A 1153433-nucleotide genomic window follows, 5' to 3' on the forward strand; every position below is an offset into this window, starting at 1 on the left:
GGGGACAGGAGGGAAGAATCTGCAGCAGAGAATGACTACCACAGAAAGCTGGGAGGCCATGGTAGTGGCATGGTACTGCTAACTCACTAGCAGCGGAAGGAGCTACTGTTGTAGCTCTCTTTTGGTGCCTATGATGACCAAAGGGAGGCCACCTCTGGGCCTGGCTGTCACAGTTGACAAAGGATATAAAAAGCCCCCTGGGGGGCTGGCCTGGTGTGCCTGCTTCCAAGAGCCAGAAGAAATCCACAGAGAAGGACATCTCTGGAGACAATTCACTTATACCCAAGCCTGCTGGCATCCCTCTGCAATTGGCTCCACTGCCTCCAGGGCTCCCGCAAGCCAAGCAGGGCACTACTGCTGAGTCACATGCAGGGGAAGGAGCCACTATTGTACCCTCTCTCTCCACACACCAGCACCTACAGATGAACAATAAATGAAGCTCAGCTGGTTGCAGAGTAATACAAAAAGCCCCCAAGGGCTGCCTATCAGGCACTGTGCACCAGGCACCAGTAAAGAACCACACTAAGGCCAGATTTCCTATACCCACAGCTGCCAGCATCCCTGCACATTCAGTGTCATCCCTGGGGCTTCCACAATCCAAGCAGGGTGCTACTGTTGAGTCAAAAGCAGGGAGAAGAGCCACTATCAAAACCTCACTCTCCCCACACACCTGTGTATGCAGATGAATAATAAAGGAAATCTTCACTGAGGCAGATCCAAAGAGCTCCAAGGCAGCCTCAGGACCAGACTCTGGCAGTTACACCACATGCAGAAGCAGGGACAAAACCAAAGCTGAACACTAGGGACAGGGGAGCTAAGGAAGAGGTTCTAAAGTCTTTCCACCAGATATACATGCTGCAGACTAAATCCCTGTGATCAGCTAGGTAGACCCTATGTCTTTGGAATATCTGAGTAAACAATGAATGTTCCCACAAGTGAGAAAGGTCTAGTTCTGGAAGCTGTGGACTGTGGGAGCAAGCACACACAGCAACTGGGCCAGATCAGAGCCTAAGTGGACCCCATAGGACCCACAGCAGGTCCAGAGTCAAACTCACAGGCAGAAGAGGGCCTCCTGGGGAGGCAAAGGTGGACTGAGGCTCAAGGCATGCACAGGGACACTTACAGATGAGACCCCAAGGAAATAGAATTATTATTATTATTTCTATTATTATTATTTCTGACCATTCTGTGGTCAGTTCTAGCTTTTTTTTTTTTTTTTTTCAATCTTAGTCCTAAGGGATCTTCACATTTTATAACATATTTTTTATTCTACTTTTTACTTTCATTTTTATTTTTAGCCTTTTTATATATTTCTATTTCTAGCTTTTTTGTAGTACTGAGTTTATCTCCCCTGTCTTCTTTTCTTTTTTATCTTTAATACTTTTCTATTTTACTTTATTATTTTCTTTTTCTTTTTATATTTCCAGTCATGCTACACTCTTCTGTTGCTCTATGTTCCATCCCTTCTTATTTTATTTTATCTTATTATACTTTTAACCAATATTATTGGTCTGCTCTGTTTCCTTGCTTTACTCTTCAGATGACACACTGCTTTGGTTTTTGTTTTAGGTTTTGTCTTTATTTTAATTCTAATTATAATTGTCTGATTTTGTTTTGGTGATCTTCAGTCTGTCTGGTTGCTCTCTTGATCTTTATTATATTTGCTTCCTGTTATATTTGGTCCTCATTTTCACAATTTCCCTGTTTTTATTTTGTTTGTTTATTTGTTTGTTGTTGGTTTTCACTTTAGTTGTCTGATTGCATTCTGGGGTTCTTCTGTCAGGTTGTTCTAGTGCTTTATGTTCTATTGGGTTCTGTTTTTGTGTTTCTTGTGCCTGTATGTGTTTCCCTGATTCAGCATTTGTTTGTTTGACTTGATCTTTTACCATTAGTCTGGGGCTTGGATAGTCTTTTTTAACCCCCTTTATTGCTGGGATGAGCAAGCTCTGCAGTCTGGATTCCTTGAACAGAAGCCAAGTCAGAGGCTCTGGGGAGGGAGCACTGAGTCCAGGACACTAGACCACTAGAGTGCCCTCAGCCACAGGGAAGATTAACTGCAGAGAATTCTCATGGAGGCCTCTATCAGAGTCTAAGACCCAGCTTCACCCAACTGCCTGCAACTGCCAATCCTGGATACCTCACACCACTGTACAAACAAGACAGAAACACAAACCCACCCAGCAGCACACAGACTACCTAAAGCCATATTAAACTCACAGATACCCTAAAACACACCACCTGATATGGCCCTGCTCATCAGAGGGAAAAGACTCAGATCCACACAGCAGAAAACAGGCACTAGATCCTCCTATCAGGAAGCCTACTCAAGACACTGCATCAACCCCCACCACAAGGGGCAGAGAACAGAAAGTAGAGGAATTACTACTAGGCAGCATAGGAAAAGGAGACAGCAAATCCTATAAATCAGACAAAGTGAGAAAACAAAGAAACATCTTGCAGGCAAAGGAGCAAGATAAAAACCCACAAGACCAAATAAATGAAGAGGAAATAGGAAAATTGTCTGGAAAATATGATCCAAATTCTTGAAAACAAAATACAGAAAATACAAAGAACATTTAAGAAGGACCTAGAAGAACTAAAGGGCAAATGAACAGTAATGAACCACACAATAACTGAAATTAAAAATACTCTAAATGGAATCAACAGAAGAATAACTGAGGCAGAAGAATGGTAAGTGATTTGGAAGATAGAATGGGGGAAATAACTGCCAGAGAGCAAGAAAAAAAGAAAAGAATAAAAAGAATGGAAGGAAGTCTCAGAGACCTTGGTGACAACATTAAGTGCACCAACACACAAATCATAGGCATCCCAGAAGAAGAAGAAACAAAGAAAGGATTTGAGAAAATATTTGAAGAGGTTATAGTGGAAAACTTCTCCAATATGGGAAAGGAAATAGTTAATCAAGTCCAAGAAGCACAGAAAATCCCATACAGAATAAACCCAAGTATAAACACACTGAGGCATATGTTAATCAAACCAATGAAAATTAAACACAAAGAAAAAAATATTAAAAGCAACAACAGAAAAGAAAAAAATAACATCTAAGGCAAAACCCATAAGAATAACAGCTGATCTTTCTACAGAAACTCTGCAAGCCAGAATGGAGTGACCGAATATACTTAAAGTCTTGAAAGAGAAAAAAACTACAGCCAAGAATATTCTACCCAACAAAAATCTCATTCAGATTCGACAGAGAAATCAAAAGCGTTACAGACAAGCAAAAGTAAAGAGAATTCAGCATCACCAAACCAGCCTTACAAGAATTGCTAAAGGAACTTCTCTAGGCAGGAAACACAAGAGAAGGAAAAGACCTACAAAACAAACCCAAAACAATTAAGAAAATGGTAATAGGAACATACATGTAAATAATTACCTTAAATGTAAATGGATTAAATGTTCCAACCAAAAGGCACAGACTGGCTGAATGGTTACAAAAACAAGACCCTTAAAAAGGCTGTCTAATGGATGGACTTGGAGACTGTCATACAGAGTGAAGTGAGTCAGAAAGAGAAAAACAAATACTGTATATTAACATATATATACAGACTATAGAAAAATGGTACAAGTCAACTGGTTTGCAAGGCGGAAATAGAGACACAGATGTAGAGAACAAACATGGACACCAAGTGGGGAAAGCAGGGAGGGTTGGGGGGGAATGAATTGGGAGATTGGGATACCAAATTGTATGCTCTAAATATATGAAGTTTATTGTATGTTAACTGTATCTCAATAAAAGTTCTAAAAGAAAAAAAAAGAAAAAGAAAAAAAAGATTTAATGAATTGGAAAAAAAAAAAAAAAAAAAAAGGCTGTCTACAAGGAACCCACTTCAGACCTAGGGACACATACATCCTGAAAGTAAGGGGATGGAAAAAATATCCCATGGAAATGGAAGTCAAAAGAAAGCTGGAGTAGTACTACTCATATTACACAAATTTAGACTTTAAAGTAAAGACTATTATAAGAGATAAGGAAGAACTCTACATAATGATCAAGGGATCAATCCAAGAAGAAGATATAACAATTGTAAATATATATGCACCCAACAGAGGAGCACCTCAATGCATAAGGCAAATGTTAACAGCCATATAAGGGGAAATCAACAGTAACACAATAATCATAGGAGACTTTAACACCCCACTTACACCAATGGACAGATCATCCAAACAGAAAATAAATAAGGGCACACAAGTGTTAAATGATACATTAGACCATCTCGACTTAATTGATATCTATAGGACATTCCATCCCAAAACGACAGAATACACTTTCTTCTCAAGTGCACATGGAACATTCTCCAGGATAGATCACATCTTGGGTCACAAATGAAGCCTCAGTAAATTTAAGAAAACTGAAATTGTATCAACCATCTTCTCTGACCATAACACCATGAGATGAGATATCCATTACAGGAACAAAACTGTAAAAAATACAACCACATGGAGGCTAAACATTATGTTATTAAACAACCAAGAAATCACTGAAGAAATCAAAGAGGAAATTAAAAAATATCTAGAAACAAATGACAATGAAAACACAATGACCCAAAACCTATGGGATGCAGCAAAAGAAGTTCTAAGAAGGGATTTTATAGCAATATAATCCTACATCAAGAAACAAGAAAAATCTAAATAAACAACATAACCTTACACCTAAAACAAATAGAGAAGGAAGAACAAAAAACTGCAATGTGAGCAGAAGGAAAGAAACCATAAGGTCGGATCAGAAATAAATGAAAAAGAAATGAAGGAAACAATAGCAAAGATCAATGAAATTAAAAGCTTGTTCTTTGAGAAGATAAACAAAATTGATAAACCATTAGCCATACTCATTAGGAAAAAAGGGGAGAAGATGCAAATCAACAGAATTAGAAATGAAAAAGGAAAAACAATAACTGACACTGCAGAAATACAAAAGATCATGAGAGACTACTACAAGGAACTACATGCCAATAAATTGGATAACCTGGAAGAAATGGATAAATTCTTAGACAAGTACAATCTTCCAAGACTGAACCAGGAAGAAATAGAAAATATGAACAGACCAATCACAAGTACTGAAATTGAGACTGTGATTAATAATCTCCCAACAAACAAAAGCTCTGGGCCAGATGGATTCACAGGTGAATTCTATCAAACATTTAGAGAAGAGCTAACACCTATCCTTCTCAAACTCTTCCAAAATATAACAGAAGGAGGAAGACTCCCAAACTCATTCTATGAGGCCACCGTCACCTTGATACCAAAACCAGGAAAGATGCCACAAAAAATAAGATTACAGGCCAATATCACTGATGAACGTAGATACAAAAATCCTCAACAAAATGCTAGCAAACAGAATCCAACAACACATTAAAAAGATCACATACCATGGTCAAGTGGGGTTTATTCCTGGAATGCCAGGATTCTTCAATACACACAAATCAATCAACGTAATACATCATATCAACAAATTGAAGGATAAAAACCATATGATCATCTCAATAGATTCAGAAAAAGCTTTTGCCAAAACTCAACATCCATTTATGATAAAAATTCTCCAGAAAATGGGCATAGAGGGAAATTACCTCAACATAATAAAAGCCATATATAACAAACCAACAGCCAACGTCATTCTCAATGGTGAAAAACTGAAAGCATTTCCTCTAAGAACAGAAACAAAACAAGGGTGTCCATTCTCACCTCTATTATTCAACATAGTTTTGGAAGTTTTAGCCACAGCAATTAGAGAAGAAAACGAAATAAAAGGAATCCAAATTGGAAAAGAAGTAAAATTGTCACTCTTTGCAAATGACATGATATTATACATAGAAAACCCAAAAGATGATACCAGAAAACTGCTAGCTCTAATCAATGAATTTAGTAAAGTAGCAGGATACAAAATTAATGCACAGAAATCTCTTGCATTCCTATACACTAACAACAAAAGAGCAGAAAGAGAAGTTAAGGAAACAACTGCCATTTACCATTGCAACAAAAAGTATAAAATACCTAGGAAAAAACCTGCTTAAGGAGGCAAAGACCTGTATGCATAAAACTATAAGACACTGATGAAAGAAATCAAAGACAATACAAACAGATGATGGGACATATTATATTCTTGGATTGGAAGAATCAACATAGTGAAACTGACTATACTATCCAAAGCAATTTATAAATTCAGCAAAATCCCTATCAAATTACCAGTGGCATTTTCTACAGAACTAGAACAAGAAATTTTACAATTTGCATCAAAATGCAAAGACCATGAATAACCAAAGCAATCTTGAGAAGGAAAGATGGAGCTGGAGGAATCAGGCTCCCTGACTTCAAACTATACTACAAGGCTACAGTGATCAAGACAGTATAGTACTGATACAAAAACAGAAATACAGATCAATGGAACAGAATAGAGAGCCCAGAGATAAACGCATGCACATATGGGCACTTTATTTTTCACAAACGAGGTAAGAACATACAGTGGAGAAAAGAGACCCTCTTCAAAAAGTGGTGCTGGGAAAATTGGACAGCTACATGTAAAAGAATGAAACTAGAACACTTCCTAACACCATACACAAAAATAAACTCAAAATGGATGAAATATCTAAATGCAAGGCCAGGCACTATAAAACTCTTAGAGAAAAACATAGGCAGAACACTCTATGACATACATCAAAGCAAGATCCTTTTGGACCCACCTCCGAGAATAATGGAAATTTAAAAAAAAAAGGGGGACCTAATGAAACTTAAGAGCTTTTGCACAGTGAAAGAAACCATAAACAAGACAAGAAGACAATCCTCAGAATGGGCAAAAATATTTGCCAAAGAAGCAACAGACAAAAGGATTAATCTCCAAAATATACAAGCCATTCCTGCAGCTTAATACCCAAAAAGCATGTAACCCAAATCACAAATAGGTGGAAGACCTAAATAGATTTTTCTTCAGAGAAGACATGCAGATGGTTAACAAACACATGAAAAGATGTTCAACATCACTAATCATTAGTGAAATGCAAGTCAAAACCACAGTGAGGTATCACCTCACACCAGTCAGAATGGCCATCATCAAAAAAATCTAGAAACAATAAATGCTGGAGAGGGTGTGGAGAAAATGGAATCCTCCTGCATTGTTGGTGGAATGTAAATTGGTACAGCCACTATGGAAAACAGTTTGGAGTTCTCTTAAAAAAGTAAAAATGGAGCTACCATATGACCCAGTTATCCCACTACTAGGCATATACCCAGAGAAAACCATAATCCAAAAAGAAACATATACCATAATGTTCATTGCAGCCCTATTTACAATAGCCGGGACATGGAAGCAACCTAAATGCCCATCAACAGATGAATGGATAAAGAAGATGTGGCACATATATACAATGTAATATTACTCAGCCATAGAAAGGAATGAAGTTGAGTTATTTGTAATGAGGTGGATAGACCTAGAGACTGTCATACAGATTGAAGTAAGCCAGAAAGAGAAAAACAAATATTGTATGCTAACTCATATATATGGAAAGTAAAAAAAAAAAAAAAATGGTACTGATGAACCCAGTGACAGACCAAGAATAAAGATGCAGATGTAGGGAATGGACTTGAGGACATGGGGTTGGGGGTGGGAGGTGAAGGGGAATCTGGGACGAAATGAGAGAGTAGCACTGACATATATACCATACCAAATACAAAATAGATAGCTAGTGGGAAGTTGCTGTATAACATAGGGAGATCAACTTGATGATGGGTGATGACTTAAAGGGCCAGGATAGAGAGGGTGGGAGGGAGGCACAGGAGGGAGGGAATATGGGTATAAATACAGCTGATTCGCTTTGGTGTACCTCAAAAACTGGCACAAGAGTGTAAAGCAATTATATTCCAATAAAGAGCTTTAAAAATAAAGAAAATTAAAAAATTTTAAAAAATTGTGTTGTTCTTTATATTTTGGATATTAACTCCTTATTAGTCATATTATTTGCAAATATTTTCTCCCATTCAGTCATTGTGTTTTTTTTTTTTTTTATCAGAGGTTCCTTTGCTGTGCAAAACCTAAGTTTAATAAGGTCCCATTTATTTATTTTTGCTTTTGTTTCATCTGCCTTAGGAGATCGATTGAAAAAAATTTTGCTATGATTTATGTCAAAGAGCATTCTGCCTATATTCTCTTATAGGAGTTTTTTGGGTTTTGGTCTTACATATAGGTCGTTAATCCATTTTGAGTATATATGTGAGAAAATTGTCTAATTTCATTTTCTTACATATAGCTATCCTGTTTTCCTAGCACCACTTATTGGAGAGACTGTCTTTTCTCCATTGCATATTCTGGCCTCCTTTATCATAGATTAATTGAGCATAAGTGCATGGGTTTATTTCTGAGCTCTCTATTCTCTTCCATGTGTCTGTTTTTATACCAGTACCAAGTTGTTTTGATTACTGTAGCTTTGTAGTGTAGTCTGAAATCAGGGCTCATGATACCTCCAGCTTTGTGGGTTTTTTTCCACAATTTGCTTTGGCATTTCAGAGACTTCTGTGGGTCTATATAAATTTTAGGATTATTTGTCTAGTTCTGTGGAAAATATCATACATATTTTGATAGGGATTGCATTAAATCTGTGGATTGGTATGGAAATTTTAATAATATTAATTCTTCAAATCCATAAACATGGGCTATCTTTCCATTTAGTTGTGTCATTTTCAATTGTTTTCATCAATGCTTTTATAGTTTTCAGTGTACAGGTCTTTTACCTACTTGGTAAAGTTTATTCAGAGGTATTTTATTCTTTTTGATGCAATTTTATGTGGGATTATTTTTGCTTTCTCTTTCTGATAGTTCACTATTAGTATATAGAAAAGCAACAGATATTAGTTCTAATCATTTTTTGGTGGAGACGTCAGAATTTTCTAGATCTATATTTATATCATGTCATCTGCAAATAGTGGCAGTTTGACTTTTTTTCTTCCCACTTGGATGCATTTTATTTCTTTTTCTTGTCTAACCGCTACAGCTAGGACTTCCAATGTTATGCTAAGTAGAAGTGATGAGAATGGGCATCCTTTTCTTGTTCCTGATTTTAGAGGAAAAGATTTCAGCTTTGCATCATTGAGTATAAAGTTAGCTGTGTGTTTGTCATAAATGGCATTTATTATATTGATATATATAATATGAGATATATTCCCTCTATACCAAATTTGATGAGAGTTTTTATCATGAATGGATATTAATTTTTTGTCAAATGCTTCTTTGGTATATATTGAGATTATCATGTGATTTTTACCCTTGTTTTTGTTAATGTGGTGTATCATATTGATTGATTTGCAGATACTGAACCCTCCTTGAACCTTTGGGATAAACTCCACTTATCAGGTATATGATCCCTTTTATATTTTGTTGAATTTGGTTGGCTAATATTTTGTTGAAGAGTTTTGCACCTATATTCAGTAGCGATATTGACCTGTAATTTTATTCTTTTGTAGCGTCTTTGTCTGGTTTTGATATCAGGGTAATGGCTGCATAGAATGAATTAGGGAGTATTATATCCTCTTCATTTTATTGGAATAGTTTAAGAAGGATAAGTATTAGCTCTTCTTTGTGTATTTGGTAGAATTCCCCTGTGAAGCTACCCAGTCCTGGACTTGTGTTTTCTGGAAGATTTTTGGTTACAATTTCAATATTACCACTAGTGATGGATATGTTCAGATTACCTACTTCCTCTTGATTCAGTCTTGGAAGGTTGTCCATTTCGTCTATGCTGTCCAATTTGCTGGCATATAACTGTTTGTAGTATTCTCTTTTTTTTTTTTTATGTGTGTGTGTGTGTGTGTGTGTGTGTGTGTGTGTGGTTTATGTTTGTTTTGTTGTTTTTGTTTTTTGTATCTCTGTGGTATCAGTTGTTATCTCTCCTTTTTCATTTCTTATTTCATTTATTTGGGACCTTTCTTTTTTTCTTGGTGATCCTGGCTAAGGTTTATTATTTTGTTTTTCTTTTCAAAAAACCACCTCTTGGTTTCACTGATCTTTTCTATTTTTTGTCTACTTTATTTATTTCCTCCTAATTTTTATCACTTCCTCCTGCTTACTTTTGGCTTTGTTTGTTCTTCATTTTCTAATTCCTTTCAATGGTAGGTTAGGTTGTTTATTTGAGATTTCTCTTATTTCTTGGGGTAGGCCTGTATTGCTATAAATGTCTCTGTTAGAAGCTTTTGTGGCATTCCATAGATTTTGGAAATTGGGGTTTCCATTTTCATTTATCTCAAGGTATTTTCTGATTTTTCTCTTTGATTTCTTCTTTGACCCTTTGGTGTTTTAGTAGAATGTTGTTTAGTCTCCATGTGTTAATGTCTTTCCCATTTTTCTTCCTGTAATTAATATCTAGTTTTGCACTGTTGTGGTTAGAAAAAATGCTAATATAATTTATATTGTCTTAAATGTATTGAGACTTGTTTTGTGGCCTAACGTGATCTATCCTGTAGAATGTTCCATTGTGCATGAAAAGAATGTGTATTCTGCTGTTTTTAGATAGAATGTCATGTAGATATCTAAATCCAACTGGTCTATTTCTCATTTAAGAATGCTGTTTCCTTACTGATTTTCTCTCTGGATGATCTGTCCATTGATGTCAGTGGGTGTAAGAGTCCCAGACTCGTATTGTACAATAATTGTACATTTCTCCCTTTATGTCTATTACTATTTACTTTATATATTTAGGTGCTCCAGTATTGGGTGCATACATGTGAACAAGTGTAACAGCCTCTTCTTGTATTGATCCCTTTATCCTTATATAATACTGTTCTTTGTCTTTTGTTATAGAGTTTCTTTTAAAGTCTAATTTGTCAGATATGAGTATTGCTACCCATTTATTGTCTTTTCCATTTGCATGAAATATCTTTTTCCTTTCCCTCAAATTCAGTCTCTGTGTGTCTTTAGCTCTGAAGTGAGTCTCTTGTAAGCAGCATATACATTTTTTTTAAACAAATCATCCACCCTTTGTCTTTTGTTTGGAGCATTTACTCCATTGACATTTAAAATGATATTGAATAGGCATGTTATTCTTGCCACTTTGTTACTTGAGTGTCTTCTTCATGAGAGGAATATAGGTTTCTTACAGACCCATGTCAGTCCTACCGGTTTTCTAACCAGCTAAGTGGACTCATCTTCCCTTGTGCTGGATCCCTGTCCTCAGTACCCAACATGTGGCTTGAACCACTCACTCCCCAGGGTGGTCTCCAGCTGTGTAATCTTCCTTTTACTCTGAGTTCCCTCCCAGGGTCACAGGCCCTGACCTTGTCCCTTCTTCTCCCTTCCTACCTGATTCTGTGTGAATCTTTCTTGCAGCATTGGTTGTATGGGAGTCCTTCTGCCAGGCTCCAGTTTGTTTTCAATGAGATTCTCCCATCTCTAGATGTAGATGTTATTTTTGATGTGCTCACTGGGGGAGGTGAGCTCAGTGTCTTCCTCCTACTCTGCCATATTGATCTTCCCAGGAAAGTTTCTTTAATTATATGTTTTGAACCCTAAACTTAAGTTCCCAAAACTTACTGAATGCAAATGTCTGGGGTGGCCAAGAATCCCACCTAACACTTCATCCATGAGTGACTACTAGTGAGTGTTTCTGAACCATGTTCAAGAACCATATTTTTCCTCCTACCTCAGAGAAAGCTCTATGCCTCTTTTCTCCTTGGTTTCTCTCTACAACCTCCTTTTTGGAGCTTTTCTGTAAGTGGCCTTCAAGCCTCTCCTCCCTCATTACACATGATTGCATTAGTTAGAGTAAGGAGATTAAAGTTAAGGTGTAATTGTGGGGACAAATGCAAATTTAAAATAAGAGGCTTAATTCTCTCTGTAGAAAATAAGGGAAGAGACTTCCCCTCTCTAGTTTTTTAGAGCATTTGCTTTAGTAAGCTCTTTCTTTAAAATTTTATAAATCATTTTGAGTACTAGATAGGTCTTTTGTCAGCTTTATGATCCAGTACTGACTTTCTCAAGGACTTGGGGACCATCCTTTGAAATGTAAATATCAAGAGCAATACTTCCAGTCTCTCCATCTCTGTGGGAGGGCTGGAGCCTAACTTTGGGGGTGCCTGCCTCCAAGTTGCAAAGCAGCATCCTGTCACAAAAAGATGAGATTGTTTTTCCCCTGAAAAAAGCCAATTAGCTAACACAGATGGTTACCCCAAAAACCAGGTACAGTCAGGATGAACTCTGTGTAACAAATGGTGCTGTCAAGTCTGTTTACTTGAGCACTAGTTATTATCTTGCAAACATGTGAAATGGGCTATATCTGCTTGGCCATATAAAGAGTGAGATTTCTCTGTCTTTGCTTCTATTAGTGGACTGCCTGTGATGCACATTACATTCTGCTTTAATGCTTATTCCACAAGGAAACTGTTTTCTTTGTCCTCTCCCTATGTGGGAAGGTTTTCTGGGTTGGGAGAAGATTTTGTTTTTACTTATATTTTCCCAACATAATCAGCGAAGGGAAGGTTCATGAAGGGCAGAAGAGGGTTTACAGTGCATAAGATATATTTAACTGTTGGAGAAGTCCCTGATGAAGATGGGGAGGAGAAATATGGGGAGTGGACTGTAATAGGATATCTCGAAGTAAATGGGGCAGAAACATACAGGTGACCTAAGACATCTAAGAAGAACTGCTATCTTAAAATAGAAGGCAATGAGTGCCTTTTATTCCTGTTTCCACTGGGGTTGACATCTCAGAATGATCTGTGGGCTTTGGATTTTCTAATTTTCTGAAGCAGGCAGGTCTAGGCTGAAGGCAAGAAGCCAGGTGAAGGAATAAGATTTCTTTCTCAAACAAGGTTGGTGGAAATGATGCAAATAATCATAACTTAATGACATATTCTCTTTAAGAAAAAGAAATTTTCTGACAAGAACTTCAAAAAAGTAACAATGACTAATGAAGAAATCAAGAAGATTTGAACAAAATGTTCAGTGAGACTGGGAGAATAAGCCTTTGGGGATCTGGACAGGAACAATTTCACTACAACAAACAAAAGACTTGAGAGCCGTTCTGTTTCCATGCCATCTGACAAGCTTCTGCTTCTTCCATAGTCTCACTCTCTCTGCAGAGAGGCTACTGTCTGCCTCCAGGGGCAGGACGGGGTGGGGTGGGGGGTGGGGGTGTGGCTGGGATCTGGCCCTAGAGCTACCTTAAATGGTGAGTGCAGAGAATTGGGAACAATCGACCTCCATGCACTCAGAAATCAGTGCTCATGTGGTTTTCACTCACTTCTCCCTTCAGCAGCTCCTAGCACTTATCTGTAGGTAGGCTTTTGATGAGAACTGGAATCAATTCACTTGTAAGAATGTTCTAGGAGCTCTGCTTTCAACTAATGTGCGGAGACAGACTACACATCACCATTTACAAGCTACAGGCTGCCTTTGCATAAATGGCCCTATACCTAGATAAACAAGGTTTAATCTACCTTCTGCAGTTCCACAGGGAGCAAACTGCCTGCATGTTAGCTCAGGAAACATTTGAGCTCTGACATTTGAGTTCTTGACAAGCCAGTACATTTCTGTTTGTTTCATGAACTGGGACAAGTATAAACAGTATCTGAGCAGCTTCTTGTTCCAGTGTTTAAATGTATCTGTCTGATGTGCTATCACCAAGGCAGAAGGTATGGCTGTGTGGCTTCCAGGGCCTCAGAGTATCTCATGAATAATGTAGGAAGAACTTGAACGTAGAATTGACCTGCTCACTTCACTGAGAGCATGGCACATTTGTCCAGTCTATCATACCTAAAGGTGATGTACATTGTCTCACTATGCCTTTCCTGGGCAGCATGTAACTCTCTACCTAAATGTCCATCATATGCATTTTTGAATGACCTATCCTGGGACAGATCTTCTTTTGGCTGGTTTGTACATTATGACTCAGGTGTTGGAAAACATTCTGTGTTTAAAGAATGAGAGTTTGTGAACTCATGAGTACGTATGGCTCACTGTTGCCAAAACTTATTCAAATATATCCATCAAATAATTTGAAATTACCTATATTATGGGGACCCTGGAAATAAAGATAAGACAAAATAACTTATCCCAATCATTTTTAAAAGTCTACATTCTTGTTGAGCATAAAGGGATCAAAACACAACTCAAAGAATGTAATGCAGCGTGTACTCTCAGTTGTCCAAACTCATTGCACTTACTTTTAAACAGGAAAAGAGAGGAAAATACTTCAGGGTGTGGATAGAAATCAACTGCTTTGGCTAGTTCATAAAATGTGGTCAAATGGAGAGGAGCAAGCGGCCAGTCAATCATAAGCAAAAGAATGGAGGTGCGGGAATGAGCATAGCTAATTCAGCACCTTCTAAAAATATTGGCTTGTCTGCAAGAGAAATTTCCTATTGGAAAGTGTATCACTTGGGATGAGTTACAAGTGCAGAGAAATCCTAATCAGTGGAGGATTTTGTTTAACATAGACTTGCATTTCTCACTGTTATAAAAACCCAGAGCTATGTGATCTGAGAACAATAGAAACACTCTGATGTCAAGAACCCGGGATCTTTCCATCATGTGGCTCTGCCGTATATTAACTCCATGTTAAAATCATCTGATTGTGCATGCTGGCTTTCCCAGTCATGTTGGCATGGAAAGAAGGAGTTAGAGACACTTCCTTTAAAGACACTTCCTTCCTTTGAGGACAATTCCTGGAAATTGCAAATCTACTAGATTCTCACGGATTTCATTGGCCACAAGACACAAGGGCAGCTAAGAAATGTAGTCTTCATTTTAGGCTGTCATGTGCTTAGCTAAAAAAAAAAATTAGAGGTTTTTTTGTTGTAGAAAGTAAGGATAAATATAAGGAACAAAAAGACATCAGTGTCACAGAGACCAATGAGAAATAAGGTGGAGCACTTAGAGTGAGTCTAGATCAGGACTCTGCAAATGTTTTCTCTGAAGGACTAGACAGTAATTTTTTTAGGCTTTGTGAGCTGTACAGTCTCTGGTGTAACTTACTCAACTCTGCCACAGGCAGTAGTGCAAAAGCAGCCATTGACAATAAGTAAGCAAATGATTATGGCTGTGCTCCAAAAAAACCTAATTTCCAAAAAGCAGGTGGAGAGCGCAGTTTGGCCCACAGACTATAATTTTTGATTCCTGGTCTAGATTATAAACTTGACTTGGAAATTTCATGTGCAGGGCAATATGAGGCGCGAGCATGCTAGGGCAGAAGGATCACTAAAGTATTGTTTGGAGACCTGGGGCCCCGTCCGTGTCTATCACAAATTAGATTTGCAAATTTGAGGAAGTCATTTTGCCTCACAGAGTAACAGTGTCCTCATTTTGCTAATGAGGGGATTGAACAGAAAGTCTCTAATGTTATTTTCAATTCAAAAAGACGGTGGAGATAGTGGAATTAAGAGGTCTAATTGGAAAACTCTTGCAGGGATCCTGGTGTGAAATGGTGAAGCTAGGGAACTGGCAGGAAAAATGGAAAGAAAAGTTCAAAGACAACTTAAACAGAAAACAAGTGGTGATTAATTAGGTGAATATTTTTCCCACATCACAAACAGAAACATAGGGGGAGAGTCCATCTTGAGTAAAAATTCCAGGGAGAGTGATTTTTTTCCCCCTCAGATTTTTCCTTCTTTGCCAAGGGTCAACAAACTTTTTCTGTAAAGGGCCAAATAACAAATATTTTAGGCTTTATATGCCATATAGTCTCCATTGCAAACACTCAACTGTGTCACCGTACTGACAGCAGCTGTAGACAGTATGTAAACCAATGGATATGGCTGTGTTCCAATAAAACTTTATTTATGAACATTGAAATGTAAGCTTCCTGTAGTGTTCATGGGTCACAAAATATTATCCTTCTTTTGATTTTCTTCAGTCATTAAGAAATATACAATCTATTTTTCACTTGCAGGTTGTACAAAAACGTGTGATGGGCCAAATCTGGCCCACGGACCACAGTTTGCTGACTCCCAGTCTATGCACAAGCAATTCTCTAGATTTCTGGTCTTTCTCAATAGTCTCTCTGTGGGAATTTGTGGAGAGAAACTGGGCATGTGCAGCTCTAGCCCTTCTTGTTCCCTTTGCTCCTAGAAGCTAGGGACACACTCCATTCTACTCCCGTCACATTGGGGATGTGATAAAAGACATAATAAGGGAAACTTCTCTGATCAAGACAAGGGACCTCTGTCCATTTCTGAGAAATTCTTTCATCCTCAGATATAAACTGCATCCTCCAATCCAGGTTTACCTGAGTGATATTTTGACCTGCAACACATTGATCTTATTGGGTTCAGAATTTGAATAGTAAGAGGAGAGCTTTGATCAGGTGATCTCAACGACCTTGGAAGTTGACACACATTCCTAGAGGCCAACAAATCATTACTTCAGAGACTTGGTCACAGTTGGTAGTGACTGGATGAGTGTCCCAGACATAGGAGCTAACAGGTAAATGACTGAATGTGTAAACACGAAAGCGGAGGAAGGTCCACCTTGATACTAGGAGTAGGATTCTGATGTGGGGGTAGGGGTCAGAGGCAGGTTGACTATAACAAAACTGGGGCTATCCTCCTTCAGCTCCAAACTGCCCATCAGCTGATACATGCAGTTATCAATGGTTTTGACTCAAGCTATCAGCATTGATAAGAAAGCCTGGGACAACAGAGAACTTAATTTAAACCATTAGGCCCTTCCTGTTACAGAAATATGGACTTGACTTTAGAGACAGAAGCATAACCAATATATGTTTTTTAAATTTTGAGGAGCTGCTTGAGAAAAAAAAAACAGTTAACTCCCTTTTAATAAAAAGCGTGCTGTTGCATGTCTCAGAAGCAGAGAGGGAGAAAATCCATTAAAAAAGAGATTTATTTGGATTCCTGATTAATGCATATAAATACAACAGGCAAATTGACAGCAATTACCGGAAATATTATCCAGATTTAAAACCTGTGCTAAAGGAGTTTACATTTTAGCTTTGTAAGCAATCCAGTCTCTCCTTCTCCTTCACCCCTTCTCAAGGTTTTCCTGCTCTTCTAGTCAAGTTGGTCTAGAAAGGACACAGGGCCTGTATCCCACTCTGTGGCTTCTGTGCTTGGTGTTTCCCTTACTCAGTACACACTCCATGTGGCCTGTCGAAATGCAGCCCTCTCTTCAACACAGACCCCAAGCTCCACCTCCTTTAGGATGCCTGACCACCCCAACTCTCATTCGTTTTCCCCTTCTCTAAAGTCTTACAGCTCAAAAAATCTATTCCCTTTTTTCAGAAAGATGAATGTTGTTAACATTAAAGACCTACCCCCACTGGGCATACAGTGATCGTGACAAAACTATAGAGGACTCTTTTCTAGATCTGCAAACTTATTTTGTTGCATAGTATTTATAAATCATTTAATATATATTGATTAACTATAAATGGCACTCTGGCAACTGTTGCTATTTGTGTGATTGGTCCTAATTAAGACAGATTGTGACTTATGTTCATTCTCCAGGGTTTTAATGTAACTCCATCCCTTTTTCTATTGAAGGAAGCCTACCTGAATACAAATGAAAGTGAAGTTTGGTACTATGTGGTATTCCATGTATCTACTGCTGAGAAATAAACCAGTCAAAGTTTAGTGGCTTAAAACAACAATATTAACTTTGCTCACAGATCTGCAATTTAGGCATGACTGCTGGGATTGGTCCACTTTGTGTCACTAGGGGTGACTCAGTTGGGAGCTGGAAAGTCACATCCAAGGTGGCTCATGGATGGAACATGGATGGGAAATTGGTGCTGGGGGCTGGCAGGAAGCTCAGCCAGAGCAGGGAAATCAAGGCCTGGCTTCCTTTCCAACTGGGCCTCCCCATGGGCTACTTGGGCTTCCTTACAGGTGATAACTGCTTTCCAAGTTATCCCAAGTTATCCCAAGAAAACAAGGCGAGAGCACAGGGCACTTCAGAAGTCAATCTTCCCTTCTCTGTTGGTTGAGGCAGTCTCAGAAGCCTACTGCGGGCCAAGGGGAGGGAGCATAAATGCGGCCTCTTGACAGTGAGTAGCAAGGTTCTAGAAGAGGATGTAGGGTAGGAGGTATTGCTGCAGTCTCCTTTGGAAAATACAACCTGTCAAAATGGTGTTTACTTTGAATGAAATTAACAATGGCTTGCAACGCTCTAGTATTTTAACCACATTTATGTAGAAGACCTGCTGGTTTATAATCCAGTGTTCTGAATTTAATTTTAAATTGGTCTTAAATTATTTTCCCATGATTGCAGGTGTACATGGCTTATTTTCCAAACTAGGTTAAAGGGCAAGGACCATATCTATAGTTTTTTTTTTTAAAGCTCTTTATTGGAATATAATTGCTTTACACCGTTGTGCCAGTTTTTGCTGTACAACAAAGTGTACTAGCTGTATTTATACATGTATCTCCCATCCCCTCCCTCCCACGACTCCTTCCCACCTTCCACTCACAAGGCTTGGGCACCTAGGCAATTTAGGCAGTACTCATTGAAAGGTGAGAAGAGAAGGGTTTGTGCCATAAATTCTGTCTAAATAAAGAAATGAGACTTATGCTTTAAGCAAAACCTGGAGAAGTGGTGAAGAGGCTGGCCCACAGACTCTCTCTCACCTCACCCCCATCACACAGTTGTCTCCTATACTTGGGAGTGTGAAGTGTTGCAGAATTTGGGAAGCAATTGTGATGGAGGGATGGTGGGATCAAGCCCAGTGTGACTACATGCCCTGAACCAGCTGATAAATCCACAGGGCTGGGCAGAGGGAAGCAGTTATGAAAGTCAGGTGGCTTCTATCTCTGTCCTAAGCATCCCTCAAAATATATTTTTAAGGAATGCCACGCTTTAGTCCACTCCTATCTTGGAACTCTAAACTCCAAGTTGATCTCTGTCTTCTCTGTGTTGGTGTACATGTGTGCGTGCATGCATGAGCATGTGTGTTTAGTACCTTGGAATGATTGTATGCTTTTGATGGAAATTACTTTTAAAATAGAAATAAAAAGAAATAAGGATTTGGCTTGTACAAACATACCTCTTATATATTGCAGGTTCAGTTCCAGGCCACCACAATAAAGCAAATATTGAAATGAAGTTAGTCATACAAATTTTCTGGTTTCCCAGGGCATACAAAAGTTTTGTTTACACTATACTGTAGTCTGTTAAGTGTGGAATAGCATGATGTCTAGAAAACAATGTACATACCTTAATTAAAAAATAGTTTATTGTAAATAAAAACCACTAACCATCATCTGAGTCTTCAGAGAGTCAGAATCTTTTTGCAGGTGGTGGCTCTTGCCTTAATGTTGGTGGCTGCTGATGGATCAGGGTGGTGGTTTTTTAAGGCCAGGGTGGGTGTGGCAATTTCTTAGAACAGGACAACAGTGAAGTTTGACACATAGATTGACTCTTTCTTTAATTAATGATTCCCTGCAGCTTGCAATGCTGTTTGAAAATATTTTAATAACAGTAGAAATGCTTTCAAAATTGGAGTCAATCCTTTCAAACCCTGCAGGTGCTTTCTCAACTAAGTTTATATCATAGTCTAAATCCTTTGTTGTCATGTCAACAATCTTCATATCGCCTTCACCAGGAGTAGATTCCATCTCAAGAAACCACTCTCTTGGCTCATCCATAGAAAGTAACTCCTCATCCATCAAAGTTTTATCATAAGATTGCAGCAATTTAGTCACATCTTCAGGCTCCACTTCTAGTTCTCTTGTTATTTCCACCACATCTGCAGCTATTTCCTCCCCTGAAGTATGAACCCCTCCAAGTCATTCCTAAGGGTTGGAATCAACTTCTTCCAAATGCCTGTTAATGTTGAGACAGTATTTTGACCTCTTCCTGTGAATTTTGAATGTCCTCAATGTCATCTAGACTGATGAATCCTTTCCAGAAGGTTTTCAATTTTCTTTTCCCAGATCCATCAGAGATATCAGTCTTATGAAATGCATTCCTTAAATCATAAGACTTGAAAATCAAAATTACTCCTTGATCCAAGGGCTGACAAATGGATGTTGTATTAGCAGGCATAAAAGCCACATGGATCTCATCTTACACTTCCATCAGAGCTCTTGGATGACCAGGTGCTTTATTAATGAGCAGTAATATTTTGAAAGGAGTCTTCTTTTCTGAGCTGTACAGTGGGCTTAAAATAGTCAGTAAATCATGTTGTAAACAGATGTGCTGTCATCCAGGCTTTGTTGTTCCATTTAGAGAGCACAGAAAGAGGAGATTTAGCCCTAGAATTTTCATAATGGTGAATGAGCACTGGCTTCAAGTTAGTCACCAGCTCCATTACCCCTTAACAGGAGAGTCAGCCTGTCCTTTGAAGCTTTGAAGCCAAGCACTGACTTCTCCTCTCTAGCTTTGAAAGCCCTAGATGATATCCTCTTCCAATAGAAGGCTGTTTTGTCTACATTGAAAATCTGTGTTCAGTGAAGCTGCCTTCATGAATTCTCTTAGAGCTTCTGGATAACTTGCTGCAGCTTCTACATCAGCACTGGCTTCATCTTGCACTTTCTTTAAACCTCATGAACCAACCTCTGCTGGCTTCAATGTTTTCTTCTACAGTTTCCTAACCTCTCTAAGCTTTCAAAGAATTGAAGGGACTTGGGGCCTTTCTCTGAATTAGACTTTGGCTTATGGGAATGTTGTGGCTGCTTTGATCTTCTATCTAAACACTAAAACTTTCTCCATATCAGCAATAAGGCTGTTTCACTTTCTTATCATTCATGTGTTCACTGGAATAGCACTTTTAATTTCCTTTAAGAATTTTTCCCCTGCATCCACAACTTGGCTAACTGTTTGGTACAAGAAGCCTAGCTTTTTGGCCTCTTCCAGCTTTCCACATGCCCTCCTCACTAAGCTTAATCATTCCTAGCTTTTGATTTAAAGTGAGAGATGTGTGCCTCTTTCTTTCACTTGAACACATGGAGGCCATTGTGGGTTTATTAATTGGTCTAATTTCAACATTGTTGTGTCTCAGGGGTAGGGAGGCCCAAGGAGGAAAGAGACAGTGGAACCATTGGTGGGTAGAGCAGTCAGAACACACACAACATTCACTGATTAAATGTGCCATCACTTATGGCCACTGTTCATGGTGCCTCAAAACAGTTGCAGCAGTAACACCAAAGATCACTGATCACAGATCACCATAACAAGTATAAAAATAATGAAAATGTTTGAAATGTTCCAAAATTACCAACATGGGACACAGAGACAAAAAGTGAGCAAATGCTGTTGGAAAAATGGTGCCAATAGACGTGCTCCATGCAGAGTTGCCACAAATCTTCAATTTGTGAAAAACACAATATCTGTCAAGCACCATAAAGTGTAATGCAGTAAAATGAGATGTGTCTGTAATTGTAGGTGAGGAAAATTTTTCCCTTCTTCCCTTCTATGTTCTTTGGTTGGTATAATAATTAAATTGACACAGATTAATGGGAGAAAAAAACATTTAATTTTGTAAATACGGGAACTCCAAAGATATGAGGCCTTCAGACAGTTAATTGAGGTTTATACACCATCCTGAGCTGAGGAGAAGGGTCGGGGTCTGGGGCTTAAAAAAGGAGGAAGACAATTCACAGGAAGAGGAAGAGCAAATGATCATTAAACAAATGTTTGCCATCAGATGTCTTTCTTATGTAAAAACTTATCTTTGGTAATAGCCCTTTTCCTGGTCCAGGCCCCTGTATAAACTCTTTTAGGCAACTAAGGAAGAGGTTAAAAAAAACCCACAAAACTCTTCCTGAATCTGTTAGGCCTTGATAGCTGTTGGCTCAAAATAACCTGCATGCCAGTGGCATATTTTGGGCCCACATATTCTGTTTCTGTTCATAATACTTCTCAATCTGAGCATGTTTTAATTCACAGCTTATAATTGTGTATGGTGGGCAGACTTCTAAGAGAGTGCTCATGCCTTTGTGTAATCCTCTCATTTGAGTGTGGACTACAACTAGTGACTTGCTCCTAAAAAGCAGAGCACATTAAAATGATAGGATGTCATTTCCATGATTATGATACCAGAGACTCTGCCTTCCATCTTGGTGAGGTGATCTCTCCTGCTAGAAGGTTCTCTCTTGAGTTCTTGGCTTTCTCACTTTGATGAAACAAGCTACTGTGTTGAAGAGGCTCATGTAGTCAAAAGCCAAGGGTGGCCTTTGGCCAACAGCCAACAAGGAAGGCTCTCAGTCCAAAACCCACAAGGAATTAATTCCTGGCATCAACCTCATAAATGAGTGTGGAAGTGGATTCTTCCCCAGGCTCTTTATTACAGCCCATGAGAGACCATGGAGCAGGGGGTGTAGCTAAGGTACATCTAGTTTTCTGATCTACAGAAACTGAGAAATAATAAATTTTGTTATTTGAAGGCACTAAATTTTGGAGTCATTAGTTACACAGCAATAGATAACTAATACACTACAATGATTAAAGTAAATCTTAACCCTAACATCTACAAGAAAATGAAATGCAACCCTACTTTGGGAAATATAATAACAACCCCAAATCAGGTAATTGATATGCAACTAGATGTTTATTTTCCTTTTCATGAACTTCATTCCTTTCTTAAAAATTGTTCAGCAATGAAAAACTAGTATTGGATTGAAGAAACAACATATACTGAGTTTACAAGCACTGGTTTCCAATGTGAATTATTTCAAATGTTGTCAGGTGCCAGGTTTTGGTAAATGTTTCTGATAGCATTTTCTTTTCCCTCCACCCCTCCACACTGAATGATACAAATTTATGTTTGACCTCAATAATTCTGTCAGTGAGTCTATATCGTAAACAAATGCCAGTTGAGTAGAAAGCAATAAATGTAAGAACAAGAATGTAGGTGGTTTGGGGCTTAGGTCATTTGAGCAAATGATCCATCCTGTGGGTACCAATGCTTGTGGATGAGTGTAGAGTCCCCATAGCAACAAGAATTTATATTTTGCAAAGATTTCATGGTAACTCTCTGGAAATTCTCCCACCAATCCCATGGTGGAGGGAAAAACAATCACATGAATTCACTTCATTAGGGAATAATGGTCCAGTGATATTAAAATGATGATAGTATAAAATTCCAATTAGTCATTATTTCTCACAAATCTTTGGTCTCACAAATCAAATTTGGATTTGTCAATTAGGTTTACTTTGCTTCCTTTGGTGTGATGAAAGATAGCTTGTAACATTACAAGTTGCATGTGGAGGAATGAAAAGCCCTGAAAAGGCAATAATAAATCAGTTTTCCACCAACAGTTGGCAGTAGCTTGCAGTGGTCTTTGCCTTGTATATATTTTTAATAAATATGGACCCTTTATGGTTGGAAACATTCAACCTGTGCTATTTGTACCAGATTCATACTGTTTAACGGTCTTGCTCTATGAACTAGTCTTACTCTATGAACTAGAGTTATTAAGATAACCTCATGGGAAAAGTAAAAATGAATGATTGCTCTTCAATGATGACACTTTGTTTAATGGGGCAATACTTTTCCTTATGGAACTTATTGCTTTCTGGCTAAGGGTAATGAGTGAACACAGGCAGAGCTGTAGCCTGACTTCCACTGTTTTCAGGATGTAAGGGGTGGGGAACTTCCCCTCAATATCAACTGTAACTGACAGTGGGATAAATCTGCTGCTTTGGAAGGGCTTACAATTCTTTGTTTTTGTTTTCACAGAAACAATATGCAGGAAAATATAAATCAATGCAGAGCTTTCTCTAAGTTTCCAGAATTTGATACAGAAAATGTTTGCAAAGTGGGAGATGCTTTTGCATTATGATTAAGATTCTTTTTTCCTTCAGCTCTCACAAGAAACATTAATATTCATCTTTATAGTTACACAGTTTATGGCAGTGGTCCCCAACTTTTTGGCACCAGGGACTGGTTTCATAGAAGACAATTTTTCCGTGGACAGGAGGTGTGGGGGGTGGTTCAAGTGGTAATGTGAGCGATGGGGAGCAGCGGCTGAAGATTCACACACTCACCTGCGGCTCACCTCCTGCTGTGTGGCCCCAGCCCAGGGATTGGGGGCACCTGATTTATGGAATTTACTAGTAACTGCTTATTTGGGGAAATTTGGAGAATACTAAACATGCACAAATATGAAAACCACAATGACACACACTCCTACTGCTTAGAGAGAACTATGTGTTATTTTCTTGCATAAATCTGTGTGTGTTTGTGTGTCCACCTTTGTCTCTTACTGTCTAATCTTAAGCAAATAACTGAATCTACTTATGCTCTGGCTTCTCCAACTGTAAAATGATGATAATAATAGCATTTTCATAGGACTGTTGTGAAGATTAAATATATTTATACACATATATGCATGGCCCATTATTATGTAAAGCTTTTATTCTTATCTACAAAGAGTTTGATTCAAACTGATATTATATTATACATATGGTTTTTAAAACATTAGCAGTATATTAGGAAAATTACTTCTAGTTCATGAAATTGCCTTTTATGATATGATTTAAAGTGGCTAGATAGTATTTTGTTACTTGAACATATCACAATTTAACAAATTCCTTTTTGTTGGATGTGTCATTTTTGTCATTATAAATAACACCACAATCTGCCTCCTTTTATCTTCATTTTTACCACAGATCTCTTTCTTTAAAATGAAGATAAAAAGGGGACATTCTTGAACCCAATGGCATTCATGAATTTAAAGACTTTTTGTAAAGGTTGCCCAGTTGCTCACCAACATATATCCCCATGGAAAATCTGTGAGAATTCCTTTTCCCTGAAACCAAACAATATGAAAAAACCCTCTTACCCTTCTTACTCTTTAAAAATCCAAATGAACATCAAAACCAAAAACTTTTAACAATTTTTTACCGGGTAAAAACACTATTTTAATTACCATTTTTATTACTACTGAAGCAGATTTTTATGTTTATTGATTATTTCTAATTATTATTATTATTATTATTTATTATTATTATTATTATTTTGGTTTGGGAGGTCACCCCTGAAAGCTTTATTTAGTTTCCTTTAGACATAAATTTAGGGAGACTGATGAGTAAGGAAAGGAAAAGGAAATAATTCTTTTTCTATATCTTTGATTAAGGGCACACCGCCAATGACACAGCAACCTGCTACTCTTAAACCACAAGTAAATTAAGTTTCAGAAGTTTTCAGCTTAACTAACAAGTGATGAGAGTGATTAAATCAGTTAATATCTGAACTAATCTGGTTTAAAAAACAAAATATAAGTGAGATTTACTTGACTTGCGTCCACACGAGGGCTCTCAATACTGCTCAACTTCACTTCTGGAGGAAAGTTTTCTTTTTAGAGAAGATGCTTAATAGTTAATGAATCTCAATTCATGATTAAATACCTTGGTCTTTAGGAATATTCCACTATTTCATGTGAAATAAAATGTACAGAAAAATGTTACAGATGGTGTGATTAACTGCCTGGAAAATCCAAGAGAATCTACAGACAAACTATTACAACTGAGAAATGAGACCAACAAATTTGCTGAATATAGAAATCACTAACAAAAATCAACTGCATTTTTATATACCATCAAAACCAATTAGAATGTATAATTTTAAAATAACTTTTATTGAGGTATAATTGACATACAATAAACTGCATATATTTAAAGTGTACAATTTGATATTATTTTCTTATTAGTTATGTATACATGGCAATCCCAATCTCCCAATTCATCCCATCCCAACCCTTCCCCGTTTTCCCCACTTGGTGTCCATATGTTTGTTCTCTACATCTGTGTCTCTATTTCTGCCTTGCAAACTGGTTGATCTATATCATTTTTCTCTATTCCACATATATGCATAATATATAATATTTGTTTTTCTCTTTCTGACTTACTTCACTCTGTATGACAGTATCTAGGTCCATTCATGTCTCTACAAATGTCCCAGTTTGGTTCTTTTTATGGCTGAGTAATATTCCATTGTATATACATCTCACATCTTCTTTATCCATTCATCTGTTGATGGACATTTAGGTTGCTTTCATGTCCTGGCTATTGTAAATAGTGCTGCAATGAACATTATGGTATATGTTTCTGTTTGGATTATGATTTTCTATGGGTATAAGTCCTGTAGTGGGATTGCTGGGTCATATGGTAATTCTGTTTTTAGTTTTTCAAGGAACCTCCATGTTGTTCTCCATAGTGGCTGTATCAATTTACATTCCCACCAACAGTGCAAGAGGGTTCCCTTTTCTCCACACCCTCTCCAGCATTTATTGCATGTAGATTTTCTGATGACGCCCATTCTAGCCAGTGTGAGGTCGTACCTCATTATAGTTTTGATTTGCACTTCTCTAGTAATTAGTGATGTTGAGGCACTTTTCATGTGCCTCTTGGCCATCTGTATGTTTTCTTTGGAGAAATGCCTATTTAGGTCTTCTGCCCATTTTTTGATTGGGTTGTTTGCTTTTTGATATTGAGCTGCATGTATGTTCTGGAGATTAATCCTTTGTCAGTTGTTTTGTTGGCAAATATTTTCTCCCATACTGAGAGTTATCTTTTTGTCTTGTTTATGGTTTCCTTTGTTATGCAAAAACATTTGTTTCATTAGGTCCCATTTGTTTATTTTTGTTTTTATTTCCATTATTCTAGGAGGTGGATCAAAAAGCATTTTGCTGTGATTTATGTCATAGAGTGTTCTTCCTGTGTTTTACAGTGTCTGGCCTTACATTTAGCCCTTTTGAGTTTATTATTATGTATGGTGTTAGGAAGTGTTCTAGTTTCATTCTTTTACATGTAGCTGCACAATTTTCCCAGCACCACGTATTAAAGAGGCTGTCTTTTCTACATTGTATATTCTTGCCTCCTTTGTCAAAGGTAAGGTGACCATATGTGTGGGGGTTTACCTCTGGGCTCTCTACCCTGTTCCATTGATTTATATTTTTGTTTTTGTGCCAATAGCATATTCTCTTGATTACTATAGTTTTGTAGTATAGTCTGAACTCAGGAAGCATGATTCCTTCAGGCCTGTTTTTCCTTTTAAAAATTGCTTTGGCTATGTGGGGTCTTTTGGATTTCCATGCAAACTGTAAAATTTCTTGTTCTAGTTCTGTGAAAAATGCCATTGGTGATTTGATAGGGGTTGCATTGAATCTGTAGGTTACTTTGGGTAGTATACTCATTTTCACAATGATGATTCTTCCAATCCAAGAACATGGTATGTTCCTGCATCTGTTTGTATCATCTTTGAGTTTTTCATCAGTGTCTTATATTTTTCTGCATACAGGTCTTTTTCCTCCTTAGGTAGGTTTATTCCTAGGTATTTCACTCTTTTTTGTTGCAGTGGTAAATGGGAGTATTTCCTTAATTTCTTTTTCTGATTTTTCACTGTTAGTGTATAGGAATGCAAGAGATTTCTGTGTATTAATTTTGCATACTGCTACTTTACCAAATTCATTGATTAGCTCTAGTAGTTTTCTGGTGATATCTTTAGGATTTTCCATGTATAGTATCAAGTCATCTACAAACAGTGACAACTTTACTTCTTATTTTCCAATTTAGATTCCTTTTATTTATTTTTCTTCTCTAATTGCTGTGGCTAAAACATCCAAAACTATGTTGAATAAGAGTGGTGAGACTGGGCACCCTTGTCTTATTCCTGTTCTTAGAGGAAATGCTTTCAACTTTCACCATTGAGAATCATGTTGACTGTGGGTTTGTCATATATGGCTTTTATTATCTTGAGGTAGTTTCCTTCTATACATACTTTCTGAAGCTTTTTTTTTCATAAATGGGTGTTCAATTTGGCCAAAAGCTTTCTCTGCATCTATTGAGATTATCATATGGTTTTTACCCTTCAATTTGTTAATATAGTGCATCACATTGATTGATTTGTGTATATTGAAGAATCCATGCATTCAAGGGATAAACCCCACTTGATCATGGTGTATGATCTTTTTAATGGGCTGTTGGAGTCTGTTAGCTAGTATTTCGTTGAGGACTTTTGCATCTATATTCATCAGTGATATTGGCCTGTAATTTTCTGTTTTTGTGACATCTTTGTCTGGTTTTGGTATCAGCATGATGGTGGCCTTGTAGAATGAGTTTGGGAGTATTCCTCCTTCTGCTATATTTTGGAAGAATTTGAGAAGGATAGGTGTTAGCTCTTCTCTAAATGTTTGATAGAATTCTCCTGTGAAGCCATCTGGCCCTGGGCTTTTGCTTGCTGTAAGATTTTAATCACAGTTTCAATTTCAGTGTTTGATTGGTCTGTTCATTTTTTCTATTTCTTTCTAGTTCAGTCTTAGAAAGTTGTACTTTTCTAAGAATTTGTCCATTTCTTCCAGGTTGTCCATTTTATTGGCATATAGTTGCTTCTTGTAGAAGTCTCTCATGATCCTCTTTATTTCTGCGGTGTCGGTTGTTACTTCTCCTTTTTCATTTCTAATTCTGTTGATTTGTATCTTCTCCCATTTTTTCCTGATGAATGTGGCTAATGGTTTATCATTTATGTTTATCTTCTCAAAGAACCAGCTTTTAGTTTTATCGATTTTTGCTAATGTTTCCTTCATTTCTTTTTCATTTATGTCTGATCTGATCTTTATATGTCTTTCCTTCCACTAGCTTTTGGTGTTTTTGTTTTTCTTTCTCTAATTGTTTTAGGTGTAAGTTTAGGTTGTTTATTTGAGATTTTTCTTCTTTCTTGAGGTAGGATTGTATTGCTATAAACTTCCCTCTTAGAACTGCTTTTGCATAGGTTTTGGGCCATCCTGTTTTCATTGTCATTTGTTTCTAGGTATTTTTTTAATTTCCTCTTTGTTTTCTTCAGTGATCTCTTGGTTGTTTAGTAGCATATTGTTCAGACTCCATGGGTTTGTATTTTTTACATTTTTTTTTCCTGTAATTGATACCTAGTCTCATTGCATTGTGGTCAGAAAAGATGCTTGATTCGATTTCAATTTTCTTAAATTTACTGAGGGTTGATTTGTGACCCAAGATGTGATATTCTGGAGAATGTTCCATGTGCACTTGAAAAAAAAGTGTATTCTGTAGTTTTTAGATGGAATGTCCTATAAATATCTATTAAGTCCATCTGGTCTAATGTGTCATTTAAAGCTTGTGTTTCTTTATTTATTTTCTGTTTGAATGATCTGTCCCTTGGTGTAAGTGGGGTGTTAATGTTGATTTTCCCTTTTATGGCTGTTAGCATTTGCCCTATGTACTGATCTGCTCCAGTGTTGGGTGCATAGATATTTACGATTGTTATATCTTCTTGGATTGATCCCTTGATCATTATGTAGTGTCTGTCTCTTGTAATAGTCTTTATTTTAAAGTCTAATTTGTCTGATATGAGTATTGTCACTCCAGCTTTCTTTTGATTTCCATTTGTATGGAATATCTTTTTCCATCCCCTCACTTTCAGTCTGCATGTGTCCCCAGGTCTGAAGTGGGTCTCTTCTAGACAGTATATATATGGTCTTGTTTTTGTATCCATTCAGCCAGTCTGTGTCTTTTGGTTGGAGCATTTAGTCCATTTACGTTCAAGATAAGTATCAATATGTATGTTCCTATTACTGTTTTCTTAATTGGTTTTGTTTTGTTTTTGTAGGTCTTTTGCTTCTCTTTTGTTTCCTGCCAAGAGAAATTCCTTTAGCATTTGTTGTAAAGCTGGTTTGGTGATGCTGAATTCTCTTAACTTTTGCTGGTCTGTTAAGCTTTTGATTTCTCCATTAAATCTGAATGAGATCCTTGCTAGGTAAAATAATCTTGGTTGTAGGTTTTTTCCTTTCATCACTTTAAATATATCCTATCACTCCTTCTGGCCTGCAGAGTTTCTGCTGCAAAATTGGCTATTAACTTTATGGGGATTCCCTTGTGTGTTATTTGTTTCTTTTCCCTTGCTGCTTTTAATATTTTTTCTTTGTATTTAATTTTTGTTAGTTTGATTAATATGTGTCTTGGTAAGTTTCTCCATAGGTTTATCCTGTATGGGACTCTGCAATATCTGGACTTGACTATTTCCTTTCTCATGTTTGGGAAGTTTTCAACTAAAATCTCTTCAAGTATTTTCTCAACCCTTTCTTTTTTTTCTTCTTCTTTTGGGACACCTATAATAATTCAAATAATGGTGTGCTTAATGTTGTCCCTGAGGTCTCTGAGACTGTCCCCTGTTCTTTTTAAAATATTTTTTCTTTATTCTCCTCTGTGGCAGTTATTTCCACCAGTCTGCCTTCCAGCTCACTTACTCATTTTTATGCCTCAGTTATTCTGCTATTAATCCCATCTAGAGTATTTTTAATTTCAGTTATTGTGTTGTTCATTACTGTTTGTTTGCTCTTTAGTTCTTTTAGATCCTTGTTCAATGTTTCTTATATTTTCTCTATTCTCTTTCCAAGATTTTGATCATCTTTACTATCATACTCTGAATCCTTTGTCAGGCAATTGGTCTAGTTGTTCTTCATTTGTTTGGCCTTGTGGGATTTACCTTGTTCATTTGCCTGCAATGTATTTCTCTGTCTTCTCATTTTGTCTAATTTACAGTATTTGAGGTCTCCTTTCCCTAGGCTGCAGTGTTGTAGTTCCTCTTGCTTCTGCTCTCTGCCCCCAGTGATGGGGTTGGTCCAGTGTATTGAGTAGGCTTCCTGATGGGAGGGACTAGTGCCTGTGTTCTAGTGGGTGGAGCTGAGTCTTTTCCCTCTGTTGAGCAAGGCTGTGTCAGGTGGTGTGTTTTGGGGTGTCTGTGAGCTTAGTATGAGTTTTGTGCGCTGATGGGTGGGTTTGTGTTCCTATCTTGTTTGTTGTTTGATGTGCGGCATCCAGCACTGGGAGCTGCAGGCAGTTGGGTGGAGCTGGGTTTTAGATTCAGATAGAGGCCTCTGTGAGAGCTCTCAGTGATTAATATTCCCTGGAGCCAGGAATTCTCTAGCAGTCCAGCATCCTGGACTTGGTGCTCCCACCCCAGAGCCTCAGGCCCAACTTCTGGTCTAGGAACCAAGATCCCAAAGGCCACTCATCTTGGCAATAAAGGGGATTTAAAAAAAAGATTAAGCAAGCCCCAGACTAGTGGTAAAAAGTTAAATCCAACAAACAAAAACAGAAACAAGGAAATATGCACACACACAAAAGAAATATAAACAGAACCAAATAAAACAAAAAGCAACAGAACAACCAGATAAATAGAACACAAAAGTGAAATCAAACAATTGAAATCAGAACTAATGAAAATACAAAACCTAAAAACAAAACCAAAGCAGTGTGCCAATTGAATGATAAAGCAAGGAAACAGAACAAACCAATAAAAATTATTAAAAGTAAAATAAAATAACAACATAAAATAATATAAAATAAAAAGGGAAAAAGAGAACAACAGGAAAGCAAAATAGAAATGGAAATAAAAAATATATTAAAGAAAAGGAAGGATAAATATAAGGGAAAAGAATACAGCACAGCAGAAAAGCAAACTAAAAATAGAAATATATATTAAAAAAATAAAATAAAATAAGTTATAAAACACAAAGATCCCGAAAGACTAAATTTAAAAAAATATTGAAAAGACTAAACAAACAAAAAATTAAAAAAAAAAGGCCAGATCTAACAACAGAACAAATCAAAACATAATAGAATTAATAATAATTATTATGTTTCCTTGGGGTCTCAGCTGTAAGTGTCCTTGCACATGCCTTGAGTCACAGGCCATTTCCTGCTCTCCAAGAGGCCCTCCTCTGCCTCTGGGTTGGACTCTGGACCTGCTGTAGGCCCTGTGGGGACTGCTCAGACTCTGATCTAGCCCAATTCCTGCATATGCTTGCCCCCAAAGTCTACAGCTGCCAGAACTAGACCTTTTTCATTTGCAGGAACACTCATCATCTATTCAGATAGGGTCTACCTAGTTGATTACAGGGTTTTAATCTGTGGATTGTACAGCTGATGGAAATATTTTTGATCCTCTTCCTTAGTCCCCCCATCTGTGGGGTTCATCTTTGGTTTTATCCCCACATCTGCGTGTGGTTGGTCCACCCACAGGGTCTGGTCCTGAGGCTGCCTTGGAGCTCTTGGGCCCAGCTCAGTGAGGACAGGGTGCAGAGATGGTATGACTGCTTGGATTGTGGGAGTGCCAGTGGCAGTGCCAAATGCACAGGGAAACCAGTGGTCACAGGTGCAAGAAATATGGCCCTAGTGAGGGCCAGCCCTGGCTGGTCTTTTTCTAGTGCTTAGTAGCAGGCATGCAAGGGCCAGCCCTTGAGGGGGCTTTCTTTATTACTCAGAGACTGGCACACAACAGCCAGCCCTGGAGAGGGCTTCCTTTATTGTTTGTCAGCAGGCACTGATATGTGGGGAGAGAGAGGCTACAATAGTTGCTCCTCCCCCTGTGTGTGACTGAGCAGTATTACCCTGCTTCCATGGCAGCCCAGTCTTCCTCCTTAGGCATTTCCTGCTGTGGATTTCCTCTCTCCCACCTCCCCAATCTATCTCCCCACAGCCAATAGCAGTTCTCACCCTGAACCTGTTCTCTTATCTCCACACTCAAGCTCCCAGGCCCCTTGCACACCTGTGAACATGTTAGTCCAGGGCATGCAGGGCCATGGTATGGACCATCTGTTTATTTCTCATTCTGTCCCTTCTGCCACAGATCAGCCACTTCACCCTCTTCTGACAGCCCCAAATGCCTCCCTTCTGTCCCAATAAATTTCCCCATTGGAGAGAGGGTTTCCCAATCAGATAGGGGGTTTCCCTGAAATTGGGAATCTCTTCTCTGCTTCAGCTCCCCTGCCCTGAGGTTCATGTCCCATCCCATTTCCTCTCCTCCTCCTTCTCCCTTCTTCTTCCTCTTCTTCTTCTTCTTTTTTTTTTTTTTTTTGTCCTACCCAGTTATGCAGGGATATTTATGGTCCTTTCTGGTGTCCAAGACCTTCTGCTAGTGTTCAGTCAGTGTTCTGTGAGAATTGTTGCACCTATCAACAATACTGATAAATCTGTGAAGAGAGATGAACTCCAAATCCTGCTACTCTGCTGCCATCTTAACTTTGTTGTCTTTTTTAGATTTCACATATAAATGATGTTATATAGAATTTGTCTATCTCTGACTGCATAATAATACCATCCAAGTCCATCCATGTTGCTGCAAATGGAAAAATATTCTTTATTTATGGCTGAGTAGTATTCCATTGTGATCCATTCATCTGTTCATGAACATCTAGGTTGCTTTGATACCTCAGCAACTGTAAATAATGCTGCTACAAACACTGGGGTGCATGTATCTTTTCAAATTAGTGTTCTTGTTTTTTTTTTTTTTCCCAGATAAATACCTAGGAGTGGGATTGCTGGGTCATATGGCAGTTTTATTTTTGGTTTTTTGAGAAACCCCCATATTATTTTCCACAGTGGCTGACCCAATTTACATTCCCACTAACAGTGTTGGAGGGTTCCCTTTTCTCCATATCCTCATCAATATTTGTTGCTGTGTTCTTTTTATAATAGTCATTCTGACAGATGTGAGTTGATATCTCATTGAGGTTTTGATTTGCATTTCCCTGATGCTTAGTGATGTTGATTATTTTTTGACATATCTATTGGCCATCTGCATTTTCTCTTTGGAAAAATGTCTACTCAGTTCTGCCTACTTTTAAATCAGGTTGTTTGATTTCTTTTTGTTGAGTTGTATAAATTGTTTATATATGTTGGATATAACAGTCATATCATTTACAAATATCTTCTCCCATTCAGTAGGTCGTCTTTTCATTTTGTCAATGGTTTCCTTTGTTGTGCAAAAGCTTTTAGGCTTAAATAGGTCTCATTTGTTTATTTTTCCTTTTGTTTCCTTTGTTTTAGTAGATGAATCCAAAAAAAATATTGCTACAATTTTTGTCAAAGAGTGTTCTATGTTTTCTTCTAGGAGTGTTACGATTTCTGGTCTTAGATTTAGGTCTTTAATCCATATTGAGTTTATTTTTATATATGGTGTTACAGAATGTTCTAATTTCACTCTTTTATATGGTTGTCTAGTTTTCCCAGTACCACTTATTGAAGAGATTGTCTTTTCTCCATTGTATATTCTTGCCTCTTTTGTCATAGATTAGTTGGCCATAAGTGTCTGGGTTTATTTCTGGGTTTTTTTTTTTTTCCTGTTCTATTGATCTATGTGTCTGTTTTTGCACCAGTACCATACTGTTTTGATTACTGTAGCTTTGTAGTATTGCCTGAAGTCAGAGATCATGAATCCTCCAGATCTGTTCTTCTTTCTCAAGATTGTTTTGGTAATTTGAGGTCTTTTGTGTTTCCATACACATGTAAAATTTTTTTGTTCTAGTTCTATGAAAAATGCCATTGGTAATTAGATAGGGATTGCATTGAACCTGTAGATTGCCTTGGGTAGTATTGTCATTTTAACAATATTGATTCTTTCAAACCAAAAACACAGTATATCTTTCCATCTGTTTGTGTCATCTTCATCTTTTTCTTTCTTTCTTTCTTTCTTTCTTTCTTTCTTTCTTTCTTTCTTTCTTTCTTTCTTTCTTTCTTTCTTTTCTTTTTCTTTTGGCCAGGTCTTGAGACTTGCAGGATCTTAGTTCCCCAATCAGGGATTGAACCTTTGCCCCCAACAGTGGAAGTGTGGAATCCTAACCACTGAACGAGCATAGAATTCTCTTCAATTTCTTCCATCAGCACCTCATAGTTTTCCAAGTACAGGTCTTTTACCTCATTAGGTATGTTTATTCCTAGGTATTTCATTCTTTTTGATGTGATGGTAAATGGGATTTTTTCCTTCAGTGAAGCCAGTTTGAGTAGTAATTATCAATCGTGAGCAAAGCTGAAGATGCACAGACCTCATTGCCTGCAATGCTACTTGTGGGAACACACAACAGAGGAGACCTCCCACATATTTATAAGGAGATGTGTATGATGGTATATATTTCAGATATATGTTTAATGCCAAAACTGGGGCAGAACATAAATGTCTGTCCATAGGGGTATTACATAAAAAATTGTGGCATTTTCAGTGGTATTTTAACTATGCAGCAATTTGAAAGTTTGAAATATATCTATGGATACCCACATTCATAATTTTCAAAAACACTGTGAGTTTAAAAAAGTAGGTTTCAGAAGGTCTTTTTAACATGACATCATGTATATACATTTTTAAAATGCAAACTAATACTTGATATCAGGGATTAGTAAAATTTTCTGTCAAGGGCCAAATAGTAAATATCTTAGGCTTTGTGGGCCACATATAGTCTCTGCTGCATGTACTTTTTTTTTTTTTCCCAACTCTTGAAAAATATAAAAACTATTCTAACTCATGGCTATACAGAACAGGCCACGACTGGATTTGATACACAGACTATAGTTTGCATACCTCTGCTCTATATTGTTTATGGAAATGTATGCATGTGAAAGCATGGATAGGAAGGCTGCATTACAACTTCACAATGGTAGCTACTGCTCAGAAGGGAGTGATAAAATCAGATCTGCAGGTTATGGTAGAAGGTTAATATTGTCTAGTCTTGGGAAATGAGTACATGATGTAGCTCCCTAACTGTACCCTGTATTTTCTGCAAATTTAGTATATATTTCACAATTAAACATAATGAAAGTATAATAAAAACCATTGGCATACATAACTAGCAGATTGGGACTGGTATATTGCAGGTATAATCTAGTTGAAATAGTCAACTGAGAATTATTTTTCTATTAATTTTTCTATTATTTATATAAATACTTAGAATTAAAGCTGAAAGTATGTCTCAACGTTAATATTATTTTGTAGTTGTTTTCCATAAAATTTAGGAAGAGATAAGAAAAACTACTTAAGCAGCCTTGCTAAGAAAACAAACATGAAGATAAAAATGAGGTCTAGAGATAAAAGATAAAATTATTTGAGGCAGATATTGCCCTTATGATGAGAAAAGATGAATAAGGCATAATATCAGAGAAACCAACATTTTAAATGATGGGTTTAAATTTGAGGCATTATCTTCATAAACATGTCATGCATTGGGGGATAAGAAATGTGTTCTTGTTTTTAAATCCTTTTCGGGAAGCAGTAATTTTGAATCACAGAGTAAAAGTCATGGCAGATTTTATTTAACAGTGGGAGCTGTTTACATTTAAAAATATTTTGGAATGCAGTTGTTTCTGTTATTGGTTTGGTAATAATAAAATTCAGGTCACAGAGAACAGTGCTCTACAGAAATGCCAAGGAGATAGTCGGAGCCCCTTTTCAAGTGGATGGAGCTTTTAGGTTTCTATTACATCTTTGTTGAAGGTCATGGGGCATCCTTAACTTATGTGCAGTGTAATGTAGTCTAACATTAAAAATGAGCAGGCTTATTTTAATGTTAACTTCCCTAACATCCTATTGTATTATCTGCCAGGGAAGTAATTTTAAAAGTAATTTTAAAAATATGACCAAACCAAAAATAGAAATCATTGTACAAAGGCTAGCACATATTTAAGGAGGTCAAATGCTCTTTAGAAGCATTAATTAAAATTTGTAGCTCTCTCGAGACGTAAATAAATATAATTTTTCCTATGGAGCAGTAATCTCGACAGAGTAGAAGACTGAGTTGGCATGAACCTTAGTTCAAAGTCAAATATTGAGTCATTACCCAGGATGCACAGAAAACTTAAGATTCTCTTTCTTCTTCCCTTGAGAAGCTACTGTACAACTAAGTCTCTAAGTGCTAATTAAGAAAACAGAGCAACAAGAAACAAACAAACAAATAAACAAAAAGACAAAGTCTAGAACCAATTAGTCTTAATTTTGGAATAAATCATTTACTTAACCATAAGGGTGTTCTCTTAGTTTAACCACCATTGTCCCATCCCTCTAGCTTTGATTTCCCTGAGTGTAGCTAGATGTTAGCGGTTATTGCTAAGTATCTCACAGACATTCTCAGTTTATGACATGATACATGGGAAACGTCTTTAGCCTTGGGGGAGAAACTTGCTCTAGAAATTTGATGTTTGTTTTAGGTGTTGAAACAGGTAATTACATAGACCCGGGTAAATCAACTGCTCATTAAGAGCATGTGTACCATTATGTTTCCAGTAAAGTGAAAGCCATTCTTCATAAGGAAATTTAACAATTTACATAAACACTTGAAAAATATGGTTTTCTAGAGCATTTAAAAGTTAGTATAATTATATTTCAGGATGAAAAGGTAATTGTTTTCAGATTCTATGGTATGTGGTCAACAATCACTGAGCAGTGTTGCTACGTAGCCAGATATGTAATTGGTACGTTGCAAAATTCCAGAGGTGGTAATATAGAACAAGGGAAACATTAACAATACAGTTTTGGTTGGCAATGGGATATTTTACAAGGCTCTGACACATAGTGATCACCCATTAATGGTCATGAACCAGATGAATTGTTTATTAGTACATTAAATATTAAATCAGTAGATTCTGTTTAGAGGCTTCATTCAGGAATTTGTTTTCTCAACAAGATATTACTATTGCTCCAACCAATTTAAAAACTAGCCATAAAATCCAAAGATTGTATATAGGAAAAACATTCACAATAGAGCACGATGTAGCAAATTTCCTTATGTAATTAATTTCCTGGAATATTGCTGGGCTGGCATGTTCCCCCAGCACTTCTGGGAATACTGGAAGGACGGGACAGCAACACAGTGCAGGGTTATAATAATAAGTTTAATTAAGATAAAACAACATTAATTCAGTGGTTGACTATGAGATTGGCAGCACCTCTTCCTCTGTGCTGCCAAAGTCATAATCTCATGAGTGTGTCTACTTGTTTAGAAGAGCTGAATGTGGGGAGATTTCCTTTCAGGCCTCCTTGAGGAAAGTGTGCTTTCCTCTTGTTCAGGCCATTTCACATTTACTCAAGGCAATTACTTCTAAGCTTCTTGGGACTAGTAAAGTCCCATAGTCACCATCTCAAACTCATACCTACGATGCTTATCTAAAATCTAGACTCATGTGACAATGTGATAATGAACATATATATATTTATATATATACCACATCTTCTTTATGCATTCATCTGTTGTTAGACACTTAGGTTGCTTCCATGTCTTGGCTACTGTAAATAATGCTGCTATGAACATTGGGGTGCATGTATCTTTTTGAATTAGAGTTTTCCTTGTTTCTGGATATACGCACAGGAATGGGATTGCTGGATCACATAACAACTCTATTTTCAGTTTTTTAAGGAACCTCCATACTGTTGTCCATAGTGGCTGCACCAATTTACATTCCTACCCACCAAGTGTAGGGGAGGAACATTTCATTTTTGACCTGAAGTCTTAGAGGCCTTCAAATGTCAGATTCATCACCTGGATGTGGGAGCAAGGAGTGAAGCAGGTGTGTCAATCAACCCCAGCATTTTACTAATTTGCTGATTATTGGTTCACATGAACATGTTTAAACTGTAGTCTATGGATGATTAGAATACAGATTTGTGAAGACACTTGGAATTAAGTCCAGACTCACTCTCTTTTCAGGAATGCCCTCTATGAGACCCCTCATAAATGAATGTTCCATTAGTCAGTGTTTCTGTAGTGACAATCCCAAAACATACATTTCATATTTATTTTGATGTTGGTGGCTGTGACTCTGCTTCATTTGTCTTCTCTCACTGCAGGACTGAGGCTGAGGAAGTACCCAAATTTTAGACATGCTGGTTTTGTGGCCAAGGGATGCAGGAAACTCATGATGCCTCTTCAAGCTTAGATGCTGCATAAAGCCTTGCTACTCAAGGTTTGGTCTGATGACCAGCACCTTCAACATCACTTGGGAGTTCATTAGAAATACAGTATCTGGGACCCCCTCTAGACCTACTGAATATGAACCTTGATTTTAACAGGCTCTTCAAGCTATTTGTAGACACATTAAAGTTTGAGAAATACTGGGGTACATCACACCTCCCCACAATCATTGACCAAACCTCAGCATGGATCAGGGAAGTGTACACCCACAGGAAGATACTGCAGGTCAGTGGCAGTGGGCAAAAGGCTTGAAAAAATAAGAGTCTACAGTCCTTAAAGCTGCCGTGTATAACCAATGAGACTCATTATTTCTTAAGGCAGCCCATTTGAACAGTTGAACATGTCTACTCACCTGGTTTTCATCTGTTGATTCTACTCTTATGCTCTGCAATGAAGAAAGCATCTAACCACTATTCTGTGTAACTTTTATTCAATGCATTAAATGCATGGCCTGTGTCCTTCCCTCTCCTGCATGTCATCCAGGTGAAACAGACCTCCTCTCTTCAGCATTTTCCTTGGGTTGTCCAGCCCACTATCCTGGGATCCCTGCTTGGTAGTCAAGCTATTCAGGTTGGGGACACTAGAATTGAATCAGATCATTTAGAATCTGCCCAGCACATAGAAGAGTGAGGCCATTTAGTTCTTCTTTATAAGGACATACGACTTCTATAATGTGAATCTGCATTAGGTTTGTAGTGGTCGTGTCATTCTTGTGGACTCCTAGCATATTTATGCCACCATTCTAGAGGTTTTCATCTCTCTTTCCTTTTCCATTCTGCATCCAAGCAATTGATTATTTGTATTTATTATCAGGATTTTACCTTAATTCTGATAAATCAATCTTTAGATGTTGACTCATGTTTTCAGAAACTGAAGATTTTTTTTTAATTGAAACAAGATTTTTAAATTCCTGATTCCATCATACTATAAATTAAATAGCCTACCCAGTTTTCAATCTATCTATGGATTTATTAAGCAAGCATGCATATGGGGCAGGAGGCTATTCAGGGGAGCCTGAAGTTTAATGCAATTCTCAGAATTATTTTTAAAGAAAAAGAATGCTATAATACATTAGTTTTCTGAATTTCACAAAATCATTGCTAGGGCTCCTCCAAAGGCTTTGAAAGTGACCTATGGGAGTGAGGGCCTTTGAAAGTTAAGCATCATTAGTTTCACAGTAATTCTGACACTGAACTTGGGATATAATATGTGAAAAATTGAAGAGCTGAAGTGTCACACAGTGTCAATACGCTTATTTTAAAAAGTAGCTCTGGAATGGTAATACAGAAAGAAGAAAATGAATGTGGGTAGAGAGGATTGAAAAATAGTTACCTATAAGCTAAAATCAGGAGCTTGAGTGAAATGGGCAGTTAAAGTTGGATTTATACCCTGTCTTTCCTTCCTTCCATATCTTCCAGATTATGAATAAAAATCATAAACCAGACAGGACAATTAGAAAATTCAATAAAGTGATAATTAAGAAAACCAATAAAAATGTATTTGTATGTATGTGTATATATATATATATATATTCCCTCTTCTCTTTTGTCCATTTAGAGTTTTCTTATTGAGGCCAATAAATTTCCTGTGGATCATGTATTAACTGTACTTTATGCAATGAAATCCATCCCTTGACAAAAGTCCATCATTCTAATGTCATAAATTTTTATCAAAGACAAACATACAGTTGACCCTTGAGCAACAGGAGTTTGAAATGTGTAGGTGCACAGAACCATGGATTTTTTTCAATAATTACATACCACAGTGCTACACAATATGCAGCTGGTCGAATCCAAGGATACAGAACTACAGATACAGAGGGCTGACTCTAAAGTTGTGTGCAAAGTGTTGGCACCCCCAACCCTTGCATTGTTTAAGGGTCAACTGTATTCTAGTTTTACTTCATTATAATATAATCTTTTTTACTGTATTTATCAGGGCTCTCTCCAGAGAAACAGAATGAATAAGATGTGAATATATATAGAGATTTCTTTTTTCTTTTTTTAAGGAATGGGCTCACAGGATTGCAGAGGTTGGCAAATCCAAAATCTGCAAGGTAGGCTGGTGGAGACCCAAGGAAGATCCACCGCTGCAGTTCAAGTCCAAAGGCTGTCTGCCTGCAGAATTCCTTGTTCAGGGGAGGTCAGCTTTTGTTGTATTCAGGACTTCCACTGATTGCATAAACTCCACCCACATTATGGAGGGCAATCTGTTTTAGTCAAAGTCCATCCACCAATTTAAATCTTAATCTTACCTAAAATGAAACCTCACAGAAACACCCAGTATAATGTTTGACTGAATATTTGGGTACCATGGCCCAGAGAAGTTGACACATAAAATTAACCATCTCATTTACAATCATGACAGTCAACTGGAAGAAAACTTCAAAAATCTTATTTCCCCCCAATTGTTGTTTGCCACTCACATCTTGAGAACTCTCCACCACGTCCAAGATTTTCCCACTTCCTTATCATGAAATAAACCCAAGCTGCTCCAGAGAGTTTGACAAAAACTCGAAGCCCATCTCATGAACCATTTCTACTGATTCATGAAGAAGGTACAATTTTATTACTTGAAGGAACCAAAGATTCTTTGCCTATAGAGAAATCTGAAAAGAGACGAAACTGATGAATCAAGAGATGGGCTTTATGAGTCTTGTCAAAATCTGGGACAGTCTGGGCTCATTCTCATAATGGGGGAAGAGGCATCTGGGAGAAACTTTTGCAGGAGCTCAGATCACCCTACATAGAAAACCATGTAAGTAATGGGAGAGACTCTGAGAACTGAGGCTACTGTGGTATAACACACAATCCTTTGTCCATATTGTTTTGAGAGATTGAAGCATCAGTGTGTGAAGTTACCAAGGTGGGTGGGAAGACCTACAAGAATAGACTTCAAAATAACACTTTCAAAGTCTGAAAGGCATAAAATTTTGTAAAATACAGAAATTAGGATCACAAATTGTTTTTAGGCTACATAGTGGGTAGGAAAAGGAACAATAGAAAGATTTTAACTCATGTTTTGTTCTCCACCTTGAATTTTATAGAAACTCCTGATCAATTGATTTTTAAAAATCTATGTGTATCCTCCAATAAAGTTTGCATAACATCTGAATACATTTGTTATAATTTCCACATGCCCTTTTTAAAAAAAGAGACTTTATTTTTTAGAGTATTCATTTCACAGCAAAATTGAGCATAAAGTACATTTATCTCCTGTCCCCACATATGTACAGGCTCCCCCATAATTGGCCCCTGGCTTTTACATTCTTTTAAACACAAAAAAGCCTTGTGGGCAGCGAGGTGGCTGATGGACAGTCACAGGGTGCTCCTTCCCTGCCACCTTCCGTTCTCTGCCAGGTAAGTTTTCCACTGAACTTTGAGTCTACAATTGTCCAATGAATCTTCCCAATTCTGTGAAGGAGATTGTCACCTGTGGGGGCTGTTGGGCATCAGGGGATGGTTTGAGATGTCACTGCAAGTAGCCTCTCCTTTTGCCAATATTCACATCCATAACAATCTAGAAGGCGTCAAGATATTGGTCCATACACAGCCATTTGAGGTAAACAGGGATCATTTTGCTTCCTTCAAGACGATGCTCCAGGAAGATGACACACTTCATAGTTACCCCTCAAGAGAGTTTCCAACCACCTTGATTTCACTCCTCCTCCCAAGAGTGGCAATGAGATATTCCAGCTAGTGCCTAAGTGTTTCATTAAACATCGTTTCCTAATAATTTTTCAGAAGCTGCATATTTACTCTCTATGGGCCAAAACTCACACTTGTTTTTAACTTGTGATTGTTTCTTTTCTTCTGAAGCCCATTGTCTTCCTCTTTTCCTTTTTTACACTGCCTGTGATTCCCTCCACTCCTGCAGAATCGTTTTCTTTCTGCTTTCCTTCCTTCAGTGGGCAGGATCTCATGGTTTTGTGGTGCACATGATAATCGATGATGTGATTATTATTACTAATTATCGGGCTGGATTATGGTAATTGTACATAGTTGTACATACCATTTACTAGGTGCTCACTCTGTGCTAAGCACTGTACAAAGCACCTATGAAATGTTAGCTCATTATCTCATTTAAATCCTTACATCAACTCCAAGGAGTAGGTACTGTTATCTCCCTTGACAGATGAGGCCACCAAGGCACGCAGAAGCTTTGTGAAAATTTAGTGATTTAAACAACAAAAAATGACACAACACACAACACAAGAACAAAATCTTTTCATGTTGACTGGACAGCATCACTTGGTCTCCTCACTGCAATATTTTTGACTGCATGGGTACATGTCGTGAGAGGAACACCCATGTCTTAAGCTGACATGTACCTGCTTCAAGGCCATCCATACTGCTCTGGGAAGGGACTTCTGGTTACTGCCCCAGCCCAGATGTCAGACCTCGACAGTGATAATCTCTGTACAACAATGAATTCCATATCACATAGAGCTATGTTTAACAGCCCCAAATCACTTTCTTTCAATTGCAGGGAAGAGTCTCCATTCAAATAGAAGCTTCAGAGATTCACATTGCTTGAGAAGCTGGGATGAAGTGAGAGAGTGACATTGACTTAGATACACTATCAAATGTAAAATAGATAGCTAGTGGGAAGCTGCTGCATAATACAGGGAGATCAACTCGATGATTGGTGATGACCTAGAGGGGTGGGGTAGGGAGGGTGGGAGGGAGGCTCAAGAGGGAGGGGATATGAGGACATATGTATAAATACAGATGATTTACTTTGTTGTACAGTGGAAACTAGCACCACAGTGTAAAGCAGTTATACTCCAATAAAGATCTGAAAAAAGAAAAAAAGAAGGGGTGGAAAATACTGTTGGGTTGAAATGCTCACATGGAGCTCTTCTCTCTGTCATTGCATGGTTTAATCTCTGAAGCTGCCTACTGGGAAGGACTGGTCTCTGCTGCAGTGCTTAGGTGGGTAGGCTCTCAAGTGAGCCTAGCTCACCCTGTACCTGGCTTCCTCACTGCCTGTGAAACATGGGCAGATTGCTGAACCTGAGTCTCAGTGTCTCCTTCTGTCAAGTGGAAATCATGACTGACCGACCTGGTAAAATTGTTGTACAGACTAAATAAGATATGTATAGCATTTAGTGCAGTGCCTGGCACATAGAAAGCACTCAGCATATATTAGAAGCTATCATCATCAGTATTAATAATTATTACATTAATGAATAACAGTAACATTAATAATAGTAAATCTGTGCCTACACTACTTTATATGCAACAGAGTAGTTAAGAGTCTGGGCTCCAGAGCTGGATTCACATTTGCTGGCTGTGTATCCCAAGGAGAGCTTCCTCACCTGCATAATGGAGATAATAAGAACACATACTTTATAAGGTAGCAAGAAATTATTTGAATTAGATAATATATGTAAAGCACTTAGTTAAAAGCTGAATAACTATTGCTATTGTCATTCTCATCATGAAACTTTCCTTCTTGGATCTACCTATCTGTGGTGGTTTTCTCTTAAAAATATATAAAATATATGTAAATATATAAAAATATATATATCATTCATTTCAGCAAATAGCACATGCTAAATTGCATGGGTTATCTTGTTATAGGAATGTCTTTCCCTTACCACGGGTGTAAGTCCCTGCACAGAAGAGTTCATGTTAACATTGCCAGGCACATAAACTGCCTCACACACACCTCCAGTTAATACATATTTGCATCTGATTGACTGCATGATGCATATACGTTATGAATTTTTAGGAGATCAAGCTATTTTGAGTGATTGGAAATCATTCAGTATTTCAACACACATATTGAGAATCCACTGCGTGCTAGCACTGTTTTAGGCTCTGGGGCTACCACAGCACATAAAAAGGACCCACTTCAAAGAAGGGGTTTGTGTATCTATCTGACTCTGTGATGATTTGGGGTTGAGAACATGCTGGTGAAATATGAACACGGAAAGAGGTGGCTGGATACATTTTGGTGATGAGACGCTGCGATGGATTGTGTGGGAAGTGGAGATGCTGAGGTGTTGTTCGGAGCCATGAACCACTGTCGTGGGCTCCCTTTTGCAGCGCGGTTTCTGCTTCCCTGTCTCATTACTGCAACTCTGAGCCTGCCCTGCCTGTCTCCTGTCCATCATCATGACGTGGCTCTTACTCGACTTCTCACTGACTTGGATGTTTGCTAAATTGTGCCTCTTCTTTGACATTTGTCTGATATTTTCATGTGAGACAGAGAGAGGACGTGGTTTATCCATTCTTCCATTCTTAAGTTTGGTAATTATTGATTAGAGGTAATCTTTAAAAGAAAGGGGAGGCTAGGATGATCAAAAGCTGTTTCTGTTTGTATAATAGCCAGCTGACTAGTTTATAAGGATTAATCTGTTCTTAAAGTGCCCAATAAAGTACCTAGACTACATATAGATCATTTGTATTCTCTTGTTTTGTAGGAAATGGGGGTGGAGAAGAGAGATTTCAAGGTAATGAGAGCTTCATCTGACAGTAGATGTGTCGTTAAGCTCTGGCAAGTCAAGGATTAAAGAGGACTTTTCTTCTTGTTGCAGTTATAAGAATCCCAGCATCAGCAAAAAGCCTGAATAGAGATGCTCTGTTTTACTCACAAGATTTCTGAGTAAACTATGGTCTGTTGTCCTCCGATCTTATCATATTCATTCATCCAGCAGCATCTGTTTCCCAAGTTATTTTTCATTCATTTCTTTATACCCTGGAACACTAGGATACAATGTTCAAAGATACACTCAATACTTGCTGGCATAGGTAATAGTGCTGAATGGAATCTCTGTTGGTCACTCGGATATGTTTCATGACACAAGCAATAATACTGGGTCAGTGTTTTTTCTCAATTCTGACCTAGTCAGCCCCTGTACTTACTTCTGACCCATCACAAAAGGGATAAATCTGAAAAAGACTTCTCTTTTTTTCCCAATCCATCTGTAGTCTTTCTGAACCTGAATAATATCCTAAAAGGAAAAATCCAATGTTTTTATGTATGTGCATCTTTTTGCCTCAGTGTAAGCCCTCCTAATTGAATATGGTACCATTTCCAATATACAACGTCTTCATAAAGTTATCTCTGCCTTATCTATAATCTTGAAATTGTTCCATGGAAAATCACAGAAATCTCACAGGAAGCAATCAAGCCAAGCAGCTTTATTTAACAACAAAAATAAAATAAAAATGAGTTTGAGTGACTGTATATTAAACATGTACTACAGCCAAGTCTAGCTTGCTGTCAATCATCAGATATTTTCAGCATGGCCAAGTCTATCAGCTCTTTGAAAGTCTTATAAAAAAATGCAATAAACTTAGGGGCTTAGGCTTGGGATTGGATGGAGTGGGTAAAATTTGGGGAAGTACAGGATTCTTCCCTTGTTCTCTCATTGGCTTTGAGGGGTCAAGACTGGAGATGTTCCATCAGAACTGTAAAAACATAGTAGGTTCTCAGATTAAGATTTTGAGGGATCAAATTACTCAGCAAAATGATTTATTTGGGGCCTTGGCTGAGTGAATTGGTTGATAACAAAAATATCTGTCTAATAACAGATTTTTTTAAAAACCTTCACTCATGACTAATATTTGTATATTTTTATGTTACTTTTAGGGCCATGGTTGATAATTTTTTTTTTAACATTAGAGGACATAAGTTTTAAAAGCAAAACTTTAAGTGGAACTTCAAGTTATCAGCAAATAACTGTTCTGCCTGACGTTTGGTCTCTACTGCTTCACCCCAGGGATCTGTAGACATGGTTTGAAAGCCACTGTAATAGGATTTAAATTTCTAACAAGCTACATAGACCAGTAGTAAAGAGGACAGGTTCTGAAAACAGATGAATTTAGGCTCTGATTTTAGCCCTGAGATTTATTGGTCTTTTGAACTTAGGAAAGTTATCTGACTTTCCACTCTTCATTTTCTTTAGTTCTAAAATGAAGATGATGATATTATCAATGTCATAAGATTGTAAGATGTAAATGAAACATTTTAGGGGTCCTTAACATTTTAGGTGCCATGGAACCCTTTGGTGCCATTGAAGATAACATTTTTCAGTTCATAAAATAAAATGTATAGAATGAAAAGAAAAATAATTTTGAAATACAGTTATCAAAATATTAAAGATCGTGTGTTGTAGTATACACATGGTTCTTCACACGTTAAATAATGAGAGCTGATGACAAGTCTAATAACTGATAATTCCAGTGTAGTCATGAGCGTGAACAAGTATTTCAAGGTATCTGTTGTAAGTGTTATGTGTGATGAAAATATTTGTGATTTCTTTTGAAAGATATGCTAAATTTCTGTTGAAAGAAGTGCTAACTTTATGTTAAAATGAAAATAAAGACGTACTTTTTCCCGTTCAAATTTGCAGATCCCTGAATTCTATTGGCTTATTACTTAGGAACCCTTGTATTAGCAGGTTGAACACAGTATCCTATAGATTAGGGGTTTAAGATATATCTGTTGTTGTTACATTATCACCACCATCATCATTGTCACCACTCTCATCATTTCAGAAGGCAAGAATATATATTTGGAACTATTAATTTAGCAATAATATTTGAAAGTTCTTAGGAGATACAAAAAAAAAATAGCCTAAAAGTTGAATATTCACTAACAACATGGAATAAAATGTGACAGTATCAATTTGGATATTTTCTTAAAACCAAAACACAAAGGCTTAGAAATGTCAACAATTAGATGCCTTGCTGTCTCTAAAGTTTTTTTCATTTATATCTGTTGGAAAAGTTTTATTTCTTTTCAATTATAATTCTATGTTGTTCCCATCTCATCACTCATTTCCACATTTTCTCACATTGAATAGATAAATACTTTGGCTTTAAAAACCACTGAAATTTATATAAATCTTTTCAGAAGCTTCTTGAAGAGGCAGCAGTGGGAGAATTCTATGACCAATATCCCGTAAACCTTCCTAAAATTTTTTCTTAACCATGTTAACCCTCAAAGACCCATTCATGGATGTTGCTCCCACCCGTGAGTCCTTTCTTCATGTGGTTTACGTGTCATAAGCATACAGCTCAATAAATTCTCACAAACTGAACCAACCAGCACCTGAATCAAGAAATAAAACCTAACCTGGAAGTCCCCTCACACTCCCCTTCAGTACCACTGGCCCCCAACAGGGCAACATGACCTGACCCTTAACCTCTTAGGTTAATTTTGCCTGTTCTGCTTTTAGAAACACACAGAACTCTTTGAGTCTGGTTTAATTCAATCAACATCATGTTTCAGAGATCCATCCATACTAAACTCATGTAGCTGAAGTTATTAGTTGCTGAACAGCATTTCATTGTGTGAACATAGCGCAGTTTGTCCATTCTTCTTTACAGGCATTTGGATATTTTATAGGCATTTTGGATTAAGAATAGTGCTACTGCGAATATAACACTCCTGGGCCTTAGAGGAACATCTGAATGATTTCCTTTTGGCATTTACCTATGAGTGGAATTATAGTGTCTGATTGTACAAGCTAACACAGAGGAAGGAATTATCAAATCAGACTCCATGAACCACAGAGATCTTCTCCCTTAGCAAACTTTACTAAATAACTTCAATTGGAAGGCAATTGGAAATTTCAGAAAGAGCAAAGCGAGGTCAGGGCATCAAGGGTGGCTTCCCAGGTCCTGTCTTTCCTTGCCCAGCATGTTCCGCTGGCCCAGAATAATAGATGAGATCTCTATTACATTTACAGGGTCGCTTCTCACCTTGAGAGCATTTGAATTGTGAAGCCACTTAGCTGTGTCACTTAGGTGAGATTCTGCAGGGAGCCATTTCTCACATATCCTGGGTTCTTTTTCTACAGGTAAATCTTAACTAGGACATCTTGCCAAGGGCATTTCAGATTTAAGGTCTCTTCTCCCAAATGTAACAAGTCTATTTATCTGGAGGTCTAGTTATAAAGGCAATTAGACTGGATGACACCAGAGCCTTTCTCCCAAGAGCTTTAACTCCTTCCTCTCAGCACAGGCAACTTTAATAGAGAATGACAACAAGATTTACAAAGCAGTTGTATTAATTTACTCTCAAACAGAATTGTCCAAACATCCCAATTGCTCTACTACCCCATCAATGCTTATTTTCCATTATTGTTTGCTTGTTTATTTTCCTTTTCACCATCAAGGTAGTTGTGTGGTGAAATGTGTTTGTGGTTTTAACTTGCATTTCTGAACGGATGGTAAATTTGAACACCTGTTCGTATATTCATATTTTTGGATATTTCCTTCTGTAAAATATTTGTTCAGGAATTTTTGCCCATTTTCGACTGGGTTTGTGTGTTCTTTTCCTATCGATCTGTAGGGGTTCTTTGTGTGTTCAGGATAGTTTTTTCTAGATGCACATATTATGAATATCTTTTTCTACTCCACGTGCTGTCTTTATACTTTATTAGTGTTTTTTGATGAACAGAAATTCTTAATTTTATTATCCAGTTTTCCATGTCTGTTTAAAATGTAAAGTCACCTATTAATGATCTTCTCATTTTCTCCACCTATTAGTACTAATTTGGGAAATAAAAGAACCAGGGAATTCCGAAGAAAGATGATGCCTTAAGAGGAAAGGGAACAGGGAAGATGATTTTATGTTACTTTGTCCATTTCACACAGCCATGTAATTCATGTTGTCAGGTCTTCTGCTCTGAGTGGCTGGCTCTGTTGCTGTCTGACAGTTTTGGTGTTAGCAGGCCTGCGAATTTTGACTTTTTTTTGGCTTAGCAGAATCTATTTGCTACTTTTGTCTCAAATATCGCCTAATTCCAACTTTCCACAGTAGACATGCAGAAACTTTGTATATGTGTGTTCTTTACCCAGGTACATTCCATATCTGCTTTTGCTGCTGAAATACAAAGAATTTTCAAAAGCCATCAGAGGAAAATGGACTTTATCACCAAGTACCTTCTTCAGCCCCTTCTTAATGATTCACTTGTTTGAACAGGGCAATTGTCTATAGTTTCTTAAATCTCAATATATAACTTTGTGCATTTGCTATTGTTTTTGGATGTTAGCCATTCTAACAGGTATGTAGTGATATACCATTGTTGTTTAAATTTGCAGTTCTCTAATAACAAATGATGTTGAGCATGTTTTCATATACTTATTTGTCATCTGTATATCTCCTTTATTGAAGTGTCCAGATCTTTTGCCCATTTTCTGAATGGGCTGTTTGTGTTCTTATTGTTGAGTTTTAAGAGTTCTTTGCATATTGTACATACAAGCCCTTTATTAGACATGTGTTTTGCCAGTATTATCACCCAGTTTGCAGCTTGTCTTTTCATTCTCTTAGTCGTGTCTTTCACATCACAGAAGTTTTAAATTTTAATAGAGTGAGTCCAACAGTTTTCTTTCATGTACATGCTTTTGTACTGCATCTAAAAATCCCTTGCCAAACACAAGAACTCCAAGATTTTCTTCTCTGTTTCCTTCTAAAAATCTTGTAGCTTTGCACTTTACATTTAGGAGTACAATCCCTTTTAATTTGATTTTGTGAAAGGAACGAAGACTGTGTCTAGATGTGTATTTTTCAAATGCGAATGTCTAGTTGTTCCAGCATAATTTGCTGAAAAGACACTCCTTTCTCCATTGAATTACCTTTACTCCTTTGTCAAAGATCATTTGACTATATCTGTATGTGTATATTTCTGGGCCATCTATTCTATCCCATTGGTCTATGTACCCATTCTTTCACCAATAACCACATTGTTCTGATTACTGTAGATTATACATCTTGAATCAGATAGTGTCAGTCCTGCAACTTTATTCTTCCTCAGTGGTGTGTTTGTTACTCCAGGTCTTTTGCATTTCCATATAAACATTAGAATCAAATCAGTTATCCACAAAATAGCTAGCTGGGACATTGATCAGGATTACTTTCAATCTCTAGGTCAAGTTGGGAAGAACTGACATCTTAACAATATTGAGTTTTCCAATCAATGACTATGAAATACCTCTTCATTTATTTGGATATTCTTTTTATTTTCTCTTGTCTTATCTTTTTAATGAAGTATAGTTGATTTACAACATTGTGTTAGTTTCAGGTATATGGCAAAGTAATTCAGTTATATATATGTATATGTATATAAAAATCATATATATATTCTTTTTCAGATTCTTTTCCATTATAGGTTATTACAAGTTATTAAATATAGTTCCCTGTGCTATACAGTAGGTCTTTGTTGTTTTTCTATTTTATATATAGTAGTGTAAATCTGTTAATCTGAATCTCCAAATTTACCCCTGTCCCTTTCCTCTCTGGTAATCATAAGTTTTCTACGTCTGAACGTCTGCTTCTGTTTTGTACACAAGTTTATTTATGTCATTTTTCTTAGATTTCACATAGAAGTGATATCATATGTTATTTTTCTTTCTCTGTCTGACTTACTTCACTTAGTATGATAATCTCTGAGTCCATATATGTTGCTTTAAATGGCATTATTTCATTCTTTTTTTGTGGCCAAGTAATATTCCATTGTGTGTGTGTGTGTGTGTTTGTGTACATGTATATCACCTCTTCTTTATCCATTCATCTGTCAATGGACACTTAGGTTGCTTCCATGTCTTAACTATTGTAAACAGTGCTGCTATGAACTTTGGGGTTCATGTATTTTTTCTTTTTTTTTTAATGTTGGGCAAGTGTTCCTTGATTCTTTTTTTTATATAAATTTATTTATTTATTGGCTGCATTGTGTCTTCGTTTCTGTGTGAGGGTTCTCTCTAGTTGCAGCGAGCGGGGGCTACTCTTCGTTTTGTTGTGCGGCTTCTCATTGTGGTGGCTTCTCTTGTTGCAGAGCACAGGCTCTAGGCACACAGGCTTCAGTAGTTGTGGTGCACAGGCTCAGTAGTTATGGCTTGCAGGCTCTAGAGTGCAGATTCAGTAGTTGTGGTGCACAGGCTTAGTTGGTCCATGGCATGTGCAATCTTCCCAGCCCAGAGATCAAACCCAAGTCCCCTGCATTGGCAGGTGGATTCTTAACCACCGTGTAACCAGTGAAGTCCAATATGTATCTTTTCAAATTAGAATTTTCCTCTTTTCTGGATATATGCCCAGTAGTGGGAGTGCTAGATCAGATGGTAGCTCTATTTTTAGTTTTTTAAGGAACCTCCATACTATTCTCCATAGTGGCTGCACCAGTTTACATTTCCACCAACAGAGTAGCAGGGTTTTCTTTTCTCCATACTCTTTCCAGCATTAATTATTTGTAGACTTTTTGATGATGGCTATTCTGATCAGTGTGAGGTAATACCTCATTGTAGTTTTGATTTGTATTTCTCTGATACTTAGCAATGTTGAGCTTTTTCCATATGCCTGTTGTCTTCTTTGGAGAAATTTCTCTGTAAGTCTACTGCCCATGTTTATATTTTCCTTTACTTCTTTCACTAGAGTTTTGCAGATTTACACAAATATATAAATTCTGTATGTTTCATTAGATTTAGTCACATACTTCATTTTTTTGGTCCTATTATACATGATAGTATTGTATTTTTAATTTCAAATTACAATTTTTCATTTCTGATATATAGGAAAGCAATAAACTTTCATAGAGAAACCTTGTATCCAGCAACATTTCTATAACTATGTACATTAGTTCCAAGGGTTTTGTTGTTAATTCTTTGGGATTTTCTACATAGACAATCATGTCATTTGAAAAAAAGGCAGTGTTTTTCTCCCTTCCTCATCTGTATAGATTGTATTTCCTTGTCTTGTCTTATTGCACTGGCTAGCAGTGTTGAATAAGAATGGTGAGAGAGGACATCCTTTCGTTCTTCCCAGTTTAGAGAGACAGCATCCATTTTCTCACTGTGAGTAATAATGTTACCTGTAGGGTTTTTTACCGTTGTTTTGTTTTGTTTTTTGCAGATGTTTTGAATTTGAGTTGAAGAAGTTCCCCTCTATTAGTTTGCTTAGAGTTTTTATTGTGACTGAGTGCTGTATTTTGTCAAATGCATTTTTGCTTCTGTTGATAGGTTCTTTTTTTTTCTGTTATGATTTCATTGCTTATATTTTTTAATTGGGCTATAGTTGCTTTACAATGCTGAGTCAGTTTCCTCTGTACAACAAAGCGAATCAACTATATGTATACATATGTCCCCTCCCTCTTGGACCTCTGTCCTACCCCTTTCCCTTCATCCCACCCATGTAGGTCACCACAGAGCACTGAGCTGAGCACCCTGTGCTATACAGCAGGTTCCCACTAGCTATCTATTTTATACATGATAGTGTATACAATCTTATGCTTTTTCTTCTTTAGCCTTTTCATGTGGTAGATTCCATTGATTGATGTTTGAATGTTGAACCAGTCATGCTTGCCTGGAATAAATCTCAGTTGGTTCATAGTGTATAATTTCTTTTACACACTGTTGGATGTTATTTGCTAAGATATTGTTGAGTATTTTTGCATCTATGTTCATGCAAGATACTGGTTTGCAGTTTTCCTTTCTTTTAATGATTATTTGTCTTTTGTATTAGAGTAATGCTGGTCTTATAGAATGAGTTAGGAAGCATTTCTTCTGCTTCTATTTTCTGGAAGAGATGGTGGAGATTTAGTATCATTTCTTCCTTAAATCTTTATAAAACTTATCAGTGAAACCATCTGGGCCTGGTATTTGATTTAACTTCTTTAATAGATATGGAACTATTGAGGTTTTTCTCTTTCTCCTTACATGTTTTCTGGTAATTTGTATCTTTCAAGGAATTGGTCTATTTCATCACAGTTACCAAATTAGGGGCATGATGTTGTTCATAATATTTTTACTATCCTCTTTAATGTTCATGGGATCAATAGTGATGAGCCTTTTTAATTTATGTTATTAGTAATTTATGTCTTTTCTCTTTTATCTTCTTGGATAGCCTAGCTAGAGGTTTATAAATTTTATTGAGCTTTTTAAAGAACCAGCTTTTGATTTTATTGATTTCTAAAATTGATTTTCTGCGTTCAGTTTTACCAATTTATACTCAAGTTATTTCTTTTCTTCTGCTTGTTTTTGGTTTAAATTATTCTTCTCTCTATCTCTCACCCAACTTTTCTAAGATTATAAATTTTTAGATCATTCTTCTTTTCTAATATTTACATTTAATACTGTAAATTTTCCTGCTTTTGCTGCATTTCACAAATTTTGATGTTCTATTTTGTCATTTAAGTTCAAAATATTTTAAGATTTCTTTTGAGACTTTTCTTTGACCTATGTGTTATTTATTTAATCTACAGACATTTTTGGATTTTCAAGCTGTCTGTTATGGATTTCTAATTTAATTATGTTGAGGTCTGAGAACATATCTGTATGATTTCTATTCTTTTATATTTCTTAAGGTATGTTTATGACCCAGAACATTGTCTATCTTGGGCCATATTTGAGGTCAGCTTTAGAAGAATGTATATTCTTCTCTTGTTGGATGGATTATTCGATAAATGTCAATTACATCTATAAATAGAAAGTAATATTCAGTTCAACTATATCCTTACTGGTTTTTTGCCTGCTTGAGCTATTGATTACTGAAAGAAGGATGTTGAAATCTCCAGTTGTAATAGTAGATTTGTCTATTTTTCCTTGTGGTTCTATCAGATATTTTCTCATGTATTTTCATGCTGTGTTGTTAGGTTCATCCACATATAGGATCATTAGTTCTTCTTAAAAATTAACCCCCTTATCATTGTGTTATGCCCATCTATATTCCTGATAATTTTCTTTGTTCTGAGCTTTGCTTAGTCTGAAATTAACATAGCCACTCAAGCTTTCTTTTGACTACTGTTAGCATGGTTTATCTTTATTACTTTATTTTCAATCCATTGCTTTATATAAGTGGGTTTCTTGTAGACACCATGTAGTTGGGTCATTTTTAAAAAGTCTACTTTGCCAGTCTCTGTCTTTTAATTGGTGTATTTGGACTATTCACATATTGTACTTAGATTACAATTTGATTTATTGTTATAATTGAATAAATGTTTACCATATATGTAACTGTTTTCTATTTGTTATACTAGTTTTCTCTCTTTTCTTTCTTTTTCTTTCTTTCTTTCTTTCTTTCTTTCTTTCTTTCTTTCTTTCTTTCTTTCTTTCTTTCTTTTTCTTTCTTTCATCTTTCTTTCTTTCTTTCCTTCTTTCTTTCTTTCCTACCTCCCTGCCTCCCTCCCATCTTTCCTTCCTTCCTTCCTTCCTTCCTTCCTTCATTTTTGCTTTATCTGGTTTGAATTAAGCATTTTATATGATGCCATTTTTCTCCTCTTTTCTCCTCACATCAGTTATATTTCTTTTTTTTTTCTTAATTTAGTGGTTGCCCTACAGTTTGCAATATCCATATACAACTAAGTCATATTTCAAATAAAACTGTATCACTTCAAGTTAGCACAGGTACCTTGGAATATTTCCAACTTCTCCTTCCCATCCCATATTGCATTGTTGTCCATTTCACTTATCCCACATATGCTATCGTCACACAGTACTATATTTTGAACAGTTACCTATTAGATCAATTAATAATAAGAAAAATCAAAAATATGAAATGTTTTTACCTTCTTTGATGCTCTTCCATTTTTTACATAGATCCGTGTTTCTGACCTATATTATTTTCTTCCTCCAGGAAGAACTTCTTTTAGCATTTCTCATAGGTGGTTTTTGTTTCAGAAAGGCTTTATTTCTCTTTCACTTTTAAGGGATAAATTCACTGGTATACAATTCTAGGTTAGTGGTTTTTTCTTTCAGCACTGTAGATATTTCATTCTACTCTCCTCTTGTTTGCATATTTTCTGACAGGAAGTTCAATATAATTCACATCCCTGCTTCACTATGGCTAAGTATTTCTCCCAGCATCCTGACTTTTAACTTGTTTCAAGATGTTCTCTTTGTCTTTGTTTTCCTGCAGTTTGAATATGATAAATCTAGCTTTGTTTATTTTACTTTGCTTTGTGTTCTCTGAGCTTCTTGAATCTGTGGTTTGGTGTTTGTCATTAATTTTGGAAAATTCTCAGCTATTAGTACCTTAAATATTTCCTTTGCTTCTTTCTTTCTTTTCCTTCTGGTATTCCAAGTTAGTGTATGTTACATCTTTTGAAATTGTCCCACAGTTCTTGAATATTCTGTTTTTTCAGCCTTTTTTATCTTTGTGTTTCAGTTTTGGGAATTTCTATTGACATATTTTCAAGCTCATGGATTCTTTGCTTTGTTGTATTCAATCTACTGATGAGTCCATCAAAAGCATTCTGCATTTCTATTACAGTGCTTCTGATTTTTGGTATTTCCTGTTTTTTTAAGCTCTTTATTGAAGTATAAATGTTTTATACTGTTGTGCCAGTTTATTCTGTACAAAAAAGTGAACCAGCTGTATTTATACATATATCCCCATATCCCCTCCCTCCCATGACTCTGACCCACCATCCTTATCCCACCCCTCTAAATCAACACACCAGTCATCCAGTTGATCTCCCTATGTTATGTAGCAGCTTCCCACTAATTATCTATTTTTACATTTGGTAGTGCATATATGTCAACACTACTCTCCCACTTCATCCCAGCTTCCCATTCACCCCCCACCCCATGTCATCAAGTCGGTCCTCTACATCTGCATCTTTATTCTTGCCAGGTCACTGGGTTCATCAGTACCATTTTTTTAGATTCCATATGTATGAATTAACATACGGTATTTGTTTTCTCTTTCTGGCTTACTTCGCTCTGTATGAGAGACTCTAGATCCATCCACCTTCCCATAAATAACTCAGTTTCATTCCTTTTTATGGCTGAGTAATATTCCATTGTATATATGTGCCACCTCTTCTTTATCCACTCATCGGTTGATGGGCATTTAGGTTGCTTCCATGTCCTGGCTATTGTAAATAGTGCTGCAATGAATATTGTGGTACATTTGTCTTTTTGAATTATGATTTTCTCAGGGTATATGCCCAGTAGTGGGATAACTGGGTCATATTCTATTTCTATTTTTACTTTTTTAAGGAAACCCCATACTGTTTTACATAGTGGCTATACCAATTTACATTCTCACCAACAGTGCAGGAGGGTTCCCTTTTCTCTGCACCCTCTGCAGCATGTGTTGTTTTTAGATTTTTGATGATGGCCATTCTGACCAGTGTGAGGTCATTGCAATCACTGCAGCTCATTGCTGCTATGACTTGCATTTCTCTAATGATTAGTGACGTTGAGCATCTTTTCATGTGTTTGTTAGCCATCTGCATGTCTTCTTTGGAGGAATGTCTATTTAGGTCTTCTGCCCATTTTTGGATTTGGTTTTTTGCTTTTCTGATATTGAGCTGCATGAGTTGCTTGTATATTTTGGAGGTTAATCCTTTGTCAGTTGTTTCATTGGCAAATATTTTCTCCAATTCTGAGGGTTGCCTTCTTGTCTTATATGGTTTCTTTTGCTGTGCAAAAGTTTTTAAGTGTCATTAGGTCCCATTTGTTTATTTTTTATCCATTATTCTAGGAGGTAGGTCACCAAGGTTCTTGCTTTGATTTATGTCATAGAGAGTTCTGCCTATGTTTTCCTCTAAGAGTTTCATAGTGCCTGGACTACCAGTTAGATCTTTAATCCATTTTGAGTTTACTTTTGGATATGGTGTTAGGAAGTGTTGTAATTTCATTCTTTTACATGTTGCTGTCCAATTTTCCCAGCACCATTTATTGAAGAGGTTGTCTTTTCCATTGTATATTCTTGCCTCCTATGTCAAAGATAAGGTGCCCATATGTGCATGGGTTTCTCTCTGGGCTTTCTATTCTGCTCCATTGATCTATATTTCCATTTTTATGCCAGTACCATACTGTCTTGATCACTGTAGCCTTGTAGTATAGTTTGAAGTCAGGGAGCCTGATTCCTCCAGCTCTGTTTATCTTTCTCAAGATTGCTTTGGCTATTCGGGGTCTTTTGCATTTCCAAAGAAATCATAAAATGTCTTGTTCTAGTTCTGTGAAAAATGCCATTGGTAATTTAATAGGGATTGCATTGAATCTGTAAATTTCTTTGGATAGTATAGTCATTTTCACAATGTTGATTATTCCAATCCAAGGACATGGTATGTCCCTCCATCTGTTTTTTTATTGTGTTTGATTTCATTCACCGGTGTCTTATAGTTTTCTGCATACAGGGCTTTTGCATCCTTGGGCAGCTTTATTCCTAGGTATTTTATTCTTTTTGTTGCATAGTAAATGGGAGTGTTTCCTTAATTTCTTATAATGATATTTTGTTGTTACTGTTTAGGAATGCAAGAGATTTCTGTGCATTAATTTTGTATCCTGCTATTTTATTAAATTCATTGATTAGAGCTAGCAGTTTTCTGGTACCATCTTTAGGGTTCTCTTTGTATAATATCATGTCATCTGCAAAAAGTGACAATTTTACTTCTTCTTTTCCAATTTGGATTCCTTTCATTTTGTTTTCTTCTCTGATTGCTGTGGCTAAAACATCCAAAACTATGTTGAATAATATGGTGAGAGTGGGCACCCTTGTCTTGTTCCTGTTCTTAGAGGAAATGCTTTCAGTTTTTCACCACTTAGAATGATGTTGGCTGTTGGTTTGTTATATATGGCTTTTATTGTGTTGAGGTAATTTTCTTCTATGCCCACTTTCTGGAGAGTTTTTATCATAAGTGGATGTTGAATTTTGTCAAAAGCTTTTTCTGCATCTATTGAGATGATCATATGGTTTTTTCCTTCAATTTGTTAATATGATGTATCACATTGATTGATTTGTGCATATTGAAGAATCTTTGCATTCCAGGGATAAACTCCACTTGATCATGGTGTATGATGTTTTTAATGTGTTGTTGGATTCTGTTTGCTAGTATTTTGTTGAGGATTTTTGCATCTATATTCATCAGTGATATTGGTCTGTAATTTTCTTGTTTTGTGACATCTTTGTCTGTTATTGGTATCAACGTAATTATGGCCTCATAGAACAAGTTTGGAAGCATTCCTCCTTCTGCTATATTCTGGAAGAGTTTGAGAAGGATAGGTGTTAGCTCTTCTCGAAATGTTTGATAGAATTCACCTGTGAAGTCATCTTGTGGGAAGACATTCTGGAACCTTTTTGAAACATTGAAAATGTTGAAGTATGTGGGCCGAGCGATGGGATTCAGAATGTCCTGCTTGAGCAGTGGAGGAGCTGAGGGTGCGGGGCATGGAGACTAATATCACCCTGTTTGGTCCTGAGGGATGGCTGGTTAGCCAAAGATGGGTAAGATTCCTCAGAGGAGGAACAACCTAAGACAGGCACAGCCGCAGAGGGGCCAACAGGGGTGGCGCATAGAGCCTTCCTTATATCACCGTGTTTGGCCCTGGAGGATGACTGGTTAGCCAGAGAAGGGTAAGATTCCTCAAGGGAGGAACAACCTAAGACAGGCACAGTCGCAGAGGGGCCAACACGGGTGGGGCACAGACCCTTAATCCTTTTGAGAGAGGTCTCCTGCCCCCAGGGCTGCTTTGCTCTCCACGCCCAGCTCAAATCAGGACCCAGGAGGCAAACAAAGATCATTGCCCCCAGTCATGTGAGGCCTTTGATTGTTTATGGGATTAACATGGGAGTGTTAGACCCTTAGGCTATGCCAAGAACTCAATAAAAGCAACGTGGGATCAATCAGCGAGGCTCTTGATCCTAGAGGTCTTGAGTCCCCCGGTCCCATCTTTCTCTTGAGTCTGTGTCTGTGTCTTCTTCAAGCTTGCGGCACCCGTCACTCATCTCGAGTCGCCGAGTTGATCCCGGCACATCTGGCCTTGGGCTTTTGTTTGTTGGGAGATTTTTAGTCACAACCTCAATTTCAGTACCTGTGTTTGGTCTGTTCATATTTTCTATTTCTTCCTGGTTCAGTCTTGGAAGATTGTACTTTTCTAAGAATTTATCCATTTCTTGCAGGTTATCCAATTTATTGGCATATAGTTGCTTGTAGTAATCTCTCCTGGTCTTTTGTATTTCTGCAGTGTTGGTTGTTACATCTCCTTTTACATTTATAATATTGTTGAATTGCATCTTCTCCCTTTTTTTCATGATGAGCATGGCTAATGGTTTCTCAATTTCATTTATCTTCTCAAAGAAACAGCTTTTAGTTTTATTGTTCTTTATTATTGTTTCCTTCATTTCTTTTTCGTTTATTTCTCTTCTGATCTTTATGATTTCTTTCCTTCTGCATACTTTTTTTTTTGGGGGGGGTGTTGTTGTTCTTTCTCTAATTATTTTAGGTGCAAGGTTAGCTTGTTTATTTGATATTTTTCTTGTTTCTTGAGGTAGAACTGTATTGCTATAAACTTCTCTCTTAGAACTTCTTTTGCTGCATCTCATAGGTTTTGGGCCATCCCGTTTTCATTGTCATTTGTTTCTAGGTATTTTTTAGTTTCCTCTTTGATTTCTTCAGTGATTTCTTGGTTGTTTAACAGTGTAATGTTTAGCCTCCATGTGTTTGTATCTTTTACAGGTTTTGTTCCTTTAATTGATATCTCATCTCATGGTGTTGTGGTCAGAGAAGCTGCTTGATATGATTTCAATTTTCTTGAATTTACCAAGGCTTGATTTGTGACCCAAGATGTGATCTATCCTGGAGAATGTTCCGTGTGCACTTGAGAAGAAAGTGTATTCTGTCGTTTTTGGATGGAATGTCCTATAGATATCAATTAAGTCCATCTGGTCTAATGTGTCATTTAAAGCTTGTGTGTCCTTACTTATTTTCTGTTTGGATGATCTGTGCATTGGTGTAAGTGGGGTGCTAAAGTGTTCTACTATTATTGTGTTACTGTCAATTTCCTCTTATATGGCTGTTAGCATTTGAGGTGTGCCTAAGTTGGGTGCATAGATATTTACAATTGTTATATCTTCTTTTTGGATTGATCCCTTGATCATTATGTAGTGTCCTTCCTTATCTCTTGTAATAGTCTTTACTTTAATGTCAAATTTGTCTGATATAAGTATTGCTACTCCAGCTTTCTTTTGACTTCCCATTTACATGGAATAACTTTTTCCAACCCCTTACTTTCAGTCCATATGTGTCCCTAGGTCTGCAGTGGGTTTCTGGGAGACAGCATTTTTAATGGTCTTGTTTTTATAACCATTCAGCCAGGCTGTGTCTTTTGGTTGGAGCCTTTAATCCATTTATATTTAAGGTGATTATTGACATGTTCCTATTACCATTTTTTAATTGTTTTGGGTTTGTTTTTGTAGGTCTTTACCTTCTCCTATGTTTCCTGCTGAGGGAAGTTCCTTTAGCAATTTTTGTAAGGCTGCTTTGGTGGTGCTGAAGTCTCTTAATGTTTGCTTGTCCATAAAGCCTTTGATTTCTCCATTGAATCTGAGTGATATTCTTTCTGGGAATTCATTTTTTGTTTTTAATTTTTTAATTTTTTTGGGGGGTACACCAGGTTCAATCATCTGTTTTTATACACATTTCCCCATATTCCCTGCCTTCCTTGACTCCCATACCTCGAGTCCCACCCATCCTCCCTGCCCCAGTCCTCTAAGGCATCTTCCATCCTCGAGTTGGACTCCCTTTGTTATACAACAACTTCCCACTGACTATTTTACAGTTGGTAGTATATATATGTCTGTGCTACTCTCTTGCTTCGTCTCAGTTTCCCCTTCACCCCCCGCCCCCTGCCATACCTTCAGTTCTCCAGTCCATTCTCTGTATCTGCATCCTTGTTCTTGTCACTGAGTTCATCAGTACCATTTTTAGATTCCGTATATGTGAGTTAGCATACAATATTTGTCCTTCTCTTTCTGACTTACTTCACTCTGTATGACAGATTGTAGTTCTATTCACCTCATGACATATAGCTCCATCTCATCCCTTTTTACCGCTGAGTAATATTCCATTGTATATATATGCCACATCTTCTGTATCCATTCATTTGTTAATGGGCATTTCGGTTGCTTCCATGTCCTGGCTATTGTAAATAGTGCTGCAATCAACATTATGGTACAAGTTTCTTTTGGGATTATGGTTTTCTTTGGATATATGCCCAGGAGTGGGATTACTGGATCATATGATAGTTCTATTTGTAGTTTTTAAGGAACCTCCAAATTGTTTTCCATAGTGGCTGTACCAACTTACAGTCCCACCAACAGTGCAGGAGAGTTCCCTTTTCTCCAAACCCTCTCCAACATTTGTGGTTTCCAAATTTTGTGATGATGGCCATTCTGACTGGTGTGAGGTGATACCTCATTGTGGCTTTGACTTGCATTTCTCTGATGATGAGTGATGTTGAGCATCTTTTCATGTGTTTGTTGGCCATCTGTATGTCTTCTTTGGAGAAATGTCTATTTAGGTCTTCTGTCCATTTGTGGATTGGGTTATTTGCTTTTTTGGTATGAAGCTTCATGAACTGCTTGTATATTTTGGAGGTTAATCCTTTGTCTGTTGTTTCATAGGCAATTATTTTTTCCCACTCTGAGGGTTGCCTTTTAGTCTTGTTTATGGTTTCTTTCGCTGTGCAAAAGCTTTTAAGTTTCATGAGGTCCCATTTGTTTATTCTTGATTTTATTTCCAAGATTCTAGGAGGTGGGTCCAAAAGGATCTTGCTTTGTTGGATGTCATAGAGTGTTCTGCCTATGTTTTCCTCTAGGAGTTTTATAGTGTGTGGCCTTACATGTAGGTCTTTAATCCATCTGGAGTTTATTTTTGTGTATGGTGTTAGGAAGTGTTCTAATTTCATTCTTTTACATGTTGCTGTCCAATTTTCCCAGCACCACTTATTGAAGAGGCTGTCTTTTTTCCATTGTGTACTCGTGCCTCCTTTGTCAAAGATAAGGTGCCCATATGTGTTTGGGCTTCCTTCTGAGTTCTCTATTCTATTCCATTGATCTTCCTTTCTATTTTTGTGCCAGCACCATACTGTCTTGATCACTATGGCCTTGTAGTATAGTTTGAAGTCAGGAGGCCTGATTCCACCAACTCCATTTTTCCTTCTCAAGATTGCTTTGGATATTCGGGGTCTTTTGCGTTTCCATACAACTCCTAAGATTTCTTCCTCTAGTTCTATGAAAAATGCCATTGGTAATTTGATCGGGATTGCATTGAATCTGTAAATTGCTTTGGGTAGTACAGACATTTTCACGATGTTGATTCTTCCAATCCAGGAACATGGTATGTCCCTCCATCTGTTTGTGTCGTCTTTGATTTCTTTCATCAATGTCTTAAAGTTTTCTGCATACAGAACTTTTGCCTCCTTAGGCAGGTTTATTCCTAGGTATTTTATTCTTTTTGTTGCAATGGTGAATGGGAGACTTTCCTTAATTTCTCTTTCTGCTCTTTCCTTGTTAGTGTATAGGAATGCAAGAGATTTCTGTGCATTAATTCTGTATCCTGCTACTTTACTAAACTCATCAATTAGTGCTAGCAGTTTTCTGGTAGAGTCTTTAGGGTTTTCTATATATAATATCATGTCATCTGCAAAGAGTGACAATTTTACTTCTTCTTTTCCAATTTGGATTCCTTTGATTTCTTTTTCTTCTCTGATTGCTGTGGCTAAAACTTCCAAAACTATGTTGAATAATAGTGGTGAGAGTGGACACCCTTGTCTTGTTCCTGTTCTTAGAGGGAATTCTTCCAGTTTTTCCCCATTGAGAATGATGTTGGCTGTTGGTTTGTCAGATACGGCTTTTATTATGTTCAGCTAATTTCCCTCTATGCCCATTTTCTGGAGAGCTTTTATCATAAATGGATGTTGAACTTTGTCAAAAGCTTTTTCAGCATCTATTGAGATGATGGTATGGTTTTTGTCCTTCAATTTGTTGATATGATGTATCACATTGATTGATTTGTGTATATTGAAGAATCCTTGCATCCCAGGGATAAACCCCACTTGATCATGGTGTATGATTTTTTTAATGTGCTGTTGGAGTCTGTTAGCTAGTATTTTGTTGAGGATTTTTGCATCTATATTCATCAGTGATATTGGTCTGTAGTTTTCTTTTTTTGTGACATGTTTGCCTGGTTTTGATATCAGGGTGATGGTGGCCTCGCAGAATGAGTTTGGGAATGTTCCGCCTTCTGCAATATTTTGGAAGAGTTTGAGAAGGATAGGTGTTAACTCTTCTTGAAATGTTTGATAGAATTCGCCGGTGAACCCATTTGGTCCTGGGCTTTTGTGTGTTGGGAGATTTTTAATCACTGCCTCAATTTCCGTACTTGTGATTGGTCTGTTCATGGTTTCTATTTCTTCCTGGTTCAGTCTTGGAAGATTGTACTTTTCTAAGAATGTATCCATTTCTTCCAGGTTATCCAATTGATTGGCATATAGTTGCTTGTAGTAGTCTCTCATGATGTTTTGTATTTCTGAGGTGTCCGTTGTGACTTCTCCTTTTTCATTTCTAATTCTGTTGATTTGCATCTTCTCCCTTTTTTTCTTGATGAGTCTGGCTAATGGTTTATCAATTTTGTTAATCTTCTCAAAGAACCAGCTTTTAGTTTTATTTATTTTTGCTATGGTTTCCTTCCTTTCTTTTTCATTTATTTCTGCTCTGATCTTTATGATTTCTTTCCTTCTGCTCACGTTGGGGTTTCTTTGTTCTTCTTTCTCTAGTTGTTTTAGGTGTAAGGTTAGGTTGTTTATTCGATAATTTTCTTGTTTCTTAAGGTAGGACTGTATTGCTATAAACTTCCCTCTTAGAACTGCTTTTGTTGCATCCCATAGGTTTTGGGTTGTTGTGTTTTCATCGTCATTTGTTTCTAGATATTTTTTGATTTCCTCTTTGATTTCTTTAGTGATTCCTTGGTTGTTTAGGAGTGAATTGTTTAGCCTCCATGTGTTTGTATTTTTTGCAGTTTTTTTTTCCTGTTATTGATATCTAGTCTCATGGTGTTGTGGTCTGAGAAGATGCTTGATATGATTTCAATTTTCTTGAATTTGCTGAGGTTTGATTTGTGACCCAAGATGTGATCTATCCTGGAAAATGTTCCGTGTGCACTTGAGAAGAAAGTGCTGTCTGTTGTTTTTGGATGGAATGTCCTATAAATATCAATTAAGTCGAGATGGTCTAATGTGTCATTTAAAGCTTGTGTGTCTTTATTTATTTTCTGTTTGGATGATCTATCCATTGATGTAAGTGGGGTGTTCAAGTCTCCCACTATTATTGTGTTCCTGTCGATGTCCCCTTTTATAGCTGTTAGCATTTGCCTTATGTATTGAGGTGCTCCTATGTTGGGGGCATAGATATTTCCCATTGTGATATGTTCTTCTTGGATGATCCCTTAATCATTATGTAGTGTCCTTCCTTGTCTCTTTTAACAGTCTTTAGTTTCAAGTCTAATTTGTCTGATATGAGTATTGCTACTCCAGCTTTCTTTTTACTTCCGTTTGCATGGAATATCTTTTTCCATCCCTTTCCTTTCAGTCTATATGTATCCCTTGGTCTGAAGTGGGTTTCTTGTAGGCAGCATATAGAATGGTCTTGTTTTTGTATCCATTCAGCCAGTCTGTGTCTTTTGGTTGGCGAATTTAATCCATTTACATTTAAAGTGATTATTGACATGTGTGTTCCAATTACCATTTTCTGAATTGTTTTGGTTTTGTATTTGTAGGTGTTTTCCTTTTCTTGTGTTTCCTACTTAGAGAAGTTCCTTTAGCACTTGTTGTAAGGCTGGTTTGGTGGTGCTGAATTCTCTTAACTTTTGCTTGTCTGGAAAGCTTTTGATTTCTCCCTCAAATCTGAATGAGATTCTTGCTGGGTAGAGTATTCTTGGCTGTAGGTTTCTCTCTTTCAGGACTTTCAGTATTTCCTGCCATTCCCTTCTGGCCTGCAGAGTTTCTGTAGAAAGGTTATCCTGATGGGTTTTCCCTTATATGTTGTTTGTTGCTTTTCTCTTGCTGCTTTTAATATTTTTTCTTTGTGTTGAATTGTTGTTAGCTTGATTAATATGTGTCTTGGTGTATTTCTCCTTGGGTTTATTCTGTATGGGACTCTCTGTGCTTCTTGGAGTTGGTGAATTATTTCCTTTCCCATGTTGGGGACGTTTTCCACTAGAACCTCTTCAAATATTTTCTTAAACCCTTTCTTGTTTTCTTCTTCTTCTGGGATGCCTATAATTCGAATGTTGGTACACTTAATGTTATCACTGAGGTCTCTGAGAGTGTCTTGTAATCTTTTTATTCTTTTTTCTTTTTCCTGCTCTGTGGCATTTATTTCCCCCATTCTATCTTCCAACTCACTTATTCGTTCTTCTGCCTCAGTCATTCTGCTGGTTAGAGCATCTAGAGTGTTTTTAATTTCAGTTATTTTGTTATCCATTGCTGTTTGTTTTTCTGAGTTCTTATGAACTGTTTCTTGTACTTTCTCCATTTTGTTATTGAGATTTTGTATCATTTTTACTATCATTACTCTAAATTCTTTTTCAGGCATCTTTCCTATTTCCTCCTCATTTATTTGGTCTTGTGGGTTTTTTTCCTGCTCCTTTGCCTGCATGGTGTTTCTTTGTTTCCTCATGGTTGTCCAAACTTTTGGGGTTGCTTGTCCTGGCGATAGAGGTGTTTATAGAAGACTGTCCAAGCCTCAGACTAATGTCCAAGTATTGGATTAAACGAATATTAAGTCTAGGACACACATACATGTATAAGACACACAATTACTTAATCTGTTAGGACACAAGGCTCTAGAAAGACCTGACAGAACCCGTGTGTGCTATCAGATATTCAAAGAGAAACCCAACAGAAATGGACAACTGAAACAGAACAAATCGGAGACAAAAGCAAAAGCAAGCAAACAAACAAATAACACCTTACACATACAAACATTAATCCAGGGAGATTTTGTAAGCTCGGATCAAATATAGAAAAGAGCCAGAGTACCACCAGAGAGAATGGAGATTCTCAGAATGTAATTAGACAACTGTACTAGGAACTAAGATAAAGACAAAAGCCTAATATTAAATACCAAGGCAGTGCATCATCTGGAGAATAGAGCAAGGAGTCTGAGCAGACCGATAGTGTTGCTTATAAGTATGTTAAGATAAAATAAACTTAAAAAGGCTGGAAGAAAGGGGAACAGAAGAGCGTAATGTGGTTGGAAATATGCAAATAAAAAGAAAGGAATAGAAATGTATAAAAGATAGGGATGAAAGGAAAGTATGAGAGATATATTGTCCGTACTACCAAAAACTTAGCTAGATATAGAAGTATGTAAAAAGGCAGAAAAAAAAAAAGAAAAAAAAAGAATAAAAAATATCATTAAAAAATTATGTTATACAACTTGTAGATCCCTTAGGGCTAAGATCGTATTTAATAAAGAAAAAGAAAAAATCCAGAACTGATCCCAGAATGGACCAGTTCAATAGGTATTGATACTACTATTTCTGTTTCCTTAGCGTCTCAGCTGTAAGTGTCCTTCTCCTTGCCTTGGGTGTTTTTGCATTATTCTGTGACTAGGAGAGGTTCCTTTATTGTTCGTCTGTAAGCATTGGTGTGTGGGGAGGGAGAGGGTACAATTGTGGCTCCTTCTCCTGGGAGTGAGTGAGCAGTGGCGCACTGTTGTTTCAGTGGGGCCTGGAGGTGCCTGTTGCAGAGGGACGCTGGTGGCTCAGGCGTAAACAGAAAGTCTTAGAGTTGGGCCTCTCTCAGGTTTTCTTTTTTTTGTTGCTGTTTTTTTTTTTTTTTTTTTTTTCTCTCAGCAGCCTGCCTGCTGCTGGCATTGCAAGGGGTTTTAATCTAGCCCCGCCTGAGTGCCTGAGGGTGCTTGTTATCCCTGAGCACCTTAGGTGGCCCACGGGCGTCTCTCCACTGCCTGTTGCAGAGGCGCTGAAAGAGAGAGAGAGGCTATGTGCACAGATCCTCCCCTTCGCCCGTGAGCCTGCAGCCTCAAGCTGCCATCATGGCCGGGCAGCTCTCAGGGACGGGCACTCCTCTCCGCGGACCTCCTCCCTCCTGCCCTCTCGGTCCATCACCCTACCGGCAACAATGTTTCTCACCCTGAACCAGCTCTCCGGTTCCCACGCTCCTGCTCTTGGACCCTCCGTTCAGCCGCGGATTGATGTCTCGGTCCAGGAACGCTGAGCTGCGCTGCGGACCCTCCGTATGTTTCTCACTCCCTCCCGTCTGCCACAGCTCCGCCGCTTCACCCGCTTTGAGCCATCGTAGATGCCTCCCTACCGGCTATGTCGGGCTCCCTGCAGTCCTTTCTGGTGTCCGAGGCCGTCTGCTGGTGTTCAGCTGGTTCTCTGTGGGAATTACTGCATCCTTCCGTGCATTCCCAATGCATCCAGCGAATCCAAGAGAATGGTGCTCGTGGTCCTCCCACTCCATCTCCTACAGGTCTGTCTTTCTGGGTATTCTTGGCTGTAGGTTTTTCTCTTTCAAGACTTTAAGTATATCTTGCTACTCCTTTCTGACCTGCAGAGTTTCTGCAGAGAGATCAGCTATTATCCTTATGGATTTTCCCTTAGATGTTATTTGTTTATTTTCCCTTGCTGCTTTTAATATTTTTTCTTTGTGTTTAATTTTCATTAGTTTCATTAATATGTGCCTTGATATATTTTTCCTTGAGTTTATTCTGTATGGGACTCTGTGCTTCTTGGACTTGATTGACTATTTCCTTTCCCATGTTGGGGGAATTTTCGAGTATAATCTTTTCAAATATTTTTCAGATTCTTTCTTTTTTTCCTCTTCTTCTGGGACTCTGATGATTTGAATGTTGGTATGCTTAATGTTGTCCCCAATGTCCCTGAGACTGTATTCCATTCTTTTTATTATTTTCTTTATTTCTTGCTCTGTTGCAGTTATTTCCACCATTCTATCTTCCAGCTCACTTACTCATTCTTCTGCCTCAGTTATTCTTCTGTTCATACCATCTAGAATATTTTTAATTTCAGTTATTGTGTGGTTCATTACTGTTTGTTTGCTCTTTAGTTCTTCTGAGTCTTTATTAAATGTTTCTCTTTTTTTTCTATTTTGTTTTTGAGATTTTGAATCATCTTTACTATCATTACTTTGATTTATTTTTCAGGCAATTTTCCTATTTCCTCTTCATTTATTTGGTCTTGTGGGTTTTTATCTTGCTCCTTTGCCTGTAAGGTGTTTCTTTGTTTTCTCATTTTGTCTAATTTATAGTATTTGCTGTCTCCTTTCCCTGTGCTGTCTAGTAGTAGTTCCTCTTATTTGTCTTCTCTTCCCCCTGTAGACGGTTTGGTCCAGTGTCTTGAGTAGGCTTCCTAATGGGAGGCTCTGGTGCCTGCTTTCAGGTGTGTGGATCTGAGTCTTTTCCCTCTGATGAGCAGGGCTGTATCGGGTGGTGTGTTTTAGGGTATATGTGAGCTTAATAAGGCTTTAGGTAATCTGTGTGCTGATGGGTGTGTTTGTGTTCCTGTCTTGTTTGTAGTTTGGTGTCAGGTACCCCGCACTGGCAGTTGCAGGCAGTCAATTGAAGCTAGGTCTTAGATTCTTATAGAGGCCTCTGTGAGAGTTCTCTGTGGTTAATATTCCCTGTGGCTGAGGACTCTCTAGTGGTCTAGTGTCCTGGACTTGGTGCTCCTTCCACAGAGCCTCAGACTGGACTTCTCATCAAGGAATCCAGACTCCACAGGTCTCTCATCTTAGTTTTTGAAGGACTGAAATGCAGATCCTAGGCAATTCTCTGGTGGTCCAGTGGGTAGGACTCTGTGCTTTCAGTGCCCGAGGCATGGACTCAATCCCTGCTCAGGGAATTAAGGTCCTAGAAGATGCATGGCACAGCTGAAAACTGCATCTCCTCTTGGTAGGTTTTGAGCTTGAAGATATGGAGAAGGAAGGATTTATTATCACTTGTAGCAGGTGAAGGGAACCATGGGGCTCATACCCAAAGCAGTGTCTCTGGTATTTCTTTTTGATAAATTCTTAGCATTTCCATCTCTCTGCTTACACTGCCTATGTGTTCTTGCATATTTTCTATTTTTTTCTAGTAGAGCCCTTAACATAGTAATTGTCCTGACTTTAAATACCTTATCTGATAATTCCATAATCTGTCATATTTGGGTTTGGTTCTGATCTTTGTTTCTTCAGACTGTGTTTTTTCTTGTCTTTTAGCATGGGCTTGTAATTTTTTGCTGACAGTCAAACATGATGTATCAGGTAATTTACTGTGAGATTTTATGCTAACCTGGTTAGGAGTTGGGCTTTGTTTAATGTTTGCTGTAGTTGTAGTTGCCAAAGACTTCAGCTTTCTCTAGTATCCATTTTTTGGTCCTTCCCCTAAGAACTTGGTTTAAATAGAGTCTGTTGTTTGTAGCTTCTGCAGCTTTGGTCCACTGTTTGCTGGAACTCTGCTGTGGTGGTAGGTGTGGGGGAGGGGGAGGACCTATAATGTTGTGATTAAACCTCAGCCTTTCACTGGGCTTGTGTCCCCAACTGTGACCTTCAGAAGTATTCATGAGCCTTTCTTTCTCCCCTTAGGTGAGACAGGAGGGGTAGAGGAGGCTGGAGTTGGGTAGTTGTCCTTGTCTCCTGCAGGATATGGAGCTTATAAAGTCTTTTTTTTTTTTTTGGAGAGTAGCCCTTCACTATGGGGAAAAACTCAAAATGTATTTCAAAAGTGGTTACTTTCCTTCTCCCTTTCCCAAAAGTGTCAGAGGATTTTCCTTGAATCTTCCCTGGTGGGGTTCCTGGAGGTAAAACTCATGGAAATGTATCAGGTATTCTTATCAAGTTAGTCCACACTCAGCCTCCAGAATTCATCAAAATTATGATTCAACAGCTTGTACCAGCTTATGGCTCCGGCTGCTTCTGCTCTAAGTAAACTTGTCTCATCTGTGATTCTCTGTATTCACCTTATCTCTCCAGATCTTGAGGTGGTGGTTTGCCCTGTGACCTCAGGTCTCTAATGGGCCCAAGAAAGGTCACTGATTTTCACTTTGTTTGGATTTTTTTCTTGTAAGAATTGGAGCAACTACTTCCAAGTTCTTCACATGTCAGAGCTGAAACTGGAAGTTGAATATCTTTTCTTATAATTAAAAATATATGAAATTTTGTATTTTTTCAATCTTAGAAGCAATATAAAATTTTCACAGTTTCTTAGTTAAGATGATTTTAAAAATACATAAAATTGAATATACTTAAAATTAAAGTAGTCAAATCTCAGTTATCCAAAGGCTGGTTGTACTTACAGATTGTCCGTAGCTATGCCTTCTCACATTTCACCAAAGTGTCTCTGATTTGGAGCAATGCTCTTACTCAAATGAGACTTCCTAAAGTGCTTGGGAGTGGGCAAAAAAAGAGGAAGGAAAAAAAACCAAGACCCTTTTTTTGCCTGTTAGAAGCATCAGTGTAAGAAGTGAGGGATGAGGCTGAAACTATCAGATAAAGTGTCAGGATTGTGGAAATGAGTTAGACTTTACCTCTGTCCTGCGTTATTATCCCTAATTAAGTAGGCAATACAGAATATGGGACTGGAAAGAGTTTGGTGGGTGTTACTAAGGGAAAACCTTGTGAAGTATGAGATTCATTCTCTTCACCTTGTGAAATTTTTCACTCCGTTCACAGTGGCTAGCAGAGTTTTCAAAATCATTTTCATCATCAGAGAAGGTTATCCTATTCAAGATCTGACAGTCTTCTAAAGACCCACTTCTGTGACAATATGCCTCCACCAAAGAAGAAGGGTTATACATTAGCATATGGGATGTGATCTGTCAGTTCCCATGAGTTGTACCATGAGGTCTTTAAATTTTTTCCTGCAGATAATCAGGTGACATCCTTGGAGCTTTATTTCTGAAGAGCATAGTATAAGCTATATTGGAAGGAGACTAAAATGCTTCTACAGGCATTAATGTTTAATTGGCAAGTACAGCTCTGTGACTTGTATTTATAAGAAAGTATCATCAAAAACGACTTAGATGTTAGTTTCCCATTGATGTTTTTATAAACACCCCAAAGTTTAGTGGCATAAAATGACAATAATTGTTACCAAGTCCAAGGTCATACTGCTTGATGCACAGCAAGCCAATAAATCGAGAGACGAGTTGTTGGGGCAAGGAACAGTGACTTTATTTGGAAAGCCAGCAGACCTGGAAGATGGTGGGCTCATGCCCCAAGAAGCTTCTTAGCTGAGTTGGAATTCAGGCTTCTTTTATACTAAAAGGGGAGGGAGTAAAGTCAAACATTTCCTGGTTCCTATCAGACTCCAGAGGGGATGTGTTAATATCTTCCTTCCTGCAGCCATTCAGATGTGGGCCTGGTCAGGATGTTTCCTGTGAGCTAAACAAAGGTATTTTAGGTTAATGCTCATCACCTTTGAGGTAGAATTCCCAGAGATGGACCATTATGTATAATTTAAGCTTACAGGCAACATCCCTTTGGTGAGTAAGTAACCACCTGAAAACCCAAACACTCAAGGTGGAAGTTTCAGTGTCTTATAACCTTGCCTTGAAATTTACAGCCACTCCCACTGTGTGCTATTGGTCACTGGTAGTGTGCTTCATCACGGGAGGAGGCTGAGCCAGGGCATAAGTAGCAGGAGGTAAGGCTCCTTACTTTGTCTTGGAGGCTTGCCACTCCTCAAACTTCCATTTCTTGTTTTTAGAAGTATGTAATTATTTTTTTAAATGTGTATTTTTCAAAATTACGTTTCCCCCCTAACAACTGTTCCTGAGAAATAAATCCATCACTATTATTCAATTTTCTTATACTTCTGCAATTAATTCATTTTTATACAGTTGCAATAGCCTAATGGATTAAATTTTATTCTTGTTTTACTCTCTTCAATATTATTCTTAAAAACAGAAGTAGAAAAATATTTCTCTATAATAGCAATATGGAAAACTAGTCAGAGACATTGACTAAAATCCAGTTGTGTCTTTAAGAAAACAGACCCTTTCTGTATTTCCCAAGAGGTTTTCTGTGTGCAATAGATTTCAAGGTTAGAAATTATAATATGCTGAGTTTTGCAAACTTAAGCATGCCTTATTTTGTTTTCTAGATGGATTATTTCACAGCATTAGTCTTTAATATGCTACATTCACTGCGGTTTTCTAAGAGGGGGATGTAATAGGCAGCATTTCCCAAAGTTACCGCATCATGGAACAGTATCCCCTTAGGACATTTTATATTGGTGTTTTATGAAATACATTTTAGGAAGTGCTTAAATATCTTATTTCACCCCTGTGTTCCCTCTGTTTAAAGATTAGTGTTGCCCGGAATATTTGGATTTAAACCCTTCCCCATGCCTTCCTGCAATTCATTTCCCCATGCTAGGGCCAGCATGTTCTTTTAAAGCACAGCTATCACCAGCTGCATCCAAAAATTCAAATAATATTCCAGTTTTTCTTACAATTAAGCCCAGTCTCCTTCATTAGAGCTTGCAGGGTCTGGCCCCACCACATGTGCTCCTCTCTCTGCACTGGGTCACACTGACCTCCCCTCAGTGTTCACTGCTTGCTGTGCTTTTCCCACCATGGAACTTTTCATTGGCTGTATCTGCTACTAGAACCCTCCCACCAGCCCTGTATATCTGATTAATTCCAGCTGATTCTTCAGATCTATGCTCAAGTGTTAATTGAAATTTCCCTCACTAATCTTACTCAGTCAAAGCTCCCAGCTATAAGTATGTTCCACCCTTTGAAGTACTTATATTATTTACAATTTTGTAATCATTTGTGTTATTATTTGATTACAGTCTGTCTCCCACAATAAATTATAAGCTCTCTTAGGGCAAAGACTTCTGAGCACCGTATTAGATGTTCCATAAATATTTTTAAGTAACTAAATTGACTGCCCTCAGGAATTCCCCTGTTCTTTCTGTCACCATTACCAGGCTGGTTCAGCTTTTATAATTTTATCCTTAAATTGCTGCCATCACTTCCAAGGAGATTTCCTCCATTCCAGTTTACCCACGTTCTAGTTATTATTCAACACCACAACTAGACTCCTCTTCTAAAACTACTGTATCCCATATGTTACTCTTTTACAAAAATACTTTAAATGACTCTCTACTATTCAGGGCAGGATTTGCAAACCCAAAAGCCATCAAGTGAGGTCAAGTGGGAGACATATGTTCTGCTATTAATGCCCATGGACCACCAGTTTATGACCCTGATTCATATGTATTTAAATATGATGTCTAAATTCCTTAGCTTTGTACTCAGGCCTCACTTAGATCTGAATTTAACTTGAGTTTCCAGTTCTAATCTGTTCAACTATTACATCAACCACAGTTTCAGTCAAAAATGGCCTCTGTGCTTATTAACTCCTGAACAAGTTTCACCCTAACTTTCAGACGAGTCTCTGGTCACCACATTCCTTTGACTTGAGTCTTCTTCCAAATATATACATTTCAGATCCTTCAAAGGCAGGAATGTTTCTTATTTCCTAAATCACTGCCCCAGCTGGTTTTTATTTCTATCCCCTAGTTGCTAATTAGCACTAAGATATTAAGGTGCAATGTTATCTTCTTTCTATTTAAAATTTACAACAAAATTTTACTACCATTTGCATTTCCTTATCCAAAATTTTCTTCTTATTTAGTAAGTGCATAATAAATGCTTACCAATTGCTTTCTTTAACAATCAACAGCAGTTGTTGTCAGCAGGTAAAATGATAGAAAAACTCCTTGGAGCAATTATTGTTAGGCTGAGAATTTATCATTTTTATTTATCTTCTTCAATGAAGCCATCAAAGCAAGTTTCTTCAGCTTCCCTATATTAACACTAATATGTATTCATTCAACTATGTTTAAGAAGATATAGGGCTTCCTAGGTGGCACAGTGGTTGAGAATCTGCCTGCCAATGCAGGGGACACAGGTTCGATCCCTGCTCCAGGATGATCCCACATGCCATGGAGCAACTAAGCCCGTGCACCACAACTACTGAGCCTGCGCTTTAGAGCCTGTGAGCCACAACTATTGAGCCTATGTGCTGCAACTACTGAAGCCCAGGCGCCTAGAACCCACAGTCCACAACAAGAGAAGCCACGGCAATGAGGAGCCCATGCACCGCAATGAAGAGTAGCCCTCACTCACCGCAACTAAAAAGAAAGCCCGCACACAGCAAAAAAAAAAGACCCAACACAGCCAATAAATAAATAAATAAATAAATTTATAAAAAGTTAAAAAAGGAAGATATAAATGTTATAAAAATAAAATAGCTTTTAGGGAGGAAGTACAGCAAAAGAGGTTGCCATCCTATCCCATAGAAAACAATGGAGAAATTTTATTTAAATTATTTTTGCTGGTCCCAGGAAAAAGAATGTATGAAATAAATCTAAGATAGAGCATCATGAATGATGATGGTCTAGAATGTGTAGAAAATATTGAACAGAGCAGCAAACCTATTTCCAAGGAAAGTGTGATGAAAATCCTGGAAATAATCCAGTAGTAGAGCATTTTTGAGCTGGGTTGGCAGCTCTATCAGTGACTGAGTGGAATCTGAAAGGACTTGTGTGGTGATGTGGAAGAAATGCAGCCTTAGCAGAAAGCACGAGCAAGTCAGGACTTGGATGTTACTGCTGGGTCCTGGAATTACTGAACTATTAAGCTTGCCATGAAGAAATGACTAATATGTATTGCCCGCTTTCATTTAATACGCCCTCCTTGTGCCTTATTTTCAACAATCGCAATCTCTTCATTTAAAGCAGAATCAAAAATAGTCTTATGGATAGACATGCCAAGTTCTTGGAATTTATCTCTGGCTGGGCATGTGGCATCGAGCCAGTCATTATGAATCTTTGTTTCACACCCGGAAGTAAGCTCATTAAAAAAAATCTCACCAGAGAAGGTTCTTAAAATTCTGTGAGAGTTTGAAATGGAAATTTTATATATCACTTCTGTAAATGGTGAGGCAGCATATATATTTTATAAAGGACCTGTTAAGTCTAGCGTTCTTGTTTGACAGTTCACGTAAGATTTATCTGTGATACTATTCAAATTATCATGTATTATTGCTTTTAATGTAAGTATGCTACTTTATTGATTTTGTGCCCAAAGGCAACCTATTTTCTTGCATTGGTGTAGACTAAATGACGACTAATTTCCACTACCTCTTCTCTCCACTAACCTCTAGTTATTATTCCATTCCTGTGGCATATTAACCAGATTGGCTCACTCAGCACCATTCCATCCCCTGCTAGACTAACTAACCAGCTACAATTCACACCTGGACACTCTCTTGCAGCTGGGGTTCTGCACATCTTTGGGTCATCCAAGCAGATACACCCACAGAAAACTGGAGGCAGAAATGAGTGATCAGAAGGGGGTGGCATCACAAAGAGAGAGGGGTTCCGCAGGCAATGTGTTTGTGAAAAACTCTAAGATTCATATGCTGGAGCAGGACAGGTGAGGGGAGTGTCTTAGGGAACAGAATTGGAGATCACATCCTGCAGGTCCTTGTAAAAGATTTTAAAGCCTTTGGATTTGCATTGAGCGAGACTGGAAACAACTGGAAGATTTTGAACAGAGACATCATCTGACTTCATTTTAAAGGAATTCCTTTGGCTGATGTTGAAAAGAGATTGTAACGTGGCAGGGTGGAAATAGAACGACTAGTTAGGAGGTCATCACAAACTTCCAAGAGAGAGGTGATGGTGGCTCCAGTTGGGTGTCAGCAGTGGAGATGGGGAGAATTGTCAGATGCTGGATGTATTTTGAAAGAATGCTGAGGGGTTTCCTGGGTTTTCTCATCCCAGACAACCAATGACTTTTCCCCTGGAGAGTGACGTTGCCAAGTGTATCCAGGAGGCAGCGCACTCACCCATGTCAAATTCTGCCCATAGACTGAGGAGGGGGAGGATTGAGAAGTGAAAACTGGCAATGTGGATGTTATAGGTGACAGAGATAAGAGTGGTTTTGGCATAAAAGACATGTTGGATTGTATTAACAGAGAATGGACGGTCAATAGGAGACAGTGTAGATAGAGCTTTCAAGGAATTTTGAGCTAGGAAGGTAGAGCAATATGGTGCTACCTGGCAGTAAAGAGACAAAGAAAAGTTTTTTAGTGTGGGAGAAATAACAGTGCATTTTTATGCTAATAGACTAGCAGAGAAAATGTGTTGATACAGGAGAGACAGAAGAGAATTGCTAGAATGATGCCCTTAAGGAGGAAAGAGAAGCTGGGGTCCTCTGTTCATGTGGATGGCCTGGTTTCAGAAGGATGCAGGGATAGTTCACTCCTAGTTACAGACAAGAAAGTGGAGCATGTAGGTGAAGATGCAGGTGGGGGTCTGGAAGTTCTCTTCTAGTTGCTTCAGTTTTATCAGTGAAAGAAGACTCAAGGGCAACAGCTGGAAGTGACTTTGAGATGATGACTGGGTCAATTAATGAGCAGGCAGGTTAGTGGTGATGTATCACTCTTAGGTTAGCTCAGGCTGAATCACGTCTTTGTCCAGTGACTGGACGTGACTGGATGGGGACTAGGGGTAGGTGAGAGAATGGAGTCTGAATTTTGTTAGGAGGAAACTGGGCAGGAAGTGGGACAGGGCATCAGGGCCCAATTCAGGAAAACTGGGGCTCAGAAGAAGTACTGATTGCTGCAGTGATTGTGATCTGGAAAACACTCTGAAAATCAAGGCAAACTGTGAAGAAGCGCTGAATAAAGAGGGCGGACTCAGCATTGTGTCCCTCTAGGATGCGGAGAACCCCTTGCGTGTATGGGATGTAGAGACCCCATCTCAGGTACAGCTAGGTCCGGGCAGAAACCCTAGCTCCCATCCTACTTCTAACAGTCTGCTTAGGTGCTAGGAGGGCTGAACTGACACATGGAAGCCTTTAGTTGCCTGGAGCTTGAGAATCCTGTTGAAACAAAGAGAAAATTGCAGAATTCAGTTTATTTTTGGTCTATCTACATAATGGTGGAATCCAATCAATTACGTTAATGTTTTATCCATACAAGCATGTAAATTTAAGCAGATAGCTGAACATTGGGCTCGTTCCAACACAGTCACTGATATCTCAAAATAAGACAGTAATTTCTAAGCAAAGCAGATAGTAAAATGTTGTCATAATATGTTCCCTTTAAACAATTCAAATGTTTGTATACACTGTAGCATGTTATTCTGGGAGGCATACACCATTGTAGATGAGAAAGCTGTGAGTCAGGGAGCAAAACATCCAGGATCACAAGTGGTGATTGACAGGTCCAGACCCCATTCTGATTCTGAGTTGATGAACACTTAGTAAGTTGCTATGCACCAGACACTCTACTGGGTGATTTGTTTCAGCCTCTTTATTTCCAGCCTTCTGCTCTTTCCAAAAAAAGAGAAAGATCTTCTCAAGAAAGCTCCATCACCAAAAGGACTATTTTTGTTTTATGTGAAATAATGCTTACACCTTGTATTGATCAATATACTCCCATCATTTTCACTAATAAGTGATTTCAACTTACATATGCAAATATTTTCACAAGAAGGAGCTATAGCTATTCCTTCTGCAGAATTATTATGCCCATGTTTCATTTTTTTCTTGTTTGTTTAAAGAATCTTCTGAAAGAGTCTTTTATAAAAGGAAGACAATTTTCGATTTGTTTGTCAAAGGAGAAAAGTGTTGGTGCTTTTGATGGTAAGGCAATTAATAGCAGTGAATTCATGTCCTGCCATTTCTCCCATGAATACTCTGTTTTTGACTTCAGACGAGTGTGCATAGTAGAAAAATAAGAGGCAGTAGAAAACTGTGCCACTTCTGCACCTGCATTCATCTTGCAGGCAGGTGTTTATAGCTACTTTAAATGGGTGTTCAGATAATGTGGTGCATTTTGTCATCACTATGCCAGAGCAAGTAATCAGGCTCAAGAAAGAGATCTGTGCTTAAAGAAATCTGTCTAAGTTGACAAAGTTGATCTCTGTAAAGAGCTAATGGGTTTGACTGTTTAAGTGCTTGCTTGGGAGAGTGTTATGAAGACAAAACTTCTAACAATGCCAGTGGCAGTGTAGGCTAACGCTCCAATTATTTACTGTACTAGTATCTTAAGATCAATATTCCTTTAATTTTTACAGTTTGGAGCCAAGATAGAACCTTATGTCTCAGTATTTCACTCTACCATCCAGGGAAGGTGGTTTTTTAAGAACCTACATGACTATTTGAAAATTCCAACATGATGTGTGAGGCTTGGCATGAGCAAAAATAAAACACATATATTAAAGGTCTTTCTTTAGGAAACATGGGACCAGAAATTGGTACACTTGTTATGCTCCAAGAGTATTGATCCTGTTCTCTGATTTTCCTTTGCCTTATCTTGTTGAAACTGGAAAGGGCTTCTTAATAGAGCAGTGCAGACAGCAATAGGTATAGTTACTTTAATAAAGAGGTAATACATTAGGGAAAATCCCAAAGGAATTTTCAGAAACCTGTATTTAAAAGTTAATCATTCTTCTAAAAATCTCAACAAACTAAAATTGAGTGACCACTTGGTTCTATTGCCAAAGAAAATAATTTTTATTGTTTTAAAACATCTAGTATTTTCCCTAGGGCTGTCCCCATCATTCCTACCACCTTCTTTTAAATTTTTATATCAATACTATTTTTTACAGTAACTTTAGGTTTTGAATAAATAATACTTTCATATGCAGAAAGAAAAATAATATAAGAAGATTTACATAGAGAAGTTTTGCTACTACCCCTGTTTTCCTCCATCTCTAATAAGGAATAGCTGTGAAGAAAACTTTATTTTCTTGATACTATTTGTTGAGGATCTCTAAGCTCTCTGGGGATGCAGTTGTCCTTCTCAAAGGAAGATCCTTTCCAAGCAAAGCCAAGTGAAGTGTATTCTTGCTTGTTGTTTCATTGAATAAATGCTGTAGATACTATGCAGACAAAAAAACTGTGGAAAACATTAATGTTTCTCTTTCCCCTTTTGGCCTGCTAAACACATGGGTGTATCATCTCTAAAAGTGGATAAGTCCATCCCTCCATGGATTATAAGCACAACAGAATCACATTATATACAGGGTATATAGGAAATGATTCACTAGTTCAAAAGGAGAAGTTGAGTCAGACAGAATGGCTCCTGTGGCACTGACTTCTTCAAGGAAAATGACCAAGTTTTAAAAAAATGTAATGTGTCTATTTGACAGGACTCAAGGTACTCTTGCTTGCATTTATATAAACAGAAGAATTAGAAAATAGGATAGCTTTATTTCAGGTGGCTTGTGATTACTGGATTTGAAAAAGCAGTCATTGAACAGCAGATTAGATACCACAGAAACTGGATCAGTGAACTAAAAGAGTAGCTCAAGAAAGTCTCAGAGAAGATAAAGGAAAAATAATGAAGGACTAGGGCACAAAGGACATGGAGGATAGATACAGAAAATAAAATGTAGGCATAATGAAAAATACAAAAAATGTTTCCATAATGTATGCGAGTGTGATAACCACCTGGACACATTTAAAATGCTGTGTCCTGAGCCTTGTCCTCAGAGATGCTAGTTGAGTATATTGAGAATTGGACTGAGGTTTATCTACTTTCCAAAATAAGAGCATGGAGTGATTTTAATGATATGAAATTTTGGGGAAACAGTGTCACAAATGAAGAAAAAGTACCCAAACCAACCAACAAGCCAAAAAAATTTAAAATATTCATAAGTATGTATAATATTATTTCCAGGAGTTTTTTTAAAATTAATTTATTTATTGGCTGTGTTAGGTCTTTGTTGCTGCTCAAGGGCTTTCTCTAGTTGCGGTGAATGGGGGTTACTCTTTGCTGTAGTGCTTGGGCTTCTCCTTGCCGTGGCTTCTCTTGTTGCAGAGCATGGGCTCTAGGCGTGCAGGCTTCAGTAGTTGCAGCACATGGGCTCAAGGGTTGTGGCTCGTGGGCTCAAGAGCGCAGGCTCAGTAGTTGTGGCACACGGGCTTAGTTGCTCCATGGCATGTGGAATCTTCCTGGCCCAGAGATTGAACCTGAGCCCCTTACATTGGCAGGTGGATTCTTAACCACTGCACCACCAGGGAAGTCCATTTCCAGGAGTTTCAAAAAGACTTGGTCTTCTTAATAAAAGCTCATAAAATACCAAGCAAAATTAATGACATAGTCTAGTAAAATGAATTTCAAAAATAAAGGGGAAATCGTTCAAGTATCTAGTCAGAAAATCTTACAGAAGGCAAAAAAATTCTGTTTTGTCATATTTCTCTTCTATGAGATTAAACTCTAGAAGAGGAGGAAGAAATGTCAGCAGCTGTGGCAAGAAGGTATACTCTCTGAAAAGCCATTGTTCACTGCAGAAGCAAGAAAGAAATTTCCAGATAAACAGCACAAAAAGTATTTTATCTGCTTACATCTCCTGAAGTTATTGCACGTAGAGGAATGTTAATTATAAATTAGAAATGGCAAAAATGTAAGCTTAAAATTGTTAACATAGCTTAAAAAGCCAAAAATGTAATGTATTGAATTAGAATATATGTACTAGCCAAAGAGAGAAATAATAATAATGATAACCTGGATTTTTTAAAATTTATTTTTAAAAAATATTTTACTTTCAAATAATTTCCAACTCTCAAAATTTGCATGAATAGCATGACAAGCTCCTAAATACCCTTCTCCCAAATTCAAGTTTTGCCAATTGTTCTAACAATGTCCTCATAACAAAAGGTCTAATTCAGGACCACACATTCTACTCAATTGTCATGTCTCCCTAGCTTCCTTCAGTCTAGAAGAATTCCTCAGTCTACTTGACTTTCATGACCTTGACATTTTTGAAGGTCAGTTATTTTGTAGAAGCTTTCTAAATGTTTGTTTGATATTTCCCCTTGATTATAACCAGGTTATGATTTTATTTGCTGAAATAATAGAGAAGTGATGTTGGATTCTTATCATTGGATTTTTCTTTTTAAAGACAGGTTATTTCAACAAAAACTTGGGGATGGGAAGAAGAGGAGAAAGAAACATACTAACCTTTCACTTTATGTGTGGCTATCAATCAACATAGTTTACTTTTTACCTTGATAGACTAATATATGTTAAAATGCAGTTAAAATGTGAAGATGTCACCGGTTAGCTGAATGCATGGCACCTGAAAGAAAGACTACATTTCCCATGCTTCCTGGCAAGTAGGTGTGGCCACAGCATTAGGAACAGGGGAGGAAATCCCAAAAAAGAAAGAGACACAGGGGGAGCCCCCAAATCTGTGTACTAACTTCTCAAATCCTTCCACATATGTGGAAGATGCAGGATGCCCCAGAGGAAAACAGCAGCTGGAAGGCTGAAAAAAGAAGCAGTACAGAGATTTTAGCAGTTACCCTGATGCTGGAGAGAGAGAGTTTGGAGTTTGATTGCCACCAATTTAATGGTGTTTGGGAAACACCCCAGGCTTTCCATGGAATCCAGAAGGCCACAGTTTAGGAATGAGACCCATGTCTCAGGAGTAAGGGCAGAACTGAAATGACCTGCTTTATTTAACAAAGCCTGAAACCACGCCTCCACACTGTCAAGGTGATCTGCCACCAATTTAAGTATTTGCAGGAACAAAACTCAATACTTATTAGAGGACGATAACACAGTTTTTTTTACTGGAAGCCAAGTGAGCAAATAGATCAGTAGGATGGACTAGCTCAGAAACAAACCTAAATAAACATAACATATTAGGTAGTACCAGGTTCAGTTGCATTTAACTGGAGAAAAAAACAAAACAAAACAAAAACCCTCAAGGTAATTGTTGCTTGAAAAGCTCCACAATGTACCATCCAGAAGGCTTAGTATACAATAGAAAATTGTCTGGATATATGGTAAAACAGAAAATGTAGTTTGTAGTCAAGAGGAAAATATGGGTAATAGAAACAGAATAACAGATTACCCAGATGATAAAATTAGCATGAATAATATGTTTAACAAATCTACAGAAAAATATGGAAGCCATGGGAAGAAATTAAGAAATTTTAGGAAAAAGAATCAAATGGAAATCCTAGAGCTAAAAAATTACAATATCTGGAATAAAAACTTAATTGTATGATATTAATAGATTATATAGGAACAACTGTTTGGCAAAAAAAACAACAACATTAGATTTCTACCTGACACCTTGTATCAGGTGATAAGATTTAAATGTAAAAATATGTAATTTTTATATAAAAATGTAAAATATTGTTATAAAATATTTAATGTAGAACCACAAAATGTAGGTAATATTCATATTATCTTGAGGTGGGGAAGGCTATTCTCAACATGGCACTAAATGTGCAAACAATTTTTTAAAAAGTGAAATATTTCATGAACAAAAAATAGTCTTTGTTGTAAAATTAAAATCCCCGCAAATTAAAATACAAAGTATAAGAAAAGAAAAGCACAGGTAGCATGTATGTGTTATTTTTTTATTATAAAATATCAATTAATTAAAAAGTCAAAATTCTAATCGAAAAGTGGGCAAAAGGCAGGGGAAAACCTTGTAAATGAAGAAATACAAACGGCTAAGAAACATGCGGGAAGTGTCCTATATCAATGGTAATAAAAGATGCAACTGAATACAAAAGAGCTGTCATTCCCTACCTGTCAGATGAGCAAGTTTATAAAGTTTTTAAAATGGGTTGACCACAGTGTGGGGACTGGGCAAAGACACGTGTGGGAATGCAAGATAGTATAACCTTTCTAGAAGGCGTTTGTGAAGCCATGTATGAAAATCATTAACTACAGCATTCTCAGACTTAACATTTTAATTCTAAAAATCTACCAAAAGGAAACAAATATGTGAAGATAGGTATTCAATGATATACATATGTATGTGTATGTTTATAATACAAAAAGAAACAAGCTAGCCCATTGGTATTTAAAGTGGTTATCGGCAGGTGTATACTTATTGCCATTTTGTTACTTGTCTCCATAGTTCTTTTCTATGCTTTTCTCCTTTTTGTTTCTCTCCTTGTGGTTTGCTGATTTCCTTTAGTGATGTGCTTGTGTTCCTTTCTCTCTAGTTTTTGTGTGTCTATTTTCAGGTTTCTGATTTGTGGTTACCATGGGGTTCATATATGTTATCTTATAAGTATATCTACTTGTGGTAAACTAATAGTCATTCAAGTTCAAACACATTCTGCAGATCTACATTTTTTATTCTTCTTCCCCACGTTTTGTGCTTTTGATGTTATATTTTATATCATCATGTTTAGCCCTTAGCTGTTTATTGTAGTTATGCAATTGTAGTTGATTTTACAATTTTTGTCTTTTAACCTTCATACTTGCTTATTTAAGTGGTTTATCCAGAGCCTTTACTGTATAGTTGCCTTCACTAGGAGATTTTCCCTTTCCTATGACTTCTTACTTCTTGTTGTAACATTTTCTTTTCCACTTAGAGAAGACTCTTTAACATTTAAGGTTGATTTAGTAGAGACGAGTTTTTGTTTGTCTAAGAAGTTCTTCAACTCTCCTTCAATTCTAAATGATAATCTTGCTGGGTAGACTGTCCAAGGCTGCAGGTTTTTCCCTTTCAGCACTTTGAATATATCATGCCACTCCCTTCTGGCCTGCAGTGTTTCTGCAGAAAAATCAGCTGATAGCCTTATGGGGGTTCCCTTGTGTATGACTCCTTGTTTTTCTCTTGCTGCCTTCAGAATTCTCTCTTTAAATTTTGCTCTAAATCAGCAAAACTTATGTCTTGGTGTGGGTCTGTTTGGGTTCATCTTGTTTGGGACCCTCTGTGCTCCCTGTACTTGGATATCTGTTTCCTTCTTCAGGTTTGGAGGGTTACAGCCATAATTTTATCAAATGCGGTTTTGATCCCTTTCTGTCTCCTCCTTCTGGGACCCCTGTAATGCAAATGTTGGTGTGCTTGATGTTGTCTCAGAGGTCCCTTAAACTGTTCTCATTTTTTAAAATCTATTTCTCTTTTTGCTGTTCCACTTGGGTGATTTCCGTTATTCTATCTTCCAGATCATGTATGCGTTCTTCTGTATCACCTAGTCTGCTGTGAATAACGTCGGTTGCCAAGTTGCACTTCACTGATAGAATATGTAAAGCCATTAATGATTATAAGGCAAATATGTATTTCTTGCTATGATATCTGTAATAAGTTAAGTGAGGAAAAACAGGTTTCAAAGTAAAATTCATAGTATGATCATATTTTTGTTAAAAACTAACATGACATACACTCATACACGTGGGTACAGAAATAAATCTCAGAAAATAAGCATTGAAATATTAAACATGGTTATCTGAGGTTGGTCAAATTACAAGTGATTTTTTTTTATTGTTTATCTGGATTTCCTAAGCAAAATAAACAAGGTAAAGACAGTTTCTGTAGACTTTTTGTACCTCCCCTGTGTTCGGACTACATTCCTTATTGTGAGCTTATTGAGGAAAATGTTTAGAAAAATGAAGGGTTACTGCTGTGTAACAATTACTGTCACATGTGAGGGGCGCTTTGGGTTAAACAGGTTTCTGTGGGCTGGCATGCCCGCCATGTACAATGCTGACAGTAGGAGAAAATTTATCTGGGGTTCCAAATAACATTCTCAGGAATAAAAAGTACTGCAGGATAGGAACTTCTCGTGCTGTTCTAGTCACTCTGTCCCTTTGGCAACCACTTGCTCTTTGGGCCATTATGAGTCTCTGAATAAACAAGCCACAATCTGTGTTCATACTTTGAGTGGCAAGTTTAATTTAGACAGTCTGCAAATTTGAGAAAAAGATTCCATCCAATCCCTCTGAGCTTTTCCCCCTCTCAAGTAGGCTAAAGTTCTTCCAGTCTTTCCGCAGCCACGGTTGGGCTCAAACTTGTGTACACAGAGCTCTCCTGGCACCATTCAGTGCTGACATCCTGTGGAACTCAGTCCACCGTAAGCCGTGAGAGCCCCTTTTAGAATCACATCTTCGGTTTCCTGGGTGATGTAGACAACTGCACTCATGTGAGAACAATACACAACTTCTTTGTTACCAGAAGTGTAAGCTGCTTGAGTTCTGTACAGGAAGGAAGAAAATCAGAACCTGCACCGCATTTAGATTAAGCTTTGGGGAAAAAATGTGGGGAATTACACTGGGGATATCACGCTGAAATATCAAAATTGAATGTCCACAGGGACAGTGTAGTCAAAGCCCAATGAATAAATAAACCTCTTTCCTCTCTCCCCAGTTTGGAAAACTACAAGCCCCTTTTAGCTATTCGTGTTGAATTTTTTAAACATTGTTATTACAGGTCGTCCTTACTTTGTACAGTAACGCAGGAACATTAAACGGCTGTACAAGCTGACACCAGGCATGGAGATCTTAATAATAACTAGGAAATTTTATGATCATTCTGTGACTATTAGAAATTGTCTTCAAAATACAACTCTATTACCACTGGTTTTAAGTATAGAGGGAGATGTTTTTAAATACTAAACCTAATATTTATTCAACATACTGCTATCTAAAATATTAGAAACATTAATAATGAAAGTGTTTCATTTATTTGTAAAGAACTTACCAAGATTAGCTTGAACAGTGATGCTCTTATTGTCATATAGTTGCCTTGGCCACTTAAGCTGCATTCCTTCCTAAGTCTGGATTAGCTTCCCACACTGTATCCTTTTCCCTTTTGATGTTGTGAAATATCTCCAAAAATTCCTTTTGTGAGACATATTGCCAGCATCACTCTGGTGAGATATCATCCTCCTTTTCCTCACCACCATCTTCTTCTCGTCTGTCGACAGCCTCGCCTTCACTAGGCTCTCCAGCTGCAGGTCTAGAGCCTCCCCCGTGGTGGCTGTGCCCACGTCCCCACAGTCACCTGTGACTCCATGTGAGTTCCAGGGAAATATCTCTCCCCGTGTTATCCTTCTGGTTTCTTTGCTGCACTTTCATTTTTGTTGGCCGGTTCACTCTTTGATTATCCATTTTTGGAACAAGTCACATGGAAGGAACCAGATGCCTTCGGAACCACCTGGAGGCATCACCGAGGGAATAAAAGGGATGCCGGGCCGTTACTGCAACCACCCGGATGCATATACAGCATAAAATATCATTTCATCTACAGGCTAATTCATCTCATTTAACAGCAGTAACTTAATAATCTTCATAATCTGAGAACCACCTACATCCAAATGAGAAGTCTCAGTTGTGGAACTTACTATTAATAACCTGGAATGGAAGACAAGGAGGCAACACAGGCACATGCTTTGCTACCTGTGAACCGAATGAGATCTGCAGTGACAGACTTGGAAAGAAGAGACACGTTTGGTCATGGTTATGAAGCGCGTCTGTTATTTACCTGGTGATTTGTGGACCACGCTGGCCCCAACGTGTGCCCCTTCTGCTCACAGTGATGACAACATGATAACGGAAATTTGAACTGTGTGGTTGGGGTCTGCTGCTTTTTAAACTCTAGTCAAAAACTCTAACTGGAGTTCTTGAAAAGTGAGGACGGGCCAGTACTGGGTGGGAATTTCATCCTCAGAACTTAGGTGTGAGGAGACATAGTTCCATGGGTAAAACTCGAGCTGCTTGTGAACTTCCAGGGGCACAATGCCTCTTAACTGCGGTACCTGAAGTGGTGGGTTGAACAACGAATCCCTGTGATGGCAGCACAAGCCCAAAGACTCAGCTGCGTGAACAGAGCTGACGATTCGTGGAGCACAGCTGATGTAAACCAAAACCGACACTCAGGGTGAGCCTATGGGCAGGACTGTAGGGATGGAAAAGAGCTGTTCATCTCTGAGTAATCAGAAGGAAATAAATAAAGTTGGAAAAATGTGGAATGGTTCTGAATATCATATGTAGAGACACTGTGATTCCAACAAGGCAAGAGTTTCCCAGGGGGGGCCCTCACTATTATTTCTTTTAATAAATTTATTTGGTTGGTTGTGTTGGGCCTTCGTTGCCGCATGTGGGCTTTTCTCTAGTTACGACGACTGGGGGCTACTCTTCGTTGCAGTGCACAGCCTTCTCATTGCAATGGCTTCCCTTGTTGCAGTGCTTGGGCTCTAGGCACGTGGGCTTCAATAGTTGCAGCACGTGGGCTCAGTAGTTGTGGCTCTTGGGCTCTAGAGTGCAGGCACAGTAGTGGTAGTGCATGGACTTAGTTGCTCCATGGCATGTGAGATTTTCCTGGACCAGGGATTGAACCCATGTCCCTTGCATTGGCAGGATTCTTAGCCACCACACCACTAAAGTCCCGGGCCCCTCATTATTGAAGGAAGCTAATTACATGAATATTTTCTTCTTGTCTTTGCTCTGTGGTACAGTGAATTCTTTTTCCAGGGTCTTAATATCACAGCAAAATTAAATGGCTAAACATAATATCTGGATAACTAAAGGAAAATTTGAAAGAAGAAAAGTTTCTAACAAATAAGGCAAACATTGTGTAGGAAACAAAAAAAATATTAAAAGTAAGTGGGTTGTACTCATTAAATTAATTAGCAAACACATTTAAAATTATTTTAGAGTAGGAAAGAATTTGTCAAAATAGCTTTCAGGGAAATAATCAGAATGCTCAAGAATATTAAAATAGAGTCAAGAGATCAGATCCTTGTTTTGACGCATTTTGTGAATCAATTTTGGAGCTTATTAAAGGCAAGAACGCCATGCAGCCTAGAATTGCTATTTGCAGCTTCATGAAACATGTGAACTTAATATTAATCGAGATGATCATAGAAAAATATGCACATATAGGAGCAATAAGTAAAATAATTATGAGAACAGGTAAGAATAAATTCAATTTCATCTTCAGCTTTGTTTCTCTCCCAATGGTATTACATTAGTAAATACACAGAATGTGTCTCTGCATCTGAGGTTTGCTGGAATAATTGATAGTGTCTTGTGAATTGGATTTATTTCCCAAACCGGGTTTAGCAGGCTTGGAGAAGGGCAGCTGGGAATATTGTAATCTGGCTGACAAACCAAACCCTGATGATGGATGTGAGTGGGTCCAGCTGGAGGTAGGAAGGAGCTGGTGGGGTGCCTCCCTAGTCACTATTAGATATGATCATAATTAGCATTTTTATTAGGGAATTTGAATAAGGAGTAAATACCAAATTAATGGAAAGGCTGAGAAATGAACTAGGAGCATTATTTTATAGCAGTGGGGAATATCCTAAAATACAGGTAGAGGAAACTGAAGAACTGTAGTGAAAAAAGGGAAAGAAAAGAAAAACAAAATAGAAATCTAGTTCTGTAAGGTGATGAATCATTTCACAAGGATTTTCATCTGAAACTTAATTATAAAGTGCTCTGAAATTGCATAGTAATAACTAAAGCTGCCTGCATAGACAATAAACTTGGGCATTATATGTTGTGATCAGGGTTTTGTCATCTGCAGTGAATTACTCTGTCCTCCTACACCCATAGCTCCTCTGCAGCAAGAAAAGGCTGGGATGAAATGCCTGGATTGGAGCTTCTGTGGCCAGAGTATCATACACCCTGTCACACACAGAAGATGGGCTTTGACAACAAAGCCCACAAAGGTTTCCATTGGTTATGAAGTAACCCTGCATTCCCTTTATAATCACAGATGTAGGACAGAACCGTAGCTTCATCCTAAGGCAAATGGCAGGTCTGAGGTCACGAGCACCCGGTCAGTTTGAGCCCTGAAGGAGGTGTGCCTTACAGGAGTGGCTACAGCCGGCAAGTTCCCGAGGAATTGCTCCTGCATCTCGCTTCCTCCTTCTGTGTCCCTCTGCCTTTTTACCCCCTCGTACATCTGGATATCCAACGGACACATATGATGCTGGCCATTTTTAATCTCCAAACTCCCTTTTGCATTACCTTTCTCAATTCTCTGATTAATTAAGGGAGAACCTTCAGTGATAAATGGATTTCAGTGCCTACTTTGAGACCATATATCTACTTCAATAAGAGCATTTTCCAAAGCTTTTGGTTGGCCAAGAAAGAACCACCTGGTAGGAGTTTTTATTTAAAACCAAATATAAATTCCCCAAATTTTTCTAGCATGTAACATTTGTACAGTTGCTCCTGTGTTGGTTTGGAAAGTTGCGTGGGCAGATAACACTTTTAATTGAGCAGCAAATCTAACGTAGCGAATGAAAACCCAATTGGAACCCATAAATTCACGTGCGAAGGTTTCATAGGTTCCTGTCCCCTGAGGAAAAAAAGAGCAGCGTTATTAGCAAACTGAATTGAGGGTGAATATTTTTCTGGCCTTTATGAAAAAAAATTTCTTCAAATTTTATTTTTTTACCTTTCTGCTCTTAAGTCAATCAAAATTGCAGTTATAAGAGCAACTCTGTCAACTTTGCCCTCACAGCCAAGACATTCAAATCCGCTCAAATCCATCCTGTTCCAATGTAAGACTTGTTCTATTTTTTCACCTCAGCCTGTAAGCCCCCTCAGCAGCCTGACAGATTCTTTTGTTGACTCATTGTTGCCTCTAAACACAACGTGCCCTCCTTTTTTCTTGAATGGAACTTCATTTTATGAGTGAAATGGTATGAAAAGTAAACCTCTAACTCTCTAAAGTCTTTACTTTTACACCTCTACTGGAATTAAAAAAGCATAAAAGCAACAAAGTAAAACAAAACAAAATCCCAAGGTAACCAATACAAACAACCAATACCAAGAGCAAAAACAATAACCAATCTTCAGGAATTTCAAACTAAAGACACATTCAAATCAAGGGAGAAAATTTAACATAAACCACAAAAACAAAACTAAAATCCTTTATTGCTTATTTATGAATGCTTTTTTGTATAATTACAACTGGTAGTTATTCTGCTAGTTAAGCCATATAGATATTATACAAAGAAAGAGATTATCTCATTTACTCTTATAACCTCAGGAGAGTACAGTATCATTGTTTCTGCTTTCCAGACAAGGAACAGGAGGCACAGAGAAGTTCAGAACTTGCCCAGAGACACACAGCCTGAAAAGAAAGGTGTTGAAGGACTCACACTCAACCAGGTGTTCCCACTCAGCTAGCTCCATTTATTTCCCATTTATGGTAACTCCATGCTGAAGAACTAACATATCTCACTCATTTTAAGAATGAGGTTCAGTGATGCAAAAGGCCCAGTGGCAACTCAGAGTGGAACTCTTCACTGCTGGGTGAAGCAAAGTGTTCATTCTATTTTCAACCTTCCAGTTCTGATTTAATCTCCTATAGCACCGGATGAATGTTTATGCTAAGCTGCCCAGGCCCTGCAGAGCAGGCAAACGATAGGAAAACTCAGTAGGGAGTTATACGCTAAAATATGATTGATGGGAAGGTTTCCTGCATTCTTTCTGATAGAGGGAAGAGGCAAGCTAATTATGGACCTTCATGACGTCTGTAAAATCTCTTTTGCCAAATAAAGTAACGTAATCTTGGGAATGAGATCCTGCCACACTAACAGTCCTGCCCAGTCTCAAGGGGAATGATGATACAGAGTGTCTGCACAAAGAGGCAGAGATCTTGGGGCCAGCTTAGAATTCTGCCTACCACAGAGTAGGAGAAGCTTCTGTGAAATTTGTGTTTCATCACGTACAATAGAGAGGAAAAAAATATCTATTACATTCATGCACTGAAAATGTTGAACTTTCCCCAAACCCTGGGACCCTGGAAAACAGCTATGGTTAAGAAATCCCCCCACCCTTTTGTGTTTGGGAAAACTGCTAATGGAAAGACCCACTCTTCCCTGTATGACTGAGCTACAGCTCAGGGATACCCTCCTTGTTAACCTCCGAAGAGGCCAGACAAGAACACTCCAAATTCCCACTCTGCCTCGTAAATGATTAGCTAAAATGCTTTGTTGCTACGTATCAGTTGCAGCAAAATGCCCATGAACCTGATGTGATCAAGCTTTGGTTAAGCTTCTCTCCTTCCTCCAGGCCCCTGAACTTTGGTCCACCCTCAGCCTAAATCAGCCCCTCCTAAGAGTAGGCTGAGTAGTGCATTCTCTGACCTACTGTCCTGTCCCTGCCACCTCCACCCCATCTTCACATCCATCCACTGCCCTACGGCAGGCGCCCTCTGGTTTGCAGAGCTGACAGTCAGAGCATCCCCCCTACGGAAATAGTTCTTAGTGCCCCCTTCTTGCAATAATCCTTCCAAATAAAGTCTCTCCTTAACCCAACTCTCAGTTTGTGATTTTTTTTTTTTTTGCATACATCTGTGCCTTTCAAAGCAATATGCTATTCAACTAATGTAATTTTTTAAACCATTGCTGTGAAAGCAGGACGATTAATCCTCCACCTCAGCTGCTGTGCACTGAGACAATGGCCTAAGTGAGTCCCGCAGAAATCTCTACGGAGTCATAGTTCCTTTCCTTGGAGCAGTTAATTAAAAATCACCCCTCTGACTCCAATGAATTTAATCTGGCTAGCTTAAATTAACATAACTAAAATTAAAGGAAGTAAGATATTCAAGGAAAAAAACTTCAAGGAAAGGTCACAACAGTTTTAAGTGCAGGAGATTGCCATAGATTGGCAGTGCGGGAAAATTATCTTTATTTAGAGGCTAAGTCAGGATAAAAGATATCCTAGTGCCTTGACTTGGTTGTACCCTAGGATTCCTGTGAAATAAAGTAAAACTCACCTAATCCGTGATCTTCAAATAAGGCCTTATAGCCCAGTCTAGGAACTACTAGTCATCCTACATCTTCGTTTGGAAATTTTAGATTTCTGATGAGGACAATTTGAAGTTATAACTGATTTTCAATATTTTTTTTAAAAAACCATAGAAATTGGCCATTATAACTGTATTTAATGATCAGCTTTACTCTGAGATAGAAGATGCCACAGTTAAAATGACAAGGACCAACTTATTCTTTGATGTTAAGTAGGTCCAGGTTTTCAAAACTTGAGTTAAGAACACTCTGGATTATCGAGGAAATTTAGACCTTATCTTTCAAAGTCTAAAGATTCGATTCAAATATTAAAAGCTCCATTTCGACCTGGGAAAGTCCACTAACCAGATTTGGAGATTTAAAAAGCAAAACAGGACTCAGAGCTTAGAATTTATGGAGTCAAGCAAGTTTTAAAGTCTCTGCTGGGCTGAATTCTCAGTAATAAACACTAGAATTTTAGATTCAAATGTCATTTACCATTCAACATCTACCATACAGCATAGTTTAGAGGTGGAAAAGAAAGAAAAACAAATCAACGTAATGCATGTGTGATTTAAGGCCTGATATATTTCTCTAGCCACTAGCAAAACAGAAAATCTGCTTTATTTAACATCTCCTTTTGCATGTTAGCATAAGCACAGTGGGAATTTGATAAAGGATATAAAAAGCCCAAATGAATGGCAGCTAGGTGGGTCCATGTCAGGTCCTGTTATTATAATCTTCACCTATTTCTTCTTTCCTAGCCATGTTTGAAGACATGGAATAACACAATCATATAAGCTGATATCAAGGATTAATATGAAATTCTTTGGAATTGGGGTACTTATATATTTCAACATTTCCACAATCCTCTGAATCTCACTCAATTTATAATACCACATGAAAATCTTCTGGATCAAAACATGGAGATAGTAGCATAGTAGGATTTTTGGCACACTAGGACAAAAAAGGAATAGAATTTACTCCTCAAATGAAATAGTTCAGGTACAATTTTAGAAGAAACAATCAAAGGAATCAACCTTGTCTAGATATTTCAAATGTCAGAATATCGATACTGTCTCTTAGTCTTAAGCTGATGGATAAGTTTTCTTTTTTAATTTTTTAATTAATTAGTTAATTAATTTGCTGCGTTGGGTCTTTGTTGCTGTTCGTGGACTTTCTCTAGCTGCGGTGAGCCGGGGCTGCTCTTTGCTGCAGTGCGTGGGCTTCTCGTTGTGGTGGCTTCTTTTGTTGCAGAGCACAGGCTCTAGGCACGTGGGCTTCAGTAGTTGCGGCACACAAGCTCAGTGTTTGCGGTTCACAGGCTTAATTGCTCTGTGGCATGTGGGATCTTCCCAGCCCAGGGATCGAACCTGTGTCTCCTGCATTGGCAGGTGGATTCTTAACCACTGAACCACCAGGGAAGTCCTGGATAAGTTACCATTACTCAGCCTGGTGCCATGATAAAGCCAACATCATCACTAATTACAGTCAGGACACAGACAGTCCTGCCACCAATTCCTAGGGCTTGATCTCAGCAGGACCCACGCCTGCCTTCTGTAGCCCTTTCTTCACCTTTAAATGACACACTGTGCATGGTATCCTGAGCATGGTGCGTTTCTATTCTCAGCCAATCCCAATTCCATTCTCTTTATTCTTTGTAAATGATTGCATATCAAGACAGATCCACTACAGAAGTTATGTACAAATTTTCTCTTTCATCTCAGACTTTCTGCTTCTATCCATCACATTCTTCGCCTCCACCCCAGAACAAGAAATGACGTCTTTATTCCATTGCCTCTCACTCCCCCAGGCACCTTTGTGCACTTATTAAATCCTATTTCACTGGCTCTTATCCATCTGCCTATGGATATTTTCAAGCCATTAGTTTTCTCACTTTTTCCTTCAAGGTCAATTTTTTCCTTCAAGGCCCTTTCTCTTAAGTTTGTCTATTTACTCACTAGTTATGCAAAACTCTGTCCTCTGCAGTCTGGCTATTTCCCAACCGTTAGTGACTCTCAACACCTCTACTGATGCCTAGTTATCAAAACTTTGAGAGAAAAAAAAATAGTAGCCTCTGAGATCCAAAAACACTCACGGCGGGTCCTTGCTTATAAGCTGGTCTGAGTCTCATGGCAAGGCCATGCTGCTCTCTTGGACATAAACAACGTGGGAGAATATCAACATCAGAGAAAGTCACTCTAAGACCATTATAAATGGGACAAAAACAAGTCCACTGTGCAACATACAAAATAATAAACATTCCCCCTCAACTAATATGAGTGACTGCAATTTCTTTACCAACTACAGCTTTAGTTTATCTATATAAAGTTAACTATATACAGAATTTTATTCTAGTTTGCCATCCTTATATATAAGATTTATTTATTTATTTTTTTTTGCAGGTGACATCAAAAACATGTTTCATTTGGGAAGGAAAGAGGGTTCTTGCAAGGGCAAGTCCAGGCCTTAATAATCTTTGGATATCTACCTTCACCATTTGGGGGCTGGCATTGAACCCTTCAACTGTCTTATATACCCTTCTCTCTGGAGGTCATGGGGACTTGATTAAGATTTAGAAAGCAGCAAGAATATTTCAAGTGACTCTCTAAAAGGAGCTTTCAAAAAAGTCATTTGATAATAGTAGACGTAAACTCAGTAATCGAAAGGAATCTTTTTGCCATTTATTAATGCAAAATCTTTAATTCTCAGTAAGTATTATAAGATTTATTGAGATACTCAATCACTCTGTGTGTGTGTGTGTGTGTGTGTGTGTGTATGAGAATTACAGTCACAGGGACCCACTTCCCTGACAAAGATGCTGTGTTTCCTCTCCACTTTGGGAAAACCCCATGAGAATGAGGAAGAAGAATGAAGCTAATACACAGAAAAGTGGGGTTAGAAAGGGAGTCAATGTCCTGAGGTCTCCACTGGGATCCTGGTCCTGAAGGTTCCTGAGGCCTCATGCGTCTCTGTAGGAGTATGTCTATTAAGCTGTTCCTCAGATCCTGAGAATTCATTAGTTTATCTTATTTGCTAAGCTCCAGCTGGGTTTCTGTCTCATGGAAATGAAATATTCCAAATTGATATACTTATTCACCTTCTTCTGCCATTCTGCATCTCAGTCTTTGGGACCAGACCTTTAAAAAGAAGATGACCCATGTTTCTGGCTGGCGAATTGTAGAGGAGGATGTACTTCAAATACAGACCTTGCTTATTTTGACCAAGATGTGTAGTTTTGGTTTGTTATGCATAGATAAGACCTATACTAGATCTTTCTGTGATCCTCCAGACATTTTTTTTTAATTATGGAAAGATATCCTAAATGAAAAATGATTTTTATTAATAAGCACTACCCTTAGAGGATTTGCATGGGATGAACATGGTGGGAAAGTAAATGATATATAAACTTTTGAAAAGGAAAAGAAGACACCAACATCTAGCTAAAAAAATTACGTTCTGATTTGAATTTCCATTTTTTTCCTAAAGAAACACGCTTACATTTGGGTTACAGCTCTGCAATTTGCAGAAGTAATAAACTCGAGGCTTAGTAAATAAAAGTGAATGAGCATCACTAACAGGTCTTATTTTGTTACCAGATTTCTCCCTCATCTGGGAAAAGATCTTTGGCATTAGTTCTAACAGGTGATTCAGTGCAGGGCCCAGGACAAGCCACGGTCTTCATATTTAGTTCTAGCCAACCTCTGTGATGAAGCAGGATTGTTGCAATCAGTTAGTTCTTTGAAAGTCTCATGGTTTCTAGACAAAGACTTACCAGAGAGAAAGAAAAAGGGGACCAGAAGAAAAGATGCTTGATTTCTTGACGTTAAAATGGCCATGGGTGTTTAATGTGGTCAATGGGGTGTTACAATGAAAAAGTAGTAGCTTTGCGAAAGAAACTTGGTTTCTTTTGATAATATAGTCACATGTAACATGGTCCACTGGAAAGTGGTGAAGGATAGCATTGATTTCTCGAATCATTTATTCAGGAAGTTTTTATTGAGCACATGCCCTATGCCATGGGCTATTCTAAGTACTAGTGATATAATGCTAAACAAAACACACATGAGTCCCTGCCCTCAAGGAGCTTACATTCTCTAGTGGACACCAATATATTGAGAATCCACAGTATGGCTGGTCTTCATGTTTGTCGACAGTGCTTGTGAAGATGACCACCATCTTTCTACGTGCATGAGAAAGTTGCATTGCCCAATGAAAGTACAAAAGCAGGCTTCACTCCACAAATTTCACAGCCGTAGCAAGACCCTTTTGGGTATGCTCTCGCACCTGAATACCTGTTTTGGTGGCATATTGAGGCCTGGTCACATGGGGTGAAGTCAACAGCCTTCTTTCTTCTACTTATAGGGGAACTATGTAATTCATTTTCCAAACTAGGAGATCTTGGAAAGTAAAAGGAGGCACTAATAATAATTGTGCCAGGACAACAGGCATCAAGTCAAGCCCTGTGCCTTTTCCAGATCCCTTATTCCTGTGTACTCCCTCTGCTGGGAAGGTCTGAGACTTTAAACAGCCATCCTGGGCCACCTAGCAAGACCCTCAAACTTCAGAAAAAGCTGGTTGACTGTGGAGCTACATATGAGACTCCAATTTTATCTGCCGTAGTTTGTAGAGCTAGACAAAACTGTCAGCAGGGATTCCTTGATATTTTGACAGCCTCGTCCCCAGTTCTACAAGGAAGGAGATGTTCTCTCCAAAAAGAGACCAATCTTTCTTGCTTTATCAGCTTCAAAAAAGGCTAAAGCACAGGTTTGGATTTGGCATCCTAGGGGGCCTGTAAGTTAAGCGTGAATTGTATGAGCACTCCCTGCAGCACCCCTGCTGGGTAATTGAGCACACTGCACAGCTCCCTGGGTGGCCACCCCAGCGGAGGGGGGCAAGATGATATGACTTATAAAGGCCATTCAGTTTCTAATCTTTATGATATAATATGCAATGCTTCATAAAGGTGACACCTCTCACTCGTCCAGGTAATAAACCACGCAACCGTCCTGCTTGACAAATGTTGGTGCGGGAGATGAACAGCTCTGGATGTGTTGTTGTTACTCATTATCACTAACCTTGCTGGCACCCCACCAGTATTGCTATTTGTGCTTTAAGAAATTTATTATGTTATTTAAAACTCATACACACATATGTGAAAACTTGGGGGCAGGGACAGGTTGGGGAATATTTAGGGAGAAGCGTGCCTTTTGGGGGGTAACCATTCAGTAGTAAGCAACTTGATTTCATTGGATGGATTAACCTACATTTCCTTTTGGCCCTACTTGTTCAGGCCTCTGTTTGACTACTTTTCCCTGAGAAATCTATGTCTCTTCCCACTAGCCTTCAGACCATTCCCAGAATGGCCTGGAAGACCATGCCTGCTTTGTCCTCTGTTGAAGTCCTGACACCTTGCACAGCTCATGACGCAGTGGTTATCTGTTGAATACAGCAAATAACATTTTTAGAAATTTATGTGGGTTGTTAACTTGCAGGGTATCAGCAACATTGAAACCCAGAAGCTGCCAAAATATGACCTATACTCATGAGAGTTATTTGACCCCATCTATGGCATGTATAATTTCATTTAACATATTTGCTTCTATACTTTAGAGATTAAGCAAGCATCTCTGTGACATAATTGAGGCATATCTAACAAACACTCCTAAAGCATAAACTGTAACCTATCATTTTAGTTTATTTCCTTTGAATTGAAGGACTTTCTTCAAGAGCTCCCTCTTAAATTGCAAATAAACTCTGGACTGATAATAAACCCCATGGCTGAGATTAGCTCCCTAGCGAACCTGAGACAGGGCTGCGGGGGTGTCCCCCGCACTGTTTGCCTCCAGTTTGCCCTACAATAGCCATGGCAACGTTTCCACATAGGTTCCAAAACACCTGAGAACATGCAGTTTTGTGGGGAAAGACTCCACATTAATTCAAGATTATAGAACTTGGAAAATAGCAACCGTAGGCATTATTTTCTCTTTTATGCATCCACAGCTGTTTTTTTGGGATAACAACCATGCATCAAGGGGAAGGGGAGGATTTAGCTCTTCTTTCAAATTAAGATAATCATCAGTTTTTCAAAAATATTTTTGTGTTATTGGTTTTTCTTTTTATTTAACTTCCTTGAAAACTTTATTTCAGTAGTAGAGATAGGTTTTGATAGCTGGGGTTAAAACTTGTTTTTGCCTTTGAAAAATGTGTTTACTCCTCCAGCACTCAAATTTCTCATGGTAGCATTGATAATTTGGAGAAAGTTGGTATCACACGAGTTATGTTTTGGATTACGAAGCACAGAAGGCAGCACCTGTGAATATCAGATTTTTCCATCTGCTTTTAGAAGCACGGTTGCTACTTTAATCTCTAATCAGTTGCCTTCCTTAATCAGGAAAGTCCGATGGGTGTAAGACTCTCCTCCAGCCTACGGTGAATGCTTTGCAAAGCCAAACTATTTTAAACACATACTTATGAGTCAATGGAAGTTTTAAAATGAAAATGGAATATTTGACCAATAGGTTTTAAAGGCACCGCAAATCACCAAGTGGATGATGGCTTACAAAAAGTTTAGGAAAATGTTGATGACATGGAAAATTTGATGACATGGAAAAGAAGGGTAAGGAGATATACAAAATTAAAATTATGAATCACCCTTTCTACATAAATTACTTTAGCTAATTAACATTATGAAATCTTGGGCTTGTAGATTGGCTGCAATGATGTAAGACTTTTCACCTAGGGTGTTGTCACCATTGCCATTTAGACATTCTCCTTGTGATCAGCTTGCCTCTACCACATTTCACAAGCCCACATGTTCATCTCTCATCCAAATGTAACGAATCCAAAACGTGTCGCCCAACTAAGAAGCAAAGAATGTCAACCCTGAGCTCACCCCCTTCTGAGGACAGATATCTTAGCCCCTCTGAAAAAAAAAAGTTTATATTTGAAAAGATATGGTACCGTTATGGACAGGTCATCTAATATAGTAAATCCTATTTCAGATCTCTTTATTAATATAAGATGAAGGATAAAGCAACACGGAAAACAATAATGTGAAGTGTAAAATAAAACACTTGTTTTGCTAAGGATTATCCCTTAACATAAAATCTCACTATTCTCTTGGCTCTAATATAAAGGTTTTAGCTTTTGTTTTTTTTTACTTTTGAAATGTATGCAGGCTTCACTGCTCTTCAATCTGTCTTCTTCTATTTATATTACCATATCATGGAATGAAAAGATGCCAAAGGTATGCAGAGGCCAAGTCCACCCAATTTGATATTCTAAAATACAGATTAAAAAATAACTCCCAATGATGTGCAGAGAAGAGGAATTCTGGTTCTGGGGCAGAAAACAGTCTTCTGCTACTTTTGTACCACTTATTTCTCTGGGCTTGCTTAAAATATATAGTAAATATATATTTTTACAATGGCACCACAAAGATTGAAAAATAAATGGATAAGCTGAGCTGAAGAGATTTAATGTCTACCTCTCTCTTCCATACTGTGAACTTCCTTAGGGTTGCATTTATTTATTTAATTTTATCCCCAGCACTCAGCAAAGTGTTTGGCATGTGAAAAGTTGGTGGTCAAAAATGTTTGAATGAATGAATGAATACAAAATACATGAAGATGAGAGTCAATAAGAAAAATTAAGACTAGTAAAAGTGCCAGGCAAAGGGACCAGTCAGTTCTCCATCTTTTACAAATATACCTTTTTGCTGGGAGTTGCTGTAAACAGGAAGGTTTTGGTCCCCTGATCTTCCTCCTTCTACTGTTTATCTGTATAGAAAAATAAAGCACATTTGATTCACTCTTGTTTTTGTCAATTGTCTGCTGCCTGAAGGTTCTGACTCCTGTTCCAAAAGAAAGCATATTCTCCTGTTTTTGTTTTTTCCCTAGAAGGACTGTTCTTCCTACACTTCATTGCAATTACCTTGACCATGATCTGAATGCAATAGGTTCTCATGTTGGTGACTCAGGAGAAATCATGAAGACACACATACACACACACGCATTGAATTAGTGAATGAATCTAGTTTTTCTCAAGTGTTCTCAGTGATCCATTTCCAGATAAAGTCCCCCTCCTGTTTTTTTCCATATATTTTGTACTGTTGTGTTCACAATGGGTCGCATTTTTGGTTTTTCTGCATCACTAAATAACTTAATTGATGAGAGCATCATCTTGAATTCCTTGAGTTTAACCCTCTTCGTAGTTATTTCCCTAAGAAAAGCCATGGCATTTATTTAAAAGCATTTTTGTTTATATTTTATGGTCTTTTTTTTTTAAATCCACTTTATTGTAGAATAATTGGCATACAACAAACTGCACATGTTTAAGGTATACAATCAGTTAAGTTTTGACATATGTATTCAGAGGTGAGGCTGTCACCATACTCAAGAGAATTAACATATCCATCACCCTAAATTGCTTTTTTTTATTGCCAGGACCATTCTTTTTGGGGTCCTGAACCATTTCTGAAAGAAGTGAGGTAAAGGAGTGAATTCTTTTTTTTTTTTTTTAATTCTTCTCTGTGCCCCAGTCTATTCCTGGAGTATAATTAAAACTTATAAGAGAAATGTTATTTTTACGGTTTAAGATAACTGTATTACTTCTTCTCTGTGACACTGCTGAGGATTGCTTTTGTTTCTTCATATGACAGAGGACATCTGGTCCTCCCCCACTATCCTCACTTCTGCTTTTCCTTAACAAGAGCCACCCTGCATTGTCACTGGCCAGACACACATCCTCTCAATTGGCAGCCAGGTTTCCCAGTCTCCCTTGCAGTTGAATGTGAGCAAGTTCTATCCAATGGGGTGTAGACAGAAGCAGTGAATGCAACTCCCAGGAGAGCCTTGAGGGAAGGTGTTTACGGCACTCTCCTTTAGTATCTTAGACCAAGAGACAGGAGCTGCAAGTTGAAGGTGGGAAGACAAAATAACAAAAGACACTATCTCAGCCTGGGACTTACCTAGCAAACTGTTATGTGGGAGAAAAATAACTTTGTCTTCTTTAAGATATTTCTACTTGGGGATTTTATTGTTGGTGTTGTTGTCACTGTATCCAAACCTATATTCTAATTGGTAACCTATTTTATAAATAAGGAAAACTTGGACACAGAGTGGCTAAGTAAACAAAACTGCTTCCAGCTATCTTATTACAACAGTTATTTGGTTTTTTTCTAAAATAAACTCAAGGATAAATGGTATTATTTGAAATCATTTCCAATGATGGTCGTAGAATCTCATTTATTTAGGAAAATATTCCAGCAAGATTGGCAACTTGAAATGTGTGCATAGCTGCTGCTTTCCCATAAAGTCTGTTCCCGAGAACCGTCCTTTGGACAAATACTTGGCTAGATACACTAGCATCATTTATTATACACAGAACATTAATATCCTTCTCATTTCTCTAGGCCATTACTGTTTTACCTTCGTTAGAGTGGCAGTTAGAAATTTTTCTAGATTGGTAACAAGAGTTTATTTGATATCACCAAGGAAATGGCCCTGGCATGATGCTTCCTTAACACTCTGCCAGGAAGGACTGAGTGTTAAATATGTCATCATTTTTATACTTTTTATATGCAGAAAGTTTCATTTGACATGATCTCAGTGCCATGGCTGCACTGATTTTCCTTTCTACCCTCACACCCCTCAACACTTGGAGCTCCTTTATTAGAGTGGTAGATATTATGTAATGAAGGTAGTTCTGAAAGGCTGTAACATAACAGATATTTACTGCTGCCAAATTGAAATATCAGGTTTAGCAGATAAACCAGTTGCCTAGCAACTGATACTGCAAGCTCCAGCGACTGCTCATGCCCACTGAGATTGACAAGGGAGCCATCACAGGCTGCCTGTACCTTCCTATTCAGCAATTTTGACAGTGAGACCAAAGCCCCCAAAGGAGGAAAGGGAGTGATTAAATATTCACATTTAAAGAGAGAAATATATATACAAAATATGCTGTCTATAATATACTTATAAACTTTTCTTAGAGAAATTCCTATATTAATTGAGAGAGAGAGAGAGTGAGAGAGGAAACCTAGAGAATGGAGGAAGTAGAAAAATTAGGATTTGAAAAAGATCGAGATGGAAAAGGGACCTACTGCAGGCTTTGGCTTTCCATCTTACATTGAAGTGTGGTTTATTTTGGCTGAAAGCCTTGTCTGATGCATGCATGACTGGGCATGTCCAAGAAAATTTATCTTAGACTATAGCAACCATGAAATGACTTTTGAATATCTGAGCAGGTGGAGCTCCATGTTCTGTGCACGGTTTTATATGTAATCATAGTCATGACGTATTTGCCCCAATTGTCCAGCGATACCAGCAGTCTGACTTAGCAGTGCACATTTTCATCCACTGGGAATGAGGTTTCATTTTTTGTTATGGTCCAAATAATTAACTCCTATGAAGGATTCCTTTTCTACACTGTTTCACAGATAGCATTTACTTTCTACCATTTGTGAAATATGTAAACACGGAGCACGATTCGAAATGTATCTTTTTGAAATAAATTCAGGGTTTATTTATTGTACATGACAATCCTTTTGTAAGATGTTCAGGCAATGATTTGAAACCTCTTTTGTTTTAGGGGAAAAGAAATAATTCATTTTAAGATCCCCCATACTTTGGAGATAAATCATTGATTGTAAGTTCTACCCCACTTCAAATAAATTTAAATTAATGTTTTGCTATGAATTTCATCAAGGAATTAATATTTTTATCCTCATGGATAAAGCACATGGTCCAGCTGGAATATTTTAAAAATACATATACCTTCTGACCTAGCTGGAATTTATCTTAGAATGGGCTCCTGATGTATGAAAACATACAGGTTCAAGGACCCTCAATAAAATATTGATAATAAGAGCAAAAATATAACTTAGTTGCCCATTGATAGGGTACTAGTGACATAAATTATTTTATAGCCATAAAATGGAGTACTAAGAATCTATTATATTATATATTATATATGTATATATGTATAGGTATGTGTATATATATATGTGTGTATTATATATGTGTGTATATATACATAGATACACACACACACATACATAGGATGTACATTTTTGCAGGATGTATGTTCCAAATACAGTGTTAAGACAAAATTTGAAAAAGACAATATAAAGAGAACCACAAAATACATAAATGTTTATATGTGATACAAGCCTTTATAGCAGTTGTTTTTGGAGAAATGTTTAGGACACGCTGGGAGGTGAGTAAGGAGGGGTTTTTGCTACTTACCATAAACGCTTTTGCCTTTTAAAAAAGAAACACAAACATGTATTACTTTTATAATAAAAAATGCTAAAACACATATTGCTTATTACCAATACTATAAAATAACATTGTTTCATTTTTGCTTTGTGCAGGCATAGGCGAACCGAGAAAATTTTTTTCCTATCAGCATCATATTTAGAACAGCGTCTTTAAAGTCATCTTGTCTTCAATAATCCTGTTAGGGAAAAGATCATAGAGGGTGTCTCGAGGTCTTCCTTGGGCCTTATGTGTGTTTCTAGGTTCTTAAGTAAATTAACTCATGAACTTTCTGAATTACAGGCAATTATCTTTTGAAAAGTCTTGAGAAGAGTTAGGGGATTAGGAAGGAACAAATGTAATACTGATCTCTTTCTTTCTTTGGAGCCCCAAAGCCAATAATATAATTATCTCCTATTAAGTCTGTTTCATTCCCCTGGTAAAATAATGAAGCAAGTAGCAATGAAGTGGCTCTGGAGCCTTGACCATCTCTTATGCAAAGAGCGTTTATTCAAGGATCTGTCAAGTCAATATTCTAATTGGGAGGAAACCATGTGTCCACCTCAGATGGCGTCTCCCCACCAACTGCTCCTATGGAAACAGAGCTCACGTGTTTATTAGGCAAAAGCCATGAATGACTTAGGTGCTGGGAATTTGATGATTTATGAGAATGGACTGATTTTTGGTGGTTTCTTAACCCTGGTCTAAAATGAGATGGTTCAAATACAATCAGTTTGGCATTTTTATTACAGCAAGAACATCTGGCTTCCAGTTACCAAAGGTTTTCTGAAAGGAAAGTTAAAATACAGAGGCCCCTAAAGTGGATGTGGTAGCCAATCCTTGGAAGGGCTGAAGTAGAAAAGCCTGAGCTATTTAAGAATTTGCACAAGCTAGCTCGTGTTCCTTGTAATACCCAGGTCACCCCGAGGAAAATCACAGTGTCAATCAATGTGAAATGAATGAATGAATGATATAGTTTAAATATCCTGTACTATCTTCCAGTTGGGGATTACTTCAAAGCGGGTTTTCTTGAGCATGAAAAGGTCTGTATGAAGCCAAATGCCAATGTAGACTGTCCCCTCCCATATACCTTCAGCACCTCCTGACTACCTTTATTCATGGCATGTTTACTGTAGTAATTGATTCCTGCTCCCCACATAGATTCAGAAATGTTGCTTATAAACGTGACATGTTATTCTGTCTCAGTCATTATTGCTGTGTAAGAAAAAAACTCAAAAATTCATTATGATTTGATGACGGTCAGAGAGTCTGCAGGTTGGGAACTTGGACAGGACACAGCTGGGACAGCTTGTCTCTGTTCCCTGCCTGGAACCTCAGCTGGGAGGACTCAAGGGTTGGGGGGGGGCACTGACTTGTCTGGAGGCTCTTTCACTCACACATCCAGATTGGGGGACAAAGACCCATACCAGCCCCAGTGTGCTGACAATACACGTGTGGCCTGGCTTGCTCACAGCATGGCGGCCGTGGGCGGTCCATCTCACATGGGCCCTCAGGCTTCTAAGTGCAAGCATCCAAGCAAACAGGCAGGTGCTCACAGTCCTTTTACGGCCATACCTCAGATGTCACCTCCCCTGAGCACCGTTGGTTGAGGCAGCCACCAGCCTGAACAGATTCCAGGGCTAGGGATGCAGACCCCACCTCTAGGTTGGAGAAACAGCACAGGATTTTGAAAGACTGTTGTTTTGTTTAAAATGGAGTATAATTGTTTTACAATGTTGTGCTAGTTTCTCCCACAATGGAGGAGAAACAATGAAGTGAACCAGCCACATGTATACATATATCCCCTCTCTTTTGGACCTCCCTCCCCCCATTCCACCCATCTAGGTCATCACAGAGCACCAAGCTGAGCTCCCTGAGCTATGCAGCAGGTTCCCACTAGCTATCTATTTTACACATGGAAGCGTATATATGTCAAACCTAATCTCCCAATTCATCCCACCCTCCCTTTCCCACCCTGTGCCCACATGTCTGTTCTCTACATCTGCATTTCTATTCCTGCCCTGCAAATAGGTTCACCTGTACCATTTTTCTAGATTCCACATATATGTGTTAATATATGATATTTGTTTTTCTCTTTCTGATTTACTTCACTCTGTATGACAGACTCTAGGTCCAAACACATCTCTACAAATGACCCAGTTTCATTTCTTTTTATGGCTGAGTAATATTCCATTATATATATGTACCACATCTTCTTTATTCATTCATCTGTCAATGGACATTTTTAAAATTACCACACATCAACATGTTTTGTTGGCCATGGAAAGTCTTTGAACATAAATGAGTATCATTCATGACCAGACCACTGCAGGCATAATTATGGGGCATCTGCTCTTTCCCAGACCTGTGTAAAAACCTGCTATGCAGCATCTCTACTTAACTGTAATATTTTCAAATTAGAGTCTGAAAAACAAACCTTATAGTAGGTAGAGTAAATCATAATTTAGAAGACATTTGGTTAAATGTAATACAGAAACCCTGTCTACACCACCCTCCCTGTTCTTAACTAGATTACCCTTCCATGCAATACAGAAACCCTGTCTACACTACCTTCCCTGTTCTCAACTAGATTTCCCTTGAATCCTTCTGCCACAGGGAGCTTACTTGTTTATGAGGAGAACTGTTCTACACAACTCTAAATACTGTAATTGTTTTCATTACATTGAGTAAAAAGATGTGTTTTCATTCTAATCTTTGGCCCTAATTTCACCTATTATAGAAATGCAAATATAGTCCTCTCCTATGTGACTTTTTAAAAAATAAATAAATAAATTAATTAATTTATTTATTGGCTGCGTTGGGTCTTCGTTGTTGCACACGGGCTTTCTCTAGTTGCGGTGAGTGGGAGCTACTCTTCGTTGTGGTGCGCCGGCTTCTCATTGCAGTGGCTTCTCTTGCTGCAGAGCATGGACTCTAGGCATGTGGGCTTCAGTAGTTGTGACACATGGGCTCAACAGTTGTGGCTCACGGGCTCTAAAGCACAGGATCAGTAGTTACAGTGCACGAGCTTAGTTGCTCCACGGCATGTGGGATCTGCCTGGCCCAGGGATTGGACCCGTGTCCCCTGCATTGGCAGGTGGATTCTTAATCACTTCGCCACCAGGAAAATCCTGTGACTGGTTCTTTCTAAACAGCTGGAGAAAGATAATATATTTCCTGTGAGTTTTTCCAGGCTACCTATCTTCAGAGCTTCAAACTTTCAGTCAAATATCTGAATTTCAGGACATACATGTTCCTAACAGTCTTCCTCTGAGTACTTTCTGCTTTGTCCATGTTCTTTTTAAAATGCAGCTCCAACACTAAACTCCACATCCACACTTGAGTTGATTAGAAAGAAATCAGCCTCAGCTGAAAATGACCTTCTTTGATCATGACAATATATTTCTGTTAATACAACCCAATATTGCATTTAAATTAGTCACATCCTAGAACCAGCTTAGCACTTCTTGTGCCAGGCAGCCCTGCCTAGTTATTGCTTGTGAGGACCCAGAGTCAGAAGGCTTGGTTTCACATCTTAGATCCACCGTTTCTACCTATATGACCTTAGATTAAACACTCTGCACCTCAGTTTCCTCATCTGTAAAATGAGGATGGTAATAGTATGGCTGTGACACTGCATGTAAAGTATTTAGTGCTGTACTTGGAACAAAGCCTATAGTCAATATATATTAGCTATTCAACTAAATCTAATTTATATAAATTGCTATTAAATCAAACCTCACTCCTAGAACACCTGTCCTTGTGCAGTGTTTTGAATATGAAGTGTATACAATTATCTGTGTACATTCTATTGGGTGAGCTCTCTCAGGCATTTCCCCTGTTTTGCATCATCTTTTGAGCTCTTTGCTGTGCCTTTTCTGTCTTTGTCAAAGCCACTGATAAAATATTGAATGCGATGGAACACAGGCCAAAGAACCAAGGCACAGGAGCCCCTTTCTCTCTTCCTCCCTCCCACTCGCCCCCACGCTCCTCCTCACCCTAGGAGAGACCCTCAAAGAATGTCCTGTCCAACCACCAACACCCTCACCCAGCAGCCTGGCCTCAGGCCTGCGTTATTCCTTCCGGTTCTCAATCCCCAAGGCTCTGAACAGTCATGGCCCATTGCAGGCACTCAGAGAAGAACTAAGCCAGCATTTCAATCAAGTGCAATGCAAACACAAAGGAGGCATCTATTAATATGGCCTTCAGGAATCAGGGAAAGCTTCTCGGTGGTGGTGATGTTAGAGCTGGGTCCCAGAATCAGGAGCGTTATTCCTGCTGTTGGTGATGTTTCTAGACAAGAGCACAGTAACTCCAGATCCACAGGGAAAGCTCTGTGCTGGGGCTTTGAGGGTAAATGTTTGTTGCTTATATTCAGAAAACTTAGCCTTAGGTGATTAGCGGATAGGAAGGGAGTGTGTGTGTGTGTGTGTGTGTATGTGTGTGTGTGTGTGTGTGTGAAAGGAGGGAGGGAGAGAAGGAGGGAGGAAGAGAGAGGGTGGGAGATGAGGCTGGAAAAGCAGAACTCAATTCTTCGGGGCTTTAAGAGCCTTGCTAAAGAGCTGGCCTTCATCCAGGGGGCAGAACGGCACCGTGGAAGGTTTTCTAAAGTACTGGCTGCGAAATAATTAGATTTTTGATTTAGAAAGATAACTGCAGACAGGAATGGATAGAAGACTGAACCGGGGCGGCAGCAGAGGGAAAGGAGATAATGGAATTGACTGATAGGAGAGAATTTTGAAGGTGGTATCGATAGGACGTTGTGGCTGATGGTAGTGGGGTGGGGGAGGGGCGTGGGCAGAGAGGGATGCTGGCTCGCTTCAGGGCATCCAGCCTGATGAGACGGGATGGGTGAAGATGAGGAGATCACTGGCTGAGGCAGCAGACAGTGCTGGGAAAGACAAGGTCTTCAATCCCCTTGCCTTGTGAGGCAGACAGGGGGTCAGAATGGGGAGGGTGTGATCTATCTGTGGACTCGTCGTGACCAGCGCGGGCCCCATGAGCCTTGAAGGCAGCATGTGGAAGCCACGCCGCATCGCTGCCTTGCTCACTCTTGACGGCAGAATCTTAACTGCTTATCCAGATGTCTCCAGCTATAACCACACCAACTGCGGGCTTTCTTCAGGATTCTAAGAAGAGGATAGAAGAAGAAGTTGAAAATAGCAGACCTCACGCTAGGAAATTAGAACTATAGGGTTATGTTCAACTCAACGATGGGAAGTCTCTTAATAACAAACAGTGGCACTCAACCACATCCAAGTCTGGATGTTTTTCATTATGAAACTGGTGAAAGTCTTCAGTCAGATGGGGAGAAGGTAATTATTTCTTTTCCTCCAGGTCCTACTGGTTCTATTCTTTATTCTGTGCTGTTTTTGTCCCACACCAGGAAGTGCTCACCGCCCATAAATTCATCTATAATTGCTCAGATTTCAGTCAGAACAGAGCTATAATTGCGTTCAGAGGTTCTTTATGTCAAATGCCTTACACTAAATATATGCTTTCAGTTGTTACTTACTCCTGGAACTGCTTCCTTTCCCACACAACTGGTCTGCCCTCCCCGCCGCTCCGTCTTGACTATTTCCTCTTTATTTTGCCCTTGTGAGCTTGGTATTCATTTCCAAGAAGAGGAAGAAAGAGCTAAGGAATACTGAACAGAGAATCAAGAAAGCATTCCTCGCTTTTTCCATGGACAGAACTGGCCTGACATTTACATGTTATAATGCCTTGTGTAATTGTATTAAAATGTTTTATGGTCTTCTGTACTTGCGGGATTTCACCATCTTCTTGGCTACCCTTGAATCCTTGTGTTAAAGGCAGGAATGCACCTGAGTTATCCTGGTGAGGAGACAGTAGAGGCAGCAGAGGGAGGCATGAGGGTGTCCTGGTAAACAGCAACACACACAGAAGAAGGAGCATGCAGCATTCTTCTCTGGTACTTGGGGATCATTAGTTCTACTTCTTTTTTTATACAATGCTCAGAAGCCATTCATTTAGTTACCTATTCCAGAATTCTGCTGGAGACAGATGCTAAGCTCACTGACGTATAGCTTTTGGAATTCCTGGGATGCTTGCCCATCTCACTGGGCACATCCCCCAGGCTCTGTTATCCCTCAGTGAACACGCTCAGAGGCTCTGAGTTCAGCTTTTCTCTGCACCGTTCATCTGTTCCCCGAGGCTTGTGTTCATGTAGAGGGATTGGTGTTCTATCACCATCTTCTTGCCTCTCTTATGAAATCTAAATTTTGAGTTTTCCTATTAATCTTAGAAGCTACCTTTTAACTCTATGCTATGAAATGGAAAATGTTGGGGGAAAATGAAAAGATCTTAAACTTTATTGAAAACAAATAAAAAAACATGTAGTGCAAAAGGTATTTGATTTACCTATATTAAATTCAATACTCTGGTGTTGATTAATTTTAGAGAAGGGAGTCCTTCTTTGCATCTATTTTAGCTAATTTCTTTTGGAATGTTATTCTGTTAAAGTATCAGTTTCCATCACCCCTCCTCACCCTTAAAGGCTCAGCTTGATTTTACCTCTGCTGTAATGTCTTCTCAGGTCAAAACCTTAAGCACGCTAGGACCAGGTCGAAATGCACATACTTGAAGTCTGTCAAAACAATGCTTAAATCACCTGGACATTTCTCTTTCTCATAAGTGAAAGAAGTCTAGTGGCAGTAAGAACTCTTATTGGGGCTCAGGTTGTCAGGAATCCAGGTGCCTCCTCTCTCGCTTCTCCTTTTATGTTTCGTATTTGTTTTCGTAGCCTATGATGTGTCACTGGCTAGTGACAGCCTTCACATTTGCACTTCAGCCAGCAGGGAGGAGCAAGGAAGGGCAACCTTGCAATACACTTAGTTCTCACATTCCCTGACCACAGACATCTGCAAAGAGGCTGGGACATGTAGCCCTTTGACCAGGTAATAACTCTGACCGATTACAAATCTAGGCTTTGTTTAAAAAAGAAAAGGAAAAGGAATTTCTCTCAAGCAACCAGCTATCTTTGCCATATTGTTATTCCTGAATTTGCGTTATACCTATCAAAGATATCACTTATTGAGGATTAACTTTAAACATCCTTGTCCTTTTGAACTTGAGTGTAATTTTTTCTTTCATTTTTACAGTCTCATTCTTCTTTCCATAAGAAACCCAGCTTCATGATTGCATCTTAGCTCACCACAGAATATCTTTGGATGTGTCACTCTCCACTCTTCTTACAGCCCCTTATAGGAATTAGGGACATTGGGGGATGAGTGAGAGTCATTCATCCTTTATATTAAAGTTTTCATGACGGGCTGTCTGCGATAGGTAAGCTCCTGCTTGGATTTGGTAAACATTGCAGAACAAGCCATTAGAGAAGAACAACTTTAAATCTCACTTATAGGTTCTTCTGTGTCTCCAAGGTACTCTAGACCATCTCTACATGGAAACATGGAAACATGGGCGTTTCTGCCCTTCACATAAAGTTGCCCTGTGGAATGCACTGCCTGGCATCCGACTGTTTTCTCCCTGCCCTTCAGCTGTTCTGCCTCTGACACTCTCAGGGCTCCCCTCCCTCTCCCTCCTGGCTGTTGTATTAGAGGCCACAGTTCCTGGCGTCGCCTGTCCCCTGAGTCCTCTCTGGGGAGCGACATCTACTCCCTATGTGCAAGAACTGCCCATGGCCGACTGTTCACACAATGGTTTCTCCAGTGCAAGCCTTTCTGCTGGGCTGTGGACTGAGTCCCCCTCTTCTGTTGACTTTCCCCAAAGACATCCAAAATTTATTAAGCCATCAATTACCCTTATGCTCTCCAACCCCTCACTCACCCCTCTACCTTATGACCTTCTTCAAGTGTCATCTATTCAGTGATTGTCACTGCCATCCATCTGGTTGCAGAATCTAGACATCAGGTAGCATCTTTGCACCTTGCTCTCCCTCCCTACACACATCCTACCGCTCCTAAGGTCTGTTGATTTTACTCCCTTAAATCCAATCACTTCTCTCCATCTTTTCAGCCGGGTGACTGTCGCTTTTTACTTACTCTGCCACCTCCTAATGTGTCTTTCCCATCTACCCACCACCCAGCCTTTCTCTACATCATATCCAGAGTAATGTTTTCAAAAGACAGATCGGAACATGATCACTCTCACATTTAAAATACTTCAAAGCTTCCCCCATTTTCTCTTGGGATAAAGACAGAGTTCCACAGAATTACCTAACATGCTCCATTTAGTGGAACCGCAAATGTATCCCAAAGCCTCATGTATTCTTCTGCACATGCCCTTCTTTGGACACTTCATTCTCAGTCTTACCCTCAACCACAGGGCCTTTGCACATGCTGCTCTCTCTGCCCCCTGCTTCCACCCAGGTCACACAGTACACCTCTTCATCATCACTTTGCTGCTCCCTCATCACTATTTATGGACATGCTCCTGAAGTTTGCCACCAGGTTAAGTCCTCCTCTTCTGTGATCTCAGGGCACTGTGTCCTAGCAATTCTCTTCTTCATGAATCTTATTTATTCTAGGAATTCCTGATTAACAGCAGTCTCCATGATAAGACTATAAGTTCCACAAGGTCTGGAACCATGTTTGTTTTCATTGTGGAGTCCTCAGTTCTCAGAATAGCTCCCAGCTCACAGGAGACATTCAATACCTTCTTGTTGAATGAATGAATGGCTCTAACAAATCCTTCATAATGACAGGAACACACCTTTTGTGGCACATATACACAATGGAATATTATTCAGCCATAAAAAGGAACGATATTGAGTTATTTGTAGTGGATGGACCTAGACTCTGTCATACAGAGTGAAGTAAGTCAGAAGGAGAAACACAAATACTTTATGCTAACGCATATATATGGAATCTGAAAAAAAAAATGGTACCATTGAACCAAGTGGCCAGGCAAGAATAGAGATGCAGATGTAGAGAATGGACTTGAGGACACGGTGGGAGGATGGGGAAGGGGAAGCTGGGAGGAAGTGAGAGAGTAGCATTGACACATATACACTACCAAATGTAAAATAGGTTAGTGGGAAGCTGCTGCATAACACAGGGAGATCAGCTTGATGCTTGGTGATGACCGAGAGAGCTGGGTTAGGGAAAATTGGAGGCAAGAGGGAGGGGATATGGGATTATATGCATAAATCCAGCTGATTCACTTTGTTGTACAGTGGAAACTGGCACAATATTGTAAAGCAATTATACTCCAATGGAGATCTGAAGGAAAAAAAAAAAGCCTCTGTAAAACAAATAAACAAACAAACAAAAAACATCTTTTAGGACTGATGTTCTCATAATGACACTGAGACATTATTTGCCTTTTCCACTGTGGTGATATTTGCACGTTAATGGTGTAAATGCAACAGTGGTAAAACTTCTGGTGATTTTTAGAGCAAATAAGAGCAGTGGCACCAAACTTTACTAAAAGTCATTCTGTTGTTCTTCACTGCAAGGCATTCTTAATAGAAAAACAAACAAACTAACAGAATGAATAAAAGCCAGACAGAATACAAAGCCAGTTTCACGTATGAATGGCATTAATGAATGTAAAAATTGTGTTACATCTTGACCCTGAGTACATGTCCTTTTAGTAGTGTGCAGGACAGAATTCAGAAGTACTTACCTGTAACTCACTTTGCAACTGTTACAAACTGAACCAGCTACTTGATTCAGGAAGCCACAGTGTGTTTATTTGAAAGAATGTATTACAAATAAGTACCCACCTTGGTGTACTTGGGAGACATTTTCTTGAAACTGAACAAAGAGAGGCTGCCACTTCAAGGAAACCAACTGACAGTATTTGGTGCCAAAGATAAAATTTTAGTGTTCAAGTGAAAACTAGAATTTTGGAAAACTCAAGTCTGCCACCACAAACTTTATAGCTTCCCCAAACTTAAAGACTTATCCGATGAAACTTGCAGTGATATGAATAAATGTGATCTTTTGATAGCATATAAATGAAGTGTTTTAACACTAGGAAGAACTGCATAACATGTTCTATATTTTTTAAATGATCAATGTATGATATTACAAAATTGTTCAGCGTACAGGACACATTCAAAGTACAAGACAGACCAATACATTTTAATGTAAGAGAATATGAAAATTTTATAGCTATGGTTTCAGATTGGACATTGTAACTAACTAAAAGTATCTTAAAAAGATACTCTTGCTGCTGCGTTTTGGTATAGTATCAAAGGAGGCTATCCAGAAGTATCTAAAAAGATTATTTAAAGACTGCTTCCTTTTCCAATCACACATCTGTGTGGAATCTGAATTTTTTCTACTTCAGCCAAAACAACATGTCAGAACACACTGAATAGGTACATAGAAGGAGTGCAGAACAGATCTGAGAATTCAGCTTTTATTCAGCCAGGCATTCAAAATATCTCCCAAAAATGTAAAATACTGCTATTCTTCTCATTAAATTTTATTTGGTTTTGGAAAATAGATTATTCCTAAAATAAGTGATTTATGCTAACAGGTTATGGATTTATTATTGTTATTTTTAAATAAATAAATAAAATTTAAAATGAGCACTTTAGATTTCTAATATGTATGTTTCAGATATTTTAATAAAGAAATTATTTGGGGGATAGTCAAGAATTTTAAGAGGTTCTGAGCACAAGAAGAATTGGGGAGCCGGTGTGCGTGCAGGACCCCTGGGGCTGGCTGTCCACTCTTCACAGCCCTGCAACCTGTGTCTCTACCCCCAACAACTCTGCAAGGCATGCCAGCTCTCCTTTGACAATGCACAAAGAAACTGGTGCTTTGAGGTCCTTTAGGCATAGGAGGAAATTTTTGATTTTTAGAAAACCTGAAAATGGTTTTGCACATGGCATAATCATGACACAAGCCCGGCCACTCTGGCAGTCACAGCTCCCGGGTCTGTATGGCTGCGTGTGGGTCAAACTCCCAGAGGGCAGGAGAGCATCAGCTCCACAGCTAAAGCAAAGTAGAAATCGGAACCAATTTGTCTGAAATTTTTTTTAACCGTTAATTGTTTTCTTAAATATCTTCCCCTCTGTAGTAGGTGATACTTCAGAAACAGTTTCCTTGTCAGCATGGTTTCTTTCTTTTATTTTATGTTTTGAAATACTTGGGCGATGGTGAGAGGGAGAGTGGGGTACACGCTATGCCAAGTTTTCGTTCTACAATAAGTTGGTCAGCCAGTATTTTGAGTTTTTATTTTATTTTGCTTTATTTTTTTATTTTTTGGCTGCGTTGGGTCTTTGTTGTTGCACGGGGGCTGTCTCTAGTTGCGGAGAGCGGGGGCTGCTCTTCGTTGTGGGGCACCGGCTTCTCATTGTGGTGGCTTCTCTCACTGTGGAGGTTGGGCTCTAGGTGCTCAGGCTTCAGTAGTTGTGGCTTGTGGGCATGGTTGCTCCGCGGCACGTGGGACCTTCCCGGACCAGGGATCGAACCTGTGTCCTCTGCATTGGCAGGTGGATTCTTAACCACTGTGCCACCTGGGAAGTCCATGTATTTCGAGTTTTTAATGAAAATATTTTCTTTTGGAAATTGGAGAATTCAATTGGGGCCTACAATGATCACACAAGGGTGGTGAAACCATCTCTATGAAACTCTAACTTCAACCTTTTCGTTGGAGGCAATTTGGCAAATGAAAATAAGCCTGTGATGGGCACATCTTTCTTAATGCTCTGCTGGAGGCCTAAATTGCTTCCTGACAACAGTTATCTACTTACGTACTTAGTCCTGTTGGCAGGGACGTTATAGGCTGACGTTATCTCTGAATACGAGCCCTGATCTACATAATAATTTAAATAATTCAAACACCTGTCTTTTACATAAAAGAAAAAAAAAACATGCTTTTTGGTAAACAAATTCTATTCTCTGAAAATCTTTGGAAGTGTCCCAAAAAGGACTAGACTGCAGGTAAAGGAGAGATATTGACATTATTTCAATAACTTTTATTACTATGTGGTTAGGCAACATTTTTAAAGGTCATCGCTAGCTCTCATTGTGGGACCGTAAGTAGCTGAAGGGAATTCTCTGCATTACCTGAGTAGTTTAAGGTCCAATGAGCCTACCTACAGATGTAATTTCAAATAAACATTGGTAGATTTTTTCCTTTTGTACAATGTTCTTTTTCTGAAAAAATAAGAGATCCTTGTATTTCTTTCAGAAATAATAGGTCAAACTCTGAGGTCAACGAAACAAGGATGATTGCAGCGAGGTCTGCAAATGTTCCATTGTGTGGGGGGAACCTGGGGTCAGTCACTGCACTGGAGGAGCTTTTCCAGAACGTTCCCAGACTTGCTGTGGGGGATGAGGTGAGACTCGGGGTCAGGGAAGATATGGCGACAGCTGCTGTGACCCTTTGAGTTTAGAACTCTGCAGAGAAGTCATGTCATGTGGAGCTCAGTGCACCAGGAACCGATTAGGTAAAAACAATCACTTACGTGAACACCATCTCTTTAGGTTAGAACACTTGATTTGAGAAGCCAGATTCAGCTTGTAATCAAATGCAGAACAGGCCCTTTAGAGATAAGGCAGAGGAAATAAATGAGCGCACCTCGCAAGGGTCTGTGCTCCCTGTCACCAAGCGGTATTGGCGAGTTGTGGCTTTCTGTCACTCCCAATCCTTCCTCATCCGGGTCTCCAAGTACCCTTAGGCATTACTGATCACCATCAGGAAGTGCCTTGGCGACCTGATAATCTACTTTTTAATAACTTAGTTCTTAACTGCATTTGTTATCCTAGTCAGAGAAGAGAAAGATTTCTTTACTCTCCGAAAAAGGAGTAAATCCTTGCTGCTACTGGTTATTTACACTGGGCCAAGGTCAGTCTTATCGTATATTTCAACAGACTCTTACTCTCTCCGAAGAAAGAAAGCATTTTCATATCACATCTCCCATAAGATTGTGTAACCAGATTATGTTACAAAAACAGCAATAGACTCAATGCTGTTTCCTGCAATGTGATAGTGTGTGATGATGGTCATGAAGTGCTAACTGTCTTCTCTTTTCTTTCATTAGAGTTTGGGAGGGTTCATAGTTTCATTTTCATTAAAAACAATAATTTAGGAAAAGAAAAAAAGCTATACATTTTTAAGGGCTTTGTAAAATGGTAAATGGGGCATGTACTATGAGCTTCTCCCTCGAGACAGAAGCAAGGGACACTTTTATTACTTATAAACCATGGGCTGGTAATGAGATAGCATTCCATGGAGAAGATTTCTATTCCAGAAACTTCTCCCATGGAACAAAAAAGTCACATGGCCTCTTCAATGACGTGCATTTCCTCAGTATGATCTTTCTCTATTTTGATAATATAACATCACAGTGTTCATAAATTTTATGGCTCAAAATCCTTCATCTGAATTACAGAGTCTTTAAGTGAGAGCAGACCTCCGAACATCGTCAGATTCAACACACCCTCCCTCAGGTAGTAAAGTTATTATTAGATCTACTTTGCTGTCCCACTTCGACATAACTAGAGAGCAATTATGTCCAAGCACACACGGCCCCTCCTGTTTTCCTGTTCTTATTCTTTTTTCTCCTCGGCCACATATTTTCCTGTCCAGCATATTGTTTTCATCTCTTAACACATAAGTAATCGGAGCATTTGTTGCTTTGGGCCACTGGGAATAGTAGTTAGTGTTGAGGCTGAATGGACTCTTGAAGATAAAAAATCTTAATCTTGATCAGTACTTCAGCAAAAATGTAAAAATGGACTGCAAGCAGATGAAAAACAGCACTAGTTTCTCCAGATCCAGTATTTCTGTGGTGACATAAATATGCTTCCCCAGTGAGTTTATACCACTTACTAGAGAACCGGTTTTCTCTAGATGCCTAGGTAAACGTCTGTATTGGAAAAGCATTTAAGAAGCTTTATTCCTGTTCATAGCAACAAGTGGTCCCCAGCTGGAAGTTCCCTGGACACCAGTCCTGACAAAGGATCCCATAGCTGGACATCTCAACATCCCGGCCGGTATCTCCGTGTGTCCTCTGCATCCCCATCACATGCTTACCTTCATCCCCTCCCGCCATCTGCCCTGCCTTCGCATTCATGATACTAACTGTGCTTCTTGGTCTTTCTTTTTGTGCAGTGTCTTCACCAAGGACTAGATGTTTGTGATCTCCATGAGTCCTTGTGCTTTTGGCCAGCAGAGAAGCATGTGTTTGTTTTCTTGTCCCAGAGTATTTTCTACATATGCCTTTCCTATTTCTCTCAACTTAGTTGTTAGTTCTCATCCTGATCATCTCTCTCCTCCTGTCTTCCTGCTGCCCCTGCCTCTCTTTCTTTTTCCCCCTCCTCATCCACCAGCCCCTAAAAACAGTGGGTGATGTTTTTAATCCGTGTGTTGCTGGAAAATACAGGTCACCCTGCAAAGTGGCAAATTGATACTCATTTTCTAATTTACACTTTTGAAGCTTCTGGGAAAGGCTTTTTATAAATTTTTGAACAGCAGAAAAACTTGGATATACAAAAATTTGAAACACCTGGGCTTATATAAGTATCGCTTGCAACTTAGGAGAAAAGGAGTCATTTCTAAGTGACCTATATTTCTGCATTTGTGGCTGTGAACAGGAAGTAGAATGGCTTGTTTAATCTCCTTCTCCCAGAACATAGCAAGTATTTTCGGGGGGGCCCTTGTCTGACTGTACAATTTTGCAAGATTATGATGAGCAACCAGACAGATGCCTGTGAATGACCACTGGCTTTTCTTGGGTGCATAGTTAAAGGAAGCAAGATGATTTCTTTTAACGATGAAATAATTTTTAGAGATTTTTCTCTTTGAGTGTCAAATGATAAATTCTGAAAAAGAAAAAACAAACTACCATGCTAGAATTATAACATTGGAAGTTAATTACACTAATTCAAATGGGGTCAGGAAGGTCTCTGCACAGCTGCAGTGAAGTGAAGCGTTGGCAATTACGGACAAGGGCTAGCATCTTGCTATATAAACACGTGGTTGTCATGACATCAGTGTCACCAGGATGATGTGCTCTGCCACCTCCCAGAAAACATGTCGGGTAAACCCTCGGGCAGAGGGTCTCTGCTTGGGCTCCTGAGAAATCTGGATACGATGTGCTTACTAGCAGTTTCTTGGCTGCTCCAAAATAGCACTTACACAGTTACCTTTAAAAACAAATATACAAAACAATCTCTAGGATAGGATGGTCCTTTGATACCACCACAAAAAAATATTTTAAAAAACCTCACCTACTTACATTTCAAGTATTTTAAAGAGTCTAGTGCAATTTTTCATCAGATAAATGATCTGCTCAGTCAAAGGAAGGATGCTGAGGACAAATGCCTGGGGCCTGTTCAGGAGGCCACAGGATAGATTTCTGTGAAGTCGTCTCTAATTTGCTGTCACACTGGCAGAGACAGAGGTGCTTGTGGCCTCTTCCTCCAGGCCTTTCCTGAAGGAGAGAACCTGGCCCGCGCTGAGGCTGCTGCTTCACCCTAAGTGTGGTGGGACTGTGTCGGCCAGCCTTCGATGGTCTCATAGGCAGCTACCAAACGGGCATCCCAGCCAATGAGGACACTGATTGGTGAAACTGGGGGACTGTGATAGGGACAGGAGTGCCTCAATTCAAAGCATGATAAGTATGTGCTCTGTATTTGCACCAGGCTCCGTGAAGAAAAGCGGTCCAGTTCTCACCTCTCTGATAAATGACCAAGACTGAAATTGTGCAAAGAAAGGGCTCTATCCAAAATCTCCCATGGAATGGGCCATTTGCTATGGCTGATCTGTCTGCAGGTTGGGTCTAAGGAACTCTGGAAGTGAAAAGGAAAGGGAAAGATGCCTGACAGCTGGCTGTACCCAAGATCCTAATATGAGAGTAAAGAAAAGTCCTCCTCCCGATGGCCTGGGGTGGAGGCCATTTGCTCAGAGTGACCTTGTGGGAGCATCTTTCTTTTTCAGGGAAGTCTGTCTGCTGAGATAATGAGGTGGCTGGCCCCCGGGATGAAGACGCCTCGCCAGGAGTTCATTTTGGTCCCTATTCTGCTTTCCTGACCCTTGGGCCATGGGGAAGGTTAGGCAACAAAAGAAGGGCCAGCCAGTGCTCAGCTTCCCTCTTCTCCCATGAAGGGGAAGGTCAGCAAGGAGCAGCCACATGGAATCCGTAGACCGTCTGCATCTCCCACCTCTGCAGGCTCAGATGTGAGAATCCCTGGGCGTGTTCTCATTAAAGGCATGGGTGGTCCACTCCATTTATCTCTCTTTCTCTGTGTATATATGTACACGACATGCTTTAGTAACTTGATAATATTCTCTAAGTAAAACTTACTTTGATGTAAAACTCTGGGATCTCATTCTGTCACATGCCCTCGTGTTGAACCAAACCCAGTCTTGTGCTCCTGTGCTTGGGCAGTTCTTCCTCAGCATCCTTCCGTGTGGAAGGAGAGTGGTCTGCCGGGATACCCAGGTCTCTCTGCTTGATTCTGCAGATCTGCCCTTCATTCATCCCAAACACTTGCCAGTGAGTTTACCCTTGAACTTTCTACCCCCTGAACACTATTCAATTTTCAGCGCAATAATTGGGGGCATAGACTCTGGGGCCAAACTGTGAGGATGCGTCCTGGCTTGTCTGGTGTGGTGTTGGAGAAGTTACGAATCCTAGTTTCTTTATTTGTAAAATGGAAATAATGAGACAACTTGCCTCCTAGGCTGATTTTGAGGATTAAACGAGTATTTATACGTGAAGTATTCACAAGCACTCGGAAAGAGCTTAAGGTTACTACTAAAACCTCTGTTTTGGAAAGTCATCTTCATGAGTGATCTCTTGAAGTAGAATGATGTTCTCCTTTATTTGGATTCAGCCAGATCATGGGGGGAGCTTTGTACTTGTAGCACAATGTTTTGACTATGAAAAACTGGTTTTGGTGATAGTACTCGGATGTTAAGTACCTATTTGTATTAGGATTCTCTAAAAAAAGAGAACGCACGGGGGTAGGGGGTGTGTGTAAAGTTTTTTAAAGAGAGATTTAAGAAATGGACTCGTGATTGTGGGGACTGGAGAGTCTGAGCCTGCAATGCAGGCCAGCAGCTGGAGGCCAGTGGAAGCGCTGATGTTACAGCTCTAGTCTGACGGCTGTCTGGGGAAGGATATCCTCTCCCTTGGGGAGCCGTGTTCTTTATCTGTTAAGGCCTTCCACTGATTTCATAAGGCCTACCCACGTTATGGAGGGTAATCCACTTTATTCAAAGTATTACTGATTTGAATGTTAATCTTTTCCAAAAAATACCTTCACCATGATATCCAGACTGGGGTTTGACCAAATACTGTGGTCTGGTCAAGTTGAGACATAAATTAACCATCACATTACCCTTCAAGGAGAGACATACGTCAGACAGAGAAAGACACATACTGTATGATAGCACTTATATGTGGAATCTAAAAAATACACCAAATTAGTGAATACAACAAAAAAGAAGCAGACTTACAGATGTAAAGAACAAACGAGTGGTTACCGGTGGGGAGAGGGAAGGGCGGAGGGGCAACACAGGGGTGGGGGCGTGGGAGGTACACACAACTGGGTGTAGGACAGGCTATAAGGTTGTACTGTATACAACACGGGGAAAATATGACCAATATTTTGTAATAACTGTAAATCAGGTGTAACCTTTAAAAATTGTATAAAAAATAATCAAAAATATTTTTATGATCTCCTGTATGTGGTATATTAAAAACAGAACAGGCTTTGTGTAAAAAAAGAGAGAGAGAGAGAGACATGAGAATTATTTCTGTGAAGCTCAGGAATTGAGGAGGCTACTGATACTGAATTCACCATGTAATGCAGCATGAGGGTTCATGAGACGCATCTCTTGGCCTTTTGCATTCATGAAGGAGATGTTGGCCTTTATCTTAGGCACACTGTGAACTACATAACTAACTGCAATATACATATATACACACATATATTTTTGGCTGCACCGTGCGGCTTACGGGATCTTAGTTCCCTGACCAGGAATGGAACCCACATGCTCGGCAGTGAAAGCACAGAGTCCTAAACACTGGACCAACTGGGAATCCCTTGCAGTTTCTATATTTGCATTGGTTGCTAGGAAGCTCAGATCCATCACTTGGTGCAACTACAGAGAAGAGTCTAGAACCTTGAGGCAAACATTTTAGATGTTAAGTGAGCCTGTGTCACCTTGATTGGGTGTCTTTTCCAAGTGTTCTTATAGCATTAGTCCATTAAATTATTGTAATTCTGTTTGTTGGTCTGTCTGTTCCCAAAGATACTAAGCCCCTTGAAAAAGAGGACCATGCTTGTTCACTGTTGAATCACCACCTGCTAACACAGTATCCAAATATTTGTTGAGTAAATATATTAATGCACATATTTTTTATAAACCACCTCAAGTTCACTTCAGAATAAAGCACAACATAATTACTGCATAAAATTATCTTCCAGTCTACATATAAAATTCTCTATGCACTTCTAGATTTGAGCACGAGAAAAAAGAGGGAGATACTAGATGATGCTTGGCATTGGTTTGAAAAGTTGACACAACCTCCAAGCTGATTAAAAAAAAGAATAGGAATTGAAGTGCTGACCTTCAATTCTAATCTTTGTGACTCTCCTCTTTAGTAGAAAATTGCTTATTAAAAGCAAGCTGGCTCCTCTTCCTGGAATTTAGTGGTTTTGGTGAGGAGGAAGCTGTAATCAGACACTCCTCAAGAGGCTTTGAGGTCTCCAACATCGGTGGTTGCTACCAGAAGAATCATTTTCACGACAAATGGCTGTCTTTTGTAGGGGTGGGAAGCGCTCGATGCTTTGAGGTGACTGAACTCTAGTGGATTAAACTTGTGGATGCCTTAACAGTTTCGTTGGTTTTTAGGTATCAATGGATGAATTTACCTGTGACCAGAAAGGTCTTAACACTCCCCCTTGCTTGGCCAAACTTCAGACAGGATTCTCCTTGACTCTAGGCCACTGACCCCTCTTTTCTTGGAGCATTTCCTTTACAGACCTTGAAATTGTAATTTCTCTATTTGCCTCTGTGAAATGTAGGTCCTTTTAAAAGCTTCTTGTAGGTTTTACAGGCTAGGAATGTCTTTCTCAAGCACTTTGGACCAAGTCTTTGCAATGTGACCTTCAAGGAAGAGGGCCCTTCAAGCTCCCAGTATGGGGTGATGGGAGGCAGGAGCTTAACTTTAGCAGGAGCCTTGCTTCAAGTGTAAAGCTACCTCCTTCCAAAGAGCGCAAGAAGTTTGCATTTCATTTGGGTAAGGCCAAACAGCAATCTGCACCCACATCCCAGCTCTATGTGAATTACAAACCAAAGTGCCATTTTTTACATTTTAGAAAGTTTAATATTTCTTTCTGAACCAGCACCTCCGACACCAGCAAGTTGTGTAGTGTAAAGATACAAGGAGTCCAAGTGAAGCGATGATTGGTGAGCGCAGAATGAAAGAAAATTAGGTGTTGGAATACTTACCAAGCTTGGAATACTTACCAAGTTCACTTTGGAATACTTTTTGTTTAAAGAGCCACGGCTATTGTCTGATATGAGAAAAATCTTTTCTTTCATCGCTGCTGGCTGAACACGGACAATTCTCGAACAATTCTCCTCATTCCAGTGGGCTTCGTTTCCTGGTCTATGACAGTGTTGAACTTTACCTGAGCCCTGTGCCTTTGGAAAATGGCAGTGTTTTAGAAGTCCCACACCCTTTCGTGTTCCAAAAAAGTGCCTTAGAAAATGCAAAGAACCATCCTGCTTATACTACTTAGATAAGACTCTCAGATGAAACTCTACTTCTGACAAAAGTCAGACACAGATTGTCCAAATTCCTATGCTTTGTCTCAAGGTTACTAGTGGAACTGTTTGTCCCCATGGACCAGTCTGAATAAAATACTTGCTAACTTGACCAAACTTCAGTTAGGCATCTTGCTTTTCCCAGGCCCTGAACTTTGGGCCGTCCTTGAGTTTAAACAACTCTCAGGAGATTAACCAAGTAGGGAAAATGGAACAATCTCCCTTACCTGTCTGTCTGTCTGTCCAAGAATGGTCCAGCTACCTGATCCCACTGTCCTCTCATCCCACTCTCCCCCCAGCTCTCCCTTGCCCTGCTGACTCTCCCCTCCCTGCCTGACATCTGAGATGTTCTGGGTCTCACAGCTGAAGTGTTCTCCCTACCGCAACAATCCCTCTGCCCTATTGCAATAGTCTTTTCAAATAAACGCTCTCCTTAGCTAAGTTTGGATTTGTTTTCTGACACCTAAAAGATGATCGCCATTTTCATCAGTCACCAAAATTTCTTTAATCTCTTTGTTCTTCTGGTTCTCTGTTCATATTAAACCTCTTTTTTTGTTGTACTACCCCAGTTACAGATAACTTCAGAATTGTCTCAGGGAGTAAGATGATTTCTTCATCACGTAAAACTGTGTAGATTGACATGCTGGAGACATGTTTGTCTCATATTTTTCGATGAAGTGCTACAATACTGTAGAATTTCATGAATTGATTTTGACCCTGATAGCTCTGGAAAACTCAAGCTAATAAAGTTTTCCTAGGAATCTGAGAGTGATTCAAAATTTACAGTTGGACCCTTTTGAAGCAGTGGTTTATTGACTACAACATTTTTTTTTTAAATTTCTCACGGCTGTATATTTTTACTGAGTATCTGAATCCAATCTGAAAATTCAGGTTGGCTTCTCTCTTCCACCTCTTGTTGCATGTGTGTAAGTAATAGCAAACCTAGGGGAAAATTAAGTACATTTCAGGTGGGTTTGAAAAGTAGAGCAGGTGCAAGTAGAACTGCACAATAGACTCTAGAGCCAAATCTGTGTAAGATCACCTGTTATTTTGGATCAGCCGTGCTTTTCTGCTACAATCAGGCCTGGCCTTAGCACCCCCATGACAGCTAATGCATGTTTTCAGTTTTCTGCCACTATGACTCACCTGAAAAACATCTCCATGGAACTTTTTGTTCTTTGATTTGGGGTTTTAATAATCTAGAAGGAACAAGTGGAAATACCATGGTATCACAGGCATAGCCCCGAAGTAGAAGTCAGAAGACCTGGGCTCTAATACTGGGTCTGTCAGTTAATCATGGTGTTCTTAGGTAGGTCACTTAGCCTCTTCCGAGTCCCGTCTTTAGGGTGATTAATTCCTGCCCCACGTGGTAATCTTAAGGATGGAAACACAATATAACATTATAACAGCTTCTTAGTATTTAAATAATATTAATACTTGTTTCACATATGTATCTCATATCTTTGATATGTTGTGAGCTACCTAAAACAGAGGCCTCATAGAAGTAAACACATAATAATTGTTGAATAAACTTTTGGATGTGTGACTTGATACATATGACTGTAAACAATACTAAAATAAATTCCAGAAATAATTCAACAAATATTTATTGTGTGCACGTTATTGTGGTAGGTCCCTTACGAGATACAGATGGGAATCTTGCCCTCCAGGCACTTACAATCCATCAGATGATATCAGAAATGTGTATAAGTAACAAGATAGAAGATTTAAAAAATTCTAGGAGAGGTACAGAAGCAGCGCCATAAGAGTTCACAGGAGAAATTATTTTATAGCTTGGAAAATCATGAAAATGAAATATGAGGTGTACCTTGAAGCATAAGTAAAATCCGGTCATGGGGGAGGGGAGACCTTCCAGTCCATCCCAGGGCACAAAGACTCTGGCAGGTCGTGAGTGGGCTCAGAGGGACGTGCCCAGGACTGTCTAGGGGACAGCTGCATCCACTGTGGCAGAGGACATGTGGGTAAGTGCAGTGACTGCCAAGGGGGCTGCCTTAAAATTGAGATTCCTTGATAACTACTGACCTGCATTTTTTTCTTACAGGTTAAGAAACAAACAAAAAGCACCACCACGACTTGGCATCCTTCTTAGAGTAGCCAAAAACTTTACCCTAACATTTTTAAGTATGCGATTTTTGGTTAGCTTTCATTCATTAATCTAATATTTAAAGCTATCAGAACTAGAGAAAAATGGTGAACAAAATCTAAGTTATTGTCTCATGGCTGTGAATTACGGTTTTAGAAGAAATATTAGTCTAATATATTGAATTTATATTTTTAAACATACAGAATTTGCTTTCAAACATATGCTTATTGTGGGCTTTTTTGTCCCCCATCAAGATTTTACTGTTTGGAATGGGGAACTGCGCATATGATTTTTATTCCCTCTACAGGGTACTTACCGAAATGGAGCTGAGCATTACGGGTTTTATATGCCTATATCAGCGTATGTGTGTGTGTATATGTACATACACACACACATGCATATCTGTGTGTGTGTTTATATATAATGGAGAGAGAGAGGGAAAGTGATAAACGTGTAGTAAATATTATTCCTATCACCGGAAAGTCATCTGATAAATTAAATAGGCATTAAATATTACAACTACATTATAATTAGCATAAAGTTTATTTTATTGAAAAACCAGTGCTTTGTTATGTTGTACTCTTTTTTGCATAATGATGTCGCCTTTATTTTTAAAATCTTATTAAAAATATATTTCTCACGTCTTTACATGGAGCACAGGAAGGGTGTCTGACAGGAGTTGGGTTTAAGGCTCGAGCTCAGAGGCGCCCTTGAGGTTGAAGCACCTTGGTGTCTGCCTCGTGGCCTGCGGGCTCTGGTTCCCTCGGCCGCGGGCAGCAGAAGCCCACCTGAGTTTCGGCCAGACAGCAGAAGATCATGCAGCCCAGGCTTAGCCAGCAAACTAATCTAAATAAACATCCTAGAAATTTCGAAGCTCCCAATCTCCGCTCCACTCCCTTTACTTCCCTCAGACAGAAAAACACAATCTCATCATCCCCGAAAGAGTGAGGAAATTACTGAAATCCTCTCCCCCTTCCCCCACCCCCAGGCTCCTCTGGTGCCACCCTGCGGGGTGGGGGACACCACTGTGCGGCTCTGACACCAGACAGGACACCAGGGAGCCCTCTGCAGTCGGCTCACCTCAGACTCTTCAGATCACATCTGCCAAGTACATTCACTGCCCTTTCCTTCCTCTAGAGAATGTACAGATACGATTTCTTAAAAAAATCCCAAGTTAGTTCATTTTCCCATATGCTACGAAGAACAGTAGTACAAGTAGTTTCTTTTGTGAAACATGCAGTGAACTTCATTACTTACAATAAACATTGTCCCTGTATTGTTTTTTGTATGGTAACTTACTGTTTTCTACTAGCAGTTGTCTTTTTTTGCCACGAGATAGAAAAAACATAATATTTATGTAAGATTATGATGGCTGCAGATTTCTGACAAGCCCCATTTACATGGTACATTGTTCCAAAGGGTGTCTGAGTAGAAAATACAGAAGAGCTGTACAAACCTACTATTACATTGGAGAAATCATTAGCCTCAAAGGAGTCATAATGCTATAATCTTAAAACCATGAATACATTTTCAGTGTCTGTAATGAAAAAAATCTTTATAAATATGTAAAGTTCTGTTCAACGAATCCAAAATAAAATGCACTAAAAAACTGATATGTAGACAAAAGTTTATTTACACCATACAACATTTTAAATATTTTATACACAGCTGCAGCAGAGAAAGCTACTCAGAGCTTTCTAGAGAAAACTGCAATAATAAAGATGTGAAATATATTATTCATATAAAAGTGAGATTATTACTTTATTGCATTTAAAGCAATGAAGAATGTAGCTCAACAAACATTCATTTAATGACAAAAACTTTGCTTTAATATTATAAAGTAAAAAGTGTAGTAATGGCCAAACAGACTGTTATAAACTTTAAAAACTGCATAAATATATACATTGTGCTTCATGGTGAAGTTTTTTGAAAACTAAACCATATGAAGCAGTTACAACATGAATCGTTGCTTGAGGTTTATCTATAAAGATTACCTTACAAATCCATTCCACGGGTACTTACAACACAGGGTGGTCAGGACTGTACACCTGGGCCTCTCTCCACTCGCCTGACTAGGGAGAAGTTACCAAAGCAAACACCACTGACATTTGGCACGTGGAGGTGTGGACGTAGGAGAGTCACACTGTCCGGATAGAAATGTCAGGCTTCCCAAGTCTTAAGTGTCCGTGCAATACATTTTGTCTCCACCTCAGTCCATCTTGATTTGATTAAACTTCTGTTTGAAAGTCCCCCTCCTGCACATCCAGAGGCAAATTCAGACATTTCTCCCACTCTGCTGGCCTCAGTTCCAAGGTGTCCTTTGCCTCTGTGTCTAAGACATTGATTGTGGTGTAATGTTGGTATTCACTGGGGTTTTTGAAAGTGTCCCATGGATTCTTGTTTGGTGCTGGGTTTTCCTGTCGAGAAGAGAAGGGGAAGAGAGTCATTTATTTGATGACTAGAATTGCTGCTTGTTGAAATTTCCAGGAAGAGAGGCTGTTTGTAAGCTTAATCCAGTTTATGTGATTCAGAGATGATTTGAAATTGTGACCAGCTGCAGGAAATGGTTTTGATTTCAGTTTTCTTTCATCTCACAGACTGATGAACACCTTCTCTGAGCTACCCTAAAATATTCCAGCAATCAATGGAAGCCAACAGTATTATAGAAGGCAAGGTAGATGATGTTTTGTTTGAGGGCATCTTGTAAAGTGTCAGGATGGCTATATGTTCAGGTAGGAAGGAGTGTTAAGTTACTGCTAAGATTGTGTAGAAAATTTAAGTATTTTGGCAGAATCTTTAGTGGGATAAAAAAAATTGAAGATATGTCATGGGGCATATTATATAATATTAAACACTGTAACCCAAACCCAAATGAAATTTTAGATCACTATCTTTGTTTAGCTTTTCTGCAAGAAATTATCCTTTTTAGAATACAAAAATGCTGCTATCTTCTCTTGTGTAATCTATCTTTTTCTGCTGTATATTCCCACAATTTTCTATATACTTGGGTGACACACTAGCACAAATCCTTTCAAAGAGCACAGCTTTTTAGAAAATATATCCAGCAATATAAGGATTTTTAAAAAAATGTCTACAAGTCATCTCTTCTCAACTTTCTTAGTCCACCCCCTCTAATTACCTAAGATTTAAAATCTGCCTAATTATGACTCCACCAAGACCTTCCATGTTGTAGGTGCTCAACAAATGCATGAACAGATATCATTTGTGGTTTTATAGCCTGATATTTGCTGAAAGTTAGCAGTAAAATTGCTTTATCTTAAAGAAGTGTGATTTAAAGATTTCTGTAAAATGAGGGCCTTTGAATAGGACACACTGAGCTGAACAACATCAAACAAGAAGGCATTCATGACTGAAATCTCTTTAGGAAAAATATTAAACTGAAACACTGAAACAGCTATGGTTGTTGAATGTGTCTCCCCCCCAAAAAAAATTCTGGCCTTCAACTGACTATAATCAATTAGCAGGGGGGACATAAAACAGGTACTTGAACAATTATTTGGATTCCACTCAGTATATTAAAAGTCATTCTCCAGTATGGACAGGCAAAAGATACAGCTTATAGAAGTACTTATGACTAGAAATTACATTACTAAAACTCTCAGTACATTAGATGTTTTCAGCACTTACTAGCCTTAATCATGAGGACACACAAGGAAAAATAGCTAACAGGTAAAGATTTAATAAAAAGTTAACTTTTGGGATATGTGCAGGGGATTAATTCTGATTTAGGCTAAAACCTTAAAGTCTCACGAGTCTTGTAACTCTCCCCTTCTCTCTCTCCCTCTTTTCTTTCCCTCTCTCCTTCCTTGCTTCCCCTCAACCCACATTTCTCTCTCAGCTGCTCTGTGCTGGCACCATATTCGGCGCGAGGGAGAGTAGGTGATAAATCACACGGTGAAAAACACACCATCCACCAGGAAGCACAGACTTAAAGCCCGATACACACAGGTTCAAATTCCAGTTGCTTCATTCCACACGAATGTGACCTTGAACACTTTTCTCCATTTCTCTGAACCTCAACTCTACTATTTGCAAAGCAGAGAGATGCTTTGTCTCTTGGGCCAAAGGAGTTGGCCAAAGGTGCAGCTCATTACCTATTTTGTGGGGCTGCAAAGATGAAACATGTGGAGGGTCTTAGCATGATGCCTTATTTTAATAAATGCTCCCTAGATAGTAATCACATTTATTATAAAGGTGTCTATGGTTACATGGAGGTATAAAATATATAGTTATATCCACATCTACGATCTAGAAAAAGTACTGTGGGAGTTCGGACGGTGGAGATATGGCTTCCTTTTGTGGAAAACACAGAGAGGAAAGAATGGAGAGAAAAGTGACATTAGGGCCAGCACAGAAGAATGGGCTTTGTCATGAAGACATATATGTGGCTGGAGGTCGGGTGGCTGGAAAGGCATGTGCACCAAGAAGTACAAATCCAGACAGCCTGGAGAGGGGACATCTCGGGACAGTGCCAATTCATTTTAGCTGGAGTGAAAAGGAATATGAGAAAAAAAACAGGCACAGGCAAACTGAAAGCCAGATCATTAAGGGACTTTGTCTGCCAGGCTACTTCTCAATTTGGAATTTATTTTGTAGGCAATGAGGAATGGTTGGACCTTCAGGGGCACTCCAGTATCTGAACCATCAGTCATCAGTGGAAAGCCATGGAGTGGATTTGTCCATCTTGGAGGAGGGCTGTCTCAAGGAGCTTTCTGGGACTACTAGGTTTGACAGAAAGTTGAATTAGTTCAATCCTAAGAGGATTCAAGATACATAAAGTGCTAGTCCACTTGCTTGAAAAATAACAGTTTCATTATGTTTGGAAGAAGTGTGATTTTCCTTTTATATTTTAAAGATCAAGTGCCATAGATACAGGAACTAACAAGGCCCATTTTAAACTCTGTCAGGATGTCTACATTCTAATTTCAAAAGAGCATTACAGCCCGGACGTGACTGAGTGAATTTCTAAGAGGTTAAGTGGGTAAGAAATTAGTTGATGAGGTTCATCTCCTCTGGCATCCCACAGTACTCCTTGCTGACCTGTGGTTCTCACCACTTTTCACAAGTTTGTGGACACCCTTGAGCGGAGAAGAACCACCACACCCAGCAATCAGGGTGGGAATAGGACCCCCAGGGAGTGACGGGGCTGGAAGTCAGGGGGTGGTGCCCACGGGCCACCCATCTTCCTCTATGGTTGGGGGTGACAGATTCTCACGTGGAGAGGGTAACCTGCTCAGTGTTCCAAGAAATGATCAACCTTGGACCTGCCCGTTGGGGATCCCTGAATTCCACAAGGAGAGCCACCTGGGCCAGGAAAGTGTTCACTGGAGGCCTGAATCCTGATATAAAATTCAATCCGAGTCAGTACAAGTTCCTGAATTGACGCAGCTGTTTTACGTTGGTTTGTTTGTTTTTTGAGCTAAAGTATGGAACAGAGGCGGTGTACTTAAACCGAAGCATGTGTGATAAAGGCCGAATAAATTATAAACTCAATATAAGCCAACATGCAAGAGGCTTCCAAAAATGCTAATGCGGTCATAGGCTGTATGAATAGAAAGAGAACATTAACGGAATATGAGAATTCTGGGCCACCAGAAAACACGGCCTGGGCTGCCTGTGTGTTTCCCGCAGTTCCCGGCCAGGGGCAGACTGGTAAATACCTCCCTGCTCCACCCCTTTTCCTTCCTTCCCTTTACCTTTTCTTCCCTCCTTCTTTCTTTCCTTCTTTCTTCCAGCCTACCAATAGTGGGGACAAAGTCAATGAGAATGTGTTTATTTTACATTCTAAACAAGAGAGAATTTGGAGATGCTCCTCTGAGGGGAAGATCTTTACGGAGACATACACAGTGACAGGACTGTTAACAACACCTATTCCTTGCAGGTGATTCAGGTGCCGTCCTGCCTGGAGGCAGGGAGATGGACTAAATGGTCTTGTGGTTTCCCTTGGAGTCCCCAGAGTCTACATAATTACCGTCATTCACAGTGCCAGGCAGGTGTCCTGAGTTAGGAGCCAGAGAAAAAGCAAACAGGCTTTATTGAGGTTTGTGTTTTGAAAACGTCCTTCTCCACCCACTTACGCACTGTTCCATTAGCACTGTGCCACTGTGAATTATATGACTGGATTAAGGATAATAAACTCACTCACACGTTCCTTATTAATCAAAACTGAATAAGGAATTTTCTCTGTTCTCATCTATTTAGGACAATAGTGAAGCAGCGTGACAACTACCCTCCCCACTCCTAACCTCCCAAATGATAAATATTTATAAATCCTTTCTAGAAAAGGCAGGCTGCTGCAGAGATGTGCTGTAATTAGTAGACTATTTTGGTTGTCAGGAAACTGAGATACAGATATTTGTGCCATTAATGATTTAATACCCAGACCGCACAAGGGGAAATTATAATCATATTATAGCAGTCAGCCAGCTGTATCTGTTGCATAAGGCTTTCGGATTTGTAAACATAACCTTCTTTTTAAAAAAAAAATACAACGAAATGAAGTTTCTTCAATTTATTTCAGTGTTAGCTTTCAACATTTCAAAATGAACAGCTAATGAGTTTAGGTCTAATCCCAATGGTGCAATTTTCATTTTCCTGCTAACTAAAAATTGACAGCTTAATACTGGGGTGAGGGGTGGGGCGGGTAGCTGAGAAAGAACCAGTCACTACGTATAAGTGTTTTCTGTATGACTAGTGTTGTGTTGATGATTCCACACAACATGCATAATTCCTGCTGGATGGAGGAAAATAGACTGATATCCACAAACTATTTAGAGATGAATAGTTAAAGGGTATAGTGCTTCTTATAACCTTCATTTGACAAACACAGATTAAACTATTAGACATGCAAGAAATCAAGCGGCCATTTACGGAAAACTTACCATGCAAGGCCAGCATCATACTTAGTACCGAGAGGAATACAAGAAAAACGCAAAGGCACATAAATTCTTGCTCTTGATAAGCTAATGATACAAACCGGGAAGCCAGGACTAAGACTCACACACATATGACAGAATCACTAGTGTTAGAAAGTGACCAAAAACACCTTAGAGCGGACATGTGTTTCAGAAGCCCAGAGGTTGGGAGGAGGTCCAGCCAAGGGCTACAGAAGCATGAGGCAAAGAAGGAGGGCCACACTTGGAGAGGAGAAGCATGGGGTCAGATGGCTGTCCCAGCTCCAGGTCTCAGAGCTGATTCTCAGCTGGTAGCCTCTCAGGGACCCACCCACTTTGGAAGGTACGAGGATAGAAGGAAGGATCTTATCAATGACTGTTTTCTATGCTCAATTTAGAAGGACAAAATTGAGGTTCAGCAACTGAGCTGGGTAACTTTCTCAAGATCAGATAGTTCTTTGTTGAGCTTTCTACAACAGATCTTCCTCAACTTACGATATGTCCCACTAAACCCATCATAAGTTGAAAATACTGTAAGCTGAAAATGCATTTAATACACCCAAGCTACTGACCATCACAGCTTAGCCCAGCCTACATTGAACATGCTCAGATACTATGTCAGCCTACAGTTGGGCAAAGTCATCTAACACAAAGCCTGTTTTAGAATAAAGTGTTGAATATCTCACGTGATTTACGGAATTCTGTACTGAGAGTGGAAAACAGAATGGCTGTCTAGGTGCAGAATGGCTGTCAGCGTAGGGGTGGTTCACTCTCGTGATCGCGGGCTGACCGGGAGCTGTGGATGTCCGCTCCTGCCCAGCATCACCAGAGAGCACTGGACCACATATCATAGCCCAGGAAAGATCAAAGTTCAAAATTCAAAGTACAGCTTCTACTGAATGCATACTGTGTTTGCACCATCATAAAATTGAAATGTCTCGTGGAACCATCATCCTGATTTCTGGACGCCTGCTCCAGTGCTTTCACAAATAATGATACAGCCTGCTCTGGAGCTCTGACTGTGCCAGGCACATGGTAGCTGCAAAATATCATTTTATTTGATTAAGTCCTATGCTAGGATTATAGTGGTGGAAATGAGGGAAAAGAAGGGTCACAATCAACAATCGAAGCCTCCAGTGCTGATGTGTATCCTGAGCCTCCGGGAGACAAAACTCACCACTCTCGTTTCAGGTAACAACTCTCTCTCTCTCTCTTTCTATGTAGATAGATAGATAGATAGAGCTAGATAGATGATAGATAGATAGATGTGTGATATTATCTATAGACAGATGTGTTATATTATCTATAGATAGATAGATGTGTTATAATCCACAGATAGACAGATAGATGCATTATATTATCAATAGATAGATAGATAGATTAGATAGACAGACAGATAGATAGATGTGTTATATTATCTATAACTAGACAGACAGATAGATGTGTTATATTATCCTCAGCTAGATAGATGTGTTATATTATCAATAGATAATGTGTTATATTATCTATATATTATATATTTATAATATATATTATCTATCTATATTATATAGGTTACATATATTTTATGACCTTTATTTTTTTTTATTTTTTTTTTTACAGAGAAAAGAGCAAAATAATTTATTTTGTTGACTCTAAGATGCACAATTTTTTCCAGCATTTTAACACTTTTAAAATTTGTATATGACTTAACAATGGTGTTGACCTTAGATCTGATGAAACAGAGTAATGGACACATAAGTACCCACAGATGTTAACATTTATCGATTTGGTTCAGAGCACACTTTTTAATTTTAGATAAAGCAACAATACAGATAACCATTAGAAACTACCTGTCTCCATCCCCTTCCTCTTTTGGTGAGATTAAAAAAAAATTGAGGTATCAAAATTGGAGCATTGGTCTTTTTGTACCTGACTAGATTACTTTATTAAAATGAAATCTGATGTTTTTCACTTACAGCTTTGTGGATTATGGCAGCCAAGTGGGAAATGGAAGATCGCTTGTCTTCAGAAAATGCAAGACAGCTATTTTAAATGCCAGGCATTCAAAGGAAAATATTTAGTCAACTATTTGGAAATTTGAATTAACTGACTTTTAACTCTGATGATAAAAGTTCCATATTTTTGTAATTGGATATATAACTAATTCCAATTAGACCTTATAATTGAGAACACTTGAAATATGAGTAAAAAATGTAAAGATTGTGTCATTCCTAATTTGCCTCTTAGCACGTTTCAAAGTGCCTTTGGGGGATTGTTACTTTCTTTTTTCAATCTGCCACTCTTGTGTTCCCAAGACAAGTGGGAGCCCCCCAAGGGCAGGGGTGAGAGCTGACATGACACGCTGCTATCGTGGCATCAGGCACCAATGAAGCAAAGCATACTCACCAGGCTGCTTGTATTTGGTATATCCCGAAATCTGTCCAAAGTTTGAAATTTCTGATTGAGTTCCTGAAACAGTTCCATATGCCTCTTCCTTGTATGCATGACCTTCTGCAAAAGAGAAAAGATGGCTCTTGTTTTCAATTTGATTTACGCATTAAAAGAAGAGATTTAATATTTTGCTATACTAATAAGGGAAATCAAGTTTTGCAGGAACGAGGAGGTCCCAAAAGATGCCACAAATGCAAATAAGTTGCACCAAATCCTTGCCTTATAGTCAGCACTTCTGGAACATGAAAAATTGACTTTTTCTTCCACTTACAAGATTACCAAAAAATAGCTTTCTCTTGTGGGTGTAGCAGTCATTCCTGTGTAAGATTTTCATCATTCAAAGTTAAAGCTGTTTTACAAAAAATTGTTGCAATATAAAAAAAAAATGTTTAAGAATTTTGACTTGTAAAGCACCAGAGTCTCTCAACGTTTGTCATGGGAAATATTACTTTTTTATGTTTTATTTCTATAAACACTAAAATCTTAGCTGGCTGTACTAAAGAGAGAGCAAAATCCCAGGCCCTGCCATTTAAGGCTGACTCAAAGCACTAAAGTGTCTGAAATATAATGCGAGATCTAAAATCTTCCACTTTCCCTGTGAATAATGATTGAGCTTCGCAGAAGGAAAATCTGACCCATAGGTTTCCTATATTTGTTTACAAAATGGTACAGAATCTTAACAATTAGAATTCAGAGCATAAATTGTATGGTTGATGAGCTTCTAAAACCACAGATACAAATATATTAATATTCTCCATCCCTGGTTACATCCTTTCTTTCAACTTCATCACAGCTAACAAATAAAGTCAGAAATAAAAATGACCTTGAGGTAAGTATCATGGGCTGAATCTTTCTATTACAGAGCATATAAAAGAGCACTAACAAAGAAGAGTTAGATAATAAATCCCCTGTATTTACAAGTGTTATTTTAAAGGAGAAAATACTTTTCTCAACTGTGATTTTTAGAAGTTAAAAATATCAAAGTTTTGGTGGTTCTCCAAGATTATGCCTTCATGTTTGTGTAAGATTTTATAGTCTTTTTAAGCATGTGCTTCATAATTTACCATTTGCTCTTGTGGATCGCATAGGTATACCATAATCATGCCTAAGCTATGATTTGAACATTTGGTCGATTGTTTTAACTACCAAATATTTTCAAAAGTAAGGGTTTGTTTTGAAAAAGAAATATATCTTTGGGGGAAGATCTATAATGCCCAATTTTCCTCTCAAAGGACACTTGTGTGGAATACTTTACCTCTTTGAGAACAAAAAAGGCAAAAGAAAAATGCAAATGGCATCTTTAACATCTTCTAAAAAGGCTTCTTCTCTCTTATGCCAACTTTAATTTCCTATATTTAATGACTCTGTGTTTAGGCAATACTTTATTTAGCTAATTCTTCTATCTTCACTAGCCTACTTTCATACGAGAGAATTCTGCCACTTTCAGTCTTGCTCTACGGGACTACTTCCACCTTGGCTCCTCTGAGCTCTAGGAGTTTGCTGTTGATGAATCGAGTGGGGAGGATGGCAACATGGTACCATCACTGGTCACAGGAGCGCGGAACACAGCATGTGGCTACCGAGTGGTTACCTTCCCTTCAGTTTGGGGGAGGGTACAAGAAACAGATTTGCAGGATTTACAGAGAGACACCAGGCAAACACGACTTGACTAGTGATGGCTGATGGGGACGGATGAGAGGGGGATTAGCATCAGCAATGCGATGGAGGGATTTTGAGGACCAAGTAGCTGGCAAACAACGCAGTACATTCTATCCTTAGGGAGGCAGATTTTCCCGGGCAGCACCAGATCCTAAGACACTGACTAAGATATGGATTTGTGTTACAAGGAATGCTTTTTTTTAAAAAAAAACAAAACTATAGTTATCAGGATATTGACTCTGGCTCTAACTTAAAAGTAGTGTTTCTCATGATAACGTCTTACCACACCGTTATTTTGTGCTAGGGTGCAGCAGGAGTGATGTCACAGTACTGACATTTCTCTAAAGATATTTCATTCTGTCAGTTCATACACATTCATGACATCACATATTGAGCTAGATGCTGGAGTAACAATGGTTTGCAAAATCTGGTGCTACCTGCCATTTTATAGCTTGTGGTGTAATGGAGGACGTAGGTGTTAATCACATAAAAACTCAAATACAAGTTAAATTAGACGTGGTGAGGAAACCAAGTGGTGCTGTTATGGGAGTAAGTGACAGGGAATTTTGCTAGGAGAAATCCGAGTGAGGCTGATTCCCCAATCTTTACATATTCATTTTTAAGTTGCAAACTTTCAAATCGGTTATTCCTGTATCTTGTTTATTCTCTTTCTCCCATTTTATAAAAGGCAGAGAATTTCTAGTACAACTTTTAATTTTATGCCCAAATCCCCTTTCCTCAAGAAGATCACTCCTGTCCAGAGAGAAGGACTCATTCTCTTCTAAGATGGTGGATATTATTGGCACGACTTGCCTGCTCTAAGGTGGCCCTGTGGTGAGTTTGCTGTGCAGTCTTCCACTTATCTTTTATCTCATGAGAGGGTCGAGATTTTGCATTGGGGAACTGTCCATCGAGGTCCTTACTGGCCCCTGCCAAGAGGTGAATTTTTCCATATCCTTCCAACAAAGTTCTCTTTTGTCTGTCAAAGTCAAAGTCACTCTCTGTCTCTTGCAACCAAGTATCTCTAATGGATAAAGCATGTTTAATGAAGCAAAGTGTCAAATCCCATGGAAATGAGGATACATCAGTTGATTGGAGTTTTTTCATCATATCCTGATCGAATGGGGGCAGCACCTGATTCTGAACCAAGTGGATTTCATTTTGAGGAGTTGGATTGTTAAGACATTCTCAGAAATGTATATGATGGACACCAATGTGATGTAACCAAAAAGCAGTTCACAGTGTTCTCCATAAGGTCATGAAGGCTACTATGAACAATAAAGCTCAAGGACCCTGAAATGAATATAAAAACAAATGAAAAATGTAGATGCTAAAATCCAGGGCCCTTCCTGTCTAGAAACATTAATTGCAAATACATCCTCATGCCAGATAATCATTCTGATTTGAAACTGTCACCTTGGCACAGCCAGAAATCACCATGGCAATGATGGCCTGCTGTTTTTGAGAGGAGTACCACATTAGGGTTGCCAAGGGACAGCTCGTGTACCTGTCACGGGCGCAGTTTGACCTTCCATGCATGATTCCTTCTTGTTCACAGACTTAAGTACCTCTCTCCACTTTTTTAGTGGGGAAACTTAGTGATATGTACTATGCACTTTCATGAAATTTCAGATATTTGAGAAAAATTAGGATGTAGATAAACTTCATGTCTTGAACTCCTACCATATCCTATCAACAAGAAAGCCAGCATCACAGTGAGTGTTGGATGGTTTCTATGGTAGCAATGTTCTGGGGATAAAAACTTAGCTGCAGTTTTAGTTGTCACTAGTACTAAGAGTTTCCACTTATTTATTTAAGTGCCTAAATAATTATTTATTTGAAGCAGTCATGCCTTTGATGATCTTAGCTAATTAGAAGTTTTCATGCTTATAAAACTTACTGGTCCATTTTGATGGTTCTTTTTGGATTTTTACAGACCTTAGGGTTTATCTGTTTACCTTTTTCTTTCTTTTGTGACCTAAAGATCCTATGTTTCAAAGAAATTGACTTCTGTGACAAAACTGTAACTCATGTGGATTTTCTATTTAAATAATTGAATATATTCTAATTGGCAATACATATAAAATTCAGGTTCTGTCAGTTATAACGCCTATCAAATATTACAAGCATCTTTTGCAATAAAGACAAATGCTGGGCGATGCTCCCTTTCACTCAGATTATTATCACTCAGCCTTTTTCAAAGCTGTGTTGAAGCCGCATCCTGAGAGGACCAGCCTCCTAACTGCATGAAAGTAGGGTCTCCTGAATGGCAATTTTCATAGGACTCTTATCCTTCATTTTATATCTTTGTAACTCAAGGAAGACAGCCTTTACAGCCTTTTAACTGTTGAAATTAGATAAAAAGTGATATGCACTAAGCACTTTCATGAAATTTCAGGTATTTGAGAAAAGTTAGGATGTTAAATAAACTTCATGTCTTGAGCTCCTATTGTATCCCAGGCAATCTCCTTGATTAAATACTTGTCAAATCTAACAGCTCTAGGTCTGGACAAACGGATTTTGATCTCAGTTCTATGGCTTTTCCATCTTGTGGTAAAAGGCACAGAACCCCGTCTCCGTTTAGCCACCATTTCAGTAGTCAGAATAACCTCGCAAGGCTGTTTTGAAGATTTAAAAAGGGCTATAAATCACTTATCACTGGAGCACACAGATAAGAGCCACTTAAGAAAGGGTAGCTGTTATTATCTTTGCTAATCCTCACAATAACCCTGGGAGGTAGTGGTCATTATCTCACTTGACTGATTAGGGGACTTAGCTTGAGAGGCCGGTAAAGCTCCCAGCTCACACAGGTGGCGGGAGGCTGGAATCCATTCTGAAGCCTAGTTAATTCTCTCTGCGCCCTGCTGTCTTAGATGGACCCCACAGATTCAGGGAGCATCCTTTATCAGACTATTCAAGTTTGTGATTATGCCATCTCATTTTTTTCAGATGGAAAAGGAGATGAAACAGTCTAGGATGCCTGAGGGGCTTCTGTAGAGAGCCCATAAAGCCCCTGGATATTGTTCACCCTGTAATAGTCCCAAAGTACTGCAATTCTGGTGCGAAGGCTGGTCTCCTTATCTTGTCTCTGAACACCATGTAGGCAGTGACCTTGTATCCAAGACACATAGTACAGTGTTTGGCATTCAGCAGGTGCTTGACAGATGGGTACAGAATAAATTACATGAATGAGATGTCATAGATACATCGGCCATGGAAGGCCACCATCAATCTTGCTCCTCTCCTTCTATTCAAGAGGTCTCCCCACTGGAAGGAAGGCTCATTTTATTGGCCCCAGACAGGAACCCTGCCTCCCTGCTCTGGTCCTCCTGTGCTCCCTTATTTCCCATACAAGTGGCTTATACTGGGCCTGTAGGTGGGTTTAAAACGAACCGAAGATTTTCTCTTTCAAATTCAGAGTCTGGAATCATAGAGTTGGAATCTCTTTACGTCTGAATTACAGATAAGATAGGCTTTACTATATAGAAACTTCTAGAAATGGAGAGAAATTGTTAAAAAAGTTGGAGAATTTCCCGACTATAAACTTTAGATTGTGGGGCTGGGGAATCATGTGCTGACAGGAATTAGAAAACACCTGGCCCAAATTACCTCTTCAGCCTTCAGCATCTCTCCATACCTATACTGCCATTGTGCGTATTTACTCATATAAAACTAGGGTTATCTTTCTTCTTCTTACGGCTTTGCATGTGAGTCTTCAATCCAGAGTGGGCTGTTGAATACTAGTCTGCAGTGATGTCAAAACGCATGTCAAGGAAGCAACACACACTGCAGGAATTAAGGTTGACTATCAGATCAAAGTCGTATTGTGGGAAGAGGACTTTTCTCTGGCCAGAGTCCCACAGCATCCGTAAGACAGAGCCTGTAGCCACTTGAACTGCCTGACATTACAGTGTCTATTTACATTTCAAATATGTTTCTATTGGAATAAATATATACTCAGGGCTTAAAAGAAACCAGACAAAAGGTCTGAAAAGACTGATTGGGTGTGTGTCTGTGTGTGTATAGTCACTGTTACTCAAGTGTATACTTGGCTACAAATAAATAATTTTGCCATAGTTAAAATTCAGTAAGCCAGAAGAGATGGATATAGCAAAGTTTGCAGTGCTCAAATTTTTCCTCTCAAAATATGCTGATTGCCTAACAGAACGTACTCACTGCTGGGGGTTGGGGACAAAGCAGGAAGAAGCCTTTTATGAATAAGATATTTCTAAGAAATCATATGCTTTCTATCGATATTTAGAAATTAAGTTAAATTTTATCTTCTATGTCATAGCTTAGTTGTGTTCACAGTGATAAAAATTAGTATAAAATAATATTTTATCTTACTTGACTATGTTCCCCCAAATCTTCCGATAAAATTGTCCCCACAAAGATAGGCTGTGATTCCCCTGGACCTGTGCCCCCTGCCCAGTGTGAGAAGCATGGCTTTACTGGGTGTGTGCCGCTTATCAAGAACGTCAAAGGAACATCCTAACGTGTTTTTAAGAGGCTGCACGGTTCCCATGGAAGAATGTGACAAGGTTTATCCCCATGGTTTTGCAAGAGAAGATACAAAATAGATACCTCTAACCATACAAAAGGATACCAAGGCCTATCATGGTTTCAGAATTGAGGTTTGTAATTGTGTTCCTAAGAATTCCTTGAGCTTTGTCCTTAATCCAAGACAGACAATTTGAACCACCTGCCAAATACTTTTGATGTAACATCATATTAGGCACCTTAATACCCAAAGTATTAAAATGCAACTCATCCTAGTAAATGTCTCCTTGCCTTCCCTGATCTGTTCGAGGTACTAGGAGGAGCCCAGGCTCGGACCTGAAGAGCTATCTTTCTTCTGCTGCCCTGCCCTTTGACCTCAGTGAAGGATCTTGACTCTGCAGTGTCCCTTCACCCCTTTCCTTTCCTGCCACCTCTAGGAAGTGGACCCGCATTTCTTCTTTCTTCAACTAGTCACTCCCTAATTTATATTTCGACTTCCTCGTTCACCATACCATAATCTCTCCTTCCTATTACTGCCATACATCTTCCTACAGTGCAGATCAGAGTTAAAAAAAATTCCTCCCTAAAAATAAACAAAATAAAATACGACAGAAAAGACTTAGCAGCTCTTAGTAACAAATCAGGTAGTTGTTCCCATGGGGTGCACTATACAGTTTCTAAGTTACCTCCTCCGTCTGTTCTTTTCCTTCATAGACCCCAAGCTGTGGTGAATGTTGATGTGCTTCTTGTTTCTTGCACACAGCACGCTCAGCCAACCTCCATGGCTTTTCCTCCTCTGGGAATGTCTACCTGCCATTTCTAGCTCCTTGAGTTATATTTGATGTGGATAGCTTTGAAGTCCCATGTGGCTATCTTTAAGGTGTTACCTTCATAGGGTCCATTTTCTATACCGTTCTTTGTGCCAACTCAGATGTAGCATTTGATCATTGTTTATTAAAGCAAACCAGATTAAAAATTCAATTTTTCATCACTCACTCAACAAAACCTTATTGGATGCTTACGATATACCAGCTTTGGCTTGGAGCTGGGAATAAAAATCCAGTTTGGTCACAGACATAGCGTCATCACTACAGTATTTTCTGTGTACTTTCTAGAAAGTAAGAATCCATGTTCCACCATTTTATGACCAATCAAGCCTTTGCATTTTTTGCTCAGTGCTGTCTTGAAGGTCAGCTCGATGAAAGGGCTCTTCCCCATGCATGACACTTACTCACAGGGTGTTACGGATATGTGAGTTAAGAGAACACTGTTACCACGTGTAGATTCCAGGGGGCGTATGAAGGGCAGGTGCTTTCAGCCGTCCAGGAGGCAAAGCATGTCTGTTAGTGGCAAAATGCCTGGGTTGGCCACTGTTGGGTAAAGCTTGCAGGGTCGAGTGGGGGTTATCAGAAGGCTTGACCTAAACGTATTTAATTTATCCCGCCTGAATTAAGACGGGGAGGGAATAACTTGAACTCTTCCCCAATGACCGCCCATAAAGAACAGAGAGATTGTATTAAAATTCATCAGCATTTCAACACGGCAATAATTTTTCTGAACACAATCCACGAGACATCTGCTACGTAACTGCAGTTGCACACAGACTAAGCGGAGAAGTACTAACCAGTTTGTTAAAAAAGAAGTGATACCTCAAAGAGCTCTCCTGGCAAAATTTGATATCTACAGAAATCTCACAATAACTAAAGCAATTAAAGCAGGTTGCAGCACTGCCACTTGTTTCTGTTATCAGCAGATGTTGCGATAATACCCTGCTTGTATGTTGGAATCCTAAGCACAAGAAGAAGGATCTGCTTAAGGAGTCTGCTCCCAGTTGCCATAGAGAAAACACAAAAAAAGAACAGGTTTTCTAATGCTCCAAAGGACACAGTATGATGAGATTTCTTTCCAGTGCTGGCAATTACATAGCTTGGTTGTTTGCCCTAAGGCTTAAATTTAGATCTACATTTTTACTATGTTTTATCACTGATGCCTAGTGGGTTAATTCTCACTTCCTTCCCTTTGTACTTACACAACTGATTGCTTTCAGGAATATACTGTGTGTGTGTGTGTATATATGTATATGTATATATATATATATATACACATATATCAGGACATATATCAGGAATATATATATACACATATATATATATTTGCTTATTTTCTCTTTGAATTTATAGTCTTGATACTTTTACCTTAACAACTTAGAATATGATGAAATGTCGGTTCTATGCCAGGTTACTACAATTGAGCCACATCAGCACTAAAATCTGCCACATAATCATTGAGGTCAGATTCATTATCATTACTGTGCATCTTGTACAAATACTACTGAAATACGACTAAAAAGACCAGTTCTCCTTAGCCTGTGTTCAAGGTAAAGTCAGGGCTTGCTCACCAGTGCAGTAAATAAAAACAATTGTCTCCCTCTGACACCCAACATGCATTACTGAGCTACAACACTCATCCAGATAAATGAAATGATGGAGTTATGAGTTCCACATTCTGGAAGGCTTCTGTAATTTTAGGAATATCAGCTAAGAGTATTGAGTTCTATGTAAGCATCACAACTGTACAAATAGCTGGAGAAATTGATAATGTATTATATCCAATTATGTAAGCAGGCTATGAATCATATCCAATCACCAAGATGCATAAGTGCATTTTATGTGACACTGAAACATCATTAATTTTGTGCTTAGCACAAGCTGCTCAAATGGTATGATTTCAGTAATTTCCAGCATCAATATTACAGCATCAATACAAATTCAATGTAAATTGGAAAATGAACAACTTCATCTTGTTTGTATCTGTGACAAAGCATTTACCAAACACAGGAACACACTGAACCAACACTTGCTATTGGAAGTGAATTCTGGAATGTACCACAGGGAGCCTGAATTACAGTCAGGACACAAGGCAAGTCAGTCCTGAGGACGCCTCGCTCCCCAGACAAAGCCCCGCACAGGCTCCCTTCACGTTGTCACTGAACCAAAACAAGTATGATTGTTGTAAATATGAAAAATCAAGAAACGAAATTCCTACCTCCCAACAAACTGAGGGAGGTAAACAAATTGATCAAGTTCAATTCTCACCATAAATTACCCACTTATCTTAGCATTTATGAAATGGATTCTTTACTTGTCTGGAAAATGTCAGTCTTATAGTTATAAAGTAAGGATTTCAATTTAAAATGTTTGACATTTAATTAAAAAAAGTAGAAATCCTACATAGCTGCACAGAGTAATATGTTTAGCTACATACCAATTTTGAATTCAAGTAATTAAAATGAAAAAAAAATTCTTGGACACTTACCTCAAAGTCAAGGTCTGAATATCGTGATTTTCTTCTCTGTTAGATATTTTTTAAAAAGAAGAAAAACCAATAAAGTTATGTTTCATCATTCAAATAAAATGAAAATTATTGTTTTCAATACGATAATCTTGCTTCTCTCTGTTATATTTCCTTCACATAAGAATCTGTGAAACTTTTTATGATTTCAAACTATTCCACCGACATTATTCCATTTTCACTTTGGACTTCCCTTAAAATTGAAGAATGTAACCATACAACATATTTCTCATCTTGGCCTCAAATCTAATTTTTTCAATAAGGAGAAATATTTAAGTGAAAATTCACACAAAAAGTTCAATCTGGAAGGAGACTTTAGGTCTACTACAGCAAAACGACTTTATAGACACAAAGGATTCAAAGCTGTGTGGGAAAATCATCGCGCCATCTCAAGACTTCGCACGCCCCCATCTTCATTTCTACTAAATTCTATCCGACCTTCTGTCTACATGCCAAAGTTCTATATAGGTCTCACCCACAAATTTCTTGGTATTTGGTAGTCCTCCATGACAGGAAAGTCCTTCTCAGTGCTAGCCATTAGGAACTGAAGTATTTGTTCTAATTTAGTAAAACAAGTAACAAATAATCTACACCCCAGCAGGACATATAGATGTAGATGTAAAAATCTCACCATGCCTCTGACTCTGTTAAAACAGTTCCTGAATCTAGTTACAGATAAATATGCCTTCATAAAATCAGGAAACATGATTTAAATGAAATTAATGTGTTTATATTGTATTAGTGTAGGGAAGGTATTCTTAACATCTGCTCTAAGTAGTCACTGGATTCTTAGAATGATTAGCTATAGAAAGAGATATCTAATAAATATAGAAAGAGTCCACCAAATTGTTGGAGAGCAAAAGTTTCCAATACAGGCTTTTTTTTTTTTTTTTTGGAAGTAGGAATGAAACACAGGGCAAACTAATAAATAGTGAAAAACATGTAATATCCAGGAAGTTGGGAAAATACATAAACCTTTGGACAAACTTCTATTTTATTTTTTCTTCTCTTAACCTAATAGCTGTAACGTAAAGTTCAATAACCTAAGAGGAAATCATATCCAGTATAGGCGAGAGATTCTTGTAAAGGTTGAATATCAGGAGAGAAAGGAGCTAATGCAGTTTATTGGAAAATGTGACTAAATTTCTCCAGCTAGAGTGAAAATTGTCACTACAGACCCGGAACATTCCTAGGTAACCAATCCCTCAAAGCATGTTGCAGTAAACAGAAGGTGATATACCCAAAGAAAGATTTTGTTTAAAAAAGAAGTTTAAAAGTTCTGAAATAATTTGATTTTGGCAGAGCTGCTTAAGGTTGAGAATCGAGTATGGTCAAGGAGAGCACTGAGAAGGGGACTGCTTTATTCAAGGGAAAGTCAGCCTGTGCTCACTTTGCACCCTGTAGCCACCCTGCGTGAAGACCGTTTGAACCCGCCCTCTTTTGCCAGCTCCCTGCCACTGCTGTTGTCTGACTGTGCTGTATAAAAGCCAGTCTCCAGCACACCGCAACCTGCTTTGCTGTGAAATGTTAGACCAAATGTCAGGGTTTCCCTCCTGCTCTTGGACGCTTTGCCTTCTTGGCACTGTGACTCGGCAGGGCACTTGTGTAAGTATACGTTAAGCAAAATTCTTTCCTAATGCAGCAAAATTCAAGCATGGAAGCACTTAGTGTTAAGCAATTATCACAGAACATTAGTCACGCACTTTGCTTTCCATTTGAAAATTAAATAGTGAAACCTTATGAAAAAGGTTCAGCTGGCCAGCAAAGAGGCCTGTCCACCGCCCGTGTTGAGGGCTTTTCTTTTGCAAAGGTCCTAACAGCCATACGTTGCCCTCTTCGTGTCTGAATGCAAAGCTGTGTTGCCTCAGAACTAGAAATGTGGATGGACACATATGGCTGAAGGCTGCAGATTTCAGGAGCAAGAACAAAAGATGGGAACCCAGCGGGGCAGCAGAGATAGAGTCTCCTTATGCAAGCAGATGCCACCTATGCCTATGTGAAATGTGGAAAAGAAATGCATGTAATCCCATAAATAGGCTTCTCGCTCGTCTATTTCAGTTTATTAAAATCGCATTCTAACATAAAGGTATAGCAGAGCTAGCAACCTTGAGGGATTAGACTAGGAAATGAACACATGAAGCATATTTCAATCAAAACAGAGAAAGATAGTCGGGGGTGAAGCGGGGAGGCAGGCTGGAAAATATAGCAGTGAAGACAAAAATTAGAGGGTAGGAAAAAGATGGCAGATTTTGAGAGTCCAAGAGAAATAAAATGTGCATAAAATTGTTCATATCCCCACCATCCCGACCAAGTGTTCCAACCTTTTATCAAGTGCTTTCACATTGTAACATGCTAACTGCCCTGTGGGATGGTTACAAAAGTATTATGCATTATCCCTGTTGATGAATGAGGAAAACTGAGGACCAGAGGAGTTCAAATAACTTGCCTGATTCTCCTGGGTAGTTATATCACATGAGCTGGGATTCCCACTCAGGACTTCTGCCTGAAAACTCGCTCGGTAACCGCTCAGTGGTACAAAGGGTGATGGTTCATAACCAAGATGCCTGTGATAGTTTGCCGATTGTCCCTAGAACTCAGCAAGAATAACATTACGGGATCCACCCAATCCCAGGCTGACAGTAGTGGGACAGAGATGCTTTGCAAGCATAAAGCAAGGTCGAGCAGATGAACTTTTACTTGTCAATTATATTTTAAAGGAGACAGAAAGGTATCAATATGGTACTTATTTGAGAGAAAAATCTGATGATGATATGCAATAATTTGTGCCCAATGGAATCACTTAAAATTGTTCTAAGATGGGATAATTTATGAGCCATGATGCAACAACACAGTGGCAGAGTTCATTTCCATGATGGGTCTCCCATCACAAGATCTGTTTCATCTTAAAGGAGTATCTGCACTGGGAAATCTGTGATGGAATGAAAGGAATGGAACACAACGTTAACTTCTGTTCACCACTTCCTCACTGTAACACTCATCTCCTCTCAGTCTGTTTTGCAATGTGTTGGAAAGTCTTTCAAAGCATTGAAGTTTGTGGAAACTGTGACTGACTTACGTGCTTATTCAAATGTCCCTCTGAGCTCTCTGAAATGTTATCATAAGGTAGGAAAGTGGTTAGAAGTAACTGTTACATGTCTAAAAGATGAGAATCAATGAAGAAAAGTGATCAAGTCAAAACAACTTTTCTGATAAGGTGATAAATGAAAAAATGCTACTTATAAATTTAAAATTAGTCAGGATGGTGTTGACATATTTTATGAAAATATAAATCCCTCTCTATAGCCGCAAGTTCCCAAATAACTTGATACAAATCATCCTTTTTGTTATAGTAGGTGATGTTTCCTCTATGCTCTTTCCTTAATTTCCCAGGTAGAACTCACCCAAACTTGTATCTGTCCTCAGCATTCCATTAAAATTCTTCTTGCCAGGGTCTCAGAGGAGCTCCATCTGGTCGATTTCCAAACTCAATTTTCTCTCCTCATCTTACTGGACTCTCAGAAGCTTTTGAAAGTTAATCCCTTCCTCATTAAAGCCCTGAGCTCTCTCAGCTTTTCCTTTTGTTTTCTTTTCCTCCCTCTTATTTGCTGTAGCTCTGCCAAGTCTCCTTTGCAGGCTCTTTCTCATCTCCCTGCCTTCTAAATGTTGAGTTCTATACTTTTCTTTTTTCTTATATTCTTTCATGGATGAAATCATTCATTCCCATGGTTTTAAATACCATCTCTTAAGTAGCAAACAGCCTTTTCTTTCTCATGTCTTTCCTGTCACAAGAAATGTTGCACATTGGGCTTCCCTGGTAGCACAGTGGTTAAGAATCTGCCTGCCAATGAAGGGGACATGGGTTCAATCCCTGGGCCAGGAAGATCCCACATGCTGCAGAGCAATTAAGCCCGTGCACCACAACTACTGAGCCCATGAGCCACAACTACTGAAGCCCATGAGCTTAGAGCCCATGCTCCACAACAAGAGAAGCCAACGCAATGAGAAACTCTTGCACCACAACAAAGAGCAGCCCCTGCTTAGCACAACTAGAGAAAACCTATGTGCTGCAACAAAGACCCAACTCAGCCAAAATAAATAAATAATAAATAAATAAATAAATAAATAATAAAATAAATAGTAAAATAAATCTTAAAAAAAAATGTTGCATATTTAGTTGGTCAAGCCAGGCATTTAGGAGTCACCCTTCAGCCCTTCCTGCCTCCCATCCTGCACATCAAGTCTACCAGCAGTGCCATCTGTTCTATGTTCAAAACACATCTTGATCTGCCCACTCTTCTCCATCTCCACGTCCCCTCCATAGTCAAAGGCATTCTTATCTCTTGTCTGGATGACCTCAGTGGTCTCCTAACCATCCTCCAGCTTTCTGTTCCACCACTACTACCTCTCCCACTACCACTGGATCCTAATCCTTTTGATCCAAACCATCAAAGTGATGGATGGATGGATGGATGGATGGATGGATGGATGGATGGAGAAATGATCATGACAGTTGCTTAACTGTCCTCATTTATTTCTTTTGCTTTACAAGGTTCTGCAAAATCTGGTCTCTTCCTATTCCAACTCTGTCTTAAGAAGTTTTCCTCTTGCTACGTAGGTCTTCCAATCCTATGAGAATACTTCAAGCTCTTTCCTACCACAGGACCTCTTCACCTGCAGTTTCTTTTGCCTGAAACATCCCCTGATCCTTTGGCGCCTCACAAGCCATGTTCCTTCTTGACTTCATTTTTCACCCTATGCAGCTTCAGGAGACTTCCCAGACCACTTCGGCTAAAGAAGCCTCTCCCTCACACTGCATGGTTATTTCCCAGCACAGCACACTCTTAGATTACTCATCTGTTGATGCCATCTCTCTCTTCCATAGTGTTATTCACCACAGGGGCAGGATCCACACTTATCTCTGCCACTTTTATATACCCAGCATCTAGCAGAGGGGCTGGCACAATAGTAGACATTCATAAAATTATTGATGTAAGATCAAAGGAGCTACACTGAGGAAGCCATACAAATCCAAAAGAACGTGGCTTGTTTTTTGGTTTTGTTCTTTTTCTCAAGAATATTCCAGGAGAATTTGGATAAGCAGGTGGACTATATACCCAAAGATAACCATTCTGAACAGATCAACTGACAGCCAAAAGCATTGAGACCATTTAGAAGAATGCAAGCCTATTACTAATAGAGGGAAAAATTCTTTAGGACGATTTCAGATGAAGAAAATGCACACCAGTACAAGGCTACTCAGAGGAATACTTAGCAAGGATGTGTATAAAGGTCTCTCCATAGTGAAGTCTTGTAGAATGATGAATAATTTCTCAAAGGGAATACTTCATTGTTTGTGCCTTTGCAAATTAAGTTGGACAAGACACTAGAAGATTCACAGTGAAGAATAAATTCCATGGACTAATAAATGCCAATGTGACTGCTATTAAAAGTTTCCATTCCAGACTGAGAAATGAACCCACTCAAGGAGAAAGCTTTGATGTCACATCCATTCAAAATATCTGTGTAAATGAAACAAGAATCATTAATTTTGAAAAATGACTTATTTGAACTAATTTTGCTTGTATGTCTGCATAAAAGGCAAAATTCCCTAATCCAGGACTAAAAAAACAAAACACTGTAGAAGGGCAAGTCTTTCTTTCACCACAGCTACGTGAGAAAAAAATTTTCAAAAAGAAAAAGGTGCTCTGCCCAATGGTCAGTTTTATCATGGTTTCTGTTAGTAGCAGATTCTTCTAGTTCTCAAGTATGGCCATCACATTTTGTCTACTATCCTGAATATTGAATTAGTACAGCAATCAAGTTTCTTCACTGATATTCAAGATATAATGGTAATGAAATAATAATCACACAACCTTACATCTGAATTGCTCCTTACAATTTTCAAAGGGTTTTTCACATACATTATCCAATTTGATGTTCACAACAGCCATAAGGGAGATGCCTACGATGTGACATTATAGCTAAAATGTTTTACCTTTCAAAACCATTATGCTGAGAGCCCTATAATTCATGTCTAGAGGAAAACTGGTGTATAAAAAGTTAGCTTAGAATAGTGCTCCTTTTTACCCACTTATAAATTGAGAAAGATTGATCTGAGAATGTTTTGAGACACATCATTAAGTTTATACCTGGATGTTCAGAAAACCTGTAGTAGCAAGACTTTGTTTAAAAAAGAAATTATGCAATTTACTATCTAACTGTTTAGTTATGAGAAAAGCTAAGGCAAAGCTAAGCTAAGCACTTGATGTGCTTACACTGGAGCAAAGTGTTTCACAGGAATTCTAGTGATGGTGGAGCTGAGAAGCCACATAAAGGACCATGAAGGAACCCAGGGATTCTCAGGAGAAGGAGTTACTGTCCCTCCGCTCCCCTAGGCTGGAGAAACAAAGGGAGATGGCACAGCAACCGAAGCTCAGGGGCTGAGGCACCTGGAAGAAGCTGAAGACACTACAGAACTGCAGCTAAAGACATGAGATGCTGCGCAAAGCAGAAAGAGGAGGAGAGACATCCTGGATTCTCTCTTCTCCCCAGCCTCCAATCTCTCACAGTGTTTCCTAGTGGCCAGTCTTCTCATCCAGCCAGGAAACTGTATCAACCTCGAGAGACACAGGGGGAAAAGGTGAAGATGGACCCTGGACATGCACACAAGTTGGGAAGACTTTGAATACAAACATGTGTGCTATTTAGATCTACCAGCTACAAGCCTTTGGATACATACCAATGTTGCAATGAGTCAAAATAAACACTGATCTATCTTCTTACACTGATATATCTATAATTTTTCAAAAAATAAATAGAACCACAACCCGAGGTTTAAACTACTGATATATCTCATAGTTCTCAATGGCTTGAGAACACCCATACGTCTTTTTTCCCCACTTGCTTCACAGCACCTCATAGTTTTCTGCTCTCTATATATACCTCGCATTAACACATTTTGCTCATTAATTGAAGGTGAATGAGTTAAATGCTGATGACAATTTCATTCTTCCTAACTTTAAACAAAGTAATTAGAGGACATCTAGGACTGAAGCCATTGAGAGACATTCTGCCATGTGCATATTGCAATGAATCCCTAATTGTGGAAATCTGAAGTTTTCAGAATTGCTTAACAAGTCCACTCTGAGAATGGATACAGTTTAAGAAATGGCAGAAAACATATTTCGTGAAAGAAACAAGATAATATTAAGACGGGAGAGAAGCTGGATATGCTTTTATGCCAAAAAACTTGATGCATTTATTAAACCTTCTACACTGAATAATTGGGGGTTAGCTGAACAAGCTCCCCTGGAGGTTGGAGCCTGTTCCGTTGGCATTGCCTTCAGGGTTGGGGAGCCTCCCTCCTGCTTTGTCGCCTCCTGCTTATTTGAATAAATACTTCCACCCCCACTCTTTGGCTTTGTTTCTTTCTCCTTTGACTCTTGTTTTTCCTCGCCTGCACTTTTCCTCACCAATACTGCATTCTGTGCTGCAACTGGCAGCTTTTATCCTCTTCTTTTTCTTCCTCCCACCTTGGCAAATTGTGAACACCCACTCTTCTGGGGGCAACTTCCTGAATCACTAGGAACATCTTTTTATTACATCCTTGGAAAGCTCCTGAGGCATCTGGCCGTCCTCTGCTGCCCTCGCTTCCCAGGCAGGATGCTCCTGTGGCTGGAACCTCCCTTCTCACTCAGAGAAGATGCAAACTGTTCTATGGCCTCAAATCAGCCACACAGCCACTCACTTTCATCTTCATATTGTCTTCTAGGTTTCAAGACTCCTGGCTGCTGCTGCTCCCCCCCCACACCATGTAGATACTCTAGTCATCTTTCTGCTTTTTCTCTATTGTTAGAATATCAACTTCCCTTGCTGGTTGACCGCAGACACAGTGCAGCAGAGTTAACCACTCACTCCACCCACATAGCAAGCCACACCACAGCCTTTATCTTCATGGCTACAGTCCTTTCTCCAAAATCTGCTAGCTGTATACATCTACACTTCATCCATTTCATGTCTTTATTCCATAAGGCCAAGTGTCTGTCCTGGGTTAAATGAACTTTACAGTTACTCTTTGAGACAGTGTAAATTTGATCAGGACAGAAAGATTCTGGCCCTAGATGTGCTGTGCACTTGCTCTGTAACCTTGAACAAATGACTTTACTTCAAGGATTAGAACAACTTAGCCATTGTACAGAGGTGTTGTGAAGATTAATTAATTCCTGTTTTTAAGGTGATTGGAGAATCTGCTAATGAAAGATGCTATATAAATGCTAATTTTTATTATTCATTCCTACATATATATATTCAGCTGTCTCCTAAAATGGTCACCCTAAGCAATTACTAACTATTAAACTCTTTGAAAGAATGAAAATGAGGGACTGAATTTTCATTCTGAATCCTGAATTTTCTTCCTTTTCAAGATGTAAGCCTTGTGATTTCTAAGTCATTTAAATGCAGATCTTTTGGCTGAATCACACGTATATGTGATGCTTATACTTAATAATAAGGATATGGAGATTTGGAAAAATTACCAACTGAACACAGCAGCACTTGGAAATCCAGTCTATTGTTCAAGCACACACAACCTGTACATTGTCAAACCCAGCAAGGTTTTAAGGCTTTTAGACATAAAGCATTTTTATAATAAGCAAAGTATTTTAATGCAGTTCCATTCTAACCCCTCTAGCATATTTTAAAGAGCCACTCTATGTAGAAGACTCCATTTGGTCATTATGATTACTTATGGTGTTATGTTATTATATGCACACTCACTGAAAATTCTTTTTAAAACTTTTGTGATTTTGCATAAATATTATGTAGTTTGTGCTTATGTGGTCATTACTGTAGTAGACCTGCCAGTCTCTGGGATATGCAAGTTAGAAATGGAAACAGTGGCTATTCTGCTGATTCAGAATGATGGAATGCTTTGTCTACAGGGAGCTCCAGCCACTCAGGAGTGACCTTGGCTTCACTGCCTCTATGCCTTTTGTTCCAAGGAATGATTCACCTCAGAAACCCTATTTTGTTTAAGACCAATCTCAGATTTAGGGATTTATCCTAGATTTCCATCTACATGCCCATTTTGGTCTAGAATTTCTTCAATCCAGTTGGAAAAAAACCTCAAAATTACACCACACAGCATGTTACTGTAGCTTTTCAGGATCTCTCTTCATCTTGACCTAGTAGAAGATAGGGCTTTGTGGGGAGAAGGGAGGGGCAATTGCCTCTGGGTGCTTTTGCACACGAGAACATAAGATTTTCAGCAAACTTCTGATGGAAAGAGCAGGCAACCAATTATAGTGAATTTTGAAATAATCTGTTATGTTAAGACAATTGGCAAATCATATAAACTAATGCATGTATTGCATTGTATATTGAACATATGCAATCTATCAGCAGTGGGTTTACAGCAAAACTTCAAGGTAGAGAATATAAAAGTAGGATGTATGTTAAAAGAAAACTAGACATCAATTGTCTTACTTAGATCTTACTTGATTAATTGTAATACAACATGAGTGATATTGATACCTGTTTACTACTCTTTACATCACTTTATGGGTAGAAAAGAAGCTGAAGAGAGTATGCCTTTTTACAAAACCCATGTGGTTGGACCTCAGAGTCCTGACACTTGACCTGCCTGATTTACATCCCTCCAAAGAGTTCAAAATTTAAGACCAAAACATTTAGTGGTCATAATTCTGTAAGAGCTAAGAGCAAAACATTTACTTGGAAAATATCAATCTAAGGTAACAATAAAGTTTATAATCAGTGTAATGGTAGATCTCATTGAAACATTCCATTTTTGTTATTTTAACAGCTGCCCTCACACAGAAAATCCAGGCTTAAAGTTTGGAATGCTCTCTAGAAAATACTTTAACTACCAAAAGACCTCTGGTACCCAAGAAACATCAGGAGGATCTTCTGTTTGTTTAGGAGTGAGTGCTCTACTTGGTTCCCATTATGACAGAATTACAACGAATAAGTATCTGTTTAATTATAGAGTTCCTTTTAAAAAATATGATCTTGAGCAAGGGGATTCTGATACTCTACTGGAAAAAACATATGTTTTTTTCAGAATCTTAATCCCAACATACCCCGAATTCTTAGACAACACATAACTGCAAAAACTAATGTGACTCTTCTCCAATACAGTACCCCATGAATCAATCATCTATCTACATATCATCTAGATCTATCTATCTATCTATCTATGTATCAATCATCTATCATCATCTATCTATCTCTATCTATCTATCTATCATCAATCATCTATCAGTCTATCTATCAATCTGTATCACCTATCTATCAATCAGGCTATCTATCATCTATCTATATCTCTATCTATCTATCTATCTATCTATCATCTATCTATCATCTATCTATCTATCTATCTATCATCTTCATCTGTCTATCTATCATCATCTATCCATCTATCAAATATCAAAGGAAGGCTTGCTCCATTGCTTACTTCTAAAGAACTCATTGATATTGTTGATCCAGTTTCACTTCTCGATAATCCCGCATTTTCATCCAACTCAGAGGCCATGAAGTTCTTCACAGCTGTGCGAGGCTCAAAGGGCAAATTCTGCATATGTTCCTGGGGTGCGAGATGTTGCTCTAAGTTCATATTGAACTGGTCCATGACAGGAGGATTCATGTTGAATTCAGGATTCACTTTGTAGTGCAATAGCCTTTCGTGGGGCAGGGTTTCCATGCCAATATTCATTTTGCTTTCTTCTTTCATTGATGGTTGGGTATTTACAGAACTTCTGGGCATCACGATATAGTCACTCTCCATCATTCTTTCTTGAGGATGGACGATGTCCATATCTGCGCCTCTCAAATTATCATCCGTACATAAGTACACAGTTCTCCGCAGTTCACTGTTCTCTTTTTTCAAACATTGATTTCCCAGCTCATTCATGCTCATGGGCATATGTAGACCTGTGGGTTGCTGAATGATGACTTTGGAAATGACGTTTCCAGGCAATGTTGAGTAGCTTAGCCCTTCAGGATTTGTTCCCTTTTCCTCTTCATCATCATTTAGAGAAATCCTGGAGAGGGTGCCTGTTATTGTTGCTGCTCGGCAAGGACCAATATCCTTGTGAAGAACTGTGAATTAGAACATAAAAGTAAATAAAGGAAAGTTAGTGCATGCTTATTGTTTACCATTGTATTCTACTGTTCCTCATTTTACTAACATTTTCCTTAATAAAATACGAATTGTTAAAAATTACATATCTATGTTTTGAACATGGTCCAAATTACTCAATCACTCTGTATTGATTCCGATATGTTCTGATAGATCTCAGGTAGCCCACAGCTAAAAGGTATCGGAAAACTGATTAATGGACTTTAAAAAAATCTCAGTGCCCTAAATAACTCAGCCTAACTTTTCAGAGGAAAGGCAGGTTACCAGAAAAATTTTATCCATCAGTCTACTGCAGAGGGCTTTATAAAATTATGGATATATTCACAAGAGTTTGACTTTTCCTAAAAGGGCTTTCCCCTAAAGTATTCTACAAGTGATACTCATTAAAAGACTTCTTGAAAGAGGTAATCAATGAGAATTGCATCCTACTGCATCAGAAATCCCTTCAAAAATTATGCATGTTGAAAACTAATGAGCATTTATCTGTGAAGTCCATATGGTCAAGCAGATACAGGGTTCAACAGTATTTATCACCTTCAGTTCCACATAGGAAAAGCAAGGCATTTTTTTTACAGGATCACTCCATATGCCGCAATGCCCTTGAGTGTGTATTAAAACTGCCAACTGACTTTAAGCAGTAAAAACTGTATGAGCCCCTAGAACCTCCATTCCATTTTAAGTCTGCAAAATAATGACTTAGAAAAGTTGAAAATGCATGATAACTTGTAGTAAGAAAGAGAACAAAATGAAAACATAAGCCACACCAAAGAAAAACCAATCAACAGAAGAGTTCAGAATTCTTTATTAAAATATATTTTAGTTTTTTCTCTTTTTTGCCTCTATATAAAGAAGAAAGCCATATTTCATATGTTTAATGGAGCCTACTTAGTTGTGAACGGCTGTCAGTTTCGAGGTCTGAGAGTGACATTCTGAAGACGTATTCTTGGTCATGGTGGTGTTAAAAACACACAGAATGGCACTGTGTGCAAGCTGATTCAACGTGGGCTCCCAGCGCTGCCCTTCCAACAAGCAGAGCCATTGTCACTGAATGTTTCACTAGGCATAGATAACTCTACAGTATGTGGTTTATTATCTCCTTGTGAAAAGTCTCAGATATATTGTTTTACCCATTATTTTCCAATTTTCAAAAAGCATCCTAATTATTATGCATTACAGCAGAGGTTGAAAACCAGAAGATTCTGAACGTCTTTCCCTATTACAAAGAAGAGAAGCTTTCAAATTATTTCAAGACATGCATCATTCATGTAATGTCTTTTATCTTTAGAGATACTGTATTGAATTATTGCATTAGGTCTCTTTTTAGATATTAAAGATGTTAAACCTACATCACATATTTTTTATTAATCTACAATTTGGTGTGACTTTTATATTTATTATATTAAAAAAGTAGAATAATTCAGTTTAAAAAAGTTATTTCCAAACCTCTTAAAATAATACATAGGTAATGAGTTGTGATTGCCAGGAGCAATTTACATGAAAATATTCAGAGATAAAGTATGTAAAATTAATAGATTTAGTAATATTCCCAATAAAATACCTTAAAATATCTCCAGATTCAGGGAAGAATCTTTTGAATCCTTAACTCTATGCAAAAATTAATCCAAAATTTAGAGCAATACAACTTAAAGGCTAGTTATGAGAACTTACTATATTTTATTAAGGACATATAGATACCTTTACACTTTTATGAGTATACTGTAAACTATAAAATAAATCTTGGTACTGAATATTGATTTCATAATCTGCATTTGTATAAAATACATTTAGTTTGTGTGAATGTAATATGATTTGTAGTTATAGTAGCACATGTTTATCGATGATTCAGCCACCTTTACTGAAAATTTGTATATCCTAAATATTTGGGGAAATTTAATACTTCTTATGAAGTAGTGTTGACTCTATATGAGAAATGTAACTGTTTCTTTGACTTGCTTAAAATGGATATCCAAACTTTGAATATACAATGTAAATAAATCGACACCACCTACATATATAAACATGATGTTGAAGTGAGGGGACTTTTGAGAGAAATTAATCAAGTTGTGAAAGGCAAAATGCAAACAAAACCAAAACAAAGCAAAAAGCACCTGAATATTTTGCATAATCACATATATACTCCATCTTTTGGGAAAGTGAATTTCAACAAACCTTAGAGAAAGTATTCAGAGACCAGGAATTCAGACTTTAACACTGACTATACCTCAACGTGGAAAGAAATCTTTAGAAAAACACAGGTGCAAGTTCCTGATAAGCTCAGCTAAGAAAGGGTACAGACAGAAACATTAAAAGAATGTTTCTAATAAAATAATGATACTGACCTAATATTAAGAATATTACACTTCAGAATGCAATGAAGCTGAGGGAATCTTATCAAACTTTCAAAGGCCAAGTGATTTCAAATGGATAGAATGGTAATCTAAAACCAATAAGATAGTAGCAAATAGAGATAAATGCAAAGGCTGGATTTTTCTTTAAGGATAAAACAAAAAAACAGAACTTTACATAATTGTAGACTGGGAAATCCCTGACAGCTTCTACAAAAAGTCTTGGGGATTTTAAATGATAATCGGTTGACATTAGTATTGTACCAGCTGCTTTGAAATCAGATGCAAAAGTAGATAGCGTTAATATAAGGAAAGAGCCAACTGTGATAAATGCTGGGAAAGTATGGACTCCATAGTTAAAATTTGGGCACCTTAATTTCAAATGATTGACACTTGAGGCACCATGTCTGCCTGGAAGGTTGCTTTGAGGAATGAGTAAAGGAACATGGTTTGTTTAGTCCTGGGGGAAAAAAAAGACTTGGATTGGGCTAAATAGTATTTGCTTTCAAATATTCGGATAGTTAGGTGAAATAGAAGGTGAAGTAGATATTCACTTTTATTCTCAAAGCCACCACTAAAACCAACGAATAAAAAGTAAAATACGGTATATTTTGTCCCAATATAAAGGAACATTATTCCCCTACTCTTGGTGGGTGTCCACGGGCTGGAGCACAGTCATTGGGGACACAGTCACCGGGATCCAGCTCTCTAAGGCAGGGCATGTGCATGCCCTGTCCTGGTGCCCACTGAAAATACAGCAACAAAGCCATGATACACACACACAATGGTATTTCATCCTTCCAACATGGAGGGTGAAACTGAGGTACAGAGAGACATCAACTTGGCTGGCCTTACCCCTGACAACCAGCAACAGGTGGGTGGAAGGCTTCTGTCTCCAAGTAAATGCTTTCCTTCCTTCACCGTGCTCCCAATCCACTGTTTTCACTTCCCCCTCTACCCCATTCATATTCTCTCTCTCTCATTCCCTCCCCATCTCCTACATATGCTATTGCAATGTTTCCAGTTGAAAGACTCGATTTACTCATTGACAGGAATATATGATGGGAAACCACAACATTTTCTTTAAAATCAAGAATCATAAAAATGATTCAACATCTAATGATTATATTTTAAAAATTCAAATATTCTTACCTGATCGACAAGCAATGTCTACATCCTTTTCAAAGTCTGTCTGTAACAAGAAATAATAAGACATAGAATCATCATTTAATGAAAACCTCAAGTGACTTACTGACCAAATTATCTGAAGTTAACAAATATCTGACTAGGCAGTACTGGGATATTGTTTTTTGCAAATAAATTTTCTCAAGAATAATCAAACTGTTTTTAAGAGTATTTTCTAGTGACCACATGTTGGATAAAATCAATGGAAACATGGTATGTGATTTTAATAAGGCAAAACTATACCCATGGTCATCTAACACCAGATATATATAAAAGCAGAATTTTAAGGCAATTCCTTAAACCACAATAAAAAGATTGGAAGGTTAAATATTATGAGGATACTTAAACAAATGTCTTTGTTATTTATATTTTTAAGCATTCACTTTGAATATATTGTTTGTAATGTAATATCCTATAATACAGCTTTGTCAAACCCTTAATAGTCAAACTAGGGCCTTGTGATGATCCACTTTCACGCAAATGTGACAAAGACTTTCAGCTTCAGGTATTAAAATTGAAGATTAAACAATACCAATCTGGCCTAGAACCTGCTTAGAGTTTAGTTTCATCCTCATGTTTTCCCCAAACGTTTACTGTAAACAAATTAGTTTATTTTTTAATGGTGAAATTAAATTAGCCCATCTTAATCAACATTTAGATTCAAGATATCAGTATTTATCTCTGTCTTTAATAATGAATTAAATATTTCTTCCCCTGTCTTAGTTACCACTATATCATTTAGACTATTTTCGTGTTGCCTAATCCAAACACGTAGATAATAAACCAAGCATATCATTAAGAAAACTTTATTTAAGCCATGATCTTAATGACATAATTTAAACCTTACTTCATTTCTAAAATATATGGAGGTGGTTATGTGTAAAGTACCCCTTACCCCAATAACAGTCAGAGCTCATGTGCAATGGTCGACCTTCTATTGGGAGTGTGTCTGCCCCTCATGCTTTAGGGCAGTGGTCCTCGACCTGAGGCTGCCCCCTGGAGCCACCAATGCCTGGGTTCTATCCCGGGGATTCTGGCTTCCTTGGGCTGAAGTGTGGCTCCCCTGAGGGGTCTGAATGGGAAGCAAGGCAGGAACCACTGCACATCTCGCTTTAAGGCCAGACCTGCAGGGGCATCACATTCTGATCTGTAAATAAAGATGATTCTGTGGACACACTCTTAACCCTAATCCTGTGTGAGGATGAACATACCTCCCCGTGTTGCCCAGAAACCCCACACTCAACACACGAGGGTGCCAAAAACAGATATAAGACTCCCAACCAATCCAAGTAGAGCCGTGGTCTGGTATCAGAGTTCCAAGTCTGTGACCAAACCACAGTCAAAGTCATTCAACATGGAACTTTGATACTATTTCCTAATAAGAATATTTGTTTATTCCCTTGAGAAATCATCACTGAATCAAGACTCAGAGGGGAAGTAAAAGCTCACCATGATTTGAGCATGCCCATTAGGAAAAGAACTGGAAGAATCAGCATTGATTGGGTCCTGACAGTTTCTCAGTCGGCATCTAAATGCATCTTGAACCTGTGAAAACAAGGACGTTCATTTTCTTCTCTCTCAGTAATGACCAGATACCATCTGTATTGGCAATCAGCTGAGAAAACTGTTATCACTGTTTTTATGATGCAATACCCGTTTTGTTTACTTGGTGTACCTGGGCTTTGGTCCGTGCAAGGAATTCATCACGAGCCATCACCTGTAGAGGGCAGTGCTGGGAACACCTCAGCTGTCCCCATGTCTGTGTCTGGCTCAATACTAACCTTTCTTGCCAGAGGGCAGGTTTATTTCCACTGCTACAAACAATATGCGTGTCTTTTAAGGGGGATTTACTATTTGGTATGGCATAATCTTCACAACAGCTTTAAACATTGAGAAAAACGAGATTACCCAATGATCTTTTGACTAAACTTGATTTGGGATTTTCCTTCTCTGTCACTAGGCAGGCGTATTGGGGAGACCATTTCTTGTCTCCCTTCAAGTACCAGTGCCCTACTGTGCAAAAAAACCCCATACACAATGAAACAAAATGATCACAAAAACAACTGTTTCTGGTTGATTCTCGTGGAAAAAAGAAAAAAAAAAAAGCCACTAAGCAAAGCCAAATCTCCTTAACATCCATTCACAGCTGGATTCTGAGCAAAGAACAAACATCAAAAGGAAGTTCGAAGAACTTTAAATCCTTTGTTAAACAACACGTGGATAAACTTGCATAGATGAATAACAAACACACAGATCAACTGACAGCTACTCTGACCGCAGCCTGCTGCCTCCACCTTCTGCAGCTCATCAGGTCCCTAAGGAGCTGCTGGTGGGCGCCACCATACGGCAAGTCAATGGCAAGGTCGTCTTACTAATATCTGGTTTTCCGACTTCACATAACTGCTATCCTCCTCCTTGTGTATTATAATCTGTCTTATTGGATTACAAAACAAAGCACAGATGATGTGGCCTTCCCTCTATGTCCCTGAAGCACCATGGTAGAGACCACCAAGGGAAACACATAATGATGTCCAGTTTTGAAAAGCACTGATATAAAATATCCCATCACTGATCGGTTGTGAGATGTGCATAGTGTACGTATTGGCCAGAAAAAACCCTGAGCCTATGAAGTTGTTTTCAGCTCCTCTCACCCGTTTCAAAAAGTCCTTAGCAGCCTCTTTGCCAAAGGGCAAGATCTGGAAAGTGACGTGAAGTTTAGTCACCTCCGCTGAGCCCTGGCTGCAGTTCCACCATGAGCCCTCCGTCCACGTGGTGGATTTCTCCCCTTGGGTTCTGATCCTGGTGACGCGACCACTATGGCTGTGAATTAAGCAGTGGGATGGGCCCCAGGTACCCTGGCCTCTCTTCCATTTTCTGATTCTAATATTTTAACCATTGTTTTAACCATTTTTTAAATTGAAGTATAGTTAATTTACAGTGCTGGGTTAGTTTCAGGTGTACAGCAGGGTGATTCAGTTATGCACATATATATATCTATTCTTTTTCAGATTCTCTTCCATTACAGGTTATTACAAGATATTGAGTAGAGTTCCCCGTCCTTACAGGAAGTCCTTATTGTTCATCTATTCTACATATAGAAGTGTGTATATTCTAATGTTTCTAAATCTGTAATTTTCTGGAAAAAAAGAATAAGGAGTTGCTTGATACAACCTAGCGAGGTAATTTCTTATTTCCTCTTTCAGACACATCAGTGAAAGTTCAGGTTCAGTGAAATATAGTCTGATCATCTTTTCCTGAAGAACTGGATACATATTTGCAACTAAATCATCCAGGTTCTCCCTTGAAGAAGACATGACATGGACAAACTAGACTCTTCAGAAGCGGATGCTTCTCAGATTTAGAAGTCATAGCTGTAGGTCATAAAGTGACACAATTAATAATCAAAAGATCATCACGCACTAGGGTAATGAGTCTACTGTTTGCCAGATGATCTCTGCTTCTGTCACACAGAAATTTGCATTTGGGGGAAAACACTAAGAAAGTATATCTGTTTTTAGAAGAAAAATTCTAAGAACTAATGTCAGAAAAATAGGTACTTGCTAATTTTCTGTTTGTGCCCCGAGGCAACTATTAAAGAAGCACAATTTATAAAGGAAGATAAATAATATGTTAGAAATGTTGCCTTCCAGGAGCTGTTTGTCACATGAGTTTTTTTCAAGTCTGCTTTTCAACACCAGCATATATAAAATATGAACGGTGGCCCTTGGTAAAACGAAACATTCTTTTAACTCTTCCTCACCAGCCAGTCTGCTTTCAGGCCTTTGCAGGGCAGCTGTCAAGGATATTTTTGTCTGACAATGAACTATGGAAAAGCAACTCCTGTTAAGTTTCTCTTCGAAATCCACTATCTGATTGCTTAAAGGAGATACAAAAGAAATCTCTTTTTCATAACATATACATACAAAGTTGATAACTTAAACTACCAAACTCCCAAATATGACAATGGGTTAAGGGCATTTCCATGCTGGAGAATGATGTCAGCTGCGTGAGTCAGTCAATGCTAGTCACAAGAAATATGAAACAGAAAAGCACAGAAATTCTACAGTAAATTCAAGGTCATTTCAATGGTCATATAAATGCTATGATTTAAGTGTTAGATTTTTTTGACACTTTTAGTGCCTTTGTTGCTTCTAATTCAGAAAGATTTGCAGGAGAAATTCCTCTGTTTGATTTAAAAAAAAAAATCTTAAAGATGCATTCAGGCAATCTAGATGAACTAGCCTTAAATATTTATTCAACACTCGCAGGGAGGAACGACTAGCCTAGATTTCAAACTGTGTACTAGCATCACAGAAGAGGGTGTCTCAAGAAGGAGAGTACCTGGAAAGTGCATCTGCAACTATTTGGAAACACTTTGATAATTAAATGAATGTTCTACCAGGTAAACAAAGAGACTTTTATCTTTGGTGAACTAATCTGAATTGTACTTATGGAGAAAAATTAGAATTTTTAAAATAGCAAGTTTAGGAGGATCTTAATTCCAAACAAGGAGAAAAAAAAAAAAAAAAGACGGCATTTAGATCTGGCTATTGTATGCTTAAATTAAAATTTTCTGTGCCAAAAAGTCATATTTACAACACTGGACAATAATAGTCTTGGTGTCTTTTTTGCCTTGTGATTAAGACTGAAGAAAAATAATTGTTAAAAGTTTCAGATATTTACTATTTAAACTCCTTAAGCTGACTTACTATTTGTGGAGAACAAGTCACTTATTTTAGGTACCAATTTAATTTAAAATCTCTTTTTAGGTATTAAAATCATTAAACCTCTGAGTTTTTACAATATTAATAGCTTTTTAAACTTATTTAGGACCAGTGAATACAATTTTTAAACAAACCAGTCTAGGATAATTAAATATTTAACACAAATTATGGGACAGTTAAAATCTAGATTTTGAAATGTCTTTTTATAATACTCTGCTACAGATCTTTCACCTTAATTGACAGCCAGACAAGAGGGTTAAAAAGTATTGGGCACAACATTGCAAAGCAATTATACTCCAGTAAAGAGCTGAAGAAAAAAATAAAAGTATCGGGGGTGTAGAAAAGAATAGATATGTGAATAGCTCTGGAATATTTAGGAGACTTTAAGGAAACTTGATATCACATTGTGAAATAAAAAAGTGTGGCAAGACACATCTTCAAAAATAAGGTGAGGGGACCACAGTAAGCTATCAGATTGTCTTCTGAAAGGATCCTGCCAGACACCACCAAAGTTATCCCGACCAGATCCTGCTGGCAGCTGCTCTAAAATCTCCTGAAAAAGCTATCAACCCTGTTCCTGTGGACAGATTCCTTGATGAGACTAGAGTTCAAAGAGGTCCACAGGGCATGTCTCACTCCTGTCCCTCCCCTGGGGACAGTGATTCGGTTCATCGCAGCAGCAGCCAGTGAGAGCTCCTCTGCTGGTCCTCACTCGGAAGACAGCTGGCAATGTCACTGTGAAAGTTGGTGCCAGATTTAGAGATTGCTGGAGAAGAGCACGGAGCCATGCTTGGCAGTGCTGCGAATCAGAGGACGCTCCAGGAGGGAGCTGCACTGTTTGAAACAACCTCTGTATTTAGCTACAGACCCCAAATTGTCACCTTTTATGAAGACAGCTGTACCTCTAGTTTTTCTTCCTGACTTCCCAATTCCAGAGGATGATTTTAAGCCAAAGTTACGTTCTTGTAATTATTTGAGATTGGTAGCCTGGGAGGAGGGAAGTTTCTTAAACATTCTGTGTGTGTGTGTGTATGTGTGTGTGTGTGTGTGTGTGTGTATTTTTCCTGAATCTAATATTGACTATTATTTCTATTGATTCATATTTGCACAAATGGCTTTGTAATCACGTTACATTTCATATAATTTCACCATTAAAAGAACAAGTGTATTGTCAATTTACTGTGTATTATACCAATTCACTGAAGCACCATGAATGACTATACGTTATTAAAATATTATTTGACCTCTGATAGGAAAGGAAATGAACAAAAATGGGTTGTCATTTGCTGTATGTTGAAAGGGAAAATGTGGACTTCGGTCCCAAATTTCACTCCTGATGATTTTCTATTGGAATTCTCTAACACCTAAAGGATCTTTCACTTAACCTCAAAGTTGTCATAGCTTTCACGTCTTTTTGTGTCAGGTTTGGGGGGGGGGGAGGGTCACATAAGCTGCCCTAAACAGCATTTCACATACAAGAGCTGAAAAAATGTAACAGCATTTCTTCAGGATGCAGGTGAGAAAAGAAGGAAAAGGAAGTCATACACCAGACACCTCCACCCTTGCCTTTATGGAAGATACTTCATCTTAGCCTCATGCCATCCATGTCAAGGCAGAAAATAAAAACTTTACTCATGGCCTCTTATCTCTTATATTAATTGTAAACCTTTATTCCAGACATACTCAACTTCCCGTCCCCAGTTTAACACTGTTGCAAGTTGGGACCCTGGGGTCTGAAAGGAGAGAGTGGTGAGATTTGCCCATACATGCAGCCAGGTACTCAGAAGAATTTTGGGTAACAGCAAGCGATGGCTGGATGCTACCCGGCAGACATGCCAGAGTTTGCCAGTCTCTGCCGTGAGCTCTCTGTGTCTTAATTTGTTCACTGATGCCATTGTACTAATCTGATTTCATGCTTTTGTTAACCCCTTATATGGAGTTGGAGAACCACGTGTGCAGATACAGATGGATAGAAATAGTCATGATATAATTGCAATTATGCTCCAATCAGGAAAACTTAATGTGGAGCGAGATGTAAGACTTATTTTCCTGCCTAGGAAATGGGAAGACTACTGAGTGAAGGAAGGCTGGTGATTTCTGGGGAAAAGTATATAGGGCTGTATATGGTCCTTCCTTGTGTCCCGTCCATGCTCCTATTTAAAGGTAGTCTCTGTGCTTCCCACCCTCTGTTCTGATTAAAATCCAGTTTTATTGCGGTACCTTTAGCCACCCTCTCATTTTTCAGACACACATTCTGTCTTATTAAAAACAAAACAAACCAAAAAATCTTTAAATGTATTTCTCTTGGAAGCCTCGATTAAGCCTGACAGAGATAAAGCTCTTAGCCACCCACCTCCCCCTCCCTCTCATCCAACTTTCCTCTGAACGAGGACAAAACCCCTGACCCTCCCCATCCTGGACAACTCACTCACCCTCTAAAATCTATTCTTTATGACACACAGTGGCCTCTCACCAAGGCCACTGCACACCCCAAGGAGAAAGCTCTAAAATACCACTTAATGCTGTGCCCTCAAATGTCATCAGTTCTGTCTTTCTCTTGGTGCCACAGTCAGAGCCATTAAAAAAAAAAAAATCTCCATTTTCCAGGATTTGTCACTTGCTTTATGCCTCCGTATGCCCCAGGTGGTCTCAGAGGAAAACCAACTCTCTACGACTCACCACAGACTTCATTTCTGGGAAGTCACATGCTCAGGACCATCTCTCCACCTTCCTCCACTTAATACTTTCACTTTCTTAATCATGACCCTGTTAACTTCTGAGGTCTCCTATCACCCACTCCCCTCGAAGCCTCTGAAGCCCCTGCCCTCCCTCCTCAGGGGGCTGTACAATGTACCTTCTTCCGTGGTCATGAGTCCTACCTAATTTCCCTGTAAATCAATCTGGGAAATTCATGCAACTCTCCACCTGAGCTTTATTATATGTAATAAGACCTCTTTTCAAATTGTACACCACTACTGGTTTTATTTTATTTTTAATGATTTATTTGGGGAGAATATTAGTTTCAGATCAGATAGCTAAGGAGGCTCGTTTGCTTTATATATTCACTGTCATGTGCTTGTAAATAATTATGTTTATCTGTATTTTTATGAAAATAATACGATGAAATGGGAAGTTGACAGAAAAAGAAGAGGGGGAAGGAGTGGAAGAGACAGAAATAAAGAAAAATTTGTTCATGCTTATTGTAAGCATTTGCTACAAAATCACTTCCCAGGTTTGGATCAAGCTTCTGGGACCTCATCTGGTGGAGCCTGGCCCTCCTGCCAGCACTGGGGAGAGAGAAGAGACCAGCTTGGCCCTGGTACTGATGCTACTGAGCAGTCCTGGGATCCTCACATACTGATACAACAAAATCATCCATTTAAGCACTTTCCTTTTTCCCTTTCTTTCAGTGAAAGGATTTTATTGCAGCTTATTTTGTACCACAATCTTATTTTCCCCCTCTGACATCAAGCTGTACAGTTGTCTTAGAGCCAGGCACAGCCAGAGACAGGAGAGATGAGAGGAATGTGCAGGCACCAGGAAAGTGGTTTCCTAGCAACAAGAACTATTTCAAAGCTTTCATAACTCTTGTATAGCTAGAATTTCCATAGCAATGTGGAGAATAGTAAATAGTGGATATGTCGCTATGTGCCCGATGCAAATGAATGCTAACCAAGAAATGATGGCTAAAAGGAGGAAGCACCTATATTTGTTCTATTAGATCCTGTCTCATTAGGTATGATACATTCATTTGCAAGATATAGGTTTGTTGATGAAAGTACTGTGTTGTGATAAATCAGATGGTTTAATTTTTTTTTAATATTCTTATTCCCTTTGGTGTTTTCTCTTTTGTCAGTGACATCTGCTAAAGCAATTCAAAAGAGAAAGGGGCTTCAGAAGAAGAAACTGTGCTTTAAGATTATACATCTTACGAAATTCAAATATTAAGGTATCAGCTCTGGAAGTCACAACAAAGTGCTAGGCAAATAATCAATTTGCTTTTTGTAGAAAAGTGAAATATAATTGAGTTGAGATGGTAGCAGAATGATCCTTTCTCCTTTCCTTCCTGACTTGAAATAATGTAGGTTTTACATTCTGACCCACTGAAACTAAAGGCACTCTGAAAATGAATGAAGCCCCACACACATCATATTTAAAATGCAACAGTTACAGTATTTCATTTCTTTCCTCTTTCTTAAACTGCAAGGCTCTCTTCCTCCCCTGTACACCTCCACCTGCTTCACAGAAGACTGCAAAAGCTAATCCGGGTAAAGCCTTTTGAATTCATATTGGATGAATCATTAAAGACTAAAACCAATCAAATTATGTTAGTATGTATCAAAAATACACAGAAACAGAAATATGTTTGTCTATATCCAGCCTCTCTCTAAATTGAAGGAAATACTCCTTACATTGCTTATATACTTTTAAGAAAGAAAAAGACCAGGGAATTCCCTGGCTGTCCAGTGGTCAGGACTCTGTGCTTTCACTGCTGAGGACCCAGGTTCAATCCCTGGTTGGGAACTAAAATCCCACAAGCCGTGTGGCATGGCCAAAAAAAATCAATAAATTAAAAAAATAATGAAAAAAGTAAACACCTAGCATAGGTGCTGGCATACAGTAAGAACACCATAAATATTAAACAAAAAGAAAGAAAAAGTCCATACAAGTTATCCTGAATTATTGTGAAGAAAATATTTTAAAGTGAAAAAAGCAGTAGAGATAAAACTGTATTCTCAGGATCTCCTACAGGATTATCAAGTAGATGAATAGTTTTGAGTCATGACCCAGTATTTTACAGGTAGCTATTGAGTCCATTTGCTCTGGTGTATTTTTATGAAATGTTTGTTCACAGGAGACACCAAGGATATGGAAAGATGTCTTATGCTCTTGGACTGTGTTTAATGTTAGGGCAGTGTGACCACAGGTAATATGAGATAGACCCATTGCTAATGTCAGGCAACACATATTTAAAAGGTCAAAACTAATTTCTGTGAATTCAGTGAGACACCCTTATGATGTGGTCTTTGGAATTTGCAAAATTTAAAAGAGGTTCTTTTGGTTTTTCAGTAACAATTTCCACTAAGGACTTCTGAAAGAAACTTGCCTATAACTGAAATCTTTTTTGTGTATTTATAGCAATGTTACAGGGTATTTTTAAGGGTCAAAATAAAAATACATATGCAATTTTCCATTTCAGTGTTAGAATGAGAGACTTGACAGTCTGCTATTAATTTATTGGATATAAATTTATTCAACTTGAATTAATCATTGAAAATGCAACCATAACAGGGCCAATATCCATACTCTTATTCCCCATTAATACAGAAAATACATATTTACAGACACCTATTTAACAGAAGTACTTACTATGTGACTTAATTTAATTACCCCTAAATCATGTTTTTGATCATTTTTAGTCCAATTAGCAATGGAAAAGTTCTGATGGAACTGAATTTTTGTGCCAGATATGTTTCTTCATACAAGCAGCACAAATTTGATCACCAGCCAACAAAATATCTGTCACTTTAAAACCTGAATATTTTGATCATAGCCTAAGGCATTTTAGAGAGCTTATTTCTGAAGAAAAAGAGAGGCTTATTTAGAGATGGGACATTTTTTCTCCTCTTTAACACCTAAAGTATTAACATCGTCTGAAAATCTCATGTAGATATACCACAGATCTTGCTTACAGCCTACACTGTTCATCCTTGATTATCAATCAGAAATGTACCATGTATCTACACACTTCAAACAATTTTGTTACATAAATATATTAGCGGTAATGTTAACACAGAAGACTCTCAGGGTAGTTATGGCTGGAGAAGAGCGAAGCTCAATTTCTTTTTAACTTTTACTCAACTTTGGACTATAAAAAATTCAACACAGAAGATTTTAATGCTGATATTCTATGTAGAAATTTGTGAAGTCTTGGCAATGATGAGCTAGATCAGATTTTTAAAATTATGAAATCCCACCTTCCCCTTGCAATGTGAAGTCACTCTTTTTCTGTTTTCCTTGTTTATCATGATATGATGTTCTTGGAATATATCTGTGGGTTTATTGCTGACATGTGTATTATACTAAAGTAGCTCAGAAATATTGTTCCCCTCATCTGGTAAATGAGGTAAAAACCTTTGCTTACCTTCACCCATCACTGTTAAAACTACGGCGTGTGTACTCAGATGCACATGTGTCTTTTTGTAATGTGCACATTGTAATGAAGTTCTCAAACAAACTAGATAATATGAAATGACACTGGAGACCATCCTCTCAAAATTACTAGCATGGCACTGTGTCACTGTGTGTTTTAATCCCCGCCGTCCCTAGAGTAAATGCGAAAATGACTCATAAACCTTGTAAACACTGTGTTGGTGCTTGCGAGCACTCAGAATAATTTTTGCACCAGCTGGAAAACAATATTTTATCCCTAAACAATTCAAGTCTGAATTCCATCACTGATGGGGATGGATCTGGTGCAGGTTAGTGTCTCAGCTCAGGAAAGATGACTTCTTTCCTTCACTGCTGCCAACAAACCTCACCAGGACCTGGAGAAATGCTGTGATTATAGATCTACAGTCCTCAGGAACAGTGACTGCCCATCGTGCTCCACTGTGTCCATTATTTTTTATTTTCTGAGCATCAACATCCATATTAAATCATCCCTTTGGAGTAACCCTAACCGCACCTTAGTACAGACGAAAGGACCACTCATTCACCTTCAACATTTTCTATGAAACACAATCTGTTAAGTATGAGGAATGGGGTTATGCTGTGTGTAGAAGCGCAAGTCAGGGAACAGGTTTAAGAAATAGCATCGTATTACCTTTTACAGATATGCTACCCACCGTCTTAACTACACCTACAATTGCATCATAGCCTCTCTTTTTTTGTTGGTTTTTTTTCCCAAAATAAATACAAAATTTAATGGAAAAAAATGAGTACAAAGTTAATGGAAAGGAACAAAAACAGTCAATGAATGAAGGAGTAAATGAATTAACAAGTGAAGCAGTTTTGGAAAAGCATGTTAACAGAACAGACAAGCAAGCATACTTCCCTTGGGCCTCTTATTCAGTAATACGAGCCCCACTTAACAGGAACCCACACAAAGACATACACAAACATATATGGAGTCAGTCTGCACAAGGACAGACCAACTAGACTCAGGTTACCCATGACTCGGGTGACCATACATCCCAGTTTGCCAGAGACAGTCATCACAGCCTCTCTTGAACCCACTCTCCGTGGCTCTTGGCACCTCTGGCTGTGTTTTCCCTTGCATCATCCCATCTGCTTTAATCTGTCACTTTCAGAGTCCAAGGAGCCCCCTTGGACTTTGTCTTGTACTTCCCTTCAGCATTGACTCCCAAATGATCATCTTTAGAGGAGACCAGCTGTAATCTGAAGATCAAGTTATTAAAAGGAAAGGTCCTATTTATTAACATGGAAAATACTCTTCTAAGTATCATTCTCTCTTGCAAGAATGATCTTTCTCACCTCTCTCCGAAGAATGCAGTGGACCATGACTATCACAAAGCCTTGCAATGAATCAAACACAGCAAAAAGTATTTGAAACAAGATGGAGCGTTTGTCTGTCATGGCCAGAACCGCAGACATCCACGTTAGCGCCAGAAGGGGCAACACTACACAGGAGCTCCAAAGAGATGCCCTGTTGGAACACAGAGGAAGCGACATTACGTAGCTGCACTTACGTAAGCCCCAGGTGATAACCAAAACCCACTTCAACAAAGCATTCTTGTACGTGGCACCAAGGCATTAACTTGGAAACCACAAAACAGATAACATTCGATAGTTTATCTTTTTGATAAACAATCCCACAATAGTTACAAAAGCAGTTGCAAATTATAAATATTTAAGTATGCTCTTAGCTCTAATATTAGCAAACCTGACTTTTTTTTTTCATCATAGCATTTTCTCACATGCACGGTAAAAGATTTGTCACAAGAAGATGTAAATGATTGGGACTAACATGGCGTTACTGGCGGTGGTGGCTGACAAAGCTGTTGTTGAAACTACTCCACACTTGGCACATTTGAGCGTCAAACCGCTATGAGGCTCACTCATCTGACTGCAAACAAACAGAACACCCACAAAAAGAACAAAAATATTGAATTGTCACCAAAAAAAACGTTGCTGCTGCAAGTTAGCTTTTCAATATGATTTCATGCAGAAAAGTATATTTATCAAAGAAGAACGCTCTTGGTCATGTTAAAGATGCATTTACACTACACATTTTTTTGTAACATTTTCTGCTTAATAACAGGGGCCTCTGTTACATGCGAAGCATATTTCCATCATTTACACCATAAATGGCCCTTGTGTCTACAGATCAAAGTTGCCCAATACACTGAGTTAAACGTAAGCATGTGTTTGTGTAGACATACAGTGAAAACCCTTTATTCAGACCCTTGATAATCAAACCGATAAGGATTCCTAGCTTCAGAGATGCTTATCGCCACTTACAGAAGCACATAAGATCAATTAAAACCTTCTGAAATGTACACATGTATCTCAGAGGTCCAATGTAGAGAAAGATATATTTTAGGCTTTTAGTCGTTTGTGGAAGATGTAGACTTTATTTCAACATATTCATATTTTGAAATTTCTTCCAGAATCAATGTACTGTCTATATTTTAGAATGATCTGAATATAGGGGGCTGATGAGATTTGATGAAATATTAGTTGATAATAAAAAGAGAGATAGTTTTCTGCTTTAATAAAACACATTTAACATAGTCACTTAGTTCAAAATATTCTTTCTGCACATTTTGTCATAGACTCCAACCTAATAGCTTTTAAATGGTCTATTCAAGTCTCGAGGATTTTGCATTCATATTCAATCTACTATCTCATAGAATCAAAGTCACACTACGTAGAAAAATGACACATTTTTCTTTAGAAAAGAGTCCTTTGAAAATAACTGGTTTATTAGAATCCTATCCTTTTAGGAAAAAACAAAAAGAATTACTTGAATCAAATTTCAAAACACTTTGAAATAATTTTCTGTGGTCTCTCGTCCATTCACATGTGATGTTTATGTCTAAAGTACAGGATTGCCCAGTAGGTTTTATGAAAAAATAATATTGTGTTGGACCTATGTTACGATGTGCAAAATATAAATGGCAGAACAGAGAAAGTCATAGGGGCTCCTAATTAGGAATGTCTGCTCTCTTTTAAAGAGGTGTCCTCATTGGTAAATTGTACTTGGATGAGATAACAAATCTGAAAGCTGTTAAGAAGATTGATCAGTAGACCCCGTGAGAAAAATAAAAGCTCTCAGAGTTAGATGTGAAGGTGAAGAATATGATTCTAAACCATTCACTTTATTGATTCAACCCAGGGCACATGTACTAGCCACAGGTGTCCAGAATCTTCCAAATAATAAGTAGTAAGAGTCTACCCAGTTTGGTTCATGAATGCCTCAATGGCTGGTGTGTTTGAAACTGCTGCCAGAAGAAAGCCTAGACCAGTGTTCTCCACAGTACATGCTTCAAAATAGTAGATAAGAAAGTTCCATTGCAGAAAAAAAGAGGAGAAAGTGAAATATTATACTTGAGATATTCTAAAAAGACACATGCCATTTTATCTTGTTTTCATTCTTTCCAGCTATCATTTTATATGTGTGAATATTTGCAATAAATTCCCCCTTGGTAAATATATTTCATGTATTAGAAAAAGTTAATCTAGTTTGCGTATCACAAAACTTGTCAAACTATTGTATTATTATTTAAATATTCATTCACTCATTTCTTTATAACCTTTATTGAGCATAAATTATATGCTTGGCAGTTTCTAATAATTGATGATGAAAAGAAGAAAGGAAATAGAAGAAGTACATAAAGTGGGAGAAGGAAAATCTTGGTACCATATTTGATTCTAAATAATAATGTTTCAATGTTTGACTAAATATATATAGTCAAACAACCTGAAATGGCTGATATTCACAATTAGGGAGATCAATTGTTAAGTTAATCAATTAGCTCCTGCCCAATGCTTCTTTGAATAATTCTGATTATTTGTTCTTCACTAAGTATTATTGACCTCACTGCTTCTCTGAGAACTAAAACTTAGCTGCAAATAATCATGTCTTCTAAAAATTTCATTCAATCACACTTTACAATAGAGAGCAAATTTCAATCTTTAAGCTAAAACAGCATTTTCTATTATAGAAAAAAAATTTTTAATCCTAGGGTCTTTAATTTGTTAATAGTCTTTTTATGCTTTGGACAGTAACCAGCATTCTGCTTTTATAACTCGTATTAACATCATTTCTGTTTCTCCAGCAGTGGCCTTTGGACCAGGAAAAAATCCCAAAAAACTGTTTGACTCAGTTTTTCCAGTAAAATGGATGTAAATTTTAATAATATTTTTAGAAATAGAGGTTTTAAAATTAATATGTAGATTGAAATGGATAATTTCTAAATTCATAATGTGACAATGTTGTCATTTCTCATAAACATATACTATCTCTTACAAAGAGCTATATGAATCAAACTGGATGTTACGTATCAAATAATCAAATGAGAAAAAAAATACAGACTGAGTTTAATAAATCCTTAGCATTATGCTCATTCTGATAATCACGTGTCTTTTTCTGACCACAATGTCATGAATGGTGGATGCTTGGTTGAAAGAAGTTCAGGATCCTTTGCAAACAAGCTGTCTAGCTTAACTTCTTCATTTCACCCATCATAACAATAGCCACCAACTGCTGAGTGGTTGCGTGCTATTTGCTAGATACTCTAATGAATGCTTTATACACATTGTATTTTATAGACTCTATTATGAAGCAAGAGTTATAATCCCCATTTTACAGGTGAGAAGACTGAGCTACAGAAAGATGAAATAACATGCCCCAAAACACACACAGCCAAGAAGTTGCAGAGCTAAATAGTGAGCATGGCTTTCTCGTTTACTTCAAAGTTTTATCCTAACCATTAACCCACACCACCCCCAATTAAAAACAATAATGATACAAGTTTACACCACTAGTCTCAGAACTGTTTCTATATCCAGTAACCAGTATGAACAATCTATTCTGACATGATTAATCTAGGCAGAAATAACTGAAGATTGCTTCAATTCTAACCATACATCAGACTAATGAATAAGAGTGTGAAAGTTTCAAGTTCAAATGGTATAGAAAGCTGTCTGTACAAGTTCAAGTCTGCCTATTTGAAGCTGCTTTAGAGACTCAGCTGAAGTGAAAAAAATTCTCTAGATGGGAAGTAATTCCCCCTCAGAAAGGAACCTCCAATGATGTTTTTATTACATCATTGTAGTTCTAATGTTTTATATCAACGACATACAACTTTATACAGAAAGCCGTTAAACCTAGCCTTTTACTAGGGAAAAAAATGCCTGGACTATCTTATTTTATAAATCATTACATAGATTATAAATACACAAAGGACTTAAAATTCCCACCAGTCAGTGATAAAATATTATGACTATTAAATGATACCATGAATTAATAAAGAAATGAGAACAATTACGGGGTAAGCTTTGAACGAAAGTACAGTTAAACTGAAAAGAGAAAGCTATAAACTTTTTATAAGAAAAAGATACAAAGGGAAATTCAAAGGCATTAATATTTCATCCAAGTATTTACAAATTTATATGAGCTAATGATATAACCTTAAAAAGCTGCTATCAACCTGCTTGTGAAATGTTATTAAGTCATTAGATATGGTGCTATTATAATAACAGTAAAATTAAAGGCAATGCTTTTCAAAATTTTATAAGTGGTTAAAATGTGCAAGTGAAAATTATGAGTAACTCTAGCAAGTTATAGTGAAAATATAAAAATGAATATATAAGAACAGTGTTTCATAAGTGAGTATTTCAAGTGAAGAATTTTTCCGATATATACAATGAATCAAAGAAAACATAATATTTTTGCCCTCCTAAGATTTGCTTGTCCTGATTCAGTTGTGTCCCATACTGAAACTTTGTTCAATATACCCTCCTGTCCTTTGTGACTAAAACTAGGAGGTCTTTGAAAACTCTCACCCAAGGACAAGTAACTCAGGGCTAGCCTTAATATTTAATCTTCTTATCTTACAAACCGACAATATGCACAAACAAATCCAGATTTTCTTAATGGTCTTTTTAATTATTTTCAGATTTTGGTCACACCCCCCCCCCCTCCCCCTTAAGAATAGCCCATTGGAAACTTGAATGGCAGAATCTACCATACACACCGGTTTGTCAAGAACAAAATTCAAGGCATAGTCAAATGCAGCCGGTGACCTGGGATTGGAGTGTGGGATGCACTGGTAAAGACCCTTCAGAATCCACCAATGGCAGCTTACCCGGCTCTGTGTTTGAGCTTTTTATCTAGGATCCCATCTCTTGAAACAAGTTTATTAAATACCAAAATGCCAATCACCATGTTGACCTGTCAAACAGAAACAAAGGTTGACCTTTCAATGATTTTGAAGGGAATCAGGTCCCTGATTTTTTCCTGAAAACCCACTTTCATCCATTCACGACCTCGGCAGAATCATATACTCACGATGGTAGTGATACGAAGCCCTTCTCAAATATTTCATAAGTGTGTAAAGGAAAATGGGACACTTTAACAGTGGGGTTAGCATTCACCTATCTCTTAAAGAATTCTTGTGAGTTGGATAGGTATTTTACTTTAATGTTTTAAAGTACATTAAGCACACAATGTCCATGCCTTGCAGTGAACACTGAGGAAATTAACATTCAACTGCCTAACTTTTAAGTTGCCATACTGTGCCAATCCGGCCTTCTTCTCTCTGAGTCATCTTTGAATAAAAATAAATTGGCTGATGAGTTTTACCCGATGTCTGGGAATCAAAAGATTTGGTCTCGCAGTGTGCAGCTATGGTGAGCCCTGGTAGTCTAAGGTGCAAGGGTTTTGGTGTTGCCCCCTGCTGGGAGAACAGAACGTCTCAGGTCTGCACAGCGTGAAGCTGTTTCTCCCATGAGGTGGGGAGCATTTGAATGCACCCTGCTCTCCTAGACAAAGAGGAAAGCCTGTTCCACTCACCAGCATCCTTTAAGAGGACACTGACACTCATTTTTACAATGTGCTCTATTAAACAGTTCTCAGCATTTTCTAAGACTCTCTTACCCACTTAAAAGGTCTTTTGCATAATATAGCTGAAATGAAATCACACGTTTGTCTTTCTCAAGTCAAACTGTAATAAGCTGTAGAGATAGATGGCTGTGGTCTATTTGTAGCAGTTTTATTATAAGTGCCCTGGTTCTCTAGCCTACCAGCACTTCCTGATAAAGGAATCCAGAACAATGCTGAAACCAAGATAAAATCAAGGAAAAATATTTTCTCCTTTTTGCCTTCTTGCCCCTTACGCTCCAGCGTCAAAAGAATCTTGGTGCATCCCCCAATGCAAAGGGTGAAGCCTTTACATTGAAACTAGTAGTTCATGAAAAATCTGTTTTAAATGAAGCAGGATGACTAGTTAATAAAAAAGAAATGTCCCCTTCTCCAATATGATTTGGGCAGATGGACTATAAAGCTAAAATCTGCCTAATTGCTGGGGTAAGGAAGATTCAAATCACCTGTTAGATAAGGAATTAGGAGGTGTCACTCTTCATAGCTACCTGACAAGATACCATTTGATCAAGAGAAAGACTTACTCATCTTCGTACATCTATTATTTGAACTAAAAAAAAGTGTATTCCATGGATTCTATTAATCACAATTAAATCTTTCATCACTACTCCAAAGACCTCTGGTCTTTCAATTGTATACATACTTTGTGTTTCTTTATTTTAAGGTTATATGTATATTAACCCAGTAGCCTAGGGAAATAATTCAATTGGTTAAATAATAATTCAATTGGTTAAATAAAAATTCAATGGAGCAGACAAAAATATATGTAATAGATTCATTTTCCCTATGCTCTTCCAACACTCATGCCTAGATTTTCTTTTTCTTGTGAATCACAAACAGTTTCTGTTCCCTGTTATAATTTAGAGGAGGAAGAACAAGCTTTAAAGGAAGAAAAGTCACATAGAGTTATTAAGAAAGATATCGCTAGCTTCCAATTTATGGAATGAATCGTTCAAGAAACTAAAAGGTGACTTTTCAATTAGAAATCTAATTGTACAGCAAAATGGATCTTTATATTTAATTCAGATTGCTTCTTTTCTCTCTGACATTTTTCAAAGATTTATTAGACAAGAGAGATTTGTAATCAATAAATTCAGAAAGAAAGAAAGGCAAATGACCAGGAAAATTTTCATGTTCCTATGAGCAAGCATGTAACAGAATTACTCTGTGATTCAAAAAAGAAACATCTGTAAACCTTATGCATCACATACGGCAGCGGTTCTCAACTGGGGGCAGTGTGATTTTTATCCCCAGGGAACATTGAGAACTCTCTGGAGACGTTTCTTGATTGTTAACTGAAGGGTAATATTGGTATTTAGCAGGTAGGTGCCAGGGGTGCTAATAAATACGCAGGACAGCCCCACAACAAAGAAACGTCTGCAGCACTGAGGCTGAGAAACTTTGACCCACGAACATATGTTTTTTGTTGATATTTGGCATCAGCCACAGTTATTATTGAGATCTTAATAACTATGTAGATCATACAGAATAGTGTAAAGGTGAAATAGTAATACATGATGAAAGTCTACACATTCACGAGGAAGAATTTACTGAAACTTACTCAAACTTCTTCACAAATGTGAAATTCCTGTAAGAGAAATCGCACACTCCCACGTTTAATATTCTTCAGGCTTCAAAATAAGAATATTTTAGCATAATAAAGGACTGAAGAGCAGTCAATATTCCAATTTAAGTAATAATTCACTGAACTTTAAAATTTCTACACAATCAATTCGAAAGTTTCACTCAAATGGAAACAAAGTAGACTTCCTTTGCTAAGAAAACAAACTGAGTTGATTTCGGTGTTTACCAAGACAACAGCAGCGGCAGGTCCCACAAAAGCGTAGAGCAGTCCTCCTTCAAGAGATAGCCAGCAACTGAAAATAATATCAGATAAAAACTAACAAAAATTAGTGATAAGTGTGAAGCCACTCAAGTATGACACAAATAACGTGGATTGTGTGCTTAGCCTTGGAATTCTGGCATATTTCAAAGGTTTGTAGTTTACAAAGATGCATAGAAGATATGGAAAAAAGCTAAAATGAGAGCATTTTGTGGGTAAGAAATACTATAGAGGGGAGGGTTGGGGGGGAATGAACTGGGAGACTGGGATACCAAATAGTACACTCTGAATATATTCAGTTTATTGTATGTTAACTGTATCTCAATAAAAGTTCTTAAAAAAAAAGAAAGAAATACTATATACCTCTCACAGGAAAGAAACTTTGATTATAAGGACTGACGGTCAGGCAGTTAAAACATTTTAGACAAATTACTCTTGCAGTGAGATTTTTATACTGACTTTCAATACAAAGGTGACTATTATGTTTTATAAAATGCTGCTTTATATTCATTATGGAATTTTTCAAGTATACTTTGAAGCAAGAAAGCTTGTTTTTAGAATTTTATATGTGGCATTTACCTGTTCTTCCTTGAGGCCATTGAGATAGTGGGAGAAATTGGTTTAAAAGCCATCATTGCAAGGAACGGATAATCTACATTTCCCATGCTTTTTTTTTTTTTTCTTTCTAATTTTACTTTTTCTCCGACTACTAAAAAAACTCACTAAAGATAAGCTTTTGAATAAAAATAAGTGCAGTTGTGTTTGTTTCAATTACTAGATCCACCAAGAGATGCAGGTTTGCATGGATAGAGACATGGTAACCATTTAGGTAAACACACTCATTCTCTCACAGCAGAGGGCTGCCAACAGGTCGTCTCAAGGCAGAGCCATGCCCACCGTTTCAGGCCCCTGTCTTTGACCTCTGACCCTTTTAATATTATTTCTCGGTCCTCGGAATCAGCATGTTGCCTCCAAAATGAACAACAATCCACAATTAACAGTAACCGTTCTCTCTCACTTCTAAGAAATTTTCTTTTCTATATCGGGTGTGGTGGTGCTTATAGGACTTGTTAAAACTCACAGAATTATAAACACTTAATAGGGTGAATGTTGCTATGTAAATCAGTGTGTGTGTGTGTGTGTGTGTATTCAAAGTCTGCATCTAGTTATTGCTCCTTGGCTATAACAGTGATTACATAAAATTCTACTTTCCCACTTTGAGGTCCACAATTTAATATCTACTTTTAAAAATAAACTACCTGAAGAAAAAGAAGTGTTCTGATAGAACGCTTCAGTTTGGTGCCTCTGAGAGTGCCACTGAACTCCTACTGCATCTTTGTGTAAATTTATTTTCAAACTGATACATTCCTCATGGTATTGCATTCAGTGTTAATCACACACTCCTTGAAAGCTGGAACTGTGCCATCTACAATCCCACTTGTTCCCATATCCCCAAAACGGTGCCTTTCAACAAGTCATGCAATTGTGAAAAGTAATAGCTTAAAGGCAGTGGTGCTGTAGTAGGACTGCTGTACAGCATATGCTATCAGCAAGTTTTTCCATACTGTAGATTCCATAAGAAAACCAAGGGCTCTGATGATAGGAGTTCTTGCAATTCTTTGGAAGTTTCTTTTTGGGCAGGCAGGTGAAGTGGTGTCTCTTGGCACACTCTCCATTTGGATGAACTCGCCAGAGGGCCTAATTAGCAGTGATTCCTATCTCAAACCTGAGCACGATTAAACAGGACATCTCCTTTTAAAACATATGCTTCTAATAAGATGCACATCTCTTTCCCCATTTCTCAACTGTCTCCTCAACTTGAAAGAGCAGGTGAAGTAAAATATGAAAGTGCATTGTTTTACATTTGACGCATTAAATATAGACTTGACATAAATTATCTCATAGAATGTTCTCAGTATTACAGCTCTGATTAGGACAGGCTGATACTATACCCCTTTTTCTCTCTTCTAATTTCTTCCATAGCCCAGGCATTTTCTAGTGTGGAGTTTGTTGAGTCCCTGATCTACAAGTTTCAGTATATATTACCCTAACATAGCAACGAAACTTGAACTAACATGACAAAACTTGGTGGCTATTTTGTCACAAAGCTGATTCACAAAATCAGAAACTCAGATCAGAATCATATTCTAAAAGGTAAACATGTCAAGATTTATCCAGTTCTTTAAACAAATGTATTTGAGATTGAACATGCAAAGTAAATACTGAAATATCTTAGAAATTAAGACTCTACTCAATACTCTGTAATGACCTATATGGAATAGAATCTAAAAAAGAGTGGATGTATGTATATGTATAACTGATTCACTTTGCTGTACACCTGAAACTAACACAACATTGTAAATCAACTATACTCTAATGAAAATTAATTTTAAAAAAGAAGGAAATTAAGGACTCTGGTCTTACAAAGAATGGGAAATTGAAAGAATTCTGAACAGCCCTGCAGCATTTAATGCCTAGCTTTGTGCATTTAAGCCACCTTACATTATTCCTCAGTAACGTGACTTCTACCACTGTTAATGACTCATTGATAAAGTGCAAACCGTCAGCAGTGCCAGCCAAGACTAATGAAGCATATTTGATGATTGACTTAATTATGAACAAGAGGTATCACTGTGGATGGACTTACTAGTGATCAGTGCCATATCCTTTTGTCCTGGTGAAGCCTACTGATGTGGCCACCACTAAGGCTGGTAAACCTGCAAGAAAAGCATTGTCACACTTCACATTCAGCTACAACCACTATGCACACTGGCTCAAGCAAAGCAAGGACAAACTCGGAGTGCTGAAATCGGAGGAACTACCTTCAGATGAATCACTTCATAAAGTGTGTTTCCATTACAAAATTTCTCCCAAGTACAAAAACACGTGTGCGGCAGCTGGGTTTTTAAGTCAGTGCATTTCGTGGATGTTGCTAGGTTACCACCACATTTGACATGGGTTTAAAGGAAACTCATAACAGAGATTTAGTATATCTTTTAAGTTATTTTTTCCCTAGGGGTTTACACTCTTATAAAGGAAATTTATAGTTATAAAATCAGAAAGGCAAAAAATGCATGTTCTGATGTGATGCAATATCACAGAAATGGAACATTCAGTTGGCCTCATATTGATCCACATCAAGCTGTACTTATAATAAGATAGAAAAAATAAGTCTTCTCACTCAATTCTTTATGGCTAACTTATAATAACAAGAATGTAGGAACAGGGTTAAGGGCCCTGAGGAATTGATTTTTAGGCTTCTGCTCATCCTCCTTTAATGATCCTGAACGAGGGGCACAGAATTTATGCCAATTTTTCTTCATGAATCTCTAGGCAGGTATCACTCCATGCATTACTTAGTCCCTCTTGGTATTCAAGTGCCAGCATTTCTGCTCCAATTCCAACCTGACATCTTTTAGTTTATGTTTCTATGAATCACGCTTACCTTGCTCAAGTTCAATGGAAACTCCCTGTGTTTGATGAATGGGATTCAGTCTAACCTAAGCTATTTAATTTGTTGCTTTTAAGTTCTGGTCATGCCTTTGTTTCAGGAAGACTATGGTTATGTTTTCAGATTGAAAAATCCATCATCTCTTCATCTTCCTGTGTCGCCTCTACCCACCTTCTTTCCTCCTATCATTTTTCTTTATTCTGGTCATTCTTTTCTTTGAATCTTCAAATGACATCACATTCCTTTACAAGGTTTAAATGATGGGAACTATGGAAAGCACCTCTGAAGGACATACCATTTTTTTTTAAACAAATGCTGGTCTATCTATGTGTGTGTGTATGTATATATATACACATATCTCTCTGTATATATGTACATACACACACACACACACACAATGCTTCTTCTTTCTCACCTTCCCTTTCCTCCTTTCCCTCTTCCTTCTCTTTTTTCACATAGTTGACTTTTAAAATTTCTGTTCCGGTCCTACGTAAAGAGCTAGTCTCCATTCCACACAATTCAGAGTTAAAAATTTTCTAAATTATCACATGGCACTTTGCCATCATGAAACTCATAGGCCACTATTCTGCCCACTCCCAGACTTCCTGACAGTCCAGAGCCATTGGTTTAGCTGTTTTGCTACCCAGAATAGTTTAATGTTAGCTGCAAACTTGGAGACCAGCTGTGTACCCTTCTCCTCAAGATCATCTTTGGTCACAATGTTAAATAATGTAGTTAAGGTTCCTGAAAATTGCTACTCTTTTCACTTCAAGGAAAGCCTTCATTTCCCCGCATATTATAGTTCTTGGATCTAATCAGTTCCTGATTCAATACCAGTCCAACTTTAGAAGGTCTTTAAACATGAAATCCAGACAAAAATTTTAAGAATGTGTAAGTACATCACATTCTCCAATCTCTTCTTAATGGTTTTGCCATTTGCCTGTGCAGACATGACAGCCCCTGGCTGAAACCTGATGGGTCATCTTTGTGTGCTTGGTTCTATTTTCCCAGCATGTATTATTCTGTTATGGTAATAAGTCCACTTATTTGTAACTTGTCAGGCTCCCTCTAGCATCCTATTCTCCAGTCTTCTTGTATATTAGACATTTGTTATATATTTGGTCCAAAGTTCCTCGGTTTTTTTAGTGCAAGTCTTTGGGAACTCAAAGGCAAATAAGACAAAATCCTGTTTTGTTTTGTTTTTTACTAAAACTAGTTTCTTAAGTTAATTGAACTGATTAATTAATTATAATTAAACTAATTTATTAATTCCAATGAAACATTAGAATTGGTCCTTTGAAATGTATAGGTCTTCCAGATGTCCATTTCATAAGGCAATGTGAGAATAACTTTTCCTAATGAAGAATTAATTCATCCTTAACCTGTCAGGAATTCTGTGTTTCCTTTGAGGACCCCAAAAACTAGCCAGGAGGTTTCATTCATGGTCTAGACGTCTTTATCCTGTGATGTGAATAGCTCTCTTGAAATGGACTTCTCAAGGTTTTCCTTTGGGGAGTACATGGTTAGTGTACTTGACTAGAACATCATAGTTTCAGCCCTGAACATCTTAAGACATTTTGAGTTTTCAGAACCTATTAGTAGAGAACACTGTGATTTCCTGCCTGTAGACACCTCAGGTCTCATTTCCTACCACGTGGGCACTACTGATTATCACTGACCAGCTACGTGGTCATGTAATAGTCACTCCTTTTTAAAGCTCCGAATGCTCAAAGAATGTTCAGATATGACCAGCTTCCTATATTTCCACTTCCACATATCAAATTAGACACAAAGAAAAGTAGCTTGAGGATAATCACACTCTCTAGCTTCAATCATTGCAGAAATGTTCCAAGTCATTTTAACAAGAGCATGAAAGGGAATATTCATATGCTTACCCCATCCAAGGCACAAAAAGCGTTTCCTTATGAGCCGCGTCCTAATTTTTCCAGTTACAGCCATATACGATTGCCACGCCTCAGTCAGAACCCAACAGAATGAAGCCAGGAAGAAAAAGTGCAAAAATGCAGTGGTGGTTGTACAGATGCTCTGTAGAAAAAGAAAAGACTCACACTCATTATGGGGGGGGGGGTCACATGTGCTTCAGAAGGTTGTTAATCTCCAACTCATTGCTCTTACTTCAAATATCTACCTCTGCTTTGTGACAGAGTAATTATTGACAGAAATTAGAAACCCTGGAGTCTTTATGCTGTACATTATCTGTAATAGAAAAAAAGTTCTAATTCCATTTGTGTGCTCAATTTTTTTATGAGGAGAAAGAAGCCTGAATGTAAATTTAAACTCAAGGGAGATTAAAATGACTACTTTACTTGAATTTTTTTTCTTGAAACATAATTATGGGAATGATCCTTTCTTTGGTTTAATTTAAGTTACAGACATTTCGCATAATTCTTTTGGCTACATTCTTGATCCTTCCTTTTTAACCAATAATGCTTTGTTGTTTTCTCTGTTAATGTTAAGATTACATCGCCACAACCTTTCAAAAGAAAAAAACTTGCTTTTATACAAGTGTGATATTCAAGGTAGAAGAGTAAAGTACAGAATGAGGTCTGGCTAATAGCCTGGAATAAAAATAACATACGTATTTTAAAGTTCTTAATACATTGTTCTGTGTTATTACATTATAATGTGTGTCCTAATCCAATCATTTTGAAAAGCAAATCGAGTCACCGGCAGCACACAGCCATGATTTCAGAGATCTTTTTCTTTGTGCAACTTAATCACTTGAATGTGCCACCGTTACTTGTGACACCTCTGCAAAGATGAGCAGCTTCATCTTGGTAAAGGCTGCTACTTACTTCACTGTTGTCTTTGTGTAAATCTTGTTAAAATGCAAGTGTTTATAAACCAGTCCCAGTAACCAAACTAATTTCTTCCTTTGTCAGTTTCAGTCTTGCTGGTTCCAAAAATTGAAAAAAAAAGCAAAACACAAAGATCACTAAAAAACTCATAATAAAGAAATAAAAATACAACCCCCATCCTCCCTCCTCCATTCCGATCCACTACAGCAGAAATCTTTTAAAAAAACTTAGCCTAAATTATTCAAATTATTTGTTTATTATTTTGAAATTCACCAGATGTTCATTTAGCTTTTTAGTTCTTGTAATCTTATAAAAAGCACTTGACCATGTTTATGCCACCAGGTTGTTTTAATGAGAAGGAATAATGTGTAGACCCCGAGTAGGACTGAGGTAGGCACACAGCAAGTGCATAACCGATTATGAGTATAATCCTCATTATTTTAAGTAGTCCTAAAAATGGTATTACCATTTCTCAGCATGGATTCCTTATTTCTTGGGGTACTTAAATCTACTGGGTACTTAAGTTTATTCTTACAAAATTGATAGGCGTTTGGGATTGACATGTACACACTGCTGTACTTAAAAAGGATAGCCAAAAATATTATGTAACAACCCAAATGGGAAAATAATTTGAAAAAGAATAGATACATGCATATATATAACTGAATCACTTTGCTATACACCTGAAACTATCACAACGTTGTTAATCAACTCTAATGTAAAATAAAAAGTTAAAAAAAGCAATCCATTAAAAAAAATGATAACTTTCAGTCTTAGAGATTCATGAGTTTCCAGCACCCTCTTCCTCATTCTTTTACTCCTGTTTCAGCCATTATGTAGCTTTAACCAGCTGTGATTCCTCCTGGACTTGAGACATTGAGAATTTTTTTCCACGTTGAAGTTTAAATATCTGCAGGCTGATTACTTCGCTCATTCTTGATCTGTGGTCCCTGATCCCGATTTGAATTTCAAAGATAACCCTTCTATTGAATTCCTGAACTAGTTACACTTTCCAATTCATCTGTCATTTCCTTCCATCTGTTCGTCTCATCTCAGTTGTATTGATTTATAAACTATCAATACAGGATTATGTAAAACAACGTAAAATGTTGAAATGCTAAGTGCTAGATGCACTGAAATTTTGTAAGAAATAATAAAATGCTCAAGGTCTCAATACAGTGACTTAATGTGCTCTGGCTATATTATGCTTGTTACTTTGGGACTTCTGAGACTCCCCTTTATCCTAGTACAAATTGAAATACAAAGAATACAAATAATCTGGGACTACTGACATTTATATTTCAAGAGTTCATATTTCTCTGGAAAATAATATGGCCACAACATGTATGGGGACATACACAGTAACTAGAGAAGTAAGACCTGTTTCTGTGGGTGGTAGCATTCTACTATGGTCAGATGAATATTCACATAAATCTAGAAAGTGCTCCAGGTATGGAGTTAAGCTGTCCCAACCTAAGAAATGTTAATGTGTGGACTAAAGAGGTCTAAAGTCACAGGGTTAGTCTTGTATGAGGACACAGCAAAAACCCATGATGCTGAGAGAGACAGGGAGCCATATTTTGCTTCCTTATCATGTGAAGGATCAGTATAAAGTCAAATACTGCAATTTACGAAACACACGCTGATTTTTCTACTGATACGTTATATTCGCTAAGCTGTCTTTTAAAGTACAACTTTTACAAACAGCAATTTTCAAATAAAGTCTGTTATTTTCCACTTTTGTCTCATCACTTTCGAGAAGGTGGTCACTTTAAGTTTGGGGCTCAGGATTCTCTGATTTCTTCTTCCACAGAACCTAAATCCCACATCAGTAACCCACTGAGATCATCCATCTCTTGGACCCTCACAGTACTGGGGAATTTTCCACATCTCAACTCAAACTCTGATTCTCCTGTTCTGTCAACATTCACATCTTGTCACCTGTTCAATTCTCAGACCCTTTCCCTGTTCAGCCTCTGTGTGTCTGCTCTCAGTGCCACCATAGCTGGGTCTTCACAGTTTGCCGGTCCAAACACAGACTCACTAGCTCCTCAAGCTCCTCAGCCAATTCCTCAGCACCTCCTTCCTTGTCAAACCCCAATTCGGTCCTGTTTATATATGATGAGTGTTGTTGACAAATATTACAAAACTTGGAAAGGTATTTAAACGGGCAAACTGAGGACGGTTTATACCTACAACCTGCATGTACACTCTTCATCCCAAATCCACAAGGACAACAGAAAAGGTTTCACAACATAACTGGAAAGAAAAGATATGTACCCTGTGGTAGACTGTACTGTGAGAAATGCCTGAAAGACAGAAAGCTGATGAGGGCAGAATGAATAATACCAAGCCCATATCTACCCATTAGGAGCAGAGATTAAGACATGGGAAGTAGCAGATTTAAAATATATGGATGACACAGAGGTTCTAACATCTGTTTAAAAGTAAGGGGAAAAAAAGAGAAAAGTTTGGGAAAAGGAAGCTTTTGAAGAAATGTTATGGGGAAATTTCTCAGAATATTAAAGATCCTCTGGCTGAAAGATAAAACACACACACACACACACACACACACACACACACACACCCCAAGACATATTGTGATAAAATTTGAATGTCAAGATTAAAGAGAAAATTTTAAAAGCTCTCAGAGTCAAAAGAAAGATTACTTACAAAAGAATAAGAATCAAATTGATATCAGACTCCTTGTGAGCAACCCAGGATACAAGAAGACAATAGACCATCTTCAAATTTCTAAGGGAAAATAACTTTGGAGAAATCTACACCTAGCAAAACTATTATTCAAGTAGAGGTGGAAATAAAGACATTTTTAGAATGGAAAGAAACTTTGAAGTTACTACCTTAAGACACTCTCTGAAGGAATTGCTAGATAACATAAATCAATAACAATAAGATATCCAGAAGGAAGGAATGAGACAAAAGAAGTCATGAATATCAATATTAAAATATATTAGGTATAAATAAATGCTTATTAAAAATTAAAAATATATATTAATTATATAGCCACTTGGATTTTCAAAATAATATTAATGAGGACTAAAAGGTGAGAGATAAAATCTGTAAGGGAGCAGGGGAATAAAAAAGCATGTGAAACCTCTTTTTTTGGTTTGCAGGAATATTTCAGATACTGATTAACTCCAGATGTTAGAAAGACATGTTTGAACATTTATGTTATCAGTGTTAAGGTAACCACAAAAAGGGAGAAATAAAAAATATATTTGTAAAATAGTAGAAAAATGGAACTAAGAAAAATATATCAGTCCAATTAAAGGTAGGCAAAAGGACAACTAGAAAATATAACAAGTAGAAAAATCAAATGATAATAAGAATAATTCCAAACTGCAGACATCACAATAAATGGGAATGTTTTAAATTCACTAGTTAAAAGTTAAGAACTTTTATACTGGATTAAAAAAAAATCCAGTAATGAATTTATGAGACCTCAAACACAATGACATAGGAAGATGGAGAATAAAGAGATGAAAGAGCTATATTAAGTAAATGCTAATATGCAAAAATCAGATGTCACAACGTTAATACTGAAAAGAGCACTAAAAGGGATGAAGGACTTTTCATACTGATAAAAGGGGCAGGTCATAAAGGAGTTTCCAAACACTTTTCTATGAAACTCACAAAAATTTTCCAAAGTATATGAAACAAAACCTGAGAAAACTACAAGGATAAACTGTCAAACTAACTTTACAATAAAAGATGATCTATATCTCTTAGAAAGTCACAGAAGAAGTGGAGAAAAATAGTAATATGGAATATTATAACAATCAATAAATGTGATTAATCTTCTTTCTTCACAATATTATACATAAGAAACAGTATGTGCAGTTCTTTATAATATAAAAACAGAATATAGAAGTTAACTAGTCCTAGGACAGAAAGTAGAATAAAATAAACTTAAGTAATTCCACAACATACAGGACTTTTTCACAAACTACAATGCAATGAATTTAGGAAGCAAAATTAAAATTCTGTATAATTAATGAATTAAAGGGAAATTAAAATCCAAATTATAAACTGAACTGAAAAACAACATCAATACATGTGTGATTTTGCTATGACAGTACTCAGGATAGTTAAAGCCTTAGATAGAAAACAATAGAAAATGAAGATAAATGGGCCCCTTAAAGAAATCAGAAGGAATTTAATAAAGACAAAAGCAGAACTTACAAATGAAGAATTTTAAAGACAGTAAAATTGACCTATAAAAACCAAGCTGATTTAAGAGGCTAATAAAGTAGCTAAACCTTTGGCTATTGTGATTTTTTTTTAAGGGTTGAGGAAAAAGAAAAATAAATAACATTAGGAATAAAAAATGTTATTAAAACTATCATAAAAGAATAGCAGGTATCGATAAGAAAGTTGTTAGAGTAAATCCTCAGAGTTCTCATCACAAGGAGAATTTTTTTCTTTTTTTTTTTTCTTTTCTTTTTATTGTGTATATATATATATATATATATATATATAAGATGATGGATATTAACTAAACCCATTGTGGTAATCATTTCACAATACATGTAAATCAAGCCACCATGTTGTCCACCTTAAACCTGTATAGTAATATATGTCAATTATATCAATAAAACTGGAAAATTAAGAAGAAAAAAAAAAGAATAGCATGTATCGTATGTATTAAACTGAAAACCTACATAAGATGGACACTCTTCAAGTGAAACATAGATGATCAAAATTGGCCTGAGAGATAAAAAAATTAATCTTAGCTAAAATGGAAAAGTAATAAAAGGTAATAAAAGAAATCTTCAAAAAAGACAGAAGTTTCAGAAAAATTTACAGCCAAATTCTAACAAACTTCGTGTACTATATAAGCCCCATTTTATAAAACATTTCCAGGCCAAAGAAAAAGATTAGAAGTATCTGACTCATTTTACAAAGCTAGTATAACACTGACATCAAAATGAACAAGAAAACTATAAGCCACTTCCACTTATCTACATAAATGTGAAAGTATTAAATAAAAGATCAAACCCAGAAATACAGAAAAAAGATACTAAATCACTGTCAAATAATTGTGTCCACTAATGCAGGATGATTTCAACATTAAAAGGGACCTCAATATAATTTATTATATTAACAGATTAAAGAAACCATATGGTCATATCAATAAATGTGAAAGAATTTGATAAAATTCAAAATCCAATTATCATTTAAAATATCTTCATTACATATTATGAATAGAGGAGAACATTATTTCTTAATAAAGGTTATCTCTCCAAAACTTATGATGAAAATCATACCTAGTAGTGAAATATAAGAAGCATTCCCAACACAAATAAAACCAGTACGCCCACCATCACCTCTACTATTCTAAATTGTATAGGAAGTCCTCACCAAACCAATACAAGTAAAAGCAATAGGAAAGGAAAAGACAATATTTTCATCACTGCAGAAATATATCTCCTTACTAGAAAACCTGAAAGGACCAATTTTTCTTTTAAGGACCAATTTTTTAAACAACAGGAAATAAGAAGAAGAATCAACAAAGTGGCTGGAAGTAACATCAACATACAAAATTTTTATTTCCTGTACACTGATATCAGTATACAAAACTAACTTCCTTATACACCAACAATACCCATTGGAAGATGTAATACAAAATTTCTAATTAATCATGACAGATTTACCTCTCTTCTCCCTCCCAAACCATGTAAAAATGACCAAATTTTTAAGCCACAGGAAACAAAGAGAATAGGCAATAGACGAGTGAACTCAAGGTGTTGACAAACTCAGAAGATGCTGAAGTAAGAAGGTGTAACTGACTTAGAGTGGCAGAGAAAGTTACAGCCTAAGTGCTTGCAGGGTGAGGGGGTGGTGAAAGAAGAAGACTGTAATGGAGCCAACTCACCCTCTGCAGACCTTCAGAGGGTCTCACAATGGAAGTAGTAGGGGCCAGGAATGGAAGAAAGACCCAGGTTTGCATGGGACTGAAAAAAGAGCCAGGTTGGTTGAAAAATCTGCATAAGGAATAGTTGAAACTGTTTCCTCCCAGCTCAGTGCAGTCTAGCACTGTCACAGGGAGGCTTAGTCTCTGGAAAATTCAGTGGGTTGGGTTCTGAACTCAGACACAAGTCTCATTAGTGGGTAAGTGCACAAGGCAGATACAAATGTATGTATTAAACCAAAGGCCCCCCCTCTCTTTCCCCCTCACTTCTCCTCCCCAAAGCCAGCAGGTCACAGGTTAAAATTCTCCCCCAAAGGGGAAAAAATCTTCATACACTGGCTCATCCTATTTTAACATAGAGACTACCTTTCAATAAGTCTGTCTATCCTAGTAGAGAGATTCAAGTCACTTTTTTAGGGCCTTGCTTTTATATATGAGTACATAGTCAAGGATAATCAGATAATTGAGAACATCCTCCAACATGGAAGAAAGAAAAAAAGCCAAGCAAAGAAAAAAAAAAGAGGAGTGAAGGGATAATAGAGGTAACAGAAAAAATAAAACTTCTAAAACAGATTAAGTCCTTCAAAAACTGAGAAAAGACATTGCACCTATAAAACAACATCACTAGGGAAAGATTATCAGATGAAAGAAAAAGTCCTGTTCATAATAACAACAAAGATTATAAAACACCTTAAATACATTTAACAAAAATGTGCAGGAGCTTCATGAAGAAAATTATAACATTTAATTAAAGGACACAAAACAAGATAGGAATAGATGGAAAAGGTATTATGTACATGAATTGGGAGATATTTTATGTAAATGTCAATTTTCTCCCAATTGATAAATATATTCAATGCAATTCTCATCAGACATTTTTTTAAGTTTGACAGGCCAATTCTAAGTCATTAGAGAAAACCAAATACAAAGAATCATCCAGAAAGTCTAAAAAGAAGACTAAAGCAGGATAGAGGGTTTCCTAATGGAGTAAAACAATAACATGTAGTCAGATGACCGCCATCACCATTGGGCACATGAGGGTTTGGAGACGCTGAGTAACTTGGCCCATGTTTCACTGTTACTGAATGAGGAGGAGGGGGTAAGACATTGTCTCTGACCCCAGAGCTTGTGCACTTCCTGAACTACCTAACTACATTGCCTTTTGACGATGTTTTTTTGCTCATTATTAGTCTAATCCTTACAATGTTTATTGCCTCTTACAGGCTCTAACTTCCCTCTTTACTCTTATATCAGATGAGCTTGCCTTCAACATTACTGATGAGGTACAGACCATCAATAGTATTGATACCCTTCATATTCTGTGGGACCCTTAGCTTCATCTCCCCCCTCCTCCTTTCCAGAACAGACCCTCACACTTCCAGGAGCTGCTGCAGTAGAGTTAAGAGGCAGGTTCACACACTGCTGCATTTACTGTAAAAATGAGGATGCCGGCACCACCTACTTTGTAGGATTGTTGTAAAGGTTAAAGCCTGGGATCTATGTCAAGAGCTTGCTACACAGTAACTACTCTGGACCCTATATATGGTCAACTCTATACTCTCCTCCTTTAGTTAGCTCCTATATACTTATTTACATAATCTCCTAGCCTACAAATCTGTTAAAATATCTATCTTCAACCAACAAACCAATCAACCTCTTTTTTATTGCCTTTTTTGCACAGGTTCTCATTGGGTTGTTTCCTCTCTTCCCAGTTGTCAACTTTCTTGAAAGGTTAAGCTGTTCATCAACTTCTTTACTACCAGCTCATATATTTCCTTTTTGCCCCCTCGCATCTCCCCTAAATTGTCCTCCCACAAGAATTACCCACGACTTCCCAATTTCCAGAGTTCACGAGTGGAATTTTTTTAGTTTGCCACAGAAATTTTGGACTTCAACGTTCTCACGCATCATGAGATCTTTACTATATGATCTTTAAAGGCTTCCCTAGCTCTACAATACCATGAATTCTACAATACTGTGAATAACTCTCTAATTAAAGACCTAATCATGATATACATTTCTTCTTGAATTAATTTAATTTTTAATTAATTAACTTTGGAAATTTATGTTTTCCCAGGAAATTATCCTTTTCATTTATATTTTTCAATGTCTTAGTATCTGGTTGTGATCTATAATGTTCTTGTAAGTTTTAAGAAATACCATTTGTTCATTTCTAAGGTTGCTTATCTGTATTTCTTACATCTTATTGTGTTTAATAAAGATGTCTGTTTTACAAATTTATTTCAAACCTTAATGATTCTTTAATTCCAACTTGAAAAATATTTTACATTATTGCAGTGAAGAATTTTTCAAAGTGTGAAATATAATTATTTACTCTTTTCATTTGGCAGATTTTCAAGAATTCTAAGAGCAAAACACTGTGTTTACCTTATTTCCAACATTCAAATAAATCAGAGAGAAGGGTGTTAACATTTAAAAATAAGCAATCTTAGATAACTATTTTGTAAATATTTCAAAAAACAAAAGAGAAAATGCTTTTGATGAGAGATACATGATATAATAAAATCCTCCATGGAATATAGAAAGCAGACAATATCTGTATACTTTAATTGCAATATTTATGGAGAAACCAGGAATTATTGTAGTTACCACAACATTTTGCCAATCTTAGACAAATTGAAAGAATTCCTTAATGTGAACAAATTCTTATTTGAATTATTTTATTACTTTCCTGCATTCACACACTGATTTGTCCATAATAAATGAATTATAAATGTGTATATCTTGCTATTCACATGGAATAAAACGTATTCATTACAAGACACATACGACATAATTTTGGGATGCACCTGTGACTCTGCATATGAATGTCGCTATGGGAAGGAATTATGGCCTATCACCATTGTGATTTTCAAAGCCAGTCCTTTAAAGGCTACACTAATCATTTCCTATTTATAATATTCAGAAAACGGTAGTTCTTATAGACTAAAAATGAATTACTGTGAGGGTGAAATAAGACAATGGATGAAAAGGGCTTTACACAAAGGTAATACATAATCACATACAGTAAATGCACAATAAATGATAGATGTTAACAATAAGATCATAATTAAAGGTTAATCAAATACATGAACTATTTTCATCTGGCAAAACAAAGATGTTTTACTATATTTTATTTATTTTAATTTATTTAATTTATTTATTTTCTTTAAGAACTTTTATTGAGATACAATTGACATACAATAAACTGCATATATTTAAAGTGTACAATTTGATATTTTTTTTATTCGTAATGTATGTATGGCATCCCAATCTTCCAATTCATCCCACCCCAACATCCCCTGCTTTCCCCACTTGGTGTCCATATGTTTGTTCTCTACATCTGGGTCTCTGTTTCTGCCTTGCAAACCGGTTGATCTGTACCATTTTTCTATATTCCACATATATGTGTTAATATATGATATTTGTTTTTCTCTTTCTGACTCACTTCACTCTGTATGATAGTCTCTAGGTCCATCCATGACTCTACAAATGTCCCAATTTCATTCCTTTTTATAGCTGAGTACTATCCATTGTATATATGTGCCACGTCTTCTTTATCCATTCATCTGTTGATGGACATTTAGGTTGCTTCCATGACCTGGCTATTGTACATGGTGCTGCAATGAACATTGGAGTGCATGTGTCTTGGCATTATGGTATTCTCTGGGTATATTTTAAACGGTGATGAGAAAACTAAGTTGTCAAGCACCTCATCTGTCTTAAACATTAATTTCACAGCAATGTTACAAGATCAATATTCATAAATGAGGAAATGAAGCTCAATGAGGTCATGTCCGAAGTTGCACAGGGAGCAAGTGAAGAAGCATGTGCTCTTTTCACTACAATATGCTGCCTTGTACTGTGAAGAACCTGATTGTGCTAATACTTATATTTATATGGTTACATTATATCCTTTCAAGCCACCAAAAATTCTTTTTGAAATAAAAGTGTATAGATTTAAAATAAATAGGTGTTATTATATACAAAAATGATATTAAATGATTTGTCCTTATTGTCCAAATCACCACCAAATAAAACAGAAAAATGGACCATATGAAAGTATAGCTTTATAACAAATAGCAAATGTGGGGAAAAGGGAACCCTCGTACACCATTGGTGGGAATGTAAATTGGTGCAGCCACTATGGAAAACAGTATGAAGTTTCCCTAAAAAACTAAAAATAGAGTTGCCAGATGATCCAGCAATTCCACTCCTGGGTACATAGCCAAAGAAAGCGAAAACACTAATTCTAAAAGGTATGTCCACCCCAATGTTCATAGCAGCATTATCTACAATAGCCAAGATGTGGAGCAACCTAAGTGTCCATCAAAAGATGAATGGATAAATACTACTTAGCCATAAAAATGAATGGAATTTGCCATTTGCTACAACATGGATGAACCTGAAGGGTATTATGCTTAGTGAAATAAATCAGAGAAAGACAAATACTGTATGTTATCACTTATACATGGAATCTAAAAAATAAAATAAATGAACGAATAAAACAAAACATTAACAGACCCACAGATACAGAGAACAATCTAGTGATTGCCATTGGGGGGGAGATGGGGGAGGGGCAAGGTGGGGTAGGGGGTTAAGAGGTACAATCTACATATCTAAAATAGCTAAACTACAAGGACATATTTATACAGCACTGGGAATATAGCCAATATTTTATAAATGGAATATAATCTACAAAAATATTGAATCACTATGTTGTATACCTGAAACTAATGTAATACTGTAAATCAACTACCTTTAATTAAGAAAAAGAAAAAAATTGTTGAGAGAGTAGGTTTCACGAGAAGTGTTCAATTATAAACAACAACAGAGGGACACAAGGCAACTTTGGAAAGTGTTGGATGTGTCTATTACCTTGATTGTGGTGACAGTATCATGAGTGCTTGTGTATGTTTAAATGCATCCAAGTGTGCACATTAAGTATGTGCAGTTCCTTTTATATCAATTATACCTCAATAAATCTGTTTTTTCAAAAAGTATAGTTCTGGTTGTATAGTTTCCAGCAACACATATGCAAATGCCAAACGGGATGAATCATCAAAACCCGTAAGTGTTGTGGCTTGAAGTACCATCATTTCACAAAATTAAATGAAAATTTTATGGTATTAAGGATTCAGTCAGAAACGTTCTGTTAATGTCATTTTCTTCAGCCTCCCTCATTCCACAGCTGCTGTCACATGATACATCAACAGCAATGCCATTTGCAGGCAACTGACAAATGTCTCTCATAGACCCAAATACTTAGCTTATGCATTGCTCCCGTTAGATGAAATGGAAAATATCCATAGAAGAGATGTAATGGACTTTAGTTCTCTCTTGAGAACTTTTGGCTCACCATTAAAAGTTCTAATACTCGCTTAAAATCAGTGGCACAAAACTGTGATGGGGAAACATGTTATTATATTATTATCTCTCTGATTCACCTTTTTTTGAAAAAAATTGAAGAATAGAAGACATTGCTGATAGAAAACATTGCTAAATAGTTATGAATGATATGAAATAGTTAATGAGTAAAGGAACAATATCAATGGTTGCTAAATATGAATACCTCAAACAAACTCTTATTTACTAGATTTTTAATTTCATATTAAAATAAAGCAGCACTATTAAAAACAAAATAAATGCTAGATAGATGTCAATAGAGATAAAAGTCTGTTCCACAGATGTCCAAAATATGTATCTTGCAAAAAAACATGTTCCTAATTTGCAGACCTTGGAAAGTTTGTCACATATAACAGGGAAATCTGGTTCTTTGAAATATGTCCTTTTGGAATCCAAACATTTGTACATCACACACAGCAGATGCTTCATTATATACTGTTATCTCCAGGCTTAGGAAATAACAATTTTATTCAAAGTGAAATTTCATTAAGTCACTTGCTAAATAAGGCCAAGAGTTCATCTACAGATTTACTGGTAACTTGGAATCTTCAAAATGTGTTACAAGCTCTAAGATACCTCTAAAAATGGACTTACATTGCATTCTGTATCTGTAGAGGAAATCATTCATCAGCCAGTTTTTATCCTCTGGTGTAAGCAAGCACCATCTACAGTCACTCAAAAGGGATAACAGTAACTCCAGTACAAAGTTGCCTTCAACTTGCAACAGCAGAGCAAATAAAATTAAACTCTGTAGCCTTGGTACTGAGGTTTCTAGGCTTTGAAAATACTTCTTTGATGACTTGGAAGGCAGAGGAAGATAACAAGAAATAGACATTTTTATATCAAGAAGACATTTATTTATTTACTGTTTATCAAGTTTAATTAACTGTCCACTTGGTGTCACAAGACTACTTCAATGTGGAGTGAAAATAATTTTTGATTCAGAGACAACATGGTGTGAAGAGGTCCTAGGTTTTAGAGGCAGGCTAGTATTCCTCAGCCTTGGCTGGATAGGATTATCATCTGGGGAGCACTAAAAGATGTGCATCTATTGGTGCTGTCCCCTAAGACTCTGATGCAATCAGTGTGGGGTGCAGCCTGACCATTTTAGAATCGTTAAGGCTCCCCTTGTGATTCCAATATGTATCCAACTTAAACAGTCAATGACTCCAAACATGTGACCTTGCACAAATCATTCAACTTCTCATAGCCTCGATCTTTCTTCTGTCAGATGGAAGTGGAAATATCTACTGCATAGAGTCACCTTAAAGTTACATATAACAGATGTTAACTGCTTAGCTCTTGGTGGGTTCTAAAAAGGAATAGCAATAATGACTATTCATGTAATTCTCAACGCATTGTAGTAACTTATCTAGTCTTAGTTCCTAAAATTCTAGAAAGAAAAACAAAAATGGACCCCTGTGCTATGCATTCATATTTTCATTTATAATACCATTAGAACTGATATACTTCTTTATAGAACTTCCTATGAAAAGAGAATCAAGTAGCTAACAATGAAAGGTGTGGGGGAAAAAAACACCAAGCAAAAACAAAGTAATGCTGTCATTGGTGGTGTTGAGGAGGAAGGCAGACTCCTTCAGATACTTTTGGGAAATGATACTGAACAAACCCCAGAGTTAATTATGCAACTCACTTGGCCAGTTATGGGATTCTGGGCATGATAATTTGTAGAAATCTCAAAGAACTTCTCCAAAGAACCAGTATCAACCCTGAGATTGGATGGTTCCATTTGTGCTCACCTTTCAAATCTCTATTTCCTTATCTCAGAGCCATCCAACCCCAGATATTTCAAGTCCAATACGTCTAGAAATAAATTCTTCACCTTTCCTATTTAGCTAGCTCCTCTTTTTCTGTTTGCTGTTAGTAAAAGAACACCCTCATTCTCAAGCAGAAATCTAGATGTCATCCTTGTAATTCCCCCACATCCAATCAATTACCCTTTCCAATTTGAATATATTTAATAACGACATATAGACTCCACTGACCTATTTCCCTAACCTTAGATGGGGCTATCTGTACTCTCTCTTGAACTACTAGTGATGGAATGAGATTTCAGTGGAGAGACCACCCTTCTGCTGTCCCCACCTTCAGCTCCTTTAGCAGCTCCAGAGTAAGTATAACAAGATGTCTCTGCCCCCTCCCCTCAACAGGTAAATCAAGCAAAGGTCTTAGAATATGTCATGCATATACTAAGAACTAAATAAATATGAGGTGCAGTTATCAGTATTTTTATAATTTTTAGAAGGGGATATGGGCATGAGATTTATTTTCACAATGAGGAACATGAAACTATGTTTAAATGTTAAGTGAAGAATCAAATAGAGAAACTGTGAATCAGGAGTGAGAGAAAACTGATTGCATCAAGTTCAGGAAAAATCGGACAGAAATGAAATCTAAAGCACATGAGAAGAACGGACCTTTGAGAAGGTCCTGCTTTAAAACAGGTAGGGAAGAAGAACAAAAAAGGTGAAATGTAGATGAGGTGGTTTATTTGTGGTAGGAAGGTAAGATTATTCCTCTCTGTGATGGCTGGCAGATTCTTTCTGGAGTAGGAGTTGAGACAGTTGTGAAAGTTACAGAAGTAGGAGGGAGATCAAAGATTTGAGTACATACAGAGGGACTGGGAATTCTTTGTTGAGAATTGGAGAGCCAGATAACATGGAATTGCTAGGCAGCCATGAAGCCTCTGTCCAGCTGAGTGACCATGCACGTATCAGCTCATCACCACTGGAAAACCGAAGACCTAGAGCATAGGCCCCCATCCAAGTCTGAAACCAAGGATTCCAGTCCCCTGCAAAAGTCAACAAATACTGGTTCTGCTGTTTTTTTGTTTGGGTATTTTCCTGGGTTTCATGTCCAGTGGACCAGTACGTGCATGGTTTCATTTTCTCCCCACTTTGATGTATCACACTCTCCTTGCTGCTGTGCCCTCAGAAGACAGAAACCAGCTCCCTGGACAATTTGACTATTGCGAGGAACAAATCAAGATTTCAGCCCATTGGTTGGGATATACTGAAATCACATTGTATCAAACCCCTTACTCTGAAGCAAGATTGAAGATGCATCTCAAGCTGTTTCTTATCTTTTAATAAACAATTACTTTTGAAAGTTTGGAACCCTACCAGGCTAGCTTCTCAGCTTCTCAGCATGTGGGACAGACAAGTACGGTCAGAGTGCTGGTGTCCAGATTGGACAAAAATAACAGATGGCAAAACAAACTATTTCCAGTAATCATTACTTTTATAAGTAATGACTATAAATACCTTTTTGGAAGACATTCATTTATTGGGAAAGAATAGTTCAGTCCAGACAAAACTTGGGTAATCTTTTCTTTTTCTTTACCATACCTTAACAGGTTTTGCTGTTGAGGAATTCAGGGTCAAAATATTTCTTGAGTATTCAGTATACGGAAAATTCTGTATCAGGCAAGTTATAAACATTTTACACAGGAACATAAAAAATATAAATTAGTTAAGTATGAAAACACATCTGCAAGCAGTTGTGACACATGCAAGTGTTTAGAAGGATTACGGAAAGGAGAAAGATCAAGACAAGGACACCAAATTATTAATTTAAGTCATTGGTTTTTTTGTGTGTATGTATAAAACAGATTCCTAAGATTACTTAATTTCTTTTATTAATACATAATAATAGCTAAATTTTATGAGGACAATTCACTTTTAAATCTGGAGCTTAAATGACACTAGCAAAAAGTTGATTGAAAAGAGGAAGGAATTAAAAACATTATTTTACTTTATCTTCAGGACATTAAAACATTATCAGTATATTACATAATAACCTCATACTTTGTTTAGAAATGGTGACAGCTGGATCACAATGTTTCTGGGTTGGCCCAAGATTTATTATTAAGCTCCTTTGGTTCCAATATGTCATGTCATGCCTTATACCATTTCCTTTTATCATATTTTAAATTTTTATTTAAAACATAAACAGCAAAAAAGTGTCAACAGAAAAAGGGAAGTGAAATCCAAAAGGCCATTAAGTAAAAAATAGATCTCACTAAATATTTTAAGTGTAGTCTTTTATCTTTATATCATGACTTTAAATTATACAGTTCAAAGTAATGTGGATGAGCTGAGAAACTCCCTCCATTTTTACCCACAAGCAAGAGTACAAGCAGAGAGATCTGGGCTCAAGGTTGAGGATGAGAGGGTGAGGAGGGGTGGAGGAGGAGTTGAAATGTATTCCCGGTCATCTCCCGAGAGCTATAATTTCATTCCCCTTGTTTTAAGAGGGTGAAAACCATTCCTCTCACCCCACCTCCAACCTGGCCTCCTTCTATTCTCCTCCATACATTTGTGCCTTCGGAGGATAGGTGTGGCAGCAGTCAAAGTTAGTCTTGGAGCAGGAAAGAGAGAAGAAAAAGAATTCAATTACATCCAGCAACCTGTCCTCCTACTTTGACCACAACGTCTTAATGCCAGGATTCCACGAGGAAGGAGCTTTGCTGCAGAATCAACTCAATTTCAATGAACCAAATACTATATACATAACTGAATCAGTTCAAATCAAGCTAATACTATATAAATAATCTCTCTGTTTCTAAGTACCTACTTATTTATCTTATTCAAGTCAATATGAATATGCCAAGTATATGTTTCTAAGAGTAATCAGATTATGATTCATATTCAGTTCTCAATTACAGGCTCTCCATGCATGAAATATTCTCTTGTAGCAAATGAAACACTTTGAGAGGAACACACATTCTTTCAGGTTTCTGGGATCTCATTTAATGCATGACTATAGCAAATAATGATTATATCTCGGAATAGTACAACACATTTTCTTTCATGAATTCAAAATCATTTTCTCTTGTATTATCACATGTTCTTTTGGAAACTCCTATTTTTCTGCTTATTTCAAAGATTATAGCTTCTAAGGATCAGGAATTTGTTTTCTTCTTCTTCTTTTTTATTTATGTCCAGTGGAATACCTGGCCCATAGATTTTATCCAGTAAATATTTGTTGTATGAAAAAATTAAGAAAATAGCTTTGTTATCAATAAGTTCAAAGGAGATTTTGGTCTGAATATACATGCTATTGCTTGGTGGTGACTAACTGTGAGAGGAGTTATCCATCATTATTGTTGTAGAGATGACTAGCTTCCTTCAATACTTGTCCACTCTTTGACCTTATAACAGAATCTTAAAAAAATAATACCTGGGCACATAAGGCTCTAGAGTAAAAACTGAATTTTTCCAACCTTACTTTTAAGGTCATATGATTAGATTCTTGCCAATGGAAGATAAACAAAAATAGTAATGGAAATTTGGACAGTATCCTTTGCTTTCCCTTTTCCTTTTTGTTGTAAGATGGAAGGTGTACATGATGGCCAGTGCTGGAGCAACCATCTTGGACATTGAGTGGAAGTCACAAATTTAGTATGGCAGAAAAAAATCCTAAGGACTTGGGTCGCTAATGACAGGCAGCTGCCTACATATATGTTAAGCATGGAATAAACTTTTATATCTTTTACATCGCTCTTATTTTGGGTTTCCCCACAACTCAGAGCCAAAGTTAAGCCTAAATATTATAATTGTTATCAGCATACAAAAGACAGACATATTTTATCATCCTCTTAATTGATAAAATATTATACATTATGCTTGAGTAAATGCAATCTGTGAACCAACTGGAATAAATTTTACAGATTTGCCAAGTGCTGAAGTAAATCCAAATATTTACACTCCATTTAATATACTCTGAACCATATCCTCCTCATCTCCAGTAAATCCACCTTCACTTAGCAATAAATGATATTTGTGAAGTGCAGTATCACGAATGATATTTGTGAAAGTTTTACATTGTACATTAATACCCACTATCTCATTTGATCCTTCCACTTTATAGGAAAGAAGGTATAATTACTATAAATTTTATTTATGGAAAAATAAAACATGCCCAGTGAAACAGAGTGACTTTCCCAAAGCTACACAGTAGGGGCAGAGCAAGGACCCAAAGTCATGGCTTTTGATTTATTCCAGATCTCATTTGCTTTCTTCACACTGAATGTCATTAGTGGATCTGTTTGAATTGGAAATGACCAATATCATCTAAAATTATTATACTGGAGCAGATCCTAGACATCTAAAACTTCTCTCCAAACAAAATTCTCACCTTGTTCCTCCCTGCCTTTCTAACAGATCCAAGCCAAGATTTCTGGCTTCATTTTTTCCTAGTGTGATACTGCCACCAGAATTTACACTTCAGTTTCAAACTTAATTCATAACTTGGAATGAACACCTTACCAATGTACTTGAGACTGGGGGCTCTATGGCAAAAAGAGAGTAACATTTGTGCCAGCCACATATCTCGACTGTTCCCTCATCAGCAGGACCAGCTCCCCGAGTTCTTCCATGGAATGACCAATTGGCTTAAGCTATTGTAATGAATTAGAGCAGCTAGGTATGTGATCCTTCTGGAAACTTGAAGTACAGATCTTGAACCCAGAACTTGGGAGGGCTCACAAGGAAAATGGTTTCTACTTGCTTCAACAAATAAAGGCAGAACTAGGTCAAGCACATAATTTCAAAAGAGTCAGGGAAAGGTGAAGAAGAACCATCTAGGAGATGTGGATATTAACGTAACCTCCCTTTGACTGTTAGTTTAAATAGGATGTTGCAGGAACTCAAAATGTACCAGTGTTCAAATTATTCAAAAACCAGAAATTAGGATACTTCACTTTTTTTTTTAACCCGACTTATTTTTAACGTGGATTACTCAAGCAAGGAGACATCTCTTAGCTTTGTTTAAAATGCAGCACTTAGTACAAGTATGACTCTGAAATCCATAGGAAATTTAACTACATTTTTAATTAGTTGCAATATAATTGGTTCTTTAATATCATAACTTTATAGAACATAATGCCATTAAGAAATTTTTAGGATCAAATACACATCAATGAAAAGGAGTAACTATTGAGAATGTGACGTGGCTAGATTTAGAACACTAGTTTGAAACTAGAGTTTGAGCATAATTGGGAAAGCAAGAAAGTTGTTGGTGGCAAAAAAAAAAGAGATATTTTTACAAATATAACCAATACAATAACTTGAGAACAAAGCACAGAGTAAGGAGAAGGAGAGGGAAGCATTGCCCTGCAATGTGACAGGGGTTACCGTGAGAAGCTATGATCTCATGGTGAAGAGGAACAAATAAGGTGGAATCTTCTGGGAAATCTCGCTGGATCTCCAAAGTCTGCCACATGCCCCATCTTCTTGGATAAGCACCACTGTATTTTCATAGCTCATTTAATTGTCTGTCCACTCCCAACCCACCCCCATATACACATCAGAATGAAAGGACTAAAGAGGGAGCTTCCGTTTGTTGTAAGTTTATTGCTGTTCATTGTTATAATCCTAGAATCAAGCCTGTGTTAGGAAATAAAACCACTCCGTTGCTGAATGAATGAGTGAATGAGTGAGAGAATCACTGGATGAATGAGCACTGTCTGTCTTTGCGTTGCTCTATTTCTCGTTACTGATGTGCAAGCCTCCAGAAGCAGCTCTGTCTCCAGTTCACTTCTCTATTTGTTATTGAGCCTAGCATACAGGTTCTCAACTGGATGAAGCCACGAATGAGAAGATGTTCTTCTTTTTCCCATAGATGAGAAGAGGCAGCACCTTATATGCTATACGTGACAAAGACTGGAGACATTGGATAAAGGCAAAATAAAAGCTAAGTGTTACTGGTCTTGCGTTTATAAAGAAACCATATGTTGGATGACCATACATCAAAACATCATTGAACTTACGTAGACAAAATTACGATGGTGCTGGATGACTCACTGACACACTCCTGATTTCCATGGTATAAAAGAAAATTCATAGTGATTTGCTAATCCCCACTTCAGCCTCAAACAGCAACATATATTTAGAATCAATGATAACAGACTATATGAGGGCTTGAAGAGTAAGAGGAAGCTCTGTGATCAAGGAAACAGCCAGATATAGATTATTTACATGAGCCTGTGGTTAGGTGGACTATTTACCTGCAGCTCCACAAATGTGCCTTTGTGGGCTGGTTGCTTTCACTCTATTTTTTCTCCCCCACCCCCTTAACACACTCTGACACACTAACCTTAATGAGCCCTAGAGTAACTGTGAAGGTGCTTATGTGTAGAAAAGTATAAATCTAACCTTAGCCTAGAAAAAGGATTAAAGTGACCTGGCAGCCTCTCCTTTTTAACAAAAGGGCAACAACTTAAGAGAAACAAAAGATGACCTGACAATTCAAACAGAGAAGTAACTCATCCTCTTTCAATCAGGCATCTCTATTAACCAGAAAAGTAGATTGTGGAGCTGTCGCAATTTGAACATCTTGTAATTAATAATCGGAGAAGGATTAAAGATGTTCCTTTGTCTTAGGATAATATATATATGATATATATTATACATATATAAGTATAATTTAGGAAAATTGTATATTCAATGACCACTAAAGCTCCTGTTTTTTGTTCTATTTTGTTTTCTTTTGAGTGGTTGCTACGTGCCAGGCACTGTGCTAAGTGTTTTAGCTACATTATTTCTAGACTTTATGATAGTCCTTGAAGGAAGTATTATCACTTGCTATTATTATTACCACACACAGATGAGGAAAGTGAGGCTCAGACTGATTAAGTAACATGCTCAAAGTCCAATAAAAAGTAATGTCATGTTGAGATTCAAATCCAGACTCACTGAACTCCTCAGCCCATGCTCATATATAACTCTATACTTCCTCTTAAATGTTTGAAAATTACAGACTCATGTATGGTACACAACAGTTCTGGAGACCAGGATGTGCTATTAACTAGAATCCTTCATTTGCAAACCACTTTAGAAAATAGATGAGTGTGCACCTTCAAAAACTGGCGATGCTGACAGAAAGAGCTACCCTTACTCCAGAGGAAGATACACTGAGAAAAACAGAGAAATACTATACCTCCAAAGACACAAGTTAAGGTGGGAGTAAAAACATAATTCATTACCAGCTTCTGAACAGTCAACTGCAGTATTCAGTATGGCAAAAATGAGGCAGTAGAAGAAAATATTGGACACAGAGTTTTGACAGTCAAAGACTGACAACATGTAACTACCAAAGAAGCAAAAAGATAGCTTTAGCTAAGATTTCAAATCAATATCCAGATGATCCCTGACTTACGATAGTTCAATTTACAATTTTTAAACTTTACAATGATGTGAAAGTGACAGCACTCAGTAGAAGCTCTACTTCAAATTTTGAATTTTGACCTTTTCCCGGCTGTGATATGTGGTCCCATGCTCTCTCGTGACGCTGCGCAGGGGCAGACATCCACAGCTCCCGGTCAGCCCCGTGATCACGAGGGTGAACCACTCCTACACTGACAACCATTCTGCTTTCCACTCCCAGTACAGAATTCCATAAATTGCATGAGATATTCAACACTTTATTATAAAACAGGCTTCGTGTTGGGTGATTTTGCCCGACTGTAGGCTGACGTAAGTGTCTGAGCATGTTCAGTGCAGGCTGAGCTAAGCTATGATGGTCAGTAGGTTAGGTGTATTAAATGTATTTTTGACTTAGGATGTTTTCAATTTATGACAGGTTTATCAGGATGTGACCCCATTGTAACTTCAGGAAGATCTGTAGTTAAAACATAGAGAAGACAGTTGTAGCATCTAAGATATCTAATTTCAAGATCCAGTGGCTGTATTTTTACTGTACTCCCACCACTAGCAGGAAAAGAGTCTAAGAAATATGTTGTCCTGGAGGAGAGAAGAGAGAACATTTCAATTTTTTTAAAGCAATTCTTTGAAATTCTAAAATCAGGGGATTGAATTTACTGAATATGTTCAAGCCATGTAGATATTATATTTTTGTTTTGATTCAAAGTCTGGAGAAAACAAATGGTGTTTCCCATGATGATTTTTTTTTTCAGATCTTTATTGGAATGTAATTGCTTTACACTGTTGTGTCAGTTTTTGCTGTACAACAAAGTGAATCAGCTGTATTTATACATACATCCCCATATCCCCTCCCTCTTGAGCCTTCCTCCAACCCTCCCTATCCCAACCCTCTAGGTCATCGAGTTGATCTCCCTGTGTTATGCAGCAGCTTCCCACTAGCCATCTATTTTACATTTGGTAGTGTATATATGTCAATGCTACTCTCTCACTCTGTCCCAGCTTCCCCTTCTCCCCCCGCCCCGCCACCATGTCCTCAAGTCCGTTCTCTACATCTGCATCTTTATTCTTCCCCTGCCTGCAATATAATTTTGAGGAGAAAACCTACATTAATAATCCAAGGATTAAAAAGTTCGACTCACTTTGCTATTCAGTTATAAAGAGGGGTAAAAAGGTGGTTCAACTTGGAAATTAGAAAATAAGTGTATAAACTCCTTTTCTTAAACTTATGATTTGTTTAAAATTTTTGCTTAGAAGAATATTATTGAAAGAAAGAAAAAGAGAAAGAAAAGTCAAAATCAGATAAAAGATACAAGTCTACAGTGGGCCTATAACAGAGTCTGAGCCCTGAGAGCAATTACAGAGTGAGGAAAATGCACTGAGGTCAAGAAAAATGTCCTTTAGAGAAGAAACGTGATTCATAGAAGATTATAATTTAGCTAATGATGGGGTCCTAGTTTATAAGTAAACCAAACCCCAAACTCCAGAAAAATAAAAGCTGTTTTTCCCAGGCCTCCCACTAAACAAAAGTTCCTCTAGAGATAGGTCAGTTTTATGGGTCATTTTAAAAGTAATGTCTTTTATTGTGTAGGAGAGAAGACCTAGAATGAAAATCAGCAAAATAAAACAGAACAACCAAGAAAAGCTAAAGAAGAAATGGACTCTAAAAGGATTAGATAATGTGAGAGGAAGTGAATAAAGGCCACAGCTTTGTGAGATGGAAAAATGCTGAGTGTGAGGAACTCGGGACACACCTGGTGAGAAGGGTGACCAAAGGCCTTCCCATCCCCTCCTGCACTAAACTTCAGACAGGCACTGCAGGACCCACTTCCCTTTCCTTAGAGCATTCACTTTAGGAAACCTGGAATTGTAACTCTTTCTCTATCCCTTGAAGATGAAAATCATCTGCCACCCAGGAATGTCTTTCTCAAGGACCTGGGAGGCACCCCTTTGGTCAGGAAAGTGGTGCTCCTCCCAGTCTCTGCAGGAAGGATCAGGTTCCTTCCCCATCACCCCCTAGGGCTTTTCCAGTCACTGACCCCAGTGTTTAATAATCCCCTCGCCTTTGTTTCAGCAAAGTTGAGTCAATCTCTTTGCCCTGTTGCAACTATCTTTCTCCTCTATCGCAATAAAAAGTCTTCCCTGCGATTTTAACGAGTGTCCAGTGCATTTTTTTTCATGCATGAGTTTTTTATTGGAGTATTATTGCTTCACATGGTTGTACCAGTTTCTGCTGTACCACAAAGTGAATCAGTTGTATTTATACATGTCCCCATATCCCCTCCCTTTTGTGTCTCCCTCCCACCCTCCCGATCCCACCCCCCTAGGTCATCACCAATCATTGAGTTGATCTCCCTGTGTTATGCAGCAGCTTCACATTAGCTATCTATTTTACATTTGGTAGTGTATATATGTCAATGCTACTCTCACTTTGTCCCAGCTTCCCCTCCCCTCCATGTCCTCAAGTCCATTTTCTACATCTGCATCTTTATTCTTGCCCTGCCATTGGGTTCATCAGTACCAGTACCATTCTTTTAGATTCCATACATATATATGTGTTAGCATACGATATTTGTTTTTCTCCTTCTGGTCAGCACATATTTTTTTTTACGAGGGGAAGAGACTCAGTGTCACGAACTGCCTAGTGTATGCTTTCATGTGACTCACAATAACTCCTGAGTGGCCTCAACTCACAGAAACTCCCAGATGCCAAGCAACAAAAGTGAAGATACTTAGTAAGTGGAGGAACAGAGATTCAAGCCATGAACTCTCTCTGCGGAAGGCCAAAACTAATGGCAGAAAGGATACTGGTTAAAAAAGCAATTTGGCAGAAATTTACTTTGAATGTATCTTTCTTATTAAAAACAGAATCATAAATAAACAAAAGTAAAATATCTATTTAGAGTGCAACTCAGAAAGCACCTTCTGTGTCGGTTCACTTGGCTCCTTCCCCTAAGTACCAGCTGGAGCCCTTCTTTCTGAGTTCATCTTGTACGAGTCATGAGCTATCTTTTGGACATGTTTTGTTCTCCTCTCAATTAAGGCCAAAACCAACATCCTACCTCCCTCCACACCAGCATTAGCCACCTGACTGCTGAGGGGGAAAACGTCAGAGTTTCTCCTTTCCCTTCCTTATGCCCGAATGATAGGAAATGAACATACTTTAAGTAGCTTAACCTCAAAAAGCATCCTCAAACCAAGTTTCCTTGAGGTGGAGGTTTCCATAAGCTTTTCTAAGTGGTCTACAGTATTTTATTAATGAAAAGCAGGAAGAAATTTACAGAGCTACATTTCCTTAGTATTTATTGAGCTTGAATATATTGGTTCTGCCAGCTTCACATGCTGATGAACAATCTCCACTGGAAACAACCATACCCTCCACTATCACCACCACGAAACTCAACATACCAAGCGTTGCTGACCAGACTTGCAGTTTCCATGGTTGGTTCTGTTGTTCATCAATCAGGCTGCATTTATCTCTGAGGGAAGTTCTAAGAAAGATGGAAGTTGGGCCAAATGCTGTTTCAATGTGGCAAGACCATAATCTAAGCCTACGATATAACCAAACTCCAAATTTTACCCTGTTGACATGCACTTGATATCCTCAGAACATCTTTTTAAAAGGCAGTGGCAAATTTTCAGACAGAATGTCTATGAATGGGTCAATCATAATCCTAGCATGGAGTCTAGGATGAGCCACTAGGTCCCACAAAAGTGATGACAAGTCCCACAGTGGGTTCAGACGTTTCTGCAGAGGGCCCCATCGAGTATCATGTCTTGGTCTCATCTCCCTTTTAGGACAGGTACGAAGACAACACGACACAATTCCAGTGAATACATTTTGAAATTAATGCTTGGTAAGTAAGGAGAATTATTTTTATTACTACGAGTGCAGCCATCTGTTTCTGAAGAATTCAAGTGAGAGCATGACCATTCACTTGATAGGGAGTAATTTTCAGATAATACGTTTTCATCACCTCCTGTGCTGGAACATTACTTCAGCTGAAAGATGCTCTGTCTCCTATTTCTCTGACATGTTCAGGGCTCTAATTATTTTTAAGGAAGACATCAAGTCCTATTAACGCTTGAAAAATATTGCCATGTCCCAAAACGTGCATTTGGGAGAGGGGAGAAGTGCGGTGAGCAAGGAAAAATAAAATAAGTAAGTAAATAATGATGAGACTGGAAGCACTGCTAAGTCTCTTGTTTGTGACTTATTATTATAGGAAATAACCATCTATGCTGGTTATTTAACATGATTAATCTTCATGAGTCTATTTAATTCCTGGAAATTTGTAGCGCAATTCTGTCGATTGTACTCATTACAGCTATTAGCAATAATAACCCCATCTCACTTTGGACGTTCATCAACTTAGTTAACATGGATATTATGACACAAGGTTCCACGTTTGGTGGGAGTCACCAGCAAAGCACAATTTATCGTTTGGCTTAAATGCAACAGAAGCAATGAGGGTAACACAGCTACTCAGACTAGTTGGACGACATCATTAACACTCTACATATGCAAACATGAGGCTACTAGTCCACGGAATGGGAAACACATTCTCAGATTTCCTCCCAAGATGTCCACATGATTTCTTGAATCACAGACACATCCTAGCCTGGCCTTCATATGTGAATGAGGGGGCTGTGCCAACATCTGGAACAGAACAAATAACTGGAGGCCATAAATATGAATAATCAACCCTTTACGGTTTTGTGGCTGATTGTACAGTTTACAGGTTATTGATTTTCCTTCTTTGACTCTGTTAACAATGGTCTAGTATTGCCTACAGTAAAAGTAGAATATTGCATATCTTTAATCGTTCAGGTGCAAGTGTTAGGGAACTCTGTTCCCTGCCCTGGTGTTTGCATGAGGGAGCCTCTTCCTCCAGGATGGAAGAGTACCATAGTGACGCCTGCAGTCACCTCTCTCTCCTCTCACTGCTGGGTGGTTTAAGGGGTTAAACATTATTGTTCCCGATGCTATGGCCTCTCTCAGCCTTGGAAGCAGCCTGCCCACTCTCCCCTCCATACACTAGATTGCCCAGCCCTCTGGTGAGAAGCCTCAGGCTCCCTCTCTGATCCTCCTGTGTGTTCAGGAGAGGAAGTTCAGTTTGGAGGTGGTGGGGCAAGCAGCATGACCATTTACCAAAAAATGAAGACCAAGTTCCACAATCCAGCTCTACCTACTACATTCCTGACTTAAGGCTTGATCTGTTTCTCAACCGTGAGGCTATGATAACTTCAGAAATCCTAATTAAAAAATATAGGAAAAATATGCAACTATTGATCACATGCAGCTCTGTTGTTTTGTTTCTGTTGTTGTTTGTTATTTATAGATTAGATCTTGATTCCAAAGATCCTTGCATCTTCTGACATGGATAATTGAAAATTGGCTACAGTTTTAGTAACATCAAGCAGTCAGGTTGATTACTTTCCTTTTCCCTGTATTGTCAAATCTTGACAGTGTCTGCTGGGTCAGCCAGAGCAGGCTTGCTGCAGTAAGAGAAGGTTACAAGCAAAGGCACAGAAGCAGGAGCAACAGCACGTGAAAAACAGATCCTTGATTTTTCTCAGTAATTATGTTTCCAATGATAATTTGGACAAGGTGAAAAGAAACCAGAACAGAAGTTTTGGCACCCAATTTTTTAAAAAAATAAAAAATCTTATTCGTTAGTAAAAAGGAGCAAAGATCAGAAGTCAGATATATGTCAAATTCTTGTGCTTTCTAGGAAAAAACAAAGAACAACAAAGCTAGGAACTGGATCATTATATAACCCAGGCAGCATCTCTCCTGAAGCGTTATCAAGAGAACAAATGTGAACATTTCCAGGCCCACTGCACAGATTTTCTCTCCATTATATAAGTACCATATGTGTAAGTCTTATTTTAAGAGCTAGCAGTGCACTGCCCTAGTAGAATGACACGTGAAAGAGATCCAATGTGGGAAGTGTCAGAGCGAACTGCAGAGAACCCAAAGGCTGCAGCTCACCATCAAAGGCTCTATATTAGGTAAGAGGCAGCATTTAGTGAAATCACTATCACTTTCCTGCCCCTCTGCCTGGGATGTTGAAATATTCCACTTCTATTTTTCTCCATCTGTCCTATTTACCTTGTAACTCAACATGCAAATTTAGGTACAGCTAAATATATAATGCCTTTTGAAATATGACTTATGAAATGTGCATGTGCTAGGAAAAGGTTTTGATTGTCAGAAAACATTTTATACCTCTGAATCTATCTCTGTAATGGGGCCTGCTCTCTTTAGTTCCAATAAATGCACAGAATGACCAACTGTGCACAGAAAAGATCACTGAAATCTAATGCTTTTTAAAAAGCTTTTCAATGAGTTATATCAATTAGAGGGCAGTCAGGAAAACAGAAAACTTTCTAAGTGTTTCAAGTAGAGGGAATTTAACACCAGGGATTGGTTAAACAGGGGAGAGAAAAGTTGAGGAGATAAGCAGAGGACAATGATGTGACCCAGATGTGACATTAGTGGGAAGATGCCATCATCACCATCCTCAGGGACTCCTCAAAGCCTTAGATATGGGCAAGGTAAAAGCTGCTCTGGGCTCTTCACTTTGGAAGATCCCTCTCTGTTCCTCCCCAGCCATGTTCCTTCCTGGCTGGGAAGAACTTTCATTCTAAAGAGAAAAAAAAACCTCTGAGTCAAGAGGATATAAATTTCCAGATGTCATGCTCTAACCCCTCTAGACTATGTTCCAGGTAAATAGGCCCTGATTTTTCCACCCAAATTGATGAAGCTTGTTTCCAGGTCCTGAAGGGGCCTTTTCACTGGGTCTATTCTCCCTCAGACAGCACAGATCCCTAGAGCCAAAAGGTAGCCAAGAGGAGGTAGTTAGTTTCAAGAGAGGAGTGGGTGGTCGTGCTGGACAGACTTTGAGTGGGGTCTGCAGTGTCCATGTAAGTGCATTTAAAGCTCCTTACAGTGTGAACAAGAGCCAAGAGAGGTAGGGAAGGGGGTGGGCCGCAAGCCTAGACCTGAGAGTTCTGAACTTGCACCTGGCCTTCCAGCTCTAGGTTCCTCTGAGGAACTTAAAGGATCAACACCAAACAGATTAGGGGATTGCAGGACACCTGTGGGCAGAGAATTCTTGGCCTGGACTGTCTGGAGTAAAACAAAATGCTTTGCTTACAGGATTCTCATGGCTCCTAGGCATGAGGAAGAGGAAGGACAGATAGTCAAGCTTTGTGTGGGAAGTAAAGTCCCCACATTAATGAGTAAGAGAAAAGGGATATTTGTCCTGTGGATTCCCAAGCAAGTGATTTTATTTTTAAATTTGTCATTATGAAGGTGTATTTGTCAAACAAGAAAAAATGGAAAATATTTAAGAGTTTGTATTTGATTTATAACTTTTAAATATTGGACATATTTGTGGGCCTCCTTTTTCATCCTCACCCTGGGTCCTACACATGTTGAAACAAGGCTGGCTGAAGCCCAACTGCTGGAGTCTTCCAATGGGGGCTGGACTCATGTAGGGGCTGATGGTGGGAAATGGGACAGTCCAATGGGAACCAGAATCACAGAGAAGGTGCAGCCACTGTAAGCAGAGAAAGACACTGTCTTCTCACCACCTCTTCTGTCTAATCCTCCCCCAGAGCTTCCCACAGGCCAGCCTGCCCAGGAACCAGGAGGCAATGAAGTGTGACAAGTTCAGTTCCCTAGGATCTAGATCAGAGCAGAGCAGTGCAAGGGGCAGGGAATGGAAGTGAAAGCAGACAGACAAAGGATGTCCCACGAAAGAAATAAACTAATGCAGTCTATTGGAGACTCCTTGACCTGGTTCAGAAACTCTCTGAGAGCAAAAATATATACTATGTACACATTCTTTTCAAGTGCACATGGAACATTCTCTAGGACTGATCATAGGCTAGGCCACAAAACAAGTCTCAACAAATCTGAGAGGATGGAAATGATATTAAGCATTTTTTCCTGACCACAATGGTCTGAAACCTGAAATCAGTTACACATACAAAAAAGAGGGGGAAAGAACAAACACCTGCAGACTAAACATGCTACTAAAAAACAATGGGTCAATGAAGAAATCAAAGAGTAAATCACTTATATGTGGTATCTAAAAAATACAACAAACGTATATAGCAAAACAGAAGCAGACTCATAGATATAGAAAACAAACTAGTGGTTACCAGTGGGGGGGAGAGTGAGGAGGGGAAAGATAGTGGTACTTGATTAAGAGATACAAAGTATTAACACTATGTATAAAATAGATAAGAAAGAAGGATATATTGTATAGCACAGGAAATTATAGTCACTCTCTTGTAATAATTTAATGGAGTATAACCTGTAAAGATACTGAACTACTGTGCTGTAGACCTGAAACTAATTTAATATTGTAAATCAACTACACTTCAATAAACAAAAAGGACTGTGCATCCATATATATGTATGTGTATATATCTTGGTCTTTCTTGGCCTTATATATCAATTGCTTTCTAAATAAGGGAAGGAGAATTGGGGTGACCTTGGGGATAATTTGCAACCCCTCACTGTACTTCTTAATAAGAAATTTTCATTCCACTCCTACTATCTCTAGAAAATGTTTGGCATGAGGTTAGGGTTTGCTACAGGCTTACCTCATTGAAGAAACCACAATGCATACAAAATTTGGCAGCTTCTGTAAACTGGGCTTCAGGTTAAAAAATACAGAAAATACTGTTACAAGTAACTCCACTCTGAATACTAAAAATAAATGCTGTTATTTAATGCTAATGGTACTAAGGAAGGGATTCATAATAATTAAGAGAATTTTAATAAGTAGCAAGGTATTTCAGGAAAACTATGGATTTCTACATTTGAATCCTAGTTCTGCTGCTTATCAATGGATATTGTATATCTTTCAGTGAAATACTGAAGCATTCTTCAAAATTGTTCTCTCCTCCTTCAAATTCTCCTCTTTCTACCTAGTGACAAGTTATAATCCAAGCACGTAAATATTCTAGCACATCTGTTATGCAGCAGACACTCAACTGATGCTTATTAATAGCTATGTTGTAATAATTGCAGTAATAATAAAGAGAGCATTGATGGAATTCTGAGGCTTATCACAAAGAGGGCACAGGCCCACAGGCTAAAATAGCCCTCATTTCTATTTTCCAGAGAAGCAAATGAAGACATTTTCACAAAAATTAATGTAAGAAACATTAAGCAGAGGATCACGAAGCTTCCTTTAGATATCCATTTCCAGTGTTCAATGTTTTTCTTCATTGATAATCTTAATGCTTGAGCCATCCTTTTTCTGTCTATATAATCAGCTGCAACTAAAGTGAAAGCTGAACAGAAGTGGAGTATCTGCTATCATTCTGCTAAAGATCATAAACTTTGGCTTAGAATTATCCTCAGGAAAAAAATACTAGATGTTTAGGAAATGTATTTCAAGTAAAGGTCAGCCTTGTTATAAACTTGTTTTAGATATTTTCATGTTAACTTTAATGTATCTTTAAAAAAATTATTATATTATTTCCTTAAGGCGTTTCAGACAATTTTGCCTGGGGCCCTATTATATATGGCAGAGTCATAACACCTAGACAATTCCTTAACTAGGGTTTGTTTAGACTTTTGCTATGAAATGTATTTACTTATTTGTTTGAAATAAAGACTCCCCTTTTATTACAGCATTTAATGCTTGTCAGAAAGTAAAAAGGAGATACAGTTGCACGAGTATGTTTGAATATCACACATTTCGAATTTAAGGAGCTTTAGTCACATATTGACAGACTTAAAGACTTAGAATGTGGCTCAGGTCATTAAGTAGTTATCCTCCATCACGGCAGGACAAGGAAAACATGAATTGAAGCCACCAGTGACCTACCTGTGTCTCTCATTCCTCTTTTTGCCTCTGTTACCTCCGGTCCTCAGGGTTAATGTTTTGACAACTCCAGCATCAGCCTTGTTACTAATTATTTTAGAAGTACCCCTGTAGCAACTTCTGCTGGGTGTGATTGCTGCTTTCCTGTTTCTGTCACTCCCTTCTGTAATTAACCTTGCTATTCTTAGCTACAAAGCACAGATCTCGTGCCAGGCTCCTCCAGGATTCTATTTTCTATTTCCATGGCCAGTTCCTGCCTGATTTTCTCCTAGAAAGGGTCTGTAATCACTCAGTTATATTAATGATCCTACCCCATAACACCCTTTTCACTCTGATAATCTTCCTCACAACTTGTCCTCTGAGTTTAGCAACTGGAACTGAATTGTTTACTCCTGGCCAGATCAGTCACAATTTCTGGTCCTGAGGTGTGTGAGCATCAGTAGCCAGTGACAATTAAAGTGCCCACTAAGAAAATTCAGTGTTTCCATGGGGCTTAACAGGCTTCTTTCCTGTTAACCAAGATGAGGTGATTCTCCAATGGCTGTGCCTTGCACAACTGTGCATCACCTAGCTGCTGACTTTCTGCAAACGAGGTGCATAGGACGCAGGGCAATTAGTTACAGACAGAAGCACGCCTGAGGCCAGACACTGCTTCTGGCCCTCTTTGCAGGAGAGCCAAAACTGCATGGCTAGGGGCAGGAGTTATGGGACAGAAAGGCACACGTGCATCTGCCGCAGATCAGATGCCCCAGCCTGAGGGGGTCAAGTCCATGCACCCCTGGCAGAAGCTCCTTTCAGTGCCACTTGCACGAAAGTGTCAGTGAGTCACAAACAGGCCATATAACCGGGTAGCTCGGTGGTGAAACAGCAAAGAAAAGTCTGAGGCAGAGCTACCAAGCCTGAAATAAATCTGTTCTTACTGAATTATGCAGGGGGACAGGCAGTGAAAAATACCTCCCTCTCCTTTGTTTTGTTTTATTTCGTTTTGCTTTGGTCAGAGATCTATAAAAGTGTTAAGAAGGGATTTTGGTTGTTTTGACAACCTGGGCCTTGACTGAGGTCCACAGCTGTCCCAGGAGTGGCAGCTGGGTTGGGACCTCTGGTGCATGGGATTATATTCAGGTGACTTTCCCAGGCTGCAGTGGGTGAGGTAGCTGAGTCTCTAACACTTGAGCATCATCCCTTTATTCCCTGCTGGGCCACCTATGTCCTTGGCGATTGGTTTAAAATTCATGCAATTTGTGCTACAGTCTTGGGTAGAAAACTGGGCTATGTTTCAGGTGGTCCCCTCTGAAATGTCCTTGTGTTACTCAGGGAGCCATGGGACAGACACCCTTCTCAACAGTTTTTTTAGTATTTCACTAGCTACCTGCCTTTTTCTTTGGTTGTTGTTGTTGGGGGGGTGCAGATAGGCCAAAAGGAAATGAATGCATGATCGAGACCATCTTCTTTGGGGGCAGGGGTACACATAGGGGTGGAAGGCTGTGGAGATGAAGGAGGAGGACGAACAGGGACCAGGCTCCTTTGAAGGAGAGATGGCTCTGCTCGTACCAATCACAGTACCTTGACATGCTAAGAAATGTAACCTGATAGAAAACATTTTTTTTCTATCATCCCACACATAGAGGTACCATCATTGTCAACAGAAATTGTGCGGCAGGTCTTTAATTTAAAACAAATAAATAAACAACCACAACGGGAAAGCAAAAAACACAAACTTGCCCAGAAAGTACACCAGCATTTAAGCTAATGACTCCCTCAGGGAGACAGATCTGTAAGAATTGCCATTAGATTGTTGAACCTTTGGCCAATCCATCAAGATGTAACAATGGAAGAAGCTTGGAGTGAAACTTCATTTCACTTGCTAGAGAATGGCAAGCAATGAACCTGAAGGAAAGCGAAACTGAAGTTTCAATTGCAATGTACAGGTACTGTCAGGAACTACATTTTATTGCTACTGCAAATTTCAGCCACCTCGATAACACAACACAATGAGAATCCAAACCTCCACCCATTTTTTTTTTTTTTTTTAAGGCAGGTTTCTGAAACTTGCCATTTGTTTTAAAGTAACTTCCCCTGGACTTTAGAAAACAAAATGATTGCACTGACACTTTTGGAGATATATTAGTACTTTTGGGTTTCTCGATAGAAAAGATTTAAATAGAAATTCAGGCAATCACATAAATCACTTTCATCCACAAGACCAATTTGGTTTATTAGAGGAGAAACTGAGGCAGTTCACATTCAGACAGGAGTGTACAATGGAAAAGAGGATGGGATTGGAGTCCAGGGCAGCTTGGACTCTGTCATATATTATCTGTGACCTTGGCCTTCTTGAGTCCCAGTCTCCTTCAGAGTGAAAAAAATGGGGGCAATCACACTGCCGCTGGGTTGCTGTGAAGTCTCAATAAATCAACATTTGTGAAGGTACCTGGTTTGATGCCTGCCATGTAACTGGCTCATTTTTCTCTCCTACTGCAATAGTTTCTTCCGTGAGAAATGGTGGTGAACATGGACACAAGTTATCTCATTTTTTAAAAATAATCTACATGTTAAAGTTTTTCCCATCATCCCCTCCACCCAGAGGAAACCTTAATCCATTGGGGGACTTAGAGGGGTTTGTGGCCCCGTCTCACTTAGCATCCTGTCCACTTTGCAGTGAGTATCAAAGAGCAGACATGGTGTCCTCAGTGAGGGACACAGCATGACCTTGAAGGAAGAGTTGAAGTGTGCACACACACACCACACACCTCACACCACACACACACCACACACCCTTCACACACTACACACACTTCATACCACACACACCGCACCATACACAGCTCACACACCACAGACCTCACACACTGAATACACACCACACACACACCATACACTACACAAACACACACACACGCTCAAAAACTACAGCTTCAAACCATTTTCGTTTTTCTTTGAGAACACCTTATGTTCATATATTATGAACAAAATATTAAATGATGTGAGTATAGGGTCCGGAGCCACAAACTGTGTGATGTCTGCTCACACGCAATGGCTGCAGAGACTTCACAGAACCTGTGCATTTTGTGGGCTTGATAAATGTTAGGTTCAAGAAAATCAGTAGCATGTTAGTCATGCTAACTTTAATCTCATCAGAGAGGTTAATGTAGTTGGTCACCAACACACTATGTATTTAACAGCACAGGTTTACGTACTAATTTAATTCCTGAGAGGAATGTGAAGATGTTACGGAATTTGATTCTACTTCCTTTTTTTTTGAGTTAGAATTCTGATTCCTTTCCTTGTAGTAAGTTGCTCCCACACTAAGAGATGGATTCCATGGTGGATTTAAATATGGAGGCTTTTTAAAAAGCACTTATGCACATTTCAGTTTGGAAAAGACCCCAGCACAATTTCTCCTGGTTTAACATTTGTGTCGGCAACAGCGGCCTCCTGCACTTGGGTGCAGGGTGCTTTCTGGCAGGCCCTTCCCTGGATCACTCTACCTACCTGACAGCCCAGCCCCTGCCCCTGACGTGTCTGGCACACAGCCTTGGTGACAACAGTTAAAAAGGCACAGTCAACAGCATCTCCTTTGCAACTTGGGGCTCCCACACTGCCATTAGAAATGAGCCCTTGAAAGGAGGAAGGAAGAGGCCCAGTGTTAGTGGGGGAGGAATTAAGATGGATAAGTAGGTGAGGAGACTATTAAAGCAAAGGATTAAGAGAAAGGAAGAAAGGGGCAAATCAGACAAGGGACAGTCAGATGCAGCAAATGTTAAAGAGAGATGGGAAAATGCACAGTTTAGAAATGAAGGATAGGGACTTCCCTGTTGAGGCAGTGGTTAAGAATCCGCCTGCCAATGCAGGGGACACAGGTTCAATCCCTGATCCAGGAAGATCCTACATGCCGTGAAGCAACTAAGCCCATGTGCCACAACTACTGAACCTGTGCTCTAGAGCCCATGAGCCACAACTATTGAGCCCAAGTGCTGCAACTACTGAAGCCCGCACGCCTAGAGCCTGTGCTCTGCAACAAAAGAAGCCACCACAATGAGAAGCTGGAGCACTGCAACGAAGAGTAGCCCCGACTCCCTGTGACTAGATAAAGCCTACGTGCAGCAACAAAGACCCAATGCAGCCAATAAATAAATAAATACATTTATTAAAAAAAAATGAAGGATATATTTCTGAAAGGTGTCTTGAGCCAGAAGAAGAAAAAGCATGATTAAGAACAAAGACTGTCAGGAAAACCTAACCAGTGCCAGCTTTTCCCTAGGAAATCATTTTTTTGTTGTTGTTGTTGCTGATCTATTCTTTTTTCCCCCAGAATTCTGTTTTTCAGATGCACAAGTGGAACAAGAGTGGGCCAGTGTAACACAGAGGCCCGCATTTCAGAAGCGAGAAACTAAGTTTGGACAGAAGCCATGGAGGGAAGCAGTCCACGATTCCTTTGCCTCCTTTCATCAGGGAGGCATTTAATTAAAGTAAAGCTTTTGATTTGCCTATACCTGGGCAGATCTATGCTGGTAGTAGAACTAGACTGGCATCCCCTAGAGATAACAGGTGAGCAGAGAGGTCCAACTCCAGGAGGCCCATGTGGGGAAGAAGCTGAGGTAAGCCTGGATGGGGAGGGTGTGGACAGGTGATGTAGGATCTCAAAGCACAGAGAGAGGCTTGAATATGCTCCCGCAAGTAGTTCTGGAGAAGGAGATTGTCACATGAAAGCACCATTTTACCAACCTATGTGTCCACTGACAGAGGAATGGATAAAGGAGATGCAGTACATAAATACAATGGAATATTACTCAGCCATAAGACAGAATGAAATAATGCCATTTGCAATAACATGGATGGACCTAGAGATTATTATACTAAGTGAAGTAAGTCAGACAAAGACAAATATCATATGATATCACTTATATGTGGAATCTAAAAAGAATGACACAAATGAACTTATTCACAAAACAGAAATAGACTCACAGACATAAAAAAACAAACACGGTTACCAAAGGGGAAAAGAGTGGGGAGGGATAAATTAGGAGTTTGGGATTAACATATACACACTACTATATATAAAATATTAATAGATAACCAACAACAATCTACTGTAGAGCACAGAGAACTATGCTCAGTAATTTTTAATAATCTATAAGGGAAAAGAATCTGAAAAAGTATATATATGTTATATATAGTATATATATAAATTATATCTTATATATGATTTCAACATTATATACTTTATATAATATATATAAAACTTTCATACATATTTCATATAATATATATATATATAAAACTGAATCACTTTGCTGTACACCTGAAACTAATACAACACTGTAAATCAACTATAGTTCAATTAAAAAATAGATTAGGATGTGAATGGAGTGGAGGATGGTTTGGAAGCAGGCACTACTGTGAGGCTGTCACAGAAGGCGGATTTGTGGAGACAGAGGTAAAGGAGCCAGACTATAGATGAACCTATCAGAGGAAGTTCAAGTTCTCTTCCCTACCCATTTACTCTCTAGAAGCAAAGTCATTTCTATTTCCTTTGGCAGGAAATAGAAGCACTTAGACTTCTTAAATATTGGGAACTGGCACCACTATCTCAGTCCCCATGGATTATTTAAACATTTATGCCTCTTGGACAAACAAACCTAAAGGAAGAACCCATAAATTTTAAAGCTTTCTGTGAGTACCCCAACGGTGTTACTTTTTTATTGTCAACTTTAATCATTTTTTCACTTTCAATGAGTAACTGTATTCTTAATGCTTTTTCTCTGCAATTTCTTGCCAATTTCTTTTGTTAAATCCAACTTTTTATTTCTTTAGTGTTTTCCTTACAATTCTCAATTTTCCTTGATGGTTTTCTGCACCTACCACAAAGCCATGATAGCAACCATTTTTTTCCTTCTCTCCACGTTTTTAATGAAGAAGGGTAAACCAATGCACACAAAAAAGTTGCTGCATACCCATGACTAGACATTTCAGGAAGCCCCTTTAGTCAATTGTCAGGTTACATGGCAATGTTCAAATAAAGCTAAATAAACGCAAGTTATTTTTGAAAGCAAGATACACGATGCCAAGAGAAAGAAAGTCCCACTTCAGTTTGCATTTCTGTTCCTTTTAGAAAGATTCAGAGAAAGGGCCAGATGTTGAAAAGCAATAACCAGGGCCGCTGGCCCAATTTCATGTGATACCGGTCAGGTCCTTGCTGGGTGCCTGGGCAGGCTGTCTTCATGCTGACAGTGTGCAGCCCTCTCAAGTTGCCCAGGTAGGAACCATGGTGCTGCTGGACAAGCAGATCAAGTCAGCTGATAGGATTCTATTCTCTGAACTTCACCAAGAATGTAGCAGGGATCAATTATTTTTATTGCCCAATAGAGTCCAGAGGGAAGCTGGACTACACATGTAGTGGAAAAATATGATGGCTCTGCACAAAGTATATGCATAAAGGCAGTGGCCAGAGAGAGGAGATGGAAAGTGGGAGGAGGATGGGGGAAGCAGAGGAAATCTCAGAGCCCTGGTCAGGCCAGCAGTGCCAGGCAAGATGAGGGCTGGACAAACCTCCAAATAGAAATCTTAAGAACAATAGGGATTAGAGCTTTTTTGTCACCTACAAATAACCATAGTTAAAGCAGTCTTGGGTAAAAGAAGCATCATTCCAGAGCCCCTTTTGTGGAATAAGCCAGTAGCCCGTGAGTCATTGTTGTATTTTTCTTTTCAGGGAAGAGCTTACAGACTCTAGGAAGTGTGTCACGCTCTGGATTTTAGTAGGGGAATATGTGTGAAGTTCAGCTGTCAGTTGACACCACCCTGCCTGAACATGCATGCTTGGTCACAGTTCAAAATGTGAATGCCTTACCCACTTATACTGAAACATTTTTGGGATATCTGTGAATCTCTTTGAAGGTACAGTAAATGAAAGAGCACACACATTGGTTTACTGAAAAGAATAGTCATGGACCCAAAGTAAATTTATGGTCTATAGTTCCCATGTGTAGTCATAGCTGCTAGCAACTGCCTTTTCCCCATATGCTAACCAGATACCTACACTTTCTTCACAGGAGAAGAAAACTGAGGAGTGAAGAGCTCAGTAACCTGCCCAAGTTCACACAGCTGCTGTCTGAACATAGTTTCCACTACAAGAAACCCAAACAATGTCCAGCTTCTCTGGGATGTTTTCCCTTGTAGGATGGAGAAGCCCAGCCTCCTGCTGCACTGAGTGGGAGGACCCTGCAAAGACATAGTGGCTGTTACACAATCAGGTGGGTGGCAGGATTCTCATTCTCCAACCCCTGAAAAGAAGGGTGAAGCGTGCATTGTCTGCAGCCCCTGGGCTTGCCAGCTCTGTGCGGTACCACTGGTAGGTCAGTCCTGATTTTCATTATAATCTAACCTCATGCTCAAAGCATTTTCTAATTGTGTCACTACCCTGTTACCAAACAAAAGCAAAAAGATATATCTTTTAATATATCTCCCAGTCCCCCTGGCAATCTCCTAGAGAATAAAGTTCCAATCATTTTCCTAGGTGCATCTCCTCTTATCCCACTTCTGACAGCCTGTGTTTGCAGCAGCCACTGGACTGCTAACCATCACTCTTGTTTTTGCCTTGATTTTCTCCTTTGCACATTTTCCTCATTAGTCAACCTCTGTCTATTTATTTTCTGTACATCCTTTCTTTGCTGGCTCATAGAATTTTATCTGAATCTCTCAACTTCCACATATCTTAAAATGCTTTGAATGGTAAGATGACTTGGCTTCTGTATTTTAAGCTACTTAAGGTCAGGAATTGTGCTGTGTTCATTTTTATCTCTCTTACATGATCCTAACCTGGTGATCAAAAAATATTAATATAATTACTTGCTAACCTCCCACTCCATAAAGTCAGATTTAGTTTATGCAGTTTATGGTCACCCAATAAATATTGGGCAGTTTAAACCTCAATAATCCCATTTTTAATCCTTTTACATATTTTCCATCCTCCCACCCATCCTTTATAAGAAAAAAAAACCCAAATGACAAGCTCTTTATCATGTTTGACTTAAGCCCATTAAGTACTTTATGAAATTGAGATTTTTAAAAAAATCAATTCTTAAGAATCCTATTACTTATATGGAGTGACCTAAGTGTATTTCAATTCACTTTTTACGAAAGTAATTCAGACTCTTCATTGCCTTCTTTAAAACTATTTTATTTTATTTTATTTTAATTTAGTGTTGTGAACATGTGACTGTATGTTGGTTGGGGCTTTTTTATTGCTCTTTTATCTGTTGTATACTATCCTTTTAGTCTCACAAAGGGCATCTCATCATTTGGTTCTGGGAACAAATATCAAGCTTCTTTTCAAGTCAGATGCTCCCATCCTGATATTCATCCCCCTTGCCCAGTGATTCTCATTTACTGCCCTTTTTCTTGAGAAAACTTGATGGGAGGTGGAAGCAAGACCTCTTGGAGGATTGAGAGAGACAGACTGCCATTCTAAGCCACTAAGCTCTCCAGGTACCCAGGGAGAGTCTTGGTGGACGCTTGCTGTGAATCACCCTTTACTCCTTGTGAACCCCACACACTGGAGGGATCCCCCTACTGAACTTTTCTCTCATGCCCTTTCCTAAGAGCATGGCTGGATCAGGACACCAATAAATTGTTAAGGAAGCTAGCTTAGCCTTGCCACTAGGGAATTTACTTTGTGCTCAAGGAATACGATCTGCCTTGAAGAATGTAATAGATTTCATTCTTTGTCATAGTTCTCCATTATGTAGCTTCATTTGGCACCCAACACAGGGCAAGGCTTTTGGATTTGCCTAAAAGAGTGGATTCTCCCAAAGAAACCCTCTTACACTATTGGTGGGAATGTAATTGATACAAATACACACACTACTACATATAAAATAGATAACCAGCAAGGACCTACTGTAAAGCCCAAGGAACTCTACTCAATACTACTCAGCCATAAATAGAATACAATAATGCTATTTGCAGCAACATGGATGGCCCTAGAGATTATCACACTAAGTGAATCAAGTCAGACAGAAAAAGACAAATATCATACGATATCACTTATAAGTGGAAACTAAAAGAAATGCTACAAATGAACTTATTTACAAAACAGAAATAGACTCACAGACACAGAAAACGAACTTATGGTTACCCAAGGGAAAAGGGAGGGGGGAGGGATAAATTAGGCATTTGGGATTAACACACTACTATATATAAAACAGATACTCAACAAGGACCTATTGTATAGCCCAGGAAACTCTACCCAATACTCTGTAATAACCTATATGGGAAAAGAATCTGAAAAAGAATCTGAAAAAGAATAGATACGTGTATATGTATAAATAAATCACTTTGCTGTACACTTAAAGCTAACACAAGATTGTAAATTAACTATGCTTCTATTAAAGAAAAAGAGTGGATTCTCCCCAAATGAACCCTTCTCAGTGGTCTCCCTCATCTGGACCTCCTGGATCCTGATTTCTCATCCAGAGTGGTTCCGCAGTGCCGTCGTGGGCGGGGCGGGGGGGGGGGGGAGCTTGTTCCGGTTTGGGGGAGCCTAGAGCCTGGCAGCGCAGGCGCGCTGAGAAGGCTCTACAGGGGCTTGAACCCTCCCCCACCTGAGCCGGGCCTCTGGAGTCTGCAGAGGGGTGACAGCTCCTCCCTGCGTGCAGCTCTTCTATGTGAGGCCACACAGCAGCATGCTCACTGTGGACGCCACAGTGTTGAAGGCTCTTACACCCCAGTTTCCTCCTCCAGTCCTCACTTGCTCTATTACATGTTTCCTGGAAAGTGAGTTCCGGAAATCGGTATATGTGTCTGAAAATGGGTTCACATCCGCTAATAAATATGCACCAGAAGCTGGTGGTAGATGCTGTTGAGCCCGCCATGTGGGCGGAGCGCGCTGTTTCCCATCTACCTTGAAGCGCCCTGGACCAGCGGAAAAGCAGCCCAGAGAAGACTGCCGCTGCGCACACGCTCCAGTAGCCCTGGATGCTCTAAATTACCAAGAACGCGGTTCTTTGGTCTGTGGCTTAATTAAATGCTGCGAGGCTGAGTGAATTGCTCAGTTCTCCAGGTAGCATTGTCCTTTCCACTGAGCTTCATATTAATTAATTGGCCTGCTGCTGTATTTCAGGAGGGGATTCAGAAAGGCTGGTTACTAGGACATTTTAGTTTGATAGAAAGGAGATCCCACTGAGACTCTGTTTTTGTTACAAAGAACTTGTTTTTTTCTTTCTTTTTTGCCCATTATGTTTCTTATAATTTTGGTTTTTTCTTTTTTCTTTTCCTTTTTTTGGTAGTCACAGAAACATACAATTTTCTTTTGCCATTAAAGCCTGCTGGGGTATTTGCGGTTTGGAGTCCATGGATAGTGCGTCTTTGAGAACCAAGTTAGATACTTATTGTGTGCCAGTCATCATGCTGGGTTCTTGGGATGAGAGAGATTAATTAAAATCTGTTACTTTCCAAGAAAGTAATGCAGACACTTGGCTGGCACTTACCCTGTGGCAGGCACTCTTCTAAGTGCTTTTCACATATTAACTCATTTAACATTCACAATATTAACATGAGGTAGATATTATTCCCATTAGAGATAGATAGGCAGATAGATGATGGATAGCTAGCTAGCTAGCTAGATGATAGATAGATAGGTGATAGAGAAGGTAATGGGACACAGAGAGGTGAAAACACATGGCCAAGGTCACAGAGCCAGAGGTGATGGAGCTGGAATCCCAAACTAGGCAGTCTCAAGCCAGAGTCCTTGATTTTAACCATAATAAAATACTGCTTCTCAGGAAGACACAGAGAAACAAATATCCATACAGCACTCACACTGGTTTCCACATGGGGTTGGGCCCCAAATAGGAGTTGATGGGGCTGTTTTACCTGGTGAGGTCAGGAAAAGCTTTAAGATTTATGAACCACAAATGTGAAGTGTTTTGTAGCTTTGCCCATTGAGATCCACAGGTGATATGGCCTTGACCTTCTGTTATAAGGAAGAATATTGTTCTGCATACAGCAGAATAGAGAGCCAAAGTGAAAACCTGGAACATTTATTTTTAAAAGTCCCATGTCTTGCCCTCCCTCCTTCTCTGGCTGTCAGCTCTCCTCTGAGGAAAGCACCTTCTGCCCGTCACTGGGGAGCCTGGCCAGGAACCAGGGGCACAGTCACCCCACAACCATGGGAGGCTGCTGACTAAAGCAGCAAGAGGCTTTTCTCTAATGTATTTTTTCCTCCTTAGAGGTTTTGTTGGAGAGACAAGATACAAAGAGAGGTACTGGCTGCCAAATGTAAGAAGATGAAATGCAAAGAGAGTTTCAGTTTAATGCAAGGGAACAGGTCCTTCCCAGCCTCCATGTTGCCCTTTAATTTCTAGGCAAAAGAAAAACTGAGCATCTTTCCTTAAGAGAGCTGTATTCTAAACATCACAATTTCACTATGTGGCCAAAAGGGGTCAATATTTTAACTGAATTAGTTAAGCTAGCAGGTATTAACCTTGACATTGGTAATGCCAGAATGAAGCCTATTTATCAAAAATTTCAAAATCAGTTCCTCTGTGATGTATAAAAATATATGTGACTGATATCCAATAGATCAGAATCAGAGTCAAATTTTAAACGTAGCAAAGGAGGCATCATTTAAGAAACAGCTCGATAAATAGACATATATTTAAAGTACCACGTGAGGTATTGAGGAATCAGGGAAGGGAAATGAGAAGTGAATTTTTGAAAAAGAATTCTTGTTATCAGACTGTGAAAATCGGAACATTGAAAAAACAGCCTCCATTTTCTTCCCCAAGAATCCCATGAACTTCCTTATTTCTGGATCATGTCTAAATGTGCTATTAATGAGAGTTTAAATACAGTGAGTACTTTTCTCTATGCCAGGGACTATTTTATATATCTCATTACTATCTTTAATCCTCAAATAACTGTCTAAGACAGACAGTAGTATTAGTCCCATTTTACAGAGGAGGAAATCGAGGCCAAATCAGAGTAGGAAAGCAAAGACACAGGCATTTGAACCAGGAACTCATGCTCTTTACCAGGACGCCGATTTATTTCTTGTAGCTGCCTATGAACAAATGTTTACTAATTTTTTGAAAACCTGGTTGTCATGTCTGAAGTCCAGAAGAATTACAGATGCAGGAGGGTTAATACAGAATTTGTTCAATTTATGCTTATGATTAGCTATCTGTGTTATTCTGCAACAAAACAGATCGGGTGAAGTCAAAAGCAGTATGAGGTTATCAAACAATAGGTAGAAAACAATGCACGAAATAATAGGGGAATTCTAATACACCAATTGTTATACCAAATTAATTCATCCCTAATATACTACTGCTATGCATCATGAAGATTTTATCAAAGTTCACTGAATTCAAATCTGTGATGATTGACCCTTTTCTAATGCCTTGAAATGAGGAAGAAGTTATAGCAAAGTATTTCTTGCTTTCTCATAAAAACAACTGATCATAAAGTATGAATAATTTTAATGTATGAATATATAAAAATTGTCTTTCTGGGATGCCAAGTGATTGGAAAATGCTAAACACTAGCCATTTTTTTCATGGTGTCTGTATGATGCGTTGACATTGGAATTCTGTGAAAGTGGTTATGAATTTTGTATCCCAAAACCCTATTCTTTGAAGAAACATCCTATTTTCTGCCAAAAACATGTTCATCAAGCATCAATAAGAAAAAAGACACGTTGTGTGCAGAGGAGGATATTAGTAAAAAAGTAGCACAAATGTCTCCAAGGATAGAACATTATTCTTGGTACATGATACAATAATTAATAGCAGTAACAGTCATATTGAGTTGGCCAGAAGGTTTGTTCGGGTTTTTCCATGGGAAAACCCGAACAAACCTTCTGGCCAACCCAGTAGTTAACATCCATCAAATTCTTGTTATATGTCAGATGCTGTTCTAAGCACTTCACGTGTATTATCTCATTTATTACTTACAACAATACTATAAGAAGTGCTATGGCCACTTCCCTTTTACAGATTCTGAAACTAAAGCAAGAGTGACTAAATAACTTTCCCTAAGTCTCAGAGCAGGAGGTGCAGCCAGGGGACCAAACCCCTGGCTTGTGCTCTCAACCATCATTTCTTCTGTTTCCTAATGACAACGATGGGGTGATGATGGTGGTAATTGGGGGTGAGGGGAACATTAGCTCTCTAGAAGTCATCAGTAGCAGACCACAAGTCTAAAATGTGGCTACCATCTTACCTGAAAGCTCACATTGTGGCAGTTTCCGAGATGATAGCTGCAAACCGCTTTGAATTCCCTTGGAAATGCTTATTCTACAAATGGACGGCTCCTGCTTGAATGTGTCAGCTCCATGATCACTCCACACACTGGTGTCCTGTCTCCACCAGTGCATCAGATGTGTTTACGATGATACTTGCCATGCAGGACAACGGCTCACCCAGCTCAGGAGAGGAACAGTGGTGACCCGTAGAGAAAAGTGTTCCAAAATCCATGTTTGGGTATTGAATGGATGGAACAGGGGTTTAAGACAGTAGTAATGATTTTGTGTTCTTAAAGCACCCTATAAATAAGAAAGTACCATAAGGCCAGAAGGTCCTTAGACTGACAGGCTGTGAGGGAAAAGCTGTGAGGCGAGCTAATTCACACCATCTGCATTTTGTCAATGAATCCATCCCCAGAAAAGCCCCTTAATCTCCCACTAGTGGTTGATGAGAAGACCTTGGAAAGTCCTCTCTGGGCCCCAGAAGGAGCAGGGTTAAACCCTTCACATAATGTGATATATGTTAAAAAACCAAAACTTTGGCCATCAATAAAAAGTCTACAAATAACAAATGCTGGAGAGGGTGTAGAGAGAAGGGACCCCCTCCTACACTGTTGGTGGGAATGTAAATTGGTGCAGTCACTGTGGAGAACCATATGGAGGTTCCTTAAAAAACTAAAAATAGAGTCGCCATATGATCCAGCAACTCCATTCCTGTGCATATACCCAGACAAAACTATAATTTGAAGAGATACATGCACCCCTATGTTCATAGCAGCACTATTCACAATAGCCAAGACATGGAAGTAACCTAAATGTACATTGATAGGTGTATGGATATAGAAGATGTGATGGATATTCATATATATGTATATGATATATATATATAAAATAGAAATTTATTCAGCCATCAAAAAGAAAGAAATAATGCCATTTGCAGCAACATGGATGGACCTAGAGTCTATCATACTAAGCAAAGCAGGTCAGACAGAGAGAGAGATTGGGATACCAAATTGTACACTCTAAATATATGCAGTTTATTGTATGTTAACTGTATCTCAATAAAACTTGTTAAAAAAAAGACAGAGAAAGAAATATCGTATGATATCACATATGTGGAATCTAAAAGAAATAATAAAAATGAACTTATTTACAAAACAGAAGCAGACTCACAGACATAGAGAACAGAACTGTGGTTGCTGGGGGCGGGGGGCAGTACGGTAGGGAAGGATTGAGAGTTTGGGACCTACAGATGCAAACTAGTATATGTAGGATGGATAAACAACAAGGTCCTACTGTAGAGCACAGGGAACTATATTCAATATCCTGTGATAAACCATAATGGAAAAGAATATGAAGAAGAATGTATATATATATATATATAACTCAGTCACCTTGCTGTACAGAAGAAATTAACACATTGTAAATCAACCATACTTCAATAAAATTGAAAAAAAAAACCCTCAAAATTTGACAGAAATTCAACCATCTTTCTCTTTTATAGGGACTACCTTCCTCCCTACCTGCCCAGGGGTATTTTTATTTTAGATTAATTCAGCATTTTTTTCTTAAAGAATTGCAGTTGAAGTAAAGATGGATGAGGAAACGATAAAGTAGTGATAACTCAAGCTCTGGAGCACTTTTGAGATTTTGTACAAGGAATTCAATCTACTCTATGTAGTGGTTGGTGGGATTCTGGAAAGAGGCAGTATTGGTCAGATCTCAATGTTCTTGGCATCCCAGGCCTACATGGCTGCCCTGGGGCGCCTACGAGAAGCATAGGACAGTCCATCCCTGTGAATCCAAGACAGCCCAAAGCATTTGCTTTCTCTGTCAAGAGCAATTCTTCTCCAACCTACAAGGACTGACTGAGTAGGAGCTAATTATGCAGGCCAGGAGAACACAGAATCTAAGTGGGGATGGAGTGGGATAGGGAGAGAAGCGGTGCGCTGGTACATTTCTAAGACTTGGTTTCATTCCGTGGCCAAGGGTCCCACTGATGCTTTATTGCTGTTCTGTCCAGACCTTCCTCCATAAGAGGATGTAAGAAGGATTTTAAGCACCTTTTTGTTGCCTGACGGACTTCTTTCAGAGTGCAGCCTCATCTGTAAAGTTGGATTTAACTTTCTATTTGACTAGAATAAAAAAAGGAAATGCAACTACCAACATGAAAGACAACCTCTTCCTCAGCCCACACCTCCCACACCACACACGCTGCTCTATTATCAACTCCACAGTTCTTTGCTTCTTGGCATGAACACTGCAAGTCAGGTAAAAATGTTTAGCTGGGTGTGACCTGGGGATGGAAGGGTAAAACTCACAAAATTGGTTTGGCTTTGAACCCAAAGAGTTTTCCCAGAGGTGAAAGGTTTGTGTACCAGCATCACAAACATTGATTTTTGTTTCTTTCTTCTCAGACATTTTAAAGTGCAACTTGGAACTGTGAACACTTCAGCGTATGGATAATCTTTCCATCTCCTTGACCTTGTTTTGCTCAAAATGCCCACTTCAGCCCCTTTTAGGTTTAAATACAGATTTGTTGACTTGGGATGTTTCTATTCACATTTTTATTCCAATTTCTGAAGAGATCCACCAGCATCACGCCTCTATGCCAACTCCCGTAGACACAGCTTAGCATCCAGAACTTTCTATTCTAATTCAACACATCATCTGTATCACTGAGTAGGTGGTGAGTGATGTGAATTGACCCCCAGGAACACATTATTTTCCACAATCACAGTCCATATGGAGATAAAGGTCTGTGGACCACGACCCTCTCCTCTACCAGAAGCAGAACCACACCAAGTCTCTGTAAACCTTCCACAACTAGCCAAGGCTGTCTTCTTGCTTTTCCTCAGCATTAGTGGTTTCGTAGAGTCACACAAAAAAACTTGAAGGCCATCACATTATTTTAAGTGTTTAACATGCAAACACACTCAAGGTGGGCCTTCAAAGAAAATAACCAAAACCAAGGGAAGAAAGTGCTTCTGATTCTGACCACAAGGACCCCTGATTACTGCCCATTCCATTTTCAACACACTGACCCCAGCTGCTGGCCTAAGTCTTCAAATTCTTGGATAACACAAACAGCCAATACTAAGGATTTTCAGGTGTATAATACATCCCACATAAAACTAAATTTTCTGTTTTTCTAGACTATGCTTTTACCTTTCTTACCATGCTGGATGTAGTCAATCAAATTGTGATTCTAACTGGCATCCTTTTTGAAAGAATTGAATGTGGTAAATAGGCTCCCACAGGCAAACCTGAACCTGGATTAGTAGAACCTGACCAGACTTCAGAGGCACAGAAGTGGATTTTGATGGAAAATAATTATTTTTAAAATGGAAAAAAAAATTTAGTTATCAGGAATATAACATAGAGGGGATACCTCAGACTCATGGAATGACTGAAAATTTATTGAGTGCCCAGATGATACCAGATGCAGGGAACCAGTTAGAGTCCTGGGCTGATGGTAAATCTTCCCCATCCGCTCCTCTGCCACCAAGACCCCACCCTCTGTGGCTGCTCTGCCTGGGGCTCATCTCTCACCTGTCAGTGGAACAGGCTTCTCGTTGCTTCCCCACTCTGGTCTCTCCTGACTCAAGCTCCTCCCGCAGACTGAAGCCAGCTTTGTTTCTCTCAAGCTCACTTCTCCCCCCACATCTGTACTGTGGCACTCGGGGCCCCTCTCAACCTAGCTTCCCTAGTTCTGTTCAATACATACTCTGGGTCCTGACTGCACTGTGATGCTGGGTACTGTTTACCCCATTCTGCCTTTCTTGTTGGGCAAATTCACATTCATACATCAGCTGCTTTGCAAATTCCATGTCTTCTGTGGCGCTTTCCCTAAGGTTTCCTCCCCACTTCCACTTGTGCTGTGCAGATTAATTTCCTATCTTCTCTTCTGAGCTAGACAACAGCCACAGTGTCCTAATTATCTGCTGACCCACCTGTCTCCTCCAGGGCACCAATGAAAACCATTTGTCTCTGCACCCCTAGCAGCTGAGAGAAAGGAGAGCTAAAACAAAAAATCTCAGCACATATTCCAAGTTCAGATGGCAATTTCTACAACTATTTGCACCAAATTTTCCTACACCCGTCTACTGGCCAGGACTCGTGTGTGTGTGTGTGTGTGTGTGTGTGTGTGCATGCACGTGCACACATGTTTGCTTTTGGTTTATATCATTTTTTTCCTTTACTTCTATTTTATTCTTAGTCACTTTTCTTCTTAATTTGTCTGGAAGTATTTTTTGTGACTCACTTTTCACCTTTCAGATAAGAAGAGATGTGTGGTATCTGCAACAATAAGAAATGGTGCCTTGTGCACTGCAATTTTGCTAATAAGCAAGGAAAGATTCAGATCTTCTTAATATGTTGTGCTAAGTCAAGAATGAACTCATATTTAAGAAAGCAAAAACCAAATAACTGGGTTGAAACAAAAAGTCTTTCTGATGAATCTGAAACCCTAATTATAACATTTCATCCTGGTATTTGAAGGATGTGGGTTTAAGTGAGTTTTCAAATGCAAGTGAGATTCAGAGCCATAGTAAGGAAAAGGGGCGGGGAGATGGGGGGAGGGGAGAGAAAGAGAGGTTGATTTACATTTCTGACATGAAACAAGTTAGATGATATGTTTTACATGACCTTTTGGCCTTAAATAGAAAACTAAAATTCTGAATAAAATGTCTTACTGCTACAGAATTAAGGGAAGTTTGATGCTATCTTGATTTACATATTATACAAATATTATTTATAAACAAAAAAAGAATCTGGATGAATGCATTTTTAAAAATTTTATTTAACTTTTTGGACTTCAGGTGTACAGTATGAGATTAATCTTAATCTCTGGTCTATGAAACAGTCTCATCACTGATCTCTGCATGGCCCTCTTTTTTCATTCATTGATTCATTCATTCACAGCTGTATTAATAATGTAACATGTACTCACAACCCAGCCACCCAACACAAAAGATAAAACCTTGAAAATAGTTTTTATACAGCCATCTGGTCTACCAACTGATCCCTTAAACTCTTAACCTACGGTAACCAAGTCTAAACACATGTTAACTGAGATCACCCTTTCCTTATTATTCAGTTTTATTTCATATTTATACATTCTCACATTTAATTCTTCCTGTGGGTAAAGGATACTATTCTAGTTTTTACCACAAAAATACTGGAGAATTCTTCCATTAATGACACAAATTTTAGCTTTCCTGATTTTAATGCAAATTGTGCATGTCTTTATGGTAACTGACCATTTGAAGGAGAGCGTTGTCAACTGATCCATAGCCAATGAAGCAAAAGCTGTCAATTTACTGGATTGCCTGAAAAATGCCTATTTCATGTAAATTTTTCCATTTAAAATATTATTAGTAGCATCTACTGTGGTAAAACTGTACAAAAACAAAAATGAAAATATTTATAAAACCAACTTAAATTTGTAGACATCACTGAAATAATCTACGTGCTGTAACGAACTTGGGAAAGTGCCATTCTTAACCAAACAGTGGGGCAATGAGTAGAATTTGAGATCCCAGCCCCTTTCCTCTCTGTGATTTGCAATAAGGTTAAAGCTTACAGTTCAAATTGTTACTAAAATTTGACTGACTCAATTAGATTGACTAACAGATCTGGAGTTTTCCTTAGTCTCTACATGCTTTAAGTTCCTCCTCAGTAAAATGTACATAATCAGCTCTATCTCCCTTAAAAGAACAGCTTGATTACTATTAAAAAGTAATCAAATAGTAGACACCGTGTTTTTCTTCTCAATGTTGAAGTCTTATAGACTGGTACATCTTATTGTTAAAAATATTTATATTTCATTTTAATCACGTCCACAAGCCTATTCTTGGAACTAAATGTCTTAAGTTCACTTGAGAGACACTGGCCAAATCAGGCTGGATGTTTACAAAGAGGAAAGGACTTATCTCTGTGACAACCTTTCTTCTTGCTGCTGTCTGAACAACAGTCTGCTCTTTTATAATTAATTCATTTAACTGGTGAATGTACTTGACAGTATGCTCCCAAAGCTCTAATCCTGAAAAGCCTGGTGATCTAAAATCCAACTTTGACAAGAATTCACTGCTGGAAGTCTAACTTCAGAATATCAGCCACAGTGGAGGAACCACGCTCATTAAGAGTAACAGACCCATCACAAACTCCAAAAACTGCCATAATCACACATGCAACTCTGATAAGACAAGGGGTACAGATGAGAAATGCTGCACTTTATACCTCTGTGTTCTAGAATACTGTCCTTTAATTAACAAAAATGCTCTCAAATCTTTAATTTTAGTCTTTATCAGTGTTTTAATACTATGCATGCTCTTTCTTATATTTAGTGAAAGAAGGATTCTATAGGACAGTGAAGTGTAGTGTAGCTTCTAAAACACTTCAGTTCTCTTTAAATTTCACAAGGAAGTTATTATATAGGCAATCTATTCAATAAACCTTAGGTGCCAACAATATGATTTACTAATTAAATGAAACATTGTAGTGATATAAATTTTACTTATTGGAACATTTCTTAGTCCTGTAGAATCATACAATACTGCAAAATGATTATTCCTGTAGACAGAGCAGTCTTGATACTTCTTGATTTGATTGGAGATATAAATGATTTAATGCTAGTATTGACTATTTTAGAAATATCAAAGCTAATGTTAACTAGCAAAATATAAAAACTATTTGATAGATAAGCATTTACACAATTCAAATTCTGATAAAGGAGAACCACTTGAAATATAACATTTTGCATGAACAAATATAAGTATAAATGACTTTGTTAAAATGTACATATCATACTACAAAGCTACAGTAATCAAGACCATATGGTACTGGCACAAAAACAGAAATATAGATCATTGGAACAGGATAGAAAGCCCAGAAATAAACTGTGGTCAACTAATCTATGACAAAGAAGGCAAGGATATACAATGGAGAAAAGACAGCCTCTTCAATAAGTGGTGCTGGGAAAACTGGACAGCTACATGTGAAAGAATGAAATTAGAACACTCCCTAACACCATACACAAAAATAAATTCAAGATGATTAAAGACCTAAATGTAAGGCCAGACACTATAAAACTCCTAGAGGAAAACAGAGGAAGAACACTCTTTGACATAAATCACAGCAAGATCTTTTTGGACCCACCTCCTAGGGTAATGGAAATAAAAACAAAAGTAAATAAGTGGGACCTAATGAAACTTCAAAGCTTCTGCACAGCAAAGGAAACTATAAGCAAGATGTAAAGATAACCCTCAGAAAATATCTGCAAATGAATCAACAGACAAAGGATTAATCTCCAAAATATATAAACAGTTCATGCAGGTCAATATCAAAAAAGAACAAACAACCCAATCAAAAAATGGGCAGAAGACCTAAATAGGTATTTCTCCAAAGACGTACAGATGGCCAAGAGGCACATGAAAAGCTGCTCAACATCACTTATTATTAGAGAAATGCAAATCAAAACTACAATGAGGTATTGCCTCACACCAATCAGCATGGCCATCATCAGAAAATCTAGAAACAATAAATGCTGGAGAAGGTGTGGAGAAAAGGGTACCCTCTTGTACTGTTGGTGGGAATGTAAATTGATACAGCCACTGTGGAGAGCAGTATGGAGATTCCTTGAAAAACTAAAAATAGAATTACCATATAACCCAGCAATCCCACTACTGGGCATATACTCAGAGAAAACCACAATGCAAAAAGACACATGCACCCCAATGTTCACTGCAGCACTATTTACAATAGCCAGGTCATGGAAGCAACCCAAATGTCCATCAACAGATGAATGGATAAAGAAGATATGGTGCATATATACAATGGGATATTACTCAGCCATAAAAAGGAATGAAATTGGGACATTTGTAGAGACATGGATGGACCTAGAGACTGTCATACAGAATGAAGTGAGTCAGAAAGAGAAAAACAAATATCATATATTAATGCATATATGCAGAATATAGAAAAATGGTACAGATCAACCAGTCTGCAAGGCAGAAATAAAGACCCAGGTATAGAGAACAAACATATGGACACCAAGGGGGAAAGCTGGAGGGGGGATTGGGGTGGGATGAATTGCGAGATTGGGATTGCCATATATACATTACTAATTAGAAAAATTATCAAATTGTACACTTTAAATATATGCAGTTTATTGTATGTCAATTATATCTCAATAAAAGTTCTTAAACATGTACATATCAGCTTATTTCAAATTATAGGAACAGCTGTCACTTTAAGATGAAGTTTTTACATTTAAAACGTTTTTACATGATGGATCTTTTTAATATGTTTTATCTTCTTCAAATGAAACCTCAAGGAATACCTGTGTTCCATGAAGACAATTTTTAACACTTCATTTTTCTTTATATTCTAATAAACACCTCTGTATTCTGTTGTAGCTAAGGACCCTGTTTCTGGAGTTAGACAAGCTTAAGTTCAACACTTGGTTCTCTCTGAACAGCTGTGTGACCTTGGGAAAGATAGTTAACGTTTGTAGGTTTCAGCATACTCATTTCTAAAGGGGGTGGGGTGGAGAATAAAAGAGCCTATTTGAATGGATTGTTAGAGGAGAGAATGTGACGATTTATATATAAAGCTTAGCATAATATGTCACAGAAATTAAATACTGAATACATATTGGGTGTAATAACAATACTTATGGTGATAATGATTGCAAGTAGCAGGCATAGTAGACCAACCGCACATGCGAAATATGTGAGCCAAGAGAGCCTCACGACCATCTGTTCATCTCATTTTAGGAAAAAACATCAAGGCCCAGACAGCTTCAGTGACATCCCCACCGTGTCAGCCCTTTCATGCTCTGTAAAACACTCTGTTAACTAACTGGCCCTACTCCCTGCCAGCCCATTTTACGAGTGGGTAAAGCAGGGAAAGTAGTGCTACAGGTAAGGTGACTAGAGGCTTTCCTCTAATGAACAAGGAGAAACCACACACATGACGGAAGAGCAGTTAAATCACTGCATTGATTGCTCAAAAAATCAACAGGAAGTTTCTATCTAAAGAGCTGCTTCGGAGCTGAGAACAAGGGGTTGCAAAGCCTGAGAAATAAAGGACACAGCCCCACCACCCCCAGGACAGGATGTGTCAATAGTTGCCACGGATGCTCACAATGCCTTGGGAGTCTGAGAGCAAACCAGCCCTCCGGCCACCTTAAAATGTGAGTGGGGTCATCTTGTCAAAACGGTGATGGCTTAGAGAGAAGTCTAACAGGAACAGCAATAAATTCAAGTGGATATAATGTCATAACCATTTAATGTAATACACTGGACCTGACTTTGACTTCCTACCTAACTGCAAAGAAGAGGGCTCTTTGAGTGCACAGACCTTCCTCGGTTTATGATGGGGATACCTCCTGATAAACCCATAAAAATTGGAAAATATCACAAGTCAAAATGCATTTAATACACCTAACCTCCAGCCCATCACAGCTTAGCCCAGCCTACCTTACACGTGCTTAGATACTTACATCTGCCTACAGTTGAGCAAAATCATCTAACATGAAGCCTATTTTATAATAAAGTGTTAATATGTCATGCAATTTATGGAATTCTGTACAGAAAGTGAAAAACAGAGTGGCTGTCTGGGTACAGAATGGGTGTCAGTGTATCGGTGGTTCCCCCTCCTGATCCCAGGGCTGACTGGGAGCTGCCCGGCATCATGGGAGAGGATCAGACCGCATAGCCCTAGCCTGGAAAAAGATCAAAACTCAAAGTTCAAAGTACGGTTTCTACTCAATGCATATGGCTTTCACACTGTCTTAAAGTGGAAAAATCAAAATTCGAACCATTGTAAGTTGGGGGCTGTCAGTGCTCAGTTCAATGTTTAAGAAAACAAGATATAGTCATTATCTTTGCTTTCAAATAATTCTATTATGAACTTGGATTTTTAAAATTATAATTGGATATTATAAAAACAAAAATAGAATTTTACATTATAAAATGATACTGTAAAAATTATGTCACAAATCTTCATAATTACTTATCCAAATACTATCACTGTACCCTTCAAATCCTTAGTTTAATAAGATTCAAGCAGTTGAAAAAATAATATGATGACACATAAATCTAAAAAATCATTCTAAATGTTTTCCAAGGTCAGTTAGTCAAATAAAAAAGGAATCTTCAAATTTTCATATTTTACAAATTGTGAATAGAAATATTTTTGAGTTGAGTATGCTTCCTGGTTTGTAAATAAATATTATACATTCCTGAGTATTTTAATATAAATCAGAAACAGACCACTATATTGAATCAGAAATTATTTACTGATGAATCAGTCATTATACAAAAGTAACATCATTACCATCACACCATGTTTTTCAGGGCTACACTCAAGATTTTACCATTGTTCAAGAGTGATGGCAACACTCCCAAGAAATTTACTGCCCAGTGGCCAGTGAACTTCAGATGCTTATTGCAGGATGACCTGAGTCATCTAAACCTAGTTAAAATTGCTTAGTTTAAATCTCATTGAAAATTAAATGGAACTAAAATCAATTTTTCAATCGTTTAAAATAACATTTACTTTATTACAGCAGTAGTTTTTAAGCCTTCTCCATAAAAGAAGCATTTTATTTGATATTTCAAATTACATTAGTAATGTTTATGTATAATTTATATATAAATAAATACATATGGCTTTTTAAAATAATTTAACAAGAAAAGATTATTGAGTACTTTACTAAAAGGTAACATTGAAACTGGTGAACAGATTAATACCCGGACAAGTACAAATGACTCTTACATTCTTTCTGTCATAATATATCTTTTGTAGACTGAGATTAGCCTTTTGTGCCAAGATCTCCAGATAAAGTAATGTGCCTTTGCCCTCAAGGTGGGGTGTTCTATCTATATCTAAGTAATATTTCCAGAGATTTTGGGCTGTTTGCCCCCACTGTTGCAAACTGCATATAAGCACTGAGAAACTAAAATTAGTACCCTTGAATTAAAAACAAACAAACATACAAACAGATTCAGATTTTGTTTTTTGATCCATTACTGTCAACAAGAAACAATGAACACCCTGCACCGTCCCTTGACAACACACACACAGATATCTAATTACTCTCTTTATCTATCCAGTAAATATTCCATGTCAGTCAGTGGCTCTGAACCATATTTTCCTTTTCAATTTCCTTCTTTTTGAAGTTATCCGGCAGAAAGATATAAACATAAAACTTATTGACATAAAAGCACTGCTCTTTCAAAAAACTAAGAAAGCTTCTTTAAACTCTCCTTTATCTTAATGTATTTTCTGAAAGGATTCAAGTAATTTGAAGAAATTCTGTAATTTTTTTCAGTTAGTAAACATGTAAATAATGGGCCATGGGATGAAGCAGGGACTGAGGTAAAAAACTGCATTTGCCTTGAAGGAGTCATTTGTCTTCTGTAGATGAGCAGGTTATTTCCAAAAGGGATGGCAATTTGCTTACCTCGGTCCATCATAGATTTGGGTTAAGCTAATTGAAAATGTGCTTCAGGTCACATGCAGAGACAACACGCAGGGAAGACAGAAAGAAAGGAAGTGACTAGGAGAAAGTTCTATTTTTAAAATTAGCCAATAAGCTCAGGGTTTTGAGATCTTGGAATAAAGAAGTCATATTTTAGATTTTTTTAAATGTTGGGTCAAAATTATTTCTTTATTTTTGGATTGTAATTTGGTAACATTCATCTAAATCAGGTTAAATTTAGAGATGGTTTCATAATTAAGTTAAATTTTAATCAAATTTACAGATTTTCTTTTTAAGAAATACATAATGCTAGGCAGTTTCCCCAGATGGAAAATGGGGGTTGTTGGAAGAATCAAATGGACAGAAATTTCAGTCGTGCTCATGAAGAATTTCCTTAAGGAGATGGGGGCGGGTGGTAAGGGATGCTGTGTATGGATATTTACCTTCTGCTCTATGGATAATTGACTATCCCACTTGTGTCAATCACGCTTGTCACCTTATAGGGTCTACTATAAACTATGTGCCCTGGCTGCAGAGAGCATCACTTGTGATGCTCTGTACAGCCCTCGTTCCCTGATCTCAGCCCTCAGAGGTTCTAATTCAGACAATTTGATGGTCCAGTCCCAGGACTCCCGGCTTTAGAAAACTCACTGGGTAACCCTGATGAGCAGGGTTGAGAACCACTGTCTAAGGCAATGCTCCAGTTTCTTTGTTCTTGTTGAAGGCTATTATTTGGAGAGATAATAATATCTATCTATCAGTAAGAGACAGAAAGAGGGAGAAAGAGTAAGGAGGCTAATTATATTTTGGATAGTGATCTAAGAGAGAAACCAAAGGAACCATGTTTCTTGGAAGTCACAATTGACTTTCCAGAAATTTAATGCAGCAATAGAATACAAAAATGAACAAGACCTTTAGAATACCTTTGGACCTCTAGTTTAAAAACAAGTAAATATTTTTCTGGCAACTATGAAAAGATGTTTCTTTTTAATGTTGAAAAGAACTCTCATCACAAACTATTGCTGTTATTTTGTATCCTACAGGATAGCTTGGTGAGTGTGTGAGGTGAGCTGGGATGAGTGCCATTAACAGGCACATTTCAGAGAACACTTAGAAAAAGATGCAAGTAAGAGTTCACGCAGGAACCTGAGATAGTGGATGTAGCAGCAAGTGGGTTTTTGTACTAACATACTCAAGTTATTGCATAGTCCAAAAGTGGGGTGGGGTTGGGGGGGAAAGACATGCTTGTCTAGGGAGAAAGATGGTCTTATAACAAAGAAGAACAGAAAATAAAAAGGGTGAAAGATATGTTGAAAAGATATAGTAATAAAACCAGAAGAAGAGTGAGAAAGAATAGGTTTTTCAGACTGACAGTTCAAGTTAAGGCTAATCACACTGAGAGTTTTTAGCACATGAAAGCAAAGCCCTGCTGGGCTTGAAATACTCATGGCAGTTTCTAGGTATAAATCTCTTTAGTCTATGGCTCTCAGATACCCTACTTGTATTTAACTTCTGTACTGAAAGTAAAATAAATTTCCCTTGAGAGATTCCTCCTCACTTTTTAAATTGGTGTTTCCGAGAAATTTTAATTGGATACAGTTTTTGCATAATATTTGCCTTAGATTTGATTTAAAAAATAGGGAGAAGCAGTGAATAAGGATAGCAATACATGTCCATCTCTGGATGAGTGCATTGCTGTGTCTAAGGACAGTGTTCTCTCAGCCCCTACAGTTTTGACTCTGGAGTTAAACTGGCTGCTTTGAAACGTATGGATATAAATGCAGTGGGAGGAACATTTTATTTACACAGAAGATATCTAAGTGAGGTTCCCCTGAGCAGCATATAAATGAAGCCAAGTTTTTGTTCTGATTCTGTTGCTGATCATTTGCTTTCATCAACTATCTACCTCTCAGTTTCCTCATTTGTAAAGTGAGGGGTTTTGAATGAAGTTAATCATTAAGACATTACAGTTGATCCTTGACAACGTGGGGGTGAGAGGATAGCCAGCCTTCCTTACTGTCTAGAATCTGTGTATAACTTACAGTCAGTCCTCCAAAAGCACAGTCCCTCCATATTGGTGGTTATTCACCCGTTGGCTCATCTGACCCTGAATGGAATATACTACAGTATTTACTATTTAAAAAAAATCGGTGTACAAGTGGACTTGTGCAGTTCAAACCCATGTTGTTCAAGGACCAACTATGTACAAATTCCTATGACACATCACATCCACCTCCCTTACCATTCAACCTGCCCAAAACCTCACTTTCCATTGAAGCCTCCTCAAAGTAATCAAAAAGCAGACAAGTGACCTGCCCACGTTTTACCATGAACTTGGAACTCTGAGTGCTGCAGTTCTTGAATTCAGCCTTGATTGCTAAACATAAAGGCAACATATAACACTGACACATAAGGCGAATATGACGTGTTTCTGCTAGAGTGACACATGGTGTGGCGTCCAGAGTGTACTGTGCTGTGAGCACCTGTGAATGCTGCTTAGGAGAAACTATGGCTCTACCCGTGAGTCATCCAACTTCCTGTGTCAAAAAGCAGAAGTCGGAACTTCCCTGGTGGGGAGGTGGTTAAGAATCCGCCTGCCAATGCAGGGGACACAGGTTTGATCCCTGGTCTGGGAAGATACCACGTGCCGCAGAGCAACTAAGCCCATGAGCAACAACTATTGAGACTTCATGCCACAACTACTGAAGCCTGAGTGCCCAGAGCCTGTGCTCCACAACAAGAGAAGCACCGCAATGAGAAGCCCGTGCACCACAATGAAGAGTAGCCCTCACTCGCTACAACTAGAGGAAGCCCTCATGCAGCAATGAAGACCCAACACAGCCAATAAATAAATAAATAAATAAATATTTTTTAAAAAATGCAGAAGTCCTTTAGGGGCCACCATGCAAAAATCTCCCTTCCCATCATCATGATCTTTGAAAGAAAAACTTGAGAGAAAATTTTCTGAAGTATAATTAATTATCTATCTTAAATATAGCAGATGAAGGAGGATGAAGATTTGCATCCCCTGCAAGTATCAGTAGTAGTATAAAGAACATTCACTGAATCCATGGTGCTTCTGCTCGCCTTAGTGTATAAAGACAGAACTGTTTCCCTTCCTTGCTTTACAGACAAGCGAACTGAAGAAAGTCATAGAAAAGTGATGTCTGTAGCTTCTTTTTATATCTCCTGAGACCTATTTTTTACTGAAGATAAATGGCATTTAACGATTAACTCTAAAGTTAGCCTTTACTTTTTAGTAAATAGATTCATAACACTTTCTGAAACCTTTTCAGTCAACCAAATCCAAAATGGCTCCCTTTGGGGGAAATCTGACATCTGTATTTAGAAAATGCTATGTATAAAGTCTCAGATGCACCATTATATTTAAAACAATTGTTGGAATTTTCAAGTGAGGTTGATGAGAAAAATTGAGGACCTGCCAATAAATGATAGATTTTTTTGCAAAGACAGTTAGAAGCAATTAAAAATAACATGTCACACTAAGGTCCTAACCACCCATGGAGAAAATCATTTGTGTAAGTAAAGAACTGGTATCAATGAGACCAAGGAGGACAAGGATGAAAAAAATAAATAAAACTTCTTCTCAAAAATACTCATCTTAGGCTTCCTTGGTGGCGAAGTGGGTAAGAATCCGCCTGCCAATGCAGGAGACACGGGTTCAATCCGTAGTCTGGGAAGATCCCACATGCTGCGGAGCAACTAAGTCCATGTGCCACGACTACTGAGCCTGCACTCTAGAGCCCATGAGCCACAACTATTGAGTCCACGTGCCACAACTACTGAAGCCTGCATGCCTAGAGGCTGTGCTCCACCACAAGAGAAGCCACTGTAATGAGAAGCCCGCACGCTGCAACGAAGAGTAGATCCCGCTCTCCAAATTAGAGAAAGTCCATGCAGCAACAAAGACCCAACGCAGCCAATAAATGAATTAATTAACTAATTAAAAAAACAAAACAAAACAAAATACTCATTTCTTTCACGTGCTTTCGAGTCTGCTTATCTTTTCTACTAAAGACGTCTAGGTTCTAAGGTACCAAAAATTTAAATATGTCTAGGAAAAAAAATGAAATAAAGAGTCAAGAATTAGCAGGCAAATAAAATTATCCTTGTTTCTTTAAGTTAGAATCTCTATGACCCACAACGAAACTCTAAATAAGAGCACTGCTTTCTATAGCACACACCAGAATCCAATACAAGGGCCAGTGTATCTTGTACTCTAGCCAAAGTGTTGACTTAAAGACAGAAAGGGTTGGTCATTTCTGGCCCTTTTGGCACATTATGTTACCTTTTCCCTTAAAAAGGTTACTTTTCCCCCCATGTATTCATGGGAGATATAAAATGCAAGCATGCTAACATTGACTATAAGTGCTTATAGTCTGTTAATATAGACCATCTAATTTAATCTCAATTGTTTCATAAGCATTCTATAATATTATATTTTTTTCCAGCAGTAACAAATAAATACCAATGTGCATATGGAATTCTCAACTAACCTTAGGTTCCTGTAATTCTGGTCATACTTAACTATACACTATAAAATTTTCCTTTATTCAAAAGTATGAAAATGCTTTGGCCTTCATTGGTAATTTTCAATTTGATTGATTCAAATAAATGCTACATAACCTAAATCAAAGACTTACCACTAATGACCAAATATTAGACATTAGTATATATAATGACTTGGAAAATCATTCCATCATGTAAAACATGGATTCAAATATAAGCATGTGTTTATTCTTTTAGGGTTTTGTCATTTTACATGGCATCTGAATGAAAATATAAAAAGGTTCTTGAATAAAACACTTGAATGATTTTACTGAGACTCTACAATTTTCTAATAGATGAAATAAACATATAGAAATTGGCTTATTTATATAACAATTCTACAACATTCAACAGCCACTGAATCTGTATTTTGAGGTCAAACTTATTTTCAGTTCCATACAACTGATAGCTCTTCATTGTAGATGAACTTTGATTCCAAAGGAATATCTTAAAGTTTTTTCATTCTGCTAATAAAACCTAAAAATCTATTGCAAACTGAACTTATGGCATTTCTGAAATTCTATCAGTTCTAACAGCTTGAGACCTTTCCGTTATAAAAACATGCATTTCCCTGCAGGGTTCTGAAAAGTTTCCCAGCAACATTCATTAAGAAAGGCCACAGAGAGTTCTGCCTATGTTTTCCTCTAGGAGTTTGATAGTGTCTGGCCTTACATGTAGGTCTTTAATCCATTTTGAGTTTATTTTTGTGTATGGTGTTAGGAAGTGTTCTAATTTCATTGTTTTACATGTAGCTGTCCAACTTTCCCAGTATCACTTATTGAAGAGGCTGTCTTTCTTTTCCATTGTATATTCGTGCCTCCTTTGTCAAAAATAAGGTGCCCATATGTGTGTGGGTCTACCTCTGGGTTCTCTATTCTGTTCCATTGATCTACCTTTCTATTTTTGTGCCAGTACTATACTATCTTGATCACTGTGGCCTTGTAGTACAGTTTGAAGTCAGGAAGCCTAATTCCACCAACTCCGTCTTTACTTCTCAAGATTGCTTTGGCTATTCGGGGTCTTTTGTGTTTCCATACAAATCGTAAGATTTCTTGCTCTAGTTCTGTGAAAAATGCTGTTGGTAATTTGATAGGGATTGCATTGAATCTGTAAATTTCTTTGACTAGTATAGTCATTTTTACAATGTTGATTCTTCCAATCCAAGAACATGGTATGTCCCTCCATCTGTTTGTATCGTCTTTGATTACTTTCATCCATGTCTCATAGTTTTCTGCATACAGGTCTTTTGCCTCCTTAGGCAGATTTATTCCTAGATATTTTATTTGGAGCTTCCTTAAAAAACTGAAAATGGAACTACCATATGACCTAGTAATCCCACTACTGGGCATATACCCAGAGAAAACCATAATCCAAAAAGAAACATGTACCATAATGTTCATTGCAGCACTATTTACAATAGCCAGGACATGGAAGCAACCAAAATGCCCATCAACAGATGAATGGATAAAGAAGACGTGGCACATATATACAATGGAATATTACTCAGCCATGAAAAGGAATGAAGTTGAACTATGTGTAATGAGGTGGACAGACCTAGAGACTGTCATACAGAGCGAAGTAAGCCAGAAAGAGAAAAACAAATACCGTATGCTAACTCATATATATGGAATCTGAAGAAATGTTACTGATGAACCCAGTGACAGGGCAAGAATGGAGATGCAGATGTAGAGAATGGACTTGAGAACATAGGGCTGGGGTGGGGGGTGGGGGGCGAAGGGGAAGCTGGGATGAAGTGAGAGAGTAGTGTAGACATAGATACACCACCAAATGTAAAATAGATAGCTAGTGGGAAGTTGATATATAACAAAGGGAGATCAACTCGATGACGGGTGACGCTTTAGAGGGCCAGGACAAGGAGTGTGGGAGGGAGTCGTGGGAGGGCGGGGATATGGGGATATATGTCTAAATACAGCTGATTCACTTTGGTGTACCTCAAAAACTGGTACAAGAGTGTAAAGCAGTTATATTCCAATAAAGAGCTTAAAAAACAGCGACAACAACAACAAAGAAAGGCCACAGCTATAGATTAGCTTCGCTGCTACCATTTTCCTTTTAAAGTATTTTTTTGGAGACAATTTTCTATTCAATAGTGTATCTGCATATAATTATTCAAATACAAAAGCCTGCTGTAAAAGAATGTGAAGATGATGCCAAAACACCAAAAGCAAGTGAACTGGCATGACTTTAGACAAAATTTTGTTCTTCACTGTATTGACCAACAATTACCGTTAAGAAAGATTTTTGTTTGACTGAGGGCAGATTTGGTCCATTTGCAGGTAGATAATGTTTCTAAATAAAACTTAGACTGGTTCAGATGTATAATAAACAAAATAGTTTGCATCTTTGGTATACTGATGTATCATCACTAAATTGTTGGGAAAAAATACAATAGCAAATGCTAATGTCCACATTTTAATAACAGGATACAGGGAAATGAGAATGTATGAATAAAATATGTTAGTCTAAGATGGAGTTTATGGAAATCACAATAAAAACACTGGGAAAAAGGTCCTTTTTTTCTTCTAGGTAAGAACCCTAGACTCTTAGAGCTGTAAGAAATTTAAAGGCACTTTTGATTTAACCCCTCCAAGCAGAGTCCAACCCTGCCCTTAGTTCACCCTGGCCATCCAACCTCCACCAAACATATACACACACATTTCCATTTTGCTGTTGAGAAAACTGCTGTTGAGACAGGCTAGAATTGCCCAAGATCATCTCCTGATGAGTGACAGCATTAGGATTTGTGACAAGGACCTCTTTTTGCTATGCCAAGTTCACTCTGAAATGGTGTCTAGAAGGAGGCTTAAGACTAAGACAAAGTTAATAGAATTATTTCTGCTCCCAAAGAGGAATGTCACTCCTTAAAGAAAGGTAAATAGTGTAGTATAGGGCCTATTACTTAATGTGTGTGTCTAAATTAGAGATTTCTGGAAGGAAGAACGCTAAAGTCTGGTGAGACATATGGAAGTATATAGCCTTGTTACATAAAAACATAGACACAAAATATTTTCCCCATATCTGTACTCATCCAATCTGGTCTACTATGTATTAAAAGGATAAGATACTTTAAAACTTATTTTTGTTTGACTTTCAGTATGCCCCTCCCACACATCCTCTCTCCCTTCATAATATAGAGAATTACAAAAAGAAAAAAAAACCTTATAACTCAGCACAAAGCACATCACACACACATACATACATGAATATGATTTTGTTTATTAAAAATAGACTTTCTACAAGGCATTCCTGTGGAAGAGATGGTTTCTGATCTTGAGAATTTGAGTTAAGTAAGATTAACTATTTTTAAAGTTCGAGTTAACTTTATCCAGTTGCCATCTGCAATTTTATAGTCAGAAAAATGTAGATTGTTATAACCTAAAAGGGGAAATTTACCCAGCTTTTTATTCTCTGATATATTCAATGCCTTCTTATATCTGATTCCATTAATATATATAATATTTATATGTATATATAATATTTTCTGATTATACTCTAGGATGTTATTGAAAATAGATAAGCAGGGAGAAAAATCTACAAGTGTATTCTTGTTAAACTTTTCAAGGTGAAACTAAACATATGTTCCTAAACACAGGCACAGGGGAAATATTAAATAAATGCAATCAGAGGGCTGACAAAGTTGGCTGCAACAAGGTTAGTCATTGAAGACATTTACTACTTAAAAATACTCCCCATGTAGGCCCAGCTATTGTTGAGTCTCATCTGCTTGAAGCTGAGTGCTTGCATTAATTTTCTGCAAAAGTACCGACTCACTTTCTTATTAAGCAAATCTGAAATGATATGATATTTTTGGCTTTGCCGGATTCCTTCCTCTTAATATCTTGTGCTTTTCTCCAGGAAGGTCAAAGAGTTAATATTAATCTTCATAACACTGCTGTGGCATATTCTTATCCTTATTTGACACACAGTAAAGCTGAGGTAAGTAGAAGATTACACGGAATAGACCAACACAGAAGTAATGACGGGTGAATTTCAGCCTTGTACATCGTACCCACTTTTTCATTTTCTGGTAGCTCCAAGACCAGCGATTCTGAACTAGGATGCCCATCAGAACCACCTGCAGGGTATTTTCAATCTATTCACACCATTTCCAAGGGCAAAGTCTGGGGAGGATGCAGGGAAGGAGGGTTGAAAACTCTCCATGTGGTTCTAAATGCCCTTGCTCCTTTACCCTAGCTGATGAGCACTGTTGGCTCAGTAGTTTTCCAATTATAAGAACTTTGGTTTTTAAATATATTTCCCTTTATAAATAATATTTTAAATGTTTATCCCATTATAACAACTTAATAATTCCTACTTTGGGACCCTGGACTACACACTGTTTAGTCTTTAGAAAAATGGTTGTGAGCTAACATTTTTGACACATAAAGGTAATTTATTTCTTTACTGACTTTGTAATATTCACTTTATTGAATGCATTAACTTTAGTATTTAATATTTTCATACTCAGCACAATTCCCAACTTTCTTCACTTCCATAATACATGTGGACTCAATATGCAGACATTTCCTATGTTGACAAATTGTCCCTTTTACCAGTATTCTATGAAAAGGACACCAGTATTACACCTTATTCATGTCCCCTTAAAGTTCCAAGAATAAGAAATAATTGGGTGGGATGAATTGGGAGATTGGAGCCTCCCAATCTATCTATTATAAAATAGATAACTAACGAGAACCTACTGTATAGCACAGGGAACTGTACTCAGTGCTCTGTGGTGACCTAAATGGGAACGGAATCCAAAAAAGAGGGGATATATGTATACATATAGCTGATTCACTGTGCTGTACAGCAGAAGATAATTCAACATTGTAAAGCAACTATACTCCAATAAAATATTAATAAAAAATAATCTTGGCTGGGTGGGATCATTTTTTATATTTAAAAATATAAAAAAGCAGCTCTTCTCCATCAACAATATTTCCAATTCTGAAACTTGGTACTTTGTCTCTAATGCTCAAAAATTCTTTTATTGATCTTAGAATTCTCCCTACCAGCAGAAATAGTTCTCTTTTTTTATCCTTGCCTGTGAGTATCATTCCAATTCTGAAAATGGAGCTTAAGCATTTTCTTTATGTTGCTGGCTGTGGAGATTTCTTTCAAATTTCCTTTCTTTCCAACAAATGGGCTCTGGATGCTTAACAAGGATCCTCTTCATGGCTGGACATGAGGCTGGGGAAGCTGCATAAACACACTCCAGCAATCCCCACCATTGACTAACAACCCCATCTCTACAAATAGATAGACCTGCCAACAAGCATTAAGGATACTGTGTGAGCTGCCCTCTGTGATTCCCTGAAGAATTGCATTTCCCCTTGATGTGCATAGCTGAGCTCTGTTATCACCGAAAGAAATTACAAGTGGGCATCCAGGGGAGAATGTACGCTGAAAATGCACTTCGCTCACACAACTCTCACTATCTCCCTTGGAGACCAGTCAACTCAATCTTGAACCTGACCAGCAGACAAAATGGAAAATAATTAACTTTTCTGCCATCTGTGGAATGCATTTTTGCCATTTGTTTTCAATTGAGTTTATCACTGCTTGCAAGCCGTGGAAATAGGTAAACAGTATTTTGTTTACTTCAGATGGCATTCCTTTTTTATTTACAACCAATAGTTAATAAACCCAAATGAGAGGGCTGCTGAATGCAGGGTTGCCAGTGATGCAAATGCATTCAGGATGGAATAGAAATACATTTCAAGGGAAAAAAATGGTCCTTATTGAATAATGAAAAACATTCAACAAGGTAAATCTGGGAAATAACTGTAAGATTTATAGCTTTAGGATTTAATGATCAAAGAAAATGCATCGCTTTTTCTTGACAGTATAGAAAGTAAAAGAAAAAAAATATAGAAATAGTTATGCTACATATTCCTGTTTCTATATCCCTGAAACAGCCTCACAGGGAAAAACAGAAAAGGTTTTCTAATAGTAAAACACAATATATACTCAACAAGATCCTTTCTAGTATTTGGGAGGAAAAATAGGCACACTCATGGTATCACTTTATTAGGAAAAAAAGACGAGGTTCTATTAATAACACATGGGTAACTGTCTAATTCTACCTTTTGAATAAAAACATTCACTATGTTTGCATTAATAGGTAAAAACGTGGCTATTTTTTCCAGATATTTGCATGCTGAGCAACTTAAAGGAAGCCAGATAACAGAATATTACCTATACTTAAAAAAAAAAAAAAAAAAGCCTAGTCAGTGAAATTTAAAGAATAGTTTCCAGATAGAATATTCAACTAGTGGGTTTTTAAACTTGGTCTCACTCATTAGAAATGAAGTCAAAAGTGGTCTGCTTGGCATAGATGCTGTTCCTTATGCTCTTTTCTCCCCCTTAATTTGAGAACTGCTTTGCTCCCATGTAAAACATGTGCCTCTGACTTGTTGGAGGGGAGCACAGCTGCTCACTCTCTAATTCTCTGCAAACACTGTTTTGTGCCTCGTCATAAACAACATCAAGAGACAGGCCTCCGTGCCTAAAGAGAAAGTGGTCCGTGAACTTTTGAACTTAGACACAATTTTGCCTCTGCTGGTGATTAACAAGCTCAATAAATTTAAAGATAAATTCGGCCCATAATTGCATATGTTTTGATGAAAATAGATACCATTTTGGAAGAAAAATGCTCCACATTTTGGAGAAAACATATGTAGGAAGTAATCAAGTGAAAAGTCCCAAAAGAGAGAAGGATTAAAGAACAAAAGCAAGGGAAAAGTTGCTTGGAGGAGAATATCTTCCCTAGAGCAGGACACAGATCCCCTCCATGGACCCCTACTTCCCTTCCACTATTTCTTGAGTTTAAACATGAACATTATACCAGAACCAAAACAACACTGCAGTTTATGACACTTCTTTCTTTCTCAGTATCCTTAACAAATTGGCCACTAAATCTTAATGATTCCATCTCATGAAGTCAATCCATAACCGCTGCTACTAATTTAATAATAACAGTTACTGAAAGCAGGTATCAATTCTTCCCTACATTAACCAGGAGAGTCAACACAATGCCAACAAAATTGCAATAGTTTCTTTTTTCCCCCAGAAATTGACAGGTTCACTTTAAAATTCATTTGGATACCCAAAGAATCTAGATTAGGCAAATCTAGACAAAGGACCTAGATTAGACAAAATAATCTTGCAAAAGAAGAATGGAATTAGAGAATTCAAATCCTGATTTCCAGGCTTACTATAACTTAATTTTTTATAAAGGTACCAACGTAATTCAAAGGGGAAAGGAAAATTCTTTTAACAAACGTTGCCAGACAATTAGGTATTCATATGGAATAAAACTGAACTCCAACCCCTACATAAGATCACAATCAAAAATTATTTTGATGTACCATAGATCTATATAAAAGCTAAAACTATAAGGCCTCTGAAAGATAATTTAGAAGAATATCTTTGTGACCTGGAGGAATGACCAAAATCTCTTATAGAATATTCACAAAACAGAAACTATGAAAGAAAAATATGATAAGCTAGATCTTAAAAAAATTAAAAACTTCTACTCAGCAAACAGTGCTGTTAATAAAATACAAAGGAAAGCCACAGACTGAGAGAAAATAATGTGTATGTATATATGTCATATATATGAAAAGATATGTAAATATTATATATATATAAAACAAGAGTTGTATTTAGAATACATTAGTTTAAAAACCTCTTACAAAGCAATAATAAAAAAAAATCCAATTTTAAAAGGGAGGAAAGACGGAGACTTCACAGCAATGCCTATAAAATGGCCCACAAGCACAAGAAAAGGAACTAAATCCTATTACCTATTAGGAAAATGTAAATTTAAATATTTGCAAGGGTGTAGAACACTGGAACTATCGTAGGTTGCTGGTACAAATATGAAACGCTATAACAATTTTGGAAAATTGCTCAGCAGTTTTGTTTTGTTAGAAATACTCTAACTTCTTTTTAACCCAGTAATTCTACTCCTAGGTACTTAACCAAGAGGAACGATGTCCATACAAAAACTTTTACAGGAAATTTAAAGCAGCTTTATTCATAACAACAAAAATTACAAAAAAAAAAAAAAAAAAAACCCTGTAAATAATTCACGTGTCTCTCAATTGGAGAATGGATTAAAGAATCGTGGTATATTCACACACTGGAATAACACTCAGCAACATAAAGAACTAACTACTAATACACACAACATGCAGCTCAGAGACACTGTGACGAGTGAAAAAAGTCTGAATGAAAAGGAACTCGTTATTAGATTCCACTTGCATGAAATTCCAAAACAGACAAAACTAAGGTATGATGACAGAAATCGGAATGATGGCAGCCTTTGGGAAGGGGTAGCTGGAAGGGGACAGAGGACTTTCCAGGTGGTGGGAATATTCCATGTCTTGATTGTGGTGTTACTTACGTGGTGCGTGTTGGTAATAACACTGATCCCATTATTTACTGTACATCTCCCTGTAGGTATATTTTATCTTTATTAAAAGCTTATTGTGCGCCCGACACTGACTTAAGTGTAAATTTATTTGATCCCTACCATACCATCCCGTCCCCACTTCTAGATTAGAAAACGGCAACATCAGTAACAGAGGGTTAGACCTCCCCTTCATCTGTATAGGAACATTTGAGGGGTGTCTGCTGTTACAGAATACCAGGCACTGTGCAGGGTGCCAGGTACACAATGTGAATCAAGCAATGTCCCCTCCTTTCTTATGTAAAAATAAGATGACAAGTTACAGTGATGGTTATGAAGAAACAGAATGGGTTCTTTGAAATGAGTATGTAATGAGAAAACTATGAGAGTGTTTTGGTTTGAGGGAGTGGAGTTTTAGAGAAGATTAGATTTGAGCTACAGCCACATGTCAGTTAAGAGGCTAGTCTAGGGATGAAAGGCGGACAGAGAGGACAAGGGACAAAACCCTGAGGTGGGGACAGAGCATGGCCAGGCCCAGCATACAAAGGTGGATATGTGGGAGTGGCCTGCTGGTCACTGGACCACAACAACTGGGCACAGACCAGGCATGCGGTCACCAGGCTGCTGGCTCACTGAGCACCCCCAGGGTGCTTCGGGAGGAAGTGCCAGCAAGATGGGAACGCAGGAAGAGAGCGAAGCATTGAATATAAACGGTGAGGGGGAGAAGGACTCCGGGTCAGGTCAGGGAGGAGCTTGTTGCCCATGTTATGGGGTCTGGATTTCATTCTGGCTGTAATAGAAGCATCACTTCTAACTGAAGGGTTTAAAGCAGACAAGTGTCACGATGTGATTTACAATTTGAAAAGATCAAGGCTGGTGTGTGGAGAATGGTTAATGGTTAAGTAACTTGACAAATGGCACGTAGCCAGTGGGTGGTAGCGTTTAAAGAACCTTCAATTTAGGGCAGAGGAAGCCTCCACTCCATGATGAAGCCAGCTTACAGCACACCCTTCACCCCGACCAGCTTCCAGATGCCCGTGGCTCTCACACATCTGGCTGCAGCCCCAGGACAGACAATGAGCAGAGCTGCCCACCCAAATTCCTGACTCAGAAACTGAGAGGAATGCAAATATTTATATTTAGAGCCACTAAATTGGAGGGAATTTGTTTCGCAGCAATTGATTACCCATTTCATTTCTATAAAAGGCGCTCTTCTTTAGGTATACAGGATTCACATTGTAACTTTCTTTTGGAAATTAGGAAAACATATAACAAAGTTTCTAAACACAGAATCAGATGCTTTTATTTTTAACTAAAAGAAACAAAAGTAAGTATCTGTATGAGGAAAAAAAAAAAGGAGAAAACCAGAACTAATTTATATTTTGTAAAAGTAATATACACCATTCTTGTCCATTAGGAAAAATCACTTTAAAAATACAAAGAGAATGTAATTAACAATAAGAATGTAAAATAGAAACAGATCAGATTCATTCAAAATCCTTTGTATTCCTAATTGCGTGTATCTACTGATATATCACCTACCACAGACACATCTATAGAGACATGTAACAGCTATGTGTATTGTAAGTATTGTAGTTTTATGTAGAATATGTATCCAGGTTCTCATCATAAATATTTGTGAATTAAAATTTAATTTAATATATAATTTAAAATTATATATAATTAAAATGATCATTTTATCATACATTTCTATTGTTTAAGCTAATGATTACTTCTTTACATTAAAATTGAAACTTTAATCTTTGATTCAGTTCTCTAGCAGCCTAGATAACTATAAATATTTTAATTTACACACATTGAATTTCATAAATCTTAAATTTCATCGTTAAGAGCTAAACTCAACTCAATCATAAGCCTCCTTCATTTTTTTAAGGCTTAAGTTGTAAAATGAACAGAAGAGCATCACAAAAGAAGTGAAAAGTGAAGTTTAATCTTCAAACCTGCTCATTTTTTGCTGGTAATAGGCATTAGTGTTTGTGCTTTAGTTCTGAGGTTTGCTATAGCAATGTTTATGATCTAATATGCATAATAATAATACAATTTTTAGGATAGAGTGAGGACCAGAGGCTGAGAAGTGAAAAAAAAGACGCTGTCTGCAGTTGAATTCAGTGGGGAATTAGCTGGACTCCGCCATGTCTCTTTTCTGTGTCAGATGTTACTTTTCTGCCCAAGACTGTCAGATGAGAGACTTCCTCTAATAGGGACTTTACCATTTATTGTTGTGCTTTAAGAAGTTTTCGTCTACAAAGGGCCAGTTTTGTTGTCTCATGTACTGGGCATTTGTTAGCTGCTTTTAACCTCTTCAATTCATAAAAGGTCCTGCTTGGTCGAGAGTGATTTGATTCATGTTTTATTCTAATTTTGTATATTCTGGTAACCAATAGTCACCATATGTGAAGAATCTCTGTGTTTAGCTCCTACTCCAAAGAAGGAATTCAAAGTGCTTTTCTCCCCTTTTTATCTCTGTAGAAGCCTTTTCAGAAACTGCCAAAGTTCTCCTGTTCTAGTTTTGCAGGCTACAGAGACAAAACCTTGGGTGGAGATTTCAGAACTGAAGGTCATTTTTACATAAAAGCATCAGCCTAAAAATGGGCTGGCCTCAGCTGACATTGTAGTTCTTCCATTTACATGTACAGTAGATGCTTCTAGAAAATTCAGAATTGCCCAGGGCAAACAACGGCTTCATGCCAAATTTAACCACACCCATGTCTTAATATCCACGTTGATGTAGATTCTGAACTACAATAAAACAAATGGCTATAACAAAATAGAAACAGTCACAGATGTAGAAAACAAACTAGTGGTTACCACTGGAGAGAGGGAAGGGGAAAGGGGAAGAATAAGGGTAGGGGTTTTAAAGGTACAAACTACAATGTATGAAATAAATAACTACGAGGATATATTATACAACACAGGGAAAGTAGCGAATGTTTTATAATAAGTATAAACCATGCTGAGAGTTGTGATAGAGGGTACGCAGCCCACAGAGTCCCAAATATTTAATATATGGCCCTCTACCCTCCAAACTTATCAACCCTTGACTTAGATTGTGAAGTACTTATGAAAGGAGTTCTCTTTGGTCACAAAGTTAGCATAACGGGCTACTGAAAACTCTATTATCATCTTATCTCAAGGGACTTTTTTCTGAGAACGTGATTTAAAATGGTTCATTTCATGTGGTACTTTTTTTTTTTTAGCACTTTAGTACTTTAGAGCGTATTCAGAATTCTCATAAATATTATAAGTTATAATTATACAACATGGTTTTCTTGTTGACATTAGACAAATTTCTGACCACTTCATATTATGTACTGAGAATAGGGAAAGCTAAAAAAATCACACATAGGGAGAAATCTGTAATTTCTCTACTGGTTTGATTCTAGGGGAGATAAACAGTCTTCAACCTTTCTGTCATACTCCTGGAGAATTATTCAACTCCTCAAATTCTCTCTCAGATATCCCTGCATCAGAATAAAATCTGACTTACGGTGATCTTCATAGAGACCACAGAAACAAATGTTGGCAAGGATGGGAGAAAAGGGAACCCTTGTACACTGTTGGTGGGAATGTAAGTTGGTGAAGCCACTGTGTGAAACAGTATGGCGGTTCCTCAGAAAACTAAAAATAGAGTTACCACCTGATCCAGCAATCCCACTCATGGGCATATATCCAAAGAAAACAAAAACAAAACTGCTAATTTGAAAAGATACATGCATCCCAGTGTTCACAGAACTATTTATATTAGCCAAGACATAGAAGCAACCCAAGGGCTCATCAGCAGATGAATGGATAAAGAAGGTGTGGTACGTGCACACACACACACACAACGGAATACTATTCAGTCAAAAAAGAGAATGAAATAATGTCATTTGCAACAACATGGATGGACTTGGAAAATCTTACGCTAAGGGAAATGTCAGACAGAGAAAGACAAATACTATATGCTATCACTTGTATGTAGAATCTAAAGAATAAGACAAATGGCTACACTAAAATAGAAACATAGTCACAGAAAACAAATTAGTGGTTACCAGTGGAGAGAGGGAAGGGAGGAGGGGAAGAAAAACCAGAGGGAATTTAAAGGTACAAACTACAATGTATAAAACAGATAAGCTGCAAGGATATATTACACAACACAGGGAATATAGCCAATATTTTATAGCAACTATAAATGGAGTAGAATCTTTAAAAATTGTGAATCACTATGTTGTACACCTGAAAATTTTATAATATTCTATATCAAGTTTACCTCAATTTAAAAAAAATCCAAGTAAATACCAAAAAAAAAAAAAAAGTGACACCCGCAGCCATATACTACAAGCTACTCCCATCATTTTGCAAAACATTGTAGTTCTTTGGAGAGAGGACAGTGTGAGAATGTGAAACCAAGTCATTTCTAAGATTTACTGAGATCTAATCACAATCTCTTCCTACTGTCCTGCGATGCTCTAATCACTTGAAAATATGTCATTGCTTATTGTACATCATATGGCGTTTAAACCAAAAAGACTAGACTAGACTCAGAATGTCAGGGAACCCCCAAATTATTTACCACCAATAGGAAGAATTTTCTATCTATGCAAGGCTACTATATCAAAGAATATACAACCCAGTACTACTAGCCATGATATATATCCCCCTCCAAAAAAACTTGAAACTTGTTAAAAACAAATTCGAAATTGAAAAAAAAAGATGATATCTGTTTTAACTAATCATCTCTCATCAAAGAAAGGTCTCAGAACAAGTCTTTCATGTTTTTCTCAACTCCTTTCCCTCATCATAAAACAATAATAACACAAAATTTGACCTCATTTGAAATTTTTCCAAATAAGGCCCCCAATGTACAAGTGCCTTTACTGCTGTTATATTATCCCTTACTTAATAGAGTCACAGCTTCATTCACTCAACATTTATTGATTTCATGCCATGTTTAAACAAGTACTAATAGTAGTGGCTTTAAAACCTAAAGGCAGGGCTTCCTAGGTGGCGCAGTGGGTAAGAATTCGCCTGCCAATGCAGGGGACACGAGTTCGATCCCTGCCCCAGGAAGATACCACATGCCGCTGAGCAACTAAGCCTGTGCGCCACAACTATGGAGCCTGCACTCTAGAGCCCGTGAGCCACAACTACTGAGCCCATGTGCCGCAACTACTGAAGCCCATGCGCCTAGAGCCTGTGCTCTGCAACAAGAGAAGCCACTGCAATTAGAAGCCTGTGCACCAAAATGAAGAGTAACCCCCACTCACCACAACTAGAGAAATCCCGTGTGCAGCAACGAAGACCCAACACAGCCAATAAAATAAATAAATAAATAAATTTATAAAAAATAAATAAATAAAACCTAAAGGCAGGAAAGAAAAAAAAAAAAACACACCCTTGAGAATCACTGCAAGTGGGCAAGGTTGATCAGTGAATGAAAGTTATAGAATAATGTTGATGCTAAAAATAGAGGTATATACCATGTGCTATGGAGGTGCTGAAGGGCTTCACAAGGATGATTTATAGAAGCCAACTTCCAAAGGGTGGTAGGATTTTATCGGGCAAAGTAAAAAGTAAGTACAGAGGTACAGAGGCACAGAGGCACAGAGGCAAGGCCCAGCCCACACGGCCCAGCACACATGGCCTAGGATTCCCTGGGAAGCACAGAGCGGGCACAGATTCTTTGCTCCTAGCAGGGAGCAGATGTGGGAGAACAGAAGCTCTGCTTGAGGCCACCCCAGCCTGGAGAGACAGGAGTCTACCCAGAAGGAGTGCCCTTTTGATGTCTCACAAAGTCAATTTATGTCCTAGAGGCAGCCCTGCACGTGGGTGATGTTCAGAACATGGGGTTAATCTCATGAGCCCAACAGACCCACTGTAGAGCTGGAAGTAAGAGAATGACTTGATCAGGTGGGTGCTTGTTTTTCTTTTAAATTTAGGATCTTTTGCACAGTAATATGATAATGTAAACAAAGGCTAAGTGAGCAAGATAAAAGTTGGAAGAATGTTATGGTCCTCCAATGGGAAAACAGGAAAGCCAGGTCTAAAGTGGGGTGGCTGGGACAGATACCAGGGAGTGGCCAAATTGAGGAGTCCCTACGTTGCCTGGAGAACATTTCTGTACAACTGCCTGAGGATGAATGAACTGAGGTAATCAGAGTAGGTCTGACACTCTCCAAAGCAACCACCAGCACACACATCTCCCCTGCTGAAGGAATGCTCTCTCTTCAGGGGTTTTATCCAGCTCTGGAGCTTGACCTAAGAACACACAGTGAATGTCCAAAAGGGCTTCCTTGTCCCTCAAGGTTATTTGCCTCCTGATACTGCAACCATTCCAGTCACTTCTTGTTGTCAAATAATGCCCCTTTCATCTCCTTTGCCTGTTTCAAACCCATTGTTCATATTGATCTGTTCCCTGTTTTAAAGTTGACTTCAATAATGTGATTCTTGGCTCTTACCACACAGAACTGAAAATGTATCGTAAGGGGAAAAGAAGGTTAAAGTGAGCCAAGAGAGTCCCAATCCCATGCCTCTTACTCTGTGAGCCCCACACAAACAAGACACAATAATCCTGCCAGGAGCCTGGGAAATCAAGAAACTAACCTACCATTCTGTTCTGTGGTTTGATGAAGGTTTTCAGGAGCTTAGAAGAACCCTGGCAGAGTTAGTAAGATGCCTCAAAACGGACTCATATGAATCATACATAAGCTTATTGCATCCAAATCCTTTTACAAACATCATGGCAAGTCAACAAGTGAGATTTTAATACATCTAAATAGGAAGCTTTAGCTTCAGCCATTGGGATCACAAACACATTTGAGACAAAATAGACATGCATTTGGGACATTACTAGCAGGAAGTGACTTCTACGAGATAAGTTATGAAAAAGCACATTTCTTTTGACAGTTAAGAACATTATTTTATAGGCTTAGATTCTGTCTAGAGTGGGGGACCCTAATCCTTGTAAAACTAACCACAGCTGTTAACTCCATAGGTATAAGCCTAAATGATGAATTCAAATAAATTCCTTTACTCATTCATTCAATACAGATTTATTACATATTTACTGTACTCAGTTTCTAGGTTTGCAATGAATTTAAGAATGAATATATCCTAGCCCTGCCCTAAGAAGTGTATAGCCTGGTTGGAAACAGTTAATATAATACAAGACAGTGGTTTTGCACCAGGAATCGCAGAGCCTGGGAGCTGGTGTCCCCAAATGTGGAAGATGAGGGAGGGCTTCCTGCAGGAGGAAGAGTGTCAGAGGATGAGCAGAGCCCACTGAAGATGCTTGGGAAAGCAGGGGGGCTGCAGGGGAGTAACAGCACTCCCGGCTGGAGGGGAGTGAGGAAGAAGCAACCACCATGATGTGACAAGCTATAAGCAGTTTGGTGTTGCTGGTGTGATAAAACAAAAGTCAGTAAAACAGAACAAAAATGGAGAGGTCAGCACAGGTCATGTTTAATGTTTCTCACACCTGATAAGCTACAGAACTTCTTCTCAATACAATTTACTCCTGAGCCCCAATATATTAATGCAAGAAAATCAGTGAACAGGAGCCGTCACAGAGAAATAAAACATTCTCACCACTTGTGTCTGAGCACAGTTTGAAAAATCACTTCTGTAGGAGGTCAGACAACAATACAGGTTTGCCCAGGGGAGTGGCGCGGTCAGATTTGAATTTTAGCTCCATCACTTGAGCTACGTAGACAGTGGGGTGAATGCTGGTGGAAGCAGTAGACTAATGAAGGTAATTCATATCTGATTGAGGCAAAAATCTGGCTTTGAGAAATATGTGAGGGTACACCTGGCACAGGGGGCTGACTTACTAGATTTACTATGTGAGGGAGAAGGAGGTATCAAGGACCACGTTCAGAGTTCCAGCTTCTGTAACTGAGTTGGAGAATACAGAAAACACATGCAATTCATATAGAATGTGTTTGAGTGCGGGTATGGGGATACACATGGGGAATTCAGGGGTGAGCAGAAAATTGGACACGAGGAAACCAGAAACACAGAAGAGGAGTTCAGAATCAGATGTACCTCCGTGAGGCATCATCATAATCACCGTCGCCATGATCACGGCAGCTGTTTAAGGAGTGCTCACAAAGTGCTTCATGGGCTCTCTCATGTAACCTTGACAACAACACTGTAAGGGAGATACTGAGAAGAACCTGAGGTCTAGGGAGGCTGAGCATCATACTCAAGATGACACAATTAGGAAGCAGGAGATGTAGGAGGGTCTCTCTGGCTTCACCTTTACCACCGAGAGATGGATGTCTCCAGGGAAGCCTGGAGAGCTCTGAGCCTCAAAAGAAGGGCAGACTCTTTAGGGGGTATCGGAATGGACAGAGTGGGTGGCTGAAACCACATACTCAATATTTCTTCTCAGAAGCTGAACACACATACATTCAGAGGTCAGGCATGGAAGCATTGATAACAGTGTGAAGAATCTGGGTCTCTTGCAAGAGAAAGTCATGTGAGAAATAGGTGAATTAAAGAGTCCTTCACCTAATTAAAGTATTAATTTAAGATTTCATTAGAAAAAAACACAATTCTGACAACACAAAAACATCTTTCATTAGCATAACCATAGCCTTGTAGTTTGGCCCATCTTTACTAGTTATCTCTACACAAATTACATAACAAAAACATAACAACACTTGATGAAGGATAAATAAGCACCAGATGTAGCAAGGAAACTTTGTAGAGTATGTGACTTTTAAAAAGTGCTCCAGCACAGAGTTTTTATATTTTTTTGCAAGACTGAATGAAAAGACACAGGCCTATTATGTAATTCAATGGTCCATACATAAAGAACTACAAGAGAAATTCCTTCTAAAGAGTGATAAGGAAATGTCTGCACATCTGAAATAAGTTGGGACGTTTCCTTGACGTCAGTGAGGACTTTGCTAGGTTTTCTAGGTCTCCTGGGACTACAGTTAGTCTAACTTTGTCCTCTCACATTTAGCTATTATTTTTCAAAATAAGGATGTCTATTCAGAATGTCTGCAATTTATTTTATAACACTTTAGTATTTTCAGTATGATACTATATATGTGTCAGTTAGTTTTGCCAGCTAGTTTAACCTTTAATCCTAGGAACTGTCCAGGAATGCATGGAACAAGGTGGTCAGCTGGCACTGTATTTGAAAGGGTCATACCCCAGAGTCTTGCAAAGTCAACTACAAGTCCATTTGATTTAGGTAGATGTATCCACAATCACCACTTCAATTATTAGCAAACTGACTATAGAAGATTGGTCTTTACTATTGAACTAGTGTCTAGTCAGTTATTATGGTAGATGTATCAATGGGTTCCCTTTGGTGAAAACAAAGGCACTGAGGATATGTAGATAAGCTAACAGAAGTTAAACACTTCTTTGTCTAAATGGGCTGCATGGAAGATTCCATTGAAACCTATTTCCTGTATCTCTTAGAGATGAGGCCCATAGTTTTAACCCCCATCATTCTGTGTTCAAACACTTGATTAGGAAGATTTCTGATTGAAAGATGCTGACTAAAGGCATAGACGTCTGCCTCTAGAGTGTTGCTATGTCCACCTGAAATGAATGTTGCATACAAGGTGTGGTCAAGGTGTCTAAAACGACAGAGACTCCTGGTTTCATGGAGTTTACAGAAAAGGTTTTGCTCTTGATTTGCTAATAAATGTTTATCTAATAAATATCTGACTGTCTGATTGAATCTCGACTTGGCGTGCTTTCATTATAACCTGGTAGTGAGGCTGTGGGGAGAAGTTCTCTCTCACAATCATTTTGGGTGTCCACCATTATCTAACCAAAAGAAAAAAAAAAACAACTGTTTTTGCTAATTCGGCTTCCATCAGTTAAAAAGAATGCTATGAAATGGTTAATATAATAAATTATCTCAAAGTGTTTCAGAAAATGGTAGATATATATTTTTGTGATTAAGAAAACTATTCTCTGAATATATCTGTTTCCAAAACAACATTTGCTTTCTGCAAAATAGTAGGTCTAAAATAGTCTATATGGCTCAACAAAAAACATTTGCATATTTTAAGGTACAAAGAAAATTCTAAAAATAAACAACTTTCGAGTGATAAAGGAACATCCTGGTTGAAATTTTAAATACAAAAAGAAATCAAAAGGCAATGACACTTTATGAGATAGCTTGAAATATAATGAAGTCAGTTATAATTACATTTTATAACTGCATTTTAAGAAGAGATATAAGAAATGCATTTAATTCCTTTCTCTGCTGCCAGCAATTGAATCTATAGTTCAAAGATTTGAATACACCATATTTTAAATAATGGATCATTTCAGCTTGTTTCTATCCCAACTCAAAAGAAAGCAGAGATACTCAGTAGTGAGATAATCGAATCAATTATATTTCAACAAGCAATTTGGAGAAAGAACCCAGTCTGACACTTCAAAACTATTCTGGACCTCGGTATCAAATACGTTTTCACACAAACTAGCCATGACGACTCTCAAAGGCAGCACCAAAGAACTTGTTCATCGAGAAACCCTCTCAGATGTTTCCATTTTTCCAAGCAGGGAATGGTAAAGCATCAATCAAAACTTACCAGGGAAATCAAAGATAGGAATTTGATCAATTACAAAATGCCCACAGCAACAATGGGATCATACACACAACCTAAAAAATATGCTGTACCCACTGATCATATTTTTACCTTTTTAAGATACTGTCCTGGAGTTTATATAGATCATACGTTTATGCAGATAATACATTTTGTATTCTCTTTCTTTTTTTTTTTTGTGAAATCATTAATTTCCCAAATGCTGAAGCAGGTATAGCTTTTCACATACTGCTATTTCACATATCAAATGAAGTGAGGTCAATTTAATTGAAATCAACACATGTATCATAATAAAATATATGATTATTTCCCCTGGAAACCTGATATTGTTGAAAGGGACTAAGAATAAAGTTCCAGTGTGTTATATTTTTCTCTCCTAGTCACTCCACAGTGGATTGTTCCAGGCTTGCAAGATCATCTGCCCAGAGCTAGTAAAGCACAATTAACATAGCAGGAGGGAAAATTATTACCTTTTTGTTTCTTTATCATCACCACCTACACCCAACCCATCCCCACAAGAATCAACAACTGTAGCAGCAGAAATCAGCACAGTCTATCTGGAACAGAACCACTAGGATCCCCAAACCACACAGAATCTTTTCTGCAGAAACAAAACTACACTGACTCTTTTTTTTTTAACCAAGCCCATGGCAGCCACGCTTCATGACCAAAATGAAAAGTAAAACTAGATTTGTCTTATCCTGACTTTGATGTTCACAACATTCACAGATATCCAAAAGTCATTTTAATTAAAAAAAAAGACATTGAGAACCTGGAAAAGCCAAAGTGGATGAGCAGAATGTAATTTCTCAAGACTACTTTAGTCTCTAAGTATTATTACCATTTAAACCTATACAACATGGCAGTCACTTGCTACATGTAGCCAATGAGCACTTGAAATGCACTTGGCCTGAATTGAGATGTATTATAAGCATAAAACACACACCAGATTCTGAAGACTTTATAAAAAAGATTTAAAATATTGTATTAACATTTAAAGATATAATGTTAAAATGGTCATCTTTTATGATATACTGAGTTAAATGTATTATTAAAATTGATTTTGCTTGTTTATTTTTACTTATTTTAATGTGGCTACTAAAATATCACTATTACATATGTAGCTTGCACTTGTGGCCTACACTGTATTTCTATTGAACAGCAATGATCCAACAGAAATAGTCAACCACTACTAAAATATGTAGTAAACCTTGTGGAAAATTCTGCTATTTGACCATTTGGTTCAGAACTTATAGAAAATTTGCCAGACAGCATAAAACAGTTTTAAAAGGATACTTCCCACTGAAGACCATGATGTTTTCCATATTCTAATGAGGGACATAACTCACGGGTGTCCAGAGGGTAAAAAATGACAGAAAGGAAGACTTTGTTGGAAAAAAGCCTTAAACTACCAGCTCAAGCTACCTGTAGTTCAACTTTTTCTGGTTCCCAGACCCCGTACATGATTTCTACTTCAGAGGGAAACTCTCCTTTTCTGCATGGAGGTTCAAGGATGGACATTTAAAAGAATTGTGGCCAGGTATGAAGAAGTGAAGGAGCTTTTCTAAGGGATCTGAGGTCCTGCCCGGCGAGCAGCAAGGACAGGGATGAGGTGAGTGATTCCTTTCTGCTCAGGGCCCACGGGCATCTCCCTTCCTTCCTCCCCACCTCTCCCCTCTCACTGCCTCCTCCCTTCCTTCCCTTCCCAGTTTCCTTGCCCCCACCCCCATTTCCCCTCCACAGGTTACTATGCACACTTCTTTCTCCTCTCCCAATTCCAACTGCATCTCCCTCACTTTGGTCTTCCTCCTTTTTACCTCTGACTTTCCTTTTCTCATGCGTTTCTTTTTAAATTTATGTTAAATAGTCAGAAAGTGGACCTGAAATATATTTTAAAAGGCTTTACGTTCTCTCACCATTTTTTAAGGAAGGAAAGACACAGGAAAGAAATGAGGGGAAAAAAAGCTAACCATTCAGACAGATGAAAGGTGAAAGTGCTTTTTACTTCTATAGGGTCCCTCACTGTGGTTCCCCTTTTTGTTTTTGTCCTTTATGGTTAGTGACCTTCTGCTTACCTTCCCCCCTCCACCCCACTCCCCCACAGTCCTAGGGTAACATGGGTTAAGACGAAATGTTCATCAGAATCACCTAAGCAATTTCCCAGGCCTGTCCAGACCCAAAATCAGATTCTTTAGGCGGGAATCAGATTCTTAGGAGTGTGAGGTAGCACAATAAACAAACTACCTGTATCTTTGATGTTGATGCATATCCTACAAACATCTAATATAGCAAAAGAACCTACTGAAAAATGCATTGGATGTTCTAAAAATGAGAGCTGATAGGGAAAAACTTCAATTATTGACTTTAGTATTTGAAAAAAAAAATTAAGAGAACAGGCCCAAACTGACTGACAAATATTATCAAAGCGTTGTTTAATAGAATTCCTTTGGGGCTGGGATAAGTTAATTTAAGATTTCTATTATGGGTTTTTTGGAATGTATTTCAGAGTCATTTAGTAAAAAGCCTGACAGTCATTTCTCAGAAAACATGGTGGTCATTCAACTCAACTCATATATTTTACATTTTGCTGCAAGTCATTATGCAGTTAAAGAACTACAGTACTGTTAAAGTATTCAAAATATTTCTTAGTTAAGTAAAACTTTTTGAAAGGCATAAAATCTAGGGTCACTTTCACCTAATACTCTTTTCAATTATTGTCTAAAAAAGTTTTTTGGTGAATTTTCAAGAGTTATGTTACACTTGTTAGCAATTTATAGTTGAATTTTAGGAATCAGTATGTTAATAACAAAACACAGGAAATTCTAGCACAATTAGGATAATGAATTAAAATTTGTGCTTTTGATGTTCCAAGGCTTTGAACTGAGAGCTTTGATATAATGTTTAACAAACACATATTTTACTATTATAAACAGCCTCTCAACCCCCAAGAAATTAAGCCAAGGGAATGTATTTCTGGACTGGAATAACCACTACTTTTATTGAGAAAGAAATAAAATAATTTTATTTTTAAAAATAATTTCATCAGCAGTTCCCCATTGTATCAAGAATAAATGTTTAGATTATCAATAGCCAACTTTATGTCACAACATAAACACAAAAAGAGAAGCAGAATAATCACCAGTCATACCTTATTATGTATCTGAGTCTGTCCAACCAGGATGAGGATGTTGGATGAGATGATAGACAGGCAGAAGTTAATTAGAATTATGGACCTCTCAGAGCGTATGTACCTAGCCAGAGAGAGAAAGAGTGTCCAACTTTAAAATTCAATGGAAAGATGAGAAATTCTGTATTATGCAAATTGGTGGAATTCATCCAGAAAAAGACACCCTAAAATGCAGCCTTTACATGAAAAAAAATGTTGTTTTTAAGAAGGATTATTCTTAGAGATCCAATTTTAGAATGACATATAATGTCCAAGAGACCTTAAATTTTTTTTTCTTTAGACATTAGTGTGGATAACATGGCATTTCTGACAGAAGCTAAACTGTACACCTGTTATCATCATAACTTTTTTTTACTAGAAATATAAAATTTCTTAGAACTATATCAATTAGTATAATTACCTCTCAATTTGTGTATATGTAATATGCTAATTATTATCATATATATCAACCAGTAGAAACTCTGAGAACCAAAAAGAAAAACCCCACACAGATTCTGAAATATCCCCCTTATTTACTAGGAAGATGCCATTCCTTTCATGAAACCATGAACATTTTCATCAACCACTTCATTTGCTAAAGAGTTTTCATGTAGTTAGGCTGTTACTCTTTATGTTTTTCTTTTCCTGAATAATTGTTCCAAAACAACAAAAAAGAATGATTCTTTATTGCTAAAATCTAATCCAATCCACAAATGAGAATTCATCGTTAGGCTGGAAAATTACTTGATGTCTGCCGTATTTTACCCTTATGAAGAAGTATTTATATACAGTCTGTTATATAATTTTTAAGTGCATCAAGAATGTAAGCCACCAAGAAAACTGCTGAGAATCAAATGTCCTATCAGCTGTTTACCCTAAAAGGGTAGCAGCTATCTTGCTTTGCTGTATCCTGTAAATCACTGAGTGGCAGTAACAAAAAGACATATTTGTTCTTTCTGTGTATTTGAGACTGTTCAGCTTGTGTTAGAACATGAAATCACTGTCCACAGCAGGCGTGGGCTCTCCTGTGCAGTGATCCATGGGGGTGCCAGGGATCTGGAGGCACTCTTTGGAAGGAAAAATCTATCAAAGCTCTTTTTCTCTGTTTGTGAGGAGGCCCTACATTCCGTCACATATTTCAGAAAAGAAAGCAAACAAAAACAGGAGTAATAATAAAATATAAAAAGCATTTTTTTAATATAAAAGAAACTTCCTTTCTTCACAGAACAAACATAGAGTGAACCTAGGTTGACTTTCAATAAATAATGGCCTCAAGAGTAGCTTAATCTTATCTCTGCATTATCAATATCTAAAAATATAATAAACCACACACTGGGATGCTGAAAACATCATCAAATATTAAGTTGTTTCTTTTTTTGTGGGTGGGGAATGCATCATAAAAAGTTTAAGGGCTGCACAAAATTGGCCCTTTACGTGATGTTAAAGGCTTTCATGACAGCACAAGTACCCCATGAAATTATTAAAAGTCTTTCATCGATATTATTAGCTCAGTAAATAGAAAAATCATGGTAATAAAGACCTAGACTGACCGCCCTGCGGAGTCTTTAGACGTTTTTATTTTCATTAACATTGTGACATTATTTCCTTAAAAATTGCTATAAAATGTCTCAACTTCCAAAACTTTTTTGTACTTTATGTTTTAAACAAAATTTATGAACGCATCATTTCAATGCGTGGATTAAAAGGACATGCTCAGTTGCTCTTTGATGTAATACTGTAACTCTACAGAATATATCTGTAGATGGAGGGAACATAACACTGGATTCATTTTCTGATTAACATTTCTAATAGCTACATGAGACACCAACAAATTTCAAAGTGGTATATTATATAAAAATAATTCTCATGTTCACACTTTTTACACATCATTAGAAAAGCAAAAAATCTAAGCCTTTTAATTAGAAAAAAAAAGGCAGTAAGATCCTGATATGAATATTATCATACATGAATGTTACTAGGTAAATTTAATGTTTACAAAATGCATTGAATTTGGCATGCTACAAGATTCACTTAATAGTTTATGACTTTTGAAACTTCTATCAAATTATTCATATTACTTCAATTATTCTACCTGTAGACAATGAGTTGATGGAGTTTCATGTCAAATTTGAATAGATCCTTTCAGGTGGTAATTCCTAGAAAACTATTGCAGGAGGTGATTTCCCTGGATTTTCTGGATCAGAGAAAACTTCACTATGGATGAGTTAATCCTGTATTTCTTTGATAAACATTATCTATCATTTATACTAGCAGTGTCTGTGCTAGTGTTAGCCATATATGTTGAGGTGTGAAGAGAACGTGGAATTTGTGGCTAAATCCTAAGTACTGAGAAATAGAACTTAGTTCTAAATAATTCAGTGAGTATGAATTATTATGCTGCTGATGAACTGTGATACTATTACTTAGTATCCTAGCCTGTAAACACTGCCTCATTTTCTGAGAAGTACCATTCAGGCAATTGTGGGAGAAAAAGTCTTCTCCCCAGCCATTGTCTATCTTGCTTTCGTATTACCAGGACAATACCTACTTGACTGAGCCCTGGATTCTACTGTCTACAATGCCATGCCTAGAACAAGCATTTCTTTCATTTCATGAGATTGGCCATATATTATCAGACTGTTTCACTTGGTATTTCACTACCCTTCACGGGAAGGCAGAACCTCTGTGAGGTTCTCTGCCAATGGACCAAGAATGTATACATAATTTATTTTTGTATGATGCATGCAAATATTAATATCTCTGACAATATAATATCCTGGACAATTAATTTTTGTCCTCAAAAGAGTAAAATATATAATGGAGAACATGATTTTTTTTTTAAAAAAAGGGATGTTAAATCAAATGACCTTTCCTTTTTAAATTATAACTAATTTTTCAACAAAATTGTCTTTTAGCTTAAGTAAAAGATAAGTAAAATACTAGGCCTGGCTAACTTTGCAATTTTAATATTTCAAATATTCAGGAAATAAAATGTAATTATCTATTTGCTAATATGGTAACTATTTTTAGAACACTTTTAAATAATCAAAATGGTTATAAAATGTTTAACATTTAAAAATTTATTGGGAATTTGGTTATGTACTAGTTGTCAATGTATCAGTAGACATAAGAAACTTCTCAAGTCTAATTCTCATTAATAGAACAAGAACAAATCTTAGCGAAACACTAAATTTTCATATACTATCAAGCAGACACAATGTCAGATATTACAGAGCAGTATTTTTCAATCACTTCCCCTTGTGTATGTATTTTCATGGCTTTTTAAAATCAATTTGTCAAAATCTGACTTATTGGAAACATTCAACTGAGAAGCCTTTTCTAAAGCTTTACGGTATTGTATTAATGCAGCAATATTATAGAAGAGTTTACTCATTGTCTGGAACACACTGAAAGCATGTGTTTAAAACTTAAGAATTTGGAGACCATATTTCTATAATAGAGAAATTAATTTGACCGTACCAATTAAACTCTCAAGTTGAATAGCAGTTGGGATAAATAGAAACCACACATAGTCTGAACTTGGGGTATTCAGAGTACAATGCTTGGGGGTAAGCAACTTGTTGAAGGCTACCATCGTGTGAATTGAGAAGAAAAGTGTGTGTGTTTTGATACTTTCTCATCATAGGAAAATACAGACAAGAAAATGAAGCAAATACTTATTTAGTGTTACTGAGCTCATTTATTACAGCTCAATCACAGCAATTATAACTCTGTTTTAAAAGTACTTATTTCAGCAAATTAAGAAAACATGAGACCTATAATAGTTATCATATTCCTGATTTAACTCTGAATAATCGAGCACTCCATTTCAAGTGTATTAATTGATTACATACCTCCATAATGCTGCATAGACAACTGCTAGGGTGACCAAGGCCAAGCAAGAAAGGCCACTGCCTACGATTAGGGTAACTGAAGGTGTACTAGACGATTCCATGATCTGTAAATTAAATAAAAGAAACAAAAAGAAAAAATAAGAGAGAGAGAATTTTTTAAGTAAATTAAAACAACTTCTAAATTCAACAAAACTATCCTAACACTCAAAAATAGCCAACGTAGTTGTTATAGTAACCAGATAATTACCCAGTAACCACTCTGTTCACATATTCTCAACCTCTAAAATGACTAATTCTAGCTACTCCCTCTCTCCCACTGTGAAGTAATGAAGGCCTTAAGAGTTTTCAATGCTTGACTCTGGCATATACCTACTTATGGCTTTCTAAAATAAATAACCGAAGCTACAACTTGGTCGACATTAACATGTTAAATTTTCTCTAGCTGAAATTTGAAGAATTTATTTGTCTCCAACTAACTATAGTTCAATTATTTCACAATATGTATTTTGGTGAAACTTACTTTGATCCTTCCATTTACAACCCATTATGTTATCCACTTAGATATTGAAAAATTTTCAAACTTTCTGACTTCTGACAACTTTGTTCTAAGTCAAGTATTCTCTCATTTAATTTCACTAGCTTGGCCTCTAAGAATATAGAAGAAAATCAAATTTCAAATTCAAAACCTTAAAATATGTTTTGTGATTTTTTCCTGTGAATAAAATATAGAGATAATTTTCACAATGTCAATATCAGTCTCTAAATACATGACCTTGAAAAATAAGCCTTATATCTTTTAAAACATATATAAAGATCACAAGAGATTTCTTTCTTTAGACACTAACATGGTACTTACTAGTAAAACTCTGCTGTTTTTCATATTTCCAGTATTGGAAATTTAAAGAAATACACTTTAAGATCAAGTGTGTTCCAAATCTTAGGTATGCACAATAAATTTTATAGGTATTTTTGGTTATCAAAATAAGTAAGAAAAGTGATGCATATTTAGGCCAGATTTAGACAGAAAGTGACATTTTTCTTAATAATTATTTTTCAGCATTTCAATTTTTGAAATAATTTTTCAAAATAGATTTGATGAGGATGTTATTTTTTCTTTCAGACAGTTTATACAGCTCTCTGTTTCAGAAACTAGTTTTACAAACCTATATACTTCTAAGGAATGATTTTACAGTTCCTGACAGTCCATGCTTTCATAAAAATTTCATTTAAGTTTTTAAAAATAAATATCCAAGGACACCCCAGAAAACCTGTACTGAAAATATCCAATGCAGATATGCAATGTGTTTGGCTATAGTGTCTGGAGTCTTCATTCTACTACCAACAGTATCCTCACAAATTCCCCAGAACAGCTGTCGAGTTCTAAAATAAAGGTTAAGCTGACAATTATTTTTATTTGAAAGTTTGCAGCATATTAGCAATATAACTGGAGTACATCCTCAAAACTATACTGCAGAAATTTCAAGTTAGAAGACATAAAATTGAGTAGAATTTAGTTATAGCATACCAACTAGAATTCATTTCACCAAGCTACTGTAGCTAAGGAGGAGACGAACCCAATTTTGCCACCCTGCAACATTTTCCATTTCCCCATTTAAAATGCAGTTCCCTGGAGAAGCACTCTCCACAATGTCCCTTGCCTTTGCATTAAAACCGTGTTTTCCCTTTGTTACTTACTATTTCTCTAGGTTGCTGAGCCAAAATGGCGAAGGTAGAGAGACGATCACATAAGCATTTCGTATGGGATGCATCGGTAAGCACAGTTTTACATCCCTGGGTGGACCACGTTCCCAAAGACTCGTTCCTGCAAAGGGTAGGGGTGGGGGGAGATCGGGATAAATACGCCTGACGGCCAAATCCGTAAAGAAGAAAATGCAGTTTAATTGAGAGAATCGTCTACTGTAATTCCCGTACAGGAAAAAAAAAAATCTACTTGTTGTTGAACAGGACGTAATTTAGATGCATCTCCAGCAGTGCAAAGCGAGAGTGTTTGGAGAAAGCAGGCGGGCGGCGGTGCAGCGTGCAGAGAGCTGTCCAGCGCCGGAGGTGCTGAAACCGGGACTGGCTCTGTCCAGCCCTCTGAGAGGAACGGCGGCGGCGGCGGCACGAGCAGCCGCCAGAGCGCTGGCAGCCACTTCCTATGCACATCGGATCGTTTCAAACACTCAGAGTGTAAAGAGGCTTTTCACATTTCATACCAGCTCTGATTCCCGTCTCGTATTTTTGGATCGTGAATGCTGGCTTTTAAAATGAGGATTTCTCTGAAAAGCCTGCCTAAGAGGTTGGATGGCTTGTGTTGGGTGATAGAATCTTCTCCGCTGCTGGTTAGGGATTTTTCCTCCCTTCAGAATTAGCTGCTGTGAAAATTTCACCCTGGAAATGGGAAGCAGCAGCAGCGGCATCAGCTGGTTCCGACTCTCACTGCCTTTGCCTGGTATCCAGGGGAGGGGTGGGTTTCAGACATAAGCTTCCCACTCCACACTTCACTCAGCCCAAACGCCTCTGAAACCCTTGACATTTCTTCCCCTCACCCACCTCTCTGCCCCCGGGGTGGAAGCATTAAGCTAACCCCGAGTCCGCCAGAACATTTAGAAGAATAACCCCACCTCAAAGTCCGGTAGGAAGTGGGAAAAAGGGCCTGCTTCAATTTTCCCTTTGGGGTAGCCATTCAAAATTCTAAAGCATATGGTTCATTTCCCACCCCAGCAGAACAATAAAAATGGTATCAACCTACGCCTTCTTGGGGGGGGGGGTTGAAGATGGGGGAGAATCCTTCCACCCCCAGCTGAACTACTCTACTGGAAGAGGAAGAAAAGAAAAAAAGCTATAGAGTTCAACCAATCAACTTTATTGTCATTACACGTGTTATATAGTGAATGCACCAATTGTCACCTCCCCTCTCCCAGGCATGGAAACTCTCCAACTAGCAAACCTGTGTGTATATGTATGCTTAAATTTCAAACCAAGTTACTATCTATGTTAGAAATGACTCTAAAGCTCCAGAAGGATAACACATGGCTTGATGTTAATTTTGATATGATACTTTTTCTTTCATCTACTCCATGCCTCTGAATGCCTAAAGCTATTGGGTTAAATATGAATGCAGTCTATTTTTGAGCTATTTCAATGACAGAGGTTTCACTGTGACAGCTGGACTTCCAAGTTAAGCTGTAGAATATAAATCACACTATCCTTTTTTGGTATTTAGATACAATATCTTTTAAATATTCATTAATTTGATTTAAATATTGATTTGCTATCATTAATATGCATGACCCCAAATATTCTTAATTACAACTTCTTTTAAAAAGGAATAGACTATATTTGGGGGGCGGTACACAAAAATTATACCTAAGTTCACCTAAATACTTCTATGTATTATCCAATTAAAAATTTGGTAGGTCTCTTTTTTTTCTCATGATGTCACACAACCATGAAAAATTATATGTGTGTATGTGTATATTTCAGTTGTATCTCAACCAACTGCAACAGTATTAAATTCCAATACTATCTAATCACAGCAGCACTTCAATATATTTCATTGGCTGTCTGTCTATTATCTTCTTGTGACAAACAGTTGAGGCCAAATAAAAAACATTTATCTCAGCTGATTAAAGTTTAAAGAGAAAGATACATTTAAGAGAATCTGACATGTTTTAAAACACAGCATTGCATTATTAATCCTGCATGGCAGCTTTACTTTAATGCAGTATTTGTGCTTTTAAGATGGACTCCACTACTTACACTTTTCACATTATGTGGCTATGACCAATAAACCAATTCAAAGTCTTAACCAGGAAAAAACTTTACTGTAAATAAGACCTCATATGAGACAAAGTAATATATTTATATCTAGGTAATGAAAGTTTGTTTACTCAAGAAAATGTTAGCATTACTAACCTTTGGCTATCAGATGTGAAGTCTATGTTCAATACAATGTTGCTAGACTCTGAAGATCATGTAAATTTTATATGACATCTTCAGAAAAGTAGGTCAATTTACTTTGCACTGTACAATGATTTCAGTGCCGACCTGGCCCAGCCCCAGGCAAAAGTGGGAAGTAAGTGACACTGGTCTCCATGTTTTAATTTTTCATTCCCCTCAAGCATGAAATGTTTCTAATTTCACTGGGCTCCTTTTGACGGGTACCTTCCTGAGGCTATATAACTTTTCTCCTTACCTTTCTTTGGAATTATTATCCCTTTGTTGACTTTATCTGATTAAACTAATGGATAATAACATGAAAGCCTGAGTACAGCTTTATGTGCTCTCCCCAGTTTAACACAACTTATAAAAGACAAAATAATGCATCTGATAGCAAAACACCAGGATATGATCAGATGAGTAGGAGTGAAAATTCTGAAAGGTGAACAGGTACCTACCAACTTCTATATTTGGTCACTTCCAAGAGATGAGTAATAAGAAGTGTGATGCCATCTGATGCTAAATTTTACATTGTTTCATAAAACCTCTTGATATTTTAAAACCAGATAAAACTCTTATAAATTACTTTTTAAAATCACTAGCATACATGTCACTATTATTACAAAAACTATAGTATATGTCACCTGTATTTTCAAACATTTCATAGCTATTCTTACTGTAAAAAGTTCCTCAAAAGCATGGTACATGTGTCTGATTGATTTCAGGGAGACCTTGTAAAGCAAACTGATATGTGGTAGAGCTAATGTGAAGCAAAACAGCTTCCCCAGTCTGCAGAGAACAAGGTTTTAAAACATGTGGACTATTCCAGCCATCACATTATTCTTCTAATGTCATAGATTTGCATGCCATGATTCATGGTATATCTGTGAATTATTCTTAGTTATTAAGTCTAGCTTGTCATCAATAGGGCAAGCAAATACAATGAAATATGTATGAACATTAATGATATAATAAGAATAACAGACTGAGGATGTCAGAAGCAAACACAAAATGGCGATACAGACACATTTTACTGAAAAACCACATATTTCTTTTTTCATAGTGTCTTTTCTGGGCATTAATTTTTTTTCAAATAGTTTTCAAAAATAACTGGGCCTGCAGAAATTTCATGTAAGCAGCACATTCTTTGTTGGTGACACCTACATTCACCCATGTTAACTGTTAGCTGTCATCTGTACTTCTTCTCCTTCTTCCTATTATTAGGCTGGCTAAAAGAAGAGTCTGCCTGCCCCAAGTATTCGAAAGTACATACCCACAAGCACAGAATTCTGTGAAAATGTAAGACAAAAAAATCTATTACTTCCAGTTTAATATTTATTTGAGGACTTTCCCCAATTTTCTAAGAGTCTACATGGTTTCTCTTCGGACCTGAGTTCACTGTTGGGTTCTTGATTTCCTGGGAGAGTTAAATAATATAGCATGTAACTATATTCTCTAGCATTTTAGATTAAAGAAAAAGATTACCCATTCACTCCAATGAAAAGTTGTTTAGCAAAAAACTGATATTAAAAATTTATATGACACATTTCAAAACTGTTTCAAGAAATCAAACTTTTACCTTCTGAAATACAAACACAACTAAATATTCCACTTAAATCAATCTTTTATAAAACTGTCCATTCTACTTCATAATACATCAGTGTGTAAAGTATTTATCATGAATAAGTTATATACTTTAGGAGGTTTAATATCTCAGGTTTGAATGGTTAATTTGTTCAAAATCAAAACAGCTACAACAGCAATTCTTAAAAAATTTACACACAACTTCTGAGTACACTGTCCTTACAACCTATGCATACTGAAAGAAAGTAATTGTTTCCCAATCATAACAGTCATTAATTTTTAAGAATTAGGTGAATCTATATCACTTTTAATGTATATGGTACACCCAAATGAATAATTGATATGTTTCTTCATATAAATTATTCTCATAATACAGAAAATTTTGGAGTACAGATAAGAAAATATTCTCAATTTTGAGCAGAAACAGTCTTTAAGGGTCATTTCTACTTTTCAGGGCATTGCAAATACTGAGTACTTTGTTACCTCTAGCAACCGTTACCATGTCAAAACACAGTGAGTTATAAAATTAGGAAGTTTTGCTAGAAGTTACCTTAGTGATCACCTAGCCAATTGGTTTTCAACACTTGCTGGATATGAAAGTCACCTGGATACCTTTAAAACGTAAATCCTGAGGCGGGTCCTGGGCATTACTACTTTTCTAATGTTCCCCAGATGATTCTGGTGTGCAGCCATGGTTGAGAACCACTGATCTACCCCAACCACTTAGTTTTACAAATGAGGAAAGTAAAGCACAGTGAATTTAGGAAGCTTGTTTTAAGGCACAGAATGAGATGCAGAGATGGGCGTCTCATTTCCAGATTAGAGATTTTTTAATACTAAATTTTAGTTGTAATCTGTTTTAAAACAGAATGTAATGAACAGTCCTATGAAATTATAAGAAGATCTGAATGTGATACTTATTCACATTGCAAGCAATGTGGCCCTTGTACTATGGTTTTAACAAAGTATGAGCTATCATTGGATGAAGCTAGCTAAAGGCAGATTGTCATACTCTGGTGTTCATCCTGTTTTTTAAGTGATATATGTTATGACATGTAAAAAAAAGCATTGATTTTATACCAATTTTTCATGACATAAAGCATCTCTCATCTCCAGTGAGATCATCTATAGTTTGAGGTGATATAAAAGTTGAAATTTCAAATTCTGAAAACATGATAATGTGTAAAAGTTATAAGCTCTTTTTTCCTTCTAAAAATGATATCCTCTGTATTTAGACTCAATAGAAGATTATGATTTAAGATTTTTATATCCATTATCGTAATGTCTGCATGTAGTATTATATACTAGTATACATACACATATATAAATCTTTTTTACTGTAAAAAGAATAATACCAACATAAAGCATTTATAGTTCATTCACTGTATTGAAATTTAGAAGTGAGTACTTTGCTACCAGCAGGAAGGACACATCATTCACTATGCTGAATCTGAAATTAATACTGACCCCTCAACATCATAATTAACACCAGATTTCCAATTTTTTACCTAGAAATGAACTAGTTCCAGGAACACACAACACTTAGATCTTTCCAACACTCCTCTGTGCCGATTCATGCTTTCTGTCCAACACTAGAATATTAGTTGATAAATTCCCGTCACTTTCTTTATTTATAAAATTAACACTCTCTACGCCATACTAGAATATTCGTGCCTTTCAGAACCATATCTTCTTTGGATTTGAATCCCTGACATACTGCTTTCACTTAGTAGGGACTTAAATGCTTAATTAATTTAATAATTATTTACATTTCAAGGGATGGCTTTTAATTCTGATGGACCCAGACACTCTTAGCTCTAATTCATTGGGTGCCCTTCACCAAATAGTAGAAATGCAATCTGAAGAGTATCAATGAATCTTAATAGGCTTATTTATTTGCTTTTGGTCTTCAAATACCATTTGATGATGAACTCTGAAAGAGTCAGCATCCTGCAGTGATTATGTTCAATCTAGCAGTGAGGCCTGAGTCTTCACTGAGCAGTCAATAAGTATTTAGTGAGCGCTTTTCAAATGCCAAAGTAGAAGACACATACAAAAAGAAAACTAAGTTTCTTAGAAAAGTTGACAATCCGGTTGGGAAGACTATATAATCCAAGAATGTTTTCTATCTTATTAGTTTTACAAATTATTCCAGAAAATGCTGTTGGTTCTGTCCTTCTATTTCAAGCCACTGTCATCTCCCCTCTAGGTACGTATCATCACTGGGCTCCTTGTTCCTTCCTTGTTATCTACCTTCAAGTTCAATTTCAACACAGCAGCCAGAGGTCCTGTTGATATATATGTGAACTCATGTCACTTTGAGGGCAGAAATTACCCTCAGAGACTGTTTCTACTCAAAACTAAGAACATTTTCATATCTGTACTCCAAAATTTTCTGTATTATGAGAATAATTTATATGAAGAGACAGATATACATTATTCACACATAGGTGAACTCACATCATCACCATTACTCCAGGTGAATGGAGTAATCCCATCTCACCTGGAGTGAAAGACAAAGCCCCAAAAATGACCTGCGAGGACCTCTACCACTTGGTCTGTCATTACCTCTTTACCTTCCTCTCCTAGGACAACACCTTTGCCCATCATTTCCAACCACACTGAGCTCCTGTTTTCTCACCTCGGCATTTTGCGCTGACAATCCTCATGGCCCAGAATGTACTCCTGGAAGATATTCACATTGCTTATTCCCTCATATCACAAACATCTCTGCCCTTATGTCATCCTCCCAGAGATGTCCCTGACTATCCAACTTAAAACAGTAACTCCTCACACGTAGTTAGGTTAAAGTGGACTCAAATTCTGTATAATTCTTCTCATCAAGAGGTGGAGTTCCCTTCTTTTTCCTGTGAATCTTGGTAAGCCTGTGACTTGATTTGGTCAGAAAACTGTAGTGAAAGTGATGTGTGACTTTGAACCTAGGGCTCAAAAGTTCTTAAAGTTTCCAGTCTCATCATCCTGAAATTCTGCTTTCTCGCGAAGTGGCCCAGGCTTGTTTCACTGAGAACAAGAAACCAGCACCAACCGCCAGGCACGCGAGTGAGGCCATATTAAATCAACCATCCCTAGGTTGAACCATCAGGTGACTGTAGCCTCGTGGATGACACCAGATGAGCCCAGCAGAAGATCCAACCAGCTGAACTCAATCAAAGATTTGAGCTGTGGAATCATGAGCAAAAACATGACTGTTTTTGTAGGCCACTAAGATTTGAGGTGGTTTGTTATACAGGAAGTGATACACTATCCAAGACTTTCCCACATACCCTTGACCTCACTCTGATCTGTTGTTGTTCATGGCACTTATTACATAGGATATACTTATATATGTATTTTTAAATTCACTTTTTGCCTCTTTGCTTACTGGAGTGTAAACTTCCTGAGAACAGTGATATTTTTATGTGCATTTCAGTCTTCCCAGATCCTAAAACAGTGCTTGACATATATTAGGTGCTGCATAAATATTTGTTGAATGAATACCTGGTATAGATTTTGACCTAGAGTAGTTGGACTTTCCAACTTGCTTAATTCATTGTTTTTAAACAGATGTTTATTCAGCATCAGATAGATTCAGACACTGTGCTAGGTTATTTTGTGGACATATAGATTTCCACTTCACCTTTTGGGGCTTGAGAGATTCAGTGGAAATTATCTTGCAGGTGTAGTATCATTGCCAATTTGTCATAAAGTACTCATTAAAACCAAGAATATGTTACTCTTGAGGGTCTCTGAACATCATTTACAAGAATGGTAGCACCAATTTTCTTTCCAGTAGTATTATTTATTTACTCACGTTTAAAACTGTGGTAAGAACACTTAACATGAGAGCTACAATATATACAGCTGATGACAGTCACGATGTTGTACAGCACATCTCTGGAAATTATTCACCTTGGATAATTGAAACTTTACCCCCATAGAACAGAAACTCTCCATTTCCTCCTCCTTCAGCCTCTGGCAACTACCATTTCAAAAGTATAGACCACAAAAGCAGAAAAAGATAAGTGGCCTCTATAAATTGAAAAGCTTCTGCACAGAAAAGGAAGCAAATATGAGTGAAGTGGCAAGGCACAGAATGAGAGCAAATACCCTCAAACCATGTAAATAATAAGGGGTTAATATCTAAAATATATACGGAACTCAGAACTCAATAGCAAAAATGATTTTTAAATGGGCAAAGTGTTATCTTTTTTTGTTGTTTTTTAAACTTGAAATAGTGAGAGTAGAAAGGAGTATGGGAAGTAATAACATTAAGGGAACCAATCCCCTGACTTATAAATATGTATAAATATCTTCACCATGATTTATTAATAATTAAAGGTTAAAATATGCTAACTGCCATCATTAATGAGTCAATAGGCAAATAAAAATAATCATGCTAATGAAAATAACAGATAACATTTATTGAGTGTCTATAGACACTGAATGTTAGGTGCTGTGGTAGATGCTTTAAATACATTTATGAAAAAGTCCTAGAATGAAATATCAAGGTTATTAATAGTATTGATATCAAGTATCAAGTATTGATAGTATTGACAAACAGGTAATGCCTCCATCAAGGATCGTGAGGGCCCTGGAGACAAAAGAGCCTGGAGGTGGAAGGTACCTGGATATCTCCCATCTGTGTAAGATCCATGTAAGCCCTGGATGCCTACCTTTGGCTTTATTATTATATGTTTAAAACAAATAAATGGAGCCAAGAGAGGGTGACTTTCCTAAGCCATCACGCTGGTACAGGGCTATGCCAGGAGCTGGGCCCGAGTCTGATGACTTCAGAGCAGATTCCTGTCCCTCTGCTCTCTCAGCGAGGGGGAGACAGGAGAGGGCACAGCCAGAGCTAGGAACATACAGGGAGAGCATCCAGAAAGGTCACAGAGTTTTGGGAATTAAAATCTCACAGATGGTCATGTTGAGTGAAGTTAAGTCAGACAGAGAAAGATCATATGATATTGCTTATATGTGGAATCTAAAAAATGGTACACGTGAACTTATTCACAAAACAGAAATAGTGTCACAGATGTAGAAAACAAACTTATGGTTACCAAGGGGATAAGTGGGGGGAGGCATAAATTGGGAGATTGGGATTGACATGTGCACACTACTATATATAAAAAAGATATCTAATAACAACCTGCTGTATGGCACAGATAACTCTACTCAAAACTCTGTAATGGCCTATATGGGAAAATAACCTAAAAAAGAGTAGATATATGTACTGATTTACTTTGCTGTACATCTGAAACTAACACAACAGTGTAAATCAACTATAGTCCAATAAAAATTAATTAAAAAAAACTCAGAAAATATGTGGTGAGGATTACATGAAAAGGTGATTGGAAAGGGCAAATACTTAAGAGAATAAAAAGATGTGGCTTGCAAATTGTCACTGTGGGCACAGAGGACATTAAGAACATTTGAGAGTATAATTTGAAGTCAGGGAGCCTGATTCCTCCAGCTCCGTTTTTTCTTCTCAAGATTGCTTTGGCTATTCGGGGTTTTTTTGTTTCCTTACAAATTGTATAATTTTTTGTTCTAGTTCTGTGAAAAATGCCATTGGTAATTTGATAGGGATTGCATTGAATCTGTAGATTGCTTTGGGTAGTATAGTCATTTTCACAATGTTGATTCTTCCAATCCAAGAACATGGTATATCTCTCCATGTGTTTGTGTCATTTTTGATTTCTTACATCAGTGTCTTATAATTTTCTGCGTACAGGTGTTTTGCCTCCTTAGGCAGGTTTATTGCTAGGTATTTTATTCCTTTTGTTGCAATGGTAAATGGGAGTGTTTCCTTAATTTCTCTTTCTGATTTTTCATTGTTGGTGTATAGGAAAGCAAGAGATTTCTGTGCATTAATTTTGTAACCTGAAACTTTACCAAATTCTGTGATTAACTCTAATAGTTTTCTGGTAGCATCTTTAGGGTTTTCTATATGTAGTATCACATCATCTGCAAACAATGACATTTTTACTTTTTCTTTTCCAATTTGGATTCCTTTTATTTCTTTATCTTCTCTGACTGCTGTCGCTAAAACTTACAAAACTATGTTGAATAATAGTGATGAGAGTGGGCACCCTTGTCTTGTTCCTGACCTTAAAGGAAATGCTTTCAGTTTTTCACCATTGAGGATGATGTTGGCTGTGGGTTTGTCATACATGGCTTTTATAATGTTGAGGTAGGTTTACCCTATGCCCACCTTCTGGACAGTTTTTATCATAAATGGGTGTTGAATTTTGTCAAAAGCTTTTTCTGTATCTGTTGAGATTATCATATGGTTTTTACCCTTCAATTTGTTAATATAGTGTATCACATTGATTGATTTGCATATATTGAAGAATCCTTGCATTCCAGGGATAAATCCCACTTGATCATGGTGTATGATCCTTTAGTATGGTACTGGCACAAAAACAGAAATACAGATCAATGGAACAAGATAGAAAGCCCGGAGATAAACCCACGTACATATGGTCACCTTATCTTTGACAAAGGAGTCAAGAATATAAAATGGAGAAAGGACAGCCTCTTCAATAAGTGGTGCTGGGAAAACTGGACAGCTACTTGTAAAGCAATGAATTTAGAACACTCCCTAGCACCATACACAAAAATAAACTCAAAATGGATCAAAGACCTAAATGTAAGGCCTGACACTATAAAACTCTTAGAGGAAAACATAGGTAAAACACTCTATGACATAAATGACAGCAAGATCTTTCTTGACCCACACCCTAGAGCAAAGGAAATGAAAACAAAATAAACAAATGGGACCTAATGAAACTTAAAAGTTTTTGCACAGTAAAGGAAACCATAAATATGATGAAAAGACAACCCTCAGAGTGGGAGAAAATATTTGCCAATGAAGCAACTGACAAAAGATTAATCTCCAAAATATATAAGCAGCTCACGCAGCTCAATATCCAAAAAACAAACAACCTAATTCAAAAATGGGCAGAAGACCTAAGCAGACATTTCTCCAAAGAAGACATACAGATGGCCAACAAACACATGAAAAGATGCTCAACATCACTAATCATTGGAGAAATGCAAATCAAAACTACAATGAGGTATCTCCTCACACCAGTCAGAATGGCCATCATCAAAAAATCCAGGAACAATAAATGTTGGAGAGGCTATGGAGAAAAGGGAACCCTCCTGTACTGTTGATGGGAATGTAAATTGATACAGCCACTGTGGAAAACAGTATGGAGATTCCTTAAAAAACTAAAAATAGAGTTACCACATGACCCAGCAATCCCACTACTGGGCATATACCCAGAGAAAACCATATTTTAAAAAGATACATTTACCACAATGTTCATTGCAGCATTGTTTACAATAGCCAGGACATGGAAGCAACCTAAATGTCCATCGACAGATGAATGGATAAAGAAGATGTTGCACATATATACAGTGGAATATTACTCAGCCATAAAAAGGAATGAAACTGAGTTCTTTGTAGTGAGGTGAATGAACCTAGAGTCTGCCATACAGAATGAAGTAAGTCAGAAAGAGAACAAATACCATATGCTAACACATATATATGGAATTTGAAAAAAAAATGGTATTGATGAACTCAGTGGTAGAGGAAGAATAAAGATGCTGAGGTAGAGAACAGACTTGAGGACATGGGGAGGTGGGAAAGGAGAAACTAGAACAAAGTGAAAGAGTAGTATTGACATTTATACACTACCAAATGTAAAACAGCAAGTGGGAAGCAACTGCTTAACACAGGGAGATCAATCTGATGATTGCTGATGACTTAGAGGGGTCAGATAGGGAGGGTGGGAGGGAGGCTCAAGAGGGAGAGGATATGGGGTATGTGTATAAATACAGCTGATTTGCTTTGTTGAACAGTGGAAACTGGCACCAGTGTAAAGCTATTACACTCCAGTAAAGATGGAAAAAAGAAGGACATTTGAGACAGAACGATTTTCATAGAGAGCTCAGATGGAGACTAGACTTCTGGAAGTTAAAAAAGAATCCTGTGATATCAAAGAGTTTAGAAATAGAAGTAAAAAGATTGTATGTAAGTCAATACAAAAACATAAAATTTTATCAAGTTTTTATTTTGAGGTAGGAATAAGTCTCCTAATGCCTTCCAGTGCAGACCTTAATGGTCCACTGAGAATAGATTCTGATAGGATGTAGCCATGGTAAGACAGAAGTTCCATAATTTTTTTAAATTAATTAATTTATGTATTGGCTGCATTGGGTGTTCATTGCTGTGCATGTGCTTTCTCTAGTTGTGGTGAGCAGGGGCTACTCTTTGTTGCAGTGCATGGGCTTCTCATTGCAGTGGCTTCTCTTGTTGCAGAGCACAGGCTCTAGGCACACTGGCTTCAGTAGTTGCAGCATGCGAGATCAATAGTTGTGGCTCATGGGCTCTAGAGTGCAGGCTCAGTAGCTGTGGCACATGGGCTTAGTTGCTCCATGGAACATGGGATCTTCCTGGACCAGGGACTGAATCCGTGTTCCCTGCACTGGCAAGTGGATTCTTAACCACTGTGCCACCAGGGAAGTCCCAGAAGTTCCATAAATTTGATTCAGTGTTGGTATTAGAAAGCATTATTTGTGTCAATAAAATGAAAGAAAATTCAAGACGAAAGTTTAATTTATATCATTTTAAGCCTTTTTGGTCCTCAGAAATTTCCCCAAAATTTTTTTAGACAAATTTAGAAGAAAAAAAGAGTAGAATCAATGGGCAAAAATTAAAAGTGACAGTTTGTAAGATATGGAAATAAAATTCTGAACAGAACTCAAGGGGACTGCTATAATATATTTTAGTTTATTGATGAATTATGTATGCTATGTCTACTAAACTAGCAAAAATGCACTTTAGCTCTATCTATAACTAGATTAAGAAAGATTTTCAAAGTCATTCTTGGGTGTAGGTAAGGGAAGCTCATAAAAATTATTTTTCCTCTCATTTCTTTTAAAAATACATCCTTGAACACTGAGTGTTAGCTAATCTCAAAATCACAAAATAATTAATTCTATTTGGATATTTTCCTCCCTCCAAAAAAACTATTTCTCTGGGCTAGTAATCAATTTTTAGTCTGATATAATCTGCAACAGCTGAGGTACACAACCCTGAAAAAGAGGATTATCGAAATAAAATAGAACAAATTCAAACATATGTTACTTTCCATGCTAGTTCTCAGATTATCTGGGCACAAAGCAGTCCTGGGATATGGCTAGACCATTGTAAATTATAAAACAACAACATGTATCCAAGCTCTCTCCCATTAAAAATTAACTTGCTCATTTCCTGATGCTAATGGCTTTTGTTTTTTGTTTCTTTTTCTAGAGGATTAATTCCAAATGTGTAAAATACACGTATAAAAAAGACTGAAAATATATTTGACAAATTAATTACAGTAGATGCTTCAGAGTATGGAATTATAAGTATTATTTTTTGCTTCTTTATATTTTTGGTACCTTTGTATTTTTTCCCATATGACAATATTACCTCTAGAATAAAAAAAATTCTTTAGCAATTGAAAAATAAAATTATATGAAATTAATATCAAGCTAATATATGATTATCACAAGATTAATTCTTTCATAGTCATTATGCATACAAAATGACTATTTCTTCATAAGCACTTTTATAATTTGAACCAAAATAGTCTGCTTATCAGAAAACTGAAAGAGAACTTTAAGGAAAATCAATATATAGCTTTCAAAATTTACATATATTTATATGTGATTCAAAAATATGAGATTTTCAATTTTAAATGGTTTCTCTAAGTCCTTTATTCTTGGATATCAAAAGTTATTTTGTAGCATATAAGTATTTTCTCTTAAACTCCAGGAGCAATATGGCACACTGAATTGAATTAATAATGGTTGGGTTCATAAACTGATGTTTAATTTTATTATTTTCCACTATTTACCAAGGATGTGCAATCCTATGTAATCTTTTACTAAACTTATATAAATAATCTACCCACATTTATAATGATAAGGCAGATTTTGCAAATTGATATTTAACCACAGACTTACAATGGTCATCTTTAAGCTTTAGCCATTATTTTGCAGAAGACCCAGGGAAAAAAGACAGCTTATAAGAGAGCATGCAGTCCTGGACCTGCAAGCGAAGATCAGCTGTTTATCCTGGAAATGTATGCTACATATTTTGGGACGAGGTGATAAGTGTTGTGAATTCGTACAGAGTTCCTAGCACCTTGAAGTCAAATCACCATACTGTTAAAAATTATCAACTACAAATACTTCATAAAACATTGTAAAAGGTACGACTCTGATTCACAACAGTTTTCTATAGGCAGAAATCCTGGCACAAGAAATTTCAACAGCAGAATCACTGAGTAAGCATCTAAGGCAGCTATTTGTATTATAGAACAGTTTTTCCCTTATTCCATTTGAGATTATAATTATGACATGGTTTGGCTGTAAACTGGTCTAGTCATGCTTTTGGCTCTGGGTCACAGGTCAGCTGTTTTCCAAGTTAAAAACTGGAGTACATGCCTGCAATGTTAACCCAAATTGGAAGAATGGTTCTCAACAATTTATTGTTGAGACATGAAACTGAGGCATCACTTAGGGGTGGAAGCTTAATTCACTCAAAATTCGGATGAATTACTTCTGGGATAAAGCTAGAAAGCTGTTTTTTAATATCAGAGTTATTATTTTCAAGGAACAGAAATTTTAAATCTTGGGTTAATCATACTTCAAAAATTATGATTCATCACTGCCTACACAGAAACTGAAAAAATGAGGATTCACTGGACACATATATAGTCTAAATGACTATCTGGGGAGCACGATATTCTTAGAACTCTGAGAAAGGGAGCTCTGAGTCTTAGGAGACTGTTTCTCTGCTCACTTCTTCAGTGCATCATGTGCAATTTGGGAACCCGGATAGTCGTAGAGAGGAAATGGAAATGATTGTAGTGGCAAACAAAGTATTACTAAATATAAACACGTGGACATGAAATAACATAGTCTATGAAAAACTGAATTCAATTAAAATATAAACTAAAAAAATAATCTGTTCATCTCAACCAAGTGGCTGCTGGTGATATATTTATTCAACTAACATGCTAATTTTGCACCAGCCCCCAATATCACTCCTTTGCAACTATTGAATTCTTGACAAACTAATCAATATACCAGCATTGCTGTGTTGAGAGTGAAAAAGCTCACTCAATAAAAGCCATATTGCAAACATTTTGTACCCACTTGATGACAGAGATAAGTTCTTGCACCAAATCAAACTTTGTAACAATGGCTTCAGTAAATATTCTTTTCATCTTTTTTCTTTTTCTTCTAATTAAAATTAATTAGAATTTATTTGCGACTACTTTCAAAAGAGCTTGCCAGTTTTCCTCCTTTTTACATAACTTTTAGAATTCATGGGAAAACAAATATCCTCGTCCTGCTTAGTTGTTTTTGTTTTTTGAAGTCAGAGATGTGGCAACAGGAAACATGGTTTCTGGTTTCTGCACCACCATAGCGCTATTATAGAGAGGAAATTCTTAGCCTAATATGGGACTCAGTATCCTCATCGATAAAATTAGAGAATTGCATGTTCTATCTACCTTTTTGGGATTTGTGTTGAAAAAACTCAAGATAATAGACATCCTTATCAATTATTTATTTAGTGGCTGTATGGCCCAGGCATTATTAATGGGCATGAAAATCCTTTTTCTAAAAAAAGTTAAAAGTTCTATATAAAAGCAGTATATTATCACGTTGATCACAGGTATCATTTAATTGACAAGAAAACCATGTCAGAGGAGTCAAGTGACACAAAGATTCTCTCTCTTCCCATGGCATCATAACATTTCCAGGTTTAAGGGTCCAGCTTTGGAAGACCCAAAGTTAAAAGAAATAAAGCAATTGATATCCTCCATGAAGTAGAAAAAAGATGGTAGGAACTGCTTTTTCACCACGATTTTTTGTTGTTGTCACTATAGAGACCTTAAAAATTGAAAACAGAACTCTGAATTAGCAAATCTTTCTGTGATCACAGAATCACACAGCCAACAGCTACATCACATATTGTTTATAAGTCATGGGTGATTAGCGAACTATCAAGAGAAAATGTATATATTACCTGGGGAAGAATCCATGTCATATCCTGAAATGAATGCAAAGATGTGCTTTTTCTATTTTCTAAACGCTGCCAAGAAATTATCAATGGAAACCTCCCATTCAAAGTACCTTCCCTGGAAATCATGAGTATTTAAAACAAATGCCCTGAGAAGTATGGTCAAGAAGAACAATGTGTGAAATTACAAAAATGTAGTAATTTCTTACAAAATTCTGGCTTTGAGGGAACTTGAAGATATATCTCTTCTGTGGGAGTCCATAAATTACCCACTTCCCGCAAAACAAAAAAATGTTAGGTAAGTGGGGAGGGAGAACCTCTACTGCTGATGAGAGTTCACAGAGAGAGTCTGTTCCCAGACTCCACAACACCCTGGATCACCCACCTGGCCAGGCATTTGACAAGCTAACCGCTCTTGACTACATGTCAACTTGACCAGAGAGAAGCAATGAAAGCCCATGCTTAATTCCTCAATGATAGCACAAGCAGAGAGGATGCTAAAGAGGCAGGAGTGACTTTATATGAATTATGTAATGTGGCTTTTTTAAGTTCAGTGCTTAACGACACTTAGTGCTTAAGTTGATTTTTAAATTCTGACATAAAATTTGCAAGAACAGTTTTCTATGAATTCATGGGTAAGTGAAATTAAGGCTTTTTAGGTGCTGGTTTAGACGCCATAAAATAATGACTTTCATAATTTAGAGAACATGAAATTTTGCTTTAACTTCATTCAGTTGTAAGTTTATATAAAATGTTTTAATGCCTTTTTTTGTGCTCTGCACAGTGTAGGTTATAGAGATTTCAAAGACTGAAAGATACACATAGTTTAATGTGAAGACAAATACACAGCTTGTCCATCTCCATATTCCCAGTTAAGAAAATTTCAAAACCCTATAACCCAATTAGGCTATAAGGGTGTGGCTAGTGATCTGGTAACAGCGGGGAAGAAGTGTGTGAATCCATTTCTTAAAAGTTTGGCATTTAAAGAAATATGTGTTGCATGTACTTAAATACATGTGTTCTATCTTCCTATCATGCTGTGGTTCCGCTGGCACTATGGCTTCTTTATACATTAATAAGGCGAGTGCGAAAATTCATGGTTGAAGGACAGCCCTGAACCCTCCACGGCATAATTAACATTGTAATGAGCAGTAAAGACCTTTCTTGTTTTGGATTGCAACCGTTTGTCTCCTGAGTGGAACTCAATCTGTTGAGCACAGAGAATGAGGTGATTCTGTCTTTGTGAGATTTTTAAACAAACGTAGATCACACAAGCCACTGTTTCGGCTTGATACTGCTCTCTCCTTGGTTAGCAGAGCTCACTTACATTCGAAGGTGCCATGTCAGAATCCAACAACTAGTGCTCAGTTCGGGCTTCTTTTTTTTTAATTAATTAATTAATTAATTTTATTGGCTGTGTTGGGTCTTTTTTGCTGTGCGTGGGCTTTCTTTTTAGTTGCAGTGAGTGGGGGCTACTCTTTGTTGTGGTGCACAGGCTCCTCATTGCTGTGGCTTCTCTTGTGAAGCATGGGCTCTAGGCGCGTGGGCTTCAGTAGTTGCAGCACACGGGCTCAACAGTTGTGGCTCATGGGCTCTAAAGCGCAGGCTCAATCGTTGTGGTGCACAGGCTGAGTTGCTCCGTGGCATGTGGGATCGAACCCGTGTCCCCTGCGTTGGCAGGCGGATTCTCAACCACTGTGCCACCTAGGAAGCCCCGGGTTTCTTTTTTAACAGGTACAAAAACCATATCCACACACTCACATTCTGGGAGTGGCTAATTTTCAGTAACTGACTGACTAATTGCAGGTCCCCCTCATTTGCAAGGTACAGTGGGCTAACTGCTATTTGGGGACCCGACAACTTGAAGAGGAAGTATTGGGTAATGCTTGTAATTTAATGATTTGCAAATCAAACTTTGGCTCGTACACCAAAGGCACTAAACTTCTTCATTGGAGACAAGTTTGAAGGTCATTAAAAAAAAGCTATTTGTTTTGAGGTTTCAGAACAAAAAGTACCTTGAAAATGTTCTAATGGATAGAAAAACACTTTTACTCCCAGATAAAATCTTTCAAAAACATTAAAAACCAATCTCCTATTTTTCATTACTAGGCAAAAAAAACTGTCATGAGAAAAAATCCTATGGGAAATTTTCAAGCATCTTAAAAATGAGGCTTATAATAGGAGAGCCTTCTCTGTCATAATTAATATAACATCACTAATATAAAACTCGGGTTGCTTCTCCTGTCTTCATATCTCATTTCTGACTACTGCACACCCATTACTCTAATGTATGTTACACATATAGCACAATATTTGCTATATTATTATTCTTATTAGGTGAAGGCTGCAGAATCTCAGGGAATTTTGACATTTATTTCTTAGTGACAAGAAAGCATAGCTCTAGTTATCTCTAAAGATGTGAACATTGATAACACACACAGATACTGAAGTAGCTCAACCACTGCTTTAAATTTTGCTTACTGATCCAGTCTCATAAAACCAAGGACAGCATGCACATTTACCTATGAGTTACATAATCTTTCAGCAAAGTTGCAGACTCCAGTTGTGTTGTGTCCTTCAGCTTTCCTATTTTCCTCTTAACCACAGTCAGGGATATTTTTTAAAAAAATTAAAGTATGGAAATGTCTGCCATAGTTAGTTGATTGATTTTATGACGAATAGTTGTCACATGGTATCTGCCACTGAAGTAAATGTCATCTGGAGAAGAAGACTCCAAATTCTCCAAAGAGAATCCGACATCAACACCATGCTCCACAACGTAAACTACCTACTTTGTAGCCAGTGATCTAGGATACGGAGAAGACCCCAGGAAATCAGAAACATTCCTGTTGAGGATGCATTTGGGAAGACTGGTATGAAGACTGTTTATCCTCAGAATGGGACATAAAATTCATTTTGCACAACTTCCAACATTGCAATTTTAGGACAAAGAAACAAATTACCTATGTTAAAACTTTTCTAACTCAGGACATTATATGTATCTTCAATGTCCTAGAGTTTCACTGTGGCCATTTGGAGGGACAGGCACAGATTCAAACACAGCTGTGGGAAGTGTAATAACCACATTCTGGAGCAGTCATTTTATATTACTAAGGTGGCTTCTGTTACTTTTAACACACGAGATAAATGCTGATAGAAATTTATGTCACCTCCAAGTAAGAGTGATGGTATTCCATGAACTGGTTTGGGAAAACACTGAAGAACCCAATAGATGTACAGAAAATCCATTGTGGGTGACCCCGTAAATTCCCATTGGCTCTAACTTTGGTGATTGCTACCCTGTCCCCTTCCCGAGCTATCTTCACCTAATTAGGCTTCTTTTGCTACCAGGCTTGCCAGACAAATCCACCACTAAAGGCAACAGATTCACTATGGAAAGTCAAGCACAAAAGAAGAGAAAGAAGAGCGAGAACTCACTTTTGGAGTCCCCTGTCTGTATCCCAGAAGTTCAGTAGGATTTCTTTTAGGTTCTCAGTACAGACATCCTTATGGTAACTTATTTATTCACATCCTTGTGAGTTTGTTTTTTTTCATATCTTACATGAACTGTTCAGTGTTATCCAGCTCCTCTTCCCAGAACCAAAGCACAGATTAAAGAGATTCTTGTTTATATCAATACATCTGCACCAGAGCACAAACTACCCAGGGTTGCAGTTTACACAGAACGTTGACACAAATGGAGCTTTATAGATGGAAAAATATTACTAATGGATTCTAAGTTTGGACTGTTATTTGAAACACAAGTAGCTCCTGTTTGTACAAGACAAAGTCTTGACATTAATGGATTCAAATATTCAACAACAAGTACTTATGGACCACTTTGGACAAAGTGTTCATATTAATATAACAGTGGCTGCTTCATTTGCAATATAATGCTTGAAAGACCTTGCTCTTTTTTCCAAACTGAGATAAGGTTTTTACAAGCACACCCAAAGATACTAATGTTAAGTGCAAAAAGAAGTGTCTCAAGACCAATCTCCTAGATATCAGAGGCCTTGAATCCCTATGTAATAGTCAGATACTCTGAGCCCAATTCTCCATCACATCTTTTACATCCTTCACATTTTTAATACTAAATACCTATCTAGCTCCAAAGGGATGGGGTGGAGGGAAAGGGCTATAGTTACATTACTCTTAAGTCTGTTAGGTTCAAATCTTACTTTCAGATATACCTCAGGAAACACTCATGGACAGAGAACTCTCCCACCTGACAGTCAAGGGGGCTGAGAAAAGAAGCAAATCAGTGTTTTGAATCATCCTAGCAGCACAAAGGAGAACACACACTAACACCAAAGCATCCATCTCCTGTGGCCCCTTTCAGCCACATTGAAAGCCCTGCGGGACCAGCACAGAGATATGCTGCAGCCCGTGGGGTGCTGGGTGACACACTGCTTCCTTTGCCTTGCAGCCAGGCCACCTTGAACAAACTGCTGCTTTCCTGCTGTGTCACACAGCCTTCCTTACCAGCCATGGTACCAACTATAGATAATTTATGACTGCAACACTCAGGAATAAGGGACAGGAAAAACAGATGCTCAAGGCTAGGTTTTACCACTTTTCTTCTGTGTGCTTCCTATTGCTTCATAAAAACTTTTTCCCCATAAGTTTTAATTGCAATCACTGTGCAGATGGCTCTTAGAGACTTGAGGTAAGGAGGTCAGCCACTGCCTCTGACTGGTCTTCAGTATGGTCCTGATAAGCCCCCTCCCTTCTCAGCGACTGCTCTCAGGACTCAGGCAGAGCCTCAGAGGATTTGCCTGTGCTAAGGAGGACCACATCATCGGTGAGACACTTCTGGACCAGGCATCTGCACAACCCACTCGGAACACAGAGAAGCTGAGGGCTCCCTATTGTCAGTCACTGGCTGGATTGTATCCAGAGTGGCTGAAAGGAGGTGTGATGATTTATTCACCCCTATTGCTCCAGGAAGAAGGATCATGCCCTTGAGTGTCTTTTTCTTTTTCCTCAATAAACCCCTTCCTGGTTTCAGGACAAGACAGGCTGCAGGTGTACGTGAGGCTGGCTGTACTGTGCTGTCCCACCTCTAAACCTGCAGTTCCTCTGTTGATTGACAGCTGATTTCATTACTCCACTGAACATCAAAGCCACTGGGATCCCCTGCCCCCCAGATCTAAACAGTCGCTTTCAGGACCAATGGGCGGGCTTTTCCCAAATTATTCTATCCAAGCAGTTTCTTTATACCTTGGGACTCCGTGGGACCGTCTAGAGCTTTCTAGGCTGTTTTTCTGCAGAACTGACACACATAAAGGCTTCCTTTTACATGTTCTTGGAATTACTTTGCTCAGAGGACACTATATCCCAAGGTTTTCTCTTTTCTCTGGTCTCTCACAGTGGACCCCGGGGTTGTGGACATTTACTCAGTCCTGGTCTTACCCACAGGCATCTCACAGACTCTTGACACAGTCTCAGGGCCTTGACTTTGTGCTCTCCTTTGTCTGGGTGGGGGCATCAGTGCCCACCAGGATCCCAACAAAGCCCTGCGGTGACTCTTCCCATCACAAGGTATTAAAAGCCCTCCAAATCATTTAGCTTCTTGATAGGAACCTTGATCTTGAAATAGACTTGAGCAAATTTTCTTTCTAATTCTCGGTATTCAAATGTAAATGCTCCCAGGCAGTATTCCTTGGGGATGTAAAGTAGTTCTATTTAGACCCATTAGGGCCTCTCAATCAAGCAAATTCTTTGGCCCAACCTTCCATCCATCCATCCACTTAAACACAGTGTCTACTATTGTCAGGCATTTACTAGACTTTGGGGGAGATGAAAAAGGCACCCTGTCACCAAAACCATTATCATACTTAAAATAACGTCAATATTTAGTAGCAGCTTAAAAACATGACAGGCAGAATACACATTTATTTCTATTATAATTTCCTTTGCCAGTAGAATACTTTGAAAATAATCTTTGTATTCTAGAAAGTCATGACAGATAAATCAGTGCAGGAGATGTAAATTTATTTTAACAATCTAGGTCAGCTGTGAAGAAGGATTAATGGGTTAGCAACATTCTGCTTGAGGATTATCAGGACCTAAGAAATTTATTTCATTGTGTAAAAGACAGCCACCCACACTTCTCCCCCTCTAACAAGAAATGACGGAAATTTTGTTTTAACTGTGGGAGGAGGTCTTTACATCAGCAAGAATATTATTATGAGAGGATGGACAAGACCACCATTAATAAACTGTTATGATTTTTTGTTTGTTTTGTATTTTTTGTTTTTTTTCCCTAAGTCTTTAGAATGTCTCTAATGAGAATTGTGGGGAGAGGTTACACTAGGTCTCTTGTAGGTCTTATAATCCTTTGTTCCAGCAAAAAAGCTTGAGTTTAGTCAATATTTTCCTGAAAAGAAAATGCCTAACTTTTGAAAGCTATAGACATTTTTTAAGGCAAAAAAAGTTGAATGAAATACATATATATAGACACACACACGCACATACACATACATGCACATGTGCACCCCCCCACACACACATAATTATGTTTATTTTGTCATACTTTTTTGGAAGCTAGGACTAAGAACAAGATGAAATGGTAAGAATCAAAATTTATAGGATCTCTCTGTTTTAACATTTTATTTTGAAGTAGTTTTAGATGTAAATGTTGAAAAATAATACACAGAATTCCTATGTCCTTCACTCAGCTTTCCCTAATATATTAATCTGACATAACCACAGTGCAATTAACCTAAGTCATGAAGTTTACATTAGAACTTACTATTGGGACTTCCCTGGCAGTCCAGTGGTTAAGACTCCATGCTTCCACTGCTGGGGGTGCGGGTTTGATCCCTGGTCAGGGAACTAAGATCCCACATGCCACACAGTGTGGAAGAAGAAGAAGAAGGAGAAGGAGAAGGAGAAGGAGAAGGAGAAGGAGAAGGAGAAGGAGAAGGAGAAGAAGAACATGCTATTAACTGGTCTGCAAACCTTATTCAAAATTCAGCACTTACACCTCTACTGTCCCTTCTGTGATGGACCATCTCATCTAGGTTCTGCACTGCATTTAGGTATCCTGTCTCCCTAATCTCCAATCTGGGGCAGTTCTCATCCTTTATCATTCGTGATCTCAACCACTGTGAAGAGTACTGCCCACTTCTTCTATAGAACATCCCTCAATTTAGATGTGTGTGCATTTTCTTAAGAGTAGATTGAAGTCATGCATTTTGGGTAGGAATATCACAGAAATGATGTTTTATCTTATTTGACACATCATGTCAGAAAGTACATGACACATATAGGTCTTATTCCTAGTGACGTTAACTCCAATCACTTGGTTTAGGCTGCATCTAACAGATTTCCCCACTTTTTCCACTTGTAATTAAGAAATACCTTCAGGGGAGATACACTTTCTTTTGAGATATCTATGCCCTCTTTTTGAAATTAACACAGGGGTGATTCTGGGGCACCTCTTATAGAGACAGGAAGCTTATTTCCTTCTTAACACCTAGCATGCTGTACAGTCATCCCCACGGCTCACTGGACAGTGCTCATCTTAATTTTAAGCCTCAGCAGAATTGCGGAGTCAAGTCTGTACAGCTAATGCCACCGGTTTGGCTGTGGTTTTAGTCACTTTTTAGCTTGACCTTTGCCAGAATTTCCCTCCACGAATACAGTGTAGCTCCTGAATAGAATTCATGGCCCGACAATATAAAGGCAGTCTCTCTGGCCTAGCACAAAAATAAAATGGACCGAATCAGCAGGAACAGATGCTTTAACTTAGTACCTAGTCAAGCAGACTGACAGTGGTATTCAAGGGCTGCTGAGAACCCAGATCAGGTACCAAACGTGGTCATTTACTATCAAGCTAATGCTTCGATGCAATACTAGCTCCACTGACAACTGGAACAAAAAGAGAATTAAAGATTTTCAAACCCATCGTGCACATCCACGTCTTGGTGCCTTTGTTAAGGTTGTTCTTCCCTCTTCTCCCCTCTGTATCAACACCCTTCCTTAGCTCAAGTCAAATACCACCTCCTCTGTAAATGCTTCCTTAACCTCTGCCAGGCTGCCGGGATTCTCCATGTTAGGACAGCATTCATAGCAAATCGCATGCTGTACAGTGGTTGTTTACCTTGGTCTCTTTCACCCCTCCTTAGTTTTCAGGTCCTTATTATCAGCCACTATATCATTCTCCTTGGAACCACAATATATAGCTTTGAATACTGTGAAATTAACTACAAACTTCAAAAACATTGAAACAGTAAATGCTATATCATAGTCTTTCCAGATATCTACTTATCGACCCATCTATCTGTCTCCTCTAGCTTTACCCTTCCGGTTACAGAAAGATTTAAGATGACACTTAAATATATACAATGAAAGATAAAAATAATAATACTAAATAAAAATAGATATGAGGAAGCAGATACAGAGAATGGACTGGAGAACTCGAGGTTTGGGAGGGGGCGGGGGATGAAGGGGAAGCTGAGATGAAGCGAGAGAGTAGCACAGACATATATATACTACCAACTGTAAAATAGATAGTCAGTGGGAAGTTGTTGTATAACAAAGGGAGTCCAACTCGAGGATGGAAGATGCCTTAGAGGACTGGGGCGGGGAGGGTGGGAGGGACTGGAGGGGTGGGGAGTCAAGGAAGGGAGGGAATACGGGGATATGTGTATAAAAACAGTTGATGGAACTTGGTGTACCCCCAAAAAATAATAAATAAATAAATAAAATTAAACAAAAATAGATATGAGAAAGTAGGGGTGAGAAGAAGGGGCCAGGAGTGTATCCAGCAAAACACATTTTATAACATCCTATACTTTTGCTAGGAATGGGGTTTGTTTTAAACTAAGTCTTATACATGAAAAATATAGTTCCAAAAATGTCGTGAAATCTAAGGAACTGTGCCATGTAGCCACAGAATGTTCTGTTTGATGATTCTGTAAAAAAAATTAATAAACCGAAACCTCACTTAAATGGGGAGGCGGGTAGGACCAGAAGGGGAGCTCTCATGTCCTGTGATGATGGCAGAGCCCAACAGGAAGAAGAAAGACTCCTTTTCTTTCCTGGCAAGGACTCAGCCAATGAAAGCCATGGACTCTGTTTACTCTCACCCTCCCGGCTTCCTTTCCCCTTTCTCCTTCCCTTGCCATGAGGGGATTTGCACATGGGTCACCATGGTTGCAGATCCTGAATTGCAATTCTCTGCTGATGCCAATTAAACTCATCTTTGCTGGAGAAATATCTGGCAGTCTATTTTAGGTAAACAATTTACCCTAAAGTCAATATATGTGTAAGTATTAATTTCTAAAAGCAAAACACAAAAATAATCCTGAATTCATGCAGAATTATTTGGTGATTGCCAGTCAAGGTTTGTTGAAACAACGCACACACCTGTTTCCCAAACACATTGAAGAATTTGGAACAAAGCTTCCTAGAAACCAGGCACAGATACGTTAGGCATAAGTAAATGCAATATGAAGGTTAAAAGCAAAATGACTCTCCTGTTTATTGGACTTTTCTCATTCCTAGAATTAATGTAATAGGGAAGAAAACTGCATACATTTCAAAGCTTTTTTAAAGGGGGAATGGGAGAGTGAGATATGAACAAACAGCTGAATTGTTTATGTGTTCACTTTAATTTTGTGCTAACTATTCACATTCATCACGTAATAAAGTGACTTCTCTGTGAAATGAATGCTTATCTATAACATGTACTTACTCAGGTATCTCATTAGATTCGTGGGTTAAAGTGAAACATTATTTGATCTCACTACAGGAACACTTTTGTCAAGCTATGCGTCAACTATGTTACACAAGATAATATCATTTATTCCTCTCCTTTATAAATTTAAAACTAAAATAATGTCTGCTGCCTCCCACCGCCTATCTACTGCTGCAAAGAAGCATCACAGGCCCATGGATCAATGAGAAATTTCTAAGATCAGCAAGATGAAAAACTGGTTCAGACTTGCTGATAAAGGTTACTTGCAAAGACCCTCAGTCAAACACTACCCGTTCTTCTTTTCCAATACATTAAGTTTTCTTATCAAACGAGTGCTTTCATTGTCAGCAATGGGATTTGAGACATGGATAACCAGCCAATTAAATATTTCAAATATTCTGCCTACCAAATCAAGAAAAGGGAGATGAGTCAGGGAGTGCAATTTTACGAATGTTCATTAGTCTGGAGGAATAAAAGAAAAGGGCCTATATGAGTTTCTACTCGGGAGTCCTCTTTTTTCCCCTTTTTCAAATAAAACTTATATGGAAAAAATACACATAATTTTGTACTTAAAATAAGTATGAATTTAAATTCATTCGGAAACAGTTGTCAATTAGCCTTCTTTTGTTAGGTCATCTTTTGAAAAATTCAATGCCCCACATAAAGTGGGAACTCAAACTAGTGTAGTCTGAATTACTCTTAAATACAAAGTCTTGCATTTCTTCCATTTCAGGCTGAAGGAAGCCATGCACCATCTTAACTTTTTAAATGTAGCTGCGTGCGATTTATGTTTTCACCAATTCAGCAAAAATAAGTGGAGGGTAACATTGGAAAAGGCCATCATCAAACACATTTCATAGGCAAATAAGCAACAAGTAGAATGAGTTTTGATGTTTCTTCAGATGTTTTATCATTCTAAGTGTGATTACTGCAACCTTATTTGATTTTACTATGTCGATACTGGAAATTAATTGTACTCCAACATTGGAACTTACAGAGGCCAGAAAATATTAAACATCTTTTATATTTAAGAATAAAAATAATTCCACTAAATAGACTTCTAAAATATAGTCTTAGGTTTCTCTCTTCTTCTCTTGATACATTTCTCTAGATTATGTAATTTCTAAATGTCTCCCCAAAGCAAAAAATGCTGAAACATGTAAAACGCATGTAGCCTAGTTGCAACACACAGAATTGGCCTTACAAGATTACACTATGGAAAGCAACATAATTTGGTAGCTGAGTGTGTGGGGTTTTGAGTCATCTACTCCTATATTCAACAAACATTGTTCCAGGCTCAGCCGTAGGTTCTGGGGATATGGTAACAAACACAGCAACATTCCTGCCCATACATTTGAGTGGGAGGATGATAATATAAACCAATGAATACTCAACATAAGGTAAACCAGGGCAGGGTAAGGGCATAGTCAGTGACAGAGAGAGTCCAGGGCTTCTACTTGGGCACGTTGCCTCTTTAAGCTCAGTTTTTACATCTTTTATGATAAGGCCTACCTCATAGGGTTGTTGTAACACCTTAAATAATATAATACAGGGAAAAGGCTTCAACAGTACACTGCACTTAGAGGTACTAAAAATATATACATATATGATAGACTTACAGGACTAGGTTTAGCAGAAAACCCGAGATAATATTCTCTTTCACACAGACACTGAAGGAAGGTTGCCCAGGGCTGTGTCAGGAACCCTGATTCCTTCTCTTTTATTACTCCATCATGCGTGACCTCCTGTTCAAGCACAAAGATGACTGATCCGGCTCCAGAGAGACCATCTCCATTGCAGCCAGCATGAAAAAATAAATGGAAAGAGAACTTTCTCCCTTTCCTCAAGGATACTTCTTCAGAGTCACATATACTACTTCTGCTTGGGTCTCATTGACCAGAACTTGGCCAGATTTAGGTGAAGGGGAAGCTGGGATATGTAGAATTTTTGTTATTGTTGTTTGTTTGTTTTTAAACCATGAGGATATGTTCCAGCTCAAAAGGAAAGGAGTTTTTAATTGTAGAAAAAGGGGAGAACTATGGTGACAGTCGCAATCTCAGACATATGGGGCCAGTATTCTCGAAAATATTTATTTTACATAAGAACCCAAGAAAGAAGAGCCTCTTCCTCTAGGGTGGCTTTGAAAACCCCCTGACATCTTAGAGAGTAGAGAAATGCCATAACAGTGAGGATCCCAGATGGCATGGGTTAAATAAAGCTTTCTTGTATAGAGTGGACTTTAGCTAACTGAGTTATTGTTTTGATGATAAAAGCACTAAGCAATAATCCATTACACAATACTGTTTAATAAGGCTTATTTCTAGCTGGGTTTGCTACACGTTAAAAATTATACAAATTATTTAGTGTTAACTTGGGTGATGTTTTAAATGAAGGAAATTCATGAACATATAATATGAAAAGATATTTTTAACATAATGTAAAATAAACCTGGCTTTATTATACTAGATTTTGCTGAATATTACATTAGGAACATGTTAACAAACACACCATACTTTTTAGAAATTAAAAATTCTATAAAGCATACAACACCTACTATCTACTTTGTCCATTAGTGCTGGAGCTATAAAAGAAACTGGTGGGTCAGAGAGGTTAAAGGACTTGCCCGAGGGAAAACAACTAATGATGGCAACTGGAAGGTGAGTCTTCTGATTATTAGATGAGTTGTTTTGTAGAAAAAAAAATATAAACTAGAGAAAAATATTAGCCAAGCAGATGAATTTTATGAACCCAGCCTTAGAAAACTTAATTCAAGAGCAAAGAGCACACAAGACATGCAGTTATTATATATACATACATATATGTATGTATATATAATCTCAATTTTGTATGAATAATTTGTTCAGATCTTTAAACACTTTGGACTTATCATATGTAAGAATTTAACCATTTTCATTAGTATTGCAGGAGAAAAGAAATATGATTTAAATGTCAACTAAAAAATATAATGTTCAATGAAAACACTTTTGCCTCATGGAAAAGTGAAAATTATTTTGAGGGCTCTGGGCTTTTATATTTCACATAGAATATTTAGTCTTGAGAGCCAAGCTAAGTCACAGAGAGGCTTTGAGAGTTTAAGTTAATGAGTCCAGGATAAAGGTTACTGCTTATTTTTAGTGTGCCACTGGTCAATCGGTCAATACCATTTATTGAAAACTCAGTATGTTCAGAGGGCACATCTTTAGGAAATACATGTGGTTAAAATATGTGTGGTAATTCTGTTTCTCATATCAGGACAGTTAATTATCTTGAAGACAACTGAGAAACTTTTCAAGTGAAAAACTGGAGGTGAAATATACACAAAGCTAGTGGCAACCCTCTTGGCCTCTGTACATAAGACCAGAGAGATCACTGGAATTACTCATACACAAAATTAAACCATGTGAAGAAAATTAAACCATGAGATTGCAAATGATGCATCCCATCAAAAGAGATTTCCAGATCTTCAGAATGACGTATGATGTTTGGTTTGCGTGGAGTTATGTGTGACAATACCGATATGATTGCTAGGTTAGAAGAAAGATTTATGAGAGATGAGGGTAGGTAGGGGTTTTCACAGAACAATGGAAGAGCTGGAAGTAGAAAGCACTATGGCTGGAGAAGTGACCAGGGGCCAGTTACTGAAGAAATGTAAGGGCCACATTTCCAAGATTGGCCTTCACCTTGTAGATGATTGGTCAAATTGAGAGGTTTCAAAAGTGAAGGACATCTCTTCCACCAACTCCAATAACTCCTATAATTCCCAATGTGTGTGCAATCCTAGTATAATTAATCATGGGTAAAATAAAGGAAAGGATGAAGAGAGAAAATTAGAAATAGATAAGTAAGGACAAGAGACTCTAAAGCCAAGGTCTCCACTCAACCCTGACAATGCCTCTTTTTGCTGATGAATGATGTTTAACTAAGTATAGTTGTTCAAAACCTACTCAATGATAATAACAGTAAAACCATGGCAACGATGATCTGCATACCAGACAATGCCCTTGTACTTCCCCAGATGAGCGCCTGATTTAAAAGTCTCCACAATGTTTGCATAATGCGGTGCTAATTTCACAAGGAATTTTTGATGAAATAGATGTATTCTTAACTGAGCTCCTCTTGGGCCTCCTCACTCTTATCCTTCAGTGCTTGGGATCAATATGTTACGTTACATGATTACTGTATGTCATGGTGTTAGTTTTCACGTACTATTTGCTGTTATGATTATGCACTAGCAGCTGGGAAGACTAATTTATTACTTGGTTATTATCATTGAAGGTCATGTATCTCCAACGTTCTGTTAAAGCATTTTTATCACATTCTTCAGGCTCTGCCAGAGAAAGGCTTTCTTCTGGAACTCCTCAGGTTTCTGTGGAATTTATTACTTTTTCAACCAGCAAAGTTGAAGTAAGTAGGTACTTACTTCTGGTGGCTGCCAATAATGTACCTGATTTCTCAAATGCCTCTGTTCTCATATGCAGCCTTTTCTTAATTCAGTTAGTTGTAAGAAATGGTATTTATAAAAATTCAGCTATCTGTGACCTCGACCTTTAACTATCAGTTGGAGACTAGCTTAGTTCTAAACATTATTTGAAATCTCAACTCAGAAACTTCACTGCATTATTTCAGTATATAGAAGAATATATTCAACTTCATCTAATAAAAGGTCAGTTGATATTGCAAGTCTAAGTTGTGGCTTGTAGGATTTTGAAACAAGCAGAGAAAGAATTTATGTATGTATGTATGTATGTATCTATCTATCTATCTATATAAATAAATGGAATGGAAAGCATGGATTGATATGTTTTAGAATTTAAGATAAGTGGAATAATGCAACTGGCTAAGTGTCCATGTCCTAGATGCAAAAGGAAAAAAAGAGTCAGAATCCACTTCAGGATACAGAAAACATATAGAGGTTCTTGGGATCTATCATAGATACCATAGAAAACTTTGCAATTAGACTTTAGTTATATCTCAGAATTCTTAATATTGAAAAGCAGAAGGGGAACCTAAAGCATCAATTTCATGAGACAACTTGCCTATTGACTTAAGAATATTTATAACTATAACATGGCCTCACTAGATTAACATTTGTTAGTTAACAGAAGCAATATATCCTCAAGACAAGCCCAAGTTCAACGTCTGAATGTAGAACCCTCATGAAGGACTGCAATCACCCTGGTGGACCAAGCTGGCACATAGGAATCAAATACAAAGGGCTGTATGGTAGAACTCAGCTCTTTACCTGGATAAGATATTTGAATAGTGATGGTGATGCCATATGTCTGAGCACCTTATTTGTGTAAATTTAAATCACAAGAAGACAATAGAAGATATATTGGTGTTTGGTGAAATGACAGGTTGGATTGGAGAGTGGTGGGAATATTCTGAAGGTGGCTGAAGTAGTCTGTTCAGGACTAGAGTAGGGTCCAAGTGGGAATTCTGTATATAAGAATGGAAAGACAGATAAACAGTGTAGGATGGAACTGATGTCAATGATATCTGTGTAGTTATAATTCTAGAATGGACAAGAGAGTGCTAATCCCGATAATGATGGAGTTAAGAACACAGGCATATGAAGAAGGTAAAATCGTCTACTTCTGATATTTTAAATCAGTAAAGTATAGCTGTATAGAAGAGAAGGGAGCCAAAAACAGAACTCTAGGAAATGGTCACTTTTAGGAGTTAGGAAACAAAAAGTTGGAGGAATCAGAGAAAATGGGAAAGATGGAGGGGGTCAGAGAGAAAATACAAAGAATAAGGCAAGATACACACACAGAGATACAGACGCAAAGGAGGTTGGGAAACCCAGCAGAGAATTTCAAGATCAAGTAGGCAGTCAACAGTGCAAAGTGTCCCAGAGAGAGGTTCAGAAAAAAACAGCTGAGACAAGGTCCTGGGAGCTGGAAACTCCAAGCAGTCAGAGGAGGAAGTGAGATCCAGTCAGGTGGGGAGAGTACGGAGGCAGCAGGTATAGGTCATCCCATGAAGATTGTTCAGCAAAGCAGTTTAAGAAATGGGGTGTTAGTTCAAGAGGAACCAGGGAACTATTTTAAGATAAGGGAGGAAAAAATAAGGGTGTTATTTGTTGTTCATTTATTTCTTCAGAGGGAAAGGATGTGGATGGAAAAGTGCAAAGTAATAGAGTGATTTATAGGGCAAGGTCCTGTGACAAAAGACAGAATGGAACAAGAGCAGTGATTTCTGTGTTAAAACTACAAAGTCACATGCTCTGTGAAGAATTTTTTCACGTTTTGTCACTTAAGTGTATTTTTTGCATTTCTCTTTTTTTTAGTAGTAAAACAATTTAATGAAACATTTTACAACTACATTTACATCATATCCAAATCTAAATTACATTTAGAAGTATCAATTGATAGTGGTGTTTGACTCATATTAGCAATCACTACATGATCAAAGAGATTGCTCTCCTGTGCTTTGTTACAAAGTGATTTTATTGAGTTAACTATATGGCCATAGGAAAGCATGCTCTCAGTCTTTCGGAAACTGCACAGAGAATGGGTTCTAGCTTTGGCTTAGAAAAACTTCTCTTCCACTTCTTCTATTTCTGACTGCTTTTAAAATTCCACTTTGGGGATCTAGGAATTGGCTTCTTCTAGTTTCCCCAAAGCCACCTGCTTGCAGATATCTGTTTTAGTCTATAGCACAGTGGTGGTACATCACTTTTTAAAGCCTGCGGGTCTCCAAGGAGATGCAGCAAAGGAGCCTTGCAGAGGCAACCACAGATCTCCCAGCTGCTTTTCTCAGTTCATAATGGCCACTTGCTTTTCTACAGCTGCTTAGATTTCTGTTTTGTACAGAAACATTCTATCTTTGGTCAGAATCTTCAGTTAAATAAAAATTGCATGTAGACAACACCTTGTTGGGAGGTTAGACTCTGACATGTAACATTTTGTTCAGGTGTCATCAGGGTTTCTGTGTTCAGGCCTCTGCTCCTTTCTACTCCACACGTCTCTCTTTAGTAATTTGATCTGCCAATGTGGGTTTAATTTCATTTGTATACTGATGACAACAGATTGATGTTATAAAATTAGCCTTAATGTTCTCTCTGCCACATCTGTGCTATATGCTTGCCAAACTAATGTCAAGGATAGGGTATCTAGAGATTGTCTTCAACTTATCATTACCAAAATAGTTGTTTTCATGAAATGCAGGCACACTCTTACTCCCTGGTTTCTCCTTCCCAGTTTCTTTAAACTTCATATTGTAAACCAACACCTTCAACATAAGAATACCAGACCCGATAGAGTTTTCCCTTTTAATTTTTCTAATTAAAAATTTATTTCTGGTTTAAAACAGAAAAGGAAGTATACTTAGAGCAGAAAACTGATAACATCAATTCTAGCAATTTAAATATAAAAACAACCCTTTAATTCTACTTCAGAAAGCAAATAGCAGGGGGTGAAGTCAAGATGGTACAGTAGAAAGATCCTGAGCTCTCCTCCTCCCATGGGCACAACAAAATACCAACTATTGACAGAGTTGTCTACTAGACTTGAAGACTAGGAGAAAATATTCTTCACATCAGAATGTATAAAGAGTGAACCACACAAGACTGGTATGAGGGGTGGAGGCAAGGTGTCATCAAGACTCATGCCCCTGGTAGGTGACCCATAAGTGGGAGGATAATCACAAGTGCAGAACCCCAAGGAGTGAGGGGTCCAAGACTTATACTGGGCTTCCCAGCCCAGAGGTCCTGCACCAGGAAGATGAGCCCCAGAATGTCAGGCTTTGAAGGTCAGTGAGGCATGTGATGAGAGAGCCAGAGAGTTGTAGGAAACAGAGACTCTGCTCTTAAAGGGCACGTGCAAAATCTCGTACACTCCAAGTCCCAGCACAGAGGCAGTAATTTGAAAGCAGCCTGGGTCAGACCCATTCGCTGATCTTGGAGAGACTTCTGGAGAGGCAGGAGGCAACTGGGACTCCTCCTGGGAACAAAGATGTTGGTGGCAATCATTTCTGGGAGCTCATTCACCATGAGCACACTGATGCTGGAAAGCGTCATTTTGGAGTTCTCCCACTAGCCTATTCGTCCTCCCACCAACAGGTCAGTACCAGCCCTGGGTCCATCTCTGGCCTTGGGACCCAACCCCAAAGCCAACCCTATCTGGCAGACCCAATCCCATCTACCAGTGGGCTGGCAGCTACTGCACAAGGTGGCCTGGCAATCAACTGGGCCAGGGGCCAATGCAGGTTACCAGTGTGCACACAGTAGTCAGCACACCAAACAGAAGGGCCCCTGCAGCTCACTTAGGAGCATCCCTAGAGCATATAGATCTGGCAACCGGAGGGGAGGAAGCTGCTGGGCCCCATAAGATATCTCCTACAAAAGGCCACTTCTCTAATATTTAGAAATGTAACCAACCTACCTAATAAATAGATATAAACACAGAAAAGTAGGCAAATTGAGGAGAAACAGGAATATGTTCCAAACAAAAGAACAAGACAAAACTCCAGAAGAAGACCTAAGTGAAGTGGAGATAAGCAATCTACAAGATAAAGAGTTCAAGGTAATGATCATAAAGATGCTCAACAAACTCAGGAGAAGAATGAATGCAGTGAGAATTTTTAACAAAGAGTTAGAAAATATAAAGAAGAACCAAACAGGGACTGAAGAACACAATAACTAAAATAAAAAAATAGTAGATTAGATGATACAGAGGAATGGATGAGTTAACTGTAAGACAGAGTAATGGAAATCACCCAAGCTACACTGAGAAAAGAAAAAGTAATTTTAAAAAATGAGGATAGTTTAAGAAGATTCTGGGACAATATAAAGCACATTAACATTTGCATTATAGGGGTCCCAGAAGGAGAAAAACGAGAGAAAAGGGCAGGTAATTTATTTAATAAAACAACAGCTGAAAATTTCCCTAACCTGAGAAAAGAAACACACCAGATACATGAAGAACAGAAAGTCCCAAACAAGATAAACCCAAACAGGCCCACATCAAGAAACATTATAAGTATCTATGAATTTACAATTATAGTTAGTTAAAAATGAAAAAAAAACTAAAGATAAAAAGAGAATCTTAAGAGCAGCAAGAGAGAAGGGACTAGTTATATACAAGGGGACTCCCATCAAGCTATCAGCTGACTTTTCATCAGATACTTTGTATGACAGAAGGGAGTAGCATGATATGTTTAAAGTGATGAATGGGAAAAACCTACAGCCATGAATACCTTACCAGGTGAGGCCATCAGTCAGATTTGAAGGAGAGATAAAGAGTTTTACAGAGAAGCAGAAACTAAAAGAATTCAACATCACTAAATCAACAACACCAAAAATGTGAAAGGTATTTCTCCAAGCAGAAAAAAATAATAATAACTAGAAATATAAAAATTATAAAAGAAAATTCTCATTGCTAAAGGCAAATGTATAGTAAAGGTAATAGATCAATCACTTACAAAGCTAGTAGGAGGGTTAAAAAACAAAAGTAGTAAAATCATCTATATCTACAACAGGTAGGAAAGGGATTCATAAAGCAAAAATATATAAAACAATAACACTAAAAAGAACCATCAAATCACAAAAGGAAAGAGCAAAAGAAGAAGAAAGGAACAACAACAAAGAAAACTACAATAACAACCAGTAAAAAATGGACAAAAGGGCAATAAATACATTCCTACAAATAATTACTTTAAATGGAACTGGACTAAATGCTTCAATCAAAAGACATAGACCCATCTTTCTCAAACTCTTCCAAAAAACTGCAGAGGAAGTAACACTCCCAAACTCATTTTAAGAGGACACCATCACCCTGATACCAAAACCAGACAAAGATACTACAAAAAAAGAAAATTACAGACCAATATCTCTGATGAATTTAAATGCAAAAATCCTCAACAAAATACTAACCAACAGAATCCAACAACACATTAAAAGAGTCATACACCATGATCAAGTGGGGTTTATCCCTGGAATGCAAGGATTCTTCAATATATGCAAATCAATCAATGTGATACACCATATTAACAAACTGAAGGATAAAAACCACATGATCATCTCAATAGATGCTGAAAAAGCTTTTGACAAAATTCAACACCCATTTATGATAAAAACTCTCCAGAAAGTGGGCATAGAGGGAACCTACCTTAACATAATAAAGGCCATATACAACAAACCCACAGCCAGCATCATGCTCAATGCTGAAAAACTGAAAGCATTCCCTCTGAGATCAGGAACAAGACAAGGATGTCCATTCTCTCCATTACCATTTAACATAGTTTTGGAAGTCCTTGCCACAGCAATCAGAGAAGAAAAAGAAATAAAAGGAATCCAAATTGGAAAAGAAGTAAAACTGTCACTGTATGCAGATGACATGATACCATACATAGAAAATCCTAAAGATGACACCAGAAAACTACCTGAGCTAATCGATGAATTTGGTAAAGATGCGGGATACAAAATTAACACACAGAAATCTCTTGCATTTCTATACACCAACAATGAAAGATCAGAAAGAGAAATTAAGGAAAGAATCCCATTCACCATTGCAAACAAAAGAATAAAATACCTAGGAATAAACCTAACTAAGGAGGTAAAAGACCTGTACTCAGAAAACTATAAGACACTAATGAAAGAAATCAAAGATGACACAAACAGATGGAGAAATATACCATGTTCTTGGATTGGAAGAATCAACATTGTGAAAATGACTATACTACCCAAAGCAATTTACAGATTCAATGCAATCCCTATCAAATTACCAATGGTATTTTTCACAGAACTAGAACAAGACATTTTATAATTTGTATGGAAACACAAAAGACCCCGAATAGCCAAAGCAATCTTGAGAAGGAAAGACAGAGTTGGGGGAATCAGGCTTCTTGATTTCAAACTATACTACAAGGCTATAGTGATCAAGACAGTATGGTACTGGCACAGAAGCAGAAATACAGACCAATGGAACAGGATAGAAAGCCCAGAGATAAACTATGGTCAACTAATCTATGACAAAGGAGGCAAGGATATACAATGGAGAAAAGGCAGCCTCTTCAACAAGTGGTGCCAGGAAAACTGGACAGCTACATGTAAAAGAATGAAATTAGAACACTCCCTAACACCATACACAAAAATAAACTCAAAATGGATTAAAAACCTAAATGTATGGACAGACAGTATAAAACTCCTAGAGGAAAACACAGGAAGAACACTCTTTGACATAAATAACAGTGAGGTCTTTTTTGATCCATCCCCTAGAGTAATGGAAATAAAAACAAAAATAAATAAGTGGGACCTAATGAAACTTCAAAGCTTCTGCAAAGTAAACTAAACTATAAGCAAGACGAAAAGGCAACCCTCAGAATGGGAGAAAATATTTGCAAACGAATCAACAGACAAAGGATTAACCTCCAAAATATATAAACAGTTCCTCCAGGTCAATATCAAAAAAACAAACAACCCAATCAAAAAATGGGCAGAAGACCTAAATAGGCATTTCTCCAAAGAAGATATATGGATAGCCAAGAAGCACATGAAAAGCTGTTCAACATCACTAATTATTACAGAAATGCAAATCAAAACTACGAGGTATCACCTCACACCCGTCAGAATGGGCATCATCCGAAAATCTACAAACAGTAAATGCTGGAGAGGGTGTGGAGAAAAGGGAACTAACTTGCACTGTTGGTAGGAGTGTAAATTGATACAGCCACTATGGAGAACAGTATGGAGGTTCCTTGGAAAACTAAAAATAGAGTTACCATATGATCCAGCAATCCCACTACTGGGCATATACCCAGAGAAGACCATCATTCAAAAAGACATATGCACTCTAATGTTCATTGCAGCACTATTTACAATAGCCAGGACATGGAAGCAACCTAAATGTTCATCAACAGATGAATGGATAAAAATGATGTGGTACATATATATAACCGAATATTACTCAGCTGTAAAAAGGAATGAAACTTGGACATTTGTAGAGATGTGGATGGACCTAGAGTCTGTCATACAGAGTGAAGTGAGTCAGAAAGAGAAAAACAAATATTGTATATAAACACATGTATGCGGACTATAGAAAAATGGTACAAATCAACTGGTTTGCAAGGCAAAAATACACAGATGTAGAGAACAAAAAAGAACACCAAGTGGGGAAAGCAGGGAGCATTGGGGAGGAATGAATTGGGACATTGTGATTGCCATATACACATTACTAATAAGAAAAAAAATACCAAATTGTACACTCTAAATATATGCAGTTTATTGTATGTTAACTGTATCTCAATAAAAGTTCTTAAAAAAAAGATATAGAGTGGTTGAATGAATAAAGAAACAAGACTCATCTATATGATGCTTACAAGCCTCTCACTTCAGATCTAAAGACACACACAGACTGAAAGTGAGGGGATAGAAAAAGGTATTCCATGTAAGTGGAAACTAAAAGAAATGTGGGGTAGAAACACTTATATCAGAGAGAATAGACTTTAAAGCAAACATTGTAACAAAAAATGAAGAAGAACATTGCATAATGATAAAGGGATCAATCCAACAAGAACAATTAACAGTTATAAATATATATGCACCCAACATAGGGACACCTAAATGCATAGGGCAAATATTAACAGACATAAAGGGAGAAATTGACAGTACCACTATAATAGTGGGGGGCTTTAACACATCACTAATATCCATAGATAATCCAGGGAGAAAATCATAAGAAGATCCTGGCCTTAAATGATACATTAGAGTAGATAAACACAGTGGATATATACAGAGAACATTTCATCTAAAAACAGCATAGCATACACTCTTTTTAAGTGCACATAGAACATTTTCCAGGACAGATCACATGCTAGGGCATAAAACAAGGCTCAGTACATTTAAGAAGATTCAACTCATATCAAGTATCTTTTCTGACCACAATGCCATGAGACTAGAAATCATCCAAAGGGGGAAAAAAAAGTGCAAAGAACACAAACATTTGGAGGCTAAACAATATGCTGTTAAACAACTAAGGGGTCACTGAAGAAATCAAAGTGGAAATAAAAAAATAACAGACAAAATGAAAATGAAAACACAAAGATCAAAAATCTATAGGACGAGGTGGAAGCAGCTGTTAAGAGGGAAGGATATAGAGATACAAGTTTATCTCAGGAAACAAGAAAAATCTCCAAAAAATAACCTAACCTTACACCTAATGGAAGCAGAGAAAGAAGAACAACAAAACCTAATGTTAGAAGAAGGAAAGAAATAATAAATATCAGAGTGGAAATACATGAAATAGAGATAAAATAACAATAGAAAAGATCAATAAAACCAAGAGCTGGTTCTTTGAAAAAATAAACAAAATTGATAAACCTTTTGCCAGACTCATCAAGAAAAAAAGAGGACTCAAAATGAGAAATGAAAGAGAAGTTACAAATGACATCACAGAAATACAAAGGATTTTAAGAGATTACTATGAACAGTTATATGCCAATAAAATGAACAACTTCAAACAAATAAATTCTTAGAAATTTACAATCTCCCAAGACTGAATCAAGAAAAAATAAGAAACATGAGCAAACCAATTATCAGTAATAAAATTAAATCAGTAATTTTAAAACTCTCTAAAGTTCAGGACCAGACAGCTTGACACACGAATTCTACCAAACATTTATAGAAGAGTTAACACCTATACTTCCCAAAGTATTCCAAAAAATTGCAGAGGAAGGAACACTTCCAAATTCATTCCATGAGGCCAGCATCACCTTGATACCAAAACCAGACAAAGACACTACAAAAAAGGAAAATTATAGGCCAATATCACTGATGAACATAGATGCAAAAATCCTCAACAAAATATTAGCAAGCTGAATTCAACAATACACTGAATTATCACACACCAAGATCAAGTGGAATTTATCACAGGAATGTAAGAATGGTTCAATATCCACACATCAGTCAACATGATACAGCATTTTAACAAACTGAAGGAAAAAAATCATATGATCACTTCAACAGATGCGGAAAAAGCTTTTGACAAAATTCAACATCAACTTATGATAAAAACTCTCAAGAAAGAGGGTGTAGAGGAAACATACTTCAATATAACAAAAGCTATATATGACAAATCCACAGCCAACATCATACTCAATGGTGAAAAACTGAAAGCACTTCTTCTAAGATCAGGAACAAGACAAGAAGGCCCACTCTTACACTGTTATACAACATAGCACTGGAATTCCTAGCCACAGCAATCAGACAATAAAAATCAATAAATAAAAGGAATCTAAATTTGAAAGGAAGACATAAAACTGTCACTGTTTGCAGATGATATGATACTGCCTATATAAAATCCTAAAGATTCTACCAAAAAAACTATTAATACTAATAAATGAATTTGGTAAGGTTTCAGGATACAAAATTAATATATAGAAATCTGTTGCATTTCTATGCAATAATAATAAACTATTAGAGAAATTGAGAAAACAATCAAATTTGCAGTTGCATCAAAATGCATAAAACACCTAGGAATAAATCCAACTGAAGAGGAAAAAGACTTATAAATGGAAATCTATAAGACATTGAGGAAACAAACTGAAGATGACACAAATGTGAAGAGAAACAGTGTTCACGGATTGGAAGAATTAATATTGTTAGTGATTATACTATTCAAGGTAATTTATAGATTCAATGCAATCCCTATGAATGGGATTTTTCACAGAATTAGGAGAAATAATCCTGAAACTTTTATGGAAAAATGAAAGATCCTATATAGCCCAAGCTATCTTGAGAAAGAAAAACAAAGCTGGAGGTAACTTACTCCCCAATATCAAACTATACTACAAAGCTATAGTAATCCAAACAGGCATAAAAGCAGACACATATATCGATGGAACAGAAAAGATATCCCAGAAGTAAGCCCACCATTACACGGTCAATGAATCTACGACAATGGAGGCAAGAATATACAATGAGGAAAAGACAGCCTCTTTAGTAAATGGTGTTGGGAAAACTAGACAGCTACGTGTAAAATAATAAAATTGGACTACTTTCTCACACCATGCACAAAAATAAATTCAAAATATATTAAAACCTTAACTATAAGAACTGAAATCATATAACTCTTAGAAGAAAAGATAGGTGGTATGTCTCTGACAGCAATCTTAAGCAATGTTTTTTTGGAAATGTTTCCTCAGGCAAGGGAAACAAAAGCAAAAATCAAAAAATGAGAGTATATCAATTTAAAAAAAAACACTTTTGCATAGTGAAGGAAACTAATAAAAAAAGCTGCTTAGTAAATGGGAGAAGATATTTGCAAACAATATATCAATAAGGGGTTAACATGTAACAGATACAAAGAACTCATACAACTCAACATCAAAAACACAAACAACTCAGTTAAAAATGGGCAGAGGACCTGAATAGACACTTTCCCAAAGAAGACATAATGGCTAACAGGTCTGTGAAACGATGCTCAACATACTAACCACCAGGGAAATGCAAAACAAAATCACAATGAGACATCACCTGACACCTGTCAAAATGGCCATCATCAAAAAAATAATAAATCACAAGTGTTGGTGGGGATGTAGAGAAAAGGGAACCCTTGTGTACTGTTGGTGGGAATGCAAATTGGGGCAGCTTCTATGGAAAACAGTATGAAGTTTCCTCAAAATATTAAAAATAAAACTACCATATGATCCAGCAATTCCACTTCTGAATATTTTCCCAAAGAAAACAAGAGCACTAATTCCAAAAGATATGTGCACGGTGGCATTATTTACAACAGTCAAGATATGGCAACAACATAGTGTCCACTGATAGGTGAATGGATAATGAAGATGTGTTAATTTATATACAATAATTTATATACAGTAGAGTATTACTCAGCCATAAAAAAGGATGAAATCTTGCCAGTTGTGACATGTTTGGACTTATGTTAAGTGGAGTAAGTCAGAAAGAGAATGACAATTACCTCATGATTTCACTTATGTGTGGAATCTAAAAAAAAAACAAATGAACAAACAAAACAGAAACAAACTCATAAATAGAGAGCAAACAGATGGTTGCCAGAGGGGAGGGGAGTGGAGGCAATGAATGAAATATGTGAAGGGGATTAAGAGGTATAAACTTTGTTACAAAACAAATGAGTCACAGGGATATAATGTACAGCACAGAGAATATTGTCAGTAATATTGTAGTAACTTTATATAATGATATATGGTAGCTAGACTTACTGGGATATTCATTTGTAAAGTATGAAAATATCAAATCAATATGTTGTACACCTGAAACTAGTATAATATTGTAAGTCTATTACAAGTCAATAAAAAAGAAAGCAAATGCCAGAAATGACCCTATCCCTTTTCATCTTAAGAAACTTCTGATCAACATTGGAAGTCTCAAAAACTTTAATAACAAAATAACATTTCAGTAGGGTTACAAAGATTTCAAAGGACATTTATGAAAATGATCACTTTTATTTCATATAAAACCTTGCAAGAGAAATATTATTATTGCCCTCATTTTGCAGCCAAGGCCATGAAGAATAGAAAGGTCAGATAACCTCCACAGGATCAACTATAAAGCAGGTCACCAATAAGGACCAAGTTCAGGGCTTCTGTGTTCCCACCTCAAGACCTTTCTATAATTCCACATTCCCTCCAAGCCACCTGTCCAGTTTCTTAGAATGTTTCTGGTTTCTATCACAGTAGTGCTTTGTCCCGAACTACTGAATGTGAGAATAGGATGGGCCTTTCTTTCCTAGAAAGAGTCGGATCCAAATTTAGATTTTAGAAACTTGGAGGTGTTACCTTGATAAGGTTGAATGTCCAGAAAAAATTAATCTTTCCCTGGTTGTAATAAGAAAAGTTAATGCTTCTGGAACAATTATCTCATACCAGTAACTCTATTAAGGGCTTTAAATGAATTATCTCATTCAATCCTCTCAATAATATTGTGAAGATTGTTATTTTTATCCCCTTCTTACCAATGCAGAAAATGCACTGACAATTTAACTTGCCCAAGAGCACCCAGTTGGCTTAATAAACAGTCTGATTCCAGAGTCTGTGTGGTTAACTTCTGTATATATTCCCTTTCAGCTAAAATACTTGGAATGCAGTGGGTCTACCGAGAAAGCTTTTTCTCCAGAGTAGTAATGTAGCACCTAAGGAAGCAGTGGCAGACGTGCTGAGCAATGGAAAAGAAACGTGAGAGGAAGAGAGTTTTTGGTGTAAGACTCTCCACTGCAGAGTTATTTATTGGCACACCCATCGCTGTCGGGGAATTTCTGCTTCACCTCCACAGGTATGCTTGCTGCTTTGACAGCACCTATAACGGATCTGCGTTTAGCTATGTACTCAGTTGCTCCAGGATTCTCATCATTAGCTCCAATGAGCCCAGCTCTCGAGCTAGATTCATATAAAATGATCAGATTTCTTTTGTGTTTTAATAGAGGGTGTGGTTAGCAAGCATAAAATGATATTTTGGCAATTAGTTAATTGCTCCGAAGTAAATGTGCTTGGATCACACTGTATTTAGGCACCATTGGACCGGTTTTCCATTTATTCACTCATTCAGTGCATTCACAGCACTCTCGAAATAAAATTGAAACTCCTTGTGGATGACTGTGAGGCCCTACGTGATCTGACCCTGTTAATCCCTCCAGATGTGTCTCTCACAACTTTCCCCAGTGCTCCCTTATTGTGTTTTTTTCTCTTAAATAAGCCAAATTTATTCCTGCTTCAGTGTCTTTGCAGTTGCCGCTGCTTTTGTCGGAACAATTTGACCACCCCAGTCCTCAGATGCTCACTTCATTCAGGAATCTGTTCACAAGTCACTTCTTCCCAGAGTCCAGAGTTCTCCCTCATCACCTTACCTAAACACCACCTCACCATCCCATTCCTACCCCTTCACAGTACTTTTCGTTTAAACCACTTAAACTAAGTGATGACAGCGTGTATGTGTGTGTACATGCGTGCGTGTTCATTCCCGTTTTTCAACACTAGCATATAAACTCTGGAGGTAGAGGACTTTGTTATCCATCTCTGTTACCAGAACTCTGAACAGTACTTGGTTCTCTGCAGGGGCTTGAGTGCCTAGTTTTCTCCAGGCACTTCTCTAGACTCTGGACACAGTGATGAACAAGACTGACAAAGTCTTGCCCTCACAGAGCTTGTACTCTTGTGGGGAAGGCTGAATAAAAAATAATAATTTATTATGTCAGATGGTAATGAATTAATAAACTGAATACCTACGGTACATACCACTGTTAAGAGGTTCAGAAACACGGAAGTAGAATACATCATCCTACCTGACAAATTTACAATTACTCATATAAATATAAAAGAATAAAGGAGTATGAAAAGACAAAGCAATGATTAGGGAAGAGTTAAGATGTCAGGGAATCAGAGGAGGTAAGTTTCGAATTAGGTAATGGAAGATGGGGTAGGTGGATATGAACAAAGGGAAGAAAGGCTCCATGCACATGAGATTAATTTTTTCCAAAGTACTTTACAAATCCTTCTTTATTTCAGATTCTTTTATTTCCTCCCAGCCTTTCAACTGTCTAGTCTCTCACCTTTGGTTAACATTATATCCACATCAATAGAACACCTACACTTGATACCATTGTAATATGAAGGTTTAATGTACACCCAACTCCAAACTTTTTTGGTGCCTCAACTACAGATCCTGAATTAGATGAGAGAAAGGGACCAGGAGTCTTACATTTAGAACAGGTGAATGGAAACGTAAATTTGTAAATATCAGTGGAGATTTAAACTGAGCATCTGATATACCATAGTTACTCCTTTTCCATGACATAGCATGTTCAAGGATACATGTGTTTGTGCACAGTTTTTTATTTTGAAGTCCTGGATTTGAGGTTTTCATTTAAGTATGTAAGTGGGTAACTGAAAAATCCATCAGTGTAAAAAAATCCTTAGGATAATGATAGAAAGGAAGCTCTTCTGGTAAGTGCTCTTACCATAGACACAAAAATAATAAAGCAGATGTTGGCTGGAACTTTTGGAGGTGATAGATATTTTTATGGCATGGATTATGGTGATGGTTTTATAGGCTTATATTTATCTCCAAAATCATCAAGTTGTCTACATTAAATATGTGCAGTTTTTCTGTATGTCAATCATACCTCAATAAAGTGGTTTAAAAAATAAAGCACATTGTTTTCAAAATTCAGACCAAATCTAAACCTAGTTACTCAATATAATATACATATATATGCAACATTAAAAACAATTACCATATGTAAAATACACAGTTTAAGCAATAAAAATGCTAAATTTTTTTGATTTGAGAAAATGTCAAATGTTGAATAATGAAAAAGTTGAATATTAGCACTACTGAATATGAAAACAGAGAATATTACGTTGACCTGTAAAAGTTCAATTTAGACCAAAACCTACTAGCCGAACTGTTATCCTTTATCTCCGTCATGTACTCAAGGAATCCAGTGTAGATAATATTAATATTAACAATATAACAATAAGAGTTATTAGACACATCTTATAGTTGGCAAAGTGTAAACTGCGATTATTTCAAGTTCTCACAACAACCTAGCAGGGCAGTAGCAGTAGTATCTCTGTCGCAGTTGAAATACTGGAGCTCTGAGCGGTAAAGTACTTGCCTGCAGTAATGCATTCAAATTCAGGTCTATCTGATCCTAGAGTCTGTTCCTCTTCTACTCTGCCTCATTGCCTTTCATTAGATGAAAAACAACCCTTTGTGAAAAACCAAGGATTTCTCTCTTTTTTTTTTAAAGCGTAAAAGACAGAAGGGATAGCTTGTGTAAAGGCAAATATGTATGAAGAATTTCGCTTGTGGCAAAAGATTCCCCATGACTGGTGTGTAGGTAACAAAGAATCTGCCTTACATGCCAAAATTAAAAGTGTGGATTTTATCATATCTAGAGACTTGTTATTGATTAGCAGCACTACCTCGCACATCTGTATCAGGGGAGGATTGCAGGAGTTAGTGTTTGTGAGATGCTCAGAACAGAATTGGCACATAAAGCCGTGTAAGAATTGAACAAATAGACAAATCTTTCACGTATTTTAACTATTCACTAGAAGAACTCTCTTGCTCTCATGTGTGTTACTTTTTTCCCCCTCTAGGGAATCTATCCAGCTAACTATAAAATAGCATGCTTACCTTCCGTAAACACTCTTAACTAATTAATTTAATTATGTGTTAATTTGCTTTATTGGTGTATTATTGACATAGGACATTATATTGGTTTCAGGGATACAACACAATGATTCAGTATTTGTATATATTGCAAAATGATCACCAAAATAAATTTGGTCTCTTTTTAAACAAAAACAAATGAACCACAGGAACCTTATTTGCTCTGCTCTTTCACCATGTAAATGTTATGGACTAAGTCTTGACTTCCCCAAATTTGCATGTTGAAGTTCCAAACCCCAGTATCTCAGACTGTAACCCTCTTTGGAGATAAAGCCTTTAAGGACGTGACTAAGGTAAAATGAGGCCTTTATGGTGAGGCCCTAATCCAATAGGACTGCTGTCCTTACAGGGGGAGGAAGGGACCTAGAGTGGGGGGTTGGGGGACAGGCACAGAGAAAAGGCCCCATGAGGACACAGTGAGAAGCAGGCTGTTTACTAGCCAAAGGGAGAGGCCTCAGGAGAAACCAAATCTGCTTACACCTTGATCTTGGCTTCCTAGCTCCCAGAACTCTGAGAAAACAAACATCTGCTGCTTAAGCCACCAGCCTGTGGTGTTTTGTGGTGGCAGCCCTAACAAACACATGCAAGAGAGTTGACCTGTTTGACCTCTTATGAAGATCGACATGACGGATCTAGTATGACCTGGACCTTGAGTTACAGCTTTAATTCCCATGACATCAGCAAGGGAGAAGATCTTTGCTACGCAAAAGTTGAGGAGTTCGTGCACTGGTGCATTACATTATATATATCATAAGAGGACGTGAACCTTCTGCTTAGAAGGAATTTGAGGTTCTCTGGGTGGTGTATAACTTTTATCATAAGAATATTCATTTCTCCTCTGAAATCAAAAGTTGTTTCCTAAACTCCACATTTCTAAAGATAAATAAGACCTTGTGACACATTTATACTTTGGTGAAGCATAATAAAAGGGAGTTTGTTTAAATTGTGTTCAGAAAGATGGTAGAGGCCAGGAGAGAGACAGGGACTGTGAGTACAGCCAGGACTGGTACAGTGTGGCCTTGTCTGGCCTTGTGTATAGAAAACCTCTTTGTGTATTGGTTTCTCCAAATGTAAAACCAATCAGTGAAAACCTGACCTCCCTGACAGAAAGCACGAAGGAAGTGTGGGAAGAAGAAAGGGGGAAAAACAGGTGAAATCTGGGCTTTTCAATTGCTTCTTGCTCTACGAAGATCAGAGAGTCTCTGAAACTTAGGAGAACTTCCATTTGTACAGCTTTGAAACAGTTCCATTAACAAAACTCTGAAAACTGAAGAAGCTTAAATCTGATGTTTCCCAAGACCCAGTGAAAAGTAGGTATAAGTGGGGAGGCTTGTTCCTCAATTCCTAGGACATCTGAGTGTGTCTCTCTCCAGTCCCACTACTGCTCAAATATAGTTGGGCTAACGTGCCTGCCGGTGCTAAGTTTTCCTCTATAAGCAAAACCCCATCTCTGGCAATGGAATAGAGCCATTTGCCCACATGATAATTGAAAGACATTAACAGCTAATGTGCCAGCCAGTGCTCTTAGCACTTTACATGTAACAGAACAGTAAAGTCTCATAATTTTGTTAGTACCTCACTATAATTATTTATTGTATGATTATTATTATGTAATATTATTACAAGTCCCTCTACAGAGATGAGAGAAACTAAGTGCCCAAGGTCACAGAGCCAATAAGCATCGAGTTGGTCTCAGACCCAGGCAGTGAGGTCCCAGAGGCTCCACTCTTAAATATCAAGCCCTATGGGCTCTAAGAACAAAGTTCTATTTTTGAGCATCAAACTCCCTCTACTACAGTTAAGAGGTTCCCCTACCTAGAAGTTGAGAGAGTTGATCACCATCACGTGACTCATAAATAGTGGAACCAGATCTAGCGGAACCAATACATCTCACATCCAGGCTCCTTCTCACACAATCAAAAGCTGTTTCAAGCAACAGAGAATAGAACTCAATGCTAATTCACCTCTTTGCCTTAAGTGCCAAACTATCCTCTTATCAAGAAGGAACCAGAGACATATTAAAAAATTCTGCCCATCTTTTTCTGGAAAACCTGGAGAGGATGTAATTATAGCATCCAGGCCAAAGATAAGACCTCCTCAGCAATGGTACAGCCCAGCTAGCACCACCATCACCTACTGTGTATGCATCCCTCTGGGGGACAGAACACGGCACCAAGCGCTGTGTAAGCCCAGTTGTGTGCAACCCCACACACTCTCAGGGCCAGTCTGTGTGAAGATGCTCTTTCCCGCTGCTCCTGGATTTTGAGGAAGCTTCCTTCCCATTTCCTTCACCATTTGTCACATGACTCACATCTCAAAGAAGTGAAAGTGAATCCACATGTCTTTTGCTGTAGACATTTATAATAGCTCCAGAGGTAAATGGAGAAATAAGAAGGAGAGAAATTCCAAAGTGGAACTCACTAGTTTGGAGATTTACAGAGAGAGGTGAGAAGGATGAGAAGGGCATGAAGAAGAAAACATCATGAAAATGAAATGAAATGAAATGAGCACCACAGTTCAAGGAACAGAACAAACTACAGCCTTACCACTTTTCCTGGCTCTATCAGACCTGACCTGGGTTTCCCATGGGTCAAGTTCTGAAATAATGTCATCTTAACTTATGCTATATTTCATAGTTCACACAGACCTTCCTGTCCCTTAGTTCACAGAACAATCCTCTGGTACACTCAAAGTAGGTTATTATCTTACTTTGTAGGTGAGAAAACTAAGATCTGAAGGGTTAAGCAGTTTTGCAAAGGTCACAGTGCTGGTCTATGGCAGAGCACAGGTATTCTACCCACAAGGTCAGGGTTCTCTCTCCTGCAGGACTCTCCCTCTGCGGCGGGGCGGGGGGAGGTGCTCTTCAATGTGGTGTCACAGTGTCAGGAAAGGTGAGCTAGCATCTCGATGTCTCCAACTGTCTCTGTCTCTCTCTTTGTCTTTGTCTCTCCTTATTTTGTATGAGATTGAACTAAGAAGAGTGGACTGAGAAAAAGTACATACACCAAAGCACACCTGCATCCACCAACAGATGCCATTTCCTTCCTAAAAATCTCCTCTTCAAGCCAGCGAATGCAAACAAGGCTCATAAAGTCACGGAACACTGTTTCTGTTTCAAGTATGTTTTCTTGCTGGTAAATACCTGCTATTACTCCATCATGCTGTCTCATAGCAGCTCTGGCCTCCTCTGGGAGAAGAGGCAGCCTCAGGAGTGAGGCTGCTGAGTCAGGGGGAGGCAGGACAGGTGTGGAGAGTGAAACGGGAGGTGGGATGAACGTGGAAGGTAGGAGAAGGCAGTCAGAAAAACTAGCAGAGAATACTTCACACAAGAATCTTGAAGAGTCCATTCCAGTCTTGATTTAAAAGCAAAAGGGAATCTAGTTTAAGGTAACTTAACTTGATGGTTTGTTTGGACTCATGATATTGAAACATAACAAAAAGAACGATCATTAACATCAATTCCCCCATACAAGTTCTCGGAAAATAATAGCTTAGCCAACTATATGTTTCCTCCCCAACTAACTGAATTTGCAGCAAAATCTTGCAGTCAGCAGTGAAAAACTATGATAAATATCTGTAGATAAGTTCTGAGTGGGTTGGGGATGTGCCTGTCTGTCTCGTTTGTTATTGTTTCACTCCCACCGACTTTCCTGTAGAATATAATGGGCCCTGGAAAATGTCTCTTGAATGAATAAACACCTATGAAGGAAATAGATACTTTTTTCAAAACATAATCTCTCATAAGACGGGATCAGCACTGTACACACAAAGACATGGATGACCCAGCTTGGTCTTCTTTGAAATAAGAAAAACAGATCATTGAAAGACTCCGAGTTTTAGAACCATTCTACCACTTTATACGATAGATGGGAGAGAACTTACAAGCCAGAGTTCCCGAGGCTAAGATTAAAGCTAAGGATTGTTAGATTGCTGGAGCCTTGCCTGCCAAGTTGCCCTTCCCTCACTCCCTGCAACCTAGTTTTAAATTCCCTACTCTAGACTCAGATAAGGAAACATTCACTCACAGTGGTCCCAGAAGTGCACGTAGCTTACTTTCCAGGCAGCAAGGTGCAGTGGAAAAAAATTTTAACTAGGAGTAGGAAGCCATGGGTTCCAGCCTTAGTTTCCCCACTACTGACTGTGTAATCACAATAAGATTCTTAATATTTGGAGGCTAGTAGTATTTCACTTCAAGGGGGTAGCAATACTTTTTGAGAAAATCACATGCAATTAAGCATATGAAAGCATTCTGTAAACTCAAAAGCACCATACAAATAAAACATTATTATGGTTATATTCTGCAAAAGACCTCTCTATCTTAAATTAAGATTAGATGCCATTAGCAAATAAGATTCAATATGCTGTATGTATCTTACAAAGTAAAGAGACTAGAATTTTATTGATGAGCAGTCTAAGGTCAACTGCTGACTCACTTTAGCAGAAATTGGCCTAAATTATAATAGATGTGCCTATTTATAATTCTGAGAGATTCCCTAAGGAGAATCATATTGAGCTAAATGGTATTTTTACCAGACAGAATTCTTTTCTGCAGAAACAAATGTGAATATTAATATGAGCTACTCTGGTTATAGTCACATTAATAATTTCATAACATTCCTAACAAAGCAATAATAAAAGATGTTTATACCTTTTCTTGTGCTGAGTCAATAGTAAATCCCGAAATCTTTCATTGCTGATGCAAAATCTTTAATATGAAACAGCACCATTGTGGACAAATAGTAGAAAGAATTCTAAGCACGAACAGTGCTGGTGTAAATGCAAATATCAAAATATAGTAGAACTGATAATAAGTTTTAGGTGAATAGTTTCCAAAGGAACTGACCCTCTGGGGGTCAATAGTGAACCATGCTCCATGAGAGAAAAGATGTTATAGTCAATTCTGACATTCATGCATTATCCCCAATTGTGGAAATGTAGTTTTTCTTCCATCTCTAAGTCTTTCTAAAGTACCCACAGTGCTCCAGAAGAATGGGATTTTTTTTCAATGGGCATCATTTCATGAGTGACTGTGGAGGAAGAACACAGAACTGCTTCCTATTCCATTAAATTAAAAATTTTACCTTTTACCATAAAATGCCAGAGAGCATTCGTGACACTATTTTTATTTTATCTTACTGTATATACTTAATTTATTACATATGAAGAAGTATTATAATTGAATTTCAGTTATTTGTGCAGTCCAGTAAAGCCAAATCGAGGCAAATGGTTTATCCAGATATGCACATCCAATCAAATTTGTCTGTTATAATTTTAAAAAATTAAAAAATGTTTAATCCCAGACACACAGATATTTTAAATGAGTTTCATATTTTTTGTTTTCAATATTATGACTTGAACACACAATGGAGCCCTCAAAATGTATCTGTTGTGAAAAGTCATGAATCATAAACCTAATAAAAAGAGACTCCATGAGGGCAACGTAAGTGAAAATAGCCTTAAAACATTTCTTGGATAGTAATTCCCAGAGGAGAAGGCATTTCATGGAGAGTCCTCCTTTCTATAACAGGGTAAAAAGCAGAAAACAAGAAAACGACCTTATGGCTTTATTGAAATGATGATTCGCTGACTCTGGACCTCATTCCCTTCCCCATCCACATCCAGAACAAGGCAATGTTGATCACATAACAGCTTCCTGAGAACAGAAGCTTGAGAAAGTGAGTCTTACAAAAGAAATTCCATCTCAACGTGGTTGTTGAAAAAAACCAGTTTGAGTTCTTTTGGTTTACCAGCCCTTTAGTCATCACTTGGGCAAGCTATAGGATAATTCATTTTCTGAATCACCCCAAATTAAAGGGACTTGACAGCCTCCGGGTCCTCCTTGCTTTTTGCTGACGTTGGGACTCTCTGGGCATGCAGACTTGGTGAACAGCCAATGCTGGCTCATTCTGTATCTGTAGCAGCTTTTCCCTTTCACATCCTCTGTGCTCTCCTCTCAAGAGCCTGCTCGGTCAAAACTTCGAAAGCTTCATAGAAAAGTGGGCTTTTGAAAGTTCCTATATGTAGAACATCTACCTAGACAATGACCTTCTTTGATTTGTATTAAAACTGATTTGCATTCTGATTTTAAATTGGCTAAGCTCCAGGAAACAAAACTCACCAGGTAACAACTTCAAAGGGGATGTGAAGTCACAGTAAGAATAATCCCATGTGAAATTATTATGGATGGTACCTTATTGCCTAAACTTCAATATTACATGAGTCATACAATTTCACTTTAAAGATAAAAATATCATTCAGTAAAGACCTGATCTAATAGAGGCTATTGTCTACTAGTCCTGTCAGAAACCATCATTATACAGCTGTTCTCTTGTATTTTTAGTATATCACCAGGCAGCCTCATAACAAATGTTAGGAGCCGTCATTGCTCTAAGCCTTATATCAGGTAAAAATCTTATCTCTGGACCAGAAGGCTTCAGATTTCGCATTATAGGTAAACATCCTAATTTAGTTTTAAAGTTGTTACTTAAATGAACTACCTAGAAAAAATTTTAAAGCAAAAATATCGTTCTCTCTCAATCTTGCTCCCTAACCTCCACTCCCACTCCTCATATATACACACACAAAGCAATATAAAAACTATGAAGAAGTACGTATTGCTTTTGATTCCTCCTTTATAATTTCAGGAAAGAATGAGGGAAAATGAGAAAGAAAAAAATCACATTTCAAATGTTACCTTTACCATCCTAATTACCATTCTAACTATTGTTATCGCATAGTTAAATCTGCACTTTGAAAAATCAATTCAGCTACATAACTTCTTAAAAAAAATCTTGCTATGAGTATACATGGGATTAGAGACCCAAGCGACTAATAATAGCACAACTTTGTGTTTTAAAAAAGTCTGTACACACACACACACAAACTCAGACATGTATGAGCACTGGCTCTGGCTTTTCCTACTTTTACAGACTGAAATTCAAAAGGGAGATTTGAGGAAACAGAGTTTTAGTTCAAGGTGAATACACTAAATTGGAGACTTTAGTTTATTCTGTTCAGTCATTTATTTATTAAAATCTGTATTAAAAACAGTGACTGAGCTTTTACTACATATCATACATTGTTTTCTTGTATTCTTGTTCTACACTGAGTATAAAATAAATGGAATTCATGGTGATGGGAGAAACAGACCTTCTGTTCAAGTAAGTATGTCCCATCTTCACCACTGATTCTAAATTTCTGAGTGCAACTAAGTCAATACTGCCATTTCCTTCTATGAAAAAGATGAAAAAGTGCATTTAGATCTATCACTCTTAACATTAGAAGCATGGGGCCTATTTTTCTAGTTGTGGCTAAGGACAAAAATAACCTACAGCATTTCATTTGCTCAGGAAAGGGTTGAGGGCCAGCCAACAATTGTTTTGTTGATGTTTTATTCCATGGCTCATTTGAAGAATGACTTGAATACCCAAAAGAGAATCAGACTGGCCTTTTTTACCCCCTGAACAGACTTTCCCCAACCCCCTCTGTAGGAGAAATCTCCAACAAGGCTAAGTGATTACCCCCTCCCCTACTGACACACATGCATGTGCGCACATGTGTGCATGCACACATACACTTACTATGTGTATTTTAAAATCTAGAATTCTGATTTCTCTTCTTTTACTCTGTTTGAACACTTTGGTTCTTTTTGCCTACTCTGACTTGATGTGTTTGCTACTAAAAAAGAGACTTCTTATCTAAAGACATTTTATTGGAACTAAAGAGACAAAATGCATCAGATGCCAGGTTCCTGTATAAGGCTGCCATTTAACTTGGGAGTTCACAATATGCTAATTGCTCCTCAGACAACACAGAAGTCATCTGTATCCTTCTCATCCTAAAAGTCAATGATAAGTAGGTTCCGCCTTTGAAAGATAAGGCACATACACATATTTTATTTATTTCAGTTACATGAATAGAGACCTAAATAGAGCCTCATGAAATAAGATCAACATATGCTTCTTGTAAAAGAAATGATAAGAATGAGTGAGGTACTTTAAGAGTTCAGAAAGCCCTTCACTATCCAGAAGGCACATAGTGTGAACTGTGGTAGATAAAATGAAAGGAGAAATTCTAAGAAAGACTCTGGTCCTTGTACCATCATGCCATGCTCAATTCTGTGCTGTGCCAAAAATGTTCCTGGATCTAGTCTAATTTGATGCCTCAATTCATAATAGTTTTCCTTTCATGAATGATATGTGAGGTCTCATATACATCCTACCAGTCCTGTAGCCAAGAAGACTTAGAGTCAAAACTTAAATAATATATCAGTGAATAAAATCTGTAAACCCATAAGAAGAATTTTCATGCTATATTTTACTCTGTTCTGCATTTTGTCAAAATTAGAGCTGGATGAGGCAGGTTATATGTACAGTACAATGCTAGATTCTTGAATTTTTCATTAAGCCCAACGTCCTAAGTGGCGATGCAAAGGAAGGTATATTTACTGCCCTGTTCTTCCACATATGTTATTTTCCTCTAAAGAAGCATTGGAAGGCTAATCCCAGATTAGACAATAATGTAATGTATGCCATATGTGCATAACTAATAAGAAAAAAATCAAATTGTATGCTTTAAATATATGCAGTTTATTGTATGTCAATTGTATCTCAATAAAAGTTCTTAAAGACAAAAAAAGAAGCATTGGAAGGCTAATCCCAGTTTAGACAATAATAAAAGAATTTATGTAATATTAAAAAATAAAAGGGGATATCAAGCATCTTCTCAGACCACAAAGCCATGAGACTAGATATCAATTACAGGAAAAAAACTGCAAAAAATACAAACACATGGAGGCTAAACAATTCACTATTAAACAACCAAGAAATCATTAAAGAAATCAAAGAGGAAATCAAAAAATATCTAGTAACAAATGACAATGAAAACACAACAACCCAAAACCTATGGGACACAGCAAAAGCAGTTCTAAGAGGGAAGTTTATAGCAATACAGCCCTACCTTAAGAAACAAGAAAATTATTGAATAAACAACCTAACTCTTACACCTAAAACGATTAGAAAAAGAAGAACAAAGAAACCCCAAAGTGAGCAGAAGGAAAGAAATCATAAAGATCAGAGCAGAAATAAATGAAAAAGAAAGGAAGGAAGCAAGAGCAAAAACTAATAAAACTAAAAGCTGGTTCTTTGAGAAGATTAACAAAATTGATAAACCATTAGCCAGACTCATCAAGAAAAAAAGGGAGAAGATGCAAATCAACAGAATTAGAAATGAAAAAGGAGAAGTAACAATGGACACCTCAGAAATACAAAAGATCATGAGAGACTACTACAAGCAACTATATGCCAATCAATTGGATAACCTGGAAGAAATGGATACATTCTTAGAAAAATACAATCTTCCAACAATGAACCAGGAAGAAATACAAACTATGAACAGACCAATCACAAGTACAGAAATTGAGGCAGTGATTAAAAATCTCCCAACACACAAAAGCCCAGGACCAGATGGATTCATGGGCGAATTCTATCAAACATTTTGAGAAGAGCTAACACCTATCCTTCTCAAACTCTTCCAAAATATTGCAGAAGGCGGAACACTCCCAAACTCATTCTGCGAGGCCACCATCACCCTGATACCAAAACCAGGAAAAGATGTCACAAAAAAAGAAAATTACAGACCAATATCACTGATGAATAAAGATGCAAAAATCCTCAACAAAATACTAGCTAACAGAACCCAACAGCACATTAAAAAAATCATACACCATGATCAAGTGGGGTTTATCCCTGGGATACAAGGATTCTTCAATATACACAAATCAATCAATGTGATACATCATATCAACAAATTGAAGGATAAAAACCATATGATCATTTCAAAAGATGCAGAAAAAGCTTTTGACAAAGTTCAACATCCATTTAAGATAAAAGCTCTCCAGAAAATGGGCACAGAAGGAAATTACCTCAACATAATAAAAGCCATATATGAAAAACCAAAAGTCAACATCATTCTCAATGGGGAAAAACTGGAAGAATTCCCTCTAAGAACAGGAACAGGACAAGGGTGTCCACTCTCACCACTATTATTCAACATAGTTTTGGAAGTTTTAGCCACAGCAATCAGAGAAGAAAAAGAAAGAAAAGGAATCCAAATTGGAAAAGAAGAAGTCAAATTGTCCCTCTTTGCAGATGACATGATATTATATATAGAAAACCCTAAAGACTCTACCAGAAAACTGCGCGCACTAACTGATGAGTTTAGTAAAGTAGCAGGATACAAAATTAATGCACAGAAATCTCCTGCATTCCTATACACTAACAACAGAAGAGCAGAAAGAGAAATTAAGGAAACTCTCCCATTCACCATTGCAACAAAAAGAATAAAATACCTAGGAATAAACCTGCCTAAGGAGGCAAAAGATCTGTATGCAGAAAACTTTAAGACATTGCTGAAAGAAATCAAAGACGACACAAACAGATGGAGGGACATACCATGTTCCTGGATTGGAAGAATCAACATCGTGAAAATGTCTGTACTACCCAAAGCAATTTACAGATTCAATGCAATCCCCATCAAATTACCAATGGCATTTTTCACAGAACTAGAGCAAGAAATCTTACGATTTGTATGGACATGCAAAAGGCCCCGAATAGCCAAAGCAATCTTGAGAGGGAAAAATGGAGTTGGTGGAATCAGGCTTCCTGACTTCAAACTATACTACAAGGCCATAGTGATCAAGACAGTATGGAACTGGCACAAAAACAGAAAGGAAGATCAATGGAATAGAATAGAGACCTCAGAAGTAAGCCCAAACACATATGGGCACCTTATCTTTGACAAAGGAGGCACGAGTATACAATGGAAAAAAAACAGCCTCTTCAATAAGTGGTGCTGGGAAAAATGGACAGCCACATGTAAAAGAATGAAATTAGAACACTTCCTAACACCATACACAAAAATAAACTCCAAATGGATTAAAGACCTACATGGAAGGCCAGACACTATCAAACTCCTAGAGGAAAACATAGGCAGAACACTCTATGACATCCATCAAAGCAAGATCCTTTTGGACCCACCTCCTAGAATCATGGAAATCAAATCAAGAATAAACAAATGGGACCTCATGAAACTTAAAAGCTTTTGCACAGTGAAAGAAACCATAAACAAGACTAAAACGCAACCCTCAGAATGGGAAAAAAGTAGTTGCCTATGAAACAACGGACAAAGGATTAACCTCCAAAGTATAGAAGCAGCTCATGCAGCTTAATACCAAAAAAGCAAATAACCCAATCCACAAATGGGCGGAAGACCTAAATAGACATTTCTCCAAAGAAGACATACAGATGGCCAACAAACACATGAAAAGATGCTCAACATCACTCATCATCAGAGAAATGCAAGTCAAAGCCACAATGAGGTATCACCTCACACCGATCAGAATGGCCATCATCACAAAATCTGGAAATAACAAATGTTGGAGAGGATGTGGAGAAAAGGGAACTCTCCTGCACTGCTGGTGAGAATGTAAGTTGGTACAGCCACTATGGAAAACAATTTGGAGGTTCCTTAAAAAACTACAAATAGAACTGCCATATGATCCAGTAATCCCACTTCTGGGAATATACCCAAAGAAAACCATAATCCCCAAAGAAACATGTACCATCATGTTTATTGCAGCACTATTTACAATAGCCAGGACATGGAAGCAACCGGAATGCCCATCAACAAATTAATGGATAAAGAAGATGTGGCATATATACACAATGGAATATTACTCAGTTATAAAAAGGGATGAGATGGGGCTATATGTCATGAGGTGGATAGACCTAGAGTCTGTCATACAGAGTGAAGTAAGTCAGAAAGAGAAAGACAAATATTGTATGCTATCTCACGTATACGGAACCTAAAAATGGTACTGATGAACTCAGTGACAAGAACAAGGATGCAGATGCAGAGAATGGACTGGACAACTCGAGGTTTGGGGGGGTGGGGGGTGAAGGGGAAGCTGAGATGAAGCAAGAGAGTAGCACAGACATATATACAGTACCAAGTGTTAAATAGATAGCCAGTGGGAAGTTGTTGTATAACAAAGGGAGTCCAACTCGAGGATGGAAGATGCCTTAGAGGACTGGGGCGGGGAGGGTGGGGGGGACTCGAGGGAGGGTGGGGGGAGTTGAGGGAGGGAGGGAATATGGGGATATGTTTATAAAAACAGATGATTGAACTTGGTGTATCCCCCAAAAAATAATAAAGAAATTTAAGAAAATAAAAATAAAAAATAAAAGGGAGAGGAGTCAAGATGGCAGAGTAGGAGGACATGGAATTCATGCCTTTCCTCACAGCTAAGGCACAAACCAGACGCTGGTGGGGGACATCAACACCCAAAGGGACAGGAGGTACCCTGAGCGACTGAGTAGGACATGGGGGTGAGTGAGGGGGGAAGAGAATTGGAGGCTGGAAGGGATCAGAACCCTTGAAGGTTGGATGGGGGGGAGTAGAGGTTCCCACACCTGGAGGGACCCTCAGAGGTTTGGAGGATTGGTGGGGGGTGGGATGTGGGTAATGTTTCTCCTGCCCACTGAGGCCCCAGGAAGCCTCCTGGGGTCCTGGTCCTCAGCCCTGTGAAGCCCCCTCCAACTATGTGGGTCCTAGGGGTGTGGGAGGGACGTGGCGGGGGAAGAAGAGTAGAGGCAAGCAGGAGGGACCCTTTGGGATTGGAGGATCAGGGGGGAAGGTGGCTAGCATTTTCTCCACTCATTTGGGTCCTGTGGAGCCCGCTGAAATTCCGGTCCTGATCATTTGTACTCTGGGGCCGCTCTGGCCATGCTGAGCCTACGCCCTGTCCCCTACCCCCCAGGGCCTTTTCTGGCCATGTGAGTCCTAAGCATAGGCCTCACCCTCTGCCTAAACTCTGCTTCTGCATAAGCCCTGCCCCAGCCTAAGCTCTGCTCCACCCCCCCCAACCCAGGCAAGGCCTTTTCCAGCCTTTGTGTTTTTTTTTTTTTTTTTTTTTCTTTTTTGCTATTGTGGTCTGTTTTACCTTCTGGCTGCTGTTTCATGTATATTTTTATTTTTTTCTAGCATATCTGTTAATTATCTAATCTTATTTTATTTTTCATTCTTTATTATTGTTCTGCTCCTTTTTTTTTTCCAGCCCTGTGTGGCTTGCAGGATCTTGGTTCATGGGCCAGAGGTCAGGCCTGAGCCCCTTTGGTGGGAGCACTGAATCCAACCACTGGACTAACAGAGAACCTCAGACCCCAGGGAATATTATTTGGAATGAGGTCTCCCAGAGGTCCTCATCTCAGCACCAAGACCTGGTTCTACCCAAAGCCTACAAACTCCAGTGTAGGAAGCCACAGGCCAAACAACCACTAAGACAGGAACACAGCTCCACTCATCAAAAAAAAAAAAATGAGATGACAAAAAAATATGTTATGGATGAAGGAGTGAGGTAAAAACCTACAAGACTAAATAAATAAAGAGGAAAAAGGCAACTTACCTGAAAAAGAATTCAGGGTAATGATAGTAAAGATGACCCAAAATTTAAGAAATAGAATGGAGGCACGGATCAAGAAAATACAAGAAATGTTTTAACAAACAACGAGAAGAACTAAAGAGCAAACAAAGTGATGAACAACACAATAACTGAAATGAAAAATACACTAGAAGGAATCAATAGCAGAATAACTGAGGCAGAAGAATGAATACGTGAGCTAGAAGATAGAATGTTGGAAATAACTGCTGAGAAGCAGAATAAAGAAAAAAGAATGAAAAGAATTGAAGACAGTCTCAGAGACCTCTGGGAGAACACTAAATCCACCAACATTCAATTTCTAAGGATCTCAGAAGTAGAAGAGAAAAAGAAAGGGTCTGAGAAAATATTCAAAGAGATTATAGTTAAAAATTTCCCTAATATGGGAAAGGAAATAGTCTCCCAAGTCCAGGAAGCACAGAGAGTCCCATCCAGAATAAACCTAAGGAGAAACATGCCTGGAAGAAACAGACAAATTCTTGCAGAGGTACAACTTTCCAAGACAAAGTTAGGAAGAATTAGGATATATAAACAGACCAATATAAGTAATGAAATTGAAACTGTGATTAAAATTCTTCATGGGACACAAAAATCCTCAACCAAATATTAACAAACAGACTCCAACAACACATTAGAAGGATGATACCCCATGATCAAGTGGGATTTTTCCCAGGGATGTAAGAATTCTTCAATATATGCAAATCAATGAATGTGATACATCACATTAACAAATTAAGGAATAAAAACCATATGGTCATCTCAACAGATGAAGAAAAACTTCTGACAAAATTCAACACCCACTTATGATAAAAACTCTTCAGAAAAAGGGCATAGAGAGAATTTCCTCAACATAATAAAGGCCATATATGACAAACCCACAGCAAACATCATTCTCAATGGTGAAAAACTGAAAGCATTTCCACTAAGATCAGGAACAAGACAAGGATGTCTACTCTCACCACTCTTATTCAACACAGTTTTGGAAGTCATAGCCATAGCAGTTAGAGAAGTAAAAGAAATAAAAGGAATCCAAATTGGAAAAGAAGTAAAACTGTCAGTGTTTGAAGATGACATTATACTATACATAAAAAATCCTAAAGATGATACCAGAAAACTACCAGAGCTAATCAATGAATTTGGTAAAGTTGCAGGATACAAAATTAATGCACAGCAGTCTCTTGAATTCCTATACACTAACAATGGAAGATCAGAAAGAAAAATTAAGGAAATAATCCCATTTACCATTGCAACAACAAAAAATAAAATACCTAGGAGAAAACCTACCTAAGGAGGCAAAAGACCTGTACTCAGAAAACTACAAAACACTGATGAAAGAAATAAAAGATTAAACAAACAGATGGAGAGATATACCAAGTTCTTGGATTGGAAGATTCAATACTGTGAAAATGACTATACTACCCAAAGAAAACTACAAATTCAATGCAACCCCTATCAAGTTACCAATGACATTCTTCACTAATTAGAACCAAAAATTCTACAATCTGTAGGGAAACACAAAAGACCCCAAATAGCCAAAGCAATCTTGAGAAAAATGTAGCTGGAGGAATCAGGCTCCCTGACTTCAAACTATAATACAAAGCTACAGAAATCAAGACAGTATGGTACTGATACAAAAACAGAAACATTTATCGATGGTATAGGACAGAAAGCTCAGAGAAAAACCCATACACTTATGGTCACCTAATTTATGACAAAGGAGGCAAAAACATACAACGGAGAAAAGACAGCCTCTTCAATAAGTGGTGCTGGGAAAACTGGACAGCTACATGTCAAAGAATGAAATTAGAACACTCTCTAACACCATACACAAAAATAAACTCAAAATGGATTAAGGACCACTATAAAACTCTCAGAGGAAAACATAGGAAAAACACTCTATGACCTAAATGACAGCGAGATCTTTTTTGACCCACCTCCTACAGTAATAAAAATAAAAACAAAAATACACAAATGGGACCTAATTAAACTTAAAAGCTTTTTTACAGCAAAGGAAACCATAAACAAGACAAAAAGAAAACCCTCAGAATGGGAGAAAATATTTGCAAACGAAGCAACAGACAAAGGTTAAATTTCAAAATATACAAACAGCTTATGGAGTTCAATATCAAAAAAACAAACAACCCAATCAAAAAAATGGGCAGAAGACTTAAACAGACATCTCTCCAAGGAGAACACACAGATTGCCAGTGAACACATGAAAAGATGCTCAACATCACTAATTATTAGAGAAATGCAAATCAAAACTACAATGAAGTATCACCTCACACCAGTCAGAGTGGCCATCATCAAAAAATCTAGAAACAATGAATGCTGGAAAGGATGTGGAGAAAAGGAAACCCTCTTGCACTGTTGGTGAGAATGTAAATTGATACAGCCATTGTGGAGAACAGTATGGAGGTTCCTTAAAAAACTAAAAATAGAGTTACCATATGACCCAGCAATCCCACTACTGAGCATATACCCTGAGAAAACCATAATTCAGAAGGACACATGTACCCCAATGTTCACTGCAGCACTATTTATAATACCCAAGACATGGAAATAACCTAAGTGTCCAATGATAGATGAATTGATAAAGAAGATGTGGTGCATATATACAATGGAATATTACTCAGCCATAAAAAGGAATGAAATTGGGTCATTTGTAGAGATGTGGATGGACCTAGAGTCTGTCATACAGAGTGAAGTAAGTCAGAAAGAGAAAAATGAATATTGTATATTAACACATATATATGGAATCTAGAAAAATGGTACAGATGAACCTATTTGCAGGGCAGGAATAGAAACACAGACAGAGAACAGACATGTAGACACAGTGGGTGAAGGGGAGGGTGGGATGAATTGGGAGATTAGAATTGACATATATACACCACCACGCATAAAAAACTCATAGATAGCTAGTTGGAACATGCTGTAAAGCATAGGAAGCTCAGGTCGGTGGCTCTGTGACAACCTAGATAGGTAGGATGGGGTGGGAGGGAGGTCCAAGAGGGAGGGGATTTGGGTATAAACATAGCTGATTCACTTCACTGTACGGCAGAAACTAACACAGCATTGTGAAGCAATTATAATCCGATAAAAAATTTTTAAAAATGTAAAAAAAACTTAAAAAATGAATTGAGGATGTGAACGCTTCAACAAGTCTGTGTGTATGCATGGATGGCTCCTTGTGCTTAATTTAAAAGAATCACTGTCATTCAGAGAACAGCCCTTTCTCTCCACTGCATATGGAGAAAGTAATTTAAAACTTTCAAATCAGACATTTTAAAAATGAATTCTCAAGTAATCTTCAAGTACAGTTTAGGGCATATTGTTTTCTACTCTAACAAATATGTCCCATGCAATTATGAATTTAGAATATCAACAATATTTTTCAAAATATTTTCATTTACATTGTTTTCTATTCTGTTAGCAGTTGCTCTTCTGGGTTCTTATGAAAGTATCTTTTATCCTTTCCACAGATCCATGTACGCTTCTTTTTTTCAAAAAAAAAAAAAAAAAACAATAAGATAGAAATATATTTTGAAAGGTCAAATTCTTCCAGTAAGGCAATAATGTCAGGGCACTTTATAACTTTAAACAAAAATAATGCTGCCTTTGGACTTTACAGATATTCTAGGATGGTAAATTCTATATGTGGCAGAAAATCACAAAACTCCACGTACAAGTAATATACTCCCACAGGTTAATGATGTATTCTGTCTAGGTGTTTTCTTTTACATTATTTTTAATTTGTTACAATTTTTGTTGATGGTGGTAGAAGCTATGAGGGCAACAGTCATTTTTATTTGGGTTGGAGGGAAGAAAGATTACATTTGCATTTTTTCTCAAGTCATATGCGAAAAGGCAAACTGTCACATTCGTTTTTCCATTTCTTACAGCACTTAGGACATACATATACCAAATAATGCACATGGCACTGGAAGCCAGTGGAAGGAGACCCGTTTCTTTGCAGTGGATGGACCCACACAGAGTCACTGGCTTCAACCATGATTTGTTAGGGTTATTAGGAGTCAGGAGTGCTTTGAAACTACTGAATTCATTTCTTTATGGACTGTCACGGCCACCAGCCTCAATTGTTATTTGATTTAGGAAGATTAAAAAAGTGTTACTACCTTTTGCCTACACACCCTAACATTTTCCAGAGTTATTACCCTAGTTTTTGTGAATTTATTTTTATCCCAAGTGGAACAATATGGCTGTGTTAATTAATTTTTCACAACAATAACTATTACCATAATGACATGGAAAATTAAGGGCACACAATTTTTTTTTACATTGTCCATATTCATAGGGCACAAGAAATAACATAAGGGTGTTTTCTTCCATAAAAAAGAGTTTGTTCAGACCTTTGAAGCTTATTTTCATTCATATCTCTTCAAGTCAATAGTATTTCAGAAAATCTAATATAAACCTCGATATCTTCGAGGAACAGAATTTAAGGATGTGAGTTAATATTTAAGATTAAAATATGGATCTACTTTCATTTTTCACACATATCATGTAAGTTCTTAATTGCAGATTGAGGAAAAAAAGAAATTAATAATTTAGCCATGTCCTCTTAGAAGTAGCTGAAGGATTTTTAATGTATAATACGTACTTTGTCAAGGAGCTCTGTACCAGAATCTTGAGTCTAGCACATTCAGCAATTTAAAGTTACTGGAGCACTTCACAAATTGGAATTCCAATCTGAAAGAATGAAGGTCTCCTAAAAACTTAAAGCACTCCAATAATTTTAAATTATTTTCTACTTCGTAAGTTCAGAGTCCCTACTGCTTATAAAGAGACACTTATAACAAAAAGAAAAGTACCACAATAATTTCAAATCACCGTGTATAGTGTAGGAAAATTTTAAGACTCAAATACTTATAGGTTTTCTTGTTTCATTTGAAGACTTTCAATTTGAAAGTAAGTCAAGCAGCTTTTATAATGGAACAATTCAAAATGCACAAAGCGATTTCAAACTGGACCAAAACTATGGCAAAAATAGAGTGCACATGGTTATAGAAAAATATAAAGTGTATCCTCTGAAATACAAAAGGAAGTTAAACTGTCCTATAAGTTAATTGGCCTAAAATAATGGGAATGGGGAGGTAACATCCATATAACAGTAATATCAGGTTTTTAAAGTGATAACTGAGAAAGTAATGCCTGAATTTTTTAAGGAAGGATTAGAAGAAGAATAAGATCTGTATTGTTGAATGTTTGATCCAGTGTTGCTCTGAGGTCAGTTCTTCCAAGCTCATGAGAGTTGATCATGCACACTTCTTCCTCTTCTGTACTTTACATAACATTATGTTGGTAGCTTGAAATAAGTCATAGTAGCAGTATTTACATCATGGAAATTGACAAAGTCTACAAATTAGTTCCATTTTCCTCTGGAGAGTTAGTTGTTAGACATTTACCAGCATACCACTGGTGTGTTGCATGCAATTCATTTCTATGTTAGGCTGTTTCAATTGAAAGCGGCAGTGACTCACTCAGATTGCCTCAAATAATGGAAAGGATAATGGTGGTTATGAGAAAAATTAGGGGAAAATTACTCTCAGTCAAGAGAAGAGTCTCAAGCCAACTGGGATGAACAGAACCAAATAGTGAAGAACCAAGAACATCATGGAAATAACTCAAAGGTCTGTGGTTCAGAATCCAAGGCAGCTCATGCAGCTCAATAGCAAAAAAAACAAACAATTCAATCGAAAAATGGGTGGAAGACCTACATAGATGTTTCTCCAAAGAAGACATACAGATGGCCAACAAACACAGTAAAAGATGCTCAATATCACCAATTACTAGAGAAATGCAAATCAAAACTACAATGAGGTATCACCTCACACCAGTCAGAATGGCCATCATCAAAAAATCTACAAACAATAAATTCTGGAGAGGGTGTGGAGAAAAGGGAACCCTCCTGCACTGTTGGTGGGAATGTAAATTGATACAGCCACTATGGAGAACAGTATGGAGGTTCTTTAAAAAACAAAAAATAGAGTTACCATATGACCCAGCAATCCCACTCTTAGGCATGTATCTGGAGAAAACCAGAATTCAAACAGATACATGTACCCCAATATTCAACAGCCAGGACATGGAAGCAACCTAAATGTCCATCAACAGACGAATGGATAAAGAAGATGTGGTACCTATATACAATGGAATATTACTCAGCCATAAAAAAAAGAATGAATAATACCATTTGCAGCAACATGGATGGACCTAGAGATTGTCATACAGAATGAAGTAAGTCAGAAAGGGAAAAACAAATACCGTATAATACAGCTTATATGTGGAATCTAGAAAAATGGTACAGATGAACTTGTTTGCAAAGCACAAATAAAGTCACAGATGTAGAGGACAAATTTATGGTTACCAAGGGGGAAAGGGGGTGGGTTGAATTGGGAGACTGGGATTAACATATACACACTTCTAAGTATAAAATAGATAACTAATGAGAACCTACTATATAGCACAGGTAACTCTACTCAATGCTCTGTGGTGACCTAAATGGGAAGGAAATCTAAAAAAGAGTGGATATATGTATATGTATAATTGATTCACTTTGTTGCACAGCAGAAACTAACACAACATTGTAAAGCAACTATACTCCAATAAAAATTAGCAACAACAACAACCAAAAGAATCCAAGGCAGCATAGGTTCCTCAGCAGTAGGATCTTAGCTTAGGTTTCCTGCGCTAGGTTTCTGCTACTGTGTGCAGCTCCACTCTCATCTTCCCTCTACTAGATGGTTTCTTCATATGTTACTTTGCAACTTCTCTCTACAGCATAGTTTATGCTTACTCATGATTTTGAATCACTCACATCTCTATTTTACACCTCTCTTTAAGATCCCTCCTGCCTTATATGTGCATCTGTGTGTGTGCATCTTTTCATTTTAAGTCCTTGCTTCCTGCCAAATACTTGATTATTTCTATACTTCCATGTCAAAATTACTGAGGTTGGGAAACCTGGTAAGCCAATTTCTGCCACGAAAATCCTCTTATTGGAATTACGGAATTTTATAGAATTGAATTGTTTATTGTATATCTTCTCTACATACCAATGGAAACACAATGCTAAATCCTAAACACAAGAAGTTATCAGTCTTTTTTGACTATATAAATCTAGTCAGCTAAAGACTATAGTAAAATGTAAATATAATAAAATAGAAGAGATACAAAGATAGTGCTATGGACATTCAAAAAAGGGAGCATATATTTCTGGCTACATAAGGGCATTTTTAGGGGAAATTGTTTAAATGGCCTTTGTAGATGGATAATTATTAGTAAAACAAAGCTTAGGAAGATGCCATTCTAGGCAGAAGAAAGAATCTGGAAATTTGGGAACAGGGTATGATTCTCGTAAGTCTGTCACACTTCTGCACAACTTGGGAGCAAATCACCGATGGCCATTTTTTCTGGACTCTGTTCCAAGATAGAGATAGTATCTCCCTTTGGAGCAAGAGATGGGAATCTTCCCTCTCCATCATAAAATACTGAAGCATCCTAAGCCTCTCCTGTAACACAACCCATGGTTAGCCCTAGAGCTGTCCCGCTCTCTGTGTCAACCTGTGTGAAGTGGGGCTTGAGGAGCTGGCCCCCACAGTGATGATACTCTGCTCCTATTTTTGCATTGAATAATCAGCTTTCCTTTGTCTCCGTTCCAGAGTCTCATGGAGTCTCCAAGTATCTATGTAGCTGCAGCAAGCCAGCTTAATTGACTGCAGATAGGGGGGATCTTGGATTTACCACACTTCTTGACAGAAGCATGATGAACAGCCCACGTTCCATATACAGTCTGGAACCTGCCTATGTATAGAGGGGACCTGGAAAGAAATACAGGAAAATCCACCAGGAGCCCCTCCATCTTTGACTGTCAGGATGAGGTGTCTGTATTCAGTCAAGTAGTTGGTGCTCAGCCATTGAGAGGTTTTTGAGCAGAGAAGTGGTTTCAGAGACGTATCTGAGAAAGGTTAGTGTGACAGCACTGCATATACAGGACTGGTGTGAGTGAGAAGGGGAAGAGTCCAGAGAGGAGACAGCAGAGCAATGGTGACACACTTGCGATTCAGGTCTGGACTGGACTAGCGGCAGTGCAAACAGAGAGGTGGGCTTGACTTGAGGCCCGGGGCAGAAGCAAAACTTACAAGAATCCTTTACCAGCCAAACTTCAAAAGGGAGGAAGAACAGAGAGTCAAGGATAATCCCCAAAGAAGCTTAACAGAGCCTCCATGTTTGACTCAGTAATTCTTTTGGGAATCAAACCTAAGGAAACTATATTGAGGACAGAGGTTTATGCAGAAAGATAGTATCTCAATATCATTTATTACAGTGAAAGACTGAAAATAATTTAAATACTCAAGTTTTAGGAGGTGGTAAGAAAACTATGCCATAGGCATGCAACTAAAAAACTTATTAAATATTCAAATTAAAAATATTTAGTGAAGCCTGTTTCCTTAAAAATACCTTAATGAAATACTTTTGAAACATAGGGCTATATTTATTTGATAATATGTATGAAATAAAGGAAAAATGGTATGATCTCAGTTGTATAAAACTCTTCAAAAGAGTCAAAGGAAATTTAGCCACTCGGTAATGAAATTATGAGTTTTCAACTCTACATATCTTTACATCTTAGATATTTTTTAATGCTTACCTAGGACTTTATAAGTTTTAGAAAATAAAATTTATTTAAACTAAAAATTGAGTTTATGAACTCAAACTGTGTGACTGTCAAAATGTAGTCTTAATCTTTTAAAAAGAGGTATATTATAAAAGGAAGAGTAAACAGAGGATATATATCATAAATAAAACAGCAATAAAACTAAATGAACCATATCACTTAAAATAATGAGAATTTTATTATTTATTTACCAGTAAGTGACAGAAAATCCCTTTGTCCAATTCTCTGGAATCTTCAGCCCATCAGCTAAAGCATTTCCTGCAAGAAGGGCTTGGATAAAACTTGGAAGTGAACAAATTCCCATTCTCTCATGTCCACCCTTACTTTCTACTTTATCCCCTTTTTCCCTCCTGGTCACAAAGCCTTTTGGGTGCTCCCAGCATGGTTTCATTTGCCCTGCATTCTCAGGCTTGCTCCTAGCAGTGGGGATCCACACACTGTTACATCCCCTGACCTTCTTTATCCATTTTCCAATATTTTTTCAGTATTTCTCCCACTCCTTCCAGGTCCTACTCTCTGCTAGGTAACGACAAAGCAAAGCAATGACTTAAATCAGATAGAAAAAACATCAAGGTGAATGAACTACTACAAGGTGAATGAACACTGGAATATCCCTTCCATTTACCTAATGCTTTCAATTGTACGAAAATACACATCCACAAACTTATGGTTACCAAAGGGGTACAAGGATAAATTAGGAGTTTGGGATTAATGTATATATACTACTATACATAGAATAGATAACCACCCAGGACCTACTGTATAACACAGGGAGCTATACACAATATCTTGTAATAACCTGTAAGGGAAAAGAAGCTGAAAAAGAATAGATGCATATGTATACATATAACTGAATCACTTTGCTGTACATCTGAAACTAACACAACATTGTAAATCAACTATACTTAAATTAAAAATAAAAGAAAAATATATAAAAATAAATAAAACTCAAAAGGAAAGAAAATACACACGTTCATTTCCATCTCCACTGCTACCATCTTAGTCCAAGACGCCACCATTCTTCACTTTCTACTGCACATGGTTTTCTTACTCCTGTCTTATCCACAAAGTGAGCCATCAAAATACACATTATAAGTAAGTAAAGAGTTAATTTAAAAGCTAGGTCATTCAGTCTCCTGTTTAAACAATTACTTAGTGGCTTTCCAGTTCCCTTAGGAAAGAATTCGAATCACTCCCCTCGCCTACAGGGTCCTATCTGGTCTGGCCCTGCCTGTAAACTCCTGTCTCTGTGCTTCCTCCGTGCATTCCTGGATCACTGTCATCCTTCCTGTTTCCATCTCGGGCCTCTTGCGCTGTCCTGCAGGCCACAGCCCTGCAAGCAGACCTCCCTGACAGCACGGAGCAGCCCTTCTCTCTCCTGGAAAGTCTCTCTTCTGCTTGTTTACTTGTTTATTACCTTCCCTTCCCCCTTAGTGGATCTTGTCTGTATAGGCCATTGCTGGCCACCAGAGGAAGGGCATGATTAAACAGAGGTGTAGCTGTTCTGTAATATAAGAGACTCAAAATACCAGTAGTTGAAGGAAAATAAACATTTACCCCTCTCTCATGTAAAAGGAATGTGGTTAAGAGTGATACGGAGGTCCCACGATCTTACTAGGAACTCAAGCTCCAATCTTTCCGCTCTGCTATCCTCAGCACACAGCCTCCAGCCTCAAGGTCACATCATGGTCAAAAACGCAGCTATTACTCAAGTCATTAAGTATAAGATCTCCAAGCAGTCATACAGAACACTTCTGCTTGCATCTCACTGGCCAGACTGAGTCACACAGCCATACCTCTCTTCAAAGAGGGCCAGGAAATGTTAATTCTGTGTGGCAATGTGACAGAATCAAACATGAAGGTCCATTACTAAAGAAAAGAAGAAGATGGATACAGGGTAGCAATCTCTCCCATGGGATACAGAGTTACACCATGCTTCCTGTTGTCACCAAGAGCTCTCTCTATTTTTTCTCCAGGCTTGCTCCCTGAGTACACGATAGCCACTGGAAATTCCTTTGTTCATATCCAGAAAGAGAGAGAGACACAGAGACACAGAGAGACAGAGAAAGACGCACCTCAGGTTGCTTTCTCAATAGAGACAGGGAGCAACTTTCCTATACACCCCAGAAAGTCTCCTCCAACCTCAATGGTCACAACCAACAACTACGTTCAGGGGAAGGGATTGAACACATTAGCAAGGGGCTAGGTCATACGCACATTTCTAGAACCAGCAGTTGAGTCACTGAGGCCCTAAGCAAATGGACTGTGGCTAGGAGCTATGCATCCCGGATGAAGAATGAGAACTGCTACCCAGGGCAGGAGGAGGAGAAGGTGGGCAGGTCATTTTGGGGGCTGCATGTGTTTCTCAACCCAAATCACACAATATATACATGTTGAGCAAAACGCATGTTATGTCCTCATTTCCTTCAGGTTATTTATTTCTTTATTTCTTGTTCTCATTAACTAAAATCAACTCAAGAACTACACTGTCTAATATGGGAGCCACTAGCTACATGTGATTATATAGCATTTGGGAGTTAGCTTGCAGGGACTGATGTGGGCTGTGAGTGTAAAACACACACTGGATTTCAAAGACTTAGCATGAAAAAGAGAATGCCAATATCTCCTCAATATATTTTATATTGATTGCACGTTAAATGTTAATATTTTAGATCTATTGTGTTAAATGAAATATATGCTTAAAATTAATTTTACTTTTTTTGTTTCTTTATTTTTGAATGTGGCTACTAGAAAATTACATAGGTGGCTCAAATTATATTTCAGTTATACAACACTCATCAGAAAGGTTTTTGATTGTCTGCTAAGACACTGCCCTACTCAAGCTCTCCACCTGGACTTCCTCTACCTTCAAGTGAACCTGAACGACTTGCAGTTGACGTGCTCTAATTCCGTACCCAAATCCCACTCCCCATTCACTTTTCAAGCTCTTGTGCCAAAATGCCTTGTCTTCCATAAAGCAGTACCATGATACCTTTCCAACTTTCTTCCCTTTCTGTATCATACAACTTTACCTGTGCAGGTTTATGGCAGGGAGCACCATTCACTCTATATTACAATGGATTGTTTACATGGTTTAGCACCTTTACAGACTTCATGCTTTCTTTTCTGGGCAGAAGTTTTGCTTCCAAATGTTTCTATCTGCCCTTAATCCCTTGGCTGCTATAGGACTTTAACGAAATACCTGTGGATGAGAGAATAAATAAGTGCTGCTGTGGGAAAAAAAAAGGAGGGGACTGATAGGCCTACTCTTGAAGAAAGGCTGAGAAATTCGAGAGTGAGTGCTAAAGGAAAAGCAAGGGCCCTGAGGAATTTGGAAAGTGATGAAATGCCAATTATGTGACATAAAGAAAAAAACCCTTCCTATGAAAGCTAAAAGTATGTGGGTAAGAATTCACAACATTCAAAGAATCTAGATCTAGGGGCTTTTCAGCAAAACGCTTTATTTTCCACATACACTTGAACTGAAAATGGTTCAAGGGAAAAAGTTATAGACTTGGCCTTATTATAAAAATTTGGGAAATTACTTTTGAGTGTCTCAAAGCAATTCAGTCTAAAATACTAGTAAAATGTTCTGGGGTCCCTTAAGAGCAGGGTAAGGAAAATCCATCTAAAGCTTCTCCTTTGGGTCAACTTCCCTTCATCAATGGTACTTAGAAATTGCTGTGCTCCCTGAAGCCTGAATGGTCTTCTTGAGCTGACTTTCTGGTAGAATTATTAGGTTTCAGGAGTGCACCAGAGAGCCTTCTAACCAATTCTAAGTTTTTCTGCACTTAGCCAGTCAAGGACTCCAGAGCTGTTAAGACAGAACAGAGGCTGTGCAGGATAATCTAGCCCAAGGTCAGGCTGTAAACTACCATCTGACCAGGCCACAGCCACAAGGAAAAAGTTCATGAGCCACTGCATTAGACAAGGTTGAATCTTTCAGAGCTTTAAACTGGAAACCAATAGCTTTAGAATATTATTCTTCATAAAATATTCCCCAAATTTTTATATTAAGGTCAAAACTATCATCTGCAGCAGATTTAACTTGCAAGGTCCTTAATACGTATTGAATTTATTTAATTTATAGCACACTTGTGTTTTGAGATAGCTTACAGCATTGTACAACATAAATTTAAAATAAATAAGAGAAATAGGAAAAGAAAATAAGGCAAGGTAAACCTTAGTAGACGTTACGTTGAACACATTGTACATGCCAAGAAAACCTAGATACTTGCTAAATGTGGTTGATATATCTCAAAATAAGCTGCATTTCTAGTAGTCAGTAGTAAAATTATATAATGAGGATTTATGGTAAGTGGGTACTTTTTTCCCCAATCTATCCATCTGATCTTGTTTCTCCCCCAACACTACTTGCTTCCTTTTAAGGTATATTTGTCCCCTAGACAGAGTGGCTACAGTGGAACAGTCTGCCTGCCTAAACTTCCATCTACTTTATTTAGTACAGCAGGTACAAATTAGAAAATGCTACTGAAAGTGAATCCCTCAGAAACATCAATTTTTTTATGGTAAATATTAACAAAACAGCAACAACAGTAAAAAGTTACATTGAGATGTTATCTTACAGTAAAAAATTAATTTACAAAGCTTATTTTAACAAATTTAATTTATAATTCAACTATGCATCAATTCTTATAACCACTGTAGACTGAGTAAAATGCTGATTTTTCCAACAGAAAATTAAGACAGAGCAAAGCGACATTCTGCCAATAATTCTGGTATGATATGAGTAATTCTACAACTTTACTTGCAGAAACTTCATGAAATTAGATCTTGCAAAATTTGAAATTCCAGTCTGTAATTGATTTGCATCAAAATTAAATTTTAAGTTGGATATTTAATATGAGTCGTATTTAGTGAGATTAACTAACAAAAGGCTTTGATGGAACTGGTGTGGATAAATGCTACTGTGAATTGGGTAGGTTGTTTTAATGGGGGCTAGTTTTATAGAGCATTGCTTTACTGGAGAATGTTTTCCTTTAAGCAACCTTTGGTTGTCTACCATCACCATCATCATCAAAACTTGGGTACTCAGATAGTGATTTTTTGGGTAATTTGTATACCTCAACATTTACTAGTCATTTAACTTTATTTGTTGCTTCTCCATAGATTTTGTTCACCCATGCTAGAATTCTGCTTTTACTACCACATATAATTATTCAGATAACTACAGCCGTATTTGTCTGAAACTGCTTTTTAACTGGTGAATCGAACTTGGCCATTGCCCTGTCCTCACCTACTTGGTGGCGTACTATAACTTTCCATTGATTAAACAATTTTCCTTGATAGTCACTGAGTTGTAGTTTATTCGATTCTAAATCGAATAAACTATACAGCAAGTCAGAATTTCAGTCCACATAGGTATAAAGGATATCAAATTTCTTTGGTTTTCTAAAAATTAATTTGTAATAGAAGACTTGATTCCACACCCACGCTCCAGGGATGTAAATAATCTTTAATAGGAACAGATCACGCATTGTCCCTCACTCTGGACTGCAAGGTCACTATAAATCCAACTCAGAGCCCTTCTTGAGCACACAGGAAAAGTTCCATTACTGTGTGAACCTCATGGAGGTTGCCTAAGAACTTTAACCATCTCATTGTATGGCTCCCCTGCCCCTTGCACTGGCAACTAAGAACTCTGGAGATTGACTTAGACTCTTTGCCTGGCTCCAGTACAGGCCGCCCAGCCATTTCCTTGGTGAAGCTTCTGTACCTGCTGGGGAGAAGATGAGTCTGGGATCTGGTTATTGTGTTGGGCTCTCTTCAAGAATATGCCACATGTCCCTTCTGTTCCTATATTCACAACATATCTGGGAAATGTATTATCCTCCTAGCCAGGAAGAAATTATCTAAATTTGGAGAATACAACCAGAAAAACCCAAATTACTAAGGTTAGCTGTTTGGCAAGGAAATCCAGGAAGAAGCAGTGAACGATCCTAGACCAACTGGGATTAAGTTGTACTGGAAGGATAGAGGTATGAAACAGCAATGAGGGTCAGCTTTATAAAAAAGAGACTTTATTTCTCTATCTGAATTTTTGTCCTTAACATTTGTACCTTCTAAAATTTCATATCTGATTATGTCACTTCTTGTTCTAAAACCTGCAATGGCTTTCTACCAAATACAGAGTGAAGTTCCTACTCCTTCTACTGGTCCTCAAAATCCTCCTGATTTGGCCCCAAGCTACACTTTCCACCCATCCTCTCTGTATCATAAGGTATAGACACAATTATAGACCAACTTACAAACGTGCAGAAGCGTACTTCTACCCGAGCTGGTCTCTGTAAGTGATGCACAGGAACAACAACAAAGCAAAAAACTTGGGAGGAAAGAAGAAAGGCCTCCTCCACTCTGAGAGTTAAACTCTAAATAAATATGCAATAGAACAGAGACGATATGCAAAAAAGGGAAAAAAAGAATGTCATCAGACCAAGATTTGAGTACAGTCTAATTGTTAGAATAAACATCACTCAAGGAAGAATTTCCTTTTTTAATATATATGTTTTTATTGAAGTATAACTGATGTATAATACTATATAACTTTCAGGAGTACATATAGAGATTCATAATTTTTAAAGGTTATACTCCATTTATAGTTATCGTAAAATGTTAGCTATATTCCCCATGTTGTATGAGTACAATATATCCTTGTAGTTTATTTTATACATAATAATTATACCTCTTAATCCTCTGCCATTATATCCCCCCACCCCCACTTCACTCTTACTACTGGTAACCACTACTTTGTTCTCTATATCTGTGAGGCTGCTTCTTTTTTGTTTTATTCACTAGTTTGTTGTATTTTTTAGATTCCACATATAAGTGATAGCATGCAATTTTTTGTCTTTTGCTATCTGACTTACTTCTCTTAGCATAATGCCCTCCAAGTCCATCCATGTTGTTGAAAATGGCAAAATTTCATTCTTTTTTATGGCTGAGTAATATTGCATTGTATATATGTAGCACATCATCTTTAGCTAGTTATCTGTTGATGGATACTTAGGCTGCTTCTATATATTGACTATTGTAAGTAATGCTACTATGAACATTGGAGTGCATGCATCTTTTTGAATTACTGTTTTGGGTGGTTTTTTTTTTTTTTTTTTTTTTGGATATATGAACTGGAGTAGAACTGCTGGGATCATATGGTAATCCAATTTTTAGTTTTTTCAGAAACCTCCACACTGTTTTCTACTGTGGCTGCATCAATTTACTTTCCTCCAAACAGTGCACTAGGATTTCCTTTTCTTCACATTCTCACCAGCATTTGTTATTTGTGTTCTTTTTGATGATAGCCATTCTGAGAGATGTGAGGTGATATCTCATTGTGGTTGATTTACATTTCCCTGATGACTAGTGATGTTGAGCACCTCATCATGTGCCTATTGGCCATCTGCATGTCCTCTTTGGAAAAATGTCTGTTCAGGTCTTCTGCCCATTTTCTAATCTGGTTGTTTTTTTGATGTTGAGTTGTATGAGCTGTTTATATATTTTGGATATTAATCCCTTATTGGTCATATCATTTACAAATATTTCCTCCCATTCAGTAGGTTATCTTTTGGTTTTGTAGATGGTTTCCTTTGCTGTGCAAAAACTTTTAAATTTAATTAGGTCCCATTTGTTTATTTTTGCTATTTTTCCTCTGCTTTAGGAGACAGATCAAAAAATATATATATTGCTGAGATTTATGTCAAAGAGTGTTCTGCCTATGTTTTCTTCTAGGAGTCATGATTTCTGGTCTTACATTTAGGTCTTTCATCCATTTTGAGTATATTTTTGTGTACAGTGTTAGAGAATGTTCTAATTTCATTCTTTTACATGTAGCTGTCCATTTTTCCCAGCACCACTTATTGAAGAGACTGTCTTTTCTCCATTGTGTATTCCTGCCTCCTTTGTCATACATTAACTGACAAGAAAGAATTTCTTAAATCTAAAGTGAACTTGTGATCAGTGATGGAACCTTGATAGAGAAGGGAGTCAGGGAGCAAACACTGACTGAGAGCTGACTGTACTGCTCACAAGAGGTTCTTTGCCATCACTATGAGCACATGTTGGGGTTGTCTCTATAACGCAGATGGAATGCTAGGTATACAGGACTTCATGATGCAACCCTGGTATTTAATATCTGTGAGCATAGGATCTTTGTCCTTTTTTGATCACTGTTGTATTCCTCAGTGCACTGAGTGGCATATAGATATACTCAATATTTGTTGGAGAATTGTCTCACCAACTGCCACAGCTCTGATCTATGTGCTCCTGGCAATCTTTTAGTTATGCTGTAACTTATGCAGATATAATAACAAGGAGTGAATGTATTCATCAGGGAAAGGATAATGAATTAATAAAGTATCATTTTAATTTTTATATATTGGTTTCTAAGAATTTGTTTCAGTTGAATAAATCTAAAAACTGATGATCTTTAGAAGCATTAGTATGCAAGTTTGTGAATTTACAAAGCTCAGAGTGAGACTAAGTGATCTAGACGGTGAGACTATGTGATCGCACTAGGGTCCTCCTCACTGTGGGAATCTGAGAGGCGAAGTCATCTTCCCTATTAAACATCCTTTCTCCAGGCTACAGAACCTGACAAAACTCCCATTTTTGTTATCTTCACCCCCAACCCTCCTAGACATCTTCGCAAGGCTCACCTGTTCTGTATTTCGTATTCAGATTTCATAGGAAACACTCTGCCAAGGGGTAAATAGAGGGTGTTCTCCCCCCACTGTCAAAGGTGGAAACTAAAACATGCCTTGCTGAAAGATGATTAATATTACTGATAACATAAGGTAAATTTCCAAGTGCAGTGAGAGTAGTCAGTGCTCAGCAAATGACAGCTCTTGTAAGTATCGTTTCAGCAATCTGCTGGTATTTCTAATACTGCATTTTGATTCAGTTCATTTTAATTAGCGTGTTTTCAGATAAACTTCTTGACTCAAGGAATTAAAATTTATCTTCTCTGTACCTTCATTTTTTCAACTATAAAATACAGATAAAACTAATACCTACCTCACAGACTTTTGTGAGATTTAAATTGTGTTGTATAATGCACTACTATATATAAAAGATTACTATTAAGAACCTACTGTATTACACAGGGAACTCTATTTGGTGTTCTGTAATGACATACAGAAATGGAGTCTAGAAGAGAGTGGATATATGTATAGGATGGCTGATTCACTTTGCTGCACAGCAGAAAATAACACAACATTGTAAAGCAACTATACTCCAATATAAAAATTAATTTAAAAAACCTAATGGCTGCTCCTCAGGGAAACAGGGGATCTAATATATACTTCATTTTAACTCTGTTTGAAATGAAGCATCAAGGTGCTAAAATTTTTTTAAATAAATTAAAAAAGTATGTTATATATAAAAAATGGTTAGAACAGGGCCTTATGCAATTATAAGCCTGGATTAAATACTAGCCATTATTATTAGTAGTATTAGTAATACTTGTAGACTTTAGAGGAGTGACATGTGAGTAAAGATGATTATAATATAGTAAGACAAGCAAACTCAAAGGTATGTGAAAGGACCAGAGGTAACACCAGGAAATAAGGGATGATTTTTATTAGGGCCTATTGAAGGACACTTTCCAGAACAGATGAAATGTGAGGCTGTTTTGAAGGGTGATGAAGGTTCACCAAGCAGACAAGAGACAGGGTTATGAGATGACAGCACCAAGTCCAGGAAGATTCGTGGAATCCAGAAGAGCACGGCATGGTTGGTGCGCAAAGTGAGGTCAGGGGTACAACTGCTGGGGGAGAGGGTAGTGCCAGAAGACGATGCAGAAGTGACAGATAGCTTCTGTCCTACTAAACAGTTTGCATTTTATCTTGGGATTCTTAAGGTGGAGTTCCTAGATGTCTACCAGGTTTAGGAAGTGGATTTCAGGAAGATCACAGACATCTAGAAACTGGGTCCAAAGTCTTGTGTTGTAGATGCATTTTAAGTGGGAAAATGACCCATGGCTTTCATCAGAGTCTCAAAGGGATCTCCATGACCAAAATGAAGGACCAATGTTATCTGCTGAAGATGACATTAAGGGTTTTAAGCAGGATCAGGTGTGGTTTTAGAAAGATCCCTCTAGTGGCAGTGAGAAAGAAGGCTTGAAGGAGATTTGAGGGATGAGTGTGCAGCCTCTCAGGAGTCCAGACAGAGAAAAAGGCCTGAGGGAGGAAGGACCATGGGCATGGATTGGAGAAGGAGACCACTCACCATTTGGTATTGGAAGGACTCTTTTGTTCTACAAGGACCTGTGGATGCCTTGTATATTCCGGGCACTGTGCTAGCTGCTATAATAGAAAGTCCTAGTCCTCACAGAGCTTTGAAACTAAAAGAAGAAACAGACAATGGAAACTAATATAATTATAGTTGTGATAGGTGCTATACCTGCCCCTTACATAGAAATTTCCAGAGTTCAGGGACTGTGCCTTATTCACCTATTTTCTAGCAGTGACTTGCCCACAAGAAATTTTAGATTAATGTCTGTTTCATGGAATGAATATCTTACTTTTCCCTTTGTGCGGTGACCTGTTCTGAGTAGTGACCTGTCCTGACAATAAACACGTCTATACAGGCTTCCGAGCTGGTGCTGCTGCTTGCCTTCTTCTCCTTTAAGGACAAGGTTTTGCTTTGAGAGACAAATCTTGTGCTGACCTAAAGTATGCAAGCTACAAAATAATGAATTCATTTCTTCAGGTAGTTCATGGAATCATTTCAATGTCTGGACATGCAATTACATCTGCTTGCCTCCTTTCTACTTTGGGAAAAAACATTAGAGATACAGAGCTAAGTTAGACATAACCTCTACCTTCAAAGATCTCACAACCACATGGATGATTCTGCCTTTAAGAGAGGCAGGTGATACTGAAGGAGAAACAGGGTCATACCTGTCAGTTGTCTCATTAGGCAAGTAGAAATACTGCTCTAGAATTTAGGAGAAATTAGAAGTCAAGGTTGAAACTAGAATGCAATAATGTTCAAATAATGCAATACTTGCTCTTAAGCTTACTTACTCAAATAATGCAATACTTTCTCACTCTTACTTGAAAGGGTTATGCAATATTTACCATTCAACCAGCCCCTTAATCTATCCTGAGGTGATCTAGGTGATGGGCCTCTATTTACCTGGGCTTAGGGTCGCTTCAAAGCAATGGTTCTATCTATTAACAGTATTCCCTAAGTGGGCTGATTAGCATCTGTAAGGCCAAACTAAAAATGCGTCTTGTCTCTGCCTCTTTTAATTTTTTTCATATGGTTTGCATGATTTCACTTGCTGATTTTCTGAGTAATATTTAAACTTTACAAAAGCATGTCCATTTGTACTTTGTTGAGCATTAATTATTTATCTCATGGCAGTATGGGGGGGCACCTGGTTGCAGTGGAGGTAGAAAAAAATTGATTAAAATGAAAATCGGGTCTTTGATATACTTTCTGATGCATGAGCTAACTTTTCCATTATTGTTGCTACGGCTGGAGCAGTGCTGTGGAAAAACACTTGCCTACACTTGGGCTGCTGTCTGTGGAACCGATGACCTAAAGCTGTCCTGGGCTGACGTGATGGGTAATGGTTAGGACATCGCTGTTCCTTTCTCTCTTTTGGAGATGATTAAGAAAATTGATAACATGTTGAACTAAATGTCAGCCAAAATCAATAACCAGGAGGTGAGAGCAGACTGAGGCAAGTGAATTGACTTTAGACAAATAAGCAAGCCAAGGAAATAGAATCCTCAGTCAGAGGGGTTAAGCTGCCCCCTGCTGCCGCAGCAAAGGAATATGGAAACTGCTGTTGAGACTGGATGTCCCTGACTCCCGGAGTAGAAGCCGGGGTGGGATCTGCTGGGGACCTACTGAAGGGGTGAGGCAGGCTCCCTGCCTCAGCTAACAGGACAGCTTCTTGGTGCAGAGTCTCAACCGGACTGTCAAGCTTTAGAAAAAAGATAATTAGAGCATCATGTATTCCTATGCAAAAAAAAAGTTATTAAAATAACATTCAATCTACTTGAGAATTTCCCACACTTTTAAGCCATTTATTTCTACCTTTAAATTAAAATAATTTTCCCTTCATTTTATGAAATGTTGCTCCATTTTTTAATGTTCATTTTCTTAGCAACTTTAACAGTTATTGTGTCCTTGAATGTGTTATTAATTTGTAGCCTAATCTAAGCTTTCAGAGAGAAAGAGAGCGGGAGAGAGATGTGTTGAATTACTTATTTAGGACCATCAGTTGCCTTTATCTTGGAATATTGTTAGTGGCCAAGCCTAAAGTACCTTTACTGATAGTCCAGGCTGAAGCCTCTCTTGATTTAAATACATGGTTAATGGTAAATAAGGGGAAAAAATTGTACTGAGACCCTTAATGGAATGTAACTCCACACAGATATTTTTTATATAGCCTTGAAAGTTATTTTCAAATATCTCATTTACAGAGGAAGTTTAGATGAAAAATTGGAGGCTTAATTGCTAAATATGTTAAGGGTTAATTTTCAAAACATAAAAGAATATTAATTATACAAACATAAAACTCATCATGTAGACTATTAAAATAGCTTTCAAAAGTCTCACCTCCTCTCCATGTTGCATCTCTTCCTGTCACTCATTTGCTTAAAATTCTGTACAGCAATGGATTTCAGACTATGGTCTTCAGACCAGTACCATTGTAATTACCTTGGTCATCCAGACTCCCACCTCCTGGTATTCACACCCTTCCACTGAGTATGGCTGGATTTATTGACTTACTTCCACCAAACAGAGTGTGGCAGTTATAATGGGATGTCACTTTCAAGATTAGGTTACAAAAAAGATTGTGGCTTTTATCTTGGGGCTTCTCTCCTGCTCTTTTGCTTGCTGTCTCTGAGAGAAGCCAGTTTCCATGTTGTGAGCTGCCCTGTGGAGAGTTACATGGCAAAGAATGGAGGACGGTCTTCAGCTAACAGCCTGCAAGGAGCTGAGGTCCCCAGTCCAACATACTGAGGGTAACAGAATCCTGCCAACACCTTGTGAATGATCTTAGAAACAAATCCTGGAGTTTGGCAAGATGGCAAAGTAAGAGGATATGGAGTTCACCTCTCCCCATGAACACATCAAAAAATACATCTAGATATGAAACAGCTCTCACAGAAAACTAAGTGAAAACTGGCAGAAGTACTTCTGTACAACCAAGATTGTAAGAAAGATTCCCAACTAATCAGGTAGCAAGGGAAGAAAAGCATCGTGACCTGTGCCCCTGGGAGGAGACTCAGAGGAAAAGGGAGATCACATGGGCAGATATTGACCCTGAGGAATGAGCAGACTGGGCAGCCCCGTTCTGGGATCCTATGTGGTATAGGATACAAGCCCTCTTGGCTGCCTGCAGAACCACTGGAACAGACAGAAGGTCTGGAGAAGTCTAGACTCCAGTCATGAGGAGTACATGGGTGCTGGCATGCCCTCAGGCAGGGCAGAGAGAAGTCTGCCCTAGCAGCTTCTGCCTCACCATGCCCCCCAGTCTGAACTGAGTCAATGCCCCAACCCTGCTCACTCCAAACTGCAACTTGGTACTGGATCGAGGGAGGCCAGGAGCTGGGCAAAGATATTATCTAGGAATGCAGAGATGACCTGGGGCCCTGGGCGTAGCTCAGGAGAGGAAGCAGCCTTCATTGCTGGCACTTATGCAAAAGCACCCCGGAAGCAGCCCAGAATCTGGTACAGCTGCCAGAATTCCCACTACACCTTACTGTGTGCCCCATACCAGGCTGAATGAATGCTCCAGCCCAATGACTCCATGACATATACTAGCACTAGATCTGGGGCAGCCACAATATGGAAAAAGGCAGGACTTTGGCCTGCACCTGAGTAGAGCCAGAGATGCTGACACAGTAGAGCATTAGACAGCCCCCCCTTCCCCCCCCACCACAGGAGCCCCTCCCCTCCCTTGGGGCAAAGGTCCCAGTGCTGGGGAAAAGGAAGAACACACACTTAAAAGGAACAAAGAGAGCTACCACCTGACCTTCAGGGCATCTCCTCCAGCAGGTTGAGAGCAGACTCTGCCCCTGATAAGTCAGTGAAGGCCACAAGCAGAGATGAAGCCTTGTCTTACACCCTGCACTAGCTCCAGCCCCTCCTCCTCCAGCCACACACCCTACCATGGTGATAGGGGCCAGCACACCCTGAGGAAAGATGTGATTGGAATCCATATCAAATCCAGCCTTCCCACCAAAGGCATTTGGCACATGAATTCTCCCATATAAGAACACCCCTTAAAGACTGCAATAGGTAACTGTTTCACCTAAATTCATAGAGACACAGAAAATTAAATAAAATTAAAAGGAGGAACTACTCTCAATTGAAACACAAAGAGAAAACCCCTGGAAAAAAAATAAAATAGAAATAAAAAATTTAGCAGACATAGAATTCAAAATATTGATAAAAAAATAATAACAATTAGGGGAGAGACTTGATCAAAACAGATCATTTTAAAAAGGAACTAGGTAGTATAAAGAAAATCCAATTAAAAAACAGATAATTCAATACCTGAGATAAAATAAACTCTGGAAGCAACAGATAGAAGAATAAATGACCCAAAAGGAAACATAAATGATCTGGAATATAGAATAATGGAAATCACCCAATCAGGACAGCAGACAGAAAGACAAATGAAAAAAAACAGTGCAAAATACAAGATCCCTGGGATAACATCAAATGTGCCAAATTTTGCATGATAGGGGTTCCAGAAGGAAAAGAGAGAGAATGGTATTGAAAATGTATTTAAGAAACTATGGCTGAAAACTTCCCAAACTTAAAGAAGGAAACAGATATCCAGAAAACACAGAGATTCCCAAACAAGCTGAACCCAAACAGACCCACACTAAGACATACCACAATTAAAATGGCAGAAGTTAAAGAGAGAATTCTAAAGGAAGCAAGTGAAAACAAAAAGTCATATACAAGAGAATCCCCATAAGGCTATCATTTGATTTCTCTGCAGAAATTTTGCAGGCCAGAAGGGAGCAGCATGATATATTCAAAGCCCTGAAAGGGAAAATCTGCAACCTAGGATACTCCACCCAGCAAGATTATCATTTGGAATTGAAGGAGAGACAAAGAATATCTCAGACAAACAAAACTAAAAGAGTTCACAGTACTTAACTAACCCCAAAAAAATTTTTTAAGGGAAATCTCTAAATAGAAAATAAGTAGAAAGCTATAGGAAAGGGGAAATCCTACTAGGAAAGACACAGATACAGTAAAGGCTGAGCATCAACCATTTAAGCCAGTATAAAGACTGAAAGACAAAAAAAATTTAAAACAACTATAACTATAATAAACAGTTAAGAGATGAACATGAAAATGTAATATATGACATTAAAACTGCAGAGCGTGGGGGAAGGGAGTAAAAAATGTAGATTTATTTTAGAATGTATTTGAACTTAAATGACCATCACTTTAAATCAAGTAAATATAATTACAGGTCAACATATATGAACCCCATGGTAACCACAAGTCAAAAACCTACAAAAGATACACAAAAACCAAAAAGAAAGGAACTCAACCATGCTACTGAAGAAAATCATCAAACCACAAAGGGAAAAACAAAAAGAAGAAATGAACAGAGGAATTACAAAAACACTGGAAAACAAGTGATAAAATAGTAACAGATACAGACCTAACAATAATTATTTTAAAGATCAATGGACTAAATGCTCTGATTAAAAGACATAGGGTAGCTGATTGAATTTAAAAAGACCCTTCAATATACTGCCTACAAGAGACTCACTTCAGGGCTAAAGACACACACAGACTGAAAGTAAGGGGATGGAAAAATATATTTCATGCAAATGGAAACAGCAAGAAAGTGGGGAGAGCAATACTCATATCAGACAAAATAGGCTTTAAAATAAAGGCTATAACAAAACACAAGAGCATTATATAAGGATAAAGGGATCAATACAGGAAGAGGATATTATACTCATTAATATATGTAGACCCAATACAGTAACACCTAACTATATAAACCAAATACTAAAAAATATAAGGGGAGAAATTGACAAGAATCCCATAATAGTAGGGGACTTTAATACCTCACTGATATCAATAGACAGATTACACAGACAGAAAATCAGTAAGGCAACAGAGGTCTTAAATGACACATTAGACCAGTTGAGCATAATAGATATCTACAAGATATTACATTCCCAAACAACAGAATACACATTCTTTTCAAGTGCACGTGGAATGGCCTCCAGCATAGATCACATGCTAGGCCACAAAACAAGCCTGAACAAATTTAAGATAGAAATTATGTCAAGCATTTTTTTCAGACCACAACAGTATGGAACTAGAAACAACTACAGAAAAGAAATGGGAAAAGAACAGACACATGGAGACTAAACAAAATGTTTCTAAAATTCAGTGAGTGGGTCGATGAAGAAATCAAAGAGGATATCATAAAATACCTCAAGGCAAATGAAAATGGAAACACAACTATCCAAAATCAATGGGGATGCAGCAAATGCAGTTCTAAGAGGGAATTCATAGCGATACAGGCCTCTCTCAAGAAACAAGAAAATCTCAAATAAACAACCTAACCTATCACCTAAAAGTATTAGAAAAAGAACAAAGCCTGAATTCAGCAAAAGGAGAGAAATAATAAAGATCAGAGAAGAATTAAGTAGAGGGAAAAAAATAGAAAAGATCAATGAAACTAATAGCTGGGTTTTGAAAAGATAAACAAATTGATAAACTTTTATCTAAGCTCACCAAGAAAAAAATGAGAAAGGATCCAAATAAACAAAATATGAAATGAAAGAGAACAAATAATGACTGATACCACAGAGATATAAAAAAATCATAAGAGAATAGTATGAACAGTTATATGTCAACAAATTGGAAAACATAGAAAAATGGACACATTTCTAGAAATATACAGCCTGACAAGACTGAGTCAAGAAGGAAGACAATTTAAATAGACTGATCGCTTGAATTTATAATAATTAAAAAATCCCAACCAAAAAAGTCCAAGATCAGATAGCTTCACAGGGGAATTCAACCAAACATATAAAGAAGAACTAATAGCTCTCCTTCTCAAACTATTCCAAAAAATGAAGAGGATGGAACACTCCCAAATTCATTCTATCCATCCATAATTACCCTGATACCAAAACCAGACAAAGACTACAAAAAAAGAAAATTACAGGCCAATACCTTTGATGAATGACAAATTCTCAACAAAATATTACCAAACTGAATCCAACAATAAATAAAATGAATTATACACCATGACAAAGTTGGATTTATTCCATGATCAAAAGGATGGTTCAACACTCACAAATTGATTAGTGTGATAAACCCAAAAGGAAGGATAAATATCACATGATCATCTCAAGAAATGCAGAAAAACATTTGACAAAGTTGAACACCCATTCATGATAAAAACACTAATCAAAGTGAGTAAAGCATAGGCATTTTTCATCATAATAAAGGTGATTTATGAAAAACTCACCACCAATAAAATACTCAATAGTGAAAAGCTGCTAAAATCAGGAGCAAGACAAAGATGTCCTCTCTCACCACTTCTATTTAACATAGTACTGGAAGTCTTAGCCACATCAATCAGACAAGAAAAAGAAATAAAAGGTCTCCATATTGGAAGGAAAGAAGTAAAATGGTCACTATTTGCAGATGACATGATACATTGTATGGAGATTCCTAAAGTCTGCAGCCAAAAACTATTTGAACTAATAAATGAATTCAGCAAGGTTGCAGGATACAAGATTAATACCCAGAAATCTGTTGTTTCTATACACTAATAATAAAATATCAGAACAAGAAAGCAAGAAAACAATCCCATTTAAAACTGCATCAAAAAAAAAAAAAAATACCTAGGAATAAACTTAACAAAGGAGGTGAAAGACCTATACTCTGAAAGCTATAAAACATTGATGAAAGAAATTTAAGAAGATACAAAGAAATGGACAGATATCGCATAGTCTTGGACTGGAAGAATTAATACTGTTAAAATGGCCACACTATCCAAATCATTCTACAGATTTAATGCAATCCCCGTCAAAACACCCATGATATTTTTCATAGAACTGGAATAAATAATCCTAAAATTCATATGGAATCATGAAAGACCCTGAATTGCCAAAGCAATCCTGAGAAAAAAGAACAAAGCTGGAGGTATAACCCTCCTAGACTTCAGACTATACTACAAAGCTACAGTAATCAAAATGATGTGGTATTGACACAAAAACAGATGCATAGATCAATGGAACAGAGCCCAGAAAAAACCTTCACATCTGTGGTCAATTAATCTATGACAAAGGAGATGAGAATATACAATGGAGAAAAGACAATCTCTTTCACAATTGGTGCTGGGAAATCCGGAGAGCTACATGTAAAACAATGAGATTAGAACATTCCCTCACACCATATACAAAAATAAACTCAAAATGGTTTAAAGACCTAAATGTAAGGATGGAAACCATAAAATTCCTAGAAAAGATCATAGGCAGTACACTCTTTGACATAAATTGTAGCACTATTCTTTTGGATCTGTTTTCTAAGGCAAAATAAATAAAAGCAAAAATAAACAACTAGAATCTAATTAAACTTACAATGTTTTGCACAGCAAAAGAAACCATTGACAAAACGAAAAGACAGCTTACTCAATGGGAGAGAACTGTTTGCAAATGATGCGACTAACAAAATATATAAACAGCTCATGCAACGCAACATCACAAATGTATATGCAAAACAGAAACAGATTCATAGATATAGAAAACAAACTGTGGTTACCAAAGAGGAGAGTGAGAGAAGGAGGGACAGATTAGGGGTATGGGATTAACAGATACAAACTACTATGTATAAAGTAGATAAGCAACAAGGGTTTAGTGTATAGCATGGGGAACTATACCCATTATCTTATAATAACCTATAATGGAGAATAATCTGCAAAAATACTACATCACCACATTATATACCTGAAACTAATACAACATTATAAATCAACTATACTTCAACTGAGAAAAATGGGAAGGAAGGCTTGAAAAAAAGAAACAGGTTCTCCTTCAGTCAAGCTTTCCAATAAGACCACAGCCCTAGCTGACAACTGAGTGCAATCTTCACTTGGATTCTTGACCCACAAAAACTAAGATAATAAATGTTTGTTACTTTCAGCCCGTCAGTTTTGAGACAGTTTGTTATGCAACCATAGTTAATGAATATACCAGGGAACTTGTTACAAATGCACATTGGAGGAACTATTCGAGACCTACTGAACCAGAAACTTTGGGGGTGAAGCCCAGCAATCGGTGTTCTAACAAGTTCTCCAAGTGATTCTGATGCACTTTCTTTTTTAAAAGATTTTTTTTATGTAAGCCATTTTTAAAGTCTTTATTGAATTTGTTATAATATTGCTTCTGTTTTATGTTTTGGTTTTTTAGCTGGGAGGCATGTGGGATCTTAGCTCCCTGACCAGGGATGAAACCCATACCCCCTGCATTGGAAGGCAAAGTCTTAACCACTGGACTGCCATGGAGATTCCCTCATGCACTTTCAAATTTTGAACCACTGCTGTATAGGAGAAAGTCTAAAATCCTTAGCTAAGCCCACAAGACCCTTTCTATGGCTTTTTTAAAACCTTTGTTCTCTCATCCTGTGTCATTCATCCCTAAGAATTTTCCTCCCCAGTGAATTGCAGCAGCAGCAGCAGCAACAGCTCATGCAGTTTTAGGAGCCACTGACTGGCTTAATAACTGCTGAAAACTATGCTAAGTATACTGTAAATATTATTTCATTAATTTATAATTATTAGAGTCATGATGGATACAACTTGAATGCAGACTACGTATCTGGCCACTTTCTGTCATATCATATGAGAATTTTCTAACCAAACCACATGAAGTCTACAGTGTTATTATCCCTATTTTAAAACTGAGGAAAATAAGTTTCATAAAGAAAGTTGTCTAAGATTGCGTGGATAACTGTTAGAGTCATGATTTGGCATGAGTCTGACAGTAGCCTTTGCATGTGGAGCCACTGGGTCAAACCACCTCCCAGAACATGCATTTACAGCTCCTTGAGCTCCCTGTGTTCTCTCAAGTCCCGAGGGCTCCTCCCTCTCTCTGGCAGAGATACATGCTCATTCATTCATGTTTATTGAAAACTTATTTTACGCCTGGAAATATTCCAGACAGTATAAATTTAGCACTGGAAGAAAAAGTAAGCAAACCAACAGACAAAAATTATTGCTTTGGAGCTTACATTCTAGTTGGGGTTTGGAGGAGACAGGCTGAAAGGAAATACTTGAAAACAAATAGTTATTCTAGATGATTATTTTAAAACAGCATAAAAGAAATCAGTGAAAGTGTATAAAGAACCTGGTGGTGGTGGAGGGAGGGTGTTCTGATATTAAATGCAATAATTAGGGAGGCTGCCATTGAAAGATAACATTGGAGCAGATTCCTGATGTAGGCAAGGGAGGTAGTTTCTGGTTTGGGTAGGAGAATGCCATGACTGGAAATAAGCAAGTTGGTGCAAAGGTCCTGAGGTGGGAGATGTTTGCCATGTTGGCGAAATGTCAGGAGACCTGAGCAGCTGGAGTAGACTGGTAGAACAGGTAGCAGGAGAGGAGGCCAGAGAGAGAAAGGAGGGCAGATATCAAGAAGGGTCACGTAACATATTGCAAGGAATTTGGGGTTTTCTCTGCTTGGGATGGGAGGTCATGGAAGGGTGTTGAACAGAGGGAAGGGCATAGTTTAATTTACAGTTCAGTAGATGGCTTAGGCTGGTGTGTTGAGAATAGACTACACGGGCAAGGATGGAAGCAAGAAGCCCATTTGGAGCAGTTAGAAACCTAGTTCAATAGTCTGGGGTCTGGACCACTGATCATGGAAGCCTGGGCCCAATGACAGCAGTGGGATTCATAAGAAGTGACCAAATTCTGGATGCTTTTTACAGATAGCTGACAGTGAATACTAAAGGGTTTGATATGCAGTGGGAAAGAAATGCAGTCAACTTTTCTGATCTGAGCAAGTTGAACAATAAAGCTGTCTTTTATTTTTTTAATAAAATTATTTATTTATTTATTGGCTGTGTTGGGTCTTCTTTGCTATGCTCCAGCTTTCTCTATTTGTGGCAAGTGGGGGCTACTCTTTGTTGTGGTGTGTAGGCTTCTCACTGCAGTGGCTTCTCTTGTTGCAGAGCACAGCCTTTAGGCACGTGGGCTCAGCAGTTGTGGCTCGAGGGTTCTAGAGTGTAGGCTCAGTAGTTGTGGCACATGGGCTTAGTTGCTCTGTGGCATGTGGGATCACCCTGGACCAGGGATTGAACCCATGTCCCTTGCATTGGCAGGTGGATTCTTAACTACTGCGCCACCAGGGAAGTTCCTAGAGTTGTCTTTTACTGATACAGGAAAATGTGTAAATTGTAGGTTTGAGGGAAAAGTTCAAAATTGTGGGTTTCTAATTTTAAGTCTGCAAAATAGAATAGCTATCAAAGTGGAGATGTCCAAGTGGAAATGAGATATACAGAGACATTCAGAGCAGAAGTTATGCTGGTGACATAAATCTGGTGGTCATCAGTTAATACACAATATTTAAAAGCATGAGACTGGCTGAGGTTATTAAGAGAATGAATAAAGATAAAATCCTTGGGACTCTTTGAGCAAATGCATCTACAGAAACATAGCCCTTTCTCACCCCCTCCTTTCCTTCCTAAACATTCGCATAATAAATATCTACTACCTGCTTGGCAACCAGCTGGACCTGGTTGATCTACCTGTTCATTTCTCTCCCCAACTAGAGCACAAGCCCATTGAACCAGGACCCATTTATATTCACCTTTCCAGTCCAGATACCTGGCATATAATAAGTTTTTAAGCCATGTTTTTTGAACAAGTTGTTAACTGTAATCAACTCTACTAGGACTTAAGGTAAGAAAAAAGCACAATTAAAAAAAAAGTCAGTTATAGTATGTACATAATATTAGACCTTGGCTAAAATGGGGATGGCACATAAGGAAGGCCATTCATTTTATTTCAGAACCTCTAAATTATATTAATGATGAAGAGCTTTTATTAGGACATGAAACTTAAAAGTGGGTTAGAAAGTTATGGAAAGAATTTCAGAAACAATGAAAGGAGACACATCAGAGGGAGTTGAGGTCTAGTTACTTATGAGTGTCTATATTTCAGGTTCTCTTTAGAAATCCAAAGGGCATCCTGGAACTTCAGACATTAGACTAAAGCCATACATTCTCAGTTTCCCTCACTTGAAACCAGAGAATAATTTCCACAAGAAATAGCAGAGAGGAGGGGGCTTGGAACCAGAGAGAAATAAGAGAAGATGGATAATGCTGTAAGAAAACTGGAATTAAGAGTTCAGTTCTGCCTTATTCAGATGTTCAAAAAGACTGAAAAATTGTGATAATCAAATGATATTATAGTCTGTGTTACTATATTCTTTACTTTGGAGCTGGGAGAAACTCTGGAAAGTGCTCTTATGTTCACTTTGAAGTAGATAAGAAAAAGCTGAGTGGAAGCAAATGAAAAAAATGATGCCTTAAAGCAGTTTTCAGAGAAAGCTATCATGATACTTTAGCAATGCTGAAAGACTTACAGATAGGGATATTTCTTCCTCCATAATATCCTCCAATGCATAGTATCAATAAGTTTATTAGTAATGTAAATTCAAAATATTTTTACTTTTCCTATTTTTATGAAGCTGTATTTAATTTAAGTGGAACATAATTCTTAGCTAGAATGTCTTTCAATTAGAGCAACACATCTATTTACATTTCTCCTGAAACTGCTCAAGCCTTGTGTGTACTGCTTTCTTTGACTGAACTTTAGCTGAGGGTGAGAAAATTAATACTTAATGTAGTGTGTTTTTTTCAATCAAAGTTTAATCATCTTAGGTTATATGGAATTAGAGCTATAAGAGATGGGTAAAGGAAGATTCAATTATCCAAAGCTGTTCAAACAATTCAATAAACATTAATTCCATTTGGTACCCAAGGAACTTTATTAGGTATTATGGAGGGGTAAAGGGAGAAAGAAAGAAAAACAATCCCTGTCTTCAAATTATTTACAATATAGTAAGGAGGAATCATAGAAATAAATAGTGAATAAGAAAAACACCATAAATGTTATTAGGGTTCACACCTACTTTACTTATATGATAAGATTTAGCAGAAGATGGCATTAAAGAGCTCAAATCACTATTTGTTGAAAAAAAATGAATGATTCAGGAGAGTATTTCACAAAGATAATTCTACTCCAAGTAACAAAGCACCAGTTCAAAGAGGCCCAGACAAGAGAAATTTGTGAATAAATTGCACTTAAAAAGAAGTCCAGATACAGGTAGTTCTCTGGATGGAAAATTCAGCAGCTCAGTGATTGCAGGACTCCCATTATTCTGTGATCCACTTGGGGTTTCCTCATGGTCAAAAGGTGGCTGTCACCACTCCAGCCATCAATTTCTTATATAGAAATATCCAAAATCATCATGGATAGGAAAAAGGAAGCTTCTCAGGAGGATCTCTCTCTCTCTATTTTTAATCAAAGAGGAACTCTGTTTTCAGATGTTTGCCCCTCTCCCTCCTCAGCCACATACATGTTCCCCTATGATCCTTTGCCAGGATCACACATGCAAGCCCAGAAACGAAGTCTAGGAAAGAACATGTATGGCATTTGAGCATTTGTTGTGAGACACGAGCTCTATGAGAAACAAACAAACAAAACAACAACAAGAGCAACAACAACAAAAACAGAAAGGAAATTGCTTCTGGGTAGGAAGCCAACAGGGGATTCTCTCGGGAATAGCATCACCAAGTTGTTCCTTTGAGTGATGTACAATACCCCTCACTCCCCCTACTGCCCACTCCCTCCCAAGTGCTCCACAGGAGCACACAAGCTCCCACACATCCATGCACCCCAGGGTCTTTGTGCCTGGTGCTTGCAATGTTTGATACCTCCATACTTCAGTGGCCTACACTGTTATATTTTTTCAAGACAATTGTACAGTATTTATCAGGTACTGTTCTTAGCACTTCAGGAATACCAACACATGCAATTCTCACACCAGCTCTAGGAAGTAGGCTTCTTATCATCTTCTCTGCTTGTAGATAGGGAAACAGAGGTAAAGTTACACAGCTAGTAAAGGGCTGGGCAGGGTGTGAAAAACAGGCCCTCTGGATCCAGAGTGAGCTTCTTGACCACTTTGTTATGCTAATTCCTCAGTGGCTGGAGGAAACCTGGTGTTTTCTCTGACCTGAAGCTCAGGCCTCCTGGAAGGGAGGCTGATTATCTTGGGAGAACTAATAGACATGACTATAACACATCTTGATCAAGAAGTAAGCTTCAGTTTCTTTATTTGTAAAGTGGCAAAAAACATGACCTCTAAGATCATCTTAAATATTCAACAATGGGATTGACGATTATTAACTGGAGTAGCTTTGACAAAAGTTGACAATCAACCTCATTTTTTAGCAACACTGGTCTTCCTATATCCACTCTTGTCTCTTTACAATCCACTGTCCACACACAGCAACCTGAGGGGTCTTTATGTAAATTGGTGAAGTCACTGTAGAAAACAGTATGGAGGTTCCTCAGAAAACTAAAAACAGAACTATCATATGACTCAGCAATCCCACTCCTGGGTATAAATCTGAAGAAAACGAAAACATTAATTTGAAAAATTACATGCACCCAATGTTCATAGCAGCACTATTTACCATAGTCAAGATAGGGAAGCAACCTAGGTTTCCATCAACAGAGGAAGGGATAAAGAAGATGCGGCACATGTGTACAATGGACTATCACTCAGCCATAAAAAGAATTAAATTTTGCCATTTGCAACAATATGGATGGGATGGAGGGTATTATGCTAAGTGAAATAAGACAGAGAAAGACAAATACTGTATGATATCACTTACATGTAGAACCTAAAAAATAAAACAGACTAGTGAGTATAACAAAAAAGAAACAGACGTATAGATATAGAGAACAAACTAGTGGTTACCAGTGGGGAGAGGGAGGAGAGGAGGGGCAAGATAGGAGTATGGGATTAAGAGGTACAAACTATTATGTATAATATAAATAAGCTACAAGGATATATTGTGCAGCACTGGGATACATAGCCAACATTTAAAATAACTATAAATGGAGTATAACCTTTAAATATTGTGAATCACTATACCTCAATAATAATTAAAAGAATGCACACACACACACACAGAAGAATCTTAACAGAAAAAAAAATTTAAACCAATCATGTTGTTCCTTTAGCCAAAGGGTCCCATATGACTTCGCACCACTTTTAGAAAATATCCAATCTCCTTAAATGTCCTAAAGGCTCTGCACGAGCCAATGCCAGAGAAAGTTCTGTTTTCTTACCAAATACATCCCTCCTCGCAGGGCTTGTCCTGAGCTGCTGTCTCACCCCCCGCCCCTCCCCCAGCCTCTCTGCTAACCCAGCTCTTCTTTAGCACACTATCCTGCTTTCTTTCCTTCACAGGAGATTTCCATTTTATGAGATCATCCTGTTCATTAACCGGAGGACACAGATAACGCCCATTTTCTAACCAACACCTCAAATAATAATACCTTGTTGAAAAGAAGCTCCCCATTTCTGTGAAAGACAATTACAATATTTGGGGGCTTAACTGAGAATAAGTTCTCAAATATTTTTAAGTTAAATCAATCAGCATACATAAATATTAATGTCTCCCAATTATACATATTTTTTGTTTATTTTTTCTTTCATTAAATATATATAAGAAACATATGGACATATATAGACAATGTCATATTGTCAAATCAGTGAAAATGACTCATTTTCCTTGAGGGTTTGGGCAAATATCAGTATTCAAATAATTACTGTCATATGATTTCTCTCATTTGCAGCTTCCAAATGAAGAAACAAGCCTTCCTCCATTTTACTTAACTATGTCTTCCTCTTCTCAGAAGCAGTTGAAATTTTTGTAGTTTTTAGGAACAGACTGGCCTATGAAAAATTTTTAACTGGTAGAGATTACTTGTGCTTCGCCTCTGCTTTAGAACCAGCTGCCACATGAGGTGACAGCTGCAGACTGACTGGGATGGATGGTGGGAGCTGGCTGCTCTTAACTCCCTACCCTATGATGATTCACTTTATTCCTGCGTGCAATAATCAGTTTAAAAACACTACTGGCTTAAGTTGTGTAATAATATAGAATCTATAATGTACCTTGACAACGGGGAAAAGGTATAATACACTGAGGTACAGATGGCCTAATGTCAAATTTCATATTTTCTTGGAATTTGAAAATCTGATTTCTTGGAATCAAACAAAACAGAGTGCACTGTGATTTCTATTTTGGCAGATGGAAAGAGCCCACACCACCTGTTTGGTGGCCAGCATGAAAATGTAGATGTTTATCTTGTCTTAAAGTTAATGGAGGCAGGATTTTGGGAGATGTGTCTGGGAGGACAACATTGCCAAGGTGTAAAATATTCAATTTATGCCTTTCTCCCTTCTTATATACACTGGACACATCCTTCCACATGAGGCAATTTGTCACATTAGGTTATTAGCTACGTGAGAATTAGCTCTCAAATCCAACTTAATAAATCAGCTCTTAGATTTCAGAATACTTAACAAGACTATTAAGAGTTTCAGTGCTACTTAAGTAACCAGATGCTGGCAAAATTCATTTTCAATGTTCTCAGTTCAGTTTATCACTTTGAAACTGTCAAAGCTACCACAATTTTAAAACCTTTAAGCTGGTCATTCTTTACTCATGAGAATATTCTAGTTCAGCAAGGAGCAAGGGCCTTGATAAATGCAATGAAATCCAACACCTGTTGTCTGAATGAGTGGATGGATGGACAGAGGAAGACTGTGGCTGACTCACATACACAGTTCAGTGCAACTCAACAGACAATGGGCCTCTAGGGAAGCCAGGCGCTGTGCTGGCCCCTGGGGAAATAGAGTTGAAGGGCAGGTCTTTGACCTTTAGATCTGCCCTCTAGGGCGGAGACGGCCCATAACACAGAAGCTCATTACCACATACTGTGTGCTAAACAGTGCTCTGTACAGGGTGCTCTAAGCAAGCAGAGGGAGAGGATGACGTTGTGACCTGAATTTTCCAGGTGCAAACGAAGCACTTGGAGACAGCCACTGGAGGCAGATGGAGCAGTAGAAAGAAAGGTGAGTCCGTGTGGTGTGTTGGGGAAACAATAACTGGCCGACTGCTGGGACAACAGGGCAGGTGCAGGAGGAAGGGAGAACATGATGGAGACGGCGCTGGACCAAGGACCCTCATCAACCATGCTGAGGAGCCTGTGCTTTATCTAAGGAGCAAGCAGGGAACCAAAAGAAAGAGAAAATATTCTGGTAGAAAAATTGGAGATAGGTTTGAAAACTAAAGACCAGGGGGTCGAATCACATCTACTGCAACTGCAAGTAAGTGCAGCTCTCTCACCATCACATGAAAAGCAGGAGCTGTCCTTAAACCCTAATATGTATCTGTTAGGGAGACAATGAATAAGGAAAGAACGGTGGGCAAAGGAAGCAAATGTATGAAAGGTGACTGTAAACTCACCAGGGACCAGTTTTGATGTGTGGCTTCAGGAGTCAGGGTCATTATTATGTCATTACAGCTCCTCTGTTTTATTAAAATTTTGCAAGGTTTACTTTCATGATGTCTGTAATGTAGTTTAAGTTATTCTTACCAAATTCTAATGTTGGACTTTTCTTGGGGTGGGGGCCTGAGATAAGTCAAATGATCCTTGTCTGATGGATTCTGCTTGAAAAGTCCCTATTTTCATACAGCCATGACATTAAACTTTACTAATTCTTCTTCAGGACAAGGCTATGGTGTTCTACATCATTGAAAAGAACTTTCCCTTACCGTGAAAGACAATCACATTTGGATGCAAAGTGCCAACTCCTCTCTCTCTTTCATTGTTCCCTTCATCTACTTTTCAGCCTATTTTTCTATAATCCCTCTTGGCCTTTTTTAAAAAAATTCCCCTAACCTCCCTTTTCCTGTATTATTCCATCTGTTTGTGTATCTTTAAATCTTTAGGGTTATCAACCTTAACAAAATCCCCATACAATTCCCTGGACCACAAGGCTACATGTTTAGAAGCAGGAGGAAGGGTGAGTCTTGAAGGACAACTTTATAATGTTCTTCTCTCTGTCTCCTGCCATAGGTCAATCTCTGTCTCCACACTATGCTTTCTGGCTTTGTAAACATTTTGTACTTTTTCACAGAGTTTATAATTGAAAATCCAACTCTGTGCTGGGTTTCTTGGGATTCCTACATCTTACAGATTTTTCCATATCTGGGAGGACACCACACAGAACTTACTTCTAGGGCTATATGTTGGTTATGACTCCAGGCTCAGCACCTGAATTAGTTTTATCATCTTTTCCTTAAAACTATGGCTTTAATATATATTAGAAAATAAGTGAGATCATAAATTAAGTGTCTCAGTGCAGCTCCAGGACCATCAGTTTAGCCAGAGAGATATAAATGAGCCCCTTTACAATTTACTTAGACTTTTCATATACTATCACAGTATAGCATTAAAAATGTAGATATAAACCCAACTTCTCTACCTGTTCCAGCAGCTGTCTAGATATTCAAGCAGATACTATTGTAGAATACTATATAAAATCAATACAAATGTGTCACTGAAAATATCTTAAATGTGTCTCAGTTGTGAAGGGTCAACTTTTATACTTATAAGACAAAAACACATACCCAGTTCTGCTTATAAATTCAGGCTTTAAACCTATAACACATTCATAGGTTTAAAAACTGTGTAGCCAACACAACTGCCCCTCTGAGTGACTTGGGACACACGGAATTAGCTATTTGTGTTCTTGTGATGAGGAGAAAGTCACTAAATGCACTTGTAATTAACCACCTGCTCACCTAATTACAGAATCACAGATTAGGTATTCTGGAAAGCAATTCACTTTCCACACTTCAGATTAAAGATACAGATTTACATAATAGGAGAACATTTACCCCACTAATGGTTTCTAATAAATTCACACTCAATTTGCATTCAAGAGAGTCACATTTGGGACCTGAATTTAAACACTATCTTTCCAAGATTTCTCTCTGGTGGTTGCTGTGGAAGCTATAAGAACAAATGACTCCACCAGATAAATCCATTTTGAAGTATTAAGTATGGAATAATGCATATATTTTTGACACATAAAAATCAGATTTAAAGCTTGAAAAAAGTTAGATTGCTCTTTCCTTACCCCAAAAGACCAGCTTTAAAAAACAAAAATAAATTGTGTTCCCTTTCAGATACATAATATAACCAACTAGCCAAACCATTCATGGTATCAGAAATATATGGACAAGGGCCTCTAGACTGGATTGTTAACAAGAGGTTAGTTTCATTCATTCACTCACTCAACAAACATAACGAGTACCTGCTCTATGCCAGGCACTGGTTTAGATGTAGCACTAAACAAACAGACACAAATCCCTCCCTCTAATAGAGCTTGCATGGGGGCAGGAACAAGTAATAGACACAATAGTTAAGAAAAATAACACAGTATTCGGACAGTAAATGTTAAGGAGAATGAAGAAAGTGGGAGAAGGGAGATGCGGACTCAGTGTGGGGCAAAGATGAGTATTTCCTCTGAGGGGCGGCAGAGAATGCTCCCTGAGAAGGTGATGCGTGAGAAACTGCTGACGGAAACAAGAGGGCAAGTCCCCTGGGCATCTAGAGGGAGAGCATCCCAGTCACTACGAAGGCTGTTCTGGAGGGTGCCTGGTGTGCAGGAGGGAAAGCAAGGAGGCCAGAGGATGCGGAGAAAAGGAGGAGAGAAGCAGGAAACCAAGAAGAAGAGGTAAGGAGGGAGCAGGTAGCTCATGCAGAGCCTTGAAGTTCATAGCACAGACATAGGTTTATTCTTTGGGTGAATAGTATGGGGGGAGCTTTGTTACCTGATAGCAAGGGAAAGGAAAACACAGGCTGTGAAGTTTGGGAAATTGAGAATTGGGGTATCTGAGCTATGAGCAAGCCTGAGTACTCCATTTTAAGATAAGGAACTAAAGCACAGAGCTGTTGGGACGTGCCCACATGCAGCTAGTCAAAAGCTGAATTCTAACTCAAGCACATATCTTGTCTCACAGACAGGTTCAGGAAGGAATGTGTCTTAGCTTCTAGGAGGCTGGAGATTCAGAGATTAGCATCAATGAGTTTAGAATCAATGATCCTAAGCTGAACAATCACATTTACAAAGTATTGGGGGGAAAAGGAATTCTCTAACGTTATGCTTTGATTTTGCTTTTGGCGAGTATTTCATTTATTGAATGTTTTTAATCAGATCATGTCCCATGAGGAAGATTTCAAATGGTTAGATTGATCTGTCCCTATATTTTCTCTTTGGGGGTTAACTCAGAGTGGTCTCAAAAACTGTTTACAGGACATATAATGGTGGTTTGCATATGCAAAGTGCACATGACTTGTCTATAGTCGAGTATGAGTGACGTGCCTAGATGCACAGGGCTTCATGGGAGTGCCCTACGGCCATTTGGCTTAGTATGTGAGGCTTGAAGCTAATTAAGTTGAGAGCATGAGTTCTTCCCCATGTGGGCATGTACCTTGGCCCTGTCACAGCTGCAGAATGCATCACAAACCCTGGCCAGCTGTCTTGAAAATGCATGCCCTTGCTCAGAAGGACAGAACCACAGAAGTCAATCATTATGGATGGAAAAAGATTGCTCAGAGCACATGCCGTGCTGATGGTGTCATGCAGCATCCCCTTAAAACTCACGGTGATCAGTCTTGATCAGTTGGAGTAAGCTGATTACTTCCCTAAATCACGACAACAAAGATAGATGAGCAGCAATGCTGTTTCTCAGTGTGGATGTCTCTTCTCATGTGTGGGGGCCTCTGCTGAGAGTGTTTTCCTCCATGGGTCTCTCTGTGTAGGAGTATATACATGCTCTATCTGGGATGTGATCAAGGAAGATTGCATAATTTTTTGTTGTTTTTCCTCTATGCTCTTCTTGAAAGCCTGAGTCCAGTTACTATTTTCATGAATTGTCCTATTTAACCTTATTTATGTGCCTTTTGAATTCAGAGCATAAACTTAATGATATAATATTACCAATTAGTATGTTGCTATTAAGCTTAGAGTCCTTCCACTAAGATGCTGAAAGGACAAGATTTGAAAGAGTTCAGTTTCTAAAATGGCATGTTCAGTGAGTCATCGAGGCTACAATGCAGGAGGCAACATGCCATAGCAGCAATAATGTTCACTCCAGTTCTTGTCTGTGCTGTGCTGCTGACCAATTAACTTATCTTGAAATAGGGGCATTTCATTTCTGTGGGTCTCAGTAAAATATCTGCTATAGATAAAGTGATCTCTAAATTTCCTTCAAAATATAAAATGTTTCTAGCTTGCTCACTTCATATTGACAGTCAAAGTGAAAATGTGTATTTGAAGTCAAGATAGACTAGTTATAAATAAAACGAAAAGACAAGCTACTGACTGGGAGTAAATATTTGCAAATGATGAGACTGGCAAGGGCTTAATTTCCAAAATATATAAACAGCTCATACAACTCAATAACAAACAATCCAATAAAAAAAACGAGCAAAGACCTAAAGAAGACATACAGATGGTCAATAGGCACATGAAAAGATGCTCAACATTGCTAATTATTAGAGAAATGCAAATCAAAACTACAATGAGATACCATCTCACACCAGTCAGAATGGCCATCATTAAACGTTCTACAAATTATAAATGCTGGAGAGGGTCTGGAGAAAAGGGAACCCTCTTGCACTGCTGGTGGGATTGTAAATTGGTGCAACTACTATGGAAAACAGTAGGGAGGTTCCTTAAAAAACTAAAAATAGATTGTCATATGATCCAGCAATCCAACTCTGGGCATATGTCTGGAGGAGAGGTACATGCACCCCAGTGTTCACTGCAGCACTATTTACAATAGCCAAGACATACAGGCAACCTAAATGTCCATCAACAGATGAATGCATAAAGAAGATGTGGTACATATACCCAATGGAATATTACTCAGCCATAAAAAATAATGAAATAATGTCATTTGCAGCAACATGGATGGACCTAGAGATTGTCATACTAAGTGAAGTTAAGTCAAAAAGAGAAAGACAAATATCACATGGTATCACTTATGTGTGCAATCTAAAATACTACACAGATGAACATATCTGCAAAACAAAAACAGACTCACATAGAGAACAAACTTGTGGTTGCCAAGGTGGAGGGGGGAGGGGAGGGCTGGACTGGGAGTTTGGGATTAGCAGATGCAAACTACTATATAGAGAATGTATAAACAACAAGGTCCTACTGTATAGCACAGGGAACTATACTTAATACCCTGTGATAAACCATAATGGAAGAAAATCTGAAAAGGGAAAAAACAATATATATTTAACTGAATCACTTTCTTGTACAGCAGAAATTAGCACATTATAAATCAACTACACTTCAATAAAATAAGAAGATAGGCTAGTTGTTATTAACACAGTGGGCATTGGCCCTGGACAGACCTGTGATCTAAGCTTGTCTCCTACTTAGTAGTTACTAGATGAGCTTCTGAAACTTATACAACTTTGAGAAATTATCTTCTCATTTGTAAAACAAGTATAAAAGTCCAGAAACCATTTGGGAGGATTAGGTAACATACTTCAATAATTGAATGGCACATAAAAGTAAACGATGGTGGCTATTATTAACCCTTTTCCCCACACATTTCTACATATAGTTTATGGATATAAATCATTTCATTATATTAGTAACGTACAAATCAATACAGTTCTTCTCATAAAGGCAACCTTATCCAACAGATATATGTCATAATTGAGGGACAGTGAAGATACACCCACAATAAAATCTCTCACTGAAAGCAGAATGTCTGAAATTCCTGTGTCAGCAGTTACTTTTTACACTAATAGGGCACAGAAGAACCAGTCCAAATATCAGTATATCACATTGCCAGTTTTTGGCATTTGATTGCCTGCAGGAACAAGTCTTTGTGGCCCTGCTACCAGGCAGAGGAGTAGTGACAGAAGCGGGATGCATGGGTGAGTAGAGGGGGCAGGTAAAACACTCCCTTGAGGAAGCCCGGCTGCCAGGTGAAACCAGGTATCTGGTGTGCAGAGAGGCTGAGGTGAAGAGGCATGAAAATAGAATTGAACAGCACCAAAATAAGAGGGTCACCATGTTCTGAGTGGCAGAACTTGGTAAGGCACCTGCTTTCATAACCACACATAGATACAAGTGGCAGTTATCTCATGTTGAGACTTTTTTTTCAGTATTGCTCAGTTTTCAAATAGAAATTCTTTGGCTTAGAAAAAACTCACAAATCAAGGTCTGCTTGTTCTGAATAGAGCCATGCACTAGTTAAATTTAAAGTAAAATAATATTTTCCCCTAGAGTCTTCTGATGGGCATAAAGCAAGATTTCTCCCATGAACATTTTTCCTCTTATAACCTCTGCTTTGCTTAGTCACTTGAATTATGAATTGAATTTCATCCTATAGCCCTCCCTTTTCATCTTAAGGGCAGCTTTACCATGGAATATTCCTATTCTTCATTATAATTCATTAACTTTGCATTTTATAAACTTAATGTTATAAATCTCATTAATTTGGAATTCAAGGGAGGAAAAAAAATAGCAACCCCAGTAAAAATAGAATTCATTGTATCCAATAATTCACTTTAATCACCAGAGATCCTGACACTGAGGCTGCCTCCTTTCTCCAAGAAAAGAATTTATGGAAGAATCAAGTAAGCTGTGGATGGGTATGTGGAGGTCGGGGGTCATTAAGGTGAGCTGTAAACCTCACTCTCACTTTGGCACATTTATGCTGTGAACATCTGAACACCGGCTGCCACTGTGACGATACCATGATGGCACCGGGTCAGGACCCTCACACAACTATGCCCGAAGACCACAGCCCTGAGGAGCTCTGGAAGCTAGCCCCTGAATATCATCAGGCACATGGGGGACCCTGAAATAGTTACCCATAAGCTGTCCACAGCTAGTGTCTTACAACTACACCTTTCCTGATGCTGGGACAATGTTGCTGAGTAAAGGAGATGTGACAGAGACTGCCAGCTATCCTCCAAAAAAGCTTTTTTTTTTTTTTTTCACCTTCCTGGGCATGTAACTGAGCAGGACCCTATGAGGCCATCCCAGGACAGACCCTCCCCCACCCCCATGTCCTCTGCCAGCTTTCTGTCTGTAGAAAAACTTCAGTCAAAGAATACATTGAATCAGAGATGTGAGAAAATGCAGAAAGAAAGGAAAACAGTCAAACAAGACAAAATAATAATAATTTTCTCCTCAAGGGCTATAGATAATACTCTGAGCCATGTCCTTGAGCTGTGTTGGGAGACATTAACTGTATGCTGCCCACAAGCATGTAGATCCCAGGCCAGGTGGAACCAGAGAAGGTTGATGATGTTGACTCCTGAATGCCTTACCACCAACCAATCAGAAGTATGTCCACAAGCTGATCACACACCTCACAACCCTCTCCCTCATTCTGTCTTTAAAAACCGGGTGGTGGGGGCAAAGGGGAAGCTGGGACATTGTAAGAGAGTAGCACTGACATATACACACGACCAAATGTAAACTAGATAGCTAGTGGGAAGATGCTGCATAGCACAGGGAGATCAACTCGATGATTGGTGATGACTTAGAGGGGTGGGATAGGGAGGGTGGGAAGGAGTTGCAGGAAAGAGGGGATATAAGGATATATGTATAAATAAAGTTGATTCACTTTGTTGTACAGCAGAAACTGGCACAACAGTGTAAAGCAATTACACTCCAATAAAGAGCTTTTTTAAAAAAAGAGAATACTCGAATCTAAAATAAATATAAGGAAAACAAAACAAAAAAAGAAAACCAAACAACCTTTCCCTGAAAGGTTTGGGCCTTTTAAGCACTAGCTGCCTGGACTCCTTGCTTGGTGCCCTTCAATGAATGCTGCACTTTCCTTCTCTACAACCCGGTGTCAGTAGATTAGCCCTTACTGTGCATGTGGGCAAGCAGACCCAAGTGTGGTTCAGTAACAGGAACACAGTATACCATACACTCCCAGCTTCTTCCTTGTAGTTTGGTATAGACATTATTTTGTTATTATATATCACATATTACATTATGTTATGCTATGATGTTACTGTATATTGTATTATATTTATCATTGCATTTGTTTGTGTGCTTGTTTTTCTTTAGGTATGACACAGTTTTCACCAATAAAATGTACCTAGAAGTGGCAGGTACCATTTCCAGGCCTGGGTCACTAAAACCTCCCATTCTTACTCTGCCCTGTTATCCTCAACTTTCTGTTGCATGGAGTAGACCTGATCCCAGGGTTGTCTCTGCAGATAAATGTTGCCGATGCAAACATGTCCTCCCACTGGGTTCCTGAATGACAGGTTGGTGGTAGGTCACCCTGACAACCTCTTCATCTCCTTCACCTCATGTTCTTTCAACAGGAGGAGGAAGGTATCTATTGTGCTTGAGCCTTGGTAAATTAAGGGACTCTTTCACACAGCAACAAGCATACTGTACCTAGCATAGAGAATACTACAATTTGAGAAGCTGTTTTAAACTACTGATATTTATTTATTATATTTGCTTGCTCGTTTTAATTTACCATAGCATAAAATAATTCATCTAAACTAGCCAACTAACCACCGGGAATATATGTTTATACATTCATTTTATCATTTATGAATCGGTGAGGTCTTTACCAAAGGATAAAACTACTGAATACAACCTACTGGGCAAAGAATAACACAGTTGAGGGAAAAACAAGTCTGTATAGAGACAAGGGGAAAGGACTTTAGACATTTATGAACTTTTACATGAGTCCACACATGACACACACAGAATGCAGGAGTTATAAGGGACCACACTGATTATCTATTTTAATTTCACATTTCAGGCTCAAAAAGACCTCACAAAAAAGAAACATTACTGCATTTGTGGGGCAGAGAGAGAAAAAAGAAGAAAACTAACAGTGGGAAATTGAAATCTGTTCTTTACTCAATAAAATCACTGGTCCTATAGAAGATATTATCTATTTATAGTAGGTAATGTGTTCACCATACAACAGAAAATGCCACAAAAGCTGGGCATTATTCAAAGGCGAAAGATAAATATTCTCCTCTAGGTGTACATATAAACAAAACAGGCTGTTACTCGAAGTCTTGGGTTCTAAATATAGTCTGCCTATTAAAGAAAATAAAGACAGCTCAATGAGAAACAAAAATAGCCAAATAAAATGTTAAGACTGAAGAATTCTTCATTTTGAAGATGGAAAAGAAACCAAAAGGAATACAGTCATGAAGGGAATTTTTAAAATAAAATAGATTTGTTTGTGGAATTCCAAACTTATTGACCTAGAAAAGTAGATAGGAAGTTTAATATTAAATAAAAGAAGACAATTAGTTTTCAACATAGTAGGATGTATATTCTGCAGCAAAAAGCATTGGTAGTTATTTCGTGTGGGCAGGCCACTACATAAAGGACTTATTTGTATTTGTAATTGATACATTCATAGAGACAATGTATGATGTTAGATATATACTCCTAATTTAGGGGGAAATTTAGGTATATAATTCTAATCATGGATTATAACTGTTTTTCACCAGAAGTTATTTTGTGATACTAATGTTTACTTATAGAATATGGGAAGGGGAAAAATACAATTTTTTACTCATGATGACATTTCTTATGTTTAATTTTTTTATAGCCACTCTAGATTACATCTTATTTACAACTATATACATATACTTGAATGTGCATACACACACTTGTATACAGACACATGCACAAGGATACATACATAAACATTTAAATATGTATATATACACACATATTTATAGTCATGATAACTAAGGGCATATTTCTGAAATTATTTCTTTTCATCAAAAAATATGCTAGGAAAGAGATATCACAGTTATTTAATTTTGGTCCCTGTGATTTTCTTCCTTCTTCAGTGAAGATTAAATCAAAGTTATGTCTCAGTACATTTCCTTGTATTTCATTTCAATTACACAGGGACTCTCTTGTAGAGGGAACATTTTCTGTTTTGCATTGTTTATTGCCACAGACTAACCTGTTATGACTTTACCAAATTCAACACTTGGCACTTTTTCTTCTTTTAATTGTCCCTGTAGTCTCTTTTCCTGGTTATTATGGACCTTTTTATCCTCAGACAGATTTTTGATAATCATAAGTCAAAAACCACAAGCTGCTGAATTTTCCAAGTCGGATTCAAAATTGGTCCTTTGGTATCATTTAGACATAAGACACTGCAAATTCCTAGTAATTAACATGCTTTAACTTGCTGGGGTTTTTTGTGTCACAACAAGAATTTTTAAAAATAATGACACAGAGAGTATAAATACCATGTTATCTGTACTTACAACATTTATATGTAGAAATTAATTCATGTATAGCCTTCTTCCTTGCTTAATATGACAGAACGTTTATTCTGTTGAATGAAGAGAACTTTTTTTAAAAGAGATAACTACATTTTTGTTGGCATTAAACTAGCCTATAGAGGACATTTTTATGGACCTTATTGAAATCAATGTCACCAGGTAGAAATCTGAAAATATTTTACTTAAAGAGGCCTGATGTAATGCATCAAATCCTTTCCACATAAAATGTAGTTTTTTGGTTTTTTGTTTTTGTTTTTTTTGTTTTTTTTTGGCTGAACAGTACTTACATCTATTAGGCTACTTCTGGAAGAAACCAGAAGGTTAGTCTATAATGGACAAAAAAGGTCACTTACGAAGCATAACCAGTTCTGCTAATAATTTGGAATTTACAAAGCTCCTTCCTATTTTAACATCTATTTGATGGTCCTTCATTTCTCTAGGGAATACTTCAGTACTCCTCATAAATAAAATCCTCAATGTATTGAAACTTATACCCCTCAGAATACACTGTGAAAAAAGATGATCTTTCCAAATAATCAAAACAACACTATCAACATGGATTGCCTGTATGCCAAAGGTGAAGTTTACATTTAGAAAACATATACATTAAAACCTTTGTAATCGACCTCTCTGACTAAATGTATTCTATGGGAATGTTACTCATCATATTCTTTTGATAACTAGCTTGTATTTCCTTATTGTCCATCTGCTCATGTATGACCTTAAAATTAATTTTCTCCAATTATATTAGGTACATAGGTATATATGTCCCCTGAAGTAGAGAACCCACTTTACTAGGTTCATGAAGACCGAAAATGTTCTTTTGATCAACTCCTTTCCTCCTGTCCTCCTTTTTCCAAAGTGGCTAATGTTTACTACTGTACTTAAAAAAATTCAGTAAGAATCATACGTGCGATGTGACACAGGAAGTACCATGATAGTTACAGAGAAGCAAAAGGCATGGTCTCTAATCTCAAGTGCGTCCTCACAATTCAGTTGGCAAAGAGACTCAGAAAGCTATCTGTCAACAATGTAGTGTTTGGCGACCAGAATAAATAATCAGTATTCTAAAAGATATAGGACATTATGATGATGAGAAAAAGATTTTAAGAGAAAGTGGGACTTGATCTGAGCCCTCAATAGAAAGTAGGATTTGAATACATAGAGAAGAATAGAGAACATAAATGATGATAGCAAAGGGAGAAGGGAGTGGATGGTCAGTAGGAAGAATGTTTATTTAAAGCATATGTGTGAGTTGGAGACAAGATGGCAGAGTAGAAAGAGTTGAACTCACCTCCTCTCATGAAAACACCAAAATCACAACTAACTGCTGAAGAACAAATGCCAAAAAGACTGGAGCCTACCAAAAAATATTCCACTACCAAAGACAAAGAAGAAGCCACAACAAGATGGTAGGAGTGGCACATATGAGATATAATCAAACTCCATACCTCTGGGTGGGCAACCTACAAACTGGAAAATAATTATACTTTAGAGGTTCTCCCACAGGAGTGACAGTTTGAAGCCCTGCATCAGGGTTTCCAACATGGGAGTCTGGCATCAGGAGGAGGAGCCCCAGGGCATTTGGCTTGGAAGTCCAGCAGGACTTAATTGCAGGAACTCCATAGGACTGGGGGAAACAGAAACTCTGCTCTTAGAGAGGGCACACACAGGGTCTCATGCACACTGAGACCCAGGGAAAAACAAGTCACTTCATAGGAGCCTGGGCCAGACCTACCTGATAGTCTTGGAGGGCCTCCTGCAGAGGTGTGGGGGGGGGTGGCTGTGGTTCACTGTGGGGACAAGGACACTGGTGGCAGAGGTACCAGAGAGTACTCATTGCCATAAGCTTTCCTGGAGGCTGCCATTTTGACACCAAGACCTGGCCCTATCCAACAGCCTGTAGGCTCCGGTGCTGGGACTCCTCAGGCCAAATGACCAAAAGGGCAAGAACACAGCCCCACCCATCAGCAAACAGACTGCCTAAAGTCTTCCAGAGCCCAAAGCCACCTCTAAACATACCCCTCAACAAGGGCCTATCTACCAGAGGGACAAGATCAAGCTCCACCCACCAGTAAGCAGGCACTGGTGCCTTCCACCAGGAAGTCTGCACAAGACTCTAGACCAGTCTCACCTACTGGGGTGCAGACACAAGAAGCAAGAGGAATTACAGTTCTGCAGCCTGCAGGATGCAGACCGCAAACACAGTAAGTTAGACAAAATGAGATGGCAGAGGAATATGTTCCCAAGAAAGGTATAAGATAAAACCCCAGAAGAACAACTAAGTGAAGTGGAGACAGGCAATCTACCTGAAAAAAATTCAGAGTAATGATAATAAAGATGATCTAAGATATCAGAAAAAGAAAGGAGTCATGGGTCAAGAAGATACAAGAAATGTTTAACAAAGAGATAGAAGATTTAAAGAACAGAGTTGAACAATACAATAATTGAAATGAAAAGCATACTAGAAGGAATAGCAGACTAAATGAGGCAGAAGAACGAATAAGTGAGCTAGAAGAGAGAAGGGTGGAAATCACTGCTTCAGAACAGAATAAAGAAAAAAAGCATGAAAAGAAATGAGGACAGTTTTAGAAACATCTGGGACAAAATTAAGTGTACCAACATTCACATTATGGGGGTCCTACAAGGAGAAAAGAGAGAGAAAGGGCCTGAGAAAATATTTGAAGTGATAATAGATGAAAACATCCCTAACATGGGAAAAGAAAGAGTCACCCAAGTCCAGGAAGTGCAGAGAATCCCATACATGATAAGAACAAGAAGAAACTCATGGAGACACAGTAATCGAATTGAAAAAGAGACAAAGAAAAAATATTAAAAGCCACAAGGGAAAAGCAACAAATAACATACAAGGGGATCCCCATAAGGTTATCAGCTGATTTTTCAGAAGAAACTCTGCAGGCCAGAAGGGAATGGCATGATATATTTCAAGTTATGAAAGGGAAAAACCTACAACCAAGAATACTCTGCCCAGCAAGGCTCTCATTCAGATACTATGGAGAAATCAAAACTTTTACAGAAAAGAATAAGCTAAGAGAATTCAGCATCACCAAACCTGCTTTATAATAAAGACTAAAGGAATGTCTCTAGGTGGGAAAGAAAGGGGCACAACTAGAAACAAGAAAATTACAAATGGAAAAGCTCACCAGTAAAGGCAAACATAAAGTAAAGGTAAGAAATCATCTACACACAAATATGGTATCAAAACCAGTAATCATGAGAAGAGGAGAGTACAAATGCAAGATATTATAAATGCATTTGAAATGAAGTGAACAGCAACTTAAAACAATCTTGTATATATATAGACTGCTATATCAAAACATCGTGGTAACTGCAAACCAAAAATCTATGATAGATGTACACACACAAAAGAAAAAGCAATCCAACACAACACTAAAGATATTCATCAAATCACAAGAGAAAAGAACAAAAAAGAAAGGAAAGGAAAAAAGACCTACAAAAACAAATCCAAAACAATTAACAAAATGTCAATAAGATATACATATTGATAATAGCCTTAAATTGAAATAGATTAAATGCTCCATCCAAAAGACACAGACTGGCTAAATGGATATAAAAATAAGACCCATATATATTCTGTCTATAAGAGACCCACTTCAGATCTAGGGACACATACAGATTGAAAGTGAGGGGATGGGAAAAGGTATTCCATGCAAATGGAAATCAAAAGAAATCTAAAGTATCAGTACTCATATCACACAAAATAGACTTTAAAATAAAGACTGTTACAGAAGACAAAGAAGGACACTACAGAATGATCAAGCATACAATCCCAAAAGAAGATATAACAATTATAAATATATATGCACCTCAATATGTAAGGCAAATGCTAACAGCCATAAAAGGAGAAATCAACAGTAAAACAACAATAGTGGGGGACTTTAACATCCCACTTTCATCAATGGACAGATCATCAAGACAGAAAATCAATATGGAAACACAGGTTTTAAATGACACATTAGGCCAGATAGACTTAATTGATATTTATAGAGCATTCCATCCAAAAGCAGCAGAATACACATTCTTCTCAAGTGCACACAGAACGTTCTCCAGGACTGATCATATACTGGGTCACAAAAAAGCCTCAGTATATTTAAGAAGATTGCCATTATATCAACCATCTTTTCCAACCACAACACTATGAGATTAGAAATCGAACTGCAAGAAAAAAATGGCAAAACACACAAACACATGGGGTCTAAATGATGTGCTACTACTAAGCCAATGGATCACTGAAGAAATAAAAGAAGAAATTAAAAAAAATGTCTAAAGACAAATGAAAATGAAAGCATGACAATCCAAAACCTATGGAACACAGGAAAAGCAGTTATAAGAGGGAAGTTTATAGCAATACAATCTTACCTCAGGAAACAAGAAAAATCTCAAACAACCTAACCTTACACCAAAAGCAACTAGAGAAAGAAGATCAAACAAAACCCAGAGTTAGTAGAAGGAAAGAAATCATAAACATTAGAGTAGAAATAAATGAAATAGAAGCAAAGAAAACAACAGAAGAGATCAATGAAACCAAAAGCTGGTTCTTTGAAAAGACAAATAAAATTGATAAACCTTTAGCCAGACTCACCAAGAAAGAAAGGAAGAGGACTTAAATCAATAAAATTGGAAATGAAAAAGGAGACATTACAACTGATGCCAAAGAAATAAGAGACCACTACATAGTGGATCATAAGAGACCACTACAAGCAACTATGTGCCAATAAAATTAACATTTTAGAGGAAATGGACAAATCATTAGAAAGATACAATCTCCCAAGACTGAATCAGAAAGAAATAGAAAGTATGAACAGACCAATCCCAAGTACTTAAATTAAAACTATGATTTATAAATTTCCAACAAACAAAAGTCCAGGACCAGTTGGCTTCACAGGCCAATTCTATCAAAGATACAGAGAACAGTTAATAGCTATCCTTCTGAAGGTATTCCAAAAAATTGCAGAGGAATGCACACTCTCCAACTCATTCCATGAGGCCACCACCACCCTGGTACCAAAAGCACACAATGATACCACAAGAAAAGAAAATTACAGGCCAACATCACTGATGAACATAGACACAAAAATCCTCCACAAAATACTGGCAAACCAAATCCAACGTAAAAGGATCATACACCATGATCAAATGGGATTTATCTCAGGGACACAAGTATTCTTCAATATCGGCAAATCAATCAGTGTTATACAGCACATTAACAAATTGAAAAATAAAACGCATGTGATCATCTCAGTAGATGCAGAAAAACTTTTGACAAAATTCAACACGCATTTATGATAAGAACTCTTAGAAAGTGGCCATAGAGGGAACCTACTTCAACATAATAAAGGTCATATGTGACAAAACCACAATTGACATCATACTCAACAATGAAAGGCTGAAAGCATTTCCTATAAGATCAGGGAAAAAAAAAGACAAGGATGTCCACTCTTGCCACTGTATTCAGTATAGTTTTGAAAGTCCTAGCTATGGCAATCAGACGAGAAAAAGAAATAAAAGGAATCCAACTGGAAAAATACTAGTAAAACTGTCACTGTTTGCAGATGACATGATACTATACATAGAAAAATCCTAAAGATGACAACAGAAAACTAACAGATCTAATCAATGAATTTGGTAAGGAGGCAGGATACAAAATTAATGCACAGAAATCTCTTGCATTCCTATACACTAACAATGAAAAATCAGAAAAAGAAGTTAAGGAACACTCCCATTTACCATCAAATCAAAAAGAATTAAATACCTAGAAATAAACCTACCTAAGGAGGCAAAAGACCTGTACTCCAAAAACTGTGACACTGATGAAAGAAATCGAAGATGACACAGACAGATGGAAAGATATACTATGTTCTTGGATTGTAAGAATCAATAGTGTCAAAATGACTATACTACACAAAGCAATCTACAAATTCAATGCGATCCTTTTCAAATTACCAATGGCATATTTTGCAGATCTAGAACAAAAAAATCTTAAAATTTGTATGGAAACACAAAAGACCCTGAATAGCCAAAGCAATCTTGAAAAAGCAAAACACAGCTGGAGGAATCAGGCTTCCAGACTGCAGACTACACTATAAAAGTACAGCAACCAAAAGAGTATGGTACTGACACAAAGACTGACATAGATCAAAGGAACAGGATAAAAATCCCAGTAATAAACCGACACACCTATGATCAATTAATCTATGACAAGGGAGGCAATAATAAACAATGGAGAAAAGACAGTCTCTTCAATAAGTGGTGCTGGGAAAACTGGAACAGCTACATGTAAAAGAACAACATTAGAACATTCTCTAACACCATACACAGAAATAAACTCAAAATGGATTAAAGACCTAAATGTAAGACCAGATACTATAAAACTCTTAGAGGAAAACATAGGCAGAACACTCCTTGACATAAATCGCAGCAATATCTTTTTGGATCCACTTCTAAAGTAATGAAAATAAAAACAAAAGTAAACAAATGGGATCTAATTAAACTTAAAAGCTTTTGCGCAGGAAAGGAAACCATAAACAAAATGAAAAGGCAACCTACAAAATGGGTGAAAATATTTGCAGGTGATACAACTGACAATAGATTAATCTCCAAAATATACAAATAAGTCATGCAGCTCAATACTGCAAAAACAAACAACCCAATCAAAAATGGGAAGATCTAAATACACATTTCTCCAAAGAAGATATACAGATGGCCAAGAAGCACATAAAAGATGCTCAACATTGCTAATTATTATAGAAATGCAAATCAAAAATACAATGAAGTATCACCTCACACTGGTCTGAATGGCCATCATCAAAAAGTCTACAAACAATAAATGCTGGTGAGGGTGTGGAGAAAAGGGAACCCTCCTACACTGCTGGTGGGAATGTAAGTTGGTGCAGCCACTATGGAGAACAGTATGGAGGTTCCTTGTTAAAACAGAGCTGCCACATGATCCAGCAATCCCACTCTCGGTCATGCACACAGAGAAAACTCTAATTCAAAAACATGCATTCATTCCAATGTACACTGCAGCACTGTTTACAATAACCAAGATGTGGAAACAACCTTCATGTCCACTGAGAGATGAATGGATAAAGAAGATGCAGTATATATATGGAATATTACTCAGCCATAAAACAGGAAATGATGCCATTTGCAGCAACGTGGATGGACCTAAAGATTATTACGCTAAGTGAAGTCAAACAGAGAAAGACAAATATCATATGATATCACTTATATGTGGCAACTAAAAAAAGACACAAATGAAATTATTTACAAAACAGAAACAGACTCACAGACATAGAAAACAAATTTATGGTTACCAAAGGGGAAAGGTGGGAGGCGAGGGCTAAATTAGGAGTTTGGGATTAACATATACACACCACTATATATAAAATAGATAAACAACAAGACACAGGGAATTCTACTCAATATTCTCTAATAACCTATACAAGTAAAAGAGTATGAAAAAGAATGGGTATATGTATATGTATAATTGAATCACTTTGCTGTACACATGAAACTAACACAACATCATATTATAGATCAACTATCCTCTAATATAAATTAAAAATTAAAAAAATAAAGCATATGCGTTAATGCCTTTTCAAATCGTCCCATTTAAATGTGTGCTTCAACTGCCAACACCCACATGGACACTGTGCTTATTGCTGTTACACACTATGGATTTGTATTCAATCTTAAAGCTACTTTTTTCAGTACCATTTGGTGCTAGACATAATAAGAATGCTCAATGTCATCTCTCCATTCTGTTTTAAATATAATTTCCAATATTAATTTTCAGTAATCTACTGGTTGACCTTCATGATAATGCCATGATTTCTAATTAAATGTTTTATACTGAAAGGCTATTGTGTTAAACACTCCTCTTTTTTTTTATATAATTTTGAGCTAATTTATATCAGGTTTTAACCTCGAAATAATTAATAGCTATCTTCTAACACTTGAAATTCATGGCTTCTTTTCTGAACATCATTCTGTTTTAATGGTTTTTAATTTTCATCTGACGATTTTCACAAAAGATATAATTAAAAATTTGGAGAAAGTTAGCAAAAAACTATATCTTATACCACTTGATATTGAACAAAGAATAAAAACATGTTCAGAAACAGCCTGAGAGGGGTCTCTAATAGGATTTGCTTGGTCGAAGAACTACTAAAGGATGTATCTCAAGCAGATGAAAATTGATACAATAGGAAGGAGTGAATTTAGAAGGAAATAATGGGGAAAGAATTTGCTAATCATATGCAGGTAAAAATTTAAAAGCATGACTTTTGAAACAAAAATAACAATGAGTAAATTTGGAAAGTATAAACACAAGGTAGATATTAAAGTCTGGAAAAAAATAATAAGTCAGGAGGGCATGACAGGAATTAAAGACTTCCAAATCTTTATACTGTTTCAGAAAAGGACTGAGATACTGATCCACCTTAGATTCTGTTAAATCACGTTTATAATTTAAAAATAATGGACAACCTTTAAATGAAATGAAACAGAATATATAACTTCTAAAACGAGAGAGGGGGGAAAAAGGCATTACAAAGCCTCAAACCATCTAAAAGAAAGAAATAGAAGGAGAAAAAGAAGTCAGGGGTGATGGGACATTTCCAAATCTATGTCAGTCAATTCAGAAAGCACCATCCCCTCCCTTAGATGGGTGTTAGTGTCAGTGGGTGATATGAGCATGTAAGAGGGCAAATATGTGTTGAATGAATATGAACTGTGAACTGGGCATGTTCAGGTAGCCGAGACAACGCACAGCGAGAATAATAACCAGGGCTTTCCCACCATCTTTCAGGCCAACTAATCTCTACAAAACCTGGTTAGAAATAATTAGGGTAGATTATTTACTGGGAAGGGAAGACTAGTAATGAGACAGAGTCTGGGAAAGGTACTAAAAGTGAGAATTGACAGTGTATTTCTGCACTAAAAAAGGATCCTTAGCGAACATTTCTTTTTCTGATCTTGTACAATATAAAGACTCAGTTAAGAGTAAAAGGCATCAATAGTTGTAGTTCAGTGAAATTATTCTCCTAGCATCTCACCTGAGCTGGTGTCTGATACCGATTCACATGGGACCAAGATCGGGATGCTGAGAGATTATGGTGAGTGTAACCCAGGAAGCGATCATCTAACCACGAGTGTGTAGCTATTTAAGAATAAAACTTTTTTGTTTTAAATTTTCAACTTGTGATACTTTTCCCAGCCCACCAATGTTTTCTCAGACTTCTTCTGTTCAATATTCTCTTCTTCCAATATTCCTACACACCCCCGTCCCCTCCCAAGCAGGCTCTTTTAGTTCTTTTCTTCCATTTTCACCATGAAACCCTTCACTTGGGCTAATTTCCTTCGTCAGTTTCTTATCCCCTGTTCTTTCCTGAAGCTACTCTCTAGCTTCCGTATTCTACCCTTTTCTCTTTCACTTTTGTTTTCATCCCATCTGCATTACCTACATTTACAAGAAAAATTCTATTAGGTTCCAGAGGAGTTTATTTCTACACACATGCACTGAATTCCTACCTCCACTAGTTGACGGTATAAGGTAGAACTCAAGAGTCGCCTGGCTTCAGATTTTTGTTACCTCACATATTTGTTGCATGGGTTTGGCCAAATCACCTTCTATATTTCAGATTAAATTCAGGTTAACTTAATTGTAAAGTAAAGATAATAGTAACACCTTTTTCATTAAGCTGTGAAGATTAAATAAATTAACGTATGTAAAGAGTGTAGAACAGTGCCTGACATACAGTCAGCATTTTATAAATGCTATCTATTATTATACACTCTATGCACTACGTTAGTCTCTAGGTAGACAGATGGTTCAAACGTAGATCCAAGTTCACAGGGAATTTATAATCTAGCGGTGTTCCAGAAAGCTAAATTATCTACCCTGGGAGGAAGCTGACTGAAACAAGCACTACATGGGGAAATAATTCATAAACTATAAAGAACTGGTCTCCCATGTTCATTGCATCATTATTCACAATAGCTGGCATAGGGAAGCAAGCTAAGTGTCTACCAATGGGAGAATGGATAAAGAAGACATGGAGTATTAGTCAGCTATGAGAAATAACAAAATCCCGTCATTTGTGACAACATGGATGGCCCTCGAGTGCATAGTGCTAAGTGAAATAAGTCAGAGAAGGACAAATACTGTATGATATCACTTACATATGGAATCTAAAAAAGCCAAGCTCATAGAAACAGAGAGTTGAATAATGGTTATTAGGGGTGGGAAGTGGGAGAAATGAGGAGATGCTGGTCAAAGAGTACAAGCTTCCAATTAGAAGATGAATTCCTTCTGGGGAATTTATGCACAGCATTATGATTAAAGATAACAATATTGTACTATATACTTGAAAGTTGCTGAGAGACTAGATCCGAAATGTTCTTTCAGCAACAACAGAAAGATAATTATATGATGTGATGGAGGTGTTAGCTAACACTACAGCGGTGATTGCATTGTGGTATATTGCATCAAATAAACACACGGTACACCTTCATTTACATGACCTCATACATCAGGTATATTTCAATAAATTGGGGGAAAAAAGGCTTAGATAAGACCCATTGACTCTGCACAAATTCGGCAACCGAGAGTAGGAAGATACCTCAAGTTTATCCTTAGATTTTTATGAAAGTCAAGTATTATAAAGCAATAAGAATCATGGAATTATGATTAATGTGAAATTGGGCTAGTAAGACCCCCAAACGGGAGTAACTAAGTTCTTTGAATATAATCTGAAAATAAACAATTTGAAGAGCATCAAACACACATTGAAAAAAGGTGAGAGGAAAAAGTAGCACCATTCCATTTACATTTTAATTGTGTGGCTTGTTGAGAAAGCACTAAAAATAGATTGCTTGGCTTCAAGCCTGGATCAATGGTTCTTGGAGCTTTTTTTTATTTTATTTTCTCTTTTCCTTTGGGGAAGAAGCAGGTTTATATCTGCTATGTGATTTGCCAAAGAGCAGAAAAAGACTTCAGAAGAAATTCTGTGATTACTGTTACTATCCATTAAAGGCAAAGAAGGAACAACTTAAATTATCAGTATTATCCCTGCAGAATAAATAATTGTCTTCAAATCATGGACTACAGGGTCCCTTAACAGCTCTCTTCATTTAAATGGAGACTTTAAATTTTAATAAATGAATCTAAGCTGTGGATTTTGTCATTTTGGCTTTGGGGAATTGTCTTAAGTAAAATTGATGTGGCAAAGACACAGAAATACATTTGACTTTCAAATAAAGGGATAGCTCCTAGATACTTTTTCTTGTGAACAGACAGGTGACAATGAGGATAAGCAGATGTGTCTGATAATAAGCACACAAAGTGTTCACAGGCAGCTTGCACTTTTCTTAGATTGGGTACAGCCTCTCTACAATGTCTCACTGGAAATAGAGTAACTGGATTTTTTTTTTAAATGGGGAATCTGTCCTGAACACATTATGCTGACTCTTAGCATTTGATTCCTTTCTCTATAGGGAGAAGGCTCTAGTATCTCTTTAGGGGGTGGGTATGAAGGAGACATTCAAAGGCAGCTGTGTCCAGATGCAATGCCAGAAGAAACACTGTTACCTTGGCTGTAACCTTGACCTTGTCTCACACAAATTCTGGAGCACTGGAGCACTCCTGGAGCAAAATTTTAACATTTAGAAGTTGGTAGAAGCTGATGCCAAGGTGTTCACAGTATCAAGAATTTTTGGAAAAAGATATCACACCTAAATATGAGGTTGATATATTCTGGAATAAAATATGTTCTGCAGTGCAAACAAAGAAAGGAAGAAAGTTTAAGTTTTTTGAATGCTAACCAAGATTCAGCTGTTTTTTTATACATTGCATTTAACATACTTTGAGTGTTTTTTATTGCATCCTCATTTTTGTAACAGAGGGAAAGTAAGACTCAGAAGGCTAAGTGATATGTCCCAAGTCACCGTGATTAAGTAGCAACTGGATTAGAAGCTACATTTGTAGTTTCAAAGCTAGAAATAACCAGATCATCACACCCTCACTTGATGGTTAAAAAAATATCACGACTGACTTCATGTATTTGAAAATACTGGGGAAATTTTCTAAATTTTCTATCAAGTTCAAGAACAAGAAACCAGGGGACCACACATAAGCAACATGAATTCACAACACCAGTTATTTGTTTTAGGATAAAGAAGAAAACAAAAATTATGGAAGTCTCCATTTAGGTGTAAGTATCAGTAGTTAATTTCCCAAAGAAATACACAATGTGGTTTAAAAAAAATACTTTTCTCCTAGTATTTTCAAAGCAACATTGTTTATCAAGACTTGAATATGATGATGAAAGTGGTAATTACTGTGGAACAAAAAGCACAAAAAATTTCATGGCAGATTTACACATTATCTGATATTAAGGCTTCAAACCTCAAAAGCAATTTTGTGCAGTTTATAGGTCATACTGACCTGTACAGGATCAATTTTGACAGGAGTCAGAGATCAGAAATAGACTTATAAAGAGACAGAACACAGCTTAGGAACTGTCATGATAGAGAGAAATATGCAATTTTGAACCAACAAGAGATTTGCAGACTGCTATGCACTTTTCATACAACAGATGGCGAAAAATCCAGTTTGAAAAGTGCAATTTAGGAATAACATCTTCAATGACAAATAACTCAATTCAAAGGCAAGAATTATAAAGTTTGGTTTGTTTCAGATTCATGTCAGCCAAGACATATGCAAATAGTCATTAATATGAAGATGTCAAGCAGGAAATAATCCCAGAAATATTGTGTTATCCTTTCCCTCTAGTGCTGAATCAATTCATATTTACTGATTACCTAAAATATCAATATGTTAAGGCAGAACCTGGTGCAAAGTCTAAATAGAAATAATAATAAACAAATGCGTCTTAGTGAGCTTGTAGTAAATGTTTTAATGCCACTTCTAAGCTTCAATTTTCAGGATTGAGATTAGGAAGAGGAATCTCAGTTTCTAACCTCGTCTTCAGTTTGTAAAGGTCTGAGGCAGATGGCTTGGGCATACCAATAAGTGACTTTCATGTGATAACTACATCTGGACCTTAGAAATTGCTGGATCATTAATGAACTACCATGACAGTGTCTAAACCCAATCTCAGAAGGAGACACATTTGAATATTTTATCTCTTAGTACTGAAGCACAATTATTATTTAACTAGTGATAAATTAGGTATTTTTATTAGACAATGTCTGTAAAGCACCTACTATGATGTACATTACTGGGCATTAAGAGCTCAAAAATTATATAGTCAACCTTCAGCTATGGGTGAACACGAAACTCCTTTATGTATTTATTTAAGAATTATTCTTGCATGAAACTCCTTTATGTATTTATTTAAGAATTATTCTTGGTTTTCTTTGACATGGTCCCAGTCTCAATCGGTAGTGATTTTATAAATGAACTCCAGCCCTACAGTTTTCTCAGTCACTTCCAGATTAAAACTTAGTGTCCTTTGGGTGGATACAGTCATATTCAAACATTTCCATGATCTCTTTCCTGTTCAACACTCTTCCCAAATTACATTTCCTCCTGCTCTTAAACCTGATTTAAATCTATGTCAGAAAACACCAAAGAATATTTGCACATAGGGAGCCTGTGAACAATTGCTGACAGAGTGTGAGTCTGGTTTGGGCCACTTCTCTGTTGGTCAGTCCTCACCTCCTCTGCCCAACGAACACATCCAGCTTCTGACTCCATGCGTGGCTTGTCTGATGGTTTGGGGAATTCCAGCTGTGACCATCTACAGTCTCCTGACCTCCTGCAACTCCCTGCAAAATGGTCACTTCTAATGGGGAGTCTATCCCCCTGCCTTCACAGGGTCCTCTGCCTCACTGGGCAGGATGTGGGCACCCCTTCCTTGGTCATCTTTAGCTTCATTAAAAATTACAGAATCCCCATCTTGTTCATTTTGACTTTGCAGGAAACTGAGAGAAGAGGGATTTTTGACATTTTCTAATTTATTTTACAATTTTCTAATCTCTCTACAGCACTTTGATGGTGTTAGGAGAGTGGAGTACAGGGTACATTCTAGCATGGGGATTGGAGGCTAAGCCCGTTTGTGAGTTGAAATCCTGAAATGTGGGCGGGAGACACGCCCACGGGTGGGAACAGGGAAGACTACCTCACTTCTGCTCCCCACACATTGTTCTCAAAAGTTCCTCTCCTCCCTGCAGCCTCTGACCCAATCTCACTTCCCTACACTCTTCTCTAATATCTTCTAGTGGCAAACTCCAGCAAATGCACTCTGCCTTGTGTTCACCTGGGGAAGAAGAGAGTCTGGTCTGAGGGGGATCAAGGTTCTTTATTTCAGGAGCTGAAGTTAACCACTATTGTTCTCAGCTTGCAGATCCTACTATGTAATCCAGCAAACTCACCTTAGGGTTGAAAGGCTCAAACTCTAAAGGAAGAGGAGTAAGGGAAGTTCTTGATGATATGACCTCCCTGTGTTACAAACTACTATGTTAGTCCTTAGACCTCAGCCACTTACAGTCCATATTCAGAAACAGTAGTGGGGAGTGCAAATTAAAAGATGTGGACATGACTTGTGTCCCAAATGTGGGACAAAGTGCAAGCTTTTCACAACTTTGCTGTCTCCCCACTGAAATGACATCAAATATATTCTTAAGACAAGTCCCAATGTCCAAGTAGAAGTTTTGAGACTGTGGGTGCAGATGGAATGAGACTGGAAGAGAAACCAGAGTGGAACCAACTATCTTCAAGGTGAGAGGTGTGTTGTTGTTTTCAAAAAAGCACTGGAGAACTTTCAGAGTCACTAAAGAAATTAAATAAAGAGGGGCTAGTCAGGTCCCATCTTCCTGTTCAGATACACATGGAGTAATTGAGTTAAAGCTTGAGAAGTCCCCAAAGAAAGTGCCTGATCTGTCTGGGAAGGACTCCTTATATGGGTTTAGGAGCTGAAGGAAGACTAGAGTGGAGGCTTAGGGGCATCTGGACTCCCACAAGTGATACAGACGAAGGGCTCACACAAGGAAAGGCAGCACATCCAAGAGGGATGCTAAGCTGGGAATTGCCTGATCTACCTGCTTGTTCCCTGCCCGTGTGCCCTCAGAGGAAGCCTGCCTGCACCTCTGCCTGGTAACACAGACCCTGCAAGGACTTTTTCCAGCCAAGGGGAGGCTCTTCACAGAAATTCCCCATGTCAGATATCTATACACAAAACATACAAACGAAAGAAAAAAACACATCCTCCATCCATTAATATGGACTGACAACTGAGCACCTCAAGGCATCTGAAAAAAAAAAAACCAGTGGCAAAAAAGAAAAATACCAGTGGCAAAAAGAAAAATACCAGGAAATAGACATAGAATGGCAGACACTAGAGGAAACAGAAACAATTTGGGGAAGAAAATGACTTCATATTTTTCTAGTTGTTTTCCTCAGGGAGATCTAACAGCATATTGCATACGTGGAAAAAGAATAGGCTGCTGTGTAGAAAGAATGAGTCAAAAAGTGAGAAAATATCCTTGGAAAATTGAAATGATAATTGCCTTAATTTTTTTTTTAAATCAAAAGAACTACTCAGTGATAGAATGAAGATACTGAGCGCTGAATCAGTGACCTGGAAGATAAAGAGCTAACACTAATTTATCATTTGCTATGAGCTCATTTACACCACATAACATTCCTACAAGGTAGGTATCATTGTAATTACCCTCATTTTATAGATGGAGAATCACAGACAACACAGAGATTAGGTCATAGAGCAAGTAAGTGGCAAAGACAAAATTCTAACTCTGGTAGTCTGTAGTAGAGAAAAAGATAAACATGTGGAAATTATAGAAAGAAAAGTTAAGAGATACGGGAAGATCTAGAAAATCCATCATCCTTCTTATAGGAAAGTTAGAAAGGATGAGGAAATACTCTAAGAAATAATAGAAGAAGTTTTCATTATGTTGAAAAAAGATTAGAATCTTTAGCTACATGAAAACAACTTTTGGAAAAAAAGAAATAAAATACCCAGTTGGATACAAACTCTAAGTAAAATATCCAAATAATTAGAAATGTTAAACATTACAGGGAGTTGAAACTATCATCTACGAAAGAACACAAACCAGAGTCCCATGCAATGCTGCATGGTGGGGGTAGTGGTGACTCCAAAGTTTATAGGGAGGGTGACTTAATTCTAGAAGCTTATTTCTAGGCAAGCTCTCAATCGAATGAAAATGCAAAAGGCAGAGACCTTTGGATGAAAGCCAGATCATGTAAGCCCTCTGCCAAACTCTCCAGTTTCTATTTCATGCCAAGTAATTCAGTCCTGACAAATGCCCACAAGGCTCTGCATTTTGCATCCTGTGGTCCCCATCTCTGAAATCTTTGTCATTGCTCTCTGGTCATAATGGCCACCTTGCTGCTCCTAGATGTACTCTGACTCCAGGCCTCTGCAGTCCCTCTTCTGACAAATCTCTTCCCCAAACATCCACCAGGCTCCCTCCTTCACACCCATGAGGTCTAGACTCAAACGTCAGCTTCTCAGGGACTCCTTCCTTAGGCACTCCATGTAGAATCACCTTTCCCTCGCCTCCTCGTTAGTAATATCCTTCTCCCTGTTTCATCTTTATAGTGTTTACTGTATAGCATGTGGGGCTTAGTCTATAATTTGCTGGTTGTATTTGTTGTTTGTCTCCATCCACTGGAATGTAACTTCTAGACGTGTGTCTATTTAGTGCACTGTTGTATCCCAGGCATCCAGAACAGTACCAGACACACAGGAGATGTTCACCATATTTTTGGTGAATGAATGTTGAATGCCCTATAAGAATATGATTAGAGAATTTCAGAAATAAGAAGTAAATGTTTCTAAAACTGGCAGATGAGTATTGACTTAAATTGTACTTGTATAAAACAAGACTTCTAAAATCTACTATTTAATCCTATATATTACCTTTGCTCAAAATAGTAGTTAAGTTCTAATTTCCCAGCCTAGTGTTAGTCTATATTTTGAGAATTTATTCATTTCTATGCAGACCATAATAGCTCCTCAATCAGAAACCTAGAATAATTAAGATTAGCATGATCAACTATGAGGTGACACTTTTTGTCTGGTAATCAGTATGATAGACCCAAGCTGGTTTCAAACTTACATATACATATGTATAATTTATATATATAATTTTGCCAAAGCTTTGCTGTGGCAAGAATACGTTATTGACATTGAATGTAAAAACTCATGCTATATAACAAGTCTTTTAAACCTTAAAGTATTGCTTTGCCACTACAAAGACTCGGTGTTAGCAAAGAACTAGAGTATCTTTTCTTATAACTGAATGAAAGAATAATGAATTTTCCTGGAAAAATGGTTCCAAGATTACATCTCCCCTTATTTTTAACTTGCCTGCAGACTTCTGTAAAACTCATAGACATCATAACCTACATTTTCTGGAAAAAGTAGAAAAATAAACCTGAAGATTGCAAACCAAAATTTAAACAGATGCTAAAAGATAACCGCATACACTTAGAGAAGCAAATTCATATTGAAATAGGTTTTTCTATTTTGTAGTAAAAATAGAGACTTCTATTTTCTTCCTATATCCAAGGAAAGTAAACAAATTATTTAATTCAAACAATTATTCTTTCTACCGAGTCACACAAGTAGCATCGTAAATCTGAAATTTACAAAGCAGTCATCTTTGCCTGCGTGTTAAAGGTGTAGCAAAACTTCAAGAAGAACTCTGATAGCCCATGTGACCATTAATATTTCTTCTTGAAAGCAAGAGGATATTAGCAAAAATTATTGCGCCTTCCCACCTGAGCCTCCTGTCTCCCTTTGCTCATTCTTACAAGGTGCACAGGGTTGTTAGCCTTCATCGTTCTATCTGATTCCTCAAATCAATCTGGTGGGACAGGTATCAGACTCCACCCTTTAAAGGTATGGAAATTAAGTCTCAGGTGGAAGGACCATCCTGCCCAAGTCAGGCAGGAGTTGAACCCAGATCTTCTAACTTCAGAAGCCACAGTGTTCCCCTTCTGTAACAGTGGTCCGTGGTCCCTGTCGACGGCACACAACGTTTCTCAAACTTGAGTGAGCATCAGAATCACCTGGAGGTCTGGCTAAAGCACAGACTGCTTGGCCCCATGGCCAGAGTTCCTATTGAGAAGGTCTAGGATGGGGCCCAAGAGTATACCTCTCTAACATGTTTTCGGGTGATGCTGCTGATGCTGGTCCAGGGACCACAGTTTGAGAAGCACTGCAGTGTACAAATACATCCCCTCCCACTGTTTGGATTAAGAACTCCTGTTCCTATCCCTGTTTGGATTCAGAAACCCAGTCCATATGTCGTTTTCTCCATCTTACTTAATAGCAACTCTATTCCGCCACAGCTCAGACCAAAGTCTCTGAGGTTGTTCTTGAATCCCCTACAGCCTGCATACTGTGAATCCAATCTTTCAAATGTCTTAGGACCTCTATTACTACCATCCTGATACAGACACCAGCATCTCTCACCCAGATCACTGAAATACACTCACATTTGACCTTGCATATACGTTCCTACAGCCTGCTGTCAACACAGTTGCTAGAGCAAAGCACTTTTATTGTTTTAAATATTTATTTATTTAGTTGCACTGGGTCTTAGTTGTGGCTAGCTGGTTCCTTAGTTGTGGCATCTGAACTCTTAGTTGTGGCATGTGGGAGCTAGTTCCCTGACCAGGGATCGAACCTGTGCCCCCTGCCTTGGGAACATGGAGTCTTACCCACTGCACCACCAGGGAAGTCCCACAACATGGTTTTAAAATATGTTTATATCACTCTTCTGCTCAAACCCCTGACATGACTCGTGTCCTCAGAGCCAAACCCTCAGTCCTTCTAATGGCCTGGAAGGCTCTGCATCACATGGCCTTCAGAGCCCCCCAAGCTCACCTCCTGTTAGCCTCTCCCCATGGCACTCCAGCCACCCCAGACTCCTTGCTATTCCGTGGGCAAGCCTGGCACTCTCCTACTCTATGCCTTTTACCCCAGCTGACCCCTCTGGCTGACATGCTGTCTCCAGAGGGCACACGGACACATTTTCTCACCTGCTTTGTCTTTGCTCCAATCTCTCACCTCCATGGGGACTATGCTGGCCCCACCCCGACAATCCCCACCCACATCTCTTTGCCCCACGTTTTATTTTTTCAGAGCACGTGTTACCTTCTATGACATAATTCGCTTATGTATTAGGTTTCTTGTTTATCGCCTGTCTACCCACATTAGAATAGATGCTCTGAGAGGACAGAGATCTTCATCTGTTTTGCTCACTGCTGTGTTCCAAATCTCCACTAGGGTCTCACACACAGCGGGAGCAAATAAATATTGATGAATGAATGAGTGAATAATTATTCCTATTCACCTAACATTTCATCAGACTGATAAATTCCATGCTAACAATCTGCTCTAGAATCAGACAATCATCAGTACTCTCTCTGAAATAACTGTTTAGCTCAGCTAGACACAGAAAAAATTATCAATAATAATTTCTGACTTCTAGGTAAATCAGAAGTTTTCTGTGACAGTGATTAACTGGCAAAAAGGCATTTATATGGTTGCATGTGGACTCAAAATATTACTAATAACAAATGTCAGCTTTAAGAAGTCTGTAATCTAGAGTATCAGGATAAGTCCATTACAATAGCAGCTCTAATTCTTTTTGAGTAGAATAAAATAGGCGCTTAACTCATATTATATTCTTCTAGGGCATATTTTTCATATACTCTTCATTTCAAGGGGAAAACAACATTTAGAATATTGTCACCAAAAAATACAGTTTTATTATTGATAGACCAAATATAAATTTGGTTATTAATTATTAAAAAAACACTTTCAAAACTTTACATGGTAATATATTCCCATTCAGAATAAGTATAGGTACTTACTAAGGCACATTTTTTGGATAAAACAGTGGCCTATTTATGGGTTTTTGGTACCAATCAGATATTGAGAATATCTGGGACTGTGGTCTGACTCCCTAAATAACTAATCCAACCGTCAGTCTAGTGCAATACCTTCTACTGCAGAGGCTGGAAATCTGAAATGTAACATGTCCCAAAGGCCCTGCAGCCAGGGCTGAATGCCACTTAGTTTTCATCAATCACATGCACTCGCATGAGGGCTGAATTTAGAACTGAGGTGAACAAGAAGAGCAGCAGGCGCCAGGCAGGCATCCCGTGGTGCTTACTGGTGTCTGACTTTCTCTCTTGTAGGCAGCTTGTTGATTATAGTAGAAGTGTCACTTAGGTGGCTGCCTAAGTTCTGTGTTTAGGCTTTGAGGGTCTCTTCTAGAAACTCAGCCCCGTGGATTCAGGAAGCCATTTAATATCATATGCTAACTTTGGAAAAGCAAACTGTTTCCTGGTAGTTTGTCTCTGACCAGAACAGAATCCTAGGTCTGGTACCCAGGCATCACTGCATGAGTTAGAAGACGCTCCTGGTCTCCAAAAGGGTGAATGATACCAGGATTACACCATATCTGGAGGGACCTCAACGCTCATTTAGTTCAACTGTTTCATTTTGCAGGTAATGAAAGTGGGAGCTGACTGCTTTCCCAATTTGATTGATGATAGAGCCACAGCTAGACGTCAGGTGCCCCTGACTACCTGTTCAAAGTAATTCTTGCTATAATCACATATTCATAGGCCTAAAAGTGTTCATTACTCTGTTACTTCCGGACTTTGTAAAATGCATATATTTGGTAGAAGAGTCAGAAAAACAGGGAAGGAAAATCCGAATGCTGCAATCAGACAATGCTGTTATCTTCATGTTTCAAGAGAGTTATTCTAGAAATGAATGATATAGCTTTGCACTGAGGACATCAGCAATTCCTAAAACAGGCCGTAGTGAAGGGAAAGGATGCTCTTTGGAAGCCATTGCATAATAAGCTCCCGAACATAATTTTAATCTGATTCAATAAAATACATCATACTCAGACACAAGAAGACAGAGCATTGAAAATTTGTCTTGGGTTTGAAACCTGCTGCCTTAAAGCTCAAGATAATTAAAAAAAAATTAAAAACAAATTGTCCTTGATTCATTACTCTTATTTCTGAACTTGTTGAGATAATTAAATTTTAATCTAATGTTTACTCCTGAAGTATTACCTGTTGCCTGCAAGAGTTTGGCTTACTGTAATATGGCAGTGATATTACTTATTAGAGGGTGATGATTTAGATGACACAGTATATCTTTTTCTCTTCCTGCCTTTTAAAGACAGAAAAAAAAAATTAATGTATGCCTGGTGGCCCAAGAATCACAGAAATCTTGGGAATGTGTACTCTGGTGGAATAATATACTTTGTACCTTATCAGGGGATTATATACACTTCAACAGTAGTAGAGAATATAAATATAATGGAATTCTATGCAGCCCCACCAACAGGTTGTAGAAATGTATCTATTGACATGGAACTGTATATATTTTTTATCTTTATTGGGGTATAATTGCTTTACAGTATTGTGTCAGTTTCTGCTGTACAACAAAGTGAAAGAGCCACATGTATACATATATCCCCATATCCCCTCCCTCTTGAGCCTCCCTCCCAACCTCCTGATCCTACTCCTTTAGGTCTTCATAAAGTATCAAGCTGATCTCCCTGTGCTCTATAGTAGCTTCCCACTACCCATCTATTTTGCATTTGGTAGTGTGTATATGTCATTGCTACTCTCCCACTACATCCCAGCTTCCCCTTCTCCCAGTATCCTCAAGTCCGTTCTCTATGTTTGCGTCTCTGTTCTACCCTCCCACTAGGTTCATCAGTACCATTTTTCTAGATTCCGTATATATGTGTTAGACATACATATTAATGACACAATAAATGAAAAGCAGGGCATAAAACTGTAGATCAAGCATAAAGCCATTTTTGTCACTACTTTCTTCTTATACCATAGCCAGACCCATATTAACATCCTGACCAAAATGAAAAGGTTTAAGAATGTGCACCAGCAGAGATGATGGGATTATAGATACTTATTTTGGTCTATACTTTTTCCCAGTTTCTTTCAGACAACATATATTGCTTTTGTAATAAGAAAAAAAATAATAGCTGGAGGTAGAGGAATTATCCCGAGGGCTTTGACTTAGGAAGTCAGCACAGTCCAATAGGAGGGAAGGGGCAGTGGACAAGCAGCCCCGCGGCCGAGGTCCAGGCCGGCAATGCTGTGCCCTTTGCAGCACCATTGAAGCCGGCGCACGCCTGCTGGAGCTATGTGCTCTCAGAGCTCTGTTCCAGGCCATGAGCTCCCTATCCAAGGACCATCCATTTGTATGGAAAGTTGTCTTCTGAAAACTATATACTTTTTTTTCTTTTTTGCCCTGGAAATGAAGTTTGTTTGTTTGTTTTGTTGGAGTATAATTGATTTACAATGTTATGTTAGTTTCAGCTGTACGGCAAAAGTGAATCAGTTACGCATATACATATAACCACTCTTTTTTAGATTCTTTTCCCATATAGGTCATCACAGAGTCCTGAGGAGAGTTCCCTGTGCTACACAATAGTTTCTTATTAGTTGTCTATTTTCTATATAGTAGCGCATATATGTCAATTCCAATCTCCCAATTTATCCCTCCTACCCTGTTACCCCCTATTAACCATAATTTTGTTTTCTACATCTGTGACTCTATTTCTGTTTTGTAAATAAGTTCATTTGTACCATTTTTTAAGACTTCACACTTAAGTGATGTCGTATGATATTTGTCTTTCTCTACCTGACTTACTTCACTCAGTAGGACAATCTCTAGGTCCACCCACGTCACTGAAAATGGTATTATACCTTTATCTCACTGTAGCGGTGTTTTCCTCTTAAGGATGGCACAGCTGCTGTTGAATACTATAGCCTTTAGAAACTCCACCTTCTTTATACCACCCAGAACAAAAAAACTGCCTTCAGTTTTCACTGTGATCAGTGAAAACAAGCATCCAAAATCCCTAATTTTTCCTGTTCCCTCCTACAGCTTACCTGGGTCTCATCAAAGAAAACACTCAGCCCTAGCCAGTCGGTCCTCTCCATGCCCCTGCATCAGGACCTGCACTTACTCCCCCACACACCTGAAGGCGCTTTCTTTCCTATCTCTCTCTTTCTCTCTCTCTGGATATCTCTCAGTAGGAGATATATATATATATATATATATATATATATACACATACACACATAGGTTCTGTTTTTCTGGAGAACCTGACTGAAATATCCACACCCACTCTGACTGTAATCAGAGTCAGGTAATATTCAAGGATTTTGGAGCCAGAGAAAGGTGGAGGGGGACCTTGGTCTTGTCTTGAAGGAGTCCATCACTTTTACAAGCCTTGAGTTCTCTATGTGTAAAATGGTGAGAATAGTACTCACTTAAGGGCTGTTGTAAGGATTACAAGTGAAGCACTTAGGACCGTGCCTGGGAGAGGGTGAATACTCAAGAGAGTAGTGGCTTAAAAAAAAAAAAGACAAAAGCTATGTTGAGATGCTATTGGAATGCTCCATTTTTTTCTCCCAAAATGTCAATGTTTGGGCTCTTCACTATCCTTGCACCAGAAATTCTGCAGGATTTATATGCTAGTATTACACTGGGGACATAAGGGATCAAATAATGCAAATCTCTGTTTTAAGATGCACTCGAAAGAGAGCTTCCTCTTTTAATAAACTTCAACACCCAGGCTGACTCAGTGACATGATTAATGTCTGTCTAAGTCAGACATAAAGTAATAGTCATTCAATTACTTGATACTGCAAAACATTATTAGGAAAAGTCATAAAGATAAAAATTATGCCCACTGCAGCTCATGAAAAGGCTTTGAATAAATCACGTAGCAGAAGCAAAAAAACTGAGTAATGGCCTCAATCATGTAAGTTTATCCTCTCATTTTCATGCATGAAATGTTGCAACAAATAGTATAAACTTCGGAACTAGGTAACATGCAAACATAGTTAGTTGTTTTGTGTAAATATTTACAGTCTATTGAAGTGAAAATTTGCTTTTTCATTTAATTTACTCAGAATGATAAAGGAACTGGAATTAGCCATTCTACTGTGGTTACTAATTATAACTTTCTTTTATTTAGCTTTTTTAGAACTTGAATTTCTGTTAATTTGTAAAATCCCATAAGAGTTAGAAAACATATTTCTCTGGGGAGTAACTGGAGGGATGCATGTGTGTGTGTGTGTGTGAACATTATGTGTATAATACCCACAACATACACATAGACGTGGGCATATAGATACATATATTCTATGGTATTGATGTTATAGAAACATGGAAAAATATGCATGAGGTGCATACTTAAACTATTCCTAGTACTCTCATCTCTATAGTATTAGAGTCCTAGAAAATTTTAGCCAGAGACTACACTTCTCAGCTTTTACTGCTGCCTGGTGGGACGCATGGTCTTGAGTAAGTGTTGGTCAGTGGGATGTGAGTGGAAGCAATGTGACCAGCTACCACATCACATTCCATAAAGGAAAGTGTTCACCCTCTACCTCTTTTCTTGTCCCTTTCTGCTGTTCTGCTGGGTTCCAGGGAGCCTCTGCCTTTGACCCAGAGACAGAAGCCAAGCAGAAGACGACAAAGTAGTACCACCGGGGAAGGGGGTGGTCCTTGGGCGAACTTGTGGCCCCAACCCTCTCTGACCTGCTGCCTACCCATGGGCTCTTAAGAACAGACAAGGTAACTTCTTCCTTGTTTGAACCCCTGTATTTTTAGGTCTGTTAGTTACAGTAACTTACTCTATGTGCTGAACATCATGGAGCCCATTTGTAATCAGGAGATGCCTGTGCCCAAATGATGAGATCAATTCTGCCTATGAGATGATCCCAAACCATTGGGATCTGTAACTGATTACTTCATGGCCACTGAAAGTGACCCAGACCCCAACAAATACCCAATAGGCTACCCAGCTGGAAAAGAATTCTTTCACGCTTTCTATCAAAGGTATCACAGACAGGTCTCTGAACCTGATGGCTCATATGTGCTCAATGGTTTTGTTTCTTCTGCTTTTCACGAGTCTGAAGAAAAATGACAATTTCATGAAAAATATTTCATTGCATCACTCATAATTATCTTGGTTTCATGGCACAGAAAACCCAACCCAAACTGAGTAAGCAATTAGACTAACGTGTTGAGTTACTTAGCTGAAGAATCCAGTGTTAGTGTGTAGTTCAGGTGTGGCTTGAGTCAGACACTCCATGATGTCACCAAGGAGACACTCATATGCTTCCCCTTTCCCCATACTGTTTCCCTACATGACAATTTTATCCTAATGCTGCCTCCCAAGGTCACAAGATGGCTGCAGGGAGCAACCAGGGCTTCATTCTGTCTCATCCAGGCCACAGAAAAAGGAGACAGTTGTTGCAGAAAAAGCCATGAGGTGTGGTTTTATGGACAGCCCTTGGTCAGGTGAACACCCTCACTAAGGGGGTGCCCTGATTTAGGCTAGTCAACATGTGCCATTGCTTTGGTTAGGAATGAGGTCAAACTTACACAAACCCATGGCTTTATACGGAGGAATGAGTGGCCTTCCTAAGGACAAGGGTGCTATTCTTCTCAGAAGGAATGGGAGTATTGCTGGGCAGCAAAACAGCACCTCATGTATTTCAATCCCAGTGTATCTGGAAGGTCCCTAAATGACTGCAGTGTGCTGAAAAGTGAGATATGGTTCTAATAATGTTTCAGGGTGGGGACCATCCTATTTGTCGACAAAATACAGTCTTTTTATACGACAATATTATTTCATTAAAAGCTAAATCATCGGGGCTTCTCTGGTGGTGCAGTGGTTAAGAATCCGCCTGCCAATGCAGAGGACATGGGTTCGAGCCCTGGTTCGGGACAATCGCAGATGCCGCAGAGCAACTAAGCTCGAGAACCACGACTACTGAGACTGCATGCCGCAGCTACTGAAGCCTGTGTGCCTAGAGCCTGTTGTGGAACAAGAGAAACCACCACAATGAAGACTAGCCCCTGCTTGCCACAACTAGACCAAGCCAATAAATAAGTTAATTAATTAATTTAAAAAATTAAAAAAAACCCTAAATCATAAGAAAGAAACCAAATTCACCTGATACTTTGAATAATGATAATAATGTATTTTCAAGAAAATCTTCCTAAATGTATTCTATTTTTGTGAGGTTGAATGCTCTCACGAATGGGAAGTTTAATCACATATATTCCATGGAGAAGCTGAAGAGTAAGATTTCAAAATGTTCATCATATGTAAACTGCAGATAAATATCTGTTAATTTTTCTGCTTTCTTTATATACCCGCGGTACTATCAACAGCCTGAAAGGCATGTACTAAATGCTTATAGTTTACCACTTTTGATGGGCTTTGTATTATTTCACAAAACAAATGGAACTTAAACATTATTGTTCATTTAAGAAACAACTTATCTTCTACCACTTTAATAAGAAAAAGGGAAAAGATAAGGATGAAACAGGCTTCAAGAGAAAAGTTAGGGGCTTGACTATCAATAATGACTCATTATCAAAATAAATTCTACAACAATCCATGACATTTCATCAACACAAGGTACTTTTCAACTTCTTTATAGTACGTTCTGTTTTTCTATAGCAATTTCCCATCTAAATTATGATGACTTAACAACAAGGTCCTACGTACTGTATAGAACAGGGAATTATATTCAATAGTCTGTGACAAACCATAATGGAAAGAATATAAAAAAGAAAAAAATATATAACTGAGTCACCATGCTGTACAGCAGAAATTAACACAGCATTGTAAATCAATTGTAAGTCAATAAAATTTAAAAAGTTATGATGACATTTTTTTCCTATTTTCCACAGAGTGACTTGGCCATCATAAATTGTTCACTCCTGTAAGAGATATTATGTCTAAAATATGACCTTCTTCCATCTTTAACTCAAGACACAGAATGTTTTAATCTCATTGTTAAATGTAGGAGTTACTCCAGAGTTAATACCACAGCCTAAAAACAGGAGCAATAGTTCATATAAATTAAAAAAAAAAAGGCAATCATAGCATCACTGTGCCTTTTCCATTTTGAAAGTATCATGGCTATTAGTTACAAACAGTAGTGACAATGACACCTTAAAACAGCAGAGATCTCTCAACACCATTTGCACAGGGAGGGAACTGGCCTTAGGAACTAGACTTGCTACACTAAATCCAGCAAATACTAGTTAATCTTATCAGCTTCCCACTCCCACCGAGTCACCAAAAGAGAGCTCTGAACAGTTACTGATTGGCCACCCTCAGTACAAGGAGTCGAAGCAGGGGCTTTGCCATAAGACCACCTGCAATGGAGCTCACATCTTCCGTTGCTGGCTGAACAAGTCACCTAACCCTTAGAAAGCTCCATTTTCTCTTGTATTAAATAATGCTAATAACTCCTCCCTCACAATCTGAGACATATATTAGATAATGAATGTGAAGCCTGGTAGCATGCCTTCTGGTAATCAATATTACCTATGATTATTGCCATCTTTAATATCACTTTTATTGAGTTTCGTGGGCTTTAGCAGAACCACACACTGAAGTACAAAGGAAAATGAGTAGGGCTGGGAGACAATATTGATTCTGAACCTCTCACTGGCCCTTGGCCACTGATTTCGGAAGCACAGCCAAATAGGCAGCAGTAAAAGGACTTCTACGTCCCTCTTTAAATTAAAAAAAAGAGACACTTTTTCTTCTTCCCCTTTTATTTCATTACTGAGGTATCATTTCAGAAGAAATCCAACCCTGACTAAAATATATCATCAAACTGGCTCTTTGTTTATGTTGAGAGAAATATAATCCCAGAATCTTATAGGCACTTTGGTGGGTAGATTTTATTAAAGCATAGATCAGATAATGTCACCCTCTAAATGAATGTCCCCCAGTCGCTTCCCATTGCCCTTGGACGTGGCCAAACAGGAGGTGCGTGCAGCCCTGTGTACCCAGACTGTTCCTGCTGCTTCATAAAGACCAACAGCGCCTCCTCCCACCAAGGTGGGACAAAACATTAGCTCAGCATGTAACTTATATCATCACCTCCAAATAAGGCCCAACTGCTTCCCCACCACCCTCCCCCATCCCCACCACACCACTAACATTTCAGATCCCCAAGGGCACCAAACTCTTTCCTGCCTGAAGGCCCCCCAGCACTCCTCCAAATCTCTCCCAGGATGACTCTTATCTGTCATCAGACCTCAGTTTAATTTTGTGCTCAAAAAGGCCTTGGATTTCCCCAAACTAAAATTTGACCTCCACTCCATTCTCCTCTCTTCTAGGATCTTGTCTTTCCTATCCCTGCCCTTATCACAATTTCCCATCTCTCTCACACACACACGCATACACACACACACACACACACACAATCAGGGGTTGAGGGCATTTCTTTCTCATTTCTACTCTGTACACTCAAAAGGTTGGTTGTTTTGCATATGATATTTGATTTTCATCTCCCGCAAATCCACTGCATAGTCTTTCGCATCTGCATTTCAAAGATGAGATCCAAGGAAAACAAGAAGCTCGCCAGTGACAGGTGGAGCTGACCTTAGAATTCCAGTTCATTTGCCTTCATGTCAACCATGCTCATTACCAGGCTGATCTCACAGCCTAGGGGCATACTCAGTTTTCCTACACTCACTGTACCCAGTCTCAAGGGTGTAGGAATGGCAATGCCACGGAATCTCTTGGCCACGTTTGGCACTGACAGCCCCTCCTCAGAGGAGAAGACCTAATAGCCTCTGTGACCTGGAGCTAGCATCCCCATCCTTCCCACTGACTTACTGCTTGGTCCACACAATTGAGATGGTGCCTTCTTCCTTGACTCCCACTTTTTAGCTCAGTGATGTATATATTTTTTAAATTAGTGTATTTTGTGACTGCTAGTAATCCGCACACTCTTGGTTCACTTCTCACAATGAGAACACTACAGTCTAAGAAGGGTTTTAAATAAGAAGCAAAACTCTTTTATTCCTAGAACCTTGCATAATGCTTGGCACTTGGCACGTATTAGACACGATAAATATTTGTGAAATGAATAATTCTGAAGGGTTCTAATGTATATTTAATGTCATAGATTAAAATAATATAGGTTTGAAAGTGATCTTTTTAGACACATTCAGTGCACTTAAAAAAGAAACATCAGTTTTAGGAAAGCTGGATTTTAAAAACTCTTGTTCATCTACCTAAGCAGAGATGTATTTAAGCTTTTTGCTATTTAAAAGAGCCTAATTAATAAGAAAGCGCACAAACACACCGTGTAATTTTCTTGTAGAAATTTAACAAAGATTAGTCATAGTCTATTGTTTTGCTATTTACGAAGAACATCAAGGATGTATTTAGACATTCTTTGATGAAGATACTTATTGAACAAATTTATTTGTAACAGTAGCATGAAGATCCTTGATGAAGTAATACAGATTTTGAGAGACTAGAGAATTGGGCCAGATGTTAGTTCTAGTGAGGTAATGTGACTGGATCAAAACTGCTTCAATTATATTTTTTCTGATAGGAAGGTTTTTATACTGGCCACGCACAGGGTCCACAGGTACACTGTGAGGCTCCCCTAGTGGGGGACTCTAAGCACATTTAAATCCGGATGTGACTTCCCTCAGCTGTGCAGACACAGTGCTCCTCTGTTCCACGGCCACTAGCACACTGGTCATGTTTGCACTCCCACATAGTGCAGATGTGAACGGATAATTCACAATGCTTTCCCAGAAGCACAATCCTTTACAACACAAGTCCCAAGAGGAAAGTGCCTTTTCTGGTTTTATAATACGGAAGACAATTAAAGCCTCTGGAAACCTGCTGAATCCACTGCATTCTCCAGGTGAACAAGTGGATCTGACCAGTGATGATAATTGAAATAAGTTGACTGAAGAACAAAAGCTTTTCCTGACGTAGATACTCTTTCAAAGGTGATTTACTTTCTCTTGGGAAGGAGAGGGGAGCACAAATGCATTTCCTCACATTTTTAGTGCTGTTGGGGCAGGAAAAATAAGGCCCCATGAAAGTAATAGGTGGCAGAAGTATGACTTCAACCTCGGCCTGTCGGTCTCTGCCACCCCTGCCCAGTTAAACGCAGTTCACACCTCTTTACAGCCATATGCCTGAAAGTGCATCACTAGTTAGGCACACCTCAGCCAGGTGATGGGACAACGGCAAATGATGTAAAAAATGTCAAAATGTGAAATGTAAATGACGTTAACCAACTTAAAAAAGTAACAAAATTATTATCAGGTTTGGTCACTGCCATAAAATAATGTCCTTAGGTTATTACTATGTTTGACACAAAATTTAACTTTTACAGGTGTGTTTGGTTCAGAAAGCCTGGTTAAGAAAAAGCCTTCTTAGAAGTCTATTTCGTCACGGGATCACGGTGATCTGTGTTTTTTTTTTTTAAACAAGCGACTATTTCCATGTTCTGTAGCTGAAGTTTACTTCATCCTGTATTTATTAATTGATTTCATAATATTTTTAGCAACTAGGAAAAAGATCAACCTTTTAGTCAAGAAAAAAATGTATACAAAGTACACGATTTTCTGCAAAATAATCTGCAGTGTGGCAAGTACATGGTAACAGGCTGACGTATGGTAAAGTCAACCTTAGATTATTTTGGCAGCTGTGGTGTGGAACAGACACAGAGACCTGAGGTTTAAATGAGGCATGTCTTGTAATCTAGAGTTGGTGGTACACAAATTACACCCCCTATACAGCCCCTCCATTTCCCACCACTATTTGTATCGGCTAGCTTCCTACTCCACTTACTTAAGGATCAATTCTTAAGTCATCTGATAAAAACTGCAGCATTAAAGCAAGTTCAGTTTCCAAATGTTATCAGAACCATAGAAAATTCATATGTTGTGAGAGTTTCTCCTAATAAGAAGGTATTTCAAAAGAAAAATATCTTTTAGATAAACATGGATGGATAATGAAACAATCTATGTATCTGCATAAGCTTTTTTGAAGCAGGCAAGAAATAACTTGTTTAAATATGATTTTTTCCTAGAAGTTTCCAGAAAAGTAAATTACTAGAAAACAGGTGGATAAAAAAATAAAATATTGAGTTATTGAGGTACTAGGGAAGATTTTACTGAAACAAATACTATGTTTTCAATGTTATTCTTTGGTTCCTTACCACAAATGTAGTTGGTTAGGAGTTTCCACATGTTTTCTTTATTATATTATAGAAAAGGGCAGAATATTCTTCACACAATAATTTTATATTTATAGATTTTTGTGTCAAAGGCTGCAAGAAATCTAATAAACAAAAAATCCCTAACTAAAATTTAACAAGCAAAATTTATGTTTAGTCCTAGATCTTTAACAAATTAAAATATGATGTTTCAGGGAACACAGGATACAAACAAAAATTTCAACTTCATAACATATTATTATCCAGTGCCTGGCATATTCATATGTAATTTAAATATTAATGATGGGACACACAGAAGCCTTGAGATAGGTCCTAATTAATTAGTTTGCCTACAAGTTCTCCCACTGTCACCACCTGGTAATTGTTACACACAAATACTTCTGCCTTAATATATACTGCTTTATAATTATAAATGTATTTTGCAGGAGTTCACTTGGATATATAAATGACACAGAGAGCTTTTCTGAGTGAGAACATTAGAGGCTCTATGCAATTATCCTTCTTCATTATTTTCACAATTCATTACAGGATGGAACTAGGGATGGAAGCTATAGGAAAGACTTAAAAATCTTTAATCCATTTTAGGAGCTCATAAAAATTTTTAAACGTTGAATAAATGCCACAGACTTGTCATAATTAATAAATATCCAAACGAGACTTTTTTCCTTAACCAGTGTATTAAGAAAACATGATTAAGGAAACAGAAGGTAAGGGCATTTTACTTGATTGACAATTGGCACACTCTAGTTATGTGTATAATTAAATTTATAAAAATAACCTGTTTAATGTAGTCATCTAAGCAGAGCTATATAAAATAGTTTTTTTTTGATACCTATTTTGCTTAATGAAAATTAGTTTCTTTTGATACACTGGCATGATCTAAATTTCATTTCAGTAAATAATGTAATGATTTCATAGTTATGACATTTCTTTCAACTGAATGAAACACACTTTCAGTATACCAGAAACATCTGGACTCTTCTAAAAATCTATATAGATGAATTTCATGTATATGTGCCCAAATGTGGATTATGCCATCTTCCTTACAGAGGTCAGCAGCTTCTTTATTTGTTAGTTGTGGTTTTTCGTTTGTTTGTTTGTTTTGTTTTGCACATGCGGGATCTTAGTTCCCCACCCAGGGATGGAACCCATGCCCAGTGGAAGCTCAGAGTCTTAACCACTGGATCACCAGGGAAGTCCCGTTTGTTAGTTGTTTTGAGGACAACATCTGAGCACTTTATAATTTTCGTTTTGAGAATACCATGGAAATGAATTCATTCCGAGCATATTTTTCCTGTTGGAATTGTTGTCATGGGAAGGAATATACAACATAACACAATGCCTTTTTTTTTTAAACAAAAAATACAGGAGGAGAAGAACAATAAAAGAACGGAATGAATACACTTTGGATTCTATGGTTGTCTATTCTTATGGAGAAATCTGAATAAATCTAAACGTAAGAATGAGCTTCAGCATAAAATGAAAACCTGCAGAGTGATAATTTATTCATGAGCCCACACATGAAGTATATCAAAAGAAGGTTACACGTTTCTTTGAAAGAGGTCAGCTATATCTGGACTCTCATTACAAGTCCAATCTGTTCCATAAATCAGATGTGGCACCAGGTAGCCTCTTTTCTACCAAGTAATCAGTGCAAAATTACTGAAGCTCTCTTTTCCATTCAGGCTCCACCAGGCGACCTTCGTCGCCCCACTGTTCGCTGATCCGGACCTTAACGCCACCTTATACTCATGGCGACATGAGAGCCTTGGCTCCTGTTAGCCCAGGGAATGCACCTCCATCACAGAGCCAGAGACCTCTGATCCCTAACGCCATGTATTTAGACAGCTGCTTCTTAATGGCTAAAACACAGTATAGACACAAGATTGTGTTTTTTGCAAGAAATTTCAGATGGACATAAAAACATTAAATATGTACAAAAACACATATTTGAAATATCTTTGCAGGTGTATTCTAAGGTACTCACCATGCTGACTTATTCAATCCTATTTATAAGAATTTCAGGACAGATGCATCTCTGCTATTTGGGATCACTTTATATAGTTCACTAGAGCAAATTAAAACTCTTCTAATGTAAGGGTTTCAAGCTGACTGACTATGCAAATTTTGCGTTTAAGTGTTTTTAAGATGGAGAGTCATAATATGTTATATCAGGGGAAAATATAGTATTTATGCTGGAGTAGACTGGGTTCAAACCCCATTCTACCCTCACTAGCTTAGTGATATTGGACAAGGTTTTAAATTCTCTGTGCCTCATTTTCAATTGTATAAAAGGGGGATTATATGATCTTATACGGTTTTATGAGTTAAACATATTTATGTATAAAAAACATTTAGAACTACTCTGCACCTAGGAAGTTCCATGTACATGTTTCGTGCAAGTATGGCAAACAGAGGTACAAGTCTATTCTTTCATAGTCTACTTTTATAAGAAAGATATAAATGGTGTGAAAACTCCAACAGTTCAGTGCCAATTCACCTCCAACTCCTGTATTTTCCTCTTCGGCCCACTGTTCTGTAGCACACATATGTGATACTATCTGATATTTGTGTTTATAGCCCTAATGATCTTCAGTTCTCACAGAAACCTTCTAAGTCAAAACAAGGAGATAAAATTGTTTTAAGAAATATTTTACACAAAATTTAATTCTGCTGTATTACAGAGCTTTAAAGAGCAACCATCCATACTGCTTTATGCATTAACCCTTAGGGAACCAAACTATTCATTTAAGCCATTTTTCACCCTGTAAACATTTTAGATTCCTTGAGGGGAGTTGTTAAAAGTGATCAGATCCAAGTTGTTCTTCACCTGGGGAGCAATGCAGAGAATGAAATCTCATTTTGAAATTTAGCAAATGCTCTATCTCCTGTTCCGATCTTAAGAGCGTGGCAGTGGTTTCCACGTGTCGGGGATGCTTGTCCAGATTTGCAGCTGGGACTTCACAAGTCTCCTTCTTCCTGCCTCCCTCCCTCCTGCTCTGCCTCCCTTCCTTCCTTCTTCTTTTTTTTTTTTTTTTCCTTTCATTGAATCTATACCTTTTCTAAGGAGGAAATTGACCTTAAAGGTCAATTTTTTTTAAAGGCCCCAAATTTAACAGTACTTGTCTTTCTGAAATTACGATACCCACCTTTAAGATATCTTTTGAAAAAGTTCTAGCAGCTGGAATAGTATCAGGGTCTTATCTTATTTGAAATTAGAAGCCAATATATGATCAAGGAGAGGTCTGTATATGTTCCCACTGGCCCATTCACCCCAAAGCATTTAATTTAGGAGAAAGGAAACTGTTTTCCTTGAGTAAAAGCTCCCCAGTTATTAAAAAGTGGGAGAATTTAGTTTTTGCCTTTCTTTCTCTCTTTCTTAAAACAAAAACAACTTTTCTTAGGGATCTAAGTCACTCACAAACAATATTAGTTTAGAGAAGCAGGCATTTTTTATCTGCTGTGCTAGATGCTGAAATTCATAGCTGTGAGTACCATCGTTTCTCTGGTTATCACTCTGGGTGTGAAGAACATGATATGCACTGCAGTAAATTGGATATACCTCTCAATTGTACAACAGGATAAGCAGAAGCATAGAATACATGGTATTTGTTGGAGGTTATCTGTGCCTCAGTATACAAATAACTTTTGGGGATTGATTCTGAAGACACTATTTTCTTGGTGAACATTTTATGGATTGGAACAAATGTTTTTTTGGTTTTTATTTTTTAGTTATGCTACATCTGGCTACTCCAGGTGAATAATGAATAATACGTGTTTTTCACAGAATATAAAGGACAAAAGCAATCGAAACTAAAAAGTAAGGAAGACTGAAGGAAAAAGTTAGCATATGAGATACATTTAAGAATTATAGATGTACCATGAATCAATCAATACGAGGGACCTGCTTTCTGGGCAGTTGGATAAAGTAATTACGCATCAGGAACTCTTTTTTTTTTTTTTTTTTTAATGTCATGGCTCTTCCAGAGACAGGGAAATGTGGTAGATTTACTGGGCTTTTTGGTTCTTCCACAATGTTTTTCATGGAAAGTAAAGAGCTTGAACAAATAGAAATCTGTGTCTAATCTGTTTACTGCTAATAAAGCCATTCCAGTATCTTGAAAAAAAAAAAAAAAAGAATTACAGATGTAAACAGAATGATTTACAGGGAATTCTGAATCACAGTGGAGAGAAATTCATTCACACATTTTCCTCTGCAAATGGGTATTTACAATAAAAGTTAAAATGATATCTAGAGGGAGACCAGTAGTTATTTATTTTTATAGGAAATATTCTTTTTTAATTTGTTCATGTATAAATGACTTCTGTGTCTAATTCTAATAATAAGATTTATAAAATCGCCTTTAAAAATATTTTCTGCGTTTGGAATGACTCCACTTTTTCCTACCTTGCTCTTTATGGATATTAACGCAAGAACCACAAATATTGACACGAAGAAACAAAGGACTAAAAAATATTCCACATTCCATGTGGAGCTCTCTGCGGTTGATGATTTACTTAGTCCAACTTCTGTGATACTGGGCAGGGAATGCTTAAGCAGAATTGGCCCTTGGAGGGTCTCATCCAGGGTATGGCCTTACATTGAATGGTGACAAAGACCAAATTTCTGCCTTGTGGAAATGGAGGAAATATATTTTCTTCTCAGATCCGCATCTGGTAAACACAAATGTGTTCCGAGTGTATATATTTTGGGGAGAATTAATGAAAGAGCACCTCGTGGTAGAAAGTATAGCAAAGTGAAAAGTGAGGAAGGTCACCCATCGGGGAACATGTTGGAAAGAAGCAGGGCCTCCCTCGGATACTAAGGATGAAAGTTTTACTTACAAACTTTGTACTAATGCACAAACAAAAGAAGAGAGACTTCCTTGCTAACAGTAACATGGCAGGAGTCCCTGAAACACATAATTGCCATATATAAGGAAACACTAGATGTAGGTTTTAGTAGAATCTGAAAGCAAAGAAATGCAGGCTCAGCCAGAACAGAAGCTGTCACTCCCCTAGGCAATTTGACTATATTGTATATGGTACACCAGTACCTTGGGTTAAACTGCAACAAGGGTTCAGAACCCCATCACTACTGCATTTTGGACTAGATAATTCTTTGTTTGGGGGACTGTCCTGTGAATTGCAGTGTATTTAGCCACACCCCAGTCCTCTACCCACTAGATGCTAGTGGACCCCCACCCCTGTGTGACATCACCGGAAGTCTGCTGGGGAGTGTCACCTTCAGCTGTGAACCACCGGCAGGTATGTGATGCTGATTTCAAAACTGTGCACCATATTTTTATATATGTAGGAAGTTAAAATTAAGTGAATTAAAGATTCCCCAAAAATTGGTTCTCAGAGACGGCACTGGTACTAATGAAATTTTCATTGATATGAGATAAAATGAGAAAAATATTAGATAACATAGTGACTTTTTGTCCTAGGTAAATGTACTTTATTTTTTAAATTAAAATTTTAAAGTTATAATTTTATGTGAGAAGTGCCCTTTCTTTAATGTTCTTATCATAATAATATACAGTTATGTTTGGATTTTATTCTAGTAAAATAAGAAGGTAATAGTCATTTGTTGGGAGACAATAACATCCCAAGTTAATACCTACTAAGTATGACTGTGTTATCTCATGATGTGCTTCACCCACTCTCAAAAAATTCTTGGGCTATTTTCCTAGAGTCCCAAGTAATAACACTTGAACTCTGTGGTTCATTTTAGTCATGATTCAGGTACTTAAGGTAGTAAAATTCAGGTAAGCTGCCCTCCTACTTCAATTAAAGTTTTGCTTGTGTGTTTATGTGTGTGAAGAACACAGAATACAGTAAAGGACTGGAGGAAAATAACTGGTAAAACTGAGACAGTTTATTCAAGTCAGGAATCATTCATTGGATAATTCAAGAAAATAACCTATTTTACCTAAATGATCTAAATCCAACTGTGTAAATGAAGCCACAGAATATCTGGTTTTATGCTAACATAATTATGCTTTCAATTTTTCCATTTATATGGATTACAACTACTTCATTTATTGAATAAAATTACTCATTAATGTTTAAAGGTTTTTATCTGTTTCCTAGGTTCTTTGGAGGGAAGACTATAATTATTAGCTATGGTGAATATATTTGTGTATTAAAATTATTCCAGGAAACACTTCCATAGTGTTTGGCATATCTAGACTTTCCAGTATCCACAGCAGCCTATGAGATACATTCTTATATCTCAGAGACAAACTGTTTCAAGCATACAGACATGACTGCTTAGGTATACTACCATGGACTCTGCAGGAAATGCTTCTCATTGAACAATTCCAGGGATCACAAAAATGCAATGTGTTTTCAGCAAAAGATTAGTTATTTCATCCATGATCTAGCAGTTATTTTAAAAAATATGTTAAGTAAAAGCATTTGATCTAAAGCTGTTCATTGAGTAACACTGTCATTCATTTGAAATATTTAAATCCATAGTCATTTGTATTATTCTTATTAATCTAGCCATCCTGTAGAGCTTACTCTGAATCACAGGTACTCTAATCTCATGATGTGGTAAGTGGCATCCTCATGACCTATCTTTAAAAATTATTGAACATTCTCAAAGATGAAAGGAAACAGAATGTAATATTTACCTCTCATTACTATCTATAGCTTTTAAAGTGAAATTGGTTTCTTAGTGTCCTCTTTTAGTCTAATATTAGAGAACATCAGGGTCCGCTTCTAGTATTTACATACGGCAAAAATTCAAACGGCCAACTCACAGAGAGAATGAGATTTCGCTTTCTTTCAGACTCAGTGCAAATTCCATTTGGATTCCTGAGAGACCCTGCATTTCACTAAACATGTCACTTGAAATGCAGTGTGTAGTGTGGTTAAAACACAGACCAGAACCTCTGGGTCCCTGAACGGTTCCCTAAGATGAAATGAGGCTCTTACAGAGATCAAAAAGCTATTGCCCTCTTCTGTGGCAAAGATGAGATTTAATGTGTTTGAACAGAGTGTGCCTTTTAAAACTGGGTAGCAGTTATGAGAGCACACTCATATGATTAGAAAGGACCAGAGTAAGATTTTTACAAAAAAAAAAAAGTTAAGCACAAACAATAAGCAAAATTATATGTCTTGGGCTTAGGAAAATATCAGATTTTGTTAAAAAGCTGAGAGTTTAAGTACTTAAGGCAGTGGGAGAGCTAGCAGCATCAAACAGTTAACATAACTCTGAATGCTTCTTTTACTCTCAGGGGAAATCTGCATGTGTGTTTAGATGCACAGAATAGATGATGATTTAACAGGCGATGACCAAGGAGAGAGAAGAAATCCTCCTCTTTCTTGAGCAGGAGACAACCATCTTCAATTAAAGCAAGCTCACAGAGTCTTGGGACCTGGGTTGGTTTCACATCCTGATGCAAAGCATCATCACATAAAAATGATAAATTTAAAAATTCTGACTACAGCAGTTTGTAGTGAAAAACTAGGAAGGTTAAAATACTCATTTATGACCTAAAAGGACTTTTCAGACTTTTCCATATTAGAAATATTTCAAATGGAGTCTTTATAAAGTTCCGGAAATAAATGGAAAACTCCACTAAAAAGTACAAAGTCAGGCACAGAAGAATCTGAGCCAAAAAGATGAACACAAGTGTTGATTTTTAAATGATTTTTGAGGTCTTCTAGGTGCCCTGATCTTTATTTTAGATTATTGTTCATTATTTATAACTGCTCTATGTCTATGCAATATTAAAAAAGAAATCATCTGAACTAGTGTCATGTGGGACATATAGGAAAGAAACAAAAATAGGCAATGTAACAGTGCAGACGAGTGTGTGTGTGTGTGTGTGTGTGTGTGTGTGTGTGGTACCATCCCAGGTTATTGAAATATTGAAGTAATAAATTGCAATAGGCATCTCTTTGCCTAGGAACCACTTTGTGACTTCTTTGCAAGGTAAATTAACGTCTTTCATATGCTCAGAATTCATGAACTAAAATGTAGAAACAATGCTAAAGCATGGCACTTTCTTCCAGACAGTCAAAGCTATTAAAACATTTAAGTAAACTAAAAAATGTTACTGCTAAACTCGGTTTTGTTAGCCCAGACTTTGTTTACTCACCAGTCTTCCCTAACTTATCACCATAATTATCATTAACTAATCCTAATTTTCACTAACTAAATATGTTGGTTGTGCATTTGAATAAATTTACTACCCCCCCCCACCGCCCCACCCTGCAGTGTCTAAGCTGCTGTCAACCATGCTTTCCAAGGGGGGCCTCTGCAGGGCAGCACTCAATCTTCACAAAATCCACTTCAGAACGCTTTGCTGAAAGCCTTCCATGATCAGAATTTCCCATTCCTATTGCTATTTTTTAAAAATTAGAAATTGCAAAATCAATTTAGTAAATCTACTGTTCTGCTGCTATTCTTGGCATTTAATCCAGATTTTCTTGACTGTTAGAACACGGTGAGTGCCCTATGTGAAAAGTAGCCTGCAGAAAATCACAGGCCATTCAGAAACACAGGGTTTATTAATTCTGACTTGGGCGAATTAGAACAAAGGCATACACACTAAGAGGGAGTGAGTTACAAAACATCCCTGTGCTTAACAAAGGCCTGGAGCATGAAGGCCACACGGATGCCTTCTAAGAGACCTGTAGCTTTGGTTCGCTTCACAGCTTCACGCAGCTCAGGTCAGAGTTAGCATGTGATTTGCATGATGGGAAGCCCTCCTAAAAGTGTGTGACACTTGCATCTTGAAATTCTCTAAATAAATCTTCTGCCTCATATAGGAGTGACCTAGGCATTGGTGGTTTCTGTGCAAAGGGGCAGGTATCCAAACAGGGCACTTAAGCCACAATATCTGACTAGAAATTTAGATTTTTTTCAATACATAAGCCATTCAATTTGAAAAAAAAAACACTTTAATCTTATGTTCTATATAGACAGTCAACCACGAATATCTGACTGATAATCAGAAAGAAAATGTATTTGATGGAATAATGACAGCCAACATCTGATAACCACTTTATAAACACAGAAGGATATATCACGTTTGATATCTGCTGAATAATTCAATCTTTCCTCTTCTGGGTACTAACTGAACTTGGATGTATGCATCCAAACGCTCAATATTAATCAGCCCTGGTGGGTGAGTCTACCATTTGTGCTCAGTCAGAAAGTAGTCTGGCCTAATAAACAGCACGTTTATTAGTAAACACAGTAGCAACTAATAAGGGAATGGTTTTGAAAAGAAGAATTTTCATCTTGAATCATTTAAACAATTATTAGGTCAGAGCATGAGAGAATCATCCATTTTGATGTTTAAGTAAAAGATGTTAATTATGTTTCCCTCCACGATAGAATAAGGGTCCACAGAGAGAAGGTGAGGCATAGACCCTCTGCTATGTGGACCCTTAGAGTCAACATCCACTGCTCTCCTTCCCTCTGCCCTGTGTCCAGCTGGTCACCGAGTTCTGTCGGTTTTCTGTCACGGACACCCCTCTGACCTGTCCGCATCTCTTCACCCCCTTCCACTGTCCAAACTCCTTCCTGCTGTCGTGATCCCTCTGGCTCAGTTTCTTTCTCCATCACTATTTAAATTGTTTAAAAAAATGTTTCCTTGTATATTTCTCTGATTTAAACAATTTTTGTGGCTTTCTGTAACGTTGAAGAAAAAGTCCCAACTCTCCAGCAAGGCAAACACAGCTCTCCCCGCTCTGTTTCTGACTACCCTTAATTCCTGGGGCAGGCCACCCCCTGTACTTAGGCTCCAAGCACCCCCAACAAGGGAGGTGCTCCAACGCTACCCTCCACAGCCTTACACATGCCGCTGACTCTGTTTAGAAAACTTCCTTCCTCTGCTCCCCACCCACCCACCTACCCAGCACTTCCGTGACTATTTAGTAATTCAGGTGTCATCCCCTCTGAGAGACTGTCCCTGGGTCCCCTAATCTGACAGGTTCCATATGCACTCTTTTGTTTATCAACCGTCTCCATATGTTCACTTTTCTCTTTTTACCACTAATTATAACACCTTGAGGGAAGCCTCCATGATTCAGTAGATCCAAGGTGGGGCAAAATCTGCATTTTTAACAAAGTTCCCCAATATCAGTGATTCTCAACCAGAAATGATCCTGCCCCTCCTCATCCTTGGAGACATTTGGCAACATCTGGAGATATCTTTGTTTGTCACAACTAGCGGGGAGTGGAATGCTACTGGTGTCTAGTGAGTAGAGGGTGGGGTGCCACTAAACATCACATAGTCCAAAATGGAGAAGAGAAGCTGGTTGGTGCAGAGCGAGAGAGCTCCAGGGATGCAACACTATCTCAGCCTGGACCACACCCCTGAGCAGATAGGAGGGGGTGAGGTACATGCTGGAAAGATGTAGCTTAAATTAGTAGGATTGCAAAATGGTTCTTCACTTAACTGTAAATTCTTTAACCAGGAGCACTCATTCTCCAATAGTGCTGGATAAATGAGGTGTCAGTAAATCACTAATTTACTTAACGCTCACAACAGAGGCTCAGAAAAGTTTCCGATATTCCCAGGTATACTGCAAGGGAGATACTAGTTCACAAAAAAGTGATGTAACTGTTCACTCATTCATTCAACAAATACTCCTTTTGATGTACAATTATTGAGTATCTAATTGACATATATCAGAAAAAAACTGAAATAGTCCACTTTCTTTATAAAGTTAACGATTATGCCTAAGTTCAGGATACGTCTCAATAAATATTCTGTGTCAATATTTTTTGACACATTTGATTACAATTTGAACTGATTTCTGTGCTGTTGACATCTTATTCATCTACTCATTAAAAAAATACTATTCCTTACTTTCAATAATACTGTAAATGACTTTACTGGGCATTTTAAACTTCAGAAAGCAGTACGATGCTTGATCTTTAGGGCTTCAAAGAATTTCCATGAATTAACCATTTATTTCCCTAAAATGAAATTATCACTCCCTGGCATTTCAAGACAACTGTAAGCCTCCTTTTCTAAACCTGCAATATCCAAACATAAGAATCACTTCTTTAACCAACTGTGGTTACCATTTAGCAGAAGAAATTAAGAACTTATCAGTAATTATGAAAATAATTTCCTTCTCTTATTGAAATACTTTGCAGCCACGGCAGCTTAGCACATTATTATTCCGGGTGGCGTAGGTGTTGCTGAAAGGCAGTGTGAAAATAAGAGCCTGAATTATGAATTCCTCCCATGAACACTGAATCACTCGGTATTTTCTGTGGCAAAAACCGTATTTCTCTCTTGAAGGAAAAAAGAGGAACAGGAACATTTTAACTTTCAGGAACACATAAGATTGCTACATTGAGTTGGATGATCAACTCTAAAATAGTTATTTTATTCTTTATATATGTCACAAAACCTACCATTTTTATGTAACATATCTATATAGACAAAGAAATAACCTACACATATTTACTATAAAATCGAACACTTCATTTTCAACTTGGTACATATTAATTAAATGCCTACTCTGCCAGGGACTGGTCTAAGTGCTGATAAAGCAGAAATGGAGTGAGACAGACAGGAGATTCACAGAAACCTGGGGATGAGGGGAGGCCTCTTAAGAAAGCCAATGGCATGCAACAGCATCTAATAAGTTTTGAGTGCCTGAAACTGTAGAAAATGTACTTTCTTGTCCTTAGTTTTTGAAAGGTATCTTACACTTCAGCAACATGTGATCTGTACACAGAGCAGGCTGAAAAGATCTGTCAGCATAGGACCTATGTTGAGCTGAGGCATAAACGCCTTTTAATTACAGTGATTATTCAAATGACAGCTGCTCAGCTGTGACCTAGGCTCATGGACGGCCTGAGGTCATTCCAAAGGAGTTATATTTCTTTTAGCTGCCACGCAAGCTAGTTGTCTATAAACTGTTTTCCAACTTTATCTATACCTTTTATATAGCTTCTTTTATGTTCCCAGCATCAGTTCAGTATGTAACCGCTGTTTGGACAACCAGATATTCTATTTTCCCCATGTTGCTAACTTTAGAAGGTGGATGGTAATGGATTTAGGACAATGATGTTAAACTCCGCCTTCTAAGTCTCAGCTATCTTGTCCTGAGACTTGAAGTTGACAAAGGTTAAAGAACCTAAACGAGATTCCCTCTGTAGGCAGCAGAAATGGAAGCAGGCTAGGCCTCTTCTCTGACTTCAGTTTTTGTCTAGGCTCAAGTTTCAAACTTTAAAGGATCCAGATATGCGTATGATTCCAAAAAAGGAGGTGACTGGTTGTAGACTTTGGTAGGTAGTACTTTATTGAGACTACATGACACATTATTACAATTATGTTTCTAATAAAAGAACTTAGGCAGTGTGCAAAGTTTTCCTTGTCACTAGAACATTTTGTGTGTGTGTATGTGTGTGGGTGCCTTACTGAGTCAATAAAACTTCAGAATCTGCTTGGTTGAATGCGTATTTCAAACACACAGGCATCCACACATAGCAATTTCTAGGTGGCTGCCACTGTGATGCTGGAAATGGTTTAAAATACTCTATTGAAGACTTCTTTCAATGCTACTATTTCCCTCTTCCTCTTCTCCATAAAAATCAAACAAAAACCAGCACCAGGTTTCAAGATTTTAACTATATTCTCAAAGACAGTTTCATAAAACCTAGTAAACTGAACCACACTTTTAAAGGTCACAACTACATCTACTAGTAAGAGGGAACAATGCCACCCACCTTGAGGCAGCCTACTGAGTAAACCATCATAGAGCAGCACTGGCTTATGACACTGGTGAAAATTCAGGGCAAGGAAACGTGCCTCGTTCTTGCCAAATTCCAGCTCTACAAATAGCATTAAAAAGTAGTCACATAACAACAGGACACACAAAATGAGCTGCTTGTAGAAAGCACAGAGAGTGGCTAGACAATCTTTTGTGCATTCTATATTGACAACATAGTATTTTAGTCTTATGTTAAATATATTAATATTTTTCGGTATAGATTTCCAAAGTACTTTCCTTTTTATAGACCATATTTATACCTATTTTAAATGAATTCTTTTGTTTTCCATCTTTTCAAAATATAGGATCTGCAATAAGAACACAATTTGACTCCAAATAAAAATTTTAGGATATTGTGGTTTTAGTTGTTACTTGGTCCATAGCTCTCAAGTACAAATGAAAATGATTAAATAGTAAGTTTAACTTTTTTTTAATGAAATTCATGACTGTTATATACATTCTTATCCTATTGCTTTTCCTCAGTGGTCCAAAAAATTAAATCTATAACCTGTGGATTTATTACCAAACTTTAAAAACACTGATCTCACATTTCCTAATGTTCATTCACATTTTAGATAATTTGGAAGAGAATAATAAAAATTTTAAGAGATATTTACAAATACATGGTGAATTTCTTGGTTAATAGGGTCTAAGGAGAGACGACATTACCTATCTTTAATTATTGAATGTATTTAACACAGAACCTGTGAAATAATTACTAACTCTGGTATAAGTGGATAAGCAAATAGCAAGTTAAATATTAAGAAAAATGTCCAGTCTATTGTTTATACGACACATAAGTAGGGGAAATTTTTAGCCTAAGTCAATTCAAACAGCTGAAAAAATGGAGCTCTATAATTATCTAACATAAATTCTCAGCAATTTAAAACTGGATCTTTTCAGAAATAAATCACAAAAACCGGCAAATTAAGACAGGTTCACCAGGGGCCTGTCCTTACCAGCCAGTTCCCAGTTGTTCCCATTAATACCATATCCAGTAATATTTTAACAACCTAATTTAAAAAATCCTGTCAAAAGTGTTTCCTAGAATCAGCCCAGGGCCCCTAAGAACAGTTTAAATTGGAGAGAAATGTTGGATGACTTCCCAATTTTGCCATCACTGATTTTTAAAACAGTTTAAGTAATACTTTGAAAGCTGACTTCAGTGACTGTGAGGACGACCCGGAGAAGGGGGGCCCATGGGTAAGGGGCAGAGCAGGTGCAAACACCGATGAGAATCTCCACAGCATGGATGAATCTCCTGGCAGCATTGCTTGGCTTTCCTTTGCCCAGGTTACCTTTTCCTTTTCCATCCTATAATCCTATTCAAGGTATCTGACATCTTCAAAAATTACTTTTGCAGATACAGGAGGCTCCTTGTTCAGACAAGGGAATATGGATAGCTCTCCTTCCCTGTTAGAATATCCCACTAAGAACCAACGGCCCAGACAGCTCACCCACCCCCCCACAAAGCTTCATTGAACTGCTGCCATGTTCCAGGCACTGGACCAAGCCTGTTAGAGCAGTTTCTCTGTTGAGCTTCATGACCATCCTATGCAATAGGCAATACTATGTCCATTTTTACATTCTAGGAATCTGGATTTTGGAGTACTTAGGTATGTCAGAGTTATTTTTATAATCATATTTTTCTATATTACTGATTAAAAAGTTGAAGGTAATTTTCAGTTTCATATCCTCAAACAGGCAGGCAAGCCTTACTGACAAGTTGAGAGTCCCTACTTCCTATAGTATTTTCACCGGGTATTCCTTTGGAGAGGAATATTGTGTGATGTTATTCCTTCAACAATTGTAGTCTTTCCAAGATCATTATTCAAACAGTAAATAATTGACTGTAGAAAACTGTAACTCTAGATATCATTCGCAATACTTTGGATTTAGAAATGCCTATGAATAAGGTCAGGGAGTTTTTATTTCTGAATTTTAATGGCAGGTAGAAAAGGAATCAACTCTGCCCCCTTAGGTTTTCAAAAAAATTTCAGCTGTTTCAATTTCCGAAAATATTTAACTTTCATAGTTTACATCTACCACTACTCAGGCATTACATGATTTAATATGATAATCGGGGTAATGACTGTTGTAGGGCCAGAGGGACAGACATTTAGACTATGGACAGAGAAGACGGAGAGCCAGACACTTAAGGAAAGCTAACTGGAAAGGAACTACACCATGAAATGTAACAGCTAGTAGCACCTGGTCAAACCTGAGGAACCAGAGATGGTTCTTGAAGTGATACATTGCCCACTGGGAACTTGTTAAATAAAGATTATATAATAAATGGTAGCATCTTCGAATAAGTCAATCAAAGGAATACAAATAAATCAACTGAATGAAATGGCACTCTCTACTCTCCTATCTTGATCAAACCCACCATGACATTTTAACCTTTAAACACACTATATAATTTATTTATCTATTATATTTATATTTGTAACACCCTTACTTCCCCCATCCTTCTATTTAAGCTCCATAAGTCAGGCATTTTTGTTTGTTCACTAATCTATGGGTCAGGCACCTTGAGTATCAGAACAAATAACAGGTTCCCAAGAGATATCTGTCCTATGAGTTAGTGAACTTATTCAGTGCTATTTGCAAATCTCTTTGCCATGCATAAAATTTACAAAGGTGAATGAGACACAGCTCCAGTCCCCTAGGTACTCAGCTCTATAAGGAAATATCAAACTGTTATAATATAAGGCAGAAAATATACGGTTATCAAGAATAGACATAAAGTACTTCAGGGCAGTGCTTCCCAACGGATATGCTGTGGGATAAGGGGAGCTGTTCAAGAATTAGGAATGTGATAAAGTATTGATTTCCAATTTCCAGCAAGAAGTTATTTTTCAGATCAGTCCTCCCATGTAAATACTGATAGAAATGCTGGGATACATGAGGAAAAAAATGTGACAGTGATCCAGTCCTTACATAGATTTGCAGCTTGGGTTGACTTCACCTGGATGGGCTAGGTGACCTCGAGAAAGAATTGGAATCCTGGGTAATAGTATCACCAAGTGCTCAGAAGAGGCAAAAACAAATCATCTTTGGAAGATTATACTTTAATAATAGGCCTCAAAGAATCTTCAGAAATAATATTTTAAGGACAGTTAACATGAGATAACCTGGCACCTTTGGAGATGAGGTCCTATGAGTGAGAATTAAGAGAAACAAAAGACAGCAGAACAGACCACAAAAATTCAAACATAGAAATGATTAACTATTGATTATAAAACTGTACTTACTAAGGTAAAATATACAGAACATAAGTTTAAAAATACCTGCATAAACTAGGAAAGTCTAAAAAGTAATCTAATAGATTAAAAATTATCAAGTGGAAACTGTAGAAATGAAAAAAATGATGATAACAAAATCAAAACTCTATGGATAATTAAATAACAGATTAGACAGAAGTGAAGAGAGAAATAGTGAACTGAATTTGTAGGCTAAATTTTTTTCCAAAATACATGACTGAGAGGAAAAAAAAGTCAGGTAATTGGGAAGAGAGATTCTGATACAAGGAAAATAAGAGACAACATCCTTTAGAGTTCTAGATGATGATGAAACATTACAGGTGAATATGTGTTTGAAAAAACAATGATTGAGAATTCTCCAGAACTAACAGAGTAATGGTCCTCTCCACCCTTGGGTGCCCTAACCTGACTCAGCTCCAAACATTTCATTCATTTATCCCACTGTGCTGTAAAATTATTTTCTACATGTGCCAAGACATGAAAAATACTGGAAAACACTTTTGGGGGCAGGAGTTGCCAATTTTTTTTTCCATAAAGGACCAGATAGTAAGTATTTTAGGACTTGTGGGCCATATGGTTTCCGTTGCAATGACTCCGTGTAACAGCTACAGGACAAAAGCAGCAATAAACAATATGTAAACAAATAGGCATGACTGTGTTCCAATAACACTGTATTTACTGAAACAGATATCAGTCTGCATTTGCCCCACAGGCTGTAGGCTACACTTTGCCAGCTCCCATTTTAGAGGATCAAGGGTTACAATAAAAAATACATGGTGCCAGTTTACTGCCAATATCAGTCCTCAGAATGCATGTTAAAGGCATAACGCAATATGTCTTGAACTTCATAGCTCACAATGATGGACATAATGGATTGTTAATAACATTAGAGGCTCTTATGTAAACATTATCCATTAAAAGGGATAGTTAACACACTAACAAATCCAAAAATATGCTTTAGGAACTAGATTAAATTGCATAGAATCTTGATGTAATTTAAAACATTCTAAAATTTTTTCAAGCATTTTAAAGGATGAAAAAGAAAAAAAAAAATCCTGAAGAAAGCTGAAACAAGGTCATTTTGAATTATAACAGATTTATGAGAAAACACACAATTGTGGATATATGAAAAATTTAAAAAGTCTTGTGCGGTCTAAGACAGAAAAGTAAAAGTAAAGAAAGCTTCATTTAGTTTCTTACCGATGAATCTTTAATTATATTGTTAGTTTCTCAGAAAATTAAGGTTTTTCTATTGCTTCTTGCAGTACTTTTCTAAAAGTACTAAGAGTACAGTTGTTTTGCGAACAGAAGCAAAAATTTTATCAATTATAAATCTGAACACCAGTAGCTATTGTGAATGTGGGCATGATTATTTTTCACCATGATAAAATATTTAATTTGTTGGAGACTGGGTAAATTTTACTTTACAAGGACTCATGTTTTAATAATGCAAGCATCTAATATTCTTATTTCTTTTAATGTGTGTATAATCAAGGGGAAAAAAGTACAACAGTTTTATATTACTAGGGAACTGATCACTGAACCTGAATGGATAATGGCAAATTTCATGGAATCCTGACATCTTAGACACAAACACCAAAATTTTCACTTAACTGCTTCTGCAATTGGATCCATATGGGCTCTGAATATACCCACTGAGGCATAATTACATCAAGTGCCACCCAGAAATAGTTATTTCTTACCATTCTAATTCCAGAAAAGCAGACATAACCTCAGAGACTATCCAGTAAAATTTAACATACTGACAACTAGGACATATATTGGACATACCAGAAATTGTACATGACAATGTCAATTTGGTGGGGGGATGGGTGGGATGAATTGGGAGATTGTGGTTAACATATATGCTAATATGTATAAAATAGATTAATAAAAAAAGAAAAAAAACAGTGTCAATTTGGAAGATTGAATGTCATAAGATTGTCATATAATCATGTAATTTCTTCCCAAAATATTGACTTCTATGAGGCACTCAGTTAAATTTTAATGTTTTAAAAGACCAATTTATACAATAAGAGTAATAACACTTCTTGAAGGTAAATAGTTTTAAAATCCTGTCTCTGGTTAATTGTATCACCAAGAAATTCTAGAAATAGTGACCTACTGGAATCCTGACTGTAAATATGCTGAATATTTTGAGTATACACTTTATTTTTTCATTGTTTCTTAAGACAAGTTTTCAGTTAGATAACTGCAGGTCTGTAAAGGATGCTTCCATATTCCCCCGTAACAATAAGACCATCCTATTACTGTTTTACATAGCTGTTCCTGTTCTATTTTCTATTTTTTTCTTCTAGTTTTATTGAGATATAATTGACATACAGCACTGTATAAGTTTAAGGTACACAGAATAATTATTTTGCTTTCATATATCATGAAATGATTGTCACAATAAGTTTAGTGAACATCCATAATCTCATGTAGATGCAAATTAAATGAATAGAAAAAAATTTCCCTTGTGATGAGATTTGCGCTCTTAATAACTTTCATATATAATATCCAGCAATGTTAATTATATTTATCGTGTTGTACATTACATCCCTAGAATTTATTTATCTTGTAAACTGGAAGCGTGTGCCTTTTGACCACCTTCATCCAATTCACCTTCTCCCCACTCCTGCATCTGGTAACCACAAATCTGATGCCTTTTTCTATAATTTGTTTGTCTATTGGTTGGTTTTTGAAGTATAATTGGTCTCTTTCCTAGCTATTTTATAAATTGTCTCCAACAAGATCTCTTCCTTTTTTTTGTTTCCTATAATAACTGTAAATTATAAAGATTATTAAGTTCTGTCTTATCAGTTTGCCCCAAGTCTAGCAGTTTAAAGAAAACAATTTGAATAGAACCTACAGAGGATCTTTATCATTTGGTTATTATTTGGAGGGTAAAGGTTGGTTATCCAATAGTAGCAATGTTTTGTTTAATTGCTTTGAACTTCTAAAAGCTAACTAACAGGTCTTTCCTAAAGTGTATGTTCCTAAGAGTATAACATGTGTCTCCCTAATGACACAGGTATGTTGGTCCCCTAAAGAGTAAAGACAGTGATAATAAGCCTTCTGGAGTGATGGGATGAGGCTAGTGTGTTAGTTTTATATTTTCTAGGAATCATACGTGACGTCAATCAAATGATGATTTCCGATATGAATAATAAAAGAGAGGAAGATGTTCTGGGTATGAAGAAATAAGAATAGCAAAAGCAAAGGAGAGGAATCACTTAAATTCAACTACATAACTTTGAGATAAACAAGCCAGTGTCAGTCTCGGTCAAGATGTAACTATTGCTACTACCAACTCTAAGAAATCAATTTGAAATGTAGAGAAATGGATAGTCTAGTCTGTAAAAGTTTTTGTTTTCAACTATAAGGCAGGCAAATCAGTTATATATGGATTGATAAAACTGTTTATCAGTAGTTAAGAAGTTACACTGAAAATTCATGCAATTAAAACTCTGGAGAGGGAAATCAAGGTGGCAAGGTAAGAAAACGTGGAATTCACCTCCCCATACAAACACATCAAAAATACATCTACATGTGGAGCAATTCTCACTGAAATGAACAGAAAAACTCCTGCACAACCAAGGCTGTAAGAAAGGTCCCCATGTAAACAGGTAGGATGCGAAGAGAAGAGATCAGGTGGGGACCTTGCCCCTTGGAGGGAACTCAGAGGGAAAGGAGAACACAGAGCTGTAGATCCTCCCTTGCAAGTGAGCAATCTGAGCCACATATTGGGCACCGCAACCCTGGGGTCCAACACTAAGAAGATGAGACTCCTAGATTGGTTGGAGGGCTGGTGGGCCTAACAGGAGGGCTGAGGGAAGCCTGGCCTCTGCTCATGCATGTTTGCTTACTTGCAAAAGGGTGGAAGAGGGAAGAGGATGGATTGAAATGCTATGGGTTGCTGGCCGGTTTCCTATGGCCTCCCTCACATGTGCCCTAGCCTGAGCTGAGTGACCACTCTGAACCCTCTTGTTTCCTGATGCAGCTCCACACTGGGAGAGCACTGCTGTAGCCAAGGAGAGAATCCGGCATAAGGCATAAAGGTGGCTCAGACCTGAAAAGCATCTGAGCAGGTGGGGCAGCCATTCCTGGCACTCAGACAGGCAGTGCATCAGAAGTAGTCTGGAGCACTGACTGTGGCCAGGGCCACCAGAGCCTGTGCCTGGATCCACACCAAGCACCTGTATCAGCCCCTCTTGCTGCTGGCCTCTGGGGTGAGAGTACCGGTGCTGGGAAAGGGGAGAGGATGCACTTAGAGGGGACAAAGCCAGCTCGAACCTGACCCTCAGGACTTTTGCTCCAGTAACTTGGGACTCAACCCTGCCCCCGATAGGGTGGTGATGGCCACTGAGCACAAGAGAAGCCACACCTCACACCTTGCTTTCGCTCTGTCCTCTCCATTTCCAGTCACATCTCCTACCAAGGTGATAGCTGCCAGCATACCCTGAGAAAAAATGTGACTTTTGTGCACATCCAATTCAGCTCTCCCATCAAAGCCACTGGGCACATGAAGATTATTTAGGGAAGGTCCTACATGAGGACACCCATTTACCACCACATTAGATAACTCCTTCACCTAAATTCACAGGGACAGAGAAAGTGAAGCAAAATGAAAAGGCCAAGGAACTACTCTCAATTGAAAGATAAAGAGAAAAACCCCTAAAAAATAATAAAACAGAAAATTAAAATTTACCAGATAAAGAGTGCAAATCATCAGGAATGCTAACTGAATTAGGGAAAAGAATAGATAAACACAGTGAGAGTTTTACCAAGGAACTAGAAAATATGAAAAAGAACTAATCAGAACTGAAGGACACAATAACTAAAATGAAAAATACACTAGAAAGAATTAGGAGACTAAGTGATATAGAAGCACAGTTAAGCAATCTGGAAGATAGAATAATGGAAATCACCCAATCAGAACAGCAAAAAGAAAAAATTTTAAAAATGAGAACAGTTTAAGGGACCTCTGAGACAACATTAAGCATACCAACGTTTGCATTACAGGGGTCCCAGAAGGAGAAGAGAGAGAAAGGGGTCAAAAATGTATTCCATGAAATTACTGGTAAAAATTTCCCAAAGCTTGGGAAGGGAACAGATATCCAAGTACAGGAAGCACAGAGGGTTCCAAAGATGAATCCAAACAGACCCATACAAAGACATATAATTAAAATGGCAAAAGTTAAAGATAAAGAGAGAATACTAGAGGCAGGAAGAGTAAAACAAAGTGTCATATACAAGGGAACTCCCATAAGGCTATCAGCTGATTTTTCTTCAGAAACACTGCAGGTCAGAAGGGAGTGGCATGATATATGCAACTTGCAACTTAGGATACTCTACCCAGTAAGATTATTATTTAGAATTGAAGGACTGATTAAAAAAAAAAAAAACTTCTCAGACAGAAACTAAAAGAGTTTATCGACACTAAACATACCCTATAAGAAATGTTAAAGCCTTCTCTTTAGTAGAAGTGGAAAAGAAAAGGTTATACCATGAAGTAAGTATCTACATGAAAGGAAAAATCCCACTGGTAAAAGTAAATCTATAGTAAAGGCTGAGGATCAACCACTTAAACAAGCCAGCATGAAGATTAAAAGAAAAAAATGTAAAAGCAACTTTAACAACAGGGGATAGAAATTATAATATATTAAGCATTGTTTCCCCAAACAAAATGGTATGAAACTGGAAATCAATTACAGAAAGAAGAATAGGAAAAAAACAAACACATGGAGACTAAACAATATGCTACTAAAAAACCAATGGTTTGATGAAGAAATCAAAGGGGAAATCAGAAAATATGTCAAGACAAATGAAAATGGAAACAAAACTTTCCAAAACTTGTGACATGCAGCAAAAGCAGTTCTAAGAGGGAAGTTTATAGTGATACCAGCCTTCTTCAAGATACAGAAAACCTCAAATAAAAAACATAATCTACCATCTAAAAGAATTAGAAAAAGAACAAACAAAACTGAAAGTCAGCAGAGGAAGACAATAATAAAGACCAGAGAGGAAATTAAAAAAAAAAAGTAAAAAAAGAGAGAGACCACAAAAATTTAAAAAAAAAAAGATCAATGAAACCAAGAGCTAGTTTTTTGAAAGGATAAAAAAAAAATGATAAACCTTTAGCCATCTCACCAAGAAATAAAGAGAGAGGACTCAAACAAAATAAGAAGTGAAAGAGGAAAAATAACAACCAATACCAGAGAGATTAAAAATAATCATAAGAACAGTATGAACAGTTATAGGCCAGCAAATTGGACAACATAGAAGAAATGGGCAAATTTCTGGTGATAAACATCTGCCAATAATGAAACAAGAATAAACAGACAATTTGAACAGATCAATTACCAGTAGTGAAACTGAATTTGCAATTTAAAAACCTCCAGCAAACACAAGTACAGAAGTGGACAGCTTCATAGGTGAATTCTACTAAACATATAAAGAAAAGCTAATACGTATCCTTTTCAAACTATTCCAAAAATTAAAAGCACAGAACACTCGCAAGTGCTTTCTATGAAGCCACCATTACCCTGATACCAAAACCAGACAGATACCTACAAAAACAGAAATTTACAGGCTGAAATAGTTGATGAATATAGATGCAAAAATTCTCAACAAAATATTAGTAAACTAAATTCAACAATATATAAAAAGGATCATACACCATGATCAAGTTGGATTTATTCCAGGGATACAAGGATGGTTCAACATTCACAAATCAACCAATGTGATTCACCACATAAACAAAAGGAAGGATAAAAATCACATGATCATCTTAATAGACACAGAGAAATCATTTGACAAAATTCAACATCCATTCATGATAAAAAGTTATCACAGGGGATATAGAGGGAACATATCTCAACGTAATAAAGGCAGTTTATGGCAAACCCACAGCTAACATCATAGTCAATGGTGAAAAGCTGAAAGCCTTTCCCCTAAAATTAGGAACAAGACAAGCATACCTACTCTCACCACTTCTATTTAGTACTGGAATTCCTAATCATAGCATGAGACAAGAAAAAGAAATAAAGGCATCTAAATTGGAAGAGAAGTAAAACTGTCACTATTTGGCGATGATATGATGACATATATAGAAAACCCTAAAGTCTCCACCAAAGAACTGTTAGAACTAATAAATTAATTCAGTAAAGTTGCAGGATACAAGATTAATATACAGAAATCTGTTGTGTTTCTATACACTAATAGTGAACTATTTTAAAGAGAAAGCAATAAAACAATCCCATTTAAATCTGCATCAAAAAGAATAAAATACTTAGAAATAAACTTAACCAAGGAGGTGAAACACCTATACTTTGAAAACTATAATATATTCATGAAGGAAACTGAAGGTGACACAAAGAAATGGAAATTACCTCATGCTCTTGGATTGGAAGTACTAATATTGTTAAAATGGCCATATTACCAAAGAAATCTACATGTTTAATGCAATCTCTATAAAAATGACATTTTTTTCACACAAATAATCCTAAAACTTACATGGAACCACAAAAGACTCTGAATTGCCAAAGCAATCCTGAGAAAAAAGAACAAAGCTGGAGGTATCACAGTCCCTGACTTCAGACTATACTACAAAGCTATAGTACTCAAATAGCATGACATTGACACAAAAACAGACATACAGATCAATGGAACAGAATAAAGAGCCCAGAAATAAACCCATGGACTTCTGTGAATTAATACACAACAAAAAGAGGCAAACATATACAAGGAAGAAAAGACAGTCTCTTTAATAATTGCTGCTTTGAAAATCAGACAGCTAAGTGCAAAAATATGAAACTAGAACACTTTATCACACCATGCACAAATATAAACTCAAAATGGGTTAAAGACCTAAATGTAAGGCTTGATGCCATAAAACTCCTAGAAAAGAACACAGGCATAATACTCTGAAATAAATTGTAGCAATAGTTTTTTGGATCTGTCTCCTAAGGCAAAAGAAACAAAAGGAAAAATAAACAAGTGTGATCTAATTAAACTTACTTTTGCACAGCAAAGGAAACAACTGACAAAACAAAAAGATGACCTATGGAATGGGAGAAAATATTTGCAAATGATGACCATGAAGGTGTTAATTTCTAAAATACATAAATAGCTCATACAACTCTATATTAAAAACCCAAACAACCCAATTAAAAAATGGGCAGAAGACCTGAATAGACATTTTTCCAAAGAAGACATACAGATCACATGAAAAAATGCTCAATATCGCTAATTATCAGAGAAACGAAAATCAAAACCACAACAAGATATTACCACATATCCTCTCAAAATGGCTGTCATCAAAAAGTCTACAAATAACAAATATTGGTGAGGATGTAGAGAAAATGGAATCCTGAAACTAACACTGTTGGTTGGAATAAGTTGGTGAAGACACTGAAAACCATGGAAGTTCCTCCAAAACCTAAAAATAGAACTACCATATGATTCAACAATTCCACTCCTGGGTATACAACCGAAAAAAACAAAAACACTAATTCGAAAAGATACATGCACCTCAATGTTCATAGCAACGCTATTTATAATAGCCAAGATATGGAAGCAACCTAAGTGTCCATATACAGATGAATGGATAAAGAAGCTATGAAAAGAATGAAATTCTGCCATTTGCAACAATGTGGATGGACCTAGAAGATATTATGCTCAGTGAAATTAGTTAAACAGAGAAAGACAAGAAGTCTATGTTTTCATTCATATGCGGAATATAAAAAAATAAATCAGATGAATATATATAACAAAGCAGAAAGAGACTCACAGACATAGAGAAGAAACTAGTGGCTACCAGTGAGGAGAGGGATGGGGGAACCGCAAGATTGGAGTATAGGATTAAGGGATACAAACTATTGTATACAAAATAATAAGCAACAAATATATATTGTAAAGTACACGGGAATATAGCCATTATTTTGTAATAACTTTCAATGGAGTACAATCTATTAAAATGTTGAATCACTATGTGCTCCTGAAACTAATATAATATTGTAAATAAACTTTAATAAAAAAAAGAAAAAAAAGTGAAACTCTGAAAAATTTTCTGAGAACAAACATGATATTTCACAGACCTGTTAGCATCAGATGGTGCTAGTGAGACCCATGGAGAAACATTACCAATTCAGATAAAAGGAAGGATTATGGGTTTTCCAGGGAATGTAGTCCACACATATGATCCAATACCCCAAATCCAAATTTGGAGTAGCCCAAAGAATATGCAAATTATCAATCACACAAGTGAAAAAGAAACACTTTTTCACTTGTGTGATTGATAAGCCTTTTTTCTAAAGTGAGCAAAGTATTTTGTTTTCAGTTTATTTGTTGAATTCACATTATGTGTAGGTGTATCAGGCATTAACAGTGCAGTTAGTGAATAAGAAAGTTAAAGTCTTTCTCTTGTGATACTTACTTTCTAGTGGGGGAGGCAGACAATGAGTAAGAAAAATAAATAAGAAAGTAGCAATGCATGTTGTGAAGAATATAAAATAGCCTTATATAAAGAGAACAACAGAGTAACACAGCTGGACTGTCAGAAATCACCTCAAGGAGGGATATTCAAGGAGGTATACAGAAGAACAGTTTGTAGAATAAAATAAATTGAAAACCACCTCAATTCCATCAATAGTAGGAATGCTAGATCGATTATGATATATCTATATAAGGCAGCTGATACAAAGAATGGAATATATGTAGTGAAATTTTAAAACATCCACAATAATCATTGAATTAAAAATTTGTGTTACATGCAGTATGATGATATTTATGTTAAAATGGTGTTAATTTCTATGGCTATACACATAAGTTAGTGTGTAAGTAGATGCCTGAAATTACACATAACAAAATATAAGTAGGAGTGACCTTGGAGAGGTGATAGATGTGGAGACCCAAGGTATCAATGATTAATGAAGTCTTGTGCCTTAGCAGCTATGTTTTATAGTTTTACAAGTAAAAGATACTCATGCATTACTTTTGTAATTAAAATTTAATTTTAAAGATTTAAAAGTAAGGCAACTGGATATTGCCAGAGGAGAGGGGAGTTGAGGGTGGGTGAAACGGGTGAAGGGGCAGGGGCACACCTTCCAGCTATAAAATGAATCAAACCTGGTGATGTACAGCATACAGGGGGTGACTATAGTTAATAATGTCAGATTGCATATATGAAAATTGCTGAGAGTAAATCGTAAAAGTTCTCATCATATGAAAAATAATTCATAACTATGTATGGTAACAGATGGTAACTAAACTTATCATGGTGATTATTTAGCACTGTATACAAATATTGAATTATTATATTTCACACCTGAAAATAATATATTATATGTCAAATATACCTCAATAAAAAATTAAGGCAATTTGATTACATAAACCAAATTTAAAAGACAACTTCTAATTTCAACTTTGTTACTGCAATCTTGAAAACACCATTTAGATCAACCCTTTTTGTGTAAAAAGGAACAGCCATATCTCTTCATTATTAACTATTCTTGGAGGTTTTATACTCAAAGTTAACATCATTGCATCAATAAAATCATTTTGTATGTGAACATGATCAAAATAGAAGAACAGATGTGAAGAAAGGAAATTAAGTTGTCTTAAACTTCATTGTTTCAAACTCACACAGAAAACAATGTAATGATGAAACAGTCTGGTAAAACATGTGATGGGGCAGAAGTTCTGTCACAGAGGAAAGCTTTTTTATCGCTTTTCAGTAAACGTTTACTGCACTGATCTTTGGAAATAATCTGATTTGAAAGGCAGCTACACACACCTCCTCTCACTGAATAGTTTTCCTCAAGGACAACTACGCCGTTGAAATTTGTAAAGCTAAGACATGTTCTTTGTGATGGATGGGAGTCAGCAGATGTTAGGGAAAGCAGAGTGTGATAGATTCCTAAACTTACCACTGACCTCAAGCACCAATAGTTTTATAAATTAATCTTAACACCTTAGAAAAACTGTGAAAGCAAACCCAGAGAGGCACAAAATAAAGAAATTCTGTTTCTTCTGTAATATCCCTGTTTAAGTCCCAAAAGTCTTTTGGAACAACCTACGTGTTCTCCTATTTGGATCAATACATAAGCACATTCTACCCACTAAAAAGATAATAAAAGTAAATAAAAGTTGGTTATTATTCATAGAGATACGCAAGTATCTCTAATCAGATATTTAAGATGGCATGTTTTTCTTGAGTAGAAGACATTCAATTAAATTTTTGTAGCCTTTTATTTTTCCCTTGGCTGTACGACGTACTAAATGGTGACATAGAATATACTAACGGTGTCTTCACTGGCTATTGGTAAAGAGGAAATCTTGCAAAAATTCTGTAACCATGAATTTCTCTATGTGGTTTTAAAAGGAAAAAAAAAAAAACGACATCAGTGAGAACATCTAGCTGATGTTATCACCAGGGCAAGCTGGAACTCTCCTTACTCACTAAGGTTCCTCAGAGAAGAGGATCCTAGAATATCAGAATCTATAGCAAAAAAACATGCTTAATATCATTGATTTTTCACCCACATAAATACGAGTTTAAATTACATCAGTATCCTAAGAGTTAGCACATTTCTAGTAGGTTTGCTCTTTACCTAGAAAGTCTAAGAATGTCCCCCTTCTAGACTCTCCAGAAACTACTGATGGGAGACAAGTAACATCATAAAACCTTAGATGTAGATCCGATTTAGGGCAAAGAACGTGGGGAAAAACCTCAGAATACACAGAACCCAACAATGTGGTGTGTTAACTGACACATGGTGGTATTAGCTTTTGAGATGGACGTTTATCTCCCCTCCATGCAAAAGAAAACAAAACAAAACAAGATTGTATAACTTGGCTACTACACTGAAATAAACCCACATAAGTACTTAAAATGGGGAAGTCTAATTAAGCCTTAATCATGGATTTTTCTGCTCTTTGAGACTTTAATATCTCATAGCATTAGCAATGAGAGTAAGATGATTTTGACCAGATATATTGCAATTACTTGCACAAACAAAGCAATACATGGAAGAATGATTCATCCTTATTTATTGCAATTATTTTCTTTTGTCTTCATGAATTCATAAAATATATGAATAAGAAAATTAAATGTCACTCAATGATTTTATAACAAAACAATTTGGAAGGGCCCTATAAATATTGCATTACTCTGATAATAGATTCAAGGTCATGCAAGTAATGTATTGGCTAAATGACCATAGAGATTGCTATTTTATTCTGCAATTCTAAGCTGAATTACTAGGGCAAAATGTTGAAATAGCATTTGAGGTTCTATAATTTTAAAACAGTAGAGCTTTAAAAAAATCCTCATGGAATTCACATCGCAATGTGCTTTACACATTAGGTAATGCAATCCTATCTTGGGGTGTAACCTGATGGCATCATCACACACAAACACATTCATCACGCTGACCTGCAGACTCAAAAAGGAGACTGTTTTCTCTCACATCCCACTAACTTATCATATTCCTGTTGACTAGAAGGCAGTTAAAATAACTTAATGCGCTTTGAATATCTAGTCCAAAGTAATGTAAGAAAACATCTGCACTTACGTTTTTGAGTCATCCCATAACACACAATAGGGATTCAAAGTACCCTAAAAATAAGCAGAGAAAGAATAAATGTATCTTGAGTACATACATAAAAAACTGAAGGATTATGTGAAATGCAAACAGAATGACACATTTCTTATCTTGCACTAAGATACTTTAAAGATTCCTCCTCTATTTTTTTGCATAAAAAAATTACATGTCCTTTCTCATAGGTTTAATGGCCCATTTTATGAAATTCTATTCATTAAAATTTTACATTTATTCCAAACATCATAACCCATAATATTTAGTTTTTTAAAAAAATTATAAATGAAGGTCTCAGATACAACAAGGTCCATATTTTGATGATTTCTATTTCATTTTTTTCTGTAAAATATTAATTGCTGGATTATTCCCTTTAAGGTGGCCAGTGTATTTATAATCTTATTTAATATTTACAATATTTAAATCACAGTGAAACGTCCTGTAACAGGTACACGTACAAACCACCACCCCTACCACTTCTTCAGCCTCCAGGGGTGCAGCTTCCAAGAGGCAAGACATGGCTACATTAATTGTCCATTTCCAGAGCGCTTGTGGACTTGCAATATTTACTTAATCAACAGATCATAGTCCTACAGAATCACATCTAATAAAACTAGGAAAAACAGGCTAGACTTTTATTGAGTTTAATGATTACGTATTGAGTAGCCACAATGACCTTCAGGATGACACAATGAGTTTTCCACATTGGATTACCCACCAAGTACTTACTGTTTTGAAGAGTACTAATTGTTGGAATGTTTTTTGTTCTGTCTTTCTGTCACATTCATTGGGTCTTATATTTCCCTTTGAAACTAACCTAGTCATTCTTCTTCTCTGTGATATCATTAGGTATCCACAGATCCTCTCCTCCTTTCTATTAAACACACTTGGTAGCTTTCAAGTCCTCTCATCCTCCACGACATTCATCTCCCAGAGCACAAACTTTAAAGTGTGCTTAGGGAAACCATCCACCTGTGTCTTGCCTGCACAGGACAAAGCGATACTATTCCCTCTCCAAGTAGGCACCATATTCCCAACAGTGCACGCCAACAGGGATATTTTCGTAGTCTTCCCCAGAGCTTGACAGGTATTATTATTATTTTTTATTGGAGTACAATTGCTTTACACTGTTGTGCTAGTTTCCATTGCACAACAAAGTGAGTCAGCTGTTTTTATACATATATCCCCCATATCCCCTCCCTCTTAAGCCTCCCTCCCACCTTCCCCATCCCACCCCTCTAGGTCATCACCAAGCATCAAGTTGATCAAATCAAAACTACAATGAAGAATCACCTCACACCAGTCAGAATGGTCATCATCAAAAATGTCTAGGAAAAATAAATGCTGGAGAGGCTGTTGACAGATATTATTACACCTTGAAGTCTCTCAGGAGCCTTTTGAATCCTGATTTTGACATCCCACACATTCACTCTTACTTCTAAACTTTGTGTTACTGCAGGATTAAGAAACAAACATGATATCTGTGGGCTCATCCAACAAGTCATTGATAAAAATGATGAACAGGCCAAGGCAGTGAAAGCTATAGTCCTGAAACAGGCTACTGGCTCCATCTCACAAGTGGACATGCCCCCACACCTACGAGCCTGCCCTCAGTCTTGTTTCCAAGTAGATAATCACTGGGATGTATCTGGCAAAGCAATATTTTTAAAAGTCTCGGCAAGTTCTTTGTGAAACACTGCCTTTCTAAGTGCTGTTCACTGAGTCCATTCTAGAGTTCCACCAGAAAAAAGAAACTTAGGGTCATTATTCTAAAAGTGGTGAAATCTACCCCAATTTCACTATTCATTTTAATTGGGTCATTTGACTAATTCCCATGTTTTACCACCGTTACCATTCTAGAAAATTCTTCAAAGACCACATCTGTATGGTATCCTACTTATCAGATGCTCACACCTATAAACTATGATTTTTAGAACATAAAATATTCCCTTCCCTGAAATGGGTTATATTCTTACAGAGATTGATGAGGAACACATGTGGAATGTTCATACAACAATAAAGAGACATGCTTATACAAGTGTCACCAGTGATAATTTACTTTTTAAGGGACAAATGATGGACAGAGCATCACGGTCTTTGTTAGAGCGAGTTTCATGGAAGAAGTGGGTCCTTATCTCCTTTTAAAAGGAGGCGTAGGTATGGATGTTCAAGAGATGTGGAGGGGGATGGTGCTTCAAATTGCCTTCTTTCTCTGTCCTATGAGACCCTGTCTGGTTTTACCTGAAATTCTCATACAGCCTGTGACTTCCTAAGAAATCCTCAGCTGAGCTACAATGTTGTATCATAAAGTTATGCTACATTTATCTAGGGTTCTGTTCAAAAGAGCTCAGAGCACTTTATAGAAAGTAACTTATCCCTGGAAATGACAATGAAGGGCATGGGAGTATACATGCCATGGATATGGATGTAAGTGTAGGTGAGGACCTTGAGATGACAAGTCCTCTACACTGAGTTCACTTCTTCAGTAACGTACGAGTGAGATTAAGTTCTGCATAAATCTCTGCATAAACCAACACAGGATACTTCTGATAGCATTAATATTTCATAATTAGAGCTCGTAACAGGTTACAACAAAAGAAAATGATATTAGAAAAGAAATAGAATATGCACTTAATTGTTCACATATCCCCTTCCATTTTATCCCTCTAGAGAAACTAATTTCCATTTGGGATGAAAGTATAAAGGTGAGAAATTCTTCTTCTACTCTTCTCCATGCCTCTGTCAACCCTAAGTTTTACCCACTACCTACCTCACCCCTCATATCTTAGATCTTATGCTTCTATCTCTTTCAACTTTGTGAAAATTTAGGAACAATTCACTTGAGAATTATAGGTTCTGAAATGCACCACTCAATCTTGCGTTTCACTGTACCTTCCAGGACCTACACAAAAAACAGACACCCCTTTGTGAACATTCATTCCAGAACTGTCACTCATATGTGGGCCTGTGAGCTGAGGTCAGTTACATAAACATCTGAAGTTTATAAAAATAAACAGAACAAACAAACTAGAGGAATCTTAGTACCTGGATAGACCAGGCACTTAGGGAATAAGAATGTGAGATGGTAAACAAAGCAAAAACCAATGATGAATGAATTCTAAATAGGAAAAAAAAATCTGGCTAAAAGGTTCTGGCCAAAAGAAACCACTTGTAAAATATTTGTTGTAATTTTCAGGTACTTTTCTCAAAGGCAGTCTGCTGCAAGATTTGTTATGAGGAATTTACAGAAAATCAATAAGAGGAAAGGGTGAGCCCAAAAGAAAGCAGGAATAAAGTGTAACGGCAGAAGCAAGAGGAAAACAGGCAGCTGAGAACTAACTCACAGAAATGGATTTAAGAAATTCATGAAACTAAGAAACCAAATGCTGTCAGATAAAGGAGCCAAACCAGCTAGAGAAGATTAATTTATAGAGCTGTCAATATAATTGACATTTAAATATTAAAACTGAATGTACAAGGACCTCTGTTCAGTCCTGAATGGTGGGTTTTTCCTTCAGTTCCAGGGCTTTCCCCTATACTTCCTAAGTGTAATTATACACTAGATTGTCTAATTGTGGGATACACTGCAGTCTAGCACCCTTCAAGTTGTTTGCCTATTTCAAAAATCGGAACATATGGCTAGCATATACTTGAACTCTTGGTGAAATTTAAATGTTAATAAAATAGTATACTCAAAAAAAAAAAACTGAATGTATTTGAAAACTTTTGGAAAAAATATGCTGTTCTTGAAAAAGCACATTTTTGGCCAAAAAACGTCTCTTGACTTCATTTAAAACAGTATTGCTGAATTTGAATTAAACATTTCTACTCACCCACTTTTAAGCACTTAAAACACGTACCATGGAACGTCCCCAGTGGCGCAGTGGTTAAGAAACCGCCTGCCAATGCACGGGACATGGGTCCCATCCCTGGTCTGGGAAGATCCCACGTGCCACAGAGCAACTAAGCCTGTGCTCCATAACTACTGAGCCTGCACTCTAGAGTCTGCGAGCCACAACTACCGAAGCCCGTGCCCCTAGAGTCCATGCTCCACAATAAGAGAAGCCACTGCAACGAGAGTCCCAAGCACCACAATGAAGAGTAGCCCCTACTAGCAGCAACTAGAGGAAGCCTGTGCACAACAACAAGGACCCAACACAACCAAAAATAAGTAAATAAGTAAATAAACAATAAATTAAAAAAGAAAAAAATACAATATGTACCATGACCCAAGTTTACTTGTTACCATAGATGTTCTATACATCACTTTTAGTGTCTTTAATAGCCTTAGATATTTTCTTTTACTTCTCTCCTGTCTCAACATCAAACAAACCAATACAGATCCTCCTTGACTGATGATGGAGTTACATTCTGATAAACCCACTGAAAGCTGAAACTACTGTAAGCTGAAAATGCACTTAATACACATAACCTACAGAACCTAATAGCTTAGCCCAGACTACCTTAAATGTGCTCAGAACACTTACTTTAGCCGACATTTGGGCAAAATTATCTAACACAAAGCCTGTTTTTATAATAAAGTATTGCATATCTCATGTGATTTATTGAATACTGCACTGGAAGTAAAAAACAGAATGGCTGTTGGTGCAGAATGGTTATATGTATATCACGACTGTGTGGCAGATTGGGAGCTGTGGATCACTGCCCAGCATCACAAGAGAGTACCCTACTACATATCTCTAGCCCAGGAAAAGATTAAAATTCAGAGTTCTAAGTACCGTTTCTACTGAATGCGTATCACTGTCCCACCATCATAAAGTCGAAAAATCATCAATCAGGGACTATCTGTATACCTATTTAACAGTGCAACACATCAGTAGCTTTGTCCATGTGTTTATATAGGTGGTTCTCTCTTTTCCTTTGGTCTGTATAACTTTTCTATTTTCTTATTTGTAAAACAGGGAATTTAGACATCTTTCCTAGCCTTAGCCCTTAATGATTCTAGAATGACATTTATAAATGAATTATTTTTCTTTTACAAAACTCTCTTCCAAGTCTTTTTTTTCCCCTATGGGATATTTTCAATATATCTCACTATGGTAAATCACTCTCACAAAGAGAAGTCAGAAGAGTGAGAGAAGATGATCAAAACAAGTTCATCCATTCATGCACAAATCACTTAGTAAAAACACCTATGACACTCCAGGTACCTTGGAGACACCGGGGACACAACATTGAACAAAACAAAATCCTTGCCTCATACACTTAGCTACAGTGAAGGGGGCAGGGAGAGAGACCAAAAAAAAAAAAAAAAATCCAAACAAATAAATATATAGTATGCTAGGTGGTAATATGTGCTATGATGAAAAGTAAATCACACTGAGTAGGAAAGACTGGGAAGTGAATGGATTGCAATCTTATATACTGAGAAGCCTTCAGCAATAAGATGATATTTGAACAAGGAAGTCACTTACAGAAAACGACTGGTGAAGGAAGATGTTTACAGAAAAAATAAAAGTCATAATAAACGTGAATGCTGACCAAGTTACTTTAATTTTTCCTTGCTGTTTTTAAGTTCTGAATAAATTCAATTCACATGCTATCTTAATTACACTCTTGCTATCTTAATGTTTTCAAGGTGTTTTCTCTGGACCTACTTTAGAATCAACTGGGATATTGGCTCCAGGAATTTTGAGATTGGGGCTTAACCTAAGAACATACATTCTAACAACTACTCCCTCCACTCCTTATAATTTTAATCTTCATTACATTTGTAGAAGCATGGGCACACAACAGAAATAACATGGCTACTTCACTCTGCTTTTCTTTAAATTCTCGAATGCTTAGTCCTCATACGCCATAGCAAATTCCTAATCTGGAAAGCTCTTCACTTTCTTGTACCTTTCACAGTCCTCTTGAAACAAAAATATTCTCTTGTCTGTAGAGGCAAAGTAAGCTCGTAGGTAAAGCATCTATGTACATGGAGAAGGCCAGTGACCTCCTTATCACTCTTTCAACATTTCCAGCGCTCTGGGTCAGATGTTCCAGGGCAAGTCTTTCTGTCACATCTTCCAGTGAATTCTACATTGAGTTCTTGTATGTGGACGGGAGAAGGACAGTTCAGTTGAGACTACAAAGCCTCTCTTTATTTCCAAAATTTTAGATATAAAGGCATTACATTAAAAAGACCTGGATTTTGCTAAGCTTATCCTTCTTTTCTATCCCCACTTTTAATTATATTTATTATCTAACTGCACAAACAGATTTTGGGAATTCCTAAGAACATTTCCAAAATACCCAACTTGACACACAAAAGACTAATTTATATCCTGCCTAAATTCTAATACTACTTGAGAAAAAGCCACATTTTAAAAAGCTCAGGAATGCATTCTAAGGGAAGGAAGATTCTAGTAGATGTATATCTTTCCACAGTCAAATCTCTGACAGGTCACTAAAGCTGATCGGGGAGAGAGAGCCCTTTCTGGATTATGTCTTGTAACATATAAACGTCTTCACAGTCCCTGAAAGTGTGACACAACACCCAAGGGGATGATGCCATTGAAAAGGTATCACATCACACACAACTCAACAACTGGTAACAGTCCCTTGAATGTTCTGCTTACCTCTTCTCAAGGTTTTGAGAGTATTTTAGTATTTATAAATGATACTTCAAAAGAGCTAAATCTGGGTCTATCTCACATTTTTTGACAGGGTAGCTGACATATACCTGAAGTCCAAAGAGCCTCACTGAGAATACAATACTGTATTCTTACTTAAAAGGAGATGGAGATATGGAATTCTTCAACTTATTTCCATGAGTTCTACAGAAAGCATCACATTGAGAACATTAAGAAGATGGAAAAGGAAGAGTTGTCTTTAGCTAAAGCAGGAGAGCATAGAGGCCACTGAAGAGAGAAACGCAGACTATGGTTCTATCAGGATAAGTCACGTCCTCCAGGAGCTAGCAGCTATTCAGTTACCACACAGAGGGAGGGCATATGTGTAATTCAGCTTCTTCTGTCTGGTTACTCAGTAGCCCACATTAACCGGATGACATTATTTTTGTGGATGTGATAACAGCTTGCTTCTCTAATTTCTTAGATATATCACTCATCACCGAATGTACATTATTTCTCGACGAATACTTTCTATTTGACACATGGGAAGTAGTAAAAGTAGAACCACTATCAGAAATACTTTATATGCATATCCTTCAAAGAAAATCATTGCCTCCACATGTATCTCTTAGAGCTTCCTCCCCGTATGTGACTGCATCATTTCCAACAACAGTGTACAAGCCTGGCGTACCTCGCAACAAAAAATAGGCTATTGACAGATAAAAACTCTTTAAGCATTTCCTGTGAGTTTAATTGGCAAATAACTTTAATAAACAAACACTCAAATAACTAGATTCCATATAGATAGAGCCTACAGCTTGTCTTTTCCTTTTATATCCAAGAGGATGTAACAATGTAGTAGCACTTTCACGGGGTTGTAGCAGAGACAAGGTCTGGCCAGGCTGTTTTGCACAGTTCCAATCTATCCGCTGCCAGCAGAGAAGTTTTGCTAAACTGCTTCAAGAGCACAACACGTCTACAAACATCAGAGTTGCCCCTGGCATCCTCCAATTTTTCCTAATATCCCTCTACCACTTTACAATGTCAATTCTTATTGTCTGGTGATTCCTTTAATCAGATTCTTAAAATCTGGCATGATAATCAGTAGGGCAAAATGTAATCTCTAGTTGCTAACTGACTTTCATTGAGTAATATATTATCATTATTGTAGTTTATCTGATTCAAAATGGCACTGTTACTGTATGCAAATATATTACTTTCATAATCAAAAAAATAATAATTTTGCAATGCTCCGATGCGGGGTTATTAGTTTTCTATTGCTGCTGTAACAAATTACCACACACTTAGCAGCATAGAACAACACAGATTTATTATCTCACAGTTTCTGTGTGTCAGGAGTCTGGTAAACTTAGCTGGGTTTCTGCTCAAGAGATTCACAAGGCTGGTATCAGAATGTTGCAGTCCTTTCTGGATGTGGGGATGAATCCGCATCCAGGCTGGTTCGGGTCTCAGCAGAGATCCATTCCTTGTAGTTGTAGGACTGAGGTCCACATTTCCTTCCTGGTTGATGACCAGGTGCTGTTTTCAGCTTTTAGAGGCTGCTCATATACCTTGGCTTGTGGCTCTCTTCCTTCATCTTCAAAGTCAGCAATGGCAGGCTGAGTCCTTCTTACCTTGCATCTCTCAGACCATAGCCAGGAAAAGCTTTCCAATTTTAAAGGCTCATGTGATTAAACTGGACCTACTCACATAATCTAGGACAATTGCCCCATCTCAAGGTTCTTACCCTTAATCACATTTGCAAAGTCCCTTCTGACAGGTAAAAATAACATATTCATAGGTATGGGGGCTAGGGTGTGGGCATCTTTGAGGGGCCACATTCTCCTTACCATACGGGGGTGACAACTTATGCATTCCAGGGACCAAATCTGGGTTGCTACCTACTTTGTAAATCATATTTTGTTGTAATAGAGCCACACCTGTTTTTATATATTGCCTGTGGTTGCTATCACACTACAAATAGCATAGCTGAGTAGATGTGGCAGAGACTGTTATAGATCATATGTCTAAAATACATACCTGACTCAACTGAAAATGTTTGCTGACCCCTGCTCCAACAATAGCATAATTAGTCTAAAATCTTTTTGAAGAATATCAATGTTGTATTATGAATAAGAATAAACTGAATGTGAAATGTAAGTGGGACGAATGCTTACTCAAATTTAGGAATTTAGGATAAACCAAAAAAAAAAAAAAAAAACACCCAAAGAACTGTAGCTAGAGAATAATTTCTACCTCAATTTCAGCCACTGGCAGAACCATCAATCTACTTGTCTAGTTAGCATTTCAAGACTCTCCCATAAAAACTACCAAGATCTTTAAGCAGGCAAAACATCAGAAATCTTTTCTAAGTGGCCGTAAGCTAGGGAAAAAAAGTAATTTAAAAAGTAAAGGGGGGGAGAGAAAAGATGGCGGCGAAGTAGAGAGACGTGGAGTGCATCCCTCTCCACAGATGCATTGGGAATGCACGGAAGGACGCAGTCATTCCCACAGAGAACCAGCTGAACACCAGCAGACGGCCTCGGACACCAGAAAGGGCTGCGGGGAGCCCGACATAGCCAGTAGGGAGGCATCTACGAGGGCTCAAAGAGGGTGAAGCGGTGGAGCTGTGGCAGACGGGAGGGAGTGAGAAACATACGGAGGGTCCGCAGCGCAGCTCAGCGTTCCCGGACCGAGACATCGATCTGTGGCTGAACGGAGGGTCCAGGAGCGGGAGTGTGGGAACCGGAGAGCTGGTTCAGGGTGAGAAACATTGTTGCCGGTAGGGTGATGGACCGAGAGGACAGGAGGGAGGAGGTCCGCGGAGAGGAGTGCCCATCCCTGAGAGCTGCCCGGCCATGATGGCGGCTGGAGGCTGCAGGCTCACGGGTGGGGGGGAGGAGCCACGCATAGCCTCTCTCTCTCTTTAGGCGCCTCTGCAACAGGCAGTGGAGAAACGCCCTGCGGGCCACCTAAGGCACTCAGGGATAACAAGCACCCTCAGGCACTCGGGTGGGGCTAGATTAAAACCCCTTGGAACGCCTGCAGCAGGGAGGCTGCCGAGAGAAAAAAAAAAAAAAAAAAAAAACAGCATCAAAAAGAAAAAAACCCCGAGGAGAGAGGCCCAACTCTAAGACTTTCTGTTTACGCCTGAGCCACCAGCGCCCTCTGCAACCGGCACCTCCAAGCCTGCCTGAAACAACAGGGTGCCACTGCTCACTCACTCCCAGGAGAAGGAGCCACTATTGTACCCTCTCCCTCTCCACACACCGACGCTTACAGACAAACAATAAAGGAACCTCTGCTGGTCACAGAATAACACAAAAAAAACCCAAGGCAAGGAGAAGGACACTTACAGCTGAGACGCTAAGGAAACAGAAATAGTAGTATCAGTACCTATTGAACTGGTCCATTCTGGGATCAGTTCTGGATTTTTTTTTTTTTTTCTTTCTCTCTCTTTTTTTTTTTTTTTTTTTTTTTTTTGATTTATTAAATATGATCTTAGCCCTAAGGGATCTACAAGTTTTATAACAAAATTTTTAATGATTTTTTTATTCTTTTTTTTTTTTTTTGCCTTTTTATATACTTCTATATCTAGCTAAGTTTTTGGTAGTATGGGCAAAATATCTCTCATACTTTCCTTTCACCCATATCTTTTATACATTTCTATTCCTTTCATTTTATTTGCATATTTCCAACCACAGTACACTCTTCTGTTCCCCTTTCTTCCAGCCTTTTTAAGTTTATTTTATCTTAACATACTTATAAGCAACACTGTCGGTCTGCTCAGACTCCTTGCTCTATTCTCCAGATGATGCACTGCCTTGGTATTTAATATTAGGCTTTTGTCTTTATCTTAGTTCTTAGTACAGTTGTCTAATTACATTCTGAGAATCTCCATTCTCTCTGGTGGTACTCCAGCTCTTTTCTATATTTGATCCTAGCTTACAAAATCTCCCTGGATTGATGTTAGTATGTGTAGGGTGTTATTTGTTGTTTGTTTGCTTTTGCTTTTGTCTCTGATTTGTTCTGTTTCAGTTGTCAATTTCTGCTGGGTTTCTCTTTGAATATCTGATAGCATACTGGGGTTCTGTCAGGTCTTTCTAGAGCCTTATGTCCTAACGGATTCAGTAATTGTGTGTCTTATACATGTATGTGTTTCCTAGACTTAATATTCGTTTAATCCAATACTTGGACATTAGTCTGAGGCTTGGACAGTCTTCTATAAACACCTCTATCGCCAGGACAAGCAACCCCAAAAGTTTGGACAACCATGAGGAAACAAAGAAACACCATGCAGGCAAAGGAGCAGGAAAAAAACCCACAAGACCAAATAAATGAAGAAGAAATAGGAAAAATGCCTGAAAAAGAATTTAGAGTAATGATAGTAAAAATGATACAAAATCTCAATAACAAAATAAAGTACAAGAAACAGTTCATAAGAACTCAGAAAAACAAACAGCAATGGATAACAAAATAACTGAAATTAAAAATACTCTAGATGCTATAACCAGCAGAATGACTGAGGCAGAAGAACGAATAAGTTGGAAGATGGAATGGGGGAAATAACTGTCACAGAGCAGGAAAAAGAAAAAAGAATAAGAAGATTAGAAGACAGTCTCAGAGACCTCAGTGATAACCTTAAATGTACCAACATTCGAATTATAGGCATCCCAGAAGAAGAAGAAAACAAGAAAGGGTCTGAGAAAATATTTGAAGGGGTTATAGTGGAAAATTTCCCCAACTTGGGAAAGGAAATAATTAACCAAGTCCAAGAAGCACAGAGAGTCCCATACAGAATAAACCCAAGGAGAAATACACCAAGACACATATTAATCAAACTAATGCCAATTAAACACAAAGAAAAAATATTAAAAGCAGCAAGAGAAAAGCAACAAACAACATATAAGGGAAAACCCATCAGGATAACAGCTGACCTTTCTACAGAAACTCTGCAGGCCAGAAGGGAATGGCAGGATATACTGAAAGTCCTGAAAGAGAGAAACCTACAGCCAAGAATACTCTACCCAGCAAGAATCTCATTCAGATTTGAGGGAGAAATCAAAAGCTTTCCAGACAAGCAAAAGTTTAGAGAATTCAGCACCACTAAACCAGCCTTACAACAAGTGCTGAAGGAACTCCTCTAAGTAGGAAACACAAGAAAAGGAAAACACCTACAAATACAAACCCCAAGCAATTAAGAAAATGGTAATTGGAACACACATGTCAATAATCACTTTAAATGTAAATGGATTAAATGCTCCAACCAAAAGACACAGACTGGCTGAATGGATACAAAAACAAGACCCTTCTATATGCTGCCTACAAGAAACCCACTTCAGACCAAAGGATACATATAGACTGAAAGTGAAGGGATGGAAAAAGATATTCCATGCAAATGGAAGTCAAAAGAAAGCTGGAGTAGCAATACTCATATCAGACAAATTAGACTTTAAAGTAATGACTATTACAAGAGACAAGGAAGGACACTACATACAGATCAAGGGATCCATTCAAGAAGAACATATCACAATGGTAAATATCTATGTCCCCAATATAGGAGCACCTCAATACGTAAGGCAAATGCTAATAGCTATAAAAGGGGACATTGACAGTAACACAATAATAGTGGGAGACTTGAACACCCCACTTACATCAATGGACAGATCATCCACACAGAAAATAAATAAAGACACACAAGCTTTAAATGACACATTAGACCATCTCGACTTCATTGATATTTATAGGACATTCCATCCAAAAACGACAGACTACACTTTCTTCTCAAGTGCACACGGAACATTTTCCAGGATAGATCACATCTTGGGTCACAAATCAAACCTCAGCAAATTCAAGAAAATTGAAATCATATCAAGCATCTTCTCAGACCACAACGCCATGAGACTAGATATCAATTACAGGAAAAAAACTGCAAAAAATACAAACACATGGAGGCTAAACAACTCACTCTTAAACAACCAAAGAATCACTAAAAAAATCAAAGAGGAAATCAAAAAATATATAGAAACAAATGACAACAAAAACACAACAACCCAAAACCTATGGGATGCAGCAAAAGCAGTTCTAAGAGGGAAGTTTATAGCAATACAGTCCTACCTTAAGAAACAAGAAAATGATCGAATAAACAACTTAATCTTACACCTAAAACAACTAGAGAAAGAAGAACAAAGAAACCCCAAAGCAAGCAGAAGGAAAGAAATCATAAAGATCAGAGCAGAAATAAATGAAAAAGAAGGGAAAGAAACCATAAGAAAAATAAATAAAACTAAAAGCTGGTTCTTTGAGAAGATTAACAAAATTGATAAACCATTAGCCAGACTCATCAAGAAAAAAAGGGAGAAGATGCAAATCAACAGAATTAGAAATGAAAAAGGAGAAGTCACAACGGACACCTCAGAAATACAAAACATCATGAGAGACTACTACAAGCAACTATATGCCAATCAACTGGATAACCTGGAAGAAATGGATACATTCTTAGAAAAATACAATCTTCCAAGACTGAACCAGGAAGAAATAGAAACCATGAACAGACCAATCACAAGTACGGAAATTGAGGCAGTGATTAAAAATCTCCCAACACACAAAAGCCCAGGACCAGATGGGTTCACGGGCGAATTCTATCAAACATTTCGAGAAGAGCTAACACCTATCCTTCTCAAACTCTTCCAAAATATTGCAGAAGGCGGAGCACTCCCAAACTCATTCTACGAGGCCACCATCACCCTGATACCAAAACCAGGCAAAGATGTCACAAAAAAAGAAAACTACAGACCAATATCACTGATGAATATAGATGCAAAAATCCTCAACAAAATACTAGCTAACAGAATCCAACAGCACATTAAAAAAATCATACACCACGATCAAGTGGGGATTATCCCTGGGATACAGGGATTCTTCAATATACACAAATCAATCAACGTGATACATCATATCAACAAATTGAAGGATAAAAACCATATGATCATTTCAATAGATGCAGAAAAAGCTTTTGACAAAGTTCAACATCCATTTATGATAAAAGCTCTCCAGAAAATGGGCATAGAAGGAAATTACCTCAATATAATAAAAGCCACATACGAGAAACCAGAAGCGAACATCAGTCTAAATGGGGAAAAACTGAAAGAATTTCCTCTAAGAACAGGAACAAGACAAGGGTGTCCACTCTCACCATTATTATTCAACATAGTTTTGGAAGTTTTAGCCACAGCAATCAGAGAAGAAAAAGAAATAAAAGGAATCCAAATTGGAAAAGAAGAAGTAAAATTGTCCCTCTTTACAGATGACATGATATTATATATAGAAAACCCTAAAGACTCTACCAGAAAACTGCTAGCACTAATTGATGAGTTTAGTAAAGTAGCAGGATACAAAATTAATGCACAGAAATCTCCTGCATTCCTATACACTAACAACGGAAGAGCAGAAAGAGAAATTAAGGAAACTCTCCCATTCACCATGGCAACCAAAAGAATAAAATACCTAGGAATAAACCTGCCTAAGGAGGCAAAAGATCTGTATGCAGAAAACTTTAAGACATTGATGAAAGAAATCAAAGACGACACAAACAGATGGAGGGACATACAATGTTCCTGGATTGGAAGAATCAACATCATGAAAATGTCTGTACTACCCAAAGCAATTTACAGATTCAATGCAATCCCCATCAAATTACCAATGGCATTTTTCACAGAACTAGAGCAAGAAATCTTACGATTTGTATGGAAACACAAAAGACCCTGAATAGCCAAAGCAATCTTGAGAAGGAAAAATGGAGTTGGTGGAATCAGGGTTCCTGACTTCAAACTATACTACAAGGCCATAGTGATCAAGACAGTATGGTGCTGGCACAAAAATAGAAAGGACGATCAATGGAATAGAAAAGAGAACTCAGAAGTAAGCCCAAACACATATGGGCACCTTATCTTTGACAAAGGAGGCACGAGTATACAATGGAAAAAAGACAGCCTCTTCAATAAGTGGTGCTGGGAAAATTGGACAGCAACATGTCAAAGAATGAAATTAGAACACTTCCTAACACCATACACAAAAATAAACTCCAAATGGATTAAAGACCTACATATAAGGCCAGACACTATCAAACTCCTAGAGGATAACATAGGCAGAACACTCTATGACATACATCAAAGCAACATCCTTTTGGACTCACCTCCTAGAATCAGGGAAAGAAAATCAAGAATAAACGAATGGGACCTCATGAAACTTAAAAGCTTTTGCACAGCAAAAGAAACCATAAACAAGACTAAAAGGCAACCCTCAGAATGGGAAAAAATAATTGCCTATGAAACAATGGACAAAGGATTAACCTCCAAAATATACAAGCAGCTCATGCAGCTTCATACCAAAAAAGCAAATAACCCAATCCACAAATGGGCAGATGACCTAAATAGACATTTCTCCAAAGAAGACATACAGATGGCCAACAAACACATGAAAAGATGCTCAACATCACTCATCATCAGAGAAATGCAAGTCAAAGCCACAATGAGGTATCACCTCACACCAATCAGAATGGCCATCATCACAAAATCTGGAAACAACAAATGTTGGAGAGGGTGTGGAGAAAGGGAACTCTCCTGCACTGTTGGTGGGAATGTAAGTTGGTACAGCCACTATGGAAAACAATTTGGAGGTTCCTTAAAAAACTACAAATAGAACTACCATATGATCCAGTAATCCCACTACTGGGCATATACCCAAAGAAAACCATAATCCCAAAAGAAACTTGTACCATAATGTTTATTGCAGCACTATTTACAATAGCCAGGACATGGAAGCAACCTAAATGCTCATCAACAAATGAATGGATACAGAAGATGTGGCATATATATACAATGGAATATTACTCAGCTATAAAAAGGGATGAGATGGAGCTATATGTAATGAGGTGGATAGAACTACAATCTGTCATACATAGTGAAGTAAGTCAGAAAGAGAAGGACAATTATTGTATGCTAACTCATATATACGGAATTTAAAAATGGTACTGATGAACTCAGTGACAAGAATAAGGATGCAGATACAGAGAATGGACTGGAGAACTCGAGGTATGGGAGGGGGCGGGGGGTGAAGGGAAAACTGAGACGAAGCGAGAGAGTAGCACAGACATATATATACTACCAACTGTAAAATAGTCAGTGGGAAGTTGTATAACAAAGGGAGTCCAACTCGAGGATGGAAGATGCCTTAGAAGACTGGGGCAGGGAGGCTGGGGGGGACTTGCGGGGGGGGAGTTAAGGAAGGGAGGGAATACGGGGATATGTGTATAAAAACAGATGATTGAACCTGGTGTACCCCCAAAAAAATAAAAAAAATAAAAAATTGAAAAAAAAAAGTGAAGGGATATAAACACCACTTTGTAGAAATTATAGATGCATAGACTGAATTTCTTTAAGCTTTGCCAATTGATTTTTAATTTGTTGGGTTGTTATCAGCCTTTGCTATTTATGAAAATACCCACTGATGAATGTTGGGATTTCTTTTCATTGTTTCTCATGCTTATCTAATGATAAAAAGCGTATTCATCACAGTTTTCCATTGTGTTTTCCAGTATGATTTACAAAGGCCATGGCTCATGATTAATTTTACTTTATATGCATAAAGCAAACTCCTTAATTTGTTAGCTAGATCCTGTTAATATTCAAGTAAATACAGCAAAGAAAATAAAATCCATAAGCCCCAGTTCCCATGAGGTCATTGGTGAATATGGTCAATTTGAGAACTACAAATAAACCTGGTGGATTTGTCTCAATCCTGAAAGATGGCAGGTTTGCCCTACCTAGACCACAAGAGTTCTTGCTCAGAGGAAGAAATAAAAAGAAAGGCAAAAATAGGCTACAGAGACTGCAGGCCACGGTAGTCCAATCTGTCCTTCCACCAGAAATGGAACTACATTAATACTTTTTATTTGAAAAAAGTGCACTTTCAGGCTTGTAAAGTTGATAGAACATGGGATAACTAAAAATGCATTTATTTTCTTATTCTTCTAACTCACCTTTAACAATAAGGATGTTATGTATCTTGGAAATTCACAGCAGGCTCAGATCTGTCAGGACCAAGGCATCCTAGTGGTGGGTGTGTGCATGTGTGTTTGTGTATATGTGTACATATAGATCCATTCTACTGAACTTATTTAGGTCCCAATAACTACTTTCAATAAATATATTAACTTTCCTTGAACATTACGGAGTCTAACAATATTGATGTGTATGTCACACTGAAGAAAAGTAATAAGAAAAACAATTCTTTTTCTCAGAAAAGCAAACTTGGTATTTCCTATAATCAAACAATTGCTTTGCCCAAGCATTAAGGACCACAAACTCAGACTCTACAGATTATAACAATAAAGCCATAAGCTTAGAAAACTGAACTAAGAATAGTATCTTACTCTTTTTTTTTTTTTTTTTTTTTTTTTTTAGTATGTTACTCTTTAATGACTTATGAGCTGGTTAAAACAGCAAATGGCTTTGCTGAATACAATTTGGAATTTCAAGATTTCATGTTCCATTACCTATTCCTACTAGTTCCCAAGGGCCTTATTATACTTACCATACTTTAAATGCTATTTATTAAAAAGCTTTTTAAAAAAAGAACACATTTTGTTTAAAAAATGTTAGGCCTTTCCCTAGACTCATTATAACTATTAATTTCCATTCTTCATTTTTTTTGGCACATTGTATATGCAACAGATATAATTTGCAAGTCATTATTCCCTTCTCAGCTTAGAAAAGTGCAGCAGATACATTTGCTATAAGAAAATAGGTGAAAGCAGACAGTCTTCATATAAGCCAGATGTCATATCTAAAATAGTTCAACTCTGAGGGCAATACCAATGATAATACATCTGTATCTATATAGTTATAATGAAATTTCAGCTTGTTCTAATCAATTCTAAGTTTCACGTTTTTAAGATACATCTTTTCTTCATTTTAGTGAAGACTATTATGTCTTTTTTTATTAAATATACATTTACATATAGATATAGGTATAAAATTATTGTCAACATTTGCTGTTTTCAATGTAAAAATGATACAATGTAATTCTGAATAATTGTGCATTTGCCATAGGGTCCTTGTTCAAGGCACCATAAAAATAATTTTATAATTAAAAAAAACTTTTTAAAAAATATTTGTATTGCCCTCAAGTTCATGTTTAGGATACAACTTTTCTTCATTTTAGTGAAGACTATTGTATGTCAGCAGAGGCTCTTTTGACTATCTCTTCAATGAAAATAAGTTAAAATCAGAACATACATAATGGGAGAAAATATTTGCAAAAGAAGCAACGGACAAAGGATTAATTTCCAAAATATACAAGCAGCTTATATAGCTCAATACCAAAAAAACAAACAACTCAATCCAAAAATGGGCAGAAGACTTAAATAGACATTTCTCTAAAGAAGACACACAGATGGCTAACAAACACATGAAAAGATGCTCAACATCACTAATTATTAGAGAAATGCAAATCAAAGCCACAATGAGGTATCACCTCACAACAGTCAGATTGGCCATCATCAAAAAATCTACAAATAATAAATGCTGGAGAGAATGTGGAGAAAAGGGAACCCTCATACACTATTGGTGGGTATGTTAATTGGTACAGCCACTATGGAAAACAGTATGGAGGTTCCTTAAAAAATTAAAAATAGAACTACCAGCAATCCCACTACTGGGCATATATCCAGAGAAAACCATAATTCAAAAAGCACATGGAGCACATGCACCCCAATGTTCATTGAAGCACTATTTACAACAGCCACGGCATGGAAGCAACCTAAGTGTCCATCGACAGAGAAATGGATAAAGAAGATATGGTATATATACACAATGGGATATTACTCAGCCATAAAAAGGAATGAAATTGGGTCATTTGTAGAGACGTGGATGGACCTACAGAGTGTCATACAGAATGAAGTAAGTCAGAAAGAGAAAAGCAAATATTGTATAATAACGCATATATTTGGAATCTAGAAGAATGTTGTAAACGATCTTATTGCAAGGCAGAAATAGAGACACAGACGTAGAGAACAAATGTATAGAAAGCAAGGGGGAAAGTGGTGGGGTGGGAGGAATTGGGAGTACATTATTGATACTACGTATAAAATAGACAAGTGATGGGAACATACTGTATAGCACAGGGAACTCTACCTAATGCACTGTGGTGACCTAAATGGGAGGGAAGTCCAAAAGGGAGAGGTTATCTGTATGTGTGTGGCTGATTCATTTTGTTGTGTAGTGGAAGGTAACACAACATTGTAAAGCAACCATACTCCAATAAAAATTAATAAAAAGAAAAAAAAGAACATACTTTATAAGACACTCAATAAACCCATCATATATTCCTTCCGTCAGTGTACAATAAATTCTTTAACAAAATCTAATCTGCATGGTAAGTATAAATATCAATACAACAAGCAATGGAGATTTCAAACTGTAGGACGTAAAGGACGGTAGGCGTGGTAAGACAACGGTGTGGGTGGTATTTATAAATGGAGTGATGGGACTTCCCTGGCGGTCCAGTGGTTAAAACTTCACCTTCCAATGTGGGGGGTGTGGGTTCGATCCCTAGTTGGGGAGCTAGGATCCCACATGCCGTGGGGCCAAAGAAACGAAACATAAAACGGAAGCAACATTGTAAAAAATTCAGTAAAGACTTAACAAAAAGGTGGACGGAAGAGATGAGGACTGGAGCAGCCCAGAGAGCCTCCGCCATGTGGCTGGGAATCAGGGTGGTCTCTGAGGACAAACACAGGTGGGTGCTGCACCTGACACAGGATAGACGTGTGTCAGGATGGACACCTCGAGGCATTGTCTTCTCCAGATCAAGCTTTTCTTCTTCTCCCTCAGCCCCTTTGTGTAACAGATTTGCCTACATTCTCTTAAATCTAGGCCTTCTACAGTAGAGCATTATTTTGGGAATCTGGTCAACCACTCACTCAAAATACTGAAAGAAGTAATTCTAAGTGATTCACAGTAATCATCTCACCATTCTTATATTCTGACTTTCACTGCCACTCCAGAGTCTAGCTGATGTGTCATAAAATTTATTGACCATACACTCTGGTTTCCATATGTAGAAAATAAATTTTGTACATGATTTATCTCTTTTGAACTTGGGCTGACAACATATGCACCCAGAAAATTTTGACCCAAAGCTTAAATCTGTTCATTTCAAATAGTTACCTTGAAGTGAAATAATGAGATTATTTTATCCACACTATGTTTAAGGTTACTCTTTTTTTAACTTATGAAAAAAATGCCCTTTAATTAAAATGTTCTTTAAATTCTCAGTAGTGATTTTATCTTTAGGAAAGTTTTGTGAATGTTCATTTACAGAAATACTTAATGCATAAGAAACAGGATACACATTCTGATATTGCATCGCTTTTTCAGTAAGCAATTCAGGGAATTAATATCTCTTACTATTTTCACCAGTGCTTATAACTGGATAGACATTACCATGGTAAATAATATAAACAAACAAATATGTAAATAAATACTTTATAATACGTGTTCAAGGTACAAAGAAATAAAGTTCCTTATTCAAAAGTAATGTTAAAAGTATTTCCTAGCTTTCAGTGCAGTGGTAAGATTAGGGCCATTATAAGGTATCAGAGGTAGATATAATAGAAATAAAACACATTGTCAAAGTTAGAACCAGTATGGTCACATTTTGGCAAAAGTGGGAAAAGACCTAATAGCTTAAGTATTAATCATGGTGTTTAAAAGTTACTGCTGAGAGATTTCAGATTTTCATTAAGCAATCTAGGAAGCTGGAACATCTTTGTAAAAAGTGGTTAATGGGGAAGATAACTGTCATTTTTTTTTTAAAGCTCTTCATTGGAGTATAATTGCTTTACACTGTTGTGCCAGTTTCTGCTGTACAACAAAGTGAATCAGCTGTATTTATACATATATCCCCATATCCCCACCCTTCTGCCACTCTTTCCCATCCTCCCTATTCCAGCCCTCTAAGTCATCACCAATCATCGAGTTGATCTCCCTGTGTTATGCAGCAGCTTCCCACTAGCTATTTTGCATTTGGTAGTGTATATATGTCTTTTTTTATATATAAAATGAAGCTGAGTTTTTTAAAATCAGAAATTATAAAATACCAAAAATGTATAAGTTTTGTAAACTAAAGGATGTGAGAATAAATTCCATTATATCATTTACTAAGTATATGAACTTGGGAAAATGACAATCACTTTGTGCTTTCATTAACTGTATGCAAAAGTCAAGTTCACAAAAACTTTGCAAGGAATAAAAAAATATGTATATGCAACATATATGAGACAGTTTTACTTTAACACAGGAATTTTAAAAGCATAATTAAGAAAGCTTTAATAGGAATCATCTTCCTTGCCCCTTAAACCAGTGATTTAGGTATTTAAGGTGGATGTATGAGTATAAAGAATAAGTAGATATTTTAAATTTCTACATAAGGCCTGAACAAGGTCAGAAGAATTTCAGTTGCAGGTGGATGTATTTAACAAAGGGTTCTTGCCATTCTGAATAGAAGATCTGGATTTAGATCACTGGAGCACCCAGGTAGCTACAAGGAACCTCCTCTGATCCTGGGCGTACCACTTTAAAAAGGCGCTCCACCCACGCTCCTACCCTGGGGTACCCTGGAGTGTATTATGTCTGTAGCTTCTGTTGCTGCATGCATCTTAAACCTGTGTGTTCACATGGCAGTCTTCCTCACCATGTGGCCAAACTGGTTATTTCATCTTGATCTCCCCCATTGCCTAGCTTAGAGCCCAATAAAGATGTGGGCACGGATAGATTATTAACTACTATCTCGGAGAAACTGAAGACAGTTCTCTCATGAACAAAAGTATAGGCTAATATATCATTTTGTTTCTATAGTAATACATATCTTCACAGCAAATTAATTCATTTGCAACACTAAAGAGTTTAGAAAATGTGTTCTGGTCTTGTAAGTCAAAAGAATGACTGTTAATCTTCTTTGAAAGGTAAATTCTATAAGCAACTCAAGGCCAAGTGGAGGATACTTACATTAGCCAAATGAGCTAGTTCTATCTCCAGGAACGAATCAGTTGTTTTGGGTTCAGGCCTTATGGTGACCACGATGATTTTGGAATTAACGACAGTATAATTTCTGAAACAGAATAATTATGATTAAAAGGAGAAAGGGTTGATGATGAATATGAATTCTTACTGTTCAGTACCTGTTGTGATGACATTTTTAATAAATGTATCCTAAGCATAGGCATAGAAACATTGCACAAATAGATTTAAAACATGATACTGAAATACTATCCATGGAAAGATTTTTTGTTATAAATAGACCCGATCTGGAACTGGAAAACTTCAGGGGGAAAAAGCTCTTGCTGACTGTTACCATTTTAAATGCAGCAAAGATGGAAAAGCAACAGTGCTGACAAGCTTTCGATTACTTAAATCTGATTCACCTGCAAGGCAGGTGGATCATGAATTCAAACCTTCAGGCAATCTTTAAAAGAATATAATCCATTATCGCAAGGTGGACCTAACAGTTTTGTTCTCCAGAAGACCAAACACTCTTCTTGCAAAGTGCTGTCTTGGCATTTTTTAAACTATCTCAAAAGTCATTAAGATGAATGATTGGAAAATGGTATAGAATGAGAACATGTAGAATTTAAATATCATAAACGTTGTTGCTAATTACTGACCATCATTCATTTCAACAATAGAGATTTACAGGCCACTTCTTTATCTCAATATGCTAGATGTAAGGAACACGTCTGCATTTTGAAATATCTCACCGATACAGTTCACTCACAAGGATGTTTTAAATATAATCATATTTACAAGCTACAAAAAATTATCCTTAAACATGTAAAATGGAACCCCTCCTTCTTGCATACACAGGTTTTCCTTCAACATCTATAAAATACTATACACCTCCTATTATATAGAGATTTAAAGATTTTATTGTACTTTAGTTACTTGAAGAAATACACACACACACACACACACATATATAAAATATATATTCATCCTTCCTTTTTACTCTTCTGGGGAATTCATAACAGGTAACAAAAAATCATTTAATTTTTTTCCTCTTTTTTGTTGTTTAAGGCATTATTTACAGGTAACAAAATTCATCAGTTTTAAGTGGGCAGTTTAAAATTTTTGGTAACAGTATGCTACCACGCAAGCACCACCAAATCCAGACAGACAGACCTTCACAGTTTCCTCGAGTCCCTTTGCACTTGATCCCCACCCCCATCCCCATGGTTCCAGGAAACCATGGGCATATTGTCGCTATAATTATGCCTTTGTAGAATTTCATTTAAATAGAATCATACACTACATAGACTTTGTGTTTGACGTAATTCACTTTGCATAACATTTTTGAGATTCATCAATCCCGTTTCTCTTTATAGCTGAGTAGTATTTCATGACATGGAATTTGTGATCTATTCATCAGTTAAGTAAGCAACCTTCAGGTTGCTTATGATTTTTAGCTTTTATGATTTTTAGCAGCTACTCATATTTGCCTATTATGACTAATTGGTATACATACATTCTGGATAGACATATATTTTCATATATCTTAAGTAAATAGCTATGAGTGGAACTGCTTGCTCATGTGGTAAAAGCATGTTTAATTTTATGTTACTGCCATACAATTTTCTAAAATGGCTGTATCACAAAAGTCATATAATTCTAATATCATAGAATACTGTTGAACCTCACAATCTTTGTGAAAATGTTTTCTTTAATGAGCTGATCTTTGCCACAAGATCTCACCAGAAAAAAATGCCAACTATGCCACACTTGGAGGAATACTTAGCAGAGGAACTGTAAACATATTTTGAATGGGATGACATTTTTTAACCCATCTTTCACGTATTTAGTATTGTCAAATAACAAATTCTACTCAGGAAGCTTCATGGTATCTAGCCTAATAGAAAAATAGTGAAAAACAGCAAAGTATAAATTTGGAGGAAGGTGGTTCCAAACAGAGAAATCTGGGTGACTGTTATTAATACTAAATGTGTCAACTGAAGGTTAGAGGCATTGAGAAGGATATGGAAGTAAGCTCTAAGTGCCAAGTTTCCTTTGCAAACTCACTTTCCTGTTTCTCTGTGAGCAGAAGTGATCAGGGGATCAAGTGAGAACAGATGGGATTAACTGTGAGGTGATACTGGATGATTAATTATATTAACAGATGTGACAGGATTCCCAGTTTGTATATAAACTTGGGCTTGGGGAAAGAGTTAATCTGTCACCATCAAAAAAAAAAAAAAAAAATTGGAGGTTTCTCCCAGAGAACAGTCCTGGGACAGAGATGCAAGTTCCTTTTTCAGGAATGAATATATTTTAGTTCAGATTTGTTTACCTGAAACAAAAATATTTACACATTGCACAAATCCAATCTGCCCCATTATTCTGGTCCTGTTTATAATCCCATTTCCTTGCTATAAATAAGACCAAATGCTAACTTATAAACTACTAATTTTAACAAGTGTTAAATTTGATAGTATACAGATATATTGTATTATTTTAGAAGTTGTATAAGTGGCTAGTTTACTGGAAAATAGAGATGTTGGTATTCCAAACAGGAATTTACAGTTCGTCAAGATATTTATGAAGTCCTCCTTGTGTGTTTGGGCTTGTAGAGATTTTAGCCCTAGGAAACTGGGCTGTGGAGAGCCAAGTGGTTTATATAACCAGCCTTCTTCAGGGTGTTTACTCTGTGGCACTTTTACCAACTACTTCATCAGCCTGGTGGAGAAGGTCCCTGGAAGATGAAATCTGCCCGATGGCTTTTGCTAAGTATGTGTGAGGGGAGGGGGAGGAGAGGGCATGTTACATATGTGTGTTAACTCATTTGGAATACATTTGGGAAGGGATGTGTGTCAATATATTTATGTAGATGGATGTTCTTATCATATTTATGTGAGTCCCCTCCTACCCTGTTACTAACATGTACTAGCTCTACCCCAGCAGCCATTAATGCTATATATGTCTCCTTCCACAAGATTCTAGTTCAAGGAGGGCAAGATTTGTATCTAGCATTTATGTATCTTCATTTACACTATGCTTCCATTTTTCAGTGCTAGCACATATTTGAATGACATTAAATAACACATATTAAACAAAAATATTGGTGGAGGAAAAAAGATGGCGGCGAAGTAGAGGGACGTGGAATGCATCCCTCTCCACAGATGCATTGGGAATGCACCAAAGGATGCAATAATTTCCACAGAGAACCAGCTGAACACCAGCAGACGGCCTCGGACACCAGAAAGGACCAGAAGGAGCCCTACATAACCGGTAGGGAGGCTCAAAGAGGGTGAAGCGGCGGAGCCGTGGCAGACGGGAGGGAGTGAGAAACATACAGAGGGTCCGCACCACAGCACAGCGTTCCCGGACTGAGGCGTCGATTCACAGCTGAACAGAGGGTCCAGGAGCGGGAGTGTGGGAACTGGAGAGCTGGTTCAGGGTGAGAAACATTGTTGCCAATAAGGTGACAGACTGAGAGGACAGGAGGGAAGAGGTCTGCGGTGAGGAGTGCCCGTCCCTGAGAGCTGCCCGGCCATGATGGTGGCTGGAAGTTGCAGGCTCACGGGCAGGGGGGAGGAGCCGCCCGCATAGCCTCTCTCTCTCTTTCGGGGCCTCTGCAACAGGCAGTGGAGAGACGCCCTGGGGGCCACCTATGGTGCTCAGGGATAAAAAGCACCCTCCGGCACTTGGGCCGGGCTGGATTAAAACCCCTTGGAACGCCTGCAGCAGGAAGGCTGCCGAGAAAAACAAACAAACAAACAAACAAAAACCTGAGAGAGGCCCAACTCTAAGACTTTCTGTTTACACCTGAGCCACCTGTGTCCCTCTGCAACAGGCACCTCCAAGCCTGACTGAAACAACAGTGCGCCACTGCTCACTCACTCTCAGGGGAAGGAGCCACTATTGTACCCTCTCCCTCCCCACACACTGACGCTTACAGATGAACAATAAAGGAACCTCTGCTGGTCACAGAATAATGCAAAAAAACCCAAGGCGAGTAGAACGACACTTACAGCTGAGACTCTAAGGAAATAGAAATATTAGTATTGATCCTATTGATCTGGTCCATTCTGGGATCAGTTCTGGATTTTTTTTTTCTCTCTCTCTCTTTTTTTTCTTCTTTATTAATTACAATCTTAGTCCTAAGGGATCTACAAGTTTTATAACATAATTTTAATGATATTTTTTATTCCATTTTCATTTTTTATATACTTCTATATACAGCTAAGATTTTGGTAGTACAGACAATATATCTCTCATACTTTCCTTTCATCCCTATCTTTTATACATTTCTATTTCTTTCTTTTTATTTCAATATTTCCAACCACACTATGCTCTTCTGTTCCCCTTTCTTCCAGCCATTTTTAGTTTATTTTATCTTAACGTACTTATAAGCAACACTATCGATCTGCTCAGACTCCTTGCCCTATTCTCCAGATGACGCACCACCTTGGTATTTAATATTAGGTTTTTGTCTTTATCTTAGTTCTTAGTACAACTGTCTAATTTCATTCTGAGAATCTCCATTCTGTCTGGTGGTACTCTAGCTCTTTTCTATATTTGATCCTAGCTTACAAAATCTCCCTGAATTAGTGTTTGTATGTGTAAGGTGTTATTTGTTTCTTTGTTTGCTTTTGCTTTTGTCTCTGATTTGTTCTGTTTCAGTTGTCAATTTCTGTTGGGTTTCTCTTTGAATATCTGGTAGCATACTGGGGTTCTGTCAGCTCTTTCCAGAGCCTTATGTCCTAATGGATTCAGTAATTGTGTGTCTTATACATGTATGTGTTTCCTAGACTTAGTATTTGTTTAATCCAATACTTGGACATTAGTCTGAGGCTTGGACAGTCTTCTATAAAAACCTCTATTGCCAGGACAAGCAACCCTAAAAGTTTGGACAACCATGAGGAAACAAAGAAACACCATGCAGGCAAAGGAGCAGGAAAAAACCCCACAAGACCAAATAAATGAGGAGGAAATAGGAAAAATGCCTGAAAAAGAATTCAGAGGAATGATAGTAAAAATGATACAAAATCTTTAAAACAAAATAGAGAAAGTACAAGAAACAGTTCATAAGAACTCAGAAAAACAAACAGCAATGGATAACAAAATAACTGAAATTAAAAATACTCTAGATGCTATAACCAGCAGAATGACTGAGGCAGAAGAACGAATAAGTGAGTTGGAAGATGGAATGGGGGAAATAAACGCCACAGAGCAGGAAAAAGATAAAAGAATAAAAAGATTAGAAGACAGTCTCAGAAACCTCAGTGATAACATTAAGTGTACCAACATTCAAATTATAGGCATCCCAGAAGAAGAAGAAAACAAGAAAGGGTCTGAGAAAATATTTGAAGAGGTTATAGTGGAAAACTTCCCTAACATGGGAAAGGAAATAATTAACCAAATCCAAGAAATGCAGAGAGTCCCATACAGAATAAACACAAGGGGAAATACAACAAGGCACATATTAATCAAACTAACGACAATTAAACACAAAGAAAAAATATTAAAAGCAGCAAGAGAAAAGCAACAAATAACGTATAAGGGAAAACCCATAAGGATAACAGCTGACCTCTCTACAGAAACTCTGCAGGCTAGAAGGGAATGGCAGGATATACTGAAAGTCCTGAAAGAGAGAAACCTACAGCCAAGAATACTCTACCCAGCAAGAATCTCATTCAGATTTGAGGGAGAAATCAAAAGCTTTCCAGACAAGCAAAAGTTTAGAGAATTCAGCACCATTAAACCAGCCTTACAACAAGTGCTGAAGGAACTCCTCTAAGTAGGAAACACAAGAAAAGGAAAACACCTACAAATACAAACCCAAAACAATTAAGAAAATGGTAATTGGAACACACATGTCAATAATCATTTTAAACGTAAATGGATTAAATGCTCCAACCAAAAGACACAGACTGGCTGAATGGATACAAAAACAAGACCCTTCTATATGCTGCCTACAAGAAACCCACTTCAGACCAAGGGATACATATAGACTGAAAGTAAAGGGATGGAAAAAGATAATCCATGCAAATGGAAGTCCAAAGAAAGCTGGAGTAGCAATACTCATATCAGACAAATTAGACTTTAAAGACTATTACAAGAGACAAGGAAGGACACTACATACAGATCAAGGGATCCATTCAAGAAGAACATATCACAATGGTAAATATCTATGTCCCCAATATAGGAGCACCTCAATACGTAAGGCAAATGCTAATAGCTATAAAAGGGGACATCGACAGGAACACAATAATAGTGGGAGACTTGAACACCCCACTTACATCAATGGACAGATCATCCACACAGAAAATAAATAAAGACACACAAGCTTTAAATGACACATTAGACCATCTCGACTTCATTGATATTTATAGGACATTCCATCCAAAAACGACAGACTACACTTTCTTCTCCAGTGCACACGGAACATTTTCCAGGATAGATCACATCTTGGGTCACAAATCAAACCTCAGCAAATTCAAGAAAATTGAAATCATATCAAGCATCTTCTCAGACCACAACGCCATGAGACTAGATATCAATTACAGGAAAAAAACTGCAGAAAATAAAAACACATGGAGGCTAAACAATTCATTCTTAAACAACCAAGAAGTCACTAAAGAAATCAAAGAGGAAATCAAAAAATATATAGAAACAAACGACAATGAAGACACAACAACCCAAAACCTATGGGATGCAGCAAAAGCAGTTCTAAGAGGGAAGTTTAAAGCAATACACTCCTACCTTAAGAAACAAGAAAATTATCGAATAAACAACCTAACCTTACACCTAAAACAACTAGAGAAAGAAGAACAAAGAAACCCCAAAGTGAGCAGAAGGAAAGAAATCATAAAGATCAGAGCAGAAATAAATGAAAAAGAAAGGAAGGAAGCCATAGCAAAAATTAATAAAAGTAAAAGCTGGTTCTTTGAGAAGATTAACAAAATTGATAAACCATTAGCCAGACTCATCAAGAAAAAAAGGGAGAAGATGCAAATCAACAGAATTAGAAATGAAAAAGGAGAAGTCACAACGGACACCTCAGAAATACAAACGATCATGAGAGACTACTACAAGCAACTATATGCCAATAAATTGGATAACCTGGAAGAAATGGATAAATTCTTAGAAAAATACAATCTTCCAAGACTGAACCAGGAAGAAATAGAAACCATGAACAGACCAATCACAAGTACGGAAATTGAGGCAGTGATTAAAAATCTCCCAACACACAAAAGCCCAGGACCAGATGGGTTCACGGGCGAATTCTATCAAACATTTCGAGAAGAGCTAACACCTATCCTTCTCAAACTCTTCCAAAATATTGCAGAAGGCGGAGCACTCCCAAACTCATTCTACGAGGCCACCATCACCCTGATACCAAAACCAGGAAAAGATGTCACAAAAAAAGAAAACTACAGACCAATATCACTGATGAATATAGATGCAAAAATCCTCAACAAAATACTAGCTAACAGAATCCAACAGCACATTAAAAAAATCATACACCACGATCAAGTGGGGATTATCCCTGGGATACAGGGATTCTTCAATATACACAAATCAATCAACGTGATACATCATATCAACAAATTGAAGGATAAAAACCATATGATCATTTCAATAGATGCAGAAAAAGCTTTTGACAAAGTTCAACATCCATTTATGATAAAAGCTCTCCAGAAAATGGGCATAGAAGGAAATTACCTCAATATAATAAAAGCCACATACGAGAAACCAGAAGCGAACATCAGTCTAAATGGGGAAAAACTGAAAGAATTTCCTCTAAGAACAGGAACAAGACAAGGGTGTCCACTCTCACCATTATTATTCAACATAGTTTTGGAAGTTTTAGCCACAGCAATCAGAGAAGAAAAAGAAATAAAAGGAATCCAAATTGGAAAAGAAGAAGTAAAATTGGCACTCTTTGCAGATGACATAATGTTTTATATAGAAAACCCTAAAGACTCTACCAGAAAACTGCTAGCACTAATTGATGAGTTTAGTAAAGTAGCAGGATACAAAATTAATGCACAGAAATCTCTTGCATTCCTATACACTAACAACGGAAGAGCAGAAAGAGAAATTAAGGAAACACTCCCATTCACCATTGCAACAAAAAGAATAAAATACCTAGGAATAAACCTGCCTAAGGAGGCAAAAGATCTGTATGCAGAAAACTTTAAGACATTGATGAAAGAAATCAAAGACGACACAAACAGATGGAGGGACATACCATGTTCCTGGATTGGAAGAATCAACATCGTGAAAATGACTGTACTACCCAAAGCAATTTACAGATTCAATGCAATCCCCATCAAATTACCAATGGCATTTTTCGCAGAACTAGAGCAAGAAATCCTATGATTTGTATGGAAACACAAAAGACCCTGAATAGCCAAAGCAATCTTGAGAAGGAAAAATGGAGTTGGTGGAATCAGGGTTCCTGACTTCAAACTATACTACAAGGCCATAGTGATCAAGACAGTATGGTACTGGCACAAAAATAGAAAGGAAGGTCAATGGAATAGAATAGAGAACTCAGAAGTAAGCCCAAACACATATGGGCACCTTATCTTTGACAAAGGAGGCACGAGTATACAGTGGAAAAAAGACAGCCTCTTCAATAAGTGGTGCTGGGAAATTTGGACAGCAACATGTAAAAGAATGAAATTAGAACACTTCCTAACACCATACACAAAAATAAACTCCAAATGGATTAAAGACCTACATGGAAGGCCAGACACTATAAAACTCCTAGAGGAAAACATAAGCAGAACACTCTATGACATCCATCAAAGCAAGATCCTTTTTGACCCACCTCCTAGAATCATGGAAATCAAATCAAGAATAAGCAAATGGGACCTCATGAAACTTAAAAGCTTTTGCACAGTGAAAGAAACCATAAACAAGACTAGAAGGCAACGCTCAGAATGGGAAAAAATAATTGCCTGTGAAACAACAGACAAAGGATTAACCTCCAAAATATACAAGCAGCTCATGAAGCTTCATACCAAAAAAGCAAATAACCCAATCCACAAATGGGCAGATGACCTAAATAGACATTTCTCCAAAGAAGACATACAGATGGCCAACACACACATGAAAAGATGCTCAACATCACTCATCATCAGAGAAATGCAAGTCAAAGCCACAATGAGGTATCACCTCACACCGATCAGAATGGCCATCATCAAAAATCTGGAAACAACAAATGTTGGAGAGAGTGTGGAGAAAAGGGAACTCTCCTGCACTGTTGGTGGGAATGTAAGTTGGTACAGCCGCTATGGAAAACAATTTGGAGGTTCCTTAAAAAAACTACAAATAGAACTACTATATGATCCAGTAATCCCACTCCTGGGCATATACCCAAAGAAAACCATAATCCCAAAAGAAACATGTACCATAATGTATATTGCAGCACTATTTACAATAGCCAGGACATGGAAGCAACCTAAATGCCCATCAACAAATGAATGGATAAAGAAGATGTGGCATATATATACAATGGAATATTACTCCGTTATAAAAAGGGATGAGATGGAGCTATATGTCATGAGGTGGATAGACCTAGATTCTGTCATACAGAGTGAAGTGTGTCAGAAAGAGAAAGACAAATATTGTATGCTAACTCACATATACGAAATCTAAAAATGGTACTGATGAAGTCAGTGACAAGACAAGAACAAGGACGCAGATGCAGAGAATGGACTGGAGAACTCAAGGTTTGAGAGGGTGGGGGGTGAAGGGGAAGCTGAGACGAAGCGAGAGAGTAGCACAGACATATATATACTACCAACTGTAAAATAGATAGCCAGTGGGAAGTTGTTGTATAACAAAGGGAGTTCAACTGGAGGATGAAAAATGCCTTAGAGGACTGGGATGGGGAGGGTGGGGGGGTCTCGAGGGAGGGTGGGGGGGCATCGAGGGAGGGAGGGAATATGGGGATATGTGTATAAAAACAGATGATTGAACTTGGTGTACCCCCCAAAAAAATAATAAAAGAAAAAAGAAAATAACAGAAAAAAAAAAGTGTTGACAAGGTTGTGGAGAAATCGGAAGCCTTCTGCCCTGTGGTAGGAATATAGAATGGAGTAGTTGCTATGGAAAACACTATGCAGCGTCTTCAAAAAATCAAAAATATAATTACCATATTATCCAGAAATCCCACTCCTAGGTACATATGCCAAAAAATTGAACTGAGGACTTCATCAAAGTCATTAAGCTGAATACATTCACTTTTAAAATTTAAATTAACTGATGTGACATAAATCACAGCAAGATCTATTTTGACCCACCTCCTAGAGTAATGGAAATAAAACCAAAAATAAGTAAGTAGGGACTTCCCTGGTTGCCTAGTGGTTAAGAATATTCCTGCCAATGCAAGGGACACAGGTTCGATCCCTGGGCTGGGAAGATTCCACATGCGGCAGAACAACTAAGCCCGTGCACCACAACTAGTGAGCCTGTGCTCTAGAGCCTGCGAGCCACAACTTTTGAGGCCCTGTGCCACAACTACTGAACCCCATGCACCTACAGTCTGTGCTCCACAACAAGAGAAGCCACCACAATGAGAAGCCCACACACCACAATGAAAAGTAGCCCCTGCTCGCCACAACTAAAGAAAGCCTGTGCACACCAATGAAGACCCAACACAGCCAATAAATAAATTAATTAAATAAATAAACAAACAAACAAATAAATAAGTGGGACCTAATGAAACTTAAAAGCTTTTGCACAGCAAAGGAAACTATAAACAAGACGAAATGACAACCCTCAGAATGGGAGAAAATATTTGCAAATGAATCAACAGACAAAGCATTAATCTCCAAAATATATAAATAGTGCATGCCTCTCAATATCAAAAAAACAAACAATCCAATCAAAAAATGGACAGAAGACCTAAACAGGTATTTTTCCAAAATACAGATGGCCAAGAGGTACATGAAAAGCTGCTCAACATCACTAATTATTAGAGAAATGCAAATCAAAACTACAATGAGGTATCACCTCACATTGGTTAGAATGGGCATCATCAGAAAATCTACAAACAGTAAATGCTGGAGAGGGTGTGGAGAAAAGGGAACCCTCTTGCCCTGTTGGTGGGAATGTAAATTGATACAGCCACTATGGAGAACAGTATGGAGGTTCCTTGAAAAACTAAAAATAGAATTACCATATGACCCAGCAATCCCACTACTGGGCATATACCCAGAGAAAATCATAATTCAAAAAGACACATGCACCCCAATGTTCATTGCAGCACTGTTTATAATAGCCAGGTCATGGAAGCAACCCAAATGTCCATCAACAGATGAATGGATAAAGAAGATGTGGTACATATACACAATGCAATATTACTCAGCCATAAAAATGAATGAAATTGGAACAATTGTAGAGATATGGATGGACCTAGAGACTGTCATATAGAGTGAAGTGAGTCATAAAGAGGAAAACAAATATAGTATATTAACACATATATGCATAATCTAGAAAAATGGTACAGATCAACCAGTTTGCAAGGCAGAAATAGAGATACAGTTGTAGAGAACAAACATGTGGACACCAACGGGGAAAAGCGGGGGGGAGGAGGTGTGGTTTGGGGTGGGATGAATTGGGAGATTGGAATTGCCATATATACATTACTAATAAGAAAAAAATATCAAATTGTACATTTTAAATATATGCAGTTTATTTTATGGCAATTACATCTCAATAAAAGTTCTTAAAAATTAAAATAAAGTTAGCTGATAGCTGCTACAAGTAGGGTTGGGCTAACTTAGAACTTTGAAAACTAAGGAGAATTTCAAGTTAGATTTGCTGAGGTAGATAACACCTAGACCCACAATGAAGCTAATAGATCAGGGATTTAAATTCACTTTCAAACATATAGCCAAATTAAACTCAGATTTTTGTAAATAATGTACTGACTATGCAATATTACAAAATTTTATAGTGTTAGTCATGCAAATTTGGATAACTTTAATTTCTAATGTTCTAAGCATAGGTCATTGTAAAAAGATACAGAGTATCACAAAACTACAATATTTCATTGCAAATTCAGAAGGAAGAGGCACAGTTCAATGTCTGGTCCTCAAACTGAAGAACACGTGCCCTTGAGGGAAATCAGTACTCCAGGTCCAGTGCTTTCAGGATGTATTGGTATAAAAGTGATTGAACTAGAGACTGTCATACAGAATGAAGTAAGTCAGAAAGAGAAAAACAAATATTGTATATTAATAATCATATTAATCACATATATGTAGAATCTAGAAAAATGGTACAGATGAACCTATTTGCAAAGCAGATACAGAAACATTGATGTAGAGAACAAATGTATGGACACCAAGTGGGGAAAATAGGGATGGGATGAATTGGGAGATTGAGATTGACATATATATACTACTACATATAAAATAGATAGCTACTGAGAACCTACTGTATAGCACAGGTAACTCTACTCAATGCTCTGTGGTGACCTAAATGCGAAGGAAATCCAAAAAATTGGGGATATATGTATATGTATAGCTGATTCACTTTGCAGAAACTAACACAACATTGTAAAGCAACTGTACTCCAATAAAAATTTTTTTAAGTGATTATGTTTCACTTTTCTATTATTTCCAATATTTTCTAGTTCAATTACTTTTCCTGTTTGCCTTTAATTCCTATAATATTGGGAACTCAAATGGGTTCCATTTCCTAAATGTGAAAAAAAATAGCATCACTTATTTTTTACTAGGTTGGTGCAATTGACAGCAAATTCATGTGATTTTGCATTATTGACATTTTTTTTTCCTTTTTAGAAGATAGTTTTCATGTTACTGGCTTATGAGAACATTGGGGTGTTTTTTTTTTTTTTGTATGTTTGTTTGTTTATTTATTTATTTATTTATGGTTCATCTATATTTTTCCTGACACTATAATACTGTGGTGTAACTTGTACATAATTTTAATTAGATCCTTTGCAATATCTTGAGTGTTAATAGCAACATTAATGTGCCCTTTTTTTTTCCTTTTTTTTTAATAGGACTATATGATACATTGCTACAGTGGCCTTGCTGTATCAATGACAATGCATTTTTAAAGTCTCCTGGAATTACCAAACTGTCCTCCTCAAAGGTATTACATTTAAAATCCTCACCAGCATTAAGTGAGAACTCACCTGGCTGTGGGTAGTAATTAGTTCCCTAATGTGAATGGGGCCTGTGTGGGTGGTCACAGCTACCCTCAAAAGGACCCCCAGTCCTTGGCTGGCCAGCTTTCATCTATCAGCCTCAGGCCTTGGTGTCCATAGCCTGTGTTGGGGCCACCAAGCTGACCCCAAGCACCTTGAGTTGCCCACATACGGTCACCTCCTCCTGGGTCTTTCAAGATTTTCTGCGGATGATATGTGTGTATTCAAGTGAATGTAGAAATTAAGGAATTTTTACTGCTTCAAGGAGTAGATATGAGCATCACAGAGGCAGCAAGACAGTGGAAGAGTCCTGGTTTTGGAAGACCAAAGACTTGAGATGGTTTAGAACCCAGCCACTTACTGCACATATCATCTTGGGCCAGTCAGTGAGGTAATAAGTCTCTCGTCAGTAGAATCAGAGTCTGGATGGCACAACCTTTGAAGGGCTTGCAGCACTACTGTCCATGGGCTCTGTGCACCTCTCTATAAGACATTATTCTGAAGAACATAATTGGGAGGCTGAGAATAGCCCTTATTTAGTTTGGACTTGAGTAGAAAACATTTCCTTCAGGTGAAAGCACAATTTGAATCTACTTAATTGTAAAAGGAAACACAGTCCTACGGTAAAATTGAAATTGCAGCTTGAAGAACAGTTGAATGCATATTAGGGCAAGAGAAGAAAAAGAAATATCTAAGTGAAAGAGCTGACATGCTGTTATTTCTGTCTTTGTAGGAAAGAAAATTTCTAAATTATATCTATTCAAGTTCTCCTTCTTGGTCCCCGTGAGAGAAATTATACAAAGTATTGTTTTAAAAATATTGTATCAAAATGTAAAATTTCTGGAGACTTTACACCAAGCCTGACATTATTCTGTGTATGGGAAACTTGGCTACAAAATATTCAACAGATAATTATTAGTAAAACAATCACAGAAGAAAATGTGTCACGAAAATTTGGTAAGTAATAACTAAACATATAGAGCAAATTTGTATATTTTTTTCATGTTGAATAAGAAAATATTTCCTTTTCTATTGGGTTCAATTCACACAGTCGAATTTTACAGTAGAACAACAGAATATATGTATTTTATTCCTCTGTTCCTAAAATATTTTAATAGTGTAAACACTAAACTTCTAAGTACTGCATTTTTTTAAATAAATTTATTTGTTTATCTATTTATTGGCTGTGTTGGGTCTTCATTGCTGCACACGGGCTTTCTCTAGTTGTGGAGAGCAGGGGATACTCCTCATTGCAGTGCACTCACTTCTCATTGTGGTGGCTTCTCTTGTTGCAAAGCACAGGCTCTAGGCGCATGGGCTTCAGTAGTTGTGGGATGTGGGCTCAATAATTGTGGCTCATGGGCTCTAGAGTGTAGGCTCTATAGTTGTGGTTCATGGGCTTAGTTGCTCTGTGGCATATGGGATCTTCCTGGAGCAAGGATTGAATCTGTGTCCCCTGCATTGGCAGATGGATTCTTAACCACTCTGCCACCAGGGAAGCCCCAATGTACCTCATTTTTTAAAAATGGCTTATATAGAATATTTTATCAGATAAGACAATTATTCTAGTAAACATTTCTTGGACCTTTACTATTTATTAAGCAGTTCTAGGAGTTTTGACAATAGAGGAGATTTAGAAGCTTTAAGACTGTTCAGTGAGAGGGTTGTTGCTTAGTAAATGTTTGTTAAGGGACTATAAAACAAAGACATCACCTTTGAACTTTGAAAGGCTTATTCTACTCACTAAACTTTCTGGAACAACAACTTTTTGGAAAGGAAAAAAAAAAAGTAAGGTGAGATTGCTTAGTGGTTACCTTATTTTACAGTATGAAATAAAAGAAAATGAGAAATAAATGCTAATATTTCACCTTTCAAATAGTGCCTAAACAAACTTTTCACGCTGAGCATTTTATTGTGATTATTTCTAATGAATCTAAAGGTGAACATTGTTTTCCTATAGTCATTTACCTAATTATTTTATACTTAGAAAGTCTGAGTGGGTATACATATTCATAATTCTTATGCAAAGTTCTTAATAAGAACTTCAAGCTAAAAAAAACATGTCAGAATGCCACAATCCTACAATTTTACTGAAATAAAGACAGGGAATGTTTGAAGTTAAAAAGAACCTTTGAGTCCAACCCCACGATTTATAAAAAGTTAGTGACTTTCCCAAAGGCTAATCTGAGTCTGTTTGTGTCCCAGGTAAGTACTAGGGGTGCAGCTCTTGGCTTTTCCCAGTTTTACCTGTTAAACCGCCTACTATGGTGCCATTAATCCACCCACAAGTAACCACTACATCTGCAATAATTTAAAAAATGTTGAAACACTTTGTCTTTTTTTACAAAAAGGCTGACATCCCTAGATAAATTTCTAATTCCCTTGACTGTATAGATTTATGAAACTTGGAATAACCTGACTTGGCGTAGGTGAGCGAGTTCTATGGTGTTATTCAAAATAAGACTAATCACAATGAAACTCTGTTAAACACACAGCAGGGAAACTAATTCACAATCTAAAACATTTCATGTTGAATATTTTATTTGCATTCACTATATCCCTCTGCAGCAAATAAAATGAATGTTGCACATAAAGGTGCTTCTATTTTGAAGTTGAACTGAAGGCAGATGATGACTGAGTGACTGAGCAAGTTTATAAATTTCCTGTTATGTTAAATTGAAATTAAAACCCAAGTCATCTGCTTTTGAGTTAGTGCCTAGTCTAGAATTCTTGTCAAGATTAGCTTTACATAAACGAACTCCCAGTGGAAATAAGGGTCTGACTTTGAGTATCTGGGTACTTTTAACTTTAGTAGCACATTTCTCCCCAAATAAACATCACACACAGCAACAGAGGCAGTATAACTATAAATCAGTGCTAGCTGTCAGTAACCATACAGACCAATGTGTTTTAATAAAACCCATGGCAACGCTGAGAGTAAACGTTATTAGCTTTGAAAATGTATTAGTGGATTAAAACTGAACACAAACCTATTCAAATTCAGAAAGCCCAAATTCCATCCAGAAGCGAGTTAAAGAAAGCTAGATTTCCCAGAGTTGTCCCTGTGCTTGAAACATCCCTCTGGGTGACTCACCAACTATAATAATAATTCGCTACACATAGATTTTCTCCAAATAATCATGAGTAGTCACTGCAGCTGTTGTTGCTTCCTCAGGAGGCCTTTTTCTGCTGGACTGAACTCTAATTGTTTTTATTTATTAGACCATTTGTTATGTCCCTGGTATAACTGTACACATCATTCGCAGTCTCTCCTCTCAAAAAACTTAAAGCTTTATTCATGAGGGTGTGAGTAAGTGCTCACAGCCCTGCGGGTGTATTTAACTAAAATACAGCTTGGTCTCAGTCCTCCACAGTGAGGTGGAGGAGGGGAAACAGGTCACCAAGAGTGAGAACAACACCATCCAGAGAGATGTGTATCATGTTTCCTGAACGATCTGGTAAAATACTAAGACAGTAGAACAAATGCATCAAGTTGGTAGAATTACTATTTGTAATTGTTTCTTTTTAAGGTCTGGGAGGAAAGAAATCAATGGATTTCTTCCAAAATTAGTCCTTTGATTGAACAACAGCATTTTTTCTTAACGTAACTGTAATTGAATATTTATCTAGAAGGAAATTGAGATCTTGTGCAGATGAACAAACTGTGTATTCCTAGGCATTGTGACACTCCTTTAATTTCATGTAATGCTGATGAACAGTACCATTAAGCACAAATAAAAGGAGAAGACGGATTAATTTTAAAACGATCCATTCCATTATAGAGCCTTGAGGTTTTCTTTTTCTCACTTTTTCTTCCCTCCCTCTTAAGGCAAGTCATGATTAGTTACAAAAGAATTACGGAGCTATAATCAGGAACCAAAATCGTCCTTCCTAGTTGCTTTCACTGCACAATATGCTAATAAGCTGTTCATTAAATTGGTATTTTCTATTTCATTTAAGAAAAAAGCCCTTTGTATTACCAAAGCTTGTTTGACTATATTCATAGAATGAGCTATAATCACATTTTTGGAATAATTTACAGAGATTACAACAGCTTATTACTTTGTAGCTTACCTCAGAGTGGGCAAAATTAGATCTAAGTTTTTGTACAGGACTGCTCCAAGAACAAAGACCGATGATTCATCTAATTCTATAAAGAATAAAATTTTAGAATATTAGCAAAACAGCAAGAAAAATACTATGTCTTATAAAACCTTTATCTCCTAATTACAAGGGGATTCCAGTCTTTGCTGATGCAAAGCCAGATATAAGAAATGCTTCTTAACCATTCTGGGCAAGTGAGCCCACACACTGTCTGCATTAACTGTGGCTCCGGAAGGTGTGTTTTCAGTGGCTTTGTGTCATGAAGTAACCTTCCTTCAGGCTGAGACAAGAAGCAGCTGTAGTTGTGGCTAAGGAGTTTAAATTCCCAATGATGTCCGGGAGAGCCAGTTCTCTTTTGGAGCTCTCAGTTAAAATGTCCAAATTTCCAAGGTAAGAATTAAAACCACAATGTCACTATTGAAAAGGGCCATTAAGTTTTAGATGCTACTGAAGATGTTCCTAAAACATTTTTTTCTTAGGTTTGTTTTTAGATACCAATTTTTTTTTTAAGTGAGGCAGAAATAATTACGTTGCATGGAACAGAAAACCCAACACATTTCAATACCTAAACTTAAAATCTTAGGCCACATGCTTTACACTGGGATGAGACTGTCAACACTGAAATTTGACCATGACAAGCTCGGGTCTATAATTTGCATTTGTAATTCTTTTCCATTTTAATAGATTCTTTCCTCAAGTAAATTCAGATTTAAAGCCCAAATTAGCTTTCCTATAGTTACAAAATCAGTTTAGAGTCATGAGTGCAGACTGTTTCCTAAATTGCTTAACATATGGGAATTTATACCTAGCGCATTATTAAATTGAAATTATAAATTTTTTGCTCGAGGCTTAAATTACTTCATATACTTACCTTTTGATGATATGGGAGTAAAGATGCTCTTTGGAATGACCACCCTGTCTTCTGAGTTCCTTGCCCAGTCAACCATGCCCTTCCGTCCTTTCATTGGGAAGTTGATGTCTGTTAGAACAGAGGCCGCAGGAAGCTTCTGAATGCTAGCCACTATTAAAAAGAAGTAACGATGTCAACTAAAATCTTTCAGTATCATCAAAATTGATCAAATTAAACCTTGCAGTATATTCAAAATAAAATTTCTAGTCCAAATGATATTTATCAGGGCTATAAAACATACTTATTCCTTAATATTAGATGATATTCATTAAGGCTGCTGATTTTTACTTATTAAATTGGTTTCTGTGGCTTTCAGCAGGAATCATACAGTGATGGTCAGTGGCTGGGTGGACAGTTTGAGAGCACTGACAGGTGCGGCCATCCCGGCTGTTCATGCTTAACCTCCATTCTGATTATTAGAAACCCATACTGTATTTTTTGTTAAATATTTTCATTAACATGCTTGATTCATAGACTGACATTTTCATTTAAATCTTAACTTTGTCTTCATAACAAGTTTTCTGTGCCTACCTCTAAACATTGTCTTTGGAAAACATATTTTGTAAATTAGATGGGGTACCATGAAGACATGAAAAACAAACATTGCTCTGGGAGACAGAACTGTCAGAATTCAAATAATGAAGCACCAATAATAATTCCATAACCACAGAGACAATATGCAGAAATGTTTAACAAATGGAATAGAAATAAGAAACAATTCTTAAAATGTACAGCCACGGGCTTCCTAGGTGGCACAGTGGTTGAGAATCTGCCTGCCAATGCAGGGGACACAGGTTCGAGCCCTGCTCCAGCAAGATCCCACATGCCGTGGATCAACTAAGCCCATGTGCCACAAGTACTGAGCCTGCACTTTAGAGCCTGTGAACCACAACAATTGAGGCCATGTACTGCAACTACTGAAGCCCAAGCACCTAGAGCCCGTGCTCTGCAACAAGGGAAGCCATGGCAATGAGGAGCCCGCACACCACAACGAAGAGTAGCCCCCACTCACCGCAACTAAAAAGAAAGCCCATGCACAGCAAAAAAGACCCAACATAGCCAATAAAATAAATAAATACATTTATTTAAAAAAATGTGCAGCTACAATTGAAAGTGGTAATTGTATATATGTGAATGGAGAATTCTGTCTTTACTTACAGTAAGTATTTTAATATATTGAGAAAATTAACGAATGATATGTTTGGTAATGCCTGAATATATACTTACTATGTATACTATATATATACATACATATATAACACACACACACGTATGTGTAACTGCTTGTAACAAAACTATGATAGTAAACACTCAAGACTTCTCGATTGCATACACTTTCAGTTAAGAAATGTAATCTGTATAGCTTTTACATAGGTCCATACTTGTTCCACATTCAAGTTTCAGGTGTTCCATGGAAGATTTAAATGGAAAGATGATGAGGATACTCTAAAAGCTATCACAATAGGGAAGCTGAAGTAAGAAACCATTAGGCTCCTCATAAGTGGATTTCATTCAGAAGAAACTTGTAATTTAAACAAGAGAGGATGAAAATTAAGAATTTAACAATATTAGTTTTATAAATATATTACTGCACCACTAGCTTAGTTGCAAATTATATTGGTTATGTATTACCATACTTTATTAAAGCTCTTTCAGGCTATGATATACATCCATTATCAGCACAGGATAGAATTTCATTTACCTGTAACTTGACATAATAAACTTAAAAAAGGATTTTGTAACTACACATTGAAGGAAAGAGGGTGCTGGGTAACACATAAATTGTTACTAATGCGAAATGCTGTTTCTGGATAACATCTCAAATTATTTTTATTTCTTTAACAATTCAAACAACATAGTCTCTGTTGTCCACAAATAACCCATTTTGTGTGTCCTAAAGGGCCCAAAGCCTCCAGTGCATAGAGATGGACAGATCAGCACATTGGTGGCACACTTTTTCTTATGGGTCCTGCAAGATTTATCCAACATGCAAAACTAAGTGCATCTATTTTCAGATTCCTTGACTCTAACTTTGGTTGTCTTTGTGTTTAGAGGAAATTTATTTCACTTCTCTGCTCCAAAAACTGATGAAAAGAAATGAAGGTTTTTCTGATTTCCAGTTTCTATTATGAAGGAAAACAAACAAGAGATAAATTGTCGGATATTGAAGTCTAATATTTCCTCTGTTTCTATATACAGGTAAAATGGAAGAAATAACATATGGAGGAAGCTTGTTCTGCATCTTTTATATATCACTTTATCCTGAATAAATGCTGGTCTAATGCCCTATTCTTAAATACATAAAAATGAGATAATTGTACATGCATGCATCTCACTTTATGAAATGCATTCATTCTTCAGTTGGAGGTACACTGGGTGTTAAATGATGACTATATAGATTAGATTGACTTTGAGTCTAGACTAAAGGGATATAAAAATCAATTAGGATCACTATCTAACTTCTGCAAGAAGTCTTTTAAATTGAATAGTATTGAGCATAAGAAGTGTATAAAAACAAACGTATTCATTAATTTTAGTAGATATGTAGTTTTTTAAAGTAAGATAGTATTTTCAATAAATATGTTATAAAAAGGATATGACTTCAGGATTCAAATCTAGCCTTCAAATTATTAAACATGTTCTTCAAAATATGCAGTATATAAAACTGTACATCTTTACCTCAAACCTACTTAGGAAGATGCCTAAGGTGATTCTTCATGACCCTACAGTGAAGTTAACAAGAAAACCCATTTCCATACAGCAAAAATGATTTAAAGACGACTTTTATTTTCTCCCTCCTTTAGTCCCTGTACCAGACACTTGGACCAATCCAATCCTCAATTCCTCCCCTTATTCACTGAATTTCTTCAAAGCCCTTAGGTAAAATTTAGATAGCCTTTAGGGAACCAGGGAGCTCAAAAAAGGTGAGATTAGAAATGAATGCCTTACATGTATCCAGAGAAAATCATAATTAGAAAAGATACATGCACCCCAATGTTCATAGAAGCACTATTCACAATAGCCAAGGCATGGAAACAACTTAAATGTCCATCAACAGATGACTGGATAAAGAAGATATGGTACATATATACAGTGGAATATTAGCCCTAAAACAGAATGAAATAATGCCATTTGCAGCAACGTGGATGAACCTAGAGATTATCATACTAAGTGAAGTAAGTCAGAGAAAGAAATAGCTTATGATATCATTTATATGTGGAATCTAAAAATATGATACAAATTAACTTATTTACAAAACAGAAATAGATTCACACACATAGAAAACAAACTGGAAAACCAAAGGGGAAAGGGGTGCGGGAAGGATAAACTAGGAAGTTGGGATTAACATATGCACACTACTACATATAAAGTAATAACCAACAAGGACCTACTACATAGCACAAGGAACTATACTCGATATTTTGTAATAACCTATAAGGAAAACAATCTGAAAAAGATACATTGTAAATCAACTATACTTCAATTTAAAAAAAAAGAATGCCTTAAAGTATGTCTATAGTACATACATGTCTAGTGCTGCCAAAGGACGTCAATGCAAAGCATGAGGGCATGATCTACATACTTTGCTTCTGTAACAACCGCTACATTAAAACCAGTCATTGTGGGTGTTTAGATGATAGAGCGTCTTTCCTCAAAAACTGAGAAAATGTCTTCCTTTACAGAAGATTAAACTGGTGAGAAAAAATCTCAAAGGACACAATGTCCCTGAACAAATAGGCATGTATTGAATGCTCCAAGAATTACCCTAAATTCACTGTATCGTGTTTTCATTACAGCACTAGATTTGATTTCTTATGCAATAAAAATAGGTGACTCATCACGGATAAACCTTGGAGCAAACCCAGCTGACTTTCATTTTGCATTCTTAATGCTTTCATTGTGCATTTGGATAAGCAGCATAAAATCCTCTGAGAGCATCATGTCTGTTATTGGCCAAGCTCTCAAAGGATTCAGTATAAATTTTTTAAGCATAAGGGAATTTTTGCAAATGGTCTAAAACCACATGAGCTGTTCTTTGGCTTTCTTTTTTTTGAAACCACTGAGCTCTCCTTTGGTTCATCAAAACAGGTGGTGCTTCTAACCTGTTCCTGAGGAAAATCATGAGGTTTTAGCCCTTTGTCCTTATTGATTGAGGTCCTGGATGATGGGGACTGTCTTATTCACTCTTGTAATGTGAATGGTCCACTACAATTTGAATCAGTTTCATCATGAACAAGGAAATAAGGGATAAATTAGGAGTTTGGGACTAACATATACACACTGCTATATATAAAACAGATAATTAACAAGAACCATGGGCAACTCTACTCAATAGTTCGTAATAACCCATAAGGGAAAATAATCTGAAAAACATATATATGTATATACACAACTGAATCACTCTGCTGTACACCTGAAACTCACACAACATTGTAAATCAACTATATGTTCAATTAAAAAAAGACAGAAGGAGAAAACAATAAGGCATCTGGAGGGAAAACACTTGAGAGCAAAAGCGTATGGATAAATGATGTAGAAATAAACAGAATGGGCAAATGAGGGCCTGAAGAGGAAGATGGCAGTTTACCAGAGTGGGGTAAGTGTGGACTCCGGATCTGGGCCCTGGATTCAAATCCTTAATATTTTAAGCTAACTATGATGTCCAGTTCACCTCTGATTTTTTGTATAATTATGATTAACATCCCCTATCACTCTGAAAAGTCTCATTTTAGAAGATAAACTCCAAGTGCATCTTATAGGCTGTGTGACACTGGAGAAATTGCCTAACCTCTCTGTGCTTCAATTTCCTCTTCTGTACCATGGGAATAATAATATTATCTACTTCACTGGGATGCTGGAGGATGAAATAAGTAACTATATGCCAAGAGGTGAGAGTTGGGTGCGTAACCTTGAGCATGGGTGGTCCTGTGGAAGTGTTGGCTATTCCAGTAGGTTTTCCTCATAGTCACTTCCAAGGGAACTAGGGAACTACCTCACTGTATGCTCCATAGTATGATAAAGTATTTGAATTTTGTATTAAACATCCTTTTTTGGTTGTCCTTCAGTGATCTTTGGCATGAGATTACATAGTCAACACTTAATGTTGACTACATTGACTAGATGACCAAAGATAAAAATTGCACTTAAAATAGAGGTCGTCCTTTAGTACTTTAACGCATCACCTAGGGAGTGAATAAGGGTTCCTTTTTACTCATTCTTTCCCTCCCTCCTTTCCTTCCCTCCTTCCTTGTTTCTGATAGCTTCTGTCAGAGGCAAGGGAGTGCCTTCTCTGGTTATTTGGTTACACAAGATCAGTCAGGTTAAAAATCTATTGCCTCAACTGAGAAGGGAAATGACTGCATCGTGAATGACAAATTCAATATTTCCGTTGCAGCCATGGCCACAGTCTGCACAGAGAACTTGAAAAGCATGCCTTTTAAGCACTGACCTAAGTGCATAACGCAGTGACACACGTTCTATAATGAGTGGAGGAAACTCCCAAGGGAGGGCACCTTGTAATCATAAACACACGTGGAAGGGGCTGAAGAAGAAGCAGTTTATGGGATGCCCTAAGAGCTGTCCTTCTCATTGCTTCCTTCTATTGATGTTTCCAATATATTTTAAAGTTTGCATCATTTTTCATGTCGATTCCGAGGGAACAACTTACACACTGGGTCCTGACTCATCAATTTTAGAAAACTGGCCAGTTATCAAAACAGAATTGCTTGTGGAAAGCATCACTCGATATTACTAAATGGTCACCTGCACAGTTTCAAAATCCTGTAGGTAAAACTTGAGAGGAAGGAAATGACGCATTGCATCAGTGTGTTAGAAAGGGACTCAACCACAATGGAAAAGAATATGAAAAATAATATATATATATATATATATTATACATATATATATATGTATAACTGAATCACTTTGCTCTACAGCAGAAACTAACACAATATTATAAATCAACTATATGCCAATAAAATAAATTAAGAAAAAAAAAGCAACTCAGTTTTGCTCGTGAACCCACAGTGAGCACATGGGGGTTGAGCAGAGCCTATATGTAGTGTGACCCCCTGGCACTTAGCATCTTAAGAAGCCACTATTTTTCTATGGCAATGCTGAGTGGCTTGTAAAATACTGAAGGTATTTGGGTGGAAAGGGAAGGACAGCTGACATTTATTACACACCTGCCATGGCCTTGGCACTGGCATTAACTGATTCCTTACCTGATTCAGCATGTATTTATCAGGTGGTTCCTCTGTGCTAGGCCCTGTCCCTAGCACAGCACTCAGCCAGACGCCTTAAACCTGATACCTTATTTAATATTTGAAACAATCCTGGGAGGTATTGGTGTTGTCAGTATCTTCATTGCTATTATCTCTACCTTCATTTTAAAATGAGGAAGAGGATTCTAAGTGGTGACAACGTGATTTAAATCTTGGTTTGCCTACTCAGAAGTATAGGGTTTTGTACTGTGTGATGCAGTTCATTATACCTAACACATAAACAGCAAATTTACTTTGCCTTACTGTAATATTTTTGCACTAAATATAAAAGACAGACATAATGATTCAATTAGAGGAAATAAAACTATCTTACTTGCCCAACAGGAGATCAAAACTAGGCACCACTGAGAAACAATGGTTATCAAATGGGGATACAGATATTATACAAACACAGACTTTAATTCCTCCATCATGATCTTCAACAATGTTTGCAGGAAACACTCAGATATTCAAAGAGTTAGTTTCTCTCCTCCCCACCCTGTTTCTCCTGTTTACTCTGCCTCCTTCCCAAAGGCTGAGATTGGAGTGTTGAGGGTCACAGAGAAAGAACAGCCTCCCTGAGAGTAACCTGTAGCCATCATTTCCCTGGAAACAGAGCTGGTGGGAGGGGCAAGGGCCAGGGTGCTGAGAGCCAAGAGCATCCTTCAGTTCAGCCTCCACCATCCCTGCGACAGGGTGTAGCATCCCCACATCCCAAGGCAGCACACAGAGATTTAGATGAGAAATGTTCCTCCCATTAGGAGTTCACAGATTTGTTTTAAGAGAAAAAGCAGGGTCCCCTGATATTTAAAAGCAGACAAACTTGATAGGCAGTCGAGAAAGTAACCATGTAGTAAGTCAAAGACGTTTTTCAACTTGCCAATTTCCAATGACATATTATATATAGCGAAACTTTAGTAATTAACCACTTCGCACATTCTTTCCAGCATCAAAATAGAAAAATTTGTGAATTATTTGTGAATCATCAGCTTCCAATTCTGTCTTTTATCCATTCACCGTTTCAAAGCCTAGAGGCTCTGCAGCACAGGGCATGTTTCTTATTTCTGCCCTTCGCTGTTCGGCCAGGTTTAGTGCTCTCTATGGAGGATTCCCTCATCTTAGGTCACTCCTGCTCCCCACATGAAACCCTGCTGATGCACATGGTACATCCCCAGCCAGACATACCACCCTTGTTCAAGCTGAACGCTCTCAACCAGGGACTGACAAACTACCACTCACAGTCCAGACCTGTCCTCCCAGCTATCTGTGTATTGTCTGCAAGCTAAAATTGCGTTCACATTTTAAGTGGTTGAAAAAAATCAAAAGCATCATATTTTTTTGCATGTGAAAATTCAATAAAATTCAAATCTCAGTGTCCACACATAAAGCTTTATTGGGACACTGCCACACTGTTCATTCACATGAAGCCTAGGACTACTTTCAGACAACAATAGCAGAGTTTAGCAGTTAAAGCAGGGACTGCATTGTCCATAAACCCTGAAATATTTACTACCTGGCCCTTTACAGAAAAGGTTTGCCTACCCTTGCTGCAGACATATGTTGAGAAGCTATTTTTAGATATTACAATCTTGCTTTAAAGAGAAATACATTCTAAAAGATCTTAATTTCTGCAGTTTTTCTGTTAACTATTGCATGTTCTTTCTGATGGCCTCTTTTTTTTCTATGCTAGACGAAATTTGATGAGGGAAATTCAAGCTGATGATACCAATTTGCTTTCAGGTTTTAAAAAGGTTATGTTTTGTGTACTTTTATAAAGTGGCACTTATAATGTTCATCTTCTCTACACAAGTAGTTCATGATTTCATTCCTAACATAAATACAAAATAAAATGTGATATGTGAATCATTTTTGCATGTCTACCTGAACCGTAAAGCTAAGTTAATAAAGAAAATGCTTTAGGAAATAAATTCTCCCTCTTCTCCCAACCAGTGACATGAAGAACAGTATTCCTGCAGAGGAAGGGCCTTTAGATGATAATTAACCAAGTGTAAAAAAATGAGAGCGTTTGTGTATGCAGCATTGTGTGTGTGTGTGTGTGTGTGTGTGTGTGTGTGTGTGTGATGTATTGTTTTGGTATCTATGTGTATTCACACCTTCCCTGAGGAGTGAGGCAGGAACCCGTGAGGAGTCAGGCACCCATGCAGGCAGGAGACAGCAACCGAAGTCAACAATCCCAGGGCTTCCTAAACTGTGACCATCCACCCCCAGAAGAGTACTCGCAATGCCAAGTGCTACGACTTGACAAGAGAGCCATCTTTGTAGACTCAAGAGTTCTCTCTGGAAATTCATTCATCCAGCAAACTTCTATTGAGCCCCGAGAGTGTTGTAAGCATGGTCCCACCACTGAGGACCTAGCAAGTGAGCAAGAGACACAAAGTCTTTGCCCTTACCAAGTTGGCGGTCTAGTGGGGAACGCACACAGTTGGTCAGTGAAGAAACAATTCAGATGCTTCGAGGTTGTGACAGGTGGCAGGAAAGAAAGAACTGATGAGATCGCACATGGTCAGTCGGCCAAAGAAAGGCCTCTCTGAAGAGGGAGAATGTGGGCCATGGTTTGATCTCTGAGTATAAGTTAGGGGATGAGGAAAGAGCCTTTGGCAGACCCAGAGCCTGGAAAAGGGCTGTGATATTCAAGAAGTATCAGAATAGTAGCGTCTGAGTATCAGGTAAGGGAACTTACTATGCCCTAGAAAAAGAGTAATGTTTTTAATAGAACATAAAAGTTTAGGTAGAGAAGTAGTCAAAGAAAGGGCTGGAAATGGCATTTTAGGCTAAGTGACCTAATATCTGGAATGTGATCAGATTTAGAACTTGGAGATGTAAACTGGTTGTCTTCTAATTAGAAGTGATGTAAACAACAACGTCCTACTGTATAGCACAGGGCACTATATTCAAAATCCTGGGATAAATTACAATGAAAAAGAATACGGAAAATTGTGTATATACACGGAGTCACTTTTCTGCACAGCAGAAATTAACACAACACTGTAAATCAACTACGTGTGAATAAAATAAATTTTTAAAAAAAGAAGTAATAGTTGATAATGTGGACATGGATAAGTTCCCCCAAAAGAGAGCATACAATGGATAGATTCATTCATTCAACAAATATTAAATGAGTACCTATCACATGCCAAGCACTGGAAATACACCAGTAAACAAAACAGTTAAAGTCCCTTCCCTCATGGGACCGGCATAGTATCTGGGGAGAGACAGGGAGCAAACAAACAGAACCAGATCGAATGTCAGTAACAGTAAATGAGCTGCTAGAGAATGGTGAGTGGGGTCAGGGGCCTTTACTAAATAGTGGAAGCTTCTTTGGTTAGCTGGCTGCAGAGCAGACACCTGAAGAAGAGACATGGTGAGCTGTGCAGATGTCAAGGAGATGACAGAAAAGAGGCTGAGACGTGTAATTTAGGAGTGATTCACTTTTAGAGGTAAATAGAAATAATCAGGGAAAGACACCAAAAATAAATGGAGAGAGATGCCTGGGGGGTGGCCGGGGGGTGTGGAGGCGGGCGGGGTAGGGCGGGGGAGCGGGCGAGGATAGGACTTAAGTCGGGAGAAGTTTGCGCACAGCTCACTGCTGGGAAGGAAGGCGCGGGGAAGGACGGCCAGCCCCCCAGCCACTGGGTGGGCTGCGCCGCGCCGCTCGCAGACCTTCCTGGGTTGGAGAGGTGCGCACCGTCCGCACCTCACCCAGCGGCTGCCTTCTCCTCCTCAGGAGATGCGCACTGGAGCCTGAGTTCTTGAGTCTTTGGAGCCACCACCAGAGAATGCCCTTTGCTTCTACAGAGCCATGGCTGGCAGCCCTGTAAGATTACGCCAGGTCTAAGTATAAAAATTAAAACTGAGATCCGAGAAAAAAGATGGCGGCGAAGTAGAGAGACGTGGAGTGCATCCCTCTCCACAGAGGCATTGGGAATGCACGGAAGGACGCAGTCATTCCCACAGAGAACCAGCTGAACACCAGCAGACGGCCTCGGACATCAGAAAGGGCTGCGGGGAGCCTGACATAGCCGGACAAGCAACCCCAAAAGCTTGGACAACCATGAGGAAACAAAGAAACACCATGCAGGCAAAGGAGCAGGAAAAAAACCCACAAGACCAAATAAATGAGGAGGAAATAGGAAAAATGCCTGAAAAAGAATTTAGAGTAATGATAGTAAAAATGATACAAAATCTCGATAACAAAATAGAGAAAGTACAAGAAACAGTTCATAAGAACTCAGAAAAACAAACAGCAATGGATAACAAAATAACTGAAATTAAAAACACTCTAGATGCTCTAACCAGCAGAATGACTGAGGCAGAAGAACGAATAAGTGAGTTGGAAGATAGAATGGGAGAAATAAATGCCACAGAGGAGGAAAAAGATAAAAAAATAAAAAGACTAGAAGACAGCCTCAGAGACCTCAGTGATAACCTTAAACGTACCAACATTCGAATTATAGGCATCCCAGAAGAAGAAGAAAACAAGAAAGGGTCTGAGAAAATATTTGAAGAGGTTCTAGTGGAAAACTTCCCCAACATGGGAAAGGAAATAATTCACCAAGTCCAAGAAGCACAGAGAGTCCCATACAGAATAAACCCAAGGAGAAATACACCAAGACACATATTAATCAAACTAACGACAATTAAACACAAAGAAAAAATATTAAAAGCAGCAAGAGAAAAGCAACAAACAACATATAAGGGAAAACCCATCAGGATAACAGCTGACCTTTCTACAGAAACTCTGCAGGCCAGAAGGGAATGGCAGGATATACTGAAAGTCCTGAAAGAGAGAAACCTACAGCCAAGAATACTCTACCCAGCAAGAATCTCATTCAGATTTGAGGGAGAAATCAAAAGCTTTCCAGACAAGCAAAAGTTAAGAGAATTCAGCACCACCAAACCAGCCTTACAACAAGTGCTAAAGGAACTTCTCTAAGTAGGAAACACAAGAAAAGGAAAACACCTACAAATACAAACCCAAAACAATTCAGAAAATGGTAATTGGAACACACATGTCAATAATCACTTTAAATGTAAATGGACTAAATGCTCCAACCAAAAGACACAGACTGGCTGAATGGATACAAAAACAAGACCCTTCTATATGCTGCCTACAAGAAACCCACTTCAGACCAAGGGATACATATAGACTGAAAGTGAAGGGATGGAAAAAGATATTCCATGCAAATGGAAGTCAAAAGAAAGCTGGAGTAGCAATACTCATATCAGACAAATTAGACTTGAAAGTAAAGACTATTAAAAGAGACAAGGAAGGGCACTACATAATGATCAAGGGATCCATCCAAGAAGAACATATCACAATGGTAAATATCTATGCCCCCAATATAGGAGCACCTCAATACATAAGGCAAATACTAACAGCTATAAAAGGGGACATCGACAGTAACACAATTATAGTGGGAGACTTGAACACCCCACTTACATCAATGGACAGATCATCCAAACAGAAAATAAATAAAGACACACAAGCTTTAAATGACACATTAGACCATCTCGACTTCATTGATATTTATAGGACATTCCATCCAAAAACGACAGACTACACTTTCTTCTCCAGTGCACACGGAACATTTTCCAGGATAGATCACATCTTGGGTCACAAATCAAACCTCAGCAAATTCAAGAAAATTGAAATCATACCAAGCATCTTCTCAGACCACAACGCCATGAGACTAGATATCAATTACAGGAAAAAAACTGCAAAAAATACAAACACATGGAGGCTAAACAATTCACTCTTAAACAACCAAGGAATCACTACAGAAATCAAAGAGGAAATCAAAAAATATCTAGAAACAAATGACAACGAAAACACAACAACCCAAAACCTATGGGACGCAGCAAAAGCAGTTCTAAGAGGGAAGTTTATAGCAATACAGTCCTACCTTAAGAAACAAGAAAATTATCGAATAAACAACCTAACCTTACACCTCAAACAACTAGAGAAAGAAGAACAAAGAAACCCCAAAGCGAGCAGAAGGAAAGAAATCATAAAGATCAGAGCAGAAATAAATGAAAAAGAAAGGAAAGAAACCATAAGAAAAATAAATAAAACTAAAAGCTGGTTCTTTGAGAAGATTAACAAAATTGATAAACCATTAGCCAGACTCATCAAGAAAAAAAGGGAGAAGATGCAAATCAACAGAATTAGAAATGAAAAAGGAGAAGTAACATCGCACACCTCAGAAATACAAAACATCATGAGAGACTACTACAAGCAACTATATGCCAATCAATTGGATAACCTGGAAGAAATGGATACATTCTTAGAAAAATACAATCTTCCAAGACTGAACCAGGAAGAAATAGAAACCATGAACAGAGCAATCACAAGTACAGAAATTGAGGCAGTGATTAAAAATCTCCCAACACACAAAAGCCCAGGACCAGATGGATTCACAGGCGAATTCTATCAAACATTTCGAGAAGAGTTAACACCTATCCTTCTCAAACTCTTCCAAAATATTGCAGAAGGCGGAGCACTCCCAAACTCATTCTATGAGGCTACCATCACCCTGATACCAAAACCAGGCAAAGATGTCACAAAAAAAGAAAACTACAGACCAATATCACTGATGAATATAGATGCAAAAATCCTCAACAAAATACTAGCTAACAGACTGCAACAGCACATTAAAAAAATCATACACCATGATCAAGTGGGGTTTATCCCTGGGATGCAAGGATTCTTCAATATACGCAAATCAATCAACGTGATACATCACATCAACAAATTGAAGGATAAAAACCATATGATCATTTCAATAGATGCAGAAAAAGCTTTTGACAAAGTTCAACATCCATTTATGATAAAAGCTCTCCAGAAAATGGGCATAGAAGGAAATTACCTCAACATCATAAAAGCCATATATGACAAACCAAAAGCCAACATTGTTCTCAATGGAGAAAAACTGGAAGAATTCCCTCTAAGAACAGGAACAAGACAAGGGTGTCCACTCTCACCACTATTATTCAACATAGTTTTGGAAGTGTTAGCCACAGCAATCAGAGAAGAAAAAGAAATAAAAGGAATCCAAATTGGAAAAGAAGAAGTAAAATTATCACTCTTTGCAGATGACATGATACTATATATAGAAAACCCTAAAGACTCTACCAGAAAACTGCTAGCACTCATTGATGAGTTTAGTAAAGTAGCAGGATACAAAATTAATGCACAGAAATCTCTTGCATTCCTATACACTAACAACGGAAGAGCAGAAAGAGAAATTAAGGAAACTCTCCCATTCACCATTGCAACAAAAAGAATCAAATACCTAGGAATAAACCTGCCTAAGGAGGCAAAAGATCTGTATGCAGAAAACTTTAAGACATTGATGAAAGAAATCAAAGATGACACAAACAGATGGAGGGACATACCATGTTCCTGGATTGGAAGAATCAACGTTGTGAAAATGACTGTACTACCCAAAACAATTTACAGATTTAATGCAATCCCGATCAGATTACCAATGGCATTTTTCACAGAACTAGAGCAAGAAATCTTACGATTTGTATGGAAACGCAAAAGACCCCGAATAGCCAAAGCAATCTTGAGAAGGAAAAATGGAGTAGGTGGAATCAGGCTTCCTGACTTCAAACTATACTACAAGGCCATAGTGATCAAGACAGTATGGTACTGGCACAAAAATAGAAAGGAAGATCAATGGAATAGAATAGAGAACTCAGAAGTAAGCCCAAACACATATGGGCACCTTACCTTTGACAAAGGAGGCACGAGTATACAATGGAAAAAAGACAGCCTATTCAATAAGTGGTGCTGGGAAAATTGGACAGCAACATGTAAAAGAATGAAATTAGAACACTTCCTAACACCATACACAAAAATAAACTCCAAATGGATTAAAGACCTACATATAAGGCCAGACACTATAAAACTCCTAGAGGAAAACATAGGCAGAACACTCTTTGACATCCATCAAAGCAAGATCCTTTTTGACCCACCTCCTAGAATCATGGAAATAAAATCAAGAATAAACGAATGGGACCTCATGAAACTTAAAAGCTTTTGCACAACAAAAGAAACCATAAACAAGACTAAAAGGCAACCCTCAGAATGGGAAAAAATAATTGCCTATGAAACAATGGACAAAGGATTAACCTCCAAAATATACAAGCAGCTCATGCAGCTTCATACCAAAAAAGCAAATAACCCAATCCACAAATGGGCAGAAGACCTAAATAGACATTTCTCCAAAGAAGACATACAGATGGCCAACACACACATGAAAAGATGCTCAACATCACTCATCATCAGAGAAATGCAAGTCAAAGCCACAATGAGGTATCACCTCACACCAATCAGAATGGCCATCATCACAAAGTCTGGAAACAACAAATGTTGGAGAGGGTGTGGAGAAAAGGGAACTCTCCTGCACTGTTGGTGGGAATGTAAGTTGGTACAGCCACTATGGAAAACAATTTGGAGGTTCCTTAAAAAACTACAAATAGAACTACCATATGATCCAGTAATCCCACTACTGGGCATATACCCAAAGAAAACCACAATCCCAAAAGAAACTTGTACCATAATGTTTATTGCAGCACTGTTTACAATAGCCAGGACATGGAAGCAACCTAAATGCCCATCAACAAATGAATGGATACAGAAGATGTGGCATATATATACAATGGAATATTACTCAGCTATAAAAAGGGATGAGATGGAGCTATATGTAATGAGGTGGATAGAACTACAATCTGTCATACAGAGTGAAGTAAGTCAGAAAGAGAAGGACAAATATTGTATGCTAACTCACATATACGGAATCTAAAAATGGTACTGATGAATTCAGTGACAAGAACAAGGAAGCAGATACAGAGAATGGACTGGAGAACTCGAGGTATGGGAGGGGGCGGGGGGGTGAAGGGGAAACTGAGAAGAAGCGAGAGAGTAGCACAGACATATATATACTACCAACTGTAAAATAGTCAGTGGGAAGTTGTTGTATAACAAAGGGAGTCCAACTCGAGGATGGAAGATGCCTTAGAGGACTGGGGCAGGGAGGGTGGGGGGGACTTGAGGGGGGGGCATCAAGGAAGGGAGGGAATATGGGGATATGTGTATAAAAACAGTTGATTGAACCTGGTGTACCCCCCAAAAAAAAATAAAAATAAATTAAAAAAAAAATGGAGAGAGAAAAAAGAAAACAAAACAGTAAACTAACTGTGAAACAAACAGATGTATTTTAATAATGACAGAGTGGCTTTATAAGGAGTCAAAGACTTTATAAAGATTATGGAAAGGGCCACTGGTTTAGAAAAAGGAAAAATGATACTCTAAAATCAGGTTCTGGCCATGCTCTACTGCAGAGTTGGTAAACTTTCTCTAAAGTGCTAAAGAGTAAATATTTTCAGCTTTGAGGGCCACCAACTCTGCTAGTAGGACCAACACAGACAATTCATAACTGAATGGTCATGCAGGAAAACATGGTATTTAATCATAGAAGAAAAATCATCTGATGTGGCCAGTATTGTGGTTCTTTAGTTTAACAAATGTTTTTTGGGTCAGAACTCTTGAATTCCTGCCACCAAAGCACTTCCTCCCCATCATCGCAGAAGGTGTCATCAGGTACTCAGATGTTTGAACAAAAAACATAAGGGTTGTTCTCATTTTCCTGCACATCCTACACAGAAGCAGTGTTACCAGCACAGCCTCTCAGTATTGTCTGCAGAATATGTTTTACGTCACCCCTTTCCCCTCTGTCTCCATTCCAGATCCCCCTGGAAGCCTCCAGCATCTCACCTGAACTAATTCAAGGGCCATCTGGCTTCCCTGATTCCACTCTTGTTCCTTCAACTCCTTCCCTGAGAAACCAGAGTTAACTTTTAAAAATATAAATCACACCATGTTGTTCTCTTACTTTAAATAATACAGTGGCTCACCAGTGCCTGTAGAGAAAAATCCGGATCTACATGAGGGCCTGCCAGGATCTGCATGGCGGGTGCCTGCCTGTCTGTACAGCACCGCCAAACCTCCATCCTGCTCGCTGCCCCGGTGGGGCTGCCCGTGGTCTTTCCTCTCCACCACAGGGCTCTTCCTCTCCAACTAGGCTATTCTTTTCTACTCTTATCCTCGAGTCTCTGCTAAATTGTGTTTATTTTAGCTTAGTCTGTCTGAATCGCCGCATCTAAAGAAGTTTAACTCCCTCCTCCTCTCTATAATGTCACATTTTAATTTTCTTTATGGCTCTATTTGTAGCTAAATATTATCCAGTTTTACATTGATTTTTCTATCATCTGTCTCCCACACTAGACTATAAGCTCCAAAAGGAAAGAAATTTTCCCTATTTAGGATCCGTCAGGACCCTGTTGTGGACCTAGGCTCCTAACATCTAGTAAGTCTGACACAACTCCTTGTAATTTTTCTTTTAATGAATGAAGTTTTCCAAAGGCTCACTAGCACGCACTGGGGTTTAATGTGATATCTTTGGGCCCTGAAGACAAACATACTTGGTTTTCCAATTACTTTGTGATCTTTGGCAAGTCATTTAGTTGCTCTTTACTTTGACCACCTGTAAAAATCAACAGCCTTTCATGAGGATTAAGCTAAAGACAGTTAGTTCACTTCCTATACACAGTAGAACACGATATATGCCAATTTCCTTTTATCCTTCACCTCAACCATTCTCTGCCTCGCATAAAATACTGTGGAAGATCCAAAATTTAAAAAGAAAAAAATCCTTCATAGGAAGAAACTACAACCTGGTGAGACACCTGTTTCACACAAATATCTTCAATGTGGGCAGAGTGGGTATAAGAACTCTTCCTCTGAACTCCAAACCTGCCTAACGGAACTCTTCAATGGAATGTCTCCAGGCATGTCCAATGTAGCATCTATGAAACTTAACTCTTGATTTCCCTCCACTCTTCATCAAAATATTCTTTCCATCTCTAACAGCCTTTTTCATCTCTAAGAGGGTACCTCCACCCACCCTTTTCTCAGGACAGAAAACAGTAAGTTATCCTCCACATTCACATGCCCAGAAGCTCGTTCATCACTGTGCTCACTGTTTCTCTTCCAAAACATAACTCAAATTTGTCTCCTCCTTGATGACCACACAAGAGGCCACCAAATCTTACCTACATTAAAACAACTCCCTATGCTCATGGCTTCCATTTCTTGGCCCTTTCCCATCCATTCTCTGCAGGACAGCAAAATATTTTTAAAGCAAAGCTGAATCGTGTCACCCTCAATGACTTTCTGTTACACATGTATAAAATACAAAGTCCTTTACAGGGTGTCCATGACCTGGTTCTTGGCTTTCTCCTCAGTGTCAGAGCTCACGACAACTGCTCACCAATCACATTTACATCCTTTCATTTCATGTCAACTCCTTCCTTGGTTAATTCTTACTCAACCATCTGGTCTTGACTTAAATGCCAAAGAGAATATCCCAGCACTGAGCAACCACTGCCCCCACCCTAAGTTGGGAACGCTGGTTAGCTTTTCATCCGATCATCTACCGCCATTTAAATTACATCCACGTATCTACTTATGTATCTATGTGTCTTGTGGTTTTTACAGTTCTTTTGCCTTATATTACACACAGTACAAATTCTATATTCATTTACTCATCTACATAAGTTTTATATTTAAAAATGTATTATCTTCCCCACCAGGAATGTACCCTCCATAAGGGCAAGACCAGGCATGCTTGGCTTATCTTTTTGTGCCCAGAGGATAGTTGGTACCTGGCAGGCACTTAATAAATATTGATTTCATATAATGAAGGAAGGAAGAAATGAGGAACAGGATACTAATTTTAACTGGGAAGGGGAATCAGGCAAGGTTCAGTACATGGCTCTTAAATGATGTATGAGAACAAGAAGGTGATTTCAACTTGTTTGTAGAACTTTAGCCACTTACCCAAAGGAAAACAATAGCCCCTATGTCATTTTCAAAATAGGGAAAACTGAGGTTAGCCATGGATGCCTAACCAAATATAATTTTTTAAGAGAGGAGGGACCTACAGCAATGACAGAAGATGCCATTTACTGTGCATTATCTCACTTGGTCCCATGACATACTGTGAACTAAGTACAATTAATCCTATTTTATAGACTAGTTTTGGATCACTTTGTTGCAAAAACAATCTTTAATTCTAATGACATAATAGTAGAGATTCATGAGTTTACAGTTGGAATATAAACAGACCAAAGAATGACTGTTGTAAAACAGAAACATAGATCAATGGAATAGGATAAAAAGCCCAGAAATAAACCCATACACCTATCATCAATTAAACTACAACAAAGGAGGCAAGAATATACAAAGGAGAAAAGAAAATCTCTACAATAAACAGTCTGGGAAAATTGGACAGCTACATGTAAAAGAATGAAATTAGAACACTGCCTAACACCATACACAAAAATAAACTCAAAATGGGTCAAAGATCTAAATGTAAGGCCAGACAGTATAAAACTCTTAGAGGAAAGCATAGGCGGAACACTCTTTGACATAAATTGCAGAAGTATCTTTTTTGATCCACTTCCCAGACCAATGAAAATAAAACCAAAAATAAATAAATGGGACCTAATTAAACTTAAAAGCTTTTGCACAGCACAGGAAACCATAAACAAAATGAAAAGACAACACACAAAATGGGAAGAAATATTTGCAAACGAAGTGACACACAAGGGATTAATCTCCAAAATATAAAAACAGCTTCTGTAGCTCTCTATGTCAAAAAACCACAAAAATTCAATCCAAAAATGGGCTGAAGAACTAAACAGACATTTCTCCAACGAAGACATACACCTGGCCAAAAAGCACATGAAAATATGTTCAACAGCACTAATTATCAGAGAAATGCAAACCAAAACTACAATGAGGTATCAACTCACTCTGGTCAGAATGGCCATCATCAAAAAATCTACAAACAATAAATGCTGGAGAGGGTGTGGAGGAAAGGAAACCCTCCTACACTGTTGGTGGGAATAGAAATTCATGCAACCACTATGGAGAACAGTTTGGAGTTTAGTTTCCTTAAAAAACTAAAAATAGAGTTACCATATAATCCAGCAATCCCACTCCTGGGCATATATCTGGAGAAAACCATATTTCAAAACATTACATGCACCCCAATGTTCATTGCAGTAATATTTGCAATAACCAAGACATGGAAGCAACCTAAATGTCCATCGACAGAGGAGTGAATAAAAGAGATGCGGTACATATATACAATGGAATATTATGCAACCATAAAAAAGAACAAAGTAATGCCATTGTCAGCAACATGGTTGGACCTAGAGACTATCATACTAAGTGAAGTAAGTCAGACAGATAACTATCATATAACATCACTAATATGGGGACTATAATTAATAAAAAGATACAAATGAACTTTACAAAGCAGAAACAGACTTACAGATATTGAAAATAAACTTATGGTTACCGAAGCGGAAGCACAGGTGGGGGGAGGGGTAAATCATGAGCTTGGGGTGAACATCCACACACTACTATATATAAGATAGCTAACCAACAAGGACCTACTGTATAGCACACAAAACTCTACTCAATATTCGGTGGTAACCTACATGAGAAAAGAATCTAAGAAAGATTGAATATAGGTATGTGTATAACTGAATCACTTTGCCATACACCTGAAACTAACACAACACTGTAAATCAACTATCCTCCAATAAAATTAAAATCAAAAACAAAAGGAATGGCTGTTGGGAGAAAAATGAACACAGGAGCTCTATATTGGTAAACATCACTTCTTTCCCCTCAAGCTCAGAAAGCAGTTTTGATCTTTAGATCATGAAACCATAAAACCCCAAATAATCCTCCAAATAGCAATCTACTCTTCCTTCCTACACACATACACATACAAACACATAAAAACACACACTATAAGACTGAGTGCTCTATTTCACTACAACAATTTATATGTCATTAAAAAGGGCACACAAATCAATTGCAATTTTGCTTCACCTATGTATCTAAATTATACTCAATAATATACTTACTTTGCTGTTAAGAAATTGAAATTTTAGAAGTAAACATTACATATTCCTAATATACTATGATATTTTTGAAATATGGATTCTTGGAATAAATTTTAAAGATGATAGAGATTATCCTCTTTAGTTAAAAACATTATTATATTTTAGGGAATGTAAAGAAAAAATTGAAGAAGGTAGGGAAAGTTAAAAGAGAATTAATCAGGCAATGAGTTTGGGGAAAGCAAAAGGAGACTGCCTGGGAAAAAAGGAGAGGGCAAATAAGGCTCTCAAATAATGAAGACAAGATCTTTAAAAGGAGGCAGGTTCACACTTCAAAAAGTAACAAAAGAGCCCAAATGGATACTGAAGTTGATCATTAAAGCCCTTTGTACTGGCAAAGAAAATGTTTCAGTATCTTCATTCTAACTATATCCCCCTGTATTCCTACTGCACTTTAGAGCCCTTTTAATAATTTCAATGTATCAAGCTTTATTTGATTTCAGAATATATTTGGATATATAAACTACAAGTATTATCCAATATAAATCATTCCTTTATGAAGTGTTCAGTCCCTATGACTATAATATCCTATTTTGTAGTTATCAGCTGCAACTTGAATAAAATTACTGCCTAGCATAGAAAGTTATATGGCCTTTACAGCCTGTTTTATTGGATTTTCAATTCAGTTTAACTTTTTTTAAAAAGTATTTTCAGTCTTTGATGTAAATTTAAAGGAAAAAACACTAACTTTTCCCTAAGCCCATACTATGAATTTTGATGGTACCTAAAATAACTGCATTTCAGTTGATAAACATTTTAGGACACACACACAAGCACACTCATTCACACTGGCTCTCTCATATTTGTATGTCACTGACCAAAACAGAAGATAAAATTAAACACGTTACATAGTTACATTTCTGAAGTTAAAGTTCTTCACATGAAAAATTTATGTAGGCAACAAATGCAGAAAAATATTCTTGACTATTCAAAAGACATTATTTAGGGACAAAAGAGACCTAACTCATTTATGAACTCAAGAGGACTTAGCACTGTAGAATTATTTAATGCATCTATAGAGACAATTGATACAATTTTACAGACTACAGGTGATGGGTCACATGTTAAGGGGCAGAAATTATAAAATTAAAGCCAAAAAAGCTCTTCTGTATAAATCATTAGTCAATTATATTTGACTAATATAAATTAGTCAAATCATTAGCTAGGATTTGACTAACAACAAATAAATACAAGGAAGAGAGGAACTTCTTAAGATAGCAAAGTGCAAGTACCACTGAAATGTTTGTGGGCCACTAGCATCATTCCACCTTAGAAGATCACTGCATAACAAACTATTCCAGACGGACATGGCACCAGTGGTTTTCCAGACTTAGTTATGGTATCTACCTAGAAGTCTGGGGTCCGGGATGCTTTGTGAAATAGACAAGAAGTGTACTATTGAGATTAACAACAACAACAACCACCAAAAGCTTAGGATCTTAAATTTAGGACTTAAAGCAGGACTTCAACTTTAGCAGTTCCCTAGAAGAGCAGACTGTGGCTATGGGGATGGAGTGACCTGACCAAAGTCACACACCCCATCAGTAGCAGAGCCCACATCTGGCCCTACATTTGTCCACTACCAATTACTGAGAGCCTATTACATGCCAGAATGAATATATATATATATATATATATATATATATATATATATATATTATATAATTAATCTTTATGATAACACTTCAGGAAAGATAGCATTACCTCTAGTTTACAAAGGAGCACATTGAGGGATTTAGAGGTGAAATAACCTGCAGAATGTCAGTTACTTGTGATTGATAGCCAAGGTCTGTAGCCAGTTGGGCTCCAAAGCCAGTGTATTTTCCTAGATACAAAACAGCAAACCTGCTTCACTGAGGTAAAGAGCATCAGTCTTTAACCTGGGTCAGAGTTTTCTGTCAAATTCAGATGAGAACCTTTTTTTTTTTTAATTTTAATTTTGGAATTCAGTGAAGGAAACAATGGAGAAAAGAAACAGTTTAGCACAGAATTATCGGTCTAACCAAATGAAATAAAACATTTGAAAGGGTGAAACCATAAAAAGAAAAAAAAAGAAAAATTGTTAAAGGGAATCAATGCTTCTTTTCTCTACATTGGTTATTGCTGTACAGGCAACTGCTATTGCCATAGAGAGAAACAATTATTGCCATAGAGACAGTTAAAAGGGGACTGTTTTTCATATTCACACAAACTCATGGCAACATTATTCTAATTCAGTTGAACAGCAAAATCAGAAAGATGGCCTGCCATGTGACAATGTTAGTGATTCCAAATCCTTACTGCATAAACTAGTAGAGACCAGACATATTTTATAACATTCAAATGTTGTTTTTAGTTGGCTTCAGGTTTTATGTTTCTATTCTAGCCTATAAGTGTGAGTCTATCAGATTCTGAAGGAATTGATTCAAACAGGAGAATGAAGTCAGACTGGGAAGACCCATCATATATATATATATATATATATTCTTTTCAAATTTTCCCTGCTTAGGTTATTAGAGAATATTGAGCAGAGTTTCCTGTGCTATACAGTAGGTCCTGGCTGGTTATCTATTTTAAATATACTAGTGTGTGCATGTCAATCTTTTAGAACAATGTCTGCAGGGAATTAGGAAGCCATTCAGTTTCCAACACAGCGCTGCACTAATCCCACATCTGAAAGCCTTTCTCTGATTAGAATCCTCCTCCTGATCTCCAGCGGAGATGGACTGAGGCAAAGCACTGAATCCTTTAGACAAAACTTTTCACAGCTTCTCAAGGGCACTGAGTCACAGCAACTTCTTTGCAGAATCTCTTGTTCTTTATAGAGAATAGTTAAAGAAAATTCAAATCCAAAATGTTTGTGGTTAGGTCTAGGTGCCAACACATGTGAAACCCAAGAATTCTCAGCCTGAGTTCTCACCAGAAATCTTAATTTCTGAAATTGTGGTTTTCTATCTCAGGACAGTGTTCACAATTCATGCCTAATACACCTAAGACATACCTCTTCACCATCTCTGTAACATACATTTCACCCCTTAGGCTTTTAAAGTTTTTTTTACTGAACTATAGTTGATTTACAATGTTGTGTTAATTTGCTCTGTACAGCAAAGTGACTCTTTTTCATATTCTTTTCCATTAGAGATGATCATATTAAGCAAAGTAAGTCAGAAAGAGAAAGACAAATACTCTATGATATCACTTATAGGTGGAATATAAAATAATATACAAATCATCCTTTAGGCTTTAAACTCTTCTTCCACAGATACACACTGCTATGCTAGAAGTCGACTTGTCCTCTGCTTTTCCTGTTCCTGCTTCCATACCACTCAGCATCACTGTGATACTGTATGTTGTACATTTCCAACTGAGTTTTGTGTGACCTCATTACATTTCTTCAGACCATGAGCACTTTCCCAGTAAATATAAAATCCAAAAGAAATAATGGGCCTAGGCAAAAATTTGGTCCTTACCTAAGCATTCTCCACTAGACAGTTACTGAAGAGATGTAGAACGAATGAATGACAATAAGTTCACAAAATTTTCACTGGCCAAGATATGTTATAAAAGATTGTGAAAAAAGCATCATTCAGGCATCCTTTAAAAATGTGTAATTAGCTAGAAAACAATTTTGAACTTTATGATACAACAGGTATATATGAAAAATAATACTATAAAAGAAAATAAAGGTTAGGACTCATTTTACTTTGATGTAGAAATACAGAATATATGAGTAATATTTCCTTAGAGTCTTATCAAAAGCTACAGTGGAGTTCTTTATATAAAAGAAGTAGGTTAGAGTGTAGTTGGCTGAGCAGGATAATGAAACAAATCTTTAACTTTCAATTACTAAGATGCAAAGGGATAAAAGTGCATCCACTCTGAATGGAAAGCATTGATGAGAACACATTTCATGGGTGCCCTTAACACTCTAGCAGCAAGGTTGTATCATAAGTATTTGTGAAAGAATTAATTTGGGAAATGCTCTGTAATGTGAGATGCTTTACCAAAGCTTTTCTTGGAAAGCCTGAGGAATAAGCATAGAAACAAACAAATAAAAACATTTTCCTTTGCATTGTACTCAATGACACTTCTGAAAAGAGTTCCTTATAATAACAGTCACTGTCTGACTAGGGCATTTTCATTAAAATGTATACTGAGATAACGTATACATTAGGTACTATAAGAAAGGAGGCATGCCAAAGTAGCAACATGTAGACTGTCCATTCTTTTTTTTTTATATATGCTTTCTTTTTATTCTTTATATCCTTTATATTCTTTCTTTTTCTTTTTTATATTCTTTTTGGGCAGGGGAGGGATGGATTGGGAGTTTGGGCTTAGCAGATACAAACTATTATATACGGGCTGGATAAACGACAAGGTCTTACTGTACAGCACAGGGAACTATATTCAATATCCTGTAATAAAACATAATGGAAAAGACTCTTTTCTTTATTAATGGCAAATTAAACCAGGATAAAGAAGCAAAAGCTATTTAGGATCAGGAGACCATGTGAGAGATTCCTAGCAGAGCAGTAGTTAGGATTAGAGCTAGGGGTTGGAAGAGTACAGGGACACTGGAGAAAAGCATCTGGGTCACGTGAAATGAGAAAGAACAGCTATTAACATTTTCTAGTTTGAGTTTTTTCAGGAACAAGAAGAATTACCTAATAATGACTCCATGAAAAATTGTGTCCTTGAGTATAGCTGTATAAAACAGATTAGATAGATAAACCTAGAACTATGGAACTATGTAACTATTACATAACTTTGTAGCTATTATTATATACAACTATGTAACTATTATATAACTATTTTCACCCCAGTTAACTGCGAAAAGAACATAGACCTACTATTAATTTGAAACACTATCACATGATAAGAGTTTTCTGTTAAGGTCCATGGTTGTAATTTTGAGAGAATTACTACTAGAAATAACATTTTTTAAATTGGTTAAAGGTTCTTTGCAAAGACCTTTCCAACTTGGGTAATATATTTCATTTATTTTTTTTTATTTTCCAAAAAACTTTAAAATAATACAAAATAGTTTCAATAAAATGGAGCCGACAATTTCATGGCTGGACTTCGCTGATCCATAAGCATTCTTCCATTCTTGAGGTCCCATGACTTTATAAATAGAAGAAAAAATACAAAAATGGTAGGAAAGGTAGAATTTATTTCATGTGTTAACTGGCAGTTCAATCTGTCAGCTTTAAAAAGTCTTTTTAATGAACAATTTCATCTAGTTTTTGACCAAGGATTCAGATGGTGTAATGATGACAGAATGCCGATGGCTTCAAAGGATAAAGTTGCTTAAGCTGCAAAAGCAAGTATTTGTGTTGGACTCGGGAACAAGGATGCATAGAAAAGAAACAGCATGGTGACTATACTGAACGATTCTCTATCATATATTTGAAAGCTGCTAAGAGAGTAGATCTTAAAAGTCCTCATCACAAGAAAAAACGTTGTAACTATGTGTGGTCATGCACATTAACTAAAGTGATTTTGTTAATCACTTCACAGTACATACATAATCAAATCATTATGTTGTATACCTAAAACTGATACAACATTGTATGTCAATTATATCTCGATGACAAGAATTTAAGGAAAAAATAAACCAAACAGCTTGCTTTGGATCCTAAAATTTAGAGACATTTAAATAGCCACCAAAGTAGGTTTTTGACATTTGTTTATAATATACAGATTGAGAAATAAACCTGTCTTATTTTTGTAGTTGGGACCTTGGAGACGTAGTGGAAACATTTCCTCGACCATCTCTTTCTTTTACATCCTATTTCTAACCATCAGTAAACTCAGATCAACCATTAAAATACCTTCAGCATCTGGCCTCTTCCCACTATTTCCCCTGGTATCTGGTCCCAACCATGGAGCTCTCTCACCTGGCCTATTGTCCCATATCCCTATATCCACTCATACCCCCCTGCAGTCTCTACAGTCAGAATGGTCCTTTCAGAACATACCTCAGGTCCAGTTGCTTTTCTGCTCAAATCCTTGAGTGGTTTTGCATCTTGTTCTGACCTATAGTCAAACTCCCTCCACAGTCTGGTCCTCACTCCTTTTCCAGCTCCCACAGCCCCTCCATCAGCCACTCCACCATCAGCGGCCTCCTCCAGGCCTCTAAGATGTCAAGCACATGGACGCACCAGGGCCTTTGTAATTGTTCCTTCTGCCGGAAATGGTTTGTCCCCACATGTCAATGGGCCTCATGCTCTCAAGGCGCACAGGTATTTACTCAACTAGCACTTATTCCTGACCATCCACCCCCTCCCTCTCCCCTCTCTGTCCTCCTTCCTGATGGATTGCTTTACCTGTCTTCATATCACTTAGAACCACTGGGCATGTTAGATGGTGACTGACTGACATCGGCTTCTGCTATAAAACGCAAGTTCCGTGACAGCAAGAGCTTCATCTGATCTGTTCACTGAGAAATTCCCAGATCCTAGAACAGAACCTGGCACCCTCTTAAAGCCAATTAAGTCCACGAGTTATCACCAAACTATTATACCAACACTAGGGAGCATCTAAACAGGGTTCTGAGTGGGTGGAGGGGAACCCATCACATCCCCATGAGGAGTATGTCTTTCCTGCCTCTACAAGGGTCTGACATGGTTCTTGCTTAGCAGCCTCCCCAGAGCTTCACCCCAACCACTTGGAATAACTGGATCATAGAAAATGCAATGAGATAATTCCTATAAAATAAGAACTAATCAACTCAATGTTGCGTATCATTCCAAGCCATAGTTTTAAAATGGTGCTTGAGCCACTTATTTTCTCAAGGGAACCAGTATGTTAGTATCATTAAAAAAAAAAGAAAAAAAAAGGGGTATTTTTAGTTTGCTCTCTCTGACCTACAGAAACACACACCACTTGCATCACACGTCTAGCAAGAAAAAGTGTAGTGAGCCAGGCAGAGGAGGTAGAATCTGACACTTCCAACCTCATGTCTAGCAGACTGAACCAATGTCAGGTGCTACAGATAAACAACAAAAAAAGATGTTAAATTGTGTAAAGAAGTTAAATTTCAGGCTTGGTGTCAGCTGACTATAGGCATCTTTAATTCAAAGAAAGGAAGTTAAACAAGTGATGGAGATGTATGAGACATAAAACGAAGCAGTGACAGAAAGGAAAACAAGCCTAGAAAGAGAAGCCACTTTATTTTTATAATTACATCATCAGATTGAAGGTGGGTTTCTTAATTGAAGAACAAGATATTCTACTAAAGAAATGATTAAATTTACCAGTGCGTGTAAGAAAAAACATAGATTTGATGTTGATGAGGCAGCATTGTGGAGAGAAAGGAGATGTCAAAATTGCATTATGCCATCCTTGAGATTGAATTTGGATTCGATTTCAGAAAATATCAAGTGTGAATGTTCATTCTGAAACCCAGCAGTTCATATTTCTAAGCCAAGAATAGACAGCGATATTTAACTTGGCAGAGAAAAATGTCTTAGCATTAATGTTTTCAAGGCACTGGACTTATTGAATTACCACAGAAAAACTGAAATTATACTTTGCAGAATATTCTATCTCTTTGGGTGAATATAGGGGTGATTTTGGAAATTCCTGATAGCCAATACTTATAACATTGTGTATTTTAAAACTTTTTTTAGCCTAAAAATATTCCTTTTTTATCTGATATTGTCAACTTTGAACAGTTCCCAAAGAACAGTTGTGAGCTAAGGAGATAGTGGTGAGCAGTTATAGCAACACTGATCTGTGCAAAGTATCAAAATGTTAACTGTGAATCCATTGAAAACACCTAAAGAGCTTGGACATTTAGATTTTGTTCATTGTGTCTGCACTTTTCCTAGAGAGTTTTTATGTTATACCATCAGCAATCACATAAGATTTTTTTTAACTCTACTGCTCTGATTTTTATTAGCAATTGATATTAACTACAGAAGTCATTCTGAAATGTTCTCTCTCTCTCTCATTAATTATACATGACACTGATTTTCTACTGCCCTGTTCTGGAACTCTTTATACCTACTACCTCTGACTATTCTTATTCTGACACCTACTACGATTATCTGTTTTTTTTTTCCCCATTAACATTGATTTTTATTCCATAACTTTCATGACCTCCTTCTAGTACATTGTGTAAATTTTATTTGAACACAAAATATATTTCCTAATTTGGTTTATTACTATGCAAACTTTTTCAGGTAATAATATATCCTAGAGATCTCTCCATAGTGATATACAGAGATATTTTTATTGAGATATAATTGATGTATAACATTAGTTTCAAGAGCACAGCATAATGATTTTATAGTTTTATGTATAGTGAAATTGTGACCACAAGTATAGTTAACATCCATCACCACACACAGTTAGAAATTTTCTTTACTATAGGCATCATCTTCCAGATTACCCCTCTTATTACTGTCCTGATAGTTGAAAAAGGTTTTTTGTTCCTATTTTTGTTTTTTTGGCTTCAACTACCACTTTTATGCAGTTGACTACCAAGGGTATGTCATAAATTTGACTTCTCTACCAAAACACAAGACCACATTTTATTTTTTCATTTGAGGGGTACATTTGTATTTAAATATTAATATGTGACAGGCAGTCTCAAATGTTTGCCGAATAAATATAATCCCAATTCCTCCCTTCTCTCTGACAACCCCTTTGGTTGCGGAATGCCATCACTCCTACCCTCAGTCAGAGTCTCAAACTGATAACCACATTTTGGTTTCTATTCTTGCTACTCACGTCTCCTGCATGAATTATCATCAAAAAGGCTTCTAGTCTCCATTTTAAAGTCTCTCTCAATTGCAACGAGTTTTATTTCTGCTATAACCTGTGTCTTTCCAACGCCCAGCTCTCACCCATCCATCAAGCCTCAGGAGCTCCCTACTGTCTTCACAATCAGGAACCATCTTACACCAGGTCTCAGCATGCCTCTCCGACTTTACTCCATCCCCTTTACTTCCATACATAGGCGTCCTTATCAAAACAGACCACTTATCCCCTAAAGACAATCTCAACTTTGACATCGCTATTGTTTTTACTTAAAAGAACATTCTGGAATGTCAGCAACTCCTTGCCTCTCGCTGTCCTTCAACAATCCAGCCATCCTTCAACGTCTACACTAAATGATTCCTTCTTTAAGAAAATGTTCTACTTCCTTACATAGAACAATATCTCTTATAACGAATCTCTATAACATTTGGTTTTCATGACACATATCAAAGTGTACTTGGTATTTTATTCACCTATGTAATTTTTTTATGTCCACAACTAGACTGCAAACTCCTTGTAGACTAGAAGCTTATTCATTCATTTTCATGACCTGAATCACTAAGGAAAGGCTTTGCTTATAGTAAGAGATAAATTCTTTTTGTTTTTAATTGAACCCAGTCAGTGGGCTGCAACTTGCATCACATCACTGATCCTCCGTGAATTCAGTTTGGTGAACATAATTCAGGTTTTAAGTCCAAAACTAATACAAATAATTTCTAAAGAATAGGCTATTCCTACCAATAAATAAAGCAAACACAACATGCTACTTGAAGGGATTATGAAAAACAGGTGAATAAAAACTTAAGTTTTATTATTAAACTATAAAACACTCTGCCGCAACTTTAGACAAACACTCTAGAGCAGCTGGTATCCACGCACTTGCCCTGTCATTCTGATCAGGTGAGATCACATACCTCCTGTCCTGTCTCGGGAACTGCAAACATCTGGGCCTCAAACAATATGCTTGCCTCCTCTTCAGCTCTTCCCCTGCTTTGTTTTATGTTACTGCCTCCAAAAATTCTAAGTATTTCTGAGTCATGAGTCTAATTTGTATCCCTTAATTCTATTTTATACTGTAATAAATACACAAATGTTGAAAAGAATGGACAGTTTCAAGAGACAGTGGTTAGAAAGGCACAGGGGACCTGAGGCTGAAATATGGGAGGAGGTTTAATTTGGCAATTGGGAGTTCCCAGAAGGCTTTTCCAAGAGAAATTTCAGGAAAGTGGTAAGAGAAAAATGGGGCTGAAAAGAACTGAAGAGAAAATGTTTGGAGAGAAAGTGTAGAAAGTCAGTGTAAACACTCTACAAGAAATATTGTTGTTGAAGAAAAATAACTTTATCTCATTAAATAATACTAAGATATAGCTCCCCTGACCTAATTGATAATAACATTTTATAAATATATTAAAAAATTCACATATTTTACTGAAAAAAATCACTTGCTATACTGTGTATTTAGAATATTTAGAATACAACTGTATGATAAACTGAGGCATATTGAAAATTTAAATCTCTCTGTAGCACATCAATTTTTCATATTCATTCATTTACTCAGTAATTACAAAAGCTATTTAGTAGTGTTTACTTAGTGCTCACTAAACTTTATTCATTATATTTTATCATGTGTCTATTTTGAATGTCATATTCATATGTGATATGAAAAATATTCAATTACTTTATAAATGCATTGACTTAACATCTTTGTTCATAGAATACTTTTTTTCAAGCTTTGTGTTAATAAATTTTTGAGGTCATAATTCTTTTGAGAAATTGGTCAGAGCTATGGACCTGTTACCTCCCACAATGAACATGCTCACATTTACACCAAAATTCTCATAGATTTTTTAGCCTGTAAGAGCATTTCAGTTATTAAAAGCTGATACAGGTAGGGACTCTTTTCAGTTGAAAGAAGCTTCAGAACTTTTCATCTGAATTATTTTGGAAGAAAATCTTTCCAAGACACGTCACTCATTTTCCTGCCATCTTAATCAGATTATAGGAACTTTTATCTTGATGAATAATGCTCTCCCCACTCTATGGGCTCCACTCTGCCAGATTCTTTCAGAACTTCTTCTTCTTTATTGTTTCAGGTATTCTATTTGCTATATAAGTGATTCTAGCAGCACTGTCTCTGCTCCCAACCTTTTCTATCTAAACCGGGAACCAGAAAATAGAAATGCTGAAACTATATTTAAAGTTGAAATAAAATAAGCTATCAGCAAGTTTCTGAGACTCTCATTAAATTGTATGGTCTTTCTTTTATTTGTGGTTATTCAACTCATCTCTTTCTTCAAGAGTTTACCCATATTTCAGAAAAGTGCTGTGCCTACAGGCCTTATAAAAAAGTTCATAATCTCTAAAAGACAGGGTGATCTTTTGAAGCTCTTTAAGGATTCATTCCAACACACTGAAAAAAAAAATATGGCCGTAATGAATAAGCAATCTTTCTTAGTTACCTAGTCTGTATTTATCACCAACATACTGTGTGTATGTGTGTTTGCAAGCCTTGCAAGTGTGTGTGTGTAAGCTCAATGTTGGATAATTAATATTTGGACTTAGGACGCAAAACAAATGCCAACTTGCACATTTCACAAGTTGTCACTACAAATTATTCTCTCTGCGTGTCCTTGCCTAAAAACATTGGACATATCCGACAAAACAGTTTAGTCATGTTTTACATACACTAGTATCAAATTGGATAACATGAAGAATATGAATAGCAAGTAATTATTATTCATATTACTCAATTTAATATGAGTGGATAGTGATGGTTAATTTTGTGTGTCAACTTGCTTGGGAATGGGATGCCCAGATGGCTGGGTAAATGACGTTTCTGGGTATGTCTGTGGTGGTGTTTCTGGAAGAGACTCGCATCTGAATCAGGAGACTGAGTAAAGCTCTCCCTCACCAGTGCAGGTGGCATCATCCCACCCACTGAGGGCCTGAATAGAATGAAAAGGCAGAGAAAAGGCCAATGTGCTCTCTGCTTAAGCTGGGGCATCTATCTTGTCCTGCCCTTGGACATCAGCGCTCCTGATTCGCAGTCTTTGAATTCAAATTGGGGCTTAAACCCATGGGCTTTCCTGGTTCTCAAGCCTTCAGGTTTGCACTAGAATGACACCATCAGCTTTCCTGGCCTCCAACTTGCCTAGAACAGATCTCGGAATTTCTCAGCCTCTGAAAGTGCGTGAACCAATCTCCCAAAATAAATCTATTTCTATGTATCTACAGATATCCTATTGGTTTTGTTTCTCTGGAGACCTCTGACTAATATGTGGATATACTTTGGAAAATCCTTAAATATTGTTGAGAATAACCTTCTGGTCATCAAACAACAGTAAGTCAGTCCCCAGGCTAGTATTTGGAGAAACCAACAATAAATAAAGTCTCTTTTGGGTGGTGTAATGTTTGGGAAACATATTCACAGAACATAACCTTTTCTTATGTGGATAATCAGTGCTCCCTAAATGATCAGAAGGCCAAACACGCACGCTGTCCTCACACAAGACTGAAGACAAAACAGGGCAATGTTGGTTTTATTAGCAGCATTAAATTGCTTTGAGTTACTATGCTCAATATACTTCTTGAAGTTTAGTGATGATAAAGGAAGTAGGCAAACCCAGGCAAAGCGTAATATACAAATTTTTCAAAAATACAATTTTGGTAAGTCAAAAGAAAGGTAAAGAAGAATAACTTTGCAATTGATGGATATTTATGGAATCTTTGTCATAAATAATGCTAGTACTACAGGGCATTTGATATGCTGTTATTCAAGCAGCCTACTTCAAGTTCAAAAATAAGTTACTAGACTCTGAGATTGGCTTTGGTTTTTCAAGTTTTTTCCAAAAACTTTCTGAACAAGTGCCATGTTTTGATCTGATGATACTTTTAATTAGCATTTTAGAATTAGATGTTAACATTTACAAAAATCAAGAAAACAATAGCTCTTTGCTTTTGCCCCTCTGTTTTTCTTTTTTTTTTAAAGATTACTTTTTTTTCTTTTGATCTTTATTCAAGTATAATAGCTTTACACTGTTGTGCCAGTTTCCACTGTAAATTACTTTGCAAATTGTCCAATCTTGCATAACAGTCATCCTGGTTCCTTCCTCTCCAAAAAGTCACAGGCCCTTAGAGAGGGGTTCCATCTTGAAATGACCAGGGTCCCCAGAATCTCTCTAGGGTCTTCCTTCCATGTGCCCCCAAACTCATAGCCCAACATGCTACCCCCTTTTCCCACAGCTTTACCCTTCCTCTCTTTGCCCAGACACTTTTGGAATGGACATTTAATTTGGATTTTCTCTGATTTCTGAATTCATCCTTCAATAAAGATGCTATTTTCAGTCACTTTTTCTTCTCATCGCCCTTAGCAAGGACAGCTCACTGCACTCACAAACCAGCACAAGCTGCTAGACATCCACTCTGGGGAGAAGTCTGGGCCCTCCAGCACCTCCAGAAAGTGGATTAAAACATAAGTCTACCTCGTGGGCATCAAGCTGCATAAGATGGCATGTGGTAATGGGACAATCTCCAGACCTTTGAGGACTCCATTCATAGGTTCTCCTCAACCACAGAACATAATTGGTAGTTAGCTATTATTGGTTACCAAGTTGAGGCAACCTGGTGGAAGAGACCTCAGAGTCAAATGAGTCCCTATAGGACTAAAGGACCTTCAGAAGAAATCAAGTTTAAAAGGAACCACCAAAGCCATAATCATATAAATGTTATGTTCTGTGTTGAACTCCCCTAGTTAATCCCTCCACCAGGTTAGGTCTCTTCCTGACCTAGAAACTGAAACTTAAACATCCTGTGAGTACGAACATGAGGTAAGAGATATTGATTTAAACACATCATTACTTACAATTAGTGATCTTTATGTAAAGACCGCTAAAACATGACAAATGAGAGAAAATCTGAGTCACAGTAACATCTTGAGGGGAAGCTTTAAAGAAATAAAGCTGTAAATCTGTATTGACTCAATGCATATACCATTTAGGAAGAATATTTCTTTGCTCTTGAAGACTTTTTAACTACAAAGAGAAATGTGTCATTCGGTTAACATAATTGCTGTTGGCTGAATGTACAATAACGGTAGCACTGTAAGAGGGTGTGCGGGTGTTGCTTCTCTGTGGAATTCCTCCCTATGAGAGACAACATTATAGGCAACTAGAGGGAGAAAGATATGTTCACTCCGAGTGCACTAGCATTACAGAATCCACTACAGAGAGACCCAAGAGATGCACCGTATCCTGGAATTTACTCAAGAAAACTTCGGCAGCAGCAGCACAGTGACAAAAACCCCTAAAGGTCTCCGAAGCGTTCCCCCTCTCCCCTCAATGGAGACTCAGCACTTCCTTGGGACCCCTAGTAAGAAAGAGACTCAGCGTCTTCATGAACAGTGTTTGGAAGACCACAAAGGCTTATTTTTTATATAATCACACAGCAAATGCTATATTTTTTCAACATGAGTTTGGGTAGCAATAAACATCTGGCATGTACATGTGCAGATAAATACAAGCAGGCCTATATAAATGTGTACAAATTCACACAGATGCATTCACGTGTGTGCAGGCTTGTATACAGTGCATATGTGGTTGGGCTCATCGAAAAATCATACCTGAGTATCCATTGCACATTATTCACTCAAAGATACGAACAGTGGGTATCACACTTAGAAATGTATGACTCAGATACCTGCAATTTTTTTTTAATTTCAGTAAAATTTGGGAAAACATCCTATTTCTTACCTACATTTCCAGTCATTAAATATGAATTCTGAAAGTCCATCATCCCCATTCCAACAATGTGTATAAAATCTTCAATCACCTGCATTAACTCTATCGAGCCCGGATAAATCTACAAAAATAAGCAAAGGTTAGACAGAATAAAAAAAGAAATCTATGTAATAGAATATATAACTGGAATTGTAAAAAGACATGAGATCATAAATGAGCTCTGATTTGTTTGAAGACATTTCTCCAAATAGCAACAGTTGTATTTTTTTCTTACCTTTAAAAATTATTTTTAATCACTTTATTTTACTTTATTAATTTACTTTTAAACCCATCTAACAGCTGTATGTTTTGAACTAATAGTTGCAAATGACACCGTGTCACACAGTGAGAACTTTGGAGGTGATGTGATACCTTGATTAATCCTGCATGAATCTAACAAAACTCAGAATGCCTAACAGATTGTACACTTGGAAGTAGCATGTCTTTATTTTGATGGGTTCCTTTCCTCACTTAAATATAACATAGAACAAACAATGATATTTGGGGGCTTTTTACATTGTCTTACTTAGCATCTATACAATGAACACTGGGAGAAAAATAATTATTATTGCCATCATGAATATTTACTGACTAAGTTCACTGCAAAATAACTCTTGGGAGAGACAGTTATTTCTAATAATTATAATAGCTACTGTATGAATAATAATGTTGGCAAACCTTGCACGATCATAACAGGTCTAGTGTACGTGTTTCACATGTACATACACAAGACACATCCAACACCATCCACCTCACACTGCAAACAGATGGGTGTTTGCTTAAAGATGACCTGATTCTGGCAACAGCTCCTAGTGAGTGGAATGTGAGGTCCATTTGAGAAGACAGATGAATTTTAACATGTGTAAGCCATCATGCTGATAAAGTCAGCCTGCATTATATAACCGTATTAAAGCAGAAAGTCTTTTGAAGTTAGGTTCATTTCTCTTAGCCATTCAGCACCACTGCAGCTTCTGGCCATGAAAAATTTAAGTGGATTAGAGAGTTTTAGTGGCTTTGTATTTGCAAAGGTGTGTGCAGGAGAAGAGACGTTCTGATTAGCAGAAAGACTCGTGAGGCAGGGTGGCCGGCAAGCACAGGGTGTATATTTTATAGGAGCTTGTGGCTGCATCCATCCGAAAATGAGACACCTCAAATACACCTTATACTTATGCATAGTTGAAGACATGAACAATGGTTATTACAGTTAGAAACGTATGGCATAAATAGTTGTATTCTTTTTTTTTTTTTAATTTCAGGAAGATGTGGGGAGAAATGCTATTGCTTACCTACATTTACAGTCATGAACTATGAATTCTGACATTTCAGCATCCCCATCCCAAAAATGTGCATGAAATTTCCATCAGCTCCAAACTTCCTGCTGCTACTGTATTTTTTTTCCTGTTTTTGTGTGTCTATGAGTATGTGTAGCGTGTGGGTAATACAAATTAAAAAGAAGAGGCTTAATTCTTCCTGTTGAAAATAGAGAAGCGACTCCCTCCCTAAGCCCTTTCTCCCCTCCCTTTCCTTAAGAGCATTTTAGAAAACTTGTAATTGTTAAATTCTTTCTCTGTCTCTTTGAAATGTATATAAACCTTTTTGAAAGCTAAATAGGCTCTTCCCAGCTTACAGACCAGGGATGTCTCTCCATGTAAAGTAACCATCAAGGAAGGCAGGGCTCTGTCTCCCATTGTTGGGGGGAGGAGTAGGACCCTAACTTCAGCAGGGTCCTCACTCTGAGTTGCAAAACTGCCCGCAGCCATTAAGATATAAGAGCGTATTTTACCTTTGGATAAAGCGAATTAACAAACAAGATGGTCACCCCCAATTATCCAGTGAATTTAGGATGAGCTACCTGTGACAGATGGTGTTATCAAGTCCTCTTACTTGAGAACTAGTCACTGTTTATCTTGAGGACACGTGAGTAATGAGTTACATCCGCTCAGCTGTATAAAAGGGTGAGATTTCTCTGTCTTTGCATCTTTTAGTGGACTGCCTGTGATGCACATCGCATTTCGGCTTAATGCTGATTCCATAATAAAACTGTTTTCTTTCCCGTCTCCCTTTGGAGAGAGGTTTTCTAGGGTGGCAGCAGTTTTTGTGTGCAGTTATATTTTCCCAACAGTTTTCAAATGTCGTAGAGCAGGGGCTGTTTTGTTGTTGTTGTTTCGTTTTGTTTTTGTTTCTTATTTTTTGTTTTCATTTTCTGTAAAGGGTCAGAGAGTGGCTTTGTGGGTCATGGGGTCTCAGTTGGAACAACTCAGCTCTGTCCTTGCTGCACTATAGCAGCCATAGATACTGTAGCTATGTTCCCAAACTTTATTTACGAAACTGGTGTCAGGCTAGATCTGGCTCAATGGCCACAGTGTGTGCACTCCTGGAGACATACAGCGTTCAATATAACAAGGAAATACGAAACACAATGTCATAATTGAAATGGACTGTCCATTCCAACTACAATGATGGTGTATAAAATAGTGCTCTATAGAATGCAGCCTTTTTTCACTTTAGTACACTGTATTTTCAGTAGGACGCTTTAGCTAAACATAGTTTGATCCTTCATAACTGGGGCTGATGTGTCTTGAACAAACTGAAATGACATTGTTTATTGTGCAAAAGTGTGAATTCTGATGGCAAAGCCCTTCCGACTTCAATATTCACCATTTTACTCAGCTAGTTTTACAAATGTGCACAGAGCTATATTTTATATGTATTTTGTTACGGCTGTTCCTCTAAAATAGATAAAGGATTATCTTTGGTAGATTTTAAAGAGTTCTTATTTTCAAGGAGTTCACCCTTTGTGCCAAAAACTCGGTGACTCATTTACCAATGGCTGCTTTTATGAGAACATTGCTATGAAATAGTTGTTTTCATTTCAAATAGTTACTTCAAAGAAGCATTAAGGACCATCATTACTGAAAAATATTTAAGAGATAAGAATACCGTTAACTCAAAATCAGAAGTAAACAGGTAGATTACAGATTCAGGATTTTCCATTAACAAAAAGTTCTGCCACTGTTCATTCTTTGCACAAGTTGGGACCTTGCAGTGAATTACACCACCTGATGAACTGCAGTCTTGTTTTAAATAGGGTATTCTACATTTGTCCTAAATATATCCATAATTAATAGTCTCTGGCACTCTACAAAGATGTGCTTAGCCTCTGCAGCGTATTCTAAGGAAAGACACCATTTTCTCAGGGTGAGTGAAGGAGGTTCTCCTCCAGAATGAAGCCAAGGACAAATATATAACTCAAAGTAGTAGGAAAAGATAGATTCAGGGTCTTAAACTAAGGAGTGATTTTTTTTCGTGCTATGGCCAGAAGCACAGCGCTTGTACCAGATAATGAGGTGGACCCACATTGGACTATTTTTAGAGTTCCTATGATAATAGAAATAAAGGGCATGCTTTACTCCTGAAGGCCCAGAGCATGATTATAAAGGGAAAAGGGGAGAGAGGGTCCACCTGAACCTCAGTAAATATTCTCATTTTCAATATTGCATTTGCTCTCTTGAAATTTTTAACAAGGGTCAAATAGAAAACTTTAAAGTTTAACATTCAGTTCAATTAAATTTCCACAAGATGTTTAAAAAGGTGCTTATTGTCCCTTTCTTAACCTCTAACCTGCTTCTTTTGTGATCTAGAAAAAATATTATTAACCATGTGTCAGTCAGTATAGCACAAATGGCAGGGCAAGGCATTTTTAAAACAATAACTAAACGAATAAGGCTACTTGTTATAGTTACCATGCTTAGCCAAAAGGGGAAAATGCAGAATATATTTTTTTAAATGAGAACTCATTTTTACAACTCGGCTTTGAATCAAAATGTACATCAGGATACATAATTCAGATTACACATAACATTGCAGTAAACGCAAATGATTTTATTAGTGAGTACCCTCACAGTTTAGTTTGCAATGTGTCCTTTTAGATTTGCTCTTTTTTCGTATAGTCTTAGGAAAGAAAACGATGCATAAGGCATAATGTCATTATTTGTTAATACCTTAAAGTTATACATTACTTAAACCAGCTCCATTTTTTTCACGTTTTAAATCTCACGGATTCCATAGATTATGATGATAAAGGAGGTCACCTGTTTTCTCTAAAATTACTATGAGATAATCTAGAATGACTTTAAAAAATTTCCTTTTATGTTCTTGGAATAGCAAGCCATTACATTTTTCCCATATTATGAAACCTTATTCAGCCCGCTTCATTTTAAGCTCTGAAATAACTCCCAACTTTACCTGTTGTGCATCTTCCCATTTTTCCTTGTTGTCTTCGTCTAGAAGGTTGCTAACTATTTGAAAGAAGTTCTGTAAATTAAATTAGATAAAAAGTTTAATGTTACATGAGGGAATATACTTTCCAGCAACATCTGTTTGAACTGATCATTTGCCGAGGGTATAAACACTTTGCAATACAGCTCGCAGACCCTACCATGCTATTCTAGAAGATCTCTGAGGACCCTCTCTCAGCATCATGATTCTGGGATTTCTAGAGAATGTCACACACTCAGAAGACATCAGAACAGGCACAACACTTACTTTCTCTCAGTTATCTGCTCCATTATTGTCTCTGCATCCTACTCTGTCACGTAAGCTCTGTAAGGAGAGTCCCCGTGTTTGTCTTATTAAGGCCGCCCAGTTTCCTGGGAGCTAGGCTGTGCAGAAGGGCATCACAGTGAAGGCACAGGCTACAGGCAAAGCCTAGGCAAGTGAAGCCTCCTCAGTGGGATCCTGGCTCTGCCCTTCCTGGCTATTTTACTTTAATGTTTACAACTACATATTGTAAAGATGGCATCAAATTTTTCAAGTCCCTGGCATGGTAAGTGCTCAGTAAGTCTTTGCTATTTTCGAATTATTATTCTTAATTCCCCTGCCTTGTGCAGCAAGCCACAACGGAGGAATGAACAGACATGGTCACATGGTCCCAGGGAAGTTCCAAATCCCTGCCATCAGCCTTGTCCCTGCCTAACTGTTGGAAACCCACTGGCTTTCTATCTTGCTCCAGTAGTATGCACGATGAGCTTCAGTTTTCCCTTTCCAAGCAGACAGGCACCTCTAGGTGTTCATTTTTTGTTTCCCACACCCACATTGGCTGTATTAGTGCTTGTTTCACACACGAGGGATTTTTACCAAAGAGACACCTTCCTATCCTCTCATATTCGCTGTGTCTTGAAAACACAGGGGCACATATATACACTAGAATATTACTCAGCCATAAAAAGAAATGAAATTGAGTTATCTGCAGTGAGGTGGATGAACCTAGAGTCTGTCATACAGAGTGAAGTAAGCCAGAAAGAGAAAAACAAATATCGTATGCTAACACATAAATATGTAATCTTAAAAAACAGTACTGATGAACCTAGTGCCAGGGCAAGAATAAAGATGCAGACATAGAGAATGGACTTGAGGACACAGAGGGGAAAGGGGAAGCTGGGATGAAGTGAGAGAGTAGCAATGACATATATATATACTACCAAATGTAAAATAGATGGCTAGTGGGAAGCTGCTGCATAGCACGGGGAGATCAACTCGATGATGGGTGATGACCCAGAGGGGTGGGATAGGGAGGGTGGGAGGGAGGCTCAAGAGGGAGGGGATATGGGGATATATGTATAAATACAGTTAATTCACTTTGTTGTACAGCAGAAACTGGCACAACAGTGTGAAGCAATTATAGTCCAACAAAGATCTGAAGTAAAACAAACAAACAAAAAAACATAGGAGCCAGGAGAGGAAAAGCAGGGTGCCAGGGACATGGGGTCACAGAAGACCTAAGAAGTTTAAAGTGAAACCATGACATTTGTTTAAAGCTGCACCAACAGTGGTCCCTTGCTTCTGTTCTCAGAGCCCACCTCTTCCAGCTGGTCTGTCTGTGACTAGCAGGAGCACTGCCTTTTAATAATACATTCGCTCAGGACTGGACTCCCTTCAGCGTTGGAGAGGAGGTAGTCACAATTTCTTAGCCTCCCCAGCCTTCCTCCCTATCCAGCTAGCTTTTCAAAACAGGCCTTTATTCTAATTCCAAGTAATTCCACCTGGGTGTTTTTAGAAGACAAACAAAGCTGCTTCATTTCCTCTTCTCTCATGGTTTGAATCTGTTAGTATCTATATTTAATTGCCCTATTTGTGCTATTTATTTTAATAGTTCCTGGCAATCACATGGTTGAAACATGTTTCGAGTCACAACCCCTATAAAAGTTACAGAATATTTTATGTAACTCTCGAGAAAAACTGCAAGTCTGTGTGAGATCTGTTTTCTAATTCATTTAACCTTTTTGTACTACCAGCCATTTTTTCCACTTAAAAACGTCCTCGTTGGAGTGATAACATTTTAAGGGCTTTGTCCATTGAGCTGTAACTCTACGTATGGACAGAAAGAATTAACCTTCAGAGTTCTCCGATTGCCTGTGGCTGGTGAACTCAGTAGGGGACATGGTGCTAATGAGACAAAAGCTGGAGATTTTATCCCCGTTCACGCCGGTCAGCCGTGCTGAGGTCCATGACCGTGGCTGCATCCTAGCCCCTGCCAGCTCTCATACAAAATGCATGCCACTCCTAACAAGGGTACTGTGAGAATGGGAGGCAATTTGTGCAAATGCATCTCTGTCTCTGGGAAAATATTGCACAAAGCGTGTTTTACTGACTGCGGGTCAGCAACGCTGCACCGTACGCCAAGGCCAGTGAGCACATGGGATTCCTTGATCAAAACAATAAATGCAGAGTTTGATTTTTCAAAATCACCAGAGGGCATACATTTTAAAAAACACAAATTATTAAAATATACATGTGAGTAAGCAGAGTCTAAGAAAGGCTGTTGCACCATTTTCCAAGGCCAATAAATCGTTCTTGACTAAATCAGCATGGGCAAGTAGCACAGAGTGAAGCTCTCCTGCCTTCCTGTGGATTGCATTTGGAAATGGTCAGTTGTGGGGTCATGCAGGGGCACAGGGGCTAAGCCTCAACATCCCAGGTGGGGGAGGGGGAGGGGTATTTATGGGGATACTGAGTTTTGCTTGTTCCTCAGTGTAACCTCATCACATGCAATGCCTTGCCCACAGCAGGTGGTTAATCAAGTCCTACCTTAAAGAAAGGATGAAGTTACAAAGTCAGGACACCTCAGTTTCTCCAACAAGACTCAAGCATCATTCCTTTGAGTTGACCCTGCTCTAATCTGTCTCACACACATTGAAAAAAATGTTCTCCAACATATCAATTCACTTTGACACTTTCTCAAAAGATCAGACTGATAGAGCAAAGCAGAACCAAACAGAAGAGCATTTTGAAGCGGGGACTCATAACATTTCAGGCCACTTGGCTGAATTTGGGAGAAAAGTATAAAGAGAATTCCATGGCAGCAGACGTACTACCTGTAGAGTTTTTTAAGAGCTCTGCTAACTGTGGTTAGATCTCTCTTTTGATGATTTACGGATCAAGTCCCTTAGCCCCTGAACTGCATCTGAGGGTAGGTTTCTGGTTTGCTTTAATCAAGTCCTGATCTCTGTAGCTTAGACTGATTCGAAAAATTAAGTGTCCTGGGCAGAGTCTGAGTTTGGAGCTTGAACTAGGCAGATCCGGTTTAAAATTCCTTCGTATATTTATTACCTGCGTGGTTCTGGGCTAACGTTGCCCACCTCCACCTGCCTTTTCTAACGTGTAAGGCAGAGATGCTGGACAGAGCAGCGCGAAGCTCACAGCTAATAATGCTCAGCACAGTATCCGACACATGCTAAGTGCTCAATATATGGCAGCTTTATGATTTTACTCCCTTTGTGTTATCTTTTTACGACTGGCTGCATGATTTGTATTTATAGCCATATTATGGCCTGTGATTTGTTCAGCAGAAAACTCTCCTTCCTAAGAACGTCCTCTCCTGGGAGGGGTTTCAGTGCTGTGATGATGAGACACCCACTACATGGGAGACCCTGTGGGACACCAAGGGCAGGAGGCAGGACTCTGCCTTTCCTTGGCAGGAAGTATCATGAAAATCAGCACAGTGAACACATGTCGTAAAGAGAAGCATTGATGTCTTTGCCACATTCAAAGTGCAAGTCCCAGATCTGGCCACTTGAGACTAAAAGGACATTTGATTTTATGGAAAGTAGCAACTATGTAGTTCTTTGTTCTATATCTGGTTGGCTCCCACGTGACAAATTTCTCAGGGACTGTATACAATTTTCTATAAATATATTGGAGCACATCTTAGCATGTAGTTGTTGCTGAATTCTTTGTGGAAGGAGAGCTGTAGGCTTATGATCTGAGACATGTGAGCCACAAGCAACAGGTCCTCCTCCTTCTAACCCAGAAGCAAACGCCTGGGCACTGAGAAGCAGAGACAAGCCCCAAGGAACAGAGTCACTAAGTAGAAATGAAAGCTTTCAGGAATCGTAGTGGTCCCGACTCGAAATATAGGTGAATCATAAGAAAGGCTTCAAGGCTAAGCAGGGAAGCAGGGACATGCCATTAGGATAAAGACACACAGCCCAGGACAGTCACCCATCCTTAATCCAGAGAGCAGTTGATGCCTGCAGGTCAAGCATGATCCAGCCCCTTCCTATCCCCCACTCTCTCTACTGCAGGCTCAGCAGACTTCTCCATGCATCCCAAACCTGTTTCTGCCATGTCTCCGGCCCTATATAATGAGGGTCCCTTTGCTTCAACCACTTTACTTCCTGTTCTTTATTCTAATAACCGTTTTGTTTTTATCCTCCATGTCTAGATTTATACATGCCATTTTCTCAAAAAGGCTTTCTCAGATCACTTCCACCCCCTAAGTATACAAGGTCTGCACAGTCTCTATTTTTCTGATTTTGATTAGTGAACATTTTTATTTTTCATTTACCAACACTGCCATCTTTCATGTATGACAAAAAATCCACGGAAAAAGGAAACAGCCAGTTCATGGAAGTAATCACCTATGAGAATATGATGTGAAGGAAGAGGTTCTGGACCCTTCTCTGTTCTGGGAGTTGGCTTTCCCAAATACAGGGGGAGTCAGTATAACGGTCTCTGACTCTCTCTGCCTCTACATCCATGCATGAGTAACCCAGCAAAACTACTGTGCACTCACCCAACAATGAACAAGTTCTCCTTCACCCTAACGTGATGCAGCTGTAAGGCACCCACTTACAGGGCGGCAAACATGCTGAGTTGCAGTCGCACTATGTAGATTTCTTTTGAAGTATATCACAATTCCTAATTATGATGCATTTGTACTATGATCAGTTTAGGGCTTTTTCTCTACCAGCCTATAATTTAGTTGGGATTATTTCTATTTGGTTCACTCTTGTGACCCCAGTGTATAGCATAAGGCATAGGAAAATACTCAAATATTTCATGTTGACTGACTGCGTGCCTGCTGTGTAGAAGACCATGGGATAAGCACTGGGGGGATTAAAAGTCATGGGTAAATGGTCTCCACCTAATGTGCAGCCTCCTTTCCAATTCTATGCCCACCTCTGCTCTATACCCAGGATTTTCATATGTCCAAAGAAGGAGATACAATGCTTATTTTTACAGGTAAGATAACTGGTTATCCTGATTAAATACAGAATCAAACTCTTCCTATTTAAATGGCATTTTGAAGTCTCAAGGCTATCTTGAGCATAGACACCCACTTTTGAGAAACTGTAGGGCCTCATGACTGGAGGATGCAGCAGAGGACGGTTGGCCCTGGTTCTCTCTTCCACATGCAGGTCATTCTTCGCCCAGCACAGTGGACCCTCCCTATGCCCCACCACCATGGCCCCATCCCTGGAGGAGTGATCACTGTCTTGTTCAGCAGCAGAAGGGCATTGAGAAAGAGAGAGAGAAATGCACTGCAGACAGCAAAGCTGGGGGTTGGGGGAGGAAGGAGGCTAGAGAAAGGAACATCCCTGGAAGAGTTCACCAGGAGACCAAGGGAGAGACTGTGAGGACAGAAGGGGAGCAGGGGACATGGGGACAGAGGTAAGCAGAGATACAGAGGATACTGGAGAGGCAGAAATGCACTCACTCTTTCAAGAATATTTCTTCAACAACTACTATGCACTTGGCTTTGTTCTGAGAACACAATAGTGTGCAAGACACACGAGGGTTCCTGCCCTCATGGAGTTTATACTGTGGTGTGTAAAGAAAGGAAATCTAATAATAAGTAATAATTTCAAACATAATGTGAGGTGATAGTACAAAAATAAAATAGTGTATGAGGCCAGGGAGTGACTGGGCAGGGGAGGGGTGTGTGTGTATGTGCATGCGTGTACTTGTGTATGTGTGTGTGTGTGTATGTGTTTGTGTGTGTACTTGTGTATGTGGGTGTGTGTATGTGCATGTGTATGTGTGCATGTGTATATATCTGTGTACGTGTGTTTGTGTGTGTATGTGTGTATGTTTGTGTGTGTGTATATGTGTATATATGGGTGTGTGTGTGTATGCATATGTGTGTGTGTTTGTGCATGGGCAAGGCTGCTTCAGGTTGAACGGCCAGCAGGAAAGACCTTTCTGAGGAGGTGACATCTGAGCTGAGGACAGAGTGATGACGGGGACAGCCACGGGGAGGCCTGAGGGTGAAAGACCCCAGAACAAAAGTGGGACAAGGGGACAGAAACGGAGAGGAAGCAGTGCAGCTGGCATGGCCTTGAATAGGGATCTGGAGGGAGTAGAGGAGGGAGAGTGTTAATACAGGACAGGAAAGAGAGGCGGGGGTGAGCTCTGTTCCTGCTGGGCGTGAGGGGCCTGGGATAGAGCTGAGAGCAGACGCCCAGCTTCCGCTGTCCCCACAAGCCTGAAGCTCAAAAGGTCAAAACCTGGGAATCCTCAATCCTAGTTGAAACCTGGAGACTTTTGGAGAAAAAAGATAAAATTACCAGGAATAGAGCTGAATGGGATGAAGTCAAGGTTAAAACACCGGTGATAAACTAGACAGGAAAAGGCCCAGTTGAGGGAGATGAGGGCTTAGGGATGAGGTGGTGGGAAGCAGGACAGAACAAAATAAATTCAGAAGGCCTCTCCCCTGGAGATTAATCTAGGTGAGACAAACCAGGCCCGCAGCAAGGTAAAACTCCAAAGACAGTTCAAGATACAATGCCTAGGTCTCCTGTGTTTTTTCAACCTCCATGCACTTGGCTGATGACACCTGCATATGAAATGTGCAAAACCATGAGCTCACCCAGGTAACAGGTTAGAGCCTGGAAAACCGAAGTCAGTCTCCGTGATCTGGCTGTGACTCTGCTTCCTAGCCTCTCCATCAAGAAAGTGTACAGAAATGGAATTAAGAGGAATATTATTACATAAATAATCTTGGGTTTGTTCTAACATATTTTTTAAGCTAAATAATCCTTAAAGAGTGCTTTGACTGTTTTTTGGTACTAGGTGGTCTTGCGATGGATCAGGACAGAGTCATGATACTGTGGTTTAATCGTTTATCTAGAATGTCTATCCAAGAAGCACATCGACTGGCCATCGGCAATGAGAAACCTCCAAGGACTCAGGAAGCAGTAGATGGTAATCCAGGATGCCCCCTGGCAGGCATCAGGGACCAGGACACATGGAAAATATGATTCAGAGACAAGAAACCGAGCCCCTGGAAAACCACAGGAGAAACTGAGGCAGGGGGACAAAGGGGGTGGGGCTATCAAGGTCAGAAGGTCAGCCGTGGGGTCCCCAGCAGGCTGGATGACTTGGCTTGGAAGGCTGTGGTCAGAGGGCTCCAGCCAACAGGGTTGGGCTGTTCCAGACGGATCAGTGTCATCTGCCTAATCCAGAGGGTGTGAGAGCAGATTACTGAAGCAAATGTTCCTAACGTTCACTAGTTCCTGAGTCTTTAAGGACACTTTTGTTTTTCCTTCTTGTTTAGTCACAGATCTCACAGAAACACTGACTCATTTTGGAAACTAGGAACCTCAGGCTGCCTTTCCCACTAATCTCTCTGCTCTGCCAAGATGGAAGACGATTACACCTGTGGAGTTCTGGAGCATCTTGGGTGGGCAACTTTCTACACGATGCTACGAGTCACTCCAGGGCAAGTGTAGGACAAAGGGCTGAAGCGAGGGTGAGCAGAGTGGGTCTGCTTTGAGGTGCAGGTGACAACGGGGTGGGGGTGGAGGGAGCAGAGAGGAGCATCTATTGTCAGCGCTTTGGGGGCACGAGCTTGGTGCTGCTTTACAGATGAAAGGTAGAAGTGGCAGAGATGCTAACATGATTAAATATGCTCATCGATTATTCCCCAGCGGGAGCCTGGTGGGGCAACCAAAGTCATAAAAATATCATAACAAGTGTGGCAAAATCTTCCTCAGATCCAGACAAGGCACGAGGTAAGGACTGATCACCACATTTGGGCAGACCTGGCTGATACACCAAAGGGCCATCTGGGCAGGAAACACACACACAACACAGGTTCACCCTGGGATGCTGCAGGCAGAGCCATACAGGTCCTGTCCCTGGGAGGACGCCTGGCTCATACCTCTCTGGGCTAAAGGGAAATTCTCTCAGCCCTTCAATTTCCCCTACTGTGGGCTGAATCCTGTCTGCCCTGATCCACGTGCTGAAGCCCTTAACCCTCGGTGCCTCAGAATATGACTATATTTGAAGACAGAGCCTTTGAAGAGGTAATTAAGTTAAAAGGAGGCTGGGTCCTAATCCAATCTGACAGATGTTCTTGTAAGAAGAGCCGTTTAGGACACACAGAAACTTCAGGGGTGATGCACACAGAGAAAAGGGCCATGTAAGACTACAGGGAGAAAGTGGCTGCCTGCGAGCTGAGGAGAGGAGAAACCTCAGGAGAAAACGCACCTGCCCACAGGTGTGGTTTCTTGGACCTCCAGCCTCCAGAACTGGGGGACAATACGCTTCCACTGTTTAAACCACCCAGTCTGTGGTATTTATTATGGTAGCCCTGCAAACTGATACATTCCCTGATAATTGTTTAAAAGAAAAATTTGGTAATAAATGGAACCACAGTAGAAGACTACCTGTACTTTGTGCTCATGCAAATCTCAACATTGTCTTGACTTTGAAGGAAATAACAAGGGATTCTGAAAGGACAAGACTACCTATCAGATGTTTAATCATATTTTTCCTAAGCGCCACCAAAGTCATTCATGTATATCACATGGCATGTACCAGTTGATAGGCTGAACTCCATACACACCTAAGCTTCTTTGTCACCCTTCTTTTTCCCCCATTGTTGTGAATACTTTGTACTCATCTGTGGAATCCTGAGTTCCTCTCAGCCTGCAGTCATCTTCTAAATTTTGCCCACGTTAGGATTTACTCATGTAGGTGGGTGGAGCACAATGTGTTTATTAATATCTCACCCATTTAAGACAGATATATGGCATTGAATTTCTGCTTTCCATCTCACAATAAGGGTACATTCTCAACACTACCTGGAAAGAGCTGTTAGTTGTACAGACTCTCTCTACCACAGAAAGAGGAAAAGAAACCATCTTGGGCTGGAAGCATTGAAATGGCAGCTGTTTGTGACCTGGAGTGATTGTCAGCTGGGAGTTGCCATCCTGGGCTCGACCTGGTTCCCACAGGGCCAAGGATCCTGGCTCTTGATTCAAGCTGTCCTCTCATCCACTTGCTGGCGAACTCTGAAATGGCTTTGTGGCACTGGCCTTAAGGACTAATGCTTCTTTTCTGACACCCATTCTCCTTGACACACATTCCCTGCCCTTCTCCTCTGCTAAGAGTGGGAAAGAAAAAGGGAAACAAAAACAAACAAAAAAAAAACAGCAGCCCATTTTTGCTTAGATAGTGACATGAGGAACATCTGACCTTCCTTTGTTTCCAGAAGAGATAGCAAAATACACATCTGCACTGGTAGCAAATACCTGTGGTCCAGAGATGCTTCAGGTGTTTGCTCCATCAGAATCTCACCTTTCTGGATCATAAGGGTCACTATGTTCCTTGAGCTTTTACTGTGTGTCATGTGCTGTGTAGGTTTTACACAGATAACTTAACCCTCACATCAGCACCATGCATGGGTACTAGCAACCAATACAGTGGAAGAAAAATGGCAGCATAGGGAGGTCCAGTCACCTGCCCAGCATCAGATAGCTAACAAGTGGCATAGCCATGACCAGAAGCTCAGGATTCTGATCATGGAGCAGGCACTCTGAGTCATCACGCTCTACTGCCTTCCCTACATCCCCTACTTATGTTGCAGGAAAGTATTGATTTTCTGTTGTACAATGTTTTTTGAGAAGAGGATCTCAAGGCATCAGGTGGTGTCTTGGATGCTAGAGTTGTACTACAATTCCCAACCTAAAGGGTCCTTACTAGGTCTTACTTAGTCAAGAGAACTGGGCTCATCACTACATGATGGCTTTGGATTGTCAGAGTCGTAACTGCTTCCCCATTTATCAATCCACTCTTTCGTATACAAAAAGTAAAAATGTCTCTCGCTGAAAGCACCAGAGAAATGATACTCAAGGATCCTCACCTAACACTTGATGGGCAGCATGAGAAAGATCCAACATACACGTCTGCTCATCAAGTGTTTTAGGAGAGAAGATGCTTGGCTTATCCAAAATCACCAGCTGTGCTTTCAATTTAATTTCTTGATCACCTAACTCGGAGAATTTTATTTAGAATATAGTTTGCACTTAAGAAAGAAATTGGAAGCTGAATTTTGAGCTTCCTATTACATCTTAATCATTGAGAAATGAATTTTCAAGCCCAGGGAACATGTTAGGCAAACAAGGGATTTTTAAACATCGAGTGGTGACTTGTTTGAGGATCATGATGAGCTTTTCATGACCAAATAGAAAAGAATAGAAAATACGAGTGTATTACACATAGAAAAGGTGACTATATTTTGTAAAACTCTAGTTTTCCATTATATATTGATGTAAACTGTGTGTCAAACAGTGGGTCACAGTCAAAAACATTTGGAAAACACTGAGTTAGACCAACAGTTTTTTCAGGGAACAGAAAGATGCCTGAAAAGAGACAGATCCTTGCATTCAGTAAAGTCTGAGGAGTCTCTGTGGATATTCCATGTATGTGCGCTCTCCAGTTTTTCTTTCTTCACCCCCGAATACAAGCTGACTCAGGGGTCTGCCTTTCATTCCATTAAGTGCATCATACCTCCTTTTCTGATCCACAGTCACTGAAACATGCTTTTTTCCAACCTCTAGGGCATTGCTTTGGCCTCTTCATGGGTTTCTTTCTCTCAGTCTTCCTTTACTCACTAATTACCCTTATCTACCTAGACCAGACCATCCCTTTCAAGAATACCACTGATAGTAACTTTGTTTATAGAGAATCACATTCAAACTCTCCTCTAGCCTTGATTCCCCTGCCTTCAGCTTTGACATTTTCCAATGGGAACTGCATCTTTTACAAACCTTGGTCTTCTGAATGTGCCACATTTCTATGGCTTAGAGTGGAGTTTGATTATTGTTTCTGCACCCAGCTCATTTCTCCAAATTCTATCTCATGGCCCAAGGCTCCCATGAATTCTTTTCTTATGACTGCAGTTCAAACTCTGTGTTTTGAGAGTTTCTGGAAGTGAGACACTGTACTTCTCTTCCTCATTACCAGTCTAGCCTTGTTCATAAGTTATCTTTTCCTTCAGTGACATTGTAAGCACCTTGAGAGCAAGGCCCATATTTTACTTTTATGTTGAGTTACAACAGCAACACTAATGGCATTACAGAGTACCTACTGTGTGCCGGGCCACTCACAGATACCATCATGTATGGGTTGCTATGTTTAACCTGCATTACCTCTAAGCTTCACAATAACCCTGGAAAATGGTTACTATCGAACTTCATTACACACAGATTCTGTATCTGCAAATTCAACTACTCGCTAACATTTATTTGTAACCCCCCCAATCAAAGTTCATAGCTTCCAGGACATGTGCAGAGTGGTGAATCTGAGTCACCCCACGCATACGTGCCTGGCTCAGGACACGTGGGCATGCTCCGAGTTTTGGTTTCAGCACATATACTGTAAACAATGTCTTTCTCATGGTCTATTTAACGCCCAGGTTTTTTTCTATATTTTTTATGCTTTTTGTTGGTAATTTCACTGTCAAGAATGGCCCTCAGCATAGTGCTGGAGGTCCATCTAGTATTCCTAAACTCAAGAAGACTGTGGTATGCATTACAGAGAAAACGTGTGTGAGATAAGCTTTGTTCTGGCATGAGTTTTATACATATATATAACAATAACAATATTATTATATTATATATATTATATATGAAACAATGTATATATAATTATATACATATGACATGAAATAATGTATATATATGAAACAATGTATGTATAATTATTTATATATTTATATATATAACATAAACACACATTAAACAGGTCATGTATTAATTGGTTGATGAAAATTATATGACCAGATTCTTAAAGGAACCCATCCTGTATTTCCCGTATGCGTAAATGATTCAGTATTCTTTCACTTTATGGAGTATAACTACGGTGACTGATGAGAATAGACTGTACTAGTACTACTTCTCCAGATATGAAGAAATAAAGTAGAGAAAGATGAAATAATGTGTCTCAAGACATCAAGATAATTATTGGACAAAATGGAATTTCAACTTGCATGTCCGATTCAACTTTGTCAAGTCCTATAGTTCCTGGTGTGGGTGGTGTAAACTCATCCTCCACTGATGGAATGAGACTCAGTATGAATTTTCCCAGGGGTGGAAAAAAAAGACAAGTTTTCCTCTCTTTTTCTTTCTTTCTCTTAATTGGATGTTCAGAGTACTTTTCTTACTTTTTTGTAAAGTAAATTTCTCAAATATTACTATACTACTCATTCACTAATTACTCGAACAAATATTTGCACATCTACTATGCTTCGAGTGCCAAGCTAAGCCCTAGGGACCTAATTGTCTCTCCACAAGCTTAAAATTTACTGCTGAAGGGAGGCGGGAAGCAAATAATTACAATGTTATGTGAGAGACCTGCTCTATCTAGTAGGGATATTTACAAGGTTTCAAAAGGCCAGACAGTTAGGAAAACACTGACCTCTGCCTGAGATCTGAAGAGAAGACTTTTGGGTAGAAATGATTTTTGAGCTGGATGTTGAAGGCATTTGCATCAGATTGGAAACGTGAAGGATAAATGACATAGAGAACCAATGTGAGCAGAGACTTGGGCATATGACCAAGCCCCAGGGTTTGGAAAGAATATGCCTGAAGGGAAGGGACTTTTGGAATAATTTTCTACCAGTTTCCCAAAATAAAACTATTACTGTGCTTTAACCTTTCAAGACATAAAAGCACGCTTTATTTTTTCCCCCAACTTTAACAGGTTATAGCTATTCTATCTCACTTTCATCAATGTATCAAGTCAATCTTTTATGGAATCCAGCATCACTAGGCATTTTACATAAAATGCCTTGCACATAACTACATTTAAAAGAATATATTCTCTTTGAATAGTTTTACTTAATCTCTCTTTGCTCTTTGCTTTTTTCCCAGTCTAAAAAATAAAAGGATAAAAAAGTTCAGTGGTGTCTATGTAGTTATTAATTTTGTTGTTAATTAATTCAATAAACATTTGGGTTTTTTTGTTGTTTGTTTTGTTTTTCTTTTTTTCAACAAACATTTGTTGAACACCTTCTGTAGTCAAGACTCTTTGCTAAATCCTGTTTGGGGGGAGGAGGACCTGGAACTCGGCTAGGATCCAAAGATGGATAAGGACTATTTCTTCTTTTGCAAAGACTTATGGATGACGGCTAATAACCTGACATAGAAAGAGATGCAGGAGGAAAAGTGCTGCTGGAATTCACAGGCCCAGATTATTTACCAACAGATTAATTTAGGAGATGGAGACAGACCAAGCCAGTGTCAAAGCACAGTGGGAGCGAAGGCCCAGAGCCAAGAACACATGGATCATCCAGGAAGCAGGAAGTGGTTCGTTTGGCTCCAAGTCTGTGAAGGGAAAGAGGAGTCCATGCCCATGGCTGGAAAGGCAGGTGACCTATGTACTGTGGATGTACTAGAAACCAAGATGCAGGTTTTGGGTTGTCCTTCAGGAGGCCTTGGAGCCCAGCTGAAGGTTTCTGACTGAGGAGTGAAATAATCAGGGCTGTCCTAGGACAGCCAATAGGACTGCGGTGTACAAGATGAGTAGGGATGTTGGTAGAGATCTGAGGGGGGATGAAAAGAAAGAGGCCATGGAAATAATGGAGGCTGAGATAATGGGAGGCCAAGTTAGGGAAACAGCAGTTGGAACAGAGAAAAGAATGGAGGGAGGAGGCACTGTGTAAGCCAACCCGACAGGAAAGGAAGAGACAGGAAAAGTCAAGATGACATTACAGTTCCACTAATAAGGACCACTAATTCTACAAGGCAGAAATGCAAGAAAACATGGCACTCAAGGTGAATAGTTTATGCCATATGAAACCTGAGGTGCCAGCCAATCAGATCAGAAATGCCCAGAGCCCTGGCAAGTAGAGAACTGAAGTTGCAGCAAGGCTATAATCAAGTAAAGACAACAAATACGTCTGAAAGATTTATGTAAAATTGTCTGTGGAAGGTTGAATACAAAAGGTACAAAGTCCTCTGAGATTTCAGAGAAGACAAAGATCATTTTCAGATGGAGTTTGGGGCGTGCAGTTCTGGCATTGAGAAAGACTTGCTGGAGCTGTGCTAGGATTTTGACAGGCAGAGATGGAAGAAGAAGGACGTCCAGAAGAGGAAGGCTTCCAGGTGCCTGAAAAGACACCAATAAAGACAGTGAAATAGAAAACCGCAGCTCCCATTTGTGAATGACTAGGACACGAGCCTGCTGAGAATTTTGTATGTATGCAGAGGACGAAGGAGAGAGTAGGACAGAAATGGAGGAAAGTATTTCTGACCATGCCACAATGTCAGCACCACAACCAGTCACATCGCTCTACTCAAGCCAAAGCCTCTGGTTACACAATCATTCTTGGCGTCCATACCCTCCAGTGAGAAGTTCCATTACAATATGTCCCCAATACGACCTGGGAATCATAATTTCCTGAATTTCAGCACCTAAAATCTTAAAGCCCTACACTCTTCAGGGCTCGAAGAGGCCCGAGAGCTCACTGAGTACAGCCTCCTGCCTGATGTTCCAACCGTGAACACAAGGATCTGAGGGGTTTTGAAATTACAACTTGTATTTTATGTCAAGGGCTTCAGATGTTATTTTTCAATGTAAATGCTAATGGATAGAAGTATCTCAGAACTACAGGGGGACGCTGTACTTGGCTTACTTTACTGCACTTTTAAAATTGGAAAGCTGTTTCATTCTTTGTAAAGAAACAAAAGCATCTTGGGAACTCCCTGGCTGTCCAGTGGTTAGGACTCAGTACTTTCACTGCCAGGGATCTGGATTCAGTCCCTGGTTGGGGAACTAAGATCCCACAAGCTGTGCTCCACCCCCCCACCCCCACCCCCGTCCCGGTCAAAAAAAAAAAAGAAATAAAGAAAAAGAAACAAAAGGCTTCTTTGAAATGCTCAAATGATGGTAATCTTCCACCTCCCAACCCACAATGTATTTTTACAATTAAAAATGTATTCCTGTAAGTCACCCATACTCACTATTGCAATTACTAACTTTCTTTGACTTGATGCTGAACTCTGTCTTTGTTGCTGCTGTGCATTCTGCCGTAATTTCTACAGTCAAGTTGAGACCAGCTTGGAAAGCATGACAACATGGTATATATGTTTCGGAACTCTGCCAGTTGCCTTGTTTGGCCTCGCCTTACCAGTCCCTAAGCTGCCTCTGATGCCTTGTAGCGAGGTGAACAACTACCTCTCTCACCTCACGTCTTGAGGCTGGCATGGCTAAAAGCTAGACCAGGGTGGGTGTCAAGGTTGTATCCTATGTGAATAAAACTGGGACATTCTATTGCAGGGATTTTTAACCAAAATATGAGCATGAACCTATTTGAGAATCTGGTAGAAGCCACAGACACCCTCCCCTCAAAATGCATCTCCAGCAAAGGAAAAGACCTTGAGACCCATAGTGGGGATCTGACAGTCATTCCTGAATTCCTATGTCCAAAGCCATTGGGTAAAGACCCAGTTCCATAAAGACCAAGAACCAGGGGCCATTTATTGGGTCAACCACTTCCATGCTTTGACATACCTGTTACCCTTTTTTAATGGCCAGTGGTGGGAAACAGGGGACAAGAAGTGCCCCCTGAATTATCCAGAACTTATTCTTCAGAAAAATAGTTTGTAACAGTGATTAATAACCCAACTAACTAGTTCTCTGTTTTAATCCTTGAGTTGTGAGTGAAAAAAGTATTATATTGAGAAGAATGAAAAAAAAAATGTATTCCTGGACAGTGGTGATATAATATATAATGCCACCCCACTAACTATTACTGCAGCTACTTACAGCAGGATATGCATATAATTTAAGTAATATATGTACCTCTATACAAATTAGGGCATCAATATTATTTATGAATAATTCCATGATTCCAAAAAGCCTTCTATTCCTTTCCCTCAATAGCTGATCGAGATAAAGCAAAACAAAACACAACCAAAAAACAAAACAAAGAACCCACTTTCTGCCTTATCTAAGTGAAATGCAAATAAAACTCCCAAAAGAAGAGTGGGCTGAAAGAAAACTGCCTGATGTGGGAGTTTTGCCAAAACTTTATTTTAATGAACTTCATGCAGAGATACAGGAAGAACATTATGCTGGAAATGCAAAAACCAACTCAGCATTCTTGGCAGCAGTACATTTTAGCCTACAGCACAGGAAGAGTTAATCTGAAAGGCAAACTAGAGTTGCATCACACATGCTTTGTTTGCCATCCAACACGCTTTGTCTTAATGGCAAAGACAATTCTAAAATTGGATGAGTACTTAAACTTTATTGTGGAAATAAATGATGCCATTCTAGAAGTCTTCCATGACAAGAAAAATGTGCTGTGAGGAGTTACCAAATTCCTTATTTTCCTACCCAGAACAATTCTCTACTCACCTGATATTTTCAGGCAATGGTTCCACAAAATTAAGTATGTCCTTCCCCCTTCTAATAGCAAAACCCCCAACAAAATTTAAACTGTGTCTTCTTCGCATGTTATAGTTAATGTGCTTTCATTATGCTTAATGTACTTTTAATAGTCTCCTATGGCAAGATGGTGATATTAAATGTGGGAATAAAATATCCATGCTACAACCTTGAATTTGCTATAGTGCCTTTTCACTGCTGGCTCAAATCGCTTCACACACATTCTCACTCACTATCTCCTTGAGGTGCATTATGTGTGTTTTATGGCTGAGGACACTGAGGTATAGAATGACTAAGGAATTGGGGTCATCCTCAGGGCTCACACTGAGCTTTCCGGGCAGGAGTGAGCACCCTCCCCTCCAGGCCAGGAAGCCTCCAAGGTGGCCACACTGGCTTCAGGACCACAAGTGATCCCAAGCTCACTCTCTTTTCCTTCACGGAATTGCCTTCCTTACCTGGACGCCATCAGACGCAGGGATGTAACTTGCCCTTTTAAAGGTGTCCGTCACATTCCTGAGGATTTCCACGGACATCAGAAGGTCGCCTGCATAGAAGTTTTTCCTCTGAGTTAAATCCAGCAGTGTCTTGGTGACCTGGGACATCCCATCCCCTGCCAGCATTCTCTGCCCCTTCGCAAGGTGTTCTTTGATCTGTGATGGTCAAAAGAACAGAATAAACATCAGAATCTTCATTACTGTTTCTCCACATAATGTCCATCAAGCAAATGTATTTAAAAGTGCAGAAGCAACTTTCCAACAGCACTGCAAGACTTGGGAGAATTTCAAAACTAAGTTGTGTGTACTCCACACTCACAGGGCTAAACCTCCAGCATCCATGTCCACACTTTGGCAGACCTGATAGCTTTTCTAGTTTTCAGAAAACATAATTTAGCACTTTGCAGAAAGCATGTGTTAACTTAGATTTTTAATTGAAATAAAAATTAAAAAAAATTTGCACATGGTAAACATGGGAGATTGTTCAGTGAGGTGTGAGCAGAGATGGGAGATTATAAACATGTCAAAACATCCTTTTTTATTAACAAGCTGAGCTTAATTTTTTCCTTACCTCTTAAAATAAACACATCGTTATATAGCAGCAAAAAAAAAGTTTTCACAAGGACATTTAGCTTGAGTAAGACATTTAGTCATTCTTTAGAGGTCTTCTATGATGGACATGACTGAAAGCTAGATTATTTTAGCTTTATTTTAAAAAGAAATAAACAGCGACAACAACAAAATCTCTCAACTAGGTCTTCAGCAGCAGAGTGAACTATCGAGATGCAAACTTAAGTTAGTTTGATGGTCAGGGAAACAGGCTGTCAGTTTTCATATTTGCTTATCCTCCAGTCCAAGGGAAGAAAAGCATCCTACCATGTGGAAGAATGCTAAGGAAAGAGAAGGTAAAGTGATAGCAGGGATCTGTTATATGTTTACTAAAAGATTATTCTTTATCATTACATTGTTAAATTTGTAATAACATTGACTTTTCAAAGGATCATGAAATAATCAAGAACTAACACACCAGAGAAAGCCCGAACCAGAAAGGTTAAAGTGCAATAACTGTAATAATCAATGTCCCATTAAAAAAAATGCCAATAAATCCTTTGAAGTATGACAATCAATCTGAACAAATCTAAAAGTTAGGAATTTTCTTTAAAATGTATTTTAAAAAGTGCTATCTCGACACTTCAGATATTTAGCTTTTCTCTAGTCTCTAAAACTGTCTAAAAATACTTTGGGGAAATCAAAATCTTCTGAGACATCCTCTGTTCCCATCACGTTATGTTAAAAAAACATAACATGTAGGGAGTTTATTTCCTCCCGTTTTCTTATTTCATTTCTCTCCCTGTGTCCCCAGTGGCAGGCATCAACCGCAGACTAAAGCCAGAGAATGGGTGAGACATCAATGATCTAGCCCTTGCTTGCCTCTGTGGTTTCAATGCCCATCTTAATCAAGATGCAGATACTGTGTTGGCCAATCAGAAAGGATGCCGACCCCCAGTAGAAGCCAGCTAGTGCACCATGATGAGGTGTACTACAAGGTTGAACTCCAGCCCTGTCTCCAAGCTAGTGATAAGGCTTTGCAATTTCCTGTTCAGGTCACATGTGCCATAACGTCATATTTTTGCACTGGATATGCTACATTCCTCCCTTACATTGTCTCACTGTCACCACTCAGATAGTCCTCGTTCTTCTAAATATCTAAACAGCGTTAATCAACTCCTTCTCTGTGCTATCTCTTCACTCATATACACATCAATCACTCTATCATACTGAATTAAATGTAATCAGTTGCTTATATGTCTTCTGCCCCAGTGGTCTTTCTGAACCTTAAGGGTAGCTTCCCTGCCTTATTCACAGCCTTAGAATATAGCACTGTAAGAATTTGTTAGAGTGAATTCAGTTATGATATTTGGAATGGGCTTTGGAGCCAAGGCTGCCTAAGTTTTTATTTAAACTTTTCAATTTATTATTTATGTAACTGAAGCCATCAGACACTCAGTTTGTCACATCTCTTCTAAGCCTTGAAACATATGCCTTCGTGGTTAAAAGTTTTAAAAATGATTTTTAAAAATTCAGACAAACCCACACAAGTCTACGACAGTGAGCACAGCTACTGCACACAGGAAAGCTCCCTACCTCGTCATGGTCTGTGTGCCCTACGTGATCTGGTTCCTGAAGACTGCAAACACTTTCCTCCTGATTCACTGCGTATGGTCACTCTTGTCTTTTTCATCCTCCTCAACAACATTACGTACATGCCCGTCTCAGGGCATTTTCCCTTTGCCTGGAACAGTCTTCCCACAGAGATCCACATGGCTTTTTGGCATTTCCTCAGAGAGGTGTTACCTGACTCCCTATCTAAAAGTGGTATCCTTGTCATCCTCAATTATCTTACCCATCTATTTATTTAGGTATTAATTTATGTATCTTACCTTTTAAAAATATATATATTACCTTTCTTCACTGTGCTCAACCTTACCTACCACTGTGCATCTATCTTTTCACTTATTTTTCTGCTTCCCCCATTAGAACAGAAGACTTGAGAAGGGAGAGATTTTGTGTATTTTGTTAACTCTTACATGCCCAGTACCTACACGACTTAATGTTTTGGACAAATGAATTAGCAAGTGAATGATTGAATGAGTCCTTCAATGCTCACGTAAGGTCACTAGGAAGTTGTCCTTATCTGTTCACCCACATAGTCCACAGAAAACACTGGTATCAAATAGCATGAGATAAATCAACAACCTGACCTACAGAGACAGTTCAGCTCCTGGGCTCAAAAGTGTCTGCTTCAGTAGGTGGAGTGTGAAGAGAAATGAAATTAATAATGTCTACCCTAAAAAATGTCATAGAATTGAGTGTTCAGTTTGGTGCTGGCAATACAAACCACAGCTGTGATACTTAAAGCTGAGGAGCAGTCAGACGGTTCTCTACTAGGGATGTGGTGCAGCTACAGTCACCATGGTAAACATCGCCTGACTACTCAACTCAGCTCCTCATGTATTATTTTGGCAACCCCTACCTACACCTGTGAGGGTCTAAGTCACACAGATGCAATGAATTCTTCCCCTCAAACAAAAGCATCACAACATTGACTTGAATCTTGAGGAATACAACATTCAGACATGTTTTCTGCTTGCAGTAAAAATAACACAGAAGGCTTTGGATGGCTCAACTAATCAGAGCTAGGAAAGGAAGTCTTTCATGTCTGGGTCAGCACCAAATGTGGCCCAGTCAGTAGTAAATTAAAGTCACTGCCATCTGACAGCTGCTTAGAGGGCTTATGTGGAATGAGCTGTTCTTAGTCCCACTCTTTGGAGCCAGATGCCCAGACCACAACACCAGCTCTCACAATTGGCACTAATTAGCATCCTTCCTGGCATTGTCAGTGGAAGGCACCCAGGACAAATACCCTGTAATGTTTGTACACACTAGCGTAGGCTACTGGTAGCATTTATAAAGGGTATACAGGGTGTTTGGAGAAGACAGATCCAGAAAATATTTAGGTGGAAAACAATTCCAGTCTTTTTGTCTTCCTTCCATAACACGACTCCTTAGCTTTTGCCTAACCTTTTGCTACCTTGTTCTAGAATGACGAATTCATGTTTATCTGCTGGACTGTTTTTCTCTTTTCTGGGTCATGAAGAAGTAGAGTTCAGATTGGGTTTGCTCACCTTTTTCTATTTCATACTGCCCCTCACTTTCCTTTGTTTTCATCTCCGGCATTTAACCCTATGGTTACCTCAATGACTTTGAATCCCACCCATTGTTCAATCTTAATCCTTCTTCAATCTTTCCCTCTCTCAATAAATAAATAAATAAATAAATGGCCTGAAATTGGGTATCTTATTTAAATACCAACACCTCATGTTGCTATTTCCTTTCAACTAGTCTTCTTTGTTTCTCTTCAAAATCAAAATCCGAAGTACGAAATCTGATTTGAATCCCACAGCCCTTTAAGTTGCAAATCAAACTCAACAATGACCTACTAAGCAATCTCTTTGGAAATCTTAATAGCATATCATGTTTAAAGAACAGTTGGAGTCATAAAACCTGGATTTAAATGTGGTTCTAATATTTGCTACTCAGGACCACTGGACAGATCTTTCCTATAGTCATTTGATTTGTCTGTTAAAAAGCAGCAAATATCATTAGAAAGTTGCTATGATGGGTTACTGCAAAGACAGAGATTAAAAGTAGACATGGTGGCTGTTTCCCCTCTGTGTATTTTCATCTTTAGTTTCCAATTCCTCTAAATACTAGCTATGTAATGTCTCTCATATCCATCCTTTCTTTACCTCTGGGCAAGATGGAGCCTGGTACAGGTCTTCAATACCTATCATCACACTCTTTAAAATAGTCTCCTAACTGGTTTTACTATGTCTTTCCCCATGCTAACCTATCCTACCTTTCACATCTCTGAACATGTCACTTCTCTGCTAAAAAAAAGGAAAAAAAATCCACCATAAAATCCATCCATTTTCATAGTAAATCAAATATACCATCCATTGCTTGACTTACAAAGCCAAACACATATACTCTTAACCAACTGACAATTCCAATCTTTTATCTATCTCATTTTATCTACCCAACCCTATTCTTCCATTATATCTACTCCTACTCCGTTAGTGATTTTTTCAGTCCAACTTTTCCATCTTTATGGGTACTTAATAATTCAATCACTTTGCTTTTGAATTCCTAAAGTTAGTCTTTATAATTACTATTTTTCAGACTAGTAATAATTTTAATCCAATCTGTTTATTCACTATTGCTTTTCAACCATTGCTTCTTATAATCTCTCCTTTCCTAGCATAGCTTCCTTTTTTCTAAACTTTTAGTAGGTGTTTTAGTAAGATTCTGTGAATGGTAACTCTTCCCATCTTTGACTTGTTTTTTTTAAAGTTATACTCGCTTTCAATTGACCTTTTACAAGGGGGTGTGTTTATTTCCCCCTTAGCATTTTCATAATGTGATTTAGTGTCTCTGTTGCTGCAAGTTAGACAGCTGCTCTTTTGTAGATTACCAGTCTCTTCTTTGTGGTAGCTTTTAGTGTTTTTCTTTGTGTTTTTAGTACAATGCAGATTAAATTTAAGTGGATTTGCATACATTTATTCATGATTCTTTTCAATCTGAATATATTATCTGTCTTCACACTGGAAAATTCTTAAGCACTAACTCACAGAAGGTTGCTTCTCCTGCAATCTCTATGTAGTCTCTTCCTGGAATATATTTCCATTATATCATATACATTTCTATTAAACATATACTAAACTTTCTCATTTTACTGTTCATTTTCTAAGCTCTCTTTTATGATTTTAATTTCTTTATCTATGGTGGCTTCTATGTGATCTTTTCCCAAACCTAACTTCCAACCAGTAACTCTTTCTTCTATTGTGTCTAATTGACTCTTTATTCTGTTCATTAATTTCAATGACATTATTTACCACTTATAGAAGTTTCAGTTCATTTTTTCACAGTCTCCCATTTCTTAACTGTGCTTTCTGTTCTTTCTTTTATTGCTCAAATTATTTTAAACAAATGTGTTATAATTTATTTCCTATTTTCTAATATTTCTACTTCGTATATTGCTAATTCTCTTGATTCTTGTATTTGCTAATTCTCCCTCACAATATTTGTAATTATTGTCAACTCATATTCATTAAGGTGTGGTTATCTTTTGGGACCCCCATGTTGTTGGTTTGTGAAAGAGTTGTTAGAGATTAGCTTTGAGTGTGTTTCTCTGAGGGTGAGGGCCTCAGGCAGTTCAATGAAATTGGATCATTTTATATTAATTTCCATGTTAATTCCTCCTGTTTATGCTTCAGCTAAGAGTTTCAGTTTCTGAAATGTTATTTCTTTCTTCTTCCTCCTAAAGCCTTGTATGAATTTAAATCACTTAGACACACCCTAAACTTATAGAGTTTTTCTCATCTATAAGGCCAAAGCAGTCAAGGTACTCCCAGCTTGTTGCAGTGAGCTTGGTATAGCATCACGACTTGTGTGGAAGGAACTCTTGTCAGCAGACTCAAGACAGCTTTAGAATCTCAGCCTCCAGGACCTAAGACTCACATATAATCTGAAACCCTCCCAGCTTCTGAAGCATCAGCTTTCCCCTATCGCTTTTGCTTTCATTTTTTTATTCATTCCTGATATCTAAGTATTTCTCTGTCTTTCTTTTGATCTCAGCTATAACATACTATTTGAAAATATATCCTTGCTGTAGTTTATGCAGAACCTCAGTATAATCTGTGAAGTACTAGCTTGGTCCAACCCACTGTTCCTCTACTGCTGCAGGTCCCTAATAACAACTAGAATGAGTTACTTGCAATTTCCCAAAGAAGGCTAACAGATCCTGCTGTTACTCCCTGACTATGCAATTCTATAACTTTAAATGCTTTCCCCAAATCCTTTTGTTAAATTGTTATCTTTCTTTTCTCCTTCCTGAATTCTTTTCAGATAACTGCAATCATGATATGATCTCAACTTTCAAACCACATAGAAGTAATCTTGCTCTATCTTATATTATTATAGTGTTTGTATTCTTATCTTATCCATTCTAATAGACCATAAAGTCCTAAAGGGCCTGTAGTTTCTTTTTCAATTTGTTTACCCTATAATTTCCAGCACATTGTCTGACACACAAAGGTATCTTCTCAAAGTGCTTGTTAAAGTAAACTGAAAAGACAGAAAGATTTTCTTTTTCCTTCTCTAACTATCATCCTCAAAAGTTGACAAGGTGAAAACATAGCTGTCCATGATTATTCAAAACAATTATGTAATAATTAGACAATGTTTACATTTCCTGAAAGAAATGTCTTTTAAATGATATCCAATTAATATAAATAGGCAAATGAGTTCAGAAATTTTAAATTTCTACAGTTATAGTTACAGAATTGCTACCTTTTAAAAATACTAATGGCAATTACAGCAAAATATAGCATTTATTAAGTGCCTATTTTATGGCAAACTTGGGACTAAGTGTTTTACGTGAGTTACCTCATTTGAGTTTTAAAACTACTTTTGGAGATTCCATAATTACCCACACTTAACAGATGAAGATGCAGAGACACAGTGTGGTGAGATGAATTCCCCAGGATTGCCTCGCTTCTAAATTGTACCAAGGTTTGAGCTCAGGCAGTTGGATTCCAGAGGCCATGCCCTTAACCACCACACACTTAACTTAGGTTTTATATAGCACTTTTGTTAGAAACAGTCAAAATGTTTAAATATATAGAGGTCATCCTCAACCACATTTGTTTTAAAGAGATACTGAATCTTTTTCATGTGAAGAAAGAATATAAGAACCAAGAGGCTTGAAGAGCAACTTTCCAGGCTGTTGAGGTGCTGTCAATCATTTGAGTGATGGTTGTTATTTTGGAATGCAATGTGGAAAGGTTCCTAAAGCCATTTACCAATATCTACATAAGATTTTGTAGGTAGTTTTACTTAAGTGAAGAGAAAAGCCCCCATAGATACATCAAGCCTTCTGTTTCCCATGGGCTGTATATTTTTAATTCTCTTAATTTAGTCACTGAAGTAGTTCAAAAAGATTTATAATTTTAATATTTCCTGTGAAATTATAATTATCAATGATTATATCTGCTCACCTTGCAGTAGTACTCTGTGAGCATTTTTTCTCCAAAGGACAAGCCTTAAAAGTTTCTGTGTCATTCACATTTAATACTGCTGACAAAATCAACAGTGAAAGGCAAAAATCAAACAAACAAAACAAACCCAGAAGTCTAAAAATAGTTGTTTTTTATAGTTCTGGATTAAGCCTACTTGATCCTTTTATAGAGATGTGGTGAGGGTCATGGTTTAAAGAGTTGGTGTGTTCCTGAAATAACCTTATTCTTTTCACTTTATGCCTCCTACTGCCAGCCACAGTTGCCTGTATTGTGTGAATCCTAAAAAAGGTTTATCGTAGTCCCTCTGTGCAAATGACACACTTTTAACATCATATATTTATATATTATTTTCAGCATCAACTCCTACAGTCCATCTGCAAGGTATATTAAAGGTTTTCACAGCTCTAAGTGGCTTCAATTAAAAGATAATTACACAAGAAACTTCTTTTCATAAAGCAATGATCTAAATATACATCTTTTGCTTCAGTTCATAACTGTCATTTTCTAAGACCAAAGTCACTCCCTAGATGCTGGTATTAAATTGTTTACAGATCTATCTGGTATCTCTGGGAAAGACAGAAATCATCCTGTATGAAAAAGAAAGCATCTCTTTTGTTCTAGTATATGAATACTTTTTAATTTTCTCTATGTTTGATATAAAAAATAATCATCATAGGGCTAGGAGTTCAAATTTGAAGAGGCAGTTCTTGTCTAGAGACAATATGATGGGGAGATTTAGTCAAATATTCCTCTGCATAAATTATATATTATTACCCAGAACCCAGGATGAATAGCATTTGGCCATAGAGGTATTGAGTATCCTGATTTCTTGTCCCAGGAATTCCTGAAGTGAAAGAGAGGATGCCTTGAATTTGAGGATTGCAAGGTATTGTTACAAGAATAAATTGAGTCATGAAGATAACTGAGCCAGGGTATACATGCTGGGCATACTTCCCTATAAAACCTGGACATTTCCAAAGTAAGAATGTGGCACAGTAAACTTACTTACTCAGTAAAAAACGAGAAATAGCTTTATTTTCCAGTCAAAATTTAGAAGTACAATTCCTGAGCAAAGGCCATAGGTAGATGGCATTTCTTTTCTTGACACAAAACAAATCTAAAATGACTATTAATATTCTGACCTAGGGGATAGCACTAGAGCATGTGTGTGAGCTCAAAGCAGTGTGGTGATGACAGACAGGGACCCAAACTTTCAGGCACTTGCCCAATGGGAGGCAGAGTAGTAAGTAACCCTCCTTCTCTGAGGATTTTTCAATTCTGTTTCCATTACCTGAGTTTGCTGAGATACTGTATCAGTCAGAATGGGATAGATTATGCTGTGATAACAAACAAATCCAAAATCTCAGTGTCTAAAAACAAAAAGATGTATTTCTCACTCACACCACATATTCAACCCAGGTTGCCAGAGAGGCTCTGTTCATCCCAGTCACTCAGGGGCTTGGGATGACAGGGAATGAAGGATTCTGCACTGGCAATGACATTCTCAGGCCTGATATAACGAAGGTCACTTCCACATACAACCAATTGGCTGGAACTTCCAGGGGTGAAGAAGCACCATCCTCCCACGTGTGGGAGAGGAAAGTAGGTATCACTTAATATAGTGTGTCTCGCAATGGTACGGAGTTGGCCAGCACTCATTTAACTTCTTTGCATTCATCTATCAAAACTTCAACCCCAGATAAACTCTACCACAGTGCTTCTTAAACTTAATGTGCACATGAATCACAAAGGGAACTTTTCAAAGTGCAGGTCTGGGACAGGGTCTGAGAGTCTATATTTCTAACCAGCTTCCAGGTGCTGCTTCTACTTCTGGTCTTCAGAAAATATTTTGGCTCTACCAAATGCATTCTCTGCACCTGCATCCAAGTAGCTCAACTTTGCTGGAGAAAAGTCACGTCTACGCAGTCTAAGTTCTTTATTTCAAACTTTTATACCATGCAACCTTTGGCAACCCCTAAGCCCACCTGCCTCAGGCTAATCTTCATCATCCTTCCTTCTTATTTCAGAAAATGATATCATGTCAGCTGCATGTGCTCGCTCAACCTTAATAAATGGTACCATCATCTCTCCTCTGGATTCTTCTATGAGCTCCACAGCTTCCCATCCTGCACTCTACAATCTATTTTCTGTAGAACATCACTATGATCCACTTTCATTATATTGAATCACATCACCCCTTACTGTCAATGGCTTCCCATTGGCCTTAGAATAAAATCCAAACTGTTAGCAAAGGTCTTTAAGTCACAGAATAATTTTTTCCCTACTTAGTTCTCCAACTTCATCTCATGACACTCTCTTCTTACTCACTACTTCTGGCCACTGGATGAAGTTTCACTTCCTTAAAGACCTCAAGGTTTTTCCATATGCTCTTCTCCCCAACAGAATAACACTCATGCCCTGGAAAACTCATTCTTTCCACTCTTTGCATGTCTACATCTACCTCATCTGTCAGGTCACAGTTATAATGTCATTTCTTCTTAGATACCTCACTGACTTTCTTATGTAAAGTGGTCCCCAAACTTATGTTGGCACTTTGTTAAGTTCTTCCAACATACCACAGTTATGAATTATTTAATTTGTTTTCTTGTCTACTTTATTTTGTATTTGATTTGTGTGTCACATACAAATGGTATCCTCAGGTCTTTGCACTGTGCTGCATCTAGTTAAAGCTCAGTGGCTATTTGTAGAATAACAATGAGTAGTTGAATGGAAGAATGAATGATTAAATAATAGAGTACACTTTCCTTTATAATATTTTTCCTTTGGCATTAGCCTAAATATAATTCTCTGTACAAGTATATTCTATTAAATAATCCTATGAATAAGTTTCAAGTCAGTGGATTTCAATGGCTAAAACTAACATTTCTTCACCAAATCAAACTAAATCCATAATCAGGGAGAAGCTTAAAAATCTCCTGGGATTTATAGATATAACCAGAAATATACTGTGAATTTTTAAAAGAGAGGAAATAAAATATAATTTTAGAAGTATTTCATTACACATCTATGTAACATACTCCCTTAAAGTTCCCTAGGAAGAACTATCATATGTGCCTAAAGATTTTGTTATATTTTATAATACAATGAAAATGTATTATTTTAGTAGAGCATAGAATATATAGATAGTATATATTCCTCTAAGGCCAATGTGTTTGCCACTACAACTAGAAAAATATATATAAATTATGAAAATCATATTATTTAGAGCTTCAGAGGGCTATGGATGAGATGAAATAAGTTTCCAGAAAGAAAAGATCCTTTCTGAGGTAGGCAAAATATTTCAGCCAGTTGCTTTTTTTCCCCTTAGGAATGTTTGCTAAATTTTGGCAAGAAATGAGGGGCAGGTGTGGCCCAGGCAGAGAACCTCTAGGGTAGAAAAAGAAACTAATGTTCTTTGGTTGCCCAGGGCAACTATAGGAGAACTATAATGGAAATTGTAGGGTCCCTAAAAATCTTACTGGGATTTTTCTCCATGAGACATTTGCTAGATTTTTGGAATGTGTAGGAAGCTGAAGAATTAGGATAAACACTTTGTAAAAAGCAGAGTTCAATCTTCTCCATCTTTGTAAGTAGGCATTTAGAAACAAATGCCTAGTGAGGGAGGAGTCCAGCTTTAAGCAACCAGCTGTCTCCCACTCAAGACATTTGATGTATCTGAAGTTGCCTGGCCAGAAATCTTGGACCCTTTGAAGGTCAGAGCTGAATCTTCTACAGTTTCTTCGGGCTGATGGGATGGACACACATAAGCTCTCTATCCAAAGCATATAAGATACAGAGTGGAAAAAGGGAGACTAAGAGGATGTAGCAGTCTTATGAAAACTGCAAAACATCTTGACCCAGCTCAATTCTTAGCTGCATTAAAGTTTCAGCTCCTCATTATATTTGAATAACCAAGGAAAGGGGGGAATGCTTTTTGGTGGACATTAACACTGTCCAAAAATCCTATATTTGTTTTATACAATGCCTGAGATTTAATCAAAAATTACTAGATATGCCAGATAATGTGAATGATGAAAGAAAATAAAACAAGCCCTTCACAGATTATCCAAATAATAGATTTCACTGATGAGAAATTTAAAATGACTGGTTAAAATGTTAAAGAAAATAGAGAAGAAAAAAAGAACAAAATATAATTTGTCCATTCTCTGATGGAGAATTCTAACAGAGTTGAAATCTTAAAAAACAAAAACAAAAACACAAAAACAAAAAACAAGAAAACAAACCTTAAAATAAAATGTATATTGTAGACCAGGAGTTAGTGAACTACAGCCTGTGGACCAAAAGCAGCCCATTGCCTGCTTTTGTAAAAGTTTTATGGGAACACAGCCATGCTCACTAATTGTCTATAGTTGCTCTTGTGCTACAACACCAGAGTAGAGTATTTAGAACAGAGACCATGTGGAATATAAAGCCTAAAATATTCTCTATCTTGTCCTTGAAATACATTGTAAACTTTGACATAAGAATTGCTTAAAATATCAAGATTTAATTAACATCTTCCTTCCAAATTTTTTTTTCAATCATCTCCTTCAGAGTCTACTCTAGCATTCAATAAATGTGAGTTATTTTCATTTGATGAACACCCAGCAAACTCATCATTTTATTCAGGATCTCAGGTTAAAAAGTTTGGGATTGTGAAGTTGAACTCAGATGCCAAAACCTTAACATGTGGCCCTGAATAAAATTAAGAGCCTTCTGTCCATTTTAAAGGAAGTAATGGTTTTCAGCTCTTACTTGGCACTGTTGGATTTTGCAATAATTATTTGAGCTCTGGGAGTGAGAACTCTGACAAACTTGAAACTTGGCAGTGAAAATAAAAAGGTAGTCACATGCTATGTCTTGAGTACTTAAAAGGAGGATGTCCACATTCTTTCATGAGAGGGACATGTAAATATAATTGCATGTATATGAATGCCAAATTAATGTTGTAATTACTAATAACAATAGCTCACATTTAATGAATGTGCTCTATAGGCTGGACAACTCCATTTAATTGGCCTTGGGTGAACTTCCCACTGGTATTTTTTTAAGAACTCCCACATGGTTCTAATGTTCATCCAGGATTAAAAATCAACTGATCTAGCTTTTTCTTGCCGATTTCCCTATCACTTGCAGTGTTCCAACGTTCTATCGTTCTCTCTCTCTCTCCTAATAAACACTCACATTACACTGCAAAAAACTGGCAGAACAAATAACTCTTGCTCTGTCAGGCTCACTCACCTTTACTTAAATGATGAATATTCAAAAATTAAAATCATCTGCTAATTCCCCTGGGTGGCTGGACCATAGCATTGGGTTCTCTGTTTTGCAATTGCTCATTAAAAAAACAATAAGACTTGGCTACTTTTTTGGTTCAAAAATATATTTGGTGTAAACAAAACTATGGTGGCACTGTTTCTTTCCTTTCCTCTAAATAAGCTGCAGTCATCAAATGTATTAGCCTCTTTTAGGCAATGTGCTGGGTATCTGTGCAGTGAGGTGGTGGCCAGCAAAGTGTGACGTGTGAGAAGTTTTGTTGCAATGGAACAAAATTCACCTGGAAGGTAGGGAATATGGATTAATATAAAGCACATGTTAGGATGTGACTTATTTTGTGTTGTGATTCCTACTCAACTTGTATGAAACTTACAGGATTTAGCTATATTAGGACATGATGAGTAGCTCAAAATGAGTCACAGTGGCCAGTGTGAACTTCCATACTAGTTGTTTTGAAATGTCCTCTGCAGGACTGTGAGTTTCTTGGGGTGATAAACTGAGAGTGTTACTTTAGACAAGAAGGTTGATGGGCAATGTACTTCACTGGAACAGAGGGAGAACGGGTTAAGTCAAGACCCCCTTTTCCTGGGGTAACTGTTACTCCTTAGAGCCGTACCTGTCAGAGCAGATGGCGACTCCCCACTCATGCTTGTCCAAGACTCTTGCCAGACCAGAGAACACTGCCTCATTCCTGGACTTTTCTGGGAGTAGTTTATTACCCCCTTTTTTAATTTTCATAACTCTGTATCGTGTGCTTATTGTGTGAAATAAACTGAGTGATTTGCTCACTGTTTGGTGTATCTCTAATCCTGTGATTGTCACCTGCCCTTCCTGCTGGGCCCTGCAAGAAATAGCAAGTCCATTCTCCACCCCAGCCTCTCTCTGTCTCTGTCTGTTTCTCTCTTCTTCTCTAATCTGTCACTCATCTATCTCTATCGTTCTCTCCCTCTCTCTCTCTCTAGTAAACACGCATAAAGTAGAGGAAAGCAGAAGAAACAAAGTCCTTAAACCACAATTCAAACTCCTTGACATCCCTTCCCACAAAGTCAATCTTCCCATGACTAGACAGATCATTGTTCCAATTTCCGTATCTACTCATTTGTTAAATGACGGCTTGAGAAAGAGAAACAGAGGTTGTAAGGGACAATGACTTCAAAGGAAATATTTATACCAATTCTTCAAATTTCTATGTGGTGGGACTTCTAGTAGAGGAATATCTGTGACCTTTCCCAGTCTCTCATCACTCACTCCTCTCCAGGGAAGGAGTGAATTTTCTGCCTGTTGAATTTAGGGGAAGGCATTGGTGTGCTTGTTTCAATTCTTTCTTTTACTAGAACTGTCTACCTGCTGAGGGCATCCAATCTGCTAGTTCTATGTCACCTGTCACTCCGGGTGTGTGTGTAGGTATGTATTTGTATATGAATAAAAGAGAGAAACAGGGAGAGGACAGAGAGGGGAGAGAGAGAAAGAGAGAGAGGAAGAAACATGAAGAGGTACGGTACCCTGATTGTCCAGGTGCACCGAGACAAGGTGGTCTGTTTGTTTAATTTTGGGGGGAGGGACTGGCCCACCTGGCCCACAATATTCACCCATTTTCTCCAAATAGTTTTATAAGTAAAAGAGACAGTATTCTTAATGTACCTGAATTCTGTGCCTATTTCTCAACAGTTTCTGAAATTATTCCTTCCTTGCTTGGTACAAAATTCAAAAAATATCCCAGAGTATGAAATGAAATATTAACATATGGAAAAAAAAAACATGAAATCTCCAAGAATCCCACTACATTAAGCATTTTATCCCTCTAGCCTCACTTTTTTAAAATGTGTGCATTTGTTGTGACTATTTTTTTTTTTTTATAAATAGCAGTTGGGATCATAGTGTTTAATTTTGTATCTTACAAAGTTTCCAAAGAGACTTCATGAATTTTAGCTTATTGAAATTCTTCTGCAATGGCCAAATAATTCCATAATGTCATAAATCACTTGACATTTCTAGATATTTTTGCACTAGGAAAAATACACGTGAGGGATAATACTTATTAATTTCATTGTGGTTAAAATTCACAAACATTAAGTGTGATACATCACCTTCTTAGAACCCTCCAGCTGCCAGCATCCCCCTCCTGATAAGAAAAGTGGCAGAGTCATTCTTTATACAAGCATCTATGGAATATCTAGAATATACTTAGCATTGTGTTGAGCACTGGAGAAATGAAGATTAAAAGAAATGGTTTCTGCCCTCAAAGAATTCAATAAATGTTCAGTATGACAGATTAGTGATTTTATATATTAAAGTGATTAGTGACTCCTTTCCATCTACCTCAATTGGTTTATAAGTATGAGAGTTCATAGAACACACTCAACTAATGTTTGTTGATGATAAAATGTCATTTCAAACTTAGTCTTCATATAATTTAATAAAATGGGCATATAAAATATTTTAATCTATGTGTGTATGTACATATACTGTAATCTATATGTGAAAGAGTTGGAAAACCCAGACCTACTTATTTTAAATAATTATCTGCAGTGGGTGACAATTAACATTTGATGAGTTTTATGAATATAGAGTGGTGAGAAACAAAATCCCCCAAGGAAAATAGAATATTAAGTTGTGAAATGACAGACTCTGCTAGAGAAGATGCAGAATCTTCAAAGTAATTTAAGAACTTGTGGGAGTCAGAACTATTCTATATCATATGCTCTACCTATCTTTGCTACTTAGGCAAAGTATCTGAAGCCAAAAGAGAACAAGCATGCAAGGAAGGGGATTTAATTTCCACCTCCAACTGACCTTTCAGAGTACACATGATGAGCTCAATGTACTACGTAAGCATTCTTTAAGGCATACATTGGTCCTATACTTCCCTGAACTTGTAAAAGAGAAGACCATGGTCCCTAGGCAAGGACTAGATGCATGTATAAGTATGTGTATATTTCCATATGTGCATATAAACAGAATTCATGTGCAAAAATAATGTGACATCAACCCTATCCATCCATCTATCCATCCATCCATCCATCCATCCATCCTTCCACCCATCCATTCAATTATCCACCTGCCTACCTACCAACTATCCATTCATCTATATCTATCTGTATTTTTCCACATGTATACTTCAAGGTAATAATTGTTGAGTTCTAAAATTTTGCCCTTATGGAGATAATTTTTTAACACAACCCATTTTCTGTACCTGTAAATATTAATACCTCAGAGTTACATAACTCTTTGCTTTGCAAACATCTTACATACAGTATCTCATCTACTCTTTCTCAAAACCTCCAGAGATGCTAACATGATGCTACCAATTTCAGTTGCAAATAGCAAGCCAAGACTTGAGTGAGATCACATGACTTTCCGAAGGACACACAACCAGAAAAAAGGTGCCCCCAGCATCAGAATCTAGGAAAGAGGATCTCAAAACAAAGGCTCAGGGGGGAGTATGGCCTCCAGAGAGGAGGTTAAGCTGTGGAACAGTTGTACCCGGGATGTATCTTTCACTCTTGCCTCACTTAGATGGACTGCTTCCCAGAGGATCTTCAGTTTTCTTCCATCAACCTGGGGCAGGGATGCCCACCTTGCAGGTTGTGGTGAGGGCTGAAGCTAATCTGTGAAAGTGCCCAGGTGAGTGCTTGGTCCTCTGTGAAGCTGAATACCTCGAAGCTGCTGCTGCTTCTACAAGAGCACGCACTTGCTTTGTGCCTGCAAGTCAGCACAGGCACAGACACACGGGCTGTCCAATCACTGACTGTGTGATTTCTATGCAACTCACAGTCCGAGACCAGCTCTCCTACTTCACAGAGGGTTTCTGTTTCTCTCCACTATCAGATGACCTGCACTCGCAGAACGCAAGCTCATTTAAATATTACTATGCAAAACACACTGAGTTTAGAAAGGAAAAATTTTCTGCCAATGAGTGATATTATTCATTCTTAACAAATTTGTAAGAATTGACCTATGGTTTACTTAAGCCATGCAATTATTCTCATTTATTACCATGAATAAACAAGAACTAAATATGGATATTAAGAATGATAGAATCTAATGTCTACAATTAGGGGAAATAAAATTCATTAAAAATAAAATTCATAAGAGTCTTTGGTTTTATATAAAATAAAATTCTGAAATATATTAATTTTGACAGAAATAAGGCTCAGTGAAGCCAAATATCACCACACACTGATATGCACATAAATATATATTATTAAATATATGTATTTGTGTGTAATCAGTATTTATGTATATATATACAATAACATGTATGTATATATATGAATGTATATATACACAATAACAGAAATAAGGCTCTGTGTAGCCAAATAATCATCAGTTTGATTACTGATTTGGTAAGCAAGCATATTAGACAGCATTTGTTTTCAGATCTTTTTAAAATGTGCTTTTTTTGCTTTTCCTGATAATCAAATACATTCACTTCATTAAGAAGGGTTCTTATTGTACAAGTTACTTCTCCATCCACAAGCAAGAACGTTCTTCAGGATCTTTTTTAAAGAATTATGCTTATTTGTGAGCAACAGTAAGAATACGACAAGAAAACATAAGCACAACAAAACTTCAGGGCTCTTAGCTGAATAGCATCCCTACCAACTTTGGGCTCTCCAGCGGCTCCGTCTCGTATTTTGTTCTGAGCCTTACAATATCTGTTCATGCAGGAAGCTCTCTCGACTGTCAGGATGAATGACAACAGTCTCCGAAAATGACAATGACTTGCACTCGTAAAATACCAAGCGGCATTTGTGCTCAGAACACTCACACAGCACATCTATGAATAAGCCAGTGATGTGTGGGAGAAGAGGGGCTATTTTTGGAAATTTGTCCCATGTAATCTTTCATTGAGCAACTATTTTCTCAGATACAATAACACTGTCATTTTTTTTTCTTTTTGATGTCTGAATGTCAAAATGCAATGAGAAATTTGATACCTACATGACACAGCTTTATCATCTCCCAACTACTAAAATATTAAAGAATTGAATTTTAAAATGTATGGTATTTTGAAATGTCTTTTGTACTGTGTAACACAGGTTTATACCAATCATGATACACAGTTTAACTCTTGCAGATAAACCTGAGTATCAGATTTTATTCAGGCTTTCCCCCCATTATACAAGGAATCCATTCATTTAAATAGCAGGATTTAAAAACCCTAGGAACAAAACAGTTTGGCACTGACTTACAAAAATTAGCTTTCTAGCACAATCTTTTTTCCTTCAGGCATTTTTTTTCAGAGATTTTACTGATTTGATTGTATAGCAGAAGATTAAATTCTCACACAGCGATCATTAGCAAAAAATAAACAGAGCAAGTACTAAAGCTGGCTTTGCACCTACTGAATGCTGCAAGTGTCTGTATTCATTTGATATGCATCTCGCAAAGCTTGGCTGTTCCCAGAAGGCCACTCCGTGAAGACTGAGCGAGCAGCGTCTGCTAGCGGTGCCTGCGAGTCACAGAAACAGAGAGCTTTAAACAGGGAGCCTGGGAGGTGACGCAGAACTGGGAGGCAGACTGAAAACCTCCGTTTATAATTTTTCACACTTTAAACAAACACGCATGTGAAATTGTTACTCTGATTATTTTTTACGATCCGTATTAGTCACACTGAGAAACCATTGCATCAGCAAGATTTTCCAGGTCTCTTTGTTGTCTCCACTTAGGAAGCTCTTTACTAAAATTGTTCTATTAACTGCTTACTGGACAGATTTATTTTTGGATATAGGACAAAGCATGGCAAGGAACACAGCATGCTGCTGTTGGTGGGTGCTCATCGTTTTGGGTTGGGGGGTCATCGTTTGGGTTGGGGGATCCTTTGAATTACCTGTGGCATTCAGTGGGCACTGATTGAAGGCCAAGTCGCCTGCTGGAGTCCTTTTCCATACCATCGACATCAGATAATCCTCTGGGCATATTTCATAAGGTGCTGCAATTTAAAACAGAGGGACTTGAATGCCAGTTGTGTTTATTTTTAAAATGTTGGCAATAAGTAATCTGAAACGCACCTCTCTGACTGCAGAGAGCTTTCATCTTCTTGAAAGTGTATTGTTTACTGAAATGCCAGAGACATCTTCAGAAACAAAACACCACCAGCTTTCATTATCTGCAAAATCCTCACAGAAATGCATTTTCTTTGAAAAGTGCTCACTGTGTACACTTTTTGAAAAACTCATTCGGGCTTGCCTATAAAGTGAACATTATATTCAAGTATACACATAAAAAATCTTTCCAATATTCATCGATATTCATAAAGTTTCAGGATATTATACAATAAAATGATTTCTAATAAACTGAAAGCCATATCAGATTTATAAACTGTAGGTGTTAAGAGTAAATAAACATAAAGGACCAAAATATATCACTTTTTATTTCTTCATATAAGAGCAATGATGCCAATCATACTACATCATGTAAAAATAAATGGATTTTATCTTTTGGGCTTATTCTTTTCAAAAGCTCAATTTGATTACTGAGGCAAGAAAGTTAAAGGGAATTTCAAGAATAACAGAGCATACCAGAAATATGTTAGTGGAAAGACAAAGAATTCGTGAAGAAAAAGGTCTATGTTGTATTAAACCTGACACTTTGCTCCTAGAAAGAACACATTAGTCCCTTCTCCAGACACACTTCCTGTTTTGCTTTCAGATCTTTGTCCTCACAACTTACCTGGGATGTTGCATCCTCTCATCTCTGTACCTTGCACTTGTGTGTCTCACACACAGAAGTCCTTCAAAGTTGAATGAATACATAAATGGCTATACATGAGAGTGATATCCAGGGAGCAATTTCTTCCTTTGGTGACAATATACTATTTAATCCATGCTAATCTAATTCTACTGATACTAATTCTACTTCAGAATTTATGACCTCATTAGGACCCATTACAGTTGCTGAATGCAATTTGAGACATTACCATCTTGAAATAATATTTACTTTATAATTTACCTGAAATAAGATGAGTGGTGTAAACTCATGGGCATTTAGAACTGAGAGTGACACTGAAGATCACCTAATCTATCTCCTTCTTCTTTACAAATGGAGGCACCAAAGCCCTCAAAGAAGAGGCTTGTCTTAGGTGATGGGGCTGTTGGAAGTATCAGCAGAAGTGGATTTTATTAACCCTGACTCCTGCACACCCTGTTCGCTACCTTGAAAACCTCCCTCATGCTCAGTTTATATACATATATATATATAATGTAGGTTCTCATTAAAACCCATAGGCACCTGTCTCCAAGTCAAGGAATCTCTGCTTGGTGAATGGTTTAGCAGTTGATCCAGCCCCGTTTTCATAAATGTCCATCTACCAATGATCTCCTAACAGCTAAACCCAATGTGTTCACCTCGGTCATCAATCACTGGACCTTCCCTGCGGCACTTTTTACTTTGACTTCTCCCTCCTACCTGGAAATCCTTTCTTCAGGGTCTTAGAAAGCTCTTCTCTCTCAGGCCTCCCACCAACCACTTGGACCATTCTTCCTCCCTGTCTTACTCCCTGCATCCTCTGCAGAATCATCCTTATGTTAAATGCTTTCCTTAGATAAATTCAAATCTATTAATAACAGTAATAGCATTGAGCTCTTATGAGCAGTCTTACATGAGTGGACTCATTCAATTTTCCCCAACATCTTTATAAGGTACAGACTACTAGCCCCATTTATCAAATGGGAAAACAGGCAAACAAAGAGAGGTGAATTGATATTTTTTTTTGGATTCCAAATATATATTTTTTATTACATGTTGGATGCAGGATGTAAAGCACTACTATTCTCCAGCAGCTTCCCTCGCCAATGCAATTTTTATGCCACAGCAGCAAAGTAATCTCTAAAATGAAGAGTAATCCCATAACTTCTTGCATAAAATTTTCCATGGTTCTCCAGTTGTCCGACAGAATAAAGATAACTGTACTTGCTGTGATGAAAAGGGACCTTCCAGCAAGCCCTAATCTTGCTCTCCAATTATGATTCACATTTATTCTCCCATGGACTAGCCACACAAAATTAACTGTCATCAATTAGACAGTCCACACCAATTCATACTTCCCTGACTTTGCAAAAGCTATATCCTCTACTTAAAATACTCTCTCCCTCCTTGGTTTTTTTTTTTTTTTTTTGGTGATATTCCTGTTTATCTTTAAAACACATCTTAAATGGTATATCCTCTGGGAAACCTACCTCAGTACCTCCATCACTGAATATACATGTATTATATCTCTTCTCACAATGGATGGAAAACATCTGGTTACTGTGTGAACCTCCACAACTCCTAAATTTTGCCCTTTAGGAGACTAATTATGTTTTACTTAATTTCTCTTTAATCTGCTGTAATGAACTGCTATGGTGTCTAGAATATAGCAGATGTTCAAAACATGTTTGTTGAGTAAATCAATTTTACTGAGGAAACAATATAATAGACTAGCCCAGTAGAACTTTCTGCAGTGATGGAAGTGGGAACTGTCCAACATGTGGCTTCCAGTCAATGTGGACATCAAGCACTTGAAATGTGGCAAGTAAGACTGAGAACCGAATTTTAAATTTCATCTAATTTTAATTATTATAAATTTTAATTTTAATAGCTACCTGTTGGACAACACTGTAACAAATGACAATTGTGTTTCTGTAAATGTCGGCCAAAACTACTATAGAATATGAAAAGGAAAATTATAATACATGTTAAAACTTACAAAATACATCATACATAGTTTATTCCATAGGAACTTTATATAAGACCAGCCTATTTTAATAAAGCTATAGCAGCCATTAATCCAATATTACTATGACACGATTATTCTTTTTGTTTATGTATCCAAGTTCTGCTCAATATCTTCCTCTTTAACTCCTCCTTTGTAATCTTTCATTTCATTTGTACCTTTTTTCTGCTTTCAAACTCAAATTTTCTTTGATTCCATTGATGAAATTTGAAATACATTTCATGAAACGTTGCTATAGCTTTCAGGTTTTTTTGTTTTGTTTTTTGATTCAGTCTTGACATAGGCCAATGAAGGAGCAATTTGAGGCTGGATTTCTTCATTTCCAGGTAAAGTTTCAAAAAGTTTTTCACAACCACTGTTATTCTGCTAAGGGCACTCTGCCCCCATCAACCTTGGGCGGGGTGGGGGTGGGGTGTCAGAAAATATGGTAATTGCAAGTGCCAGCCACTAGATGGCAGAGGTGAGCCAGCAGGGTGAACCATACACTGGGCCCACGCCTGGAACTGCTGAGGTTCAACATCAAGGTGAGTTATGGGTCCGTGCTCAATTTTTCTCAAAGGTAAAACTACTTGGGGAAAAAATTCTTTCCATGTAAGCACAACGTTGAGCAATTAAAGGAGCATAAGTTACAAGGCCCTTCAGTCTGGCCCCTTCCTTGGCTAACCCCCTCCACTCTCACTGCCCCTTGAAGGCTTTTCCAACTCCAGGAGGACCTTGTAGGGCCGTGCCTGACTTGGTAAGAGTCCAGGAGATCCTATGCAGAAGCCCCTGATGTGATCTGCATATATTCTAACCGGTGAAGGAAGAAGCTGATTAAATAGTTATTTTTCCAACCACACCACTCAGGTAAGTATTAATTTCCATTTACCTGATGGCAATCGCTATGCTGTACTCCAACCAGACGCCCCCCCCCCCCAGAAAAAAATCACAGTAATTTTTTAAACATAGAGAGGTCAACAAACTTTGTTTTCTCCTCTGTAAATGCATGAAGCTTTGGATTCATCGTGCTTCTCGTAGATGGAAACTTGAGTACACAAATGATAAGAAAGATGATGGGGAATTAGAGATTCAAAGTTGCAAATTGGTCCAGGATTTTCAGCTTTTTAGAAGGAATGTCAAATCCTGCAGCTGCTTTAAATATTTCATCAAAGGTGATTTGCCATCTTTGAAGATTAAATCTTAAAAAAGAATTAGTTCAGAAAATAGGTCTATTTCTGCTCATACCAAAAGCAAAACAGCCTAGATATTAAAATGACAATTTATTTTCTTCCATCATAGGTTTATGAAGTCCCCAGGAGTGAGAAACTTCCTGGGGTCTCCTCAGTGTCAGGAATGGAACTCATTTATTCTAAAAATATTTGGGCACCCACCATGTCCCAGTCTCCCTGGGAAATACTGCACAAAAAAAGAAAAGTCAGGTCCTCTCAACTCCAAGTTGGTGAGGGACACAAGAAGCAGAGAAACTACAAAGCAGTCAGGCTCCCACTATGATCTGAGGGGTACTTTAGGGGCTAGCACATCAGCGGAGTGTTTCCAGAAGGATGTCCAAGTTGAGGTGTGAAGGACAAGGTGGAGTCAGCCAATGAGGATGGGAAACTCTGCCTGGGGGACCATGTGTGGCAAGACTGGGGGCAAGGAGAGCCTGGTCCTTCCAAGGCATTGGGATATCTCCCTAGGAGAGCTGGGGATAGGCAGAGGTGGGTCATTGCAGGAGAAGGGGGGTGAAGATGATGACATAAACTAGGAGTTTGAACTTACGAGTGAGGCAAATGTATTGTCATGTTTTGAATGCTGTCCCAGCAGTTTGAAGAGTGGGTGGCAGGAGAGTGAGACTGAAGTCAAAGAGGCCCATGACAATCGAAAGGGTGTAACTGGGGAAGAAGAGCTATGGAATTACAGGAAGTGGCCGTAGGAAGTGGGCGGATTCCAAATCTGTTTAGGTGGAGAGCTGGGCTTAGTTCCACCGCTGGTGTAGGAGGTGAGGATGAGAGAGAGAAAAGATGAAACTCAGGTTTTCAGGAAGAGTGTCTGGTGTGCTGTACCCTGAGTTACAGCACATGGGGAGGATATGGCTTGGCAGAGAAGATGCTGAAAATACTTTTGAGTGTGAGTTATCTGAGCACATCCTGGTATCCAAAAGCCGGCTGGTGTATGGAACTAAAGCTCGGGAGAGAAACAAAGCCTGGAGATAGAGATTTGTGTTAATTTTTTTTCTTTCTGTTTAATGCTACCTGTGTGCATTTTGTAAATTAGAAAATATATCATTAGCTCAGGCCACGCTGCTGTGCTCAAAATAAAAACATATTATTGTGTAGCAATATGAAGCACTTGCTATTTTATGCCTCAGCAAAATGGAACCGCGACTCTGTTCATCGGCTGAAAGATCCCAGTGTTTGCTCTCACTAGTGCAAAGATATAAAAACCCATCTGTAAGATACAACTGAACTTGAAGGCACAAGTACGTAGTTAGCATGCTCCCTTAAAACAAGGTAGCAATTACCTAGTGATTAGCTGTTAATCTGTCTATTCAAACTGATTTTCTGTCTCTTAAAAATAGCAAAAATTATACAGGGCTTAAATCAATTTGATGTGGAAAATTAGTTTTCACCACTTATGCTAGAATTTCAGCATTAAAGAGAAATTGATTCTAAACTGTGGAGCTGCATGCAGAAAAAGAAAAGAAAAAATATGCACGATGCATGACCCCACGTCTCAAATTTCACTTGCTGGCAATTCATTAATTCTTACGTTTTGGGAACCCCTGTGCTGGGAGGTGCGGACGTAAATGAGATAGATTCAGCCTCTGTGCTCACATAGCTTACAGCTGCAGTTCAGCAGTGGGACCTACACATGTGAAGACTTCATCGTGCTGCTAAGGTCTGAGGGAAAAAGATGGGTGTTTATCAAATGGTTCATAATAGCCTTCTTTATATGAAGGTGAGTCAAAAATTTTCCACACTCTGGCTGTAGCATTTACGGAAGTTTTAATACAACCAGAGTGCAGATAATTTTTGACTCACCCTCATATAGAGGATGATTGCTATCAGCCTCAAGTTGATACACAGTTACAACAGCAGTATTTACACTTACTATGAATTAGGCAATCTTCTAAGTGCATTAAATATTTTCATTCAAATAATTGTCATAACAACCTTTAAAGTAGATGCAATTATTATCATCATTGTAAACATGGGGAAAACAAGGCAGAGAGAAATCGCCCAGTGAGGAGGTGGTGGACCTCAGTCTGTCAAACAGCCTTCAGCCCACTTTCAGAGAATGTTACACCGTCTCTAAGCATGTGTTGCACTAAAATAAATGTTTATGTATTTTGCAAAATTTGTTTTCAAGTCTGGAAGCCAGCAAACCACAAACTTTAAATTCAGTAGCAAACAGTGTGCCTGTTTGAGTACTTGGTCCGACAATGTGTTATACATACACCGCCCCACCCCCAAATTCTGAATTATTATTTTTTTAATCCTGTTTCAACTTAGCAGACAAGGTTGCTCTAGTTCCAGGTTGTTAGCAAAGTTAAATAATAATAAAAAAGACAGCTAACTTTGCGAGGAATAACTCTTAAGTAACTATTTACTATCTCTTGATGAGAGGAAATTTTATACGAGGGTACTCTTGAGGTTTGTGCTGTGTTTACTTGCCTTTTTGTATTATCTCAGGAGCTGGTGAAGAAAGTAGTGCCCCACAGCCTTCCCCAGGTCATGGTACATGGGGCAAATTCATGGAGGTACGTCAGGGTGACAGGCAAGGCTACACCAGGCTGAAGGCTACTGGCCACGGCCTCCTGTCTTTCCAGCTGCGCTGAGGCCTTACGAATCCCTATTTGGTCAAACCTGGGACACGTGCTAGCCCGACAAGGAGCAGCTCTGGCCTAAAAGAATAAGCTGGGCTGAGATTTGGGGACACTGGGTAACTTGCTATAGAAATTTCTATATTTTTCTTACCTCCAACATCTCAATGATTTACTTCTAAAGAAGTAATCTAACAAATTCTAACTACAAAATAGAAATAGTCGATGCACTAAAAATGTCCATTCAAATTCTAATTAAGTAATCTAACAGCATTTTGAAAGAGTCAAGTAAGATTATAAAATGTATTCCTATCGTAGTCATTTTGTAACTTATTCACATGCTTTTACACAAATGATTTCATTAGTCCAGTTATGACATTTATGATATGGAATAAACACGTTCAAAAGAGCACATATCTAAGGACCTGCTACATTCAATGCAGAGTCGCGGATTTGGAAGGTGAAAATATATAGCTCACTTGCAATAAGCTAGAATTCTAGCTAAGATATATTTTATATATATGTATATATAATAAAATATAATAGCAATGTATAATAAGGGAAGCACAAAGCAAGTTTACAGGGCTTCAAAAAAGAAAGAGCACTCATGTAATTGTGGGAGAAAGAATGATTGAGGGGACAGCTTCTAATGCAGGGGCCCCCAGCCCCTGGGCCAGGGACAGGTAGCCATCTAAGGCCTGTTAGGAACCGGGCCGCACAGCAGGAGGTGAGCAGTGGGCGAGCGAAGCTTCATCGGCTGCGGCCCATCGCTCCCCATCGCTCCTGTTAACGCCTGAAAGACCCTCACCCTGTCCGTGGAAAAACTGTCTTCCACGAAACCAGTCCCTGGTGCCAAAAAGGTTGCGGACCGCTGCTGTAATGGACTGGGCTCCCAAGATGCTCCTATTTCAGTAGGTAAAGATGAGTGCCCGGGACACTAGGGGAGTCCATGTGAAGAGGAGGATGACCAACAGAGAAAGGACAGAATATGTGTCTCCAGGAACCGGAGGCTGCATCTGCTTGTTTGCTTTATAGACAGAGATTTGCCGTATGTATAAATGAGCCGATGATGAGGCCACTAGGATCCCCAGGATCTCAGTATGCACGGAATCTGGCAGGTAACCAGAAGCCTTGGAAGTTTCTTAATAAGTGAGTCACATGACTAAGGCCATGAATAGGGGAGAATCATCAGATAAAAACCTGTGTGGAAGAGATTAGAAAATGTGGTTGTTGCCGGGATATGAGTAATGGACACAGAAGACCTGTACTGCAATTGAATCATTCTAATCTAGAGTATTGTATCACTTCATCCTTGAAACAATCCCCTGGAGCATGTATCATTATCCCATTTTATATATGAGGACACGGAGGCCCAAGCCACCTTGATGTGACCCCATATCCCATACTCTTTCCCCGCTGGTAGGCAGTGGCCGGGGGAGGAGAAAGCAGGACCACGAGGAAAGACTTGACCTAGGTGGACTCCCCAACGAGGAAAGGGGTTGGAAGGAAGGAGGAAGAACTTCAGACAGAAGAGCTCTCCTGGGGGCATTTGATACCCAGTTGGAAAGCTCTATTAGGTGATGGTTCTCACACGGGTGATAGATGGAGAGAGAGAGAGAGAAAGCAACCAAAGCGCCAGGGGCAGGATCTCAGGGTCATTCAAGGGTCAGAATGTACAAGGGGAGGAAAATAAGTGGGGATGAGAAATGTCAAGGGCTAATGTTCAGGTTTAGTGTCTTGGGAAACCTTAAACCCAAAAAAGGAGTTTACTAATTGCATTAATTTTCATTTAATTCATTAAAAATAATTAAGTGGCTCTTAAACTGCCAAAACAATGTGGACTGAAAGGAAGAAATAAAAACTAGTAAAAAGTGTTGCTTAAATTTTCTATTTCCATTTACGAATGATCAACATGATGCCAAAAACTTCTAAACTGGTCAAGGCGGAGTCACATAGGATTACAACAAAGTGCTTATTAAGTTTTTGCTGCAGCAGAAGCTGTGAGAGTTTTCTCCAAGTCTCATCTGGTGAGGCATTTGATAAGATGAATTATGATAATAACTATTTCCATAGCAACAGGTTTGAATAGCAGACCTAGAGTACTATCTGGCATATATACTGATTATGTCGGACCCCAGTGGTTCTCTCTTAATTCTGCCTCCAACACTGAGCTGATTTGCTGTAGAACTGCGGATCAGAAACCCTAGCTTTTCAGGAGGATGGAATGCTTCCTTAGAGGTTGGTTAAACACCAGGTGGCCTCTCTCCCTTTAGGGTACCTTCAAGTTCTAATTTATTTCCCTATCTTTGGAATGTATCTGCAGTGACTAAGCAAGAACAAACAGGACACTGAAGAGGAAAAAAGTCAATCCCTAGTGCCACCTACTGCCACCATTGGACCCAAGGGTTGGTTTCAGATGAATGGCTGGTATGAACCGTGTAGGTGTGACATTACTTGCTATGTCCAAAAATGTGCAGTGAAACAGTTGCCTTAACTTTTTGAAACTGAACAGGGAATAATATAATTCTTTACAGGGTATACACATAACATCTGAAAGCAAAAAGAATAGAAATTCTAATGGAATAGGAGTCTTTTTTAAGTACTACTAGTGATTAATTCTGTGGCCTGAAATCAAAAAGGTAAAGCAGGTGCCAGGTTGTATGTGAATTTCAATAGAGAGTAGTATGCTTTCTTTTTTCTCTTTAAAAAAATGTAAATTTTATACTATGTAAGTGGGTTTCCAATAATGATTATGTTTAGCCTTAAAATGCAGTGGTCCACACAATTTACAAGTCTGATTTCTTAACTTGTTAAACTTGTCCCTAACAAAGAAAAAATATTTGTATTGATAGCAATTAATTAATTCCCCAGTCCTCCAACTGGGAACTGAGGAGAATGTTACATAATGTAAGCTCAGGCCCCATTCTCCTCCCTGACACCCCCTGCCCCAGATATCATACAGCTGTGTGTGTATAGACTACCTCAGAGTCTTGGGGGACAGCACAGTGAACTCCTGCTACAGAGGATCTGTGTCCTGATGGGGCACAGCCTCACCTCCATCCAAGGACACTCCCGTTCTTCTTCCTGCTCCCCACAGAACATGAGCACCTACCAGGGATGTACAACTGACAGCCCTGTCTAAACCATCCTTCTTTGTTCACAATGACTAGTGAAATCACCCTATTTTTCTATTTTATTTTGGTTGAAACAAGAGTTGGGTAGGGAGACTTGAAATGCACTGTTTGTTTTCATTAGAAACCAACTCCAGAAACAATCCCTCCTTATTTATGAAGAAGTGTGAATAGACTAAAATTCTGCAATCTTATTCAGGTGATATCTCAACTTTCAAGAGTGGAGTTGAGGTGGAGGACTGTTTTCCTCTCTTTATGAGTTTTATCACTTTTCAAAATTTAGTTAGTTAGTTAGTTAGTTAGTTATACTCGAGGCCGGTGCAACCCAAGGGGTAATCTGCTGCCTCATCGCCATCACCTGGGAGCTTGTTAGAAATACAGACTCCCAGGCCTGGACCAGACCTACTGAATCAGAACCCTGCAGGGAGAACTTTGGCTCAGGAATCTCTGTCTTAACAAGCCCTCTGGGTGATTCTTTTGTGCACTAAAGTTTGAGGTACATGTTTCTTTTGAATTATGGTTTTGTCTGGATATATGCTGCACAAGAGTGGGATTTCTGGATCACATGGTAGTTCTATTTTTAGTTTTTTGAGGAACCTCCGTACTGTTTTCCATAGTGGATGTACTAATTTACATTCCCACCAACAAAATGAAGAAGAATTCCCTTTTCTGCACACCCTCTGTAGCATTTATTATTTGTAGACTATTTAATGATGACCATCCTGACTGGTGTGAGGTGGTACCTCATTGTGGTTTTGATTTGCATTTCTCTAATAATTAGTGATGTTGAGCATCTTTTCATGTGCCTGTTAGCCATCTGTTTCTCTTCTTTGGAGAAATGTCTGTTTAGGTCTTCTGCCCATTTTTCGATTGGGTTGTATTTTGTTGTTGTTGTTATTGAGTTGTATGAGTTGTTTGAATATTTTGGAAATTAAGCCCTTGGCAGTCTCATCATTTGCAAATATTTTCTCCCAGTCTGTAGGTTGTCTTTTCATTTTGTTTATGGTTTTCTTTGCTATACAAAAGCTTGTAAGTTTCATTAGGTCCCATTTGTTTATTTCTCCTTTTATTTCTACTGCCTTGGGAGACTGAACTAAGAAAACATTGGTATAATATATATCAGAAAATGTTTTGCCTATGTTCTCTTCTGGGAGTTTTATGGTTTCATGACTTATGTTTAAGTCTTTAAGCCATTTAGAATTTATTTTTGTGTATGGCGTGAGGGTGTTTTGTAACTTCATTGATTTACATAAAGCTGTCCAGCTTTTCCAACACAACTTGCTGAAGAGACTGTCATTTCTCCATTGTATATTCTTGCCTCCTTCATTGTAGATTAATTGACCATTGATGTGTGGGTTTATTTCTAAATAAATAGAAATGGGTTTTCTATTCCATTCCATTGATCCATCTGTCTGTTTCTGTGCCAATACCATGCTGTTTTGGTTACTGTAGCTTTGTAGTATTGCCTGAAATCTGTGAGGGTTATGCCTCCTGCTTTGTTCTTTTTCCTCAGGATTGCTTTGGCAATTCTGGGTCTTTTAAGGTCCCATATAAATTTTAGGATTATTTGTTCTAGCTCTGTGAAAAATGTCATGGGTAATTTGATAGGGATTACAATCTTTAGATTGCTTTGGGTAGTATGGCCTTTTAACAATAGTAATTCCTCCAATCCAAGAGCTGGAATATCTTTCCATTTCTTTGAATCATCTTCAATTTCCTTTATTAATGTTTTATAGTTCTCAGCACATAAGTATTTCACTTTCTTGGTCAGGTTTATTCCTATTTTCTTTCTTTCTTTTTTTTTTTTTTTTTTTGATGCAATCTTAAAAGGGATTTGTCCACTCACTAAAGTTTGAGAAGCACAGCTCTGGACAATGCAGAGAGGCACTAAGAGACGGCAGGAGCCCAAAGGAAGCAAGCGTTGTGATGCTTTCTTCCTACTAAAAGAAAAGTACTCAGAAACCAAAGGAACAGCTCTCTCGGTCTCCAGAGAAGACATAATTCTGTTGGGGAGCAACCTTGCAGAGATAGTCACTCCAGAAGGGTGGGATGGGGCCAGGGGTTGAGGGCTTACAGGCAGCACATTGCAGGGCGCCAAATTCCAACACAAATGCATTGCAGTGTGTAAGACAAGTCTGGGCCCACAATATCACTGCTGACTTCCATTGGCATGAATATCTAGAGTTCACTATCCCAATAAACTGCTCCATCTCTGGTCTAAGTTGCTGTTACCATGCACATTTATGGTACGCTGCCTTACTTCAAAGTTTTTCTCAGCACGTTTAACCTACAGGCTTTACTCACCATTCGCAGACAAAGCAATGGTGACTCCAAAAGGACATTTTATGTATAAATTAAGTGTAGTATCTCCCTGTGAATGGCAGGTTCCAATTTAGCAACTAATGACTTAAGAGTCATGCATCCTAGAATTGGGCTCTGGAAAGAGCAAGCCCTTCCCTGGGAGCTTAAAAGCCCTAGGAAGCCTGGGCTAATGTAGGCCAATCACCAGTAACTCTGCTTCCTGAATGATATTAATCAGGGGAATATGGAGGGGAAATAGTATTTTTTCATGTTATAGCAACATAATATAATTAGGGGAGCTATTAACTTTCTACTATTTTAACCATCAAAGCCTGGGTGTACAATGAGATTAAGATCAATGAAAGCATTATTTGGTGAGTTTGACCAATTTAAAAATTGGGGAACTTAATTATCTCCCTTGCAGCTACTCCATTCCTTAACTAGCAGTATTTTTAAAAAGTAATAATGTAAATTTTTAATCCCTCTAATTGTCTTTTGTTATGAAGACAGGAGAATCAACAATGCTCTTTTTAATACTTTTATCTATTAGCCAGGAAAGAAATACCCTAATCTTGATGGGAAAATATTTTTTTTATTTTCCATTTTTAGTAGATGTCATAACAGCTTTTGATTAAATCCAGATGATTAATCATTATTTTCATTAATTATCCAGACAAAGATGTGCATATATTATATTTCTCCTTCTTGACAACAGAGGGTCTCTTGGCAAACTTGATTAATTTGTTTTGTATCCAAATTAAGTGAAGCATAAAAATAAATACTAGTTTATTTGTTTCCAGCAAGACAAAGAAAAATTAAGAATGAACAGTAATAAAAATAATACTAGAAAAAAAATTGTTTCAAAAGAAACATTTGTTGAGGTTTTATCATTGACAAAACAAGAAAAAAATGCTTTGGCAACTGTTAAGATAATTTGAAAGTTTTCTCCATTCACATTGTCAATGTGTATATTTTGGGGCAATCTAATGGCAGAAATTAGGAAACCTATGCTCTTAATCATAAAAGGAATATATATTCACCACAGAGAAACAATCGTGCTGAGTTGAAAAGCCAGTATATAAATCAAATCCAATGCGGAAAACTGAGTTATTTACAAATCTTGCTTTCTTGATAAAATAATCTGAGGATGACATAGCTGAAAATTTAAAGGATAATTATTAAAAGGAAAAAATATTTTGATAAAATTTCTATACTCTAGAGAAGCAGAAGCATTGTTGAAATTAATAGTCACATATAATTTTTAACGGATAATGTGATTTTTGTAGGAAGGTGCATGATTAGGGTATATTTTCAAAAGCTTGGTAAATATATTTATTTTTTTACCCCGTATAAGCACTAATCTGTGAATTGTTTAGCTGATTCAATAATTCATTTTAATTCAAAAACATTATCTACCTACTTGAAGGTGATTTCAAATCATATTTTTGAAAAGAGAAAAATGAAAATGTTAAGGTTAATACCAAAAAATATATATAATATAATCTAAAAAGTGTTTACAGTTTTATATGATCATTTTTCAATCTACCTGAAATCACAAAAGCCAGCAATTAAACCCAGCAAACAAGGTATAATATCTTTTTTGTAAATAGATATGTAAAATGTTTTCCAAACAGCAGGTGGCAATCTTTATAAATCTGAGTGCAAACAGCACCATTTTACCTCTATATATGCAGATGAAAGTCCGTTTTAAAGGACCAGTTAAGAACCTTGGCATGCTCAGACTAGTTTAGATAACTTCAAATATTAAAAGGTTCTTATTTAATCATGCCTACTGTTTCAATGAAATTTCTCCCTGGGCAAAATAAATGTTTTTGTTTAATGCTTCTTAATTCTTGTGCAGTACAGGAGAAATTCCACAGTGCTAATCTTTATAGGTATCCTTCTCAACAGAATCCTGCATGCTGTTTACTTCTTATCATTCTGGATTCATATGACCTTAAGAATTAACAAAATTAATTTTAGATATTTTTAAAGCTCTAAAACAAATACTACTGATATACTGTTACTCTTAGAGTCAGGTTTCTGTTGGTATTAGTGTTGAACCATGAAAAGTCTTTAGAATTCTAAAAATGGAGAAATACAAAGTTTTGACCTCAGGATATCTCTTAGAATTTTTCGGTTTTTCTAAATCCAAGTAGTCATGTTACACAGAGACAGAAATCCATAGCTTTCTGAACTGAAAAGGAATCTCTAACAGGTGCAGTCACCCATTAGGACCAGACAGCCAGAGATCAGTGAGCTTGCCCACAGGAGTTATAGTGGCAACAAGGGCTCTAACTGAGTCTTCAAATTCTCTGTCAGAACTTTATACACAGTTATGAAATTTTAAAATTCCATGTTATTAGCTTTTCTAGCATGTTTATAAAATTTTGCCAATGGTTTCATTCTAAAAATCCTAATTTTCACTTATTTATTAAGTCTTGAGTGTGTCACAAGTATTTTATGGAATGTACACACACATAGGAAGGAATCTTTGTTCAAATGAGCTTTTAAAATATATGACCTATAATATAATATGATTTATAATCTGGGCAATTGCTGATGTCCCTTTTTTCTATGCTCATGTGTAAAATCCTCTAATGTAGCAATACTTCCATTCTTTCACTGTGAATTAAGGCCTGATGCTGTCATTTTAAAGTGAGTTCCTCATAGGAATTTCCTTTTACAGTGGGAATGGGGCAAGGGCAGGTAAATGGGGGTGTCCAAGGTCACACATCAGGGTGGATTAAGAGCAGAATATACAGGTTTCTGAGTTTCAACCTCATCTCTTTATTTTCTCACTAATCTATCTCACACTGATGTCTCTATATTTCTACTAAAATAATCTGAGGCAACTTCTGTGTTCTCAGTAAACAAATATTTCATAAAGATAGTGAAAAATAGTACCCCAAACTAATTTCAAAAATTTCTAGCCAGTGTTATTGTTCAATATGCCTACTTTGGTCTTATCACATTTTTCAATGTCATTTTGCAGCAAATAGTTTAAAAACATAGAAAAGAGATAGTCTATGACACATAAAGAGAAGAAACCCCCTGCATTATGGAAACAAGTAAATTCCCACTTATCATTAGAGTACTTCAATTGAGGAAATATTGCCTTTCACCAATGACAATGGTTTTAACCCATGACAGTGTTTTTAATCCTCCCCCGCCGCCCCCATCCCCGTACCAAAGTGTCTCCCTGGGGACGACCTGAGCTCACTCACCAGGACAGCGCTGCTCGCTACACCTTCTCACTTCCTCGCCTGTCCCTTCGCAGGGCTGCCCGGTCACCGCTGCACCCTGACAGGTCCTCATTCGCCTCTCCCAGCCGCCGTCACAGGACTTGGAGCACCCACTCCAATGGCCCCACTGGTTCCACTGACCGTTGGCTGAAAGAAATACGTCAAGGTCAATGGCAGTCGTCCAGTGCACACTGCTTTAGGGATTCGAAAATCTAAGGACCACGACTGTCCCGTTCAATTTTTATTAATCTACCACCAAGAATAAAATGTACACAAATATTTAACTTGCTGGTCAAATTCAGAGCACTGTGATGAGCTGAAGTTTCTACCAGTTTGTCTGAATCTACAAATGGACATTGACCTTTACTTGTAAAGAGCACAAGCTCTGTGCTAGACTTCATCAATTTAATCAAAATCTAATCTAATTGATTTAATCTAATTTAAGAATCTGCTGAATTCTGTTGCTTTATTAATGTAACATTCAGTACAATCTGGTACAATTGGCTTGATTTACTAGAAATGTATACTCATCTGAGGATTCCATGACTGTCTGGCACGGTTCTGCCACATCATCTAAACGGCCGGCATCCTTTCAATGCAGCCATCAGGCCTCACCTGTGCATTCGGGGTTGTAACACTCTCTGCTCTCTGCCCAGGGCCCTCTGCATTCGGAGCCCCCGTGGGCTGCTGCGGTGCACTGCCTGCTTCTCTGCTGGGTCCCATTCGAGCAGGTCACGGAGCACTGGCTCCAGGAGCTCCACTCCTGCCACTGTCCATCAACTGCCAAAGCACAAGCAGAGACAGTGTGAGGAGGTCTTCCAGGAGAGAAGGCTGTACACAAAGTACACACATGCCTTTACTGCACGTTACCGATATCGCATTTTGTACAACTGAAATTCCGCAACGACCTTGTGTAGAGTAAGTCTATCGGCGTCATTTTTCCAATAACATTTGTTCCCTTCAAGTCTCTGGGTCACATTTTGGTAATTCTGGCAATAATTCAGAAACATTCTCAATTATTATATTTGTTATGGTGGTCTGTGATCTGTGATCATTGATGTTAATATTGTCATTGCCTTGGAGAACCAGCCATGTATAAGACAGGGGACTTAACAGGTAAATGTGTGTGTTCTGACTGCCCCACCCACTGGCTGCTCTCCACCTCTTCCCTTCTCCTCAGGCCTCCCTATTTTCTGAGACACAACAATAATGAAATTAGGCCAATTGATAACCCCACAATGGCCTCTAAATATTCAAGTGAAGAGTCACGCATATCTCACTTTAAATCAAAATCCATAAATGATTAAGCTTAATTGCTGATATGGAGAAAGTCTGAGTGGTTTGGATAGAAGATCAAACCAGCCACAACATTCCCTTAAGCTAAAGCCTAATCCAGAGCAAAGCCCTAACCTCCCTTCAATTCTATGAAGGCTGAGAGAGGTGAGGAAGCTGCAGAAGAAAAGTTTGAAGCCAGCAGAGTTTGGTTCATGAGTTGTAAGGAAAGAAGCCATCTCCATAACATCAAAGTGCAAGATGAAGCAGCAAATGCTGATGTAGAAGCTGCAGCAAGTTATGCAGAAGACCTAGCTAAGAGAATTCATGAAGGTAGCGACTCAAAACAACAGATTTTCAATGTAGACGAAACAGCCGTCTATTGGAAGGTGATGCTTTCACAGCTAGAGAGAAGTCAATGCCTGGCTTCAAAGCTTCAAAGGACAGACTGACTCCCTTGTTAGGGGCTAATGCAGCTGGTGACTTTACGCTGAAGCCAATGCTCATTTACCATCTGAAAATCCTAGGGCCCTTAAGAATTATGCTAAATTTCCTTTGCCTCTGCTCTATAAATGGAACAACAAAGAAGCCTGCACGACACACATCTGTTTACAGCATGGTTTACTGAATATTTTAAGCACACTGCTGAGACTCACTGCTCAGAAAAAAAAGATTCCTTTCAAAATATAACTGTTCATTGACAATGTACCTGGTCCTCCAAGAGCTCTGATGGAGATGGACAAGGAGATTCATGTTGTTTTTCATGCATGCCAGTCATTTTGACTTTCAAGTCTTCTTACTTAAGAAATACATTTTGTAAGGCTATAGCCACCATAGATAGTGATTCCTCTGATGGATTTGGGCAAAGTCAATAGAAAACCTTTTGGAAATGATTCAGCATTCTAGATGTCATCAAGAACATGCATGATTCATGGGAAGAGGACCAAATACCAACATTAGCAGGGGTTTAGAAGAAACTGATTGCAACCCTCACGGATGCAGATGGGGATAAGGACTTCAGTGAAGGAAGTGACTGCAGATGTGGTAGAAATAGCAAGAGAATTACAAGTGGAGCCTGGGGAACTCTGCTTAATATTATGTGACAACCTAAACAGGAAAATAATTTGAAAAAGAATAGATACATGTATAGGTATAACTGAATCACTTTGCTCTATACCTGAAACTATCACAACATTGTTAAGCAACTATACTCCAATATGAAATAAAAAGTTAAAAAAAATAAAAATAAGGGAATATGAAAAGAAAAAATAAAAAAATAAAAAAAAAAGAAGTGGAGCCTGAATATGGGACTGAATTGCTGCAATCTCATGAAAAAATTTGAAAGGATGAGAAGTTACTTCTTATGGATGAGAAGAGAAAGTGGTTTCTTGAGGTGGAATCTACTCCTGGTGAAGATTCTGTGAAGATCGCTGGATGACAATAAAGGATTTAGAAGAGTACATAAACTTAGTTGATAAAGCAGCACAAAAGTTTGAGAGGACTGACTCCAATTTTGAAAGTAGTTCTACTGTGGGTAAAATGCTATCAGATAGCATGCATGCTACAAAGAAGTCGTTCATGAAAGGCAGAGTCAATCCATGTGGGGAACTTCACTGCTGTCCCATTTTAAGAAATTCCCACAGCCACCCCAGCCTTCAGCCACCACCACCCTGATCAGTCAGCAGCCGTCAACGCTGAGGCAAGACCCTCCACCAGCAAAAAGATTACAACTTGCTGAAGGCTCAAATGATGGCTAGCATTTTTTAGCAATAAAGTATTTTAAAATTAGGGTATGCACATTGTTTTTAAGACACAATGCTATTGCACACTTAAGAGACTACAGTATAATGTAAATACAATTTTTACATGCACTGAGGAACCAAAAATTGGTGTGACTCACTGCATTGTGATATCCACTTCATTGAGGTGATCTGGAACTGAATCTGCGATATCTCTGAGGTGCCCGTACAAGGTAAAACTAACCTTGAAGAAAAGTCCTAACCAAGAGACTCTAAATGAATGTGATTAGATTTTATTACCTGCCAAACTGTTTCTTCACTTCTCTTTACTTTTATGTGTCTAGTATCTCTTTTGCTTGACTTATTTCTTCAAAAATATTAACTCATCTCTCAAAAAGGCAAGACCTTGATCTTGGAGATGGGTACAGGGGGCAATGAACACAATAAATAATGACTATTAACTCACAGAACTCATATTTTAGAAAAGGGACCCCTAAAATTAGTTAAAGAATTAATGATATGCTAAATAAATTAATTCTATAGCACTGCTGCAAAGAATGATTTCAAGACACTGTGAGATAAGAGTTTGCAGGGCCTGGGGAGTCTTCCTGGAAAAAGTAAGGTTTCGAGTACGCTTGAAGGATAACAAGAAATCCCTCGGGAAAGGGCATGTTCCCTGAAGATATACAAAGGTCCTGGAGAGGAGCAAATGGAGGACGTTGTGAACAGCACCCAGAGAGCCAGGTGAATAACCATACCAGAGGAGTTCAGGAAAAAGGCAGAGGCCAGATTTTGCGAACATTTTGTCGAAGTTGTTATAGATTTTGGCTGTTTTCTCAGATCATTAACAAGCCATTAAAGGATTTCAACAGGATTCTCTGATCATATCTTGTGCAGGGTAGAGAAAGAATCACGGGAGAGAGTGAGAGGGATCTGAGCTGGGATGAGGAGATGGTACCAATGGAGCATCCTGGGAAGATCAGGGCCACGCAGAAAGGACCGTGAGTGGAGAGAAGACCGAGATGACCGGAATGGAATACAGACAGTTGAACTTATCTTTGGAAGTTCAAATTGCGATTCATTTATTTATTCACTCATTCAAATGACTGTTGGGAATTTCTTAGTCATCAGACACTGTGATCGATGTTACAAGAAATACAAGAATTTGAATTCCAACCTCAAAAACCTTATAACTCAGTAAAAGAATTACTCTGTGAGCACAAATAAGCAAACAAAAAATTAAGAGCAATACCATCTTAACACAGCAATGAAGACTTTCAGAGAACAGGTCACATCTTCCTGGGGGGTAATTATGTTAGACTAGTATGGTAAGACTTGGAAAATTTAAACAAAGGAGACAGAATTCACAAAGGTATAATGCCACAGGCCATAAACTACAAGGAAGCAAAGGAATCTGGCAAAAATATTTACCTAATTTAGAAGGCACGAATTAGCATATGTGTTACAAATGCACTAGAATGTGACTGCCCACTTTTTCCAATGTCATTCCACTGCTCTTGGTCAATTTCATTACAGTGAAAGAGAGTTCACCATAAATTCAAAGTTCCAAGATAAACTCATGCTGCTGTGAAAACCCACCCAAACGAGAAAGCCTGGAAGAATAGGAGTGAGTACTTTCAACTTACTTTCAAGTCTTGCAGGTAGCTATTAAAAAGAAGGCTGTGTAATATGTATCTAGCAGTCCTTAATAAACCCTTTGTGAGATGAAAAATCACAAAATGCCAATTTAATCCTCCCATTCATGTAATTTTAGCATCTCACTTTATTAAAAGTACCTGACACAATCTTATTGGCTATGTAATCCATTTGTCAGATTAAAGAGAAAAGTCTAGTGAACCAAAAGGATGATATAAATTATCAATTTCCTTTCTATGTTGGCTTTGAAGATGAATGTGTTTTTCATTTCAGAATTTCACTTTTCAAAGACAACACTTATTAAGTTTGCATCCTGAGAAGAAGGGTTTAAAAGAAAAGAACATTCATGCCTATACCATATGTACCATCTATTTCACAAAAGAATGTACAGGTATTCAAATTACCGAGAACATTCAGAAAGCAACACATGAACAAAGATGAATTAGGCAATGCAAATTAGTTCAATGCTAAGTGACTAGAATAAAGGAATATCTGATATCCTTATGAATTCTGATTTATGGTAAATTTTTAGCTTTTTATTTTTTTTAATGAATGTAATAGTTACACACTCACTGCAAAGAAGAGAGGATTAGTGTTTTCAGTTAGGAAGATGTGCACTGAGGACTCAGTGAGTCAGAGGTGGACTCAGAAAAGATAACAGGCAGGGGACTGTATTATGGATGAAGAATGAGAAAAGACCTTGCCCAAGAGAGAAAACGAGAATATTTGTGAAGTGTTTGCTCAGTAGACTTTGTCTGAAAGAAAACTTTGCATCACCATTGTTAAAAAATTTTTCAACATTTTAAATCCATACATTTACAGTATTAGTTCAGTGCTTTCTACCAATGTACACATTTTATGTTTTGCCTGAAGTTCAAGGACAACTTAAATTAGACATTTGACAGAACTTTTGAGGTTCAATACCACCATAAACATCAACAAAACATATATTTTAGATAGGAACAGTTTTGCTTATAAATCAGTTATAGCAAATAACAATGAAATTTAAGATGTATCAAGTGGACGTTTTTGATGTTTTATTTTACACCAAGAACTAGAAGTTTCTTTTCCTGAACATTCACTGCACCATCATGAAGGAATTGACGTGACATAGCAACTGATTGGATATTAAAAAAAGGAGGAAAAATCCAATATACTTTTAGTATGTTATATAGTGTGGTAAAGCAAAGTTCCATTTGCACTGAGAAAATAGAAAATTGAGAAGTTAGAAAGAGAGGGGTATGTGAATTTAATTGAAAGGATTAGACAATCAACTTAAGTAGATGAAAGAATTTCTTTTTGACAAAAATCAACACCTATTTATGATAAAAACTCTCCAGAAGGTGGGCATAGAGGGAACCCTACCTCAACATAACAAAGGCCATATATGACAAACCCACAGAAAATATCATTCTCAATGGTGAAAAACTGCAAGCATTCCCTCTAAGATCAGGAACAAGACAAGGATGTCCACTCTCACCACTACTATTCAACATAGTTTTGGAAGTCCTTGCCACAGCAATCAGAGAAGAAAAAGAAAGAAAAGAAATCCAATTGGAAAAGAAGAAAAACTGTCACTGCTTGTAGATGACATGATTCTATACATAGAAAATCCTAAAGATGCCACCAGAAAACTACTTGAGGTAATCAATGAATTTGGTAAAGTTGCAGGATATAAAATTAACACACAGAAATCTCTTGCATTTCTATAAACTAACAACAATAGATCAGAAAGAGAAATTAAGGAAACAATCCCATTCACCACTGCAACAAAAAGAATAAAATACCTAGAAATAAATCTAACTAAGGAGGTAAAAGACCTGTACTCAGAAAGCTATAAGACACTAATGAAAGAAATCAAAGATGACACAAACAGATGAAGAGATATACCATGTTCTTGGACTGGAAGAATCAACATTGTGAAAATGACTATACTACCCAAAGCAATTTACAGATTCAATGCAATCCTGATCAAATTACCAATGGCAATTTTTACAGAACTAGAACAAAAAATCCTAAAATTCATATGGATACACAAAAGATCCAGAATAGCCAAAGTAACCTTGAGGGAAAAAAATGAAACTAGAAGAATCAGACTCTCTGACTTCAGACTATACTAGAAAGCTACAGTAATTAAGACAATATGATACTGGCACAAAAAAAGAAATATAGATCAATGGAACAGGATAGAAAGCCCAGAGATAAACTATGGTCAACTAATCTATGACAAAGGAGGCAAGGATATACAGGGGAGAAAAGACAGCCTCTTCAATAAGCGGTGCTGGGAAAACTGGACAGCTACATATAAAGAATGAAATCAGAACACTCCCTAACACCATACACAAAAATAAATTCAAACTGGATAAAAGACCTAAATGTAAGACCAAACACTATAAAACTCCTAGAGGAAAACATAGGAAGAACTCTCTTCAATGTAAATCACAGCAAGATCTTTTTGGATCCACCTCCTAGAGTAATGGAAATAAAAACAAAAATAAATAAGTGGGACCTAATGAAACTTCAAAGCTTCTGAACAGCAAATGAAACTATAAGCAAGACGAAAAGACAACCCTCAGAGTGGGAGAAAATATTTGCAAACGAATCAACAGACAAAGGATTAATCTCCAAAATATATAAACAGTTCATCCAGCTCAATATTAAAAAAATAAACAACCCAATCAAAACATGGGCAGAAGTCCTAAATAGGCATTTCTCCAAAGAAGACATATGGATGGCCAAGAGGCACATGAAAAGCTGCTCAACATCACTAATTATTAGAGAAATGCTACAAAACTACAATGAGGTATCACCTCACACCAGTTAGAATGGGCATCATCAGAAAATCTACAAACAGTAAATGCTGGAGAGGGTGTGGAGAAAAGGGAACCCTCTTGCCCTGTTGGTAGGAATGTAAATTGTTACAGCCACTATGGAGAACAGTATGGCAGTTCCTTGAAAGACCTAAAATAGAATTACCATATGACCCAGCAATCCCACTACTGGGCACATACCCAGAGAAAACCATAATTCAAAAAGACACATGCACTCCAATGTTCATTGAAGCACTATTTACAATAGCCAGGACATGGAAGCAACCTAAATGTCCATCCACAGATGAATGGATAAAGAAGATATGGTACATATATACAATGGAATATACTCAGCTGTAAAAAGGAATGAAATTGGGACATTTGTAGAGACATGGATGGACCTAGAGACTGTCATACAAAGTGAAGTAAATCAGAAAAAGAAAAACAAATATCGTATATTAACACATACATGCAGAATATAGAAAAATGGTACAGATCAACCATTTTGCAAGGCAGAAGTAGAGACACAGATGTAGAGAACAAACATATGGACACCAAGGCGGGTAAGAAGGGGTGGGATAAATTGGGAGCTTGCGATTGACATATATACACTAATATGTATAAAATAGATAGCTAATGAGAACCTGCTGTAGACACAGGGAACTCCACTTTGCTGTAGAGCAGAAACTAACACAACAATGTAAAACAACTATACCCCCCAAAAAATTAATTAAAAAAGAAAAAAGACGCACAGAGCATCTGCGCTGTGACTGCCCTTGTTCTACTAGACCTGGTGCGAAACTGTGCTGCGAAAGACCCACCAAGCACTGCTCTCCTGGAATGAGTTGTCTGAGGGGCTGTGGTGGAGACAGATGATGAAAAAGAAGTCAACAAGCCAGTAAACAAGAGTCACAGCTGGAAGTGTTCTGAAGGCAGCGTGACCACAGGAGAGCAGAGTCCCCGTCTCTACAAGGAGCCAGAAATATGAAGCTCTGTGGTTGGCTCTACCCAGGTGTGGTCTTGAGGTCTAGAAGGTTTTGTGTATTCGGGGACAGAGACAAGCCTGGGGCTCACGGGGCTCATGAAGAGGGGGACACGGCAGGAGGTGGATTCAGAGGGTGAGCAGAAGCCAGATCCTGGAGGGCCCTGCAGGCATGGGGCCAACAAGCTGAGGCACCACGTGAGGACTTTAACGTAGGGAAGAGATGTGACATAATTCACCCTTTAACCCTTCACTTTGCGGTTGTGTGTAGACTGGATTGCACAGAGGCAAGAATGGGTATGGGAGATGTTAGGGGACTAGAGTGTAGCCCAGACAGACGGAAATGGTAGAAGCTTTTACTGAACTGGGTTAGAGTAGGTTTCAAACAGGTCAGAGGGTACATAGCCCTTAAATAAGAATGCCTATTTGGAAAGTGTTGAATTTGTGATGCCATCATACACATAACACAGGGAGTCCTACATTGACTTTAGACTTTGTTTAAAGCTGTATCTCCCAAATTTATTTGAAATGCAATCCTCCTTCCCGTCTTTCTCATTTTTATTCTTTTCGTGGAGCACCATTTTGTAAACATCGCATTAGATGACAGTTTCTTCCATGATATGAAGCCAGGTTAAGAATCAACACTTCCTTAGGCTTTTAATTTTTTCTTCATTTCCATCATAAGAATTTGCAGTTGCATTTTTTTCAGTGTTATTTTTCAATTTAAAAACTCCAAATGCCTATTATTTTATGAACCATCCCACAAAAGTGTCTAAGAATAGAGAACACGAGGCTATATTTTGAAGCTGGGAGGATGCTGAGATCAGCCTCTCCTACCTTCACGTAACATGCTTCCTTATACAGCAGTGCTACACCGGGGACACAAAGTTTTTTTCAGCAATGTGATACATGACCACATTTTCTGGACCCAGATGAATTAAAATTGCAATGGCTAAACTGTTGGATTCACAGGGTTTGCTTTGCTACATACACTTCCTTCTCCAATTGTGTTCACCCGGAAGAAAAACCTGTCTCCCATGTGCAGGGGACAAGTTAATTCCTATGATACATTTTATTTTATTATTTTTTATTTTTTTATTGAAGTATAGTTGATTTACAACATTGTGTTAATTTCTTCTGTACAGCAAAGTGATTCAGTAATACAGATATATTCATTCTTTTTTATATTCTTTTCCATTATGTTTTACCAAGGATATTGAATATAGTTCCCTGTGACTATAATATATTTTAATGAGAATACTATGTTTCAGTCAATTTTCTCATCTTGACCAATAACTGGTGACACTATAGAATAGATTGGATAACAATAATCACAAGTTAGACTAAAGTCATGAATATTTTGAACACTAAGACCATCATTTCAACAACTGTGCTGGGTTGGTTATTGCTGACTGATTAAGTTACCTGTAGGGAGGAGTCGGGGGAGAAGTGTTCTGGCCCCTGACTTTGAGGCCATCTGATTTAGGGAGCCAAAGTTGGAGAGTCCTGATTTTTATTGAATTGGGAGTTACCCAGGGAACAGGAAAGACTCCTTTGGGACACAAAACTGAAATGTAGAAGGATCATATGCTGAAGACCATAAATCTATGTTTCCTATTTGCCATTTTTAAATAAATGACAAAGGAGGAAAAATCAAAATGAAATATTTTTAAAAATTATGATTAAGAATAGAAGCAAGTTATCATGGTAGGGCTAAGAAGGATTAAAAAAAAAAGGTTGGTAAACAAGTTAAGACAAAGTTTAAATGAAAAAAAAATATTAAATAGTAAAAGAAAGCAAGCCAGGATTAAGAAAGAAACAATTTTTAAAAACTCTCACAGGTTAAGCACTGAAAGATCACCAGAATAATGCTGAAAATCTGAAATGACAGAAAATGAATACAATTGCCACATAATAGACATAACAGAAGGTTAAGGTGATAAAATGCAAATTAATTGAAGACCAGGTTAATGAGGCAGCATTTGTGTTATGAATTATAAGACCCTCCTGCTGAGATAATCAGGGAACTTTGACCCAAGGTAGGGCAAAGGCTCAGCATCTTTCTACTCACTGTCCTCACAGGACGCTCCCTGCAGAGGGACTGTGGGGAGGTCACCCTCTCACAGATGCAGAAGGATCAAGATACTAGGACCACAGGAGACTGAAGCCTTTTGATCTAGGTAACAGAGGCTAGAGTCCAGCTGTGTTCCTCAGGACCTACTGTGGGGTGGTTCTTTTCTTCTTCTTAGAGTTTATGAGTCTGCAACTATATCTGGAAACTACAGCCTAATGGGATCTCTCTAGAACGGTTCTGGATTCTCAGGAATGAATTTCTCAAATGCAGCCCTGCTCAGCCCCACAGACTGAACTGGGCCCTTATAACAGCTACTTCTCCTTAGAACAATCCTGGCCAAAGAATCCCTTTGAGTGTCTGATGAAGGCTGTCATAACAAAGCTCAAAAATTATCATAATATCCTGAGTTTATTTCACCGAGTCCCTTGCTTTTAAAGTAATATTCCCATATAAATCATGGTAAATATCCTCAACTTTATACTGTTTTATACTTTTCAAGATTCTTTACCTAATTTTAACCACATAACATTCCCATGATCTAGAAGGGTAATGAATACTGACTCTATATTAAAAATGAAAGAAGTGAGGAATAGAAAAGAAGTAGCCTAAGTAAATATTTAAAACTATAGATAGGGACTGAAACTTAATCCATGTCTTATGAATTCCAGACCACTGAATCATATAATTACATTCACTTATACATAGTCCTGTATATAAATGAAAACTTGTCAATTGTTCTTCATTTCAGTCTTCAATCTGTCACTCACTTATTATTTATCCCTACCTATCCCCTATATTATTTGTTCTCTACTTCATAAATATATTTCAGAAAGAGAATTGTCAAAACTGAAACAAAGAAGGCCAAACTTAAATCTTTGGTTCCTCCAGTCTTCAACTATTGACAGAGTGAAAAATATTATTAATATAAAGTAAAATACTATTAAGAAAATTACCATAGAGCTTGAGGCTTTGAACCTTGAGCTTTTATTTTCCCCAAATAATTTAATTTTGGAAAAGACAGTATCAATTTTATTTTGCAGATATACATCTATATAATTTTAATGAAGGGCCTACCTAGAAAATGTAAACATTCCATTATGTCTGTCACTTTCTCCAGCTGAATATTAGTCAAAATCAAAATCATTAAAAACAGAAGCATCGAAATGAATTGGGATATTGGGATTGCCATATGTACGTTACTAATAAGAAAAAATATCAGATTGTACACTTTAAATATATGCAGTTTATTGTATGCCAAAAATTAAATAAATAAATAAATAAATAAATCCTGCCCCTACCAAAAAAAACCAGAAAAACCCAGAAGCATCAAAAGTGATCAAATCACGCTGGAGGAGGAGTCACAACCAAGGTGACACCCAGGCTAAGGTCTGACACTTAGTCAGACCTCAGTGCTGTTGGCAGCATCCTTGGGGTCATAGTGAGGCTGTGTTATTCCCTGTTGGACCCCAAACCACCACCAAACCCATTAATAACCAGACAAGGTCACTCTGAGAATGTGATAAAAATGAGATAAAGCAAGGCCACTTCATAGACAAAGACACGGTCCCAGTGGAAACTGCAATGTTCCAAATATTCTCCTCTCTCAGCTGAGATGACTGACTCACTTTTTCACCAACTACAGCTTGTCTTCCCTCGTCCTAGATAATTTACTAAGATACCCAATCATAGAACTGTCTCCCCTCCCTGACACCATCAAATCTGGAGCAAAGACACATTGCTTTAAACCTTCTGTGAAATTACCCAACACAAGCCCAAACCCTTGATAAGTCTTTCCTAACACCCTCTTACTAAGATGTCTCTCAGTTCTCTCTGTTGATTTCCCCTCACTGCCAAGAGTAACAAACGTTCAACTGCAAGTGTCACCCTGATGGACTCTCACTGGAGCGCACTGACGTGATAATAATACTAATACTTAGCGTTTGCTAGTTTGCTACCTACCAAATTCTCTCCCTTATGCAACATCATGTGGTCCTCTCATGAAGAGGGTATTACTATATTTTCCTCAAAGTACAGCTGAAGAAACTAAGGATCAGAGGAAAAACAAAGATATGAAAAGATGATATCTAAATTTAAATATGTGTTCTCTTGCTAAAGTCCAAGATCTTTCCACTACAACACATTAATGTATTATTAAGTAGGCACAGAAAATGTCCTAGAAAAATTTGGATGAGTATTAGAATTTTGGATATATACATGTCAAGAAAATCTAATCAATAGCCATTTATTGCATACCACCGGGTAAAAATTGCATGGAGAGATAAACAGGAAATAGAAGAGCATTTCCTTGCCCTCAAATATATCAATTAACACCATTATGAATTTGATGCTCAAGTAGTGACTGCAATGAAAATTCACAGAGGATAGAAAACATAGGTTGGACTGCCAGAAGTTCTGCGTTTGGTGATAAGAGAAACAGATCACAAAGACCCCTGAACACACACATACATACACACATCCTTCCATAGTACCACACTTAATTATTACTATAGATAAGAAAAGGACAAAAATGGGGTCCCGACATGTTTATGAGCCAGTGAATGAATCACAGTTTTGTTGCTCCACATACCTCTGGCCCACCTCCCCCAACCAACACCAGTCGCTGTGCTCAGACACAGTTCACAAATCAGTGATTAATAACTCAAAGAAGGAAATGTCGGATCTACCCTTTCCTTCCTATCTTCTCTCCTTATGTGGATCTCAGGCAGGTGATTTACTTATTTACTTTCACCTCTAAAGAAGACAGGAGAAAGTTGGACATTGACTAAAGAAAGTATCAGATAAAAACAGGATGCCATCTACTTAGCAGTAGATATCAGAATTTGCATACGTAGAACCATTTCACTATTTGATGTGAGCAATATTCATCATCCCTGCTAGCAGCCCCTTCATTATGCAGGTGATATGTGCTTCCTAAAAGCAGGAAGCTGGGACGCTGCTCTGACATGATCCCACGCTAAAACATCACTGCCCATGACCACAACCCGCAGGTCAAATCTTGCAAAGGTGGCGAGCAGAGACCCAGTTGGTTGTTTTGAATGTTTCCTCTGCTCTCTTCTGGTCTTCACTCCACGATCAGCCTAACCAAGGAGAACGAAGTGTGGGTCTTGGCCCACTTTCCTTATCAGTGACACATTTCCTATTATAGTTTTTCCCTAGTGAGGTTGTCTTAGGGATCTCAAGTAGGATGGCTACAAGAAATGGAGGTTGAAACCACTTAATATTCAAATTACCATCTTTCATCGAGATTAGAGCACTTGCTTATGGTTTTCAGAATTGCATTCCATTTTTACATGCTTATTTCAAAATCCTCAGAAGATATTACAAATTTCTTGAGATCAGGGACTATATATTCTTCTCAGTAGTGTCTTACATCTAGTTGATACTTAATAATTCTTTATATTCAGTGAAGGTGCCTGAGATTAGCCATAAGACAATTAGTTCTAATTCTTCTAATATCAAAGAAGAATTCCAAATATTTGTACCAAATATATCTATGTAATTCAAAAACATTATTCCAAAATTTTGAGCAGCGTACAAAAATATTTTTTTTAAATCATAGCTATTAGAATTCCTTTTCAGATAGTAAGGGAATTAGGATAAAATATGGTAAGAATTTTATCATTTATGATGTAACTAAATCCAAGAATGGAAATATCAGCAGTAAGAAACAACACACTTATTAACTATTCAAGATAGATCCACAATGCTCATTTTATGAGAAAATAATGAGCTAGGCCAGATTTACAAATAGTATAATCATAACTCCACAAAATTCAAGACCTAACAAAAGAAAGCCAACAAATTTAAAGGTCTTAGAGTGAGTTCAGTGATAGTGTAATAGGGGTTATACACAACTAGTTTGAAAACACACATGGTTACTACTAAAGTGATAAAGCAAAAGCTATGTCGACTTAGAAAAATGAGTTTTCTTATCTGAATTCTAAACAACTTAGCATCTCTATGTACTCATATCCAAACTTTTTCCTTCTAGAAAAAATTTATGGAAAGTGGACCATGAAAAACCTAGTTGATAACATTTAATTGATCAGTGCCATTTTATCTTTGTACTTATAGGTATCAACTTAGGTACAAGAATTAGTTAGAAACCAATATATTACAAGAGAGCCTATAGTTAGCCACAATTTTTTATTTCCCAGTGTGATCTATCTTTTCCCCATTCCACAGAAAAGTAAGAGTGAACTCTGACTCCCTACAAATGTCACAGCTCAGCAGTTAAAAAACAATTCCAAAATTTGCATAGATTTACCCAAATCTTTGGACATAAGGCAGAGCATAAATGTGTGTGTGTGTGTGTGTGTGTGTGTGTGTGTATGTGCGCGCGCGCGCCTATCTGTATGTTTACAGAGAGAGAGAAATAATTTAAGACAGAACATAAGTAGATTTTCTGGGAGTGATTTACAAACAAGGAATCATGAATATTGACTCCCCAATATTCACAATACCTGAATATTGAATCGTATAAGTTCTATTCATTATGTGTAGAATCCATAACATTCTAAAGGTGATGACACTGCTCAATGCAACTACTACCCATTTACATCTATATTCCTAAGGGTAGGAACCCAGTAGAGGGGAACAATTAAGCTTGTTACATGACAGCTGCTTCTCTACATTTTGGGTGGTTTTTCACAGTCTTCAGATGTTTCAGATTCTTAAAATTTCCAGAAGAACTTTGAATCATTGCCTTATGATATAGGATATTAACTTGGGGAATTTAGAGGGCAAATGGGACTCAGTGTGAGTTGAATAATGTATCTGGAGCTCATTACTGAGATCCCAGCTAGCTGCTTGCATGTAGAACATGTGACTCCATGGGCCAGTGAGAAACTCTCCCAAAGAGAAGATGATGCTTGTTAATGTTGGTCCTTGCCATTTTTGTTAGCCTTTGCCATTTGCCATTCATGTCTGTCTCTTCCTCTACGGAGTGCTTTTTCTTTTTCCTGAGGAGATTCTATTATTTTTTTGTTTCTATTTTCTCCCATAAATTGCAAGCCCCTTCAAGCTGGAGATCAGTCTTTTTCCTTTTGTAGGTATCTGTTTTACTCGTGAATGTTTCAGCAACCTAAATAACAGCATTATCAAGACTTCTCTCTGGAGTAATGGGTAAAGTTATCAAAGCCATGTAAAACAGAACTGAAACATTTTAAAGGAAAGAAAAGTTTTTAATAGCATAAATACACTCTAAGAACAGACTATACAGTGTTCATAATCACATAAAGACTATATATCATTTATGATCTAAACATATTATGCATCTGGCAGTGAATCTAGAAGCTCTGATTTCCTAGCAAATGCCTCTCATGCTCACACGTGGTCAATGGTGCATCCCACTCCTTAGCTGGGTGAGTGTGAGAGAACATCGGAAGCACGGCCTCTACACCGATCTCTCTAGTTACAGTGTGGATGCAACAGTCAATTCAAGCCTTTGGGACATCTTATAATTTTTCCAGGAGGTAAAACCAAGTAGAGATAAAATCTTAGTGGGAATCATTAATATACAAATTTATAGAAATCCAATAAAGAAGAGCATTCATTAGTACTCAGTTAAGGAAATATTCTTATACACAACTGCATATGATAGAATCAAGGAAGGTACCCAGTTTTATTGAAGCAAGAATCAATAAGCAAAGGACACATTTTCCAATGTGACTGAACGAAGGTTGCACTCTTACTATCCCCTAGGTATTCTACGGACCATATACAAAGGACATAAATGCAAAGTTCCCCAAATGCAAAGCAGGCTCACCTGGGCACAGAGCGATATTACAAGGCTTATGATGAGTCTCGGGTCCTTCACACGGCCTTCCCCCATACTGAGGCGGAGTGCATGCGCGTGTTCTTGTTCTTTGGCCTCGACCACACGTGAATGAACACAAACTCCACGGAGACCACTCCTCCCAGACTCCATGGACTGTAATAAAACAAAGAAGCTTCAACAACAGAAGCAGAGAGGCGAAGTCAAAGACTATTTTTCTTTATAATTAAGAAAAAAATTCATCAAATAGACAAGTATGAAGATATTTTAAAATTCAATTGAATTACTCTTATTTGCAACAAAATAAGTTAACTCAACAATCATTTAAATAACAGAAAACTGCATGTACCTCCTTTTGCATTTGAACAATTATTTGTTATAAATTTTAAATGTTTCCTTTTTTTAAATGGAAATGAACCTCTCTCCCTCACAGTAAAACAGTCATGAGTTACTGCTTTGTAAAAGTAACATCAACTAAATTTCTTAGAGTGATCTTCTGGAGTTAAAATTGCATTTAAATAAATAAGCGTCAATTTAATTCTTCCAACATTTGTAAAGCTTCAGGATTAATAAGTTTTATGGTGTCAGAGAATGAGAAAAAGTCTGAAAATTGATGGTATATATTTTAAACAGCTTTTTAGCCTCACATTTTAGAAAACATATTTTTGCCACTTAAAAAAAAATGTGGGTGTTTAAAGTCGCTGTCTTTTGAATAAGAGAGAAATTTCAAAAACTCTGTTTCCTTGCTTAAGAACCTCCTCTTTCCCCAGGTTTAAAATGAGGAGCAAATATGAAGACCTCTTTCTAATAGCCAGAAAACCAGAAGATACCTTTCCTCTTTCAGTAACTGGATGGCACTGGAAATCATCCTAATTAATAAAAATTCTAGGGAAAAAACATATGATCTAATTAAGTTGTGTCTTATATAACTATCAATACACCAGTACTTCAAATATGCCATTATGATGAATTCAAACTTGATCGGAAATACTAACATAATTTTTGTTCCTCCATAATAACCACTGCAAATAAACGCTGACATCTTTTGCAAAAACTCCATTAAGGTTCAATGTTTAGGTCCGTTTCTTATACAGTCAAATCACCAATCCCATCCCAATTCTTTATATTTGGGACAATAAGCAGTAGCACTCCATGGATAATACAAATCAAAAGAAGCCAGGCAAAATGTGCTTTTCAGTTCAAAATTCCTTTCTTACTGTTGAACCTCTGTCTTACTGTTAAAAATTCATGAGAAGATGTTTGATATAACACCCACCGACATGAATAGAGGGAGCAGAAATTTATAATAAAAGATGACAAAGATGTTCATTTTCCTCTCCACATTGGTCGGGGTAAGCAGAAGTGTCGGAGAAGTTATGGGAGTAAATCTTCTGCATGTATCTGCTGACCAAGTTGTTACTTTGAAAACACTGATAGGACACCCTTAATTATGAGGCAGCCTGTTCTCTTCTATTTATACTGTTTAGTTGCCCATCTTGTGAAAATATATTCAAATATTGGAAAAATTAGCCAAATTTAGGTAATATTCAATGAAAAAGTCTTTAAGATTCTGTGAAATTTGCTGGAAAGTATATTTCAAAAATACTATACAGAAAAAGAGTGAGAGAAATTAGGATGTTTGCATTTTTTCCCATTTAAATTTGGGAACACCAAAGAATTTGTATCCATTGGTATAAGAATAAATAGTATGTCCGTATTTAAGTCTAAGGAAAAAAAAATACACATATACCTATATTTACATAATCAATTACAGGAAAATATTTTAAAAGTGACATATATGAATATATTTTGTTATGTAAATGTATACCTTTAAGCAATTTTTGCATTTATTTCTGGTTACCAAATTTTCTCCATTTAAAAATCACCTTTTCTCCCTGATTTTCTATATAAGATGGTAATAGACTATATAGTACTTTTATTTCTAGTTCTGTTCATTTTCTCTTTTATAAAATCACATTTTTACACATGCAGTGGAAAATCCCAGAAGAAAAAGCTGCTTTTCTCTAAAATATCTAAGAAATGTTGATTAATCTTGACGATTTAGTTAAATTATGGAGCAAGAATCCTCTAAAAAGTAATCTTACTCACTACGTTTTAACAGTCTTTATTGCTCCATGGTGAAATTTCATGACTAGTCCACATCAAGTGTAAAAAGCAAAAATATGTTTTTTCATTTCAAAAGGACAAACAATTATTAATAATTTGTAATTTTTGATACTATGAATTAGGAGGAAATTATAGCACAAATCTTATAATTTTATAAATCCTTTTCATAAAGATTTGTGATAAAGATTAAATACTTTTATTTTAATGGAAATTCATTATATAAACTATTTTCAGTGAAGTATGAAAATCTGTAAATGATCTAGTCCATTTGAAAAATGTACCTAGAAATTTAAATCAAATTAATTCATTTTTATAGTTTTCTTCTTTAGACACTAGGTATAATATTACATCTCTGATTTATCTAGACATGAAATGAGGGATACACAATCCACAAATTATGTTACTACCAGATTTTGAAATAAGTATACAAATTATCTTCTGATTTAGATTGGGATGTATAAAATAACTCCTTTAAGTGAAAGGTTTTTTTCTTAGGGAAATAAATGCATGTGAAAAGTATGACATTTAAAAAAAAATCAAAACCATTCCTTAGCCTAAATAGGCTTTTTTTCTAAAAGACTGGAATATATATGGAGTAGATTAGTGGTTCTCAGTCAGGGGCAATAATGATCCCTCCCCCCACCCTCAGCCCCCCACCCCAGGGACATTTGGCAACAACATCAAATGTTGACACTTTTGGTTGTCACAGCTCAGGGGAAGAAAGGGGGCTACTGGTATCTAATGGGTAGAGGCCAGGGATGCTGCCATACATCCCCATATCCTTAGGCCAGCCCTTACAACAAAGATTTATCCATATCAAAATGTCAGTAGTACCAAGGTTGAGAAACCCTGGAAGAGATCATAAAACTGCAAGTCAGAAACCAGGGCAGTAAATGAACAATTTCATGCAGCTCTCTACTTTTCTCAATTTACTTTCTGTTTATCCCTATCATTTTCTGCTCTGAGCCATAAGAGTTTCTGAAGACACTATGATGTCAAAGCAACAATTTTGTAAAAGGCTGGATATCTTAGGATTCATATCAGAAATAACATGATTGTACAATTTAATTTTAAAAACTCTTCTTTTTAAATGTGAATAATATGGGTGAAAGGTAACTAATTTATAACAATATTGATTAGTCTTTAATTGTACAAATAAATATGTCCTAGTTCTATCATTCCACATATTTTGTGGAAAGTGACATTAATAATCAGTTTGTTCTTGTGTCATTTTCATTCATTAAATGGCAAATACACTTGCTTATTCACAGTGTCATGAGTAGGCTATTTCTGATATCATTTTCATCTTGGAAATAAAGTATTTCAGAAAGCTATTTACACTGTTTAAAGTACTATGCTAGGTTTTAAATTCACGTTCTGTCACTTTATTATATATTGTATAAAAACATACACATTTACCAGTATGACAAATAACTGAACAAAATATTGAACACAAAATATTTCATAACAAGCATAATCACCATCTGAAAGGTATTGCAGTTTCCTGTAGTGGGATACCAATTCTACATTTTTAAAATAATACAGTTGCTAAATTATTCTTCATGTTTGAAAAATTAAAAAGAAATCAACAAAACTCTTTTCATTCCCTTTAATTCAATATCTGAACTATAACAATGATTAGAGATACGTATTTCTTATCATCAGTACTATTTAACCAAATTTAGAAAGACAAACCTATATGTATATGAAGGTGAAGAGGAACCAGTAATTAGTCTGTACTTCTTCAGGAGGCTTAATGGTAGAAGGTTTAAGAAACTGAGGGAAAATGTTATAACCCTAGAATGTTATTCAGTTTTCTGGACATGAGATGCAGAGGGAAAGGGAGTGCAGGCTCTCCCCACTACATGTGCTCTCTGTGCCCAGTGAGGGGATGGGTCAGCTACCTCTGGCAGAAGGATGGAGACTTCCATGTCAGCAGGTGAGTGTTCATGGCTAGTGTTTGTTTTGCAAAGTAAGCCCTGAATGGAGAACACTGTCACGCCCACTCAGACTTCCAGTTGGGGATCTGTTTGCCATTAGATTCTATCCCCGTATGTTGAAAGGATCTTGACTCTTCAAAAGGATGCTGACAACATAAATGTATATGTCAAGTACAGCTTAACTCTCTACTGACACTTTTCTCCTTGCCGAATACAAGGCACTTGATCCTGGAGCCCTTAACATAAAAACTGTAAATAGGGTCCACCTTGAAGTACGAATCCAGACCATGCACTTAACCCACACCACATTCCCTCATGAGATCCTTTTACCTATAAAATTTAGAAATGTCACAATTCATAAAATGCCCATCTCCTTACTGCTGTTTCCCTTCTCTTGCCTAACGTACTAGAGTCCCTTTGCTCTATGACCCCTGTTTTTGTCATCTTTTCTCATCTTCCCCTGTCCATGACCTCCTTAAGCATTTTTTCCCCTCTTGTTTCTTTTTATTTTTCATTTTATGTTCTTTCTCATCTACTCTGATTCCCTCTGACTCTCATTGATTTTTCTTGTTTTCAGTGGAGTTTATTGATCTTTTCCTGCTAATTCTGTTTTCCCTTCCTCATAGCTTTCTGCCTGTTTATCTTTTTTTTTTTAAATTGAAGTATAGGTGATTTACAATGTTTCAGGTTTACATCAAAGTGATTCAGTTATATATATATATTTTTTTCTTTTTCTTTTTATCCTGCCCTGTTTATCTTTTAACTCTACCTTTATCTACTGCTTTGCACTTCCCAAGCCCATGACAAAGGGTTCTCCCACCTCACTGCAGCATTCTTCCTCCATGACTGCTGACTGCCCACCACTTCCTTCCTCTTTTATTTTTTCCAGGTCATCTTACCTTTTATTGTGATAAAAAAATATCAAACAGAAAACTTATTATCTAAACCTTTTTAGGTGTACAATTCAGCAGTGTTAAGTATATTGCATAGTGTTGAGAAACAGGTCTCCAGAAATTTTTCATTCTGCAAATCAAGCCTCTGTACCTATTAAACAACTCCTCCTCTAAATTGTTTTTGAATAGGTTGCCCTTGGTCCTTCTTCTGGGAAGCTGGGATTCTTCCTGCCCCTCCCCCATGCCTCCCACTCTGTACTCTTGCTTTTAGCAACTGCAGAATCAGCTTTCTCTGGAAATGGAACTCTCCAGGAGACTTAAACACCCTTCACCAGATGAAAGGCGGCTGCAGTGCCAGGCCCTTTCTTTGTGCCCACCTCACTCCAGAGGCTGCTGGAAGGGCTGTGAATGCAAGTCCATTGTCAACTGCAGTGGTCAATGGGTCTGCCTCACCAACCACCAAGTGGCTGAGCAGAAACATAAACCTGGAGATTCACAGGATTATGTGCCTCGGACTTCTTGAAAGGAAGCCCAGAATCCTTTCAGTACTTATTTTTACATGAAAGTTAGTGGTCTGAGAAGAAGTGCTTATAAAATGCATGTATGCACTGACTGAGAAAATATTTTGATGTAACATGGAAAATCTGATCCTAAGTGGGTAAGCTATTATGTTATGCTCCATTTAACATGAAAGATCTTTTTTTTTTTTTTTCCATTAGTGACTCTAAGTCTACAGAGCAGAGGATGGCTCCAATGAGGGCAGTCACTTGAATGAAATAAACTAACAGAACGTCCTTTGGCCAGGGGCACTATTTTCCCCGATGGGGTCAAATAAGTGGTAGAAAAATAGTTGACTGCCTTAAAGGCTGTATCAACCACTGCCTTAAACGCTGGGTACTGATCACATTTCCAGCATGGTGGCAAATTTCACTATTCCTCCAAAATTCAGTTGGACATTTTCACCATCTAAAATAAGAAAAGACTTGGAACCTTAAATACCATTGGAAACAGATACAGAATTTCAAGCTTATAGTTGCAGTGGGTCAGGAGTCACTTACGTAATTTCTTGACTGCTCTGAAAGCAGAAAGAATCATATACATCATTAAAATTCACAGTTGAATACAAATTACACTTATCCACTCTAATTAAAATGCCTATACCCAGTTCATATGAAAATAACACATCGTTCCAAATTCGTAGCATGACACAATTCAATAACATCCACAGTTGTAGTTGCTGCTAACACTACCTGGACAGAGGGCAGTGTTATTGCAAACCCTTGATTCTCTTAATGGGCCGCTGCAGTGTGTCCCGTAAGGTGATACACAAGTTCTGGTTCGCACCTGCGACCCCTGACCACAAGTAACTGAGCATGTGCTCCACTGGGACCACTCTTCCACGCCAGATTCACCTGTGTGCAAGACAACAAACAAACATGAAATACTGTCTTGAATATTCATCTAGTAAGCATTATACCAAACTGACATTATGACATGCAAGAATAATTTCAATGTAAAAACATGACAGTACATCAAAGGTACATAAAAACATTTCAGAGAAAAAGAAACTTAAAGAGAGATACTACTACACTGACATAAGGTCCAAGTTAGCTATAACCTTGTTAGCAAGACTCCACATCACAAATCCACAGGGCCATGGACAAGTCAGCATTTTTCAACAAGAAGGATTGTTGGAGCGATTCTCTTCAGGCCAATCTAAAGCTTGGTACTTTGATGGAAGAGGAAGCAAAATGTATTGCTAAACTTACTTCTGGCTTTGGTGAGCAAGACTGTATTGCTGTACCCATCCCCCATCTTTTGTTGCATCGTCTCCTTTCTAATGCTGGATGAGGTAGGGCCTTGGAAGTTTGGGCATATCTAATTTTTATTGTGTTGAACACACACATTTCGAACTTATTCCTAGTGCAATTCCTACTTTTTCATCCTATTACAGCTATTTATTTTGTGATAATTTGTTTAAAAACATTCTGCTCACAATTTTTCCCCTGATGATCTACAGTAGAGAAGTGAATTTTACTAGAAATGAAGGAAAATTCCTCTACGATTTCCATTAATTTAATTTGGAACTAAAATTTACTAAAAAAATAATGTCTGAATTCATTAATTTTCTTGGAGTAGGCATCACCCTGAAACTATGTCTAAGTTCTATGATGATCCAAAGTTATGTCCCAAGGAGACTTAAAGTCAAGAATTTCTAAGACCATCTCAATGGGCTTCTAATTCTATTTTAAATTGGTGTTCAGGATAGATTTTTAACACTAATTTGAAAACTTGCAGTTGCTTTTCTCCAAGTACAAAATTGGGCCATTTCCCTGCTGGCAGGTACTAGTTAAATTAAATTTAGTCTTTGTTGAAAAAGTCTACTTTTTCTTCACTTGGTGAAGTGTTTCAGAAAACTTTGTACCACTGATTATCAAGGAGCAAATAAGATTTTACAGATGCTGTTTAGAATTTGATTTGGCTTTGGAATAGAATTCAAAGGATAGAGAAAACCCATTTGTCCATCTTTTTTGGAAGGGTTAGTAAATGACTTAGAAATGACTTGCAGTGCAACTCAAGGCAATTGGTTCACGGCCTGGGACTCCAGGACAGATGGAGTTCGGACCATAATGTAACTCAACTTGCTGATATTTTCACTGAGAAATTCTTTTTCAAAAAAAAGGAGAGAGAAAGATGAAATAAAACATGTGTTTGATAAAGTAGTTCAAGTTACATTCTGGTGTAAGCTTTTTATCTCCTCAAAGGCCCAAGACAACTAGGTCACAGTGCACCAACCACACTTTGAGTAGCACTGTTCAGAAGCATTTGCTCTTATATTGGTCTGCAGTATGCAACCAGAGGTGTAAATAATATAATGCACTTATAACTGGAGATATATATATATATATATATATCATAAGGGCACAGTGGTAACTGGGATGACATTATGTTAACTAGGACATCTTTTCAGTGCTGTGACCAGTGTTTGTCCTGGTCATACTCTATATGTCACCCTTGATTATTTCAGTATTTTTTGCATTTACCAATTTATATATAACACATCTATAAAAATGTTATTCACTGACCATTTGAATAATATTCAAAGCTATGCCTCACAGTTTATTCTTTTACATTAAAGAATACTCTATCAAGTTTAAAAATCATTATTTTAGAAACCCAATAATATGACAATGGTTAAAAGATATTGTATGTATATGTGCACATACATATTTAGCAATGAAAAATTTAAGCTTAAAGTTGGGGAAAATCTAATGCAATTATTTTTGTGATATTTCATCCTATGTTTTTGATGAGATTAAGTGAAGTAGAAATATTATGGTTGAATGTTGTTCATTAAGAGCCAGAAAACCTTGAACATTGTGAATTCTATAATAAGTAAAATGAGAAAGGTTATGAATACAATTAGTTCTATTTTTGCACAAAAGCACTGCATTGTTATGATGGCAGGAGAAAACGTTTTAATTAAACTGAGCAATTAATCAGGAAAAAGAACTACGTTTATGTGCATTTCTGTAAAATTTTGAAAAATCTGGGTTGCTTCTGAATATATGAAGCTACAGTGATGTTGGTCAAGCTAGACAGTGATACCTGGGTCTTGAGGGATTGATAATTAATGCTCAGAATTGGTATCATTCACTGTCCCTCAAACTGATGGTACGTTTTGTTGATCAAAACCAAAATAAATAAATTAATAAGATATATATGGGCTTTCAAATTCTGAATCAAATTTTGCCATTCAAATATTGGCCTACCTACCAAAATGACCTCGTTATATCTTAATCTATAAATTCAAGTGACATTTCCGCGAAATAGTAATGATTTCCCTGCTGCCATGGCCTCATCCCAAAAGGCATGAAGGCTGTTCTAGTCAAGCCCATTGGGGCTTGGTGAGAAATATTTTATAGCAAAGATATTTTGTAAAAAATTTCACTGATATTAAGACAGTTAAGTATACCTCAAAGTATACTCTATTTAATATATGTGTCTTTGGAGATAGCACAAACTAACTTGGTTCCTTAACTTGTAACTAACTAAAGGCATATTACACATCATGTAGAAGGATTCAGGATCTAAGGTACTATTAAGGTTCTTTATTCTGACACAAAACATGAAAGGAAACTGGAAGAGCACTGCTATTAAAGTCAGAAGACCTGTGGTTGATGGAAAGCTACCACATATTAGCTCTGTGACCTTGAGAAAGTCACTTTATTTCTCTGAACCTCTCAATAAAATGAGTAATACATCTATCTCAAAACCTATTTGTGAGGATTAAATGAGATAGGGATGAGACTGCATTTTAAACTACAAACAAAATATTAATATAAAATGTCACTAGTATGTTAAAAATCATAAAATTAGAAACGCACAATTTTATTTTTCTGTTTTAGATAACATGCTACATATTACTAATGTATATACTATTTTCCCCATGGGAATAAAATATTACTTTCCTAAACATGGATGTAAAATCATTTGATAACTATGATGTTAAAAAGCATCAGTAAGCATAATTAAGATGTGATCAGCCATCATGTTGGCATTTAACTTACAGATCTACATTAAATATCTATATCATAGTGCAGCTTTTCACTTCCCTTGACAGTAAATACAAGTGTGTCCTAGGCTATTTGAGTATTGTACATTTATGTCCAAACTAGCCTATCTCAATTACCAAACTGAATAAAGTGATCAAGTTATTTTGATAAAGTAATGCAACTTTACTAAATATTACTCTTCTAAAAAAATTGCCACTTACATTATTATCTTATAGAAAATTTGTTTTTAAATACAGGGTTGACTGATCAAACTGATTGAAGAGGCCAGGTTACTCATTTTGAGAAGTAATTCTTCAGTTATAAGGTCTGATAGCTTTTGTTTTGTTTTTCCTCATGACTAACATACAAATATACTGTGTTTTATTATTCAGTTTTCCCTCTATTGCATTATTCTTGTTCTCAAATTAATGTTATCATTGTTTATATGCAACATCAATTTCTTAGTTTGAAAGACAAATAGAAAAGTTTTATAAATAAAACTTAACTTTTGTAAAATTTTATTGTGTGATACTTCACTGTATTTATCCAGACTACCTTAACATCTGGAGAAAGTATAATTGCAGAAAATATTTAAGGAAAAAACAAAAACTTCTCTTTTTAGCTTTAAAATTGCCTCACGTCAAACCACATATTTTAAAAACTATTTTAAATAATGCAGTTTTCCAGTCTTTTATCAGTATCACTGTAATTTAAATTTAAAATGTCTTATACCTGTACTTACATTTGCCTACACTATATTTGGTTTAAGATGAAATAATAAATATGTATTATTCATTAATTAAAGCATCCGATCAACATTTTCGGGACTTTAATTTTGAAGTTCATTGACTTTTCTGACTTACTGTTAACAACATGGGGAAATAGTTTTAAAGCTCCTCATGGATCTATTTAACAGGCATTTCATTTATTTTATTAAATCACGTGTTACTACATATTAGATACAAAACAATGCCTGGAAAATAATGAGTAAATTAAAACCGAAATTAGTAATTCCTCACTAAGAAAACATAATGTTCCTTATGATTTGAATTTGCAAAAAGGTTCTCAGCTGAAAACTCTGAATTTTCTTGGTGTGTGTCACAGACAAATCCAAAAACTGAATTTATATAAAAAATCCTGGCCAAATTGCATAATATTTATGCATAAATTAATTTTGCTACATTATTGGAAATTTAAATTCTGGTTTATCATTTCATTATTAAGTGACCCCAATTTTAAGGAATTTCAGTAAACCAAAGTCTGAGAGTTCTTTTGCAAAAAGTCAGGATACCTCTAGGCAGAAACGCCCCATGAAATGGCACATGAAGGAGACTAAGTACTCAGCTCATGCCCTATCCCTTCATTTAGGGTCAAACATCCTCTAATCTCCAGTCAGTAGCTGAGACTTATTGATCCTTATAATGGAGAAAAATTCGTTTAGAAATATGAAAATTTGCCAGAACCTGGTCGTGCACTTTTGGACTTGTTGAATCAAATAGTAAAAATGTAAATCACCTTTTCTTAAGTAAGAAGATGCACGAAAAGCCATCCTGATAAGAAAGTTTTCTTCATTTCTGGACTTGGCTGTGACATATATTTTTAAAAAGCTAAAAATATGTTCTTAAGGTAGAATTTATTTTAAATGTTCTTCCTGTTCTGAGAATTCTTTGACCTACTTGCAACTAATGTATTCAAGTCTATTACTCACCCATTACCAAGAGCACAATTCATTAAGAATATTTGCATTTTTAAGTTGTAGATTCAAATCTAGTGTTCTGAATAAATATTATCCTAAGAATATACAAACTAAAGGAAATGTTCATTCTTCAAGGGAATGTCATGAAAATCAATCTGAATGTCATGTCAAAAAGCTGATCATGTACTTGAAAATTCTGTATTAATGGTAAAACACATCATCTAGATTGGAATGTACATGACTTTATGAAGACCTAGATAAAACTATTAGTTTGCAGTTTCCTGAAATAAAAGTGACAGCTGAAAATGTTCATAATACAGTTTAATCATGTTTTCATCTAAGAACGTTCTACATGGAAAGTAAAGAGGTGGAATTATAGCCCATTTATTATGATGAACCAAAAGAGGAATGCCTCTGTTTTTGTATATATATATGTATTTTTTTGGGGGGTGATGCATTTTAAAGTAACCTAATTTATTTAGGATTAAAAATGCTATAAACCAAAAAATCATCTTTGCTGATATTGAATTATTTGAAGTGTATTATAGCTTACTAATAAAGACTGTCAACTTCTTGTTATTTAGCTTATATAGCAAAACTATTTTCAAATTAAAGACATTAAATTCTAAAAAAGTTTCTAACTAATTGTTATACATTTTAACAATCAATTAATATTTATATGATGCATGACACTTGAAAAAATATTCAACATATGAAATATTAAATTTCATTAGCTAAAGTCCTACTTAACATTTTAATTCTGAAAAGTCCTAAAATAAGCAATGATTGATGAAATAACTTTGTTAACTTTCTTTAAAAGTTTAATGATACATTGTAAGTAGTACATTAACATAAGTAAATAATAATATGTAAATCCTAAATGTCCCGCACTGAAAGCAAAATAAATCTTACAAGTTTTTTGTGCACTTTTCAATTCACAGCTACTTCATTTATGGACTTTAACTGGTGACAAAAAAAAAAAAAAATGGCTCAAAAAAATATCAGCTCCAAAAACTGACAAATGTGCAGCAAAAGATCATGAAAACATGCAGTGGTTTCATTAAATTAACAACAATAAATAGAAAAATGTAACTAACGTATTACCAGTTTGTGCCATAAATTTAGCAGCATCAGCTTGTTCCTGAGGGACCCTTTTTTCATGAACAGATCGAGGTCGCTGACTTTTAATTGTATGATCTCCCATCATTCCAAATTCTAAAGACAGAATAAAGGTATATGAAAGCTCGTGTGTAGACATTTCTCACAAATTACATCACTGTCTCATGCAAGATGTTCCTACACAGACCTAGAAGTTACTGATTAAATCCACGATTCTGAATTTTGTAAGCTGATCTGCTTGGATTATTTCTAAACTCGTCAAAAAAATCTATAAACAAGAACAAGGTTTTAAGAAACAATAATAACAGTCAGTGAAATGACACATCAGGTTTCAAGTCAGCTTAATTAACAGAAATAGTGTACTCTTTTCTGATCATGTTTTGAAGCAATACATCAGAAAAAATACAGCCACAGTGCTAACTGCTGTTTTTCAGAGACAGAATCCTGACTGCAAAACAGCTGCTGCTTTGCTGAAGAGCAACACCCCCACATGTTTTTTCAGCACTTTCTTAAGAAGTGAGTAATCCTGTAACCTAGCTTACCTAAGGCAAACATTCACTTGATGGACTATTTTTCCAAAGATGAGGTTGCCCTTGGTATCCTTCAAAGCTTATAGAAAATGATGATTTAGATAATTCTCATTCTTTCCTGCCTTGTCCCCACATAATTCTTCATCCCTGTTCTAACTATTTGTAAGAGAGTGTTTTCTCTTTTAAAAGTTATGTTTAAGAAAGACAGTGACTCCAGGTATTCTGTTATTTAATCCTTTCAACATATACCTCCTAGGAAAGGAAAATAACCTGGGCCTAACTCAGATACAGATGGTGGAGAGAAAAAATAAGCTGAACCAAAGAATAGATTCCACATAGAATGTGTTTTTTAATCTATATGCTTAGAACTCTGTATGAGTTCCATGCTTATTTCACTGTTACTGTAAAATTATTTTAATAAAACCGAAGCCTGATGAATGGAGTGGTTGGTTCTAGCTCACAGGAGTGTAGGTGGGGGAAGAGCATTGCTGAGGGGCAGGGATCAGTGGTGCTCAGTGTTCTAAGAAAAGTGTTGGGCCTTTAAGACCAGGTCTTTTATACCTGACACAGATGACTGGGTAAAATATTGTCTACTGATAGTGCAGATAGATTGCTAGAACTAATAATGTCAACATTTGGGAATGGATAATTTCACCAGCTTATTGTTTTGGCTTTCCCCATCCATCTTTAAATAATCTTCTGCTAAAATATTACAATGTACCTTGTTCAATTAAGCAGCATATTTTTGTATGCACAACTCTGATCTTTTCTGTAAGGAGAAAAGACTAGCACGGGTTTTGTCCAGCGTGGAAGATTTCCTCATAAATATTAAAGTATGGCACCTGACAGATTAATTTGTCAGAAATTATTTCCAGATAGTCTACCCAAGAGAGCATCTCATGAGAAATCAGAGAAATCTACATGTGTGCTTGTTTTTGTCAGTTTAGACAAAATCCAAGGCAGGAAATGGAAATTTTTGTAAAATGTCAGTTGATTTAATCTTCTAAAACCCATCACTGTTTTCAATTACTGCCAACATCCTTTCATTCCATTTATTTCTGTGTATGGTATGTGCTGCCTAAACCCTGTTTCATGCTGCTAATGAGAAGCACCTAATCATATATCATTTAATGATTTTGGAAAGTGAATACTTAGAAAATTTATATCTAGACTCATGCACCATCCAATATTTTACAATATTATATATAACTGAAATTTCTCTGGATCTAAAATAACAAAAGAACTTTACCACTAATTTTTATTAACAGTATGTTTTACCTTCTGTCCTCTTGAATTTATCATTTAAATTGTGTACGTGTGTGTGTCTATCACTTAGGGCATCTAAGTCAGACCACATGCTCACATAAGTAATCTGGAGGCTCTGATGCTTACACTAAGGTAGTTTTGGCACCTGGAGAGCAAAGGACACCAAAAGAAAGTGTCCCATGCTTGCAACTTCCTAACTTTATTACCTATTCTAGTAGAAGGCAATTCTTCAACACAGCGGCAGAATGATAATAGCCTGCAATTTCTTTTCTAAGGGAAAACAGTTTACAGGGACTATGACCCTGAAATTTAGGGGTCTGAGAATATAGGTTGACACTGCTGAGATCATTTTAAAAGTATCATATTCAATTTTTAATGATTTCTGAAATTTAAACATGAGTAAAGTAATTATTTTTAAAAATAAGCATATTTCAGTGAACTACTTCATATTATTAGCTGGAATGTAATTGAAGCTTCTCAAATACAAATTACAAATTTTATATCACAAATTAAATTCCTATATTCTTCACTCTAGTCACTTCTACTTACTAATAATCAATGTTATATGAGCATTAGTGCTAATGCCTTATCACAGGTAACAGTATTTAAGAAATTCTTCAATCATCTATGGACTTTATTACATAATTTTTACACAATCAAAAGTTTAAAATAAAATTTTTGATTATTGCTATCGATATAATTTATATTAAAAATACTTAAAATTAAAACTATTAAATAATATGAAGTCTTGATGTAACTAAATTTCCTATCAGATAGAAGACATGCTAACAATTTAATTCTTTTTCTCAGGTGGAAAAGCAACACTATGGTGGTATTTTTTTGAATATTCTAGACTGCTTATTTCAGACCTAAAACAATCCTAATTTGGAAGTGAAACATGTAAATTTATCTAATTAAGTGAGTTTCTTTTGCCAATGATTATGTGCCAAATGTTTGAAAAACCATCTTTTTTGTTTAAGGGTTATTATCAATGGTAAAATTTAACAACAAATGTTATGGCTGAATCTGTATCTCACAATAGAATACTTTCAAAATATTGGTGTTCTCTCTCAAGAGGATATTATCTTCTTGGCTTATGAAAATTAAGGCCAACTGGATTATCCAAGCTTAGAAAAAGACACGCTATTATTTTTGCTTTTATTCTTCTACTTGGTAAATGTGGGTTGAGGTAAACCTTTAGCATGTTATGCTTTTCTGAATAATATAAGTTCCTTATGGCTATTGATTCATATTCAAATGATTCTGAGTTGGCAAAGATCATATACTACATTAGTTACATAAGAAAAACAGCATAGCCAAATAAAAAGATGATCTGCTTTGGTGAAAGCAATGAAAAGCAGGTTATGAAATCAAATGAAGTCATGTACAGCATAATATTGTGTATGCACATATGGTACATGGCTTATGAAAATACAGGGTTATTTCGTATATCCTTAGGTTGATGGTATCAATGAAGTGGTGGGTAAATAACTGTGTTCATGTATAAAAGTCATATGGCTTCTGTGTTTAGGCACATTTTCTAATATACACTCTTTCACTGTGCTTCTCAAGAAAGAGCAGTATTCTCTGGAAGTTCGATACAATCAAAATCACAGGAAAGAAAGGTTTTGAAAATCTGTTGCTTTATGTATAGTTTTATGTCTTTTCTTCCCCTATCCAGGAATATTATAAGTAAATCATTAAAAAAACAAATACACTTGAAAACTGACTCTTGGTAGTCATTTGTCAATTATGAAGTTTTTGTCTGGAAATCAAGGACTATAATAACGTTGTCATCAAAAAGTTAAAACACACATATATCCATTTGTTATTTTACCATGTGTTTATTCTTCAATGTATGGACAAGTAGAACGTCAGATTAGCTGATAACAGTTATTATTGCAATCTATCTTGCAATATAAATATTAACTTCACATTCTTAGATCGCTTTCCTCTGCACTTCCACAGAAACTACTCCAGCCCACTCTTGCTTCTCAAGAAACTCTGGAAGCTATGTCCTACTTTTATTCTACAGCCAAATTGCACTATTTTTTGTCATGGAAACGGTCGAGTCAACGCACCCTTTTTCTTATTTTCCTCCACTTGAAACACCTGCTCAGCCAGACTGGCCAGCCATAAAGCTCTCTCCAAGTCCACCTCCAATGGCACCGCCTCCGTGAACTAACCAGCCAATCAGAATCAGCCTCTGTCTGCCCTAACTTCCGTTATGCTCTGTGTCACTAATGGACTTTAAATTATTAGATTAAATGTCTTAATCCCCGAACTGGATTATAAAGTTCTCTGGGAAAGAAGTATGTCCTAAGAGTTTTAAAATCACTTCCGACTTTGCATATAACTGGGATTCAATATTTATTCTATAAATAAATTTCACGCTAAGAATTGCTTCTCCAAAAGGAAAATTTCTAGATGACTAGAACCATTTCTTTAACTTGTTTGGTGAATAGTTAAATGGGTAAAAAATAAAATTCTTAGTAAAGTACTTAAAAGTTAATTATGATCATGATTATGAAGGTCAACATTTCTTTGTCAACAGTTTTACTGTGGATAAATATATTCTGAGTATTATTTAAATAATTGAAACATTACTTTATTTAGAACTTAAATCTCATTGCCCCAAAACAAAGTTTAATGCCCTATAACAATGCTTAATTTTTGTCAATAAACATTTATCAATTACTTACTGTGTTAGGTATTAAAAATACAAAGATAAGTAAGAAATAGTCTCTGATATTCACACACCCAAGAAAACTTGCTAAACATGGCCTTAATCTTTGAAATACATAACATTATTTACCTTAATCAAAACATTAAGCTACTCTTGTATGTTATTAAATTTGTTCATTTATTTTTACACTTATTGGAAACAGAGTTGGCAAAATTATTTTGCATGAAGATTTTCTGTGTGCATAAGATATCTTGGAGATATTTAGGTAGTGAAGAGGAGCCCAGATCATCAGTCATTATGATATCCTTCTGTTTTCTGAGATTAATTTTAAAATATTTTTTGAACTATGATTAAACTTAAAAATTGCTTTCTCTCCCTCACCAACTATTTGTTGAGTGCCTATATAGTTAGGCGCTTTATGAAAACATAGAGTTGACTGGGGGAAAGAGTGTATTATCTTTCAGAGTCTACATCATCAAAGATATTTCTAGAACTGGTATAAATTACTGGAAACAAGGAATTTTAAAATTAGACATTATTAGTTGGAATTCCAAAGAATGTTGGTTAAAAAATACTTTTTACTGTTAATTATAAATATGCTAACTTCATTTTCCCAAAGAAGCAAACAGGAATAGAATAAGTGGATGAAAGACAATTTCCAAAGAATTATTTCAAATTAATGACAATTATATAATCAATATCAGGAAATATTTAGATAAGATAAATTTTGAGAATATCCATAGTATTAATATTATTCATAGTATATTATTAATATAGTAAGAAATATTTAAAGTAAACTAACACATGTTAAGAAATATTAGAAATCTGAGAGTTCCACCATTAAAATTTAAAAGGTTAATTGATATTCTTTCCTTCAAATTAATTATTGGTTCTGTTGCTATAATTAGATACCTGGTATATAGGCACCAAGGTGCTATTTATTACAATAATAAAACAGAATCTTGCTTTTCCAAACACTCCCACTGAAATGATTTTATTACATGGTTGGCCATGACTCTGTTAAGTAAATAGGTGATTTTATGGCACTTCTAAAATGGACAAAACATAGTATAATCAAAGGATATTCTACTAGTATATTTACAGAAAAAAAATTAAATGATCAGATGCTTTCATTTAAGTTGTTAAATTATGAAACCCAAAATATTTTATAGAAGTGATTGTCAAATATATTTAGTGTCTATACACTTACACAATGAGCATATATACTAATTTATTTTATTTCCAAATAGAAGTTTTGAAATAATTACATATAATGATAGATTATTTTAGGTCTTTTTAAACATGTATTCAAAAATTATATTATAAAACATCTTACCTAGAATGATTCAGAACATTGGGGTGTAAATCATCATTTTTATACTTACTCTCTCTTACTTCTGGGAAATGTTACTAAATTGGATGCACAGTTCTATGTAAGAAATCATTGATGTGTGAAATCATGTAGGCATTATTTGTTAATATTTATTTTATATTATCCAATTGCATTTTATGATCTCATCTCTTTTTGAGATAACTATTGAATTTTTATAAATATTAGTAATGGTGTGCTTGAAAGTTACTTTTATTTGTTAGTGATAAGTAAAATAAATGTAGAAGCACATAAATAATAAAAGCAATTCTACTTCCAATAGTAAACTACTAGCATTCATCTTTTCTTGTTGACCTGTATCAGAATTTAATTTAGCATTTTAGCACATCAACAGCAAAATCAGATGCTATGCTGTGAGTTCCAGCACCTTTGGTAGGGGACTAACACCCTCACACTGTTAAGATTTGAATAATCTTATTGCTAATGTGGCCCAATAAGATCTTAGGGAATCTGAATTACAAGAAAGTGAACTGGGTTGTCCCTGGTTGAAGCATTTCTGTATTTTCCTAACGAGAACAGGGCTGGCTTGTTTTCCTGCCAAGCTCTCAGACATGCAGTGGGAATCAGGTCCACAGAAAGCTTCTTTTAGGCCTTATTAAGAACCCTGGAAAGTATCTACATCTGATTAAATGTGAAACTTTTGTAGCATTTTAAGAGGCAATGAGTGAGAAATCATAGTTCGATTTCAATTTTAGATAGATTACTGTAATTGAGGAATGGAAAGCAGATTCTAGTGAAACAAAATTAGAGGTAACATAAACTATGAAGAGCTACTGCAACTGTCCATGTACAACGATTTGTGATTGGATAGGGGGTCGGATTTGATGGATACATCGCCAGGAGCTCCTAAGCTTGGGGGAGCAACTGAATGGGGTACCCCCATTAGATAAGAATCAGAAGGACACACCGAATACTGGCCAGTCCCAGCTTACTGCAGGTTGAGTACATCTTTGCACCATTGGATACAAATTGTTGGCAACTAGAGCAATTTTCAGTGCCCCAAAAGTTTACCGGAAAGTGTTTTACAAGAAAGTAACACATTTAGTATGCTTAAAAAGTGACACTTTTAGTATGACATTTTTGATAGATGTTACCTTCGTATATATAACATCATGCATGTTGTATTATATATATTATATTATGCATTTATTTAGAATGTTTAAGAAAAATGATTCCTCTATTATTTTTTTAATTAAGCTCATATCCAGATGGGACTTTTCAACTTGCTAAAGTTCAATCTCATTTACTATAACAGTATAGTGCAGAATAATCTAACTTAAAGCAATATCACTGAATGCATATTTACTGAAAGAAATAATTTAATAATATAATCTGTGAAAATAATTAGTACATTCTATACTTCAACTGAAAGTTAAAAGATTAGATAAATGGTTGCTTGACCAAAACATTTATATATGTGTGTGTGTGTGTGTGTGTGTGTGTATACACATACCCACTGTATATATATACATGCACAGTGGATAATACATGAAATGGATTTTTCATGTTTTTGTCATAGGCACTGGTATCTGAATAATTCTGAAACATATTTATTGCACTTAAATTACATTCACTTGATTCACATGATCTCAAGGTTGTACCTGGAGGTAAGAAAGGAGAATTTTCTCTGTCATTTATGTTTTTTAACTTGTCCATTTTGTTCCTACAGAATTTCTTTTTTACACTAGAAAAATACTGAAAATATTATCCACATGTATTCATGCATCCCTGAAAAATAAGCTACAGTATTAAGAGAATAGTTAAGATGGTATTATAGTTATTTTTAGAAATTACTGTAAACACTATATGTATGTCTTAGTGGAATCATTTAGATTTTTTTTGGTCTATTTTCTATCAACATACAACACCCCTATTCATCCAGATTAGTGCTTTTTGTTTCCAGTTTTGCTTGATATTAATACTATTACTGGTGCTTTAACATCTTTGTCTGCTACATCTTTTTCCATATGTTTTCTACTCTTCAGTGTCATTTTGCTTTAAGCATATATCTTATATAAAACATGTATAGTTGTATTTTAAAAATCCCATCTGATCCTCTTCCCTTTAGTAGGAAATTAAACCCACTGACATTTATTGTATTTATTATAATGCTGGACTTATTTCTTCTATCTTATATTAGGATTTCTCTTTAGCATATTTTCTTATTCTTTCTTCATTTTTCCCCTATTTAAATTTTTTCGGATTAATAGGAATTTTCGGTTACATTTTTTTCTCTAGATATCCTTCTTCAATTATTCAAGTGCTGTGCACTAATTTTATCATATGTACTTAAATAAAACTTTAAACCTATCAATATCTATAGTGAAACTGTACCTGTACTCTTACCCAAACCAAGACAAGAATTTGAGTGTCTATCCATGTCCCACTGTCTTGATACTCATGTATCATTCATTTCCAAGTTCATTTCCAAATTATTGTCCATTGTGCTGCAATAATTAGACTTAACTATTAGTCTCAACTATTAGTCTATTAGTATTAATTTCTCTGTTGATCTCCTTTCTTAGATTTGTTTTTAATTTTGCTCAAGTACATCCTTTAACAGAGAAGGATCTGAAATTGACTCATTTTGCCAGGACATTTGAATACTAGTTTGGCTTGACCTAGAAATTTAAGGTTAAGAAGTCTTATCTTAGTTCCCAGACCAAGGATCCAACCCGGGCCCCCAGCAGTGAAAGCACTGAGTCCTAACCACTGGACCACCAGGGAATTCCCAAGGTTGAGAAGTTGTTTTCTCACTGAATTTTGATGATAACTTGTACCCTGAATGCGAGTATCCAGTGTTGCCTGTGACATATCTCCTGGTAAGAAAATCTGCTTTTCTTTCTGAAAGGCTTTTTTTTTTGGGGGGGGGGGGAGGGTGCCTTTTTTTCTTGAAGTTCTGAAATTAACCAACACATGTCTAGACATCAGTCTTTCTCACTCAGCTTACTTGGTACTCTGTTCCCTTTCTATACAAGCACCAGTCCTACAGCTGAGCACACTTGAGAGCTTTACTCCTGGGCCAACTCCCTCTTTTCTTGTTTTCCTTCCATATCTGGCGTGGAGGTTGGAGTTACTGCAAGCTGTCCTCTGCTTCCATCCCAGCCCCTCTGTATCCACTAAGAACTTCCTCTGAGAAAATTCAACCCCTGATTTCTGACTATTAAAGGGTAAGTGCAAACCATGTTACTTTCCAATTCGTCCTCTGAAGAGTTCTCTTTCTTACTTACATAAACCTTTCAAAAGCATATCCTCTAATTCCTCACTTTCCCCTTGCCCAATAATGTCAGGCAATCTGACTTCAAGCCTCCTCTCCTAAATGAAACTTCTCTCTGGAAAGTCAGTTACCTGTTAGAAACTCACCTTCATCTTGATTCCTTCAGCATTTGACACCCTCCCCCGTCCCACAACTTTTCCTAAAATGTTCACCTCCCTTGGTTTTCAAAGCTGACAATTTGATTTTCTTCCTCCTTTTGACTACTTTCTGTCTCCTCCATTGCCTTAGTAACTCTTCATCCCCTAAAAGCTAACTTTTCCCTTTAGGATTCATCTCAACCCTCTCTCCCACCCATTCCTACAGACTAGGCTATTGCTTTTGCGCAAACAACCATCAGTCTCCCACTCCTGTAGGCTGAGCTACATCTTCAGACCACCTACACTACAGAGCATCCTAGAAACTGTGATGCAAACTCAGCATCTGTGAAAACAAGGTAATCACTGCCTTTATGAGAGCTGGTCCTAGATGTGCATTTCAAATTTATTTTTAATAAACATACAGTGCTCAAGATAAATCGTTTGTGAATAAAGAGCAAAATAAAAGTTGACCGGAAATAATGCAGAATATTTTCTTAGATTTATCAAAAATATCCTGATGGACCAGTTTGGTTATGTAAAGATAGGCCTTGGCGCTAAATCTGGAAAACTGAAGGTGATAGAGAGAGATTATTTTGCATAATAACAGATTAATAATTTGAAGTTTACTGAGGCTGCCGTGGAGACAAGGTGAGGCTTCCTGGGGAAAATAGAAAAAGGAGGTAAGGATATAAGGTTAAAAGGAGAGGAGTAAGGATAGAACCGTCTAGAAAAATGGTGGAAAGTTGAGACCAGAGAAGAAAACTGAAATTCCATGTGGAAGGAACATCAGAAGCAATTTTAAAAACAGTGATATTTAAATATAAATGTATATACTGTGCTGGGGTGAAATAAAATCCCTTTACACTACAACCAACTTTTACTAAAAGCCTATACCCTGTATTAGAAATATTTAAAGAAAAGAAAAATTGATTTCATGTTGAGATTGGCAAGGGACAGAATAAAGAAAACAGCCCCAGATGCAAAATACAAAGCAATGATTGACGACGTGGCTAAAATACATGTAAGAGTGGAGAGGCAGGAACTCATGTAACCCCTCCCTCAAAAAATCCTTAGGGATATTGGGAGTACTGAATCTCTAGTTCTAAATTATGTGGAAGATCAAGCCAAATGTTTGTTTAAAAATTATACTAAAGTAAAGATAGTCTTTCAAAGGCTGGAGGATTTGGGAGCACATCAATGATGACTCTAAGGTTACAACTTGGCGTTCTTATACTGGGCTCTCGGTGTCTCATACTGTAATATATATTAAACATGGTCCCTCAGCTGAGTTTTGTACTTTCTTAATCATATGCAAACTCAAACCTAATCTAGCAAGGAGTCCAAAGTTGTTTACGAGTCCTCACCTGACTGGGTTCTATAAGACTGGTGATCAAGGACTGGCAGAGGGGGTTAAGGATGGCATCTCTTATGTGCTAAATCCTTCCCTATTTCAGTTTAGGGCTTTTCTTCTTCCCTTACCCCAACCTTCACAGGAGACACTAGCTCTCATTACCCAATAATTGTGAACTGTTTCACCAAGACTTAAGTGGGAGATGTAATTAAAATTTTGCTTCACTGAAGGAAAAAAAAGTCTTCTTTGTGTTGTAATTTTAATTTGTCTAATGTTTTTGAATTAATTATAATATCTCTTCAAATCTATGTATTCTGTATATTATTATTCCTTTGCCAAAAGTTTATTTCAGGGTATGTATTCTAGGCTGGGATACACCTGATGTAACAAGTTATTTTAAAGTGAATATACTGGGTTTTTGATGACTAAAGTTTGATGAGTCAACATTGTGAAATATCTGTACTGTACCTCAATTTAAAATTTGGTTGCTTTTTTAAAAGTATAGAATTCAGAACTTTTGGTCTACTTAGCATTTACTTGCAGTCATTAGTGTTTTTAAGAGGAATATTGATAAAGTGTAATATGTAGAAAGAACAGTGCTCAGAATGGTAAAACAGTGAGAACTGTAGTGAGAACTGTCTCAAAAATTACACTTTGGTATCAGGCTTATTTTGGAAATAAATTTTGAGTGCCCAATGGATAAGGTGCTTTAGAGAAGAGAATCTAGTAGGAAAGCTAGGGCAAATTTAAACAATCTAACCTCGATATAGAATTACAAGTGCTATAAGTGCCCTAAAAATAGATTCTGAGTAGAATAAAAAACTGAGTATATTTAGCTTGCAAAAAAACTCAGGAAGAAATAGTAATTTTGTTTGAATGACTGGAAACATCATGTAGCAAAAGGATTATAAATAAACTGTTGTCTATTAAGAAAGAATTACGGGGAAAGGATCAAATCCACAGGATGGACTTTCTAACAATTCGGGATCCATAAAATAAGTGGATGGTCATATGAAGTACCAAGCTGTTGATCAGTGGAAGTGCTTAAGCAGTGGCTGTGCAACTAATGAGTATTGTAGCAATAATCCCCACATGAATGTACCTCTGATTCCTAGAATCTGTGATTCTTCCTGTCTCCCCAACTCCATAGTCTATCAATTTTCAGCTGCCTTGTCTCCATCCAAAGCATATTCCAAATCTGTCAAGGTCTCTTCAGCTCCACCACCACCACTCAGGTCCACATCCCACTAGCCTCCAGCACTGGGGCCATTGCAATGACCTCCTAACTGCCCTCCAACCCTGCCACCACTTCTGCTTACAATCCAGTCTCCACATAACAGAAAGGCAGACCTTTTGAAAGGTGAAACAGATCCTGTAAATCCCCTTCTTAAATTCCTTTCATGTCTTCCTAACTCTTAGAATAAAATCTAAACTCCTTACTCTGAGTCATATTAAGTGCCCTGTTTAATCTGCCCCAGCTACATCTCAAAAACCACCTCACATCCTTCTTCCCATGACTAACCATGTTCCAGCCACACTGGCCTTGTTTTAGCTCCTTAAGCATACAGTGATTTCTTTAGTTGGGACACTCTTCTGATCTTTGCATGTTTGATTCATTTCTTGTCATTCTTATCAAAGCTAAAATCTCACCTTCGAGAGGCTGTCCCTGACCACCAAAAACAAATACAGTAATTGTCTAAGACTTGAATTTAATTCTCTACAGAACTTATTGACACCTGTTTGTGTTTGTTTTTGTTTATGTATTTGTTTAATAACTGTATCCATCAACCCACTAAAATGTGAGCTTCATAAGACTAGGAGGTTTTTCTATCTTGTCCATCACTGTATCTTGGGCCCTGTAAGTGACTGAAAAGTACATTGGAATGGAGAGAGAGGAAAAATAGAGAAAAAAATGTGAAGAAATATATTGTTATTGAATAACATTATGATCTTAACCTTACTCACTGCACTCGGGTGAATTCCTCAGATCTACCTTCCAATTCACAAATATTCCCCTTGACAGTGTCAAATTAGTGCTTAACCCATTCACTGAATTTTTAATTTCAGTGACTGTATGTTTTATTTTTGGTAGTTCTAGTTTTCCCAAATCTGTTTTCTGTTATGTTGTTCTGTATTTATTCTTTATTAGTCATTATTTCTATTCTTTTAAAAATCACTTTTATATCTCTTTTATGGTTTACTTAAGGATTTTGCCTGTTTGCTTTCTAGTTCAGAGTGCTCTCCTTGCATTAATCTGCTGATTCTCCTGCATGGTTTTGGTTTTCTCCTGTGTTTTATTTTACTTTGTTTCACTTTGTATTATTTCTGTTAAGGGTTCATCTTGCACAGCATTTTCCCATGAAACTTCTATAATCCTCACTGTAAAAAGTCCTTTCACAGTAGTAAATTTCTTGGCTCTAGGTTACTATATCACAAAAGCATAAATTTATATCATACCTCTGCATGGCATATGCTAGTATTTTTTTTCTTTTCTTTTCTTTTTCTTTTTTTTTGGGTGGGGGGGTGGTGGTGCCTTTTTTCTCTCCACCAAGGCTCTTGAAAGAAGGCAAGCTTCTTTCTCACTGTTACCTGGGGCCATTGAATAAAATTTCTCTAAACATCCTTGGACAGAAAGTGTAATTCTGTGAGGACCCAGGCTTTATGTAGTTGAATTGATTTTAGTTACCCAAACCTACACAGGATAAGGACATTCTCCTCTCCATGCAGCAACACTCAAATCCTATTCTTAACCATTTAGAGCTTATAACTATCCAAAACATTTAAAAGCCCCCAGCTTACCCCTAATACTTTGTCTTTTGTCTTTTTATTGTTGTTGTTGTATTTTATGGACACCTATAAACCTCCTTTTATTTTCAGTGTTTCTCACTTTTGTTGTCCAAACATTTTATCTAGCATTTCTATGAGATTTTATCAGAGCTGGGGGCCATCCACAACACTCATTCTGGCATATTGTTCAAATTCTTTCCAGTTAGTTAGGTATTGTATTTAGGTGCCATCTTCATCATGAGTTAGGTTCTATTATTATTCCCTTTTTAGATATGGAGATGATGAAGTTTCAAGAGGTTACATTACTTGTCCATCATTTTACAGTGAAGATGTTTTGGTTCTGGGATTCAATAAATCACATGTAAATGATGCCCAAGCCAGGCTTTCAAGTATGAGGCCATATTATTAATAGAATCCCTTTCAACTTTAAAATTAATTTATATCCTTGCACTTTGCATGGCTTATTTCCCTAAATTGGAATATGTGGTTTCATGATGTTAATCATGGTGGAATATGTAATCAGGCTAATGTTTGCTCAGAGTTTTTAATAATCTCAGCTGCAGATCACTTCCAACTGCTTTGTAGGTTTTCCATGATATTCCATGGGAAGGAAAATACATTAAATTAAGTCTCACAATGTGAATTAATATTAAGATGCCCTATATAGTATAATCTTATGGTGTCATTAACATGAGGTTGAATATAATGGAAATGTTTCAGTGGTGAGTAATGTATCATACTGCTCCTTCCCTAATGTTTTCACCCTTGGCAACAGATGCCTTTTTAACTTGCCTCTACCAAAATTTCTTTTATTGAGCATAAATAAGAAGATATATTAATATTTTCAATGAAGAATTTAAAAGTGAATATTAGGCCGCATTAGATTCATTCTCGAAGAGGAACATTAAAAAAGCAGAGAAATTTATATATTCAATCTTTAAGTAACTGAGACTGAACAGGCATTAATTTTGGTGTCCTCTACAGACTGTAAAGGTTTTCTGACTCCAATTTTAATAAAATAATAAAATTCTCACAACAATACTCAATTCTTCTTAGTAAATGGCTGAGAAAGAACTGAACTTCTCAAGTAATCTGTTAAGCACTCATAAAGGTCATGACTGAGCCACACAAGAACTGAATTTTTCTGTGTGACAGTGCTCTATGTTTTTCTCATTCCCTATGATTTTAGAGAATCAGAATTTCCCACTACCTCAAAACAATAGCTTGACCTCAAAAACAAGTCTGGAAGAAATATTCTTCCAGACATTAAAAAAATGAAACATGAACAACTATCAAATGATATTTGACATTTAAGAATGCCCTTTGTGCAGCAAATAAAGTCATTTTCCAAAAAGCCAACATTCAGACTTTCCCAGAAACACATTTGCAAATGAAAAGACATCACCAGCTAAAAAAGTAATTACTAGCCATAAACCTTTTTTTTGCAAACACCACTGAAAATAGTGAAGTTAAATGCCCAGATCAAGAAGAAATGCCCCATCAATTCTCATGTCACTTTTGCAACACTGCTGAATTAGTTTTGCTAACTTTACTGAATGAACATTTTCTTTCTGCTTATCTGCCTTCTCTTGCAGCCTCCTCTAAAGATGGAGACCATCTTATGCTGATATCCAGACAGTCTCACTGAATTTAGTGACTTACAAATTTAAAGTATGGTTTGCTGTCTTGACCTCAGGTTTTGCCCTCAAAATCACACACTGATTCTATAAAAAGCAATCTCCAGGTTTCCTGGAGCAGGTTGTATGGAAAAGGGTGGGTAAAAGCATTTTGGTTCTATCCTGAGAATAGCCAGTAAGTGATATCAGCAAATACATTAACAAAGGTACTGTAAAATGATTATATGCATATATATACCTGGAGAAAACCATAATTCAAAAAGATACATGCACCTTAATGTCCACTGCAGCACTATTTACAATAGCCAAGACATGGAAACAACCTAAATGTCATCAACAGAGGAATGGACAAAGAAGATGCGGTACATATACAATGGAGTATTACTCAGACATAAAAGGGAATGAAATAGTGCCATTTGCAGAGAAGTGGATGGACCTAGAGACTACCATACAGAGTAAAGTAAGTCAGAAAGAGAAAAACAAATATTGTATAATATTGCTTATATTTGAAATCTAGAAAAATGGTACAGATGAATTTATTTGCAAAGCAGAAATAGAGACACAGATGTAAAGAACAAATTTCTGGTTACTAAGTGAGGAACAGGGGGATAGGATGAACTGGGAGACTGGGATTGACATATATACACTACTATGTATAAAATAGATAACTAATGAGAACCTACTAAAATAATAGTGTCACACTAAAATTAAAGAGCTGACATTCAAAATTAGATATGTCTGTTTTCAAGGTCTATGTTCTTTTGCTCTGCAATATTAAACTAAATAAACAAAGGGACAGCATCCATGCCCTGAGTAAAAGTAATTCAAGTTCATTAGGGAAAATAAAGATGCTAGAAAAAATATACTATGTTTATCCCTATTCCACCACCAAAAAATTCTTACTACCATTGTCTTCCAAGTTTTAAACTTTTGCGGGGAGGCATATGTAATAAGACGTTATGAGGTTTCCTTGAGAACTTGTACCAGGGGTGACTTAGTAGTGCAAAGATTTCACTGTTGAGAACAAATTTACCAAATTAAATCTCCAACATCTCCCATGGACACAAGAATAGCTTTTAGCATTGAAAGTCATCCCAAGGTAAGCGTATTGTCAGGTTTTTTTTTTTTCCCAAAAGAAGAAAAAGAGGTCTCTGAAGAATCTCTAATAGTTTTAGGGGAGACTGAAACATTTCCTGGTTGCACATTCACTTAAATCATCAGACTTGCTTGTCAGCCAGGTGCTGTCAGATAAAGAGGAGAGAACACCAGTGGGAGATGCTTCCATGAGACCATGTCAACTACAAATGCAGGAGCGGATTAGTTTTCACAGCTTAGGGAGGAGGATGAGGATCTGGATAACTTCAGGATTTAAAGATAACAAGATTTAGAAGCAGTGCAAGTGATACCCTCTACCAGCAGTCAGGAAGTCACAACAGGCAATCACTTTTGAGAATTTTATGACTTCACTTCGAGTGTAAGGTAAGAATGAAACTTCTTGGTGGAAATGTTAGCAGATGAACTAAGACTGTCAACATGAGGATATAGGCTTATTGACGTTTTACTGTGATAAAGGTTGGATGAGGTCTACAAAACAAGAAGGACCAGGAGCTGCTCTTGGAGAAGGCCCACATTTGGGATTAGAAGAGGAAAGTGGAACTTTGAAGTAAGATTAAGAGAAATAGTAAAAGCAGATAGAAAACCTAGGAGAGTATTTCACCAGGGAAGCCAAGTATTCAATGAATAAAAGGGAGTTTAGAAGGTCACTGGATTTGAAGATGAGGTAATCACTGGTAACCCTCAAAAGAATCAAATAATGTTCAAAAAGATAAAAGAAATAACTTGATTAGAAAGAGAAAAATTAGAATGGATCATTGATAAAGCCAACAGATGTATCTTTCTGAGATTCTAACATATGCAATGAAGAAATTAAAATATGCATAAAAATTAAAAGGTGAAGAGGCAACTACATAATATTGATTTGAATATTAAAGAGAATATTATATTATATTTGTAAATATTAACATTAAGATTTCATTGAAATTAATGATTTTCAGAAAAAATTAGCGATAGTAATTAAAGAAGCAGGAAAAATATTTAATTGTCCATTAAACAAAGAGGACAGAAAATGTTGTTAAAGAATGATATGCAAATAAGGACAAGTTTCATATACACTGGGGAGAGGCTGACTTTTAAACTTTTATAACAAAGTTATTTCCTAATATATACAAAATGTTACAGAACTTTCAAAAGATGAAAAACTACCTAATTTGTTTTATAAAATTAGCATAACAAGATAGCAAAATATAACAAGGATGGTTAAAAATAAAAAGCGTAAAGCAATATAATTTATGTGAAAATCCTAAATAAAATACTAGGATGAAATTAATAGTGCATGAGAGGAAAAAATCTCTCACAACTGGCTGAGGTCCATTCACAGAATTAATTATGTATCAATATTGGGAAATCTTTGATAAAAAGCATAATTTAAAATGATCTGGAAAAGCCCGAAATTCATCAAATTTTCTTAATTAAAATTCTTTTAAAACTAGTGTAAAACAAAGACTGTTGCCCCCCCCTCCAGTTCTACAAGGGTCAAATCATTAGCCACTGCAGCTGCTGACACAGTGCACCCTGAAAGGAATTCAGGATAAAAAAACAGGATAAGGCAACCTGTTCTTTGGAAAAACAGGTCCCTTAGATAGTTAGGATGCATGTCTTAGGAAAAAACTTTAGTGAGCCCAGATTCTGGCACCTTCCCAAACATAGAAAAGCACTGAAACCATTAATTGGTTCCTCGGCCCATTCCTCGGGACTAGCAGTGATCTCTCACCCAGATGTATGCTTGGCTTCCTGCACCCTCTTCGCCAAAATCATATATACACTGGCCTCTCCCTTCACCTCTTCGGAGGAGCAGTTCCTCAGAGTTACTGACAGGCTGTAACTATCCCGGGCTACAGTTCTTAGTAAGGTCCCTGAATAGAACTAAAACTCACAGCTCTCACATTGCACGGTTTTGCTTTGTTTTGCTATTTCAGCCAACACTCAGAATCCTCAATCTGATTAGGGAAAACAACCACAAAAGTATCAAATCAACAGTCCTATCATACTTAGAAATGAAACTCTAGAGACACGCTCATAAGTAAAAAGCACAAAACAAGGATGCTCATCATAACAGTGATTACTTCGCATTGGTTTGGTAGTAGAACCAACACAATTAGACTCAAAGCATTGATACAACAGACAATAATGGGAAAAGAAACCAATGGTCTTTATTTGCAGACAAAATTATTGACCGACAAAGACCCATTTTAAAACTGGTAGGATTAATGATTTCATTATATCTGCATATGTGATAAAATACCCAAATTAATAGCCTTACTACAATCAAAAATAATAAATTGTAAATATTTTCTTAAAATATACAAAAAGCAAATTATAACACAAGCAGTTAATTTAACAATAAATTTGCCAAAGCTGTCTGAAGCAAAACTACAAACCTCAGTCAGAATTATAGAGTGGGCCACACTCAGAGCTTTGCAAGAGGACACATTTACTCCTTCCAATTTCACTTTGCACGTGTGTTATGTGCCTTTGAGGCATCTAAAGGTGAATAGACTTGCCTAATGTCTCAGGGTTAACTGGCAGGATGAAGCGAACAGGAGGGAGAGAAAAAGGGAGGAAAAAGATAAAATGGTGATTACACAGGCCAATACAGACCTAATAGATTTTATTGTAGAAGACTTTCTGTACACAGCAAAGATTTTGTTTATCAGAAACCATAAGTATGGGATTGCCCAAAAAGTTCGTTCAATTTTTTTGTAACGTCTTACAGAAAACCTCGAACGAAATTTCTGGCCAATGCCTAATACCCTAAGGTTTAGCGACAGACCAGAGAAGATATTTGTGGTGATGTTATATGACTACACAATGAACAGACGTAAAAATGAGGATAACTAATACACAGGCTTACTCCACTAGCAACCCAAGTATGATAAACTGCAAGAATAAAAAAATTATTTTAAGGTATTAGATTAGCAAAAGTTAAAAGTTAGACAATCCTTTAAAGAGCTCATTTCATGAAGTAAGCACTCAGAGAATGCTATTGGAATTCAAACTATTTCAACCTTTGTCTTTAGCAATGTGGCAATTCTTACCAGGAACTTTAAAACTGTCAATATTGTGTATTGACTGGGCAATTCTACTTTCCTGAATATATCTGATTAAAAATACTGGAGATATGGTCAAACTGTATGATCAAATGTTTGTTAGTTTCTAACAGCAAACAATTAGAAACTAAGGAACTAGTAATTAATGAAATTAATGCACCATTTAAAAACCATTTCCAAGAAATTTGAATGGCAAAGGAAAATGTCCTTGCTATATTTTTAAGCACAGTAAAAAAAAAAACCCAACCAACCAAACAAAAAACTTAAAAAAAAAAACCCAAAAGACAAAAATAGGCCCACAATATTTGTCTGTGACATCATAAACAATGTTTGCATGTGTTTATAATCCCTTGTCTTTTCCAAGTTATCCACAATGATTATATGTTATTTCTAAAAGTTAGGAAGGGAGCATTTAAAAAAATTTGTTTTCAGCACAATTTCTCTAGAATATACGAAGGGAAACTAAATTCACATATTTATGGAGAGTAGGTGGAAAGAAAACGGAGACCGTGGTCAAGTTCGTGCGTTCTGTAACTGTGGAAAGAAAGGAGGAAACTGGGACAACAGCTAGAGGGAAGAATAGAGTTTGAATATTTGGAAACTTTTTAACCTAATTTGTAAAACTAATTTACAGTTTGAAGACAATCAAGCTGCTGTGAAGCAAGGCGCTGTGGGGAGGCTCCCCGTTTCTGCTTAGTGCTGAGCAATGATGAGGCGGAGGATGGAGGTCACGGACCAGCCTGAAGCAGGTGTCTCTGAAGTGGGACACCTGTAATCATCTGCTTGGCCAACCAAGCAGAAAGGGAAGCCTGCTAGAGGCCTCATTGCTTAGTGATTAAAAGAGATCACAGCATATTTTGCCACAAAATATATCTATTCCCAAGTAGCCCTACAGCTTTAGTCCATAATAAAGGAAGTGTTTTTGCTTAATCCTTATGCACAGTAAATTATGAAATCTCAGAGTAAGAAACAGGATGAATTGATCATTCATTATTCTTAATGTCGCAGGCTCAGGAAGAGGCTTTGTGGAGTTTATGTCAGCTGCAGAAGTGTAAGAGTAGTTTTGACAACATAAACCTGAGGACTAATTAGAGGGATCTTATATATGTATCCTAAATCATATGTGCTTCATCTTTAGGAATAGAGCTCTAAAAGCACAACATGATTTTGGACCTATTATTTGGGACCGTTACTAAAGATATGATTGTAACATATAATGATAATATACACTGGCCAGGTAATGTAGTATATAGGAGACAGCTCCATCAACCTAAACATACATTTTCTTCATTATGATGTCATCCAGTATGAGTCAAAGTTGGCAGCTACACACAGTGGTCATGTCCATCTTTATAAGTGGAGTAAAATTCAATTCTCACATGACATCATCAGTTTTATAAACATCCCTTATTTTAAATTACAAAAAAAAATGATTTATTTTCTTAATGGTCCTAACCACTGAAGTGATGGAAATCAAAACAGAACTTCATTACGTTGGGTGTTTGGGGAAGAAATGGCTCTGGGGGTTAGCTTCAGTGTTTGAAACAGGATCATGAGAAAAACTTGCAAAACAGAAAGTCACAACAGAGGGTTCTTGGATGCCCATGGTGGGAAGTATGTTCATGAAAGCATCCTAAATGTCTGTCAATAAGCAAGAATGAAATCGGGATACAGCCAAAAATACAGACTATTTTGCAAACTATGAAAGATGAAGCAGATGCGGGTGTACGGACTTGGAAGCACCTCCAAAGGTACATTGTGAAGTGAATAAAGTGTCAGGTAACTTGCACCTGATTCCATTTATTCGGACCTTCATTAAAACACGAGTGTGCTCCTGTGTTTGCTTGCACACATGTATAAATGTCTCCGAAGAATCACGCCAGCTGTTAACATTGGTGACCTCTTTGTGTCAAGGTCAGGTGGGCAAGTATCAAAGTATGTGGTCAAATACTCTTGTACTGTTGGGGGTTTTTACAATAAATATTACAATACAAATTTTACAATAAATATTAATATTCATATATTAGGTAGGATAAATTTAAAATTGGCACTGAACAGCTTTTTAAAAAAGCCTACAGATTACAAAAAAAAAAAAATGTCAAGCAAGTCAAGTACAGGAAAACTCAAAACAATCCTAATCCCTGTAAATCTGCATAAATGAATAGGAGATTGTATATCTCACAGGCAATTGTAAACTGGATGTGGCTCTGGGCCACAGGCACATACAGGAAACATTATGTAAAAGCTGAGCATTCATTCGGGAACTTAGCTGAAGAGAGAGGTGCTCACAGTAGGACACCACAGTGCAGATTCACTCTACATCACCATGACACTCCCCTGGTTTGGGCAATGATGTGGGAATCTCTTTCAAGTCACACCTAACTCAGTTCTGCAGTCAAAATACAATGAAATGCTGGTCCCAATGAGCCCTGTGTCTCTTCCACAGGTATGGTCCTTTGCATTATTTTGTTTCTAACATAGCTGTACTTACAGGGACATTCTCACACAAGTCGTTTTGAAATACGATTCTCAAAATGAATACTTTCATGCCTGTTTAGGCACTTTTCTTTTTTGGGGGGTGGGAGAGGTAAATAAAATGATTTGAGGGAATGGCGCTAAGGAAAGAACTTGTAGATGTTTTGGTACAATTTACAGGAAAGGTAAAGGTAACCCAAACATGCGTGCACTGTCTTGGTGAAGGGGAAGTCACCCCCGTGGCTATGGGAAGCCAACCTAAGGCTTAGCTCTCCCTATCACTGTTTCCCAGGGTGTGCTGTCAAAGAGACACTCTGCCACGCCAGACGCTGGGGAAGGGGGACCCCCATCTTGCCCAAGTTGGTTATGTGGTCACCCAATTTTATGATGGATTTCACCTGCTCATTCAAGTAATGAGTTTCAGTGAAGTCACACAAATGGCGGTCATTTTAGCCAGTGGCCAGTTTGTGCATTTCTGGTAGTGACTGATGCACACTTTTTTTCCAAGTGTAGCACACATTCCATTGCATTCAGCCCATCCTCCCAGCCGTCACGGTCTGGATTCTTGATATCCTGAAGGAAGATTTCGCCGCTCTGTTGGTTCTGCAGCTTCATCAGTTGCTCAGCACGTTCCCTCTCCTCACGAGACTGGTGAGGAAAGTATTTGGCAAAGTTCTTCAAAGCCACACCATCGCGGTCAAAATAGTACGACATGGACAGGCAGACACAGGAGGCTCGAGCTGCAGGTTGGTCTAGAGGTTGGTGGCGGCCTTGGGGTCCTGGCGCACCTGCGAGGCGGATGCGGTCGGTGGTCAAGGAGCGGGGCTGCGGGGCGTTGGGGCGGCGGCGGGGACCTGGGGCGGTCGGAGGGCACTGTGAGGTGGTGGCCCGTGCTGCCTCTGAGGGGCTGGAGCAGGGGATGAGCGCCAGGTTCCGTGAAAGGGCTGTTGAAGCGGGAAACCATGGTGATGCTCCACGAAGACTGTCTAGGCGCTTTTCTTACTGTTAATAATTAGACCAGGCTGAGATGCGCTTTCTCAGAGATCGGGTAATGCTGAAATTACTAAACTGGAAACCAGAGGCCACACAGAGGAATGTGATACTCCCATCATGCCTGCCTAAAAGGTCTTGCCACTTAAATTTTGCTTTATCTTCTTTAAAGGTTTTAGAAAAAATAAACTTCTACCATGTTTTAAAAAGTTTAGATTGCCTAGGAAATAGCTGTTACAGTGTTTAAAATGTCTATCAGTGCCTAATTCAGAGCTGTTGAATCAGAATTTATGGTGGGAGCCCCAGGAACAAGGATTTGTAACAACACCTGGTGATTCTGCAGCCCATCTCTACTTCCTAATAATGACGCTTCCTCAAAAACATTTATCAGCCATCACACACTGTCTACAAAAGAAGTTTGGTTTGACTTAAAATATGACAAGAATTTCACAAGAAATCTATATTTCTGACTTCTATTTAATGTCTGAAGATCTGGCACTTAAGGCCAGCCTTCTTCTATGGAAAAAATAATTATTTGGACTAGTTTTACCTTTTTCCAGTCCCTATCATCTCCATCAGTTCCTAAATACCTTTCTTACCAGTTTCAGTAATTAATTTTACCTGTTAGGACTTGTGGTTGCTAAGGGGGGCAGGAAGGATGAATTGGGAGTTTGGGATTAGCAGATGCAAACTATTATATATAAGATGGATAAAAAATAAAGCCCTACTGTATAGTGCAGGGAACTATATTCAATATCCTGTGGTAAACCATAATGGAAAAAATATAAAAAAGATCATATATATATATATGAATCACTTTGCCAGACAGCAGAAATTAACACAACACTGTAAAGCAACTATACTTCAATAAAATAAAATTTTAAAAAGTTTTGCCTGTTAGCAACTCTAGACTTTGGAATTTCTCACGCCTACATATAATCTGTCTGTTCCATCTCATAACTCAAACCTAATGTCTGACTTTGAGACAGAACTTGGTAGAGAACCCCATATATACACCACTATGTGCTAAAAGCTCTAGCTAAATTATTTGGTTTGATTCATCAAAAGGGCCTTGAGAGATTACTAGGATTTCTTCAGGTTGAGTAAGTGAATGAGATTTAGTTATTGCTCTTAAGGTGCTGTAAGTATTACAAGTGTTATCAGTATTACAGGCAGCGTTATCATTTTATCAAGTTTCAAATAGCAGTAATTCAATTTCAGGTGTCCTAATTAAGTAGGACTTTCTATTAAAAATACTCATAGGGTATTGGGTGGTTAGCTCTTTCATGATCAAGTCTGATTTCTAGAATAATAAATGCATACTGAAGCAAATAAATATGTGTTGGGTAGGCTGTAATGTTTTTGAAATATCATCATCAAATTTGTAACCTTGTGCCATTCATTAAGAAATATGTGTTCAGTACTTTCATGGTGGCTTCTTGTTACAAGGTAGATCATTTTGGCTATTTCTCGATTTTAAGTAATAATAGATTTAGAGACACAATATTATGTAACGTCATCATCATTATTGTTATTATGATAACTATTATTATCCTGAAGCTGTTTAACTTCAGGCTATCAAATCTTTTATATACTGTCATCATTTATCATTGACTGTTACTTAGAAAGTTGCTCTTGTCTTCCCAGACAATTTACCTCCTTTTCACTGAAGACTTCTTTCATGGTTGCATCTCGGGGCCTGTTGATAGTGAGCTCAAGTCAGAAGTGGAAATTATGGGCCAATTAGTTTTTCCTTTTTTTTTTTTTGATTTCCAGTATTTGATTATTTTTCTTAAGCTTTACTGAGATATAATTCACATGTGAAATTGTATAACATTAAGGTGTACATCATGTTGATATGACATACTTCTATATTGCAGAATGACTAACCATAGAATTAGCTGAAACCTCCATCCTGTCACATAACGAACATTTCTTTCTGTGGTGAACATATTTAAGGTTCACTCTCTTAGCAATATTCAAATATAGAAACAGCACTGGCAGCTATAAACATCATGCTGTACATTAGGTCCTCAGAGCTTAATCTTATAACTGGAAGTTTATACTTTTTGATCTGTATTTCCCCATGTCCCCCAGCTGTTGGACAACCACCATTTTACGCTCTATGATGTTGACTTTTTAGTTTGATGAAGTCCTATTCATTGATTTTTGCTTTAGCTGCTTGTGCCTTTATTTATTTATGTATTTATTTTTGGTGTTTTCCTTTTTTTTTTTCTTTCGATCTTTATTGGGGTATAAGAGCTTTACACTGTTGTGCCAGTTTCTGCTGTACAACAAAGCAAATCAGCTGTATTTATACACATATCCCCATATCCCCTCCCTCTTGAGACTCCTTCCCACCCTCCCTAATAATCTTTGTCCCAGATTAAATTACATGTCCTAGATTTCTTGAGGAGTCCAGTTAAAAAATTCTATACCGATAAATACATTCATACATAACAGAACATGTGGATTGATATTTGTTTCTCTATTCCATACTCAGAGAGCCTTCACAGGCAGCAGAGACCTTGCAAAGGGGTACTCCCTGATATAAAACAATTTAGAGAGTACATCAAAAGCATATTACATGACGTCAGAGAGACTTTGGAATCACATTGTCTAAGCCCTTCATTCTACTCTGTCACACAAAGGTTAAGTTGAGAGTTCTAGTGCCAAGATCATTAGGTAGAACTTTTTTTTTTCAGTTTATCAGCCAAATGGGAAATGTCACATGTGATTATGTTTGGAAAATGAAAAATTTTTCACATGTATAGCAAATAATACAGTTAATCCCTCCGATGTCTTATCTAAACAAGATCCTAGGCTTTTTCATGACATTTTTCAAGATTGTCATACATCCAACTTTTTAAATCACAATTTAGTGTTGAAATCTCAACTAACAGTGTCTTATCTGTTAAGGTTTTCTTTAAATTCTTTTATTCCACATAAAAGTTTAGGGACATTTCTGAGTTTTTCTGGTATAATATGAGGAAGGACAGTGGGCAGTGTTCTTTGATCAGTGACTCATAATGAAAAAAGCAAAGAATCTCCAGGCTACTGAAGAGATGACATGCTGGTTCTTGCCTAATGAAAGACAGATTACAATTATTTGACACTGCCGTATGTTAACAATCATCTTCTACATAGGAAAAACATTACTACAGATGGTTTGATTTAGTGTCCTAAAAAGGTCGAGGGAATAAACCCTATATGGTTAGTACACTTTTTGGTGTGATAATAGACAATACTGAGTGAATAAAACAACTGAGTACATACGGCTGCCCCTGCCATTTTGAATCAGAGGTAGCAGAATGAATAATGCCTAATTACTTATAGACTGCTTTCAGAATACAGATGAGAAAACGTGGTACAAAATTGTGGATCCTCTATACACCAGCATGATGTTACTAAAAACCTGATGTCATGAGTGATAGAAGGCTTGTAGTGAGTCATCCCTAGTTTTAATCTTGTCCACTTTAGGACAGTTCTTAAGCTGAACTCATATATTAAGAATAATATGTTTCTTACTGTTAAGACATATAAATCCACATTAAATATTATTAATACGGTGAAATTTCTCTCATTTTAAAAAATATAGAAATATTTTAACAATATTAGTTTTGAATATTCAATAAATATTTTTAACCATAATACTATCACTCTAATTCAACACATTGTTTTGCCTTTTGTGACTTCTCTTCCAAGCTTTGTTCTTATATATATATTTGGATAATTTTGTTTTCTGCTTTTCTGCTTAAGATTATTTTATAAGAATTTTCTATTACATGATGCAGTATACATAACTATCTCAAGTGTTTTTTATTTGCACTTTCATATATGAATTTTCCCCTGTTGTTTGGGATTTAACTTGTTATAATTTCACAATAGTATTATAAGAAATGATAAAAGGAACATTTTCATACTTTTAATTTTTTATTGTTGTTTTGTTATTTTTTATTGCTATAAGAACATTTACCATGAGATTTACCCCTTTAACAAATTTGTACTTAGTATAGTAAACAGTGTCTAAGAGGTCTCCTAATGACCCCCACCTCCTAGCATTCACCCCCTTGTGTGGTCCCCCCGGATTCGGTAATCACATAGACCTAACAGAGGTCAGCAGAGGTGACAGGACATCACTTCCAAGACTGGGCTATAAAAAGACTGGATTCTTCTGCCTCAGGTGCTCCCTCACTTTCTCTTGGATCACTGTCCTGGAGGAAGCCAGCTACCAGGTTGTGAGTCACTGTGGACAGGTGATGAACTAAGATCTGCAAATAACCACAGGAGTGAATCTAGAAGCAGAACCACTGGCCCCACAACCATCACCAGGTGAATCTTCAGGTGAGCTGCATTCTAGCCAAACTGCAACTTCATGAGAGGCCTTAAGCCACAGGCACCCAGCGAACCTGGGAGCCATACTCCAGACTCACAGAAACTGGGATGTAATAAATGCTTGCTGTTTTCAGTTGCCAAACTTTAGGGTAATATGTTATCCAGCAATATATTACTAATACAAACTTCGGGAACAGATGTGGGGTACATTATAAGAAAAATAATTCCACAAGCATGGGAAAACCATTGTTTCATTTACTGGGAAACTAATTCCTATGCTAGAAGTGATGCCCTTTGGAATGTCACAACAGTGGATAAACCTTCCCTGACCCCACAGATGACAGTGTTGGCAGAAGCGTTGTGGGGAGGGAGGAGTAAGTGTCTTAGTAAGAGGAACGCTGCCCCTTCCATGGTGAAAGTGGTCCACTGGTTGACACCCTGGGGAATCCTGGCACACCATGGCCTCAGTGTTGGTCTCCACTGCGGGCAGCCTGGGTGCACACCCTGGAAGCGGACTTCTGTCATTACGTGGAAGCCCATATTGCTGAGCCCATGCACAGCCTCCTTCCTTGTCACCGTGGCCACTTTGGTCATGAGCCCCTTGGGTGATGGAAAGACCGGCTAGGGAAGCAGATTAACTTAAAAGTCCACAGAATGGGTCTTCCTATCTACTTATAAAGATTCTTCTCTGCTGAGGTCACCCTTTAGTGAGGCTTCCAATGAGATACACGTATCTCCAGACTAGTTGCCTGCTTGGGGAGGTCTATCCACGTACCTCTTCCCCAGACTTCCTTGTGACCAGTTTTCCAAGTACGATCCTCCTGAGTCCCCGACAATCTAACCAAGCATTTAGCCATGGTCTGTGGGTCTCTGTGGACCTGTACTTCTGGTTATGCACCAGTAGGTAACAAATACACTTAAGAACATTCTCAGGGTTGAAGGTAATAGTAATTTTAATGACTTTCAGTTATTATTTTCACACTACCATTACATTTTTTCACTGCCACCAAACAATAAGTGAGTGTTCATTTGACTGCCATCTTACTGTTAATTGTTATATATTTTTTAAAATTGGCGATTAAACTACTGTGTGCCAAGCACTGTGTTCAGGGTTTCATTTTTAAGAATCCCCTTTACTACCTTCAAGGCAAAATGTCAAGTTCCATTTTCTGCTGTTTACCCTCATCATAGTGTTCATGTTTTTTTTTCTTAGTCATCTGTTGAACACTTAATTTAAAAATATTAATTCACTGGAGTCTTTAAATGGTATATATTAAACGTTTAATAGTGTAATATATGCTTCACATTGTTTAGGCAGAGGTTTAAAAATATGTATATACTAATCTTTCGTAACTTTCTTTCTAACACAGTACATCTTAGAAAAATACTTTTCTGAGGCATATTTGGTCTTATTATTGCCATATTTAATTTTTTTATATTTAACATTGTAGTCCATTTGGCTTACAGTTTGTTACATAGATATTATCATAGTGATATAAGAATGGCAGAAGCATTCCTCTGGGGATTAGTTTTACTGCATGCAAGTTTTTGTCCAAAAGGCTTTTAAGTTGTAGGTAGCTGTCAACTCATTGTTTAAAATTAACTCTTTTAGATTGGTCTTAGAAGTACAGAAAAGTTGGGAAGATAGTACACAGAGTTCCTAGCACCATCCACCCAGTTTGCTCTACTGTTAAAATCTTCCACTACTCTGGTACATTTGTCACCACTAATGAACCTATATTGTTACATTATTAGTAACTAAAGTCCATATTTTTCACATTTCCTTAGATTTCAGTGTCCTTTTTCTGTTCTGTGATCCCAGCCAGGACACCAACATTAGATTTAGTTGTCAGGTCTCTTAAGGCTTCTCTTGGTTATGACAGCTTCTCAGACTTTCCTTGTTTTGATAACATTAACAGTTCTAAAGAGTTCTGGTCAGGCATTTTATAGAATGTCTCTCAACTGGCATTTGCCTGATATTTTTCTTATGATTAAACTGGAGTTATGGGGTTTGGGGAGGAAGGTCACAGAGGTAAGCTTCCGTTCTCATCACACCATATCAAGGGTACCTGCCATGAAGGCGACTGATCACTGCTGATGTTGACCTTGGTCTCCTGTCTGGGGTAGTGTTGACTGGTTTCTCATCTCTGCTGTAAAGTTATTTTCCCCCCTCTTTCCATACTGTACTCTTTGGAAGGAAATTACTATGTGCTGTCCATACCTAAGGGGTGGGGAGCCATGCTCTAGCTCCACACATTGTAAAATAACTGCCAAAAATAAAATTTCTCTGGAAATAAACACTCTGGAGCTTTGCTATAATGTGTTTCTCTGCATGTCTTGTAGTAGACATATTAAATCTGAAGTGTTGATGTTTCACAATAAAATTATCTTCATATCCTCTTCCTTCTGCAATCCTTTTTTTTTTTTTTCTTCCATATCTAAACACCCTCCCACCAGCTACACATACACCAGTTTAGATCAGTTGGTGGGCTTATTGCTGTGTCCTAGCCATGGAAATGCAGGGCTGAGATTAAAGTCTAATACCTCAATGAAGCCAGGAGGAAAAAGTAAGTCTAAGGTTGATCTTGTAACCTGGGTCAGGTACCTGGAGTGGCAGCTGGGTATGGCCAGTGGACCAAGAGATTTATTGACTTTCAGATAAGAGAATTCGTTTTTTGCTTTCTTTGTTTATTTAAAGCTATTGGCTCTGATTCCAAAAATCATGTGTTAGAAACCATTTTCCTTATTATTGGGGGTAGCAACAGAACCAAGGTGCCTCGCCCAGCAGACAGGCATTTTTATCTCTGATGATCAGATGGGATCAGGTGACAATTTAAAATATTTTTTTTTAATTCTTAATGAAACATCAGATGCTCAATCCCCATTTCCATTCTCATTCCTTTTATAGATTCTCTCCTTTCCCCACATATTTTGTGCTTCCCAAGCAAGAAATGGGTTTGTGTCTGTGAAACTTACACACTTAGGAGATTTTACCTTTGTAAGTAGGATTAATTAAGGCAGGAAGCTGACAGTTGGGAGAAGTCATAGTCAATTAAAAGGAGAAAAACCGGTTCTTGACTAAAGGAAAATTCTTCTCATAATTTTCTGCTTGCTCCATAACTTTAGAATTGTAACTTAAAAAAAAAAATGTAATTTCTCTCTCTCTCTCTCTCTCTCTCTCTCTCTCACAGCTAAGATCTGTCTTTTGAAAAGAGAATCTTCTGCACCATTTCACGGCAATCTCTGACCATGGTCCCAAGGTAATGTGGATTTTTCATCTGGTCTTCTCTGTATATAAGTGTGTATCAGGACATAAGGTACTTAAAGAAACTATTATAAATTCTCCAGTTCCTTTATATACTTTTCAAAACCCTATGTGATTATTAGCTTCCAGGTCAACCAGTTCTAAGGGAATTACAGCTTTCAAGGATTACTTGTACCTGAATCCCCATCCTTCTCTTTCTCCTGTCCATCATTAAGTGTTTATGTTCCCCTTAAAAGAAGCTTCCAGTTCTATTATCTTTTAAATCCACAAAAAGGCTGTGATAACCTTGTTTCTGACTCTTGTCCTTTTTCAGAACTTTCTGTTCCGCACATGAACTTGCCGCCCACGCAAAGATTTATCACTGTTTTCATTTCACTTTTTCCCTCCTCTCTAATTTCCTTTAATAACAAAAGACATGTTTTCTTTTTAAAAACTAACACTTTGATTTTTTATACAGTTTTTTCTCTGCAGGCATAGATTAGTTTTGATATAACACAAACATGATAATACTTAACATTCCCGGGCCACCACCTATCCCCCAACATGTTCAGATTTCATTTATCTATTGTGGTCCTTGGATATTATGTGTTTTTAACAAGTTTCTTGGTTCCTTTACTTATCAGGAAACACTGATCTGAATAACTGACATACTGTGTAATACATTCATTCTCTACCAATATCAAATTTCGAGACAGCAAGACAATATTTGTATACTAATATTTTGAGACATGGAATATTTTCATGTATGAGAAATTTAGTTTAATCCCTCAAATGCTCACATACAACAAATACTCTTCCCTTCCTACAGCACACATGGCAGATCTATGCTGTAGAATACAGATAGGTTTGTTCAATTCTGCCCTCTCGGTATATTCTAGAACCCCAGACCCAGAAAGATGCTCTCTTAAGCATCACAAAAATTTGCAAAATCCTGGACACTAAATACACATTTCTCAAGACTTGCAAAAATAAAACAAAGAAAATGAGAGTGCAAAAGACAGTATATTTCAAGTCAGCGTGACTCTTCAAATATTTAAACAGGAAGTGTAGTCTGCACACATTGAATTAGGGAAAACTATCAGTCTCAGCAGAATCACCAGCTTGTGAAGTCAATGGAATATTTTCTGAATTAAGGAGAAAGGGGATGCCACAGTAGAGGTACATCTTGGAAACGATTCTTATGCTAATGATTATGATCTGTTTCAGAAGGGAATGTCTTCTAGACTTTTTGTTTCTTGTGTTTGAAAAATACATTTAATACCACTTCAATTATTTTTCCCACCCACTCCCTTTACTTATGAAATCTAGATTTTGACAACAGTGTTCTCTTTCTTTCAAAAATGAGGTTTTTAGATAACCTAAAAATCCAGTCTGTTAGGAATCACCAAATGATAATGGAATCCCATCTAATTATATACACATTGGAACACTGAAATAAAAAAAATACGTTAATTCACACAGCAATTGGATTAATAGTTATTTGAAGTTAACAAATTAAGCTTGTATCTTAACTCTTATGATTTGAAGTGAAATGTTTATGCCAAAATGACTGGGGCACACCACATGTTCCTCAGACTCATTTAAATTTTTGAGATCAGAATGAGTTAGTGTTTTGATGGAGCTATCTAAATAATTACCTCATCTGCACTTCACATGCCATTAATGCAATTTTTTTTCATACTAACCAATCCATTTGTGTATACAACATGAGTTCACAAGGTAATTATCTACTTTCTAACAGGCCCCTTTGGGCAAGGGAGGAAGGTTAGGGAATCACATAGTCTTTTGAAGGCTCATGTAATTTTCACCACTTGAGAATCATCTGCCTTTTATTTTCTCATAGTCTAGCAACAAATTAATCATACAAAATTTGTAGCTCACATAGTACAGAGAATCCTTCCTCAGAATAGACATTCTAGAAGTTCAACAGTTATATCAGAAAAACCTTACAAAGCTCATAAAATAGGTCCCATTTTTATGTCCCAAGTTATTCAGAATACTAAAACAGAGACCCATTTTGCTTTTATTCTTTAATGTAGGACATTAGCCAAATGTACCATATTCCTATGTGGGGAAGTTTCATATTATCTAATTTAATAGGTACCACCTGCTAAGTAATGGGTCATGGAGTAACTATGTTTAATTCAACGGGAAAATGAAAGAATTAGAAAAAGATTTCAAATGAGCAGTTACTTTACAGTATTAGATTATCTACAATTTGGGGACAACTTTATTGGACTATTTTTTATACTTAAGGCTTAATTTTATATTACTAAAATATGTCATTTAAAAAAATCACATATGTTATCTATACTTACATTATTTATCTGTACCCATCTAAGAAATTTTATGCTTTTCAAAAAGCCTCCTGGAGTCACCCATTTGGATATGGGACTAAGTTTCAGATGAAGGAAGATATATAAGTTTGAATAGAGTTAAACTTAGAATTAGAAGCTGTTTTCTAAATCCAACTTTATTTCCCAAACCCTTGGTATTTATGAAAAGTACACATCAGCATAAATAAATGCACAGAATTTCATTTTTAATTTAATTTTTAGATTTGAAAATAAATTTAGAATTCAGTAAACTCATACTTTTGAGATAAAACACACCTGCTTCATACTAGCATATTCAGTTATACTTTATTTCTCTTTTCCCTTTATTTCCTTGTTCCTTCACTGGCCTTTTCCTTTTGTATTTTTAAAACACTCATAGCACTGGAACAGGAAGCATAACACGGCGGGGGGCGGGGGTGGTGAAAAGAGCTGCTTGTCCTAGAGGTACCCTTTCTTCTTTTTTTTTTTTTTTTAATAATCAGCAGTATAAACCCTCATTTTAAATACTAAGGAAAAATACTGGCTTTCATATACTTAATTTCTTTATATTTAACTTTTAAAAGACAAACGTCTTTTAAAAACTTAAAAATTAGGCCCCATCAATTTTATGCCTAGAGAAATAAAATTTTATTAAAAGTATCATTCTCTGGTTACTTAAGTAATGGAAGCAGTTCAACAGGCCAGCTGCTTTACTTCACTCATATAATGAAAGTAAACAACTATTTTCTTGAGTGACAAATTGGTCCCTATTTCTCATGCATTTCCAAGAGATAACAGATCCTTTCTCTTTCATAATACTCTGCCAATCTGAGAACCAAAGATTTTATTCTATGTTGTTTTCTAAATGCTAATAGTGGTAGTGTCTACCTTCTGTTATTATTGATAATTCTAGAAAATACCCTGAGCAAAGACAGTGCAGTGCTTTCAAGGGTCATAGAGACCTCAAGAATAAATCAGAGGTAGACATCGGAAGGGCAGTAAAGAATTAAAATCTTCCTCTGGTGCTGGAAGAAGCTGAGTGGAACTAGAGAGCCTGGGAATTCCATACTTGAGGCTTTACAAAGCACAAATGTTTATTCCACATGAAGTACTATCCAAATTGTCTTTCAACACATATTATTTTAGTTTCTTCTGTTTTAATGGACTTTTCCAGGTATATATTTTACCAATCTGTTTGTGTACGTTCCTCTGAGCATTTATTTGCTGAAATGGACTCACTAGACAACAAGAGATTATCCACGGAAACATGTTTGTAGTTACATATTCCTAGTCAGGCAGTCTTTGTTGGTACTTGATCAACCCTCAACCACACGGAACGGCACACACACCATACGACAGGCACTCTGAGAGGTTTGAGAAATAGAAGACATACATGATCCCTGACCTCAGGGAGTTTATAGTCCAGTGAGGGAGGCTGAGAATGAGGGCTCACGGGAGACCTCGCTGAGGAAGGACACCTATACGGAGACCTGAAAGACTGAGAAGAAGGGACACTAGAAAGAGTGGGGGAAATGGGGAAGGGGCATTAGAGAACCGAGGACAAAGGCCTGGCCTGGAAAGGATCAGCCTGCTGGGAAAGCTGTGTTTGGAACAGAGGAAGAGAAAAGGGAAGAGCTGATGGGGCTCTTCCTAGTGTCTCTACGATGATGTGACCGGGGCTTTGGTTGGGAGACTGAGATTGGAGATGTCTCCTCAGAGTCGTGATGCAGTAGCCTGGACTTTATTCCAGACACTGAAGAGCCACTGGGGATTTTAAGCAGGGAGAAGACGTTCTAATTGATATTTTAGGAGTGTCACTTGGTGGCTGAGTGGAAACGCCACAGCAGCGAGACAGAAGTGTGTTAGACGTCTCTGTAACACGCTTATCAATCAGTAGCCACCAGCCACATGAGGCTGTTTGAATTTAATTAAAATGAAACAAGATCTAAAACCCAGATCCTCACTAGTCCCATGTGGCTGCTGGCCACCAACCCAGATGGCACAGATCGAGAACATTCCCATCAGTGCAGGACCTTCTCACTGATGCTCTGGGACAGCATCCACATCTTCCTGGGCTCCATCCTTAGCCTCTCTACCTTCCCATAGAACCTGCCAGCTATAAGATCCCTCTTGGCTTCCTCATCCTCATTCCTCATTTTTCCTGTTTCTTCCACTTCTATGCCCATTTTGATGCCCCCTGCCCCATCAGCTCTTCCCTTTTCTCTTCCTCTGTTCCAAACACAGCTTTCCAGGAGCCTGTTGTACAACTTCCTAGAGCCGCTATGATGGCAGTGTAAATTCAAGATGTCCATAATTGTATTATTTTTCCCTGTAATCATGAACTCCTCCTGACCCCTCTATTTTTTAATTAATGGCACTACCAACTTCTTAGTCACCAGATGGAAGCGCCCTGCACTCCTTTCTCAGGCAGACATTCAATTATACATAATCTATTTTCATAATGTCTCTTACATACTTCTCATTTCCAGTATTGCCTAATTAATTCTTGCCTAGGCTAATTTTATAATTTCCCCAATAAAATTCATTCCAAATCAGCATTGGTAGATTCATTTTCTTGAACTAAAGTTTCAACCAATGTCTTCAAAGATGCTCCTTGCTGAAAGATACATACTCTTTTCCCAGGACTGCTGTGAAAATAATATTAGATTTCTGACTTTGCTGTTTCTTACTCTTTTTCATAGCTTGCTTGCTGTTGCAGGAACCTGTCCCATGCATTTCACTCTCAAACTTTGTTCGTGCAATCCCCTCTCCATCTACTAAGCACCTCGCCTCCACTTATGACTATCCAAACTCTCCTTTACAATTCATCATAAATGCTTCTTGCTCTCTGAATTTGTTCTTTAGATTCAAAACTTGATATTTTCTCTGGTTTATTCCCAATAAAAGTTTTTAATGTCTTTTTATTCTTGAGTTTATAATTTTTTGCCCTGCATTACAGAGTTTATTAATGTCTTCTACTTGATAATCTCTAAGATCAAGAATAGTGTACACATACTTATATCTAAGGCAATTTATTTAATTGAATTAAGTAGAATATACAAATATCTCCACATTCATTACAGATTTCATTGAGGCTCTCAAGGAATATTCTGCCTTGACTTATCCAGGCATCAAAAAAGTCTAATGTCCTTGTAAAGATTTCTCAAGTAGAGTGTAACAATGTTCCTTTAAAAAAAAAGTTTGGGAGTGAGAACTGAAGTCTTCTGTCACTTTCGAGTCACTTAGATGGACTGCTCTTACCTGTGAAAAGAGGCATACAATGTTCTGTTTTGTCAGGGCAAAAGTATTCTCTAAGGATAAATTGAACATCCTGTGTGAAATTCTGAACTGACTGTACTTACCTGTAAGTCAGCCTCTGCCAAGATTTCAGTTCTCAGATTCTTTAGCCCAAGTTGAATTCCTGAGAATGTGAAAGTCATGATCTGCTCTTGGATACTGAGCGCCGTTCTCCTGATGGGCGGCACATACAGTGAAGGACAGACATGCTGACATCTGGATGAGCTAAGTGCCTTATTGTTTCCTTAGGACTTTATTGAAAGAGGGATTTCAAGAAAAAATGCCTTTATCATTTAAATCATAACATGTACAGAATACATCGTTGAAGTTTTATTATTTGCATATTCTTTTGGAGAAATCACTTGAGAAAATTTGAAATTCATAACTAGTGGATGGCCATGTGTAGAGTTTTACAACAGTACTTACTACTATTTATATCTTCACATAACACTATATATAATGCTATATATGTAGATAGATAAACAAATACAAAGGAATATGGAAATATTACTCCATAATGTTGGGTTGATCTTGCAAATGCTATTAATGTCACCACTGCTGCTCATTTAGATGTCAGGGATATTTATCTGATGTCCGTCTGAAGCACCAAACAGGATAGCCTAAAAGACAGACATCGTATACCTGGTTCCATTAGGTGCTGGTAGGTAAACTCACTGTCTCAGGTCGATTAGCTAACAGTCAAAATCCAGGAACCAAATGCAGATGTAACTTTCATAAGAGTTATTGTTCTAAGATGCTTCTTTTGTTGTTATTTTTGTTATTATAACTTAAATCATACATGGAAATCAAGATACTGAGCTGAAATGAAGCCTCAATTTCAATATTTGGATAAGCAGAAAAATGTTGATTTACTTAGTTGTTACGGGTCATTAGTCACACCACTAAAACATTTTTCTTAAAATTTATACACTAACAAATTCTACTTTTGTCCCACTATCTTACCTACCCTAATCGAGCTTATCTTTCCCCTGACAATGACCTCTACCAGGCCTCGTCTTTAGCCATTTCTAATATTTAAAAAATGTGTGCCTAAAAGAAAATACGTTAGAACACAAGTTTTATATGTCCTACTTTCTATTCATTTGGGTCAATTAAAGTGTTTGAAGTTAAATGTGAAACACTAATTCCATAAGAAATTGAGAACATAATATAAAGTTTCCAAATAATCCCTGAAAATGCTAAGAATCAAGCACACTCCTGTTTCAGAGCCTCCCCTCCCCCATGTCCTGTTCCCTCAGACTTAGATGCTCTTCACTCCAGAAATCTGCAGAATTCTCCCAGGACCATGCCCCAGTGTCATTTCCTCCAAGTGACTATCACTGACCATCTACACAATAGTAAGAGCCTCCATTTCTCTCTAATTCCTTACTGTGTTTATCAGTGTACACTTAGAATGTAAGTAGAGGGCAGAAGCTTTATTCTTTGTTATGTACCTGACACCCAAAGTGTGTGCCTGACACCTGACAAACACCAGTTGAATAAATAATGAGACCAAAATAAAGCATCCTTTGGACAATGCAAGCCTACACGATTTCTGCCTCTTCCATAATCAGACAGAAAACTTATGTTTATGAGTGGATTAAACTGTTAATTACGGAGTAAATCATTTTATACTATTACCACATCGCTTCTTATTAATACATGGAAACAATTATTACACTGCATTGATTAGCTACTTTTGTTACTGATCTGCTATAAATACCTGAGAAGTGTGGTTACACATACTTTGCAAAAGCATTTTCTTCTTACCCTCTCCTGTCTCCTCTGTTCTCCTCTGATTGGTCCCTGAACACCATCAAATTCTGACCTCCCACTGTCAGTCTCAAATTGTTCCTCTACCCCCAAATTTCCACCTACTTTTCTAGTTTTGAGAAGGATAAGTTTTCTTTAAGTAACTATGATTTTGTGTGAGAAACTGAAAGGCACTGTTTTGGCATGCAGAAGGCATAGCACTTGGGAAGGGATGCCAGGGAGAAGAGTGAAGACTCAGCTCTTGCCACCCACCAGGTGTGCAAGCAGAGGTTTCAATTTTTATGATTACTCATGCTAACTAACTTTGAAATCTTCCCCGTTATGCTGTCTGCTTAGATACTGGTGAATATAAGTTTCTCCTTCAGTAGCAGTACAGGGCTACCACTTAAATTTTGACTTTTACAAGAAATGTCTCTTTTGACATACTTTAGGTGTTTTTATGAGGATAATCCCCATAAGAGAATGGTAAAATAAATTACATGAGACAATGTTGGTAAATGTCACCACTTTTATTCGTTTTAATTAAAACAGACATTGTACAAAGAGTTTAGTAAAATGAGCGCTATTGATGTTTCATATTTTTTTGCCATGGCATGAAAAATTGTTTTGCAATAAATGAATAGACATAACAAATCTAGTTATTTCAATAATCTTTTAAAGCTAGTTGTATTGGTTGATAGTCATAAAAATATTTAAGAAATTGGTTTGAACACTTGTGGGAAATGGGCAAAGAATAAGAACAGGCAGTTCAAAAAGGAAAAATACAGATGAGCTGTGAACAGAAGAATGTAATGTTTACCTACAAGTAACTCACAGATGCAAATTAAAACCCTGAGGTCATACAGAGCGAAGTCAGCCAGAAAAAGGAAAACAAATACCATATGCTAACTCATATATATATGGAATCTAAAAAAATGGTACTGATGAACCCAGTGACAGGGCAAGAATAAAGATGCAGATGTAGAGAACAGACTTGAGGACATGGGGTGGTGGGGGCGAAGGGGAAGCTGGGATGAAGTGAGAGAGTAGCGCTGACATATATACACCACCAAATGTAAAATAGATAGCTAGTGGGAAGTTGCTGCATAACACAGGGAGATAAACTCGATGGGTGATGACTTAGAGGGCTGGGATAGGGAGGGTGGGAAGGAGTCACAGGAGGGAGGGGATATGGGGATAGATGTCTAAATACAGCTGATTCAGTTTGGTGTACCTCAGAAACTGGCACAACAGTGTAAAGCAATTATATTCCAAAAAAGAGCTTAAAAAAAACCCTGAGGTACATTTTCTAGCTACTAGACTGCTCATTGCTTTACTGTTGAAAGAGTGAGGGAATGGCTATTTACATATTCTACCCAGGGTGTTATTGACTTCTATAAGACAATTTGAAAATACGTATGATAAGACGTAAAATTGCACAACTTTGAACGAACATCTTTAGAAATTTACTCCCAGTAATTAGACAAGTATGTGATACATGTACATGTGTGTGTATGCATGTGTATATGTGTATTTGTGTGCATATGCAAATATTTTAAGATGACAGTATTTATAGTAGAATCTATTAAAAACCATCTAAAAAGTTACTGAAATAAAATTTAATACAGGTTATAGAGATGATGCTGTTTATTATTACTCACTGAAAAGACATTCACAACTAATTATGGTTTGAGAAAAGCAGGTCACGCAACAGTAGATATAGAATGATCACATTTTCAGTACATAAAATATGATCACATTTCTATAATAAAAATATTTTATGTGTATGCAGAGGAAATAAGCTAACATAAATCAGTGGTTATCTCTGGAAGGTATGATGATGGCTGATTTCAATTCTATTTCTTTTTTCTGGTTCAGTTTTTTTAATTTGGGTGAGTTTTTTAAAATAATTTTAAAGGCACATTGAAAAATTGCTTAAAAAATAAACAAGGTATTTTGGTTTGAGATAATTTAGTAAACAATGAGTTATGACTCATTGTTTGGAAAGGAACAGTGGATAGGTCCAATTATGATTTTGGGAAGCTATTCTTGAAGAAGGAGAAAAAGGGTTTATATATGAAACAATTCATACTTCTGACCAGAGGTCTACTTTACTCTCCAGGAAGAGAATATTAGGATTTAAGGGTCGTCATTGCCCAAGCTATGACTTGTAGAAGAATACCACAAAGAAGGTTATATTAACAAAGTACAGCCACTAAGGAATGAGTATTGTCCTTTTGGTTTATGAAAAATATTAGGTAATGAGAGAGAGGTAAGCAAATAATGTCAAATAGGTAAACTCCAGCCCACTAATACTAGCAAGATGAAGCACCAGGATTTGACAGCGGTAGCAATACAAGTGCTCTCACCTACTAGCCTAACAAGTAGGTGACAGTGTAGGCTGAGACTAGACCACATTTCTAGCTAATGGGCAAGCTGTATATCTTATTGGAAAATATTGTTGTTACTAATTTACTGAATTAGAATGCATCCAGCATTCCAATTGATTAAATAGTGCCAGAAACTATTCCCCAAATGTATGAGGTACAAATTTCTGCTTTCCAGGACTCCTCACTTTTCCTTGAGTTCCATATCCAGACAATTACCCAGTCCCATCTCATCTTGTTTTCCTACTTTCATTTGATCTCTCAAAAATACTCCTTACTTTCTATTTTCATATCTATCACTCCAGCCTTCATTGACTCAGGCCAGGATTCTGACTCCAGGCTTCTAAATGTGACAACTGTTCCTTCTTTGCAATTCCTTTGTTAAGGCTCTCACTGGATACTTTTGACCTGTCTGTTTGCTTCCAGCATTTCTCTGCTCCAAAGCCTACAGGGGGTCCCTGTGTCCGGTATCATGAAGTACACATTCTGATGGCTGGCATTCAGTATGCTTTGCAATCAAACTGCCTGACTTCTGATTATTTCACCAAATTTCAGTGACCCCAAAACATCTTCCTATTCCCCCTTCTATAGTCTCCACTACTGTTAGTCCTGAGAGTCATAAATCCTCCACTTAGATCGTTCAAAATCAGTTTTTCAAGATCCCAAGAGAAATCCCTGACCACTGTGGGCCTCTGACATGTCAACATCTGCTCAATTGATTAAGCCATTTTATTGATACACAGGTTGCTTATTATAGTTCCTCTACAGTTGTCCTGAACTGTGATTTAAATTTGTTATGATTAGTTAACATTTCCTATGTGCATGTCTTTTTTATCCAACAAAATTACAAACTCTCTGACATCAGGCACAGTGGTCTTCAAGGTGGGTATGAGTACTCCCAGGTGGGAAATGAAGCCTTTGCTTAAATTCCATGGGGACTCCGATCTGAAATGATTTCCTTGAGAACTCAGCCTTTTCAAAAAAGGCACATCTTCACAAAGAAAACCACCTCCCTCTCCATCTCTGTCCCTCTCAGATTGTCCCCATATTTAATAAAAGCCCTATGCTGGCCTCAGGCTTCCCAAGATATACTTGCCATTCTCTCTCTGCAGCCTCATCTCAGACACATACCCAATCCTGAGTCTCGGGGCAATTTCATGCCTCTGCCTGGAGCCCAGTTCTGCTTTTCTCCACCCACTGCTGTATCTCACTCTTCAGATTTCAGCTCAATACGCTCATGCTGTCAGAGAAAGTCCCAACTCTCACTCCAGTTCAGGTTCATCCTGCTATTGTCTCCACTGCATCCTTGCTGCACTGGTCACAGTTTCTATGTGGCTACCATTTCTGTGATGATATGCTGTGCATCTCCTACTGGACCCCGGGCCCCAGAGCACAGAAATTGTGTCTGTCTTATACACTGCTTCATCCCTGTGTCCAGCAAGGTGTCTGGCATGAAGGGAGTACTCAGAGTATAGGGAAGGTTGTTTTGATTCCCCAAATTAAATCTATTTTAGACCTAGATGAACTTTGGAGATCATGAAACCCACATTCAGTGAGGGACAAGGCAGGTGCTTGGAGTTCCAGTCAATTTCTCTTTGAATCCTGTGACTCTTATTCATGATACATCACTGAACAAACATCCACTGACAGAACACAAATCTAAGCAGTATGCTTAACTTCTAGTTTGACTTCAAGCCTCATTAATTCTAACTGTAATTAAATAAACAAAATATCTACAGTTTTAAAGGTATCTTGCCTCAGTATTGCCATCTGTATACTGTGGTGATTCTTCACAAAAGCAGCTTGGGGAGCCTATCAGAAGAACAGATTATAAAATATCTAATTTCTTTATCACTTTAGTACTTGGAGAAGAAGAGGGTTTCTTTTAATCATTTACCTAAAAGAAAGGTAAACATTATAACATGGTCAATTAAGGATTAAAGATAATGAAATACTTAAGAAAATTAATTCCTCTCATATGTCTTTCTCCATAAACAGCTTCATAGAGCATCTCAGAAAGACAAATTTACCATCCTGAATTTTCTTACTTTGCAGGCTGGTTCCTCACACCTGACTTACAAAACCAGTAATAGATGAAGCAGCTAATGGGACTGTGTTCTTACCCAGTGGCTCATCCAGGGAAATAAACATTAGAGGCCTGTTTGGTATTACACTAGTTCAAAAAGTCTTTTTAGGTGTTGTACAATCATGTTTATAGTAAAATCAGGGAAGAGGAGGAAATCTATATTGCCATGGAAAAAACCTGACATAATTTGTATAAACCAGCAGAGTTGAGGTTTCTTATGTCACAGGATAATGGAGGAGCCTACAAACCATTAAAAAGAAAGGGGGTGAGCCCATCCACAGAGTAATTTCAATTCAAAGAGAGAATATAAAGGATATTATCACCAAATAGGATAAGCTGTTGAAGGAAGGAAAGCATTCTTTTAAGACTTTGGAAATAATATACTTTTTAAAATTCCCAAAAAAGCATTATTCTACTGTACGTTTAATACAATAAAATGGAAATCTGTAGCTCTTTAGATAGAAGAACAGTACTACATGGAAAATTCCCAACAGGAAATGAGAACTTCGGTATCCTGTGGCTTAAATGCTACACATGAAAGAATAATAACTATTATTTGCATGCAAACTACATGCATTACCAATATTGAATCACTACTTCAAAGGATTTTTTCTGAAATACCTCAGGACTCTACAATCTAAATATATTTTTTCCTTGTGGTAATAGAGCAATTACTGATAATATCCATAATTTCCTTCAGAATGAGATCCATGTTATGTCCCAGGTTTAGAAAGAGCATTGGAGGAATATTTATGAAATTAATGGGGATGTAACATGTCTAAGCCAAAGTCAAATAACCTTAAGAGAACATTAAAGATTGCTAATGGATCTAGTTTATCAACACTTCGGAGGATACAATAGTGTACCGGAAGGGATTCATAGGTTTCACACAAGCAGTTATGAATGGACCACCATAATCACAGATCTGCGTACATAAAATGTGGATGTAACTTGCCTAGCAAAATAAAAACCACAATTATAGTAATACTTAAGTGTACATCAAATATTTTGTTTACTCCAGTATGGAACCAATGAAAATCATAATCATTTTTATTATTTTAAACTGAAACACAAGCATAAATGAAGCAAATCCTTGTTTTATTCACTTATCAAAAAAGCTAATTAAAACCTATCTATTAAAGAAGACAGCTACCTTCCAAAACATGAATCAGAATGTTCCACAATGAACTCTAATCTCCAAGAGATTCCATGCTGTCTGGTCTCTGAGACTAAAACTCCATGACCCATTGTTCAGACTATAATGTTGCCTTATAATAGGATTTGTGACTTATCCCCAAACACCTACACACACTAAGTGGAAAGCTGCATGAAGAGAAATGTGTCTTAGTCATCTTTTACGCTGTATTGAATAAAGCCTTGAGTACCCAAGCTAACTTAAGAAATATTTCCTGAAGGGAGCATAGTTCACCCATTCAACATATACAAGCCAAGCATCAACTCTGTGCCAAAGTTGTGCTAAGCACTGAATGAAGCAAATGTCCTTGCCTCAAGGCGCGTAACAGGGAAGAACAAATGTGACTCCATATTAGATCTGTTTCTTTTACTTCAACCTTTGTGCTCTGTGGCCTGTGCTTAGTCATGCTGGCTCTGCACCTTTTGTTAAGAATGTTGCCTATAGCCTGAAATATACAAGATAACCAGTCCTCAAGGCTTTGACCTTTAAAGGTATAACACTTTTCTATTCATACAGAGATAAAAAGTTGCAGAACAGATAATAACAGTTGTCTTGTTGGAGGGTTTCTAGGTACCTCGTGACCTGACCTACATGGACAGATGCAAGAACAAATGATTCCTGCACCAAGAAGTCTGCAATAACCAGCCACCCCCTGCCCCTTTTAGTATAAAAGAAGCCTGAATTCTGACTGGGGTAAGATGGTTCTTTGGGACACTAGTGTGTCATCTTCTCAGTCTGCAGGCTTTCTGAATAAAGTCACTATTCCTTGCCCCAACAAATTGTCTCCTGAGTTCCTGGCCTGTTGTGTGGCAAGCAGAACAAGTTTAGACTTGGTAACAGCTAAATATTGACGGCAAGTAACAGAGCAACTGCAATAATATGTGTTTGGTGCTCTGGTACGTGAAGCAGCCAAAGTGCTGTGGGATGCTGGGGGAGCCTTTGTGAAGGCAGGCATTCTAGCAAAATGAGCCCTGATGAATGTGCGGGACCTTGGCAGGTAAAGGTGGGGTGCTTAGTAAGAGTGATATGATGCTGTTAGTAGAACCAACAGAAAGCAAAGTAACAGGATGTCCATGGAGAGAAGAGACCTCAGATGAGGCTGCAAGGATGGGCCTGGATGAAGAGCCATGTCGCACACAGTCGTCCTCCAAACAAGGAGCAAATATTAAAGGCTTACATTTTAACGTATGTATCTTCTGATGTATCTTCATAAAAGCGATAGAAGTCATGAATATTGGTTGACATTATTGAAATAAAGACATCTTCATGCAAATTTAAGTATAGGTAATTCTTTCCTAGAAGGTCATAAAATTAATGTACGTCCATATTTACTAGAAGGTGAGTCTAATAATTTTAATAATGATAACCAGGTTGGCTTTTGAGAGAAATCACCCTGAAACATAGAGGAAAGAGGGCAAGAAGGCAGGGTTTTTCAGTCATAAAATTGTGGATTTGACACTGAATATGTAAAAATATCCAATGCATATTTTTTAATACTCCTTTTAAAGAACTTTTAAAAGAATAGGAGTTTAAAAGCTGGGGCTATGGTAGTGCTGAGCTACTTGCCCCAGACCCAGTCCCCAAGCAGTGGAGTGCCAGCCCATTGGTCCTGCCAGTGCACTTCCCAGGTGAAAGCACAAAATAGCTTTCTCCTCATATTTCCCAACCAATAAAAGTCCAATTAAGAAAATAAACCACAGAAGATATCTTTTTTCCTCACTTGTTTTTTTTTTTAAATTAATCATTTTAATTTTAATGACATTTATTGTTCTCTTTTCAATTTTACTAGTATTCCATGTTCATTGCAGACAACTAGAAAAACACAAAAGCATAAAGTAAAAAAAAAAAAAAACAGTCACAGGCTTTCCTGGTGGTGCAGTGGTTAAGAATCCACCTGCCAATGCAGGGGACACGGGTTCAAGCCATGGTCCAGGAAGATCCCACATGCCACGGAGCAACTAAGCCCGTGTGCCACAACTACTGAAGCCTGTGTTCCTAGAGCCCAGTGCTCTGCAACAAGAGAAGCCACTGCAATGAGAAGCCTGTGGAAAGCAATGAAGAGTAGCCCCTATTCTCTGCAACTAGAGAAAGCCTGCACGCAGCAACGAAGACCCAATGCAGCCAATAAATAAAAAAATAATTGAATAAATTTATATAAAAAAAACAGTTGCCTATGATCCCAACCCCCTCCTTCAGAGATAACCACCATTAGTATTTTGATGCATTTCCTTTTTAATGTCTCACCAAACTGATGCAAATAATATTGAACTTTTGATTAGCTTTATATTCCTTGGTCTTTTTACTTTTTAAGTTAAGATTTATATTTTTATGATTAAAAATAAAAACATTGATAACAATACCTAGGATATTATAGGCAGCCAATATTTGTTGAATAAATACATGAATGAACTATATTAGTTTGTTCTAGGGAATGATCACTCTTTTGATTTTCTTTTTCCTGTAAGTGTGCTGTGAAAAATGTGCTGCCTTCTATTTGAATTGCAACGTCTGGTGACTTCTTTAAATATCTTCTTCATACAGTACACACCCGTCGAAAAGCACTGATTTTGTAGTTATTTACACTGTAGTATGAATTAGGAGTTTTGTGGTTCTCTCATGATTCACAGGATATCTAGCTTTAGCAAGCTTGAAATGAGAGTGTTGTTAGATGGAATGGGAAGAGATGCTTTGGAGAGTGGGCTAGCAAAAAAGATAATTTAATGTAACAGAGCCTTTGACTGTATAAAAAATTTTACACTTAAGGAAAAAATTGACCTAAATGTCCTTTTTTCGAGTGATAACATTATGTAATTGCATAGGAAACAGGAAGGGATGACACAGGCCATCTTTAACACTACAGCTTTATGGCCATGACTTGATTTAGTTGCAGGAGTTGTTATCAGAGGGGGAAGCCTGTCCTTTTGAGTCAATATAACGGCCAGAACCCTATCATAGCCTCTCCTTAACTCCAGGCAGCAGCTGTGTGAATCAGGATCTCTGGTATACCAAACCTTCTGATAATATAACAATGTCCTCTGATTTAGAAATCTCTCCTCTTTACAGTTTCAAGCAGTCCTATCACACTTAACTACTGTTATAAAGAGGCTACAGCTTGCACATTGCCATTTTACATCTCACAATTTGTTATGCTGTCATGTGGACATGCTTTGAATACAATTGACCTGGGTCAACATGCCAGTGGGAAGAGTGGAAAGCCTCAATAGGCCAATCTGTTTTGGCTCATTTGCCCTAAATTTTATTGAACATAAGAATTAACTAATACCTCAAAATGACTTGAATGGTGCATAAGGTAGAATTTGTCAATGCCTGATCACAGTCTGAACTAAGAAAGGATGCACACTGAAAGGTTGACTCTCTGATGTATTCTGCTAATATTTCTCAGTACCTAAATACATAAAGCCTTTTGACACAAGGCTCTTTTAAAATTTAGAAATAGCAGATTCATAGAGATATAAATATTATAATCACAAGGAAGCAAATAACAAAATTCTGAGGTCATTGAGGAAGAGGAACATCCACCAGTGATGCTGCCATGTGGGTTCTCTCCCTTCCCCCTCTCCTCCACCCTGCCCGCTGCCCATTAATTTTGACTTTAAACAAGTCAATTACAAAAAGGAAACTAAGGAGTTTAATTTAGATGAATCCAAAAAAGTCCTGATATGTTTACTTTCAAAGAATATACTGGATTTTAATTTTACGGTTCTTAAATACATGTGTATATATATATATATACACATATATATAATTTAGTTTTTTAAGCAATTTAAACTATTAGAAGGTGAATCTAGTAATTTTAATAATCTTTAATAATAATTTTTAATAATCTTTATCACAAAACTGTTAACTCTGTCACTCTGTCATTGCTATTAAGGAAAATGCTCAATGTGTAAGTTTTTGTGAACTCTTGTCTCATTTAATCCTTATTAATGTATTATTGCATCATTATAATCCCATGTAGCCGAACAGGAAACCAAGTTTTAATCCAAACACTGTAGCTCTATAGCAATTACAGTTAAAGTATATGAGAGCAAGTTTGAATACTGTACCTTAAATCACCCCAGTTCAAAGAGTATTTGCCTCTGCCATCACATCCCTTTTACGGCAATCATACTTGCATAGAATTCTGATGATACAGCTTTTAAAATAATAATCTGAACTATATACCTTTTATTATGCCAATATATAGACTTAAAAGTTGTTACAAAGTAGTCATCATAAGATGTAGAACTTTAGAATTTTTAGTAATAAAGCATTATATACAAAATATGCATGGTACTCTAGTTATGCTTGATTTAAGTTACTTGGCTTGCTTTTGCAATTGGCTTTAGTCATCAATATTTGATTTATGTAGTGGCTATGTGATTGTAATGAGCTTCAAGCAAAGTTAATCCACCCATCTTATTTTCATTTCTGTTATTCTCTCTCTGGCATGGTCTCTCTCTCTCTCACTCTCTGTATGAAGCAGTCTATCATTCATTTTACAGGTGCCATGGTAGACATCTATTATTTTGGTTCTCTGGCATATATATATTCCTATATACTCATTCTCTAAGTGAAATTTCTATTCCCTTTGGGGAATCACATTTACTCTTGCTTTAGTCCATGTGGTTTGGACAAGGCTTACGCTAGCTCTGTCCTCCCGGACAGGTGTGGGGGTGGTGCAGAGGATGGAGGCCTGGAACCCAGGCCCATCCATCAGAGCTTACTTCCTGGTGATGGCAAGCTCAGGGATGGGGATGGAACTCAGGCTGAGACAACTAAGGCCCTCCCTGGAACTTTCACTGACGTCACTGGAAAGATGCACCCTTAGGTTTTTCTGCCAGGGATGCCAGCCAGGAGTGGTGGAAACTTGCTTTGCCACCAACTGGAAGAGATTCACTGAGAATGAAGCCAGCCGAAAGGAAAGCAGAGAAGAGAGATGGAGAATAAGATTTCTGAGCACCTGGGTCCAGTCAATAAATAAACAAATCCTTTCTCTTGCTGAAGCCATTTTAAGTAACTCATGCAAATGAAAGAATCCTGACAAAAACTGAAGCGGTCACAGAATAAACACACTTTTGTACCCTGTATTCACCAAAGCAACATACATCTCATAACAGAAATTAAAGGATTATTCATTCTCCCACATTTGGATCTTGAAGTACCTTCCAAACTTTCATTGATATAAACAACACAGAAATGGACATCTAAATCATGAAGAGTTTTCTATAGTTTGGATTATGTCTATAATTTTTTAGATGATTACTGGGTAATGAGAATTTTTTTTATAATTTTTCCAACAATAAGAAGAAGTCATTGCAAATACTTCACCCTCAGCAGATTTTGTTACACAAATGAAATAAAGAGATGTATGCTATTTAATCTTCTGGACCAGGTAGCTATATATAAATATGGCTTCAATTAAGTTCCTCAAAATTTTATCTCTCTTTTATAATGATAGAATAAATACTTAAAATCCTCTGAACTTAAATCAGGATAAAAATATTGAAACATTTTCCCAATAAGCACAAGGATCAAAGAATATAAAACTATTATTAGAAAAGTTACTGTAAAAGATTTTCTTGAATATATTAAAATCTAAATGGTGTAAAATAAAAGAAATAAATTTTGAATTTTAATATAATGAAAAGTTATAGCAACAAGAATTACAGTCATTGTGGAAAAGTTGATATGATCCTATGTGAAATTAAACACTGAAATTCCACCTAATATTATAGATTCTATTTATTTCCTAATGAAGTTAGCCGTATATGGCCTGATCTTGATAAGTTACTTGAATAATGAAATAAAATTACTTGACCCCAATTTTTAAAAAAGGAAAGAAGTTTAGAGTGATAGATTAGATCAACCAAGTTGTCAATTTTGCAACAAAATTTTACCTTTTGTGATGATTATTCTCATTGGCAATTAAGATGTTCTACTAACCAGAACTGTTGCTATAAATTAGTTTTAAGCTATATTTTGCCCTCTCATCAATGTATAGTACTTTTTAACCAACAAATTGCAAGAAAATAAATATCTTTTTATCTTCAGTACTTTCCAGAAGGAATATTTAGATATGTCTAATTACCTAAGACTCATTAAAATTGGGGATATGCTGGGAACAAAGGCCCCTAAGGAATATCTATTTGGAAGACCCCTCCCCGCCACCACCCCACCTTCAAAGAAAGCATAATCGGTGAAGAAATATCAGATAAAAAAGATGATGGGCTTTTTATGGGAATAAAGTAGTCTTTTGTGAACAGGAAAGTATTTCTTAGCATTCTGAATTATGAGAATGTTCTATGGCTTGCTTAGGGATTTTCTTGAATCTAAATACAAAGTATAATAAATCCCTAATCCTTTCTTTTGAACTTATGTATTATTCTTCACCGTATTTTTCTAAATGGTGGCAACTTTTTAATGTGTATATATAACTGTTCTCAAATGCTGCCACCTAAAGGTTAAAGTTGGGCACAGCCTAATAATGTCTAGAAACCAAAAAAGTACAGAACCTGGAGATTCATAGAAATGCGATCATGTCATTATATCCAAATATTAATTTACATATACACTTATCTACTTGAATGTTTCTGAAGAGAAATATAGAAGTAAACTGCTAAATATTTAATGAATAATGAATATTTTATGAGTGACCTTACTAAAAAAAGGTAAAAAAATCAAGAATGACTTAAATATGTACCAAAACACTACTTACTACTACTACTACTACTACTACTACTACTACTACTGAAAATTAAAAAGATGTTTTATAGCTCATTTTACAAATTAAAAAGATTGAAGTATTTTTTCTGATTAAACCTTTAAGATTACGATATATAGCTAAATGAGACCCATTTTTCTCAATGCATTATTGGCTGGTTATAAATTGATATTTCTAACTTTGAGAAAAGGTCAGTAAAATCCATTCATGCAAACTAGTTAAAACCACCAATAAAAAGCAACCTTGGCCATATGTAAAACTACTGAACATACTCGGTCTGAAAACATTTTGCAGAAGGCAAGTGCCCAGGTCAAATCCAGATGACTCCAGTATATCAAGAGAAAGACAATACTTAAATTTAACTGTTAACCTACTTAATGATTTTATAATGGTGCTTCTGGTAACCCACAAGAAGAATACACAATACAACACAGTATTCTTAAACTTACACAATGTTATATGTCAACTATTTCAATGCATGTTGAAAAAATTGTTGTGTAAACTTACAATTAAATTATATTAAACACACAAGAAAATAAAGAACAAAACAAAATAAACATTTTGCAGTATTTATTCATTACTTCCCATAAAGATTAACATTATCTGGAAAATTCTGGCCAGCAAACAGGTATTCTAGATTGGAGATAATTCCCTGGAAGAAAAATTAATCATCCACCTGTTGACACCATCAAAAACCCTTTGGTATGATTATATGTTTACCAAAATCCTCTCCAATAATTTCATGTCCCAGGTACTTCCTATGAAGGCATTACCTAGTGTCACCTTTAGAAATCAATAAAATATTGCTTTGGCTTTTATGCCTCTCTCTTATGAGTTTAGTTAAGATGGGTCTGTTCATCAAGGATTGATCGTCTCCTGATAGAATGATACAGTTCAGCTTCAGAACCCACAAAGAAGGCTCTTCAGACTCCACCAAGACACAGTTCATAGAGGGAGTCCTGCACAAAACAGCAGGTCACCTTCCTATTGGATGTCTTTTTAGCTGTGATTCATCATGTGCATGTGTAGAGAAGCTCCTAGAAGGCAGAGACTAGCGATTGGGTTCATTCAACCTCTAAGCTCTGGTATACTCAATACTTATTGATTGATTGATTGATATACACATATTTATTGATTGCATAAATAAATGCATTGTTTATATTTAAAATTAAGAGTGTGCATCCAGTTGTTTATTAAATCAGATATGAATGGAAATAAGTTTTAAATATAAGGTTTTAAAAATCTGTATCCAAAATAACTTCCACTAAGCTTCATTCTACCTTATTCTTTAGCACTGAATAGGTAACACTGAAATATTAATTTCAACACACAGCATATGGACAATAACAGTGCTTATAATTTTCTTGGGCAAACATGCTACACATTAGTAAGCTTCCCATTTGAAACTTTTTAAAAATTAAAACCGCTTGGCTAACAAAATATTCTCAGAAAAATTTTTGCCTATTAACACCAAAATCATTTACTTGAAATAAGGTAATTTTTTAATTTTTTAATGTGATTAAAATAGTATCAACAGAGTTAATGCAATACTTAAAATACTTTAACACTTTGGAACCCAGAAGGTATGGACTCAAATCCCACCTTTTTGTTACTTCAATAAAATACTCAATTTCCTTAATCCTTAAAGTGGCAATAATAATACTTGTGAACACATAGGAATGTTGTGTCAGCACAATGACTGAAACAAAATAAAATCTGAATAAATGATAGGCATACGTCAGGAAGAGGAAGAATGTCTGGTAATTGACTTGGGCTATTTCTCATAGTTCTAAGTGGACATATGCCCTTGTTGCTAGATGTGGTCCTAGCACCATGTCATTAGCTGGGGGAAACCACTTGTTTTATGTGCAATGGCTTACTTTCAAGCTTCCCATTTAACCCTAACAAAAGTGTCAGCTGATTTAGGCAAGTGTTGATAAGAAAGAAAGCAGAGTTCCGATTTTTTTTTTTTTTTTTACAGTTTTGCTTTGGACAAAAAAGAAAGAAGGAAAGAAAAATATTTGTATCCACACTGATACTTGGCAGTGGGCTGTCATCAAGGCTCTGAAGGAACAGGAAGTGCCTGCTACCTCCATCGGGACCAGTTATCCTAACACCCAGGCTTTCACTGGCAACATAAGGCATTGGGGGACCAAGCTTGCTTTCAGCATATACCTTTGCTCCTCTTAATATAATATTCAGTCATCAACGCACTTTACTCATGACTCCTTATTTCAGACATCTAAGGAGCAAATGCACTATGTGAATCATGATCACAAAGTCATGAGACACATTCATGGATGGACTGATTTTTTTATAAGAACTTTTATTGAGATACAGTTAACATATAATAAACTGCATATATTTAGAGAGTACAATTTGGTATCCCAATCTCCCAATTCATTCCCCGCCAACCCTCCCCGCATACCCCACTTGGTGTCCATATGTTTGTTCTCTACATCTGTGTCTCTATTTCTGCCTTGCAAACCAGTTGATCTGTACCATTTTTCTATATTCTGCATATATGTGTTAATATATGATATCTGTTTTTCTCTTTCTGACTCACTTCACTCTGTCATGGATGGACTGATTAATCGAACAATTTAATTGCAAATTCCATGAAAGTCACTAACATTTAATACAGTCATCAATGTTAATAATTAATGGACAGCAACTTTATTTGAATTTCATGTATGGAATTCTGCTAGGACCTGGCTGTATACATAAGCATTATGAAAATATTAATACTGGCCTCCTCAATCTTCTTAAAATCATATGGTTTTTGTTTAAGATACATAAAGAGCATTTTCAAGTTTGCCTAATATGAAGCTTCACATACTGATGCAAAGAAAGTTAATTCAGGACACAGAGAAATTTTTATTTATTAACTTTCTAAGAGGCTGGGGTATAACCCAGACTAAATGCTCCTTGAGGTAGGAATTTTTAAAAGTATATTTAATAGTTTACAGTTAATAATTCATAATCCATGATCCATAATTCATAGTTTTGAAAAGTTTATAGTCATAAGAGTCAAGCTTGGAAACTTCAGTGTTACCTGAAAGTGTAATAATAAATTATGAAGGTACAACATGTTATTCCCAAAAGGTCATGTTTTAAGAAAACACAGTAGTAATATTTACATGAATTCATACATTTTAACACTTGCCAAAAGCACCTTTATAAACAGAAGCATTTATTATCAGGAATATTATCGCACCTATTAGAAAACCCCAGCATTATCAACAGTGTCACATGACATAAAAAGTATGCACGGGCAGCATTTCTGAAATTCAGATCTCAGGGTCAGTACCTACTGTGATGTGTGGAATATTAGCATCCAGAGATCTTCAGTCTGGAATCATTATATTTATACCATTTAACAACCAATATAATTTTAGAGCTTTCATGTAATATTTAGGATTTTCTGAGTTATGTTAACTAATTTGGAATGAAGAGAGAATATATGCTAAAGTTTTATAAAATAAAAATGTCCTTTGAAATGTACTGAATTACCTTTAGAGAAATGTAATTAAGCATTTCGAATATTTAATACAATTCCTTAGCATAATGAAGTTATCATTCCTTCGTACTCCCCCACACCCCAAGAGTTAATATTTTATTAGTATTGCTTCTTTGGTGAAGAAACTTGGATCTTGTAAGATCTTACACTTTTCACTGTTGGGATTCAGAGTCAATAATCTAAGGTTGAATCTTACATATTACTACTTCAGTGCTACTGAAAATAACAATTGAAGGCATTGGTTTATCATGACATTTCCATCAGGGAAAACAGAACCTTGCCCCCACCCTCCACATTTCTTGACTTCTTTAATCCTTACTGCTGATGCACTGACTCGTGTTTTATCCCTGAGACCTATGGTGCCCACATCTGTTATCCTAAATGTTGCCCCAGTTATTCTTCTCCCGGGATTAATGGCATTACAGCCAGAGGATTTTCATTAGCTTTCAGAGAGAAAAATACATGAAATATGGCTGTAATCCAAACTACAGTCTTACAAAGAGTAGCCAAACTTAACACCAGGCTATATTCACCTGCTGTTTAAAAATGATTTTCATCCATTTTCCTTGCTAAGACTGGTTCAGAGAATCACAAAGCTAATGAATGTATCATACTACACAGTAATGCCATGTATTTTAACACATCTTGAAGGATTTGTCACAATTTTAGTCATTGTAAACTCTTCATTTATAAGTGGCTAGCTCAATTCTTTTGATTTTCAGCAATGCCATTTCCCAAAAATCAGCATATCTTCCAGGAGCTAAGGACATAGAAAAACACAAGTGGTTGTGGGTTTGTGGAAACTGGAGAAGGATCAGTCTGTAGCCATGAGGTAAGTGCATTTATGTCCAAACACCCAGATGTTCAACACGTTTCTTTCCTAACTCCCTTTCTTTAGGAATGTATATATACATATACTTAATACTTATTTATATTTATTTTTACATTTATATACACATATATTTTGTGTTTGAGTGTGTGTGTGAAGTGATCCTAAAATATTTGAGCTTCCTCAACCAACAATAAAATACATTAGAATTCTAACTGTGGTCCTAGAACTTGTCAAAATATCTCCAAACAGGTCACCAGCACAGAACCATTGTGTCTTTCCTGCTCAGAGCAGCTAAGCATGAGGAAGTGTATTAGAATTCATATTTCAGGTTACACTTAAGAGGAAATATAGCCATATAAACCGTAGCTTGACTACAGTATTTACGGGTTTGTTATTTCAAGAAGTATATCCTTAATTCAAATGATAAGGTGAAATAAATCACAGGATTAATAAAGAACTCATTCTCAAAAGCATTTGACCAATATTTTTGATGTATATTATATATTAAAGAGTAAATACTGACAAAGCCTAATCTGGAGACTCTAAAAATTCTATACATAGGAGAATTAAGGAAAAATGAAGCTTAAAAAATATGATGCAGACTTTGAATCCAACAAATTGATTGTTCTATTTCTTGCCTTCTCGTCCCATAAGTTTCTTTTTTAAAAATCCCTTTCCTAGTTGTTTCTTCTGTTCAAATCATACCTTCCTGACAATTGTTTTCACCTTCCCCACACTTTTCTTCTTTTTTCCTGTAGGTAGCAACTTAGCTATTGCATTGTTTAAAATAAATAACAGGTTGCTAAGTCAGTACACAGTATTTCCACAGGCAAACAAATGCTACCTAAGGGTGGCAGACACTTATCTTCCAAGAAGCTCTCATTTTCTGCAACCTGACAGGAGTCATTGGCTGCTACAAATTCTGTAAATATTGCCTTAACTGAATTATAGTAAGCTTTCCAACCACTATCCAAGTGTCAGAGCCTCACACATATGGATATTTATACCTTTTTTTAAACCACTGTTTTACTGAAGTATAGTTAATTTACGATGTCGTGTTAGTTTCAGGTTTACCAGACATTGAATATAGTTCCCTGCGCTATACAATAGGTCCTTGTTGTTAATCTGTTTTACACATAGTAGTGCGTATATGTTAATCCCAAATTCCTTTTATTTTTTACACCTTTTATTTATATGAAAAGTACAGCAAGAGAAAATTAATATATAAAATGTAATTAAAATCATAAAAAAATATTTATAATCATTGAAAATAATTTAATTTGTTATGTAAAACAGTGCAAGTTTAAGTATCAGAGATGATCTTAGGAAGACAGAGATCTTGTCAAAAGAAGGAACAGATTAATTTGAGTTAAATACTATTTACCCCACAAAAATGTTCTCTCTTGCTTCTAGGTAGACGTTTGGGTAATAAAAACAAATTTAATTTGATAAGAGGGTAATGGGGGTCCTACATGTTGATGAGTATGCCACATGTCCAATATACATCTGTTGAATACAATATTTTTCCATTTACTCAAAGGACTTTTAAGCCCTTTTGTCAGAGAATAGACTAATGAATGTGAACAACATTCCTAATCATTAGTCATTTACTTAAAAAAAAGAATTTTTTAGAGGAATTGAGACTCCTGACTAGTGTTCAGGGAGCCAAGTTAATCTCAAATACAATATGGAAAAAGAACACTTGGGAATGTATATTTTAAAACTCAAACAAGCTTTTCAGTAAGAAAAAGCCTAGTCTTTACTGAGTATAAAATTGATTACATTAACAATCATGGGAAAAAAAAGGAGAACCATTTTTACCCAATGCAATCAGTGCAATTCTAAAAGAGAACATTTTAAACTATCTAACCAAGGTAAAGAATATTTTGAAAGAGAATAAATGCTAGGCTTCTGGTCCCATCCCCTTTTTCTCCTCAATGAGTAATCTGTTTCTAGCTTCTCAAAGTATTAATATTAATTATGCATAGAAATGAAATTCCCCCTCCTTGTTGCAATTGACAAGTGAAGGTGGAAATTATAAATGACTTTTCTCTGTCTACAATTTCCTACCTAAAGAAGTAAAGTAGTTCATAAGAACCACAACTAATTCTGTTTAGTCACTTTTGTCTCTGATCTTTGATATTGTTGAGACTGGCTTTTCCACCAACCTTAACACTTTTTTTATATTCAAGACCACATTATCAAAGAGCAGTGACAAATCACCAACACTGGAGCTGCATAAACCTCCCTTCAATACACAGAGCTGGGACAGAGCTGACCCAGAGGGGAGGTTACATGAACACAGCTATATGAGCGGTCCTGGATTTGGTGCCTGGCCACAGATGGACTCGCCCTTCAAGCAGGCTACTCAGGCCTCGACTTCTGTAGATTGCTCTAATAATAACAGCAACACTCAGAACGTGAAATCTGCCAGGGACCCTGCGAAGCACACCCCACAAATGGACTGATCTAGCTTCCCCAAAACCAAGAAGGCAGGTACATCCTTGCTTTAGAGATGAGAACACTAAGGCCCAGAAAGGTTCCGTAGGTCACAGAGCTGCTGAGCTGCTGCGCTGGGATTTGAAGCCGTACAGACTGACTCCGGAGGCCATGCTCTTCACCATCACATTTTATTATTCAGAAAATACAAGGGATGGATGAGACCTCAATGTTTTCACTTGTGAAAGATGGGTTAGATCAGGGGTCAAAACCTCAAGGATCTCTGGAGGTTATGCAGGTACTAAGTAGTGAAATTCACTGTTCACAAGGCCATGGGGATGCTGAGGGCTGTGGAAACCTGGAGGAAATACACCCCTCTACAGGGCTCAGCTGTAGACTCGACTTCACCTGCTGGCTAGACAAGCCCAGTGTATTTTCAAGCTGATTTTGAATTTTCGACACAAGTTGATAATCAAGAGGTCTACGTGAAATTTCCAAATATTTAAAATATTAAGGAGGCCAAGCACGACTATAGTAGAAAGCTGCTTAAGTCACCAGTTGGTTTTTTTCTGGAACCAAAGCCCTAAAACTTCCCTACAACACCCATATGGCTGTATGTTTAATGGTCATTTCTCACGGGAAACTCAAGGCAATGATGTCACTGGTTTTGGACGTGAAAATTCTGTGGCTACTACATCAAGGAAGATAAGCTTGCCTTACACGGCACAAGAATGTTGTTGTTTTTTCAAAGCTCTGTGTGTGTGTGTGGGGGGGGTGTCCCCTTTACATAAAGTTGGATTTTAAAATAGCTCTTTTTGATTTTCCATATATGAGAGTGATTTCAGAACTCGAAATCAATTGAAAACATGGATACTTTTTCTTATTTTCTTTATATTGGGAATATTATTTTTGCTTTTACATTGTATTCATAAAGGCAATGATCTGACTTGAGTATACAAATATTGTTTACTAGTTTTTACTGGCAGCTCTTATTTTTTGCATTATAAATGCTCAATTTGATCTTTTGATTTTCCTGCATGATTTCTCTCCTGGTTTCCAGTCTAGAAAATTTAAGCTTCTATAGATGTAATTATCATTCTAAATGTGAAGCATGCATATGTCATACTCAAAAACAGCTAAAGATTTTCCTTAAATTTTCTATTGCAGAAAAATCTCTGTGTGGTTTTAGTCATAGTTAAAATTATAAGTATATAAAGAATTATGTATGTCAACTATAGGTTATTCACATTTCTGAAAGGACTATGAATTTGAGGTTGTTTTCCCTATTCCTATATTTAGCAAGTGAACGATAGATGGAGTTAGTAATTGAAATGATAAATGCAGAATAATTGAAATGCAAGCATCTTGTAATTAATTTCTCTCTGATGTACTTCAGCTTCTAGTTGACTGCTCAGAAGGATAAAATCTTTGAGGTTAAACTCATTAGTTTCATTGGAATCTTCTGCAAAGGATTCATTTTGCTTTGAGAAGCATCAGCCAAACCAAAGCAGAGTTTTAGAGCTGACTGTGATGCCAAGATGAAGTTAACACACACACACACACACACACACACACACCACTATCTGCCAGTCTTGTCGCCACGGTTATATTCAGTATATAAAATACTTCTCATTACTACCCTTCCAGGAGTTTGTATTATTGGATTGCAAAGCTGCATGTCATCACACATCTGGCATATGCCTACACAGAAATATTGCACAAATGTGTATCATAATATTTATTCAAATCATCTCAGAGAATGATAATAATAGTTATCAAGGTTGTGACAATTCCTTAACTATATTTTCCAAAATAAACCTAAAAATAGCAGCATTTTATACTCCCTTAAAAACAGGCATTTGGGGAGCAAGGGAAAATAAATGTTTATTTTAAATGTGTGTTGTGAAACTACTGTGTCAGTGCTTAAGCCAATTTTGTGGTTTTCATTTACAAATTATATTATTCTGTATAAAATGATAAGTGGTCCCCTCTAGGAACATCACCCTAGAGGTAACAGCATGTAAAGTGGGACTGATGCCAAACTTGGACACAAAGAATTTTTAAATAACTCATCTTTCTGAAGAGAGGTGACTGGAATTGGGGCCAGATCTCTTTCCCATGGGTCTCTAAGAATCAAGAGATTACAGAACCCCTCCTTATCCCCATGTAGTAAAGAGATGGGGGAAGAGCACAGGTGGAGTGAGAGTGGTTATGTCTTGTGACAATTTGATGTTACTGCTAAGAGGTCATGGTGCAAAGGAGGAGGAAGATTCCCATGCCGGAGCCTGGCCGGAAATCTGCTGGGGAGATAGATTTACTCCTCTGACTCAGGCCCTTTGGACGAAAGAGAATTGGAGAGAGACAGCAGTGAGGGTGGTTGGAGGGGGCAGGATGGGCCCCCACATGCCCGGCATTTGGTAGAGGAGGACGTCCACGGACCATAGGGACACAGAGGATGTCGAGGAGGCTGAGGACCTGAGTCCTTCCCGTGGCAGCCCACCCAGAACGAGCCTTCAACTCCTTGATGAAGGAACCCCTGCAGCTGGAGGGTGTCCATGCTCCACGAGGGATGAGGGCCAAGAGAGCTGCAGGGTCTTGTTCTAGAAGGATCTCCCACCTCCCACACTGGGGAGGAAGGCCCTGCAAGTCCCTTCCACTAGACACCAGCATTTAGTCCTCTCCTCACAGAGAGGGTGAAACCTCAGAATAAGGAGGAGTGAGAAAAGGCAGACCCGTCTCTTCCCTTATCACCCAGGCCTCCCAGCCACCTTGCGCTTGGGAAAGAAGATGAAATCTTTAAGTTTGAGAACCGAACTGGGCTTTTAATAACCAAATTCACAGGAAAAAAGTGAGCAACATATCCAAAATATTGTTAGGGAATAGGAAAGAGTATGAGAACAATTGAAAAGTTAAAGAAAAAAAAAACGTATTTTTAAATTTAAACCTTCCGTTGAGTTAAATGCCTCAATAAACTGAGTTTCATCAAGACTCAGGTTACTTTGGGTCTTTTTATTCCATACCATTCCATTCCATTCTTTGAATCTACATTTGGAGAAGAGGCAGCTGGAACCAGAGGTACAAATAACTCTGCAGACCAAGATTTATAGGAGGCAGATAAGTTCATCATTCCTTCAAATCCTTCAAGAGTCCAAAAATAATAAGAACTTAGGGTATATTGTTCAGTTTTCAACTGGAGTCAGAGTATAAGAAGACTAAGAAAAATAGTCCTGCTCTAATCATCACCTCATTCAGGTAGCACTGGCTTTATCATCTAGCAAATTAATTACCTAACAACAACCAACTATCTCAGAAAACTAATGTTTCAAACCTCAAGGCCTGAGCAGATGAGATTGAAATAAAATCTACTGAGGTTTTAACTGAAGCCAAGCCTCTCAGAGCAAATGAATTGGCCAGTACCTTGAGCAGAGAAGATGCTGTCTTCACACAGTTAACTCTTCACTTATACTAATTAGGATTAATAAGCAGAGGCATAAAAAGACTCTAAATAACAGTGGCTTAAAGAAAAGAGAAGTCATTTATTTTGCCCTTAGCTTGGGGCCTCTTTGTCAGCTTTCTGCTCCACCATCCTTAGGGTGTGACTATCATCCTCTCCTTGTCCAAGACCCGATTGTGAGTTCCAAGCAGTTGGACAGAGAGAGGCAGAAAAGCACATCACTTCCTTTAAGGCTGTGTCCTGAAAATGGTAGCTCTCCCTCCACCTCTTTGCCCAGAATTAAGTCACAAGATTTCTCCTTCCTGGCTGCCCGGGGCCCAGCTGAGAGTGAAAGTTCTGCTACTATGGGAGAAGGAGAGAGGGTGTAGAGGGCAGCTAGTAACAAGCAACTGCTAATACACACATCACTTTTACAACAAGCTTAACTAGACAAAGTCATATTCAGGGATTAAGTAATCATATATTCTGGGCAGTCAAAATAAGTATTATATACCCATGCACTATTAGTTTCTACCTTGCTCAAATAATTTTGATTATACAGTATAAAGCCCACAGCTGAAGAAAAGCAACCAATTATAAGAAAGGACAGGCGATGAAAAGGGAAGAAATACCAAATTATAATGAGTGCTGGTAGCCTGAAAGCAAATGTAATTAAGAAAAAGACACAACTCAAACAGCACAGAGATCTAGAAATATTTAGTATAAGGCATATGCCATTCACTCATTATTTTATCCTACAAGTATCCCTGGAATAATAACTGAAGTTCATTATGAGCTTTCAAAAAAGGCTGGGCTCTTTTAAGGAAGGCAGGGTTGAATGTAATGCAGTTTTCGAGTGGCTTAGTTAAACTAATTTCTATGCTTGCAGGCAATAATCGCCAAGCATTTCAAAAACACAGCTATTCAGAAAAATCCATTCTCCATATAAGCCAGATACCTGAGAGTTTTACTTTAATGTGTCCCTGTGTGCATTCTTAAGCGTGTTCATCAATAAATAACTTTTATGTTTTTGGACATACAGATTTTTAAAATGTGTGAGACTGTAAGTTGATTGCATTGCACTTAAGGAGGATTATAAATTTTATTGAATATCAGTAACTAGGACTCATAATCATTCTAAGAGATATATTTGTTTTACCTGAAATGACATCATAACTTGTCCTAATTGCTAAAGTATTCCAAATTACCTTAAATTTGTCACAGTCAATATGCAATGAGAAACACTCTAGACTATCTTACTTTATAAATATGAGGTAACTTTAATAATGACTTTTTAAAATATTAACTTAAATGAGAACTTCTATGAATATATTTCTCTTAGATGAGTACATATGACCATTCCTTCTCACCTGTACTGATAAAATTGGATTTATGAGTATTTAAAATATCTCTGAAAGTCCAAATACACAATAGAATATGTCAATTAATGAAAAGAAAATGACTCTTTTATTTGCACGTCCCCTTATAGGATGTCATGTGGAAAAATGCAGATAACTGGAAAACATTGGGGGATTAAAATACTGGTAAGCATGCACAAAACTTACAATATGAAAATCGTAATAAAATGAAAAAAAACATAATTATTAGCTTCATGGGAGACAAAAAGTAGTGAATAAAAGGAAAATGAATCATAGCTGTGAGTAGCGTCTATAGTCATAATAATGTAAATATTTCACACTAATCTACACCAAAATTATGACCCAATTCTGTGAAGAATCTTGCAAGGGTGCACAAGTGTGACGGAGCAAGGAAAGAAAGAGAGGCACCGATCCTGATCTTCTGTCATTTCTAAAACTGCAAATCAGAGGAAGCAACACAAACATGTCCTATAAAAACTTGAAGGTAAGCACTATACGGATCGCCCAGGAAGCGGTGGCCTTAACAGCAAGGGGAGGAGGACAAGGATTCTCGTTTTATGGGCAATCTTTTATGTATATGTTTAATCTTTAAAACTAAAAGTAAGAAAAGGTAAAGAAAGTGGGGGGGGGGGCGGATTTAATACATAGAAACTGGGCAAGCTGGGCTAAGGTAGCTCTGGGCAGACACTGTGGTGTGGATGCTTTCCGTGATTTGCAACAAGTTACTCAATCTGTCTAAGCATCGGTGTTCCAAAACTCACGGTTGTAAAATAGGATAATACCTTCTTCATGGAGTCACTGTAAAGATTAAAGGAGATTATATATATATACATGATCACTTTGCCAACACCTGAAACTAACACAACATTATAAATCAACTATATCAAGCATATATATATATATATATATATATATATATACTTTTTTAGATTATTTTCCTTTATAGGTTATTACAAGACATTGAGTATAATTCCCTGTGCTATACAACAGGTCCTTGTTGGTTACCTATTTTATATATAATAGTGTGTATATGTTAATCCCAAACTCCTAATTTATCCATCCCCCACTTTTCCCCTTTGGTAACCATAAGTTTTTTTTCTATGTCTGTGAGTCTATTTCTGTTTTGTAAATGAGTTCATTTGTATCATTTTTTTTTAGATTCCACCTATAAGTGACATCATATGATATTTGTCTCTCTCTGCCTTCACTTAGTATGATAATGTCTAGGTCCAGCATGTCGCTACAAATGGCATTATTTCATTCTTTTTTAGGGCTGAGTAATATTCCATTATATATATGCACCACATCTTTATACATTCACCTGTCATCAAATGTCATCTGTTGATGGACACAGGTTGCTTCCATGTCTTGGCTATTGTAAACAGTGCTGCAGTGAACATTGGGGCATATGTATCTTTTTTTTAAGATTTACTTTATTATTTATTTATTTATTCATTTATTTTATTTTTGGCTGCACTGGTTCTCAATTGCTGCACACAGGCTTTCTTTAGGTGTGGTGAGCAGGGGCTACTCTTTGTTGTGCACAGGTTTTCATTGTGGTGACTTCTCTTATTGCCCAGCACAGGCTCTAGGTAAGCAGACTTCAGTATCTGTGGCTCGTGAGCTCAGTAGTTGTGGCTCATGGGCTTAGCTGCTCCGTGGCATGTGGGATCTTTCTGGCTGAGGGATCGAACCCCTGTCCCCTGCATTGGTAGGCGGATTCCTAACCACTGCACCACCAGAGAAGCTCTATCTTTTTGAATTAGAGTTTTCTCTGGATATATGCCCAGGAGTGGGATTGCTGGATCATATGGTACCTCTATTTTTCTCCACATCCTCTCCAGCATTTATTTTTTGTGTGCTTTCTGATGATGGCCATTCTGACTAGTGTGAGGTGATACCTCATTGTAGTTTTGATTTGGATTTCTCTAATAATTAGCGATGTTAAGCATCCTTTCATGTGCCTCTTGGCCATCTTTATGTCTTCTTTGGAGAAATGTTAATTAGATCTTCTGCCCATTGTTTGATTGGGTTGTTTTGTTTTTTCAATATAGATCAAGAATAAACAAGGTGGTCAGAGTGTGAAGAGGAGGAGGTTTGTGAAGACATTTATTTGGAAGTGATCATAGTAGGTCCCTTACTCTTATAAGAAATTGTTGCTGGAGTCGGGGTCTGCTCTTCTTCTTAAACCTAGTGAGGTCCTTTCCCTAAGACAAGTTGGAGAGCCTGAAATAAGTTCCCTGTGGTTGGCAGCCAGGGCAGGACAGTGCCCGACTCACTTCTGGGGAAGCAGGAGTGAGTGGCCAAGGGCAGCAGGATAAGATAATAATAATAACGGTAGTAGTAGTAAATAATATCTAGCCGTTACATTATGCCAGAAACTGATCTAAGTATTTATAGGTACAGTATCACCTTATTTAATTCTCACGGATTCATAAAGGGGCATGAGCACTCTGACGGTCCCATAGATAGAAAATGGTGTAATCTGGGTTTGAACGGAGAAAATTCGACTCTAGAATCTTTGTGTCTAATAATTATGCTAGGCTAATTATCACTTAAGATGAGATTCAGTTAAAATTGACTACCTTGCAAAAAGGAAACTGAGGGGAGTAATTTTGATATGTTCTCTTTGACAATGAATTACTACCCATTTGCATATTTGTGTAACTATGGTGTATACTGAACAGTGCAGAAAATGTTCCAGTTGGACAGCTGGTGAGTGGTGGAGCTGGACTGCCACTCAGGCCAGCTAGAATATAAAGTCCAGGCATTGTCCATTCTACTGCAGTCAGATTCATAATCTGCAAACAGATGGTAATAGGATTTATTTCATATTGTCTTTTTGTTTTTCAAAAGCAATGACTAGCACAGTGGTTCTCAAAGTGTGGTCCAGGAACCCTTGGGGTACCCAAGACTCTTTTGGGGTCCAAAAGGTCAAAATCTTGCACAGGTAAAAGATCCACTTGAAGTTCAAAACAGACCAACGGATTTTGATGTAATGGGTGTGCAATGTCTATTGATATAGCTTCCAATTCTACATTAACTTTAAAGAAATTTCTACTTATTGAGTTTCAGGGCAGTACCAGATAATACCCATAGTTATTTGAAAAGGCTATTAAAAGATTCCTCCCTTTTTGAACCATCTATCTAGGTGAGCCTTGATTTTCTTCTTACTCTTAATCAAAATAGCATATCAGCATACACACAGCCAAAAAAGCAAAACACGCACACTGAATGCAAGAGCAGATACCAAAATTCAACTGTCTTCCATACACCCAGACATTAAAGACATTTGTAAAAACATAAAATGATGCCACTCTTCCCATTTTTTGTTTTATTTTGAAAAATAGTTATTTTCATAGAAGATAATATCATTACTAATATGCCATAAATGTTATTTTATTTTAAATGAATTAGTACATACTTTAATTTTCCCAGTTTAATTTCAATTAATATATATAACCTACATGAACAAAAATTAGGGGGGCTCGTCAATAATTTTTAAGAGTGTAAAGTAATTCTGAGTGTAAAATGCTTGAGAAAAATTGGCTCAATAAATACCAATACGTTCTCCCTTAATTTGGTTAGTAGTAGGTATAGGTTTTTAAAAATATTTTAAAATTTTATTTCTCATTGCAACTTAAAAAAAAGTCATTCTACGTGTAATAATGTAATAGTTCTGAATGGCTATGTTATTCAATTGCATAAACATTGTGGAATTGTTACTAATCTAGTACATTCTTAATATTTAGCAAAACAATGAAGCCTATAATGTTATCATTTTTTCATTGCTCTTTGCAGAGTAAAGTCTGTCATCATTAACACCCTGTTACAAAATTATTTTGTCTAAGGTGCATATTGGAGAATAAAAATGTCTGATCATCTCAGATAGAAAAGCAATCTATAATACCTGAGAAAAGAATACACTTTTAGCACAATACATTTATTTTAAGAAATCACTAATAATATATAAAGGTTTTTAACTACAAATTACAGATGCTTTTAGTTTTGAGGGGTTTTGTTCAAAGTATTAAAATTTTAATTTTATGAATCACAAAGCTTATCATTCAGTAGACTGTTATTCAGATAGTAGACATGAAACTATTTGACGACATTATAAAGTAAAGCTATATCTGCTATCTCTAAATATTTAAAATTAGAGTTTTGTTGTCTTTAAAAAGCCTAGTCCATAATCACTTTGGCTGAAGATATCTGAAGATGTTTAGAGTTTATATTTACTAAGAGGCAGGCATCAAAGAGTTAAACAGAAAACCTGAACCTTCATAAAGGAAATAATTAATAATGCAACACAAAGCAAAAGACATGGGGCTCAATGGGCTGTTTTATGTCAAAATAGGTTTGGAAGCTGGTTCCTTCCCGACCAAAACTGTCCTACTTGGGTCTAGCTCCTTTGGCTGAGACAGGAGAGGTGAGAAGCTACATGCAGGAGGAGGGTACGGGGAGGGGGTCTCAGGGCAGGTCCAGCAAGAGCCAAGATGCCCTCCACAGATACCCTGCCCTGAAGGAGAAATGAAGACAGCTGGGGGGAGACCCTCGTGTCTGCAGCTGTGGGGACACAGTATGGAGGGCAGAAACTGGGTCAAGTTCAGATCAGAAGGGCAAAGCAACCAGCACAGACAGGAATGTGCCCTAGCTTCAGAGTTTAAGAAAATGAAGTTGAATACCCAGTGGATAAGATCTGGCCGTTGAGACTCTAAACCTGTGAAATTCTGGCACAGACAGGACATTACTTTTCTTCATAGCCAAACCCTTCACCAGGAAGGGTCCCTGATGTGCTGGCCCTCTCTCTGTACCACCCAGCCTAGCTTTAAAAGCCGAGCTTTTGAATTTGGAAAGATGCAAACTAAATACAGAAAAACTATTCCCAGAAAACTAGAAGCCACGGGCAGAGATCTGCAGAGATTGCCCAAGAGAAGGAAACAGTAAGTGCTATAGAGTCTGTGCCGACAGAATCTTTCATCAAGCCAAGACAGAAAACCTTTAGAATGAGTCCTGATAGGAGGAAGTAGCAGTCCTTATATAGATCACTACAAAACAAACACAGCAAGAAATGAGCAGATGGTGCAGAATTAAGAATTGGGTGATTAATAAAAGGTCTGCAGAGGACAGGGTTGAAGAAAATTCCCTTTCCACACACGTGGTTAAGAATTCCAGCACTTCCCTGGTTCTGCAAGACTGAAAGTAAACATCACAGCTCCAGTATTTGTAATCTATGCTATTCTTACTCATGTTTCAGTGAACTCTCTCATAAACTCTACACATTACGTTCCATGTGTGATTTCAGTCATTTTCACATCATTTACCTTGTATTTTGCAAGTCCAAATTAGAACAACCTCTTCACTTAGTGTTAAATGAAGACATAAAACAGATCCCAGGTTCACAAATATTTAGAATATTCCCAGACCCAGCAGATAGCAGTGCTGTACCCCTCACAGAGCTATGTTTAATTATGTTTTTTACTCAAAATATTAACAGAAATGTTTTGGATTTTAGTTGTTTTCCCCACTGCCCACATGCTGTTTCTCTGTGTAATAACATTTTTTTATTTCATATTTTTTCCAATAACAAAATCTAGGTTGTATTTTTACTTAGAAAGATAAGAATCACTACAGAATGAAAAACGTTATTATATGTTTTGCCAACAATTGAATGAAACCACTCATTTATTTCAGACTTATGAACTTACAGTTATTAAATATCTGGCTTCAAAATCTTTTGAAAACAATACAGGTTATGAAATCTCCACTCAATTATAACCTCAGTTAATTGTGTTTTTCCCAAATGCATTTTTCTTTTTATTTACTCTGGGCGATTTCTGTCAGATATTATTGTACAAAGATATATCATAATTTGTTCTGCTTTGGCTTATCATGATTGCAAAAAAGATTAAAAGTTTACCCATGGGTAAAAATAAATTATATACACTAATGAATAAGAGTTGCAGGAGCAAAAAAATATCTGGGCTCTAGAATGTACACAAAGAAAATGATACATGATTTCAGGGATGAACTTAAATACTGATCCTGGTCAAATTGATCCCATCTGCACTGAGGACATTTCTGTTGCTGAGTGATACACACAGCTCATCATTTAATATTCCAGTCACAAAGGTGACACGGTTTCCATTCCTGGCATTTTACTCAATTGAGCCTAAAGAAGTAGCTCATTATTCCATACTCAGAGCCAACATTTTCTACTTGAGACACAATTCTAACAAAGTTAATGTGAGAGGAGGATGGTATTAATTCCTTTCCAGCTAAATTAGTTCTCCCGTCTTTGACAGCCTTCGTCGTCACCATGTGCAGCGCTGAAAGCTACAGCAGTGCTGCACATTTAAAGAAAAAAATAGAACTTAAAAGACACAGTAGATTATGCTTATGTAGCATTTTTTGCAGAGGGACACCATTAAAAAGATGCCACTAATAATGACATAAATCCTAAAAGATGGGTCTTTTTTTTTAAGATGAAAATATTTAATGAAGCCAAGATGCATTTATTTACCTCTGAAAGAAAAGAATTCCAGATGGCCTTTATGAGCTTTTTGTCAATAACTCAAGTGTTTATCCACAGTCTTTAAAGATACACAAGGTATTGGGTATATACTGACATATTTTTCTACTAATTATATAAAATAATTTGAGTATTTCAATCAGAGATCCATTACCATATGTCTATCTTTCTCTATTAAGCTAACTTAATGTATTCAACATATACTCATTTAGCTACTTAGAGACTCTTGAACCCTTTTACCAAAAATGTTTTTATCTGTGGATATCTTACTAATAAAGACATGAAGTACAAATATGATTTTTTAAATACAGAATTCAACACTGTAACAAAATAGCTGATAAATCTAGACACTCACGATTAGAACATATTTGTAAGTACCTGGTCCTTGATATATCATTTTTTTAACTCTTGTTTTTTAAAAAGGAGAAATGTAAAGTATCACTTTATTTAAAATGTAGAATAATAACTGCTGGCTTAAAGCATAAGGACTTAAAAACCTACTACAGTAGATTATAATAATGTTGAAATGAATAAGTGATAGAGATTTTATATATGTGCTTGTGAGTTGCTCATGTAAGAAAAGAAAACGTGCTTATTGCACAATGCATATAAATAGCTTATGTTTTTATGCATCAGTCAACAATACAAGAAAGAGGGTAAGCTGTCTCCATGAAAATCATATGTTGAGCGCAACTTCTATTTACTATGCTGAAACTCTCCAAAGTCATTTTACCTACCAATCAGAGGGAAAAAATTCAGAGATATAATTAAGGACCATCCCCATAAGCTTCCTGTCATTAATGAAGGGCTAGTTTAAAAATGCAAGCTATTTTTAAATGCCACCGTTCATGTAGCATAATTGTCTCAGAAATATAATGATCATTAAAAATTATATGTGGTGTTGGGAAAGTCCTCTGACAACGTATGTGCAGAATTTTAAAGATTAAATAGGGACTTCTGGGTTAAGAAGACTAAAATATCTTCATAATATTAGAATTTTCTCTACTGATGCCCAATAATGAACAACAAAGTGTCATAACAAAGACAAAAAATACCAACAGCATCCAGATGAGGAAATAAGCTAATATAGTACAATAATCTTCAAAAAGTAGTAAGCAAGAGAGGGCGAGAGAAGACTTAGAAGAAGAAAAAGAGCAAGAAGCAGAGAGAGAGAGGGAAGAAGGAGGAGGAGGAGGAGACCACCAGGCGCAGGCCCTCCTGGGCGGGTTGCCAAGGGTGGCACTTGCTGGCACCTTATTCTGCCTCTATACTCCTGAGTCACACACCTTGATAACCCACACTGAGAGTGCTTAACCTATAGGGAAGTAAACTGGAATGGGCATCCTTATTAGTAAAGTGCAGTAGAAGTGAAGCTTCTGGAAGATATCAAATGAACTGGAAGGCTGATCCAAAGCCCAGGGGTTCACCCTTTGTAAATCACATATACCCTCACCCCTAAAGTCAGATATAGTGAATTCAGAATTGAATATTTGGCAACATTTCAGATGGAGAGAAAACTCTAACAAAGACTGTGCACCACCTCAGCTCACCCTCCCACTTCCACTCACTGTGTCATTACATCAGGTTTTAAAAATTAATATATGACAAAGGAGGCAAGAATACACAGTGGAGAAAAGATAGCCTCTTCACCAAGTGGTGCTGGGAAAACTGAACAGCTACATGTAATAGAATGAAATTAGAACATTCTCTAACACCACACACAATAATAAACTCAAAATGAATTAAAGGCCTAAATGTAAAACTGGATACTATAAAACTCCCAGAGGAAAACATAGGCAGAACACTCTGACATAAATCACAGCAATATTTTTTGGGATCCATCTCCCAAAGTAAAGGAAATAAAAGGAAAAATAAACAGATGGGACCTAATCAAACTTAAAAGCTTTTGTATAGTAAAGGAAACCATTGACAAAATGAAAAGCAACCTACTGAATGAGAGAAAATATCTGCAAGTGATGTGACTGATAAGGGGTTAATATACAACATTTATAAATAGCTCATACAACTCAACATCAAACAACCCAAATAATCCAATAAAAAATGGGCAGGAGAACTGAATAGACAGTTTTCCAAAGAGGAAATGCAGGTGGCCAACAGGCACAGGAAAAGATGCTCAACATTGCTAATCATCAGGAAAATGCAAATCAAAACCATGATGAAATATCACCTCACACCTGTCAGAATGGCTATCATCAAACACACACACACACACACACACACACACATACACACACAAATAACAAATGTAGGCAAGAATGTGAAGAAGGAACTTTCCTACACTATTGGTGGGAATGTAAATTGGTGCAGCTACTATGGAAAACAGTATGGAGGTTTCTCAAAAAACTAAAAATAGAACTACCATATGACCCAGCAATTCCACTCCTGGATATATATCCAAAAACAAACAAACAAACAAAACAAAAACACACACAACAACAACAACAAATCCAAAACACTAATTTGAAAAAATTCATGCACCTCAATGTTCCATAGCAGCATTACTTACAATTGTGAAGGTATGGAAACAAGCTAAGAGTCCATCAACAGGTGAATGGATACTGAAGAAGTGGTATACTTATACAATGGAATGTTACTCAGCCATAAGAAAGAATGAAATTTTGCCATTTGCAGCAACATGGATAGACTTGGAGCGTATTTTGCTAAGAGAAATAAGTCAGAGAAAGACAAATAATGTATGAAAACACTTACATGTGAAATCTAAAAAATACTACAAACTAGTGAATAAAACAAAAAGAAGCAGATTCACACAGAGAACAAACTAGTGGTTAACAGTGGATTACCAGTGGTTACCACAATATAGGGGTGGGGGAGTGGGAGGCACAAGCTATTTTGTGTAAGATAGGCTCAAGGATATATTGTACAACACAGGGAATATAGCTAATATTTTGTAATAACTATAAATGAAAAGTAACCTTTACAATTATGTAAAAATTAAAAATTAAAAAAATTTAAAGTACATACAACCAAAAAAAAGATAAGAAAACCAAGTGCATAGCCCTCAATCTGCAGCTCTAAAAGAAAACTTAACTGGTGTCAGATATAGTGGGAAGAGAGTACACATGTCAACCATACTTTATCAGAGCACATAGCATCTCTGTAAAATTCCCAGTGTGAGCAAATAAAGACAGAAAGACCAAGTTTCTAGCACTGAAGAAAAATAACTCATGGAACAAAATGGAACTCCTCACAATTATTTCATGATATAAAATAACATTGAAAATGTGAATTCTGCAGAAATGAGCTCAAAGATGAGATGAAATGAGTACACGAGATTAAAATGGCTATCAGAAACTTGAGATCACAAATGTACCATCACATAACGATACATGATTTAGAAACAGAAAACAAAATTGATTAAAGATCAGATAAGTGATATTGAGGAAACATTGAGGTTTATATAGTGGATGCTGTTTTTTTTTCTAAGGTAAGGGATTAAAATGATTAAAGTAAAAGAAATATGTAGACACAAGACAAAGTTAATCCAGTATGAGGATCATTTATGTCCACAATGTAGAGATGCCCACAAATGCAAGAGAAGATGCACTTTAAATCTGTATTATAAGATAATCCCCTCAATGAAGAACTGAATCTACACATTAAAGAATGCACTGTATTTCAAACAAATGCCAAGGCATGGCCTGGTCAACCTATTGACTTGACAGAGTCCCCTAACCTTCCTTAAAAATTTGCGTAATAAACATTAGGCTAGCAGCAGATATTTCCAACGTTCAATGAAAGAGGTAATAAAGCAATGTTTCCAATGTCCTAGGGTAACAAAAGTGTAAACAAAGAATTCTATAACCAGTCAAGATGTTATTTATGAAAAAGGCAATAGGCAGACAGTATTCTTAAATGGGAAAAAATTGAGATAATGCAATGCCCAGAAGCCCTTGTTGAGAAAACAAAAAAGAAACAAACAAATAAAGGTAGGCCATTAATACGTCCAATTAAGAGATAAATTAAAATAAACACCGAGGAATTAACAACCTATGATAAAAGTCTTGTGAGGCACATAAATCCAGTTACACAGAACTATTAATAGCATCTCATGGGATCTCAGGTTACAGGACAAAATAGGAATGTCATAAACATGGGAAATGTAAAAACATTAATATGCCTTATTAAAATTAGTGGTAATATATTCATCTTTTAAACAGAGAGCTGATAGAGTTAAAATTGAAGAAGATAGTTTGGGGAAATGACTCTACCTTTAAAAATGTATACTTCCTTCTCTTCCTTCTGCATTTTCCCTCCTTTTCTGACCTCTTCCCCACTCTCTTTCCCACTCTTTTTAACCTTAGAGGCATATATTAAGTAATATATTATAGTGAAAAATCATTTATTTGACACTAAAATTTTTCTTCATTTTCATATGTTTATTTTTCCTCTATGAAATTCAAATGAAACTAAAGTTGAGGTTTTTATTTAAAAACACATCTATACTACAGTTCCCATATTATTAATTATTTCCATGTTTTTATCCATCCATCCATCCACGCACCCAGATTTTTAGTGTATTTCTGCACAGAAAGAAGGAAATTGGTGCATTGAAAGATGGACTGCTGTTCAGCTAATGTTAAAAATGATTATTTTAGACTGGTAGAAGTTAATTTTCATCTTTAATTTTCAGTATTGCTTGTGTTCTTAAAGCATGTATAATTATGCCCCCCAAAATGAAATATTTTGCTCTTTAAAAACTGGAAGCAAATATGTATCCGTGGCGTAATATTCTACTGTTCAGAAGCCAACTCCTAATGGAAGATTAATGACAGGTTTGATTTGGATAATCTGAGTGTTTAACATTTATGTATATACATCTTAGCTACTCGCCCCTTGATATTTCCTCTCTTACGAGATCATTTTAAATTTTATCAAAACTTTTTAAAAATTGTATGTCTGAATTTAACTATGCAATTTAGATGCCAGTGCCTGCATTCTGGTCCGTCCTTAAAGTCTTCTGCAAAATCTCCAGACACAGATTCTAAAATGATATTAATAAAAATATATCATAAAGTACCTCCACTGGGAAAGATTTAAGGACATTGATGTTTTCCAAAAGCCCTTTTTCATGATTCAAGAACCATTTTTCACCCAAAAAACATCAAAGCAAATGTTATTGCTTTTCAAAACCTTCCTGATAAAAACTCAAACATCAACTCAAACAACTCAAACATTCACCACAAGTCTGAGTGAGCATTAACATCTGAAAAAAAAATTAATCAGCCTTAGAGAGCAATCTTCTGTTTTTCCTCTAAAAAACTTTAAATCAGATTGTGGCCTTTTGATTTACTGGGAAGGTACATCAAAAATTGTGCTAGTCTTTGAACTGTCAATGTTCAAAATCCAACAGGATGCTAATATCACCTGAGAAAAGTTTTTTAATGCTAGCATATGTGTAATAATTATTGTTTTATTAAATTTTGGTAGGATTTATCATGAAACAATAATAAATTTTAGAGTGAGATAACTTTCAGCAAAACAAACAAAAGCACTTTTACATTATTTTGTTCTTCAGTTAGAATTTTCCTTTTCCCTGTTGATTTTGAAATTGTAAGTCTGTAAACCACATAGAAAAATTTAAGCACATTTTAGCAGAATTATCTAAAACATGGTAGAAAAAAATATTTTGAGTCTGAGAAAGAAGAGACCCTTTAACAATATAAACAGGATATCTGGCAGCTAATTCCTTAGATCAACACAAAACAACAGCCATTCTGTTGTCTCTGTGACTTTTTACTCTTGAGTCAATATATTTATAGGAAAAGCTAATTTTAAACGAAAACATTCAAAACTTGAGTTTCCACCTGTCTTCTTAGTATTTCTTAAGAGTGAAGATGAGCATTTTTCCTTTTGCTTTTTAGATGAAAGTTTTTATTGTTGTTATTAATGGGAATAATAAAGTGTCTTTTATTTATATAGTATTTACCAAAGTGCAAGATGAATTAAAGAGACCCTGGGACTTAATATCCAATGTGGAAGATTTATGCGTTTCCTTTTACCTCTCTTTATTGCTTTTTAAAATTTTTCTTTAATTAGTTACCACTGTGCTGTTTTTTGTTTTAAATGTTCTAGTTCTTCTTAATTCATAAACCTTTTCCATTTTTATTTAATAACTTATTTAATTTTACAGTCTGGTTAATAAATTTTAGCTCTTCATATTTAAGTAAGTCTCTTCAATTTTTAAAAAGTACTTATATTGGTATCTTTTTTGGACTTAATTTCTCAGTCATTTGATTCAAGTTCTTAAATTTTTACTTTGTTAATGCTTGTTTCTTTCTTTTTTGTTTTTCCTTTCTTCTTTACTTTTGTAAATGTCATCCTCTACTGGTTTCTTTTGAACATGGCTTTTGTACTTTAGTTACACCTTTTGATTTCATATGCTTTAACAGTGGCCAATGGGAAACAGAATCGCAAGGTTAAGACTAGACAAAGTCTACGCCACTAACAGGAGATTGGAACTTTTTTCCTAGAAGGTAGCATCTGTCCAAAATTAGCTTATCAAAAAGTTGTATTCCTGGGTACTTGGAAGAATGGCAGAGCAAACATTCCCAGGACAGTAAGAGCTGTTCACATAGAAATGGTAAACTTGACCTTTTAGAATGGTGCTGTCTTTGATATTCTACATAATCAAGTTATCCAATAAGAAGCAGAACATTCTGAAGTTCATGGTTTCAGATAAACTTTGACTAAATGTGCTACAGCACTGGAGCAGAATGACGGCAGAATAATACAACTTCACCTGACTTTCCTGAGAAGCTAGACGGTGACAAATTCCTATGAGAAAATGACAGAAGAGGTTCTTGTATTTCTATCAGAACATGCAAGTGAAGATCATATTTCTAATCTGCACCACTCTGTTCATGACTAGTCAGAGCCAGGGAGAGAGAGAAAGACTCGGATCATGTACCCATTTAGCCTTTCCTTTTGTGTTGACTTATAGGAACTGAGAGCTGATTTAGTCCCACTTTTAGTGTAGTCTTTGACTTGACTTAATTTTGTTCTAATTATTTGCTGATATTCCATATGTCTCTCTAAGCCACTTCAAACAGATTTTTGGAATAAAGCAGGGTTAAAAAAGCAAACACACAGGCACGTGAAATAACCACCAAACAACCCTTTAAATTAGCTGAAGCATCCTGGCCACCGTGTATCAGGCGTGCAGAGGTGAAGCCACTTAGATAAACCAAGTCAGTATATAAGTGACAGAGCTAGAACTTTAAACTTGGGACCCTGAGTCCTATTTAAACCAAGGTTCTTTTCAATATCTCATTTGGCTATGCTACAACAATTTTAATTTTACTAACAAAACGGTTAACCAAATAAAAGGAATATATTGTTGCTTGATGTTATATCCAATCTGAATTAGTAGTAATTGCCAAAGGAGATAATTGTGGAATAAGAAAAGGGAACAAAGAAGTAAATCAAGTTCAGTTCAGGGATAAAAGTTTGTTCTTATTGTTTCCTTTAATACTTTGTTAAGAGCAAGAAGAGTGAGGCAAATTGCTGTATATGTCCCAGTAGCTACATTTCTGTACATGGTATGGTAAACAGTCGAGCTACAGGGGGAGAGGGGACCAGGGTTAAGCAGGTTGATTTTTCTGATAAGAAATTATCATAGAGCTAATGTTAATTCCTCAGTTTTGAGGAGACTTTGGGAAATGAGCCTGGCAACACATGAAGGTTCTGGAAAGCCGTGTTTACTGCAACATCTACATGTTGAAGCCTGCATCCTGGGAACAGTCTGCAGAGTTCCTGGCATCACTTTACCTGTCATATTCCAGGCTGGTATTTCCCTGTACATTATTATTTTTTTTTCTGAATACTGCTTTTTCCCTCTGATTATTTTTTTCACATGAAAGTGAAAATGTACATGTTGAAAATTCAAGATACAGAATGAAGCCAGTGACCATCAGAATAGCCTTGGAAGTTAACCTTGATGGGAGATCCTAAAGGTCAGCGTGAGATACTGTGTGGTAGTTGCTACTACAAATAGATATTAAACCTGGTTAAATCCTCAGACAGCAGCATCCTCCTTAAAGACCGTGAGTGGGAGTCCAAGCACAAGGGTGGCTGTAAATGATAAATCCACTCAGACAAAGCTTGGCCTTCAGAGGCCATGCAATAGACCCGAGGTCACCAAACCAATTTTTCAAATGAGAAAGACTATAATCCCGCCTTGGAAGGCTATTTTTAAGCCCATATGTATGTCTTGGGCTAGGACTATAAACTATCTGTGAATGACACAACTCAGTTTTTAGCCTATTTCAAGTCTTCAAAAAGAGCAAATGAAACTTTTTATTGCAACCTCTTTTTCTTTAAAGCATATACACTTCAAAGAAATTCTTGCACTTATCTACCTTACACTATATAAATTACAGATTAATTTTACCATATTATTTATAAAAATATTTGAATAGTTGCACAAATAACATACTTATGCTATATATAAAGTGAATATATTACAGAAAAGGTAATTTAAGGCAAAAATATATCAATTATTACTGAGTTTTACACAGTTTGTGCTAATCCTTATGGTTTGAATTATTAGCATTTTTACTCACTCTTATATTCTCACGAATCTTATAGTGTAGCAAGTAACAAAAGGACCAGCCTTAGGAATCAAGATTGTTCATGAATTCCTGTACCCGAGGAAAGCTTCATAGCCAGCAAGTTAGTTACAGAACAAAGCTCTTTCATTGTGTTGTTTTGTTTTTCATCCAGTTCCTGGTTTCTGGTGTGAATGATTCTAGGAAGTAACGCATTTCTCCCTGTCCAAGGGTTTGAGGAGGAAAGAGCTGGTGGGGTGGCAGGGTCTGCGGTTGGATTGGTGATGGCAGGGTTGCAGAGGCAAAAGCTAAGCAGTTTTTCAATTTCTCTAAATTAAGATCCTCACAAGGGAGCTTCCTTTTTTTTTTTTTTTTTTTTTTTGAGGCACATGGACTTTTAACACCCTGAGTTCACAATCAAATGAAAATGAACGTTGAAGTCATATGCACCTTATCTTTGTGTTGTTTTCACCTTCACTCTACAGATCCTCTTTCACAGACATTTTACTCTTAAAATAAGGTGCCTGGAGATGAGAGAAGATATTACACATTGTTATTCTTTACAACAAACTGGGAAAAATAATTTTTCCACAGTAGATTAAATATCTATCAGTACATGCAGCTAGCAACCCCTCAGAATTGCAAAGGACCTGACGACATATGAATGTAACCTGCCCAACGTCCAGTAAAAGACCCAGAAGTAAGCCTGACTTGCCTAGTTCTTCTTCCTGAAACTAACCAACAAAAATACAAATATGGGAAAGAAAAACGTGTCTTGGTGAAACTAGAAAATGGCCACAATCCTGAACCACAATCTAGGAAGATGGGCAGCGAAGAGCAGTAAAAACTGGTGCTGGTCCAGGGAAGAAGTACAGAGTGCCTCCGTGCCCTGCAGCTCTCAGGCAACACATGGCCCTGGGTGCCCAGCCAGGGTCCCCCTGCCCCCAGCCCCAACCCCAGAAAGAGGACGAGATGGAGCGGTGCTGGCAGATTTGCAGGTAATCCCTGAGCCCCTCATCACAGGGCAGAGGGCAGAGTGGAGCCAGATGGGAAAACACACATCTGTGGCATCTCCAACACAAGGCAGGCTTTTGATTTGTCACATGAAGGAGAGAAGTCACCTCTGCACCTGTGTGTTGGTGTATTAGAGTAAAGCCAGGTGTGCAGGACTGCTGACATGCAATGAATCCCTGGGAGCCTACCCGCAGCCCTGCTAGCCAAGAGCAGAGGAGGTCTCCCTGCAGGGGGAGGGGGTCTGGGGAGGTGCGGCCCCAGCATGGACCAGCTAATACCCCACCAGCTCACCTCCCCACGCTGTCATTACAAAACTGCTGGGCCAGGGAAAAGAAATAACCTCCACTAAACAGTGAGTAAGATTTGGGAAGAAAACAGACTTTAACCAAAATCACATCCAAAAAATGCCACAAGAAAAAGAGAGAAAAGCTGAAGGCAGATAAAGAATCTATAGCAGAAAAGGTATGCTGTAAAATAGACAAAAAAAACTATGAAAGACTCCTTGAAACCTAAGACACTGCAGAAGTTGTGACCTCTCTAATACATGAACTCTATAAAGGCATGCTTTAGGCTCAAAAATGAAGAAACAAAGCAAAACAAAAACAGGAGATGAAATGTGAGCCGGAAGAACCAGAGTAAAAATGAAAAAGAAAAAACAATGGTAATAGGATTATACCTCATGTTTATGTGGGATGTAAGTGGGTTCCTTAATAACTCACCTAGACAATTTTCATTTACATTTAGGATAGTTATTTTTTCCTAAGATAATTGAAAAAGAAAAATAACACACTTCTTTCTTATGAAAAGAAGAACACAAGGAAGCACCACACATCATTTGCATATATTTTGTCTAAGTATAAACTCCACGGGAAGACCAATCACTTCAAATCACAGAACAACTACTTAAATTGATTCCAGTGATATCAATTCAAGCTGAATCAGAAAATTAGCATAGGCAAGGATGGCAAGTCAGATCACTACCCTCTCTGTGCCGCCTGGCAAGACCCGCCTCCCCCACCCTCCACCCCCTACCCCTAGAAAGCAGCAGGTGAGTGCATGGAAAGCATATAACATAGAGTCTTCTTACTTTAGCAGACCTAACACCAGGCGTCTTATCTTGAAGTCCCACCTCAAGATATGTAAGGTCATTGTATTTTATGAATATGTAAATATAAATTTACTTTTAAAAATCAAAAATATAAAAGGTTTAAGGTAGTCTAATGACTCCATTCTGTAACTAGTGTTGACAAAATTTTTTAAATTTTCTTTTAAAATTCTTCTCTCATAGGGTGTGTCAAATACTTTAAGGGTTGAAATGATATAAATAAATACTTAAGTTTTTAAATGACCTAGATATTGGTTTTCTCAAATGAAATATTTTCAATCTAAGTAGTAATTTTTAGTTTGAGAAAAAAGTGTATATATGCCTGATTTGTCCAAACTTAAAGGCTTGGGGTCTGACCCAGATTCTTGAAAGCAGAATCTTGAACTTTATTTTGTAAACAGTATTTCACAAACCCTTCTGAATTTGGGCATGATTTTAGAACTTTCCTGCTTTAGTGATTCATCCGATCAGAGCGAGAGGCCACCCATAAATATACTCTTCCAGGCTCCCTCCGCACTGAACAGATGGAGTATCCAGGAATAATTTCAGCAAACCTAACTCAGAATATAAAAGACTGAGGAAACATCGGGTGAAGAATCCTCCTGAAGGAGTTCAACTTGGCTTCAGTCTTCTCCATTTCTGGTCCTCCACACAAGGTGGCTATTTTTTAAGTTGCTTCGTTTTATAACTTTCGAACTCAGATCAACTAGTTACAGAATGGAACCATCAGACAACCTTAAACCTTTCATATTTTGATTTTTAAAAGTAAACTTTATATATAGATATACGTAAAATCTTAAGCATAGTGCCATCATTATTTTAATAATACCCTATTTCTCCTGAACTAAGTAATACTGGCCCACATTCAGGAGAATCTGAAGTTCAAGTAATCATTCTTACAAGTAACTACTCATACAGGGTTGGTTATTAGCTTTGTGTTGATTTACATACACCTTCCCTTGGTTGAAATTTGACCCCTGTACATTAAGAATGAAAGGGAACAGAGATTGGGGCCCTCAAGACCCTGCTGTCAGGGCACATGGCTGTGCATGCTGTACAGACTGGAAAAGGGACCAGAGCTGCACAGAACGATGTCAAAGAGTTTGTTAGTCTCAGTTTACATGTTACTTTTCTTTGTAAGGCACAGTTAAACTGATTTATAAATAGGAGATCATGCCCAGATTGTCAGATTCACTTTCATTCATTTACCAGTTCTTACCTGCATCTAAGCACTGTGCTAGGTGATGAGGGTATTGTAGAGATCAAAGAAGATAAAACCCCTGCCCACATGAACCTTACACTCTGGTGCAAAGGAAAAGGTCTTCCTCTTGACTGGTTATAATATCAAACAAATTAACTTTTTTTCTCTCTTTTTTTTAATCTTTTCAAATTCCCAAAAAACAATTTGCTTTAATTTTTGGATGTAATAATTACAATTTTTTTCCAGCCATACTAGAATTAAATCATGTGTAAGTTGTCAATCGTTTAGCAGAGTAATTGTCAAGAAAATAGTTATTTTTCCATTTTAAATAAATTTGCAATAATGTTTTAGTAAGTTAAATAATATTTAGCAAACTGATACACTGATTTCAGGAAAATAGGAAGATAATAAAGATTCTGAGTTCAAATACATTTTCATCCTTTAAGGTAAGAATGTTTAACTAGTTAAAATAATAATGAATATTTTTCTTTTAACTAAGTGAAGATATAAATATAATACTTTAGTCCAATGCTTAGATTCCAACTTTTAAACTTGACCAAAACCACAACGTGAATGACTTGATATATTGTGTTCCTTTGACAGTAAAAGGCCTCCAAAGTGCCAATAATTTAATTTTAATAACTATAATATTTTCAAGCTCTGTGTTCCCATACTCATTCAATTTTTTAGTTTAGTTTATATATACTACCTTAACAATTTTTAATGAAAAATTTTGCTTTCTACCTATCATTTATAAAATAATTTTTGTAAAATTATTCACCATGGAAAGTGATATATAACTCAATCAAGAAAACATTACAGTGTCTTGAATTTTTATATTGCCTACATATGCTCTTTCCTGTACAGAATGGGGGTGGCTATTTTGCTTTAAGATCATAAGCCTTTGAAATAAACATGTCTTTCTAAAAGTCATGTTTTTAAACATGAGACAGAATTACATTGCTTAAGTGTGGGCTGACTGTTTTTCTGAGCACTCTGCAGCTAAGGGCGCCCAGGAAGGTACACGGCGAGCAGATGCTAACAGGTCAATATTGGAGGAACATCAATACAGGGGATTCAGATCTCAGGTAGCATGAAGAAAATGTGCTCTCCCTTAAGAGCAAACGTGCTACTGATCCAGACCAAATATATATGTTCTTTGAACTCATTTTCCAGCTGTATAAATGGATTTGTAAATAGTTTTTCCACTTCCAAATACTGCAAAGCTGCAAATGTGGCCAAGGTCAAGACTGAATTTGTGGCTCTGTGAAAAGGAGCTAAAAGCCCCGCACAGAACTCAAACCCCAGGTTGATCATATTAGCACCATACTCTAACCAATCTAATCACTAGTCAAAGTTGAAATACGAAAATTAAAGAAGCTAATTTGAAAAACTGTGAAACACTGAATGTGACTTGTTTTCATTGAGGCAGGAGCAAAATTTAATCTCATCAAACCGGATAAATGATTTTTGTTATTTTGTTGATATGATATATTGAGAAATATTTCACTATATCTCTAATTTTGGACTTTGGGTCTGGAGGCAAAGCATTGTGGGAAACTCAGAGATGAGTCAGAAGAATCCTCTCACAAGAGAAATTGAGTTTAATTGAAGAGGTGAAATACCTAAATAATTACAAAGATTAAAACATGATGAATCTTTATTAAGACTATAATGATAGACTTTTAAATAAATGGTAACAATCAGCATTTTACTTTATTCATGTTTTATACCTTATTCATAGAAACATAAATTGTATTTATTTTTAAAAAATTTTATTGATTTATTTATTTTATTTATTGGCTGTATTGCGTCTTCATTGCTGTGCATGGGCTTTCTGTACTTGCGGAGAGCTGGGGATACTCTTCATTGTGGTGCACAGGCTTCTCATTGAGGTGGCTTCTCTTGTGGCAGAGCACAGGCTCTAGGTGCTTGGGCTTCAGTAGTTGCGGCATGTGGGCTCTAGAGCCCAGGCTCAGTAACTGTGGCACACGAGCTTAGTTGCTCCGCAGCATGTGGGATCTTCCCCGACCAGGGTTCGAACCTGTGTCCCCTGCATTGGCAGGCAGATTCTTAACCACTGCACCACCAGAAAAGCCCATAACACCATTATTTTAAAATACTTTCTGAATATCTTGAGTCTCTTTTTTTACAAATATGTTTATGTCAAATAACCTTAAGGATCTTAATGTTAATTCTATTCAAACCTACTAGATTCTGTATACTTTGGATACAAAGTCCAATTGAGAACACACACTTTAAAATATGCATAGGTAAATAAAATGATTTAAACTCCTCATCAACAAGAAAAGGTAGCCACCAAGTTCAAATTCAATTACTGCCCATGATCCTGGTAGCAATGTCATCACTGATTCTGTAAGTCCATCTGGGCTCAGTTTATGGTAGGAACAGTCAAAATGATCTGCAAGAGAGTTTGGCATTCTAATGATGGATAGCTGGAAATACCCTTTATAGGGCAGGGGACATAATCTATGTTATAATCAGGAAAACTATTTTCCCCAATCTTTGAAGCACAACTTATTTTGTCATTTCATTTGACTTTCTACAGAATCTGATCCTTTTGACCATTTCCCTCTTAAAACTATTCCCTCTTGACTTCCGAGCCCTTTTTCTCTCCTGGTCCTCTTCCCGCCTCTCCCATGACCTCCTCAGCTAATGACTTTCCTAGAGACCCACATTTGACCATCTTCTCCCCACAGCCCATGGGCCCTCTTCAGGTGATCTCATTCACTACCCTATTCAATGACTCTGCAGAAAATCAGTTTTGAGCAATCTGATAAATACAACCCAGTCTTCTCTCTTTTTCTCTTTCTTTCTTCTCTTTCTCTCTTTCCTCAGCATTTTCGAAACTGCTGAATGACCTTCCACCCAAATAGTCCACAAAAATCTGGTATGCTTCAGAGTCAACATGTCCAAAATCATTAAAGCAAGGCTTTCCTTCTGTCTTCTCCACTTAAACATTTATCATTTGCCACAGTGAGAAAGAAGTCTTGGGGTCACTGTTCCATCTTTGCTCTTTTACACTCACAGCTGGTTCATCACCATGGTTCCTATTGTGACTCTACAACTTTTCCAAGTGTGTCCCTTTTCTATACTCCTTTTCTGTTGGGCAGTCAATTACTGACATTTTCAGGTCTATGGTATATTTAAGTATGTAATTTCTGGCCACCTAGGCACAAAAATTGTCAATGAAATTAAGGGAAGTTCAGGAAATGAATTCACATTGCTTTCTAAATTTTTATATACTAGTTGCTTTAATTTAAACTGAAAGACATTATTGTTGTCTTAAAGCAAAAAAACATGTAGATATGAGAACTAGGACAGAAATTCCAAGTTCTATGTATCGCTTTTAGACACTGCATTTGTGGTTGGAATTGAAAGATCTAAGTTACAGAAAAAGTTGGTTGACATTATAAATTCCAAATCTGAATATGAACCTTTGCTTCCTTTGAAATTTTCTCCCTTTTTTCCCCCTTTATATAGCATTTTATTGTCCATATGACAGTAAAGGGCGAGGTATTTCCAGTTCTGATACCATCATAGATTTTAAAATGTCAAAAATAACACTTGCTAATGGAGACTGTTAACTGGCTCTGATTATGGAAATACTTAGGATTCACAAGAAATCAAGACATTTCTTAAAACCAGCCTCATCTATTGCTATTCTGTTCTAAGGTGACAGTTTAGGCAGCCTGGGCTGTATCTGCAGTGATAGTAAGATCTTAGTTGTTTACAGCTCTTCCTAAACAAGGAATAATTCGACTCACAGATGATAATTTTGTAAATTCACTGTGTCTGAAGAGCAGATGTAGCTCTCTATTTCAAATACTCATTCTTTTCATTGTTCTATCTCATGAGATTATTTTACTTCATCTTCTAATAATAGTAAATTCCATTCAGAACATATTCTATTTTAATCAATGTGCAAAATAGTCCTTTTGTTTTCTGACAGTCATTTAAATATGAATGTGGGAAAATTAACAACAATTAACCTGAATAATTTGACTTTTAAGTGAGTTTTTTTGATCACACTTCAATTCAAAAGCAGATCCTAAGAAAGAAGTACCTGAAGAAACTAAACGTATTTGTCAATAAAAATGTTTCTGCTTTACATACATCAAAAATAGGATATTGGCTATTAATACAGTTCTATTAAAAGCATGCTGAATAATTAACATTTTCTCTTCCTCACAGCGTATTAACTCTTCTAACAAGAAGGCACTGCCATGCATGGTGATTCTGGAATGCTCTTCACTTTGAATCCACACAGGTTAAAGAATCAAAGTGACGCGTGCACCACAACACTCAACTTACCAAAATTAATACACTGTTGAAAAAAGATGATTTCTTTCTAAAAGATTAAATTAAATCTGTATAGCTCAAAGTAGGAAAATAGCATTTTTCCTTCCCTCCCTCCATTAATGCTAAAATAATAGAGCATTGCATTAAAGATCCAAGTAATTTTACAAAACACCTCACCCCACCTTAATTCCTTCATTCCCTTGACTTTGTGTCATAAATTTCTCTACTCATTTTTATGCCAGAAACTGTTACGGTTGAATTTTGCTTGGGCACTGCAGCAATGACATTATAACACTTATTTGAAAGGTACATGGATTAAACCTTGTCTGTTCTACCTGAGCAATGGGCTACGTGGGTGATCAACTAAAGGGATAACATGGACCTTGAGGCTGCACGTTTTGGGATGGAACTTTTTTTTAATTGAATGAAAGATTCCTTATTCTGCAGTGCTTTACAATTTTCAACAGTTTCACACACATAATTTCATGTATTCATATCATATCACAATAACTTTTTTTTTTATCCCTTACCTCTCTATTGCCCCTCCCTTCTTCTCTCTCACCACTGGTGACCACTAGTTTGTTCTCTACATCTGTGAGTCTTCTTCTCTTTTTGTTTTATTCCCTAGTTTGTTGTAGTTTTTAATTTTAATTATAAATGATACCATACAGTATTTGTCTTTCTCTCTCTGAATTATCTCACTAAGCATAATACCTTCCAAGTTCATCAATGTTGTCGTTTCATATGTTTTTTTTTAATTTTATTTATTTATTTATTATTTTTTGGGGGGTACACCAAGTTCAATCATCTGTTTTTATATACATATCCCCGTATTCCCTCCCTCCCTTGACTCCCCCCCCACCGTCCCTCGAGTCCCCCCACCAAGGGAGTTTCATATGTTTTTATAGCTGAGTAGTATTGTACATTTATACCACATCCTCTTTATCTATTCATCTGTTAATGGAAACTTAAGTTGTTTCCATACCTTGACAGTGGTAAATAGTGCTGCTGTGAACATTGTGGTGCATGTATCTTTTCAACTTACTGTATTTGTTTCATTCAGATATATACCCAGGAGTGGGACTGCTAGGTCATATGGTGGTTCTATTTTTAGTTTTTTGAGAAACCTGATTATTATTTTCCACACTGGTGACACCAATTTACATGCCCACCAACAGTGTATAAGGGTCCCTTTCCTCCACATCCACATAGCCAACATTTATTTGTGTTCTTTTTGATAATAGCCATTCTGACAGGTGCGAGGTGATATCTCATTGTGGTTTACCTTTGCATTTCCCTGATGATTAGCAATGTTGAGCATCTTTTCATGTGCCTGTTGGCCATCTGCATTTCCTCTTTGGAAAAGTATCTATTCAGTTTTCTTCTGCACAGTTTTTAATTGGATTGTTTGTGAGTTTTTTTTTTTTTTTTTCATGTTGAGTTGTATGAGCTGTTTATATATGTTGGATATTAATCCCTTATTAGTCATATTATTTGCAAATATCTCCCCTCATTCAGTTGGCTGTCTTTTCATCTTGTCAATGGTTTCCTTTGTTTTGTTTTGTTTTTTTAATTATACAGTAATAGTAGGCAATCTCTTTTGGTGGAACACAATACATTTGATTTCCATTTCTATCTTGTAAACTCCGGTCACACAGTGACATGTAGAGGAGCAGTGCAGCCCCCACCCCTCGGCTGTGGAATTAGGTCTGTACTATCTAACACTCTTTTGGTAACCACACAAGCAGCAAGTATCAGGACCAAGAATTCTTTTACAGTAAGCCCCCTACATATGAACCTTCAAGTTGCAAACTTTCAAAGATGCAAACGTGCGTTCCATCAATGTTGGTCATGAGTGAAAATGCAGCTTGCGCTCCATCTCCTATTGCTGACAACCCTTCAGCTCTACCATCTTCCACCTCCTCTCCCTCCTCCAGTCAGTAACTCTTTTTGCCTGTTCCCTTGATGCCACCCCTGTATGCCAGCTCTTGTACTGTACTACTGTACTTTACAAGGTACTGTACTGTAAGATTACAAATGTTTTCTTTATTTTTGTGCTTGTTTGTAATGTATTATTTGTGTGAAAAGTATTATAAACCTATTACAGTACAGTGCTATACAGCCAATAGTGTTAGTTGGGTACCTAGGCTAACTTTGTTGGACTCACAAACACTCTCTCAGAATGGAACTTGTTTGTATTTAGGGGACTTACTTGTATTTGATTCCTGCTAGGTTTTAGCGATGGTTGAAATTCTCCTGATTTTTGAGTGTCAATAAAATATTTTAGTCACAGTGTTTTTTCCCTATTTTGTCATTTGTATATCATTTGAATCAACGTGGAGCCACTGATTTAATTTTATTTTGTGTAAATGTTGATTTCCAACCCTCTGCTCCCACAGACCTGCTCACACTTCAGTCTCAACATCAATGTGCTCCACTAAAGACATGCTTTTACAGACAAGTGAATGCTTTATTTTAGTTGGAAAATATACATATTTGAGGCAGTGCTCTCTCTAAATTGTAGAAGCAAAATTAAAGGTTCTTAAATTGAAGCTTAATTTCCGATGTCTAAATGGCATTTGCTGTGTGAACGCATTTTCTTCTTTGGAACAAAGTGGCAGAACATCTTCTTCCAATGTAAAACTACTTGATGGCTTATTGAGATTACATTTTACTCATTAAAATATGTTATCCAGGCAGCAGAGAACTGAGTACAATTATGAATGTAATCTACTTAATCTGTATACCACCTAGGAAGCCAAACTGAATAGCAGTAAGCTCCTGCCTTATATACTTTGTATCATATAAATTAAAAATATAAACTATAAATTAAGTATATTTTTTTACAACAAAAATGTATTTCATTCATACTATGCCTGCCAGTAGATCAATAACTAGTGAATGTTACTCTTTGCTGCTAAGTATACTTTGTGCTTTTTATACATTTTTAAGAGATGTGGTCCAGCCTCATGTGATTAAAGCCAAGTGGTAAAGGCTGCCTTTAATCACTGATCCCATGATTGAATGGAAAGTTCATCTGTGAAGAGTGCTATGAAGGTCTGAATGAAACCATGGAGTGGGTGCCCTTGGAGGCAGATGTAACCACTGTGCAAAGGTTCTGTGGTGAGCAGGAGCAGACTTCTAGGGGCTGAAAAGTCACTGTGGCTGGACCACAGAGGAAGGCACTGGGGTACGCAGGGTACTTCATGCTGCACTACCAAAGAGGATGCATTACATTTGTGAAAATATACGTGCATTTCTGAAAATCTTGTAGACTATAGGAGCAAAAAACCCATCCACGAAACACCTTAGAATAAACATTCTTTTAAACCTTGGGCCCTTGACAAAGGCTCCTCCACTCATGCTGCGTTGCCTCCATGCCTTCCCATCTATTCCAGAGCAACGTCCCAGGAGTCTCCCTTCTCTCTCCTCTGTCATCAATTTTTCTCTCTCTCTTTACTCTTTTCCCTCTACAAACATGCTGTTTTCACCACCCAAATAATACCCTCTTTCACCACTTCCCCCTCTAACTATGGTCCCATTTTCTTGCTTTGTTAAAAGAATCACTTCCTTTTTTCTCATTTGCATGCTCTCTCTCACTCTCTCTTTTATTTTTTTTTTTTTTTTTGGAGTTTGGAGCAGAGAAAGCTTTACTGCAGGGACATGCAAGGAGATGGGTAGCTTATGCCTGAAAACCCCCAAACTTGGAAGCTTTCAGCAAAGCCCTCTGATATGAAAGGTGAGGAAGGGGCGTGGTTGTTTGTTTCAAACTTGTCCCTGTCAGATCCTTTGTTCTTGAGGTCAGGTCATGGGCAGTTAATGATGTTCTTGTAAATCTCCACCAAACAAATGTCGCTCTCTGTGCTGACAAGAATGGGCAAAGTCCCAAGGCACAAAACTCACCATGTGAGACCCAGAACCAGCTCAGAGAAAGGGGGCCCTGTGTGTGTGGGGTGGTGGTTCCCTGCCCTGGAGCGTTCATCCAGCAGCTGGTCAAGGTTCTCCTGCCAGTGCCCATGCCTGGCTGAGGAGGCAGCTCTTAGTTGGTCACTTATTCAGGGCTAGGAGCCCAGGCCCTGGCCAGCTGTAATCACTGAGGGGGCCAGGTGCCTATGACCCAACAGGCCTTCAAGCTCATAGGACACCCAAACAGTGGGGGTCAGGGCCCCAGACTGTGCCCCATGCCCTCAGGGTCACAGAGGCAGGGGTGGGGTAGAGGTTCACCAGCACCTCAGGGCCTGGGCTTGACCAGTGCATAGTCTGGCCAGGGCTCTAAAGCCCTGCAGGACACAAGCTGAGCCTGCTCCCGGGCCCCCCTGCTCATAAGCTGGCCCAAGGCCAGGTGAGCGGAAGGGTCCTGAGTGAGAAGGCTGGGATCTGCCTCTTACCTCACTCTCCAGGCCTGATGATCACACTCCCCTGAATGCAGAATAGAATAAATGGCCCCCACTCACAGTAGCTCCCTGACAATTGCTTGCTTGGGGGAGGGGCCCATGGCAGTGCCAACCAATGGCTGAGCAGGATGGTCAGAGTGGCATTAGCGGTCTCCCAGTCACCATTGCCTGGTAAAGGGGCACTGTGTAACAGTGCACAGCAATGGCTGCATGCTAAGGGCTGCACACTACTGGCTCTGTTACAATTCCCCCCTTTTCTTTGATACTTTTCAATCTGGAGGAGAACAGGTGGGTATGATGTGGATAGAGTGCTTCATCATAATCTCAGCAGAGGAACTCAGTTTTAGGGGTTCTTGGTTTCAACCCCATTTCTGTTTCTTCTTTTCCCAAGTCTTTCAGGGAATGGAGTGACAACCACTCTAGCTACTTGCTGCTGAAATAGAGCATAGTCCTACAATGGATTCCGACTTAGAAACACTGCCGAGTTCCAAGTCCTGGATCTGAGTCTTATATCATCTTGAATAAGGAATTCAGGAGAAGAAGCCTGAAAAGCAGTCTGTAGGTGGCACTCTGGGGGAGAATTTTTGCCAGGTAACCAGACACACAGAAGTAGAATTTATCAAAATGTTGTAAGTCATTATTCATTGGAGTGGATTGGCTTCCCCATATCATGTCATTAAAAGCAGCAGTCTAAGTAAAAATGTTCTCTTAGCAGAGACGAACCAAAGTGAGTCCTGCACGAAGCGTCCTTTTAATAAAAGTGTACTTTTCCCTAAGTTTAGTTTAGTCTCAGCCCAACCATGCAGAGAACTCCTTTTTTGCCAAAACGTATATCCCACTTTCCTACCATATGATGAAATATTTTCCTCTTAATTATTTTGATTAGCTTTAATTACATATGGAGATTAGAATCCTCAACTCTTTCAAACCTTAATGTTTAGTGTAAACCAAGAAGCAAACAATTGTGAACCATTTGTCATACCAGCATTTTCTGATTGGAACCTTAGGCTTTACATCTATTGAGATGATCATGTGGTTTTTATCCTTCAATTTGTTAATATGGTGTATCACATTGATTGATTTGTGTATATTGAAGAATCCTTGCATTCCAGGGATAAACCCCACTTGATCATGGTGTATGATCCCTTTCATGTGTTGCTGGATTCTGTTGGCTAGAATTTTGTTGAGGATTTTTGCATCTAAATTCATCAGTGATATTGGTCTGTAGTTTTCTTTTTTTTGTAGTATCTTTGTCTGGTTTTGGTATCAGGGTGATGGTGGCTTCATAAAATGAGTTTGGGAGTGTTCCTTCCTCTGCAATTGTTTGGAAGAGTTTGAGAAGGATGGGTGTTAGCTCTTCTCTAAATGTTTGATAAAATTCACCTGTGAATCCATCTGGTCCTGGACTTTTGTTTGTTGGGAGGTTTTTAATCACAGTTTCAATTTCATTACTTGTGATTGGTCTGTTCATATTTTCTATGTCTTCCTGATTCAGTCTTGGAAAGTTATACTTTTCTAAGAATCTGTCCATTTCATCCAGGTTGTCCATTTTATTGGCATATAGTTGCTTGTAGCAGTCTCTTATGGTGCTTTTTATTTCTGTGGTGTCCGTTGTAACTTCTCCTCTTTCCTTTCTAATTTTATTGATTTGAGTCCTCTCCCTCTTTTTCTTGATTAGTCTTGCTAGAGGTTTATCAATTTTATTTATCTTCTCAAAGAACCAGCTTTTCATTTTATTGATTTTTGCTATTGTTTTCTTTGTCTCTATTTCATTTATTTCTGCTCTGATCTTCTGATTTCTCTCTGTCTACTCACTTTGGGTTTTGTTTGCTCTTCTTTCTCTAGTTTCTTTAGGTGTAAGGTGAGATTGTTTATTTGGGATGTTTCTTGTTCCTTGAGGTAGGATTGTATTGCTATAAACTTCCCTCTTAGAACTGCCTTTGCTGCATCCCCTAGGTTTTGGATCATTGTGTTTTCATTGTCATTTGTCTCTAGGTTTTTTTTTGATTTCCTCTTTGATTTCTTCAGTGATCTGTTGGTTATTTAGTAGCATATTGTTTAGCCTTCACGTGTTTGTGTTTTTTACAGTTTTTTTCCTGTAATTGATTTCTAATTTCATAGCATTGTGGTCAGAAGAGATGCTTGATACAATTTCAATTTTCTTGAATTTACCAAGGCTTGATTTATGACCCAAAATGTGATCTATCCTGGAGAATGTTCCATGTGCACTTGAGAACAATGTGTAATCTGCTGTTTTTGGATGTAATGTCCTATGGATATCTATTAAATCAAGCTGATTTATTGTGTCATTTAAAGCTTGCGTTTCCCTATTAATTTTCTGTCTGGGTGATCTGTCCATTGGTGTAAGAGGGGTGTTAAAGTCCCCCACTATGATTGTGTTACTGTCGATTTCCTCTTTCATTGTTGTTAGCATTTGCCTTATGTATTGAGGTGCTCCTATATTGGGTGCATATATATTTATAATTGTTATCTCCTCTTCTTGGATTGACCCCTCAATCTTTATGTAGTGTCCTTTATTGTCTCTTGTAACATTTTTTATTTTAAAGTCTATTTTATCTGATATGACTATTGCTACTCCAGCTTTATTTGACTTCCATTTGCATGGAATATCTTTTTCCATCCCCTCACTTTCAGTCTGTATGTGTCCCTAGGTCTGAAGTGGGTCTCTTGGAGACAGCATATACATGGGTCTTGTTTTTGTATCCATTCAGCCAATCTGTGTTTTTTGGTTGATACATTTAGCCCATTTACATTCAAGGTCATTATCGATATGTATGTTCCTATCACCATTTTCTTAATTGTTTTGTTTTTGTTTCTGTAGGTCCTTTTCTTCTCTTATGTTTCCCGCTTAGAGAAGTTCCTTTAACATTTGTTGTAGGGCTGGTTTGGTGGTGCTGAACTCTCTTAGCTGTTGCTTGTCTGAAAAGCTTTTGATTTCTCTGTCAAATCTGAATGAGATCCCTGCTGGATAGAGTATTCTTGGTTGTAGGTTCTTCTCTGTCATCACTTTAAATATTTCATGCCACTCCCTTCTGGCTTGTAGAGTTTCTGCTGAGAAATCAGCTGTTACCCTTATGGGAGTTCCCTTGTATGTTATTTGTCATGTTTCCCTTGTTGCTTTTAATAACTTTTCTCTGTCTTTAATTTTTGTCAATTTGACTACTATATGTCTTGGCATGTTTCTCCTTGGGTTTATCCTGCCTGGGACTCTCTGCGCTTCCTGCACTTGGATAGCTATTTCCTTTCCCATGGTAGGGAAGTTTTCAACTATAATCTCTTCCAGTATTTTCTCAGGTCCTTTCTCTCTCTCATCTCCTTCTGGGACCCCTATAATGAGAATGTTGGTGTGTTTAACATTGTCCCAGAGGTCTCTTAGGCTGTCTTCAGTTCTTTTCATTCTTTTTTCTTTATTCTTTTCTGCATCAGTGGTTATCACCATTCTGTCTTCCAGGTCACTTTTTCGTCCTTCTGCCTCAGTTAATCTGCTATTGGTTCCTTCTAGTGTATTTTTCATTTCATTTATTGTGTTGCATATCTCTGTTTGTTTGTTCTTTAATTCTTCTAGGCCTTTGGTAAACTTTTCTTGCAACTTTTTGATCTTTGCATCCAATCTTTTTTCAAAGTTCTGGATCATCTTCACCATCATTATTCTGAATTCTTTTTCCGGAAGAGTGCCTATCTCCTCTTCATTTAGTTATTTTTCTGGTGTTTTATCTTGTCCCTTCATCTGGTACAAAGTCTTTTGCCTTTTCATTTTCTCTGTCTTTCTGAGGCTGTGATTTTCAGTTCCTCAAGATAAACTACTGCTGATACTGCTTGATTCTGCTGTCTGCCCTCTTGTGGAGGAAGCTGTCTAGGAGGCTCGTGGGTGCTTCCTGTTGGGAGGGACTCTCTCTCTTTTAATTTTTATTGACTTATGGTTGGTTTACAATGTTGTGTTAGTTTCAGTTGTACAGCAAAAAGAATCAATTATACAAATACATATATCCACTCTCTTTTAGATTCTTTTCCCATATAGGTCATTACTGAGTATTGAGTAGTTCCCTGTGCTACACAGTAGGTTCTCATTAGTTATTTATTTTATACATAGTAGTGTGTATATGTCAATCCCAATCTCCCAATTCACTCGTCCCCACCCCTTACCCACTGGTAACCATAAGATTGTTTTCTACATCCGTGACTCTATTACAGTTTTGTAGATAAATTCATTTGTATCCATTTTTTAGATTCCACATATAAACTCCAATCTGCTTTAAACCTCCTTCCAGACTACAGAGCTAAGGCCAAGTCACAGTCTTCCTCTCCACGCTGTCAGTGCTGCTCTCCCACAAGTCACTGCACCACTGTCCTCACTTCCAGGACACTACATTCCTGGTCTTCCTTCTAATACAGGGTCTACTCAATTTCAACCCACTTTTCTGGTTTCGCTTCATCTCCAGACCCCACAACATCAAGCTCCCCAAGACTCAAGCCCTGGAATTCACCTCTTTTCTATCCTCACTACTTTAGGGAGCTCATCCACTGTTGGTGCTTCTATATGTTGATGCCATCCCACTGTCTCCAGTCCTGCCCTCTCCCCTCAGCTCCCACTCTCTGGGAAGCATCCACTGGAATGATGACTGGGCATCGCCAACCTTATAGCTCCCAGGCTGACCTTCCCTTCCAGATAGCGGCATCCTATTCCCTTCCCCATCTCTGCTAGTGCTCCATCCATCCTTACAGCTGTTGTTCAGAACAGAAACAATGTGGTCACTCTGGACTCTGCTCTTTCACACCCCACAACCAATCTATGGACAAATCACGCAGGCTGTGCCTTAAAAATACCTCCAGAATCTGACCCCTTCTCACCACCTCCACTGCTGTCACTCCTGTAAAACCACCACTGTCTGCCATCTGGGCCCCTATGATGGCCCCCTGGCAGGTCCTCCGGCTTTATCTTTGACCAGTCCTGGTGCACCACAACACGGCCACCAGGTAGATCCCTTTAAACCAATCAGATGACACCATTTCTGTCCTCAAAACCCTCCAAAAGCTCCCAGTTCCACTTGGAGTTGTAACCAAACATCTTCCAATGTCCACACGGTCTGGCCCTGTTCTGCCTCTGAGCTCACTTTCTACTGAACCTCTCTCTAATCACTCTGCTTCAGCCAAGCTCCCTTGTTTTTCCTTGTCCTAAACCACTTTGGGGCTTTTTTTTTTAAAACTGTTCCCTCTGCCTCAACTATCCTCCCACATAAAATCCTTACTCACTCCCTCACTCTCTTCAAGTCACTTTTCTCAGCAAGGCTCACCCTCTCTGAGTGTAATTTTCAAAGTCTAAGTTCTACCCCCACCAACACTCTCTCTACTCTTCTCCTGTTTTTCCCTGCATAGCATTTATCTCATTACACATGCTAGGTATGCTACTTACTCCTTTGTACTGCCTGATCCCTGCTAGAATGTAAACTTTCTAAGCGCAGAGGATTTTGTCTGTTTTGCTCATTTCTGTATTTGCAGCATGTAGAACTGTATGGGGAACACAGTGGGCTTTCAGTAACTATCCGCTAAATACATAAATAGATGAATGATTTCCTCGTAAGAGAAAAACCTCCAGCACAAACATAGGGAGGAAAGTAAAGACCAGAGTGGATGGTTAGCCCTGAAAAGTTACTATTAATGGTGGTCATATAAGGTTCTATTTTTTAATCTATGGGGAGTGAAAATGTATTAATTATATTATTCTGTTTTATTTACATGTGATATATACATATGTATGTATTCCCTTATATATATGAACATTCTGTTTATATGTGAAATATTAGATAATGAAAACTCTAAAAGGATCTTGGATACCTGTGGAGCACCTGGAAAAAAACAAATGCAAACTCACCCTTGAAGAGCATTTCCACAGTAAATTAAAAGTCAGGCAGAACTTTCAGATGAAAATGTGCAAAAATACATGCTCACAGTGCACATTTACAAAACACACAAGAAGCAAAGCCACCATGAGCGTAATTCCTCAAAAACAAACCGAAACTAAAATCCGACCATGATTAGACTACAGGAGGTTCAGATTATAGAACTAACTGGTTGCCCATCACAAAACCAACACATTTAAACGCTAAAGACACAAATGATGAATGAAAACATGTGAAGGCTATAAGATGCTATGGAAAAAGATGAGAAATGTTAGGAAGAAATAACTAATAAAAATGTTTTCCGTTATCTTTCTCTCCTCTCTATATACACACACACGCACACACATATAGGTATATACAAAATTATACACTTGAAATAAGTAAAGTTTACTTTATGTAAATTATACGCCAGTAAAGGTGATTTTGAAGAAAGTTATAGAAAGGGGAAATAGTCATTGAAATAAAGACGCAGAGAATGGTGTAAGCAGTAGGTTAACTATGATATGAAAAGGAATGACTTAGAAGATGAAGTTAAAAATGTGACAGAATTTTTCATAGAAATCTAAAAGAATAGAAATATAGAGAGGTTAGGAGATGTGGAGGACAGGGTAAGTCTCTCCCAGCTCTAATATGACTTTCACAATGAGGAAATCAGTACAATGAAAGATGGGACATATTCAAAAAGAAAATAGATAGTCTCATAGAATAGTCTCATGAACAATGAAAGACGGGAAACCTTAAATGTAGGAAGAAGAGTCCACAGCAAGTCAGACAAGTATGAGGAATTCCACAGCTAGGCACACAGCACTAAAACTTCAGACAATAGGACAAGGAGAAAAATACTAAAAACTGTCAAAGAAAAACTCCTGTGAAGGAATAACTACTAGACAAGAAAGAAACAGCAGAAATCAGAGGATAGTGGAATAAAATCTTCATTTTTCAGAGAAAATAACAAAATAAATACCTAACTAAATTATCATAGAAGAATGAGGGACTTACTATGACTTTTTTTTAAAACATAAAACCCAAGAAAGTTTACCAGTAACAGAAACTCACTTGGAACTTCTAACTTGATAGAAAGAAGCAACAATTAATTAGTTTAAGAAAGCAACTGAATTTCGCTTCCTGTTTTATGACATGACCCCATATTCAGAACATCTTTTCAAACTTCTCACATCATCTAACAGAGCACATCAAGCATGAATAGTTTTACATGAAGATTGCTAGTCACTAACATGATTATTAACAAAAATATGAGTAGTTCTTATAAAAATCATCTCATAAGCAACTGGAAATAATTTCCATGACAGAAAAAAAAATTCATCATTTATCATGAAGGTCTTAAAAAACCAAGAACAAGAACATAGAAAGGTAAACATATCTTCGTCTGCATTACCTTAGTGAGCATCTCCACTGTTTAAATAAATCATAGACTAAAGAGTAAGGAGAACTTGCTATATAACATTTTCAAGGTAAATTCATTTTTTCCATCATAAAAGTAATAATTTCTCATTCAAGGTGTAAAAACATCTAAAGTATGAAAAGTATCCAGACTTGACTTTGCTCCGGTTTCCTCTGTGCCCAATTTTTCAGAATCATGATCATACTGAATTTTGTGCTCTAAACCTCTCAATGAACATTAACAGCGCCTTTTAGTGACTCCATAATGTTCCACCAAAAAGACGAAGGAAACCTGCCTGCCTCTTCAGTTGCTGTGAATTATCTGAGAGTAGCAATCATCTTGGTGTCTAAAACACTTTGTGCTTTATGTTTATTTCTTCCAGTTAGATTCCTAGAGGTGGAATGGTTTATTCTTTAGTCTGAAAACCAATAGGGCTTTCTTGTCAGATGTAAAAGGACACAATGCTTCCAAAGACTATTAACGGAGTGGCAACATAGCCTCTTTAAGAAACTGTCACTAACGCTAATAACCAGAAAGTCATTTAATTCAGAGTCTAAAATGAAATGCCTCATAAAATGCTTGGATGACACTTTCTATTTCTCAAGATCACTTATAGAGCTTCTTAAGGTATAGTCCAAGGCTCTAAAACTGAAATTTTACACAGAAATTTTTTTTCTTAATCTGCATGATGAGCTATTCCTTTGGTCCATCCTTTGGAGAGCTGGTAGTTCAAATAGAGATCAAGTGGACCTTGAATGGCAGCTTTTGAATTTTAATAAGAAAAACTGCTAAACAATAGGGATATTAGTTTTCAGAGGACACAATAACTCTACTTGAAGAAAGATTTTAAACTATTTTATTTGACAATGCATCTCAAATACATCAAATAATAAGTATTTCAAATGGAACAAAATGTGAGAAAAGAAGGAAGTAGTCAAAAAGGAGGCCGGCTCTCTAATATCAAAAAGATCTCACCAAGCTGCTTCTGATCACTGTGTTCTGATAAATTCTGGAAATGTACACGTCAAATTATAAATAATTATTTCTTTTCCCCCAACTTCTCTTTTTATGCCTTCTCCTAAATTATACTATTCATCAAATTGGGGATGATGGAATTGGTTACATAAAAAGCTGTCTGTTAAACTGTGCCTAATATATTAGGAACACACTTGAGATCAGCCTCTGATCTCTTTATTTCCTTCATGCCATTGGCGTTCCTTTTTCTCACCTCACAGGTACACACATCCCTGAGGGAGCCAGGAGGACAACATTCCTAAAGGCACAGAATCTGAAGTCAGTCTTTGTGGATTCCCGAGCTCTCTAATGTTGGACAATTTACATGAACTCCAGGTGCTCCATGTTCTCCATCTGTAAATGTGAATAACAACAGTGCTGACCTTCCACCGTGGTTGTAAAATCTTAAATGGCTTCATATTTGTCTTAAGCGTGTAGGACACGTGCCAATAATCCTCTTTTCTGACTGCTATTACCAATAGCTTTCCAATTATCCTAGTGCATCATGGAACTAAATTATTTTCTTTCTTAATAAGATACATGCCAGAAATTTATAAATATGCAACAAAAGTTTAAATAAAACAATGCAGCTTTGCTATCAATTGAGTTTACTAAAATTATCACTCTTTTCCTAAGCCTTCTCAATTCATACAACACTATACCGGATTTTGTCAAGATTTAAAAAGTAAGAGGCAGATTATATATATGGTCCATTTCAATCACACAAAATTTTTACAGAAACAAATAAAGAACAGATGAGCTCATTAAGTCATGTCATTGAAAATATATTATCAAGCAGTACAATGAGACCACTTCTAATACATGACAACAGTATTGATTAATATCTGTATCTACATATCTAAGTAATTAACGTAGCTGTGAATGAATACTGTTTATTCAATTTAATAAATATTTGAGAGCATTGTACACTGGGCTAACCATTGTGAGGTTAGAAAAATACATAAAATGTAGTCTCTGCCTTTTTGGTGCTTATAGACTGAAGGGAGGATATAATAAATATATAAATAAACACAGCATAAAGCACTATAATATAAGTGCCATAAGAAAAGGTAAAAATAAATAACTAGGAGCTTCAATTATTTATTCTTTCAATTGGTATTTATAGAGCATTCACTACAACCTCTTCTTAAGGTACTTGGAGGGAAAATTTTATACATAGAGAAAATATGATAGAAGTAGAGGGATATGTATAGCTACAACAAAACTAATTGGGTTAAATTAAATTAACATGAAGGCAAGTACTGGGTGCAAGGTATATATCAGCTTTTCTGAGTAGGGCCTTGAATGCCAGTCAAAGCAGAAGGCCATGGAAGCTACTTTGAAGGAAAATCACATAATCAATCTGAATCTTTAATAAGTCTAGCTTAGCAGAAATGTAGGATGGATCAGCATAGGAAAAGAAATGATGTGGAACCAATTATAAGAGTATTTATTACAACAGTTCAGGCTAAAGGCAATAAAAGATGGATCATGATAATAGGGAGAAAAAGAAGTAGTGACTCTGCAAACCAGTAAAGGAGGAAAATTCCATAGCACAAAGCAAACAAGAAGCAAAAGGAAATGAGAAAATGAAGTTTTGCTTTGTAATTTCAAAGCTGATATCTATCACCAGGATAAGAAAGGAGAAATTTCCATGAGGAAACAGTGAGTTTTGCCTTGGGACTTTGGGCATTGAGGTGCCCAGTGGTATCTCCTGGCAGAGATACCCAGGAGCAGCTGGATATATATGGAAGTCAGTACTACATGTAGAGATTTGGGAGTCATAGCCCTAGAGGTACTAACTAAACTCAATTTACGGGCGTGAACGAATATACCAAGAAGGAAAGTTATATAGACAGCAGTCATCTGAGGATGCAATCTGGCTGCAGACAGGAGAAAGGCAGGCTAACAAAGGAGACAAGGAATGGAGGGGAAATGCACACTGGTGCAGGAGAAAGTGTGTGTGGTGGAAGGGACCACTCAGTGCAGAGACAGTGAGGAGGAGAGACAGAAAAAGCATTCAGGCAGCTAGAGTGTTGTTGCAATGGGAATGATCAGTGTTAATGGACTGAAGCTGGTGAAAGCCAGATTTTAAAGGGATGGGTGAGGGTCAAGGACATGCACATGTAATTGGCAATAAGCAGCTAGTTACATATGAAGATAGGTGTGTCCCACTGCTTTCAGATATAAAGGTGAGAAAAATGAAAGAAATCTTGATAGACTGAAGGCTGGATAATTTCTTTAGTGGAATAAACAATACTCCACTCATTCAACCATCACTGCTGTAACAGATGACAGCTGTGAAATTTCAGGATAAAGAAGCACATGCCTTGTGCTTTGTTCCTTTTAAGTCAAATGTTTTATATACTGAAACATGTACTTATCAATCTTTTGTAGAAACACTTGATTTCTTTGAAATTTATCTTTCCTCAGAGAGTTGGTTTTAAGAATTTGAAAGAGACAAAGTCTGGAAGATTAAATGAAGAATGGAGAGACTTTCTTGTCCTTGCATTTTCCATCTTTCAAATTTTTATATTGGCAAAATATCATAACATTTCTTTGGGTTTATCTGTTGCAGATAAGAAGACGTGCTAGTTCATTGTGGAACAGTAAATAATTAGAGTTGCAAGTAATAAATAACTAAACCTTCACTGTATGGGAGAAAAAATGAGGTCTAAAGACTTCCAAGGTCCAAGATTACATGCCTAGTGGGAGAAAGCCTTTTCTCCTTTCCAAGAAAGGTTTCATGCTAGTTACACAATTGACTCTTAAGTCAAAATATCCTCCTCTTAGTTTTCCCCACCAAGCCAAGATGCTTCATTTCTCCAATAGTGTTTTCACACATCACAACAGCTTGGGCCGAGGGCCAGGAAGAGGGAAGAGGAGGGAGAAAAATTGAGGACCTGCCCTGTGCCATACCAGATGCCCCTTCACACCTCACGAGTGGAGGTGGGCACTGGCTTCCGATTATACGTGACAGAGTGGTGACATTAAAGGTGTGAGCCAGCAAACTGTCTGTGCTGATTTCCACTCACACTTCAGGGACATTGTGTAGATGGAGAGGCTGAGGGCTCAGAGAACCATGCCTGTGATTTGCATTCTTCCTCCTCTAAAACCTTTGGTTTGCGAGCTTCTCACCTAACTTAGCAAATTAGAAGGAATGGTTCTCAGTTACCAGAACAAGAAGCTATTCTATCCCCTGAACTTTGGCTCCTTTAAAAAGAGAGAGAGACAGAGAGTAACTCCATTACTCACTTTCTTTTCTACCTCCTTTCACCTAAAACCAAAGATACAAATCATGACACTAAACATTTAAAGGACAAGCATAACAGTCATTTTATAGTAATGAGCAGGTAGATGACAACACAAATGGTGAAACCAGATCATTAATTCTATTTTTCTCAAAGTTCTACTGTACAACTTTCCTGTGTGTAGCAAAACTGCTCTTTTTAATTGCCTCTTCTGCTACTCACAAATGCATCTGGCTTGAAAATCAGCATGAAATACAACCATAGTGACAATTTATTGAAGGTTTACCGCAGATGCTAGGCACTACCCCAGATACTTTTTAAAAACATTTTCAATAAAACTTGCAACCATCGTAAGGATTATTAGAAGACTCATTTTACAGAGGTATTTTGGGTGTTGCTGAGTGTTTTGTTAGATATGTTCTATACACAGGACCTGTATCCTTTAACTGAACAGCCCTTTTTAGCATTCTAGCAGCATTGCACATTCAACAGCCTTTTTATACCATACAGTGCTACCAGCTGGAAAAGAGTATTCAGATGTAGGGAGAAAAAAACTAGCTAGAAGAATAAAACTAATGCCTTCAAGGGAACAAATGTGAAATACAGAGTCACAGATTTTATACATATAAGGACAAGTAGAAAGGATAAATAACTTTTCACCATTTATTACCTTGTAATTGTTAAATAAACCTTTGATTATTGGCTTTTATATCAAGTGAGGTACCTAGTCTTTCTTCTACTCATTTATTCAACAAATAATTATAAAATATCCATAGTGGCCAAGTGCCTGGTGCTGCTGTATGGTTAGCCTCTAAAGAACACAGAGTTGAGTAAAATAGGTATTTACTATTCAGAAATTTCAGTCTCGCAGGCGAGAAATGTATGGATGACAAGTATATTTTATAAAAGATATTATAAAAAATATGTGGTAAGGATTACAGCTAGGAGTTATCTTAACAAGTCTCTTTGGATTAGGAAATAGTCTCTACGTATTTCCCAATAGCACTTGGTGGATTCATACTGGACTAGTGAGTTACAAATAAGAAATTTAGAAAGGCACAGTGGGATGATTCAACAGAGTTTTGAGTTTTGATGGGGTAATGGGAGTCATGAAAAGCCAACCTAAATGTCCATAAACAGAAGAATGAGTAAAGAAGATGTGGTACATATATACAATGGAATACTACTCAGCCATAGAAAGGAATGAAAGAGTGCCATTTGCAGAGATGTGGATGGACCTAGAGACTGTCATACAGAGTGAAGTATGTCAGAAAGAGAAAAACAAATACTCTATAATATGTGAAAGCTAGAAAAATGATACAGATGAACTTATCTGTAAGGCAGAAATAGAGACACAGACATAGAGAATGGTTGTATGGATGTTGGGGAGGGAGGGGAAGGAGGGAATGGGATGAATTGGGAGATTGGGATTGACAATATATACACTACTGATACTATGTGTAAAATAGATGACTAATGAGAACCTACTCTATAGCACAGGGAGCTCTACTCAATGCTGTGCGGCGACCTAAATGAGAAGGAAATGAAAAAAGAAGGGATATAGTATATGTATAACTGATTCACTTTGCTCTACAGCAGAAACTAACACAACATTGTAAAGCAACTATACTCCAATAAGAATTAGAAAACAAAACTTTACCCATAATTATAGTACACTAAAATGACTTTTTCTTTTACGAGAATTGCCTTGCCTGGCCCTAATCATTCTTTTAATAGACGTCTTTTATTAAAGTACAATTTACATGCAAAAAAACCACACAAATTCCGGGGTATAGTTCAATAGTTCATATCACAAAGTGCACAAACTTGTATAATCACTACACAGGTCCAGAAATGGAATATTACCCTCACCTAAAAGCCCCACCGTGTCCCCTGACAATTAGTACTCTTATCTTCTACCCGGATGTAACTTCTATCCTTATTTCTGTCCCCACTGATTAGCTTGCTTGTTTTCGAATGCTATTTAAATGAAATCACACAGTCTGTATTTTGCGTGTGCGTGGCTTCTTGGATCAATATTGTGTCTTTGACATGAATCCACCATGTATGTAGTAACAGTTTATTATTTTTCTTTGTTGTGTGCTTTTATATTGTGTAAATAAACTATAATTTGTTTATCCATTCAAAAAGAAAGAAAGAAAGAAAGAAAGAAAGAAAGAAAGAAAGAAAGAAAGAAAGAAAGAAAGAAAGAAAGAAAGAAAACAAAGCCCAGGCTTGGGTGGAGGAGGGCAGGCTGGGTGGCTGGGGACCTGGTGCTGATGTAGCCCCTGAAGGCTGCCTACATGGAAGGGGATTGAAGCACATGACTAAAGGGAATAAAGGGAGCGCCAATGCCATCTACAAATAATTTACAAATATTAATTCATTTAAGGTTGGGTCTGGTTCTTTTCCTTATGTTTTTCTCATTCTTGTAGCCTTTGTATGATGCCATAAATAACTTTAAGGCCAAGTAGGAAGAAACAGCCGAAACTTTCATGCAGTAGAAAAGGGAGGCTGGGAGCCATAAGCATTTAGAGGAAAATAAATAAGATATTTGTTTCATCAATAAGAATTTGCAAACCAGAGTAATTAGAACAAGAGAAAAAAAGCTTTCCTCTTTAATCTCGTTGTCATTAATACTGCAGGAATTATTTTTGCCTCCTGTAGAGCTAATTACAAATCAATTTTATGTAATTAGGTATTAATACTCTCTGTTATGTTTTCTAATAACTCTCCATTTAACAATGTCATAACAGTACGGATTCTTAATCATTTTCATGATAATAAATAATCATAACTTTTATTCCAATAAGCACTGGCTACTTGTTCCAAAATAAATACTTCTAGGTTTATTTCAGATTTAAACACATCTTGGTATATTCGAGAGTGCTTATATTACTTATTCAAAGTCAATTTAACTTAGTTTGCTAATTTAAAATCAATTAAATAGCATTTCTTTTCCTATATCAGCTAATTTTTATATTTTCATATAGAAACTTTTGCCACTGCATTTGATTTTATACGATCTTTGACTTGATTCTATTCTTCTTCTGGGGATGTATCCTTGTTCTTCAGGAACTTTCAAAGCTAAAAAAGGAAGAAAGGATGCTGGAAGACACCTTCCCCCATCTGCCTACACAATTGATTGTTTTCTTTCAAGATACACAGTTTTATCACAACCAGTTTTAAACTAAAAGCACATATGCTCCAACAAATAGGAAAGGAAGCTGAAATACCATGAATAGATCCTATTTTAAAGGCGTCCTAACTTTTCTAGATAAATTGTAATGTCAAAAGGCAATTGTCTCCTGTTACCATGTTCTTTTTTTAACGTGTTTTTGTTCCAAAGTATTTTTATAGTCTAAAATTATGACATATTGGGCCATTAATATTTCAGAGAAACTGCAAAAGATTTTAGAAGTGCTTTTTTCTGAGAATAAGCTTTAAAATAATTTGCAGCTGAAAGCTGAATACTGTGCAAAAATAAACTATATAAAATGATTTTGAGTCTGGTAAATAAATCTATCAATGTATGATAAATATCTGCAATATTATGACTTTTCACAAAATTATCAAATATAGCATAACATATACCAACCCAATTATTACAGTCTTTTTGGAAATATGTAAAGCAATGCAAATATTAAAATTTTGTGGAAGATTTTTGGCTGTGTATCTTTAACATATGTCTATTTTGTGCAATACTATATGCAAAATACGCTTAAGGCTGGTGATTTTTTTTCCTTAGCCGAGTTTCATAATTCAGGGAGGGTTTTCAGGGAACTATTCTCTCAGGCAGGATGACACACACACATATCCTCACACATACATATGTACTCTTTATAATCAAATCAGTCACATGTGGGTATCATGAAAGTTGAATATCCGGTACTAAAGTATTTGTTGATTAACCAAAAGTACACTAAGAAAATAAACACTTCCTTTGGGAAGTTAATAAGAAGGGTCTCCTCACTCAATAACATTGGACAGAATGCTGTTGCTTTACTTCTTCATAAAACTTAGACTATCTGAGTTGACCCTGACGAAGTCAGCCTATTGGCTAATAACGCCCATGCTATAATTAGCTTATATAAAGATTCAAACTAAATGAGGCCCATCTTTTGAGATTCAGTGTTTAGTTTATGAAGGCCATACATAAAGGAAGAGAGTAAGAATTGAAATATAGGTTCCAACTTAAACTCTGTATTGAACACAAAGCATCTGAGCAAGGGCTCTCTGAAGGATTGGCTAATGGGTGTGAAACAAGGCATTCTATTCTTCACGCAAAGCGAAATTCTTTTCACCATCTGGGCACTGCATGTGCTACGTTAATGTGGGCCTGCATACTGGCCACAAGGCACTATTGGGTCCACTATCTGGTATTTTTGGAAGCCTGCTTGTAAGTGTCACTATTTAACATATTTAGCGGACACTAGCAAGCAGGATGTAGCCCCGTAGGTACAGAAGTAGTGCGCCACATTGCGGGTGCTAAGAGCATTTAGAGTCCCTCGACTCAATTCTTCAAAAACCTCCAGGTAGCGATCTCTGTACATGGCCTGGTGGGAGCGACATTCACAGTGAAGCACCTAATTAATCACTCCTTGGGATGAGAATAAGCCTTTGTGTGCTACACAGGCCACCGACGTGTGTAGTAATTCAGAAATAAGAATTAAGGTAGATGAATCTACCCTCAGCATATGTAATATTGTAAATATTTCTATTATTCCTAAGCTTTCTGCTGCCCTCAAGATAAATTTCAAAGTCTACTAGCCTGGCATTTAAGGCTCTTTATAATGGGGTCCGAAACACATATACTAGTCCTCATGTGAAGTCACTGTGATAGCCAGGTTCATCTACTAATCTACGAGTCTCCCACAATCACTTTACACACTGCAAACTCATACTTTTATTCTTGCCATTCCCTCTGCACCTCTGGGCACCTGTTCAAAGTACCTAGTCCATTTTGATATTCCATAAGCAACTGTTAAAAAATTACTTGATTTGGCATGATGGAGAGGTCTTACACTAAGTAATCAAAAAATTAAAAAAAAATACAAATCCTAGGCAGATGCATATGATTTATGCCATATAAAAACTTAGGAACTTTGGTCTGTTTATACACAGATGTAGAAAACGCAAAAGGTTTCTCATACACAAAAAATGCAAGTGCCTAGGAATTAAAACTTTCTTATCCTTAGCTATTATTTTATAAATATAATAGTGTAGTTCAAAAGAATGGAAGTAGAAACAGATGTTAAGTTGTATGAGTCATGTATAGCAGTATATTCAGGCATTAAGAATCTATGGACCATGTGAGGTTAAGTGGAGTTGTTTGTTTTTAATCAATCTTTGAAGATTATTTTTACACTTAAAATAGCCCTCATAAAAAAGGGGTGAGAAATTACAAAATGAATCAACATTGTTATTTTTGTTAAATAACTTTAAAAAGGATGGTTAAAATTCCGAAAGCATATGTGTTAAAAAGCACATTTTAAATATCATTTCGTTAATTTTCTTTCTACCTTTTTGCATACAAGTTAGAGAAAAATGCTATTTTTTTTAACCTATCCCTCTAGCAAACAGTGTTTATTACCTTATACTTTTTTTTTAAAGCTCTTTATTGGAGTAAAATTGCTTTATACTGTTGTTCCAGCTTCTGCTGTACAACAAAGTGAATCAGCTATATTTACATATATATCCCCATATCCCCTCCCTCCCGCGACTCTTTCCCATCCTCCTTATCCTACCCCTCTAAGTCATCACCAATCATCAAGTTGATCTCCCTGTGTTATACAGCAGCTTCCCACTAGCTATTTTACATTTGGTAGTGTATATATGTCAATGCTACTCTCTCACTTCATCCCAGCTTCCCCTTTGCCACCCCCCCAACCCTGCCCCGTGTCCTGAAGTCCATTCTCTACATCTGCTCTGTCACTGGGTTCATCAGTACTCTTTTTTTTTTTATTATTCCGTATATATGTGTTAGCATATGGTATTTGTTTTCCTCTTTCTGGCTTACTTCACTCTGTATGACAGACTCTAGGTGCATCTACCTCACTACAAATAACTCAATTTCATTCTTTTTTATGGCTGAGTAATATTCCATTGTATATATGTGCCACATCTTCTTTATCCATTCATCTGCTGATGGCATTTAGGTTGGTTCCATGTCCTGGCTATTGTAAATAGTGCTGCAATGAACATTGGGGTACATGTTTCTTTTTGGACTATGGTTTTCTCAGGGTATATGCCCAGTAGTGGTACTTTTCAAGATACTTTAGTGTAATTCCTTTTCCCGTTGTTCTCACTCTTACCTCCTTTCTTTCTGTCCCAAACACGTTTTATATTTAGATCTTTATATTTTTTAAATTATCACTTCTCAATTTTTATTTGCATTTAATCTCATTGTGATCTAACCATCTTACCATCACCTATTTTGCACTTTTCTTACCATCTCATGTATTGTGCAACCAGAGAAACACTCAGAATCACCAACCTCAAATGATTTTTCCTCAAAGGAGGAAAGGGAGGCCTGGCAAGATCAGTCAACTTTCTCAGAATCAAAGAGTTAGTGAGAGTGTGGCCTGGAAAGGGCCGGACTCTCACTGCAGCACTTGCAGCAACGACTTGGTCATTTTGGAATAAGCATCTGCTTCGTGCAGGTGCTGGTGGTGTCTGGGGCACCGTCTCTGAAGGGGCTGCTGTTTCTGATGGTGAGATTGTTTTCAGAAGCATTTCTGTGACGTACTGAGTTACAGACTCATTCTCCTTTCTACCCTAAGGACACGACATGCCCTCTCCTCCCCAGAATCATACCCTCCCAACACAGCCCACGTCATTGGCCAGGAGTTAGGGGCTTGTCAGTCACTGATCCTTTGAGTGATTTTCCATTTATGCTCCTACATAGGGTAATAATAACAACAACAGAATGAAAATGAAACTTGTGCAATGCCAAAAAAAAGTCAAATGTTAACATCTTTGGACACCCATGAGGAAGTTAAAACTCCTAAATTATGTGGTAAAACCAGGAACTCACAAAATTCTCTTACTCCAAAGCTTAGAGCACTTTTGCATAAAAAATAAAAATGAACTTTTCACTAAATAATGTATGCTAAAATATGTATTTTTTGACATTAAATTTTCAGAGCTGTGGAAAGAATTGTCTTGATTTGCATAATATCCCTGTGTTGTGATTCAGCTTCAAATATTGGAGGGAAAAGAGGCAGAGATTATTATGTTTTTAACAGAGATTAAAATGTACAAGTCAAAAAGAGTGCCATAGGAAATGTGTTTTCTTTAATAATCAATAGTTTTGACATTGATATTGGTAATTTTTTTTTTAATGAAGGAAATTCAAAATTAGCATTTGACCTTTGGGACTGTGAATTCATTTCTTGGTTTTTTTTATGCTATTTTTTTCCTTAGGTGAGAAAATTTATTTAAATCATATAAACAGAGAAATAGACATACTCAGAAGTCACAATAATATGCCCCCAAATGTATTTTTTAATTAAAAAAAATTCCTGTTAGCAATGATCAACCGCCATGATCTGTTATTTAAGTGGAATTTATAATATTTGCCTGGGCAAAATATGTTCCAACGTCAACAGATTTATGGTAAATACGTTGGCATACAAACGGCATTTGGTATTCAAATTCTGAAAATAATTTGCATGCTTCAGCAATTCAGAGAGAGGCTATACCTACACAGCTTAATTGTTGTTACTTAAACATTAATTACACTCATCATTTAGGTTCTCTTGAAAGAAAAACATTCTGTAGGTAAATAGTCATTCTATCGTAATATGCCCCCGCTTGCATTTCAAGGGTGAGACTTCCAACAGGAGTGAACAGCAGTGAGTAAGTCCTCATCAGTCTCTTCACTCCAACACGTTCTCCACAGAGAGTTTATTTTCTTAGCAGGTTCTGTGCCTTTATACTGTTCTTAGTGCTTGAGAACAAGTCATAACATATGAGTTGATTTTCTAAGCCAATACAACCTTTTTTAATCAGACTATGGGTCAGAATTTTCAATTAACTTTACACTTTAGTTCAATAGATTTCAAACTTCAGTGGGCACAAGATCATCTTTGATGCTCCTAAAAAATACAGATCCCCGAGGCCCATCCCAAGGGAATCTGACTTAGCAGATGTGGAACAGCCAGCAGGAAGCTCTGTTTCTAACACGCCCAGTGGTAATGCTTCTGCACATGGCCCTCTGAGCACACTTGGAAGAATACTGCTGTAGCTGATTCTCTGATGACAACTGCCTATACAAGGATCTTCTTTTATTCATTCGGTATTCACTGTATTCATTTCTCTGTCTTTCCTCCTTTTCATCCTTTCCTGTCTCCTCTCCCTTCCTGATGATATCCACCACTGAATGCATGCAAAATGTACTTTTTGTGAGTTATCTTGTATCGTATCTCATGGATGTTAGTACATCCTGAGGGGTATAATGAAATATACAAGTATTATATCTGGAGTCTAACTAGATATAACCATTTTATCCATTCCTAGCGTACTGTACTTTGGGGCAAAAAGAACTGTTCAGGGAAAAAAAAAAAAGATAACATCTGCCTAGTATCGAAAATGGATTAGATTTGAAAAAAATTCTTCAGGTAGCAAATGCATAGTTAGGCAGAGCAAAAGAAAAGTTTTGAGAAGTAAGGTATTTTTCTCTTGCCAGACTTATGTAGATAACAAGCCTGTGGGACTGGGAACAGTTCCAGAGACTTCTGAAATAGAAGCCAAATCTCGACTCTGTATCCAGCTGACAAGGGGCCGGATGACGTCACCAAAACAAGCACCCCTTCCTTTGACTGGACTTTTGACACAACTAAATGCCAGGTGAGAAACTACCATACTGGGATTCTGGAAGCCTCATTTAATTTTATTTTGGCTATATTTTTTCAGAGATAAAAAGGAAATCAGATCCATCGGACCTTGAAATATTCTTAGTGAACTAATATTACAAATATTTTAGAGTTTGCTTAAGGTACAACGAGGTATCATGACTAGGTATTAAAGGAAATGCAAATAGAAATTTGCATACTTAAATGTTTTCTTCACTCTCCATCCCTGAAATTCTTTCAACTATTAATGACACATTTAACTAACTGAGCTGTTGTAAGTGATTCTGCTTATAAAGTGGCACAGTACCTTAGACAAAAAACTCTAGTTGTTCTTTTAATGTTTCACGAATTTCTGAGCCCTCACTTAAGTGAAATACATGTGAATATTTTTTTTTAATTTTTTAATTTTTTTAATTTTTTGGGGGTACACCAGGTTCAATCATGTTTTTATACACATATCCCCGTATTCCCTCCCTTCCTTGACTCCCCCCCCTCGAGTCCCCCCCACCCTCCCTGCCCCAGTCCTCTAAGGCATCTTCCATCCTCGAGTTGGACTCCCTTTGTTATACAACTTCCCACTGACTATTTTACAGTTGGTAGTATATATATGTCTGTGCTACTCTCTCGCTTCCTCTCAGTTCATGTGAATATTTTTTAAATTAATCTGAAAGAGCTCTGTCTACGGTCTACTGATAATTGGGATACTACTGCCTGTGCACTGTTACCATACTGTCTCTATTTTTATTTTGGAATCTATGGTCCAATGGCAAGCAGAGAACACGTCAGTATCACTGTCATGTTAAGAGAAATTAATACGTATTTCAATGTGATAAGAAAAGAACAAATCCAACATAACCATTACCTTGCCTTATCTATAACTAAAATTGGATTTTATTTGAGATATTTTGTAACACATTTAAGCAAATTCAGCAATTCATTCTAAGAGTTCTTTTTAAGTTTTCAGAAAGGCTAAGTTGTGTTACATCCTAGCTGTTAGAAATACAAGTTTACATAAACTTTTCTTGATGCTGTCTAGCGCATAGGTAGCAAAGCCTTAAAGATTAGGCATGCCTTTATCGCGATTTTAGGAATTTATTTTAAATAATTAGTATGACAACTGCATAATGATACGGATGCTTACCATAGTATTGCAACAAATTAAGTATGTTTTAAATGTACAGTAAGAGGGACCACTTTAGAAGTATGCTATATTCCAAAAAGGAAATACTATGCTGGTAACTCTGGTTTATAAATGTAAACACTGGTCATAAGACACTGTTAATAAAATTTCTGATTATAATTTGTGTATTCTTATATATTGTATGGTCGCATTTTAAAAAATACACACAAAATATATACTTATATGCCTGTATAAATATTTAAGAAGATAGCAAGATATTTATAACATTCAAGATATATTCTAATGTATTAATTGTCATTGTCCTTGGGAAGTGAAATTATGAGTACTTTTTCTTTCTAATTAAGGCTGCTTGCTGATTTATAATTCTACAATAACCTTGAATATTTTATAAGTAAATATTACTGATATTACACACATTTTAGAATATCAGATCTCCAGACTACTATGTAACCATTAGAATAATAACATAAAAGATGTTAACAACACAGACAATTCTGTTTGGCAACATATGAATACACATAACATGAAACTGTATATATGCTAAGATTCCAACTTAGTGTTATAGCAGTTATCTGGAATAGAACCAGAAAGGTAATGCCAATGATTTACTAGGTTCAATGATTTACCGAATTTATGAGGGCTTTTTCTTTTTTCAACATTTTAAATGTTAACAGTGTTATAGCTTTTTTTTTTTTTAATCTGAACTCAGGCACATAGATCCAAAGTTGTAATCTATAAATATGAAACACCTATTCTGAAGTTCAGACTCTGAGAACCTGTTTATTTCTGAACCTCTGATAAATGGGTAAGTTCCTTACTGACTATAAAAGGTAGAATGTGGGCCATGATTATATAAGCTGATGTGTTCAGATTAAAAGTTAACAAGTGTAATCATAGGACAGTTTATTTAAATTATGCTTATAGGCAATGCCATAATGGCTGTATATTTTTTTAAAGGACAAAAGCAAATCCCAAGGAGTTAAAAAATAATCCATCTTAACTTAAATACTTTAATTTCATCAAATCATGAACACTGGTTTTGCAAACACTTTTGTAATCCTAAAACTACACAGGAAATGTAATGAATTGTGTAAAATAATTACCATGGTCATCATTCATTCATTCACATCTATAATCAGAGTCCTTCTGCTGAGCTCCGGCACGTAGTGCCTTTTGCAGTCATCTAAGACTTGGTTCCTGGAATTGAGATGTGACCCAGTTGGTGAAGGCAGGTTCCAAACACCTCCTCCCACAGTTCAAGGGCTATAGATAATTTGAACTTTTATAATGGTCTCAAGGCCTTCAGAGGATAAGAAAAATTCCAGAATGTCTCCTGAGAGATGGGAGTTTCTTTCTTTCATGGGTTAAGGTAAAATAACCCCATATTAGGCTTTCTTAACCATTCAATTACACTCATTAGCAAGACAGAGTTCAACTAAGTAAGTCCAATACAATCAGACTGAGAAAAGAAACAGCTATCAGGCGAGTGATCAATATTTGGGGGAGTTTAAGACTTTGTAAAATGCTCACACTATTCTATACAGTACACATTCAGGGTATAGGCTCATTTTAAACTGGCATTTTTTCAGAACCACAGTCTACACATTTTACTAGAACATGAGAAATCAGAGAAAAGTCAGAGATAAGAAATTATGAAAGATGAAAAGATAAGAGCTACAGTTAGTATAAACTGAATTTGAATGATTGGATATGTACACCAAAAATTGAGAAATTATATTGTAAAATACTAATTTAAAATATTTAATTCTGTTGCAGCAATTACAACAAACACTTTCTCCCTCATTACTGCAAATTCACCATTTAAATCATAGAAAAATGATTTTTATTCCATCTCTTTCATCAATGTATTTTATAGAGATATGTGGTATGGAGGAATATTATAGAACAGCCCTCACCAAAGAGCTTTGAGTGAAGACAAAACTATTATCAAATGAATCGATACTTAGTGACCACTTACACTGTGCCAAGCACTGTGAACGTAAAGATTAATACAGACCATAACCTAACTGAGGAAACAGTGTAATAGGAAAGAGAAAGTCTTAAAAGTACTTTCAATACATGACATGTACTAGTACTGAAAATCTGGAATGCACATAAAAAGTGTGACAGCCACACAGAGGCAGTTACTAATTCTCCACGTAATAATTAGAGAAAGCAGGTGGCACAGTGGGAGTGACATTTGGGAGATAAACTGCGAGATAAGTATGACTTTCTCAAGTTGAGAAGTGTGAAACAGCATTCTAGACAGAGAGCAACAGCGTTATCCAAGGCCTGGAGGTATGAGTGAGGGTGGTATTTTGGAGGCCTTTTGGTGTGGCTCTGAAAGGTTGTGCAAAAGTTAGATCGTATTGAGGCTGTGAAAGGCCAGGACATTTATTATGTAGGTAATGGGGAGTCACTGATGATAGTTCAGGAAGGACATGTCCAGCTAGACTTTCAGCTCCTAACAAACAGGGAAAAAGTCAGAAACGTAGGAGAGCATACTGAAAAATCCACATTCTTCAAACCAGATATGGGCAGCATTTCATGAAAGAATGTTGGAGAAAAGTGAAGAGAATGAGAACAAAGATGGAAAGATCATGGATTTGGACTTCAGAACCATGTCAGCAGTGCAGCGGAAGTTAACACCTGAGTGCATGGAATTGAGGCATAAACAGAATTGAAATGAGGTCCTAGGTATCCGCTAGCATTTCTACACATCTGTCATCAAATAAAAAGCAAGCAATGAACAACACGGCAGTTGTTAGAGAAAAAAGCAGCGATACTGGAAAACCCTGTTATTTTACAATGAACAAAAATAAACAGGTAGCGGAAAAGAAGACATCAAAGGTACCAGAGAGAAATAGGGCAGCATCCCAGACAAGGAAAGGAATGCAGCCGAGAGCACAGGTGGGAGATCTGCAAGGGGACACACTGCTGCGAGGGGGAGAGAGAAGCCAGAGGGAAGGCATGGATGGATCTACGGGAAGCTGAGGGTACAATTTGGTAGAGTTCACACCTACCAGCTGGTTTCTCAGTGAGTCAGCTGAATGAACAATAAAGGCAGTAGGATTGGAGAGTTGAAAATAGTGGTAGATTTAAACTGGCCGCTTCAGAGAATGAAGAAAGAATGCAAGTTTGGATAAGAAAAAGAACAGCTGAGTAGCCTGGAAGGTCCTGTGCATAAGAGATTATGAATTATAATGGAGGGCAGAAGCAGTCGTTGGAGCCTCAGATAAATTGACATTTGATCTGGGTCTTTGAAAAAATCATAGGTTTTCAACCAGTAAAGAAAGATTAGAAGGGCATTCCAACAAGAGAGATAAACATATAGAAAGGCCCAGAGGTGAATAAGTGTGTGGTGTATACAGGCAAAATAATTAGGAGGCAGCTGTTGAGTAAAAGGTGTACAATAGAACATTAAAAAGAAAGAAAGAAAAAGAGTTTGGCTAGAAAAAAGATTGAGGTACAGGGGCCAGTGACACCATCGGAAGGGTAAGTCGAGGTAGACGAAAAGGACCCTGACTGCCCCATAAAGAAGTCTGACATGCATTCTGTGGGAAATAAGGAAAAATATTTTAAATAAGGGGACTGAATTAAACAGGGAGTTTGAAAAAGGTAACTGGCAGGAACGTGGAACCCAGATTGGATTGGTGGAGGCTGTATTTATCTAACACCTACCAGGAAATCTAATCCCCAGCTATTAACACAAATAAATTTGAAAAATTCTAACATACTTTATCTACACAAGGCCGGTTAAGTTGATTCATTAATCAAATGATTATTTCAATTAGATTTGTATTTCAACTGACCGGTTGTTTCTGTAAACAAATATCACTATGATTATTTTGTTATACTCTGCTAATTCTCCACAAGATTCATGAACATCAGAAATTAAATATTAAGATTTTATGCTTCTTGTCAATATTTATTAAGTTCCCCATCCTCTAAGCAGATCTAGTCAAAACTATTGCTTCCCCATTACAGGTGAATAGAATTTGAAGCTTGGAACACAAAGAGAAATTAGCCAAGCATTATTGTACTTCTCTTTCTGCAGTAGTATGATATATCCATATATTATCATGTTTGTTTCCCAAACAGGGCTCTTGTTTCTAAGAGTACAGTAAAATTAATCCACCTACTCAATGGAAAGAATTAGACTGTATTCAAAATTCAGTTACCGTGGCATGTCTGTGTGTATGTGTGTGTTTTTACTTTATGGGAAAAGGAAATAGTCTAAGGTTTGGAAACCTGGGTACATGTCTGAGTTCTACAAAATTCAGCTTTGTGTCTTTAGATGCATCAGTTAAATTTATTGGATTTTGATTTCAAGTGAAAAATAAAGGAGCTGGATTACTTCCTTCTCTTGCCTAGGGATCTAAGATACTATTCATTTTTTCTGTCTGCTTCATTATTGTGTGCTTTCAATCTCTTATGAATCCCATAATCTGTGTAGCAGAGTTGAGCTTCATCTTAGGCTGTGTCCTCTGTTGCAGTTCAGATGTGTCTGGACATATGTGTCAGGCTAGAGGGACAGATTGGAGAAGAGTGGGTTTATCCACGCCACGTGAGTATCCTTCTCTGGCGTAACAAGAAAGGGGTGAGCATTGTGCTTTTGGCTGAGAGGTGTTGGGGAGATCACACACTAAAAGGACAAGACAGAGATGCGCTTTCTATTGAGTTTGAAGTCTGAAGCCCCAAACTGGAGGAGAGGGATGCTACCAGCCTCTAGGAATAAATCATGACATTGAGCAGGGGAGAGAAACATGTTTGTTAAAAAGAGAGCATCTGATGAACCCATGTTCTGAGAACACCTAGAAAGGAGACTGAGGTTTCCCACCATGCCCATGGGTGACAAGCAAGTAAAATAATGGAATGGCTACTATACATATTCATTAACCCGAAACACACAGGCCAGCAGAGCAGCAGAAAACTGAAATGAAGCTCGGTTATTATCTCAGCAGCAGCACTGAGTCCTTTCGATTCTGTTTCAGAATCAAGGGTTTTCATGAAGCAGTTTGTCGAGTGGAGGCAGGCCTGCGTGGTCCCAGGTGCTCTGGGCTCTGCAGTGGGCTGCTTGCTCTTTCTTGTCTGCCTTCTGCCTTTTAGACACACCTCCCTCTTCTCTGCACTCCCACCACAGTTGTTTGTACCTGTCTTGAGCAATGATGCTCCTCTTTTTGTACAATAGTTTTATATGCACTGGTCTTAATTACTATTTTTTTTCATTTTTAACATTTCTGTAATAATTCTTTATTAGAGACGTTCTAAACTTAAAAAGGGAAACAAAAAACAAACGTCTATAGTAAGCACACGGGAAAGCAAGGGAAATTCTCTCCCAAATGAATTATAGATAATTTACAATGTTGTGTTAGTTTCAAGTACACAGCAGAGTCAGAATATATATATAGACATATATAAATATATTTTCTTTTTGAGATTCTTTTCCCTTACAGGTTATTACAAAACACTGAGTATAGTTCCCTGGGCTATACAGTAGGTCCTTGTTGTTTATCTATTTTATACATAGTAGTGTGTATATCTTAATTCCTAATTTCAGTTAGTTAACTCAAAGGTAGAATCCTGTTAATTTTTAAAGCTCTGCAATAACTCAGGGTTTAATTATCTCACCTGTCAGTAGCAGTTGACATAATTGATCTATACCCTCTGTCTGGTGGTATTTTTATCACTGAAATTCATAGACAGGATGCCGCGAATCTCTCAGTGTTTCTTCTCACCATCCCTTGCCCGCACCCTTCTCATCCTGATTTCTGTATGCCTCCAGGCTCACTGCTCCTCTGCCCTCTCCCACCCACTGTCCTCCAGTCCAGAAGATCCCATTCACATCCACACTGATGACTCCTAAGTTTATATCTCTAGCTGGAACTCTCTCGTAACTCCTGACATCATGGTCCAACCACGGACCTGACCTCTCTTCATGAATGTCAAAAGGCATCCCAAGCTTCACATGTGCAAAAATGAACTCAATTTCCCCTCTTCCATATCTCCCCAGACTGTGCTCTTCCCAAACCTTAATGGCTCAGGCCAAACACCTAGCATTCCTCCTTGACTATTCCTTTTTCTCACGTTGGAACGCACATATCCATATAGCCATATAGTGAAATACATAAACACCCCTCAAACCTCACCAACTCTCTAGTCCAAGACACTCTGATATCCTCCTGAACTGCTGAAACCACTTTCTAACTCATCCCTCTGCATCTACGTTACCTTCCAACAATCCATTCTCTATGCTCAACAGCCAGCATGATCATTTAAAGACATAAATCGGATGTCATCGCTCTGATGGCCAAACCGTTCTGAGATAAAAATCCCAACTCTTCTCTATAGCAAGCCCACTTCCTCTCTCTTTCTCTGAAACTTACCTCCTACTCCATTTCCCACCTTGGCTCTCTCCACTCGATGCCAAAATTACTCCTGTTTCCTGTTCTCTCTTCCAGATATTCATGTGGTTGTCTGCGTCATTCATTTCTCCAATTAAATATCCTCTTTTTGCAGAGACTATATTTAGATATTTTCTGTCTTGTCTATAACAGCCTCCCCAGCCTACTGCCTCTATTGGCTTACCTGCTTTAGCTTTCTCTAGAGCACTAACCACCACCTGGAGTTCTATTACATATTCTTTTTGCACATTATCTGTTTTCTTTACAGATTGTGAACTAAGAAACGGAGATTTGTCTGTTTTGTTTTGTTTTGTTTTTATCTGAACAGCACTTAGAGCAATGCTGGCATCTAGCAAACACTTGATGATATTTGTTAAACTAACAGATAACTCCTCCCTCCAAAGCCTCTTCATTCCCCATCCCTTCTCTTGCTAGGTGGTACCACTTCGTATTCTTCCTCCAAGGCCTGAAACCTGGAAGTAATCTTGGGCTCTGTCTTTCTCACTATTTAAATCCAGTGAGCCGCTAGTTTCTGGGGGTTCTCCCTCCTAAATACCTTTCCTCTCCCTTCTCCATGGCATGGCCTTACTCGAATGGTGGCTATGCTGTGGGCTTATGCGTATTTGTGTTTCAATATTTAATGTTTATTATCTGTTTTGGGGTATTGTAACCATTTCCTAACTAGTCTCCCTTATCTAAATTGGCACTCCTTTCCCCTCCCTTTGCCCAACAATATATTCTTTAAACTGAAAAAGTATTTATTTTTCTCTATTATGTAAATCTGTTCAATTACCTTTTCTTTTTTTAATAAATTTATTTATTTATTTATTGGCTGCATTAGGTCTCCTTGCTGCATGCAGGCTTTCTCTGTTTGCTGTGTGTGGGGGCTACTCTTCACTGTGGTGCGTGGGCTCCTCATTGTGGTGGCTTCTCTTGTTGCAGAGCACAGGCTCTAGGTGCGTGGGCTTCAGTTGTTGCAGCACATGGGCTCAATAGTTGTGGCGCACGGGAATAGTTGCTTTGCGGCATGTGGGATCTTCCTGGAACAGGGATCGAACCCGTGTTCCCTGCATTGGCAGGCGGATTCTTAACCACTCTGCCACCTAGTTAGTGCCTCAATTACCTTTCTTGCCTTAAACCCTCCTGTCTTCCCACAGCCCAGAGGGTGAAGTTGCATCGGTCAGGCGGGCACGTAAGACTTTTCACCCAGCCTTGCCAGGACCTTACCTCTTCCGACTGTCCTTCCACACTTGACATTTAAGGCTGGTGTACTTACCATTCCTGAGCAATTCATGGCATTTCACCCATCAACATCTTTTTTTTTTTTTTTTACTGAAGTATAGTTGATTTACAGTGTTTTATTAGTTTCAAGTGTACAGCAAAGTGATTCAGTTTATTTTCCATTACAGTTTATTACAAGATACTGAATATTATTCCCTGTGCTACACAATACATTCTTGTTGCTTTTCTATCCTATGCATAGTAATCCTGTTAATCCTATTTCCCCCAAGGATATCCTAAGTTATCCCTCCTCCCTTCCCCTTTGGTAACCATAAGTTTGTTTTCTATGTCTGTGGGTCTGTTTCTGTTTTAAATATAGATTCATGTGTATTATTTTTTAGATTCCACATAAGTGATATCATATAGCTGTCTTTCTCTGTCTGACTTAGTACGATATTTTCTAGGTCCATCCATGGTGATATCTGTTTAATTAGTTCTATTATATTTATCTCCTTCAAAAAAGCTTACATTATGTATTGGATCAATACATAATAACGTGCTCTATAAAATTTAAATATCCAATATATATTTCTTACTTTAATTTTTGACAGGTCCACATAAAAGATTCTACATATAAGTGATATATGGTATTTGCCTTTCTCTGTCTGATCTAATTCACTTAGTATGATAATCTCTAGGTCCATCCATGTTGCTGCAAATGGCAAAATTTAATTCCTTTGTAGGACTGGGTAATATTCCATTGTATATATGTACCATATATTTTTTATCTATTCATCTGTCGTTACCCATCAACATCTTTACACAGAAAATTCTTTCTACTGGGAAGATGCTGCTGCCAATAACTCGCTCCTCCTAGAAAACTCCTTTGCTGTTTTTAAAGCACAATTTGAGGTTCTTTCTCCAGGAAGCTTCTCCTTTTCTCCAGGCTGAGTCACCCTCTCATCAGCATCCTCTCTATATTTTGAATGTGCTCCCGCTGCTGCACTCTGTATTCAGTGTTCCAATTCATTTGCTTAAATATTTGGCTTCCCTAGGAATCTTAGAGCCCTTTGAGGGTGGGGACAATGTTTTATTCATCTTCTAATCCTCTACGTGAAGATGGAGAACGGATTCAAGCAAAGAAGCCTTGTGAATGCATGCATATTTGCCAATTAAAATACACTTCCATAAACTGACATCATGTAGAGGTTTGTTGTTTTTCAATAAACCAGCCATCTTAATGAGTTTATTTTAAACTTTATTTGAAACTTTCAGCCCTTGATTTGCAAAATAAGTCTGTCACTGAGGAAGGGGTAACAGGAAGACGTTCTTTAATTTTAAAACTGCAATGTTCTTTAATTTTAAAAGTGTACCTTGTAGAGAATTGCTTCCAACTAGAAAGAGAACGATGAGAATGTCACACCAAGAAAGGACAAGTGGGTAGAAGGAAGCTTGATGAGGGTAGAAAGGCACAGAGGTACATCCACTGGTAACAGGTTAGAACCTATCCATCTGAAATGCTTTTAAGTGGTTTACTAAAAAAAGCAAATGTCATTACATGGTTTCAGCTTTCAGTTTAAGTCCTATGGTCCAACACAGAGGAAAGTAACATGACTGAAGAGAAATCCAAATACAAACATGAGGAGCATCCTTGACCAAAGGAAGGCTGCTTGTCTCTAGCAGCCACAATAGCAGGAACACCCGCTGAGAAGACTACATCCCTACAGCAAGAGCTGGAAGCCTTCAGCTCAAGAACAATGACTTAACTCAGTAAACAGAAGCCTTAACCACTCAAAACCTCTACCCCACTTCTGTCAAATGGGAAAGTGATTTCTGGAAGTGTTGCACGGGGACCCAGAGCCTTCCTCCAGTGGGTGGATGGCTTCCAGGTTTCGGGGGATGGGCATCCCTTCCATCCTTCTGCTGAAAATGGTACCCTGGGCCCACTCTCCACCTGCTGAGACTCAAATGGAAAATCTTCCCAGAAGCTTCCTCTTACAGCTCCAGGAAGGGTAGAATGTTTCCCTACATTGTTTGTTTCTCACAATGTGCTTGTTCACACGTCTGTCTCCTTCCACTGTTCTCCTCCTCTCTGTAACCAGAAGCTTCTGTCTCAGCATTTGAAGACACCAGACACCCAACTCATGTGTGTGGGATGAACAGATTTGGGAATGAGGTTACAAGGGAACATCATCACAGCTCATTCATTTCTGGGAGTGGCTCACTTCAGCTGCTGATAGGCCTTCAGGTGAAGAGAAGTGGACGTTCTCGGTATATAATATTTTCCCTAAAAACCCTCAGAAATTAGGAAAACAAATGCTCCTTATGTCTCTGAAAATATTTTCAAGTAGCTTTCATCATCACCTGTGAGATTCTTTTCTCTCATTTTGTAAAGGAAGGATGTATAGCACAGATACAACTATACATAAAATGTGTCTGTTTTGTTCTCCAACACTGCTTCTTCCCACAGAGGCTACCTATACATAAGCACCTAAGAAATTGCACCCTGTGGTCTGGCAAACCCATTCTGCTCTAATTCATTTCCAGAAAGAACTGTGCCTAAGTTGTCAAAAATGGGCAAAGGTATTCCCTGGACTGATTGTATCAGAAGTTATAGAGGCAAACATTTCATATCACAATTCTCTGAATTTGGGTCATAATAGTAGGATTGTCACCAAGACAGCAGAGACCGAGGCAGTGAACCTCCAAGACAGGCCAAGCATATTCCCAGAAGATCCACAGTCAGAAAGTACTTAACCGAGGCTTTCAGAGAAAATGGGAAATTCTCAGAAATCACTTGGAAAGACTGGTGGCAGAATGATTACACACACTCTGACCTAAATATATGACACCCCAAAAGAAGGGCAAAGATAATGGGAACACTTGTAACCCCAGAATAGTAGGAAAGACAGGAGCAGTTGTCAGGCAGAAGAGGGTTCAGACCTGTAATATATGAATGCAATGCTTCAAAAAAAAATTGGAGGAAAATTACATCTCAGCAGATTCCAGTCAATAGAGTACATAAAAGAATATTCTGATAAAATGGTAAAACACAGAATGGAATATCCTGGACTAATGGAGTTCTGTCTGGATGCCAAATGGTATCATATATAAATATATATTTTTTATTTAATCCATTACAACCTTATGCTACATAACCACCATTATTGCAAGTAAAGAACGATGAGATTCAAAAACTTATGAAACCTGACCAAGTAGCAGGGAAAGCTCTGAACACAAATCCACCTGGCTCAAAAGCTTATTTTTTTCTCCTTTCACAGGAGTGAGTCTTAAGCACGGGTTTATTTTCGCTTGGCAGCAGAAACAGAAGAGATTCACAAAGATGGAACCTGGAATTCTAGGAGCTTGTGATCTACAACTTTATACAAAGCCATTAACACACACTGAGTTTGAAGTCTTCAAGCCACTCTCGTTCAAGGACAGGTTAAAAAAGAAAAAGAAAAAAAATACTGTTCTAAAGAAATCATTATTAAGAGTTGTTGGACTCTTGGAAATCTGATGAAAGATACAGACTTTCTTCTCGGATGCTTTGCATTTTAATTCAAGGTGTTCTCGGACACCTTCAAGCTCACTCATGAACGTTTTGTGTTTACTTATTACTTAGCTTAACCTTTTTCCAAGGACTTCTGACAATTTCAGCTTTTAGATTCCCCATAAATATTCAACCTTTAAAAATTAAAACTTGACTGAGGAAAAATTCTGATGTTTTGATTTGAGGAAAAACATTGATTTAACCTCTAGCTAGCTAAGAGCACCTTACGATTTGCATTTCTATCACTGTATACTTGCATCTGATTATTTTAAGAAGAAATATATAACTGCTCCTGTGTTTTTCAGAGCAACCTCTAACTTCCTGAATATCTTATCAATCTTTATTTTAAAAGGATATATCTCATTTGTCTTAGAGTTCTGTGCCTTCCTAAACTATATATTTCATTCTATTTCAAAATATATGTTTTTCTTCCGGATTATTTCATTTACCTATAGTTTATCAAAGATAACATTAACTTCTTATTTTTATCTCCCTTCTTTCAAAAATGCCATGGGCTGACTACAAGTGTTAAGATGTATGACTGTTGAAGAGATGAGTTTCCAATGGCATATGCATGAAAGCCCAGGTAAGACCTAACATCCCTGAACTCAACTGACAGTTCAAGGGCTGACATTCTGAACACTACACGTGTTCATTTTCACGATCACAGAAAGGTTACTAAAAAGCTCTGTCCCTTGGTTCCACCTGGGTACTTTTGGCTTTAGTCAATATTTTACACAATCTCAAAACTGGCAAAAATAATGATGGGTAAGAATAATAAAGTTTATGACATTTTTCATGGACCTTCCCCAGGAAATCAACTGAGAACTTTCTGGTTGATCTATGTGAATTGAAGGAAGATATATAGTATTCTGCCATCTTAGGACTCCAACAGTGTCTGGTATTAAACTTTTAAATTATCTGAGCACAGTTAACAGTCAAATACAGGACAAGATCAAGCTGGATTTAAGTGATGGCACTCCAGCACCCCTGTGATCCTTTCTATACACAGACCTCTCAGGGAAGATTATCTGTTGGAGAAGGGCTTCCAATTCCTGATTTAGCCTCTTACTGAATTGTATTCCTAACAGGCATACAGTTCATCACTGTAGCTCTCATTTCCTTCAAATGTACAAAGAAAATAAAGCCACTAAATTAGACCACTGGATTGCAGATGTGCTAACTGCTGCATCTTGAATAAACTACTTAATTTCTTTAGGGCTCACCTTATATGTAAAGTGGGAATAATCATGGTACTTGCTTTATATTTATAGGGTTGTTGTGAATATTAAACAGATGAGCATATAAAGCGGTACATGGTCTGAGCTCAATATACTGGAGCTATTACCACAGTATCAATTTCTTCCCCAGGTAGCATCTCATTTTGCAAAAGAGTAAAATATAAATGCTTGCATTTCAAACTGACTGAACAGCTTTAATAATTCTTATATTTCATTGATCTATGTTTATATATTAGTATAAATACACACACAGTATCAGAATGTAAGATGGGTTAATATCACATGGCTCTCCCTTAAGGGATTATATTTTGATTCGCCTATTTGCTCTGGCTAGAGCTATGAATGATTTCCAAGTTTAAATGATACATAAAGTTTGCTAATATATATATAAGCAATTTTACCACCTAGGAGATCCAACGCTGGTTTGGTTATATTGTAGAAAGTAAGAAACAGGACCCTTGAGCTGAAATACTTGTTCTCACATACCATTCCCCAACTGCGCAGGTGATTTTGAACACTTAGAGCTCTAATGAGACAGGTTTACATGCATCTTGAGAAAGCAGCAGTGGAAAAACTCACTCTGTCCTGGATACAAGGGTAGTAAATAACACACTAACTGCATGCAGTTTCCAGATTTAAAATGCAAAGGATTGTTTTCAATGATGAGTGAGATTGTAACGAATGTAAACTAGCTGGTAAAAAAAAAAAGGGTGATAATTGTACCCAATTAAAATTATAAAGGACCGAGTATAACTTTGAAGAAAATTACGCCCACCCTAAGAACAAAGTCAAGCACATAGCTAAGAAAGCAATCACACTGGACTATGCAAATAAAGGGACAACCTATGGGTGTAAACACAGCTGACCCTTGAAAAACATGGGGGTTAGGGATGCCCCTCCCCCAGGCAGTTGAAAATCCGCATATAAGTATCGTCAACCCGCCACACACATGGTTCCTCTGTACCCACTGATATATACCCCAGCACTCAACCCATCCCGTGTAGCACTTCAGTATCTGCTATTGAAAAAAATCCACCTGTAAGTGGACCCGTGTCGTCCAAAACCATGTTGTTTAGGGGTCAACTGTAGTGTGTTTAAATAGACACACACACACACATACACAAAGAATACAAAGGATATAGACTAGTTTTACTTGGTAATACATTGAATACATAGGGCAGATGTGTGACCTGTGGGTTGTTGGAATTATAATTACGAGCAGCAAATTTTAAAGATCAAAACCCAATTATTCTCCCACAGGGAAGGAGGCAAGCAGGGGGTAAGAGCCTGGAAGACCCCCTGGGCAGGCTCCCGGCCGCTTCCCTCTGCTCTGTCACAACTGTGTGCCTTTGAGGTTTTCTTTTGGGTTTATCCAGGATCCTACATTGAATTAAATCATAAAGCCAAATATTTTTAATGGAAAAATTTACCAGAAATTACTCCACATGCTTGATAACAAGAAATGAGGGGAAAAACAAACAAACGAAAAGTAGCTGCTATCTAAAATGACCAGAAATGTGTTCCCTGTAGGTTAACAACTGCATTGGCCAAGGGCTCCTTTCCTGAGTCTCCTTGGCCTGTGGGTAATGAACTTGTCCAGGGGGAAGCCCAGGCGTTTGCTCAGGTTTCTGAATGGAAACACTTCTGTCTGGGTGTTAAGTACTCTACTTGTCAAGGTAGATGAATGACAAGTGTACCAGGAGCAGGACGGCGGGCATCACCCAAGGCAAAAGCATGCGGGGCCCCATAATGGACTATATGGTGAGATTTCTTCCTTCTGCTTCCCTCCTCCTGGCACCTGTGGTTTTGCAGCTTTGCGTAGCCCATTTGGCCATCTGATCTGTCCTCCTAAATGACAAGGAGGCATACAGCAGAACAGGGAGCAAAGATGCTTCACCTGTGATGCAACTCAGCTATTGCAAGGGGGAGGGGGTGGGAGCATGGGGAAGGGGTAGTTTATTGTTGACAGAATATAACAGTCAACAGAGTATCCTTGTTTCTGCTCAACATGAGACATGTTTACAGTAAAGTGTTTCTGCCAATAGGGTTTAAAATGCCAGGACTCTGGACAGTGAGAGGAAATGTTGATTGTGCAGAACACACGAAGCGGCCAGGACATCACAGATACAGACACGGAAGAACTCAGGTTGGAGACATGGAGGGCTTTGGAACCATAGACACATCACTATGTAGGTCACTTTGTAGAGGAAGAAAAGCAAGGCATTACTTAGAATTGAAAGACCACTAAACAAAAGACTAAGCACCCACTGTCACTTAGCAATAAGGACCCAGAAACAAGACTGGGCATCTGAGCTCCCAGGACAGGAGCCACGCAGACCACTGTAAGGACCATGATGGCAGCCAAACTCCACTCGCTACTCTCAGGTAGCATCTACACTGGCGCCCCCATGAGGAGGGCACAGATCCACAGCCAATTAACTGCACTTGGGTGTCATTACCGAGCATGGAACTGAGTCATTTTCACAAATACGCTTACATTAAAAAAATTTTTTTGAGTAAAATAATTTTTAGAGATACCTGACTCCAGAACACCCGATATAACACTCCTACCTAATCAAGATTCTAGAGCCTAGAGGCAGTAAAAGGAGGAAAACAATGTTCATCTTTCTACCATATTCTTTCTTAACAAAGGTTCTTTCTCTGGCCAAGCTACAGGTTAAGCTATCCCTGCTCTAGTGGACCGTTTGTCCAACTGTGTAGACCCTTCAGACTTTGGATTCTGATTTCATTCCTAGAACTTATCTTCCTGGGCTTTCCAAACCATAACTTAGATTTTCCCACAAACATTCTTATAACACCCTTGGCTGGTATTGTCACATTTAACTGACTTCTAATTGACCTGATTGCAATATTAAAAAAAAATCATTTCCAAAATGTAATTTGAATACCTTGTTCATCAAAGTCTCATATTTTTAAAACATAAAAAATTATATTTATTTTCCAGAAAAACATTTTTGGTTGGAAATCTGATCACACTCTTCTTGCTTATGTGGAAAACAAGGTACAGTTTCCTCATTCAAAGTCAGCCAGCTCGTCCTCTAATTCAGAGGATCTGCAGTGTCTACACATTACTCCGCATTCAGTTTTCCCCAGCAGGAAATTAAATTCTCCTAAATAGTCAATCTCCATGGAAACAACAGCAAACAAAGGAGTAAAAAGAGGAATAAAAATCATGAACTAATTTTCTCCACATTATATATGGTACATATTCATCACACTTATACTGTATATATTTATAATTTATATAGTCACCATTTTTTTTACTCTTTTTAAAGCAACACTTTCTAATTGTCATCTGCACAGTCGTGAATCACTCTGTGAATATATATGCCTATGAGCACAGTGTGGAAAAAACATAAATGAATGCTCATTTTAGAATCATGACACTGACAGTTTCAACTCTTTCCTCTGTGTAAAGCCTGTTGACAAGTTAGAAGAAGATACTAGCATGGAAACTCAGAAGGCAGAGATGTATGTTGTCATTTAAAAATCTAAGACTTTTTCTTTTATCAGGCATAGATAAATCAATTCCAATATAGGCTCATTAATACTGAATTATTTTGCTAAATAAGTAGTGGTGATGGTCTACTAGAATTAGAATGTCTTGCATCCCTTCCTACTGTGGTTATTGACCATAAGCAAATCCAGCCACTTCTCTTCTCCACTCACCTAAACTGTTTTAATCACAACATGTGGCAGCTACCTAGAGAATTTTGACATTCAAAAAAATAAAATGAGCACTATTAACCTCTGTGAAGAAAAAGAAAACAAAACGACACAGACTATTTCAACATTGACTTCTTTCTGCTTTGCTGATACGAAGCTACCTCCATTTCAACACAGATGATGTATAACTCAAATGAGTGCTTACAAGAAAGTAAATCAAAGAAGGCAGGAAAACCATTTCTCACCTGGTAGTGAGCAGACAAAAAATGCATTTCTACCTCTAAAGCACCTTGCAACATAATGGAAATCAGGTGAAGCTAAGTTTAAAGCTCATATAAAAGTATTCAATAGCTTTCTATTTACTAAAGAAATTGATATCCTTGACAGGTGACATTTCTGCCAAAGGAAAAAAAAAATTAAATTCATCACAAAGTCCATTACTGAGAAGTAATATATGTGCAGGCAGGTACAAAAGGAAAACACAATTCACAGAAAAACTGGAGGGGGGGGGGTTATACGGAAATTTGATTTCTTTAAATAAATACATGACATAATTATAACAGAATAATGAGAGATAATTTATTTTTGAACCAAGTTAATAAAGAGCCCAGTCAAGCACTTACAGCAGAAGCCTGCTTATGCATCACCAACCTCTTCTCAAGAACATGGATTTCCAGTGATTGAGAAGTTATGACAGAATGGTCAGTGATCAGATGAAGCTGGTGGCAATTCTACTTGATTAGCGTAACACTTAGGCTCAAGTCTGTTTTTTCAGGACATCTTCTGACGTTCACCCAGTCTCAGAACAATGACTAAGTATTATATGAACATGTCATAATAGCCGCCTAACTGCAAGCAGGGGAGATCTTCTGAAGCGAAACGGGCCAGGACTCTCCCCAGCACACAATCACCAACCGTTTCCTACTTTTTCCTGGATGCAGTGTGTCTTGAATATGACACGGCCCTGAGGTGACTCCTGTCTCCCTCACCTTTTCTCTTATCACAATTCCTCCTCCCACGCTGGGCTCCAACAGCCCTGTGTTACCTGCTGGTAGCCAAGCTTCCCAGGCTCTTAGAAACATTATTCAGCGCTGACACCATTGTTCTCTGCTCTGACCACCCCTGCCTTTGGTTTCCCTGGAGAAACCCTCACTCCTATTCCAAGTTCAACTTGAGTGTATTGTCTCCTCTGAAGTCTCCCCTGCCCCAGGGACAAACTAGTCACTTATTCTTCTGTACCTTCCCTGTACCCTGGACACAGAAGAACTGGAACTTTGAACACTTTATCATACATAGGAAGGCCATGTAGCATAGGGCAAGGAGCACTGGTTTTAGATTCAGATGGTCTAGTTCAGAATCTTGGCTATGCAGCCTTGTGACCCTCGGCAATACACCCGACCCCTAAAAGCTTCGATTTCGTCATCTGTAAGATGGGAATAATGAACACAACTCAAAGGGTTAAATGAGGAGCTACATTTAAATAATTTAGCATCATTCCTGGCACATATATACTACTCAATGAACGTAATTGGGTAGTAAATACGGGTTGGCAGCAGTAATAAGGACAGTCATTTTTTATATGATGGCCTCTCCTTACAAAATTGAACATTTCTTCCCAGCAGAGATAATGTGCACTTCATCCCTGACCTTCATGCTCAGCAACAAGCCAACACGTGGTATTTCTGTTAAAAAATGAGTGATACCTGGCCCAACGCTATTTGGCACTACTGCTCTCAGATCAAGTTCCCCACACTTCCTTTCTTTCACACCGGTGGGTGTGAAACCACGTTTGCCTCCCTACCCAGCCATGAGGCTTTGGCTAAGTTTGGCTGGTGGGTGGCAAAGGTTTAACAAGGTACCTTTGCTTCCTGGGACCTAGTCACCCCATCTCTGCTCTTTGCCCCTGCAGCGAAGGGAGACAGCTTCTGGTGCTGGTCAACCTGTTTGCTTTACTTTCCCCCAGTTGTTCTTGTAGCTTTTCCATCTAATTCTAACCATCATATTTTAAATGTTCCATATTAAATTTCCTCTATTGACTTATCGGGCACAAATATGTCTTCCTGGTTGAACCCAGGCTTTTTTTTTTTTTTTTTTCCTGAATGGGTCTGATGTTTAGTTGCAGGGGCCCACAAAGCATAAGTGGAGATAATAAAACATTTGCTATGCCTATTTCACAAGGTTGTTGTGTGGGATCCAGGAAAATTCTGCACATGAAAAGTATTTTGAAACTATAAATGGCTGCACAAATGTAACAATTTGCTCTTAATATTTTCAGTTGCAAAGGAACAGCTTAGCTTCACTGATCTATAGCAACAATGCTCCGAATGATACTGATGTCTTCCAGTGACATCATGCCTGTAATTCACACAGTTGAATAAAGGGGAGGACAAAGTCCAAGAGATAACTGAGCTTGGCACAGCTGAACTCTTGTGAGCTCATAAGTCAGAAGACACTAATAGAAACAGGAAAAATTATGATTTTATGGAAGACGAGGAACCGCTTGGAAGATAGCCACCTTAGACTTTGCTCCAAGTCTTAATTTTGCAGATGAGCAATCACATTAAACTCCACAAGAATTCACGCAATGGCAGGTTATAGCATCTGATTATTTGAGAACAACACAGAAACAAAAGCAAAACATAAATGCAGATAGGAAAGCTTTGCTTATGAAATCTAATTTTCAAGTAAATTTTTGAGTTCTGAATTAAGACATATTACAAAGCAGCTATCTGAAACACAACAAAATAATAGAAAAAAGCAATCATTAAGACATGACAAATAATTCTGTTTTTAAAAAAGTGCATAATTGTGAAATTCAAATAAAGTCTGTAGTTAATGGTAGTGTACCAATGTCAATGTCCTTGTTTTGATAATATATTCTGGTTATGTAAGGTGTCATCACTGGAGGAGCTAGGAACCCTGTACTATTTTTGCAACTTCTTATAAAACCAAAACTATTTAATTCAAAAAAATGGTGCTTCATATGCCAAGGGGATGTATAATACACAAGAAAAAAATCCATTAAAATTTGAAGTGAAAACTTTGCAGTCTTAAAAGGACTGTCTGGATGAAATCAGAAATACAATTCTTAACTCTGCCACATGACCTACTACTTAGGCATTTTTTGAATCACTCCACAAACATGTACCATCAAGCCATTATGCACTCGTTGTACGTTGTCACATTTTCCTGCTCAGGTCTTTTACCATTTGGGAGATGTCATACCTACTTTTCTGAACCATGCTTCACTTGGCCATGGGCTTCAAGTAATTTAAACTCCTCTGCTTGAAGTTTATTCACCCTCCAGGAACATCCAAGGACAACCAGTTACCGAATACCCACAACTCACTTTTCAAAATGTCAAACAGACCATGTACCTATCAGTCAAACGCGCGCTCTGACCACTTTCCGTTGATATTTACCTCTTGGTGGATATGTAAGGCTTGTCTGAAGACTAGGAAAAGAAAACATCTGGACAAATAGCATAGTTCCATTCTTATCCATGTGGATGTTTGGGGATGGACTCTTAGGGGTGGGTTCCTCCCAGGGTCCTCCCAGGGACGGGTTCCTCCCGGTTTCTCAGAAGGATGCCTCAAGCCCAGCACCGACAGGCAACATGGTTACGCAATTTCTCACAGCCATCCTGACTTTCCTCCAGATCAAAAACACACAGGCATCATTTTCTTTAGTACAAGGGAATTCTTCAACATCAAAGACATCGCTTTAAATGAAACAAACATACTCTTAGGGAAACTGCTCTATAGGATATGAAAGTGTCTGTCCTGGGGCTTCATCTCCTTCCAAAATGTTAGTTCACCACACAAGCACAGCTTGGGAGAGAAGCAGGGAAAGTAAGTCAGCAGGCTTCCTCTCATCCCCTCCCTCAGGTGTAAAGAGTTGCGGGGGGTACACCACATATAGCATCGGTGCTGCTGTCTGGCTGGGAACATTCGTAGCCTTTCTGTGACTCACATAAAGTACCAAATGTTTAATGCCGATGATTAACTGAGATAAACTGGGCACAGTGCTTGGCACACCAGAAGCCCTTTGCTTCCTGAAAACTAGGAAGTCAGAGATAGACCTTTTATTCAGAAGTACTGGGCACTGATTCTGCTCTCTTCCCACTGATAACTGATACTGATTTTAGTTCAGGATCAAGTGCGCCAAGTGTGTAGGAAGATTCCCTCCCCACAGTCCTCCACGGTGTGTCCATGCAATTCTTCCGCAACGTCCATGTTATCCCTGAGAGTCAGAGGGATGCACAGCAAGCACTGAACTCTCCAGGGCTTCGGAGACCCTATATTGCCCAGGCAGCATCATATGGCCAGTGTGGGACCCTGTTAGGGACTCTAGAGAGGTGGCCTTGGCGGGGGTGGGGGGCATGTTTGTGGGGAGGGGGAAGGGGAGGTAACTTTGGCGTATCTACTCTAGCTTTAAGCGTACTTTGTTTCCACTGGGATTTTCTTTACATTGTCTAACACACACACACACACACAACATATGTGTATATATATATGCATTGTGTGTGAATAAAGATACGTAATTTTAAAAAATATCTTGGCAATAAAATTGGGGGAGCGATCTCTTCTAGCCAGTTCACCCCCATCATAACCACTGTAGCCCCCAGTGATGGTCTCAGCTGCCCTCATCCTTATCATTGTCTTCTTTCTTCACTGTAGGCTCATCTCCACTGGAGGGTTCCCATTTGTCATACTCACCCTTTGGAAACCTGAGGAACCATGATCACACAAGTTTTGATGAAGTCCAAACCAGAAGTGCCTTCCCTGTTCCACCAGATGGCAGTCCCGCATCAGGACCAGAAAAAAAAAGGCGGAGGGAGGGGGTTGGTGGTAGTATTTGGATATAGAAGTATATACTTCTGGTATTTTCTGTGATGGGAAATACTGACAAACATACAGGTTGATTCAGTAAGAAATGAAGTGTATGCGTTTTGTACAAACTCATCACAAGCGTTCTGCACAAAAAAGCAAACAATTGGAACTGCTTGGATTAAAAATATTTTGATGACTAACCTAAGATTCTGCTACATGACACTGAGAGTTGAAAACAAACCTACGAAACATAAAATGTGTTCAAGTATGCGGCTATAGTCACTATCTGGATTTGGTTAGTATTCTAAATAAACCTCTGCTTCACAGCTAAAAATTGCCTCAACTTTTTCATTTGGCAAATGTCATGATGACGTATTGCAGCAGAACTTAAGTTAGAACGCGGGCACGTGCATGAGCTAGTTGCAAGAAATGGTCTTTCTGTGGTGATAAAGGGCTTTTTTAAAATCTAGTTTTGCCCAGCAACATGGGGAGTATGAAACCTTTCCATCTGCCTCACAGCAGCCTTTTCCATGGACCAGGCTAGACAGCTCCCATCCACTCCTAGGAAATCCAATCCAGAATCTAAGGCACCTCTCATGCCAGTAGCTTGGCTCTGCTCCAAGACCATGTCATTCTCTGGCAGTAAGTGATGCTAATGAAATAGCATCTACTTCAGGATGCCTGATGTGATGTCTGTGAAGGGCTAAGGGGCCAGCTCCATAGATAAGAATGGTAGACCCATGTTTGGCGTCTTTTACCTGCAGAAACTGAATGTGGCGTTGGCCTCTACAGGCTTTGTGGGTGAGTCGCTTTCAGCATATGCTAAGCTAACTAGATCAGGAAGGTCTGCCTTTACCTTGCTTATCAAGACAGCATTTTTCAGCATGCTCTGGACATCAGCTAAATCAACATTTAGCTTCAGCTTTCAATTTTGTATTTTGGAAGCATTTTGTATTTTGTACATTTCTGTGAGCAAGTCTTCTGGACCTTCATCTCCTCCTCATTGAAAGTCAGCTGTAAATCCCTTCAATGGATGGTTCATATCTTTTCTGTGGGTAGATGTTACCATATCATGCTTATCTTTAGTAGTTTTCTTAGTTCCCGGAGAAATCAATTAATTGTTCCCTATTCCCTTTGCTTCCATTAGCAGTTTTCCAGTATTAAAGAAGTTTGTTTATTTTTTAGACATTTGCCACCATTTTTCACATGTCCAAGGACATTCTCCCCCTTAATCCTGTGCCTCTTATCACAGATTATTTATTTGTTCTGATTATCACCAGTAGGTAATATAAGTTTGAACTTTGGTTCTGTAATATATATTTATCTTTTACGATTCAAGTACAGAGATATTTAGAAAAGGAAAATTATTTGGAAAAAAATATTTTTACATTTCTCCCAGAACTTTGGGGAGGCATATTTTTCTGTTTAGGTATTACAACCAAAATGTTGATGTGTACAGATAATTGCTAATTGCATCATTGTGCAAGTGAACTAAAGCCAATTAATTTAACACAAAGTTTTCTCAGCAATGGTAAAAATACTCTACCACTATGCTTTTGGAGGCAATACACACATTTATACACCATTATAGTGCATGGTTCAATTTCCCTGCACACTGGCAAAGGCATAAAAATGGAGCTTGTCAAAGTCTGCATTCTATGACAATTGAATTGCATTATACCACAAAAGTAAATTTCACATAGAATCAACCTTATCAAAAAATGTAGGTCTGCTGAGCTGTTTTGCAATATTTTCTATAATCAAGTAGCTAAATGGGTCACAATGTAATATTTTATATATTTTTTCTAACCCAAAGGCCCTGTAGAAAACTGACCTAATTAAAGCTCTGTAAAGAGCTTTTTAATTTTTCCACTACTGTGGATTTTACTTAGTTATGAAATGAACGTTAATGATTTCTTTTTGATTATTTCCTATAAAAATATTCAATAGATTCAAAGTAGATTAACAGCTTCAGAAACAAAGGTGATACTCAACAGACTACAGACTTGCACTGTGAGGAGGCAGTATCATTTTTCTTAGATTTGTTTACTTTCCATTACTCATAATTGCTTCTTTTAATTGGACCAAGCCAGCTTCGTTTAGACTCCCCTGGAGAGTGATGTTGGCAGAAATGATTGGCAGTTCCCTCTCCCACACGGTGCCATCCTGAAATTGCAAATGTCAGTTAGCAGGCTTCTTTCTGTCTCCGATGTTTAAGAGTGGGAGTCTGCATTTAACAGAAGGTAGTCTGGGTGCACAAATCTCTGAATAAATGCATGTGAAATTGTGCATCCGAATCATGGAATCAAGGGACTTGAAGGAGGCCAGAGAGGTCAACCACTCCATCCAAGCCCGCTTTCAGGTCCTTCATGTATTTCTCAGCCACTTCGGGCAGATGAAACCATAGCCTACTTTTAAAGAGCATTATATGTAACCCCTCCTCAGTTACCTATGGTAGAGGGTTAAGAAGAGCAGCACTGATTTAATTTTCCAAAGCAATTTTTTTTTCTTTTAATATCACAACTTTTTGCACTAAGGCTCTTATTAGATTTTCTGACCAGGAATAAAGTGGCAATTCTTAGTCCCTTACCTCCTTATTTTTTGTATCCAATTAAAATTGAGGTACTATTAGCAGTGAAATGGCCAATAAGTGGTAGAAGCATGACAGGCAGAAGCTATGAAGGTAACAGAGAGTCTGTGTTTGTCTGAACCTCTGGATCATAACTGAACATGTGCTCTCTACACACTAATGCATGTAAGGAAGATACTCAGCCATGCCACACAGCACAAGCCCACCTTGACCTCCAAATTTTTATGTATCATACTACTAAAAACAACAAAAGTACAATCTATTAGTGAATAAATGCTATATGAATAAAATGTTTTTATAATAAATCAGATAGGTGTTTCTTTTAAACGAAGGAATGAATAGAAAAAGAAAAAAGATAAATTCTTTTGGCAGCCACTGCCTGGGTTCAAAATGAACTGAGGAACAGAAGAGGACGCTTCTCAAGGTTAGGTCGTAATTAGTGGCGACTCAAGGAGAGAAACCTGTGACCAGCAGGACAAAAAGAGATGAGAGGCACAGAAAAACACTCTTGCTGTCTTTCTCTGTCATGCATGAAATCTCGGAGACGTCTCGGTTACTGATTTTTATTTTATTTGAAACAGGTACGCACTTCCTCCTCCATGGCAGCCACTGTTCTGAGTGCCTTGGAAACATTAACTCATTTAATCTCAGGCATCGAGGATAAGGATGAGGCTTGGGGGCCTCCAGCTGCTGCCTGCACAGAGGATTGACGCTCCTGCCTTAATTTTACTGTCTCCCTAAAAGAAAGTCCAGTCTGGCCTGCACGCCCCACGACTGTCTCCAGGGACCTGCAGCGGCCACGGCCCATCAACATTACGTGAGGCACAGAGGCAGCCACACTCTGTGCCCCTCGACTAGTGGCACTCACTCCCCTCCCTGCCTGGTCCTCACTCATTTCGACCCCTATTGGTCACCCCCCATCCCCACCCCTACCGCATGTCAGGAGCCTGAGGAAATGCAGACTGGAGCTGAAATGCATGAAGGAAGAAAAATGAACACTTTTTTTTTTTTTTTTTTTCTGAGCAATTAGCTTGTGAAATGCATGGAAGTAAGGGTTGTGGAACTTATCTCATTTAATCCTCACGAGAAAGGTTCTTATTCCCGCTTTACGGGTGAGGCTGTATTAGTCATGAGACTTTCTTTCCCCATTTCCAATTACTCTCTTAAAAAACTGAAATGCCTCTTGTCTATGAAAACAAATGCTCTCTTCCAGAACTCCTCTTCCCAAAACCTTGCAAGATGAGGGCATATTTATAGAGCAGGATTTTGCTTAGGGGCTGGAATATATTTGTTGAATCCTGAACAGGTTTTTGCTAGAAATGTGTTTACTGCTATGATAAATACACTTGTTGATAAAATGTTACTGCTGTAACTTTCATGTGGGTGAAAAATGTTTCAAAATAACATATTTAGGGAGCCAATTGGGATAGATTCCCAGGCCTCCTATTGTATTCCACATCTTCAGAAATATTTCTGAGAAACAAATGTGTCCTGGAAGTATGACCTTTTCCTGAACAGAATATCACTGTAAAAGAAAACAGCAATAAACATAAGAAGCCCAAATGCCACTACATACTGTGTCCATAATCCTTCTCCTGCAATTAAAAGTATCTGAGGGACTTCCCTGGTGGCACAGTGGTTAAGAATCTGCCTGCCAGTGCAAGGGACACAGGTTCAATCCCTGGTCTGGCAACATCCCACATGCCGCAGAGCAACTGGGCCCATGGCCACAACTACCAAGCCTGTGCGCTAGAACCCGTGAGCCACAACTAGTGAGCCCATGTGCCACAACTACTAAAGTTCACGCTCCTAAAGCCTGTGCCCTGCAACAAGAGAAGCTACCACACTGAGAAGCCCGCACACCACAACAAAGAGTAGCCCCCAATTGCCACAACTAGAGAAAGCCTGAGCACAGCAACAAAGACCCAAAGCAGCCAAAAGGAAAAAAAAAAGTATCTGAAAACCTGTATAATTACAAAAGCAAAATTGGTAGAAATTAATCGTTTCATTTTGAGGTTGTTAGAGCTAAATTCACATATTTCTGGAAGCAATTCTGAGGATACCAATACTAAGAAAGTTCAGTCAAAACTTCAGTGATTTAATACCCCCCAAAAAAAGAAAGCAGGCAAAGTGGAAGATTCCACATTATTCTGCCTACAAAAGATACTAAAATGCACAGAAATAGATTATTAGAATTCTGAATCCAATTCTCATCCTACTCCCTACACTCCCTCTGCTCCTTTCTTAGGACCAGTGACTTAACAGACAGTAATATAAAGAATCACAGGGATACACCTCACTTATTCAGAAATAACTTAGTTCACACAAGGCCGTTTTCCAGAAAAATTAAAATTTAACAATAGGCATTACAAACTTAAAATAATATTTTGATAGAAACCTGAAATATATTAGACATTACTCTGTCCTCTTTAGAGAGAAGCCATGGATTACAGTTATACAAATTTACTCGTAATTTAGGTGTCAAGGCCCGGCTTTGTCTCCCCACTCTTATCTCTTTGAGTTCACATGTGGACACCCCACCACCCAACCATTTCTGTTCCAACAACACTGTCCCCTCTTAGGCCTTCCCATCTTCATATCTTGCTGCCTCTTTAATAAACCCAACTCATCACATCACATTTCTGGTTTCAGTTTAGATACTGTAACCAGCAGAACCCTGTGGGGCCTTCCCAGGACAGACCCCCTCCCTCATATCCTCTGCTTTAGCTCCTCCCTGAAGTTCCAAATAATAGTGACTGATGCACATTCCTGAATTGTTTTATGGATGCTAAAACCCTCACCAAATGGAAGAAGTTAACTACTTGATGACCATGAGCACGTAGCCCCCAGACCTATTGGAGCTTGAAGACTGATGATGTTAACCCCTGTGACACCACCCTGTTACCTCCCATCAACCAACCAGAGAACTGCACGAGCTGATCACACACCCTGCAACCCCCCTCCCTCACCTGGCCTGTAAAACTGCTTCCCTGGAACCCATCAGGGAGTTCACGTATTTTGAGCACTAGCTGTCCATTCTACTTGCTTGGCTCCTACAATAAATGCTGCATTTGCCTTCATTACAACCCAGTGTCAGCAGATTGGCTTTACTGAGGACCCAAGGTTGGTTCTGTAACAGGATCACCTCCCACGGGAAGTCTTCCCTGACCCTCCGAGTCTGGGCTCCATGTTATTCCTGGGTTGTCATAGCATCATGTACCTCCCGGGACAGAACTGACCACACAGACCTTATAACTGCCTGGTTACTCCTCTGTACCTTTCACTGAACACCAAGCAAACGAAGAAAGGATTAATTTCTCTCTCACATGTTTTAGGTCCTCTGGAGTTAGTACACGGCCCAACACATAGATATTCAATAAATGTTTGTTGAATGAACACATTAATGAACATAAACTACCTCACTCTGCACTAATACCGGGTTCTACCAAGCTTGGTGAGCTCAGCAGCAGGTTGGTATTGGTTTCACTGATGTGTCCTAATACAGGGAGTCGGGAGTGTCTAGGATGACAGCACGAGACAAAAGAAGGAATCTGTATTCCTTCTGTTAAAGGGCGGTAGCAAGAGGAGCAGACCTTGAGTCCTAACTCTGCCACATTACGAATTGGGCAGCCTTGGAAAAGTTGGACAGTTTCTTTAAACCTCAATTTCCTTCTCTGTTAATGAGAACAGTCATATTGAACCCACAGGTTGTTGTCCTGCAAAGAATGACACAAGGTATGCACATTTTTTAACGAGCTATGAGTAGCGACTTGTGTCATGTCCGTAACTAGTACTACTGGTAACTGATGGAGGGCTATCTTTGCCTGCACTACTCTGAGTTGCCTTAGTTTTAATCGATTTCAAATGTCTTGACTTTTCCCATTAGAGTAACTGACACAGTAACATCTCTCAGAATTGATTACTGGTATGGTAATTCATTACTGGCAGTTTTGTTCTTTTATTTTCCTTGATCACACGTCCCAGCTATTCCTTTTTTATGCTGAACATCTTCAATTCTACATCTGCCTCTTTAATTTCACACTTTCTTCCAAAATCCGGCCCATTGTTGAATGAGATTTTTCGATACCTCAAGTCAAGAGCCCTATCATTACCTCAAAAGTCTGCATCAGAAATTACCTGTCCCAGCTCCAGAAACTTGTTCCCATATCCATTTTCCATACTCCCTTCATGGCTTCACCATCCCTTCCTGTACTCAGGTTCAAACCTTCAGAAGCCCCTCCAATGCCACCATTGTTCCTCCCTGCATCCTCCCTCCCTCCTGTACACATCTGGTTGCAAGCCTTTTCAGTTCTGCCTCTGCAAAGCTTCAGGCCAGTCCTCTCCATGATGATCTCACTACTCGCTTGCCTGGGGAGTTGCTACGCTTTCCTAACTAATCCACCTCAGTGGGATCTCACTACTCTATTTCCTCCCACAAGGTGGAGTGGAACACTATTCCATTTCTAAGAACAATACTCCTCACAGACATCCTTTGCTTATAAATAGAAGCAGCCTAAGCAGAGCTGTTAGAGGCTTCCCACGCCCTCAGGAAGCCACACTAGTCCCCAAGCACTCAGGACCCCATGCAGTCTGATCCACTGTGCCTGGAAAACAACCTCTTTTCCCTCTAGTTCAACTTATTTTTTCTGTGCTGCAACCTCCACCTCCCCTGCCAATCAGATGCCAAGGGGGTCAGTGAACTCTTCTCTACACACCTTATTCAGCCAAGCACATCAAGAGCACACCATTCTCCATCTCCCTATGCTGCTGTATTTTTCTTCATGGCACTTGAAACTACATGATATTAATAACTTGCTTGTTTACTTGTTCATTATCTGTCTTTCCTTGTTAGAATGTAAGTTCCCCGAGCACAGGGACTTTGTTTCATCCACTGTTGTGTTCTCAGAACCTGGACTCAGAGTAATTACTCCAACAATACTTGTTGGATGAATGGATGAATGTTATCCACTCACATCAGGCATTAAAATACAAAGCTGCCTACATTTAAATCTCTTCTATTAGAATGTAATCTATATAGGAGCCTGGGCACAGGTCTTGTTTACATCCCCATGAGCATCCCGCATGGTCTTGACACATTATAGCTGTTCAATAAATGACGAATCAAGTTAAACCATACACATACCTTGGGTACTGGATTTTTATTACCACTTTTCAACCCCTTAAGGAAGAAACAAAATTTCCACGTTCCAATTATTTTCGTTTTGAAGTCACCAAAATCTGACGTGAAAATTGAAATATTTCCATAATTAAAGTAAAAGTTTACAAAGCAAAAGTATAAATTAAATATTAAGGTAATTCACTATGATCCACTCATGGCTGTGCTCTTCACTCGATCAGAGGAAAAGAACTTTCACTCAGCATTCGTGGATCAAGAAAAAGAAACGTGCTGTGCCAGTCACATCATACTGATCATCTCTCTAAATTCACAGCAATGACAAGAGGAACCTCCAAAAGGAGTAATTAACTTTTTAGTGCCTACTAAGGAAGTCTTACATAAATATTTGCTGAATGAAGTCCCCAGGGTCAAAGCCATCAGTCAAGAATACGAAGCTGGGTGTGTCTGACTGCAGCAAAGACTCAGCTCTCCAACGAAGCCCCCGCCTCACAGTATGTGGGTTCTAGCACTAAGCTCATGACTAATCTCAACTTCTTGGAATATCAGTTTTCTCTTATTTGTAACTAACAGGTTGGTGATATTTGATAAATACTCTTCCAGTTATTAAAAAAAAATGATAACTAAAGAATAATGCTACATTAGAGTTTCAAAACAATGAGGATAAAACTTTACTCCTTTTTTTTCAGATGTTCCATAATTTTAAGACAGGATTATTTATAATTCAAAATAATTCATATATATTACATATTCACCAACCAGAAATGAATTAATAGCTGTTCACTTTGAAAGCCTTTTCTGGAAAACTCTACTTAGTAGTCTATGTGACTTGATTCTTACAAATCAGCATATCAACATCATCGCCTCATTTACTCTCATGGTAAAATTAATACTTTTATACTGTACGTATTTCTTTCAACACCTTCAACTGTAATTTCAATTATTCGAATTATAGTCTAGATGGGGTTATCATGGTATTTTGCAAACTGGAATCTAAATTTTGATTTTATGGACGATCAAGTTCTTAGCAAACTTCTTTTGAATTCTAAGGTATTTACATAAATTTTACAAGTGTTCAGTGTCATAGAAGTAAATCACTGACTTCTGAATTTTCATTAGAAGAGTCTTCAAATACATGCCCACTAATCCTGAGAAAATAATGATTTATATAAGCTGAATAATAACCAAAACAAAATTCTTTTTGAAAAATGAGGAGGGTATGCCTGAATAACTGGAAGAGCAGAATATGAGTCCTCCTTGCCAATAACCAACAGCCCATTTGAGTAACACGTTCTCTTATGGAGAGAAAATTAATTATGTCATCTAGATTGCTGGTGGGTGTGGTGTTAGCAGTTATGATCAAGTTAAAAATATATAAAGTCTCCCAATTGTTCTATCAAAAGTTTAGTTCCCTTTTATTTTTTTTTTTGGCACACATTAGATTGCAGATGCTGATGAAAGGCAAAAAGGCAACATGTAACACATACAGTGATGAGAAGAGGGTCTAAATATTCCCCAACTCATAACTTAAGACAGAGACGTGCATCACGAAAATTACGACATTAGTGATTCTGGCAACCACTCATCAGACAGTGTTGCTGTTTTCCTCATATGTTCCTTCCAGAATGCCTGTTTTACTGGCCAAAGAATCAATAAGAGCCCTGGGATAAAAATGAGAATGAAGTCTCAGAATCCAATCACTGAGGTTTGCGTATAAAACAGCAGAAAACAAAGTATGCAGATTTCTTTTTCTCATTCTATTAGGATGATAAAGACAGTGGTTGTCAGTTCCAAATGAAGACAGCCAGAGTAATTCAAAATACCGAATGCATAATGATACGCCACGCCATGTTTTTAATGACTGAGCTTCAGTTAATTTCAATAGGAAGTCATTAAAAATTTAAGGCATTCTCTCAAGGGTCAATTCTCAGCTTCCCCCATCTAGACTAAGCGGATAAGCGTTTAAAAATCAGTTCTTACCTGACTGATAGCTATACTTCTAAATTTCTTTAATAAAAACTAAAACATTTTAATCAGAACTTCATTTCCTGAACACAAGAGAAAATACTGTTTTATGTCCCATTTGTTTTCATAAAATTTAGAAGTTAATTTTGAATATTTAATATTTTCAAGAACAATAACCCCGAGATTATGCTAGATCAATAGCCACATCGATATATTACAAATGTATTATGAACCACTACACTAAAGTACTTAATATACACTGAAATGTCTTGTATAAGTTTAATTATGCCATATATCAAATGAATTTGTTTTACAAACAAAGGCTTGCGATAAGAATGAGAACAAAAAAAATGGCATTTGTGTTTTGTATATTTTTTTAGTTGAATTAGGTAAATGCTTTTTAAGTTTTGAGAATGAATACACATCCTCCTTTTTCATCTTCTTTAACCTAAAGGAGATTTGCATACAGCCACTAAGGAATAAACTGAAACACAGGCACACCTCAGAGATACTGCAGGTTCAATTCCTGACCACAATAAAGCAAATATCACACTAAGGCAAGTTCTTTTGGAATGTCTGTCTTTTCTCGTCTACCTAGTAAACTTTTACTCATGCTTCTATACGGGCACACCTTAGAGATATTGTGGGTTCGGTTTCAGGGCACTGCGATCAAGTGAATATTGCAATAATGCGAGTCACACACAATTTTTGGCTTCCCAGGTCATGTAAAAGTTATACTTACACTATACTGTGTCATCTATTAAGTGGGCAATAGCATTATGCCTAAAAAACAATATTCAATACATACCCTCATTTTAAAATATTTTATTGCTAAAAAATACTAACCATCATCTGAGCCTTCAGCAAGTTGTAATCTTTTTGCTGGTGGAGGGTCTTGCCCCGATGCCGAGCGCTGCTGACTGATTAGGGTGATGGTTGTTGAAGGCTGGGGTGACTGTGGCGATTTCTTACAATGGGACCGCAATGAAGTTTGCTGAATCTCTTCCTTTCACAAACGATTTCTCTGTAGCATGCAGTGCTCTTTGATAGCATTTTACTCACACTAGAATTTCTTTCAAAGTTGGAAGCAATCCTCTCAAATCCTGCTGCTGCTTTTTCAACTAAGTTTATGTCATATTCTAAATCCTTTGCAGTCATTTCAGCAATCTTAACAGCATCTTCACCAGGAATCACTTTCTCTCCTCATCCATAAGAAGCAACTCCTCATCTGTTTAAATTTTACCATGAAATTGCAGCAATTCAGTCACATCTCAGGCTCCACTTTTAACTCTGTTCTCTTGCCATTTCCACCACATCTGCAGTGACTTCCTCCAGTGAAGTCTTGAACTCCTCTAAGCTACCCATGAGGGCTGAAATCAATCTAAAATCCCTGTTATTGTTGATATTTGGGCCTCTTTCCATGAATCACAAATGTTCATAATGGCATCTAGACTGATGAATCCTATCCAGAAGGGTTTCAATTGACTTTGCCCAGATACGTCAGAGGAATCACTATCTGTTGCAGCTATAGCCTTACAAAATGTATTTCTTATTTAATAAAATTTGAAAGTCAAAATGACTCCTTGATCCATGGGCTGCAGAATAGATGTTATATTACCAGGCATGAAAATAACATTAATCTCCTTGTCCATCTCCATCAGAGCTCTTGGGTTGACCAGGTACGTTGCCAATGAGCAGTAACATTTTGAAAGGAATCTTTTTTTTTCTGAACAGTAGGTCTCAGTAGTGGGCTTAAAATATTCAGTAAACCATGTTGTAAGCAGATGTGTTTCATGCATGCTTCTTTGTTGTCCCATTTATAGCACACAGGCAAAGGAGATTTAGCATAATTCTTAAGGGTCCTAGGATTTCAGAAGTTGAATGAGCACTGGCTTCAACTTAAAGTCACCAGCTGCATTAGCCCCTAACAGGTGAGTCAGTCTGTCCTTTGAAGCTTTGAAGCCAAGCACTGACTTCTCCTCTCTAGCTATGAAAGTACTAGATGGCACCTTCTTCCAATAGAAGGCTGTTTCGTCTACATTGAAAATCTGTTGTTTTGAGTCGCTACCCCCATGAATTCTCTTAGAGCTTCTGGATAACGTGCTGCACCTTCTACATCAGCACTGGCTTCACCTTGCACTTTTATGTTATGAGGATGGCTTCCTTCCCTAAACCTCATAAAGCAACCTTTGCTGGCTTCAGACTTTTCTTCTGCAGATTCTTAACCTCTCTCAGCCATCAAAAAATTGAAGAGAGTTAAGGCCATCCTCTGGATTAAGCTTTGGCTTAAGGGAATGTTGTGGCTGGTTTCATCTTCTAACCAGACCACTAAAACTTTCTCCATATCAGCAATAAGGCTGTCTTGCTTTCTTATCATTTGTGTACTTACTAGGGTAGCACTTTTAATTTCCTTCAGTACTTTTCCTTTACATTCACAACTTTAACTGTTTGGCCAGTCTTCGCTTTCAACATGCCTTCCTCACTAAGCTTGATCATTTCTAGCTTTTTATTTAAAGTGAAAGACATGTGACTCTTACTTTCAATAGAACACTTGTAGCATGATTAATTGTCCTAATACAAATATTGCTGTCTCCTTGTAAGGTTATTAATTGTCCTAATACAATATTGCTGTGTCCCAAGGAGAGGGAGAAAGACAGAGAACAGCCAGTCAGTGGAGCAGTCAGAACTGTCTCATACGGGCATGGTTCATGGTGCCCCAGACCAATTACTATAGGAACATCAAAGATCACTGATTACAGATCACTGGAACAAATATAATAATGAAAATGTTTGAAATATTATGAGAATTACCAATATGTAATAAAGACTCAAAGTGAGCTACTGCTATTGGAAAATTGGCACCAACAGACCTGCTTAATGTGGGGTTGCCACAAACTTTCAATTTGAAAAAAACACATTATCTGAAAAGTGCAACAAAACAGGGTTTGCTTGTCTTGTTGAATAAATTCAGCTTTGTATCTAGAAAAAGGAATTTTAGTGTGAGACAGAGAGTCTAAAATATAACAAGCATGACATTTTAATACAGATTCTCCTGTCCAATGTTACGGGTACTGTGGCTCAGGGCAGGCTGCCCCCAAATATGCCAATGTGGCATATTGATTATTTTGAATTAAAGTTACTGGAAAGATAGTCAGAACAAAAAGAACACTCTGGCCCTCCTCTGTCCCCATGAAAGCAGGAAACAAAGCTCCCATGAGAAGGTGTCCTTCCTATGATGGGAGATGGAGGCCATTCTTATTGTCAGAGATGGGGAATTCAAGGTGAAGAAAGCTGTCTAAACAAACTGTGTTGATTCTTCATTAATCTGCTACCCCAAGCAAAAACCCCTTTGTTTTGTCAAATCTTCACAAATATTTGATTCTTTATCTAAAAAGGTATACCAACAACCTGCTTCAGTCACTTCTTAGTTCCCTTACCTATAGGGCCTCCATACTTACAAAATTAAATACATTTGTTTTTCTCCTGTTAATCTATCTATGTCAATCTGAGTATCAGATCAGCCAAAGGACCTCAAAAGGATAAAGGAAACCAACCCCCTGCCCCGGCACACATCCAAGCTTCGTGGTGGAACTGTATCTACTAATCCTTTACAATTTTATGTCCTTTTCTTTATTATGAACACCTAAAATATTCTGACATATAAAATATAACAGCCATGATTTTTATCATATATGTGGCTATTACAAATTTTTAAGTTCAATTTTTTTAAATTTAAAGAACTGCAGATTTTTTCAGTGAAGAGTTATATTACACTATTATTTTAAAGGGAGAGATTATGTACAGCTTTGCCCCTAGAATCTTTTAAACTGCAACTTCCCAAACTGTAGCTAAATCAGTACTGTAATGTTATTTACTCTAATTTATAAAGCTTAAAAGATGGGCCAACACACTTTGATTATTTCTACATCAGTAATGTGTAGATACTAAAACAAATAATTCATGCCTCTAGAAACATACAATTAAGAAGCTAAAAATAAGTAACCTTTAAAAAAGCACTTCTATTTTAAAGAAAGTCTAGAGTTACAGAGAATATAGACAATATAGAGAGAATAAACTTCACCTGGCATTAGAAAATATGACCACGTGTGGTCAGAATGTATGAGAAACCCAGACAAGGGTGTGCTGATACGACTTATCTTGGGAACCATGGACTACAACCAGTGGGTTACAAATGAATTCTTGTTCTTTCATCAGAGTTCATCAAGCTGATCTCTCCATCACTAGCTGACTTATGTATTTATCACTAACAGATATTGTATATTTGCATCATTTCTATAGGGAATTTTCTGTGGATATATCTCTTCTGGAGATTGTTCACATGGAAGTAGTGGTTGTGAAATATCTAAAGAGGAGTCGGACAAGAAATAATAAAAACATTTTTAAAATGACTACTGATTGGGATCCTTTCATGGACTTGCTAACAATAATCTGTAAAGTAAATGGTTTATTAAGATAATCAAGAAAACATAAATCAAGTAAATATAAAATTATGTATAAAATAGCCTTATCTAAGAAGTCTTGGCAATCACATTAAACAAAAATACGTTATTTTTGTTCATTAAGTTGCAAATTGCCTATAAGGTCTGTAATTCTAGATCTAGAAGTGATGTGGTACCAATAAACCATGTACTTTCCTACAAAGAGCTACTGTGTGTATAAATTGGCATAGACTCTATAAAACAATAATCAATATGTGTATAATTTTTTTAAAAGTTCATACTACAGAGGAAGCAGCTAGTACAGCACCTCCAAGAAAATGTTTAACCGAAAACTCATTTAATAGAAAACATGAAAAATTGAAAATAAGTAATCTGAGCATTTAGTGGAATAAGCTAAAAAAGACAGAATTAATACAAGAAATGTAAGGAAAAGAAACAATTGAGGTAAAAAGTAAATAGAAACTGAGAACAAGAAAACACAATTGATATGGTCAATAAAAATAATTTCCTGTTTTTTGAAAAAGAACCCCCAAAATATCTGACAAGACTAAACAAACATAAAATAATAGCTCATATATAATATAAAAAATGTAAAATAGATATATCTCCACATAAATGTGTGATTTTAAAATACATAAATTATCATTAAAATATGTCACTAAATTTGAAAACATAAGTGAAACAATATGTTTCTAGAAATTTGTTAATATTTAGAAATACACAAATTACCAAAACTGACCAAAGAATAAAAAATAGGTGTCTTGTCCAGGAGCATTTGCAGGGAGTTTTTCTGAAATTTCAGCTGAAAGATAATCCTTATACACATTTTCCATAGCATAGAAAAAAATCCAAACATCCAATTTTATGAAATTACTATAACCTTGATCTTAGGACTATATAAGGCATCACATGTAAAGAAAATTATAAGCCTGTCAAACTTATAAATAAAGATGAATTTAAAAAGATGAGAACCTTGAAGGGATTGGTAATGATAACACACTGTGAACTGTGCAGTATAATTAATCCAACCTTCTGCTACAGTTGGATATTTAAAATATTTATATATCATAGACAAGAAAGGTTATTTTCAATGATGCTAAACATTTAGAAAATCCACCAATGTCATTACATAAAGGATATGACCAAAGTTAACAGATGAAGAAAATATATTCCATAAACTTTAATGCCTATTCATGACTAAAAGCAACATAAAAAACTAGTAGGAATTTACTTCCTTAGTCTATTAAAAATAGTTCTCTGTCTTCCTCAAACAGAAAATTCTAAAGTAAATATCATTGCTGATTTGTGTAACTTTACAAGCACTCCATAAGAATCAGTGCATGAGTACCTGGTATTACTTCTGCTGTTCAACATTGTCCTAGAGGCGCCCCAGGATAAAATGATACTGAAAGTAAAGAGATGGTATGAGAATCCTAAAGCAGAGTCAAAACTGACACATTCTGCAGAAACTGGACATTTGTCATCTTCATATGGGCCCAGAGAATCTCTAGACAAACGTTTAGAATTAATAAGAAGGTTCAAAAAAATTGCTGGATATCAGCTCAACATGCTAAGTGTTTTTTATAAATTTACTTTATTGATTTACTTATTTATTTATTTATGAGCTGTATTGGGTCTTCGTTGCTGCATGTGGGCTTTCTCTAGTTGCGGTGAGTGGGGGCTACTCTTTGTTGTGGTGTGCGGGTTTCTCATTGCGGTGGCTTCCCTTGCTGTGAAGCACGGGCTCTAGGCATGCGGGCTTCCGTATGTGGCACGTGGGCTCAATAGTTGTGGCTCGCGGGCTCTAGAGCTCAGGTTCAGTAGCTGTGGCGAACGGGCTTAGTTACTCTACGGTACGTGGGATCTTTCCAGCCCAGGGCTCAAACCTATGTCCCCTGCATTGGCAGGCAGGTTCTTAACCACTGTGCCACCAGGGGAGCCCTCAACATGCTAAATTTACTACCATTCCATTAAACCAGCAGTCTTCAAATAGGAATTTTAGTAGAAAAATGCTGAGGAGTAAAATTTTATAAAATACAGTGGGATAAAGTCTACCAAAATATGAAATTCTGCAAATGAAATTATACATTTTTACTGAAGAATATAAAAGAAGACACAAATAAATGAGGCAATGAAATATGTTGAAATAGTCAAAGATGAATTAATTAATGAACTCAATTCTAATCAAAAGCCCATCAGGAATTATTGGGAGAACATTTTTTTATAATACAAGGATAATGTTATTAAAGCAAAGACTGGAACATAATTTTAAAGGATGTTTTTAAAGGGACTCATCTCCAGCATCTTGCCTCTTACATCTGCACTGAGGAAGTGTGCGAGATTACATTTACTTTTTCCAGGGCTGCTGTGTTGGCTCCTCTTGATAACCTCATCTTCATTTCTGATCCTGGTTCTGACAGGAGCCATATATACTTCTTTATTCTTTTCATTCTCATTTTGAATAATAGTCATAATCTATTTGGTATCCTACAATGTTACAGTTCAGTCACCATATTCTTTATGTCTTTTTCTAACTGAATCTTGGTTTTCTCTAAAAGTCTGACATGCTCTAAATTTTACTTGCTCTAGAACTTTATTCAATAAAATTAGGTTTTTTGCAAGTAAACTTTTGCAAGAACATTAACTACTGATTGAGAGAACAATGTGCCCCCAAATTTTATAAAGCCCAATGCCTGCTCATGTCTAAAACTATTGTTTACAAAAAAGGAATAGAAACAACTAAGGGAAAATAACTTTTTTTCAAAAACAAGCAAATAACGTGAAATAATCCTTAACGACCAATCCGCAGAAGCATTTCTATTAAAATCAGAAATAAGACATGAATACCTGCTGACGTGTCCAATAAAATCTCGTTCGCATTTAAAATGTGCGTCCCCATCATCCAGTAATTTTAGTAGAAGGAAGAAATCCTTCAACAGATGCAAAAAGGTGGGTACGTGAAAAGGTTCATTTGTAACAGGAACATCAACAAGCAATGTAACTGTCCACCAATATGACATAAATGAATGAAATGAGTACTCCACTCTTTTGAATCCTTAAAACATAACAGTTAAAAGCAGACTTCTCTCTTAAACATGTATGTGTGTATCTAAAAGCTCATCTGAAGTGAGAGAGTAGCACTGACATAGATACACTACCAAATGTAAAATAGATAGCCAGTGGGAAGTTGCTGTATAACAAAGGCAGATCAACTCCATGATTGGTGATGCCTTAGAGGGCCAGGACAGCGAGGGTGGGAGGGAGTCGCAGGAGGGAGGGGATATGGGGATATGTGTATAAATACAGCTGATTCACTTTGCTGTACAGCAAAAACTGGTACAAGAGTGTAAAGCAATTATTGTATTCCAATAAAGGGTTTAAAAAAACATAGGAGGGGTTATAAACCATCTCAAAACGCCTAGCATAGTGCCTGGCATATTTATTTATAAATAAATATTAGTTAAATCTTTAAAAAAAAGTTCATCTGAGTGTTATAATATTAATAAAGTAAAGCAACCTAAATAACTACATACAGGAGTGTTTTAAATAAATATAAAAAGTCAGCCTAAAGTTTAAGTTATGACAGAGCTTAGTGAGTTACTTGAAATCTAAGACCTGTGTGCCTCTCCTAAAGATCACAGAGATGATGATGTGAGATTCAGAGGGTTAAACATGATATTGTAAGTAAACTACTTATCAGAGTTCCTGACACGATGTAAGGTTTCAAAAAAAGGATAGATGCTATTATTATTATTATTTTATTATTTATATCTATAAGTCAAATTCTTTGATAATTTTATTTGGGTTCTAATTATCAGTGATCATGTTATCTAACTTTATAATACAGCATTTAAATTTTATGCAAATGTGTTTATGATTTATTTTATTGCTTTCTTGTTTAGGTGAAAGGTTAGAATGCAATCGTTCATTATTTTACTTTCTTTTATTTACTTATTTATTTATCTATTGGCTGTGTTGGGTCTTGATTGCTGCATGTGGGCTTTCTCCAGTTGCGGAAGTGGGGGCTACTCTTCCTTGAGGTGCACGGGCTTCTCATTGTGGTGGCTTCTCTTGTTGTGGAGCATGGGCTCTAGGCACGTGGGCTTCAGTAGTTGTGGCGCACAGGCTTAGTTGCTCTGTGGCATGTGGGAGCTTCCCAGACCGTCCCCTGCATTGGAAAATGGATTCTTAACCACTGTGCCCCCAGGGAAGTCCCTCTCTTTCTTTTCAAAAAATTAATTTACCAGTCCTACTTACTGAACAATTCTCTGATTCATCAATTTTGGGGTCACATCTATTACTCATTATATATTTATTAATACTTGAGCTTTTGAGGGGGTGGATTTATTTTGGCTGAATCTTATGCTTTCTCTGTACAGTACTAATTTAATTACTGTGAGTTTACAGTAAGGTTTAGCACGGAGATCAAGCTGCTCATTATTACTTTTTTTTTTTTTTTAACAAAACATATATGCATTTCTCACCTGTTTGCTCTTCCATACAAACTCCAGGATTATTTTCACAAACTCTTAAAAAATGGATTGGAAAAAAAGAGGAAAAGTAGGAGGAGGAAAAAGAAAAGAGAAAGTCAAGGAGGAAAGGGTGGGGGAGTACAGGGAAGAGGCCAAGGCTAAAAAGGCTGCAGTAACATATAGGGTCATTTGGAAAACAGTGATGATATTTGTACTTTACTCTGACCAGCAAGGGACATGGTAAATCTCTCTACAATATTTAAATATATGTATATACTTACTACGTGGACATTTAATCATTATATGAATGATGAGAATGAAATATTCTTCAAATACCATATATCACTTATATGTGGAATCTAAAATATGACACAAATGAACTTATCTTCAAAACAGACCTAGAAAACAAACTTGTGGTTGCCAAGGGGGAGGGGGTTGTGGGGAGGATGGATTGGGAGCTTGGGATTAGCAGATATAAACTAGTATATATAGAATGGAAAAACAACAAGGTCCTACCGTATAGCACAATGAATGATATTCAATATCCTATAATAAACCATAATGGAAAAGAATATGAAGAAGAATGTATACATGTGTATAACTGAGCCACTTCACTGCATTGTAAAAATTATACAATATTGCAAATCAATTATACTTCAATAAAATGAATTAAAAAATAAAATCTGTCATTCTTATACAAAAATATTAGGCAATAAAATATTCATATAAAATACCTCTCAGGTAACCCCAAACTTGACCTACATATTATCTAATTGGCCTAATAAGAACATTTTCCATTTTTCAATTACTATTTTGGAAGACAGGGAAGTATAATGATGAGGAGAAAATCTGACAGTAAAATAGATTAGCAGTTTCATACTTAAAAATCTTAGACTTAGTTTGAGGAAAAGCAAGTTGGACCATCCCCCAGAAAGCAGAACCTTAAAAAAATAAGAGTAAGGAGAAAATAAACAGGCCACTTAACTCCAACTACAGTCAATACGATAAAACAGAAAACACATGGCTGGATCGTACATAATGTGGACCACAGAGCATAGTAACAGTGTGGACTCCTTGAAGAAAACCTACTCAATATTCTGTAATGGCCTATATGGGAAAAGAATATGAAAAAGAATGGATATGTGTATATGTATAGCTGAATCACTGTGCTGTACACCTGAAACTAACACAACATTGTAAATTGACTATACTCCAAAATAAAACAAAAATTTTAAAAAGAAAATACAAGAAAACCACGCAAGGTCCACAAGGATACTCAAAGAGGCTGCCAAGGGTATTGAAGGACCACCCAGCCTGCACTGGATGTGTAGTAAAGATACACCAGGGAAGGCAGAGCCTGATTCAGGCCCAAGGGAGCCTACACCAAAGACTAACAGAGCATGACAGCATACCCACAGCAGGTACTAACAAAACCTGGTGGCGTCAAAAGAAGGAATCAAATAAGGAGGTTTAGGGTATCTGTATATAGTCATAAATCCAAGCATGCTTGTTTGAGAATATTTAGGGCACTGCCTGCCTCTTACTTCTTTCCCTGCTGCCTCTGGGGACTGGGAAGTAGGGACCTCCCTGCCCTGACAGGGTGTGGAGCTGAGCTGGGCTGCAGGAACCACACCACTATTTGCTTCTTTGCGCAGTAATCTAGTCCCTGAGGACCACTGAGAAGGGGTCAGAACACCTACTGGATGAGGTTGCTGGAAAAGAGACCTAGGGAATTGATTTTTTTTCTCAACATGGAAATAACCCAAGCTAGTTAGAAGGCAAGGTGAAAAAGGATGCTAGCATATTTTAAAAATTATAAGTTTGGCAAAAAGAAAAATGATAGTATTTGAATATTTTCCATTGCTTCCACTCTATGTCAGCCAGCAAATTTATTCAGAGAACTGAACACGCTGCTCTCAGCGTCCGAGGGTGGGCTCGGCAATCGGACACCAAATCCAGCGAGATTTCATACCCAGTTATGTTTTGCTGAGGGGAAATCTATCCTGGCAAATGGCACGGTTTTCTCTAGCTGGAATACTAAAAGGGCCATGGCCCACCTGCACGGCAGCTGCTACTTCACAGATTCTTTGCCAGCAGCCACGATTTAATAGAGTTGTGGGCATATCATGTTTGTGGTTTTCCTTTCTGACACAAAGCAAGATGAGTTGGACTGGAATTTTTGCCTTGACTTGCTTTCAAAGTTTCTATTGTTTTTTAGGAAACTATACATGGCAGTGTCATTTTATTTAGTTCTCTCCAAAGCAATCCTTTGATATTTTATGAATTACTTATTTCATTTTAATAAGGCTTAACATGGAAAATTAACCTCCTATACATTCCTAATTAGTTTTTAATGAATTTTAGCTTCTCTGTTAGGAAAAGGTCTATCCAACTAAATACTTGGAATTTAATCTCCATTACTGAAGCATGTGACAACCATCACTAGGGGAGAAATGTCCTTGAGGGGGGTGTGTGTGTGTGTGTGTGTGTGTGTATGCGTGTGTGTGAGACAGAGAGTGAGAGAGACAGAGAGACAGTCATTCTCAGAAATAACTAAAATACCTAATTTTTCCCTTTAACTTTGATGGCAATAGAGTCAGCATCATTGGCAACTAATGAATGACTTTTTGATGAAACACTGAGCATAGCATAAATTATATGATGCTCAGATATACTGAACTGATTGCTTCTGCTTATATCTTATGCTTTTAATCAAGATTTAATAGAAAATAATGGACCTAACTAGCTAATTTCACAATTAAGTAGAATTTTCCAAGTTAAGAACACATTGACTAGAAGGAAACCAATGACATATATAGCATAGTAAAAGGAATAATTTCAAACAATTAAGACATTACTTTAGTTAATGAGCAAAAATTCATGGGATTTTCTTAGGTTAAATTTTAGAATACATGACAATGTAATAAAATAATTTGTGCTATTAACATTCATTTTCTTCAACTGTAGCCCTCATTTTTTACCTCTCAATTGACCTAGTTTCTTTGGCTTTTCTGGAAAGAAAAGTTATTTTTTACATACTGAGAAAATTTTCATTAACACAAGAACTAATCTATGTTTAAAGTGTATTTGAGTTTAAGAAATGTTGGCTATACATTTTGGAAATATCTTGTACATAAAAGAATCAATTTGATCTAAAGGCTTCATGAGCACCACTTTATATAAAATTAGGCCATGTCAGAATGTAAATGTGAAAGCCGTTCTGGAATAAGGAAAGCAGTGGCCAAATATTATACACACAGTACCTATATTAAAAATAAAAAGAGGCCAGGATTGGAATTAATACAGACAATGGAAAGAAAGGACTTGCCAATAATGTTAGTTAATGAGGAGCACACATTTTGTTAGGCAAGAAGAGATGAGTTATCTTTTAAGAACTGAATAAAAGAACTATAAAAAGTTCAGAGTAATATATAAATCTTTTTTACTCAGTGAATGGCAAAGTAAATATTTGGGAATGTATCAATTATATTTTCTTTTCATCTGGCCTCAATATGTGGAAAAATAAATGCTTTTTATTGAATAATTATGTACTCTACATAATAAACAATAATGAACAGTCCTCAAGCCATCAAAAAACACATTTAAATTACTCAGATCTTCTGTAATTCAGTATCTATTATTTTCTCAGCAGGTAAGGAAACTGTCAAGGTAGGTTGCTTGTTTTATGATACTTTATCATGGGTAGCCTCTCCCAATGGGATGATCTTTCTGGCTTCTCAAGATGCAAGAGTTCATGGCCTAGAATTTCATATTCTGGGCACCTATGGTATTTAAATACCTTTGAAATTATGTGTATTTGCAGGCATGTATATGTAAAACTGTCAGTCTCAGAAATCAGCCATTTGAGGTACAAAGCTGGTTGTAATTCAAAAATGAGTGAATCAATGTAGTTATCCTAAGTAGCTTTTAGGATCAGGAGAGGGGTGGTCAAATAGACAAATAAGTAACTCATTATACTACAGGCAGAATAACAAATATGTCATAATGCTCTAAAAATTCTGAATACACATAATAGGAGGAATATTTAATCACGCATTTCCAACTAGGGGCTGTAAAATTTGGTTTAAGAAGGAGATAATAATCAGTTGGACTGTATGTGTAGAAAAGCACAGGTAAACAACATTTTTAGCTGATAACACAATAACCACTAAGGTGCAGGAAATGGAAAGTATGTGAAACCCTGTGGCTTAAACATGAGATGTATAGAAGAACATAGTATAAGACAAAATCATAGATGACATAAATGACATTATGAGGAAATGGGTTACAACTGGAAGTTTTTTACAACAAAAGTGACACAATGAAACTCTTTTTCAATACTGTATTTGTTAGTTGTGTTACTGTGAGTAGAAGCATATCAGGAAACAAGGGATAATGAGTGAAAGCATCACTAGAGAGAAAATTGGTGCTCCAATAACTAAGGTGCTGATAATGCTGATGGTAATGATAGTGGTTATGGTGATGCTAGGATGATGCTGGTGATGGAGATGGAAGTGATGCTGGGATGATGCTGGTGATGGAGATGGCAGTGATGCTAGGATGATGCTGATGATGGGGATGCAGTGATGCTAAGATGCTGCTGCTGATGGAGATGGCAGTGATACAAGAAGATGCTGGTGATGGCAATGGCAGTGATGCTGGGATGAGGCTTGTGATGGAGATGGCAGTGATGCTGGTATTATGCTGGTGATGGAGATGGCAGTGATGCTGGGATGATGCTGGTGCTGGTGATGGTGATAGCAGTGATGCTAAGATGCTGCTGCTGCTGAAGATGGCAGTGATACAAGAAGATGCTGGTGATGGCAATGGCAGTGATGCTGGGATGAGGCTTGCAATGGAGATGGCAATGATGCTGGTATCATGCTGGTGACGGTGATGGCTGTAATTAGTGATGTTAGGAAGCCATGCAGAAGGGAACACTTACTGAGGTCTTCTTATGTATCAAGAACTTGCTAAAAGTTAATATCCATTACCTCTAAACGTAATAGAAATTCTGTAAGCACAATTTATCTCCCACAGATGAATAAGTGAGCCTAAGAAGAATTAAACAGCTCTTCTAGGGGTACATACATATTATCAGAGGCCAGAATGGAAAGGTGGTTCTGTAAGGCTCACTTACAGGCCACATATGCAGACTTTCACCAGGATGCTTCCCATCAGTGATAGGAAAGGGACACACATTCTAAAAACCAAGAAGATGTAATGAGGAGTTTCTCATCAAAGCTGCAAGTGGAATCAAGCAACAAGTAGCAAAATATTGTAAACAAATGCCAAAATCAGTAATTTTAGAGGTCAATGGTAATGCTAGAGAACATTTCCATAAGTAGTTACCATGGAAACCAGACTGTAAGTGACTAAAATTGTGGTAAGCTTCCAGTAGTTCTCTGGGAGATAGGAGATAGGTTCTTATTTTGAGGGAGGAAAGTAAGACTAAAAGAGGGTTATTTACATTTTTGTTTTGTTTTGTTTTGCTTATTGCAATAGGAAATTCTTAAGCATCTTTAGGGCTTGCAGGAAAAGAGCTATAAAAGGCGAGGAGGAAATTTCAGGTGCATATGGGTAAATGAAGGGACACAGCACTGGAGAAATGAAACTGTGTGTGATTAAAAGCAATGGTAGATAAGTTGGCCAAAGCTAAGGATTTAGAGGCTACAAGCGTTTAATTTTCAAATCAATGGTCAGGTAGAGAATGAATCTTAGATGAAGAATCAGTCAGATCAATGAGCTGGAGATAAGGAAACTGCCAAGATTCAGGCACTTACTTCAGGGGTTCTGCTTAGCAAAAAGGCAGTGCCAAAGGATGAAATCTTTTTTTCAAAGTACAGGCAAATGAAGAGTCCATATAAAGTTGAGGGAGGTGAACACAGTGATGGGGAAATCAGGAGAGATAACGCTCACACATCTGGGCAGGTGAAACCAAGCAGGACCCTGTGGGGCTCCTGCGAACGAAGGCCTTTCTGTGTCTGCCATGTCTTGACTACAGGAAATAGGTTTCATTCAGCCTCCATGACCTTCCCTGAGTTTCAAAGGGAAAGTTAAAACAGCTGCTAATCAGGGAAGGGAGGGCATGCAGAGACAAGGGAGAAGCAGCCAAGAATCAATAGCTCAGCCTTGGGGCAGGGTCCTGGTTGCCCCTCAAGGGATACACATAATATCTTTGAGCTGTTTTGCAGATACGGAAACCCCACCAGGTGGGAGAAGTTAAATGTATGCTGCCCATAAGCGCACAGACCCCAGACTGGTTGGAACCAGAAGGCTGATGATGCTGACTCCCACTTACCCCACCACCAACCAATCAGAAGAATGTCCATGAGCTGATCACACCCTATTTGAACCTTTACTATAAAACTCCTCACTACCCCCTCCAGGTTAAGACACACAGTTGTGAGGGCATTCGCCCACTGTGGCCCCCTTTGCCTGGCAAAGCAATAAAGCTGTTCTTTTCTACTTCACCCAAAACTCTGTCTCTGAGATTTAATTTGGTACTGGGATACAGAGGCCAGATTTGGCATCACAGGTGGAGAACTAGGCCCTTAAATTCAGGTCAGGGTCCTGGTTAAGAGAGATTCTGCTCTGGAAGGGGTTGTGCACTCCTCCTGATGAAGAACAGAAAGAAATGGAGGGATGACTACACAGAAATCTATGACCAAACTGGAAGGAAGCCGATGTGATTCTCAACAAGCTGCTGTTTCTAACTGCTCAGAGAAGCAGGGATCCAGGAGTGTGGAGAAGAAGGTGTGAAGCTGTGAGAAGAGTCAGGAGGTGTGTACCAGCCATTCTGGGGAAAGAATGAGAGCCCCAGACGTCAGAAATGGAGCTGGTGACAGCACGGCGAGCTCAGCTGAATGCCGCACGATAGTTCACAAATGGAAAGCACATGTTCTGTGATTAAATGTCCATTATCACACTGCAAGAAACACTGCACCCAAACAATAATAATCGTTCCTGAATGTAAAAACGTGCTTTGCGCAGAAGCAGTGTGTCTACAACTATTAGTAGACCGAGGGTTTTGGAATAAACAGTCTCTGTTCTTGCGGCACCTTCCTCCAGCATTAGAAACAAATGTATGAGAAACAAAATGGCTCTGAACTCCCATCTGGTCCCCCTGCAGAGCGGGTAGCCTGCTTGAACCCAGAGAGATTTTTTTGGTATTGAATATGGCCTGCAGGAAAGCAAACACCTGCACGACAGGACAATAGCCCACCGCCATCCTAGCAAACAGATTTCCTTTTTTTAAAGAGTCTTTTAAAAAAAAAATTATTGAATTATAGCTGGGTTGGTTTCAGGTAGACAGCAAAGTGATTGTATGTGATCTTTGTAGGTTTAGATTCTTTTCCACAATAGATATTACAAGATATTGAGTAGAGTTCCCTGTGTTATACAGTAGGTCCTTGTTGTTTATTTTATATGCAGTAGTGTGTATCTGTTTATCCCAAACTCCTAATTTATCCCTCCTTGCCCCGCTTCCCATTTGGTAACCATAAGTATGTTTTCTATGTCTGTGAGTCTATTTCTGTTTTGTAGATATGCAACCCACAACCATTCTAGCAAACAGATTTCCCAAACAAGGAGCCTATGCTCTGATTCGTCTCTTTGTGTTTGTATCTGAGCAATCGCCTGCTTCCACAAGCCCAGCTTTCTGTGCTACATCTATTCCCCTCGGATTGCAAGTGCTCTGTACGCTCTTGAAATATTATCTTATTAAATTGTTTTAGTTCTTAACTCTCATACCCATGGGGTAGATAGGAAGGAAGCAGTGTTATTTAATTATAAAGTAACTTTCTCCTTAACCAAATGCTTTAAATTATACCAGGGCAATTTTTTCATTGGTGGCATTTAAATGGAAGTTATATGCAGCCATCTCCTGGGGCAGGAATACTCTGTCCTCTACCCTTAATTTGACCTGAAGAGATTTTCCAGAGCTAAGTTAGTCATCGTGCCTATCAACCAGAATTCTAGACATAGACGACACATACATCAATGTTTTCTAAAAGCTCTTCCTAACAGAGACTGGAAAAAGGCAGAGGGGTTTGTACTTTACCTGAGAATCACCCTCCTTTAATGTGTTCATATTTGACAAGCATTTTATTTTAGTGGAAATTTAAACAAAGGGACCACGTCTACAGCAGAGGGCTGACACAAAACAACAAAACATCATTAATCAGAAAATAGGACGTTTAGCTGCAATGTTCCAAAGCAAATGCTCTCAGTAAACCCTTCAGAAAACTATCTCCCCTGCTTCTGCGACCTTCCCACTTCCGGACAACCAAAGAACTCAGCTCCTGCTCTTCTATCATAAATGTTTTGAATTTTTCTCCCGGCTTGTGGTTTCTTCCCTTCTTCCTTCAAATCCTGAGTGTTCAGTATTCCCTGGGTTGATCTCTGTTCCCTTCAAACTCCTGCCATTTTTATTCATCTTTCATTGATCACCACCCACAGGGCTCCTTACTGACCTTTCTTCCTTCTTTCAGGTCTATGTCAGCCCACCCAGGGCAGGTGGCCTTATCATCTAATTCTCCAGGAAGACCCAGATAGACCACATCCATCATGAGCTCATGCCTAGAGTTCCCTCCACTTCAATCAGTGACCCTCCTGTCTCTCCTCCTTCTCCATCCTTCTCTCCAAGGTCAAAAAATAGAGACATTCCATCCTGCTCAGTGGGGCCCAAGCTGCCCACACACCGGCCCACACCTGAAAGGCAACCTCATCAAAGGCAGCATATTTGCTGTCTTGTCTTGCTCCTTCCTTTAGATCTTTCCTTTATATCTTTTTTTCATAGTATGCAGCTATTTATTTTTTAATTTATTTGATTTTATTGAAGTGTAGTTGATTTACAATGTCGTGTTAGTTTCAGGTGTAGAGCAAAGTGAGTCAGTTATACATATACGTGTATGTATGTATGTATATATACACATATATATGTTTTTCAGATTCTTTTCCCTTATGGGTTATTACTAAACATTGAGTGTAGTTCCTACTCTGCTATACAATAAGTCCTTGTTGGTTATCTACTTTATATATAGTAGTGTGTATATGCTAATCCCAAACTCCTAACTTATCCCTTCTGGTCCCCCTCTTTCCCCTTTGGTAACCATGTTTGTTTGTACGTCTTTAAACATAATTGTATCAACAAATAACCTGAGGAAAGCTCACCCTCCACCCTCACATTGTGCTTGACCATGCTGTTCACTCACGTGGTCTCTTCAGGACCCTCAGTTCCACTCTCATTAGTGCCTGCAAACCAGCTCTGCGCCCTCTCCCCTGTGCCAGATGCAAAGGAGCTCCCAGGGCTGTTGCACCACAAGCACACGCAGTCACACCGCACACACGAACTCCTGGGAACATGCACAGCTCATGTTCTGGGGACTCTCCCTTTGAGAGTCACATCGACTTGTCCCCTGTCCTGTGACACCTTCAATGCCTCATCTGTTTGGCTGGTGGTCCTCGCTTGTGATGTCATCTTGTGATGTCAGCACACGTCTCTCTCCCAGGCCCCCAGCCTTTCCATCAGGAACACCACTCAGCCTTCAGCCCTCCCTACCCGCAGTGAGTGTGTCCGCAATCACGTCTGCAGCTTCCCAAGTGGTGGTCTGTCAAATTGCCCTCCTCATGCTCCACACACAACACGTACCACTGCACATGTAAGCTCTCTCTTAAATGAGAATCTCATCCAGGTTTCTTTATGAGTTGTTGGAGCTCAGGACACATATTTTATGTTCTGTACACCTCTTGTTCCTTGATTGCCTTTGCAGAAAGCATAATAGGGAAGAACAAATCTGGCTCCATATTGGCTTCCTTCCTTTTGCTTAATAACCTTTGTGTTCTATTGCTTTTGCTACAAAGTAATCATGAAAGGGATGCTGCCTATAGCTTAAAGTGTACATAATTGCCCATCTCTAGGAACCCTGCCTCCCATGCAATGAGTATTAAGCTAAAACACCTTTATTTAGCTCACAGGAAATATCCTGACCAGGCCCACCTGTGAATGGCTGCAGGAAAGGAGAAATTAACTAATCTCCTCTGGATTCTGGCCAGAACCAGGAAATATCTCCAACAACTTAAGGCTTTTTTTACTTTGCCTCCTTACCTCCCCCTTCTTTGTTCTATAAATGAAACTAGCATCCAAATCCCAGCAGCATGGTTCTTTGGGTTAGTAGTCCACCATCCTCTCGGTCTGCTGGCTTTCCAAATAAAGTTACTCTTCCTTGCCCCAAGAACTTTTGTCTCAATATATTGGCCTGTCATGTGGCGAACAGTACGAGCTTGGACTTGGTAACAACAGCATGCATTGAATAAAAACTTGGGGACCACCTGTCTGGTACTATATTAAGGGCTGAGAAGAGAAGACAAATGAAACACAGTCCATGCCTGGTGAGTCCCCCAGCATGGATGCAGTGCCGGGGATGGGACAGTAGACATGTGCATAGCCTGCTGTGAGAGAGAACAGGAGGCGAAGGCCTCTCTCTTGCCTTCCCAGTTCCGAGCTGCCCACCGTCATCACCCTCATCCAGACTCCCTGCCCCCCGACTTCTTGGTCTTTAAGATTCTCTTCCTCTAACCAGAGGGCTGGCAGGAGGAATGAACAAACACCTGCCTTTCCTAATCCAACATGGGGATAAACTGTCTGTTCTGTCTCACTCATGATTAACGTGAAGATCAAATATGCATTGCACTTGAAAGCAGTTTGTAAATGTTTTATCCTTAGTTTGAATCTCTGACTTTCAGAGAAAAGTAAAGCTTGCTTCCCAAGTCAGTGACCCAAACCACAATGTGACAGTAAACTTTCTCCCCAGGGACTTGCTCTTTTACCAAACTCATACCTCCTCCAGATTTATATTCACTTTATATTTTCAGCTGTTACCTCAAATAATATACTTCCTCTGGATACCAAAGTTTTTACTATTTAAAGTGATTTAATTTCTAAATCTCATTTTCAAATGACCTTGTGCTTTTAAAAATTGCATCTCTGATAGTCTAGCCAAAATTTCCAACCTGGTTACTCGTCCAAAGCCTCAAACCAAATTCGTCATGTTGTCTTAGTGATACACCAGCTCCTCCTGTCAGCATCAGGCTGCTTTACTTTTATCAATGACACATCATCTTAAAAATGCACCAGGTTAGGAAAGATGACTTTTCTTTACATTCACTCTCCTACTCTCAGTCAGTTACTGAGATTATTTTTTACAATGTTTCTTAATTGGTCCTGTTCTTTGTTTCTCCATTAGAGTTCTCCCTCAGTATCTCTGAAGGATTGGTTCCAAGACCTCCTACAGATAATAAAATCCATGGATGCCCAAGTTGCTTATATAAAAGGAAGTAGTGCAGTGAGCCCTTTGTATCCAGGGATTCGGAACCCAGTGATACAGAGGGCCCTGTATTCTCCCCTCTCTATGGAGAGCTTCTCCTGGACTATTAGAATTAGGCAGCAACTGCTCTGCCGGCCTTCACTTCTACACTCAGATCAAATAATGCATCCTTAATCATACTCCCCTAAACAAATATTTTCGCATCAGCCTTATATTTAAAAATCTTCCACAGGCATCCCATTCCAGAAAAGAAAGATGAGTTCCAAATTACACTTTGCCTACCTGGCCAATCTGATGCCCATCACTCCACCTGCAGATGCTGGGAAGACTCAGCTAATTTCCTCTCATCCCTTTGCACTTTTCTCTCTTCCACTCTTCCTGAAAGGCCCAGTTCCAGTCCAATTCTGTGCAAAGAACTTTCTAACCAACTGCTTTGTTGAACACATGCCCAATTTTGACAGTTTCCTACAGGTGAAGTCTTATACTGTCATTGATCAATATTTTTGTGAATAAATTCTGTTCTCCCTGTAAATCATGGATGGAGTGTTAATACACATTCTATCCTTATCTCCTAGGGTGGTGGCTTTTCCATAGTAACTAACTCTCCTTGTTTTTGATGAAAATGCTGACAACATGTTGTCATCTCTTTAGCCTCAAGCCATTAACACCTTCCACAGGTACCTCTTCCTGCCTCAAACACCATTTCTGTGAAAACTGAACACAATCCTTCACTTTTCATCAGCAGCTTCTTAATTATTTTCAAAGTTAACTGTATTTTCTTATGGCCCAAGGCCTGCCTGAATCTCTGATGTTAATTCACTTCCTATTTCTCCCATCACTAAAATGTTTTTCAGGTCTGTACCAGATTTACTCATTAAAATATGATTTTATCAATCACACATGTACTGTATGTGCCTGATTCTCTGCGATGTCAACTACAACTGGTACTCGCCATTGGCACTTGCCATCTACCTCTGTAAAGATTAACTCATGTGCTGCTGCAGCTGCTGACTTCCAACACTCCCTGAAAGATGTTCAGGCTGGAAAGCTGAAATGAGGCACTCTGCGCTCTGGGAAAAACTGGCAGAACACATCTTTAGATAGTTAGATATTTTCAGGAGCCAACTTTATGGGCCCAATTCTTGTATCTCCTCATATCTAGAAAAACACTAAAACCCTTCATGGTGACGGCTGCTCCTCGTGACTAGCAGGAACCTGCACCAGACTAGCAGAAACCTTCTGTAAACAGTACGTGCTTGATTGCATGTTTTTCCCTTTCACCAAAACCACTGCCTCTTTGGAACAGTTTCTCAGAGCTATCTGGGATGCTGTCTCCCAGGCTGCAGTCCTCACTTTGCCCCAACTTAACTCACAACTCTCACGTTGTGCAATTTTTTAAGTCGACAGGGGCAAGAATGTCAATGCTGCCTCTTGAACTTTACCCCAAAAGCTCAGTGTGACACCCACAAGTGCCCATACACTGGGCCTATCTTCTCATTTCACATACTTCTCTATTTATTTTGTATATTCTGAGACTTGTTCATGGATACCTTTGTGTTTCAGGAATATTTTACTATAACTGAAAAGCCATTACCTTTTTTGGGCTAAGACAATTCTTATAATTCCTTAGTAAGCTAACTAATTCTCTATCCCAATTTTAATTTCTTATAATACTTATAATGCGTTATTTTGCAATTTGTTTATATATTACTTACAAATCACCTCAACTTTTCATGCACACATTTTTACCCAATTACATCATAGGTTCCTGAAAAGCTAGAACCTTTGTTATAACTGTCTTTGTATTTTCTACAGTATCTGGCATGGGCTGACGTGAGATGAATAGTCAGCTAATGATAATTGAACTGAATTAACACAGAATTATAGGAAATACATAATTAGTACCCAGTTATTCATATCACTACATCATATCCTTAAGGGTCTTTATGTTATATAGACAGATGATTTATAGTGGTGTCACCTATAAAGTTTGTACTCAATAAATATATACTTTATATATATATATACTTACTATACTTAGTATATACTTAATAATACTTAATAAGATATAATATATACTTAATAGTAAAATAATTGCAAAATGTCTTCTTCCATTTATATTCTCTCTGCATATAAAACAGAATTTTCTAGCAGTGAATGGACTCCAATTTTGACAATGGCTACAAACAGATGAAGGAGTGAGTTTAGGATATATTTGTATTTTTCTTTTGAAACCATCAGCTTTTCTTAGTTCTCTACAGGTTGCATTTTAAGTTATTTGAGTGCAAAATGCTTCCTTGATATGGGGGAAATTTTAATAAGCCTTTTGGTTATGTAAATGTGTTATAATACCTAGGAGACAAGCATTTTGCATAATAATATATTTTAAATAGGTTTCTTCCTTTCTCCATGAATTTACATGTCTGCCATTCTATCATTTTATTTTACTTAACTTGAAGGCTGAGCTGTGACTGAGCAAAAGTGAGGGGAGGTGGAGACTTGCTTCCCTCTGCTTAGCCTTGGCAGATTAAGGGCAGTGCAGTGGGGAGGGGAGGGGAGTAGGTGGGCACAGACTGTTTGGGGGTGACCTGGTTAAAGGAGGGGAGATGAACTGGCCTTTGAAATACAGAAAAAGATAAAGCAATGAGTGCCCAGCCAGAGACCAGGTCTTGTCCTACGCAGTCTGAGAGCAGTTACATCTGGCACTGAGTTGGAGTCTTTCTTGCCTGTCTGACATTTTCTATAAGTACCATGAGATAGCAGAGCTTGGACCCAGCTATGCTTTGAGTGACAGGGTTGGCAAAGCATCTTTCCAGGCAGAGGAATAGCCATGCTGGGAGAGGGACTCTGCAGCTGAGGGGCAGGAGAAAGCTTCCAGAAGAGTGGGTCAGGTCTCAGTAACCTGGGGCAGATGGGTGGGAAAGGGAAGAGCGCCAACTCCCAGAAATACATGGGAAAAGGAGCCTGGTGAAGGGCCCGCTTCCTGCAGCCAAGCCTGCTGCAATTTAGACAATGGCTGTTTGGGCATTAAAGTCTGAAGGCTGCAACATTCAGTTAAGTGCTTTAAAACTGTACACTTTTCTGGCCTATATTATACACATCTTCCACCAACCCGAACCTCCCCTCAGCCAGCTCCTACACCTGCAGTTCCTCTGCTGGTCAATGATAGGTAAGAAAATATGTTGAAACAAATGTTGACTAGATCATCTTAATTTAGTTGCAGATATCATACAGCACTCTGACTGCAAGATCTCCATATTATCCATTGTAAATATTTCAAGGCAAGCACACTCCAAGAGTTCTTTAAATATGGGTCCAAGCAAAACAGCAAAACAGATCATTACAAGTAAGGCAGAGGTGAACAGAAGTCTCACATTATAAAGAAACTTGTTAAATGCCAGAGAGAAAAAAAGCGCTATGGACAAAGTTGTAAGCAAAGGTAAAATTAAAAATTAATTGACAGATTGTTTGTTCATACATATTTGCTTCAATGAAACTATACCGAAGAACTACATTTGCTAACATGGAAAAATAAAGGTTAATGTACTCTATGCATTCATTTATTTATAGGCTCTAAACAATGGGATACAGAAACACTCTTCTTGTGGCAGTAAATAACACATATGCCCTATTCTGGTTGACTCTCTTCCACAAATTCCTCCTACCTCTGGTCACATAGGTTGAAAGTGTGTACTCAATATTGCATAGTTCAGAATCATACAAAAGGTTTTATAGCAATTCAGTGATCACAAGACAGTGTTTAATGAAAGACCTTTGATTTAATACTTAAATATAAAGCATTCTAAAACTCCCTTCTTCCTTTTTAGAGCAATACTTTTTATTCTTATCACAAAATATGTGGATACTGATGTTTATGGAAGCAATGTTAATTGCTGAATTTCATTAAACCTAAGTTTCATAATATAGACACTGAAATCTTTTTTTTTTTCTTTGTTGTGCACAGGCTTTGTTTAGTTGCAGTGAGTGGGGGCTACTCTTTGTTGTGGTGCGCGGGCTCCTCATTGCCGTGGCTTCTCTTGTTGCGGAGCACGAGCTCTAGGTGCATGGGCTTCAGTAGTTGCAGCACATGGGCTCAATAGTTGTGGCTCATGGGCTCCAGAGCGCAGGCTCAATAGTTGTGGCACATGGGCTTAGTTGCTCCATGGCATGTAGGATCTTCCTGGAGCAGGGATTGAACCCGTGTCCCCTGCACTGGCAGGCAGATTCTCAACCACCGAGCCACCTAGGAAGCCCAACACTGAAATCTTAATGTAAATTTTTTTCAATTATCCAGGATCACATACAATGGAAATTCAATCAAATAGTCTGGTTACCACAGTGATGTTTTACATGGTTAACCAGCTAAGAATTAGGGCGCTTTAAAATAGTCAATTCCTCAATTTTTATAAACATTTCCATTTTTTATAAAAAATGATCATGCTTCAAAATGTTAGACTAGGTAATTTCTGTGATTAAACGATGGTGATTTATGAAATTTAATAACACTTTTCTTTTCCTGACAGCCAGTGTTACTGGACAGATTCACAGGGACATAAAACTTAATCATAACGTCAGTATTTGAAACCACTTTTATTCAACTTTACAGTACTAGACTAATTTACATGCGATATTGCCAATGGGCATTTTGTTAGCAAGAAAACTCTCAACTAGATAATTCTGACTATTTCTGGGTTTCACAATCTCTCATAAACTATTCAAAGATTCTTCCATTTCACACTTTCTTATCAACCTTCTTCCCTGCTCTGTGCCTAGTGCCAAATGTGCAAATGTAATTGGCTGAAATGGTTCCATTCACAGTACATAGAGGAATTACGCTAAAGTGTGTGGAAATGGTGTAACAGTTTCTGAGTCGATTCTAGGAGAGTCCTTGTGTTGCCTGAAAATGCGTAAGTTCAAATGGATAAAAAATATAATTGACTGAAAAGCATGTCATCAGACGGCAACAAAGGGTTCTTAATCAATTGCTCCATTACCACAAATGGCTTGGAATACGAATGTTACAGAAATGTTTGCCTTTGAGTGTTTTCACTACTTCTGCAGCTCACCACGCATGTATGATTCATTGCCCTGAGAAGCAACACAGAGGCTCACATTCACAGGAGCCTGTTTTTTTTTTTTTTGTCCACATGGCCAGAGTCTTCATTCAGATAGGCTACTTTATACCAAAAGCATTTTTCATATATATATAAATATATATTAATATATAAATAAATTCATGCATTACATGCAATTGGATAATTTAATTCATGGAAGGCAATTTAATTTCTTATTTCCATGGGCTTCCCTGCCTCTTGCCCTGCTCACCTGAGCTCTGTGCAAGCCACCCTAGTACACGCTGCCTTAACAAGGTAGTGATGTATGGAACTATGAGAGGACTCTGAGCCTGCTGCTTTTATGACCGATAGATTGTGGCCAAAAGACACAACAGCACATGACAGAGCAAGTTCAATAATCCACAGGGGAAAACAAGTGTTCTATGGGACTAACAGCATAGAGTGGAATATTAGAGGATGTGAAAAATCAAATTATCTTCAAAGAGTATTACAGAAAATTAAAATGTTGGTTTAAAAGGATTAGAGTCAAATTTACTTAAGAAATCAAAGGAATGTTTTTGGAGAGTCTGGAAAAACCTACAGAAGAAAAAAAAATAGAAGAGAGAAAGACCAAGGATAAACAATATCCTTACTCTACTAGAAAGAGTGAAAAAGGAGAACATTTTCACAACCACAGCAAGAGAGGGCTAAAGGGCCACAGAGATGGCATCCCTATCACAAGTCCTGTGGGATGAGCTTTATTAAGACAGGAGAAGTAGGATTCTAATTACAACTTAGTATCACATGTCCTATTAAACAAAGTCCAATTTAGTTGATTATATAAAGATTATAAGCATTTCTATAGTGAGATCCTTTCTAAACAAAGTTACAGAAAGGGTTCCTGTAAGTTAACAAGGAGACAGCAACAGGAGTTGGCTAAGGATATGAACAAGAGGCATCCAGAAAATATACAAGTCATATGGTACTTTAAAAATTACATTAGCAAACACTGTTATGTCTCTAGATAAACTACTTACAGTGATATTATCCAATATTGACAAGCCTATACCAGACATTCTAAAATTTTGTGGAGGTTAATTTTCAGTACCAATTTAAAACAGAAGAAAATGTAAACATACATAGCTGTGATTGAGAATCCCCCTTATAGGAATGCATCTGTAAGAAAATTTGCACAGAGTTGTTGACTGCAGCACTTTTTACAATAAATATTCCCATCAATCGAAGAATGACTGACAAATGCTATGCTGTCAACAACTCTGGCATCATTATCATCAATATCTTCTTCCTTACAAACTGTGTTGAACAGACACAGAAGGACAGCTGTGCTATATTTTCAAGTGCAAAAGGCCAGCTGCAGCACAAAAGAAATAATAAGCTCGCATTGGAGAGAAAACAGTAACTAGATATATGCATGTGTGTGTATATATATGCATATATATTTATATTATATTTATAGGTATATTCTAAATTCATTTCTAAATATATATAGGTATAGGTATAAGACAAGATATATAAGTGTATATATAAATATATAGATACATTTATACATGTATGTATAAATGACATATATGTATGTGATTCACAAAAATCCTGTGGAAGGATGGAAGGATACATATTGATTTTTTAATTTATTTTTTTTCAAGTTTACAAAAATATTTTATTTCTTTTTTGATGTTTAAAACAGCTTCATTTATCATCACTGAAACTTGGAAGCAACCAAGATCTCTTTTTTAAAAATTTTATTTTATATTGCAGTAGACTTGATTAACAAATGTTATATTAGTTTCAGGTGTACAGCAGAGTGATTCAGTTATACACATAAATGTATCTATTCTTTTTCAAATTCTTTTCCCATTTAGGTTATTACAGAGTATTGAGCAGAGTTTCCTCATTGTAGTTAAGAAACATGTAACACAAAATTTACCATATGAACTGTTTTTAAGTGTACAGCTCAGTAATGTTAAGTATATTCACATTGTTGTGAAATACCTCTAGAACTTTTCATCGCCCAGATCTGAAATTCTATACCCATTAAACAACAGCTGCCATTTTCCTGTCCTCTTTCAATTTTACCAACTCAATTTTCAAACAATGAAACTTATTTCTGAGAATGAAGGGTATAGACAGTGTTTTTATTTTTCTCTTCTTTCTCTGTCAGAGTCAAGTCCCAGAGGAAGTAGGAAAACTGTCAGATTCGTTGTTAAATGTACATCACCTGTCATTGGAAAGGCCTGAATCTTCATTCAGACACTTATGTTGGATATACTATATAAACAGTGTGCTTAATTAGCACTGGAGAATTCACAATGTACACTGAATTTGAAACTATCTCATATCACGAAGAAGCTACTCATTTTAGCAATGATTTGTGATAAGACTGTGGGGGAAAAAAAGCACACGAGCAATTTATTTTCTAGGATTTCTCCAAAAGCCAGTTGCAAGACAATAGTAGTGAAAGACATCACTGACTCATAACTCTTACTTCAGGGAAAGTGTCGCTGTGTTATTTTTTTCACTTTTTAAGTGAAATTTTTCACATAAGATACATGCATATTCAGCCCTTTCACTAAACTGTCATCAAAGGAATTTGTTCAAAATCTTTGAGCTTTTTTCATGTTGCCCTTCTTACCAAAGCAATAGTCACTCGTGAATGATGATGAGAGAATGTACATATTTAGCTAAAATACTGTAAGAAAAAGAATGTTAAAAAGACAGGAAAGATAATTTAAAGAACATTTCATCAGAAGCGAATATATTTAAGCTCTAAGGAATTAACAACACGAATCCACAACGCCCCTCAAGAAGTCAGTTTGCTGTGATCACCCTTCTCTGTGTACGATGGGAAAGGTGACGTGACCTGGTGGGTAAGACCAGGCTGCTTGTGTTCAAACGCCAGCACCGCCCCATGCTAGCTGTGTGACCTTGGGACGGTGCCTTTATCTCCGCTACCTCATTTTCATAACCTGCATCATGTAGATAAAAATACCCAAAATAGTTCATTTTTGGTGACAATTCAGTTCAGCTCCCCAGTTTCTTCAGCTAAACTTCAGATCACTGTCTGTATGACAGAGTATAGGGGCAGAGCTGGGTCATACGAACGACACCTACCAACATACCCTCCAATTACGCTTCAGTTTCTGCAAACTCAATCTTTGTTAAGGGTGTACGAGAAATGGAACTCAAGGATGTGTCCCAATTTAAATTTTTTTAAAAAAAATTTTACTGCTGTCCTTCTACAAATACACTGAAGCTAGTTTTCCAAATGTATGGATGAAAGTAAACATTATATCTTACTGACACAAGCTATTGTGAAAGGATAATGTTGGGACTATTACATACATGTTTTTTAAAAAAAAGCTCACGTAAAAATGAACGCTGACGTTGTGGTCCATACAAGGCCATGGTTCCTACAAAGTCCATGGTTTATTCACTGGCCAACTTGAATGTTTCTGAAACAGTGTATCTAATTCTAAACCCATACTTCTTTCATATTCTCACCTGAGGTTAACGATACAGGTTGGTTTTTTAAGGTGTTTATTTTTTATTTTTTTCAGTTATACATATACATGCATCCATTCTTTTTCAAATTCTTTTCCCATCTAGGTTGTTACATAATATTGAGCAGAATTTCCGGTGCTATATAGTAGGTCCTTGTTGGTTATCCATTTTAAATATAGTAGTGTGCACATGTAAGGGCTTTTAATTATCTATAAGAATTTTTTTGCTTGTTGTTGATATTTGTTTTCTATTAATCACTTTGTGAATTTGTGTAACCAGAGTCCTTTGAAAAGTTTGCCCAGACATGTAACACTGTATATGATTATTAGTACAGACTCCCACTCACTAAAAATATACACTGTGATTTGTTTTGAAAGGAATTCTTTACTGATCAGCACAAAGCAGTAGAAGCAGAACCATTATATGTGCCTAATCAAGTATATAGTATCTGATAAAATGGAGATGCCACCAACCTTCGTGAGGAGCTCCTACTTCTGAATAATTGGAATTAATCTCCTATGGTTGTACCCGTGTTGATGAATATTGCTGTTCATTGGAAAATGGGAAATCAGAGTCTCCCTTAACAAGCTACCAACTTTTGCTACCAGTAGTACAGAACGTTGAACAAAAGCAAATAAAAACAAGCAGGTGAGATAATGAAACAAAATGACCACAGAAAGTTTAAACTCTTCAACAAACAACAAGGGATGGTATGAGGTCTGTTAATAATTAACCTTCAATTTGAATATGTAAACATGTGGAATGTATTTAGTACCATGATTTTTGAAAAATAAGTTGAGTTAAGAAAGGACAATTCACTTTCCTGGTCAACTATTCCATGTCTTTTCTTTCTAGACCTTCACCGCCTCCCATCCTCATGTGCAGCTGAGTTTATAGTCACAAATTATAAACAAGCAGAAAAGAGTTTCCAAGGGCTCTCACCTGCATCTGTACCTACAGACTCTGGTTCCTTCATCTCCTCCACGCTCCTCTCTGAAGAAGAACCCCCCCACAATTGTGCACCAGGATACATCCCCCTCTTACTTATTTAAAGGCAAGCTTTTATGCTCTTAGTTCCTTATGTCATCAAATTGTCCTCCTCTACAGAATAATTCTCATCAGCATATTAAAGCATGCTCAACTTTCTTTCGCCTTAAAAACAAATCACAACAGACTGCTTGACTACACATACTGTGCCAACATCCAGTTCTGTTCCCCTTCCCGACAAAGCTCCCAGAAGGAGTTGCTTTACTTGTTGCTTCTGACTGCTCTCTTCCTATTCACCCTTGAACCTAATCCACTCAGGTTATATAGACTTCTGTCTTTCAAAACTGCACAGAAGTGAAGTTCTCTTAGTGAGGTCATCACTGACGACCATTGTGCTAAATCAGTAGTCAGGGATCTGTCCTCATTTTACTGACCAACAGTAGAATGTGAAATGTTACCTTACACCATTTCCCCTTTCTTTCTTCTCTTTATTTTTCCCCCAGAGGCACACAGTATGTTTATTGTCAATAATGTATCTGTCGTCTGTCATCATTTCCTCGGAACCTATAGTACCCATAGGAGGGTTTAATGGTGCTCAAGTAATTTTTTTAGTATTTTTCTCATCTACTTTTATTGAGATATAATTGACACACAAAACTGTAAATTTAAGGTGTAGTGCATAATGACTGACTTAAATATATCATGAAATGATTATCCCAGTAAGTTTAGTGGCCATCCATCATCTCATAAAGATACAAAATTAAAGAAAAAAAATATTTCTCCTTGTGATGAGATCTCTTAGAATTTACTCTCAAAAACTTTTACACACATCATACAGCAGCATTAATGATACTAATCACAGTGTACATAACACCCCTCCCCTTTCTCAACTTGAGTACAGGACACTACAATCTTAGTTTTCTATCTTAGGACCAGTCCCTCTCAGTCTCCTTGGTTATATCCTCTTCATGTCTCGAAATATTAACGTTGGACTGATCCAATTCATAGTCCTCACACCCCTTCTCTATTTAGAGTCACTTTCTTGCTAAGATCATATGATTTCATTTTAAATTTTAATTTTAAATATCTACTGACAACTTCCATATTTTTATCTCTACTTGGATCTCTGTGAAACTCCAGGCTAGTATATATAATGGCCTCTACTTTTTTTAAGAACTTTTATTGAGATATCGTTAATAGACAATAAACAGCATATATTTAGAGTGTACAATTTGGTATCCCAATCACCTAATTCATCCACCCCCAACCCTCCCCGCTTTCCCCACTTGGTGTCCATGTGTTTGTTCTCTACATCTGTGTCTCTATTTCTGCCTTGCATTTCCTCTTTCATAGTTGTTAGCATTCGCCTTATGTATTGAGGTGCTCCTATATTGGGTGCATATATGTTTATAATTATTATCTCCTCTTCTTGCATGGATCCCTTGATCTTTATGTAATATCCTTTCTTGTCTCTTGTAACATTTTTTATTTTAAAGTCTATTTTATCTGATATGACTATTGCTACTCCAGCTTTCTTTTGATTTTCATTTGCATGGAATATCTTTTTCCATCCCCTCACTTTCAGTCTGTATGTGTCCCTAGGTCTGAAGTGGGTCTCTTGGAGACAGCATATATATGGGTCTTGTTTTTGTATCCATTCAGCCAGTGTGTGTCTTTTGGTTGATGCATTTAGTCCATTTACATTCAAGGTAATTATCAAGATGTATGTTCCTATTACCATTTTCTTAATGGTTTTGTTTTTGGTTTTGTAGGTCCTTTTCTTCTGTTATGTTTCCCACTTAGAGAAGTTCCTTTAGCATTTGTTGTAGGGCTGGTTTGGTGGTGCTGAATTCTCTTAGCTGTTGCTTTGTCTGTAAAGCTTTTGATTTCTCCAACAAATCTGAATGAGATCCTTGCTGGGTAGAGTATTCTTGGTTGTAGGTTCTTCTCTTTCATCACTTGAAATATATCATGCCACTCCCTTCTGGCTTGCAGAGTTTCTGCTGAGAAATCAGCTGTTACCCTTATGGGAGTTCCCTTGTATGTTATTTGTTGTTTTTCCCTTGTTGCTTTTAATAACATTTCTCTGTCTTTAATTTTTGTCAATTTGACTACTATACGTCTTGGAGTGTTTCTCCTTGGGTTTATCCTGCCTGGGACTCTCTGCGCTTCCTGGACTTCAGTAGCTATTTCCTTTCCCATGTTAGGGAAATTTTCAACTATAATCTCTTCCAATATTTTCTTGGGTCCTTTCTCTCTCTCATCTCCTTCTGGGACCCCTATCATGCGAATGTTGGTGCATTTAACATTGTCCCAGAGGTCTCTTAGGCTGTCTTCAGTTCCTTTCATTCTTTTCTCCTTCTTTTTCGCATCAGTGATTTTCACCATTCTGTCTTCCAGGTCACTTTTTCGCCCTTCTGCCTCAGTTAATCTGCTATTGGTTGCTTCTAGTGTATTTTTCATTTCAGTTTTTGTGTTGCATATCTCTGTTTGTTTGCTCTTTAATTCTTCTAGGTCTTTGGTAAACTTTTCGATCTTTGCATCCAAACTTTTTTCAAATTCCTGGATCATCTTCACCATCATTATTCTGAACTCTTTTTCTGCATGGGTGCCTATGTCCTCTTCATTTAGTTGTTTTTCTGAGGTTTTATCCTGTCCCTTCATCTGGTACAAAGCCCTCTGCTTTTTCATTTTCTCTTTCTTTCTGTGGCTGTGGTTTTCAGTTCCACAAGATGAAAGACTGCTGATACTGCTTGCTACTGCTGTCTGCCCTCTTGTGGAGGAAGCTATCTAGGAGGCTCGTGTGTGCTTCCTGATGGGAGGGACTGATGGTGGGTAGGGCTGGGTGGGCAGAGCTCAGTAAGACTTTAATCGGATTTGGTGGGCAGAGCTCAATAAAACTTTAATCTGCTTATCTGCTAATGGGTATGGCTGTGTTCCCACCTTGTTGGTTGTTTGGCCTGAGGCTATCTAGCACTGGAGCTTACAGGCTCTTTGCTGGGGCTAATGGCGAACTCTGGGAGGGCTCACACCAATGAGCTCTTTCCAGAACCCCTGCTGCCAGTGCCCCCATCTCCTTGGTGAGCCACAGCTGCCCCCCACCTCTGCAGGCAACCCTCCAACACCAGCAGGTAGCTCTGGTTCAGTCTCCTATGGGGTCACTGCTCCTTCCCCCTGGGTCCTGGTGAGCACACTTTTTTGTGTGCCCTCCAAGAGTGGAGTCTCTGTTTCCCCCAGTCCTGTGGAGGTCCTGCAATCAAATCCCGCTGGCTTTCAGAGTCTGATTCTCTGGCGATTCCTCCTCCCGTTGCTGGACTCCCAGGTTGGGAAGCCTAACGTGGGGCTCAGAACCCTCACTTTAGTGGCTGGACTTCTGCAGTATAACTGTTCTCTAGTTTGTGAGTCACCCACCCAGCATTTACGGGATTTGCATTTAGCATGATTGTGCCCCTCCTACCATCTCATTGAGGCTTCTCCTTTGTCTCTGGATGTGGGGTGTCTTTTTTGGTGAGTTCCAGTGTCTTTCTGTCGATGATTGTTCAGCATTTAGTTGTAACTCCGGCGCTCTTGCAAGAGGGAGTGAACGCACATCCCCCTACTCCATCATCTTAATCCTATCTCTATAATGGCCTCTATTGAATGCAAAATATGTTTCCCAGATTTATTACAATCCAAACCAAACTAGTTATTTTCCTGCAAAACTTGCTTCTCCCATGGTCTTCCTTATCTCAGTAAAGATCAGCTCCATTCTTACAGCTGCTCAGGCCAAAATCCTTAGGGTCATCCTTGTTGATTACCCTCTCACCTTCATGTTCCACACTAATCATTCAGGAAATGCTGCTGGCTCTTCCCTCTAAGAATAGCCAGACTCAAATGATTTCCCACTATCTCCACCACCTTCTCCCTACTGCCAGAGTTATTACCCTCCTTCAGTCCACCATCATGTTCTGTCCTGGGTCATGGGAATAGCCTCCCAGCTGGTCTCCCTGTTTCCACTATGGTCCTGCAAATGTTCTCAGCTCAGGGGCCAATGTGATGCATTTAAAACATTTGTCAGATCACATCACTCCTCTACACAAAATCCTCTAAGGATTTCCCATCCCATTGGCCTGTTGTGAGGACCTGCAAGATGATACAAGTCCTAGCCTCTCCCCATCACTCAGACTCCATCCACGGCCATTCCCTCCCCTACTCAGGTCATGCACCACAGCAGCCATCCAGAGTCTTCTCCACATCACAGCAATGCTCTTGTTTTATGTCTTTGTATTTACCATTTCATAACCATTTACCCCAAAATATCAGCATGGCTCACCCTCTTCTTCCTTTCAGATCTTTGCTCACAGATCATCTTATTACAACTTGTATTCCCACTCCCCAGCAAGACTGTTCCTTTTCCCTTTTGATTTTCTCCATAGCACTATCGCCACCTGGCAGATTATATATTTAATTAAATGTATTTACTGTAAGCCCTCCCCAGTAAAATATGAACTCCCATAAGGCAGACATTTCTTGTCTACATTCGTACTACTGCATCCTTGGCCCCTAAAGTCCGCCTAGCCCACAGGTAGCTTTCAATAAATATTTATTCTTGGAGACATTCATTTTCACATTTTCTTGGCTTTAGTTTGAAACACTCTTGGTATAGGAGACTGAGCTGATTTCTGGCCAGAGAATGAGGAGATTGCTAGAACACCCAGGAACAAGAGATGATCTAAGTTAGGCGCTTTTATTTCAGGACCCTTAGGTTCCCTGGCCTCAGTTTCCTAGCTTGTACCTCTACAATCCTACCACCTACTGACTTCCATCCAGTAGCTGATAATAACATCCTGATTGCAGACAGGGCAAGTGCAAGAACTGGTGTTTTTGGAGCCTGAATACCTGAATTCAAATCCTGATGCCAGCCTTAAGGAGTTAAAAGACTTATTATTGAAAACAATGTCTTTATATTCTAAATGGAGATTTATAAAGTAATAACATGTAATAACAAAAAATTGAAAAATACACAGGTGCCTTACTTTTAAACTTTTTTTTTTTAAATTGGGTTACAGCTGATTTACAATACTGTGTTAGTTTCAGGTATATAACAAAGTGATTCAGTTATACATAAATTTTTTCAGACTATTTTCCACTATAGGTTATTATAAGATATTAAATATAATCCCCTGTACTATACTCTACAGTAAATCCTTGTTATTTATCTATTTTATATAAAGTGGTATCTGTTAATCCCATACTCCTAATTTAACCCTCCCCTTCCCCTTTCCACTTTGGAAACTACAAGTTTGTTTTCTATGTCTGTGAGTCTGTTTCTGCTTTATATATAGATTCATTTGTATTATTTTTTATTTTTTAATTTTATTAAATTTTTAAAATTTTATATTGGAGTATAGTTGATTTACAGTGTTGTGTTAGTTTCAGGTATACAGCAAAGTGATTCAGTTATACATATATGTATTTTTGTTTTTTAGATTCCACATATAAATGATGTCATATAATATTTGTCTCTCTCTCTCTCACCAATCATCTGTTGATGGGCATCTAGGTTGTTTCCATGTCTTAACTATTGTATATAGTGCTGCTATGAACATTGGGGTACATGCATCTCTTTGAATTAGTGTTTTCATTTTTTCCAGGTATTTACCCAGGAGTGCAATTGCTGGATCATACGGCCTTTCTATTTTTAATTTTTTAAGGAAACTCCATACAGCTTTGCACAGTGGTTGCACCAATTTACATTCACACCAAAAATGCAGAAGGGTTCCTTTTACTCTGCACCTTCTCCAGCATTTATTATTTGTAGACTTTTTGGTGATGGATATTCTGACCAGTATCAGGTGATATCTCACAGTTTAGGTTTACATTTCTCTAACAATTAATTATATTAAGCATCTTTTCATATGCCTGTTGGCCAAATGTATGTCTTCTTTGAAAAAATGTCTACTTAGATCTTCTGCCACTTTTTTGATTGGGTTGTTTATTTTTTGATATTGAGTTGCATGAACTGTTTGCATATTTTGGATATGAACCCCTTGTCAGTCACATTGCTTGCAAATATTATCTCCCAGTCCACAGGTTGTCTATTCATTTTGTTTATGATTTCCTTTACTGTGCAAAAGCTCTTAAGTTGATTAGGCCCCATTTGTTTATTTTTGCTTTTATCTCTAGTGCCTTGAGAGACTGACCTAAGAAAGTACCGCTACAATGTACATCTGAAAATGTTTTGCCTATGTTGCCTTCTAAGAGTTTCATGGTGTCATTTCTTATATTTAGGTGTTTAAGCCATTTTCAGTTTTTTTGTGTGTATGGTGTGAGGGAGTGTTTTAACTTCACTGACTTACAAATAGCTCTCCAGCTTTCCCAACACCACTTGCTAAAGAGACTGTCTTCTCCATTGTATATCCTTGCCTCCTTTGTCAAAGATTAATTGAGCATAGGTGTATGGGTTTACTTCTGGGCTATTTGGTTGCATTGATCCATGTCTGTTTTTGTGCCAGTATCACACTGTTGTGATAACCGTAGCTTTGTAGTATTGTCTGAAGTCTGGGAGGGTTATGCCTCCTGCTTTGTTCTGTTTTCTCAGGATTGCTTTGGCAATTCCAGGTCTCTTTTGGTTACAAATTTTGATATTAGTTGTGCTAGTTCTGTGAAAAATGTCATGGGTATTTTGAAAGAGGTCATATTAAATCTGTAGATTGCTTTGGGTAGTGTGGCCATTTTAACAATATTAATTCTTCCAACCCAAGAGTATGGGATATCTTTCCATTTCTTTGAATCATCTTCAATGTCCTTGGTCAATATTTTATAGTTTTCAGTGTATAAGTCTTTCACCTCCTTGGTTAAGTTTATTCCTAGGTATTTTTCTCATGCTACTTTATCTTTTTTTAATTTTATTTATTTATTTATTTATTTTTGGCCGTGTTGGGTCTTCATTGCTGTGTGTGGGCTTTCTCTAGTTGCAGCAAGTGGGGGCTGCTCTTCATTACAGTGCACGGGCTTCTCATTGTGGTGGCTTCTCTTCTTGTGGAGCACGGGCTCTAGGTGCACAGGCTTCAGTAATTGTAGCATGTGGGCTCAGTAGCTGTGGCTCATAGGCTCTAGAGACTGCAGACTTCAGTAGTTGAGGTCCGTGGACTCAGTAGTTATGGCTTGAGGGCTCCAGAGGACAGGCTTGGTAGTTGTGGTGCACGGGCTTAGTTGCCCCGTGGCATGTGAGATCTTCCTGGACCAGAAATCAAACACACGTACCCTGAATTGCCAGGTGGATTCTTAACCACTGCACTACCAGGGAAGCCCTAATTCTATTTTAAGTGGGATTTTTTTTTACTTTCTCTTTCTGATGAAAAAATTATACAAGTGACTTTTAAACATGGGGAAAATGTGCAACTTCACTAGTAATGAAATAGATGCAAAATAGTATTGATATCATTCTTTCTAGTAAATAAACTATGAAATACTAAATGCTGTGAAAGGTGTGGGGAGCTGGTGCCTGGTTGCAGGAAGATTATTTGATACAACTCTTCTACTTCATTCATAACTCCTAACACAGTAATTCCAGTTATGAACAATAATAACCTGAGGCTCAGATAAAGATTTAAGCATAAAAATACTCATTGTCACATTATAAAGAAATGTTGGGGAAAAAAAATCACCAAATTTTTTAAAGTTAAAAAAATGATGATGTGTTCACAGACTAGAGTACATCATAACCATATGTAGAACTTCCTATTACAGAGGAGAATGCTCAGTATGTCTTATTAAGGGAAATATTCTTACTGAAATGTATGGGATATTAAAATGCTAAACATCACTCACTCAAGTATGTTATAAAAAGATGGAATAAGAGAAAATATAACACCTATTAACAGTGAGTGACTCTGGGTGTTAGGACTACTTTTTGTAATTAAAAAATAAAAATATTTTTAGTAAATATTAAAAATATTAAAAAGTATTAAACATTAAAAATAAAGTAAAAATATTTTTTAAAAGTTTGCCTTCTTCCCTTAGTACTGTAGGATAAATATAGAATAAATTCAAAGACATCGTATTAATTTAACAACAGAAATTATTTGATATCCAGCCTTTTATTTTCACACAATTCAATCTTCATTCTCCTTCAGTCGTCAAAAGTGCACAATTCCTCTAAAAGCACCGCTGTCTCATCTGGGGGACTTGTCAAGTTTCCCCCACCCCCAGCCCCTCTCTGTTACTTATCCAACCAGAGGCCTTTATCTTAGAGCCTTCGATCAAACCCTACAAGTATTTATACAGAACAATAATATACCTGCATTTAAGATGAATTGGTAGAGCCACTTGAATTGTTGGAAAACAAACCTTGCTGTTTGTTTGCAGATAACTGGAGTTCAAATGAACACAGTTTAATATATTTTTATTTTTATGGAGATATTCAATGTTATTTATATTGTAAATTTTTTTAAAGAATTACTTTTCAATTTCCAGCTACTCTGATAAGGACAATAATCACTCATAATCATTATTATAATGGCTTCAAATTTAATTAGTTCCATTTCATCCTAAAACACTGATAAGCTATTTAAAGCCATACTTTTCTCCACCCATTACATAAAATTCAAAGCCAATAATTGCAATAAAATATTTTTTAGGGGAAAAGGAGAAATCAGTAGCTGTTGTGTTATAAAAATTGTAAAATATTTTCACTCAAAGCCTTACACCAAAACTGAATAATTCATCTATTTTAAGACAGAAGGGAAAAAAAATAGGTTTTCAGAGTTTGCCCCTCATATGGGATTATGCAATATCTAGTTCTTTTTCTCCATAAATTAAATCCAGTCTAACACCTTAAGCCTCCATTGAATAACTGTTCCAAGAAAGGCATGCTGATAGGAAAACCCCTTGTATCCAGGCTAGAAGCCTTTCCAGAGAATAAATTTGAAGATGTAATTCTTCCCTCCTAATTTTGTTATAATTTCAAAGCTGAGCATGCTAAAAAGCTCCAAAATGTGTAATCAATTTAATTAGGCAAAACTTTAGTTTTCAATGTGTTTTATTCTGGGCACAATCATACTGTTCAGTCATCACAACCTCCTTAGTTCTTTCCGAATAACTGCCTGGTAAATTAACACAGGTATCTTTATCTTTATTTTGTAACACTATGTTTACCTGTTTTCTTCTCTATCATATACATTTACACAGTCTATCATTGTAATGCAGTTTAATTATTCTTAGATGCTAACAAATTATCACTGTATCCTCCACTATAGAATAGTAAACATATGTTAGATATTCTGAGCACTGAACAGGCTTTTAGAAACTGGGGTGAGCTTTTTTTTTTCATGTCAGACATGTCTTAGATTCAACTATCTATATTTTATATTTTACTTAATAGCCTTAATTGTAGAATTTGATTCTAGAACTGGATTATTCATTCTTTCAAATAACATTTTTTATCACAAGCTATGTATATACTAAACATGGCATGTAGAGCAGTGAATCAGATAGAATAGATTTTTTTCCTGAAGGTGGCAGGCTAGAAGGGAAAAACACAGAGCAAATATTCCCAGGCATGGTGAGTATTATAAAGATGGTTATGGAGTTCATTACCAGTGACCCTAGCTAGATGCATTTGGTTCAGGAGAGAGGAGAAGTCAACAGTATTCAAAGCAGAAAGAACAGCAAAGACCATGAGGCAGAAAAGATCAAGGTGAATTTTTAGTACCTGAAATGACTCCCAGATGGCTTGAGCACATTATAGTGAATGAGGTAGAGAGCAGAACAAGATGAGCAGGGAGATACACAGATCTTCTTTATTTTTTTTTTTAATTTTAGTTTTTACTTGCAATGGGAAACTAAGAATAGTAAATGGGCAGTGATAAAATGATCACAATTTCTGAAGTTTTCTTTGAACCTTTGCATTGGTATTAGTCATATTCATGGTAGTACTGACCTTGTGTGATCTCGTATTTTATCACTTCACTTTACTCACTGAAGCACTGGACTTCCCAACAGAAGCCCAGGTTAGACTCTATCAGAACAGTGAGAAGTAAGAGGCCTTTTAGGTGGCCTGATCAGCAGACCTAATCTAAACCAAAACCTGGATTCTCCTTCCTCGCATACAACATTCCTATAAATGCTTTCAAGTTGAAGAGTTGACTATTCTTCAAACGTTTCGTTAGAAGGGCAATCAGTGCCCTCCTCATTCCTCCTTCTTGTCTCTTGGAGACAAATCTGCCCTCTGGCTAGACCACTGAGTAGCCTCCTTGCCCTCAAATGTGTGTGTCACCTGTTCATATCCACCTGTTCTCATTTTCATTACCATCCTCCAGTATTCGGGACACTTCTCAACGTTCTTATAGCATGTTCTTACAGAATCCATGCTCTTCTTCTACATTACCATCACCCTGGATATACAGTTACATATCCGCATGGAATGGCTCTTTCAAAGTTTCATGATGTCAAATTCAGTGTCTTCTTGTGTTTACTCCTTCTGCAGGTGCACAAGACTTAAACTACACCCTTAGGATAACAGGCAGAACTTCATGTCACTCACCAAAACATTTTGATCTTTTGCCCTCTGAGTTTTCAAAAACCTCAGAACTCCACAGCATTAACTTCTTTGGTCCTCTTGATAAGTTAAAGTACTACTGAGTATTACTTTTGCCAAAGGTATCCACAGCAGGGATAAACTTCACTCAGGATAAAGGGGCAAGATGCTAATATTTCAATGTAAATGCCTAGCTATGAATAGGTAGTAAGAATCTGACAGAAGATAATCTATAGGTTTGCAGAGCCCAGAAAGGAAAAATGGAAAAGAAATGTTCAAAAGTGAAACGTTCAAAACCACTCGGGGGAAGAGGGGAAGATGCCTTTACTCTCTTCCACCTGTAATCTATATTCCTCTGATATATGTCATCATTGATAGTTCTGTCCTTCTTAAGTCCTATGAGAAACTTCCACACACCCTGCAATTTTACTTAACTATTTTCTAGTACCAAATATTCCTATGAACCTCGTTTTATTTTCAAGTCTATGTTTATAAATCTATTTGTGTTACCACCTTCTTCCGTGAAGAATTTGAGAAAGTCCCCTCTCTAATTACGGATTAACGCTCTCGCATCTTCTCATAAGGATGGTGAGTAGTGGTTCTGAGTATGGATCCAGACCAACAGCCACTTGTGTAGGTCTGAGATGATATCAAAAATAGAAATTTTGTCTAGCTCCAGCCCAATCAAATCAGAAACACTGGGGTAGGGTCCAGTAACCTGTGCTTTAACAACCCTCCAGGTGATTGATTTTGATGCCCTCCAAAGTTTGAAAACCATGAATATTTTTCCTTAATCCTGACAGCACATTAAAAACATCTGGGATCTTTTAAGTCAGACCCTTGCCTAGGACTCACCTCAGGCCACGTGAACCTCAATATGGCGGTAGCCCTGGGTTTCACCAAGATTCTGATACACAGTGAGGGTGAAGTCTCACGTCTCCTTCACCCCCAACACAGATCTCCTGCCCTTCAGTCCGACTCCTGTCCACCCTCAGAGAAACACTCTGTAAATCATCCTGGACTTCCTGTCCCCCAGTTCCTCAGACCTCTTCCCAGCCTCCCTGTCAATAGCCCACCATCTATCCAGGTCCACACCACAGTCTGAGCAGTGGTCCTGTGATAGGACAGCATGGGCTCTCATCTTCTTCATTCATGTCTGAATTTAAAATTGTTATAGATTTTATAACTAGGAATAACTCTCCTTTATAGTTCAATAGTTAAACAGTTTAAAATAATTAAATTGAACAAAATTTTAAAACCAGTAAATTATGTTTTTAAATTACTAATTATGTAATAAAGACATTTCACTATTATAAGGAGTACTGCTAAAGCTAATTGATTTATAAAAATACATTTATGAGTAGATAGGCTAAATATACCCACGAAGCTACTACTGCATGTTTTTTCACTCTATTAAACAATAAAATCTTAGAAAACAACGTGAAAGCACTGAATAGATATATGTGTATATATCCATAAATGAAGATATATATATAACTTATTAATAACTATTATTTAATTTATTCAAGTCTATTACTTTTATAAACAATGGTCAATTTTTGTATATAGTGATGTGATCCATGTCTTTAAATTAGTAATATCCAAAAAATATCTCATTTATTTTTCATCCTTGAAATTAAATATAATTTAATATTGTAAAAGTGACTAAAATTATATTATTCACTGTTTTACTATAAATGAAAATAATTTTATTTAGTCATATGTCAGTGTCTGCTATAAACTACGCTTGTGACTAAAACTTGAATAATCCAAAAAGTGTATAAAAATTGTGAGTTTGATTACCAGTGAAACATCATATTATTAGAAAGTACAAAACATTTATTTGAAGAATACCATTTTTAAAAACATTTATATTCTGAACTTGAAGCTTTATAAATAAAGAATCATCATTGTAGATCATATTCTAATGTCACAGTTTGAAATTTTGGCTTTTGATTTTTTTCAGTAGCTCTTTTTGTGTGACTGGTTTGTACTCATCTTGACATCTTGAAATGCAGCTCAAGTTATGCATTAAAATATAAGTCGAATACAGTTTATGTTATTGCATCAAGGATATGCATATTCTTTGTAAAAGACTCAAATAGAAATAACTGAAATCAAACCCCAGTGTAGTTATGTTTCTTTTTGAAAAAAAAAAAAAAATAACTGACCTATAGTAAATCAGTACCATGAGGATTAAGATACCTATAGGAAAGCATCTGAGAGAAAAGGAAGATTAGCTATGAGATTACTGATCAAATATTCATTTACATATCTGTCTCACCATCACTATTATCCTCACGTCTCTTTCATCTTCAGCAGACTTGGAAGGAAGGACTTATATATCATCTGTACTTCTTTCTTACACTTTCTTAAACTTGCTCAAACAACACATCTGACTTACTTGTTGCTTGCTTGTAATCTAGACAAATCATTAATTCCTTCGTGTTCTCCCTAAAGAAATTTTTGTTTTTTTTCCCTGCCTTTGTGAATCATTAAGATTTTTCTTCTTCCTTTCTGAACATTACCCTGCAGGTCTGTGACTCACATCAAAGCAGGAAGCTGTGCTAAGCACAGTGCACTGTCTCAATCTGCAGAGGAACATCTGGAGCAAAGGCCAACCTGGCCGTAAGGGAAGGACACTCATGCATTAAGGGAAGCTACATATAATTAAAAAGCCCCCTTGAAACCATTAGTTTTAGCATCTTCCACTACTACTTCCCTTTGTAACCTAGTTGTTAAAAATTATGGAATCTAACTTTGAGTGTGACCCCCTTCTTTCCAGCTCAGCTGCTGGGAGGGTGAGTGCCCAACAAGGACCCAAAGCAGGGAGCAAAACTGGGGGTAACAAGAGAGGACATGATGCCACAGCCCTGAAACAGCGAAGAGGCCACAGCGTGTGGCTTTCCTCCACGGGGGCCATTTCAACACTGATGGGTCCATGCTTCTAACTCTTCCCTGTGGCTCCACAGTGTCTGAGTCATCATCTGTGTTGGATGTTTGCTAGATGTGTGTCATAGTTCCATCTTAAAATGCAAATTGCTAAAGGAAAGAGACATTATGGTGTTTAGCTTCTACACCACAGTGCAGACATATATACAGAAATGAAATGTTACTCCTCTTATGGGATTAATTTCATACTTGCAGTGCTTCATCAACCTCTTATGATGGATGATTCCAGAAGTTGACAGTGGGAATGACTTGTACAATATCACATGATTCATTGTTCATGGCTAAAAAGCTACTAAAAGTTTAACTCTACTGTACATTTAATTGAATATAAGAATTTAGATATTTGCCTGATTCAGCTTTGAAAAGACTTCTAAGCAGGCATTTATAAAGATAAATAAGAATCTGGTCCTCTTTCTGAAAACTTCACTGTCTAATCCCGAAAGCAGACAAGTAAATAAATGGAATAGGACACAGTCTTATTTCCAAATACCAATTGCCTTATTTTTCAAGCATTCTTTTGCTACTAGATTGTAAACTTCTCTAAGGCAAAGGAGGTTTCTTTTTCATCTTTGTATTCCCAGAGCTGAGGAGACTGCTTTTACCAGTTTATAACTCGGCATGATAGATTTTTGGCTTCTAGAAGTGGCATCCATACTATAAGAATATAGAGAAAAAAATGTGTATTTGTAAATGGAGACTCAATACAGCAAGGAGAACAGCCATTACCTGACCATGCTCCCCTCAGCACGGCACTGATGTTAACTGCTCTGAAAAGTGCTACCGTAACAGCAGCAGTAATTGCAAGAACTACAATTGAACCATAATTGAAACTTTGGCCCTGATTCTGTAAATATAATCATTAGCATGGGAAAGAGATTCTCAGGAATTCTTCTATGATCCCAGCCTGGCTCGGGGCCCTTCACTGCCTGCCCCAGAGCACAAGAGCCGCATAAAAATTTAGGCTCAGGATCTCCAGGAGCCAAAGTCATCCCTCCAGGCTCTGCTCCCTCCTGGCCTTCCCGCAGTGTCCATCACGCTCTCTAGCACTCGATAGGGCACTTGGAATTTAGGGTTACTTGACTGAGAAATCAGCACACATTTCCATAAAATAATCAAGGTTACTGAGATAAACAAAGACTTAACAATAAACAACAGAAGCTTGTCAATACCTCCATACTGATTTTTATGGCAAATTGAGCATTTAGAAAGGATTTTAATTCCAGGATTACACTTTCCAAAGGGACTTCATATTTTCCTGACACCTTATCCAAGGAAGCCCCAGGGACTGACCCCTAGATTGAGTCTAGGCAACACCAACGATGCTAACAAGGGGAGCTTTCAGGGCAGTTCTGCCAACCAAGGGTGTGGCCAGGGCAGGGCCACCAGGCAGAGGGACGAGAGTCCCCGTGGATAGACTAACACCACCTGTTAATGCTTTTATTTTAAACTTGATTACAATGCAAACATTTTCTCAATTTACTTACTAGTTGAATTTTGGATTATTCTATCCCTATATCCTCTAAATTTCTTGCCTACATCAGAGTGGCTTAGCTTGGTTTGTTACTCACTAGTGGAAAGCAAAAAGGTTCATGAATGTCTCTTAATGGAAAAAAATAGTACACTGCAGAATTCTGGCTTGAGTAAGAACGATTTTAAATTTTCTTAATTGAAGTATAGTTGATTTACAGTATCCTGTAATATAGTTTCAGGTGTACAGCACAGTAATTCAGATATATATATCTACATTTTATATATACATAATATTTACATATATTTACATAGTATATATTTATATATATTTATATAATATAAAATATATAATTATATATAATTTATAATATATAATTATATATAAATAATTTATATATATACATACATACATATATATACACACACACACACACACACACACACACACACACACCTTTTCAGATTATTTTCCCTTATAGGTTATTACAAAATATTGAGTATAGCTCCTTGTGCTATACAGTAGGTCCTTGTTGGTTATCTATTTTATATATAGTAGTGTGTATATGTCAATCCCAATCTCCTTATCTATCACTCTCCCACCCTCCTTCTCCCCTTCTGCCCTTTCCCCTTTGGTAACCATAAGTTTGTTTTCTATATCTGTGAGTCTGTTTCTGTTTTATAAATAAGTTCATTTGTATAATTTTTTAGATTCCACATATAAGTGATATGATATTTGTCTTTCTCTGTCATTCTTCATCTTTCACTTAGTACAATAATCTCTAGGTACAACCATGTTAAAAATTAAAAATAGAGTTACCATATGATCCTGCAATCCCACTTCTGAGCATATATCCAGAGAAAACTATAATTCAAAAAGATACAGGCATCCCAATGTTCACAGCAACTCTATGCACAATAGCCAAGACATGGAAGCAACCTAAATGTCCATCAACAGAGGAATGGATAAAGAAGATGTATGTGTGTGTATACACACACACACACACACACACACACACACACACACACAGTGGAATAATACGCAGCCATAAAAAGAACTTCTGATAGTTCTTTTGTCTCACTGGGAGCTACACTCCACATCATATTTTGCCCATTTAAGTCGGAGCTGCACAGGACTGCTATTGGGTAGGTTCAGGGACCCCGGGGTCAAGCTGTCTTGTTGAATCCTGCTCTGCCTCCTCTTGCTGGCTGTGTCACCTTGTGCCTCAATTTCCTCATCTGTGAAACAGGGCTAACAGTAGTCCCTATATCACAGTGATGCTACTGAGAACAAATTACATGAATTACATATATAATTTAGAAGAGTGCCCGGCACACAATGCTATGGAAACATTTACATGCATACATTGGTGTGTTTTTGCAAAATAAAATATTTTATAAAGCAAATTAGACTCTTTATCTGGTCTGGGAATTCAGTGACTGTGGAAAAGATTCCTTCATGGTTTAAAAAAGGTTTGGTTGGTTGTTCTGTTTTGTTTTGTTTTATGGTTCCACGTTCGTAGACTGGGAGATGAGGGTTTTGCGTTATTTGTAGATTGCCAAGCACTCAATCTGCATACATAAATCTAGATACAGAAAGATGTACTGCAGTGTTGTCAAATATCATCTGGACACGGAGTGGAAAGTATGGCATGGGGAACTACCAAACAGCAGCAAATATGTTATCAAGCTGCAAAGGAAATCAAAATGTACTTTAAAATGTCCCTTTGGTATACTCTGTCAATGTTTTATTTTTCAAAGAACACAGCCTATCTTCTAGAAATTTCATTAATGTGTTAAACCATCAAAATGTCAATTTGAGTGAAACTTACAAGCAAAAAGCCATTCTCACAGAAGAGTGAAGAAAAGATCACAGAGAAGAAAAATCAAATCAAGTAAAATTCAATAAAAATGCCCAGATAAAATCAAACTAAAGAAATCTGTATTAAGCTTCTGACAAATAAATGCCTGATTATTTCGTTCTCAGAACTATTAAAAGTTCAACAGTCCTCTTGGTGAAGGAGTTGAGCTGGACTCAGAATTGTTTTTTGTCATCTGATTGAAATGACAACCATTTCATCACCGAGAAAGACGTGCTGTCAACGGGTTGGATGCAGTACGCTTAAGGGAATTCACACAAACAATTCCTAGCATCAATTTTCTAGTTCTTCACGTGACATTTGGATTTCCAAGCAATGGCTATAGAACATAAAGCCCCAATGTTCCCTATGTAAGACAAAACTTATGAGCCTTTAAAAGTACACAGAGAAAGTCCTAATGAAAGAAAATATAGAATTGTAGTGACTCCTTATAATGACAACCATGTCTTAGTCTAAAAAGTGACTTTTGGTAAAAAGAGGGTTAAGTTATACTGTACCACCACAGATTTCTGTGTATACCTCTTTTGCGTTTTCTCAAATTTTATGGAACAGTATTAAAAATAATTTGGAAATGCTGTTTATAAACAACCAACTAAGAAAGAGCATCCTACTGATTACATGTTGGTGTAATTCTTCTGATAACCTTTAATGTTCTGATAATCTTTAATGATTACATTAAGTGATATATGTTTCTTTAACCTAAAGGATTGTTTTTTAAATTTTTATTTTATATTGGAGTATAGTTGATTTACAATGTTGTGTTAGTTTCAGGTATACAGCATGATTCAGTTATACATACACATGTATCTATTCTTTTTCAGGAGTTTTAATTTATAGTCTTAAATCAGTTTTCCAGGAGTTTGCAACTATGTCATTACAGGCAAAATAATAAGCCTGGACTTATTATTTATAGTTCTGGGATTATATTTGTTTTTCTGTTGCATAGATACAGTTTAAGTGCATTTGCTTTGACAGTTTCAACATAGTAAATTAATACTTAGAACACCTGGCACCAAGAGCTACTGACTCTGAATCCTTCTATTGCAGAATCATGGAATACCCAAGCTGAAAGGGTTAGGACTAGGATTAGGGTTCACAAGCTCAATACCTTCAGAGGCCGTGACCTAAATACATGACAGGAGGACCTGAGGAATTCTAGGGAAAGTATTTCTGGTTGAAGACATTAAAATTCCAACAGTTGTGTGAGCCTGAGCAAACAAGCCTTCAATGGACTTCAGAAGATCTCCAGTTTCAAACCCCGACCTAGTCCAATAAGGAAACTGAGGCCCAGAGAGTGTGAAGTGTCCAAAGGCACAAAGTGCCACACTCCGGGGCAGTATCCAGCTTCCCTGACTTCCACCCCAATGCTCTGTCTACTCTATCTTTTTCTCCCTCTAAAAGCGATGTATTCTGCTCCATTTTAACATTTTAACATGTACGAAATACAGTGGTTCTGATGAGAAGACACCGAGATCTGGAATCTTACAAAACAGGAAATCATAGTCAGTTCTCAAAAATCCCACAGCTCTAGGAATTTTCTCATAAATATTTTGTAACTTTCATATTCCATGTCTGGAAATAACCAAAACCCCAAGTAAAGATTTTCCATGCCCTGCCCACATGGTCCATCTAAATGCAGCTCAGCAGTCTCAATTCCTAGGAGTCCAGACTGAGCTTCAAGACAGATGGCAGCAAACCATGCAGAACATCTCTGAAATGACACAGCTCATTTGTTTTTCTCTGCATAGAAATGACCTCTATCTTTCTGTTCATGGAGTAACGGATAATATACCAGACCAGGAATCAAGAGGCCAATCCCAGATTTGGTTTTACAACTGACTGTGTGCACATACTGGGCAAGACACTTAACCTTTTTGATTCTAATTTCCTTCTCTCTAAATTGAGTAGGTATAAAAGATAATCTATAAAGCTCTTTTCTGTATACCTCTTTTATTTTTATGTGGGTGTATATACCTTTGGGTGAAAAAATTCACTCAGATGATAACAAAAAAAGTATTATGGAAGAAAACCTTCCAGCAAATAATGTGTGATAAATAATCCTCACCATAACTAATGTAACCTAGACAACATCCCTCCAACACTTACCCTAATGCAACAATCCAGCTTTACCCACAAATGTTACAGAAAATTTTATAGACAATAATACTAAGAGCCTCCTAGTTGCCAAATCTATAAGCCTCTGTCATAGTCTTTACCTTTCCTAGACTTGCTGCAAAATTTGATACTTTTTCCCTCCTCCAGCCTTGCTTTATTTCCATCTTAACTACTATGACCACACTCCTAGAATCTGTATTTCCGTAACTAATTTAATTTACTTTCAGAGTCTTGGCTTCTTTTTGTGAGCCCGCTCCTTAAACTTCCATCAACTATGCCCACTCTCACTCTGTGCTGGTTACAGACTCATCCCCCACTCGGCATCAGAACTACCATCTGTAGTTACTCATGATTCTCAAATCCTAATCTCTCACTCTGTCCTCTCTCCGGAGAGATTTTCCCAACTGCTCCCTAAATGCTACACAGCCAACTAAAAACCTGTCATCTCCAAACAGATCTTTGGTCCACACCCTCCATGTCACCCAAGCTAAAACTATGGCATCATTTTCAAGTTGTTTTTTATTACTTCTGACATCTAACTGGTTACCAATTCCTTTCAATTTCTGATGAAAATGTTGTTGAAAAAACATCCCCTTCTCTCTGGCTTCATTCCCATCTTTGGCATGTGGATGGCTACCACAGCCTCCTCAGCAATTTCTGTCATTCTAGTTTTCCTTCTGTCTAATCCATCAACTGAACTCCTGAATTATCTTCCTAAAACAAAAATCTTCTCATGCCAGTTCCACTGCCTTAAAAATTTAGGAATCTAAATTCCATGAAATAAATCCTAAAATTCTCAGTATATCCTATATCACCCTTCAGTTCTAGACTGAGGTTTTACAGACAATTCACTTTTCAAAAATCTGTGCTTCTTTGTTATATGCTCTAGCCTGGACCTGCCAGGATAATAAATCCAGAAAACAAAGGGACACAAAAGTCAGTAATCAGTTCTCTTCTTCTGACATCTAAGAGTTCAAATTAAAACTTGATGATTATTATGTATTTATTTCGGTACTTCTAATACAAACTTTTGTGGGAGCTTGTGTGTGTGTGTGTGTGTGTGTGTGTGTGTGTGTGTGTGCGTGTGTGTTTAAAGATGCTGGTATCCAGGAAGGAGAAAAGCTTGTTTTCACCATGAGCCAGAATTATCAAATTACATACTTCTTCCCAGGACAATAAGCTATTGAGAATTAGAGAACTGACCTACAGTTGACCGATATTTTGGCCATTCCCAAAAGTCAATAAAAGTCCACTGAACCTCTAATTTAATTTCATACTCCCCATTTTGCTGTTAAAATCTGTTTCTAGTCAGGAATCTAGAATCCAAGCAATACAAGCTAAAAAGAATCAGTGTCTGAAATCTGAACTTCTTAATGTGATACCATGACATCTATACGATTCTTGAAAGTATAGGTCAAAATGCCAACATTTCCTGGACCAGTACATAATAAGCAAAATATAAAATAATTGACCAGATAAAAACAACATTTCCACTGAGGCTGTCTCCTTAATACTTCACATATACTACCAGATCATGCAGAAACTTAACTACATTTGTTTTAACGTCCAGGTCAAGGTTTCTCAACCTTGGCACTACTGGGCTGGATATGTCTTTGATGTGGAGGGCTGTTCTGTGCACTGTACAATGTTTAGCAGATCCCTAAATGATACTAGATGACACTAGATGTCAGTACGTTCCCCCAAGGTGTGACACCCAAACATGTCTCCAAAAGCTGGAGCACCTCATCCAGCACATAGTAGGTATTCAATAAATATTTCCTGGAAAAAATTAGTAAGTGCTAATTATATTTAAGACGACATGTTTTGCTCTATCTCAGCAATCCTACAATGATACATGTCTTATCCCCAAGGTACATCCAGTCCATAAGTACTGACGAAAGATGAACAATTCCCCTGACTCCTGGGAAAGCTTACAAAACCAACAGCATTCAACTGCCTTATGTGTAAGTACACTGCACAATTTTTTATGTGAGGAAGAACACAATTTACCATCATTCCTCTTCAGGGATTACAGACTTCTAGTGCAAGTGGGAAATAACATTGCCTTCTGAGAGTTAAACTGTCAAACCATCACTTAGTGGAAAAGACAGAAGTCATAAAAAGCCATCTTAAAGGGGTCAAACGTCTCCAAGATTGGCAGACCTTGATGTAACTTCACTGAATGTATTGACATCTGAAGATGGAAGATACCAGTTAAGAGAGAGCTGCTCAAGCTAGGAAAAAAGTCATGAAGGCAAACATGGGGCCTGGGCAGTCCAGGGACTGACTCCATGTAGCTTGTAATCTTTTGCCAAGTCGCATCTTCATGTTATCCTTTTATAAGCAAACCACATGGGAAGCCAAATCATCAGAAGTTTGCTTGTTGAGCATAAAATCTGAACAAAAGAAGTTGGCTATATAATAGCATGTATAATATCTGCAAACACTGTTATTTGAGTACAGCCCTGTCCACAGGCAAAAATTCACCAAATGAATGACAGCATACAAAGCCCTTGGAAGACCCCAGGGTTGCCCTCGGAGAGCACTATGCCCTGGGGGCCTTTTGCTGCATGTAATTTCTTCCTTGGAACTTCTAAGGTACTTTTTCCTTGCCTTTTTAATTTGCTTGCTTGCTTTCCTTGTCTCATTTCTAAATGAACATCATCAAATGCAATAATTAAATATAGATAAGATGGGGTCACTCCCTAAAATTATCTTTTACGAAAGAAAGAGTTGATTTATATTTGAGACTTCACACGATGTCTCATATTATGGGACAATTTCTCATCACTTTATTTTTCAAAAAAAAATGCTCTTGGTGGGAAGGTACATCAGCCTGAAATGAGCTCAAGCAATGATGGTTTGAGATAGAGAAGGCACCTGATAAAAGGAACTGAAACAAGAGGGGAAAAAATTTAACACAAATAATTATTCAAGGCAGTATAACTTCATCTTTTAACAGCAATAACATTCTATGGCACTTACAAACACATACCTCAGGAAACAATTTTTTAAATCCTCACATCATGCAAATAAATATCTGTGCCTTGCAATAAAATCATGCACTGATCCAAAAAGTGCTGTATTTCAAATACTTTGGTAGGAAGCAATGATATTGTAAATCCACATTATATAACAAAAAATAACCTCTTGATGATGTAGACACAGCTCTGTACAAAATGCACATGAAAAGAATGAAGAACATTATTTCACAAAATGTGAGTGATTACATTAATAAATTAAATATGATCAGCTAAAGAGATGCTTAATCTGTATGTAAAAGTTTATTCAAGTTGTCCTCCTCTCTCCCATTTAAAGATCCTCACAATGGAATACGGGGAGTTTACCTAATATTAGGGGTTGCCACCTCTTCAGGCTCATAGATCAAGTTAAAGTATCGCTTTCCCTTCTTCTGCTTTGCTTGGACAATTTAGAGGAGACCAGCGCAATTTATTTTACATAATACATAACTATATTTAAACACACATATCAAATGATAGTGATAGATACCTACAGATAAATATATATACATAAATAAAATATCTATATATAGATGTATCTACATCTATAGATATCTACTCAGACTGAGGTGATAATTTAGATGGATGCCTCACCTATTCTGAAGAATGGAAAATTCGCAGAAAGCTTGAACACTGTATCATCAATATAATGACTATTTAAGACATGAAAATGACAGCTACAAAGGAAAACAGCACTGTCATCTTACTGATCCAAGCTTTGTCTACACTGGTTGACAGGACGATTCTAAGAAACAAAATATTCTGTGAAACAAAATATCCAGTGGATGTTGACTGCTCTCCTTACTCTGCAAGGTGACATCAGAAACAGCCTCCCTTCTACCCTGCTCTTTTCCATCACGTGCTGGATAGAGCGCTGGTCTCTGCGCCAAAGCAGGTGTATTAGCTTAAACAATCAACTCCTTTTTTTTTAAATAAATAAATAAATTTATTTATTTATTTACTTATTTTATTGGCTGAATTGAGTCTTCGTTGCTGCACACAGGCTTTCTCTAGTTGCGGAGAGCAGGCGCTACTCTTCGTAGTGGTGCGTGGGTTTCTCATTGCAGTGGCTACTCTTTTGCAGAGCACGGGCTCTAGGCTTGCAGGCTTTAATAGCTGCGTCATGTGGGCTCAGTAGTTGTGGCTCGTGGGCTCTAGAGTGCAGGCTTAGTAGTTGTGACGCACGGGCTTAGTTGCTGTGGCATGTGGGATCTTCCTGGACCAGGGCTCAAACCTACATCTCCTGCATTGGCAGGCGGATTCTAAACCACTGTGCTACCAGGGAAGTCCCAACAATCAGCTCCTTGGATTCGCACTTTTCCACACCAATAGGATTCTCATCAAATATGTTCATGGCACAAGGAAGTTTAACTCAAGTTCAGTACAAGCAAGTGCAGAGATGATAACTACACCAGTAAGCTGGGGAAACGTGAGAGCCCTCTTTCTTCACCACCAAAGACAAGGCACCCAAGCCCTGGGCCTGACTCTCCCTCCCTTCTTTTCTCTTTCCCTTATGGGTACTCCATGCCCAACCTCAACACAAGCACACAAACTCACACATAGAATCTACATGTGAATCTCTAGGTGTTTCTAATTTCCTTCTTTCTCATTTATCTTAGCACATTTCATCTTTGAAAAGATGTCAGTTCATCAGTGCAAATGCTGAAGGACCCTAGAAAAAAATGGAAACTTAAGAAAAGACTTTATATTGGTAAGAGTTTGGGTCTAACTTTTGAAATCAGTTTACTTTTTTACATCCAAACCTTAGAGTACTTAGTCAAAATACAACTAGGAATCATAACACAGGCATCAGAGCTATCTTATAGGCTTAATATTAATTCCTCTCTCCCTCTTGTTCTCACTGCATGCAGTTCATCATTGTGTAGAACTATTTACAAACCCGTCTATTTTTTCCTCTATCCACATGGTCCAATATGGCTTGACTAGCTATCATATATTAATTAATTTTATATTAATTTAAATCAAATTAAAATTCAGTTATTTAGTTGCACTAATCACATGTCAAATAGTCAATAGCCACATGGGCCTGTGACTTCAAAGCACAGCTAGAGAACACCATGCATCATCACAAAGTTCTATGGGAGCAATGAATGACACCAAGGATGGGGACTCAAAAACAAACTGAGGCATGAATGGGAAAAGACTTTAAGTTTATATTTCCCTTGTTGGCATAATAAACATATTTCCCAACTATTTCTTCATTCTTTTACCAATTATTTTGTATAGCTTACAGGGTACCAAATCTCTACAACACATTTTATTAAACACTAATACATAATTAGTATATAATATAGCACATATTCTAATTCCGGGGCTGGCAAACTCTAAGGACCAGGTGGTCAGTATCTGACTTTGAGGATCATTGGTCCCCACTGACACTAGTCAACTCTGCTGTCTTAAAGGCTGTGCCATCAGATGAGCATGGCTGTGTTCCCAGAAGACATTATTCACAAAACAGGCATGGGCTAGATTGCCCACAGACTACAATTTTCCCACCCCTGCTCTAGTTGATGGATAAGCACTTACATAATAGGTAAAGAATTCTATATAGATGCAAGATACACTATGATAAATGCTATTGCATGTTCAATGTCTTAGGGAAACACAGAGTTGAGAGACAGATCCTGACTGAGTGAACTGGAGATGTCCCAGAAGAGGGGAGATACAAAATGGATCTTGAAAGATGACCATGACCTCAGCGAGTAAGGGAATTTCAGGATGAGGAAACAACTTGAAGAAAGACAAGAGGCTTAAGAGCACAGGACTCGCTCAATGAGTTGGAGGCAGATCCCTGTAACTGGAGCTGATGGAGGCACCAGACATATATTAGTAGGAGGCCATCATGCTGTCTAAGAATATGCCAGGATTTTCTTTCCTAACATCAGCAGGAAGCAGGACGTCTCTAAGTGGTCCAGGGCTCTGCTGCATCATCTCTGATGTCTGTTAAAGTTTAGAGTCCTGGGCCCCAACCCCCAGAAATGCCAATTCAGTGGATTTGTGGTAATGCTTAGAGATGTCCATTCTGAGGAAGCATTGCTGTGATTCTGAGGCACGTGCGAACCACAGACATATGCGGTTAGTGAAAACATCTCTAAATACAATTCCTCCATCATTTAACACAGACTGCACCGTTTTAACATTTAAAATGAGATAAACATTGAATATAGGCTGAACAGTCTGAGAATTATTATTCAGACTGTTTTTAGCCTTCATCCTCCCTTTAAGTAAAAGTAAGTTTACTCTTCATTCAAGGAGTTCCTTCTCATTCTAACTCATTTCAATTCACTGCACAAGCCTGTGTTACCATATCATTCCACTGATGAATTTTTGTACTTTAATTATTCCCTTTTCCAGGCTTCAGTTTTCTGGACTGAAATATACAACTCCTTAAAGTGATTCTCACTCACATCCCTTGCCTCACACTTTTCCTGATTAAATCATTTGTTCAGTGGAATTTCTCCATAATGCATTCTTGCGACATATTAATGAAGCTTACATAGCATGGCAGGAACACACTATGGTTTTATTAATTTCCAGAATCATAAGAGAAATATAGGTAAACTTTATATCCTCATTAAATATGGCTAGTGATGTGAAGACCTCTCTAATCTATAAAATTCCTTCAAATTCTTAAAAAAAGAAAGGTTGCTTCCAGCCCTTTCTTGGTACAAGAGCCCTCTTGGACCCAAGTGACTTCGAAGTATAATGACTTTTCCCTAAAAGCATTATCTATACTAAAACTCATATTCAGAAAGACTTGCTATAAAATAATTTTTATTTTCATCATTGTAAATATCTAAGACATTTGTAGACCAGAATTTAGTACGATGTGGCATTCTAAAATCTATACTTTTTAATGCCAAGGCTTTCATTTGAATGGGAGAAATTAACATTTGTAACTGGAGCTCTAAATTTGGAATTATTATAAAATGCACCGCATTATGTATAGATCTCTTCCTATAAGGACCATCTTAAAAGCTATGCATACTTAACATTTAAAACTGTTGATATAGCAGAAGTAAACATTTCCCTTAAAGATGGTCCTTTACTGAAAGCTTCTTCAGGCAAACTGAAGCAATTTATTTATAAATATGTTATAAAATAAAGTTGTACTTTTTGAAAAAGAAGGTCTTTCTCATAAAACATTCTTGAGTAGAACTTGAAAACTGCTGAATATCCCACATAGAGAGATAAGTGCCTAAGTGAGAAGTGAAGAAAACCTATCACCCAGGTCTCTTCATGGAAATAAAGAACATGAGAAAATTAATCCTACAATAAAGAAAAACATTTGAATCTTAAGTTTACAGGCTCAGAGAAAGTAAATCACTTCCAAAAGTTGCAGCTTATCTCTAGGGAACAGGAGGGTAAATTATTTTGCTTAGAGGCAGACTCTTCACAAACCTCCCAAATACTTCAGCAGACTTCCCAGCAGAAGAGTTAAAAGCAGTAATGAGCTTGAAAAAATTTAACAACTGGTTCTCCTGGGGTGTGAGGAAGGAGGAAACTCTGACTTGCAGTGTCTGCCAATTTCTGTGGTATAAATACACCTAGTGGGTGACTTCAAGCCACCAATGTGAGGTCACTGAATGTGGAGTCAGGAAGAAATGCCAGCTCTCTGAGTGGTGTGAGTTGGCCCCACTACACCTCTAGGAAAGAGACCAAAACTAAGCTGGGATACAAATTTTAGCAGGTCCAAATAAATATGGAAAGCAGAGTCTGTATTACAAGAGGAGTAAAACACGGGTTCACAACTTTAGGATACTTTTAATCTCTCTAGGGTCTATTCATGAGCATGGACATACTAAGTTGCTCAAGTAGTTGATCAAGTAGGATAACAATATTTCAAATCTACTAAACTAGACTGTACTTACACATACGGTCCCTATGGGTAGATATAGATATATTCATACAAAACGAGCAATGAAAATTTACCCTACAGTTTAATGGAAGCACATGAAAATAGATCAACTCCAGGTGTTCCCAAGGCATTTTTATGGAAGAATGGTGGTGTGGTCACTGGAAAAAGCACAGATTTTAAGAGCAGAAAAACTTGGACTTGAATACCGCAATTATCAATTATGATTTGCGTGACTGTGAAGAACTCATTTGACTTAGCTGTGCCTCAGTTTCTTTATTTAATCTAGATAATACCAATGCTGATGGGATTATGTAGGAAAATGCTTGGCAATTAATTGCAGCTCATAAAGGTTTAACTCCCAAGCTCTGCCAACAACCCCTGACACACACACACACACACATCAACACACACATTCCAGGAAAGAGTAGTTAATCCTGCGAGCTGTCTACCATTAGTCACTCCTCTTCTCACTTTCCGATACACTGTTATGTGAAGGAGCTTCCTTTTTTTTAATTACACCACTTTGAGTTCAGTTATTTTCTGTCCATTATAGCCAATAGCGGAGACCAATAGGAACCAAACGCCTGATTTGTAGAATCCTGGGGAGACCGATCACAATGCATGTAAAGCACCAGGTTCAACACCTGAAATAAAGTACACTAACTGCCCACATTTACCAAAACGTTTCTCCTTCCTTTTATACATCTGGAGGGATTAGTGGCAGAAGACTGCAATGAGAAAAGTCTGGGCGCCTGCACAGGTACACCACCTAGTAGTCCCATGACCAGGGGAAGTCATCACCTTTTTCAGTCCCTCCCTCAGCTATTCACTTATTTAAAAGAATCTAATATTACTGACTGCAAAATATGATTGTGAGAAATAAACAAGAAAAAGTATGTGAAAAGGTCTCCCAGACTGTTGGTTCTTGATAAATATCAGAAAACTTACTTCTTCAAGAGGCCCCCTACATAGAAGGGGCATAGAAGTAGGATAAAAATATGACAGGCTCAAGGGTGTATTGTACAACACGGAAAATATAGCAAATATTTTGCAATAACTGTAAATGGAAAGTAACCTTTAAAAATAGTGTAAAGGGAGATCAGCTTGATGCTTTGTGAAGACCTAAAGGGGTGGGACAGGGAGGTTGGGAGGGAGGCTCAAGAGGGAGGGGATATGGGGATATATGTATACATGTGGCTCTTTCATTTTGTTGTACAGCAGAAACTGACAGAATGCTATAAAGCAATTATACTCCAATAAAGATTAAAAATATAGTATAGAATCAAAAAATTAAAAAGGAGAATCAATAGAATTGCACGCACGTGTGTGTATAAAACTAAACATACACAAAAAATAAAAAATAATAAAGAACAAATGTGGTCTAAAAATTCTGCAGAGCTACCAACTAGAGGCTTATTGCAACTATTACAATCCCTAGTAATTCATTCAAGTCGCTGATGCATTTCCATGCAGAGAACTATAATGGTTATGAATATTAAGGTACATTTCAATTATTTTATCAGACTATAGTTTGGCCCTACTACCTGCTCTTTGCCATGAAAGAAATACCCTCAAGGTCTTATATATTTTTTGATAAATAAAAAACAATTATTTAATGCAAAACTTTAATGATGATAAAATGTTTCTGCACTTTGCTAATATACCTTGTCTGCTTTAACTCACTGGATTTTCTTGACAACCTGAAATGTGGCATGGACCATATTAATCTTATTTTACAGATGAGAATACTCAATTCCTGAGAACTTACTTTCCAAGAATTACATAGCTGGGAGTGTCAAAGGAAGAAAAAGGAACTCAGATCTAACTCCCAAGTCTATATATTTCTAACATTGACTACCTTATAATAGACGGCATTTTAAGGTTCAATAAAACCAACGTTTTTACATTTCCTCATCTCTTTGAATGATTCATTTTTATTCCTAAGACATGCCATACATCAAACTATAAAATATATACTCCCACAAGTCTGCCAGTTTACAAACTCTTCAGTATTTCCCCCTTTATCCTGATTGCGTGTACATTTTAAATTGAACCACCTTCAAAACAATTTTTCAACATGCCAATTGTATTCTGGTACACAGAATATTCATTTAGCTGTGGTTTCCTACCTAATCAGTATTTTTCATCATTATTTTCCAGACTGTCTACCAGGTAAAATAAACAAATGAACCCAAGTGTGGTGAGTGCACATCTGTGAGTCACCATCACGCTACCACATGTTGATAAAACTTTCAGGTAAACACCATCAATAGTGCCACAGGACTTGAACAGGATGAAAAATACCATGTGTGCAACAACCTTTAGACAAAAAGCTCTTTCCAAAATTGAAAATCTACTTACTGTTTTGGATATGTCCTCTCTTACATCTTCTTGTCTTTGGGAATTAGAAAAGGCGCTTATGTTATGAACAGACTACATGGATGAATGCTCAAAAACACTTTGAAAATAATATATGATTAACAATTAACAATTTTTTCAAATTCAAATGACTATATAAAAATTAAAGCCTGAAGTACAGAGAAAAACCACCAAGGCACCAAATATTTTACAGACGTTCCCAAACAACTGTTTACAGTGTATAGATAAGAACATAGGTACAAAGGGTTTAGACTGTATGTAACCAAAGAATAGTCTTTTAAAACATCTCTTAGCAAGTATTTACTGCCCTTCTAATGAATAGAAATTACTCCATAATGTTCCTTCCATGTGAACTATGTTATTTATATTTTAATGGATAATATATATAAATAATAATATGAATGTTTTAATTTATTTAATAGATACAGATGAATTATCTTGGGCCAAGAGATACTAAATTCTACTTTCTAGGTGTAAAGAGAAAATTTTTACTTGGATTTAAGATAGATGTGTGAATACCTGAAAGGAAAACTGTTGCCCTTTGATAGCCTTGGAGTATTCAAACTAAAGAGATGGCACCTGATGGGAGCTTATAACACAGGGGTCAAAAACAGGCAGTCTGTTAACAACAAGGGTGGCAATGGAAGACCCACAACGGGTAATGAAAGTAGAAGTCAAGTTGGCAAAGCAGATGTTAGGGTAGAGTTAAGAAATTTCCATTCAATTCAGAAAGCAATGGATGGTCAGAGACAGAGACTCAGCACACACACAATGCAGAGACAGAAAGAGACAGGAGGGCAGAACCTGAGAGGTGACACTGAGTAAAACACCTCCAGCAGTCCATCTAGGAATGATTTTGTTATTATACAAAGTATACCTACAAATTAAAAAACATGAACTCCAGGGTACCGGTGTGGAAAGGGGACTGGAATCTTCCAGATATGAGTGCTTGCAGTGGGAGCAGGTAGACAAATATTGGGGTCTCTGGTTTTATGACTCAGAACAACATTCTTTGAATGATTTGCTCACAAAAATTGAAAATGGTGGAAAAGTGCCTAATTCATTTACCTCTGAGCCTTTTGTTTCCATCAAGGTGTCATTTTGTTATTGTTGTTTGTACCATATGTTTTCCCTAATTAGACCATAAGCCTGCGTTTGATTTGAAAGAAAAGGCTGAGAAGTACAAAATATCTGCTGAGTCAAAATATAACCTTCAGCTATTTTTGGTACAATGTCGCCTTAATAATCTGAACAAAACAAACAAAAAAGATTTTCTGCCAGTGTTTGAATGTCAGAGGTATTTAAACCCACATAATAAACTAACCAAAATCTGTAAAGTTCCAAGATGAATTTATAAAAAAAAATTCTTTCATCCTTCAGCAAAACCATCAGTATTCAATAAGATTTATTTTAAAAACATCAAAATTTTGAACTCTGAAAATTAAAGCTGGCAAGCTGCTTCCAAGGAAGAAAGGGGTGTTCTTAACTATTATCAAGTGATCATTCCAAATAACAGTGATAAAAGTTGAGAATGGTTATTATCCAAGTAAATGGGAAAAAAGCAAAATCTATTCACCTTGTCTAAACCTCCAAAGTCATAATTTACCGAACTTCTTTCATGTTTTTCTTTTTCCTTCTCTGTCCAGTGTCTCCTTTCCCCCAATCCTTCCTCCTATATTTCTACCTCTTTGTCTCTATCCATTCTCATTTTCAGAACACTCCTTTTCATACCTCTCATTTTTACCCCTACAACCTTTCTCCTTCTGATTTCCGAGACATGCAGGGTACTACTATAGGAATATAGATTCCTAGTGATTTTAACGGGTAAAAAATAAAATATGCTAGAAGCAAAAATTCACATTTGCATTCTTGTGTTAGAAGCAAAGCTATTAAAATGCAAAAAATAGGAGTTTAAAATGTATTTTAAATAGTACCTATTGAAATGCCTGTGGTGAAAGTCAAGACAAAAATCACTAATATAGCTGTGCCCTTGAAATTGAGCGGGACCCTGTGTCTTGCTGGCGACAAATCATTGAGTTGCTCTGCAGAAAGCAAGCCCCTCACCCAAGTGGAGAATGGTGATTACACACTGACCACAAGCACGTAGACCCCAGACTGGTTGAAACCAGAAGGCTGATGCTTAAGTTTCCGGAAACATCACCCTATTGCCTCACCACCAACCAACAATCTTACGGTTGCAAAAGGGGATAGCAGCGGAGTCGGGGGGGGGGGGATAAATTAGGAATGTGGGATTAACAGATATAAACCACTATATATAAAATAGGTAAACAACAAGGACCTACTGTATAGCACAGGGAGTCATACTCAATATCTTGTCATAACCTATAATGAAAAAGAATCTGGAAAAGCATAGTTTTTATATATTATTATATAAATATGTAATATTATATATATATTATATATTATTATATAATAATATAAAAAGTATAAATATATTATATACGTAGTATATATATATATATGTATAACTGAATCAGTCTGCTGTACACTTAAAAGTAACACAGCATTGTAAATTATACTTTAACTGAAAAAAAAATTGTTTTTAAAAGAAAGTCCAGGAGCTGCAATCCTCATCCCAAATCCTGCCTTTAAAAAACCCTTCCCTGAACGCCATTAGGGAGTTCAGATCTTCTGAGCATGGGCTGTCCCTTCTCCTTGCATCGTGCCTGCAATAAACACTGTACTTTCCTTCACCACAACACAGTGTCAGTAGATGGGCTTTTAATAAGTGGTGGGTGAGCAGACCCAGCTTCAGTTCAGTAACATCCTTTGCATTCTCAGTCACAGTCACCAGAAATTGCTGCCTCTTTATTTATATAAGTGCTTTTATCTCTGCTGAATGCAGACAAGTTGCAGAATACTGATGCTCCACACAGAATTTAAGCCTCTGCTCAACTTCCATTTCATAAAATATTTTCATGCACTTTGAAAGTCAGTAAACGTATTAATAATATGTTGGCCTCAGTCATTATTTTTGGAACTTTAATTCATACTTTTTAAGGACATTTACCCCAGAGTTATCCATAGTATAATATTTCAAGTCAAGAACAGACAGAATTTTTAAGATATACTCACATTAAAACTATGTCTTTCCAAACTAATATAACATTGTAAGTCAACTGTACTTCCATAAAAAAATAAAAATTAACAAAACCGAAAACAAACCAAAAACATGTCTTCCCAACAAATCATGTTCCCTTAAGAGCCACTCCTTCCAACTCTATCTCATTAAGTAAGGTATTTTCACAGTGTTTAGTTCATAAAAATTTTTTCATCCTAATTAGGTTTAATGTACTAAGGGGCAAGAACCATGTTTCTCTCGGTGATGTGATGAGTCACTGTGCAGATATAAGGTGGGTGGTGGTCAAAGCCAAGGGTGTGAATTAATCAGAGTGGCTGCAGAGAATGAAAGCAGCAGTGGGCCAGTGAGCACTCTGGACAGGATGGGCTAACAGCTGACCCAGCAGCCACGTCAGCTTCATGCTCTTGGAGCCAAAATCTCATTGGCTTTGCTGGGCTGGCTGAGCCCCAGATGAAAAACAGAGGCTGGCAGGGAGACACCTGTGCAGAAGGTCAAAGGGCAGTTGTGGGGAATATTAGAAAGCACACTTAGTGCCTGTTTCAATTTGAATTAAGCCTTCAGAGGTTTGTATTTCCATAATTCTCATTATTTGCTAATTCTGTAAACACTGTTTGCTTTTCTATGAACTAACCACAAAAACTCATACAAAACAGAAATCATTTTATGTGTTATTTATAAAAACTGTATTGTGAAAGAGGGATTAGAAATTACAAACAATGTACCAGTCTTCTGGAGGGGAAAGGAGTCCAACACAAAGAAAATATTAGAATAGGTAAGAGAGAAAGAGAGAGAGAGTGGGAGAGAAATGCAAGCAGTTCAAAGCCTTGGCAGGAGGAAAGAAATAAGGTCTTGAGCTGTGGATCTGTGATCTAGGAAGACAAAGATAGCATCTATTGCCCTCATTTCATAAGGACGGAGACACCTGGCCTGGGTGGAAAACAAAAGATGTACAGACACAGATGGAAACTCACTGGAGTTAAAATCACAGCAGTTTGAGGAGTGAGAAGGGAGAGGGAATTAGAATAGTTAACTTATCCACCAAAGTCTTTCATTTATTTCAAGAAATGGAAGGGAAGGAGAAAACACAAGGGGGGTCCCAGAAAGAAAACTACTGCGGGGTCGGGGGCAGGGTGGGGGTTGAGCCCTCAGGGAGATTTAAAACTATCAATGCACATGACTGGGAGTTCAGTGTCTACGAAGACCAGCCAGCTGAACCTACAGTAAGGGAATGATGAGAACCCCGGGTGCAGAGCCATCTCCTAGTCTAAGGCTCTGAAACTAGGATAGAAGCCTTAGGCTGCCCTCTGATGATCAATGGCTTCTGCAAAGGAATGGCCCACAAGAAGCTCAGTAGAGATGCACCCTCAGGGGCCGGGGTGGTGCACCAGCAGTTCCCCGACCATTCCCTCAAGTTCCTGGTGGCAGAAAGAGAGAAGGTTCTGCCTCAAACTAGAAATATCATAGCAATGGTGTACATGTAGGAAACGGAAGCTAGTTCTTTAAACAAAAGCAAAAGCACATCCACCATCAGGAGAGGAACCAGATAAATCCAAATAACAGGTGGCACTAATAGTTAGAAATGCCACACTCAGTACAAAGGTTAGCAATGTGAGTAGGAGCAGAAGACTGAGGACCACCCAGAATAAAAGTTGATGCAGCAGCACTAGCTCTGGAGTGGATTTAATAACATACAAAGAGAATCAGGGGAAGAAAGGGGCTTGCAGGGAATGAGGTTTCACTGATTCTTCTGATAAACATGTAGGTTAAAGGTTATATTCAAAACACTTTTGAAAAAAACACAACCTACATCTTTGATTTTACTCTCCTCCCAGCACCCACCTGTCGGCCCCTGGAACCTCAGGTTGATGGAGAAATTGACAGCATGAACCCTGGAGCCAGACCACCTATGGTTACATTTCCTGCAGGACATCAGGTAAGTTAACTCCACCACTAGTGGAGGTTTTGCTTATAAAATATAGATAATAAGAATATCCATTTTATATGTTTATTGTGAGGATTAAGGCTTGTAATCTTTCAAAGCAATAAGCAGAGTCCATCACTTAGTAAGTGTACAATAAGTGTTAATATGTGTCAGTTATCACTATTATTTTCCATTATTATTTTTATTATTAAGGTAAGACTGAAAATAAAAGGAAGAAAAAAGCAGTAAGATTTAAGATAAAAGGAAGAAATCAGCAAGCATTAAAATGAGGAGTAGAAAAAACATAGTGCTTTTCAGCTTCTTTGGAACCAAAGAGCATAATAATCTTCACCAAAAGAAAAACCCATCTACCTGAAGTAATTCTTCAAGACAAATTGTGTATTTAGGTCAATTCTATAAACAGAAACTTCCTTTTGCCTAGGTAGTTTGACACAAATAATGTATCCCAGTTTAATATTTTAACATAGGATCTGTGTCCTTGATGAAAACGATATCCCCCCCCCAAAAAAAAATTACACTATTTGGAGAAAATAGATGCTTTCTCCTCTTGGCATAGCCAACCACACACCCTCCAAGTCCACAGGCTCTGCACCCCCAGCTGAAATGCTGAGGCACACGTTAAACACTGCAAGTTCCTGAAGCTTGAGACAGCTAACGAAAAGCCCCCTGATTCTACCAACAGATTCATTAGTGGGAAAGTATGCACTTAGTATTCAAGTAATCTTATTATGTAAAATTATTTTCTTAAATCTATTGCATTATTTTCATGGTATGAAAGCAACATGTCACAGAATTATTATAATTTTTCCAAAGTTAGATTAATTTAAAATAGTGTGATAGAGCTTAATACACATTTGCCTCTTGTAAAAGGAATTAGAATACGATTAGTATGCAGTACTTCACCTCTACCGGAAAAGAAAGAAATCAGTGTGACCAATGGGAACGTGAGTGGCCATTAACAGGCGGACACAGCAGTGGGGCTAATGTATCTGCATCTCATTTTGGATTTAATTATTGCAATAACATCTCATTTGCTTCAAGGTATTACAATTATCTCCTGTTTTAAATTGAGAGGTATTTTAGAATGAATGCAGTTAATGAAGCAAGAGGTTCACAATGTCCAGAGCATTGAGCTTTAAAGCAGAACCACTACATTTTAAAGGAATCCTCACTCAAGGAGAGCCTGGGAAACACATTTCCTTTCACCCTAGCCCCAGCGTTAAGTGCTCCTGAGTGAAGCAGAACCGTTTTTTGTTTTTTGGGTTTTTTGTTTTTTGTTTTTTTCCGGATTTCAATGCTATTAAGTAAGAAAATGACATTAGGTACAGACTGATAATCAAGCTCTTTAAAAAGAAGCTCACTTTCAGAAGTTCATAAGACACCATTTGCAAGTATGAAACATTTGCTTAATTTTTTTCGTAAGATAAAACTATTCTAAAAATGAAATCAAGTGAAGCTTCAAATCTGATATATATCAAGAATCAGCCATTCCCTAGTTCTTAATTAGCTATTCTTGAAATAATTCAAAATATTTTTTTAAATATTCAGCACAGATGTCAGTGGTTAAGATCTTTTTAAAGGCAGACCTCTTTCACAAGAAGTATCTTTAGTTTTTGTGTCTTAAAAATCTAACAATGTGGGATGATCCAAACTTCTGCTAATTTTACAGATTGTATGTGTCCATGAACTGAGCCCTCTAGAAATCTCGGTGGAGAAATGCCCTTTTCTTAGGGCGGCAAGTCAGTGCTCTTGAGACAGGCTGGGACCTGGGACCCTCTGCTGCAGTGCTTGCACCTGGACAAACCTCTCCTCCAGCAAGAGAATACAAAGAAAGAATAAGGGACTAAAAATAACTGTGTGCATGCAGCAGCTGGGGCAAATTATGTACAAGATAAAAAAAAAGGCCAAAAAACCCCCGCTGTCACTTCTGAAGAGCAGCGACAAAAACTGGGTGTTGGGAGCAAAACCATGGTCCTACACATGCCCCTTGCACTCAACACCACCAAAGGGGTGGGAAGACTACCTAAGTCACCCCTCCAGCCCCACCGCTGGACCCACCCCTACCCTCTCCCTATGTAAGGAAACAGCTTGTCCCTCCCTCCGCCTCAGGGAGCCAGCAAGGGTACCTGTTACTTGTTCTTACTCGCCCCGCCTCGCTAAAGCAGGGGCCCCACTATAGTCTTGTCTGAATTTCTTGTCTGGCCTCTAGTCAATTTCTATTGATTGGGGAAAGCCAAGAACCCTGGTCACTATCACTCTGACCAGGGTGGAGGTGGGGGTGGGGGGTGCAGGTCAGAATAATTAGTCTCCTACAGCCCCTACACTGCTGGAGTTCCTCCTGAAGATAACTCTCCCAACTTTATTCTTCCATTTGCTATTTCATGAGATAAAAAAAAATGACTTGATGATTTATTTTTGAATAAGAACAAAGATTATTTCTCAATAATTTTAAGTGTAATTACTTCACCTCATACTTACATGAAATTATATTTTAATCTTTAGCCCATTTGACTGGATTATAGTAACTGAACATGTAAACATAAACTAGAAACAACTGACACATGGGTAAAAATAAATCCTTTTTTTCAGAGTGAGTTTTTATAATAATAAATCATATATACTTGAAAATTATCTCTTCTAAACACACAAACACACACACACGTGTAAATACACAAATGATTTTACGTCACTTTAACAGAAAATATTTAACCAAAGGAGTTTCTTAAGGTATTTGGATGTACAGCACAGATGTGGTGTTAGGAAGGAACATATCTACAGAGCACAATTAATCCAAGAAGATGTGATTTAAACTCTATTTCAGCTTTGTTTCAAGGCCATTGTCAATATAATACAACAGATGATCAGTTCAAATAGGCTCTACAAAACAAAATGACCTTTTTGTCACTGATATAGTCATTCTCAGCAAATCCTTTAGTCAAACAAGCTTAATTAAGGCTTCCCTCGTGGTGCAGTGGTTAAGAATCCGCCTGCCAATGCAGGGGACACGGGTTCGAGCCCTGGTCTGGGAGGATTCCACTTGCTGTGGAGCAACTAAGCCTATGTGCCACAACTATTGAGCCCACAAGTCACAACCGTTGAGCCCACGTGCCACAACTACTGAAGCCTGTGCGTCTAGAGCCCGTGCTCTGCAATAAGAGGAGCCACCACAATAAGCCCATTCACTGCAACGAAGAGTAGCCCCCGCTCTCTGCAACTAGAGAAAGCCCAAGTGCAGCAATGAAGACCCAACACAGCCAATATATAAATAAATTTTAAAAAACAAACAAAAAGTACCCCCAAAACCCCAAGCTTAATTATAATTGAATAACTATGGGGATATATAACAATGTATGCATTAAAAATGCTTACCTATCCATGGAATAATACTAACATCAAATAAATGTTTATTATGCCCCAGGACTTGTTCTCAGAACCTGTATATCTCATCTTATTCCACAACAAACAATATTGTTATCCCCGTTTACACAGATGCGGAAATGAACACACAGAGATGTTGAGTAACTTGCGGAAGGTCACAGAGGTAGTAAGTGGCAGAGCAAGGCTATGAACACGGCCAGCCTGGCTCAGAGCACATGCTCAAACACGTGGCCACACAAACACATAGATGTCCATCCGTGCTGTACACGCACAGTCCCCGCCTTATTCACGACCAGCTTCTCTTTCTCACGGGCTAGGTAAAGCAAAAGTTCACATTCACCAAATTAAATTTTCTGCTTTAATTACATTGCCATATTTTTAACTTCTTCGTCCTTTTCTTGATATATTTGACTTACAGGGTAACACTCAAATCAGAAGAAATTTCAAAATTTAGGAACCTGAGAGATTTAAATTATGTCTATGCTCAGAACACCAAAGGAACAAAGAAATTATAGCGACTGATGTATGCTAAGTGACTTACATGTTTTTCTTGCTTTCAATCTTGTAATTACAAACTAGGTTTTACTGTTCACATTTTATTGATAAGAAAATAGCTTTCAAGGGAATGAACAATTTGTCTAAAGGCACCAGCCAGTGAGAGTATGCGTGATTAGTCTCCACTGACCCCTCCTGTCTCCTGTGTCCTCCCCTGCCTGGCTCTTTGCTCAGGAGGATGACCTCTATACATGGGCTCCCTTGCTGCCTGGTCTCCTGTTGGGTTGGACTATTGGGTATCTATTCTTTACTCCCCAATCATCCCCGCACCCAGCTCCCTTCTTACTGGGTCAGAATTTTAGCAGTGGCTGCCTCCTGCAAGCCCCAGCTCCTGCAGCGTCCTTCCCTCTGCCCCTCAGGGCTACAGGTGGTAATAGCTTCCCTCTAGCAGGCTCCTCCAAACCCTCTTCTCAACCAAGCCTCGACTTTTGAACTTCTGTGTCCATAATTGCATTGCCCAATTCTAGTAAAAATTCTGCCAAGTCAGTTTATAGAGAATCCCCCACCCTCAGTATCTGATCACCCTGATATCTGACCGAATGCCTCATCTCCTAAATCCCCCAGGTGATACCTGATCACCCTAGCCCACCTGATCACCCTAGCCCACCTTCTTAAGAATCTTGTTGGGTCAGTTTAGCCAAGCACCTCCCTTCCCCCAGTTAGTAATTTTCCATCCATTGGCCCCACCCTGCGCCTGGGCTATAAATCCCCACCCTCCATGTTGTATTCAGAATCGAGTCCAGTTTTGTACTAGACTCTCTTCCTCTATTTCAACAGTTCCTGAATAAAATCTGGTTTTGCTGCTTTAACTACTGTCCAGTTTTTTTTCTTTTCTTTAATACGAGTCCCTGAGTGCTTCCTATGTCAGGATGGTCAACTTCAGCCTGCCCACACCTCTACACCTCTAAGTGGCCCTTCATTAAACTTTCTTCAAGGAAACCATCATGTGTGCATCTGCTTCCTGGAGGCCACTGACTGACCCAGAGAGATCTAGAATCTTAAACCTAGACTGTCTTCACAATGACTCTTCAAACAAGCACAAATACTATGGGAAAAGAAAGGGGAGGACCCTGAAATTAGTTTACTGTCTTTCAAGACCACTGAAATGCTGATTGCCATTAGAATGACCCTGAGAGGAGAGAGGCTTCACAGGATAAGTTGACTCTTCCAGTTCACGGAGCCCTTTCTTTGTTCTGGAGGGGCTACAAACAGCAACAAATGAGCACTGGATAAAACAATCCCTGCCCAATTTGGGCTTAGATTCTAGTGGAGGAAATATACAAGTCAACATGATAGTAAGCACTACAGGGTACTATATTTGGGAGAAAAAATAACATAGATGAGCCAGTCTTCAGATACTGGGAAATAGACCAAGAGAAAGTGACTCTAGGCTGGTACCAAAGAGCAAACAGTAGCTGAACAAGTGAAAGAGAAGAATGCACATTCCAGATAAAGGGAACCATAGCCAGGAGATCAGTGATCTGTCCAGGTATGATATTTCGAAAATATAACATTCCTTTGTCCAGTGACTACTCTTAAATGCATTTGTGATCTCAAAAGTATGTTTCTACTATTTCTTTAAATAAATCTATACTAACATAATATACTTGTATGTACATTTAAAGTATATTATCTGTGTTATAGCTAAATTACTAAGAAGATGTCATTATAGCTTTCAAGGATTGGTTTTTATTTTTTTCATTTAAATCCAAGACAAAAGTATAACTCATGTTATAGGATTTTACTTTTAATAGAATTATAAACTTTCACTTTTAAAAGGAGCCCTTTGCCATAAAATGAGGGTTCCATATGGCAAAATATTTTGCAGTCATTTATCAAATCAAAGCATAAGTGTATATATTTGAGGACTCCCAGTTAAACTGAACTTTTTTTTTTATTTATTATTTTTGGGGGTACACCAAGTTCAATCATCTGTTTTTATACACATATCCCCATATTCCCTCCCTTCCTTGACTCCCCACCCCTCCAGTCCCCCCCACCCTCCCTGCCCCAGTCCTCTAAGGCATCTTCCATCCTTGAGTTGGACTCCCTTTGTTATACAACAACTTCCCACTGACTATCTATTTTACAGTTGGTAGTATATATATGTCTGTGCTACTCTCTCGCTTTGTCTCAGTTTCCCCTTCACCCCCCGCCCCCTCCCATACCTCGAGTTCTCCAGTCCATTCTCTGTATCTGCGTCCTTGGTCTTGTCACTGAGTTCATCAGTACCATTTTTAGATTCCGTATATGTGAGTTAGCATACAATATTTGTCCTCTTTCTGACTTACTTCACTCTGTATGACAGATTGTAGTTCTATCCACCTCATTACATATAGCTCCATCTCATCCCTTTTTATAGCTGAGTAATATTCCATTGTATATATATGCCACATCTTCTGTATCCATTCATTTGTTGATGGGCATTTCGGTTGCTTCCATGTCCTGGCTATTGTAAAGAGTGCTGCAATCAACATTATGGTACAAGTTTCTTTTGGGATTATGGTTTTCTTTGGGTATATGCCCAGGAGTGGGATGACTGGATCATATGGTAGTTCTATTTGTAGTTTTTGAAGGAACCTCCAAATTGTTTTCCATAGTGGCTGTACCAACTTACAGTCCCAACAACAGTGCAGGAGAGTTCCCTTTTCTCCACACCCTCTCCAACATTTGTTGTTTCTAGATTTTGTGATGATAGCCATTCTGATGGGTGTGAGGTGATACCTCATTGTGGCTTTGACTTGCATTTCTCTGATGATTAGTGATGTTGAGCATCTTTTCATGTGTTTGTTGGCCATCTGTATGTCTTCTTTGGAGAAATGTCTATTTAGGTCTTCTGCCCATTTGTGGATTGGGTTATTTGCTTTTTTGGTATTAAGATGCATGAGCTGCTTGTATATTTTGGAGGTTAATCCTTTGTCCATTGTTTCATAGGCAACTATTTTTTCCCATTCTGAGGGTTGCCTTTTAGTCTTGTTTATGGTTTCTTTCTCTGTGCAAAAGCTTTTAAGTTTCATGAGGTCCCATTTGCTTATTCTTGATTTGATTTCCATGATTGTAGGAGGTGGGTCAAAAAGGATCTTGCTTTGATGGATGTCATAGAGTGTTCTGCCTATGTTTTGCTCTAGGAGTTTTATAGTGTCTGGCCTTACATGTAGGCCTTTAATCCATTTGGAGTTTATTTTTGTGTATGGTGTTAGGAAGTGTTCTAATTTCATTCTTTTACATGTTGCTGTCTAAATTTCCCAGCACCACTTACTGAAGAGGCTGTCTTTTTTCCATTGTATACTCGTGCCTCCTTTGTCAAAGATAAGGTGCCCATATGTGTTTGGGCTTACTTCTGAGGTCTCTATTCTATTCCATTGATCTTCCTTTCTATTTTTGTGCCAGTACCATACTGTCTTGATCACTATGGGCTTGTAGTATAGTTTGAAGTCAGGAAGGCTGATTCCACCAACTCCATTTTTCCTTCTCAAGATTGCTTTGGCTATTCGGGGTCTTTTGCGTTTCCATACAAATCCTAAGATTTCTTGCTCTAGTTCTGTGAAAAATGCCATTGGTAATTTGATCGGGATTGCATTGAATCTATAAATTGCTTTGGGTAATACAGTCATTTTCATGATGTTGATTCTTCCAATCCAGGAACATGGTATGTCCCTCCATCTGTTTGTGTCGTCTTTGATTTCTTTCATCAATGTCTTAAAGTTTTCTGCATACAGATCTTTTGCCTCCTTAGGCAGGTTTATTCCTAGGTATTTTATTCTTTTTGTTGCAATGGTGAATGGGAGACTTTCCTTAATTTCTCTTTCTGCTCTTCCGTTGTTAGTGTATAGGAATGCAAGAGATTTCTGTGCATTAATTTTTAAACTGAACATTTTGAGACTTTGGTTGTTTGCTTCTTTGTTTTTTAAAGCAAACCTGTATACTCTGCTTCTCTATTTGGACTTCTCTTGAAGTGAAAGAACTTGGTTCTCACGAAATTAGTCAAGAGGCAAAAATGTCAGATCATTGCAGGAGGGTCTATAAACTGTGACCCTCAATAGACTTATAATCTAAAAATTATTGATGGAAATATTTTCTAAAAGGAGTGAAAAGCTTTAAAGTAGGTGAATTCAAATTTGGTTCTGTTAAAAATAGCTGCTTCTTAGAGCATGCTGTTCTCTTCTTAACTTTTAATGAACTCTTGAAAGCTCACTTGAGAATGATAATCAGGTTGGCATAATTCTTTAAATGTCCCAAATCTAAAAACAGAGCAAAACTTTTACAACAACAAAGTATTATGATACGTGAGGTTAATAAGCCTTGAGGCTTCAATAATACCATGCTTACCTCAATATTCCAGGGGGTCTCTTTCTTATACTTTATTTAAAATTGGACTACCTGTAAATTAAGTGCAGACATATGGAAAACAGTATGGTGATTGCTCAAAAAATTAAAAACAGAATTACCATTTCTTCCCCCTAATTTTTAAATTGTCTCTAGGATGCGCTTATTACTTTTATTTTTACTATCTTAATTTTTTTGATTATAAAACTAATATATTATAAAAATGTATCACATGCATATTGTAAAATATTTCAAGAACTCAAGCAATTTTAAAACATTTCACATAGAAAATTGAAGACTGACTTTTTAAAATAACTTTAAAATAAAAAAATAATAATAAAACTACCATTTGATCTAGCAATCCCACTTCCAGGTATGTTCAAAGGAAATGGAAACAGGATATTGAAGAGACATCTGCACCCCCATGTTAATTACTGCATCATTCACAATAGCCAAGATATGGAAACAACCCAAGTGTCCACCAACAGATGAATGGATAAGAATATGAGGTGTGTGTATATATACATATATAAAATATAATTTTATATTATATATAATGGAATTATATATTACAATTATAGTATTATAATATATAATTATATAAAATTTATATAATACATTATATATTATATATAAAATATATTATTATATGATAATATAATTATATAATATTATAATTATAGTATTCCATTATGTATAATGCAGTACTATTCAGCCATGAGAAAAAAGGAAATCCTGCCATTTATGACAACATGGATGGACCCTGAGGGTATTATGCTAAGTGAGATAAGTCAGACAAAGACAGATTCTGTATGATATCCCATATATGTGGAATGAAAAAAAGAAACAAACACAAACTCAATAAAAACCCAGAAATTGGAGTAGTGGGCAGGGGGTAGGGGAACAGTTTAAGGGTACAAACTTGCAATCAGTAGATAAATAATTCCTGGAGATCTAATACACAATACAATGATTATAGACAATAAAACTCTATTATAAACATTATACTTGCAAGTGACAAGATCTTAAGTGTACCCATCACTAGAAGAAATGATAATTATGTTACCCAATAGAGGTGTTAACTAATGCTACAACATATCAAATCAATGTTGTACACCTTAAATTTACACGTTATATGTCAATTCTCTCAATTAAAAATTTAAATGCAGAGAGTACTTCATAATAATTTACATTTAAAATAGTAAAATGCTATTTAGTGGCAAAATATAAACAACCAAATAGGTTATCAACATGTATTAGGGACTTACATATCAACAACACTGTTCTTATAAGCTTCATACAAAGGCCTCCTTTAAATGCAATAGGGTGATTTACTAATTTCAATGAGGCTTCGTGTATTTAATATTTTAGGTATTATACAAAAATGTCAAGAAAATCCTTGAAACAGGAAAGGTCCTCAGTTATAGCCATAATTTTCCTTAGAAATTATGTGAAATGAAAAACAACGTAATGTCTTATATTTCAATTATGAATCTGGGCTTTCTGACTATATGACAATGCTCCCAAAATTCCAGTTAGTCCTTTGATGACCTACAAAATAGTGGTAGTGTATAAGAAAAGACTGTTTAAATTGTATTTAAGCATGCTTTCCTTATTAATTTTTTAGCTAATTAGAACAAAAAATATTGATTATGAACTAAATCATTGACTCTTTTTTTATTTTTAAATTAATTTTATTGTACTATAGTTGCTTTACAATGTTGTGTTAGCTTCTGCTGTACAATAAAGTGAATCAGCTATACGTTTACATATATTCCCTCTTTTTTGGATTTTCTATAAATCATTTACTCTGAATGTCACAGAAAAATTTCTTTGGAATCTACAAAATTTGATTATTTTCCAAAATTTTATTACCAACATTTTCAAGCATACATTGAATTTGAAAGATTTTTACAGTAAACAGCTGTAGACCCACTACCTTGACTACTATTACTAGTTTTATTAATATCAAGCCACTATTAATCTTTCCCAACAACCATCAAACCATATTATTTTGATGCATTTTACAATAGACAATATCAAATTATTGAACTATAAATATAATGGTTCATTACATTTAGTCAATTCTTTCTACTATTTTAAAGACCCTTTTGTTACGAAAAGGCATTTTCAATAATATTGCTAAAAGCCTAAGTTTTAAATATTTTTAAAAATCATAGATCTATCTTAAATACTCTGTGAAATAATGCTCAAAAGGGACAAAGGTGGTATGCCAGTTCTAACCACGCATAAATTTGCCCAGAAAATATGAGTAAATCCTACACATTTTATATTTCAGCCCAGTGCATCTGCCAGTTTCCAATTAGGAAAACAGAAACCACTCTGAGGGGTTCCAAAACACCAAAATACTACCATGAGAAATTTACGATACTTTTACCTTGGCTGATTATAGAGTCTCCCAGCTTCATACACATTCTTATTAAGGGGCCTGAAACATTAAAAGGCTCTAACATTGAACGCTAAAGGAGTTCACTGGTGTGCCCTTTTGGCCTCAGAGTCTTCCCTAGCCCACTCCTGCTCCACTCTGGCAGGCAGAAGCACTGACACCCCTCCCCAACAGGCTGCCTCTGGACACTGACACTCAAGTCACTAAGGAGCTGAAAAATAATTTGATGAATTACATAAATGCACTCAAAGACATATATAAAGTAAATTTTGCAGATCCTGAGACAATTTATCAATCCTTGCAAACCAGTATCAATCACCCCCAGTCTCTTCTGCTTCCCGTTTGGAAAAAAATTAACACAAACTAAAAACCTCAAGTGTTTAGGAACACCATTTCCATCTTTAAAGAGTGAGTAGGACAATGGGTGAATGTGGAAAAGGAGGATTTTCCTGGCGTCATGTGTCTGTGGCATTTGATCTGGGAAAATTCTGATTTCCTTTTTTGAGGCACAACAATAATGAACAGCCAATTTAAATGGCTTTCAAAGCACAGGAGAAAAATGAGTTTCTTGTTTTGCAAGCTGCCAATCAAGAATCCTGAACCAAGATGTGGTTAAAAAAAGAGAGAGCAAGCAAGAGAGCTCATTAAATAAAAGAAGCAAGTTTTCAAGAAGATGTTCTGTTAATTTGAGATGAAGCAGAGCTATAATTCACAACCACAAACACCTTGCAAAACAAGTTTTGACCATTGTTTTGTTGTTGTTGTTGCTTTTTGTTGGTGGTGGCGGTGGTGTTTTTGTTTTTTTGGCCACGCAGCAGAGCTCCCAGGATTTTACTTCCCTGACCAGGGATTGAACATGTGCCCCCAGCAGCGGAAGCCTGGAGTCCTAACCACTGGACTGCCAGGAAATTGTCCCTACTCTGTTCCGTGCAGTTGTCAATGCAATTTTATATCCCTTAAAAGGAGGAAGAGTTGGTTTTATTGTACATGTTGAAAGGAGGAGGTAAGAGTATTATGTATTTAATTTAATGTGGAACAAGCCATAGCCTTAATGGAGCTGTAGTCTGAGTTTGTTATATTGAACTGGCCACTGCATGTACATACAATATGTTCTTTTGGATGTAAATCTTAGAAATGCAGTATGAATGTTATCATTAATAAAAACATTAATCCCAGTCTAAAAATATATATATATAATATTCAGACTAATATGGGCAGGGTGAATAGGGTTCATCTCTTGTGCCAGTTCTGATCAACTGGCAGCGACAGCCTGGGGCCCTCTCTCCAGTGCGACTGAGGGTCCTCATTTGCACCAGGTGGGAAGGATGCCTGAGTGGTAATTGACAGCTAGTCTTGAAAAGGATGGAGGGAGCTAGCAGAGATTCATGTTTATTTGTCAACCTTGGCCCAATCATTAATTTGAAATTACTGTATGGCTGTGAAATATCCAGGTGATACAACTGATTTCTTGGTTTCAATACTGTACCCTTTTCAACTTTATAGATTTATTCAGAGGCCATTTTCTTGCTGACAAAAATAAATGACAGTTTCATAATGGCAAGTTTCATTGATTATTCAAATCACATCAGAATGCTTTCCATGCTATTTCAGTATAGCATCAAAGATACCAATTAGGATATCTTAAGGCTTTCATGTGTTCTACAGAATTCCTGGACTCAATCTAAAAAAGATATAAAGTTAAAATAAGGAAAAGACCCAAATGTCCCTTAATTCCAGGATAACAAATGGCTGATTTATCAAAGTGTTTTCTATTTGTTTTTCTTACACTCAAACTGTTTAGATTTTGGAGGATGGGGAAAAAAAAAACCCACATTAAAAAAATAAAGTAAGACTGCATATAGTTTGTATTTGTTTTAATGGCAGGAATTAGAGGAGAAAAATAATACCAGATCTCTTTTATACTCTCCTATGATTGGGAAGTACTAAATTGAATCCAACTCAACATAGATTTTCTTTTTAATCTCTTCTTATACTGAATGCAGTAAGTGAAAAAAAAAGTTTTGAAAATAAAGTAGATTTGAGGAAAAATGTGTATTATATGACTTCCAAGAGTATAACTATTTGGTGGTGTATTTATGAGATGCCTACTTGAAAATCTGCTGTGGACACAACCATTCTGAATTTGGATCTTCTTCCCTGTCTCCACGTTAAAGTCCTCACTCAGGATCAGGCATCCCCCAACCACCACTCCCTATCCCACACACCTGTATGTGCTTTTGCATTATTTGTATACATATCTGACTCTGCATTAAAGATCAGACCTTGTTCACTTACTTTTTCTTTGATGTCTTTGTCTCCTCTTGCCCCTGGTTTGTTGGTGTACACGTACCAGGAGAGACCTCACCCAGACAAGTGTTAGGTGCTGAAGACTGCTCTCTGCTGGAATCACTAACTGCGCCTGGGACTCAGGTGTCTCCTGTTTGTCCACCAGCCCTGGGATGACCACTTAGAGCTGGGCACAGGGCAGGAGGTCGCAGGAGCACATCTGGCATATGGTTCTGCTCACCTGCTCCAGATGGTATTACGCAGTCATCTTCTGCCTCTTGTTTTTTCAGGCTAGCACATGGCTCTGGCGGTTTGTATTCTCTGTGTGACTGTATCCAGGCCAGGCTGCCAGGACTGATTTAGGTCTCCAAATGAGAGACACTCACTTAAATCAAAGGAAACTACGGAATATTAAAGGAAGAGGTTGTCTGAACAGAAACAAATGTGATCAATCTAACATCACCAGTTATTGCACACAATACACTTTCAGCTTCACCTAAATTTATCCTAAAATATTAAAATGTTTAGTGGTAAAACTATGAAGCTTCATCCTTTTCTGCCAATATTCAAAATATATCACTACATCCCAAGAATATGTTTGGTTTTATACAAATATTTGAAATCTTAAACTCTGAACATTTCTAGGGACAAGTTAGTTGCATTTACTCTTTAGAATTACCTCATTTAGGTGGCTGTCTATTCTCTCAATAGCAGTAATTTACACAAATAGATATACCAGTCTAAGACTAACCTGAAGTATCTGCAAATTGTAGTGTTTATTCAAAGAATAATTTTCCCCAGCTTCTGTTAAATAGGGAAGAGCTTATGTCCATTCGTATTATGGAACTCGACTTTTCAGGATTTGTGGTTCAAAATATGTAATGTTTAAGGAAATGATTTCATCATAAATAAATCCTTCCTTTTAAAACAATATAGTTAATATTCATTTTGTTAATTAGTTTTTCTGGAGGAAAAAAACTCCAGAAAAGTTAGAGACTTCTATGTTGAAGTAAAAAGAGCACTAGACAGGCATCAGAATCACCTGGGAAGCTTTGCACAAATTATACATGTGCCCAGATCTACCTATTCTAGATTCTGACTCAACAGGTCCTGCTATTACCCTGTGCCAGGTACCTGTGCTTTTCTTGCTTTGTTTCACCTGGAAGTCACAAAGGCGGATCACATCACAATCTCCTCCACGGACCTTCCCCAAACCCACAGACTGGAATAAATACCACTGCTATTTGCCTCCCTACCACCCTCTCCAGCATATTCTATGCCGCTCGTAATAACCACATTCTCTCTATATTACCAGTTTGTGCCCCTGTGCCCATCACTAATACTCAGAAAGGTACAATGATGTCTTATGTTTATCATATGGTAAGATATTCAATGGTATCAATTGAAATAAACAGGTTGAAAAGAATGAATAAAAACAAATGATTGAAGATGATTAAACAAACAAAATACAGCGATTAGTCAACCATCTTATCTATGAATCAAAGTTTTCTATTTATTGTGGAAAATTCATTTCAATTCACTCTGGCATAATTTAAGTTCTTTACAATTTTGTCTTTCTTCATTAATATCTATTCTTTGTGTTATAATCAATCACATTCTTAAACGATTACTGTCTCATTTAAACTTTGTATAAGAGTTGCTTTTTTCTGTTTTGTTGACCTTTGCCAGTTTTGCTCACCGCCAACAAGACAAAAAGCTTTCAGTTCAAAACTGTTCTAAATTGGAAGGCAATTCAGTAAAATTAAAACATAATTAGTATTCCATTGGTTAGTTACAAACCCAACACAAATGGTAATTGTGTAATCATTATAATATTACACTATAATTTAACTATAATAGTTATATTTTGTGCTTAGTAATCTATATCCATTTATATATATATCTATGAATCTATATATCCATTTGATCCTTACAAAAACCCTAGACAGTAGGTATTATTCCAACTTTACAGATGAAGAAACTCAAGTTTATCTTACAAATAACATGCACATCATTTGAATATTAATTGGTAGAGAATTCAACCTCAAGTTCCTCTGGTTACAAATTATATGAACTTGAAAATATTCAAGAGCAAAGAACTAGTCATGTGCCTGGGAATCAGGGCAATATGGAAAATGCTGAAAGGTGTCTGTTTTACCAAATGTTAAAGACTAAATGACAGGTGGCCAGCAACTGTGTCGCCCACCAGCAGAATGAGTAACAGTGCTTGAGCAGGTTTTTTTGCACTGAACAGAAGATAAGGAAGGCAGAGGATGGTGGAATCCTCACCTTCTAAACAGTGATCACCATTATTCTGAAACAAATAGCTAGGTCATTCCACTAGGATGACTGAAATTATTAATAAAATAATCAGTATCACCTATTAGAATGGCCAAAATCCAAAACACTGACAGCACCAAATGCTCGTGAGGATGTAAAGCAACAGGAACTCTCATTTATTACTGGTGGGAATGCAAAATGGTACCGACACTGGGGAAGACAGTTTGGCAGTTTCTTGCAAGACTAAATATACTCTTACCATATTATCAATCATGCTCCTTGGTACTTACTCAAAGGAGCTGAAAACTTATGTCCACACAAAAATCTGCACGTAGCAAAGGCTACATACTGTATAATTCCAACTATATGACATTCTGGAAAAGGAAAATCTATGGAGACAGTAAAAAAATCAGCAATTTCCAGTGTTGGTCATGGCAGGCTTCAATAGGTAGAGCACAGGGGATTTTTAGGGCAGTAAAAATAATCTCTATGATACCACAATGATAGAAAAATGTCATTACACATTTGTCTACACCCCAAAAATGTACAATACCATGAGTGAACTGTAATATAAACTATGGACTTTGGGTGAATATGATGTGTCAAAGTAGGCTCATCAACTGTAACCAAGGTGCCCCTCTGGTGTGGGATGCTGATAAGGGGGATTATGCGTGTATTAGGGCAGTGGGGAATTAGGGCAGTTGGGGATATAGGAAATTTCCATACCTCTCTCTCAATTTTGTTATAAACCTAAAACTATTCTAAAAATAAAAGTCTTAAAAAAAAAAACCAGATGAGTCAACAACAAAGAAGGTTATTACAAGGGACTTAGCCTCCTTAAAATAAAGATAAATGAGAGAAAAAAGAATACCAGCATAGAAAAGTATTTCATGTGTTTTTATAAGAGCAAATAATGTAAATAAATAGTAGTTTACACGCTCAGAGACAAAAAGTCAGTCATTTGCCACCTGGACTAATATAAGCAAGGATAAAGATGACCAAAAGCAGACTGCATATAAAAATTTCTAACTTTAAAAATAACAGAATCCTTAGTTTCAGAGGTCCACTCTGAAACGAACCATGAAACAACTGGTTAATTAAAATGAAACAGCAATTTTACGAAATTTACTTGCGTCAACATAAACGTAAAAATGATGTCCCACCAAAAAGAAGGGTATTGATTTTTAGGCAGCAGTATCAAAGGCTGTATTCTTCTTAACATAAAATCATGGCTGAACATTCTGATCTCAGGTTTGATCCATCCCACGCTCAGTCCCTCAGAGAGTACCTTCATAGAATCCTCTACGTCACCTGAGGCCTTTTTATTATTCTCCCACTGACTGAGCTGACAGGTGATGATTCTCTAAGAATAAGAGGCACCACACTACGATGGTATCAGTTTACAGGAGAGTGAACTGTCCTTTAATTAATCCGAAGAATCTGGGGCTTTCTAGACATTCTTTAAAACAAATGCTCAAGAAAAGTTATCCACAATTTGGCTAAATCTGCTTCATGTGGATCTTCTACAACATACAATAAATAGCTAATTTTCTCCATTAAGGCACCTACACTTTATGATCTCTAAAATCATTTTATGTTCAACTCTTTGGAGCCAGATTGGAAACTGCCCCTTCATTACTTACAATCATTAGGACAAAAAGTACGTGTTTATTATGACTCAGAATTTTTCATATAATGTGAAACATTAGATTCTCATTATCTTATAAATTTAAACATGTTAAAATGAAACTTGGGAGGAGATTTGCTTTTGTCAGAACAATAAGATATCAAATTCCAGGGGTGTCTTTATCCAAACACTGTCATTAATTCAGTTGTAGTTTGTATTTTACTTTTAAATGAGGCTGTGCAAAATTTCATAATTTTCCCTTTTCAATTTTTTCTTTTTTTTAGGATATAAAAGTGACAAATGTTAATTTTCAAAAACACAGCAAAGTATAAAAAATTTAAAACCCCAAATTCATAGACTGCATTATTAATAACATTGTATATGTCTTTTGTATTTTTAACGCAGGGGGAGAAAAGGCAATATTCACTTTTAATGTCAAAAGTAGGCAGCTGATGCCACAGTGACACAATAAGTGTGAAAAGCCAGTCTTTGCCTAAAGAGAAAATGAAAAACTCTAAAATTCTAAAAGTTTCCTTTTTAAATATTAAGACTCAAGCTTGGCTAATTCAGATCATGAAAACTTATTATAAACCACGGATAACAGGATTTAAGAGAAGTTCTACCCAGGCAGGAAGAGGAAGAGAAAGCCTTCATAGGAGAAGAGGAGAGTCAGTTAAACACACTCTATAAAGTGACTACCACTTTGGCCTCAGCCAGATACAGGTAGAGGCTGAGAGAATCCACAACAGGAATTCCAGAGGAGCCGATGAAGAACCCGAGAACACCTGAGCACGTGGCTCCTTCCCCTCCACATTTAATGTCTCAAAGCCTCTGTAGGATCCACAACACTGGGAAATGATGCAGAAACTATCTGGACTCTCAGAGACCTTCATCTGTGCTGTCCTAGAGAGCCAGCAGTCTGATCCCATCAGACTAGGAGAGGTGACCCACAGCAAGAACCACCAAGGTCAGCCCAGGAGTCCTCACTGCTGAGGACGTGGACAGCCTGGGGAAGCCATGCCCAGACATCAGCCCTCTCCAGCCCCAGTCTTTAGGACACCTAAAGAGACCCAGAGAATAGCATGCAGTCCAGGTGGCCCTTTCCCATCCCCAGATCACATATCCATAGGCTTTCTTTCACATCCTGCTGCCATCTTGGAAAGTGAAGGAAATAATTCTCATGAAAGACAGAGAATTTAGTCAGAAGAATTCTTTCACCAACAGTTTAGATTTGTTCCTGTCTGCTCTCCCTCCTACTCACCTGTGCCCATTGGTGACAGAGGCGCACAAGTAGAATCTATTCAGAAAGAGGGACAAGACTTTCTTGCAGGCAATCTGAGTTGCAATGAGTAAAATTCATATTTGACATGCCATGTAGCGCCTCCCAGATGTGATTTTAGGACTGTAAGATATTTAGCAATTATAGCCATTTCCTAAAAGCCTCTTGTCTCCTCCCCTTTGTCATTTCCCCACATTCCAGCACTTACCTGTGCTACCTAACACAGTAGCCACTAGCCACATGTGGCAATTTAAATGTAAATTAATACTCAACAAAACTAAAACTTCAGTTTCTCAGCCACACTAGACACACTTCACATGTTCCCTAGCCACATGTAGCCAGTGGTTATCACACTGGACAGCTCTGAAAAAGAGTATCTCCATCATCACAAGTTTTATTGGATGGCACTGACAACAGACTCTTCCCTGCCTACTGCCTCATAACAGGAGATATAAAATAGCCCAACACAGAGAAGAAAGGAGTATACCTGATTTTATTTTCTGAAAGCTTAAACCCATAGGGATGCAGAGAGAAGTCTAAGATGTACCCACAATTTTTAGGAGAATGGGGTTTAATTTAAGGAGACTGAAGCTTTCTCTAAAGACAGAAACCTTGGTCTGGGGAGCAAGGAGACAGTGGTTAAGAAGTAGAATCCAAAGATGCAGTGGGAGTAGGCGGTTGCTGGAATTCTGAAACACACAAAGTGCGCATTTCCTTTCCCTAATGAAGCCTGGAGACAATCGAATGATTGCCAACTCTGAAAAGGGAGAGGCTGACCTGACAGGAACACAGCATGTCTCTGAGGTAACCTATAGGAAAAATAATTGAGGGCCATATGGGGTGACGGCCATCTCAGCAGACCTCTGTGTGCGTAGGCAGAGGACCTGGAAACAAGATGGATCAGCACTCCACACATCTTCCCTGCCCCCACTTCCATGACAGTATCTTGATACCAGTTACCCCAAATGTGGACAAACCTCAGGGAACTGAAGGCGAAGGGTCGGATCAGAAGTTCACTTAAATTGGGTTTCTGCCATCCTAATGGACAGTGATTCCAAATGGGTCTATATGTCCTACCACCCAAGTTGAGAACTGATATTCATATCCTTCACACTTTCTTACAAATAGAGTTCAATATGTCAATTCACCAGGCCCCTGGCATTATGCCTTGTGCAAAAAACAAAAAAAAAGATGCCTATTTTGTCAACAGTGCCAAATTCACAAATGATACTTTTGAGTGCTTTCCAAATTTGGGGGTAGATGCCATGTGTTCCTGGTGATTAATGTGCATCTAATTTGTTGATTAGTATAGAACATCCAGTCCTGCTGATATCATAAGTTTGGGATGAAAACTTATTTCAGTAATTCATAGGAATAAATATGCATGAAAATCAAAGACAAATATACATCATACAAAAAATAAAAACCCCACTAAGAGTATACAATATCATGCATTAGTTAATTTTAAGCAAATCCAAAACTGTTCCTAAGGAATCAGGGGAAAGTGATATGCTATGTTCTGGTTAACTGATTTATATTATAAAATATGGAAGATTCTAGCAATATCTTTCCAATAATTTAACATTTCTTAAACGTTGAAGACCATCTCTAAAACATTGCAATGTTCTCACAAGATTCATGACATCCTGGGTATGTTTCAATAGATGGCCGAACCCCAAGCCCGACAATTCTTTTCATTTACTCTCTTTGTTGTGCAATTCATTTTCATAAGCCTAAACCCCAGAGTTGGAATTATAGGGATATATGAGGAAAAATGTGGTCAATGAACTATATCACCCATTAAACTCACAACAGAGTGGAGATTTTTATTAAGAAAAATCTGACCTCAAGCAATTTCCCACTATTATTTCCTTCCTTAAACTCAGTTACCTTTAAAATTGAACATGCTGTCTGCAGCTTCCAAATTTCCTTAAATTGATTCCATGGAGCTAAGTAGTCATAGAAGCACCGACCAACAACTTTTTTTTTTTTCATTTTCTGGTTCTAAGTGTGTGATCCTAAGAGCCCTTTTGAAAACATTATTTCATTGCTGACATTTTAAGGAGGCAACTCTCTCTGCACGAGTAACTACCACTTTCATTTCTCTTTACAGCCCCCTTTGCTGTAGGAAAAATCATTTTCCAACATCTCAAAATAGGAGAGTCAAAAGGCAAACTTTTTAAAACAATGATATTGAGTTTCAAAATTCTATCAATTTCAAAATTCTAGTAACACACACAGCAATGAAATGTCTGATAACCTCCAACGGACAATTTTGGTCTCAAACAACCACTTCAGGATATCCCTAAGGTTTCCCTTGCTGGTTTGATTTCAGCATTAGTTAAGGACCATTGCTGGTGAATGGTCTTTTGGGTAGCTACTGTACAGGTTTAAGTAACCTCTGGTATATTTCAGGTTTTTTCTACCTAAGGTGCAGAAATGGTGTAACATAACAAATATTTCAATGTAATGCCTCACTTCTTAAAATTAGAAAGAAAAAAAAAAACAAAAACTTGGAGCTTAAGAACATAAACATCATTTGAGCAGCATGGGTTACATTTTTTCAGTATCCTAGCTTACAGTCCTGCTATTCTTTGCCTTTTTTTTTCCTCTGTAATTTTAAATGTGGAAGGAAGCAGATTTCATTGCTTTAAACACCAAATTAACTTCTTAGGGAATAATCAAAGTAGTTATTCCATATGTAAACAGCATTTTAAATGACATCAAAGTTAATGGACTCTAAAAACTGATTTCAAGAGATTTTGCATAGTTACTTCAAATGTTAGAAAATGTTTACCCTATTTTAAGTTTCTTAGGCAATGTATTTGAAATTATTTTAAGGATAAATATTAAAATCCTCCTTCTTTCATAATTATAGCGTGGTCTAAATATTGGAATTAATCCATCATAGATTTTGTATATATGAGTGTGTACATACACAGGTATATAATTGTGTACATATAGCAATTATTTTGTCAGTCCTCTATATGCTGCCGTTTGTGCATTAAGATCTAGCTTCTTTTGTTGAATTCATTAGTATGTTAGAAAAGACAGTGCATTTGTGATTTATAAGCAATCCATATATATATATATTTTAAATGGGGCTAAATTTACTTAGATATTTATAAATTGTGGTCCTTTTAATTAAGGCTTAGGATAATACTCTCAGAAATAGAAATTGGCACTTTAATAAGTGCTTACTATTATTATTTTGTTGTCAACATTAGCCCCTATTGTAGCTATCTATGTACTGAAATCTGTGATCTGAAACGTATACTTATAAATTTATTTTAGTGATGTGAAATATGAATTAAAGACAACCATATTAATATCTTTCCAATGACTGCCATCATACGTAAGATTGTTGGGAAAGAAAGTGGCAATTAAAGAATCAATGCATTACATTGATTACATTGATTGTAAATCCATTACACCTTGGTGGGAGTATATATAACACATTAAATTTAAATACATGGTCTTCAGTCTGGGGAGTCCACTAACTGAGATACTTGGTAATAAAGCAGTTTCCACCAGTGTATATAAGCTTCTGCGAGTCACAGACACATAAATTTTAAAATTTTCCCAAGAGGGAGAAAACTCAGACACTGCACATTCATCTATCAATTGACCAAATGCAATTTCCTTGTTCCAAGGCTCTGGAAAGTTCCTGCAGCTGTGCCTTAGACTCTTACTAAGTCAGCAGCTACTTTCAGAGAGAAGAGAGCAAACACGATGAGAAACCCACCCCAATGCTTACCACAATTCAGGCAGTTAATTAAGAAAAAATGCCATGCACTCTATAGAACACATTCCATTTTATTTAAGATCCATTCAAGTACTCAACTGATGCCCCTGCAACTAAAATGGGTGCATGATTACATCTAAACCTATGGGTATTTTAATCTACTTCGTCCTAAAGTCTACAGAAATAACAAATGAATTAAAATGAGTGAAAATAATTTTTGGCAAATATTTATCAAGTCCTAAAAATATGTAAAATAATGTGGCATTGTTGGATAAAGCACCTAGTTGTCTAGAAAAAAAAATTATAGTCATTTTATAAAATGATTACTGGTATTCTTTTCTAATTCTTTGAATAATTCACTCCCTTCCTTAAGAAAAGTATAACCCAGAGGCAGAGATTAAGATGGAGGAATAGAAGGACGTGGAGCTCACCTGCTCCCACAAATACATCAAAAATACATCTACACGTGGAACAATTCTCACAGCATACCCACTGAATGCTGGCAGCAGATCTCATACAACCAACGCTGCAAGAAAAATCACCACATAACCAGGTAGGATGAAAGGAAAAAGAAAGTAAAGAAAAGAGTAACCCAGAGTGGCTTCTCTATGAAATGAATAGGAAAACAGACATAAAGTAATAAAGCATGGAGAAAAGATGACAAAAGAGATCTCTTATATCTGGGGTGACGATCACACGCTAGATACCAAATAGAATTAGTTTCACCTGTGTGAATGCATTTAGTCATTACACAAGGTAGCTGTTATCCAAACTCATATTATGAAAGTTAGGCTTGGTGGTCAAGCTCAATCTCATAAAACTCGTAAAGTGAATCAAACTGAAGCTTTTCTAAATCAAAAATCTATGTTCATCTATTACCCCAGGAGAAATGATGATTTAACATTACTCAGGGGTTAGAAATGCAAACTTTTCTTCTTAGTTTTTCTATATATTTAAAATCTAAAGGAATCTGATCCTGTTTATTGGAGAACATACCAGTGGGCAGAAACATTCCTTCTGATGGCAGCAAACCTATTATTATGTCACCCTAAGAAGAGTTATTCCTTTCAAGATTTAAATTTTGAGAGGAGGAAATTTGCAGCCCCCTAGCTATATGTTAAGCTGTGTTTCCATGCCTCAAAATGCACAAACTAACAAAGGGGCATTATAATATTTCCAAATCTTTGGGGGACAAACCTCCCACACACACACCAGAGTTGCAGTTAGCTCACACGTTGTTCCCGGCAGCTCAGTAGCACATAAAGGCTAAGATTTGCACCCACATTAATCACTCACTTCTTGGATTGCAGGATCCAGGAACTCAGACAAGGCTGCCTCTCTCTGGCCAAGAAAGGCTTTACTGTCACACCCCCGTAAGCCTGCCACCACCAACACACTGGACAAGGACTGTGCCCAGAAGGCTAAGGGACAGACTGATTTCTAGGAAGTCACTGGTGCAGGAGTTGTAAGGATCAGGAGCAACAAAGGACATGAGAAGAGGGGGGTCAACATGCTGTCAGCATGCTCGTGGATTTCGGGGGCCAGGAAACTGTTCTGTGTTTGCAGAAAAATGTACTTTGTGCTTAAACTACAATTCGCCCTCCTTTGATCACGTGTATTGTTGACAAACGTGTTCAGCAATAAATCCCTCAGTATTCCATAATTTTACCATTTCACACTGTAACCAAGGAGGACCCTATGGAGCCTTCCCAGGACAGACCCTTCGCCCCACGTTTTCTGCCTGCCTCTTGTTTGTGGAAAAGCTGAAGTCTCCCTGGCCTCGGCTGAGTCATAAAGCCCTGACTCAAGAATTAATGATTGAAAGGATATGAACACAGAGTGACAAAATTAGCAGCTGGGCCAGGAGAACTGGTAACAATTTAAACAGGAAATCACCCACATGGCAGTCACAGAATCTTTAGTTCCTCCCTGAAGTACCTAGATAACAGTGTGTGATGCACATTTCCTGAGTTGTTTCACAGATGCTAAGACTCCCCACCCAATGGACGAAGTTAACTACTTGATGACCTACGGGGGCCTGAAGACTGACAACGTTAACCCCTGTGACACCACCCTGTTACCTCACCATCAACCAATCAGAGAAGTGGATGAACTGATCACATACCTGCAACCACCCTCCCTGACCTGACCTGTAAAAATGCTTCCCTGAAACCCATCGGAGAGTTTGGATTTTCTGAGCATTAGCTGCCCCAGTCTCCTTGTCTGGCACCTTTACAATAAACACTGCACTTTCCTTTACCACAACCTGGTGTCAGTAGATTGGCTTTACTGTGCACATGGGCAAGTGGACCCAATTTTGGTTGGGTAACAATGGGTGCCTTATGGACTTTTTGGAATTGTCTTGTTTCTTTTAGCCCCCATCATCAAAAAACAGACCAGGTAACAAAAGAAACCAAACAAAAACTACAGCAGTGTTGCTATCTTTTTCATGGAGTTTCAATTAGTGGTAAAGGAGTTTTATTAGTGGTAATGTTAGAAATTCACATAGACAGGTAGCCAGGTAATCAAATAGCAATCTGCATTATTCAAGACTTTATTTTAAGGATATTCGGGTTTGTACCCCCACCATATTCATCATCAGCCCTTCCCTGCTCTACTTTGTACCCTATGAACCGCACGCAGCACCAGGGTCCCTGAGCCTTGGGCTGACCACTGCTAGCAGCCCGTTGGGAGGCACCAGCAGGAGACCTGAGGAGGTGGCGCTGGGGGCGCTGCTGAGTGCTCTGCCCAAAGCCCAGGTTCTAATTCCAGCTGAGTCCAACATCCCCCGTTAGGGGCCTCAGCCTTCCCAGGCTCCAGTGCTAGGACTTCCGCCATTGGCCCTGCCAGGCCTGGGGTAGTTTTTGACAACTTCCCACTGAGCTAGTCTCTGGGCACATCACCTGAACCCTGACCACACCTCTGTAAACAAGACTTCCTTAAACTGCATCAGGGAAAAAACTCTGAGGGTGCCTTTTGTGTATGTACACAATGTGACAATAAAATACACAACAATTAAGACAATGGGAAATTATCCACGGAAGGATTAAAGAATCCCAGAGAAAAGCTTAGACTTCAGAAGTATATTCCGATCCGGTTCTATAGTCCATTGATAAAGGTAGCTTGCAGATCTGATTCCAAGCTTTCATGTCCTGTGAACTCAGTGCAGCTTCAGCTTCAGGGGCCCTTGCTTGCAGGGATCTTTTATTTTTTAATTGAAGTATATTTAATTTACAATGCTGTGTTAGTTTCAAGTGTAAGCAAGGTGATTTTTTCTTTCTTTCTCTTTTTCAGATTCTTTTCCATTATAGGTTATTATAAGATACTGAGTATAGTTCCCTGTGCTATATAATAGGCCCCCATTTTAAATTAGGAGTTTGGAATTAACATATACACACTAATACATACAGAATGAGTAAACAACATGGACCTGCAGGGATCTTCTTAAGACTATGGGAGGGGGGCTTCCCTAGTGGCGCAGTGGCTAAGAATCCACCTGCCAATGCAGGGGACACAGGGTTCCACCCCTGGGCTGGGAAGATCCCACATGCCATGGAGCAACTAAGCCCATGTGCCACAACTACTAAGCCTGCGTTCTAGAGCCCACTAGCCACAACTACTGAGCTCCTGTGCCACCACTACTGAAGTCCGGGCACCTAGAGCCCATGTTCCCCAACAAGAAAAGTCACTACAATGAAAAGCCCTGCGCACCGCAACAAAGAGTGGCCCCCACTCACCACAACTAGAGATAGCCCGTGCGCAGCAACAAAGATGAAATGCAGCCAAAAAATAAATACATAAATAATTTAAAAATAAATCTTAAAAAAAAAAAAAGACCGTGGGAGGGACCCTAGCAATATGCTTACAAGGTAATTTATTTTGTCGAATTTGCACAAATAAGATATTTCTGTTGCAATCAGTGAAGACCACTATCTCTTTCTTAGTTTTGCCTCTATCACATGGGGTGACCATACAATGGCCACAGGCAATCAGAAATCCAGCTACCGTGAAGGTAACTAAAGGATCTGTTTAGTCTGGGTCTCGTAGGATCTATGTATGTAGTCAGAGTAATGAATGTATCATTGCCGTTCTTCCCAAGGTAGGAAAAGATTCCTGGAATCCTGCTGGTTACTTTCCAGGCACATGAAGGTTTGATCACAATAAATGCATCTCCTACTGTGCCCAGCAGTGGAAGTGTGTGGGTAGTGGAGGAAAAAAAAGATTAGGAAACATACAGAGCATGATGTGAGTTCTATGGAAAATTATTCCAATCATCAGGCCTATGAAACTCTAAGTGGAGAATTTGATTCTCATCGATACCTAGTCAAAACAGAAGTTCTCTGCTCTCAGCAACACACTTGATAAACAACCATACCTTCTCTCTTATGGATGGGAATTGCATGAAATAGAATTTATCATAACCCTTCTCAGAACACAAATCTAGAGCAGTACTACAAACAGCATGTCTGCCATTGTGCAAAGTTGCATGTTTTATTCATTTCAGCTATCAATAATAAAATACATGCTGGGGGAAGATTGAATTAACTTCCTATTTCTCTCAGGGGGGAAAATATAAAATCGACATTTTATGAAGAGGAGACTCAAAAGTATGCAGTCATAATTTTTGGAAAAATGTTTTAAAAAGCTATCTCAGTCACTTAACTACTGAAATTATTAAAGTATTGTTCTGGATTTCATGACATTTCTGCTATTCATCAGTTTTTTTTAATTTGCATTTTCTTATGAATTTGTTTCCCTGCCTTATACCTATAGTTTTGTACTCTTTCTTTAAAGAGACTTAAAATTAAGGATGCAGATACCACAAAACTTGCTTTGTTTTGTTTCTTGTTTTTCCTGCTATGGTCAAGCAAAGATCACCAAGTAGATAAACACTATCCCTAATATTAAAACCTACATGTATTTTCGTTAAGAGGAAGTATATATTTCCTTGAACTAGTGTCTAACCCACAATGGTACATTCATAAAGGAATGCAGAATAGAGATCAGTAATAATAATTATGTTTAAAAACATTTTAAGAATGAATATATAAGACCCAGGAGAGAAAAATGAAATTAAAAAATTCCACGAAATTAAACATGGATTGCATATTTGGTGCACTGCTTCTATTTAACACTCACGGTATCATTTATGCTTATTAGGAGTTATTAGGGACATAAATTTAGGACAGGCTCTCACAAAAAACCAAGACAGAAACAGAAGACGTATTCCTATAATCTTACAGTGAAGCCTGCGATTGCACAAAGATCAGTGGAAAGGACAATATAAGCTATAAACCTAAGTGAGTATGAAATAGCTTTGGATTTGGGAAAGAACATACCAGAGTAGGTGAGGTGGGTGCCCTCCTCCTAACAGAAATTACAGCAGGAGAAAAAAAAATAAAATCATGACTCAGATTAAGTATCTCAGGGACTGTACCTTTATTGAATCTTATAGGCTTCCGTGAATACCAAGTATTACAACCAATTAAGTATAGATAGGTGAAGAGAAAATTATAATCTCTTACAGAATGGAATGTGTAAATTTAAAGAAAAAGTAGAATCTTTAAAAGTTAGACAGATTCTAAAATTAACCTCATTGATCATGGCATAAGGTCAGGCAGGAAAGAGAACAGAAATCTTAAGATCGAATCACCTGCAATCCTATTCAGCTCCCGCAGTCTTCTGAGAGTGGGCAAGCTTCTTGACCTAAATTTTATCATCTGCAAAATAATGGGGCTGCAGTTGAATTTCTTAAGTCCTTTCTCTGTCTCCAAGCCAAGCCTGACAACTTGGTCCTATGACTGGTGCCTGGATCTAAAGAGCTCCAGCTTTTCTGACTTAATTTTCTTTGACAAGTTACTCAATCTCCCCTTGACTCAACTTCCCCAAGGGCCAAATAGAGCTAACAATATCTTTCTGTCTTTCTAAATGTATTTGACAGGAATGGTGAAAAATTATATTGTTCTTACACTAAAACTTAGTGTGCCTTCGCGAATAATGCACCTCAGAAAAGTCACTTTACAAATGCTAGTTTTTAGGGGAAAATATGCTTAGAGACTTTCAGGTATTTTACACACAAAAACTAAGCATAATTAAAGCACATTTGCATTCTCATAGCACTCTCACAGAACTTATCAAAATTGCTAGCTGTATATTATTAGTGTAAATTATACATTCAACATCTCTGAAAGGTAAGATTCATGGTTAGTGGTATATAATAAATATACAATATGTGTTTTTACAAACATACATGGTTGAAAATGTGTGTTATATTCAGAGATCTGCAGAAAAAGAAATTGTGCAATCTTCACAATAATCCATTCCATCAAAAAAATTTTTTAATTGTTTATCTTTGTAATTTGGGGCACCCTGATCTATCCCTAATGTTATCTTTAATTACATCTGGATTTTCTACTCTCTAAGTGGCCAATAAACTTACATTCAGCACACTTTAAGTTTCTTTATTCAGTTCCAATTTTCATGAATTCAATGCAGCTTGCAGAAGAACTACAGGTACTATATCCTTTCATTAAAAAGATTCTAATTCTCAGGAAGATATAACTTGATCATCTAAAAAGTGATCTCTATAAATTAGAAAGTCATTTTTAAAAAAATATATTCTTTCTGAAACATTAGGTACATTCAGTGACTTTTAGTAGTTTGCGGTTATATATATATATATATATATTTATTTATTTATACATGGTAAAAGTTGCATATCAGGAAAATATCCATTTTGTGTATGGCTTCATTGCTCCACGGTATGTGGGATCTTCCCAGCCCAGGGATCGAACCTGTGTCCCCTGCATTGGCAGGTGGATTCTTAACCACTGCACTACCAGGAAAGTCCCAATGTCCTTTACTCTTTATTGCTGAAAAACTTAATAATCAATTACATATTCTTATTTGTTTTCTGCCCATATTTTTCTATTTTTGGAATTCCTATCAGCCAGACATTGCATCTTATGGATTCTATACCATTTTAATTCTTTCAATTCTCACTGTCCATGAGATACTTTTTCTACTTTCTATTATCTTTAATTTTATATTTCAACCTCATATATTGAACTTTTATTTTGCTTCTCATATTTTTAATTTCTGAGAGTTCTTTCATGTTTGTTGATTTCTTTTTTTATTTTGTTTAGAGATACAATATATTCTTTTTCTCTCAAGGTAATAATTAATAGCTTTTTTGCAGTTTCCTTTTGCTCTCTGAAAGCCTTCATTTCATATGTTCCTTGTTCAACCTTTTTATTTGGATTCATAATATTAGAGGTTTTTCTTAATTTACTTAAGAGTAAAGCACTGAATAAGTGGCCTGTCATTGCAGCTTGTGTATAATCAACAGTGTTCACAGATGCAAACCAAGCTTTTCCACCTGAGATGAGGGTCAGTATTCAAGTGTGTGAAGGTCTTTTGTCTGAGTTGGTTCAGTTTCTATTGAGTCTTTCCCTGGAGGGTGTAAGGGTGTGAGTATCTGGGGTCTCACAGGGTACGGGAGTAAAGCATGGTCTCTTTCTTGACATATTTTCATCCCCTATTTTGCCCAGCACTTCACCCTACCCCACTATAACTGTGAAGGCCAAGTCCAAACAATCACTGGTTCCATATTTGTGTGTTTTTAAAATACACAAAAGTACAGGCTCCTGTTTTTAAAGAATGATTATTTTCAAAAAGCGCATTTTATGATGATTTTAATGACAAGAATTAACATAAAATTAAATTATATGGCTATATGGTACATGGCATCATTTCTACTCCAGAAAATAATCTATTTATGTGTAGCTAGTCTACTGTCTCTTATAAATACATCCTCAATTTTTTTCTGGAAAATTGCTCCTATATTCATATTAGCATCTTTCATAATTACAATTTATATCATATTGCTCTCATTTTCCTCCCAATGGAAATCAAGTTCCTCTTAATAAAGGCTATATTAAAAGACTGAGGCCTCATTAAAAGTAGGCCAGACATCTCAATTCAGATTTCATTGACCCCATTACAAAATATAGGATTAAATCTTAAGAAATGGCCATATTCTGCAGTTCTTAAGTATTGAGGGTCTAAAAAATACATCTTTTGTACCTTTTTTTATCCCTGAGCTAAAAAGATTATTATAAAAGAAACAGATTGAGCTTTTTTTGTTTTCCCCTGACTTAGTATGAACTGTGTATTGCAGTGGAATTAATACTAAGAAGAAAATAGCCAGGAAAGGCATTGCATAGGCTCAAGAACAAACCAGATCAATAAATAAGACAGACGGGTAGATAAGCAAAGTACATTAAATCTAGAGTGACAGAGAAAACTGGAGGGCAGACAAGAGAGCTCTCAAGAAACTACTGGAACATTACAAATTATTCTAAGACACTAGGAATAAGAACAAGACAAAGGCTGCAAACAAACATTCTGGAGCTAGATTTATCCCACATCTGTGTTGCTGCCTCACATCACAAAATTTTAAATTCATATGAAAATCCAGATTTTCAGCTCTTCTTGATACTATGTTAGATCAGATAACACTTGCCCGTTTTCAATGACAGCCATCACTTGGCACTAGGAAGCAGGTGTCCCCTCCAGACTATTTACTGGTGTCCTTAGTAGTCACACAGGGCAGGCCTGCCCACACACTCACCCCTGGCACGCTTCCCCCAGTTTTGTACCTGCCTTGTACAAAAATGCCCTTACATTTGCTGTGCCTTGTGTGAGACATTAGTGCAGACAGAATAACATCACCCTAAAGGTTAAGTGCAGGAAAGTGTAAGCAGGTATTTATAAACCTAAGTCATATAACATCACTGCTCTGCTCACAACCCTCCACTGGCCACACATCTCATTTCAAATGGGAGCCAAAGGCCCTACAGTATCCACAGAGTCCCAGCTGCTAGGCCACAAAATTAATCATGATTCCAGTGACCAACTCATTATTTTTACTATGAATATTTACCTAATATAAAGAAATGCATACTCATTGCAGAAAACTTTAAAAATATGAAATATGTAAAGGAAAAATAATACTCATAATTCTACAGTCTAAATTAATCACTATGCTGTTTGTTTTTAATATACATATCTTTCTTTTCATCTGCTTGTTAACATTTAATAATAGTAATTGTGCAAATAAATTTACCAAATCAGTAAAAATTTCTGAAATAATCTTTGTTTTAGGGATGTATCATGTTACCTCATGTTATGTCATAATTTATTGCCCAAGGCTTGGGTAGTTTGTTTCCAGTACAGTGTATTATAAATACTACCAGCATAAAAATATTTATTAACATCTCAGTTTATTTTTGTAGATAGATAATGGGAAGAATTATGAACCAATTTATTTAAAACTATACAGACAAACCAACTGACACAATTCTAGCAGGGTGTATCTTAAGCCTTAAGCTAACCAGCATTGGCTGTTTTTATTTTAAAATATTTGATTATTTGGTTTTTAGAGATCATTGAATCAATTACTCATCATCCATCATTTATTTCATTTATGGTATTTGGTATAACCAAAATTTTTTAATCTTGAGGAGTCAAATATACTTAACTGTTTTGTAAATGGTTTCTTCCTTTGCTTTTTATGGTAAAACATTGCACTGCCACGAAGACCAGAGAGTCAATCAATTTCTTGAAGAATTATAATTGTTCACTTGTTCTTTTCGGAAAAAAATCACTAATACTTCTGAAACTTCATTTGGTATATGATGGGGAGTTTCTAAATTAACTTTTTTTTCTGCCAATTAAATTTAGGGTGCATTGCATGACTGAAAGTTATCAATGTAAATAAAACAATTAAAGTAATTTATTATTCTGAATTTATTTTCTTAGGTGTAATTTCCATCTTCAGGCTACCCTGATTGTTATCCTCATTTACATAATAGGTTTTGTCTTCAAGTGTATTCCAAATTTTGGGGTAAAACAAAATAAGACTTCGAGTAAAAGAGTCTGCATTAATTGAACACTTGAAGTACTCCTTTATTTTCAAAGTGTTTGAAATACTACTGTTAGGAGATGCTTGTAAAAGATGGTCAAAAGTAACTAAGGGTATATCTGACCCATATCTACACTCAGGAAAGAGAGCTTCATCTGTCATGGGTTGGGTAAAAATACACCCATCTGAACTGATTCCCCAAGCACAATGCCCAGTGGTTTCTTCCTTGGATCCTTGGTTTCATGGTCGGCCTTGACAAAGGAATTGCCCTTCCTGGGCTGGAACCGGGAAATCTCCCAGGTACCTGCTTGTATCTGACCTGCCTGCTTCCAACAGCTTTCCTCCATACTATTGGTGCCTGTTTTCTCCTTACCTTGAATCAATACTTCAATCCCATGTCACACTAGAGGAAATGCAGAGGTTCCTAGGATAAGTTCAAGAATATGGTACCTGCCTGTATCTAAATTTGACATGGATAGCTATAGAATCTCTCCAGGACTAAATGGAAAAAAAGTTCTAAAGTCCACTACCTAGTGCCTAGTTTGACCGTAGCCTGATTGCTGTGCTGTTATAATTATTATTATTTACTTACCTAGAGGCCAGTCTGTATCTAGCGTAGTTCTATAATTAATATTCAGATCTCATATTTAAAAAGGAAAAAAAGAAAGAGAAATAATATATCTCGAGAAAGTCATTTTTAATTAAAAGTAGTGACAGATATACATTAATCCATCTTTTCCTTGAAAACTAGTTAAGTATATTTATATGTTGAGTGTTTAATACTATCCTGTAGTTAGATTAATAATGACTCAAAACTCAGTCCTGATGCAAATTTTCCTAAAAGTTTCTGATGGTTAATTTTATGTGTCACCTTGACTAGACCACAGGGTGCCCAGATATTTGGGTTAACATTGCTCTGGGTATGTCTGTGAGGGCGTCTCTGGATGATAGTAACATCTGAATGGACACACCAGTAAAGCCAAGGTCCTCCCCAGTGTTGGTGGGCAGCACCCAGTCCACTGAAAGCCTGAATAGAGAAAAAGGCAGAGTAAGAGAAAACTGTCTCTCTCTGCTTGTCTCCAAACTGGAAAAGTCTTCCCCTGCCCTAGGACTCAGATTGGTACTGGAACTTAAACTGTCAGCTGGTCCTGCTGGTAGACTGCTCATCCTGGGACTTAGCCTCCAGAACCACATGAGCTAATTCCATATTCAAGGATGAGTCAAAAATTATCCGTACCCTGATTATATTAAAACTTCTATAAATTCTACAGCCAGGATACGGATAATTTTTGACTCACTCTCGTGTGTGTGTGTGTGTGTGTGTGTGTGTGTGTGTGTAGTCATATGAATATATATATAATAGAATGAATGAATATATATATATATATATAAAACAGAATGAATGAACAAATAAAGACTAACGGTTCTGTTTCTCTGGAGAACCCACGCTAACGCAGAGTGAATAATAACTCAGCATGAAAATTTAAAAAAATATACTGAGATAAAATGTGTAATTGTTTTTCCTCAGAGAGTTCTTGATTGTGCTGATATAAATGTAGTAGTCATGAAATGTATTTTTTTCATTGATATAAATGTCCCAATAAATTGGAATTTTCTCATTTAAGTGCCAACAGATTGCATTTAGCTTAAAATATTTTCTCCAAAAAGTCCTTTGGAAATGCATTTCTTCATTTTTAAAACTATGCATACCAAGTATATCATAGATATTTCTTACTTACTTCATGTCAACATTTTGCCCACCCAGTAATGAACTGAATCGTAATGTGAGCATTGCTCTCAGAATAGGGAACAGAATAGTGTCATAGGAAAAGTGTAGGTTCTGAGTGCAGACAATCCTTGGTTCTAAGTCCAGATCCACCTGTGGGATTTAAGAAGTCACTTAGTTCTGGAATGACTCAGTTTCCTTTCAGAATTATAGAAACAGCATTAGCTCTACACTGTAGGCCAATTAGAACATTTCAGATACTACATAATCAACATCTGCCACATTACATGGCATTATTAGCATCACAATTTTTTATTACGTCTAATCTGAAAAATCAGATGACCAATATTATTAGAGTTTTTATAAATTAAATTAATCAATCCTCAAAGCAGCTCAAAAATATCCTCTGATAAATCAAGGAATCTTTACTAGCAACCATTATGACTATCATTTCAGCCTGATCAGAAACCTTCTTTCCTTCATCCAAATATCCAGGTATTAAAAGGGCTGAATGGCTATAAATTTTACCTCATTAAAAGATATTAACTTCATTAGCTAATTTTATATTAACTAATGTACTAAAGATACTAACTCAACTTATAGCATCTCCAAAGAATTTGGAAAAGTTTGAAGATTTAGAATAGTGATACAATTCACCAAAGATATTTTGTTTTAGAGGAAAAAAACAAAACAAAAAAGGATAGCTTTAAAAATGTCCTAATATGTTTCCAACTTCATCAGCCAGATAACTTACATTTAATTTCTGATAAAATAATAATGTCACAAAATCTGAGCAGAACTTAAGTTTAATTAATAATAGAGTAAGAAAGTAGTAAAGATAGAAATAGCACTATTCCATGGGATAGTTTAGAGATTTCAAAAACTATGTAACTCATTTTAACTATTACAGGTAAGCAAGAAAATCTGCAAAGGTAATGAATAAGAAAGCATCCTGTTGAAATCACTCTTACCCTCTATGGCTTCCCATATATTGCTGATAAACTGATCTCCTACATTATATGTAAATTATGGGATAAATATATGTAAATACAGCTGATTCACTTTGGTGTACTTCAAAAGCTAGTACAAGATGTAAAGCAATTATATTCCAATAAAGAGCTAAAAAAAAAAAAAATTCTGTATCCTCTGATGGGAACCCTATAATCCCACAATTTTGAAATAGAAAATAAATTTGGCAATATGTAGTTTAATTTCCAAGTTTTATTTATTTACATGTGTTTATATTTTTATAAATATGAATTTTATAAATTCACATAAAATATATATGATCTATAGGTATATAAAATATTCATATCTTGTTGTTATTCATCTGCTGGTAGGTATCTGAATGTATGCTTCAAAGGAGGCATAAACTAACTATGAGACCAGTTTCAACTGATTTCATTTAGTTTTTCTCTGGTTCCTGATTCTTAGGCTTAGAAATTAATTTCTACCCTGTTGGGTTGCTCTAGTTATTCCATTCAGAGTAGCCTAAAGACTTGAGGATTAAAGTAGATGAAGCACTCTGCCACATTTCAGACACACTCAGTGTCTAGAATGCTCCACAGCCCATTACCAAAGTGTACAGCTGAGCCTGTCCTCAGGCACATGCTTCAAAACTTCCCTTTTTATACCCTGTCCACTGTCAGTCTCTTTCATTCTCCCCCTCTGCTTGGTTTTACACGTCTATTTTTACTGTCTCTATCTTTTCCCCTTTGTTTTTTGTTTTTTGTTTTTTTCTGTTTCCTGGCTTATTGTTTCTTCCTTTACTTCCAGCTTTATTGTGGTATAATTGATAGATAAAAAATGTATATACTTAAGGGATACAACATCATGCTTCATATATGTATATGCTGTAAAATGACTGCCACAATCAAGATAATTAACATATGCTTCACATCACGTAGTTATAATTTCCTTGCATGTGGTGAGAACACATAATAGAACAAATCTCTTAGAAAATTTCAGGTATAGAATACAGTATTATTAACTGCAGTTACCATGCTATACAGTAGATCTTCAGAACTTATTCATACTACATAACTAAAACATTGTACCCTTTGACCAACATTTCCCCATCTCCCCCACCTCCCAAAACCTGGCAACCATCATTCTTCTCTCTCCTTTTACAAGTTCCACGTTTTTGGATGTCACACGTAAGATCATGAAGTATTTGTCTCTCTCTATCTAGCTTATTCCCACAGTTTCATCCATGTTGTTACAGATGTCCAGCTTTTTTAAGGCTGAATATATACATATATATCTCTCACATTTTCTTATCTATTCATCTGTCAACAAACATTTAGGTTGTTTTCATATCTTGGATATTGCAAATACGGCTGCAATTAACATGACAATGCAGATTTCTCTTCAAGACACTATTTTCATTTCTTTTGGATAGATACCCAGAATTAGGATTGCTGTTTTCCATAATGGCTATACCAATGTACATTCCCACCAACAGTGTAAAAGGGTTCCCTTTTCTCTACATCCTTGCTAACAAACTATCTAAAAAGGAAATTAAAAGACAGTCCCATTCATAGTAGTGAACAAAAAGTATAAAGCACTTAGGAATAAACTCAACCAAAGAGTTGAAATACTAGGACCCTCTTATAGAACACTGATGAAGAAATGAAATAAGACACAGATAAATGTAAAGACATCCCATGTTCATTGATTGAAGAATTAATATTGTTAAAATGTCCATGCTACATGTAGTGGTCTACAGATTCAATGCAACCCTTATCAAAATCCTAATGACAATCTTTACATAAACAGAAAAAAAAGATCTTCAAACTCATATGGAACACAAAAGACCCAGAAGAGACAAAACAATCTTGAAGAACAACTGATCTGGAGGCATGATACGGAATATATTACACAGTTACAGTAATCAAACCAGTATGGTACTGGCATAAAGACAGAGATCAATGGAACAGAATATAGAGTTCAGAAATAATAACACACAACTACAGTCAACTGTTCTTAGACAAGGTGCCAAGAATAAACAATGGGGAAAGAATAGTCTGTTTAGTAACTAGTGTTGGGAAAACTGCATAACCACCTGCAGAAAACTGAAAATGTACCCTTATCTCATACCAAATACAAAAATCAACTTATAATGGTCTAAAATATAACACCTGAAACCATAAAACTAATAGAAAAAAATATGGAGAAAAAACTTCTTGATCTTGGTCTGGGCCATTATTATTTTAAATGTGACATGAAAAGCAAAAATAGACAAGTGGGGCTGCCTCAAATTAAAAATCTTCTGCACAGCAAAGGAAGCAACCAACAGAATGAAAAGACAACCTATGGAATGGGAGAAAATATTTGTAAACTATATGTCTGATAAGGAGTCAATAAGCAAAATATATAAGGAACTCAAACAACTCAATAGCAAAAAAATAAAAAAATAACCCAATTAAAAAATGGGCATAGGACCTGAACAGACTTTTCTGAAAAGAAAACAGACAAATGCCTATCAGTATATGAAAAGATTTCTCCTTTTTGTTGCATTATTTTTTCCTTCTCCTAAACTTATCTGAAAACAGTTTACCTATGAAAACTACATGTTCACATTTACTCTTCTCAATATTTTCTCTATAAGAAAAAATAAATGAATTCAGTTTTTTCTCTTTTGATGATGTCTTCCTTTTGAATATGTCCTCAAGTTGTTTTTTGTTTACTTGTTTCTCCTTGGAAAATAATGATGACCTCTTTGCTCTTCAGAGCCAGGTGATCAGTGTAGAATGAGGTTTCAAATGGAAGGACTCATTAATGTTGGAAGGTAGGATTAACTAATTTTTGCCAATAATAATAGCAGCAGAAGTGGCACTTCTAGTCCATAACAAACATTCCCCTTTCTCTACTTGGGTACAAGAATCTCCACTTCCCTACAGAATACAGAGTCACAAGGAAGGAATCTGCAATCTTACTGTCACCCCATGAAGGAAAGCCACCCACACAGTAAGAACACCTTCACTGAACTGTTTTGTGAGCAAGAAATAAAATTCTATTGTGTTCAGCCACTAAAACTTTGGAGTTTGTTACAACAGTAAAGGTTACCCAAACTAACACATTACCAATCTCAGTGATTTTTTTTTCACTTAGACTTGAATATTTTCACAGTAATCTAACAAATGTTTAATTTTATGCAAGTGCCTCCTGTACAATTTGAATGTTGAAATCCCAGCATATGTATTCAAAAGAGGACTCACAGAAAATGTAAAAACCTAAACAATGAATAAACTGGGATAAAATTTAAAAGAAAAGGAGTTAAGAAAAGCCATTCACTTGTATTTGTGTGCATAACACCAAAACATCTGTCAGGTAAGTCACTGGAGAGCTTCAAATAATACCTTTTTGAAACTTTTTTATTATTATTATAATGCTCCTTTATTTTTATTAGCATTATTTGCATTATTATTTTAATTTACATAGTCTAGATTTTATGAATCCTGGAATTAATGGAGTGTTAAGATCATTATACTACTGATAATCTTGCATATTAAAAATTATACTAAAGTTAATGACTATGAGAAATTCTAAAAAAGATGCACAACTGGCTATAGACCCACCAGGGAAGAACCCTGAAAATAAAGATCAGAACAGGGATGTACTCCCCAATTTTATATCTTTCAGTCCACTTAATTTTCCTCTGATCGCATCCACATTCCAACTCCAAAAGAATTCAAACTTTTTTTTTTTAAGCCACTGTTTTTCATTCTATATTCCTGTCACTTATCTGTTCTAGAGCTGAGATCACAAATCCAAAAGCTTAAAGGGAGTTGGGGCACAGCCCACGCCTGCAGGTTATACTTCCTGGGCAGTGGTGAACTTGTGATGAAAAGGGGAAGGCTGTTGCCCCCTCTACAGGGACCAGATGCCAGGCTCCAAGTAATGCCTTGTGGAAATGCCGGTCTAGTGACTCTGAATATTCTGATATTTTTTTTCAGAAAAATTAACAATCCAGAGTTGCATGTGAAATTAACTTAACTTTTGAGACACTTGGAAGCAACCAAAATACATAGTGGACACAGCCCTAACCTGCGTTCTACAGATTCTTCCTGTCTGTGAACAACTGCGGGTGTATTTTAAATTGATGAAGAAAATGAAAAGCAGGATCATTCAGGAGCAATGATACTTTGGCCGCTCTTTGATTCAGCATGACCTAAAGAGACAAGATGGCATTTTCTATGATGCTTTTATTAATGATACATGATCAATACTGTTATTTTTTTCAGGATTATACCTGATGCCATCACATTATTTTTCATGTAAGTGAATAAAGAAAAAGAAATTTGGATGCATCTTTTGGTGTAACCCCCTCTATTATTAGTTGAAATTACATTTTAAATTCCTATGATTCCATTTATATCAATAAATTTTTAATGTTCCCTTGAAACATTCAGGTGGGAAAAAAAAAACACAAAAGGGAAAAGTAGTGACATCCCATAAACAACTCTGAGGTAGCATCTGTGGTGACAAGAAAATAACTTAAGAAAATAATTCTTCAGAAAACCAAGAGCTATCAAAGATCTGTACTGAACCAAAGCCTGTAGAAATGCACTGAGGACAGCAAATCTTTTACTATTTAAGAAATCTATATGCAACACAAAAAAATAGACTTTTAGTTTTACATAATGCACATTATCATTTTGGTCTGCTGTGAGCCTTTTAAGAAATACAAATGTCTGAAAAAAAGAAAGGACAGAACCTTGTCATATAAAGTAAATATTCTTGCCAAAAATTAATGTATGTAGTACTTATTCTTAATGCATACTTTGTGCCAAAAAAGAAAAGATGAGCACTAAATAGGATTTATTTAAGATTTCTAGCACCAAACAGCAAAATGAAATCAGAACAAGCAATACTCTGAAATGGTTGGGCCCTGAGTAAATGCATCATATTTTTTGCAAACTGAATTAGGGACTCTCAAAAATTTTTTTAAAGTATCCTTTTAAGGAAGCTATTTCCATTTAAATGCAGGTTTACTAAACTGGAAATCCTTAATAACACAAATATTTTACCTGACTCCTTACATGCACAGAAGAATTGTATCATTAATTCAACATACATTAAAAAGCACATTGTACTCAGCACGATACCAAGAGCTATGGAGGACATAAAAGCAGTAAGATACTGTCCTTGTCCTGGGGGATTTTAGTCTCATTGGAGAGAGAAGACCACAGAAATATTAGAAAACAAAAGCAAGTGCCTAATAATGTAACTTGAAAGAGATCCACAACATAGGTAGGTGCTTAGACAGCAGTTCTTTGGCTGTGAGTTAGCTTTATTACAGTTTCATTACTACATTATTGTTCTAGAAAGACAACACCATCCATAAAAACGGCACACTTTCACTTAGGAAACAAACAACAAAATGCTGGAAGACAATTTTAAAGGAGAGCACCGTGTAGGTCAAAACAATTTGAATAAATATACACATGGTATTTTTTATACAAATGATAAAATGGTACAAAGAAAATAAAGCAATTTTGGGGTGAGTGGAAAACAAAATGGTGAGTTGGCAAAGAGAATGGACCATTCTATAATTCAAAAAAAAATTAAATTACGATAAAGTTAATCAGAGAAAAATAAAGAAAATAATCAAAGAGCAGAATTGACCTTTATAACAACGGTTTGACAATTACTATTTATTTGGGGTTTGGGTGATTACAGAAGGTCCCAAATAACAAAGTGATTGAGGACCTTACCTAAAGCTCCCCCTTGAGGGAGATGTGGGGAAACCCAGCTGAGTGAGGGGCTCTATCACCCACGGCTTTTACTCCCTCCACCTTACATGCACATTTTAGCCTCTTCACTTTGATCTCAGTTTTTCTTTTTATTCTAACATTTATTTCACTCAACTTCATTTTTCAGCTCTAAATACTATTTTTAGATTTTAAGCCTAGCTGTAATCATTATTCTTTTTCTCCTTGCTTTTGATCCTTTATATCTCCTATCTTAAATCTTTTGTGTACCTGTTTCTTTCACTACATTTTGTTCTGGTTATTGATTTTAAGGCTGAATTTAAATTTCATAGCAATAACTTATTATTTACCTCCTTTATTTTCTTTTCTTTGAATTGACTACCAGCAAGATGCCAAGCTTAGAAGAATGTCAATATTACCAGACTAAGAAGAAAGGAGGTTATCTTACTTCCAACTACCCTGTACTTTGTAACCATGGGTTCAGAAGAAAATGTTAAATTTTCCCTGACAATACCAATTGTTTACAACTGTCAACTAAAAATTGTTCTCCCCATCTGGTTCTAGAAGAATAAGTCATGGGCCACTGTAGCCGCCGACTTTCAACACCCCCTGAAAGGAGTTCAGGTTGGAGATCAGGAGTGAGGAACTCTGTGCTCTGGGAAAAACTAGCAAAGCATCTCTCCAGATAGTTAGATATTTTTAGGAGATTTTATGAGCCCGATTCTTATCTCCTCATACCTAGAAAAGCACTAACATCATTAATGGTGGCATCTGCTCCTCGTGACTAGCAGCAAACCTCTGCCAAAACGTGTGCCTGACTGCGGGTACCCCCTTCACTAAAATCACATACATACTGCCCTTCCCCCTACCTCTTTGGAGCAGTTCCTCAGAGCTACCTGAGAGGCTGTCTCTGGATCTACAGTACTCATTTTGCCTCCAATAAAACTTAACTCACAACTCTCATGTTGTGCTTTTTTTTTTTTTTTTTTTTTTCAGTCAACACAACTAAACTGCATTAAAGTTAGGACTGGTGTATCATAATTTCCAATATTTGTAAAATTAGCCAGAATGAGGACATTCTCTGAAACAGAGTCCAAAATCTTAAAACAAACAACTTAAAACTAACTTTCCTATCTTATCTCTTACTTTGGTCCACAGTCTCTGTCCAGGCAAAACCTAACTAATATATGAACCCTGAGAATGTTCCTCTATTCTCCCAAGACAGTTTTAGAAAAATAGAAGATTTATAGCTAGAAACACTTGACTTTTATTTTTTTTATTTTATTTTATTTTTTTTGGGGGGTACACCAGGTTCAATCAACTGTTTTTATACACATATCCCCATATTCCCTCCCTTCCTTGACGCCCCCCCCTCGATTCCCCCCCACCCTCCCTGCCCCAGTCCTCTAAGGCATCTTCCATCCTCGAGTTGGACTCCCTTTGTTATACAACAACTTCCCACTGACTATTTTACAGTTGGTAGTATATATATGTCTGTACTACTCTCCCGCTTCTTCTCAGTTTCCCCTTCACCCCCCGCCCCCTCCCATACCTCGAGTTCTCCAGTCCATTCCCTGTATCTGCTTCCCTGTTCTTGTCACTGAGTTCATCAGTACCATTTTTAGATTCCGTATATGTGAGTTAGCATGCAATATTTGTCTTTCTCTTTCTGACTTACTTCACTCTGTATGACAGATTGTAGTTCTATCCACCTCATTACATATAGCTCCATCTCATCCCTTTTTATAGCTGAGTAATATTCCATTGTATATATATGCCACATCTTCTGTATCCATTCATTTGTTGATGGGCATTTAGGTTGCTTCCATGTCCTGGCTATTGTAAATAGTGCTGCAATAAACATGATGGTACAAGTTTCTTTTGGGATTATGGTTTTCTTTGGGTATATGCCCAGGAGTGGGATTACTGGATCATATGGTAGTTCTATTTGTAGTTTTTTAAGGAACCTCCAAATTGTTTTCCATAGTGGCTGTACCAACTTACATTCCCACCAACAGTGCAGGAGAGTTCCCTTTTCTCCACACCCTCTCCAACATTTGTTGTTTCCAGACTTTGTGATGATGGCCATTCTGATTGGTGTGAGGTGATACCTCATTGTGGCTTTGACTTGCATTTCTCTGATGCTGAGTGATGTTGAGCATCTTTTCATGTGTTTGTTGGCCATCTGTATGTCTTCTTTGGAGAAATGTCTATTTAGGTCTTCTGCCCATTTGTAGATTGGGTTATTTGCTTTTTTGGCATGAAGCTTCATGAGCTGCTTGTATATTTTGGAGGTTAATCCTTTGTCCGTTGTTTCATAGGCAATTATTTTTTCCCATTCTGAGGGTTGCCTTTTAGTCTTGTTTATGGTTTCTTTCGCTGTGCAAAAGCTTTTAAGTTTCATGAGGTCCCATTCATTTATTCTTGATTTTATTTCCCTGATTCTAGGAGGTGGGTCAAAAAGGATGTTGCTTTGATGTATGTCAAAGAGTGTTCTGCCTATGTTTTCCTCTAGGAGTTTGATAGTGTCTGGCCTTATATGTAGGTCTTTAATCCATTTGGAGTTTATTTTTGTGTATGGTGTTAGGAAGTGTTCTAATTTCATTCTTTTACATGTTGCTGTCCAGTTTTCCCAGCACCACTTATTGAAGAGGCTGTCTTTTTTCCATTGTATACTCGTGCCTCCTTTGTCAAAGATAAGGTGCCCATATGTGTTTGGGCTTACTTCTGAGTTCTCTATTCTGTTCCATTGATCTTCCTTTCTATTTTTGTGCCAGTACCATACTGTCTTGATCACTATGGCCTTGTAGTATAGTTTGAAGTCAGGAAGCCTGATTCCACCAACTCCATTTTTCCTTCTCAAGATTGCTTTGGCTATTCGGGGTCTTTTGCGTTTCCATACAAATCGTAAGATTTCTTGCTCTAGTTCTGTGAAAAATGCCATTGGCAATCTGATCGGGATTGCATTAAATCTGTAAATTGCTTTGGGTAGTACAGTCATTTTCACGATGTTGATTCTTCCAATCCAGGAACATGGTATATCCCTCCATCTGTTTATGTCATCTTTGATTTCTTTCATCAATGTCTTAAAGTTTTCTGCATACAGATCTTTTGCCTCCTTAGGCAGGTTTATTCCTAGGTATTTGATTCTTTTGGTTGCAATGGTGAATGGGAGAGTTTCCTTAATTTCTCTTTCTGCTCTTCCGTTGTTAGTGTATAGGAATGCAAGAGATTTCTGTGCATTAATTTTGTATCCTGCTACTTTACTAAACTCATCAATGAGTGCTAGCAGTTTTCTGGTAGAGTCTTTAGGGTTTTCTATATATAGTATCATGTCATCTGCAAAGAGTGATAATTTTACTTCTTCTTTTCCAATTTGGATTCCTTTAATTTCTTTTTCTTCTCTGATTGCTGTGGCTAACACTTCCAAAACTATGTTGAATAACAGTGGTGAGAGTGGACACCCTTGTCTTGTTCCTGTTCTTAGAGGGAATTCTTCCAGTTTTTCTCCATTGAGAACAATGTTGGCTTTTGGTTTGTCATATATGGCTTTTATGATGTTGAGGTAATTTCCTTCTATGCCCATTTTCTGGAGAGCTTTTATCATAAATGGATGTTGAACTTTGTCAAAAGCTTTTTCTGCATCTATTGAGATGATCATATGGTTTTTATCCTTCAATTTGTTGATATGATGTATCACGTTGATTGATTTGCGTATATTGAAGAATCCTTGCATCCCAGGGATAAACCCCACTTGATCGTGGTGTATGATTTTTTTAATGTGCTGTTGCAGTCTGTTAGCTAGTATTTTGTTGAGGATTTTTGCATCTATATTCATCAGTGATATTGGTCTGTAGTTTTCTTTTTTTGTGACATCTTTGCCTGGTTTTGGTATCAGGGTGATGGTAGCCTCATAGAATGAGTTTGGGAGTGCTCCGCCTTCTGCAATATTTTGGAAGAGTTTGAGAAGGATAGGTGTTAACTCTTCTCGAAATGTTTGATAGAATTCGCCTGTGAATCCATCTGGTCCTGGGCTTTTGTGTGTTGGGAGATTTTTAATCACTGCCTCAATTTCTGTACTTGTGATTGGTCTGTTCATGGTTTCTATTTCTTCCTGGTTCAGTCTTGGAAGATTGTATTTTTCTAAGAATGTATCCATTTCTTCCAGGTTATCCAATTGATTGGCATATAGTTGCTTGTAGTAGTCTCTCATGATGTTTTGTATTTCTGAGGTGTCCGTTGTGACTTCTCCTTTTTCATTTCTAATTCTGTTGATTTGCATCTTCTCCCTTTTTTTCTTGATGAGTCTGGCTAATGGTTTATCAATTTTGTTAATCTTCTCAAAGAACCAGCTTTTAGTTTTATTTATTTTTCTTATGGTTTCTTTCCTTTCTTTTTCATTTATTTCTGCTCTGATCTTTACGATTTCTTTCCTTCTGCTCACTTTGGGGTTTCTTTGTTCTTCTTTCTCTAGTTGTTTGAGGTGTAAGGTTAGGTTGTTTATTCGATCATTTTCTTGTTTCTTAAGGTAGGACTGTATTGCTATAAACTTCCCTCTTAGAACTGCTTTTGCTGCGTCCCATAGGTTTTGGGTTGTTGTGTTTTCGTTGTCATTTGTTTCTAGATACTTTTTGATTTCCTCTTTGATTTCTGTAGTGATTCCTTGGTTGTTTAATAGTGAATTGTTTAGCCTCCATGTGTTTGTCTTTTTTGCAGTTTTTTTCCTGTAATTGATATCTAGTCTCATGGCGTTGTGGTCTGAGAAGATGCTTGATATGATTTCAATTTTCTTGAATTTGCTGAGGTTTGATTTGTGACCCAAGATGTGATCTATCCTGGAAAATGTTCCGTGTGCACTTGAGAAGAAAGTGTAGTCTGTCGTTTTTGGATGGAATGTCCTATAAATATCAATGAAGTCGAGATGGTCTAATGTGTCATTTAAAGCTTGTGTGTCTTTATTTATTTTCTGTTTGGATGATCTGTCCATTGATGTAAGTGGGGTGTTCAAGTCTCCCACTATAATTGTGTTACTGTCGATGTCCCCTTTTATAGCTGTTAGCATTTGCCTTATGTATTGAGGTGCTCCTATATTGGGGGCATAGATATTTACCATTGTGATATGTTCTTCTTGGATGGATCCCTTGATCATTATGTAGTGTCCTTCCTTGTCTCTTTTAATAGTCTTTACTTTCAAGTCTAATTTGTCTGATATGAGTATTGCTACTCCAGCTTTCTTTTGACTTCCATTTGCATGGAATATCTTTTTCCATCCCTTCACTTTCAGTCTATATGTATCCCTTGGTCTGAAGTGGGTTTCTTGTAGGCAGCATATAGAAGGGTCTTGTTTTTGTATCCATTCAGCCAGTCTGTGTCTTTTGGTTGGAGCATTTAATCCATTGACATTTAAAGTGATTATTGACATGTGTGTTCCAATTACCATTTTCTTAATTGTTTTGGGTTTGTATTTGTAGGTGTTTTCCTTTTCTTGTGTTTCCTACTTAGAGAAGTTCCTTTAGCACTTGTTGTAAGGCTGGTTTGGTGGTGCTGAATTCTCTTAACTTTTGCTTGTCTGGAAAGCTTTTGATTTCTCCCTCAAATCGGAATGAGATTCTTGCTGGGTAAAGTATTCTTGGCTGTAGGTTTCTCTCTTTCAGGACTTTCAGTATATCCTGCCATTCCCTTCTGGCCTGCAGAGTTTCTGTAGAAAGGTCAGCTGTTATCCTGATGGGTTTTCCCTTATATGTTGTTTGTTGCTTTTCTCTTGCTGCTTTTAATATTTTTTCTTTGTGTTGAATTGTCGTTAGTTTGATTAATATGTGTCTTGGTGTATTTCTCCTTGGGTTTATTCTGTATGGGACTCTCTGTGCTTCTTGGACTTGGTTCATTATTTCCTTTCCCATGTTGGGGAAGTTTTCCACTAGAACCTCTTCAAATATTTTCACAGACCCTTTCTTGTTTTCTTCTTCTTCTGGGATGCCTATAATTCGAATGTTGGTACGTTTAAGGTTATCACTGAGGTCTCTGAGGCTGTCTTCTAGTCTTTTTATTTTTTTATCTTTTTCCTGTTCTGTGGCGTTTATTTCTTCCATTCTATCTTCCAACTCACTTATTCGTTCTTCTGCCTCAGTCATTCTGCTGGTTAGAGCATCTAGAGTATTTTTAATTTCAGTTATTTTGTTATCCATTGCTGTTTGTTTTTCTGAGTTCTTATGAACTGTTTCTTGTACTTTCTCTAATTTGTTATCGAGATTTTGTATCATTTTTACTATCATTACTCTAAATTCTTTTTCAGGCATTTTTCCTATTTCCTCCTCATTTATTTGGTCTTGTGGGTTTTTTTCCTGCTCCTTTGCCTGCATGGTGTTTCTTTGTTTCCTCATGGTTGTCCAAGCTTTTGGGGTTGCTTGTCCTGGTGATAGAGGTGTTTACAGAAGACTGTCCAAGCCTCAGACTAATGTCCAAGTATTGGATTAGATGAATATTCAGTCGGCTATGTCAGGTTCTCCGCAGCCCTTTCCGGTGTCCGAGGCCGTCTGCTGGTGTTCAGCTGGTTCTCTGTGGGAATGACTGTGTCCTTCCGTGCATTCCCAATGCATTTAGAAACATTCCTTCCAGGCAAAGCAGGGGACAAGTTGGCTCTCTCTTAGCTTTATCACCAACTCAAGCAACATGTTTTTATCAGCCTTGCCAAATCTCCTGCAGGTATTCAGCTCTTACCAGAAGAGCTCTACTAGAGGCTTTCCAACTTGGCTGCACAGTGGAATAATCCCTGAGGAGCTTTTTTTCGTGAGTCACATTCTTAGATGAGGCTCGAAAATGCCTCTCAGCTGCTGTGTCTGTAGCTGGCAGGATTTTCTCAGAGGCCTCTTACTCTCCTCTTGGGGGCTTCACGGCACTTCCCAATTCTTTACTTTTATCAATTTCACTTTCCGTGAACCTTCATCACTCAAGCCTTTCGAGCCCCACGTTGGGCGCCACTTGCCGAGACCAGCTCGGCGACTCGAGGTGAGTGACGGGTGCCGCAAGCTTGAAGAAGACACAGACACAGACTGAAGAGAAAAGTGGGACCGGGGGGCTCAAGACCTCTCGGATCAAGAGCCCCGCTGACTCATCCCAGGCTGCTTTTATTGAGTTCGTGGGCTAACATTCCACACTTGACTTTTAATGTTGCTTCTTTTCTCAACTGCTCTGGCGCTCTGGGAAATGCTTCCCCTGAGCTACTCCTTCCATTTGGGCCCAGTGAAAGTGGTTCTCTTCCCCCACCTGTTATTTGACCTCTGTCCCCTTGCACAGGGTACACATTGGGGTTTCCTAACACCCCCTTCCTGCATTCGATTAATTTTCTAGAGTGGCTCACAGAACTCAGAGAAACCTTTTACTAACTGGGTTACCAATTTCATATAAAAAGATATAACAAGGACCTACTGTATAGCACAAGGAATGCTGCTCAATACTATGTAACAACCTAAATGGGAAAAGAATTTGAAAAAGAACAGATATGTGTATACTATAACTAAATCGCTTTGCTGTACACCTGAAACTAACACAACATTTTTAATCAAGAGTACTCCAATATGAAATTTTAAAACATTTTAAAAGTATTTAAAAATTAAAAACAAAAAAGACATAACTCAGGAATAGGCAGACAAAGAGTTGTGTAGGGCAAGGTATGAGGAAGGGCTCTTGGCTTCCAGGCTCTCTTGGGAGCCCCAGTCTCCCACTGTCTCCACATGTTCACCAAACCAGACGCTCTCCAAACCCCTGATCCTTTTCAGTTTTTATAGAGGCTTCAGAGTCAAGATTAATTAATCACTTGCCTTTGGCGACTGATTCCCCTCCCCTGATGGAGGTTTGGGGGAGCTGTGGCTACTGAAACTTCCAATCCTGTAACCACACCTTCTCTGGGCAACCAGTCCCCCCACCCCAACCTTAAGTTACCTAAGAGAGTCGCCTCATTAACAGAAGACATGTTTTGCTCTAACAACAGGAAAGTCTAAGGGCTTAAGGAGCTCTGTGCTAGGAACTGGGTCTAAGAACAAATAAATATTTCTTATTATAAATCACAATATCACATCTTCCTGATATGAGTTCCTGCACTATTGGTTCTGGAGTACTAGAATGTACACTTCTCAGACTTATCTGTATACAGGGTTTTTGATGTAATTTTAGTTTCAGCTTATTAGACAGCATTGCACAATATCTGAAAGAGAGGTGCTCTCCACTACAAGGATGCCTATGAAAGCATCTGTCTTCAGGGCAGTGGTCCCTTAATAACGGCTGCTGAAAGACAACCCCAGGCTTCAGTTTATGGCTCTAACAATGGCTGCACAGTTTTGAGCCAATATCTGACCTGGTAACTTCCTGTTCTCTGGCTTGTACCGAAGGGGATTATCTTGTGTTAGCTTACACTGTACAGTATTTAGCATCTTAAAACCACAAACATTTGTAATTTCTAAAGATTATATGGATCCTCTGTGTGGTTCTTCTGAGCCTCGGGCAGTTCCAGCTCCAGCTGGATGGTCACACATCTGGGCCCACAGTGGGGATGGTAGGGTCGGCTGGGTATGTAGCTGGATCCTCTCTTCTGTGGTCTCTCATTTTCCAGGAGGCTAGCTCTAATTGTAAGCATTTTTCAATGTCCCATTGGCCCAAGCAAATCACACAGCACAGGTGACTGAAATCCTGGCAACAATATTTTGTAGCTCCTCCTATCCAGTGTCTATTTCCACACCTCATGAATCTGGGCTGCCTCTGATGCTTATTTCAACAAATAAAATATGGTAGAAATAACAATATGCTGCTTGGAATCCTAGGCATAAAGATGCCCTGTGCACGCAAGCCTTTCTGTGTCCCCATTTCTCGGTTACAGGAAATAGGCTTCATGCAGCCTCCACAACCTTCGCTGAGTTCCAACGGCAGATTCAAAAAGCTGCTGATCTGGGAAGGGAGGGGATGTGGAGACGAGGGAGAAGCAGTCAGGAAACAGTAGCGCAGCCTTGGGGCAGGGTCCTTGTTCCCCCTCAAGGGATACACATAACTATGTCTTTGAGTTGTTTTGCAGATACTGAAACCCCCACCAGGTGGGAGAAGTTAACTGTATGCTGCCCACAAGCGCATAGACCCCAGACTAGTTGGAACCAGAGGGTTGATGACACTGAATCCCACTTACCTCCCTATAGACCAATCAGAAGAATGTCCATGAGCTGATCACGTCCTATTTGAACCTTTACTATAAAAATCCTCACTCCCCCTCCAGGGTGAGACACACAGCCTTGAGGGCATTAGCCTGCTGTGGCCCCCTTTGCCTGGTAAAGCAATAAAACTATTCTTTTCTAATCCTTCACCCCACATTCTGTCTCTGAGTTTTAAACTGGCGTCAGGGTACAGAGGCAGGATTTGGCTTCAGTTTCTGCTGTTGCTCTTTTGGGACCCTGAGAAGCATGCTGTGAAGAAATGCAATCTAATCTACGAGAGACTGAGGACACATGGGGGAGAGCCAAGGTACCAGCGCACGTGGCTAAAGCTACTCCAGGCCCATCAACATCAGAGGAGAGCAGTTGTGCCATTTATCTGTATAAACATCTAAACTTCTCAAGCCCTTTGTGCTTAAATAGCTAGAGTTATTTAACTGAACTTACTGCTATTTTTATCATAATATATATTTCAGCAATAAAGTATATCTTTTGGGATTGGAAAGTTTTAACATTCCTATATAGTATGTCCTTCTATGCTCTTTATACTCATTGGAAAAAAAAATTAGAAACATGAGGAAACAAATGAAACCAACTGTAACCAAATGTAAGCCTACTAACATTTAGGTGTGTTTCTATATAGTCCATACATATAGACATAATTTAAAACCAAACTTTGACTTCATAGCCACAATTTTTCTATCTTTTTTTCACTTAACATTATATCATGGTCATTTTTCTATGTCATTAAACTATCAAAATCATGAATTTGAATATTCATATTATTTCATCATAAAAATATATCATAACTGAATCATTTATTTACTACTGGACACATGAATTTTTCCAGGTACTGACAAATATAAAAATTACACAAGAACATTACAGAAAGATTTCTCTGAAAATTCAGTTATATTCTTAGAACAAAGAATTACTGGTTTAAAGCTCTCGGTGTATATTATCAATTTCTTTTTATATAATTTTTATCAATAGCAGCCTAAGAAAAGGCACCTATGATTTCACTTGTATTATCACTATTATCTTCTTTAACATTTTCTGATTTGGTAGATTAAAAAATTGCTATCCTAAATGGCATCCTAATTTCTATTTCAATCCTGCTTCATTACTAGTGATGCTCATGATCCTAATATATTTACTGCTCATTCGGATTTACTTCTTTGTCTATTTTCTACTTATATCCTTTATTCTTTCATTACAGTATTTTCTGATTGTCTTTATTAATTTAAAATAATAATGCTTTCCAAGCACAGTGAAGAGCAGAAATTTGACTTATAAGATCTATCTATGCAGTAAGAGCCTCACCTATTATATGAAATATTTTTTAAAATGTCTATTTGGAAATTTGACTTTTAAGTTTGATTATAATATTTTCTGATATGTATTAGTTTTTCCTTTTCCTTTTCCTTTTTGGTGTCAATTTTATCAAGTTTTTGTATTTTTTTCCTTTTTTTTCTGTTAAATATCCTGAGATTAGTTAAATATCAATATTTTCTTTCAAATTTTGAAATTACATTCTTACATTTGCCATAGCGACCCATTTAACCTATCCAGATTTTTTCCTTTTAGCATAAGATTTGAGGGGAGATTTTAAACTTGAATTGTAGTTTTCCAAATAGCCCTCCAATGCTATGGGTTTAATCCTTGATTCCACTTGTATTTGTTGGTGATATTTCTCTTACTGAATATTAAGTTCCCATTTATATTAGAGTTTTAGGGCTTTATATTGAACCTTACTGATATATGTTAATTGTTGGGTAAATACTGACACTCTTTACTTACAAGTTTATAATTACTTTATAACTGAGTTTCCTTCAGGGCTCTTTCAATAACATAAAATTGTTATTAGAATAACATTTGGCAACCTTTCCATTTAAAGAATCCACTGGAGTGATAATTTGACTTTAGAAATATTAACACTTTCATAACTCTTAGATTTATCATTTAAGAAAATACCATATTTCTCCATTTAAAAATTATATTCTTTACCAGTGTGTTGTACTTTTCCTTTAAATATTCCTAATACATTTTTATTAAGGTTGTCTGTACTTACAGTTATGAAATTATGCTACTGTTGCTATTGTGGATAGACTCTTTATCATATTGATTTCTTTTAAATATTTATTTGGAATATAATTCTAAGAACTGTTTGACTCTCTAAGATTCTATAGATACAAATTCAGGTTGTCAGGGTTCCGAAAGTTTGCTTTATGTGTCTGTTGCTTTGAGTTGAACAGAGGAGGTAACACTGCTGACTCTGAGTAGAGAAGGACCTATGAATTAGCATTTTCACATGTAAATCCAGTTTCAGTAGAAGTGTGAAACCACCAAGCAGTTTGATGTGTTTTGCTTAAATTTGTAATATTAAATATTTATTCATACTATGTGCAAATAGTCATTTTTAAAACCTTATCAAAGCCCCCTTTTAAGTAATATCTTCTTAGTCACTCTAGAATTGTAACTCAAATCATAACTTGACCTCAGCTAACAGATCAAGTTTGATATTCATATTTTAGTTATGTTATCTTTTCCCGCAAAATGAAAAAAAAATACAAAATACATCAATTCTATATGGAAGATTGTCATTGGTTATAAGGCAGTTTGACTATAAAAGAATCCACTAGAACCACTGAATGAAAACTCTTAATTTTCCAGGTAGTACTACCAACAGCAGTGAGTCAACTTCATATTTATAAAATACTAAAAATAATCATGAATTTGGATATAACTTTTTTTCCAAAGAGTACAAACCATGTCCCTTTAAATTACCTCATTATCTTAAACTTTAGCCTACTGAAATTCCATGACTTTTATATCAAGGACATATCAAAATAGTTCCCCAGGCAGATTCAAGTCTGCTAGTCTATGATTCTAGAACTCATCTGTAAGATATTTCAATAATGAAGAACATGAGACTCACAGAACAGAACTGTCTCATCTAAGGTCAGGGTAAATAAAGCCTATGAATATATTCTAACTGGGATATTTGTACAAATAGTTAAAAGATACCATATTAAACCTCAGAATACATCTATTTATCAGTTGATGTTAGATAAACTTTTAAGAGATCATATTGAATCACTAAACTTGGGAATACAGAAATTAGACACTAATATATTGATGCTTGTGTGATATAAACTTACATCAATATGGCTGCAGCTTATAATAATGTCAAAGCTCACTTCATGTATCCACTGGCATTAAATTCCACTCCAAAGTTTAAAAATGAATTATTGGAATTATTTTATTTCATCAATTATTATATTCAAAATATTTGTAGAGTTATTGATTTGAATTAATTCAGATTTTAAAGTGAAATCCAAACAAAATGTACATATAATATTAGCCCCCAAAAGGCCCAACCATGATGATGATGATGTTGATGACAGCTAAACATTATTGTATAGTTATTACACTGTATGGTACTTGGCTAAACACTTTGCACATTAGTCAGTTTCATTAAACTTCAACATAGTTCTGGGCAATAGCTAATGTAGTTTTTTTCTCCAGAAGTATACAAGTTGTACTAAGATCTTATAATTTTAATCTAGGTAAAATTCTTCTGAGAAAAATATTTTGGGCTACAGTTAAAGACTGCAGAAGATCTGTATGTTTCTAAGCTTCTTCTCAATCCTTGAAACCCAACGGGCACAATGAAGCAAACATAAAGAGAAGGATGAAATCTCCAGCCCAACAGGCACAATGAAACATATATAGAGGGCAAGAAATAAAACCACTCTAACCCCTCAAACACCAGCCACAGAGACTCTACAAATACCACAAAGTGGGGAGTATTGATGAAGAGTGGTACCTCCTTCCTCACCCTTCCAGCAGGATACAGAGTTCCCTAGAGCATCCTGCCTGGTACAGAGTGCTGAAGTTGATGCCTGGTGAAGGTGGAAGGGGTAAGATCCTATGACTTAAATGATCTAATCTGATCCACACACTAGGCATCTGAACACAGAAAACTGAGACAGGCCCTCAACCAACCACCAAAAAGGAATTAAAAAAAAAAAAAAAAGATAGTTACTAAGAATGTTTAAGACTATAAATTCTGATGGAAGTTGCTTCAACAAACTCACTTGCAACCACACTCTCTCTGCCCTCCTCCCAACTTGCTCTCTTGCCCCTCTCCAACATAATTTTTCAGCAAATGTCTGGGGGCAGTGCAGTGTGGAGCTGTTGTGATGGGCTCTGGGGACTGACTGCCCTGGTGCAGACCAGCATCCTGCCCTGTGTGTCCTCCAGCAATAATTACCCATAACTGCTGGTCCTCAACTTGCTCATTTGGGCCAGAACAGCATAAAGACACTAGGATGACAAGATATTTTATCCTAAACACCAAACACATCTCGAATTTTTTCACATTGCCCAAAAAAATACAATTTTGAGGATAATGGCCCATCAGCATTATCGAGTGATGGTGTTGTAAAATATAAAACACGTGATTAAGATTATTTATTCTATTTTACAAAAGTAGAACACACTAGGGGAGATAAAATAAATTAGGGCAAATGAGAACACTGATCATTAACAAAATGACAAATGTCACTCAGCATATTTTGCTCCATTTACAAATAATCCTTTTATCCCATGAATGGAATGTCTATGTTCAAATTTTGCTGACAGGGTGATTTTCCTATTGACTCTCATGCTTTTAGTGAAAATTAAATTGCACAGAAAGTGCCACACTGCAGATGTTTTAGTTGCACTACTTGTAATTTATATATAATGTAACTCTAAAGATCACAATCTGAAGTATACCAAAATGCATGAATCATTTTGGCTTTCTCTTATTTAATACTGAAGCTTCTAGATGAAGAAGACACAGTGGAAGGTCAAGTAGTCTGTTCAGTTCTTCGTATTTAATTCCCACTGAAATCAAGACAAGTACTCACTGATAGCTGGGAATTTCTATTTTAATATTATTTCTATTCAAAGCCATCAACAGCTTCCAAAGAAAGAGGGGAAACATTTCAAGCAGGCAACTCTGAATCCTATCTTCTTTAAAGGCAAAAATGTGTTTTTCAAGGTAACCCCAAATTCCTACAATGCACTGTAGGCAGAACGCACATGGATATTAATGGCAGATTTCAGCAAATGCAGGCAATTTAATGAGCATAAAATTGGCTACATGGGTTTGGATGGATAATTTAATCCTATTAATCTCAAATTGAAAATTCCTAAAATGTAATTTTTTTTCAAATACTAAAATGTGATATGTGTTTATGCATAATGTATTGTGCAAATTTTTGGTAAATCACACATTTTTTTTAAATTCTAAGAAGAAAAAAAAAATGTGATTCCAAAATCAAGAACTACTTTCAAGAGCTTTCAAAATAGAACTGATGGAGAAATGGCACAGCTCTATGTAGAAATTACATAATGAACACAAAGTATAATTTATTTATACAAAATACCATTAAAATTCTTTCTTAGAATCTAAACAGTCTACTTCATATCCATTTATGAAGCTTCAGAAAACTGAATTGGAATAACAGAGGTAAGTCAAAAGAAAATATAAGTTGTTTAAATTTTTTTCTTATCTATTTTAGTTTTTATTATTTTGAATAACTTGTTGAAATTTGATAAAATGAATATAATAAAAATGTACTGTTTTTTTTTGACAAACACAATTATATCATATCTGGGAAGAAACTTATAGCAACATTTGTTCATGATATAAATAACATCAATTCTTAAAATCTCAAGTATTAATTTTTTTCTCTTCATTTTTCCTCTATAAGTAACTAGTAGTTCTAGAATAGTGATCTTGATACTCTGTGAAACAGAAAGGAAGGTAGCAACCACTATTTTCATGATTCCCTTCTAACAAAATTAATGTATATCCATAAGAGATTTTTAACAGGGACTAAAAATAATATTTTTGTATATGACACACTGTGGTATAAACTTGCTATAATGAGTGGATTTTACATTCTAACATTATTTTAAAAGTACTTTTGCCACTTCTATAGACAGAGTCACAAGAATAAAACCTTTAACTTAACTCAATGACCCCCTAAAAAACAGTGTTTAAGAAATACTGAAGGACTTCCTAAGGTGGCACAGTGGTTAAGAATCCGCCTGCCAATGCAGGGGACACAGGTTCGAGCCCTGCTCTGGGAAGACTCCACATGCCATGGAGCAACTAAGTCCGTGCGCCACAACTACTGAGCCTGTGTTCTAGAACCCGTGAGCCACAACTATTGAGCCCATATGCCGCAACTATTGAAGCCCACGCACCTAGGGCCCATGCTCCACAACAAGAGAAGCCACTACAATGAGGAGCCTGCGCACCACAATGAAGAGTAGCCCCCACTCACAGCAACTAGAGAAAGCCCGTGTGCAGCAATGAAGACCCAACATAGCCAATAAATAAATTAAATAAATAAATAAATTAAAAAAAAAAGATATACTGAAAAAAGAAAGAGTTTTATATTTTGACTACTCTTAACTCTTTTTCCTTGCAGAGCACCATTTTGAGTTTTAAACATTAGATTTTACAATGCTTTGGGAAAAAAATACAACTTCTGAAAAGGATGCCCTATGACAGCAGCTTTAAAATCCTCACCAAAATTCTTTACTTAAGCCTTAGGATCCTGTTTTTGCCTCTCGCCACTTGCTTACTCCTGAGGACTCCCAATGATCTTGCCCTAGACTCTGGACTTGAACTCAATTTTCTGTCTTAAGTCATTGTCAATTTTGATCATATGAAATAAATTATTCCTCTGAAAATTACCTTAGAGTGCTTTCTCCAATTATTTACTATTTTCACCAAAATTATTAAGCACCAATTACATGCAAAGAACTACTCCAAGCTCCTTAGATTAATTGATTACTTGATTTCTGTGGTGAGTACCATAGCTATTAAGTGACAGACCTATAATATGAAAGACTGCTTTTTCACAGGACATGGCCAGTTTAATTATCTGCCAAAACCTCAGACTCATCATTTATGAACTACACTTGACTGAACTTGAACCAGCTCCCTTTTGCGAACTGCTAACCTGTGCCAATGCCACAATCATCAAAACTCAGACTTTTCCTTTCCCTCTGGTACTTCATGTGAAAAGTGTATCACCTCATGACATTTTAAATATCTCACACAGATCACATAGCTCGTCACCATTGCTTTTCAATTACTCCTGTATAGTCACGTCATGTTTGGATTACTGCAGAAGCACCATCACTAGTCCCCTCAACGAGTCTGATGCCTTACATCCTCCCCAGATAGTCTAATTCTACTAGTTTAGATTGCATTCAACCTCTACCTTCCTGCCTGTGCCCCACACACTCATCACCAAATCCCTTCAGATTAGGTGCCTAGCCTAAGTAAAGAACTCTCTGTTCTGTCCCACCTGAGACTATCTGCGCCCATATGTCTTACAAGCCAATCCCTACACCACTCAAGAATAGTCCATAAACATCCCCTTGTGTGATCTCTGTTAAACTGTTTCCTTCACCTAAATTACATTCTTGCCAACCTTCAAATGTCCAATCTAAATCCCAATGGCTATGGCCCATACTGATCCTTTCTTTTTGACCTTTTATAGTATTTGCCTCTTTTCCATAATGGCAGAAATCTTAAATACTCATCTCATTTGGGACACATATTAAATGTATTCCCTATTTCTATTACATGGCTCTGATTTCAAGGCCAAGAACATAATATAAGCAATTAATACCTGTTTGCCATTACTGGTTCCTGTGATACCGTATCTAGAGACACTTCTTAGAGAGTAAAGATCAAAAATAAATGTTCTGTATATAAGATAATTCAAGTCGGCAAACTACATCACCCTGAGATACTATGTATATGCCAGTAATTGCATATTTGTTAACTATGATATACAACCTTCATATAATTTTATTTTTGAGAAATGGCCTCAGGGAAGGAAAACACCAAGAATTGTGATTTTCTTTCAGTCAACTATTCAGCTTATCTCATATGAAATAGATAGATAGATAGATAGATAGATAGATAGATAGATAGATAGATAGATACACGCCCTTTACAACCATTGTAACGTGGCATGAACTAAATAAACCTACTGAGGCATTTAGCTAGAGATGAGACATTTTAAAAGAAATCCATTATGGTTTACTTTACAAGCATTTCAACTTTATCTCTAATTAGTTTCACTCTATTAACTATGCCTAGAAATTTAGATATGCAGGATTGAAATTTTTGAAGGGAGGGGTATCAGTTTGTGGGATTTTGAGTAAATTGAAGGGAGAATTCATTCTACCAATTTCTGGTGTTTTCTTTTTTTTTAAATTAATTTTTATTGGAGTATAGTTGCTTTACGATGTTGTATTAGTTTCTGCTGTACAGTAAAGTGAATCAGTTATACGTATATACATATCCCCTCCTTTTTAGATTTCCTTTCCATTTAGGTCACCACAGAGCATTCCCTATGGTATACAGTAGGTTCTCATTAGTTATCTATTTTATACATAGTCATGTATAAATGTCAATCCCAATCTCCCAGTTCATCCCATCCCCTGTTCCCCCTTGGTATCCGTAAGTTTGTTTTTTAATAACTAAGAGTATAATGATAACTTTTTAAATTGAATTAGAAAATTAACCATTTTTCACTGGGATGTGAGCACAGGATCAAGCTCACTTAACATTTCTAACTGAAAGCATCCCAAAGTTATCAACATACTAAATGAAAATAGATTAATACAAAAATAGATTTATTTGAAAATGTAAAAACTTACAGTATTAAAACATACTGTACTTATACATAATATGTATTATACATACAACATTTATAACCTAACAAATATATTAAACATCTTAAAAGGTGTGTGCTCAGTCCTTATCTACGAACCAATTCAAGATTAAGGTTCTGCTAAATATGGCTTATTGCATAAAGTATGCTTATTTGCATTTTGAGGAAATTCTATCATAACTATCTATATGAAGTATCAAGAGTTAGCTTTCTTTTTACAGTTTATAATAATAAATTTGGAATCTGTTTTTAATCAGTATTATTCCCATTTTTCATATAAATTTCAGCTGACATTCTACAGTTAGGAATTCTCAAATCTTCTTTTCCCTTTTTAAGCAAATCCATACAGCCAAAGAAAGCAAGAATTAATAGTAGTTAATCCTTCCTCGTGTTTGTGAGTGCACGGGGGATCATTGTAAAAGATGGTTACTGCTGTGTTAACTCTCATTACTCCAGCTGTTAACCAGATGTTCAAAACAAGTAAATCATCCTGAAATGTTTTTCTAAATTCTTTTTCTTAATGTGCTAAATTATGCAAATGCTAGAATATTTTTAATCATGTACCTAAAATCTTGCTACAAAATTAGCATGATATAAGAATTCGGGAGTAATTCAAACACAATATCTTTTTAAACAATGAAGTATAAAAGTAATTAGTATAGGGGCTGACAGGATATAAGATATATTCATGCTGATAAAAATGTGATATCTATAAAATTCAATAAGAAACACAGAATAAAAAGTTATTGGGGAATATGTTTTCCTAAAACATATAAATGTGAAAGAAATTCAAGAAAATGTAAAATAAATGAAAAGAAAATGGAAATAAACCTTAAAACTTTTGATGTACCTCAACTTTTCAGAGAATTATTTTTCAGTTATCTTTTCCTCTTTTTGTTTTATGACTGACATTTACCTACATAAACTCTCTGAATTCCCCTTCTTAGAATAAATGGAATAGCTGTTCTTTTTATGAAGAAAAATAATTTTATTTTGATTACTTCCTCTCAAGAAACTCTTACATCCCCAAAATACTGAATCACTATCATTTAGAAGGAAAAGCTGGCATCAGCTTGATTTTCAGTATTTGAATATTATCACAGTTAAGAAAATTCCACAAAGAAGGATTTTGGTCAGAAACGATCAGGATTTATTCTTTTCCCCAGTAGGACAGTATTCATTTTCAATGTCCAAGTATATAAAAGTTGAGAATTTAAAAAGAACATATCAAAATTAATTTAAAGACAAAAATTAAATAAAATATTCCCCAAGCTAGGGAATGAACTTTTCACCTTTGTTTCTTTTTATAAGTATCCTGTATTTTCTAGTTTTAGAGACGCTTAATCTAACTATAACCTATTTTTGGCTAATATAAATGGCATCTTCCCAACTTAAAATCATTAACTTATACGAGAAAAGATAATTGTCATTCTAATTTTATTTTGATCTTCTACGATCATAATTATAGAAAAGATTAAGCACCTCACTGTGTTAATATGGTACTAAGTAAAGTTCAAGGTAATTAAACTGGAGTCTTTACCAACCATACTCTTGAAACCTAAGAAATTCATATTTTATAGAAAACTATTAAAACAGACTATACTTATATCTAAATGAACATTTACATTAATTGCAACTATAAAAATTCAAAAATGTATATGTATGACTAAAAAGGATTTCATTAAGCGTTGCATGTCTCAGAGCAGTCAGAATCAATACTCCTATTTTCATCACTTGAGGTTTCCTGGGAGAGATGAGATTGAAGAGTCCTGTGAGTAATGGACTTGTTAAAGAAGAAAGCTCCTTTATTAGTGAGGCTCTGACACAGGCTACAACTTGGGAAAGACTGAGCGCTGAAGGAGCATTAACAAATCAGAGGTTACTGCAAACACACGAGGAAATGGACTTTGGAGGGCTTAAAATAAAACATTATACTCTTTTAAAACACCTCACAGTTCCAAAGGATTGCAAGAGTTAAGCACCTTTGCAATTATTCAAAATATTTGTATTCATCTGTACAGAGTGGAGATATATTGTAAGGATTAAGAAAAGGATTCAATGCCAGCTCTGCCCCTTCTCAGTGTCATCCTAGCAGGTCATTCAGCCCCGATGTGTCTGAGACACCTCATCTGGAAACTGGAGGCAACAGTAATAGTAGACATCTCACAGGAGTCTCCTAACATTAAAAGTGCTGATATCTAAACTTGTACCCTAGAGCTTCCCTGGTGGCGCAGTGGTTAAAAATCTGCCTGCCAATGCAGGGGACATGGGTTCAATACCTGGTCCGGGAAGATCCCATGCCGAGGAGCCCAGGTGCCACAACTACTGAGCCTACCGCTCTAGAGCCTGGGAGCCACAACTACTGAGCCTGTGTGCTGCAACTACTGAAGCTCACACACCTAGAGCCCGTCCTTCGCAACAAGAGAAGCCACCGAAATGAGAAGCCCATGCACCATAAGGAAGAATAGCTCCAGCTCTCCACAGCGAGAGAAAGCCCATGCACAGCAATGAAGACCCAATGCAGCCAAAAATAAATAAATAATAAAATAAATCTTAAAAAAATAATAAAATAAAATAGTACCCTACACACAGTTAGGTATTCATTAGTATTGTGATTAGAAAATAAACACACAAATAAACAAATTTACAAAAAATAAATTGAAAAAGAATGAGCTTGGTGGTCTGTTTTGTTCCATTTGGATTCTCTTCAAAATATCCATTATCCGTGGTAAATTTGTATTAATGGATCTCTAAAGTTTCCGTTCTCCACGGATATCAGGTTAACTGAAAAGTTTATGACATTAGGGGTTAAGTTGTGCAATGCCAGGTGTAGGAAGCTTTAAGTCAAAATAAATACTTAGGCTTAAACCTGAATTATATAAGATGTGTTTTAAAAATCTGAATATAGTTTCACTGATTAAGCTTGCTACACTTGTTCAAAAGCACAAAACTGAGTGTTTTTGAACACTTTACCAAGTATTAGTTTTGCCAAAACTCTTTACAAGCTGATTAATTATTTTAAATAGAAAGTAATGGCATGCATTTTATCTGCTAAATTTGTTGTGTAATCCCATCAGACCACCTGCATGTCTGGCTAAAAGATCACATTCAACCTCGGAAATATTCCCACCTATGACTTACAGAGAAGAACAGATTCCATACTGTAGTCTTTTCAGGACTGATACAAAAAACTCCATGAAACTATGAAGCTCTATCCGCATGTTTCCACATTCTAGTCTGTTTCAAAACTTACCCTGATGCAAATTTTACCTAACTTGTATTCCTTAAAGATTAATGTATTTAATTTTTAATTATTTGATATGGCACAGAAACCCTTGCTTATTTACATATGGCCTTTGTCCCCTAGAGAAAATAAGTAATTTTGTAAAATTATAATTTCTCCCACACAGCGTTTTTGGCACTTGGGATAAGGATTTGGGCAAGCGTTCACCTACTCATTCTCCTCCAGTGCTAACTCTTGACTTTCCCAAGACACAAAAAGGAAGAAAGGATGTATTTGTTTTCAAACTGCTTCTCTGACTGACGTGGGGTGGAAGCTTATTATGGAGTAATTCACATAGTATTTCTAGTCTTCATCTACAGACGAGGAAAGCTAGAGCTGAACACAGCTGAAGTCATACCTTAATTCACTATGGGCAGCCAGAAACTTAAAGTGTACTATTACTGAAAAACCTGCATTAAGAGAACTAACCACTTCTGCATTTTTCATGCATTAATCTTAATATTGTTTTTTTGTACAGACTACATTAGGAAAGAAAAGAAAAGAAAAGAAACGGCATAGAGATGATCTCTCTTTTACAGACACAGAAAATGTGATTCACAAATACGAAGCAAATTGCCGAAGGTCACAAAGCTGGTGAAAGGCAGGGCTGGGAATCAAACTAAAAGGTTTGAATATGCAGCTCAAACTGTCACAGCTTCTGCTGACGTAGAAAAGAAAAAAGAAAAACCGAGGGAACGGTGCTTTCCCAAGGACAGAGCAGTCTTACTTAAAAATGCCAAGTCCGGCAATCTATCCAACAATCTGTGATATTTGCCAACACAGGACAGGACCATTATTTCACATACACACTTGCCAATGAATTAAACGAATAGATTTAATCAAATTTACAAGTTAACATTGTCAATAACAATAACAACATTTTTGGATGCCACTCTTCATTTTCTTAATGGCTTTCGCATATAATACAGTTTGACTTGCTGTAGAATCCTATGAGTTTCAGATGCCCAATTTTATTTTTGTAACTGAGCTAACTGAAGCTCTCTCTGAGAGATGATGTAACTTGCCTGAAGTGATGGCAAACCTCATCCAGAAGGCAGTTATTCAGCCTTCTAAGTGCTCTTCCAAATACAAAGGACTCTAGAGAGTTAAAAATATCTAATACCACATTGCTAATTCTCTCGTTCATAATGGCAAAAGTAAAAGTTTCAGAAAACCGAAAGTAAAAAAGTATGATCTTTTGAAAAATATTATATGGGTTTACATTTTATTGATATTTTCTTACAGTAAGCCTTAGAATAAATGTTAAGAAGCAGGCAGCAAGCAAGATATTTTTCTAGGAGATCTGACTCAGCTCAGAAGGAAAAAGGGATTCATTGTAGGCCAAGATGTAAGTTACAGTTTGCTTCATTTTAACATACATGCCAATCCTGAGAAAGAAATCAGGATACAGATTTTAAGTTGACTTAACCAATAAAATATGAATCCATATAAACCCTAATGTTATGGAGAAAGGACTAGCCCACAGGGACATAAATATTTTCAGCAAAATACCCCGGAGATGAAGTTGCTTAGGCAGACAAAATACAATCAACAACACTTTCTGATTAGAGTGGACCCTGATCTCCAGAAGAAAATCATCTGGGGCAATCACCCTTTGTCAAACAATCTGTGAGTATCACTGGCTAGTCTGTTTCAAGAGGAAAATGATGATGTTGGGAACAGAGTGATTCACTTCTGAAATGAGGAGGAAAGGAGAACAGATATGGCAGCTTAATTCAGACAGTTTTTCTCAGAAACCTGAGGATTCAGAGGGAAGAAAGGATTAAAGATACAGTGCATTGCTCCAGACTACACAACCCAGGAGGCAGTTTACTTTCTTTGAAGTCAATTAAATAGATTGAGTACTTTTTTTATTACAAATCAAAACTTTATTTGTTGCACTAAAGAAATCTCATGCAGTAAAGGGTTCCAGAATCATCTAATTAATGAAAGTTAACATTTATTGAGCCTCTACTACAGAGTCCAGGAACATGCTAAGTTTCTACATTAATTACCTCATTCACTCTCTCAATTATCTCACTACAATAATCACCTCTTCACTGACAAGAAATTGAGGTTTAGAGAATGTGTAATATTCTCCGTTAGAAGTGGAGAAAATGAGAATTTGAACCCAGGAGGTCTGACTCTTAACCATTCTGAAATGTTGACTCTTGCAGCAATTTTTGTTTTACATTAAAATTAAGTTCTATAAGGAAATATCTAAAGTCTGAAACTGAATTAATGGCTGTGGGATGTGTAGGATCTAGTATATAACAAGTTCCTAAGGAAGAAAACAATCATCGATTAAAGAGAATTTGAGTGTCAATTTGTTTTGCGATGATACATGTGAATTTTTCAGAAATGGGAAAGTTAAATTGTTCACTTTTTGAATTGGCATTTATTTTCAACTTTTAGAAACTTGCTTGGCAAATGATTTACTCTTAAATCCTAAGTAAAACTTTAATTTCTGATATCCAAGAAGATCCACAGAATACTGTTCTAAATATATTTGTTAAAAGGACTGCAAGTGAATTTTCAAACATATTGACTTAAAAGCTTCCCTTGCACAAGGTATCTTTATCCTTCATTGTTCCTGTGACCTTCTCATAAGTCACTCTAGTTAGAGTTATATTTAGTAAATATTTAGTTAGTAAATGCAGTTTAGCAGGGAATATATTCTCAAACTATTGAAAAATGTTCATCTTTTCAAATCATATTGCATATAATACCTGTGAGCATTCAATGCCACAGATTCATGTGTCAGTGACTGGGTACGTGTGTGTCCCACACATCAGATATAAAATACTTGAGAAGGAAACTGACAATTCATTGCATACCTGGATTTTCTTCAGAGCACAACAGAAAATGAAAAACAACAACAACAACAAGGGAAAGTGTTCGTGTTCATTTTTGTTTTAATTTCTCAGTTGCTCAGTGTTCCATATAGCCCTGTTGGAGTCCTGAAGTGTGTCTCTTATAATTAATGAGCATATTATAATCCAAACTTGAGAACAGAAGAGCCAGGCAAATAACACAAGGCCCAGCCCAGTATAACAAAACTTGCCTGTGTGCCACCAACATTCACCTGTGCTAAGGACCGCTCAGAGGCGTGTTTTAAAGTTCACAACAGCCCGCTTTTCCCTCCCACCTCTCCCGGAAAGGAAGAACACTTCTCAACATGGCAAAAGCCCACCTACTCAAATAGGAGGTTAATTATTGCTACATAATTAACCTCGTGAGAAAATTGTTAAGATTAATGAAGCAGTGCTTACTGAGTGATTATAAGCTCCCCTTGAACTACCAGAGAAATATTTGTTTACCACCAACACCTACACGTATATTGATAACACATTCTGTGCAAATTATTGCAGTAAGGGATCTAGGTGAACACGTATAAATCAGAGCCTATGTAATTGAACAAAAAGAAGAGAGGAAGAGGGGAAGGGGTGGGGGGAGGAAGGGAAAGAAGAATTAAGATACAGAAAAGAAGGAAGGATGAAGTACAGGGACCTTTCAGCAAGAAGCACCAGGCCAAAATGAACGCTTCCTACTTAGTTAGTTGACAATCATGACTCGGCAAAAGACCACAACACCCTCTCTAACCTGGGTGCATTTGAAAATATAGAAAAACCCAATAACTTTAAATATATGTCGAAAGAATGGTCCCTTGTCATCTGCACATACGATTGTGGTTAATTTAGCATTAATTTTAATTAGACTAAAACAATTAAATATTGATGAATAACACCTACAATGAGGTCTAGGGTGTTGTTAACAATGAGTACAAGTTCAGCTACTCCAGAGTACTCTGTAGAATATGCAGGTAGGTGAGTTCCTTCCCACAAAATATCATAGACCTGTCTGGCCACCACATCATCACAGCTGAATTACAGAGCACGTCACCAATGTGCCTCATCACCTTTTAGCACCATCAGTTAACACCACTGTGCCCCGATCCTCCCTAACTGGGCAGTGTATCAGCTAGAATATGCTAGGTTAGGCTTCAGTAACAAAGACAAACCCCAAATCCCCAGGGTCTCACAACAGAAAGAGTCCTTCCTGGCTCAGTCTTCAGGACCATCACAGATCAGCAAGGGCAAGGGGAGGGAGTTCCTCTCCTTTTACACATTCAAGGACTCGGGCTTACAGAGGAGGCCTTTCCCTCTGGCACAGCTCTCCCTGCCACAGTAAAGACACCTCAGTGGTCTTACTCCTGCAATGAAATGACCCAGCTCAGAAGTGAGGAATGCCACTTCTGCTCACAACTCATTGGCCAGAGCCAGTGACATGACCTGGTCCTACCACAACTGGTCCAGAAAACAATCCCTAAGTGTGCCCAGGGTGGTGGAACGGTGGGACTATTAGAAGAGCATTAATAACACCTCAATTATCCACTCATGTCTATGGAATGGCAACGCTAATATGCTTTTGGTTGTTGTTTTAATAACCAGCTTCAGTTGTGGATATCCATTATGTTTGAACAATCAAAGGAACTCAAAATAATTTTCATGCCCTAATAACTTCAGTTTATTCCAAGATGTTTGACAGTTTGCAACTGAACTATTTGGGGATTAACAAAACAACGAGGAAGAGAGTCAGAATGAACACCACATAAATATAGTACATTTATAAATATTTAACATTAGGGCTTCTAATTATTTCTGAATGAAAGTTAAAGATCCAAAAGGATTCTAAAATAATATTCATATTAACCTGGGTAAACTCTAGTATGTGAGCAAGAGGTATGATTGGAATAAGTGAACTTGCAGGTTTGGGAACCAAGTGGGAAAGGTTTGGGATCCAGATGACGAGACAGAGGGATGGAGAACTGGGGTGTTTGTCCCCAAATCCTACATGCAGCCCCAGGATGAACTGACTCCAGAGAGACCCTGAGAGCAGTGTTCACAGGACAGGCACACGGGTCTCTTATTCCACAAGTGTGACAGAAAAGGGAAAGAGTGGGGGTCTCACCTCTGGAGACCGATTAAGCAGGGCTCTGGGCCTCCTGCTCACTTCAACCAAAGCAGCTCTATTTTTTTAAATCTTTTTTTTATATATTGACTTTTATTTAGAAAAGAAGTTTCCACTGCTAAGGGAAAAAAAAAAGCTGTATTAGTTCACATCCTACATGCACTTACTTCTTTTGCGTTAATCAGTTCTTGCTACTTAGTGGATTAACTTCTAGTCAGCTCCACCTCTGTGGTTTCTCTGGCCCCCAGATGCAGAGACCAGTGGCGAGGATGTGTAACATCTATTACTGCCTACAACTCATTTATGCCCTTTATCACCAACTGAACACCAAAATAAGGTCATCAGAAACACCCCAGGAAAACCAATAAATAGAAAGCAGCCATCCACTTTCAAGAGAACAGATTGTTAATATATTATAAGCTAAGGAAGGCATTAATATTCTATGCTGTCCAAATGGAACAACAGTGCTTCATGGCATTTACTTCATTGTATTTGAAAGTAAAGGCCATGGAAGAGCTGCACTTGGTTAATTTCTCAGGCACCACTTAAAAAATATACATAGTTTGCCCTCTAAGTTAAAAAACCAAGGCCAGCCAGAGAGAGCTGACCACAGGCTGACATTTCTGTAAAGGAAGCTGACCTCTCTGGAAAGCCAAAATAAACTGAAATTTCTCAGCCCACAGTACAGAAGCAGATCTTTGAAAATTTGCCAGATTTATGTGGAAAGATTATATAAACAGATTTCTGTCTTCCCAAGTTTCCCTCTCTTCCACATTAAAATTATTATGAGAAGCCAACATTAGAAGAAATATTTCAAAAACCATCCACTGTATAACAAATATTTGTTATGTATCACCTATTCAGAAAAAGCATAAAGCTGTATTCCAACAGGTCAAGATAAAAAAAAAAAGGTTAGCCCCTTTGTTTTTTGGAAGTTACTTCCCTTTTTGCCTCTTGATGTGAAGGGCAATCGCAAGACCAATACAGGAAAGAGTTAAAAATTGCAATTTTCTTAATGAAATTACAAGGGCAAACTTAACTGACTTGGTTTCTTTTCTTTTGCAATGAAACGAAAGAAAAAGATGCTTTGTGTGTCTTGTTTTTTGTTGTTATTTTTGTTTTTGTCTTTGAGAGCTATAGTGAAATCAACAGGCAACATGATACTTATATTAGCAACTGAAACTCTGTTTTCATTTAATATTTCCATTATGATAATCATATAAAGTTAGAACTAAACATTAATCTGTCAGGATTTTTTATGTTTTATATGTGTGCCTTGAAATTATCAACTCACAAAACTTTCTTTGAATATCCAGGCCAGTTCAAATGTTCTGCGGTGACATCAACACTGAAAAACTGTATATAAGATGTACATGAATGTAAACATGTTATGTGATTCTAAAACAAGTAATCAACAAACCAACAGGTAAATACAGAAAAACTCTTGGAGGAGGGACTATATTAACTGGAGTTATGAAGATGAACACATTGATCCTGAGTTAGGACCAAGTGTAAAAAATAACCATGGCAACTGAGCTTAAAAAAATGGCCAACTGGTTTTCACTTTTATTAACTCAATTCTTTACATTATTATTATTTATTTCTTTATTCAATAGGGGTGGCCCATATGCCAACCTCCAAAAGAGCTAATTATTACAGAAGACCTTTAGCATATTAAAAGGAAGGATCAAAACTTAAAATGCTGATTTCAGACCAATCCCGAAGTAATTAGAAGTCACCTCACCACTAAAATCATACACCCATGTACCAGTCAGGGTCCCAGTAAGAAGCAGATGGTTTCCTCAAGTAAAGTAATTTGAAAAGAGAGTAAGGCGTGGGTAGAGGCTGGAGAAACCAAGAAGAGAGAGTACAGTCCTGGGGTGAGAATAAGGGGGCGGGCTGGCCTCAAGAGTGACAGGAGAAAGGGGTTTCCAGAGAGCCCAGGGGAAGCCCACCCCACAGGAGCTGTGACCTTCAGTACAGGGAGGGGACACTGACCTCACTGTCTCCCACTCTCAACAATATTTCTCAACGCACCAAGGGATAACTAAAAAATACGACGTTATTTCTTTAAAACACATTGCCCTAGAGAATGATAATGAAATGAAAATCCAAGATAGGCCTTACTAAATCATCTTCCTAAATCTAGACACGCTGCACTTGAAACATACGGCTCTTTAAATTTAATGAGCTTCGACTGAAAATCAATAGTTTTTTGAGACCTACATCACATTTGTTTAAATAATATACACCAAAAAGGACAAAAAAATCTAATGCATGAAAGCACTGATTTGTAGACACTAGTTTGTATTCAGTAGCATAGCAAAGTATACTCTGATTATTGTCCTGGTAGAATACCAGGTAATTTTTTTTTTTTAAATAATTAGATCCATCCCACCATCCTAATTGACTGTGTCTCTTTTACATTATAGAAATGACATAAAGTATATATGCTCAAAGAACACTTATGTTCAGCTGAAATAACGTTCCCATGATACATTTGCAGATTGGGATTCCTTTAAGCAGGTCAGATTTGGACTAGATAATACCTAAAGCCCATTATGAATATGAGAATTTGTAAGTCAGATTCAAGTGTTCCAGAAACAGTGAGGAAACTCACACCTCTGAAATTCTGTAATTTTTCACTTGAACCAATTTGTATTACAATTTTTAAAGAAAGGAAAGCCACAGACGGTCTTTAGGGTATAATCGGCCCATGTTGATGGAGCAAATAACAGGTGCCTCACACAGTTACTGCCCGAGTGAAACAATTTGTGCCAAAGAACTTTGCAAACTGGAAAGCACTTTCTCAACGTCAGGTTTCATTATATTCATTTAATTTATAAAATGTTTACTAAAGCACTTTACATCTTTATTTTCTTAAGAGTGATATGTAGATGAAGCTTCTCTTTAAAACTAGTTTTTTAGAGAACAAATTATCCTTATTTATATATGCAAGTATAGATATTAATTTTAAAAAAATTAATTTTATCAAGTTTTTAAACACTATTTTAAAATGGAGGAACACCAGTAGAAATGTCATGAAATAGATATTCTATACCATTCACCCAGGATGAATTAGCCAGTAGAGCAAGTATTTCTGTGACATTTCTATCACATACGTATTTATTGCTAAAAAGTCATTCACCAAGGTAATTTTCTCTGGATGATTCCACAACTGTTTTAATGCTTTTGCTTATGTCTAAGTGCATGTAAATTGCATTCTCAACATTGTAATCTGGTTCATCAGTGTTCCAATGTCTTTTCCATGCACATAGTTGCTGTTTTCCCAAACAACTCTCAGTCCCCAAAGAGACTTATTATCTAGAAGAAATAATTTGAGAATATAATGTCCAAAATTAGGTTAGCAGGTAAATTATTTCACTTAACATGGCAGAAACTGAACAGCAACCATTTTGCCTTCATATTTTACAACATGCTCCAATCATAAGGAATTTGTCATAAGAGGTTGGTTTTAGGGAAAATTCACATCAGCAAGCATGTCCAATTTCAGAAAAGACTCCTATTCAGGGAATTATTGTTGAGAAAAATATCTCCACACTAATGTATTTACAATGCATTTGTTACTTATTGTACTTTCTGTGCAAACTAGAAATGCACTACTTACTAACCTTTAAAAGATACGTAGCTAGGTCATTCTCTGCATGTGAGCAAAATTCCTGAATGACAGTTGAAAGATAATTAAACATAGAGCATTTAGTGTTTAACTGAACATAGACCATTTAGCATTTTATGGAGTGTTATAGAAGGCATTCTGTAATGCTGCTTTAAGAAAATATCAGAATCTTCAAATGAGTACTAACAAATTTTTAAATATTCTTTTCAATATCTGAATATGTAAGCCTTTGGGGGACTCTTAGGGCTCACTGGTCTATAATAACTGATCATAATTCAGTGAAAAAAAATTCAAAACAAGTTCTACTTTTTTCCAAATGATTAGATACCAACTTAATGTTTCAAGATAATGCCTTTTTCAAATCGATCTCAAAACATGAACTTAACTTTGCATAATGCAGCAAAGAGTAAAATACTTGGAAATTGTTTAATTTACATTTAAATTTTACAGACTTTACAAAGAATCAGCAATGATATCCAGAGGACAGCTTCCCAGCCCTGGGATGACTCACATGGCACTAGCTTGATCTATTTGATGTATTAGTCATGCCTCCATCAACACAAAGGTATCAAGACGCGACCTTTTCTTTATATAATACAAAATAGGTATGCGTTCAAGATGCTTGATGACCCTTTGTTAGATGCCCTAAATTTCTAAACAAGTTCAAATAATTAAATGACAATCTACTTCATTATAGTATCGATCCCCTATCATTTATAGCCAAAAGATAACAATAAAGCAAAGGTTTCAAAAACTGAATTGAGTGCCTGATATAACTTGAGCGTTGGACAAAGTGTCTTCCATGTGCCATCTTATCTAATACAACACTCCACTCCACTACAGATTGATGAATCAAGCTCAGTAAAGCTCAGTCTCTTGCCAAAGATGCTACGAGGTGGCTGAGTCACTCTCAGGACCCAAGTGCATCTTACACCAAAATATACCTTTCATTTCAACGAAGTGATACACTTAGAAAGATTGAATACCTCTCTGTTTTGTATTAGTTAATTGAATTGGTTAGAAATTTCCACAGGACTGACAGGAACTAAAATATTCCGAGCCATTAATTTCATTAGTTTTTTGTTTTTTTTACTGCATAATGTCATATCCTGTTCTCCTGTACCCTGAGGAATAAGTATTACTAACAACCCAAGAAAGGAAGTAGTCAACACAGAAGAACACAGTTCTGAGGTGAAGGTGCAGATTCCAACCCAGCTCTCTCTGTTCAGAGACTTCAAACCCAGTTCCCGGTATTTCGAAAAAGTAAGAAAGGGTGATATTTGAAGCAACGCTGATGTCAGATCCAAGGGCTAGATGACTTTTATAGGTAATATGTATCAAACTGACTAAAGAACCCTTTTTTTTATGAAATTATTCAGTTTAACAATACAGTCACTTCTATTAAGAAAGGAAGTACAGGAATGCATGAAGCTAGAGTCTAAGTAAAGTAAAATTCCCATCTCGATTTTGAAGAAAACCAATCTACGGCACATTTATCTACAGCTAATACTAAAATCTGCATGACACACATGCGCACACATTTTCTTGTTAATATTTTCATTTACTGTCTGTGAAAAAACTGTTGCCATATAATGGAGTTTCATTAATAATAAATATCTGAGCCACTTCCTAAATTGCTTGCCAAAATTCTACAATGGCAAAAGTAAAAATTAGGGCATCTTACTTAGCCATTAGTAATGTTCTACTATTACCACATGTATAGATCGCAAACAGAAGTAAGTAACAGAAGCACTAAACTCCATATGCAAATACTCTTCCACTTTCTTGGAAAGAGTCTGCATATGTTTCTCTTCAAACTGGAAGAAAAGATTTGTGAAATGTCATTTCTGGAGAAGTAATGCTAGAGCCAGAAGAAAGAGTCATAGATAGAAATGAAGACAATTAAACAGATAGAAATTGGCAAATTTTCTTACCACTGTTATAGCCATGTATAGAAAGTTATATTTATCACTAATCTATTAAAATAAATACATATGGAATTAAGACTATTTCTCAATGACTCCATTCTTCTTGTCCTTTTAAAAATGTTATTAAACAATACCTTGAGATAAGGAGCTTGTATAAATAATACATTAATGGAACTGGAAATGCTATAAATGGTAGTCATCTCAATTTATTGCTATCTTTCCTATTGAGTTTTTTTTTGGTTGTTCATTTAACATTAATTTCAACCAATATTTATTGAAGCTTTGTTTAGACCGTGCTAGACAAATTGGAAAACCAAATCTGTACACTTGAAGAACTCACAAGATGAGTGGAGGAAGATGGAAAAATAAGTGGAAAATACACTGCAATATGGTAGGTGCTAGAGCAGAAGTACGGTGTGTACAAAGGGCTGTGGGTCCAGCCAAGGGGCAGGGCCTACTGTCGGGTAAGACAGACTCAGTAGATCTTTCTACATTCTGATAAAGAGTGTCGGATCACGGCATTTGCAACAGAAGTAAGATCAAAGGAGGGTAAAGAGGAAGAGGAAAGGTGGCTGAAGCCGGAATGAGGGCCAAAAGAGCAAAGGTAGAAAGAAACGAAAACACTTAAAATGAAGAGACACACAAATTGCTCTAGATTTGTGCCTACACATGCAAACACACACACAAACAGGCTAGATTTTACACAGGCACATGGTGAAACTTCCCTTGGGTGGGTGATTATCAAGGATTAGCAGAGGCAGAATGAAAAGACAAATAAGTGTGTGTGTTCAGATTTCCTGGAATCTATACAGGGATCCCAATTTCCCTTCGCATAAGTAGCGCCATTGATATAAGTAGGAAACAAAGGTTCCATTAAGGCTCATTATGTGATTTAGATACCCTGGTGTGGAATTTTTCTCTTCAAACTGTTTTAATTATTTATTTTAAGTGAAGTAGTGAGAAATAAGATCATATGTCACCTTTTATATTTCAGCGATATAGTCCAGAATTATCTTTGGTAAAAGAGTCCTATAAAACATATTAAAGACCTCATGAATAAATGCTAGTCTTGCCCCACACTCATATCTGAAAACCAGGTAAAGCGCAATGCTGTTTGAGTTTTCTTTTTAAAATAGTTATATACACTGTACGTAGACAGCTTTTTAAAAATAATTGCCTGAAATAAGACATTATTTTTAAAAGGCATCATTTTGTTGATTTACTTGATTTTCAAAATTTCACATAAAAATTGAGAAATGACAACTAAGTTTCTATAATCACATGACACCCTCCAATATGTCAAATATGATCTTAAATAGGAAGATACTTAAATGTACTAAAATTTCACACTTTAATGAAGCATCATTCAATAATTTACTTTTATAATGTATTCAAGATCACATTTGTAACTGTTGGTGTTGTCACTTCAAACAGTGATAGTCTTCTTGTTATTTTCTGGCTATGAAATTATTAAGTACATGAATGTATTAACAAACATCTTAGTAGAAATCCTATCTCAAAATCAATATCCCATTGCTGGGAACCCATAGTTTTCTCAAATACTAACGAAATATGATAATTCCATATGATATTCCAGTATTTACTATACCTTTGCCATCACCATTAGCATCACATAAAAAATTCTGAAACTGCATTTACTGAGTAAAAGATCCTTGTGTCAAATTTGTGCCCCCTCTACGATATAATAAACATCAAAATATTTCTAGTCAAGGATTCTGAGTCAGTACTTATTACAGTGAATAAAATGGGAGTCAAAAACTGTGGAGAATAATCTTGTAGGTATTCCCCTGATGATTTACAGGATAGTTTATTTTTCATAGAAAATAGAAATCATAAAGTAATATAAAATATAAGTGGAATTTTTAAAATTCCATTTTAGAAGCTGGGATTACATGTTACCAAATAAAGACGTTTTAGAATAAAATTAGATACGAGTAGCACAACCTTATGTAATTATTTACATATTGCTCTCAAGCCCTGTGAATATCATTATGTGGCAGTTTATTTGAAACAGTATTAAATAACTCTTTCATAAGATTTTACATATCATTTATATCACTATTTAAGATTTAATGTACTTTGCATAAATTTGACTAAATTAAGCATCTGCAGATTTTCACAGTCCTTTCCTACAATGCAGCATAGCCTAAACGGTCCTCTTTGAATGAGACGAGAAGTACTACATACGTATTTTATAAGAATTACAAATGCATCACCTACAATTATGTCATCAGGAATTACTTACCCTTACCTTTCTGACTCAGAACACCTGAACAGTTCAAGAGTACAAATTTAGAATACAGAGAATATAGGCTGTGCAATTTTACTGATACAGCATATACTCTTCACCTGTTATATAAACTTTTCCTCTTCAGTTCTATCAACATGTTAACAAATTTAACACAATCACTGAATGGTCTACGGAGGTATTTCTTTCTCATTTCGCCAGCTAATTAGCCAAAAGAAACGTACATTCTCCCCCACGATTTAAACATCTAATGTCTATTTTCAGTCATTTACTAAAACGAATGGCCATCTAGTCCAACTTCTATAAATCCCAGCACTGTCCTAACCCACATCTCATGATCATGACTAGCAAAATCTCTGAAAATCACGCTTGATGTGCACACAACTGTTTTTCTCACTTGCTACCACTCACAAAACAAACAAAAAAAAAGTGTTGTACACCTGGATTCTCTTTCCTCTGTGATCAGTACTTGATTTGATGATAAAATTTTAACTACTGAAGATACAGATTTTCTCAATTTTATTAGAACAGCAATAAAACAAACAAGCCAAAACCAGTTTCTGGTGTTAATTGTCTTATTAGCCAGCTTGTAACATCACACTTTCCTCATGTACTGTAGCTTCTTATTCTAGGGGACACTAATTGGTTTTAAATGGTGTTAAATACCATCCCTGCAGTTGCAAGTGCTTCTCTGGGATTTTTACTAGAGAAAAGAACTCCTGTAATTTAAAACCACTTTGCTTTCTTCAGTCACAGCTGTTAGGGAAACACTGACCTGTAGAAATCTTTAAGGTTTGTTGCCCCTTTCCCAGCGTCATTAGTCTGCATTTATTTTCTAAGGCTTCTTTGCCCCTTGTACCATGACTTTTCCATAACTCCCATCCCCCAAAATGCTTTCAGCAGAAAAATCACTGCTTTTTGCTGGTTAAGCCCTTTTCTCTCTCTTCCCCCACCCTGCCCCTTACAAAACCTTGGCTACCCTTAAAGAAAATTCTCCAACAACGTGTCAATTTTATATTGGCCACAAAGACAACTTCTGTTGGGGGAGGGGGAGGAAAGAGGGACTGGAGCTTGGCTGTCCCTTTCCACAGACAGGGATCTTTGTGGCGATCTGAAAACATTTCCTGCATAAAAATTCAACACCCTCTCTGGGTGCAGGGTTGGGGAGCAAGAACGACTATGTACCAGCAGTGCCCTCAAAGGAGGGGAATGCATCCCCTAACCTTCCAAAAGGGGAAGTCATTTTCTCAAAATGTGTCAGCTTTCTTGCCTTATTAAACATAATCCACAGGCTCAGATCCTAGGGCAGCTCCCCTACTAGGGGCTGAGTGAAAGCTATAAATCACTCCTGTACTTTCTCTTTCCTCGCATTTCCGTTGCACTGGTTTTCTATCTAGCTCGGCTCTGACAAGCTCCCGCTCCTCCTGTGTATCAACAGGGTACCGAGAAGATGCGAGTAAAAATCACGCGAATGGGATACCAGGTCTTGCAGGACCCGCCTGTTTTAATTTCGCCCTCCTCCCGCCCTCCTGTGATATTAAGGCCCTGAGACTCAAGTCTGCACGCCCAGTGGGCTTCCCTGGACCTAAGAGCCTGCACTCGGACTCCTTGTGCAAAGCATCTTCAACACACTCCCGGGCCTGTGGGGGAGGGGCACCATTGCCCTCAGGTGTCTGGAAGTCATTTGGTGCAAACAGGCTTGCCATTGAGTTTGTGTCACCTTTCGGTCGCGATGCCCCAAGTTCCAACCTGGAAAGGGGTCATGGACGAGAGGGTGGGCCGGAACCAAAGGGAGAGGTCTACAGATTCATTCACAGCTGGGGGTGTGTGTGTGTGTGTGTGTGTGTGTGTGTGTGTGTGTGTGTCCGTCTCCCCGAGGGGCTGCAGCCTAATAAAGCGCCCCCCTTCCTCCTCACCCACCTCCAGCGCAAACTGGCTCCACGTTTTAGCATCTCTTTTCTCCTGAACAGCACCTGGGGGCAGGTTGCTGAGTGCTAGCCCATCCTCCTCGCCCCATCTCTAAAATCTTGACAGTAAAACTAGCTTAAGAGACCTTTACCGGTGAAGCTCTCAAATCAAATCAATCCAGAAGTGACAGAGCGAAGGGGCAAGGGTTAGGCCGGTGTGTGACACAGCATGTCTTAACTCCATCCCCCAGCCATCCCCCCCCCCCCCCAGCTTCCCATCTCGGCCGGCGCTTACCTTCTTTGGGCGGTCGCTTGGCCTCTCTGGTAAGATTGCAGACCTGGGTGGTTTGCAGCTCTTGGGTCAGGCAGCCCTCGGTCTGCTCGTTCAGGGGTAACACCACGTTATTTAACAAAACCAGCGACTGGTCGTCGACCCCCCACTCTCCCAAGTGCTGAGGGCAGGTGCATTTTGTATACATGATCCCGCAGGACTCTGTTCTCCCATTTTCCGATTTCAAGCAGCTCTCCAACCAAGTGCATAATACGTGGCACCCAAACTGGCTTGGGCTCACCTTGTTCAATACCAAAAACTCAAAAAAAGATTTCTGGTCTTCTTCCCCTTTTTTCTGTAATCCTGGGAAATCGGTTGGAAAGACCCGACGTATTTGAATAAAATTTTTATCATACTGTAGAAAAACGAAAGCATTCTTGGATTCGCAGAGTTGCATTATAGAGTGATTCTTTCTTAAAAGATCCTTGATTTTTTCATGGGAAAAATGGTCAAACTGATAAGCCAGGAGGGAAAAGTTAGAGCAGCTAAGGTCCTTTTTGGAAAATTTCAGGTAAATGCTATATTTGGTCGGATCTGGATTTTCTAGCGTCCAAGTGCAGTTTGTAAAGTTTTTGGGGAACATTTCACTTACAGAATACGATCCATAAATGACTCCCTTCACCAAAGTTGAACACCAGAAGTCTTGGGCAGCATTAAATCCAAACATAACCAGGAGATAGGTGGAAAATATATAAATCAGCAGGTTACGAACAGCCTTCATCCTATGTCATTTGGCCTGTAAAAATGGCAATGAAAGTAAAATGCAAGTAGGAGTCTACGCACATCGAAAAAAAGAAACTCCTTCCAATATTACAGCCAGCTGTTTTCAAGATTTCAGTAAAAAACCCTTTTCAAAAGAAGGGCAGGTAATTTTTATTTTATAACGCCAGAAAAGTATCCGTTGCTGTGTGAACAGCGCCCTCACGCGGTCATTCACAATGGCCAAATTCACTACATTCAATTTAAAAATAATATTCAATAGATTATTAATAGGAATGCTCTTGCCTACCAAGATTTCCTTCAAGTGCATGATGATTCTATTGAAACGAGAGGAAAATTTTGTTTTTTAACTATAATAGCCTAAATGTTAATTTTTGAGATATTTTTAAGCAACCTGTACAAACCTTTTCTCCCCCTCAGCCTTCTGCCTGAAGTAAACATCACACAAAATCTAATCTGATAATCTGGGAACAGCTGTCATCATATTATTTCTTTTCTTTCAAATGTGAAAAGCAATTATGATAAATGATAGCCTCAATTTTAAAAGCACAAACGATAATTTGTTGCAGCTGAAACATCATCACCCAAATGCTACTACTAGTCTTTGCAGGGGCCACTGTGTGAACTGATGGGAAATTTCTGTGCAAAAATACAGGTAGTCACCAGGATTAAGAGAATTTGTAAACCATCATCCAACAAAGGGCAGATACATAGGGAAGACCTGCTTCTGGACATTATCACTGGGGACCAGGATTTAAGGCAGTCATTTCAATGTGACATGCCCTCTTGGGATACATAAAGTAGATCACTGTATTAGTATCTGTATCCAAAGGCAATGTCAGTGAAAAATCCCAGAACCACAGTAACTGAGCTGGTTTCAGTTTTATTTATTTTTTTAATTAGGGCTATTTTATCTAGAGTTATCTACCATAGCTTGAGGTTTACACATGGTAGATAAAAGCTACTAGCACTGTCTTTCCTAGCAGATTTCAATGATAGGATTGCTCCCTATCCAACAACAGCTCCAAACCTCCTTTTCTTTTCTCCATTTTTCTACCCTGGCCTTGCATAATACAGTAATCCTTGGTTATATTTACCTCTGTAAGTTGTTATCCAAAAAGTAACTTGAATATTTTTCAGCTTTAACCTTTAAGAAGTTATTTCTTAAAATAAATGACACTGCTTTTTTGCTGAGCTTTTGAGCTAAGTGATGCCAAGTTAATTTTAAAAGTCTTTAGGCTGCAGTCTCTTCCACTGTTCTGTAAACAGAGACAGACATACAGACATATAGATAGTTAAGAGTTTTCATGTCTTTGCCTGGGTCCTCTCTGAACCAAAGGATAATACCCTCTTCCTTCCCGTTGCATAACACACACCAACGCATGCACACAAAATCCATTGACTGAAGTCCCTGAAGACAGATCTGCATTCCCCAGATCATAATTCAAATTCTACGTCTTGATATAAGCAAAAACAACCCCAACTCTAAATCTCCATATAGCAGCCTTTTAAAATAACATCAGAATTGCAGGGACTACCAAAACACTGTTCCCTGATTCAAACATACAGCTCAATGAATAATGCATTTTCTTCTTGAGAAAATAAAACCTATGGGCATTTAAAGGTTAAAAAATAGGGAAAGTTATAGGAAATTCTGGAAATAATTTTCCTTTTTTTCTTCTTTGCTGTAGCACTTTGCAGGCAATGCAGGTCTGCGCAGTGTTCTTCAGGATAGAGTGTAGGCGTTGAGAGCCAATGTGACAATAAGTGTCTAAATTAGGAATTCCATCCATGAAAGGGGGCTTCATTTTATAATCGCTAACTCAAAGAGGTCGTATTTCTTTTCCTAATGAAATCCGGTACTTTTGCTTCCATCTATCTGACAGGGCATGCCTGCATTGCTGTGCGCATGGAGGATTAGAAAGAGTGAGGAAATGGCTCGGATTTCACTTTCAAGCCGGCTCAAGAAAGCCCCCTCAACATAATATTCTTTATTTTAATCATTCAGCCTTATTGTACGGAGTCTCCTTTTATTCTAAATAATCACAAATGAATCACTGAACTCTGTCGCCACCACCACCCCCAGCCCCGCCAGCCCCCGACTGCAGGGCCACTTCAAACAACTGTATTTCTCTCTCTAAGAAAGAAAGAATGGGGTTCGGGTGTCTAAAGGCTCGGCCACCGAGGTTTCAAGGATGTTGCATTTATTTATTTATTTATTTATTTATTTATTTATTTATTTATTTGTCTCTGGCTAAGAAGCAAACCGGCGTTTAGTTTAGCTCTCCTCAAACTGATTCTCTGGGTGACACTTTAGTTTAGGAACATAGACGGCGCCATCACTCCACTGAATTTTTTTCCCCAATAGAAGACCCAGGCCTCCCCTTATCTTAACTTCCTTTTAACCTAAAATTTACCCCCATAAAATTACCCCGATCACACACAACCGTTAGATTTTCTAGGTCTCCCGGCCTATTTCTTCTGGCCCAGCACACCTATGGAAAACCAGGACTTCCCTAACTTTTCAACTGCGGCGTTTAAGTAAATGCAGACAGTCAGGTTTCCTCGCAGCCCCTCCATCTGCCAGCAACAGCCTTGCCTTTCCAGGTCTTCCCTCCGCAAACACCCGGCGAAAAAAGCTCCTCGGTGGCGACCCTGGCAGAGGGAAGGTGACCCCTGGACCCCCGTCCTTACCTTCCACTCCGAAAGCTCAGGGAGGCTCTTGCTCTAAGACACCAGCACCGGCACGCGTCCCAGCAACAGTGACGGAGAGACTCCCCTTCGGTCCCAAACACCGTTGCCCATTTTCCCCGGCTGAGCTTCAAAAATCAGGATTGATTTTTTTTTAACGTACACATTAGAGAAGCAAAAGGGGGGGGGGGAGGGAATCAAAGAGGAGAGGGATGGGAGAAAAAAGCCCCCAGGACCCCGGAGCCTACGCCGTAGCCCACTGAATCCCACTCCCAACCAAGGCGGTGGCGGGGGGTGGGCGGGAGCCCCCCGAAGCCAGACACTAGGAATTAAAAAAAATGCAAGTGGCTTAAGCGCGGGGATTTGTTTTTCCCAATCTAACCCCCAGCAAACCGGTCAGCCAAGAAGCCAAGAAAGCTCTGAGACGAGAAGCGGCGGCGGCTGCTAGGGCAGATTTGTTGGGGCGGTGGGTTTATTACAGGAGTGTTCGTGGTCGCATCGGAAGGCTGGAGCTCATGCTTTCTCTCCTCTTTCCGCTCTCCTCCCGCCTCCTCCTCCCCCCCGCCCCTCGCAGGTACTGATGGACGGACGGCGACTAAGGAGAGGGGGGAAAAATCCTTGGCTGGTGATGTCGGAAAGCTGTTTGAATGCCCGGCGAGGAGGGAGGCGCGGGAGGGAGCGAGATAGTAAAGCTCTGTCTCGGGCGTGCGCGCGGCGCGCGGCGCTGGCTCTCCCCGGGCGAGCGAGGGAGGGGGCGCGCGGCCCCGAGGCGCGCGCCGGGCCCCGCGTGCTCGTGGGCGCGCGCGTGCAGCGCGGAGCGCCGGGCGGCCACCCGGAGTCCACGCGCTCACCGTAGCCGCGGCGCCTCCCCGAGCTCAGGCCGGCGCGGGCGGGGCGCGCGGGAGGGCGGCGGGAGGGGCCCTAGCCCTGGTCACGGTGCGCCTGAACGTCACGGCCGCTCCGAGGCCAGCACGTCGCGGGAGCTGTGCTTTCTGCGCCTGGGAGGTCTGTGCATCCTCAGTTCCCAGCGTCGCTGCTGGCGGGGACCGGCAGTCAGAGAAACTCCCTGGGAGGCGAGGCCTGGGGGCGGGGAGGGCGGTTGCGAGGACCGGAAGGCGACTCCCGGGGCTGGGGAGTAAATGCCCCACTTGATCGTCTTTCTCTTTCTTTCAGAGCCGACCTGTCGCAGCTGTCATTCCCGTACTGGGATGCGGAGGGAATGATCGCCCAACCGCGGAGGGGGCAGGTCTCGCCCCCCGGAACTGCTCGCGTCCCCGGGTGGAACAATACTAGTTTTTCTCAGCGAGGCTGCAGTTAACGTCTTACTTGTTCTGGCCGATACGGCGACCGAGGTTGGGCGTCTGCGTTGCTTTCTGCATGGCAATGGGATCGTGGTTGTGGGGTCTAAACTTTTGTTTTCTTAATGCATCGGATTCTTTTTCGAGTTTCCCTAGTAACAGTTTGGTGACGGGGGTGGGAAGGAAGGAAGGAAAGGAGGAGGAGAAGCTACCAGATTCTCGATTTAGCAGGGAAATGAGGATACATTTCCATCACTCCCCAACTCCTGGACAGTTGGCCGAGAAGTATTTGATGAACTAGCTTCCCATACGTGCTGCAAAAGGTCATTCTCCTACCGATTATGCCTCTACTTATAAATGCAGTTGGTGGTTTGCAAAACAGGTGGTAAAATAGTGCGTTGAAGTGATGGGAAGAGACCACACTGGGTAATTCACATAAAGTGTCGCGTCTTCCTAAGGGCGAGTTGCTTGAGCGGCAGGTGAAGTTGAATAAAACAGATTTCCATCATTTTCTCTCCCTGCTTTTTCTGCCTTTTTTCTTCCTCTTGTTGTTCCTCACCCCTGGGGCGATTGGATAGCCAAGTACATCATTTTAAAAGAGGATTGTAGTCAAAACAGAAAGGTTGCAGAGATCTTCTATTCACGGGAGATGTTTGAAATATTAAAATTAGTCCTTTAGTTCTCAATACATATTAATAGGGTGATGCTCTTTAAGGCTTTTTCTTCTGGGACAGGTGTTCAGAATAACACTCATAAGGGAAACAGTTAATCATTCCCCCTCCAGCAGGCTTTAACCATGTTCCAGGAAAATTCACTGCTGAGAGAGCCGCCTGGGTGGCGTTTTGGTTTTGTGTCCTTTTTGATTCATTACAATATTTTTTTATTCATTTAAGAGAATGTGAAAGGAAAATAAGGTTTATGTCCAGGGCATAATCCCAAACATTGTATCTTCAGCAAACACATTTTCTTTTAAAAATAAACAACATTCAGCAATACAAAGAAGCAGGACATTTCATTTATTTCAACTTCCACAGAGATTGTGATTATGTTATTTGCCAGACATTTTGGTCAATTCTGTTATTTTCACCAGAAGCAAAAATAAAGAGACTAATGACATGCAAAAAAAAAAATGGAGAAAAGGAGAAAGATTTGCATGATTCGTACATGAAAAGGAACCAATGTGAGGTTTAGATATACTACTACTTTGCATCTAGTGGTTTCTCACATTATCTTTGAACACTGATTTAGATGTTTCTTTAAAAATCTTGTGTGTCTCATGACATTGACATAAGAATAACAGCCAAAAGGGAGAATTTTAAAAGCCTTAATCCTGGAGGGAAAGGAGCACTCACTCCCAGCGTCATTTATATTCAAGAGGGATGTGGGTTAGGGAGAAAGCCACCGTTAGTAAAGCACTTCACCCTTCACACTGTTTCCCATAACCTTCATAAATTGCAGGCTACCAAGCCGGCCTGATGATGATCCTGCTGAAGTGTATTTATAGCAGATGATTTGTGGATGATAAATATGCCCAGGAAGACGCGGGCTCCAGTAACCCAGGCTGGTCTGACTTGCTCAGGGAGTCAGGATGAAGAATCACAAAAAGAACCTTACATGGAGAATGTGGTCTTGGGCCCCTGACAACTGATGCTGGGGCAAGCCAAGGGAGAACCACCCCACTCCGTGTTTGCACTGTGTTCCGTGGGAAAGCGCTGCTGACATATTGACCCACCCTCTCCACAAAAGGATCGCAACAGTTGACATGCTATTGGCTCTCTGTGTCCTTTCCTCCCTATTGTGATTGCTCTATTTCATGCTTTAATGCATTTTAAATTCACCAGTTAAGATTATTATCATCAGCCTTCCTTGGCCTCTTTCACAAGTCTGTGTATGTGTCTGTCTGTATGTAAACACATACACACATTTTACATACACACACATGATTTATTTATGTGTGCATATATGCACATACTGTTTGTAAGTGTATATACACACATACATAAACTTATAATACATACATATATTTGTTTGGGAGGATGGTTTCACTACATTGCTTTATATTTCTCTTTGGTAAAGTACTCTAACCCCCAAACTGCTAGATTAATTGTATAAACTAATTTTCATTTAAGTGTCCTTGACAGCTTTCGAAAGGACTATTGAGAAACCAGTGTTAACACATCAGAGTATAGTATTGTATCTTAAATTGGCCCAGGTTTGTGAAGTTAGTCTTTCAAATTTCTTTCTCTTATTATTGATGTGTTTTATTGTTTACTACAGAAAAATGAGAATTCTAAGTGTAATTTATCTCTTGCCTTTTCTTCTATTTTTTTTTTTTTTCTTGCTAAGTCTGGTCCTTCTACATTTGAACATAACCCCATCCTCCAGAATCATTGCTTAAAATTCTGTATAGCCTACACAATTTTCAGACTCAAATAATAAGAATGTGTTTTGAATATGTTTACTCAGTTTTAGAAAGTGTTTTCTCTTTCCTCACCCCTTTCTCTCATAGTCTTTCTGGTATTACTATATTACCACATTCTAAATTTTATAACTTTTCTTCATTAAGGCTTTAAGAGGGACAAATAAGTTTGCAGAGTATTCCTTGTTCAATATGCTCTACTTTTTCAATACTTAATGTCTCCAATACACACCAAAAAAAAAAAACACAAACAAAAAAAAAACACTATTGGAAACTACTAACTCCTTCTACAGAATTAATGTAATAACTTCAGAGATATGAACCCTAACTACCTTATTATTTACTATAATCAATTAATGCTTATATATTCTGTTCATAAAATGATCAAAATATTACATGATTAAATTGTTATGAGTACTTATCTTAAAATAAGCGTATTTACTGTGAACTGAAGCAACTACTCTTTCTCCTCCTACTACTTCTTCCCTTCTTCTTCCTTATTATGGTTAAATATTGAAGCTTCTCAGGAACTTAGCTGATTCTCTTTAGTCCCTAAAAGCAAGTTGACTGTTTTTGCTGAGACATCCTAGAATAGAAAGTGCATGACAAAAGTACTAAAAAGTAAAAGAAGAGAGTAAAGGACTGTGAGACATGGTGGTTATCCTACCGGTTAGTCCAGCTTGCCTCATGCCAGGCACAGCCAGAGTTACTTCTAGTTGGAAGAGCCCAACTACATCATGTTTCCATTTTTGTCTTTCTGTCCCTCTACAATAACACATGTACAAAATTTAAACTGGTAAAAAGTTTTGGCCATCAATTCCCAAGAATTCATTTGAGACTCATGAAATGCCATGGGTAGGTAACACATAATGTTATCTTGGAAAATATGGACTTAAAAAGCTCAAAATATATGCTTTCAATTAAATATGAATTCACCCCCAAATCCATCCCTTGTCAGCTATTTTATTTGTCTACTTTTTTGTATAAAGTTATATTTGTGCCACTGTCTTTTATCCCCAGAATTTCAAATGAACTAAAATTCAAGATTCTTCATTTTTACCCCTGAACCTGACACTGTTTATATACCTGATCATGGATGAGATGCTATGGACTCCGGGCTTCAGTTTCCTCCCAGGAAAGGGTTTGACTAAATACTTTCTAAGGTTTTTCCTGATATCGTCTAAATAAGAGAAGGTATCTCACAAGAAGTGGAAGCAATGAGAGAAAAATGCAACAAAATACACAGTTGTTCCATTCAAACACTGGAGACGCCTCTCTCATGATTTTTTTTAAGCTTTTTATTGGAATAAAATTGCTTTACACTGTTGTGCTGGTTTTTGCTGTACAACAAAGTGAATCAGCTGTATTTATACATATCTCCCCATATCCCCTCCCTCTCGCCAGTCCTTCCCACCTTTGCTATCCCAGCCATCTAAGTTATCGCCAATCATCCAGTTGATCTCCCTGTGTTACGCAGTTGCTTCCCACTAGCTATCTGTTTTACACTTGGTAGTGTATATATGTCAATGCTACTCTCTCACTTTCTCCCAGCATCCCCTTTGCCCCCCGCCATGTCCTCAAGTCCATTCTCTACATAGTTTTACCAGCTTTGCCCTTTATTCCTTGCTAATTAGTCATCTGCTAATGTAAAGACAGCCCTTTACCTTCTTATTCTTCCCTCACTGTGATCATTTCTTTCCTGAGATTGAGTTCCCACACTACCAATAATGACAACAAGACTGTGAGGACCAGCATGTCTGTTGACCTTCATCAACATCGAAGATTGAGGTCTATTCATCACCGATTATTTCTGAACTCTTGTACCTTCCCAGCGCGGTTCCTTATCAGTCCTGACCCATTCATCCCTACTATTCCTCTTTCTCCCACTTTGCCTTTCAGATCTACTTGCTCTTCAACACCAATACACCTTTTGCAGTATAGTTCTCTTTGTACCCTCGACTGATATCTGCTCTTTTGTAAAGACATGGCGTCTCCTGCAACCATGTCGAGTAGAAGCCACTTATGTGCATGCTTCTTTCACACCCCGATTAACTAGGGTTTATGGGGAGATGGGATCAGTGTCCTTGCTTTCCATTGCTGGTTTCAAATCTTCACTCCTCATCTCCCTTTACACCCCTTCCCCCTTTGCCAGCTTCACCTCTTCCTCCTTGCTATCACCTACTGACTTTCAAGGTTTCACTTTTCGTTTGGCAGTCCTTTAGCTGCTGGCTCACAGCTTCTCCAAATAGGCTCCAGTCTTCTTTCTCATGTTTTCAACATCCGTGTAGACGGCTTGTGTGGCACACCAGCGTCTCAGTTCCATTTCTGTGTTTTCCATCACACCCACTCAACAACACATTCCTCCGGTCTTCAAATAAAGAGGTCATAACCAATGATTGTACCATCTCCAATATTTCAAATTTACTGTTTCAATTCTCTGATTGCAACCTTCTACATTTGTATACTCACCTGTTCAATAACCACACAGAACCAAGTCTTCCATAAAATTTAAATCTCTAATCCATTGATCCCACCAATTTCTTCTCCTATGTTCTCTTCCCTCCTTATACCCTGTGGTAGGCAGTCCCTAACCTGCCCCACCCCCCGCCATGATCCCTACTTCCTGTCATTCATGCCCTTGTGTAATCATTTCCCCTTGAGTGTGGACTAGTTTTAGAAACTTGCTTCTAATGAATAGAATATGGCAGTAGTAATGGAATGTCACTTCCAAGGTGCTGGTATAAAATGTCTGTGTCTTACATCTTAGGAGCTCTTTCATTATGCCTTACATCACACACTCTGAGGTCAGACAGTTGCCGTGCTGGGAGACAGCCTGTGGGGATGCTCATGTGAGTTTGACTAGGAGCAGATCTTCTGAGGCCTGTCCACAGCCATGTGAGCAAGCTCAGAAGGGGAGGTTTCCCCAGTCAAGTCCTGAGATGACTCTAGCTATACCAACATCTTAGTTGTAGCCTTTTGTGAGACACCTTGAATCAGAACTACTCAGTTAAGCTGTTCCCAGTTTCCTGACCTGCAGAAACTACAAGATACCAAGTGTTTGCTGTTTCCAATTGTGAAGATTGGGGATAACTTGTTATTTAACAGTAGATAACTAACGCAGACCTCATGGATTCTATGCACATTACTGTAGTAATTTACTTATAACCTCCAGCTCTCACATTTTCATGGCTGAACCACCATGTATACTGTACTGTACAACTGCCTTCCTGAGCCAGCACCTGTGAAGCAGAACATTGGTGAAGAAATCCACACACTTGGGCAGTCTAATGTCCCTGTACATTCACCAGGTTCACATGGCCTTAAAACAGGGGATGTCACTCTTAATTTTCAGTTGTAAGCTGACTTCCCCTTTATACCCTATGAATAGTTTGTAACTTTTACTTCACATTAAAACTTAAAACTTCCCTTCAACTCAACTGTAACTGATAACTTTCTGCATTCTTCATTGATAACACAGATGGGATCGGATAGGAACTCCCTCATGTTACAGAACAAATTCACTAAACCTACTGAGTCTTCACCCATTTTCTCCTTTCTCTGGTCTCTAGGAAGATTCTGCCCTTATCTCATAAGCCATCCTCTCCCCAAGAACCTCAGGTCTTCTGTCTATTGATTCTCGCCCACACCAAAATCTCTGCCTCTCTCCTGGGTCATTTCTATCAGCATACAGATATTTTATATCAGTGTTGCCCACCCTATAACAACTTTTGATCCACAATTCCTATTCTCAGTCCCCCCTTTAACTAATCTTTACAAAGCAGTCTGTCACATTCACTTCCTTTCCTCACTCCCACCTTAATTCTCAATTCCCTCCAATCTGGCTTCCACCCTCACTGTCCCACTGGAAAAGTTCTGAGCAAGGTAACTAAAGACATCCATGTTGCCAAGTTGATGGATAAATGTCTTTTCTCACTTCACTCAAACTTTTAGCATCATTTTGCTTTCTCTACCCTACATTTTGTACACCACTTCCATCTTGATTTCTATGGAAATGATGTCTTTTGATGATTCTTCTTCTCCATGACCCTGAAATGACAATTCCTTAGAGGTAAGCATTGCTGCTACTTCCTTCCATTCCTCTACCATGTCTTCCTTGATGACCTCATGCATTCCCTGATATCAAATATCACGGTAAGAATGCATGCACACATACATACAAACACATACACACATACTTACATATAAACACACAGGCACACACATATATATTTCTTTATCCGGGAACTCTCTCCCAAGCCCTAGATTTTTATATAGTCATTGTCTAATTGACATCTCTGCTAAAGATGCCTCGCAGTCATCTCAGACTTTAGTAACCAAACAAAACTCCTGGTTTCCCCAAAGAAATGTGTTCTCCCTCAGTCTTTCCATCTCAGCAACTGGCACCACTGTGTACCCAGTGACTCAACCTGCAAACATCAGAATTGTGCTTATGGCCTCATTTTCTATCACTCTCAAATCTAATCTCTCGATAAGCACTGTCTGTTTTACATTGTATTCATTTGCTAGGGCTACCAAACGAAAGACCACAGACTGTGGCTTTGACAACAGAAATATATTTTCTCACTGTTCTGGAGGCTACAAGTCCAAGATCAAGGTGCTGATGGGGTTGATTTCCTCTGAGGCCTCTCTCTTTGGCTTGCAGATGGCAACCCTCTTGCTGTTCCTTCATGAGATGGTCCTCTATGCCTGCATATCTCTGGTGTCTCTCTGTGTGTCCCCTTCTCCTCTTTTTATAAGGACAACAGGCAGATTGGATGAGCGCCCACCTTAGCGACCTCATCTTAACTTAATCACCTCTTTAAAGACCCTATCCCCAGATATAGTCACATTCTGAGGTACTGAGGATTAGAGATTCAACATATGAATTTTGAGGAAACATTATTCAACCCCTAACACATCTCAAACACATATGTCTTAAATCTAACTAATTCCTTCTCTTTTCTCTTACATCTTTCTTTTCCAAAGCAGGTAGTTTTTGCCTAGTTGTCTGTAGTAACCTTCCACCTGATATCAAATATTCTTTGTTAATCCACGTTTCAATCAATTATGCCCAGGGCAAAAATGTATTCTTTTAAAAAAGGATTGAAAATCTCTTTTTTTTTTTTTTTTTTACCCCAGTTACTTCTCATGGCACATATAATAAACCCAAACCTTCCTCACGGCCGACAGGGCCCCACATCACGACAGGGCCCCTCATCCTGCTTACTCATCATGCCTACGTGACTTATTCTTTCTGTGTCCCAAAGACACCAAATGTTTCCTTTCCTGACAGCCTTCCTGTGTAAGGAATGGGATTCCTTTCTCTTGCTGTTGGGATCAATTTCATTGGCCTCAGGTTTCATCTTGAAAATCCTCTCTTCAGAGAAGCTTTTTTTTTAAAACTACCCAATCTATGGTCTCTCTCCTTATATTCTTTTCAAGAACCTTATGTGTCTGTTTTTCAGTGTTTGCTAATTTTTAATTATTTAATTGTTCTTTATTTCTTTTCCTCATTATCCTTCAAGCTCCATGATTATATACTCTCACCTAATGCAGTATAAGGCACACAGTAAATGGTTATTAGATATTAAGCAAATGAGGTGGCTGGAATTTGTAACATAATAAATTCCATATGTTGGTATTATATATATTGGTACTGTGCCCAGTGGGGTGTTTTCTGTTTTAATGGCTGTATGACATATGCGTGCGTCACAGCTCAGCTAGAATTCTCTTTTCCCTGGATTTTATTTCCTTCCGTCATTTTTCATGTGCCTTGTTTCCAGAGTTTCCACCTTTCAGTTGCATTTATTTCAGTTTGTCACAGTCCTTGGATGCCCTAATTTTAAAAATACTCCATATTTTAACCCTCCCATGTATGTATAATAAACCTATTTACTTATTCAGTTTAAATGAATAAACATTTACTGAGCACCTACTTATCCAAGCTCTGTAGTTACAAGGATGAATATCTCATGGTCTTCCATTTGTGGAGAAGAAGGCTTTAAATCCCCTGAAATAAACCAGTCGTTGATGTATTTAACACGTACTAAGCACATATTTCATATAAGGTATGTTACATGATGTTTAGGAAACAGGTGATAAGAATAGCCCCTGCCACTGTGATGATTGTGTCTGTTCATAAAGGTAACTAATGAACAACTAAACGCTACTCAATTATAAATTGCAAATGTGTCAAATGTCTCAGAGGACAAAGATATGGCATTCTATAGGGGGAGGAGTGTATGTGGTGGGAGAGGGAGCATGTATGACCAGGTGTGGGAGGGCAGAGGACATTTTCCAGAAGAGGTGGTGTTTGATCAGAGATCCGAAGGACAGTAAGAAATTACTCATCATCCCAGGAAAGAGGAACAGAGGGTGCAAGGATATTGAGGGAGGTGGGAGCAGAACACATTCTAGAAATAAGAAATCAAGTTAAAGAGAATGAAGAAAAAAAAACAAAGGGGTCATGGCAATTGATGTTGTTGATAAAGATTAGGACAAAAATCGGTGTCTTTATCCTAATAGCAATATTGATTGAAGGATCATAAACAGAGAAGTAACTCGTTGAGATTTACATTTTTAACAATTCATTCTCACTTCAATGTGAGGAGCAATTTGACAGCGGTAAGAATAGATGTTAAGAACAACTTAGGAGGCTACTGTGTAAGTGACAATGGTGGTGTTGAAGGAGACAGAGAGAAGGAGAAGTTTCCAAGAGATACTGGGAGGTAAAATCAATAGCATTTGTCAGTGAATACATACAGCAAGAATGACTGGATTTAGATAAGGGTGTCTATTAGTGAATTTGCATTCTGTTGGTTCACATGGAAGTGACAGTTGGTTACAATACTTTGATCAATGTATGTATGTATGTATGTATGTATTAATACAATTGCATTTTTTATCCCGTGTGTTTGAGAAAGAGAGAGAGAGGGAGGCAGAGAGGCAGAGAGAGAGACAGAAACAGGAACAACATACCAAGAACATGTTGACTTAGTAACAACCACTTGTTTTTCTCATAGATGTACAGTGTGAGGAGGGCTCTGCTGGCTGGAAGGCTGGCCTCCGTGCCCTGCAGTGTCCACTGGGATAGATTGTTTGACTGCATCCAGAGAGTCTGCTTCCAAGAGGGCACACTCACATGACTGGCATTTGGTGTTGGCTGTTGGCTGGAGGCTCAGCAGGACATGTTGGCAGAAGGTGTCAGCGCCTCTCCCTGTTGGCCTCGCCAAGGCTGCTCAGTCTTCCACACAGCATTGCAGCTGCCTCCCATGAGTCAGGAAAAGAAAGCTGCCAGTATCTCAAGGCCTATTTCTGGAAACCAGTATAGCATCACATCCAACCAGTCAAAGCAGTCACTAAGCCTGCTCAGATTCAAGGTGCCTGTGGAGGTGTGGGGGATGTCTTGATGTAATCACCTCTCAATGGAAAGAGGGTTAAAGAGTGTGTGATGCATGGTGCCCACTCTGTTTGTGGACATCTTATTGGTGGATAATATCATTCAAAACACTCCACAGTCAATGATGTCTGTACATCTGATGTACTTAACCATGTTAAATAGGCCAAGTTCAAAAGGAGTGTCCAATGAGCTACCACTAGAATCTTCTCATCATTAGAATGTAAATTTCTGGAAAGCAGGGGTATTTTCTTATGCCATGATAGTCACCAGGTGAATATTTGTTGCCTATCCCACTAACTGACATTCTTTTAGGTGTTATAGAATGCTTTTTAACCAAACAGCTCATGCCTATCTTTCCTTTCTCCAGGAATATGCCAGATTGTGCTAAATACCTTGTAATAAGAAGCGTAGGCATTATCTTTATAACACTCCTCTCTGGTAAGATCCCTAGAATTAACCATTAGATCAACAACGGTGTTTCTTAGTATGTCCAGGTTGGTTCCTATTTGTAATCATTTTGTTTTCTATATATTCACAAAGCATCTATTCAATAATTTATTCTGTAATTTTTCCAATTTCAATATCAAATTTGTTAAGCTGTGATTTCTAGAAATTTGTTCTTTCTCCCTTTTAAAATAGTCAATATCTACCATTTAATGATGTATTTTTCCTGTGCCTACTTACATTCCAGGATTTTTCAAACATCATTGAAAATGCTTTCATAAGAACATTTATACTTTCTTTGTACTATGATGCAATTTTTCTAGACTAGGACATTTGAGTCAATATAAAGGATTTAAAGGTCCTTTTAATATTTTCTTGATTTCTTGAGTCTCATTTCCCTCAAACATTGTTGGACCATACTTTCGAGGTGAAAGATCATTATCTTTTTAACGGAAGATAAAATCAAAGTAGGAATTGAATGATGCTGCTTTCCCTCTGTCTTCTATCATCATTAAACATTCTGGACCATGAAGGCAGGATCATCATCAGACTTTCTGTTATTATTACACTTTTGAACATTTTTGTTTCTTTTATCTTTCTTTCTTTATGTGGTCACATTTCTTTTTAATATTCTTAACAAAAATTTTATCCAAGTTATTTTATCTTAGTGTTGACTCTTTCATGTAATTTTGGCCTTACTGAACAGGAGTTATGTAGATTCTTATTTTGGGGCGATTTATTTTCTTAATATTTTTTTCCTCTTTCTTATTGAAGTATAGTTGATTTACAATATCATGTTAGTTTCAGGTGTACAGCACAGTGATTCAGTTACATGTATATTCCTTTTCAGACTCTTTTCCCTTATAGGTTATTACAAAATATTGAGTATAGTTCCCTGGGATTGCTGGAACTTTCTTAATACTTTTAAAACATTTTTCCCTGAAAATAAAATGATCTATTAAAAATTTCAGAGTCTTTTGGAGGGAAATTTGTTTACTGAAACCTCTTGTACATATCCTGAATTTTAATACTAAGGAGAATTTGACACTTCCAACTTACGGAGAAGACATTTCTCTATAAGTTGCATAACCTATAAATAGATTATTCTTTGATTTTGCTTTTGGAAATTAAATCTCAGGCAAACCTGCCATTTCCATATAAACATGGTCTCTCTATGATTTTAGTTGCTGTACTAAGGGAAAGATTGGTAAACAACACCTTACAAAGTTCTCTTTTTAAAAGCCACCTAACCTCCCTAATTGATGCTTTCAGTGTCAACACCTGGAAGAATTTCTCTGCCTCAGAGCCTGCTCAGCACTGTTGCAGAGTTGGCTTCTCAGACTGCAGGCAGAGTACCCAGCTGACATGTTAATCCTTAGAACACTAACTATAAAAGTATCCAGCAACTTAAAAAAGAAAAGCAAACTGCTAATTTGATACCAGTCATCTAAATGCATCTTCATAGTTTCTTTTTGGAAAGAGAAGGAGATTCAATATGAATTTTATTCATCTTTTTCCTCTGTGCCTCTCTTGAATCCCACAGAATTATAACTAGTAAAAACTTCAAATTAATCTACCATTAAGATACAAAAATGCAGATTCATATCAACGTATTCAGTTTTCCCATAGCATAAAAATGAATTATCTTCATTGAATAAATGTTACCTTCTGAATTACTGAACACGTTAAACATAGAAAGGAATTCATGCTTCACACATGCAACCCTATTTTATTTTACTCAAATTTTGTTCTTCATGCTGTCCTCACATCAGGGCCTCCAGTAAGAACATAGTATATACTGAGGTTAATTTTATTTTCTTCAAGAAAGTAACTGATAAACTGGAAAGAAAAATCTAGATTAAACACAAGTATTGGTAATGATAAATCATTCTGTTTATCCACTCTCCGTTTTTCTTCAAAAAACTTTGCAGAATTATAACACAGATGATGGATTTTCATAACTGTAAGCAACACCAGAAGCAATTTACTCCTGTGTTTCTGAAAGTTGCCCCACCATCAGTGTCAACAAGGATTTTCATTAAAATACACACTCCCAAGATCCTTCCTCAAGGATTCTGATTCTCTAGGCTTTCCAGAATTATATTTTTAACATTGACCCTAAGTGGTTCTTATAACCAGAAGAGTTTGGGAAATGAGGGTGTAGCTCAAGATACTCACTTTACATATACGGGAGCAGAGACACAGGCTTCACCAGTGAGCCACCCAGCGTTGCCCATCTGGGCAATGACAGCACTAAGGTTGGGAAGCTAGGTTTTCATGGCCTGTTGCTCTTTCCCATTTCCAAAATCATTTCTATTTTGATGTTTTTTATCTCAATTCCTGAAAGATGTTTATTCACCCAGTTTTCCTGAGTGGATGTTTTTATCATTACCTGAGATTATTTGAAGAAAAAATATACTGCATTATTTTCTCTTACTTGATGGTAAGATATAGGCATTGTTTACCTTTCGGCATTGGGACCTGCGTTATACCTGCATTATAGCTGCTCAGCCTTCACATGATGGGAAGCCATCTGGTGACCTCTCTTAGCTGGACCTCAATAGAGAGCTGCTTACATATTTTGTAACCACTGAGAGCTTTGATGGGTACACTCTAACACAGGGAGATAAATTCAATGATGAGTGATACTTAGAGGGCCAGGATAGGGAGAGTGGGAGGGAGCTGAGGGAGGGAGGGTGAACGAACTTGAATGTGAGTGTCATGGTGTAATTAAGAAAATTCACACAAGAGTGTAGGAAAGCATGGGGTCAGGGGACTCAAGACCAAGTCAGTCAAGAGCCCCGAGCTCTGATTCCCATGGCATATTTATTGAGAACAATCAAAAGCATTCTAGCAGAGACCAAATTATAAACAAAATAATGAAAAACACAAGGCATGAGACTTCAGAAGAGCCAAAACAGAACGCCTTGTGTATATTATCACTACTAGGGAGTATAGCTAAGCTTCAATCCGGAGCTGGCACCATCAGGCTCTGTGACTGACTTATCTCAGTTGATTTTCCTTTGAGATTGGTTCTGTTTTCAGAACATGTTTACAGTCACTCAGCCATCATGTGCCCTCCGCAGGTGTTGCCAAGTTACTGTCCTCTGGGTCCTCCCTGGTTTCCCACAGGAGGGGATATGGGGATAGATGTATAAATACAGCTGATTCACTTTCATGCACCTCAAAAACTGGCACAACAGTGTAAAACAATTATATTCCAATAAAGAGCTTAAAAAAGAAAGGATGCTGATGGCACATGCCATACCAACTTGTCCAACACCCACTACAGTGATCTTGTTTGGGACCATTGCCTCTTCCTCTGCAACTGGTGTGATCAGTTTTTCCTTAAGAGTTGCCATTGTGCCCAAGGGTGAGAAAGTTCTTGAGATGATGGTAATGGTCGCAAAAAGATGACAAAGTCAGCAGCATGTATCCTCAACCTATCCTTTTAAAAGAATTCATCTAATTTGAAACATCAGCATAAGTTAAATAGAGACAAACCATAAGCACAAATACTGTACCCAAAATACACTCTATCAATCTTGTATCAGCACTGGACTATCTTTTCAACTTCTTGCTTTTAATCTCCTACCATGCCTACCAATCCTAAAGAAAATACTTATTTACTAGTAAATAGTTGTGGGAGGAAGTAAGGTGAGTGAGGGAGGGAGGAAGAAGAATTTTATTGACTTGATAAATAAGTGTGATCTTAACATTTTGCTTACAATTTGCTAATAATCCTGATTATTTTATGCATTCTTGTTTATCCAGTTTTATATGTCCAAAGGTAATTTAAACCATGAACAGAAATTAATAACATTTTAAAAGACACTGAAGATAAGTCTATATGTTTACATACCAATGAAATTATTTTCATAAAAGTATTTTTAATTGTCAAAAGAAAAAAAATAAAATAAAATTGTGGATGATATCCATGGAAATAAAAGAGGGCTATTCTTAAAACTAATAAACTTTTATTAATGCATCCATTTAAGAAGAATGTTTATTGTGCTCTTGTTCCTACAATACACGTGCTGTATTTGAAATAATTCAAAAAGATCATCATAGCCTACAGTGCAAAGATAACCAAAACACATTAGTGTTGTAGTATAGGTTTTGAGACACACGAAAGCTTAAATTCTGACTTTGCTTCCTAATGACTGTGAAGACTCAGGCAAGTTACTTCATATCTGTGTCTCAGTATTTTAAAAAATCAGTTAAGACAATACCATTTATTTCACATCATTGTCATGAAGATTAGGGATGACATGGGAAGTGCTAAATATGGTGGAGGAAATGAGAAGGGCCTCATTTAAAAAAACACATAATTATAATTATAATAAATTGCTATTGTACTAAATGGTAACTATTAGCACTATTTACAAGCATATTTTATGACTCTGAGTCATATATATTGACTCACATATGCTGAGTCAAGCAGTGGCGATATGAGGATAAGAACAAGAGTTTCCTGTTCTCAAGGTCAAGGAGAGGTTAGACCTGGAACACCAAGTACTGAGGAGAGAGGAAGAGGGCCCACATGTACTATTGTAAGCATCACCCATTTATATTTTATTTAGATGAGAGAATGCTTGTTATATCAAATATTCCAAGCACTTGACAGAGAAAGGTTAAAATGAGCTAACATAATACACATTTTGTGTTATGGTTTAACTGTTAAAATACAATTGCTTAAGCTTATTTTGCTATCTACATTTTTCTCCTTGAAAAGCAAAATAAAATCCACATATAGAAAAAATATTTGAATTAGTTTTCTAGAGATGGTAACATTCAGGTCATAAACTCTGGCATCTGAATGGTTATCAGTAAATCCTAAACATGTTTAATTTCTTTTCAAAGAATGTTACTTGTATGATAGGATGTGAATTATGTTTTCATAGTTCTGAATACCTAAACATAAATCTGTCTTCATATGTGGACATAGCATTTACTTATTAGTGATATATAAAACCAGAATTCAGATACATTCCTATTTATGTTGAATAATTTTATATAATTAGACTTGGGTAATGAATAATATGTCCATGATTCAGGAACAATTTAGAATTTTAAACTTAAATTTAGTTTTATTTCTGTGAAAATAAGAGAAATGATATATCAAAATATCTATTACGATTTTACATGTAAGAAAATGATACTGGAATCTTTAAACCTATATTTCATTTCTGATTATTTAATAGTGATCATCTTAATTATCAAGGGCTGCATAAGAACAGATTCAAGACATATATTAGCTAACAATTTTCATGTTTGTTCAATCCATGTGAATAAAAAGTTTGCTGAAAGAGGCTTTGAATGTAAAGTTTTATTCTGAGATGAACATTTCCAGGTAATGTCAAACTATTCATAACCTCCTGAAAAACACTCAGAGAATATGACTTTGGCAATATAATTGAGTACTTGCATAATAAAACCCAAGTAATTGGAAAATTAAATTTCTGTAGTGTGCTTACAGTAAAAAGTAGATTCTAATAATCATTGAAAACTAAGTTCATGTGAATTAAAATTTATGATTAAACTGTAGCTGTTTTTAGGTATGACTTTTAGAAGAGGTTAAATGGTGTTAAATGTTCTCCAATCACTCTTATATGTTACTAAATAGTGACACTCTTTTCAAGAATTTACTAGGTATGTCAATTTGATATAACCACCAATATTTTCATTTTATAAAAATTGGTAAATGTATCGATTATTTTAATGCAAAAAGAGAAAAGGGCTCATGGAAACTTTCGAAAATAATATTTTATAAATTGTCAGACAATTTCTTCTTATTCTTCTAAAACTCCATAAATAATCACTACGTGACCAAGACATCAAATTCTTATATCATTGCCCATGGAGTTTGTAAACTTTCAGAATTCCACTGAAATTCAATAGGAATTTTAGAATCAGATTATCTCCTTTGTTACATAAAGGAAATTAATATTGAGATCTGAATAGCATATTAGATCAGGTTACTGTATCATAAGTTTCATTCCTCTTTGTATAGTCTCCTCATGTCTGTTGGAATGTGGATTGGAGCCAGGTTTTAGGTTTAACAAACCTCAATTTTGATCAAATTCCTATAGAATCTCTTTGATATTTTCAGTATTTTAATTTACTGTCTTCTTAACATAGGTATTTCATTTTCACCTTTTCTCAACTTGTTTTAGTTATAAATTTATATAAGAAATAAGAATAATAAGATAATAATAGTAAGATAATAATAAGATTAAAAGGGCATTCAAAACCTATGTATAAGAAGAAAATATTTGAATAAACCCCCTAGTAATGAGAATAAGCTTAGGTAATCTGGTAAGTAAGTTAGCTTGAGTTTTGTTGCCATAGCCTCTATCAGATAAATGGATAGATAAATTGATAGACAGATGACAGATAGGTGATAGACAGATAGATGATAGATAGATAGATGATAGCTAGCTAGCTAGATAAATAGATAAGTCAGGTGTCATTAGGAGTCTCCTATGTCTCCTGAGATCTTGAAAGAGTGCTTCAAAAACCCAATTTCACATCCATGGAGTGATTATATCACAAACCACCCAACACATAATTTGACATTACATATTATACATTTATACTCCTAAAATTCTCTTTAATTATATAGCCATCTTTCTCTCCTCATCTTCCATCTTTCTTTTTCTCCCCTCCAGAAACAATGGCCAAAAAATTTCTTATTTTCAATCATGTCTCTGTCCCCTGTATTCAAATTTTACCTCTGAGCAGTTCACCAATGTATTTTTCCAAATAAAGATAAATTTCTTACCTGAGCAATGCTGTGGTACCAGCCATGAAGGTAATTTCAATCTTATATAGTTAAGTCAATATGAACATTGGTATTGATATTGCTGAGTATATTTTGCATATTGCATTGGCTAAGAGGCTCAATTTTGAGATAAGGGAATACTGGGTCTAATTTGTATTTCTAACACTTACTTGAGTTTCTTAACATCTCCTGAATCCCAGTTTCTTCCTCAGTAAAACAGGGAGACTAATGTGTATCTTACAGAGTTCTTGTAGGATTAATGGTAAGGAGTATTAACTACTTATTACTATCCTCAGTGTATCAAAGGCACTCCGTTGCCTCAAATATAAAATGGAGATAATAGTAGTACCTGTTTCATAAAGTTGTGATTTATGAGTTTAAAAAAATGAAACTAAAATGCTTGGCAAAGTAAGTAGCACAGGGCACGGTAGTGACCAACATATTTTATTGCTACTGCTATTAGCGATAACTCAACATCACTTCTCTATACACACTATAAATTTAATATGCCCAGCAATTAATTATAACAATAATTGCTCATTATCTATATTTCAGTAATACTTTTATATATAATTTTAAATCAGTTTATTATTGTGCACCCTATAGGTAAGTCATTCTACGGGTTCACAAATTCAAACTCAAACATTAGCGTGTATGTAATAGACAATGTACAACACCTAGGAACAAATACAGACTCTCTATTTCACAGTCCTTAATGTCTAAACCACTATTTAGTAGTAAATTTCACATTAAGAAAAAAGATAATCCGTGATCTTCGTTATCTACTCATCTAAACATTTATTATAGAATGACAATACTCTTGGTGTAGTCTTCATAGATTACTGTTTCTTATGTGTACATATCTGTGTGTGTCGACCAGGCTAATACAGGGAGAAGCAAAATAGAAAAAAATATGTAAATCATGATAATAAACTAAATCAAAATGATTAACATTGAAAAGGTTTTAGATGTATCATATAGGAAGATTCAGACAAATCTAGCATCTTTCAAACAAATTGTCATAGGTGAGGAGAATAACAAGTGGTATAAAGGAAATTTTTAACTAAATACTTTGGCTAGGTTCATACTTAGTTGCTTAGTCTAGCTTTTGAAGTAGTGACCTGGAAATAATTTGTAAAGGTCCTTGCTTATTAAAATGATTTGCTATTACAGCAATAACACAATCTAATTCTAGATAGCATCTGAAAGAATCAGTGCAATGTTCTATCCCTTGCCTCCAAGTCTATGGTTTAAAAAAAATTTTTTTAACACATAGCTCTGTTCTCCTGGCTAAGTTCATATCCTCCTGGTTTAAAGCCAATTTTTAATTGAATTCGGTTAGTTTAATTGCTCCTCAGAGCTGCTCATAAAATGTGCTCTCCCAGATTTCCTAGCAGAAGTGCCATTCCTCTGTTCAGCATTCATTCCCAAGCAGACAGCAAAACGCCATCAAGTTCCATCCTGCTCACAATGACTCTTTAATGTGGTCACCTCATGTGCTTTGTATTTCAATTATGATTTAAAATGAATTAAAATCCATTTAAATGGATAGCATCACCTCTTACTACCCTGATGGAGATCCATTTCAGAACATTCTATCTCTTTAAGGTAGCTCAGTAAAAAAGTGTGTTATTTTACAGATCCTTAATTTTATGCCATAAATTTGATTCCCCTTTATAACTTAATCTTCCATTTTTGTTGATGTTCTTCAACCAAATAAAATACAGTCATGTGTTTATGCCATATACTCTTTGTAGATGAAAACATCAAAACTTTGCACTTAAAGATACATTTAAAAATCCAGAATTTTGTATTTCAATGTTGTAGGGCAGATTTTAATATCAAGCCGTTCGTGGAAATGAGTAAAGCTATTTGCTATAGATAGAAGGATCATACTATAGTGTTTTAATATAAAAGTATCTCATAGAGTGAATTCTATGGTTATAAAATCATTAACAATAACATCGTGCAAGGGTATACAAATTTACATTTTAGGAGGGAGCCCATTCCCATGTATTTCATCATTTACATCAACTCTGTGAAAGAGCTGGGACTGGCATTATTATTCCCATTTCATACATCAGGAGTTGGCAAGCTGTGGTCTGTGGGCTAAATCTGGCCAGCCACTTGTTTGTGTAAATAAAATTTTATTGGATCACAGCTATGTCCAATCATTTACATATTTTTTATAGCTGCTTTGGAGCTACAAAGGCAGAATTAAGTAGTCACGACGGAGAAGTATACCCCACAAAACCACAGATAAGGGTTAACTCTGGGTAAGAGGGAAAGAGAAAAGGATAGTAATGAGGGCTTTTAAACTGTATCTAAGTTTTGTTTCTTTATAAAATAATCTGTGGGACATATTGCAAAGATCTAACATTTGTTAAATCTGACTATAGTTGGCCCTTGAGCAAGGATTTGAACTGTGTAAGTTCACTTATACATAGATTTTTTTCAATAGTAAATACTATATTACACGATCCACAGTTGGTTGAATCTGTGAATTCAGAGGAAGTACGTATTTGGAGTGCTGACTACAAATTATACCTGGATTCTTAACTGCACAGAGGGTCATGGCACTTAATTCCCACATTGTTCAAGGTCCAACTGTATATCATTGTGTTTTAATGCTAGTACCATACTGTTTTGATTACCATACCTTTGTAATATAGATTGAAACCAGTAAGTGTGATGCCTCCAGCTTTGTACTTCTTTCTCAAGATTGTATTGGGTATTTAGGGTCTCCATAGGTTCCATATGGATTTTAGGATTGCTTTTCCATTTCTGTGAAAAATGCTTTTGGAATTTTGATAGGGATTGCATTGAGTCTGTAGATCCTTTTGGATAGTATGGACGTTTTAACAATATTAATTCTTCCATGAACATGAGATATCTTTCAATTTATTAACGTCTTCTTCAATTTCTTTCATCAATGTCTTATAATTTTCAGTGTACAAGTTTTTCACCTCATTGGTTACATTTATTTCTCAGTATCCTTTTTTAATATAAATTTATTTATTTATTTATTTATTATTTATTTATTTATTGGCTGCATTGTTTCTTCATTGCTGTGCACTGGCTTTCTCTAGTAGCAGTGAGTGGGGGCTACTCTTTACTGTGGTTTGTGGCTTGTCATTGCAGTGGCTTCTCTTGTTGCAGAGCATGGGCTCTAGGCACGTGGGCTTCAAGAGTTGTGGTACGTGGGCTCAATAGTTGTGACTTTCAGGCTCAGTAGTTGTGGCACATGGGCTTAGTTGCTCCACAACATGTGGGATCTTTCCAGACCAGGGCGCAAAACCTTGTCCCCTACATTGGCAGGCAGATTCTTAACCACTGCACCAGTAAGGAAGTCCCTCAGTATCATTTTTAATGCTTTTATAAATGGGATTGTTTTAATTTCTCTGATACTTCATTGTTAGTACATGAAAATGGAACAGATATTTGTATAGTGATTTTGTATCCTTCAATTATATTGCTTCTCACTGGTTTTTGCTGGATTTTTAGGGTTTTCTGTATATAAGATTATATCTGCAAACTGATTATTTTACTTCTTCCTTTCTGATATGGATAATTTTTATTTATTTTTCTTGCCTAATTGCTCTGGGTAGGACTCTGAGTACTCTGTTGAGTAGAATTGGCAAGAATGGGCATCCTTTTTTTATTGCTGATCTTAGAGGAAAAGTTTTCAGTTTTTCACTGTTGAGTATTATATTTGCTGTGGGCTTGTCAAATGTTCTTTCTTATGTCGAGATTCACTCCTTTTATATCAATTTGCTGAGAGGTTTCATCATTAAAGGAAGATGAATTTTTTAAAATGCTTTTCTGCATCAGTTGAGATGATCATATGATTTTTATCCTTTATTCTCTTAATGTGGTGGAACATGTTGATCCATCCTTGCATCCAGAGATAAATAATAGTTTTTCATGAAGTATGATCCTTTTAATGTGCTGTTGAATTCAGGTGGCTAGTATTTTGTCTACAATTTTTGCATCTACATAAAACAGGGATATTGGTAATTTTCTTTATTGTCTTAGGCAGTCTTTGGTATCATGGTAATGCTGGCCTTATAAAATGGGTATGGAAGTGTTCCCTGGGCTTTTATTTTTTGGTAGAGTTTGAGAAGAATTGATATGGCTTCATCTTTAAATGTTTGGTAGACCTCAACAGTGAAGCCAGCTGGTCTTGGGCCTTCCTGCCTGCCTGCCTGCCTGCCTGCCTTCCATCCTTCCTTCCTTCCTTCCTTCCTTCCTTCCTTCCTTCCTTCCTTCCTTCCTTCCTTCCTTCCTTCCTTCCTTCTCTGTTTTTCTTTCTGAGAATTCTGATTGCAGATTGAATTTCCTTATTCCTTACTGGTATGTTCAGATTTTCTATTTTTTCATGATTCAATCTTTTTAGGTTGTATGTTCTAAGGATTTATCTAGTTCTTCCAGGTTATCTAATTTGTTATCATATAATTTTTCATAGTAGTCTCTTATGATTCTTATAATTTCTACATTGTCAGTTGTAATATCTCCTGTTCCATTTCTGATTTTTACTTGATTCTTCTCTTTTCCCCCTTAATTAGTCTAGCTAAAGTATTGCCAATTTTGTTTATCTTTTCAAAAAAGAGCTCTTACTTTCATTAATCATTTCCATTTTTTTAGTCTCTATTTCATTTGTTTCTGCTCTGAAATTTGTTATTGCTGTCTTTCTGCTAGGTTTGGGATTAGTATGCTATTCTTTTTACACGTCCTTTAGTTGTAAAGTTAAGGTTTTTATTTGTAATCTTTATGTTGTCATTATTGTAGACATTTATTACTATAAACTTCTCTCTTAGGATACTTCCTATGCACCCCTTAAGTTTTGGTGTGTTGTGTTTTCATTTTGTTTATGTTTATTTTGTTTCCATTTTAGGTGTTTTCAGATTTTTTTTATTTCCTTTTGATTTTATCTTTGACCTACTGGTTGTTCAGGAGTGTGGTGTTTATTGTTCAAATATTTGTGAACTTTCCAATTTTCTTTCTGTTACTGATTTCTAGTTTCATACCAGGGAGGTTGAGAAAGGATGCATGATATGAATTCAAGCTTCTTAAATTTGTTAAGATATGTTTTGTGACATAACATATGGTCTGTCATGGAAAATGTTTCATGCAAACTTGAGAAAAATGTGTATTTTGCTGCTGATGGATGCAATATTCTATATATGTACATTAGGTCCATTTGGTCCAAAGTATAGTTTAAATTCAATGTTTCCTAATCGAGTTTCTGTCTAGAATATCTGTTCATTGTTAAATGTGGGGTATTGAAGTCCACTCCATACTGTTATTGTGTTGCTGTCTATATCTCCCTTCAGAATTGTTAAGGCTTCTTTAATACATTTAGATACTGCAACATTGGGTGCATATATATTTATAATTGTTATATCCTCTTGATGAATTGACTGCTTTATGATTATATAATGATCTTCTTTGCCTTTTTGTTATATTTTTAAAGTCTATTTTGCCTGTATAAATATAGTTACAACCATTTTGTTTTCATTTTCATTTGTATGAAATATCTTTTTCCATCCCTGTACTTTCAGCCTACATGTGTCCTTAAAACTAAGTGAGTGTCTTGTAGGCACCATATTGTTGGATCTTTTTAAAAAGAATTTTATTGAACCACTCTGTCGTTTGATTGGAGAATTTAATGCATTTAAATTTAATGCATTTATTGATAGATAATTACTATTAATATCTTGTTAATTGTTTTCTGGCTGTTTTATAGTTCCTTTCTTCCTCTATGCTATCATTTTGATGTGATGATTTTCCATAGTGGTGTGCTTTAATTCTTTTATCTTTACTTTTTGTATGTCTACTTTTGGCTTTTGCTTTATGGTTACCATGAGGCTTACATAAAACATCTTATAGTTACAGCAGTCTCTTTTAAGCTGATCACAACTTAACATTAATTGCATACAAAATCTCTACCCATTTACTTCCTTCATTCCACTTTACGTTTTGATGTTACATTTACATTGTTTTATATTGTGTAACCATTAACAAATTTTTGTAGCTATTTTTACTTTTAATACTTTTGTGTTTAACCTGTATACAAGAGTTAATTCCATACTACTATTACATTTTAGTCTGAATTTTGCCATATATTTTACCAGTGTGTTTTATACTTTCTTATGTTTTTGTGTTATTAATTCATGCCCTTTTATTTTAGCTTGAAGAACTCCCTTTAGCATTTCTTGTAAGGTGCTGTCTCCCACAGTGATGAACTTTTTGTAAGGTGATGAACTCCCACAGTTTTTGTTTTTTTGGGAAAGATTTTATCTCTGACTTATTTCTGAAGGTCAGTATTGCCAGGTAAAATATATTTGGTTGGCAGTTTTTTATTCCAGTGCTTTGAATCTATTATCCCATTCTCTCCTTGCTGGCAAGATTTCTGCACAGAAAATCACTGAAAGCCTTATGGAGGTTCCCTTCTTTATTCTTGCTGCTTTCAAAGTGCTCTCTTTTTCTGATTTTTAGAAGTTTTATTATAATGTGTCTTTGTGAAGTCTTCCTTGGATTGACTCTGCTTTGGACCTAGGAGCTTCATTTACCATGATAACCATAACTCTCCCCAGATTTGGGACATTTTCAGCCAATGTTCTTTCTTCTTCTTCTTCTTCTTCTTCTTCTTCTTCTTCTTCTTCTTCTTCTTCTTCTTCTTCTTCTTCTTCTTCTTCTTCTTCTTCTTCTTCTTCTTCTTCTTCTTCTTCTTCTTCTTCTTCTTCTTCTTCTTCTTCTTCTTCTTCTTCTTCTTCTTCTTCTCTCCTTCTCCTTCTCCTTCTCCTTCTCCTTCTCCTTCTCCTTCTCCTTCTCCTTCTCCTTCTCCTTCTCCTTCTCCTTCTCCTTCTCCTTCTCCTTCTCCTTCTCCTTCTCCTTCTCCTTCTCCTTCTCCTTCTCCTTCTCCTTCTCCTTCTCCTTCTCCTTCTCCTTCTCCTTCTCCTTCTCCTTCTCCTTCTCCTTCTTCTTCTTCTTCTTCTTCTTCTTCTTTTTTAATATATCTTTATTGGAGTAAAATTGCTTTACAGCGTTGTACTAGTTTCTGCTGAACAACAAAGTGATTCAGCTATATATATATATATATATATATATATATACACACACACATATTCCCATATCTCCTCTCTCTTAAGCATCCCTCCCACCCTTCTTATCCCAGCCCTCTAGGTTGTCACAAAGGACAGAGCTTATCTCCCTGTGTATGCAGCTGCTTCTCCCTAGCTATCTATTTTACCTTTGATAGTGTATACATATGTCAATGCTATTCTCTCACTACATCCCAGTTTCCCCTTCCCCTGCCATGTCCTTTAGTCCATTCTCTATATCTGTATCTTTATTCCTGCTCTGCCACTCTATTCATTGGAATTCTAGATTCCATATGTATGCATTAACATGTGGTATTTGTTTTTCTCTTTCTGAATTACTTCACTCTGGTTGATAGGCTCTAGGTTCACCTACCTCATTACAGATAACTCCATTTCCTTCGTTTTTATGGCTGAGTAATATTCCATTTTATATATGTACCACATCTTCTTTACCTTTCTTGTGTCAATGGACATTTAGGTTGTTTCCGCCTTCTGACTATTGTAAATATTGCTGCAATGATTATTGTGGTACATGTATCTTCTTGAATTATGGTTTTCTCAGGATATATGCCCAGTAGTGGGATTGTTGGGTCATATGGTAGTTCTATTTTTAGTTTTTAAAGGAATCTCCATACTGTTTTCCATAGTGGCTGTATCAAGTTATCTTCCCACAAGCAGTGCAGGAGAATTCCCTTTTCTTCACACCTTCTCCAGCATTTATTGTTCCTAGATTTTTTGATAATGGCCACTCTCACTGGTGTGAGGTGATACCTCATTGGGTTTTGATCTGCATTTATCTAATGATTAGTGATGTTGAGCATCTTTTCATATGCCTCTTGGTCATCTGTATGTCTTCTTTGGAGAAATGTCTGTTTAGGCCTTCCACCCATTTTGGATCGGACTGTTTGTTTTTTTAAATATTGAGCTGCATGAGCTCCTTGTACCTGTTGGAGATTAATCCTTTGTCAGTTTTCTTTGGAAATATTTTCTCCCATTCTGAGGGTTGTCTTTTTGTCTTATTTATGGTTTCCTTTACTGTGCAAAAGCTTTTAAGTTTCATTAGGTCCCATTTGTTTATTTTTGTTTTTATTTCCATTACTCTAGGAGGTGGGTCAAAAAGGATCTTGCTGTCATTTATGTCATAGGGTATTCTGCCTATGTTTTCCTCTAAGAGTTTTATAGTGTCTACCCTTACATTCAGGTCTTTAACCCATTTTGAGTTTATTTTTGTGTATGGTGTTAGGGAGTGTTCTAATTTCATTCTTTTACATGTAGCTGTCCAGTTTTCCCAGCACCACTTATTGAAGAGGCTGTCTATTCTCCATTGCATATTGTTTCCTCCTTTGTCAAAGATAAGGTGACCATATGTGCATGGGTTTATCTCTGGGTTTTCTATCCTGTTTCGTTGATCTATATTTGTGTTTTTTGTTCCACTACCATAGTGTCTTGATTACTGTAGCTTTGTACTATAGTCTGAAGTCACGGAGCCTGATTCCTCAAGCTCCATTTTTCTTTCTCAAGATTGCTTTGGCTGTTTGGGGGTCTTTCGTGTTTCCATATAAATTCTATATATTTTGTTCTAGTTCTATGAAATATGACACTGGTAATTTGATAAGGATTGCACTGAGTCTTTAGCTTGCTTTGGGTAGTATAGTAATTTTGACAATGTTGATTCTTCCAATCTCAGAACAGTGTATATCTCTCCATCTGTTTGTATCATCTTTGATTTCTGTCATCAGTGTCTTATAGTTTTCTGCATACAGGTCTTTTACCTCCTTATTTAGATTTATCCCTAGGTATTTTATTCTTTTTGTTGCAATGGTAAATGGGAATGTTTCCTTAATTTCCCTTTCTGATTTTTCATTGTTAGTGTATAGGAATGCAAGAGATTTCTGTGCATTAATTTTGTATCCTGCTACTTTACCAAATTCTTTGATAAGCTCTAGTAGTTTTCTGGTGGCATCTTCAGTATTTTCTATATATATTATCACATCATTTGCAAACAGTGACAGTTTTACTTCTTCTTTTCCAATTCATAATCCTTTTATTTCTTTTTCTTCTCTGAATGCCATAGCCAGGACTTCCAAAATTATGTAGAATAATAGTGTTGAGAGTGGGCACCCTCGTCTTGTTCCTGATCTTAGAGAAAATGCTTTCAGTTTTTCACCACTGAGAATGATTTGGCCTCTATGCCTACTTTCTGGAGAATTTTTTAAATCATAGATGGGTGTCAAAAGATTTTTCTGCATTTATTGAGATTATCATATGGTTTTCATCCTTTAATATGTTAATCTGTTGTATCACATTGACTGATTTGTGTATATCAATGAATCCTTGCATTCCTGGGATAAACCCCACTTAATCATGGTGTATGATTGTTTTAATCTGCAGTTAGATTCTGTTTGCTAGTATGTTGTTGAGGATTTTTGCATCTATGTCCATCAGTGATATTGGCCTGTAATTGTCTTTTTTTATGACATCTTTGTCTGGTTTTGGTATCAGGGTGATGGCGGCCTCATAGAACTAGTTTGGGAGTGCTCCTCCCTCTGCTGTATTTTGAAGAGTTTGAGAAGGATACATGTTATATCTTTTCTAAATGCTTGATAGAATTCTCCTGTGAAGCTAATGAGTCCTGGGCTTTTGTTTCTTGGAAGACTTTAAATCACAGTTTCAATTTCAGTGCTCTTAATTGGTCTGTTCATATTTTCTAATTTTTCCTGGCTTAGTCTTGGAAAGTTGCACTTTTCTAAGAATTTGTCCATTTCTTCCAGGTTGTCCTTTTTTGTTTTTTTTTTTGGCATATAGTTGTTTATAGTAGTCTCTCATGATCATTTGTATTTCTATGGTGTGAGTTGTTACTTCTCCTTTTTCATTTCTAATTTCGTTGATTTGAGTCTCTTTCTTTTTTCCCTAATGTGTCTAGCTAATGATTTATCAATTTTGTTTATCTTATCAAAGAACAAGCTTTTAGTTTTATTGATCTTTGCTATTTGTTTCTTTCATTTCTTTTTCATTTATTTCTGATATGATCTTTATGATTTTTTTCCTTCTGCTAGCTTTGGGGTGTTTTGTTGTTGTTCTTCTTCTTCTTTCACTAATTGCTTTAGGTGTAAGTTTAGGTTGTTTATTCGAGATATTTCTTGTTTCTTGAGATAGGCTTGTATTGCTACAAACTTTCCTCTAAGAACTGCTTTTGCTGCATTCCACAGGTTTTGGATCCTCATGTTTTCATTGTCATTTTTCTCTAGTTACTTTTTGATTTCCTCTTTGACTTCTTCAGTGATCTCTTGGTAATTTAGTAGTGTGTTGTTTAGCCTCCATGTGTTTGTATTTTTTACAGTTTTTTCCCTATAATTGATATCTAGTCTCACAGAGTTGTGGTTGCAAAAGATACTTGATATGATTGAAGTTTTCTTAAACTTACTGAGGCTTGATTTATGACCCAAGATGTGATCTATCCTAGAGCATGTTCCATGTGCACTTGAGAAGGTGTATTGTATTGTTTTTGGATGGAATGTCCTGTAAATATCAATCAGGTACAGCTGGTCTAATGTGTCATTTAAAGCTTGTGTTTATTTATTTATTTTCTGTTTGGATGGTCTGTCCACTGTTGTAAGTGGGGTGTTAAAGTCCCATATTATCGCATTACTATTGATTTCCTCTTTTATGGCTGTTAGCATTTGCCTTATGTATTAATGTGCTCCTATGTTGAGTGCATAAATATTTACAATTGTTATATCTTCTTCTTGGATTGATCCTTTGATCATTATGTAGTGTCCTTTCTTCTCTCTCATAATGGTCTTTATTTTCAAGTCTATTTTGTCTGATACGAGTATTGCTACTCCAGTTTTCTTTTGATTTGCATTTTGTTGAATATTTTTTCCATCCCCTCCCTTTCCATCTGTATGTGTTCCTAGGTCTGAAGTGGGTCTCTTGTAGACAGCATATATATGGGTCTTGTTTTTGTATCCATTCAGCTAGTCTGTGTCTTTTGGTTGGAGCATGTAATCTATTCACATTTAAGGTAATTATTGATATGTATGTCCCTATTACCATTTTCTTAATTGTTTTGGGTTTGTTTTTGTAAGTGCTTTTATTCTCTTGTGTTTTCCACTTAAAGAAGTTCCTTTAGCAGTTGTAAGACTGGTTTGGTGGTGCTGAATTCTCTTAACTTTTGCTTGCCTGTAAAGCTTTGATTTCTCCATCAAATCTGAATGATATGTTTGCTGGGTAGAGTTGTCTTGGTTGTAGGTTTTCCCTTTCATCATTTTAAATATATCCTGCCACTCCCCTCTGGCCTGCAGAGTTTCTGATGAAAAATCAGCTGTTAACTTTATTGGGATTCTCTTGTATGTTATTTGCTGCATATCCTTTGTTGCTTTTAATATTTTCTCTTTGTATTTAATTTTTGATACTTTGATTAATATGTGTCTCAGCATGTTTCTCCTTGGCTTTATCCTGTATGGGATTCTCTGCACTTTCTGGACCCAGTTTACTATTTCATTTCCTATGTTAGGAAAGTTTTCGACTATAATCACTTCAAATATTTTCTCAGACCCCTTCTTTTACTTTTCTTCTTCTGGGAGCCCTATAATTTGAATGTTTGTGCATTTAATATTGTCCCAGAGGTCTCTGAGACTGTCTTCTATTCTTTTCATTTGTTTTTTTTTTTTTGTTTTTTTTTTTTTTAGTTTATTCAGCTCCGTGGCAGTTATTTCCATTGTTCTATATTCCAGATCACTTATCTTATGCCTCAGTTAATCTGCAATTTATTCCTTCTAGAGAATTTTAAATTTCAGTTCTAGTGTTATTCATCACTGTTTGTTTGCACTTTAGTTCTTCTAGATCCTTGTTAAATTTTTATTGCATTTTCTCTGTTCTATTTCCAAGATTTTGGATCATCTTTACTATCATTACTCTGAATTCTTTTTCAGGTAAATTGCCTATCTCCTCTTCATTTGTTTGGTCTTGTGGGTTTTTACCTTGTTCCTTTATCTGCCACATATTTCTCTGTCTTCTCATTTTATTTAACTTCCTGTGTTTGTGGTCTCCTGTTTGCAGGCTGCAGGATCATAGATTGTCTTACTTCAGTTGTCTGTTCCCAGTGGGTGATGTTGGTCTAGTGGCTTGTGTAGGCTTCTGGGTGGGTGCAACTGGTTCCTCTGTTCTGGTGGGTGGGGCTGGATCTTGTCCCTCTGATGGGCAGAGCTGCATCCAGTGGTGTGTTTTGGCATGTCTGTGGGCTTAGTATGACTTTAGGCACATGTCTGCTGATGGGTGGTTTGTGTTCTTGTCTTGCTAGTTGTCTGGCATGAAGTTTCTAGGACTGGAGCTTGCTGGCCCTTGCGTGGACCTGGGTCTTAGTGTTTGGATGGAGGCCTCTGGGAGAGCTCTCACCAATTAATATTCCATGGGGCTGGGAATTCTATTGTGGTCCATCATCCTGGACTTGGCTATCCCACTTTAGAGGCTCAGGCCCATCCCTTGGCCAGAGCACAAAGATCCCACAATCCATCTGGTGTGGAAGAAACAAAGGAAGAGAAAAAAAAAAAAGAAAGAGAAAATACTCCAAGACAAATGGTAAAAGCAAAACTAAAGAGTCAAAATCACACAAAGAAATGTACACCCACACACTTACAAAAAGGAAAAAGAAAAAAAAAAGTGACAAGAGCAGAACAGAGCAAGCAAACCAATAAACAAGCCCCAAAATAGAATAAATAGGAAAAATATGTAAAAAAAATTATATTAAAATAAAAGTATTAAAAGGAAAGAAAAAATGTATATAAAAATTTACAATTAAAAGAATAATAGAAAAAGAACAACAGAACAAATAAAAAGGATCCAAACATACAAACAACAAAAAAAGGGTAATGTTTTCATGTGGCTTTGGCTGTCAGTGTCTTTGCCTCCACATGAGCCACAGACAATCACTGCCTACCTGGGAAGTCCACTAATACTTCTAGGTAGGTTTCTGGACCTGCTCTGGGCACTGTGGGGTCAGCTCAGACTCTGATCTGGCCTTATTCCTGCATGTACTTGCCCTCAAAGTCCACAGTTGCCTCCAAAGTCCACAGCCTTAATTGCAGGAACACTTGTTGTCTATTCAGGTATGCTCTTGTGGCTGCAAGGAGATCTTTCTCTTTTTTCTTCTTTGGTCACACAGCCCCTGGGGTTCAGCTTTGGATTTTACCCTGTCTCTGCATGTGGACCATCCTCAGGTGTCTATTCTCCTCCCAGGCAAGTGGGCCAAAAGTAGCGTCTGATGAGGGCTCTTTTACTCACTCAGGCTGGGGGTAGGTGGGGATATGGCAGTCACAATTGAAATGTGTGGAGGGTGACTGTGGTGGTAGAGTCTGACATAAAGTTGCAAGAGCCTGAGATGTGCCATATGTTCTCCTGAGGAAGTTGGTCCTGGAAAGCAGGATCCTTGGCTGTGTTGGGCTGCACAGGCTTTCAGGAGGGTGTGGACAGTGATCTGCCTTGTACAGAGGTGACTTGGTGGCTGTGGCAGCAGTCTCTGTGTTCAGATATACCTGCAGTGGCTTGCGCTGGCACTCATGTAGGTGTCGCCCTGCCGTCTATGAGTATGTGGAGCAGGAAGTTCCTATGGCAGGCTGCCTCTTGAGCACCCTGAAACAAAGATCTCCTGCCACTCCATCAGGCCCAGCCTTTTTCCCAGACTCTGTCCCAGCTAGCTCTGGTGCACTAGCCCCCCTAGGCTGTCCTCATGCAGCCAACCCCAGTTCTCTCCCTGGGTCTGACCTCTGAAGTCCAAGCCTCGGTACCCAGCCCCCACCTATCCAGGCAGGCGAGCAGACAAGTTTCTCAGGCTGGGAACTTCTGGTTGGCACTGATCTTCTATGTGGGATTCTCTCCACTCTGCTCTCTGCACACCTGTTACTGCCTTCTTCTCTGAGGTTTTGAAGCTCCCCCCATCCCCACCAGTGAGGGGGCTTCCTAGTGTCTGAAAACTTTTCCCCCTTCACAGCTCCTTCCTAGAGGGGCAGGTCCCATCTCAATTCCTTTGTCTATCTTTTTTTTTTTTTCCTTTTTTCTTTTGCTTTACCCAGTTAAGAGTGGATTTTCTTGCCTTTTTGGAAGTCTGAAGTCCCCTGCCAGTGTTTGGTAGATGTTCTGTAGAGGCTGTTTCACATGTAGATTATTTTTCATATATTTGTAGGGAGGAAGGTGATCTCCACGTCTTACTCCTCTGCCCTCTTCCTGTGAACTCCAACCAACATTTCTTTAAATAAACTTCCTGCTCATTTCTCTCTCTTTTCCTTCTGGGACTTCCACGATGTATATGTATATATTGCTTCACTTAACATAATCTCATAATCCATGTAGTCTTTACTCACTTTTTTTCTTTTTTTCTCTTCAGACTGGATTATTCCAAATGACCTGTCTTCAAGTTCACAGATTGTTTCTTCTGCTTGATCAAGTCTTCTGTGATGGTCTATTTTATTTTTCCTTTCCTTCAGCTCCAGAATTTTTGTTTGGTTATTTTTGATATTTTCTATCTCTGTTTTCAACCACTTATTTTGTTCATGTAATGTTTTCCTGATTTTATTGAGTTGTCTGTGTTCTCTTATAGCTCACCAATCTTCCTTCAAACAATCACTTTGAATTGTTTGTCAGGCAATTACTAGATCTCCATTTCTTTGTGGTCAGTTACTGGAAAATTCTTTTATTCCTTTAGTGATGTCATGTTTCTTTGATTTTTTTCATGTTCACTGGAGTCTTACATTGTTTTCTTTGTGTTTGAAGAAGCAGTCACTTCCTCCAATCTTTACTGACTGGCTTTAGGAGAGAAATACCTTCGTCAGTGCATTCAACTAAGGATTCTGAGGCTTTCTCAGACCTTATCGATGGATATCCCTGCTCCACATTTCTTGTTCTCTCTTGTTGGGGGATATTCTTTTTTTTAAAATTAATTCATTATTTATTTATTTTTGGCTGTGTCAGGTCTTAGCTGTGGCACATGGGATCTTTGTCGAGGCATGTGGGAGCTTTCATTGTGACACACGGGCTCTTCATTGTGGCATGCAGGCTTCTCTCTAGTTGTGGCACCCAGGCTCCAGGGCACACAGACTCTGTAGTTTGTGGCTTGCAGGCTCTCTGGTTGAGTCGTGCAAGCTCAGTATCTGTGGCATGCAGGCTTAGTTGTCTTGTGGCATGTGGGATCTCAGTTCCCTGACCAGGGATTGGACCCACGTCTCCTGCATTGGAAGGAGGATTCTTTACCACTGGACTATCAAGGAAGCCCCAAGGGATATGCTTATTATTATATGCCTCCCTTCAATCCTGCAAAGCCAGAGGATTTGAGAAAATTCAGTTTGTTTTCCCTTGGGCAGTGCCCTGAAATGCTCAAGTTTGTGAGTCTTTTTCCCAATCCCACATAGTTAGGAGGCTTTCTGTGTGTACTTACCAGCTGTCTGCAAAGGCTTATACTTGCTGTCTGCAGGACTGTGCACTGGGATCTAGCCATGCTAGAAGGGAGGGTTTTGGTGAGGTGTGCAGACCATTGGAGCACTGGGGGTGTCCGTGTGTCAGTTGGAGCTGTTTGCAGGTGAGGTGTCCCCAGAAGCTGGCTTCCTGATGCAATCCATGAGGAGACTGATAGAGTGAACTGTGAATTGGTGACCAGCATCCCTTTAATGATTCCTGAACTCTGGTTGCTGTGCTCCAAACTTCTGATCCCTCAGTTTTGCACATCACCTCAATATTCTGAGTGGGGCAAGAAACAAGTGGGCCTTTGGGCAGCCTCCTACATAATGTGGAAGCCAGGCACTCACTCAAATACTCTTACTTTTCCCCATGGAAGAAATTATGGACAGAGGGGATATCTTTTGGCAATGACCCATGACACCTCTGGAAAGGAGTCATGTGGGTAAAGTGAAATTGTTTTCTTACCATATTCAATGCATCTGTCTCAGATATTTTGCTTCAATGATGTGCTGGAGATTCTCCACTGGAGTCTTTAACTCCCACAAAGATACTCTCATCTGCACTGATTGTCAAAACTGATGCTCTTGTGGGGAAGGGGCAGGGAGACGACAGTAGAAAACTATTCCGCCACCTTGCTAATGTCACATTCTCAATCCTTGTCATGATATTTGAAACTTTTCATTAATAATTTTTTTAAAGAATGTGTATTTGTCCGTTTTTAAAATGTGTTCTTCATCATCGCTTCTAATGACTATGTAAAATTACATCATATGAGTGCTCCATAGTCTATTTAAACATTCCCTTACTGTTAATAATTTTAAAACTTCCCAGTATTTTGGTGCTATAAACCATATTGCAACGATCAAACATTTTGGACAGTTCTAATGACATTTTAGGATAAATCCTTTCTGTGTGAAGCAGATGCAAATATATATTTGCGTATATTTATATTGCCAAGTTATCAAATGTCATAAAGGAGTTCGTGTTAATTTACACACCAAATAACAATGGACAATAGTGACCAATTCAATAAACCATCTCCCACTGCAATAATTGTTACCAAAAATATTTTCCTATTGATCAACAAGTAAGACATATTATTGTTTCTTTAAGTATGATTACTTTAGATCACTCATAAAAATTATTTTCAAGTATGTATTGACTATTTATGTATCTTAAGTGTAGTAGAATGGTTAAGGATTGAGCCTTCATCATATAGAGAGCTGAGTTTGAGAACAAGCTCTGATATCATTGGTTATATTCCCTTGGACATGTCATTAACCTAAGTCATTATTTTCTTTTATATATTACTTTGTTGGGGCTGCCATAACAAGGCACCACAAATTGGATGGCTTATAAACAGAAATTTTATCTTTTCACAATTCTGAAGGTTAGAGACTTGAAATCAAGGTGTCATCAGGGTTGGTTCCTTTTGAGGATTGCGAGGGAAGGATCTATTTGAGGCCTCTCTTCTCTTATATGTGGCTGTCTTCTCAGTGTCTCCTCACATCTTTCTTCTATGCATGTCTATCTCTGAATCAAACTTCCCCTTTATATAATGCCTCTGGTCGTACTGGATTAGGGCCCATACTAATGACTTCATTTTAACTTGATTACCTCTCTGAAGACCCTATTTCCAGATAAGTTTACATTCTGAAGTACTGGGGTTAGGACACCAACATCTTTTTGGAGGGGACATAATCAACTCATAATAGGTATAATAATATTATCTCAATGTAAGTTCATTGTGAAGATTAATTGCCTGCATGTACTCAGCACAGAATGTGGCAGAGTAAAATCAATATTGATATCAGCTAATATGTGTTAAATTTCTTGCTCATAGAATCATTGCATTTTTCTATTGAGGTTATTTTTTCTTATTAATTTGTAAGATATGTTTCCATATGAAGAACTTAAATAGTAAATGTAAATATATTTTTCCCAGTTTTCATATTTTTCTAGTTTTAATTTATATAATTAAGCAGTTTTTTTATAAACAAATGTATCATCCTATCTTTTTTTGGTTTCTCTCTCTCTCTTTCTCTTCTTTTTTTTTTAACTTTCAGGGAATGTTTTCCCCACAGTAGGATGAAATAAATATGCATTTTTATTTTAATCTACTTATTTAATTATTTGATTCCCTCCCTCACCCCTTCTCCCAGTGCACACCTGTTTTACATAATCCCAACCTTTGATTGTGGGTGATACCTGTGGATATGATAAGAATGCCCTCCAGTGATTGGATTAGGCAATGAGGCAAGATGAAGGATTTCTAATTAATTAGGTTAATCAAAAAGGAGATTATCCTGGATGAGTTGGACACAAATGAGCCCTTTGAAAAAGAGTCTAGAGGTCAGAGATAGAAGAAGTTAGAGAGGTTCAAAGAAGAGAGATATTCTCTTGTCCTTGAATGAGCAATCTGGCAGCTCGTGGAGAGGACCATGTCCCAGGAGGCACAGGTGACCTCTAGGAGCTGAGGAGCTTAGTCCTACAGCTGCAGTGCACTGAGCTGAGCACCATGAACATCAGATAAGGTAGCAGCCTGGGCTACACTTCGAGTACAGCTTCATGAGATCCTGAGCAGAGTAACCAATGTGTACACAGACTTCACACTCAAAGAAGCTGAGATAATGCATTTCTGTTTTTTAAAGCCACTGAATTTGTGGTAATTTGTTATATCACAACAGATAACTAATACTCCTTATCATACACTTCTGCAGTATATAAGGTTTCCTAATAGATACCTAAAATGTCACATTTTTTCATTTCTAAATATTTAGATATTCTTGAATCTCTTGGAAGAATTAATGTATTTATATTGTGTCAGTTTATAATTATGATTTTAGGGACTCCCCTGGTGGTGCAGTGATTAAGAATCTGCTTGCAAATGCAGGGGACACGGGTTCAATGCCATGGAGCAACTAAGCCTGTGTGCCACAACTACTGAAAGCCTTGTACCCTTGAGCCCATGTGCCACAACTACTGAGTCACATGTTTCATCTACTGAAGCCTATGTGCCTAGAGCCTGTGCTCCTCAAGAAGAGAAGCCACCACACTGAGAAGCCTGTGCACTGCAACAGAGTAGCCCCAGCTTGCCACAACTAGAGAGAAAAAGCCTACATGCAGCAACCAAGACCCAACGCAGACAAAAATAAATAAATAAATAAATTAAAAAAAGATCCACTCAAAAAAATAAAAAATATGATTTTATATATATATAAATCATATAATATGATTTAATCTAATTCAAACTTCACACTTTTTTTACTCTCTTTTCCAAAATTTCTAGACAATTTTCAACAGTTTATTATGTATAGCTGAAAAAGTGGATAAATTATTATTAATAATTAATACATTTTGCTTATCAAATGATAGCATTAAGAAAATTAAAATGCAAACCATGGACAGGGAGAATTTATTCACAATATACGTGTGAATAGTATTTAATAACAGAAGTAAGTGTAACATACAGAGGTTTTTAAGTGTTTGTACTAACGAGCTAACATCAATAATTGCCTAGCTAGTGGAAGTTTATCAATGATTCAAGAAAGAAACTGATTAAAATTGTTAGTATGGTGCCTTATCTTTGATATCAAGTTCCTTTGAAAGCAACTTAAAAAACTTTTGTAAAAGGTTGAGAAGTAATCAGTTGTGAAATAAAATAATAATATAATCAGTTGTGAATATGACAACTTCAACATGGGTAAAGGAAGAGATGACCTTTACCAGTCACCTAGTGTCCTGGAATTAGAATAACTCAGTCACCCAATCTCTGATGCAGACAAAAGAGAAAATGTCAAAGGAAATGTTTGAAACCAGGAGAAGACATAAATTAGGAGAGATGGTTTCCGGATTATGCAATAGCTTCCAACTGGCCTCTAATTTACCCTCCTCCAATCAAGATGTTCTGTTGCCAAACTGTTCTCAACCATTATTTTTAGAATGCTATTTCCCAATTTAAAAAAGTTTAACTATACCAAAAGTACACTTCTCTGCTACTTCTTGAAGATGTTTGTAACCTTCTTCACCCTGTCCTCTTAGGCCCAGTTATAATTCTCTTGAGTCAGACTATTTATTTTACCAGCCCATAACTGCATTATGATTTCTCTCTCCAATACTTTTTTCCAGTTATTCCCTAGCAATAAATTAAATTAATTTAATAAATATATTCACTGAGTTCCTCCTCTATATAAGACACTGTGAGAGAAGTTAAAATGAATTTAAACACTGCCTTCACTGCTGCCACAGTGTCTTTTACATGCTGGATACTGAGAAGATGCACAGGATAAGGGGTAAATAAATGAATAGTGCTATTATAAATACCTTTCTACCTTTCCCTTCAGCCCTTCATTTTTCAAAAAAGAGTTAAAGTATCAAGATTCATTTCTCCCAAAGCCTTCTTTAGTAACTCTATTTCTTAATAATTTCTTTCTTCTATAGCTCTTACAGTCTACACCAACTACTTAAAATTGTGAGGCAAGGGCCAGAGTTTACTAGAAATGCAAAATCTCAGGCCCTATAGCAAATCTGTGGAATCTGAGACTGCCTTTCAAGAAGATCCTTGGTAATTCATAGGTACATAAAAAAATTTAAGAAGCCCTAGTCTGTTCCATGGGATTTGACATTTGGGGGGTATATCATCTGTATTATTGTTTATTGTTTCCTAACTAGTTAATCTCTTAACTGTCAAGCACAGAGATCATCACATGACTATGAATTGCTTTGTAGCAATTGTTGACTTCATATATAATAGGCTCTAATAAATGCTTATTTACTGCTCATATTCAGACATTGCCAAGATGTTTACAATTCATAAACCTTGTATTATACTTAATAGACAATACTTGGTAATGATGGGCATGGTAGTTATATAATTCCACCACAATAACCAGAATAAATACTTTACATTGTCATATTAATCTAACATGCAATTCATTTAGAAAATTTTTCATTTTTCTAACAATATTCTCTTAGCTTCAAAAAATATCCAGAATCCAATGGAATTGAGAGCATTGCCTTTGGTTGTAAAGTCTTCTTTTATTTGGAAGACTTATTCCCTTTTTGTGTGTGTGTGCCTTTCATGATGTTGGTATTAAAAAAAAAAAAAAAAAGAAGAAGAAATCATTCCAGGCCAGTTGTTTTCTAGAATGTCCCTCAATTTGAATTTGTCTGACTGGTACTTTATTATGATATTTGAATTAAATATTTGTTTTGGAAATAACATTAAATAGGTAATGTGTCCTTCTCAGTGTATCACAGCAGGTGGCTCACAATATCAGTGGGTTCCATACTAGAAGTATTTAATTTTGAAGTCTCGATTGATGTGTCTGACATGTTTTTCCATTACTAAAGTGTCCTTTTCTCTTTTTAAATAATAAGTAATATATTAACATGAAATCTTTGTGACTATGTGAAAATCCTGTTCCAAAACAATCATTCACTTAATGGTTTTAATATCAACTGATGACTCCTTTCTATAGCATTTACTATTTTAGTGATTTCTAAAGGTAATTTTTAATCTATCTTCCTTTCTACAGTTATGATTCATCATTCTTCTGTAAAAAACTGCTTCCCTTCCCCTTCACTGAATTTTTGAGTATCACTAATGACTCAGTCAACATACACACTCATTCAGTGTGTGGCACTTCATTGCTGTCATTATTGTTTGTGATGCTCAAAGTGCTCCTGAGAGATACTCTTTCAAGCTGGCTTCTGTCTTATGATATATCCTCTCACTTTCAGTGTAACAACAAAATATTCTGGGCTTACCTTACCTTGCAGTGTTCACAATTCAGTCCTGGAATCTGCTGTTTCTCCAGTAATCCTTCTCTACCCCCTTTTCTAATGAAAGGCATTTATTAAGCAAATAGGAGCACTGGATATGTGCATTGCTACTGAGGTATCACTGCTTCGAGGCCCTTTCAGGGATCAGAGCTGGGAAAGTCATGTGTTCATGTTGCTATTTCCAAGTCCAAAGCCAAAGTATTTGGAGGTGGGGGCCTTGGGATGTAATTAGGTTTAGATGAAGTCATGACCTTGGGATCCTCACAATGGGATTAGTGTCCTTACAAGAAGAGAAAGAGACCAGAACTTGCTTCTTCTCCTTTGTGCGAGGACTCATGCGAGGACACAGTGGCCATCCCCAAGCCAGGGAGAGGGCTATCACCAGAACCCGACTCTGCTGGGTTATAATCTCAGACTTCCAGCCTCAAGAACTGCGAGAAAGTGAGTTTCTGTTGTTTAAGCCACCCAGTTTATGGTATTTTGTCATGGCAGCCTGAGCAAATTAAAGCAAAGACGGTCTGCATAATTACCACACTCCTTACCTTATGTTAAAGAATCATATTGCATGTCACATATTCCCAGTAACAAATATGTGCTTCCTTTTTCCTGGGCTTAATAGTGTATGTAAGAATGATGTCTCTGACTACTTGTTTCAAAAATATCTGTAATAGTTATAAAATAGATAATACAACACCGGGAATATAGCCAGTATTTTGTTGTAACTATAAAAGGAATATAACCTTTAAATATCATGAATCACTCTGTTGTACACCTGTGACTTATGTATATAGTATTGTACATCAGCTATACTTCAATTACAAAATATTTGTAATAGTGTGGATTATTGTTCAGAAGATATTGACTCTCTTCTGCTCCCCCTTTGGGTGGAATGTACTTCCTGTCTCAGTGTATGTTGGATTTGGCCATGTGTTCTTTTGGGCTCTTGGTAAGCTGAATGTACCCCTTGACTCTGGGTTTGGCCATGTGACTTGCTGTGACTGTAGCAGTCATGATAAAGTTTGGAATGTGCTTTCACAGTGGGGTTTGCATCTTGCTTTTCCACCACTGCCATGAGAAGAGCACCCCCTGGCTATTTGCTGCCCCCTTCATCCCAGACCTCCCTCTGAATGAAAACATATTAAGTGGAAGAGAGATCAGTAAGCCTTAAAGAGCCAACTTATCTGGAATCACAGTTTAAAATAGATTCTTGGTGCAACTAGAGATTATCATACTAAGTAAATAAAGAGAATTTTATCGTACTAAAATAAAGAAAAAGACAAATACCATATGATGTCATTTATATGTGGAATCTAAAATATACCACAAATGAACCTATCTATCAAACAGAAACAGACATACAGACATAGAAAACAGACTTGTGGTTGCCAAGGGGGAGTTTGGGGTTGGTAGATGCAAACTATTACATTTAGAACGGATAAACAAGGTCATGCTATATAGCACAGCGAATTATATTGAATATCCTATGATAAACCATGGTGGAAAATAATATTAAAAAAGAATGTGTATATGTGTATAACTGAGTCACTTTGCTGTACAGCAGAGATTGGCACAACATTGTAAACACCTCAATAAAAAAATTAAAAAAAAATAAAGTGGATGGAAATTGAATATATTTAAAAATAGATCCTCCTATATATGAGAAATAAATGCTTGCTTTTGTATACCATTGAGATTTTGTGGCTTATATATAGCAGTAGCTCCTTTTATTGTGAAGCAATTTAAATTTTTAGGTATCAGTATTGAAAGCTTGATATGATGAAATATGTAACCTATTACTTTTCAAGATAAACTGATATTCACCCATTATTTCAAGCCTCAAGTAATGACTTAAGTATGGTACTTATAAACAATTAATAAACAGAAACCTAATTAGAGTGGGGAGACCACCAGGGAGAGCTCTCAAACCCTATGAAGATATCAGAGCCCAACAGGAAGGAGAAAGACTCCTCTTCTTTCCTGGCAAGGACTCAGCCAATGGAAAGCCATGGACTCTTTGTTTACCTCCGCCCTCCCACCTGCTTCCCTTCCTATAAAAGCCTTCTCTTCTGTTTTTGCTGGGGACTTTTATATGGCTCACCGTGGTTGCAAGACCCCGAATTGCTATTATCTGCTGATGCTGAATAAACTCATCTCTGCTGGGGAAATATCTGGCAGTCTCTTTGTTTCAGGTCAACATACTTAACATTTCTTTAAAAATCTATTTTATTTCACTATTAGGAGAAATCCTTAAAAAGCAAATTGTCGTAGGAGAATTATATATATAGTATTATTGATTTCTCATTCTAGCAGGAGTGAGGTAGGAAAGCCTAATGGAGTGGGAAAGCAAAAGTTTGAGTCCCTTGTTTGTACTAAGAAATATACATGTCACCCCAACCTTCTATGAAGTATTTTCACCACAATACTGGTTGAAATCTGTTTGAATTCATATATAGTTCTTTGCAAAGTGTCTTTATCCTTGTGTTTGTTTTAGAATACATCTGCAAAAATCTGAAAATAAACTTACTTTAGAAGGTGAATTTGTTAAAAATAATTCTCTCACCAACTTGTTTTTCCCATCATGAATAAATTTTCTTGTCAGTCACTTTCTTAATGTTGCATTTTCACTTTTATGCCTGTCCACTCTTTTGAGACAATTGTATGCACTGTAGGTAATAGGCAAATTGTTCATGGAAAGGGAGATTCTAGTTAATTTTAACATCTATATGTGCAATATCTTTGTGACCAATGTATGGGGAAAATTAAATAATTTTTCAAAAGCACACATCATAAGGGAAAAATGTGACCATTGGAACTATGTAAAAATTCAGGATTTTTGTGAAGTGAAAGCGACCACAGATCATAGAATGGGAGAAGACATTGCCATAAAAAAATAACATTATTGTTATATACAACATAACATTATGTTGTATATCTTGAATAAACAAGCAATTTCTTGACTAAAATGAAGAAAGCATTCAAAAATAGAAAATGAACAAATAATTATGAAAAAGCAATGACCAGAAAAGTAAACCTCAAATTTCATATAGAGATTTAAAAATTATTGTATTCATATAAATGCAAATTTATAAAGCCTTTTGAGTTCACTATACCTCTCTCAGCCTAACTCAATGTGGAAAGCATTGGTGTCTGTGTGGGACTTAGGAATTCTGTAGTGGGGCTGTAGATTGGTGCAGTCATTTTTGAGAAAAGTGTGCTATTACTTAGTCATCAATTACCTGATTATAAGTCCCAGAGTATTTTTATATAGTTCCATAGGGGATTGTGTATGTACACATTCCTTGCAGCAAGTTAATTGTGGAAGTGAGCAGTTGGAAGCATTTTGGATCACCATTTCCAGGGTGTGAATAAGTAAAACGTGCTTGATGCTTGCCGTAGTGTACTGTAGTTAGACGCAACTGATTTGAAGTCCATACAACAACAAGCACAGATCTTAAAATCATAGTGCTTAGTAAAATAGTTGATTAAGAGAATTAACTATACAATACACAAGGCTTTATGAAAGTTAAAAATACAGGTGCACAAAACAATAATATACATCTTCAAAAACAGCAGCAGATAAGATTAAATGGTAGCCCAGACAGAGAGGTTAAAGAACAGCAAGGGATAGAAGGGAATCAATAAATAAAATAAGAAAGATGGTAAAATAATACCCCCTCCCCACCACATACCAACTGTGCAATCTACATTGAACCTTAATGATTGATCAAAAACCACCAAAAAAGAGAAAGCTTCTCTGTTGTTACAGTAACAAAATGTGGCATGAACACAACCCCTAAATTAAATGTCTGTGAATAGGTGATTATCTGATAGCTTTTATAAAATAGAATGAATACTAACAATTTTAAAAATATGAGGAATTAAGAATTATTCTGCTTGGTGGAATTGTTAACCAAACCACGATTTGTCAAAAACATTTACATGTAGCTATGTTTTTGTGCTCTAAAATTACTAAAAGTCCCATAGATAGAACACACATTTCTGAAATTTATATGTTGGAGAATGTACTGCCTAGAAGCCAACAGAGATACAGTTATTGAGTGTAGGTTTTGAATTGGTCTCCAATAGGAAGTTAAAGCATGGATTTGTGACTAATGTTAAAATTATATTTCCCCCAAAAGAAGTCTGACCAAAGTGGACTGGTACCTCTATGTTGAGCACTCTGTAGGTAAAATATTTTTAAAATTTTCATGTGCCATTTGAATGAATGACAGTATTATTACTTAAGTAAAGGGTAAGGGACTACATCCATGGATAGGCAATAGCCACTGATAGATATGAGGACTGGCCTTTCTCCAGCAAAGGACATTGCTTAAAAGAGAATTTGATGGGCGAATATAATTAATAATTTCTTGGACATCAAGCAGCTTGTGTTTTCTTGTCTAGGTACTCCACCTTGGATGCTGTTATACTCAGTTTAGAACAATTGATACTTTTGTCATTTTATCCAGGCAACTGAAGAAGTTAATAGTTGTTACCTCATAGAAATTTTTTTCCTACTGATTTATGGAAATAATCCAAAAATATGATGATATTTATTTCAAAACTGCAAACCAATTAGCAACATCCATTAGATATTACATAGGTTTAAAATGTGTCTTGGTAATGGAAAAAACTACATCATTAAATAGTTGTTCCAGTACACTGTCCTTATTAAGAGTCAATTTGGACTTTAGCAAGGCCAAAATACACTCAATAGTGTGACCATAGCATGTTAGAAAAACAAAAAGAGTAATTACCCAATTCTGTGCCCACAGGTAGATAAGAACCTGTGCTGAAACTAACTGGACAGAGATAAATATTCTCTGTTTGACCCAATGTACCATTTTTCTATCTCATAGTTGGACACAATACTTTAAAAAAATACTACTACACCAGTAGAAGCCCAATTTCATATAGAATTCCTGTTGTTTTGTGCTTCATGATTTCAAACCAAACCAAAGGACTGGGTTTAAGCTGATGGGCAGTGCTACGCTCCCCTCAAACTAGGATGAGCATGGGAGTCTGGAAAACTAGTAGCAGAAAAAGAGATTTTAAGGTTCCCAGAGTATCTTTGCCCTGTTCTTAGGATTTAACAAGCGAATGTAACTGCACACTTCGATCCTCCCTCTCAAGTATACATGAGGAGAGCAGAACAAAGCTACATTCTGAGAGTTAGTAAAACAAGTTTTCCCATCGTAGATACGTGTTTGTTTATTTTGAAGAAATGCTTCATTTAGGAGAGCCATTTCTTTGAAAATGTGGCATAAGCCTTTAAATATTTTAAAGTCGTAGAATTATTAGCTTCCACAGGATTAGTCCTTTTGTTGCGATATTTGGCATTACTCCAATGGGAGTTCAACGAAGTAAAATGTTGTGGCAAAATGATTATTTGATCTTATTGAAAGTCTTCTTTCCTTCCTTCCTTTCTCCCTTTCTTTCTTTCATTAAAGCTGTTACATGTTGCACTGCAGTTTGATTCATAACCATAACATTTAAGATGGCAGGGACTTAGGATACCTTTAGTCATTTGCATTATCACACAGCTGCCCACTGCTGGGTCCTGTTCGGATGAACACGGGAACAACAGCGACATTATGTATTCTCCAAGTGCCAATTGCTATGTGTGCATGGGAAAAATATTTATTTCTACTAGCAGCTGTATTACAATCATACATTTGACTACTTTTGTTACTTCTTTAAGCCAAAACATACATTTTACTATGATAAAATAATTGAGATATGGTTGCCTTAGATTACTTTTTAATAGAATACTTGGTTTGAATTCAAATGTCTTGTGAATATGACAGTTTTAACAGTGGGGCCAATATCGTCAATAATAGTGTAGCATCTTTTCTATAGTGACAGATGGTAACTAGACTTATTGTGGTGATCATTCTGTAATGTATAAAAATGTATGTCATGCACCAGAAACTAACAGAATGTTACAGGCCAATTATACTTCCAGAAACACACAAACTCTTAGAAAAAGAGACCAGATCTGTGGTTACCAGAGGTTAAGGTAGGGAGGTGAGAAATTGGATGTAGATAGTCAAAAGGTACAAACTTTCAGTTAGATAACTAGAACTTAACCTTCTGGTGGAGAAATTAAGCAGGGCACTGTTGCATTATCTAGTCTGGTTTTTGAAATCTGCAATTCATGGTCATGAGGACATTTATACTGGGCATGCAGTGTAAAGATGCTAGTTTTATTCATCTCAGAATCTCAGAATATATTCTTTTACCCTTGGAGAAAAACTCTTATCTGTATCCACATTTTATGAACAAAAACTGTGAATATGAATTCCGTTTGCAATTTTAATTGAGGTCACAGAAAATTGAAACAGCATAATGTGAAGGTTTTCTTCAGAAAAGTAGAGTTAAATGGTAACACCAAACTACGCTGCTTAGGCAGGAAATGATGCACTTACCGCAAAAAGAGGGAGGAAAAGTCATCAAGAAAGTTCAGCACAAGCTTTGGGCCTCAGTGGGTAACTGGCATTAAAGTGGCATTAAACCCTAGGAGATAAAAGAAGAATAGAGTTTTGCTGTCATTAGGTTGGACAAGATACTGTGTAATACAAACCTAGGTCTGGAGTTCTATTATTTTGGAATCTTAAAACCTTCTGAACGGCAGAAGCTGCAAGGGCTTGATGCAATGGTCACCTGGAAATAACTGTCCTTGACAAGAGATTACCTGATCTTTTCCATATGATGTTGATGATAATAATTACAACACTTTACAGTATTTCACAATATTCAAACATTGTAGCTCTTGCAGACATAGCCCAACCAACCTCTGGGCAAAGGTATTATTTCTACCTGTAATTTTTCAGTGGAAAAAACTGAAGGTCAGCATGAATTGTCTATGGTCATAGAGATAATAAGGGACAGATATAGATCTTGAGTGTTGTTCTTTGAATCTAGATGCTTTTCCTCCTTATTTCACCTGAGTTATTGCAAAGTGTTATCTGGAAGGATGAACTTTGACATGTTCAGACAATAGAATTTTTTTTTTTTAAACATGGTTTGGGAAGCTGAAACATGCTTTGAAATGCAAGTGCAGCGGCATGGGGTCACTTAAGAATTGAGTGAACAGCATTAGTTTATGTCTTTTCTAGATCTTGGTTTGTCTGTTTATGAAATGATAATAAATACTTGCTCCCCTTTTTCTCAGGATCATTAGAAGATTCAAGAATAATGTCTGTTTTATAAGATATAATATCTGTACCTGTATGCAGATATATACTAAAAAGTTCTCCACACAGATACATCTGTAGCCTCCACCTTTTGTGTGGATCACTAAATGTTTAGCAAACACTGTTAAGTCAATATTATTGAGGAATCAGGGTTAAAACCTCTAAAAATGCCTTCAGGAATATAGGAAAGATGCTTCTTCTCCCTCTCCCATGCCCTCCACCACTTCCAAGTCACTCAAAACTTATTTCACTTTAACTTCTTAGAGATTTATATAAGAATCTATTTTGATAATTTTTTTAATTTTTAATTTTTTAACTTTTTGGCTGTGTTGGGTATTCATTGCTGCACATGGGCTTTCTCTAGTGGTGGCGAGCGGGGCCTACTCTTCATTGTGGTGCATGGGCTTCTCATATGGTGGCTTCTCTTGTTGCAGAGCATGGGCTCTAGGCACGTGGGCTTCAGTAGCTATGGCGCTTGGGTTTAGTTGCTCTGCAATATGTGGGATCTTCCTGGACTAGGGATTGAACTCGCGTCCCCTGCAGGCGGATTCTTAATTACTGTGCCACGAGGGAAGTCCTTGATAACTTTTTAGATGATTTTGATAATGGGTCTAGCTGACAGTATTGGCATCTCACCCAGATACCTGAAGATCCCCTTTACCTGCAGCTACAAGGACTGCTAGGGGCTCAGCTTTCTGCAACCTTCCCTGGAACGCTGCCTTTGCCTTTAGGAGCTGCCTCACTCACTAGGAGGCCAACAGTACCTGACTGTGCTGGCTTGCAAAGCCCTTCCTTCAGGGAGATGGAGTCTGTAGTGAAAGGATGCTCCAGAGTGCCACACCGTTGGGTTGAGCAGGGCCCCTGAAACCACACTCTCACTTCTGTTCTCCCCTTTCCTGATGCAGCCTCTTTTATGCGCTCACAGGCTTCTCCTGAGAACATGCCCTTCATACATCCATCTTGGGCATATGAATCAATCCCAGCCTCAGGCTCTGTTTCTAGGGACTCGACCTAAAACAGACTCTAAGCCCTGTTACTTAACGTGAAGCTGCTTAAGCAGTGACATTTTAGGTGTTTTTCAGTAACTTATTGTTATCAATCATAAGACCAAACTTTGGTAGGAAGTAAAAAGGAGAACTGATTACTCAGATGATGGTTAAGAGTGAAAATTTGAGAGGAAAGTCTGTCTACCTCACAATTCTGCATAGGCTAAAATAGGATAGACAGTTCCTAGGTCATGTTGCTGAGATAAAAATTAATCTTTATTTAAATATTGTAGAAATGGGTCACTCAACCTCACAATCAATCACTTTAGTTTTAAAGCAGAATTTCTATGTTTTGACTTCCTTTTTCCCCTTTAAAATTATGATTTAAAGTGCATTCTCCTGCATCCATTTTTTCATTTCTGCCTTTCCTTGTCTTTTTTTATGCTCTAGTGTATGGTAACTAATGATATGGGTGACCTTGTTTTCAGTGTAGAAACAGTTCACCTATGTACACATTTCAGCTTTTGGTCTGGGAACAATGATGGGTGTTTGTCCACCATGGGAAACAATATCCATTTTGGAGGGAGTGGTGTTACATATGATTTTATAATTGCCGTTTTCTCCGTAGTTTAACAATAATAATAAAATACTCTTTCTTGACTTTGTCTCCAAGACCCCAGACCACTTGTGGCCATCCTTCCTGTTCTGCTCTTACTCATAATCCTCAACTTTTCTCAAAGTCGTCCACTCAGCAGCATCTCAAATCTCCTGCTTGGCATCACCATCAGCACTGAAGCTGGTCACCTACTTGTATTATCCTTACGTATTACACTTTGTCATATTAGGAGACCTCCCTGGATTCTTAATAGCTACAAATGACTCAAGCGTATCAGATAGACTCAGTCTAACACTTCTCTACTCCTTCCTTTTTTATTTTGTGCAGGTGAGTGGATAGAGTGAAAGAGAGGGCAGAGTGAGTTAGAGTTGATGTCTTATTATAGGGGATGTATACAAGGGAGAAAAATCTCCCACAGAGGATGGATTGGCTGTGTCACAGGGAGCAGGATGGCGAGGGAGCCTAGCTTTGCTTCATTATTCCTTTGTGCTGTAATTTCCTTGGCATTTTCTATGTAATTATTCAAACCACAACATCGCTCTGGAGGGAAATATTATCATCTTCATTTTAAGGTAAGGAAACTGGGTTCAGAAGGCTTAAGTAATTTAAGAGATATTGTAGTCAACAAATCCAGATTTGTCTCACTCAAAAATATGTTATCATTATTATATAATTGACTTTCCAAATATTTCTGATCCAAATATTTGAGTTGCCTATGCTCTTGACATAGCAACAATTAATAGCTGAAAAATACACGCTTCATACAAAGACTCCTTAGTCACCCCAACAGCCTCTCATGACATTTCTTTCTTTCTACACTTTTTTTTGGATCTTGATGTAGGGTTGGGGAACTAGTATGAATACGGCTGCTAATAATTTATCCACTTTCCACAGTCTTTATCTTTTTTCTTTCACCCATTCTTCTGTAGACTTATTCACTCCCTCCCATCCCAGTTTTAATTCATTCTTTCTTCTTTCTTTTTCTTTAAGTCAGTGCAAGATTTTGTTTCATTCAAGGGTTTTTATTTTTCAAGCAGTCATCTTTTTTATCATTTATTCCAAGCATTTTCAACACCTTTATATTCTTTTATCTCTGCAAAGGCTAGTGTTATGAGGATAAGTGATAGGGGCTCCAGGAAAACAGAGATGTACTATAATATCCCCAATCATTTGGAATTGTTCTGGCTCATGAAGGAATACTATCTGTTGTGTTCTTCTACTAGTCTGCAGTTTTTTGATAGATGTAACTTTTTCCCTCAATCTACCTCATGGGAGAGTGAAAGAGTAATTTCATCACAGATATTATAACTCCCTGCATAGCCCTTAGAAAACAAATAATTAAAAACAAAATGTGACTGTTTGAAAACAAGAAGAAATATAGCAGTTATTTAATACAGTAATGTGAGAATAAATCATTAAATTATAATTGCTATGGTGAGAAAGAAATCAGATTTTCCCTGGATATTCAGGAAACATCCAGTGTGGAGTTTGTCATACAAGTTTTCTTCAGCTAACCTCTCATAAAGGAGAAATGATTCAACACTCATAAGTCAAAGAATTTTGTAGTTTAAAAAAGTGGCAATTTATTGCTCTATAAGGAATCAGTCCATGCTAATGATCAGACTTGCTTCAAATATAATAAAATTAAAATGAAGGCAAAAAAAGTGATATAAAGTCATTATGCAATTCAAAATAAGATTTCATCAAGATGGAGCACATAGCCTGACTCAATCTGGAGCAAGATACTTAAGCATCCTAATTTTATACAGTGCCTAAAATAAAGATACAATAGAGTCCAACCTTGTTGGCTCATTTGGGGGGCATTGAGATATATATAAAACACCTTGCAGAGCACTAGTGAGACTTTTTATGTGTTAGATAAACTAGTGCTATTATAATCATTATCTGAAAGTTTTATGATTGAAATAAACAGTGATTTATTTATGATCACCCAACATTTAGACTTGAATAGTTCTGCATAAAAAGTTTTATTTGGTTGAAAAATTTTTTTAAATATAAAATTTCAAAATTCTTAGTTTCTTTTGTGTGAAAACTAAGGAATATTCTTTGAGGGACTGTTTTACTCTCTAATAGGAAAAGTATATCATTTGCCACCATCAAGAGATCAGGGCTGAAATGGGATCTCTATTTTTCTAGCCCGTTTGGAGCAGTTTCACACCATTACCTTCAAGGGTTATGAGTCTATCACATGTCCATTAGTGCACTCACCAAAGACAAAACAAGCAATTATTTCCACAGTTCATTCAGATAATGGATCAAAACTCACAGGAATTTCCAGGTGGAATAACAAGACTCTGCTGGGGAAAGAAAAAAGTTTTGGTTTGGGGCATTTAGAAAATCTAAAGGAGGGAAAAAAAATAACTGGGTAACTTATGATACTGTAAGGGCCTCCAGTTCTTGAAAATATGAATAAACTATATGATTTATGGCCTGTTAAGATGGAGATGTTACTAAAACATTTAAGAATCTTATACACTTGACGATCTGTTACCAGTCTCGCTTTATATTGTCCTATTATTCTATTGGCCTCTACTGTTGTTATAGATCTATAAAAGCACATTTCCAATTTGAAATAATAATAAATGTTTACAAATATAAATCAAGAAAGTAAATATCTGTCCATGAATCACAGATACATAGCTTATCTGTCAAAAGCATAATCTATAGACATGTAAGTTCTATAACTGAATCCACTAATTTCTGTTTGACGAAATTCAAATAACACTTCCATACACTTTCAACATACCTCAAATGACACATCCATTTAGTTAATTACTCCTTTTATGAATAAGGATGTGACATCGATATATTCCTTAGCTTTTTTTTTTTTGAGTTAGTAATAATCAAGCTGTCTCTAGTTTTAATATAACTCTTCAATATTGTCTTCATTTTCTACTTATGTTTTCCTTGTCATAAAGAAAGCTGCAAAATATACACTGTTATTACATAGTGGGTGCTGCATTGTGCATTATTGTAACAGGCTCGAATGTCCATAGCTCAGAATGGTTCTGAGCTAAGACACAAGGCTCTGACAAACAGCACATTTCTTAGAGATCTCAGCCCATGAGCGTTTGGTCACTGTGAGTTTTTGTTGTTTTCATGAACAATCTTTTGCCACTTCCTGTTCCTACCCTCTGAAGAAAGTCATCTGAAGGCTGGAATGACCATGGTAGGAATCAGAAAATAACACCAAGTGAGAGACTGTTCTTGCTCCTAGAGAGACAGGAGTGGGTCCCTGAGTGCTGCTTGTGTTTGTGCGAGAGCCTCAATCAAAGCACAGTAGAGGGTCAGGGGAGAATTGGAAATTGGCCTTATCTGTGGATCCTTCCTCTACAGATGTTGGTGGAGAGGAATGATTAGAGATGAAACACAATTAAGTTAGAATGACAATCAAGTGAGAAAGAGGACAATTCTTTTTTTTATTTTTGGTCTACTTGTGTAGGTGAAGATTAATTTTCACTCCTTTATTTTCTCATCTTTTATTTTTTCTTTTCTCTTTAAGAATCTCAACTCTTTAATTATTTACCCCCAGCTGCGCAGACTATCTGTACCATTTCTTTTTCCTTTCTCTCAATAAAATACCCATCTTCTTATCCCTAGAAACTTTACATTCTCTGCAGAACTCTAAAATCTTATAATTTAGATTATGTTTTTAGAAAGTAAATATATGTTTGCAAGTCTTGTCACATAGTTGCCTTGTAGAGATTACTTGTGATGACAGATTGTTAGAGTCTAATGGGCTTAGAACTACATTAAGGTTTAAATTTTGAACAGTTCTTAGCATAATGCCTTGTGTTCAGTGTATCAACTGACTGGTGATGTGTAACTGCATGCATTAATTGATATTTTTCTTTACTTTTTCCAAGAATTATGTAAATCTCACCCATAAAACATTATAGCTAACATGAATATCTTCATTTGTACAGCTTCAGGAACTTTTATTTTTTTACAAAGTAAAAATATTAACTTAAAAAAGGCAATTATCAAAGTAAAATATTTTCATATCTATTAAAGGATATGAAATAGAACCAAGTATTGTTATAAAGATACAATTCATTTTTTAATTTGTGTTAGAGCTGAATTAACTAAAGATTTTGTTTTACAATTTTAAAAATAATTTCAGTGTGAAAAGAATACAATAATTGAACAAATTATAAAAAGACAAAAAGTGGTCTTATGATTGCCATGAAATATCAATATCTCCTCTTATAATAAATGCCAGCAACACACCTAAAAATATTTCTTAGTACAAAATGCTGATATCTTTTTATTACGTAATGGCAGAAAGGGTCAAGAAAATACAAATGAACAGATAATATTTTCCATGAGTGAGCAAAGTCTTGTGCCTCCACTGACTCATCAGAGAGTTGAACAAAATATGTATTAAAAAGGTGCCCCTTTCTTCCATGTCAACACAGCCCCAGGCCAGGACCCTCACCTTCAAGAGCAGAATGAGGGTGGATTTCAGCCCATAGTCACCCCCTCAGACCAGTCCTTGTGCAGGACTCCAGTGCTTACCAGTGGAAGGTATCCCTGACAATATTTGTGGATCACCTATACATGTCTTAGGAGTTAAAGAACATCTAAAGCATTCCCCCTCTACCTGCATTTTCCAGCTTTATATTCACATGCAGATATTCTATGTAAAATGAAGAATGGTACTGATGGTAATCATTTCTTTTTACACAGCCTAACACTATCCTCACAAGCCTGAGTAATTCAACCTGTCAGGTATTTTTCTAAATTGTTTTCTTGTGTGGATGTGTAGCTCTAAATATTTTTGAACAAGTTTTATATTTTTTCTAAATGAATTGTGATACCCTTTAGTTCTTCAAAAGTTAACTTCACTTGTAGGTTTGGGGGAGAGGCTTTAAGATACTCTCTGAACAAGAATCAAAAATTGGGATCAGCTCTTTAGAATGCAGCACAAATTGCTAAAACCTATTGGCTTTGATTTTACTCCTTTCTTATACCTTGGTCTCCTTGTCTGATTTTAATTGTTGCATACTAACCTCTTTCAATTTCTTGGTTTGGTATTTGCTGCAACTTGTCTCATGATTGGTACAGAATAGCTCCACGTTACTTTGCCATTTATCAACCTCAAATTAAACCACTGATTTTGATGAAATAGTTTTCTGTCCTCCTTGGGATAATGTGTTAACATTTATTCCTGAGAGTACCCTATTTCTAATAGCAGAGCAAACAGTCCCGAGTAAACCAGATTCCCCATTTTTTGCTAGTTTTGGTGACCAGGCAGAATCAACATATGATATCTCTTGATTCTCCTGAGTTAGGAAGCCCGTCATCCCATCGTAAAATGGAATTTGATCAACTTGAAAAAAATCATTATGCAGAAGTTCTGTTCTATTCTTCTTGCTATTACAAAATTCTACTAACTGGTTTTACTTGACATGTTCTAATATTTTTCCATGAAAAAATTATGACAGATGCATAAATTGGTATCTTTCATGTTCTTAAAGGCATGGAGATCAGGGTAAGAACTGTGTCATGTGTTGTATTCACCACTGCAAAGTTCAAGCTGCAGAGCAGTGCCTAATAAATTTCTGTTGAATTGGATTTGTTTTCCATGTTCTAGATTATAGTTTCATACCAGTTTCCCACGTCTAAGAAATGACAGCTAGTAATTTTGTTGAAATCCTAAAAAGAGGTGTAAATATATATATATACACACACACACACACACACACACACACACACACACACACGTAGATACATAAATAGTAACTGAGGAGCATAAAGCTGGAATCCTTCCCTAAAATACCTAGAAATTCCCCCAGAAAATTCTTAGGCCTTAAATTCTGAATGGGTTATACATTCAGGCAAGGATAATGTGCCCAAACTCAAAGTCGTGTGTGAATGTGTGTGTGCTTGTGGGTTTGTATAATATTTTGAGATTATATACCATATTTTGATATATGATTAGGAAATGTATCAAAAAAACAGACTATTTGCAGGCTGGCATATGCATATATAGTATATAGTAACGGTGAAAAGAATCCTTCTCAAGTTTAAAGAATATGCAAAAGCCTTATTTAGATAAACGACTTAGAGCTTAATTAAGAAATAGTGCCAAATCTATAGGACGGGGTCTAAGAATGTTTTATATTGTTTTGTTACAGAAAGAACAGAGATGAAGAGTGATTTGGACGATGGGCTTGCAAGGATCACGTGGACAGGAACAGGCCGCAGTGCAGCACATTGGAACACTGTACATTTACTTTGGGTTGCAGCCTACTGACTAATTAGTTCAGATAGGAAAATCTTAACGCCACGCTATTTTTTCCTTGAAAACCATAGAAACAAAAACATTTGCCTTAATTTTAAAGATCCATTTAATTTTAGCTGTCGCTAGTTTTAAATGTTCATTTTCCCTGAATTCATTTCACTGACATTTCACTTCGCTGCCGCACAGAATTTAGGAGAAGGTTTGAAGACACTAAATCAGCTATCAACAGCCATCAGTACTTTGGAACGCAACAGAAAGCAAAGAAAATCTCAGCAAGTTACATTTAAACTTGAGTGAAGTCTAGAGTGTGGGTCACTCTTAGGGGTGGCTAAATTTTTATATGAAATAGAAGGGCGTGATTATTTTGCACACCAGAATTATAATATTTAATATTGTTATCACAACAAGGAATAAACAATTGCTGAAGGAAATTGGTGATCCCGGTTCTCTGAGCTACAGTGCTGACTCAGTCATGCAGAACTAATTTCCTGGCTGTCTCTGAATGCACATAAAGCTGCTCTGTAGCTGCCGCTGACAATGAACTAGTGACTGGAAAAAGGAGTCTTAAACACAGTCACATCTCCTGACTGTTAAAATCCTGTTCACAAGGCAGGCTGATCTAATACGCTGCACGACAGGAATAGCATTTTTTAAAAATGGCTAAACAGTATACAAAGTTTCTCATCTTTTTTGGGTGGGGGTGTTGCTAGGCAACTATATCATTTTTACATATATTCCTCAGAGCAGCAAAATTCTACTTTGGTTATTTCTTTACAATGAATAATTAAATGTTGAAAAGTTTGCTGGATACATGATTTTATAGTAAATATTTGTCATGATATCTTAAACGAGGCGATTGTTTAAATATAGAACGACAATTTTAAAAAACATCTTAAAACTATTTGAGGAGAGAGTTTTATAGGAAGGGCGTTAATATCTGATACTTAAAAGGAAGAGGCCCCTTTAGCCGATTTCTAACCTAATTACGAAGGTTGGCTTGCTAATTAGGTTTATTGATTGAGATGGATCCCATGATTGGGTTTGTTTAAAGTGCAAATATTAGAACCACACTGATTTCTCAGACTTTACTACATGGCAGAAAACAAAGCTGAAAGTTGCATCATACAGTCACCCCATGTGGGTTTTGCGAGGGGCTGACTGCCCTGGTGATGCTCTGGGGTGCATAACAAGACTTTACTGCCCTCTAGTAGTTACAGGGTTTGCCAAGTTCATTTAAGAAACTGATTGTGTTTAGGAATTGGGAGATATCTGAGAGAAAAATAGCACCAGTATTTAAGAGTAAAGATTAAACTTGCTACAGTTGGAGATAACGCTAGATAATTTTTTTTATCATATTCATGTGAATTAAGCATTAATATAAAATTCAATTAGAATAGAGTCATATTGGTTGCATTCTTTTCATCAAGCTTTATTCACCTTTTCATCATGTGATACCTTGTAATCAACATCAATTTTTGAAAAGAATGAATTATGAAGAAATAAGTTATTTTATATATTGGAAAATATAGTATAGAATAAAGCAAGTTAGGGCTTTAAAAATACACAATTAAGTTGATTAAAGTAGATTTTATTAAGTTCAAAATATGTGTTTAACATCTTTACTGAATTGTTCATTAATTTTAAACATGAATAAACACTTTCACTTAATTTAAAAATAATGGGGCTCATTAACTTAATATACTCATATGAGTATTTTTCAACCCATCAAACCCTAGAAACTTGGAAGTAAAAGGAATCTTCTTATTTAGCCTATCATTCAGGAGGATGTTTAAATTTTCAAGTGTTTGAATTTTTAAGCTGTCAATATTTGTTATTAATGTCTAATTCTAAAAAGTAGAATTTAAGCTTTAGAAATTTGAGACTTTTTATTTGTGTTCCAGTTTATAACCAATTTCTGAAAATGTTTCATGGGAAAGTTAAAACATATTTTCTATTTTAAGAAGTTCAAAATATACATCAACATTTCTCCTTATTTGTTATGTTGTACAGTCCTCCTTGTCTTCATGTTTCTAATAGATCTGTCACAGAATGATTACTGAGTTTTTAGTTTTCATACACTAATTGTATTATTAAGTTTTAATTTATTATTTTTCTGTTTTCTATCTATATTTTCTTACTATATTATTCAATTAATAGAGGCCTATCCATGTTATGTTTTCATTATGCATTTAGGTTTCATCAGTATAAATGTTTGTCACATTCCGGCTCTTTATTTGAATTCTTTTCTTGATGTAATATTCCAGTTTTACTTTTTATTCTTTGTAAACTATGAGCGTCGTTTTTGTTTAAATGTTTTTGTATCATGTGGTCCTCTTGGGAGTGGTGTAGTGGATGTCTGTCACTGTTTGTGTTTTCTCTTCATCTCTCCCGTCTGTGAACCCTTCTCCCTCTGTTTGTGGGGCTGTGATGTACTCCACCTTTGCTTTGTGAGTGCCACACACCTGGCTATAGCGGTCGGTTCAGACAAGGATTTGTAGCCCTGGTTGGGCCAGTCAGAGGCGTTTCTTTCTCTGTGAGTCACTCATGACTGGGAATGTTTAAATCTGTAGCTGTGGTTTGTTTACATTGTGGTCACCACATGGAGAAAGCTTTCCTGTGAGTGAAGTCAACACTGGAAAATGAAGGTGGAAGATGGGGGAAAGCTGTGGAGTCCCAGCTGCTTTTGAACCACTGTGTCCTCTCACATCTGAAACCAGTCACACCACTTGTACTTTGTAATTGTATATGCCAAGAAATTGCATATGTTGAGTTAGATTTCTGTGACTGTAACCCCAAAAGAGTCCTGACTATGATGGAAATATACACTTATATATTTTATATCTCAATCTGAGAGTCTGTTTAGTATTAGGAAATTAAAACCATTTTTATATTTGGTTTTTAATCAAACATACTTTGATAACTATCCTATCATAGCTTATTTGTTTTAATTATCTCTCATGATATTTATGATTTTAGATGATGGTGGTGAAGTGCAGTTTCTGGAAACATCTTGCTGAGTGTCAGTTTCTGGCTTGGCCACTTCCTGGCTGTGTGAAGGTAGGCAATCAGCTAACCCACTCCTGCACAATAAGGGGAATAGTGATACCTACATCCTAGGGTTCTTGTGAGAATTAAGATTATATGTAATTTTAATAAGGATTGAGGAGATATGTAAAGTGCTTAGAAAGTAGTGAGCCACCTCAGTGAATATACACCTTAACCAAGGTTTTTATTTTCTTTTAATTTTCCTTATTAATGAACAAGGATTTCTTTATATTTTCTGTGAGAGATAATTCTTCCATCCATCCATCCATCCATCCATACATCCATCCATCCATCCATCTAGCCAGCCAGCCATCTATCTATTAAAAATATACTAGTGGTTTATGTTAAGTTAAAAAGGAAGCGTATCTGCTTCTATATAAACATAGGCATGGGCTAGTTCTGTTTCTTCTCCCGTAGCATTATGAGCAGAAAGATCTACAGACAGATTTTCTTCCTCAGGGACAGTTTTTATTACAATGATTTTACTTTTGTCATTCCTTCTGGTTCATTTGTTCTCATTTCTTCCTCAAAAGCACCTACAATTCATGGGTTGAGTCCCCATTCTCTGCCCTACTTATTTATCTTACTTTCATGTATACTTCATTTCCCTGAATTTGTAGGAAGTTTTTCATTCTGTCACTCAGTCATTTCTCTGCATTGTTGATTCTCCTTTTAATGGACTCATCCTGGGGAACTTAATTGTGATATTTCATTTTATGTACTTTTCATTCTTGTTCTGTCTTTTTGGGAATCCCTTTTTATTTCTGTACCCTGAGCCTCTCAGTCTATTGTCTTTTAATCTAATCTTTACTCTTATCTTTCACAGTAGCCACATCTTGTGTTGGTTTTACAGCTGTGCAACGTAGATGCTTTCCAAATATTTATTTTGTTTGCCAGACATAAAAATCTCTTAAAAGTATACAATTTATCTGTGAAGCTTTAGGGAAATTCTCCCTTTGTCTCATATTGCAGAATTTTCTCTCCTTTTCTGGGTTGTTGTTAATGATTTATTCATGTGAAAGTAGGATAGTCCTGTGTTGGGCTGAAGTTTGCCAACAGATAAGACATGAATTTGTTTGCATACATATTAGTATTCACTGGGCACGGACAGAGTCCTTCTTTTCGGTTTCAAAGTATATAGCCTAGTTGTATACACACCCTCAACATACTCCCATGACCTTGCAGCATTTACCTAAAATGGCTTTAATGCCTAAGGAGGGAATTTTTCTGATCCTATTGACTAGTTATCTCTGTGGAGAAGAATGTATTCCTGTATAATAAAAGGCAGTTTGTACTTTTTGACTGAAAAGAATATGTAAAAACACAATTAAATAAACTGTACCCAGGACCTTCTCAGACTTCACTTCTAATACCCCCTTTTGATTCTGCAAAACAGAAGAAAAAGAGCACCTCCCTGGTCTCCTAGGCTTAGCTGATGATTTAGTACGATGCTGGGCTCTAAATGGTTGGAGGGAGAAAGATACCTATGAGCATCAGGTGGTGTGAGAAGTGGCGGAATCAGTATGGGGTGAAGGGGTTGCAGAGTAGACTGCTCTCAGAGATAGGTTCCCACAGAGTAAGATGTGGATATTAAATTTCTGAATTGATAAACTCTGAGATTCTATAGTAGCGAATCTTAAGACAGTTGAGTTCAATCTAAATTTAACAGGTTTTGTGTTTGACACTGTTAATTGAGTTTATCAAAATATCACTTGATCACTGATAATTTCTTAATATGATTCCTCTTTGAAAACTTAACTCCTACTGTCCTATGTCAGTGACATTTTGTGAGTTTTCATGGCTATTCATATGAATTGCTATTTTATTCTGAAAGTAGTAGTATATATAAACATTTTAATAGACTTCTAGTTCTAGCAATGTATCAGACAAATTTATCTGAAAAATCTGCTGTTATAAAATATGGATAAATTTTGGATAATGTTTATCAAATATATTTTTAAATGACCACTTGAGCATTCAAGAAACTAAGGAAAAAGCTCAGAATCTAAAATAGAGTGAAACAAAACTCTGGGTAGTTGAATGCCTGCACTGATGCTAAGGCCATTCTGGAGGGTTTCCAGTTGATAGCTAAGGAACTTGGCTGTTAACAACTTCATAGGGAGACAGGACAAGGCCTTGCTTGGATGTATTGACAAAAGGTAATAGGACGGAAACAAACCCCTGAAACACTAGGATTCAATCCACCACTGCCAACAGACCAAAACGTTTCTATATTTCTATTTAGACTCTAGGCTGGAAAAAATATCTTACCTGTGAATTTGCAGCCAAGAGCCTAAACCACAAAGATGTTTGGATTTCAAATGTATGCTCCTGGTGTGGGCCAGAAAGCAATAATTTGAGAAGTTAAGATGAAAATATACCCCAAGCCGAGAAGCACCAGATAAAAGCGCATGTGAAGACGCTCTAAAGGAAAGCAGAGTCTACTCAATTCTTGGAGGATTTCCACAGGGGGATTTTTATTTAAGATTAGCTCAGGGATTTTCACCTCCAGTATTGGTGAATTGTGCTAACCAGACTAATCCTCTGTCCTAGAATAAATGGAGAAGTGGGATAAATATAGGTCAAGACCTAGCCCTAGATGAATGTTACTGTAGATAAATCTGCACCAAGGTGTGGAAAGATACCAAGATTGTGAAGAAAGCCTGGAGCAAGAACTAGGAGAGGCAAGACCTTCAGAGACAAGAGCCCAGGATTTGGGTCTGCTTTTACTCTAGAGACACTGGTCTATCTTAAAGGGGATGGATTATCAGAAAAGTTGGGGAGCAGTTTTGACAATCCCATAGGGCTAAGGGTCAGATGTGACATCAAGGACCTGCCAAGTGGCATATGCTAATAATGACCATGCTTTCTGTGAACTGAGATAGAGAGGCTGCACCCTAGGATAAGGATGAAGCAGAAGTATTGATACATATAATCTAACAGAGTCTGTAGCTCAGTTTCGATGATCTCAGTGCCTGGATTGAATTGTAGTTCTCTCAGAATGATTCTCCCCAGGCACCCAGCAAATGCAAAGCAAATTCTCTGTGGAGGAAAACAACATTAAACTGGGCCTGAAATTATTTCTACAACTTTTATGTACAATATCCATCACTCAATCAAAACTAACCAGACACATCAAAAGATAAAACAATGTGATTCTAAAGCATGACAAACAAAAGAGAGCTGAACCACAGGTGATCCAGATAATGGAGTTGTCAGAAAAAGACATTAAAATAATCGTGCTTAATAGGCACAATAAAATAGAAGTAGCATTGAGATTTTCAGCAGACACTTGGAAAGTATAATAAAAACCAAATAGAAGTTCTATAAATGAGAAATACAATAACCAAACTTAAGAATAAAGAGAATATGGTATCTTTAAAGTGGACCCTTGATCTTTTCTCCCACGCATGCCCTTTCAGTTTGGGAAATATTCTGGGATTAAGGTAAATTCTGTTTTTATTCTCATAAATGTAATGTTTTGTGAGTTGACCCCAGGTGTTTTATTATTATTATTTTTAAAAACACATTTCAAATGAGACCATCACATTGTATTTTACACTAATTGTTTGACTTTATTATGTATGTGTGTGTCTGTAACTACCTATCTATCCATCTCTCTTTCCATATCTAATATGTATGTATATCCCTGTTTTCCTCACCCTTTGATTGTGTCAGTGGGCATGTAAATAGGATTTCAGCTAGGCTCCATAGTGAATAGATCCTTCATGAGTATTTCAATGAAAAGTTTGAAGGAAAGGTAGGCACTGATTGAATCTACATCTTAAATTTGAATGACATCACTTGAGATATTTTTTGATAACTCATCCTATCATCTAACTTTTAAAGATTGTTTTCTTCTCTGTGTGCCAGTAATTCATTGTCACATACTGAAGTTTCAGTGATAAACAAGAAAATATTTATTCCCTCAAGGAGCATATGTATTGACTGGGAGAAATTTAGGTAAACAGGCAATTAAAACTCCATGTAGCTTTACGTTAGGAATTAATGCAAAATGGGGCTTATGGTATGATTTCACTCTATCTACAGGGAATGAGAAAGTCTTCTTGTAGGAGATACCTTTACCCTAAACCTGAAGGATGAGTACTTGAGGATTGGGGAGGAATAGCATCTCAAGTGAGAGCTACTAAAATCTGTAAAGTTCTGTATGGATAGAGGAAGAATCTAAGGGTAAAAAGATCTTATGTGCTAATATTTTGGGAAAGAGAAACAAATCTACATATGATCATGAAGAGTGTTATCCTCATATTAATGAACTTCTAGCAACATGGAACTATTCAAGACTTTTAAAGATGGAAAATACTATAAATACTTTCATGTTCAAAATATCCACCTGGATGCAGTATGGTAAACAGATTATTCTGGTCTAGTCTAGAAGCCAAGATATCATTTTTAGCAGTAACGCAGACAAAATTTATAGTCCTCAAATATGTTATTAAGGGGATCAAGAGAAGAACATGTCTTCAAGAAATATTAAATAGAAGAGACAGGACTTAGAAATTGGTTGGACATAGAGATGAATGAGAGAGATGCCTCAAGAATGAACACCAATTCCTGCACAATGTGTAGATGTTGCTGCATTTGCAGAGATGCAGATTTCTGGAGGTGGAAGCATGTTCGGAGAGAAAGACCATAGGCTCAAGTTCAGTCACTTTGAATTTGATGTGTCTGTAATTTGTTTAGCAGAGTTAAAAATAGAAGAATTTATGGTTTTGGATTATGAAAAGAGATTTTTACAAAATTCAAATTTCTGTTTAATTTACCTTGTGGATAAGACTAAAGTCATTGCAGTAGATGAGGACAACTCAAACGGTGATTTCACATCAAGAGGGAAGACCTCTTTGTGGGTCATGAATATATTTAGAAGGACCAAACTTATTTCTTAAAAAAATGAAATAAAATAGCACAGAATACAAAACAGTAGAGAGCATTGCACATAATTCAGGTAAATATTATTTCAAAAAATAATGTTTTTTGCTTTGGTTATATACAAACACACACGTGTGCTAGGTTGCAAGGTAAAATCTATTTTTAACTGTGGGCCGCAGTCAAAAGCTTTTTAAGCCTTTGACAAAGAGAGAGTGTACAGAATGTAAAGCAGAAGACTTAGAACTATGATTGTAAGAACTACAATGTTTATGGGTGCAGTAAGAGCGCAACCAGGGAAATAAATGGAGAAGAGACAGGAAGGGGTAAAAAAGGTGATGCCTTCAAGGCTTATTATCAAAGAGAATGTGGTAACATTGCCGCCTGTTGCTGAGTGCTTAGGTAAGAAGCATGAAAAAATTTGTTGGGTATAGAAATAAACAGTCACTACTGGCTCCAATGTTTTTCTTGTTATTCAAGGCAGAGAGAAACGTATGAGTCATAAAATGACAGCCTTTTCTCACTCAACCCTACTTCGTCAAATCCTATTGATTTCACTTCCAAATATTCTAAAGATCTTTCCACTTTCCCCCATTGTCACGACCAGCACGATCTTCCCAGAAGCCTTCAATATTTGTGTAATAGCCTCTTAACCGTTCTCTTTGTGTGAAGTCTTCATATTCTGAAGCTCTATCCTAGCTTAACCCAAAATAATCCTTTCAAATCAAAAAGCACACCTTATTTATTCAGTACCTATAGATTGATGCAATATAATAATTCTGATATATTGCTTCTCATTCATTTTTGTATTTGTAAATTATATGCATGACTGTGATGATTCTAAGTATTTCACTTTTTACAAAATTGTAAAAATAACCCTCTAAATAAATTTATATCCGAGGGAGAGAAAAGATGGCGGCGAAGTAGAGAGACGTGGAGTGCATCCCTCTCCACAGATGCATTGGGAATGCACGGAAGGACGCAGTAATTCCCACAGAGAACCAGCTGAACACCAGCAGACGGCCTCGGACACCAGAAAGGAATGCAGGGAGCCCAACATAGCCGGTAGGGAGGCATCTACGAGGGCTCAAAGAGGGTGAAGCGGCGGAGCTGTGGCAGATGGGAGGGAGTGAGAAACATACGGAGGGTCCGCAGTGCAGCTCAGCGTTCCCGGACCGAGACATTGATCCGCAGCTGAATGGAGGGTCCGGGAGCAGGAGCGTGGGAACCGGAGAGCTGGTTCAGGGTAAGAAACATTGTTGCCAGTGGGGTGACGGACCCAGAGGACAGGAGGGAAGGGGTCCGCGGCGAGGAGTGCTCGTCCCTGGGAGCCGCCCGGCTATGATGGCGGCTTGAGGCTTCAGGCTCACGGGTGGGGGGAGGAGCCGCGCACGTAGCCTCTCTCTCTTTCAGTGCCTCTGCAACAGGCAGTGGAGAGACGCCCTGCAGGCCAACTAAGGTGCTCAGGGATAACAAGCACCCTCAGGCACTCGGGCGGGGCTAGATTAAAACCCCTTGCAACGCCAGCAGCAGGGAGGCTGCCGAGAAAAAAAAAAAAGCAACAACAACAACAACAAAAACCCGAGAGAGGCCCAACTCTAAGACTTTCTGTTTACACCTGAGCCACCAGAGTCCCTCTGCAACAGGCACCTCCAAGCCCGACTGAAACAACAGTGCGCCACTGCTCACTCACTCCCAGGAGAAGGAGCCACTATTGTACCCTCTCCCTCCCCACACACCGACGCTTACAGAATAACAATAAAGGAACCTCTGCTGGTCACAGAATAATGAAAAAAACCCAAGGGAAGGAGAAGGACACTTACAGCTGAGACGCTAAGGAAACAGAAATAGTAGTATCAATACCTATTAAACTGGTCCATTCTGGGATCAGTTCTGGATTTTTTTTTTTCTCTTTCTTTTTCTCTCTCTCTCTTTTTTTTTTTTTTCTTTATTAAATACGATCTTAGCCCTAAGGGATCTACAAGTTTTATAACATAATTTTTAATGATATTTTTTATTCTTTTTTTTTTTCTTTGCCTTTTTATATACTTCTATATCTAGCTAGGTTTTTGGTAGTACAGACAATATATCTCTCATACTTTCCTTTCATCCCTATCTTTTATACATTTCTATTCCTTTCTTTTTATTTGCATATTTCCAACCACATTATGCACTTCTGTTCCCCTTTCTTCCAGCCTTTTTAAGTTCATTTTATCTTAACATACTTATAAGCAACACTATCAATCTGCTCAGACTCCTTGCTCTATTCTCCAGATGACGCACTGCCTTGGTATTTAATATTAGGGTTTTGTCTTTATCTTAGTTCTTAGTACAGTTGTCTAATTACATTCTGAGAATCTCCATTCTTTCTGGTGGTACTCCAGCTCTTTTCTTTTTTTTTTTTTTTTTATGTTTATTATTATTTTTTTTTGGGGAGTACACCAGGTTCAATCAACTGTTTTTATACACATATCCCCATATTTCCTCCCTTCCTTGACGCCCCCCCATCGAGTCGCCCCACCCTCCCTGCCCCTGTCCTCTAAGGCATCTTCCATCCTCGAGTTGGACTCCCTTTGTTATACAATAACTTCCCACTGACTATTTTACAGTTGGTAGTATATATATGTCTGTGCTACTCTCTCGCTTCGTCTCAGTTTCCCTTTCACCCCCCGCCCCCTCCCATACCTCGAGTTCTCCAGTCCATTCTCTGTATCTGCTTCCTTGTTCTTGTCACTGAGTTCATCAGTACCATTTTTAGATTCCGTATATGTGAGTTAGCATACAATATTTGTCCTTCTCTTTCTGACTTACTTCACTCTGTATGACAGATTGTAGTTCTATCCACCTCATTACATATAGCTCCATCTCATCCCTTTTTATAGGTGAGTAATATTCCATTGCATATATATGCCACATCTTCTGTATCCATTCATTTGTTGATGGGCATTTAGGTTGCTTCCATGTCCTGGCTATTGTAAAGAGTGCTGCAATAAACATTATGGTACACGTTTCTTTTGGGATTATGGTTTTCTTTGGGTATATGCCCAGGAGTGGGATTACTGGATCATATGGTAGTTCTATTTGTAGTTTTTTAAGGAACCTCCAAATTGTTTTCCATAGTGGCTGTACCAATTACAGTCCCACCAACAGTGCAGGAGAGTTCCCTTTTCTCCACACCCTCTCCAACATTTGTTGTTTCTAGATTTTGTGATGATGGCCATTCTGATTGGTGTGAGGTGATACCTCATTGTGGCTTTGACTTGCATTTCTCTGATGATGAGTGATGTTGAGCATCTTTTCATGTGTTTGTTGGCCATCTGGATGTCTTCTTTGGAGAAATGTCTATTTAGGTCTTCTGCCCATTTGTGGATTGGGTTATTTGCTTTTCTGGTATGAAGCTGCATGAGCTGCTTGTATATTTTGGAGGTTAATGCTTTGTCCGTTGTTTCATAGGCAATTATTTTTTCCCATTCTGAGGGTTGCCTTTTAGTCTTGTTTATGGTTTCTTTCACTGTGCAAAAGCTTTTAAGTTTCATGAGGTCCCATTTGTTTATTCTTGATTTGATTTACATGATTCTAGGAGGTGGGTCAAAAAGCATATTGCTTTGATGAATGTCAAAGAGTGTTCTGCCTATGTTTTCCTCTAGGAGTTTTATAGTGTCTGGCCTTACATGTAGGTCTTTAATCCATTTGGAGTTTATTTTTGTGTATGGTGTTAGGAAGTGTTCTAATTTCATTCTTTTACATGTTGCTGTCCAATTTTCCCAGCACCACTTATTGAAGAGGCTGTCTTTTTTCCATTGTATACTCGTGCCTCCTTTGTCAAAGATAAGGTGCCCATATGTGTTTGGGCTTACTTCTGAGTTCTCTATTCTATTCCATTGATCTTCCTTTCTATTTTTGTGCCAGTACCATACTGTCTTGATCACTATGGCCTTGTAGTATAGTTTGAAGTCAGGAAGCCTGATTCCACCAACTCCATTTTTCCTTCTCAAGATTGCTTTGGCTATTCGGGGTCTTTTGCATTTCCATACAAATCGTAAGATTTCTTGCTCTAGTTCTGTGAAAAATGCCATTGGTAAATTGATCGGGATTGCATTGAATCTGTAAATTGCTTTGGGTAGTACAGTCATTTTCACGATGTTGAATCTTCCATTCCAGGAACATGGTATGTCCCTCCATCTGTTTGTGTCATCTTTGATTTCTTTCATCAATGTCTTAAAGTTTTCTGCATACAGATCTTTTGCCTTCTTAGACAGGTTTATTCCTAGGTATTTTATTCTTTTTGTTGCAATGGTGAATGAGAGAGTTTCCTTAATTTCTCTTTCTGCTCTTCCGTTGTTAGTGTATAGGAATGCAAGAGATTTCTGTGCATTAATTTTGTATCCTGCTACTTTACTAAACTCATCAATTAGTGCGAGCAGTTTTCTGGTAGAGTCTTTAGGGTTTTCTATATATAATATCATGTCATCTGCAAAGAGGGACAATTTGACTTCTTTTCCAATTTGGATTCCTTTTATTTCTTTTTCTTCTCTGATTGCTGTGGCTAAAACTTCCAAAACTATGTTGAATAATGGTGATGAGAGTGGACACCCTTGTCTTGTTCCTGTTCTTAGAGGGAATTCTTCCAGTTTTTCCCCATTGAGAACGATGTTGGCTTTTGGTTTGTCATATATAGCTTTTATTATATTGAGGTAATTTCCTTCTATGCCCATTTTCTGGAGAGCTTTTATCATAAATCGATGTTGAACTTTGTCAAAAGCTTTTTCTGCATCTATTGAAATGATCATATGGTTTTTATCCTTCAATTTGTTGATATGATGTATCACGTGGATTGATTTGTATATATTGAAGAATCCTTGCATCCCAGGGATTAACCCCACTTGATCATGGTGTATGATTTTTTTAATGTGCTGTTGGAGTCTGTTAGCTAGTATTTTGTTGAGGATTTTTGCATCTATATTCATCAGTGATATTGGTCTGTAGTTTTCTTTTTTTGTGACATCTTTGCCTGGTTTTGGTATCAGGGTGATGGTAGCCTCGTAGAATGAGTTTGGGAGTGCTCCGTCTTCTGCAATATTTTGGATGAGTTTGAGAAGGATAGGTGTTAACTCTTCTCGAAATGTTTGATAGAATTCGCCTGTGAATCCATCTGGTCCTGGGCTTTTGTGTGTTGGGAGATTTTTAATCACTGCCTTAATTTCTGTACTTGTGATTGGTCTGTTCATGGTTTCTATTTCTTCCTGGTTCAGTCTTGGAAGATTGTATTTTTCTAAGAATGTATCCATTTCTTCCAAGTTATCCAATTGATTGGCATATAGTTGCTTGTAGTAGTCTCTCATGATGTTCTGTATTTCTGAGGTGTCCGTTGTGACTTCTCCTTTTTCATTTCTAATTCTGTTGATTTGCATCTTCTCCCTTTTTTTCTTGATGAGTCTGGCTAATGGTTTATCAATTTTGTTAATCTTCTCAAAGAACCAGCTTTTACTTTTATTTATTTTTCTTATGGTTTCTTTCCTTTCTTTTTCATTTATGTCTGCTCTGATCTTCATGATTTCTTTCCTTCTGCTCACTTTGGGGTTTCTTTGTTCTTCTTTCTCTAGTTGTTTGAGGTGTAAGGTTAGGTTATTTATTCGATCATTTTCTTGTTTCTTAAGGTAGGACTGTATTGCTATAAACTTCCCTCTTAGAACTGCTTTTGCTGCGTCCCATAGGTTTTGGGTTGTTGTGTTTTCGTTGTCATTTGTTTCTAGATAATTTTTGATTTCCTCTTTGATTTCTTTAGTGATTCCTTGGTTGTTTAGGAGTGAATTGTTTAGCCTCCATGTGTTTGTATATTTTGCAGTTTTTTTCCTGTAATTGATATCTAGTTTCATGGCATTGTGGTCTGGGAAGTTGCTTGATATGATTTCAATTTTCTTGAATTTGCCAAGGTTTGATTTCTTCCCCAAGATGTGATCTATCCTAGAAAATGTTCCGTGTGCACTTGAGAAGAAAGTGTAGTCTGTTGTTTTTGGATGGAATGTCCTATAAATATCGATTAAGTCGAGATGGTCTAGGATGTCATTTAAAGCTTGTGTGTCTTTATTTATTTTTTGTTTGGATGATCTGTCCATTGATGTAAGTGGGGTGTTCAAGTCTCCCACTATTATTGTGTTACTGTCGATGTCCCCTTTTATAGCTGTTAGCATTTGCCTTATGTATTGAGGTGCTCCTGTATTGGGGGCATAGTTATTTACCATTGTGATATGTTCTTCTTGAATGGATCCCTTGATCATTATGTAGTGTCCTTCCTTGGCTCTTGTAATAGTCTTTACTTTCAAGTCTAATTTGTCTGATATGAGTATTGCTACTCCAGCTTTCTTTTGACTTCCATTTGCATGGAATATCTTTTTCCATCCCTTCACTTTCAGTCTATATGTATCCCTTGGTCTGAAGTGGGTTTCTTGTAGGCAGCATATAGAAGGGTCTTGTTTTTGTATCCATTCAGCCAGTCTGTGTCTTTTGGTTGGAGCATTTAATCCATTTACATTGAAAGTGATTATTGACATGTGTGTTCCAATTACCATTTTCTGAATTGTTTTGGGTTTGTATTTGTAGGTGTTTCCCTTTTCTTGTGTGTCCTACTTAGAGAAGTTCCTTTAGCACTTGTTGTAAGGCTGGTTTGGTGGTGCTGAATTCTCTTCACTTTTGCTTGTCTGGAAAGCTTTTGATGTCTCCCTCAAATCTGAATGAGATTCTTGCTGGGTAGAGTATTCTTGGCTGTAGGTTTCTCTCTTTCAGGACTTTCAGTATATCCTGCCATTCCCTTCTGGCCTGCAGAGTTTCTGTAGAAAGGTCAGCTGTTATCCTGATGGGTTTTCCCTTATATGTTGTTTGTTGCTTTTCTCTTGCTGCTTTTAATATTTTTTCTTTGTGTTGAATTGTTGTTAGCTTGATTAATATGTGTCTTGGTGTATTTCTCCTTGGGTTTATTCTGTATGGGACTCTCTGTGCTTCTTGGACTTGGTGAATTATTTCCTTTCCCATGATGGGGAAGTTTTCCACTAGAACCTCTTCAAATATTTTCTCAGACCCTTTCTTGTTTTCTTCTTCTTCTGGGATGCCTATAATTCGAATGTTGGTATGTTTAAGGTTATCACTGAGGTCTCTGAGGCTATCTTCTAGTCTTTTTATTTTTTTTTCTTTTTCCTGCTCTGTGGCGTTTATTTCTCCCATTCTATCTTCCAACTCACTTATTCATTCTTCTGCCTCAGTCATTCTTCTGGTTATAGCATCTAGAGTATTTGTAATTTCAGTTATTTTGTTATCCATTGCTGTTTGTTTTTCTGAGTTCTTATGAACTGTTTCTTGTACTTTCTCTATTTTGTTATCGAGATTTTGTATCGTTTTTACTATCATTACTCTAAATTCTTTTTCAGGCATTTTTCCTATTTCCTCCTCATTTATTTGGTCTTGTGGGTTTTTTTCCTGCTCCTTTGCCTGCATGGGGTTTCTTTGTTTCCTCATGGTTGTCCAAGCTTTTGGGGTTGCTTGTCCTGGCGATAGAGGTGTTTATAGAAGACTGTCCAAGCCTCAGACTAATGTCCAAGTATTGGATTAAACGAATATTAAGTCTAGGAAACACATACATGTATAAGACACACAATTATTGAATCAGTTAGGACATACGGCTCTAGAAAGACCTGACAGAACCCCAGTGTGCTATCAGATATTCAAAGAGAAACCCAGCAGAAATGGACAACTGAAACAGAACAAATCAGAGACAAAAGCAAAAGCAAACAAACAACAAATAACACCCTACACATACAAACATCAATCCAGGGAGATTTTGTAAGCTATGATCAAATATAGAAATGAGCTGGAGTACCACCAGAGAGAATGGAGATTCTCAGAATGTAATTAGACAACTGTACTAAGAACTAAGATAAAGACAAAAGCCTAATATTAATACCAAGGCAGTGCATCATCGGGAGAATAGAGCAAGGAGTCTGAGCAGATTGATAGTGTTGCTTATAAGTATGTTGAGATAAAATACACTTAAAATGGCTGGAAGAAAGGGGAACAGAAGAGCACAATGTGGTTGGAAATATGCAAAGAAAAAGAAAGGAATAGAAGTGTATAAAAGAAAGGGATGAAAGGAAAGTATGAGTGATATTTTGTCCGTACTACCAAAAACTTAGCTAGATATAGAAGTATATAAAAAGACAAAAAAAAAAAAAAAGAATAAAAAATATCCTTAAAAAATTATGTTGTAAAACTTGTAGATCCCTTAGGGCTAAGATCATATTTAATAAATCAAAAAAAAAAAAAAAAAAAAGAGAGAGAAAGAAAAAAAAAAATCCAGAACTGATCCCAGAATGGACCAGTTTAATAGGTATTGATACTACTATTTCTGTTTCCTTAGCGTCTCAGCTGTAAGTGTCCTTCTCCTTGCCTTGGGTTTTTTTTTTTGCGTTATTCTGTGACCAGCAGAGGTTCCTTTATTGTTCGTCTCTAAGCCTCAGTGTGTGGGGAGGGAGAGGGTACAATAGTGGCTCCTTCTCCTGGGAGTGAGTGAGCAGTGGCGCACTGTTGTTTCAGTCAGGCTTGGAGGTGCCTGTTGCAGAGGGCGCTGGTGGCTCAGGCGTACACAGAAAGTCTTAGAGTTGGGCCTCTCTCGGGGTTTTTTCTTTTTGATGCTGGTTTTTTTTTTTCTCGGCAGCCTCCCTGCTGCTGGCGTTGCAAGGAGTTTTAATCTAGCCCCGCCCGAGCGCCTGAGGGTGCTTGTTATCCCTGAGCGCCTTAGGTGGCCTGCAGGGCGTCTCTCCACTGCCTGTTGCAGAGGCACCGAAAGAGAGGGAGAGGCTAAATGCGCGGCTCCTCCCCATCACCCGGAAGCCTGCAAACTCCAGCCGCCATCATGGCCGGGCAGCTCTCAGGGTCCGGCACTCCTCTCCGCGGACCTCCTCCCTCCTGTCCTCTCGGTCCATCACCCTACCGGCAACAATGTTTCTTACCCTGAACCAGCTCTCTGGTTCCCATGCTCCCGCTCCTGGACCCTCCATTCAGCCGCGGATCGACGTCTCGGTCCGGGAACGCTGAGCTGCGCTGCGGACCCTCCATATGTTTCTCACTCCCTCCCGTCTGCCACAGCTCCGCCACTACACCCTCTTTGAGCCCTCGTAGATGCCTCCCTACCGGCTATGTTGGGCTCCCTGCATTCCTTTCTGGTGTCCGAGGCCGTCTGCTGGTGTTCAGCTGGTTCTCTGTGAGAATGACTGTGTCCTTCCGTGCATTCCCAATGCATCTGTGGAGAGGGATGCACTCCACATCTCTCTACTTCGCCGCCATCTTTTTTTCTGACTCCAGCTCTTTTCTATATTTGATCCTAGCGTACAAAATCTCCCTGGATTAATGTTTGTATGTGTAGGGTGTTATTTGTTTGTTTGTTTGTTTGCTTTTGCTTTTGTCTCTGATTTGTTCTGTTTCAGTTGTCAATTTCTGTTGGGTTTCTCTTTGAATATATGATAGCATACTGGGGTTCTATCAGGTCTTTCTAGAGCCTTATGTCCTAATGGATTCAGTAATTGTGTGTCTTATACATGTATGTGTTTCCTAGACTTAATATTCGTTTAATCCAATACTTGGACATTAGTCTGAGGCTTGGACAGTCTTCTATAAACACCTCTTTCGCCAGGACAAGCAACCCCAAAAGTTTGGACAACCATGAGGAAACAAAGAGACACCATGCAGGCAAAGGAGCAGGAAAAAAACCCACAAGACCAAATAAATGAGGAGGAAATAGGAATAATGCCTGAAAAAAATTTAGAGAAATGATAGTAAAAATGATACAAAATCTTGATAACAAAATAGAGAAAGTACAAGAAACAGTTCATAAGAACTCAGAAAAACAAACAGCAATGGATAACAAAATAACTGAAATTACAAATACTCTAGATGCTATAACCAGCAGAATGACTGAGGCAGAAGAACGAATAACTGAGTTGGAAGATAGAATGGGGGAAATAAATGCCACAGAGCAGAAAAAAGAAAAAAGAATAAAAAGAATAGCAGACAGTCTCAGAGACCTCAGTGATAACATGAAGTGTACCAACATTCGAATTATAGGCATCCCAGAAGAAGAAGAAAACAAGAAAGGGTCTCAGAAAATATTTGAAGAGGTTATGGTGGAAAACTTCCCCAACATGGGAAAGGAAATAATTCACCAAGTCCAAGAAGCACAGAGAGTCCCATACAGAATAAACCCAAGGAGAAATACACCAAGACACATATTAATCAAGCTAACAACAATTCAACACAAAGAAAAAATATTAAAAGCAGCAAGAGAAAAGCAACAAACAACATATAAGGGAAAACCCATCAGGATAACAGCTGACCTTTCTACAGAAACTCTGCAGGCCAGAAGGGAATGGCAGGATATACTGAAAGTCCTGAAAGAGAGAAACCTACAGCCAAGAATACTCTACCCAGCAAGAATCTCATTCAGATTTGAGGGAGACATCAAAAGCTTTCCAGACAAGCAAAAGTGAAGAGAATTCAGCACCACCAAACCAGCCTTACAACAAGTGCTAAAGGAACTTCTCTAAGTAGGACACACAAGAAAAGGGAAACACCTACAAATACAAACCCAAAACAATTCAGAAAATGGTAATTGGAACACACATGTCAATAATCACTTTCAATGTAAATGGATTAAATGCTCCAACCAAAAGACACAGACTGGCTGAATGGATACAAAAACAAGACCCTTCTATATGCTGCCTACAAGAAACCCACTTCAGACCAAGGGATACATATAGACTGAAAGTGAAGGGATGGAAAAAGATATTCCATGCAAATGGAAGTCAAAAGAAAGCTGGAGTAGCAATACTCATATCAGACAAATTAGACTTGAAAGTAAAGACTATTACAAGAGCCAAGGAAGGACACTACATAATGATCAAGGGATCCATTCAAGAAGAACATATCACAATGGTAAATAACTATGCCCCCAATACAGGAGCACCTCAATACATAAGGCAAATGCTAACAGCTATAAAAGGGGACATCGACAGTAACACAATAATAGTGGGAGACTTGAACACCCCACTTACATCAATGGACAGATCATCCAAACAAAAAATAAATAAAGACACACAAGCTTTAAATGACACCCTAGACCATCTCGACTTAATCAATATTTATAGGACATTCCATCCAAAAACGACAGACTACACTTTCTTCTCAAGTGCACATGGAACATTTTCTAGGATAGATCACATCTTGGGGAAGAAATCAAACCTCGGCAAATTCAAGAAAATTGAAATCATATCAAGCATCTTCTCAGATCATAATGCCATGAGACTAGATATCAATTACAGGAAAAAAACTGCAAAATATACAAACACATGGAGGCTAAACAATTCACTCCTAAACAACCAAGGAATCACTAAAGAAATCAAAGAGGAAATCAAAAATTATCTAGAAACAAATGACAACGAAAACACAACAACCCAAAACCTATGGGACGCAGCAAAAGCAGTTCTAAGAGGGAAGTTTATAGCAATACAGTCCTACCTTAAGAAGCAAGATAATGATCGAATAAACAACCTAACCTTACACCTCAAACAACTAGAGAAAGAAGAACAAAGAAACCCCAAAGTGAGCAGAAGGAAAGAAATCATAAAGATCAGAGCAGACATAAATGAAAAAGAAAGGAAAGAAACCATAAGAAAAATAAATAAAAGTAAAAGCTGGTTCTTTGAGAAGATTAACAAAATTGATAAACCATTAGCCAGACTCATCAAGAAAAAAAGGGAGAAGATGCAAATCAACAGAATTAGAAATGAAAAAGGAGAAGTCACAACGGACACCTCAGAAATACAGAACATCATGAGAGACTACTACAAGCAACTATATGCCAATCAATTGGATAACCTGGAAGAAATGGATACATCCTTAGAAAAATACAATCTTCCAAGACTGAACCAGGAAGAAATAGAATCCATGAACACACCAATCAGAAGTACGGAGATTGAGTCAGTGATTAAAAATCTCCCAACACACAAAAGCCCAGGACCAGATGGATTCACAGGCGAATTCTATCAAACATTTCGAGAAGAGTTAACACCTATCCTTCTCAAACTCTTCCAAAATATTGCAGAAGACGGAAGACTCCCAAACTCATTCTATGAGGCCACCATCACCCTGATACCAAAACCAGGCAAAGATGTCACAAAAAAAGAAAACTACAGACCAATATCCCTGATGAATATAGATGCAAAAATCCTCAACAAAATACTAGCTAACAGACTCCAACAGCACATTAAAAAAATCATCCACCATGATCAAGTGGGGTTTATCCCTGGGATGCAAGGATTCTTCAATATATGCAAATCAATCCACGTGATACATCATATCAACAAATTGAAGGATTAAAACCTTATGATCATTTCAATAGATGCAGAAAAAGCTTTTGACAAAGTTCAACATCCATTTATGATAAAAGCTCTCCAGAAAATGGGCATAGAAGGAAATTACCTCAACATAATAAAAGCCATATATGACAAACCAAAAGCCAACATCATTCTCAATGCGGAAAAACTGGAAGAATTCCCTCTAAGAACAGGAATAAGACAAGGGTGTCCACTCTCACCACTATTATTCAACATAATTTTGGAAGTTTTAGCCATAGCAATCAGAGAAGAAAAAGAAATAAAAGGAATCCAAATTGGAAAAGAAGAAGTCAAATTGTCACTCTTTGCAGATGACATGATATTATACATAGAAAACCCTAAAGATTCTACCAGAAAACTGCTCGCACTAATTGATGAGTTTAGTAAAGTAGCAGGATACAAAATTAATGCACAGAAATCTCTTGCATTCCTATAGACGAACAAAGGAAGAGCAGAAAGAGATATTAAGGAAACTCTCCCATTCACCATTGCAACCAAAAGGATAAAATACCTAGGAATAAACCTGCCTAAGGAGGCAAAAGATCTGTATGCAGAAAACTTTAAGACATTGATGAAAGAAATCAAAGACGACACAAACAGATGGAGGGACATACCATGTTCCTGGATTGGAAGAATCAACATCGTGAAAATGTCTGCACTACCCAAAGCAATTTACAGATTCAATGCAATCCCGATCAATTTACCAATGGCATTTTTCACAGAACTAGAGCAAGAAATCTTATGATTTGTATGGAAACGCAAAAGACCCCGAATAGCCAAAGCAATCTTGAGAAGGAAAAATGGAGTTGGTGGAATCAGGCTTCCTGACTTCAAACTATACTACAAGGCCATAGTGATCAAGACAGTATGGTACTGGCACAAAAATAGAAAGGAAGATCAATGGAATAGAATAGAGAACTCAGAAGGAAGCCCAAACACATATGGACAGCTTATCTTTGACAAAGGAGGCACGGATATACAATGGAAAAAAGACAGCCTCTTCAATAAGTGGTGCTGGGAAAATTGGACAGCAACATGTAAAAGAATGAAATTAGAACACTTCCTAACACCATACACAAAAGTAAACTCCAAATGGATTAACGACCTACATGTAAGGCCAGACACTATGAAACTCCTAGAGGAAAACATTGGCAGAATACTCTATGACATCCATCAAAGCAAGATCCTTTTGGACCCACCTCCTAGAATCATGGAAATCAAATCAAGAATAAACAAATGGGACCTCATGAAACTTAAAAGCTTTTGCACAGTGAAAGAAACCATAAACAAGACTAAAAGGCAACCCTCAGAATGGGAAAAAATAATTGCCTATGAAACAACGGACAAAGCATTAACCTCCAAAATATACAAGCAGCTCATGCAGCTTCATACCAAAAAGGCAAATAACCCAATCCACAAATGGGCAGAAGACCTAAATAGACATTTCTCCAAAGAAGACATCCAGATAGCCAACACACACATGAAAAGATGCTCACCATCACTAATCATCAGAGAAATGCAAGTCAAAGCCACAATGAGGTATCACCTCACATCAATCAGTATGGCCATCATCACAAAATCTGGAAACCACAAATGTTGGAGAGGGTGTGGAGAAAAGGGAACTCTCCTGCACTGTTGGTGGGACTGTAAGTTGGTACAGCCACTATGGAAAACAATTTGGAGGTTCCTTAAAAAACTACAAATAGAACTACCATATGATCCAGTCATCCCACTCCTGGGCATATACCCAAAGAAAACCATAATCCCAAAAGAAACTTGTACCATAATGTTGATTGCAGCACTCTTTACAATAGCCAGGACATGGAAGCAACCTAAATGCCCATCAACAAATGAATGGATAAAGAAGATGTGGCATATATACACAATGGAATATTACTCAGCTCTAAAAAGGGATGAGATGGAGCTATATGTAATGAGGTGGATAGAACTACAATCTGTCATACAGAGTGAAGTAAGTCAGAAAGAGAAGGACAAATATTGTATGCTAACTCACATATACGGAATCTAAAAATGGTACTGATGAACTCAGTGACAAGAACAGGGAAGCAGATACAGAGAATGGACTGGAGAACTCGGGGTATGGGAGGGGGCGGGGGGTGAAGGGGAAGCTGAAATGAAGCGAGAGAGTAGCACAGACATATATATACTACCAACTGTAAAATAGTCAGTGGGAAGTTGTTGTATAACAAAGGGAGTCCAACTCGAGGATGGAAGATGCCTTAGAGGACTGGGGCAGGGAGGGTGGGGGGGACTCGAGGTTGGGGGAGTCAAGGAAGGGAGGGAATACGGGGATATGTGTATAAAAACCGATGATTGAACTTGGTGTACCCCCCAAAAAATAATAATAAAAAAATAAAAAATAAAAAAAATAAATTTATATCCTACTTTTAAGCTTAGTATGTGCTGATAACTTATTCCATGTTAGTACATATTTTCCCAAAGCAAAGGTTTAATGGTCCCATAATACTGAAAAATATTCATATGTACTTATTTAATTATTACAATATGACTCCCTTAAGTTGTTTCCAATTTATCAATACTTACAAAATGATTGTAGCTATGTGCTTGTGTATATTTCTTTTACCATATCTGATTATACATTTAGGAGAGAAACATAGTGTGAAGAGTTACATAGTGTGAAGATTAGTTGGTATAGAACCACATCAATTAAATTATTTCTACATAGGATAAGAAACTATTTCTATTTCTTAAAAATATTGACAACTTCTTACTTGAAAAATTATATACATATTTATGCTCCCACGAATGGTGTGTAGGTACCTCTCCACTATTGATTTTCTCTCTGCATACATTTTAAAAACTTTCTCATCATAGTTCTCATTCCTTTAGTCTCAATTTTTTATTTATTAAAAAAATTAAGACTATTTTTAAGGGTGATTTTAGGCTTACAAGAAAATTCAGAGGGAGGTGCAAGGATTTCCCATACACCATCTACCTCCACACATGCACAATCTTCCCACTTTATCAACATCACTCACCAGGATGCTACTTTTTTTTTAAACATGAACCTACCTTTGCACATCATACCCACCCAATGTTCATGTTTATCTTAGGGTTCACTCTTGGTATTGAATATTCTATGGGTTTGTACAAATGTATAATGATATGTGGACATTATTATATATCATACAGAGGATTTTCTCTACCCTAAAAAGCCTGCATATTTCACCTCTTCATTCTTACCCTCTTGACCAACCTGGGGCAACCGCTGATTTTCTTACTGTCTCCAAGGTTTGCCTTTTCCAGAATGTCATATAGGCGGACTCATAGAGTATGTAACCTTGTCAGATTGGCTTCTTTCACTTAAGAATATGAATTGAGTTTCCTCCATGTATTCTTCTTCTTTTTTAAAGAAATTTTATTGAGATATAGTTAACATACAATAAACTGCATATATTTAGAGTGTACACTTTATTATCTCAATCTCCCAATTCATTCCCCCTCAACCCTTGCTGCTTTCCCCACTTGGTGTCCATAGGTTTGTTCTCTACATCTGGGTCTCTATTTCTGCCTTGCAAACAGGTTGATTTGTACCATTTTTCTATAGTCCGCATATATGTGTTAATATACGATAGTTATTTTTCTCTTTCTGACTCACTTCACTCTGTATGACAGTCTCTAGTTCCATCCACATCTCTACAAATGTCCAAGTTTCATTCCTTTATATGATTGAGTACTATTCCATTGTATATATGTACCACTTCTGTTTATCCATTCATCTGTTGATGGACATTTAGGTTGCTTCCATGTCCTGGCTATTGTAAATAGTGCTGCAATGAACATTGGAGTGCATGTGTCTTTTTGAATTATTGTGTTCTCTGGATATATGCCCAGTAGTGGGCTTGCTGGGTCATATAGTAACTCTATTTCTAGTTTTGCAAGGAACCTCCATACTGTTCTCCATAGTGGCTGCATCAATTTACATTCCCACCAACAGTGAAAGAGGGTTCCCTTTTCTCCACACCCTCTCCAGCATTTACTGTTTGTAGATTTTCTGATGATGCCCATTCTAACTGGTGTGAGGTGATACCTCTTTGTAGTTTTGTTTTACAATTCTCTAATAATTAGTGATGTTGAGCAGCTTTTCATGTGCCTCTTGGCCATCCATATGTCTTCTTTGGAGAAATGCCTATTTAGGTCTTCTGCCCATTTCTGGATTGGGTTTGATTTTTTGATATGGAGCTGCATGAACTGGTTGTATATTTTGGAGATTAATCCTTTGTCTGTTGTTTTGTTTGCAAATATTTTCTCTGATTCTGAGGGTTGTCTTTTCGTCTTGCTTATAGTTTCCTTTGCTGTGCAGAAGCTTTGAAGTTTCATTAGGTCCCACTTATTTATTTCTGTTTTTATTTCCATTACTCTAGGGGTGGATCAAAAAAGATCTCGCTGTGATTTATGTCGAAGAGTGTTCTTCCTATGTTTTCCTCTAGGAGTTTTATAGTGTCTGGCCTTACATTTAGGTCTCTAATCCATTTTGAGTTTGTTTTTGTGTATGGCATTAGGAAGTGTTCTAATTTCATTCTTTTGCATGTAGCTGTCCAGTTTTCCCAGCACCGCTTATCGAAGAGGCTGCCTTTTCTCCATTGTATATCCTTGCCTCCTTTGTCATAGATTAGTTGACCATAGTTTATCTCTGGGCTCTCTATCCTGTTCCATTAATCTATATTTCTGTTTTTGTTCCAGTACCATACTGTCTTGATCACTGTGACCTTGTAGTATAGTTTGAAGTCAGGAAGCCTGATTCCACCAACTCCATTTTTCCTTCTCAAGATTGCTTTGGCTATTCGGGGTCTTTTGCGTTTCCATACAAATCGTAAGATTTCTTGCTCTAGTTCTGTGAAAAATGCCATTGGTAATTTGATCGGTATTGCATTGAATCTGTAAATTGCTTTCTGTAACATAGTCATTTTCACAATGTTGATTCTTCCAATCCAATAACATGATATGTCCCTCCATCTTTTCTGTCATCTTTGATTTCTTTCATGAGTGTCTTATAGTTTTCTGAGTACAGGTCTTTTACCTCCTTGGTTAGGTTTATTCTTAGGTATTTTATTCTTTTTGTTGCAATGTTGAATGGGATTGTTTCCATAATTTCTCTTTCTGATCTTTCATTGTTAGTGTATAGAAATGCAAGAGATTTCTGTGTGTTATATTTGTATTCTGCAACTTTACCAAATTCATTGATTAGCTCAAGTACTTTTCTGATGGCATGTTTAGGATTTTCTATGTATAATATCATGTCATCTGCAAACAGTGACAGTTTTACTTCTTCTTTTCCAATTTGGATTCCTTTTATTTCTTTTTCTTCTCTGTTTGCTGTGGCAAGGACATCCAAAACTATGTTGAATAGTAGTGGCAAGAGTGGACATCCTTGTCTTGTTCCTGATCTTAGAGGGAATGCTTGCAGTTTTTCACCAATGATGTTTGCTGTGGGTTTGTCATATGTGGGCTTTATTATGTTGAGGTAGGTTCCCTCTATGCCCACCTTCTGGAGAGTTTTTATCATAAATGGGTGTTGAATTTTGTCAAAAGCTTTTTCTGCATCTATTGAGATGATCATGTGGTTTTTATCCTTCAGTTTATTAATATGGTGTATCATATTGACTGATTTGCATATACTGAAGAATCCTTGCATTCCAGGGATAAACCCCACTTGATCATGGTGTATGATCCATTTAATGTGTTGTTGGATTCTGTTGGCTAGAATTTTGTTGAGGATTTTTGCATCTAAATTCATCAGTGATATTGGTCTGTAATTTTCTTTTTTTGTAGTATCTTTGCCTGGTTTTGGTATCAGGGTGATAGTGGCCTTGTAGAATGAATTTGAGAGTGTTCCTTCCTCTGCAATATTTCGGAAGAGCTTGAGAAGGATGGGTGTTAGCTCTTCTCTAAATGTTTGATAAAATTCACCTGTGAATCCATCTGGTCCTGGACTTCTGTTTGTTGAGAGATTTTTAATCACAGTTTCAATTTCATTACTTGTGATTGGTCTGTTCATAGCATCTATTTCTTTGTGATTCAGTCTTGGAAGATTATACCTTTCTAAGAATCTGTCCATGTCATCCAGGTTGCCCATTTTATTGGCATATAGTTGCTTGTAGTAGTCTCTTATGGTGCTTTTTATTTATGCAGTGTCTGCTGTAACTTCTCCTCTTTCCTTTCTAATTTTATTGATTTGAGTCCTCTCCCTCTTTTTCTTGATGAGTCTTGCTAGAGATTTATCAATTTTATTTATCTTCTCAAACAACCAGGTTTAGCTTTATTGATTTTTTGCTATTGTTTTCTTTGTTTCTATTTCATTTATTTCTGCTCTGATCTTTGTGATTTCTCTCCATCTGCTAACTTTGGGTTTTGTTTGCTCTTCTTTCTCTAGTTTCTTTAGGTGTAAGGTTAGATTATTTGGGGTTTTTCTTGTTTCTTGAGGTAGGATTGTATTGCTATAAACTTCCCTCTTAGAACTGCCTTTGCTGCATCCCATAGGCTTTGGATCATTGTGTTTTCATTGTCATTTGCCTCTAGGTATTTTTTGATTTCCTCTTTAATTTCTTCAGTGATCTCTTGGTTATTTAGTAGCATATTGTTTAGCCTCCATTTGTGTTTTTTTACAGTTATTTCTGTAATTGATTTCTAATCTCATAGCATGGTGGTTGGAGAAGATACTTGATATGATTTCAATTTTCTTGAATTTACAAACACTTGATTTATGGCCCAAGATGTGATCTATCCTGGAGAATGTTCAATGTGCACTTGAGAAGAACATATAATCTGCTTTTTTCGGATGTAATGTCCTATAGATATCTATTAAATCCAGCTGATTTATTGTGTCATTTACAGCTTGTGTTTCCTTATTAATTTTCTGTGTGGATGATCTGTCCATTGGTGTAAGTGGGGTGTTAAAGTCCCCCACTATGATTGTGTTATTGTCAATTTCCTCTTTCATAGTTGTTAGCATTTGCCTTAAATATTGAGGTGCTCCTATATTGGGTGCATATATATTTATAATTATTATCTCCTCTTCTTGGATGGATCCCTTGATCTTTATGTCATGTCCTTTCCTGTCTCTTGTAACATTTTTTATTTTAAAGTCTATTTTATCTGATATAAGTATTGCTACTCCAGCTTTCTTTTGATTTCCATTTGCATGGAATATCATTTCCCATCCCCTCACTTTCTGTCTGTTTGTGTCCCTAGGTAGGAAGTGGGTCTCTTGTAGACAGCATATAGAAGGGTCTTGTTTTTGTATCCATTCAGCCAGTCTGTGTCTTTTGGTTGGTGCATTTAGTCCATTTACATTCAAGGTAATTATCGATGTGTATATTCCTATTACCATTTTCTTAATTGTTTTGTTTTTGTTTTTGTAGGTCCTTTTCTTGTCTTATGTTTCCCTCTTAGAGAAGTTCCTTTAGCATTTGTTGTAGAGCTGGTTTGGTGGTGCTGAATTCTCTTAGCTGTTGCTTGTCTGTAAAGCTTTTGATTTCTCTCTCGAATCTGAATGAGATCCTTGCTGGGTAGAGTATTCTTGGTTGTAGGTTATTCTCTTTCATTACTTGAAGTATATCATGCCACTCCCTTCTGGCTTGCAGATTTTCTGTTGAGAAATCATCTGTTAACCTTATGGGGGTTCCCTTGTATGTTATTTGTTGTTTTTCCCTTGTTGCTTTTAATAACATTTCTCTGTCTTTAATTTTTGTCAATTTGACTACTCTATGTTTTGGCATGTTTCTCCTTGGGTTTATCCTTCCTGGGACTCTCTGCACTTCCTGGACTTGGGTAGCTATTTCCTTTCCCATGTTAGGGAAGTTTTGAAGTATAATCTCTTCCGATATTTTCTCGGGTCCTTTCTCTCTCTCTTCTCTTTCTGGGATCCTTATAATGCGAATGTTGGTGTGTTTAACATTGCCCCAGAGGTCTCTTAGGCTGTCTTCAGTTCTTTCCAATCTTTCTTCTTTATTCTTTTCTGCATCAGTGATTCTCACCATTCTGTCTTTCAGCTCACTTATTCGCCCTTCTGCCTCAGTTAATCTGCTATTGCTTCCTTCTAGTGTATTTTTCATTTCAGTTATTGTGTTGCATATCTCTGTTTGTTTGTTCTTTAATTCTTCTAGGTGTTTGGCAAACTTTTCTTGCAACTTTTAGATGTTTGCATCCAGTCTTTTTTCAAAGTCCTGGATCATCTTCACTATCATTATTCTGAATTCTTTTTCTGGAAGAGTGCCTATCTCCTCTTCATGTAGTTGTTTTTCTGGGGTTTTAGCTTGTCCCTTCATCTGGTACAAGGTCTTTTGCCTTTTCATTTTTTCTCTTTCTGTAGCTGTTGTTTTCAGTTCCACAAAAGGCTATACTGCTGATACTGCATGATACTGCTATCTGCCCTCTTGTGGAGGAAGCTATCTAGGAGGCTTGTAGGTGCTTCCTGATGGTGGGTAGGGCTGGGTGGGCCGAGCTCAGTGAGACTTTAATCTGCTTCTCCGCCAATATGTGGGGCTGTGTTCCCATCTTGTTTTTTGTTTGGCCTGAGGCTACCCAGCACTGGAACTTACAGGCTCTTTGGTGGGGCTAATGGCAGACTCTGGAAGGGCTCCTGCCAATAAGCACTTCCTAGAGCTCCTGCTGCCAGTGCCCCATCTCCTCAGTGAGAAACAGCTGCCTCCCACCTCTGCAGGCAACCCTCTGACATCAGCAGGTAGGTCTGGTTCACTGCTCCTTCCCCCTGGATCCTGATGAGCACACTTTTTTATGTGGCCTCCAAGAGTGGAGTTTCTGTTTCCTGCAGTCCTGTGGAGGTCCTGCAATCAAATCCCACTGGCTTTCAAAGTCTGATTCTCTGGGGATCCTCCTCCCATTGCTGGACTCCCATATTGGGAAGCCTGATGTGGGGCTCAGAACCCTCACTTTAGTGGGTGGACTTCTGTGGTATAACTTTCTCTAGCTTGTGAGTCACCCACCTAGCATTTATGAGATTTGATTTTAACGCGATTGCGCCCCTCCTACTGTCTCACTGTGGCTTCTCCTTTGTCTCTGGATGTGGGGTGTATTTTTTGGTGAGTTCCAGTGTCTTTCTGTCAATGATCATTCAGCAGTTAGTTGTAATTTTGGTGCTCTTGCCAGAGGGAGTCAGCATATGTCCTCCTACTCTGCCATCTTGATCCTCTCCCCCTTCATGTCTTCTTATGGCTTAATAACTCATTTCTTTTTAACTCCGAATAATATTCTGTTGTTTGGGTGTGCTGCAGTTTACTTATCCATTCAGCTATTGAAAGACATTTTGGTTGCTTCCAAGTTTTGGCAATTATGAACAAAGCTGCTATAAACATCCTTTTGCAGGTTTCTGTGTGGACATAATTTTTCAGCTCCTTTGGGTAAATATCAAGGGACATGACCTGGATTGTATGGTAAGAGTATATTTAATTTTGTAAAAATGTCCTCAAAGTGTCTTGGCAAAATGTCTTCCAAAGTGGGTTCACCACTTTGCATTCCCACCAGCAATCTAGGAGATTTCCTATTGCTCCACATGATCTCCAGTATTTGGTGTTTTCAGCTCTCTGGGTTTTGTCTGTTCTACTAAGTATGTAGTGGTATCTCATTGTTTTAATGTGCATTTCTCTCAATGCAGATGATGCAGAACATCTTTTCATGTGCTCATTTGCCATCTGTTTATCTTCTTTGGTAAAGTTTCTGTTAAGGTTTTTGGACCATTTTTAAATTGGGTCATTTATTTTATTATTGATTTTTAAGGGTTCTTTTTGTATTTTGAAAAATAGTCCTTTATCAGATATGCCTTTTGCAAATATTTTCTCACAGCATGTGGTTTGTCTTCCTAATTCCCTTGATATTGTCTTCAACAGAGCAGAATGTTTTAATGTTAATGAAGTTCAGCTTAATTATTTCTTTCATGGACTGTGTCTTTGGTGTTGTATCTTAAAAATAATCACCATGCTCAGAGTCATCGAGAATTTATCCTCTGTTATATTGTTGGTGTTTGATAGTTTTGCATTTTACTTATAGCTCTATGGTCCACTTTGTGTTAACTCTTGTGAAGTGTTAAGGCATGTGTCTAGATTCATTTCTTTGCATGTGGGTGTCCAGTTGTTCAAGTGCCATTAGTTGAAGATGCTACATCATATTGCCTTTGCTCTTTGTCAAAGGTCAGCTGAATCTACTTATGGGGCTCTATTTCTGGGCTCTGTATTCTGTTCCATTGATCTGTTTGTCTGTTTTTTTTTTCACCAATGCTACATGATCTTGATTACTATAGCCTCATAGAAAGTCTTGAGGTCAGGCAGTTTCAGTTCTCCAGCTTTGTACTACTTCAATATTATGTTGGCTATTCTGGATCTTTTGCTACTTTGTATAAACTTTAGGATATGTTTGTTTATATCCATATGATAAATTGCTATAATTTTGATTGGGATTGCATTGAATCTATAGATTAAGTTGAGAAGAACTGACATCTTAACAATGTTGAAATACATGTTCTTATCCTTGAATGTGGAATCTCTCTTCATTTATTCAGTTCTTCTTTAATTTCATCCATCAGAGTTTTGTAGTTTACATATTTTCACAAATTCATACCTAAGTACTTCAGTTTTTTGGGTGGTAATGTAATGGTATTTTGTATTTAATTTCAGATTCCACTTGTTAATTGTTGGTATATAGGAAAACAGCTTTTTTTTTTAGCTTTAGAGGATTTATTATTTTTTAATCAGTGAATTTTATTTCTGGACATCATCTTTTCTTAAGCAATATAATTTACTTTTATAAAAATTAACAATAGGACATTTTTATCTTTTATTCATTGCTACATCCTTCTATGCATTTTGGATCACTCTGTTTATTAAACTTGGGACAAAAGTAGATATCGTACTTCTAGGGAAAGTCAGTCAGACTATTTTTCCGCATTTTCTTGTCACACGTTGCCCACCTAAGAAGATGATAGTAATATCAATTCCTTGAATTATTTTCTGGATGCTGAGTTACTCTTATTTTTAGTTTACTGTTGTATCAGAGCACAGAAAGAGTGGATTATTCTGTCTTTCAGGTCTTATTACACTTTTTAACACTTAAGTAAGATTTAGACAAATGCAGCTAGCAATATAATTAAGGTTAAAGATTTGCAAGAAAATGGGGGAAATTTCTGTAGTTCTTCCCTCCTTTCCATAAACACCAAACTCCCTAGGATGCATCAACCCTCATCTTGTTCTGGAGGAGAGCTGGCCTTAGTATAATACTATTTTATCTGTTATCTGATTAAATTATTTTTCTTATGTAAAAGCTACACATATTTATCATAAAAATTTTGGAAGATGTGGGAAAAGACAAAGAAGAAAATAAATATCACCTTATATCTACTTTCTTTAAAGAGATTCATTTTGTGGTATTTGAAAATATTCATTTCCTTGGAACCAAAATGAATTATGCTTCTATAGACAGAATTCGGGTAGAGCAAACTGAAAATTTCAAATTCTATTTAGATAGAATGGAAAAGCATTCAGCTAAAATAGTTCTAAATATCACTTCTTTATTTTGACATGGTAATAAAAATATAATTCTACATATGTTTATTTGTCACTATTTCAAATGTTGCTCAAACCTTGTTTTTACATATTTTGCCTGATATATACTGAAAGTCTGTAAAAGAGATTCTACAAAAGGGAATGTTTTCTAAGATTATATTTTAATAATTTATGAAAGATGATGATGTTTGCAATTCTGCCCAGAGAAGTCATCTCAGTGATTTGGTGGTAAGAACCTTTGTTGTTTATAGTTTTCCCCTGAAGTCAGCTAAATCTGTATTGATAAAACTTTGATTCTCCTTTAACCTGACTTTAAGAGTTACCTCTAATAACTTTCAAATGTGGGAAAATATTACAAGAGGCAAAAAGAGGAGAAAACACACCTAAGTTTAAGAGGGCATCCATAAAACTGCCAAATATCTAAGAATATGCAAAAATTATCTAACTCTCATGGTCTCTTTTTTTGAATTACACTGAAAGCACTTGTGTAGCATAACCCTCTCAGAGCCAAAGTACAGACAGTTCTTCAGAAGTTATAGTCTCAAAGGACCACAGATTTCTTTCCTCTGAATAAATGTTTCCTTTCTTTCCCATCCTTTCCTTCTCTTTCTTTCTTTTCTTTCTTTCTTTCTTTCTTTCTTTCTTTCTTTCTTTCTTTCTTTCTTTCTTTCTTTCTTTCTTTCACTGAAGTATAATAGACATACAATATTGGTTTTAGGTGTACATCATAGTAATTCAATATTTATATACAATTTAAATGATCCTCATAATAAGCCTAGGTAGCATACAAAGTTACTACAATATTATTGACTATGTTACTCATGGACTGTATATTACCTCCCCATGACATTTATTTTATAACTGGAAATCTGTACCTCTTTAACCCCCTTCACATATTTCACCTGCCTCCACAATACCCTTTCTCTCTGGCAAACACCAGTTTGTTTTGTATATCTATGAGTCTGTTTCTGTTTTGTTTTGTTTGTTTTGTTTTACAGATTCCACATATAAGTGAAATTATACAGTAATTGTCTTTCTCTGCCTGCTTATTTCTTAGCATAATATGCTCTAGATCCATCCATGTTGTTGCAAATGGCAGGATTTCATTCTTTTTCATGGCTGAATAATATTCCATTTCATATATATATTCATATATATACACACACATATATATTCATATATATACATATATAACATATCACATCTTCTTTATTCATTCATCTATTAATGTCCTTGCAGATTGCTTCTGTACCTTAGCTATTGTCAATAATGCTACAATGAACATTGAACAGCATATATTTTTTCACATTAGTGTTTCTATTTTGTTCAGATAAATACCCATATCTGGAAATGCTGGGTCATATGGTACTTCTATTTTCAATATTTTGAGGAAATTCCAGAAAGTTTTCTATAGTGCTTGCACCAATTTATGAAATCTGTGATCCCACCAACAGGACACAAATGTTCCCTTATCTCCACATTTTTGCCGACACTTGATATTTCTTGTCTTTTTGATAACAGCCATTCTGACAGGTGTGATGTGATATCTCATTGTAGTTTTGATTTGCATTTCCATAATGGCTAGTGATGTTGAGCATCTCTTCATGTGCCTGCTGGCCATCTGTGCCCATGTTTTGGAAAAATATCTATTCATGTCCTCTGACCATTTTTTAATCATGTTGTTTATTTTTTTGATATTAAGTTGGATGTGTTCTTTGTATATTTTGGATATTTACCCCTTACTGAAAATATGATTTGCAAATACCTTCTCCCATTAAGTAGGTTGCCGTTGTGTTTTATTAGTGGTTTCCTTTGCTAAGCAAAACCTTTTTATTTTGCTATAGTCCCATTTGTTGATCATTTGGTTTTATTGCCCTTGCCGGAGAAGGCAAGGTCAAAAAAAATGTGCTAAGACTGATGTCAAAGGGGATGTTGCCTTTGTTTTTACCTGTGAGTTTTATGGTTTCAGGTCTTACATTCAAGTCTTTAATCCATTTTGAATTTATTTCTGTATATGGTGTAGAACAGTGGTTCAGTTTCATTCATTTGTCAGTATTTGTCCAGTTTTCCCAATACCATTTATTGAAGAAATGGTCTTTTCTCCATCATATATTCTTTCCTCCTTTGTCATATATTAATTGGCTATAAGCGCATTGGTTTATTTCTGAACTCTATGCTCCATTGATGAATGCATCTACTTTCATGTTAGTATCACACTGTTTTAATTAATATAGCTTGTAGTAAAATCAGGAGTCATCAATGTCCAGCTTAATTCTTCTTTCTGAAGATTGTTTAGGCTATTTGGGGTCTTTTATGGTTCTATACACTAAAAGTTTAGGATTTTTGTTCTACTTCTGTGAAAAATTCCATTGGTATTTTGATAGGGATTGTATTGAACCTGTAGATGGTTTTGGGTTGTATAGACTTTTTGACAATTTTAATTCTTCTAATTCACGAGTATGGTTTATCTTTTCGCTTATTTGTGACTTCTTCAATTTATTTCATTGTGTCCTAAAGTTTTCAGAGTATAGGTCTTTCACTTCCTTGGTTAAATTTAGTCCTAGGTATTTTATTTTTTTAATGCAAATGAGAATTTTTTTAATTTTAATTTTTTATTGAAGTATAATTGATTTACAATGCTGTGTTAGTTTCTGGTGTAAAGCAAAGTGATATATATATATTTATATATTTTTATAAATGTGTATATATATATATATATATATATATATATTTATATTTTTTTCCATAGTGGCTTATTATAGGATATTGAATACAGTTCCCTGTGCTATACATTAGAAACTTGTTGTTTATCTATGTTATACATAGTAGTTTGTATCTGCTAATTGCAAACACCCAAATTATCCCTTCCCACCCTTTTTCCCTTTTGGTAACCATAAGTTTGTTTTCTATGTCTGTGAATCTGCTTCTGTTTAATAAATAAGTTAATTTGTATCATATTTTAGATTCCACATATAAGCAATATCATATGGTATTTGTCTGTCTCTTCCTGACTTACCTCATTTAGTGTGATAGTCTCTAGGTCGATCCATGTTGCTACAAATGGCATTATTTAATTATTTTTTATGGCTGAGTAACATTCCATTGTGTGTGTGTGTCACATCAATTGTCCTCCTGTTGATGGACATTTAGGTTGTTTCCATGTCTTGGCTATAGTAAATAGTGTGCTATGGACCCTGGGGTGCAAGCGTCTTTTCAAATTAGAGCTTTCTCTGGATATAGGCCCAGGAGTGGGATTACTGGATCATATGGCAACTCTATTTTTAGTTTTTTGAGGAAATGATGCTTGATATGATTTCAATCTTCTTACATTTATTGAGACTTGTTTAGTTGCTTAATATGTGATCTATCCTAGAGAACACTCCATGTGCACTTGAAAAGAATGTGTATCCTGCACCTTTTGAATGGAAGGTTCTATCTATATATCTCTTAAGTCTGTCTGGTCTATGTGTTGCTTAAGGCTGGTGTTTCCTTATTGATTTTCTGTCTGAATGATGTATCCATTGATGTAAGTGAGGCCTCAGACTCTTACTGTATTGCTGTCAATTTCTCCCTTTATGCCTGTTAATGTTTACTTCACATATTTAGGTGTTCATATATTGGGCACATAAATATTTAAGAATGTTATATTCTCTTATTGGACTGTCTCCTTTAACATTAAGTAAAGGTCTTTATCTTCTATTACCATCTTTGTTTTAAATTATATTTTAAGTGTTTAAACTCTAAGTATTACCACCTCAGTTTTCTTGTCATTTCCATTTGTATGGAATATCTTTTTCCATCTTTTCCCTTTCAGTCTCTATGTGTCTTTCAATCTGAAGCAAGTTCTTGTAGGCAGCATATATATGTGTCTTGTTTTGTTTTGTTTTTTTTTAGTCTTAGAAATATTAATTTTTTTGTATATGTCTCCTGAGGCAAGGAAATAAAAAGCAAAAATAAACAAATGGGACTACATCAAACTAGAAGCCTCTGCATCGATCAACAAAATGAAACGATCAACAAAATGAAAAGTGACCCTTCTGAAAAAAAGAAGATCTTTACAAATCTCACATTTGGGTTGATACCCAAACTATATAAAGAATTCATACAACTCAACAACAACAACAACAAAACAAGAAACCTGATTTTAAAAATGGGCAGAGGACCTGAATAGACAATCCTCCAAAGAAGACGTATAGATGGCCAACAGGCACATAAAAAGTTGCTCACCATCACTTTTTTTTTTAATTGGAATATAATTGCTTTACACACTTGTACCAGTTTTTGAGGTACACCAAGGTCAATCATCTCTATTTATACACATATCCCCATATTCCCTCCCTCCCTCGACTCCCCCTCACCCTCCCCATCCCAGTCCTTTAAGGCATCATCCATCATCGAGTTGAACTCCCTTTGTTATACAACTTTCCACCGGCTATCTATTTTACAGTTGGTAGTACATATATGTCTATGCTACTCTCTCACTTCATCTCAGCTTCCCTTTCACCCCCCACACCCCCAAACATTGAATTCTCCAGTCCATTCTCTGCATCTTCGTCCTTGGTCTTGTCTTGTCACTGAGCGCATCAGTACCAATTTTAGATTCCGTATATGTGACTTAGCATACAATATTTGCCTTTCTCTTTCTGACTTACTTCACTCTGTATGACAAACTGTAGTTCTATCCACCTCATTACATATAGCTCCATCTCATTCCTTTTTATACCTGAGTACTATTCCATTGTATATATATGCCACATCTTCTTTACCCATTCATTTGTTGATGGGCATTTCGGTTGCTTCCATGTCCTGGCTATTGCAAATAGTGCTGCAATAAACATTAAGGTACATGTTTCTTTTGGGATTATGGTTTGCTCTGGGTATATGCCTGGTAGTGGGATTGTTGGATCATATGGTAGTTCTATTTGTAGTTTTTTAAGGAACCTCCAAAATGTTTTCTATAGTGGCTGTACCAACTTAAATTCCCACCAACAGTGCAGGAGAGTTCCCTTTTCTCCACACCCTCTCCAACATTTGTTTCTAGATTTTGTGATGATGGCCATTCTGATCAGTGTGAGGTGATATTTCATTGTGGCTTTGACTTGCATTTCTCTGATGATTAGTGATGGTGAGCATCTTTTCATGTGCTCACTGGCCAAATGTATGTCCTCTTTGGAGAAATGTCCATTCAGGTCTTCCACCCATTTGTGGATTGGGTTATTTGCTTTTTTGGTATGAAGCTGCATGAGCTGCTTGTATATTTTGGAGATTAATCCTTTGTCCATTGTTTCATTGGCAACTATTTTCTCCCATTCTGAGGCTTGCCTTCTTGTCTTGTTTATGGTTTCTTTCACTGTGCAAGAGCTTTTAAGTTTCATGAGGTCCCATTTATTTATTCTTGATTTGATTTCCATGATTCTAGGAGGTGGGTCCAAAAGGATCTTGCTTTGATGGATGTCATAGAGTGTTCTGCCTATGTTTTCCTCTAGGAGTTTTATAGTGGCTGGCCTTACATGTAGGTCTTTAATCCATTTTGAGGATTTTTTTATGTATGGTGTTAGGAAGTATTCTAATTTCATTCTTTTACATGTAGCTGTCCAACTTTCCCAGCACCACTTATTGAAGAGGCTGTCTTTTTTCCATTGTATATTCTTGCCTCCTTTGTCAAAGATAAGCTGTCCATATGTGTTTGGGCTTACCTCTGTGTTCTCTATTCTGTTCCATTGATCTTCCTTTCAATTTTTGTGCCAATACCATACTGTCTTGATCACTATGGCCTTGTAGTATAGTTTGAAGCCTGATTCCACCAACTCCATTTTTCCTTCTCAAGATTGCTTTGGCTATTCGGGGTATTTTGCTTTTCCATACAAGTCATAAGATTTCTTGTTCTAGTTCTGTGAAAAATGCCATTGGTAATTTGATCGGGATTGCATTGAATCTGTAAATTGCTTTGGGTAGTATAGTCATTTTCACGATGTTGATTCTTCCAATCCAGGAACATGGTATGTCCCTCCATCTGTTTGTGTTGTCTTTGATTTCCCTCATCAGTGTCTTAAAGTTTTCTGCATACAGATCTTTTGCCTCCTTAGGCAGGTTTATTCCTAGGTATTTTATTCTTTTGGTTGCAATGGTGAATGGGAGAGTTTCCTTAATTTCTGCTCTTCCATTGTTAGTGTATAGGAATGCAAGAGATTTCTGTGCATTAATTTTGTATCCTGCTATCCTGCTACTTTAATAAATTCATCAATTAGTGCCAGCAGTTTTCTGGTAGAGTCTTTAGGGTTTTCTATATATAATATCATGTCATCTGCAAAGAGGGACAATTTGACTTCTTCTTTTCCAATTTGGATTCCTTTTATTTCTTTTTCTTCTCTGATTGCTGTGGCTAAAACTTCCAAAACTATGTTGAATAATGGTGGTGAGAGTGGACACCCTTATCTTGTTCATGTTCTTAGAGAGAATTCTTTCAGTTTTTCCCCATTCAGAACGATGTTGACTTTTGGTTTCTCATATATGGCTTTGATTATGTTGAGGCAATTTCCTTCTATGCCCATTTTCTGGAGAGCTTTTATCATAAATGGATGTTGAATTTTGTCAGAAGCTTTTTCTGCATCTATTGAAATGATCATATGGTTTTTATCCTTCAATTTGTTGATATGATGTATCACGTGGATTGATTTGTATATATTGAAGAATCCTTGCATCCCAGGGATAAACCCCACTTGATCATGGTGTATGATTTTTTTAATGTGCTGTTGGAGTCTGTTAGCTAGTATTTTGTTGAGGATTTTTGCATCTATATTCATCAGTGATATTGGCCTGTAATTTTCTTTTTTTGTGCCATCTTTGCCTGGTTTTGGTATCAGGGTGATGGTGGCCTCATATTATGCGTTTGGGAGTGTTCCTCCTTCTGCTATATTTTGGAAGAGTTTGAGAAGGATGGGTGTTAGCTCTACTCTAAATATTTGATAGAATTCGCCTGTGAATCCATCTGGTCCTGGGCTTTTGTTTGTTGAGAGATTTTTAATCACTGCCTCAATTTTTGTACTTGTGATTGGTCTGTTCATAGTTTCTATTTCTTCCTGGTTCAGTCTTGGAAGATTGTATTTTTCTAAGAATGTATCCATTTCTTCCAGGTTATCCAATTTATTGCCATATAGTTGCTTGTAGTAGTCTCTCTTGATCTTTGTATTTCTGAGGTGTCCCTTGTTACTTCTCCTTTTTCATTTCTAATTCTGTTGATTTGCATCTTCTCCCTTTTTTTCTTGATGAGTCTGGCTAATGGTTTATCAATTTTGTTAATCTTCTCGAAGAACCAGCTTTTAGTTTTATTATTTTTTGCTATTGCTTCTTTCCTTTCTTTTTCATTTATTTCTGCTCTGATCTTTATGGTTTCTTTCCTTCTGCTCACTTTGTGGTTTCTTTGTTCTTCTTTTTCTAATTGTTTTAAGTGTAAGGTTAGGTTGTTTATTTGATATTTTTCTTGTTTCTTAAGGTAGGACTGTATTGCTATAAGCTTCCCTCTTAGAACTGCTTTTGCTGTGTCCCATAGGTTTTGGGTTGTTGTGTTTTCATTGTCGTTTGTTTCTAGATTTTTTTGATTTACTCTTTGATTTCTTTAATGATTTCTTGGTTGTTTAATAGTGAACTGTTTAGCCTCCATGTGTTTGTATTTTTTGCAGTGTTTTTCCTGTAATTGATATCTAGTCTCATGGCATTGTGGTCTAAGAAGATGCTTGATATGATTTCAATTTTCTTGTATTTGCTGAGGTTTGATTTTTGACCCAAGATGTGATTTTTTAACTAATTCAGAACACCCTATGCCTTTTTCTTTTTAATAAGTTTATATATTTATTTATTTTATTGGCTGTGTTGGGTCTTTTTTGCTGTGCATGGGCTTTCTTTTAGTTGCGTTGAGTGGGGGTTACTCTTCCTTGTGGTGCATGGGCTCCTCATTGCCATGGCTTCCCTTGTTGCGGAGCATGGGCTCTAGGCACATGGGCTTCAGTAGTTGTAGCACATGGGCTCAATAGTTGTGGTTCATGGGCTCTAAAGCACAGGCTCAATAGTTGTGGCACATGGGCTTAGTTGCTCCACAACATGTGGGATCCTCCTGGAGCAGGGATCGAACCCGTGTCCCCTGCATTGGCAGCCTGATTCTTAACGACAGTGCCACCTAGGAAGCCCCCACCCTATGCCTTTTGATTGGAGCAATTAGTTCACTTACATTTAAAGTAATTATTGATAGGTACATATTTATTGCCATTTTGTTCATTGTTTTCTGGTTATTTTTGTAATTCTTCTCTGTTCCTTTCTTCTTCTCTTGTTCTTTTTTCTTCTGGTCTGATGATTTTCTTTAGTATTATATTTGGATATGTTTCTCTTTAATTTATTGTGTATCTAATTATAGGTTTCTGCTTTGTGGTTACCATGAGGTTTATATATAGCAGTCTATATATAAATAAGCCTATTTTAAGCTGATAGTCAAGTTTGAACATGCTCTAAAAAAACTACATTTTTACTACTTCCTCCACATTTTATATTTTACACATCATATTTTACATCTTTTTATTTTGAAAATCCCTTAACTACTTATTGTAGTTATAGTGGATTGTACTTCTTTTGTCTTTTAATCTTAATGTTGCTTTATAAGTCTTGATCCACCACCTTTACTACATATTTGCTCTTACCAATGACTCTTTTTCTTTCGTATTATTTTTTATTTCTAGTAAAACCTTTTTGTTTTCCATGCAAACATTTTTTGTAAAGCCAGTTTATTTTTTTATTTTATTTTTTTTAAAGCTCTTTATTGGAATGTAATTGCTTTACACTGTTGTGCCAGTTTTTGCTGTATACCAAAGTGAATCAGCTGTATTTATGTGTATAACCCCATGTCCCCTCCCTCCTATGTCTCCCTTCAACCCTCTCTATCCCAGCCCTCTAAGTCATCACCCATCACCAAGCTGATCTCCCTGTGTTATGCAGCAGCTTCCCACTAGCCATCTATTTTACATTTAGTAGTGTATATATGTCAGTGCTACTTTCTCACTTTATCCCAGCTTCCCCTTCGCCCCTGCTCACCCCATGCCCTCAAGTCCATTCTCTACATCTGCATCTTTATTCTTGCCTTGTCACTGGGTTCATTAGTACCATTTTTTTAGATTCCATATATATGAGTTAGCATATGGTATTTCTTTTTCTCTTTCTGGCTTACTTCACTCTGTATGACAGTCTCTAGGTCCATTCACTTCAATACAAATAGCTCAAATTCATTCCTTTTCATGGCTGAGTAATATCGCATTGTATACATGTACCACATCTTCTGTATCCATTCATCTGTTGATGGGCATTTAGGTAGCTTCTATGTCCTGGCTATTGTAAATAGTGCTGCAATGAACATTATGGTACATGTTTCTTTTTGTATTATGGCCAGTTTAGTGGTTATGAACTCCTTTAGTTTTTTATTGTCTGGGAAATTCTTTGCCTCTCCTTCATATCTGAGTGATAATCTTGCTGGGTGGAGTATTCTTGGTTGTAAGTTTTTCTTTTCAGCACTTTGAATATATCGTGGCACTCCCTTTTGACCTGTGATGTTTTGGCCAAAAAAATGCATTTATAATCTTAAGGGGGTTTTCTTTTACACAACTAGTATTTTTTCTCTTGCTGCCTTCAAAATTGTCTCTTTATCTTTGTCATTTCCATTATAATGTGTCTTGGTGTGGATCTCTTTGGGTTCATCTTGTTTAGGATTCTCTGTGCTTCCTGGACCTGGAAATTTGTTTCCATCCCTAGAACTTAAGAAAGTTTTCACCTTTTATTTCTTCAAATAGATTCTCTGCCCCTTTCTCTCTTACTTCTTCTTATGGGAGATAACGCAAATGTTAGTATGCTTGACGTTGTCGCATAAGTCCCTTAAATTAGTCTCATTTTTAAAAATTCTTTATTTCTTTTTGCTGTTCTGATAGGGTGATGTCCAGTACTCTGTCTTCCAGATCACTATATCATCTAATCTGGTGTTGATTCCCTTTAGTGTATTTTTCTTTGTTATTGTGTTCATCAGCTCTGATTTGTTCTTTCTTATATTTTGTAACTCATCGTGGAAGTTCTCACTGTGTTCATTCTTTCTTCTCTTGTGTTACTTGAACAACTTTGTTACTATTACTTTGAAATTTTTATCAGGTGATTACTTATTTCTATATCTTTTTTTGGAAACTATTTCTCTGTTTACTCATTTTCTTGACTCTCTGTGGTTTTATTTATTTATTTTTACTTCTATGTTTTAGGCAAAACTAATGCCTATCTCAATCTTGAAGGAGTAGCCTTGTGTAGGTGATGATCCCTCTCATTTAACCTTGGTTGTCTCGAATTTTTGTGGTTGTCTATACCCCCTGCTTTATTCTTAATATTCCCCTGTTGTTGAGAGTATGCCAAGATCTGTTAGTGTTCCAAGTGGAGGAATCTCATTTACCCTAGTTTCAGCCTGATGGAAGCCAGACACTCAGGCTGCAGCTAAAGTATGCAAATATATACAGTCCCATAGGGCAACAATGATAATACCTGGCTGCCACTATCCAGGAGATGTGGAGTGCACAGTTATAAAATTTGGGACTCCAGATAAGTGTAAAAGCTCCTTTCTGAGAGGCCTCATCGAGCTGTAATGAAGCCATAGGGGTGCATAGGGGTGGTATCTGCCTGCTTATGCTCCCTGGGAGCAGCTCCTGAGCTCTAGAAATGCATTAAACCTAAAGTCTGTCCCTCAGGGTGAAGCTCCAGGTTAAGTAGAGGCTTTTTTTACAGGAAGACTGGGGTTGTGGTGCAGTTGGCATCTGTGCAGGGATAAGAACTATTTTTCCAATTGTTACTGTCCCATGAAGCTTAGAAATGCCAGCTCTCTAGGTGATGGAGGGATATCTCCAGTGTGGATTGTGCATACCTGCTGGATTTAGATAGGCAACTGAAGGGGCTTGCTCTCTTGCTTCAGAAAGACAAAATGACTTAACACATGCAAGTGTGGGTTTCAGCAATGCAGCTAGAGTGACTTGTCTATGTGTATGCATCAGCTACAGGTGAGGGGTGGGCAGATACTGTGACTGTCACCCACCAGCTGCAGCCAGGGTGCAGGGGAGTGTCACAGCCACCCACACTTGCAGACTTTAACTAGAGTATAGAATGCTGTAACAGTTCATGCCCACCTGCCACAACCAAGGAGGAGGGGAAGTGCTGCAGCCGCTGGACCTCTCCAGCTTCAGCAAGTGGGATAGTGCCATGATTGCTTGCTCCCACATCCAAGTTTGCCCACCTGTGCTAGTAGGTTAGGTGGGGATTAGAACAATGAAATCCACCAATGCCTTCATCTCCAGGGAACATTTCCACCCTCCCCTGTTCCTCTAGCTATGCTTTTAGTTTCACAATTGGCTCTCCCTTCACAGATAGTCTTGGCACTTTTCAAACTCCTGTTTTGCTGGCTCTTGTAGGGAGTGAGACCCCACATGGTCCCTTTAAGAGGACAGGACAGTCTCTGTTTCCTATAGCACTTTGGGACCCTTGGATGTCAGCCTCATTGGTTTTCTAAGCCAGACATTTTAGGACCTCATCTCTCTGGTGTAGGTTCCAGGGACAGGGTGCCTGATGTGGGGTACTCCTCTTGGAGAAGCACCCACCTGGTGAGATCCCTCCCTATTATATTTTACTCCATCAGGGCAGAGGGTTTTGGCCAGAATGTCTCACTGCCTCTCTTACTCATATCAATGTGGTCCTGTTTATTCTTTGTTGGGAAATAGATGTTCAGCCTGTTGTCAGATTCTTTTCAGAAGGAATTAATTCATACGCAACTGCATATTTGTTGTGTCAATGGAAGGAGGTAAGTCCGGGCTCCTCTTACATTACCATCTTGAACGACTTCCCTTTGCGATTGACTTTTGTATATTAAACTTGTTTCCTAAAATCTTGCTATACTTCTTATTAATTCCAGGAGTGGGTTTTTTGTTTGTTTGCTTTTTATTCTTTCAGACTTCTATATACATAATCATGTTCTCTGTGAACAAAGTCAGTTTTGTATCATTCTTCCCAATTTTTATACTTTTAATTCTTTTTCTTGCTTTACTGAATGAGCAAGGACTTCCAGTATGATGTTGAAAAGGAATGGTGAGAGGGGACATTCTTGCCTTTTTTGTGATTTTACTGGGAAAGCTTCAATTTCTCACCACTAAGTGTGATGTTAGTTGTAGATTTTGTTTGTTTGTTTTCTGTTTGTTTTTTTGTAGCTATTCTTTATCAAATTGAGGAAGTTCCCTTCTATTCCTATTTCCCGAGAGATTTTTTTTTTTAATCATGAATGGGCATTGGATATTGTCAATGCCTTTTCTGAATCTATTGATATGATCATGTGATTTTTCTTTTTTTAGTCTGTTGATATTATGTGTTACATTAATTTATTTTTAATATTAAGCCAGTCACATATTTAGCATACATCTCACCTGGTTTTAGTGTATAATTGTTTTTATAATTTTGGAGGTATGATATGCTAATGTTTTGTTGAGATTTTTGTACTTATGATCATGAGAGATGCGTTTTATTTTTTTATCTTATAATGTCTTTTTTCTGGTTTTGATATTAGGGTGATTCTGGCCTCATAGAATGAGTTAAGAAGCACCCCCTCAGCTTCTGCCTGCCAATAGAGATTATAAAGAATTGGTATAATTTCTTCATCTAATGTTTGGTAGAGTTTTCCAATAAATCCATCTGGGCATGGTACTTTCTGTTTTGGAAAGTTCTTAGTTATTTATTAAAATTGTTTAGTAGATATAGGCCTATTCAGATCACCTATTTTTTCTTCTATGAGTTTGGCAGGCTTGTGTTTCAAGAAATTGTTCTGTTTAATCTAGATTATCATATTTGTGGGCATAGAGTTGTCCATAGTATTCCTTTATTATTCTCCTAATTTCCATGTGTTCTCTTTCATTTCTGATATTACTAATTTATGCCATCTCTCTCTTGTTTTCTTATTTAGCCCAGCTAAAGTCTTACTGATTTTATTGATTTTTTCCAAAGAACCAGCTTTGGGTTGTATTGATTTTTCTGAATTGATTTCCTATTTTCAGTTTCATTGATTTCCGTTCTGTCCTAATTCTTATGATTTCTTTCTTTTTTTTCCATTTTGCTCATTTTGAATTTAATTTGCCCCATTTTTCTAGTTTCCTAGCATGGAAACTTACATGATTAATTTTAGATCTTCTTTTCTAATATATGCATTCAATGATATAAATGTCCCTCTGATCACTGCATTTACCACATCCCACACATTTTGATAAGTTGTGTTTTCATTTTCACTTTTTTCAAAATATTTTATTTCTCTTGAGTTTTCTTCTTTGACATGTGTGTTATTAGAAGCATGTTGTTTAATATTCACTTCATTTGAACTTCTCATTTATCTTTCTGTTAGCAATTACTAGTTTAATTCCATTTTGCCCTGAAGTCAGAAATTGTATAATTTCTATTACTTTAAATTTTGTAAGGAGTGTTTCATAACCCAGAATTTGGGCTATTTTGGTAAATGTTTCATGTAAGCTTAAGAAGAATGTGCATTCTGCTGTTGTTGGATAAAGTAGTCTATAAAAATGTCAATTATATTGACTTAATTGATGATGATACTGGGTTCAGCTGTGTCCTTACTGATTTTTTACCTGCTGAGTCTGTGCAATTCTGATAGATGGGTGTTGAAGTCTCCAACTATGATAGTGGATTCATTTCTTTCTCTCTGTAATTATGCCAGTTTTTGCTTCACATAATTTAACACTCTGCTGTTAGGCATATACATGTTAAGAATTGTTATATCTTCTTGAAGAATTCACCCCTTTATCATTTTATAATGCCCTTCTTTAACCCCTGATATCTTTTCTTACTTTGCAGCTTGTTTTGCCTGAAATTAATATAGCTACTCCTGTTTTCCTTTAATTAGTGTTAGCATAATACATTTTTCTCCATCCATTTACTTTTAATTTACATGTGTTTTTATATTTAAAGTGGGTTTCTTGTAAACAACATATGGTTGGGTATTTTTGATCCACTCTGACAATCTCTTTTAATTGGTACATTTAGACCATTAACATTCAAAATGATTATTGATATAGTTGGGTTAATATGCACTATATTTGTCACTGTTTTCTCTGTGTTGCCTTTGTTCTTTATTGCTGTTTTTGTCTTCCACTAATTTTCTGCCTTTTGTGGTTTTAATTGAGCATTTTTTTATCCCATCTTCTCTTCTTTCTTAGCGTATCAGTTTTGCTTTTTTTTTTTATTTTACTTTTTTAAGTGTTTGCTCTAGAATTTGCAATATACATTTACAATCAATGGAGGTTCACTTTTAAATAACTTCATGGGTAGTGTGAATACCTTATAGTTACAAAATAATCCTAATTTCTTCCTTTTATCTCCTGGGTTCTCATTGTCATTCATTTCACTTATATGTAAGCATGCATAAGCATATATATGCATATATATACACACACATATATATATATACATAATAAAAAGTTGCTATTACTGTGAAGAATTTTATTTATTTTAATTTTAATTTTATATTTATCATTTTGAAAATAAGATATGTTAGCTCAATTAAGAATAAAAGCTTTTATTTTACCTTTACTTATTTCTTCTTCAATTCTCTTTCCTTATCTATATTATTCTCTTTCTCTCTAAAGACCTACTTTTAACATTTCTTACGAGATAAGTCTACTGGCAAAAAAGTCCCTCAGTTTTTGTTTGTCTGAGAAAGTCTTTATTTCTCCTTTACTTTTGAAGGATAATTTCACAGGGTACAGAATTCCAGACAGGTGGGTTATTTTTATTCTCTCAATAATTTAAATATTTCACCTGCTCTCTTCTTGCTTGCATGGTTTTTGAGAAGTCAAATATAATATCTTTATTCTCCTATAGGTAAGGTATTTCACCAGCCTCTGGCTTCTTTCAGGATTTTTTCTTTGTTGTTGATTTTCTGTAGCTTGAAGATAAGGTGCATAAGTGTAATGTTTTTATATTTATCCTGTTTGTTGTTCTCGGGTTCTCTTCCTGAGTCTGGAATTTGGTGTCTGACATTAATTTTGGGGAAATTCTCAGTCATCATTTCTTTAAATATTTCTTCTGTTCTTTTCTCTCTTTCTTTTCTGCTGGCTTTTCTATTACATGCGTGTTACACATTTTGTTACCCACAGTCCATGGATATTCTGTTCTGTTTTTCTCAATCTTTGTTCTCTTTGCTTTTTGGTTTTCAAGGATTCTGTTGATATGTTCTCTAGCTCATCTCTCTAGCAGAGATGCTTTTCTCATTTGTGACCAGTCTGATGAGACCATCAAAGGTATTTTTCTTTTCTGTTGCAGGTCTTTTTTTTTTTTTTTTTTTTTTGATCTCTTGCATTTTTTTTTTTTTTTTTGGGCTCTTTCCTAGATTTTCATCTCTGCTTACATTGACCATCTGTTCTCACATGCTGTCTACCTTATCCATAAGTCATAGTTGTTTTAAATTCCTGGGCTGATAATTCCAAAATCCCTGCCATGTCTTGATTCTAATGCTTGCACTGTCTTTTTATTTTTATTTTTTTCTTTTGGTATGTCTTGTGATTTTTTTCCCTGATGACCAGACATGATATACTGTATGAAAGGAACTGCTGTAAGTAGGCCTTTAGTGATGTGGTGGTGAGATGTGAGGGGAGGCAAAGTGTTCTTTAGCCCTGTGTTACACTATCAGCCTTTTTTTGGCCTCTGCCTCTGGTTTGTAAACTTCACATGTGTTTGTCAGTTTTTTGTCCCCTCTTAGCTGGGACAAGATGGCTACAGCTGGCTAAAGTTAGGTATCCCTTCCTTAGTTAAGCTCCAAAAATACTCCAGCAGCTAGGCTCTGGTTAACTAGTTTCCCCTGAAGGCAGGCCTTATTAAGAATGGAGTACTCTGCATATTTCAAAATGGTTTCTTTTTCCCTCCTCCTGCTGGAAGCATGAGGGGATTTTTCTCTGATATTTACTGTGGGAACTTGGTTGAGCTCCTGGAGGTATATCTCATGACTTTGTGTCAGGCGCCCCCGTGACTGGGATACCCAGGAGTTGTCCACACTCACCCTCCAGTGATTTGTCAATTACAATTGAGGTTTTCCTGCCCCTGCACTGGTTTTCACAGTGGTTTCTGCTCCTGACTCTGCTCCACTCAACTATGACTTTCTGTATTTACCTGCCTGTCTCTCCAATCTTGGGGGCAATGGTTTGCCTTCTGTGCTCCCCCTGTTTTGTGGATGCAAGAGGAGCTGTTGGTTTTTCAGTGCATTTCTCTTTTTACTTGTTAGGATGACGTGGCAACTTCTGAGCTCCTTACATGTGGAAACAGACTGTCTTTTCACTTATTTTTTTAATTGGCCTCTTAACTTTCTTGAGTTTCCCAAGCCTAGAAGAAAGTTTTAGAAAAATATGTAAACTCTCCTTCTTATGCAACCAGTTAGAAATGTATTCATTGCTAAACTTGAATGAGTCAACTACATTCACTTCTTCACTTCTCATCACTCAATGCAATCTACTACATATTCAAGATACCAATTTTCCACTAGTTCTTTACCTGAAAGCCCCACAATACTTAAAACTCAACATAATCCCCAAGTGACTGTCTGATGACCTGTTCCCAAATGACTGTCTGATGACCTGTTCCCACTCTTACTCCTCACCTTACACCTGCTCTTCCTTTTATTCCTTCTGCATTTAGTGATGAAATTTGTCAGCCTCTGCCTTCCTTGTCCTCACCAGGCCTCTCTTGTTAGAACTGGGTCTACTGTTCCTTCTTCCAGCTGCAGATTTTGCCACGTTGCTCTTTGTAAACTAGTTCTAATTAAAGGAAGGAAACTTTCAATAGCCTCAGAAACATATTTGGGAAGTTCGAAGTTAGTTATACTCCCAAATCTGGGATCTGGTGGCATAGTCATCCCTTTATCTAAAATTTTCTACTAAATCCTGTGTGTTATCTCATCCATATAAGTGCATATCTATTTTTGTCCACCTTCCTAGGTTTTTCCAGGCTCTTCTCCAAGAGCTTCTCCCACTCTATTCTTCCATTCCTATTCCATTCTCCATGGAAACTTTCTAAATCATAAATTCTGCCACATTATTTTTTTTTATTTTTTAAAAAAATTCTTTTTCAAATTTTTCTCCCCTTTAGGTTATTACAGAATATTGAGCAGAGTTCCCTGTGTTATACAGTAGGTCCTTGTTGGTTATCTCTTTTAAATATAGCAGTGTGTACATTATTCATCTGTTTAAACACCTTATATAATTCACTATAGCTTATTTTCAGTATGTGATTAAGAAGTTCAACAATTTAATAGTCATGTGTCCACCCAATAGTGTCACTCCCTAGAACAACACCCCAGACATCTAATAAACAGTAGTCACTTTCTATATTTTGTTGGTGTGTGTTTTAAATCCCTGTAGTAGGCATTTCTGCAAATATCATTAAAAAGTTGTTGTTTCTCAGTCAAAGTTTCTAATACAGTAGGTAGAGTTGGTGTATGACCCACACTTTAATGGCAGTTAAATATAAAGCTATAACAATTTATAGTCAGTCTTAGGAATAACCTCTCATTTACGATCTTGTAGATCATATGATGGGATTATATTGGTAAATAGACATTGGGTGAGGATGTCATCAGCTCATTGGTAAGCAAGTTCAGATCAATGTGTAAGTGCTGATATTTAAAACATATAGTAAGAGCATACATACAGTGTAGAATATCTCCATGTCTAAACAGTTGACATCAGGAGGTCAGAGAACCAGGGACGAGCCTGGGTCAGCCAGTGGAGGTAATACAATTCTAGCTAGAGGGAGGAGAGAAGACATGCCTCATGGGAAATAGGTAAAGCTCACAAAGGCATGGCTAGATATTATCCACCCATTAAAAACAGGAAGCACAGTAGAGACCTAATTATCAATAGGTGGGAAATGCACTGTTATGACAGTACAGGAGCAGAATCTGATGAGACTCTGTGGGTTAGGGCCTTGGATTTAATTTAATCTTTGCAAATCTTCATATCCATTGGATAGGGAAGAAATGTAACAAGAACTGCTAAAGTCAGCTTTGTAGGAGATTAATGGTCAGAGCCTAATGTATAAAAATTGGCTTGTTCTAGACACTACTTTTCCCTTGGAAGAATCCCAACTTCTTAAAAAATAGTCAAATCTCTCCTAGTTTGTGAAATATAAAGTTTATAACACTATGTTTTCCATCAAATAATCATGCTGAATCCATCCATATACTAATTAAGTCCTAAATTCTATGGTATTGATGTAAACATCTATGTGTATTTAAAGTATGTTCTTTAGAAATCAGATTTACCTGAGTATATTTCTCTCAAAATTGTAAAACTGTGTCCTGGAATTTTTCACTTTATAATAATTGCTTGCTATATGTTTATCATTGGCAAAGAATAAACTATCGAGTGTGATTGTATCTAAATAAACACGGTGAATGTTCTGGAGGATTTAACCCAGGGGCTGCTTGAGGCAAAATGGTACTGAGAGAAATTGTATTGCACATCTTACAAAGCACTACCATATGTGTTATCCTTTTTAGGGCCAAAGGTCCACTCTCCTTCAGTGGCTAAACACAGGAACTTTATCTCCTTCAACACCCACTAGTGGTTCCTTACTTTCAATGGCATATTCAGACTTATCAAGGATACTCAAGTGCTGAACACAGCGGGCTAAAGCATATTTACTATGTTTAAATAACATCACGTGGATAAGTAAATAACGTATTTAGGGTCTCCAAATGAAGCACGGTTGAATGTTTCTTCAAAAATATCATTTTGTATTTTGAAGTTATGGGCAGCTGGAAATGGTTACATAAATACTCGCCATACATGTATTTATTGCTACTAAGTCACAGATTTTTAAAACTCCTAGACTGATGTACACATACACAATATACATATATAGGAAGACAACTGTATTATGATAAATGTAACTTTCTCTAGATAAAAACTTTAACCTGTGATACTTATTCCATACTTGCAGGATAAAAGAAAAGCACACTTAAGGCAAATGTAAGTTACAAATAGCAAAAGAGTTTGAAAATACAGAGTGCTATATCCAATATTTTCAAAATTTCCTCTCTAACCCCCAAAGACTTAAGGTTTTATTGCATAAGAGATAGAGTGGTTCAAGATTTAAAACAAAAACATTTCTGTAGAAAGAATTGCTTCAGACCTTCTAGCATCAACTAAAATAAAGCCCACACATATTTTAATAGACCAGTTTATTAAATTAATTTGTCAATCATAACATGTGTTAATTCACTCATCAAAATAGTGATAATAAAGTAATGTTACAGAGACCTTTTTCCTTAAAGTCCAGTTTTGATGTAATTTATAACTATTTGTAATTATTACAACCAGCTTTTTTATAGTACCTTAGAGCACACAATGCACTTTCATATATATTCCTTCACTTAACCTATATCTACTTTCAAATTTGTGGCTGAAATAAAAGCTTAATTCAGTGCTATCTTTTTTGTTCTGACTTTAGAAGACATCCTATGGGAAGGAATTATACAAAGCTTTAGTTTCATTTCCAGATTATTTTTAAAGAAATATAAGAAAACAGAAAGTTATAAATAATCAGAGGGAAACCAGAAAAGCATGAATTACGTGACCACGAGTTCTTCATTACATATCATTACATGCCATTCTGTCAAATACGGTCAACCAAAGATGGCCAAATACACCTTGATATTCAATCTACCTTAAAATCACTTAAGAACTGATGAAGGTAGGGACAAAAGATGTTCATGTAATTAATGGATCATAGTGTTGAAAGCTTAAAATATTGTTGTGGAATATTAAATGAATGCTATCTATGGGTAAAAATAACCAAAAAAAAAATGATTATAATATAGAACGACAACCTAGATATGTTTAAGCCCACCAGGCGCTTTAGTCCAGTAGGTCTCAGTCAATTTACTGTCATCACACTTTTTAGGACATCCCAGCACTTCTTTTTCCAGTCTTCAGAGAAGCAGTAGAAATGTGCAATCTGCTAAGATGAAAATATACACAGGTACACACACACAAATGCTGCTTAGTATATAAATCATAGAGCAATTAAAAATATCTAGTTGTTGGACAAGAAGGGACAACAACACACTATCTCCTGCATAATGAGTGGTAACTTTGAAGGAAATACGTAATTACCAGCTAATAAAATAATGCCAATAGTAGCCATAGATGTAATCATCCAGCTTCTCCTTCATGGCCTGTAAATTCTCCAGCAGGGTGCTCTTGTGGAGGGAGTGATGGGAAAATCAGTGTTTCTGCTCTTCTTAGAGCAGAGAACAAATACTTTTGTTTAATGTTTCTTAAAAACAGCAAAACATATATCCCATTTATCTTATTAGAGTAGAATTCCTTTACCCAGTATTATTTCTCATGGAGTGGGTATATAGAGAAGACCATTTGTGTGGGCAAGATAATGTCTACAATATATTTTAGTCATCTTCTTTAAAGCTAGTTTTCTAGGCTGAAAATATGGTTTTGGGGTGCAGAGAAGGAGTTTTCTAGACTAAAAGTAGAGCTGTTGGGGAGAGGAAGGAGACTCAGATGTGGGGAGATTGCATCCTTTGGGAAGGTGAAATAAACATTGAAAAATATAAGAATAGTGTACAGATGTATGTTAATTACTTAATGTGAAAACCAACTTGTGCAAAATACTGCATTAAAACCCTAGATCCAAAATTGGAGTGTCCCATTTTTAAGCTGTTTTATTGTCAATGGATAACCTTCATTGAGGCTCAGTCATTACTGTGAGTAATGAATCCTCCAAAGGAAGGGTTTAATTTTCAAGTATTTCTGTTTTTCAATTTGAATTAGATGTATATGTATATATGCATACATGTAATATATGTAATCATTTATTTATTGCATATATGTAATCATATATAAATGTATATATGTAATCATTTATATATAACCATTTAAAGAAATAAATTTCCTCAAAGTCTCAGATTTGAAGTGACTAGACACAATCACAGAAATATAGTCATAGACATATCTAAAAGGTATGCTATATTTCTTGTAACAGAAATCTATTAAAACATCCAATTTTTCACTCAGGGTGGTTGGGAAAGGGGGTGAGGTCATGGTGTAAATTATAGATTTTCATATTGCACACACATTGATTAAGCAAAAGCTAAGTGTAATAGTTTCCTGGGGCTGCCGTAACACAGTACCACAAACTGGGTAGCTTAAAACTATAGATATTTATTTTTTCATGGTTATGAAGGCTGGAAGCCAGAAACGAAGGTGTTGGCAGGGTCATGCTTGCTCTGAGGCTTTAGAGGTGGAGCTTTGCCTTGTTATATCTTCTGGTGGTTGCAGAAAATTCTTGCTCTTCCCTTGGTTTGTAGCTGCATCACCCAAACTCTGCTCCACTTCATATCACCGTCTTCCCTGTGTATCTCTCTTATTCCCTTCTTATAAGGACATATTGGATAATTACCCTACTCCAGTATGAACTTGTATTAACTGAATTAATTACAGCTGCTATGACTTTATTTTCAAATAAGTTCTAATCCTGAGGTTCTAGGAAAGATATGAAGTTTTGGTGGGTACTATTTAAACCAGCACACTAAAAAAATGTTTACCTTCTCTTTGTAACTTTCATCATTGGAAAAAAAAAACCCTTCAATTAAAGACCATATGATTAAATGTCAAGGAATTTCACTTCTCCTTTTAAGTTTCAGTAAGTCTATACATCCTAAAGTTTATCGAAATAGTACTGAGTTTGTACCTTACTCAATATGGGCTGAACAGTGTATAAAATTACTGATTCGAATGAATGGAGCCATTTACTGAAATTTCTTTTATATGTTTGATAAAAGAGAGACACAATTTAGGCAAAAAACTGGAAGAAGTGTTAGTGGCATTAATCAGGACACTGATGGGAATAGTAGCTGAAGAAGAATAGCCTAAAGCAATAGGCAATTACAAGCAGGTATTTGAAAAAAAAATCTTATTTTTCAAATATTTATTTGGGGTATTATTGAGAAATCCAGGTGACTATCATTATACAATCATTGTATTTATTAAATATCAACTGTGTATATAGCTCCATGTAGGTAAATATTTATTAAATATCAACTATAAATATTTATTAAATATCAGCTATGTATATAGCTCCATTATGTACCATGCAGTACAAAGAGAAGTACAAATATAGTTTTATTTCTAGTCCAAAACCTTGAGGAAACTTTTTTGTATCCTAGAATCTGCAGAGATAGCAACCTAAAATTATGAAGGAATGATAATGCCTCCATAGTACTTTGACTTACAAAGTGATTTTAATAGTTGTATGTAAAAACCTAAACTATGAAAAGGCAATGGAAAACACAATGTCATTCAATCTCACAACTTTTAATTATGTCTGGTGTTCAAAAGAAGAACAATATTTATAGAAGTCTAATAATTTTATATTGAACCAGTAGAGAATTTTAAAGCGAATTGTACTGTGTTCTGCTGTCTTTCTTTGTTCCTAAAGTACTTGTCAGAACACAGAACAATTTCTCACTGTCATGAAAACATACTTATTTTCCAATAGTTTTTGCTGAGGGAATTTAGATTTCAGCAGAGTATTTGTATGGACCAAGTGCTCATACAATTGTTTAAGAGGGCAGCAAATTTTCTTATATTTTAGGCTACTTCTTCCAGTTAATGAAAACTTTTTTGGAAGTTTATTGGTTTTTCAGGTGTTCAGTCTATTGTTTAGCAAGTTCTTGCTTCAACTTGAAAGAATTAACCATTTTGAAAATGTGGCATATTTTAGAAAAGTTTAAAGAGAATTGGGCTCCAAACTATTGAACACATAGAGGTGAATTTATTTTCCTCTACCTACACAATTTGAGGTGGCGTCCATATGAATGACATTGTGTTAGACGGTTGGATAGTATATTTTGTATATAAACTAACTGGAACAATAGCAAAATTCATTTCTTACAAATTCATAGTCAACAAAATATTGTCAGATCCTGCATTTGTCATACTACTTAATTCAAGTGAGAACAAATTACAGAGAACAGGGCTTTAACTTTAATGTTAATTCATTTATTTCAGTTCAGTAAGTGTTTCTTGAATGCCTATTCTGAAGCAGGCATTGTTCTGCACACTTGGGACACATCAGTGAAAAAAAGAGACAAAAGTGTTCATATTTAAGGAGCTTACCTTCCAGCATCAGTGAGACAATGAAAAATAAATATAATAAATAAGTAAAATTATATAGCTTTTAAAAGGTTATGAGTATTATGGAAAAAGAAAAAAAAAATAGAGTAGGGTAAGGGGAACCGAGCATGACAGCTATGAGGGTTTTTACTTTATTTTATTAGATAGAATCATGTGGACAGACTGCATTGAGAGTTTGAAATTTAAGAACAGACTTGGAGATCCATCTAGGAGGAAAGGATTCCAGGTGAAAGGAAGACTTAGAGCAAAGACTCTCAGGCGAGCTATCTGAGGTCAGCCAGGAGGCCAGTGTGACTGGGATGTAGTGGGTGGAGAGGATATTAGAGAAGTGATGGGAGAGGCAGATGGAATCGGGTCTGCTAGGTAGTCCATGTAGAGACATTGCATTCACTCTGGGTTCAATGGAGAGGCATTCTAAGAAGATGAGTGACTTGATCTTATTCATGTTAACAGGTAACTAGGGAAGAGCAACGGTAGAAGGGGAAAGCTGCAGGATGTTTCTCTAGTCCCATTGAGAAATAGTGGTGACTTGAACCAAATTAATGGTAGTGGTAGTTGTGATAATATGTGGTCTGATTCTGGATACATTCTGAAGGTAGAGCCGACACGATTGCTCTACACATTAGGTGCAGTGGTAAGGAGAAAATAAGAGATTGTGAATAATGATCTTGGCAATTGGAAGGACAGATTTGGTATCAACTCAGATGGGAAAGTTGGGTGGAGAGCAGGTTTTGGGGGAAAGATGTTCAACTTTGGAAATACTGAAATTTTCCAAGGGAAGATATCAAGTTGACAACTGAATTTCATGATTTAAAATCAGATGAGAGGGGACTTCCCTGGTGGTGCAGTGGTTAATAATCCACCTGCCAATGCAGGGCACGTGGGTTCAATCCCTGGTCCGGGAAGATCCACACATGTGGAGCAACTAAGCCCATTTGCCACAAATACTGAGCCTGTGCTGTAGAGCCTGTGCTCCGCAGCAAGAGAAGCCACCGCAATGAGAAGCCTGCACAGTGCAATGAAGGGTAGCTCCTGTTCACTGCAGCTAGAGAAACCCCACACATAGTAACTAAGACCCGATGCAGCCATAAATAAATAAATAAATAAATAAATAAATAAATAAATAAATAAACCATAGAAAGTTAAAAAAAATTCAGAAGAGAGGACCAGAATGGAGATGAAACCATAATAACATAGCAACACCAGACACAGATAAATCACTTCTGAATATGAAGATTATTTAATTCCTTGGGAATTGATAAGATAGTTTTATGTTTCCTGTGGCAGCTTAATATAATAGAAAACTATTCTCACAGTTCTGGAGATCAGAAGTCCAAAATCAGTTTCTCTGAGTCTAAATGAGGGTGGTGTCAGGCTGCTCTCCTTTTGGAGGCTACTGGATGCTCTGCTCCTTGCTTCTTTTTTAAAAGTATATTTTGATTGTATTACAGTAGAATTGATTTACATTTTGTGTTAGCTTCAGGTGTACAGTAAAGTGATTCAGTGATACACATACTTATGTTCATTCCTTTTTAGATTCTTTTCCATATAGCTTATCACGAACGTTGAGTAGAGTTCCCTGTGCTGTACAGTAGGTCCTTGTTGGTTATCTGTCTTAGATATAGTGGTGTGTTGCTTCTGGCTTCTTTCAGCTTCTCACTTCTTAGCTTGGCCTCCATCTCTCTAATTGCTACTTTTGTGGCCACAGTGGCTCATCTACTTTTTTTTTTCTGAACTATTTTTTCCAGTTTTATTGAGACATAATTGACATTAATATTGTATTGTAAAACATTGTTTCAAGTGTACAGCATGATGATTTGATATATACATATGTGTGTGTATATATATATATATATATTGCTAAATGATTACCATAAGTTTAGTTAACATTTGTCACCTCCTATAGTTACAAAAAGGCAATTAATTATTGATACACAAATAACATGGACGAATATCAAAATAAATGTGCTGAATGAAAGAAGCCAGACACAAATGAGTACATAAAATATGATTCCACTTATAAAAGGCAAACAGTTATAGTGACAAAAAGCAGATCAGGGGTAGCATGTAATGGGGTAGGGTGACAGGTGGATTTAAAGGGGCATGAGGTAACTTCTGGGCTTGATAGATATGTTCATTATCTTAATTGTGGTGATGATTTCACAGATATATGTCAAACTCATTAAGTTGTACACTTTATATATGGACAGTTTATTGTATGTTGAATATACCTCAGTAATAACTGCTTGAAAAAATAGCCAGAGAAGAAAAGACTGATTACCTTCAAAGGAATAACAGACTGATAGCTTACTTCTCAAGAGTAGCAATAAAAGCCAGAAAAGAGTGGACCATTTTATTGTGTTTGAAGAAAACTGTCAATCTAAAACCTGCATATGCTGTGAAACAATTTTTCAAGAATGAGACAAACACTGAAGAAAGTTTGCTACCAATAGATAAAAGCACATACAAAATATAAACTTTAGAACAGAGAAAAAATTTCAGAAGGAAGCTGCAAGAAGAAATAGTTAGCAAAGAGAATGGCAAACATCTGGGTAAATTTAAGTAAATATTGGCTGTATATATCATTTGAATGGCAGTATTGTCCAATATTTGGCATTATGAATACAAAAGGGTGGAACCGAACCACTAGTCAATAATAGCATATAAATTGAGAAAAGATGTTAAGAGTTAAAAAAGAGCTGCTTGTATTGTTTGGTAAGAGGGTTAAATATATTGATAAATTAAGAGTTTAAGTTAAATATGCAGGTAAGGTTCTGGGGCTAACTACTACACAAATAGTAGGAGTGCATAACTTAAAAACTAACAGAAGGAAAAATAGATTAAAAAAAAAAAAAGAAGGCAGGAAAGTCAAACAAAAAAGTAATTTTGAGGAAAGAGGCCAACACTTAATCCTCACTCACTTCATTCTCTGTCAAATCTCCCTTTATCTCCCTCATTTGTGAGTATATATGATAGCATTTAGGACCCATAAGGGTGATTCAAGGTAAACTTCCCATTTCAAGGTACTTAATCAGATCTGCAGAGACCTTTTTTTTTTTTTTTTTTTTTTTCCCTACAAATAAGGGAACATTCTTAGGTTCCAAGGATTAGGACCTGGTATCTTTTGGGGGTTATTTGGTTTACTACAATCAGCAAGGGAAGGAATGTAGATAGACAAGGACAAAATAAAGAGCACTCATTGCATCTTTTATTGTTTATATCTTTGTGGAGGTATAATTGATAGATAAACTGTTTATATATTGTGTATTGTTTGATGAGTTTTGACCTTAAAGAAAACATAACCACCATTAAGGTAACAAACATTTGCATCACCTTGAAATGTTTGTTGTACCCCTGTGTAATGTCTCTTATCCACTGCTCAAAGTAAACAATGATTTGCTTTATGTCATTACAGATTACTTTGAATTTTCTAAAATTTTAAATAAATAGAATTATGTTTGAAGACAAAGCAAGAGATTATTAAAAATAAAACACAATTATAAAAAGGACAGAAAGAAATGGACAGAGATGAGTGAATCCTGAGACATCAAGACATAGTCTTTCCAGGTAGTAGCCTAGGGCAACTGTTAAGTCTCATCTTGTTTGTCTCCCTTCTCTCAAACATCATTTTCCTGTACTACTTGTCCAGCATCTGAAAGCTGTTGCTTCATGTGTTTTGGCCAGTTTATTATTGTTTAAGCCTGAAAAGTAAATCTGGTTGTTTATTATATCATGTCTAGGAGTGGAAATTCAGAACATACTGATTCTGACCAAAGTTCTTACTATGTGGCTTTTATTTTATTTCCTTTGATCAAGCCCCTGCCTCATCCTTAGGCTAGATTTCCCTTATGGTCCTTCAGGCCAGAGTTCCTAATTGGTACTCCAGATAGTTCAGAGATAGAAGTACTGCTTTTGATCTTACTCATGATGCTAGACTGTTTTTTTTTTTTTTTTCATTTCTCTAAGTAAGTCTTGCTAACCACTTCCAGAATGCTCTGAAAACAATATGCCTTTTTAAACTTTCTTAACATATGTCATCTTCCTGGCAACAATTCTTCTTGCATTAACTCATGGACCTAGTTATTTTAGCTCACTTTCCTAGTTTCCCTAATCTCTTCCTACCAGACCCAGTTGTGTGAGATATGTCTTCCTGAATATTAATCCCTGGTCCTTGCCATGAAAATAATTTGTCCACAAAGATACCTATTTCCTAAGATGCTTACCATTTAGGAGATATCATATCCTATGAATTTGGGGGTTCTGATTCTTCAACTGTATAAATCCTGTTTAGAGATCTGGAGAGCAGTCTACAGTTAGCATTTGATTTCTGAATAGATAAAATGTGGGGCTTGGTTTCTTGCATACTGAGAATATTCCTGTGCCAAAATTGTTTCCTCAAACCTCAGAATTTTGTATGGAAAATGTTGCTTTTATACATTTGAAAGAAATATGCTTTAGTCTTAAAAAAGTATTTTACTTACATTTTACAAAGTAACAGATGCACTATGAAAGGGATAAGAACATAAGCCTTATCAACTATCACTTTGTCAGGAGTTTAACTGTTGCTAGTTACTGAAAATGATAAGAGTAAAGGAATAGAGAAATCTACAGGAATGACTGGAGTGAACAGGGAAGTCCTGATGTGTGTGTGGGCTAAAGATAAATTACCCACTTTATAACTTTCTGAAGTTGGTCCTCAATATAACGTAAAACACCTAAAGTTAATGTGGTTGTCTATAGCCATGTGGCTGAATGAATCCACAACAATCATCAAAGGGGCCACTGACAAATACTATACAAAAACCCATAACTTTTCTATCTTGTTACCTACATTATTACATATTCTTGAGAAAGAACAAGCAAGTTTGTTCTAAAAGTATACATAGATTTTAAATATGTGTTCTGTCTGTGAAGGTTCTATTTCAGTTTCTATCTCAGCTGTGGCTAGTTATTTTAACAGATGTTTTTGGTTCCTTAAAAATGCACAGATTAAGGAAACTTTTGTCTAGGAAATGACCACATATCAAGATGTTTTGTCTTACATGGTCAAAGGCCATCAAGAATTGAGACATCTGAATAAGGAAAGTATATTGGTCCCATCTAACTTCTTATTCCTGAAAGGTGTTGGGGAAGGAAAGGAGGAGGCTAAAACAATAGCTGAATCCACCTGCTCTAAATGGCAATCCTATTTTAGTAGCAGACCCGTATTTCCCTGGTAGGGCTATTCAGGGAAGCATATGCTTAACTTGAATCTGTTCACTTACAGGGAACACAGATTTCTTGATGACACATGTGGCTGCTAGAACCACAAAATTAAAATGTCTACTTTCCATTTTTTTGTAAAAACTCTTTTTTTAAATTGAAATACAGTTGACATACAATATTATGTTAGTTTCAGGTGTACTACAAAGTGATTTACATTTGCATATATTATGAAATGATGACCACAGTCTGTCCACATACAAAGTTATTAAAATGTTATTGACCTTATTCCTTATACTGTACATTACATACACTTGGCTTATTTATTTTATAGCTGGAAGTTTGTACCTCTTAATTCACTTCACCTATTTTGCCCCCTCCCCACCACATCTTTAGGCAAACTTCTATTTGTTCTCATTAGCTATTAGTCTGCTTTCATTTTATTGTTTTTTTTTTTTTCAGATTCCACACACAAGTGAGATCATATAGCATTTGTCCTTCTCTGTCTGACTTATTTCACTTATCATGATACCCTCTAGATCCATCCATTGTTGTGAATGGCAAGATGTCATTTTTTTTTTCATAGATGAGTAGTAATATGTCATTGTGTGTATATACCGCATTTTTTATTCATTCATCTGTCAACGGAGTTACTGTTTGGTTTTCTTTGGGTAAATACCCAGAAGTGGATATGCTGGATCATATGATAGTTCTATTTTTAATTTTTTGAGGAATCTCTGTACTATTTTCCATAGTTGCTGCACCAATTTACATTCCCACCAACAGTGTACAAGGGTCCCTTTTCTCTATGTCTTCACCAACACTTTTTTTTTTTTATAATAGCCACACTGAGATTGTATCTCATTGGGTTTTGATTTGCATTTCCCGGCTCATTAGTGATGTTGAGCATCTTTTTATGCGTCTGTTGGCCATCTGTATGTCTTCTTTGGAAAAATGTCTATTCACTTCCTCAGCCCATTTTCTGATTGGGTTTTATTTTTTGAGGTTGAGTTGCATAAGGTTTTGTATATTTTGGATATTAACCCCTTATATGTCTTTTGCAACCATCTTATCCCATTTGATAGGTTGCCTTTTCATTTTTTTGGCCATTACTTTCACCGTGCAAGAGGATTTTAGTTTGATATAGTCTCACTTGTTGATTTTTGCTTTTGTTTCTCTCACTGAGGATACAGAGCCAAAGAAAGTATTACTAAGACTGATATCAAATTGCGTACTGCCTCTTTCTTCTAGGATTTTATGATCTCATGTATTATATTCAAATCTTGAATCCATTTTATTTTTTAATATGGTGTGAGATGGTAGTCGAGTTTGATTCTTTTGTATGTAGCTGTCCAGTTTTCTCAGCACCATTGATTGAGGAGGCTATCTTTTTCTCCATTGTATATTCTTTCCTCCTTTGTCATAGATTAGCTGACCATATAAGCCTGGACTTATATCTATTGATTACTATTGATCCATGTGCCTGTTTTTATGCGAGTACCATAGTGTTTTTTGTCTTCTTTTCTTTTTTTAAATTTTTGGCCACACTGCCCAGCTTGCGGGATCTTAGTTCGCTGATCAGGGATGGAACCCATCCCACCTGAAGTGGAAGCATGGAATCTTAACCACTGGACTGCCAGGGAAGTCCCCCATAGCATTTTGATTACTGTAACTTTGTAGTATAGTTTGAAACTGGAAGCATGATGCCTCCAGCTTTGTTCTTTCTCAAGATTGCTTGAACTATTTGGGGCCTTTTTTGCTTCCATACAAATTTTAGTACGTTTTTTTTCCAAGTCTGTGAAAAATGGTTTTGTTATTTTGTTAGGGATTGCTGTAGATTACCTTGAGGAATATGATCATTTTTTCCCAATATTAATTAATTCTCCCAATCTATAAGCATGGTATATCTTCACACTTACTTTTGTCATCTTCAGGTTCTTTTGTCAATGTCTTAGTTTTCAGAGTACAAGTGTTTTGCCTCTTTGGTTAGATTTATTCATAAGTATTTTATTCTTTTGATGCAATTGTAAATGGGATTGTTTTCTTAATTTCTCTCTCTGATAGTCCATTAGTAGTGTATATAAATGCAACAGATTTCTGTATGTTAATTTTATATTCTGCAACTTCACTGAATTTATTTATTAGTAGTAATAGATTTTTGGTAGTGTCTTTAAGGTTTTCTATCTCTCTATACATATAATATCATGTCCTTGTATTTACTTCTTTGGTCTGATTGCTGTGGCTAAGACTTCCAATACTATGTCAAGTAAAAGTAGCAAGAGTAGGCATCTTTGTCTTGTTCTTGATCTTAGAAAAATGTTCTCAGCTTTTCACCATTGAGAATGATGTTGGCTATGGGTTTGTCATATATATCTTTTAGTAAGTTGAGGTAAGTACCCTCTATACCCACTTTCTTGAGTTTCTTTTTATCATTAATGAATGTTGAATTATGCCAAAATCTTTTTCTGTGTCTATTGAGATGATCATATCATTTGTTTTCTTCATTGTGTTAATATGGTGCATCACATTGATTAATTTGTTGATATTGAACAATCCTTCCACCCCTGGAATAAATTAAATCCCACTTGATTATAGTGTATTATTCTTTAAATGTATTGCTTATATTTTGTTGAGGAATTCTGTATCTATGTTCATCAGGGATATTGGTTTGTGCTTTTCTTTTCTTGTGGTGTCCTTGTCAGGTTTTGGTCAGAATAATGCCAAACTTAAAAAATGAATTTAGAAGTGTTCCCTCTTTTTCTATTTTTTTGGAAGAGTTTGAGAAGGATTGGTATTAATTCTTCTTTGAATGTTTGGTAGACTTCACCAGTGAAGCTCTTTGGTCCTGAACTTCAGTTGTTGGGAGGTTTTTGATTACTGATTCAATCTCCTTACTAGAATTCAGTCTTTTCAGATTTTAAAAAAAAATTTCATGATACAGTGTTGTTAGATTCTATGTTTCTAAAAAATTTATCTATTTCTTTTAGGTTTTCAAATTTGTTGGCATATATTTGTTTGCAGTTGTCTCCTGATACTGTATATTTCTCTGGTATTAGTTGTAATGTCTGCTCTTTCATTTCTAACTTTATTTATTTTGAGTCCTCTTTGTTAATTTTTTATGGCTTAAAACTGGATTTTTTTTTTTATTCCTTAGGAGGTTGGGTTTCATTCTGGCAGACACTTCAGTTATTTGAGAATCATTTATTTTTTCTTTTTAATAATTGATTTTAAGCTTTTGCTTATTATTCTGAGTCCAGGTTAGCTCTTGGTCAGGCTCTAATATAGCCTCATTATTATGGTTTGGCCCTTTAGAACTTAATGTAATATTCTCTATCATGAGATCTCTCCATTCTATCTAATGGGGACAGAGTGCTCTTAAAGATATGTGAACACTTGGAACTTTTTAGCCTTTTACTTCTTCAAACATGGGGAGTGTTAAGCTAGGCATTCAGACTTCATCATTCATCCAAAGAAAAGACATGTCTCCTCTGCTGATTTTTTACTCTCTGAAAATTCTAGCCACCTTCAACTCTCTGAAATCCAATATTTGTATTCTCTATTTAGTGAGACTCCAGGTTCTGTTCGGTTTTCTACTCTTTACATTGCAGCTTGAAATTTGACTCTGGGAAGTATCTGGATAAATCACAGGGTACACCTTGTTTTATTCTCTTCAGTAGAATACTGCTCAAAAATATACAGAACTATTGATACATACAATACTTTGGATCAATTCCAGGGGTATTATGCTGAATTAGAAAATGTCAATCTCAAAAGGTCACATACTATATGATTCTCTTTATATAACTTTTTAAAATAATATTGTAGAGGTGGAAGAAAGATCAGTGACTTCTAGTGATTAGAAGTGGTATAGGGCAATTGGGGGATGTAATAATAAAGGATTAGCATGAGGAAGATCTTTGTGGTAATGAAATAGGTTTGTATCTTGACCATGGTGGGCATTATATAAATACACAGATGTGATAAAATGGCACAGAATTCAACACCAACATTGTACCAATGTCATTTTCTGGTTTTTTATCTTGCACTATAGTTCTGTAAGTTATTTACTTATTGGAGAAATTAGGTAAAGGGTACATGGGACCCCTCTATTATTTTTGCTACTTTTTGTGAATTTATAATTATTCCAAAATTTTAATAACATATATCCTTCCACAAAGAAAACTCCAGCATCAGATTGTTTTATTGGTAAATCCTATATTACATTTAAAGGAGAAAAATAAAAACATAATAACAATCTTACTTTGAAAAATAGAGGAAGAGAGAACACTTTCTGAGTATTATATAATGCAAGTATAATTTTGCTCCTTAAAACTAACAAGTAGATTTCAAAAGAATGAAGTGGCAAATATTCCTGATGCACATATACATAAATATCTTAATAAGATAAGCAAATCAATTCCAGAAATATATATAAAAAATAAAGTACCATGACTAAGTGTGGTTTATCCTATGTATGAGAGGTTGTTCAAACAATATAATTCACCACACAAATAATGAAGAGAAAAACCACATAGCCACCTTAATAGACATAGAAGTAAACATTTTACAAAATTTAACACCTATCATTGAAAAAATATATTCTCAAAAATTATATATAAAAGAGAATTTTTGCAATCTGATAAATGGTACTAAAATCTCACATCTAACAATATACTTCAAGCTGATATATTGATAGCTTTCCCACAAGATCAGGACTAAGACAAAAATGCCTGTTTTCACCTTGTCTATTCAACATTGTACTAAGATCCTAGCCAGTGCAATAAGGCAAAAGAAAGAAATATAATCAAATAGAATGCATAACACTTGAAAAGAAAACCTTAAAACTGTTTTTTATTCACACAAAACATATATGTGTATAAAGAATTTTTAAATAATATGACTAATGAATGAATTTAACATCTTTGAAAAATATATTTAATACAGATGTCAATTTTTTTTATTCTTATGTTAACAATTTAACAAATGGAAATGTAAAATTATAATATCTTTACAAAAGCATACAAAGACTAATAGGCATGAAGCCTGTGTTGGAATATAAATATTGCAAAGAAAAATTAAAAACCCAATTAAGTGGAGGGAGAGAAACACCATGTTCATAGATTCAGATGTTCAAAATTTTGCATTAATAATATCCCTAAAAGGATCTGTAGATTTAACAAAATTATCACAATCAAAATACTAGAAAGACTTTTTTGATAGAAATTGACAAGAGAATTTAAAAATTTATATAAGAAAGCAAAAGATCTAGAATAACCAAAACAATTTTGAAAACATAAAAACAAATTTGAATTATTTATATTACTTGTCAAGATTTACTAAAAGTTGTAAAAGTCAACTGAAGTGTGGTTTTGGTACAAGGATAGAAAAATATATCAATTGAGTGGTAATTAGAGTCCAGAAATAGACCCACATAGGTCATAAGAAAATAATTAAAAATAAGATAGTGTAGGTTTTTGCATATTTTGAGATTATCTTATAAACATATCAGGGAAATAAAAATTAAGGAACATCCACTCTTGTTTTACATGAAATGTGCACTAAATACAGGTTTACTCTTTCCAGCATGATAAAATCTTAAGCACAAGTGTTTATATTTCTCCCTTTGATATCCTATCTGAAAAGATTTTTAAAACATAAAAACAGGAGAATTCCTGTAAGATCACCATAAACAAAGAAAGAACCTAATCTAAATGCCAATTTTTCCAGGTATTTCTGACAAATTGAGGGCACATAGAGCAAAATTTAAGCACAATGAAGAGGGAAATTTCAGAAATTCTCTTTCTTACAAGAAGTATAGTGTCATGTTAGGTAAGTAGAAACAATTCTGTCAGAATTGCATCATGGATCTTATGAGGAGCAATAAAGGTACTGGAGGTGACAGAAATAGATGGAAATTATAGATGGCAGAAAGGATGATGGTAAATAAATGGAAAGCTCTGCACTTGAACTGAATTCAATGCTACAGAAATTGAACTGAATTTCACTGATTCAAGAAAGTTCAAAATTAATAATCTTGGTTTATCAAGACCAAGTATAGACACACAAACAGAACATAAACTACATATTATAATTTACAATAGACATGACAAAACATGAGAACTGTAGGAAGTCTTGAAATTACAGCTCAAAATGACTCACAACAGCTAAGAATTAGTCATATCGAGAACATTTGTTTTATAATGGTAAAAACAGCATCTTACAAATCACCAGGCAGAAAAGCAATGCAGTTTACCTATGAAGGAGGGAATGACTTTAGATTTTAGTCTATAATATAAACATCAGAAGATAATAGGTCAAGTTGTGTTTTAATTATTTGATACCTTAAAAAGTTGTCTCTTTATATCACTGCAAAGAAAACAATTGCCAGGCATATGAGAATCAATTCCATGGTACTAGCAGATATTATAGGTCATCATATTATCACATATGGGCAGTATTTTGCTGGCTTCAACCAAGTTCTACAAGAGAAGAATTTTGTGTAGAGCAGCCAGTTTTAAAGCAGAGATTAAAGGAGCATTATGGGAAATTTCCAGGAAAGGTGCTTATGTGAGCAAACTCAACTGAGAAGATGGTCATTTGCACCTTTGTTCTCTTCTTCTGATCTGCAGATTTTTCATGTGATGGCTGCAATATCCATCTTGGATTACATGGTGATCTTTAGAATGGAAGCATGCCCATAGCAATAGAGCAGGAAGATAATTACCTTAGTCACTGATAGCCCTGTAGAAACTTCCTGGACTTCCTTCTTCTAAGTTTCCTTTAAGTAAAATAGAGAGGTAAACTATCTTTAATTCACTGTACTGTTTTTTTTTTTTTTTTTTTTACTATATTCAGTTAAATCATTTCTAACAGGTAAAACTGGGTATAAAAAAATAAGGAAACACAATTTTGTTCAGGTATATAGTTACCAACCTCAAAGGAAAATTTCACAATTTAGTTATGTAAATTTCTATGCAAATTATTGCTTATTGGAAGATCAAAGTGTCCTGAATTATCACTGATACTACAATTGTCACTAGGGAGTTATGCACTAAATCCCTGCCTTGTAAAACATTGATTCCAGCCTCTAATTCTTTACATGAATTTTGATATACTTTGTCTTTTCTAGGTAGTAGTAATTTCTGGATAATCAGAACATTTAAAACTAAATGTTAAAAGCACCATCCATAAATGCTGTAAGACACTGCCAAGGAAATTTGCTGTGCGATTCAAAATGTTTCCTTCCAACCTTGAGGAGAAGAGTCTTGTTAGCTGGGAGCAAACCTTTTGGCTTGTAGCAATAGGAAGAGTCTGGCCCCAAAGTAGCACTGAAACGGGTTAGAAACACTGCTTTCAGTCATTTATTTAAAGGCTTTTTATTTTCCTGTTTATGAATTTCTTACTGGGGAGTTGTTCACTGTCAAAAGTTGCTGACCTATTCATTTTTCACTGAAATATTTTTTCAAAATACTGTGTTATACTGGGGAGATTTGGGGGAAGCACAATGAAAAATTAATATCTGCTATGTGATAAGTTAAGGCTCAACTACTAGTATTTTCAATATTAATTATTTTTAAAATTGTTATTACTTCTTTGTAAAAATGCTTAACTTTGGAGAATTCTATTTGAAATGAATGGGTAAAGATATATGAAGGATAAAAACCAATTCTGGCTGAAGGAGAATAAATTAATGAATATTAAAGTAATAATTTGCTCTCTGCTTGGCCTGAATTTAATGTAGAATTAGATATATAAAATTGGAATTTCATTCATGCAATTGATGCAAGGTTTTAAAGTCCTAGGACATTATACTTTAATATGTTTCACAAATACAATTGAAACTTTATTTCAGCTAGTATAAGATCAAGATTGGAAAAGAATGATGGAAATAATGACTCACACAGCAGATATTTAAAACTATGGAAATTCTATTCTTTAAATTAGAACCAGAAAATAGTTTGAATATCATATATATTTAGAAAAGAAGAAACTTCTCCATAAATGCCAAAATACATGATTTTTATATAGTTAACATATATTTATTACATCTTACATTCCAAAAACATGAATATGTAATATACCCCCCAAAGCATATTGCTGCTAAAAAATACACTCATTTTAAATTTCTTTGAATTATTTACATTTTTATAGAGATGCCGCAAGGAGTCAAATAAAAATCAAAAGTGACAAAAATATATCTCTCTAATTCCCTTTGTTAATATTTACCTTTTTGGAAGACAAGGACAATGTTTAAAATAATAGCAGTATTTTAGAATGGAAATGTGATCTCCAGCATCTTTCTGTTTATCAGAGAACCTCTAATCCTTTTATAGTCTAAGTTTTCATCCTTTTTCAGCACATTAGAAGGAGCCATTAGAAATAACCCTGAGTGCATTCTACCTTCTAAGATTAATTATGTGAGGAAAGGATGATGGGACAGGGGGACAAACCTAGCATCTCAATGATATGGGTGCTGGAAGTCATCCACTCCAGATTCTTTACTTTGTGGGATATGAAGCTGATTGCCATCAGTTAATAGCATGGAAGAACCAGTAATCAATTGTCAAACTAAAACTAGATCCTGATTTTCTTAGTTATTCCCCACCCAATGTTCATACTGAAACACTTCCTTTAATTTCTTGTACCTATGTAAAATTTTTCCTTCCCTAGATTGGTAATTTTATATTATTGTAAAGTACTCATTTGTTCATCACTCATATGACTAAAATATGCATTTTTATTTTAAAATTTTATTCAGAAATATTTATTTTTATAAAATGTAGAATATATTTAAATATTATTTCATTATTAGGCCTATCAGTTTCTCAGAATTGATTTAGAAATATTTTACATGTTATTTTGGCAAAAAAATGAATAAAGGGCCCATTTTTGTGTCTTGGACAAATAAATAGTTGGAATAATGTTTAATACATGGTAATGTACCTATTACCATAAGTCTATATGAAATTAATTTCACAGTAGTTTACACTTCTTTTGTAGCATGTCCTTCTTAATTTTTCAACCTCAACATCCTCAAATCTGTCACTAGAGATGCCATATATGTCATGACCCCATATCCACTGTTTCCCTGGCCTTTGTCAATGGACCATAGGTGGTTAGGTGAACTAAGCTAGGTTGAAGAGGTTCTTACTTAGAGTTGTTGCAATCAGAACTAAAGAGAACATCAGTAATAACTCTTACTAGTTGGAGAAGCCACAGGATTTAGAATTTGGCAAATTTAGCAGCTATGTGTCTTAAAAAGTAGTCAGTCTGCAGTGTGAGAATGTAATTCAAATTCAGAAAGAAAGAAAGAACAAAAAAAACCCTAAAAAGCAAATCTCCCACTGCCCCCTCAAAAAAAAGGAAAAGAAAAAAAGGAGATGGTGAAAGAGTTCTAGAAATATAACCTAGTTCTATGCATTCCTGATGGCAGGGTGCATCCCTGTTTTTCACCGGGCTTCATTATTTAAACTTCTTAGTGTCTCATAAGTCAAAACATTTCCTCTTTTGTTTGTCTATGTCACTTGTATCTGAGAAGAAGTATCTGAGTGAGGCAAAGTTTGGGGGGGGGGGCAGTGAATACCCCATTCGCTGGGCTGGAAAGTTAGCAGTCCTTATTATAAAGCAGTAAAGTACTTGGTTAAATCAGTTACTGAGCATGTGGCTTGAGCTTCAAGAAATAGCTGGCTTAAGGAGATGAGAAAAAAAAAAATGGGAGTTACCATAGCCTTCAACAAAGGGTTAAAAGATCAAAACCACTTACAATACCATCTGAAAAGTTATAATAGAATATCACAAATGTGCAGATTTCTCTCAAATCAACTTTATGAGGTATAATGTACATATTATAAATTTGCCCATTTAAGTGTATTGTTCAATGAATTTTGACAGATATATACATCACTACTACAATAAAGATATAGAATATTTCCATGATTCCCCAAACTTTTCTTTAGCCCTTTGTCGTTAAATTCCACTAACCCTAGCCCCAGGGAAAATACTGATCTGTTTTGTCATTATTAATTAATTTTTGTCTGTCCCAGAATTTTCCATAAATAGAATCATGTGGTACCTTTTGAGTGCAGCTTCCTTTGCACAGCCTAACGTGTTTGAGATTCACCTTGGAATTATAGTTGAGATTGCTTTGAATCTACAGCTTAATTTGGAAAGAACTGAATTCCTCAAATTATTGTCTTCTAATTCATGAGTGTGGTGTACCTCTCAATTAGGTCATCTTTTAGTCTCTCATCAATAATTTGAGGTTTTCAATGTGCTGATACTGTACTTTTTTTTGCTAAAATTGTGTGCAATTACATTACTCCTTATGATAACTATTGAAAATGCATTTTAAAGTTTTACTTTCAGACTGTTCATATAATTAAACATTCTTATTGAATGCTTTCCTTGTTGACTTCTGGGAATTCTTTGTGTTTCTGGATGAAATCCTCTAATAATTATGAATTTGTAAATAAATTTTCCCAGTGTATGACATTTTTTCATTCTCTCAAAAGTGTGTAATTCAAGCAGCAGAGCTCTTTATTCTGGTAAGGTTATATTTATCAATGTGTTTCTTTTTATGGGTTATGATTTTGGTTTCACAGCCAAGAAATTTTGCTTCACCAAAGGTCACAAAGACATATTCTTATATTTTATTCAAAATGTTTATTGTCTTTTTCTTTTTTTTTTAATTGTGATATAATTGTTTTACAATGTTGTGTTACTTTCTACTATACAGTGAAGTGGAGTTCCCTATACAGCAGGTTCTCATTACTTAACTATTTTATACATATTAGTGTGTATATGTCATTCCCAATCTCCCAATTCATCCCACACACCCCCTTTCCCTCCTGGTGTCCACATATTTGTTCTCTGTGTCTGTGACTCCTCTATTTCTGCCTTGCAAACAGGTTCCTCTGTACCATTTCTCTAGATTCCACATACATGCATTAATATATGGTATTTTTCTGTGACTTACTTCACTATGTATGACAGTCTCTAGGTCCATCCACATCTCTACAAATGACCATCTCTCATTCTTTTCTTAAAGTTTTTTAAAATACATTTTAAAATTTATTATTTATTTATTTATTCATTTCTGTCTGTGTTGGTTCTTCATTGCTGCATGACCTTTATCTAGTTGAGGTGAGCAGGAGCTGCTCTTTGTTGCAGTGTGCAGGCTTCTCATTTTGGTGGCTTCTCTTGTTGGGAACCATGGACTGTAGGTGTGTGGGCTTCAGTAGCTGTGGCCCATGGGCTCTAGAGCACAGGCTCAGTAGTTGTGGTGCATGAGCTTAGTTGCTCCACAGCATGTGGAATCTTCCCAAACCAGGGCTCAAACCCATGTCCCCTGCATTGGCAGGAGGATTCTTAACCACTGCATCATCAGGGAATTCCCTTGTTCTTTTTTATGGCAGAGTAATATTCCATTGTATATATGTACCACATCTTCTTTATCCATTCGTCTGTTGATGGGCATTAGGTTGCTCCCATGACCTGGCTATTGTAAATAGAGTGCTGCAATGAATATTGGGGTGCACATGTCTTTTTCTCTGGGTATGTTCCCAGTAGTGGGATTGCTGCATCATATAGTTATCATATTTTTAATTTTTTTAAGGAACCTCCATACTGTTCTCTATGGTACCTGTATCAATTTACATTCCCACCAACAGTGTAAAAGGGTTCTATTTTCTTCACACCCTCTCCAGCATTTATTGTTTGTAGATTTTTTGACTGTGGCCATTCTGACTGGTGTGAGGTGATACCTCATTGTAGTTTTGATTTTCATTTCTCTAATGATTAGTGATGTTGAGCAGCTTTTCATGTGCCTCTTGGCCATCCATATGTCTTATTTTCCTTTTTTAGGCTTATGATATATTTGGAATTAATATTTGTGTATATTATGAGATAAGGGCCTGTTCCTTTTAACCCCTCTCATGGATAGCCAGTTATGTTCAATCATTTGTTGATAATACTATCTTTTTCCATTGAATTTCTTGGTTACTTTAGTTGAAATTTATTTGAACATATAGGTACACTATACTAATGTAAGTATCACACTATCTTGATAACTCTATCTTTATAGTAAGTCTTGTTCTTTTTCAAATTTGGGATGACTATTCTGGGCTCTTTGAATTTCCTTATCAATTTTGTCCGTTTCTACTAAATAGTCCTCAGAGAATTTAAAAAACTCTGGTTGTTTTGGATAGAACTATTTAGAAAAAAATTAACATATTAAGAATACTGAAACTGTCAATCTACAAACATGATACACTTCTCCATTTACTGAGATCTTCTTTAGCCTTTTTCATCGTGTTGTAGTTTTCTGTGTGCATGTCTTATGCATGTTACATGTGTTTTCTTCCTTTTAGCTCTCTATTATTTACATTCATTTCCCCACATTACTGCTCTAGCTAGAACCCTCAGCACGAAGTTAATTACAATTGTCCTAGCCTTGATTTTTGTCTTAGTGGTAAAGAATTCAATAGTTTACTCAAGTGTAATATTTGTTATACATTTTCCATTGATTCCCTTTATCACATCAGGAAATTTTCCTCTATTAATAGCTTGTTGAAAGTTTTTTTTTTTTAAATCAAGATTGAATAGTAAATCTTGTCATATTTTTAAAACATATTGAAAATGGTTTCCATCTTTTATTCTGTGAATATGTTGGATTATATTTATTGTCAAATATTAACCCAACTTGAATTCCCAGAATATAAAATACCTGGTCATGCTGGATTATTCTTTTTATAAATTGCCAGGTTTGTTTTGCCAATATTATTTTAAGGATATTTTTATCTACATTCATAAGGCATATTAATCTGAAGTTTTGTCTTCTTGTGACCAGAATTTTTTTGGGGATTCTGTAGTCTCATTTTATTTTTGTAATGTTTTTGTAAAGTTTTCCTTATTAGGGTCTTGCTGAGAAGGGGCTTTCAGAATTAGTTGGTATTTCATCCTCTTGTATTCTGAGAGATTTTTTGCTAATTTAGATTTGTTGATTTCTTAATTGTTTGATAGAATTCACCAGTGAAGGCTTCTTGGTCTGTAGTTTTCTTCATGGGAAGTTTCTTAACTAAGAATTTAATTACTTTTACTGATACAGGGCTATCCATATTGATATTCTTCCTTCATTTGGCTTTAGTAACTTTTGAGATTCAAAAAATTTGTCCATTTCATCCTAGTAATTAAATGTATTGACATAAGTGGTTTTAAAATATATTTCTTTATTATGTTTTTATTGTCTGTATTATCTGTGGATATATCATTTTTTTCACTTCACTTCTGATATTGCCAATTTGTTTCTTCTCTCTTTTTGTCTGGATTAGTCTAGCTAGAGATTTATCAGTCTTTTTAGAAAAGCAGTTTTGGTTTCTTTGATTTCCTGAATTGTGTTTTCCACTTCATTGATTTCTGCTCTTTACTTTTATTATTTCCCACCTTCTACTTATTTTGGATTTATTTTACTATTCTTCACCTAGAATCATAAAATGATCTCTGAGATCTTTGATTTTAGACCTGTTTTATTTTCAAATATAACTATTTAAAGCTTATATGTGCTGTGAAAAGTTGCTTTGGATTTAACCACAAAGAATTTGACTTGGTTTATTTTTCTTTTCCTTCATATAAAAATATTTTATAATTTATCTTGTGATTTATTCTTTAATCCATGGGTATTAGTTTCTAAATATTTAAAGATTTTTGTTTAACACTGATTTCATTCATTTTAAATTCATGGAGACATCTTTTACAGCCACTTGATGAATGTTCCACGTGCCCTTGAAAAACATGTATATTCTTCCGTTGTTCAGTCAAGTTGGTTGATAGTGCTGCACAAATATTCTACATTTTTACTGATTTTCTACTTATCCTAAAATTACTAGAAATTACTGAGAAGAGTGCTAAACATTCCAATGAGAAATACAATTGTGTATTTTTCTGTTTATCTATATCCAGCAAGATTCCATCAGAGAACCAGAACAACTAAGATGGAGATATATATGTATGCATATTTTATACAATATGTTACCCATATTATATAGTTACAGGGATTTGAACTCATGTAATTATGGGAACTGGTTAAGCAGTCTTTGTGAAGATCTTGCCTTCCCATGTGATGTTGGAGTGGAAAGCCTCAGAACAGGCAGCATACAAGAGAAGATGGATGGGAAGTTGGGGAGAGGATGGGCAAACTGAAACTCAAGAGCATGAGGTGGAAACACTAGGATCAGCTGAAACCCATATCAGTCCCTTTTCTCTCTAACCTTGATGGTAGTTTTAATTTTTAATCTTTATTTCAGCATATTATATATGTTGGTGAATGATATATGTATCATTTACCCCATATGTTACTTGACCATGAAAAATTATATTCAGTTGGAAACTCTCTCTCCTTTCAGCTCAATTTTTCTGTAATCTCAAAAGTGCTCTAAAAATAAAATCTATTTTTTTAAAAAGCATGCTCAGAGACTAAAAGGGATGAATAACAACCAGAGGTATGGAGTCTGGAAGTGGATGAAGTTTTTAGTTATGGTTTCTTAGTTTGGTTTCTTTTCTATTACAGCAGGAGTGAAATTATTCACAATTTAATGTGATATATCTAAAATAATGTATCTAAAATATATTCTCAGGGAGAGGGGAGAAGTTTTTGAATTGCATATTTGGGAATAAGGGTGTATTGAGATGCCATGGAAGTAACTGTAGAAAAAATCTGTGGTATTACCTATCCACATGGAGAAAGATTTCTCCTGGACACTTCCCCTCTCCAATGCATCCCATCTCTAGAAAGCTACTAGGTTCTTTTCAAAATACACATTTCACCAAATGTCCAAGTGTGACAAAAAGTCTGCTCTCTCTTGTTGGAATTGGAAATCAAAGAGAGTTAACAGATATTGTTCCCTATTAAGACATATTCAATCTCCTTATTCCTCACTAGCAGAAACTGCTTCCACTTGTGGAGGACTAGAATTGACAAAACTTCACTTTCTTACTGAAAAAATTGTTGTTTAGAGCAACATTAAAATTTTATTCCTGCTTATATTTTATTTAACTATGCATGACATACACATTATTATAGTTTCAGGTGTACAACCTTTCAGTGATTGAACCTTTATATAGATTACAAAGTGATCACCATGATGTCTATTAACTGTCACCATACAAAGCTACTACAATGTTACTAACTATATTCCTCATGATGTACACTACATCACAATGACTTTATTTTATAACTGAAAGTTATATATAAAGTCTGTATGTCTTTATCCCCTTCACCTATTTCACCCAACCCCCATGCTCTTCCCTTCTGGTGACCTCCAGTTTATTCTTGGTTATCTATGAGTCTGTTTATGTTTAGTTTTGCTTGTTCATTGTTTTGGTTTTTAGATTCCACATGTAAGTGAAATAATATATTTGTCTTTCTCTGTCTGACTTATTTCACTTAGAATAATACCCTCTAGTTCCATCCATGTTGTCACGCAAATCAAGATTTTGTTCTTTTTTATGGATGAGTAATAATCCACCATATACACTACATCTTCTTTGTCCATTTATCTATCAGTGAATACTTAGGTTGCATCCATATCCTGGCTACTGCTGCAATGAACATAGAAATGTTGAAAACTTTTTGAATTAGTGCTTTTTTATTCTTCAGAAAGATACCCAGACATGGATTTGCTGTATTATATGATAGTTCTCTTTTTAATATTTTGAGGGATGTTAAAACTGTCCTCCATAGTGGCTTCACCAAATGACATTTCCAAAAGAGTGCACGAGGGTCCCCTTTTCTCCACATCTCCACCAATACTTGTTATTGTTGTTCTTTTGATATTATCTATCTGATAAGTGTGAGGTGGTATCTCATTGTGGTTTTGATTTGCATTTCTCTAATGATTAGTGATGTTGAACATATTTTCATGTGCCTGCTATCCATCTGTGTGTATTTTTTGAAAAATGTCTAACTAGGTCCTCTTCTCATTTAATGCTCAGGTTGTTTTTTTTTTTTAATATTAAGTTGTATACATTCTTTATATTTTTGGGAATTGAACCCTTATTGAATAAATGATTTGCAAATATTTTCTCACATTCAGTAGGTTGCATTGTGTTATTCAATGAATTCATTGTTGTGCAAGAACTTTTTAGTTTGATGTAGTACCATTTGTTGAGTTTTGTTTTGATTTCTTTGCCTGAAGAGTCAGGGCAAAGAAAAATATTGCTAAGGTAGATTTCAAACAGGTTATTTGCCTCTGTTTTCTTCTAGGAGTTTTATGGTTTTTGAGTCTTACATTCAAGTCTTTAATCCATTTTGATTTTTTGTGTATGTTTTAAGATGGTGGTCTTATTCTTTTGCATGTATCTGTCCAATTTTCCCAGCATCGTTTACTGATGAGACTATCTTTTCTCCATTCTGTATTTTTGCCACTGTTGTCATAAATTAATTCACCACGTAAATGTAGATTTATTTCTGGGCTCTCTATTCTATTCCATTTAGCTGTGTGTCTGTTTTTGTACCAGTACCATAGTTTTGATTAATATAGCTTTGTAGTATAATTTGAAATCAAGGAGAATGATACTTCCAGCATTACTTTTCTTTCTTAAGATAGTTTTGGTTACTTGGGGTCTTTTGTGCTTACATACAAATTTTGCTATTATTTGTTCCAGGTCTGTGAAAAATACAGTTAGTATTTTGATAGGGATTGCATTGAATCTAAAGACTACTTTGGATAGTATGAATATTTTAACAATATTCTTCCAATTTATGAGCACACTGTATCTTCCTATTTGTGTCATCTTTAATTTCTTTCATCAGTTTCTTATAGTTGTCAGACTACAGATCTTCCACCTATTTGGTTAAGTTTATTCCTAGGTATTTTGTTCTTTTTGATGCAATTACAAATGGGATTGTTTTCTTAATTTCTATTTCTGATAGTTTGTTTTTAGTGTATAGATATGCAACTGATTTCTCTATGTCGATTTTGTATCCTGCTACTTTTTTTTTTTTTTTTTTATTGTGGCTGACTTCCAATATTATGTTGAATAAAAGTGCTGGTAGTGGACATTCTTGTCTTGTTCCTCAGTTTTTGACAAAAATGCTTTAAGCTTTTCACTGTTGAGTATAATGTTGACTATAACTTTGTCATATATGGCCTTTATTATATGGAGTTATGTCCACTATGTGGAGAGTTTTGTCAGAAATGGATGTTGAGTTTTTGTCAAATACTTTTCTGTTTCTATTGAGATGATAATATGATTTTATCCATAATTTTGTTAATGTGGTATGTCACATTGACTGATTTGTGGTTATTGAGCCATCCTTTTATCCCTGAAATAAATTCCTCTTGATAATGTTGTGTGACCCATTTAATGTATTTTGAATTCACTTTGCTAATATTTTGTTGAGATTTGTGCATCTCTGTTCAGCAGGTCTATTTGCCTGAAATTTTCTATTTTTGTGGGTCTTTATCTGGTTTTGATATAAGGGTAATTCTAGCCACATATTATTAGTTTGTAGCATTCTTTCATCTTCAATTTTTTTTTTTTTTTTTTTTGCAGTAGCTTTAGAAGGTTAGGTATTAATTCTTCCTCAAATGTTTTGTAGAATTCACCTGTTAAGCATTCTGGTCCTGGAGTTTTGGTTTTTATGGGAGTTTTTTGATTACAGATTCAATTTCATTGCAAATAATGTCTGTTTGGATTTTCTATTTCTTCCTCATTCAGTCTTGGAAAATTGCATGTTCCTAGGAATTTATCAATTTCTTTCCTGTTGTCCAATTTGTTGGCATGTAATTCATAATAATCTCTTACAGTCCTTTGTATTTCTGTGGTGTTGGTATAACTTTTCCTTTTTCATCAGAAATTCTACTTTGTGGACCCTTTTCCTTTTCACCTGATGCTTCTGCTTTTTTACTTGATGTTTCTTTTCAAAGATCCAGCTCTTAGTCTTATTGATCTTTTCTATTGTTTTTCAGTCTTTATTTCATTTAATTCTGCTCTGATCTTTAGTATTTTCTTCCTCTACTAACTTTAGATTTTGCTTGTTTAGTCTTTTCCTAGTTTCTTTAGGTATAAGGTTATATTGTTTATTTGAGAGTTTTCTTGATTACTGAGGTAGGCCTGTATTACTATGAACTTCCATCTTAGAACTATTCTTGCTAAGTCCCATGGATTTAAGATCATTATATTTCCATTTTTGTTTGTTTCTGGGTAGTTTTTGCTTTCCTCTATGATCTCTTAAGTGACCCATTGCTTGTTTAGAAGCATGTTTTATAGTTTCCATGTGTCTGTGTTTTTTTTGCAGTTTTTCTTTTTCTTGAATTGATTTCTAGTTTCATACCATTGTGGTCAGAAAAATGCTCAATATGATTTCAGTCTTCTTAAATTTATTGAGATTTGGGTTTTTTTGTTTGTTTGTTTTGTTTTTTGGGTTTTATTTTCTTTTTGGCCTAGCCTATGATCTATCCTGGAAAACATTCCATATATTTTTGAAAAGAATGTGTAATCTGCTATTTTGGGGTGGAATGTTTTGTATCTATCTATTAAGCCCATCTATTTTAACATATTGTTTAAGGCCAATATTTTCCTTATAGATTTTCTTTCCAGAAGATCTATACATTCATGTAAGCAAGGTGTTAAATTCCCTACTATTTTTGTATCACTGTCAAATTCTCCTTTTATGTCTGTTAATATTTCCTTCATATATTTAGGTGCTACAATGTTGAATACATAGATACTATATTTACAAGTGTTTTGTCTTCTTGTTGCATTAAACCCTTTATCATCACATACTCCATTTTTGTCTGTTATGGTCTTTGTTTCAAAGTCTATATGTCTGTTATAATTATTGCCACCCCAGGTTTTTGTTCCCTTTCTTCCATTTGAATGGAATATCTCTTTCTATCCCATCACTTTCAGTCTGTGTGTCTTTGGATCCAGTGTGAATCTCTTGTAGGGAGCATATATATATTTTATATTTAATCTAATCATCTGTTTTAGATATTTTGATTGGAACAATTAGCCCATTTATGTTTAAAATAATTATTAAAAGATATGTACTTTCTGGCATTTTGTTAATTGTTTTCTGGCTGTTTTTGTGGTTCTCTTTTCCTTTCTCCTCTTGTTCTCTTTCCTTGTGATTTGATAACTTTCTTTAGTGTTATATTTGTATTCCTTTCTCTTATTTTATTTCTGTGTACCAGTTATAGGTTTTTGGTTTTCAGTCACCATGGTGTTCATATATGACAATGTGTACTACAGTCTAGTTTAAGATGATGGTCAAGTTTGAGTGCATTCTAAAAGCACTACATTTACACCCCCCACACACATACACTTTTTATGTTTTCATGTCATATTTTATATCTTTTTATTTGCATATTGCTTAAGTTATTATTTTAGATATAGATGATTTTACTACTTTTGCCTTTAAATTTCCTCCTAGCTTTATAGCTGATTGATCCACAATTTTTACTATATGTTTGCCTTTACCAGTAAGATTTTTTCTTTCCTAATATTCTTTTTTCTAGTTTTGTCCATTTCTTTTCCATTTAAACAGGGTTGGTTTAGTGGTGGGAAACTTTATCTCCTCTTCCATTCTAATAATAATCTCGCCAGGTAGAGTAGTTTTGGTTGGAAGTTTTTTCTTTCAGCACTTCAACAATATCATTCCACTCCTTTCTCACTTATAAAGTTCTTCTCAGCAAATCAACTTATAGTTTTATGGGACTTCCCTTATACATAACTAGTTGTTTTTCTCTTGCTGTTTTAAAGATTCTCTCTTTATCTTTAATTTTGATATTTTAATTATAAATTGTTTGGTGTGGGTCTCTTTAGGTTCATCTTGTTTGTGACTGTCTGTTCTTCCTGAACTTGGGTATCTGTTTCCTTTGAAGGTTAAGAAAGTTTCAGGCATTATACCTTCAAATAGGTTTTCTGTCCTTCTCTCTCTCTTCTCTTTCTGGGACCCTTATAAAACAAATGTTAGTACTCTTGCTTTTTGTCCCAGAGACCCTTAAAGTATTATAATTTTTTTTTCTTTTTCCTGTTCCAATGGGTGATTTCCACTACCCTGTCTTCCAGACTGCTCACCTGCATCCTCTTTTTTTTTGTTTTTACTATTTATTCCCCATAGTGCATTTTTTATTTCAATTTTTGTATTCTTCAGTTCTAATTCATTCTTACATTTTCTATCCCTTTGTTGATGTTCTCAGTGACTCCATCTATTCTTCTCCTAAATTGCTTGATCATGTTTATGACTATTACTTTAAACCCTTTATCTGATAAATTGCTTATCTCCATTTCACTTAGTTCTTTTTCTGAGGTTTTGTCTTTTTGTTTGTTTATTTGTTTGGAAGGTATTCCTTTGTCTCTTCCTTTGGCATAAGTCTCTGTGTTTCTTTGTATTGCAAAGATGATCTGTATCTCCTAGTCTTGAAAAAGTGGCCTTATGGAGAAAGTGTTCTGTGGGGCCTGGGGACACAATCCCTCTGGTCACCAGACTAGATATTCTGGGTATCCTCTGTATGGGCTGTGTGCAACCTCCTGTTGTGATGGGGCTGTGATTCCTGGGAGGCAGGGGGGATTGGTGTGAGAGACTGGCCCCTGGCCTGGTTGTCTATGAGGACTGGCTGTGACTACTGTGAGCATGTTGGTGGCTGGCCCTCAGCCTGGCTGGCAGAGAGGTCCAGCCATGACTCTTGTAGGTACACTGAGATGAGGGGCTAGTCCCTGGATCAGATGGGTGTGAAGCCCAGACATGACTATTGCAGGCATGCTGCTGTGTGAGGCTTGTCTCCAGGAGCAGAGGTAGTTTTGGAGGTATGCCAGTGCCAGCTGGGGAGACTGCTGGGTTTGGCAAGGTGGGGACCACTTTGGAGGATCTAGCCTGGCAGATGGTTTGGGCCGGGCAGGTCCTTAGGGTAATGCCAAGGCAGGGGACACAGTATTAATTAGGTTGATGGAGAATAATAGACTGGTGCTCACCAGCACTGGGCCAACTTGGTGAAAGGAGAGTGAAAACAAAGGTAACTGCAAGTGCTTCCATTCATAAAGAAACTTTCACCAGATCCCTGTCTTTGCAGCACATGCCCTAAAATTTGTCAGTGAATCTCTTCAGGTGACCCAGGTTCTTTTTAAGCTGCTTTCTCTGTGCTGGGACTCAGAATGAGTGAGTTTGTGCATGGGCTCTTCAAGAGCAGAGTCTCAGTTTCCCACAGCCCTCAGGCTCTTCCAGACACAATCCCTGCTGGTTTTCAAACATTTCAGACATTATGGGGACTGTGGTCCCAATTCAGGCCCCACCTAGGGAGGTCAGTGTGGAGTCTGACCCCCTCGCTCCTCACAGGGGAGTCATTGCTGTGATATACCTTCTGCTTGTGGGTTGCCACACTGGGGAGTGGGTTCTGACTAAACTATTTCTCTACCCCTCCTACCCAACTTGATGTGGTCTTTTCTTTATATCCTTAGTCGTGGAAAAATCTGCTTATCTTCAGGCTGTTATCAGAGTAGTTGTTTTAACATGTAGTTGTAGTTTTGGTGTGTGCATGGGAGAAGATGAGCTCAGGATCTTCCTATTCTGCGAACTTGATCCACAACTCCTCACTTTCTCATTTTTGTGTGTAGGATATGGAGATGCAAACTCAATTCTGTCCAACTAGACCTGAAGGGGAGCCCTGGAATTTCTGGAAATGATTGTCTCCCTGGCTGGAGGAAATGCTGGGGAGAAATGATCATTCCCTTATATTGTGCTGACTGGGAAAGGATATCCAGGCCTGTATGAGACATATTCTGAAAAGAGCCCATGTCAAAGTGTGTAGAAAATAGAAAGATGGAAAAAACCTAACACTTTGATTCAAGCATCAAATTAACTAATTCTGGAAATCCTTACCTACAATAACAACTTCCAAAGTAAGGACCTGGGAAATGTATTCTTCTGCAGGAATCATCTTATGAGTAAACAAATTTATTTCAATCTTTTTATGGTAGATGAAGTTCTAATGTTAAAACAGAATTGTTGGCAGGCTTGTTGCCTATTAGGTGAATAAATCTTCTTTGCTTTTAGAGGATATAAATCTTAGGGAATAGTTAATACAGAGAAGAAAAAAAATAGTCTTAGGGGCATTTTATAGTGTATCTTCTCTTTCTTCAGCCTTAGCTGTGACTACCTGACCATTTTTTTTAATTGAATGAGCTATATAACTCCTCCTCTTTAGTGGTTACATTCTTCTTCTTTTTTTTTTTTTTTAATTTTTAATTTTTTTATTTTTTATTTTTTTGGGGGGTACAGCAGGTTCAATCATCTGTTTTTATACACATATCCCCGTATTCCCTCCCTTCCTTGACTCACCCCCCCTCGAGTCCCCCCCACCCTCCCCACCCCAGTCCTCTAAGGCATCTTCCATCCTCGAGTTGGACTCCCTTTGTTATACAACAACTTCCCACTGACTATTTTACAGTTGGTAGTATATATATGTCTGTGCTACTCTCTCGCTTCGTCTCAGCTTCCCCTTCACCCCCGCCCCCTCCCATACCTCGAGTTCTCCAGTCCATTCTCTGTATCTGCTTCCTTGTTCTTGTCACTGAGTTCATCAGTACCATTTTTAGATTCCGTATATGTGAGTTAGCATACAATATTTGTCCTTCTCTTTCTGACTTACTTCACTCTGTATGACAGATTGTAGTTCTATCCACCTCATTACATATAGCTCCATCTCATCCCTTTTTAGAGCTGAGTAATATTCCATTGTATATATATGCCACATCTTCTGTATCCATTCATTTGTTGATGGGCATTTCGGTTGCTTCCATGTCCTGGCTATTGTAAATAGTGCTGCAATAAACATTATGGTACAAGTTTCTTTTGGGATTATGGTTTTCTTTGGGTATATGCCCAGGAGTGGGATTACTGGATCATATGGTAGTTCTATTTGTAGTTTTTTAAGGAACCTCCAAATTGTTTTCCATAGTGGCTGTACCAACTTACAGTCCCACCAACAGTGCAGGAGAGTTCCCTTTTCTCCACACCCTCTCCAACATTTGTTGTTTCCAGATTTTGTGATGATGGCCATTCTGATTGGTGTGAGGTGATACCTCATTGTGGCTTTGACTTGCATTTCTCTGATGATTAGTGATGTGGAGCATCTTTTCATGTGTGTGTTGGCCATCTGGATGTCTTCTTTGGAGAAATGTCTATTTAGGTCTTCTGCCCATTTGTGGATTGGGTTATTTGCTTTTTTGGTATTAAGCTTCATGAGCTACTTGTATATTTTAGAGGTTAATGCTTTGTCCGTTGTTTCATAGGCAATTATTTTTTCCCATTCTGAGGGTTGCCTTTTAGTCTTGTTTATGGTTTCTTTCACTGTGCAAAAGCTTTTAAGTTTCATGAGGTCCCATTCATTTATTCTTGATTTTATTTCCATGATTCTAGGAGGTGGGTCCAAAAGGATGTTGCTTTGATGTATGTCATAGAGTGTTCTGCCTATGTTTTCCTCTAGGAGTTTTATAGTGTCTGGCCTTACATGTAGGTCTTTAATCCATTTGGAGTTTATTTTTGTGTATGGTGTTAGGAAGTTTTCTAATTTCATTCTTTTACATGTTGCTATCCAACTTTCCCAGCACCACTTATTGAAGAGGCTGTCTTTTTTCCATTGTATACTCGTGCCTCCTTTGTCAAAGATAAGGTGCCCATATGTGTTTGGGCTTACTTCTGAGTTCTCTATATTATTTCATTGATCTTCCTTTCAATTTTTGTGCCAATACCATACTGTCTTGATCACTATGGCCTTGTAGTATAGTTTGAAGTCAGGAAGCCTGATTCCACCAACTCCATTTTTCCTTCTCAAGATGGCTTTGGCTATTCGGGGTCTTTTGCATTTCCATACAAATCGTAAGATTTCTTGCTCTAGTTCTGTGAAAAATGCCATTGGAAATTTGATAGGGATTGCATTGAATCTGTAAATTGCTTTGGGTAGTGCAGACATTTTCACGATGTTGATTCTTCCAATCCAGGAACATGGTATGTCCCTCCATCTGTTTGTGTCGTCTTTGATTTCTTTCATCAATGTCTTAAAGTTTTCTGCATACAGATCTTTTGCCTCCTTAGGCAGGTTTATTCCTAGGTATTTTATTCTTTTGGTTGCAATGGTGAATGGGAGAGTTTCCTTAATTTCTCTTTCTGCTCTTCCATTGTTAGTGTATAGGAATGCAAGAGATTTCTGTGCATTAATTTTGTATCCTGCTACTTTACTAAACTCATCAATTAGTGCGAGCAGTTTTCTGGTAGAGTCTTTAGGGTTTTCTATATATAATATCATGTCATCTGCAAAGAGGGACAATTTGACTTCTTCTTTTCCAATTTGGATTCCTTTTATTTCTTTTTCTTCTCTGATTGCTGTGGCTAAAACTTCCAAAGCTATGTTGAATAATGGTGGTGAGAGTGGACACCCTTGTCTTGTTCCTGTTCTTAGAGGGAATTCTTCCAGTTTTTCCCCATTGAGAACGATGTTGGCTTTTGGTTTGTCATATATGGCTTTTATTCTGTTGAGGTAATTTCCTTCTATGCCCATTTTCTGGAGAGCTTTTATCATAAATGGATGTTGAACTTTGTCAAAAGCTTTTTCTGCATCTATTGAAATGATCATATGGTTTTTATCCTTCAATTTGTTGATATGATGTATCATGTTGATTGATTTGCATATATTGAAGAATCGTTGCATCCCAGGGATAAACCCCACTAGATCATGGTGGATGATTTTTTAATGTGCTGTTGGAGTCTGTTAGCTAGTCTTTTGTTGAGGATTTTTGCATCTATATTCATCAGTGATATTTGTCTGTAGTTTACTTTTTTTGTGACATCTTTGCCTGGTTTTGGTATCAGGGTGATGGTAGTCTCGTAGAATGAGTTTGGGAGTGCTCCGCCTTCTGCAATATTTTGGAAGAGTTTGAGAAGGATAGGTGTTAACTCTTCTGGAAATGTTTGATAGAATTCGCCTGTGAACCCATCTGATCGTGGGCTTTTGTGTGTTGGGAGATTTTTAATCACTGCCTCAATTTCCGTACTTGTGATTGGTCTGTTTATGGTTTCTATTTCTTCCTGGTTCAGTCTTGGAAGATTGTATTTTTCTAAGAATGTATCCATTTCTTCCAGGTTATCCAATTGATTGCCATATAGTTGCTTGTAGTAGTCTCTCATGATGTTTTCTTTTTCTGAGGTGTCCGTTGATACTTCTCCTTTTTCATTTCTAATTCTGTTGATTTGTATCTTCTCCCTTTTTTTCTTGATGAGTCTGGCTAATGGTTTATCAATTTTGTTAATCTTCTCAAAGAACCAGCTTTTACTTTTATTTATTTTTCTTATGGTTTCTTTCCTTTCTTTTTCATTTATGTCTGCTCTGATCTTCATGATTTCTTTCCTTCTGCTCACTTTGGGGTTTCTTTGTTCTTCTTTCTCTAGCTGTTTGAGGTGTAAGGTTAGGTTGTTTATTCCATAATTTTCTTGTTTCTTAAGGTAGAACTGTATTGCTATAAACTTCCCTCTTAGAACTGCTTTTGCTGCATCCCATAGGTTTTGGGTTGTTGTGTTTTCGTTGTCATTTGTTTCTAGATAATTTTTGATTTCCTCTTTGATTTCTTTAGTGATTTCTTGGTTGTTTAGGAGTGAATTGTTTAGCCTCCATGTGTTTGTATTTTTTCCAGTTTTTTTCCTGTAATTGATATCTAGTGTCATGGCGTTGTGGTCTGAGAAGATGCTTGATATGATTTCAATTTTCTTGAATTTGCCAAGGTTTGATTTGTGACCCAAGATGTGATCTATCCTGGAAAATGTTCTGTGTGCACTTGAGAAGAAAGTGTAGTCTGTCTTTTTTTTGCATGGAATGTCCTATAAATATCAATTAATTTGAGATGGTCTAATGTGTCATTTAAAGCTTGTGTGTCTTTATTTATTTTCTGTTTGGATGATATGTCCATTGATGTAAGTGGGGTGTTCAAGTTTCCCACTATTATTGTGTTACTGTCGATATCCCCTTTTATAGCTGTTAGCATTTGCCTTATGTATTGAGGTGCTCCTATATTGGGGGCATAGATATTTACCATTGTGATATGTTCTTCTTGAATGGATCCCTTGATCATTATGGAGTGTCCTTCCTTGTCTCTTTTAACAGTCTTTACTTTCAAGTCTAATTTGTCTGATGTGAGTATTGGTACTCCAGCTTTCTTTTGACTCTCATTTGCATGGAATATCTTTTTCCATCCCTTTACCTTCAGTCTATATGTATCCCTTGGTCTGAAGTGGGTTTCTTGTAGGCAGCATATAGAAGGGTCTTGTTTTTGTATCCATTCAGCCAGTGTGTGTCTTTTGGTTGGAGCATTTAATCCATTTACATTGAAAGTGATTATTGACATGTGTGTTCCAATGACCATTTTCTTAATTGTTTTGGGTTTGTATTTATAGGTGTTTTCCTTTTCTTGTGTGTCCTCCTTAGAGAAGTTCCTTTAGCACTTGTTGTAAGGCTGGTTTGGTGGTGCTGAATTCTCTTCACTTTTGCTTGTCTGGAAAGCTTTTGATTTCTCCCTCAAATCTGAATGAGATTCTTGCTGGGTAGAGTATTCTTGGCTGTAGGTTTATCTCTTTCAGGACTTTCAGTATATCCTGCCATTCCCTTCTGGCCTGCAGAGTTTCTGTAGAAAGGTCAGCTGTTATCCTGATGGGTTATCCCTTATATGTTGTTTGTTGCTTTTCTCTTGCTGCTTTTAATATTTTTTCTTTGTGTTTAATTGTTGTTAGCTTGATTAATATGTGTCTTGGTGTATTTCTCCTTGGGTTTATTCTGTATGGGACTCTCTGTGCTTCTTGGACTTGGTGAATTATTTCCTTTCCCATGTTGGGGAAGTTTTCCACCATAACCTCTTCAAATATTTTCTGAGACCCTTTCTTGTTTTCTTCTTCTTCTGGGATGCCTATAATTCGAATGTTGGTATGTTTAAGGTTATCACTGAGGTCTCTGATACTGTCTTCTAATCTTTTTATTCTTTTTTCTTTTTCCTGCTCTGTGGCGTTTATTTCCCCCATTCCATCTTCCAACTAACTTATTTGTTCTTCTGCCTCAGTCATTCTTCTGGTTATAGCATCTAGAGTATTTGTAATTTCAGTTATTTTGTTATCCATTGCTGTTTGTTTTTCTGAGTTCTTATGAACTGTTTCTTGTACTTTCTCTATCTTGTTATCGAGATTTTGTATTGTTTTTACTATCATTACTCTAAATTCTTTTTCAGGCATTTTTCCTATTTCCTCCTCATTTATTTGGTCTTGTGGGTTTTTTTCCTGCTCCTTTGCCTGCATGGTGTCTCTTTGTTTCCTCATGGTTGTCCAAACTTTTGGGGTTGCTTGTCCTGGTGATAGAGGTGTTTATAGAAGACTGTCCAAGCCTCAGACTAATGTCCAAGTATTGGATTAAACGAATATTAAGTCTAGGAAACACATACATGTATAAGACACACAATTACTGAATCCGTTAGGACATAAGGCTCTAGAAAGACCTGACAGAACCCTAGTGTGCTATCAGATATTCAAAGAGAAACCCAGCAGAAATGGACAACTGAAACAGAACAAATCAGAGACAAAAGCAAAAGCAAACAAGCAACAAATAACACCCTACACATACAAACATCAATCCAGGGAGATTTTGTAAGCTACAATCAAATATAGAAAAGAGCTGGAGTACCACCAGAGAGAATGGAGATTCTCAGAATGTAATTAGACAACTGTACTAAGAACTAAGATAAAGACAAAAGCCTAATATTAAATACCAAGGCAATGTGTCGTCTGGAGAATAGAGCAAGGAGTCTGAGCAGACTGATAGTGTTGCTTATAAGTATGTTAAGATAAAATAAACTTAAAATGGCTGGAAGAAAGGGGAACAGAAGAGCATAGTGTGGTTGGAAATATGCAAATAAAAATAAAGGAATAAAAATGTATAAAAGATAGGGATGAAAGGAAAGTATGAGAGATATATTGTCCGTACTACCAAAAACTTAGCTAGATATAGAAGTATATAAAAAGGCAAAAAAAAAAAAAAAGAATAAAAAATATAATTAAAAATTTATGTTATAAAACTTGCAGATCCCTTAGGGCTAAGATCGTATTTAATAAATTAAAAAAAAAAAAAAAAGAGAGAGAGAGAAAAAAAAAAAAAAAGAAAAATCCAGAACTGATCTCAGAATGGACCAGTTCAATAGGTATTGATACTACTATTTCTGTTTCGTTAGTCTCTCAGCTGTAAGTGTCCTTCTCCTTGCCTTGGGTTTTTTTTGCGTTATTCTGTGACCAGCAGAGGTTCCTTTATTGTTCGTCTGTAATCGTCCGTGTGTGGAGAGGGAGAGGGTACAATAGTGGCTTCTTCTCCTGGGAGTGAGTGAGCAGTGGCGCCCTGTTGTTTCAGTCAGGCTTGGAGGTGCCTGTTGCAGAGGGACGCCGGTGGCTCAGGTGTAAACAGAAAGTCTTAGAGTTGGGCCTCTCTCGGGGTTTTTTTTGTTGTTGCTGTTGGTTTTTTTTTTTTTTTTTTTTTTCTCTCGGCAGCCTCCCTGCTGCTGGCGTTGCAAGGGGTTTTAATCTAGCCCCGCCCGAGGGCCTGAGGGTGCTTGTTATCCCTGAGCGCCTTAGGTCTCCCACAGGGCATCTCTCCACTGCCTGTTGCAGAGGCGTGGAAAGAGAGGGAGAGGCTACATATGCGACTCCTCCCCCCGCCCGTGAGCCTGCAGCCTCCAGCCACCATCATGGCCGGGCAGCTCTTAGGGACGGGCACTCCTCTCCACGGACCTCCTCCCTCCTGTCCTCTCGGTCCATCACCCTACCGGCAACAATGTTTCTCACCCTGAACCAGCTCTCCGGTTCCCACAATCCCGCTCCTGGACCCTCCGTTCAGCCGTGGATCAATGTCTTGGTCCGGGAACGCTGAGCTGCGCTGCGGACCCTCCGTATGTTTCTCACTCCCTCCCATCTGCCACAGCTCCGCCGCTTCACCCTCTTTGAGCCCTCGTAGATGCCTCCCTACCGGCTATGTCGGGCTCCCCACAGCCCTTTCTGGTGTCCGAGGCCATCTGCTGGTGTTCAGCTGGTTCTCTGTGGGAATTTCTGTGTCCTTCTGTGCATTCCCAATGCATCTGTGGAGAGAGATGCACTCCACATCTCTCTACTTCACCGCCATCTTTTCTCTCCCCATTCTTCTTCTTTTATTTATGATACCAGCCACCAGACTCCTAACAACTATACTGATAAACTTTAGGCAATATCAAAATCTTTGGAAACCTCTCAGTGATAATTCATCTGAGCCAATTTTGACTCATTGGTACAAAGTGAATCTTCCAGAAGTAAAGACACAACTGAAAGAAGAATTTTTGGAAACACATATTCAAGTTTTCCCAAATATGTCATATGGCATTTTGGGAATAAGAAGAGCTCAGGATACATCTGTTAAGTACCAGGGGAAGGGAATTGGGAATATATATATTCCATACTGGAGAGAAACAGATATTAAATTACTTTAATAGATATTAACAGATATTAAATTACTTTAGCTAACTTTTCCCAAATCATTTTAAATACTATGACTCACGTATGAAATACTTGTTTTATCTTTAAATTTTTATATGACTTTTATCTGAAAAATGATTTTCACTGTATGCTTGCTATACTCAACAACCAATAAGTGACAATCTAAATATCACACTATCAATGAATTAAGGAGAAATTTTTAATTCTCTGTACTTGTTTTGTCTTTTATGTGTCCTAAGGGAAATGTCAAAGTAAAAAGAAGTGGCTACTTCCTGTATTACAATTTTGGAAGAAAATATGTAAGTTAAATCAGTGTACTTTTATGACAATGGACCTTATTTCATATGGTGTCCAGAACACTTAAACACTATATAAAATATGGTAACTAATACGTTTTATTTTATGTTTAATAGTTTCCTTAAAAACATTAAACTTGAGAATGGGAAGAGACTTTCATAAGTCTGCTTTGAAATTCACATTAAATCAGCACTCTCATAGCAGTTCCGTTACTCTGGGATTATACCTGAGTTGTGATTTTGCAACATGCAGTGGTATTATTCAGAATAACAGATTACTTTGGTGGCATTTAAACTACTTTATCTGAAACTCTAATGAACCTAGTTTTGAGTCAATCAAAATTAAGTTTTATTTTAATTCAGAGAGAAAACAGATATAGATTTCAGTTTGTGATCAGAGCTTGTTATTAGATACAAGTCTAATACATATGTTTAGAAATTTTATTTTTCTGTGTGTGAGAGAAATAAACAGAATAAAGAGAAAGGAAGAAAATTGGAAAATTATTTTTCTGGCTATATCAACTGTGTCTTGCAACAACTGTAAATTTATTTAAATAACTTTCTTCTAGCTTTAATTTTATGGTGTTTTATTTTTGTTTTGAAATAAATGCACACATGTACATAATTTAAATATTTATCTATGCATATATATGTCAGTATAGAAGTATACAATGCTATACCGAGTTCTTTTCCCAAACCCTATTTCTCAGCTTTCTTTACTCTTTTCATAATAACACTCCTGAGATGCTTAGTCAGCAGAAAGCAGAACAAGGCATGTTAGGAATCTTAAATTACTCTCTGGACCCATGAATGTGAACATCTTACTTGCTAAATATATGATATTGTGTAAAACAAAGTGCAAAATTGTTGGAAGAATCCACAGCTATCAAAATAGACCTCTACCTTTTCTGTTCTCTTTAAATTCCCTTGAAAGTTCAGTGTAGGCTTTGCATGTATGGTAACAGTCATGCTGTTATTTCAAAGTTACATTATCAGCCACAAACATATTACATTTTAGCATTTACCCTTAAAATAAGTGATGCCCTTTAACATTCTGATGTGCAAATATAACACACTAAAATCAGGGGAAAATTCAACAACTTGTAAGAAATAAACAAATAAGTTTAAAAGCTAATTTTCATTAAAAATACCTAAAAGCACTACACAACTCCTCCATTCATTTTTCACAAATGAATAATATTTTGGGGGGCATACAGGAAAAACTGAAGGAGGAAGGTAAAGGGATAATAAATAGAATGACAAAATGGAAAAAGAGTTATGTAAAAGTATATTTGTACTGTATTTTGAAAAGACAAAGGTAATTTCCTAATATAATATATTTCTCCCAGCCATAAAAATTAGAAGAAAGAACATAAAATCCAACCTGCATTAATGTAGAGTAGGAAACTTTTGGAAGCATAGATGGAAAAGGATAAAATGATATACCCTAAATTCTCTAGAATATAGAAGTACTTTCAAGAGTGAAAAGTAACTGTATATGGAAGACAGAGAAGAACAGAAGAATCTGCCTGTTTTGCAGGTAGATATCGGTTTTGGCTGTTACATGAAGCTGGTATGAATATTTGTGCTTGCTTATTTCTATGGACATATACTTTTAATTCTCTTAGGTAAATAACTGGGAGTAGAATGGTTCAATTATGTAATAGGTATATGTTTAACATTTTAAGAAACTGGCTTCCAAACTGGTTGTAATATTTTACATTCCCACAAGAGTGTATGAGAGTTCCAGTCCTCCACCATCTTGCCAAAACCTGCTATGGCCTGCCTTAAATTTTAGCCATTCTAGTAAGTGTATAGTGATATCTCATGGTTGCTTTAATTTTTAGTTCTCTAATTAATAAAGATGTTAGACATCTTTCATTTAGTTATTTGTCATTTATATATTCTCTTTGGTGAAGCATCTGTTTAGATATTTTGTCCATTTAAAAACCTGGGTTGTTTGATTTCTTATTATTGACTTTGAAAGTTATTTTTTTGTTCTAAACACAAGTCCTTCATTGGATATATAATTTTAAAATATTTTCTCCCAGTTTTGATTTATCATTTCATTCTTCTAATAGTACCTTTTGAAGGATACATGACTTTAATTTTTAGGAAGTCAAATTTACCAATTTGTTCTTTTGTGGAATGTTTTTGGTGTAATATCTAAGAAACTTTTCCTTAACTCAACTTCACAAAGATTTTCTTCTATGTTTCCTCTAAAAGTTTTAAGGTTTTATAGATTTTACAGTTAGGTCTATAATTCATTTTAGTTAATTTTGGTATGTGGTGATTTATTCATTCAGTTTTGGATTTGGATATCCAAATGGTTCAGCAAAATTTATTGAAAAGACTACCCTTGGCTGAATTGCCTTTGCAACTTTGCCAAAAATAAATTGTCTATAAATATGTGGGTCCTTTTCTTGACTCATATTCTATTGCTTTATTTGTCAGCCTTCATGAAAATACAACACTGTCTTCATTACTCTCAGCACTCTTTGTTGTTCTTTATCAAAGTTCTTTTGGCTATTAGGTCCTTTCCATTTTTATACTGACATTGGAATGAGCCTGTCAAATCCTACCAGTTGGTGGACTGGTATTTTGATCAAGAATGCATTGAATCAACAGATCAATTTGGGAAGAATTTATATTTTCACAATATTGAGTCTTCTAATCCATAGTGTAGGATAGTCCAGGAATACCTCTCTACTTATTTAGATCATCTTTAATTTTTTTCAGAAATATCTTATAGTTCCATTGAATAGACTTTCTAGAAGAGATTTGAACACTTGTGTTGTTAGACATTTATGCATTTCATCTATGTGACTTACTTTATAAGCATAGCTTTAATTACCATCCATTTACCATATATAGAATAGATAGTAATATCACTTCTCCTATTCCTGAAATGATAATTTGTGTTTTCTTTTTTTGTTATTCTGACATGGACAGAGATTTATCAATTTTATTTTCCTTAACAAAGAACCAGATTTTGGATTCAACAATATTTTTCTATTGTTTTTATGTTTCTTATAGTTTTTTTTTCCTGTTTGGTTGTTATAATTTCCTTCCTTCTGCTTACTTTGGGTTTAATTACCTGTTTTTCTAGTATCTTAATGTAGAAACTGTGGTCTTTGACCTAAGATATTTCACATTTTCTATAAAGAATGATAAATATCACAATAATAACTGTTTTCCAGCATCCTACAAAATCTGATGTGCTGTGTTTCTAGATGAGTTCAGAGTTAACTATAAATTTCTTTTTCTTTAACCCATGGTTATATAAAAATATAATTTCAGTAAAAAATACTTGTTTTCCAGGTATATGTCTGTTATTAAGTTTTAATTCAGCTCCATTTATTATTACTTGAATTGTCTTGACCATATGAAGAATTGTTTCATGGCTCAAAATATGGACTATCTTAGTAAAACATTCTGTAGGTACTCAACAATAATATGTAATTTGCTGTTGGTGGTGAAGTGTCCCATAAATGTCAATTAGGTTAAGTTGTTAGATAGGTTTGCATGTCTTTAATATTTACTGTCCACTTGAAATCTCTAAATACAATTGTGGATATTTCTATTTCTCCTTGCACTTTTACTGGCTTTTCCTTCATATATTTGAAGATATTAGTTCCATCCCATTTAGAATTGTTATGTCCTCTTGATTAATTGACATACTTTGTTTTAAATCGAAATACAGTTGAGGTACAATATTGTTAGTTTAAGATGTACTACCTAGTGATTTGACATGTACATACATTATGAATTGATTACCACAATAAACTGAGTAACCACCTATCCCCATATAAAGTGGTTACAATATTACTGACAGTATTCCCTATGCTATATATTACATGCCTGTGACTTTATTATATAACTGGAGGTATTTTACCCAACCACCCACCTCGATTTCCCATCCCTTTTGGCAGCCATCCAATTTTGTTCTCTACTATGACTCTATTTTGTTTTATTTGTTTCTTTGTTTTGTATTTTAGTACCCACTTATCTGTGAGATCATGTGGTATTTGTTTTCTCTGTCTGAACTTATTACACTTAGAATAATACACTTTAATTACATCCATGCTGATGTAAAATGATATGATTTCATTTTCTACAGCCAATATTCCATTGTATATATGTATATATACATCACATTTTCATTGTCCATTCATCCAACAATGGGCACTCAGGTTGCTGTCATATATTGGCTATTGTAAATAACACTGCAATAAATTTGGGTGCATATGTCTTTTTGATTTGGTGTTTTTGTTTTCTTTGGGTAAATACCCAGAAGTGAAATTGGTGGATCACATGGTAGTTTTTTTTCTTTGAGGAAACTTCATACTGTTTTTCATAATCATTGCAATCCCACCAACAGTATACAAGGGTTCCCTTCTCTCCACATCCTTGCCATCACTTGTTATTTATTGTCTTTTGGATGGTCACCATTCTGACAGGTGTGAGGTGGTATCTCATTTGGTTTTGATTTGTGTTTCCCTGATGATTAGTGAAGTTGACTGTCTTTTCATGTGCCTCTTGGTCATCTGTATGTCACAGGTCCTTTGCTCATTTTTTAATTGGGTTGTTTGTTTGATGTTGAATTGTATTAGTTCTTTGTATATTTTGGATATTAATTCCTTATTGGATGTATTGTCTGCAAATATCTTCTGCCATTTAGTAGATGGGATTTTCATTTTATTGATAGTTTCCTTCATTGTATAAAAGCTTTTTAGTTTGATGGAGTCCTCCCATTTTTTAAATTTGGTTCTGGCTCCCTTGCCTGAGGGCATATATCAAAAAATTATTGCTAAGATCAAAGTCAAAGAGTGTACTGCCTATGTTTACTTCTAAAAGTTTTATGGTTTCAGGTCTTGCATTCAACTCTTTGATCCATTTTGAGTTTATTTTTGTATATGATGTGAAAAAGTAGTTCAATTTGATTCTTTTGCAAATAGCTGTCCAGTTTTCCCAACATCATTTAGTGGAAAGGTGGTTTTTTCATTGTATACTTTTGTCTCCTTTGTCATAGAAGAGTTGACCATATATGAATGGGTTTATTTATAGGTTTTCTAATTTGTTCCAATGCTCTAAGTGTCTTTTTTTTTTGTGCCAATACCATACCATTTGATTACCATATGTAGTAGAGTTCATAGTCAGGGAGTAGAGTTTGAAGTCAGGGAGTGTGATACCTCCAGCTTTGTTCATCTTTCTAAAAATTACCCTGACTATTTGGGGTCTGTTGGGTTTCCACATGTTTTAGAAATATTTGTCTTATAATATGAAAAATAGCTTTGGTATTTTGATAGGGATTGCATTGAATCTGTAGATTGTCTTGGTTAGTATGGTCATTTTAACACTATTAAGTCTTCCATTCCATGAGCATGCTACATCTTTACAGTTGTTTGTTTTGTCTTCAGTTTCTTCCATCAATGTCCTACAGTTTTCAGAGAATATATCTTTTTCCTGTTTGCTTATATTTATTTTTAAGTATTTTATTCTTTTTGATACACCTGTATATAAGACTGATTACTTAATTTTTCTTCCTGGTAGTTCATTGTTAGTGTATAGAAATACAAGAGATTTCTGTATATTTGTTTTGTATCTTGGAACTTTAATGATTTCATTTACTAGTTCTAATAGATTTTGGTGGTATCCTTAGAATTTTCAGTATAGAGTTTCATGTCATCTACAATGACAGTGTTAGTTTTTCTTTTCCAATTTGGATATTTTAAAATCACCTCTTCTTGTCTGGTTACTGTGGCTAAAACTTCCAGTACGCCGTTGAATAAAAGTGATGAGTGCAGGAGTAAACATCTTTTTCCCTGATCTTAGAGGAAACATTTTCAGCCTTTCACCATTTAGAATAATGTTGGCAGTGGGTTTGCAATATATGGCATTTATTATGTTGAGATATGTTCCCTCTATGCCCAATTTGTGGAGAGGTTTTAATCATAAATAGATAATGAATTTTATCAAAAGCTTTTTCTGCATCTATTGAAATGATCTTATGGTTTTTATTCTATAATTTGTTAATGTGGTGTATCACATTAAATGATTTGTCAATATCGAACAATCCTTGCATCCTTGAGATAAATCCCACTTGATCATAGTGTATGATGCGTTTAATGCATTGTTGAATTTGGTTCCCTACATTTTGTTGAGGATTTTTGCATCTATGTTCATGAGGGACATTGGTTTGTAATTTTTTTTTCCTCTGTGTTTTGTCTGAATCTTGTATTAGAGTGATGCTGGCCTCATAGGGTTAGTTTTGAGGACTTGTTACTTCTTCAATTTTGGAGGAATAGTTTGAGAAGGATATGTGTTAACTCTTCAGTAAATGTCTGGTAGAATTCGTTGTTGCAGCTATCTGGTCCTGGAATTTTGTTTGTAGGAGTTTTTTTTAATTATTATTATTTCTAATTTAATGTCATTATTGGTAATTGATCTGTTCATATGCTTTTATTTCTTCTTGATTCAGCCTTGGGATAGTGTATATTTCTAGGAATTTATTCATTTCTCCTAGATTGTTCATTTTATTGGCATTCAATTGCTCATTATAATTTCTAATGATCTTCTGTATTATTGCAGGGTCAGTTGTAGTTTCTCCTCTTTGACTTCTGGTTTTATTGATTTGGGTCTTTTTTTTCTTGAAAAGTTTCTCTAAACATTTATCCATGTTGTTTATCTTTTCAAAGAACCAACTCTAAGTTTTATTGATCTTTCATATTGCTTTTTTAAATCTCTGTTTCATTTATTTTTGCTCTCATCTTTATTACTTCCTTCTCTCTCTGGGGTGTGGTTTTGGTCCTTTTTCTAGTTCCTTTAGGTGAAATGTTAGAATGTTAATTTGGGATTTCTTCTTTCTTCCTGAGGCAGGCTTGTATTGCTAAAACTTCCCTCTTAGAAATGATTTTGCTGTGTTCCATAGATTTATTTTTAAGTTTTAGTCAGTTTTAATGAGGTATGGAAATATTGACAATTATTAGCAGAGACATTATATGACAACACAATATTTCTCATATTTTTAAACCCCCAAACTTCTTAAAGTATGGTTCACTCTAGGTAAAGTGAACAACTGATGATTGTATGACGTCTTTAGGTACATCTGTATTTCATTTTAATAGTTATTCCTTCCTTTATTTATTGGCTACCTTATTTTTGTGACAAGATATTCCAGCTTTTTGTCATGTGTCCCATAGATTTTTTTTTAAATAACTCTAACTTCATATTTTAATGTGAAATTTTTCCTTTATTTTTTTATACATCTTTATTGGAGTATAATTGCTTTACAGTGTTGTGTTAGCTTCTACTGTACAACAATATGAATCAGGTATATGCATACATATATCCCCATATCCCCTCTCTTGTGAGCCTCCCTCCCACTCTCCTTATCCCACCCCTCTAGGTCCTCACAGAGGACTGAGCTTATCACCCTGTGCTATGCAGCAGCTTCCCTATAGCTATCTATTTTACATTTGGTAGTGTATATATGTCAATGCTAGTTTTTCAATAAGTCCCAGCCTCCCCATCCCCCCATGTTCTCTAGTCCATTCGCTACACCTGCATCTTTATTCCTGCTCTGCCACTTTGTTAATCAGTACCAATTTTCTATTCCATTTATATATGCATTACCATGCAGTATTTGTTTTTCTCTTTCTGATTTACTTCCCTCTGTATAACAGTCTCTAGGTCCACCCACCTCACAACAAATAACTCAATTTCATTTCTTTTTATGGTGGAGTAATACTTCATTGTATATATATACCACATCTTCTCTTCCTGTTCTTGCATCAATGGTTGTTTCCACATCCTGGCTATTGTAAATAGTGCTGCAATGAAGATTGTGGTACATGTATCTTTTTGAATTATGGTTTTCTTAGGGTATATGCCCAGTAGTGGGATTGCTGTGTCATATGGAAACTCTATTTTTAGTTTTTTAAGGAATCTCCATGCTGTTTTCCCTAGTGGCTTTATCAGTTTACATTCCCACCTACAATGCTGGAGGGTTCCCTTTCCTCCACACCCTCTCTAGCATTTATTGTTTCTACATTCTTTGTTGATGGTCATTCTGACTGGGTGTGAGGTGATACCTCATTGTGGTTTTGATTTGCATTTCTCTAATATTTAGTGATGTTGAGCATCTTTTCATGTGCCTCCTGGTCATCTGTATGTTTTCTTTGGAGACATGTCTATTTAGGTCTTCTACTAATTTTTGGATGGAGTTGTGTTTTTTTTTTTTTTAATTGATATTGGGCTGCATAAACTGCTTGTATATTTTAGAGATTAATCATTTCTCAGTTGCATCATTTGCAAATGTTTTCTCCCATTCTGAAGGTTATCATTTCATCCTGTTTATGGTTTCCTTTGCTGCACAAAAACTTTTGTTTCATTAGGTCCCATTTGTTTATTTTTGTTTTTTGTTTTTTCCTTTACTCTAGAGGTGGATCAAAAAAGATCTTGCTGTCATTTATGTCAAAGAGTGTTCTGCCTATGTTTTCCTCTAAGAGTTTTATAGTGTTGGCCATACATTTAGCTCTTTAATCCATTTTGAATTTATTTGTGTGTATGGTGTTAGTAAGTATTCTAATTTTATTCTTTTACATGTAGCTGTCCAGTTTTCCCAGCATCTCTTATTGAAGAGGCTTTCTTTTCTCCATTGTATATTCTTGCCACCTTTGTTAAAGATAAATCCATATGTGTGTGGATTTATCTCAGGGTTTTCTATTCTGTTCCACTGATCTATATTTCTGTTTTTGTGTCAGTACCATACTGTCTTGATTACTGTAGCTTTGTAGTATATCTGAAGTCAGAGATCCTGATTACTCCAGCTCCGTTTTTCCTTCTCAAGATTGCTTTGGCTATTCGAGGTCTTTTGCGTTTCCACATAAATTGTAAAATTTTTTGTTGTAGTTCTGTGAAAAATGCCGTTGGTAATTTGCTAGGGATTGCACTGAATCTGTAGATTGCTTTGGGTAGTATAGTCATTTTCACAATGTTGATTTTTCTAATCAAATACATGGTATATCTCTCTATCTGTTTGTATCCTCTTTGATTTCTTTTATCAAAGTCCTATAGTTTTCTGCATACAGGTATTTTGCCTCTTTAGGTATGTTTATTCCTAGGTATTTTATTCTTTTTTGTTGCAGTGGTAAATGGGAGCATTTCCTTAATTTCCTTTTCTAATTTTTCATTGCTAGTCTATAGGGTTACAAGAGATTTTCTGTGCATTAATTTTGTATCCTGCTACTTTCCCAAAATCTTTGGTTAGCTTTAGTAGTTTTCTGGTAGCATCTTTAGGATTTTCTATATAGAATGTCATGTCATCTGCAAACAGTGACAGTTTTACTTCTTTTTCAGTTTGGATTCCTTTTATTTCTTTTTCTTCTCTGATTGCTGTGGCTAACACTTTCAAAACTATGTTGAATAATAGTGATGTGAGTGTGCACCTTTGTCTTCTTCCTGATCTTAGAGGAAAGGCTTTCAGTTTTTCACCATTGAGAATAATGTTGACTATGGGTTTGTCATATATGGCCTTTATAATGTTGAGGTAGTTTCCTTCTATGCCCACTTTCTGTTTTTTTTTTTTTTTGTCATAAATGGGTGTTGAATTTTTTCAAAAGCTTTTTCTGAATCTATTTAGATGATCATATGGTTTTTATCCTTTAATTTGTTAATATGATGTATCCTGTTGATTGACTTGCGTAGATTGAAGAATCTTTACGTTCCTGGGATAAACCCTGCTTGATCATGGTGTATGGTCCTTTTAATGTGCTGTTGGATTCTGTTTTCTAATGTTTTGTTGAGTGGTTTTGCATCTATGTTCATCAGTGATATTGGCCTGTAATTGTCTTCTTTGTGTGTGACATCTTTGCCTGGTTTTGGCATCAGGGTGATGGTGGACTTGTAGAATGATTTTGGGAGTGTTCCCCCTTCTGCTATATTTTGGAAGAGTTTGAGAAGGATAGGTATTAGCTCTTCTCCAAATGTTTGATAAAATTTGCCTGTGAGGCCATCTGGCCCTGGGCTTTTGTTTGTTGGAAGATTTTTAATAACTGTTTCAATTTCAGTGCTCATGATTTGTCTGTTCATATTTTCTATTTCTTCCTGGTTCAGTCTTGTGAGATTGTACTTTTCTAAGAGTTTGTCTGTTTATTCCTGGTTGTCCATTTTGTTGGCGTATAGTTGCTTGTAGTAGTCTCTCATAATCCTTTGTATTTCTGTGGTGTCAGTTGTTATTTCTCCTTTTTCATTTCTGATTCTGTTGATTTGCATCTTCTCCCTTTTTTTTCTGATGAGTCTGGCTAATGGTTTATCAATTTTGTTTATCTTCTCAAAGAACTAGCTTTTAGTTTTATTGATCTTTGCTATTATTTCCTTCATTTCTTTTTCATTTATTTCTGATCTGATCTTTAGGATTTCTTTCCTTCTGCTACCTTTGGGGTTTTGTTGTTGTTGTTGTTGTTCTTTCTCTAATAGCTTTAGGTGTAATCTTATGTTGTTTATTTGAGTTTTTTCTTGTTTGTTGAGGTAGGGTTGTATTGCTATGAATTTCCCTCTCAGAACTGCTTTTGCTACATCCCATAACTTTTGGGTTGTCATGTTTTCATTGTCATTTGTTTCTAGATATTTTTTGATTTCCTCTTTGATTTCTTCAGTGATCTCTTGGTTGTTTAGTAATGTGTTGTTCAGCCTCCATGTGTTTGTATTTTTTATTTTTTTCCTGTAATTGATATCTAGTCTCAAAGCATTGTGGTCAGAAAAGATGCTTGATATAATTTCAATTTTCTTAAATTTATTTAGGCTTGATTTATGTCCCAAGATCTGTTCTATCCTGGAAAATGTTCTGTGTTTACTTGAGAAGAAAGCATATTCTGTTGTTTTTACATGGAATGTCCTATCTGGTCTAATGTGACATTTAGAGCTTGTTTATTTATTTTCTGTTGGGGTGATCTGTTCATTGGTGTAAGAGAGTTGCTAAAGTCCCCTACTATTATTGTGTTACTGTTGATTTCCCCTTTTATGGCTATTAGCATTTGCCTTCTGTATTGAGGTGCTCCTATGTTGGGTATATAAATATTTACAATTGTTTTATCTTCTTGGATTGATCCTTTGACCATTAAGTAGTGTCCTTCCTTCTCTTTTCTAATGGTCTTTATTTTAAAGTCTATTTTATCTGATATGAGAATTGCTACTCCAGTTTTCTTTTGATTTCCATTTCATGCAATATCTCTTTCCATCCTCTCACTTTTAGTCTGTATGTGTCCTTAGGTCTGAATTGGGTCTCTTGTAGACAGCATATATATGGGTCTTGTTTTTGTATCCATTCAGCTAGTCTGTGTCTTGATTTGAGAATTTATTCTATTCACATTTAAGGTAATTATTGTTATGCATGTTCCTATTACCATTTTCTTAATTGTTTTTTTGTTTGTAAGTACTTTTCTTCTCTTGTGTTTCCCATTTAGAGAAGTTCATTTAGCATTTGTTGTAAATTGCTTTGGTGGTGCTGAATTCTTTTAACTTTTTTTTTTGTCTGTAAATCTTTTAATTTCTCCATCTAATCTGAATGATATGCTTGCTAGGTAGAGTAATCTTAGTTGTAGTTTTTTTCCCTTTTATCACTTTAAATAGATCCTGCCACTCCTGTCTGGCCTGCAGCGTTTCTGCTGAAAAATCAGCTGTCAACCTTATGGGATTCCCTTCTATGTTATTTGTTGCTTTTCCCTTTCTGCTTTTAATACTTTTTCTTTGTATTTAATTTTTGATAGTTTGGTTAGTGTGTGTCTCGGCATGTTTCTCCTTGATTTTATCCTGTGTGGGACTCTCTGCACTTCCTGGACTTGATTTACTATTTTCTTTCCCATTTTAGGGAAGTTTTTGACTATAATCTCTTCAAATATTTTCTCAGGCCCTTTATTTTTCTCTTCTTCTGGGACTTCAACACTATGAATTTTGGTGCATTATTGTTGTCCTTGAGGTCTCTGAGACTGTTCTCAATTCTTTTCATTCATTTTTCTTTATTGTGCTCTGCAGGAGTTATTTCTTCTGTTCTATTTTTCAGGTCACTTACTGATTCTTTTGCTTCAGTTATTCTGCTATTGATTCCTTCTAAAGCATTTTTAATTTCAGTTATTGTATTATTCATCACTGTTTATTTGCCCTTTTGTTCTTCTAGCTCCTTGTTAAACATTTCCTGTATTTTCTCTATCTGTACCTCCATACTCTTTCTGAGATCTTGGATTATCTTTACTATCATTACTCAGAATTCTTTTTCTGGTAGGCTGCCTATCTCTTTATTTTTTGACCTTGTAGGTTTTTACCTTGTTCCTTCATTTGCTGTGTATTTTTCTGTCTTCTTATTTTGTTTAACTTACTGTGTTTGGGGTCTCCTTTCCTCAGGCTGTAGGGTCGTAGTTCCTCTTAGTTTTGTTGTCTGTTCCCAGTGGTGAGGTTGGTCCAGTGCTGTGTAAACTTCCTGGTGGGGAGGACTGATGCCTGTGTTCTGGTGGGTGGAGCTGGTTCTTGTCCCTCTGATGTGCAGGGCCATGTCCAGTGGTGTGTTTTGTGGTGTTTGTGAGCTTAGTATGATTATAAGCAGTCTGTCTGCTAATGGGTGGTGTTATGTTCCTGTCTTGCTAGTTGTTTGGCATGAGGCATCCAACATTGGAGCTTGCTGGCTCTTGGGTGGAGCTGGATCTTAGTGTTGAGATGGAGACCTCTGGGAGAGTTGATTAATATTCCATGTAGCTGGGCATTCTCTGGTAGTCCAACATCCTGGACTCAGATCTCCAACCTCAGAGGCCCAGGTCTGAGCCTGGCCATGGCACCAAGACCCTGAAAGCTGTACATCATGGAAGAAAAGAAAGAAGAAGAAGAAAAAGGAAAGAAAGACATAAAGAAAGAAATAGAACAGACCAAACCCTAAGAAAAATGGTAAAAGCAAAACTAAACAAACTGACTCACACAAAGAGATGCATACACACACACTCACAAAAAGATAAGAAAAGAAAAAGAGAAAAAAATAACATGGATAAAAAGAGAGAAAACAAAGAAGAGAGCATCCAAACCATTAAAGAACCTCACAAATGAAAATATACACAAAAAACTAAACTAATAAAGACATATAACCAAAAAGAAATCAAAAGTGTGATGGAACCCAGAAAGTCCTCCAATACTTCTCGGTTGGTTTCTGCATCTGCTGTGGGCACTGTGATGTCAGCTCAGACTCTGATCTGGCCTTACTCCTGCATGTGTACTTGCCCCCAAAGTCCACAGTTGCCCCCAGAGTCTGCAGCCTCAATTGTAGGAACACTCATCTTTTCAGGTAATCCACAGATGCAGGGTCTACCAAGCCAAATGTGGGTACTTAATCTGCTCCTCCTGCAGCTCTATGGAGAGGTTTCACTTTCTCTTCTTTGGTCCCACAGCCCCCAGGGTTCAGTTTTAATTTTGATCCCTTCTCTGCATGTGGGCCACTCCCATGTATCAGTTCCCCACCCTGGCAAGAGGGGGCAAAAGCAGTAGCTGATTAGGGCTCACTCAGGCCCAGGGGAGGGGGGATATGGCTGTCCAATTGAAATGTGTGGGGATTGACTGTAGTAGCAGAGGTTGACGTGAGCCTGAGGTGAGCCATGCATTCTCCCAGGGAAGTTGGCCTTGGATTGCACAACTCTTGGCAGTGGCAGGCTGCACAGGTTGCCAGAATGGTATGGACAGTGACCTGCCTTGCACATAGGACCCTTGGTGGCCAGGGTGACAGGCTCTGGTTTCCAATATAACAACCATGGCTTGTGCTAGAGCTCACATAGGTTGCCCTGCATCTGTGAGAGCAATGAGGAGGAAGCTCCTATGGCATGCTGCCTCTTGAGCACCCTGAAACAAAGATCTCCTGCCTCGCCATCAGGCCCAGAGTCTTCCCCAGACTCGGTCCTGGCTAGCTCTGTCATGCTAGCCCCACCCTAGGCTGTCCTCATGCAGCCAATCTCAGTCTTCTCCCTGGGTTCTGACCTCTAAAGCCCAACACTTGGCCACAGTTGCCCCAGTGGGTGAGCAGACAAGCATCTTAGGCTGGAAAGTGATGTTTGCCACCAATTCTCCATGTGAGAATCTCTCTGCTCTGCCCTCCACACACCTGTTGCTGTCCTATCCTTCAAGGCTCTGAAGCTTACCACATCCCTGCCAGTGAAGGGGCTTCCTAGTGTGTGGAACCTTTTCCCCCTTCACAGATCCCTCCCAGAGAAGCAGGTCCCACCCTGATTCTTTTTTCTCTTTTTGTTTTTCCTTTTTTTCTTTTGCTCTACCCAGTGAGGTGAGGATTTTGTTGCCTTTTTGGAAGTCTGAGGTCACCTGCCAGTGTTAAGCAGGTGTTCTGTAGGAGTTGTTCCACATGTAGATGTATCCTTGATGTATTTGTGGGGAGGACAGTGATCTCCACGTCTTATTCTTCTGCCATCTTCCTGTCAACCCCCACAGATTTTCAATCTATGTACTAATGGCCATTTGTTGATTGGTATCTGTTTTTTTTTGGGGGGGGGTTTGTAGTTCTTTTATTGTTCTTTTTTTCTCTCCCTCCCTTATAATTTGATGACTTTCTTAAGTTTTATATCTGTACTCTTTTCTCACTTTTTCTTTTGTATCAATTATAGATTTTCAGTTTCCTAGGTTACCATGAGGTTCATATATAACAATCCCTATATATATGAGAATATTTTAAGTAGTGATGTCTTAAGTTGGATACATTCTAACAATGCTGCATTTTTACTCCTCCTACACCATTTAAAGTTTTTAACACAATATTTTAAACCCTTTATTTTTTTTACATCACTCATAACTCCTTATTGTGGATATTACTAATTTTTTTAACCATCTTATTTTTTAAAGTGGCTGATCTACTATGTTTACTGAATGTTTGTCTTTATCAATGAGTTTCTTCTATCATAATTTTTATATTTCTAAGTGTGGTCTTCTCTGCTTAGAGAAGTTCCTTTAACATTACTTGTAAAGTTGGTTTTGTGGTGCTGAATTCTTTTTGTTTTGCTTATCTGCAAAAGTTTTTATCTCTCCTTCAAATCTGAATGATAGGCTTTCTTGGCAGAGTATTCTTGGTTGTAGGTTTTTTCTTTCATCATTTTTTAATATATTGTGCCACTCCTTCTGGCCTGCAATATTTCTGCTGAAAAGTCAGTTGATAACCTTATGGGAGTTCCCTTGAGTATAAATTTTGCTTTTTTTTAAAGATTCTTTATCTTTAATTTTTGCAATTTTAATTATAATGTGTCTTGGTATGGACTTCTTTTGGTTTAACTTATTTAGAACTCTCTGTGCTTTCTGAACCTGTGTGTCTATTCCTTACCCAGGTTAGAAAACTTTTCAGCTATTGTTTCTTCAAATAAATTATCTGCTACCTTTTCTCTCTGTTCTCCTTCTGGGACCTTATAACATGAATGTTAGCATGCTTGATGTTGTTTCAGAGGTCTCTTAAACTATCCTAATTAAAAAATTTTTTTTCATTTTTTCTGTTTAGCTTGGTGATTTCCACTACTCTGTCTTCCAGTTCACTGGTCCATTTCTCTATATCATCTAATTTACTGATGACTCCCTCTAGTGTATATTTTATTTCAGTTTTTGTATCCTTTAGCTCTCTTTGGTTCTTCTTTATGTTTTCTAACTTCATTAAAATTCTCACTGTGTTCATCCATTCTTCTTCTGAATTCATTGAGCATCTTTATGATCATTTAAATTTTTTTTATTGGGGTATAGTTGATTTACAATGTTGTGTTAGTTTCAGGTGTAGAGCAAGGTGAATCAGTTATACATATACAGATATGCATTCTTTTTTAGATTCTTTTCCCATATAGGCCATTACAGAGTATTGAGTAGAGTTCCCTGTGCTATATGGCTGGTCCTTATTTGTTATCTATTTTATTTATAGTGGTGTATATATGTCAGTCCTAATCTCCCAATTTATCCCTCCCCCCATAACCCTATGGTAACCATAAGTTTATTTGCTACATCTCTAACTCTATTTCTGTTTTGTAGATAAGTTCATTTGGAAGTTTTTTGTTTTAGATTCCACATATAAGTGATATCATATGATACTTGTCTTTCTCTGTCTGACTTACTTTAGTCAGTATGACAATATCTAGGTCCATCCATGTTGCTGCAAATGGAATTATTTCATTTTTTCCCGAGAAATGATATCTTAATTGAATGTGTAGGCTCATTTTATATTTTTATGAAAATAGTTTGTGATATTCTCTCTTAGATAGTAGGTAATTGAGTAAAAATGAAATGTGAATGCTTTCTTGTGGGAAACAAGTAATTCAATAAATAATCATTTCTTTTTACTAATTATTCATATTTACTAAGTGCTCATTTTGTGCTTATTTTGTAGTGGACTCTGTTCTGAATTCTGAACTATTAGGAAACTACATCTACAATAATTGAGAATTCATAAAAAAACTTTAAGATAGTCACCTTGAAAATGTTTTACCTTTGTTATTTTATTAAAATATATAGTAAATTAAATATTATAACCTCTCTGGTTTAAAAATAATTATATCTTGTTTTGATCTTTTACTAGAAAAATTGTTTAAGACAGTGTATTATTGTAGCATAATGTAATGGTTAAGTTGTTAATTCATGTAAAAATTTTGTGGGAATGATTTATATGCCAGATTTATATAAACCAGGTATAATTATTTCTTGATAAAGAATGATAAGAACTTTTCAAGCTCTTTGCTTCTTTTTTCTTTTTTGTTTCTTTTATTTTTCCTTTCTTGAAGTTAAGCAAATTAAGAGGTATACATTTTTGGAATGAAATGAGAGGATTTTAGTTCAAATTAAAAAGTCTATTATATTGTTCTCCTGAGTATTAGTATGTCTGTCAAATTCTGAGTTCTGGTTTGCATTTGGCCACATATAAGCACTATAATTGTGGTTTCAATAGCTAGGATATGAGAAAGAGGAAGATGGGGACAATGATATTGAGCTGTGTTGATCAATTAGTTTAATATATCTGTGTAGTATATTTCTGGGAATTCAAATAGAAAGAGAGAAGTGCTTTTTTTTTCAGTGAATGAGGGTAGTCAGGGCTGGAGGTAGAGATGTCCAATATCCATTTATTCATTGATTTATTAAACTAACATCATTATTTAGTATGTGCCAAGAAATTCCCTACATGCTCTAATTATAAAGGTTGACACATGAAGCCAAATAAGTATAGAAAAATTTTCCCAAAATTGCAATTTTGAATGAGGAGAAAAAAGGACCAAAGCCTAATCGGCAAAACATCTACATCTGAGATTTGAATAGAGGAAGCAGCTACATAGAAGGATATAGGGCAATTCCAGAGAAATAGTGGGAGAACAGAAAGGAACAAAGAAGAAAGGTTCTCTACCACAGAAACCTGAAGCTGTGATTCCTTCACAGCATCAGAAATCATACAAAGCTGTAGTAGTGCCTGAAATGCTGGGGTTCTGAGAAAAGGTTAATAAATTTACCAAACAGTAGTATATTAGTGACTTACAAGCCTAGTAGAGTCTGGGAGCTGAAACAAGTTTCAAAGACTTAAGGAAGAAAAACATGGTGCTGGCTAGTGAACTGAGAAAAAAATATTCCTTAAAAATACTTAGCAAGGAAGTAAAAGAGAAAGGTTACAGTAGTTTAGGAGGAAGGGGTTACTGGAGAGAGGACAGGGAATATATTTAATAAGAATGGCTCATGAGGAATAGAGAACCTTCTTTATACATTTATTGACTCCTAACTTCAGAAAGAAATGAGATAAACTTTAGAGAAAGCTGGAGCACTGAGAGGAATATGAGGATATAGACAATACCCTACTATGCCCTACAAGTAAGCTGGACAATCTTCAGTTCAAGGAAAAAATAGAAAAACAACATGATCATAAATAATTAAGAATTTGTGTCATCAAAATATACCATAAGACAATTGTGAAAGAGTAATTTCAAATCACATATCTGATGTTTATTATCCAAAAATTAAAAGAATTCCTTAAAATAATATTAAGAATAAGATAAAGTAAGTAATAGAAAATGATGAGATTAAGTAGGCATTTCACAGTAGATGAAACAGTAATGGTCAGTGGTTACATGACAATCTGTTGAGCATCTTTAATAGTCAGGAAAATGCAAATTAAAATTACAATAAAATTATATGTAAAAACCACAAGATAGCAAAAATTAAAAAGTCTAATAAACCAACTTTAATTGAATATTTGAAAAATAGGACTGCTTAAGTACTACTAATGGGAGGACAAACTCTCACAAGTACTTTGGAAACAATTTGACATTACCTAACAATTGGAGAGGTGCATACCTACAACTTAGGTTACAAGGTATATAATTGGGAACCTTTTCCAAATGTACTCTAGGAGATATTTAAAAGCATTCATAATGTATTTTTTTTTTTTGAATTACAAAAACAATGAAAAAAATCTTGAATATCTATTAGGAGGAGAATTATTAAATAAATTGGCTATAACAGAATATGATATGAAGTAAAGCAATACACAGTAGTAGGTCTTAATCTCAGTAATGTTGAATGAATAAAACAATTAGAAAAAGAATATATGCAGTATTATTTAATTTCTATAAGTGCCAAATTATACGTAAATAAACAAAATATTATTTAGGAATACCTACATAGTTGGTAAATCCACAAAGAAATGCAAGGGAACAATAAACTTTAGAATAATAGTCAACTCTGTGCAGATAGAAATGGTGGTTCATAGAAAGGAACGTAAGATTCTCAAAGGCATTGACAATGTTCTAAATCTTAATCTCTATGGAGGACACTTGGGTCTTCCTTATTTGATACTGTTTTAATTATACATTTATTTTGCATATACTCTTTGCAGTTATGATATACTTCATAGAATTAGTTTTTAAAGGACAGTGAATAGAGAAATGAAGAATATACCTCCAAGCCTCCATAATGGCCAGTATAGTTTTTCAGAAATCTGAAACCTTCACTGTGTAAAGTATTATTTTTCTAGTGACTCAGACTTCAGAGTTGTACATCTGTCACTAATATTTTGAAATACAGAGATGATTTTTTATTGAATATTTTTTTTCCTGCCTGAAAACACCATTTAGTTGCAGGTATAATGTAGGAAAATATCTGCAAGATATTTAGGAGTACACATATTTTATTAGAACTAATAATAATATATTTATGAGGCACTTGTTATAATAGAAAATTACATTTAAAATTGAACTGGACAATCTAGGTTTGAATATAAGTTCTTACAGTTTCTGGATGTTGTATTCTTAGCAAACTCCTTCATACTTTTTTCTCACTTTGCTAACGTATAAAATGGGGATAACAAAACCAATCCCATGAGGCTGTGTAGTTTCCCCTTTAGGAAGAGATGGTCACGGTTCAGCATCACCAAGAAAAGGCAGAGAAAATACATGTAAATATATTGAAAACATGGTTTCTGAGGGTAAATAACTTCTGAGATAATTAGAATAGTTATCTCTATGGTAGTATTCTCATGATAAAATAAAAAAAACTGAAAAAAAGATGTTTCTGTTTCTAGAAGCTACACTGTATATTTTTTGGCCTTGAATCTTAAAGCATATCACGTAACAAGAAAAAAAAGGAGAACTGACATTTTCTAGAGAAGTTTGAAAATAGTAGCTAATTTATGACACTCAAAAGCCATTTAGCATTATATACTAAAATCCTTTTGGCATGAAGAAATGGATCACATGTACTATTCTATTTACAAGTTTATCAGCCACAGATATGAGAAAGTAGTTTAGGTTTAATGCAGATAAGTAAAATGTTTGCCTATATTTAATCCATAGAAACCATAGAGAATATGGGCTAGATTTGCACATATTGATAACCTACTTTTTGAAGACAGGAAATATACATTTTAGAATATATAACAAAGACAATATTTTTGATGTTAAAGTGAAAGAATGGTATTTGATATAAATTTAGAAAACATACTACTTAAATGAAATAGAAAGAAAGAAAAAATGAATATAGAGCCAAATTAAAGTTGCTTACTTGGGTAAAGTTCTGCTTTATACAAATACTGTAACTATGGAATCATTTCTCAAGACAAAATCTTACTTGAATTTCCCAATATTAAACAGATAAAAATGGATCAGCTTTGGCTGAAAATGTTAGTAGGAAGCAGGGGTGCCTTCTTGCCACTGCTCCTCCCATCCCCCAGCCATACCTGCTGAATATCTCCTCATAAATTTGGAAAAACAAAGATGAAGGCATTGATTCTCCAGAATCTCCTCTTGCTCAAAATACCTTTGCCTCCTGTAAAAAGTAAGTCATTGAGCCAAAGCACAGCTCTGCAGGTGAGTTACTAACCTAGGACAGATGAAGTCTCTAAACAAAATGTGCACTAAAAATATAGGTTGGGATGTTGAAAGTTTGATGAGTCAGTTTGGAGTGTAGATCATAGCTCAATAAAGTAATGCTTGATTTCTCTACTAAGGAGACTGCTCAGCCCTCTGTGATGCCAAGTATTAACAATAGGTGGGAGCTAGAGGAGAGTGGCAATAAAATTGAGATGAAGAGGGAACAAAACATAACCTTCCACCATTTTGTGAAATGAAACTTCTCCTGAAAATGAGTGTATAACTATCCAGTCCAGGGGTCTCCTACATTTTTATGTCATGCATTCCTATCAGTTAATTTTTTCAGTGTACACTCCCTAAATATATGCATATTTATGCATTATTTCAATGTATTATATTACTAAAATTTTCATGATATGAAACAAATAAAACAGAACTTTAAAAATGAAGAGATAAAAATAAATACAAATAGACTGAAAATGTTTTTCTTCTACTTTCCAACAGAAGACAACTGCTTAGGTTTTTCACGTCACAATGATTTGGTACCCTCCCTTGCAATGATTGCAAAAGGAGTAGTTTGAAGCAGAGGAGTGCCATCAATTTAGATTTCAATGTTTCTCCTAAGATAAAGCCATGCATAATATTAGCATAGGAATATTATGAGACTTACTTAGTGACATTTTAAATAATAGTGCTGACAAATCTTGTGTATCTTATTCTAAAATTACATGATATGTTTTAGTGGGGGATTTAAGCTCTAATTTTTTTTTTAAAGTCTTTAAAGTTGCTTTGAACTGAGTCAATGAAGTTGGATTCGTCTTTATTTTTGCTTTATTTTAGTGTGGCTAAGCTTATTTTAATTTTCATCAGAAACAATCTTGTAGAATTATTTAAACTCAAATTAGAGATATTTGTATAGGATGACTGTGAATGAAAAGCAATTTATAAATATATGACACCTACTGAAATCATAACATATTTTTTGAATGCTACGTGGTTAGGAATTATAAAAATTAAATATTTTTATTTATTCTTGCCATGCATAATTCAAAATCCAGAATTTTTCAAATAAGAAGTTATTGCTCCTCTCTCTTTTGGATGATATTTTCTGCTGGAAGTAGAGGATGATACATGTCAACAGGGGACTATAAAGTCTCCATCCACTATTAAAAATCTCTCCAAGTTCATTTGATCACTCTGCCCTTGTTAATGTATTACAGGCATTCTGCATTAACACTACGTCATTTAACACCCATAAGATTACAGGACATAAATGTGCAAGTAAACAGTGTTGTTGCCATATTTTTAAAGAAGAAAAAGTAAAAATTTCCATTTTACTGCCCATGCATCCATCATCTTTCACTGACAAAGCCATATGTGAATATTTGGAAGTTAAATTTTCCAACTATTCACGATACATGTGATCTACCTTCTAAATTTGAATTGTTGAAGACTATGCATGAAGAAGAGAATGACCCTTCCAGATTTAGGCTAAAACTCTTTTTTTTTCCCCAGAAGAAAACAGTAAGCAAACAGATTAAGTAAACAATATAAAATGGTTGGATTAACAGATTTCTGAAGGAAAAGGAACATAAAATAATACAAATATCCATTATTCTAACTAAATTAACTTCTCTTTTTCTTTTTTGTTGAGATATAATTGACATACAACATTGCATAAGATGTGCAATGTGAGGATTTAATACACATACATATTCTGAAATGTTTACCACAAAGTTAATTAAAACACTCTTCACCTCACATAGTTGCCATTTACTTGTTTGTTACTGTGAGAATATTAAATCTCTGCTCTTGTAGCAGCTTTGAAGTATACATTACAGTGTTGTTAACTATAGTCATAAGGCTGTACCTTAGATCCCTCGAATTTATTCATTTTATAGCTGGAATTTTCTACCGTTTGACCAACATTCCATATTTCCCCCACTGCTAATCCCTGGCAACCACATTTCTACTCTATTCCTATGAGTTCAGTGGTTTAGATTCCACATATAAATGAGATCATGTAGCACAGGCAGACTTCATTTTATTGTGCTTTGCTTTAATTACCCCTCACGGATATTGCATATTTTAAAAATTGAAGGTTGGGGGCAACCCTATGTCAAACAAGTTTGTCAGCACCCTTTTTCCAACAGCATTTGCTCACTTTCTATGTGTCACATTTTGGTAACTCACGATATTTCAAACTTTTTCCTTATTATTATATTTGTTATGATGATCTGCGATCAATGATCTTCAATTTACTATTGTTAAAACAATATGACTTGCTGAAGGCCTAGATGATGGTAATCATTTTTCACTAATAAAATATTTTTAAATTAATGTATGTACGTTGTATTTTTAGACATAATGCTATTGCACACAATAGACTATGGTATAGTGTAAACTTAAATTTTATATGCACTGGGAAACCAGAAAATTCATGTGACATTTTATTGTGATATTTGCTTTGTTGTGGTAGTTTGGAACAAAACCCACAGTATCTCCCAGATATGCCTGTATTTGTCTTTCTCTGTTTGACATTCCACTTAGCATAATGATGCCCTAGGGTTCACTTACATTGTCATAAATGGCAGAATTTCATTCTTCTGTATCACTGAACAATATTCCATTGTGTGTGTGTGTGTGTGTGTGTGTGTATGTATATATATGTTATATATGTGTGTGTGTGTATATATATGTCACATATTCTCTATCCACTCATCCATTGATGAATATTTCTCACCAGTACTTGTTATCTCTTGTCATTTTGATAATGGCTACTCTAACAAGGGTGAGATGATAGCTCATTGTAATTTTCATTTGCATTTTCCTGGCAATAAGTAAGAATGAACACTTTGTTATGTCCTTATTTTCCATTTGTATGTGTTCTCTAGAGAAATTCAAGTCTCTGCCCATCTTTTTAATAGGATAGATTTCTTTTTGCTAATGTGTTCCTAATATATTTTGGATATTAATCCCTTACCCAGATATAGATTTGAAAATATTTTATGTTCCCATTGGTTGCCTCTTTACGTTGCTGATGGTTTTGTTTTGCTGTGCAGAGTAATTTAGTTTGTTGTAGTCCCAGCTGTCAATTTTTGCTTTTGTTACTTGTGCTTTTGGTGTAATATCTGAGACCAGTGTAATGCTGAGACCAATGTCAAAAATATTTTTCCCAATGTCTGTTTTCATTTGGGAGGTTTACAATTTCAGGTCTTCAATTTATGTCCTTCATTTATTTTGAGTTAATTTTTGTGAGAGATAAAAGATAGGGGTCCAGTTTCTTTTCTTCTTTTCTTTTTTCTTTTTCGCATGTGACTTTTTCACCAACACAATTTATAGAAGAGACTACCCTTTCTCCATCAAGTATTCTTGATTTCTTGTTAAATATTAGTTGACCATATATATATGGGTTTATTTCTGAGCTGTCAATTATGTTCCTTTCATCTATTTGTCTGTCTTTATGCCAGCAACATACTATTTTGATTAAGATGGTTTTGTAATATAGTTTGAAATCAGAAATCACAATGTCTCCAGGTTCATTCTTTCTCAAGTTTGCTTTGGCTACTCAGGATCTTTGTGGTTCTATATGTAATTTAGAATTATTTTTCTGTGAAAAATGCAACTGAAATTTTGATAGGGATTGCATTGTTTCTATAAATGGCTTTGCAGTATGGACATTTTAACAACATTAACCCTTCTGGTTCACAAATATGGTATATCTTTCCATTTTTTCATGTCTTCTTCAATTTCCTTCATCAATGTCATATCTTTGTCAGTGTACAGATATTTCACTTCTTTGGTTAAATTTATTCCTAAATATATTATTGGTTTTGATGCTATTGCAAATGAGATTATTTTAATTCTTTTTTCAGATAGTTCTTTGTTAGGATATAGAAATACAACTGATTTTTGTATATTGATTTTGTATTCTGAACCTTATTTGCTCTAACAGTTTTTTCTTGTAGTCTTTATGATGTTCTGCATACAAAATCATATCATGAGCAAACAATTTTACTTCTTCCTTTCTGATTTGATACATTTTATATGTTTTTCTTGTTCTGCTTGTTCTGGCTAAGTCTGCTAGTTCTGGCTAAGTCTGCTAGTACTATGTTGGATACAACTGGTGAGAATGGGCACCCTTGTCTTCATCCTGACCTTAAAGTGAAATCTTTCAGACTTTCATTGATGAGTATGATGTTACTTATACTCATCAGGTTCTGAGTAACTTGTGACCATATTAGTTCGTGATATGTTCTATCTATATCCAATTTGTGAGAGTTTTTATCATTACGTAATGGTAAATTTTGTCAAATACTTTCCTGCATCTGTTGAAATGATCATATGATTTTAAACTTTCAATCTATTAAAGTAGTGTATCACTTATATAGATTTCTTTATGTTGAACTAACCTTTCATTCCAGGAATGAACTCCACCTGATCATGGTGTATGATGCTTTTAATATGCTGTTTAATTTGACTTGCTAATATTTTATTGACAATTTTTGCATTTATATTCAACAGGGATATTGGTCTATAATTTCCTTTTATTGTACTATCCTTATTTATCTTTGGTAACAGGGTAATGATAGCCTTGTAAAATGTGTTTGGGAGTGTTCCCCCTTCTTGGGAAGAATTTGAGAGAGATTGGTGTTAATTATTTTTTAAATATTTGGTAGAATTTACCACTGAAGCCATTGAAGCCATCTGGTTCTGGGATTTTCCTTGTGGGAAGTTGCTGATTACTGATTCAATCACCTTGCTATTGGTCTACTCAGGTTGTCAATTTCTTTGTGATTTAGTCTTGGTAGGTTGTATGTTTCTAGGAATTTATCCTTTTCTTCTAGATTATCCAATAACCCAGAAATATATATTTCTAGGTAGTATAATTCTACCTAGTAGTCTCTCACAATCCTTTTCATCCATGTGAAATCACTTTTAATGTATTCTCTTTCATTTACAATTTTATTTTTCTGAGTCCTCTCTTTTTCTTGGTGAATCTAGTTAAAGTTTGTCACTTTTGTTTATCTTTTAAAAATCCCAGCTCTTAGTTTTGTTGATCTTGTATATTGTTTTTCTATTCTCTCCTTCCTATATTTCTGCTCTGATCTTTGTTATTTCCTTCCTTCTGGTAACTTTGGGGTTTATTTTCTTACTTCCTTGATCTGTAAATGTTGGTTGTTTATTTCAGATGTTTCTTTTTTCTTAATGGAGGCATTTATCTCTGTAAACTTTCCTGTTGGCACTGCTTTTGCTGCATCTCATGTCTTTTGGTATGCTTTCTTTATATTTTTGTTTCTTTCAAGATCTTTTTGTGTCTTTTTGGATATCATCTTTGAGCCATCATCTGCTCAGCAGTGTGTTGTTTAATTTACACATATTTTAAAATTTCCAGCTTTCCCCGGTTACTGATAATTACCTTTATATCATTGTGGTCAGAAAAGATAGCTCATAGATTTCAACCTTTTTAATTTTGCTAAAACTTGTTTTGTGACTTAACATATGATCTATCCTGAAGAATGTTCTTTGTACACACAAGAAGAATGTGTATTCTACTGCTATTGGATGTCATGTGTTGTATATGTCTGTTAGGTCCATTTAGTCTAAAATGTATTTCAAGTGCAGTATTTCCTTATTGATTTTCTCTCTTGACAATGTATCCACTGTTGAAAGTGATGTATTGAAGTCTCCTACTATTACATTTTGTTGTCTTACTCCCTTCAGATCTGTTAGCATTTGTGTGATAGTATCTGATGTTGGGTATATATATATATGTAAAATTGTTATATCCTTTTGATAAATTGACCCCTCAACATTATATAATGACCTTGTTTGTCTCTTTTTATCAATTTTAGTTTAAGGTCTTTTTTTCCTAAGTATAATTACCCCTCCTCTCTTTTGGTATCTATTTGCATAGACTATCTTTTCCATCTCCTCACTTTCAGCCTACGTGTTCTTAAAGGTGAAGTACATTTCATTTAGGTAGTATATAGTGGTACTTCTTTTTTCATTCAGCCAGTTTACGTCTTTTGATTGGAGAATTTAAACTATTTATATTTAAAGTAATTATTGATAGGTAAGAAGTTGCTAATGTCATCTTATTGACTATTTTCTGGCTATTTTGTAGTTCATTTCTTCCTAACTTGCTGTTTTTCTTTGTGAATTGATGATTTTCTGTTGTTATATTCCCCTTTTAAACATGTTTGTATCTATTGTAGGTTTTTGGTTTTTGTTTCTGGTTAACCTGAAGCTTACTTGAAACATCATTCTGATATCTGTATTAAGCTCATATCTACTTAGCTTTGATTGCATACAAAAACTCTACCCTTTTACTGCTCACCTAAATTATGTTTTGATATCACAAATTACATCTTTTTATATTGTCTACTCATTAACAGATTATTATAGCTATAGCTATTTTTAATACTTTTGTACTTTAAGCTTTATACTAGCTTTAAGTGGTTAACACACCACCATATTACAGTATTAGAGTATTCTATACCTGACTACATGCTGAGATTTACCAGGTTGTTATATATTTTCATATGCTTTCATGTTACTAATTAGCATATTTTTTCAGCTTAAAGAACTCCTCTCAGCATTTCTTGTAAGACAAATCTAGTGGCACTTAATTCACTCAACATTTGTTTGTTTTAAAAGCATCTTGCCTTTATCTGAAGGAAAACTTTGCTGTTAAAGTATTTTTTTTTGTTTTTAGTATTTTTCTTTTAGCACTTTGAATGCAGGCACAACTTGGAAATACTGCAAGTTTGGTTCAAGACCATTGCAATAAAATGAATATCACAAAGTGAGTCACACAAATTTTTTGGTTTCTCAGTCCATATAAAAGTTATGTTTATACTATGCTATAGTCTATTAAGTGTGCAATAACATTATGTCTAAAAAAGACAATGTACACACTTTAAATAAAAAATACTTCATTGCTAAAAAATTCTAACCATTTACATTGACATTACATTCACACTGGCAGGTGATAGGATCAGAGCCAGACCCACCATCCGCTGCAGGGGCCCTGGTGTTGGCATGTTCTCTTGTGGTTGTAAGTTCTCCACTTGAGTGCATGAACACCAGTGGAGATTAGTAAAGGGAGTTTGGCCAGGTGTGTTCAGGTGCACAGCTGGAGGTGCTGGCTGCAGGTACGTCAGGCCAGTGACAGGAGACAGGAGTGGATCCTGGATCACAAGTAGTTCTGGAGGCTCTGGCTGTTGGCATCCACTACTGTGGCTGCAGGTCTTAGCATGGGCACACAGAAATGGAGGTCATGTGCTGGGTTTGGGCTGAATTGCACAGGTGCATAGGGAATGGGGCCAATTGAAGATGAGCCCAGTGGTACAGGCCAGTGGCTGGAGACAGGGATGAATCCAGGCCCACATGCAGCTGTGGGGGCCTTAGCTGATGGTGCACACTTCCATGGCTGTGAGATCTCATTATAGGCATGCATAGCAGTAGAGGCTGGTGATGAAAATCAAGCTGGTGGCATGCAACTGACCAGATGGAGAAGCTGGCCCCAAGTACACACAGTGGTGAGGTGGGAGTAGCTGTTGGAGTATAGGCTGGTGTCTTGCACTCACATAGCTGTAGAGAGTTGAGCTGGTGACCTGTGTGGATCCTAGGAGGAGGGGAGGGTGTGGAGGGACTCAAGTGGCTGATGTCTGGAATGTGGACATCTACAGAGGGCATGAAACATGTGTGTGGGGTTCACAGCAGCAATTCTGGCCACTGGGTTCTTCAGTGGTGCAAGCTGTTGGGGTTCTCTGCACAACAGGTCATTGGGAACTGGAGTGGCTCCCCACATGTGTCTGATATTAGTAGTCCCTGTTCTTCCTTTTCCTGTCTTTCTACATCTTAGCTTTACTTGCTCTGAGTGGGGTCAGACCAAAGCAGGTCTTTTGGTGCTGTGCAGAAAGGGTAGGGAGGCTGGCCACTCATGCCACTTTCCCTTTCCTGCTGAGGGGAACCCTTTCTAGCTGGGGAATTTCCTCTTGGCATTGAGCTTTGCTGTCCTGGGGGATGATGCAGGAAAAATGAAGCTGTTCCTTCTTCCTTTTTTGTGAAGTTCCTCTCAGGTTTTTTTGGTCCACTGTGTTGCTGAAGTTTCTTGAGTAGACTCTTGATATCTACCAGAGCTGTTTTGTTCATGATTCCTGTCTAGTTGTTGATCTTTCTGGGGAGATGAAGGCTGGGAGTTCTATTTCTCTGTCTTCATGACATCTGCCCCCCTAAATTATTTTTTCTTAATTTCCTTCAAACCTCCATGTTTCCTTGGTTGTGGAAGGATTTGCTTTGTATTGTGTAATATTTGGGAAGCTAACTTTTTTGAAAGCTGGTATATTTTGCAATTATGACATATAATTATCATCTCAATAATTGAGATCTTACCTCTACTATTGGAAAGATATTTTATGTTAAAAACTGACCAAGAAATACCAATATTAATATTTAGCATTTGTTGAGTGCTAGTCATTATGTTTTAATCTAAGGATTGTACACAGATCATCAGACTGAATCTTACCACAGTCCTGTGAGTTAGGGGATATTATTTCCCTTGTTTAAAATGAGTAAATTGAGCTTAGAGAGGCTAAATAACTTGTCTAAATTCACACAGCTAATAAATATTGGAGCAATGAACCTCAGTCTTATTATCAAAATGATTCAGCTATAATCCCTAACTGTATTCAAAATTTCAGAAAAGTTCAGCCTTTGTGATTTTTTTTTAGAACTTTTATTGAGATACAGTTAACATACAATAAACTGCATATATTTAGAGCATACAATTTGGTATCCCATTCTCCCAATTCATTTCCCCCCAGCCCTCCCCACTTTACCCACTTGGCATCCATATGTTTGTTCTCTACATCTGTGTCTCTATTTCTGCTGTGCAAACAGGTTGATTTGTACCATTTTTCTATAGTCCACATATATGTGCTAATATACAGTATTTGTTTTTCTCTTTCTGACTCACTTCACTCTGTATGACACTCTCAAAGTCCATCCATGTATCTAGAAATGTCCCAGTTTCCTTGCTTTTTGCAGCTGAGTAATATTCCATTGTATATATGTACCACATCTTTTTTATCCATTCATCTGTTGATGGACATTCAGGCTGCTTCCATGTCCTGGCTATTGTAAACAGTGCTGCAATGAACATTGGAGTGCATGTGTCTTTCTGAATTATTGTGTTCTCTCGATATATGCCCAGCAGTGGGATTGCTGGGTCATATGGCAACTCTATTTTTAGTTTTGCAAGGAACCTCCATAGTGTTCTCCATAGTGGCTGTATCGAATTACATTCCCACCAACAGTGCAAGAGTGTTCCCTTTTCTCCACACCCTCTCCAGCATTTACTGTTTGTAGATTTTCTGATGATGCCCATTCTGACCGGTGTGAGGTGATACCTCATTGTTGTTTTGATTTGCATTTCTCTAAAAATTAGTGATCTTGAGCAGCTTTTCACATGCCTCTTGGCCATCCATATGTCTTCTTTGGAGAAATGCCCATTTAGGTCTTCTGCCCATTTTTTGATTGGGTTGCTTGTTTTTGTGATATTGAGCTGGATGAACTCTTTATATATTTTGGAGATTAGTCCTTTGTCTCTTGATTCATTTGCAAATATTTTCTCCCATTCTGAGGGTTGTCTTTTCATCTTGCTTATAGTTTCCTTGGCTGTGCAAAAGCTTTTAACTTTCATTACATCCCACTTATTTATTTTTGTTTTTATTTCCATTACACTAGGGGTGGATCAAAAAAGATCTTGCTGTTATTTACATCAAAGAGTGTTCTTCCTATGTTTTCCTCTAGGAGTTTTATGGAGTCTGGTCTTACATTTAGGTCTTTCATCCATTTTCAGTTTATTTTTGTGTATGGTGTTAAAGACTGTTCCAATTTCATTCTTTTCCATGTAGCTGTCCAGTTTTCCCAGTACCACTTATTGAAGAGGCTGCCTTTTCTCCATTGTATATCCTTGCCTCCTTTGTCATAGATTAGTTGACCATAGTTTATCTCTGGGCTCTCTATCCTGTTCCATTGATCTACAATTCTGTTCTTGTGCCAGTACCATACTGTCTTGATCACTGTAGCCTTGTAGTATAGCCTGAAGTCAGGAAGCCTGATTCCACCAACTCTGTCATTCCTTCTCAAGATTGCTTTGGCTATTCGGGGTCTCTTCCATACAAATCATAAAATTTCTTGTTCTAGTTCTGTGAAAAATGCCATTGGTAATTTGATTGGTATTGCATTGAATCTGTAAATTGCTTTCTGTAACATAGTCATTTTCACAATGTTGATTCTTCCAATCCAATAACATGATATGTCCCTCCATCTTTTCTGTCATCTTTGATTTCTTTCATGAGTGTCTTATAGTTTTCTGAGTACAGGTCTTTTACCTCCTTGGTTAGGTTTATTCTTAGGTATTTTATTCTTTTTGTTGCAATGTTGAATGGGATTGTTTCCATAATTTCTCTTTCTGATCTTTCATTGTTAGTGTATAGAAATGCAAGAGATTTCTGTGTGTTATATTTGTATTCTGCAACTTTACCAGATTCATTGATTAGCTCACGTAGTTTTCTGTTGGCATGTTTAGGATTTTCTATGTATAATATCATGTCATCTGCAAACAGTGACAGTTTTACTTCTTCTTTTCCAATTTGGATTCCTTTTATTTCTTTTTCTTCTCTGATCGCTGTGGCAAGGACATCCAAAACTATGTTGAATAGTAGTGGTGAGAGTGGATATCCTTGTCTTATTCCTGATCTTAGAGGGAATGCTTCCACTTTTTTACCATTGAGAATGATGTTTGCTGTGGGTTTGTCATATGTGGCCTTTATTATGTTGAGGTAGTTTCCCTCTATGCCCACCTTCTGGAGAGTTTTTATCATAAATGGATGTTGAATTTTGTCAAAAGCTTTTTCTGCATCTATTGAGATGATCATGTGGTTTTTATCCTTCAATTTATTAATATGGTGTATCACATTGACTGATTTGCCTATATTGAAGAATGCTTGAATTCCAGGAATAAACCCCACTTGATCATGGTGTATGATCCATTTAATGTGTTTTTGGATTCTGTTGGCTAGAATTTTGTTGAGGATTTTTGCATCTAAATTCATCAGTGATATTGGTCTGTAGTTTACTTTTTTGTAGTATCTTTGTCTAAATGAGTTTGGGATTGTTCCTTCCTCTCAATGTTTTGGAAGAGTTTGAGAAGGATGGGTGTTAGCTCTTCTCTAAATGTTTGATAAAATTCAACTGTGAATCCATCTGGTCCTGGACTTTTGTTTGTTGGGAGATTTTTAATCACAGTTTCAATTTCATTATTTGTGATTGGTTTGTTCATATTTTCTATTTCTTCATGATTCAGTCTTGTAAGTTTATATCTTTCTAAGAATCTCTCCATGTCATCCAGGTTGTCCATTTTATTGGCATACAGTTGCTTGTAGTAATCTCTTACGGTGCTTTTTATTTCTGTGGTGTCTGTTTTAACTTCTCCTGTTTCCTTTCTAATTTTATTGATTTGAGTCCTCTCCCTCTTTTTCTTGATGAGTCTTGCTAGAGGTTTATTGATTTTATTTATCTTCTCAAAGAACCAGCTTTTCATTTTATTGATTTTTGCTATTGTTTTCTTTGTTTCTATTTCATTTATTTCTGCTCTGATCTTTATGATTTCTCTGTGTATACTAACTTTGGGTTTTGTTTGCTCTTCTTTCTCTAGTTTCTTTAGGTGTAAGTTTAGATTGTTTATTTGGGATTTTTCTTGCTTAGTGAGGTACGATTGTATTGCTATAAACTTTCCTCTTAGAACTACCTTTGCTGCATCCCATAGGTTTTGGATCGTTGTATTTTCATTGTCATTTATCGCTAGGTATTTTTGGATTTCTTTTTTGATATCTTCAGTGATCTCTTGGTTATTTAGTACAGTATTGTTTAGCCTCCATGTGTTTGTGTTTTTTACACTTTTTTTCCTGTAATTGATATCTAATCTCATAACATTGTGGTTGGAAAAGATGCTTGATATGATTTCAATTTTCTTGAATTTACCAAGGCTTGATTTATGACCCAAAATATGTATCCTGGAGAATGTTCAATGTGCACTTGAGAAGAATGTGTAATTTGCTGTTTTTGGATGTAATGTCCTGTAGATATCTATTAAATCAAGCTGATTTATTGTGTCATTTAAAGCTTGCATTTCCTTATTAATTTTCTGTGTGGATGATCTTTCCATTGCTGTAAGTGGGGTGTTAAAGTCCCCCACTATGATTGTGTTTCTGTCGATTTCCTCTGTCATAGTTGTTAGCATTTGCCTTAAATATTGAGGTGCTTCTACATTGAGTGCATGTATATTTACAATTGTTATCTCTTCTTGGATTGATCCCTCGATCTTTATGTTGTGTCCTTTCTTGTCTCTTGTAAAATTTTTTATTTTAAAGTCTATTTTATGTGATATAAGTATTGCTATACCAGCTTTCTTTTGATTTTCATTTGCATGGAATATCTTTTTCCATCCCCTCCCTTTCAGTCTGTATGTGTCCCTAGGTCTGAAGTGGGTTTTTTGGAGATAGCATACATATGGGTCTTGTTTTTGTATTCATCCAGCCAGTCTGTGTCTTTTGGTTGGGGCATTTAGTCCATTTACATTCAAGGTAATTATCAATATGTATGTCCCTATTACCATTTTCTTAATTGTTTTGTTTTTGTTTTTGTAGGTCCTTTTCTTGTCTTATGTTTCCCTCTTAGAGAAGTTCCTTTAGCATTTGTTGTAGAGCTGGTTTGGTGGTGCTGAATTCTCTTAGCTGTTGCTTGTCTGTAAAGCTTTTGATTTCTCTCTCTAATCTGAATGAGATCCCTGCTGGGTAGAGTATTCTTGGTTGTAGGTTATTCTCTTTCATTACTTGAAGTATATCATGCCACTCCCTTCTGGCTTGCAGATTTTCTGTTGAGAAATCATCTGTTAACCTTATGGGGGTTCCCTTGTATGTTATTTGTTGTTTTTCCCTTGTTGCTTTTAATAACATTTCTCTGTCTTTAATTTTTGTCAATTTGACTACTCTATGTTTTGGCATGTTTCTCCTTGGGTTTATCCTTCCTAGGACTCTCTGCACTTCCTGGACTTGGGTAGCTATTTCCTTTCCCATGTTAGGGAAGTTTTGAAGTATAATCTCTTCCGATATTTTCTCGGGTCCTTTCTCTCTCTCTTCTCTTTCTGGGATCCTTATAATGCGAATGTTGGTGTGTTTAACATTGCCCCAGAGGTCTCTTAGGCTGTCTTCAGTTCTTTCCAATCTTTCTTCTTTATTCTTTTCTGCATCAGTGATTCTCACCATTCTGTCTTTCAGCTCACTTATTCACCCTTCTGCCTCAGTTAATCTGCTATTGGTTCCTTCTAGTGTATTTTTCATTTCAGTTATTGTGTTGCATATCTCTGTTTGTTTGCTCTTTAATTCTTCTAGGTCTTTGGTAAACTTTTCGTTGTTTGCATCCAGTCTTTTTTCAAAGTCCTGGATCTTCTTCACTATCATTATTTTGAATTCTTTTTCTGTAAGGGTGCCTATCTCCTCTTCAATTAGTTGTTTTTCTGGGGTTTTATCCTCTCCCTTCATCTGGTACAAAGTCCTCTGCTTTTCATTTTGTCTATGTTTCTGTGGCTGTGGTTTTCAGTTCCACAGAAGTAGATACTGCTGATACTGCTTGATACTGCTGTCTGCCCTCTTGTGGAGGAAGCTATCTAGGAGGCTTGTGTGTGCTTCCTGAGGGGAGGGGCTGATGGTGAGTAGGGCTATGTGAAGGCAGCTCAGTAAGACTTTAATCCAATTTGGTGGGTGAAGATGAATAAAACTTTAATCTGCTTGTCTGCCAATGGGTGGGGCTGTGTTTCCACCTTGTTTAATGTTTGGCCTGAGGCTACCTCTAGTGGAGCTTACAGGCTCTTTAGTGGGGCTAATGGCAGACTCTGGGAGGGCTCACACCAAGAAGAACTTCCCAGAACCTCTGCTTCTAGTGCCCCTGTCTCCTCAGTGAGCCACAGCTGCCCCGCACCTCTGCTGGCAACCCTCCAGCACCAGCTGGTAAGTCTGATTCAGTCTCCTATGGGGTCACTGCTCCCTCCCCCTGGGTCCTGGTGAGTACACTTTTTTGTGTGCCCTCCAAGAGTGGAGTCTCTGCTTCCCCCAGTCCTGTGGAGGTCCTGCAATCAAATACCACTGGCTTTCAAAGTCTGATTCTCTGGGGATTCCTCCCCCTGTTACTGGACTCCCAGGTTGGGAAACCTGATGTGGGGCTCAGAACCCTCACTTTAGTGGGTGGACTTCTGCAGTATAACTCTTCTCCAGTTTGTGAGTCACCCACCCAGCATTTATGGGATTTGATTGTAACGCAATTGCACCCCTCCTACCACCTCATTGTGACTTCTCCTTTATCTCTGGATGTGGGGTGTCTTTTTTGGTGAGTTCCAGTGTCTTCCTGTTGATGATTGTTATTTGTAATTCCGGTGCTCTTGCAAGAGGGAGTGAGTGCACGTCCTCTTACTCCACCATTTTGATACAATCTGAGAATAATCCTTTTAGATTCTCATTCCAACAGACAGATCATTGGCCCTCTTAGTGTTTACCTACATATATAGACCACCATCACAGTTATCTTGTGTGACACTATTCGGCCTTTGTGTTTTTGAATACATTTTCAATTATTTTTGAGAGATGCTTTCAAGAGTACAGATAAATACAGATAAAATAAAAAACAACATCATTTAATGCCAGCATTTTGTTGCTGATGAGGTAGAAAGAGCCACATCAGATAGAACATGAATGGTCCTTACCTTCTACAGGTAGAAAAATACTTCACATCAACATGGAAAATAACAATTTATTGTGATAGGAAAAGCCCTGCCTTTTCTTAACTTGACTCATTGTATCTAGAATATACTATGTATCTAAATGCTTAATGCTTTTAATGTGTAATATAATAGTTGAATGAATGTCCTACAGACTATAGTCTTTCCTGAGTGGAATGTATGAATATATTTAACTACTGATTGTACTTTCTTATGCAATAGAAGCAGATTATCAACATGAGTTTTAGTTGTAATAATATACAGCAATCATCAGTAGATAACAGTGGGGAAGCCCTGTCTTTCTTAATTGTTGTTTCACTACAGTTGCTGAATGGATGAATTAAATATTGTTAATTTGGATAGGTAATAAAACATTTTCCTTTCTTGAATTTACTATGCATTGTCACATTTGTTTGGCATCAATCCCATCATTCTCTCTGCTTGAAATTCTATTTGTATTTCTCCATCAAGAAAAACTAACATCCCTTAGTACGCTTTCCAATAATTCTTTTTACTCGCCCTTACAAAAATTTTTTTTCAAATTTTAAATCTTTGTTGGCAATGTGTTAGACATATTTCCCAATAACTCACCCAGGAAAATTGCTTTGTGTTATGAAGCTTTTTAAAAATTGATATGTGATTGACATGGAACAAATTTGTTTTATCTTGTGATGAGAAATTTTAGGCTTTGATCTCCTATCAACTTTTACAACTTTCAAATATGCTATACAGTGTTATTAACTATAGTCACCATGCTGTACATTACATCCCCATGACATACTCTATATCTGAAAATTTGTACCTTTTAATATCCTTCACATATTTTGTCCCCCTCCTCCCAGGTCTGGCAATCACCAACCTGTTTTCTGTATCTATGAACTTAGAGTTTGTTTGTTTGTTTGTTTTAATATTCTACACGTGAGATCCTATGTTATTTGTATTTCTCTGCCTGACATTTCAGTTAGCATAATGCCTTCAAGTTCTTCTATAATGTCACAAATAGCAGGATTACCTTCCCTTCATGGCTCAACAATGATCATTCTTTATCCATTCAGCCATCAGTGGACACTTAGCTTGTTTCCATAACTTGGCTACTGTAAACAATGGCAAAATGAACATAGGAGTGCATATATCTTTTCAAGTCAGTGTTTTCATTTTCTTTGGATAAAGTCACAGCAGTGGAATTGCTGGATCATATGGTAGTTCTGTTTTCAATTCTCCGAGGAAATGCCATACTGTTTTTCATAGCGACTACAACCACGTATATTCCCACTAAACATGTACAAGTGTTCCCTTTAGTTCTCATCTTTGTCATCACTTGTTATTTGTTGTCATTTTGATGACAGGCATCCTGAGAGGTGTGAGGTGATATCTCATTGGGTTTTAATTTGCATTTTCTTGATGATTAGGGAATTTGAGAATCTTTCTATGGCCATCTGTATGTCTTTTGGAAAAATTTCTATGCTGGTGACCTGTTCATTTTTAAACAGGGTTGTTTGGGTTTTTTTTTGGTGTTGACTTCTATGAGTTCTATGTTTATTTTGGATATTAACTTCTCATCAGATATATGATTTTCAAATATTATCTTCCATTTGGTAGGTTGCTTTTTCATTTTGTTGATGATTTCCTTTGATGTGCAGAAGCTTTTTAGTTTGATATAATCCCAGTTGTTTATTTTTCTCTCTGTTACTCTTGCTTTTGATGTCAGATCCAAAAATTCATCACGAAGATCATTGTCAAGGAAGATACTGCCTATGATTTCTTCTAGGAGTTTTATTGTTTCCGGTCTTATGTTCATGTCTTTAATCTACTTAAAGTTAATTTTTGCATATTGTGTAAGAGAAGTGCGCAGTTTCATTCCTTTACATGTGGCTGTCCAGTTTTGAATGCCATTTATTGAGGAGACTGTCCTTTCCCCATTATATATGCTTGGCCTCTTTGATGTTAATTGACCATACATGCATGAGATTCCTTCTGGGCTCTCTATTCAGTTTCACTGATCTATGTGTTTGTGTTTATGCCAATATCATACTGTTTTGATAACTATAATTTTTGATACAGGTTAAACTTAGGGTGTGTGATGCCTCCAGTTTTTTTCTTTCCAAAGATTGTTTTGGCTCTTTGGGGTCTTTTTGGAGTTCCATACAAATTTTAGAATTGTCTTTTCTCTTTCTGTGAAAAAAAGACACTGAAACTTTTGTTGTGGATTATATTGAATCTGTAAATTGCTTTGTGTAGTATGGACATTGAGACAACATTATTTCTTCCAATTCATGGGCATGGATTATCTCTCCATCTGTTTGAATCTTCTCCAATTTATTTTATCAATATCTTATAGTTTTCAGTATGTAGGTCTTTAACCTCCTTGGTTAAATTTATTTTGAGGTATTTTATTCTTTTTAATGCATTTGCAAATAGGAGTTCTTTATTAATTTATCTTTCTAATACTTTGTTGTAGTGCATAGAATTGCAGCATATTTTTGCATGTTGATTTTGTATCCTGCAGCTTTACTAAGTTTATTTAGTCCTAGCAACTTCTTTGTAATGTCTTTAGGATTTTTTAAAATATATTATATCATCTGCAAACAGTGACAGTTTTACTTCTTCCTTTCAAATTTGGATTCTTTTTCTTTCCTGGTTGCTCTGGCTAGAACTTCCAACACTGTTAAATGAAGTGGCCAGAGTGGACACCCTTGTCTTGTCCCTGTTCTTAGAGGAAAAGCTTCTAGCTTTTCACTATTGAGTATGATGTTAGCTGTGGGCTTGTCATATATGGCATTTATATGTTAAGATATGTTCCCTTTAGACCCACTTTCTTGAGAGTTTTTATTATAAACCGATGTTGAATTTTGTCAAATTCTTTTTCTGCATCTATTGAAATAATCATATGATTTTTATCCTTCATTTTGTTAATGTGGTGGATCTCATTGATTGATTTGCAGTTATTTATTCATCCTTGAAACTCTGAAATAAATTCTACATAATCGTGGTGTGTGACCCTTTGAATGTATTGCTGAACTCAATTTGTTAATATCTTGTTGGGGATTTTTACATTTACGTTCATCAGGGATACTGGCCGGTAATTTTCTTTTCTAGTAGTATCCTTTTCTTATTTTGGTATCAGGGTAATACTGGCTTCCAAAAATGAGATTGGAAGTGTTTTCTTCTCTTCTTCTTTTTTTTTTTTTTTTTTTTGAGAGTTTGAGAAGGATTGGTATTCTGTGAACATTTCATAGAAATCACCATTGCAGCCACCTGGTTCTGGACTTTTGTTTGTTAGGAAGTTTTTGCTTAGTGATTCAATCTCTTTTCTAGTAATCAGTCTGTTCAGATGTTCTACTTCTTCATGATTCAGTTTTTGTAGCTTGTATATTTCTAGGAATTTACCATTCCTTCTAGGTTTGCCTATTTGTTGGCTCATAATTGCTTGTAATAATTATTCTTTTTGCACCTATATTTGTAGATGTTTATTAAGAAATTCCCTAAATATTTATTTCATGAATTTTGCTAGGTTGACATATATTTATTTTTATTAATAATATTAGTAAACAGAGTATTAGCTGATAAATAATACTCAATACTATTTATATGTGCATATGTATATATATATATATATATATATATATATAATAATTGATGTTCAGATGCATATAAATACAGAATATTCCAGGGCAAGTGCAACTTTTAAACTTCTTATTTTACTCAAAATAATTTTCACAATTTCTCAAGCTTAGAGTACCAGGTAAAAACTAAGAGTGCCCTTGTTTTTCTGATTATTAGATGACCCCTTACCTTTCTTGAAATTCCTTACTTGTGCTAAAGTTTGTTCAATGAAACACTCCTTCCCTGGTATAATTTTACCTTCCAGGCTCTTTTGCATTGTAACTTGATCCCAGCTACACTGTAATATCTACTCCCACTATTACAAAAGTAGGAAATATTTATTTTCTACTATGTGCCAGGCATTAGCATTCTCTACAATTAAAAATATCAATGAATAAAACAGACAACAGCCCCTGCCCTTCTGGTGTCTATATTCAATAAAAATAGTACATTTATAAATGATACAATTATAAATTATGTTAGAAAATAAGTATTATTAAAATATTATTTCCTTTTAATTAGTTTTTCTAATTTGTTTCAATTTTGCTTCTTTTGTGAGGATTTTTATTGATAATATTAAAATGCCTTGATCTCTCTCTTATTGAAATTTGGTTTTAGTCATTATCTGAAGTGAACTTTTTGGCATTTATTTCTGGGCCTACAAATTGTTTTCTCAAAAATACCAAAGTTTACTGTTTATGTATTTATAAAAATACATGATTGGAGTCAAAGCAAATCCAGTCAAATTCTAATTCTCCAGGGAAAATTATTTAATATCTTTACTCACTTTTCTTATCCTTAAAATGGAGATGATATAGTTACAAGATTAGTCATAGATTTTTATGATGAGTAAATGAAACAGTGCATATTAAGTGAATATTCAATTATCTTTAACTACTACTGTTGTTATTGTTCTTTAGAATGTAGTAAATCTGGATCAGAATCTTGCTCCAATCTTTCCTAGTTTCATGACCTTGAGCAAAATATTTAATCTCTTATAATTTCACTTTCTTTATCTGTATTTAAGAAACATGTAAAAATATCAGCTTTTTAATAGTGTTGACTAAGATAATATATGTGAGTGCATAGCAGTGCTTGCCATATAGTACACTCTCAATAATTTATGTTAATCTTCCTGAGGTTGAGAGTGAATATCTGTGATTTTAAATGAAAAACAAAGGAAAATATACATCCTTCTATCAAAATATAGTTAATAATTCTTTTAGTCCAAACCTTTGAGCTTTTGAGAAACTACAATCTAATACTGACACTTCACCTATAATCAATATAGTATTTTATGTATTGTAAAAACCAATTGATTCAGACAGGTCTGTTAAAAATGTTTAACGCATCAGATGTCAAATAATAAATTAGGCCTTCGTTTGAATATAATACTATGTATGTAATTAAAACAAATATTTCAATATTATATTTAAGTGCTATGATATCAAGATAGAATTATGAGTGGCATTGTCATAGAAGCGGATTGTATAGCATACTATGGAGCACAGAGAAGTTTGGGATGGTGCCGGGGGTGAAACTCAGAAATATGAAAGAATAATAACTCTGAGAGAGTACAGGCTGAGAATGGGCTAACACATGGGACCAGAAGCAACTTGGCAAGTTCAGGGAAGTATAAGAAGCCCTACATTCCTAGACATTGAAGTATGAGCTATGAGGTAAAAAGAGAGGACTTTTGGGATACACACCAGGGATTTGAGTCTTACACTAATAAGCTCTGACAGTGGCTTTAAGGTTCCTTAGAGGAAACAGAGTCATGGGTTTAGGGATTGGGGAGAAAATAGTCACTGCCCTGTTTCTACCCCTCAGCTTCAACTTCATTCAAAACAGTCCTTCTTCAGATGCTTTATACTTTAAAGTTTCTTGAAATGTATTCATTCATTTAATTAATGTATATTTATTAAGTGGCTATCGTATAACTGACAATGTTCTAAACACGGGGGATTCAACAATGACCAATACAAACAAAAATACCTGTCTTCATGGAGCTTATGCTCTAGGTGGAGGAAGACTATCACTAATCAAGAGAAATAAGTAACATAGAAAGTATTTAATAAGGTGATTAGAACTAAGATGGGCAATAAAGTGGAGAGGAGATAGTGAATGTATGTGGGTTTTGGAAATTTAGAAAGAGTGGACAGGAAAGTCATAATTTTAAAAAGTGATATTTAGGGAAAGATATAAAAGAGGTTAGCATAAATAATTCTCTGAACTAATATTATAAACATTATTTTATATAACATGGGCTTGTATCATTTTAACATATGAATGTGAATAAACGTTTAGCTAAAATGGATGGCTGAAGCCTGTAAAACAGATTTACATTTACGTTAGACAAGAGTCTAGGTACAAAACAACTCATTCGTAGCTTGCTAAGAAAGTTCACACAGAGAGGTAGTAGTAAATTATAGCAGAAATTATTGGGATGGGAAAAGAATAGTGGCAAGGAAGGCAAGTCAGATAACGAAGTCTTTAAAAGAAATTGGCACAACTCTGTAACAAAATGCGTATAGATGGGTGATAAATCATAAAAGCTAGAATAACTCACAGATTTCTGGATGACATTATAGGGTACAGATTTTAGCAAATGAAGCCTTGAAAGTAATATAACAAAACTGTTGGCTTCATGAAAGTTCAGCTCATATCAGCTATCTACTATCTAGTTCAGTAATATATTCCCTCATGCCCGGCATTACATCTGCCATATAGGAATTCAGTAAATATTTGTTCAATCAAAGAATATGTAGATTGTGTTAAATTCGATGTAATTGTGACTCCAAGGAATTAGATAAGTGGAGTGGTAAGGAACGAATCCTAGAGTGAATGTATGGATTTGGAAATCATTAAAATCAAAGTGGTAGTTAAAACCAAGAAAGTGAACAGAATTGCAAAGACAAGTCTGTTTACAGAGTTCATCAGATTTAGGTTGATGGAACGCAGGAGGAACACAGGAATACATACATTAAGGTGGTGGGGAAATGCTAGCCCGTATAATGCCTTTTATATGCTTAATTTAGACTTCCCAGTTGTTAGCAGCTTGTAACATTCCCTGTCTCTCTCTTTCTTTCTCACTCACTCAACTGTTGACAGTATGTCCCACCATCCTTGGAAACTGTCATGCACTTAAAGGAACATAGCCACATAACCACAGTCAAAATCAAGATATTAACATCGATGCACTAAAATCATCTAATCCACAGATTCCATTTAGAAATAGTCAATTGTTCCAATAATGTCTTTTATAGCAAAGATTCCAGTCCAGGATGATACAATATGTTTATTTGTCATGTCTCTTTACTGTTCTTCAGTTTGGAAGAATTCCTCCATTTTCCCTTGACTTTTTTAATTCTAAAACAAAATGTTTACTAAAAAATCATGCAATCTCACAAGCAGACCAATTAAATGAAAATAAACAAGATTCTCCCTCCACCTAAAGAAGGTCTTTTTATAGAAACAACCTAAAATGTTTCCAGATGAAATAGGGTGTCTGGGTGGGGCTATCTGAGGAGGTGGATGTGGCCCTTCACAGTTCTTCCCACTTTATTCTGGAAATGTCTCTGTAGGAAAATGTTAAAAGAAATGCATGCCAATTATTTTGTAGAAAGTTCCTCAGTTTTGTTTGTATGCATTTTTCTCAAAATTAGATTCCATTGGCCAGGTATCCTGAAAAATAGCAGCTGTGGACAATATTCTTTTTTAAAAAATTACATGAATTCATAAATTCATAGTGTAAGTTCTACATTTGAAAGGGAATAATGTTTGCCTGCCACTTGTTCCTTCTGGGAGTCCTGTGATACATATGTTGGTACATTTAGTGGTTTCTTACAGGCCCTTTGGTCCTGTTTACTTTTCTTCTTTCTGCTCATTGCTCTGAACTTCAAGTTCACTGATTTATCTTTTCTGCCTCCCATATCTCCTGTTGAAGTTTTCTAGTGAGTTTTTATTTCAGTTATTGTACTTTTCAGCCACAGGATTACAATGTTGTTCCTTTTTTTATAATTTCTATCTTTTTTATTGATATTTTAATTGATACACATTTTCTTCATAAATTCTTTTCATAACCTCCCTTAGTTCTTTGTTCATGGTTTCCTTTATATTTTTGCAAAGTCCATATTCCTTGTCATGTGCGGTCACTGAAGTCTCTGTTCATTATCTCAGGGATCAGCCAGTGAACTGACAGGTCACTTAAATGACATTTACTTAAATAACATTTACTTGGCCAGGTAAAGTAGAAAAGTGCTACTTTACCTGGCCTTGGCAATTTGGCCATGAGCTGGGTATTCCTTCAATGCTAAGCCAGTCCACCTATACTCTTTTCCTCTTTGTAAGACTTTGAAGTTTTGTCTTTACCTCCTCCTTGCATGTAGACCACAGACCCACCAAAGGCACAAGCTGTGGGTCCACCCAGGTCTTTTCTGAGCATATCTGGACCTGAGCAGATGCACTGTGTTTTCCCTTAACCCAGTGTATGTGGAGTCCCTGTGAGCTCTTATTCCCTCAAGAGATTTCCTACACTCCCTTGTTCTTCTTGGGCTTTTGGGTCTCTGTGCCACTATCCCTGCTTGCTGTCTCTTATCAGGTGGGCACAGCCAGTATATGCACTTAAATATTTCAATAGCCGTGGCTGCCAGGAAAGCCTGCCTGAGAAGTGTGGAGAGGAAGGGGCAGAACAAAGGCCAACATCAATGGAATTTTACTCAGCCATAAAAAAGAAAGAAATACAGCAACTTTCCACTAGCTATCTATTTTACAGTTGGTAGTATATATATATGTCTGTGATGCCATTTGTAGCAACATGGATGGACCCAGAGATTGTCATACTGAATGAAGCAATCGGAGAAAAACAAATACCATATGATATCACTTATATGTGGAATCTAAAAAGAAGGAAAAGTGATTTATTTACAAAACAGAAATAGAGTCACACATGTAGAAGACAATATTCCCAGGGCGAAAGGGGGAAGGAAGGATAAATTGGGAGATTGGAATTAACATATACACACTACTATATTTAAAATAGATAACTAATAAGAACCTACTGTGTAGCACAGGGAACTCTACTCAATACTCTGTAATGACCTATATGGGAAAGGAATTGAAAAAAGAGTGGATATATGTATATGTATAACTGATTCACTTTGTTGTACAGCAGAAACTAACACAGTGTTGTAAATCAAATATACTCAAAAAACAAACAAAAACCCCCCCAAAACCAAGTAAACCAAAAAACAACCCCCCAAAAAACAAAGGCCATCCTCTGCGCTGATTCCTGAGGGAAGTACAAACAACATTAGCTCTCTGGAACCAGCAACCTGCACCAGGAAAACTAGCTACTGCCCCATGCTTACCACGACTGTGCTGGGGAATGGTAGATGGTAGGTGAGTGAAAATACCACAGCAATCTCTTTTCTTCAGTAAACAGTCCTCTGGTTGATGCAAGTTTTGCATTAGTTTCCAGATTAAAAAAAAAAAAAATTGATTCTGTCAGTCTTTGTGAGTTTCTAAATGGTTTAGTGGAGGGGCTAGTTCTTTGAAGCCCTACTCTGTCATTTTCCATGCTGTCATTCCTATAGAAAATATTCTTGTCTATACATGTTTTTATTGTTTGTATGTTTAATGTTTACCAACATGTATTAAGCTCCAGACTTTAGTAGAAATTCAATTCTTATTCTATATCTTTTTTGTACAAATGTTTGTGTTTTCCATTTATGAAATATCATTTGCCTTTTTGACATCAAATTCCTTCATATTCTTCATGCTTTCCATAATCAATTGCTTATTTTACTCCTCTTTGTTGATATTTAGGTTTAGTATCTTGGTGTAGAGTCCCAGGTGTGAGTCACTTCCACAATGATCTACACGGTTAGAGTCAGTAAGTACCAATTTCAGTTACCCCCACATATTCAAGCCTTGTGGAAGTGGCACTGATACAATCTTGTGAACATTAGCATGACTTCAAGAAAATTCTCATATAATATTTCTTTAAAAATTTTAACAAAATCCTCTTTGGTAGATGTAAATTTTGGAGTATGCCTTTCTATATAGCTGATTATGAGAATAGGCTGAATAAACATCCCCTATATTACAGCACATAGAATTGGAGATTTCTCTTTAACATCTATTTTTTACCTTAATGAAAGTTGATATTTTTCCATAATTTCCTGATACAGTAGCTTAATATAGAAAAAATGTTTTTTAACTTTAATTCTGAATGAGATTGTTCAAATTAGAAAAGAATTGAATTTAGTTAATTTAATTAACCACAACCAGCCATTACCTCAACCATGTGGTCACCGGTAAAATTACCCTGGAGGAATTAGTTCAAGCAATGATGCTTATTACCGTCCACATGCTGTTGCTGACTTTCACATACACCTGGCCCAAGTGACCATATAATGTAAGGATTCAATTTAGAGACTTAGATTCCAAATTATATGTTGAGCTAATCAGACCAGACTCCCCTTTTAATGGAAATAATAATTGATGGGAGTTATAATTTCATTACAGAAGGACAATTTTAGATTAATTGGATTGAGATAAGAGTTTTCACTAAATTCTTGAATTCTATTTTTTCTTTTTATTTCTATATATAATTTATACTTTATAACTGCATCTAACTCTATGGTTTTCTTAAAATTATCTGAAAACATGACAATATCTTCTTAATCTGCAAAAGTAGCCATGCTTTATACTTCAGCCCTCTGTGGTTTCTTCCTGACAGCTGCCAGACGACAGATAGCTTGGCCATTTGGCTTCCACACCAAGACTTGCTCCTTTTGTCCTTTGCTTTGCTGCCCTGAGATCTTTTATTAACAACTAACTAGAGTAGCCTTATGTCTCTGGACTGCAAATAAGAATTACTCTGGGAGAGGTCTGGAATTTGTTCCATTATATACTGGAATAGTGCCAAAGCCTGACTACTTGATTTTGAGTCTAGTGACAGATTTAGTATCTGTTTTCTCAAGAAGCCAAGAGATTTGAAATATGTCCAAAGCCTGTCCTTATACCCTAAGATCTGAGATGTTACTGTAACATGAAATCTCACCCATTATCTTCTGAGTTTGACAACAATTGATGGTAGTGAATGAGAAGATTATGTGAGAGTTCCCAATGCACCTAAAAGAGAGACAAAACAAAAAAAGATTATTTTTTTCCTTATTTGGTTCATTAGAACAAAGGTCTTTAACCCCAAGGAGAGGAGTTGCAGAAATTATAATTAAATGTTATTGTGGTGTCACTACTAATATTATCAGATCTGTGTTAAAATGGGAAAATTATGTAGATAGGAACCCAGAGTTAAAGAGACAGCCCTCCTAGGGTTTCCTATTCAAAATATACTTACACAATCAGTACCTTTACTAAGTACTAGACACTGTGCTAGGGATTTTATATACATTAATTAGTATATATGCTAACTTTGTTAAGTAGGTTGTTTTCTTCCCACATTTTGCACAAGGGAAAATTGAAGATTATAGATATTAAGGAACTTGGCCAAATAACATTCTCATGAATAAGATGCTAATAAGGATAGATTGGAAGTTCAGTATCTTTTTGGTGTGAGTTTTCTATGTCATAGTATCTCTCATAGTAATAAAAGATGAGATCTGCATCTTCTTTCAGAGATTATGGAACAAAGGATGTGAGAGTTCATAGAATTCGGTTATCTCCCTACAAATGAAGCTATTCAGGCCAGAAAATTTGGGCAGCATGTCCACAAACGTACAGGTAACTAAAGGATTAGTGCATTGTTTGAATGCTGGCCAAACAAAAGGCCTGGAAAATCAGAGGTAGTGGTGTCATCAATACAGAGAGGGCACTGATGCGAGAGGAGCAGGCCCAGGGTTAGAAAGTCTGCCCCATTCAACAGTGACACTCACAGTATGCCACATGTTCTTCTCTACAAATATAAGCCATAGTGTCAGATTTTCAACAGTTTATGTCATTTAAGATAAGCCTGTTTTTAAAATTAACTTTTATTGGAGCATAGTTGCTTTGCAATATTGTGTTAGTTTCTGCTGTACAGCAAAATGAATTGGAGATATGTATATATACTTATATACATCTTTTTTGGATTTCCTTCCTGTTTAGTTCACCATGGAGCGTCGAGTAGAGTTCCTTGTGCTATTCAGTAGGTTCTCATTAGTTGTCTTTCATATGAGTGTATTGTGATGGTTAATTTTATGTATGAATTTGATTGGGCCATGGGGTATCCAGATATTTGGTCAAATCTTATTCTGGATGTTTCTGGATGAGATTAACATTTAAACCAGTAGACTGAGTTTGCTCTCCCTAATGTGTGTGGGCCTCAGTCAATCAGCTAAAAGCTTGAATGGAAAAAAAAAAAAAAAAAAGACTAATCATCTTCTCTGTGAGAGGGGATTCCTTCTACTTGACTGCCTTTGGTCTATAACTGGTTTTTCCTGCCCTTGAACTCCAGCATTGGCTCCTGCTGTGTCCCCTGCCTGACAGCCTTTGGACTAAGACTGCATTGCTGGGTCTCCTGGTTCCCAGTCCTTCAGACTCACACCAGAACTGTACCATTGGTTCTCCTGGGTTTCCAGTTTGACACCTCACCCTGAAGATCTTGGGATGTGTGTGTGTGTGTGTGTGTGTACACAGAACCTCTTGGTTCTGTTTCTTTGGAGAACCCTCATACTCATATGATTGTTTATTTTTTTCTATTTTTAGTTTGTAGAGTTTTATTTCTGTTATTACTATGATTTGGGAGAATATTCTATATTTTTAAATTTAATTCCAGTAAGAAAATGTATGATAAGGGCAACATTCATAAGACAGTTTTTTTTCTTGGTATTAGGCCATATTATGAAAAGTGGAGTCAGGTGTGATATGCTTTGATTTCTTTGGCTTTTTGTAATCTATACTAATGCTATCATCCAAGCTACCAGATATAATCATTAACTAGTATGACTTTATAAATTAGCCCTTTTAATAAAACCTATTAATAACCCCTTTGTTTATAAAAAGTAGAAAATACCGAAATTCTTCCTGTAGCAATGAACCCCCCCAATCCAAAAAAATATACCAATAGGAAATAGTAAATTTCATCCTTATCTAACCATTGGCCTTACATGATTTTAACTTTAATAAATATTTTATTGCATGATCTTAATGGGTTATTTATGTATCATATTTTAGGCTATATAATCTGATATCAAAATCAAGCATGTTATAAAAAAGCAAACAAATCATGTACAAAACCAGAACATCCTACAGTGAACAAAGAGCATAAATGTAGCTGGCTCCCTGAAATTTCCCTGTGACTTGGCACATTAAACATAAAGGGATTATAAATGCTTTACAAAGCAATTATTATTTAATGATAGAAAGTACACACATTTGAGAGAAATTTTCTGTAGAACTGTTAATAATTACTACTGTTAATTACAGGCACATTATGTGCCAAGCATTTCACTAAGAACTTTGTTATAGGAAATTAGAGGTGGCACCCCTACCTGGACAAGCATGCTGATCATTTTAATGACAATTTAAAGGAATTTCAGGACACCAGGGGAGAGACTGCTCAAGGGTTTCAGCAAATATTTTACTCCCTAATAAGCAATTCTTAAGTAACATGGTGATATTCCCTGGACTTCTTATTTTTTAATATTTATTTTTTAATATTTAATATTTTAAAAATATTTATTTATTTATAAATTTATTTATTTATGTACAGGGTGTCCAGTGAGGCATGCATGATCTTCAGTTGCGGCATGCAGGATCTTTTTAGTTGCAGCATGTGGGATCTTTTTAAAATTGCTGCATGTGGGATCTTTTAGTTGTTGCATGTGGGATCTTCAGTTGCAACATGCAGGATTTTTAGTTGCAGCATGTGAACTCTTAGTTGTGGCATGCGGTATCTAGTTCCCTAAACCAGGGATCGAACCTGGGCTCCTCTTGCATTGAGAGAGCAGAGTCTTAGCCACTGGACCACCAGGGAAGTCCTTCCTTGTACTTCCTATGGCCCTGCGGTTGAAGGTGAGAGGCTTCAATTTATGAGGCCCAGTTTAGGACTGGTAACAAAGTTTCCAGCCCTTACATGTTGGATCAGTGATTCTGAGCTCTGACTGAACTATAGGATCACCTGGACAACCTTTTAAAGACAGTTATGCTCAGGCCCTATTTCTAAAAATGCTATTTAAATAGTCTGGTGTTTGCCACAGCAAAAGAAGTATCCTGTAATACTGTAATATGCAGGCAGAATTCAGAGTTACTGGCTTGGAAGGAAGGGCAGTGTAATCTCTTCTCTTTTTTACTTTCTTTTTTTTGCTGTTACTTTGTCTTCAGCAGGAAAGGCAGAGACAGTAGCTGGTTCAACTCCCACCTCAGGCTCCCCAGGGCTTATTTCTAGTAGATACTGTTTAAGTAAAGCCATATTATTTCTCACCCTGTTGATGTTAATTAACCATCAATGCAAGAGCAAGCCTTTTCTTAAATAGGGGAGACAAATTCAAAAGGATAAACGAGGGAAATGCTTAAAGGATAGGAACTTTAAGCATAGAATTTGCATCTGTTATTCATTCTCCCTCAAGCTCTTGATCCAAATAAGGAATGACAAAACTTACAGGATGCATTAGCATTTGGCATACTTTGTTTAGGATCAAGTGTAATACTATTCATGTCCCTCACAAGAAGAAAAGATCATTACTTGGCAGGTGGATGCACTGTGTAAACTTTTCCTAAGAATCAAAAGAATACTTAAAGCAGGAATAATTTGACAGGGCAGGGAAATCCTACTGAAGCTCCATTCAGCAGATCCTGTGCCCTGATGAAGGACCACATCAGCAGGAAAGACAAGGTACCTTTTTGTAACTGGTCTGCCAAGACCAGAGGGAGGTATCTCTTTTTCCTAACTATGAAGAATAACATAAAGTCTATGTAAACTTACTACGGAATAGTTTCCTTACCACTTACTGGTCTTGTCACCTTGGACAAAATAATTAACCTTTCTGTGCCTCAGTTTCTCATCTTTAATGGGAATAATAACAAATACTAATTGGGTGGTTAAAAGGATTGAATGAGTCATTATTTTTTTAAGCTCTTTATTGGAATATAATTGCTTTACATAGTTGTGCCACTTTTTGCTGTACAACAGTGAATCAGCTGTATTTATACATATATCTCCATATCTCCTCCCTCCCACGACTCCTTCCCACCTTCCCTATCCCAGCCCTCTAAGTCATCACCCATCATCGAGTTGATCTGCCTGTGTTATGCAACAGCTTCCCACTAGCTATCTATTTTACATTTGGTAGTGTATATATGTCAATGCTACTCTCTCACTTTGTCCCAGCCTCCCTTTTGCCCCCACTGCCCTGCCCTGTGTCCTCAAGTCTGTTCTCTACATCTGCATCTTTATTCTTGCTCTGTCTCTGGGTTCATCTGTACCATTTTTTTAGATTCTATGTATATGAGTTAGCATATGGTGTTTGTTTTTCTCTTTCTGGTTCACTTTGCTCTGTATGACAGACTCTAGGTCCATCCACCTCACTACAAATAACTCAATTTCATGCCTTCTTATGGCTGAGTAATATTCCATTGTATATATGTGCCACATCTTCTTTATCCATTCATCTGTTGATGGGCATTTAGGTTGCTTCCATGTTCTGGCTATTGTAAATAGTGCTGCAATGTACATTGCGGTAAATGTTTCTTTTTGGATTATGGTTATCTCAGGGTATATCCCCAGCAGTGGAATTGCTGGGTCATATGGTAATTCTTTTTTTTATTTTTTTAAAGAACCGCCATAATGCTTTCCATAGTGGCTGTACCAATTTACATTCCCACCAACAGTGCAGGAGGGTTCCCTTTTCTCCACACCCTCTCTAGCATTTATTGTTTCTAGATTTTTTGATGATGGCCATTCTGACCAGTGTGAGGTGATACCTCATTGTGGCTTTGACTTGCATTTCTCTAATGATTAGTGATGTTGAGAGTCATTATTTTTAAAATGATTAGTGTAGTCCCCATCAAAGCATTAATAAAATATAAGGGCTTGTTAAATAAATTTTTTTAAAAAAAATGAATAGGGCTTTCTCAATAGGAAACTATTTGGATTCTTCAAAAAGGAGTGATAATATGGGATATATGTATAAATACAGCTGATTCACTTTGCTGTACAGTGGAAACTGATGCAACAGTTTAAAGCAATTATACTCCAATAAAGATCTGAAAAAGAATGGGAGTGCTATATGTGCACTTAGAGGTTTCCAAGCAATTTTTGCATCTGTATTTGACTTGACTGTCACAAAAACTGTATAAGGTAGGTTTTTCCTACTTTGAAAAATGGAGTAACTGAACCTAGTGAAATTAATCATACAAATCATATACTTAATAATCTGCAGACCTGGCAACTATTATCACCTAGATTTGATTTAAGGATTGTACTGTTACCCTCAAAATGACTTAGTTTATGAATTGTGTATAACAACTTAGAATCAATGGCAAATGACATAAAATCACTAGTAAATGAACATTGCTTCATCAACATGGCTGTTTATAATTGCAATTACTCTCACTTCTAACACTCATATTTTTTATATCCTCTTTTCTTCTTAACATACATTATTCTATAACTTATTTTCTGAAATCCTATCAGAAAGCAAACTCCACGAGGTAGATATTTGGGGTCCAATTTGTTCATCGTCTAAAAGTTGGCAATCAACAAATATTGACTGAAAGAATAATGCATGAACCATTCTTTGACTTATCGAAGATGCACTTTTTGAGAAGCTATGAAAATATTTACTATTAATTTACTATTAAGTAGAGCTTAAAGGCTCTAGATGAATGAATATTTAAAACAGCCATGATTGGTACTTTCAGTGTTTCATGACCTTCTAAGTCTTTGGAAGATGGTGAAGTTAAATCAGTTAATATTTGACATATTTCACAAAATTATAATGGTTGTAATACTTGTATAGTACTTTTTTATGTACCCATGATCATTCTAAATGCTCTATATTTATTAACTCATTTAATCCTCACATCAACATTATGATGTAAATACTATTATACTCACCATTTTGTAGACTGAGAACTGAAGCACAGAAAAGTCATTTACTTGACCAATTTCAGACTACTAGGAAGTAGTGGAGGCCTGACTGGAGCCCATGGAGTGTGGCTCTAGAATCCGTACTCTTAATCACTACCTTATGATGTATATTGTATTACTGTAAGAGAAAGTCTGATGTTTAGACTATTGGACATGAAGAAAAAAGTTTGTTTTCAATTTTTAGAAACCTGACACTTTATCACCCACGAAGAAGAGCAGTCCACTTTAGTAGAAATAACTTTAAATGGAGATAATATTCTCCATTATATAGAAGCTTTGAATCTTATCAAACAATTCAGGAGTACTTGAGTAAGTTTCTATAATTCTTTAGCAAATAGTAAGAAGATTGATTGTTAATGACTTTTTCATTTTTAGAGCAAGTGTTAATTTATTATTTTGCTCATAATACAATTGCATAATATCTTGCATTATCTTATTTATGAAGACGTTAGTCACATCCACAAGCCTTCTTTAGCATAATTTAGCAGCAAAGAATAGGGCAGGGCATCTAATAAATTAATCTTTTGGATGGGTGGTTTTTGATCATCAACATAAGTGTCAGTACATACCTCCCAATTACACAAGTTGTGGTTTGTTAGTTCCTATATTACTAAAGGGCTGTCTATCTTCTGTTTGAGAGACTAAAGTTCTATACCTACACTGATGTTATGACTGTAGCCAAAAATTGTTAACTTGGATAGCCTGGTCTCTGTCTCCCCAGGTACTATGAGATATATATAATAAGAAAGTCATCCTGTACTCTCTGTCCTGTAATATTAGTTAAAATTGCACTGAATCTCCACTTACATCTTTTATGCAAGTCCAAATCCTTTCCATTGATTTCTGCAAAAACTCAGGTTGTGGGGTGATAGCTAACATCTCTCTGGGTGTAGCTCTGCACTGCATCGATCCAGGCACAGTTTCATGATTTCAAGACAAACAAAACCATTATTTACACATGTGCAAATTCTTAAAAAGTATAATGGACAATACTAAAGAAATTGGGTTGAAGAGAAGAGGTTATATCCTACATGACACAGTCAATAATTTGTTAAGTATTATTGTCCTGCAAGGTCCTTTTTCCTACTCTACCCTTTCTCTTATTTAATTTTCTCCATTACTACATGAATTTAATTTAAAATGAGTGAAACCAAATAGAAAAGTAAAATGAAAATAAATCTGATAAAGCTTCTAGTTATAGTAATGTCAGAGTTACTTTTACTGGACAAATCACACTGCAGACAACACTGAAGAGAGTACAGAGACCTCTAGCTGTTTGAAAGCACTGATTAAGTAAAAGCAGACCACAATTGGAGCAGATTCAACTCTTGAGAGAAGAGGTGAACACTAGGTGAGGTCTGACTTTAGTGGGCTTTTTGTGGAGGACATTCTCCAGTCTACTGGAATGGCAGGGGTATAATCAAACACAAACCGATACCAAAACTATTTTAGATCAGGGCATCAGAAGAGGAGGACAGGACTGTCAGAGTAGCTTGACATTAAGAGGGGAAGGGTACCTAAAAGAGAGCTACACAACTTGGAGTGCCCCAATATCTCCATGTAAGCTACACTAAAATCCTTTGTGGACCACTGAACTCCACACAAGGACACTCCAAAGCACCCTGTGAAAACGGTAGATGGAAGGCTTGAAAACTGAGAAGATGTTTTTGCTGCTGTCCATCATAAGGAAAACACTTCACTCTCTGAGTCCAGCAAAGTAAAGAGACATTAACATTTAGGGTTATCTACAAAACTACCCTTAAAGGATGACATAAAAACCTTAAAGTTGAATAGAGTAATTTACTTCCCTATTAAAAGATAAATCAATACACTTGAGAGTTTAGGGTCCCTACAATATATAATGTACAATGTACAATTAAAAAAGAATTACTAGACAGGTTAAGAAGCAGAAAAATGTGACCATTTTCCAGAGAGTTAAGAGAGATAGAATTGGGATTACATGTTAGGATGAGCATATAACTATAATACATTTGCTTAAGGATTTAAGAAGAAACATGGTCAAAATTAATGATCAGGTGAGTACTTCAGTGAAAAAAATAGAAATTATAAAGTAGTACTGAATAGAAATTATTTAACTAAATTGCAATACAGGAAGTGAAAATTTTATGGCATGGAATTAACATCAAATTGGAGGTGACAAAATAGAAAAGTCAATGAAATTGAAGGCCATTTGAAGCTATCCAACCTCAAGAAAACCAAAAAATTTGTCATAAATAAATAGAGCCATTGTGATAAGTAGGCTGTAATTTGAATCCAAAAAGTAGAAGAGAAAGAGAAAATTATTTGAGGAAATATTGGTTAAATTTTGCCTGAATTTGGTGAAAAATATTATTTTACAAATGCTGGCACTGAAAAAACTGAAAGCAGGATAAGTAAAAAATCAAATTTCTGAAAACTAAAGGTAAAGGGAAAGTCTTAAAACTAGCTAGATGAGAATAATGTATTGCATACAGAAGAATAATGATGTAGATCTCAGTGGACTTATGAAAAACAATGAAGCCTGGGAGACAGTGGAACATTGTCTTCAATGTATTAAAAGAAAAAAAGAAAACAAAACCTGGCAATCTCAACCTCCACATCCAACACAAATATTATTCAAACTAATGGAAGAATGAAATAACTTTTGAGAAGAATGAAAGCTGGAATAATTCATCACCAGAAGACCTGCACTGCAGGAAACTCTAATAGAAATTCTTCAGGTTGAAGAGAAAAATAATCGGAAGAAACTCAGACCTTTGAGAAGGAATAAAGCACATTAGAAATGGAAAATAAGTGGTTAAATATAAAAGACTATCTTTTTATTTTCTTAATTCTTTAAAAGTCAGCTGGCTACTTAAAGGAAAAATTACAAAATTGTATCCTGGTGTTAATAACATTATGTATATGTTAAATATGTGAAAACAAAACACACAAAAATGAGGGCATAAGCAGAACTGTTTTACACTTTCATGAAGTTGTTCACATAAAATGTCATTTCTTACAATTTAATTGGAGAGGTATAATATTAATTATAAGAGGAGTGTGGTAATTTGTGACAATATATGGTAATACTTGGAGCAAGCAGTTAAGAATATAAAGAGAAATACTGATTCAAGGTGGTGACATAGGAAGATCCTGAACTTAACTCCTCTCACAGACACAGGAAATCTGCAGCTACATATAGAAAAATTCCTGTAGAAAACCCCTAAAAACTAGATGAGAAAAACAAACAAACAAAAACAATAACAACAACAAAAACCCCACAATGAAGTGTGTAGCAGAGTCTGTGACACAATCTCATCAATAACCCTAACAAAGCTCCCACAATTCACAATCAGGAGGGAACTAAACTCAAGTCTTTCTCTAAGAAACAAAAAGTTTGAATCCCATGTTAGGCACTCCAACTCGAAAGACCTGTACTGGAGAGAAAAGCCCTCCAAAATATCTAGAAGGGTAAGCTGGGAGGAAGTGAGAGATTGGTATATATATGCTACCAAATGTAAAATAGATAGCTAGTGGGAAGCTGCTTCATAACACAGGAAGATCAACTGGATGATGGGTGATGACTTAGAAGGGTGGGATAGGGAGAGTGGGAGGGAGTCTCAGAAGAGAGGGGATATAGGGATATATCTATAAATACAGCTGATTCACTTTGTTGTACAGCAGAAATTGGCACAACAGTGTAAAGCAATTATACTTCAATAAAGAGCTAAAAAGAAAGAAAAAAGAAAAAGGAAAAACCAGTGGGGTTTGTGCCATGAGACCAAAAAGACTGGAGCAAACTGAGGAAGGCTTTTAAAGGACCAGCACACTCAGATTCACTCATGCCAGAGACCAGCATAGAAGCAGCCAATTGAGAGGTGCTCATACCTTATGTTAAATAGGTACATGGATGTTATGTAAAAGAGGCCTTAAACATCACATTAGGCCAGATAGTTGGGAGGTACAAACTCTTATGTATAATATAAGCTACAAAGATATATTGTTCAAGACAGAGGATATATCCAACATCCTATAATAACTATAAATGGAGTATAACCTTTAAAAATTGTGAATCACTATACTGAACACCTATAACATATAATATTGTACAACTACACCTCAATTAAAAAATTTCATCCAAAGGCAACGGAATAAGCATTCTTCTCAAGGACAGATGGAATATTTTCGAGAAAACATATATGTTAGGTCACTAAACAAGTCTTAATAAATTAAAAACACTGAAATCATATCAAGCACATTTCTGACAGTATGAAATTAAAAATCAATTACAAAAACTGGAAAATTCACAAATATTTGGAGATTAAACACATGCTACTTAACAACCAATGGTCAACGAAACAATCAAAAGAGAAATCAGAAAATACCTTGAGACAAATGAAAATGGAAATACTATGTACTAAAATTTATAGGATGCAGCAAAAGCAGTATGAGGAGGCAAGTCTATAGCAATAAAAGCCTACATCAAGAAAGAAGAAAAATGTCAAATAAACCACCTAACTTTACATCCCAAGGAACTAGAAAAAGAAGAACAAATGAAGCCCAAAGTTAGTAGAAAAATGGTAATAACAAGGATCAGAGTCTAAATAAATAAGATAGTGATTAAAAGACAATATCAAAGATCAATGAAAATAAGAGCTGTTTCTTTGAAAAGATAAACAAAATTGACACCTTTAACTAGACTCACCAAGAAAAAGAAGAGAGAGCACTCAAATAAAATCAAAAAAGAAGGAGGAGATGTTACAACTGATAACACAGAAATACAAAGGATCAAAGAACACTACTATGAATAATAATACATCAAAGATTTGGACAACCTAGAAGAAGTGGATAAGAACAGAAAACCTACCAAGAATGAATCATGAAGAAATTAAAAATATGAACAGATTGATTACCAGTAAGGTGATTGAATCAGTAATCAAAAACTTCCCAATAAACAAAAGTCCAGGACCAGAAGGCTTCACTGGTGAATTCCACCAAACATGTAAAGAAAAATTATTGCAAATTTTCTCAATTTTTTCCAAAAATAGACAAGGAGGGAAAGTTCCAAACTCACCATACAAAACAAGGATACCACAAGAAAAAAAAGTAAGATCCTGACTTCAAATTTTATTAACATAGATATAGTACAGGAATACTTCAGAGATATTGCAGGTTCAGTTCCAGACCATTGCAATAAACTGGATATTGCAATGAATTTTTAGGTTTCCCAGTGCATATAAAAGTTATGTTTACACAATATGTAGTCTAAGTGTACGATAGCATTATATCTAAAAAACAATGTAAATATTATAATTAAAAATACTTTATTCCTAAAAAATGCTAACCATCACATGAGCTTCAAATGAGTTGTACTCTTTTTGCTCTTGGAGAGTATTGCCTCAATGTTGATAGCTACTGACTGATCAGGGTGGTGCTTGATGAAAATTAGGGTGGCTGGGGCAATTTTGTAAAATAAGAAAATAATAATGTTTGCTACATTAACTCTTCCTTTCACTAATGTTTTCTCTGTAGCAGGTAATGCTGTTTGATAGAATTTTACCCACATTAGAATTTCTTTCAAAACTGGAGTCATTCTTCTCAAAACTTGCTGCTGCCTTATCAACTAAGTTTATATAATATTCTAACTCTTTTCTTGTCATTTCAACACTCTTCATAGCATCTTTACCATGAGTAGTTTCCATCTCAAGAAACAATGTTCGTTGCTCATCCATAAAAAGCAACTACTCATCCCTTCAAGTTTTATGATGAGATTGCAGTAATTCGGTCACATCTTGTTCTCTTGCTATATCCACCACATCTGCAACTATTTCCTCCACTGACGTCTTGAACTCCTCCAAGTCATACAGGAGGGTTGGAATCAACTTTTTCTCAACTCCTGTTACTGTCAATATTTTGACCTTTTCTCATGAATCACAAATGTTCTTAATGATATCTAGAATGCTAAATCCTTTCTGAAAGCTTTTCAATTGACTTTGCCCAGATCCATCAGAGGAATCATTATTTTTAGCAGCTATAGCCTTACAAAAAGTATGTCTTAAATCATAAAACTTGAAAGTAAAAATTACTGCTTGATCCATTGATTGCAGAGTGGATGTTGTGTTAGCAGGCCTAAAACCAATAACCTCTCTGTCCATCTCTCTCAGCATTCTTGGTAATGTCCAGTAATATTTGAAAGGATTTTTTTTTTTTTTTCTGAGCTGTAGGTCTCAGCAGTGGGCTTAAAATATTCAGTAAAACAAGTTGTAAACAGATTCACTATCATCTGGGCTTTGTTATTTGATTTAGAGAACACAGATAGAGAGACTTAGCATGAGTATTAAGAGTCCTAGGATTTTTGGAATAGGGAATGAGGATTGACTTAAAGTCACCAGCCACATTAGTCCCTAACAAGAGAATCAGCTTGTCATTGAAGCTTGGAAGCTAAGCACTGAGTTCTGCTCTCTAGCTATGAAAGTCTTAGATAGCATCTTCTATTGTTTTAAAAAAATATTTTATTGGAGTCTATTTGATTTACAATGTTGTGTTAGTTTCATGTGTACAGCAAAGTGAATCAGTTATACATATACATATAGCCACTCTTTTTTAGATTTTTTTCCCATATAGGCCATTACAGAATATTGAGTAGAGTTCCCTGTTCTATACAGTAGGTGCTTATTAGTCATCTATTTTATATACAGTAGTTTGTGTATGTCAATCCCAATCTTTCATTTTATCCCTCCTGCCCTTACACCCTGGTAACGATAAGTTTTCTACATCTATATCTCTATTTCTGCTCTGTAGATAAGTCCACTTGTAACATTTTTTTTAGATTCCTTATAAGCAATATCATATAATATTGGTATTTCTCTGTCTGATTTACTTCACTCAGTATGACAATCTCTAGGTCCATCCATGTCACTGCACATGGCATTATTTTGTTATGTTTTTATGGCTAAGTAATATTCCATTGTATTTATGTACCCATTTGGCTTATCTGTTCTTCTGTTGATGGACATTTAGGTTGCATCTATTTCCTGGCTATTGTAAATAGTGCTGCAATGAAAATTAGGGTGCCTGCATTTTTTCAAATCATGGTTTTCTTTATGGTTTCTTTATGGTTTCCTTTGCTGTGCAAAAGCTTTTAAGTTTCATTAGGGCCCATTTGTTTATTTTTGTTTTATTTTCATTAGTCTGGCAGGTAGGTCAAAAAAGATCTTGCTGCAAATTATGTCAAAGAGTATTCTGCCTATGTTTTCCTCTAAGAGCTTTATATGATCTAGCCTTCCATTTAGGTCTTTAATCCATTTTGAACTTATTTTTGTGTATGGTGTTAGGGAATGTTATAATTTCTTTCTTTTACATGTAACTGTCTTGTTTTAGCAGCACTACTTATTGAAGAGACTATCTTTTCTCCAATGTATATTCTTGCCTCCTTTGTCATAGATTAGGTGACCACAGGTGTGTGGGTTTAGCTCTGGGCTTTCTAACCTGTTCCATTGATCTATATTTCTGTTTTTGTGCCAGTACCATACTGTTTTGATTACTGTAGCTTTGTAGTATAGAAGGCTGTTTTGTCTACATTGAAAATCTGTTCTTTAGTGTAGTTACTTTAATGTATCATATTAGCTAGACCTTGTAGATAACTTGCTGCAACTCCTATAATACATCAACCCTTGCTGCTTCACTTTGCACTTTTATGTTATGATTATGGCTTTTTTCCCTAAACCTCATGAACCAAACTATGCTAGCTTCAAATTTTCCTTTGGCAGCTTCTTCACCTCTCTCAGCCTTCAAAAAATTGAAAGGAATCTGGGCCTTGCTCGATATTAGGCTTTGGCTTAAGAAAATGCTGTGGCTGGTTTGATCTTCTTTCTAGACCACTAAAACTTCTCTATGTCAGCAGCAAGGCTGTTTCACTTTCTTATTATTTTTGTATTCATTGGAGTATCATTTTTAATTTTCATTAAGAACTTTTCCCTTGCATTTACAGCTTGGCTAACTGTTTGGTACAAAAGGGCTAGCTTTTTGCATATATTTATTTTCAACATGTTTTCCTGAGGAAACAATCATTTCTAACTTTTGATTTAGGGTGAGAGTTGTGTGATTCATTCCTTCATTTGAATACTTAAAAGCCATTGTTCAGTTATTTATTGACCACATTTCAATGTTGTTGTGCTTAGAGAATAGGGTGGCTGAGAGAGAGAGAGAGAGAGAGAGAGAGAGAGAGAGAGAGAGAGATGGGGGTAGTGGTGTCTGGTTGGTGGAACAGTCAGAACACACACAACAGTCATCAATTTCACTGTCTTATATGTGTGCAGTTTGTGGCCCCAAAAGTAATTACAATAGTAACATCAGAGATCAATGATCACAGATCATCATAACAAATGTAATGATAAATTTAAAAGCTTGAAATATTGTGAGAATTACTAAAAAATGACATAGAAACCTGAAGTGAGCAAATGCTGTTGGAAACATGGTGCAGACAGACTTGCTCAAAGCTAGGTTACCAGAAGCCTTCAATTTGTAAAAAACACATCTGCCAAACACAGTAAAGTGGGGTGCAATAAAACAAGGTCTACCTGTAATTAAAACAGTGTGGTATTGTCATAAACACAGATCCATAGATCAATGGAGAAGAATAGAGAACCCAGAAATAAACTTACACTTATATTGTCATTTAATTCATGACAAAGTAGCCAGGAATATATAGTGAGGAAAGCACAGTCTCTTAAATAAAATGTGTTGGGGAAACTGGACAGGCACATGAAAAAGGATGAAACTGGATCACTATATTACACCATACACAAAATTTAGCTCAAACTAAATTAAAGACTTGAATATAAGTCCTGAGTCCATAAAACCCCTAAAATAAAACAGGGAGTAAGGCCCTTGACATTGGTCTTGGTGATGAGTTTTTAAATTTGATGCCAGAAACAAAATCAACAAAAGCCTAAACAAGTGAGATTATATCAAACTAAAAAGCTTCTGCATATCAAAGAAAACCATCAAATAAATGAAAAGACAACCTACTGAATGGGAGAAAGTATTTGCAAATCACATATATGATAAGGGGTTAATATCCAAAATATATAAAGAACTCACACAACTCAGTAGCAAAAAAACAAATAATCCAATCTAAAATTGGGTAGATTCTGAACAGACATTTTTCACAAAACGATATCCAGCAGGTACATGAAAAGGTGCTTACCATCACTAATCATTACCATAATGCAAATCAAAATCACAATGAGCTATCACCTCACAGCTGTTAGAATGACTGCCATCATAAAGACAAGACATAACAAGTGTTGGTGAAGATGTGGAGAAGGAGGTTCCCTTGTGCACTGTGGGAATGTAGATTGGTGCAGCCACTATGAAAAGAGTATGGGGTTTCTTTTAGGACTGGAAGTAGAAATACCATATGATCCAGCAATTCCACTTCTGGATGTTAATCCAAAGAAAATTGAAACATTGATTCAAAAAGATATACGCACCCCATTTCTGTGCAGCACAGTTTACAGTAGCAAAGATATGAAAACCACCTAAGTATCCATTGATGGATGAATGGATAAAGTAAATGTAGTATAGGTACGGTGGGATATTGTTATGAAAAAGAAGGTAACATCACAATTTCTAACAACATGGATAGACTTTGAGGGCATTATGCTAGGTAAAATAAATGAAATAAGTTAGAGAAGGACAAATACCATATGAATTCACTTGTGTGTGGAATCTAAACAAACAAACAAAAACACAAACAAAACTCAAAGATTCAAAGAAGTGATTGGTGGTTGCCAGAGGTGAGGGTTTGGGGATGGGCAAAATAGATGAAGAGGATCAAAAAATACAACCTCCCAGTTATAAAAATAAATGAGAAGGATGTAATGTAGAGCATGCTGCTATAGTTTTTAAGACTGCATTGCATATTTCAAATTTGCTGAAAGTGTAGATCTTAAGAATTCTCATCACAAGAAAAAAATTTGTAAATATGTATGGTGACGGATGTTAACCAGACTTCTTATGATCATTTTGCAATATATACAAATATTGAAGTGGTATGTTGCACATGTGAAACTAGTAAAATGTTATACATAATACTGTACTGATATTATATGTCAGTTACACCTCAATTAAAAATAAAGGTGAAGTGACTTTGTTCTCACCAGAGTTAGGTTTTGTTTTTGATCTGTAACCATATGAAGAAATCACTGATGTCCCTGTTTCATAAAGGGGCAGTCATTTCTTTGTCTTTATTGTGATGTGTCTATACATCACATGTGTTTCACTCTATACTTATAGAGGAAAGATGCAATGATGGCTCTGTGTGCTTGGCAGTATTCCTCTCCTTCTCCCTTCCCCCAACCCAGATTTTTGTTAGTAGAGTCTGGTACTATATGTGTTTTCCCATAGGCAAATGCTGGATAGTTTCATTTTTAATTTTTACAAACTTTGTGACCTGTGAGTGGTTGTCCTTCATGAATTAATAATTAGGACACACTGATTCAAACAATTATCATGTGTCCCTTTTGTATATAATAGTTCATTTCTATTTATATATATATTTGTAAACAACTCAAGGAAGCTAACTGAGAATGAGCATGGTGATATCAAAGCGTAATTTTCAAGAACCTTGATAAAGTGAGTATTATACAAATAAATAAGAAGTATATGTGATAGACATTTAACTCATTAATGAGGGAAGCAGGATGGTAAACTGATTCAAAGGAGGTTTAGGAAATGAGCATTGATATGAACTAAACAAAAATTTTTAGATTTCTAGGTTATATAGAATCCTGGATAACATCCTGAAGGGCAATAAAACCATTTCCTTCAGATATAACTTCAACCAGATAGAAATTATTTGCATCTCTACCAAAGTCTATAAGGTAACATGTAACATTGGATAGTTTGGACTATGATAAGTAATAAAAAGCATATAAAAAGGTTTATTACACTGAAGATTTCAATAATTTTGGGTGAGACTTAAACAACGCTCTAGTGTGACACTGAAAGCACATGTAATCATCCTTCTTACTCCCAAGTTTTTCATATTTTTCCTTAACAGTGGTGATGCCATGATATTATGAGGATTAAATAAATAATATATGTGAAATGCTTTATACCATAAAACTTTATAAAAATGTAAAATAATTTTCATAATTTACTACTAAAATATACAATATTCCAAAGGCAAATCTGACATAAAGAAGTCAAGTTAGAGTTAATAGCTTTCTTCCGAGATTCTAAAATAGAGACATCGGTGCCTCCAGTGCAGGATGGTAATGCATTTCTGTCAACTGGGACATTATAAGCACAAAAGCTTAAAGGAAACACAAATCCTTTTACTACTCCTGGCAGAAATGTTGCAAAATAAAATTTCATTCATTTTCTTTCCAACAACCTGAAGATAATGCTCGAGAAAAGCTTAATTTCTTACCTCATTAATTCAACAAAGAATGTGTCAAGCACTACCATGGTGCCCTGTGTGTCCTATCATGGGGAGCTAAAGGGAAACAAGATATTCACTCCCTCCATAAGGATTCAGACTTAGCAGCAAAAACATCACAAAAATAACCAGCTAGATCAAAGATAGGGGAGATAATTATTTTGTTTGGGATAAGGGCAACATGAAGCTTTGATTAATTCAACTGTTGTTTAATTATTCATAAGTTAGTAACAGTATTTCTTGTCTCTTACTAGAAAAGTTCATACTGAACTACATTTGAAACTCCCTATTCCTCTGTATTTATGTTTTATATTTTGTTTCTTCTTTTTTCCTTTGTTCTCATGTCTTCAAATATAAAGTAATTAAAGAAAAAATAGTAATTGAAAATAATTATCTGTAATTTTTAAAATTTTTAATAAGTTGAGATTTAGTAAGTCTGACAAAAATGTTAGTTTGTTTAATGCCAGGTATTAAAAAGAAGAATACAGACCTGTGTTTGAAGAATCACAATAAAACAAAAATACAATATAAAGAAATATAATTTAAAAAGTGAAATAAGGAAATCATAAACAAAATGAAAAGAAAACCCACAGAATGGGAGAAAATATTTGCAAATGAAGTGACTGACAAGGGATTAATCTCCAATACATACAAACAACTCATTCAGCTTAATATCCAAAAAAACCCAACAGAATAAAAAATGGGCAGAAGACCTAAATAGACATTTCTCCAAAGAAGACAAACAGATGGCCAAGAAGTATGTGAAAATATGCTCAACATCACTAATTATCAGAGAAAAGCAAATCAAAACTACAGTGAGGTGTCACCTCATACTGGTCAGAATGGCCATCATCAAAATGGGTATAAACAACAAATGCTGGAAAGGGTGTAGAGAGAAAGGAGTGCTCCTACACTGTTGATGGCAATGTGAATTGGTACAACCACTATGGAGAACAGTATGGAAGATCCTTAAAAAAATAAAAATACAGCTGCCAGATCCAGCAATCCCACTCATGGGTATATAACCAGAGAAAACCATAATTTGAAAAGTTACTTGCACCCCAATGTTCATTGCAGCAATATTTACAATAGCCAGGACATGGAAGCAACCTAAATGTCCATCAACAGAGGAATAGATAAAGAAGATGTGGTACGTATATACAATAGAATATTACTCAACCATAAAAAAGAACAAAATTGCATCATTTGCAGACATGTAGATAGAACCAGAGACTGACATACAGAGTGAAGTAAGTCAGAAAGAAAAAGAAAAATATCATATAATCACTTATATATAGCATCAAAAAATTGATACAAATGAACTTATTTACAAACAAGAAACAGACTCCCAGTCTTCAAAAACAAATTTATGGTCACCAAAGGGGAAAGGTGTGGTGAAGGGAAAAATTAGGAATTTGAGATTAACAAATACACACTACTATATGTAAAATAGATAATTGAAAAGGATGTACTGTTTAGCACAGGGAACTCTACTCAGTATTCTGTAATAACCTATATGGGTTGAGAATCTGAAAAAGAATGGGTATATGTGTATGTATAACTGAATCACTTTGCTGTATATCCGAAACTAACATGACATTGTAAATCAACTATACTCCAGTATAAAATAAAAATTAAGTTAAATTAAAAAAAATGAATTAAGCAAAGTAAATATTATCATTAAAATATTTCATTTATACCAAGGATGTTAATAAAGCAAATGACTAAAAGTCCTAATGAGAAGGTGTTTTATCAGATAAGATAGAAAAGCAAGACCAAACTATATACTACCTATAAGATATAAAGGCAGGCATAGATTGAAAGCAAAAGTATGTAAACAAGATATACAATGCAATCATATATAAATATAAAAAGCTGCTTAGCTATATTAATATCAAATAAAGTAGCCTTTATGACATGGAAAACTATCAAATACAGTGAGAGACATTTATAATAATAAAAGAGACAGTTTATCACAAGATATAAAATAATAAAATTGTATAAAACTAATAACAGAATTTCCTAACTAATGAAACAAAAATTGACAGAAATAGATACATTTAGAAATCTACAATCATAGTAGGATATTTTCAGACCTATCCCTGAGCAGTTAAGACAACAACAAGAAAAGATACTTTACTTAATTAATGTTTATAGGCCACTCTGTCCAACAATTGTGGATACATCAATAAAGCTATTGCAAATTATATATTGATTAAGTAGGGTATATCCCAGGAAAGCATAGTTTATCTAACACTTCAAAAACTAAGTAAATTTACTGCACTAATAGAATAAAAAATGAGAATGATATAAAATTCAATATCCATTCATGCTAAACAACTTTTGATTTCTGAAAAACACTCAAGAATATAAAAGCAGTATATATATTTTCAGTATATGTATCAGACAAAGAACTTGTACCTTAAATATATAAATAACTCTTACATATTAATAGTGGGCAAAAGAATTAAACAGACACTTCACAAGAGAAGATATTCACATGGCCCAAAAGCATGTGAAATGATGCTTGATACCATTGGTCATCAGGAATATTCAAATTAAAGTCACAGTGAGTTAGGGACTTCCCTGGTGGTCCAGGAGTTAAGAGCCTGTGCTCCCAATGCAGGGGGGCCTAAGTTCAATCCCTGTTCAGGAAACTAGATCCTGCATGCCACAACTAAATATCCTGCATGCCACAATGAAGATCCAGCATATCACAACTAACACCCAGTGCAGCTAAATAAATAAATAAATTTATGTATTTAGATGTAATTTCCTTTAAAAAATCACAATGAGATAAAATTGTAGAGTCTCTAGAATGGCTAAATTTTCAAAGACTGGTAACACCATATATGAGTGGTGATGTGCAGCACTTGGAGCTCTCATAAACTGCTTGTGGGAAGATAAAATGGTGCAACCACTTTGGAACAATTTGGCAGTTTCTTACAGAGGTAAGCATATATCTATCCTTTGACACACTCTTAGGTATCATTAACCCAACTTCAGTCTTTGTTATTTACTCAAATATATTTAAAAAAAAGAAAGAGAAATAAAAACATCCTGAAGATTGCTTGGACAGAAATATTTACAAAAACTTTAATAAAATTATTAAATTGGAGATAAATTAAATATATATGAATAGGAGAAGGGGTAACCAAATTACAGTTTATTCATACAATGGAATTCTACACAACAGTGAGTGATACACTCTACAATATGACTACATCTCAATAGAATACTGGGATAAAAAGGTCAGAGACCAAAGAGTAAACACAATATGATTCCATTTATATGAAGCTCTAGGGCAAGCAAAATTAACCCAGAGATAGAATTCAGAACAGTGATTGGTTGCCTTTGTTGGGTGAGGATTGACTGGAACAGGAAACTTTCAAGAGTAGTGTTGCTTAATATCTTGGTTGATGTAGTGGTTCCCTTTATATGTATTTATCAAAGTTCGTGAAATTGGGCCCTTACAATTTGTGCATTTTGCTGTGCATCTTACTTCAAAAATAGAAAAAAAATGAAAGTTTTAAAAATTAAGAAAAATCAGATGAAATTACTGTGATAGAAAGTAGCTGAATAAGTTTAATGAGGCCCAAGGAAAGGAGAATACCTAAACTAAAACAAATTTCCAAATTGAGAGATGTAAATAACCAATTTTTAAAGTTGTTAAAATAAAAAGAAACAAATGAAAACCAGTCTTAAAAATTCCTTGGATAAATGAAACCAGTTTAGTCATACAAACAAAGCTTAATTTAGCTTATTTTGCAAGGCTAACTTGACCAAGTCATATCTTGTTTATGCTTCTAAAAATCATAAGGGGAACTTAAACTGCTTCCCAAAATTGATATGAGGTAATCACTAACAAATTCCCTATAACTAATTTTTTTTCTAATACTATAACCAACCACTGTGAAAATAAACCATCACTACCTTCCCACTATATAAAGTGCTTGATAAGAATACATCCCTAAACCTCATTCCCTGTTTGGTTTGAGTGCTACTGGTTTGAGAACTGTCTTTATGGTGTGTGTGCATTAAACCTTTTACTAATTTCTACCTTGGTGATTCATTGGTTTCACTTCTATTATTTCTGAACTTATGATATCATTGAAAATCTGACTTGAAAAAAAAAATTTGGACCCAATATAAGGTACTTAATACCAGGAAATTGGACCTTGTGAATGGAATTCTGGAAATTGGATTTCAATTCCACACTACTCAGCCAGATGGTTAGGATGAGTAAGGATCCCTTCCCAATAGTAAGCGGGGTGGCGGTGATCCACGGTGAGCCAGGGTTATCAGTAGTCCTAAGATTTTCACATACATTGGATTTGGGTGAGATACAGGATGAGAGCAATGGTATTTATAGGGACTGTGCAATTCACTGGCTCTTGTCAACTGTCATTGAAATGTGGAAAAAAGAAAACAACAGTATCTGATCAGCCTTTCATCAACTCAAGAGGAAACTGTATGCAAGCCCTTCTGTCCCTGTCCTTCAAAGTGAAAGGCTTTTGTTTTAGTCTCCCAGGCCTCCCTGGAGTCTCTAAAGCCTGGTTCAAGAGTTAATGATTAAGGGGAACTCTCTGGTGGCTCAGTGGTTAAGAATCCACCTGCCAATGCAGGGGACATGGGTTTGAGCCCTGGGGGTTTGAGCCCTGGTCCGGGAATATCCCACATGCCTCAGAGGAACTAAGCCCATGAGCCACAACTACTAAGCCTGTGGTCTAGAGCCTGCGAGCCACAACTACTGAGCCTGTTTGCCACAACTACTGAAGCCCACATGCTTAGAGCCTGTGCTCCACAATAAGAGAAGCCACCGCAATGAGAAGCCCAGTCACCACAACGAAGAGTAGCCCCTGCTAGCCGCAACTAGAGAAAGCCCATGTGCAGCAGCAAAGACTCAATGCAGCCAATAAATAAATAAATAAATGTATAGAAAAAAAAGAGTTAATGATTAGGAATGTGAAGATACAGAAATGAAGAATAGCCATTGGGCTGGGAAACTGGTAACAATTTAGACTATAAGCCAGCCACATAGCAGAATCTCCAAACTCCCAGTTCCCTGAAAGATATAGAGAAAGGCCTGGCACACATTCCTAAGTTATTTTTACAGGAAACAGACCCCCACTGGATGAAAACTGCTGACTGCAAGAACACAGACCCCAGCCCGGTTGAAACCAGAAGGTTGATGATACTCAAAACTTCACCTTGATGCCAACCAACCTAAGAACTATGCACAAGCTGATCATGCACCCCACATCCCCCTCCCTCACTTTGCCTTCAAAATCCCTTCCCTGGAAGCCATCAGGGAATTCGGGGTTTTTGAGCGTGAACTGTCTATGCTCCTCGCTTGGCACCCGGCAATAAATGCTGTACTTTCCTTTACCACACAAAAAATAAAAGTTGGCTTTCTTAGATGATATAGAGAATTCATCATGTGGAAATTAAAACGTGTTGCAGAGATCCATGACTTGACCCTCCACAAACAAAACAAAGTGAACAATAGAATACACCTCACTCTTCTCTCCTAAAAATAAAATGTTTCCCACAGTAAATTATGCGGAGCACTTCGTCGTCCCCACCTTTTATTCTGCAACTTGTCACATGCATTAAGATGCTCAATAGATGAGAGAAAATTTCACTTTATAGGAATTTTCCTACTTAAAAGATTGAAAACTTATAGTTTCACAAAAATCAAGACAGCAATTTGTCTCTTTTGTATAGTAAATATTCCATATCAAGAATTTATAAGATTTATAGCTTCAAATTTGCTTTTGCATCCTCCCACATGCCCATTAAGTTGTTTAGTCAAAGGAAAGCATGTTTAAGAACACTTTTAAGTTATAGGGAATATGTGCATTTACCTCCATTTCTTAAATATGGTTGGCCACTCAAGTCCTATGATTGTAAGTGACAGGATGGTTAGATTAACTGGCATAAAGTAATTGTGTAAAGTGATACCATCACTCCTTATTTTTCAACATTAAAATGGTACTTCTGAATATGAGAAAATAGTTGTTTTCCCTTAGCACTTCTGAGTTATCTTTAGATGTAGGGGTATTGTATTTACAGAACATAATTTTATGTTGAAATTATGCAGAAAGTAGAGCTTTGCATTTAGGTGCAGGGCTTGCAGCCCTGTTTGGAGAGCTCATGAGGAGGACAGCCCTCCATGAACAATCAGAGTATTAGTACACTTCATTCTTCCTGCATTCCTGTCTGAAATTATTAAAAATAAACTAAGCCAAGCAAGCAAAGACAAATAAAAGACAGGTAAAACAAAAATGAAATAAAGTATCAGAATATACTGTTCTCTGTTTAAGAATAAAGATTTTACAAAAGGCCTGCCAAGGCTGAACCTCTAAATTAAAGGATTTAAAAAGTGAGGGATGTAAATAAGCTTCCTGCACAATGGAAAAATCCTAATGGATCCATGCTGGATTTCTTGGAGGACATAGACTACAGAATTTTCCCTGATGTGAAACTTCAAATGTGTGTTATATAGAACCAATTGCTGAAAGCTATTATGATTCCTCCATTTGGCTTGTTATAGAAGATGCTTGAAAGTCAATCACCCAAGTTTTTTCCTAATTTGAGGAAGAGCCATAAATGAACAAAGTCAAAAATATAGAAAGTAAGAAATCATGAGCAAATAATATGCAATTCTTCTAGTTTGTTGGAATTTTGAGGTACATTCAATATTCTGCATATGTATGTATATAATATTTAATTTGCAATAGACATATAAGTGATTTTTCTATCAACCAATCTTTCTCACAGCAACATAAAATGATGAGGAAGGTTTAGCCTGGAGTTATTTATTTTAAGTGCCAATTGTATTTCTACAAGCCTGTTTTTGGTTTACTGCAATTTAATTATTAAAGTTAAACTATAAAAGTTTATATTATACTTAGTTTTTGAATCATTATAATAAAACAATGGAATTAACATTTTCAAAAAACATGTTATTCTAAATTTCATTAGGGATCCACAAAAACTAAGTGTTATTTGTGTCTAACCTCAGTACAATGACAAGGATGCTTAATTTTCCTATAATATCATGCGCCTAAATGCATTCTAATTTCCATTAATCTTCTGAGATATAGAGGTTTAACATCTCACTATGTAAATTATTATTAATATTGGAAAATAACTTGGCAATTTTTTCCATATATATATATATATTTGCTTTTATCTTTTAACCATCTACTTTAATTATCTTTCTTACAACCATGAGGGTATGATTATGTTTTGATTCATAAATATTAATTACTTGCATTAAATATTGAATAAGTAAATGATCAACCTGAGGAGTTGTACTGGAAAAATGGGGGTGGGGGAGTTGAAAACAAAGACTAAAACACAAAGAAGATAGAAATAAGTATAACTTCAGTAATGTAGAATAAAGTAATTTTTTTAATTCAGTAAAGTAGAATTTCAGTAATGCTATTGTTTTTTTATTAGTTATTTATTTATTTTTTCTACAATAAACTGCATATATTTAGAGTGTACAATTTGGTATCCCAATCTCCCAATTCTTTCCCCCTCAACCCTCCCCGCTTTCCCCACTTGGTGTCCATATGTTTGTTCTCTACATATGTGTCTCTATTTCTGCCTTGCAAACCGGTTGATTTGTATCATTTTTCTATAGTCCGCATATATGTATTAATATACGAAATTTGTTTTCCTCTTTCTGACTCACTTCACTCTGTATGACAGTCTCTAGGTCCATTCATGTCTCTACAAATGTCCCAGTTTCATTCCTTTTTAAAGCTGAGTAATATTCCATTGTATATATGTACCACTTCTGTTTATCCATTCATCTGTTGATGGACATTTAGGTTGCTTCCATGTCCTGGCTATTGTAAATAGTGCTGCAATGAACATTGGAGTGCATGTGTCTTTTTGAATTATGGTTTTCTCTGGGTGTATGCCCAGAAGTGGGATTGCTGGGTCATATGGTAGTTCTATTTTTAGTTTTTTAAGGAACCTCCATACTGTTCTCCATAGTGGCTGTATCAATTTACATTCCCACCAACAGAGCAAGAGCATTCCCTTTTCTCCACACCCTCTCCAGCATTTACTGTTTGTAGATTTTCTGATGATGCCCACTCTAACTGGTGTGAGGTGATACCTCATTGTTGTTTTGATTTGCATTTCTCTAATAATTAGTGATGTTGAGCAGCTTTTCATGTGCCTCTTGGCCATCCGTATGTTGTCTTTGGAGAAATGCCTATTTAGGTCTTCTGCCCATTTTTGGATTGGGCTGTTTGTTTTTTTGATATTGAGCTGGATGAACTGTGTATATATTTTTCAGATTAATCCTTTCTCTGTTGATTCATTTGCAAATATTTTCTCCCATTCTGAGGGTTGTCTTTTCATCTTGCTTATAGTTTCCTTTGCTGTGCAGAAGCTTTGAAGTTTCATTAGGTCCCACTTATTTATTTCTGTTTTTATTTCCATTGTTCTAGGGAGTGGAAAAAAAAGATCTTGCTGTTATTTACATCACAGTGTTCTTCCTATGTTTTCCTCTAGGAGTCTTAGAGTGTCTGGCCTTACATTTAGGTCTTTAATCCATTTTGAGTTTATTATTGTGTATGGTGTTAGGAAGTGTTCTAATTTAATACTTTTGCATGTAGCTCTCCAGTTTTCCCAGCATCACTTATTGAAGAGGCTGCCTTTCTCCATTGTATATCCTTGCCTCCTTTGTCATAGATTAGTTGATCATAGTTTATCACTGGGCTTTCTTTCTTTTTTTCTTTTAAGAACTTTTATTGAGATAAAGTTAACAGACAATAAACAGCATGTATTGAGTGTACAACTTGGTATCCCAATCTTCCAATTCATTACCCCCAACCCTCCCTGCTTTCCCCACTTGGTGTCCATGTGTTTGTTCTCTACATCTGTGTCTCTATTTCTGCCTTGCATTTAGTCCTTCATAGTTGTTAGCATTTGCCTTATGTATTGAGGTGCTCCTATATTGGGTGCATATATATTTATAATTGTTATCTCCTTTTCTTGAATTGATCCCGTGATATTTATGTAGTGTCCTTTCTTGTCTCTTGTAACATTTTTTATTTTAAAGTCTATTTTATCTGATATGGGCATTGCTATTCCGGCTCTATTTTGATTTCCGTTTGCATGAAATATCTTTTTCCATCCCCTCCCTTTCAGTCTGTATGTGTCGCTAGGTCTGAAGTGGGTCTCTTGGAGATAGCATATATATGGGTCTTGTTTTTGTATCCATTCAGCCAGTCTGTGTCTTTTAGTTGGTGCATTTAGTCCATTTACATTCAAGGTAATTATTGATGTGTATGTTCCTATTACCATTTTCTTAATGGTTTTGTTTTTGTTTTTGTAGGTCCTTTTCTTTTCTTATGTTTCCCACTTAGAGAAGTTCCTTTAGCATTTGTTGTAGGGCTGGTTTGGTGGTGCTGAATTCTCTTAGCTGTTGCTTGTCTGTAAAGCTTTTGATTTCTCCCTCAAATCTGAATAAGATTCTTGCTGGGTAGAGTATTCTCGGGTGTATGTTCTTCCCTTTCATCACTTGAAATATATCATGCCACTCCCTTCTGGATTGCAGAGTTTCTGCTGAGAAATCAGTTGTTAACCTTATTGGAGTTCCCTTGTATGTTATTTGTCTTTTTTTCCCTTGTTACTTTTAATAACTTTTCTCTGTCTTTAATTTTTGTCAATTTGACTACTATATGTCTTGGCATGTTTCTGCTTGGGTTTAACCTGCCTCCAACTCTCTGCACTTCCTAGATTTGGGTGGCTACTTCCTTTCCCATGTTAGGGAAGTTTTCAACTATAATCTCTTCCAGTATTTTCTCAGGTCCTTTCTCTCTCTCTTCTTCTTCTTCTGGGACCCCTATTATGTGAATATTGGTGCATTTAATGTTGTCCCAGAGGTCTCTTAGGCTGTCTTCAGTTCTTTTCATTCCTTTTTCTTTATTCTTTTCTGCATCAGTGACTATCACCATTCTGTCTTATTTCGTACTTATTTGTCCTTCTGCATCAGTTAATCTGTTATTTGTTCCTTCTAGCATATTTTTCATTTCAATTATTGTGTTGCCTTTCTCTGTTTGTTTGCTCTTTAATTCTTCTAGGTCTTTGGTAAACTTTTCTTGCAATTTTCACTGTTTCCATCCAGTCTTTTTTTCAAAGTCCTGGATCATCTTCACCATCATTATTATGAATTCTTTTTCTGGAAGAGTGCCTATCTCTTCATTTAGTTGTTTTTTTGGCATTTTATATTTTCCCTTCCTCTGTTACAAAGTCTTTTGCCTTTTCATTTTCTCTGTCTTTCTGTGGCTTTGGTTTTCAGTTCCACAAGACAAAATACTGCTGATAATGCTTGATTCTGCTGTCTGCCCTCTTGTGGAGGAAGCTGTCTAAGAGGCTCCTGGGTGCTTCCTGATGGGAGGGACTGATGGTGGGTTGAGCTGGGTGGGTGGAGCTCAGTAAAACTTTAATCTGATTTGGTGGGCAGAGCTCAGTGACACTTTAATCTGCTTGTCTGCCAATGGGTGGGGCTGTGTTTCCACCCTGGTGGTTGTTTGGCCTGATGCAACCCAGCACTGGAGCTTACAGGCTCTTTGGTGGGGCTAATGGTGGACTCTGGGAGGGCTCTCACCAATGAGCACTTCTCAGAACCCCTGCTGCCAGTGCCCCTGTCTCCTCCGTGAGCCACAGCTGCCCCCCACCTCTGCAGGTAACCCTCCAACACCAGCAGGTAGGTCTGGTTCAGTCTCCTATGGGGTCACTGCTCCTTCCCCCTGGGTCCTGATGAGCACACTTTTTTGTGTGCCCTCCAAGAGTGGAGTCTCTGTTTCCCCCAGTCCTGTGGAGGTCCTGCAATCAAATCCCGCTGGCTTTCAAAGTCTGGTACTCTGGGGATTCCTCCTCCCATTACTGGACCCCCAGGTCCAGTGGGGGTCAGATGTGGGGCTCAGAACCCTCAGGACTTCTGAGGTATAACTGTTCTCCAGCTTGTGAATCACCCACCCAGCATTTATGGGATTTGATTTTAATGTGATTGCGCCCCTCCCTCAATCTCATTGTAGCTTCTCCTGTGTCTGTGGATGTGGGGTCTTTTTTTGGTGAGTTCCAGTGTCTTTCTGTCGATGATTATTCAGCAGTTAGTTGTAATTCCGGTGCTCTTGCAAGAGGGAGTGAACACACGTCCTCCTACTCCGCCATCTTGATTCTCTCAATCAGTAATGCTATTCTTTTTTATGTATAAATATATTTTATTTATTATTGTGTCAGCAGTTAATTATTTTGCAGTCTATAGGAGGAATAGTTCACATATAGCATATTTGTGCTTTTTGTTTCAAAATAGAATATTAGGTAGTATTCTCTGAATATTAGGTAAGATTCATGATGTAGTAAATTTAGTCTCAAAAATATAATGACATTGTCTACACACCTCAATTCTATAAAGTCAATTCCTCTTTCTCTAGTTCTATGCCATGAATAGGACTTGCTTTCAAAATTATTGCCTCTTTTGTTGATTTAAGTACATAGAAAAAATGCAAATGCCACTGTTAGGGCAATCACACATAGAAGCCAAATTGTGTATTTGAATCTTTTGCTATAACAGTGTATGTACACTTTTGCCATTAAAAAAGGATGCTTGATTAGGTGATAAGGCAGCCTATGTATCTGTTTGCCTGGCATAAAATGTATGGTGAAATAGTCAGAAATGGTGCATGCTGTATTAAATTGTGATCAGCTGCTTGAACTCCGGGAATGCAAAGTTAGAAATGCAAAAGCCTATTCCATTCTGATATTACAACTTGAAATCCACACGAATCTGATCTCTTTAAACTTAATAACAGGATCAGAGAGAAAGAGGGAGCATGGATTTTTCAATCAACAATGAAGAAGCGAGCATATCATTCAGCTGGCAAAAGCTCTGTAAAAATATGGTGCTTTGAAAACTTTGTGATCACCAGAGGAGCTCTCAAATGTCTTTTTTGTTTTCCTTATTATCTAAATTGTTTTGGGTGATGTATTTCACTGTTCCATTGCACTTAATTTTTCACAAGACATTCTCTTATCACACTTATTTGTCCAAACTCCTGCAGATTAGGGTGAATGTAAAAATATAATTATCCCCTTGAATTTTAATTGTAAAATTTATTTCTGAGAATTGTACCTTTACCAGCACTTGTGATAGGAACAGCTCTTTTGATTCAATAGAAATTTGTAAATATTTTTAACCTATTTAATTACATTACCTACCTATTTTCCTATGTCAGTTAATATAAAGTCATCCTAATAAAACCGTTTCAACTTTCTTTAGCACTTTAAATTCCTTAATGCTATTATCACTGTAATAATTTAACCACAGTTGTCTGAAGGAACCTTTTTTTTTTCTTTTACTATATAGGTTGTGTATTTCAGTAACTTGAGAAATTCAGTAAAAAAAAAAAATTACATGGGGCTGTTAACAAATTGTTAAAGGCCAAAACAGACATAAAATTATTTGAACATATCATTTATGAATTGAGCTGGGGATCATGATTTGTAATCCATGAACAATTGTTCATGCTTCTCGGCCTGGGATCTGGCCTCTGGCTGCTTTCCATCTGGGAGCAATTAAGTTTAAGAACCAACATTTCTTTTGCCTTCCTATGAATCCAGCTGCCGTGCTCATTCCAGTAATGAAGGTAACAGGGTAACAGAGAACAGCCCCTGAGTCTGGTCGTTCTTGTTCCTTTGGTGTTAGGAGAATGGCCTGATTTAACTGGAACTAGAGCACATCAAGGGGAAGTGATGCTGTGTGTGGCCTCCAGTCCCCCTTCAGGACTATGATTCAATTCAAAGCTTGACCTGTCAATGGGAATAGATATAGATGAACTGAAGTAAAATGCTTTTAAGAAATATATTTAGGGCTTTCAACTAATTTTATGTTTTATATTTCATAATAACCATATTATATGTGGCAAGAATTCAATGTTACTTTCCTTTTCCAATAGGATAAAATAATAATTTCATGGTCACAAAATTAAAATGCCAGGTCTTCTACTCCAGGGATTCCCTACATGCCTTTACAGGGATCAGTGAGAGAGAAATGTGGTGCAGTTGTATGCATTAAGAATAGACACTTCATGGTAAATCTTAATTATACTTCTGTTTTTTAACACTGATTCATCCTAGTGACCTTGAATAAAGGATGAGTTGTATACAACTAATTTTATGAGTTGTTAAGAAAATATTTCTGCTTCAAGGAGTAGATATGAAAAATAGTCACATTTTTCAAATTCCCCTGAAGAAGTACTTCATAAAGACTTCAAGTGTTATTAATTATAGTAATAAATGGGAAGGAAAAAATATCCCACTGGGGCTTCAAGAAATAAAAAAAAAGTCAACCAAAGCCATGTCCTGCCATTCTCCAGATTTTTTTAAAGGTAAAATAACTTGCCTCTTTTATACTGGTTATCCACAAAACAATAAATCTGTTGGAAAAGAAATTATATGTATGGATGTTAAGCACTAATTACTATTTATTTTTATTCAAAATGAATGATTTCCAAGTCTGAATAGAGCTCCCTGTTTTCCTAATTCTTATCCAAAGTGTGTGAGAATGTTACCTATGGGTGGGTTTCTATAAAGTTAAAATAACTTTAAAGACTTCAGCATCTGGGACTTTGAACTTAATGGCAAAGATTGCTGAAAGACTATGTTTTATTATATTACCTTCTTTTTGGACCTTATGCATAAAGGTCTAACATCTACAGAATGTTCATCTTAATAGTATTATAGCACCAGGACTATAATAAAAATCATACTGGTTCATCTATTACAACATCCATTTTTCATAGATTAATGATGCTGGGGTCAAAATACCCTTGGCAATTTGATATGCATGTTAGGTCAGGTTATAAGTTACAACCAAAGGTGGAATGACTTTATGAAATTATATACCTATAAAGAAAAATGCAAGCAAGCAATTTTTTTCTGGAGTTCAATATCAATTCACTTACATTTAGTAAAAAAATATAGTATTTGCTTCTCTGTTCATTTTGAAAGAATAGTAATATGTACTATTTTTGAAAAAAATTGCTTAATGTAAATAAGACATGATTGCTGTAGAAGTTATTAAGGAAAATTTAGACATTTTGTGGAAAATATGAAACCTCAGAGAAGAATCCTCCCCTATACTCACATACACAGCCTTTGCCTTAACATTTTTGTGCAACAAATTACTGACTTTGCTATGTGCACAAGTTCCCACTAGCTTTTGTTCTAAATTAAATAGGCACACCATTAATGCATGTTTTAAAATATATTTCTGGAATATTTTGTTTTCCTGCTCCATTTTGCATCTCATACTAATGCTCCCCAATTGGCATTTTTAATTGTCCCTCCAGAATTAGAACAAAGAAGTCTGTGTATTACAAATTGGAAATAATGAGCAGTATTTACTCTAATCTGCTTATATAATGCTGTTTCCTAATAATTCTTCCTGTTCCTGATTAATAGGCCTATTCATATTAAATATATGCTTATAAATTATATCAAGTATCCATTTAAAAAGTAAAACTAAATCATTTCAAAATGAAAGTTGTCCATATATCTACAAATACTCTCTTATGACAGCAGCCTCTCTAAGCTTATTTGATTCTACAGGCTGTGTTCTAATAGCACATATTTAGTTGCTTTGTGGTAAACTCTTGGATCTGTACCTGCCATTTTGAATTCCTTTTTAGAGTTTATCTAGCTCAATAATGTAACTCCAGTGAATCCCCTAGGCAAGATTTCCAATGATTTTAAACTACTTCTCATTCTTCTCTCCCAGAAAAATATAAAGCAGTAAGATTCCCCTTACGAGCCACCAAGGATTTGCCTCAATATCATGTGGACACAGAAGTTTCACTTGCTCTTTTTCTTAAACTTTTTTCTCAGCTGAACAGTTTAATAAGAATTTGTTGGAAATTCCACAATATCAAGGACTGCACATGTTTAAAAACATAGCACTTAATGTATATCAATTTACTCCTTATGTTATTTGTTATAGCATTTTATTTGTATTAACAAAATTAAATTAAAAACACTAAATACAGAATTTACAATAATTTAAACTACCTCAAAATATTTTTAAAAATTAGAGGCACATACAAACATACATAATTTATAGATTGATCCATGTATTTGGACTTAAGTTTAAGGATTTCAATATATCTCCTAAGTGGATAGACCATGTTACTCGTGTTATGATACAAGTTGAAAACATATGTGTAGATTCACCATAATTTTAATGTGGCTACATTTATCTATTATCTATATAAACTATCTTTACTTTGAAAACTAAATATTCTACATGTTCTAAATGAGACAGACTCACACAGTCTTGAAAATGGTTTTGAAAAATGATAGAGATTGTAAACATTACTTACCTTAATGGTTTCTACATCCATGTGCTGTGTTCTTTCAACAATGCTGCTTCCCCTTTACCCTGCCTTATCATTGTGTTTTCAGGCCTTTAGCCCACATGGCACTTCTAGTGTGTTGAAAGTCCCTTGAACAGAACATGGCATTCTTTTTTGGAAAGCAGAATGAAAGGAAAGACTCTTTAAAAAAGAGTTAGTCTCCCCAAGATTTAAGCTGCTATGACAGTCATGGGGATACAGGTTACAAAGCGTATACTCATGAAACACTTCTTATACAGGACCCACAAGTGCACCAGTGAAGCATTTAAACATGATGTTGAGGCAGAAAATTATGTTTCATCATTGGCTTTCCTCTATTTGGTACTACTTCTCCATGAGCTCCCCACAGTGCAAGCACATTTGCCTTTCTGTCACAAGAACACACTGACTTTGTTCATGCCTTTGGGCCTTGGCCTCCACTCCCTCTCATCTCTCCAGGCCTCATCTTGGTGGTCACCTCCTCAGAAAGGACTACCCACTAAACAGTTGAAATTAGCTCTCTTCATTTAACCTAATCTTGTTTAATTTTCTTCATTACTCATCACTGTTTGAAATTATATGGTGAATCATTTCTTAAACTCTACTGATTCCTGCTAGATGATTAGGCTCTGTAACAGTAGGTATCTTGTCTTCATCCCCATGGTACCTAAGTGTCGATAAGAACATGTGAAGCAAGTAAACAGTCAATAGTGTCTTGTTAAATGAATGAATTTACTAAAGTCGTTATGTGTAAAACCAATATACTATTCAAACTCTGTAATGAACAACCTGACTCTCTTGGAATTTGCAGGCCCTCAAATTTCAAACTCTGAGTCAATTTGCAAGTTCTCCTAAAGAGTCAATGTCCCTCTCCAGCTACTACTTTTCTGTCTTCCTTGGGAGCCTGAAGAGAAGGTAGAGAGAAGCATGCAATGCGGACACCATCGTGCTGGGAGAAGAACAAAAACACCAGCCACATAATTATCTCAACTTGTCCAGACACACTGTGTGATCCAACTTCTAATGACCAGGTATTTATAAACCATGTATGATTGCTATGGCTACAGTTCCACGTGTAGGATCTGTGCAGTGACTGCCCATTTTTATATTTTTTGAACCCTCAAACCAGAAAAAGAATAACTGCTAAATCTTGCAGTCACAGGAAGTTTCCGTGATACATTTCCTCAGGGCCATGCAGACTGCACAGTGTTATTCACCTGTATACAGTCTTTCATGCAGAATAATAGCTTTGTAATTCTTAATGAAGTTCCCCTGTGACCCATATTCTTGAACCATTCTAAAATGTTAACAAAATTTAAATGATAAATATGAAATTTATGCAAAATATAATTTTGTGATAGTTTTACTTCAAGATCTGAAAGTCATATATAGCTTTTCTTAGGCTAACAGACATCTTCTGCTTTGAGTTAACACATACACATGCCTATATATTTACTCTCTTATACAAAGTAATATGTTTTTCAAATGAAAGACTCAGTATTTAATTAACAATATGGGATGGCGGTGAAGTAGACAGACATGGAATGCATCCCTCTCCACAGATGCATTGGGAATGCACGGAAGGATGCAGTAATTCCCACAGAGAACCAGCTGAACACCAGCAGACGGCCTCGGACACCAGAAAGGACCTCGGGGAGCCTGACATAGCCGGTAGGGAAGCATCTATGAAGGCTCAAAGAGGGTGAAGTGGCGGAGCTGTGGCAGACAGGAGGGAGTGAGAAACATACCGAGGGTCCACAGCACAGCTCAGTGCCCGGCCGTGATGGCGGCTGGAGGCTGCAGGCTCACGGGTTGGGGGGAGGAGCCGTGGGCATAGCCTCTCTCTCTCTTTCGGCGCCTCTGCAACAGGCAGTGGAGAGACACCCATGGGCCACCTAAGGTGCTCAGGGATAACAAGCACCCTCAGGCACTCGGGCGGGGCTAGATTAAAACCCCTTGCAACACCAGCAGCAGGGAGGCTGCTGAGAGAAAAAAAAAAAAAGCAACAACAGCAACAACAACAAAAAAAACCCAAGAGAGGCCCAACTCTAAGACTTTCTGTTTACGCCTGAGCCACCAGCATCCCTCTGCAACAGGCACCTCCAAGCCCGACTGAAACAACAGTGCACCATGCTCACTCACTCCCAGGGGAAGGAGCCACTATTGTACCCTCTCCCTCCCCACACACCGACGCTTACAGACGAACAATAAAGGAACCTCTGCTGGTCACAGAATAATGCAAAAAAACCCAAGGCAAGGAGAAGGACACTTACAACTGAGAGGCTAAGGAAACAGAAATAGTAGTATCAATACCTATTGAACTGGTCCATTCTGGGATCAGTTCTGGATTTTTTTTTTTTTCTTTTTCTCTCTCTCTCTCTCTCTCTCTCTCTTTTTTTTTTTTTTCTTTATTAAATACGAGCTTAGCCCTAAGGGATCTAAAAGTTTTATAACATAATTTTTAATGATATTTTTTATTCTTTTTTTTTTTCTTTTCTTTCTTTCTTTCTTTCTTTCTTTTTTTTTGGCCTTTTTATATACTTCTATATCTAGCTAAGTTTTTGGTAGTACAGACAATATATCTCTCATACTTTCCTTTCATCCCTATCTTTTATACATTTCTATTCCTTTCTTTTTATTTGCATATTTCCAACCACATTATGCTCTTCTGTTCCCCTTTCTTCCAGCCTTTCTAAGTTTATTTTATCTTAACATACTTATAAGCAACGCTATCGGTGTGCTCAGACTCCTTGCTCTATTCTCCAAAGGACACACTGCCTTGGTATTTAATATTAGGCTTTTGTTTTTATCTTAGTTCTTAGTACAGTTGTCTAATTATATTCTGAGAATCTTCATTCTCTCTGGTGGTACTCTGGCTCTTTTCTATATTGGATCCTAGCTTACAAAAACTCCCTGGATTAATGTTTGTATGTGTAAGGTGTTATTTGTTTGTTTGTTTGCTTTTGCTTTTGTCTCTGATTTGTTCTGTTTCAGTTGTCAATTTATGTTGGGTTCCTCTTTGAATATCTGATAGCACACTGGGGTTCTGTCAGGTCTTTCTAGAGCCGTATGTCCTAACGGATTCAGTAATTGAGTGTCTTATACATGTATGTGTTTCCTAGACTTAATATTTGTTTAATCCAATACTTGGACATTAGTCTGAGGCTTGGATAGTCTTCTATAAACACCTCTATCACCAGGACAAGCAACCCCAAAAGCTTGGACAACCATGAGGAAACAAAGAAACACCATGCAGGCAAAGGAGCAGGAAAAAAACCCACAAGACCAAATAAATGAGGAGGAAATAGGAAAAATGCCTGAAAAAGAATTTAGAGTAATGATAGTAAAAATGATACAAAATCTTGATAATAAAATAGAGAAAGTACAAGAAACAGTTCATAAGAACTCAGAAAAACAAACAGCCATGGATAACAAAATAACCGAATTTAAAAATATTCTAGATGCTATAACCAGCAGAATGACTGAGGCAAAAGAATGAATAAGTGAGTTGGAAGATAGAATAGGGGAAATAAATGCCACAGAGCAGGAAAAAGAAAAAAGAATAAAAAGAATAGAAGACAATCTCAGAGACCTCAGTGATAACATTAAGCATACCAACATTCGAATTATAGGCATCCCAGAAGAAGAAGAAAGCAAGAAAAGGACTGCAAAAATATTTGAAGAGGTTATAGTGGAAAAATTCCCCAACATGGGAAAGGAAGTAATTAACCAAGTCCAAGAAGCACAGAGAGTCCCATACAGAATAAACCCAAGGAGAAATACACCAAGGCACATATTAATCAAACTAACGACAATTAAAGACAAAGAAAAAATATTAAAAGCATCAAGAGAAAAGCAACAAACAACATATAAGGGAAAACCCATAAGGATAACAGCTGACCTTTCTACAGAAACTCTGCAGGCCAGAAGGGAATGGCAGGATATACTGAAACTCCTGAAAGAGAGAAACCTATAGCCAAGAATACTCTAACCAGCAACAATCTCATTCAAATTTGAGGGAGAAATCAAAAGCTTTCCAGACAAGCAAAAGTGAAGAGAATTCAGCACCACCAAACCAGCCTTACAAGTGCTAAAGGAACTTCTCTAAGTAGGACACACAAGAAAAGGAAAACACCTACAAACATAAACTCAAAACAATTAAGAAAATGGTAATTGGAACACACATGTCAATAATCACTTTAAATGTAAATGGACTAAATGCTCCAACCAAAAGACACAGACTGGCTGAATGGATACAAAAACAAGACCCTTCTATATGCTGCCTACAAGAAACCCACTTCAGACCAAGGGATACATATAGACTGAAAGGAAAGGAATGGAAAAAGATATTCCATGCAAATGGAAGTCAAAAGAAAGCTGGAGTACCAATACTCACATCAGACAAATTAGACTTGAAAGTAAAGACTATTGAAAAAGACAAGGAAGGACACTACCTAATGATCAAAGGATCCATTCAAGAAGAACATATCACAATGGTAAATATCTATGCCCCCAATATAGGAGCACCTCAATACATAAGGCAAATGCTAACAGCTATAAAAGGGGACATCGGCAGTAACACAATAATAGTGGGAGACTTGAACACCCCACTTACATTAATGTACAGATCCTCCAAACAGAAAATAAATAAAGACACACAAGCTTTAAATGACACATTAGACCATTTTGACTTAATTGAAATTTATAGGATATTCCATCCAAAAACGACAGACTACACTTTCTTCTCAAGTGCACATGGAACATTTTCCAGGATAGATCACATGTTGGGGCACAAATCAAACCTTGCCAAATTCAAGAAAATTGAAATCATATCAAGCATCTTCTCAGACCACAATGCCATGAGACTAGATATCAATTACAGGAAAAAAACTGCAAAATATACAAACACATGGAGGCTAAACAATTCACTCTTAAACAACCAAGAAATCACTAAAGAAATCAAAGAGGAAATCAAAAAATATCTAGAAACAAATGACAACGAAAACACAACAACCCAAAACCTATGAGATGCAGCAAAAGCAGTTCTAAGAGGGAAGTTTATGGCAATACAGTCCTACGTTAAGAAACAAGAAAATGATCGAATAAACAACCTAACCTTACACCTCAAACAACTAGAGAAAGAAGAACAAAGAAACCCCAAAGTGAGCAGAAGGAAAGAAATCATGAAGATCAGAGCAGAAATAAATGAAAAACAAAAGGAAGCAAACCATAGTAAAAATAAATAAAACTAAAAGCTGGTTCTCTGAGAAGATTAACAAAATTGATAAACCATTAGCCAGACTCATCAAGAAAAAAAGGGAGAAGATGCAAATCAGCAGAATTACAAATGAAAAAGGAGACATAACAACGGACACCTCAGAAATACAAAACATCATGAGAGACTACTACAAGCAACTATATGCCAATCAATTGGATAACCTGGAAGAAATGGATACATTCTTAGAAAAATACAATCTTCCAAGACTGAACCAGGAAGAAATAGACATCATGAACAGACCAATCACAAGTACGGAAATTGAGGCAGTGATTAAAAATCTCCAACACACAAAAGCCCAGAACCAGATGGGTTCACGGGCAAATTCTATCAAACATTTCGAGAAGAGCTAACACCTATCCTTCTCAAACTCTTCCAAAATATTGCAGAAGGCGGAACACTCCCAAACTCATTCTACGAGGCCACCATCACCCTCATACCAAAACCAGGCAAAGATGACACAAAAAAAGAAAACTACAGACCAATATCACTGATGAATATAGATGCAAAAATCCTCAACAAAAGACTAGCTAACAGACTCCAACAGCACATTAAAAAAATCATACACCATGACCAAGTGGGGTTTATCCCTGGGATGCAAGGATTCTTCAATATATGCAAATCAATCAATGTGATACATCATTTCAACAAATTGAAGGATAAAAACCATATGATCATGTCAATAGATGCAGAAAAAGCTTTTGACAAAGTTCAACATCCATTTATGATAAAAGCTCTCCAGAAAATGGGCATAGAAGGAAATTACCTCAACAGAATAAAAGCCATATATGAAAAATCAAAAGTCAACATCGTTCTCAATGGGGAAAAACTGGAAGAATCCCCTCTAAGAACAGGAACAAGACAAGGGCGTCCACTCTCACCATTATTATTCAACATAATTTTGGAAGTTTTAGCCACAGCAATCAAAGAAGAAAAAGAAATAAAAGGAATCCAAATTGGAAAAGAAGAAGTCAAATTGTCCCTCTTTGCAGATGACATGATATTATATATAGAAAACCCTAAAGACTCTACCAGAAAACTGCTCGCACTAATTGATGAGTTTAGTAAAGTAGCAGGATACAAATTAATGCACAGAAATCTCTTGCATTCCTATACACTAACAATGGAAGAGCAGAAAGAGACATTAAGGAAACTCTCCCATTCACCATTGCAACAAAAAGAATAAAATACCTCGGAATAAACCTGCCTAAGGAGGCAAAAGATCTGTATGCAGAAAACTTTAAAACACTTATGAAAAAAATCAAAGACGACACAAACAGATGGAGGGACATACCATGTTCCTGGATTGGAAGAATCAACATCGTGAAAATATCTGTACTACCCAAAGCAATTTACAGATTCAATGCAATCCCGATCAAATTACCAATGACATTTTTCACAGAACTAGAGCAAGAAATCTTACGATTTGTATGGAAACGCAAAAGACCCCGAATAGCCAAAGCAATCTTGAGAAGGAAAAATGGAGTTGGTGGAATCAGGTTTCCTGACTTCAAACTATACTACAAGGCCATAGTGATCAAGACAGTATGGTATTGGCACAAAAATAGAAAGGAAGATCAATGGAATAGAATAGAGAACTCAGAAGTAAGCCCAAACACCTATGGACACCTTATCTTTGACAAAGGAGGCACGAGCATACAATGGAAAAAAGACAGCCTCTTCAGTAAGTGGTGCTGGGAAAATTGGACAGCTACATGTAAAAGAATGAAATTAGAACACGTCCTAACAACATACACAAAAATAAACTCCAAATGGATTAAAGACCTACATGTAAGGCCAGACACTATAAAACTCCTAGAGGAAAACATAGGCAGAACACTCTATGACATACATCAAAGCAACATCCTTTTGGACCCACCTCCTAGAATCATGGAAATAAAATCAAGAATAAACGAATGGGACCTCATGAAACTTAAAAGCTTTTGCACAGTGAAAGAAACCATAAACAAGACTAAAAGGCAGCCCTCAGAATGGGAAAAAATAACTGCCTATGAAACAACGGACAAAGCATTAACCTCCAAAATATACAAGCAGCTCATGCAGCTTCATACCAAAAAAGCAAATAACCCAATCCACAAATGAGCAGAAGACCTAAATCGACATTTCTCCAAAGAAGACAGACAGATGGCCAACAAACACATGAAAAGATGCTCAGCATCACTAATCATCAGAGAAATGCAAGTCAAAGCCACAATGAGGTATCACCTCACACCGATCAGAATGGCCATCATCACAAAATCTAGAAACCACAAATGTTGGAGAGGCTGTGGAGAAAAGGGAACTCTCCTGCACTGTTGGTGGGACTGTAAGTTGGTACAGCCACTATGGAAAACAGTATGGAGGTTCCTTAAAAAACTACAAATAGAACTACCCTATGATCCAGTAATCCCACTACTGGGCATATACCCAGAGAAAATCATAATCCAAAAAGAAACATGTCCTGTAATGTTTATTGCAACAGTATTTACAATAGCCAGGACATGGAAGCAACCTAAATGCCCATCAACAAATGAATGGATGAAGAAGATGTGGCATATATACACAATGGAATATTACTCAGCTCTAAAAAGGGATGAGATGTAGCTATATATAATGAGATGGATAGAAGTGCAATCTGTCATACAGAGTGAAGTAAGTCAGAAAGAGAAGGACAAATATTGTATGCTAACTCACATATACGGAATCTAAAAATGGTACTGATGAACTCAGTGACAAGACCAAGGACGCAGATACAGAGAATGGACTGGAGAACTCGAGGTATGGGAGGGAGCGGGGGGTGAAGGGAAACTGAGATGAAGCAAGAGAGTAGCACAGACATATATATATTCTACCAACTGTAAAATAGATAGTCAGTGGGAAGTTGTTGTATAACAAAGGGAGTCCAACTCGAGGATAGAGGATGCCTTAGAGGACTGAGGCAGGGAGGGTGGGGGGGGACTCGAGGGGGGGAGTCAAGGAAGGGAGGGAATATGGGGATATGTGTATAAAAACAGATGATTGAACTTGGTGTACCCCCCAAAAAATAATAAAAAAATAAAAAATAATTAACAATATGTTGGAAGTGGGTAATCACATGAATACTTGTACTCACTTAAAGGTACTATGTTCTGAGAAAAGTTACAAGAAATAATTCTGTGATTAATTAAAATTTCACTATGTATTAGAATTGTAAAATTCCTTTTACTTGACATTAGATTAAAATAATCCTAGAAGACAAAACATATATCAAATCCATTATAATAATGTAAATGTGGAGCTTTAGAAAATTCATAGCAAATGATATTCATCTTATGCTATATGTGCAGAGAGTTGAAGCTTGGCCAGGAAAAAATGTTTCCTGATGAAAATGTTAACTGAAAAATACACATTCTTTCTTCTTCCCAATGCTCCAATCTAGGAAAACTATTAGCAGAAATGCTCTGGATGACCTTAATTGTCAGGAAACATAGAGATATTTGCCATCACTTTTATCCTGTACTGTTCTTTAAAAACACTCTAATTCTGTAACCTCACTTATATTCATTAACATCTTATTTACCACGCTTCACCACCATGATTTCATTCATTGATTCTCTCTTAGAATGATGGTCTTAAAGTTATTTTTGCTTATTTAAGCCACATGGTACAATGTTTTTTTTTTACTTTAGCTGTAGGTGTCACTTTACAGAGCCTGTCACTGAAAAGCTATGATGCAATGTCTGTTTGTATTGGCACTTACTCCATCCTTCTCTGATTAGATACCACAAGCAATTGATTCCACATTTTTTTTTTCACTTGGAAGAACATAGTATTTTGGCCTTCAATCCAGTGTTTTTTCTCCTACCTTTCTAGTTCAATCTTTCCATTGCCTAATATCGATAACAAACAACTTATGTCTCCAATCTGATTTATTTAAATTCTCATTTCAAATACCCTACCCAGTAATAATTTCTCTTTTTATTTGTGGTTGTTTACTTCTTCAACTTTAAATTTTTTCAGGAATTTCTCTAACAAAATACTACCTCTTACAAAAATAACCATTGATTAAAAAACAGTATAACTAATACTAACTGAACTAACCTATAGACTAAGATTACCAAACTAATAAGTGCACACACAGCATTGCTATTCTTTAGCAAAATTAGTGCCCCTGCTCAGGAGAGGAAGAAGCACATACTCAAGTGTTATTAACATCTTTAATAAGGCTCAATACTAACATATTAAATGAATATATAATTTTGAGATCATATAGCATTAGAATACCAGGGTTAATACTATTATTTCTGTTTAAAAATGCTTGACTTTAAATAGTAATTCAAATGATGTATCACCAAATCAGTGTTTCCTAAGGCACAACTGATTCTTACTTTAGGAAAAATTATACTAGAATACTAAAAATTATATTTTAAAGTAGGAAATGATAACAAAGCATAGAATAATTAAAAATAGGAATTTCAGCTCTCTCCTCAGTCTAAAATTACCCATATCATTTAACATGCTGTTATACTGAACTTCCAAAAACATTCTGCTTTCCCCATTGGCTCTTGCCAGTATTCTATATCTGGTTATTTTCTACTTCTGAATACTTAGGCATCTCTTTGCCTTTTATTATCTTCAATATGTGGCTATCTGTCATGTCAGTTTCCTTTGGTAAGCCTTATGCTTTTCCATAAAAGCCCCTTTGTACACAGCAAGTATATTTTTCCTCTTGTTTTTACTAAATAGTTTGCATATTTAACTATGCTTGTAAATATTCACCTCTGCATACCCATTGTAAGATTTAATGTATATATGTATATATATATATATATATATTTATTTTTTTTTTTTCTGGCTGTGTCTGGTCTGTTGCGGCAGCACGCAGGATCTTTGTTGAGGAATGTGGGATATTTTATTGCAACATGGGGGTGCTTCATTGTGGCATGCAGGCCTCTCTCTAGGTTTGGCATGTGAGTTTTCTCCTCTCTACTTGTAGCATGCAGGCTCCAGAGTGCGTGGCTCTGTAGTTTGTGGTATGTGGCCTCTCTAGTTGAGGCATGTGAGCTCAGTATTTGTGGCACGTGGGCTTGGTTGTCCTGTGGCATATGGGATCTTAGTTCCCTGAACAGGTAGCGAACCCATATCTCTTGCACTGGAAGGTGGATTCTTTACCACTGGACCACCAGGGAAGTTCCTGTAAGATTTAATTAAAAAATAAATAGCCAGAGAGGAGCAATGCCAGCATCATGGAGGTGTGGGGATTTTTCTCTCCCCTTTGATTTACAACAGTTGGACATCCTTAACTGAAAAAAAGTGGCTCTGCACAGCATACCGGGAAATCCAAGAGTCCATCCATCTGTATACTGGAAAATGGGTGGATGGGACCATTGAGGAGGGAAGGAGGTGGCAGAGCAAGGGAAGTGGTGGTAGAGTTGGCAGCAGCAGAGAAGGTGACAAGTGGTCTGACAGCAAGCCAGCAAGGCCTTGCTGGTAGAGGAGGTGGCGGGTGAAGGTGGTGAATGGGGGTCTGCCCAGCTGTGCACACTACAGCTGGAAAGATAAGTTGTTTACTCTGAAGAGAGACTGCAATAACTGGAGGAGGCAAAGAAAAGGGAAATAGGCAGACAGAGAACTGAAGGAAAATATCTCCTGCTCTCTGCTCCAAGAGGCATGAAATCCACTCAAAGACCTCTAGCATGCCCCCACTTGTGGATTCCTCCACTAAGCCATGGGAACACACAAAGTTCCAAGTATTAAGTACACACGTCCCCTCCTCTGCTGCCATTCTGAGATATGAAAGAGAAATAAAGGCTTTTCCAGACAAACAAAAGCTGAGGGAATTCACAACCACTATATCAGCATTACAAAAAATGTTTAAAAGGAGATCTTATACCTGAAATGGAAAAACAGAAGTACAGAAAACTCTGATTAAGTTGATGTGTACTCAGAATACTGTTACTAATTTTTAAAATAGTATGTGAAACTCTTAGCATAAAGCTTAAATGAAAAGAGCATTAAACATAACCATAACTACCATGACTTGGTAACAAAACCACAGTATAAAGAGAGATACTTTGTGACATCAAAAATATAAAAGGGGAAGAATAAAATGATGGCATCTTTTATAGACTAATGAAGATAAATTACTAACAGAAGAAAAATGACTATTTCATATATGAAATATTTTTGTAAACCTCAGCGTAATCACAAAGCAAAAATTTAAAGCATACACACACACATACACACACACAGAGTGGATGAATGAGCAAATCATCAAATTACATAGATAGACAGCCACATATACATATGTGTGTGTGTGTGTGTATATATGTATATATATATGTATATATATATATATATACACACAATTATTCAGCCACAAAAAAGGATAGAATAATGTCATTTGCAATAACATGGATGGACCTAGAAATTATCATACTATGTGAAGTCAGAAAGAGAAAGACAAATTCCATGTGATATCACTTACATGTGGAGTCTAAAATATAATACAAATGGACTTATCTACAAAACAGAAACAGACTCACAGACACAGAGAACAGACCAGTGATTGGGAAGGGGGAAGGGATGGGCGGAGGGTTGCATTGGGAGTTTGGGACTAGCAGATGTAAACTATTATATAAAGAATGGATAAACAAGATTCTATTTTATAGCACATGGAACTATATTCAATATCCTGTAATAAACCATAATGGGAAAGAATATGAGAAAGTATATGTACTTTCTCATATATATATATGTGTGTGTGTGTGTGTATATATATATATCTGAATTTGCTGTACACCTGAATCTAACACAGATAGAACAACTGGGAGATCTGTGTACTAGTCAGGTAAAGAGATTTGGGCAGAGCACCAGCAACGTCCACTACAAATGTACAAAGTGTTAAAAAAGAAGGTCTTTATTTTCAATAGCTGATAATATGTCCTTACAGAGCACCTCTCCATTTTCTCCTAAGGGGAGATATGGGAAGGAATGTAACTCTGTCTTTCTTGTTTCTAATAATTTGCTGTTACTCTTTTGTTTTTAAATCCAAGTATAAATTTATTTTATTTGAATTCATATTTTATATATTTTATATTTCATGGTGTCTCCCCTCCAGTATAATTTATCCATATGTTGCTAGTGAATGCTGATTTGGAACTTTCTAAAATGACTATAAAATTATTCTTGTTTTTCTATAGTATTTTTCATTTTAATGAGATTATGGGAAGAAAAACTAGTAAATGCAAATGCTTGCTTATCCATTTTTTCCCCAAAAAGTTCTGTATCATTTTCTATCTGATTATTGCTTGGAAATAAATATTTCTTATGCTTATTGATAACATACAACAAAATCATATTCATAACTATAGTTATACAATATAATATATTGATAATTTGGTAATTTATACAAATATAATAAAGAATCCATAATTTACTGAGCAGATTCATTTTTTTTCCTGTACAAACTCTGTTTCATGGTAACTAAATATTTATTGAGGTAAATTTCATTTTATCAATAAACTGTAGCCAGTAAATGGAAATGGAATGACAGAATTAGAAAAAAATAACCCACTTTTCAACTTAATAAGTAATGGATCTTGTCAAGGATCAATTGATACTAAATACATTAACATAGTTAACTAATGTTCATTAACATAATTAACATAAATCCTAGAGGTGTAATGGGGGTGGGGTGGTTGAGCTGATACCACCTGAACACACAGATCAACATTCTTTTCAGTCTTTACAAGGAAATTTTCAAATAGGTTAAGATGATAATTAGTGTGGTATAACAAACTCGGCACACTTACTGTTCAGCTTCAACAATTATCAATATATATGGACAATCTTATTTCACCTCTACTCTGACCTACTTTCCTCCCCATTCCAGTTCAAGTTTAGAAATCCCAGACATACTATCATTTTATCTGTAAATTTTCAGTATCTTCCCTAAAGAATGAGTTCTTTTTTTAAAAAAATATCTGCAATATAATCATCATACCTAAAATAATAAGAATGAACCTTTAACATCATCAAAATCAAGTCAGTGTCCATCTTTCTCTGATTGTTTGGGAATATTTTTAAAAGTGTTTGTCTAAATTTGGGTCAGATAAGATTCATGCAGTCAATTTGTGGATCTTTTTTTCCTTTTGGATTATTCTAAAATGTTCCTTTTTAGATCTTTCCTCTATATATCTGCCTCTTTACTCTGTCTTTTCCCTTGTAGTTTCTCATAGTCTGAATGTTGTATATTACATCCAGTTGGTGAGTTTAACATGGCCTTCCATCCTCACAATTTGTTAAAATTTATAGTCAGATCTAGAGGTTTGTTCAGTTTTAAGTTCAGATTTTTGTTAAAGATTGCTTTGTAGGTAGTTTTGTGTACATTAATTGTGAAGTATATAATGTCTGATTGTTTCCTTTTTTGTGATGTCTTTAGCCATTGATAATCATAACCTAGATCCATTAATTCCTTAGGCTTAAGAAGGTATTGATATTTTCCTTCAATATTCCTCTTCATTGATTATCTGGAATACTTTCATAAAGACAAATTTTCAGTCATTGACTGTTTTTCTTTTTATTTATTATTTTTTGGGGGTACACCAAGTTCAATCATCTGTTTTTATACACATTTTAAAAAGCGCTTTTGAAAGTCAGGATAGTGTATCCTTGTTTCTTTCAGAAATGTCTTATTTGTTATGTATGTTGACAGATTGTTTTCCAATGCAAGTCACCCTCATTAAACTAGAATCCCATGGGGGTAGTTTTGAAATGAACCTCTTTAACGCTTCTATAATATGATTTTACCCATTGGAATTGTGTATTTTTAAAGGCAATTTTTCTTCACTGTATCTGCAAGATACAGAAGCATATTCAATTAGAAATTAGGATCCTATTGTCTGGAAGTCTGTAGTATCTATTTTTATTGTTATCATTTTTTTCCATGTTTTTTTTTTTTTTTTCTAAATTGAAGAGGGACATTTCTATTACATAATTTTTTTCTTTTATAACATTTCTTGACTGAATTCTAATACTGTGATATTAAAAACAGGACAAATTTAATAATTATAGTTCATCAGGTTACAATGGTATCTATGAAAGCAATATAAAATAAATGCTATGAGAAGAAATTGAAGTTTTGGTAATAAAGAACCTGAATGGCCTCAGGAGATATTTTCATTCTATTTCAAAGATTCAAATATTTTAGTACTAGTATTTTGCAAGAGTTTATATATTATCTCAGAAAGAGATTTTTCAAGAAAAAAAAGTTAACTATTGCCTAACACTGTGTATGTAACTTTTTTTCTAAGGGAAAAATGGAATTAAAAAATTCTAAACATACTAATATATTTTCTACTGTAAAAGGGGAATAAGACAGTCTGTATCTATTTACTAAATAAAATAGTAAAAAATGAAGCTTCCTTTCCAATCATTATATGATTTGTGTATAAAAAGATTATCTAAAGATAAAAAAGATGAAAAAGATAAGACTCTCCTATATTTTACATAAATATGTTCACATTCTCCTTAGATTTCCCTTTTGAGATTTAATTTGAAAAGAGATATTTATGTATTTATGTAAAAACTTGTTGAATGCATTCCAATTTGTATGTATGCATTTTCTCTGCACATACACATGTAACAATGAAACCAAAGGAATATTAAAAAGAGAAATATAAAGCACAAAAATAAATGCTCTTGTAGAAAATATATAGTCAATACATTGAATCAATATGTTAAGTGTAAGAATACTGACATGTAAATTGCTTTTATCCCATTAAGAAAATAATCAGTGAAGTCAGAGAAAACCATGCTTATTTTTTAGTGTATTTGCAGTGCTAAAAGAGAAACTACATACATAAAAGATTTAGATATACTCAGCAGCTTAATGGTTTAATAATTATCTATAATTTCTATCAGACATGTCTAAGACACAAACTTCTGAGCAATAAAGTGAATCTAAAATACACAGAAGAGTGGATAATTGTATTATACTGTCAACAAAATGATTCTTTTAGTAAAATATTGCAAATTAAAATAATAATAAATTAAAAGAATTTTTAGCAGTGAAAACAATCTATTATGGATATGGAAGCCACTAGATATAAATGAATACAGTAGTTTCCCAGCAATTATATGTCACCCAAGGAAATAAATTTTATACACTCAAGGCAATTGTCTGAACATACCAATTAACTAGGCTGACATACTCAGACTTCTTATGCCTATTTCCATGAGGCAAACTAAATATTATACCAGAAAAATAAGGAATAATTGCCTTAATCCCATTGGCATACTGCTCATTCAATGTACAAAGATACTGCTCATAGAACAATAGCATGTTGAGAGATGCAAAGCAGAAAGTTAATTGGGCTTTCATGAAGTAGAGGACATAGAATTTAATGGAGTGTCATAGGATATTTAAGGACTGTTTAAGGATATTTAGATTTCCAGAGTTTTGAATCAGGTAAAAAGGAAGGAGAAATTAGTTTTAAAGCATTAATCCATTTTGATATCATTCCCAAGAGGAGGAGTCAAAAAGGTTAGGAAAAATAAAAATTTAATAGTTACATTTTATGGCAGTGAAGGGTGCTGGCTGAATGGTCCCCATTCTTATCATTACTAATGATTATGTATAAAATTATACATTTGCATAAAAGTTAGTAAGTTTATGAAAGAGTACTTTGGTATTATGTAATACATAGATGTGCCTGGGGGTATATGTGGCAGGTCGATAAGAGTTGGGTTATGGAGTAGAAAGAAGGGGAATGAAAAAAGAATTGGAAAAGAATCAGCTCTCCTAAAGAATGCAATTTGGTTGAGAAGAAATGCATATGCAGACAAAAAAGGATGAATAATTTGTGTAGCTTAGCATGACATCAGTGCCAAGAGCATGGTGTATTCAAATGAGTTAGACCTATTCACAAAAAGAAGAGGTTCCTTATGGCTATATGGCCTAGATTCCTTAATGGAAGTGTTTAGATTTGAACTTGATGTAAATTGTCATTTAGAACTTCAATATGTAAAGAAAGTAGGGAGACAATTCCAGCTGGAAATGTAAAAATAAAGAGTAAGAAAGGAAGAAGATCAAGATGGCAGAGTAGGAGGATGTGGAACTCACCTTTCCCTGTGAACACATCAGAAATACATTTATTTGTGGAACAATTTTCACAGAAAACTAACGAGATTGGCAGAAAGATTCCTGTATGACAAAGGGTATAAGAAAGATCCACATGGAATCAAGTAGTAAGGAAACAGAAGTGATCATGTTGGGACCTGTACTCCTGGGAGGGGACTCAGAAGAGGAAGGGGATTACACAGGCAGAAATCCCCCTGGGGAGTAAGTGATTCAAGCACCATATTGGATGCCCTAGTCCTGGGATCCAACACCAGGAAAATTAATCCCCTTGGCTGGTTGGAGGGACTGGTGGGACTACTGGAGGGCTGTGGGAAGCCTGGACTCTGCTTGTGAGGAAAGTGCGTGCACTTGCTTGCTCTTGAAACAGGTCAGAGAGGGTGCATTGAAACTGCATGGGAAATTGGCCTATTTCCCACAACCAACCCAATAATCCCAGTTTGAAATGAGCAAACACTCTGGCCCTGTGAGCTTCAGGTTGCAGTTCTACAGTGGGACAAGAGACTACCACAACTGAAGGGAGAGCTCAGCCATGAGGAACAAAGATGGCTCACACCCAAAACCACATGAAAACCACAAATAAAAAACTACTTACATAAGCTTGCACAAAGAGTAAAAGACAAAATTTATAAAATAAACTATGAATAAAATAATCAGAAAATGGATGAAGATTTAAAATATGACATCAAAACACAAACTATAGGGGAAGAAACATTAAAATGTTGATCTTTTAGAATGAGATTGAACTTAAATGACTACCTGTTTAAAACAAATAAAACTGTAAGACAACATATATGAACCCCATGAAAACCACAAATCAGAAACCTCAATGGAATATAAAAATTAGAGAGAAATGAATGTAAGCATACCACTTAAAAAATCATCAGGAATTCCCTGGTGGTCCAGTGGTTGAGACTCAGTGCCATCACTGTGGGGCCCTCAGGCTCAATCCCTAGTCAGGAAACTAAGGTCCCACAAGCTGCATAGCAAGGCCAAAAAAAAAAAAAAAAAAGAAAAAAAGAAAAAAAATAATCAAACTACAGGGAAGAAACTAAAAAAAGAAGAAAAGAACATAGAAGAACTAGAAAACAATTAGAAAATAAGTCAAAACCTGGCAATAAGTATATACCTATCAATAATCACCTTCAATGTCAGTGGACAAAATGCTCTAATCAAAGACATAGAGTTGTTAACTTAATAAAAAATCAAGAGACTCATGTCAGAGCTAAAGACTCACACAGAATGAAAGTGTGGGGATGGAAGAAAAAAATTCACACAAATGGAAGAACAAGAAAATGTGGCCAGCAGTAGTCATATCAGACAAAATAGACTTTAAAAGAAACTCTGTAACAAAAAAAAAAAAAAAAAAGAAAGAAAAGAAAGAAAAAAAAAGGCAATGTATATTGATAAAGGGATCAATAAAAGAGGAGGATATAATGGTTGTTAACAAGTATGCATGTACTACAGGAGCATCTAAATACGTAAAGCAAAGATTAACAGACATAAAGGAAGACATTGATAGTGATACAAGAATGGTAGGGGATTTTTAACACCTCACTTACATCAATGGAAAGATTATTCAGACAGAAAATCAATAAGGAAAACAGTGGGCTTCAGAACACATTATATCATTTGGACTTAATAGATATGTATAGGACATTCCAACCAAAAACAGCATAAAACATAGTTTTTTTCAAGGGCACATGGAACATTCTCCAGGACAGATCATATGCTAGGCCACAAACATGTCTCAACAAATTTAAGTGTATAGAAATTATATCAAGCCTTTTTTCCAAACTCAACAGTACAAAACTAGAAACTAATTAAAAGAAGAAAATGGAAAAAGCACAAACACTTAGAGACTAAATGACATTGTACCAAAAAACTAATATGTCAATGAAGAAATCAAAGACAAAATTAAGAAATATCTCAAGTCATGTAAAAATGGAAACACAACTTTCCAAAATCTACAGGATGCATCAAAGTGATTGGAAGAGGAATGTTTATAGCAATAGAGGCCTACTTCAAGAAAAGAGAAAAATCTCAAATAAACAGCCTAAGCCTCCACATAAAGGAATTAGAAAATAAACAAAAAACAAAGCCCAAAGTCAGCAGAAGGATGGAAACAATAAAGATCATAGAGAAAATAAAATCGAGACTGAAAAAATCAATAAAGAAAATCAATGAAATGAAGAGCAACTTTTGGAAAACCTAAAATTGCCAAACATTTAGCTGGACTCATCAATAAATAAATAAATAAATAAATAAATAAATAATAAGAGAAAGGACTCAAACAAAATAAGAAATGAAAGAGAAATAACAACCAATATGACAGAGATACAAAATAATCCCAAGAGAATACTAGAACAGTTATATGCCAACAAGTTGGACAGCCTAGAAAAAATGGAAAAATTTCTAGAAACTCACAAATTTCCTAGACTGAAACAGGAAGAAATAGATACTCTAACCAGATCAATCAATAATAGTGAAATTGAATTTGTAATAATAATAATAATAATAATAATAGCCTCCCAGCAAAATTGCCCAGGACTGAATAGCTTCACATAGAAATTTTACCAAACAAAGAAGAGTTAATACCCCTTATTTTCAAACTATTCAAAAAAAAATTGAAGATAATGAAACACTCCCAAAATCATTCTATGAAGCTACCATTACCCTGATAACAAAACTAGACAGACACCACAGGCCATTATCTCTGATGAATACATATGCCGCAATGCTAAAGAAAATATTACAAATTGAATCCAACAATATATAAAAAGGATCACACAACATGATCAAGTGGGATTTATTATAGGGATGCAAGGATGGCTCAATATTCAAAAATCAAGCAATGTGATACACAATGTTAACAAAAGGAACGATAAAAATGAAATGATCATCTCAATGGATGCAGAAAAGCATTTAAGAAAATTCAACCTCCATTCATCACAAAAATTCTCTTCAAAGCTGATATAGAGGGAATATATCTCATTGTAATAAAGGCCATTTATGACAGGTACACAGTAACATTATACACAACTGTGAAAACATGAAAGCTTTGCCTCTAAAGTCAAGAAGAAGACAAGGATACCCACTCTTGCCACTTCTATTTAACAAAGTATTGGAAGTCCTAGCCACAGCAATCAGACAAGAAATATAAATCTAACTAAGGAGGCAAAAGACCCTATGCAGAAAATTATAAGACACTGATGAAAGAAATCAAGGATGATACAAATAGATAGAGAGTTATACCACGTACTTGGGTTGGAAGAATCAACATTATGAAAATGACTATAATATCCAAAACAATCTACAGATTCAATGTAACACCTATCAAATTGCTAATGGCATTTTTCACAGAATTAGAAAAAAAAATTATATAATATATTTGGACACACAAAAGACCACAAATAGCCGAAGCAATCTTGAGAAGGAAAAATGGAGCTGGAGGACACAGACTCCCTGACTTCAGAATATACTACAAAGCTATAGTAATCAAGACAGTATGGTACTGGCACAAAAATAGAAAGGAAGATCAATGGAACAGCATAGAAAACCCAGAGATAAACCTACGCACAAATGGTCACCTTATCTTTGACAAAGGAGGCAAGAATATACAATGGAGAAAAGACAGAATCTTCAATAAGCGCTGCTGTGGAAAATGGACAGTTACATATAAAGAATGAAATTGGAACACTCCCTAGCACCATACACAAAAATAAACTCAAAATGGGTTAAAGACCTAAATGTAAGGCCAGACACTATGAAACTCTTAGAAGAAAACATAGGCAGAACACTCTATGACATAAATGACAGCAAGATCCTTTTTGACCCACCTCCTAGACTAATGGAAATAAAACCAAAAATAAACAAATGGGACCTAATGAGACTTGAAAACTTTTGCACAGCAAAGGAAACCATAAGCAAGATGCAAAGACAATCCTCAGAATGGGAGAAAACATTTGCAAATGAAATAACTGACAAAGGATTAATCTCCAAAATATACAGGCAGCTCATGCAGCTCAATATCAAAAAAAGAAACAACCACATACAAAAATGGGCAGAAGACCTAAATAGACATTTCTCCAAAGAAGACATACGGATGGTCCAGAGGCACATGAAAAGCTGCTTAACATCACCAATCATTAGAGAAATGCAAATCAAAACCACAATGAGGTATCACCTTACACCAGTCAGAATGGCCATCATCAAAAAATCTAGGAACAATAAATACTGTAGAGAGTGTGGAGAAAAGGGAACCCTCCTGCACTGTTGGTGGGAATGTAAATTGATACAGCCACTATGGAAAACAATATGGAAGTTCCTTAAAAAACTAAAAATATAACTACCATAAGACCCAGCAATCCCACAACTGGGCATATATTCTGAGAAAACCATAATCTAAAAAGATACATATATCACAATATTCATTGTGGCACTATTTACAATAGTTAGGACAACCTAAATGTCCATCAACAGATGAATGGATAAAGAAAATGTGGCACATATATATAGTAGAATAGTACTCAACCATAAAAAGGAACAAAACTGAGTCATTTGTAGTGAGGTGGATGGACCTAGAGTCTGTCATACAGAGTGAAGTAAGTCAGAAAGAGAAAAACAAATACCATATGCTAGCGCGCGCACACACACACACACACACACACATACACACACACACACACACGGAATGTAAAAAATTGGTGCTGATGAACCCAGTGGCAGGGCAAGAATAAAGACATAGATGGGAATGAACTTGAGGACATGGAGGGGTGGGGGAGGAGAGGAAGCTGTGATGAAGTGAGAGAGTAGCACTGACATATACACTACCAAATTTAAAATAGATGACTAGTGAGAAGCTGCTGCATAACACAGGGAGATCAACTTGATGATTAGTGATGACATAGAGAGGTGGAATAGGGAGGGTGGGAGGGAGGCTTAAGAGGGAGGGAATATGGGTATATATGTATAAATACAGCTGATTCACTTTATTGTACAGCGGAAACTGGCACAAGAGTGTAAAGCAATTGTAGTTCAATAAAGATCTGAAAATAAAAAGATAAAATTCATCCAAATTGGAAGGAAAGAAATAAAATTCACTATTTGCAGATGACATACTACTCTATATAGAAAACCCAAAAGTCTCAACCAAAGAACTACTGGAATTAATAAACTCAGTAAAGTTTCAGCATTCAAAATTAATGCACAGAAATCCATTGCTTTTCTATCCACTAATAATGAACTATCAGAAACAGAAAACAAGGACTTCCCTGGTCATGCAGTGGTTAACAATCTGCCTGCCAATACAAGGGACACAGTTTCAACCCTGGTCCTTCTGGAAAGATCCCACATGCTGCAGAGCAACTAAACTCATGCACCACAACTACTGGGGCTGCATGCCACAACTACTGAAGTCAGTGCACCCTAAAGCCCATGTGCCACAATCACTGAGCCCATGTGCTGCAACTACTGAAGCTCATGCACAACAAGAGGAGTCACTGCAATGAGAAGCCTGTGCACCACAATGAAGAGTAGCTCCCGCTCACTGCAACTAGAGAAAGCCCATGCACAGCAATGAAGACAAATGCAGATGACAAAAAAAAAAAGCAAGCAAAAAACAATCTCATTTAAATTACATAAAAAATAATACCTATGAATAAATTTAAGCAAAGAGGTGAAAGATTTATACTCTTAAATCTATGAAACAGTTATGAATGAATCTGAAAATGAAGCAAAGAAATGGGAAAGTATCTGGTGCTCTAGGGTTGGAAGAATTAATATTTTTTAAATGGCCATACTACAAAAAGCAATCTACAGATTTAATGCAACCCCTAACAAAATAGCCCATGATATTTTTCACAGAACTAGAACAAATAACCCTGAAATATATATGGAACCATAAAAGACCCCAAATTGCCACAGCAATCTTGAGGAAAAAAGAACAAAGAAGGTGGTATCACTCTCACAGACTTTAGACTGTATCACAATGCTATAGTAACTAAAACAGCATGGTATTGGGGAAAAAAGCAGACACATAGCTCAATGGAACAAAATAGAGCACCCAGAAATAAATGAATGCACCTATGATTGGTTAATCTATGACAAAAGTGACAAGAATATACAATAAATAAAATAATATCTTTTCAATAGGTTGTGCTTGGAAAAGTAGACAGCTACATGTAAAAATGAGATTTGAACATTTTCTCACACTATATACAAAAACAAACTCAAAATGGATTAAAGACCTAAATATAAGATTGAAAACATAAAACTTCTAGAAGAAAACATCAATAGATCACTCTTTGATGTAAATCATAGCAATATTTTTTGATCAGTCTCTTAAGGCAAAATAAATAAAAGCAAAAATAAATAAATGGAACCTAGTTAAACTGAAAGCTTTGGCACATCAAATAAACTACTGACAAAATAAAAAAAAAAAATAAGAGAAACTATTTGCAAATGATATGACCAGTAACGTATTAATATTCAAAATATATAAACAGCAATACAATTCAATATAATAAAATCCAAAAAAACATGAACCAAACATGGGCAGAATATGTGAATGTTTTTTAAAGAAGATATACAGATGACCAACAGAAAAATGCCCAATATTGTTAATCACCAGAGAAGTGCACATCCAAACCACAATGAGATATCACTTCACAACTGTCAGAATGGCTATCATCAATCTGCCTACAAATACCAAATATTGGTGAGAATGTTGATAAAATGGAACCCTATTACACTGTTGGTGGCAATGTAAATTGGTACAGCCACTATGGAAAATAGTATGGAGGGCTACAAAAAACTAAAAATAGAACTACTATATGTTCCAGCAATTCCACTGCTGGGTATACATCTGAAGAAAACAAACCCAAAACTCAGACCTAGAAAACAGACCCAGAACTCAGCTTCTCTCATGAAACACCAAATCTATACCTGCATATACAGCAGTTCTTCCTGAGGAAGAACTGAGAGATGACTGAACACTAGCTGCTGTGCAACAAATGACAGAGGAACTGTAGTATCAATGGGAAAACTGCCCAGCTAAATAAGAAGGGAAATCACTGATTTGAAAAGATACATGTACTGCAATGTTCACAATATTGCACTATGTACAATAGCCAAGATGTATGTGAATGAAAAGGCAACATCAACAGATAAAGGGATAAAGAAGATGTGCAGTGTGTGTGTGTGTAATATTCCATTATATACAATGTCACATTGTATATAATGGAATATTACACCTGTCTATACATAATAGATGCCCAAAATTATTGTAACCTTAAAAAAGAATGAAATCCCACTATTTGCAGCGATGTTGATGGACTTAGAGAATATTATGTTCAGTGAAACAAGCCAGACAGAGATAGACAAATATTCTATTTATTACTTGTGTGTAGAATCTAAAAAACAAACCAGGCTAATGTATATAACAAAACAAAAAGAAACCCATGGACATAGAGAACAAATTACTGGTTACCAGTGGGGATGGTAAGGTGGGAGAGGCAAGATAGGAGTATGGGACTGAGGGTTACAAGCTACTATGTATAAAATAAAAAAAAAAAAAAAAAAAAAAAAAAAAAAACAAGGATATATTGTATAGCACAGGGAAAATAGTCATTATTTTGTGATAATTTTAAATGGAGTATGATATATAAAATTATTGAATCTCCATGTTGTATATCTGAAACTAATAATATTTTAAATCAATTATACTTCAATAAAAATAAAAAGAGACAAGAAAGGAAAAATGCATGTTGAGAGAGAATTGGAGTTATTAAGTAAATTTACTTTGGGGAGTGAGTAATGAGAAGGGATAAATTTAAAAGTTAATGAGATAGAGACCAAGACGATGGCCTAGAAAGACACAGCACTCAGTTTCTCCCATGAAACACCAAATCTACACCTGCATATACAACAGTTCTTCCTGAAGAAGAACTGAGGGATGATTAAACACTAGTTTCTGTACAACAAATGATAGAGGAACCATAGTATCAATGGAAACACTGCTCAAATGTGACAAACTAAATAAGAAAGGATATCACTGATGGGCCCATGAGCAGATTTGCCTGCCATGGGGAGCAGTGAAAAAACGATGGTATAAAGGGCACCTAAACTATAGGTGAAGGAGTTGAATTTGCTATCTCTAGAGTGTCTACCAAATTGGAAGGAAAATACTGGAACTCTCTCTGGGTTTGGAATCAATGGAGGGCATCATTTTTTGCCTTCTGCCTCCACTTAGCACAGACAGAAGTATGGTCCAGGCACTCTAGGTAGCCTGCTAAGGCCATCCTAGCATGTTCCAGGCCCTTGGCCCACATCAGCTATAGCTATCCTGCCAAGGTGGCACAAGAATGATGTTTCCCAGCCTCCCTGCCCAACTGCCCCAGCTCCAGCTGTCCTGTCAATGTAGTCCTGGCACAATGTACCCCAGGAATCCCCTGGCCTGCACCAGCTCCAGATGTCCTGCCAAGGAAACAAGAGCATGATGCACCTCAGATCCCCCCAAGCCATGCCCACTCCAACTCCAGCTGGACTGCCAAAACTGCCTGATATAAGCAATCTACACAGGGTTTGCTTCTACATAAGGCCACAACCTCAAGACTGGGTGAGGTAGCTGTCTCACCTGATTTATAGACACAAACATAGAATGTCAAACAAAATGTGGAGACAGATGAACATGTACCAAATAAAAGAACATAGTAAAACTCTGGGGGGGGGGGGACAAAACAAAACAAAACAAAAACAAAACCCCTCTAATGAAACAGATATATGTAGTTTAACTGATAAAGAGTTCTAAGTAATGGTCATAAAGATGCTCACCTAACACTGGAGAATAGTGGAGAAGCACAGGGAGAACTTCAACAGTTACAAAATATAATAAACAGTCAGCGCTGTACAATACAGCAACTGAAATGAAAAATAAAGTAGAAGGAGTCAGTAGCAGATTAGATGATATAGAAGAACAGATCAGCAATCCGAAAGTTACAATAGTGGAAACTGCTCATTCAGAAAGTGAAAAAAATAATTTTTAAATGAGGCTATTAAAGGGACCTATGTTGAAACTTCAAAGATATTAACATTCACACTATAGAAATCCCATATGGGAAGAGAGAGAGAAAAAGGCAAAAAAACTTATTGAGAAAATAGCCAAAAACTTTCTAGTCTGGAGAAGGAAACATACCCAGTCTCAGGAAGTGCTGAGTCCCAAAAAGATGAGCCCAAATAAATCTACACCCACACACAATTAAAATAGTAATGGTTATAGATAGAGAGAGAATATTAAAGGCAGCAAGAGAATACAACTAGTCACATGCTAGGAAACTCCTGTAAGACTATTAGTTGATTATTCAACAGAAACTTTGCAGGTGAAAAGGGAATGTCATGATATATGTAAAGTGCTCAAAGGAAAAATCTTACAACCAAGAATACTCTACCTGACATGATATTCATTCAGAATGGAAGAAGAGATAAAGATTTTCCCAGACAATCAAATATTAAAGAATTTCTTCACCACTAAGCCTGCCATACAAGAAATATTAAAGAGTCTTCTTTAACTAGAAAAGAAAAGGTCATAACTAAATATGAGAAAGTATACAAAAAAATCAAACTGGTAAAGGTAAGTATAGTAAAGGCAGTGAATCAACCACTCAAAAAGCTAGTATGAAACTTAAAAGACAAAAGTAATACAATCAGGCATAAATACGCACAGTTAAAGGATACACAAAATAAGGAGAAGCTTCCAGACCTGCGGCCCCAGAGCTGGGGTGTTGGCTTTCTTCAGACCCCAACCTGCTGCACTGCCCGTGTGGATTGTGGCAGAGCCCAGGCAGCAGCGTGGGCACCCCAGAGCTGAGACAGCCCTGTCCCTGGAGCTGGAGTGCAGGAAGGCTATGTCAATTTCATCTTTTCCCACATTCTGTTAAATGTCATTTACTAGCAATAAAGAACATTGTATAGGGATTGGAAAAGATGGCAGTGAAGTAGGGGATGTGGAATTCATCCCTCTCCACAGATGCATTGGGAACACACCAAAAGATGCAATAAATTCCACAGAGAACCAACTGAACACCAGCACATGACCTTGGACATCAGAAAGGACTGCAAGGATCCCGACATAACTGGTAGGGAGGCATCTACAATAGCTCAAAGAGGGTGAAGTGGCTGAGCTGTGGCAGACGGAAGGGAGTGAGAAACACACAGAGGGTCCGCACCACAGCTCAGTGTTCCCGGACTGAGACATCAATTCACAGCTGAACAGAGGGCCCAGGAGCAGGAGCATGGGAACCAGAGACCTGGTTGAGGGTGAGAAAAAATTTTGCCAGTAAGGTGACAGACCAAGAGGACAGTAGGGAAGAGGTCCTCGGCAAGGAGTGCCTGCCCCTGAGAGATGCCTGACCATGATGGCAGCTGGATGCTGCAGGCTCACAGGCAGGGGGTAGGAGCTGTGGGCATAGCCTCTTTCTCTCTTTTGGCACCTGCAATGGGCAGTGGAGAGACCCCTGTGGGCCACCTAAGGCACTCAGGGATAACAGGGACCCTCAGGCCTTTGGGTGGGGCTAGCTTAAAACCCCTTGGAACGTGGGCAGCAGGGAGGCTGTTGAGTACAAAGAAGCCCAGAGAGAGGCCCAACTCTGAGACATTCTGTTTAGACCTGAGCCACTGGTGCCTCTCTGCAACAGGCACCTCCAAGCCCAACAGAAATGACAGAGTGCCACTGCTCACTCACTCCCAGGGGAAGGAGCCACTATTGTACCCTCTCCCTCCCTACACACCAATGCTTACAGACAAACAATAAAGGAAGCTCTGCTGGTCACAGAATAATACAAAAAACCCAAGGCAAGTAGAAGGACACTTACAGCTGAAATGCTAAGGAAACAAAAATATTAGTATCAATTCTATTGAACTGGTCCACTCTGGGATCAGTTCCAGTTTTTTTTTTTTTTTTTTTTTTTATTACTATTTACGATCTTAGTCCTAAGGGATCTACAAGTTTTATAACATATTTTTTTAAATTCTATTTTTTATTCCATTTTTAGTTTTAGCCTTCTTATATACTTCTACTTCTAGATAAGTTTTTGGTAGTATGGACTATATATCTCTCCTATCTTCCTTTCATCTCTATCCTATATACATTTTTATTCCCTTCTTTTTATTTACATATTTCCAGGCACACAATGATCTTCTGTTCCCCTATCTTCCATCCATTTTTAGTTTATTTTATCTTAACATATAAGTAACATTATCAATCTGTTCAGACTCCTTGCTCTGTTCTCCAGATGACACACCACCTTGGTATTTAATATTAGGTTTTTGTCTTTATCTTAGTTCTTAGTACAATTGTCTAATTTCATTCTGAGAATCCCCATTCTGTCTGGTGATACTCTAGCTCTTTTTTATATTTGATCCTAGCTTTCAATATCTCCCTGGATTTGTGTTTGTAAGTGTAAGGTGTTATTTGTTTGTTTATTTTTGCTTTTGTTTCTGTTTTGTTCTGTTTTGGTTGTCAATTTCTGTTGGGTTTCTCTTTGAATACCTGATAGCATACTGGGGTTTTTCTGTCAGGTCTTTACAGAGCCTTATGCCCTAATGGATACAGCAAATGTGTGTCTTATACATGTATGTGTTTCCTAGACTTAGTATTTGTCTAACCCAACACTCAGACATTAGTCTGGGGCTTGGACAGTCTTCTATAAACCGCTATATCACTGGGACAAGCAACACCAGAAGTTTGGACAACCATGAGGAAACAAAGAAACACCATGCAGGCAAAGGAGCCAGAGAAAAACCCACAAGACCAAATAAATGAAAAATGCCTGGAAAAGAATTCAGATTAATGATAGTAAAAATGATACAAAATCTTGATAACAAAATAGAGAAAGTACAAGAAACAGTTCATAAGAACTCAGAAGAACTAAAGAACAAACAAACAGCAATGGACAACAAAATAACTGAAATTAAAAATACTATAGATAGTATTACCAGCAGAATGACTGAGGCAGAAGGATGAATAAGTGAGTTGGAAGATAGAATGGAGGAAATAACTGCCACAGAGCAGGAAAGAGAAAAAAAGAATAAAAAGAATGGAAGGCAGTCTCAGAGACCTCAGTGATAACATTAAGCATACCAACATTCGAATTATAGGCATCCCAGAAGAAGGAGGAGGAGGAGGAGGAGGAGGAGGAGGAGGAGGAGGAGGAGGAGGAGGAGAAGGAGATGGAGATGAAGACAAAGATGAAGACGAAGACGAAGAAGAAGAAGAAGAAGAAGAAGAAGAAGAAGAAGAAGAAGAAGAAGAAAAGAAAGGGTCTGAGAAAATATTTGAAGAGATTATAGTGGAAAACTTCCCCAACATGGGAAAGGAAATAATTAACCAAGTCCAAGAAGCACAGAGAGTCCCATACAAAATGAACCCAAGGAGAAATACACCAAGGCACATATTAATCAAACTAACGACAATTCAACACAAAGAAAAAATATTAAAAGCAGCAAGAGAAAAGCAACAAACAACATATAAGGGAAAACCCATAAGGATAACAGCTGACCTTTCTACAGAAACTCTGCAGACCAGAAGGGAATGGCAGGATATACTGAAAGTCCTGAAAGAGAGAAACCTACAGCCAAGAATACTCTACCCAGCAAGAATCTCATTCAGATTCGATGGAGAAATCAAAAGCTTTCCAGACAAGCAAAAGTGAAGAGAATTCAGCACCACCAAACCAGCCTTACAACAAGTGCTAAAGGAACTTCTCTAAGTAGGAAACACAAGAAAAGGAAAACACCTACAAATACAAACCCAAAACAATTAAGAAAATGGTAATTGGAACACACATGTCAATAATCACCTTAAGTGTAAATGGATTAAATGCTCCAACCAAAAGCCACAGACTGGCTGAATGGATACAAAAACAAGAACCTTCTATATGCTGCCTACAAGAAACCCACTTCAGACCAAGGAACACGTATAGACTGAAGGTGAGGGGATGGAAAAAGATATTCCATGCAAATGGAAGTCAAAAGAAAGTTGGAGTAGCAATACTCATATTGGACAAATTATACTTTAAAGTAAAGACTATTAAAAGAGACAAGGAAGGACACTACATAATGATCAAGGGATCCATTCAAGAAGAACATATCACAATGATAAATATCTATGCACCCAACATAGGAGCACCTCAATACATAAGGCAAATGCTAACAGCCATAAAAGGGGAAATTGACAGTAACACAATTACAGTGGGAGACTTGAACACCCCACTTACATCAATGGACAGATCCTCCAAACAGAAAATAAATAAAGACACACAAGCTTTAAATGACACATTAGACCATCTCCACTTAATTGATATTTATAGGACATTCCACCCAAAAACAACAGAATACACTTTCTTCTCAAGTGAACCTGGAACATTTTCCAGAATAGATCACATGTTGAGTCACAAATCAAACCTCGACAAATTCAAGAAAATTGAAATCATATCAATCATCTTCTCAGACCACAATGCCATGAGACTAGATATCAATTACAGAAAAAAACTGCAAAAAATACAATCACATGGAAGCTAAGCAATTCACTATTAAACAGCCAAGAAATCATTAAAGAAATCAAAGAGGAACTCAAAAAATATCTAGAAAAAAAACGATAATGAAGACACAACAACCCAGAACCTACGGGACACAGCAAAAGTAGTTCTAAGAGGGAAGTTTATAGCAATACAGTCCTACCTCAAGAAACAAAAAAATATCAAATAAACAACCTAACCTTACACTTAAAACAATTAGAGCAGGAACAAAGAAACCCCAAAGTGAGCAGAAGGAAAGAAATCATAAAGATCAGATCAGAAATAAATGAAAAAGAAAGGAAGGAAGCAATAGCAAAAATTAATAAAACTAAAAGCTGATTCTTTGAGGAGATAAACAAAATTGATAAACCATTAGTCAGATTCATCAGGAAAAAAGGGAGAAGATGCAAATCAACAGAATTAGAAATGAAAAAGGAGAAGTAACAACGGACACCTCAGAAATACAAAACATCATGAGAGACTACTAAAAGCAACTATATGCCAATCAATTGGATAACCTGGAAGAAATGGATAAATTCTTAGAAAAGCTCAATCTTCCAAGACTGAACCAGGAAGAAATAGAAACTATGAACAGACCAATCACAACTACAGAAATTGAGGCAGTGATTCAAAATCTCCCAACAAACAAAAGCCCAGGGCCAGACAGGTTCACAGGCAAATTCTATCAAACATTTCGAGAAAAGTTAACACCTATGTTTCTCAAACTCTTCCAAAATATAGCAGAAGGAGGCACACTCCCAAACTCATTCTACGAGGCCACCATCACCCTGACACCAAAACCAGGCAAAGATGGCACAGAACAGAAAATTACAGACCAATATCACTGATGAATATAGATACAAAAATCCTCAACAAAATACCAGCTAACAGAATCCAACAGCACATTAAAAAAATCATACACCATGATCAAGTGGGGTTTATCCCTGGGATGCAAGGATTCTTCAATATATGCAAGTCAATCAATGTGATACATCATATCAACTAATTGAAGGATTAAAAACCATATGACAATCTCAATAGATGCAGAAAAAGCTTTTGACAAATTCAACATCAATTTATGATAAATCTCTCCAGAAAACTGGCATAGAAGGAAATTACCCCAACATAATAAAAGCCATTATGAGAAACCAAAAGCCAACATGGTTCTAAATGGTGATAAACTGAAAGCATTCCCTCTTAGAAAAGGAACAAGACAAGTGTGCCCTCTCTCACCATTATTATTCAACATAATTTTGGAAGTTTTAGCCACAGCAATCAGAGAAGAAAAATAGATAAAAGGAATCAAAATTGGAAAAGAAGAAGTAAAATTGTCTCTCTTTGCAGATGACATGATATTTTACATAGAAAACCCTAAAGACTCTACCAGAAAACTGCTAGCACTAATTGATGAGTTTAGTAAAGTAGCAGGATACAAATTAATGCACAGAAATCTCTTGCATCCATATACATTAACAAAGAAAGAGCAGAAAGAGATATTAAGAAAACTCTCCCATTTACCATTGCAACAAAAAGAATAAAATACCTCGGAATAAACCTGCCTAAGGAGGCAAAAGATCTGTATGCAGAAAACTTTAAGACATTGATGAAAGAAATCAAAGACGACACAAACAGATGGAGGGACATACCATGTTCCTGGATTGGAAGAATCAACATCGTGACAATGACTGTACTACCCAAAGCAAAATACAAATTCAATGCAACTTTGATCAAATTACCAATGGCATTTTTCACAGAACTAGAGCAAGAAATCTTACGATTTGTATGGAAACACAAAAGATCCCAAATAGCCAAAGCAATCTTGAGAAGGAAAAATGGAGTTGGTGGAATCAGGCTTCCTGACTTCAAACTATACTACAAGGCCATAGTGATCAAGACAGTATGGTACTGGCACAAAAATAGAAAGGAAGATCAATGGAATAGAATAGAGAACTCAGAAGTAAGCCCAAACACATATGGGCACCTTATCTTTGACAAAGGAGGCACGAATATACAATGGGAAAAAGACAGCCTCTTCAATAAGTCGTGCTGGGAAAATTGGACAGCAACATGTCAAAGAATGAAATTAGAACACTTCCTAACACCATATACAAAAATAAGCTCCAAATGGATTAAAGACCTCAATGTAAGGCCGGACACTATAAAACTCCTAGAGGAAAACATAGGCAGAACACTCTATGACATCCATCAAAGCTAGATCCCTTTGGACCCACCTCCTAGAATCATGGAAATAAAATCAAGAATAAACAAATGGGACCTCATGAAACTTAAAAGCTTTTGCACAGCAAAAGAAACAATAAGGAGACTAGAAGGCAACCATCAGAATGGGAAAAATTAGTTGCCAATGAATCAATGGACAAAGGATTCATCTCCAATATATACAAGCAGCTCATGCATCTTAATACCAAGAAAGCAAATAACCTAATCCACAAATGGGCAGAAGACCTAAATAGACATTTCTCCAAAAAAGACATATAGATGGCCATCAAACACATGAAAAGATGCTCAACCTCATTAATCATCAGAGAAATGCAAGTCAAAGCCACAATGAGGTATCACCTCACACCGATCAGAATGGCCATCATCACAAAATCCAGAAACAACAAATGCTGGAGAAGGTGTGGAGAAAAGGGAACTCCCCTGCACTGTTGGTGGGAATGTAAGTTGGTACAGCCACTATGGAAAACAGTTTGGAGATTCCTTAGAAAACTACAAATAGAACTACTATATGATCCAGTAATCCCACTACTGGGCATAGACCCAGACAAAACCATAATCCAAAAAGAAACCTGTTACCATAATGTTTATTGCAGCACTATTTACAGTAGCTAGGACATGGAAGCAACCTAAATGCCCATCAACAAATGAATAGATGAAGAAGATGTGGCATATATATACAATGGAATATTACTCAGTTATAAAAAGTAATGAGATGGAGCTATATGTAATGAGGTGCATAGACCTAGTGTCTGTCATACATAGTGATGTAAGTCAGCAAGAGAAAGACAAATATTGTATGCTGACTCATATATATGGAATCTAAAAATGGTACTGATGAACTCAGTGACAAGACAAGAACAAGGATGCAGATGCAGAGAATGGACTGGAGATCTTGAGGTTTGGGGGGTGGGGGTCGAACGGGAAGCTGAGATGAAGTGAGAGAGTAGCATAGACATATATATACTACCAACTGTAAAATAGATAGCCAGTGGGAAGTTGCAGTATAACAAAGGGAATTCAGCTCGATGATGGTTGATGCCTTGGAGGACTGGGATGGGGAGGTTGGGAGGGAGGAGATATGGGGATATGTGTATAAATACAGATGATTGACCTTGGTGTACCTCAAAAACTGGTACAAGAGTGTAAAGCAATTATATTCCAACAACAACAACAAAAAAGGATACACAAAATAAAAAGATATAATATATAATATCTAAAATGTAAAACATGGGCAGGAGGAGTTAAAATGTGCTTTTAGAACATGTTCTATTTTAGGGACTATCAGCTTAAAATAAATTGTTATATATGTAGGTCTATAGATATTAAACTTATGGTAACCACAAGCAAAAACCTACAAGACATACAGAAAAAAGCAAAGAAACCCAAATGTAATAGAAAATAAATTTTTTAAACAACAAAAGAAGAGACTAAAAATAGAAAGTAACAGAGAAAATCTACAAAAACAACTAGGAAACAATTAACAAAATGGCAATCTATCAAGAATCACTTTAAATGTAAGTAGACTAAATGCTCCAATCAAAAGACATACGGTAGTTGAATGGATTAAAAACAAGACAAACTTATATGCTGCCTAAAAGATACTTATTTTAAATATAAAGACACACAAAGACTGACAGTGAAAAGACTTGGATATTTCATGTAAATGGAAATAAAAAGAAATCTGTGGTAGCAATACTCATATCAGACAAAACAGGCTTAAAAACAGAGTGAAACAAAAGACAAAGAAGGACATTATGCAATACTAAAAGGGTCAATCCAAGAAGATGATAGAACACTGATAAATATTTTTGCACTCAGTATACCTAAATACATAAAGCTTTTATTAATAGAAAAAATGGAGAAATTGAGAGTAGTACAATAATAGTAGGGGACTTTAATACCATACTTATCAATGGATATGTCATCTAGACAGTAAACCAACAAGGAAACTGGTCTTAAATGACAAATTATACTAGACTGAATTAATAGATACATACAGAATATTCCATCCCAAAACTGTAGAAAAAACTTTTTTTTTTCAAGTGTACCTGGAATATTCTCCAGACTACATCACTTTTAAGGCCACAAAACAAGTCTCAGTAAATTAAAGAATCCTGAAATGGGACCAAGTCCCTTTTTGAACCACAAAGTTATGAAGCTAGGAATCAATTACAAGAAAAAAAAAAACTGCAAAAAACACAAACACATGGAGTCTAAACAATATGCTACTAGGAAACCAGTGAGTCAACAAAGAAACCAAAGAGGAAATTTAAAATAACACTTGAGAGAAATGAAATTGGAAACATAACTTTCCAAAACCTACAGGATATAGCAAAAGCAGTTCTATGAGGGAGGTTCATAGCAACACAGACCTATTATAGATACAAGAAAATTCTCAAATGAATAATGTGATTTTACCTTTAAGTAACTAGATAAAGAAGAACAAATGCAGACCAAAGCTAGTAGAAGAAAGGTAATAATAAACATGAGTGAAAATAAATAAAATAGGGACTACAAGAATAATAAAAAAAGATCAGTGAAACTAAGAGCTGGATTTTTGAAAAAATAAACAAGATTGATAAAACTTTAGCCATACTCATCAAGAAAAAAAGAGAGGAGACAAGGCTCAAATAAATAAAATTAGAAATAAATTAAAAATTATAACATAGCACAGAAGAGACTACTCCTAACAATTATATGTCAACAAGTTGCACAACCAGGAAGAGGTGGGTAAATTCCTGAAAACATACAATCTTCCAAGACTGAATCACAAAGAAACAAAACAGATCAATTACTAGCAATGAAATTGGATTAATAATAAAAAAAAATTCTCAATAAATAAAAGTCCTAGAGCAGTCAGCTTCACAGGTTAATTCTACCAAACCTTTCAAGGAGAGTTAGTACCTACCTTTCTGAAGCTTTTCAAAAAATTGAAGGGAGAGAAATGTTTCCAAACTCATACTTGACCAGTATTACCCTGATGCCAAATTAGCCAAAGAGCCAAAAAAAAAAAAAAAAAAAAGCAAAAAAACAATTGCATGTCAACATCTCTGATGAATATAGACACAAAAATCCATAATAAAATATTTGCAAACCAAATTCAACAAAACATTAAAAGGATCATACACCATTATCCAGTGGGATTTATTCTAGGAATGGTTCAATATCCTCTAGTCAAAAAATGTAATATATCACATTAGCAAAGTGAAGGAAAAATCATTATCATCTTAAAAGATGCAGAAAAATCATCTGACAAAATTCAACATCACTTTATGATAAAATCATAAACAAAGTGAGTATAGAGGGAGCATGTCTCAACATAATAAATACTATATATGATAAGCCCACAGCTAACATAATACCCTGTTGTGAAAACCTAAAAGCTTTTTCTCTAAGATCAGTAACAAGACAAGGATACTCACTCTGGCTACTTTTATTCAACACAGTGTTGCAAGTTCTAACCATAGAAGATAAGAAAAAAATATAAAATACACACAAATTAGAAAGGAAGAAGTAAAACTGCCACTATTTGCAGATGTCATGATACATATATAGAAAACCACAAAGACTTCACCACAAAACTGTGAGAGCTAATAAATAAAGTCAGTAATATTATAGGATACAAAATTAATATACATATCACTTGCATTCATATGCACTAATAACTATCATCAGAAAGAGAAATTAAGGATAAACTCCTTTTTACATTTGAATCAAATAAATACATAGGAATAAGTTTATCCAAAGAGGTGAAATATCTGTATTTTGAAAAATATGTCATTGATGAAAGAAATTGAAGACAACCCAAATAAATGAAAAGATATACTGCATCCACTAGATTTTAAGAATATTATTAAAATGTTTATACTGTCCAAAGCAATATACAGATTCAATCTTACCACTATCAAAATTCCAATGGCATTTTTTTCATGGAAATAGAACAAATAATCTGAAACTTCCTATGGAAGCAGAAAAGATCTATAACCAAAACAGCCTGAGAAAAAAAGAATGAAGCTGGAGGTATTATGCTTTTCAATTTTAAACTATCTTTCAAAGCTACAGTAATCAAAATAGTATGGTCCTCACACAAAAACAGACACATAGATCAATAGAAGAGAATAGAGAGTCCAAAAATAAACCCACACATATACGATCAAATAATCTACAACAAAAGAGTCAAGAATAAACAATGGGAAAAAGATAGACTTTTGAGTAATTGATGTTGGGAAAACTGGACAGCTATAGCAAAAAAGAGTGACACTAGAACAGTGTCTTGCACCATACACCAAAACAACAACAACAACAACAAATAACACCTTGAAATGGATTAAATAAATTTAAAACCTGAAACCACAAACTCTTAGAAGCAAAAGTAGGCAGTGAGCACTTTGACATCCATCTTAGCAATATTTTTTGAATCTGTCTTCTCAGGCAAGGACAACAAAAGTAAAAATTTTAAAAATATACTACATCAAACTATACACCTTTGCATAGCAAAGGAAACCATGAACAAAATAAAATGCAGCCTACCGTGTGGGAGAAGTGTATTTGCAAATTTTATGCTCAATAAGGTGTTTATATTCAAAATACACAAAAAACTCATACAACTACACATCAAAAATAACCTGGTGAAAGAGGACCTGAATAGACATTTTTCCAAATGAGACGTACAGATGGCCAACAGGCACATGAAAATACGCTCAACGTGGCTAATCATCAGGGAAAAGCAAATAAAAAATGCAATGAGATATCATCTCACATCTGTTAAAATATCTATTATCAAAAAGATAAATAACAAGTGTAGTGAGGATGTGAAGAAAAAGGAATCTGTTGGCGGCAGTGTAAATGGGTACAGCTAATATTGAAAACAGTATGGTGATTCCTTAAAAAACTAAAAATAGAACTACCATACAATTCGGCAAATCCACTTCTGAGTATTTTTTCAAAGAAAACAAAAACACTAAATCAAAGAGATATATACACTCCTGTGTTCATTGCAACATTATTTACAATAACCAAGATTTGGAAGCAACCTAAGTGTCCATCAACAGGTGATTAGACCAGGAAGGTGTGATTTATGTATACAAGGGACTATTTATCAGCTGTATACGTGAATGAAATATTACCATTTGAGACAGCATGGATGGTTCTCGACTTTAAGTGAAATAAGTCAGACTGAGAAAGACAGATGCTGTATGCCATCACTTATGTGTGGAAACTAAAAAAACAAAAGCAAATGAACAAACATGACAAAACAGAAACAGACTCATAGATACAGAGAACAATAGGTTGTTGTCAGTGGTAGGGTGATGGCTGGGTGGGGGAAAGAGGTGAAGGGGATTAAGAGGTACAGACTTCCAGTTTTAAAACAAACAAGTCATGGGGATGTATTGTACAGCATAGGGAATATAGTCAATAATATTGTAATAACTTTGGTGACAGATGGTAACTAGACTTATTGTGGTGATGATTTCATAATGTATAAAAATATGGAACTGCTATGCGGAATACCTGAAACTATTATAATATTGTACTTCAATTACACTTAAAAACAAACAACCAAAAACAACAACAACAACAGCAAACTCACATTTCTCCAGTTTCCAAGACTGTACTCTTTTTACTAACATTATACCAGTTAGGATCTAGACGGGAAAATTAACAGGTCTTTCAGAAGAAAGAACATTTCTTTACAGAGGATTAGTTACACAGATGAATGTGAGAGTGAAGAAGAAAATTAGGGAAGAGTGAAACAACCCAGAGATTTAGCAAAATTGGGAGGTTGCTACCCTTGTAGCATGGGTGACACTGGGATACGATATTACAAGAACCCAGAAGCCCAGCTGTCAGGCAGAGGAAGCTCTACCAAAGGAGGAACTGTCCAGGGAGAGCTGAAGCCAGGAAGGGAGGGGACCTGCCAGAATGCACACTAAGGAGGGAAAGTTTCTCCCTTCCTCTACTTGCAGTCTTTGAATGTTGCTTCCCATTGCTTTAATCTCTCAACAGCCAAGAGAGCCTGTGAGAGCAGGGAGTGGGAAAAGTGGGGATGGGTCTGAGGCCAGTGCAAGCATACTCTCTCTCTACTTGAAATGAGAAGGACTATGAAAAGAAATAGTATTTATTTGTGGGCTATAAAAAATGCCAAAAATATCAAGCAAGTTCAAAGAAAGGGACATTAATGGTGGCTGCAGTACCTAGGGAGAGAATCCTCAGAAAAGGTGAAGTTATAATGATTTGTAAAGAGAAGTAGAATTCTAAAAGTAAAGAGTGTAGGTGATCCTGAAATAAGCAACCACTTAAGTACTTTCCTGTAAAGAATACTGCTCATTCTTTTAAGAAGTCTTTCTCTTCAGCAATATCCACAACATATGTGTGCAGTATAAAGAATAATAAAAAATATATATACATGCTATCCAAGCTCAGGGAGTAATACATATTCATCTGCAACTTGTTTTTTTAATGTTTTATGTTTAAAGTATATATATGCATACATATATATGTGTGTACATAATAAAATTTACCATTATAACCATTTTAAGTGTGCAATTCAAGAGCATTAATTATATTCACAATGTTATGCAACCATCACCACAATTTCTAAAACGTTTTCATCATCCTAAAGAGAAACTCTGTAGTCATTAAGCAATAACTCTTCATTTTTTACCCTCCATAAGCCCTGGTAATGAATTTACTTTAAAATGTATCAAAAACAAGATGGATTAATAGATTAGAGGAATGTCAATAGATAGATGGACATATGGTAACAAAATATTAAGAGATGGATGGATGTGTATAACAAAATGCTAATGATAAGATCTAGGTGGTGGATTAAAATATCAAAGAAAAAGACAAGTTAATGACAGACAATGGGTTTAGTAAATTTGGATGATGTTAACTCTTCACTAGCTATCTCCCTTGTTGAATTTTTGTTAGATTGTCAGTGTTTTGAGAGTAAGGGCTGTGTCTTATAATAGTTCTCTGTAAGTGATCTGTCCAGAGCACTTAGCAGAGAAAACTACAAATAGTTGGTGCTGGATTTTTGACATTCTCAGAAAAGAGTATGAAAAGAAGAAGATTGGAGTTTGTCTTAGTAATAGTTCCCTGGCAAAACTGTTCTTGCATATATGCCAATGTAGTTTCTATTTCATAAGTTTTTGCTCCTACTGATATTGAAGTCTTTTCTCTAATTTTCCCATTGATTCTAAGAATGCGTCAGAGGCTTGTAATAAATTTCTAGTTTGCCTAAGCTAGTGACCATTTCTTCATATTAAAAAATGTGGCTCAAAGTCCTCAATATGTTTATATGAAACATTTTGTTATCTATGGGTTCTTTCCTGAAGAACTAGATTTATCATCCCTGTAGTGAATTTTAAAGAATAAAATGAGGTTTAGAACACTAATGGTTTATCCTTAGGTAATGGAGTCTGCACAGGTGGAGGTACACATTAATAAAGTTAGAAAAATACTTGGTTTTTCTTGTGTTCTTCACTCAATGTACATCTTCCTACCACCCAAAGAGATAGTTTTCAAGATAGACTATAATTGGTACTATCAATTTATCTGATTCATGGTGTAGAACTTATTTCAGATCATTGAACAAAGAATTCAGTAAGCAACTTTTGTGAACAATGACAATGGTTATGCAAATAATTTCTTTTTCTCAGCAAAGAAAAATTTTACCATTTTTAAACATTCTTTTTGGTGTACAGTGATATTTATTTGTAACTTTCATTAATATTTGTACCCTTGAATTATTGCTGTAATATACAAAACACATAATGTATTTCATTTCAATGATAAGAGCAACATCATAAAAAGCCATGTAATTAAACATTTTCCATCAATAGTTTAAGAAATATTTCTTGAATATTCCTTTTAAATAAAGTAAAAGATTGAATATAGCATTAATATTCAAAGGATGGGTAGGAATTAACCAAATGAAATATATTGCACAGATAACATGTGCTAAACTGTGTGCTGGGTATTTTGTCTATTATTTAATCCTCAGAGCAATCCTAAGCAGAGGCAGAAAGTTTTTGGAAGGCACATATTTAAGATCAGTCATTCTTTGAGGCACTTATTTAGATAATTTCATAAAAATGCATTTTGCTTATTGTTTGTTCTCATTTCAGCTTGTTAAACATACAAGGCAAAATAACGCCCTGATTTTTCATTTAGTTGTATTTTTAAATGCAATATAAAAAGTGTCCACTTCACTACAAGTAAGCAGCACAAGTCGAAGTATACTGACAGTTGATTTTTGCCTGAATGAGTTAAGTACTTCAGAAACCTTTGGCTGCAACAGCAGTAAACCATGGTTGAAAGTTGGCTTTTAATCCAAAAGGTGGTGCTACTTTCTCATTCTTCTTCTTCAAATAGATGGCAAGATGGTTTCAACAGTTCCAAGCAGGTCATCTACACATACCACTGGCCAGAAATAGGAAAAGGAACTCTCCTTTCTGGTATCTTTACAGGGAAGAGGGCAGCTTTGCCATAAGTATAAAAACAGATCTCCCCTCCTGTCTCAGAGGTCAGAAAAGTGTTACCTTATTAGTAATCATATAATACTGCTTTCATTCACAATTCCATATCCAAAACTTTCAGGTTCTTTTAAGAGACATTAGATAGCTTTGTGGGCAATAGAACCATCATAACTGGTTTGAATCAATCAGGATTTATCCAGAGAACTGAGTAGCATGGGAGAAAGAAAGACACCTCAACAAAAATAATCTCTACCAGGAAGGTAGAGATGGAATGGCAATCAACAGTCTGCTATACTAAGTATCTGCATTAAAGAGTAAGTTAAAATTATACTCAAATTATATTCAACTCATGCCTATGTATGCAACACCCATCAAACATCAATTCTGGATCTTTATTTTAATTTCCATAAAGTATTACTTTAAAAATACTTTATATGAGTACAATGTAAAATAATGATTGTGTATGGGTAAGTTGAATCTTCCAGAGATGTCAGAATCCTTGCTGCATTTAAGCTTTATTCATTAGCAACCTTATGTAAGGAGATGGGTTCACCTCATTATATACAGTAGCTCACAATGGGGTATAAAGGAACCCAATTAGTAATGACAATGCTAGACAGATGAATTCTATTCTAAAATCTACTTTACACTATTGCTTTCCAAACTGAAATACTTAGAGGATCCTATAATATGTTTATATGCCTTAGGGGTCCGTGCACCACAGTTTAAGAAACACTGTACAACAAAGTTAAAGGTTCAAACTTTGGAAGACTTTAAGAAAACACACCAACTATACACAATTGGGGCAATAATCAGCTACTTATTTATTAGTGTTCATAAAAGAAAGGACTATCATACTATGAGTGAGAAAATTTGAGTTCTGTTTCTATTTTCCTGTTCAACTATGAGTTTGAGAAGGACTCACACTTTTCCCCATTGTTCCTTCATCTCCACATGGAATCTTGAACCCATTAGTATCCATGGTTTCTTATAGATAAAAAACTCTTTGCATCTTTGTGAATGGTCATGTGGGTCACCTATTAAAATAAGCAAGAATGTAAATGAAAGTGTTCTGCGCATTATAAACTGCATGTGGTTAAAACACATGTGTATTTATTATATGAACTTCTACCCATAAAAAAGTAATTATATTGTAAAACAGAAATTGGATTGAAACAAACTATACACACAGATACAATCATTTATTCATTGAACTTCTGACATAAAAAGGATTTGAAAAATAATTTAAAAAGTCTTTTGACATAAAAACCTTTTTATTGTTAGATAATTTTAGATTTACAGGATTATGCAAAGACAGTACAGAGTTCTTGTATGTCCTTTCCCTATCTTCCCCCAAAGCTATCATATTACATAACCAGTTTATATGTTTAAAAACTAAGAAATTAAAATTGGCACAGTAGTATTAACTAACCTATAGTTTCTCAGATTTACAAGGTTTTCCACTAATATTCTTTTTATGTTCCGGGATCCCATCTAGAATGACATGTTTCATTTAGTCATCATTCTCCTTAATTTTTCTAGTCTGTGATTTTTTTTTCAGCTCTTCCTTGTTTCTCAAGACCTTTGCACTTTTGAAGGGTACTAATCAAGTATTTTGTAGAACATATTTCATTTGAGTTGATGTTTTCTCATGATTAGACTGGGATTATGGATTTTGATGAATTCCATTGGGGTGAAGTGCCTTTCATCAAATTATATTAGGATATGCAAAATATTGACCTAAATTATTACTGGTAGTGTTAAGGTAATTTTTTCAGCTACTCAGTTAAGGTAGTGTTTGCCAGGTGTCTTCACTGGATAGTTACTATTTTTCCCTTTCTGTGTTCTATTCCTTGGAAACAAGTCACTGAGTCCAGCTCACTGGACACACCGTGAACTAATATGACAAATTTATTTCTGTTAAATGATTCTAAAACCAGATAACTACAAAGACATTGTGCATTAAGCCAAAATCTATTCGAGCTCTGGTGTGTGTGCGGTCATTTTAGTTAATTTTTCCTTAAAGGGAACAACCACATGAAGTAATGTCTATATCGATGTGCTTCCATAGAAAAATATAAAATTCCCCCACATATTTCTGATGTCTAAACAGTGCTTATGAAAATATAAAAAAAATTAGGAATCTTGAATAGAAGGTAGAAACTACAAAGATACACCCAGAACTGGATTTTCACAGAAAGTAAGCCATTTCCAAGGTGTCAGCGGCTTTTGAAAGCCAAATCGATTCTGACAGAACGTGAGAACTCATTTAGTATCAGAAGCATTACTTTGCTCCCATGGCCTTAAATTACTGTTGGATGCACTATAGGAAAGTGCCTAATTGGCTTGCAGATAGCAGCTTGCTCCATGGAAGAATGAATGTGTTCTATTTCAGATGTATTTTGCTGCATTAGGCCAGCAGGTTCCAAATTATGGGTTACATTCACTTGATGTATCATAGGGAAGTCAGTAAAACAGAAATGTTGCCGTATGTTTATATATTCGTTCATCTACTGATATTTCCATTCACCTATTTTTGGAGAAGTATAAATGAATACAAAAATAAATGAAGGAAAACATTAATATAGTATAAATTCTTGAGAAATTCATTAAAAATATTTTTCATTTGCTTCCCTCACTGCCATCAGATGGACCTCTCAAACATACATAGACACAAATAAATTTCCTATTTCTACTAGAGGTTTATGGTCAAAACTACAAATATATTTGATGTCAGTTTGAACTCATTTTCACAAACTTGAATCAATCATCCATCAACTTTTTTTTTTTTTTTTTATTATTTTATTTTATTTTTTTTTGGGGGGTACACCAGGTTCAATCAACTGTTTTTATACACATATCCCCATATTTCCTCCCTTCCTTGACGCCCCCCCCCTCGATTCCCCCCCACCCTCCCTGCCCCAGTCCTCTAAGGCATCTTCCATCCTCGAGTTGGACTCCCTTTGTTATACAACAACTTCCCACTGACTATTTTACGGTTGGTAGTATATATATGTCTGTACTACTCTCCCGCTTCTTCTCAGTTTCCCCTTCACCCCCCGCCCCCTCCCATACCTCGAGTTCTCCAGTCCATTCCCTGTATCTGCTTCCCTGTTCTTGTCACTGAGTTCATCAGTACCATTTTCAGATTCCGTATATGTGAGTTAGCATACAATATTTGTCCTTCTCTTTCTGACTTACTTCACTCCGTATGACAGATTGTAGTTCTATCCACCTCATTACATATAGCTCCATCTCATCCCTTTTTATAGCTGAGTAATATTCCATTGTATATATATGCCACATCTTCTGTATCCATTCATTTGTTGATGGGCATTTAGGTTGCTTCCATGTCCTGGCTATTGTAAAGAGTGCTGCAATAAACATTATGGTACAAGTTTCTTTTGGGATTATGGTTTTCTTTGGGTATATGCCCAGGAGTGGGATTACTGGATCATATGGTAGTTCTATTTGTAGTTTTTTAAGGAACCTCCAAATTGTTTTCCATAGTGGCTGTACCAACTTACAGTCCCACCAACAGTGCAGGAGAGTTCCCTTTTCTCCACACCCTCTCCAACATTTGTTGTTTCCAGACTTTGTGATGATGGCCATTCTGACTGGTGTGAGGTGATACCTCATTGTGGCTTTGACTTGCATTTCTCTGATGATGAGTGATGTTGAGCATCTTTTCATGTGTGTGTTGGCCATCTGTATGTCTTCTTTGGAGAAATGTCTATTTAGGTCTTCTGCCCATTTGTGGATTGGGTTATTTGCTTTTTTGGTATGAAGCTGCATGAGCTGCTTGTATATTTTGGAGGTTAATCCTTTGTCCGTTGTTTCATAGGCAATTATTTTTTCCCATTCTGAGGGTTGCCTTTTAGTCTTGTTTATGGTTTCTTTTGCTGTGCAAAAGCTTTTAAGTTTCATGAGGTCCCATTCGTTTATTCTTGATTTTATTTCCATGATTCTAGGAGGTGGGTCAAAAAGGATGTTGCTTTGATGTATGTCAAAGAGTGTTCTGCCTATGTTTTCCTCTAGGAGTTTGATAGTGTCTGGCCTTATATGTAGGTCTTTAATCCATTTGGAGTTTATTTTTGTGTATGGTGTTAGGAAGTGTTCTAATTTCATTCTTTTACATGTTGCTGTCCAATTTTCCCAGCACCACTTATTGAAGAGGCTGTCTTTTTTCCATTGTATACTCGTGCCTCCTTTGTCAAAGATAAGGTGCCCATATGTGTTTGGGCTTACTTCTGAGTTCTCTATTCTGTTCCATTGATCTTCCTTTCTATTTTTGTGCCAGTACCATACTGTCTTGATCACGATGGCCTTGTAGTATAGTTTGAAGTCAGGAAGCCTGATTCCACCAACTCCATTTTTCCTTCTCAATATGGCTTTGGCTATTCGGGGTCTTTTGCGTTTCCATACAAATCGTAAGATTTCTTGCTCTAGTTCTGTGAAAAATGCCATTGGTAATCTGATCGGGATTGCATTAAATCTGTAAATTGCTTTGGGTAGTACAGTCATTTTCACGATGTTGATTCTTCCAATCCAGGAACATGGTATATCCCTCCATCTGTTTATGTCATCTTTGATTTCTTTCATCAAAGTCTTAAAGTTTTCTGCATACAGATCTTTTGCCTCCTTAGGCAGGTTTATTCCTAGGTATTTTATTCTTTTGGTTGCAATGGTGAATGGGAGAGTTTCCTTAATTTCTCTTTCTGCTCTTCCGTTGTTAGTGTATAGGAATGCAAGAGATTTCTGTGCATTAATTTTGTATCCTGCTACTTTACTAAACTCATCAATTAGTGCTAGCAGTTTTCTGGTAGAGTCTTTAGGGTTTTCTATATATAGTATCATGTCATCTGCAAAGAGTGATAATTTTACTTCTTCTTTTCCAATTTGGATTCCTTTAATTTCTTTTTCTTCTCTGATTGCTGTGGCTAACACTTCCAAAACTATGTTGAATAACAGTGGTGAGAGTGGACACCCTTGTCTTGTTCCTGTTCTTAGAGGGAATTCTTCCAGTTTTTCTCCATTGAGAACAATGTTGGCTTTTGGTTTGTCATATATGGCTTTTATGATGTTGAGGTAATTTCCTTCTATGCCCATTTTCTGGAGAGCTTTTATCATAAATGGATGTTGAACTTTGTCAAAAGCTTTTTCTGCATCTATTGAAATGATCATATGGTTTTTATCCTTCAATTTGTTGATATGATGTATCACGTTGATTGATTTGCGTATATTGAAGAATCCTTGCATCCCAGGGATAAACCCCACTTGATCGTGGTGTATGATTTTTTTAATGTGCTGTTGCAGTCTGTTAGCTAGTCTTTTGTTGAGGGTTTTTGCGTCTATATTCATCAGTGATATTGGTCTGTAGTTTTCTTTTTTTGTGACATCTTTGCCTGGTTTTGGTATCAGGGTGATGGTAGCCTCATAGAATGAGTTTGGGAGTGCTCCGCCTTCTGCAATATTTTGGAAGAGTTTGAGAAGGATAGGTGTTAACTCTTCTCTAAATGTTTGATAGAATTCGCCTGTGAATCCATCTGGTCCTGGGCTTTTGTGTGTTGGGAGATTTTTAATCACTGCCTCAATTTCTGTACTTGTGATTGGTCTGTTCATGGTTTCTATTTCTTCCTGCTTCAGTCTTGGAAGATTGTATTTTTCTAAGAATGTATCCATTTCTTCCAGGTTATCCAATTGATTGGCATATAGTTGCTTGTAGTAGTCTCTCATGATGTTTTGTATTTCTGAGGTGTCCGTTGTGACTTCTCCTTTTTCATTTCTAATTCTGTTGATTTGCATCTTCTCCCTTTTTTTCTTGATGAGTCTGGCTAATGGTTTATCAATTTTGTTAATCTTCTCAAAGAACCAGCTTTTAGTTTTATTTATTTTTCTTATGGTTTCTTTCCTTTCTTTTTCATTTATTTCTGCTCTGATCTTTACGATTTCTTTCCTTCTGCTCACTTTGGGGTTTCTTTGTTCTTCTTTCTCTAGTTGTTTGAGGTGTAAGGTTAGGTTGTTTATTTGATCATTTTCTTGTTTCTTAAGGTAGGACTGTATTGCTATAAACTTCCCTCTTAGAACTGCTTTTGCTGCGTCCCATAGGTTTTGGGTTGTTGTGTTTTCGTTGTCATTTGTTTCTAGATACTTTTTGATTTCCTCTTTGATTTCTGTAGTGATTCCTTGGTTGTTTAATAGTGAATTGTTTAGCCTCCATGTGTTTGTATTTTTTGCATTTTTTTTCCTGTAATTGATATCTAGTCTCATGGCGTTGTGGTCTGAGAAGATGCTTGATATGATTTCAATTTTCTTGAATTTGCTGAGGTTTGATTTGTGACCCAAGATGTGATCTATCCTGGAAAATGTTCCGTGTGCACTTGAGAAGAAAGTGTAGTCTGTCGTTTTTGGATGGAATGTCCTATAAATATCCATTAAGTCGAGATGGTCTAATGTGTCATTTAAAGCTTGTGTGTCTTTATTTATTTTCTGTTTGGATGATCTGTCCATTGATGTAAGTGGGGTGTTCAAGTCTCCCACTATAATTGTGTTACTGTCGATGTCCCCTTTTATAGCTGTTAGCATTTGCCTTATGTATTGAGGTGCTCCTATATTGGGGGCATAGATATTTACCATTGTGATATGTTCTTCTTGGATGGATCCCTTGATCATTATGTAGTGCCCTTCCTTGTCTCTTTTAATAGTCTTTACTTTCAAGTCTAATTTGTCTGATATGAGTATTGCTACTCCAGCTTTCTTTTGACTTCCATTTGCATGGAATATCTTTTTCCATCCCTTCACTTTCAGTCTATATGTATCCCTTGGTCTGAAGTGGGTTTCTTGTAGGCAGCATATAGAAGGGTCTTGTTTTTGTATCCATTCAGCCAGTCTGTGTCTTTTGGTTGGAGCATTTAATCCATTTACATTTAAAGTGATTATTGACATGTGTGTTCCAATTACCATTTTCTTAATTGTTTTGGGTTTGTATTTGTAGGTGTTTTCCTTTTCTTGTGTTTCCTACTTAGAGAAGTTCCTTTAGCACTTGTTGTAAGGCTGGTTTGGTGGTGCTGAATTCTCTTAACTTTTGCTTGTCTGGAAAGCTTTTGATTTCTCCCTCAAATCTGAATGAGATTCTTGCTGGGTAGAGTATTCTTGGCTGTAGGTTTCTCTCTTTCAGGACTTTCAGTATATCCTGCCATTCCCTTCTGGCCTGCAGAGTTTCTGTAGAAAGGTCAGCTGTTATCCTGATGTGTTTTCCCTTATATGTTGTTTGTTGCTTTTCTCTTGCTGCTTTTAATATTTTTTCTTTGTGTTGAATTGTCGTTAGTTTGATTAATATGTGTCTTGGTGTATTTCTCCTTGGGTTTATTCTGTATGGGACTCTCTGTGCTTCTTGGACTTGGTGAATTATTTCCTTTCCCATGTTGGGGAAGTTTTCCACTAGAACCTCTTCAAATATTTTCACAGACCCTTTCTTGTTTTCTTCTTCTTCTGGGATGCCTATAATTCGAATGTTGGTACGTTTAAGGTTATCACTGAGGTCTCTGAGGCTGTCTTCTAGTCTTTTTATTTTTTTATCTTTTTCCTGCTCTGTGGCATTTATTTCTTCCATTCTATCTTCCAACTCACTTATTCGTTCTTCTGCCTCAGTCATTCTGCTGGTTAGAGCATCTAGAGTATTTTTAATTTCAGTTATTTTGTTATCCATTGCTGTTTGTTTTTCTGAGTTCTTATGAACTGTTTCTTGTACTTTCTCTAATTTGTTATCAAGATTTTGTATCATTTTTACTATCATTACTCTAAATTCTTTTTCAGGCATTTTTCCTATTTCCTCCTCATTTATTTGGTCTTGTGGGTTTTTTTCCTGCTCCTTTGCCTGCATGGTGTTTCTTTGTTTCCTCATGGTTGTCCAAGCTTTTGGGGTTGCTTGTCCTGGTGATAGAGGTGTTTATAATAAGACACACAATTATTGAATCCGTTAGGACATAAGGCTCT

At 37.0% G+C, this 1153433-nt stretch overlaps 1 protein-coding gene across 1 annotated transcript; it reads right to left on the reverse strand.

The window, feature by feature from the left end:
- Positions 1-126974: 126974 nt before the first annotated feature.
- ADGRB3 (adhesion G protein-coupled receptor B3) lies at positions 126975-878365 on the reverse strand. Its single transcript, XM_057740064.1, has 30 exons — positions 877609-878365; positions 596073-596183; positions 589967-590128; positions 583748-583912; positions 568042-568206; positions 567409-567573; positions 552065-552166; positions 551580-551686; positions 533276-533470; positions 516108-516176; positions 511836-511944; positions 476972-477121; positions 476071-476146; positions 458817-458919; positions 437147-437190; positions 271932-272058; positions 270237-270340; positions 266365-266467; positions 183602-183752; positions 180903-180972; positions 178223-178289; positions 175619-175704; positions 171274-171372; positions 170781-170952; positions 160009-160104; positions 158527-158566; positions 154346-154989; positions 143839-143874; positions 134320-134424; positions 126975-127434 (listed from the first exon to the last, which is right to left on the reverse strand). The coding sequence occupies exons 1-30, from the start codon at positions 878363-878365 to the stop codon at positions 127246-127248; spliced, it is 4569 nt and encodes a 1522-aa protein (XP_057596047.1). The 3' UTR covers positions 126975-127245.
- Between the last annotated feature and the right edge of the window lie 275068 nt (positions 878366-1153433).

Source organism: Hippopotamus amphibius, chromosome 6 (genome assembly GCF_030028045.1).
Source record: "Hippopotamus amphibius kiboko isolate mHipAmp2 chromosome 6, mHipAmp2.hap2, whole genome shotgun sequence".
Classification (NCBI taxonomy): domain Eukaryota; kingdom Metazoa; phylum Chordata; class Mammalia; order Artiodactyla; family Hippopotamidae; genus Hippopotamus; species Hippopotamus amphibius.

Coding starts and splice junctions, on each gene's coding strand:
- ADGRB3 (XM_057740064.1), bottom strand. CDS start 878,365: ATGAAGGCTGTTCGTAACCTGCTGATTTATATATTTTCCACCTATCTC. Junction 516,177..533,275: donor CTGCGTCTGATGGCGTCCAG/GTAAGGAAGGCA, acceptor TTTAATTTACAG/AACTTCTTTCAAATAGTTAG. Junction 266,468..270,236: donor GTCTATGCAGCATTATGGAG/GTATGTAATCAA, acceptor CTCTCTGGCTAG/GTACATACGCTCTGAGAGGT.